Source organism: Mirounga angustirostris, unplaced genomic scaffold (genome assembly GCF_029215605.1).
Source record: "Mirounga angustirostris isolate CCGP_5_RB_7025 unplaced genomic scaffold, mMirAng1.0.hap1 SCAF_12, whole genome shotgun sequence".
In the NCBI taxonomy this organism is placed as follows: domain Eukaryota; kingdom Metazoa; phylum Chordata; class Mammalia; order Carnivora; family Phocidae; genus Mirounga; species Mirounga angustirostris.
This window is the reverse complement of record NW_026991720.1, coordinates 3,097,053-4,250,485: the sequence shown is the minus strand read 5'-3', so window position 1 is coordinate 4,250,485 and position 1,153,433 is coordinate 3,097,053. Positions and strand designations below refer to the sequence as shown.

The following is a 1,153,433-nucleotide window of genomic DNA, read 5'->3' as shown; positions in this document are numbered from 1 at the left end:
GAATAATAACCAAGTTAAATCTCAGGGTAACCCAGCTGGGGACATTCTGTGCAACTTAGGATGTTGCAAAATTTAGTAGGTACAGTTGACCCTTGAACGACATGGGTTTGAACTGCATGGGTCCACTTACCCATAGATTGTTTTGATAAATACAGGGCAATACTGTAAATAAAATTTCTCTCCTTATGATTTTCTTAATAACATTTGTTTTCCTCTAGCTTACTTTATTGTAAGAGTTCAGTATATAACGCATATAACATACAAAATATGTATCGACTGTTTACATTATCAGTAAAGTTTTGGGGGCGCCAAAACTTAGACTCAGAATTTTGACTGTGCAAGGGGTCAATGTCCCTAACTCTGTGTTATTCAAGGGTCAGTTATATATCCTGGCTGATTGGTTCCTTCTGTGTGTAGATATCTGTCTTCTCCCTGTGTCCTCACATGGTCAACTGTCTGTGTGTGTCTATGTTCTGATGTTCTCTTCTTATGGAGACCAGTCGTATTGGATTAGGACTCACCCTAATGATCTCATGTAATGTCAGTCATCTTATAAAAGGCCCTGTCTCCAAATATAGTCATGTTCTGAGGTACCGGGGGTTAAGACTTTAGCCTATGAATTTGGGGAGAACACAGTTCAACCAATAACGTAGTTAGAACTTGTTTCCCATTGGGTTTTAGGAGAAACTAGTAAAATTTGTTTGATTTCATGTTTAAGTAATTTTTAAAAAGTTTACATATATGTTATTATGTCAAGACAGAATATACTCAATATTTCACACATTGGTGCCTTGCAATTGTTTGTAATTCATTTGAGCCTAGAAAAAGATTAGAGTAGTACACTGAAGATCAGATTTTGTGGGCAGCAGAGAAAGGACTGCAGAACATGCTTGGAGTGGAGACTATTGTCCTATATCTCAAATGAAAGAGCAGCTCCCTGAGAAAAGGCCACTTACAGAGAGGGCAGATGACAGGACAGACCCCTTCCATCACATCCCCTAAAGGCGCCAGACTCCCCCTTCATACACTCTCTGTTCCTGGGCCGTAGTCTTCAATGCCATAAATGATGGACATCTTTCCTTATTCCCACCCTCGTGCCTACAAAAATGTTGAAGGTGTTAGTTGAGTTATTAAATCATAAACATAAACCAAACAATGACATGTTTTGAACAACATGAGACAATTTTTCAAGAAGGCAGGCACACATCTTAGCATCATGTCCAATTTTTTTCCTGCTCAGTGTTTGGCTAAATTCTCCGGAGATTTATTCCTCCACAGATCATATAACTAAGGTAGGGAAACCAGGCCAAAGTGTAGTCAAAGCAGACTTTCCAAGGACAGTAGGAAATTGGCTCAGGTCTCTGAGAGTATGCCAGCTACCTGCAATGGTGTGTGCAGGATCTGCTGGCCTGGGCCGTTCCTCATCACGAGGGCAGGTGATCAGGAGGGTTCCAAAGGCAAACAGGTCCTAAGTCGTTTCCAGCCTCCAATGACTACAATTAAAGCTTGAAATTGTAGCCCTTTTTTCTCAATTGCAAATCCAATTTTAAAAAACAACACTCCGGGGCTATTGTAAAGGAATTTCCACAAAATGCTTGCTCCACATGGGTTCCAATGTCATTATGTATTAGCTGAGCTCCTGACGAGGTATAAGCCCAGGGACTCTGCAAAATTCAGGTTATTCTGAGTCTGACAGAATAAACTATGTTAAAATGTTGAGCTTCCACAGATCACAAACAAATGTTATTTTGTATGTGTAAGATTAAATTCAGTATTGAGAGAATTAATTTTTTCCCATATATCTTCTAGCAATTAAGAGTGGGTTTCAGGTGTATAACATTTGCTACATATATATTTAAACTGAGAGGTCAGCATGTTTAAGGAACATCAGCTAAAGGGAGATAGATTGCCTTTGACTATCAACAGCTGTGTATTTGGACTCTGTTAGGTACTTTCCACAAAGCCACTGCAGATTCCATACACAGGTATAAATTCCTGTTGTTATGAAAATTTTAAATCTAATTCAGGAAGATACACACACAAAAACAAAGATACACACAGACACACAAATGCATCGTATTTTGTATAATAATGTTTTTCTAACACTCCAGTTAATAAATCAATATAGTAAATGCTTTAGGAGTTCCCGAGCATCTAGGCTGTAGTGAGGTGATCCTAAAAAGGAAACTGCTCTGTCTGGATGATGAGTTGAGACGCTCTGGAATGCAATTTCAGCCAGAAGGCTTTTCTGTGGGAAGGGTTTTAACGGGTGGCGTGGCATTTCCCAGTAAGGAACTGGTTCCCGGCTCTCGACTTACTGGCTGGTCTGGACTACCTCATTTTGTCATGGTCAGAAAACAGTTAACTTGACAGCCCAGAGAAGCCAGGAGAAATTAATGATGGTTTTCAGTGAGAGTCCTCTGGAAAGAAAATCAGAACCATTTTCACTAGCCCTTGGCCAAAGCCCGAATGCAGTGGTTTGGATTCTGTGGTCTAAAAAAGTTAGGGAGAAGGGGAGGAAGAAGGCAGAGGAGCAGAAAACAGAACAAAGAGGAGCCTCCTTTACTAGCTAGACCATGGTCTGTGTCTCCTAAACTGTAATGACAGCCTTGGGCGACTTCCAAAACTAGAGCCCAGTGACTGCCTGTGGTTGGATCACTTACTTTCCAGTCCGCACAGGTCACAAAGGGTCAAGAAGGTTTCCATAAATTAATGAATATCACAGAAGACCATAAAGTCAGCCCCAAGAGACCAGATCCCTGGTATTCTCTTTGATAAGAGTACAGAGAACAATAGGAAGACGGGCAATCACCTTGCTTGTGTCTAGAAACTTAGGTATTTTTAAAAAATATTTTATTTATTTACTTGAGAGAGAGAGAGCAAGCTAGGGAAAGAGCCTGAGTCGGGGGGGGGGGCGGGAAACAGAGTGAGAGGGAGAAGCGGACTCCCCTCTGAGCAGGGAGCTTGATGCTGACTCGATCCCAGGACCCCTGGGATCATGACCTGAGCCAAAGGCAGATGCTTAACTGACTGAGCCACCCAGATGCCCCATAGAAACTCAGGTATTAACTTTCTTCTCATTTATGAAGAGAACTGTTAATGACATTGGCGTTGGACTTTGGGAGATGCTCGACTTCATCGCTTTATTGCTGTGCTTCTTAGGCTCCTAGAGTTCGTGCATTCTTACTTAGATGTCCAGGAGCCTCACTATGGGATATGACCCAAATCGGTCTTCTTTTTGGCAGGACTCGGTTTCTCTTGCCCCTACTCCCCTGCCACATTAAATCTCTGAGAAGCCCTAAGAACGCCCTTGTCAAGATGCCAAATTTAAGGCATTGGACAGCAGAAAACAGAGTTACTATAGTCACCAGTCATTAACACATGAAAATACAATAGTAACTGGATTGTGATAACAGTAACTGGATTGTGATAAAGTTCTGCTCCAAGCACGCCCAGTGCTAGCCACTTTTCATACTGTCTGTTATGTAGCACTCATAAAAGCCTGTTTGATGTAGGTACCATTTTTCTCTGTTTCACACTTAGAGGTGCCTGAGACATAACTAAACATTGAAGTACATGTTCTCAATCATGCACTTCAAACATACTTCACCAGGGTAATATCTTCTCATTAGAGAAACTTGAAGTCAAGAGCTAAATGAATAAATAAATGCAACTTCCTTTGTCCCAACCAAGACTTCCCTGCTGGAAAACTGACTGTGGGTGCAATTCACACAAAGATTTAACAGTTCAAAATTCACGTGCAACTATTATCTGGGAAGAATGTATATAGAGACGACAAATGAGTAGTTCGATATTTAACTATTGGTGTGAATTCTAGACCTTGGACAGACTTTGTTTTTAATATGCTTTTGGATCCTACCCCGAACCTCTGCCCACACACAACAGCTTCGACGAGGAGAGAACTCAGCAGGAGGAAAAGGCACAATGGAGTTTTCCTGCAAAACCTGAAACACGGTCCCGCTCTGGCACTCACCCACCCACGCAGCAAACTGAAGGGAGCTTTTCCAAAATCTCTGATGGGATAATATTTCTCTCCCCTTTCATTAGAATTGAAAAATTGAAAGCCAAATTGCAAGGGGATGCCAGTTTGTCTGATGCAGGGGCATAACATAGGCTTCAGAATAACACGATGACTTTAAGAAGGTCGCAGGAGAGCCTGGTCCCGGACGCGGGTGGTCTGAGAAGTAGGAAGCTTCCATAAATAATATTAATCACATCATTTGCCTACCTTAAGTATGATTAAATTAAATGACAAAAAATTAACAAATTCAGTGGGGTTTGGCAATTGCCAGGAGAGGCATATGAGAGAATATGCAGGAATTTAATAGCTGTCTGCAAATCTATATCAGGGACAAGAAAGAACAACTTTGCTTTCCCTCCAGAGCAACAGTCTATAAACATTATTGATAGAGCAGCACCTCAGTCGGAAATGTCTGAGTCTGCTGCCCCCATTTATGTGCGTGCACTTATTGAAAGAAATAGGCCCCGTTTATGAGAGTTTCTAACATAGATTCTGGAGGAAAAATCCATGTCTGGGTTTGGGTCCCAGTTCTGCCACCTATTTGCTGTCGACCGTAGTAGTTCAATAGTCCAATTGTTGCCTACTTTGTGGCATCTATAAAATGAGAATGGCAATAATAATGGCACTAATATTTGATGTAAGAATTACATGATACATAGAAATCTCCTTGAGCAGTGCCTGGCACAAAATGAATGGCATAGAATTTTAGCAATTACTGTAACTGCATTATATAATTATATATTTATACATATATAATAATACAGGTATATTCCAGTAAAACTACAAAAACAGGTATCAAGCCAGGTTTGGCCCAAGGGCCATAGTTTTCCCCATCCTTACTTGAGAGGAAAGAATTAGGACAAATATATGAAGATCACAAGGAGTCAGGTTTCAGCTCATCATGAACAAGAATAATGCAGCAATGTCAGATCTCTTGTTAATGAACTTCCCAATACTTAAATACGATTATTTAAGTAGAAGCTGGAAGAGTATCTCCTATGGGTCATTTTGTAGGGATTCTGAGTTATATGGGTGAAGCTAGACACAGAAACTTTTACAGACCCTTCTAAACCTGAGACTAATTATTTTTATTCTAAGTAATGGTTGCCTTTTCATATATTCCAAGCATTTAGAGTCAATGATTTTTGACAAGGGCCCCATGAACACACAATGGGTAAAAAGATACTTTCTTCAATCAGTGGCACTGGGAAAACTGGATATCCACATGCAAAAGAATAAAATTGGACTCTTATCTTGCACCACACACAAAAATCAACTCAAAGATTAAAGACTTAATGTAAGACCTGAAACTGTAAGAGTCCTGGAAAAAAAAAACATAGGGCAAAAGCTTCTTGACATTGGCTGTGGCAATGATATTTTTGATAAGACACCAAAAGCTCAGGTGGCAAAAGCAGAAATAAACAAGTGGGACCACATCAAACTAAAATGCTTCTGGCACAGTAAAGGAAGTCATCAACAGTGACTCTTCAACGTGCACTCTCTTCTCTGTCTTCCTCTCTGGGTATCGGAGATGAGCAGATATGTAAATATTCTATGGCAACTTCAGATTTTTGCTTTTATTAGAAAAATAAACCACACTGCATTTCTTCAGGGCTTCAGAAGCTAGCTCTTCCTCTTTCTGTGTCCTCAGAACAGGCCTGGAGTCTCTGTCCATAATGTCAACTTTTGTTCTCTTGCTTTTACCTTGACCCTCACCATTCCACACTTGGGGCAGGGACCAGTGTTTATCTCCAAAGATGTAACTGTGGGGGTAAGACTGTGGGATTCATGCTCCATCTCCTCATGAAGAGGTCTCTCATCTCTCTGGTGGTGTAGGAGTCACCCTGGTTGGTCCAAAGACGTTTGAAGCTATCTCAATGCCCTTCGTGACAGTGTTTTCTGAACTGTAGATGCTGTGTCCCTTTCAGGCTCCATAGGTCTCCTTTACCTCAACCTCCACCTCAAATACAACTATTGAGAAATGCCGTGTTTAATTACCTCGTAGTTTCTAGATGATGCCTGGGCTATGAACATTACGTAGGTAAATGTTTCCCTTCTGATGATAAACTTATATATCATTGAGGCAAAGTAAAAAGACAACATGGATGTCCTTTGATAAATATTAACCACCAAAATTCCCTTTCGTCTCCCATGGAAAACATTATTTGCAATTGATTAATTGCCAAGTGTCTGCCAGACATTATTTTTTGTCTGCCCCATAGTATTTCAAAAATATGTGTTTCAATCCCTGATTTACTGATGAGGAAGTGAAGGTTTAGGAGATTAAGTGATTTCTCCAAGGTGACATGGCCGATAAAGGGCAGCGCTGCAATTTTTACTATTACGCCTAAAAGCTGTCTTATAAAATCTTCAATCCAGAGAGAAGGAAGAAAGATAAGGTAGGCAGGCAGAGGAAAGCCATCATTTGTGATGTAGGAGTGAAGGTGCTGGGATGTGAGAAATTCTCTTTCCTCCTTTCTTCACCTAATCTTTTATGTCAGGTGCTAAGCATTAAGGCCTCACCATGGTAAGCAAATGATGGCATATAGGATTTACTATGTGATGCAAGTCTGGGAATTACAGTCCCAATCTTACCATAAAGGAAATGGGTTTCTAAAGAGATTAGGTAATTGTTTCAAACTCACAATCCTTGTAAATTACAGAGCCAGGATTAGAAACTGCAGCTACAATCCAGACAGTGGGTTTCAACTTGTTTCATTTGTAATAATTCTTTAAAGGATTTATCTGAGTTTACAGACCCTAAACCCTAAGAAGATTATGATGTGCCCTCCTCCATCCATGTTAACTCAAATTCAAACACTGCTAAAATAGAGAGAGCCTGATAAAGTTCTGATTTGACATTCATTTTCTTGAAACATCAAATATTGAATTATTTTAAATACTTTTTTTCTCCCTTTTTCTGCCTTGCCGATTCCTTCCATTTCTGTGCAGTCAGCCTCTTCAGAAGCCCAGGTCTGCCCCAACAGCCCCCACCCTCAATTCATCGTTGCCCTGTTGGAAGATGTGCATATCCCGGGTCCAGGAGAGTGAAACCCACTGAAGGTGAACCGGAGTCATGCTGACATCTGGTGGTACCCCCACGAGTGGCTTCCTGTTCACACCTGTCAGCCAGTGCATGGTTCCACGTGAGACTTGCTGAGTATGCAGTGGCTTTGCTGACTTTTCCTTGTGGTCTCTGCTCCCCTGCCTTTGACCTTTGTCAAAGGTCTTGTTGACTTGTTTGCCCATTTCTTTTGCTATACCACTATGGGAGCATAAATTTGGGAGGCTGACTCCCCTGCACCCAATTTACTTAATTAGCATCTCACCATTTACCATCGGCATACATGGTCCTTCATTTGCCCTCCAGTCTCTTCTGTCACCTCTCCCATTTCTAGAGTGGCTTTGTTCCAACCAGGTCTGCAGTCCCAGGGCAGCCTCGTGGGGCATTCCGGGAAGTTACTGGCCTACCAGCTGTGCTCTTCCGCTCCCACAGGGCTGAGCCAAACGGGCTTCGACAACTTTTCCAACATAGGAATTCGTGATCCCAGATCAAACACATTTACATCTTGCAGGTTTATTTTGTTTCACTGTTTAGAGGTCACCCATTATTGACTATGTTTTGGTAGTGGTTGTGGTCTCTTGTGTCTACTTGCTGCCAAGGCTGTCTGGCCAGGGAAGCAAGGCAAGAACAGAGCCGATAGTTATGAATTGTCGATGCTGGGATAAAGTTTAGATGGTTTTATCACGTTCCCTGCTTTTATAGTTGAGAAAAATGGGGATGACTTGTCCAGATGGATACAACTAAATTTTAGGAAGTTTCAACACTGATCTCCTGAATTTCAGTCTAGCAGAGTTTATACTAAATAACACGGCCTATATTTCCTTCAGCAAGATGGTAACATAGGTGTTGTCTGTAGTTGGTGTCCATCCTTCTTTCTACTTTTGGAAACCCTAACATATTTTTAGTTCCCCACAGACCCCACTTCTGCCTCTGCAAACAAATATGCTGCCTTTCACATCCCTTTTCCCAACCCTCTCTCTCTGCTAAGACGGAATTAAAATATAGTAATATTGCAGCTTGGATTTGGTTTCAAGAAAAACCTTTGGCCAGCTCCTTTGTTCTCCATTCCAGGAAACAGAGTGCTTAATCCCTTCCATGGTAGAGATATCAGACAGTGTGGCCAATCTGTGAAGATGAACTCTTTGTCAGAGAAGCCTTCCAGTCACAATTTATAATTGACCACGCCATTAGCCTATCCTCATTAACATAGTTACCAACCCATGTGCGCAGAGCCCCTGTCAACATCTGGTAATAGCAAATATGCCACATGGACAGATTTAGGAGCAACCAAATGAAAACATTCCCCAAACTTCAGTTGTGCCGTATGGGCACGATCTCAGTCTAACTGGAAAAGGAAGGAAAATGCCATATCAGTGATAAAACATGTAACTCCTGTCCTCCCTGTTGCTCCCTTCACAATGACACCAACATGTGAGTAAAGCTCAGTTTATGAGTATATCTTCCAAGTGGTATCAGAGCAATTAGCAGGAAGACCTTGAGAGAAGATGAATTTACTCTTTATTCTGGACTTTTTTTTTTTTTTTAAGATTTTATTTATTTGAGAGAGAGAGAACACATGAGAGGGGATAGGGTCAGAGGACGAAGCAGACTCCCCGCCGAGCAGGGAGCCCGATGCGGGACTCGATCCTGGGACTCCAGGATCATGACCTGAGCCGAAGACAGTCGCTCAACCAACTGAGCCACCCAGGCGCCCTGGACTTTTTTTTTTTGAAAGCCCATTCTTTGAGTTGGACATGATAAAGAGATGAGGGTGGATGTGTCAAGCTCTATATTTTCTCAGGCTTTACACTAAAATAGAGGGATTTGGGGACCACTTATTAAATCAGTCTTTGGAGAAAAGACAATGAATTCTGGAAGCCTCATCTCAGTAACCAGTGTGATTTCACAAAGAAAGGGTTACGCTTCGTTAGCTTAAGAATTCTTTGAATTTCACTGTCACTTAATCAAAGCAACTGTAATGAAATTGCATACAATACAGTAGTGAGGCAATCATACTGCTTTCTAACAAGTTTCTCTGTGTCATATTAAACTTCATTCAGAGGACAGAAGCCTGCGATATTAGCCAAGTACAAGAAATTTGAATAATGCTGCAAACAGCATGGAATTACAGGACCTAGAAGCTAAACTTCCCAAATCTGGAAAAGATCTTCAAGATTGTGTCTCTGGGCTCCATAGTTTATAGTCAAAAATTCCAGAAAGTTTGGGGTGCCTCGGTGGCTTAGTCATTAAGCATCTGCCTTCAGCTCAGGTCATGATCTAAGGGTCCTGGGATTGAGCCCCGCTTCGGGCTCCCTGCTCAGCGGGAAGCCTGCTTCTCCCTCTCCCACTCCCCCTGCTTGTGTTCCCTCTCTAGCTGTCTCTCTGTGTCAAGTAAATAAATAAAATCTTAAAAAAAAAATTCCAGAAAGTTCAATTCACATCCTTAGGACACAGCCAGGACTAGAAATGAGACACTAACTTCAAGGACTTTTCCTACTGCCCACGGATGTGACTTCCTCTTTCTAAGTAAGAGCACATTTCCCCCAGGTTCTGTAGGAGTCTTGGTACAGGATGACACACTGTTGTTGTTTATATTAATGAGGTAAATAATGATACTGAAAACATTGTTTTTTAGGTTGGTCGATTATACTAAATAGTGTAACCTCAGCAAAGAATGATAACAAGAATGGAAGGAACCCCAGAAAGAGTAACTTCAGGGTAGTCGATGTGATTCAGCAAAATTATTCATGGAACTGTTTACTACTGGACAAAGAACAAAAATAAAAGGCAAAAAAAGGAAACTTAGTTGTAGCATACCCAGAAAAAATACTTGCATTGAGAGCTATCACCCACCTAATTTGTTCTTACTGCAGCATGGAGCAGTTCTGGGAATTGATAATTAATAATAAATAATGATAAAATAATAAATAAATAAATATATATATATTTCAGCAAAGCATATATATATATATATATATATATATATTTCAGCAAAGCAATGAATGTTTTCTTCACGGAGGGTTCTCTTTCTGTTAGCAACACCACCGAGAGGTCATTTCAAACCCTTTCTGCCTTGAATTTTCAATCATATTATCTTAGTAAAGACTCTGTGATCAACATCTTTATTTGATGGATGACAGCAGAGGCCTCAGCTGGTTGTGACTCATCCAAGGTCTCATGGTGTGGCTGAGCAGGTGACACATTCAGATGTGACAAAGACATGGGTAAACAGACACAGGGATAGACTTTTCTGAGAATCACCTGCTTCTCAAGGGCTGGGTTTCTACAACCAGCTGAAATAAATCCTAGGCTTGCATCTCATGGAGAATCACTGTTGTACCATCAACTGACCCTTCTGTTCAGCCTTCAATCCCCCCAACAACCGTCCCCGGATATTGAATCACCCAGTGCCAACAGTTACCATGCCAAACCAGACCCTCCAGAAGGAGGGGCAGGATGTTGTTTCTTCTGAGACCCAGCGCAGTGCCCTTCCTAGCATGACGAGCTCTCTTGTACCCAGTACCCCCAAATGTCTGCCTTAATTTCCCAGGGCTGCCACAACCAACTCCCACAGACTGGGTGGCTTAGAAAACGGGACCTCATTGCCTCACAGTTCTGGGGGCCATAAGTTAGAAATTAAGGTGCCGCCAGGCTCACGCTCCCCTGAAGCCTGGAGGGGCGGGTCCGCCCTTGCCTCTTCCCACGACCGGTGTTCGCCAGCACCCCGGCCCCTTGGTTGGCAGATGCACCTCGCTGGCCTCTGCCTCTGCCGTCTGGGCTCGCTGTCTCTCTCCCCTGCTCAACACCCTGGGCATGCTGGGTGAAGGACCCACCCTACTCCAACATGCTCCCTTAACTTCGCAGACTGTATCTGCAATGACCCTATTTCCAAAGAAGGCCACATTCTGAGGTTCCGGAGGTGAGGACTTCACCGTACCTGTTGGAGAGGGTACGGCGGGGCGGGGCTATGCTGAAAGGCTCCATCTCCACGCACCCTGTGTTCACAAGACACCCTGTGTCCTAGCCCGGCCAGCATTTCTGTCACCCTTGAGCTGCCCTTTGCCTTGAGAAAGCCCCACATTCGCAAAGTGCCGCCTCAAGAGGGCAGCGCAGAGAAGGGCCGGACGGTTTTGAAATCCAAAGGTGTGCAAATCCTCAGCTCATCTAGCGGCTGCACTTCTAAGATACGTGTTTTGGTCTGCGGCAGTCACCTGACAGAGGCCACAGGGCAGAAGTTTCTCTGGAACCGTTCTCCCTGCCCATTGGCTGTGCCTCTGAGCAGGGCGCCTGCCCCGAGGTCCTCTGCCACAGGCTGCGGGCACCACAGCTTACACTGGCTGGCCGTGTGTGCCGGGGCTGTGCGGGGTGTGAACTGAACAGTGGTCTGACCCCGCCGTTGCCCCCAGTGAGCCCTCAGTCTAGCAGAGAACTCACATAAGGATCTGGGGTGGGATACATTTACACGTGCATGCCTATAGCTTTTATAAATAAAGAACTGTGGGGCCCCCGAACACTGAAGGATTAATTCTGCATTCAGAATAAGAAAGAAAACTAGAGAAATGCATTTTATCTGGGCCTCAGAGGCAGGGGGAGGGAGCAGAGGAACATCCATTTTGGCCATGATGGGCAAGACAGTGTCTGATTGCACAAAGTAGGTAAGACAGCTCTTTCAGGATGTGGGCCATACCCAATACTGGGCACCAATCCTGGTGAGAAAGGAGGCACAGGAAGGGAGCCCCACATTCACTCCCACTTCCTGGAGGAAGAGAGCCTGGGAAGGAAACTGCAGCGTCACTGGGGTGGAGGAGAATCCGTGTCAAGGCTGCTAAGGCGGCTGGACATGCCGGCAGGGCACTGGTGAGGGAGAAGCCGAGAGGGAACGCTACATGTCTGCAGACATACCCCCAGGGTCCTTGGTGAGTCCCAAGCTAGTCACAGGTTGACAGAAAGAATAGCAAGAACAGTTGCATGGAACTTAAGTGCTGGGCAGAAATTAAAGGTCACATGAGTGAGGAGAAGTGGGAATTGGTGCCTAGCACAAAAGTAGAGAGTAGAGACTTTGGTGAGTTATCACTTGTGACCCTGAAAAAGCCACTCTCTTGTAAAAAGAGAAAAAAAATGGAATTAAACACTCCTTAACTAAGCCTAAAACCAAGGCTTAACAAGAGAAAAATGATCCACTTTTAAGGAATTTAACTGCCTGCCAACATGAAACTCAACACTCTTCAGAGGAAGATAACATCATACAGATGAGCTACAATATATAACCCACAATCTCCAGCTGACAGCAAAAAAACTCACTTGATGTTATGACACACAGGAGAAAGTGGCTTATAGTAAAGATATGAGTTACTAGAAATAGATCAGGATTTGATAGCTTGTATAGTTTTTATTGATTTGCTAATCTTTTCTTCTGCTATTAAGCCCATCCAATAAGTCTTCATTTCCAATATTTTGAAATTTGATTCTAGGTTTTTAAATGTGGTAGAGTTACCCTTTTCTTTTCTTCCTCTCTTTTTCTCCTTCCTTCTCTCCTTTCTTCCTTCTTTCCTTTTTTTTTTCTTACTGAAATGTTCCATCTTTTTTCCTAATTTGACCATTCTTCCATTAAGTTCTTCAACATATTTTAAATAGCTATTACCAGTCCTTATCTGCTAATTCCAGAATCTGGGTCATTTCTGACTCTGCTTCTATTGTCAAATTTTTCCTTTGATTATGGGTCACATTTTTCTCCTTCTTCATGTCACACAATTATTTTTTTCTCTTGCATGCTGGATATTGTGCAAAAAGAACAGTAGAAACTGAGGTAGAGAACATTCTCCCCTGGTGAAGGCTCACTGTTTGCTCTGTCAGGCAACTGGAGTATGGCTCTGCTTTCTTCAAGCCAATGAAGAGATGATCTGGGTTGGAGCTGGGCAGTCTCTGACGATTTTTGCTCATCTCCAATGTCTCGAGAGTGGGATCAGACATCACACTCTCTCCATAAGCACTTCTGTATCTCTACATCACATGGCCATGAGCTCTTTCTCTATGTTCCAATCTAGCTTCCTGCTTCCTGAATCACATTTCATTCAGTAAAAGTCCTGAGGTGCAGAATTTTCAGGTCATCATGCTTGCTCTGTGTTGTGGATCCTTCTCCTGCAGGGTCTTTAAGAATTCAGCTATTTTCTCCTGAGCCTGCAAAGTCCCACTGCCTACTTAGTGCTCCTCCTTGGCTGTGTTTCTAGACTTGGCAAAGAGCGCTCAGGGATAAAGTGACTGTTTACCTGGGAAGGTTTTGTTCCTGCCTGGAAGGTAGTTTATTGTGTCTCTTTGTATCCAATGTTCTTTTATCTGAAATTTGAAAATTTAACCTATGTTTCTTCAGTGTTACAGCAAGACCTGTGACCTTCTTTGAGTTTCTATATCCTTGCTAAATGCAGTCCTCACCTGGTAGTGTCTTAACTCAGGAATATGCAAGGTCCCCAAATTTGTCTTCAACTCTCCCCCAGTAGATTCAATGACCATATATGGAAGATGAGCTGAAATTGTATTTTCAGAAATTTTATCCCTCTGTCCTCATACATGATTAGCAGATTGGGTTGAAAACAAGACTCAAGATAATCAGATTTTCTCAGTTTCATCCATATCTGGGCCCTCTGCTGCTTGCTTTACCAGGTAACTGTGAGCGATCACTGTGTCACAGAGCATGACACGTCAAAATCCTTCACCACCTGCTCAACTTCTAGCGACTGCTCCGAGGGCAGCTTAGTGACCAGCAAGACTGCTTTCTCCCACCGCCTACGGCCAGCTCCCCATGGGCCAGGCGGTTTTGCCACATGAGGCCGGCCACACCAGGGCCCAAGATACAGAGCGTGGATATGGACTTCCTCAGTAGTGCTCAAGTGGAGAGTTATGCAACCTGGAAGTACTTCGGGTAGTGGCAAGGACCCGGCAGATACACAGCCTCTTGTTCCCTCTGATGGAGTTTTCCAAAGCATGGTTTCCTGCGAAGCCTTTGACAGACATGCTGGGTTGTGGTGTGGAGGCACCTGTGAAGTCCCCAGCAGCAACTCCGCATGGACCTGCCGGGGAGCGGTGGGGAGCGTGTCCATGCCTTTCCTGTACCTCTTCTGCCCTTCCTTCCTCACATTCCTTTTCTCTCTCTGGGATTGCTTCTCCAAAACAAAACTTTTCCAGTTAATTGTTTCCTTTAGCTCCGGTTTCTGGAGAAGCTAGGTTAAGACAACCCAAATCACGCATCTTGAAGTCATGGTGGGGAGGGAAGGAAGTAAAAACAAATCGCACTACTCCTGACGTTGCGGCAAATATCTTCTCACACAAGTGAGATACAGTTACCTGCCAAGAGCTGTTTCAATCCATTCATGTGGCAAGAGCTCCTCCTGTCTCTAGGGCAGTAAGAAAAACATTCCATTTACAGACATCTATATTTTTAAGGTTTAGAATGATAACACAAGCGAAAATCCAAACCTGGTATTCATCAGGGAATGGAATTTGTTTCTTTTACTTATTTTTTCTGATCCACTGACTTTCTGGATTTCACCTCCATTTGTTGAAAAGTTAGCAAAAAACTGAGAGGATAATATCTTAACGACTGACTCCAGAAGAAAGGCTTTCAGTCATGAAACTGCCATGGAGTGGCTGGATTACTGTGCACCATACATGAGATTTCTGAACCTTGATCTCCTCATCAGATTAAATAAGGAAGGAATGAAATGAGCATGTGAAAACACCTATCGGCACATAGTAGGTACTTAGCAACGTCAACCTAATCTGAATCCCTGTGTTTATTTCAAACAAATTGCTTTGCTTTATGTAGCTTTCAGGAGGATGTCCTATTCCACCTCTGGGTACTAATTGCCTTTTCAGATTACGTATCTCATTAAGCTTTGTATATCTTCATTTCTAGTGCCAGTAGTAATGGACTGCTCAGTCATTGTTATATTCACTATCCTGACAACATTTATTAAAATGAAGCAATTAAGTATTGTCTTAAATGGAGTTTAGAGGTAGGGCTCATTAGACTCAGGCTCATTACAATTAACTTAAATGATAAAGGCAAAATTATTTCATCCCAGCTCAACCCTGAAAATTGGTTCAACCGTATTTCTCTAGAACTGGCTTTCCTTTCTCACATAAGAGCAAAACTAGTTTGAAACATTTCAGTGAAACACAGTATTCATTAAAAGGATATTATTAAAAATGTAAAGCCCCAAATTGGGTCACAGGGGTTCCTGCACTGTTAACATCTGAACCCTGGCGTACCTTACTGTGCAGGCTGCCACATAATTGGGCTTGGGGGCTCCCTTAAGTGGAGGTAAAGAAGGAAACAGGCCCAGCTCTAAATGGCTTGAGCGTTCATTTGCATTTGGCTGCATAGGTGATGAGTCCCCTTTGCACATGGTGGTAAGAACGACAGGGCAGAAAGACGTCCCTCCTCCTATCGATCTGCGTCAGGGAAGTTGGGGCTCTCCACCTTAATCGGTCATTGTGGAGACGTCTGCCAGACTGCAGACATCGCCGAGTATTTAGATGGTTTTATTCTGTTCAGTTTATTCTGAACAGTTCTTGTGAAAGGAGATAGAAGTAGAGAGGGCTCCCATCCAAACTCTGTTCCCCGTCCCAAGTCAGCACATAGGAAACTTCTGGAAAGACGTCATTCCAGAATGACAGAGTGTGGACCTTAGGGTCAGACAGAACTGTATGATATTCCTGGAGGTGCCAGCGGTTTCCTGTGTGATCCTCTAGACATTCACAGCTTCACAAAGCCTCACTTTTGTGATCTGAAAACAGAAATAATGTGTAATCTTTCCAACTGTGGGAATAGATGAGATAATGAAGGAAAACCCTTACCACAGTTTGTAGTACATACTACATGGTGGACAAACGTTTCTTCTGCCCTTGACTTATATGGGTTTTACCAACCATTCATTATAGATTAGAAGATATAATATGAATGTTGTATGTACTGGATGCCACGTGCACTGGATGCCGTGTGCCCTGGATGCCGCGTGAACTGGATGCTGCACACACTGGATACTGTATTGTATGTACTGGATGCTGTACTGTATGTACTGGATGCCGTATGCACTGGATGCCGTATGCACTAGATGCCGTATGTACTGGATGCTGTATTGTATGTCCTGGATGCCATATGCACTGGATGCCGTATGCCCTGGATGTCGTATACACACTGGATGCTGTATGTACATACTGGATGTACTAGTGTGCCTGGCAAATGAGTCTTGCATTTAATATTTTATCTTTACCTCTCATCTGGATGACTATGTGCTTTGGTTTTTGATTCAGATGATAACCCCTCCCCCGTATGGTCCCTGAATCTCTCTAATAATCAGATGGCAAATTAAAATATTTTTGCCTCTCAGAGACCATGATTTGATTGTGACCTAAGGAAAAAAGAAAAAAACATTAAAGAAAATCTTGCTTCCCGACAACAAAGCTGAATATGAAACAGGCTGAGTGGCATTTGGGCACTGGATGAGAGGAGAATGTATCCACTAACAGAAAACCAGCTATACCGCGGCTAAAAATAATCAGGTTTAGTATTTTCTTTCACATTAAAACCATCTACTATTCAATAGTGGAGGGTTTTGAGTGAAGTGGTTCAATAATGCTATTAGGGTCCCAGGGTCTTTGTACCTTTCTTCTCTGCTGTTATTAACTGGTTGTCTTTTATCTTGATGTTTGCTGCCTCATTGTTACAATGATTGGTGGAGCCCAGGGAATAAGCCTGTGCTTTAGCTCCAAGACAGGATGGGAAGGCAAGAATAAAACATTTCTATCTTCCTAAAATAGGCAGTCTTTTTCCTCCATCAAGATTTGTGAAATGGATAATCCCTAAACATCAAAGAGGGAGTGTGATTTGGCCATACATATGAGATACATGCCCACACTGTGGGAATATTTGGATCTGGGGAGTGGTGGGCCCCCTGCAGCCATGGCAAGGACACGTGGCAGGCTGTGTTCAGTGGCTACAGCCCAGAGCCACACCAGCCATGCTCTTTACATTGTACATATGTTCTTTGCATTTTGCAACATGGAGTATCTAGCTGAGGAGATGAGATGGAGGGGACACTTGGGGTATGGCAGTGTGCAAAGCCTAGGTTAAATGTCTGTGAGCATGTTGTGATTCAGCAAAGAAACAGAGATTCAACAGCTTCTGCAAGTACCTCTGGACACTGGACCAGAATCCTTCATCAGCACCCAACTGAGGGTGCCAGGAAAGAAAGCCACTACTTTAAAGAGAAGGAACAACCTCCCCAAACTGAGGCCCTAGAAGAGGAAACACATCAGAATGCTGGAATAAGGATCTCTGAGAACCCACCATGGCCCCATAGAAGAAACAAGAACACTGGCAAAAGTCGTCAAAAAAAAACATTTTTAAAGCTCTGGACAATCCAAGGAGTGTTCATCCGAGAACAATGATGGGCTGTCGCTCAGTAAGAACAGTGAGCCTGTGGTGTTTTACTTGCACTGTCCCATCCCCCCAACCAACAGCCCAAAATAGCACTAAATGTGGAAACCAGGAACTCCACAAGAACCCCTTCTCAGAGAAGTGCTGTCACTTGACCTGACTGGCAGCACCCTGAATATGCCCCCAGGAGGACTGGTTGTATCTGGCCTGATTCAGGGCTCACTCACTGCAAACGGTGGAGACCTCTGTTGAAAACATTCCAGCAACGTTTGACATTACAGCTGCTTGAGGCAGTGATAATGGTTAGAACAAACATGCAGCTGGCTGAAAAACTAAAGGAAAAGCTGGGGAGTGGGATGGGCAGGGTTTGAAAAGGTCCAACACACCCCTGGGGATCGAGAAGGCCAAACAAATGCCCCAGAAAGGTCTGAGAGACTCTGACTTCCAGGGTCTGAGCCAGCAGGAGGTGAAGGCTAAGGCAGGGCTGTAGGTGCCTAAGAGCGGAAAGCATTGAAGGCAAAGGTGGAGAGACATGTTGGTTCAGACTGTTCAAAGACATACTGGCATCTAAGGCAATCTCTGTCCAGTCATTAGCTGACCACCAACTCAGCAGCAGAGACTTCCAAGACTGCCCATGACAAAGAATGCTGATGTCACTGAATTAGTCCAAAAAGTCCCCAATGATGACAAACCCTAGGATGAGGGACATACGATTTCCAGAGCTAGTACATTATATATTTAAATTTTTCAGCACTGAATAAGAAATTAAGAGAAAGGCAGTGGGGGGGACATGAGAAGTTATGGCGCATACACAGGACAAGAAGCAGTCGTGGACCCTGCCCTCGAGGAAGCCCGGATGTTGGGCTTCTTGGACGAAAAACTCACATCTCTTCTTTGAAATGTGTTCAAAGATCTAAAAGATGTCACTTCTAAAGAACTAAAGAAAAGTATGAGAATACCTCCCCAAGTAATTACAAACAGATATACAGAGATGTATCTCTAAGTAGGAATTCTTGAGTGATAAAGCACAATGCTTACAAAGGAGTCACTGCAGGGGATCAACAGGTTGCACTGTTGGTGGCCATGCAGCTGCTTTAGAAAACTGTCTGGCAGCTCCTCAAAACGTCAAACCCAGAGTCATTATACGACCCCCAATTCCACTACCAGAGATGCACCTGCTTTCGCTGCTGTAATGAATTGGCATGTGCTTAGTCACCTAAACCAATACAGATCTGTTATCTATCAGGACTGTAGGCTGTAAGCCCAACACAGGTCTCAGTGGGCTCCCATCAAGTTGTCCCCACACGTTCCCTGACTCTGGGTGCCTTTCCTTCACCTTCAGAGCCAGACATAGCAGGTGGTGTCTTTCTCACTTCATCTCACTCTGACTGCCTGTTCTCCCTCCCTCTTCCAGTGTTAAGGACCTTTGCACCTGCATGGATAATCCAGGGCAATTGCACCATTTTATAATCAGCTGATTGGCAACTTCCGGTCCCCATTGCCATGTAGCAAAACATAGTCATAGGTTCCAGGGATTAGCCATGCATGGTTTTAGTGGGGGGCATGGCTCTGCCTACCACAACCCCCAAGATAATTGAAAACACATATTCGTACAAAAATCTGTACAAGAATGTTCATAGCAGAATTATTCATTATGGCCAAAAAATTGGAAACAACCCAAATGCCCATCAACTAATAAATGGATAGACAAAATATGGACTTTTATTCACAGAAAGGAATGAAGTACTTGTAGGTGCTACAGTCTGGACATAACTTGAGAATATTACCTAATTAAAGGAGCCAGTCACAAAAGGCCACATACTGTATAATTTATTTATACGAATTGTTCAGAATTGACAAGTCCTCTGGAAAAGAAAGTGTAGTAGTGATTGCCAGGCTTTGGGGGAAAGGTAGCACTGGGAAGTATAGCCAATGAGAATGGGGTTTCTTTTAGGGTTGATGAAAATGTTCTGAGATTAGACAGTGGTGATGTTTGCATAACTCAGCAAATGTACTAAACGACACTGACTAGTACCCATTAAAAGAGTGAGATTTATTGTATGTTAATTTATCTCAATAAAGATGTTATGAAAATATATGAAATCTTTGTGAGGACTTGCCAACCAGATTAAATTTTGAGTCCCCCAGACAGATTCTCTCGGAATAACCGGAAATGCTCCCTAAGCATTTGCTTCGCTCACGTGCGCTGGGACTTGACAGTTGTGACTTGCTTCTCATGCTCAAGGGGAGGCCACACTGCATAGAGTTCAAGAGCATATGTTTTGTTGTTGCTGTTGCTGTTTTGTGTTTTGTTTGAAGTTGGGCAGGCTAAAGTTCAGATCCCAGCTCAGCTGTTACTAACTCAGAACTCTGGCAAATTTATTTTACTTTTCGTCTTTCCCTCATCATGAGATTTAAATCACTCTAAGATCTCCTTCACGAAGCTGCTGTGTGCATTGAGTGAAAGTTCGTATTTATATGTTCCCAAAGGAGGTGATATGGCCCCCCAGGGAGTGAAAAGTGATTCTTGGAAGGATAGAAAATCTCAGATGGTACAACGGCGTGTGTGCCTCTGAAAGTTAGCCCACCTGACGAAATCTTATTCCTTAGCGATGTCAGTAGGCTGGAAAGGGCAATCAGGGAAATAAATGTCTAAAAAAGCATCTTTGGGGGGAGAATTTATTGGCTTAGGGGAAGTCCTCAAAAATCATGCTTGTTTTCCATCCTAGTGGAGTCTCCCTCTCCATTCTTAGGCTGAAACAAACAACTGTATCCAAGTTACAGGCTGCTGGGAGAATGAAGAGGCTTCTGCCTGCAGCCCAGATCCTGTATTTCCAGGAACATGCCATTTGACTTGAAATATAGAAAAAGAAACAAAGAAAGCAAACCTGTCCAATGTGTATGGCTCTCCTTCCATTGCGTGAATGAGCCTGTGGTGTCTTCTACTAAAAGGGGGACTGTGTGTATTTATCGCCCCTAAACCATGGTGCCCTGACTTCAGCGAGATGAGACAGGTGATGGATGATGAAGTCTGCTGCACTTTTCGGCCACATAGGCTGGGCCGAGGTTGAGGCAAGCCTGTGGAGCACCCCTTACCCCAGTGTCCTCAGAGGACCCTCTGCTATGTTTAGGGTCCTTACTCCATTTAGGGTCCCCAGGGCTGTCTCTCTCTCCCCACTCCCCACTCAGCCAAGTTTTCCCCAAAAGTTGTAAACTCTAAAGATGAAACATATACATCAAACATAAAGAAAGTTAAATTTTTTATAGGAATTGGATTGCCATACCTAGTAGGTATTCCCATGTGTAAACCTAAATCTTCACAGAGTCAAAATCTTCACTATCCATTGATTAATTCATTTCTTTAACAACTTACCTCCAAGAATACTAGAGATCTGTGTAAAAAATTGAAGGCAGTGGAAGAAGATGCATCCTTTGATGATGTCATGTTTCCTTCAACAAATGTTTATTGAGTCTTCGCTGTGTGTGGGCATTGTCCTAGGTACTAGGGTTACAGAGATGAATAGGACAAATACATCCTTGACTTTATGGGACTTACATTCCTGTGTATGTGTGTGGGGTGTCACAAATGAATGAATGAATAAATATCACTAATCATGAGGTAGTGATAAATACTGTGAAGAAAACTAAAACTGGTTAAGGAGACAGAGAAAGACACTGGGCTCTATTTAAAATGTTCGTACATGGTACCTCTAAAAAGGCAACTTTGAGCGGAGATCTGATAGCACCAAGAGGAATATTTAAGGAAATGGTGCTCCTAGGAGAGGGAAGTAGGTTTAAAGCCCTGAGATGGGGATATATGGCTGGTGGGTCCAAGGGTCTCCTAGAGGACAGGGTGGGCTACAGCTCAATGAGTATACAAAAACCTACACTCCCCCCACCAACGTGCACACACACATGCCCCCCATGCACTGATATCATTTCAGCATATGTGAATTTGTAGTTGATAGTGTTTTGTTTTCATGGAATGGAGTCTATTACTTGGTTTCTTTTCAACTCTCCAATTCCTTTTTTTTTTTTTTTTAAGAGAGAGGGAGGGCGGGGGCAGAGGGAGAGGGAGAATCTTAAGCAGGATTCACACCCATCACAGAGCCTGATATGGGGCTCTATCTCATGACCCTGAGATCATGACCTGAACCGAGATCAAGAGTTGGCTGCTTAACTGACTGAGACACCCAGGCGCCTCTCTCTCCAATTCCTTTTTAATGTCCCAGAATAGGGGTTCTCCAGACCACAGTAAGAATTCTATTCACACGTTGGAGACTATGTGAAAATTCAGTGCACATGACCTTTTCAGCTACCCACTTACAACATACATACTCACCTACTTTTGAAAATCCTGAACTTGTTTTGGGAAGTCTCTTTCCCCTTGTTCAATTAGTTAGCCATACAGTTTATGATTTCTCCATTAGCCCCTACTTTCCCCATCTCATAAAAGATAATCTGATGTGTAATATGTATTCTTAGCTATGCTCTAGTGATTCTTGTCCTTTCAGTTAAAGGACAGAATGTTTTCTGGGACAATAAAAACGAAATGTGTCATTTATAGTGTATATCAGGTGCACAGCCCTCTACTAGTTGCTTTAATCTGTTATTTTAGTAATTATCCTAACCATTCAAATCCTAGGTATATTTTAAAATTATTATTTAGAGGTTACAGTTGCCAAAATGTTAACTAACTTACCAAGGTCAAGGACCAAGTGGGTGGCTGAAATGCACTGAATATTTGGGCGTCTCAGCTTGTGCACCGTCTGAACGTCGGCACGAAGCCTCTACGGGGCGGCAGGAAAGCAAATGAGTGGAGAGAAGCGTCACCACCATCGCGATGCCCGCACGCCTCCCCCAAGCCGTGGACAACCAGAGGCTTGCAGGTTTTATCCTGGGCATTTTCTCAACAGTTGGGCAGGACCTGGATATTTCCAGAGAGATGGGAGCACAGGCTGTGTGTGCTATAGCGAGAGAGCCCGGGAAGGCCAGATGGTCCTCGCTGCACACTCTTGGCTTGTGCAGCTCCACAAATAAATTTTCTTCGACTTTAATTGTACCCGACAGACAGGGACGAATACATTTGCTTTTGCTTTTAACAATACTTCAGTGGCATCTGGAGCACATTTGAACATGACAGATAAAGGATTCTCCACCCGGCTGCTAAGAGAGGGAAGTTGGCTTCCTCCCCTTCTTGGTTTCTCTGAGTCTCTGTCTCTGTCCCTCTTTCTATGTGTGTGTGTGTGTGTGTGTCCTTCATCATCTCTAAGATTAGTCATTTTTTAATCAGTTTTCTTGCAGTATAATTAAAATACAACAGGTACTAATTAAATTCAAGAGTTCCATGTGCTTTGTATCTAGCTATGTAATCTTCATCAAAACAGCACAAAAAACATTTAAAACACTTCCATCACCCCAGGGACTTTCTTCGTCACCGCTTCTGGTCAATCTCCCTCAGCTCCTAGAAACGACCACTTTCTGATTGCCCTCATCACAAATAGTTTCAGCTGGTTCTTAGGATTCACTATAAATAGAATCATGTGATTTTGTGTCTGGCTTCCTTGGCTCAGTAGAATGTGTCTGAGATTCACCCCGGTGTTGCCTATGTAAATAGACAGTTCCTTTTATTTGCCATGATATATTTTATTACATAAAGATTCAACGTTAAAAAATTTCAATTTTCCAGTTAATGGGCAATTGAATTGTTTCCTATTTGGTGCTCTTTTGACAAAAACTACTCTGGGCATTTTTATACAAGCAGTATTTGAGGACATGTTTTTAACAGCTTCACCTAGAAATAATTGGTATAAAAAATGCAGTATTTAAGGTGTGTAATTAGATTATTTTGGCAAAGAAAACCATCACCACCACAATGAAAACAATGAACACATCCATCCCCTCAAAATTCCCTGGGGTCCTTTGTCATTCCCACTCCCTGCTGCCCCTCCCCATCCACAGGCAATCACTGAATGGCTTTCTGCCATTCTAGATTAGTTTGAACTTCCCAGATTATAAAAAGGGAATCACAGATTATCATTTTATAATTTTCAATGAAGGCATTTTTGTAAACAACCTTAATAATTCCTATAAGGGTCAAGGCTTTACCTGCTTAATTCCACATCTGATCATTCTAGGGTGTTAGAATTCTAACATACCCTCAGAGAGTGGACTTCCTGCCATCACCGCATGGGCTTCGTTGCGTTTAGACACTGCGCTGTTCAATCTTCCATTACAGACTTGTCTCGTAGAGAAAACAGGAAAAGAACACAAATGTTTGCTCTTGTTTGCTTGGTACTTCCTGGCCCAAAATTAAAAATGCAAAATGAAATTGCTATCGTCACATTACCCCCTTGCACGTTGTGGGTTGTAGAAGGAGACAACATTAAGCATTTATCTCCTGGCAACTGTTTGGAAATGTGTCCTCTGTCCCCACTCCGTTCCCTTTCTATTATATGGCCTTTGTAGCTTGAAGGGCCTTTGTCTTTCCACACCACAGAGACCTGGGATCATCCCACAGATACTTCCCAGAGAACAACACAGGTCTTGGCACCGCAGATGGTGGCCAGAGCATGAAGAAGGGGACATAGTGCAGAAGGAGGCCACCTCTGAGAACCCCCAAGTCACCGCTGTGTGCTGTGAAGGGGCCCGTCTGTCCTCCTGTCCCCCTGTCAACTAGCCTGTGGACACCTACTGATTGCTCAGTTCCCACAAGTTTGTGCACATTGGAAAGACACAGCAAGAGAACTGAAACAAGACATAATAATTCTCCAGTGACTTACTGTCAGGCTTCATGAAGAGGGGCAGACACACACAGACCAGCAATGGATGGGAACAGGTCCCATGGCGGGGGTGGGGTGTAAGAGGAGTAAAGGGGACACAACGGTGAGATCATGATTCTTAGGACTTTATGACCCCACATTAAATTTGATGAAATACCAAGAGATTGTAGAATTGCAGGTGACTGACCAACATTAAATGAACTCAAAAAAGATGGATGGAGAAAAGTAAGAATAAACTTAGGAGGTTAGAGCGTGTCAAACAGATTTCCACCTGCACAAATCAAGGTTTGTGCTTGGTCAGTAAATCTCCATGCAGGACCAACAGGTACCACATTCTGGGGGAGCCAAGAGGAATGTCACTGGCTGATATCATCTCCCTGAAGGTTATAGAGGAGGATGAAGCTGCTGCTCAGCCCTCTCTGACAACCCGAGGGGCTGTCTTGGGACACGACATTTTCCGACTTGCATGAATGATTCCCACACGAATCCAGTTACTAACGTAAGAAAAATGTGTCAGTTAAAACAGTAACTGTGACAAATGAGAGACTGTATTTATCGAACATTTATCACATCAGATACTGTTCTAAGTGCTTTATATACATTAACTTGCAATTCTCCTAACAGTGTAATTCTCGAAACAACCTCATGGGGAGACTGAGGCACAGAGAAACCCAGTTCCCCCAGTCTGCACGGGAGCTGGGACTGACATCCACACGGTGCATGGCCGGAGCCCGAGCCCACGCTCACCACGTATCAAGCAGACTCCAGTTCTGATCTCAGCCTGGAAGTCTTTTAAGGTCACACTGCATTTTCATAATTGATTGTAAACTGATTTTCTAGACTAGTTCCCAGGAGTGGTTCCCAGCTGCACAGAAGGTATTTACAGTTGCCACCATATATTCCCAGACCCCGCATGCGGTTTCCATATTAAAAGGGATTAATCTTAAATTGCCTCTGATGTTATTATATAGCAGACTGTAGCTTTTGGTCCTTCCTCATTTTTCCAGTTCACTTCTGGTCTTTTTCTACTTAACAAATGAGGATTTCATCACTCCTAGATTTCCTCTGCCTGGCATGAAATCCCAGGAACGTTTTACAAAGGGTCTGAGGCATAGCTGGACTAAGAAAGCTGGCCTCCCACAGGCCCCAGGAGAGAGGGTCAAGCCCATAAGAATGCCTCGCAGAAGGATGACCAATTTTCAGGGAAATAAAAGTTTGTGCTTCTTCGAGGATGATTTTGTAAGACTCCAGACTACTGTCTTGAGAAGCTCGGGAGCTTCCCTGGTAGAGAACTGTGCAAGGGGTAATGCTTATTTTTGCAGGCTGAAAAGTAACTGGAAAAAGATCTTAGGCCTAATTTCTCTCCAGGGCAGCTCCACTATTCACACAGTAGGGTCAGTATACAATTGACAACTGGGGATAATGTCTGTACCATATAAAAGTACCACCCACATTGGTCCTGCTGCATTGTCCACAATGTTCTCATTTAGACTTGGTTTTAAGCTTTTTAGGATGAAGGATCCTCTTGGGAATCTGGTGAAAGTTATATACTGTCTCCCTCTAAAATTCTTGTGTGCATGTACCTAAACACGCGTGCACACAGGGCTCTGTATTCAAATCCAGGGGCTTCAGCCCCAAGCTGAGAACATTGTGATGGAAAGATCTCCCCTTGGATTAAAATTTTACTCTTTCTAGAAACAGGCTTTTAAAATGTAACCCCTGTGAAATGCATATCAAAACCTCACACCTGTCAGATAGCTAAAATAAAAAAAACACATACGAAATAACAGGTGTTAGTGAGGATGTGGCGAAAGGGGAACCTTCTTACGCTGTTGGTGGGAATACAAACTGGTGCAGCCACTGTGGAGAATAGTATGGAGGTTCCTCAAAAAAATTAAAACTTGAACTACCCCATGATCCAGCAGTTGCACTACTAGGTATTTACCCAAAGAATACAAGAACACTAATTCAAAGGGATATACGTACCCCTATGTTCATTGTAGCATTATTTACAATAGTCAAGATATGGAAGCAGCCCAAGTGTCCATTGGCTGATGAATGGATAAAGAAGATGTGGTATATAGATATACAATGGAGTATTACTTAGCCATCAAAAAGAATGAAATCTTGCCATTTGCAATGCCATGAATGGAGCTAGAGAGTACTATGCTAAGTGAAATAAGTCAGTCAGAGAAAGACAAATACCATATGGTTTCACTCATATGGTATTTGAGTTTAAGAAACAAAACTAATGAGCAAGGCAAAAAAAGGGGAAAACCAATAAACAGACTCTTAACTACAGAGCACACACTGATGGGTACCACAAGGGAGGTGGGTGGGGGATGGGGCAAAGAGGTGATGGGGACTGAGCACACTTACCATGATGAACACTGAGTAATGTGCAGAATTGTTGAATCACTATACTGTATACCTGAAACTAATATAACACTGTATGTTAACTACACTGGAATTAAAATAAAAAACTTAATAAAGAAACAAAACGAATAGCCAAAACCAACAAAACAATAAACAAATAAAATGTAACCCCTGCAATGAGTAATACTCCAAAGTCTTTCTATGCACAACTTCGTCAGAGCTTGGCAAACCAGGCACTGCTTGATTCTGGAGCATGGAGAGTTGCTTTGGAGGCAGGAAGATACCTTCAAGAAAGAACAGCTCATGAGAAAGGAGATGCCACCTAGAGTCGGAGCCAGGTCAGCTTTTTGTGGTGGGGTCAGAGCAGAGGGGCATCTAAGCCAGATCGCCTCGCTTCACTTCCTATTGTCTTTCTTACTAATCTTCCAGTTCACTGAGGTTGGAAGTTGTGTTTCCATAGTTCTTAAAACCAGAGCCTGATTCTATGTCCTGCGTGCCGATGGTTCTTAGAACAGTTCTGCGAGATACTGTTCTACTTTTATGTTGGTAAGATTAAGGGGCTTATCCAAGATCACCTAACTTGTAAATGAGGATGAATCCAGCCTTGGTCCTTCTGATACTCCACCTCAGGTGTGCTCTGCCGAGCTTAGAGACTCAAGAACCGGTAACAGAACAAACCCAACATCATGTAAGCAGGCGTGATATATGGATGATATAAAACACAGAGTCAGAGCAGTGATTTTCAGATTGATCTGTGGCAGCTGTCGTGGGCCTAGACATTTTTCAAAACTATGTAAGTACTATCTAGAATTATCAGTAAAACATATGCAATTCTAGACACTTTTATTTTTACATATGACTAAAAGCTTTTACACATTACCTAAAAAGTGAATTATTAAGGGTTATTAAAATTAACATTCATAAATGAAAATGAGCCCAATAGCAGAGTCCCCTGATACCCTTATTCAGTAATCTATGAAGAAGTGTGGTTGCCATGAAATGGCTGGCACTGTTTGTAAAGCTTCTAGAAAGCAGGTACACCGACGGATAGTTACGTTTCTCTACTTTCAGGAAGGATTCTATAATCATTGCAACATCAGTGTTGAGTTAATTATGATGTTCAATTGCTGTTGTTTTTGCTTTGGGGTTACAAATTCCTATTGGTTTACATTTTTATCAGTTCCATTTTTTTTTAATAGTGTTTGATTCACATAAAATGAGTAGAGATGAATATCTGCATCAGCAATATTTGTGCCTGGATTTTACAATAAATAGACCTTAAGTGCATCCCTATTGTAACTCAAATATTAATCACTATCCCCATATTGTCAACGATGAATAACCAATGGAAATATTCAGGTACGGTGGCTTATCATTATCTTTATGTTTTTATTCCCACATAAAGCTGGATCTTGACTAGCTAGTCAACTGTCCCCACCTAACTGACATTGGGCCATGGGTAAAAAATATTTGGTAACTACTGCATTAGAATATACGACAGTGCATTTACACATACTAAATGTCAGACTAAATGTACATCTGGTGTTGAGATCAATACAGATGAGATTCATCTGGGTTTCACCGAGGCAGTAAATCCTGAGTGCTCTGCATTTACAAACAGGCTGATTGGTGACTGACTGAGTGAGTGACTGGCTGGGAGGAGACCCTGCCAGAGGGTTAGATGTGGCCCGAGTCCAGAGGGGAGAGGAGACTTTCAGCCAAGGCAGTGGGTTGAGGAAAGGCTTTGGCTGGAAGGTGAGGTGTCTGCAGAGTGGTGAGAGCAGGGGCCCAGGGGAAGAGATGTGGATGAGGGAGGGCGTGGAGATAAGATCAGGTCGGGAGGGCAGGGCCGTGCAGTGGAGTTCTGAAAGCTGGAAGGAACAGTCTAGAAAAGCTGGGGTAGTAGCCAGAGCTGCTCCCTCAATCACTACTTTGTACAATTCCTGCTTCCTGCCTGGACCCATTATAGCCCTTGGCCAGGGGGACACTCAGCATCTTCATCAACAATTGGCTCATTTGGGAAGAAAGTGATTCCCGGTGAAGTGAGCAGGCACATCACAGCTCATCTCTGAACTCAGCAGAAATTCAGCAGGGCTCCTGGGGAGGGGTCTGAGCTCGGGGAGTCAGTTCCCCCTTCTGGTGCTGGACCCCATCAAAAAAGAGCTCTCTCCCGAGGAAACCACTGGCTTTTCCATTTTTCACTGGAATCATATTCTGGAGATTACTTTTCCCTGTGGACTCCAAATTCCACTGTGGATTTGGTTGCAACATGTTTAATTAATTGGAATGAACAAACTGTTAATAAGCCTTAGAGCCATATGGTTTTGAATTGAATTAGTTTTGAAAGTTTTTAAAATAAAAAGAATCTAAGATATGAAAGATAAAAAGCCCATGCATAAACCACTGAACCCAAGAAAAAGAGTTTGATTAACAAAACTCGAGTCTCTCCCCAGTTGCCTCTCTTTCGCCTTCAAAATTAGGCATTACTGTAAATTTTGTGTTTACTATTTCCTTGTTTTTCTTTGCAATTTTACTAAATATATGTGTTCCCAAAACACATCAGCTTTGTTTGTTTTGGAGCTTTTAAAATGATTTCATGTTATATGATGAAATCATATCACTTGCTTTTTAAAAATGTCTCTTATTTTTTATTTTTTTAAGTAGGCTCCATGCCCAACATGAGGCTTGAACCCTCAACCCTGAGATCAAGAGTAACATACTCTACTTACTGAGCCAGGCGGGAGCCCCACTTGTTTTTTTTTTTAATTTTTATTTAAATTCAATTTAGTTAACATATAGTGTATTCTTAGTTTCAGGGGTAGAATTGAGAGATTCATTAGTTGCATATAACACCCAATGCTCATCACATCACGTGCCCTCCTTAATGCCCATCACCCAGTTACCCCATCCCCCCACCCACCTCCCTGGATTATTCACCAAGACCAAGTGGGATTTATTCCTGAGCTGCAAGGGTGGTTCAACATCCACAAATCAATCAACATGATACACCACATTAATAAAAGAAAGGATAAGAAGCATATGATCCTCTCCATATATGCAGAAAAAGCATTTGACAAAATACAATATCCTTTCTTGATAAAAACTTTCCACCATGTAGGGATAGAGGGAATATACCTCAACATCGTAAAAGCCATATATGGAAGACCCACAGCATATCATCCTTAATGGGGGAAAAACCGAGAGCTTTTCCCCTAAGGTTCTCCCAGAACACGAGAGGGATGTCCGCTCTCACCACTGTGGTTCAACATAGTACTGGAAGTCCTCGCCTCAGCAATCAGACAACAAAAAGAAATAAAAGGCAAAGAAGAAATCAAACTGTCACTCTTTGCAGATGACATGATACTCAAAAGACTCGGCCAAAAAATTGCTAGAACTGATACAGGAATATATAAAATCAACGCACAGAAGTCAGTTGCATTTTTACACACTAATGATGAAGCAGCAGAAAGAGAAATCAAGGAATCAATCCCATTTATAATTGCACCGAGAACCATAAGATACCTGGGAATAAACCTAACCAAAGAGGTAACAGATCTGTGCTTTTTTTTTTTTTCCAAAAAAGAATTTGTATGTAAAGGAATCACTCATGTGGATACATATTGCTCAAATTTATTAATTTTCACTGTTTCATATTATCCTCCTATATGAATATTAATACACCATAGTGTATTTATTCATTTTATGATTGATGGGATTGATGGACACTTAGATTTTTCCAGTTATGGGGTTTTCCTGTTGTGCTGATTTTGCCATTATGACCTGTGTTGCTTGTCTCTCGGGCAATGGGAGAGTCTTTCTAGGGGCCATAACTAAGAACCTCACTGCTCAGGAGAGAACTAGTCGATTCTGTCCTCTCCTTCCAAGAATAGTCTCTGGGGTCTCAATATTCCTGGGGAAACTATGTGAGAAAGAACTGAAGACATCCAGCACAAATGACCGAAGACATGTCGTGAAAGGGCCTGTCCTGCAGATGACAAGCCTCTTTTCAGAGAGGCTAAAGTAGGAGACTACTGGGACAATGTCATTTGGGAGATAGTGGGCTGGGGGCATGCCCTGTCTCACTGGAATTTTACTCATAGATTTATTCCTTTGCATCAAGCAGCACCTTCTCCATTGCTTTTCCTTAAGCCCATCTGAACGGGGTGAGGGCTGCAGGAGAGATGCCAGGGCAGTGGGGAGGGCAGGGAGGAGGGAGGAAGAGAAGTACAGGGGAAACATGCTTCAGCTGGACTTCAATGAGGAGACGTTTGTCACTAAGGGATTTATCACAGACAGAACCTCACCAGCAAACATACAGACGTGAGCATATTTGAAGCCAGAGAACAAGGGGTAAGAGGTAAGGAGTAAGGAGAGACTCGGTCCTTCTGCAACCATGATGTGGATGCGTGTGGAGCACAGGATCCCCCAGGGCTAAGTGGCACAAGGTCAGGACGACGCGCGGCAGAAAGCACGGCTTTGGAAGGCTGGCAGTCAGGGACCCGGGAGGAGGGGCAAGAAAGGCTGTGGTCTGTGTCACCATTCATTCGGCATTTCTGACCCTGCAAACCGAAGCCATGCCAGATGATCGTCCATTATGTGTTAAGGCTTCCTTTTTTTCTGAGTAAGAAGCGCATACTGTAAATTTCCTGGTTGCCCCATGTTCTGAGTAACAGGTTTACATTGAGGGAATGTCACTAATCTCTTCCTCTCCAGGTCTGCATGGGTGTCTTCTTCTCAGCCTTTACGTCCAGCTTGAGTGTCGCCTCTTCCTGGGGGCGCGTCCTCTCATGGTCCTGCCACCCTGCCCCCTGCCCCCCTCACCACCCGCTCACCACCTTCACGGACTGTGTTGGGTCTGGAATCACCTTGTTCCGTCTCTCCGACTTTGCCCATTGTCTCTCTCCCCCATGCGCCTGGTCTCTCGTTGTAGGAACTCTACTAGGGTGCTGTCTGTTCTACCTTCAGCCCCTTCCACGCGTTAGGTATTCGAGAAAGACGTGTTGAATAAATAAATGTTAAAATTCTTGCTCTTGGGAGACCCACAGATAAGAGACCTCATTTTTTAGAGGATTGTTGTACTGCATCCTGGGGCAGCCGGCTGTATCTACTGAATCCAAATTGAACTGTGTGGTTTTGCATAAACGGGGAAATTGGATTGCTGAAAACTGGGAGAAAGCAGGTGGCTCCTGTTTTCTGGAAAACTGTGGATAATGATACGACATGCTACTTTTGTGCTGCAGTTTGTATTATTTTTCGCCAAACCTTTACAACATGCAGATAAAGCTGGCCTTGTATCAAAAAAAGAGAGCTCTATTCTCTTACGATTACTTGGAAAGGACTTCGATACTAATGGGGACAAAAGTTGCTAGCAGGTACGCCAAGTGTACTGCCAAGAGAAGTCCATGCCTCAGAACATTAGCAACATCATTAAGAAACCTGCTTAAGTATTTATGCAGTTTCTTATTTTTAACAGAGGCAAAAGAGTTCACAATAACCCAGACTACTCTCCTTTCTCTATGTGGATAAATCTGTGGGCTTGTATATTAGAAGAACATGAAAAAGCTTTGATATTTATTTTATTCATGCAACTCCTACGTTCATCCATACTTGTCCAGCTTCTAAAAATTATTCTGTTGTGTGTGTGCTTTGAATAGTTAGTTTGGAGAATACCATTAGCTCTGATTTGGCCCCAATTTATGTACAGGGATGGGTTTTTCCTGGGGCCAGTCTTACGAGTGCACCAATTAGGTGACTGCCTCTGTGGTCCTCAACAGTCGATGACCCCAAATACCATTGCCCCAGGAGAGCAGCCTCCTGTAGATCTTTGGGTCTCCCACCTGTGACATACGGCCGGTAACAGCATGATAAAATACTTCCATATACGTATTACAGGGAGATGAAACCAGGGAGGAGGGTTGGGGCAACATTTGATCAATTTTACAAGGTATGCTGCATTGTACAGATGTGTTTGAGCCACACTTTTATGGAAGCAGAAATGGTTCCTACACGTGAGATGAGAGCCCTAAATCTGACACATCTGTGGGCTACACCCACATTGTGCTACCACAAAAAGAATGAAAACATCACCCCTTTAAGAATGATTTCCCTTCCAAAAAGCATGGCTGGAGTTCAGAAACAGTGGACGTTTCTGAACTCTGGCTCTGAGAATAAACTTGGATAAATGATTTATCTTTGAACATCTTCCCTCTGTATTTTCCTTTGAAGAGTTCGATGTGTGGGTATGTGTTGTATTTTTGTTTTTTTAGAATGTCAAAGCAGAATAAGGTTTCTTGCATCTGATCTGCTTGTCTTTAGTGCAGAGTCAGGTTAATTCAAGGTAGAAAGAAAGAAATATTGAAACGCACAGCAATCAAGTTGTATCTAGATGCATCATTGTGTGTTACTGTTTCTTAACACTCCCCTCCCCACCCCACCCCCGGAGGGCTGTGTAAGGGAATCTGGCATCACACATCTCAAGCAACTGAAAAAGTTTCTCTTTGTAACTTTCCTCAAGTTACCCTGTTTTTCTGAGATGGTGAAGTTTTGTGGGTCAAATATGAAACAATTAGCAAATTCATTATGACAATGTCGTTTCCTAGAAATGTGAGATCAAGTAGCCACCTTGGAAGGAAGGGGCTTTATTTAAAAGTTAATGAAAGGACCTGGGGCAAAAATTCACATTGGCAGAGCATCATTTTGGGGAGGTGTGTCAGGCAGGGCCCCCTCCTGTCATGAAGAGGAGGGAGGTCACGTTGGACTTTTATCAGGCATTCTGGGAATACCATGATGTCTAAACAAACATCAGAACATTGTGTTTAATATACAGATAGATCCATCTTCAGACACGTGGCCAAATGACTACCAAATACTCTACAAGTTGTGAGCAAAAGAAAGAAGGAAGAAGAAAAAGAGAATGAAATAAAAAAAATTTGAAGTAATGCTTTTAAACTTGAGAATATATTAAAATTTCCTGGAGGGCTTGTTAAAATAAAGACTGCTGGGTCCTATCCCCAGAGTTTCCAATTCAGCCTGAAATGCCTTCAAGAATTGGGATTGACAACAAGTTTCAATGTGCTGCTAATATCGCAAGCTCACTCTGGAAACCTCTGCTGTGATGTTTATGAGAGTAAGGATCTTTTCCCACAAAAAGATAGAGATAGCATCATTCCTAATGTGAAAGACTGAATGCTTTCCAAGATTGGAAACAGACAAGATGTCCACCTTCCCCGGTGGGAGAGAGAGGAAGGGAGAGAGAAGAAGAGAGGGAGAGACACAGAGGGAGAGAGAGAGAGACAATCTGCTCAGAAAATCCCAAGGAATCCACAAATTATCAACTATTGATAATAGGTGAGTTCAACAAAACTTTAGGACACAGGGCACTTCTCTGCATTACCAACGAGCAATTGGAAACTGAAATTTAAAAATAATACTGCTCAAAAATTATTTTGATAAAATTACCAACCTATGTGCATTTCCTGTACACTAAAAATTACAAAATGTTGCTGAAATCATAGACAACCTAAATAAATTTGATTTACCACATTCATGAAATGAAAAACTCAGTATTGTTTAAGATGTTATTTCTCCCCAAGTTGATATATAAATAATCCCAATCAAAACCTCCTAGGGCTTTGTTGAAAAACAGAAATAGTCAAACTAATTACAGAGTGGAAATGAAAATACAAAGGAACCAGAATGGTCTAAACAATTCTGAAAAAGAGGAAGAGGGTCGGAGGACTTATATTTGTTGATTTTAAGACTTACTGTGTATCCACAGTAAACAAGACGAGGTGATATTTCCATAACGGCAGCCATATATGTCACGGAACAGAATAAACAGTCCAAAAATGTCTTATACCCATATAATCAAAGGATTTTTTTGGCAGAAATCCCCAGAGTAATTCAAGGGGGGAAAGGATTGTCTTTCCAATAGATTCTGCAGCAAAAGATGGATATACATATGAATGAAAATGACCCTCAATATTTACTTGACACCATGCACAAGAATTACCTTGAAATGGATCATAGATCTAAATGGAGGAACTAAAACATGAAACTTCAAAGAGAAAAGACATAAGAGATGTCTTAGTGAACTTGGATGAGGCAGCGACTTTTCAAATAGGATTGAAAAAATCATAGCCATACAACAACCAGGAAAGAGAAACTAGGTCTTACCTGAATGCAGGACGTTGGCCCGTCCGGCCGCAGAGCCTGGTGAGAGCCCAGCGCCCATCTCAGCCACAAGGGTCGGACTGCCTGAAGCCGGGGAGCCATTCTGAAGCTTCCCGAACCCTCATTTGTTGGCCTCCAGAGAAGACAAGGCAGCACGGGGAGCAGGGTAAGGGCAAAGTAGGGCCAGGCAGGCGGGTCTGTGAAGTCCCACAATTTAGTTCTCGGTGCTGGACTTCCTTGGCCCTTGAACCATTGCAAATCTTTGCTGCTGTTTAATAAGCGGGAAGACGTCTCCCAGTCCTGACACAAAGGACACCCTGTGGAATGTCCTCTTTGCATGGAGCCTTGGGGACAGGTGGTATCAAGTCCTTCCTGTGCTATCAGGTTTATGGACTTTTGTCATCGACTTCACGCTGACGATAATGGGCTTTGTCCCTCATGTGGAATATCTGGAAAACCCAGCAGTTTATAAGCCGCTGTCCCAGGAAGAACTGCAAAGCATAAAGAATAAGATAAACCAGAAACGCAATGAGAGAAAACAGAAAACACCAGAAAATTGAAACATTTGGCTAGTGTTTGTGTTATACAAGACACCCCTCCCCCCCCCGCCCCCGGTCTTTTGTAGGTCTGGCTCAGCACCTAGCAGCTTCAGAGGTTTGAAAATGACCAGAGTATTTGGGAAGTTGGGTAAAATACATGAAGATGTCATCAGTCACAGCCCCTCAGGTGCGGGTTCGCAAGGTCCAAGCTCATGAAACCCGCCGGTCAGAAGGCACTCGACCACACAGCTCGTCAACAAGGCGACGGTGGCTGGCGGGACCCCGACAGCATCTCAGGTACCAGTAAATACTGCAGTTACTCCCGAGAGAATTCGCAGCCTCCAAAGCCTGACCCCAAGTATCTACGTGAATTGGGGATGAGGAGGCCAGCTCTACAAAAGAGGAAATGCAGGTGGGTGAGCACCAAGGATATGAACAGAAGCTACTTGAAGAATTACATAAATCAAACCCCAATCATCTTCAGCGACACATGGGTTCAATGGATAAGAATAAGAACGAGTGACACCACTGCAGAGGTATGATCCCCCACCAGCGAGGCTCAGATTCTCCCAGCGTTGGGAAAGCTGGGGATTTCCAGCAGATGTCTGCAGTCATGCACATTTCCCTCCATCTGGTTTGTCCAAATCCAGTGCAGACATCCCCACTGGCTCATCCAGGGCACGGTCTCTTTCTGCAAGGGCCCTGACCGGGTCACAGTCGTCATTCTGGTGACTTCTGCTGTCCCAGCCCTTCCCAAGCAGGTTCCCTCCTATCCACAGCTCCCCACCGCCCTGGTGACCAGCCCACAGAGCAATCCCAGTGCTGTCCTCGATGCCGGCAAACAGCATGTGGCTTTGGTTCTTCTGAACAACCAACTTGGGTTTTGATCCCATTGGTGTCACTCATAGAGCCTTTGCAGACCTGGCTGATGAGGAGCTGCTGGTCCAACACCAGCCTTCCCTTTGGCCTTCACCTCTTCACACCCTGACCACCACGGTCGGGCTCTGGGTCCTGTGCCCCAATGACAAGCCCAGCTCTCAAGAGTATCCTGTCCCTCTTGCCACAGAGGTTCCCACAATGTCAGCAGCAGTGAGTTATGTCTACACCCTAAAGAGCCCCTATGGGTGTTCCTCATGCCTCCAACTAGTGTGTTAGCTCATGGTTGCTGAAGTATTTCTTCATTATGCCTGCAATGCATTGCATCAGCATAATAATTTTGGCATTGTTTCTCAGGAGTGATATTATTTTTAACTCACAAAATTAAACTTGTAGTGCTAATTAAGATCCCAGATGAGATTAGCCAGAATTGTTCTTATTTTGGCTCTCTTACTGAAAATGTGCAAAGATAATGGTAGCCCCTTGTTTTCTGATTTGTGAGGAAAAAAAAAAGGTAATATCCTAATACAGTCATGAAAAATTTGAAGATTAAGAATAAAATGTCTATTCCATTCTTTGAATACTTGAGAAGAAGGAATACATATAAAGCAAAATTGGTGGTGTCGCTATGAAGCCCAGAAGGATGTGGTCAGCAATATTTTAGTTGTATGGATTTATTTCCCATATTAGGCATCACACATTTAGAAACTGCTTTTGTTGTCTCTCATTTGAACTTTCTTTTTTTTTTTTTAATATTTTATTTATTTATTTGAGAGAGAGAGAATGAGAGAGAGCACATGAGAGGGGGGAGGGTCAGAGGGAGAAGCAGGCTCCTCGCCGAGCAGGGAGCCCGATGCGGGACTCGGTCCCGGGACTCCAGGATCATGACCTGAGCCGAAGGCAGTCGCTTAACCACTGAGCCACCCAGGCGCCCCTTGAACTTTCTTTTTGAATGGTTATTAATTATATAGAAAAGGTTCAAAGATAACTATTATCAACCAAATGCAATATCTCTTTTCTAATGTACTCCCAGTATCTTGGAAGAGGCCTTAAAAACAGAATTTCAACTTACAGTTGACTTACGAGAAAGTTGAATGTAGTGTAACATTTTTATTGAACAAATGGTTGTTCTGTGGGAGATCTGTTTGGAAACTTCATTGTTTAGTAATTGAAATGGGATAATAAAACGATATGACAGGAGGAGACTAGGGTGGAGAAGAGATTGGGGATCCTCTAAAATTAGACCACGGAAGTTGTCATAGATAATTTTAATTTAATTTATCACCGAGGAGAGTAGGGTACTTTATTAGGACATAATGTGAAGTGATGCTTTTGGATAATATGCAATTTCCTGGTCATGAAATAAACCGGAATCAATTCTGAGCAGTGGACAAAAGCTGATTCAGGACAAATGATACTGTTCTGTCTAAATTAAGCATCTGGGGAGAAAGGGGCAAGTCAGATCTCTAGAGATTTTCAAAAAACAATTGTGATGAAAGATATGCCTTTATTTGTTAAAAATATGAAAATAACTTGAATACCAAAGAAGGAAGCCCAGAGATTTAAAATAATAACAATAATTTAAAATGTCTTATTAGGAGAGGATACATAATACCGTGTTTGAGTTTTCAAGTTTCCCTCACCATCTGAAGTCTGGTGACTTCCTATTAGATATAATATACAAATTAAAAGGCTTCAACTGGCGACACAGTGCATAAACTAAAATCTGTTCTAGATATCCTTCGATTTGGTTAACTGCGGGTATAGAAAGTTACCTCGCCATTTATATTACTTTCATAAAATTCTGCAATAATGACAATCTCTAATTTCTATTTTGAAATGATTTTAGGACAGCATCACAAGAAATTTAGAAAACATTAACAAAGATGGTAGACTTAATGAAGAAGACAGATCAGATTTCCTCAGAGATTCACACTTTTGTTTTTCAAGAGACGGTATAATGAAGATGGAGGGGCAAGCCATAGACTTGGAAAATATTTGCAAAACATGTAACCGATAAAGGACTTGCATCCACAATACATATACACACACTTGCAACTCAATAACAAGAAAATAAACAATTTGATTTTTTAAATAGGCAAAATAACTTTGAATAGACACTTTATCAAAAACGATATGATTGTCAAAGACCACAAGGTGCTCAATATCTTTAGTTGTGAAGGAAATTTTTTAACTCCAATGACATACTATCATATAATTACTAGAAAGGCTAAAATTTAGAGAAATAAGTTTTGGTGAAGATGTGGAGTAATGAGAACTCTCAGGAACACAGCTGTTTCTGTTTCTGAGAAACACTGGTGGGAATATGAAATGGTACAAACCGTCTGATGGTTTCTCACAAAGTTAAACATATACTTATCCTACAATTCAGCAATTCCAATCTTAGGCACTTCCCCCAAAGAAATGAAAATATTCCCACACAAATACTCATACTCAAATGTTCTTTTTTTTTTTTTTAATATTTTTTATAATTTTCACTGAGTTTTTTTTTTTTTTAAAGATTTTTTATTTATTTATCTGAGAGAGAGAATGGGAGACAGAGAGCATGAGAGGGGGAGGATCAGAGGGAGAAGCAGACTCCCTGCTGAGCAGGGAGCCCGATGCAGGACTCGATCCCGGGACTCCAGGATCATGACCTGAGCCGAAGGCAGTTGCTCAACCAACTCAACCCAGGCGCCCCCATACTCAAATGTTCTTAACACTTTTATTCATCTTAGCCCCAGATTGAATGCAACCCCAAAGCCATTAACCAATAAGTAGATAAACTGGTATAATCCTAAGGTAGAATACTCCTTGTCGATAAAATTAAGCCAACTATTGATACATGGAACAACATGAATGAATACCTAAAGCATGATATGAAGAAGCCAGAAACATACATATATATGTACTGCATGATTCCATTTATATGAAGTAACAGAAAAGGCAAAACTCTAGTAAGATGGCTGATTACTGATTACCAAGAGTTAAGGGAAGACTTTTCCGGGGTGATGGAAATGTTCTTTATCAGGATTGTGGAGATGGCTACATGCCTCCATGCATTTATCAAAACTCATCAAACCACACCCTTAAAATTGCTGAATTGTATTTGGTATCTATTTTAACTCAGTAAGTCTGATTTTAGAAAGTAATGACACTGGCTTGGTTATGTAGTTAATAAAATAAAACGAATTGTTTATTAGTCTCAGCTCGACTTTTACAAGGCACTTCACACGTCTCTACAAGGGAGGAAAGGAGGAAATGTGTCCTTAACATGTATCACAACCCAACCCTGAGAACCTAGTCAAGCTACAAATTCTAAGCTCCCTGGTCTTTTCTGCCTTCTAGCACAGAATAGTGTGCTAGTGAGGCAGGGGGTGCACGGATCTGACCTCCTCCCAGGAGAACCTGCCTTTCAGCCCCCAGGATGTGGGCAAGGGTCCAGCAGCAGCGCCTCCCACAGCAGGTAAACTAGCAGCACACATTCCCTGGGCCGGGCAAGGGCCGCAGGGCTGGGCTGTTCCTGCCCTCTCCTTGATGCATAATCTATGCTCCAAGTCTCTCCATCTGGGTTGTCTGAGACTTTTCAGACCTTTATTGTGGTCCGAGGGCCCCATTGTCCAGTTCTGCTTCATTTTTATTTTTCACAGCATTATTCCCCAGGCACCCTCTGGTATGCCAAACCCCACCACCTGTCTGCTTCAAAGCACCTGACCTGAGGCACTTACAGAATAACACAGTTGTTTTTATTAGGAGGCATTTGGCCTCGTGTAAGCCGTGTTGGTTCAGCAGCCATCCTTGGATATCCAGTGTGCAATGCTGTGTGTGTGTGCGTGCATGTGTGAATGTATGTGCTCACACCTGTTCACAGGCAGGCACGTATGCTGGTGGCCACGTGTGCGTCTGGGTCAAAGGATCAGCCCTCCTCCCCTCATAGGTACTTACATGATACTATATGTCTGCGGTTAAAATGCATTCCTGTGAAAGGTTTATTTTGAGCTATGGCCAGGTAGACACAGAAAACACATCCAAAGAGAGCAAGAATGATTAATGGGATTTCAGGCAAAGAGAAATCAAGGATTCCGCCCAAAGTCAAGTACCTGTTCCCCACATCAGCTGCCTGAGAACCAAAAGAAAATTTCACCTCTACCATCCTGTAGCGAGGGGTACTGCCTTGTTTTCCTCCCCTCCAGCCATCATCTTTACTGGCAATTAGGTACTTACGCCGTGGGATGAACCAAGATACCCTCTCTCCATCCCAACTGCTTCCTCATCTCTATCTGGAGAGAAATGGGGATGAGAATGAATCCCCAATGGCTTACAGAGATCCAGCACCAGCTTGTGTGGGGGGGCATGTACACGTAGAAAGAGACACACACAAATGTCAAACACTTCCTCAGCACCATATTGCAAGGCTAACGGCTCTGGAGATTTGCTGAAATCCCGATTCTTCATCATGTGAGACAGAACGGGATTTCTTTGGAAGAAAATTCATGCTTGATATAAAATGTGTGCTTCTGGCAAACCTAATGATATGATCCTACCAGTTTTCTTCAAATGTGAGGATCAAGATGGAGCCCATAGCCATTCCTGGAAGAACGAATGAACCAGAAGCAGAAACCTGAAAACTGCCTTCCTTCTTGGCTTGGGAGGCCGTGGAAACCCAATGGAATGGAGGAGGAAGAATGCAGGGGTTTCCCTTGGCAACCCTGTCGTGGGAAGACCTGTCCCGCACCCCACCCTGCTCTCTACAGAACGCAGGGGGAAGCTAATGAAAGTCCAAATGCTCAGTCCTCCTCTCTGCACGGCTCTTGGGTCCGAACCAGTCATGACTGAGGAATTTCAACAGAAAGTGATATAATGCCCAACCCAAGCCACTTCCAAAAGTAAGATTTTTTTTTTCCTGGAAAACAAATGATCATGACAATTTCTGAAACCTTGAAAGCAAGTGGTATTTACCAACATTGGCAAGGGTTCCTCATTGTCATTTCAGAAAGAGGCAACTTCACCAAAGCTCATGTGTGTTCCAGCCAGAACCCAGTCCCATGATCATCCACCTCATGACTCCTTCCCCATGCTTTTTCCTCATGGGTCCAAGAATGACAAGCCCTGGTGTGTATATAAAGGGTTTTTTGTGCCCAAGATGCTTATTATAACATATAGGTCTATCGTTAATTGCAAACCTGCTAGATCTATATTTTAAATGGTTTACACTGTTTGTCATCAAATTCACGGTGCCACTGATTTTTAAGTACTATTGGAAACTCCTGGGTACTATTTTATCAGACAAAGGTTGCATGGTTGATGTTGTGACAAGAAAAACTCCTAGAATATTCCACTCTTCTTTCAATAAAAGAAGAGTGAAAACCAAGCTCAAAGTTGCTAATGTGATGGGGCGGGAAAGACAGAGGCTGGTGAGCAGGGGAGGGAGAACTAGGCTCTGCACAAGATGGGACTCAGGTGGGACAGGGCTCCAGGGGTGCGGGCGGAGGAGCTCCGAGTCAGTACTTGACTCCCCAGGTGTGGAGTCAGGCCCAGCTCTCGTCCTTTGCTGAGCAGCGATGAACGCACATTATCCCCCCCAGGGAAGAAGCTGTGGTCTATCTGGACTCCAGAGCCAACACTAACACCGATGTCGATCATGAATATTAGCTGAAAACGGGAATCACCACCTTCCCCACACACTAGACAACTTGTGGTTTCCCGATGATAAAGCTGTTAGGAATTAATTAATAAATCTCTGACTCTAGAGAACAAAAAACCAATTTCGGGGGGGGGGGGATGGTTTTCAGGACTTAGGACCTTCCTGGTGTTTCTGGTTTTCCCTGGGTGTCCGTGTGAGCATCTACCTTTCAACAGCCTTGACCTGACTCTGTCTCTCTCTCTGTTGTGTGTGCACAACATAAAGAGATCGCCTCTGACTTCTCCAGTGACTCTGCTTACCCTGCCCCCCCCCACACACACACCACTGCTGCCTTTTTGGACACAGCACCCACGGCCTGCTGTCCCCCGGGCAGTCACATGCGGCTGTGAGCCCCAGATGGGCCTGGGACCACACCTGAGAGGTTCCTCGTGGGCACCCAGCTCTCCCGAGACGTGGCCACCCCGGGTGTGGGGATTTCAGGGGTCTCTGGTCCAAGCTGTCCCCTGTTCTCCCACTGACATGGTGGCTCAGGTAAAGTGAGGCCAGCCGTCTTGGGGAAACGTCAGAAGAGAAGGCTGTCCCCCAGCAGCACCTGGCACTGTAGACAGGGCGCCAGCCTGTCCCCTGGCTCCCAGGCCACCGGGGCAAGGCCGGTGGGTCAGACTCACACCGAGGGAGGGAGAGCGCAATGGGCCAAGAGGGGCTCCTGGTTGGTTGTCTCACAGGTTTGACAGGAGCGAAAGACCCTCCCCACTGGGACCTTCATGTAAACGCACGGCGGGGAGTACTGCCCTACTGCCCAGACTGACACGAGCCACAGAGGAAGCTGTGGTGCCCAGTGGGAGAGAGCGCAGGGCGGAGGGGAAGGAAGTGAGCGGGGAGGGTCACTGACGGGACGCCTGGCCAGCAGGGGCGGGAGGCAGCTGGAGGGGATGGAGGGGACGCGGCCACAGTCTGGCTCCCGGGAAGCAGGCTGAGCCTGTGCCTGGGCCTTCACGTGGAGCCTCCTCTGCACCAGGCTGGAAGGCCCCTCTGCAAACTGCCAGGCTTTCAGAGCCCAGCTTTGAGCTGGGAACTTCCAACTTGCAAAGACGCTTCAGAAAATGGGGCTAATGAGCACATGGAAAGAGTGGGAGGACTGAGAGGTAGGGGAGCCTGGGATCCTGCAAGGAGATCACACACACTTCAGTACCTTCGGTAAGGTTTATTTTTCGTTGTAAAATCAATATATGCTCACTGTAGACAACCTAGGAAGTACAGAAAGACCGAGTGAAGAATAAAAGCAGATACTGATTCCCTCAGTGAAAGGCAATTATTATTAATAATATATTTAAAAGACGATTATGATTAATAATACATTTATTTCCTTCTGGTTCTTATCCTATGCAAAGGTGAGATCACATTACCCAAAGAAAGCAGGATATGAAAGTATACATTTAACATATTGCAAGTGTCATGATTTGTTCAGAGAAAAAGAAGGTATGTTTCCTTAGTTCTGAAGTGGGAGGCCTTTCCAGCTCAGTAACATCATGACTTCTTACATAGAAACACAGTATCAGGGGCGCCTGGGTGGCTCAGTCGGTTGGGCGACTGCCTTCGGCTCAGGTCATGATCCTGGGGTCCTGGGATTGAGTCCCGCATTGGGCTTCCCTTGCTCTGTGGGGAGCCTGCTTCTCCCTCTCCCTCTACCTGCCACTCCCCCTGCTTGTGCTCTCTCTCTCTCTCTGTCAAATAAAGAAATAAAATCTTAAAAAAAAAAAGGAAACGCAATATCAGACACTCAATGACTTTCTAGAAAAGCCTGTGCTCTCAATTTATTACTGCCTAAATAAGCAAAAATATGCACAAATGTACTAAACAGCTGCTTCTTTTTAAATATCACTTAGCCCAGGAAAATTACCAATGAAGTGATCCATTTTGAATTTGCCCAAACTGGGGACAAACGGAAAAATTAAACATGAGCTTCTACTGCACTAAGTATTTACACCATGAAGAGTTCCTGAAGAATCCCAAGAACTTACTCCTGTGGGGATTTTGGTGACAATCCTTTCAAAAATGGGAATCCCCCACCACTCTTTAATCCATGCCTTAACCATATTCCTCAAAGCACTGTTTGTCCCTTGCTTTCATAGCCCCCGATCTCCCATCATGTATTTAATTGCTTGTTCTCTGGCTCCTCCACTAGAAGGAGCGGCCAGATTCTTTGTTTGCTAATCCCCATATGTAATCCCAGCACCTGGGAAGTGTCTGGCCCACACAAAAAATCCTCAATAAATATTTCATTGAATGTTGATTTTTAAAATGATTTAACGTCCTTCAAGAATATTGCAGGTGGAACAGGGAGGAAGACACAAGATTTTAGTCTAATCTAGTACTCAGTTGGACCCATTACTTTAAGCAATTCCTCATGGAAAATACTATCTCTCTAAATGAGTCAGTCTTTGTTGAATCATAGATCTGTACCTCTGAAACAAATAATGCAATATATGTTAAGAAAAAAAAAAAGAAGATAGCAGGAGGGGAAGAATGAAGGGGGGGAATCGGAGGGGGAGACAAACCATGAGAGACGATGGAATGTGAAAAACAAACTGAGGGTTCTAGAGGGGAGGGGGGTGGGAGGTTGGGTTAGCCTGGTGATGGGTATTGAGGAGGGCACGTTCTGCATGGAGCGCTGGGTGTTATGCACAAACAATGAATCATGGAAGACTACGTCAAAAACTAATGATGTAATCTATGGTGATTAACATAACAATAAAAATTAAATAATGCAAAAATAAATAAATAAATGAGTCAGTCTTTTCGACTTCTCCCCCACCGCCCCTGCTCTTCCTTGAAATGGCATTTACATGGATGGGGGGGTGGGGGTTATTCTGTTGAGTTCCCCACCCAGATCCAGTCTCCATCCTCTCCGTCAGGTCTGTGCTCCAGGGAGGAGGACTCTTATCAACTGCAGACTTGGGCCCCCTTGCACTCTGGCTTCTGGTTGGATCTGACCAATGGAAGGAGACTTGTAGGAGATAAGAAACAGGAGGATGATGTGTCTGAATATTTTTCTCCCATGTCTTCCTTGCTTGGCCAACATGGTTCTTCTGACAGTAGTAGCCCTACCTCTTCTCTTGTTGGGCAGCCCCTCTTCCATGGCTCCAACCCCACCAGGTCCCAATAGCAGTTTCCTCCCCTCATCCCTTCCGGTCTAGGCTTGGTAACCATTTCCTGCTCTTGCTGCCCAGAGAGTGATTCAACATCTTTTGTTGGATCCCTTAAACCTGCCACATCTTTAAATTCTCTTCAAATCCCGAGCTTCCTGTAGCTTCTTTCTCCTCCTGGACTCCCTCCTGGACACACAGGGAGCCTGTCTGTCCTCATGGCACAAAGGGCAAGGTGTGTCCCCAGCCTCGTGTGGTCTCGGAGTGTAAGCACTGTCTGGGTAGCCCAGGGACAGGCTTACTGCAGTGCTGATACCTCAGTGGACGCTGGGCTTACTGTAACTCACGGTCTCTAGCTGTCTTAACGAGCCCAGCACATGGTGGTCTCTCCCACCGCTCACACAGCCTGGCCTTCCCTCTGAGCGAGACTGTTTTCCATTCAACCCCAAGTGGAGTCACAGCCATCAACGCAGCCTCTCCAGAAGGTCAACAAAATCCTCGAGGTCCCCCCACATCATGCGGAGTCACATTTTGTTTTGTTTTTTCATCTCTCTACACCCAAATCCCACAAGTCTGTCTTCTCTCAGGTTCTCAAGTGGGGCATGGAGCAAGTTGTGCTTTCAAATATTTTTTAGCCACTTGAGCCCAGCATAAACTTCCAAGTGTTTGGCCTGGCCCATGAAATCTTGCTTACTTTCAGACCTTGCCTTCCTTTTCCTCTCAGGGCTGAAGAGACAGGAATGATCCTTCCCACTCCTGTCTTGGCAGGGTGGCTCAGTTTTCTTTGCTCCATTCTTCACTCTCCCGGAGGTCCAACCAATCTCACCCTCTTTGTGTCAGGGTATTTTCTCACACAATATGGGAGTGGCACATTCCGAATCCGTGGGGCAGGCTGGAGATCCAGGCAAGAGTTGATGTTGCACTCTTGAGTCTGAATTCCCCAGGGCAGCAGGCTGGAAACTCAAGCTTCTCTGATGAAGTCCTGAAAATAATTCCTTCTGCAGGACACCTCAATCCTTGCTCTTAAAGTCATCTGATTGGATGAAGCCCACCTCCCATATGGTGGTGATTGCCTTTACTCACAGTCTGCTCATTTAAATGTTAATCTTTACTCAAAGTTTACTTATAAAATGTTAATCACATCTAAAAAATGCCTTCACAGCAACATCTAGATCCATGTTTGACCAAACAACGGGGCACCACAGTCCAGTTTTGACATACACTGTTAGCCATCACGCTGGCATATTTATTTAATCGCTTTAAAAGGAGGCTGTCACCTCCTGCATTAGTTCAAGTGAGCTGAGGAGCAGATACGAAGGTGATGTTAGACACGCAAGAGGCTTATGGGGGGAAGGGTGCAGGAGGAGGTGAGAGCAGGTCTGATACCTGGGTAAGGGGACAGGGAGAGAAGACGTTTGAGCTCTGGGTCTCTGATGCAGTGTAGCTTGGAGGAAAGTCTGGTGAGGCTGAGGAGGTCTCCTCAGGCCAAAGTCATTTAGTGGATAAATCCCATCTTTTGTCAAAATTGGCCTGTCTTTTTACCCTTTTTACCTATGTTGCCCAGTAATTGTCTGTGAGTGGCCTGTGGGAAGCGTGGCGTCAGAATTTGGGGGGCTGCTGGGAGGGGACAACACTTTGTGCCATCAGTCCACTGTGCCCCCACAGCAGGAAATGATGTATTTTCAGGACTGTCTCACCTCCCCCATTAATATAGTTAACTCCACGAGGATACAGTTATATCCACGCACCTTTTAAAAACACATACCTTCCTAATACGGGCATTTATGTATTTATTTCACAAAGGTCCCAATGCCATCCATCAGCATTGGGCTTCTTTTATTCTAAATTATTTTTTTAAGGTTTTACTTTTTATTTTTTTTTTAAGATTTATTTATTTATTTTAGAGAAGGGGTAGGGGCAGAGGGAGAGGGAGAGAGAATCTCAAACAGATTCCCAGCTGAGCACGGAGCCTGATGTGGGGCTCAATCCCATGACCCTGAGATCATGACCTGAGTTGAAACGAAGAGTCAGACACTTAACCGACTGAACCACCCAGGTGCCCCTAGATTTTACGTTTTAAAAGTAATCTCTACACCCAACGTGGGGCTTGAACTTACAACTCCAAGACCAAGAGTCACACACTCTACCAACTGAGCCAGCCAAGCACCCCCAGGATATGTGCATTTAGAGGAATTCCCTACATAGAAATAGGGAAGCTTCAGTAGGACTAGAAAAGAGTGACCATGATGGGGCTCCAGAAAGACTGTTTTAATTGGGGAGATACTTTTTTAAATGTTAAAAGAAGAAAAAATAAGTTTCAAATTGATGTTTATAGCCATATATATATATATGGCTACAAATATATATAGCTACATATATATATATATGGAATTCCTAGCTGTGAAAGGAGATCAAAGGGCAAACCAAAAAAGAGATTTTGCACTGTTGGATTTTATTCTGTGCTTTCTTGCTGGTTAGATTTACGTTCCTGAAATATGAAAAGGAGATGAACATGTTCTTATTCATGTATGGGCGTGGGTGTTGTCTAAATGTACAGATGAAATGAGATGGATCTTATTATCACGAAGGGGTGGAAGAATGTGTTTTGATATAACTCTTGGCTGTGATTTTTCCTTGTAATTATTGGATCAATATAAAGAAATTGTGCAGCTAGGGTAATGAAAAGAAATGAATTTGTCAGAAAGTATATTGCGTTTATGTAAGAAATAAGTAAATATTCACTTAGAACACAAGAGACTTCAGTTTGGTAAGCAATTATACAGTGGATTCTATGCTGCATTAATTTATTTGTTTATACTCTCTAGAACATTTATAAAGGCTGTAAAATGATCTAAAATATTATTTTGATAAGACTTCTGATGATCGTTGGAAACTAAAACATAAAACCTGGAGAAAACATTCAAATACTCAGATTCTGCCAATCCTACCAAAAGGTAAGAGCAATATGTCTTCTGGAGTCAATTCTACTTTTATCTCCTGACCATTCTGGAGAGATACTCACCCTCAGGGACTACTGAAGGCCAAACTGCCATAGGATGTTGTGTATCGATATTGTGAATGTGTGTGCGTGTGCACCTGCAGGTGTCATGGTAGGGACGAGAGACAGCTGGAGGAGGACTGTAAGGATAGACAAGGCATAGAGCTGGGCATTAGTTCCAATGTGGTCTTCATCAACACTTCCCTCATTCTTTCGGGGAGACAGTGGATATGCTCTCAATCTTAACTAAAGTCCCAGTTATATTGATACATCCCAACCTGGGACGTTCTAGAGTGACTTTGAAGCCAATTCTTTAGAAGAGATCCATCAACCAGCTAGATCTTTGAGATGTGCCCTTGAGATCATGTCACATCTGAGAGAAGTATGATTCCTGAGCTCAACTTTCCAATCTTTAGGCGCTTGAACCCAATAAAGCATCAGTGCACAAGACGTGCCAGACAATACCGATGTGAACACTTCACAACTGCATGGTCACCGCGAAGTGTGAACCACACTCAAGTTGTAAAACAACAACAGCAACAAAGGGGGGAAATGTTCTCTCTACGTTGTGCAAGAAATGAATGACCTCAAGGAGTGAATCCCACTTTTCACCTACTTAGTTTTGCTGTTTCCATTGGGAACATTTTCCAAGCAGCTAATTATGAGCCTACAGTCAAGGGAGCCTCACATCTCCTCATTATATTTAGATGCACTTCTCCCTCATCTAGGTGAAAACGTGATTTTCACATAAAATAGAAAAACAGGGAGGATATTAAATTGTATGCACTCTGTAATTATAGCCAGTATCACTGGGAAATGCTTATGATGCAGTCTATTGCAATGACAGCACAGTGTTTTATTGAATAGATGTACTATTCTCAGTTTAGTTACTGGAGAAAATCTGAACTGACTTTTAATGAGTTCAGCTGACGTTGTAAAATTCCTATATTAAATATATAGTTATATCCATTTATGCCGCATATTAAGCATGTCTGTATTTACACTGTATTTCCATACATGCACCTATAATTTTTCATTAATACCGAAGTTAGGAGCAATTTAATGCTAACAGTGAATTCTCAAAGAATTTGTTTTTCCAGTACTGTTCATGTCAACTCCTTTCCATATTTCTTCATACTTGCACAGTCATTACCACTCTGCCAAAAAAATTGAAACGAGTCACATTTGTCTTGACTTCAAAGTCCATTCTTTTTTTTTGAACCACTTAAATTCTTTTTCGTCCTCTCCAACACCCTCCTGAGGCTCCCAGCATCCATCAGCCCCATCTTTCCCCTTAATGATTAAAACTGCTAGTTAACTTATAGGCTACCTAGTAACTTATAGGCTACCTCTCCCAGTGACCACCTGCAGTCCAAAAGAATATCAATCAACAAAGACTGAGCTTATTATTGTTTTATCAGAAGACACTTATTATTGAAAGATACTAAACTCGGGGTGCCTGGGTGGCTCAGTCGTTAAGCGTCTGCCTTCGGCTCAGGTCATGATCCCAGGGTCCTGGGATCGAGCCCCTGCATCGGGCTCCCTCTCCCTCTGCCTGCCTCTCTGCCTACTTGTGTTCTCTCTCTCTGCCAAATAAATAAATAAAATCTTAAAAAAAAAGGGGGCGCCTGGGTGGCTCAGTCTTTAGGCGTCTGCCTTCGGCTTGGGTCATGATCCCAGGGTCCTGGGATCGAGCCCCGCGTCGGGCTCCCTGCTCCGCGGGAAGCCTGCTTCTCCCTCTCCCACTCCCCCTGCTTGTGTTCCCTCTCTCGCTGTGTCTCTCTCTGGCAAATAAATAAATAAATAAATAAAAATCTTAAAAAAAAAAAAAGAAAGATACTAAACTCATCTGGGAGACACTGAGTGGAAGAAATACACAGGACCTCTGCAGCATTCTCTATTTCCATTTTGGATCCAACACAGCTGCCCCCTGCAGATCTGCAGGGAAGGGAGAAGAAAGAACTCTCCAGAGGACAGAGAGAAAGCGGGACCAGCCTATCATCCAAGGAGACCCCCGCCCTCAGGATGGGGGCCCTCACCGGGCCGCCCCCAGCATTCCCACACTGCCCAGGCCAGTGGCTGCTGTGAACCCCTCCTCCACGCACGCCCACTCCAGAACCATGAAGAATGCCTGAGGAGGGCAATATTTAACTCGAAATAACGAATCAGAACATTTCAGATCCTCTGTGACCTGTGTAGAGAGCATCACGTTCTCTAATCTTATGACCAGTTAGTTCACGCGAGGCTGGTCTGCACAGCAGCCAACACTGCATGCTCGTCTCCAAAAAAGAGCAATGGATTCGGAAACCGTCCGCATCAGAGTCCCGGAAGGACACTGCCACATCAAGAACCTCGATGAGTAAAGCACGAGTTGTCTGAATAATTAAGGACAGTCGCCATAAGGGATGCCAAGCAGAAGGGTAGAAGATAAGGGATTGAGCACTGGCGTTGAACTTCCCCCCTTCTCTGGCCGTGCCCCTCCTCCCAGGAGAGGAGGCCAGGTCTCTGACCCAGCACCCTTTTCTCCTGTATGGTAGTGTATGGCTGTGTGTGTGACATTGTCCCAGGAAAATCAGGTGAGGTTTTACGTTTCTGGGTTGTATCTTTTTTTTTTTTTTTTTTTTTTTTTAAAGATTTATTTATTTATTTGAGAGAGTGAGAATGAGAGAGAGAGAGTACATGACGGGGGAGGGTTAGAGGGAGAAGCAGGCTCCTCGCTGAGCAGGGAGCCCGATGCGGGACTCGATCCAGGGACTCCAGGATCATGACCTGAGCCGAAGGCAGTCGCTTAACCAACTGAGCCACCCAGGCGCCCCTGGGTTGTATCTTTTTTTAAGATCCTTCCATAGAAGCATGAATATGCAAGGATACAAGTTAGCTCCAATCTACACCCTGAAGACGTTACTGGGTACCTGAAATGTGTTCATTAGGAATCACCTATCTGGGACTGTGTTCCTCCCAGTGGCTGAGACTGGCTTTGGTTTATAGTGACCTCAGTGGTCAGAATGTCAGGCTGAGGCCCCTTGACATGAAGACACGGAGTTTTGCGACTGTGAATTATTTTCTCTCTCCACAATATCTGGCTTTCAAAACAATTTTCTCACTCTGGACAAAACAAATCGGCTTTGAGACTCTGAAGTCCCATCCTGGATGTCAAAAGCCGAACACTATATTTTTCTTTCTCTTTGCATTTTGGCTATAACAATCCTAAATCTCCATGAGGCAAATGGGTTCCTCTGGCTCAGCAGAGGAGGTCACAAATAAGGAAACACCAAAGAGAAAGCATGTGAAATATTTCAAGAAATATTATTCCTGCCACACAGCTGGGGCATGATCCTTCCTACCATCCACAGTTGAGCTTCTTGAGTTAGTTTTTCTGATTTATTGGCACCCAGTTATATCCTCGCCATTACTCTGAAATTGCTACCGCCACATGTCACCAGCAGATTGCTTGTTGCTAAAGCCAGCGAACACTACAGGAGTTGGAATGTACCCACTTCCGTGCAGAAAACCCTCACCCTTCTGTGGCTTCGGGCAGCTGGTCTTTTTGAAGGCTCTCTTATGTCAGCCCAATGTGGGGGTCAGGCACCTTCTATCTCATGAAGCCACCAAGCTCGCCCTCCAAGGTCACTGCAGATTGGTGACACCTGGGACAATGACATGGGGTCAGGTGTCTAAGGGGAAAGCATCACCCCCACGCACAGGACATCAGCCAGATGGTCACACGGCTCCTGTCTACATGCAATGAGCTGGGATATGCAGTTTGGTGAGCCCAGGAGGAAGAACAGACGTGCATGTGTCCGTGAGCAGCCATAGTCCCAGCCGGCATCATCTCGGGTCCTCACATTCCTGGACTTCTTGGCAGTTTTCTGATTCTGTTGACCTGTTTCTCTTGAAATGCTCTCTTCTCTTCAAAGAGATTCAAAGGCTCCATCCAGTCTTGGTCTCTCTGCCTCCTCTCTGGCCACTTTCTGTGGGGGTCTTCCTCGTGGTCCAGATGTACTGCTCCTTTGCTCTCACTGTCTCCCTTGGCAACCAGACCCACTTCCACAGCAGCTGCTACGGGAAGAGTCCTGAGCGTGGCCCCGCACTTTCCATCACCGGCAGGCACTTCCCCTCGCCACACACACACTCCTTGCCTCCTTCTTGTTCAGTGACTGGCCCTCCTTTCCTTCTTCGCTTTCTGCTTCTAATCACAAAGTCCTGACAATTCTGCCATCTTAATATTTCTCTTATCAATATTTCTACATCCTGCCCTCTCAGAATCCTGCCTCAGGAACCATGGCCATTTGCTGTGTTTATTTCACCTTCCTCCTTGGGGACCCCTGGCTCGTGGTCTTCTCCCCCACACCCTCCTGTTGTTCCCCACTATGCAGACAGGTCCCATCAACCCCAGTCCTTCACCCTGAGGATAAAATCCCACCCACTGATCAGGTCTCTCTGTATGGCTCTGATTCCATCCCTCTGCAGAGGTCTTGTAATCTCCAAGTACACCTGGGCCACAGGATTCTCTTCCCTGGACAGACCTTGGCTGTTCCTGAGGCTGGTGTGCCCAGTGGCCACCTTCCTTCTGCTTTCATTTTCTGTGACTGATTCCTGTTCGTACTTGAGGAGACTGTCCCCAATCTTCCAGGGCTGGTCATGTGCCTCCTCTCCCACCCCCAGGTCCTCACAGAGCTTTCTAATCCTTATGACATCTCTAACACCACCATCCTACATGCCTACAGAGCATGGCAGGTGTCCAATAGTGCTTGATAACATTTAACTGAGTAAATGAACAAATCACAGCAAGAAAAGAACGGAGGATGGGGAGAAGGTAGGAAAGAAAAAGAAGGTATTTAATAATCTGGGGCACATACTGGTATAGTAAATCCTCATTATACTAAAAACCAACATAATACTGAACTACAAATCCCCTAGTAAGTAAACTCACAAATAAATTATGTGTAATTAGCATTAAAGAGCTTTGTAGAGTGGTCCTGGGAATGTTCTTAAAGTGTATCTAAGCTCTAAATTCATTATTTCTGGATTATCTGTAAATGAAGAGACCCTCAAAAATCCAGGAATAAAGCCCTCTAATAATAACTGCACCAAATTGGTATTTAACTCTTCCATTAAAAGCTGTTTTCCTAACACACGACTATCTATTTCATTAGTGTTTGAACAGTATCCTTTTTTTTTTAATTTTTTATTACAAGGGTGGCTACAGTAAGCAAATGTTATTCTTTTTAATCCTAAGAAATTAATGAGTAATCACATAGTTGGGAGATCTTCTAGAATAAAAACAAATTAAAAAACTCTTTTTTTTTTTTTCATCAAATGAGCTCAGTGGTGGCAATCTTTCTGTTTGGTATGCCTGCATCACTAAAGAAACACCAACAATATAGACTGCATTCTAATCACCAAATTACATCACAATGGGCAGCAAACAGCTTTGAGAATGCTACATTTTTCCTTCATGCATGGTCAATAGGCAACTAGGATTCTTTCTGGTGAGTGAAATGCACAGTATCACCATCGTGATGGTGACTGATCCTTGCCCACAGTAGGGGCGATGCTGAACCTCTCCGGAGGCGTAGCTAGTGTTCAGTGTGGAAAGAGCAGGGGTCACACAGCAAACCACCTGGGATGTGAGGGGGGCCCTAGTGGAGGCTGGGGCAAATACTTGGGATCAGGAGAGGTATACACTATGCGACAAGTTAGGGCAATATGGAGTCTGGGGTCATGGAGTCGGGTAACAGGATACAGGAGTATGTGCGTGTGTGCATGCGTGTGTGTGTGTGCATGCACACACGTGCAATGAAGAGAGAGAGAGAGGAGAGGGTCAGTTCCAGGAAGCATATGCTCCTGTCCTATAACCCACCCTGCCTGGCTCTGTGGTATTCCCTCGGAAGGCTTTCCCCCAGTGTGCATGTGTCCCATACTTCACAGGTGCAAGGCCTTGTCTCATGGAGAATTTAATTTGACACAATAGTCCTGTCAGTTAAAGACAGTACTGGTTGTCAGCTCATTTCACCGATGAAAAAATTTAGAACTAGGAAAGATAAAAGTGACTTATTTATTTGACAAAGTTCACAGTGAAGACTAGAGCCCAGAGATTTGACCATCTTGCCTGGGGCTTATTCCAATTTCCCCTACAGTACTCTCTTCCATACACATGCATGAGGCTTAAGCATAGAGAGACCCAATGGTCATGTATATGGTATAATTTGACAGAGATATAAGAAGGACTCCATCACCCACCCAGTAACACCTCCATCAATTAAGAAACATCATATCAAGTCAAGAGAAGACCACTGGGTATAGTGGTCAGGCCTATCTCCTTGTGTCTCATTAGCTGGTTGTCCCTTTCCAGATTTGAGAATGGAGAAGACAGAACCCATCAAAGGCTTTTTTTTTTTTAATCTTTATTCTTTCCCCAAACAAGTGGCATAATAACAGAGTAGCCCATGTACATAAACATACATGACAGGATGCTATTATCAGATAAATGATTAGCTAGCTAGCTAGCTAGCCAGATAGATAGATGACAGACAGATGTTGATGATGATTTAGCTGGTTCTGTGGTGGGCTGGGTCCTGGACCAGCTGCATGTGGCTAACCCAGAGGTCACAGGTAGAGGTATGGATAACTGACTAACAAGTGGTTGGGCATCTGGGAGGACAAGGGCTACATCAGCCATCAGCACCCAGGAGCAGCTAAGACAAGGTAAGTGGGTATTGATGTGATTTTATCATATTTAGATAGAGCTCCCTGCTGAGCAGGGAGCCTGATGTGGGACTCCATCCCAGGACCCTGAGATCATGACCTGAGCCAAAGGCAGATGCTTCCCCGACTGAGCCATGCAGGCGTCCCCAGGAGTCTTCATTTTAAACAAGATTTTGAGGTAGCTGGGATGTTATTGTTGTTCCACTTGTGGAGAGCTCCTGATGAGTTCATTTACATTTCCCTACCATGATATTTGGGACACTCTCTTAGGCTGCAGCTCAAAGACATTTTTTATGCTGTTTGTTCCTTCTGTTCATCTAACTGACACACTGCGTTTGTTTCGTATTGTGTTTTGGTGCTTGATGGCAAAATGTCCACATTTCTCAACCAGTTACCCCAAAGTGTTTCTTGTGAGCAAAGGCAAAGATAATGATCCTTTTTTTGAGAGGAGGAGCAGTTCTCCAAGTCTTTCCAAATCTGTGGTCATGTCAACATGCCTGGATCACTGGACAGAAGAGACCTCAAAGTTGATTGTGATGATGATCTAGAAAACTAAATAAGAAGCTTGGAGAATTGGGAACAAATCTATTCTCATGAAGTTAATAGTGGATCTTATCTGGTGAAAGTGAATAAATAGACTCTTTTCACAAAGACTGAAACACTGCATACATAACTCAGAAGGTATACTGGAGTTTAAGAAATAGCTATAGAATTAAGTTGTTTCAAAATAAATTTCAAAATTCACCTTTTTGAAATTCAGATCCTTCATCATAAAATAATTGAGTTTCCAAGCTGTTAAGAATCCAAGTGATATGCTCTAACTCATTTTGGTGTCTCATCAGTCCAACAGTGAATCAATCAATGAGCATGTTCCCCTGTGGATGCCATAGTGAAAGTATTAAAAATGAATCCTGCCCTGAAATGTGGCCCCAGGACTAAAACTTAGGAAGCCAGGAGGGAAGACACAACACAGCACGTGTACATGTTGAGGACTATGAATGGTATGTAGATTCAGTGAAGGAAGAAGCTGTTGGACCTGGAGGCTGCATAGAAGAGGTGGAATTTGACATGGGCTTTGGAAATTGCACAACATTTGGAAAGGCAGAAAGAAATTGGTGAGGATTTGAGGTGTTGGGTCCTGCCAGAATGAGTCACCAAGGTAGGAACAAGCAGAGTCAATGGCCAGGAGACATATCTGGTGGCCCCATATGGGAGGGAGCTCACTCTCCAGCCATCTGGCACATGGTCATAATAAACTTTAATCTAAATAGTCAGGTATTGGCAAGAGTATTGACTACTTTAAGATAGAATCTAAGGGAAGAAGAAAAACCCTGTATAAATAAACTACTAATGAAATATGAGGGACAACCCTGTGGCCATGAATGGCTCCCTGATTTCAAGGAGCTGCATGTGCTTGAGTTTTTTCCTGCTCTTTCCTTTTATCCTACTCTGTGTGCGCCTCCCTCACCGATTTTACTCATCCATGCCAATCTGTTGATATCTGATAACTTATTGATCTTCAACCATTCCCAGTAGCAGCTGAAATTAAAGATGGATTGGCATCCTAGAAATTCACACATGAGCACAGTGGTGCAGGTCAGGAAATAGGGAGGCAAGGAAGCTCCTTCCCCAGGGCCCACTGTGCATATGTATGTGATGACCATTCTCAGAGACGACACCCGAGGAAGACAGAATGAGGCTGCTCTTTCCACACCTCAATTTCTGCATCCTTTTCTGAATAGGAAAGAGCAGCTCTTCCCGCTTTCTTCATGGTGGCTGTCCTCTTCCCTGTGCTCCTTTCCTTGTGAAGACTTTGTATGCATTTGGTGCATGTGCATGCCTAACCTACAAGCATGGAGGCTGGCATCCTTGGTCTATCCATCACCGACTGCTAGGAGAGTTTGGTCTAATTGTGGACTGCCATCAACCTCTTGTTGTGCTGAAATTTTGTGTCTGTATATAGTTACATTTTCTGTATTTTAAAGTTATAGAATTAGGTGGATACACATTTTAAATTGCTGTATCTTCTTAGTAAAGAGGTTCATCAACATATAATTAATATCTTTACTTTTAAAAAGTCCTTTCCCTCTTAGAGTATGTATTTTTCTGATGTTAGTAGAGCTTCTCCAATTCTATATATTATTGTTGTATTAGCTTTTCCTAAATAAAAATAAATTAGTGTTTGTCTGACATCTCTCTTCCTATCCTTTGGTTTCAGGTTTTCTGAGTTCTTATGTTTTGTCTCTTTAGAGAGTTTGGGTCAATACTGTGATCACTGATATGTGTGAATTCATTTCCTCCACATTGTTTTTTCTTTTCATTTGTGCTACTTTTTCTGTATCTTTCCTTTTCTCTCCTGTTTTTCCTCCTGGGAATGATTGAGGTCTGTTTTTGTTGTTTGTATTTCTTTATTCAATTTCTTCTCTACCGGTTTGGATGTTTTTCTTTCTAGATCTTTTGGAAGCCCCAAAAATTTTAACATGCATATTTACCTTGAAAAACTTTAAAGGGCAACCAATATATTTGCAAATGAATCCAATTATAATGCCTTAACTCTGATTGTCCATTCTTGACCAAGTTTCTAACTTCAAGGATCAGTTTCAAAATCTACTTATTGCTCTTTTTAGATTTACGTATTTGCCTGCCATTTGATTTCCTCAATTAGTTTTACTTGCCAAACCTTTCCTGAAGCACATCCTTTTGAACATTGCCATTCAACGTGTAGTCTGCATGTTAGCCCTGGTCTGCAAACGGTCAGTTACTAGTCATAGCCTGAGCAGGAGCTTGATCCAGAATGCAAATCGACTGCATCATTAAGAACCCTGGTTACGGCAGCTAACACGTTTTTTTCCTGGCAAGACTCTCGATGAAAGACGCAGGCTGTTGATTGACACCCTGATGCAGGCTCCTTACCTGGTCCTGGACCCACCTGTGCTTTGGGTAGCACTGTTCAGGGAGTTCTGTCAGAAAGTGTCTGTCCTCTCTAGAGCTATTTACACTTTCAGTGTCATCCCTATTAAAATACCATTGGCATTTTTCAAAGAGCTGGAACAAAAAAATCCTAAAATTTGTATGGAACCAGAAAAGACCCTGAATTGCCAAGGGAAGGATGAAAAGGAAAAACAAAGCTGGGGGCATCACATTGCCTGACTTCAAACTATATTACAAAACTGTGATCACCAAGACAGCATGGTATTGGCACAAAAACAGACACATAGACCAATGGAACAGACCAGAGAATCCAGAAATGGACCCTCAACTCTATGGTCAACTAATCTTTGACAAATCAGGAAAAAATATCCAATGGAAAGAATATCCAATGGAAAAAAGACAGTCTCTTCAATAAGTCGTGCTGGGAAAATTAGCTACATATAGAAGAATGAAACTGGACCATTCCCTTACACCATACACAAAGATAAACTCAGAATGGACGAAAGACCTCAATCTAAGACAGGAATCCACCAAAATCCTAGAGGAGAACATAGGCAGTTACCTCTTCAACATCGGCCACAGTAATTTCTTTCAAGACACGTCTCCAAAGGCAAGTGAAACAAAAGCAAAAATGAACTATTGGGACTTCATCAGGATAAAAAGCTTCTGCACAGCAAAGGACACAGTCAACAAAACTTAGAGGCAGCCCACGGAATGGGAGAAGATATTTGCAAATGACACTACAGATAAAGGGCTGATATCCAAGATCTATAAGAACTTCTCAAACTCAACACTCAAAAAACTAATAACCCAGTCAAAAAATGGGCAGAAGACATGAACAGACACTTCTCCAGAAAAGACACACAAATGGCTAACAGACACATGAAAAAATGTTCAACATCACTAGGCATCAGGGAAATACAAATCAAAACCACAATGAGATACCACCTTACACCAGTTAGAATGGCAAAAATTAACAAAACAGGAAATAACAAATGTTGGCGAGGATGTGGAGAAAGGGGAACCCTCTTACACTGTTGGTGGGAATGCAAGTTGGTACAGCCACTTTGGAAAACAGTATGGAGGTTCCTCAAGATATTAAGAATAGAGCTACCCTACAACCCAGCAATTGCACTACTGGGTATTTACCCCAAAGATACAGATGTAGTGAAAAGAAGGGGCACATGCACCCCAATGTTCATAGCAGCAATGTCCACAATATCCAAACTGTGGAAGGAGCTGAGATGTCCATCAACAGATGAATGGATAAAGAAGATGTGGTCCATATATAAAATGGAATATTACTCAGCCATCAGAAAGGACGAATACCCACCATTTGCATCGACATGGATAGAACTGGAGGGAATCATGTTAAGTGAAGTAAGTCAAACAGAGAAAGGCAATTATCATATAGTTTCACTCATATGTGGAACATAAGCGATAGCACGGAGGACCATAGGGGGAGGGAGGGAAATCCAAAGGGGGAGATACCAGAGAGGGAGATGAACCATGAGAGACTATGGACCCTGGGGAAAAATCTGGAGGTTTCAGAGGGGAGGAGGGTGGGGGTAGGGGGTAATAGGGTGATGGGTATTGAGGAGGGTGCATGCTGTGATGAGCACTGCATGTTATACTTAACTAATGAACACTGTATCAAGGACAAATTATGTACTATATAGTGGTTAACTGAACATAATAAAAAAAAAGAAAGTGTCTGTTAAGTGTTAAATTCCTTCAGTTTTTTGTTTGTTTGTTGTCTGTTACTAAGAGTTTTTGTTTTGTCCTCATTCTGGAAAAATAGTTTTGTTGTAGAAAGAGTTGTCAACTGGGAGATTTTCTCTATTTGCTGCTTATGCTGTTGAGAGACTAGCTCTCAGCCTAGAATCATCCTCTGTGGATGATCTGCCTTTTCTCTCTGAGAGGCACACCTGCAGCCTCCCCAGCTCTGCATGTCATGCAGACGTATTCCAGCATAGATTCCTTCTTACTTGTCCTGCTCAGAGTTTATTGGGCTTCCTGCCTCTGAAGAGTGGCCTTCAACCATGATAGGGAGTTCCCTCCCATTGTCTCTTCAAATAATATGTTTTCCATATTCTTTGTTGTCTCTGATACTTTGATGGCATGGATGTTAGACTTGCTTCGCTCACCTGCACCACGTTTTGATGCAGGCTTCCGTGTAGCAACAGGGCCCTTACTGCAGATCCTGCTTCCACGTCAGTAATTCCCCATCAGCATCATTCAGCATAACGCTTGTTGTTAAGTTCGTAGATAGATGGGGGTGGGATTGATTCTGAGAGGAAATATGAGGTCTCTGGTCAGAGAAGAGAGTGTTTATCACTCACAGAGCATCTTGGCCCCAGCTCTGCAGAGCCCAGTAGGATGAGACAGGTGTTCACCAGCATATTGGTCATATTGAACTACGTGCTGTTTCTTTAATGTGCCCCACCTCACTCCCCTCACTGCTGTTTCTCAGTAGGAAACCCATCTGCCACTCCTCGTTTGGGTGGTGTCTTCTAGTTCATTTGAACGCCCGTCAGGGACCACATGCTGAGGAAGCCTGGTGCGGACTTCTTTGTGGCTTTAGCACCTGCACTTACGTCTCCCAAGGCACTCATCACACAGTTTTCCAATAAACGGACTGCTGTCTGTCTGCCACACTGCAGTGTAGACTTGCTGAGGGCTGGAGGTATCTTCTCCATCTTTGCACTCTTCCTGCCCGCCCCAGAGCCTGGCCCGTAGTGGCTCTGAGTGTCTCCACCGCCCTCTTCCAATGGTCCTTGCTCTCCCATTGTCTGTTCTTTATTATTCTTTTGTAAGACTGTGGAAGGGACATAAAGTGTTAGATGTAGAAGAATATCTATTTTGCATTGTATCAATTTGTTATGTTTAGAGTTCATTTTGTTTTGGCTTTAAGGACTCATACCAACTAGAATACTCTAGCCCCATGTCCTCATCATATCATGGAGCAGGACATGGTTAAATGCCTAAAATCTCATCTGTTGGGAGGAAGGAAAGGTAAGGTTATCTGCCAGCAAGAAAGAAAGGGGAGGGAAGCAGCAATCAGGTAAGTGAAACCCAGGTTTGTCATTCTGCTCTCCCAGAAATGGCTCAGTAAGGAGAAGGAAAACTTGACAGGCATTTCTTTCTTTCTGTGTGTTTTCCATAGCTGCCATTGTTGAGTTCCATGAGTTCTGTCTAAGCTGATAGAGAAGCAACTTTAGCTCACTTACTCAAGTGCACTGTGATTTACATAGTTTCATAACCTGTTGGGGCCTGCTCATTGATAATTCTAAGCCTGTCTGTTCCTGCTGGTTTTTACTGCAGAGGTGGAAAAGCATTAAATGGCAATTTGTTCCTTTAATTTTCCTGTGCAAACAAAGTCAGGGAACAAAGAAAGATGCACGGTGACTGCAAAATATCATTATTATTTTATCAACAATAATAATACAGTACTGCATTAGAACAACCTCTTAGTAATAAATGCACCTAAAATAAAGATAGTGAAGCAATGCAAAAGACAAATTTCCATAATGCTACATGAGTTATTTTGCATAGGGACAACTGCAGCCTCCTGCTGCCTAACAGATTCATTGCAAATTTTGCAATTCCACATCAATCTCACTGGCTTTCGGAATGTGCACTTGCTATGACCAAATTGAGTATTGCAAGCGCAGGCTAATTACAGGTATAAGTACAATTACTAGTACAACAGTACTAAGACGTCAGGGGCTATCACTGGAAATCTCTTTAAAAGGAAGAGAAGATCTCTCCTGTGATTGAGCAGTACAGTAAAGGGTGCCTCTCTCTCTTTGATAAAATGCACGGACTTAATTCCCTCTAAGGTTAAGGTGACAAAAGGTGACGTCTACTTTCAGAAAGAAGGAACAGACCGGAGGGTGGACAAGGAAATTTCATGCTTGAAATTTAAAAGGGGGGAGTCCATAAAACAATAAGGACGAAAAATTACACCTTTATTGCCTATAAGCACTAACTGAAATTTAGCTGCTCCTTCTGTTGTGGATGTAGGCAACGGGCAATGTCCCATTAGCAACATCTCTGGCTTCTTTACCCCTTGCTGATTTCTCATATCATATTGCAGTTGCAAATATCTTCAGATGTTGTTCACTCTCAGTGTGACTTTTAAATTATTACCTACAACATTTTAATAAAAAATCACATACGGTACTATGTGAAATTTATTCTCTTTAAGTTTTGGTAACAAATTTCAGTAAAATTCATTGCCTTTGTAACCCTATGGTTTTCTTTCTTATTCTTCATCTTTTTGCACTTGGAAATTTCATTCTTAGGAGGGTTGACAGACTTCACCAGATGGCCAGCAGGTCCATATCTCAAAAAACGATAAGAACCCTGCCTTTGAGGTCAAAGAAAAAGGACAAAGCAGAGACTGTTGATAAAATTTCCCAACGTCACAATTTTGCTCTTGGCAAAAAAAGCAGATGATGCTCCCTTATGAATACACTAATGCACAATTTAAAAATCAATTTCAGGGTAATGATGGTGAGCACAACTTCCACACAGAACCCCTTCTGTGTGGCCGGCCATCGCCAGCTCCCACATCCTGCAAGCAGTCCCTTTGACACCCCTGGTCTGCCAGGCAGGGATCGGCAACCACCTCCTGGGGGTGTTCGTAGCTCTCTCACCATATTACATCCCTGAGATGTTTGTGTGTAATGTACGCTGTGTTAGAATGCACTTTTTGGAGCTAGGGTAATGAATCCTTGATATATCCAGGTTCTCCAAGAGCTTTAGAAACATGGGTTGATTAAATAATGCATAGTGCACGCATGCGCGCACACACACACACAGAGAGAGGGAATAGCGTATTTAAGTCAAACCCCAAATGCACACTTCAATGCACTCAAAGAGAGGCACGGTCAGTTCTTGTCATTCTATAGAGTCTCCATAAACACTGAATTAGGGAACACTGGACCATTTTTCCAAAGGAAAATCAAGCTTAGATTCCTTGAGCCTCTGGTCACATCATTTTTCACCAATAAATCAATATATAACCTGGTGTTATGTGTGTTTCTGTTTAAAGAAACCTTAGTTAATATCTATCATGGCTTCATTAACATTGAACTCACGGCCAACAACACTGTAACTCAGCCTGAACGAAGCCCATCTAACACACGTATTTTCCCCATAAGGCACATTACAGCCTTCTCGCATTTAGGAACACAAGAAAGCACTTTAGCACAACAATTAGGGGCCATTTTAAACGACAAAAGCAGCAACAAAAAGCACAAAAAATGCAGAAAACATGTCACTAAACAGATCATGAAAAAACACTTGTTTGCAGCCTGAGAGCTGAAGTCGCCCTCAGTGGGGAATCACACCACCGGCCACTCCATGTTTGTGGCTCTGTGCATGTCTGCAAATGTCCACAAAGGTGCACACTGACTGGGGGTTACAGATCCATTTTAGCAAGTAGGTGATTTCGCAAATATGGAATCCGAAAATGACAAAGGTCAGCGCTGTATGTATCTCCTGGTTGGAGACAGCATGCGGGGGCCTGAGGGGGTTTTCCTTTTGCAATGTTTCCCTAAAAACCCATCCACACCTGTTAAAGGGAAAGGCAGGGGGCCCCGCATCATGAGGCTTCCATTCCCGCCCAAGCTCTACCAATTACAAACTGTTTACTGTGAATCTCAGTGTCTTTGCTTATGAAATACACTTGGACAGAGTGAGAACAACTTTTTTCATTTTCGTTTGTGTTAAATGAGACGCGCGCTTCTGATGAGCATTAATTTGGGCTTAAGAGAGTGTGGTTTCTCCATAAAACCAGTTTGTTGATTCATGTGATCCCTCAAATAGTGTGAATCTCCTTTCCACTTTCAAACACATTATACTCAAACGGTTGCCTATTATGTGGCCCAGAAAAAGCATCACTAATCATCTGATGTTAGTTAAGACCAGCAATGTCATAATGACGAGGAGGAAACCAGTGACTTGCTGACATTCCTTGGCCTTTCCAGTCATGATGGGAACATCACATGTGGTCAGAAAACCCAAGTACTGGGGTGTGAAAATTAAATGAGCAATGCTTTGACAAAGTTTTGTGCTGCAGAATTGGAAGGTGCTCACAGTGCTGATGAGAGCAAACAGTTGTGGGCGTTTTGTACCCTTGTAGATTCCTGACCCCTTTACAGGTAGGTGGCTTTGGTCCAGGCCATCAGGCTCTGTGTGGTCAGAAATGTGGGATTCTCGAGGTCGCTGCCAGGTGGTCCCTCCACATGTCCTTTGCTGGACTAAGGACTTCCCTCAGTCCTACCCAGTTCGTTCTGAGGTAGGTAACGAATTGGGCAAACAATTATTCGCTGAATGTGAGGGATGTGCCAGACTTTCTACCAGGTGCTCTCACTTAGGGTGTCATGTGAATACTTGATATGTGTGCTTTTCAATTTGGGGTCATCTCTCATAAAAACTGTATGATAGATGAAATCTGTAGCACTCATTTCTTTTCCTGTAAGCAACTTCATGTCTCCTTGTGAGGCCCCTTTTCTACCCACTGTCAGGAAAGTGGGTGCCACCATTTTTTCCTGTTAATTTGTTTAGATATTTTCTATTTGAGAAAAGAAATTGGTGAAGTCATAGGATGTGCACACATCATTATAATGTGATATCCTTCCTGGAAAAATGTTGCTTTAGATTTTGTCATCTTTCAGATTGCAAAGGAAAATCTCTCTAATGGGGAAATAGGCATAAAGAGAGAGGCTCACAGGCTGAGCCCCCCCACCCCCGACATCTTCCCTTCTTGGAAGTTTCCAGCACTGTCTACTCATGGTCCTGTCTTCTGCTTCATTGAGGCCATGGGGCACTTCCTTCTTCCCATTGATGCCCAATTCTGGTGCTCACTGGACCCATGACACTAAAACTCACTGCGCTGATATCTTAGGTCAGACAGGAAGCAGATTCATGCACCTGCAGTGCTCAGCACGTGTCTACATTCACCAAGACAAGTGTTGGTAGAACAGCAGGGTTGTTTTGAGGAAGAAGCTCCCATCTTTGTAGGCTAGCCCCCCTCTCAAAAAAGGGAGAAAGTAGTGGAGATTCCAGGATCACTGGGAGAAGGATAAGGAATAGGGAGGTGAGGCAGTCAGTTCTCACTCCCCTGGAGGAAAGCCAGAATGAGGACAATAAGCCAAAACTTATGGCTTTTATGTGTTAGCAATATTGACTATACACAGTCACTCACCTGAAAGGGAGAAAAGTATTCCTCTAAGTCAATGCTGATAAAAACATTCATTTGGAATGAATCTAATCCTAAATTTAATTTAACCTATATTTAGGAGAACACATATTATATTATCAATGCATTCCCTATACCTATTATTCCTTTTCATTATAAAATTTATCTGACACCAATCATGACAGATCTTTATGTTTTCTAGGTTTTTAAACATCTTAATATAGCATGTAATTTCTTATAATGTAGAGAGAATCTATAATAACCAGATTAAAAAGGGTTGACTATCGTTGTAATTCAATGAATTAGGTAAAAAGCATTTTTATTAAATTAAAAAAATTTAGTCTTATTTTTTAAATCTGATTCACTGAGAAAATTATTCCATGTCTTCATTTTCTCTTAAAATGGAAAAAAAATGCATTTTAGTTTCAAAGGCAATGTAAACTTAAGAAAAAATTAAGAAAAATAACTTCATCAAACTGTAATTTAATAAGGGAATTAGAAAAGAAGTGTCAAGGGCATTAGTGTTTATTGTGAGTAAAATAATGAGAATTGAATTTGGTGGGGGGGGTAGGGCCCATAAAAGACTACTGGACTAGAAATTAGATATTTCAATTCTTGCCCTTGATTTAACATTGACCAGATCATGGTAGCAAGTCTTACAGACCACTGCTCATTCATAAATACTACTGAGCACCTGTTCTATGTAGAGTTAGGGTACATCCATGAGAAACAGTGATGGAACCCCACAACTTGCTGTGCTTGCATTAGAGCTCCTTGTCCCAGATCCCCATCTCTCTGGTTCTAGACTATAGAGTACAGCTTACACGCACTCCCTTGGTAATGTCCAATCTCACACTTCTAAGCACTATCCACACAAACTACTTCCCATTTCTTATCTCTGGGTGCCCTCCCCTGAAATCTGGATTTATATATCCTACTGCTTGGGTGGTTGATAGGCATCTCAAACCGAACCAGACCCCTGATCTTTTATCCCTAACCTGTTCCTCCCACAAACACCTGGGAGCCTGGCTCCAGGGTTTCTGACAGAACATCCTTCAGCTCTGTGTTAAACATACTGTGCCCTTGAGGTGCCTGGGTGGCTCAGTCGGTTAAGCCTCTGACTCTTGATTTTGGCTCATGATCTCAGGGTTGTGAGATAGAGCCCTGTGTGGGGCTCTTTGCTCTGCGGGAAATCTGCTTGAGAATCTCTCTCTCTGCCCCTCACTCCACACGTGTGCGCTCTTTCTCTCTAAAATAAATAAATTTAAAAAATCAATCAATTGTAAAAAGATACTATGCCCTCAGAATCCACTGATTTCTCCCCACCTCCACCACTGTGACCCCAAGGCTTTGCCTGGATTTCTGCAACAGCCTCCTGATAGGTTATAACACAATTACTTTAAACCCCTACACCTAAATCTTAACACGGCAGCCAAAGTGACTTTTTAAAAATATCAGATCTTGTCACTCACTGCTCATTAAGTCCAATAACTTAGCATCTCACCCAAAGAAAACCCAGTAACTTTCCAGTGGCCTTAGTGGCCCTCCATACCCCAGCCCATCACCTCCCTACCTGATCACTCTTCACTCACTCCATGCCAGGTCCATGGGCCCCCCACCCCTCTTGGAGAGGCCATGTGGTGTTGCCTCAGGGCCTTTGCACCTGCTGCCACTGCCATGGGTTCACTTCCTCTCGCGTTTTGGGTCTATGCTCAACTAGCATTTTCTCAGTGGGGTGTCCTACCCAACTCCCTCCACGTCCTGTGCCCTTTCCTTGCACTGTTTGCTTCATAGCATTTACCATGATCTGACATACACAACACGGCATGTATTTTTATGCTCTGTCTCTCCCTACTAACATGTGAACCATATGAGGACAGAGATTTTGGTCTGTATTTTTTACTGCTGCATCTCCAATGCCTGGCACATCATAAATTTGTGATAATTATTTATTGAATTAGGGGATAATAAATGCACTGAAAAAACAACTGGTATAGTTGTATATTATCTTCACATGATGTGTGTGTGTGTGACAAAGAGAGACAGAAACAGAGAGAAAAAGAGAGACACAGGAAGGCTTAGATTTGCACATAATTCCAGTCACTACACAGTCAACATGAATTTTGAAAACTTGATTTGTACTAGAAAATTTTAGTTACTTTGATGATAGAAATGGTTAACAATCAAAGAGAAGAGATAATTTAACATATCTGTAGCATGGCATAATCTTGTTCCTGGGCGACTGGGATGGGTGTGGCTGAGTGCTCCTCCCATGGCTCCATGGAAGTGAGAATCTACCTTTCCCTTGAAGTAAGTATAATAATGTTCATGGGTGTGCACAAAGGCCTGTTGGGCGGGGGACCAGCAGGGGCAAAATCGCCATGTATTAACCACGTCTCACACATTGTCTGGACATTGAGTCAACCCACCTGTCCTGAAAGGAGAGTATTTGAGGCAATAGAGGAGACACCTGGTTATGTTATTTGGGCCACACTGTGGAAGGTATTTGAGAACTACTGGCCAATTTAATATCATCTTAGCTTTTTAGTCATGAAATCCTCTTGTCAAACAAGACATGTCACGAGGCCTAAATGTATAAAACAGTACAGATTGGCAGTTTGAGTACAAGTGGGAGCCCAGGGCTCTCTCCTGCAGCTTCCCCTCACCCACTGCCGGAGTTTTGAAGGGCCTCATGGAAACCAGGGGCCCTTCGGATTGCCCTTGAAAATCACTGTTATAGATAGCTGAGGTTTTCACTTCACTCCTAATTTGCATATGTCTGATGTCATCTGGAAATGGCATTACTATGACAGAGTAACATCAGACTATGCCTGTAGGACCCCCCCCTGTGCTGGGAACCAAGAGATAACCTGTCTGAATGACCTTGGGCCTGACTTGGCCATCTTAAGTGTTCATTCAGCCATTCAGTCAACAAATACGCCCAGACCTGCTGTGTGCCAGGCATTTGGGCAGGTTTTTGGGGTATAAAATACCACCCCCCATGAACGCTAATCGGGTTAACTCCTCAAGGAAACAAATGGGCTGCTACAGCAGAGCATGATGGCTGGGGATTGTCCCAGTTTATACAGCTGGTCAGAGAAGGCCTTCTTGAGGAAGCACCCTTGATTCTTGGTCTCAAGGTGAGAAAGGAGCCAGCCACGGGGAGGTTGAAGAGAGCTTTGCCTTCTAGATGGAGGGGACCTTGGACATGGAGACCTCATGGCAGGGAGTGTCTGGTGCACACAAGGAACTGAAAGACAGGCCCTGGGCTTGGAGATCACTTAGTCTTTGACTTTACACTGGGGGGGGGTGACCCTCACTATTATGTTGGCAAAGATTGCAAAACTCATCCTGGTATGTCTCAGATGTCTTTTCTTTTTGAAGATTTTTTATTTTTTTATTTGAGAGAGAGCATGAGCACATGAGCACATGAGCTGGGGGAGGGGCAGAGGAACAAGCAGACTCCCCCACCTCCCCGCCCCAAGCAGGGAGCCTGTCGCAGGGATTGATTCCAGGACTGAGCCTCCCAGGCGTCCCCAGATGTCTTTTCAGTGTGGCACATCTACATCTGCACATGCATGCAGGCACGCCCGGACTGGGTCACAGGGTACCAGGCTGGAGCCATTTTCTAAGTACAGTCGATCCCCATTATCCATGGATTCCGTATCTGCAAATTCTCCTACTTGCTAAAATCTATCTGTAACCCCCAAATCTATCTCAGGGCACTTTTGCAGTCATTCACAAACATGCTCAAAGTGGTGAAAAATTTAAGTTGCCATCGTGCGTGTTTGCAGGTGAGGTCAAGCAAGACCACGCTTTGCCTCCTCGTTTCAGCTCACACTGTATACCAGAGTCCTTTTCACACTCCATGTAGTGCCATGTGTATCAAATTTTTGTGCCTTTTGTTGGTGATTTTGCTGCTGAAAACAGACTCCAAATGTCACGCTGAGGTGCTGTCAAATGTTCTTGTGCTTAGGTGTGAGAAGGCTGTGATGTGCCTTATGGAGAAAACACGCGTCAGGTGAGCTTGGTTGAGGCTGAGTTATGGGGCTGTTGGCCGTGAACTCATAGTAGTGAATCAATAATATGCGTATTCAATATGGTGTCTTTAAACAGAAATGCACATAAAAGATGGTTCTTGATTGGTTAATGAAAATTTTGTGACCAAAAGCTCATAGGAACCTAACCCTGTAGTTGTCGCAGGAGCAGTGGTCCTGTGCTCACTTAGCTCAGGGTCTAGAGACTTTATGGACCATCCTACTGTGGGTTATAAGAATCAACTGTGGAAGACTTTGCTTCGTTGTATGTACCTGAGAAGAGGAGTATGAGTAGCAGGTAGTGAGGAAAAAAGCCAGGGAGGCAGGAAAGGGCACACAGTTAAGGGCACTGATGTTGACATTTCTGTACCATTTTCCCATATTTTCCAATCATTTGAAATAAGCCCTAGATGCGTAGATAAGGCCAAGTTAGAGTCAATGTCTTTTCAGGGAGTTGATGCACCATCCTAGTTCTCTGTACATGTGTCCTATCCTGCTGTTACATTTTAAGCTGGAATATGGTCATCTGCAGCAACTAAGCTCATTAAAGAACAGAAAGTGAAATAGGAACTGCCCCTAGACTTAGGAATGACTGACTCTCCATGGGACTGATGTGAAGGATTTGAGAAATACCACTTTGAATATGTTCCTTAAGCTTACAGTTTTCTGTGCAGTTGCTTAAAAATATAATTTCTTAGTTAGGACTAGGACCTACTATATACCTGAAGCCATATTATTACCTTGCCCATTCAACTATATTTACATAAATCAAACCTCCTAATAATGGTCTATGAGACCTGTGATTTAATCACTGCTTTACAACTCTTTAACTTAATCATAAATTATTTCAAACAAATGAAAGAGCTCAGATGATAATAGGCATCCTACCAGATATTTATCCAATGTTAATCACATTTTGTCATATTTGCTTTAGATTCTTCTCAGGAGATAATATCATACAGTTAAACCTGAGCCCATTCTCTCCACTTGCCCTGCTCCCCCTCCCCAGGTGCAGGAGCCTCATGCTGGCGTGCATTCCCCCAACCTGGTTTGATACCTGTGGTACTTCTACACGAGATCATGAAGAACTTGCAGCATGGTTCTGGCATTGAAGTCCTTACATACATGGTACCATTCTCTACATTTCTTTCTGTACATTTTTTTAAATAAACAATGTTTTTAATCCCCTCTGCTAATCTCCGCCTTTTAATTAGCATATAGAGACCATTTACATTTTAGGTAATTATTGATAAGTTGGCGATCGATTTGCCATTTTATTTGTTTCCCCTATTTCTCATTTTTCTATTTCTCTTTTCCTACCTTCCTGTGAGTTCAGTGACACTTTTTAAGATTTCATCTCGATTATTCACAGTATACTTCAGTATATTACTTCCCATAGTTTCCATGGAGGTGGTTCTGGGTATTACAACATACGCACAAAACTTGTCACAGTCAGAGTGCCCACGTCTTCCCACTGGGAGTGGAGTGTAGGGGGTCTCACTTCCTTTCAAGCTCCTCACTCTCCCCATCTTTTAAATTGACTTGTTGTAAGTATTTCCTCTATGTGCCCTGAGCTCCACATCATATGCTAACATAGTTTTTGCTTTCACCATCAAAAAGGATTTTTAAAAAACCACTGAGGAGTAAGCTGGTCCATTCCCTCCCCTTGTGTCTGCCCACACCTATGTACTTTGTTCCTTTTTTGAATTATAAGCCCATCTCCTGTTATCAATTCCTTTCTGCTTAGAAAACTTCCTCCAGCCATTATTTAAGGATGGATTTGGCTTTCCTTTGTCTGACTGTACCTTTACTCCCCCTGCTTTCTTGGAGTATGTTTTCTCTGGGCAGAGAATTTGCAGTGGGTGGTTGCCTTTCAGCGCTTGGAAATTTGCCAGTTCCTTCTGGCTTCCGTGGCTTGAGAGGAGAGATCTGCTTACATGGGAAGTGGTGTCCACCTGTGAGTAATGTGTCATTTCTCTCTGCTCACTTCCAAGGTGTTCTTTTGTCTTGGGCTCTGAGGATGTAAATTTAGCTCTTTTGTTGTTTTCCCACAGGGCCTCAGCTCTGTTCCTTTTGTTTCTATTTCTGTCTGTTGTCCAGATGGGGTAAATTCTACTGATGTTTCCTCGAGTTTTCTGATTCTAGCCTCTGTCATCTCTGCTCTATTATTGAGCCCATCCAGAGAGGGTGCTGGATTTTTTTTGGGGGGTGTTGGTAATTCTATTTTTCAGTTACATATGCTCCTTTTTTTTTTCATTCTAATGTCTGTCTCTTTGCTGAGACTTTGGATCAGCATTTTGGGTATTATATTGAGATTGAATCCTATTTCATATTTTGTGAGCAAGCAGTTCCCCTGTTGAGGTGCATGCGGCACAAAGGTCGAGTGGGTGGGTGGGTATGTTCACTTTCCCACTGGGTCCCCTGACATGAGCGGGGGGTGATGGAGGGGCACTAGGAGGGCTGACAGGGGGACACAAGCGGGAGTGATGGGGGGAAAGCAGGGTGTCGACGACCCTGCCCCCACCACTTCCTACCTCTCCCTGAAGCAGGTGCAGGTGCAGGGTTAGGCTGATATATCTGGCTGAGCCGCTCCGACAGGGTCTCAGAGTCTGATGCCCACTTTCCTGGGTGGGGCGTCGGGTGGGATAGCAGCTTCCCGCGTTGCCCTGCTGAAACCGTGGCAGGGGCTGGCTCTGTTCTTCCTTTGACTGGAACAGCACAGGCATTGCTAAACAAGCTTTATTGTTAGGACACCCTCTTCCAGTGCATTTGGCCAACTGGCCAGGCTTCCCTTGGTGCTGTATTCATCTGTGCTGTTCGGCGATTCCAGGCTGGAGGAGCCACAGTGCCCCGTGTGGGGTCTATGGGGAAGGGGAAGAAAATGCTGGGATCGCACGGCCCTGTCCTTCGTTGCTTGGCTCTGGAGGTCCCAGGACAGTCCACTTTCTTCGTCCTGCCTTTCAGTCTCCTGTGCTTCTTTGCTGTGTGTTAGCTGTAAGGGGGGAGCCTGGGAGCTATGGGGCTGCTCCATCCCGACGGAACCGGCATCGACATTTCCCGAGATTGGTGCACACGATCATATATGCACACTTAGTTCTTTCAGTTTAATAATCAGTGGCAGTCTGTTCTACGGACACAGGGTTTGTTTGTTGGTTGGTTGGTTGGTCTTTTCCCTATTCAGGGACGTTTGCTTCCCCTCCCCCCAATTATTTCCTTTCATGAACCATGATAGAACGCACATGCTAGTAATGGGTGTCCTAAATGCACGCCAAGACCTTCTTGGGAGTGACCCAGGGAGTAGAGTTACTGATCTGTAATTTCCCCTTTTTCTCTGTCCATCTCTTTACTTGGTGGTTTTGTGACTGCCTCTACTCAGTCCCTGCGGCCCCGAATCAGAGGAAGTTTTATAGCAATGCCCTAATTCCTGTTCTAGGGGGTGTCAGGGGGCTTATGTACCCAGCCACTGAGCCGGGGGAAGCTTAGCCCCGATTCTGACTTGCAGGCAATGTCAAATCTCTCCGGCTCCCTGCACACATAAGGAAGCCATGACAACTTTTTAAAGCTCACTCAGAGGGGTACCTGGGGAGCTCAGTCGTTAAGCATCTGCCTTCGGCTCGGGTCATGATCTCAGGGTTCTGGGATCGAGCCCCCGCATCGGGCTCCCTCTCCCTCTGCCTGCCTCTCTGCCTACTTGTGTTCTCTCTCTCTGCCAAATAAATAAATAAAATCTTAAAAAAAAAGGGGGGGGCGCCTGGGTGGCTCAGTCTTTAGGCGTCTGCCTTCGGCTCGGGTCATGATCCCAGAGTCCTGGGATCGAGCCCCGCATCGGGCTCTCTGCTTGGCGGGAAGCCTGCTTCTCCCTCTCCCACTCCCCCTGCTTGTGTTCCCTCTCCCACTGTGTCTCTCTCTGTCAGAAAATAAATAAAAAATCTAAAAAAAAAAAAAAAGCTCACTCAGTCACTGGAAGGGACCATTACCACCCGAGCCCTTGGTGTAAAGCTCTGAGCCTGCAAAGCCCCCACCTGTGACCACACTTTATACAAACTGAACTCCCAGCTGCCTTTGCTTAGAGACCAGCAAGATGGTACTTTTGGCCTTAATTAAAGCTTGTATCTCTCTTGTTTGCTTATTATGGTCCACAGAGATGTGTATTTTGCCTAAAACTAGCTATGTCTTTTATACTTTCTCCATTTATGTTTTATCTATTGTTGCTGTGTTAGAAGCAGAGGATGGGTTTGGGAGAGGAGACTCAAAATATGAATTACAGAGATCTCCTTCCCCCAAATCCCTTCCCTATCCCTCTTGTGCGAGATTGTCCCCTTTGCTCACGGAGTGCTTACAACTCTGCCTACTGGTCAGTTCCTGGCTGCACCAGACTTTCATACCCTGTGGTCCTCATACATACGGTTCCCTGGCCTCAACCTAAACATTAAGTCAGAGATCTTCTTTGAATACCAGTCTAAATTAAGGACCTACATGTTACATTCAATGTCAGGTCCTTGCTTCTTTCACATCCCCTGTGATGACCTGTATTATTTTATCTGTTCACTTGTTGCTGTTTAAAGGTCTCATCCACTATGATAGGAGCTTCATGGCAGGGGACGAGCCTCTCTAGAGTAATTATTTCCTTAGAGTCTCACATGGGCCTGGCACATAATATGCACTCCATATAGATTTGCTGCACAAATGCTGAGTGGTTACACTGGGCCATTACAAATCCATCACAATAATTTGTCTTTAATCATCATTACTTGTAATTTTGATTGAAGTGTGCTTCACATACAATGTTATTTTTAAATTTGTTCATGTGCAAAGTAAAGGCAGAAATGCTAAGAATTAATGCCCCAAACCTGAATACTTTAGATTGTGAAGACATGAAACTTTATATAATGTTTCTATTCCTTTCCTGTTTTATGTCTGTTTTCCAGGTTCTCGATGCCACCAATGTTCTTTCTCTCCCTTTTCCTTCTACTAAAAATAAAAAAAAAAAACCCATTCTAAAGCTCTCTCAGTTGTTTACATTTGATAGTGACAAGGACAGTAAGAGAACTTCTCCCAGGCGAGCTGGGGGGCTGGCGCTGCATCTTGGACCACGCTGGGGACAGGATGCGCAGGCGGGAATACACATGTTCCTAGAACGGATGACTCCGTTTCACGCACCTGGTGAACATGTTTGCCATATCTCGTGGCCCCCACCCCTGCCACCTCATGCAGACAGGGATAAGGGGTGGGACTAAGGGATATCGAGGTCACCAAAACGATAATTATTTTACTGTTTTTTTTAGGACTGGCCTGGCAATAAAAAAAATTGCTTGCTCTTGTAAGACTTAATGATGACATTAGGTTATTAACAATGCCACCACAGAACAGCAAAAAACATATGATGACATCATCCAACTGGTGTGCTCTCATTTAACCCCTTATAATTTCTTTTTTTAAAGATTTTTAAAAATTTATTAATTTGTCAGAGAGGGAGGGAGAGAGAGACAGAGAGTAAGCACAGAAGCGGGGGTGGCAGGCAGAGGGAGAAGCAGGCTCCCAGCGTAGCAAGGAGCCTGATGCGGGACTCGATTCCAGGACTCTGGGATCATGACCTGAGCCAGAGGCAGACGCTTAACCGACTGAGCCACTCAGGTGTCCCTAACACCTTATAATTTCTAGGAGCTTTATTTCCATCCAAAGTAAGCACGGGATAATTTAACAATGATTACTGACATCCTATTCATTTACTTGCCTTTGAAATACATGCATATTGTCCCTGAAGATGAAGTTCCCTTAAATACACTGTATTTGGTAAAGTTGCAACTTTATTTTGTATATTGTCAGGGACAGTGCTGCTGGAGACCATGGCCCACCACTTCCCCTCAAAGGCTCCGAGTCCATCATGCCACACAAAAAGAGCCCTGGTAGCTGAGAGGACAGGCACCACCAAGCCCTGTTCCATCCATTATGCTCTCTGTCCCGACCAGGGTCTGCAGCCCTGACATCACTCACAGAGACAGTCATCATGCTGCTGGCTTTCCCATGTCCTCCACGGTGAGGAGCACCATTACACAGGGAATTCACCGGGTGGTTAGTCTCAGAAAACCCAAGGAACAAATGCACAGCCAACTGTCTCCTGAGTGCTTGCTTTTGAACTTTTAGAACATGAGAAAATGGTATTGAAGCTGAATCTGCAAATACAAATGGAGAGTGAAATTGGTTCTCCAGAATCCAAATAGCACACTCTTCCTTCCTGCTAAGAACTAGTGGCTATTGAACCATTCCTGCCTATTAACCATCCCAGCTCTGTAGTCAAGCATTCAATGATCCAACCTGCCTTTTCTCCACGTAATCATTTTCCTAGAATGAGACTGACCTGCCTGGCTTACCAAGACAGGCTGAGAGATGTCTCCACCTGCCCCCCACCTTTATTTAAGTGATGCCCATGACTTGTAATAACCAGAATCACTCTCGTTACTTTCAAAATCCTCCTCAATGCTCAAGGTAAAGCCCGAGCTGCTTGCTGCTCCTCCAAGCGACCTTCCCTGACTCCCACAGCACGTGCTCATCTCCTGGTCCCTCGCCTGGACAGCTCGGCAGGTCTGCACCGCAATATGACCACAAACATACATGCTGATATGTACCAAAAAGGGGCACAATTAAGCAGGAAGATTTAAGATTCCTGTTCTAGGAGCTCTTGCTCATTATCACCAATATGTGGTTTTTTCCTTCCTGGGCACATAGAAATTACAATCCCCAACCCTCTACGATCGGTTAGAGCCACCGGATTATTTTGGGCCAGTGAACTCTGAGCGGAGATGAAAATGCCCCTCTGTGAGGAGGCAACAGCCCTCCAGCTTCCTGTCCCCCCAGCAGTGGCCACCTGGAAGCCACATGTTGAGAGGACAATGTGGCTGAGTCTCTGAGTCATCGTGTGGCCCACAGAAGACTTTGAAGGAACTAAAAACCTCTGTTAAGCTAAACTACTTTCGTAGCAATAATTCGCAGCCATGGTAATGCCTCAGGCTCTAATCCTGACTCAGCCATTAACTAGATACCTTGGAGCAGTCTGTGATGGAGAAGTCCTGTATCCCTACAGGAGGGAAGTAGCCTGTGATGGAGAAGTCCTGTATCCCAACGGGAGGGAAGCAGCCTGTGATGGAGAAGTCCCGTATCCCTACGGGAGGGAAGCAGCCTGTGATGGAGAAGTCCCGTATCCCTACGGGAGGGAAGCAGCCTGTGATGGAGAAGTCCCGTATCCCTACGGGAGGGAAGCAGCCTGTGATGGAGAAGTCCCGTATCCCTACGGGAGGGAAGCAGTCTGTGATGGAGAAGTCCCGTATCCCTACGGGAGGGAAGCAGCCTGTGATGGAGAAGTCCCGTATCCCTATGGGAAGGAAGCATCATTTCTCCCTTGCACAGCACTTCATGTGCACCCACAGATTTTCCTTCCTCCTCTCCCAGGAAAGAGCACACAGATTGCTCTCAGCTCCCCAGCATGACAAACAACGAGGTCATGAGCACCCTTGTGGGCTTGGAAATAAGGGTCTTTACGGCAAGCAGGATGGGATTTCCCACTGGTGGGATCCCTTCTGGAATGTTTCCTCCATGTCGTGAATGCACGTCATGCCACTGAATGGTACGCTTTTAGGTTTTAAAATGGTAAATTTTGTGTTGTGAGGTGATTGATACGCTAAGTTGCTCGACAATTTTTTTCTCTTAAGGAGTTCAGTTTTGTTTGTACTATTGGTTTGCTTAGTCAACTCCTTCCTTGCAAAGGACCCAAAAGTAAACCAGCCCAGATTTTGCCAAATTAGTAAGGTTCCATCTGATGAAGCTTTAGACAATAATTCGAAAGTCATCAGCCAGATTCCACCAATATCAAAAGAAAAGACATCACGGACTTTTTAAAAATGAAATAATTCATTGATTTTCCCGAAAAGTGTATGTGATGTAGAGCAGGTTTCTATGCCTCCACACTGAACTATTTCAGTTCTTCCAAGGAGTAGAGTGGCAATTACTTTAAGATAAGTAGATTCTTTAAACCTGAAGTCATATTTAACCTACATATATTGACCATCAATGTCATATTTTGACATACGTTTCTGGGGAATTAACATACTGGAGTGAAAAGAACCGTCTGTCCTGAGTATGCAGGTCGTGCTGAGGAACTGAGTATGCATCTGGGTTTTCTTTTTTTTTTTTTTAAGATTTTATTTATTTATTTGAGACAGAGAGAATGAGAGAGAGAGAGCACATGAGAGGGGGGAGGGTCAGAGGCAGAAGCAGGCTCCCCACCGAGCAGGGACCCCGATGCGGGGCTCGATCCCGGGACTCCAGGATCATGACCTGAGCCGAAGGCAGTCGCTTAACCAACTGAGCCACCCAGGCGCCCTGCATCTGGGTTTTCAAAAAGAGGGGGCAGAGGGAGGTTGCCAGAATGGATGAAGGAAGCTGTGCAAACGTGAGAAACAGCACGATGCCTGAAACACAGGGTCAGGGGAAGGGAAGGCGTGAGGGGCAGTCGGGAAGAAGATCTGAGCTGGCATACGTAAGGGGCAGAGAAAGATGGTAAGTGAAGAAAAATCAGTACAAAAACAAATCGGCACTACTCAATATCACTTTGCTGAATTCAACCAGCATGGTTTCTTTTTCTTTAAGCATTTTTTTTTAAAGATTTTATTTATTTATTTGACAGAGAGAGACACAGCGAGAGAGGGACCACAAGCAGGGGGAGTGGGAGAGGGAGAAGCAGGCTTCCCGCCGAGCAGGGATCCCGATGCGGGGCTCGATCCCAGGACCCTGGGGTCATGACCTGAGCCGAAGGCAGACGCCTAATGACTGAGCCACCCAGGCGCCCCTCAACCAGCATGGTTTCAACATCTCATTAGAATAGTAAGACCTAGAGAATGGACTTTGTCGTATGAATATTTTATAGAATTCTACAAATAATAATTTGGTACACTGAATTAACTATATGCAATCAATTAAAAAGCCACCCATATATTTTCAGAAGTGCCACATAATCAGACCAACGCAACTGACTTATGACTGGGGATTTTGTTAGTCAAGGAAAAAGGCAGTAAGGAGGTACTCACTTAATCACAGCTGCATGGTTTATTTAAGGCAGGGAAACGGAACAGAGCATCATTTTCCAAAACTTCCTATCATAGCCCCTGTGCCAATGTCAAGACAATTCACATAGCCTTACTGTAGCGTAGATGAAGTAGTTCTATCCCATTGCTGAGGCAAACACGTAACTGATTACTTTCACAGACGTTCACAGCAGCTTCTAAACATGTTCGGAACACAGCTGTGCATAGGTTCCCCACTCTTCTCCCCATGCAGACTCCAGACCCTAGCACATGCACAGTGGGGACTATACCTGCAACCCCATGTGCTTGGGATTGGCTTCTGACTTTGCCAGGATTTGTCAGTGCTAATGCAAGAAGCTGCCAATTCAAATTGGTTTCTTTTTTTGTGTGTAAATCAGTTATTTGGACTGATTTGGAATGATCCCTCTCATACACAGAGCAGCAATCTATCATACTTAAGCTACCAATAGTTATCTGAAACCATCTTCTCCTCCTGGCTGTGCATCAACTGAGAGGTGAGCTGGTTGCTCTTACTCCATGTGCAACATGAGTGCACTGGGCTGCATCCCCTTGGAGGCCTCTTCTACTTACAACTGTCATGTGACTTTATAATATGATAAAGCTAAATAAACTAAGGCTGTGGTTGTTAGGTTGTACCTCTTGATGAGTCTTGGCTTGAGGTTCCCCATAGAAAGAGACTCTAAAACCAGGCTTATTGTGTACAACTAGTCATGCTGGAAGATGATGCTGGAAACACCATGAGGACATGCCAGCCCCATTCCTCCAGAAACAGACCCCATGTTGTTGATAGACATGAGAGGAAAATACCCGCGTGAGGGAAAAATGCAGAAGATGCTCCGGAAGCTACCAGACCACAAAGCAAGTCTGATCCCGGTGAAGGAGCGAGGGAGAGAAGCTTGGGGGTCTTTGGGGTCTAAGGACATCCTTCAGGGAGTCTATGACTGAAGGCTGGCCATCAGTGAGGCCCTGAGTCTCCAAGAACAGGCCTTCATCAACATCCCCAGGGCAGTCCTTACCAGCTGGGAGGTGGGGGCATGAACCACCACCTAAGTGCCAAGTTGGATTCCAAAGCCTGGCTCAGGGGCCTGTCAGTATTGCTCCCTGTAGCTGGAGGTCAGCCAGGGCTTTCTCATGGCTATGGCATGAGACATGGAAGAGAAGGATGCACTAAGTCTAGTTGCCAGCATGGGCATGGGGAACTCTGAGACAGGGTAGAACATGCACCTCGAAGTTCTCTTATCCTAGGCTGAAGGCCAGAATATTTACCTGCAAGTCCCATTGGTCAGCTATTTAAGACTGCTAGCAAGGGCATGAATTCCAAGGCATATCCAGACTGCCACACACCCAGAATACAATCCACACAGGTGCTTGCAGGTGGATGTTAGGGCCAGAAATGGCCAACAGGATATGGGCGGGGCACCAACAGAGCCTGCCGCCCTTACTACATAGACGTGGCGATGGAGATCTGCCTGGCCTCACTCTGGATCCCTCCCTGAAGCATCGAGGCCACTTGGAAGGACCTTCTAAAGACAGAGCATAGTTGGGATTTGCCCTGTGTGGCAGTTTTAACAAAGTGAAAATACTGTGCACTTCACATATCCTTAGCTGCTGACTTTTTCAACAAGATACAGACACATTAGGATAACCCCTTCTCTTTGTAGCCCAGGAGTTGCATTTATTCCGATCAGTGCCCGCCACAAGATTTTAATAGCCCCTCTTCCCCTTTCTTTATGAAATGCATTGAGAAGACTATTTAAAAGTTAAAATAACAGGGCTATCAATTGGGAAGACCCCGTACACCTGGAGTGAGAAAACAAGGAACAGGACAGTTAAGGCTCAAACAGGAGCAGAGCCAGCATCACAGGAAGCCTAGGGAGCCCCAAGAGCCAGCGTGGGACACACTCTAGGCACAGGTCACGGATACCATGACAGGAGTCTCCCACTGAAGAATGGATTCTGGACAGCAGGGTGTTTACAACAGCTTCTAATTGGTAGGCATTATTTGCCAAAAGCAATCTTGGACTGCTTCACAGTTTGCCTAGGGTTATATAATCAACTGGTTTTTAATAAATGGCCCCAAAGCAACCAAATGACAAGTTTGGCTGGATGGACCTGCAAGGAGTACATGATGTACCTGCAAATGTATGAATATCAGACACAGTTCCTAGGAGCACTGAGCTTTCAAACTATGTGCCTCCAGTGGCTGGAAATTTTCTCATGATATTATTGAATTTAGGAGTACTCCAGAACTGTACTAGATGCCAGAGTGACAAATATGTGCTTGGTATGAGTGTTCTGTAGAAACATCAGCTCCAGGGTGCCTGGGTGGCTCAGTTGGTTAAGCGACTGCCTTCAGCTCAGGTCATGATCCCAGGGTCCTGGGATCGAGTCCCGCATCGCACTCCCTGCTCTGCGGGGAGCCTTCTTCTCCCTCTCCCATTCCCCCTGCTTGTGTTCCCTCTCTCGCTGTGTCTCTCTCTGTCAAATAAATAAATAAAATCTTTAAAAAAAAAAAAAGAAATATCAGCTCCACAGAATGCCCTCTGATAGTTCGGTAGGTGTCCAATAAATATTAATGAATGTTAAAACTAAATTAATCATGGAAACGGTGGCTGTTCACCATAGGAAAAGCTTAATTACCCTGAATGCATTTCTCTCAGTCCTGCTTCCAGACTGATGAGAAAGAATGATCTACGATAAGTTCACTTTACTCTTCCCTTAGATCCAGGGCAGAAGGTGAGAGGGTCAGCATTTTAGTCAGACGTTAAAAATGTCCCTGGCTTTTGCTCCTTCTTCCCTCTGCTGTAAAGTCTGAATCTGCATCACATGTGGTTAAACTAAAACTACCCCATTTTTCTGAAAGAGATTATTATAGATATGAATTTTAGTCAATAGAAATACAAGGCACAAAATATAAATTTTTTGTTGTTGTTCTTCTGCAGCCTTCTTAGTAGGGTGTGAAGAGAGGACAGCTGAAAGTGCGAGACCAGGAAACTTTCAATCTTACTGTCAGAAAGAGGAATCGCCATTCTCGTCTCAGGGACCAACTCACAGCATTGGCGGCCCAACAGTGACATTAACAGTTTATTCCTTGGAGCAAGTTAGCAGAAACCCGAGTTTTATTCCCAGATATCCCTTCCTCCCTTAGATATCAAGTATCAGTACTTGTGTGTTTTTACATTCGTAATTAAAGTTAGAGCAAAACATACAATTGTTAAGCAAAGAAACAGTAGCTGAATGGAGCCCATAACGTGCCTCTGAGTTTAGCTTTGCAAAACCTACATCGTATTTGACTTGCTGATTTCCTCATTCCTGGTAGGAAGGGAGTCAGGAATTATGGCCAGATTGTTCAGCTTTTACTTTTGAGAACTCCTTTATCACACTAATCTGGGTGGTCAGTTTTTGCTCTGACTTGAGGGCCATTAGAGGACGAGAAGACGCTCAGGGGACCGGGAAGGCAGCAACGACCAGTTAGAGTAGCAAGTACATAGCCTGCTGGTGTCCAGAGAGAAAAGAGGTGGGGGAAGGTGGGGGGAAGGGAAGAATCAGGAAGCTTCTGCTCGTCTCCCTCTTACTTGCTTCTTGGAGCCTGACAGAGGGGGATCTATAGCATGGTATTGCTCGTCCAGGACTGAAAGATGGAGCGCTGATAAACACTCACAAATCTGTAAGCTCCAAATTCTGGTATCAAAAAAGTATGGCATATTGGTAAAGCGTGACCACGTTGCATGACCGATCCTTGATATCAATCATTGAAAAACAGTGATGTGGGTGACAGCAGACTGCTTCTGGAATGGCTCCCAACGATCCCATTGGAAGTGTGATGTTTATGACAAAATGGCAGGATGCTCTGCGACAGAGCAGGCTGCAGTTATGCCCAAACAGAAGAGCTTTTCTAACGTTACCTAACAAGCTCGGTCATTTAGTTAATGGGATTTCTGAGCCGTGTGGAAGCTGCCACCAGGGTTTTCTTGCTACTTACAGTATAATAGGAGAGAAGAGAGATAAATTGAGGGAGTGATTATTAAACAGGAAGGAAACCAGAAAACCAAGACGAAAGAGAAACAGACTTCTGGTTTCAACCTCAATACGGAAAGAGCTTAGAAGCCATCATTCCCAGCCTCACAGCCAGAAACACTCGAACACACTGAAAATCAGTGATTCTTGGAACCAGAAGAGAGCTGAGGTCCCAGCACACAGCTCCCCGAGGAATCTGCTGAGAAGGGTGGATCTGCTTACCTGGAGCAGAAGTCCTGGAGACACAAACAGGGAGGAACACGTCAGTGGTAACTGATGAACAGCTAGAGGCTGAGAGTAGAGTAGCATGAGGACTAGAAGCTCCTTGGGCCATACTCTCAGGATGCCCACACTTGTGGATTCTACCTCCAGAAAAGATGGAGTTGACAACAGTGTCTGTGAGTTAATAATTCGTGTTCCCAATGTTCCAGGCTGTCGATGCCACCTGCCACCTGGTGAATGCCTGTTCCAGGGCTAAGCACCTTCTACACATCGGTACTTTGGGTCTCAGTGTTTTTACCTGGAATTTGGCACTATAATGCCTACCTCAGAACTTTAAAATAAATAAAGAATCATCCCAAAGACGTATGCTAGGGAGTGCAAGGCCAAGATTTAGGCAACATCTGCCTTTACCACCAGGCTCTGTTCACTGCCACACACACGGACCCCCAGAACGTGCCTTCACATTCCTAGAACAGAAATGTCCTGAATTACTCTTGAACTTCTTTGGGGGGCAAAAATCATGAAAGAGGATAACACACTTGACACAATGGGCATTATTCCTATTTGGATTTTGGGGGTGCTGAAGAAGCAGGGCACATCAGCAAACGCCCGAGAGTGAAATCTTTTTCCTTTTAAAGGGGCACCACAAGGGAGGTGCTTCTGTTAGGAACCCAACATGATGGAAGGAGTAAGGTTCTCACAGGGGCCACCAACTCCTACCGTCACTTAGTTGATGACGAAAGTGAGGTTGTGGGCCGGACAAACAAACTGAATTACGTGACTGAATATGAATTATCCCGGTCCACTATTCAGACTTGAGATTCGGGGCTTCTGCTCCAGGTAAGCAGATCCACCCTTCTCAGCAGATTCCTCGGGGAGCTGTGTGCTGGGGCCTCAGCTCTCATCCAGAATAGTCAAACTGAAACAGTTCTATCTGGATAAATCCAGAAAAACCAACCAACCAACCAAGATTTTGCTAAATAATACATCCGAGTTCTAATGTGCTCCCGGTCCACTATTCAGACTTGAGATTCTAAGACGTTGCAGTGCGGTCTTCAGGGAGCAGTTGCTCTCTCTTGATGTGTTTTTCTTAGTTCCCAAGGGTCAGTTTTCCACCTCTATCCCAACGCTGCCTAATTAGATCATGACTTCGCAGGCGCCAACGGAAAAGAGAGCAAGAGCGAGAGACAGAAGGAGACGGAGAGGGGACCAAGCAGCAGCCTCGGCGCGCTGCGACGACTTCGGGCGCAGGAAAGGCGTGCGCGCCCAGGGCCGCCCTCCGCGACCCGGCCCAGGCCCGGCGGACCCGGCGGCGCACGCAGCCCCGGCCCGGGGAGCCGCTGGAGTCGGTGCGGACCGAGCCAGGCAGCCCGCTGCCGGCCCCTCTGCTCCCGGCCTCCGCCCGAGCGGTGACGCCCGGCAGAGCCTCGCGTGCCACCTCGCGACCGTCCCGGGAGGACCCGGCGGCGGGAGCGGGCGCAGGAGCGCGGGCGGGAGCGGGCGCCGGCCCTCCGAGGTGCCGGGCGCGCTGAGGCCGGCCGCGTGCGGAGCGAGCCCGCGGGCGCGCAGACGGCGTGCGAGGGCCGCGCGGGCGCCCACCCGAGGGGCCCGCGCCGAGGCTCCGCCCGGGGGGCGTCCGGGCGCGCGGCGGCCACGCTGCCGCGGTCCCGCCCGCCGGACACGTACCTCCGCTCCGCTCCTCGCAGCGCCGGCGGGTCCGCTCGGCCTCCTGGCCCGGAGTCCGGGACTGCTGCCCGGGAAGGCCGCGCCAGGCAGAGCGCCCCGCAGCCGCTGGCGCCGGCCCCGGCCCCCTCGGGGCTCCCAGCAGCCGCTTCTCCGGCGCGGCTCGGGGCCGCGGGCGTCGGCGCCCGGCGCGCGCAGCCCCGCGGACACCTGCGCGCGCGGACTCGCGGGCGGCGCCGACGGGGCCGGAGGGCAGGACCGCCCGCCCGCGCCTCCCGGAGACGCGCTCCCTGCCGCCCTCCGCGCCAAGGAAGTTTTGAAGGTGGAGCTGCGGCCCGCAACCTCCTCCGGACATGAATCAAACGGCGGGAGCCTCCAATAACGTCAGGTGTCCCCCGGGGAGAGGCCACAAGGTAAGGCACCGCGACGGAGGCGCTGGCGCGGGACGTGGAGCGCGGGCTGAGGCCGCCGCGCGCGGGCGAGCGGACTCTCTGGTTTGCCGATTCCGAGCCTCAGTTCCCTTCGCGTCCCGGCCCCTGAGGGCTGGGGGCGGGGGAGGTGGTCCTTGAGTCAAGGCGGCCGACGGGCGCGGGGCTGTGAGAACAGGTGGTGCGTCCTAGACCGGAGCCCAAGTCCGGCGGGCCAGTGCACACGCCTGGGCTACCCGGCGCGGCGCGGCGCCGGCCCGCTGGCACATGCAGGGTTGCCCCCGGATTGCCGGGTTTTCGGGGGCAGGTGGCAGGAAAGCTCAGCGGCGGGAGGCAGGGCCGCGGGAATCAGTGTGACCCTTGGGCTAGAGGTCGCCGAAGAGCGCTTTGGGCTCCGCGCGGCGCGCGCTCTCCTAGGTGTCACGGGCACGTGCTTAATCAACTTCAATGGCCCACGCGTGCCTGGAATGATTTCCGGGAAATTGCTGCCGTTCGGAGAAAGGAGACCAGGCAGCGGTGCGGGATTGCTGCAGAACCTCCATGGTAGCCCGGAGTGTGCAGGGACAGGACGTGGGAACGTGTGTTTGCACGCGCAGAGAAACAGACGGCCCCAGAGGCCCCCTGTTCCACACGCAGTCTGTGTGCGGCACAGCGCGCTTGGCCTTGGCCGGTATGACTCTTCCTCTTCTCCCCTGAGGCTCACCTCGGGTTGCAGTTAGTTTGCAAGGAAATTCCGTAGCTGGGTTCCATAGGCAAGCCGTGCAGCAGCTTATGTATCAATGTACAATACTTACAAAATAGAGTATTTCTAATTAAAAAAAAAAAAACACGAAGGAAGTACTTTGGATCTTAGATATGATGTATAACCTGAATCTGTGCTCTGGTCTTTGGCAGACACACACACGTGTTTATCAGCACGTTAGTAGAAGATGGTTGTATTTGTTGAAAGTTGCACATATGCGGAGTTGGATTTAGGGATGATACTGGATTCATTTGGTGGACGAAGGAGCTCCTGGTTTGTTGAGTTATGTAAGATGAGGATTTAGACTGAATGCCTTTATATCAATTGAGCGATATTCAGCATTTTCCACTCCAGTCAGATCCGGGTGAAATATTTCAATCGGCAGGCCGTATCTCTGATCTCCGTGCTCATTAACTATGATTCGAGCACTTACACTTTTCACATTTACTTTATTTAATATCCATAGGAAATGTCTTTTTAATATGTAGTAGCTGATATTATAAGATTTTAAATTAAAAATAATAAAGTTTCACACATCAGTGAGTATGTGGTAGAGACATCTGTGGGGTTCGGAAGATCATTCAATAATTTCTTCTAGAAAGTGCCTTTGGTTCCAGTGTTAAAGTGGCTTCTTGGCAGAATTGGCCTGCAGGGTATTGACACCAATAAAACTTTCTGGGAGGTGTTCAACCCTGGGAAGTGGGCAACAGTTCAGAAGGTACTAGGGAACCTGTTAGTCCTGAGGATGCACCTAGAAGGTGTCCAACAAATGCTTAGTCCCTTGAATTATACCGATTCAGTGAAGTTATTCCTTTAACAAACATTATATACTCTGATTAAAAGTTCCAAGAGCTGAGAACCCAAATATAAACTTAGAGATTGCCTTCATTCTCTACAGTGAAGCTCTGGTCCTACCCACCCCTCATGCTTTAACATTTTTGATGGTCCCCGTTGCCCTACAGTGAGGTAATTATGGTCTATCTGCTGGAAGAAAAGCATTCCAAACCCCTTCCTTGAAGAAGAGTCCAGCGATGCTGTAGAATGCCTTGGGAGTTTATAGATTTGTGGTGCGTGGCGTGTCGAAGTTGGTGTGGTGATGTGGCGGTGCTGGAGAGGGAATCCCCGGGAGGGGAGTGAGCGAGCGTGGAATGAACAAGGCACGCGCACACACCAGGGAGTTGGCAGGCAACACCAGAAAGTACGACACACCACGTGAGGCTTAGGTTCGGTAGTTCTAATGGAATGTAGAACTCAATAATACCAGTTTATTTTATCAGAAGTTTGAAATAAGCCTGTTTCCATTTTACATGAGGGTTCTCTGTGGGGGACTTTCAGGGAAGAAGGGCCTCACCGTCTCAGGAGAAGGGTCACTGGACCCACCTATGTTTTGTCTCTTTCACTTACTGATCACAGGGACAGCAGTTGGTATTTGGCACATTATGGTGATTTGTTCTTGGGAAGCATTTACTGTCTTTGTGACTTAGGGTGGCTACTCGGTGGTTGGGTTTAGCCATCACTGCTGTTTCCTGCCGGGTGTTCTGTAGCTTCCATGCTCCTGAGGGTGGAGGGGGTGGGGAAGGGCCCGCTGCTCCCGGCTGCTAAGGATCACATCGGTAACCACCCCACTGTGTGCCCCAGTATGGGCAAGAGCTGGTGCTCCTGAGAAGGTAGTTCCGGGAGTTGTGGTCACATGGGGCTGGGAAATTAAAATGTCCCTGTGGGATGATGATGTCGTATCTACCATGTTGGTCTGGGGTTGGGCACAGTGACTGGTATTCACCAAGTACTTGCCAAGCACCGGTCAACAAGTCAGGCTGTTCTGTAAATACTTGAGGCCTGACTAACAGTTGGAATTCGCCCATTGACCAGTCGAGCAGCCCACGTAGGCTATTTCCACAGTGGCAGGCTCTGTGTCCAGAGGGGCTTGCTGGCTTCTGCCAGTGTACTTGGACTATGATACTTTCTAGAAATTTATACGTGTCTGCCTACCTGCCTTCCTTCCTTCCCAAGATGTATACAAACTGGTATGCATTTTATGATACTAATTATATAGAAATACATATCTGAAGAGAAAAGATAGTAAGGAATTACACCAAACTATTAAGCGTGATTAACTTGGAATTAGGAGAAAGAATGACTCTTATATTTACTATATTTTCCACTTAAGTTTTCTATGGTCATGATGTATTGTGGGCTTTTTTTTGAGTGCTTAATGGATATATTTTGTGATAATATTACTAAACAATATGAATGTTTAAAATTTTGGTTTTGAAAAGTTATGTACCATTGTACAAGGATTTATCAAAATCCAGTATAGCAGGAGGGGAAGAATGAAGGGGGGGAAATTGGAGGGGGAGACAAACCATGAGAGACGATGGAATGTGAAAAACAAACTGAGGGTTCTAGAGGGGAGGGGGGTGGGAGGTTGGGTTAGCCTGGTGATGGGTATTGAGGAGGGCACGTTCTGCATGGAGCGCTGGGTGTTATGCACAAACAATGAATCATGGAACACTACATCAAAAACCGATGTAATGTATGCTAATTAACATAACAATAAAAATAAAAAATAAATTAAATAAACGAAAAAAACCAGTATAACCTTTATAAAAAGAAGAGCTGCAGTTTTATTATTGACACAAAATGTTTGCATTTCCTTTTTCATATTCTAAAAGATACTAAAGTCTTCTATGGCAAAAGATGTTGGTTACTCAGTATTGCAGAACAGACCGTTTAAACTTCAATATGCAGTAGTTCACGTATTCCAGAATTATTCTCTAATCTGTTGTTTCTTGAAAATGTTTTCATTAAATCTCTTCCCAAGTTGTCAGCTTACTGCTTCACCAGTATGTATACTTTTCTTCATTGCTTTTTGAAATGTAAAAGTCAGTGCTACTGATACAGGGTAAATTACAGTTTCAAGGTCATGCATATTTCGAGGAAAATAAACTTCCCTATTTAAAACATTTGTTTACTGATAAACTAGACCCCGTGTTGCGTTTCAAATTCTCATTTTTATTGTTTTACGTGAGGCATGGGTATAATTGTTGCAGGAGGTCAGCGAGAGGACAGGGCCACAGGGTGACCCTGAAGCTGGCCCCCTCCTCTGTGCTTGGAATGTGCACTCTGGTTCCTAGGTCTCAGCCTCGAGAGAGGAAGGTATCCTTGAGACTCTCCGGATGCTGTAGGTGACTCTGCCTTGTTAAGTCCTCTGTAAACCTCTAGGATTCTGGCAGGAGGGTGTGATCTGTGGTCTGGCGGCCCCACGCAAGCCTGGTCTGTCAGCTCCTTGCTCACCTCCCCTGCTCACCTCAACGGCCACCACCATCTGGACTGGCCTGCTTTTCCTCCGTCTGTTGTTCCCTGCCCTCAGGTGTGGGGCTTGGGGGCGGTTTCAGATCATACCCAGGAAACTCCGAAGGTTTCCAACTAACAAAACCCAAGTATTTTAAGTTCTTTTTGATGAATTTAATTTTCTACTTCCTACTTACTTCTCCTTTCTATTTCTAGTGCTTAATTCACCACAAGGACAGGGTTAGCAAACATTTGGCCTATGGGCTCGATTTGGCTTGGGTCTCTGTCATTTTTCCTTTAGGATGTTAAAAAAAAAGACTATTAGCTGAACCACTTTAGTTCAATAGGAATGCATTTTGTGAAGTAATCCTGGCTAGACCCTCCTGCGTTTTTACTTTGCCTTCATTCTTAAAGGTATTTTTTTCTGGTTCTAGAATCCCAACTTGATAGGATTTTGGTTTCTCTCTCAGTACTTTCAGGATGGTGTCTCACTGAATTCTGGTCTTGATTTTTTTTTTTCCTCCGGAGAAGTGAACAGTCATTTGAGTCATCATTCCTTGAATGAAATGGGCCAAAAGATTTTATCTTTGGTGTTTGGTGTCTGAGGGTTAGGTGCCTTGACGTGGTGTTCTTCATATTTATCGTGTTAGGGCTTCATAGATCATCTTGAATCTTTAGATTCACTGCGTTTGGTGGAATCACATGTCACTTCTGTCCTGTTCGTAAGCTGTTGGGATGACAGTTATTCACAGTCAGACACTTCGTCTGGTCCTGCGGGTCTTGGAGATGCTTGTGCTTTCAGACTTCTTTTCCACTGTCTTCTTTACATGTGCTCATTTCCGTTGCTGTCTTCTCACATTCAGCAACCCTTCCCCTGGCTTTCTCCATCCTGCTTTTGGCACATCCAGCCATTTATTTCCAATGTTGTGTTTTTAATTCTAGAAATTTTACTTTGTCCTATCTTCATAGTTTCCGTTTCTCCTGCTTGGATTATGGTCTTTTCCTTTATTGTAAGTACCTTTTCCCTGTAAGTAACGGATCTCATGACAATAACCACTTTTTTTTTTTTTAAAGATTTTATTTATTTATTTATTTATTTATTTATTTATTTATTTATTTATTTATTTATTTATTTGAGAGAGAATGAATGCAATCACAGTGGGAGAGGGAGAAGCAGACTCCCTGCTGGGCAGGGAGCCCAACCTGGAACTCGATCCCAGGACCCTGGGATCATGACCTGAGGCAACTGAGCCACCCAAGTGCCCTGAAAACAGCCACTTTAAAATCTGTGTCTTTTCATTCTGGCATCTGGGTCATCTCGGGACTGGTCTGGGTTGATCATGCCTCTTTTTTTTTTTTTTAAAGATTTTATTTATTCATAGGAGACAGAGAGAGAGAGAGGCAGAGGGAGAAGCAGACTCCCCGCTGAGCAGGGAGCCCGATGTGGGGCTCGATCCCAGGACCCTGGGATCATAACCTGAGCCGAAGGCAGACGCTTAACCATCTGAGCCACCCAGGCGCCCGATCATGCCTCTTTCTTGAGAATGGGTCACATTTTTATATTTCTTTGTATGTCAACTGATCTTGAATTTTATTGTTGGCATTGTGCATATTGAATGGAGGGATTCTGTTACGTTTCTCTGAAGATTGTTTATTAATTTTTTGTGAGCTGGTAAGTAGAGTGGCAATTTACATGTAAGTTTTGTTCTTTCATCCTCATCTAGGCCACCTGGAATCTCCCCGGTACTTGCATGGCTCAGGGGAGGCCCAGAGATGTGGGCACCATTTGTACACAGAATTTGAGGCTCTCTTACTGATGTTCTTCATTCTTAATTCTAGAGTTCTTCTCTCACTTTCCAGCTGTGGTAGACAGTTGCCTCAAACTCTGTCCTCTCCAGAATCTGCTAATGTGGGTTGTTCACCAGTTGTCAGATTGTTTTGTATTTTGCAGAGATCTGCGTGTGATATCTGCTTTGTTGTGACTTTGACCCAGCCGTTATTGGGAGTGGGACTCCATCTTTTTCCTTAGTTCAGTGTGCAGGCTTTTGAATCAGTAGTTGGGGATTTTACTTCCTGTGGCCCTAGAACTGGTGACATCAAGTTTCTAGGATAACGCAACTGTCATTAGACTTACTCCTCACTTTATTTTCCTGAATCCTTAGTTCAAAACGTAACATCCCTCCGTGCTTTGAGACTACATCCAGGAAGGAATGGTCAGCCCAGGCGGGACCTCCCAACCTTGCTTCGACCTTCAGCCTCCTTCTCACCAGGACTTTGTTGACATCCGTGTGCTCGTCTCTTTCCCGCGATTCCCAGTCTCCTCCCTTTCTTCCCGGTGAGCTGTTCTCTCCTCCCCTGGGTGTCACATTCTCCAAACTTCACATTCTGTTAAAGCATACCCTGTGAGATGTGAAGGCTCTTTCTTCCTCTGCCTTTTGTCCTTGCTCCAAGCTCCCTCCCATGTCCTTCCCACGCCTCCCTGCCCTTCTTACTTGGACAGCAGAGCTTCTGCCTGCCGAGGCGTTCCCCCCCCTGCCCCCCACACACTTTTCCTCCATCTGCACGTCTCTGGAATTAAGCAGCCTCCTCCTCCTTTTCACGGGTTAAGGGATTTTCCCCCTGGATTTTGGGGCGCAGCTTAGTCACCACATTCCCTTCTGTGGGAAGCCATCCCTAAACGATTAGTTCAGCCACAGACCCGCAAGCTGCTGAGGACGTGAGGAGCTCATGCAAGGCGTGTCCTGCCATGTCTCTGTCCTCACCCATCAGCGCAGACCCACCAGCCCCGCACCACCAGCGAGGACATCGCAACTTGAGATTCAGCTGAGGAGGTTTCCCTCCTGACTCTTTGTTGCCCGTCTCACTCTCCAGTCTGCTTTTTTGGCTTGAACGTCAGACCTTTCCACCTGCTCTCATCCCTGTACCTAACCTGTCCCTGAGCCTCTGGCTCTGACTGGACCCCCAGCTAACCTCATCCTGACCACTGATACCTGTCCTCTCCTGTGGCGGCACCTGGGTCCTATGACACACAGTCCTCCCGTCCTCATATGTAGTATTTTAAAACAGGATCTAGCTTCAGAGGTAGTTTTGTTCTATGCTTTCATTTCATGAAAACTGAGCTCCAACAAAATACACTAGTCAATGAGACAGCCGAGACACTGACTCACTCCCTGGCTCCCCATCCTTGGTGCCTCCCGTCATACTGGGCTCTGGCATGCTCTGACTCTGTTGGAGCTCAGATTCAGGGCCACATCTGCTATATGCTTGTACATCATGCAGGTTAGTGACTCAGCCAAGAGGACACTTCACTAATATTTAATGTCAGTAAGAGCATGTCCAGGTCATGGTTTGTGTCACTCACCTTAGCTCTTCATACTAAGCAGGGGACTTAATTGTAAGGTCAGTCATTTCTGAAAGAAATAGGAAAGGGGACCCATATAAATAAAAAATGTAAATTCTTTTTACTACCCAGAGCCTAGATCATTCCAAAGAATTTGAGAATGTTTAATGTAATGCGTAAAACATAAATTGCTTTAATGACTTCCAGGATATTAGTGAAAACCTATTTATGTTATTTTGGTTTTACATTCTATTGATTTTAAAAAAATTTAATTGTCCTCGTTTTCTCGGTAAAATACATAAAACAAATATAAGCTCATGCATAAGTTAAATTTCCAGGAATAGAGGGCAGTAAATGAGTAATAATTGCCTTTCTGGTTAAACTTGCTGGATTACTTCGTTTTAAGTCAAAAGCTGTTCCTCAAATGCTGTATTTTAATTATCTCACATCTTGGGCCTTGTAAAGGAAATAGATCAATTGGAATTTGACAGACCCCCACTCTGATCTTATTTTTAAGTGCCCAGAGATCTGTGTGTAGTTAGCAGAGATGGACGAAAGCTCCCCGGCTCCTTGCTGGTCCTGTCCCTACATCCACAGGGCCTGAGAGAGTCTGCATGGGTTTCATTCCATATATAATGTGCATGTTCTTTCAGTGTCTCTGTCTGTTTTATGAACTTTTTTTTTTTAAAGATTTTATTTATTTATTTGAGAGAGAGAATGAGAGACAGAGAGCACGAGAGGGAAGAGGATCAGAGGGAAAAGCAGACCCCCCGCCGAGCAGGGAGCCTGATGTGGGACTCGATCCCGGGACTCCAGGATCATGACCTGAGCTGAAGGCAGTTGCTTAACCAACTGAGCCACCCAGGTGCCCCTTATGAACATTTCAAATGCAGTATTAAGAGATCATAACACATCTAGACGTTGCTATATAATTAAAAATTGTATCTGCCATAATGTGGACACAATGGAACAAGTTCACATTTTTCATAAAGTAAGCGAGATGAAGATGTGCTGGGCCTTTGTTAAGATAGCTTTAAATGTATGAGTTAAAATGTGGAAAAGCCCATCCAGTGGAGGATTATTTACTGAGGTAGAAGGATTCAGCAGACTGGATCTGAGAATTAGTTGAGCTGTGCCTCCTATTTGGGTTGAGTCTTAGGTAAGTGGTTACTGCTCTCTGGGCCTTCCCCCCCCAACACCCCCCATCACTCTCTGAAAACTAAGGCATCAAAGCTCCGTCAGGCTCTTCCTTGCTGATGTTCCAACCTGAGAAAAAGCCATAGGCAGAGTGATTGCCATTATGAAGGCATTCCAGGGCATAGATATCACAACCAATTCTATAATCAAGTGTGCCTAATGTAAACCCTAAGCCCGGGGGAGTCCTTCACACTTTAGTATGAAACAGACACATACTGTGCTTATCTGACATAAACTTATAGGCTGAAGGTGGAGGTACTGTATGAAATGAGATGATCAACAATTTGTATGCTGTTCTTCCCCACTTGTCGTAACTTTTTCATGAATGCTATCTTACCTCATCTCAGGACAGCTGCCAGAGTAGATGGGTATGTTTTTAGTCCTCCTCTTATTTTTTAACTGAGGAAGCTGAGCTACATGATTATATGCAAGTTACTTCCAGTCATAGGGCTAGTAAAACTAAGAAAGTGTTTTCAAACTGAAAATGTGTAAATAATGAATAATATTGAATCTTTTATTCATTAAGCTGCAACCCATGCTTCTTTCAACCTATCTATTAATTTCCTCAATGCTAAGTATTATTTATCTATTTTATAAACATTGGACTTCTTGCTTACTGTTTAAGAAAAAAAATGGAACTGCCACTTTGATAGGCAGGGTCATCACAGATGAGACAGGAAACACAGAATAAAATACCCAGGGTGTTAAAACTTGAATAAAGCCAAATTTGGGATTGTGGTCAGAGAAAACAGTGGTCAGTTCAGGTTCGTTGGGGAAGGCTTCCCATAGACTCATTGCCTCCTGTTCTCACTATGTCCCTAATGGTCTAGAAATAGCATGCAAACTAAAGGCTTCGTGCAACAAAGTTTTCCTGCTCCCCCAAATGATAACCACGATCCTTGGCAACCAGGGTGGGCCCATAGAGCTACCATGCAGCATACGCTGTATTTGCTTCCCATGATTTTTATTTGTGATACTGAGAGTAGATTCTGGTGTCTTCCAGCGTATGGCCCCTGCAGCTTAACTTCGTCTGTATAATAGAAGCCTGAGAAATCATAAAGAGGGACATGATCTGAAAACAACAAAAGTAAAGCAGTGCACATCTTCTTCCAGACCGTATTGGCTTTTGTAGTGCGCAGTGTTTCTTTCTTAATTCATTCCTCAGCTGCCAGTTGGACACCTGGTTAATGGAGATGCTATTCATCGCTTCATGGGCCATTTATCTTCTAAAAGAAAGGCCCTGCCCACGGCCTTGCCTCTCCTGCTTGAACGTGGGACTCTGCCTTCTCCTAGATCTAGCTGATCAGACCAGGGCTGAACATGTGCTCTGGGGGAAGAAATCCACAGGCTGAGCTGAGCCAATCAAACAGTGTCTTTGGAAATTTGAACCGAGAGACCCAGAGATAGTCGTCAGAGGACAGAGGGCACTATGTGGAAGATCAGGTAGACTCTGGCAGCCCGGGATGGTCATGGGAAGCTAAGGATGGCTGTTGAGAGAAAGGAAGGGTGGGGAGTGAGCCGGGGGTGGGAATGATGGGCCTTGAAGCATGCACGTTGACTCCCTTCCAGACTCTGGTTACACTTCACCCGAGGCTCATCTCTACATCTCTACTTCCTCTTACTTCCTTTCAGTTCCTTCTGTGTTTTGAGATGCACGATTATGTAAAATTGACAGAAAATAAAGAAGCCTCTTTAATGACTAACAAGATTTCCTATGTTTGCTCTCATTCCCCATTACCACCAAATAAAGCCTTTTTTTTTTTTTTGAACAAACTTTCTGGTAAGCATCTTTGCATTTGAACTTTGTATCCCAAGAGGAATATGTGAGAATAAAAAAAAAAAAAAAAAGGTCACTGAATTGCTTTCTAAGCCGGAGTGGGAGTGATGGCTCATTTCCAGGTTATTATTGGACAGAGCTCGCCGGAGCTGAATTTATCAGAAAAATAGAGGGTTTCTGTGAGGCTTTGTGGCAAGAGATAAAAGGGAATAAGACAAAAGAGATGATGTTGCTGGTGGCCAGGAGATACACTTTGGGGAACAGAATAGAAATGTTGCTGTGTTGTATCTGGCTTTTCAGAGAAGTGTCAGTAAAAACCTTTTGGGTTCACTAATGTGTTATCTAGCTAGACCTGGGGTTTTGTGGCAACTGGAATTGGGTAGCTTGATGGAACATTGACTACAGGTTCAAGAGAGGGGTGGGGCAAAAGTCACCGGCCCAAGGGGAGCTCTGAATATGTCCATTACATCCATGATGCATTTGTTTGTGGTTATTTTGTTTTGTTAGTTTGAGCTACTTTTTACGGGTTTCCACTTTTTCCCTGCAACCAAATGAGCTCTAAAAAAAATGCTGTATAATGTGTGGAGCACCTGGGGGCTTCGGTAAGCATTAGACGTGACCCCACTCCTTCCCCTGAACGAGTTTCTCCGTGTTAGACCGAACGTAATAGACTCACAGGACCGTCAGGAAACACCCTTGTTCTTGTCCTCCAGCTGTGCCTGGAAACAAATATTCAGCTGGTTCGGTTTGTACCCAGATTCTGAGGATATTATAGCCTATTCCAGTTCTTTGCATTACAAATAGTGTGATTTCAGAAGTTAAAATGCCCAGTGTGGCCTAATGTATTATCGACTCCAAAACTGACTCTAAGACAAGCTTCCCCTCTCGGCCAAGGTGAGCCTGCTTCAGGTCTGGCCCCTCCCTTGGGAGGCGGGGGTCTTCTCCTTGTCTCTTTCCTAGTGTTCTCCTCAGTCCTCCTCTGCACCCAGTTCCCCATTTCTCTCTGCTCCAAGATTGGGTTCAGGAGGAGGAGAAATGAGGGTAAAGGCAGAATATAACATGGTGGGTGCTCTAGGGATCTGGTGATAATAGGTCTCTCTGGGTGTGACACTTACACAAGGCTGACCCTTTGCTCACAAGGAGCTTTGAGGGAGTTTCTTTGGACACCAGTGCCCAGGATATTGAAGGATGACTGTGGCTTTTTCTCTAGTTGTGATACTGTCCCTTGTCCTCAGGCTTCCTGTATCACCCTCTGCTCTTACTTTGCTTTGTTGGGTGGGTTCCTTTCTAATTGGCTCTTGGCTTTTTCATTCCCGTGGTCCATTTCTGTCACGAGAAACCCGCACGTTTTCCATCACACCATCACAGACACAGGGTGCTTCTAGCACTACACAGCTCTTCACAGTTGGCCGCTCAAGAGAAGGCTCTGGTTTCAGCTTCTCCATGGAAAGCTTTTCCAGGTGGGGTCTGGGTCGATACCGCTTATGCTTCCAGGGCACCCACTTCAAGCCCCCCGAAGACTTCTGTGACCCCCTCTTACTTGGCATGTGCTGAGGGACAACCTGCATCAGCTCGCACGTTCCTTCCTCTCCCACCCAAAAGATGGAGATGCTGGAGAATCCCACCAGCTTCTCTACTGGAGGCTTCCTCTCCGGTGGGTCGTGGCCACTGAGTGTGAGTGATTTCACACCCTTCCATCACTTCCCTTACTCATAGTTTAAAGACCACTTTCAGCTGTAGGGACGCTTGGCAGCCATTTTGGCACATCTAAGTTTGGTGCCTGGGTTGGAACTGATGGAAGGAAGAGACTGTTCAACTTGGTTCTGTCTGCTTGTGGTTATCTGTATCTCTGAGAGTACTGGGCAGTTGATGAGGCATGTAAAGAGTAAGCGCTGTCTAAGGTCAGTGCATGTGCTGGAAGAATGTATTTTGGCTTATGTGATTTTTTTTTTTTTTTTTAGTTAAATTCAATTAGCCAACATACAGTACATCATTAGTTTCAGATGTAGAGGTCAGTGACTCATCAGTTGCATATAACACCCAGTGCTCATCACATCACGTGCCCTCCTTAATGCTCATCACCCCACTACCCCATCCCCTCACCCAGCTCCCCTCCAGTAACCCTCAGTTTGTTTCCTAGAGTTAGGAATCTCTCATGGTTTGTCTCCCTCTCTGATTTCTTCCCATTCAGTTTTCTCTCCCTTCTCTCTGTGCTGTCTCTTATATTCCACATATGAGTGAAACCGTATGATCATGTCTTTCTCTGATTGACTTATTTCACTCAGCATACTGCCCTCCAGTTCCATCCATGTCGACGTAAATGGTAGGTATTCATCCTTTCTGATGGCTGAGTAATCTTCCATTGGCTTATGGGATTTGAAAAGGACTCATGGAAGCGTTAGGGTTTCAGTGAGGCTGTGGGGGGCACAGCATTTTACACAAGACTGTGTTTTACCTAAAGAACACGTGCAGTCTCACCAAAGTGGAACGTTTTCATTTTCTTTACACGTTAAATGCTGCGATTGCTTTAGTGCCCATGTGCATCAAGCAAAGAGGGGACTCCTGGATGATGTGTCCCCCTCCTCACTAAGATTCCCCTGTCGGGGTGCTTCTCCAATGTTCCCAGGCACACGAGTCGCCTGGGAGTTCTGTTAACACGCAGGCTGTGATTGAGTAGTTGTGGGGTGGAGCCCGAGATTCTGCAAATCTTGAAAAACTCCCACATGCCGCTAATGTTGCTTCTCCTCAGACCACACTTCAGAGAGCAGGGCTCTGTTGCTTTGGCTGAGTAACACCTTACCACATAAGCCATGTTGTTAGTGATTGTGACAGATCACTACAAGTCTTTCATTTTGGAAAAATGGTCTTAGTTGTAGTTTGCACGTAATGGTCTCGCATGTCTTTGAATTGTAATTGGACATTTCAGTGCCATTTACTTGAGAAGGAGAATGAAATAGGAGAAAAAGGGAATGGGGCTCCCGTTGCCAGCTACACCCTCCCCTGGCTTCGGGCCATTACCAAGCAATCCACATCTCCAGAGTTAGCCATTCCTCTTCAACTTGGTTGTTAGGTGGTCTCCAAGCAAATACTATTATTATATTTCTAATCATGTTTTATGTTTTCTGCTTAGCTTATCTACTTAGCTATATTATTTAAAAACACCCTGAGATCTAAGTCTATATTTTTACATATATTTTTATTCATGGAACAGAAGACAGAACCTTGCTTCTAGCGCATGCTCAGTAATTATGAGCCATGATGGTACAGAATTCTGGCAGTGGAGATATGAGAGTAGATCCACAGAGGGAGGAACCCATGAGGTTTTTAAAAGTCTCTTTAGCAAATCTTTGATGCTGAATTGTGTTGACTTCCTAAAGTGGAAATAAGCAATTCCATGGTAGTCGTGCATATTGAGTTTCTCAACCCTGACTTCAACTAGGGCTAGTAGAAGCAACCCTTGCAAGGTCCAACGGGATCAGTAGAGTAAAAGAGTATAAAACTGTCTTGTTATAAATACAAGAAAGGTTTTTGAAGAAACGGGCAAAGAAAATCTCTGTTTCTCTGCTCATACACTTTAGTGATTGTATATCAGTAAAACCTCCTGTTCTCTTTAAGTTATAGTTCACTAAGATGGTATCCTACCACTTAATCTTTCTAAATAGGTGCTATATTCTCACTTCATGAAGTATCTATTTGGATTCTGCCCACAGCAGAATCCACTTAAAATTTGAAAAATCATTGATCAAGCTAGGAGTTCTCACATTGTAGAGCCCACTGGGTTGTGGAGCCATAGTTGAGGAGAGTCAAGAAAAAAATTGACGGAAAAGGCAAAATGACCCAGTTGTAGTTTTCAAGTGATGTGTTATTACAAACAAGGAAATGTCACTGTGACATTTACTAGCTAGAAAGAAGATAGGGTAGGGCTTGTGGGGGGAGTGCTCTAAATACTTTCTGAAGTCCAGAAATTCCTACTTGATATATTGGAGCAATGCAGTCAGCCAAGTGTTCCCATTTGTTAAGGAGGGCAGATAGATACTCATTTTCCTCTACCTGGGAAATTATAGCTCTTGTTTTAAGGGACAGATTGAGTAAATTGCTGCACTAAATGTATCTTTGCAGACAGAACTTTGAAGTATAAACCTTACATCTTACTTAACTTTGAAAACAGCGTGAAGGCTTTCCATCTATGTATTAGATATTATGGGAAACTTTGAAGGCTTATTCTGGATGAATCTATCAGCTACTACTCGACTTTGGGTTTCCATCACTCCACGCGGATGTTCCCTTTGTAGCACTGTTGGCTCGATGGCCCGACAGGCACCCATTTCTGTTGTGTTTCTTGTAAAATAGATACCTGGAACAGATGGGTCACTGAGGTTTGTGAAGGCAGCCCCTGGATGGCAGAAAACGTGGGGATGAGTCAGAATTGAGGCCAGCGTGAGCTCCTTCATCATCACCTAAACGTATTTCAGCATCCGAAGCAGAAGACTTAAAATTAGGAGACTTGGTCATGGGATTAGGGCTGCAGGAGGAAAGAAATTATGAGGGTCTGGGTGTGGTGTTATGGGGAATAAACTAGAAAGTTAATAGAGGCTCGATAAAGCAGTATCTAGACAACAGTGGCAAGGAGTTAGAAATAAATACTGCACACTCGTTGTGGAACAGGAATTCTGAACTTGACTGGGGAAAGTGCTGTGACCTGCCAAAGGAAAACGTATTCCTTCGAAGGAATTGGGGAAGAAAGTGATACAGGGAGAAGGTGTATCTGTGGATTAAGGGGTAGAGTGTTGTGTCTGCCAGGAAAGTGTTTCGCTTTCCTTAACCCTTGCTGTAGCCCTAGGAGGTGCTTTTGTAAAGAGGACCCAGAGATATTAAGTAACTTGCCTAAGGTCAAATGTCCTTTGAGAGGCAGATCTGGGCTTCAGACCTAGGAGCTCACTGCTCCATTCCAACACCATAATGGATAGTAAATGGTGGAAGAGAGGTAAATTAATCAAAATGGTCATTTAGCAATTTGGTCATTAGTTGAATTGGCCTTTGAGCAAACAAAGTTTTCTACATTACAGGAAGAGTATCTATCATGCAGTAGCAGTAACCTGCTAGAAATTGTGGCTCTGGTTTATTTGCTGAAAGATCATTTATTTTCAGAAACTGACCTTGTGTCCATTGATCTTACAACTCTCATTAGTTCTAATAATTGGTTTTGCTGATTCCGTGTATTTGATCATACCATGCATGAAGAATGACAGCTGTATCTCTTACTTTCCATATCTGATTATTCCTATTTATTTATCTACTCCCGTGTTCTTGGTCAGGTCCCCTATACTGTTAAGAGTAGGATTCCCACTGGGAACTGCTCAGTATTCCAGCATGATTGGGGGTACATAATGGTGTCACTACTAAGGTAGAGAGGCATGAGGGAGGAGCAGTTTGAGGGCACACGTCGTCATCCCTGTGACATGCCCATCCATGTAAACATCTCATGCTCTGGGAGGAGGTAATTTGGAGATTTGGATGTGGGAATTATCAGCTTATGGCTGTTAATTTGAATTGTGAGACAAGCCTCCAGTTTCTGCTCAGGAATGTTAAGGGTAGGAAAGAGTGTCATTCCAACCCTTATAAGAAAAGTCAGTCAACATGCAGGTTCATGACCTTTGCTCCATGAGAGAGATGAGGTTTCAGAACCACCAACTCAACCCAACTCTAGGGAGATATTGGGGACCGCAGGCAGGATGGAGTGTGAAAACTTGCTTGCTTGAGTCAGGCACTGTCAGACAACAGTAGGAAGAATTCAGCTGGAATAGTCCTTGAATTGGTGCAGGTCAAGTGCTGGTGGGAGGGCATGAAGCCCCTGGAGGCTGCTTATATGGGGGAGGGGAAAGGTTCACATTCTGATGAGTGAGACTAACTTGTATCATGAATAACCCAGTGCAGTATGGGATTCGAGCTTGGATCCTGAAACAGAAAGCTGGGGAAATCCAAACACATTCTTTAGTTTAGTGAAGAGTACTGGAGCAACATTAATTTCTTGACTTTGTTACTTGTACTGTCCTTGTACAAGATGTTAAAATGAGGGAAGATGCCTGAAAGGTATGCAGGAATTCTCTCCTTTGTTTGCAGCTATTTTTTAAGTCTCAAACTATTTCAAAATAAAGCCTTTTAAAAACAGGAGCTTGGAGCATATGATCCAGCAATTGCACTACTGGGTATTTACCCCAAAGATACAAAAGTAGGGATCTGAAGGGGTACGTGCACCCCGATGCTTATAGCAGCAATGTCCACAATAGCCAAACTGTGGAAAGAGCCAAGATGTCCATCGACAGATGACTGGATAAAGAAGATGTGGTATATATATATACAATGGAATATTATGCAGCCATCAAAAGGAATGAGATCTTGCCATTTGCAACGACGTGGATGGAACTGGAGGGTATTATGTTGAGTGAAATAAGTCAAACAGAGAAAGACATGTATCATATGATCTCACTGATATGAAGAATTCTTAATCGCAGGAAACAAACTGAGTGTTGTTGGAGTGGGGAGTGGGGTGGGAGGGATGGGGTGACTGGGTGATAGACACTGGGGAGAGTATGTGCTATGGTGAGCGCTGTGAATTGTGCAAGACTGTTGAATCTCAGATCTGTACCTCTGAAACAAATAATGCAATATATGTTAAGAAAAAAAAAAGAAGAAGAAGAAGGTAGCGGGAGGGGAAGAATGAAGCGGGGGAAATCAGAGGGGTAGACGAACCATGAGAGATGATGGACTCTGAAAAACAAACAGGGTTCTAGAGGGGAGGGTGGTGGGAGGATGGGTTAGCCTGGTGGTGGGTATTGAGGAGGGCACATTCTGCATGGAGCACTGGGTGTTATGCACAAACAATGAATCATGGAACACTTCATCTAAAACTAATGATATAATGTATGGGGATTAACATAAGAATAAAAAAAATAAATATAAAAACAGGAGCTTGGGCACCTGGGTGGCTCAGTCGGTTGAGCGTCTGCCTTTGGCTTAGGTCATGATCCCGGGGTCCTGGGATCGAGTCCCTCATCGGGCTCCCTGCTCAGCGGGGAGTCTGCTTCTCCCTCTGCCCCTCCCCTGCTCCTGTTCACTCTCTCATGGGAAAATAAATAAATTAAAACAAATAAAAATAAAAAAACAGGAGCTTAAGAATTACAGAGAAGAGTATACAAAGGAAAGGGTGATACTGGTTATCATTTCAAAAAAGTGCAAACAGGAAGGAACATTCATGGAAACTGGGAATGAGTGTTTAGAGAAGTAAAGCAGTGAATCCAAAGAAAATCATGTCTTGCAAACCAAAAAACCAGCATTCTGAAAATGCATTCCTCCAGAGTACTTCCATGACATAACTTTGTAAAATCAGGAGGGAGGTCTACTTGGTGCCAGTTTTACAAATTCACAGCACATAATACCATGTACTCCTAAGTCCGTATTACACACCTGTTACCCCCACATAGATCTTGGGTTCTGAGGACTACACTTGAGCAAAGCTTGAACGGACACAACAATGACAAGAGGGTAGTGACTTTGGGGCCAGTGAGAGTGAATAACCCTGAGAGTATGGGGGTAGAAAAAGGAGTAGTTCTCTCTTTAGCCTAATAGGATGGATGAAGAGAGAATCTAGATTGGGAGTGAGTCCAGAAAGATATATGGTGGTGTCCAGAATATGATTTTTTAGGTTGATTAATTCTTCATACTGGTCCTCTGGGTTTCCATTTGGATTTTGATGGAAAGACGGAGACTTTCAAAAAAGGTGTTTCCCCCACGGGATGTATCATAACCTGATGTCTCCTCATAACCTTGGATTTGGAGGAAAAGAAATAAATATACTTTCTAACTGCTACAGTAGGAATAAAAAAGAAGAAAAATGAAAAATGATTGCTGTGATAAATTTCCCTGACATATTTATTACAATTCTTTCTTGAAACATTTGTGAGGGAGACATTGATGAAGCCTGGACCATTTTATATACTTGGGCATATTCTCTGAATTGTTTTAGAAGAGAGAGTTTTTAGTGCAGATTAATGAATTATCTGTGCAAGTCAGGATAATGAAGCATTATGATTACTTCTGGGTCCATTTCTCATCCCGCCTGTGCAGATTGAAGTCTTTCAGGGGCTCTGGATTGGCCACCTGTTGCATTAGATTCCTAAAGTTTCCGTCCAAGATAAGAAATAGCCCAGTGACTTACCTGGATCCTTCATTAACCCGGGATCAAAATTCCCAGGGCCTCGGGATGTAGTTCCTGCAGTGCAGAGGCAGGTGTGGGCAGTAAGCAGTTGGCCAGGGAAAGTGTTCTTGTGAGGGCGAGACTCAACTGCTCTTTGGCTGGGCTGAATAGGTGAGCAATGACACATAGCAAACTGCCCTAGGACCGGGCATAGGTCATGGCACCCTGCTCACAAACACTCTGTGCCCTTTAATTCAGTCAGTCCATTTGAGAAAAACCAGACATCGGAGGCTTGTTCGCCTCTTTGAAGACTTTTCTGTTCTTCCCAGAGGGTCTCTTAGGGACCAGAGACAGTAGATTTCTCCCCACATTCTGTGGTCCTCATGGAAGAGTCACCCTGGGTCAGTGAGATGTGTGGAGGCGGGATGTGACTGGAGGGGACAGGAGAGGCTTATGGGAGGATCAAGTTGACGTTCCCTGTGATCTGCCTCAGGGTCACGCTGCATCATTCCTCTGCAAAGAAATGGATGATACTTGTGGAAAATACCTTAAACTTGGCCATCTTGAGGATATTTGAATTTTAGCCTGATTTATCAGGTGTTATTAATGTTCTATTTCAAATGTTGAGATACTTAATCAGGTGATAAAGCAGTAATTATTAACTATTTGAAAGTCACAAGCTCCCTATAATAATCTGAGAAAAGACATGGGCTGCCCTCTTCCCAGACAAGTATATCCATGTTACTGAATCACACACATTTTACATCGATATTGACTCTTCAATCTACAAGGAACAATCAGGATTATTGTGGACACTAGTTTTCTCCCTAAAATCTGTACCACCTTCTCTCCTTTACGGGCACTGTGATGTTTGGGAGAGTTTAGTCCCAGCCCCATTTTGGGGGTGTTCCATGATTCATCTAACCCAATTAGAATAATATTACCCCTTAATCACCCCAGAGTGACCAGTTCATGCCCAACCATTAGTCTGTGAAATGGTGGGCATGGCCCAAAGATCCTGAATGGCAGGAATCTAAGGCACAGATGCTCCCTCCTTTTGTTCACTGTGGAGGGTGGGTGGGACTTGAGAATAACCTAGAGTAAGAGGTTCACTTTGTGACCACAAGGAAGCTAGCCATGGCCCCATGATAATAACGTTGTCCACCAGAGGTAGAGAAGGGCAGAACTAAGGGCACCACAGGGAAATGAAACTACAGCCTTGAACAAAACATGAAGAAATTTCACCTGTAGGTTGGGATTTAAGCGATTCCTTATGTTTCCTCAAACTACCTTTAGCGTTGAGGTCCTGGTAAGTTGTGTTTACTCTTATTTGCAACAAAATGCGTTCCAAACGAGACCATCATCCAGGGCCGCCTCCTCATGTATAGGAGTGCCAGGGGGTAGGGTGGGCAGGGAAGGACGCCTGGCTGCAGAAACTAAAGGGCTGGTACACCTGTCGATCACACTGTCCTCCTTTCAGAGGGTGGAGCCGTCTGCAGGGGCCATTAGTGATGGGGAGGGGTCATCTCTGGCCGTTCTCATGTCTCCACCCAGTCTTGTAACGGACCTCCGTGTCTGTAGGCCCTGGTGGTCGGGTCGAGGTTCTGAGACATCAGAGAGCAAAACAACGGGACCAGAGAAGTGAGTCTGACCATAGCCTGGCTTCCTGCTCGCCACGTAGATAGCCGTATAGACAGCCCCCCCAACCCCATCGCCCTGCTCTGCGCAGCTCCCTGAAATGTGGACTGTGCCCCACACGTGACATGCTGTCAGTTTCAGGAAGCGTTTGCTTATCTTTACCTTCCTGAACTAAACGTCAGTGGAGAAGAAGCTGGGAAACCAAAAAAAACCTTTTCTGCAGGACGTGTAAAGTGCGGCATGCAGAATATTACAGACTCACGGGGCACCAGTCAAGCACATTCGGTGCTTCTGACTGATACGCTTATTTTTTTTTTTTTAAAGATTTATTTATTTATTTGAGAGAGCGAGAAAGTACATGAGAGGGGGGAGGGTTAGAGGGAGAAGCAGGCTCCTTGCCGAGCAGGGAGCCCAATGCGGGACTCGATCCCGGGACTCCAGGATCATGACCTGAGCCGAAGGCAGTCACTCAACCAACTGAGCCACCCAGGCACCGATACGCTTATTTTTTTAAACCACATCCAGTCTACATTGGATGTAAAGATATGGAATTTGACAATATATGCTTATCACCTTTAGCTCCTCAAAGCCTTTCAAAGAGTTAAACTGGTAATAGAAACTTACACACTCTGATGACAGGAGTGTAAACTAGAACAACTGTTGTGGGAAATGACGATATTTGAAAGCTGAGCATGACCATTCCCTCCCACCGCATAATTTCACACATATGCACCGAAAGACATGTACAAGAATATTCTTAACAAAGTGGTTAAAAGAGCACCACATTGGAAACAATTTTTATGCTCATCAGAATAGACTGGATAAATACATTGTGGTTTTATTTTAAAGATTTTATTTATTCATTTGAGAGAGAGAGAGAGAGAGCGAGCATGAACCAGGGACAGAGGCAGAGGGAGAAGCAGGCTCCCTGCTAAGCAGGGAGCCTGACACGGGGCTCCATCCCAGGACCCCGAGATCATGACCTGAGCCAAAGGGAGACACTTAAGCGACTGAGCCACTCAGTTGGCCCTACACTGTGGTTTTTGTCATGCAATAGAATAGTACAAAACAATGTAAAAGAATGAACCACAGCCTCATGCAGCAACATACATGCATCTCACTGATCATATGATCATATGTTTCTAAGGAAAAGAATCCATAACGAATGTGTACACAGGTAGTACAGGGCCTGGAAGACAGTAGTTATTCTATAAATGCTATTTTGTTACTTCTCTTGAAATTTAAAAGAATATGAGAAGGTGGAATTAATGCTCAGTGAGTAAATTAAACAAGTTGTCCTAGTTCTGTCTGTATATCCAGCGTGGCATATGTAATTAAAGTGCACCAACAGACTTAACATGTATAAACAGTATTTTGCAAAGAAAATTGTGCATCATGTAATCTAGCCTTTTTGCAAATCCTAATTCATCAATCTCAATCTGGAAACAAAAATATGCATTCCCTATATTTAGCATAAATTTAATTGTAGAAGTTGGGGATTCTGAATGTAAAATTACATGATAGCAAAAATGACAAAGGATATTATTTTTTAATTCCCAGGGTTGATTCTACCTTGTTCATTAATATTTAGCTAGCATTCAGCCTATAATCTTTTATATCATTGAGAAGAATCAAATTGTTTGAAAGGTAGATATTTAATAATCCTGAATGTTTTAGTTCTTGTTTTTGAACAGAATTAGTTTCGGATGATATGTTGTGATAAAAATGACTTAATTTCAGGTGAAGATATGCCTTATGACTTCCATTTTAAATCTTAAACACCGACAGAGTTAAATTGCAGTGAAGCTCATAAAAACCACTATCTATAATTGATGGGACACTGGAGTTCTAATGATATGCTTTAGGAGTCTGAAAAGTGGTCCATTATTAATAGGCCACCCAAAAAAGGTCTGTGGGTTGGTTTTGTTTTTATTTTTCTGAAATGCTGAATTTCATAAGGAACAGGCAGGTGGAGAATGGTGGGAAGTAGAAATAAATTTTATTTATATTTTCTAGATTTTAATAAAATAGTTTTATGTCAACCCTTAAAATATCAGATCAAAAAGGAAGACTGAATAAGCATCTTTAATTATTGAAAGATAAAATGTTTGGTAGCATATAACTAATTCTCAGTTATGAGGGTGCTGGGATGAAAATGAAGTTCTAGCTCCCTCTAATTCACAGGTGATCTAGAAATCCAAATAACAAATCCACAATCGTCGAAGTAGACCTTTCACCATGGTTGCTCTTGTTTTTTGCTCTTTAATCTGTGGAGAATGCACAGCTGGAAACTGGAGTGAGCTTAGATGCTCAGCAGGATAGGAGGGAAACTTGGTAAAGAGGAAAAGAGCTGGTTATCATGATCATCACAGACGCAAATCTCTCTACACATGGGTCTGTCTCTGTACCTTCTCCTCCCTCCACGAGCCCGTCCTAATGTAATTAGCACTCCTTCCATTCCTGGACTCTAAGACCCATGAGAGCGGGGCTCTTTCCTCATGGGTCCATCCTCATTGCCTAGAACAGGGTCTGGATTCAATATATATTTGTTGATTGAATTAATCATACACAGGTTTAGTACTTTTCCCATTCATTAATCTCTTTCAAACATTTAGCAGGTGTCTTCTCAGTTTTTTCATTTTTTAAAAAAAATTACTATGCTCTATATTTTTAAATCTTGGAAAAGTTAGTGTCATAATGGTAGTGCCCAGCAAACCAATCTGTAACTCTAATGCGATTCCAGTTTTGAGTTCTCTCAATGAGAAATGGGGCTGTATCTCTTCATTTTTAAGTGTTTCTTCTATCTTTAGGGGAACGTGATTGTTTTCTTCATATAGGAGTAAACAATATGTAGGATTGGTATTTAAGTCTTGTTACTATTTCCAGTACAAACTCATATCTTTGCCATATTCTAACTGAATGTATTTGCTAAGACAACATTGACTTCTGTACATTTATTTTGTAATTGACCATATACTGAACTGACTTAGACCATGACTAATCGGTTTTCAGTTGGTTCACTTTAGTGTTCTTGCTAGACATTTATCATTTTTACTTCTTTTTTGCAAAATTTATACTTCAATCTTTTTACATTAACCCTTTCTTTAGTAGTATTAATGGTATATGGCTAGAAATACTAGTTAAAATATTAATCTAAGTATATGAGCAATTACATGTCAGTATAAATATGAACAGTGAAAGGATGTAAACAGTGTGAACTAATTCACAAAATAACATTTCTGATGACAAAAACACTTTTTATAAAAATGTTCACATCACATACAGACTTTTTTATTATTTATTATTTATTATTATATTATTTATTTTAAGTACAAAATACTGCATCATTATTTTATTGCATATAATGATGCATATAACTGCATTATTATTTTATTATTATTATAATATTATGTATTATTTTAAGTACAAAATATTGCATCACCAGTGCTCTGATGGTGCAGAAGATGATACTTTGTCAAAAATCACAAGTGCTGGGGGGCGCCTGGGTGGCTCAGTTGCTTGGGCGACTGCCTTCCACTTGGGTGGTGATCCCGGAGTCCTGGAATCGAGTCCCATGTCGGGGTCCCGGCTTGGTGGGGAGCCTGCTTCTTCCTCTGACCCTCTTCCTTCTCATGCTGTTTCTCTCTCTCTCTCAAATAAATAAATAAATAAAATCTTTAAAAAAAAATCACAAGGCATTGTGTCATAGCTGAGTTGCCATGGTTTTGTGTTTAGTGTTTTTGTAAATGTCAACATAAAATGATGTTATGTCTTATAGTTAGTGCTGTCTTAGATTCAGCCCAATAAGGAACATACTTTGTACCAACCCCTTTTACTATCCTGAAATAAAATTCATAGATAATAAAGCTACCTACGTACATAATTTTAAAAAATCAATATAGGGACACCTGGTGGCTCAGTTGGTTAAGTGTCTGCTTTTGGCTGTTGATCCCAGGGTCCTGGGATCAAGCACCGTGTCGGGCTCCCTGCTTCTCCCTCTGCTCCCTGCTCATGCTTTCTCTCGCTATCTCTGTCTGTTCCTCTCAAATAAATAAATACAATCTTTAAAAAAAAAATCAGTATAATCACCTCTCTCCAGTGTGACAGACAGATAAAAGGATATTAATATGTATTCTCCATGGAAATGATTTGGCACACCCTTTCCTGAATACATAAGAAAGTAGTCAGATGTTTATTATCTACCTGTGGTGAATAACATTGGATTTAGGAGAAACGAGATAATCAGAAACTACTCTTCACAAGAAGCACGTGAAAATAAAAGGCACAGGTACAGGTGGATGCTAGAGTAAACAGTAATGCTATGATACATAATAACAAGTGGGGATTATTTGTATTGATAAGACAAAGAAGAAAATTACCTTAATTGAGGTGGAGATTGCACACTTTGGAAAATTACAAACTATTGAAGTGGAAATAATGAGGAAGTGTTTTCACAGAGGAGCTGGGACTTATGATTGTAATGTCAACATAATTGCCTTTGTTATGACATGGGGGGGCTAGTGACAATTATCATTGAAAATATATTTACTATTAGGAAATTCTAAAAGTGCAGGTGTGCATCCAGTTCTCTAGAACTTAAAAAGATCTTAGAGACAGTATACAATAGTCTTCAAAGATTAACTGGAAAAAAGTGATAATATAGGAGCCTAGAGAGAATTTGTGTGCAGAACCCTGCGGCTATTATCTGAGTGGGATGGGAAAAATAACGGCTAACCACAAAACAGATAAATAATTTCAGTAGCTAATTTTCAAAAAATAATTTCTATCAGTGTGCTATATCATTTTTAAGATGTGTAAAGTTGGCAATAATATGAAATATAAAAAACCACGTTATTCATGAAATTTAATAAGATCTTTGCCTTTCATGTGACTTCATCAACGTAATCATATTTGGTTTGAAGTCCCCCAAAGGGAGTCTCAGATCTTGATTACATCCTTGCAATTGGGTCCGTAAGCTTTTGCCCAGCATTTCCTTTTTGCACTTTCCTACTAATTAGGACACTGCAAATTTTGCAATATGCTGAGTTAGATGGAGTGAATAAAAATACCCAAGACAGTATCTTTTCTGTTTAATCACCTCTGTCCACAGTAATGTTCTCTCAAATATTTGTACGTTGATGCAACTTCTTGTAAAACATTTCCAAGATAATTGTGTAGTCATCTCAGTCTATTTGGGCTGCTGTAACAAAAAGTACCGTAGACCGAGTGACTTGTAAACAACAGAAATTTATTTCTCACAATTCTGGAAGCTGGGAAGTCAAAGGTCAAGGTACCAGTGGATTTGGTGTCTGATGAGGGACAGCGTCTTTGTTCACAGAAGGTTGTCGCTGTGTCCCATGGCAGGAAGGGAGAGGGAACCTTGTAGGGTCTCTTTTATAGTGGCACTGATCCCATTCACAGGGGCTCCACCCTCATGACCTCATCGCCTCCCAAAGCCTCCACCTCCCAACACCATCACCTTGGGGATTAGGTTTCAATATGTGAATTTGGGGAGACATGATCAGTTCAGTCCATAGCAATACTGAAGTATTGACAGTATATTATCCACAGTAGATCTTACCTACTGAGGCATTTGAAATTCACAGAGGATGTGGGACAATTTCATTTTGTAGGATTAGCCCACCAATTGTAGAATGGCTAACATAATTCTCACCAGTGTCTTGAAAGCTAATAGCATCCCTAATCAGAAGTACTCTCACAGGTTTTCAGAACACTCTGATCAGAGAGCCGCTGTGGTTACTAATCCTGGCGAGCGCAGAGTAGAAGGTGAGTAGGAAGGAGACTACCTGAGACCCCACTCCCCATCCACACAGGGCACTGGCTGGAGCAGTGTGGTTTTCCTGGTTGTGACCTCAGCGTATTTCAGTGGGTGAGGGGATTGTGACCCAGGTTGTGCCTTTCAATTAGGAAATGAAGCTTAGTAGTCTGGAAAACAAAACAAAACTTTAACCTAGGAATATCCCTCACTATAAATTAGGACCCTTAGCTTAGACAGAGACTCAAGTCAATCCAAAATGGCAAGCTGCTGTTCTTGAAAAGTCTGGGCAACAATATTAAGGGACCCATCCCACAACCTTCTCCCTATACCCTGAGGAATGTCCCTAGGGATCACCAGATGAAAGCGACATCTCATTATTCTCATTATTTTCTTTAACATTTTGATCTGACCTGGACTGCCCAGGAAAATTTTTATTATTTGTTTTGGATGGCAACACAGTCAAGTATCTGCTAATTCTAATGGAAAATCATTAGGAGAATGACCCCAGGGATAGCCAGTATCTCCTTAGATAATTTAACGGGAAAGAATTGTGGAAACACACACACACACCCCACATGGTGCCATAAGATCTGCTTTAATCTGCCCAGAAAGAATATAAATCAAATTAGAAATATGTGGTAGACAGACATGTAGGAAAAATTCTAGAAGCCTTGCTTTTAAGTCACTTTTTATTGGTCTTATCAAGTCTAACACAAAAATGATTTATTACTAAAGTCAAGCCAAAAGCACTGTGTTAAAACTCCTTTTTTTTAAAAAACAGAGATAAATTTGAAAAACTAGAATAATTAGGACAAAAAAAATGAAAAAACAATGTACACGTTTAAATGATCTACTTTAGCTTTGTTATATTTAGGAATGCTTCATTTGCTTTAAGCAGAGAAAGCAAGCATTATTCAGCAACTGAGGCTGGAACAGTTAGCTCTCTGGAAGAAAATCAATTTAAAAATTGTATAACATGTATGTACACATAATATTAAGTTCCAGATATATTAGGAAAAAAGTCATACAGAATTATAATAAAAATAGTGAATGAAAAATATATCCTAGGCTTGAAAGTAAAGAAAAATGTCTCAAAGAACACTGAGAGCTTTGAATGAATTTTTTTTTAATCCACAACAACAGAAAACAAAGCATGAAAAATATTTAGAGCAAATACAGCAGAAATTTCATCAAACTAATGACTAAAGAAATGGAAGTTTTAATTGATGCCAGTTTAACAAGAATTATTGAAATGAGAACAATCAATGCTGATGGCATTGAGTACCTGCATATATATATCTATCTATATGTATCTATAGCTATATGAGTATATATAGGCATAATATTATATTATACGGCCTTTTATATATATATATACATACATGTGGCAAAATTTACAGTTTTGTAAATGTGTATGAGGTGAACAAAAGATTGAAATAGTATTTATTGTGAGATACATATAATACACATGTACCATTTATGTATGTATGACAACAGTTGTAAATAGCTTTTTCTCCAGTGCTCTTTTCATTCTTCTTGAGGTGTCAGAGACACATAGTAACATCAGCACTCAGCCTGTGGGGGACCATGTCCTTCATAGGATGCTGGAGCAGAATTAGCAAGATACATGGAAGACCTTTTGCAGAGACATTGGGAATTGCTGCATTTCTGAGGACACTTTTCTGTGTGTGTGTGTATAGATATCTACATATAGATACAGATATAGATCGGTCTTCCTAGTGATTGGAACATAATAAAAGCTCAGAAACATTTGTCATTATTTATGTATTTCTGAACTTTATTTGATGTACTTTGCAATATTTGTGCCTAGATCTGATTTTGAGATTTTTTATTAGCTTAATGTTTTGAAGTAGCTTTTTGTGTTTTTTATCATTGTAACTCTCCTCAAAGTGAAGAGTCATGAGGACAGTCAAATTATGATGTATTCATTTATCATAACTTTTGGGAGATGACCTTCGTCATTGTGATGTTGAGAGATACTCTCTTACTTTTGGACTGTGTGGGATTCCGTCACGCTATGATAAATATAGTCTTCCAAATTTGAGGTCTGTAATCTAAATGCATAGTCTCACGGTAACAAGAAGGTGAAGGGTGAATGACGCTAGGTGGGTGTTTCTGCATAAACGCTCTTGAGAACCTCAGTAAACCTTAGGCCAACGAGGGGCACCTGGGTGGCTCAGTCGATTAAGCATCAAACTCCTGCTTTTGGCTCAGGTCATGATCTCAGGGTTGTGGGATCGAGCTCCACATTGGGCTCCCCACTCAGTGGGGAGTCCGCTTGAGATTCTCTCTCTCCTGCTCTTCCCCTCCTCCAACTCATGCGCGCACACACCGTCTCTCTCAAATACATAAATAAATCTTAAAAAAAAAAAAAAAGAACGCCTTAGGCCAACAGATGCTTAATGCCAGCTGCTTGCTGAGTCTGTGCTGATGTGTGTCAGCAGGACACGCTCCCGAAGTCTTCCCGGAGTTCTGCAGCTTGGGGAGATGGGCTGTAGGCGCAACAGCGAGGGGTTGCTCCGAAGAATGTAGACTAAGTGAATGAAAGAAGATTGAAAGTGTTACCTGTTATATAAATTTTTATAAAAGGCGGTACATTAACACAAAAGTGTGCATTGAAATCCAGAGAACTCCTGAGTCAGCTTCTGGCCTCAGGCTGCCCGTGGTTTATTGAAGGTTCTCCTGACTCCTTTTCTCCAGTACTTTTTTCTTACTTTCTGAAGCTCTCACACACCTAGCATGTCACTTTCTTTTAAAAAAAAAAAAAGTTCTATTAGGGAGGAAGGGCAGGTATTGATCTCCTCGTCTCTAAAACAGAGGGGAAATGCATGGAAACTTTAAGCCACCTGCCTGAGGTCACATAGTTCGTGGCGGCGATGCTGACAGCCTGGCTTGCATCCAGCTGGGGTTCAGAAAGCTTTGATCTGTGGCAGGCAGCTGGGTGGGGCCACCGGAGGCCAGGTTTTGGAATGGGGCACACCAAATCCAAACGCCACCTCTGCGCGCCAGGTCACCCACCAGCACCTCTCCTTCCTCGCCTGTGACGAGGGGTAGGAACCCGCACACAGAGGTCACAGTGATTGGTTAGTGAGGCAAAAAAGAACAATGGGAAGCCCTGGGGCCAAGTTCGGGGCTCCCCGGTGCCTGCTGGTGGGGAATTCTTCGTGTAATGAGTCATCTTGGGCTTTACTTAATGGGTTTCATTGTTGAAATATCAAAATGATATTGAGGCTCTGATACAGGTCATGTTTCCAAGTAAGAATTCTATCTGTATTCCAGAAATCTGACAGAAAAGAAGAAAGAAAAGACAAGCAAACAGAAACATTGGCTTCTGGCTGATCTCTGAAATCAGCTCATATCCTAGCCTAGAGCATGACATCTGATTATCCCTCTCTCAGCTCAAGTTATTACAGCCCTTCACTCAATTATTGATGCTGGAAAATGCGCTCAAATGTTCTGTGATGGTGCTGCCTACAGTTTTCCTTGCTTGTTCAGGAAACGCACGGGGAGGAAATTTTAACTCCTATTTATGAAGATGAAGCCAGGTTTTGAAGTCTAAAAATTATGCTAATCATTGAATAACAACCCCCCCCCCCTTTTATCCTAAATAATCTGGAAAGAAGTATTTCGATGCGGCAGGAAATCCCACTGGCTCTATGTTCAAGATGCGGGCAGAATCTGACCTCTCTCATCACGACAATTGCTTTTGTCCAGTTCAGAGCCACCAACACCTGTCACCCGGATTACTGTGATGGCCCCATGACAGGTCATCTTCCTCTCTCCCTTGTCCCTCAGTCATGCTCAGCATGGCAGGCAGACTGGTCGGGGCAGAACAGAGTTTGGGTCCGATCCCTTGTCTGCTCCAGATCCTGCGAGGACAGAGGACCAGGCCTCTCTCTCAGAGTAACCGAGTTCTGGCAGCAGCTCCTGAGGCCCTCCGGGCCACTTGGCTTTCACCTCTCCCCTCGCCCCACTGGCTTGTTCATTCCAGACACATAGGCTCCGTGACGTTCCCTCTACGAAGCCCGCATGCCCCAGCCGGGGATATTTGTCCACTCGTTCTCACCGGAAGCAGACTCTTGATCCAGATGTCTGTGTGCCTCACTCCCCAGCAATTTCCAATCTTTGCTCGGGTGCTGACTTCTCAGGGAGGCCTTCTCTCTCTGTCCACTTGATTGGAAACCACACTGTTCCGTGGCATTCCTGTTCCCTCTTGCCTAGCTCTGCTTGTATTATTTTTCATAATACATAATATATATTTTTTAATTCTAACGCAGAGATTCTGTTCCAGATTTAATATCTCTGAAATTGGAGTGCATCTGAATCATTTCTGCTCCCAGGGAAAGCTGGGGAAGCTGGGGATGTTGCTGTCTTCGCTTATCCATTGACAACAAAATTTACAGCAAGGCGGGGAGTGGGAGGAGGGAGCATGGGCAAAATGGGGGAGGGGAGTGGGAGGTACAGGCTTGCAGTTATGGGACGAGTGGGTCACAGGGATGGAGGGCACAGCAGAAGGAATATAGTCTGGTGTAGTATTATGATAGCGTCGTATGGTGGCAGATGGAAGTTACACGTGCGGCGAGCATTGTGCAAGGCAGAGACTTGTCCAATCACTACGTCGTATACTTGAAACTCACGTCAACATTGTGTGCCAACTATACCTCAACTAAAACTAAAACTTACAGCAAGGATGTCAGAGGCTTTTGAGAAAATTCCATGCACAATAACAAAACGTTCCTCATGGCACTGAGGGTGATAACTATGTAGGGATTAAAATGATATCAGTGTGGTCTGCATTAAAAAGCGATTTAGAAGCATCACTCTTGAATGTGAAGACGTTTCAGGAATGCCTGAACCAATTCATTTCACTGGTATTTTCCTTTTTAATGACTGGCAAGAAGGATAGATGATAATAATGTATAAATAAATCTATTATTAAAAAAAATAAAGACATAGGTGAAAATTAGTGTTTCAGATCTAACATTTCACAGTGTTGTTTTTTTCTCAGTGGCTTATAAAGTCATGGTCCACCTCAGTGATGTTTTAGACTTCATAAAATATATACTTACTTTCTTGATTATAATCTATCAACTCGATCATCATTAGTGAAGAGCCTAGCATATTAGTAAGCCTCAGGAAAGAATGACAGATGGATACTGCTGCTGTTGGAACACAGACGTACATCCACATCGGACTCCCAGAGGAAGGGGATTCCTGCATGGGGTTTTGTGAGAGTTGTAGGGTTTGTTTGGCATGTTTTTTCCCCCTTTCATCTAGCTGAGGCAAGAGCACGTGTTTGAGGTGTGGGAAGAATGAAGGGTTTGGTTCCTTGCAGACAGTTTTTATGATGGGAACAATAAAGTTCCTGTATGGGGGAGATGGTCCCTCCTGGCCTTTCCTGATTCCAGTCCCTACCACTAGATTCCTGCCCTGGCCCTGATGCCATGCCTACCTCGTTTGTCCTTTGAATGCCTGTGGATTCTGTGCCCCCCATCTCCAGTGCCGCCTTCACCATCAGACTCTCTTGGAAGTGTCCTGGTGAAACGTACCTTCCAAGCACTTTACCGCCTGTAACAAAGTGTAAATCATGCATTTACTCATTGGTGGTTTACTTCTTTGACAAGTACTTGTCGGGTGCCCTGTTTGGGTCAGGGATTGTTCCAGGCACTGGGAGGGCAGGGCGAATGAGGCAGAGTGTTTGTGTGACTCACGTTCCAGCTGGGTTCTGGGTTTCTCCAAGTTAGGGATGCAGCCTTACATATGTTTTTTAATTCCTTGCATTAATGCCTTCCATACAAGTGATGGCTTATAAAGGCTGATGGCCTGTCTTTATTCGTTACCTCTTTCATCATTTCTGCACAACTGTAGCAAACATGAAAATCAAGGTGCCTCTAAATTCTTTTTCTTTTTTTTAGGTTTTTGTTTTACTCATTATTTTTAGAATCCCTTGTACTATCACATATTTTTTATTATTGAGATATAATTGACAAATCGCATCATATTATTTTCAGGTGTACAACATATAATGATTCAATATTTATACATATTACAAAATGACTACCATAAATCTAGTTAACTCTCATAACTACACCTAGATACAAATTTTTTTTTCTTGTGATGAGGACTTTTGAGATCTACTCTCTTAGCAGCTTGCAATATGCACCACAGCATTATTCACTACAGTCCCTGTGCCTCATTTATCTTGTAACTGGGAGCCTGTTCCTTCGGACCCCCTGCACCCACTCCCTGCCCCCCACGGCCTGCCTCTGGGAACCACCAGTCTGTTCTCTGCATTTATGAGCTTTTTTCTGTTTAAATCCTCTTTTCCTCAGAAAAATCTGCTTTCTACTTCTTTTTTGAACTGCCCTGAGTTTTCTCTCATGGCCCTCTAGGAATGAAATGGACTGTTTTTCTTTATTATGGTGGTGTAGTGTGGGTGACGGGCACCCTAGATATGGGGGAAAAAGATGGATAAAAACAGAAATGGGAGCAAGTTTCCTTTGACCATGAATAAATACCACCGTGGAAATACGATTCACCCTGATGTGCTGGGAGTTAGACTTGGCCTGATTAAATGTGATTTAGCTGAGAATTCCTATGGGCTTTTTATTTCTATCTTTTTTTTTTTTTTTTTTTACCAGAAACCTTTGTCCGATTGTGGAATCCTCTTGCTCGTGTCTCATTTAGTAAGAATTGATGTCACATGTAACATTCAGGAAATTGAAAGTTCTGTTAGAAATTGGAATGTACCAATATTTCTTACCTTCACAGACAATAGAAGGACAGCTTAAAGGTCTAAACGAGTTGGCGGAATATGCACGGATGCAAGTCAATCGCATAAAAAATAAAGTGCCCAACTTAAGTCCTAACTCAGCTTGCTTTCTGGAAACTTGCCACGTTTTCCTGAAACTGTAAAGTAGGGGAAACGTTCCTTGTTTGAGGTTTTAGCTGTTTCCGGGGGCCGTCTGCGATGATTATTCCGGAAAGGCTCCGGGCTGGAGCGTGCGTTCTCATCTGGATGCGTCCAGCTGGGCAGCAGCTGCAGAGGGGAGTTCAGTCCCACTGCTGTGTGCCCGAGCTCACCACCTTCAGCCCCTGGCCGCTTTTCATTTCCGAATACCCTTCTTGATTCCTTCCCCGACTCAGATGGATCCTGTGGCTTGAAGGAAGCCTCTGCCTGGAAGCTGTGGGGGGAGGGGGAGTGCAAGGGAAACGTGTTAACCCCAGCAGCAGTGAGGTGGCCTGAAGTGGGGGGAAGACCAGCTGCCACCTTCAGAAGAGCAGACATCTTTCTAAACACCCATCCACCTTCTTCTCCCCTCTGAATATCAATTCTCTGCTCTCTAGAGGCTCAGAGTCTCCCTAGCCTACCCCACCCCCTGCCACCACATTTTGGCCTTTACGTAGCTCTCCCTGAAGTCTGGATACCCTCCAGCCTCGTGAATGCCTGGTGTGGGGCAGAGGCTCGCCAACTGATGAGGAGCGCCCGCCCTTGAGCAGTCCGTAACCTTGTGAACTCTCCATGTGCTGCTCCTTCTGCTCCGTCCACTCTCTGCTCGTCTGCTGTTGAGTCCTGCTGAGGATGTATGGATGGTGTTTAGCCTTCTCGCTCGGGGAGTCGTGGCTCCTGAAGACAGTGTGATACACCTACGTGTAATGAAGTGCTGTGAGGCAGTGATTGCCGGGGCGGCGGGGGGTGCGGGGCAGCACCACGGACCTGTGTTCCAGGCTGGGAGCCGTCTCCTCCCACAGGGAGGAGCAGGGTCACCTCTCGGAGCCACACTTTCTCATCTCCTGCAGGTGCGTGCTTGCTCCTCTCCACCTTCTTCTCGGGGCTCTTGTATGGATCACATGAGTTCAGAGATGTGAGAGCTTTCAAACAGAGCATTTCAAATACCGGCCTTCTTGCCGTGCTGGGGATTATTAGTGGGCGGGCTCTTCTCTCCCAGGGACCGTGTTTGCGTCTCAGGAGAAATCTCCGGTGCCTTAAAGGAGTGGCCTTGGAAGGCATCGCAGGCAGAGTACGAGGAGATGGGACTGGTGTCCTCCTGGGGCCCAGGGTCACCTGTTCAGCCACCTTGTGGCTGACTCGATGCACGACAGGAGCTGGGCAGGTGCGATGCTTGTCCTCTCCAGGCTGCGAGGCCCGGCGTTTTGCACGTCATTGCTGCAATTAGCCGCTCACGCCGGGTGACTCCTAGGGTTCTAGCGTTGCAAGACAACTCAGAGATGGGGGGACTGCAGCAGGTGCGATTGACCAACCCCTCCGTGAGCCACACAAGTTTTAATAAATCACATAACTAAATTCTAGCCATGGGTAAATCCGTTTTCCTACACTTACTTTTATTTCAGCCCCTAATAGTGATGCCGATACACAATAGAGCAAGAGGTGACTAGCCGGGCCAAAAGGAATGTGATACCGTTGGTGTGTGGGGTGACAGGGAGGAAAGAGTAGAAGGTATATGTAGTCACTGTGTGGGCTCTGGGGGAGGAAGACCCAGTGGACCAGCGCTTCTCGCAGAAGCAGCTGAAATGTAAGGGGAACGGTCTGACTTTTTCTCCCTCAGTAGCCTTTTCTCCCGTCTTCTCTCCAGAATAATCCCAATGTCTGGCTCTCGCTGTGAGGCAGTAGGACATGTACCCTGCGCACATTCTTGAGATCTCTGATAGGATACGGAAGTGCGACGTCCTAACCAACCCTTGTTTTTATTCTACTGAGAGTTTAAAATTTAATTTGTAATGTCATTAATGATAATAATAGAATGGTGGGAAGGTGGGCTGATGGTCTGGGAACAGATCACACGATATAAATGTGCCTATGTGGGAGGGGAAGAATGAAGCGGGGAAATCGGAGGGGTGGACGAACCAGGAGAGACGATGGACTCTGAGAAACAAACTGAGGGTTCTAGAGGGGAGGGGGTGGGAGGAAGGGTTAGCCTGGTGGTGGGTGTTGAGGAGGGCACGTTCTGCATGGAGCACTGGGTGTTGTGCACAAACAATGAATCATGGAACACTTCATCTAAAACGAATGATGTAATGTAAGGGGATTAACATAACAATAAAAAAATTTATAAAAAAAAAAATCTACAGTCCCATCATATGATCTCACTGATATGAGGAATTCTTAATCGCAGGAAACAAACTGAGGGTTGCTGGAGTGGGGGGTGGGGTGGGAGGGATGGGGTGACTGGGTGATAGACACTGGGGAGGATATGTGCTCTGGTAAGCGCTGTGAATTGTGCAAGACTGCTGTATCTCAGATCTGTACCTCTGAAACAAATAATGCAATATATGTTAAGAAAAAAAGAAGAAGAAGAAGGTAGCGGGAGGGGAAGAATGAAGCGGGGGAAATCGGAGGGGTGGACGAACCATGAGAGACGATGGACTCTGAAAAACAAACAGGGCTCTAGAGGGGAGGGGGGTGGGAGGATGGGTTAGCCTGGTGGTGGGTATTGAGGAGGGCACGTTCTGCATGGAACACTGGGTGTTGTGCACAGACAATGAATCACGGAACACTTCATCTAAAACGAATGATGTAACGTATGGGGATTAACATAAGAATAAAAAAAAAAAAGAAAAAAAAAGAAATGTGCCTATCATACCCAAGATGCTCTTCTTTGGATGACCTGCTCCGCTAGACCATGGTGGGAACAGGTCAGCCTGTGCCTTACCCAGTACATCTCCAGGTGGGAGTCTCGTTTGACTTGCTCTCAGCTGTGACTCAGGGCCACTCTCTGTCCTCTAGCAAGGGTAAGTCGCCCGAATAAAAAGGCACCCAGGGCAAATGGCTCCTCCTGGGGAGTCGGGGTGCTGGGCAGTGACTCCTCTAGAATGGTATGCAGGTACCCCAAGAAGGATACAGATTACTGGTACCTGAGCTGACCCAGTGACCACGTGCAAGGCTGACGGAGAGGAGGCTCCATGGTTTTCCCCTCAACATGTGAGATTTCCTTGTGAACCATGATGCTTGGCCCTTACAGACACCTTGATTAAAATACAAACATAGGGCGCCTGGGTGGCTCAGTTGGTTAAGCAACTGCCTTCGGCTCAGGTCATGATCCTGGAGTCTCGGGATTGAGTCCCGCATCAGGCTCCCTGCTCGGCGGGGAGTCTGCTTCTCCCTCTCACCCTCCTCCCTCTCATGCTCTCTGTCTCTCATTCTCTCTGTCTCAAAAAAATAAAATCTTTAAAAAATAATAATAAAATAAAATAAAATAAAATACAAACATAGCCATTCGAATGGATAAAGAAGATATGGTCCATATATACAATGGAATGTTACTCAGCCATCAGAAAAGATGAATACCCAACTTTTACATCAACATGGATGGGACTGGAGGAGATTATGCTAAGTGAAATAAGTCAAGCAGAGAAAGACAATTATCACATGGTTTCACTTATCTGTGGAACATAAGGAATAGCATGGAGGACATTAGGAGAAGGAAGGGAAAAATGAAGGGGGGGAAATTGGAGGGAGAGATGAACCATGAGAGACTATGGACTCGGAGAAACAAACTGAGGGTTTTTTTGGGGGGTGGGGGGATGGATTAGCCCCGTGACAGGTATTAAGGGAGGCACCTACTGCATGGAGCAGTGGGTATTATATGCAAACAATGAATCATGGATCACTACATCAAAAACTAATGATGTATTATAGGGTGACAAACAAAACAAAACAAAATATAAAATAAATAAAAAATATACAAACATAACTGCGGTAGGACACCCCGGATGGATGACTGGGGGGAGGGATTCTTCCCCACCAGAGGAAACGCAGCCCCGGGGCGGGGGGAGGCGGGGTGGAGAGGAGGCAGAGTCTCTCCAGGCCCTGGGCTGGCTGGTGGGAGGCTGGGTGTTCATCCTCCTGGGAAATGCACCACGGAAGCCTGGGGTGTTTGAAGTGAGCACAGAGACATCGAGATGATTCGTTCCGATCCCTCGTGTTCCAGACGTAGAGACTGCAAGTCCCGAACCCGTGTGCATTTCAGGCTTTCTGCTGAGATGTGCGGCGGCCACGCGGTGCTCGTGCCGCTGGCTTGTCCTCCAGCCCCTCTGGGACTCCTGCCCCGGGTCCCCAGGTCCACGCTGCCGGCCGGGCACTTGGCAGCGTCCGTGGGGCCTGCGCCCCTTGCAGCCGGTGGTCGGGGGCACGCGCTGACCGTGCACATGCCGGCAGACAGCGGGGGCGCACAGACATCCTCCCAGGCCTGGTGCGCCCGGGGGGCTGCTCCGCGGGCTCCTTCCTGCCCCAGAGGTGCAGCCCCATCCCGAGGCCGGGGCTCCGTGCCTCTCTCCTCATCTTCCCCTGGGCTCTCCGCGGACACTGTTTTCTCTTCTCTCTGCCCATCTTTTCTCAGACTCAGCGAAAGGCTCATAAAAGAGCAACCATGGTATTGATTCTATTTGTCTTCCAGAAGGGAACTGTTTGGTTTGTGCCATCTCCTCTCCTAAATCGATTTGGCTTCCCAACCAGGTCGATTCTCCCTAGGGCTGTGTTCACCTTTTAAAAATTGGGCCAAGGAGGGGAGAGGATCTTTAAAATACTCTGTTTCCATGTCTGAAGAAGTTCACAGGGGTTTTTGTAGATTTGGTTAGTCTTATTTCTGTCCCAGTGTCTGGCCCAGCCAACTCATGATAAACTGGACATTCAGCAAGGTCGTGGGTGTGTGTGGGATCGGAAGAGGATCCTAAGCTGACACTAGGTGGGGCTATGTTACTCACTGGAGAGGTCCCCACAGGAGAGTCTTCCAAGCGGGGATTTGGGAAACTAAGGTTTCTAGTGCTAAGCTCTGGAAAGAACCAGAAGAGCCCCTTGAAAATTAGTTTTTTGGAATGACTGAGTCGTGGCTCTGTTATTCTTTGCTGGATGCCAAACCCAGAAGCCTGACTCCACCGAGAGAGTGGCTGGTATGGGATTGGGGTTCTTGGCATCAGCTCCACCTCACTCAAAGAGGGGATGCAGGCTGTGTCTCCTCCTAGACCAACCATTCACCCCATATTATCAGCCTGCAGTGCCTTTCAAGGAAGCCTCACATACACGGGAATATATAGGATATTGCAAATAAAACAAAGGTTTTTTAAAAACGGGGGAAAAAATCCTCATGTGAATCACTACTGGTAATGAAGATGAATCATCGGAGGCTATAAAATGCCGGGATCCTGGACCAGAGCCTAATGAAGATCTATTTTGAATCAAAACCATCATTGCTACTGCTACCAAAGTTAGCCTTTCTGACATAAAAATCCCAAAGCACCCCAGTGACACTGCAGCAGAGCTACGTAAGAAGTGAATCCCCAGTCAGAACAAGGTAAACATGTTACTTGCAGGGCTTCTCCAAGGCAGAGCAGACCAGAGGTGGGTCATAGCTTCCGTTTCAACTTGCAGATAAATCATCTGTGTATCGCACGTGCTCTGTGGTCCCCTTGTCCTGGAGCTCATCATCACTGATGGACATTCCAAATTATTACTTGTTATTGTATGTATTTTATCAAAAAGTATTTGTGGAGGGAAATTAATATATAAAGAGAACATCACAAATTCTTGGAATAAGGAATGGCCCATTTTTTCACGGACCTACCTGATTTCTTCAACGTTACTTATTATATAAATTAATACTCATTACATATCATACCCCAAACTTAATTCTAGATAGATTTCAGTAGCTCAGTATAAAATTAGAAAATAATGTTACACCATAAAATTAAGAAAAATGGGGATGGGTAATGTCCTGTTATCTCAATAAAGAAGGACATCCTCAGAATAAAAGCAATAAAATGATCACAAGGAAAAATATTCTTAGATTTTTATCTAATAAACATACATTTAAAATACCTAGCAGAAATAAAAGGAAAACAAAAATCTGGTAAAATGCAACAAATTCTATATGCTAATATACTTAATATACAAAGAGATGGGATACATACATTAGCAAAATAGTCAAGATGTTCAAAAAATAGAAACAAGTTTGAAATCATTATTAGTTACTGTTGTGTCATTTGTAATACCGAAAAATTGGAAATAACTATTTCCCCAAGGAGTTACTATTGACAGCAGTATGGAAATTACAGTGCATTCACATAATATTTATGGTCCTGCTTCAAGATGGTGGTCAAAGCTTACATAATGATAATGATAATGATAAGATGGTGGGTAAATGTCTTCAAGGTTGTGAGGGAAGATCCGGAATTCATGAGTTCAGAGTTTAAAACCTAACCCAACTTCCCATTTGTGTGAAGCTGAAATGCACACATTTTCAGCCTTGTGACCCAGGAAGCATTGATCTCACGTGAACTAATTCAAGAAAAGATGACTAAAACAACACAGGAGCCTGAGAAGAGAGAGCAAGATATTTGGAAAGAGAGTAAACCAGGAATACAGTAAAAAAAAAAAAAAAAAAAAAAAATCGCCCAGGATGATAACCCGGAGTGACAGGTGGGCAGCCTAGAAAGTAAATCACAGCTTTTAACAAATCTTAACATTAAGAAATCACATGTATGATCTTGGGCACTGATGCAAAGACCTATTCCTTCTGTTTAAAAAGATGAGAAGATGAGTTCACTTCATCAGTTATTCAACGTTGTGCTGCATTTTACTCTTTCACGGACTCGGACACATGGTTGGTTGTAAGGCAGACCTTGCATTCTGCGTCTGCAGAAAAAAGAAGTGCTGCAAATTATGTATACATTAAATTAATTTTAATTTTATATTTATTGAATGAGCTGATTTAGAATTATTAGCATTAAAAAAATCATAGCTCAAGATGAAGAAGCGCCATTAACAAGGAGAATGAAGTGCACTGGTTAAGTATTGCAAAACCTGTCACAGGCAGGTAACTTGCCATCGTAGAGGCGTTCGTATTCATGCTTTCTGCCCATCATCCTCTGCGCTGTGAGTAGCAGAGACCACGTGGTGTTAGGGAAAGATGCTATATGACTGCCATGTTGGAGTATTTTCCAGGTTCTGTCTTTATCATCTAGAAGGTGTCTGTAGAGAAATTCCCGATAACAACAGGTAGCCTGTTCCTTCCTGAACCAGCCGTCTTATGACCTGGTTGAATTTCGGGGCACTGGGGTTGCAGGGCTGATCCCCCTACTGGTGCGGGGCGTGGCTGCTGGCCAGGCAACACCGATCCCCCCATGCTGCCTTGTATCAGGGATGTCAAAATGTTAAAAAAAAAGAAGATGCGTCTTAAAAATTGCCAAAATGAATGTACTTTGATTCCTTTTGGCTTCAGGAATATTCGTTCAGCTTTTTGGTTGCTTTTGCTTATTATTTTTGGTACTTTGGTTCTTTATATTCCTCCCCCACCCCATAGTTTATATAGAATCCATTTGATCTTAAAGCTGGGAACGTTGTTCTTCGAGTGATACAAGTTTGATGATTTAAAATTCCATCTGCTCTGTGGTTTTAATCGTACTGCTTGTTACCAGGAAGTAATTCCCATAATCCTAATATCTTCAATGTTTTTAATTGATTTCAGAAGTCCCAAGTATGCCAGGAAAGGTCTATTTGTAATTTCAGAGCAGGATGTCTTTAGTGCGAGGAGATGCCGCGCGGGGCGGCAGGTTTCACTCAGTGAAGGCAAGAGTGCTGTGCTCCTCACGTCACAGGTGGGTAGTCGAGAGATGCCGTCTACAACTGACAGGCACACAACATTGGTGCTTCCAGCTCCTATAGCAAATAAACCCTGAGATCCTGATCTTTTAACCAAGTATGGTTTCTTTTCCAGTCACTAAAAATTAAATTATTTACTTAGCACAAGGCCTTCGGGATGGCAAATCAAGGACCCAGGTCCTCCCGCCTTGTGGATTGGCCATCTCCTACTATTTTAGGATATTTTAGTCCTTACTTTAGAACGGGAAAGGACCAGAGAGTTCTGAGAGTGTGACCCAGGCTGCTCGCCTGGGCCAGGCCTGAGAGTGGCTTGCCTTTCTGCCCTATTCCAGCTCGAACAGAGCCTTGCAGAAAAGGAGACTGAGAAAGGCCATGTGGACTTGTGACGAGTGGGAAAAGGAAGATCAGTTTGGTGAATCATATGCGAGTTTCCTCCAAAATGGATAAAGAAACCATGATTCAAATTTATTATTAAAATGATAATGGTAATAAAAATAAATCAAAAAAAATAAGAAAAGTTGGTAAGAAGAGGGGAAGAGAACCACTGAGGAAAAGTAAATGGAATTCTCCACCATCTACAGCTGGTGGTTGAGCGATTCTGTATGAAGTGGATAAATCTAGAAACGGATGCACATGCTTGTCCCCCAGGCTCAGAAGGGATGCTGGGGCGCCAGCAGGCACACGCTTGTCCCTCAGCTCAGGAAGGGATGCTGGGGCACCTGCAGATACACGCTTGTCCCCCAGGCTCAGGAAAGGGATGCTGGGGCACCTGCAGACACATGCTTGTCCCCCAGGCTCAGAAGGGATGCTGGGGCACCAGCAGGCACACGCTTGTCCCCCAGGCTCAGAAGGGATGCTGGGGCACCTGCAGACACAAGCTTGTCCCCCAGGCTCAGAAAGGGATGCTGGGGCACCAGCAGGTACACGCTTGTCCCTCAGCTCAGGAAGGGATGCTGGGGCACCTGCAGACACATGCTTGTCCCCCAGGCTCAGGAAAGGGATGCTGCAGCACCTGCAGACACATGCTTGTCCCCCAGGCTCAGGAAAGGGATGCTGGGGCACCAGCAGGCACACGCTTGTCCCTCAGCTCAGGAAGGGATGCTGGGGCACCTGCAGACACGTGCTTGTCCCCCAGGCTCAGGAAAGGGATGCTGGGGCACCTGCAGACACATGCTTGTCCCCCAGGCTCAGAAGGGATGCTGGGGCACCTGCAGACACATGCTTGTTCCCCAGGCTCAGAAGGGATGCTGGGGCACCTGCAGACACATGCTTGTCCCCCAGGCTCAGGAAAGGGATGCTGAGGCACCTACAGACACATGCTTGTCCCCCAGGCTCAGGGAAGGGATGCTGAGGCACCTACAGACACATGCTTGTCCCCTAGGCTCAGGGATGGGATGCTGGGGCACCAGCAGGCACATGCTTGTCCCCAGGCTCAGGGAAGGGATGCTGGGGCACCAGCAGGCACATGCTTGTCCCCCAGGCTCAGGAAGGGATGCTGGGGCACCAGCAGGCACATGCTTGTCCCCCAGCTCAGGAAGGGATGCTGGGGTACCAGCAGGCACACTCTTGTCCCCCAGGCTCAGAAAGGGATGCTGGGGCACCAGCAGGCACATGCTTGTCCCTCAGCTCAGGAAGGGATGCTGGGGCACCTGCAGACACGTGCTTGTCCCCCAGGCTCAGGAAAGGGATGCTGGGGCACCTACAGACACATGCTTGTCCCCCAGGCTCAGAAGGGATGCTGGGGCACCTGCTGACACATACTTGTCCCCCAGGCTCAGGAAAGGGATGCTGAGGCACCTACAGACACATGCTTGTCCCCCAGGCTCAGGGAAGGGATGCTGAGGCACCTACAGACACATGCTTGTCCCCTAGGCTCAGGGAAGGGATGCTGGGGCACCAGCAGGCACATGCTTGTCCCCCAGGCTCAGGAAGGGATGCTGGGGTACCAGCAGGCACATGCTTGTCCCCCAGGCTCAGGAAGGGATGCTGGGGCACCAGCAGGCACATGCTTGTCCCCTAGGCTCAGGGAAGGGATGCTGGGGCACCAGCAGGCACATGCTTGTCCCCCAGGCTCAGGAAGGGATGCTGGGGTACCAGCAGGCACATGCTTGTCCCCCAGGCTCAGGAAGGGATGCTGGGGCACCAGCAGGCACATGCTTGTCCCCTAGGCTCAGGGAAGGGATGCTGGGGCACCAGCAGGCACACGCTTGTCCCCCAGGCTCAGAAAGGGATGCTGGGGCACCAGTAGGCACATGCTTGTCCCCCAGCTCAGGAAGGGATGCTGGGGCACCAGCAATGATGCCATCAGCAACGATTCTCTTTGAGAGCTTGGACTGAGGATGGCGTTGATACTGGTTTTAGTGGGTGATTCTGGTCATGAGAGATAACTTACCCTTTATTGTTAATTTTCAGTACTACTTTGAATTTTTATTTGCATGTACACAGATCACTTTTGTAATTATATAATTAATCATAGCAACAGTGGTAAAAATATAATCTAAAAACTTAAAGCCAAGGGCAGAGATCCACTTGAATTATAAGCAACTATAGACAAGGATTAAGAAAGAATTTTTTTCATAACTTTTATTAGTACCTAAAGAAATCTTCATCATATTAAGGTGAGGACATACAGGATACAAAATTATTGATAGATATAATCTCCTTTACATAAATCATATGCATAGGAAAAACTAGAAAGAAATGGCTGTTTACGAATTTTTATTTATGATGAATTAGAGTATTGACCTTTATCTGTATTTTGTCTGTATATCGCATATGCTTGTGTGTCTAGAAAATTAAAATTGAGTATATTTTATTCTCACAAAATAGATGAGCCTTGAAAGAAGATACACTCACTTAAAAGTGGGGCTGTCTGCAGCATGCTTGGAACTCTAGCTGGGACAGAATAATCATTAGAACGAGGAACCCCCGATGCATTGCTAACTGAGTGTGTGATCCCACGTGAGCCACTTTAACGGGACCTCAGCTCCTCATTTGGCAAATGATGTTTGTATTCGCAGTGCCCATAACCTGAGCACTTCCCTGTGACTGTGATACGGGAGCTGCTGGTTGATGTCAAGTAGCCCGAAGACCAGGAAGCCCTGGGGTGGGAAGGACGCAGGTTTTTCCATGTGCTGCGACAAGGTGCCTGCAAGAGTAGAAAGGCCTTGCTCTAACTCAGAGGCAGTGGGCTTCCTGTGACTTTGATCCCTCAGCTGCATGTCTATAGCTGGAGGGCCCTGTGAAACTCACCTCTGTAGGGGGGCACTTTGCCGTCCTTTTAGTCTCTAACTAAAGACCCCAGCTCATTGTCGGATGTCACCCACATTCTCATCACTTCCCCATCAGGTTGGTTTGTGGCCCCATGAACATAGTCTATTCCATATCATTTGTCCCCAGACCCATTTCTTCTACTCAGTGATTTGTGTAGGGAGCTGTTCGCAGGGAAAAGTGAGGGGAAAGATCATTTCTGTTGTGAAGAAATCTCAGCTATAATATAGTACCCCCTGATGGACTGAATATGTCTCCCCAGAATTCATGTGTTAAAATCCTAGCCCCCAAGGTGACGGCCTTTGGGAAGGGCTTAAGTCATGAGGCTGGAGCCCCCATGAATGGATTTTTGCCCATATAAAAGGGACCCCAGAGAGCTTGCTCAGACTTTCTCCATCATGTCAGGAAATAGTGAAAAGTCTGCATGAGAGTCCTCACTCACCGGGACCCGCCCATGCTGGGACCCTGATCTCGGACTCCCAGTCTCCAGAGCTGGGAAATAAACCTGTGTTGTTTTTTTGTTTTTGTTTTTAAAGATTTTATTTAGCTGCAGGCAGAGGGAGAAGCAGACTCCCCGCTGAGCAAGGAGCCCAATGCGGGACTCCATCCCAGGACCCAGGGATCATGAGCCAAAGGCAGATGCTTAACTGACTGAGCCACCCAGGTGTCCCTAAACCTGTGTTGTTTACAAGCCACTCTGTCTTCAGTGTTCTGTCCTCACAGCCTGAACAGACTGCCCAAAACTTTCCCCAAACTGTAGAACTACGTCTAGTTCTCTCCAGCATTGCCGAGAAGTGGGAGGCACATGACCTATACGCCGTAGAGCTGGGATGATTATTAAACAGTTAACACTTAGAACGCATTCCAGAAATAAAATCAGTATATAAATACCCACAGTGTGATGAGGGTGATTCAACCATCTACCGTGGTGGAGAGAAAGTAATATTATTTACTTGTTTGTATCTCTTTATCCAGGGTAACAAAAACAGGTTTGTAAGATCCCAGTCAGAAATATTGCCTAGTAATAAAATATAAATTATAACGTTCCTTTATGGATCACATACTTTTTTGCCCTCTTAACATTCCGAAAAAATTACCTTTTATGTGTGTCTTTAATATTAGGCTTTCTGAGGAGCTTACCACAATCTTATCAGGACTGAGTTAAAATATATGTCCAACACGGTATTTTTTCTAGTCTTTAGGAAAGCTTCATTCAAGTGCTTTTTCAAAGGCTTTTGAAAATGAAATCTTCTGAGAGGGCTTCCTGCATTGCTGTTGAATTGAATCATTCTCAGCAATAACACTGAAATCCATCCGCTCTGCCGCCAGACTCCTCTCCCGCCAGACTCCTCTCCCGCGTCTGTCCTAGAACTGCCCTCTCCCTCAAAGCCTACTTAGCGCTTTCGCAGACAAGACAACTCAGATTTCAGCAAACATGCATAGATTTAATTTGGAGACTCTGTGGTCTTTGCTTTGCTCTGTGGAATTCTTTTTTTTTTTTTTTTTTAAGATTTTATTTATTTATTTGAGAGAGAGCACATGAGAGGGGGGAGGGTCAGAGGGAGAAGCAGACTCCCTGCTGAGCAGGGAGCCCGATGCGGGACTCGATCCAGGGACTCCAGGATCATGACCTGAGCCGAAGGCAGTCGCTTAACCAACTGAGCCACCCAGGCGCCCTGCTCTGTGGAATTCTTGACGAAGGTAAGAAGCCAGAGTAGTGGCCATAAGAAGTCTTCCCCGAAGACCGATTTATTTCTCGTCCTGCAACTTTCTGAGATTCTGCGTCCCCTGATGCTCCACGGGGGGCTTTCCTGCCAGGTTCCTGGTTGAGTTCAGCCCGTGGGAGGTGGACAGAGAGGTGGGGTCGCGCAGGTAAGGAATGGGACAGGTAGGGTCCCGCAGGTAGGGAGGTAGGCAGCCCTCTGCTGCAGCTGCTGGATGATATGCATACAACAGAATTCCCCCGTCCCTGGCAACCACTGATTTACTGTTATTATAGCTTGTCTTTCCTAGAATGTCATACAAATGGGATCTTGAGAATATACTCATTGAGGGGTGGGGAAGAGGGTTGGCTGCAAAGGCGGGAAGCTTTGGGAGTGGTATCTTGACTGGGGTAGCTGTTAGATGATTCTGCACAATTGTTAACACTCCTTAAACTTTCCCTTGTAAGGGCCGATCTTACTGTACGTAAATGATACTTCAATAAAGCCAACTTTGAAAAGTGAGAAATGACTTAAATCATAATTACATGTGTTGTCACTGCAGTAAGATCCCTACTACAAATAGAATGACTTTCAGGAGATGCTTCAATATCCCTGCTCTTTTGTGCGTTGTGCAGTTTTGTGACAGTCATTAATATTTATAGGCCAAATAACTTAATCCCTCTTTGTTTTGATTATGCAAGGAGATATTGAACGGAATGTGTTCAAGGAGAAACTCACACGCCCGTGTTTTCCATGAAATTGTCCAATCTCTGCGTGGTTTTCTTCCTGAGTGTCCTCCTTGCTCACATCTATAGAAGGTGTTGGGATGTATGCCATTTGCAGAGCTCCCATGACCAAATTCTTACCCATGAAGTTTTTGTCTTAAGGCTCAACTAGCCAGAAGCTTGTGATTTCTTTGGCAGTACAATTCCTTAAAAATTTAATAGATGCCTGATGTCTTTGTTTCCCATCAATCTTGTATACTCGTCTTCATACTCAATGTTCTGTCTTTATCTTCTGCAGCCCACCTTATTTCCTTACTTTACCCTCCCCCACCACCCCCAGCTTTTCCTCAGTCTGTGGCATTTGGCTGGAGACAGTGCAGAATAGTAGGAAGCCAATATCTGGAATCAGACCTTTGGCCTAAATCATGTTATTCAACTGAAAAGCTTAATCAGGACTTTGTTGTGTGATGCCTTTTAGAACCTCATCTCTCCCCATTGGGTTCAAAACACAGGTGGCTTTTCCAAACCTCAAGGTCCCAAGTTTCCTGATACTCTTATCTTCTCTTAATTTTGTTTGCAAACTCTTTTCTGCACTCATCTACATCTTGCATTAATTTATACTATTTTGCGGTAGAAAAAAGATCCTGCTTTCTTGTATTAGAGGGACCCCTTTCAAGGGTCCTGTTCATGAGCTATGTCTGAAGGCTCTTCCCTAGATTAAATACTGCTTCCCTCTCCATTCTGACTCCTTATCCTCTGGAGTCTCCTCTGACTTCTGCAGAGATGCTCAGCAAGCGCAGCTGATGAAATAATTAGTATAGAATCTGCGTACAGATATACCACATTTGATTATAAGTATGCTTCCACGATTCTACCAGACAATGCCCTTAAGAACTCATACATTATCCTGCTCATTTTTTTTTTTATCCCTGGTGACTCATTTGCTGCCAGGACTCTAGCAGGCGCATAGTCAATGTTTGTTGAATGAAATTGTCTTCATTTTTTAAAAGAAAAACAACTTTGCCAATATTTGTAAGTTGTTAAGCATGAATGCTTGGTACTGCAAAGAAATACAAAATAGCCTTCCAGAGTATTCCCAGGAATATGTGTGCATCCAAAGGCAGCAAGCAGAAGACAGTTGTACATCAAGTACCGCGGTGGGTACATCAGACTACCCAGCTGAAAATGGTAATATTACTGGGAAATTGAATTGCAGGGGCATCTTCAATGAAGAACAAAGCCTCAGAACGTTTACAGGATTTGAGTGCATGGGGAATTGGATATAGAGCATTTCAAGCTAAAAGGGGGAAAAAAACCCAAAAAACAAAACAAAAAAAAACACAGAAAAATCAGATTTGCAAATGAGCCCAGCAGTCTGGGGGATAGTAAAGCAGACTGCCCACCCAAAGTGGACGTGCATTTGGGGCGGAATTTATCTTCCCTGAATGGCTCTACATTTTTCTAGGTATGGAACATGAGGTTGTCCTTTCTATGATTCTGCATGACCCCCTAACTCCAGTTGAAACTGTGTTGAAACATGGTCTCCCTATGACCTTGGGCTTCTTTTACTTGCTCAGTTTGGTCTCAGACTTTTAAAAAAAATTGCAATTTCTTGTTGCTTGTGTACAGATTCTGAAAAACTGCATTGCTGTTAAAGATTAGATATGAAAGCTTTCTGGAATATACTTCACCCGCTATGGAATTAATTTGTTTTTTGCATTTGCCTAGGAAGGGTCTAAGTATTATCACTTTCCTTACAAGTTCATCTAAAAGCTCCTGTGTATCTGTTCTGCATAGAAAAACAGTTTCCATATGCCACATAAAATAAGAGAGAAAAATAGATTAACAAAGTCAATATGTTAACTATAGACATATAATTTTTGGTTTCTGGTGATCTTTGTTTAAAAAGTTAGATTCAGCACATTCCTATAGTATATGTATGCATATACTAACCCAAAGTATGAATTCTGACATATATTTGTATGTTAAAGTGAGAAGGTAGCTCATCAGTTGTTCAAGTGTATAAATTAGAGGTATTTGGAAAAAAATAGAATACTAAAAAAGAGTTAAAATGAATGACTCTTATGATGTTTACTGGGCAGTTTGTACTGAAGGCCACGTGTTGAGCAGAAGCCATCAGGAGACAAATGAAAACATTGTCAGATGATACAACACCAGGGGAAGTCTCCAAGCTGAGGGACAGAATGTAAGTGAGGTGGCTTTCCCGTGTGGCAGAAAAACACACAGATGTTTAGGTCATGTAGATTTATAATCTTAACAATTCAGAAGAACCTGTAACAGTATGAAAATATCCAAAGTACCAGAAAGAAACACACACACACACACACACCCAAAAGAATCTAAAATTGCGCGTCCCCCTTTTGATTTCTGCTTCTGGAAAGGAGTGGGTGTACTTTTCTGGATTCTGCCACGAGGTACAGCTGGGAATCCTGGACATTTAGGTAAACAAACATGGAGAGACTGAAAGGAGCAGAGAAGAAGGTGACCAGCCAAGAACCTGGAGCCAAGAGGAAGGACTAGCATGAGTTCCTCGGGTGTTCACTTCGCCCACACCTCCCTGACGAGGTCATGAAGAGGCTGGTGACCTGGAAACAGGAATGGTTCTACCCAGAATGCCCCCAGCAAAGCCTGCTGTCTCTAGTGGGACCAGGAAAGGGACAGCCTAGCCGGGCCGAAGACGCTTGGTGTATAAGGACTGCTCTGCTCCAACAAACATCACGTAAACCTGCATCCCACTCCCAACTCCACGAGTGAAGGCCAGGTGGAGTGCTTGGTCAGACTTTGGTGAGGCGCCCCAAGCCCCCACTGCAGGGGTATCGGAGAAGGCCTGCCGGGGAGCTGGGACCTTCACCTCTACTGTGGGGACCACGGCCACCTCCACCTGGTGAGGCAAGGTGCCCCTCGTGCTCCCCACCGGGAGGGAGGAGGCCTCGCGGGGAATCAGGACTCTCGTCGATGCAGGGACAGGAAGACCCCACCCAAAGTGTCGGGACGACCACATGAGGAGCGGCAGAGAGGTGCCCCTGCCCCGGCGGGGTGTTTCAGTGCAGATGTGGTGGAGAGCCTGATTCCCACTTCGTCCAGCAGTGGTAACCGTGTGCCACGGAGGCCATGCACAGGACCTGCGCTCTCCCTGCAGCCACAGTGACAAGGGAGAGCCCCACATCCTCTGCCTCCTGAAGCACAACTTTAAATAAGATCCAGAGTCGTGGGGTTTGGGATGGTGGAGGAGGGGGTATGACTGTGTAGGTATAGAGAGAGATGGAGTCGTCCACATCTTGACCCCAGTGGTGGTTACAGGGATCTACAGGTTGGGATAAAGTGACACAGAGCTGTCCCCACATCTTGTACCAATGTCCAATTACTGCTTTTAATCTTGTGCTGGAGTGACCATTGCAACTTCCTGAGAATGTATAGTTATTTTAAAACAAAAGCTTTTAAAAAGTACATGCTAAATATATATAAATAGAAAATACAAAAACAGGGATGGCATGTTATTATTATTATTATTATATCGCTAAATGTGATTAGGATAAAAATTTCCAATTAGGAAAAGATATCCAATTTGATAATATATTCATGTACAAAAATGGGAGTATATATGAACATATGTGCACGCATTGGAAATTTTCAGAAGGATACACAGAAACTCTGGGTATTGGGGCTGATAATTGGAGAGAGGCTAGGAATCTGCTCTTTATTTCTGCCTTTCTGTACGATTTGCAAATTTTCCCATGTGAATTGATTACTTTCATAATTGAAATGTATTACCTAAAGGCTATAAAAGAAGAAATGATCTTAAAAATGTGTAATATTTAAAAGACCGGGTTGGAAAGAATACTAAAACTAAATTGAATTCAAACCATAGAAATCTACATTTGGGGATAATTCTAACATCAGGTGTATGGAACACTTAAATATATTTATTCCAAAATTTACAGCTCCTTGGATTTTTTTTTTTTTTTTACAAGTCATTCCCAACGTGTGGTGCACTTAAATAGCTACATTACGGTTGTGCATTTACCTTTATCTTTGTTATTTCCATGACTGAGGGATTAGTTCGACAAAAATGCGGGACTGTGAGCATTGCATTATTATAAACAATATTTTACAACTGGGAGGTAGAAGAACCTCAAGGAAAGCATTGTAAGAACCTGAGCCTTTCCCAGGGGTCTCTTCTGGTATTTTGGTCTATGCAGTTGCTTCTCCTCCTGTTTTGCGCTCTCTCCCGGATTTCCCCCTTCCTTCCTTTGATGTTTGCTATCTCCAGGTTTCTGGCCCCATTCATGCTACAACACATTCATTCTACAAAGCATTTGAGTATCTCCTGTGGGACAGCAGTGTTCTGGGCATTGAGAGCACAGCCATGGGAGAAGAAGGTCTCTGTTGGAAGGAGGCATACCTGCTAGCACATGAACTGGGCTCTGAGGGCCACCACTCCCATGTCTCCATGGCTCCTTCTCACCCACAGCAGCCCCGGGTGGAGGGGGAGCAGGAATCGGGCAGATCAGACGTGCTGACCATTCGCTTGGGACAATCCTTCCAGGCAGCCCTAAATATCTCTTGGGAACCACTTCCTACAGCTTCCAAGAGCACATGATTTGAATTCCAAGAGCATAAGCAAATGCTGCCCCATTCCCACGTGCTCTCCATCGGGCAGTCCCCAAGAAGGGAGGCAGCGGTTTCATCTAGGAGGGTAATTTCAGCACAGACTCGTATTTTGGAACTTGTGCTCCATTTCATTTTGTGTTTATGGGGAGCTGAAATAGAATAAGGGAAAGAGGTTGGGGCTCAATGATAGCGTGCTTGTCTCCTGGTTACAGCTTTAATCATCTATTAAATTGTATAAATTCATTTCAATTATATTAACTCACCATCGATGGCTGTGGATTGATGTTAGGAACTTTTTCAGTTTTAGCTGTTAGCCAAGAGCCCTCGGTGAAGTAAACAACGTAGAAAGAAATATCAAACTCTTCTCTGAGGTGGGCTTGGAAGGATTTCAAAGCTTTATCGTTGGATTTTCGTTTTTTACCACAGCAAAACCTGCTACAGGTGTATCTCATGCTGCATCATTCTTCTGTCTTAGGAAACTAATGTGTGTGTACATTTTGTTTGTAACGAAACAGTGAGTGGCATGAGCTAATCCTGGACTTTGATTAATGTTCTTGAGAATTTTACAAGTTTTCTTGAATTTCCAAGAGCAGTTTGACTCATAAAAGTCAATCTTTGGTAGACTATCTGCCCTGCAAGTCTTCCACCGAATTGAGGGAGAAGGCAGCTAAGGTGCAGAATAAGGACAGAAGTGCGGGGCAGAGGGTTGGCAGGAGCACCTGCTGTCCTCGTGTTGATTTCCAAGTTGGGCGTCATTAGGTTGTTCTTCTGGGTATGCGTGGGCACAGTGGTTTCGGAGATCGGAGATCCAGAATACATCATGTTAAACATGTCCATCATAGGTAACATTTTATCTCATTCCAAAGTTAACATTCTTTCTGCATTTTTGCAAACCACATTCGAATCGAGCAAAGGAAAATTTTTATGGAATGAATTAACTTAACCTACAAATGATCTGAACACAGAAACATTAACATGAGCGGGGGCCAGGGGTACAGAAATAAGTTGTGAATGAATCACCCAGAGTGAAGGATTAAATTTGACTAATAGGATACTACTTGTAGAAATATGGGGTATGTGGGACAGATGGAGTATCCTGTATTTAGCAATGATTGACTTTTTTTTCTAATAAGTGCATCACTGTTATTCCAAAGATAATATAGACTTACAAGCATAAATGACTTTATTCCATTCCCCAGTCTTTCTGAATAATTTTTATTCTTCTGTTTCCAGGAGACACATATATTGGGACAAAGGAGGCAGTTCACCGTAGAACTGTCATAAGCCCAAAGCCCTTCCTCTGTATGCTTTGCACAGCTCATGGCAGATATGGAATGGTATTAGAGGGATGTGTTTGCTTAATTATCAACGTGGCACAGCTAAAGAGCATTTGATTGCTCCTTGCCTTGTATCGAAAGCTTAGAACTCCTCTTCCGCACTTGGCTAGAGATTTGAGTTATATGGCTTTCCTGGTTGAGGCTTGGCATCTCTCAAGGCAATATTAAAAAATTGATTTAATGATTTCCTAAAGTATTCCTCTCTCACAAATGCTTTAGTGGAAGTGCATCCATATTGCAAAATGGGGTTCACCAGAATTCACCAGAGCTGTTGATGGAAATGATCTCACGATCGGATCCCTGTCTCCAGTCCTTCATCCCCAACCCTACGCATGTCCTACACTACTTAAAAATTAACATTCCTTTTATAGAGGCGTGAGCACAATATTTATGTGTGTCTCAGATTTAACCTGGAATATATCCAAGAGGAAGAGAGGACTCCCACTCTCCAGTCTGGCTTTGGAATCCGTGCGACACACTTGGGGTTTTGTCTGTGTTATACATCTGTCGTATAATTAAGTCTACTGTAAGACCAAAATACTCACTGAAATTCCTGCTCACCAGAGTATGCCTGCAGCATTCCGTCTCATGTCTGGACTCATGTGTCTCCCACCAGCTGGACCGCGTCCTTCAAGACCCAGTGGACCTCGTCAGACCACAGAGATTTCCAAGTCACACGTTGTCTTAAGATACCCATTGCACTTTCACTTTATAGCTTAAACTCTCAGTTTATTGGTTAATAATGTATTTCCCATCTCCTCAGAAATATGAAAAGGATATTGAAGAATGTGACGGTCGGTTGATTTCTTTCTGTGATGATGTCAACAGTGCTGCAGAAATTGAGCGACATGCTTAGCCCGCTTGACATTCACATTCCTGAGCCCACATTTCCTGAGTCACTGTCTCTTGATACGTTAACTGGCGGTGAGAACATCCGCTCTACTCGGTTATTCTAAAGATTAAATGATTAAATAAAATAAAGAGCGGGCAGCGTGTCTCTTATAAGGAATTACTGGGATTTCTCATCACCTTTTGGTTAACAACAGCGTTTCACAAATATTATCACGTGGGATTCTGAAGACAGTATTATGAAATGGCCGGAAGAGGTGTATTTTCCCTGCCTCTGTCAGTTGAGTAAACTGAAGTTCAACAATATTAAGGGCTATCTTTAGAGTGACCTGTGAGCTACTGGTGTTTCATAGAACTTCAGAATTTTAACCACACGTTGGTCCCTTAGCCTTGAATAATTGTTGAATAAATAAACAACTCAAAGCAAGAAAAAAAAGTGTGTCTTTTCATACAGAGAGACAATGTGGCAAATAAACAAATCCAGTAAATGAAGTAGCTACATTTTAGTGCTAAATTTCCGTTTTGATTACTCAGGTAGTAAAGGTGGAACATTTGTGTGTTCCGTTAGAAAGTGCTCTACAAAATTCCCTAGCAACCCAGTACAGTGCAGTGTCCCCGTTGGGTAATGACTTTGAGATCGAGAGAGCTTGGTAAGGGCGGGAACTTCCTTCCTTTGGCTAAACGAGGTGAAGGTGCCCCCCATTCTTGTTATGTCTGCAGAAAACAGACTGTAAATAGTTACGATGTTAATGAATCCAGAGGTGAACTAATGGAAGGAAACTGAATTTATTTCTAACATATTGTTCCTTGTCAATTTCTTTCCTTTGTAATATAATTTTTAACAAAATGCCTGATAAGTAATTTAGGCCGAGTGTGATTAATGCTGATGTGGCTTTTAAGGAGTGGTGGACAGTATAGGAAACATTGTTTTAAATATAACAGCTGTCTTCCTGGTGTAATGCAAATACCTGGAAAACTGAAAGACTAAGCTTGCCCTCTACTGGAATTCAGAATTACACCACTGGCAGTCTTTTGAGCATAGGGGAAAAGGATCTTTATGGTTTTGCTTCGCACATTTTAAATTCAAGCCTCCTTTTACCAACTTGGTTAATTCACTTTAATGGGTATTCTATACATAGATCCAACTATATGAGCCAAATCCTTTTAAGGTAGAATTTCAATTCCCACGGAAGCAGCTCTGGATAGCACACGATCAGGTGGCCTGCAAAGTCATCACCGCAGCAACTTCTGCTCCCGTACTCATTTTGCAAAGTAGGAGCAATCAGCAAACGCACAATTAGGAGTCCTAGTGGTTTCGGATTGGTGTGAGGTGCTTAATATAGCCCCAGGAATGCACTCATGCCAGAAAACCCAAACAGCCGCAACCAGTTGCTGGGAGGGTAGCGCTGACAGTCGAAAGGGCAAGGAGTGGTTAGGGGCCAAGATGGCGGTCACTCGCCTTTGGGAGAAGCTGCTCTCCCAGTTCATTGGCTCTGAGCATCACTGTTACAGCCATTGAGGAGGTGGTGTTACCCCGGCCCCTGTGGCTGGGCCAGGGGAGGTTGAGGTCAGAAATGCAGATGGGCTTAAAGCAAGGTGCTGACAGTTGACTTTGGGTGCAGGCAAGCATGCCTCTTATTTGTCCTCTCCTTACAGCTCAGCACCATCCTATCCTCTTTCTCCCCAGTCTCTGGCAGCCACTGGCTGACGCCTACATTCTGTTGCCCTATGAAAATTTATGTCTGTACCCTCAATAATGCACAGACATTGGAAACTGGAAAATAGAGGTTTGCCATGCTGGAGACCAATACAAGTTAACAAATCAAATATTTGCATGTATGCTCCTGGATCAAGGCTATTTCGTATTTATTGCATTTGGCCAAACTTTTAGAGAGAAGATACATGCAGGGTTATCTATCAAGGCTAGAATGAGCTTTTTTTGGAGGGGGGGGACAAGGAAGGTTGAACACATCCCAGACCTGTACATCACCCTGCTGTTTAGACTGCAGTATCTCAAATAGCAGTTTGCTCTGATGTTAAAGCAACCAGAGCAAAGTGGGTTTAGAGGTTACATGTGCCTCCATAAAGGACATTATATAACTGAACCTTTTCTGGTTTTCTTTCATAGTAGAAGCTGACTCCTATTCTTTACATCAAGGTGTTTTATTGCAAAAATAGAATAATGGCATCTTTCCCAGTTTCTAGCAAAACAGTGAATTAAATGTGATAATTTTTTTAGTTTTTCTCTTCATACTTTTCATAAAACTTCAGTGCTTACCACTACTCTGGTGTGTGCCAGGACTCATCCCTTCCAGAATGTAGCGTATCACAACTTCAGTGAGGCAGAGTGCAAGTATAGATTTAGATGTTTTAAGTTTACCAGTGTTTTTTACACAGGTCATGAATTCCAGAGCCCTGCCTGGTGAACACATCATTAGAGTCACTCTGAATTCTAGTTTCAGTTATTCTCAAGGGTCAAATAGGATGTGAAAAGAAATAGCATTTGGCTTTCCCTCTGTCTTGGTGCTGCTGGGTAGCCTCTGATCCACCTGGAGGTCCGGCACTGCCCTGCCTCAGTCATGGCCATGGACACACCAGTGCAGCCAGCCAGAGAGACAGAGTATGGCCATCATAGTTATTATTCCAGACCACCAAGAAAGAATCTGCTGATACACAGTGAGGTCAGAAGACAGGAGCGGGTAGGGTTTCTTTTTAGAGTAGAATCACTTTTTTTTTTTTCACCATGAAGGAATTTTACTTTATTTTTATTTATTTTTAAATTTTTTATTGTTACGTTAATCACCATATGTTACATCATTAGTTTTTGATGTAGTATTCCATGATTCATTGTTTGTGCCTAACACCCAGTGCTCCATGCAGAACGTGCCCTCTTTAATACCCATCACCAGGCTAACTCATCCTCCCACCCGCCTCCCCACCAGAACCCTCAGTTTGTTTTTCAGAGTTCATCATCTCTCATGCTTCGTCTCCCCCTTCAATTCCCCCCCTTCATTCTTCCCCTCCTGCTATCTTCTTCTTCTTTTTTCCCTTAACATATAATGTATTATTTGTTTAAAAGGTACAGATCTGTGATTCAACAGTCTTGCACAATTCACAGCTCTCACCATAGCACATAATCTCCCCAATGTCTATCACCCAGCCACCCCATCCCTCCCACCCACCCCCACTCCAGCAACCCTCACTTTGTTTCCTGAGATTAAGAATTGCTCAGATCAGTGAGGTCATATGATACATGTCTTTCTCTGATTGACTTATTTTGCTCAGCATAACACCCTCCAGTTCCATCCACTTCGTTGCAAATGGCAAGATCTCATTCCTTTTGATGGCTGCATAATATTCCATTGTATATATACACCACATCTTCTTTATCCATTCATCTGTCAATGGACCTCTTGGCTCTTTCCACAGTTTGGCTATTGTGGACATTATCTGTGAGCAGAATCACTTTTAAACATTGGGAGATTAAACAGGATTCTACCTCAAGGAAAATGAGAATATTTCAGGTGTTTTCTTTCCCCAAATATGGAAGCTGTCAGTTACAAATAGATGGTGCATAATTTTATATCTACAAAAAAGGTTTTTTTTCATCCAGGAATTCACAGTAACTATCAATTGTTGACTGTCAGCTATGTGCCCTGTGTGTTACAAAGATGAATTTAGTATTGCTACAAACCCGCAAAGTAGATTATTACCTCAAGGTTTATTTTTTGAGAAAGGAGGCTCAGACTACTTAAGCAGCTTGGCCACATTTACTTGGCCAAAAAAATAGAAGATGCAACATTTGGACCCAGGTTTTTCAAACACCCAAGCTCACATTTGTGCCCTGCTACCCCTCCAGGAAATTTATTAATTTAAAAGACCTTTTCTAGGGGCGCCTGGGTGGCTCAGTCATTAAGCGTCTGCCTTCGGCTCCGGTCATGATCCCAGGGTCCTGGGATTGAGCCCCACATCGGGATCCCTGCTTGGCAGGGAGCCTGCTTCTCCCTCTCCCACTCCCCCTGCTTGTGTTCCTGCTCTTACTATCTCTCTCTCTGTCAAATAAATGAATCTTTAAAAAAAATAAATAAATAAAAGACCTTTTCTACCCAGAATAAATAAATTTCAGCATCAGTACAGAACCAATTTTCTGCTGTCTTATTCAATGTATAAAAAGCCAATGATAATCTTTCCAAATAACATGCACTTTTATAGCTCTTTGTAAGTCTCATCAGATTCTACTAGCTGCACTCCAGATGGGTATTAACGCGGCTAGCTTTGGAAGGGAGCTACTTGGGAGAAGAAAGGCAAGGGTAATCCTGGAGGTTGAGATAAATAGGGCCAGTGTGTGGACCCACAAAAGACCCAGAATAGCCAAAGCAATCTTGGAAAAGAAGAACGAAACTGGAGGTATCATAATCCCAGATGAATGAGGACCAGGCATCTCACTTGGGTTCTTCCTAGCACTGCAGCCCAAGAGACAGACTGACTGCTGAGTCGAGTGTCCAAGATCAGAGCCCGAAATCACAGCAGCCAGATGCTGGAACAAGATGTTTGAGAGAACTTTTCTCCTTTGAGTCCAGCCTGTGAAACCAGAGGCAAAACGTGTGCCTGAGGGGCAGCTCACTTTGCGGTGCCCAACCGTTAGGGAAATGATGACTTGTGAAGTTAAAAACTCTTTTCCGGTAAGACAAACAGGAGAGGGCTAGAAAGTGAAGGACCCCCAACCCCAGTACCTCCTCGGTGGGCTACAGAGCCACAAAGAAGGTGGAAGACCCCTGCAGTATCATGAAGTAAAATACTAGCCACACCAATCATCAGATCACTGATAAAACCCAACTTTGTCGTAATAAATATGGCTTAGTGATGGAGATGATTGAAGCAAGGTGGGAAATATTTTGGAGAGATGATTTCCCAGTCCTGAAACACTTTCTATTATATTGCAAATACACGGAGATGCATTATTATTTTGAAAGTCAGGATATCACTTAATTTATCACTTAATTACACGAGTAACTGGAAAGTTTCACCGTGAAAGTCTCAATTCGCACGTGACAGAGGATCTGATAATTGAGGTGCTCTTCTTCCAGCTTTAAAACTCCTTGTCTTGTTGACTGCCCACTCGCTTTCTCATCCCCATTCAAATGCTAAGTTCACGCTGCTCAAACTCATTTTTCTTGTGCTGAAAGAAGCATCGAATTAAATTTTCTAAATACAAATTAAAGAGTATCTCTGTATTACCAGGAAGATTTGTGTCTTGTTAAACAATATAATGGTTTGAGTCCAATGAGTCCACAAGAGCTACTCAAACCAAATTGGTTTTGCCCGTATTTTAAAATCTTTCCACATTTTGCTTATATATTCCACACAAATGCATAAATCTTAAAGCAACTAGACTCAGCTGAAAAAAGAAATGTTCTAAGCATTTCCTGTGAATAAAAGATACTCGAGAAAGTAGGTTGAGGAAGATGGGGAAGAAACTGAAAGGAGTCGCAGTAAATGATGAGCTGATTTAACACACTTCAAGAGAGGAGTGGATTAGCAATCACTTGGCATATGTTTTTTCCTTTCTACGGAAAATACTTACCTTGCTAAAGAAACTTCCAAATACAAAGTAACTGTCACTGTATGTTTTTAACTGTATCTGCTCCTGTATGATTCACTAATTTCATATGTATCCATGTTCTTCTTGGCTTCCCATTGATGGTCCATTGGAGATGCACAGCAAAGGATGCTTGGTGGAGGGAATTAACCATGAGATGCAGACAGATGAAGACAAGAGCTTAGTGCATAAGTAGGGGGTGCCTGCAAGTGAATGTCATACACACATCTAAGTCTTTTAGTCACTACTGCAGATTTGCCCTCCAGAAATGTTAGTCCAAGAAACAGTATACAGTAATGCTACTAAACTTGACCCATACCAAAACAAGTTATTATAGCTTCAAGGAGTAATTTATTAGTGGTTTAATTTGCATTATTTTCATTGTGAGGTGTCTGGTGTGTTTCTTCTTTCTAATTTATCATTCCTATTCTTTGCCAATCATTTTGAGATATTTGATCAGTAATTAATATATCAGCTCTTTTTTTAAATTTTTATTTATTTGACAGAGAGAAACAGCGAGAGAGGGAACACAAGCAGGGGGAGTGGGAGAGGGAGAAGCAGGCTTCCCGCGGAGCAGGGAGTCCGATGAGGGGCTCGGTCCCAGGACCCTGGAATCATGACCTGAGCCGAAGGCAGACGCCCAACGACTGAGCCACCCAGGCGCCCCTATATCAGCTCTTATAATTTGATATTCTTGTGGCTAACCTTATTGTTTGCTTCTAGTTTTTTTTGTTTTAAATACAGAGGTATTTTGAAAAAAAATTGTGTTTTCCATTCAGTCTTTTCCTTTGTGGCTTATATCTGTTTATTCATGTTAAGAACTGCCTCCCTATTCTAAAATTATATAAATTTTTAATCTTAATTTTCTTGTAGTCCTTTTATGACTTCATATTTCACATTTAAATCTTTAAACCATCTGGATTTTACCTGTCGGTACAGAGTGAGGGTACCAAATGATTACCAGTTGTCACAAAAACTTTTGAAGTAATGCTTTCTTCTTTGGTTGGAAATCCATTTTAATCGTACAGTAAATTATTATTTATGTTTATAGGACTATGATTCAGAGACAAATTTTAGTTCATAAATAGAAATTTAGTTCCAGATATTGGAAGAAATTTTAGGACACAGAAGGTATTATTCTTGTCATATTCCAACCTCTCCCAAAAATTCTTTACAGATACCATTAGTTCAACTATTTCCAAGACTTTGATAGAGAGTGCCTTTTATTGAATCAAAATTGACGCCCCAACCCCCACGAATTCTTACTTCTCTAAGTCAGGGGTCAACAAGCTTCTTCTGTGAGTAGTTTAGGCTTTGTGGCCACATGGTCTCAGTGGCAAGTGCTTAGTCTGTTGCACAGTCAGCTGTGGACAGTGCCTGAATGAAGGAACACGGTTCTCTCCAGCAGCCTTTATTTAGGGACACTACAATTTGAATTGTGAATAATTTTCACAAAGAAGAACATGGTCTTCTTTTTTTTTTTCAACAATTTAAAAATGTAAAAATCATTCTTAGCTCGTGAGTCCTACAAAAACAAGTGGTGGACCAATTTGAGTCCATGGGGCCTTGTCTCCCAACCTTTGTTCTGTATGATAGTGTTTCACGTGTTTGGCAACAGTCATAATAGACTTTCTACAATTTCTAGTTGGCCATCAGTATCCTTTTTAAATATAATGATTTGAGTTGGCACGGGTATCAGTTAGTTGAGGTAACTTACTACACAGTTATATAAGCAACTGAACTATAAATAAAAATAAAAGTTCATGAGTATGGTAGAACTCAACAAAAATGTTTAAGTATTTATGTGTAACACATCATTCCATTGTGGCCTGAAGTTTTCTGCAGTCAAGGTATGAAGAGCAATAGAATGAGGTGTTTAACTCTTATTTTTTTTATTAAAGTAGGCAATTCATCAGAAGAAAGTTTAGTACCACGAAAATTTTAAGAATGTAGTTTTGACACATGGATTCTTTTGGGGGACGATGCTTATCAATGTGATAGACAGTGTATTAGGAATTTGTTTATTGTACAACTTGTTTTTTTCCTTAAAATATGCTATATTGGAGATCTTATATTAGGAGATCTTTTAGATAAGTCGTCTTTTTAGCTGAAATCCATACTTAAATAATTACAGTATTTCCTCCATTCTTCTTTTGATGAACATATTTTAAGTTATGTTATTAGGAGTGAAAGTGAATTCCTGTACCATGTGTAACCCTGTATTGTTAATAAAGCTTATTGCCTTAATACCTGTTTTCTCAGATACTACATATGGCTACAGATTTCTTTTGACCAATGTATTATATAATTTTTATTCTATACCTTTAATTTTTCCATGTGGTTATATTTTAAATATGCCTCTCCTAAACAGAATAAATCAAGATTTTAGTTTTGTGTTTACTCTAACAATCGTTCTCTTTTAATTTTGGATTCAGCCATGGCTATAATTACTAGTACATTGGAATTCTCTGTGTTTTTCTGCTTTCCATCTATTTGTCATACTTGACTAAGCTTTCCTTCTTTTGGCTTGCTTTCTTTTGAATTAGATAAACCAATTTATTTTCTTTCCTCTACTGGTTTGAAAGTAAAATACTCTTATTTCTGTTTGTTGGTGGTTATCAACATTGTAACAAGTGCATTTAACATAATAAGTCAAAATTTGATCCATTTCTTGATTCTTATTCCAGACAAGCAAGGACTTTAGATTATTTTAACTCTAACCACCACACCCTGCCTTTGCTGACTATGCTGCTGTTACTGCCCAGGGTTTATTTTATTTTATTTTATTTTATTTTATTTTATTTTATTTTATTTTATTATTTTTTAAAGATTTTATTTATTTGACAGAGAGTGAGAGAGAGAACAAGCAGGGGGAGTGGGAGAGGGAGAGGCAGACTCCTCACTGAGCAGGGAGCCCGACGCGGGGCTCGATCCCAGGACCCTGGGATCATGACCTGAGCCGAAGGCAGTCGCGTAACTAACTGAGCCACTCAGGTCCCCTATTGCCTGGGTTTTAATTATACCTTGGTCATTTTAATAATCTTTAATTGTTTTAATTCTTTAAATTATTATTATCTAATTATCTACTCTTTTCTTTCTCTTGGATAAATAAGAGTAGAATCCTTGCTCACAGGACAGATGCATGTTTAACTTTATAACATGCATTTTATAAGCTTCTACTTAAAAGCTTCCCAAATGACCTGTCCTTAGGTCTTACCCCCTCCAGCTCAGGGATGTGGAAGAGTTTCACATGCTTCACATCTTTGTCAGTGCTTGGCGTTGTCAGTTTTGACTTTTGCCATTCTGATGGGTTTTAATTTTTTTTTCCATGATAACTTTTGATGTGGGGCACCTTCTTTTTGTCCTGTGCTTGTTGGTGTCTCAAAGTAGTTCTTCTCTAAACTGTTTGTTCAAGTCCTTTTACCATTTTACTTGGGTGGTTTATTTATTTTTTTTGCTGTTGATTTATAGGGATTCTTTATATATTCTGGATACTAGTCCTTTGTCAGATATATGCAAATGTATTCTCCCAGTCTGCCTTTCATTCTTTTTATGGTATATTTTGATGAGCCAAAGTTGTTAGCATTGATGAATTTCGATGTATTCATATATTTTTGTGCTTGCTTCTTTATGTGTCTTTTCTGAGAAGTGTATTTAGATCTGTTCTTTGGTGCAGCATATATTCTGCTTCAGCAGAATTTCATGTGCCTTGGGCGCCTGGGTGGCTCAGTTGGTTAAGCGACTGCCTTCGGCTCAGGTCATGATTCTGGAGTCCCGGGATCGAGTCCCGCATCGGGCTCCCTGCTCGGCAGGGAGTCTGCTTCTCCCTCTGACCCTCCTCCCTCTCATGCTCTCTGTCTCTCATCCTCTGTCTCTCAAATAAATAAATAAAATCTTAAAAAAAAAAAAAAGAATTTCATGTGCCTCATTCTGTCTCTTCTCTCCTTCTGGAACTCCAGTTATGTATGCATTTTACCATTTGATGTTGTCCCAGAGTTCAACAAGGCTTTGGTCTCCTTTTTAAATAATTTTCTCCGTTCTTCAGATTGGAGAATTACTACTGATCTATCTTCAAATCCATAGACTATTTCTCCAGCCACCTCTGGTGTTAAGAACATCCAGCAATTTTTTAAAATTTCAGATATTTTTCAGTTTTAGAATTTCCATTTATTTTATTTTTTATACTGTATATTTCTCTCCTGAGATTACTCATCTCTTCACTCCTTAGAGCTGTTTTTCTCTTTAAGCCCTTGACCATGTTTATGACAGTTGGGTTTGATTCATTGCTAATTCTAAGATGTCACTGATTTTAACGTGTGTTTCTGTTGGCTCCTATTCTCCTGAATATGCATGATATTTTACTATTTTGTGGCATGTCTAGTAGTTCTATATTGTATACTAGACATGGGACATGATGCATTCTGATACTGTGGTTGATTCTGATGATTATTGAATTTTGGTGTAGCAGGAAGTTGCACTCAGGGCCGATTACCTTGAACTTAGAGCAGTTTGATATTGTACTTTATTAGGGCAGGCCTCTAGATGTGGACCTTTGGGGATTGCAGTAGACACCGTGAAATGTTTACCAAGCCTCTAATTGGGTAAGAGTGTAAGTCTAAATTCTGTTTTCCTTCTGGTGGCCAATAATGGAAATCTAAATTCAGATTTTTCAGCCTACCTAGTGCTGCTTTCTACAGGGCTATGTGGTGTCTTTTGTAGACGTCTGTAATTCACAATTCAGTTAGTATTTGTGGGGATTTATATGTAGACCCTGGCCCTTTCCCACTGTGGCTCTTTCATTTTCCACCTCAATTTTCAGCTACTCTGGCAACCTCAAACTCTGCACTCTGGCACCTAAAGCCAGTAAGCCTGTTTTTTTTGTCGGTTTGTCTGTCTGTTTTCCTAACTTGCTGCATCCCACATACTGGAGAGCATCAGTAGGGAAGCTGTGTGAACCTGGATCTAACTTAGTGAAGTTCTTTCCTTCAAGGCTTATCAGCTTTTCCCTACTTTTAAGAAATCTTGAGAACCATGAAATTGTGTTCCTTTTAAATTTTTCCCAGAGTTAATCAGGTTAGTCTGATATGTTACCTTACCATGATTAGAATCAGAATTACCCAATTCAGTATTTTGGTTCATGAACTCTCTCTCGAGCTGTTTCATAGTGTTGTTATATCTATCCTTTAAAATTCTCTTTCTGCTTCTTATATTTTTATTTCTATACTTTCTCTTTGGATATTTTTCTGATTTGGCTTTTCAGTTTTGACAGTCATCTTATTCTCTTGTCATGCTTTCAGTTATCTTTTAAAACACATTAAGCCTAGTCATTTCATTTGATAATTCCATTCTCTTCCGTAACTTGGGATCTGATATATGAGGGGAGGGTTGTTTCTTTTGATTTTAATTTATGGTGGCTTATTTCTTTATGTTTATTGGAGTTTTTTATTGTAAGTTTTTCCTCCCTTTTATCTATAGGACTTTTATCTATAGTAATGCTTTGAGCATGGACATTAAAGTGTATTCCTGAAGTGAAGAATTTGTTGTATTCTATCAAAATATGGGGAGTATATCCAAAATTGGATTGCCTTAAATTTATGTCTGGCTTGATGTTTATGGGACACACAGTTAATGTGAATGGAAGCTCTAAACCCAGAGATGTTTAGGAGTCATTGGTAGAGATACACTTTTTTTTTTCTTTTTTGGAATGCCATGAGAGTGAAGTTTCTTCCATAGGTCTGTTAACCAATTTTGCTGGCCGTGGAAGCCTTCCTAACTGCTTTTATTTCAGGCACTTCAGATTGTGGTTTTGGGTACGTAAAGGCTCTGAGTTCTTTTTCTGTGTGCTTGGAGAACTGTTCTCATCACCAGTGTGAAACACCCTTCCTTGTGCCTTACACTGCTGCTCACTTTGTCTCCCACTTCGTCTCATGCAACACTGCCACACTCTCTTCTCCTTGTTTGCATCTGCCGGGGTCTTCTTTACAGACCTTTATTTTCATCTCTCCTATACCTCTTAAACTGTCTATTATATTGAGTGGAAAATCAAAATTAATTTGTTTTCCATTTACAGGAACTCTGTTCCTTGATGGATAAATTTGGACCCGTTAATAATTACTGGGAGTATTAATATTTTAGATACATGCCTCCTCTATTTTTCTGAGCTTCCTCCTTTTAATACTTCCCAGTTGCTTATTTTTTCCCTTCTTGTATTATTATCTATTGCTGTATAACCATATCACCATATTTGGTGGCTTAAACAACACACATTTATTTTCCCAGTTTTCGTGGGTAAGGGGTCCACACAGCTTACTGGCTCCTGGGCTCAGGCTCTTACAAGCCTGCAATGCAGATGTCTGCTGTGGCCGTGGGTCTCATCTGAGGCTTCACAGGAGAAGGACGCACCCCAAAGCTCACGTGGTTGCTGGCAGCACTCAGTTCCTGGTGGGGTGTTGGACTGATGGGTCCTGTTTCTTGCTGGTGGTCAGCCGGAAACCACCTTCCTTGCTGTGCGGGCCTCTCCGTGTGACAGCTCACAACACGGCAGCTTGCTTCTTCAAAGCCCACAGGGAGCAGCTCTACTAGGAGGCCTAGCGGCGCAACCTCACTTAACATAGTCACAAACATGTAATCACATACATCCCATTGCTTGTGCCATATTCGGGTGTTAGAAGAAAACCCCACGTCCCCTGCACTCAAGGAGAAGGAATCACACAAGTGCGTGAATACTGGGAGCTGGCCATCATGGCGACCACCTTAACATCTGTCCACCATGTTCCCCATGCCCTTTTCTGGATTGAGATCATTTTCTTTGTCACTTTTTTTTTTTAATATTTTGGATTATTTATATTTTGCGTTCCTCCTGACACCCATACTTCCCCAACAGTGTCTAGAGTTGATCAGATTATATATTCTTTTCCCAAAGAAGTCAAGGTTATTTAATTCATAATATTATATATGAAAAAAAAATTAGTGCCGATCTGGGGTATTGGATGTGATCAAGAGACGCGCCAGCCTTAACGTAATTCTGATTGAAGAAGAATTATTCACTGTGGACTCCTATCTGATCCTACCTTGGAGTGGCACACTGTGTATTTTATCACTTCCTTCTGAATCCATACATAAATCCACCTGCTCTGTGTCCCCTTCTCCAAGGACCTCTGTTTGCTGACTACTGGAATAATTAATTTAAGTTCAAGTATTAATGAGTAAAAATGGCATTCTGTGTAATCATCTAAACCACATTTTCAAAATAACTGAGGCCTCTGTGCCTTAAGCCGAGAGAGTGAGCAACATGGGGATTATTGAGTCCTTAAGAGGATCAATCTGCCCGACACATAGGATGCATTCTAAGCAACGTAATTGGCCCCAGACAAGTCATGATATATAGAGTTGGAACTTCTTTAATTGAAAATGCCAAAACACAATTGTCTTCAAAACATCTAACCTATTTTGGACTCTTTGTATCACCTAACTCGTTGCCTCTCTCCATTTACTTTGCAAGTATAGAAAATCGCGATGAAAATTATAGTACATGCTCCAGATTAATTCCTTTTCTGTTGCAAGGAAGAATTTAAAAATGGAAATGATTTGTTTCCTTACAAGACCACATTTTTAGACTAGACTAAAGCTTTCATTAAAAATTTTAATTGTTTCTCTTTTCAAACAGGTTAAGCACAATCCTTAGTATGTAGTCTTTTGGAAAATGTACATAATTCTAATTTATGCTTATTAGTATGTGTGTTCTTAGAACTCACGAACTCCCTCTTTCTTTGCTTGTGTGTGTGTGTGTGTATAAAATCGCTAGTACCAGTTACTATAGTCAGTATTTAAAGTGCTAAGCTCAACACAAAATATAAAATTCTATCAGAAAGGAGCTGTTTCTACCACTTGAAAAATGTCCTATCTGCCCAGCCCCTCCTCACAGCTTTCTAGCTGTGACTTTGGAACAAAGCCATGATTCTCCTACCGGAAAATGTTTGGGGATAGACTTTGAATGTTAAGTCATTTGGGATGATGTTTTTTTCACTTGATGCCGGCTAGCATCCACTCTTTGTGCTGTATTAAGACATCAGTTAAACTAAAGCAAATGCAAAATAGATGTTACAGCTAGACTAAAGCCGATGCTTAGCACATAAGCCCATCTCTAGAATACTTTCTTGTAGAGATGTGGCTGTGAAGATTTTAGCAATGTTGGGTTTGCCTGGTCTATTTCTCCTCAGATCCACACGGTACTAAAACCTCACTGAGGACAATACCACGTATTTGAAATCTGTGAACATTTTAGATGTGGTCAAGGTAGAGTGTCCTTTGTATAAATGACGAACCGGTTCATGAAGTAAATTAATTGTATGAAAATACTCTAAATTGGTTTCCGGTTGACTCCAGGGCTCTCTTTAGCTCTAAAACTGTGGTGGTGTGAATTTTTTTCAAGTGCCATTTACATAGGGATGTGGGTTCCGCCTCATTCTAATTAGTCATTTACATACGTCTGCTAAGGACAGCGTGGGAGACGCCCTGCCAGCCTGGCTAGAGCTGCGGGTTTTCCCCTTTTTGGTGCTACTTCTTCCCCTCCCCCTTCCTGCTTGAAAATAACGACATCTTTTTCTATGTGATCAGTTGAGAGAGAGAGAGACTCATTGGAGTGAACTGATTAACCGTAGATGTGTGGTCAGGGCGTTTGTCCGGGGACGCCACGCCTGGGAGGTGGTCCTGCTGCAGCCAGGTGTGGGGGACAGTCTGCAGGTAGGGGAGCACAGAGGTGCAGGTTGCAGCAAGGATTTCTGCAGGGCAGGCCTAGAGGGTGGCCCAAGAGGGGTGGTCCAGTTGCGTGCTTTCAACCTCCTCCTTCCCGCCTTTCTTCTATGATCACACCTCCCACCCCTGCCTCCCTCAACTTGCACAAAAGGCTCCAAATGAGTGTGTGAGTCATGCGTGGGTCTTTCCAAGAACCGTTGGCATCCTCTGAAAGCCCTGTCCGTGAGGACACTTGCAGCTTGCTGTGTGGGGATGCCAGTCCTCTGCTCCCATTCACAATAATTCTCCACATGCTGCTTTGGAGACCTTGTTTTTTTTTCCTTCAGCTTTAAGCAGAAATGTTTAATGCAGATGAGATTTTTATTTCCCTTTCCGTAGACAGGAGTCGCTGAACTCGAGTGGGAAAGAACATGGCTTGATATGGTGGAGTTAACGGAGGCAGTATGTAATTATCATTATCTGCGACAATTAAGGCAGCACCAGGCTGTGTTGTGACAGTTTATTGTGGTGTGTGGTGATGCAGTAAAGTGATATTTATACCCCCGTGACTGCGCTGCCATTCAGAATTTCATAACTCTATAAATGCATTCTGTCGATAGAGCATATGTCTTCAGCATTTCCCTAGTAGGCTGCATCTTTAAACTGGGAACGTGGCCCACAAAATGAGAATAAATCCATAGAATAGATCAGAAGATGAAAAGCTGCACGATGATGAATGAAATCTCCCAGTGCCGTCGGGCTGTGAGAATCTGGTAGGTGTAGGACCTGAGGCCGGCGTGACTGAGGGACCAGACACAGAGGCCAAGCTGGGAGGCCAAGGGTGAGCTGGCACATTAGGGAAGGGGGCTCTGGGATGGGCTGAATGGTTGTGTCCCCTCAGAATTCCTGTGTGGAAACCCTACCCCCAAGGGTACAGCCTTTGGGAGGTGAATAGGGTCAGATGAGGTCCCCAATGTGGAGCCCGTGTGGGTACTTTGGTGCCCTTCTAATAAGAGTCCCAAGAGCTTGCTCCCTGCCGTGGGATGACACAACAAGGTGGAGAAATCCCAAGTCTGCTTCTGGGAAGCAGCCCTCCCCAGATGCTGAATCTGCTGGCTCCTATTCTTGGACTTCCAGCCTCCAGAACGATGAGAAATAAATGTCTACTCTTTCTAAGCCACCCAGCCTGTGGCATTTTGTTAGAGCAGCCCGAACAGACGAAGACTTGACCGGACTGTTCACCCAATTCAGACTCAGGAAACATATTCCAGCCTTGACTCAAAGCTGGAATGAGACAAGAAGTCAGGGCAGCTAGCATCCAAAGGAGCCCAGTGAGGCCGATGATCAGATGTCAGTGATGGGTGAAGACCCAGGGGTTCCACGAAAGATGAGCTTCTCAACCACGGCATGCAGGAGAGTGTGAGACATGAGAGCAGAAATCAGCGTTCTGCGCTGCACGGGATAGAAATCGCAGGACACGCTATTGGAGTCATGCTGTTTCTCATCCCCACCAGGGAGACACATGGACACCTGCCGATAGGCTCTTGCTAGGGTTAAGCTGGCTAGGTATGAAAGCACGTGGGGCATGTCTGTTACACAGTTACCACTACGTGGGGTTGCTATTGTTACTGTCATTTCATCATACAAATCAGTATTGTTATTCTAGGACAACTGAAGTTTGCGCCATCTATTCCAGTATATTTAGGTTTTTAGAAGTGGACCACTATCTCAGTATAAGGGAATGACTTGCAAAAAATTAAATTTCAAGTACTTTGGCATTTGGGAGAATCTCCACCACACTGGGGGAAAGAACCCTTCTCCTCCTCCTGGTGCTTCTTCGCTCTCCTCCACCCTCTCAGTGCCCCGGGAAGCTGACTTGCATGGATGGCATCCTTGCCCTGTGGCTTCTCCCAGAGTTGGGCTGAGGGGAGGCACTGGCAGGAGGGGGAGGGCAGGGGAGCAAGGTCAGGACATTTTTCCCCCATACCATTCCCGCCCCCCAAGTTCCCTGAAGACCATGGCTTCTGTTGGGCAGCCCTGGCACGCAGCCTCCCTTCCTGGGATCCGGCCTCTTCTCCCCAGTTGCGAGCCCCTGGTACTGCACTGTGCTGGGGTGGTATTCCCAATCTTGCCTACACCTTTAAAAACTCTCTTTATTAGCCTTTCCTCCATTTCCTGGTGCGAGCATGCCTTCTACTTCCTGCCGTAGGTGCTTCTGTGGTCCTTTAAACCACATCTTGTCGTTGTTTCACTGGCTTCTAAGCCATTAGGGGAATATTCTGCCTCATTCTCTTCTTTCCTCACCACCTGAGACAGCTGACAGTTTAACCTTTGGCATTTGGATACTCAGACACACCCTTAATAGACAAAGTAGGGAGAGAGAAATTAATGCTCTGTGCCTACGTACCCCTGTTTAATTATGGAGAATATGTTAATTTTTAAAAGCATAACACCAGTAGCAGGTGTTACAAAATTGCATTTTTATTATCCTTCCCCGTATCATACATGGAAATTATGGTCTCTCCCGCAATTTCACCACTTGCTAAATATTCCTCGTCGGTTATCACAGATGAATGCTTCTTTTTAAATCATATGTAGACAATTAGAAACTTTTAGGTTAAAAAAAAAAGAAACTTTTAGGTTAATTAATTTTCTTTATTAGAAAAAAAGACTTTATATAAATTAAAGGCAGTCAGATTAATGTAATGCTGTGTGGTAGTACTACATTTTTTTTTTTTTATTGAATTCTTTAATGTAGACAGATGGCATAACTGGTGGTAGCAATTCTTGTAGAGAGAAGGCCCTAAAAGGAAACAATTTTTTTTTTTCCTACACACAGAATAGTTCTAGCACCAAATGTAGGGGAGGGGGTACTTTCCACAGCAACCAATTCTTCAAATGTCTGGATACCAGCAAGGCATCCTACACCTCTATTCAGCCCTGAAACTAAGTAGCCAGAGTTAGCGCAGATCCCACAAATGAAGGGCATGGTCCCATAAGACCTTGCTCCCTCTGCAGACACCAGTTGCAAATCCCCAGGTTAGAGGTATTTCTCTCCAATTTGAGTACAAATTGAGGGTCCATGACCCCCTTCTCAGGTTCAGTGATTTAATATAATGCATCAAAGAACTCAGTGAAATACTTTACTTACATTTACTCATTCCTTATAAAGGATACAGGTGGACAGGCAGATGAAGAGGTATGTAGGGCAGGGTATGGGGAAAGGACACCCAGCTTCTCTGCCCACCCCCCCGCCCCCAGGCATGCTACTCTCCCTGGACCTCCGTGTAGTCATCAGCCTGGAGGCTCTCCAAGCCCATTTGGTTAGAGTTTTTTATGGAGTTTAATAATAATAATGATTATTATTTTTTAATTGTGATATAATTGACATAGAGCATTATGTTTCAGGTGTACAACATAATGACAAATACTTGTATATATTGCAAAATGATCACTATAGTAAATTCAGTTAACATTTGTCACCATATACAGTTACAGAATTTTTTTCTTATGTTGAGAACTTTTAAGATTTATTCTTTTAGCAACTTTCAAATATGCAATCCAGTATTATTAATTGTAGCTGCCATGCTTTACATTACATCCCCATGACTTGTTTATCTTGTACCTGGAAGTTTGTACCTTTTGACTCCCTTCACCCACTTTGCCCCTCTCTGACCCCTTGCCTTTGGCAACGCTCCAATCTGTTCTCTGTATCGTTGAGCTTTTTATTTTATTTTTTTTAAGATTCCACATATAAGATCATACAGTGTTTGTCTTTCTCTGATTTACTTCTTTTAGTATGGTCCACCTAAAATTTCATTCTTTATCCATTTATCCATCAGTGGACATTTAGGTTGTTTCTCTACCTTGGCTAATTGTGAATAATGCCTCAGTGAACATGTGGGTGCAGATATCTTTTCAAGTTAGTGTTTCTGTTTTCTTCGGGTAAGTACCCAGAAGTGGAATCGCTGGATAATATGGTAGTTCTGTCTTTAATGTTTTGAGGAACCTTCATACTATTTTCCATAGCAGCTGCACTAGTTTACATTCCCACCAACAGTGCATGAGGGTCTCCTTTCCTCCACATCCTTGCAACACTTGTTATTTCTTATCTTTTCAATAATGCCTTTGTAACAGGTGTAAGGTAATAGCTCATTGTGATTTTGATTTGCATTTCCCTGATGATTAGAGATGTTGAACATCTTTTCATGTAGCTGTGGGTCATCTATATGTCTTCTTGGGAAAAATGTTTCATTTTTTGCATGTTGCTGCCCAGTTTTCCCAGAACCATTTATTGAACAGACTATCTTTTCTCTATTGTATATTCTTGGTTCCTTGGCCATAATTAATTGACCATATAATTGTGGGTTTATTTCTTGGTTTTCTATTCTTTTCCATTGGTCTGTGTGTCTGTTTTTATGCCAGTACCAAACTGTTTTAATTACTATAGTTTTGTAGCAAAGTTTGAAATTGGAGTGTGTGGTACCTCCACCTTTGTTCTTTCTCAAGATTGTTTTGGCTAGGGGCTCCTGGTGGATCAGTGGGTTTAGCGTCTGCCTTCATCTCAGGTCATGATCCCAGGACCTTGGGATCGAGTCCCGCATTGGGCTCCCTGCTCAGTGGGGAGGCTGCTTCTCCCTCTGCCCCTCCCCCTGCTCATGCTCTCTCTCTCTCTCTCAATCTCTCATAAATACATAAAATCTTTAAAAAAAAGATTTTCTTGGCTATTTGGATCTTTTGTGGTTCCATAGAAATTTAAAAATTATTTGTTGTCATTCTGTGGAAAAATGCCATTGGGACTTTGATAGGGATTGCAGTGAATCTGCATGTTGCTTTGGGGAGTGTGGACATTTTAACAATATGAATTCTTCCAATGGGATCTTTGAGTGTGGAATATCTTTCCATTTCTTTGTGTCTTCTTCTTTTTCTTTTATCATTGTCATAGTTTTCAGTGTATAAGTTTTACCTCCTTGGTTAAATTTATTCTTATTTTATTCTTTTTGATGCAATTGTAAATGGGATTGTATTTTTTAATTTCTCTTTCTGCTAGCTCATTGGTGTATAGAAATGCAACAGATTTCTGTATATTAACTTTATATTTTGCAAATTTACTGATTTAATTTTTTAGTTCTAACAGTTTTTTGGTGGAATCTTTAGGGTTTTCTATATATAGTATGATGTCATCTGCAGATAGTGACAGTTTTACTTCTTCCTTTTCAATTTGGATGCCTTTTATTTCTTTTTCTTGCCTAATTGCTGTGGCTAGGACATCCAATACTATGTTGAGTAAAAGTGGCAAGAGTGGGCATCTTTGTCTCATTTCTGATCTTGTAGGAAAAGCTCTCCACTTTTCACCATTGAGTATGGTGTTAGCTATGGGTTGTCATATGTGGCCTTTATTATGTTGAGGTACATTATCTCCATTCCTACTTTGTTGAGAGTCTTCATTTTGGACTTGGGAAATAAAGGGAAAGAGAAAGATGAAAAGAAGAGGCAGAAAATTTATTAAAAAAATAGAGTTATAATAGATGCAGTTGGGAAAGATGAAATAAGATTTTAAATTTTAAAATACAAAACAAAGGACAGAGGGAGGGAGGAAGGAAGGAAAGATGGAAGGAAGGAGATGGAAGGAAGGAAGGGAGGGAGGGCTTATACCTTTAATAACTCTTGCCGACCTACCAAAGCTGGGAGAATACAAAAGGGCTGTGATCATTTGCCCACAGCCGTTGGTCCATCAGCATCAAAGTCAGATCTGATATAGGTTCTACTCCGACATCTCAATTCTACATTTCTGATTGTCTGTCATCTTTAACAATAGCTAATGCCATTTTAATTGTCACCTTCACTTCACTCAGAGTGGACTGACCTCACAAAATAGACATAGCTAATTCTCAAGTTAAAGTCTGGGGTTTTGTTTTTTGTTTTGTTTTTATTTATTTATATTTTATTTTATTTTATTATTTTATTTTATAATAATATAAAATATTTTTATATTATTTATATAAAATAATATTTTTATTTATTTATTTTATTTTATTATTTTAAAGATTTATTTATTTATTTATTTGACAGAGAAAGAGAGAGAGATCACAAGTAGGCAGACAGGCAGGCAGAGGGAGAGGGAGAAGCAGGCTCCCCGCCGAGCACAGAGCCCGATGTGGGGCTCGATCCCAGGACCCCGGGATCATGACCCGAGCCGAAGACAGATGCTTAACCATCTGAGCCACCCAGGCGCCCCCTGTTTTGTTTTTAGAAGTTATGCTTAAATAATGCCTAAATTGTTTTCTCCTAGACTTTTCGTTTTCCTAAGTGAAATTATAGATACAAACTCAGACTGTGTTTGCACTTGCAAAGGAAAACAAGCTAGCTTTGGTGGCCTCAATATTGTTTTTTATCTTTTAGGCTTCTTCAAATATCTTAGCAAGTCAAAAGTCAATCTTAACGCATTAAAACTATTTGAAATGTATTCATAATACTTAGACAATTAAAGAAGTTTAAAACTAATCAACAAATGAGTAACATGCTACTTAAAATACCTATGCTCGAGTCAATTTTCTTAATGCTAAAAAATACAAATTAGTATGAGAAAAAATAGACCAATGGGGGAAAAATGAGCAAATATTATGAGTAAATAATTTATAGAAAAATACATACATAAGAAGATGGGTTTATCTTACATAATGATAGTTAAGTAAGATATTTTACCTTAAATGTTTTATTTCTACTTAAAATAAGGTTTTGTGAGTCAATCTTTTGACACAATTAGCATTTCATATTTTATTATATAGTGGTTCCCATATGCAATTGCCTTTTATTTCCAATTTTAGTCTCTAAGTTAAAATTTAAAAACCTAAGAGCAAAATCCTCCTAGGCTTTTCCTTTTTTTCACTCGTAGTCTTTTTAAAAACAGTTTTAATGAGACAGTTTTTGTACAAGGAAGTCCACCCTTTTAAAATGTACAACTCAATAATTTTTAGAATGTTTACAGAATTGTGCAACCATCAGCTTAATCTTAGAGTATTTCATTACTCCAGAAAGAGTGTCTTTGTATCCATTTGCAGTCACTTCGGATCCATGATCACCACAACCCTCCCCCACCCCTTCATGTCCAGTCCAGTAACTACCTCTCTCTCTCTGTAGATTTTCCTATTCTGGACATTAATGTGAATAGAATCATACAATATGTAGTCTTTTGTGACTGGCTTCTTTCACTTAGCATAACATGTTTATAAGATTCCTCTATGCTGTAATGTGAATCAGTACTTAATTCCTTTTATGTCTGAACAATATTACACTGTATAGAGACATGCCATTTAATTTATCCATTCATTAGTTGATGGACTTTTGGGTTTCTCCCCCTTTTTGCCTATTGTAAATAATGCTGCTCTGAGCATTTGTATTTTGCTCCATACAAGTCTCCATACAAGTTTTGGTGGGCATATGTTTTCACTTCTCTTGAGTATATACCCAGGTTGGAACTGCTGGGTCAGATGGTGACTTTATGTCTGACATTTTGAGGAACTGCCAGATTGTTTTCCAAAGCAGTGGTACCATTTTACATTTCCAACAGTAACATACAAATGTTCCAATTTCTCCACATCCTTACCAACACTTATTATCTGACATTTTATTATAGCAGTTTTATTGGGTATGAGATGGCAGTTTATTGTGGCTTTGAGTTAATATTTTTGTTGAAAAGCGAAACAAACTTATTTTTAAATATATATGCCTGTGGCAGTTTTAGCAGGGAAGAAATAATGTGTGTTGTGTATATGCTTCAGCCATAGATTCTCAATGGGATTTGAAACTCCAAAACATGTAGGATTGATTTTCCTTGATTACTGAGACAGCTGTCAGTTTACTAGGTTTTCATTTCTTTTTGGGCATGTATAATCTCAGGTTCAGTGAAAAGAATCCTGGCAGAAGTCAAGAGATCTGTGTGTTTCCAGCTCTATAAATGGCTGCAAAATCTTGTAAGTAAATTAAAATCCCTCACTGCCTAAATACACTTTCTGTGTCGATTACTTTTAGTTCATAAGTGTTGGGCCATTTCTTTTCTATAAGAGATTCCACAGGAATTCTAAAATATATATTCTGCCCTACTGGTTCCATAAAATAGATGTTGTATAAGGGAATTTCACATTGCCTAAGGATAATAGGATTCTCATATATTTAACTACTTTTATTTTCCAATAATTTGCTCATCTACAAAGCTTTTTTTATACATTCTTTTTAAAAAAAAATTTTATTGTTATGTTAATCACCATACATTACATCATTAGTTTTTGGTGTAGTGTTCCATGATTCATTGTTTGTGTATAACACCCAGTGCTCCATGCAGAATGTGCCCTCTTTAATACCCATCACCAGGCTAACCCATCCTCCCACGCCCCTCCTCTCTAGAACCCTCAGTTTGTTTTTCAGAGTCCATCATCTCTCATGGTTTGTCTCCCCCTCCAATTTCCACCCCCTTCATTCTTCCCCTCCTGCTGTCTTCTATTTTTTTTTCTTAACATATATTGCATTATTTGTTTCAGAGGTACAGATCTGTGATTCAACAGTCTTGCACAATTCACAGCACTCACCATAGCACATACCCCCCCAGTGTCTATCACCCAGCCACCCCATCCCTCCCACCCCACCCCCCACTCCAGCAACCCTCAGTTTGTTTCCTGAGATTAAGAATTGCTCATATCAGTGAGGTCATATGATACATGTCTTTCTCTGATTGACTTATTTTGCTCAGCATAACACCCTCCAGTTCCATCCACTTCGTTGCAAATGGCAAGATCCCATTCCTTTTGATGGCTGCATAATATTCCATTGTATATATATACCACCTCTTCTTTATCCATTCATCTGTTGATGGACATCTTGGCTCTTTCCACAGTTTGGCTATTGTGGACATTGCTGCTATAAACATCGGGGTGCATGTACCCCTTCGGATCCCTACATTTGTATTTTTGGGGTAAATACCCAGTAGTGCAATTGCTGGATCGTATGGTAGCTCTATTTTCAACTTTTTGAGGAACCTCCATACTGTTTTCCAGAGTGGTTGCAACAGCTTGCACTCCCACCAACAGTGCAGGAGGGTTCCCCTTTCTCCGCATCCCTGCCAACATCTGTCGTTTCCTGACTTGTTAATTTTAGCCACTCTGACTGGTGTGAGGTGGTATCTCATTGAGGTTTTGATTTGGATTTCCCTGATGCCAAGCGATGTTGAGCACTTTTCATGTGTCTGTTGGCCATTTGGATGTCTTCTTTGGAAAAATGTCTGTTCATGTCTTCTACCCATTTCTTGATTGGATTCTTTGTTCTTTGGGTGTTGAGTTTGATAAGTTCTTTATACATTTTGGATACTAGCCCTTTATCGGATGTGTCATTTGCAAATATCTTCTCCCATTCTGTCGGTTGTCTTTTGGTTTTGTTGACTGTTTCCTTTGCTTTGCAAAAGCTTTTTATCTTGATGAAGTCCCAGTAGTTCATTTTTGCCCTTGCTTCCCTTGCCTTTGGCGATGTTTCTAGGAAGAAGTTGCTGCGGCTGAGGTCGAAGAGGTTGCTGCCTGTGTTCTCCTTTAGGATTTTGTTGGACTCCTGTCTCACATTGAGGTCTTTCAACCATTTGGAGTCTATTTTTGTGTGTGGTGTAAGGAAATGGTCCAGTTTCATTCTTCTGCATGTGGCTGTCCAATTTTCCCAACACCATTTGTTGAAGAGACTGTCTTTTTTCCATTGGACATTCTTTCCTGCTTTGTCGAAGATTAGTTGACCATAGAGTTGAGGGTCCATTTCTGGGCTCTCTATTCTGTTCCATTGATCTATGTGTCTGTTTTTGTGTCAGTACCATACTGTCTTGATGATGACAGCTTTGTAACAGAGCTGGAAGTCCGGAATTGTGATGCTGCCAGCTTTGCTTTTCTTTTTCAACATTCCTCTGGCTATTCGGGGTCTTTTCTGGTTCCATACAAATTTTAGGATTATTTGTTCCATTTCTTTGAAAAAAGTGGATGGTATTTTGATAGGGATTGCATTGAATGTGTAGATTGCTCTAGCTAGCATTGACATCCTCACAATATTTGTTTTTCCAGTCCATGAGCATGGAACGTTTTTCCATTTCTTTGTGTCTTCCTCAATTTCTTTCATGAGTATTTTATAGTTTTCTGAGTACAGATCCTTTGCCTCTTTGGTTAGATTTATTCCTAGGTATCTTATGGTTTTGGGTGCAATTGTAAATGGGATCGACTCCTTAATTTCTCTTTCTTCTGTCTTGTTGTTGGTGTATAGGAATGCCACTGATTTCTGTGCATTGATTTTATATCCTGCCACTTTACTGAATTCCTGTATGAGTTCTAGCAGTTTTTAGGTGGAGTCTTTTGGGTTTTCCACATAAAGTATCATATCATCTGCGAAGAGTGAGAGTTTGACTTCTTCTTTGCTGATTCGGATGCCTTTTATTTCTTTTTGTTGTCTGATTTCTGTGCCTAGGACTTCTAGTACTATGTTGAATAGCCGTGGTGATAGTGGACATCCCTGCCGCATTCCTGACCTGAGAGGGAAGGCTCTCAGTTTTTCCTCATTGAGAATGATATTCACTGTAGGTTTTTCATAGATGGCTTTTATGATATTGAGCTATGTACCCTCTATCCCTATACTCTGAAGAGTTTTGATCAAGAATGGATGCTGTACTTTGTCAAAGGGTTTTTCTGCATCTATTGAAAGGATCATATAATTCTTGTTCTTTCTTTTGTTAATGTATTGTATCACGTTGATTGATCTGCGGATGTTGAACCAACCTTGCAGCCCAGGGATAAATCCCACTTGGTCGTGGTGAATAATCCTTTTAATGTACTGTTGGATCCTATTGGCTAGTATTTTGGTGAGAATTTTTGCATCCATGTTCATCAAGGAAATTGGTCTGTAATTCTCCTTTTTGATGGGGTCTTTGTCTGGTTTTGGGATCAAGGTAATGGTGGCCTCAAAAATGAGTTTGGAAGTTTTCCTTCCATTTCTATTTTTTAGAACAGTTTCAGAAGAATAGGTATTAATTCTTCCTTAAATGATTGGTAGAATTCCGCTGGGAAGCCATCTGGCCCTGGGCTTTTATTTGTTGGGAGATTTTTGATGACTGCTTCAATTTCCTTAGTGGTTATAGGTCTGTTCAGGTTTTCTATTTCTTCCTGGCTCAGTTTTGGTAGTTGATACATCTCTAGGAATGCATCCATTTCTTCCAGATTATCTAATTTGCTGGCATAGAGTTGTTCATAATATGTTCTTATAATTGTTTGTATTTCTTTGGTGTTGGTTGTGATCTCTCCTCTTTCATTCATGATTTTGTTGATTTGGGTCATTTCTCTTTTCTTTTTGATAAGTCTGGCCAGGGGTTTATCAATCTTGTTAATTCTTTCAAAAAACCAGCTCCTAGTTCCGTTGATTTGTTCTACTGTTCTTTTGGTTTCTATTTCATTGATTTCTGCTCTGATCTTTATTATTTCTCTTCCCCTGCTGGGTTTAGGCCTTATTTGCTGTTCTTTCTCCAGCTCTTTTAGGTGTAGGGTTAGGTTGTGTATTTGAGACCTTTCTTGTTTCTTGAGAAAGGCTTGTATTGCTATATACTTTCCTCTTAGGACCGCCTTTGCTGCACCCCAAAGATTTTGAACAGTTGTGTTTTCATTTTCATTTGTTTCCATGAATTTTTTTAATTCTTCTTTAATTTCCTGGTTGACCCATTCATTCTTTAGTAGGATGCTCTTTAGCCTCCATGTATTTGAGTTCTTTCCAACTTTCCTCTTGTGATTGAGTTCTAGTTTCAAAACACTGTGGTCTGAAAATAGGCAGGGAATGATCCCAATATTTTGGTACCGGTTGAGACCTGATTTATGACCTAGGATGTGATCGATTCTGGAGAATGTTCCATGGGCACTAGAGAAGAATGTGTATTCCATTGCTTTGGGATGGAATGTTCTGAATATGTCTGTGAAGTCCATTTGGTCCAGTGTGTCATTTAAAGTCTTTATTTCCTTGTTGATCCTTTGCTCCAGTGATCTGTCCATTTCAGTGAGGGGGTTGTTAAAGTCCCCCACCATTATTGTATTGTTGTCAATGTGTTTCTTTGCTTTTGTTATTAATGGCCTTATGTAATTGGCTGCTCCCATGTTAGGGGCATAGATATTTACAATTGCTAGATCTTCTTGTTGGATAGACCCTTTAAGTAGGGGTCCTTCCTCATCTCTTATTACAGTCTTTGGTTTAAAATCTAATTTGTCTGATATAAACATTGCCACCCCAGCTTTCTTTTGGTGTCCATTAGCATGGTAAATGGTTTTCCACCCCCTCACTTTCAATCTGGGGGTGTCTTTAGGTCTAAAATGAGTCTCTTGCAGACAGCATATTGATGGGTCTTGTTTTTTAATCCAGTCTGATAGCCTGTGTCTTTTGATTGGGGCATTTAGCCCATTTACATTCAGGGTAATTATTGAAAGATAGGAATTTAGTGCCATTGTATTGTCTGTAAGGTGACTGTTACTGTATATTGTCTGTGTTCCTTTCTGGTCTATGTTGCTTTTAGGCTCTCTCTTTGCTTAGAGGATCCCTTTCAATATTTCTTGTAGGGCTGGTTTCGTGTTTGCAAATTCCTTGAGTTTTTGTTTGTCCTGGAAGCTTTTTATCTCTCGTTCTATTTTCAATGACAGCCTAGCTGGATATAGTATTCTTGGCTGCATATTTTTCTCATTTAGTGCTCTGAATATATCATGCCAGTCCTTTCTGGCCTGCCAGGTCTCTGTAGATAGGTCTGTTGCCAATCTGATGTTTCTACCATTGTAGGTTACATATCTCTTCTCCCGAGCTGCTTTCAGGATTTTCTCTTTGTCTCTGAGACTCATAAGTTTTACTATTAGATGTCAGGGTGTTGACCTATTTTTATTGATTTTGAGAGGGGTTCTGTGTGCCTCCTGGATTTTGATGCCTTTTTCCTTCCCCAAATTAGGGAAGTTCTCTGCTATAATTTGTTCCAATATACCTTCTGTCCCCCTCTCTCTTCTTCTTCTGGGATCCCAATTATTCTAATGTTGTTTCATCTAATGGTATTGCTTATCTCTCAAATTCTGCCCTCGTGATCCAGTAGTTGTTTATCTCTCTTTTTCTCTGCTTCTTTATTTTTCATCATTTGGTCTTCTATATCACTGATTTACTCTTCTGCCTCATTTATCCTAGCAGTTAGCACCCCCATTTCTGATTGCACCTCATTAATAGCCTTTTTTTATTTCGACTTGGTTAGATTTTAGTTCTTTTATTTCTCCAGAAAGCGTTTCTTTAATAACTTCCATGCTTTTTTCAAGCCCAGCTAGTATCTTTAAAGCGATGATTCTGAACTCTAGATCCAACATCATACTAATGTCCGTATTGAGTAGGTCCCTGGCAGTCGGTAGTACCTCTTGTTCTTTTTGTTGAGGTGATTTTTTCCGTCTTGTCATTTTGTCCAGAGGATAATAGGTTAATGAGAGAACAAATGCTAGCAGGATAACAACGTCCCCAGAAAATATACTCTAAACAAATCAGAAAAGACCTGAAGTCAGGGGAAAAGAAAGGGAATGAAAGAAAAAAGAAAAAGAAAAAGAAAAAGAAAAAGATAAAAACAAACACAGAACAAAACAAAAAAACCAGAATATGATCAAATATGATCAGGCTGGTGCATAGATCAGTGCCACACAGTAGATTTTGGGTGTATTTTGGTCTGTTAGAAGAAAGTGCCTCCCAAAATTTTAAAGAAAGAAAAACTTACATATGTACAAAAATAAGGGTTGATATGATGAAGGGATGGAATATGACTGTAAAGATGGAAATTATAAAAAATTTTATAAAAGGAATTGATAAGAAGTTGTTTGAAAAAAGAAAAGGATTTAAAAAAAAAGAAAAAAAAAGGGAGAGAATGTGATAAGGCAGGAGAGTAGAACAAAACCATACACTAGAGATTTAGGGTATATTTTGATCTGTTAGAAGAAACTATCTCAAAATTTTAAAGAGAGAACAACTTATATATATATGCCAAAAATAAGAGTAACTACTTTGAAGGGATAGAATATGACTAAAAATGAAAAATAAAAATGTTTTTTAAAAAAGGGATTGATAAGATGTTGGTTGAAAAAGGGAAAAAAAAGTAAAAAAAGTAATAAAAAATTAACTTTGAAAGACTAAAGAATCATGGTAAAAAAGCCATGGATTCTAAGTGCAGTATTCCCTAGCGCTGGAATTCTGCCGTTCTCATTAATCAGTAAACTTGGTCTTGGCTGGCTGTTCTTACTGATCTTCTGGGGGAGGGGCCTGTTGCCATGGTTCCCAGATGTCTTTGCTGGAGGCGGAATTGCCCCGCCCTTGCCAGTCTGGGCTAAGTAATCTGTTCGGGTTTGCTCTCGGGAGCTTTTGTTCCCTGCAAGCTTTCCGTACAGCTTTGGAGGACGAGAGTGACAATGGCGGCCTCCCAATCTCTGCCCCAAGGAGCCGAGAACTCGGGGACCCACTCCTCAGTGCGCCCCCAGAGAAAAGCAGTCAGTCACTCCTGTCTCCCTGGTCTCCGGCCGCACTCCGTGCTCACCCAGCCTGCGACCGCGCGTTTCTATCTCTGGCACCCGACCCCGTGTGGAGTCTCCAAACCCAGCAGATCCTTGCGGTGCGCTCCTGCACCTCTCCTCCCGGGGGGAAGAAGGGGAATCTCCCCGGATCTGCCACTTGTTGGGTCCCTGCTGGAGGAGCAGTGGCCCGACTGTGCCGCGGATTACGGTTTATGAGAACCCCAAGCTGAGAGCCCACGCCTGGGCTCCGCCTCTGCAGCCGGCTTCCCTGCTCCGATACCTGGGAGCTCTGCCGCACTCAGGCACCCCCGGTCTTTCTGTGACCCCGAGGGTCCTGAGACCACACTGTCCCACAAGGGTTCCACCCACCGCTTAGCCACTGGAGCAACGTCCCTCAGCGGAGCCCACTTCTAAAAGTTCCGATTTTGTGCTCCGCGGCTTTATCACTTATCAGTGGCGGCCGGCGGAGGCCCCCTCCCCTACCCTCTATCCTACCCAATATCGCCTGGGATTCACTTCTCCCCACATCCTACCTTCCAGAAAGTGATCGCTTTTCTGTTCAGAGAGTTGTTGCTATTCTTTTCTTCGATCTCCTGTTGAGTTCGTAGGTGTTCAGAATGGTTTGATCCCTATCTAGCTGAATTCCTGGGACCAGACGAAATGCAGGTCTCCTACTTCTCTGCCATCTTGCTCCGCCCCTATACAGATATTCTTAATGTACAAAAGAGCTATCAGTACTTTAAAACTTCTTACCCTTCCTCCATAAGGTATTTAATAGCAACAAAATATTGCACGGGTCAAGAGGTCTTAACTATAATTGAGTAAGGAGTCAGTATTAGGTGAGTGGTTGAAATGCAGGGTGAGGGGGTAACCTAGAATGTTGAGGAAGTGTGGCATGACCATGGATATTAAATGCAGGTTCTCCATCCTCTGTTTCTCCAGTCTTCAGTGGGGGTATGCAGTAGAACACAAGCATTATTGTTCAGAGACAAGTGTGAGGAAAAAAAAAGAGACTCTGAACTCTGTATTTTGCTCCATATAAATCTATGAATGACCTGACGTAGTGGACCACCATGGCCTATCTTATATATAAGGATTGGGTCAGAATTATTTTTTTCCTGAGAAGTTTGTGATTTCAGTGGATTTAAGCAAGGCCAGAGATAGAGATTAACTTAAATAATTTCCTTGACTTTTGGTCTATTTTGGTAAAGTGAAACATTGCCAGAGATAAAGGTCTTCTAATTAAATCTGGAGGGTTGTTTATGTATACACTTGGGATTTCTCGGTTATCTTTTCCATCAATAGAGTAATGTGACTAGGTTTAAAAAGATTTATTTAAAAATTGTGTGATGTCAGTTCTTCGTTGAGAGTGCAGTGGAAGAGACACAGTGGTACAGATGCCCCCTCATTCCTTGTTCCATTTGTTCCAGAAACATGAATTGAACACCTACTCTTTTTTTTCTTACAAGATTTATTTGTTTTAGAGAGAGAGTGCACAGATGGTGGGGAGGGGCAGAGGGAGAGGGAGAGGGGAAGCTGACTCCCCTCTGAGTGTAGAGCCTGTTGCGTGGGGCTCAATGCGGGGCTCCATCTCATGACCCTAAGATCATGACCTGAGCCAAGATCAAGAGTCAGACGCTCGGGGCGCCTGGGTGGCTCAGTTGTTAAGCGTCTGCCTTCAGCTCAGGTCATGGTCCCAGGGTCCTGGGATCGAGCCCCACATCGGGCTCCCTGCTCAGTGGGAAGCCTGCTTCTCTCTCTCCCACTCCCCCTGATTGTGTTCCCTCTCTTGCTGTGTCTCTGTCAAATAAATAAATAAAATCTTTAAAAAAAAAAAAGTCAGACGCTCAACCGACTGAGCCACCCAGGCGCCCCATGGACAACTACTCTTTATCAGTCACAGTTTGAAAGCATGACATAAGATACCCTGAATGTGGGACAGGGAGGCAGACATAGAAATGAATATGTGTGGTAAGTTGTAGGTGCTATTCTAGCTGTAAGCCAGGTAAGTGTTCAAGTGGCCAACATAGCAATTTTAACGTTACATTATCACGGAGTTGATACTAAATGTAGTTTCCATGTCTTGGTAACGCGCCAATGCGCAGTTGTGAAGGAACAGGCGGGAAATGTGTCAGGTGCGAGGTGAGGTGACTTTGGACTTGCCAGTTTTCTATGGATGATCCACACATGACACTTCTCTCATCCAAACGACTTGCCACAATGTTCACAGCCTTACTGTTCCTGCCCGAACTGTGTGCAGGAGTTCTGCATTGCCTTGCCACTTTGTAGGGCACGTTAGAGGAGGTTCATCGTGGATCTGGCAGTTATTCTCCACCTGAGTGCCTGGACCCTGGCACTGCCTCTCCCGTAAGCAGTGGTTCACATGGTTTTCACGGCTAGTCTCAGAGTGTCTTTCCACCACCACCCCCATCATGCACCCTTGCTTCCATGTGTTAGTCTTCTCAACTACTCATGCGCTTCCTTTGCCAGTTCTCCCTTCCTTGGCTCCAGGTCCGTGCTGTCTACCTTTATATGGCTCCTTTGAGATGTATTTCAGCCGTCCCCTCTGGTATTAGTTTTCTCTGGTATTTGCCGAAACATCCCGCAAGCCCTGTATGTTATATTCTTGTATCATATTTGTATTCTTACTATTGTTTTTGTCAGTATTGTTAATTTTGGTGTCTCTGGCCAGGTACTGTGAAGGTTTTGAGGACAAGGACTATTTCCTGTAATAAAATCACTATGCTTGGTATGTCATTAGTGTTGCTACATATCTTCAGTTAATTTGTTTAATTCCTAAATGCTTTCTCAAATCCACTGTTACACCTATGTATTTTGTAAAATTAATACAACTCTCATTTTTTTCCAGAATATACCTTCCTGAAAATTTAAGGGTAAATCAATTTACATAGAACGAATGATATTTTTGATGCAGTAAGAAAGCTCATATTTTTTAATTTTTAAAAAATTTTTTAAAAAGATTTTATTTATTTATTTGACAGAGAAACAGTGAGAGAGGGAACACAAGCAGGGGGAGTGGGAGAGGGAGAAGCAGGCTTCCCACGGAGCAGGGAGCCCAATGTGGGGCTCGATTCCAGGACCCTGGAATCATGACCTGAGCTGAAGGCAGACGCTTAATGACTGAGCCACCCAGGCACCCCAAGAAAGCTCAGATTTTAATGAACATCAGCAATGACTTAATCTGTGAGTAAAAGACTAGTTTGTGATTACAATAATCACTCTCTTTTCCCATGTACTGTGCTGGTTAATTTTATAAGTCAAATTGACTGGGCCACAAGGTGCCCAGTTATTCGGTCAAACATGATTCTGGGTATTTCTGGATAAGATTATCATTGGAATCAGTAGACTGGGTGAAGCAGATTGTTTTCCTTGATGTGGGTGGGCCTCGCCCAATCAGCTGAAGACCTGAATAGAACAAAAAAGCTTATTAAGTGGGCAGTCCTTTTTCCTGACTGCTTTGAGCTGGGACATCAGTTTTTTCCTGTCTTTGGACTCAAATGGAAACATCAGCTCTTCTTGAGTCTTGAGTCTGTTGACCTGTGGACTGGAACTTAAACCATTAATTCTCCTGGACCTCCAGCTTGCTGACTGCAGATCTTGGGAAGGGTCAATTCATGTGAGTCAGTTTCTTATTATAAATTTACATATATACATGTATACATCCTATTGGTTCTGTTTCTCTGGAGAGCCCCGACTAATAAAGCCAGCACTTTCAGACACTGGGGATTTCACATGTTGGGATTCCTGACGGTAGAATTCACCTGGGTAAAGTCAAACCTCTTGTAAGAAGTAACAAGAAAAGAACACTGATCAAATGACATGGCGAATCTATTCTTCTGTTGTAAATCTTACCTGATGTCAAGTGTGAAACTGAGTATTTTGCCTAAGTCTCAACTTAAAGCTATTTTAATCAAAGCAGTTGCTAATGCAAAGAATACATAGATTAAGAACGAAGCAGAAAGATGGACAAACCCAGTGGCTGCACTAAGCAAGTTTGGAGAGAGCCTGCCAGAGTTAAAGAGATATCCACGAATCAACAGTAAGCAAAGGTGAATGGGATGTGGGCACTACGAAACACGGGAGGTCTATGTACTGTAACCTAACAGAAGTGTGATGACGAAAATGGGATAAACATGCTCTTCTTGTGGACTGGAAAGGAAACAGGAAATAAACTAAAGCCACGAGCCAATGTTGGGAGAGAGGTTCTGATGGCAAGGCCATCTTCAAATATGCCTTCATCTAATTTTCTCATAAAATTATTATCTGAAACTAGTAAGACAATGGAGAATCTTCCTATTTCAAGCATTTTCCCCTGATACTCTTGCCTTCTTTCCTTCTTTGGGATCCTTCTTTATCTGTCCAGCTTTCCACAAGTCAATGGCTAAAGGCAGATGAGTTGCGAAGAGTGAATAGTCACTACTGGTTACTCAGAGTTGCTTTGCTCTTTAATTCTGAACAGCGTTCCCCCTTTATGCCTGTCATCTCTGTGGGCCTCTCTGCCGAGGCCCCACACGGATAGGACCCAGGTGCCCCACACAAGTGGTTTTGTCTGACAGTTTGGTGAGTTCAGGGAAGACGTTCAGTCTAACAGATTTATTATTGACTTAAAGTTTAATTCATGTTATTTCACTTCCCATTTCCAGAGATAATTTAAAGGAAGTTATAACAATGGCAGGTTAAAATATTTTTGTCCTATTCTCTTGATTTTCTCTCCCTTCTCCATCATGTGGTGAGGGGATAGGGAAAGGCAGGTTGCACGGGACAGTTCCAACCGGCCCGTTCTTGTTGGGAAAGAGGAAGGAAGGTTCCAAATGAATGAATGCCGCCTCGCATGAAGAGAAAGACCAACTTAATGTTGCTTCAGACCAGTTTGGGTTGGTGGTATTTTTTGTCCACAGTGGGCTGGGTTTAAAGTTCAGTAGTACAAAGAAGGTCTGCGTGGGTGTTCATTTCTGGAGAAAAGTTGTCATTAAGAATCCTAACACAGAAGGTGAGCACTTCTTAAACCTAAAGGCAGGAATGTTCTTCTGCCTTCTACTTTCCTGGCAAATACCAGTCCACAGTCTTTAAAAGCCACCTGCAAGCATTCAACTTTGGTTCACCTTTTTCTTTCACCTAATTCTTAAGCCAAATCATTAGTAACAGGTAGTTTTCACGTGTAAACCAACGCTTGTGTGTGCTTATTTATACATTATGTATGTCTAATAAGTGCATGCTTGAAGGCATTGTGGGTAATTTACATACAATTACTGTTGGAGTTGCTCAGAATTTTCTGCTTCACTGTGGGTTCAGAACTGGCATCTTACTCTTTCTTATATGCGATTTTTTTGTGAATGCAAAAAAAACAAAAAAAAAAGGAAAAGCTTCTCAGAGCCCTCCCAGCCTCTCACGGTTGCCACGGCCCCCCAGCCGAGGGCGCGCGGGCGCTCACGCGCGGACACACACACACACACGCACACACGTGAGTTCAAGCCTGAGGCTTCCATATCCCCTGAGGCAGCTCCGAATCCGGTTCCTCGTAGAGGAATGCCGAGGCATGGGGAGACATCCTGTGTCTGCTCTGGCAGCGGCCTGGCGTGGTCAGCACTTGAATTTGACCACCCTCTGCGTGCGCGCTCTGGGGAGCGCGCGTCCGTGTGTGGTCCAGGGGGCGAACCCGAGGAGGCGATTTGATTAATCCGAGAAGCGCCCAGGGGTCGGGGATCGCGCGGTCCCCGGGCAACCTGCCGCTTGGGGTGGAGGAATGGGAGCTGGGTTTGGGCCCCGGCGAACGCCCCAGTGGCTCCCGGGCCAGGCAGACCCGTTGGCGCCAGGCTGGGCTGTAGGAAGCCGATGGGCTCAGACGCCAAGACACAAAGACGGCCGAGGGGCCGCGGCTGGGCGGAGGCCCGCGGGGAAGCGGAGCTGGGAGGCCAGGTGTGCAGCCGGGGGGCTTCCGTGCCAGCCGGCGCGGGGAGCTGCCTTGGCCCAGCCAGGCGTCCGGCGCCCGGGAGCTGCCGCGGCGGCAGATTCGGGTGCAGACCCGGGGCGCAACCATGGCGACGCAACGTGTGTCCCCTGGTAACTCGCAACAACATTATTGATAAGCTGCCATCCGTGGCCTGCCCTCCGCTTCGCCCCACTGGCGGCCGACAGGCACGGCGCGCCTGGCTCTGCGCTGCCGCTGTCTCCCTCCCGCGGGCGCAGCCGGAGGTGGTCGCAACCGGTCGCCGCTCACGCCGGGCAGAAGGCGGCAGCTGTACCCGCGGAAATCACCGTAGTGCCTGTTTGTAGAACCGAGCGTGCCGGCGACGCGCGCGCACACACGGCCCCGCGGGCAGGGGGCGTCTCCCCAGGAGGGATGTTGGTGGAGCGGCTCCCGGCTCTACCCAAACAGTGTGGGTTCGCGTCACCTTGCTGCCGCCCGAGGCTTCCGGGTCCAGCCCAGTCCTGGCAGAGCACCCGGTGCGAACGCGCGCGCACGCGCGCACACACACACACACGCACACATACACACACGCTCACACGCGCCCGCCCGCCCGCCCTGGCGTCGCCGCCGCCCCGCAGGGGCCCCCGCCCTTAGGGACAAGTGCGGCCACCGGCGCGCCCCGCGCTGCCCGCGGGAGGAGCCCTGGGTCGGCCGCACCGCCGGGGTCCCCGCGTGCGCCCCTCGGGTCCGCGCCGCCGTGCCTGGCGGAGCGCTGACGGCGACCGCCGGACACGCACGCGGTCGGAGCCAACCCTCCCGCCCGCGCCCGCTCCCGCTCCGCTCGCAGCCGGCCCCCGGCCTCCGGCCCCGGGCTTTTGTTGAAAGCGCGGCAACCCCCACGCCCCCCCCTCCCGCTGCTTTTGCCTCTCGAGCGGTGGCCGAAAAGAGTTGTTCGCTATTGTGATCCGCCTGGGAGCGGCGAGCGGCGGGCGGCGGGCGGCGGGCAGGGGTGGGGACACCCAAGACCTGGAAGAATCGGGGTTCTTCCAAGCCAACTCCACCCAGCGATCGCCCGCGCAGTCTCTCCTCACCGCCGGGACAATGGATTAAGTTACTCCTCCTGGGGCCAGAAGTCGCTGCAGACTTAGGGAGAGATGAAGGAAAAGGCGATGATCAAGACCGCTAAAATGCAGGGCAACGTGATGGTGAGTCTGGGCGGCGAGGCGCGGGGTCGGGAGCGGTGCGGGGGGTCCTGCCCCGAGTCCCGAGCCGCCGGGCTGATCGCGCCCCGTGGCCGCGCGCGGCGGCGCCGCCTTCCCCACTTCCCGCCGGAGCCCACCGGCGGCCGCCAGGGTACCGAGCGAGGGGCAGGCGCCTGTTTGCGTATCGCAACTTTGCGGTGTCGCCGTCCCTCTCCTTCGGGCGTGGGGCGTGGGGCGTGGGGCCAGGGGTGGGTGTGCGAGGCGAGGAAGGGGCGGCGGCCGCGCGGCGGGCCGAGTTCCAGGCGGACCCCCGGGGGCGGTCCTGGGCGCCAGGCGGAAAGAGGAGGTCGCGGCGGCCAGGGGAGGGCCCAGGGCCCTGACGCTCGCGCGGCCTCGGGGCTGCTAGTCCCCGGAGCCCGAGACCTGTTGGGGTTGGCGAGCCTCTGGCACACTCGGGGCGGAGCCGCTCGCTCTGCTCTGGCTGCTGCCTCCGCGGCCGCCTCCCCGCGGGGCCCTGCTCCCCCCAAGGGCTGACTGCCAGCGAGCGTGATAACGGCCAGGCGTCCCCGAGAATTACCCTGCGCCCGGAAACCCCTCTGGGCGGTGGGAGGCTCAGGGATGCAGGGCCAGGGGCTGTCTTAGCATGCACAACTTTGCTAACTCAGGGACCCCGGCGTTCCGCCTCCCGGCGAGCCACCCCCTCGCCTGCGCCCTGCGACCCGCCTGCGGCGCCCCGGCCGCCCGGTCCCCCGCGCCCCGGGCGTGGGGCCGAGGGGGTCAGGGTGCTGGAACCTCCTGGCGAGGACGAGGAGGTTGCCATCTTGTTCTGTGGACATTGTGTGTGCCTGTGCGTATTTATTTGGGTGATGGTTTAACTCTTTCGGTGTTGGTGTAGGATGATTAGGAGGAGGGTCTCTATTTTTATATTACTCCCGGGTAGTTTTTTGTGAGAGAGGGACCACGAGATGGGGAATGGCATGCTACTTTTGAGGGTACAGCTGGACAAGCAGGAATTCTTTCGGGCGTGGGGTCTAGAGTTGTTTGTGAGGTGGGTTGGGTCCAGGTCATGGGAGGAGGGGTCCAGTGGCGGGAGGTGTGTTTGGGATAATCCAGTCGGTGATCCATTTTGAGGTCTTGCTTTAAACAAAAAGAGAGACAAGAAATGAAAAATTTATTCGAATTGAACAAATATCCAGCTGGCTTAACCACACCCACAGCAAGACACCTGTTGCCTGGCTGGGGAAGATCAGACTGCTCCGAACTTGAACTTGACTTCTGGCCCGAGGCGTGTACCACTCCATTCAGGATAGCTCTGGGAGCTCAGTAACTGCATCGAGGGGATTATTTTGCAGGACCCCCTCCCCCCACCCCCCAAAGATAAGCTCCTCATTCAAGGAACTTCATCTGTTTGTGGGTTCTGCGGCTGACTGACCTAATTGCTTGTTTGTGGAAATACATCTGTTTCCCTCATTTTCCCACTCTCTTTTTAGTCATTGTGCTGTTCAGCATAATTTTTTGTAAAACAGGGCAGAAACGTGTATGGAGTAATGTTTTCCAATTAAATTCCCACCTGCACCCATAATTCCCCTTTTATATTATGCCATAATGTGCTAGTAAAACCTACACATTTAGGACTGAGGCAGAAGAAAGAATTTGAAATGATTTTATTGGTAATATAATGACACATTATTGATTCATTACCTAAATCTGTTGTCAAACAGGTGTTTCTTCTCATGACTTAGCTGGTATGTTGGGACGTGGCAACATCTCTATATTACATCTAAAAAACTTGTGAAGTGCTCCCTCCCACTACGCCCTCTCTGGGTTTACTTCAGAAAATGAAGGATGGAAGGAATTTTTCACTCGTAGTCTGAATAAAGATGTTCCATGTGCTCACCCTGTAGCCTCCTCAGTGTCTACTGTTCGTAAGTAGAATTCGAACAAGTTGCACTGAGCCTAGCGAATTCTGCAGGAACCTGTCATGGTTTTAGGCTCATCATTGGCCTCAGAGAAGATGAGGTCCAGACTTCGTCAAGGTTTCGGTGTTCTTTCAATTCTTGCATTGGTCATTCTTACTCTGCGGTGGGGCTTGTTCCCTTTTTTTGAAATTTCATGCTCCGACTAAATCCACACAGCTTTAATCAAGTGCTCATTTTTCACTAATTGTTGTTTGGGGGCTTCGTGATCCTTAGTTCCTCATCAGTCATCTTTGGAAGGCTCGCTCAGCACAGCCTGTCTTGGATTGGGCGACGGGCAAACTCTTTTCCCTGGCAACTTGATTGACATTCAGGTGCTATTTTACGTCCCGGATGAGGACAGAGTGATTCATGCTCCGTGCTGGCAGCTGAGTTGCTATGCATCTGACTGTGATGGAGAGAGCGTTCTAGGGTATGCGGGGTCAGCGCCTGGACGTGCACACAGACGCCCAGACACAAGCTGCAGCTCCGTTCCCAGCTCCCCGGGTGCTCTGGATGCACACGTGAGGTTCAGGGTTTGAAAGGGAGACACTTGGTATTGCCAACACGGTCAGAGATGAGCCACATCCAGCCACAGCCCGGCAGCGGGGCACGTCAAGGGGTGTTGGCTCCAGCCTCTGGTCATTCCCATGACCGTGGTGTGGCCAGTGGCGACCTGGGACTTGTCTAAAATCTTCCTGAAGGCTTCATTCCTCGCACATTGCTTTAGAAGTTGATTCCTGCGGACAGGTGATCGAGAGAAGGCATGCTTTTTTTTTTTTTTTTTTTTTAAAGATTTTTATTTATTTATTTGACAGAGAGAGAGATAGCGAGAGCAGGAACACAAGCAGGAGGAGTGGGAGAGGGAGAAGCAGGCCTCCCGCCGAGCAGGGAGCCCGATGCGGGACTCGATCCCAGGACCCTGGGATCATGACCTGAGCCTAAGGCAGACGCTTAACGACTGAGCCACCCAGGCGCCCCAAGAGAGAAGGCATGCTTATCCTCATACTACATAATCCCATTTGGGCTTCATACATGAGTAAAAGGAGTAACAAAGGTGGAATGAGTTCATAACTTCTGTTTTGATTTTTGAGAAGAGTCTGTTTCATAAATTTTATTTCTAACATTGCAAAAAAAAAAAAAAAAAATCCCAGACTAAGCATGGCACTTTCCATCTGCAATTTAATACTCTGAGAAAGAGACCGAGATTTTCCCATTCTCCCAGAACAAAACTTAGGTTTAAAAATAACTGTATTTTCACAAAATCTACATTTGAAAATCTTCTGGGGAAGGGTGATTTGCGTGTTTTTTCAGCATTTCAGATTTTTACTTAATCACTGTTTAAATCAAACTGGTTCTTTTGGAGAAGCATATCCTCTTGCGATAGGTTCTAAGATCAATAGAAAATTTTATTATCAGAAGGATATTACTTCATGCTAAATTTCTCTACTTCATCCACATGAGCTCTCCCCAGACACTGAGTTGCTCAGCAGGGACTGAGTAAAGGTTGGTTAAAAATAAAAGCCTTGGGGACTGCCCTGTGCCCTGTGGGACAGTCTCCCCTGTCCTTGGTATGTTGGTGGCTCTTGAAGTAGATGGTGGGTTAGGCGGGTCCTTGGTGACCAGACTTGGTGTCAGAGGAGGTTCAGAAACTGGATGCAGAGGATCAGGGGTCTGCAAACCACAGGGACACTTGAGAATCTCATGGTTGGTTAGTTTTGGTTTTAAATGCAAGTTGCAGCCTAGGAATGAACTCCCTGTATAGGGAAAGTGGGTGTTTTTCCTGTGGTCACTGGAACTGAATTTAGGGCTTTGGTCACTAATTGGAGAGATCTGTGGAATTATGAGCCAAGTATCTTTTCCGATCTTGCCTTCCCCTTCCTATGTTGAATAAAACCCTGGATCAGAACCATCTAAAGTAAGAGCTTTCTTTCAGGCCATTTGAGTAGTTCACTGATTGATTAGATTAAACAGAATGACTTTCCAACATTGGTGCCCTACTTGTGATAAGCCCAGGTGAGCGGAGGAAACTCTTTGAGGTTTTTAGATAAATTGCAGGGATTTGTGTGGGACACACCCCCATTGCTGAGTGCTTGTTGGGAACAGCGATGCACGTTTGTGAGATGATTTTCCAGGGTACAGCCTTTAGTGATGCACAGGTTGCCCTCCGTCTGAGGGCGATTGGAAACACCACGCCTGCTTCCTTCTATAGATTGGCACCCTGGTGACATAAAGAATGTGGTGTTGCTTCTAATTGTGAGCATTGTAGTGTGTGTTTTGGGGGGAATTTGCCTTCCTGAAATGGGTTCTGAAAATTCCTGCCAAGGTCACAAGTTTTTGAGAATTCGCCCCTTGTATCCCAGTGTGGTGGCACGTCTGCTGACATTTCTCTACTTCCTGTTCGTTTGGCATCCCTTCATAAAATTGTCAGCCCTGTAACTGCACTCCTCTCGAAATCTTGATGAATCCCCCGTGCAGGCAGAAGGAGCAGAACAAGAGTCCATTTCAAGCGCCCCTCTTGGAGGATTTACAGGATTGGGAAGACCTCACACATGTTAACTGCCAATCAAAGATACCCAGGGTTGATGAAGTTTCTAAACCCAGAGAGGGGTGGTCAGCTCAGGGTGTCTTAGGAAATACCTTGAGTAAAACTTGGGTGCACAGGGCTGGCCTCCTCTCCCCTTGCAGGTCCTTGCCTCACGGCGCCCTGGGACTTGGTGTGGGGACGTGCAGTTATGCTAAGGAGGCCTTTCCTCTACCTCAGTAATTTCTCTTTCCTATGCCCTGTCCTCACGCTAATGACATGACTCAAAACTTGTTCATCTTTTGCACTTTGAACTCCCTGTGTTGTTATTGCCAAGAGGTAGTGCATTTCCAAGTGTTAGCATCTCTTGCTCGTCTGTGGTCACTTGCTGGGCACCGTGAGACCCGAGAGGATGCTTGTACTAAATGCACAGACAGGTGCTCATTTCTTTTTTTCTTTTTTTTTTTTTTTAAAGATTTTATTTATTTATTTGAGAGAGAATGAGATAGAGAGAGAGAGCATGAGATGGGGGAGGATCAGAGGGAGAAGCAGACTCCCTGCTGAGCAAGGAGCCCGATGCGGGACTCGATCCTGGGACTCCAGGATCATGACCTGAGCCGAAGGCAGTCGCTTAACCAACTGAGCCACCCAGGCGCCCTGACAGGTGCTCATTTCTATACCCGGCAAAGACTGCTTTTGTGAGAAAGGTCTCTGATTTTCGGCGTACCTTTTTTTTCTTTTGTTTTAAGAACTCCTGCAAGTTCTAGTGCATCAGATAACACGAGAGAGAATTCCGTGCATGCAGTATGTTCCACGTACAACTACAATAAAGTGGAAGTGTATGTTCACTTTAGGGGTTACCATATATGGTTTTTACAACACCACCAACCAATTCTCTCACACCCCCTGGATGTCCTGTCATCCAGCTCCGTTCCAAGGCTGCTAGCTGGAGGGAGCATCACCTCCCACAGGTTGAGGACTCAGTCCCAGAAGACGGCCCCCATTTCAGACACCAGTCTTAATTAGTTCAGGTACTTCAGGTACTTCTGTATTTCTGACAGATTGGGTAGAAATCAGAGGTTCCCAGGACCCTCTCCTCAGGGTCCATTAATTTGGTAGGGTGGTTCATGGAATTCAGGACACCAGCTTATTTACTAGATCACTGGTTTATTACAGAGGGTGTGAAAGGCAATGAATCAATAGCCAGGTGAAGAGATACAGAGGCTGAGGTTTGGAAGGGTCTCAAACACAGGAGCTTCTGTCCCCCCATGGGGTATGGGGTGCCACCACCTTGGCTGCATTCTGGTTCCCCATCCTGGAAGTTCTCCAAACCGGGGCCTTTGGGTTTTTAGGAAGGCCCTGTTACATAGGGATGACTCATTAAGTCTTTGGTCATTGGCAATGGATTCCATCTCTAGCTCCTCTCCCCTGCCCAGAGGTTGGGGTGGGACTGAAAGTTCCAACCCTCTTATCACAAGGTTGGCTTCCCTGGCAACCAGCCCCATCCTTATAGGACTTCCTAAAGACCAAAGCTCCTGTGTGGGACCCTGCCAGGCTTCGCCCTCTGTATCTCTTCGCCTGGCTGGACATTGGTATTCTTTAGCATCCTTTGCGGTAAACTGGGAACAGAAGCTCAATTGTAGTTGAAAGGGGATGGTTATGAATAACAAGACACCTGGTTCCCCTTGATGGCTCTAAGGAGATTTCAGGACCTAAGGACAAAAGATCAAATATTATGACAAAAGGTGCTCCCCATTGCTCTTATTACACAGGAAATTCCAAGGGTTTTGGGAACTGTGAACTCTGGATGCAGACCAACTCCAACTGACCCTTGAACAACTTGACTTTGAGCTGCACGGGTCCACTTATACATGGATTTTTTCCGATAAATAAAGCAGAATGCTGTAAATGTATTTTCTCTTCCTTATGATTTTCTTAATAACATATTCTTTAGCTTACTTCATTGTAAGCATACAGTAAATAATACATATAACATGCAAAACACGTGTTAATTAATCATGTTATCGGTGAGGCTCCTGGTCAAAAGTAGGCTCTTAGTAGTTAAGTTTTTGGGGAACCAAAGGTCATATGTAGATTGTTGACAGTGCAGGGGGCCAAAGCCCCTAAACCCTATGTTGTTCAAGGGTTAACTGCATATATTTGTTATAAATCACAACATCATAGTTAAATAACTACTCAATATCCTCCTTGCGGGGAGGGAAATAAATTTACTCCAGACCTGTTTTTTTCTTTTCCTTTCATTACTTTAAATTCAGTGATGAGGAAAATTTTGTGACATCTTTTGGTTATAGAAGCCAATTTTCTTTGATTAATAGGACTACATTTTAGAACTCAAGAGAGAGCATGTCCCAGACTTTGTAGGACACGTACATCCTGAGCTGAGAGTACAGAGGTGGACAAAACCGGTCAGAATTCCCTTTACTTTGTGGCTTCCCCTGAGGATGGGAAAGGGGGTCCATTCAAGAGGTGGAAGGTCTGAAAATCCATCTGGGTCCATAGCTCTTAGCATTGGTTGGATGCTACAATCCTTGGGGAGGTTTCGACAAATCCAAGGGCATCAGGCAGGCCCTTGGGCAGGCGGAGTTGAGGATGGTTGTTTGAAGACAGGGGTTCTCAACCTTGCTGCACATTTAAATCATCAGAGGAACTCTAGTAACTACTGAAGGGTAGCTTTGGGCTTTCCATGCCCCCATGCACACATACACACATGCTCACAGGATCGTCTGATGTGCGTTGCACCTTGAGTGTTCATACGTTTAATGGTTTGGTGTGGCCACGAGGGAGAGCCACTGGACTAGATAAGAAGTTTGAAAATAGAGAATGTCATCAACACCTAAGGAATAAATGCTACCATTTATAAGAAGCCATTTTGGTTCATGGAAAGGCACAATCAAGTCTGGTTTCTTGGGTCGTGGAGGAAGCCAAATGAATGGGAAGATAGGTGCAGACCCTAGAATGCGAAGACGGGGAGGGAGAAGAAAAGAGTAGTCAGTCACCAGGGGAAAAGCTGAGGGAACACACTTTGTTTTGCATCTCTCATCTGGGGACAGGGGGAAAGCAAGAATGCTGGAAGAAACTCCCTTTTCTTTCACATGCAGAGATAACAGTCCTTTTCACTGCGAGATACTCTATGATTTGTCTGTGATCCACTTGGGAGATGGATTTCAAACCAAATAGAGCAAGTAGAACAAGAAGAGTAAAAGAGAGAACATAGCTCCTGGACTAGCAGGTGGAATTCTAGAATTTTCCATGAGCTCTCTAAGTGGCATCTGCAGGCAGCTCCCTGGACCTCTCTGTCTTCCAGCGTAAGATCAGGGAATTTGAAGAGATGGATTATTCCTCAAGTCCCTTTCTACTCTCTCTCCCCAGCCAGGGTAGCCTTGTGTCCGCCACACTGACCTGAGGACGTGCTTGAGAACTAACCGTCCACGCCAGAACAGATACTTTGTTGGCACTGTAATCTCTTCAGCCCCGACTTTTCTGGCGTCTTCCAGCTCAGCTCACCCCGTCACTCTTGCAGGGTGTCGCTGTTTATAAACAAAGAAAATAGATGGCATAGATTTATACCGATAAGTCGCAAAACCCAGAGCAGTAATCCGCAAGCCTTGCTCACTCAGGCAGAACTGCGTGTGCGCGTGCATGCGTGTGCCCCGCACGCTTCTCCGATGTAAAGTGCTCGCAGCACCCGAAGGCAGAGCTGCGGATGGGTTGGGTGAAGTCCACCGTGGGCACAGTCACTTTGATTGCTGGACTTCCTCAGCTACTGAGAGAGCATAACCACCCCATAATAGAACAGTGGTGCCAAGAGTGTTCTGGTTTCCAGTTTGGTGTTACTCATCTGTGAAAATAGAAACAGAATTGCTGATGAGCCAGGCCGGCCACCAGACCTGGTTGGCAGGGCACCAGCGGGGGTGGGTTGGGATCGGGTCTTGCCGCGGAAGAAAAACTGATCACATTTTCTTCATGATCATGGCATTTGAGAAGTAAGATTCACAGAGAGGGAGGCAAGCCAGAATAGATTCTTAACTCTAGGGAACAAACTGAGAGTTACTGGAGGTGGGGGGTGGGGTAACTGGGGGATGGGCATTAAGGAGGGCACGTGATGTGATGAGCCCTGGGTGTTACATGCATGAATCACTAAATTCTACCCCTGAAACTAAGAATACACTATATGTTAGCTAAATTGAATTTAAATAAAAAGTTTAAAATAAAAGTAAGATTTTCCTTTCTGTCCCTTTTTGCCCAGTCTACTAGACTGATGCCTCTCATTTTATGATTTGGGTTATGTAACAACATGTAGTAAAACCTCTACTAATGGGAACCCAACTATGAACTTGGATCAATGAGACCAACAATTGCTTATGATTATAGCACTTGAAGCTAACATGGATTTTTTAGGGTCCATCCTTGACTCTGGGCACATTCAGCTCAATTTTCTGTACCTTCTTATTCAGTATTTTTGGGAAATGAGAATTAGTGAACTTCAAGCCCCAAATCTCTCATTTTTACAAAAAGGATTCAGTTATAGACTAGATTCTCCATGCTCAGGCATGCACACACACAAAGAACACATTTTATAAAAACTGTAATTATTTATAACAGAAAACCAAAGATTTTTCTGGTTAAATACTAGTTTCTCAGAAATTTCTGTTTATTAGACCAAATCACATCCTGAGCGAACTTTTTATAAAAGGATTTTTTTTTTTTGCTATTCTTCTTTCTAGGACTCTAAATTGTACATGTTTTTAAAATCCTACCCTTCGATTTCAAAACTAACTGATAACGGTTTGTAAAGCACCCTTAGAGATTATAAAGTAATTTCACGTACTCTCTTTTATTATGTTAGAACAACCCATTCTGCTAGCAGAGCAACTATTTCTGTTTTGTGGTTGAAAGACCCAAGACATGGCAAGATTACTCAGCAGGAGGGCTTAGCTGCTGACCGCTCTGGGCCAAGTTCTTCACTTCTTCAGTACATTTTCCTTCAGAAACCTTCCCCACCATAGATGGAAAGAAACACAGAGCCCGAAAGATGGAAGAGGGTCTGGAGATCATCGAGAATACCGTCTCCTCTCAATCTCTGCTTTGTAGGATTTCCAGCCCTTTCTGCAACACAGCCATGGACTGGAAACATCTTCTGCCTTTGTTGACAGGTCCTAAGTGTTTGAACAGTGTTTCTTATGGTCCCAAGAAACCTGCCTTCATGGGGCGCCTGGGTGGCTCAGTCGTTAAGCGTCTGCCTTCTGCTCAGGTCATGATCCCGGGGTCCTGGGATCGAGCCCCACATCAGGTTCCCTGCTCGGCGGGAAGCCTGCTTCTCCTTCTCCCTCTCCCACTCCCCCTGCTTGTGTTCCCTCTCTCGCTGTGTCTCTCTCTGTCAAATAAATAAAATCTTAAAAAAAAAAAAAAAAGAAACCTGCCTTCATGTGACTTCCTGTGGTCCTAGCACTAAGCCTTCGAACTACATAAAGTTAAGTCAAGCTCTGCCTCACACGACAGCCCAAGCTTTCTGAGAAGTTCACGCAGCTGTCTTGTGGTCCCTCGTGGTGTCTTTTCCAGGAAAAATATCTCTGTTTCCTTCAATTCTCTTAAAAGCTTGATCAGAGACCTTCTTTTTATCCAGCCGTTGCTGTTTTTTTCAATTTCTCAGCTTCCACACGTTTTTTCCTATTTTACTGTTATTTGTCTTCTCCTGTGTAAGTAAGGATGCCGTAAGCAGAGGTTAGAGATTAACTTGCAGAGCTATGAGTAAATCCAGGGTATATTCAACACATGCAGACTTTTCAGAGTGAAGTGTGATCTTTTATGAAAATCTCCAGAGAGGGAAGGCTGAGGCGTATTGATGGAAAGCCAGCACGCTCATGACCGGCTCAGATTTGCCGACAGAAAAGATGGGAGCATTTCTTGCAAAACTTTACAACAACAGTGAGCCTTTCGTAAAGCAAGTATTGCGTCTATCTAGCTGCTAGAAGATGTCATCTTCTACGGTCTCTCTCTTTCTGGAGTAGTTCAACCTAGAAGCAAGAAACTCCAACTACTTATAATTAACCTTCTTGATCCCTTGAGAAAAATAGGACAGCCTGACAAAAGAGTACATGTCCTAGGACCTTCTTGTGCGGGAGGGAAATGGAACCTGTCCGTTCACAGCAACATCAGGAAATGAAAGCCACCTACTCTTCTGATGGCCACCCAAGCCACAGGGCAGCCGGCCTCCAGCCACCTGCAGAAACAGCGGCTTTCCTAAGAGCTCGAGAGGAGAGGAGAGCGGCTGGGTCCTTGCTTGCAGCCTCAGCCCAGTAGGAATCTCCGCCCGTGGAGTGGCCCTTCTCCGGGCCAGGGAAATTTTATAAAAATCCACCGAGCTCCTCAGCTGTATTAGCATAACCAGGGGCAGGCAAATTAAAATCACAATAAGAAAACATTCCATGAAAAGTCTAACATTTTTTAGAGATTTGTAACACTAGATTTTGGCAAAGATGTGAAACAGTGAGAACCCTATGCACAGGTCGGGGGGTGGGGGGGCGGGTAAAAGTGTAGCTGCTAACACCGATGATGTACCTGCCCTGTGGCCCTGGGGTCGCACCACTGGGTATCTTGTAGATGTGCACCGAGAGATATGTACTAGAATGTCTAGGGCTTCTGACTGAAGGCCGGTCAAGTCCCCATCAACAGTAGGACGCATGACGACATCAGTGTGTTTATACAGTGAGGTACCAGACAGTGGCAGAGAGGAGGGACACCTCAAAATGCTCAAAAACACAGGGACTTTCTCAAACACACCGCCGAAGCGAATACGAGAAACCAGGCCTGAAGACATTCACGTTACCGTGGTTTACACCAGGTCCAGCACAGGTAAAGCTAGGACGTCATGTTGAGGGAAACCGATGTAGGGTCCCTGCTGGATGTGATGACATGTTTAGGAAAACTAAGGGAACTCTGACCATACAAATCATGGTACCGTCACTGTCGTGGTGGGGGGGTGACCCCTCTGACATACTTTCTGGAGAGTGGGTCTCAGTGTAGTGCCTGGGCCGGCGGGGTCGGCAACAGCACGTCCTGTGGGGACTGAGCACACTCCTGGGTCCACCTGCACCTACCAAACTGGGAACTTGGAGGCCGGGGCCCTGCATCCGACTGTAGCCGGGGATTCTGGCCCGTGCTTACCTTTAATTCGAAACCTGCCAGTTCTCAGGCTGTCTGGGGAAGGGACATTTGTTTTGTTTCTGTTTTTAAATTTCCACTCCATCATGGATCAGTACGTTTATAAAATGCAGGAAGAATGAAAAAAATGTAAAAAATAGGAGACAAAATACAAATCCAAATCTTGTACTACTGGATCAAAGCATGTAAAATTACTCTGTTAAAATTGCTGTAAACCTTTCTAAATGGCATCCTCTCAATTTCTGTACTTATCTCTGAGAGAACCGGTGGCCAGCCGTTTGCCCACGGGCTCTGGCCTGCAGACCGCGCTCAGAGCAGCGACGCTAAGCAGGCCCTGGAAAACCTTCCTCACTGCGAGTGCGGCCTGTTGTCTGTCAAAGCCCCTGGTGGGGAAATACGATTAAAAACAAACTCTCCTCCAGACCCAGAAAAGCGCACCACAGAGTCAGAAGAGAAAGAAATTAGTTTTATTGTTGAATAAACGTTCGACTGTACTGCAAAGACAGAAATCTCGCCTCCTCTGTCAGGTCAGGTTTGCAGCGTGGAGGCTGGGCACAAGTCAGGACCCTCTCTCCTCAGGAAACTGGGAGGTGGGGCTTCTCTTTCTCAATGATTACTTTTCGGGGATGTGGCTCCTGGGTCTTTGAGGAAGCATTTCTAAGTTGAGAGACTGGCCAGAGGCTTATTGAGCCATTAAAGAGATTTACATGCAAACAGGATTTGAAAAGGACAGAATGAAATTCTGAAGGAAAAGGAGAAGAGTGTCTCTTCCCTTGTGTCCCATGGGGAGACTTAATTTGTGTTTGTCTTCACACCACTGATCACGTCTTATCTTTTCTTCTCGGCCTCATCTATGGCTTCCTTTTTGGGAGCAAGCAGGTCTGTGAGTTATGACCACAGATAATTTTCCTTTCTAGTCTCATTCTAAATTTTGACTCATGACTGAATGCCCACATGGGAGGAATCAGGGTTTAAGAGATGGCTTTCATTTTTGACTTCTGTTATTAAAGAAAAATTGGGTATTTTCCCACTTTGTTCTAAAGTTTATTTTTAGCTATGATTACTTTAAAAGATTCATTTTTTTAGACATCTAGGAAATGTTAATTACTGCAGATAAGACTATTATAAAGCCTACTACAAAGGCTCCCCCCCCTTCTTTAGTACATATAAAGGAAATAATGCTAAAAGGCTCTTATGCAAATTTAAAAAATTTTCCTGTTACATTAACAATGCTAATGACAGTTAATGCATTCCCAAAGCTTCTGTGTGATCCAAAATATTAAAGTGCTTAGAAATGTTTCAGGACCACCCTGCAAATATATGAGATGTGGAATTTTTCATGGAGATTAGTTCCTTGACAATGGATTCAGTTTGAATATAAGGGATGAAGAAGAACTGCAGAGGCAGTGTGGTGTATTCTAGAGGTCTCTGCAGACAAAGGCTGAAAACCCTCTTTCCCCCGATCACAGTCATGGGGGAGCTACAGAATTGGAGATGAATGGTCACTGCAGTAGAGTTAGGATGGGAAATTGTCCTTCATAAAGGAAAGGCGAGGAAAGGGCTATCATGGGATGTGAGCAAAGGGCCATCATGGGATATGAGGAAAGGGCTCTCACGGGGTGTGAAGGAAGGGTTATCATGGGATATGAGGAAAGGGCTCTCACGGGGTGTGAGCAAAGGGCCATCATGGGATATGAGGAAAGGGCTCTCACGGGGTGTGAGGAAAGGGCTACCACAGGAAGGTGAGGAAGGGGCTATCTCAGGATGTGAGGAAGGGCTATCACAAGGATGGGTCAGGGCATGATAATGAAGAACCATCCTCTTGATGAGATCATGCTACACTTGTGCCTGGACCAGCTGGAATGACCCCAGGAACGGCATTGTTCAGCTAGGCTATGCTCTTAGGCCAGTCAACAGAAGACACACCCCTGTGTTTTGGTCCCGACCCAGGAATTCTCCTGCAGTGCTTTGAAGAGCAAAGATTCAGACTGTTGCAGATAGCTTTCCTGAGGTTTGTTCAGGTCGCCACAGGGTCTTGGCACACGTGCATCTTATTGTAGAAGCTTTTCTGACGACTTCAACCTCTAGGTCTTCCCTCCTTTCTGCCTTGAGTGCCTCAACAATAGACAGAAACAAGGAGAGGCGTGTGGAACTTCTACAGAGTGGTCCTAGCAAGGATGCCGTTCTGGTGACTTCTAGAAGTTCCCACGTGGGATGTGTTGGGGAAATATAATCAAAACCAGATTCTCCCAACCCACAAAAGTAGTAGAGAAAGAAACCACTTTTATTACTTGAACAAAGCATTGGACCAGAGTGTGACGCATAGCACAGGCTGTCTAAGAAATTGCAAAGGAGAAACCTCACCGCCCTCACAGCCCAGCAGAGACTCCCTGTGTCACGGTTTCCTGATAAAAGGTAACCAGTCCTCAAGTCAGAGGCCTTCACGGCACCACGTGTCACACGCGGTTCATGCTGACCTCCCCTGGTCACCGGGGTGACCATTTGTCAGCTTGCCGGCCGTATCTAGAGGAAAAGAGCCTCCTGTCTGCACAGGAGGTAGCTCTGCGCAAGGGAGGGAGCCTTCCAGCAATTAACATTAGGCGCCTGCCCTCCCGCAGGAACTGGGAGGTGGGGAGTTCTCTCCCTTGATGTTTGCATTTCAAAAGGTTGGCACCCAGGTTCTTTGGGAAGAGGGTCCTGGGTCATTAAGCAACAAAAGGCCTATCTAGTCCTCAAAAGGATACATTTCAGAGAGATGAAAAAGCGCTTTCAAGGACACATTTTCTCAGGTGAATCCTGAAAGAAAAAGGAGAGGAGGCAAGGCTTTCCCTTAGAGTTGACCCTCCAACAACGTGGGTTTGAGCTGCACGGCCCACTTACGGGCAGAGTTTTTTCTCTAAATATAGTGCAGTACTGTAGATGGATTTTCTCTCCCTTATGATTTTCTTTATAACCTTTCTCTCGCTTTCTTTATCGTAAGAATACAATATACAATACACATAACATACAAAGTACATGTTGATCTAACTGTTCCTGTTCTCAGTAAGGCTCCTGGTCAGCAGTAGGCTGTTAGGAGTTAGGTCTTCGGAGAGTCAAAACTTCTACACGGAATTTCGGCTGCACGGGGCATCAAGCCAGGGCCCCTCACCCCTGTTGTTCAAGGGTCAACTGTCCTTTCAACTGGGAGAAACAAGCCTCTTATTTTTAATTTGTATTTGTCCCTTAAAGCCAGAACCTTGAAATGAGTAACTCGAACAGCAGCCCGCAAAGCCGCAGAAACTCGCTGAGAGGGACTGGAACCTGTCCCAGGCTCACGGAGGCTGAGCGCTTGAGACGTCAACACGATTTAGGCAAAACTGAGGATCAGGAGACTGCCTAGGACACCAGTGCTTGATGGAACCATTGTTTCTTCCAAGAATTTAAGAACAAGAGGCGCACTCAGCGGAATAACCTGCCTGAGGTCTGGAGGCACTGGGGTCCCGCACTGAGTGGGAGGGAGAGAGGCACAGGCTGGCTGGGGGCTGGGGGCAAGGAAGTGATTGGGCCCAGCACCTGTCATTCCGCCAGCATTACTTCCAAGAGCTTAGCACGCGGCAAGCAATCAGGTAGGCACTCTGCATGCTGCATCTCACTGAATTCCCATCCCTTCCACTGATCAAATGAGGCTCAAAGAAGTTCAAGTGGAAGGCTGCCCGTCACCGGGGTAGGAGGGGGAAAGCCAGTTAGCATCCAGCTCAGATGTGCGCAGCTACCTCGGTCATCTGAAGAGAAAGGGTTGGGCCTCAGGCTTCCCAGGTAAAGGGGACACTTCTCAATATATATAAAAAAGGAATCATTCAATGAAATATTAATGCCGGTCTGAGGCCACATGAAAGGCATTTGGAAGCTTATCTAATAATTCAGTTCTGTTGGCTGTAATCTGACCTTTACTTTTCACTTGATTGTCTCAGCCTCTCACCACATCGTTTGGTTATTTATTCGTTCAGGTAGGCTCCATAGTTGAGGGTTTGTGTTACTGTTGTGGCGTCCAGTACTTTAAAGTCTCCCCAGCTGTGCCCCCGCGACTTCCGTGGGAGAGAACTTTGGTTAGCAGGGCTTTCTGCCCTTTTCAGAAGTTGTCCAGGGCTGTATCTGGGTTCCCTGTGTTCCGGACTGCCTGTGTGAAGAAGCAGAGGGGCAAATATTTTGCTAAGCAGAGAACCACATCGAGGTCATTCTCGGACCCTCGTTCTTCTCCAGCTTTTTTCAGTTCCTTACTCTTGGGGTAGTTTGTGTGTTCCTGGTGTCTTCCTGAGTGGAGACCTGGACCGGGGAGGGGGGATGGACCTCAACCCCAGGGGCAGTGATTTCATTACAAGGCTTGGTGGGTGTAGCAGTCAGACTGGGTGGGCAGGCGGCGGGCGGGGGGGGGGGGGCGGTGAGAGTGACGGTGAGGTTTTGACTCTCACTCACCCTCATCATTTGCTTCAATGACTGAGGGAATAAGGGGCATATGCTCACAATCCATCCAGTGTCTCCTATGCAGGCACTGTGGCCAACTGGGGGATCCCTTGGTGAACAAAATACAATCCTGCCTTTCCCTCTTAGGGTTTCCGTTCCAGTGGCAAAAAGGGTGTACAACTGATTATGTAATGAATTATTTAATTACGAGTCTGATACATTCTGCAAAAAAAAAGTAGATTGAGATTGTCAGTGTTACAGCATAGACATCCAATATTGGATGATGGCACAAATAAGAGGTTTTGAAGCTAATATCTACGATATTAGTTATGATACATGAAAAAGATGATTCTCCTAAATTGTTGATCTGAGGCAAAATGAAAATGTCACAATTAAGAATACTTCTTAAAGGGGATTAAATCACTGTGTATTGGCAATTTGCTTTGACAGGAAGGAGTTTACAGAGCGAGACATTTAAATGAGATTTAAGTGGAGCTTGGGTATGTGTTGTCTGTGAGTCTTGGGAGAGCGGTGTAAGACCCTTCCCTGGAGAGAGGCACCAGGACTCGCTGGACTCCATGTACAGATGTGCCCACGAGGGCTCAGGAATCAAGGAGAACAGGAACGGCCGAGAGGGGCAATGGGGGAGCAGGATCAGCTCTGGAAAGTAGAGACTGACTGGTGATTTGGTCCTGGGACCAGATACTGAAGAGCTTTGAAAAGCTAAGAATAGTGAAAGATTAGAAAGAAAAGCAATAGCGAAGCTTGGGTGGCAGAACTTCATTCATAAAATTGGTAACAAAGTAAGAAGATGAAAAGAAGGGTAATACATGCATTTTTGTGTATAAGTGGGATGTATTTTAGGAGCACTAAAGGGCACTCAAACCTAACCTGTATTAAGAAATCTGTATTAAGGTAGAAGAAAAATATTGTAGGCTTTTCTTTGATTAGTATCAAATCTCATTAGCTATGACAAAAGCTAATATTTAAGAACCCAGCATTCTGATGCCTTCTGTGTTGATCAGATCACAGCCAGAACTTTAGTTCTGGGTTCTCATGTAAAGAGGAACAGACAAACAGGCACACATCCAGAAGAGAGGCATCCCAATCATGAAACACAAGAAATTGTGTTGGCAAAGAAAATTTGAAAATATATGATGTTTAACCTAGGTGTGGTGGTTAATTCTGTGTGTCTGCTTGACTGGGCTACGATACCCAGATATTTGGTCAAATGTTATTCTGGTTGTTTCTGTGAGGGTTGTTTTGAATGACTAATGTCATTAAATCCAGATTTAAATTAGTGGGCTTTCAGTAAAGCAGATTACAATTTATAATGTGGCTGGGCCTTGTCTAATCAGTTGAAGACCTGGCTAGAACAGAAGACTCATCATCCTTGAGCAAGAGGAACTTTGCTGCAGATGACTTTCAGACTTGAATTGCAACATTGGCTCATTCCTGGGTTTTTATATATACATCTATATCTATAGGTATAGAGGTATATATGTAAAGATATTTATAGACACAAAGATATATATCTATATAGATGTATATCTAAAGATATATATATGTATATAGTATTTGTTCTGTTTCTCTGGGAACCCCTGACTAATGCACTAGGAAAATAGATATGGAGTGGAGGGTAAGGCAGGTGTTCATAAATATCTGGAAGGCTTTCATGGAAATAGATTTAGATTTATTTTTGTGTGATTTTTTTATTTTTATTTTTTTTAAAGATTTTACTTATTTGACAGAGACAGAGAGGGAGAGGGGGAGAGAGCACAAACGGGGAGTGTCAGGCAGGGGAGAAGCAGGCTCCCCTCTGAGCAAGGAGCCCGATGTGGGGCTCGATCCCAGGACCCTGGGATTACAGCCTGAGCCAAAGGCAGCCGCTTAACTGACTGAGCCACCCAGGCGCCCCTATTTTTGTGTGATTTTTAAGAGATTCATATCCCTAGATTGAAATTATAGGCTGGCAGCATTTAGTCTAATAGAAGACAACAAATATGGAGACGTCAATATAAAAAATTTTAAAAGCGTGAATGGACATGCAAGACAGCAAAATTTAGAACATTTTGCTGTTTATACAGTTAGTGGATGATCACTTGCACAAGCTGCTATAGGATAGACTCAGGGAGTGAGAATTATAAAGAATTTTGGGAGTTTCTCGTCTAGTAGTCTGTATTTCCTGTAGCACACATTGTGAATGGCACAGAAACATCTATTTATTTCATAGAGGATGAAACAGCAGACTTACTAAAGAGCTGAAGGTATAGTTATGGGTTTTAAATGGACAAATTCAGACCACCTATATTGTGTGAAATCATTAAGCACCGCTAGAGAAGAGCCAAACTCTGGGAATAGTGACAGATTGAGTGTCTGGTTGCCCCAATCCTACTTACTTGTGGACATGGATAGAGAAATGTAGATAGCAGAGCATCACCAAGGATCTACCTGAAGCACAAAGGGGGAGGTAACAGACACAATTTTTGTGTGACTATGGTTGCACAGTAAAGGGACAGAGCTTCTTACAGACAAATCATTTTATGCAGCTCTTTTTCTAAGAACGTTGTATTTTTTTAAATAAATTCAACATATTTCAGATGCACTCGAAACCCGCCAATCTTGAAGGATTTCAGTACAGGACTCCTTATGAATACAGTTAGGAAATGAATGGTTAAGTTGCCCATTTTGTGTGTGAATGAAAATGTGGATGGATGAATATATTTGAAAAAGATTGTGTGTGTGTTGGTAAAAAGCATGAAGAAACACATTGTATTTTGTTGTTGTTTTAATTCATTTGGGACTGGTATTTGGTATGGATAGTGCTTTATTTTTTTCCCAAATGGTCTGCCTAGAGATCTTAGATGATTGTGGGTCTCGAATGGACATGGGGAGTCCCATCTCTGGGTGAGAGGATAGGTTCTCAGTAGCCTCTCAGGGCTCCTGCATAGGGGCGCCTGGGTGGCTCAGTTGGTTAAGCATCCAACTTTGGCTCAGGTCATGATCTTAGGGTCCTGGGATCTGTCCCTGCCTCAGGCTGCCTGCTCAGCGGGGATCTGCTTCTCCCTCTCCCTCTGCTCCTCCCCCCACCCTCCTGTTCGTGCTTGTGTGCTCTCTCTCTGTCAAATAAATAAAATCTTCAAAAAACAATCAGGCCCAAGTTAGTGCTAGAAGCCCCTCCATAACCAGCAGGGGCTCAGTGCTGTCTTGGGCGGAGTGCCACTCTGCATCCCTTCGGGGCATCCATGTTCTCTCTGCTGGATTGTTCTCTCGGAGGGACAGATAGATGTGCTTGTCTATTTTTCTATCCTACAAAACCATACAAACCTAAAATCTCATAAACAACCTGATGCTATATACCCCTCCAGCCACCAGTCCTTCTCTTGTACAACTTAATAGCAAAATGTAGCTATTTCCGCTCTCATTCCCGCTTCACATCTTCTCCGGTCAGGCTGTTCTCCTGGTCCTTCCAGAGAGGTCTCACCTGTCAGTGTCACAGCCAGATCCAAAGGTCAGTTCTCACCAAACACTGGCGATGGCCTCTCCTCTTTTGGTCACTTTCTTTCCTTGGCTCCGAGCCATGGATCTCTGCATCTCAGGCTGCTCATTTTCTTATCCTGCTTGGCTTTTCCTCCTTCCTGCCCAGGGCTCAGTAACCCTGCTTCTGCCTTTTCGTAGGTGGTCTCATGCAGTCCACACGGCTTTAAGCAGAATCTGTGTGCTGAAGACTCAAGTTTCTACTCTAGCCTCTGAGCTCTAGACTCTTCTACCACACTCCCTCTTGCGTGTCTGCTGGGCTTATTAATGACGCCACAGCTGAAACAGAACTCCTCACCAACTTCAAACCTTTTTTTCCTAGGCTTCCTGATCTCAGTGGAATGATAGGGAATGATGGAACCATCATAAATCTGATATTCCTGGTTGAAAAGTTGGAGTGATCCTTGGTTCCTTACTGCCCATAACACCTCACAGCCAGACACCCCCAGCCAAGCACCCCCTCAGCCAAGCACCCCCCAGCCAGGCACTCCCCCAGCCAGGCCCCCCCTCAAGCCAGGCACCCCCCTAGCCAGACACCCCCCAGCCCGGCAGCCCAGGCTTCAGGTACATCCTGCATCTGTCCACGCCTCTCCTCCTTTGGGACTTCTGCTTCAGGCAATACCACCATCCTCTCTCACCTGGGCCAAAACCAGCCTCCACCTTGGTCTCCCTGTCTCCACTTGGGTCAGATACAGATTGCTGTCTTTATAGTCTCCAGAGTGCTCTTTTTAGACATAGGTCAGATGACTTCACTTAGGAGCCTCTCACCATATGAGGATAAAGTCTGTAGGTGCTCCACCAACTCTAGATGGGAAGAATACATTGGGCTGACGATTGTTCAGAATATGACATTTAAAAAAAGTCTTTTGGGTGTTTCTTTATTTCTCATAAGTTGCAATTCCAGGGCAAAGAAAGTAAAAATTGGCAATGGATTTGAACTTGAGGTAGGGGAGAGCATCGCAGAGGTATTATTGAAAACGTCCTGTGCTACTCATCAGGGTATAAACAGAAGTCCCCCTGTGTGGTGGCAACATTGTAACATGCAGATTCATAAGCTGAGGTCAGAGGTCGTTCTCTCTGCAGGCACAGATTTCAGAAAGAGAAATACTGTCCTGCTAGGTGACTATCACTAGTTCACTTTCAGTGGTGGTATGTTTTGATGCCTATTTTTAACTAACTTTGCTGTCATGTCTCTGTTTGGATCAGGCACCCGCAAGTGTACTGGGTGCAATCAGATCCATTAAGCACTTATTATTAAGGCGATAATGCCAAGCTTGCTGCACTGTGGTGTATCCTGGGGCAGGTCCAGAACCACTTATCTGAGAACCTTGGGTTCAATTAGGAGCTCGGAGCTTTTTGGGGTGTAAGAAGCTGACTCAGTGCTTTTGTTTTATATGAGCGAACAGCCTCGGTGGTGTCCGTGGTACCTCCCTGTGAACAGACCACTATAAAAGATCTACACTAAGTAGAATAAATACAAACATCAGTTGCTTCACACCAGTTCCCATAAGTTTTGCCCCCAAATGAGTTCAAGTCACATAACATTTTGTTCTCAAATGAGTTTCAAAGAGCTTTATGGATTTTGAAATTGTGGCCTATATATCCTGTAATCACTGCAAAGTCAAGACCCATACACACTGGACCGAAATGAATAGATCCCCACATGTGGGAAGCAGGGGGGAGGCGGCATGGCCTCAGCCAGGAGGGGGGTCTGTGGGAGCCCATGGAGCCGGCCCTTCCGGAAAGAGATGCACTTGGGGTTGCTCCTCCCTGGAGGACCCTTCTGTGAAAAGCCGAAGCCTCCCCAGCCTGGATCCCAATGCTCTTTCCCATTACATTTCGGCTGCCAAAATAGCTCTTTGAATTTGGTGCTTAGAAGGATTTAGAGATACTAAAAATTGCAGCATTTCCCACAGAGCTATTTGTAAGAGGAGAGCGGTGGGGGTAGAGAAGTGGGTTGTTGAAAATAATAGGGTGAACTTGAAAAGGGGAAAAAAAACGAGGATTAAAATCAGGGCAGTCTTACTCGTATCGAAATTCCTCAAACTCCTAATTCTCCAAGGGGTTGACTGTCATTTTTCTTAAGGGGTAGAAAACTTTACCAGTTAATGTGTGTACACGTGTGTATGCATGTGTGTATCTATGTGTACACATATAGGTGTGTCTTTTATTTTGCAGGGAGGAGTAGCTGAGCTGGGAGGGCTCTCTTCCCCACGTGCTCTCTGTGGCCTCCCCTTTGAGGCTGTTAAGCAGCCCCTTTGCTCCTATTCTAACTGAAGGAAAAATTAGCCAACCTGTGGAATAACTTGAGAACCGATGAGGGTAAACATCTGTAGTCCAGCTTTTGAGCATCGTGGGGTCAATCGAAACCGCTGTTGTCTTAGCTGGTAGCCAGAGACTGAGGCCTCTGTTCCGGCGGGTGACCGTTTACGGAGGTTTTTGTGTGTGTGTGTACAGCTGTGTGTGGGAGTCATGATCCATCTTTGTAACCTTCGGATAACAGGTTTCAGTTAAAACCCATGGTTCTCTCTGGTTCGTAACATATCAGTTCTTTGATGTGGTCCAGAGTATATCAAAATAACTTAAAACATTTTGAGATCCATTGTTTTCTCGTGTTCTTATAAGCTACGTTACAGAGCCACAGACCCTCAAAGTTGGGATGCATGCTGGTTAGAGGTTATTTGAGATTGCTTCCCCTCGATTGTAAAAATACTTTTATTGGCCTTAATTTCTATGTCCTGTATCTCTCCTCATTGGCCGTAGACCTGGGGTATGGACGAGCACAAAGCACATCTTACCTTCCATCACTGCATATCTGTTTCTGGGAAAATTCATCTCCTCCCCCTTGAGCATTCTTTCCCCAGGGAAAAGACCAGAAATCCAATCTTGGGGGCTACTCTTACGTTTTATTTTTTTAGGCCTCAGAAACATTTTGCAGCTTCTCAGGGGAGCCCTTTATTACTGCATGATTCAGAGTGCTCTGAACGGCAGAACGCAGTGAATATTCCGTGGAGGTCTCTGAGTCATGGTGGCAAAGGGCTCAGTTAGTTCCTTCTGCACATTCTTAGTTGCAGGGCACTACCCACATTTTCCCATGTGAGAGTTAGGTCCCTGGAATAGGGAGTTTCAAATGCCATGAACTAGTTGGGTCTCTTATTGTCTGAGTAGCCAGAGAGAAGGCCTGGGTTTGCTATTCACTGAACACGGACTTCCTTGGCTGAGCCCCGGGACTCCCCAGGGGTCCTCACTGGCTGGCTGCAGGTGCATTATAATGGCTCCATCAGGAAGGGGCCCTTGCAAGTGTCAGACAGGCCTTCTCCCCACCACAGGATTTTTTCTAACAGCTCTGTGTCTGAGTTACAACTTGCTGAGCGGACTTAACGCACACGGCCCCGTGAATTTAGCGTCAGTACAGAGCTATGCATCCATCAACACAGTCTCATTTAGAACATTTTCCTTACCCTGAAAGGAGGCCTCATCCCATTTCACCGGCTCCTTTTGCATGTGGATCTGGGAGAAGACATCAAGCTTCAGAGACCCCCTCTGTCCCTTCTTTTCACGGGGTCTGTGGGTGTATTGGTTGAGGAAGCTAGGGACTGTGCCTTGTGAGTTATCACCCATCCTACAAATGTTAAATCGGTCTCAGGTTTTGTCTTCTGTGCGGTGGCTCACCAACAGTTGGGTCTGGACTTGCTTTTGTTTATGAGTGAAAGGGTTCAATCGTGTTGGATATTGTCTAGCTAAAATGGCTAATGCTTCCTTTTAGTTTAGCTTTAATTAATAAATAAAATTATTTTAATTTAACCAATTCATTTATTAAATCAATTAAATTACTGAATTGGCAAAGTGATTTGGAGGAGCTGCATTGGTCCTTATAAAGCTAGCCAGTAAATGTGTCCAGAGGAAAGCACAAAAAATGAGGTTCAAAGCTCAAGTTGGGCCCCAGAATTTCAGTTCATATTGTGCAGGACCTCCCCGCCCCACCCCTGTAATAAGAACCTTCAGTGCATACTAGAAGCATGTCCAGAGTGGCTCCCTTGTAGAAGGGTTGGAGATGATCAGGTTTTGGACCCATTTTCTGGCATCCTTAGGGGGGTGTCTCACGTGCTCAGGAATGACCCCCAACCCCCATGCCTGATGCTGAATGCACCTCTCACCTGTCTACCTGTGAGAGGTCAGGGAAGCTTGCCTGTCCTGGGAGCTGTTTGATTGTGGGGGGTCCTTGTCTTTGAATGACCGATTGTTTCCGCAAGATTTCTTGTCAGAGCAGTTTACCTCTTTATAACACCCAAGTTAGACTGGTGGAAACTGAGGGAGAAGCATGGAGAGTGAAGCTTGGGATGAGGTCATGTGGAGCGCTCTGCGGAGGGTCACTCCCCGGGGATGAGACGCAGGTGTGGGGTGAGGGCAAGCAGAAGAAGGACCGGCCTTGTTCTCTCTGGCCCCGCACCTGCTGATTTCTGCTCTGCGGGGAATGCAGTGTTCTGGTGCTGTTTCATGTCTTGTTGGAAGGACACAGTAAATGGTAGTATTTCAGACTACAAGACAATGATACACTTAGGCATGTGTTTAAAGGATTAACCCTTTAAAATCTGGGAAAGCAAAATTAGTGAGCATGAATAAGTCCCTTACTTGGGGCCAGCAGCTGGAACTCTCAGATAAATGACCTCTCTACGGATGGTTCCAAAAAACATGTTCTTGGATCAAGAGGGGCCTGGATAGTCTTATAGCTCTTCTCCTGCACTTTCTGAATATCCATCAGGGTTAGGAGGCAGCCTTTGGCCCACACCGGCTCTTACTTTCAAAGCTCTAAAACGTCATGAACAAATTCACCTTTTACTTTATAAATATTATTACCGTCTGTGTTAAAGAAAAATTTCCAGTGAAATTTCTCTTCTTGAGACATCTTTTGCTGACTGCAGCGACTTATTTTGACGTGGTTCTGGTCCCTAAAGTAACCTGTGGATGGGGCATCACTCACTGCTGCTGTCCCCATGGAGCTATAGCTACGATAGCATTGCTTTTCAAACTGGAATGCACATGTGGATCATCTGGAAATCTTGTGAAAATGTAGGTTCTGTTCAGTCGGTCTGGGTGCAGCCTGGAATTCTGCAAAAACCCAGGGTGATGTGGGGAGGCTGCATCTTCGTGCCGTACTTTTGAGTAGCAAGGTCTCGTGGCACCTGGGGGAAGGTGGACGGTGTGAGACAAAGTTGAGACAGGACCGATTAATGCAGGTTTCCCCAAGACTGCTTTCCTTCCCTTCTGTTCCTGGGGATTCACGCACTTGGCCATAGAGTTGGATGGGGGGAATTATATTCTGGGAGGCAAGGCCTGGTTGGAGAAAGGATGTTGTCTTTCATGTATTTTACCAAATTTTTACATTGATTGAACATGTGATTGTACATATAGTAAGTGATCAGGACATCTTAAACCCCGGGATGTTTTACTAACAGAAGGCTAAGTCAAGCCATGTTGGTGGCCACAGAGCGCCTCCCCACTGTGTCCCGGGGCCATGGAGCGCATGGGTTCTGGCAGGTGTGGACGCCGTCTCCCTTCCGGACACGTGGCTCCCCTTCCGTTATCTAAAGGTTCCAGGAAGACAGAAATAAAGCACTTCTATTCAAAAAAAGAAAAAAAAAAAGCATATGAAGCCTAGCACAGATTGAAATTCCTTCCATGGATTATGTGGGACTGTCCTGGCCCTGAGGGCTGGGCCTCCTGCTCAAAGGCAGTACTCTTGTTTCAACCTTGAATGTTACTGTCATCTCAGATTGCACCAGGCTTCTGTCCCAGCAGAAGTCTAACTTACTTTTATCATTCCATTGATGGGAAAATACGAGAAAAATCTCAAAGATCTTTCCAAATGATTGGATCACCTCAATTCTAATACCCTTCATCACACGATTCTGAAAATTGCAGATTCTTTACGAACAGCTCATTTGATCATTTACGATGTTTTCTGTCATCCTGGAAGAGCTATTTAAGCCTGGGATGTGTATTTGACACGTCGGTTGCTAGTTTTAAACACGAGAACAAACTACATCTGGTGCACTTGGGCCTCATGACCAGAGCTGCTCCGTGCACTGTGCTTTATCCCAGAGCTTTGTGGCAGACACCGTTGTCTGGAAGTAACAGAATCCTAAACTGCTCTGCCTTATCCGTCCCTACAACATGATCCTAGGTGCTTCGATCGCTGTGGAGACTGACAGGTAAAATAGAGGGAAGTATTTCTAATTGCCTGTTTGAAGGTTTCTTCATTATTCCCTGTTATAAGCTGTGAAAATAATGTATCGGTAAAGACTGCTTTCAGCCGAATACCTTTTGCTGTCTTAAAATGATTGATCATAATCGCTTTGGCCATTTCCACCAAGGCAACAAGAAGAGGTAATTTAAGAAAAAAAACGTTAGTAAGTGATGTCTCTGTGTAGCCAGGCAGACCACTACAGATCATTGTCTTCTCCACCAGGGTCTGAGTGATTGAAATCGGAACTGGTGTGTGTCACGGGAAAGGTCTCATGCTGGTCCCCACGTGGGACAGCTGCTGAATTCGTGGGTTGAAAATTATATCTAAACCGCAGGTGGGTTTCCTCTGTCTTACCCACGGACTGTGTGGGATTGGCAAGGAAGCCAGAGGTCTGGCCGGGGAGAAGGTGCTGCTACCACAGGGTCATCCAGACGCTGGGTGGTCTGGTCTCACGGCCCTTCGCCATCAGCGGAGAGCTGGGGGATGTGTTTCTCTTGCATGCTTCTCATGCAGTCTCCTGGGGGGATCCCTGACTGTCATTTGCAGGATGCCTGGCTGGGATGAAAAGACCAAAGATCATTAGCACAGGCAGGCTCCTGTGGGAACCCCGGCCTCCTTCTTGGCCTCGTTTGCACGAGTGCTTATCCACCACTCCGTACACATTTAATTCCAGGGTGAACTCTTACCTCTGCCTGAACTGTATAGTTGTCTACTTCGATCAAAAAAATGTGTTTAATATAAGGTTTCCTGATAGCAAATGGTAAATGACCATTTTCAGAGGCTTAGAACAATGAAATGCACTTCAGTCAGAGAAATACACTCTCAGGTAATGGCTGGTAGAGGCCATCAGTCCAAACCCTTTTATTTACAAAGGGAACTTTCATTCCCGGTCTATCAGTCAGGGTTCTCCAGAGACACAGAACCAATAGGATGTATAAACAGATGTGTAACTGTGTGTGTGAATTTAGGAGCTGTTGTTTCATATATTTTATGTCAGAGAAAGCAGACGGAGCTGTTGATGTTGTAATTGCCTCTATTTGTGGGTTGCTTGTTTGCACAGGTCCTTTTAAAACTGGCCACAGGGTGGAAAGGCTTTTTAAGCCATAGATACACCTGTGCAGGAAGTAACACCTCCAGCCGACAGAGGAGACTCTCGTTAATAGTCACAGTCTCTGGAAGTAACCTGATCGGATTAATGCATGTTTACCTCCTGCCTGAGGCCGAAATTCCTGTAAAATCACCTACAGGGATAATGACTCACATGTTTCTTACAGAAGTCAAGTGGGGTCACACAAAGAGGAGGAGATGTGCACATTTTCCTGCCACTGGTGGAATCCTTCTGGCTGCCAGGCCTTCCTATTATCCCTGGTAATTAGCTTCTCTGAAAGAGGTTTAGAAGGGTGAGAAACTGTGGACATGTCAGTGGGTTCATGGTGTTTGTGTTTTTTTAAGTGTCCTTTGAAGCAGATCTCCGTCATATGTGGGGTCTTCACACGATCGGCCGAGAGAACCGGGAGGCAGCCAGCTTGCTCTTCTGAGTGCCAACGAATATTCCGACACCATTTGGGAATAACCCTGTCGTATTTCAGTTGCTGGTAGAACTGATTTAAAAGGAAGAATCAAAGAAGGAGGGAAGGAGAGAGAGAAGAAAAGAAGGGAGAGGAAGGGGAGTGAGGATCTGCGTTCCAGAATGGGCGGGACAGCACAGAGCTGGTGGTCCTTACCTTGGTTCGTATCTAGGTAGTCAGTCTTTCTGAGTCATTGTTAACATTATTACAGGTGGTATAACCGGTGTCGCTGACTAGCGGTGTGTACTGAAGGAATCCCTTCACAGATTGAAAGCCCAAGGCTTAGGAGGCTGTGGTAGTGATGTTCGCCCCCAGGGCCCTGGGGTCCTGTGGTCGGTCGTGTTTGTCTTTCACAATGACTCAGTTCCTTGCTCTGGAGGTGGTAGATTTGACCAATGTGTCTTGTACTGACCAAGGAAATGTAGGAGAAACTGATGGGCTTCCCATGCAAACGAAAGTGTTCAGAGCCCATTCGTGCTTCTCCATGTGTTTTTCTTCTGTCGGGAGCTCAGAGTAAGCTCTAGACAGAGTCCGGGCTGTCAGCCTGGGCCCCAGGGTCCCAGCCAGAGCAGCTGCTGACCCGCGGCAGACGTTCAGCACGAGCAAGACGCCGACCTTTGTTCTTGCCAGCCTCTGGGATCCTGGAGTTGATTGTTACCACAGCATAACTCAGCCGATCCTGACTGATAACAGGCACCTCAGGTACCGACATTCTGGGACCCTAGACTTATGTTTATTTAAGAATTTATATTGTCACATTGTTCCAAACAATGATTAAATGCAACTTACAAAACAGAATGCAACTCAATGGAATTAAAATGTATAAATTATAACACACACACACACACACACACTTGAGTGAAAAACGAGGGCAGAAAAATAAATCGAGGGCAAGCCCAATATCATTTCATCGAACGCATGCTGTGAGGTGTCTCCCCAAGGTGAGCAGCATGTGGGCTCGGCTTTCTGGAAGCCATTGCAAAGCGGGAACACATTGTTCAGGCTTATTAAACTAATTGTTTTCAGCTCCAGTGAGCGCCTCACACAATGAACAAAAATAGGGAGAAGTAAAGTATTCTGTATACTTTATTAGTAGCTGAGCAGGGTCACGACAGCCCCTGGAATCAAGGACTGGATTCGGGCACATCACTTAGGTCTGCAGGCTCAGGAGAGCCTCCTCCCTCCCCCTGTTGCTTCTGAGCCCCCACGTCTAAATCTTGGTTCCAGCAGGCTCCCACCTCCTTGCAAGGGGAGAAGGAGAGCCGGGTCTGAGGAGCAGGCTCTGGCCAGGCTTACACACCCAGCTGTGTCCTTGGAGAGTAAACGTGAAAAAGCAAAGTCACGATAGGACCTCGCATCCTCTCTGCCTACGTACGGCAGGAAGCAGGAAGCCCAGAAGGAGGGAGCTGCCGACAGCCTTGCCTTGCAGGTGCTGCAGCCCCATGCGCCGCTGAACCGTTAATCTGGTTCAATTAATAGCTTGGTCTCCAGTGGGAATCTAGAGCCATGGATGGTGGCGATGAGGGGGAGCACCCCCAGCCCCACACAGACTGCAGACCCACATGGCTTTCCTTTTCATTGTTGACCATAAAAGCAACACTCCCAGCCACCTGCCTCCGATTTAACACTGTATTTCTTCAGGTCTCAGATGCAGATTATTTATAGGTGTTTATATCTTTCATATCATGGTGTATCTTGTAAATAATGGCATGTCATATTTTAATTGGAAGTAATTTTTCTTTTTAACTGGCCCATGCCATAATGTTACATATTACAATCAATGATCCCTTAGATGTGATGAAATACGATAAAAGGACATTTGTCATAGCAGAAATATCACCCTGTGTTAGAGAAGAAAGGATTCTGCAGGGGTTTTGGAGGGGCTTCAGCAAGATCCCGGCATGCCCCGCTGCGCCTGGCCTCCAGCCTTTGGAGTACAGCTAGCAATGGAAAGTCCACAGCTGGTACACCGGGAGGGAGGCGAGCCAGAAATCTTCTGTCCCTGACATCAGTGATTCTAAATGGTTTGGGACTCTTTTATCATTTTGACTAAACTGGAAAGGTACTGCTGCTCAGAATGGCCCAAGCCACTTACTTATAGAAGCAGGTGCTGCAGATGGTCTTTGAATCCTCAGCAAGCCAGGACAGAGTGACCAAGCCAGATGCTACCAACCAGCCAGGGAAGTCAGGACAGCCCAAGTGGCAAAGGAACATAACAGGAATGGAAGATTCCAGGCACAGAGTACCTAGGGGGCCAGTACTTGGAATCTAGTGTCTGTGTTGAAAAACAGAGCCTTTTAGAACAGCTTCCTGAGATAAAGAGCAGGGTGAACATAACTTCCCATATGTATCTCTCCTGTATGTGTGTGTACGTGTGTGTGTGTCTCCCATACATACACACCCACACACTTTTACTCCTCCTTGGGGATCTTATTCAAATGCTCAAGTCTCTGGGCTCTTTCCAGGTTCTCTTTCCTCTTTATGGATCACTACATTGGGCGTGTGGCTCTGATTTTGAATCCGTGCTTTGAGAAGGAGGAGAATGGCGTGAGCCATGGCTGGTTTGTCTCTGACGCCCACGAATGATGGACCATCTGCCTGGGGGTTGGCTGAGTCATGGAGGGCCCCATCCAAAGAGCAGAGGGCTGCTGGGGCCAGGCGTCCCAGCTTCCTGCAGGCGCCCGCAGGCTGGTGGCACGGCCAACGCAGAGCAGCAGAAAGCGCGTGCCGTTGGCCGAGGGAACACCCAGGAGATGTGTTGGGAAGTCAGCATCCCGGCTGTCAGGGTTTGGTGGGATGGTTGCCACAAGCCTGTGCTGTGGCTGTCCAGGGAAAGTCTGGGCTGCAGGATGGTGCCATCATTCCTGCCTGCTGAGCTGCACTTGGTTGGTCACCGACAGTGTGTGTCCAGGGCTCGGATGAAACCCGCTGACTGGCCATGGCTGGCGGTGGAGCTTTTGGGGCTGTGCTGGGGGGCGGGGGGGGCACCCATTCGCTGGGATTCTGAGAGAGCCCTGGGGCCCTGGGAAGACCGGTCCGAGACCCTGCTGACAAGTCCTGGTTCTGGTTTAGGGTGGCAGTCTGGCATTCGGAAGATCTCCCCTGGCAGGTGTCTTAATGCTTCTGGGTCTCTGTCCCTAGACCCCAAAATGTGTTCTCCTCGGGGGTAACAGAATATTTACTGAATATTTACATTTGTTGCATCATGTAAGCGCCTGGTATGTGTCCACCTACATCACAGTCATTCCTCGTGTGATGTGATGGTGAGGGTGGTGGCCAGGGCGACCTTGGTCCATGTTGACCACAGCAGGTGCGGTCCCTGATTTCCCAGCGCCAAGCCCCCGAGACCCATCGGACAGCCATTCACTACCGCATCTGCCTGCTCGCAGCCTCTCCAGGGGAACTCGGGCATCGGTGCATTCAACAAAATCGTTACAAGCCCCTGTGGGGCAGTGGCCATTCTTCTGGGTTTTGATATTCACAGTATGCATTCACCGCTACTTGATCCCTGCCTAATCTGTTACCTGTCACTGATCATGTCCATGTTTCTATCTGTGAGCCTCTTGTGCTCATTTGTACGAGTAAATCACATCACAACAGAAACTGCTTAATTGATTTGTGAGATTCTATTACAAATTGCTTGAAATCACATTTGTATCCTAATAGGAGACTAAAAGAGAATAAAACCATCTGAAACCCAACTTCTGTGTAAGAAATTGGATGCACAAGAGAGGTGCCTTCAGCAGGGGGAGGGCGGTGTCAGTCCCACATCACCTAGTGGGCTGGGATTTTCTCCGCTGTGTTTGTGCTGAGTGTTTTCGGATGATGTTGTGTTTTATTTAGGTGGTTCAGATGTCTGGAGTGGGGAGTTGATGGAAGTTGATAGGTAATTGTTACTTAATCAAAGGACGAGTGAAGCGTAAAACAGTTAGCTACACATATTTCCTCCTGTATCTTATCCTTACCTTTGATGCAAAAAAACAAAAACAAAACAAAACAAAAAAACACAACCACTCTGACAATATGTCTTTATTATAGAAATTGGTTGTTATACGGACAGGGACTGGAGAAATAATTTGCTGTTTAGAATTTCTCCTTATATAGCATTTAATTCAGTCAACACATACCTGTTCCCAGGTCCACTGGAAAAATACGGATTTCAAAAAATAGTATTTGTTACAAAAATGTTTCCAAAACATTTGGAAACAAAAATGTTTTCAAAATGTATTTTTATAGGAAAAAAATCGTGTGTTTTACTTAAAGCTCTTACTGCAAAAAATGAATGCATGCACGTGCTCATTGTAAGAAATTCCAAAGTGAATGTGTGAACTTCTGTCCTGAGGATGTGTGCCACCTTCAGCATCTCAGCAGGCACCTTCTGGTTCATCTCCAGTGCAATATACTTAGATGGTATAGAATTTCGCATGTCATGAATGAGATCATAAATTCTACTTCAGTTTTATTCATTATGACATCTACCGGGAATGATGGGTGCCCCAGAGATTGGCAACTAGGTTACTGAATATGTGAGCAAGAAGTACATCATGTTAACTTAAAAATGATTATGTCCTTACACATTTGTGTTGTGGATGAAATGGAAGGTACGGAGAAATGGAGAGTGCAGAGAGAAAAAGTCACGACACTGTAATCCTACCACCCAGGGAAGACTTACATTAATACCGTATTATACTTTTTCCCGGGCTTTTTCTCTAATATAGAAAAACCCTACTTAGAAGGTCATGGTTGAGAGACAGGCCAGCCTGGTGGGTGAGTCCACACAGATGGGGCTGCAGGAAAAAACAGAGGGCCCATCAGGAGGGTCCCATTGTCTTATAAAGACTGGCTTTTCCTCAGGCGAGGTGGGTGATGGGAAGGTTTGAGCAGGGAGTGTGGTGACCTGACCTAGGTCTTACAGGATCACGCTGTCTGTTGTGTTGGGAAGAGACCATAGGTGGGCAAGGTTGGGAGCTGGGAGACCTTTCAGGAGGCTCTTTCTGTGATTTGGCCAAAACAGGATTGATGGGGGCTCAGAGCAGGGAGGTGATGCTCAGCTTTGGAAACAGGATCTCCGGTCAGCTCAGGTATGGGGCTGAGATTCGGAGAGGGCCAGGATGACATGGAGATTTGGCCTGGAGCCTGGAAAGAGTAAAGTGCATTCGATTGGGGTTGGGAGAGCAGTGGGTGATGTGAGTGTGGGGTTGTGATATCCCGTGTGGTACATGCTGAGGTGGAATGGCCACCAGCCTTCGGGAAGGAGACGTTGCAAGCAGGTGGGGGCTGGGGGGCCTCCTTTCAGAGGCCATCAGCAAGTAGAGGATTTGCACAGCCTTGCAATAAATAAGCTGGCGAAGGGGGTGGATATGGATGGAGAACATCAGGGAGAATAGGACAATAGGAAGGCTGTTATGATTTTTGCAAGGGGCTGTGGGGAAAGGAGCCATGGTGCTTTTCCATGGCAGCAAGTAGGAATGATGATGGCCACATTGCACCCTCGTCTGGTCAACGTGAATTTTTTTTTTTTTTTTTGCTGGATTACTGTTTGAACTGTAATTAACTTGATGGTCAGACAATCTGTTATTAGGATGAATTTTCATAAATGTACTAGTCATTGGCATTACTTATACTAAAGTGAACTATCTGTTCGTTTTCTGTAGTTCTATGTCTAAGAGAAGGTGTTTTATTCTAACACAGTGGAAACCACTGGAGGTTTGTAAGCACGGCATGTTGGGGGTGGCTACTTGGGAATATTGATGGAGAGTTCCCATCCTTGCATCATCTCTTTTAACTCCTCAACGAGTGATTCAGACTCCAGAGCTTCAGTTTCTGAAAAGGTTGAGGAAACTGGTGTCGATAGCTGTTAGTCAGCTGCGAGTGAGCTGAGTGTTAATGGAGGGGGCACAACACAGCTCTTGTTAGCCCCAGTGTGGAGCAACCCCTTGGGGTCATCGGCCAGCCTTGAAGTCAGGACTCTGAGGGCAGGAGACAGAGTTCCAGTTCCTTCTTGGCCTTTCCCTTAAGGCCAGCCACCATCTCCATCCCCTACCCGGCCTCTCCGTCAGTCATACAACAAAGGGAATGCATCCTTTATGTCCAGTTTGTGCAGTACATTGTGACCGTAGTCAGTTGTGGGTCATCATCTTCTGGGAGGATGATGTGCTTAGCAAGGGCCTCAGTAGGATGTGGTCCCCAAAGACTTTTTTTTTTAAGTTTTATTTATTTTTTGACAGAGACAGCGAAAGAGGGAACACAAACAGGGGAAGTGGGAGAGGGAGAGGCAGGCTTCCCGTGGAGCGGGGTGCCCAATGCGGGGCTCGATCCCAGGACCCTGGGATCATGACCTGAGCCGAAGGCAGACGCTTAACGACTGAGCCACCCAGGTGCCCCCCAAAAGACTTTTTAAAAGCATGAAACATTATGATTCACCTGCTGGCTCTCACTAAATCCTCTAACATGGTCAGCTCAAAACCCTTTCCATAGAAGGCCCAGGGAGGTACACTTCAGCTTTTTGAATTACCTTCAGAGCCTGGGCTATATTCTCGGCTTATATTCTTTCCACTGTCTTAAATCTGCAAATAAAAAAACTCTGAAAGTCATTCACTGCTAGCAATTGGGGTGAGCTTGACTTGGGGAACTATTTACTAAAGTTGGCTTTAAATAAGCCAGCGAGGGGCGCCTGGGTGGCTCAGTCATTAAGCGTCTGCCTTCAGCTCAGGTCATGATCCCAGGGTCCTGGGATCGAGCCCGGCATCGGACTCCCTGCTCCGCGGGAAGCCTGCTTCTCCCTCTCCCACTCCCCCTGCTTGTGTTCCCTCTCTTTAAAATCTTTAAAAAGGGGCGCCTGGGTGGCTCAGTCGTTAAGCGTCTGCCTTCAGCTCAGGTCATGATCCCAGGGTCCTGGGATCGAGCCTGGCATCGGACTCTCTGCTCCGCGGGAAGCCTGATTCTCCCTGTCCCACTGCCCCTGCTTGTGTTCCTGCTCTCACTGTCTCTCTCTCTCTCTCTGTCAAATAAATAAATAAAATCTTAAAAAAAAAAAAAAAAGCCAGTGAAGGCCTCCATGTTCTACACACACAGCGTGTTCTAGAACAATGCGACTGATTTTCCCATATGGTTCAGAAAGCAGTTTTCAAAACGGGATTCCAAAGCTATTTTGAACGATGGTGGCATAATGAGGACTAGCTGTGTTCCATCCCAAGGAGACTCTTACGCAAGGAAGGACACTCAGCTGGATGTGAGCCTTAAAATGCAGCAAGGCCAGAATCACAGCTGTGTACTTCGGGCTTCCCCTACTGAATTAAAAACACCGGCTACTTACCAGACACTGTTTAAAATGACCACGGCTAAGAGTCACATTGAACAACAAGATCATATTACCCGCTTTCTAAAAGAAAGTTGAATTCAGCACTTAAATCAGAACGGAGGTGCTTAAAAGATTTGTCATTTTGAGGAGGATAAAAGTCTCCCATTCTTCAAAGCAGACACCCAACGCCTCCCGGGAGCCGTGACCATCTCCACCACGGTGACCGACACAGTGTTGGGGCGTTTTGGGCTCATGGCTAGAAATGTAACTTTCCTTTCTTCAGGCCAATGTCCTGGAAGGAAAATATTGTTCTTTACAGAACAAACTAGTTAGAGTATCTCACGGGGGAAAAAAACAAACCCTGATTCAGTTCCTTGTGCCCTCAGCTGTGGCCGAGGCCCTCTGAGCCTGTCGTTTCTCCCGCACCTGAGCACACAGATTCCTTTTGCAAATGATTTTGCGCCAGACGTCAGTTGAATTTTATTAAGTGTCTCTTGAACGTGTGCTGTATTTCCACAGTAGTAGCCCATAGTGGGCGTGTGCATTGAGGGCACCACGCGTCCCGTGGGCCCTTGCTCTGTGGTGCCTGGCCGGCGTCATCGGCCACCACGTCTTTCTGGGCCACTGGCTGTGGCACCGTGGGGTGGTCGATCTCACAACGGCTCACAAGACACTCTTCCTCCTTGTGTGGCTTCTGATCAGAACTGCACAAGGAACTCTGTGGATCATTTACAGAGGAACACGAATGGGAGCTGGAGAGACCAGAGGAAATCTTCTTTTCTTTCCTTTTTTGCTGCTTGCCTTGGATTGGTCATCTCGTTTATATGAAGTATAGGCCACCAACATCCACAAAGGGGAAATGTCTCCTGATTGATGTGGTTTTCTTTTCTTTTCACGAGAACGTTGAGAGAATGGAGGTAGCTGAAGGACCACGGGCTGTTTTGTCTTCTCTCCTCTGGACTGAGAACAGCCCAGATTGAGGATCTGGTGTCCATAACGAAGCATTGTTTGTTAGACCTGCTCCAGAGCTGGGGGAGAGAGGCCTGCTTCCCTAAATATACAGCAGGCAGGAGACTGTCAGGGTTTAAGGAACATTGGACAGGATCCCAGGAGCCTGGTTTCTTTCTTTCTTTTTTTTTTTTTTTAAAGATTTTATTTATTTATTTGAGAGAGAGAATGAGAGGGGGTAGGGTCAGAGGGAGAAGCAGACTCCCTGCTGAGCAGGGAGCCCGATGCGGGACTTGATCCAGGGACTCCAGGATCATGACCTGAGCCGAAGGCAGTCGCTTAACCAACTGAGCCACCCAGGCGCCCCCAGGAGCCTGGTTTCTAATCCAAGATTTGCCATCACTGTCTTTGTCCTCAGGATGATTATCTTTATCTGTGTAAGCTCTCAGCTTCCTCAGCTGTGAATGAGATTTTTTTTTTTTTTGGACCTGGTGTTCTGCAAAATCCCATTTAGCTTTATTGTTCTCTGATTCCAAGAGAATTGCTACTGAGTTTGCTCTGTGGCGTGTTCAGTGCCTTTCTCTGTTTCTGCCTGGAACAGAGGAACACTGTGTGGGAACCTCCAAAAAGGTGAGTATGTTGACTTCTTGCCCTGGCCAATTCAAATGCACCTTTGTCCATGTTGAAAATCTAATTAAGTTTCTAATAACTGGAAGGAAAAGCAATACAAAAATATCCTCAGTGTCTTTATCCATACCGGGAACACTTCTCCCATCTTCAGTAAGTTTGTTTCTTCAGATGCTTCTGAGTATCGGGCATTGAACCAGCCTCTCTGTGGCACATTGGTCAGCAGAAGGGAAATGCGAATGTGACGCTTGCAGATAATGCTGGAAGCCTTTCTCTCCACCATCCCATGCCTACTTTTGGTTAAAATATTTTTCACGTCCCACACATTCCCATTCTCTGTCTAGAACACACACACGCATCCTTGCACACATGTACACACTCACAGTGGGGTCTTGAAGGAGAGAATTTCTGGGACCGCAGATGGGGGCACAGGCCCTACATGTTAATGAGGAAGAAGAACACATCTCAGGTGGCTTTATGGAGCCAGGGTGGGCAGGAGCCCTCCAACGGACGCTGGTCAGCGGAGCAGCCGAGCCAAACCCCGGCAGCCCTGGGGATATGCATGATGGCGGCACTGGAGTATCTGGATGAAAATGAAAGTGTGTTCATCCTGGCAGAGGTGCAGGAGGCTGAGAGGAAGCATCCTGGGCCGTCAGCGGAGCGCCAGAGATGGCGGATGGACGTCTGACCAATGGCCAAGCCTGTCCTGGTGGGAGGTATGGAAACTCCAAGGAGGGGCTGACTCTGGGGACAGCGACGGCAGAATAAACTCATCACTTGCTGGGCTCCGGGACAAGTGACAGAGCAGGTGATGGAGAGAGCTGACATTCAGGAGGGGAGAGCCAGCAGGGGACACTGGGCCAGGAATCCTCTACCTGGGAAATGGTCCCATGGGAAAGACTGGGTTTGCCTGGTAGGAGGAGGAGGAGTGAATCAGAGGTCCCAAGGGGGCAGCCCTGTTGCCAGGCCAGGCCATGAATCATAGCTGTAATCGTGTGATTCATCAGGCTGGAAGAGACCACTGCTTCTAATGTCAGGTTGAACATTCCGGCATCACCGCCCTTCCCACACCAGCCTAACCCCACCCAGCCTGCTCTCCCGACTCACAAAGACCCTGTTCGTTTCCCCAGGCACACACAGCAATGGTAAAGCATCATACGGCTTGTGGAGTCTCCATGACGACCCTGGGAAATATGCGATAGTAACCGCACTGTGCAAATGAAGAAACACCGAAGCCCACGTGGCAAGGCCCAGACCATCCCCGGCCCGCAGCCTGGCTCTGCTCTGGTCCGTGCTCCCAGCACACTCTGCTGCTGTCCGGGTCCCTGACCTCGGTTCCCTGACCTCTGGCTTCCGCTCCAAGGCTGACCCTAGAGAGCGTGTGGTGGACCCAGGCCACCAGCCCCTCCTGCGCTGTGCTCGGGCTGGCTATCCGTAGTCGGTCTGGAGAGCGGTTACACAGCAGCCTCTGCTGGAAAAGTCTGCTCGCTGCATCGCCCCATGCTGCGCCCGAGGACGTGGCGCTGAGCTATATTCATAGTCACCAACCCACACGTGACGAACGACTCATTAGTGGGCTGAAATGTTACTTTGTTTGCTTTTATTGCCAAGGACTCTGGCACCATGGGAAGCCCTCAGGAGAGGACAGGGCTCGGTACAGTTGAGGGGAAGGTAAAGCTCGTCTGTCCATACTGGCTTCCTTCCAGGTTTTCCCAGAAAATATGTAGGTATCACAACTAACTGCAGTAGGATGCAAGTTTTCTTCAGAAGCTTATAAACTATGGAGTGAGGACGGTGCCTAAATATCCAGATGAGATATTGTAAGCAGTGCAGAAGGAATCACCTAGCTATATAGGAAATACTTGGAATGGGGTCAGATGACTCGTGTTATGAATGGAGCATCAGTAAGGAGCAGGGGCAGGAGTGGCTGTTGGCAGGCTCAGGATGGAGAACTCAGACCCGACATTGTGGTGGGGACAGGCTCATCACCTGATTGTCTCTAGCTGCTCCCGGGAGCACAGCTGGATGCCCATGTCCTGCAGCCAGGTGTAGCCCTGAAATGGAGTGTCTCTGAGATGGGAGAGGAAGTGACGTGTGGCTCTTCCTGCCTCCAGAATCAGGAGAGAACACATTTCTGTCTTTCAGGCCGCCCGCCTGTGGTGCATGGCTGTGGCAGCCCGAGCAAACTAATGCACCATCCAAAAGACAGAGATTCCTCAGGAAGAGGGGGATACCCAGAAACCTGGGTTGAGACTGCGGTTGACCTGAGGCTGGCTTTCAGGCACAGTGTGGTTGGTGGTGGACCAGAAGTCACATGGGGGAGGCCCTGGGGAGGCTCGATCAGTGAAACCAGCTGCTGGGAGCTATTTTGGTGGGTGAGTAACCCACAGTGTCAAAGTATCTTGCCTTGAATTCTGGAGCTGCTGTCTTAGGATAGACACGGTGTCTGGAACGTCCCATGAGCCCCCATGCTACTGACTACCAAATAGTGAGGAGATGGGAATGTAGGGTTCTCCTAGCTGATGGATGCCTCAAAAGATGAATTTATTATATAAGAGCAGCCCGGTTCCCTCTTGAATTATCACTGCAATGAAGGAGTTGTGCTATCCAGTTCTTTTGGGATACCTCCTTTCTTCAGTTTACTCTTCCATGTTCCCCCCCCTTCACTGCTGCTCTTGATATGCATTTTAATTTGATTTGATCTGGCAGGAGAGTTCACCAGGAGATGTGCCCCTGGAGTGGCCCGAGGAGGGGTTCCTGAGCTGCCCCCCAGAGACTTTGCATCAGGTGGGGCAAGAGTGCACCCCCCCCTGGTTAGGACCCATGAAATGATACAAGCAAAGCCCAATTCAGCTAAGAGGAAGGGTGACTGTTTTCAAAAGGTTATGTGCAGGCTGTCCTGGTTCTTGTGGTGGGTGGGACGAGGAGGTGACAGGGAGGACATTTCCAACAGGCTCTCTTTCTCTCTGATCTCCCTGGCTAGAGTGGTGAGTGGACCCTGAAGATGGTGGCTTGTGCCCTGGTCCTGGTAACTGATCGACCTCCCTGTCTCCCCTTCTCTCTTACCTTCATCCTGTTCATGCATTTGGCTCAGATGAGCAGCTAAGCTTTTCAGATCTGGGGAGCAGGGACCTTCCGTTCTGTACTGAACTTTGTCACTGGGTTGGCTAACAGCATGCATAAGGAATTGTTGGATTTACCCCTGGAAGTGGAGAGCAGGCATTCAAATCCTTCAGGATAAATGAAAGTTTCCAGGGCAGAGAACCAAGCCTCAGTCTCAACAGAGCAAAAGCAAGGAAAATGACATTTGATCTCTCCGAAAACCACAGGAATCTTTGCCTGTAGGTGATGGGATGCTAGAAAAAGCCTAATAGATGAGTTGAGAAAAGGCGGCATCAATCAGAATGGGTAATAAGTTCATCACGTGCGTGCATGTGCTTTGCCTTTAAAAAAGTATCAGTGTGTGACCCCATGAGACCAACACTGTGACTTGTTAGCATGACTTCTCCCACATCCAACTCTCTTCTGCAAATTCACCTTTTAGTGTCCTGTTTTCAAGTCCTATCCCTTGAAGAAGGAAAGCACAGAATGGTGGGAAAATCCACACACACACACACACACACACACACACCCAGATGACTGTTCCCGAGGACAGGGAGCTCTGCTGGGTCATCCGAGTTGTCATGTTGCAGAGGGCACAGAATGCCTCGTTGAAACTCATCACTGTCATGGTGGTTAGACATACCCAGTTTGCCCAACCAAATCCTTTAATTAAAAATTTGCAGGCCATACACACAAAAGCACTTTTTCTGTATACATCAATGCCAACACAAAAGAAGGTTTTAATTCATTTGTGTGCTCTTGTAATTCAAAGGCTGTTCCCCACCCCCCCACTTTTCCTAAATGAAATGCATTTTTCTGGGCCATCACTATAATTCTCTACAATCAGGATAAAAATAGTAAGAGGGACCAGTGATGTCATTTTGGATAAAATGATATTTTTATTTTTCATTGCCTAGGAGAAGGTGCACTAAGATCATCATCCATTAAATTAGAAATGGTGCCATTACTCACACACTTTATATATAGTACAAACTCATTATTATCAGTTAATATTGACTCTGCTTAAAATGTCCTAGGTACTACACAGAGTCTATGAAGTACAAGTATTAAGGTTTCACTGTGTGTAATTCTCTTCTGACAGCCAAGAATTATTGTCTTATTTATTCAGCAAATATTTATTAAGTGCTGCTCTGTGCCAGAGCTGCGAACAAAACAGACATGGCCCCAGGGCTCGTAGAATACACAAGTTCACAGCCTAGCAACGAAGGCAGGCGTTCAACAGACAATCACCGAAATTAGTCTTAAATTATTGTTGTGATGGGGACTCAAAGGTGCATGTGGGGTGTTGGGAGGACGGCAACGAGGGAGGTAGCTCAGGCTGTGGTTGGGGGAAATCTCCTGAAGCACTGGGTCTCTGAGTGTCTTCATTCATTGACTTGGCATTTATTTGAAAGTACGAATCCCTGTGCTAGATTCAGGGAGATAAGGAGATGAACAAGACCATAGGCTTATTCTCAGGGAGCTCCATGCCCAGTGAGAAAGACAGCTATGAAAGCTCATATACGCATAGATGCCCAGGACATCACTTACCAGCCCGCGGTGAGAGGTCACGTGCTGGCGCTCCTTGTGAAGGACAGATGTGCTGCCGGGGTCTCCGGGCACGAGTCGATGACAGCGTGAAGGTTTCTCTTACCAAGCTAGGGAAGAAACATTACCGTGATCATCTAACAAGGAGCATCATCAATGTAGAGAACTTACTTGACTGAAAGTAGAGAAGCCTGGTTCATATTTTGACGGGCTGGTGAGGTAGCCAGGAGGAGAAATGGAATGGCTTCTTCCCAGAAATAAGGTCATGCTAACTATGAGTACTGGCCCCCTGGGTTCTTCCTACTTCCTTCGATTCTGTTTACGAGGAAAAGGCTTAGTTAGTCACTGCTGGTGGAATGCACAACACACACAGAGGAAATGGGGGAAAACCACCCAGTTGTGCCACTGAGACGCCGACCCGGACCCATCTTCCACACTGGAGGGTCAGCCTGCATATTGACAGAGGATAGGGGACATATGTGAACCCTCAGTTTTGGCTTCAGTGGGATTGATGCAAACTACATGAGCAGTACCCCCGTGTCTGGGCCAAGTAGACCCTTGCTCTGCAGTGATGTGGACTCAGCAGGAGACTAAGAATGAGTGGTGTGTGGTTGTGCCCTGAAGTAGCATGTATGGGATTGCATTCGATGACCCAAGAGACGTGAAGTGGTTTACTCCACATTTGATTACCTGTTAATCAAAAGAAGAATGGGACCATGGGCCACTCCCCACTGGCAGGGTCTGTGTATCCATTTGCTCTTACGCGCCGCAGAATGCCACTAGCGTGGAGACATGCTGTGGGTGATCCCCAGCACTTGACTGCCAGAGAAGGGAGCATGCCTGGTGGTCACCTCCCCAGCTGCCACTGGAAGCAAGCTTCACGTCCACTTTTCTGCACCCCCAACGCGTGTCAGATCTAAATAAAAGCCATGTATTTGCTGAGCGTATGCTGCTTTAAGACAAGTTACCTGGTGTCTTCTTTCAACCAGGTGGCTTCTCCTAAACCTCCCCCAGAGAGAAGTTCTAGAACTTCCACCGTCATTGTGGGTCGGGATTTCTGCATGTGGGAGGGAGATCCGGGGTGCTGAGGACAGGTATGGTTTCTCTTTCTTGAGTGGCCGCATTGCCTCAAGAACTTTCCTGTTGCAGACCAGGGAATTAGCCACGGGCGAAACAGACGTTCTACATGGATTTCATGCAGTAAGGTTTTATGCACACTTAGAAGTGTGCCCCGTGAAATGGATTTCTTAGGAGAAGGAAGGGAGCTAGTGTGTATTAGGCATGTCACACACGCTGGTGCTGAGCACAGGAACGAGTCCTTGAATGTTAGAGCGTGGTGTTCTCATTAACCAGCTGCTGTTGGTACCGGGTCTGGTCCTGTTGCTGAAATACCTGTGGCCCGCGGAGGCCAGGCAGACACACCTAGACAGAGTGGTGTTTTCTCTAAAGCAAGCACGTAAGCTCCTCAGCTCCCTGACTTTCCCTGCCAAGGGTGGTCGCAAGGGGTGGTCGGTTCTGTAACGAAGCAGGATTGGATGTTGGGTCACCCAGGCCAGAAGGAATCCCAGGCTGGACACCGCTGGGCAGAGAGAGTCCTGGGGAGCTCCATCACTTGATGGACTTTTTGCCTACAAGAAAGAGGGAAGAGGAAATAGGAACTTACCACCTTCAACTGCAGCAACCTGAGCGCATCCTCTAGACTCTGCCGCCCGTGCATACAGCTCTGGGTCTTTTCCAGAAATGTGCCTTCCAAGGATAAGGTTTGCAAACTCTGTTGACTGTACAAATGAAGACATTTTAGGCACACAGAACAAGATAAGAAGTAAAATCCTATTCAAAATAGATACATTTTTGCCACTGAAGCTTCTGAATGAATAATCAGAGGAGTTTCCAGAATATGTGAAATAAGAACCAGTCTCTTCCTCTCTGTCTGTATTGCTCTCTTTTCTATTTCTCCCTAGCCAGGCCCCGCTCACATTCTGAGGAGCGTTCAATTTCCAGAGGCCTTGACACCTAGTATCTCGTATATGGCAGTGAAAGAGGGGGCGTATGGCAAAGCCGAGAACCTGTAAAGAATATTTCCCTGGGGACTTAAAATCCTCTGGTGGGAAGACATGGATGCCGCCACGGTGCATGTTTCCGTAAAAGGAAAGGGAGGCCAGAGACCCATTCCTTCCATCTTCCAGGGCCCCTTTTTAAAATATCTTCATGCCAGGTGCTGCCCCGGGTCCTGGCCTCCCCAAACTTCCATCCTTCCCAGGTCAGCCTCTGCGTCTTCTCTCTCTCTGACTTACAAGCATCCTCCCTTAAACCGCACACCTCACCTGTTGGGCGATGCTGAAACCCTAAGAGGTCATAAGCTTCTCCTTGATGCTGTGTGATGAGACAGAAAATGCCAGCTCCCGGGGAGCCAGTGAGCGTGGCCCCTGGCCCCCAGAGGCTCGTGCCCTCACGGATTCTCTGCTGGGAGCTGCCTGTGAGGAGTGGGCAGAAGAGTGAGTGCAGGGGCGTGGCTGCCCGAGGCCCCAGGGAGGGCGAGGGCCATGGCAGGGCGCAGGGTGAGGTGCGGGATGCAAGTGCGGCCTCCGGAGTCCTGTGTGTGTCGGGAGGCATCCCTGTCCTCAGGCACACGTCCTGGTTGGTGTCCATGACCTCTCTTGGTGTCCGTGACCTCTCCAGGTATCTGCCCCCTGCCCTGCTCAGGGGTGCTGGCTCTGGTTGCCTGGGATTCTGCCTCTGCCCTCCCACCCTCACAGACCTTCTCTTTTGCCTGTCGCCCTGGCCGCTAATCACAGAGACTGTGACCGACAAGCCCTCTGCTGGCTGCCGAGCAGCCACCGGACTTCCTCAGAGCTGACCTTTATAAACTGCCGGCAGGACTTCATTCAGAGGCAGGGCTGGCCTCATGATGAATTGTGAGCTAACCCGGCGAGACCTTGGCGTGATGACGCAGCCCTTCCCCTCCTTCCTCATATTGGCCTTCTGGTTCCCTTTGAGACTCTTCTGGTTTTGCAAGAGCCTGGTTCTTCGCTCAACATCAACATCTCCCTTACAAAATTGTACTTAAAGAGGGCCAAAGGTAATTATTTTATTAGTTGTGGAACGAGATACAAAAACCTAACCCTCCCAAGAAATGAATCTCTAATGTCTAGTTTGTGGCCCTCTGTCTGGCAGCGAGGGAGATGTTTTGAGGCAAAGAGACCTTCCTTTGTCTCTCAAATTCTATAAACAGATGTCGGCGGATGTCGAAAGTACAACCTATCCAAAAGCATGACTGATCATGGAGGGCTCAGACGTTAGGTTGGTTCAGTACTGTGGACCCATGTCAGGGGGCCCTCGGGAACTGTGAGCCCGGATCACAGCACCTGACGCTGAGGCCCCGAGCGGGGAGGGCAGGGCTGCGGAGCCCCGTGGGGCTGGCCTCCTACGCCTCTGGTTTCAGATATTCATTTACTTTCCAGTGACTTGCCTCTGCTTCCATTCCTTTCTGGTGTCCATCTCAGTTGCAGACACCCCCGGGAAGCCGCACACTCGGCTCCATTCAGCTCCTGCCGTGGCGCGAATGAGCAAGGACCCCAGAGGTGTTTTTCCGCAGATCATTGCCAGGAAAATGTGTCTGCCGGCCCCAGTGTTTATAAAAAAACAATTTTGCTTCCCTCTAAGCCAGCAGTGTTTATTAAACATGTAATAGAGAGTGTGTATTTAATACCTGAACACCCCTACGCCCCCCCGTCTGAGTGATGCTGGGCTGCATTTTTTAAGAAAGAATTTAAAAGAGCGATGAGCTCCGGCACGGGGCCCGAGAAGAAGGCCGTTCCCGTTGAGACTGCAGCAGCTCGCGCCTGCCTCTCTCCTCCTCCTCTCTGTAGACGCCGGCCCGTGGGTTCCCCATTTAGGCAAATGAGCATCTGCCGTGTACACGGAACGTGGGCCAAGCGAAGTAATAGAGGACGCTGCTCCTGGCGTGTGGAATAGTCCCCCGAATTATCAGTTGAAATAAGATTGCATAATAAAGCCCTGCTATAATGAGCCTTGTTATTGCATTGATTCCAGTACACCCCAGGCTCAGATGTCTGGCCGTTCGTCTGGCAGCCGGCATGTGCCCCTGCCCACGGCTGTGTGTGCGCGCGTGTGTGTGTGTGCATGGGTCCATCGGTAGAGCAGTGAAGTCCAGGACTTGGCCTCTGCCCAGTTCATGTGATGAGGGGTCCTGAGGGACAAGCAGTTTTGTGAAAGGAGGCAGACGGGACATTCCAGGCAGAGAGAGGAGAGCACGTGGTGAGAAGGTGGGCATCTTGGAGGAGCAGACCGAAGGTTGGTCTTGTTAGGCAAGGGGGGTCAGCAGTAGACGCAGGATGGGGCAGAGGGACAGGGAGGCATCCAATGGCAGTGGTCTTGACTGCATGGGAATGACTGTCTCTTGTTTTTGAGCAATCACACACTGTGAAGCCGCAGACACAGGAACCTCCTTTGTGGCCTGGAGGAAACCAGGTGTGTGCTGCCTCAGGCCCTTTGCACTTGCTGAGACTGCTGCCTGGGCCACAGCCTGGGCCTGCTCTGCCCGTGAAGGGTTCTTTCTCACAAGGCTGGAGATTCTGCCCTGATCACAGGCTCTGAAGGAGCATCAGGACCTCACTCACACTGCTGGTCTGTCCTGCGCCAATGACCACGACGTCACCGTGGGCTCCCTTCAGAAGACCGCTCAGTTGCCATTGCCTTGTTTCTCAGCTTGTGTGTCATGGGTCCCTTTCTTTCCTTCTCTCTTTTGCAGGTTCTGTGAGAGGACAGAGCTGTCCCTCGGTTTCCCTCTCCCCCTGAAACTAGCCATGCCTCACAGACCGTGGCAGTGATAGATGCATGTGAGTGCCTGAGACGGCAGGAGCCAGCGGCGGCGTGGGCTCGGACAGGGCGGTGGGGATGGAGTGAAGAGGAGGACATGTTTGGGGGGGGATGGAGGACGCTACAGATGGAGTGTTCATGTCCCCGCCAGGTTCATGTGTTGTCCTCCCCCACCGCAGTGTGATGCTCTGGAGCCAGGCCTCTGGGAGGCGGGTAGGTCACGAGGGTAGAGCCTCAGGGGTGGGGTGGTGCCCTCCTGTGGGACACCCCAGATGGCTCCCCGGCCCTGCGCGGGTGTGGACACAGCCGGGGGACAGCGTCCGCGCCCCGGGTCTGAGCCTCTGGGGGAACCACCCTCGCCGTGACCTCGACCTTGGCCTCTAGGACCATGAGAAATAAGTGTCCGTTGTTCATAAGCCGCTGTCGGTGGCCTGCGCTAGGCAGATGGTTTGGGAAATTTGAGACTTTGAGAAGCACAGTGATAGACAGAAGGGTCTGGAAGTCCTGTGTGAGAGCAGGAGGTGCGGGCGGGGGCAGAGGCCCTCGGAGGCACGACCCGGGAGCCTTCCCGAGTTTTCCTGACTTGGGGTAACTGTGCCCTGAGGAGAGGTTTGAGGGTCTCACTGCTGCCGATCAAATTGCCAGAGCAAAGCTGGTCTCTGAGGGTGGTCTTACCAGCTGGTGAGGGTGAAGAAGGTCACAGCCCACATGTTGACGGGGCAGCTGCTGACGTGGGGGCAGGGAGTTCGAATGACTTGTGACCTTGTGTTGTCCGGTGCTCTGCCAACCTGCATGCCCCATTGACCAAGCATTGAATTTTTCTCAAATCCTTGTTTTTATCGACATGTAGAAGTGTTGATTTTCTTTCTTTCTTTTTTTTTTTTTAAGATTTTATTTATTTATTTGAGAGAGAGAGAATGAGAGAGAGCACATGAGAGGGGGGAGGGTCAGAGGGAGAAGCAGACTCCCTGCCGAGCAGGGAGCCCGATGTGGGACTCGATCCCGGGACTCCAGGATCATGACCTGAGCCGAAGGCAGTTGCTCAACCAACTGAGCCACCTAGGTGCCCAAAAGTGTTGATTTTCTATAAGTTCAGCACCTTCCTAAATGGGGTGCATTCGGATTTTGTGGTCTATCTCTTTCCCAGGGCCCGTGAGAGAGATATCAGAGTCCAAGGACAGACTTCTGCCCCCAGCAAGCCCATATCCTGCCATAAGAGGTTCCAGACAGGGGTGAAGTCGCTCAGGGCTGTTGCTAGAACATTCCCAGGCTGCAATTCAGGGTTAAGCAACCAGAAGTGTTGGCACAGGCGGGGAGCAGTCCCTAAGGCTGTGTCAGCCAGACGACTTTCTAGAAGGGGCAGGAATTCAAGGCTGGTAGGATTGGGCAATGCCAAGGAGCCGTGGAGAATTTGGGGCAGAGAAGGGGAGTATTTTGGGCAAGCTTGGAGGTCAGATGGCGGAGGAGTTGAATTTCTCCTGAGGAGAATTCTAATTCCCAGACAGATGATGAGCAGACTGCGAGGCTGGCAGATTCCAGCCCCAGTCTGGGCTCCGCCCTGTCTCTGCTGAAGGTGTGACCCTCCGTACGGGGTCTAGTCCACATGGTGTGTGGGGAATCTCTTCCACAGAAGCCGCTTCCCAGCCCAACCTCTGTTCGCTTCCTGTCAGCCAGAGGGGTCTGTCAAAAGCCATCCACATGATCCACTAGAAGTAGCCGTGGACCCTTTGGCAGGTGATGCCCTTCAGACGGAGATGGCCTACCGTGTGAGCAGGCTCCCATCTCGGCTGCTGGAGAAACTACCACCAACCAGGCGTCTTCAGTGACAGGAGCGCCATGCCTCGCAGTTTCAGAGGCAGGAAGAGGGGAGTGAAAGTGTCAGCAGGGTGCTGCTGGGCCCACAGCGAGAATCGCTGCCCAGCCACCTCCGTGGCTCGTGGACAGTGGCCGTCTCCACATTTCCACGGCGTCCTCCCTCCACGTCTGGCTGTGTCGGTTTCCCTGCTGTCTGAGGAGCCTGTCACGTTGGTAACTTAGTCAGCCCTGTGTAGACTGTCTCCACATCAGGCCACATTGTGAGGTCCCGGGAGCCAAGGCGGCAGCATGTGCATGGTTAGGGACACAATTTAACCCATAGCACTCGCCGTGGTGTTTCTCAGATAAGGCGCTCTTTACTGAAAGAACAGCCTAGTTCCAATAGTGTGGCCATACTGTCTTCTGTCACCGTAAGGTAGCACTTCTGTGGTCCAGGGATGACCAAGGAAGAGGACCGAGGGTAGCCTCATGCTTTCCTCTTGTTTTATTTGGAAACTCAAGTATCGCTATGTCGATGTGTGTACGTGTGTGCCTGTGTGTGTGTGTGTGTGACTGGGTTGATGATGCACAAAGACTGTTGCATGAATTCTGGACATCTTACAAGAAGACCAGCAAGCCTACAGCAGTGGTCCGAGGTGAGTCAGGAATCACTTTGGAGGCCGGGCTGGGCCCTATCAATAGCTAGCTTCATGACTTTGCGAAAACCACTTTGAACTATGAAGATTGATGTTGGGGTGGATAAATGTGGCCTAGAGAGATGTTCTACTCCGTCTTCCTCACTGGGCTTCTTAAGGGTAAAGTATGCACATTTACTAAAGAATGCAGAAAATGTAATTCAAGGTAAAGGAAGCCTCCCTTGGACAGTCATCAGCAATGGAGACCCGTCCCCCCTGGGGATGGGAATTGGTGTCACCTAGAGAGAGCAGGGCCTTCCTTGTACTCAAGCAGGACTCAAGATTGTCCAGTAAGACATGAATGGGGTTTAAAGAAGTAGGTGCCGTTAAAGACAACGGAAGGAGGTATTTTGATTCCTACCGAGGGCGTGTCATTCCATCAAGCAGAGTGGGGAGAGGATTCGAAAGAGAAAGCATGTGGTCTCTACTCTTAAAAAGCTCACAGCTAATTTTCTGTGTTTTTAAAGATAAACTCGTAATACGCACGCCTAAAAGAGAATAATACATGAACGAATGAATTCTAAAAGCATTAGCCAAAACTCATTTATGACCTGGTGCTGTTCTGATTGTTGGAGGCGACATGCCCTCTGATGCTCGCTCCCCAGGCCCCTGGAGTGGCCCATGCCCAGCACACTGGCACAAGGAGTGGGATATGCTCAGACTCCTCGCCTTTCTAGCACACACTGATGGATTTTTGGAAATGAAGCTGCTAAGCACAGCAACAGAGATTCAGTATAACAGCACAGAGTCCTTTACTCTGGGGGGGCGGCGATGAGGATGCCACAAGGCCTAGGCTCTGTGCTCCATTTTCCTGATGCTCCTGCTGTCTCAGACCTAGGTGGACCCAGCCCTCCATTTCTTGCTGCTCCGTCCCTTACTGTCTAGGCTCAGGGAAAGCTGTTCTTACGACGCAGGGAAGGGCTTGTACGGTCCGTGGTCTCTGCCCTGCTTTGAGAGCCTGCTTGAGAAAGATGTTTCCTAGATCCTGCGCTGGTTTTTCATGCCTCGTGTATAGACTACATCCTCATGTAGATGTCTGCAGATACGGAGCAGGGGGGAGGGTGGAATCTGTTAAGGGAAATCAGGAGATTGGCTTGGTGTTTCTTCCAAAAGGAGTAAGCTGGTTCTTCACTCAATGGAAAGTTAGAGACTCTCTTTGTTACTCTAGCTCTGGACTTTAACTCCCCAAACTATGTTCCTTATAAGCCTTACTTTCCTTTAATCACTTGGAAGAAGAATTCAATTTAATCCGGCTGACAGGGGGAGAGGGGTGCAAATAAACACCCGTGTGGAGAAGGTGGACAGTTCCTCTTGTGTTGAGCTGAGACTATCTCACGGTTGGGACAGCAGGTGAGAGGAAACTGAGCACTACTGCATGGCCTCCCCAGGCTCTGGAGGCTGCATAACCAGCTCTGATGGGGGGGAATTTGGTGCTGCTTTGATGCTAAACTGGAATCATCCAGCCGGCCATCCGGAACAGTCCTTAGCCTTCTGCTCCCTTGGGCCCATACCGAGGAACTGCTCGTTGCCGAGCACGAAAGCAGGCTATTGGTCCAGCGGGGGCACGGTTGGGGAAACAGTCATGAGTACAGAGTTTACTACGAAGAGTGGTGATTAGTCTCGGCTCGAGGTGGGAGAGGAACTGGAAAGTACACCCAAGTCTACCTGGGAGCGAGGCAGTTAAGCTTTCATGGGTGCGGGAGAATATAAGAATTCAAAAAGAAAAGCTGAGGCTTATACGTTGCCGGGAGTTTGCGGTGATCATGGGGCGGCCGGGGCTTCCGGGCAGGGGTGACAGGGGCACGGAGGCAGAAGGCCCGAGAGCCGCTGGTGGAACCGGCTGCAGGCAAATGTGTGGGCTGAGTGGCAGGTCAGAGTCGGACCAGACGCCGGAGCCTGGGTGTGCAGACCGCCCTACGTCCTGCAGAGGGATTTTGTAGGCTGTAGGGAGCCATGGAGTTCCTCTGAGTGAGGCAGTACCAGATGTCGTCTGGTTGTCAGGATGTTATTGTGGGTGCAGGACCGACACGTGGGACACAGAGCCAGCGAGGTGGGGGAGAGACGGGGGAGAGATCAAAGGTTTGGGAGCTTGTGCAGCCCTCAGGAAGGCGTGTCTGGGGGGCCGGTGGACAGGAGGGGCGGGGGCACTCTTTAGTGATAGACTGAAGACTAATTGCCTGCAGGCAGAGGAATCTTGGGTGGGTACGTTTCTTATTCCTACTTTTGACAGTTGGCTGGGTGCCGGCCTCATTCCCTGGGAAAGTGAATGGAGTCGGAGCAGGGATCGCAGGGACCGGCGCATAGGAGGCTGAGAAGGAACGCATCAGTGGTGAGACAGGAGGCAGCTGGTGGGATGGATGGGAGTGGAACCTGGAGAGAGATTACCCCGAAGACGCAGTTGGGGCCCCGGTGTGGGCACACATGTGTCTTTGTGGAGAGCAGTGGGGAGCGAGCCAGGGACCCAGGGCACAGCCAGCATCTGGCAAGTGAAGCAGCAGGGAGAGAGGGGGCAATGGGACGTGATCAACGTGAATGTGGGCAAGGGGAAAATTCAGGAGGAAGGAAAGATCCAAAATGCCCGAGGGCAAGGCAGGCTGATGAAGATGTGTGGTGAGAACGTCTGAGGACACGGCGGGGCTGAGTCGGCGGGTGTGGACACTTGGCGAGCGAGTCAGCAGGAACGCAGCTGGCCACAGAAGCACGTGAAGAACGATCGGGAAGGGTCTGTAAATACTCGTGTTCCAAGGCGAGATGCTGTTGGACAGGAAGAGCTTAGCAGGCGGTCGGGCAGGGGGAGGACATGGAGGACATGGTGGGAGGAAGTGCCCTGATCTCAGGAGAGCGGCTTTCTCCTCCATAGGATTTGCTGTCTCTTAGGTGTACCGAGACGGCCACCACTCCTAATTTGGACCGGCCCAGGCTGTAGGGGACTGCCATGCTCTGCCCGCATCCCTTCCCTTGGTGCCCATCATCCAAAGATGTGCTCTTGTTACTGAATGTGCCTGTCACCTGGCAGGTGCGTGTCACCTGGCAGCCTCGCCGTGGAGGAGTTTGCGGTCGGGCTGGTGAGAGACTGATGTTGGCTGACATCGTCCTACCTCTTCAGGCACCAAGCCTGGGAAGTGTCCACTTGTAGATTTCCCCCAGGAGCAACATAATCAAGGGAACCTTACCGAATTTATCCCGTGACCCCACTGAATGGCTCTGCACTTGAGGGATGTCTGTTTTTGGGATTGTGGTGGCATCTTTTTCTCCTAAATGCAAGACCTGTTGACTGTCATTCTTTGTATGGGGAGTAATGTTTGAACACATAGTGCTCCAGTAATGCCAAATTAAATTCAATTTTCTGCCCTTCGCGTTATTTCTATGGAGCTACCATTCACGAGTAACTGGCATTCATATTGTCAACCGGATATGATCGTCCCCGCTTTACAGAGGATGAAAGTAAGGCCCAGAAAGATTAAGCAACTGATTCAAAGTCATACGGGCAGTTGCTGTATCACTGGGTGAATCTTCCTAGGATTCAAATCCAGATTTTAATTCTCCGTAGTATATGGAAGTCAAATCGAATGTTTAATTTTTTTTTTTCCTTGAGAGGACTCCATCAAGAAGGACAATTTGTTTTTGCCAAATCCTGGCTGGGATGTGCCTGGAATTTATTATAGCTACCCACCCCTGGAAGGACTGGGATGTGGAGAACCGAGAGTCTGTGTGCCTCTCATGGGCATATTGACTCCTTCCGGTGTAGGAAGGACATCTTGAAAGGCATATTTATCCCCTACTACACTCCATACTTATTTTATTAATAGTTTATAAGTCCCAGCTAAATCTCTAGGGCATGATAAATCACATCCTTCACCATGAGAACTTGAAATGAAAATAAGCATTCGGTTATAACAATTTATGGCGAATGCTTAAAATTTGTATACCTCACAATCTTTCAAGGTCTTGTCAAACACAGAAGTCATATATAATTTTAAAAGGCTTACCGTAGAAAGCTCTAAATCTTTGCATAGTCAAGTATATCTTAATACAGGAGAAAATTATTTTTGTGAATCTTTTCCTAGAAGAATGTTCATGTTCTTTTATAATCTTATAATGAGGTGAGGTGGGGGAGAGATAAAAGCCCGTGTTTATCTGCAGCCTGCAGCCCTGAAACGTGGTCGTTCAGAAGACATTCTTTGAAAAAAAACACAACAACACTAAAAATAAATACGAATATTGCCATCATCTTTTTTTATTTGGTGGTCTCACCTACTTCTCAAAACATTTGTTCATCTTCCTTTAAATTTCCAGAGTGCCCTCAGATCTATATTTCATTTTACCCTCGAAACCACAAGAATTAAATAAGGGTTGGTATTATCGCTGCCACTTTACAGATAAGGAGACGAAGACAAGAAATTTGGGGTAATTTGTCTTAGGTCACACAGCTGCTTAGAGATAGAACCAGGGCAATGACACAGATCTCCCTGCATTTTTCCCCCCTAAATAAAAGATGTCTTCTCTTCCCTATTTATCCTCAAAATACTGTGTGTTTTCACTGAAGCTAGTTCAGGAATTGTGGTTCAGAAAATAGATAGTGTCTAGGAGATGGGTCATGAAAAGGGTCCTTGCCCTGCCTCCTCTGCTAATTTACTACACCATCTGGGCAAGTCTTGGATTTTTCAGAGTTCCAGGTACCTCCCGTATAAGACGATAGACCTGGGACCGGAGTGGTTACCTGATCACCTGGACCGAAGTCTGGGATTTGAGCTTTGTTGTTGTTTTTCTGTTACCGGTTATGGTTCTCCAGACACACAGAGCCAACAGGGTGTGTGTGTGTGTGTGCATACGCCGTGCATGCATGCATGCTTGTGTACATACATAGATTAGAAATTTAAATTGTGTTAGTTTTGCAATTTGATTTTCAAGAAAGGAAGTTCTCTTTTTAAGATTTTTTTTTTTTTTTAATTTATTTGAGACAGAGAGAATGAGAGAGAGAGAGCACATGGCGGGGTGGGGGGTCAGAGGCAGAAGCAGGCTCCCTGCCGAGCAGGGAGCCCGATGCGGGACTCGATCCAGGGACTCCAGGATCATGACCTGAGCCGAAGGCAGTCGCTTAACCAACTGAGCCACCCAGGCGCCCAAGAAAGGAAGTTCTTGAAAAGAAAGATTTCTTTTAAGGAGCTGGCTCACACAGTGGTAGGTCTGGCCAGTCTGCAGTCTACAGGGCAAGCCAGCAGGCTGGGAACTCAGCACTGACTTCTCTGTGATGGACATGAGGCAGAATTCCTTCTTTAGGAAACGTGAGGTTTTGCTGTTCAGGCCTTCAGTTTATTGGATGAGGCCCACCCACGCTGCTGAAGGTAATCTCCTTTACTTAAAAGTTAGTCACGTCTGCAGACTCCCTTCCCAGTAACATCTAGGCTAGCGTTGGAGACATCAGACTGCCGTCTACCATGGCCTGGACAGGTGGGCATATCCCATTAACCAGCATGGCTGAGATATGTGTCTGTAACATTTATCCGTCACAACTACGGTTATGTGTCTCCTTGGACAAAAGATACGTAACTTGCATAGCAAACTGTCACCCAAGGTGTTCGATCCTGAAGAATTTCCTTTCTTGACCATCAAATTGCAAAACTAACAAAATTTCCATTTCTGACAAATTTAGTGTGTGTCTTCCTGTGTCTGTCTGTTAATTCTCATGTTTTGCACTTGAGGGGGTCTAAGTCCCTGCTTATAGCACAGCTATTCCTCAGTTTTCAAGAAGGCTGAGCAGGTGGATACGTGATAGAAATGATGTCGCTCAAAGGCTGAAACTCGCTGCCTACCAGGGTCAGGCAGGTAAGAAACACAAGAACAAGGAGTGGAGAGTGACAGGCGGTAGGGGCGCAGCCTGGGGCCCTGGCAGCCTGGAGATCACCAGCCTTCAGAGAAAATTCTAACCAAATGTCACAGAGTAGGGGTGGGGGCCCCTAAGTGACCAGAGCTCCTAATATTTTAAGATAAGCTGTTACATGGATTATTGTGTGACGTTTAAAAATTGTAAGTCTTGGCAGTCGATTTTAAAAAAAATTAAGCTTTATTTGACCCACATGCCTTCTCTAGCCTGAAGGACACTAGAGGTGACATTTCTGGGGTTCAGCAGGGCATGATCACGTTGTTCCTGGTATCGTTATGGATGAAGTGGAGAACAGTGTGCTGGGAAATGAGGTAGTGGGGTGTGGATTAGCACCAGAAACCATCCCAGACTCTATTCTTCATCCTGCTCATCCTGTTCATCCTGAACAATGGTATGAATGGCTTTGGTGGGCAAATGACATCTTGCGAGAAAGTCATCGCCACCACCGTCCTCACTGATACATATGGGTGCTCACTGAAGGCCCGCTTAGCACTTTGCATGCATTATCTTATTTAATGTCGTGACAATCATTAGAGTTGGTGCCACTACTGCTGTGTTTTTAGAGCAGAGAAAATGAGGTGCAGAGGATGTCAAGTGACTTGGCAAAGGAGGGATCTGCACCCAGGAAGTGTGATTCCAGAGCCTACACCCTTAACTGGTGTTCACTCCCAGATACGCTGTTAAATCTGAGGATAACAGGGAAGGAGTGGTGATGGCATAGAATGACAGATTCAGCCCTTCATTCTGTCCTGTCGGGATCCCTTTGGATCACGATCCTACGAGGTGGCAGGTAAAGCGGTCGGTCCACAGTCCTGCCTTTGGGCCCTCCATCACAAATGCAGAAGTACTGCTTGGGGTGGACGGTGACCAAGAGTAGCTCAGGTGTGACCTGGTGTAGGAGCCGCGGTCCCGGTGGAGGCTGGGGCTGCGTCCCCGGGGAGCAGGGGTGGCCCCGGGCAGGGGTTCCCTGCTGTCCTCCGCTGCTCAGCCCCAGCTGCTTGTGCACAACCACCGTTGGGGGAGACTGGGCTGCCCGGGAGGGACGCCCGAGGAGGGGTCACGGGAGGATGGGAGGACAGACGGCAGCAACGGGGCTCTTGGAGGAAGGCCTGAACCACCCGGAGCTGCTTGTCCCGGACGAGAGAGAACAGTCCTCAGGGTCAGGTGAGCGTGGAAATGGCTGTCTCAGCTGCTGGCGCACAGACGGCCCGGGCGGTGGTCGTCGCCTTCGTCGGCTCTCCCCGGTGTGCCGGCTGGGCTCAGCCTGGCGTGTTCGTCAGCAGGACGGGCTGCCTTAGCCGCTGGGAAGATTTGTGCACTTTCAGCCTGTGGGGAGCCCATTTCTCACAAGCACCTCTGTTCCAGCCCCAGCCTCAGCATGGGAGCTTGTCGGTTCCCTTGGCTTCTAGAAGCATCTGTGTCCTGCAGCACCACGGCCGTCCGCTCTGCCCTTTACCTGCGTCAGGCCTGACCAGTGCCTTAAAGCTGCCTTCAGTGTGAGAGCTCGTTGGGTTTTCATTGTGTTAAAATATAAAATAAATGTAAAATAGATGGGATCGTAGTTCCACGTTCGAATAGAGAAGTTATGAGAGAGCAGACTTGGCATAAGTCTACACATACTGTTTGTGCTCCTAAGTGGAACAGAATAACAGAGGAGGCAATGAGCTCCCCACACTAGTGACAGTCAATCAGAGAGACAACTGAACTGAACTAGTCCAAGGGTAAGAGGAGGAAAACAGTAAATGGCCCGGCGGTCATGGTTCTGATAGATCAGAGAATGAGGATCGGATTTGAGGGCCTCGCATGCTCCTTGCACCTGTGAATCCTCCTGGATCACTGCAAAAGCAACAGACTGTCCAGTGGAGAGAGAGCCAACACCATGGTACCCTCGTGTAGGTGAGCGAGCTCGGGCCTGGGGAGGGGAGGACAGCCTTCCGCCGCCGTTCCAAGGGCCCTTCAGCACCAGTCCCTGCCCTTCTGAGCTGGTGAAGAGTTCAAGTTCGCCCAATTCCCAGTTGACCACATGGAAGTTAAAGAGGTGGGGCGTGAGACTTCCCCAACTCCACCAACAGACCCCTCAGTTTGCAGGGGAGAGAATGGGGCTGAGTAAGAGAGGAGACGTGGTTTATCACACGCAGCTCGTGCAGGGAACTACCAGCCAGCACGGATGATCCCTGGCTCTGAGCAGGGTAGGGTTATTCTTCCTACTATCTACTCTTCATGTTTGGTGTTTAGAAATAAAATATTCAAACCGCCTAATTTTATTTCACATTCCTCTTTCATCGGGAGCAATGTGTTAATTTACTTTGTCAACACATTCACATGCTCTTCGGTTAATAATTGTGGACAGGCTCTATGCCTCCCTGTAGTCAGGGCAGGGAGCTGCCATAGCATAGAGGGCCCCAAATAAATAATGGTTCGAACACAGTAAGCGTCTCCTTCATGCCCGTGTGATAGGCCAGTGGGGCGGGGGGCTGCTGTCTCTGCCTTGCCTTGCCTTGTTCATCGCGTTTCTTCTGATGTTGTCCCGAAGGGTGGGTTCATCCCAGCACCCGGAGTCCACGCGCTCAGACGACTCCACGTGGGAGGGTGTGATGATCCAGGCAGGCATGCCCTTCTGTTGGGCAGATCAGTCCCGCTGCAAGGCAGGCTGGGAACTGTTGTGGCGCGGGGAGCCGAGGAAAGACGGAGAGCTTGCCTGTGACCAGCTACACCTCAGGACCAACCACAGGCCGAGGGCTTTGCGTAGCACTGGGAACATCTTTTTTCCTTGAGTGTAATTCCTGGTTTCTTTCTAAACCCTAGGATCATTGGATGCGGCTTGGCACAATCACCTGCCTCCTTCCTATGCACACACAGCTCTTCTCTGTGCCTCCAGCCCAACCCCATCTCTGGGCTGGGGGGTGGAGGGAGGTCAGCAGGAGCGGATACAACGACCAAAGTCAGCTCCCTTGGCCCTGTCCCCAGAAAGCCAGCTCTCCCCGCACATCTGGATTCTTTCCTGGGGTGTGTCGAGAGAGGCTCTCTGCCCCTTCAGGGCCTCAGCTCAGCACCTGTGAACATGGACAAATAAAAACAAAAAACAGAAACTGCTTCCCAAGCACTTGGAACACAGTCTGCTCTGTACGCAGAGCTCCGTCTGCTTGTAATAATAATATTTACCTGCTTGGCAGAGAGCCGTGGAGGGAATCTATGTGCTCACCTGCTGCAGTGAGTTCAGAGATTCTCTAATGAAAGGCATTTGGTGGCAAAAATTAATTATGGCGTATTTCAAAGGCAAGCCAAGAACTTGGCCTCCTTTCTGTTCTGCCTGGGGGCCACTCTGATGCTGGTGGTCACTGAGGGTAAGAGAGTGACAAGAACAGTAAGTTACGGCTTTTTTTTTTTTTTTCTGTAGTATAAATAGCAGGCTCCTGACCTCAGCTCGACAGCATTTCATTGCAATGTCTTTGTTCCCCTGGCACACAGCATGCTTGTTGTTACGGGTCCTAAATGAATCCAAGTGTCCCAGTGCTCAGTGGTGGCTGGACCCGCAAACACTCAGCTACCGTGGGAGCGTCCCTGCTGGTGTCATAGTTTGGGGGGGGGGAACGGAAATTGTTGCCCTTTTTTACAGCAGTATCCCGAGGAGATAGATGAGATTTGTCGAGACAGTAAAAGAAACATATTACCTCGGACGCTTCAGGTGGAAAGCCCAATTGTTAACTTGTTCTCCTAATTAATTCCCACTATGAAAGCATTCTGTAGAGTTCATTTTCAGCTCTGCTTCCCTGTCAGGAGAGCTGATTGCAATGAGATTTATGCCAGCGTCCATGACAAATCATACTTCTGGGAATAATTACTGTGCAACTTTATTCCTTCCCTTTCTTTTTTGTTAATTTTTACAATCCCCTGTTCTACTTCTTTCTCTCTCTCTCTTTACGTGTATGTTTAAGGCCTGAAATTGTGCTCCGTAAACAACCTGGCACTGTTGGTGTTGAATGAATTACACAGGTGCTTGGCTTGTTCCACAAGTTACTCTGTGGAGGGATTAGATTGGACTGCCTTTAGGGTGACCTTCTGTCCCTAAATCCTGTGTGCTTGACTCTGTGTGTGTATGTGTGTGTGTGTGTGTGTGTTTTGAGGGGTAAATATGGACAGTGGGCAGATATAAGATATGTGGACAGATGTAAGTTCCATATACTTTAAATTGAAGATGACAAGTCATGTCCCCAAATTTAAAAATTATAATTATTCTTATATCTTTTGACTCTATTTATTCCTTGGTTTCTCTGAGTACCTTTTCCTAGGAGTAAACATTAAACGGGTGAAACAAGGCAATTATTTGTGTAATGTAATTCCAAGCTCCTTATAGGTACCTATAATTTTAGTTTAAATATATAAGAAATATACTAGTGCATTATCCTAATAATATATTAACAAATAAAACATAAGGTGTAAAGTGATTTGCATCATCCCCACAGCCTTTGTCTCAGGAATTGCTAGAAGAAATTGCAGTCACTATTTTGGTATGCAAATTTCTAACCTTTATATGTTTATGTATGTATATATATATATAGAGAGAGAGAGAATATTAATATATTTAAGTACATATTAATAAGTTAAGTGATATTAATATTTAGGTAAGTATATAATAAAAATAAAATTTATACGCATATACATATGTGCACATACACATGGACGTATACTTTTATATGCACGTTTGGATACGTAGAAGATATATAGATGTAACTTAGTATATATGTCTGATATTTTTACATAAATAGTATTATGAAGTATTTTTTTCTCAACTTAAGTATCACCCAACAATATGTTGTGGCAACATGCATTTATTGACTTAGATTTGCAGGTACTCTCTCATACACACACACACACACACACACACACCCACCCTTCCCTTATTCTCGCAAACTGCTGTGCAGAATTCTATAATGTGGGGATACAAGAGCCAATAAAACTGTCCCCTTATCGATAGGCATGCAGGTGGTTTCTGGATTTTTGCTTTGATCAACGCCACACTGATCATCTTTGTTTATTCTTCCTGTAGATATGCGTCGTGTTCCTCCCGCAGAGACACTGAGAAATGTGGCCGCTGGAAGATAAGCTACAGATACTTGACATTTAAATGGAAATTGATGTCATATTCCAAAGTGGTGGCAGCAGTTGAGAGTCCCACCAGCAGAGTTTGAGTTCAGATGCACATTTCCCCTCACCTTTCCTGTAGGATATATTTTTTGGAGTACCTGCTATGTTAAGGTAGAATCTGGGAACACAGATCAGCATTTGTGATTTTTTTCAGCATTTTTTTTTTGAACCCACGTGCACCCCTCTCTCAAGTGCACAGAAGTGGGAGGGTATTGTAATGAAGCTGACTTTCTTCCTGTCACATTTGCTGTAAATAGTGATTTCTCATGAGAGCTATCTCTTTGGCCTATGGCAGTCATTGGATGAACAATTGTGTACATCTTCTTTGGAAATCTATGACAGATTCTTCTGAATCTCTTCAGAAACTGGGAGGCAGTGGTTGATTCCTGGAAGGTAGGTGTTGGGTTTATGAAAACCTTCGAAACCATTTGGAGCCAAAATCCACCTAATGAGTTGTGTGACGACGGAAGTCTAACCACCGAGGGTCTGGTGTCCTGCAGTGATGAGGCCGGCCTCTGGGCGTGTCGGTTTTAGTTGGTCGAGTCAAGCTGGTCATATTCTTTAGAGACACACGCCGTCTGAGTCAGGCACAGTTCTGTGGGAAAAAGCTGTAGGCATTTGCTCTTCACGTCACTGTAAAAGATCAGTGATGGTTGGTGTATGAGGGAAAGCGGAAATTGGAAAGTGTGAGCCATACCGAACTTGATTTTGTCACAGGGGGAAAAAAATGCAGTATCTTCTTCACTGAGCTTAATAATGGTTTGTTGGTACTTTCGGCAGAATACCCCAGCCTGGCTCACCCCCAGGAGCCGTTTCCATCTCAGGGTACAGGGTGCATCGTCTGTCTGGGTACCTCGTTGCCAAGTAGGGGTCACTGGGTTTATGACCTACTTCCAGCGAGTCCTGGGGTGATCTGAGAGTGCATGATTGCCTGAGGACGTACGTACTTCTCCCTTTGGTGTGCCTTCAGCAGAAAGACCTGTGTTCTCCTGAATGCTTTCCGAGGGGTGATCGCTAAAGCCTCCTTGTTGGGCATGGCGGCATATTAATGAGGTAGCTGGAAAATTGTGCTGCACCTTGAATTTCCATAGATGAGATGATCCCTAACATCCCTTTTATGACAGAGTCTTTGAACATTGCTCAGAGCTCTTTTTAAAAAGTCTCAGACTAAAAAGAGATTCTTCAGGAAGGACAGGAGCAGATGCCCTCGGGCTGCCGAGAACAGTGCTATTTGGCACTTACGCAGGCCCTTTGTCCTCATGGTTCAGGTACAAACCCAGTTAGCGCGGCTGAATCTGCATCAGGAATCCCAAGGCCGAGTGGAGACCTTGTCGCAGCTGCTTATCCGCAAGACGGGCTGGAGGAGCTAGACTTTTCGCTTTTCTTTGCCGTGTTTGTCTACCGGTTGGTGCTGGTTTTGTGTGTGGGCAGAGGGGACGGCATACAGAACATTCGAGCATTACGGAGAATGCTCCCTTTTGGGGACGTCCCCTCACTATCATCTGAGTGTATCCATACCTGCCAGGGCCCGTGGACAGCCACCATGTGTCACATCCCGTGGCTGATTTGCTCTCTGTACCGGCCCAAACCGAACAGAGGAGATGCACGTGGCTGGGGAGAAAAGAAATAGGTGTTAGTACTGTATCTCTGGGGAAGGCTGTGTCCTGGCTTTCTGGGGGCAGTTTAAAGGCAGCTTAGATGGGTCTTCATAAAACTTCATTTAAAGGAGCCCGAATGGATGACTCTAGGTCTCAGAAAGGAAAGAGCCATAAGGGGCAGTGGGCGCACTGAGGATGAACATCTTCTGCATGATGAGTCTTGAAGACTAGCCCCGTGCAGTGGTTTTTTGTTTTTGGTTTTGGTTTTGTTTTTTTAATCCAAAGGTTTATTTTAAATCCTTGTTCTATTTGGTCTTTCCTGCAGGATTTTATGCTAAAGATCACTTGCTCCTCTTTGGAGTTTGGCTCTCCCTCTCCCGCTCTCTTGCCTTTTCGGCAAACTGTTTGAGTCTCTTGTGCTTCTGGGTGTTTCTCTTCCTCTGCCTGAACTTCAAATGCTAGGGTTGCTCCCTGCCTGTGCCCCATACTGTTCATTATCTAACCTCCTTTCGTCTCTGTGGTTTTGCCTACTCCGTTGGTCTCATATAACACGCCCAACATGCTGTATGTCCAGTCCAACCCCTCTGTGAGCTTGAGCTTTGTGTTGGCGCCTCCTAACGAACATTTCCAAGTGGAAGCCCCAGGCAGAGACCTCATGCCCAACCTGTTAGAAAGGAAGCCCGGCATCTGCCCCTCCAAACTTTCTCATTTTCCTATGTTTTCTGTCTTGGTTAATGGTCCTCCCATACCCCTAAAAGGAACCGTCTGGAAGGATTACTTTCTTTCACACTGAGCTGGCACTAATTTGATTTTCCGGTGATAGACACTTGGTGAGGGCTCACTTCCCCATGGAGGAAAATCATACCAGAAGGATTTATAAGTTTGCGGCTGGCCTGTTGGGGTTGGAAAGGACCTACAGTAAGGGGTAGATGTAAGAGGAGCCCCCGGATTCAGTGACAGATCAAATGTGGAAGATGCATGAGAGAGAGGAACTGAAGAAGGATCACAAAAGCATCTTCTCTGGTCGTGGCAAAAAAGCCTCTCAGCTGTTGGAGATGTGACGTGAGGTGATCAGGTTGGAAAAGTACACATACATGCAGGTTTCTGACGTAACTCTACTCAGCTGTGTCAGTGTTCGAGTCATACGTGCGTGTGTGCGTGACTGTGCCTGGGAGACAGTGGGGCTGGGGTGTGGACGCAGCACGTGTTCCTCCAGTAGTTTTTAGAGGGACCGTCCATCACCCCTGCACAGGACAGGAGAGGGGACACGGCTTGCTTGGCCTGCGTCTCCTGTTCTCTCCCGTCTCCTTCAGCCCGGCATCTCCCCACACGCCACACTGGCCCTGATGTCCCACTTCCTTCCCGTCCCAGTGCAGGAAACGGATTGAACAGAATATTCCCTCACTGACTTTTTAAGGATGTGGGACTTTTGTAAAGTGCAGCTGCTCTTTGAGGAGGCACCATACCACGTGACAAGGGTCTCCTTTGTCCCAGAGTAAGCAGTCTCTGGGTCAGAAGTAGACCCTAAGGAGAAGTAGCCCTCAAAGGTGAGCAAGAAGAGCGCGTCCTCGGGGTTCCTTCTCCCTGCACAATGCTGCTCACCCTGTGTTCACTGGGGATGCTGGTGGCTTAGGGTTTGTATGTAGCGTCCCAGACCCGAGACGCCTTTCCATCCCCGGTAAGCATGACGTGTTGTGCCACTTAGTGCTCAGTTTCCCTTAAGGAGGTGTCTGGCATTTGGAACCCCAGTGGTTGCTAGGAGCCATCGAGGACATGGGGCTAGGGCTCTGATGAGGAGCACGTGACCTCAGCTGGACAGTCCAGCCGCCCCCCGGGTATGCCCCCCGAAATCACCCAGAGCTCCTCCCAGTGATGGGGGTGAGGGATTGGTGCCCCGTCTTTCCTGTGGCAAGGCCATCAGCTGTGCCACGTAGTGATTCCCTGGCTCGCTGAGTGCGTCACTGTCCGTCAGCTACAGCCGTGCTCCAGGGCAGACCCTTGCTAGGTGCCTCAGTTTCCCGTTGCGGGCCATGAGCGCCGTGATGCGCTGTTGTCGGAGCTCTGTGGAACCGTCAGTGTGGACCGGTGAGAGAGTTGTAATTCTGTCCTTAACAAACTGTCAGTGGACACGAGTCAGGGTTGTTAAAGCTTAGGAATGGGAATCAGAGAAGGAATAATTCAGTGCCAGAAACAGAGGGTCGGGTGAGAACAGCGGAATTATGGAGTTTATGGTCGGGGCTCTCTACTGAGTGAGCACCTTGAAACCAAACCCCGAGCCTCAGGCAGCAGAACGGTGGTGTGTTTTGTTGGCATTCCTAGATTTATCAAGGATCTGCAGGAGTCTTGTAATTCCAGCAGGTGGAATGAGCCTGCAAGTGCGATCCGCCCCAGTGGTCCACAGCTCCACTCACGAACAGAACGGCCATGGCATGACTGACAGACAGACAAGCCACACAGCACAGCGCCCATCCTCAGCTCTGGACAGAGGGCAGCCGTGGACAGAGGGCAGCCGCCTTCCAGGGAGCCTCACTTGGGAGCAAGTCTTCTTTTCTGTTTGATTCTTAAACACCACATGCAGAGTTCTGACTTAACTCTGACTGATGTGGGGCAAGGCTCCCTTTGTCTCCACGTCACACGCCCCCCTCTCACCTTCCCCAAAGCGATCATTCTTATGTTTTTGATGTGTGTCCTTTTATTTTAAGTCGGTTGTTAGAAAATGTAGAACATTACAGGTGTACATTTTTTTTTACTGACATTTAATTCCCGAACCATAAATTGTTATTTTTAAAGTGTTCAATTTCACAGGTTTTTCGTATATTCAGTTAAGCAACCTGCAGTGTGATCTAAGTTTAAAATATTGTCGTCTCAGGGAAGAAACCTTGTCCCCATTAGTGGCCCTTCACCTATCCCCACACCTGGCCCCTGGCAACCGTTAGTTTTTCTTTTCATTTCTATTGATTTGCATATTCCAGACATTGCATATACATGGAATCAACAATAGGTGATCTTCTGTGACTGGTGTCTTCTTGGGTTCATCCGTGTTGTGGCAGGAGTTGGAGTGTCATTCCCTCGTATGATCGAATACGAACGTCCCAGTGTATAGAAATGCCACATTTTGTTTATTATGGTAAATTTCATCTGTCGTGGACATTGGAGTTCTTTCCACTTTGTGAGGGTTATGGAAAAGGCTTCTGTGGACATTGTGTACCAGGTTTCATGTGGACATACGCTTTCGTGGCTCTTTGATGTCCACCCCGCAGTGGGTGTGCAGGGACCTATGGTTGGCCTGCAGAACCGCCGGGGGAGGTATGATAACCGGGTGAGTTCCAGTGACCCAAAACTCTCTGTCCTTGCCAACATCCAGCATTTGTCTTGAATAAACACTGCGTGGATTGTTGCAAGCCTTTGGTTAGTTTCCAGAGTTCTGAAAGAGTAGATTTTGACAATTTCTGTTGGTGCTCTCTGGGCATCTGTGGAGTCTCCCTCCCTCCCTCCGCTGGCTCCGTTCCATCAAGATGCTTGTATATGGGGCACAATGACAGCTTCTGGGCTGTTCCTTATTTTGTGTTCATTTCTTTGCTTTTAAGCCCAATTAATGTTACTTCCAGAACTTTGCTTCTGACTGGTGCCTACTATTCCAGAGACCAGCTTGTTCAATTATATCATACTCCCCAACTTGACAGAAAGACACCCTAATTGGGGCCCTTGTCGTGATCTGAGGGAGTTTCCACTGAAATATTTTTCCTTCCCCGATAAGCTCACACTCAACTTTTCTTCATTTTCCTTTATCCATTTGTTGGGAGCTATCTTTATTAAGGTAAAATTTGCATCCATTAAAATTTCCCAATTTAAGAAGACAATTTGACGGGTTTTGAATAATGTAGAACACAGTCCTGTAAGCATCATCACAATCATAATATAAAATATTTTATCACCAAAACCAGTTTCCTCCTGCCTCTTTACAGTCAATTCCTTCCCTCACAGCCCAGCCCTGGGGAGTCACTGTTCTACTTTCTATCACAGTCATTCATTTGGTCTTAAACAGAATTTCATATAAATGGAATCATGAAGTCTGTATCCTTTTGTAGATAGCCCCTTTGTTTTAGTAAAATGCCCTTGAGTTCCATCAGTATTGTGTGTATCGGTAGTTCATTCCCTTAGATTACTCTGTGGAATTCCACTGTGGTCCATAGAATGGTCTGTTTATCCCCTCAACAGTAGAAGGGCATTTGGGTTATTTCCCATTTTTGGCTATTTGTGAATAAAGCCGTAAACATTCATGTATAGGTGATTTTGTGGACAGAACTTTCATTTCTTTTGGGAAGTAAATTAGAAGAATGGATGGTCATATGGTCGGAGCATGTTTGGCTTTATAAGAAGCCGGCGCATATTGGCTATGATGTTGCATAGATTTTTGTGAATTTATTTGCATCTGTAACTTCTCTGGCAGAGAGACCTCGCAGATCCTGCACCGCTTTATTATTAGGCTGCTTGCCTTCCTGTTATTGAATTACAAGATGTCTAAATATGTATTGTCAAATGTTTTTTGCAAATAATTTTTTTCCAGCACATGGCTGGTTTAATTTTCTTAATGGCCTTGAGAGTGTCTTTTGAAGACCAAAGTCTTTTAATTTTGATGAAGCTACTTTGTCCATTTTTGCCATTTATGATTTTGCTTTTCATGCCCTGTTGAAGACATTTTGTCTCACCCAAGGTCATCAAGTGGTTTCCCTGTGCTTGTTTCTGGAAATCTGATGGTTTTCTTGCATTTAGTTCTGTACTGCATTTCATGTTAAATTTTATATATCGTGTGACGTTCTGGAATCACTTTTTTTAATATGGTTATCCAGTTATATCTGCACAATATATTGAGATGATAATCATTTCTCCATTGAGTTGTCTTTAGTTGTCTTTGTTGAAAACCCGTTGGCTATTTATGTGTGAGTCTGTCTTGGACTCTGTTCTGCTCTGTTGATCTGTTGGTCTATTTGAGTACTTTTACACCATTATTGTGCTGTCTTTATTACTGTAGCTTTATAGAAGGTCTTGAAATCAGGTTCAGATTTTTTCTTTAAAATTGTCTTGGCTAGTTTGGGTTCTTTGCATTTCAATATAAATTTTAGAATGAGCTTGTCAAGTTGTAGAGAAAATCCATCTGGGATATTGATTGGGATTGCATTGACTCCATAGATAATTTTGGGGAAAATTGACATGTTACTAATGTCAAGTCATTAATATATTTGCACGCACAGATTTCCATTTATTTAGGTCTTTTGAAACTCTTCATATAGTGTTTTATGGCTTTCAGTTTAAAAGTGTTACACATTTTATATGCTTATTCTTTCATTCATGTTTTTAATAACATTATAAATGTTTTTTGAATTTTAAAATTCAATTCCAATTCCAGTTACTGCCTGTTAGTCTATAGGAATATGATTTATTTTTGTACATTGACTTTTTATCATACTACCTTGCTAAACTGACTCATTAATTTTAGTAGCTTTTCCCTAGATTTCTATACAGATGATCAGATCATCTACAAATAAAGCCAGGTGATCCTGAGTCTGTGATTTCAAGTAGGAAGTATGAATGAGACTGAAACTTTCAGAAATAGACTTTGTCTAAAAGAAGTAAAGGTCAGAAATGGCAAGTCAAGTGGAGAACATGAGGGCAGAGATGACTGCTTTGCTCTCCATGGTTCTCAGTAATGTATTCAACTGACTGAGGAAGGATCTGGAAAAATATGGATGGTCTGTCCCACCTCAGACAAACTAAGCCAGGATGTCTGGGCATGGGGCTCAGACATTAGTATGTCATGAAGGCGACTGCAGTGAATACCACGTACAACTCCGACGAGTGCCGCTTTGCTAGCCCTGATGATCCTGACTTCTCCCACCAGAAATAGCCCCCATGGGCAGTGTTCCTGGAGTGTGGACTACCCACATGGAAGTGTATGCAGATAGGCAGCATGACATAGGACTGTGGGATTCCTAAAACTTTCAGATTGTTGGAATTGATCTGAGGAGCTGGGGCATGGTTGGGATTGATTTCAAGCTGTAATAATTGGGAAGTGTCCGTGAATGTGTGCTGAATGTGTTTAGGACTGTGGACCGGTGCCCTGGGGTCTGACACTGGTAGATGAAGGAACGTGGTTGCTCCTTTATAAACTGGCTCGTTGTATGAATTTTATCGGGACATGTGTCATCTCTGATCAGCAGTATTGTTGTAGTAGTCCCATGTGGGAAATGATCTACTTCTGTTATCTTCCAAGGTTTAGCGAAGCTCAAATAAAATAAACCATGTAAAAGCATTTATGGACTCACGAAAAGGAGGGAAACCATAAATCTGTTGAGTATATTGTATGTTTTTAAATAAAATAATGTACAGTTGATCCCTGAACAACACAGGTTTGAACTGTGTGGGTGCACTTTGTGTGGATTTTTTCCGATAAATACATTGTGGTACTGCAAATATATTTCTTCTTCCTTAGGAGTTTCTTTCTTTCTTTCCTTTTTTTTTTTTTTTTTTTTTTTTTAAAGTAGGCTTCATGCCTAGCATGGAGCCCAACATGAGGCTTGAACTCATGACCCTGAGATCAAGACCTGAGCTGAGATCAAGAGTCAGACGCCCAACCTACTGAGCCACTCAGGCGTCCCTTCCTTAGGATTTTCTTAATATCATTTTCTTTTCTCTAGCCTGCTTTCTTGTAAGAATACAGAATATAATACATACAAAATATGTGTTAATTGGACTGTTTATGTTATTGGTATGGCATCGCAGTAGGCTATTTGCAGCTAAATTTTTGGGGAATCAAAATTATACATGTATTTTCATTGTGAGGTGGGGTCGATGCCCCACGTCAAGGGTTCAACTATAATTTATTCCCAAATTAGGATAGATATCTTCAGAAATTAGGGTGTACACCGGTTTCAGTTTTCTTAATGAAAAAACTGTAGAGAAAAAAATTGAAAGTGAAATGGATATATTTTCTCCTTTGCATTTTATTAGTGTAATCTTTCTATATGGTTGAGTCTCCTTGGCTTTCCTCCCTCACGCCAATCCATGGCAATATTAGTCACGTGCAAAATCAAGCTGTGCTGTGGGATTTTGTGGTATGGCATGAGATATTTATAGCTCATGGAGATCTTAGAAAGATTAAGCCATTGCTCTGACCTGCAATCCTTTTTAAACATTCAATAAAATTTAGCCAAGTAAGCATATCTACAGTAAACTATGTGGAAGTCCCATGGGCATGATTGGGAAGAAATCCTGTGCAGCCTTGATGCATTTTCTGCTTCTCATTCTTTTTTTTTTTTTTTTAAAGATTTTATTTATTTATTTGAGAGAGAGAGAATGAGAGATAGAGAGCACGAGAGGGAAGAGGGTCAGAGGGAGAAGCAGACTCCCTGCTGAGTAGGGAGCCCGATGTGGGACTCGATCCCGGGACTCCAGGATCATGACCTGAGCCGAAGGCAGATGCTTAACCAGCTGAGCCACCCAGACGCCCTCTGCTTCTCATTCTATTACAGAGAACTGAAGTCAACATAGAGGTTAAGCAAATCCTGTGAATCCATCCCTAGTCACGGCCTCGGCAGTAAGGATGGAGGTCTGGTGGGCCATCTGGCACTTGTCCCAATGTAATTATGGTAGCTCCAGGGTCAGGTACCAGATGGGCCTTGGCAAGTGACAGGGGTCACCTGGACGGGTCTCAGGGATGGCTGATATGCTGTGGTCCACGTGTGCCTGTGTGTTTATGTGTGCATGCATGAAGTATGTGTGTGCGTGCATGCGTATGCGCACATGGGTGTGTAGCGGTAGGGCGGTCTGGTCTCCTGTGTCGTTGGGCAGATGGAGGGGTTGTTCGTGTGCTCTGAGGATTCTTCCTGGTGGCCCATTGACCGAGTGAGGGCTGCAGAGCATTTATTGCCTCCATGTACAAGTTAGTTTAGTTTTGAGCAGTGTTCATTTTTTACTTATGAGCTTTAATGCTGGTCATGGTCTACATTTGGTTCTAGAGGACAGGACTTCGTAGGCAAAGGCTGATGTATCTTCATTTCAGGAGCTTTGAACTGTTTTGCCCGATTAGGCCTTGTCTAGCCCAGTTAGGCCTGCATGCGACCATCAAGCGAGTGTGCCACTGACCGAGAGTTGGAAAGTGGATTACCTTTGCTGGAAAGGATCTGGAAAGGATTGGCTCACTGGAGCCTGATCGGCCTGAGAAAGCTTCAGACCGCTGGGTGACAAGTCAGCTCCCCTCCAGCAGTGCCGTGGGCTTCTTCTGTCTCGGGCCAGGCAGGAGCCCTCAGTGGACCAGAGTGAAAGGCCACAGCTTGGACTTCGGACAGGAAAGCCACAGGTACCTGTCACAGGAGGCCTTGTCCTGACAGTGGGTTGATTCAAGGGTGTAGCTGATGCTGGGGGGCGGGGAGGGGTGTCTGCATACCGCACTCTGGTGCTGGCCCCTTTGTTGGCTCACATGGAAGCATGACCTTAGGGCTGAGTATTTTCAAACATTCAGTTCCTAGAGGAGGAAGTCGTTTGGTTTTCTGGCTTGTTCCTTGGTGATCCCTCCTAACCCCAAAATGAAGGAGAGGGATTGGTTGGATGCTTCTAAGATGCCCATCAGCTTTCAGACACATTTGCTGCTTCAGAATCATGAGTGTGTGGGAATGTCTGCGTGTGTAAGAGGAAGAGAGGACCAGAACACACACACACACATGCATGCCTGCACACACGTACACGGAGTATTCAAATACACCGAAGCCAGAAAATAGCCCTCCATTCCTCCTTTCTCTTAACTGTTCCGTTGGTACCCAGGGCTCCTTACTTCAGCTCTCTGCCTGAGGGTCAGTTGCGAAAAGCCCGAACATCACGTCCTTCGTCTCACATCCTGTCTCACTCCGGGAGCATTTTGTTGACCCTGAGATCCAGGACCCCGTGACCAGAGACCCTGGTCTGAAGCTGCCCCTGTTTCCTGGACACTCGCTCTGCTTGCATCCCGCAAGAGACAGGAGTGCTTAGCGCAGCAGACCAGAACAGAGCCCTCGTGGGGCTCGCTAACTTGTCACTCCGGGGGATTGTTACTGCTGGAGACGAAGCTAATCCTTCCTAATGCACTGACCCTCCGACCGTGTCCACAGGAGGGGTCACATTTGGATTAATACTTTTGAATCGTCTTTCAGGGAATTCAATTCAGTTAATCAACATTCCTCTTTATTTAGCAAATACTTAATACCTACTGTATGTCAGACAAAGAGGAGGCCCGGGGGTGACCGCAGGCCTCAAGATTCTGGTCTACAGTGAGAGGAGCAAGCTTGTGAGACTGGAACAATTCAGGTGCATATCCAAGTAAAAGAAGAAATACCAGGTATAAAAAAGCAAGGATTCTTAGCTATACAGAAGAATTATTTCACTTATGAAAGGAGTCATCTAGGAGACCACCCTTAGGGCACAGATCTAGAGAACAGATCATTGAAAATAGGACCCCAAAAAAGCCCCACAAAGTGTCTGGGAACTTCAGCCTATAGAGACTTTTCAGACTCTCTCTTAGAGAAATTTTACCAGAGGGTTATCTTTCAGGAAAGTGGGGATCGTTTTACCCAGAGGCCTTGCAAGTTTCAGAACAAAGCCTCATGGTTGTGGGTCTGCAGGGAATTCAGGCAGCTTGAATTAAAAGAGGAAATATGGTACACTTTCTAAAAAATATTGCACTGACAGTTCTATTTCTTTACTTGGCAAAGTAAGCCATACCCAATATTTTCCTGTAAGGCCTTGGTCAAAATAGGAGTTTTCTTATACCTCTGGCTCAACATCAAGATCATAAAAGCATAAATAGAAGTTAAGATAATTTTCTTTAAGTCTTCATTGAATATCCTTTAAAAACAGAGAAAAGTAATAGAGAAGTGGAGGCTTTGGAGTCAAAATACCTGAAATCAAATAATGGGTCTCCCATTCACCAGATGTGTGAGCTGGGGAAATTTACACAGCTTCCCAGGCTCAGGTCCCTCATCTGTAAAATGGGGACAATAATAGAATCTACTTCACAGAGATGTTATGAGAATTAACAAGTTAGTGCCTGGAAAGCTCTTGAACAAGGGCTCAGCATATAGAGGATTTTCAGTGAATTTCATTTACTATTCTTTTTTTTTTTGCTATGGTTATGACCTACAACGTGCAAGGTGTTGGGGGGGTGCTTGGACATGGGAGTGGGGACCCTGCAGGTAGGGTTGCCGCAAACATGCATAAGCCATGACCGGAAGTCAGTGTTTCTGGAAGAAAGACAAGTCGAGGTCCCTGTGGCAGGGAGGACAAAGTAGAATATGAAGGACCTTTGGAGCCTGCAGGGTCTCGGATCCTAACTGTGGGGACGTTTCTCTGAAAGACAACAATGAGGAAACCTGACCTGACCAACAGCGTCGAAAACCGGTGCATTCCACTTTCTCAACAGCTCACCACAGCCTCAGATGAGCTCTCCCTCCTGGGATGCAAAGGTAGTCACCCAGGTGCTTTGGTAAGAGTGCATTTAACACTAATCATAACAACCAAAGTATTTTGTGAAAAACAGCAAGAACTTCAACTTCAGTAGAAAAATACCTTAGAACTAATTTGATAGTAAAAGTGGAAGATCTGATGTTTCACCAGGCCAGGAGCAGGAGAAACCATTTTCTTGGCAAATGAGGAAGAATTGCTAGCATTTTCAAAAGCCGAGCTGTTTGGAAGTCATGATAGGGCCTTAAGGACCACCGTCTGAAAGGGAGGTGGGTTGTGGGGACCCGCGGCTGTCTGCTGGGTGTTCTGTAAGAGTCGTAAGGGGAAGGGAGGGATGTCAGGGCTGCGAGCTGGGTCTCCCCAGGCAGACCCATCACCCCTGCCTCCCAAGCCTCTTAGTCCCTGCACAGCTGTGTGGCTTCTGTTTCTTTCTCACGTCACCAATGTGCCTTAAGTAGAGAAATCTTCGAGTTTCCTCTCCTTTTCCCTCTCTGCTCCCGTTCTCCTTACTGCCCAAAGCCCAAAGCCTTGTGTGGCAGCATGGGCTCAAGCGGTGCCATCATGCTGTATCACAGAGCAGGACCATGGCCACACCTTTATGGGAGGGGCACTGGGAGACGTAGGGATGGGCTGGGAAGGCGCGAGTCATGCTAGGGAAGAGGAGGCATGCACCTGCGGGTGACAGCCAGCCGTCTGCGCCACCATCGGACTGCCCTGCTCTTAGATCACATGTATCGTACTGGCTCCCAGGAACATCCATCTCTCGTTTATCGGCTCTTTGAGATAAGAGTTGTGACTTGTTTATCTTTGCTTTCCCAAAGCCAGCATCGTTTCTTACAAGTGGCATTTTACACACACGCACACACGTACACACACGCACGCGGTTTACAGATGAGATTTTGGGCAAGGCATTAGATCTCTGAGTATTATTCACACAGCGAGTTTGTGGCTCAACCAGGATGGGAAACCGGGTCTCTTAATTCTTAGGTCAGAGCCTTTTCTCCTTATGTCTGTAGTTACAATCTCATCTGTACAGTAACTTAAGAATTCAAGAAGTCTTTATTGTAAAGTGCTAAGGAAAAACTCTCCCTAGGACCAGATATCCAGGTAACACCAGCAGAAATCAAAGCAAACATTAGGACAGGTGGGAACACAGGAAGGGGAGTTGGACCTGAGTTCTGTTGTCATTGCCCTTCACATCCCGAGATCCCAAGACGCAGTCAGAGTCCTTGAGCATAATACTGCCTCTGGGCAGGTGCAGCTCTTGGGGGATTATTCTCATGGTTCTACTGCAGCAAAATGAACATTATGGAAATAGAGACTACTGTTCCACTGATGTTCGCATGTGCATACCCGGATTAGGAAAGGGACTGATAGGCAGAATGCCACATACAGATACCATTTGCTGGATCCGTTTTGTTCTTTCTTCCATGAATTCTCCCATGAGGGCTTTATTGTTTGAAAATTCAAGCTCTCTTACTATAAACTTTTTAGATGTAGCTATGAGTTCTGATCTCATTTTTGGCTTCTGGGACACTCTACCCTTAAGAGCAAAGCTGTGATCCGTGGCAAAGAAGTTTGAGTGCTTGGCCCTCAAAGGGGTCTTGAGAGGAGTGAACACTGGCCCTGTGCACACGCAGTGTCCTCACCTCTTCTGATGGGAGTGGAAACCCACGTTCAAAGTGCACTGTGCCTTCCCTTGGCCACGCGGATCTCACGACGGGGCGGGGGGCCTTGAAAGGGAACAGAGTGACCCTGAGGAGGTGGGGGAACTGTGGAGCCAGGCCAGGTTGTCTCTCTGCTGGAGGGTGGCTTCCTTCGTGCTCTGCCTCCCTTCCCTGACTTGTGAGTCGCCTTACAGGGAACGTGGTAGCCGATGGTGTCCGCACATCGCCCTCTCCGTCTCCAGCTCTACACACAGAGGGCTGCTTCTGTCCCACGGAGACCGAAGCCACCACTCCCCGGGGAGTGACCAGTGGGGCCACTGGCCAGTGGCTGTGGGGACATCGGTGTCCTCATTCCCAGCTTCACAGCCCTCCGCCCACACTCCAGGCCAGTGGGCAGTGATCTCACCTTTTACCGACAGGAGGGGCTGTGGTTTTGTCCTATCATTTCTTTGGTTTACTTTTGCGCTCAAGGTTTTGACAGGCACTTGCCACATCCAGTGGGAAACCAAACATTCCCTCTTCTAGTAGAGGTTTGAGCGGATTAGCAGAGAAAGGAGAAAAGAGACGACATAACCTTTTGAGGAATAAACTAAATGCCTTAGACATGGCATTTGACGATTTGGGGTGGATGGAAAAATGAATTCATATCACTCTGAAGTTGGTGACATTGTGATTCTGGCACAATATCTATAACTCCAAGTACCTGAAGGAAAATCCTTTTTTTCAAGTCCATAACTGTCCTTCGAGGGAGAATCTTTGTTGGAGAAAAAAATGAAAGATGTTAATAGGCCATCTGTAGCTGTCTCTCACTTTCAGGCCTCTGAGGAATCACAGAGGTAAATACTCACTGCTCTTTCAAAGCGAAATACTCAGTACATTGTTAAGAAACTCTCCAAAGAGGGAAAGGGGAGAAGTCCCCCGGCTCCCCTGGCTGCATGGTGGTATCTGAGCCACCTCCCTTCTTTTTTATTTATTTATTTTTTATTAGGTTCATTTAGCTACTGCATAGTATACATTATTAGTTTCTGATGTAGTGTTCAACGATTCCCTAGTTGTGTGTAACACCCAGTGCTCTTCACATCACTCTGTTACCCCATGGCCCTACCCCCCTCCCCTCTGAAACCCTCAGTGTGGTTCCTGGAGTCAAGAGTCTCTCATGGTTTGTCTCCCCCTCCGATTTCGCCCCTTCATTTTTCCCTTCCTTCTCCTAATGTCCTCCATGCTATTCCTTATGTTCCACAAAGAAGTGAAGCCATATGATAACTGGCTTTCTCTGCTTGACTTAGCATAATCTCCTCCAGTCCCATCCATGTTGATGCAAAAGTTGGGTATTTATCCTTTCTGATGGCTGAGTAATATTCCGTTGTATATATGGACCACATCTTCTTTATCCATTCATCTGTTGAAGGGCATCTCAGCTCTTTCCACAGTTTGGCTATTGTGGACATTGCTGCTATGAACATTGGGGTGCATGTGCCCCTTCTTTTCACTACATCTGTGTCTTTGGGGTAAATGCCCAGTAGTGCAATTGCTGGGTCATGGGGTAGCTCTATTCTTAACATCTTGAGGAACCTCCATACTGTTTTCCAGAGTGGATGCACTAGCTTGCATTCCCACCAACAGTATAAGAGGGTTCCCCTTTCTCCACATCCTTGCCAACACTTGTTGTTTCCTGCCTTGTCAGTTTTTGCCATTCTAACTGGTGTGAGGTGGTATCTCAATGTGGTTTTGGTTTGAATTTCCCTGATAGCTAGCGATGTTAAACATTTTTTCATGTGTCTGTTAGCCATTTCTTTGTCTTTTTTGACCACTCTCCATCTCAGTCCCCAATGGAAACAGAAAATAAACCCACTTGTCATTCTTTAAGACATCTTCATGTACAAATTGCTTTTAAACTCATCCCACACAATCATGTTTTCCTCAGCAATTCTCAGTGCCTCTGGTCGGTTTGTCTAACTGGAGAGACAAGTTACAGATTTTTTTACAGCTTCCTCCAAACTCCTACCAGGATCCATTCATCTTATTTCTGCGGGTCCCAAACTGAGCATGGTCTTTTTAATTAGGATGGGATCCAGCCAGGCATTTGCTTCGATCTTGCAGATCTGAAAATGTGCTCTGAAGAAAAGATTGGGCAAATAGAGAGCTTTGACCTCCTTGTCTCAGTCCAGACTTGAAAGGAATCAGACGATCACCCAAAGCCAGGAGCAGAGAACCACAACCATCACCCCGGGATTGAGTGCCATCTTGGTCAAGGTTGATGAGATGCCGCGACATTAAATTCAGCTTTTAGCAAGAGTCATGGGTGAACTTTACTCTTTAAAATCCTGCAAGTTCTTAATTTTGCATGCATAGGTGAATTTATACTGAAACTTCCATAGAGGATTTAAATTTCAGCAAGAAATAGTTCTTATGAGGAAAACCGATCAGGCGGTTTGTAAGTTCTTGGGGTGAATGGCATTAATGCCTTGTATTTCTCTTTATCCTTGCACAGAGATGGGCTCACAGAAGTGATCACAAGCTTTGCCAAATCATTTAATTTGAATGACACTTTAGAAAAAGGAAAAAAAAGACTTACTGTAAGTAATAAGTGTGTTTCTAGTAAAGTCACCTTATCCCAGAGTAAGGTTTGTTTGGTTTGGATTGGTTGGTTTAATTTTTGGCAGGCGCAGGTCATTTAGAAAATAAACATAATAAATTTTTTATTCAGATGTCATTTATTTTTGGTAAAAGTTATAAGGCACCAAGCTGTAAGATTTCATACCTTTGAGTTTCACGGCATCTCCCCTGCTGACTTGTTCATGATTAGGAAAAAAAAAAAACAACTCTCAACAACAAGGGGTAGATTGTAATAAAAATTGTTGTTTTTAAACATCTTCCCGTTAATGCACTGCTCAACTCAAGAAGGCTCCTGGTATAGTTACTGCAGCTTAAATGCCTTTTCATTACGTTGAATTGCTAGCTATCAGTCTCCCTTTGTGGACTGAGCACGTTTAAAAAAATCATCCCTAAGCAGGTATGTTTCACATAGTCTTAGAGCACATCTGCTCCTGGAAGCTTATTCCTCTTCATCGGGGAGGAGGTGGGGAAAGACTCCCAATCCCGTCTGCAGAGAAGTGTCTTCTTGGTAATTGCCACACAGAATTAAACAGGGGAAGGGATGAAGTCAGGCCATCTTTTTTTTTTCCTGCCCTTGGGGAACTAAACCAAATATCAACTATATTCCATTTCTGTTGGGCTTCATTGCTTCATCTCCTAAGCTCAGAACCCTGACATTGGTCTGGGAGCACCAGCAGGTGGAGTGGTGGTTGGGTCTGAGCTCCGACCTTCCTTCCCAGGGTGGGTTGTCCCAGGGCCTGGCAGTGAGTCCTACCGCTCTGGGCCTCAGGAGGTTGGGCAGGGCTTTCTGCATCTGCCTCCCCTTGTACCATTTATTTGTTGTCTGATTTAAATACAGAGTTCAATATGTAGGTGTGTAAGTGCAGCATAAATAAAATGGTGTCCTCCTTCAGAGCCAGTGACCTCTGTCCAGGGAGCTGCTGTAATTTATGGGGAGGGAGGCAGCATGTGGGGTGCTTTGTCACTGGCCAGTGTGGAGCAGGTCAGAGAGATGAGCTCGGGGGCAGTGGCGGGGGGAGGGAAGACAGGAGGTGCGATGGGACCAAATTGGGGTCCGGGGATATGACCCTTGGAAGCCAATCCCAAAGCACATCAGGAGCTGCTCAGCATCCGTCCCCTAATTACCCTTTGTCCCTGGAGAATCCCAGAGAGCGAGGGTGGGATTTTTCTCAGTGAACTTCATCTTCGGTGGGTGGCTTTTCCCCGTGCGTTCTTTCCCTTGGCGGGGGAAGGGGAGGGCTCGAGAGGGCGATGCATCAAACTGAGGGTGGCCAGAAGCTGGCGGCCCGGAGGGCGGGCGACGCCGGAGCTCCCCAGCAGTCATGCTGGTGAGCTGTGCCGACGGGCATGGCCATTGTGTCCCTCCTGATTGCAGCCCATCCGAACGTGGCTACCACTCTGTCATGCAGCTTCCCCGGCCTGCCGGTAAGGGAGGGTGTGTGGCTGTGAGTGTGGGTGTGTGTGTGAAGGCGGGAGATGGACAGAATTACCTTTATTCATCTGGGACGAGGATGGAGGTTTGTCCTTCGTTTTGAGTATTCCAGGTTCTGACGTCAGCCAGACGTGAACAAACTCGACTGTCGCCATGATTGCCGGGAGAGCCAAGAGGGAGAGGGGTCAGGGAGGAGGTCTTTGCCAGTGCCTCAGGCAGGGAGGGGCCTGGGAATGCTCTCGGTGAGGAAGCCCAGGGACCTGGGAGGAGGGCGAGCTGGGACCTCTGTCCTGCTCTCTTGCTGTCCAGATGGGCAGGTGCAGAGGGGGGGACATGCTTCCTAACACGGGCGGGATATCGGGAAATGAGGCATTTTGAGGACTCCAGGAGACAGGGGAATAAATGAATCCCAGAAATGCGGTCTCCACGAACTCCGAATTACTATGGAGATGGCATTGCTTTCCCAAGCACAGAGGAGGGGTCGGCAGAAGGCGTGGCGGGTATGATGCACTGAAGCAAGTGGCCAGCCGTGGGTGGCAGGGCTGGGGGACGGACAGCTGCTCAACTCATCAGATGGGGATTTCTTTGCCCGGAAAAACTAAAGCAGCATTCTCACCTGGTGGGAGAGTTGGCGTGTGTGTTCTGAGAGGAGCCTCCCCTTCCCTTTCACAGAGGTCAGCAGCTGGAGGGAGGGAGCCCGGCGACGTGGGACTGCAAGTGGCCGAGTGTGGGGCGAGGTGCCGCCCAGCGCCGTGTGAGGGAGTGCGGGAGAGCTTGCAAGTTTGTCCGTAGGAACGCGTGGGCGCACGTGTGCAGAGCACTGGAGTGTGGGTGTAAGTGGGAGTAAGTGTGAGCAGGTAGGCAGGTGGACGCTCAGGGACAGGAGAATTCCCCTTGTCTTGAATTGTGGTAATTGTGGCGGGGGATTGGGAATGGGGCCCTCCCACCAGGGACCGTCTCCAGTGTGTTACCTATAGAATGACAGAGCCGAGAGCCTCAGAGCAAAGTAGTCAGTCTGTGTGCATTTAACACCCAATTTTATCTTCTTTATTGATTTTTGGAAGGCTGAATTTTTTTTGGCTTTTTTGAGATGTCCTTGCCATATGATACCGTGTAAATGTAAGGTATACAGCGGTGATCTGATGTCCTTGTGTGTATTGTGAGGGGATTACCACAGTGGGGGTCATCAAGCCCTCTGTCATCTCACAGAACCACCATTTGTTTCTTAACACGTGATTTTAAAACTCACTGAAGAACCCAGGAGGAAGGAATGACTTCCAAGTTTATTAAGCCTTGGAAAGAGAGTGTCGGAGTCCCATTTTAGGATGTTCCATTATTTGCCAAAAGCTGATCAAATTTTATGTCCGCTCTGGGTTATTAAACTCCTGAGGATGTTTGTGGGCACAGAATGTCAGGACACAGAGAATATGGAACAGTCCCTATAGCGGTAGGAAAAATGGTTCCCTAAACGCTGGAGAAAGAAGTCAACGTTTGCAGAGCAGAGGTGCAGAAGGAAAGCCAGCGGCTGACTTGAGGGCAGGGGACTGTGGTCAGGGTCCGCCCCTGGAACAGATCCGGGGAAGGAGGAAGCCCACGCAGTGGTTGGAAAGGCGATAGAGCTCACTGCGTTTCCAGGAGGACATTGTGATGACCCTGTATCTGCCTCTTCCATCAGGGAATCAAGGACTTAAAAATATATTTATTTTAGAGTGATCTTTTTGGTGTTGTTTTATCAAAAATAATAACGAAAAAACCCTCAAATAAACCCTGTTTACTGTTTTTCCTGAATTCAGTAGTTTACATTCTTACAAGAAAGTAAACATTCAAGCAAAGCTATAAAAATTTCCCTGGAAGTTTTTTAGTAACTATTGTAATAAAAATAATTTATTTGTAGTTAAAAAAAATGAACGCTAAACAATTTTTTTAAAAGATTTGGTTTTCTGCCATGAGGATATTTAGTCTTCTGGCCTGAGTTAAACCCAGGTGCATTTACTGGGAGCCTCTGGGCTCTGGCTGTGCTTGTCTGAGCGTATTTATTTTATCCAACTCCATAGTTGCTCATTCAGTGCCTGAGGGACCCGTTTTGAAGACATAGCCCCCATGAGTCATTCACTGCCCATCAGATAGCCGTCTGTGATGGATGCACTGACTCCAGGACCAACTCATGCCCAAAAGTTCTCTTAACTTGCCAACCCTAGAGCTGCTTCTCCAGCATCGCATCCTCGGTCCTTGTGCTGGCTTGTCCTATCCCTCTCTCTCTCTCTCTCATTTCACATATGTGTATGTATTCATATATGAATTCATTTCACATTTATGATATTCATGAATGAATGTCATGAGTGAATACATTCATTCATATATGTGTGTGTGCATATTTTCATGATACGAATGAATATATATACATGAAAATATGCACACACACGTACATACAGTACATACAGTAGGGGTTTTAAGAGTGCAGATTCAGTGAGTAGATGAGTGCGTGTCGGCTGAAACAATGGATCCGGCACCAAGATCGAACCTGCCCTCTTCCAGACACCCCTTTAGGCTGTCCTCCTGTGACTTCCTCAAGGTTGACATGGACACTTATTCCAACTTTATTTCACTTGAATAAAAAGTACTGTGTGTGGGTGATCTGCTCAGAGCCCGGCACTCCTTAGGAAAGTCCGCCTTGGAGGTTCAGGTTCTCTCCCTGACCAGTGTGTTCTTTGTGGGGCACCAGCTGGAGCAGCAAATCACAGCGACCCATAGCTGGTGACGGTAGCCTGAAGTTGTACCTCGAAGACCTGTGTGCACGCGTTCCTCTTCTTCACTACGCCCCTACCCCTGCGCACGGCTTACTTCATCCTCATGTGTGCGAAGGTAACCGGGCAACAGAGGCTAAAAAAACGTGGTGTGACTTGTTGCCAGAGTCAGACCAGCTCAGTGACCTCATCCGTTCATTCTTCCACCTTTGCTGGAGTAGGGCTCATCAGTCTTTGTCTCCCCAAGATCCCTCTGGGACTGGTTCTAAACCACACTGAAAATAGATCACAGTTAATCGCCCATCTTTCTCAGCCACCCAGCGCATCCCCTCCCTGCACTGGGGCAGCACCTCATGCCCCAATTCCAGGCGATCTCTGCTAAGGCGTTCACTGTAAATTTTCTAGGAGCCTTGGGGTAGATGCGACATCCTGTCAGTTGATCTTCCAGCAGGGGATTCTTGCGGAGCTGATGGGTCAGTGAGCTGACGTTACAGAATCATGCTATACGATGCTAGATCTGAAAGGGGCCCTGGAGACACGTATTTCAGCTCTTCCGTCTTACAGGTAGAGCTAAAGAGCTCCTTGGGTTGTGTGATGTGAATTCGAATGCCGACCCTCACTAACTGCAGCTTGCTGTGTTTCCTACAGCATGCCGCCTCTTCCCCAAAGAGACTTGAAGGAACAAAATTCTAATGAGGGCATAAAAAAGTGTGACGGATATGTTTAGGAAGGCAGTCCTTCTCTCAAATCATACCACGCAATAGCAACTTCTCTGCCTGCCCACGGAGCCCGCTCCATCCATTTTCAATAAAACTTCAGCTGTAACGTTCAAGGAATAATGGGGTGTGTGATGGGGCCCTGGATTGAAGTTCCCTAGGGGCTGATTTTTAAATCGTTTTTGTATCAGCATTAACTTTATTGTTAGCTCTTTCAGGTATGTCTGAGATAACTGTTGGGCCCTGGTTAGTGGAGTCTAGGAGAGCCGTCCGTGTGATGAAGACAGACAGTGGGTTTAGACGTTGGGGAGATGCAGGGCTGCAGCGATTTGGCTGTATCTCTAATGGTCCCAAACACCTGCTAGAAGTTGCCCATAAGTCAGTGATTTAAACTGATTTTTCTTGTGCTTGTTTATATTAAAAACTCCTTCCTAAAAATCGAATTTAATGGGAATTCTGATTCATTGTGGAGTTATTTTTATTTTTTATTTTTTCTAAATGAAATCCAGTCAAAAGTAATGTTGACTTCAGGTATGAATTAAGTTTTACTTTCGTGGTGCTTATGAAAAAATAAAATTTCCCTGCTCACGCTTCTCTTCCCTTCTACTTGCTTGTTTTTAGGAGACGCTTAGAGGCTTTGAATTTGCCCTAAGCAGTCTGTTGGCATTCCTCAGGTGAAATTCCATCCAGCATCAGAGCTGGTTACTTCGAGCCTGCCTTTCCCATCTGAGATTTCCAGAAGCTTTGAAAATGCATGGTCCTTTAAACAAGTACAGAAATAACAGTGCCATCAGCCCGAAGGGAGTCTGGGACTCAGAAGACTGCAGTCTCAGGGCCAGCACAAGGAATGCGATGTTTCATAAGTTGTTTCATAAAAGCCTCTGCTAGAGCTCTTGGCTTCCTAACAGCCAAGGCTGGGGCGGGTGTGGCAGGGGAGTCCCGGATGGGAGCAAGTCCTCTGCTCCCTAGGCATTTCCCGTTGGTGAGACCCGAGGATGATGTCTCCTCTGTGGGGCGCTTTTATGAAGGATTGAAGACAGAGGCAATGGGATACAGTGATGTCAGGGATGTTGTGCTTGATAACAGCTCCCTAACAGAAAGATTTCATGCCGCTTTGCTTACAACGTGTCTTCAGCATATCGACACAAAGCCATTGAATGTAATTCAGAAAAGCAGAAAGAGGAAATAAAAGCACCAGATGGAAGGTGTAGGTCCTTCACTCCCACCTTGGTCCCACCTCCCTTCAAGACCCAGGTGAAGTGTTACTTCCTCCAGGAAGTCTTCTTGGGGGGACTCGGGCCACAGGGATCTTTGTCCCTCAAACCTCTGTGTCACCTGTTCACTGCCTCATCAGTTCACAGCGGGATGGGTGTTGACAAAAGGTCTGTGTGCCTATGTAGCAGTCTCCTCCGGGGCTGGGGTTCTGTTGTGTGTTGTGGGGAAGTCAGGATCTAGTTCGTTTCCTGGCATGTGGTGGGCTCTGGGTTTTGTTGCTGTCAATGAGCTCCCCTGCGGCCGGGCCGAGGGTGGTGTTGGAGACCACAGCCACCAGGCTCAAGACTTACCATGTGCCTGCATCCCCCGAAGCTGCCAGAACCCCATGCCCGCTTTCATCTCATAAGGCATTGGTTTGAAGAGATGCATTACTTATGGTGAAAATAATAATGTTCAGTGTTTGGCTAATTTTTAAAAAATTTCTTAAATGTTTTCATTAGCTAACCAATTCCTCTTGTCTCAGAAATACATTAGAGGTACAGAAAGCGTGAGAATTCCTCTTCATTCTTCAAGGCCCAGTGTTTTTATCAGGAAAGCCTTCCCTGGCCATCCCAGTAGAGACAGACTGGGCCGTCTCCCTCCCCCAGACAACACTCGTGCCTCTCTTTTGGACTCAACCACCTAGGATTAATTGGAACAAGCCATTTTTTGGTGTGTACATAAATGTTTTATAGCTACCATGTGTTATAAATGGTTTGTGGGGAGAAAAAAACCAGACTAGAAACAATACAAGCCAGAATGTGTATTTTTGCCTTTACACTTGCTCCTTTGGTAGTCGTTTGGGTGATTTCCTTAAGAGCCTTTTGGATAGCATTTACATTTTCAAGTTTTCAATTACTCCCAGTGGGTAATTTTTGCAAACAATCTGGCAAATGACAAAAAGTAATTTGATGCCACAAATAATAAATAAAACATATTGAAAGTGGATGATATAACGATAGGAGGTTTGGTTTCCAAAACATAGTCGTCCTACAGGGAAGGAAGCTGGTGGTATCTGTGTGTGCTTCATAAATGCCCCATCGCTTTTGGACTTGGCTGCAACGTGAAAGTGTCCTCATCGTGGCAGGTTCACTGAAAAACGTGGCAGTGTAACTTTTGGGAAGGCAGTATTCTCTGAATTAAAGATGTATAACCCCTCTTGTGCTCATGCCTATAATCACACCAGCTCATCCACTCAGCACATTGGTGACTCCTTCAGGACGCCCAGATGTTGCACTCGTTACTATATGAGGTGGAAACCCACACAGCAGTGAAGTCTAGCGTCTCTGTCTCCATCTTCCAAGGTTGAACTGAAGCAAAATGTGGCCATGGAATGAAGCCACTGCACGGAATATTGAAACTGCCACTCCCGAGAGTCACCTTCACCTTGGGATGCTTACTGATCACCTGTCCCCACCAGCCTGGATTTGGGATCGCCATGTCCTCTCTGGCTTTCCTGCCCCAGTGGCGACTTCGGATGTGCTCACCCGAACAGAGCTGAGACCATGCTGGGACCCTCGTTATTCGGATTCATTTGTAAATATCCGTGTCCCATTATCTCTGTTTATCTGGCGAGTGAGTGGGTAATAGGCCTCGGTTTCCCAGCTTAGTCGAGGCCGTGTGAAGAGCTCAGCCTGCCCTTGCCCTCAGCCCAGGGCCCGAGCTGGGTGGTTTTGTACCTGTTCAGTGACTTTCTCAAGCAGCATCCTTGCTTTACAATCACGGGGGAGGGCATGTGGTCATGTCCCCTGGACGTCAGCTCACCGAGCGCACAACTGGGCCTCAGACATTTGCACAGCTTTGAGGTGTAGTCCCCTGAGGCCACCTGCCCCATGTGCAACAAGTGGTTGGTGCAGAAGCTGCCACACAGGACGGTGCTCACGTCCCAGGAAACTTGTTTCTGGCGTCCTCTTCGCTCACACAGCCTCTTCTCACCACAGACAGCCTTCTGGCCCCTCCGGAGAAGCTCACTGGCTTCCGGCTGCTCTAAATCCATGTTTCAACCTCTCCGTGCATTAGGTATTTCTGGGTGCCCGCCATGGTCCATGTCATGAAATAGAGTCACAGTTAGGGGCAATCAGCTCCTTACATGGGCCTTTTTTATAGTCACCCTCGATCCTACTTAATATCACTCTTCAATTTCAGCTTGGTTAGAGAAACAAGATGAAAATGCATTTTTAAAAGAAACTTGGCAAAGACTTCAAATAGTAGGGAAAATCAGTCTAAGTGATTTTGCTGTGTAATGTTTACAAATGCATTATGCATTTAGCACTTACAACTTCGGTGGATGGGGAAGTGAATAGGTTCTGAGCGTGAAGATGTTTCCTTTGAGCACAAATATAGTTTGTGATTGTCAGGACCGGTGGGGAAAATTACTGAAGAACCTAAACACTGTTTCACCAAAATACTTTGACATTTTCATTTCGAATCAAGATGTTGAAATTCGGTTCCCCCAAAGAGCTGTAAAACTGAAAGCAGACAACAGCACCTAGATGCTTCTTCAATAATTTCATGCTAATGTAAGTCACAGGCATCTAGAGAAGCTTGAGTTCCTTGTCTCCTGATTGGAAGAATCAATGACTGACCAAATCTCTTCTGTTCCTGAGACGCAGCTGCTGAGGCATGGATGTTCTGGATGGCAGCCCGTGCCCAGGCCCCGTGTGTGCTCAAGTGGGGCAGAACGCCCTTCCTGCATGCCCAGGGGCCTGGTCCTTGGCCCCTCACAGCACCAGGCAGGCTTGATACCAAGGTTCCAGTCTTGACGTCAGAGAAGCGGAGTTTCCTGACTGTGGGAAGCAGTTTTGGCTTCAGTGTCTTCTTTATTAAGAAGGGTTTGCAGTAAGAGAGGAAATATTCACAGTAGCTTCCATTTCCTTGGTATTAACAATCTACTTCAGGCACTCTTCTGCATGTTTTGACTCACCCACTGCAAACAAACAGCTCCATGACCAGGTACTATGACCTCCCCTCCCCGTAGACGGAAGCCTCAGCGACTGTCATGGTCACATGGCCCGTGGGTGGGCCAGGCTGTCGGGCCAGGAGAACCACACACCACGCTTCACTGGCACTCTCGCGAGCTCGGGCCAGACCCAGAGAGCTGACCGAGGAGAGGACGAGAAGGATGAGGGCAGGCAGATCACAGCTTTCCCGAAGGGTTCCTTTGGCGGCCACCACGGTCCTCCCAGGATGCCCGAGAGCCCTGCCCTCCACCTCTCAGCTCTGCCCTCCTTCCCCCTCCCATGTCCCCTGCAGATCAGCCAGCCGTGGAGGCAACCTACCATCAGATAACCTGCACATCAGTGTGCAGGCTCCAAAACCATGCCTTCTTTACCTTAGAGGCTCCTGTCTGTCAAGATTTGGAGTGCTCGGTGGCCCTGCTTAGAGATGTCACTCAGCATGCTGTGAGGAATGTATGGATCTCAGGTCTTCATAGGCATCAACCAATAAGCCATCACTGATGGTCAGAACAATAGCTTGCTAAATTCCTGTGGAGAGAGTAGGACACAGCGGTGCTCAACTATTACGCCGTTTCTTCAGACAAAACCATTAAGGAAGGTCCATAGATAAAACTGCTCCTGAGACTCTTCTGTGGCCCGTGGAGGTATAGACAGAGGTCTGGAGTCCCGTCCTCACTTGCCGCCTAGCCCAGGGCATCCCCGGTGCACCGAGGGCTCTGCAGAAGGCAACAGATAAGGAGTATCTGTCAGTCCTTGAGCAAGATGACCGCCGAGGCCTCTGCAACTTCTAATTGGGTGCTGCCTTTTTCTGATAATCAAGATATAGTTAGAAGTTCCTACAGAGGGGCGCCTGGGTGGCTCAGTCGTTGGGCATCTGCCTTCAGCTCAGGTCATGATCCCAGGGTCCTGGGATTGAGCTCTGCGCTGGGCTCCCTGCTCAGCAGGAAGCCTGCTTCTCCCTCTCCCAACTCCCCTTGCTTGTGTTCCTGCTTTCACTGTCTCTCTCTCTGTCAAAAAAAGTTCCTACAGATTGGCCCCCACTTGGAATACGGTTATAGAGCATTCATAGGCAAAATCCTGTATTTGAAATTTTAAGATGCAATAGAGGAAGGGAATCCATATGATTTCTTTTAACTCCCCTAGGGTAGTAAATGCCCACTCTCCATGGGGCCACCGGTGGCGGCTTGTGCCATCCCCACCCTGCGGCGTTGCCTGCAGGGCACCCAGGCGATGTGAACTGCAGGCTTTTTGGTCTGCACCACAGTCGGGCACTCACCATTTCCAGATCCGTGTTCTAGATTGTTTCCCAGGTATAGGTTTTCAAGTGGCTGTTGTACCAACTTTTAAAATATCTTTCTAAGTTGATAAAACCCTTGAAGAAAAAAATGCAGTTTAGATATTAAATGTAGGTGTCCTACAAAGTGGAGCCTGGTAGGTGGATCTCATGGAGCTTGAGTAAATTATCATGCTTGGCACACTGTAGGTGTTCAACCTTCGAATGTCATGGGCATTTATGAATTCTGGGAAGAAAAGGCCTCAGTTGTGTCTGCCTCTGACTAGCTTTGCTCCTAAGTGTAGTAAGTGGCTGCCTATGTAATAGAATTTGTGGATCCCTAAAAGCAAGACTTGCTCCCAAGTATCTCTTTATAGACCCACAGCAGTGCCAGAAAGGTCTGCATCGCTCAGCTCTATGCCTCAAAGCCAAACGTTTTCTAAAACACAAGAATTCCTGGAGGTTTTGGCTACATCTCATTCACGATTGCATGCCTATCTCTGGCACAGTGCTGGGATGTAGTGGGTATCCTGGAGCGTGGATAGCCTCGGAGAGTTTGGTGCAGTATTTTTTAGTGAGCTGAAATGGGAGGTGGGGTATGGATGGATCTCGATGAATAGAGTTGCTCATGTAATGAGAACGGTCACTTGGTGGGAGCAGTGTTGAGAAGGATGCTGAGGATGTGTCGTCTGGAGTTAGAGGAAGGAATGCTGTCCTGGGTGGATGAGGGGGGAGTGATAGCATGTGTGTGTCCAATTGCCATCTCTGCTTTACAGTTGGAAGCACCATAGGCAGAAGAAGGCAGACCTAAGCCCAGAGCAAAGAGTATAAGAGGGTGGGTTTGACTGAGAGATTTGGCCACAGACCTTCAAAGGGAGAAGTCTGGGTGACTCGAAACCTCCACGTCTGCTCCTGTCCCAGTTCTGCCGACGTCTGTCACCGTCTTTCTGTTCTGCAGAGGTCAGGATAGCTTCCCTGGTGGCATTTCAGAGCCTTGAGTTCAGATTAAAACGGGTCATTTAAAGGGAAAAAAGAATGAAATATTTTTTTTCAGACAGGTTTTCAAGAAAGGAGAAAAGGACTTTTGTTAATTTTTGAGACCTCCGAAAAGTTAGGTTGTAAGCAAAGGGAAAGGTGAGGCTGACGCTGACTTTACATGGACTGTTTTGCTCAGTTCTGCTCTGAGGGTGGACGTCTTCATGGATGTGGGTGAACCACAGAAACCCTTACTAAGCAGTCTGACATCCATGGCGTAGCATCCAGAATGCACTACTTGGATCTTCAAGGGCTTTGCTAATATGTGTGTTCCAGATAACAAGATTGAAAGAAAAAAAATTAAATCCATGTGGATCCTCTGGGGATAGAAGTTTTAAACAATGAAGAAGGTAAGAGGGAAATCAGTATTATATTAGTTTAGCCATGCTGAAAATCAATAGTCATTTTACAAAAGCTAGGCTGGTCTGACACTCTCCTGACACAAAATGCTTTCAATTTTGGGAATGCATTTACTGGGTGTATCGGTTAGATATTGCTGTTTTAAGCATCCCCCCTCCAAAATCGGCTGGCTTAACACACCAGCTATGGAGATATGAAAATCATGTGTCCAGTCTTGGCTGATCTTGGCTGTGGTTTGTCATATTTCAGCTACTTGGCTGGCTTGTTCCTGCTGATGCTGCGGCCTCTACTCTAGACCATGCCTAACAGGGGTGCCTTAGCTGAGGCAGCTCTGTGCCACGCACCTCTCCTTCTCTCCCTCCTGGGACTGGGATGCATGGTCTTTGCATGGTTGAGACAGAGATGCCGGAAAGCAAGGGGTACTTGCAAGCTCTCTTGAGTAGAGGCTCAGGACAGGCATGAGCTATTACATGGCTAAGGGATGGGGAAACGGGTTCCATCCCCTTTGCAGAAGGAAGTGCAATGTCATGGACTACAGAGAAGGGAAGCATGAAGAATTGAGATGATCAGTGCAATTTACCATACTTGGATTGGTCTTGAGGTCTCACTGATGCTATTAAAAACCTGTCCAGACCCAGAATATGCCCAGGAAGCCATTAGGATGGTGGTTGTAGTAAAGACATGGGGAGATTGTCATGACTGACTTGTATCCTCACTTTGAGTGTTGTTTTTCATAGACTTATTGAGGTTTAGATTCCTGAACTGGTATAAAAATATCGTTCTTGGAACTTTTTTTCTATTAGCTGTTAATACATCAACCAACATTTACCAGGTCGCTATTAGATGAAAAGCATCTGTTCCGTCTTAGCTCGTGGAGTAAAGCAGGAGGAAAACTAACATTGACTGTGAGACCACCTCAGGTCGGGAGCTGCGGTAGGAGCTTTGTAGTCTCCAAATTCAATGCAAGAGGCATTTTAATGGATAGATACCACTGACAGCCCCTGACTTAACAATGGTCTGATTTACAATTTTTGGACTTTACAGTGGTGCAAAAGTGATACCATTCAATAGAAACCCTATGTGGAATTTTGAATTTGGATCTCTCCCAGGCTAGTGATAGGAGACACAGACCTCCCTGTGATTCTGGGCAGTGGCCACAGCTCCCAGTAGGCACATAATCACGAGGGTCGACAGCTGATACAGCAGCAACTGTCTGTACCCACACAGCCATGCATTACAGGAGATATTCAACACTTTATTGTAAAATGAGCTTTGTGTTGGATGATTTCGCCCAACCATAGGCTATCGTGAGTGTTCTGAGCACATTCAAGGTGAGCTGGGCTATGCTGTGATGCTTGCTAGGTTAGGTGTATGAAATGCATTTTGGACTTAATGGTATTTTCAACCTTAGATGGGATTATTGGGATTTAAGTTGAGGGAGATCTGTACATGCATTCCTTTATGGTCAGTTCAGGCATATGTCCAAAGTGTGAAGATTTCTTGGGGCCATTGATGCTGAAAAAAAGAGGACTTGGTTTCTGGGGTGCAGGCTTGAATGCAGAAAATAAAAATGTGTACATGGGGGTTTCCTGTGGCATTGGTGGTGGCTACAATTTTGAGATGCAGAAAATAATGCTGAATGGTAGTCCTCTAAACTCTGAATGGATTTTTTTTTAAATTTTATTTTATTACGTTAGTCACCATACATCCTTAGTTTTGGATGTAGTGATCCATGATTCATTGTTTGTGTATAACACCCAGTGCTCCATGCAGTATGTGCCCTCCTTAATGCCCATCACCAGGCTAACCCATCCCCCGACCAAAACCCTCAGTTTGTTTCTCAGAGTTCATAGTCTCTCGTGGTTCATCTCTCCCTCCGATTTTCCCCCTTCATTTTTCCCTTCCTTCTCCTAATGTCCTCCATGCTATTCCTTATGTTCCACAAATAAGTGAAACCATATGATAATTGACTTTCTCTGCTTGACTTATTTCGCTTAGCATAATCTCCTCCAGTCCCATCCATGTTGATGTAAAAGTTGGGTATTCATCTTTTCTGATGGCTGAGTAATATTCCGTTGTATATATGGACCACATCTTCTTTGTCCATTCATCTGTTGAAGGGCATCTCAGCTCTTTCCACAGTTTGGCTATTGTGGACATTGCTGCTATGAACATTGGGGTGCATATGGCCCTTCTTTTCACTACATCTGTGTCTTTAGGGTAAATACCCAGTAGTGCAATTGCTGGGTCATAGGGTAGCTCTATTTTTAATTTTCTGAGGCACCTCCACACTGTTTTTCAAAGTGGCTGTACCAACTTGCATTCCCAATAACAGTGTTAGAGGGTTCCCCTTTCTCCACAACCTCTCCAACATTTGTTGTTTCTTGCCCTGTCCGTTTTTGCCATTCTAACTGGTATAAGGTGGTATCTCAATGTGGTTTTGATTTGAATTTCCCTGATGGCTAATGATGATGAACGTTTTTTCATGTGTCTGTTAGCCATTTGTATGTCTTCTTCAGAGAAGTGTCTGTTCATGTCTTCTGCCCATTTTTTGACTTGATTATTTGTTTTTTGGGTGTTGAGTTTGAGAAGTTCTTTATAGATCTTGGATCCCAGCCCTTTATCTGTAGTGTCATTTGCAAATATCTTCTCCCATTCTGTGGGTTGCCTCTTAGTTTTGTTGACTGTTTCCTTTGCTGTACAGAAGCTTTTTATCTGAATTGATTTTTAAAGAATGTTTGTGTGTGGAGTTTGACGCCACAAAGATTGCCTTTAGGAAGCAAGAGAAGCCATTTCCTCCTCCTGTACCTGAGATTATCTGGAATTTTCCCATCAGCTTTAGAGGGCTTAAGACTGTGTTTTATAGGGAGAATTTTCTATGACTTTATATTGGTTCAAAATGTTACAGTTCTGTTTCTTACTGGGCACCCACACTGAAGTAAAGTGTGAGTAATCTGTGTTCTCTGGAGCTATGCTCTCTGCACATTTGTCCCCTGTGATACTTGTTAATGGTTTTAAAGAGGGTCATAATGGTCTGTTGTGTCAAAAGATGTCATTTCTTCTTTTTTTTTAAAGATTAATTTATTTGACAGAGAGAGACACAGTGAGAGAAGGAACACAAGCAGGGGGAGTGGGAGAGGGAGAAGCAGGCTTCCCGCCGAGCAGGGAGCCCGATGCGGGGCTCGATCTCAGGACCCTGGGATCATGACCTGAGCCGAAGGCAGACGCTTAACGACTGAGCCACCCAGGCGCCCCAAAAGATGTCATTTCTGTCTGCCTTTTTCCTTGTGCTTGTGGTTTTCAAAACGAGGGTACAATCAGACCTAAAAAATATATATATAATTTTATTTCCTGACCTACGAAAAGCAGTGTTGGCATGATACAAATTCTACTCTCCAGTATGTATGTTGGCAAACACTTGAAGGAAGTGGAGATGATCTGAAAGGGGCCGTTTTTCATGATTCCGTCTTGGAGTCTTTTGTCATAATTCTTACCCCAAGAACATAACTAACTGGACTTGACTCTGGTGTAGCTCTACTCCAGCCTTGTGGGATAGTCTGTGATGGCCGCCTGTGCCATCTGAGAGGAGCCGGCTCTGTCCAGGGGCCTCAGCGCCCGGCGTGGGTATGCATGGGGGCCCCAGTCTAGCCAGTGTTGCTGTTCTACTGGGAGCACAGTGGATGAAGGCCAAATATTTGGTGATTAGTTCATGTGGTCAGACCCTAAGATCCGATGACTTCTTTAAAAAAAAAACAACAACTGTTTATTTGAGAGAGAGAAAGAGAGAGAGGAGAATGGAGGGGAGGGACAGAGGGAGAGAGAATCGCAAGCAGACTCTGTGCTGAGTGCGGAGCCCCACGCGGGGCTTGATCTCATGACCCTGAGATCAGGACCTGAGCTGAAACCAAGAGTTGTCCATTTAACCAACTGCACCACCCAGGCGCCCCCCTGAGATCCGACTTCTGATTCTCTTCAAATGAAAGGAAGTATGTGAAGTCGTTCACAATAGTTAATAGCTCACCGAGGATTCAGTTTGGGGCTGAGAGACCCTACAGAGAGGCAGGAAGAATGGAAGTGAGGAGAGGAAGCTCGAGGGGCCGCGGCTGGGGAGTCCAGATGGAGCCACTGACGCCCAGGGGGCCGGACCTGGTGGCTTGTTGTCCTGTCAGGCAAGGGTGGGTTCCCAGACCTGGGAAGAGAGAAGGGGACAGTGGGAGGTTTCCCTTGGGCTCCCACTGCACCTGCAGGTTGGGGGGCACCCCGCGCTCCAGAGCTGTCGTCCCTGGAACCAGGGCAGGCTCCTGCGGTTTACTGCCTGCGTTCAGCTTGTGCTCTGTAGGCACCATGCTCCCCGAAGACGGTGGCTCCTGCCCGCCTGATCTTGGTGGAGTGGGCAGGATGGGAGGCTCGGGGTCCCAGGGGTGGGACATGAGGAGCTGCGGGACTGAAGGAAGCCAGGCCTTGGGGAGAACCTGACAAAGTCCCATCTGAGGAGTTGGTACCAAGGGGCCCCGGCGGTGGGTGAGGCAGGGTGACCGGGAACGTGGCTTGCAGGAAGTGGGAGCATCTGCACTATTGATGGTCCTGACATAAATAAAGGATAAGAACAACAGGTGTTTTCCCTCGATGCTGGGGCAGACCCCAGGACGTGGGAGTTCGAGGTGTTATTACATCTAGTCAGTCAGAATCGGTCCCACCCCTGGGCCTCAGGATGGTCTTTGTTGTTTGGAAAGATGAAATTAAGTGGCTGGAGGCAGAAATAGGTTTCATTCCAGGTTCTGTTAGGTTCTGTTTTCTATGTTTCCTTCCAGGTCTTTTCTGAATGTCCACAGGTGTGCTCAAGGGCTAAATTCAGCTCCCTTTGAAATCACAGACAGGGCTCAACCAGGGCTGGTCTCTCTGACCATCAAAGCCGAGGATTACATAATTCCGTCTCAGGGGCAGGCTCTGCAGCCGCGTGGCTGGAGTTAAAATGCGGTTCCGCCACGAACAGCAGTGGGACGTTGTCCAGGTTAATTAACCTCTCTGCGCTTCGGTCCCTCACCGGGAACAGAGGCCACAGTGCACCTCGGACCTCGCCCATGACGGGGTTACTGTGAAAAGGAAACCCATGGGGTGCCTAAGAGAGCACCTGGCACCTGGGAAGTCCTCCACAGTTATTTGTTGTGCTGTGTTCAGGGTCGCCCCACACATGACCAGGGAGGTAGTCTTCGGTTGCCCTGGTTGGTTTTGCTGGATATTTGGTGCAGGGAACAGAAGTGTGGAGTGCCTTGGCTTTTCTGGACAGGTGAGGGCCCCCAAGAGAGGCCTGGGTTTTCAGTCTCCCTGCTGCTGTCCCACCTGGGAAGGCACTCGGCTCTTCCTAAAGTGCTGCAGGTTAGGGGATGACTCTGGGCAGGGTCCTGTCGTCCCGTGCGTCAGGGACTCGGGGCCACCACTGAGGAATGTGCGTGGCACCCGGGGGAGGTGAGGGGAGCTGAAGACCCCAGAGGAGTTCCACTGGACACTTGTCTGGTCACCGCCCCCGCCTTGCATGTTTTCACTCAGACTGATGGATAGTTGGTCTGCTTGCAGAATAATCCCTTACTCACATCTGAGTACAAGATATTTTGCTCCTTTGCTCCTTTCACTTTTTAGAGTGATTTCATATTTACAGTAGTGACTTTCGCCACTTGCTGTGTTTCCAAGTCACCCACAGAGCATTAAAAATGTGCATCCCGAGGTCCCAACCTTGAGAAGTGCTCTCATGCATCTTCCGAGAAAATCCAGGCCTTAGATGAACGGCCAAGGATAATAAGCTCTTTGCTCTCACAACAATCTTGTGAGAGAGAAGTGGACAATGCCGTTGTCCCCATTTTAAGGATGAGGGAACCAGCACTTAGAGGTGAAGAGCTGTCTGAGGTCACATAATTAATTAGTGAGCTGCTCAGGGCCAGTGAGGCTCCATTCTGGAGCCGACCCTTCCTTATCTCAAGGGCTTAACCCAACGGGTATTTCTGACAGCCCAGTCACCGGGACTCTCTCCCAGGAGGCTCGTAGTCTTTCCATCTTCTGTTTGTGCCCCTCTCCTCCCCTTTGTGGTTGCACATCTCCGGAGGGTCCTTCACTCCCAGGAGTGTGGACAGAAGGTAGGCAGGGTCATGCTTCCCTTGCAGCCCAGCATGACGGCCATTCTGCAGCTGCTTCCCCTGGCCCCTCGTGCAGGGGGGTTCTTCCTGTGTGTTCAGAGGGAACACCCCCGCCTGGGGACCACGGGGAGTAGTTTCTACCACTACGAATGACCTTCAGGCAATGGAATCTACGCAGTGTGAACCTTCTTTATGTGGAGGCTATGCCCTCACCAACGGTTTATTTTATCGTTGCCTAGTCCAAGCAGGCGGTCATTCATCTCTACATTTTTTAAGGGTGCAAAACTGACATTGAGAAAACTCAGGTGACTTGCAAAAGGCCAGGGCCCCAGGAAAGGAGGGAGCCGGACGCCCACACTCGCCTCCCAGCACGCCGTGCTGGCCGAGGGGGCTGGACGGCACCTGCCCTGCCGCCCGTGGAACTGGGGGTGGACAGAGCTGGGGCCGAAGCTCAGGTTGCTGGACTGCCTTTCTAGTGCATCGTACCCCACTGCCCACCCATGTGGGCAGTGGGTTTAGGATTAAGCAAGTCTTCACCGACTGGAGGGAGAAAAAGCAACTTCATGAGAATTGCCCGGAGGTTTTGCTGTTGCCAAGTACACATGCGGAATTTTTCTACGTCCTTTAAATCTGCTGGTACCTCTCCTGAGGGCCTTGTGTCTAAAAGCCTCACAGAAGATTCTGACTTTCCCGGATTAGCAGCTGCGGGGAGCGCAATAATTAGGAATATGATTTACAGTAATAAATATAAGATACACGCAAAGGACTTCTGCGTGTCAGCTCCTTTCCAGAGATAACAGCTTCCACCTTCGTTCTCTCTGCAACATGTAGCATGTGAATTTCCAAACAAGGTTTGCCCCCAGCATCCGTGAATGAGGACTTTTCTGGAAACCAAAGCCTCTCCCTGATGGCTGTGTTTGTTCAGGTCGAGTCCAGCTGAAGCTACCTCCCCCGGGAGCCCGGAGTGCCCACACACGCAGCAGCTACCACCGGCCAGGAACACATGGTCCGAGAGCGTCTCAGCTGCCCCAGCCTCACCAGCCGGTGCGGGCAGGGCTCCCAACTGTGAGCTCCTCCTCCTCGGAAGACAAGTGGGGTTTAGCCAGCACTCACCTTGGCCTGGTGACCTTCGAACCCGGAGGCTCCGGGAGAATGCCACCGGCTTCCAGGTGCCACGTGAGTCATCCCGACCCTTAGGTCTGGCTCCCCTGCCTGGCCGGCTCGTCCTGCCGCTCAGATGGAACGCGGAGACCCTGAGCACTCCAGGAGAGTCGGGTGTTCTTCCTTACTCCCGGCGCTGTTCACTTTCCGTAATGACATGCCAGCTCGTTAATTCCTTCTACCCTCTCAGATGGAAAAAGACACCGCGTCTCTCCTGCTCTGCTGGGCCCCGAGCCCTCACAGCGTGGAGCTGCTGTGCTGCCTTGCCACGGCGGGGAGGGGGGTGCCACGTTCTCACTCCGCGTGGCCTCTCAACCATGGTAAGGTCGGAGGGGGCCGGTCAGTGGTGCAATGTGAGCGTGGAAACACATCAAGTGTATGACACCGTGTTCTCAGACGCTGTGGAAAACTAGAACATCATCATCAGGCCATTTTATGCAGCTCGCCTGTCTCGCAAAAGGAAGGGGGCTTCTCCCGGGCCTGAGGTCACGTGGGGAGGTAGAGGCCGACTCACCTGAGCCTGGGCACGTCGTCTGTGCTGTCAGTGGTGGAGAAGAGTCACCTCCTTCTCCTTCTGGGTTGGTTTGCTATTTGGTTTTTCCTGCCCCGAGACTGTTTGCCTCTGAGGAGGCCAGTCCAGCTTAGCTTGAGCAACGCTGGATTTTGTTTTTTGTTTTGTTTTGCCTTTAGTCCTACGCCTCTAAATAAAGACTACAAATCAGCTTAACTTCTCCAAGGTCTGGTTTCGCTTCAGACCCCTTTCCGAAACAGAATGCAGCAGAGCTGGCCCGGCGACCAATCGCGTGCTGCGTTCATCTGAGCCACCAGGAGGGCATAGAGACACGTCCAGCTGCAGGTCCGGGGGCCCTGGCGCTTTGCAGCTTCAGGGTCCAGAAAACTCTGCCCCACACCCACTCTCCCCGGATCATGAAAGAATGGAAGTTAGAGCTGAACTCATCAATTAAACCAGCATCATTGATTTATCATAATATCTCCTGCCTGCTGCGTCCAGTGATTTCTCATGAATTAATGAGCTGATGTACCTGCATATCAATATCTCATTTTATCTTAAATAGAAGAAAAGATGCAGGATTAGGTGTTCTTCTCAACATCTGTTTTTCTGTCTTATCGATCCAGGTAGCACCTGAAGATTGCACCATGGAAGGATGCTCTCTTAAATCCTTTTTTAAAAATGGGCTTTGAATTTTATCGCTGGTGAAGGAAGGGAGCGTGGCTCGGGGAGATTTAGATTGAGGTCACTGAAGTGGCCCAGAGTTTGGAAATTTTTATAAAACCCACTGGGTGATTGGACTGAAATTGTGCCGAGAACAAGCTTCTGTGCCAGATTTGTGCCCAAGTCCATTTGGTTTTTGGCACAAGACCCTTGAAGAATGGTATTTGGTTTTGTTTACTTGGTATTTCAAATGCTGGTACATCTGGCTTCTAGCCCAGCCAGAAAGAGTCGGAACTGGAGGTAACAGGAAGAAACAGCAGAGTGGAGTCCCTGGATCTTAGTGGCACCTACACCCGGTGCCCTGTGAGCCAGCGAGCATGCGTGCAGTGCCTCTGCCTAGTCTCTCATTGCCTTCTGGTTGGGACAGTCGTCTTCCTTTGGGCCCCAGTAGCTCCTCCACCCCCCGGAGGAGGAGGGCCTGACAACCCCCTTGATCCAGCTCATTTCCCCAGGCCTTCCAGACTGCATCATAAGTTCTGCTTGGCAGGCCAGGTAATGGCAGGGCTGATGGCTGTCCTACTTCCCAGCAATGAGAAATGAATGCATGGAGCTTCCCCTCTAATGCCAAGAGAGCTCTGCTCTTGAGCTGGTGTTTTCGTCAGGAGACCCCACTGCTTGATTTGTGGTGTTTTGGACTAACACTCTGAGCGCTGTCTCTGGATCATTCCATAGCGCAGTAGGTGGTGGAACTCTAAGCTGATCTCGATAGGGAGTGATAAAATGAATCGTTTTCAAGTCAGCTGTGAGACCTAAAAAAAAAAAGAAACCTCAATTCATGAACTTTAAAACTCAGAAATGGTAAGAATTGTGTTTTTTTTTTTCACTAAGAAAATTCTGGTTGAGGTAAAAGATGATGATTTTATGTATTATTATTTCTACCCAAGGTATTCACTCTCACTTAAGGCAAATATTTGTTTGGAAGCAGTTCTGAATAGTTTGCCCAAATGCGTTCTGAGATTGTAACAGACAGCATGGCATGGTGATGTCACCGACCCCACGTGTCACGGACGAGGAAGTGGACTTTAGAGGGGCTGTCGCCCTGGAGAGCTGGAGAGCTGGTCTTCACACCCATGGGTAGTGGTTCCTGCTAGTATTCTCGGGATTGACCTGATTGAACGATGGGAGGAATTACAGTAATGGTGGAACAGACCCAGACAAGGTGGGTGGTACTGTGCCCATTTTATAGGTGGTAAAACTCGGGCTTGGAAACACTGAGTCACAGAGACATCATGGAGAAGAGAGCGTGGTTGCCAGCCGTCATACTGGGCTCGTCCTGCCGGAGACCCAGTGTCTTTGTTTACTTCCTTCCCATTATATGAGAGTCCTTTCCACTGTCTTTAAAACAACACAAAACAGAAACCTTTCTTCCACATAACCTAATGGTCAAAAACTTACATGTAAGAGCTAAAACTGTCCAACTCTTAGAAGAAAACAGGCATCTCCTGTGAAATAGAACCACATGGAAATTCTAGAGTTGAAATGTATAACACCTGAAAAGAAGAACGGATCATTAAGTGCGGCATTGGTGTAGGCAATGATCTCTTAGATGTGGCCCCTAAAACACAAATGACAAAGGGGAAAATGGATAAACAATTAAGAGCTAGTGCATCAATGAACACCAATGAACACCCATCAAGGAAAGACCTCACAGAACGGGAGAAAAATTTGGCACATTGTCTATCTGACAAGAGATTTGTATCTAGAATATATAAAGAAGACTAGAATTCAATAATAAAAGGTAAATAACCCAGTTAGAAAGGGACGTGTGTTTTGCACACCTCTTTATTTAAATCATTGAACAGTTTATAGTCACTGCTGTCAAGTTCTTGCCTTGCTCTTCCGTCCGCCACTTGACTCCCCATCCTGCCTGTTGTCTCTCCGTCTGTTTAGATGGAATCATGTTCTCCTGGTTATGGGTCTGGTTCCTGGTCCTCTGGATGTTTAATAACTTTTAAGTGAATGTAGCACATGGTAGATTTTATGAGGTTGAGAATCTGGGTTTTGAATTTTGAGTTTTGTTCTGGGCTGCTCAGTTTTGTCCTATGGAGGTTTGCTTTCTGGCTTGGTCGCGGGGGTCAAGATCAAAGGTGTGGTCACCACCCCAATGCATTCCAGCCGCTGGAGCCCACTCACCAGCTGTTCCTTCCATGGTCTCCATGTCTCTGTACTGCGGGTGGGACAGTGACCCTCTGCAGAGCCTGCGTGGTGCTGCCCCTTCCCTCAAGGGGCCCAGTCTGTAATCCAATACCCAGGAGCTTTCGTTTTATGTGTTTTGTCCAGTTTTATGATGACTTCCTCGTGGGAGACTAAGTCTGATGACTCCTTTGTGTATGATGACCAGAGCCTTTGGTCTCTCCTACCTTATTTTTAGTCATTCTATTTGAGATAAATAATATTTAAGTGCTTTGCTATGTTTGTATTCTTTTATGGGAAGAAGTTCAAGATAAATAATAAAATTAATAAAAGTTTTAGCGTAGAATGTTCTTCAGAGAAGTCTCAGGTTTATTTAAACAAATTTATGTCTTTATATTTTTTTAGAGATTTAAAATTAGGTAAAACCAAAGATAGTTAAACTAGGGATATCTGTTTGAGTTAACCTCACACCATGCTACTAGATCAGATGGTAATATTCAAGAAAACATTGTACAATTCATATTTTATAGGTGCAAAAAGTTAGAGGTCATGGGTTGCACAGGGAAATGACTTAGAGCACATGCCATTGTCTTCATTATCTCGTTTTGGGACTACTCTTCCAGATTCTCATCTCCGTTTCCTTCCTTGATGGGCATGGAATCAACCCTGCTCCATTGTGCTTCCTTTCTTTTAGAAAATTCACTCAGACTATACAAGGGGTGGATTATAAGTTCTTTCCCAAGGCCCTTTCGAATAGCTCCACTGTCTTTGGCTTTTTTTTTTTTTTTGAAGATTTATTTATTTATTTGAGAGAGAGAGAGCAGGGGGGAAGGGTAGAGGAAGAGGGAGAGAGAGAATCTCAAGTAGACTCCCTGCTAAGCGTGGAGCCCAACGCGACGCTCCATCCCAGGACCTGGAGATCATGACCTGATCTACGAGTTGGACACCCAACTGACTGAACCACCCAGGTGCCCCTGTGTTTGGTTTTAAAGAGGGAAGTCTTGAGTTTCAGTCTGGTTTGAGTCAAAAGAGTGAGGGAGGAGAGATTTAGGGCCATCCACCTGCTGCTGCTTCTGAGCCCCTTCTTCAGGATGCCCTCACCTCTCTACTTGCTCCATTATTTTTCTCGGGCTCACTCTGGTCTGTGCACCTCACCCTCAGGTTCTAGAGCTAAAGCTCATTCTGGTGAGGTGTTCATGACTGAAGGTGGTTTAGTGTGTTTTGGAAAGTATCGCTAAAGTAAGGAGAACCTAATCCACTGGGGGCCTTGGTCACTCTAGAGTCCTCAAATCCAAGAGAATTGTGGGGATTTCTGAGCTAGCACAAAAGGGCTGAGAGGGAGGAGCTCATCTTTTGCCAGTGTGTCTCCCTTGCCATTTATTATGTTTCAGTTTTGTGCTAGCTTAAGGACAGTCTTGTCTATGGCTCTCTCTGTGTGCTATTTCACTACCTCATCGTTCTGGACATAATAATACATGAACTCGCTATTCTGATTCCATTTCCCAGTTCCTCACATCCTCTTACTCTACATCCCTCCATGTCCTAAAGCTGAAGCCCCCCTTCAAATTTCTCCTGTGTCCCAAAGGATAATGAAGCAATAGTTCTGGTCTTGAAAGAACCAGGATGAAATGGTCATTAATGATCCATCAAAGGTCAAACCACCCAGTTCATAATCTTCTAACACCTGCATGCTAATGATGGATATTTGTAATACTCATTCCTTATGTGGCTCAGAATACGCTTTTGGAATGATCCAATTTTTTGTTCAGACACTTGAACTTCAATAAACAAAATTTTGGAGAAACTGTTTCTCATTGACATACTTGCCTTAGTGGAGTGAGAAAGCAAGAAATACCTGAATATTGGTTATTCTACTCAAACCCGATGCAATCCAACAGTTGTGGACATCACAATCTCCCGTGCCCTCAACATGTTTCCTGTCTTCATCTTATTTTACTTTTTGGCAGTGTTTGACATAGCTGACCTCCATCTTGAAACATTCTCTTGTGATTTTTCTTGCTGCTCTCGCACCTCCTTTTCTCTTTCCTTGATTGGGTCCATCTCCTTTGCTTGACCTCTTAGTGTTGGAATACCTTGGAGTTCAAGCTCTGCCTTCTCTTTTCTGATGTATCTCATTCCTGGATGAGCTCATCCAAGTCCATGGTCATATAGACTATCTGTGTGGTGATGATTCCTAGTCGTGCATCTCCTGCCTTGTCCTCACATTGAGCTCCAAACTCAGTTTTGAAAATGCCCATCTGACCACTCCACTTGCCATCCTCACTCGGTCAAAGTGAAACTCCTCATCCACACCGCTTACCCAAACTGTCCCTCTCCCGCAGTGTCCCACCTCAGTGACACCACCAGCCACCAGTTGCTCAAATCAAACACCTTGGAGCTGTAACTCATTCCTCTTTTCCCTCATGCTCCATCTAATCCATTGGCTAAGTCCTGTCAACCCTGTCTTCCACGTGTATCCTCAGTCACTCAGTATACCCTGCTCCCCTGCCACCAGGCTAGTCCTAGCCACCATCATCTCTCCCTTGGGTCACTGGAGTCATTCCCAAAAGGTCCCTCTGCTTCCCTTCTTCTCTCCCAGAATCCATTCTTCGTAAGGACACAGAGTGGTCCTGTTACAGTGTAAATCCAATCAGATGAGTCCCCTGCTTTATTTGGTTTCCCTCTGCACAACATAAAGTGAGGTTCCTCACCAAGATCTGGAGATGTGCCCCCCACACCCCCGTTTCTCCAGCCTCGTAAGATCCCTCTTCCTGGCACTGTCCATGCTCCAGGCATATTGGCCCACGTTCTAGTCCCCCTCAAACATCCCAAGTTCATTTCTGCATTAGACTCTTTATCTCTGCTGTTTCCTCTGCCTGGAATGCTCAGTAAAGGTCTTCACGTGGCTGCCCCCTTTCCATCATTCAGACCAACCCAGTGTCACCTCCTCAGAGGGACTCACACACCACTCTGTATAGCATCTTTCCCCACCCCCACACTGTTTCCTCATTCTGTCTTATTTCCTTTCAACACGTGTGTCACTATTAAGACATTAAACAAAGAAATAGTTATAGATTCACATTTCAGTTTCTCTGGAAGAGTAGGACAGGGCATTGTCTATTGTGTTTTTGCTCTGTCTCCAATGCGTTCAATAGATATTTTTGAAGTCAATATTATATAAGTTATAAAAATGTAAATGTTCAGTTTTAAAAGTGTGTGTGTTTGTCTCAGTGATGCCAAGAAACTGGTGTGCCTAGTAATAAAACATCTGAATTAAGAATCACAAGGCTTGAAAGCTGGCCAAAGCTTCGACGTTACCTCAGGTGACTCTGAGCTTCTGTTGGCTCCTCTGTTAGATACTCATGTTATCTTCTTTGTCTTCTTCATAGGGTTAGCGAGAAGAGCAGATGAAAGAAGGCATTGGCAAATACACAGAGAATCATAAAGCACCACCTAAATGTTAGATTTTTGTTTATTTTACATGGAAAGAGCCACTTGAAACATTTTCTTTGGCAGTGTGTGGAAAGAACAGGGTGAAGTGCATGTGAATGAGACTGTTCAGGAGACGCCGATGTCTGTGGCCATGGCATTGCCGTACACACCCACAGGGCCAGCCGGGCACCCACTGCTGCAGGCGGTGGCCGGAGCAGGGCGATTTGCAACCCCCGCGCCCATACCCATCAAGGTGCTGCTTCCACTGGCATGTTCCCTGCCCAGCTGTCCCCTCTCCCACTAGAGATAGCTTCCTTTAGGCATTGATCATGAACATCTGTGTTGTCCAGTGGTACCCACGGAGCCCAGCATGGTGCCTGGCACCTGCTAGATGCTCGGTGATTGTAGGTTCAGTAAGGGGGAGGGAGCATGGGTGTGGTGTAAGAAATGACACGCAGGCCCTGGAAGGGGTTAAGAGTGAACACCAGAGCCCCAAGTTGCCCATTGAGTGGTATGTCATCTGCTCTGCAGCGAGTCTCAGAATCCCAGGTTATTTTTTTCATGAATGAGTGGAAACCAACTCTTTGTGGACCTGGGAACAGGCACCTACCCCGGTGGCTACAAAAGAAAGCACTGTTCACGAGCGTTTTGAGCTCGCAGCCTGGCCTGTCTGGGCTTCTCCATAGAGTGGTTGCCATGACATTGCATCTCTTGTGCTGGAGGGGAACTTTCCAGGCAGTTCCCATGCTAAGGGCACAGGGTGATTGTGATATTAAAAGAAGTGTTGCTTGCTCTTTATCCTCTGAGGAAATCAAGGTGAACTTAAACTCATTAAAGCAGGCTGAGCACATTTGCATGAGGAGAATGTGGGTCCAGGTGGTTCCCTGCAGATCCGCTTCTCTCCTGCAGGAGAGCCCGCGAGCCCCTCCTGTGCCTATTTGTTCTTAATTAAGAGGGATCCTTTGGGGATAAGAAGGGGTTCATAGTGGCATCCCACCACCATCTTACCAATTCTTCCGTGCCAACTTCCCCATACCTTCAGAGTGTCACATATGGCCCTTGAAGCAAGTTTGAAGGTGGAAACCTGGCAAAATGCAAAACAAATATGATGCACAGAGAAAACAGTTTCAAAAAATTCTAACACAGATGAATAATGCAGACCTCCATCATGTTTGTTATGGAGGATACAAATGTTTAATATGAATAATTGGCAAAGAGAAGTGGCTGTCACCAGCTGTTAGCACCTCGTGTATTCTGGTTTCGAACCTTTGGCGAGCTGCCGTTCCTCACTCACCCCATTTATTAAGAGTTCATCTTTTTAAAATTTAATTTTGTGAATTGGGTAATGTTTAGAAGAGGGAAGTGAACATCCTGTGTGAAGTCGTTCTCCCCATTCTCTCCTTCTCTATCCAATATTTCCCTGCCTCCGCCATTTTGTGCTCTTTCCTCTTTCTTCCTCTTCCCCTCCTCCTCCTCCTCTTCCTCCTTCTTTTAACTTACTTTTCAACACTGAGCTTCATACGGAATACACACAGTGTTACGGGCTTCAGTAGCAAATCATTTTTCCTCCAGAGAGGTTTTATTACAAGCAAGGAGGACATATCAAGCAGTCGTATTGTTTTCCAAATCCCCTCTTCAGTGAACATCCTCATTAAAGAATTGCGTCAAGAGGAAACACTTTTTATCATGGGGTTGTCTCCAAATTCTGAGGATGGTGTTCTTATTGATTTAGTAATAGCTTACAAATAATGACTCAAAATCAGTTCTTGTGAGCTTATGGTTCTTCCCCTCTTCATAAAACCTTTACGTTGCCAATAATGCTAGATGACATTCTGGTACTTTCAGTCTTCCTAAGAATAATTGGTCTTCCTTGAGGTCACCTCCCTCAGCGAGCTTCTACAGGGTCCAGGTGGCCTTGCTTTGCTCTTGTTTCTGCAGGAGCGACTTCCACCATGGAGTCTGGAATCCCACCGCAGGTTGTTCATAGACGCATGGATTGTCCATGCAGAAGCTCTAGGAAGAATGGAAAACACCTAGACATAGAATTCAGAATGTAAACAAAACGAAGTGGGGGAGGAGACGGGAGGGAGAGAAGGGGATAGAGAGGCAGAGGGAAGAGAGAGAAGAAATAGAGAAGCAGGTCGGTGACTTTGAGCCCTTATGGGTCTCAAAATCTAAACCTCTCTGTTGCACATAGTTTTCAAGAACAACACAAGATTAACCTGGAATTGCCGAGGTAGTTAGAGAGTCCGAGTTGGAACCAGTCTTCTCCGTTCTGATCGAGAACCTTTCTTTCACCTGGCCAGTGCTTCCATGCCCTTCAATTTGCGTTTTGAGCATTTCAGTGAGTATTCATTGAGGGCTGCCTTTTCCCTGGCACGGTGCTCAAGCCTCTGCAAACTGCAAGAAGGTTTCGATCATCTCTGACGTCAGTGAGCCCAAATTCTCACTGTGGAGATAACTTTCAGCCCACAAATGGGTCAGAGAGCTGCCAGCCGGCTCATGGGGCGAGGTCTAAAAAAGAGAGAGGTGCGTGTGAGGACCCAGGGATGTCTGGGGAGAAGCAGAAGACAAGGCACTGAGACAGGGTGGGCCGAAGGGAGGAGCAAACATGGCCAGCAGGACTCCATGGCCAACTGAAGGAGCAGACACGTGGCCCACGCTCCCTGCTGTGGGCGTGCAGCCTGGAGAGCAGGAGCCCCCCCACCGAGGAGCCTGGGGGCCATCAGGGGATGATGGAGTTGAGAGGAAGAGGGGCGGCCGCTGGAGGATGGCATCCTCTCCGGAAGGGAGGAGCATGGGGATTTGGGGAAGAGCCCCCACACAGCTTGGTCCCAACAGCACAGCGGCACCCCTGCCTTGTCCCCATCAGTGATCGCACTCAGCTCCCCAGGGCCTTCTCACTCTTGGCAAGGGCTCAGCCTTCAGTGCATACTGGCTTCTACTACCATTTACTGCTCACGCAGGAGCCTCCCAGCAGCCCTGTGAGGTAGCCCAGCCTGCCACTCTTCTCTCCATTTGATGCACGGGGGCAGGGAGGCACAAAGTGGGCCTAAGATCCCAGAATTCGAGGAGTTGTGCAGCCCCAGTAAGTAATGTCCTTTGACTCGGTCCCCATGAATCTCCACAGAGGGGTGAATGCTGGTTGCCAGGAGTGGCCCCGTTTGCTGTGTGTCCTCAGAGCCCGGCGCTCCCTGGAGGGGTGACCCGGGGCAGAAGCCTGTCCACGCTGTCTGGAGCAGCATCTCTCTACTTCATTCCTGCCGAGCTGGATGCCATCAGGAGAGGCCCAGGGAGGCCTCCAGGGAGAGCACAAAGTGCTTCCAGATGCCCCTCCAACCTCCATACATCTTCACATAAGCCCTGGAGGCCATGGGGGAGAGCCAGGAGTCCTGAAAGACACAGCTGTCCGCTGTGAGCGATGGCGGGGCTGGGGACATAGGATGTCCTGGGGGGCTACTCTTCCCTTCTGATAGGCTGGAAAGAGGTGGGGGTGTGGCACCCCCATCGGCTCACTCAGTCCTTTTTATATCTAAAGTGCCGTGCACACTTAGATTCAGTTTTCCCTGCTGACCCAAGTTATGGACCCTAAACCTCTCTATTCCATTTATCTCTGGCTGCATAAAAAAACAAGCCTCATACATTAGTGATTTTATTTTATTTTTTATTATTTTTTAAAGATTTTATCTATCTATTTGACAGAGAGAGACACAGAGAGAGAGGGAACACAAGCAGAGGGAGTGGGAGAGGGAGAAGCAGGCTTCCCGCAGAGCAGGGAGCCCGATGCGGGGCTCAATCCCAGGACCCTGGGACCATGACCTGAGCCGAAGGCAGACGCTTAACGACTGAGCCACTCAGGCGCCCCACATTAGTGATTTTAAATAATTGTTTTACTTTTTTAAAAATCATCGAAGGGCTGAGTATTTCGGGCAGGGCTTCTGTGGGCAGTTCTGCTGCACGTGCTGGCGTGTAGGACCCCCTCGTGCCTTCCCTCACTCTCCAGCGCTTCCGTGGGGATGGCTGGAAGCCAGGCCCCCACGGTCCCTGCAGCGCCAGAGCCCCGAGGCCTTGTGCATGGTGGCTCAGGGCCCCCCGAAGCCATCTGCCCACGGTCTCAGGCAGGAGCTGCAAGACTTCTGGTCCAGCCTTGGAGGCCCAGAGTGGCACCAGCTGTATTCTGCTGGTCTAGCAAATAGTGGAGGCCAGCTCAGATTTCAGGGGAGGGGAAATAGACCTCACCTCTCAAGGGGAGGAATCGTGGAGCCACCGATGTTTCCCGCCCGCATTCTTACCACGTGCGTAAGATGAGAACGACCTTGGAGCATGGTCGTGAGAGGCAGGGAGATGCGGAGCCGGGGACCCCGTGATGATGATGCTTCCACTTGTATTTTTTTTGTATGGAAACAAAAATAGTAAATTATTACAACATTTGCCATCAGACCTTTTCTTAGTAATAGACGGTACTTTCTTTAGAAAATTAGTTGGAAAAGTTACTTGAACGTGGAAAGTAAGATGCTGGGGACCCAAGCAACACAGGGATGGTGACGCTACGCTGGGTGGGAGGTGGGGGGGAGCATTTATGTCACCTCTGAGAGGGAAGGAGAGAGAACTAAATGGAAGACAGAGGGGAGTGCGAGGGCAGAGCAGGGAGATGGCGAGGAACAAAATCCCAGGGGCGAGGGGGGAGGGAAGACCCTCAAGCATTGCCTAGCACGTGATAGGACCACGTGTATCATGTGTTCTGCCCCGAGCCCTCCCTCCTCAAATGTTAAGCGAAGTCTTGTAGGCGAACACTTGTTTTGTACGAGTATTGTCTGTGCGTGTGTGGGGCGCGTAAGGTTGAGGAAGAAGCTGAACGTCTCACCGGACCACGGGCCAGGAGACCGGAGTAGAAAGAGGAGCCCACCCGCAGAGGTGATGGACACACCCTCCTGGATTCAGAGACATCCCTGTGAGGGTTTTGGGCTTTCACCAGGAAAGACAGAGAGGGTGGAGCTTGTCTTCGTCAGACCTCACAGGGCTGGGAGATCCCAACCACTGTCAAGTTTGCGTGTGGTTTGTGGTGTCTGCTTCTCAGCTCCGGGCCAGGGGTCAGCCCAGCACCAGCTCCCTGACCCTCCCAGGGGGAGGAGCCCCTTAAAGCCAAGGCGCTCGATAATGGCCCTGATTAGGGCCCAGGATTCCCTTTGACTCCACCACAGGATGTGCTCATCTCTGTTTCACTTACAGCTCAGGACTCCAGGAGTGGACCTTTAGGGATTCCAGGATGTCTGGTGTGGATTTTACCGTCCTTTCTCTGGGGCAGCAAAGACACACCCTTACCCGTGGCATCTTTTGAACCTTCATTCACAGAGCTCATGTGGCGTTGTGGCCCCAGCTCTGGCACTAGCTAGTTATGTGACCCAGCACAAGGAGGAGTGATACCTCATGGAGCAGGTCTGGAGATGGCTCTGCACATACACACACACACCACACAACACACATGTATGAACATGTGCAGACACACACATACACAAATGCTCATGCACACACATGCATGTATGCACACGTGCAGACACGTGTGCACATGCACACACACGTATGCACACATGCAGACACGTGTACACAAGTGTTCATGCGCACACATGTATGCACACCTACAGACACACGTGTACACAGATGCTCATGCACACACACATGTATGCACACCCGCAGACACACATGTACACAAGTGCACATGCTTGCACACACATACATGCACTCACATGCTGCTACACGCAGATACACACTGCTCAAGTCTGCATTTCACAAATCGCAATAAAAGAGCATGTTGTCTCATAATTTGCATCACAGAAGCTTACAGGACTGCCCTGTGTGGCTTAATGGACTGGTACATTGGAAGCATTGCCTCTGTATTTTTTTTTATTTTTTATTAAGTAGTCTCCACACCCAGAGTGGAGCCCAGCGCAGGGCTTGAATTCATGACCTTGAGATCAAGAGTCGGATACTTACCTGACTGAGCCACCCAGGTACCCCGCCTTTGTATTTTTAAATAAAAAAGTTGTGATATTTCAACGACTTACACGCGTCCAACAGTATTTTATATTGTTTTTCATTACTTAAAAATGGAGAAAATGATTATAAAAGATTTATCTGTCTCTGTTAAAAATACATCCAAACAGGGGCACCTGGGTGGCTCAGTCAGTTAAGCGTCTGACTTTTGGTTTTGGCTCAGGTCATGATCTCAGGGTCATGAGATCGAGCCCCACATCAGGCTCTGCGCTCAGTGGGGAGTCTGCTCCAGATTCTCTCTCTGCCTCCCCCTCTGCCCCTCCCTCCCCCACATTCTCTCTCTCTCTCTCAAAATAATAATAATGATAATAAATCCAAACGGTTATTAGAAGTTAGGGCTGTCTGAACATTTCACCTGTACTGATTTTAAGTTGAGTTCTTTTAAATGTTTGCCTGTGACCTTTGGCATTCTGATTGTTCTGGGAGCTTCTGCTTACATTGAATCAATATGCCAAATGAGGAATTTATACCACCAGGCTGCACAGTTTTCTTCTCAGCTGTATATTAAAAAAAAAAAAAAAAGCGTGGAGGAGAAGGAATAGGGAGAAAACATGGTATTTATCATTTGAATTAAAAGACCAAACCTGGCAAAGAGTCCAGCTGTCAATCCACGAGTAAGATCTATGGTTGGGCGCCCAATTCAGAGAATTTGATGAGTTGATGTATTTATATGTGAGCATCCCAAGCACCAAAACCACTTTACTGTGCATTCTTTTCTTGTCACCCACAAATCACGTTGCAAAAAGATGGATATTAATTGAATAAATTGCCGTGCGTACTTAGAGGCTAGGCTGGTTGGAGAGGGAGCAGATTTATTAGATGATCAATTTCATTTTTTCTTTTATGCCAGTGCGCGTCGGAATACTTCTTCCCCGACATAGGAAACTAGAAGAAACAGGCTGAGGTTTCCGGGGATGACTCTGAGAGGTGATGGAGTATTAGGGAAAACACCGAACTGGAAATCAGGCTCCTGGTAGAGATTCCACGGTCAGCACATCCCTCTTGGCTCGTATATTTTATGGTTTCACAATGCAGGTCTTGTTTAGAGGTTTGGCTGACCCCTACCTATATAATTGTGCCGTCTTACACACTGAGTCCCGACAGGTGGGCTTCTGCACCCGTCTGTTTGTGATCTTCTGGATGCCCCCTTTTCACCCCCTTTTACTTGCCTGGCTGGACACTGAGGTCTGTATGAGATGCTCCACCCTGATATTTTGTAATATCAAGGTTCGGAATTTGTAGTTCTGCAGCATGAACTGGAGTCCTCCAGGCTACAGACATCCCTCAAGAGCTCTATGTAGAGTAAGCCACATGGCAGGATGTGGGGACCCTCGCCTTCCTGTATGGTTGAAAACTCCATCGCCCACAAGCTTGCCAGACTCCCAAAGTCATGATTTTGGGGAACGGGTGAACAGTAAAAGAGCATTGGTTCTAGGAAGCCTCTTTGAAAATGTGGATACCATGAACAGTGACCATGGAGTTTTCAGTGACATTTTCTGCTAACCAGGCCACCTGATTATTTTCTTCCTTTGTGGTTTCCATCTGAGAAGGGATATTAGCAAGTGAAAGTCTTGAGGTGAAGAATGAATGCAACTCAGAAGCCAAGAAACGGTCATGCTGAGTGTGTGGTCTGGTGGACTGGGGAGAGGAGCACAGAGCAGAAGACGGGGAGTTGAGGGGTAAAGGGGAGCCTCAGGAGGAGGGGTCGGGAGGGTGCTGGAGCATGTAGTCCTTCACTAAAGCTCAGCCAGTGTGACTGAGGCAGAGTCTCCTTCTATCCTGTAGTGCCATTTTGTCTATCCTTGCAACACCTCCCCCATCAACTGTCACAATTAGTGACTCAACGTCCCCCATGGTTTCCAGCGTGGCCACCCCTTGATTGACACTTGAAACTCTTCAGTTCTCGTGCACATTCACTTTTTTCATATGTACATTGTGACACATTAGAAGGCCATGAAACATAATGGGTCAAGATGAGCTCGAAACAATAAAATATATATATTTCCTGTGTTGCTATTTAAATAGATTTCTCGTAATAGATTTCACTCCCACAAGTTGGAAAACTTCTGAACCTTTTCTTGACAGTGGAATGGAAGAAGAATGCCAAACCTCAAGGCCTGAGTTGCTCAAACCCTGAAATGGACTCCCAGCCCTTGGAACATTCTGCCCCATAAGAGCGTTTCTTGGGCCAGTTTGATCAGATAGGTGATGCTCCCAGTGTGATTCATGGTGACAGCCTGAGTTTGCCCTGGGCGAGTCTTGGTGGCTGAGGTCAGTTATGCCTACATAACTAACCCCCAATAAATCCCTGGACACCAAGGCTTGGGTGAGCTTCCTTGGGTGGCAGTCTGGTTTCTGGGAGAATTCAGTGTGTCCAGGAGACTTCACTAGCAAAGCACGCCTGGAAGCTTACCCCTGGTTACTCCTGGACTCTGCCTCACGTACCTTGTATTTTTTTCTGACTTTAATCGTATCCTTTTGCTGCAGTAAGTCGTAATTGAGAGTATATGGGCTTTTTTGAGTCCTGTGAAGCCTAATGAATCACCAGGCCTTAGGGTTGTCTCAGGGACTCTCCACCTAGATGCAGAGATGGGAACGGAGACCTGGCAAAATTATGGAACTTGCTGAAACACATACACCAAGTCTGAGCCTGGAATATGACTAGACCATGGGGCTTCAGGCTGCAGGGAGGGTCCACGCCAAATGACTCCTTTTTTGGGGAGGTGTGGTGGGAAGAAATGGCCCTGAGTCCACATAAATTCAAACCAATATAAAATTTGAATCTGAAGCATAAAAAGGAAGTTTAACAGCTGCCTCCCTCCATTCTCCACGTTGTCGTGGGGCTTGCTCTTGTCTTTCCTTGTTTTGTTTGGGAAAATAATACCAAGAGATTAGTAGTAACAGCTTTGAAATATAATTACGGTGGGGGAGTTCTAAAGGAAATTAAACATGGCATGATTACTTTTAAAAAATAAGAATGTAATGCAGCATCTTCGCAAATAATCCTTCCCATCCCGCTAGCTCATTTCCCATGAGGAGGTAGGAAAGGATTTTTGAGACCGATTAGCTAATAATAGTGCCTGAATTTTTATGATGCTTCTGCTTTTTCTAAAGGTTTTCATGTATCATTAACTTCCTTGATTCTTCCAGGTTTTACGTGTCAGCACCATCAGTTTCCAGTGATACTTGGTTTGAGGATTACTGGACAACCCCCCCCCCACACACACACATGGTGCATCCTGGGAGCCTGGGGTTTTTGTGGGGCTGAGGGGAGGTGAAGGAAGAGACCCCGAATGGCCATGACCTGCTCCCTCCCCACTGCGTGGACCAGAGTAGCACAGATTTTCTGTAGGAACAATGTGGGCATCCAACTCCCTGCGATTGTTCACCTGCTCTCTTCTTTCTTGACCATAAAACTTGTCAACTCTGAGATTTCCTCTTTTAAATCTGCCACTCAATACATTTTACTTTTGAGTCTCAGTAAGCATCTCTCAGTCCTGCCTTTTTATCGACCTGAATCTGAATATTTTGTCCCACAGGTCTGTTTTTATCCATTTTAGACCTTTTATGGGTCTAAATCTCTTTCCCCGCACCACCCTTATCGGGAAGGTTCTACTTATGCATGATTTTTTGCCTTTCTCACTTTTTTCGGAGTACAAATGATTTTATCCATATAATCTGTCACCCTCCCAGCCATGTGCCTTTTGATCAGAGGACAGATAACGTCTGTTCATTTATTAAGCGCAAATCCCTCCACGTTGACAGTATTTCCCCCCCTAAGTGTCGGAATCTCCCCAACCCCCTGACCTGGACACTCAGCACGCTTCCTTTGTCCTGTCCCCCTTGCTTCTTCTTGTTTCCAGGTGGAGCTGGGTCTCTGCGTCTGCTGGACTCCACGTGCGATGCTCCTTAGCCCCTGCGTGTTGGGGGATCACCTCTGGGTCTCGGGTGGAGTTGTGCTCTCCCGTTTGCACAGCATTATCTGGTCCTTTGAGGGCTGCTGGAGAGGTTGTCTGCTGTCCTCTGTGGCTCCGCCTTCCTCTCCTGGGCTACCGGCTCCCTTCCTCCCCAGGACTCGCTCCCCTTTCCCCCTGAGCCTGGCTGCCAGTGGAGAGATCCCAGAGTCTCTGGGGTCCCTGCTCTCTCTCCGGCTCTCTCTCCCCCTGGTTCTTGCTCACCTGGGCAGATGGCTTTTCCCTTCTATGTCTCCTCCAAGTGGTAAATTCCTCTTCATTGCCTCTCCTCCCAGCCTCCTCCTCACACAAAACTCTAGTACTTGGTCGGCATCCCTCGCACTCCCACGCGGCCCCAAGGTTTCTTTCCATGGTTCATTCCCCAGACCCTAGAGATGAGGGCAGCTGTCTGCCTGCCTCACCTTTCCCTTCTCTCAGCCTTGAGTGTGTCGGATGGGACAGGGCCGTGCAGCCTGCAGAGGGGGGGCGGGTACCTGACTCTGGGGTTCTTGGGCGGGGCCCGGGGCCCAGGTGAGTCCCAGACCTGCCTCCCATGTGCACGGCTGCCCGGCTCGGCTGTGGCCCTTGTGGGGGTTTCATGTGTGGAGTGAGAACCCCGCGGTCTGTTGTTAACCAGAGTCCCCCCACACCTCTGCCGCCTCAGCAAGGTGACACCTGTCAGCCGGCTCCCTCCTGAGCAGGTGGGGCATGTCAGCTGCCGGCCTCCCCGTGGGCTCCCAGCCGGGCCCCAGCGGAGCTCCCCGCTCTCGGGCAGGAAGTGCTCCCTCTGCAGAGTAGCACCCATGTGCGCCCGTGCTCCTGCCCTGGACGAGGCACCTTACACCGTCCCGGGATGAGAGCACGTGTACGCACACACGCGTGTCCACGTGGCTTCCGTGACTGATCCTCAGGACAGACCTTCCCCTCCTCACAGAAGCCATGCTGCTTCTTTCTTCATTGTGCGTTTTGGATTCTCTCTTGAGGAAGAAGGTGATGAAGCAGATTCGGCTGCTTGTGAGGATCTCCTCCTGATGCATCCATCACTTCTGTCCCCACTGTCGCTTACTGTCTCTACCCACTCAACTCTCGTGCCACCGGCTTAACTGCCGAGGTCAGCTCACCACGGCCCACAGCCCTGGCCGTGCGCAGGGCATGTCTCCTTCTGCAGGCTCTGAGGGCGGCTCCGCCCGCACCACACTCGTGCGCACAAGCATGCATGCACACACCCCACACGCATGCACACACCCACGCATGTGCATACACACGCACGCACACACGCACCACCTCTGTTCCGAGTCCTGAGGCCCGGATCTGGGGAGAATTCATGGGGGTGCACCGTTGCATCCATACTGACCTAGGGGATTTCTCTCTGAAAAGCTTCCAAATAGCAATTTTCTAACTCAAATTTAAGTGAGAGACATGAGTGCTTTTATGCGACTCCAGGCCCATTTCTTCCTTGGGGCAGTGCAGTGGAAGATTGGAAATGGTCTACATCAAAAAGTAAGTTTTGTTCCCTGGCTGTCTCTCTGCTCCTGAGCCATGTTTTTCTGAAATGTTATTGACACCTTGCAGATGGAATCAACCCAGGCATCAGAAATCGCTTGCTTCCTTTCCTTCATCCACACAGCGCCCCCGGAGATGCGGCTCCTTGGGATGGCGGGAGCGTGTACCTGGGAGCTGGGCCCTGAGCCTGGTCCTGGCTCTGTAGGTCATGGTGCGGAAGCTGAGCCTCCCTCTCAGGGGCTGCAGGTGCTCACACCGCGGGGACACACCTGAGCAGGGCCTAGGTTGGTGCCGACAATTCGGACGATGCTTCTGCTGCTCAGCAGTTATCAGATGTGATGCTCTGAACGCACACCCAGTTGGGTCGAGGCCCCTGTGCTGTCTGGCAGACCTCAGTTCTTGCGAGGTGTTCAGGCTCTTTTCTCGGACTGCTGTCTGGGTCTGGGTCTGAGCCTGAGCCATCCCTCTCAGGACACCTCTCTGCCTGCACACCTGGGAGAGTCTCTCTCTGCCTGATTGTCAGGATCTCCCCTCCCAGCCACGGCTGCGCTCTCTGGAAACGCCCCTCTGGACGACCCTGGTGGCTGGCCACGCACAGCCTGATCTGTTAGCCCTGTTAGCCGTGGCTTTCCTTCTGGTGCGGCCCCCTTCGTTTCCACCTTGCCAGCTCTGAAATACTGCCGAGTATCTGAATGTCTCTGGGCCGTTTATACGCAAGCAGCTCGACTCAAGTCCACTCCCCAGCTCCCCAGTGGTCTGAGGCCATCTACTCGTCCCTCCCCCCCAAGCCCCCCACCACCTCAGGTGCCTAGCATGCTCCTGCTGGCTGTGACCTCCCCTTCCTGTTCTTTCCACCCCCAGAGGGAATACGACCCCCTTCCTGCTCACATCCCAGGGTGCCACCAACACAAGGACAAGGTGGGACCGGGTCTCACCAACTAAGGTGTTTCTGTAAAAATCTAGTTTTACTGAGATTTAGTTGACATATGGCACTCTGTAAGACATACACCTTAATGATTTGACTTAGAAATATTATGAAATTATTATCAGAGCTAGTTTAGTTAACATTAATCCTCACACAGATACAGTAAGGAAAAGAGAGAAGGGTTTTTTCCCTTGTGAAGAGAATTCTGAGGACCCTTCTCTTCACCCCTTGCCTATGTAGCAGACAGCAGCGTTCACTACGGTCACCACATCCCTAGTCCTCATCTATCCTGTAACTGGACATTTGTCCCTTCTGACCCCCTTTATCTGTTTCCCCCCAACTAAAGTTTTGGAGAAATACAGGAAAGCTTTTGTGTTGAGTTCTTTGTTCCTAAAGTTCCTGGGTCTTCCTCATTGCGGGGAACCCTTCTCTTAGACCTTAGACCCAGACCTCTCCTTCTCATCTCAGACCCTGTGGCAAGACTTCTTAACATGGGATTTCGGGGGATCTTGAATGAAAGAAAACGTTTTTACCGGTGTCTAACTGAACCATATCTTCCCTTCAGTATGTCTGTAGGAAAAACAGTCTAGTGCCTGTGACAAGTAGAAATCACATATATTTTCATATCACACTGACAATTTGAAGATGTCTCAAGATAGTTACTCTCACCGCTCACTCGGAACCGTGGTTGTCTTGAGCGCTGACCCTGCTGCAGAGGCCTGGCCCCGTCGCATGTGCTCAGATATGTGGCCAGAGCTGGTCAGTCCCAGGCAATCCTGGTCTTTTTTTTTTTTTTTTCCGTTCTAGCATATTCTATTTTATCATCAGGAGGATTAATCCCAATGAATAGTATTAGATCAGTGAATCACGGGCAATCCAATGCTCATTAGTCTTTCAGCCACAAGACTGCAAGTCATGTGTTCTCCATTCGAGGTTAAGTCAAAACCTTTGGAGAATCTAGTGTTTCTGGAGACCACGATGTCTTTTCCTTATGAAGTGAGTTATGAAAACGTTCATTCTGCTTATAATTATGTATCTTCTCAAAATAGGGGTTGCATTCTTCCAGTGATCAAAATGAAAAAGTGGAAATTGGGTATCCAGCTTGATGGGCATGTTTCCTTGTCAAGGACCACCCCAACATTAAATATTATTAATTTAGCTCAGCCAGAAGAAACATTACACTAATATAACTTTAAAAACAGCACTTTAACCTGTCTATGCTTTTAATGTATTCTAGTGTGGATCATTAATTCATCAGTGTAAGTTTATTTTTGGTATAGTTACAACTGTATTTTGAAATAATGGGTTTTCTTTGTAATCCAATGGATTTTGTTTTATATATTTAAATACAAGATTCTGAGAAAAGAAACACGGGCTTTACCAGATTGTTCTAGGTGTTCAGTTTTTTTTCTCATTTGTTTCTAAAGAGACCTTTATCTCCACCCTCTCCTCAACCAGCGGCTTTGTTATGCGGGACAGTTAGCTCTTTTTGCCTAATGGGCTCCGCTCCTAATCTGAGGCCATCCCAGGCAGTAATACCGCCAATCACAGCTGACCCCACAGGGAACCTGTGTAGGGAGGGACTTAACCTGCGCATCCCTAGAGTGTGAACACGTCTGCAATTAAGAAAAAAGAAAATGTGTGTTCTCTTTGTCTCTCTCTGTCGCTTTCCCTCTCTCTCTTCTTTTGTCATTCTCTCTCTTTTTGTCCCTCTGCATGGGGATTTGACTCAGCAGAGAAGCCTCTCACATTCCCAGCCTGTTCTCTTGTCTTCCCATGAACAAGGTCAGACAGAATCATCTCCAAGCCCTCTTCCAGTGTCATTGTTCCTGTTTAACTTCGACATGCGATAGGTCTCCCGCCTCACCACCTGGGTGCGGAGAGATCGTTCCTTGTATTGACCACAGCGCCGCACGTGCCCTGGAGGCTCGAAACCTTCCCCATGAAGAGGTGACCTTGTGTCTACAGTCTCTTCATCTGCATGTGTCTTCCATGCAGAGGTATTTGTCACCTTGAATGATTTTGAGTTCAACTGTGGTTGCCCATATTTCTTGGTTGATGAATTTTCTAGAAAACAAAGAGCATGTGCTGTTCATGATCAAGGCTCTCTTTGGAAACCACCAGGATCTTAACATATATCCTACATACAGGCTCCAAGTGCCTCTTTTTACTGGTTTTCATTCCTTTTCATTCCATTTTATTCAAATGTCAAAAGGCTCTAGAAACTATGTCATAGTAAAATAAACCGAAGAAGCTGTTTGTAATGCATATTGCTTGTTCTTACTTGCATCAGGAGGAGGGGTGACGGGAGGCTCACAGACGCCCAGACATGTGCGAGGACCACTTGCTTGTCCTTTCATTCCTTTGAATAAAATTGATGAAGTTGAGTTCGCTTATAGGCATCAAATAGTACATCTTTCTGGAGACACGGTGGCCTATTTCTGCTGTGATGAGGGTGGTAGAGAGCTCAGAGATGATCACTATGAATGACGTGAGCCCCCCAGTTTGAGTAGTCGCATTTACAGCTGTATCACATGACGTCTTATTAAGTGTGGGGCCAACTATCTAGGCCACATTTTTCTACATAACTGTTGTCAAGCTGAGTTTGTTCCTTCCCAGAAACTGAACACTATTTTTAGCTGGAGACAGAGCTGTACCTGCTCAGTTCCTTTCAGAGCGAGAAAGGGGTTTCCGCCGCTGCTAGTGCTTTTCATAGAGCTCACAGCAGGAAGCAACCTCGAGTGTCTCACTGTTCCAACCCTTCAGGTTTGTAGCTGAGGCAACGGACATCCAGGGAAGACGTGAGACTTGTCTAAGGTGATACGGATGAGGACGTGGGACGCGCTCCACACCCTCACTGGGCCTTTAGGACACCTCTGTCCAACATTGCTAGAGCCAAGGTCCCCTGAAGCAAACTCCGGTCAGGGGACTGCCTTCCTCCCTCCCTCCTTTCTGTGCGTGTGCGTGTGCATGTGTGTGTGTGGCTGTTGAGCTCAGCAGTTCCTCTTTAACCTGCTTTTGACTTAAGATAGAATTTGTTTTAGAGCCTGAACATGCATAACTCAGAGGTGCAACACCACACTTACCTTTTTATTAGTATGCGTTCTTACTCCATTCTTGCAACAGTCATCAATACACGAGACGCCATCTTCGAATGTCCCAGATGATGCAACAGGCGCAGGACAAGCAAGTGGTCCTCGCACATGTCTGGGCGTCTGTGAGCCTCCCGTCACCCCTCCTCCTGATGCTGGATGGTCACTTCGCTTCCCCTTTGTTTCCATTCTCCTTGCCTTTCTATCCTCCGCTTACTGGAAGGTTGCTTTTGTGTCGTAAAGACTCAACTGATAGAAGCTTGAGAAGATCATTCTCTCGGTTTGTTTGGTCAGTCCTAATCATTGAATTCAGAGTCCTATCCCCATCCAATCCAAATTGGGAGAACTGACCTTTTCTGAAGCTAAGACAGATACCAGTGGCCAATGCCCACAGTTTCAACCTGACCTGCTCCCAGATCTTGGTTTTCCACCCAATCCTGTGCCCCCTGGATGCAGCAACCCCTGTGTCTCTTAAGATTTTCAACCCTAAGAGTTTTTCCTGGGGTCTGCGTTTTGGGGGTTAAGTCTTTACCAGTTTTTGTGGAGAAATCACTCACTGGATAATCATTAGCTGGGGTGCATGATGTATTCTTCTGTGCCATCTTGGAATGAGAGAGTGAAAAGGTTTTATTAGGAAAGAATTGTGGTGTGGTAAAGTAGTGGATTTGCTCTGAGACTTGAAAATAAATACAGTGAGTAAGTTGCACTCTAGAATTCATCACCTCTCATATATAGCAATGATACAATAATTACTGCAGCTCTCCATGTAAAATTATGTGAATCACTTCATTCGTTACGGATAATGAACCAGTAACGCAAGCCTGAATGATGTCTCCCTGACACCACTCATTTACTTCTGCCCCCCCATGAGAGCAAAAAAAAATCTTTCCTTTTTCCTTGCAGGAATCACTTGTGGTGATTGTACTAAAATCAGGGACTGAGGTATCCAGCTTCTGGTGGACAAATTCTGTCTATAGGTACTGATCATCTGGCATGATGCTTTTACACAGGAAGCATTTATCAATTTAAACACACCTAGAAAGGCCATATGGAAGACATAAAAGCACGAAGAAGCTCAGAATTATAATAAAGGCACAGAATGAATGTTTTTTAATCTTGTCTGATCCATTGATACCCACAAAGATGATTTCCATTGATCATAATGGTACCACTTGCCCTTTTCACACCTTCCTTGCAATGTATTCATTATCTATACTGATACAAATAGCAGAACAACTCTCCTTGTTCGACTCCTTGGCAAACATGAAGTGTTTGAGACATGGATAGACGGTCATATACATGTGAACCCATTGGCCAAAAGGACAGTAATGGTGTGGCACCAGGGAGACTGATGAAAAGCCAACAGATCCTTGTTTGTGCGTGTGTGTGCATGTGTGTGTGTGTTAAAACAAACATCATACAAATTTTAAAAATGCTTTTAACAATCCTCTAGAGTGAGTGTTAATCGCAATCTCCAATGAGAAACTATTTGGACCTGAGCTTCAAATGTCTTGCCTACAGCCGTGTTGAGGGCCTGAGTTAGGGTTTTCGTTCTGCCATTTGTGAAGTTATCCATGAATAATGGGCGTGTGAGATGTAGGAAGAGCCCTAGCTCGGACTGCACACATGCAGACATGCTCTGGGCACCATGTATGCCCTTCTGTGGGAAGTAGGGCAAGAAATGGAGAGCAGATGGCTCATCTGTGTTGCAGATATTCTGCTCATTCAAGCAAGAGAGATTTTCCACTAGGAAATAGGATTTCCGAACAGAATTGCCACCTTCGTAGTCACTTGCTGTACTTGAGTGTCTCTGGAAGGTCTGTTGTATGTAGTGAGATGGCATGGTGACAGGAATGTGCCCACCCTGATGTCTCTCCACGTACCCGTCCTGTGTGCCCTAGTGCATCGGTGACATTCCTTGGCATCTAGAGACCCAGCAGGCACATCTTCGGTGTGTGTGCCTGGTCATCAGCCATGTCAGTACAAATTAGATCCCAAGACAAAAGGAAATCGAGACCTAACTTATTTGAGAATATTCCAAGCTGCATAATACTGTTACGTTGCACCATCTTAGCCTTTTCCAGCTCAAGGTTGAGTTAGACCCCTGAATCTCGATGGAGACATTTGGAAATCCCCAGGCTCAGTGCAAAATCATGTCAGTTATAAATGCCGGGAGTGAACTGTATAGGACCAGCTTCGAGCTCGTAAGAAGGCAGCCTTCCCAGGAACCAGAGAGGAGAGAGGTAACTGACCAGGGCCAACTTTGACCCCGGCAGGTACCTCGGAGGAAAGACTTCAGCCTGTTTACATTCCATAAATTCATTTTCCCTGTTAGCATTCTCAAGTGTTCACTGGGACGGAATCATTGTTGAAGCCAACAGTGAAAATCTCCCAGGACCACATGGCAGGCTCATCCAGAGGCTCTGGCCCGGAGCCATGTGGATTTTTCTGAGCTTCACAGGTGGCCCTTCAAGCAAATATTTACAGAGTTGTTTTTAAAGAATCACTGATGCTGTAATTAAAAACAGGGCTTCATTTTTAAAAATGGCTTACTAGGTGAATAAATGAGCAAATAGCTGGTTGAACACCACTGGTATTACTGTTTGCCTCCAGGATCCCACAAACTGGGATGGACACTTTATGAGCAGAGAGGCAGACTGTTGGAAGCAGTCCCTCCTTTCAAGGAGCCTTTGCCGTGGGGAGGACATCCAGGAAGGCATCCAGCAGTGAGCCTGTCTGGGAAGAGCCCAGTGCGCATGCAGAAGGAAAACACAGTGTGGTTGGTTTTCAAAATTTTCTCTAAAATCATATACCAGTTTCAGAAATAGCATGACCCACTGCTGGATTGTGGCCCACAGTCTCTTTAAAGCGCGGAAGAGCATCTTCATATCGCTGGTGTCCCAGTGGATCCCCCATCGGAGCTCCTCCCAGCGGATTCCTGCACCGTATCTTCCAGTCCATCACCTCTGTGAAGACTGTTGGAGATAAGCGTGGCATAAATGAACTTCCCTGTAATTTGAGCACCTACTCTGTCTGCCACGGGGTTCCTTGCCTGAACCTTAGTAAGACACAAGTCTTGTTGCTAAGGAGCTTTTAATGGGAGAGATGAGACCTGAGCCGCCGTAGTAAATGCTCAGTAAGATGTGCTGCATGAATAAATGAATGAATGGCACAAGGAGGAGGGTTGTGTGTTTTGTGAAGCAGGTACTTAGAGATGTTACGAGGATTCCACAGATTCACAGAAAATCGTGGAAGGCCTTGTGGAGGAAGTGGCTTCTGAGCGAGGCTTTGAAGTAAGGCTATGATTGTGCCATCTGGAAATTCAACTTCACAACTTCCCAGGACATGCTGGAAGTATGTGACTCATCAAATTGCCAGCAGCGAATGTACAGAGGACCAGTGTGCATGTTCTCATACAATGAAGCACTCAGCACCGGGGTGGAATCCCAGCTCTGTGATACCCACCCCACAGACCTTCTCAAATTAGAGTGAGATAATAAAGTCCCCCCCTCCCCGCCATTGAATCTGTTCTTACTCATCAACAAAACCCTTCATGGATCAAAAGTTGATTAATTAAATTCAGAGCTCACATGGGGGTGTCTAATGGACCCGTGGATGTCCTCACTTCCCAGATGCACTGCCCATTTATATAAACACGTGCATGTTTTAAAATATGACTGAAAATGTAAAGCTGCTTTTTCCAAATTAGTGAATAACTGTACACAGAACATGAAGCGCTTGCTCCCCAAGAAGGCTCATGCTGACATGACCGTCGTGAGGCTACCACCCTGTGTCCCCAGTTCATTCCATGTTTCCCCAGAAAGTGCGTCTGCTGTCATAGCCTAGCCTCTGCTCTCTGGGTTCCTTTTTATCCTGGAAGGAGGATGGGTCGAGGGAGGGGGAGAGATAGGTAGAATAAGCCAATCCAGGCCAAATAAAGCTCGCTTATACTCACGTCCCCCTCTCCCTTTCAGCGGCTCCCTTGCTGGTCCCCCTTTTCACCGAGGCCAGTTCAGTTTTCCATTCACAGGGGCGCAGTGGATAAACAAGGCTAAAGCTGATTGAGGATCCCTTCTGAGCCACAAAGTTCATGGCAAACAAAGCCGTCCATGGGATATGTCTGACCTCCATGATGAATGGACATTTGGCTCATTATTGGCCCTCCCCCGGCCCCCAGGAATATCCGACTCTTCAATAAATGAGAAGGCAGAGTTATGGTTCATTTACTGACTTGACTTTTAATATTTCTGAGAGCATTTAAAACATTTATAGAGCAGCGGTCTTCCTTTTCATAGGAAGGGCGGCTCATTTCCCATGCCATCGTTGAACGCAGAAATGGTGTGATCCAAAGGAAGGGCTGAGCAGACGTGCAGTTCGGAGTTCCCATAGCACCCTCAAGTGGCAATGTCAAGCTCTCCTTGTGCTCAAAATCAGTGCCTTCAGAAGACTCTTTGTTTTGTTTTGATTGGTCTTTTCTGTTGTTTGTTTTGCTGCTTTGATTTTTGCAGGTGGTTGCATTCATCAGAGAGTTATAAAAAAAAAAAAAAGCTGTAAGCGAATAGGATTTGCCAAGTTGTGTTGAAATGATAGGGATGCTGTCACAAGGGTGCCATGGTGTAGACGGGGCATGAGAAGCAACATGAAGAGACGAGAATTAAAGAAATCCGTGAGATTATGAGAAATATATTAGTCTATTTTCCTCATGCTGTTTCCTCCCCCTGGATCAAAGAGCAAACCACACACAGGGTCCAAATAATCAACCCAGGCTGCAAGAGACAGGGGACATATTTTATGAGCCTGTTTTTCTTGTGTTCTTTTCCCAATGCCAAGTTCTAGATAATATCATTGGAAATGTTGCTGGCCCTTGCCTTGATAAACAGGGCTGATAAACATGGAGTCGAATTCCCGTTCATCCCCGTTTTAGGGAGCACCCCCCCCACCCCATGCAGGCTGGTTAAGACTCAAAAGCATGGTCCAATAAAAACATATACATGTACCGAAAATTAGTTTCTTCCCAGGTACTCTGAGTGCAAAGTTCTATGTGTCCCTCAGAGGCGGAGTGTGTTTACCTGTTTTCCCTCCTTACTCTGACGGCTAGTGCCCTGGACACACACCTGCCTGACGCAGCCCCGCGCGCTCCTCGAGTGCCCTCGCGGTCCTCCGCCTGGCACCTCTCGGCTCACGGCAGCTCTGGGGGGATGGGGTCCAGACTCACTCCTCTGACCCCAACTCAGGGTTTCTGTATTGTTGGGCAAAAAGTAAGAAGGGACAGTGGCAGAGCTTTTGGGGGACCAAGGAGGCTCGGTCACACGGGTGGTTCTCAGCGAGTGAAGAATGCATGTAAGAATATGCTTACAGGAAAAGTCCATGTAATTCCTTCTGCAAAAGAAAAATGCTTCGGCTTTCTTCAAAGCACCAATTCAATGAATAACATCGGTCTTTCACAGCATACAATGCAGTACAAATCTGGGTTATTATTTTTTTTTTAAATTGAAGTATAGTTGACACACAATGTTACATCAGTTTTGGGTGTGCAACATAGTCACTGGGCAAGTGTATACTTTACGCTGTGCTCACCACAAGCGCGCTCCCATCCGTCGCCACACGACACTGTTACCCCACCAGTGACCAGATTCCCTCTGCTGTGCCTTTCGCCCCCGGGACTCGTTCGTCCGTAACTGGAAGCCTGTCTCTCCCACAGCCCTTCACCCACTTTGCCCATCTCCCCACCCTCCTTCCCTTGGGCAGCCATCTGTTCTCTGTATTTATGGGTCTGTTTCTGCTTTTTATTTGTTTTTGTGTTTTAGAGTCCACATATGAGTGAAATCATATGGTATTTGTCTTTCTCTGTCTGACTTATTTCACTGAGCATAATACCCTCTGGGACCTTCCATATTGTCACAGATGACAAGATCTCATTCTTTTTTATGGCTGAATAATATTCCATTATATGGATTATGGATCAAATTCCATATGATGGAATACACACACACACACACACACACCACTGAATAATATTGCACCACACACACACACACACACACTCATCACTTCTTTAACCATTCATCTACCAATGGACCCTTGTGTTGCTTCCATATCTTGGCTATTGTAAATAATGCTGTGGTAAACATGGGCGTGCACATATCTTTTCAGATTAGTGTTTTCATTTTCTCTGGGTGAATACCCAGTAGTGTGATTGCTGGATCCTAGAATAGTTCTATTTTTAACTTTCTGAGGAACCTCCATACTGTTTTCCAGAGTGGCTGCACCAGCTTGCATTCCCACCAACAGTGCATGAGCATTTCCCCTTTCTCCACATCCTCGCCAACACCCATTGTTTCTTGTGTTTTTGATTTTAGCAGTTCTCTAGGGTTATTTTTTAGGTCACTGAACAATAAGGAGATACCTTTGTAGAACTCTTTCATCATGCCTTGAGGAGTTAGATCTGACTAATAAGGCTCAGCGAAATGCCAAGAAGGTAGAAGTCACAGAAGCTGGGAATACTTAGGGCTAGTGAACATGTGAGCTTCTCCAACATCCTTCCCTAGTTAAGACTTTTGAAAAAAAAAACAAAACAAAACGGAATGCATTAATCTTAGCAATGATTCCAGGATTAGTGGTAGATGGCAGTGTCTGGGGATCACTTGCTTTGATTCTCTTCCTGCAGCTATGTCAGCTGATTTTAGGAGATTACCATCATTGCACTTTAATCAGGAATAGAAACCAAGCGCTGGGTGTGGTTTAACTCTTGAGATGCTCTGCACTTGAGAGATGCCATCATATCAAGTGGCTGTTTTTCATCCTGTGGATCAATCTCTGTGGGCTGCCTTCCTGGGGATTCAGTAGCTGTCTGTTACTTCAGGGCCTGACATTTACAGTTTTAGATGGGAAGGCTTAATAAAATGCAGATGTAATCAATGGATAAAATGCTAGACTACTACTTATTCCAAGTTTCCATTAAAGTGCCCATCATGGTACAAGTATACCACTTGAGGGTCTGTGATGTAAGTGGGTAACTTGTTTGAAGCCTTGTATTTTATCTTAGCATACTCATGAATTTTGCATTCTATCCCATATTTGGATTTAATGACTTTATATCATTTCTCTTGGAGCAAATTAAGTGCTGAAGAAAGGTATTTGGAGACTCAGAATTCATTTAGATCATAACCAGCCATTTACATCTTGTTCCGAGTTAAAACTTGACATTGTGCACGATATCAGAGCTCTGAGAGAGAGAAATAAAGGAATCCCGAAACACGGATGGAAATAGAGCCTTTATTGCTCCTGCTTTTACCATAAGATGGCTCAGAAATCCTTCAGAGTCCTTTGAAAGCATTTATTTATCCATCCTTCCTCACAAAGATTGAAAAGGGTCTGTATAAATGATGCAATTTGGGTATTGTTGGGTTATAAGGGAATGAAATGGTGGTGATTATGGGTACAGTGCAGAGGATTGAAGTAAGGGGACCCATCAGAGACTCAGTGCAATCTGAGGGACAAATGGGATCCACCTCGTGCTATTGTAGCAGAGAGTCGATTTTATTTTTGCTGTGAGTGAGGGAAAAAAAAAAACCCACCTGTTCAAATTGCAGGCTTATATGACTAATGGATTTATTTAGCCAACGGGCAATTTCTGTTTACCTGTCAAGCAAAATATAAATATAAGTAATTGTTGGGAGAATTACTTTTCTGAGTTCCAAATTACAATGATTTGAAATGCAATTAGTAGTATAGACAAACCTATTTTCCCCCTTTATGAGAAGGAAATTGTTCAGAAATGGGTAGAGTGCAGTTGATAGAGTTACAGTGCACAATGGAGTGAATTACCCACATGAAGCAAATGAGTGGCTTCATTTTCATTTTATTGCTCCTAATAGAATATGTTTTCATTAATGAGAACGCACTGCTTCTCATATCTGACGTAGCCACCTGTGCGTGGGCGAGTCAGGGTTTTGCATTGAGATCTCTTGCATTTGCTTAAGACAATGTGAAGAGACAGAGCACAGGCTTGAGGTTTACTTTCTTTTCCACGGTCAGCTGTCATACTTCATATGTAGACTCTCTGTTCATGCTGAGAGTTATCCACAAATATTAAACTTGTACATGTAGTCCAAAGAAATGTTAAAATTTAAGAGAAACCTTTGAGCCACCTGAAGTAGCATTAGCCCATTTTCAAATATAGGTCTGTGTTCATAAAAACAGGGATGATGTTCCATGGAATTCTGGAGAAAATGTGAAGTGATGGTGGAAGAAAAATGGAGTTTATCATGGACATTTTAATGTGCCTTAAAGGAGTAGATTCAGGAAAATTAAGTTCATAAAAGTCAGTTTTCAACTTAAATGTGTTTATTAACTTCATTGATTTTTAATTCGTGACAAAATTTTTTTCTTACTGCATTAAAAAAGCAATGAGTCTAAACCAGAGGCACTGAGGGATTTTAATGAAATCAATTTTTGAAAGTAATGCTTTTTTTTTCCCCCTTGCAGTCCTGCAGAGCTTGTCTGCCAAATTGCATATAGTCTGGTAAGGTGGGGGAGAGGCTTTCTCCTCATGTGCAAAATCAGTATCTCTGAGATAAGCCCCAGGAAGCGTGGTGTCTTAGCTTAGATACTGTCTTCGGTATCTGCCTCATTAATCCCCTTCTGGACGCTACCTTCTTCCTGAGATGAGCCCTCAACATCTCAATTCAGGGGAGAAACAGCATTCTGAATATAACCTGAAAAGGCCAACGGCACTCCATTCTATTTTAACTTCGAAATGCTCAGATAACCTCTGTTTAAATGAGGAAGACAGGCCTTGTGCATTCTCAAAAACTTCTTACCCTCTGGAAAATCCTTGTTAAGTATTTTGAATTGGTCAGCCATTTCCCAGGAGAGAGCAAACATTCAGGGGAATTTTTGAGACCACCTTGGTGCCATTTAGAAAGGTGTTCGAGAATATTATTCTAGTCTGGTCTTTCTCAAGCTTGAGCATGCATCAGTCAGAATGACCTGGCGGACTAATTAAAACACAGGTTGTGGGCCCTAGCCCCAGGTTTTTGATTTAGTAGATTTGGGACGGGGTCCACAATTTTCATTTTTAACAAATTCCTAGATGATCCTTACGCTGCTGGTCTAGAGATAGTTCTTTGAGCGGATTGAAGATGCCACTTAGTGCTCATACAATAAATCAGTAGGGCATTATTATGAACATGTTAGTGATCTAGTGATTTCTAAGAGTCTTTTTCTAATAAAACTAGCAGGGCTGTAAATGTACCAGAATGAGCAAGGAATTGAGAAAAACGCATTTATTCACAAAAGGAAGTCGTTCTCAATCTTGTGTAATTTATAACATTAGTCCTGATTCACCGTAAGTAGTATTGACTGTCATATGTAGGAAGGCAAAGACTGTGTTCATCGTAGTCCATCATTTCATCCCTTGAACCCAGCACGGGGACTGGCACCTACTAGGCATTCGGATATTTACTGCATAAGCAGGTGAAGTGCTTACAATAAACACTGACATTAGCTTTCCCTCTGTTCATGCGTGGATTTGGTTTTGTTTTAGTGAGTTGTTGACATAAGCATCCTATGTAACAAGTGGTTCCAGTTGGATAGCTAATTCAACAAATACTTATCCCAAGATCCACATTTCTGCTGGTCAGCTGTGATTTGGCTAATCTGCACCGGGCTCGGCGAAGTGGCTCTGCTTTGTGCTCCCTGATTACTGGATTTGACTTGATATTGTGGGCTGGGTTCAGGTCTCTCCAGGCGTGCTTGTTCTGGAGGCCAAGGCAACGTGGGAGCGGCCACCCAGGACGTGTTCTTACGTGGTGGATCACCTGAGTGCAGGAGATTGCGCAGGCTGGGCAGGTGCCTTGAAGCTTCTACCTGCGTCCTATCCATTCACATTCCAATGGCCAAAGCAAGTCACTCAGGAAGTCAGTGTGGCAGTTTAGGATACCTCATTGGAAAGGCTATGGGATGCAAAAACATTTGCTGAGCAACATTCCAATCTCACAGTTTCAAATATGGAAATAATGACTTTTTTTTAAAGATTTTTTTATTGAGAGGAAGAGCACGAGTGAGTGCGCATGTGAGTTGGGGGAGAGGCAGAGGGGGAGGGGGAGAATCTCAAGCAGATCCTGGGCTGAGAGCAGAGCCTGACACGGGGCTGGATCCCACGACCCCAAGATCATGACCTGAGCTGAGACCAAGAGTTGGATGCTGAACTGACTGAGCCACCCAGGCGCCCCTGGAAATAACGACTTCTTATCTCAGAGATGAATCATCCAGACCGAGAAACTTGTAGCTTGGAAATGTAGTCATGCTCTTGGGAGAGGCAGCTCGTACTCCGACTGCCCCATTACACGCGTGAGGGAGTGGCTGGTCTTCTTGGGGCTGGTGCTGCACCTCCCGGCCACAGCTGACCCTTGTTTTCCTTTCCAGTTAGGCCCTTGTTGTTTACCAGTGACTTTTGATTGATGCTTTTCTGGACAGTGCCTTGACTCAAAGGAATGGTCTTAATTCTGGAAATTTCTGACACGGGGTAAGATGGTGAGAGAAGTGATTCTGTGAGAGAGGTTTTCGGATTCCTGCCAGCAGGGGTCCAGGCAGTGGGAGGTACTTTTCCCGCCCTAGCCACCTCGCAGGCGCTGTTGGCCTGGACGCTCCAAGGCACGTCATTGTGGCTCCACGTCTCTCCTCTCTTCCCTCTTTGTGTCTTGCAGCCAAATGCGGCATGTGGACCTGGAGGCCCATTCAGTGGGCTGGTCTTACTTCCTTTTGCTCTTGCTGGCTGGCCAGCCCTGTCTTTCTAGGGTGGATTACATCAGCCTCACACTCAGCCTCCCTAAATTTTAGTCCTGTTGTACATTCTAGGAATACACCTTATCCCCTTCCGTTTTATAACTGGAATCGTTTTTAGTGGAGTCAGATTTTTTTATTTTCTGTAACTATTTCCATTGGCCTGCATGTGAGTATAATTTACATGGCAGGATTAAATAACTCAGCATCAGCTCTGTTTCCACTCTGCAGAGAAGACCCTGCATTTGAAAGACCCTGTTTCTTTCTGTCCTTTTCTAGTCCAATTGTTGTTTTCAAATAAAAGCCTAAAGACCTTTGTGGGTGACATCATGCAAAATAATAATAATAAAATAATAGCAATAATAAAATAAATTCAAAAGCCCCACATGAGTGTTGGAGCCCTGGACTTTCTAGCCTGTGTCATGAGTCATTCCAAGCACACCCCACCTTGGAATGTCAAATGCTTGCCATTGGTCACAAGAGAGCGCAGATAAAAGCTTTCTCTTCGAGAACACAGTCATCGCCTCTGTTGGTTAAAGCACGGAGCACTGAATTGCAGAGGCTCACTAATGTCACTTTAACATTAAAGGGAAGCAGACTTAATTCAGGAGACTGGAGTGCTGCATCGTTGGAAAGGGCGAGGAGCTCTGGGGGCATTTCAGAGCCGAAGTCACGTCCCTTTTAATCTAATATTACCTAATGTATGAATTAAGACATTTCGGATAACGACACTGTTCTGTTCAAATGATCACTAGGGACAAACAGAAAAAACAGATTCTCTTCCAAATCTCATGCTCTAAAAATTGTAAGAGCCTTGGAAAACACTGTGGAAGTTCTTGTTGTGTAATCAGGACATGTGAAAAGACAGAGGTTGGTGCCTCCTCCAGGAAGGAAAGAGATTATTTGGATAATTTCGGAGGAGATGCTGACATTAAAAGTGAGATTTTATAAGTATTCAGAGAGCAGCAAGGAATTTGTAGAGAAGAAAAAGATATACAGTCTATTGATATTGACCCAGAGCAAGGACAGGAATGAAGGACAAGGAGGAGAAGGAAAGAAAGGATGAAGACTGGGAGGAGGGGAGGTGGGCGGTGCTCAGGTGTCAGAGGCCAGAGGGAGCACCCCTACGGGAGAGGAGGGACAGCCCCCCAGCCACCGGCCTGGAACAAATATTTTCTGTAGGTTGACTCCAGCCTTTTAGTTAAATCAGTGGCTGTTGTACTGACTTGGCAATCAGCTTGGCCTCTTGTGTCGATTAACCTCGTGGGTTTTGGGGGCACAGGGTGAGGGAGGTTGGTTGTCCATAGTAGTTGTTAGTGCTGAGTACCAAACACACAGGTGCACAATGCCAAATAAAAGTGCCATTGGGGAGATTTAAAACGCAAATAAAAGTGCCATGGGGAGATTAACAGCGAACTTTATTAATTTTAGAGTAAGACTTTTTGTTGGGTTAAAATAAATGTTTCTCTTTAAAACAATTGTTAAGTACCAATTTGAAAAGCTCAAGATTAACTCAGCACCTACTTTAATTTTGTGTTTTTCTTGTGCTGGACATTTCCTATTTGTAAAGTTTGTAAAGAAGTCATGCTACCCAGACCCCCTTGTGGATAAGCATCTTGCAAGAAAAAAAAAATCTTTTTTTTAAAGATAGACATATAGAGAGAGTTTAGTTGGGAATAGGCTCTGTATTTATGTATTTAGCACTGTATTTTCTCAAACTACCCAAATATTTGTTTTATTTCTCCCCTTTGGTATGAGTACAAGGTGATCATACCTAGAGGATGCTGGTGTCCAATATCTTAGGGAAATTCTTCTGTTAGCACAGCGCACGCTACTGGTCATTTCATCCCTCATGTCTCAGCTTTTGGAAGGAATCAAAATCTCAAATAGGGCTCTGTTCTCCTCTTTTCCCTCACAGAGAAAGAGGATGTAAACTCTAGGATATAATTCTCTCCTAGAAATAAGAAAACCTCTTAGCTAATCAAAACCAGGCTTAGGCTGCTGAACTCAATATACTTTTGGTATTTTTACAATGCTTAGCTTGCATGTGGACCACAAAGTTCCCTCTATTTTCATTTAAAAAATGACTATTCACCATATTTCGCAGCATTTGCCTAATTCCAATGACTTACCATATTTGTTTTGTAAATTGGTTCCAAGGAAAATAAACACACACCCACACCTTTATTTAATAAATAGGGGAAAAATAATCATCTGCAACTTGATGGAAAAAATGGGTCAGTGGACTCAGTTTTAAGCAGTATTGAGGAATTAATATCTTGATATGAAATAATCCATGAAATATTTTCCAAAAACTAGTTTCCCATATTTACCCAATAAGCAGAAGTGGGAATCTATTTTGATAGAGCATATTCAAGATGTTTGGTGACTGGTGAGCAGAGACATGGTTCTTGACCTGTGCCCTTCTGAAATGCACCTATATTTAAATGCTCATTGGGAAGTTCTGCTACTCTTCAGAACCTCTCCCCCTATTTAAGGAATGGGGGTCTGAAAAAGCTATTGAAGGCAATAAGTGAGTTAATTACGTATCATAAACACAAAATGCCGTAGCTGCAATTTTCTGCAATTGCATTTCCTCACGCGGCTCAACGCACTAACTGGCTGACTCTGTTGCATTTGAGACTTCCGAGTCCTGACAGTATATTAAAAATAACACTGCCCTTTGTAAAGAAATACTTAAGACACACGTGAAGTGTGTGCAAATACTTGTGTGTGTATTCACACTCAGAGTCTAGAACAGTCTTGAGGATGAGTGGTGCTCTGAGTGCAAGGTGGAGGACAGTAGCAAATCTTTGGGAGGGAGGCAGTGGGCCCTCAGTCTAGAGGGCATCTGAAAAGGCACCTGAAAAGGCTTGGTGCACGCTGATCTCCCGCTGCTGTTCTTCCAGTCCTCCCACCTGCCTCGGGAGCTCCACCTGCCTCGGGGCTCTAGCTGGGCCTGAGCACCCCCCACCCCCACCCCCGTTTCTCCTGTTTAATTTTCGGATTTGTTCTCTCTCAACACAAACGTATACTCAACTCTCCCTTCAGTTGTTTATGAGTCTTATCGTTTCTTCACTTTATAAATAATTTTAAATAAAAATTGCTTATGTTGTCTGAATCATTTAGTTAGGATTTCTGACATTGACCAAATGTTATTTGAATACCCACAAGCTCCTTTGAGAATGATTTTTAAAAGTGAGGGCCACACGTGCCTTCCATAGCCCAGTTTCAACCCATTATTGTGGATATGCATACTTCTCTAAAGCATTGGGTATGATAAGTAAGCTATTTCTGTATAAATATTGTATTTTGTATAAAATGTTAGTACAAGCAATATGTAATGCTACTTCTTATGGTTTGTGTGAATATATACATGCAAATTTCATATGTGTATTACATAAGTAAGACCCTAACAGCATCTATATTTAGTGAAATGTCAGGACCTAGATGCTGCAGGGAGCAGCTTGAGCTTTCCTTTCAAGTCGGGTTGGGAAAGGCAGCTTCCTCCCATCAAAAGCACAGCTGGGGCGGGGGAAGGGGGATGACAGCAAGGTTTCCTATTTATCTAAATGTGATGACTTTTAAAGTTTCATTTTATGGCTCTTGTAATTGCTGCCTCTGTCTTCAAAGTAAAGAGGGGTTGGTGAAGCTCACTGCACCCCCAGACTTGTGGGAGGGACATCTGCCTATGCTGGAGGCCTTTTGCTGGTTCAGGGAGCCTCTTAGTTATTGGGATATTGGTTTTACTTGTTTTCACGGTTGCCTAAAGGAAACGTGTCTTTAAACTAGTTTAACAATCACACTTTTCTTCATAGTGGAAGGAAACCACAGTGGATTAAACAGAGGATGGGTGTGATAACACATTTTAATTAAAACAAGACTACCCCCTGGGTTGAGACTTGGGGAGAGTGTGAAAGGGACTGGAACGTATGTCCTCCCAGGAGGCTTATTCCAGCATCCAGTTTCTCCAAGTTAAGGACACTGGTGGGAAGAGACAATTTCAGGACCAGGTAGGACCTTTCTCGGGGCTATCCCAGCTTGGGCAGTGATGCCAGGAGATCGCCTTGGATTCAGACCACCAAAGGCTGGTGAGCCCGCAGTATGGCCTGCTGAGTGGCCATGGCCTTGCCTTTTTATTTTTTTAAACCTAAGTCAAATAGTCCTGGAAACCTAGACGGAGCAGGGAGCATCACTGTGTCCGGGAAGAATGTGAAGATGAAGATGTCCACTTTGGCCTGGTGTGGAAGGAACCGCAATGTGGGCAGATGCGAGCCCTCCACCTGTCCCCTCCCTCCGTAGTTTCAGGTCCTAGTTTCCGCTGAAGATCAAGTTGGGACAGATCTGTCCCAGCTGGAGGGTCTATAAACTAGAGGAAAGGGGATATGGGAACGGGACGAGAAGGAAGAGCCCCCAAGAGCCTCAAGAAAGTTGGAGGAGCGGATCTGAGAACGAGGGAGAGGCTCCCAGAGGCCCCGAGGGAGCAGTCCACCCCAGGAAAGGGAGGAGAGAAAGCCGCCTGCGCCTGGAGTCGGAGCCGGGCGCCCAGCCGTGTTGGTGTCTTTCCACGCAGGGGCGCTGGAGCACGTCTCACTGCAGCAAGATGCGCGAATGCGCACCGGAGCCCAGCGCCCTGTTGGTGTGGTTTCTCCCTGGCCCCTTCCTCTCAGTCGGGGGTGAGGGGGCGGAGCAAGCTTTGGAGAAGTTGCCGGCATCCCCAAAGCTTCGGCCTCCGCTTCTGTTTACTGAAAACGAACACGGAGTTCGTGATGTGCACAAACGGGTTGGGAAGTGTAGGGAGGAGCGTTCCACGAGTTGCTGGGAAGGCTTCCGCCAGGCCTTCCCTGGCTTGCCTTCCACGACCTTTGCTTTTCCCTTCGTTTTGCGCCCGGGGGAAGGACAATGAATCTGTTTTCGGAGACGAGCTTGGTTTGGGGAGCAAGGAGGGCTCCTTAGAAAGCGGTGTGTCTGAGCCATCTCCCTTTTCAGCCCTGCTGTTCGCTCTCCCTCGCCCCACCTGGCACCCCCAGGCCCGAGGGGTCTTGGCTGTTGTTGTTGCAAGTTAGGCAAGAAAAGCTGGAAGGGAACCCCGAGGGGGAGCGCTGGGAAGGAGGCGAGGCCGCCGCTGCGCGGGGTGCGAGCGTGAGGACGCAGAGCGCAGCCCCGCGCCGAGGATGGGCGCCCTCGGGGCTCTGCCAGGCCTGAGTACCCCCGAACCCTCCGCGGTTTGCGCCTTTTCCGCGCAGCGAGGGGTGTGACCTCCCCCCGGGCCCCGAGCGCCCCGAGCCCCGCGGCGCGCACGCCCCCGCCCAGCCCCCGGCCCGCCCCCGCGCCGCCAGCCCCCTGCCACCCCGGCGCCATTACCGGGGCGCGCCGAGGGGCCGCTGGGGAGGGGGAGGAGGAGCCGCGCGAGGGGCCGGGGTGGGGGGAGCGCTGAGATGCGCGCCGGCTGCTCGCCGGGCTCTAGGTGGTGCCAATTCTGGGGCCTAGGCATTTTCCCTCCCTTTATTTTTTGGGGGGGTTTCCTTTCTCCAGGGCCTTTGACTGGGCCGTCCGTGGCCGTGGCGAGGAGTTGAGAAAAGCGGAAAGAAGCGAGGCAGAGCCCACACCCCCAGACCCCCGGCCCCGCCGAGCCGCCGGGGGAGGGGGCGGAGGAGCCGAGCCAGGCAGTCGCCCGGCGGCGACTTGAGAGTGGCGCGCGGGAGGAGCGGCAGCCGCCGGCTTCCCTTTCTTCTGCTGCTGCTTCCCTGTCCCCGCGGAGGGGGTGGGGAGCGGGAGCCCGAGAGGGGCAGGCGAAGCACTGCACGCCCCCGAGGCAGCCAGCGAGGGCGCGGGCACCGATGGCTTCGCTGTACCAGAGGTTCACGGGCAAGATCAACACCTCGCGCTCCTTCCCGGCGCCCCCCGAGGCCAGCCACCTCCTGGGCGGCCAGGGGCCGGAGGAGGACGGCGCGGGGCCCAAGCCCCTCGGAGCCCCGGCGGCCGCGGCGGCGCCCCGGGAGCGCGGCGGAGGCGGCAGCGGCGCGGGCGGCCGGCCCCGGTTCCAGTACCAGGCGCGGAGCGATGGTGACGACGAGGACGTAAGAGCATCTTGGTGGGTGGGGGGAGGCGCGTCCGCTCCGCATCTCCGCATCTCCCAGGGTCGGGGTCGCCCTCCTGCCTCCCCTCCCCTCCTCTCCTGCCTCCCCGGAGCAGATTCGCTCCTCAGCGCCGATCTCGGTCACCGCCGTCCCAGAGCGGGTCTCGGTCTGCAGCGGCGGCGGCCAGGAGTTGGTGCTTGAGAGAGCAGCGTCTGTGGGGTTGTGCTGCTGGGATGTGGGATGGCTGGGGGGTGTCACTGGGTGTGTGAACGTCTGTGGTTACTGTACGTTGTTATGCTTCCTAAGGCGAGAATTCAGTCTGTGCTTACAACTTGATTTTCCTTCCTTCCTTCCTTCCTCCCTCCCTTCCTTCCCTCCTTCCTTCCTTCCTTCCTTCCTTCCTTCCTTCCTTCCTTCCTTCCTTCCTTCCTTCCTTCCTTCCTTCCCTCCCTCCCTCCCTCCCTCCCTCCCTCCCTTCCTTCATTCCTTCATCCTTTTTTTCCCCCCCTGCTTTGAGACTGGGGAAGAAAAATCCCAGGCTTCCCACCTGTCAATGGAATCTATGCATTGTGCCCTTCTCAACCTCCCCCACGCTGTCCCTTTGCTCAAATGGCCTCTACTTCTCACCTCCCCAGGACACTTTCCCCTCCAGTGCTGATAGTGTTGGTGGTGATTTCCTTTTGGGGGGGGGGGACACGAAACACTAGCATCTGAGGCCCAGCGTCCTGTCCAAGGCCCCAGCACAATTTTTGCTGATGGAAGTCAGGTTCTGCCTGTCTCCCATGCTTAGCCTTGGACTAGCAGCTCTACCTTAGACCTGCTTTAGGAGAAAACTTCTTAGGGAGCATGTTTTCTACTCTTCTTCGGGCTGGAAGCCTGGTTCAAAGGTTGGATTTGCATATCACCTTAGTAACTGATGACTCAGTCAGGACACTAGCGGGCAGCTTAGATGGATGAATCCAGCCACCTCTGTTGATCCCTTCCAGCTATTCCAAGGGCCAGGGAGGACCACAGAGAGAGGCAACTGCCTGCTGAGATGTTCTCTTCCTGGGGAAAAGAGAAAAATCCCAGACAAGCTCTTGGATTGGCAGGCAGAGCTGTCCTGGCTGCTGTAGAGCCCGTAGAGATATGCAGGGTGTGTTGGCTTGTGGAACTCCCTGCGTGTACCTTTGAGCAGTTTCCTGTCTGGGGGCACCTGGGCACAGGTCCTCATACAAGCCTCAGATAGCCCACCCTGACATACCCAGGGCAGTACATGTCCCTGCACTGAGCAGACAGTTGTGCTCATTGCCTTGGGTCACACTGCTTCACCATTTGGGTTTTCTTTAATAGTGCGAGGTTGGGGGGCGGGTGTTGAGAGCTTTCACAGGGACAATTCTGAAAAATCTGAGGTTTTGTTGTTGTTGCTGGTCGTTTTTGTTTTGTGAATGGAAGATGTGAAGACAGGGATGATGAAAGTTTGTGGGAAGTGCAGTTTGTGTGTGTACACACACACCTCACAGCTTGTATCAGATCTTGCATGACATTTTCTTATTTTCTTTTGGATCCTTTCCAGGCTCCCCTGGTTACATAGATAGCGAGCGGAGAGCTGTCCCTCACTTCAGTGGGTCAGGTCCTAAGGGAAATGGATGGATTCTTCAGACATCTGGTTCAAGGAACTAGAAGTCTTTGAGGAGGGGTTTTATTGGGGTTGGTGAAAAATTCTGGGGGATTAAACTATTGAGAATCTTGGGGAAGACAATTGAACTGCAATGCAGACAGAAATTATGCACTTTTTGCCTTAAGTCTGACTTTAAACTGGAATTGTGTTATGCTTGGAGAACAATGCAGTTTCCCTATCACAGGCTCTAGGTGTCGCTAGGAGAAAGGAAAGGCAACAGGTTCTGAATTTCATTTCAGATGATCTCCACCCATCTCTCTCCTTTTTCCCCCTTCCATCTTAGTTTGGAGCATATAGTTCCAGTTCCTTCTTTTCGGTTTGATATATGCCTAGAACTGTTTCTCAGATAAGCAAAGGGTTGAACTGAGGAACAAATTAGGGATCTGACATTTGCAAATGATTTCTGCAGATGTGGCTCTGACTTAAGTGTATCTGACTTAAATTCAGGAAGCCCTGACATCAGTGTTTTTTCCTGAAAAATACAGAAGAGTGTGTGTGTGTGTGTGTGTGTGTGTGTTATTATGTAGGTGTGGGTATAAACATAGTGTACATGCATATATTGTCCTTATGAAATACATACATATATATGTATTTAAAATGTCTGATCAAATCAATGACAGAGCTTAATGTGGCATCAACTTCTTGAAAACTTTGTGTGCTTTTCTCAGAAATGGCTTTTCAGAACTGGAAAAGTTATGTCTAAAAATTTACAAAGGGTAGATGTACATATTAAATCACTTTTCCTTCAGGAACAATAACTGCCTTTTGTTTAAGAGATACCCGTTTAAAAAGATAGTAGATGTAAAAACTGCTTTTCTTATACCAGCTCTTGTCAAGATTAGAGAATTTAGAGCCATCATTTTGCTACCCAAATGTAAACCAGAAGATGTGCAGCTAATTAGGAATGCATTGCACTTTATTCTTTGCCTGTTGGCGCGACCTTTTAAAACACTGCTATCAGCAGTTTGGGAGGGCCCCATTGCTGGGGCGGGGAACTGTCCGACGTGCTGAAGCATTCTCTGCCGCGGAGCCCCTCTGTCTTTTGGGAGCGCGGCATTGCTAGGATGAGAGCTGTCGGAGGTTCTGAAACACCCTGGGGCTGGCGGCTTCACTGCCCTTCTATGGCTTGTCAGTAAGGGAAAGCTGTTCCATGGTACAGAAACAGCTTTCACGCCTTGGTCACCGAGACAGTGATAAACAGCATGCCTTTAAAATCCAGTGGGCTTTGTGCCTCCTTCCATCCAAAAAGGGGGAAATAACTAGTATTGCATTGCCCATCTGCACAAACTACACATGTAAGGGAACTCCTGTCCCCCCTTCCCAGAGCCCCAGAAAAGCCTGCTTTGGTTGGGTCAGTTCTAAGACGTGAAGTTTAGCTCTGAAATAGAGATAAAGCTAGAATATCTTTTCTATTGGAGTTTCCTCATCAATCTTAAATTTATTTAAATATAAAGTCAATTACTTGGACAACCCCTCTGAGGAATCAATAGCTATTTTGATTAGAATTCATTTTGTAGGTTTAAAAATAAGTTGACTCTTAAAGGAAATGTTGCTAGAAGTGACTTTTAATGGAATTTAGTAATTTCCAATAGGAATTAGCTGTGACTGATTTTAAAATACTGGACTTTGTGCCTCCTCTGCTTGAGTGGTTCTGTTCTATTTTTTAAAGGACTTTAGAGGCCTTGGGCGGTAATCTTGTTGAGGTTACATTAGTATGTTCCTGTATTCCTCATTTTTGGTGACACATGATTTCCTGACAATACAAATCCGATGACAACAGGATTTTAAATCAGCAAATTGGCTGAATCAGGCCCTGAGCAACGAGCCCCTGCTTATGATGTCTGTCAGCCTGACAGGGCCAATTTCATCACCCTGCATCTTTGGCGTGATGGTTGTTCTTCAGCAACCAGACCATCTTTCCCTTCACCTTGGTTTTTCATTGGTATAATGTCAATGTCCTGAGAATTTCTTCTTGGTATTTATCAACTTTAATGTTTTAAGTAGCTTGGCTCCACAGATAGGTTTGTTTACCTTATTACTTTCTTCTCCAATTTTCATTTTTTAAATATTGAATTTCGCATTATTTCCCTAACATATGAGAAAAATGCTAAAACTTTCAACTGTCTACTTGATCCCATTATTCTCATGACTGATTTGACAATGCTTAGTGTCCTCACCTACAGATATCACAGGGTCGTTTGGAGCTTTAACTTGAGGAGACAGGTAGAATTCCCATTTCACTCCTCATGATGATAGTGCCTACAAAGTGAGTGCTATTACATGCTGAGCACTGAAATTCATTCAGTTTCAGTGAATATGTTGTTGCCAGTACTAATAATATTATCCCTTAATCTTTCTCCACCAGTTCTCCCTTCTTCTCTGCCTACAAAGGGAAACGAAGACCATCTTCACTGGTCTGTTTTGCCAACTCCGGCTACAGTCCTGTTTTTCTTTCTTCTATTACAATTCAACTTCTCAATCAAGTTGTCTAGAATGGATTCCACTAACAAGCCATCGACAGTCCTCTTTTCCTTGTCTAGCTCGGTGGCAGACTTAGGTTCTTACTGTTCTCACTGCAGAAACTGCCCACAAAATGTCATCGGCATTCTCTAAGTAACTTGATGTAATGCCCTGTGTGGTGCCTCTTTAGTCCTTGTTGTTACAGCTTCTGCTCTTGGGAACCAACCACCACCCTGCACTTCCAACATTTGCATCACATGTTTTTCACAGTGCTGCTGGAATTCATGCCCTACCTCTTTCTTTCTGAAGTTGTCTTTCATTATCTTCTACATTATAGAATCCTACATATTCTATCTCTTTCATTTTCTCATACCCTTAATGTGAGATCGTGGGAGAACCTACATTCCCATAGTTTGGTTTCCACTATTCTATTTTTTACCTTTCATACTTTCTAAAGATAAATTAGATCTCAGATAAATTAGAATGAAGGTAAAGGGAGCCAAGTATACCCTACAGTGTCTGTATTAGAAGATGACTAAGTAGCTTTCTTTTCTAATATACATTCCCTAGCATTTCTTTTGAAGATATTGTGCTTTTCTGTTTTACAGAATTGTAGAATCGAAAGGACCTTGGTGAGCACCATCTTGATCTCTCTTCCAAGCTTTTGTTCCACATGTCAAGCAACTAGACACTAGACTGTTTTTGTGATGGTGACAAGATAGATACATGGAATATACCCCTAACATTACCCCTCTATTTATGTCTGCATATTCTAGAAACCTTTCCTCCTAACCTCTTTATTTGTAGTGGTAGGATCGCCATCCTTCCATCTCCTAGCATGACATACAATGTTTGTAATTATATACAAATGACATTTGCTCAATATTTTTATTTCTTTTTTGTTACATTAAGTATTTCACTAGATAAGCTTTGAGGTCCCCTTTTGAGTTTAATGCCATATAAAACTATATCCTAGCACCCTGCTGGAGACAGTACTTATTCTCCTGAAAAGTTTAGTTTTTGCACTTCAGAGCATATTTTAAATGCATAGGAATGGTTTACCACATAAAATAGTCTCTCTGTAGGTGTTTTGGTAAAGCGAATAATCCTTGAAGTTTTGAAAATATAATTCTGTATCTATAAAGAATTTGCTGAAATTATAATACATCTATAACAAGATTATATAAGATTTTGCTTACTGTCTCAACACAGAGAATGTATTCATAAGTAGGAAATTGTCTAGATTGAAGAAGTAAAACTAGTAACATAAGCAAAGTCAGTGCTAGCTGAATGATGGGTGAAGCCGAATATAGCATCGAAAATACCTTACCTCCGCATCACAGCTTGTATTTTTTAAGGCACCACTAGATACACCTCATTCTGTCTTCAGAGTTACCTTGTCTGACAAAGAGCTAATCTGTTGGCTTGAAAAACTAATAAGGGTGAACCTAATTACTTTTCAATTGCATGAGTCAGTTGTCAACTGTGAATGAAGCAAACAAATATCAGTGTGTTAATAAGCCTTTGGTCTCTAGAGCCAGTCACAAAAGTATGTGTTTGCTTAAAGCCCAAGTTGTTTGTGGAAAGTGAGCTTTATCCCTTTACCGTGGATTTGTGTCCTGTGTAGCAGTAAGACATTTTGAGGTGGGCACGGAAGCCTACTTTATATGGCATGCTTTCTTCTTTTTTAATTTTTTTTTTTAGTGCTGCCAGCACACATTTTTATTTTATTTTATTTTTTAAAGATTTTATTTATTTATTTGACAGAGAGAGACACAGCGGGAGAGGGAACACAAGCAGGGGGAGTGGGAGAGGGAGAAGCAGGCTTCCCGCTGAGCAGGGAGCCTGATGGCGGGGCTTGATCCCAGGACCCTTAGATCATGACCTGAGCTGAAGGCAGACGCTTAACAACTGAGCCACCCAGGCACCCCAGCACACACTTTTAAATAATTTACTTGTGGGCGCCTGGGTGGCTCAGTTGGTTAAGCGACTGCCTTCAGCTCAGGTCATGATCCCAGGGTCCTGGGATCGAGTCCTGCATCGGGCTCCCTGCTCTGCGGGGAGCCTGCTTCTCCCTCTCCCACTCCCTCTGCTTGTGTTTCCTCTCTCGCTGTGTCTCTCTCTGTCAAATAAATAAATAAAATCTTAAAAAAAAAATAATTTACTTGTATAAGTTACCTGTAGATTGAAGGAAGTCTGAAGCATTAGAATAACATAATATTAATTTATATTTTTGACAATGGAATCAACTCATTTTCCTACATGAGATTAATATTCTAGTGTCACTGTGTAGACAGGAATTTCTCTAGATGTCGGCTTTGGACATTTTTTCTCCATAAAATAGAGCTTTTTAATTTTTTACCTAAAGCTTTTTCTTCTGTAGAGTCAGAATGATTAGTGAGTTTAATTTTTGCAAGCAACTGGCAGGAGTTGCTGAGTAAGATGTACATGCTGATTCTATATAACCCTGTTCCTTTTAATTACTCTGATGATAACAATGCATTTATCAACTGAATGCGGAATGCCTCTCTGCAATATACAATATTGTTCCCTTTCATAGAGCATTGCCTATAAAAATAATATGTACAGTAATCCTCTCAAAATTAAATTCTGCTTAATAAATTTAGTGTTAAGGGCACTGACTGCCCATGTGCCATGGTATGATTTGCTTTCATTTTAAGCATGTGGGTTTGATTTTATGTACAAGTCAAAAAAAAAAAAAAGTGGGGGGAGCGAAAACCACTCAGCCTTTCTGGTTAATGACTTTTGGGACATTTATCTTTAGAATGATCTAGCATTGTGAAATTATCTGAAATAGAGCATTTTAAAATTTGATAACCTCTAATTTTACAAATGAGAAGACTCAAGTAACTATGTGAATAGTATTTGGCAAATCATTTGTGTTCTCTGGACCTCAGAGAAACTCAGCCTCCCATTCTCCCCTGTGTTCTTCTCAGTATACTCTGCGGTACCATAATTGAGTGGAGGAATTAACTTAATTATATCACTGAGTTTAAAAAGTATGAACATTATGAAATCTAACAGTCTAAATTAATTTGGTTCCAAATGGATGTGCTAATTGCCACAGGGAAAAACCATTTGGCCACCGTAGTGTAACATTTTGCCCTGACTTGGTTTCCCCAATAGTTTTATTTTTTCCCTCTGTGTCTTTCTTGCTGCTTTTCCAGCAGCAACCAGATCTATTCGGAGCACTGGATATGTTCAATTTTGCCCCACGAGTGAGAAAGAAATAGATACAAAGGTAACTTTACAGGAAGCCTGGAAGCCAGTAAGGCCTGTAAGGTGCAGATGGGGTGAAAACCCTGCTTCCCGGAGTTGGAGCCTCTTGGGTGGTGGTGAAGCAAGCAGCAGGTGCTGGGGACGGATGGCGGTGATCAGAACTTGTAAGGTTGCCTGGAGGAAGGGAGGCTCCTGTAGCTACAAATGCAACATTCTCAGGGCCCAACACAGGGCTGAACTTGAAAAATGACAAACTTCCTTTCACTCACCCTGCATATGTAGATAAACGGCTTGAAGGCATTAAGATCATCCCAGCAATATGCCTCATAGTAGGGAAACACACACTCTCACACACTTTTTTTTTTTTTTTTTAAATTCGGGAGGAACTTAAGGATTTCCTGGGGCATCACAGTTGTTGTAATAATGTGTAAACTTCCTATGTGTAAACGTCCTATAGCACTCCGATTTCATTTGATATCAACTCGTACCTTGGATAATTTTGGGTCAATCTTAACGTGCTTATGTTAAAAAAAAAGTGGAATAGGGCATATAGGCATCTTCCCCAATTTGGAGCTGAGAAGACCAATTAATTTTTTCTATTTCCTGCTCTTTACTGTTTGGGAAGATTTATTTTGAAGACAGAACTGCTGGAATTCATCCAGCAGCTTTCATGGAGCAATGGGATCTTTGTGGTGTGGGCCGTGACATGTTTATATAATTGTGTGTATCCACCATACTTTATACATTGTATCCCTGATGTTATTTAAGATGGCATCAGCCAGTGGGGGAGGGGGCGAGTAAGTGAGCAGTGGGTGGGAAGAACCACAAATAAGGGGCATCCTATAAGGAGAGGAGGGGGCACAGCAGAAATTAAAGGAGGGAAAACACCAGCGTCCAGTCTCCCTAATCATTTTCCCCAGTACATTCAATTTTCTAAACTTTATTCAGACCTTTCATATGCCTCATGCAAAATCCCATTAAAAAAATAAAAACAAGAAAAATGAGAAACCTTTATAAAAGTTTTGAGAGGTGAAGTTATCTTTTTGTAAGACCTTTTAGAGTTGCAGGTTGTTCACGGCCCCACAACAGAGCCCACCCCAGGGTGAATGGCTCCAATTACTGGAAATACATTTCTTTCCAATTTTTTTATGTGAGCAATCATCTGATTTATAAAAAGATGCAACAAAATGTTACAAAATATAAATTTCAAAACAACAAAAGAGTGAGTGTATTTAGGGACGCCTGGGTGGCTCTCTCGGTTGGGCGTCTGCCTTCAGCTCAGGTCATGATCCCAGAGTCCTGGGATCGAGTTCTTCATCGGGCTCCTTGCTCAGCAGGGAGCTTGCTTCTCCCTCTGCCTGCAGCTCCCCCTGCTTGTGCCCGGCTCCCCCTATGACAAATAAATAAATAACATCTTAAAAAGAGTGAGTGAGTGTACTTAGCCATACTCGTCTCATAACAGAGCAAGTGGATGGAATAATTCATGCTGAAGCAGATGGTATATGAACTGGCAACAGAAAAAGTTGGTAAAAGCAGAGGAACTCTTAACTTTTAAGAATTAGAACCAAGGGGCCGCATAATCATCTGACATCAGCTCAATGTTGTATCTATGTTTAGAAAGGTACATGACGGGAACTCCAGGGATCTTCCAGATCTTCATTTAAGGTCCTGGTCAAGGTAACCTGACCACAAGGTAACACTTGTGCTGAGTTACTCTCTGTCCTAAGCAGTCATCTGTATGGGTTCTTTTGTGTGTGCACAGTAATTGCTCAAATCTTGGATCCTTGGCAATCCTTAGAGCCACCCAATCCATTTGCACCAGTTTCTCAATTTCAGCCATTACACCATCAGTGATACAAGGGATACAGTTGGCAGTCAGACGGTCTGTCATTGACTGTACTAAGTGAGGTTTGGCTTTAATGGAAAAGTTGATAAAGTTGGTATCAGCCAGGATATGGTGAGGTGGGCCCGGTGGTGTGTTATATTGCAAGAATAAGCAGGAAGGATGTTGAGGGATTTTTCTTTCCTTGATTGTTATCTTTCTATTTTTTTTTTATAAAGATTTTATTTATTTATTTGAGAGAGAGAATGAGAGAGAGCATGAGAGGGGGGAGGGTCAGAGGGAGAAGCAGACTCCCTGCAGAGCAGGGAGCCCGATGCGGGACTCGATCCAGGGACTCCAGGATCATGACCTGAGCTGAAGGCAGTCACTTAACCAACTGAGCCACCCAGGCGCCCTCTATTTTGGGTTTTAATCTAACCTTCTCTCTAAGCGTCTGATCTCGGAGACTAAGCATTCACTTCACAGTTGCATACTTTCTTGCTTTCCTGTGTTCCCGCCGCACTCTTGTTTCTTCTGGAGATGCATTTCCTGATCTGTGCTTACCTGGAGCTTCTGCTCACCGATCATCACCGCCATAGCTTCTGAGAGAAGATAGAGCTGCCGTCACATTTCTGCAGTTGACAGAGCCATGTGGTCCCGTCTTCCTTCTCCTTCTGTTCATGCCTCAAAGATGACTTTCCTCTCTGCCCACCTTTACAGGTCCTCTCAGGAATCTTCATGGGGGGGATTGCTGTAGTTTTCTAGGACACTTAGGCTACAGTATAGAATACCTAGCTACTTCCCCAGGTGAGCTCTTACATCCCCTTTATCATGCTCATCCTATCTTTTCCCATTTGCAAATGTTGCTCTCCGTGGCCAAGCATGAGGGAGTGTGAACTGCTGAATCCCAAGTGAGTGCCCCCGTTAGCAGCTCCACACTTGCCTTCCCTCCCACTCCAGGGCATGCCTCCAACAATGACAGCCCGTCAGGAGCAGGGGCTCACCTAAAGCTTACCTGAGGATAATGGTTTGGTGGAAGGATGGCTAGGAGACGCCACTGGGTGGGAGTGGAGGAATGGAGCAGAGAAGTCAGGTTGGGTTAGATTTCCTCAAACTGGCACTCAAGCTGGGTGTTGGAAGGGGCCTGGCCTCTCCCGTGGGTGGGCGTCGGGGTCATCGGGGCAGCTCTGCGATATTTCCGGGTCTTGTGGCCCCCCCGGGGGGATTGTGCTCCTCTGCGCCCTGAGTGCGGCGTGGCTGTGCTTTACTTGGGCTGAGGAAACGGGGGTGGCAGTGCATGCGGCACTTGCAAGTGGAACCCTTAAGAGCCAGCATTGGAGTCGCTGTGCCCTCGCCTTCTTTCTGCCATGGAAACAAGCAGTATTTCAGTAGCAGCTGTCCAGTGGGAATGATACAAACTTTGGTGTGTAAACCACAGAGATGATGTTACTATAGCATAACCTAGCTGGAGCTGACGAGTACAGCGGGACAAACGTTAACGCGGATGGCTTACCCATCATTACGTCTGGGCCTCGATTCCACCGTCAGCTCGGGCAGGTCCGACACTCGCTAAACTTGTCAGGAAGTTTCACTCTGCCTTCGCGTCTCTCACTACAATGTTTAGTCCTCAAAGACACTGAATTGGAGGACAACAGGTGTTGGAAGGCATGAGTCTTACCCGTTCTGTCACTTACTTTATTTGGGGGGCAAGTGGGACCAGTTCCCTGAAAGACAGGGGCCCATGCTGGTGGTGTGTGGGGGTCGGGGGTGGAGGGACGGGGCAGTAGGGAGGGTGCTTAGGTAGGTCTCTAGATAGCCATGGCGGAAGCCAACGTTGGCTTGCAGGATGTTGCTAAGGGTGAGCCTCCGAGTCGAGGCTCTGGGCCTTTGGTGGGAAACCCTTCAAGTCAGAGAAGTAGCTCGCACAGGGAGGCTTTGAAGGTTCCCAGTGTGGAGAGCAGTCTCAGTCCCTGAGTCTGTCCTCCGTGTATGCTGTGCTCTTCCATCTTCGTGGATTCAGGACGAGGTTATTTGCACTGAGGGAACTGAAGGGTCTCGTATCTGAATAATAGGAAATGTCAGCAAAAACATCTAGCTTTCGCCTCATACGCTTTCTCCCCAGTCAGCATCCTGCTGATGACCAGTTACTCTCCGTTTTGTGTGTGGAAACGTGTCATGGATTTCTCTTCCTTTTTTCTAGGTTTTTAGTTCTTCTCAAATTCAGCCCCCAAATGACTGGTTATCTATTAAGGGGAGAGGGGGATGCCCTGGGAGACAGGGGTGCCGTTTCTATGGAAACGGGAACTGGCGGTGAGGAGCAGGGCCGTCTGGCTTCCTTGTGCGGCTGGCCTTACTGAACACTCAGTCACCGCTGTGCTTCCTCCTTGCTGTCCTGTGGCCCCGCGGGATCATATGAATCAGCGGAGCCTTTGTTTCTGCAGGTACAAGGAGAGCACCTGAGCAGAATCCCAGTGTTCCCGCGCCTGCCTCCCCATGCTCTTTCTGGCCATGTCACCTCTGTTCCTTTATTTCACCACAGCTGAGGAGAAAGCAGTTAAAGCCTTTTACTGCACCTGGGGTTGATCGCAGTGTCTCTGAAGCAGGAGGGGACCTTGAGCCGTCATTTCTGGCCCTCCCCTCAGGGTCAACCACTTCCTCTTACAGGCCCCATTTTCCTACTTTAATGGACTCCCAGGGGAGGTTTCCCCATCATCATCCAAGATCTGCTTCCTCTTGCCCACCCAGTTCATGGTCAGCAAGCCAAGCCCGTTACATGTGCGCTGACCTCGCTAGGACGGCTGCTCTCAGCATCGCCTGCCCCATGTGACAGCCACCGGCCACTCTGTGCTGGGAAGCCTGCAAGGGCTTCTCACTTCTCTCGGGATAAAAGCCAAGGTTCCTACAATGACTGAGGGGCCCACGGCGCTGTGCCTCCCCACTCTCACCCTGCAGCCTCCACACTGGCCGCTCTGTCTGCTGGAACGTTGCTCCCAGGTGTCCTTCAAGGCTTTGCTGCGGTGTTAGTCTCAGTGACGTCTACACCGCCCACCCTATTTAAAATTGCAATCCACCCCACCCATCACTCCTGATAATCCCCCCCCTTCAAATGGAAGGTATTTATCACCTTCCAGCATATTATATAATTTTCTTTTTTATGCCTGTTGTATGTTTGCCCCACCCCCCCCACCCCCATCAGAATGTTGGCTGAACTCGTATGAGGATTTTTGGCTGATTTGTTCTCCGATGCATCTGGGCACCCAGTGCAGTGCCTACTACATCCGAGGTTCTCAGTGACTGTCGAACAATGAGTGAATGAGTGGTATCCTACCTGAAAAGTCTCTCTTTGCTTCTGTCTGAATAATCAGGTTCCTTTAATCCTGTTCTCAAAACCTCTTTTGGAATTGAGAGGTTCTAAAATTCGTGCTCTGAACCTTGTACGTGGCTGTTTACAATGGTCTGCAAATAGATTCTCTCCTTTTCAGGATTTCGTTTATTGTTTGCTTCTGAACAGCCTCTTTCTGATGGTCCAACTTAAGTCTACAGTTGAGAAGATAAAACAGTTATTAGGGAAACAGGATTTACTTTGGGAAGACCTGCTTAAAATGTCAGTATTTAGCATTGGTACTATTTTGTCTGAATTTAAAAATAAGTATGAGTTAAATATAAATTTGCTATGTATGACTGTTCTTGCTGACTTTTTTTGTGGTTATCTGCAAAAGTAATAGAAAAGAAGGTCCCATCTGGGAAAATGCGGATCTTTGAGAAGAGAGACCTCTACATATAAGAATATGGTAAGCTGTTTTTGATTAGAATTGTATTACCTAATTCTCAATTTAAGTGAAAGAGAAAGACCACAGCTCCCTTTTCCATGACACTGTGACCGTCTCTCTAATCTGGGAGCTGGAAAGTCACATGAGAGTGTTTTTGAACTGTGTGTCCTTAGAACAATACTAAAGTTCCCAGACCAAAATGCTCAGTTTTTGCCAGAAAAACGATTCCTGGATTCTGTAATCTATTGGAAACTGCCTGGGGCTCTTAGCTACCTACAGCGCCCATTTTTATGATAATACAGTCAGGACTTGTCTGGCAGTTAGGAGGTGGTGAAGACAGGAGACCGAACCCCCTGTTTGATCCTGACTTAGCTCTGCTCCACCAGGCTGAGTGGCCTGGCTGGTGGCCCTCCCCTCCAGCCCTGGCTCAAGGCTGCGCTGAGACACTTGGATTTAAGTCTCTGTAAACAAATTGTGCAAAATGAAGATTTGCGATTTTCGTTCCTGTCACCAGACGGGGTTGGCGTGTAAGTATGTGTTGTGAGTGCTCTTGAATCCACAGCAAACTGGGCTGAGCTGTTTAACAACAGCGAGGAAGGCACACCGGCCATCCCCTTGGGATATGGCCTGTGTCCCGGGCACACTTTAAAGGGGTCATCAGAGACCTGCAGGAAGGCTGCATCCTTCATCCAAAGACACGCTAATAAGCATGTGTCATTCTGGAGGTGTCAGATGGTGCCAAAGTGCATGCAGTTAGAGAAAGGTAATGCAACAGATAATAAGGAGATGCATAGCCGTGCAGGGTCAGCTCTCTGACCACTGCGTTGAAGTCATCAAAGCGCCTCCGAACACTTACGGCCAAAAGCCTCACAAAAGCCCGCTTTCTGCTGTGAGCACTTTAGGAACGTGAGTTAATGCACCAAAGTTTCAAAGTTTTCATCCAGTTCAAGTCCAGGGAGAGAGAAGGGTCTGTGCATACGCCCACCCAGCTCTCCACACCCGAGAGGACCGAGTGAGCTCCGGACGCCCGCAGAGCTGTTGGCCATTGGAGAAGCAGCCCAGGCCAGGGCTCCACCCAGCAGGTCCTCCGCCATCCCTCCCTCTGCCTCTCTGAGGAGTCTGGGTTTGTGATTTCGGGGGCACTGGGATGGTCCCGGTGCCACCACACTCAGCTTCTCACGCAGGAGCACAGTCACCCGCCTGCCGATCGTGGGAGACACACGAATGGCCCAGGATGAGGAATGAGGCCGCTGGGTCTTTGACAAGAGTCGAGAGAGGGAAACCTCTCAGATAAGACTCAGAGCTCAGCTCGGCAAACAGAAGCAGGGTACAGAGCAGTGTGGGGAGCAGACGGAGTTCAACCGGGAAGGTCAAGCGTGTCCTTTTAGTGCCAGGTCAGCCGGTGAATGCCCGCTGTGACTGGATCATAGAAGGCAGGCCCCAGGCTTTGGTTTGGAGACCTGATCTTCCAGCCGTGCCTTCCCCGAGCCCTAGGGTTCCTGATGAGAGCCACCAAGGGGAGGAGGAACGAGAGCTCGTGGACCTCGGCCCTCCCTTACAGTAACTGCACTTCTGAAATATGTACTTGTTTGTACAAGTTCACATGAAATAGTGTGTTGGTATGACATGAGCTCTTCCTGAGTAACAGCCCAATTATTCTGTTCATGCCCAGATAGCAGCAGGGCTGCACACGGAGCTGCTTTGAGTGTTTACAAAAGCGTTGCATGTAGAATTCAGTCCAGCACACACCTCACATCCCGTCACCGCCAGGGGGGCTGCGTGTCCTTGTTTGGTGGCTGGTGCGCCCGCCTCCCTGGCATCTTCCTGGCAGGCAGGGTAGCAGGGTGGGTGGGGACTCTGCCCGGGACTCAGACTGCCTGAGCCTCCGTTCTGACTTCAGCCACCATTTACCCATTGTTGAACCCCAGAAAGTTACTTCCCCGCTTTTGAACTTCTGTTTATTTATAAAATTAGGCAAAACAGTTATGGTATCTTTCTCACCAGTTTGTTGTGAAGTTTGAGTTCATATGGGAGAAACACTTGGCATACCACCTGGCATGCCACAAATAATTGCAATAGTATGGGGTCCTTATTGCAAGATGTCGTCATTCTGGAAAGGAAGGGTGATGCTGGTGTGCCTTTAGGGCAAAGCAGAGGGGAGCTGGAGGTGTGGAGAGAGAGGGAAGGCAGCAGCCCCCCATGATCACATGTGCACTGCATATTAACCGTGATCCCGTGTACTTGAAACTTAACTGTAATCCCGATAGGTGGCTTAATTGAGTGGTCTGGTTATAACAGCTGGACTGATGGGCCAGTGGGGCCAGAGTTAACCACCCTTTCCCTCAGCGTGGCTCTGTGCTCCATCAGCCCTGTGTGGCAGTTTGGAACAAGGGGTCCTAAGTCAGACTCCCCGCCCAAGAGGACAGTAGATGAGAGAGTACAGTCCAGTCCCTAGATCAGCAACGAGGGCCGTCATCTTGACAGACTCGCTCACCAGGGTCACTCACGGAGACCCTCCAGGGTCAGGCACTGCCTTAAAATTCAAGCAGGAAATGGTTTTTGAGAAACACTACTTCTCTTGGAGGCCCTGTTATGATCGAGAATCTGAAATATGCTACGTGGTAAGTGCTCAGGACAGTGGTCAGAACGGGCCCAACTAGAAGACGGGTAAGAACCGCCACCGAGGCAGCTGACAGGCAAAGCAAGAATGTTAGCGGGTGGCTCAGCCTGAGAATTTGTAGCACGAATCCCTGGCGAGCATGGCCTTGGGAACCAGAGTGGAAAACAGAGTGGAACATGATCAGATACGGATCTGACTGCAGTGATCTTAAAAACAAAGAACATTCTGTGAACAGAGGTCTTAAACCCCTTCTCATGGCGTTTCTCAAACGCTTCACCGTAATGCCTCACTTTCAAAGACCTGTCCTCTATTATCAGTTATGTCGGCAACATAAGGAAATGAATGTTTTCATTTAAAACATTCCAGAAGTCTCCTCACTCAGGTTCCCAAAACCAGGCCCTCGCCTCCCCGCCACCCCCGCCCCCACCAGGTGTAAGCTGCGTCCTCACTTGGAGTGGTTTCTGAAGCTCTCTGAGTTTGGGAAGTCTCTGCCCTCGACCGGCACACTCTTCTCTTCCCAAAATGACACAAACGGAGCCAACTTGACATTCAGGGAGTCTTTGGAGAGTTTTCTACAGACTTGGAGATCTTCAGGATCAAAGTAGCCTGGAACTGGCTCACGGGGTCAGGGAACGCCGTGGAAAGGTATATTTCTGTGAAATGCCTGATGGTGACCCTGCTGCCTGGAACAGGGAGGTGTCGGCTTGTGCGCATGAGCGTTCTGGGGAGACCCGGCAGCGTCCCTGGCACTGTCTCACTGTCTAGGTCCGTGTTGCTCAGGGCTTGTTGCCTTCCAAGCTCTGCCGTTCCGAGAAGGGCCTTCGCAAGGAGACATGCATTGCAATGCTGTAGAGAATGGAAATGCATCTAGGGAAAGACTGCAGAAAACTCTCTGGTTGACCCAGCTCACCAACAAGGCAGGGTGCAAGCTGCAGGGAAGCCAGGCCGGAATGAGAAGGAAAAGTCTGTGTCCGTCTTTGGAAAAGCTCCCAGGAGTTCTGACAGCCTTGCACTTAGGGATGAGCGTAGCCCGTATTTCCTTTTATGACACGATTCTTGCTCAACATCTGAGCACATCCGATTGTTCAGAATCATCAGCTCTTGGCATGTCTCCGAGGCTTTATGGCTCCAGGACTGGCCTCTGCTCACATTCAAACAAAAATCTGGTGACTGGTAGAATATAAAATTTCACTTAAAAATACAATTATGAAGAACCTAATTTAATCTAATTCTTTTAACATCAGTAATACGTGTATGTATTTAACTGTCAGCTTTACAGCTCCTTTGAAATAAGATTGGGTCTTTGTTAACACAGAGCTTAGGGGAAACCATGCATGAGGATTTTCCAGGCTGTTCTTTTAAAAATCTCTGCTTGTGCAGCAAAGAATTCATGGTTGAAAAAGTTTGGGAAACGCTGAATTCTTAAAGCTCACCTTATTTGCTTTAAATAAGAATGTCACACCGAATGTTAGCACCTGAACTAGCTGTGTTTATGGCAGGATTTCTCACGTGTTTGTGTCAGTCTGCGGCAGCGGCTGGGATTTTGGGGGCAGATTATGTGTCAGGAGGAGGAGATCTCCCCATCTCTGGGTCCCGCAGACCGCTCTCCCTGGTGACTTGACCTCATCCCCAGGTGAGGAAGGCAGCCTGTCTCTGACGGTATTAGTTTTCTGTGGCTGCTGACAAAATACCACACTGTTCTGGGTGTCTCAGAAAAACAGACATGCACGCCCTCACGGTTCTGGAGGTCCCAAGTCTGAAATCAAGGTGTCGCGTGCCGTGGCCTTGGCCCCGTCCCTCCAGCCTTCTCCCTCTGTCTTCACATGACGGCTCTCCCTGTGTGTCTCTTCCCTTCTCCTTGGAAGGACAGCGGGCACCCTGGATTTAGGGCCCAGCCTACCCCAGCATGACCTCACCTTACTAATTACATCTACAGTGTTTTTATTACCAAATATGGTCACATTTGAGATGCTGGAGGCTAGGACGGCATATCTTCTTTATTTTTTTTGTGGAAGGGGGATATTGCACAATTCAACTCGTAACACTGACTTACTGACATTTGTCTCAAAGCATGTAGCTTCTAGGTCCTTTAAAATTTTTGGAGGATTACTGCCCATCTTATTGGAATTTTAAGGAACAATATCTTTGTCACTAAATTTGACGACTCTGCTCTGTGCAGTGGATCAATTATGGGATCATTACTGCCGTTTTCTTGGTGCTTTCTGTTTTTTTTGTTTTATTTTGGTTTTTTTTGGTGACTTTTCCTTGGGGAAAAGCAATGGGGGGAGGAAGAGAGGGGAGTGATCTGGGTATAAATAATTAGGACAGCCACCATGTCACGTGAGATTATGACGCATGGTGCTTTGGGGGATGTGCCGCCCGGCAGGGACACATCTCACCTGGATGCAGTAAACAGGAAAGGGGTTGTCTTAGGTTAGTTAGTGCCCATCAGGCTTAGGGAACGGCAGTGAGATGTGCCAAACCCTGAGGTGTCTACATCATTCTCATTTCTCTGGACGTCTCACTTCATTCTGACAGGCCCTGTTCTAAGATGCTGTGTGCTGTGTTGGTGTGGGAACCCAGACAGGTAACTATGTGACAGTGAAACCCCGGGGCACACACGCCTGCTTCTCTCGCCCTGCCGGTCAGGACACTGGTGCTGGCTGCTGGCAGGGTCCCTGTGGCAGGAGGACGCATGGCTTCATTTATATTTCTGACTTCTTTCTTCCTATTCCAGATAGATTGCAAACATGAATAATGGGGCCATTTGAAAATAAAGTTAAGAGTAGAGAGTTTTCAGACTGCAAACAGAAAACCTGTGTGTCTTAAGTGTCCAGAATCTCATGCTTGAAGATATTGAGACAACAGCATGTCCAGGCCTAGAACCAGGGTTGGCTCTCCTAGTGTGTGAAGGTGCTGGTCTCGTTATTTCTCCCCGGCCCCTAAGGTGTGGGGCGTGTGGGAGCCAGAGGGCAGGACAGGGCGTGGACTGACCACTCGCAGGAGGGGTGGAGGTTCCTGGGAAGCCAGCCCTAACCTCCCTGTCCCAAACCTGTTCCCAGAGGTGTGGCTGGGTGATGCCAGGAACCGCCCCTCACTTGAAGTGATAGGGTGTTGAAGCCTGGGAGAACCCCTAGCAAGCACCATGGGGAGGGGGTCCTGGGGCTGCAGGGGACGTTCCATTCCCCTCCACCCGCCTAGCACCGCCCGCACCTCTGTCCGTGGGCCTGGCCATGTGTCACTTCTGTCCATGTGCTTGTGATCGCTAGTCCCTGTCGGACGCTCGCTGCACATATGTGGGTATAGGAATTTCTTCATCGGACGATGCTTTGCCTTCCCCCCCTTGCAAACTGGGCTACAGTTTATTCTCTGCTGTTCCGCTGGAAGCTTTTAGGGGAGGGAGCCTCACTTTATGTCCCCTCTTCCTGAAAGCCATCCTGGTCCCTTAATCTGGATTTAATGTCACTGCAGCAGTCTCCTAGAACACCCCGTGGGCACAGCTGTGGGACCATTTACCGCACCTCAAAGGAAATTGCCTGTTTTTTCTTTCTTTTTCTCTGGGCATGGGGCATGGGCTCTCCGGGACCAGAGGAGGGCAGGAGAACTCCTTGTCCTGACCGCTCCAGGAGCCTCCAGGGTCCAGCGCCAAGCCTCTTACGGGATCATGACTCAGAATTTGCGTTGTCTGCCTCTTCCTGCCATTCTGTTCATTCGTTATTTCCCCTAACAAACGGTCCAGGATGGAAATGAGGACGTAAATGATACATTCCCAAGGCCAAGCCTGCAGAAGGAGGAGACTCTGGAGCAGCCTCCTCAAAGGGCACCCTCAAAGTCCCTAGCATTTCTGCATTATTCATTGTCTCCTTCCCAGACACCTCATTTCATGCTGTGACCAATTTAAAAGAAATGAGGTTATTGTTAAGACGCGTCCTTTCAAAAAGCTACAGCCACATCTCCCTCGAGGTTTCCGGTTCCTTCCCAGGCAGTGGATGAAATCTGTTTTGGGGGATGAGAACTAAGAGGGAAGAGTTTATTGGGGAAAGAAAGAAATGTAAAATGTCACAAGCCATGAAAGGCAGCGTCGCCTTGCTATGCGTTTTGTCCAGTCTGTCGGACGAGTATGTGTGCACCTCGGGGGACGTTTCCTGCCACAGACTGGCTCTCCCAAGATGACCCATTTCGGCTGTCAGTTGGGACTCGAGCTCGGTTGTCATGGCCTGGCTGGCGGGGCGGCCCCTCCATCTGGAGCCTCGTTCTGTGGGTCCTGCATCTCAGCCGCCTGACCCCTGGCTTTTCCTTCAACATCCCGTGCTCGGTCTGGCCTCCACGCCTTGATGTGCACGGTTATCGGCTGTCCCCGTGTTCCTTTCCACGGCTAGACAGTGCGTACCCTTCCTTGTTGTTGGATGGGCAGTGCAGGTGCTGAGTTCCCTGTGAGGTGAGTTTTGGAGACTGGGGATAGCACAGCTCAGCGGTTCCATCCTCTTTGCTCCGGGCAGTAGGTATCGTACATGAAGTGTCCTCACCGAGATGGTGTCTCTGCACATCCGCTCTGGTCGCTAGGTCAGAGATCTTCAAATGCAAGGGCATGTCATGCTCACCTTGGAGCCCTTGTGTCTGACATAGAGCACACAGACGTGTTTGGGGTGTGGGCAGAACATCGTGACTTGCTGGAAGGCACACACTTTTCTGGATCATTTGTAAAATGCCTGCCCCTCTCTGCTTTCTGAAATAGAAAATCATCAAAACTGGTAGACGTGTAGATAAAACTGACTTCCGGATCATGGTCTGGTCCAAGGACTGGCAGACTGGTCTGGAAGAGCGGATTGTGAATGGTTCTGGCTTTGCGGGTGAGATGGTCTGTCCCGTCCACGGCGCCTAACCCTAACCCTAACCCTAAACAGGTGAACAGGTGCGGCTGCGTTCCAGCACAGCTTTCGTCACGAGGTCAGGGCTCAGGGCTAGCACGTGGGACGAAGTCTGCAGACTCCTGACTCAGAGGGGGCAGACGTGGGGAAGCAGAGCATGGGCATAGACGTGGATGTCACTTCTCTGCAGACCCGAGGTGAGCTAAACACCCATGTAGTAGGAAAAGAAACCCAAGGGCCGGGAGTGACCTTTGGATCAAAGCCGGTGACCCCGACAGTAAAGAACCTCCCAGCGGAGGTGTCGTGGCCAGAGGCTGCCCCGCCCGGGAGGCTGCTTGCCCGGGCAGCCGCGGAGAGCGCGGGTTTGGACCTCGGAGGAGGTCAGCGTGAAATGCTAACAGAGGGGACACCGCGGGCAGTCGTGTCAGGCAGTGAGAAGTGGCCAGTCCAGGGAAGACGCCAGGGTCAGGATCTAGAGCCACAGCGTCCTCGAGACAGGAGTGGAACCCGAGAGCACAGGCAAAGGGGACTTTCGGGAGGGAAGTCCACGAGCAGCTCTGGCCCAGCTACGGCAAGCGCTGGGCTGACGGGCGAGAGGGAAGGGGTGGGAGGGGCGGGCACAATCAGCCGTCCACCTGAGCTCTGTTTGGGGCAAATCCGATTTCTGTTTCATTTCTGTCGCTAACATTAGGCATCGCCTTGAAGGGATGGGGGAACGTTTGTCATTTAGGGAATATTTTTACGAGGACATATCGATACAGTGCTAGTAAGGCAACTTTTAAGCCTCTTGAATTAATGCCCCCAAAATGCCCGCATTGGGCTTCACTGAAAAGCTCCGTGAAGACAAATAATCAAGCCTCCCTGTGTGTCTCCAGCTTTGCACCAATGGCTATTCCCCTATCTTGACAGCCACATGCCTTTTCCACCCTCTCTGCTGTAAAATCCCACCAGCCTTTCAAGGAGCAGGCTGTGCCCTTCCCCCTTCCCAAAATGGCGCTGCCTTCATGTGCCCATGAGCTTCACCTGGCATTCTGTAGTGAGGGGCTTTGGCGGGGCTGACATGCGCCGGGGCCCTGGTTTCCTGTGGGTCGGCCCTACCTTCCCCCATTCTGCACATTAGCACCTGGGGCTCAAGCGCCTGTCACCTGTTGGCACCAGCCCAAGTGGGGCCCATTACCAACACCCAAGGGCACCGCCGTGGATTGGGTCACTGCAGAGCTGACGGCACGGGCTGGGGGGCTTCCGAGACTGCCACTGCCACTGTCCCAGGCAGTGTCACAGGACGGCCGCTGCGTGGTGTCTCCGCCCGGCCACCGCCCTTGCCCGCTGCCGCGGTGTGCTCGCCACACCAGCTCCCCAAGTTGGCCTCGCCCCTTAGCACGTCGGACGGCATGAGGCTCCCGGACGCGCTCATGTCTTCCTGCCTGTGGACATTCACTCCTGTTCCTCTTGTTACCGCCACTCCGGGGCTGGCCCGTTCTCTTCCCGTCATGAGTGATGGACACCCGCCCAAGTGATTTACACAGAACAGTCACAAACCAACAAGCCGCTGGCTCTGCCGTGACAAAGGCACTGTGTGTACTGAAGTCACGGCCTCTGCCGTACCTGGACTCAGGTGTTCCCAGAACGGAGACACGAACCCCTCCTCCATTGGGCCCTCGGAAGCCGGGCTGTGGGCACGAGCTAGGCGGTTACACCGTGGGACCGTCACCCTCTTGAGGCCCATAGTTGGGAGCGAGGCAGCGCTGGTGGCATGACGGGAAAGGGCAGCGAGTAGGACCAGGCGGGGACAGGGATTAGCCTGCCTGTCAGCTGGGCCCCAGATCCCCTCAGGGGCACATCAGACGGGGCGGAGCCTGCCCCCGACCCGGTTCTGCTCCACTGAGCCCAGGGGCTGGGGATTCTTCTGACCCTCCTGCCTGAGGGCTTCCGAATGGGACCGGCTTTCATCCTCCCACACAGGCCGTCCTCCTGTATCCCACCTGCCCTGGGCATCCCCAGAGTATCCACACTTTAAATGTTGGAAACCTCCATCTTCTGCTCAGGCTCTTCTTAATATGTCTGTAATCACCGGGATAAATGTCAGCCCTGACCAGGTTCCAGCTTGCTTCCCATCACGCCAGGGTGCAAGGAGCTGGACTCGTCCCTGCAGAGCAGAGCCCTCTGCTGGCCTGCTCCAAGCTGCGGCACACAGAGCACATGGAGGGAGCTGCTGGGCTCGAAGACCCGCCGGCTTTCAGATGGAAGGAGAGCTCGCGAGAGGGGGTCCTGGGAGGCTGTGGGGTTTGGCTCCGTAGAGTGGAGTAGCCTCGGAGAGAAGGAGCAGCACGTGTCCCACGGGACACAGCAGACGTTGTGCGGGAGAGATTCCTGTACTCATGTAACAGACTTTGACTGCAGGTCACCTACGGCCCAATTCAGGGCTGATGTCATGGGACACAGAAGTGCTCAAGAGTCTCGGTCTGGTGGGAGAGACAGACATGCAAATGAGCGAGTGAGTTGGGCATGTTGTCAGAAACGTCTAGAGCATCTCCATCCAGGAGAACTTTCTGTGCCGATGGAGATACCGTACATCTGCGTTGCCCCTTCCAGCAGCCAGCAGCTACGTGTGGCTGTTGAGCACTTGGAACGGGCCACTGAATTTGAAATCGTGGTTAATCTATATACATTTAAATTTAAATAGCCGCCGGTGCCTGGTGGCTACCATGTTGGGCCGCACAAGGCGACAGGATCAGGATGAGAAATTTGTATTCAAGCAAGGAATAGGAAGATGGGTCGATTACTCATTTGTTTGAAAACCCCTATGTGAGTCTCTTTATGAGGGCAGGGATTCAGCATCTGGCACTCCATGAATAAAACAGTCCTTGCCTTTGAGTTTTAACACATCACCTTATCTTCTTATTAGCTGGTGGAGTACACAGAGGGCCTTATGGGAGCAGGAAGAGAGACACTTAATTCTGTCTCGAGGGAGCGTTTCCTGGGAGATACGAGTGCCTTTGATGACTCTTGACGGATTAATAGCAGACAACGATGGGAAGAAGGAGAAGAAGGATAGTTCAGGCTGAGGTAACGGTGCCCTCGAAGGGACGGTGGTGTAAAGGAGCTCAGCGCACTCAGGTCCTTAGGTGGCCTGAGGGATGGTGTCTGTGGGGCCCAGTGGGCAGAGGGGAGTCTCAGCGATAGGCGGGCTGTCATGGCCCTGCCGTTGTATGGAGTTCTGGCCTGAGATGATCTGTCCAAGGTGCTGGCTGGTCATCGCAACTTGAAGCAGGCATGTGGGCAGGTCTTCCTCGAATCATTCCAAGTTCAGCCTGGAGGTGAGATGCACGATGTCGGTTGAGGGGGAGGAATTTGGGGGTGGGTAGGCGAAAGCTGTTGTCAAGACGGCAGCAGCTGCCTCCTAACAGGAGCACGGGCAGCGCGGCCACTGGGTGGGATCGTGCAAACCGTGCACGGCATTTCCTGTGGCAGTGACATGGCACTGTTTTCTGTTGCTCTCTCTCCTGTCCGGGACTTTGTGCTTGGTAGTGGTAGCCCTGGGAAGAAGGGGGCAAGCATGAGAGGTGTTTAAGAGGCTGAGTGGGACTGACAGAATCTGATGATAGGTTGGGTGAGAAAGGTGAGGTTGGTCAGTGTTACGGACTGAGTTGTGCTGAATTCATGCGCTGAAGTCACCCTAACCCCCAACGTGGTGGCATTTGGAGATGGGCCATTGGGAAGTCGTAGAGGTAGATGGGGCTTGGGTGTCGGGCCTTCATGATGAGATTACTGTCCTTCCAAGAAGAGACACCAGAGACCTTGCTCTGTCTCATCCTCTCTCTCTCGGCCATGTGAGGACACTTTGAGAAGGAGGTCATCTGCAAGCCAGGAAGGGTCTTCACCAGAACCCAACCATGCTGCCACCCTGATCTTGCACTGCTAGCTTCCAGATCTGTGAGAGAGTAAATCTAAGCCAACCAGTCATTGGATTTTGTTAACACAGGCTGAGTGGTCTAATGGGGTCTGGAAGAGGAGACCCCAGGGTGCCTTCAGGGGTGTGGACCTGTGTGCTGAGTGCAGTGACTGGTGGGAAGAACCAGCTGGGAGACACGAGAGAAGCCAGTTTGGACATCGAGAGCCTGAAGTGATGGATCTGGGATGGACAAGTGTAGGCTTTGGTGTCGTTAACTCTGTTGCTGATATTTGAGCTTATGGGAAGTGAGACCTCCCAGAAGAAGTGGGCCGTGCAGTGGGAGAGACCGGCAGGTGGACAGACTTGGGATGTTTGAAGGCATTTACCTGTATCTGGCAGAGCAGAAGCCCAGGGAGGAGGATGCTGCGGTCATGGACCCCAAGGGGAAAATAGCTTTTTTTTAAAGTCAAGAAGGCAGCTCTGCGTGGGGCAAGTGCCATGAAAGCAGCGATGGGCCCATGAATTTGCATTGGACAATAGTTGGAGGGCACAGACTGCGTGGTTTTATGGAGCACAGGTGTGGGCTAGGTTGCCATGACCCAAACAAGAGGGCATCACTAACTGGAAAATGCAGGGGCTTCATAAAATCCTGAGGTGGGGCTGGGGGATCAAGACTGGAAGAGAGGAGCCTGGAAAGGGGTTGCTTGCCATGACTGGAAGGGACCTCCTGGACATGTACAAGCAGCAGCTCCCAGTCAGAGCACGCAGACCCCGGGAGTGAAGAGGCCAGGAGTGGAGGCTGCCCTGACGTGGAGGAAAGAATTGACACTTGAGCCTGGGGCATGGAGGAGGGCCCGGGGGGCACGGCGAGCCTGGTCTGTTGATTATCGGATGCTGAGCAAGTTAGGCCACTAGGGACCTCATGCACATTTTTACGGCCTCTGAATGGGGAATTAACCAATGAGAATTGTCAAATTGCAAAGATTTTTGGTCTCTCCTGCACGTACACATGCCTAGGCACGGACGGGCGCACTCGGTGTGTGCGCGTACAAACACACACGCACGCACACACACACCCCTTGTGTGAGAGGGAAGAAACTATCAGCCACGACAAACATGCCAACCCTAAGATCTCAGGGCCCATCTGAGGCAAGACGCTGCGCCGTGTGGTCCTCATGTTAGAGTCAGAAATCAAACTGCAAGATCGGGAAGGGCAAGGGCTGTGTCCAAGAGATGTTTCTCTAAGATCCAATTCTAGATTATCTTTATATCCTGCACTAAAAATAGGATGGATCGTTGTTTTCTTGGATGTATCTTGAATTAGCAATGAAACTAAAAACAGAAAACTCAGCGAAGAGGACCAACTTGCTTGGGGTCTCCGGTGTTATGACACTTTGTAAGGGTTAATATCTGGACCCAAGTCTGAGAAGAAAGCACATTTTGAAAATGTGCAAATGATATTTATGAAAGCATTTGGCCCATTATTCATTCATATTTTTGATAACTTCTTTGGAATTCAAGGCTGTCACAGACCACTGGTCATTATTCTCTTTTAATAATACTGCATTTCATGATGAAGAAATGTTCCCGTGTTTGACAGGATTAGATGGAACAGTAAGTCAGTGTTTACTCTGTTCCTCCTTAAAGAGGTGTTTTCCTTTTTGTAGAAACGTAGCTTTTCAAAATGCCCAGCTATATGGAGGACTTAAAAAGAAACCTGTCTTTCTCAAATGCAGTGCATCTGTAGATTCTGATAGTACTTCAACTAAGCAGACACCAGGAATTCAGAGGAAGCAGCAAAAAAGAAGGAAAAGTCCCTCCCTCCCCCGAACCGCATGCTGGGGACAGGTGGTCGCTGTCATGGTGCGTCACACTCTGCACAGACTGACGGGGTGTGGTGAGGTGGGCAGAGCCTCCTAGGCAGCTCAGATCCCGGCTCTACCACACATTAATGACAGGGAGGGAAGTCTTGAAACCTCAGCCCACCTTTCTCCTTTATGAAATGAGGCACATGAATATATTTATCCCTCACAGGACAGTGGTGATGTGTCTATTAATTTACGAAAAGGCCCTGGAAAAATTTCAGATGTTTTATGTGATCACTTACATGACGTGCTAGTAAGTGGATGTCTTAGATCTAATGCTTTTGGGGCCCCTGGGTGGCTCAGTCGGTGAAGTGTCTGCCTTCAGCTCAGGTCATGATCTCAGGGTCCTGGGATCAAGTCCCACATCGGGCTCCCTGCTCAGCGGGGAGCCTGCTTTTCCCTCTCCCTCTGCCCCTCTCCCTCTCTCCAGCTCGTGCTCTCTCTCTCTCTCAAATAAATAAATAAAATCTTAAAAAAAGAGATCCTATGTGCTTGCTTCCAAATTTCCCTTCAACTTCTGCATTTGCTTCTCCTCAGTTTAGTTTTCCTGAATGACACATTACGGTCATGCAGAATTCTTACAGAAAATAACCAAGTCAGTTCTCTTTATTAAAATCCATTTTAAACCAGAATGGCCCTCTATTGCCAGAAAATTAAAATTAGCAACATAGAGCACTATTCAAATATTTTGGTTAATTGAGGGTGTGGGAAACCATATTTGTAGTGTTCATTCACACCGCGTCTAATTAAGTGGGTTATCCACGGATGAATCTCTTGAAAACTGGCTAATGAACTGTAGTATATAAAGATAATATCTTGGTATTAGAGGTAGATATTCTTTCTTAATGCTTTTAAACCACCCTTTGTGATAAAATACGGGTTTGAGAAAGATACATGATATGGAATAGGAATGCTTTGATACAAAAGCAGTCAAGAATAACATAGTATGAAATAGTAGCTTATTTTATATGTGCATGCATGTATATTTTGCTGATACTGACTCCGTGATCTTATGACAAATTTCAGTTTGAGAGGCTGAAACAGAGCGAACTGATTGTGTTACTTGGGGTTTACAAGGGTGATCGATCCCTAACAAGGGAGTTATTTGTACTGGTTGTATTCACTGACCATTGACATTTATCTGGGGCTTGCTGGAAAAAGGAGAAAGAAAAGATTTGCCGGGACGCCTGGGTGGCTCGGTTAAGCACCTGCCTTCGGCCCGGGTCACGATCCCAGGGAACTGGGATCGAGTCCCACATCAGGCTCCTTCCTCAGCAGGAAGCCTGCTTCTCCCTCTCTCTCCTTCTGCTTGTGCTCTCTCTGTCAAATAAATAAAATCTTTAAAAAAAAAAAAAGAAAAGAAAAGATTTGCCATTTGCCTGCTGTGTGCCAGGCATTTTAATCCAATCTGATTTTATCCCCGTAATAGCCCAGTGGGGTAGGTTTTATTATTCTCATTTTTCAGATATGGAAAATATTGAGCCTCAGAGAGATTCAGTGACCTGCCTAAGGCCTCCTGGTTGCAAGAAGCAGAAGCATGATGAGGATACAGAACCCATGCATCTTCCACTCCCCTGGCTCCCCACCTTAGAATATCACACATTTACCCTTAGCTCCATCTGCTCAGTGTTCATCAAACTAAAATGGGGCAACAAGTTTATGGAAACTTCCAAACATACATAAAAGTAGAGGGAATTATATAACGAACTCGTTATATTCATTACCCAGCTTTGTAATTATCAGCACTTGGTCAATCCTGCCTCATCCATTTTACTACCACTATTATCTTGAAGCAAAGCCCAGGTATCATACAGTTTTTTCCACAAAAAATATTATATCCCATGAATGGCCCCGGTCCCGTGTGTGTCCCCATTTTATGCCAAGCCTTCACACGAACTCTGTTCTACCATGTCTTTCAGATGAGCCTGTATCTCTCTCGTTAACGAAAAACAAGATTACTGGGGAAAGGAGAGGGCTTTCCTTCTTTCTTTAACTTCCCTAGGCATTGCAAGGAAAAATGCAGCTGGAGAAATTAGTCTAAAAGTCTCAATCTCTTGAAAACAGAATAATCAGCAGTTTGAAGCCAATGAATGTAACCCCGGTGGTAGCTGAGGTTCCCTCCACAGGCCTGATGATGCACATGCGGATTGCCTTAGGAGGGGAAGAGGGTTCTGTACTTTGTACGTGTGCACAGCAGAGGGCAGAGCGTACTGATTAGAGTCTGCTTCCAGGGTTTAGGGCCAGTGCAGTGAGGCTGGAAGAGGAAAAGCACAGCCAACGAAGGAGTATTTCTATGCCAGTAGATGGGGATTAGTACTCAGGGAGAACTGGCCAGACAGAAGGGCCTGGATCAGGCATCTCCTTGTTGCCCTTAAATTCTGTACATCATTTCAGGATTTTCTTGAGAGGGCTCATCTCATCTTGAGAGGGCTCATCTGTGAAGAAGCAGAGGCTTCTCGATGATGTTTGTCTATTTCAGGATAAACAGAACGCTGTTGGGAGGCCTGGCCCTTCAGATCATGCTGACAGCAGGCTGAGGGGCGCTCAGCAGAAACCTCCTGGGTTTGCTCACACCTAAAGGAAGAATTCTGAGTGACGGGCAGGATTTGATTCCATTAAATCCAGGAAAGCTCCCTGACTGCATTTGTAGCGCACTGGGTCTGCCCTCCTTCAGGCCCATGTTGTAGGGCCCGCCAGGTCTTTGTCTACAGGGTCACCCTTCCATCACGACAGGAAGCGTGGGAAGAGGGCGGGGAGTTGCCTGCCGTGATGGTGTTGGTTATCCACGGGCTGTTGCATGCAGGTATGGTGTTGTGGTTTTTCATCGGGTACCAAGGGCTGCTGGGCTGTCCTGAGTCTGATGTAGGTACGATGGCCTGTAAGCTGCATTTCCTTACCTGGGGGACTCGTCCCGGGGCTGCATGCAGTGCTCGGGGGTGGACTTCCTTCTTGGTGGGCCAATCAGTGCAGGTGGAGAAACGCATCTGTCAGAAGGCAGAGCACCTCTGACTCTGGTCTGCACGATGACTGAGTGCTGTTCTCATGGGAACGCAAGGCCAGGAAGAAGAGTTGGGGGATCCCCTTGAGAATGGGCCCTGCCAGCAGCAGAGAGGCCTGATGGCAGCTGAGGGAGTGTCCATTGGCCTCTGGATGATCCTCCTGCCTCCACTTGTTGCCGTTACATCTTCAGTGTAGACAACTCGGTGTGGCTGCCCTTGGCTTCACACCTGCTGCCATCCCTCGGGTCCCTCAAAGGAAGGGTTCAAATGTGGCATTTCTAAGTGTGGCGAGCACGTTCTCCCAGCCAGGGCCCTGCTCAGCTTACAGGACCACACGGCACCGCTTGTCAGCGGTCTGGCTCTCGGCCCCATTCTGATACCTTCCATGGTCTCCTGCCCCCTGCCTGTTGTTTGCCCTCTTCCCTCTGACCGGAATGGCTTTTCTTTGGTGAACCCCTACTGGCCTGCCTCCTTCTCCCGTAAAACTGGACCTGGAAGGAAGTATTTTCAGAGCTTCCACTTCCTCTAACTGTCCACGATCTCTGGTAATAACACCTTTCATTTTCTGTGATCAGTTATTTGCTTCAGGATCGGCCACGCCTACCAGCCCTTGAGAATCTCAAGGGTGAGGACTGTTTCATATTTATCTTTGCACAAAATAGGTGCTCAATGCCTATTGCCATGCATAGCTGGGTGGATTTCAGTGAAGGTTCTAATATGTGAAGACCAGTATCAGGAATAAGATCTTTAGTTTTTGGCTGCAAATTGCCCAGCATTCATTAGATCTAAGTCCCTGGCGTTAGATAAGGATCCTAAGGAGAATTGGTGTTCATGGATGGGAGACCTGCTCTTATTTAACGAACTAAAAAAATATGTTATTATTTTTAAAAGATGTCAGCTCTCTACCAATTATTTGATAAGTCGAGTTGTCTTAATAAAAATGTCTGTTGATTTTTTTAAAAGTAGGCCTCAGAAAAATGGGATTCCCTAGGGGAAGAGAGGTATGTGTGCCTATAATTGGATAAAAATGCATGGGTAGAGGATGCATATACCCAGAGCCACCAGAGGTAACCTTTGGGGAAATAGGGCAGGGAGAATGAAGATAATATTTTTTATGATCTGTACTGTGTGAATTGTGAATTTTTGCACATATTAGTTAATGAATGAAGTAAGGTGAGGACCAATACTGTGGAAGCATAAGAGTTCAAGACTAACCAAGACAATCAAGAACATTTCAGTCTACCTAGATGTCAAGACTTATTCTAAGTCCTCAGTAATTTTGATCATGGTATGCAGAGTGGTGTGGGGATAGATCCACCAGGGGACAGGACAGAAGTGGCCACAACAGCTCACGGTTCCTACTATGTGCCAGGTTCTATTTTAAACAATTTTCAAACATAAGTTGACTTAATCCTTCTAACCACCCATGAAACAGAATTTATAGCTCCCATTTAATGTTCTAGGAAAACTGGGAAAAGAGAGGTAAAAGGCCAACTGTGAATGAGTTATTGGTATAAAAGAGAAGTGTTGTCAAAAATTGATGGGAAAAATATTATTCCATAAATATAAGTTGTTAATCAATATAGAAGAAAATAAAATTAGTTTCCTTCCTCATGCTGTACTAAAAAACAATGTAGAGGGATTAAAGAATAAAATTTCTTAAACTTTAGGAGAAAATACAGAACATTTATAGGATTGGGCCATGGAAAGGCTTTTTTAAATAATACACAAAAAATACAAATCATAAAGGAAAAAAAATGAATATTTTTCCACATGATAGAAGACAAGAGAGTGAAAAAGCAAACCACAGACCAGATGAAAATATAACAGTACATAGAATTGATTTAGAATTAGTATCCAGAATATATAAAATCTCTAGAAATCAATAAATAATGAACAACCTAATAGGAAAATAGGAAAGGTTTCAGATTTGGAAACCAGAATGCCAATTAACTTAACAAAAGAGCCCCAATCTCACTGGTACTCAGAAAAATGGAAATAAAAATAACACGGCAGAGATTATATTTAAAAATTTTAAACTATCTAAAAGAAAAAGCTGGAGACATCACAATTTCAGATTTCAGATTATATTACAGAACTATAATGATCAAATAGTATGATACGGGCACAAAAACAGACACATACATCATTGGAACAGGATAGAAACACAGAAACAAACCCACAATTATATGGCCAATTACTCTTAGATGAAGGGGGCAAGAATATGCAATGGGACAAAGACAGTCTCTTCAACAGATGGTGTTGGGACAACTGGACAGCCACATGCAAAAGAATGAAACTGGACCACTTTCTTACACCACACACAAAAATAAATTCGAAACGGATGAAAGGCCTAAATGTGAGACCTGAAACCATAAAAGTCCTAGAAGAGAGCACAGGCAGTAATTTCTTGGACATTGGCCATTGAAACATTTTTCTAGATCTGTGTCTTGAGACAAGGGAAACAAAAGTAAAAATAAACTACCGGGACTACATCAAAATGAAAAGCTTCTGCACAGTGAAGGAAACATTCAACAAAAGTAAAAGACAACCTAGGGAATGGGAGAAGATATTTGCAAATGACATGTCTGATAAAGGGTGAGTATCCAAAATATATAAAGAACTTAACACACACACACACAAAATAATAATCCCATTAAAAATGGGCAGAAGAAATGAACAGACATTTCTCCAAAGAAGACATCCAGATGGGGCGCCTGGGTGGCTCAGTTGGTTAAGCGACTGCCTTCGGCTCAGGTCATGATCCTGGAGTCCCTGGATCGAGTCCCGCATCGGGCTCCCTGCTCAGCAGGGAGTCTGCTTCTCCCTCTGACCCTCCCGACCCTCCCCCCCTCTCATGCTCTCTCTCTCTGTCTCTCTCTCTCAAATAAATAAATAAAATCTTTAAAAAAAAAAAAAAGAAGACATCCAGATGGCCAACAGACACATGAGAAGATGCTCAACATCACTCCTCATCAGGGAAATGCAAATCAAAACTACAATGAGATATCACCTCACATCTGTCAGATGGCTAAAAAACACAAAAACAAGAAACAATGGGTGTTGGCAAGGATGCGGAGAAAGGGGAACCCTTGTGCACTGTTGGTGGGAATGCAAACTGGTGCAGCCACTCTGGAAAACAGTATGGAGGTTGCTTAAGAAGTTAAAAATAGAACTACCCTATGATCCAGTAATCCCACTATTGGGTATTTAGCAAAAAAAAAAAAAAAAAGAAAGAAAGAAAAGAAAACACTAATTTGAAAGGATACACCCACCCTTATGTTTATTGCAGCATTATTTACAGTAGCCAAATTATGGAAGGAGCCCAAGTGTCCATCCATAGATGAATGGATAAGGAAGATGTGGTGTGCACGCACACACACACACACAATATTCTCTCAATGGAATATTACTTGGCCATAAAAAAGAATGAAATTTTGCCATTTGCAACAACATAGATGGAGCTAGAGAATATTATTTGAAGTGAAATAAGTCAGAGAAAGATAAATATCATATGATTTCACTCATATGTGTTATTTAAGAAACAAAGCAAATGAGCAAAGGGGGAAAAAATGAGAAAGAGAGAGGCAAACCCAGAAACAGACTCTTTTTTTTAAACTCTGGAGAACACATTGGTGGTCACCAGGGGGGAGGGTGGTGGGGGATGGGGGAAACAGGTGAAGGGATGAAGAGCAGTTATCATGATGAGCACGGAGTAATATATGGAATTGCTGATTCACTATATTGTACACCTGAAACTAATATAACACTGTATGTTAGCTATACTGGAATTAAAATTAAAAAGCAAAAAAATGAAGAAGTACCATGTGCGTGCTACAGTGCGGATGGATCTTGCAGACCTTATCTTTGAAAGAAACCAGGGACAAGGGCCCACCACGTCATGTTGTCCCATTTACATGAAATATCCAGAACAGGCAAATTTAAGGAAAGAAAATAGACTAATAGTTGCCTAGAGCTGGAAGGGATGGTGGGGGGAGTCAGGTAAGGGGTGCTGTGTTTCTTTTTGGGCTGATGGAAATGTCCTAATATTGGTTGTCTGGTGGATGTGCAACTGTGAATATACTAAAAACCATTGAGCTGTACACTTTAAATGAATGAAAAAAGTTTGAAGCATCTAAAATTTTGATAACGTGGACAAAGAGGAATTCACACATACTGTTAATTGTGGGAGAAGTTTGTACAATTACTCTTGAAAGCAATTTGCAAGTAGCTAAGTCGAATTTATTTGTATACAACACCCAGCAGTTCTTCCTGTAGATCCATTCCTTAGAGAAAGCTGTCATGCCCAAGTAAGAATTAATGCATGGAAATATTATCTGTAATAATAGGAAACAAAGCAATTTAATGTTTGTAATTCGAGGAATGCTATGTCATAGTAACGAATTTACAAAATGGAAAATTGTACAGCCGTTGAATCTAGGTATTTTGGTTAATAAATCTCAAGGCATCCCTTTGCATTACCATAAACTTATGTAAATGGTATGAAACATCTAGCTCAAGTTTGAGTTGTACATTTATTGTTTATTGATGCTGATACTTGAAGGTAAAGAGTAAAAACCCGGCATAAAAAGAAGCACACAAGTCCCAGGCTGCAGGTTATTAGGAGAGGGAGGAGGGATTTGGGTCGTGGGTGGATATTTGGCTTCAATGGTTTTATAAAGTTATAAACATATATATATATATATATATATATATTATTATATATATTATTATATATTATTATATAAATATATATTATTATATATATATTATAATTATTATATATATATTATTATATAATATATATTATTATAAATATATATTATTATAATATATATATATATTATATATATTATTATAAATATATATTATTTAATATATATATTATATTATTATATATATTATTATAAATACAATTATTTATATATTGTTATATTAAATATATATTATTATAAATATATATTATTATTTATATATATATTATAAAATATATATATATATAAATATATATATTATTATAAATATATATTATTTATATATATATTTATATATATTATTATATATATTATTATATATATATATATTATTATAAATATATTATTATTATATATATATTATTATATATATATATTATATATATATATTATTATATTATATATATTATTATAAATATATATTATTATAAATATATAAAATTTATATATATATATTAATATATATATAATATTATATTATTATAAATACAACCAAGTACTAACACGTTAAACCGTATGTTTTATATGCTGCATATGAAATATAATTCTCTCTTTCATAATTTAAAAAAAGTGAAGAGGAGTTCTGAAAGAAATCTAGTAAATTTGGAAATATAGTTCACACCAAGTACTGTTGGTTCAATGGGAAGAGGGCAATGCCCAGCGTGCGGCAAGGCGCGCATGTTCGGAGGACGGGACGTGACCCGAGGGGGATGCTCTTGACCATCCCGGGGCCGTTCTAAAGCAGTGTTGGTACTTGAGATGTTGATGAGTGCCTGTCAGCTGCCACCAAGTCTCGTGCGTCCCTTCCCTTCTTCGGGTTCGTGGGTACAGACTCGCTGTATGTCGCAGGGCCTCATACAGTGGGCGTCAAGACCCAGGAACCAGGGACCTGCGACTAGGTCTAGCTCATCCTAGAATTAAGAGTGGGGCCCTGAGCAAGTCCCTCTATTGCCTCAAAAAGAAAAGCAAACCAAGAGATGTGTGCGTTGGAACAGACAACCCTCCCCGAGCCTACACTCCCCTCGCTATGACAGCTGATGTCAATGCTCCTTCCCTAACTGACGTGCATATGCCACCTTGAAAAATAATCCCGTATGTAGGTGAAATAAAATAAAATAATTTATAGCAAAGTCCCACAGGCTTCAGCCTAAGAGTGTTCAGGCCTCAAGGCCAGCTGGGCCCTGCCGTAGCGTGGTCTGCTGTGGTTAGCTGGCCAGAGTCACTCCCACATGTGAAGAGTAAGGCTGGCTGGAAAAGAAAGAAGAGCGGAGATCAAGAAATACAGGACAGGAAGAGAGCAGAACCCACAGAAGTGTTGGGATGAGTGACGACAGACTGTTTCGTTTGCATGTGAAGGGACATAGTCCGTTGAGGTCAGGGGGTAAGGGATTCGACCCGACGCGGATCATGGGTTGTCAGGGCAGGGAAAGTGGCAGGTGTGAGAATCTCAGCGGTGAGTCCGGTCTTACTCTTCCGTGTGGTGTCACACCAGGGTCTTCTGTGGTTGTGACAACATGGATGGGTGGGGAGGCAGGCCCCTGGGGTCCCTCCACCCGCCAAGGTGCCCGCTCCAGCTTCGGTACTGAGACAGCGGTGGGGACCGGGTACCTTGTTGCTCAGCAGGGAAGACACCATGGACTGGAAAAGAAACAGAGAAATTGTGTGATGAGACACAAGGGCACCCTGTCAGAGAAAGTCTAGAAAACAACAGACAACTTGCTCCCCCTGCAAGAAATAATTTTGGTATCTAATTTTTACATGGCAGATTTATCATAATTTTTAAACACGGAGGAAACACTGTAGAATCTTTCTGAACAGCCTTTTAAATGAAATTTATTGAGATCTCTGCCTTTCATGTTTTTCCATTGAAAGTAATGTTTGGTGTTAAGGATGTGAACCTGTAGCTGAGGTGATTTAAGATCCCTTTGGAGTGTCTTACTGTTGGTGGAGCAACTGGGCCCCTCTGCTGAAACCACCCAGTTTGAAGTTGGATGTGCCATGATATGCTAACTAGACAGAACGTCTAGAAAGAGGACACCAGCTCGTGTCTCCACAACTAGCTTGTTCGGTCCCCAGGCCCTTTACATATCATCTTGTGTGAACTGTCAGGGTCCTTCCTTTTTTTTTTAACATTTTTAAAAAAATGTTTTATTTATTTATTCATGAAAGTCAGAGAGAGAGAGAGAGGCAGAGGCAGAGGGAGAAGCAGGCTCCCCGCCTAGCAGGGAGCCCGATGCGGGACTCGATCCCAGGACCCTGGGATCACGACCTGAGCCGAAGGCAGTCGTTAACCAACTGAGCCACCCAGGCGCCCCTGTCAGGGTCCTTCCTTACTGGAGGGCCACCGACCTGTAATGTTGCGGGTTTAGTCCAGGGAGCCTGTTGGAAGCTGAGGGGTGCCATGCAGTCCTCTCACGGTGTAGGGAAGTCCGCATTGCGGTCCTCCACCCCGAAAGCCCATGGAGACCCCCACTCCTTGTGGCGGCCGAAAAATACTCAGCTCAAAATTGCCACTTCCTTTGTTGGGTATTTCGTTTTCCCCCAAGAGTTGTTTTTATTTGGTCAACTCTGGGAACAGAGGCCACATGATGTGTCTTTCTTAAAAGTAGCTCCTGAATGGATTTGCGTAGATGGTAGTTTGCCCACATAGACAGCCCTAAGTAGACCACAGATCTAAACCCTGTTATTCTTTTATAAAAACCCTGATGCTGACCACTTCCTCCCCTCATAACCTCACTCTCTCTGTAATTTATCCCTGAATGCATTCCCCACATTATTGCATAGCTCATCTCTAAATTGGGACTGTAGATTTTAATTTTTTTTTATTCTTATGTTAATCCCCATACATTACATCATTAGTTTTAGATGAAGTGTTCCATGATTCATTGTTTGTGCACAACACCCAGTGCTCCATGCAGAACGTGCCCTCCTCAATACCCACCACCAGGCTAACCCATCCTCCCACGCCCCTCCCCTCTAGAACCCTCAGTTTGTTTTTCAGAGTCCATCGTCTCTCATGGTTCGTCTACCCCTCCGATTTCCCCCGCTTCATTCTTCCCCTCCTGCTACCTTCTTCTTCTTCTTTTTTTTTTTTCTTAACATATATTGCATTATTTGTTTCAGAGGTACAGATCTGAGATTCAGCAGTCTTGCACAATTCACAGCGCTTACCAGAGCACATATCCTCCCCAGTGTCTATCACCCAGTCACCCCATCCCTCCCACCCCACCCCCCACTCCAGCAACCCTCAGTTTGTTTCCTGCGATTAAGAATTCCTCATATCAGTGAGATCATATGATGGGACTGTAGATTTTTTTTTTTTATAAATTTTTTTATTGTTATGTTAATCCCCTTACATTACATCATTCGTTTTAGATGAAGTGTTCCATGATTCATTGTTTGTGCACAACACCCAGTGCTCCATGCAGAATGTGCCCTCCTAAATACCCACCACCAGGCTAACCCATCCTCCCACGCCCCTCCCCTCTAGAGCCCTGTTTGTTTTTCAGAGTCCATCGTCTCTCATGGTTCGTCCACCCCTCCGATTTCCCCCGCTTCATTCTTCCCCTCCTGCTACCTTCTTCTTCTTCTTTTTTTTTTTCTTAACATATATTGCATTATTTGTTTCAGAGGTACGGATCTGTTGAATCTCAGATCTGTACCTCTGGGACTGTAGATTTTAATTTAACCTTTCCCACCAGGTATTAAGTGTGCTGAAGGTGGATGGTGTCGCTTCTCTTGAATCCTTTAGAAATTCTAGCACCACGGTGAGAATGTGATAGATGCGCTGGAAAAAAGTACGTAGGAAGAAAGATCATAGAATAAATTCATTCTTCCTTACTTTGTGTTGCAGCTCTCTCCAAGTTCAGCGTGCATGCACGTGTGAGCATGACGCACACACACCACAATTTAGGCTTCATTAAACTTACATACATCTGACACCCTCAAGAAGAGCAAGACTCGGGCGCCTGGGTGGCTCAGTTGGTTAAGCGACTGCCTTCGGCTCAGGTCATGATCCGGGAGTCCCGGGATCGAGTCCCGCATCGGGCTCCCTGCTCAGCGGGGAGTCTGCTTCTCCCTCTGCCCCTCCCCCTCTCATGCTCTCTCTCTCTCTCTCTCTCTCTCAAATAAATAAATAAAATCTTTAAAAAAAAAAAAGAAGAGCAAGACTCTACAATGTCAGAGAATTTAAAAATTCTCTTAGATGTTGGGGAATATGGGGGAAAAGTTAAGCTGATTAATTATTCCCCAAATCTATTTAGTGACAAATCTGTGGGTTGGTTGGGCTCGTTCAAGCTGCAGCATGGTGCTTAGTTAAGGGGATGTAAAAATTAGAAACCAGTGTAGGATATAAATTAAGACTATCTGGAGGCTAGAAAGATTAGGGGATTTTTGTTGTTGTTGTTGTTGTTAAAGTATCCAGCCAACTCCTGAAAAATAATGAGTGGTTGCCATAGCAACCGTGCTTCCAGAAGACACACGGAGAACATGAAAAGGATTGGAATCAAAGAAAGCCACCTGGTTTTAGACTTTAATTTTGGAGAAAGAAATTCACCCCAAATGATTTATGAAACAAACCCTATTTTATTTTCCTCCAAAATTATTATAGGAAGGAAAAAAAGGTTTTCTTTCTTTTTTTTTTTTTAATTAAGAAGACTGATGGGAATTCCAAAGGGAGCGAAAACAGGGTCTGTGCATCTGGAAGTGTTCCACCCCCTCCACACACCTGCGCGGGCCCCGGGTTGCTGGTCACAGATGCCATTTTGGGAGTGGCTGTCCTTAAATGCCGACTCACAGATTTTCATTGAGCACCTGTTTATTGTTCACGGTCCCTTTGAAAGGGTCTGCATCCCATGGCCTGGCTCTCACGCGGTTGCTGTCCAGTTGGCTAAACAAAAAGCCCACGTAGGAACCCATGGAGAAGACGTAACTCCTCAGCCAGCGAAGATGGGGGGCTGCTGAGGGGGGAAGGGAGCGTGGCTGGGGAAGGAAAGTCGGAGTGAGGGCCAGGTGGGGCCTGAAGTTTCCGCCGGAGGGATGATGGAGAGGGTGGGAGGGTGGTTCTGGGGTGGGCAAGGCACTAGCTGGCCTGGGTGAGGTGGGGTCAGGAATGTGCTGGGACAATGGGCAAGACTGGCAGGTAGGGTGTGGCTGTGGGAACGTGGTTGGTGGCCTCAGGGTCTGGGGTCGGAGACAGAGGTCAGTGACCGGAGTGGCCTGACAGCAGGGTCAGGCGTCCCCCAGCCCTCTGAACGGGCCCAGCTGCCCTGGTGGATCCTTGGGTGCTGCCACTACACCCCCACTGTCCCTTCTACTGCTCCCCGGTCTAGTCTTTGTGCTTGCACACCGCCACACGCCCATCGCTCCCTGAGGCTTTGTCCCCGGGGCTTAACAGTTGTGTTGCCGAAATAAGACTTGGAGGAGGTGCCAGGTGAGGGGAATAGTCTGTGATGCGGTTCATCAGTCGGGGTCCCCGGGAAGCAGAGGGGGCACCCAAATTAGGATGATTCCAGGAAAACAGGCACCAAATACCAGGTGGGGAGCAAGGTGCAGAGAAGTCACAAGGAAAGATGTGGGACCCTGTTGTCAGGGCAGACAGATGGGACAGGGAAGGGCCTGCCGTCGGAAGCCGGAGGAGAAAGTTGTGTGGAGAAGGGACAGGCAGTGGGGGGTGACCCCGGGACAAGGGAGCAGCTTCTCTGTGACCTCCTGCCAGCCCACTGTGTGGCTGGGGGGCAAGGTCAGCTGTGGATGCAGTGCAAACAGACCAGCCTGCCAGGCAGGGAGCGGGACGGAGCAGGGACCCACATCCAGGGAGGCCCACGTGGTGAGGACGCATGGTGCCTGGGAGCCCTTGCAAGTCCTCGTGACTTTCTCTCTTTCGCAAACTCCTGCAGCCAGTGCACGAGAGTCTGGGAAGGTGGGAGCCTTTGTAGCACCCCCAGACTGGCACCCGTGGGAAGGATCCCACCCGGCCAGGAAGACCAAGTAACTTACTGTCCTGTCGGGACACTTCTGAGGGTGGATGTGCTAGTAATCATTATGCCAGGACAGTAGGCATAAGCTCAACTGGTCCTAGCAAAATGGGGGCATATGGCCACCTTATCTCTGCTCGCCTTCCCCGCAACCACGGTGTGTCCCTGCCACATACGCTGGAAGAGGCTAGAGGATGGCGTGGTCCCTGTGGCTTGGGATGGGCTGGCCAGCGAGGTCTTCTAGAAAAGCTGAGCCTTGGGCGTGATCAGTGATGGGATTCAGTCAGGCAAGAGTGAAAATCAAATTATGTCAGGAACAAATAATCGGTTCTAACGCTCTGAAGAGAAATAAACAGATCTGCTCGATACGCTATTTAGAGACACACCAAAACCGTCAGAAAGTGCCTTTCAAAGCCAAATGCTAATTATAAGAGGGAACGTGTCTTTCTGTGGTTCCAGCTTGTTGTAGAAAGTGACAGCTCTTGATGCTCGCAAATGAGGTTGCATGTTATGTATCCTGTAGTAATTTGGTGTGTATAATGGACAATCGATGTTAACTTTTAAGGTCATTACCGAAGGCCTCCTGGGGTCACCCCTTCCCTGGACAGGTCTCCTTATTGCTCCATATTAGAAGTCAGCTTGAGGCCTGACCTTTCCCTGAAACCCACTGGAGTCTCTCCTGGATTCTACAGTCTGCTCGGGCAACCCCGGCCCTCAGAGCACCCGTCCACGGAGCACAAACTTTAACTCTGAGTAGCACAGAAAAGCACGGATTTAATTGTCCTGGGACGATGGTCCTAGTCAGAGCTGGAACCAGGTCCCCCTAAAGAGCTGTGTAGCCTTTGGGGCTCAGCTATCACTGAATGAGTGAATGCATGAATGAGAATGAATGAACAAACAAACCAACCTTATTAAGTGTACACTTAGCACCTGCTTGGATTGCGGAACATTGCGGAAAGTTCTTTATACCTCTTCTATATTCATCTTCACTGCAGTTTCCCTGCTGGGATGGTTTTGATAATCTCACTACTTCCAGATTTACAGAGGGGGAAACGGAATCTTCTCTTCTGAGACGGTTCTCATTCTGCTGCTTGGCAAACTCCATCCCTTCAGGGTTATTGGCTTAACAGGAGTGTGACGTGTGGAACCCTGCTCGCTGCCCCCTGTGGTAAGAAAGCAATGCCAGCCTAATTCAGGCAAGCCCCCCATCTGCACACTTCCTTCACCTAACCCCTGTTTGGGAGCCCCGAGGACGCTGTCTGGAGAAATCAAGTAAGAATGGGAGGGAGGTGACTTTGTTGCAGGAAATGTATACAAGTCTTCCAGGTTTTAACTGTTTTAAGCTGTTTATCCTGGAAAATCATCCCCCAACAATCCAGGGTCTGTGCTATGGGGACAGAGATCAGACTTCTCAAGAATGTCACAAGAAAGCTTAACTCGGACCAACAGGAAGAATGTGAAGAGTGGGCTTTAGCTCAATGTAAGTCTGACATTTCTGTCAGATACGTTGAAAAGTGGAACGTGGTATCTCCAGGAACTGTGATTTTTTTCATAAGAGGCTCATTATGGGAGATACTGAGAAGGGGCGCTGCCTGTGATGGAGGTGGTGAGTTGTCGTGGAAAGAACATGAATTTCAGAACCAGGTCAGTTGGGCCCAAATCCAGGCCAGTCACTTTCCAGCTATCTGTGCAACTCACTAAGCCCCTCAAGACTCTCCATGATAACCATGATTGGGTCATCACACGGTTTTGAGTACTAAAGCAGAGAACACACATAAAGTGTCCCAGAGCAGGCGCTAACAGCTGGGCCCACCGTATGGGGCGGACGCCACCACCCTCACGCGTCCCCAGGCCGTGCGCACGCACTCACGCAAATGCCACCACACGCAGGGGGTCACATTGGAAGGCAAGGCAATGAGAGCCACGCTATTGCAGGGATGACCCTTGATCCTCTCTGATTTATTTTCTAGGTAAATTATTGACAGAGTAGACTTGAGTCATGACTGGTAGCAGACGCCCTACAGGGTCCTGCACCGTCACCCAATGCCATGACCCAGAAGTGGGAGCCACCCGGCCAGGCGGGCCCCGGGTCCTGTCCAGCTCAGAGGAACCACAGTGCTTCCTTGAAGGGTCAAGGCCGTGCCTTTTAATACTGGGGACCGTAACTGAGGCCAGACTGTTTGGTTATAGATCTTACAAGAAAGGCAGCTTCCTCTGTTTCCCCCACTCTACGCCCATGCTGATGAGTCAAGAAAGCTTTTAAAGTGGTTCCTTCCTCAGATTCTTCTAGGCCTGGGGCCATGAATGTGGGGAAAAGTGGGTGCTCTGTGGGTGGTTGCCGATGGAGAAGGCCCCTGGTGGCGAACAGCCGGGTAGCCCCCACCTACCCTGGTTTTCACTGCCAGCACCCTTATTGTTGGGGGGGAGGAGGGTGTCTGCTCCAGGTTGTGCAATTCAATAGTATTTATTGGGCAGTCCCTGGAGTCCTGAGGAGCTGAGCCAGCTGGTCTGGGGTGGGGGGGGGGGGCGGGGAATAAAAGCAAAACAGAGCGAGTGATCAGTGAGAGCTCAGAGAGGGCGGGGAGCCCCTCACTGTTCTGCTGGGAAACCTCCAGAAATGCCTCATGGCCTCGTGGGTAAGCCTCAGTCCAAGCCTTACCTATTTTAACTCCAGTCTCATGTTTGCTTTGGGGCATATTCCTTGTAACTGGTGCTCCACGGTTTAGCTAAATGTACTAACTGTCACTCTGGTGGAGGAAAATTTCTGTCTGTCCTCCCTGCAGGAAGAGAGTGTTCCCCGATCTGTAGGCGGCAGAGAGCCCAGTGTGTGAATTGTCTCTCAGTAACATTCTGAAAGCCCCTCCCAGCCTCATGACTGGTGCTTTACCTAAAGGGATGGTGAAGAGTACCCCTGGGGGAGGCCCCAGCAGGAGGAGGGGGACATGCAGAGGGCGGGGGGGGCCCTGAGAGAAAGGGAGAGTGCCACCAGAGTGCACCTGCCACATCCCTCGCCACCCTTCTCCCTCATCGCCGCGTGGCCTCTGTTCCAGCCCTGCTCAAGTGCAGTCATCACAACGGGATGTCGATGGCTACCTCCCCTCTGTGCAGCTTTAGGGGTGGTCTGAAGCAGTGAGTTTACAGAAACCTCAGGTCAAGTTCCAGCTAGGAACTACATGTGTAGGCATCGTGGTGCGTGGATGGAGGGGCCACCCTTCCTGGTTCTCAGTGACTGTCAGGGCACTGGGCTGCTTTCTCCAGAACAATATAAAGGTGGGGGTTATGCTTGCGGGGAAGGGTATCCCCACAAATACAGCCACCTGACCACCCACACACCCACCTTTTTGCGGTAGCTTTTTATTTTGAGAGCATTTTAAATTTATAGAACAATTGCAAAAATAGTACAAAGAGCTTTCTTATTACATCCTTTACCTAAATTACCAATCGTTCGCGCTTGGCTCCATTGACTTTATGGTGTGTACGTGTGGCTGAAGCCTTTATACTGAATGACTTGAGGATTAGGTGTAGAAAGCACGCCCTTTTACTGTAAGTACGTCAGTGTGTATTTTCCGGGAAGAGGGCATTTTGTTAGGAAGGCACAGTCTGGTTCTCCAAGTCGGGGTATTGTCACGGGATGCAGACTCAGCATCCTGATCTCAGCTGTCGCGGTCGTGTCCTTTCACGGGCAAGTGGTGAGCCCCGTCCCGGGGTCTGGACCAGGGTTAACGCTGTGCTTGGTTCTTACATGCTCTCTGTCATCTCCTGTCACTGGAGCATCTCCTCCATCTTTCTGCGTCCTTTGTGACCTTTATAGTTTTGAGGAGTACCAAATGGTTTTTCTGTACTGTGCCCATCAGTGTGATTTGTCCGATGTCTCCTCACAGTTAGAATTTTGGCCAGAATCCGGCAGAAATGATACTGTGTCCTGTCTGCGCATTGTATCGAGAGGCACATGACGTCGGTTTGTCCTGTGCGGGGTGCTGTTCAAGGTCGCACCTGTGAGGTTTTCTGTCCTGAGGGTGCTGTTTGTTCCTTGAAATTAAGAAATTTCCATTTGTGTGGAGATTTTTGGAGACTACATTCACATCTTCTGCTTCATTACATTTTCCCCTATGGTTTTAGCATCTGTTGATGATTCTTGCCTGAGTTGAATATCGTAGTGGTTGCCGCGCAGCCATTTTCTGACTTTGTTTCCCTTTGCATCTATCAGTTGGCATTGCAGAAAATGATGGAGCACGTATGAATTTGCATGTTGTCTTGGTACAGGAGCTAATTAGCTGTGCTCATTGTCTCCATGTCTTTCCAGTTTTAGTAAATGTGCTGTTTTGGCAAGTACCACTCTTGCCTGTGGATCACACGCACCACACACACACATGCTTGGTGCACACACGCATACGTGCGCACACATACACATGCACACACGGGTACATGCATGCACACATGTGCGCACACATGCACACACAGACACATGCACACACGTGCGCACACATGCACACACAGACACACGCACACACGGACACATGCACACACGGGTACATGCATGCACACACATGCACACAGAGACACACGCACACACGTGTGCACACACAGAGAGACACATGCATGCACGCATGCACACGCGTGTGCACACACACTCACTCTCTGCTGGGACTGTGGCACATCACTGCCACCCACTATGCTTCCCTGTCCCAACTAATTCCTTCAGTCTGCACCCTGTAATGTTCTCTTCCAAAGTCAGTAAATGTACAAGTGAGACAGAGAAACTGAGGCACAGACTAAAGTTTAGTCTCCTTATTTTAGTGATGTAATCGTAGCCCGGGTCACTTTCCAGGGTTCACATGGCTGGCCAGTGCCCCTTGAGCGGTGTTCAGAGGAAAGCAGCCCTTCTGTTGGTGAAGGCCATTGCTTTTACCCCTGTTGGCAGGAAAGAGTGAGTTTTCCCTAGGCAATTTCTAAGTCTGGAAAGGGAGATCGCAGGGATGAGAATACTGAAGAAACAGAATGATTGCAAAGAATACATCTATGTGTATTTGTAATATCTTTTGTGTGTGTATGTGTGTGTGTGTGTGTTTAAAATCCCCTTTGAGGATTCCTCTTTGAGGAACAGTCCATTTGCATCATAACAGACGCAGGCTCATTCTCTGGGATGCTTTGGGATGCAAATCCATGAAGGCTGACTTGAGGGCTAGGGAAGTTCCCTGCAGGTGCAGCTAGGCTAGACTGCTCCCTGCAGCAGGGCAGGTTACACTGTGACAGAAGACATGTCAGCTCTCCTGGAGCGTCCTGCTCACGTAGGAGTCCTCCTGGTCGGTCTTAATGGACAGTCAGCGAGGCTCAGTTCAGTTCTTAGAAAAGCTGCATGTTTCTGCTCCGTTGTCTGAGAGTGAGGATTCGGGCTCAATATGTGAGTGATTTTTATAATGATCTCATGAACGTGGAGCAGGGGCGAGGCCGAGAGGAGTTGGTGGAGCTGGAGAGGGTGCAAGATTCTATCTTTCCTTCCCTGGGAAGCGGCTGTTTGAGTCTCATCTCAAGGTCTTCTTCTGGGGTGGGTAGTGTTCCCGTGCACACACCCGCCGTGCCACCGGGCCGGGAGGTGCCATGTGGGCTTTTGTGCAGGCCAGGGAGCCTGTGGCCTTCTTGTTGTGAGTACGTTGGTGGGAGGACTCCCCTCACACATGCTCAAGACGGCCCCCCCGCTTCTGTGGGGGGCCATTTCTCCCTGAAAGAGGGCTCACTTGCCCTCACCGTCCTTTTCTGCCTTCACTCTTGCCCTGTCTGCATCTTCCTGGACTTCAAGGGCAGCTTCTGTCCAAATCCGTTCTGTGGGAGGCTCAGTGATGGTGAGAGTGAGCTGGTGCACGCCCTCCACGCCGGGATTGGTCTCCCAGACAGTCTCACCCCACGTGAGCGGGAGGATTGGTGCTTCGTGTGTCAGGCGTGCTCAGTCTCTACAAGTCCACGGGTGAGGAAACCAAGGCCCAGGGGCTTAAATCACACGTCCGAGACCAGAGTTAGGAATGGTGGGGTGCTGTCCACATCCCAGGTGCACGCCTGCAAGCTTCTCAGGGGTATGGGACAGGCCTCGGATACCTGGGTACGTGGCAGGAACGTGAAGATGTATCATCCACTAAGAAGGCTTTCCAATAACAACTTTGCAGGAGGAATGGCCAAGTATAGATTGAAAGAATGGGTCCCAAGTGAGGGGACTCACCAGCCCTCTCTTTGATTTTGGATTTTCTACACTTGGAAATATCTGTGCCTGCATAGAATCAAATGAAAGTGCAACCTCTTGGTCCTTAAATAGTACTTTCCCCCCCAATTCTGAGTCAATCCTAATTAAGTAATAGAGGAGAAAAACAGCAGAAGGGGAACCCTCTGCCCTGCGTGTTCACCTGCTCTCCCAAGAAGCCCCCAACTCCATAAGAGACGCTGCTTTGAAGCGAAATAAGAGTTCTTCACAAAGATTTTCTGGTTTTCTGACTTTTCCTAGTGGGTGGCCTTCACATGTCCCCAAGACCCCTCTGGTGAGGCGTGGCTCTGGTACCGCCATTTTCCTTGGGACATGTCTGGTGCCATCTGAAGGGCCAGCTGCAGCGGCAGGCCTGTTCAGCAGAGGAGGGGGATAGATGGCTGGGAGAGGAGCTGTAGAAGCAGATCTCCAAGCGACATTAGGGCTGTCAACCCAAAAACCCAGAATTCACCCCGACCCCCCGTGAGCGCACATGGATGAGGACCCAGGGAGTCAGTGAGGAGGGAACTGACTGCGAGATTGCTTGTAGCTGTGCTCAGTGGTTGTGGCCGTGGGTGGACTGACATCAGGGGTGATGGGAAAACCTCTTGAGAGACCTTTAGTGACATATATTAATGAGACAAGAAGGCAGGGGAGGTGTGGAAAGAGCTTAGGATTTGGGTCAGCCTTCACTGTGCCATTTTATGTGCATGAAGATTTACACACCACGAAATCAATTCATTGTATGTATTTTAGTGAAAAGTTGTAGATAATTTCATATCCTCTTTTAGAGATAAAGAACATTCTTCAGAGGCATGAGTGAGTTGATAAAGTTCTCCAGTTTGCCAGCCCACTAATTTCAGTTCTAGAAAATGAGAAGAATGGAACACTAACATGGTTATATATATAAGAATAATTGTGGATCAATTAAACCAGTTGGAAAAATGAAATTATTAACGTGGGTGAGATGCTCTGTGGCAATCCTCTTTGGCTTGTTGGATTATAAAGTAAAATACTGCAGCTTGTGGCGATGGTGCTATGTCCATATAATGAAATACTATGTCATCATTCAAATCGTATTTTGGAAGAATTTTTTATTTTATAAGAAAATTTCTATATTACAACCTTGAGTAGAAATAGTGGGAAGATAAAATCTAAAACTAGATAAAAAGTCCAAATATTATAAATAATGAATAAGGAGTATTAGGAAAAATTAATACAGTGATTATACTATATCGGCGGTCCCTGAGGGTCTCTGATTACAGCATCACTTATATTTATAACACCACCACCGAAAACCCAATATGCTTTAGTTCAAGAAAACACACAGGAATTAGTCGTCGTGGTCATGTAGCAAGAGTGGCGTGGGAAAGAGTCCAGTCTGAGGGCAGAGAGCGTTGGCTGTGTTAGGTTTTTCCAGGAAGCTGCCCTCCCTAGGTTGAGGTAATGGGATGGGCCCGGAGTTTATGTCCTGTCGAGGCTCCCGGCCTGCATATCGTATGGCTCGCTGAAGGTAACGCCAGGCCTGCCCCTGCTGGCTCCTTAGGGTCTTGTCCGTTTCCCGGGTGATGTGGCCCACTCTCCTCACTTCCCCGGGTTGGCTCTAGGTCTGCTGACCCACACTTGTCCGCTTCACTTCAGTCTGGGTCCACCTGGATCCAGCCAGTCATGGCCCACCGCCACCAGCTGCTCGGTCTCCTGTCAGCCCCCTCCCTGCCCCCACCTGAGAAGGGGTGTAGCTGACAACGACAAAAGCAGCAGCAAGAGCTCCTTATTCAGAATCTCCGCGTGCAGGGCACACCTCTGCTCTCTTACTGCATTGTAAGCATGCTGAAGGCAGGGCCAGTCTAATTCAGCTTGGTAGCTCCAGGGTGCCCTGCGTGATGCTTCAGACACGGGGCATGTTCAGTGAACTTGGGTCACCATGTCAATCAGTTCCTCTGTAGCCTGGATGATTGTTAACAGAATCGTTATGCATTTAAAATGCACCATTAACCCTATTTGGGGTGTGAAACAGATGTCTGTTGCTGAGTACCAAATTACCCCAAAGCTTAGTGGTTTCAAACACCAAACATTCTTATCTCACAGGGCTGGGGAATAGGAATTTGGAGGTGGCTTAGCTTGGGGGTTCTTGTCCAGCTCTCTCAGGAGCGTAGAGCCCTGATGCTGGCTGGGCGGCATCATCCGAAGGCCCGACCGGGGCAGCAGGGTCCCCTTTCGGGCTCACCCTCGTGGCCGTTGGTGGGAGGCTGCACTTGGGGCCACTTGGGCCCTTCCTCTTGATGGGGCATCTGGCTTCTCCCAGAATAAGAGATCCCAAAGGGCGGGTGGGGGGGGCACGGAGGCCACCCAGGTCGGAAGTGTTGTGTTGTGAGGGAAATGATCTCATCTCCAAAGGTGCATTTGGTCTCTTCTCTTTGTCCATTAAAGGCAAGTCACAAAATCCAGCCCTCACACAAGGCTCCACCTCTCGAAGGAATCGCATCAGAGAATTGGCGGCCATGCTTTAAAAATCACCACAGAGTTTCCAGGGGTTCGCCTAAGTGGGCCTGAAGTTGAGGCAGGTAATGGGAGGCTCTGGCCTGTGGTGGGCACATGAGCGGCCTGGCTAATGCACTGTGTCCTGGAGACAGACTTCTTGGGCCCTCCTCCTGCCTCTTGCCAGGGCCTCAGCTCCAGAGGGGCATGGGTCAGCTTGCCACGGCGTGAGTTGTCTTCCCTCTTTGTGAAAGCTACAAGGACAGCGGCTGTCATAGCTCTGCTGTATTTCAAGGTCCAGCTCGAGAAGGAGAGGGACGCGCCTGTCGTGGGAGCCACCTTGCTGCTTCCTTCAGCTGTGATACGGAGTTCTCCCACCTCCCCTCGGAGGGACTGTAATGCCACTTGCAATTGTAAACATCCACTTCTCAACACTTGTGTAAATAAAACACACCTCCAGACCCATTCATGCCCCATCAAATACCTGTACTCCAAAAGTAAATCATGCCAGGCTGGTCGTGCAGACGGTAACTGTAAACAGCCTTTAGATTTGCTCTGCAAACAGTCCCATCAGCCCTTTTTCTAAAATGCTGATAGTGTTGAAAGATTTGTGATGTTTGGGGTAATGGCAAAACATAAGCACGTATTTTGCAGAGTACAAATGTGAATTCAATGAAATAAAATGGAAGTTTGCTTCACTTAAGGGAGGGGCTCGTTTGACTCAGAGGCGAATGAGAGATAACTTTCTTCTTTCTATAAATTACAGCAATATCAACTTATGTTGGAAATAAAACTGAAAAATTAAACTTCATAAGCCATTCATTCATCCAAATATGTGCCAGGCTTCTGACACTGTGTTCACCAATTTGGGTACGGCAGTGAACAACCAAAATCCTTGCCTTCATTGGGCTTGCATTCTAATGGGTAGAAATAAAAAAAAAATCATTAAACAGTATTTTACGTTATCTGATGGTGAATTCCAAGGGGGGGAAATATAGAGGATTCTTTTTTTTGGGGGGGAGTAGTTTAAAATTATAAAAACTGTGGTCAGTGAAGTCACACTAAGAAGTAGACATTTGCCCAAATAACTAACTGAGGCAAAGGAGTGAACCAGTGGGGTAGCTGAGAGAAGAGCTTTCTGTGAATAAAGAAGAACAAATGCAAATGTCGTGAGGCAGGTGAGGTCTGGTACGAGTGCATCAGGGAAGCCGCTGTGGTTTGAGGGAGGTCAGGGACACAAGGTGGAACCTGATCTGGTCATGCCTTTTTTGGCCATTATTTAGGGAATTTGGCTTTAACCAGAGTGAAATGGGCAGCTGCTGGTGGGTGTGAGGGAAAAGGCAGATAATCTGACAAATCTTTATACTAGGATCCTCTGGTGCTCTGTGAGAAGGGCATTTGGTTAGGAAGCTATTACAAGAATCTCGGCAAGATTTGATGGTGACTTCACCAGGGTTTTGACAGTGGACATACTGAGGAGGACGCAGGCTTGTCAAGATTTGCTGACAGAAAAGATGTGGGCTGCGAGGGAAGATAAGAGTCAGGTTTTTGGCTGAGCCCAAGGATGAATGGAATTGTCATTTTTTGAGATGGGGTGGGGTACATTGTGGGAGGACCAGGTTTGGGTTAGGTTTGGAATTGGGAAGCTTGAGATACATTGCATATTCCAGTGTGTGGGGGAGTCTAGACTTCAGGGAGTTTTAAGTTAGACGAGATTTCCGGGGGTCCCTCCTGATCGGTGGCAGAATCAGTGTCACCTTCCCTAAAGTGGTCCCAGTGTCCCCTGACAGCCTCGTCACTCCCCGCAACCAGCAGTTAACTCCAGAGTCACAAGAAGAAAAGCCAGTGTCTTTGTTTCTTTGCTGGTGATCATCCACTGCCTCTGGAATGGACCCTCCCTCCTGTCTCCGCTCACTGTTTGACCACATGCCTGCCCAGTCTTCACTGCACACCACCCATGACATGGCTCTCATGACCTGTCCGCCTTGCACCCTACCCTCCATGGACCCGTGAGGGGTCCCTCTAGTGCGTCTGTGGCCCCAGAGCCATCCCTCCCGTAGCTTGCATTGTGTTGCTGTGGCTCCCTGTGTGTTTACCTCTTCTGCCATGCTTGCTTCTACCGTAACACATGACACGGCGTCTGGCGTGTCCTTGCAGATTTCTGTGCAGCCCCGGAAGCTCCCAACGAGAATGGGCTGCTTAGGACTGTGTCAGCACCTCGCTAGCTCTCAGTGACCGTCTGTGATTTTATTCTCTCCCCTCCCCGCCTCCTTCTTTCTTTCCACACACATGTGTATAATCCCAGACAGTGCAAGGAGAAGCGTGAAGCAAAGGAGGCTTTTGGAAGGGAGGTTGTAGGAGCGGAAGGAGGAAAGTGTATCAGAGAAGAGAGTGGCCAAAAACGGTGAGGGTTGTCAATCCACAGCAAGGACGAGAAATGTGCAGTCAGAAAATCTCATTGCATTTGTAAGTAGGACTTTGCTCGGGAACTGCTTATGGAGAATTAGAACATGTGTGTTCTCACCTTTCTAGTTGCCTGCTCATTCATTTCTTCCCTCATTCACTCAGGAAACATTTGCATGAGGACCTAACTGACCCTGTGGGGGAAATGTTTTATCACGTCAGGGGTTGGAACAACCCGAGCCTCGGCTGGGTGTGTGCAGATCCTGCAGCCCGAGCCCCTCCCTCTCTGGCTTTCCTTGTGTGGACTGCCCAGCACATTGGGCCTTTGGCCCTGCGTTGGCACCTACACGTCCACATGGCTGTAGGGCCCAATGTCGCCTTGCCGTCCTGGGCCCACCACTGAGCATGGAGGAATGATGCTCACAGCTGATGGATGACTGCCAGGAAATGCACCTGGTTGGGGGGGGGTTGCTTTCTTGATATGTTTTTGGCTAAACCTTGAGAAATTTTGCTTCCTGGACAATTTAGTCATATTTTATGAAGATCATTTGTCAGTGGCTAGAAAATTGGACGCGCATGATGTATGGCTGGGGAGGGCTAATGAGCCCTTCCTTCCACACACTCTGTCAAAGTCAGGTGCGATGCCCAGAGTGGAACTTGATTCAGTAACACTGCGAATGTGTTCCGATGATTAAGAAGGCACAATATTCATATTTTAGAGCTCCCGTGGCTTCTCAGAACAGCCTGCCGCCATGAATGTATCCAGTGGCTGGACATGGGACCCTGCGGCTCTCACACACCTCTCCGGATCTGGGCTGTCCATGTGACTGCTTCTCTGTTCTTGTAGCTCTTAATCTGTGATAATTCCTTCAAAACAGAAGAGCAAGAATAGGGATAAACATTCACAGAAAGACCGAATGCTCTTCTACCCTCCTCCCTGACCCATAATCTAAGATGTCAGGAGCACGTACATGAAAGAAGGTGAGTGGGAGAGGCAGGGGCCGGTGCCGCTCATCGCCCCTCCCTTGTTGGATGGCATTGTGGATGCAGAGGGGCGGGCCACAAAATCATGAAAGGTGATCTGATCAAAGGAGCATCTAACTGGGGGGTTCCCAGTCCCGGCCAGGCCGTTCATTGCGGCAGAACGGGGGGCCGGGCCAGGAGCAGCACTCGGACCCTCTGTGCCTCCCTAGCAGACCCCTCACCCTATCCCAGTTTCGGGTCTGTTGAACCCATCCTATTCAGCAGCTAAATCTTCAGGGCGAGTCCACATTGCGAGTCACACCTCAGCAGGTCTTCAGTATCTAGCCGTGACTCCCTTTCCGGTTCTGCCCCTCACCCCTTCCCCATGTGTGTCTGAAGACCCAGCTATAACCCATCAACTTGCCCAATCCCCCCACAAACATACCCAACTCCCAGAGATTCTGGTTTCCACCACCCCATAAAGAAAAGACAAGGGGCTCTGCCTACCCATCATGGAGACCTACTCAAGATAATTTCTTTCAGAAAACATCCTGAGTTCCCCAGGCTCCATTAGGTCCTTTCTTCTTTGCTCCAGGAGGACAATTCCAGAAGGGCTGCTTCTACTGTAAAACTCATGTGTTTTGCCTGCCTGTCTTCCCTGTTAGGGGCTCAGTTCCTTCCGAATGGGAACAGAGAGGCCATGTCTGTTTTCCCTAAATCTCTGGCCATTCGTTCTGGCCCGAGAGGCATTATTTCCTTGGTGAGCATGCTGCTAGACAGTGACTTTGCAGGGCTGAGCAGAACAGGTAGGATTTATGTCCTTGGGACAGGGTCAAACAAACACAAGTAAACATATATTTAAAATTGCAGTAATGGTCACAAAAGGGCAAAACAGGAAACCCACAATCATGACTACTTCCTCTGGCCACCTCCGGGCTCAAGCCCTGAATGATGTCAGTAGCCACTGACAGAACTCTTCAAATTGTGCAGTGCACAGAGGCCGGGGAGCCCTGGGATGCAGAGGTTGGGGCACCCACTGGCGGTGCCTGAGGAAGGCGGGGTGCTGTGTCTGTGGCTTTTGGCCTGGCAGTCCTGGGCACTGGAGGGGAGCTGCTGGGATCTCCGATGCTGGCCATGGCCTGGGACCTTCGGCGGCTGCCGACATCTCGGACGCAGGCCCAGAAGACCACCGTTGGGTCCCTCACTAAAGCGGGCTGAGTATCCGAGCCCCCCGTAGTTCATGGTGGGGATTTGATTTCATTTGAACCTTAGCCGTTTTCATTGCCTTTGAAATCTCATTCAGTTGAATTTAATAACAAATAAATAATTCATGAGAGCTGGGGAAGGAAAGGAAAATGAAAATAAAGAAATGCATTCACCCCAGGGCAGACAGGGGCACCTTGATATAGCTCTCTCTCTGTGCTCAGCAGATCAGCTTGCTTCTGAGCAGATTCATGACACCAAAGAAGGAGCGTTCCCTCCTTTGGGACACTCGGGGTCTTCCTGACACCTGGCTTCTGTGGGCCAGGGATTGAGCAAGAGATGGGCATGTGCCCACCTGTAGGCGGGTCTGCCTGGTGCTCATCTGCCTCTTGGCCATCAATCCTCTCCGAACCCCTGTTCCCTTGCATGTACAGTGTGGGCGCCTTTACTAAGAGAATTGATTTAGGGAAATGTGATGAATGGACATAGAACAATTAGGTCAGGGTGACAATTAGACATGACTGTCCCGGAGAGAGCTGACCATTCCTACCTGACCCAGCCATCTGTCTCTGCACCCCCAAGGACGGGATGCACAGGCACTCTGGGGTGCTTGCTCAAGTGCCTAGCATCGCCTGTGAAGACATGCTGAAGTGTTTAATCTGAACCGAATCCAACTCTTAGGTCCAGCTTTCAGCTGATAGGAAACACGGGACAGAGGATCTAGTTCATGGGTGCCAGAAGGAGACCACCCCAAAAGTCTGGAGGTGGGACATTGCAGGAGACAGCATTCCTATTCTTTCCAACAGGCCGTGATGTGCAGTGGGACCAGGGGGCTGTTGGTGGGGGGGGGGTGCATCCTAAGTCGAAGCGCACATAACATGGGCAACACATGAGCCTGGGTACATCCTTGCGAACACAGACCAACTCCACGAGCCATTTCTGAATAATGAGGGAAGTTATCAGATAACAGTGAGGTGATATTAGGAAATTATATTCATTTTCTAAAAAGTATGAAATGTTTTTAATAAGTTATATAGGAAAATAACCAGGGCTTGAGTTCTCCATTCTTTTTTTTTTTTTTTTTTTAAGATTTATTTATTTGGGAGACAGAGCATACACATGGGGGGAGGGGCACAGAGAGAGAAAGAATCTCAAGCTCCATGCTGAGCATGGAGCCCAATGTAGGGCTCAATCCCACAACCCTGAGATCATGACCTGAGCTGAAATCAACCAACTGTTCCACCCCAGGAGCGGAACTCCACCCCGCCAAGTTCTCCATTCTTAAAAGAGTTGCCCGAGACTCAGATTTTTAAAAAAAGATGCATCCTAAAGTGTTTACAGATAAAATGTCTTAATGTTTGTATTTACTTGAAGAAATGTTTTAAAAGATCAAATTTAATGTGGAAAACAAGTAACAATTGTCAAAGTCTGGATGCTGGGTGTGTGAAAATTAATTATGATCTACCATGCTATCGACTCTTCTCAACATTTTAAAATAACATAGTTTTGGTGGTTTTTTTTTTTTTAAATTGACCACAAAGATTTTATGGGTGATATGTGCATTTTATCCCTGGTAGGACATTATTCTTTTTCAGCCGGGAGAGATGGTAAGAATTAGGGTTGGTCTGATTAACAGTCCATTGACCATCCATGGTGACCTGTCAGAGGACACTGAACCCCTGAAGGAATAAGGCCCTTGGAAAGGCATTTGACAGAGAGAGAGAGAGAGAGAGAGAGAGCAGGATCAGGGGGAGCTGCAGAGGGAGAGGGAGAAGCAAGTTCCCTACCAAGCAGGGAGCCTGACCTGGGGCTCCATCCCAGGACCCAAAGGCAGACGCTCAACCGACTGAACCACCCAGGCGCCCTGAAAGGGCATGTTTTGATGGCAGAACAAGGAGCAGAGAGAGGAGACTCTTCAGAAGTCAGCGTCTTCATGGGGGAGGGAGATCAGCGGCACATTGGCCTTGGATGCCCGGAGGACCCACACGGGGGCAGGTGACAGATGGTGAGTTTCTGGAACCCCGATGGGGAGAAAAGAGCCTGCAAAATACAGAAGTCAGTTCTTACCAGTTTTAGTACTGATTGCTGTCTTGTTATTCACTGACTGGAGGGGTTCCCATGGCTCTAGAGAGAAGTGTGGGTAATCACACGGGTCAGAGTAACCGGGGGAGCTGAGCATAACGTTTTTAGCTGGGCGCCATGGTCAGACTGCCGGGGATTCGGCGAGCAGAACAGCCTTCAGTAGCCCAGGCTTAGCCGAGGTGGCCTGAGAGTCAGCCCGTCGGCTCGGCCACTTCCCCCTGCCTGTCTCCACGTCCTCATGGTAACACAGGGGCAGTAACTGTGCGTCTCCGAAGAACGTCGGAGGCTCAAATAAGAAAACCTACCTCGAGCTCTCCTGAAAGTGCCAGGCCCACAAGGAGCACTCGGCAAACGTTAGCCGTTGTGATGATCACCGGGGTTTATAAAAGTGCTGAAGCACCTGTCAGAAGGAAGCATGGTTAACGCCACGGCCTAATGCAGAATATTTATTTCTGTTATTTTTCTAGTCTGGATAGTGCCAGAGGGGATGGCAACAATAAAAACAAGCACGTATTTTTTTTTCTTTGTTTGGAAGCATGATTTAGTTGATGAAATTAGATGTCTGTTCTGATTTGTTTTTTCTTTGTCCTCAGAGTGGGCCATAAAATCCCATCTAAATATAACCAAGGAAAATCTACTTGCAGTGTCTTGATGGGGGCATAGGAGTAACCCCCAGATTGATATTGTGTTGATGTGTAGGTGGGTTGTATAATTAAGGATAATTTCTCCACAGCCTTAAAATACTTTTAGGCATCGGGGAGGATCCTTTCCCTTGACAGAAAAATAGTGAAACAGACATTTTAGACTTTTAAAAAATGCTTTGTTTAAAATTCATTTAGCTGGGTGCCTGGGGGGCTCAGTGGGTTAAGCATCTGCCTTTGGCTCAGGTCATGATCCCGGGGTCCTGGGATTGAGCCCCGCATCGGGCTCCCTGCTCAGCAGAGAGCCTGCTTCTCCCTCTGCCTCCTGCGCTCTCTCTCTCTCTCTCTCTGACAAATAAATAAAAATCTTTAAATTTCATTTAGGCCAGCACGGGTGGGGGCTGGCTAGCAGAACCCATGTTTGCCAGTTCATCATCTTCCTCTACTCCAAAAATTCTCCTCGCGTGCTGATGGAACTGCATCATGAAGCCTGGGGAGATGGACACTGCCCATCATCTCTGAGGCAAATAACTTCAGTGGACAGTAGGTTTCATATCGAGTGTGGTGACAGAACCATCACCGTTCCTGTCCGACATCCAGGCAACTTTCTCTCAGAGAGATTAAATGCCTGGTGAATTTAAACCAAGGGTTACATCATCAGCAGGGGGTGGATGAAGAAACGTAGGACTTTTTTTTAGCAAGAAAAGGATTCACAGGAGATAAAAGGGATCTTTTAGATACTGGAAAACATTGCCGCAAATGTTATTATCTTCACGGAATACTTTGCGAGAATATTTTGCCGAGCTGAGCTCCTGAAGGAGGAGCTCAGATCATTTCTTTCTCTGGCCGGTAACAAGCCACTCTTACCCAGAGCCTCGTCGAGCACAGGCCCAGTCAGCAGCCCCCCCCCCCCCCCCAGCTCACTGGCAGGCTGACGACGTGAGGTAGGAGGTTTTGGGTCTCGTCTTTTCCCCGGGGCCTAACGGAGCACAGCGGGAAAGCAAGGCCTGGCTCCCTGGGTCGGGAGGTTCTTGGCTTGGAGGACATTTGCCATTGTCAGGTGTTACTAAAGACCCTAACGGCCGCCACACGCAGGAGGGGTCGTCCACCCCTCGGCCCTGCCAGTGTGCGGAGACAGCTTCTGCCCTTCGTGCGACACGGCCCACGAAACTCAAGGCCCCTGCCTTTCTCAGTCCTCGTTACCGGGGCCCGCGGACAGCCAGTAAAACCCCCCGGCCAGTAGGGGATGAGCTTTGACAAAGTACTCCCCTGCCTTTAGTTGAAAGGATGCATTGAATCCCAAACCATGAGGGTCTATTTGTGACCCTCACGGGTTTTAAGCACTTTATTCTAAGGTACCCCATCAGTCGGGTGGCCCAGGATGTTTGGGGCCATCACTCCGGGCAGTCACGCGGCACAGCGCACCTGCCGATGTGTCTCGCTCTCAGTGGGTGGGGCCTGGGCCCGGGAAAGTTCACGGGACTGTGCGTTCGGCCATTTGCTCCTGAAGGCACCTGCTGGAGTGTGTCAGTCCCGGTGGGAAGACCTATGGTTTTGGGTTCTTCAGGTTGGGTTGGTTGACTTTGACCAAGCCTCGGCTTTTCCCTTGTAAAACGAGGACAGTGCAAACCTATGAGAGTTATTGTGGGTACGCAGCCATTCAAACGGTTATGTCCATGTAGCTGAATGCAGTTCACTTTCCCAAGGGCAGTACGGTGAAGCTGTTGTCACCACAGATTGATCATCAGTGCACGAGGTGACGCTACCTGAGTTCAAAGTCCGAGCAGAAGAAGGGTTTCTCTCCAGTTGTGAACAGCTTAGATGTGAAATCAAATATAAAACCAAGTGTGCATTTCTGTGACAGATGGTCAAATCCTTACCTTTTCTAAAACGTTCCATGTCCTTCACGTGACTGCTCTCGTGTGGGCATGTGGTATCTAGGCTAAAAAAGACGTGTATCCTTCGGTTAGTTATGCAAACAGATCATCAACTTCTTCAGTCTGGGACTGTCTTCTGCTTCATGTACGTTTTCTCCTTCAAAGAAGACTGAATGAAAAATGGTTGGATGGATGGATGGACGGATGGACAGATGGACCTTTACTTTCTTAAAAAAAAGCCTTTATATCTGACTTTGTTTTGCAAGAGAATAAAATGCTTGATTCTGATTGGCCCTTAGAAACCAGGGCCCCCCAGTATTCCCCTTGTTGAGGAGACAGGAAGCATTTTTGCCCTGGCCTTCCCTGCTCCCCGGAGGCCTCTCAATAAGTTTGTCCTCAAGCAATTCGTTTATGGTTGGATTTGTGAATTCTTTCAGAACGTCTCCGAGCAAGTAAGCAAGCAGTTAACATGTCCTTTCCCCAGTAAAACAAAACTGAGCACTTGTTCTTTCATAGATGTCCGAGCATTAGGCTTTCAGTGTCTAAGATCCACACATTTCTTGCCCTCTGCCACTGTTCCACCTTTGTAAACCAGTAGTTTCTGCTTGGATTAGTTCTGATCTGCCTCTCTTGACTTTTCTGTAATTATTAACCCAGCCAAATTTTTGTTTAATCGGATACCACAATTATTCAAGTCCTATCTCTTTTCCTAGAAGGAAAACTTAGAGAACAATTCTAAGAAAATGAGATAATATGAATTGAAAAAACAAATTCTAAGCTCTGACTGGCTCCGGGGCAGATAACAGCGTTCATTCTTGATCCGTCTTCATCTTCAACCCAAGTTGGTGTAGTGCATCTTCAGAGTGATGACCTCAAGTAAGGCTCCCCAAGATCCTCAGGCATCAAAACGACCTCTCTTCACTGGCCTTTGCTCTCTGTGGCAGCGAGGCGAGCCCACAGGAATTAATACATGCTCACTCAAAAACATACATTGAAAGTATTGCTTGGTTAGACTAGCAGAAACTTAATCTAGGCCACTCATTTCCCAAGCATTTCACTTACTAGTTATATTAAGACATCCAGTTATTGCATAAAATGTAACAAATTGGCAAACATTACAATTCCACATAATGGTCATGAATTAGTCACTCACAAAATGATTTATTGGAGAGGTGCATATACAAGACACCCTGCTTTGATCTTTGAGGCATATGTGTTTACCTTTCAGGAAATACCTTTCTACGTCTTCTTAATCAGAGATTAATATTAAGGAGTGAGTACTACACCCCTTATCTCTGTATTCTCATATTTAATAATGATATACTCAGTACTGCAGTGTCTTTGTCTCTTCTTTGGGGTAAGGGGAATCTAGGTTTTGGACTTACCTCAATGCTAGTTTGTTTAAAGAATGGTCATTCCTGAAAACGAAGTCAAGTTTCATCACACTCTCTTCTCTAGCTTTTCTTGCAAGCCTTCCTTTTTTCACTGTCCAACATGACTTGGAACCTGCCAGCTCACTCCTCTGAAACGTAATGATTTTTGCAAAATGAACGTCCAATGCCTTGAGCTTCGGAGAGGTGTGTATCAGAGACTGCTGCTTTTAATGAACTTAGGTTAACTGACATTTGCTCCATCTGCTCTGTGCACTGGGGTGGATGGGACAAGGCTGGGTGGGATGTAGGAGTGTTGCAGTGATGTAGGAGTGGGATGCAGTGCTTCCAGGGGAGGAACGCAGCATGGCCGAGAATGCCCGGTCCTGGGTTCTGGGACCTGGCGTGTGGGAGACACCAGTGTCTCTGATAGTCTGCTTCAGGGGCTGAGCCTGCCGGGATCATGCCTGCTGAGAAGGACCGCAATCTGCATGAGATTGAGCGTGCTGCAGATAATGGGACCAGAGAGGAGATGCTTGCGTCTGAATTGCAGGGGTCTTGTCTGGAAGCGGGAGAAAGAAAAAAAACAAGGAAACCTGTGAGTGATTGTAAGGCAAAGAGCTAGTGACCGCTCTTCTTGCAGACTCGGCAAGTTTAGACTAAGTAACAAGGAGATACAAGTAGTTTTCTCGGACAAATATAAATGTCTTCTTTCTTCCCATCTGAGATGGCATATGATGTGAAATGTCTTCACCTTCCTAGCTGAGATGACAGGAAGGTGACAATGCATTGACTTCTGGCAGAGAATGGAAAGTCTCGAGATATGCTTTGAAATCTGGGTGTGGTTGTTTCCAGATGGTCACTGGCATTTTTATAAAGTATGAATACCTTCCTGAAGGTCAGCAATCTTCAGATAATAGGAAGGGGCGATAGGCCCATGGAGGTCATGAACCTTTTTGGGGGGGGCGTGTCACATGCCTTTTGGCATTTTAGTAGTCATGTGGACACACAGTGTTGCCTACAGTGAGGCAACCGTGAGTGGCTCCCCGGGTGAAGACCTGGCTCCCTCCAGCAGTGTTTATACAACCAAACCAAACATGGGTGAGTCACTGGTGGGGCGGGGGCCAACACCACTAGAGGGGCTTTCGTAGACTCGTAAAGAAGGCAAAACTCTTCCATGTCCAATACGTGCTTCTCAGAGAAATCGCACGTTAGGCTAGAAAGCTATGATGTCAGCCCTCCAAGCAGACCTGGGTCTCTGCTTCAGTCCCTCCTCCGACCTTGTAACACATCCATCAAAACATGAGCACACTGATTCTCTATTATTTCTGATTTCTCTAAAATAAAAACCGACTGTAAAAACTTATATTACTTATATTACTTTATAAACTTTTATATTATCTCAGGGGACATAGTATCATACCCTTTCAACAGAAACAGAGTAGAAATATTAGGTAATTTACCTGTGATGGATTGTCCGCACATTGACTTGTGATGTTGGAATTTTCCACAATCTTCTTCCCTTTATATATGGTTCTGAGGTAGAGTTGGCCAAAAGTAAAGCAGAGAGAGATTTAGGAGGTGAAGTGAGGCAGTGGCTGGAGGTGGTGAGAGAGAAGGGGAGCTACCAGAAGGCTCCACTTTGCCTTTGCCCTTCCCTGACCCGTGTCCAGTTCTCTTTGTGGCTTCCAGCCCCGCCGACAAACAGTGACCCCAGGGCACCAAATGCTCGGCTCTTCTTTACAGAAAGGACCTGAGGGCCACTACTAGAGGCTGCAGTTCTCTTGTACAGACCTTTATTTCCCCATCTCTCCCCACAACTGGGGCAGGTCTAATTCCTGTAACAGATTATTACTCTATAACAGTCATGCCTTTACTCTCCAACCTGAACTCTGGCTGATGCACTCCCATGGCGCTCCAGGTTTTTAAGCTACATAAATGTTTGCTTTTTACCATATATCACTGCATTTTGTTGAATTAAGATTTCTCCTTTCTTAACTATCCTTCCTATGTTTTATGTACTCATTTTTAAAGGGGTTTCCCTAAAACATAGCCTTGAACTAAAGACTGAAGAGTTGAATGTAATGGTGGAAAGTCGCCGTGAGTAGAAAGCCCTGTGCTTTATCAGAACAACAGAAATAGCTCCTTATTAGGTAACTTTCTAAGTTGATTAGAATCCGCATGTATGAGAAATACTGATTTGATGGGAACCCATCCTGGAACGAAAAACTTGCTGTGAATTATTTGCCACGATCAGTCTAGGCACAGGTGCGTCACTTTTGTTGATTTTCACAGAGCCAACCTTTGCCTTTGTTAGTTAATTTATTGGTTTTCTATTCTCTTTTTCATTTATTTCCGCTCTATTCTTTGTTTCCTTTCTTCTGCTTTGTTAGTTAATTTATTGGTTTTCTATTCTCTTTTTCATTTATTTCTGCTCTGTTCTTTGTCTCCTTTCTTCTGCTCACTTTGGGTTAAGTTTGCGGTTCTTTTGCTAGCTTCTTAAGGTGGAATGTTAGGGTATTGATTTGAGATCTTTTTTTCTTAAAATAAGTGTTTACAGCTAAGAACCACTTTTGCTGTATCACCTAAGTTTTGGTATATTGTGTTTTCATTTTCATTCAGCTCAAAGGATTTTTTTCAATTTATGTGGTTTCTTCTTTAATCCATTTGTTATTTATTAGTGTGTTGTTTAGTTTCCATATATTGGTGTAAATTTTCAGTTTTCTGTGTGCTACTGATTTTTAGATTCATTCCATTGTGATCAAAATGACTTTTGTATGATTTTAATCTTTAAAATTTATTAAGAATTGGGTGGAGGGCTCATGGAATTTTGTGATAACGCATAATAGACTTGGGTTCGCACATGGACATCCAGCCGAACATGTCAGTGGTGTGTCAGCTCAACAGCAGCACGAAAAACCAAATTCTTCTTTTTCTATCTGCAGATGTCAAATGAAATATGAACATATATTATCTGGGCTGCTTGCTATTTAAAATGACCCATCATCCCAGGGACCATTCAACTGACGGCATTTCTCACAATTCTAGTAATTACTGAAAATCACCACTTGTGATCATTCTTTTTGACTGAGATATCATTTTATCTGATTTCCCATTTAATGCACCTTGAAAATCTGCACATACAGCTAAGGAAGGACACAGCTTCAGAAACTACTGGGCTCGCTTCTCTCAGGTGTCTGTGTATGTTGGCTTGAAGTAATTACCTTCTGGGAGCCCAAAGGTATAAAATCATGATTAGAAGTGATGATTCCCATCACAGAACACTTCACCACCTCGCCCCTGAAGTGCTGAGAGTGGCTCGTACATTCTCATGTTTGCATCCTGATCACAGGTGGGGTGGCACGGAGGAGTGGGTGTGACAGGGCAGCCTAAGGTATCCCCTGTCCTTAGGATCCAGAGCCATTAAAGTGCAAATTGGAATGGAAACTCAAGGAAAGTAAGTCAAGAGGTGACCAATGCATAGACAGTGTGATCTTGAAATAATTCTCTTAACATATATGCCTTCCCATCTATTATATAAAATAAATGTAGGTTATTGGAAAGAGATGTAGATTATCTACCCCTCACTGGTGGAATGACTCTGGGCATGTTTCTAGACTCTGTGAGCCTCTGTGTCTTCAAGTGTACAACGGGAGTGATGATAAGACTTCAGCAATTTGCCGTAATCATTAGCAACAATACTTCAAAGTACAGTTAGAGTGCCTGGTATGTATAATGAGCCTTTAGTACAGAGTTATATTTTTATCACTGTTGAAAGTTTTTCTTTTAGGTTATGAGACTGACTCATGGCCTTTAGGTTCTGATCATCAGACCCTCCTCCCTCTAACCATCAGACCCTCCTCTCTCTGACCATCAGACCCTCCTCTCTCTGACCATCAGACCCTCCTCCCTCTGACCATCAGACCCTCCTCTCTCTGACCATCAGGTCCTCCTCCCTCTGACCATCAGAACTTCCTTCCTGTGACCATCAGACTCTCCTCTCTCTGACCATCAGACCCTCCTCTCTCTGACCATCAGACCCTCCTTCCTGTGACCATCAGACTCTCCTCTCTCTGACCATCAGACCCTTCCCTGACCATCAGACCCTCATCCCTCTGACCATCAGACCCTCTTCTCTCTGACCATCAGGTCCTCCTCCCTCTGACCATCAGACCCTCCTTCCTGTGACCATCAGACTCTCCTCTCTCTGACCATCAGACCCTTCCCTGACCATCAGACCCTCATCCCTCTGACCATCAGACCTTCCTCTCTCTGACCATCAGCCATTGAGTGGGTCTTAAGCAAGCAGCCAGGGGCAGTCAAGGACAGATCCTTGGGTGCTGTTTTTCTGTCCAAACCATCTGTGCCTGAAGCCTGAACCGACGACACACACCAGGGTTATTTATTACAAGGAACAAAGGTGTTTCAAGGGGAGCAAACTACAACAGAATATAAACTATAATGGAATAACAAACATATAAAGAATATGAACCCCAAGCGACTGAATTGCCTTCACTGATCCCCAAAACCTTCTGTGTTTGACTCATGTCAAGTGCTTACATTGGTGAATAACTGCCTGTCTCCTGTACTTCTGCTCTCCCTGGGCAGGAAAGACTTCTTCCTTCCAAGTGAAGTCCAGGGCTTGCCTAGAAGCAGTCCTGTGAACTTGTCATCGTCAGTCTAAATTCAGTGGGAGCTCAATCTTTTATTATTTTATTTATTTATTTGAGAGAGAGAGAGAAGAGGGAGAAAAATTAATATGGGACTCAATCCCACGACTCTGAGATCATGACCTAAGCAGAAACTAAGAGCCAGACGCTTAACCGACTGCGCCACCCAGCCGCCGCTGTGGAAGCTCAATCTTACAACTCGTCCTTAATCATTTGATCAACACTTACATGGAAGCATTTGGTCTTAAAATTGTCAGGGATATAGCGCATTTTTGTTTCCAGCAAGAATGAGTGACATTTTACAAACTAGGCAGTATGATCAGTGTCTTTATTTTCTGAGAGTTTTCTTCTCCCCCACTAACTCTGTTCTTCCTTTATGGCCCATGGCACTGGTGAGCGCTGGATGCACTGGGGCTACGTTGATGCAACATGAGGAAGTGCGCATTCCCTGAGCAAACACTGCCGAACCCATGCTGTGTGCTGATCGCTGAGCGAGCTACCAGGGACCCAGGAGGCAGACGTGGCGCCTGGCCTCATGGGGCTCACCCTCTCCCTCCTTTGCTTGCTTACTTGTTGCTTGTCTCTTTGACTCTTTTCCGGTTTTGGTATCCATATAGGACACATACACAGCGTTGCGATGGGGAGTGATGAGCTGGGAGAGGGAGTTAGGGAAGTCTCCTTGTGGGCCGATGCTTCAGTAAGGTTTAAAGGATGAGAAGGAGCTGGTCTCCTGATGAGCTGCAAACAGGAGAAGAGGAGGAGAGTGAGAATGAGGGGGATTGCATGTTGGAGAGGCATCTCCGAAGGGCCTGGGAGGGAAGGTGCGTGGCTCATTGTGGGACACGTGAGGCCGGGATGGATGCAGGAGAAGGGGTGACAGCAAACAGCGACATAGCAAAACCAGGATAAGGAGTTAGCACTTTATTCTTAATGCCGTGACAAGCCACTAAAGTATTTTATGCTGGTGGTGGCAGTGCAGATAGGAAGGAGAAATGGTTGCATAGTATTCAAAAGAAAATACATATAGAATTTGCTGAGGGATTTGATTTGCAGGCAGGGTGGGAGATTAGAGAATTCATGATGGTACCTGTGCTCTTTGCAGTCTGAGCAGTCAATTTAATATTGATACCACCATCTGTAGTTGAGAAGGCTGAGGGAAGGGCAGGTTCCCAGGGGGGGAGTGCCCTCCCTGCAGAGCTGGGGTACCCGGGAGAGGTCCAGGTAGCAACGTCCATGCTATGCATATGATAGCAGCGAGAGAAGAGGTCCAGGCTGAAGGAAGATGTGGGAGTAGTTGGCATGCAGGCAATATTTGAAGGCAAGTAATGACTGATCACACCTAGGAAGGAAAGGCTGATAAAAAGAAGGCCCTTATGGTTCCCCCATAGGAGACTTTGGAGGTGTCTCTGCTGGGGTTGGAGGACAGACAGAGGCCAAGGTGAGGACAGAAATGTGCCCATTGGTTATGGGCTTTGGAGGCCCCAAAGCATGGAGGGCTTTGGAGACATTGAGAGGAAGAGTTTCCTGCCAGTTCACTAGGAGTAGTGGGACTCAAAGCCGGATTAGCATTCACTGAAGGGTGAATGGGGGGTGAGGAAGTAGGGATAATATTGCGAAGACTCTAAGAGACAGTGTTGTGGAGAGAAGCCAGGCATGAGGCGGAGCCTTAACACGACCAGCTGGAGACACAAATCGAACTTTCTGAAGTCCTTTCAAAATTCTACTTGCTTCTTCTAGACTGCCTACTTCTGAAAATTCTACTGTGAAGCCAAAAGTATGCCTTGAGTTGTATCTCAGCTTTCCTTCTATTAAATAAGATATGGTCATGTCAGGGAAAAACCTAATTGTAAGACATAATGAGATGATGCGTTAGATGCCCAGGACAACCGTTAAAGAGTTGTGTGCCTTTGTGTAAATGTATTAAATGCTTACGCTTACAGACCATGTGAGGAGACAGTAAACACCAGCTGGACAATCAATCCATGCAGCATGACTTCTTTCAAGGAAGTTAGCATTCATGGGGCGCCCGGGTGGCGCAGTCCGTTAAGCTTCCGACTCAACTCTTGGTCATGAGATCAAGCCCCACCACGGGGTCTGCGCACAGCGGGGAGTCTGCTTGAGATTCTTTCTCCCTCCCCCTCTGCCCCTCCCCCTACTCTCTCTCTAAAAAAAGAAAAGTTATCATTCCAACCAGTTCACACATTGGTTATTTTAGCCATGGACAAAAGTGGAGCTGCGCTATTACTCACTTTCTTTGGTGGGGTTCGGTGTGATGGCTCCTTGGATTGAGGAATGGCACCCTGGCTAGAGACAAGAGTGGAGATAAGGGGTTCACATCACAGAGGTTAAAACAGAAAATATCTTCCTTTGTTGGGGAGAGCCTAGAACTAACAGGTCACAAAGAGACCATCTTCTAGACACACAGCACAGCTGTAAATGGTCTCCCTACATAGTTCATCTTCACTTTGACCTAAGTCCTCCCTGGCTTTGTGGGGCCTGGTTAGTAGAGTCCTATTATCATGTGGTTGCCCCAGGAATTCAATGTAACTTTCTGTCTGCAAGGACCAAATTGCGATTTTTATACAGCTAGAACTCAGGCTTTCCAATTTTTAATCGTTGATTAAGTGTTCCCTGTAGTACCTCCCTGGAAAACAAAACCAAGAATGTATTAGACAAAGGGTTACTTTTAATACAGATAAATCCTCGAGAGGGGTCATTGAACTTGAAGATGAGCATTAAGTCTATCAGCCAGAGATGTGCAGCTTCTTTGAAATGCATTTTGGTTCAAGGAGAGGTAGCAAAACTATCTAGAAATTGTCATAAATGTAAACAGAATTTACATTTACTTGGTTCAGTATGCCACAGGAAAATAGAGCTCAGTAGAACTGATGTAAGGGGATACTGACCTATAAGTAAGGTGACCATATAAATTATCATCCAAACAGGGTACACTGAGAAGAGAAAGGGAAGCTATTAATATTCATGTCGAGATAACAGGCAAGAACGTGGTTGCCCCGGGGGGAAGCCAGGATGTATGTCACCTTGCAGAGATTTCTCATTTGTAGGAGCATTTTGGTTGTGGTCTTCCCTGACAGGAAAGAGGAGGGACCAGGAGACTGCTCTCTTGGTAGATCAGTTAATCGTGTCCTCACAGGTTTGTTTCCAAGGTCAACAAGAGTGTAGTTTTCAGGAGCTTGCTTTGCAATCATATACACAAATTTGAGAAGTTCTGTTGTGTTTTTGCCTCTCCTGTTGCTACATGCTCCAATCTCTGCTTGAATTTACACCTGGAGATGTGGTTGAAATGTATTTGTTGCAGAACTCTTTCAAACCTGGCTACAAAATGTGAAGATACAAAGAAAGGATTTGTATGCCAGGAAGAAAGCCCCTCGCTCCTGAGGATAGCTCCAGCTTGCCTTCTGAACACCCCGACTTTGCCACCCTCGAAGACCTCATCGTTTGCATTCTTAAAAATCTCTATTTTGATTCTCTAGTCGTACTGATTTTCTTCACTTGTAACCCCCAAGCTGCCTTAAATGTTTCCTGAAGTATTCTGCTCTTCTCATCTTTTTCCACCTCCTTGGAAGATTCCAAGCCTGGAGTCGTGAAGTTAGATTTAAACTAATTACCTTTAGTCGGTTGTAGCTCCTGTTCTTATTTTCCTTTGGGATTTCACTACTATTTTTGGTAATGCTTTCTGAAAAATTGCTGAAAAATCACAGGTAATGCTTAATTTCACAATCATATCAACTATAAGTGATATGATTTGGGCATTTGATAGGTACTGAGTTACATTGTTTAAAGCAATTAAATTAATATCTCAAAGCCAAAAACAAAAATAAAACATAACCCCAATGATTGCGGGTGGACCCTTTAAGAAAACACTTGCCAAGAGTAAAGGGATATTAAATATAACACATTTTTTCCTGTGACAGAAACACATTTATTTCAGGTACAGATATAAAATAGAATTACAATCTTTGCTGAGGAAGGTGAATCATAAAAAGGGCTTTACTCACGATGGAGGAGAAGAACCAGCACGTTGCTTTTTGAGCCGCTTGCTGGGCGTGAAGAGTGGATGCAGGTGACCCATTTGCAGCCAAGCTCTGTTTTCAGGGACTGCTGTTGGCCACTACCTCCTGCCCTTCTGATTGTGCTGGGGGGTGGGGTGGGGTGAGAGAGGAGTAGGACAGGGCAGCGTCACATAGTAAAGCTCTTCCTGAGGTCGGGAAGAAATCCTTCCTTCCATGGGCATTGTCCCCTAACGTGGGCCAACTGGGGGTCTATTTCTGTCCAAGAACAAAGGTAGATACTCCCTTTCTGAAGCTGTTCTTTGTTGGACCATCACTTCGCGAGATGCTTTCCAGCTCTGACATCTGTGCTTTCTGAGCAGCGGGCTGGGCCTCACCGGTCCTAAGGAAGGCCACCAGTTCACCTCTTTGTAAGAAGAAACTGAAGTTCTCATCCTACTGACACAAAGATAAGGGGCTCAGAGCGTGCTTCAGGGAGCAGGGGCGGGTCTAGATGGCGGAGTAAGGGCACCAGAGAGTTCCTCCTCAGAGTGACACATGGTGGTACATGGACAGGGCCAGCTGTGCACTCTGGTTTCCCACTGGCTCAGCTGGTGTTGATGCCCCATGCATGATTCTTTCCATCCCTGCCGTTTCCTTAAGTACATGAACTTTTCCTCCAGGAAGAGGCTCTGGAGCCATGTCCTGAGTGATCTGTCCCCTGTGTGTCCTGTAGACTATGGCTCTTGGACTTGACAATTAAAAGTGAGTTGGCACATCTGACTGCCGCTATTTATCCCGATATTTAGCCAAAGGCAACCTTAGCAGGGACCCACATCAGATATTTCTTGCTTGGTCTCCCTGAGCCTGGGAGGTTCAATGGCAGAATCCATCATGCAGTGTTAAGCAATTTGCCAGGTGATGATTTTCCAGGCTTTACTTGAATAACCCAAGGGGCAACATATTCCTTTCTGGACAGGAAAACAGGAGTAAATAGTGGCGGTTGAGCTTTGCTTCTTCTCTACCTCATTGAGGATATCATATCTTCATCATGAATCCTTAAGATCTGTCATCCCAATCCCCTCATCCTCCAAAACACCTGGAAGCTTCTGCCTTCCAATGTGCTGTCTTTAGAATTTTTCCAACTTGGCGAGTAGTGGTCCTCTAACCCTGAACACGTCTGAGAGAGAGATCATGGAAGCAGGAAGGGTCTTAATGCACATTTTCTCCACTCCATGCATTGGAATTGAAGTAAATGGAGGGCCATTGGGGAAGGCGACCTCCTAAGAGGGCACCTCAAGCTAGCCTGAGCCATGCTGCACCTCAGCTTGAGAGCTATTTCTGCCGTACTACTGAGCTGGTCTAGATAGTGACTCCCTTAGAACCGGGGCTGGTTAGTATCAAGATTGTAGACTGGAGTTTTGGTGGGTTTTGTTTCTTTGTTTTGATACTGAAACTGGGATGTAGAGTTCTTTTTTGAAGACAGAGCTGCCAAGCCCAAAGTGACAGGTGGCTAAATGTCAAACCTCCAGCCCTCACTCCTTCTCCTTGTACTTTGACCTGAAGACAAAGGCTATTCGGAGAAGCCACCATTTAGACTTCCATCCTAAATATAATTATAAATGTAAGTGTACATATAACTTCCCAGTACAAATGAGATAAAGCAAGAATAGACTATACAAGAGGTGGCAAAGACAGCTCTGAACAAATCACCCTGGAAAATGCCTGGAACAGATGTTTTCAGGTCTTTCTGGAACACGCTGCCTGTAGAGAAATGACTCTTTTTGTCAAGTGTAGCAAGAGTCAACATGAACATAAGCAAGGCAGCATGCTTTAATAAATAAATGAGTGAGCTAGGCATCAGTAAATAGCAGATTCAGAATCAGGATCCAGAAGTCCTAACCCCCCAGGGAAAACAATTCAACTTCCTGAGTCTTTTGTTTACGATGCAGGGGTGGGGGTTGGATCAGATACTGATTTCCATCACTTCTGCAGGTTGGTCAAAGGTGTTACGTGGGGGAAAGGATGACTGAACAAGCTTGAGGATTTCTGGATTCTGTGCAATTAAATTTACTTATTTATCCTAAGACTTAGAGCCCATTTTAATCCAGTATGAAATACAAAGCTTCCAGAAGGGAATGCGACATGCCACATAGCCCAGACTTACATGGCCATAACATCTTTTTTTCAAAGAGTGTATGTTGTGACTGATGGTACCAGACCAATGTGGGGGAAATTGAATAAATGATCTCAAAGGCCTTTCCTCTTCTGACATTCCCTGGCTATGACTGCATAGAAAATTAGAGTTTCGGGTCAGAGGTCCTCACTGCTAAATCAAGTAGAAGCTCAGTATGATTAGTAAGGCCCATTTGGAAATAGGTCATCTCCTTCAGCTGCTTCCTATCTTTTGTTCTGTAATTATAATGTGCATCAGGAAAGTTATCAAAATCCTATTTGGAGAATATTGGATTAGCAGAATGTTTGATTAAATCAATAATTGGAATGGTAAGGGACTTTTCTTGTACTAATTACAACTAGGAGAACTAATGTTGTCTGTGGGGATAGAATGTGAAGCTTTGTTCATTATGTAAATGAAGATAATATAAGGAAAAAATATTTTGAAACGGTGCCTTTTGGATTCTGGCTTAGATATGTTTAATGGAGAGATACTCAAGGAGAAAAGGATAGAAAGTCTCATGAAACTTTATAGAAATTCTAATAGAAATGAGTTCAATTCATACATTGTGTACTGTTCTGAAAAAAATAAATGTTAGCCTGAAAATACAAAAATAAATTGGATCTTTCATTTTTATACAGATGTACTTCTTTTTTCCCAATAAATAAAACATAATATCCTTGAAGGAAAAATACGGCAAGTGAAGTGTTTTGCAAATTAGGGTCAGGCCTTCTTTACTTCTTCCTAAATTTAAGCTAGGTGGGAGAAATATTCTCATTTCCTATGCGTTGGATTCTAGGGCTTGACGTTCTACCTGGTCACAGTATTTACTGAGACAGAAATCACTGGACCCGAACGTCCACCAACCCGCATCATCAGGGAATCTTGGGTCAGAGAGCTGATTGATTTGCTGGTCTTACTGCTGGCTCATCATTGATCTGACTAAGTACTCCCCCTGGCTTGCTAAATATATTCTGTGTACATCAGGCAAGGTTTCTGGTGTCCTCAAGGGACACAAGACTGTAGTTACTGCCGGGGTCCAGTTCTCAGCTTGGCCTAACACCCTGGGGACTTGCAGCGGCTCTGTTAATGGTGTCAGCGTCCACTCCTCATCTCTGGGCCGCGGTCCCCAGCTTCCCACCTCTGTCGTATCTGTCCTCCTCTCACTTTCTCCTCCGTTCCCATGGCTACTCATTCCATTTCAGCAGTCTCGTAAGGGGCCATCCTACTCCTTTTTTTCTCAGTGCATTTCATACTCTGCAGCCAAAAAGGATGTTTCATGTCTCAGTGGATTTCCGTCGCCTTAACGACAAAGTCTACATTGTCAGTCAGCAGCAAAGAGCCGTCCGTCACGTGGCCCCATGGGCCCCATGGGCCCCATGGCCCCGGCCATCTGGCCTCATCCCTCGCCATGCCACCAATATACTACACACATAAGCCGTCTGACACAGCTCAGCACTCCCGGTAGAGACCGTGCATTCACAGGTATTTGCCCTGTGTTCAGTGGTATTCTCTTTTCCCAGGATGCCTTTCCCATACTTCTCTTCAAGCAGAAGCACTGCTCATCATTCAGGTCCCAGCTCATGTTAGCTGCTCTGTAACACTCTCCTACTCTGTGGGAAACTATTGCCTCCTCCTCTCTGCCCACATGTACTGTGTATGGCACTTGGCATTGGACGCATGCCTGTCTGCCTTTCCCCAGTCTATGAACCCTGCACAGAGACGCAGAGAAGCAGAGAGTGACAGAGAACATAATCATAGTCATAATTATCCTCATTATCACTGATATAAATATACCCAAAAAAAGGCAGCTCTGGGCTAGGACTATAGTAGGCCTTCAAAAGGGCATCTTGTTTCATCTTTAAAATATGCTCTTTTATCATACCTCACAGATTAAAAAAACAGGCTCAGGGAAATTAAATACAATGCCCAAGTTCACACAGCCAGTCAGTGGTAGATGTGGGATTGATCCCTTTCTACTTCTTCTGCTGTGCTACCCTGTCTAATCATGTGTGTCTTCCCAGAGACGAGTCAATGTACTTAGTGACTACAGAGATGCTTTTGAGTAGGACTGAAGGGCTTTCTGTCAGGGGCAGAGTCTTTTTGAGGTGGTGTAAGGATGGTCCAAGGAAACAGGAGATGGACTGCCCATTCTCCAGGGGGCTCACAAGCCAAAGACAGGAGGTAGGTGAGAAAGTTCTTTAAAAATGAACACCAGTCAAGCGCAAAGCCTAATACTGCTGGGAAAACAGAAACGTTATTCTCCTTCAACTCCTAACTTCATTGTTTTTATATGATTTGAAGTCAATCAAAACTTCGATAAAGCAAGAAAAATGCAGGTCTTCAACCGGAAAGATGACAGGGTGGGATGCTTCTCAATCAGAAGCGGCAGGCTCCCCACTGTATCTGGGACAGAATACCTTATTTTCAGTAGTGGCTTTGAATCTATGGGGCATACTTGATCGTTCACTTCCATGAGCTCGGTGACTCATTCTCCCAGCATAGACTTGGCATTATCCCAGGGAGGCAGAGAACCAGCTCAGTGGTACCCACAGAACCATGCAAGTCCCCCACAGGCTCCACTGACCTCCCATTGCCTCTGCTAATTAGGTCCACACCTCTGCTCAGCAGCCTGCTAATGTGATGAGACACACCTCATGCTGGAAGAGCTTCCAGACCTAGAGTTTATGGAAACTCGTGCCTGAAAGTTTGAAAAGCCTAATTCAGTTTCACACTGGGCAGCATTGCAATTCAGTAGTCTTTGTATTTAGAAATATTTCCTCCCTCAGTAGGCAGTTTAGTGGTGAATCTGTGAGATGTGTAGTTTCCAGATATCCCCCGTAGGAATGCCAAGGATGCAACAAAACAAGGCTAATTGTCCCTTTGCTGTTTGCTGGACAGTCTTCCTTTTGGGGCCGGGACTAGTCTTTCTAGCATAGAAACCCAGGGAGGGATCCAAATTTTAACACCAGAAGCCTCTGGAACTATGATCTTGTGCTCATTCCCTTGACCCCTTTACGGTATATTATTAAATTCATGCACAGAGAGGTGGAGTGGGGAGAACATCAGCATGTGGTGCAGAGTTGCTCAGGGAGAAGGAAGCAGATGCTGTGAGAAAATCTCCAGATTTGCGTGTTCCTGCTGGCTTCCTTCCTCATGGTTTGATTCCATTCAATTCCAAGTCACATCCCGGCCCCTCTGTGCTGACAAAGGCACATGGTCACATAGGCACAGAACCCCCGTGGTGGGTGAATCTGGTGCCATTCCTCTTCCTCAACTAGTCTTGGATGGTCTGGCCCCTGCTGGTATCTCCAGCCTCCACTTCCCGTGAGCGCACACCTCCTGGGTGGGCATCCATTTCCTGTGAGCGCACACTTCCTCTGTGGCCACTTCCCGTGTACATACACTTCCTGTGGATGGCTGCTATGTGCACTTCCTTTGTTCACACTTGCAGTAAACTGCACACTTGCTGTGTGTACTTTTTGTGGTGCACACTTCCTGTGTGCAGTCTGTTAACCTTAAAAAATAAAACCACCAGTTATTTTACCAGCAAAAATGGGTTCATTTGGGAATAGCAGAGAATTACAGTCTCACACAAGCAAGTTAAGGCAAAACCATAGGCAAATCAGGAGAATAAAGGACAGGAGGCTCTTTTACAGAGGAAAGAAAGGAGTTGGGAAGGCTGTTGTAGACTAAAAGTCCACTGGAGTCAACTAGAGTTCCAAGTATAGTGGCTTTTTATTGGCTGAGCTGTGACTGTCCCTCACTGGCTGGGCTGTAGTTAGTCTCTCATTGGCTGAGCTGTGACTGTCCCTCATTGGCTGGGCTGTAGTCAGTCTCTCATTGGCTGAGCTGTGACTGTCCCTCATTGGCTGGGCTGTAGTCACAGTCCCTCATTGGCTGAGCTGTGACTGTCCCTCATTGACTAGGCTATAGTTACAGTTCCTCATTGGCTGAGCTGTGACTGTCCCTCACTGGCTGGGCTGTAGTCACAGTCCCTCATTGACTGAGCTGTGACTGTCCCTCATTGGCTGGGCTGTAGTCACAGTCCCTCATTGAGCTGTGACTGTCCCTCACTGACTAGGCTGTAGTTACAGTCCCTCATTGGCTGAGCTGTGACTGTCCCTCATTGACTAGGCTGTAGTTACAGTTCCTCATTGGCTGAGCTGTGACTATCCCTCTTTGGCTGGGCTGTAGTCAGTCTCTCATTGGCGGAGCTGTGACTGTCCCTTATTGGCTGGGCTGTAGTCACAGTCCCTCATTGGCGGAGCTGTGACTGTCCCTCATTGGCTGGGCTGTAGTCACAGTCCCTCATTGGCTGAGCTGTGACTGTCCCTCATTGACTAGGCTGTAGTTACAGTTCCTCATTGACTGAGCTGTGACTGTCCCTCATTGACTAGGCTGTAGTCACAGTTCCTCATTGGCTGAGCTGTGACTGTCCCTCATTGGCTGGGCTGTAGTCACAGTCCCTCATTGGCTGAGCTGTGACTGTCCCTCACTGACTAGGCTGTAGTTACAGTTCCTCATTGGCTGAGCTGTGACTATCCCTCTTTGGCTGGGCTGTAGTCAGTCTCTCATTGGCGGAGCTGTGACTGTCCCTTATTGGCTGGGCTGTAGTCACAGTCCCTCATTGGCGGAGCTGTGACTGTCCCTCATTGGCTGGGCTGTAGTCACAGTCCCTCATTGGCTGAGCTGTGACTGTCCCTCATTGACTAGGCTGTAGTTACAGTTCCTCATTGACTGAGCTGTGACTGTCCCTCATTGACTAGGCTGTAGTCACAGTTCCTCATTGGCTGAGCTGTGACTGTCCCTCATTGGCTGGGCTGTAGTCACAGTCCCTCATTGGTTGAGCTGTGACTGTCCCTCACTGACTAGGCTGTAGTTACAGTTCCTCATTGGCTGAGCTGTGACTGTCCCTCATTGGCTGGGCTGTAGTCACAGAACCTCATTGGCTGAGCGGTGACTGTCCCTCCTTGGCTGGGCTGTAGTCACAGTCCCTCATTGGCTGAGCGGTGACTGTCCCTCCTTGGCTGGGCTATGGTCACAGAACCTCATTGGCTGGGCCAGGGGAGGAGGAACTTTCCTTCCTCTTGCTGGGATAATAAAATACTAACCCTACAAGGTGCCTGTTTTCCTGTTGGGTCAGCAGTTGACAAGGAGTGCTGGGCAGGAGAGCTCCCCTTGCGGCCTCCTGACTCCCTTCTAAAGGAGATTTTCTTTTATTAATTTTCACAACTCTTACCTGCATGCTCACTCCAGTGACACTGGTCCTTTTGTTCCTGGGACATACTGGATTCCTTACCCCTGGGAGCCTTTGACCATGCTGCTTTCTCAGACCTTTACCCATCTTATTCTCTGAATACCAATTCATCCTTCAGATCTCCTTAAATATTGTTGGTCTCCTTGTGGTGTGCTTTCATTAAGACCTGTGTGTTTTCCTTTGTGGTACTTACTGAGAAGGATCGTTAATTTATGACGGTTCCATCTCCCCCAACTAAATGACAGGTTCTAGGAGGGCAGAACCAAGTCAACATTATTCTTTGTCAACCATTCTGGTACTCATCCAATGTTTCTTAACTGAGTGGATATATTACAGCTGGGGTTTCTCTCCTTAGGAGACATCATTAAATTTAAATGTGGGCTTGGGGTATTTTTAGGATGCATTTTTTACAAGTGAAATTTGTGTAAACGTGTACAATGTATCGATTTCTCTGAAAGCTGACTTACTTCTGAGCATATTACAGAAACTTTACTCCAGCTTTTGGAGAAGAGGTTTCATTTAATTTCCTTTAGCACTGGTAGCAGTGTTTTGTATCCCTTTGTCGATACTTTTCCAGACGCACATCACTTGTAAAACTGCTAAAATCCTTTCGAAATGCTCTCACAAGCCCTTAAACACATTGCTTCTCCCTTATTACTCCGACACTTCAGACCTTGAGGACTGCTTTTGGAAATCTTGGTTCATAATTCCTCAAAAACAGTTTTCTTGAGAAAGGTAAAGATCAGTAAAATGTTACTACTAGAACCTTAGGAACTAGTGAAAGAAGATCCAAGTCAGACAGGTAATTTAGGCAGAGATCCAGAAGACATTAATCTACTACTATATGCCTAATAATAGAAGATTTACAAAAATGGTTCAAACATAATATTATTCCAACTGGTGAGTGTGGCCCCTAAAAATCCACTCCCTAAAAATTAGAGCTCAGTCCAATCGCAGAGCTGTGTGCCCAGTGAAAATGCAATTTCCCTGTGGACAGAGGTGTTAGAACTGCCCTATCTTATCACAGTGCAAACCCACTCCACACACTGAAGGAACCTGGGAGAGAACCCTTGGGGGACGTGTCTTTGAACCCCAAGTGCCTCCTTATACCTTTCTGATAGTGCCTTACAGCCCTCTAAGTTGTCCGTTAGGGTAGAGAAATGCCCAGAAAACTTGTTTCCGCTCCCTTGAGGATTGCATCTCCTGCCATCTTCGTGGTGAACCGCTGAACTCCGCTGCATCCACCTCTGGCTCGTCCAGTATGGGGGCTACCTCTTCGCATCCCCCAAATAACCCTTCCTTGAGTGAAGTCCCTGCTGGAAATCAGCCCTCTTCCCAGTCATCAGCCATCTCTTTCCACAGCCCACTCATTCCTTCCTCTTTAAAATGCATTTGGACCATTTGAGGCTCCTGATCTAGAGTTGTCACACAAAAGCAGAGTCCTAGAAGGGGATAATCTTGGAATATAGAGGGGTCTTAGTGATGCCTGACTCCAATCAGTGCCTCCTCCCCAAACCCCAACCCAGTGATAAAATACAGTATTTCCATACAGGATTGAACTCTCAGAAGGATGGAGTTACAGTGAGAAATACATACATCACAGAACAGGAGAGAGCCAGATGGCAGGTGTCAGACTCTCTGCCAAGGGTCTGTGGTGCTTATGACACAGGGAAAACAATGCTGGGGTGGGGGAGGTGAAGCAGCTGGGGGAGGTAAATGGGTGGAATGCAATTATCTGTATTGGAAAGAGCCCAAGCCCCTTGGATTAACACATACCTTCCCTGTTGAAGAAAGTGCCCTGGGAATGATCCTGCCATCGGCTGCCATGACCTCCATTTCTCCTCTCATGGGGCACTGAGCCAATACACATCACATGGAATGTCGCTAGTGATTTACATTGAAAACGACTGTGGTCTGCAGGGGTGTGATCGATGTGGCTTCTTCCTCTGAAATCAGTGGGCTGTTTTGGCTTCCTTGCCCCAGTTTAGAATGCACTGTCGTTCTGGTATTGTGCCCGAGGTCTTAGATGGTGCAGTCTCTTAGCTGATCAAGGATTAGTCTACCCAAGCCCTGGGTCTCTCACAGAGAAAAGAAATAGATCAATACTCAGAAACCATCAACCTAGCTTCTGCTCCCCTGTTTCCTTTGAATCCATACCTCTTCTTTGCAAATGAGGTTTTTTTAAGAACAGAAAATCTGTGGACTTTACTGCTTCACTTACTCTCTCAGAAGTTCATTAAAAGCTTGCATACACACCAATCAAGGCTTTTATGAGACATTGCCAAGATGTTTCATGCGTCTGGTGCCAATAAACACACTTCTCCAGAAGGAACTGATACTATTTATGTAAAGAAGACACTTAATTCAAGTGAATGGAAATAGCAAATTAGGGAATGCTTGATTATGGCACTGAAGATGCTTTTTGGAATGAAGATACTATCTGGAAAGCCTCCAGATGCTCAAAGCTTGAGGACAGTCTGGATCAGGCAGGTAACCCCTTATAATCGACTTGGATGGAGACTCTAATTCTGCGCCAGCACGTCTCACCTAGAAGGCTCAGATCCACAGGAGGGAGGCCACGCTGACTCCTTTAACTTGTCAACAGCTCGTACACGATTGTCGCTGGCGCTCGTTGTTTGTGAGGATCAGTACCGATCCTCTGTGGGCACAAGTGTATTGGATCAGCCAGGATACCAGTACATCACAGCCTAGATGCATGGCTGCACAGGTTAAAAAAAAATAAGTAACAAAGGCTGGAAAGGAAAAAATGTCACTGCGAGTTTCGGTAGGGGACAAACGGTGAGTTGGAGCAATTAGTTTTCTAAATTGCTTGTTCAACACAAAGAACATTCAGGTCCGCCCGTAAAGTGACTGAAGTGAACGGACAGCATCACTTAGCATATGCCTTATCAACCACTCAGGCCTGATGAGGAAACGTCAGTTATCTGAGAAACACCTGAGCCCGAAACCCCTCCTGTCACAGCCGTGGCAGCCTGAACGACCTTGGATTCCATTTACCTGGTGCCCTCCCTGTGTCCCAGAGAGAGCCCCTCCTCCCTGGTAAGATCAGGGGGAGTGGGCATGGCCAGACTCCGAGATTTTCAGGCAGGGGGACAAGGTGGGAGGGGACACTATCCCAGGTAGAGATTTCACGGCCCCCTCACACACTAAGGAGTTTGGTGGAATGCATCTGATCCATCAACAACCCATTGGCCTGCTCTTTCTCCACTTTATGCCCACCATTCCAAGTATTGTTTATTCTGGACCACAACCATCAAGAAGTCCTCTTTGCATCTTCTTCTTCCCTTCCACGTACATGACCTTCCATACGGCTCCCACAGCCAGTTGGCCTGAGACAAAAAGAACACTGGCATTGCCCTTGGGCAAAGGAGAGACAGATAAAGATGCTCCTTTGTCCTCATATCTGCATGAACTTTGAGCCCTTGTCTTGTCTCAGTGTGCAAACCAAATGCACACAAAATATCTACACTGGTTTCCAGGTCCTGCTTCTGGTTCCGGTTGGTCTCACCTGCAGATTCCTTGATGATGCTCCTGAGTTCTGAGATCAAGCACTGACAGAGCACCCTGCAAAGTTGCAAGTGTCAAGAAAGAGTCCAGGGCAGATATCCACCAGATTCCTGCAACCCGTGAATTAGATCTATTGGGGGCAGCCCAGGGGCTCTGTGATATCGTACGAATCGTGCATCATACCTTGCCCTCCACATGGCTTTTCTTTGATCTTAAATGTTCGCCTTAGGAGTCTGCTCAAAATTCGAAGCCCACGTTGATGCTTTATCTAACCCAATCAGAGATCTCTTCAATTACATGTATTTTTCAGAAAAGGGCCATCTCTGATTAAACAGCCATGGTTCTGTTAGCACACATCAACCCACATATAATAAGAGAGCCCAGCTATCTCAAAGTAATTAAACTTATTCACACCGTTTGCTCTGGAGGATTATATAAGATAATCACATAAACATGGGTAACCTGTCACTACGGTATAGTTCTTACCATTTGCCCTGTACAAATGCAAGGAGCTGATTTTAGGAATACTCTGAAGTATGAAGAGGATACAGCTAGTTATTATTTCTTCCAGAATGCCAGCATATACCCAATAACCTGAATTGTTTACCTAGCATAAACTAAATCCATGGAATTTTAGAAACAATGTTTTTCAAAGTCTCACTTCTAATAATAACACAGTGATTAACCACAGTGATTGGAGGATTGCCTCAAAACCTTTTTGGAAGTAGTCAGAGTATAAATAAATCAGCTGATACATAAATAAGATGCTTGAAGCTTTGCAACCTTCTGTTTCTCAGGTTTTTATATATCAAGTTAGAGATTGCCCCCACTAAGTTTTCTCTAAGGTCTCTTTGAAAGAAAATTATATGACTTCTCTGTGGACCCTGAGCTCGGTTGGAGGCCATTTGGCTGTTGACTTTGTTGATAGTCTTTGGTAAAAGTAGAGTCCACTTTCCTGCTGAGCTCACATCCGGGTACTGGAGGGATGTGGGGTCATCCGTAGACAATCGCTCACATCCGGGAGTGTGGATGTGTGGGCACTCCATCCTGAGACAGTGATATGCAATTCTAGAAAGCCATAATTCGACCTTCCAGCAAGTGACAACTCCACTAACCCATCCTGGTGAGAAAGTGCAGCTTGGTGTAAAAGCAGCAAATGTGCCCCATGACACTTCTTTCTTTTGTCCTCCAGCATGAGAGTCCCTCATTTTGCAGAGAGAGACATTGGGTGTGTGTGAGGGGGGGGGCCCATCTGCCTTGCTTACTCTGAATTTCTGGAAACATCAGACTTTTAATTCTGTCTTGTTTCATGACCTCACACCGTGCTCTGGCTGCTCCATGGATATTATTTCAACAAACGGATGAATGGATGCATGTCTGCCGTGCATGGTCCTAAGCTCCTCAGGGCCCTGTGTGTGTTTCCCAGCACTGCCATTCTTCTGCTTCTGCCAGAGGGTACCTTGGTAAACTTGCTGGCTGGGGTCACCCACACAGCCCTCGTTGTCCATGTTGCTGAGAAGTAATCATATTGGCACCAAAGCAGTGTTTCTGTCCAGACCCATTTAAAGTAGGTGGCTTATCTTCATGTCCTGAAAAGAAACTTCAATAAAATATTCTCGGGGGTCCCAGCAGGAAGACCCACATTCATGGCAATCCCAAAGGACAGTAGCTGGAGATCAGCTAGGGACCAAAGTATTAGTAACTGTTTAACTTATCAGTAGGCTTGTATTACAAAGGGATTTCACTATCATTTACTGCCCTGTGGTTAGTACCAATTGCTTGCTTGCAGCAGAGCTGAAAGAGCTAAGCCTAAAGCCAGACAGGGATGTTGAAAGGCTCTAGCTGAAGTTTATGCAATTAATTAGGCATCACCTATTCAGAGTATTCTTCTTCTTTGTGGCTTAGAATTGAAAGATACCATACTCCCAAGAAAGGTACAGAGATTACCACAAGATAAATTGATAATGACCTCATCCTTAATTCATTCCACACATGTTCAGTTAAGAGGTTTAAATAAGTGGTAGAGGTTGTTGTTTGTAAGTATATCAGTAGAAGAATATTTGAATTTAAGTGAGATTAACACAATAGGATGAATAATAGATAAGATACTGTTGTTTGATTGGCCTTCAATGATTTCCTTGGTTTGAGATTTGGGTTTCTCAACTGAATATATAAATCAGGGTGCAGATTCGCAGTGAACACAAATATATGTAAAGACAGGCCCAGGTTTATTGTTGAATACATGTTCCCCAATTATGTATTCCACTAAATGTCCCACAAAAAGTAGAATGTGAAACGTGAAAAGAATGACCAGTCACTTCCTGTGTTCTGAGATGGGGGAAGGTGGTTCTGAGACCCACGAAGTATTCAAAAATCTCTCATTACGTTTCATGTAGAAGATAAGATATTCCATCAGTATATTGGTAGCATTGACATGCCACTTAGTTTGGTGCTTTTCCTACTTGGATGGGTGCACAGCGGAGTAACTTCACTTGGGCTCACAGTGTGCTTCACCCCTTCGCCAGGGTCCCTGCACGTACCCGAGAAACTGTGGAAATTACACTTTTACAAAAAAAATTACGCAAAACATGAAAATAAAAGTCATAAATAAAAGTCATATCAACACTATGTGGGGGAAGAACCAAAGACGTTGGTAAAACTGACCCATTGTGGGGCAAAGAGCATCACAGTGCCTTCGGCAGCTGTGAATACAGCGTCGATCCAGACGCACCTGCTCAGCCTTCCCTCTGCCGGCGCAGAAGGCTGTCGATGTGGATTGTTGCAACGTCACAGGTACTCAGTCGTTAAGCGTCTGCCTTCGGCTCAGGTCACGGTCCCAGGGTCCTGGGATCGAGCCCTGCATTGGGCTCCCTGCTCAGCCAGAGAGCCTGCTTCTCCCTCTCCCACTCCCCCTGCTTGTGTTCCCTCTCTCGCTGTCTCTCACTCTGTCAAATAAATAAATAAAATCTTAAAAAAAAAAAAACCCTCAAAAGCATCCTTATGCTAAGTGGTAGTAGGATCCTGAAGGGCATGAGGAAGCTGTGGAATATTGCCTGGGACTTAGCGGTCACTGTGGGGTGAGGTCCGCAGGTCGTTAGCGATCGCAGGGTGGCCTCACGCCGGCTTCCCGGGTAGACTTCCCGGTCGTGCAGCGTGCAAGCTGCAGAAGCAAAGGCTACTGGTCCAGGAGGAAACGGGCAGTCAGTACAGATTGTGTTGTGGGGTGCCGGCTACATCTGCCTCGACTGACTGATCACAGTTCTTGGGAGTTCTAAATCGAGACTCCTTGGCGTACGTCTTTGAGCATGACAGAACACACTGATTTCATCCAAATTGTGATGCTGTCAGATTTCAAAGTCTCAGCGCCCGTGTACCTCGGGAGTGTAGGTTTAGCTCTCGGTGAGCTTCAGAACAGCTTAACGTTTTATTTTTGAGGAAGGGGTAGATGTTTAAGGAAGAAGAGAAAAGGCAGATAATCAAGGAAATTAAAAACAAGCAGGAAAAGAAATGCAGAAGTGACCCGTAATCTCATCACTCAAAGATCATCACCGTTAACAGTTTGGCAGATATCCCTCCCCTGATTTCCTAGATGTGCAGCTACTCACACTACATCTATTGTGCGTATAAATATCTTTTCTCTACAAAACGGCATCCCTCTGTTCTCTCGCCTGTCTTTTCGCATAGAAATAAATCCTGAACGTGTTTTCGTGTCACCAACCACACGTTTGTCATCATTTTTAGTGGCCGCTCGGCATCCCCTTCTCGGGCCACACCTCGATGGTATCATCAGCGGTTATAATCAGGTGCACCAGTCTTCCTGTGTGCACTTTCTGCACATTTGTTCAATGGATTTTTTTAGGATATAACTTTCAGAAATAGAATTGCTGGATCAGAGTTAGAGGTTTTTAAATCTATTTGATATGTGTTGGAAAATTCTCTTTGATAAAAGTCCTGTCAGTGATGTTCTCACCAGCAGCAGATATAAAAGGGAAAGAGGCTTATCTCACGAGACCCACCTCGGTTTAAGGTCTTGTCATCCTGCGCCATCGTTGCCAAGCCAGCAGGGGGTGAACCGTTGACTGCATTGCGTTGATTAATCAGTAAGGTTGAATTTCTTTCGTAGGTTGACCGCCCATTGTTTTCCCTTGCCTCTTCCTGTCCCTTATCCCTGCCATTTGGCATGATTTTTCCTATTGCTCTGCAAGTTATTTATTCCTCGTTTGTTTAGCTCTGTTCTCCTACATGGCGCCACCCCTTTGCCTCTTGGGGCTGCTACGGCGGCGGCGGTTGCACCAGCAGCAAGCACTTCCCACAGTTCCGGGGGCTGGCAGTTCAGGAGGCTCTGGTATGTGGTGAGGACTCTTTCTGGTATGCAGAAGGTCACCTTCTCCCTGTGCCCGCACTTCACAGAGACAGGGGCCTTGTGTCTTCCTCTGTCCTTCCTCTGTCCTTATAAGGACACTAATGCCATCTCGGGGCTCCACCTGCATGACCTCATCTACACCTGATCAGCTCCCAAAGGCCCCACCTCCAAACACTGACACTTGGCGGGGGGTAGTTAGGGCTTCAACATATGTATTTTGGGGGGACATACACATTCAGTCGTAACATCCTGCCCATCAGTCCTGTCCCATCATGGCCACCAGCAGTGACCTGGGACCAGGACTAGACCAAGAAGGCCACTTCCAGTTCACTATCCACATCTGCTGACCTGGGCTGGGGGGGAGTGAGGCGGGTGGGAAGGCAGCCGTGTCTAGCGGGGGAGCGAGAGAGGAGGGTGGAGCTTGGGATTCGGGCCAGGCTTTTCACCGGCAGGGTTCGTCCTAAGTCAGCCTTGCCTCATCTTGAAAATGGAGTAGTAATAGTACCAAACATGGATGTTAGCAGGAGAATTCAGCGAGGGAAGACGGTAGCAGCTAGAGTTTGGGGCTTCACTGTACCCATCACGGTGATGGTAAATGCTTGCTCCTTACTACAACTGCTCTAAGTTTTTGAAGCGATGATATTTATTTGGAAATTTCAAATGTCATTAAAGGAGACATGCAGTTTTTTGGGTGTGAATTGAAAATGCTGCCCAAATACCTCGCCTTCTTCCTCCTTTAGAGTGTGTGTCAGCTGTTCTCAATGGCTTTTGGAAGCCCCCCACAGCCTCCCCTGCTTCCCCGGGGCGGTGGGCTGCGGACGGGCGTGCAGCCACCAGCGGGGACAGTTGCAGGAAGTCTGTTGTGGTTGTGTCTGTGACGCCTGGGATTTGCACAGGCCTCCCAGGTTCTGCGCACGCGTCCGTGTGTATCCCCGTGCTATGAGGAAAGAGAAACCGAGCACAAGATGGGGGCTGGTATAGCTAGAAAGCAGGGGGTATTGCAACATGAGTTTGGAAAGGCAGTAACAGGAAAGTGGCGTTTTCTCTAGCAGAACCCCCAAAGGCAGGTTAATGGCGTGGTGGCCCCCCGCGGCCCCCTCTGGCCTCCAGGCCCTGCCGCTGGCCATGGCCTGTAGCCTACAGCCCCCCAGGGCAGCAGCCTCGCTATATCAGCAGAACATTTGCTGGGCCTTTGGAAATAACCCTGCTGTCTGTCCTTTCCATAAAACCCCGCACCTCCCAGCGCAGCCTGCTCGTCCCACCACGGCCCCCGGGGATACTGGAGGACCCTGGGCAGGTGCCTGCTGGCAGCTGGGCACTCCAACTGCTCTTCCAAGCCCACCCCTGCCGTCTGGCTGCTGGGTGTAGAAGTGCAGGAAGATGCCTCCCTCCGGGCTCATCTGGTGCAGCATCTGGAGCTGCTCCTCCAGCCCCCGGGGAGGGGACCATGCGTGGAGTGATTAGTGACGCCTCAGAACCGTCCTATCGGGGAGGGATGACCTGTTTACAGACACGATTGCAAATCTTAAATAGCTGCGGTGACTCCAAACTGCTCTTCTTGGAGGGCCCCCACCTACAGCGTTCAGGCCCCATGCAGAGCAGGATTATAGAAAAAGGCCTCTTTAAGTCTTGAGCGTGCTGCATGCATGTGGAAAGAAATGGGTGGATGGAGCAACAGACAAGATGGTAGAGGAATGGATAAGGATTTATTTTTGAACTGAGTGTTATGGGGAAGTGGTAGGATAAAGAGGAGAGGGCAGAGGCTACCAGTGGGCCAGGGATGTGTGGGAAGCAGCCAGGTGTAGGGGGGGAGCGGCCACCCCACCCTCACCCCCACCCCCCGCCCCTGCCATGTCAGCTCTGGCCCTGGAACTTCCAGCAGCAGACATGCAGGCTTTCCTGATGACAACAAAGAACAACACCTTTGATTTGTGTTGTAATTATTAACAAAGCAAATCAATAAACATTTGGGAAAAAAAAAAGAGTCTTTTTCTTGTATCTCCTGAGTCTAAAACAAAATCACCAGAAGGGTTTTTTGTTTTTGTTTTTGTTTTTTTTTTAAGATTTTATTTATTTATTTGAGACAGAGAGAATGAGAGAGAGCACATGAGAGTGGGGAGGGTCAGAGGGAGAAGCAGACTCCCTGCTGAGCAGGGAGCCCGATGCGGGACTCGATCCCAGGACTCCAGGATCATGACCTGAGCCGAAGGCAGTCGCTTAACCAACTGAGCCACCCAGGTGCCCCTCCCAGAAGGGTTTTGATAGAGGACTTCTGATTTGTTATTATGACCCAAAGCTCATGTTGATGTTTGCTTTCGTTTGCTGTCCTGGGAGAAAATTTGCCACCCAGACATTTGGACATACCGTCTTCAGTGTGGAACCTTTTGGAAATCCTCAGTTCCTCGACAGAGTGTCGACAGAACTTTGGACAGCTGTTGTTCTCACTTGACAAGACCCACTCGTCCTGCCCCGGGTGTGGTGGCACCACTCAGCTCAGGTGATGTGGAAACGTGGAGGTGAGGAAGGATGCGTGAAAACTGTCCTGGGGTGCAAAGGGCCTGTCTGCTGGTCGGCCAGCCTCGGGACCCGGATGCCGAGGGGTAGGTGAGATGGGGCTTTCTCGGAAAGGGCTGGGGGCGCCGGAAAAGACAGGAAATGGGCCGTGTGGGCCGTGTGGGGTGCAGTCAGTCCTGGGGGAGGAAGGCGGCGGGTGCAGAAGTTGGTAGGGTCAGTCAGAGCCTGGGGAATGGTGGTGCTCTCTGACCAGCGCATCCTGCCATCTTGGCACTGGGGACAGGACAGGGACACCCGGAGTAGTCAGAACGCCCAGCCTTCTCCGGCATTGTGAGCTTTTCCCTCTCTTCACTGTATCCACCCGCCCCAGGCTGCTCCTGGACACCACAAAGTCCGAAGTCCCTAGAAATGGAAGTTTCTCTCTGGTGTCAGGAATGACCTAAGAATTTCTTCCTTCAAGAGCCCCTACAATGCCAGGGGTCCTCCCTGTGGTCACGCCGCAGGCCTCCTCCTGGTATGCTGGCCTGGGTCAGATACCCCAAGCTGCTCACTTTAGTATCTACATACATCTGTTCATGCAAAGAACAGAATTTGAGGACACATTCAGGAACCTGGTAATTCAAACTGGGGGGATCCAGCAACAGGCTTTCCCTCTGGGTCACCTTCCTCCTCGCCCTCTCCTTGAGAGCCAAGGAAAGGAATGAGGCAAGGTGCCCCTCTTCTGCCTCTGCAGGTTCTCTCCAGGTGACTGCCCCTCTGCCGGGATCCGGCCCAGACTAACCCAAACCCGTATTCCCAAGCGCTAACTGACTGCCTCTGCCCCCGGCAGCACCTTCCCTGACTGTCTCTCCTGTACTTTCCCAGACCTGATTGCTTTCCCATGGATGCGGCATGAACTAAGAGTCCATTCTGAGCATGCATCAAAAGTGCAGAACGCGATGCAGTGGGCTGCCTAACAGTCGGCCTGGGGCTCTCGTCCCATGGGTGAAGGCACACATTTTGTGGTTCAGATCTTACTCTTCCGTCCGGGTCGGATGAAATTTTGCTCTGTGGAATCATATAGAGAAAAGTAAATGATCTCAATTCCATGTTGCATCCACAAGAGGAGAGTTATTACTTGTAGATAAAAAGCCCTTGGTCACATCAGGCATCTCACATCCATTGGTAAACACGGGTGACCTTTCAGGGTGGCCTCAGCCGGCGGCTAACGCTTCGCCAGCCCAAGGAGCTCTCCTCCCTGCAGACCCAGCAGCCCAGAGGCTGAGTCCGTTCAGCTGGGGTCCCGGCCGCAGAGATGATTCCTAGAACTCTAAGCTGTTAACCTTCCAGTATTCCATCCCATCCTGGGAGTAGGTAGCTGTGTATCCAGAGATGTAAACAGTAAGCACTCCTGGGTAGAGGATCGTTGGGAAGCTATGAAGATGATCTTACGCCCTGTGCAGACACCGGTCAGTATTTTCTTCTGAAGACATAATACTCGCTGCATGGACTGGAAGCTTCACTGTGTGTGATCAGAACCCCTACATTTCAAATTGTGTTTGATCCCATGCTGCTGCCCCAACATGGCTGGGGATGTCCAATGAACGGTGGATCGCAGGCTCGGCCCAAGGAACAGAGGCCGTGACCTTAGATGTTCACTTAAATGCTAGCAAAGTAATGTGTTCATTGAGTATTTTCAGTGTTTGTCTTAGAAAGACGGGACACTGCCAGTCACCCTTTAACCCCAAGTGGCCCCGAGCTCTGCTCTGCCTTCCTCCAAAGTTGTGCATCTCCACTGGGCTCATCCCGCAGGCCCCGCCAGCACCCGCTGCCTGTTCTCCCACGTGCGGTGCTCTCCAGCCCTCTGTGCACCTGCCCTGTGCTTGGCTCAGCCAGATGCCCCCAGAAGCTCTGGGACTTCTACCTGTGGGGTCAGCCTGAGGCCCCGTGGTCACACAGGCCCCAATTCCAAGAGGGCAGGCCGGTGAGCTTATCGTTTCTGCAGGCCGGCATGATGTTTCTTTTGCAAGATCCAAAAGATCAGGCTGCCAGAAAAACGCGGACAGGCTGAATTTTGGATGATTCAAATTGCGCTTGTAAGCATGGGCCCCACAAAAAGTACTTGGCCAGGCTCAGAGGAGCACAGGGGTGACTACAATCAGAGAAGTATTAATAAACCTTCTCCCTAAAACTTTCACTCCCTTGAGGCGGCTCTCAGCTGTCATGAGGAGTCATCTGTACAGGTGGTGCAGAGTAGGAGAGCGTGGAGCTGATGGAGTTGACCTTTGTGGGTGCAGCTGGCCATCTTTGGTGGCACATGGTAAGGGAAACAGAGGCAGCAGACTCCATAATCCTTATTGAAAGTGAAGGTCACCTTTGCAAACGCCCATACAGTTCACAGGAAACTCACATACCGTTTCTCCTTTGCTTAATAAAATCTCCTTCCTGATCAGTGCTTCTTAGGAAGCTGATAAACAGGCATGGTTTGGTTTCTTGATCAAATTTAGACCTTGAATTCAATAGGGCTTAGATATACACATGACCCATAATATCAGAGAATTCCATCTGTATCAAATTTAGCCCAAAGAGACCAGAGTGATCTAATCAATTTGTTTCTATGGAGGAAGCACTTTTTAAAGACATGTTCCGCGCGTGGGTGGCGGGGGTATATTAGTGCTGGGTTACGTGTAGCTGGGCATCATTTTGCTGGTGGCAAAGAGCAAGCTATCTCTGTCGTTTTGGAGAAGAATTTAAGAGGCATGCCCTCACTGGGTAATCGTCTTGATCTGTGTGATTCTCTGTATGTGTTGGGCAGAGCGAGAGTGACGTTAGATTCAAAGTTTGACTCTTCTGGACATTTTTACTCAGTACAACAGAGTCGCAGTACTTCAGGGCATATGTATTTTCTCGTCTGCGTGGAACATCCTCATCTGCATTTTCTGAGCCAGGAAAAGAAGAAATCAGGTAGTGCCGATTCAGTGAATTAAGTGGCCACCCACTCTGTCTGCCCAGCATGTGTGAGGAATCTGGCAAGGTCTTGAAGCTGGAGTCCTTCCTGGAACGCCAGCTCCCTACCCACTTTCTGTTTCTAGAAAGCCTGAGACCCTGAAGACAGACCAGACGAGCTGTCTGTGAACGGGGACTGAGCCTCGGATTGTTTCCTGCTTTGTGTTTGCTTTTCTTTGAACACCATCCTCTGTTTTCATCTTTTCCGTGGTAATAAACACACAATCAGTAAATTATGTGGTAGGACAAAGCTCCTATTGAACAAAGAGCAGCCCTGTGCCCCTCCACCCCCTCTCGGGTCTTGCTCTGCAGAGGCTAATATTTTTAATTCTTCCTGCTTTTTTTTTTTGGCATCTACTTTAATATTTCTCAATAATGTACTTAAATAGGTATATGCCTTTACTGAGATGTTATCTATTACTTTCCTATCATAATAGGTGGAGATGAACTCTTCTGTATTACTTTCACCCAATTTCACCTTCCACCCCGTGTAGTCATTTTATTGTTGGTTAAAGCATTATATGGTGGTCGCATTATTGCTGAACGAGAGGTGTAATATTGTGACATTCCCTTTCTGTATACTGTTTCCCCCTGGATTGGTAGTGTTCACATGGCTCCACATTCCACCTGCAGACCAGCCCCCGGGAACCTTCCATCCTCTGATTACAAATGGACAGGCGCTCTGTAAGCGGCTGCATAGCTTCCAGCTAGGGCATCATCTTCACCACCAGCCTGCGTGTCTCTTTGCCTTTCTCCTGTGTCAGAAGTAAAATCCAGAATGTTTATGTGGCCATCCTTGATCTCCCCTGCTTTTTCAGATCAAATGAATAAGATGAATTAAATCAAAAGGTAATATTTATGATACAAAGACCTCCAACAAAATAAATCTTCCTCCAACAAAAATAAAATCGCTACTCATCTTACCTAGTCTACTTGACGACCATGAACTTGGTCACAAAGAAGTCGGGAGACATTGTGCGCATGAATACAACTCCCAACAAGTCTACACGCTACAGAGAATAGGTGAAATCCTGCAAACACTGGGTACGCTGTACAGATTATGTATACCGATCGTCACAAACACGGTGTCAGTGCTCCTATCCGGTGGTAAGTCACACTTGGACAGGTTTCGCGGTACCCAGTCCGGAGCTCTCTAGCAAAAATGGGACCGGAACTCAGGACTTCTGACTCCAGGTTCGATGTCTGAGCTCCTCTGTCCTGAGTCAGTAGCCAAATGATCATCTGGAACTGAAGCCACGGTCCGCAAGGACATGTAGTAACTCCTTTTAGGCCATTATCTGTGTGTGTTTCAGTTTTACTGAATTTATTCATGACTTTCCTAGTGAACATTACAAAATACCAGCATTTCAGAGAGTAAATTATCAGTTTACTTTTATATTGGTATCAAACCCTGTTTTAAATATTTACTTTATATATATTTTTCAATTTTTTAATTTGAATATAGTTGACACATGACGTTACAGAACTGTAACAAATAATACTAATATTTCTGTGGAACAACAAAAGACCCCAGATGGCCATTATGTGTTATTTAATGTATTACCTTATTGTGCGAAAAAAGGTGACTTATTTCCAGCATGCTTCCCTAGCCCAGGCTTTCTGAACTCATAACGATGAGCCATGGGTTTTTCTCTGACAAACCATCTTTAAAGGAGCGAGGAGTGCCTCCTGGTCCAGGCCACGTGCCCTGTCATGGAAAGGCCAACATAAGGGGTGTTTGGGGCCTATTTGTCCTGTGACACTGCCTCCGTCATCTGGCGGGCAGTCACTGGTGGGTGGTGACGGAGACCGTGGGGAGATTTATAAGCTCATTTCCCAAATGCAGCGTACAGCAAACTGTGTCTACACCACGCTTTGGCTTGGATGGAGGCTTTGGCATTTCTAACACAGATGTTAGACTCGTTTCCAGAAGGCAGAGAGAGAGAGGACTTGGAGAACAGCTTACAGGCAGATAAGTAATTAATCCTAAACCTACCTCTCTCTGTCATCTTGGCAATGAAATTACTATCCTAATACCGTTCTGTAGAGAACTTGCTAACATACCGCTTGGTCCCAGGAGGAGAAATGCCAAAAACATGGAGTCCTCTGACCTCAAGAAGTTGCTCTCCTTTTGACAATGATCATACATAGTGCCTACGATTCTCAGAGTTAAAGTACTCATTGATTTAAAACTAGTGGAGGCATATCTGTTGAGAACAGTCCGGACGGAGCTGCCTAAAAACGCTGCAGCCCAGCACTGCACCTACCTTCCAGAGTCTCCCTTTTGTTTCTTCTGCTTTGCTTTTTTTGAGACCAGAGCCACCTTGATGACCCTTTGGCTCTAGTTTTCCTTTCTGTCCAGGCCTCGGTATTCTTTGATCCTCACCTAGTACATGGCCTAGGTTTTCCTAGACTCTCGAACCCATGCACCTCACCTTCCCTTTCCCAGGCTGTCCTGGATGCCTGGTAATCTGTGAGTCCTTCCTGGAGGGGGAGACCATCCTGGGATTTACCGAATCTCCACTCCCAGTTCTGTCAGTGAGGAGGCAGGGATGGGTCACAGAGGGCAAGTTCTTAGGGGATGGGGGCCTGAGAGGGGAAACTGAGGGGGCCACGCCCCCAGCACAGGGGGAGGTCCCATTACAGCAGGGCCTCTCCGGGGAGGAGTGGAGGCTCTGAGAGTGGTGCTTGCTCACGGCCAGTCTCAGGCTCAGGAAGCCTAGAATCAGCCAGCGGGCTCCACGACCCCATTTCCATGATCTCTTTAAAAACAGATAAAATGATGTAACTGCCCACAGGAGGTTTCCTATGAACACCAAAGAGCATGTTTGTATTAACCAGAGGACAGGGCACCTCTGATAAACCCTCTGGAAAGCACACTGCACAGCAAACACAGGACCGTCTTCCCTGAGCGGGAACCCGGTGTGCCGTCGAAATCCACACCAGCAGGTCTGTGATGATGGGAACATCATCTGTGATGATGGGTTTTGTGAGCCTCAGACGATGTAGGTGACACCTAGGTCTACCGCTAACTGAAATTCTCGCATTCCTTAGTTTCCCTCTGAGAGAAATGTTTTTATAATAATGGACATGTTCTAGAATTTGAGAGGAAGTAAACAAAAGCAGGAGGTAAAGCCAAACCCTTGAGTTCATTCTTTTGCTTTGGCTTTGGTTATGAATGCTTGGGGTAACGTAAGAGTACAGCGTACTTGCAGGGTGCGCGCACCTGTTGAGAGCACAGAGGCCTGGCTCTGTGAGTTTGGAAAGGGAACGTCTGTCCTCCCATGCGTGACCTTCAGGGGATGGAGGCTCAGAAGATCCAAGTCACACATTTTGCTACGGGGAGAGGGAGAGGTAGACTTCTTTGTTGTCTAAGAGAGGGACATTTTACTCAATTTTCTAGACCAAAGGTCAGAGCCCAAGTTGATATAAACCTTCCCAAAGAAGTCATGTGACAGGACAGTTTTCTGTTCCCTTGGTCACCTCTGAAAAATGAACAATAGGGTGTTAGAGAGTATTGGCTGGTCCATGAGGCGAAAGAGAGAACCCAACAGATCTGTCTACATTTCAGATGAGTTAATCTACTCAAGGGACAAAATAATCTGAAAATTTAAGGTATATAATTTTATCTCTATAAACATTTATCCTGGGTATATGCAGATATATTCTGGTTATAAATAGATTCTTCAGAAGTTTTCATTTAATTATAAATACATATTTTTTTTTTGTTCTCTGCCTTTTCTAAAAATACACAGGCGTTATTAACTCTGCTGGAAGCTCAAGGATGATGTGGTGAAGGGCAAAGGGCCTGTCTGGGAGGTAAGAGCCCTGGGTTGGGGGTAGAGTCTCGCTGGTGTGAAGTGGGGGTTTGGTTTAGATCTGAGGTTCCCCAAATATCCTCAGTCTGCTTGTGGAGAAGGAGTGTCTGTGGGTGGGCAACAAACCAATCCAAAGATGAACTTGAACTCCTTGGTTCTTTTGGGATGAATGACCTGTGATCCCATAGATACTTATTTTCATATACACTTACGGGTTGCTAAGTGAGTTATTGTAGGCGGTTGAACTCTTGGATACATAGGCTAAGATTAGCAAGCTGCTGCCGTTTACCAAGGGTCCATTATTTTTCCCTGGACCTGGCTCCTGCTGAGCACCAGGCAAAGCCGCGGATCTGAAGCAGGCAGCTGGGAATCCTGTGTCCCTGGGCTTAGAGCTGGTCGTGGTCTTCTGTTGCACTTGTTCTGTTTTTATCTTTGTTTTCTTTTCAGTTTTGAATTGCCCTTTAATTATCTTGCCATTTTCGGTTTTGTTCCCTACCTTAACCAAAGAATCCACAAAAACGTGTTGGAGGTACACATCTGTTCCAAAAATTCTTTTCACTCAGATCTTCCTAAAACTATTTTGTTGTAAGATTTGTGTGCATTGTAGTTCACGTGCCCGTCCTAATGTCCTGATTAGTAGGGCGGAGGTACGCGTGAGATCTGCAGTGTGCTAGTACAGAAAAGCTTTCTTATTTCTGTGAATTCTTCTGTTGGGATTGGGGGTAGTTGGACTGTGGTCGGAGGTGCCGTGAGGAAGGTGGGCCCTGTCCAGCCTCAGCCTGCACTTTCTCCCTCTTGGCTAGGCCTCACCTTCTTGCTCGCTGTCCTCGGAGACAGGAGGAGTCTTCTTCTCTGGGCTCCATGCCCTCCTATCTGCCAGTAGCTTTTTGTGACGTCACTGACCCTTCCACTTGGACTTCCAAGTGGGAATGGCCCCAAGGTGTCCCATCAGCTTCCCCACCCCCCGCCTGGCTTGGCTGTCTCCCCGAGGCATCACAATCCGAGTGGCCAAGCCGAGCCTCTAGCCAGCACCTGTGGGCTGGCCCCGGTCACGGTCCAGCCTGACAAGCCACCTGCCAGGGCCTGGACCATCCGTGGCGTTCCTTTCCCAGCATTGGTTGTAGGTACCTTACTTTTTGTGGCGTCTTCTAATTCGAGGCCTTTAGGCTTTGCAGAACTTCTGATTATCTTTGTCTCTATTTGCCTGTCCTGGTCATGTCACTTAAATGGAATCATATAATGCAGTGTCTTGTGTAGATGGCTTCTTTCACTGGGAATCATGTTTCCAAGGTTCGTCCATGTTGTAGCGTGGACCAGAACTTCATTTCTATTTATGGCTGAGTAATATCCTGTTGTTCATCCATTCATCATTTGATGGATATCTGATGGATGTTTTGTCGCTCTGAGAAAGGCTGCTGTGAACAGGTCTGTACAGGTCACTAGAGAACACGACCATGGAGAGTTTAAGGCGCAGTCTGGAGACCCCACGGTCAGGAAGAGGCGTGTGAGACGTGGGCACCAAGAGAAAGTCCCACAGCTTGCCGGGGGTGCACAGGAGCCTCCGTTCTAGAGAAGGGGGATTGTTCAGGCTTGTGACTGGGAAGGCTCAGCATCTACCACTTTATGCAAGCCTTGGCTTGCCTCCTACCCACAGCCGGAAGCCAAAGGTCAGGGTTACGTGAAAAGGAGATTGAATTTTGGCAGTGAGTACCTGCCCTCCCCCAGCACACAGTCTCACTGGGGAGAAGGGCACAGACCCGTTAGAGACACAGGGCTGCCCGTGGGGCACGTCAGGACAGCGTGGACATCCCATTCTTTAGGTGATTCGGGAGGGAAAGGAAGTCCGGAGACCCAGGGGTGGAGAGGTCTTGGTGTGCGAGGCAGGCTATGAGCTGGTGCTTACAGGAGTGTCCTCTCCAGTGAAGACCCCGTGAGCCACCTGTTGTGCTGTCTTCCTTCTCCACGGCCACTGCGTTAATTCGCTTACTCAGCAAGTGGACGTATTCCGAGGGGGTGCTATCGCCTGGCACCGTGTTAGGTCCTGGTGTTGCCGCAGCCTGATGGGGGCAGGCGTGCGTGCATCATCGTCTGCCTCGTGTACCTGGCTGTCCTAGGCTGTCCCGGGCGGCACCGCACAGAGCTGCGTGTGCGTGGGGGGAACGCGTCACCCACCGGCTTCCCCCAAGACGCACTCATAAACGCCAGTGGCCCAGATTTATCTTGGTGTCAGCCCCGCCTTCACGTCGGATCATGAACAACCACTCGTCAGTGTTCAGGGGGACTGGGAATGGGGGGGGCAGATAAATAAAAAGCAAATCTCATCAAAGGAACCACCCTACTCTCTCTCTCTGTCAAATAAATAAATAAATCTTAAAAAAGAAAAGGGGCGCCTGTGTGGCTCCGTCGTTAAGCGTCTGCTCTCAGCTCAGGTCGTGGTCCCAGGGTCCTGGGATCGAGCCCCGCATCAGGTTCCCTGCTCAGCGGGAAGCCTGCTTCTCCCTCTCCTGCTCCCCCTGCTTGTGCTCGCTCTCTCGCTGTGTCTCTCTGTCAAATAAATACATAGATCTTAAAAAAGAAAAGAGAAACCACCCTACATTTCAGAGCCTAGCCGCATGGGAAAACTATTGCTTAGCGAGTGGCATTTTCTGGGACGCGGCTCAAATTAGCGCCAGACTTGTGCGTGCACAGAGCCCAGGTGCCAGGTGAGTTCAGAGCAAAGCTTCGTTCAGACTGGTTTAAGCTGACGTTTCCATTTCTTAACGTGAGCTTACTTGCTGAGGTAATGCATTTTGCCCAAGATGGGTGATCCCCACTTGGAAATGAGTTCATATTTTAAACCAGATCTTGAGATCTCAGGAGCTAAACCCTGCATAAGCATTTTGCAGCTTCCAAGAGCAGCTGTTGTGCTGAGGGGTCTCGGTGGCTGCCCACAGCTGTGCGTGCAGGGCGGCTCTCCTGGTGGGGAGGGGTCCGCTAGGTCCCCAGGAAATGCAGACCCTTTCTGGGCTGTGACCCGCAGAGCACAGGGTAGCTGTTTTCACGGGGCTTTACCCGGGCCCTCCGACGTGCGCTCTGCGTTGATACAGCAGGAAAAATCCAGGTTTTTCAGGTACTGTAGTGACTGTCCTTTTGCTGAGCAGCACTCCCCGTTCATAAACTGCTCACACACACTGAGGCTCCGTTGCGATGAAATGTGGGGCTCAAAATCCGAGAGCCTGCAGCTACGAGGGCGCAGACTCTGCCCGCGTCGCCCACTTTGTCTGTGAAGCCTGCCGGCTGGTCTCCCAGGGCCGCGAGCGCCGTCCCCTCCAGCAAAGCCTGCCGTGCCTCACCAGGGACAGCTGCTGGGCTCACACCTGTCGGGCCACTCTCCTCCTGATGCTGCTGCCTGGGCTCCTGTCCAACCTCGTTTGGAGCCTTTGTCAGCAAGTCAGTCTGTTTCTTTCTGTTAGACTCAGTTGGGGCAGAGGCAGGTGCTGCAGACAGATGGGAGGCTGCAGGTTAACCCCAGGGAGAGCATCCTCCGAGGAAGGGACGGAGCCCCTGCAGTGGATGCCTTCCCGGCTCAGCGTCCTGAGACTCTGAGACCATGGCAACCCAGATAGAAGGAGAGAAGAGCAGCCCAGAAGGCCTTATTATTTCTGCTCTGGGCAGATACTCGGATCAATAAACGAAACGAGCTGTTTTATCTAGGCCAGCCATCAGACGCAGGGACACAGAGACAGACACATAAACACATTGATCACCCATACAGCCTGCTGGTCGACCCTCCACAGAAAATGGGGAAGAAGGTAAAGAAGAGGCACTGTCGGGGTGCCTGGGTGGCCCAGTCGGTTAAGCGACTGCCTTCGGCTCAGGTCATGATCCTGGAGTCCCTGGATCGAGTCCCGCGTCGGGCTCCCTGCTCGGCAGGGAGTCTGCTTCTCCCTCTGACCCTCCCCCTCTCATGTTCTCTCTCTCTCATATAAATAAATAAAATCTTTAAAAAAAAAAAAAGAAGAGGCACTGTCGTGGTTCTGGGCCGCACTTCTCCTCCTTCAGTCTGAGGAAGGGCAGTCTGCACTGTGATCCGCCCTTCAAGACCCTGGGCAGAGACAGCGATTGAAACCGAAGCTGACGTGTCACCAGCAAACAGCCCGTCTCCAGGCTAAGCGTTGAGGCTCAGCTCTTCCAACAAAGGTGTTTGATGTGGCCTTTGTGCAGGTCTTTAGAGTCAAAAGTCTCCTTAAAAAGATTTTTTTTTAGGGGCTCCTGGGTGGCTCGGTCAGTGAAGCGTTTGACTTCGGCTCAGGTCCTGATCTCAGGGTCCTGGAATCGAGCCCCGCGTCGGGCTCCCTGCTTGTCCGGAGTCGGCTTTTCTTTCTCCCTCTGCTGCTCCCACCCCACCCCCCGCCCCCCGCTCATGCACTCACTCTCTCTCTCAAATTAATAAAATGTTTAAAAAATATAAAAAAATAAGATTTTTAAAAATTTAAGCATAGTTGGCATATAGCATTATATTAGTTTCAGGTGTACACACAGTAATTTGACAATTCTATACATTACTCAGTGCTCACCACAGTAAGTGTAGTCACCGTCTGTCACTCTACAGCATTATTACAATATTATTGGCTATATTCCCTATGCTGTCCTTTTCGTTCCTGTGATTGATTTATTTTATACCCGCAAGTTTGTACCTCTTAATCCCTAGACCTAAGAGGGCCATAATGAGCCAGCAGAACAAAGCCTGTCCTTAGCTAGGAGCTCTGTGACAGTTGAGGTCCAAGTAGGGAGGGTTCTAGAACATTGCCAGCCTCACTGTCTACCTTTATAATCCCCCAAAGAGTCCAAGAGTCCTCTCCAAAACCTGTGCCATCTGAAAACCCCCGAAATTTTCTTATTATTCCCATCCTACTCCAAGGGTGTGTGTGTGTGTGTGTGTGTGTATGTGAAATTGAAACTAACTATGCGCCCTGATCCCTTAAAATGCAGAGCCTCGAGGATGAAAATTTCTGTCTTGAGCATATCTGACACTGGTGAACTATTTCCTATTTTCCTTGTTAATATCATGAGTGAAACAGGGCAAGCACCATTGTTCTCATTTTACTGATGCCCGCAGTGGGGTACAGAGAGTTATGTGACCCAAAGAGAGCCCAAGGTCCAGTCTCTTTTGGCTTCTGTTTCCCATTAAAAAGGATCTGCCTGCCTCTAACTGAGCCACATCCCAGTGTTTGTAGAAAAACACCGGCCTGTTCCTTCCTTCGTTCATTCCTTCAGGTATTTAACAAGCACTAACTGCGTGCGTGGGCTCTGGAGTATTTTGGAAAAAATGCAAGGAAAGAGTAAATAAATGAATATTTCAACAAGAAAATATCAAGGAGTGATGAGAGCCCTGATGAAATTTTGTACAGCGAGATTGGAAATGATGTCAAGAGAGAAGGACTGGGTGAGCCAGTGTCGTTTGAGCAGACTGCTCAGAGCAGACTGCTCTGAGCTGGGTCCAGAACAGTCCAGCCGGACAGCATGGCTCTGGCAGAGTCTTGGGGCGGCCATGGGCAGCACAGATCTGCACATTGGAATACTTGGCCATCCCTCCGGTGCCTGACCTCCTGGCCTTGGGGAGAGTGCATCTCTAACTCTTGGGCTGCAGCGTCGGAAGTTTTGAAGTTAGGATGGGCAGTGTGATTGGATCTCCCTCAGCCTGGAGACTCTTGTGGTTGGAGGCTTTCACGGAGGACATTATTTACAAGTGTGTCTTCATCAAGAAATCTATTTTGTTTGTTAAAAATCCATAACGGGAAAGGAACTGTAGCAAAGAGCAGGCTATTTTTGCATTGAACAACACTCACTAGGGGTAAATGGATTTCCTGGTGGATTGTGTGAGAATGAATCTCAGATCCTAACCACTTTAATTTCTTTCTAGAGGAATTTCGGCAAATGGAGTTTGTTTCTTGACCTCATTGGAGTCCTGGTTAATTTATCACAATAACAATAACATCACCAGGGTTTGTGTTTGTAGAACAAAGATTGTTTCTGACTGTGCAAGCATGAGTCAAATGAAAGTGCTCATAACTTGTTTTAAAGGAATGAAGATTCAGAAGAACAAGTCAGGCAGTTCTAAGTGAAATACAGGCACAGGATTTTTGTTTTTCCTGGGTCTCTAAGGAGCCACACGGAGGAAAGAGAGCAGTGGAAGGCAGTTCCTCCAACCGGGACATTTGGGCCACGAGGGTGACTCCAGGGATGAAGTGGATATTTGCTGCTTCATGGAAGGACCTTCCCCCAGCTCACATCCCTAGCCCCTTTCCCTCCGCTCTCCGCTTCCTGACGCCCAGCCCTTTGCTGGCCTCTCTGTGCTCACTCTCTCTTCCTCTGCCATCCTTAGCCTCTCTCACCTTCTCCTCAGTCTCCCCCCACCCCCCTTCCCACCCTTCTGTTGTTTTTGCTACTGACCAGCTATGCGACTTGGAGCTAACAGTTGGCTTCTCTAAGCTTCAGTTTGTCTGCCTGTCCCTCTGATGGGGGCAGAGACAGGATCTACATTTGAGTGAAGCCGGCTTCCCCTGGCCTTGGGGCTCACTGGGAATGGCCCGGGGTGAGCTTCGGAGCAGCAGGGCTCTGCCACCCACGGAAGCCCTAAACTCTGCGTGCCCAGTGCAGATCTAAACGCCGAAACTCCCAGAGTAAATCCTTTTATGGGATGACCTACTGCTCGATTCCCTGGAGATGTGGGCTCTTGCTTAAGATGCCCAATTTCCCACACATGCCTCTCCATCATCCTTCTGGTTGTAGATTATTTTTAAAATATATTTATTTTCTTCTTTCTAGTTCCAATTTTCCTTGGGTGAGAAAGACTCATGACCAAGGGACTTGAATCCCACTGTTTTGTTTTGAAAGCCAGCCTCACCACCCATTTGCTCCATGACCTTGGACAAATCTCTGACTTTCCCCAAGTTTTAGTCTCTCCACTGGAGAATGGAAGTTGCAAGTGTACCAACCATACATGGCTGGGGAGAGTTAGATGGGCTGACTTATCTGCAGTACGTGTCACGGTTCCTGTTGGGGTAAAAAACACACAACATAAAATCACCGTCTTTACCATTTTCAGTGCACAGTTCAATAATGTTGGGTACACTCTCAGGGCTGTGAAACATTTCTAGTGAGTAGTGCATGCTTACGGTGGAAGGACCTATGATGGAGATTAGTCTCTGGGGTTGATACGTGTTAAGAAAGAGTCTGTCATCACTAGTTAGGCAACCAAGACTAATACACGTTGGCATCTAAGAGTGAGTCTGCCCATGTTCACAGACCTGGCTGGAAATGTTTTGTTTTGTTTAGAATTTTCTTTTATCACCATTTCTTCATTACTGTAAAACTGGCTCTTTGCAGATAAATCAATATCCCCAAGGTTAAATGACATATTTTAGTATATTTCATTGGGAATTTTGGGTCCCTGTAATAAAAGCAAGTTGTTAATTTCCCACTTCTCAAGTTCTCTTGGTCCCTTCCTGTCTCATACGCTTTCCCTTCCCCTCCTCTGTCCTCCCCTCCCCTCCCTGTCTCCTCTCCTCCCCTTCCTACCATTGTTGTTAACTCATTATAACTTCTACCCAATTTCTCGTGTGTATTTTTTTCTTCTCCCTTGTCCCCTTTCCTCTCATCTCCCCTAAAGTCCCTTCTTCATCCCACTGCTTCATCTTTAATTCAGTGAAGTTGAAATTGATGGTGATTTCGCCAATTGCTTAGAGCTTGATTTTCAGATAAAACCAGTGTTGAGCCCCAGCAGAGCCAAGTGCACAGCGTGGTAGTTGAGGAGAAAAGGGAGCTGGTCTTCGTGGTTCAAGAGTGCTTTTGTCCACATAACTACATCTCTGAGCTTCCTTTTGGCAGAACCAACTATGGGAATAAATTATTCAAGAAAGTTTCAGAGGATTCTTGCTGGCTTCCAATCTCTGAAAGTATAACCAAACATTATGTTTGAGTCATTCATTTTCCTGTGGAAAGACTTCTGGATGAATTGATGTTCAATAGGGCAAAACCGCATTAATTTAATTTTTACTTATTTTTAATATCACGTAATACGGAATTATTTCCCAGTTAAAATGCCTCATGCTTGAATTATTCTTAATATTTAATACTGTCTTGTACACAGAACAGGATATTACTGACCCACCATAGCAGGCAGAATTTGGGCTCCTATGACCTCTGATCCCTCACAGATATGTTACAGTACATGGAAAGGGCATTTTGCAGATGCAGTTAAGGTTAATAACCAGTGGACCTTAAGAGAGGAAGGTTATCTTGGATTATCTCGATGGGCTCCATGTAATCGCATGAACCCTTAAAAGCAAAAGAGGATCCTGCTAACCGAATGAGTTCAGAAGCTCCAGGAAGACCCATGGTCGGCCAACACTGATTCCACCTTGTCAGACCTGAGCAGAGACTCTAGCTGCGCTGCCCCCCACTCTGACCCGTGAAACTATGTAATGATAAATGAGTATGCTTTCAGCTGCCAGGCCTGTGGCAGTCTGTTATAGCAGCCGCGGAGAACTAATACGTTCAGCATTCACTGGCAGGTTCATTTGCTTACGGTTGAGGCCATTCTCTCTCGTAGCAGGTTAGGTTTGTGCTGATCTCACCGCAGATTTTTGCCTCAGCTGCTTCCTGTCCACGGACTGGGTCCTTAGCCAAGGTAAATATATATTCTGTGCCTGTGGAGTTGGTTGAAGTTAACTGACATTTTAGAAATACGTGACATGATGTCTTCTTAGAAAAATTTCCTAACCAAGTGAATTGAGTAAAAATGCATGTTCTGATTCAGTGCTGCTCCCCAAGGCCCATCTGGAAACCAGTTGCATTCCCTGGGGAGTAAGCTAAAAGTGCAGAATTCTGTGGAGCGTTCCGCACTGAGTCCGAATCTCGGTGGACGAGGGTAGAGAATATGCAGTTTTGATGAGGGCTCAGGCAATTCTCTGCTACCAACATTTGAAAACTAATGCTGTACTCCAGTGGCTTCTGAACAGCTGGTTGAGACCCAGTGGATCGGGAAGTCAGTGTAGTGAGACCATCTTTAAAAAATACAGAAATGAATGGAAAAGAAAAGATCATGCTAGAATGCCTTGCAAAGTGGTAAGGATGAGCATGCTTGGTGAGGCTTTGTTTCTGTGTGTGTGCGCGCGCGCGCAAGCACAGAGTCACCCTGTAAAACAGCTACGTATTTGAGAAACACTGCGGTCATCTGATCCTGTGATTCCCAATCCAGTCTTGGACCCTCCAGTTACCTGGGTCCTGTCTACAAATACGTAATGTCTACTCCCCCTGCCTGCCTGCTGTTAACTAATGAGTTAACAGCAATGGTAGGAAGGGGAGGAGAGGAGACAGGGTGGGGAGGGGAAAGGAGGGAGGGGAGGGCAGGAGAGGACAGAGGAAGGGAAGGGAAAGCGTATGACACAGGAAGGGACCAAGAGAACTTGAGAAGTGGGAAATTAACAACTTGCTTTTATTACAGGGACCCAAAATTCCCAATGAAATAACCACACCTAAAGGAACGAGGCAGAAGGAAATAGCATTCCGTAACCCATGACAGATGAGGGCTGCCTTGGGAGGAGTGTTGCTGGCCGTGTGTGGGGATGGGGCTTTGACACATGCAGTAGAGGCTCTCGGGGTCCTTTCATTTGGGGACCTGCTAAACATGTCTGTGGAAAACACTTCCTGTGTTCAGTGGAGTAGAAAATTTCTTCGTGAATTTCCCAGACACACACACACACACACACACACACACTAACTACAGGGAGCTTGTTTGCTGTGGATGGAGAGAAATGGTTGTCTTCCATATGGCATTAAGCTCTCAATTAATGCAGAACAATAATGCCACCTACATAAAGAACCCCTTCCAAATTAGCTTTAATGGTGAGATATGATCAAGGAGGTGTATATGATGAAAGGTTAACGTGAGATGCTACCTTAAGTGTAGGTTTCAGCGGAAGACAGTAAATAAGCAGCAGTGTCTATGCAGGCTTACAGAAAAGGAAGTAGCAGGAAAGTGCAGTAGGAAGGATGAGATGCAGCTAAGGAAAGGTTCAGTGGATGAGAGCTGCGGACTGTGGGCAGATAGGCCCACGGACCCTTACCAAGGCACCTGCACTCAAGCAAGCACGGTTTGGATTCATTGGAACACGTTAGGCTGTGACTTTCCCCAGAAAAAGAACATTTTTGCCAGAATCATCTCTGATGCCAATACTTCTGGTTGGTTTTGAGGTGAAAAGCCCTCCCTGTACCCAACTTTGCCTGAGGTGCCGGGCAATGGTGCTAATAAACGGGGTACTTGAGTACTAGGTACAGTACACATAGTGCTTGGTGTTACTGGTAGGCGAAAAAGAAAATACCGTCTTGGCCATTTGGCCGTGAGAAGGTGAGGCTCAGAGAGCGCAGTTGACACACCTCACATTAACTGTCAGAATTGAGACAGAAGCATGGAGGCCCTGCCTCTGGGCCTGGGGCCTCTCCAGGAAACCAAGGTGCCTGTCACCCCGCAGTCCCACCTCTTCTGCAAACCACAGGCCTTCGAAGAGCCCTGAGGGGTAAACTCAATGCGGGCCCGGGGCCTGAGAGTAAATTTTAAGTCTTGACAATACTTAATCCCTGCAGAAGGTGGAATTTGCACATTTCTGTTCCATGAGCTTTGAAGAACAAAAGGTCATTGCTGATTTGAAGCTAAAACCTTTATATAGACAACATCCTGCAATTACTTAGGGAGGTTAGCATCTCCCATTTGATCAGGAAGGTGAGAAGTCTGTCGAGCAAACTCTGAAAGACCCCAGGCCTCACAGATCACCATGCCTCTTTTAAAGTGCTTTCATGCTGGCCATCACTATTATTATTATTTGCCTTTGGCTTATTATCTTCAGTCCCTGACCACAAAGCCAAAAGCCACAGGAAGGCAGAAGAGTACAATAAATGGGCTTTCTCTACCCATCGCTGGCAGACGTATCCTAGTTTTAGTAAGTCATAGACATTTGCAAAAAGGAGCACTCTGGAAAACACTTTAAGTGAAGTCTCTGCTTTCGTGCTCTGCAAGAGAGTGAGTAGTAAAAGATATTCTATTGATCACAGAGCTTCAGGTACAGATATCTGTATATTTGAAGAAGTCACCAACTACGGCTTTACCCTGAAATGCACAGTTAATATTTATCTAGAATTTTACAATTTAAAAAGATCCCTGCTCATAGATGATCCCTTTCTACTCTGTGACTGCCCCTTTCAGTTTGTCAGGGGTTCCGGATTGGGAGGAAGAGGTTGGAGAACCTTTGGAAGCAACAGAAGAAGAAATCACCCAGACCAGGAAAGGAACAGAAGTTGACATGGCCCTTGGGAGCAGGGGTCCCCGTGCTGCTTCAAAATAAAACCCGAGGCGAGAGGCAAGACCCCAAGGGGAAGGCTGGACGGCACCCTGGTGGAGGCTGTGTCCCGGTCTTCTTGACCTCCGGCCCCCCGCCCCAGCCTCACCAGATAGTTCTGTGTGTTCAGCTGGCACAGAAGCTTCTGGACTAACCACACCTAAAGGAACGAGGCAGAAGGAAATAGCATTCCGTAACCCATGACAGATGATTAGAAGGCCCCTCCCCTGGGCTTTGGCACCTCATAAACCCACAGGACCTTGGAACAGTCCTGGGGGCTCCCTAGTGGTGGCTGAGATGGAGCTGCCTGCCATCCTGTCAGACAGATCATCGGATGCAAATTCTAGGTGCTCTAGAGAAAATAAGGAAATGGGATATTTTTGCATACCTGAATTTGTAGGCTACATACAGAACAAAGAGTGGACAAAATGAGGGTGCAAGATGGTAGTGCAGTGTGCTTACGTAAACCTTGAGTGAGTGAGGAGGAGAGAGTATGTAAGTGGCCCCTGGAGTCAGACTAGGAAGTGTGAGTCTTGTGATGGTTATTTACATTGGAAGCCATCCTATGAATATTGATATTCTGGAGGTAAACTCTTGACTACCTAAATTTCAGCCCTTATACATGTAAGTGATTGTGATTCACGAATGTTGTCCCTGAAAATCAAATGATAGATTATGTATAATGTTCTATAACCCAGAGGAAACTATAAAGCTTTTGTTAATCCTGACTTCCCTACTCCCCACCACCGGGACGGCACCCTTCATGGTGCCACTTCCTTTCCCCTAAATCAAAACTTTAGTTTTGCTAACAAGGCTTATTTTAAGTTTTAGTCATGCTAGGAATCACTAACGTGCTCTGGGAAGGTGGTTTGATTTGAGATCACTTTCATCTTTTTGAAGTATAAAATCTACAAGCATAGTTGTTAATTTTCTGTGTATCCCCCGTGGTATTTTATACTACTTTGTGATCACTTTGAGTGTATTCACCTAAAACGATTTTAATAAGGCAAAAATTAAGTGAAATTAGTTTCTTTTGTTTATTTAAAAATCAGTATGTCGATATGTTATTTTTGATAAAAATTTAAGCTGAAAATGACATTCCAAGTCTTGGTTTGCCAGTAATGTCATAAAGATTTGGGATCTCACAAGAGGATTCTGATTTAAAACATTGAGAAAACCTTTTTATGTAGATACATAAGGAAGTAAAACGTATGTTTACAAATATGGCTTATTAACAAAATATTGGATTTAATGTCAGTTTTTCAAAAACTCTAACAGCTGTCCCTTTCACCCCAAATAATGAGGTCCCTGAATATCCTAATGTTTTAGAAGTAGCCTGGAAGACAAAACTACAAATGACTTGGAAGAGATATGATAAGCATGGCAGAATCTAATCTTTTAAAAAGCATTGCATAATGAAGTGTCGGAAACCTACATTTTCTTACCCATATTTTTCAGTGATTAAAAGTTTTTCTGATGCAAGGTTCTCAGGGTCTGTATCCAGGGTGACAAATTCATCATGTCCACCTTTCCAAAATTATATAAATTCAAGTCCATATTAGTTTTATCTGCCATCAATTAAATATTAATCAGGTTTTCTTGGTCCTCAGCCCACAGGTCTTACTTATAAGACTCTAAAGAGGAAACACTAGGAGCCCTGCCAGTTTGGGCCCCTTGGCTTGGAATATGTGTTCAAAATTCCAATTCCTGTGCTGTGTGTCGCCTAACTCGCAACTTCTCTTAAGTGGCAAGTTGAAGAGACATAAGAGTATCAGCTTGCTCGTCGCCATCTTGATGTGATCAATAGGCTACATAGAGATCTGATGCATTTCGAATCCCAAATACGGGAAAACCCCCCTTCAAAACTGCTTCTGAGAGACCGAATTCCAGTAAACCTTTCAGCTCATAAGATTATGACCATGTCTTTGTCTTGGCTTTCCATGCAGATAAAACAGTGTACTATCTTTCGGGTGGGAAGGGAATGCCACTGTCCAGACGGTCGGTGATGTGGCACAATGGGGGAGGCCCTCTGGTGGCTCTCTGCATGGCCTGCGCTTGTTTCAAGTGAGGCATCACCGTCTGCAGTAGGAACGGCCGAGGTAGCACCAGCCTCTCAGCGACAGCCTGAAATAAAGCCTGGGAGTCCTCTGTCCTGTCCATTTAGCAGTTGAGGAAGAGCCAGGCTCACCCAATCTAGACCTTTCCTTTACACCGATGGCAGAAAAGATAGAGTTTATTTTGTGAATATATTCAGCATATCAGGTGCGATAGTGTTGGTTTATAAACACTCATGTGGATCCCTTGCATTTCTGTATGGGCTTAAATTGTGCATTTTGCCATTCTTTTTTTTAAAGATTTTATTTATTTATTTGAGAGAGAGAGAATGAGAGAGAGCACATGAGAGGGGATAGGGTCAGAGGGCAAAGCAGACTCCCCGCTGAGCAGGGAGCCCGACGCGGGACTCGATCCCGGGACTCCAGGATCATGACCTGAGCCGAAGGCAGTCGCTTAACCGACCAAGCCACCCAGGCGCCCGCATTTTGCCATTCTAAAGACATTTATGGTGTTAGGAGTTCATGAACACGTGTCTCTTTTTATTATTTTTTTTATTATGACATGTGCACTCCTTAATCCCCATCATCTATGTCACTCATCCCCCACCCCATCTCCCCTCTGGTGACCAGCATTGTGGTTCTCTAGAGTTAAGGGTCTGTTTCTTGGTTTGTCTCTTCTGTTTGTTGGTTTGGTTTGTCTCTAAAATTCCACACACGAGTGAAAACATATGGTATTTGTCTTTCTCTGACTTATTTCACTTAGCATTATACTCTCTAGCTCCATCCATGTTGTTGCAAGTGGCAAGATTTCATTCTTTATGCCTGAGTAATAACCCATTGTATATATACCACCACTTCTTCATCCATTCATCTATTGATGGACACTTGGGCTACTTCCATAATTTGGCTATTGTCAATAATGCTACTATAAATATAGGGGTGCATGTATCCTTTTGAGTTAGTGTTTTTGTGTTTTTCTGGTAAATACCCAGTAGTGCAATTACTGGATCCTAGGGTAGTTCTATTTTTATTTTTTTCAGGAACCTTCGTACTGTCCTCCACAGGGGCTGCACCAGTTTGCATTCCCACTTGTTGTTTTGTTGTTGATTTTAGCCGTTCTGATGGGTGCGAGGTGGTATCTCATTGTAGTTTTGATTAGCATTTCCCTGATGATGAGTGATGTTGAGCACATCGTTTCATATATCTGTTGGCCCTCTGGATGTCTTCTTTGGAAAAATGTCTGTTCATGTCTTCTGCCATTTTTATTTGGATTATTTGGTTTGTGGGTGTTGAGTTGTATCAGTTCTTTGTATTTTTTGGATACTAACTCTTCATTGGATATGTCACTTGCAAATATCTTCTCCCATTCAGCAGGCAGCCTTTTTAGTTTTGTTAATTATTTCCTTCACTGTGCAGAAACTTTTTATTTGGATGTACTGAACACATGTCTCTTAAGGACCTCTGTGCTCAGCCACACAGCTGTCCATCTGGGCTGTTGAAGTGTGGTCCTGACTAGGTTCAGGAGCATGAACAAGTGGAACTTCTCACTGCAAAAATTGCAAAGTGCCATCACACATCAAAACCTTTTGAAATGCATTTTGGACTGAGTATTGATTGCTTCAGGAGAAGACAAACTAAGGAAATAAATTGACAAGTTGTAACAGCCAGGATGGCCTAGATTATACTCCAGTAACAACTCCAAGACCTCCCAGGCTCAGAGAAGAAAGGGTTATTTCTCACTAATGCCATCTGTCCATCACTGGGCTCCAGGGGGCTTTGGTCTGGACTCCCTCACCTGGTCACCATGTCAGAGGGAGAGATCTTGGAGCATTTGCAATGGTAGGTGCTGATGAGGAAGTGGAAGTTGCTTCCTTCCAGAACTCATTGACCCAGAACTGTCCTATGGCTCCTTCCAGCCACGAGGGACCAGCAATGACCCTCTAACGTGGGTCCAGAGGTAGTGAGCCAACAATATTTGGCAACCAGCACTACTTCCAAACAGTGGATAACCATATGATTTTCGTTGGAAAGACAAGTCATTAGCCGACTTGTAGAAATGAGGCATCCCTGATGTTCTGTGATTGCAGAGAGGCTCCACACCATGTCTCTCAGTGTGCTCTGAGTCAGCAGATTCCCCTGATGATCACCACAGTTGTGCTGGCCCGTGAAGAGAGGACACACAGCCAGCTGCCTAGGGACAAAGCCCAGAGTGAGGGATGTGTAGCCTCACATGCTCTCGCAGCCTGGCCCCTCAGTGACTGTCACACGCCGGCTCTCTGTGCTCCTCCCTCTCTCCCCAGGTCTCCCTTCATCACGTCTCTTCCCCATGGGCCCTAGAGTGCTTTCCTTTCGCACAAAGATACTGTCTTCCTGGTGGTGGCTCTTTGGGAGCAGGAACGTGGGGATGTCGCTGGCTAAGAGGCTGATGGGCCAGTTACTGAATTCACTTTCCAAGCACAGACCTTTAATGCTTGTGTCAGCTTTTTGCCATCTGCCCACTTGAATCCCTAACCTCGAAGCTCTCCTGGCCGTTACCGCTCTTCTCTTCCATTCCTTCTTCCTTCCTCGCCCCTTTCGGTTGAGATAAGCTGGTTTTCTCACGCTCTTTGGTTCATTCATTTTACTTCTGCCTGTAAACCACCTTTCGTTACTTTCATGATACTAAAATATTCTGACAAGAAAATCCCTAAAAGGTCAATATCCATTCACTGCTTCTGTTTGGCCGTCAGTAGATCTCCCAGTGCTAACACATTACAGGGACAAGCAGAAGGTGTGCCTGTGAGCGGAGGTAATTATTTGCATAAGGCTCATCTTGTAAATGGTGTCTGTGAATTATCTAAAAGTGCCCCATCCCCCCTGGTCCACCTCTGTCAAGGTAGAATAATCTCAGAGGAATCGCTCTTCTAGGCTAATGGTGGGAACACGGGAGTGCCGCCCATCAGCCTCCTCTGTGAGGACTCGCGGGCTCCCCACAATGAACTGGGCCCTGAGTCAAGCTCTGAGACGGTGGTGGCCCATCTCCGCCCTTCAAAAGCTCTTGGTCTCAGTGGTGAGTTGGTCTGTTCATGGGGAGAACAAGAGACAATGAAATCACTATGACCATGGGCTGTAATGTCCCAAGCAGATTGCTGCCTGTCTGGCTCTCACTTTTATACCCAGAATCTACCACAGTGCCTGGCATAGAGTTGGGGCTCAAAAAATAGGTTTACAAAGAATCGGTGAACACCAGGACTGTAACAGGAGTGAATGTGATAAACTCCAGGTCTGTCCGTCTGCGCATTACTTTTCTCTGGGAGGGCTGTTGAGATATTTCAGGAGGCAGCTGTAAAATTACTCCTCAGTATGCTGAACACTGCTTCATACTGCTCTGAAATCCCTGCCTACTCTCCTAGCATAAGATTAAGTGCATAATGGCCAAATCTCTCTTCCTCTGAGTAGATGCCACCAAACCTAGCAATCAGCATTTACCTTTGATCAGAAATCATGTATAGACTGCCCTGCCCAGCAATATTCCAGACACACACCTGCCCGTGGTCAGAACCCCAAACAAGAAGCAAGGAAGGACCAGCTCAGGTCAATGGGGACACTCCGTGTTAGGTAGGCTAATCATTTTGAGCTGAGACAAATATTAGCATCTGTCTTTCTCGGAGCAGAATATGACCTTTGATCTAGCCCACGTGAATAAGAGGCATACAGGGTTGCTTGGAAAACACCCCGTTTTTCACCAGTGAGGCTGCTTGGGAGGCATTCCCCAGTCTTCCTTCTGCCCTACGTTGGTCTGCAGGGGGGCACCCCTGCCCCCTGTGATGCTCAGAGGCTGAGGATGTCCTGTGAAGCAATTGGTTGCTTTGTGCTGAGTGGCGAACTCTGTGGTTGTTGGAAAGCAGCAGTAAGAGCTAGGGAGTGTCTCAGATTGCAAACAACCCTGGGCAGCGGCGGGCAGCTCACCGCCTCCGATCCGCCCGTGGGAGACCCACCGACGTCCTCAACACTGCCCAGGGTATCCTTCTGACTCGCCGCAGGCAGGGATGAACACTTCCAGGCTGCCTGGAGTCAACAGATTAAAACAGTTTTGGAGGGTGAGTAAAAGGACACAATCAACTTACTGGGAAAAAAAAAAAAGTTTAATTTCTTAAAAAAAACAACAAAAAACCTAACTTGCCGTGGGATGTGTGTGCCATGAGATAGTTGCATTATTTTACAAAACTCCTGGTGGGAGATTTGACTGTGCATTTTCAATGTCTTGACATAGGTTTAGAATTTCATTTTAACTGATCTGCAGGAGATGCGATGAGCAGCATTGAGTGTTGACTCAGAATACAAGTTTTATAGAAAAGGCGATTTAGCATTTGAGCCGCAGTATGATGGTTAATTATACCTACTGTCACTCAGATATCAACCAGTATCTCCTGATCATAGCCTGTGGGAACAGGGTTGAATGTGATAGCTAATAGATGGAATCCCGAAAAATCAGGCCTGTGTGTGTTTTCTTGCAGACTGTGTGATCTATCAGAAGCTCTAGGTGCCAGAAGCAGAAAAGATAGGAGAATCTCATGCTTTATGTAGTGCACGACAGCATTAGAAGGCACTGAGGCAGTTGTAATCACAACCCACTCAGACGTGTGATCCGCATTGTAGACTATTCCCATAATCCTTGGTAAGGAGAAGATCAGCCCCAAGCCAGCCTAACAGCAGGTGGCTTCTGGATTTTCAACTTTTGGCTCTCTTCACAGAATGATAAAACATCTTTGGAAATCATTGCTTGTTTCCAGTTCTCAGAGTCTGGATTCAGAGCAACAAGTAAAGAATTCTTTTCTGAAGAATTACATGGGATTCAGGGAGATGTGTGTTTATGCTGCATGTTAGTATCAGAGTCAAACCCCCGTGTGTGTTTAGGACCTAGAAAGGAACAAATGACCCAGCAACTGATTTTCAGTGACTCCCTAAAATATCATGCCGAGCTGGAATAAAACCGTGGGTAAGTTTCCATCTTATGGTAACATGATTTGATTTTTTTGTGTGTGTGTGCTAGAATTAGCACCCTGCTCATTAGAAATCGCTTCATTAGATGAATAAAGAGCAGGCACTTGAGGCATTTCTGACTCTAGGTAAACTGCTTTTCTTTCTGTATGATGCTCTGAGTAATTTAAGAAGGGCCCGGGGTTATAGATGTGCTTTGTCAGTTACTTAGTGAGTCATGAGATCTCTTTATTTGAACTTGTGATGATCAGATAATGTGAGTTTGAAAATAATGGGAGTAATTTTGAAATTACTTTGTAAGCCAAGATTTACATTCAACTGAGTAGAACCAAAACACTTTCTTCCCAAATGAAAGCATATGTGTAGTATATAAATGGGTATTTCATCTGAGTAAACAAGGGCATATTAAAGACACTGAAGTGACGAAACTCTAAGGAGCACCATATGCAGCTTGCACAGCCCTGGGCCGAAGGTCTGACAGACTAATCCCAGGTCTGTGTGGGTCCTGGGATTAGTGTCTTGATCCTGGGCAGAATTGCTTACTGCCCTTCACTTCCCATCTGTAGAGTGAATAGTTCCTCCCAGCTCCGAGATTTCATCTGAGCCCCTGGAAAACAGATCACTCTGTGCTCAAATTCACCAAATAATCTGTCTAGATTGTATCTGAAAAAGTCTGATTAAATTTGTTGACCGTCATTGTTTTTAGTTGTTGGAGGGCTCTCAGAATGGTCTTAATGAAATCATCCTCAGACCTGGCTTCCGGCCTCTGACAAGTTCTTTCTGAGTGACGTCAGATGTAATGGATCAGAGTCATGTGTAGATAGATCATGAACGGAGGATACTTTGTATTTTCTCTTTCACAGACTAAGCTTCATTTTAGCCCTTAACCTTGCCACTGATCTAAACATTTGTTACATACAACACCCCAAAGCTTCAGATGAACCCATCCATCAGTAAGCTGTGTCTGGAAGGGCATCCTCTGAGAGAGGAGGTTTGTTCGGATGTGTTGGGGTGCACAGACCCCAAAGTCACAGCACCCAAGGCCCCCGAGATTTCACTGGCCAACAGCACGGTCCAGATAAGGAAGCACATTCTAAATAATCCAAGGGACTCCTTAATTATTTAGGGGTGAGGGATTTAAATGGGTGATGTAGTTACTCTGTAGTTTCGACTTTGAATTATTCATTTGGTTTTTTTATGGTGGTTTTGTGCGAATCACTCCAGACCACTGTTAATAAAACTTTTAAAAATCAGAGACAGATGCAAAAACAGAAAGGATTTAAAAGCCTCTTAATTGAGGAGTGGCTTTGGGGCCTCTCATTAAGGTAGCCAAAGCCGACTGTGGGGTTTGCTCACCTCCGAGTCCATTCACTGTCGGGGCCCGGCTATGGTGTTCTGTAGCCAGCTTGAGATAATGGGCATAGAACTTCAAAATCTGGACTTTGGAGCCTGGTGTGAGATAAAACTTGAGCATACCACTAATTCGTGCTCATTTAAAACAATGGAGTCTTCCCATGATTTTGGCAGCTTCCATGTATTTATATTGTTTTCCTGGTAGCAAGTAGAAATAAGAGAAGTTCTTTTTTTTTTTCTTTTCTTTCTTTCTCTTTCTTTTTTTTTTTACACAAACCCAGGACTGGCCAACCTGCGGTAGTCAGCAGAGTTTTGGGATCTGTGCTTTAGATGGCTTTGCTGTTCACACTGCGTGCCTGCAGTAGCCAAATGACTGACTTCAGTCCAGCTCCTGGGTGCTGAATGATGCCGTTTGATTTGACAGATGTTTGACAACAGAAATTTATGGACTAGAAAAGCTGGTCCCAAGTTTACTGGAGGAAGCAAAATGTTTTCTTTTGTTTTTTTCCTGCCCCCTGGACTTTCTTTTGTTGATTACAGTGACTTGAAACAACCCAAACCTGATTATTTAAGAATAACCGAACTCAAGAAAGTCACTGTGATGTAATAGAGCCAGGAGCAGGATGCATGGTTTTGCCCAGAGGTCACTTTCCTTTCCTTTGTGCCAGTTTTCTCCCCTATAACACTGGGGAGACATGTGTAAGTCACATCAGCTTGATTTTCTATCTGGGTTGTATAATCTTATCTCTCAGAAAGCTTTGTTTAAATGTCAGTGTCCAGGCAAGCCCCCCCCCCCCCGACCTCTCCAGTTAAGTCAGTGTCACAGAGGGTGGGCTCACAATATCAATACATCTTTAAAAGACTCCCCAGGTTATTCTAGTGGGCTGCCAGAATCAAGAACAATTATACCATCTGAAGGTCCTTTCCGGCTCTAACATTCTATATACAAAGATTCTAATGATTACTTCTCACGGTAAAAGCACTACATAGTTTATATTGTGGTTGTGGTGGTTCTTCTTCCTATTCTGGTCATTTTAAGAGATGAGTAGTCGAAAGTGGTAGAACAAAGGATACCAAGGACTTAACCCCCCAAAGTGGCTTTTCAAGATAAAGACTTTGAATATCCTTGGTGTGGACCCAGCATCCAGTGGCCATCTGAATTTTTAATTCCCTGATGGGATATTTTTGGTCCTAAGAACAGTGAACTCTAGTTTCAAGGGTATAAACCCAGTGAAAATAGTACTTTCTCCCAAATATAAGCTCGTCCCTGTTGCTGCTGAGCTCTGAGCAGGTGTTAGGGATACAGAGATGAGTGAGACCCAATCCTTGCTTTCATTCATTTACAGTCTAGGGGAGGTGAGAGAAAAAGAGAGTGGTTGTATGGTTTGGGGCTATCTAAATCGGATGTTGCTTGGCCAGGCAATTTTCTAGTCTGAGAAACTTTGCTAATGCACACAAAACTAGAAGAAGGACTTACCCCTCCCCATTCATTTTCCCACTTAAAGGTGGTTTTTTGTGGGTGAACGTTTCATTATGCCATCCATGTTTCTTTGGGACACCAAGATGTCTGAGAAGCACATGCCCTTCCGGACCTGCGCCCACAGATGCTCTGATGGCACGAAGTGTTTATACTGGTGTTTGACATACACACATCTGTATCTAAATACACAAAGCTACATTTACACATTTCGGAAGAGAACAAAATACAGTGGGTTATTTCATAAGTAATGATGCAAGTTCAAAACCAAAATAAAACACTCACTAACCTTTGATTCTTTTTCTGAGCGTCCAAGGCAGCCTTCATTTCGTGCTACTACCTCTTTCTGTCCCAGGTTTGCCTCAAAACCTAAGCCTCAGTTGAGGTTTCTGCAGATCTCGGAGAGCAAATGGTCTGGGTGGTTGGGCTCCTGTTGCAGCTTTTCCTCTCCGGAGTTGCATGAAATAGGCAAGCCATGTCCTTTCCAGGAACCTTTGTCTCTTACCTGTTGTCTCTTACCCGTGATGCGATGAGGTTAGACTGGATTTCCGTGGGTCTCCTCTTAATGCCCTGTGATTGCTCCTGACCATCTTCTCCAGCTTGTCAGGAAGTAGGAAAGACCTTTGTAAAGCTCTTGATCCCAAGAGGCAGACAGGATAGCAATTCCTTCTCCTCACTGGAAAATCAAGGGACCAGCCTACCAGTGTAGTTTAGTAGAAAAGGCCTTGGCGTTGCAGACAAGTGGGAATTTGAATTAGGATTCTCCCACAATCTGTCTGTATCGTGTTAGGCAGATCTCATCCTATCCGGACCCAAATTTCCTCCTTGAATTTGGATTCTCCCACAACCTGTCTATATCGTGTTAGGCAGATCTCATCCTATCCGGACCCAAATTTCCAACTTGAATTTGGATTCTCCCACAACCTGTCTGTATCGTGTTAGGCAGATCTCATCCTATCCGGACCCAAATTTCCTCCTTGAATTTGGATTCTCCCACAACCTGTCTGTATCGTGTTAGGCAGATCTCATCCTATCCGGACCCAAATTTCCTCCTTGAATTTGGATTCTCCCACAACCTGTCTGTATCATGTTAGGCAGATCTCATCCTATCCGGACCCAAATTTCCTCCTCCCTGAGGTGAAGCAGGTAATATTGCCTTATGGTGGTGTTCAGGGGTGATGATTCAACTTAATAATATGCATACTACACATCTGTGCACATACGAGCACACAGTCGGATTACTGCTCACTGTTGAGGGAGGCTGAGAGCAGCTATTGGCAAGATGTTTGCTTCTCCAAGCTGGGGTCTCTGCTTAGTGGCTCTGTGATGGGAGGGGCCCCAGGGTTGCTGTGGGGCTTTCTGAGGAAGGGAAATGCTACAGATTAGCCTCCCAAGATAGTGGAGCAAATGACATCATAACATAGGTTGACATCAGCCAGCTAGCCCCCTCCCTTCCTCCTCCCAGTGAGCTGTCCTTGTATTTGAATCTCTGTCTGTGGTCTTCTTTTTATCTTAGTGTGCGTCCTTTCACACAAACCAGGTCAACTGCTTTTCAGCTCTTGGAAGGAAACAAAGGAACAAAATATAATACATTCGAACAATTGTGCATTTTCTGTGTCTCTACGGTTCAAATAACCAATGACATTTTGCAGGGAGACATTTTGATGTTAGGGAGAACCAGCCACGGCTCTTTATTTGGCCTCGAATGCTGTCCCTTTGGAGAAAGTTTTTCGTTTCTTTTTAACCAACACTCAAAAATTATTAATTTGGCTCTTTATTCATGAACATTAAAAGCTGGAATTTAATAAATATTTTATGATCCTAAAGCTCAAATGCATATCGGATTGATGTTGAGGGATGAAGAGTTGAGGGCAGGGAAAAGGCCTCCTCTTTGCAGAATTGGCAAAATCGATGTAAAGTGGGCTTTCACTCACCTATCGAGGGTGTGACTACCATTGGCTAGAGCAGGATGGTGGAGTGGAGCTTCCTGGAATGCTGGCCTTGCCCTGGGAGGTCTCCAGGTCGGCTAGAGGATCGTACCTCTCACTCCCTTCCCAGGTGAGCATGCCTGCGGGCCAGGGGAGGAAGCTGGAGTGGATGGTAGCACCATCAGTTCATCCAGGGATGCCAAGCCTTCAGAGAAACACAGCAGCTCTTCCTTCTCGGAAGGTGAGGGGTTCCTGGGCTGGAATGGGTTTTTGAAAATCCGATGTTAGGCTTGGAATAAGCAGGCGAGTCCTTCTGTCTTCTCTTCACTGCCAGCAAAGACAGGGCTTAAGTACACACTTCACACCGTGTAATTTTTTCTGCAAATATGTTCAGGAACTTAACTGCAGTGTTGGTTTTCTTTAAAGATTTTTTTTTTTCCCTACCCCTAGTGAACCAGAACAGATTATTTGGGTTTGCTATCGATTAAACAGATGGATGGACCTTTCTGTTGGGCTAAAAGAACGGAACTAGGATAAATAGGGCCGTTTTTTTCCCAAAGGTCTAAAAAGCACATGAATTCACCTTGTGTGCTGGCAAGAATTGTTACTTCTTAAAGAAAAAACACCGAGGAGATTTTTCATGGGGTGGTCTTCAAAGAACTGTTCCTCACCAACAAAATCTTTAAGAAGACTACATTTCCTTGTCCTCATGTTGGAACCAAGAAAGTTTCTATAATCAGGCACTTTAAAAGAAAATGTGCTGAATATTTTATAAGGGGAAACATTCATATATGAGCTATAAATTCTCAGATGACAACCAAAGAGCAACTGATAGGGTTGTAGAGAAGCCCAGTGAACAAACTTGCAAACTGGGGAGTCTGTTGATATTTTAACATCAGCAGAGTGATTGGAGATTCTGTGCTTTGATTGTGGATGTCATTTTCTGCAAATGTTGCCTGGACCAAGTCACTGACTGGAAAAACGAGTACGTGAAATAGAAAGATACGTGAACATTACAATTTAAACATGGTATTGACATCTTAATGAAGAAAAAGTGGATGATTATCCTTGACAGTGCGTATGTAGAGAACCTCCTTTGCAGGCAGATGGACTTTTTAGGGTAACTTGAGTGGTCAGCTGCCCTATCTGTAAAATAGTGATAAGATTACTTATCCTGTGAGATTTTGTGAGAAATAAGTGAGATCACAAATGTAATGTGCAAGCACAGGCCTTTCACTCTACTCTTTCCTTTTTCTGTGGACCCTAGCCCATAATTAATCATTAGCTACAGCATGTAGACTATGGGTGTGTGTGCTAAGTAAATAACCATTGAATGGTGGAATAGATAGATAGATAGATAGATAGATAGATAGATAGATAGATAGATAGGTGGGTGGATGGGTAGGTGGGTGGATGGGTAGGTGGGTGGATAGGTATTTGGATGAGTGAGTGAATGGATGGATAGGTGGATGAATGGGTGGGTGGATGGATGGGTGGGTGGATGGATGGGTAGATGGGTATGTGTGTGGGTGGCTGAATGGGTGGATGGATGAGTAGATGGGTGGATGGGTGGGTGGATGGGTGGTTTGGTGGATGGGCGGGTTGGTGGATGGGTGGATGGACAGGTAGATGGGTGGGTAGATGGATGAAGCTAGCTGAAATCCAGTTTATTGTATACATTAAAATTTATGATTGCATATGAATCACTTAAGAATTCATCAAGTTTATTTTTAATCAATTGCATGTACTTCAGCCTCATTGATATTAACATTACCATATTATCTAAAAATATCAGAAAAGATTTCCTTTCCTCTGTTGTTTTTGTTCTTGCCTGGCCCTCTTTAGGAATATATATATTTTTCCTCTTTAGGAATATTAACATCATTAAGTAGTTTGGCTATTAGCCATTATATGTAGACATTATATATGCAGTGTTTGTTATTCACCTTTGAATTTAAGATAGCTCTTTGATTTAGGAAGCTGAGTATGTCTGCTCTACAATTTATCAGTTAGGAAAAGAAGGCAGGAAAAAAAAAAAAGCAAGGACTTAACCTTAGCCTTTTAGGGGACAGATGCTGGTAGATTTCTGTCCCTTAATGTTTGAGTGTCTCCCTCCTGTCTTTAGCTGCAGGAATGCTGAGAGTGAGGTAAAGAGGATTTTGAGGAGCCCTGTAGATCATGATGCCTTGTCTGCAAAGATTTTAAAAACAAAGTCTCCAGCTGAGTGGGAAGTTATCATTGAATTTCTTTTTAACATTGAACTTCTGGGGGTTTTTTTGCAGTTATAGAACTTGTTGATACATCAACTATTCCTTACTAAAACTCTGATTTCCTATTTGATGAGCTCACCAATGAATAACAAGCTTCTCCCATCTCTAAAGTCCCCCAAATTTGATCCCTCAAAAGCTAGCTCATACTTTCCTACTACTTAACCGATGTTTCATTCCCCAACTGTTTCTCGGTACCAGGCATCCAGAACATTCAGACAGAGGCATGAAGAAGACCCTGGCTGGACTTGCATTTGGCACAGGAATTTAGCACAAAAAAGTGGGGTACCGTGTGTAAGGTGCCAGATAGAGAGAGGGATAAAGTGCTCTCGAAATACCCAAACAGGACAATTCATGTTGTGTGGAAGGAAGGGAGCTTGGAGGAAGATCACCAAGAGGAGATACTTCAATTAGATGCTTAAAAATAAGTCAAAAAAAAAAAAAAATCCCTGAATGGACCAAATGGAGTCCAAGTAGAGAAAACGGTGTGATTCAAGGCATCAAAACGAAATTTTATAGAGTCTTATGCAAACAAGCATATTGCACTCCAGCTAGTGAGGTAGGTGTTTAAGGTGGAGAGTTGGAGTTGGGGTTTGGGGGTGCCTGGAATGGCCTGAGGCCAGGTGGTAGGCACATCCATGTCAGTGAGCACGAGGAATTTGAGAGCTGTTGAGCGCATGAACCATTTCCAGTTGTAAACTTGGAAGTTCCTGCGTGTCCCCTTGACGGTTCAGTAAATCATAACACTTGCAGATAATTATTCCTATATATACATATACTTAGGTGAACAAACTGAAGGTTCTTAGGCATTTTTACCTTCTGTTGCCGTGGAGGAGCTAACAGAGGATGCATATGGGTTGCAGGGAGTCCTTGTGCATGGCTATTTACATGAAATTTCAATACCAGATTGAAAATGATGGAATGATTTTGCCATAAATAAAACATACATTATACTTTCAGGTTCTCTTCAGGGTCTGTTATTGAGCATTACCTGTTTGTGCAGACATGTGCGAGGAATCTTGGGGGCAATGATAGAACCAGGAAGAAACAGCATCCGTATGTGCAATAAATAGATGCCCATTTTACATACCAGTTAGTATATATTTGTTGTTCGACATTTTATACTCTTGTATACTTCCTGGAGAAGCAAGGGTTGGATATTTGTTGGAGCAAAACTGATACAGAGTGGCTAAGTTTTGATTAAAGCCTTAAATGGTGGGTAAAGTTTTGATAAACAGAAACTTGGTTGAGGGGATATGAGGAATCAGGTCAAATGGAGGGACACAGCCCAGAGAGCGTATGTCTCGAAATGGTCTGGCTGAAGCAGAGGCTGCGTGTTATGTGTCGGCAAGAACGGTGAATAAGTTTGAAGTGTGGGGTTACGACAGGAGTTTGGGAGGTCTTAAACCCTGTGTTCTCACTGCTGGTCTCACACATTTGATGTCTCCCATGGGAGACAATCCCCACAGAGGAGGAGTCCTCCAGGAACGGAGAAACCAGGATCTGCGAAGGAAGGGGAAGAGAGATGTTACCAGAGTTAATACGCTCAAGTTCAAGCAGAAATACCAAAGTCAAAGGGAAATGAATGATCCATCTCTGCCTCCTAGGCAGGGTAGGACAATTCAGGCATTCCCATGTGCCCCTGCTCAGTGTGCGGGCACCTCAGAGCTTTGGATGGGCCTCGAGAGCCAGAGAAGCTTAAAGCCTCAGTCTTCCTGCCTCTGAAGCACAATGGTGTAAATATATAAAATAACTTTTTTTTTTTTTCTGAAGGAAGACCTTGTGGCCAGTTTGAGTTAGCTCTGATGGCATCTGGGAAAAAGGATTACTCATCAGAGAAGCTGCTTAACCCCGGAGAAAAACTGTCTGTATTCCTAAGATACTGCTCACTTGGATAAGATTTTATTTTTTTTTCTTAAATGTTTGTCACTGCGGAACATAGAAATCCACCCCATTTCCAGGTGCTATGGTGCTGGTGTTTGAAAAACCAGTATGTTGTGCAGAAGCTTTTTATCTTGATGAAGTCCCAATAGTTCATTCTTGCTTTTGTTTCTCTTTCCTTTGGAAACGTGTCTAGCAAGAAGTTGCAGCAGCCAAAGTCAAAGAGGTTGCTGCCTGTGTTCTCCTCTAGGATGTTGATGGATTCCGGTCTCACATTTAGGTCCTTCATCCATTTTGAGTCTATTTTTGTGTGTGGTGTAAGGAAATGGTCCAGTTTCATCCTTCTGCATGTGGCTGTCCAATTTTCCCAAACCACTTGTTGAAGAGACTGTCTTTTTTCCATCGGATATTCTTTCCTGTTTTGTGGAAGATTATTAGTTGACCATAGAATTAAGGGTCCATTTCTGGGTTCTCTGTTCTGTTCCACTGATCTATGTGTCTGTTTTTGTGCCAGTACCAGACTGTCTTGATGATGACAGCTTTGTAATAGAGGCTGAAGTCGTAATTGTGATGCCACCAGCTTTGGTTTTCTTTTTCAACATTCCTTTAGCTATTTGGGGTCTTTTCTGGTTCCATACAAATTTTAGGATTGTTTGTTCCAGTTCTGTGAAAAATGCTGGTGTTATTTTGAGAGGGATTGGTTTGGATGTGTAGATTGTTTTGGGTATTATACACATTTTAACAATATTTGTTCTTCCAATCCATGAGCATGGAATGTTTTTCCATTTCTTTTGTCAGTTTCTTTCTTTTTTTTTCCTTTCTCAGTTACTTTCATAAGTGTTCTATTGTTTTTAGGGTACAGATCTTTTACCTCTTTGGTTAGGTTTATTCCTAGGTATCTTATGGTTTTCAGTTCAATTGTAAATGAGATCGATTCCTTGATTTCTCCCTGCTGCTTCATTATTGGTGTGTGTGTGTGTGTGCATGCACGTGCATGCATGTGTGTGTGTGTCAGATTATTACTCAGCCATCAAAAAAGAATGAGGGGCGCCTGGGTGGCTCAGTCGTTAAGCGTCTGCCTTCGACTCGGGTCATGATCTGAGGATCCTGGGATCAAGCCCCGTATAGGACTCTCCACTCAGAGACAAGTCTGCTTCTCCCTCTCCCTCTGTGATTTCTCTCGCTTTCACTCTCTCTCGAATGAATAAATAAAATCTTTTTTTAAAGAAAGAATGAAATCTTGCCATTTGCCACGATGTGGATGGAACTAGAGGGTATTATGCCAAGCAAAATAAGTCAGTCAGAGAATGACAAATACCGTATGATTTCACTTATATGCAGAATTTAAGAAACAAAACAGATGAACATAGGGGAAGGGAAGGAAAAATTTAAAAAAAGATAAAAACAGAGAGAGACAAACCATAAGAGACGGAACTCTAGAAAACAAACTGAGGGTTGCTGGAGGGGATGTGAGTGGGGGAATGGGGCAACTGGGTGATGGACATTAAGGAGGGCACTTGAAGGAATGAGCACTGAGTGGTTACATGCAACTGATGAATCACTAAACTCTACCCTTGAAACTAGTACATTATATGTTAACTAACTTGAATTTAAATAAAATTTAAAAAAAAGAAAAACCAGTATGTCATTTCCTCCTGATAAAGGCAACTTGTATATATTTGTAGGTACAAGTTAAAGACACATGGAAATCAGGGTGTCAGGACAATACAACCAGAGGGTGAAATAAAAGGGGAGATTATCAGAAAAATCAAGATTAAAAGATATGGATCATATGTATAGAATTCTAATTATCTTTTTGAACAGCTAAATGATGTCTGGGGCAGATAAATGACTTACAACAAACTACCCATATTTAAAGTATACAATTTGATAAGCTTTGGCATATGTATATATCCAGAAACCAGCCCCATGATTGAGATAATGAATGCATCATGGTCCCTAACAGTTTCCTTGTGCCCCTCACTCTGGGCCCCACCCCAGGAAGCCAGCAATTACCTCTCAGCCACCATGGGTTAGCATGCCTTTCCTAGAACTGTATACACATGGGATCAAGGAGTGTGCATTCTTTTATAATCAAGTATCTTTCCTTTGTTCTCCTAATGGAGGTGTAGAGATACTATATTATGGTTTTGTTTCCATGTCCCTAATGAGGAGTGTTGTTGAAAACCTTTTCATGGACTTACTTGTCATCTGTGTATCTGCTTTGGAGAAGTGTCTGTTCAGATCTATAGTCCATTCTATAATTGAGGTTTTGTTTTGTTTTCTTATTATTGAATTTCAAGAGTTCTTTATATATTCTGGATACAGATCCTTTGGCTGATAGGTGATTGGCACATATTTTCTCCCAAATTGTAGCTTTTCTTTTCATTCCCTTCTGATAAAAGGTTTTTATCTTGATGCCATCCAGTTTACCAGTTGGTTCTCCAAGGGATCCTGCTTTTGGGGACATATTTAAGAAGTCTTTGTCTAATATAAGGTCACAAAGATTTTCTCCTGTCTTTATTCTAGAAGTCTTATAAGTTTAGGTTTTATGTTTAGGCCTTACAGTCATTTTGAGATAGTTTTTGTATGTCATATGAAGTATGGATTAAAGTTCTTTTTTTTTTTTTTTGCATATGGATACCCAGTGTTCCAAAACCATTTCTTAAAACGACTACCTTTCTCCACAAAATATGGTAACAATAGCATATTTGGTATAAAAACTTCCAGAGTCACACTTCCCTTCCTTCCTTCCTTCCTTCCTTCCTTCCTTCCTTCCTTCCTTCCTTCCTTCCTTCCTTCCAAGAGCATGAGGGGAGGGGCAGAGAAAGGGGGGAGCGAGAATCTCTTTTTTTTTACATTTATTAAGTTATGTTAGTCACCATACAGTACATCATTAGTTCTTGATGTAGTGTCCCACGATTCATTGTTTGCGTATAACACCCAGTGCTCCATGCAGTACGTGCCCTCCTTAATACCCATCACCGGGCTAACCCATCCCCCTCCCCCCTCCCCTCTGAAACCCTCAGTTTACTTCTCTAAGTCCATAGTCTTTCATGGTTCATCTCCCCCTCCGATTTCCACCCCCTTCATTTTTCCCTTCCTTCTCCTAATGTCCTCCATGCTATTCCTTTTTTTTTTTTAATTTTATTATGTTATGTTAGTCACCATACAATAAATCATTAGTTTTGATGTGGTGATCCACGATCCATTGTTTTTTCGTATAACACCCAGTGCTCCATGCAGTATGTGCCCTCCTTAATACCCATCACTGGGCTAACCCACCCCCCATCCCCCTCCTCTCTAGAACCCTCAGTTTGTTTCTCAGAGTCCACAGTCTCTCATGGTTCATCTCCTCCTCCGATTTCCCCCCTTCATTTTTCCCTTCCTTCTCCTAATGTCCTCCATGCTATTCCTTATGTTCCACAAATAAGTGAAACCATATGATAATTGGCTTTCTCTGCTTGACTTATTTCACTTAGCATAATCTTCTCCAGTCCCATCCATGTTGATGTAAAAGTTGGGTATTCATCCTTTCTGATGGCTGAGTAATATTCCATTGTATATATGGACCACATCTTCTTTATTCATTCATCTGTTGAAGGGCATCTCAGCTCCTTCTACAGTTTGGCTATTGTGGACATTGCTGCTATGAACAATAAACAAAACAAAGAGGCAACCCCATGGAATGGGAGAAGATATTTGCAAATGATACTACAGATAAAGTGCTGGTATCCAATATCTGTGAAGAAATTCTGAAACTCAACACCCAAAAAACAATAATCAAGTCAAAAAATGGGCAGAAGACATGAACAAACACTTCTTCAAAGAAGACATACGAATGGCTAACAGACACATGAAAAAATGTTCAACATCATTAGCCATCAGGGAAAGACAAAACTACAATGAGATACCACCTTACACCCGTTAGAGTAGCAAAAATTGACAAGGCAGCAAACAATAAATGTTGGCGAGGATGTGGAGAAAGGGGAGCCCTCTTATACTGTTGGTAGGAATGCAAGTTGGTATAACCACTTTGAAAAACATTGTGGAGGTGCCTCAAAAAATTAAAAATAGAGCTACCCTACGACCCAGCAGTTGCACTACTAGGTATTTAATACAAAGGATACAAAAATAGTGATTCGAAGGGACACCTGCACCCCAGTGTTCAGAGTCACACTTCCGATGTACATGAAGAGTGTTCAGTTACAAGTTCAATAGCGCCATGAACCTAATTGGAGGAGAATGGGAACCCACCGTCCACCACCAGACTGCTGGGAACAACGTCAGAGCACAGCCAGATGCTCAGTCTCCCTGAGTTTTACTCTTCACATTGTGAGCATAATGCCCACCTGGACTGCTTTGGGAAGGCCATGAAAGCATACGAGTAAATGTAGATGAAGACAGCACTCAGAGACATGACCACACGACGTTCACCCACGTGCTGGGTACTTAGGGCTGCCGTGACCTCCCTGTCCCTAATCTCTGCAACTCATTGTCCACCTCACTGCTAGGTGGTATCTCCAAAAGATAAATCCTGTTATGTCACTTCTTTTTTATTTATTAGAAACCTCCAAGTGGCCCCAGTTCTTTGGAATCCTAGAGGCTGCCAGCACATCTCCGGGATTCACTAGGACACTGTGCCGCGACCTGGCTTCTCCTCGCTGCTTCTGAGGACCATGTTCCCTGGGTGGAATGTTCCCTTGTCTGTTGAGCAGCAGCTCCTCACATTTCAGGGCCCTTCCCAGCACTGTCTGTCCCTCCCTCCTGACCTTGTGCCACCAGCTCTGTTTCCCTGGTTGTCACACCAGACCCAGCCAGCTGGCCTTCCCTGCAGGGCTGTGACAGGGGCCTGTTCACTCTGAGATCCACCAGAGCTGGCGGACAGTCTCACTCAGAATGGGAACTCACAGACGGTCACTGACTGAAGGACTAAAGGAAGTGAGTGAATTGTTGTGTTATTCATACACATCAGAATTTCTTGGAGTGCCTTTATCTCTATGCAGAGTGTTGGTTTTTGAAGATGATTACCTTTCAACTGGGGAGAGTATCACCTTGCTTGCTTTCCAGGAGCACCTGGGCTCCATGGCCAAGAACCAAGTCCCCCCAGAGCCTTGACTTAGATTAATCTGAAAACATGGCTTTCCTCATGACCCAGCCATCAGGAAGCTTCCGGATGCCTTCACTCTTTCCTGATAAAGCCGGACTCCTCTGACAGTGGGCCCCCCAACCCCCTCCCACTTAATCTACTCTTCCTCATCGTGCACTGTTTCTCTCCATTAAATTTCAGCTCTCTCCTCAAATAGTCCTACCAGTTTCTACCTCCATGACTTTTTGCCTGGGAATTCCCTAGGATTCAAGTAAAATCTGCTTTTTCCTCTTCCATCTTGGGAGAAACAAGAAAATCCACAAGGAATAACCAGACCGTAACTCCCTTTTGGACCAGAAGCACACATGTACCTTTGTGTGCCGCCTCTCCCCACCGTAGACCCCCACCCCAGCCCCAGCTCAGTCTGGAACAGCAGAGACAGGTGCATTGAACGAAAGAAAAGGCCTCCTCCTCCTGACTGGTACTCAGGTGGAGCCCCCCTCTCAGAATTCCTCAGCAGTGGAGGACGGTCCACACTGCACTGGTGAAAGCAAGAGGTAGCCCAGCTGGGGGGAAATGAAGCATTCCCTGAAATCTGCCTCTTCCTCTCTACTTCCAGCTCTGTGATGTCATGACAAAGGACGGTTGGAGGCGGTACCTGCTGACCCCATTCAGTCAGCTTTATCTATTGACAGTGAAGCACTCTAATGAAGCCCTTTTGACATATCAATATTTCCATGCCAAGATGCCCATTTGTTCTGAATAAGAATCAGTAATGTTCAATTAATATAGATTATGCCACCAAGCAGTTAATTTAGAATGTCATTGCTTTGAGTTCATATCCTGACCTGAGCCTGGTAACATTCACCTAGGTGGCCACACCACCAGGACAGAGAAGGGAAGAGAAGCTGGTCTCTCCCCCTCTCAGACCTAGAATTTCCTTCCAACAGAAGCAGCACGTCCAACATACGGCCCCCTCCCCAGAAGCATAACAGAGATGAATCACTCTTTCGGATGACATCGTTGGCACCCTGGGCAGGAAGCAAAACCATTTTGGGTATTATAGATGGACTCAGGGCTCACTACTGAGGGCTTGGCATATGCACCAGACAGGACATCTGGAGGTGATCGAACTTTGAACCATCCGAGAGCATGGAGCCCCGATGTGATACATGTCACGCCTGTGTGTCTATAATGCAGTGATACTCTTTTGAGCTCTTTCCTTTCCTTATATACAGACATGGTTGTTTTGTGGCTTAATGTCATCTTTTGCCTGTTCTCTCTCACTTGTGAAGAGGATGGGAGAGTGGGTAAATGGGTCCTTAGTGTAATTTTCACTTCTTATATTTTAAAATTACTCCAGCAGTCTAAACATTATGCAGCGGATGGTCTGACAAAGATAAGCATCCATCCAGATCATCACAGATCTTACCTAGATCATCTGTAGGTATGCAAATGTCAGGTGCATTCATGTATTAGTCAGGAAGCTCCAGGGGAATGGCACTAATATGAGGTAGATCCATACAGAGACTTACTTACTATAAGGAATTAGATTGTCATGTCAGAGTCCCAAGATCTGATCAGCAGGTGAGTTGGAGGGCTGTGTCATTCCAGTCTGAGGCCAGAAACCTGAGAACCAGCAGCACAGTGTAAGTTCCAGTCCAAAGGTTTGCAGGCTGGAGACCCAGGAAGAGCTGATGTTTCCATTCAAGTCCAAAGGCAGGAAGAGACCAATGTCCCAGCTCAAAGCAGTCAGGCAGGGGAAGTTCCCTTGTATTTGTGGGAGGATCATCCTTTCTGTTCTATTCAGACTTTCAATTGATTGGATGAGGCCCACCCACATTAGAGCAATATGATTTACTCAGTTTATTGATTCAAATATTTATCCCATCCAAAGACACCATCCCAGAAACACCCAGAATAGTGTTTGGCCAAATACCTGGAGACTCCCTAACATAGTTAACACATATAATTGATCATCACAGTACATATGGGCAGCAGAGGAGTCCCAAGTCCGTTTTCCTTCGCTTTGTTTTGTGACTTGACCATCACCCTCCAAGCTCAGGAATGAGTCTCGGCATTAGACGAGGGCCTGATGAGCATGCAAGGAGCTGGTAAGGCCTGGAATTTATTTTATTTTCCTTGTCTTGAATCCACAGCGCCCTTCCCTGAGTTTCCCCGATAAATCCCGTGAGGAACATGGCCTCATTTTCTCTTGGTCATCATTATGATCCCTCCCCAAATCCTTGTCGTGCTCTGCTACTCACCTGCACCATTGATTTACGGATGAAATTTTTTGTGGGATTTGCCCAAATGTGAGGAGGCCTGTCTGGGAACGCCAGCTGGTGATCATCTGAAGTTTCTGGTGCTGCCAACTCCTGAGTCAGGACCTCAACTCCCCTCCCCCTTAATCCCTCCCTCCCCCACCAAATTTGGAATCTCCTGCAGGAGCATTTAGAGAGGGCTTGCTGGTTATTGTAGCCTTTTTTAGCCAAAAGACTGTACTGGGACAGGTGTAGATTTATTCTCTCGGTATCTGTGTCACTGCTGTGTTATTCTTGTCCTTTGTCAGTAGGTGCTACCAGGAAAATAGAGATGAATATTTATGTTATTTCGTTAGTTCCCCCCCTCCCAATACATTAATTTACTTGGTTCCCATTACCCTCTGTTAACTAGGTAGGACTCATTTTTTTGAACGAACAATTGATTTTAGACAAAGCTAACTGGTAGCTGAGTTAGACTTCACACATTTACTCCACTTATTTACCCATCCATTCGTTACTTATGAACAATTTGGGTGTGAATCTAGCACTGTGTTAATGATAGAAAAACTGATCTGATGGCCTCTCTGCCCTCAGTGGCTTCTTTTGAGAAACTCGTCTGAGTGCAGAGCCCCTTCTGTAATACAGGGCGCTCTGCAGGCTGGGGGGCTGGGCGCAGTCCCCTCTGACGCGACACCCGGGGCACCAGGCAGGGGCTTTTCACTTACCCTTACTGCCCACACACTAGAGAGTCTGCTGTAATCATTCCAGGGTGTGGCCTGGGCTTTGGGAGTTTTGAAAGTCCCCAGTGGTTCTGATGGGCAGCGAGAGTGAACGCGCCTGGAGAGGAGGTTGGAGGACATCTGGGTCTTCAAGAACCACTTGAGCCACAGAGAGGAATGTCTGAGCACCCTTTGCTAATACAGACGCTAAAGGTCAGTAGCCAAGACTGGTGAGGCCATTCTGGGGCGTTGTCGTCTCAGGAGATTTCAAAAACAGGTATACGGGGCGCCTGGGTGGCTCAGTCGTTAAGCGTCTGCCTTCGGCTCAGGTCATGATCACAGCGTCCTGGGATCGAGCCCTGCACTGGGCTCCCTGCTCCGCGGGAAGCCTGCTTCTCCCTCTCCCAATCCCCCTGCTTGTGTTCCCTCTCTCGCTGTGTCTCTCTCTGTCAAATAAATAAATAAAATCTTTAAAAAAAAAAAAACAAAAAAAAAACAGGTACAACCCTAGTGATTTCTGTCCAGGGAGAACTCTTAAGAGAAAGCCATTTGCTCTCATGAATTAGGTTGCAAATGGTGTATGTTTTTTTCTCCTGAGTTTTCTTTGGAGGAATGGTGAGAGATTAAAAGTCCACCAAAATGGTGCTGTTACTATTTTAGTACCTGGGAAATGCTGGGTTGCAAAGGGTTTCACATGTAGAATGTTAGTCCTGTCTTGACAGCATCTGTGAAGCTCTGCATTAAAAATACTGTCCAAGGAAGCAAACCTTCCTAATCTCCTTTAGATGGTCCTCGGTATAAAATACTTGCAGCAATCTTCTTAGAATTGGCTTCCATTTTTTAAAAAAATGTATGACTTTCCCTTCCCCCAACAAAGGGCAGCCCATTACGTTATTGAAAGAAATGCGGGGTGTGGCTCAGCAGTTCTAGCTGGATGCTCTGATATTACTGAACTTTCATAATCAACAGGAGAAAGAAAAACTTCAGTTATAGCTGCAGGTGATAGGGGAAAGGATTTTCATTTTTTAAATGGATTTTTCTAGGTACTTGGAGTTAGTCGAATTGTGGTTAGGGCCTCGTCCACAGTTAGATTCTGAAAACCCTTCAGGCTCTTTTCTGGAACGCTCATAAATAGGAAGGCGCTGGGACGGCAGATTGAAATGGGGAACGTCGTGGCTGGCTCCATGCAATGAGTATTAATCATCCCTGTCCTCTCTAGACTATGCGTAAGATAGGACTAGAGATGGATCAACAGTGGAGGATGACTTCCGAAGAGTAATTAGTAAATCCACGTGTCATGATTCTGTTGAACCAGAAAAGCATAAACTACGTAACTGGGACTGCATGCCGTTGAAAAGAGCTTTTAAAACAAGAAAAAGGGGCGCCTGGGTGGCTCAGTCGGTGAAGCGTCTGCCCTCGGCTCAGGTCATGATCTCAGGGTCCCGGGATCGAGCCCCATGTCGGGCTCCCTGCTCAGCAGAGAGTCTGCTTCTCCCTCTCCTTCTGCATCTCCCCTACCTCATGCTTTCTCATGCTCTCTCAGATAAATAAATAAAATCTTTTTAAAAAAAAAAATAAATAAAACAAGAAAAAAATCTAAATTCACTTCCCAGGGTCATCTCTTAGCTTTGAGGCTAAAACTGATGACTTAAATTTCCTGTGTCCGTTTTTGTTTCAATAGTTATCTTCGTTGTTACATCACAGAGTTGCTGTACGGATTAAAGGCAACCTGGCTCAAACACCTGCTAGATCCCCCCTTTTTTTTGACTCGGCACCTTGTCTTTCAGCGTGGTCAGTATCGCCTGAAAGGGGAGGCTAGGACTAATTCTCCTGGCGCGGGTTTGGGGGCACTGAATACGCTAAGGCTTTGATGGGCTTGGCGATTACAGAGCAGGGGTGCCAGGCCCACACACGGCGCAGACACCTGCCCGCGCGCCCGTGATCGGCTGCTGGGCGGGGGCTCCCGCTCCCGGGCGTCTGCCATCCTTGCGGGCGGCCTGATCTTGGACCCATCTGCCCGAGCGGAGAGAACCGGGGCGCGGGCACAGCTGCAGTCGTGCGCTTGCTGCCGGGAGCGGGCCGTCCGCGTTCCCGGCGCGCACGCGCAGACGAGAGCGCCCTGGCCGGGGCGCGCGTTCCGCCGCGTCTGTGCGCATCCCGCCGTCCCGCGCACACGAGGCTGACTTCGGTGTCGGTTGCGCTCAGGACGCTGGGGAAGCGCTTTAAATAAAGTAGTGCTGTGGGGACGTGGGGAAGGAAAACCGCGGCGAAGTCCTCCCGCGCGCACATTCACCGATTTCCGAGGAAACGCAAGCATTTTCACTCGTTCCGCTCAGTCTGTGCCGGCTGCCCCCTCCGGCCCCTACAAGCCCGAGCCCTGCGTCTCCCCGGAGCTGTGCTTCGGGTGGGCCACGCCCAGCACCCCTGGGGCTGACCCCTGGGGCTCGGTCCATGTCCAAAGGACCCTTGTGATGCCCCCGCGCCCACCGCTCCTCGCCCCACTGGGCTCTCCCCCCGTTAGGGACCCCTCCCGCAGAAGGGCAATTTTTTGGGTTTTTTTTTTTACATGTTTCTCGAAAGAAACAGGTAATAGGTCTAATTTTATCCCTGCGTCCCAGAGCTTAGCTCAAACCTGGACTCTATATTCACAGATACCAACTACACACACGCGCACACGCACACGGAGCGCACAGATCGGGTTTTTACTTCGGCAGTAGGCCGTGCAGACTAGGGATAAGGATCTTGAAGTCAGACAAGCCTGGGCTCGAGTTCTGATTTTACCTGTCACTAGCTGATGGCCTTGACTAAATTACTTCATTAAGATTTTGTTCTTCTTGAAAATAGCGGTAATGATATTTATAATGCTAATAACACATTCACAAGAGGGCTACTGAGAGTATTAGTTATGGAAATGACGTAAGGTTAGCTCATCTGCAGCATGTCACATTTGCAGCTAGCATTTAGGGAGTGTGATTTCGTTGCTGTCCTGATATTAAAGTGGATAGTGGAGTGTGGAGGTAATTACTGGGATAAATCAGGCCCCACATCCCGCCACTGGGCGAGCAGTTTCCGCCACAGACCGTGGGCAGGACCACCATCGGAGGCGGGCTGTGTTAAGGTGGTGTGGTGTGGCCTGGCCCTCAGAGGTCTTTCTCTGGCTTCCTGACCGCTGGTCGGAAGCGGGTCAGGACGTGTGGACCGGGCTCTGTGCGGCAGTCACAGAACTGTCCCTGTCCCCAGCACCTGCAAAGACCACAGCTAGGACGAGGCATTACAGGGGCAGACGCCGCGGGCGAGGAGCCCAGAGCTGATCGCTGCAGGTACATCTGAGCACCGTGCATGGGTGTGGGCGCGGGGGAGGAGCAGGGCCAGCAGGAAATAGCCGGCATTGAGTGCTAAGAAACCACGAGGCCGTGGACATGAGCCCCTCGGCTCTGGTCTGTGAGGCTCAGGTGCTGTGGACGCAGCGGCCGCTTCCTGGACAGGTGGACCAGCATTTGCTCGGGCCGCCGCTCCACGCCCGTGGCCCCGTGGCCCCGTTCTACATCCACTGTGCCGGGCTTCCCTGTATTTAGGGGAACCGAGGCGTGGTCGCCGCTTGGGGGAGTCTCAGGAGTGGCGTGGTGCATGGCAAGGGCCTAAGTGATAGAAGGCTCGGGAAACCGCTGATGTTATCATGAGTTAGCTGGTGTTGCCCAAGCTGTAGGTATTCAGGGGAGGTGTTCCCAGAGAATGACCTCTGAGGGCCAGGCCACACCACACCACCTTAACAGGGCCCCAGCCTCCGATGGTGGTCCTGCCCATGGTCTGTGGCGGAAACCGCTCGCCCAGTGAGCCTGCCTCCCCCAGAATGAGTCCTGAAAGGATGTTCAGTTCATTGAATGACCCTCTCTGTTCTGTAGCCGTAGAGCTGGGGTTCCCCGTGTGTGCATTTCCCTGTCTGACCAGCCCGCAGGGGTGTGTGTGGCCTCCGGGAACGGTGATGGGTCATCAGTATCACCAGGGAGAGCCTTGGGCGTCATCACCCTCCGCAGCCCAATGTGTGAATAAAAAGCCCCTGGAAAGTGAAAGGGAGATGCTTTAAATGGGCAAATCGGCATTATCCAGGAAGAAACCGCTTCCACAGTGCACATGTGTCCTCGATGGGGCTGGAGGGAGGGAGGCGTGGGGTTCTCATCCTGTTTCTCACCCGAGATCCTTGCTTATTTGCCTACCTGTGACAGAATGGGGGGCACTTCAACCTTGCCCAGAGTGACACTGAGAAGGATTGATGACTCAGTGACCTACGGGTGCTTTTAATATAAGGGGAGTTAATTATCCTCATTAGCCTCCCTTCCCTGATGTGAACATATGACAAACCCTGGTGAGTCTTATTTGAAGGGATGCTCCTCGGATGTGGGGGCACTGATTTCCGTGGACAGATGGAAACCACATGGCTATCGACACCCTTTGGCAGGTCATCGTCAAGGTTAAGTGGGGGAAAGCGCATTTCTTTTCTGTGACATGATTTATTTTGTAGGAGAGCTTTGTCTGGAAGCAGCAGTGACCTGGGATGGTACTTTTCCTTCTGCTACTAGCTGGTCCGTGACCTTGTGCCTGTGTGTACCTGTGTGTGCGTGCATGTGTGCACATGCGTGTGTATGTGTGCATGTGGTGTGTGCTTATCTGCTTATACCATTTATGTGTATGTAGTCATTCCCCGGAGTTCTTTACACACACACACACACACACACACACAGAGACTGAGTACGTCAGAGTAACTCTCTCCTGTGCTGAACCACATTCTGTCTGGCACCAGACACGTACTGGGTTACGGCTTCCATCAAGTGCCTGTTGTAATATTTACATTTAAATAAAGGTAATATTTTGCAACGCCACCTTGAGACAGCACTGGGGCCTTGAGTAATCATCACTGGTACTCTTTTCTCCAAGTGTTTATTCCCTCCTTGGTAAAGAACAAGTTCAGTGTGGTTTTGTCCTTTTTCAGGCAACGGAGCTTTGTATTTTGAGACGACTGTGGACGTGCGTGCACTTGTACAAAATAATGCGGAAAGATCTCCTGTGCTCCTCAGCCCATTTCCCCCAGTGGGACCATCCTGCAAAACCGTAGCGTGATACCACAAGCAGGACGTTGACATCCCTGCAGTCATGACACAGGACATTTCCATCCGTGAAGGGAAGGCTCCTGTCGCCCCTTTGTAGCCACGCCCACCGGCCCGCGACACTCCTGAGCCCCGCCCCCGCCAACCGGCTCTCCCCTCCTATCCGTCCTTGATTTCAAGAATGCCCTATAAAAGGAACTATACTGTATGCAACTTTTGGGGCCTTCTCCACCCAGCACCTTTCTCTGAGATTGTTTATAGATATTCACGTGGTTCCATGTTGGAAGACTCCTGAGTCTCTGAAAACTGGAGTCAGGATCCAGGGACATCAGGACCGTAAGGCCACCCCTCACTGGGTGACAGAGGCGCAGAGGTCTTTCATCGTGGGGAGATTCCTTATAGCTGAGTACCAGCCTCTTTAATTTTGCCAAAACTAGAACTATAGGAGGAGGCATCAGGATGCCCTATTAGTTGCTCCCCCTGCAGGGGACTCGGCCACTCCAACCTTCGTGGGCCCCAGAATGGCTGTGGCCTCTATGCACAGTGTGCAGGAGGCTGGGCTGACCTCACCCGCACGTCCTGGGCCTCCTGCATCGCTCCCCCCTGAGCCTCTGAAAGCCGGAAGGTCAGGCCTCCCACCATCCTGCATCTCTCCCGCGCTCTCTGGGTTACTGCCATGCTCCTTGTCACACAAACCCGCAGCCCTCATGGCGCGTCCCCCTCCCCTCCCTTGTCTGCACTCCCGGCAGTGCAAAGCTGCGTAGAGGAGGTCTGTCAGAGACTGGGGAAGGGAGGAGCCTTTCATGCCTAATGCTGAACGTATTCTTGTTCCAGATCCATCGCTCATTTGGGGTCTTAACGCTCACAAAGTGACCTCACACGTTAGAAACCGGCCCAGTATGTTTGAACTAATGTGACCAAGTTGATGAGCTCTTGGACCTTAGCTCTGCTCCTCATGTGCCCCACGGCCCCGCTGGTCCATCCAGACAGTAACAGGGAGGTTTCATAAAGTCGGCCCCGATCTCCATTCATTCTTGTTTCCAGCGTGCATCAGAAGCCTTGGAAATGCCCTGGTGTAATGTATGTGATAGGGCTTATTTTGGCGTGATGGAAAGGTTTTGGAAATCGATTGAGGTGGTGGTTGCACAACATTGTGAATATACTAAATGAGACTGAATCGTTCACATTAAAGTGGGTAATTTTGTGTTATGTGAATTTCACTTGAATAGATGATTCTTGTAAATGAATATGATGTTGCATCAGAGGTGAAGCTCCCAGTCTCCTCGCAGACGTGGGGCATGGATAGAGCATTCTTGAAGGTATCCAAGCAAAGTCTCAGAGGAACCTTAGAGTGAGGAGGGAAAGGGGCCTGGAGATGCTCTTCTCGTTGTCAGCTTCATAAAATGGCATGTAATTAGAGAGACTCAAAGAAGGGAGTTTTGTATATTCAGATGGGAGGAATTCTATGGGGGAAATATCCAGATGAAAATGTGAAGTATGTTGTTGGCAAAGCAACATTAACACACCCACATGGCGCACGTATTGGAACTTCCAGTGACTGTCTTGTGCTTTAAAATCCAGGGTGCAATCAAACAACCCTGGTTCATCATTTTAACTGTGAAAACCTAATCATACACATTTCCTGACATTTTGAATTTGCAAGTGTAATGTCATTTGTTTCTATGTAGTAAGAGTGTGCAGCATTTGGAGGATGTACATTTTACTTCTAGATTGTATATAGTATATTTATCAATTTGCATAATTTAGCAAAAAACAATATAGGACATTCACACCAAATACATACAGATGTCTTATTCAATGTCAGTACTACTCAATCAGACCAGTTTCCCTTCTTGGTTCTCTAAGGCCTTTTCGCAGTTAAATCGAGACACACCTGAGGATAAAAAGACAAGGTCTCCTAGGGCTGCATTGCTGCATTTATTCTCCAGAGAGCAGGACCCCAAAACTCTGGGTCACAGTCACTTGGAATTTGCAGCTGATCAGGTGCAAGAGGAACAAAGGTGATTTTCCCTCTAACTACAAGGTTTTTTTTAAACAGACCTAGAGGCACATACAGACTAAGACCCAGAATAGAACTTCTGGGACCGACACTCATTGTAATTGAAGAAACTGAACCCAGAGAATCTATCTTTGAACAGGAATTGTGAAGAAAATATACTTTTGTAAAATTAGCGTCTGTTTTTAAGAACATTTGTGTCCTGGTTTGAATTCTTCTAATTACAAATTATTTTTATTCTTTATTCCAGTGGCATGACACAGAAAATAAGCATTGGGTAATAGTTCCTCATTATTTAAAACAGAGAAAGATAAATCATCAGCACCCTTAAATTGTTTACTAACACATCAAAGCCAGCCACAGTGTTTGGCAGCTACTTGGAGAAAGGAGAGGCTCTCAGTACTTGTGGCCTCAGAATCTCAAAAACTTTTACCGCTGGAGTTCTTCATGGTATTTACAGGAGAAACGGGGGCAAAAAGCTTATTATTAGGTAAGAGTTGGCTAGAGAAAGTGAATCATTTTCCTGGACAAAAATAGAGCTGAGCTCTGCTCATTACAGTTGCCAACCTCAGTGTCTTTTTTTTCCCCCCTGTCCATTATTTGAAAAGCTCCAGCTAAGGAAAGATACCCAGGGCTTTGCCAGATCCAGATAGCCCTGGCTGACTCCCCCCCATCTGGAACATGTGATGTGCTGTTTATCACTACTCTACTCCTATTCTATGCTGCCCAACATAATAAATATTAAGTAAGTGCTATGTACTTACATAATTTGCAGAGTTGATCGGCTGAATTAAAAGCTTGATTCCCTAACAACAGAAAACAGAGTGCTTTGTGCAAAGGTCAAATGCACAGTTTAATTGGCAATTGTGCATGAGAAACCTGTTGTACAATGATCACAATTTGAGGGGATGCTTCAGATAGCACAGTCAGGAAATAAGTTTTGGTTTTGGCCATTAAAAAAGTCAGGTCCTAGAATTGAAGTGAAAAAAAATGGGGCAGCATCAGACTAGATGCCTCTCTCACCAGAAGGTAATGTTCTTCTTCCTACACCCCACCTCCTAACTCAGAGTTTAGAACATGTTAGCAATGCAGATGGTAAGGATTCTTGCCTTGCCTAAAAAATGTATCCAAATCTCCCAAACTGTTACACTTTAGGGAAATATACACATACACACAAACACACACACACCATCTTGGGTATGTTGGGTATTTACCACTTAAATGCAAGTAAATAGAGGGCGCCTGGGTGGCTCAGTTGGTTAAGCGACTGCCTTCGGCTCAGGTCATGATCCCAGAGTCCCTGGATCGAGTCCCACATCGGGCTCCCTGCTCGGCAGGGAGTCTGCTTCTCCCTCTGACCCTCCCCCCTCTCATGTGCTCTCTCTTATTCTCTCTCACACAAATAAATAAATAAATAAAATCTTTAAAAAAAATGCAAGTAAATAGAAATCTGGGGAAGTCTTGTGAAGTTCATCTGGACTGAGTAAGAGCATTTTACAACAGTGATTTCCCACAACTATTTAAGAGAATGCCTGGCAGAAAATTACACTGCAGGTTGTCACATCCCTTCCCTTGGAAAGTGAAGGAAGCGCCCACCTTGGGCTCAAATGAAGATTGGGATAGGGAGTTGATCATCTCGCTTCTGGCAAGGAGAAGAGGTTGTGGATAATCTCGTCCCCAAAGAGAACTGTAAGGTTTCACAGGCTTGCTCCATTTCATGCAGAAGTTGTCCCACTAGTGCACCTGTTCATCTCTCCGGGTACTGCCCACGAGAACACGTACCCTCCTCGTCTTTCCACTGAGCTGCCTACATTTACAAAAGGCTGCCCCTGGGTCCTGTCCAAGTACTTCTGATCTGCAAGCTTTAATGTTGGTTGGTATTTTTCTGTGGCTTTCCTTGGTGCCTCTGATTATCATCTGAGGGTTTATAAAATGGGTGGCGGTGTTTCTAGTGGGAAATTAAAATTCCCTAGTAACTCCAGGTATTGCAAGCAAGCCGAAGTTGAAACCAGAAAACCCTTCTTCAGATCTGGTTGAAGAGGATCGAGTGAAATAAAGTGTACTTAATTTTCCGTCCTCATAAAACAATCTCATAAGTATAGAGAAGCCCAACTGCAAGCTCTCATGAATTATGATCATCATTTCTTACTGTGAGTTCAGAAGGAGCTTTTTGCTTCTTGCCTGCTGTAAAAGCCAGCTCAGGAGGCCGCAGCGCATATCAGTCATCATTATGATGCTAATGGTTGCAGTTGGTTCTGGAATGGAAATATTAAAATTGCAGTTCTCATTTCTCTCATTTCTCTCTTGACGGAGGGAGGGACGAGACAGTCAGATGGCATTGACCTTTGGCCGTTGACGGAAATCGTTAGCAGAGGTGCACTTAGACCTCAGTGCATCGGGGCCTGAGGACGCTGTAGGAGGCCGTCCACAGCAACCTCCAGCTTCAGACTGGACTCTCTGGTTTAGTTGAGAAAACCTTGTAGAAAGAAACTTTATTCCCAATTTTGAGCCAAATGTTGGTGAACAGGAGTTGAAGAGACGGATAGCTATGTCTCAGAGACCCTCTTTCCCATAACCTTCCGTCTCCCCAGCTGGTAGAGGAAAGGTCCCAAACGGGATAGACCTCAAGAAGCAGGGACACTAAGGGATGCCCCACGGGCCCCGCCATCCAGCGCAAGTCCCGCGGGTCACTGCAGTGCTGAGCAGCTCCAGGGGTCTTCCTGGGGCAAACCTACCTTTGCCAGCAGCCTGCCATGGTGCCTAAAAGCCTCTCAGCCGTCCCTCTGCTAGGGGAGACCTTGAACCCTGGGGCCAGGGTGCACAGTTGGGGTCTGGCTTTACGTTTTAATAACTGGATGACTTAGAGCAAAAGGTAATCTGGTGACAGTGGCAGCCCCCACCTCAAAACGGCATGGGGAGGATGGTGTGAGTTAATGCTTCCAACGAACTTACAGTAGGGTCTGACGTGTTCTAAGTGTGCTGGAAGGTTAGTTATTTTTCTGTGTAATCTCTGTGTGCTGCCTGGGAGCTGGGAACAAGCAGCAGCTCGCAAGAGTTAGTTAATTCCGTTCCCTCCAGACCCCGGCCTAGCCCCGTGGCTGTGGGTGCGTCAGGGTAAGAGGCCTGAAGACGGGGGCTCCGTCCAGGGTGGCGACGGAAGGGCCGCCCCGAGTGCCTGGAAAGAGCAAGATCGTCCGCGGAGAGGATCACTAACGCACAGTGGGGGCTGCAGGCCCAGGCGCTGGGGGGCTTCCCCCAGAGCACTCTTAGGAGACACGTGTCCATATTCATAGCTCTTCTTCCAGACCAGCAGGCCTGGTATCTCCCAGCTAGTAAACTGGAGCAGGGATCTCATGCAGGTGATCGCCCAAACTCAGCCCTGCCTGCACCTGCACCTCAGCCAAGTCCTCCCAGCTGTCCCAGGGCCACCGGGAGCACCTCTTCTCAGGGGAACCCTGACTGGGGAAGCAGGGTCCCTGAGAAGCCAGTTTCTCCCTCTCGGCAGCCCCAGGCCCAGCTTCCTTCCAGGGAGGGGCTGTCACTGCCCAACCATCCCTGGGTGTGGCCCCGGGGGGCGGGGGCGGGAGGAAAGGGCCACCACAGCCAGACCCTCCTAGAGGAGAAACAGGGCCATCATACTTTCCGACTGGGGGGCCTCACGCCGCCTCTGTGATTCTTTTGGGCGCACCTGCTTGGGAAGTGAGTGGAGGGGAAGTTGCACCTGTTGCAGGAGTGCTGGGGTCAGCGTGAAAACCCTGCTCTTCAAGAACTGGTCGTTGGCTTGTGGGGCTTTTGCTGACTTCTCCAGAATCTGGGCGAAGAAGTTTATCTCTGGTTTTCTTTTAGGCTCTCAGATGGGTAGCTGTGGGGCGGGCTTTTGTCCCCGTCCCCACCCCCACAAGCCGGAGGCTTTGGTCCGCTGGTAGCCAGGGGCTCCCTCCATGACCGCGGTCACCCGGCCTTCAGTAGCTGCAGCCTCCCGTGCCCCTTGGTGTTTGAAGATGCCCAAACCCTGACACCGCCCACCCCGCCCTCCTCATGCCGAGTGCAGTGAGGCCTTTATCCTGGAGCAGCCCCCCATCTATGAACTTCTGTTGGGCTCACGGGAAGGGATAAGCTGACCCCCCACCGCCCCCCGCGCTGGCTGTTCCGCAGTGTCCAGCAGGGGCACTTGCAGACATTAAGACTTGACCGCCGCCCGCTGGGTGACGGCCACACCCTTGCCTCTGGTCTGAGTAGTCTGGTGACCCGGTGCAGCCGGCCAGCGGGGCCCTTCAGGGGCTCTGCAGGAACGGCGCAATCAGCAGCCGGTAATGCAGCATAAGGTGCACACCGGCTGGGAAAACCAAAGAGAGGCAGAGGGAGGCATCGACTGCACTTTCAGAGGGAAGCAGCCCTCCTCCTCACACACAACACCAGGATGAGCAAACTGGAAGGCGGTCTTTGAGGGATGGTGACTTCCTCCTTTTCCCCAAAACCAAATTGTGTCTCTAAGCGGCAGTTCTTAGCGCAGGCGAGGCCCCCAGGGACAGGGAGCTGGAAACGCTCGAAGCTTCGCAGGCACCACCACTAATGAGGAACAAAGTCGCTATTTATCTGAAATGGCTGACACAGCCCCAGAAGCTATCAGCACACTTAACACATTTCAAGTATGTGTTTAGGTTCTAAATGACAGGATTTCAAGACCAAAGGCCTGCTGAAAATTCCAGCAGCCCAATTTATCCACAAAAGCATGAAGCCAGCATCTATTTAACATCAGGCAGTTTGAAATGGAGATTTGAGAAATGTGCTCTTGATGTAGGGCCTCCAGAAAAAGACTTCCTGCGCTCGCGCGGGGGTTCCCGCGACCTCCGAGGACTTTTCTGCAGAGCAGTACCCAGCCCGAGCCCAGTGGCTGGCACGGCAGAGGTGCTCACCGGAGCGTTCACTGAGAGAAGCTGAATAATTGAATGGACAAATGGCCCCTTTGATTTGTAGACGGGAGTAGAGGCTTTGAGCCAGACACGCCCAGGTTCCAGTGCCACGGTCGGAATCATTAGGCCGATTACCTAAACTCTCTGAGTCTCCCTTTCCCTATCTGTGAACTGGGGATGAAATACGTATCTCAGAGTGTTGCTGTAAGACTCAGATGAACTATTTCATGGTATACAGAAGCAGCTAAATAAATGCTGGGCCCCTTAGTGGCCTTTCTGCCTGAGGGGGGCAGTATCGAGCGGACGTGGAGAAACTAGAGAAGAGTGGGAATGGGGTTAGGGGCTAGACCCAACACAGAACACTCACACAGAGTTCCCTTCTCCGAAGCCAGCTGGGGTCTGTTCTTTGTGTCAGGGTCTTGTCTGCCCGCTAGGCTGCTAACAGCAGGAGAGAAGTGGCCCTTCCTGAAGTATGTCTGCGACCAGCACCCTTGTGTCATCCGAGAGCCTCCTCCCAACACAGCATTGCAGCTCCCACCCCCGGCAGGCTGAATCAGAAGCTACATTTTAACAAGATCCCCGATGATTCATTTGCGCTTTGAAGGGAAGCGCCGGCCTGCAGCCCCCGGACCATCCCTGGTTTACTGGGTTCATTGATTGATGAAGTCCCCACAGCTGAGCCGAGCGGCGGGGGAGGCACTTGCAGAGATTTTTCCAATATTAGATTGGGTTCCTCAGCCAGTCACCAGACAACAGAGTACATCTATCTAATACTACATTCCTACTGCTTTTGGAAAGGCCAGCAGGGGAACTAGTCATGGCGCCAGTAAACAAATGCATTTCCCGGGTCCTCTTCTTTCCTCCCCACTGCCAGAAATGACAAGTGTTTTGAGGTCCTGTGAGGACCTACCCAGTTAGCAGCCAGACTATTTCTGAGTGTCTCAATGGCAGGGTTAGGGGCCCCCCAGGAGCCATCAGGACCCCATCAGGGCTAACTGCGTAGGGAGGAGAACACAAGACAAAAGCTCCCAGACATAAAGGAAAGGGTGAGTCTCTTGGAATTCATCCTCATCAACCACTAGATCCCATCTGCCAACAGATCTTGCTGTAGAGTCCCTACAAGAGCTCTTTCTGGAAGAGCCATGGACGATTACTCCTATTAAAAAATGTAGAGAGGCACAGAGACTCTTACAGATCCATATTCACCCAAAAGAGGAAGGAAGGGTCTTAAGGTGATCCTTTGTTTTCAAGTTACAGAACAGCCTGTAGCGGTTCCTCCTGGCCCCCCGCGAGCCAACGCCAGACCTCCACAAGGTGCCAGCCCCCAGGGGAAAGGTGGCGTGCCCGCGTTCTGTTCTCGCTGCTGCCACGTCCCGGGCCACGTGGACTCACGTTTAGCACAGCTCGCGGGTTTGTGTTGCTGCTGTTTCTGCCGAATTACAAACTTCACGTATGTGTTAAGGCTTCACACTTGAGCTAAATCCAATCTGACTCCGAGATTTAACCAGGGAAGTGAAAATACACCCTGAAAGAGAAAAAGGAAAAAGGTCCAAGGAAACAGTGGAACATACATGAGATCTCCACTCATTCTTACCGGATGGCCCATATTTCTGCAGTTTCTCTTCCCACAAAATGGGAACAAAAGCGCTTACCTAGTCAAAGCTCTTCTGGGATGGGGGAAGTCAGTATCAGGCTCCGTTGTTGGCCCTCATCAAGTTTTAAACACAAGCCTCCAGCTTAAGGGAATAGAATTAAAAACAACCAACAACAACAACTCTGAAATTACCATTTGGTAACTCCTCCACTTAGATACCTTTGGGCAAAGCCCAGACCAAAAAGGGAGAGGAGGGTGTGGTTGTCCACAGTACCAGCCCATGGTCTGAGGGTTGGCACCTGTTTTCCTGAGCTCCTTGACTACACTGATCTCATCCAACGAACACTTTGGGCTCTGAAGCTATGAGCAGCACGTTTGAAGTGAGACTGGTCCTTGGAACTTTCAAATGTTGGTTTACAAGGAATTGCTAATTATTTGATGATGCTCCTCACCTCCTCCCACCCCTAACACACACATACAGAAAAGATGGAATAGGATGGAACAGAAACTCAAATTTAAAGCATTAAGAGATTTTGCCAACTGAAAATCATGTACCTCTGAAATATTATTGTTTACGTGGGACAATAAGATTTAGTTCATGAGCACTAGAATTATACCCAGCTTTTTAAGGAAATTACATGTAGAAAGATACATTTTTCTTTTTTTTTAAGATTTTATTTTTAAGTAATCTCTATACCCAACATGGGGCTTGAACTCACAACCCCACAATCCAGAATCACATGTTCTACCAACTGAACCAGCCAGGTGCCCCCAAAATTACATTTTTCTAAAAGAAAATAAAAGCCTATAAGCTATAAACAGACCTTGTTCTTAGAGATGAGTTCATCTGTAGCCAGCTTTCACTCACCTAGATTTGTACAAGCAACAGGAGGTCTATTAAGGAAACATAAAGGTAATGAATGCTCGAACCTTCCAGAGGCCTGAGTTCCCCCCTTCGTCCCTTCTTTCCTGAGATAGGGGTGCCAAGGAAGACCTGATCTTTCCATTTTCATCTGCGCAACCGGGGATAGGGAAGCTAAAAAGCACTGTTGTGACCACAAAGGAAGAAGCGAGGAGAGGGGCATAGATGGTCTCCACACTGCCTGCTGGATCATCAATTTCAGAGTTTAGGGCTGATGAACAGAATTACAGGTTGGCTCAAAGGGAATCTGGAGAAGCCTGGTAGAAGGGAATGTGTTGTGATTCATTATACATTCTCACTCTGCTGTAGTTTACTGGGTAGTAAAATTTATTTCTCTGGACACTCAGGATGTAATTAATATAAAGAAAGAAGCAAAAGAAATCAAGGAATGATGAGGAACGTCATATTTCAAATCCATCCAACGTGGGTTTTTCCTGTTTTATCAACAGAAGAATGAATTACCCAAGTTGGTGTGCTGAGATTTTGCTTTTTGGGTAGAGGTTTGGTTGGGATCCGGGGGAAAACAGCCACTTGCTTATCAGAGGGAGCAGATGAGGAGCAGAAATTGCCGTTATCACAAGGTCCAGGTCCCCTCATTCACACACTCGGCCTCCTCGCCACACGCCTCACCAAGCCCAACAGCCTTACCACCATTACTGCTACCCAAAATTGCCCAGACTTGCAGATTACCTTCAAAGGGCTTGAGACAGCAACTTTATCGTCCAAGGTAACTGAATAGCGTATTGATATTAAATCAAATCATTCGGCTAATTGATCAGCTTCTTTAGAATTAAGGGCACTGCATATGTATTCACCTTTAGGTGGCCTAATGCGTGGAAATGTGAATTATTCATGGGCTTTCTTTGGGTTGCAGGAAACCCTAATATAGCCTTTGTTTCCTAATGTATTTGATAGGCTCTTTGTGTATGATCACATTATATGGGTATAGCTGGCAGTAAATTTTAAATTATATAGTCTGCAGTTTTGCACTAAGAGATGGTAGGTGATTCATCATTTTCCTTGTCTTCCTGTTTACATGCGGACATATAATTCATGCTCAGAAACCATCTTTCAACTCATCTGGAAGCACTCCACTGTACCACCACAGAATCTGTCTCTGCCAATCTGGCATTATAAATCACTTCTCTATTAAACAGCAGGGCTAAAAATGCAAACATACGTACTTTAAATATATGTAGCCATCTCTAATTCCCGGCAGATGAGCCAAAATTAAAGGATTGTCAAAAAAAAAAAAAAAAAAAAGCCAGTACTGGAATTTAATGAATGAATTTGTTGACTTTAGGGCATCAGAAATTTGCATCTCTATACTCATATGGAAGAGATGTGCATATATAGATTTCCCAGATGGGTCTATATTTGGAGAGTGTGTATTTTGCAGAAATCGTGGTACTCTAAATCTTGATTATTCTGAAATTTTACTTCCTAAGATGTTTTTCTCAGGCAGTGTTATAAGACAGTTGAATGGCAGGAGAAAAAAAAAGTGAAGCCAACTATCTGCCACCTCCTTGACCTTCATCCCCAGGCCAGGTTAACGAAGCCACCAGATCAGCATAATAGCCCCTAGGGTCGCTAACGCTCTTCATCTCCAAACAAAGAGAAAACCCGTTCACCAAACCCACTTCCGGAAGCAGGTGTGTGATTTAGACATTCCAGAAAGGTTTGCACCAGTAACTGGTTCTTGCCCAGCAAACAAACACAACCATGGGACTCTAGCCCCTGAATCTGTAGTACCATCTAATCTGAGATTGGGGGGAAACACACACACCTGCTCACATATACACACACGCACATGAACACTCCCATTTATCTGACCTCCTTGAGGAAGGAGAGCTTCCCAGGTAACAGAAGCCAACTCACTTAAGAGGTTTTTGTTTAATATCGCAACTGGTTTATTGGAAACTTCTGAAATTATATTATTTGCTTTCCTCCCTTCTCTCCTTCCTTCCTTCCTTCCTTCTTTCCTTCCTTCCTTCCTTCCTTCTCTACACACAGCATGACGCTTGAACTCATGACCCTAAGATCAAGAGTCGCATGCTTTACTGACTGAGTCAGCCAGGCACCCCTGCTTGCCTCCTTTCTTGAGCAAAGGACACGAAACACAGTTTTGTTTCAGTCTTTGATTCTGTTGGGAATTGTTAGGAGTACCTGGGTCTCAACTATAGACTGTCTGGCACCTGCCTCAGAGTTTACCCAGTCTTCTGTGTGAGCCTTCTGCTGGGCACATTCCAAGAACCAGTTTGCTAGGATTGCATTATAAATTAGGAGTTGGTAAGTCCTGAAGAAATGCCTGGGAAGAAATGCTTCCCTTCCTGCAGAGTCAAGCATGAAGGCTTTCGTGAACAAGTCCTGCCTTAACACTTTTGGAGACCCAGGGGCTTTTTGTCAGGGTGGGAGGCATCTTCTTTCTTATTTCATCATTGGTCCTGAGTTAGTGATCTGGTCAACAGGGTCTTATTATGTGTGTGGAGAGCATATGCAGGTCTCAGTTGAAACTGGACATGGAAGAGCATTGGCAGGGCGCCCAGCATGGAAACAGGGGTCCCTGCTTTTCACTCAGGCTCCCCACTTCCCCATCCAGTCACTTTCTGCCTTCATTACTTTTGTTAAACAGACTATCTGATTACCTTTTCAGTGACCCATGACCAGTGGCTTAGTTTTCTTTAACAGTAAATCACAAGGTGCCTTAACTATTGAAAATTGTATTAAAATGGTTATGATAATGACTTCATCACTCTCTGAGATTTCCAGATTTTCTCTTAATTCCAGGGAAGCTGGCCACACGGAGGCATCTGAGAATTGCTATTAACCTCCACGGAATTTAAAATAGGAGTGGAGGAACAATGTTGGAGGCAGGCCAAGCCCTTTTCAGAGATAATGGTCATCATATAATATCCCCTGTTTAAATATAACTCTTTTGCGTTATTAAAAAAAATTATTACCATAATTCATGGTAAACTGAGAATTTAATTTTCCCTAAATTAGTTAGAAAAAGATGAAGGATCTTTGCTATGCTTAATTTGGTGACCACGGGGACAGAAAATCTTTTGAGGAGAGCCTCTGGAGCATGGCATATGACCCTGTGCATTGTGCCCTAAATGCCCAGTTCCATTTTCCCACCGACCCTTCCCCATGAATCTGCCATAGCATCCACAGCACTCCATCTTTTCTCAGACCTGCATACGTTTAGACACATTTTCATCTTTAAGCTTTACTCCTGAACGGATCACCCTTGACTCTCCCCTTCCTGCCACAAATGAAGTTTTTTTACATTTGCAAAGCACAACTCAAATTCCTGTGCCTTCATGTTCTCCAGCCGGGTGTTCCCCTGTGCTTCTCCGGATCTTAACCATTGAGCTGGGGATAAAAGAACTGGGCAGTTTGAAACAAACTAAAACAATATATCATGCCATAGAGGGACATCTTCTTGAATTCCAGCAGAACAGGGAGATCCTCTTCTGTGTTTTTCATCTGCCTTATGAGCACCTGCTTCACTTACCTTCGGATCTTTGCTGATCAGTGCTTCAGGCTGAGGTTGAAGGCACCAGAGCTCAGTTGGGAATATTTTAATAGCCTGATTGGCAAGAGCTGCAACACCCTAATCTTGCAGGTCATAGGAAGGGTTTTGTTTGTTGTTGTTGTTGCTCAGCTAGGACCTTACCATTTCCTCCATAAATGCTATACTATACAATAATTTTTCAAGGGGTAATCCTTGAGAAAATTGGAAGCAACCCAGTGGGGCTGTGGAGATCATGTTTGAAACTTCAATAAGGTAGAGTGTTAATGAGAAGAGAGGCTTGGGTTTTTGCTCCTGTGGGCAAAAGACATATTTGCATAAACGAAGTCTGTCCCACATTCTATTACAAATCCCTAGCCCCCAAGAGATGCTTCCGTTGGTCAAGAACAACTGCACGTGAAGGGCAAGTGGAGGAAATGCAGAGGCACAGACTGGGCTAACAGAGGGACAGACCACGAGGGCACGACTCACTGACTGTGGATGAGCGAACGTGCTTCCTCTCCATCCATCTGCCTGTCATTCCCCCATTCATACATTTTACAGGTATTTCTTGAACATCCACTATGTGCTAAGTACCAGGGGTTCAATGGTGAGCATCAGTAGAACTAGTAATACATGGCCAGAGAGACAGATAAGGATCAAACATAACTGCACAAGCAAATGTAGAGAAGCAGCCACCCCCAGTGACCTGAAACTGAAACAGGTGTGAACACTGGTACGGGCCTGTGATGGTGAATGTAAGCCAGACTTTGCTGGGGAGCATGTAACGACAGAGATTGGGGGGGTGAGTATAGTGGAGAGAGTGGGAAGAATATTCTAGGCAGAAGGAAGTGGGGGAGGATCAGGCTGAGTGTTGCCGGGGTAGAGAGAACAAAGGAGGGGCTGCGAGGTGCCCCATGGGCCATGCTCTAGAGTTTAATGTCATCCTCGGAGTGGTGGGACCCCATGACAAGGGCTCAGAGGTTGGGTAGGGTGGGGACGCTGTCACATCTGCTCTTGAAAGCAGATGGGAGGGGAATGAGCACGGAGGTGACAGAATGGCTCAGAGGTCACAGTTGTACCAGGCCAGCCACGCAGACTGCTGGACCCTGATGGTGGTGGTTGAGATGGAGAGACACTACGATGTGACGTTCATGTGACAAGGTGGTGGGGATTTGCAGAGGGGCATCCAGGATTACTGCTAACTTCTGTGCCCAAGGGGACAAAATATAACCAAAGCTCAATGAAACTGTTTACTTTAAATGTTTCTGAATTGGTCCCCAGGCTGCTTTAATCTAAGCCGCAAAGCTTATCTTTCCTAAGACATGACATTAAATTAAGACAAAGCTTTTTACATTTGCCATGTACATTGAACAAAATAATGAATAATCTGAAAATGAACATTTCCAGATTCCTTGTTTAGCTGTGACACCTTGAATAGTTTTTATTCTCCAAGTGGAAGTCACAATAGAGTAAGATTTCCCAATTTACCAAAAGTAATCGACTACAAAAAAGATTCCTAGTAACGTCCACAGGAAATCAATATCAGCAACACGATTTGATGGCAAAAGAGGTCTTATTTTTTAGTGTTTTTGAAAAGATTTTGATTTCATAATAAGCATACCATGAACAAGAAATGACTCAAACCTATCATCCCTTTTTGATTTTTAGAAAAATGTGTTTTTATGTGCAATTTTCTGAAAGTAGTCTGCAAAAAATTGAGAAAATAAGAGTTTAATTTCAGAGAATATATGTATAATGTGTACTACACACACACAGAATAATGGTGTCATATATATGTATGGGTATTAGGTGCGTGATTTTGAGCAAATCACATTACCTCTCTTGGCCTCCCCTTCTTTCATAATGGGGCACTTGGATTGTATGTTACCTGAATGCTCTTCAAAGACATATTCGCACACCCGTGGTCATAGCAGCGATATTCAAATTAACCAAGGACTGGAGGCTGCAAGTGTCCCTCCACAGATGAATGGAGAAGGAACAATGTGGCGCGTACCTACAGCAGGATAGTACTGTTGTGTGAAAGAAGGAAAATCTGCCAGGCTAGAACAGAGGAATCTGGAAGACATTCTGCTGAGTGAAATAAGCCAGTCAGGACAAATGCTGCATGAGCCCACTGATACGAGCTATCTAAAGACGTCAAGTTCATAGAATCAGGAGATTGAAATGTGGTTGCCAGGGAGTGGGGTGGGGGAGGGAAAATGGGCAGTTGCGGTTCAGAGGGTATAAAGTCTCAACGATGCAAGATAAGTATGTTCTAGAGATCTGTACGACATGGCACCTACAGCTAACTACTGGGCTCTTCACTTAAAAATTTGTTAGGAGGGTGGATCTCGTATTATCTAAACTTACCCCCGACACGCACACACGAGTAGAAAGCGCCATTCCAGACGCACCTGGGAGGTGGTCTTCCTGGCCCACCGCCCTGCATCGCACCCCTCTCCCCTGTCCTACAGCATCCTCCCCAGCCGCACAAGGAGAGGAGAGGTGTCGGGGCAGCGGGGCTGGTGGGCTGCCCTTGGAACTGCTGAGTCCTAAGTGCCGGGTACTGTCATTGTCATCAGATGTGGGAAAACCCTGTCACTTACTTAAATGCACTAGCAAGTACTTGGACTTACTCTCCGTCTGCCTTTTATCCCATGTTTCCTGTTGGGTCTCAATCACTCTAGTTCCAATGTATTTCACCTGCTTAGAAATTTCAGAAGGAAAACAAGGGGATGAGAAATCAATAATAATGTACAATCTCCCATCCGGAAATATCATCAGGGATTATTTTTCCTTATCCCACTCGCAATGGCAAATTCAAAAGGTGATATCGTTACAAACTCACTAGCCCGAGCTCAATAGAATTCATAATCAAATGGGATCTTCTGATCAATAATTCTCAAATTGTTCTTTGTAGCCCAGTAATTCCCAGTGAATACGTCAGGCTGAATCTGACACTCTATTTTAGAGACTATTCAGAGTGACTTCTGTGCCTATAAAAGATGCCAAACTGATAGTTTAAAAAATCGACAGTTTAAATCCAACACTGAAGAGGCAGTGTATAAACAGCCAGTCTGTTCACTTTCTGCGATTCACAGGGGCTCTTAACTCTTAAAACCACCTCGCAGTGCCTATTTGTTTAATTTCCACTACAAAGTAGACATGTGAAAAGCAACTGTGTCCTTCACTTTAAGTCAGGAGTAAAATAAGTTGACAGACTTTGGTTTCAAATAAGTCATTATTTGTTTTTCATAGTTAAATAGCATAGCTGCCTTCCTGGCTTACATTGTGGCAGAAGACAGGCGGTCTGGCCAGCTGAAAAGAGGAGAGAAATGGAAACTGGAAAAGGATCTATTTCTCTCCATTTTCAGTAAGACCCTCAAGATGTCAGGTTCACTAGGGACAGAAGGAGAATTTGAATTAACTATTAAAAATGATTTTTTAAAAAACAATATATATTACCTTAAAAGAGTGCTTTATGTTTTTAAAAATAATTTTAGCATTTTAAAGAGATTAGAGAAAAGATTTTTCCGTTTGGGGAATTGAAAGTCCCTTCTTTCAAGGGAAGTCTGCCTTCTCCCTCCCCCCTCCCCTTCTCCCTCCTCCCCCTCCTTTTCCCCTCCCCTTCCTCTCCCCTCCCCCGTCCTTCTTCTTCCCCTCTCTACCTCTTCCTCTCCCCCTCCTCTCCCCTCCCCTTCCTTTCCTCCTCCCCTCCCCCTCTTCTTTCTCTTCCCTCCCCACCTCTTCCTCTCCCCCTCCTCTTCCCCTCCCCCTCCTCCTCCTGTTCGCCTCCCTTCCTCTCCAGCTCTGGACTGCACACACACACAGGAATATTAAGCTCATATCATGCACTAAGCACATGAAAAGCTCTGTGGGAAAGCAAGAGGAACAAGACATGGTCCCATCCTGAGTTACTGATGAAATTTTGCTCTACAAAGAATGCAAATCAGTCAACTACTTCTCACCACTTACAAAGATAGAACAAGTAAAATAGGGCACGATCAGATGAGGAGAACTGATGCTACAAGTGGTTTTCTCTGCCTCCCTCCTCCCCGCCCACTGTGCCTTCTTCGTGGGAAGAGATCCCTGCAGGTGGTTCTCATCTGGGTCCTGATCCTTCAGATCCTAGCTGAAAGTTCTTCCCAAGCTGTGAACTCGGGCCACTGCCTGGCAGACCTGATTTCTTCTTCTGCTCCAGCTGCCTCATTTTACCTCGGAGGGGCTGGAGACACACACTGACCACCAGCATCCCTCCCTGAGTTAGTGTAGGGACCGGGAGATGGCAGAGGCCACCTGACTCTCTGTCCTTTTGTGCCTCTTCCTGAGACAGAACCAGGGGTTGTGGTTCCCAAAGATGGGGTAAGAGGTCCTATCGATTTCCTGGTTGATTTCCTGGTTGGTATGGTTTTTGCTACTCAGTAACATCCCTGAGGCTTCAGAGTGTGTATTGTTTGTTACAGGAATCTAACCTACTGGTTGTTTTCTCATTAAGAAATGTAAATCTACTCTGCTTTAGTGGAGCTATTTTGGTAATGTATAAGCAGTTTCCTTCTGTTTAGGGAGTAAATTCAAGGTCTCCAGGACTTAAACTTTGCTTATTTCGTATCAATAACAGCTATTTGAATTTATCTAAATAAAATATTTCCTTTTTCTGCTTCCCCTGCCCACCAAAAAAAGTGCCAGTCACATTGCTCATCTATAGGATATTATAAAAAGTGCAGAATCAAAGTAAAACAAAGCAGATTATAACATAAAAATCAATCTACATCATTCTACCTGTGAGGACTTAAAATGAGAATGCGTATTTTTGCATTACCGTAAAGAAAAATACTTGATCTCACCTATTCAGAGCATGATAATTGGCAGTTGCTGATTTTTGACATTTGGAAGACATCTTGAGAGAGAATTTGAATACCACATCCAGTGATAGATTTTTCTTGCATACTGGGTCGTTTCAGAATTTTCTACTCTGCTTCAAACTTGAATATAGACCTGAACCTCTTGAGTTCTTGACAGGGTCTTCTATGCTCCGGGTCTTGAGTCGGTGGTTTCATACAGATCACCCTGAATCATATCTTGGAGACAGGTCTCTGATGTGAAGAGAGACAGCCCACATGGCCTTGTCTGCTGCCTCTGCCCACCCCCCCCTCCCCCTACCCCCGTCCTGGCGTCAGAGATTGCCGAAAAACTGGCAGCCATGAGTCGGAGTCGGGACCGTTCCAGGCTCGGACCTCGGGCCTGTCCAGCTCCATCGTTCTGAGCACTCGGTCAAGGTTGTGGCTGGAGGACAGCAGGGGCATCTTGAAGACCACAGGTCCTTACTTGGGTGCATCAAGCTGGATGATTAAAGCTGAGATGCCAAGTGTCAGGTTAAAGTCAGGCCCAGAGTCAGAGAAAGTACCCTGGCTGGGTCTGTTGGCACAAAAGAGAAGTGGTCCCGGGGAACAGGGGAACAGAAGCCCTGGGGGAAATCAACATGAAATCGTCATCCTAGCTGAAGGAAGAAGCGAACTCCCTAACCCTGGAGCTAGAAGCCAGAGCTGCTGCAAACAGGCAGCATGGGCGCCCCGGCCGCAGCCCTGGGGAGAGGGCGGCCTGGACCACTCAGAGCAGGTCCTCAGTCTCAGAAGGTTGGGTTCCAGTCGTATTATCAACACGGCTTGGTGTCTGGAGGGTGCAGATGGGAGGCAGGGCCAGTCTAGCACCCCCGCTCCTTTCTGACCACAGCAGGTAGGATGGCACCTATAGACAGGGCAGCCCTGGGAGGCCAGGGACCTGAGGGGTGGGAGAGGAGGCTGCAGAGGCTGGATACCCATGGGGCTGGACCCCAATGCTGTCACTGGTGTGTTGTGATCTTGAGACAAGAGTTTGCATGTGAAAACACTCCATAAAATTCTTCGCTGGCTTAAACTCTTGTTCGGTGACACTTTTAGTGTATTACTTTGGTGTGTCCCTGATTGGTTTGCTCCCAGCACCTGGAAGAGCATGAAAGGCAGGTTTTATTATTGAGTTTATTAGTGAGTTGCATTAAAGGGAGTAACCCTCATGCAGGGGTTTGTGTGTATATATTAGCCCGCCTGTGACAGGACCTTCGCTTCTCCCCATAGCAGGTCTGCATTGTTCATGGGACACAGAGGAGGGAGGGGGTGCTTCCACATCTATCTGGATGCTCAGATTTTCTCAGTCACTCTGGCCACCCTGGTAAGAGGCTGGCTGCCAGCAGGCTCCCAGCTGCTGCCTGCACAGTGTCCCAGCGAAGTGACACTTGTCTCTGACAAGCATTCCCTGAGCACCTTCCCCACACAGAGCACTTTCGGAGCTTTGTTCCTGTGCAGCCTTCACCATGATGCTGGGACGATACCCATTTTACAGGGGAGGAAAGTAAGGCCCCGTAAAATCACCTGAGGTCCTTGAGCCAAGACGTGAAGGTTCCAGAGCCCTCCAGGGTCGGTTTCGACTCCCTTGTCCCCTCACACTCCCTCCCTTTAGCCTCAAGCAGCACCTCCGAGCATCCTGCAGGCCCCTTCCCCAGGGGTGCCCCTGCCGTCTGGGCCATTTCCCAACCCCTGACGTGAGATAATGTGTCAGTGACCCATCACAGCCTGGAAGGTACGAGGAATTCACCTTCACTGAGGGCTGCCCATGTGTCTACTCCCGAGAGGTGGTCAATAGCTTATTTATGAGTTCCAGACCTTTGAGCATATACTTGGACTCTGAGGCCATCTTCCTAATCCACCCACCAGGGGGGAACGTGGCACATCTTTTCGTACAGAGATTGATGAAGCTACGGGTTTCTTGTGTAATCAGAATCACCTAGGCTTACACAGTGTGGGCTTTCAGGCAGGGGCCTGGCGGCAGACTCTGAGGGAGGGCACGCGCAGAAGTCCAGACGGTAGTCTGACGTGGAATGATTATCCACGGAGGGCAAACCCCAGTCACCGAGCAGGGGCTTGGGGTCAGGGCCTCAATCCCAGGAATGAAGATAAGCACCCTCAGAACTAGAGCATTGTGCCCACACTGGACCAGTATTTAGGGTGATGTGATAACCACTATGGTTGCTTTTGTTCTCTTCTCAGTCGTAAATCCTTCTGTGCGTCACCCAGCCGTCTCCCCACAGCGCCCCTGCGCAGCCCGGCTCGGGGCTCCGTGTGTTTCTTGGGCCCTGTCTGTATCTGTACCTTAGTGCTGCCAAGTGGGAGGAAGGCACTGGAAGCCAGAGTCAGCAGAAACTGGCCGAGACAAACCACCTCTCCCACGGAGGGCCTGCAGATGGAAACGGATGGCAGGAGAGCTTGAGGAAGCAAGGCCCCACGGAGCGCTGGGCGCAGTGAGGAGGCGCTCGGGCTCGTCCCACTGTTTATATTACAGATTACCGAGCTTCCTGCTGGCGTCAAAAACAAGTAATTGCCAGTGTCTGTGCTCCGAACACAGAAACATGCTTAAAATCATGTCACTTAGGAACTCAAGGATAAAACTGTTGAGTACGGGGAGGGATCTGTGCAGAGAGGAGGTCCTACCAGTTGTGAACTAGGGTAAGAGTCTGGGAGAATCGAAGTCAGAAGAAATGTTTTGAGCAGAGCAGAGCACTTAACGGCCAGCAAATGCAGCAGTAGGATGCGATTGCAAATTCTGTGGAGTCATGGGAGGAGACTTCGGCAAGCGTTTATTTGTTTGTTGATTCAATAATAATCTATTCATCACTGCAGGGATACAAAATATTTAGATAACTTTGCACCTGTGACTAAGGAACGTCTACTCTAATGAAGACTTACGCATGCTTGTTATCGGTTGAATTGTATCCACCGAAACCGTGTATGTTGAGGTCCTAACCCCCAGAACCTCAGGAGGTGGCCTCGCTTGGAAACAGGGGCATTGCAGCCACAATTAGTTAAATGAGGTTGCCCTGGAGTGGAGTGGGCCCTAGTCCAATATGACTGATGTCCTCGTACGAAGAGGAAATTTGGACAAAGACACACGGAGGGAGAAGATGATGGCAGCGATGGGATGATGGGTCTGGACCAAGGGACCCCAAAGATGGCCGGCAACCACCGGACACTGGCGGAAAGGCCTGGGACAGATTCTCCCTCACAGCCTCAGAGGGAGCCCACCTTGTCCATGCCTCGTTTCAGACTTCCAGGCTCCGGAACTAAGAAGACAGCTTTCTGTTGTGCAAGGCATCCCTGGGTGGCACTTCGTTAGAGCAGATCTAGCAAACTCCTATGATACTTGAGAAAAACTCAGAAGCAACGCAAAGCAGAACCTGGGGAGAGAACAACTGTTAGGATCATCCGAAATAGAGAGAGCAGCAAGATTGTGGGTTGGGTTTACTGTGGAAGAGCCCGAGGGAAATATTGAGCTGCACTGTGAAGGGACAGTGGGGTTGGCCTGGGAAGAGAACGGGAAAGAAAGGGAATGGATTTTTTAGTATTTACCGTGTCAGAGCCTGTTGCGGTGGCTGGGGCGCCATGGGGGAGTGATGAGCTACGGTTGGACAACGCAGGGATATGGCCTTTCAGCAGGGAGGAGCTTTAGGACAGGAAGCAGCAGAAACGAGGGTGAGGATTTAGAAAGGAGCCCTCTGAAGCCTGCTTGGGGAAGGGGTTACGTTGGTGCTTCCAACACTGGTCAGCTGGGGCCCTCGGGCAGTGTTGGCGGCCTCCGGTGCGGGGGTAATCAGGTTTCAGTAACGGCCAACTCTGCTGTCATGTAAACCAATAAACCCAGCTCTGAGCTGGGCACTTCATGGAAACCCGCGGAAAACTGGCCACCTGCAATAATATCTTTGTCTGTTTCTAACTTGCTCAGCACTTACCCCAGGACAGCCGGGACGACGTTCCTTCAAGACCCCAGCAGCCAGATCTTTCCTCAGGATATTTCACTCCAAGCCTCCATTTCTGGGTCCCGTTCCCCGTGTCTGGGCTTGCCCTTGAGTGGCTCCAGTATTATTACTTGAATGGACAAACCATCCAGTTCGTCTCCCTTCCTCACGCACAAACACACACACACACACACACACACACGTACACGAAAGCCTGTTCTCTGAGAATTCTCCTTCCCATTGGGGCAGTTAGAAAAGTATCACTTTCATTTCCTTATTTCCTAGATGATGGAATTATAAACAATTTATTGAAATTCAGGATTGGGCGCCTGGGTGGCTCAGTCGGTTAAGCGTCTGCCTTCGGCTCAGGTCATGATCCCAGGGTCCTGGGATCCAGTCCCATATTGGGCTCTCTGCTCAGTGGGTGGTCTGCTTCTTCCTCTCCCTCTGCCCCTTCCCCCACTCATGTTCTCTCTCTCCCTAGCAAAAATAAATACATAAAAATCTTAAAAAAAAAAAAAAAAGAAATTCAGGATCATTTCAGAAGCAGATAGAATCGAATAAAATGACACATAAAAAGCCCAAAGGAACCAGTAATTTGGAACCATAGAGCATTTTGGAGAATATCTAGTCCATCCCTTTGTTTTATAGCTGAGTAGTCTGAGGTCCCCACCAGCCAGCTTGGGGACCGGGGGGGGGCCCATGGGACAGCTGACCTGCTCTGGGTCAGGAGGGGTCCTTCTGGACAGCTGACCTGCCCTGGGTAAGGGAGGGATGTGGAGAGGCCATAGAGCAAAGTGGACAAATCATAACTTTATAAATTCAGAAAAGCCTGGGTTGGAATTCTGTTTCCCAAACTCAGTGATGAACTTAAATACGTCATCTAACGTTTCTAAACCTCGGTTTCCTGATTTATGAAATGAGCCTTGTAGAGCTGCTTTGAGGTTCAGCTGAGACAGTACATTGAGGAGCCAGCCCGGCATCTGCACCCCCACCTGGAATTACTTTCTTCACCGTGTCTGATTCCTCACCAGTAGGACGGACATGATCCTAACACCCAGTTCATGGGTGCTTTTGAGGATGAAGTGAGTTTGTCCGTGGAAACTAGTTAGAGTATTTGCAAAGATAAGCGTTAGCCGTCGTGCCTGTCAAGGTCTGCGCTGTAAGTGAGAGAAGACTCTGGCTAAGGAATTTTCTGAATAGGTTCTCGTGGACTCACAAACACGCATCCGTGACATGCGCAGTTGAGTGTTGTTCGGTGCGTTCAGAGTCGTGTGGCCAGCACCCTGATAGTGCGAGAGCATTTCCTCACCACCGCCCCCCATCAAGGCCGTCCTGTCCTGGTCGCTGGCCCTCTCCCTCCCCCGGCCCCCAGCAGCCACGCCTCTGCTTTCTGTTCCTATGGATTTGCCTGTTCTGGACGCTTCCATGAGGGGAATCGTGCAGTCTGTGGCCTTTTGTGTGTGGCCTCTTTCACGTGACACAGTGCTTTCAGGGTCCGTCCACGTGGGGTTCTGTGCCAGGACGCCATCCCGTTTTATGGCCAAATAACCCCATTTTAAATGTCTTAAAAATCCCCTGACTCCGTGGGTCCATTCCACCAGCCTGCTTGCCCCCATCCGCTGTGCCAAAAGCCAGAGAGTTCTTTCCCTGCTTTCTCTTTTCTTCCTGTAGTGACCGAGACGAAGTGTGGGCCTGGTCCGAACTGCCCCATGACGTCAGAAAGGTGTGACTCAGGCTCTTCTGCTCCGTGTTCTTAGCTTGAAGACAGGTGTAGTAGAAATCCCAGATTCACAGGGGTGTTGTTAAATGGAGTGATTTAGCAAATCATTAAATCCCATGAGATGGTGTTGGGTACGTTATAAACACCCTTCAAGTTAAATGTTATATATCATATTCTGTTTTTTAATATAAATATATTGCATTACACATTATATCAGCATGCAGATATGGGCACTTCATCCTTAACATTATTTAATACTTCAATTTGTTATGAATCCAAGTGGCCAGATGGCTGAAGTCAACAGTTTTCCTTATAATTTCATTCAGCACAAATTTATATTTGTGCCAAGGATCTTAAAGGAGTTTAAATTCCTAGAGTCATGTCTTAGTCCCTAATGAAAGATTGACTTTCTTCTTTGAGACAGTCAGCAGAATTTTGGGGGAGATACAGCCTTTCTCTTTCTCATTAAGCCAATACCAAGGTGGTAAACAAGTGGCAAAGAGTTAGCCTCGTGTTCGGCTGGTGCATCCTTTATATAGATTCACGGGCGGCCTCAGCGTTGCCCAGAGAGAGAGAAACAGGTGGCTGTATGTGTCCCTGACATCTACATGGGTGGACGGCACTGATGCCTTGCTTTCTGTTCTGGTGGCATTTTCTTGCGCTTCCACAGAGGCCCAGTGGCAGAGAAGAAGAGACCTCAGGCCAGTAAGAAAGGACGGAGACAGGGAACCCCCTTCCCCGGAGAATCCCTGGTGCTCTTCACCCACTGTGGGTTCCCCAGGCTCATCTCTCAGTGCTCCCGACACCTGCCTGGTCCCACCCACTTTCCTCTCCTTCCAACCTGTGTCTGTAAATCCTCCGATTCATTGTCATTCCCCCTCAAATGCTCGGTCATGACTTAAAATATTACCGGTGGGAAGGAAGGGGGGGGGCGACAGGGTTGTGAACCCTGACACAAAGCTACGTCTGAAGCTGGTTGGCAGAATTTCAGAGGGCAGCCAGGAGCTGGGAGGACAGCCCTTTAAACCTGCCCTGTACATGGCTGGCTCCCCGAGTCCACATCTGAGAGATTTCTAGAATATCTCGAATGCTTCCTTAGTATCTTAGTTTCCAGGTCTGACTGGAACAAGCGCGTCAGAAAGTATGAATAAAGGGGGAAATTAAGCACACCATGGTAAGGTGGGCACTGTTAACTGTTCCTAGCACTCAGTTCAGCTCTTGATAGACAAAGTCCTAAAAATCACATTCCAAATGTGGGACCTGCATTGTCACCGTGCGTGGTCTGTCTCACTCACGTGGGATTTACATTATGCTGTGGGCAGTTCCTCGGCTTGGAAAAGGGCCATGTGAGGGACGGGCAGATCTGCAGCCATGAACCTGTCCCGTGGACCCAATTTACCACCCTGTCTGGGCTCAGCATCTGCTCAGTCATTACCAAGGAGTCAGGTCATTTGTATGTTGAAACCCCCCTCTTTGTTCTTTTTTTCTCTGCTCTCTCTTCTTGCAGCTTCGTGCCTGTGGACCAATCTCTCGCCATAAAACGGGGGTCAGTGTATTCCTGGCCAGAAGCTGTCACAGGGCTCTGTGCTCCTGCCCCCGAATGCTCAGGGACTCATGTTCCCATTAAAGGAACCGGAAGAGAAATAAAAGCATTGGGTGCACAGTAGAAGATCCCTCACTCTGAGCTGAAATAATACTTTGTACAAGAGAAATGTCATATCCAAGTTTAGGATGGCCCTGGGAGCCCAGAGTTTCAGCAAGGGCAGCGAGGCTGACCGGACGTGGAGCCACACAGCAGAATGTGGTGGTCAGGGGACAGAATGAGGGCTTGCTGAGAGGTCTTGCCAGGGGGTAGGTGGTCGTAATAAGCAGCCACCACCCTTTGGAAGCTCATGTCTGAGAAAATCCCAGGGACATTCCCAGTGGCCTTTCTCTTCCGAGTGGGAGGTAGAAATTCGTGGGGACATTGCAGATGTCTGAAGGATCCTTTTCCTCACCAAAAAATGTGTTATTTGGTATTTTTAATAGCACCATCTGTCAGTGAGGGAAAAGCTGAGTTGCAATATTGATCTTGTCACTTTGGGGAACAGTTTGATATTTAGGATTATAAATAACATTTTCATTTGCCCTGTGATCGTGTTCAGGCTGTACTTGACATCTGAGCCCAAGAATATCATTTCTTATCAAATATGAAGATGTGTACTTTTCCTGAGGTTTGAATCCGGAATGTGAAATAATATTGACACGTATGATTTACTCGGAAACCTTAACGATTCAAAGGAGGTGTAAAATTTTTCTCTGTTTTAATTAAATAGAGGACAGTGTGAGTTGACAATAGCAATAACTGGCTAACGGTTATTAAGCCCTGACTTTGAGTCAGGTTAGAGTATCTGATTTAAGCTTTGCCACAGCCTAATAAAGAAAAGCCCCCATTATTACCATGACCCAGGTCAGCAAACCAAAGCGGAGGAGGGTGTTCACTGCCCCTTGGCTACTGAGAGGCAGAGCTGGGATTTGAACCCAGGAAACCATACTATGAGCCACACTGATCGATTTATAGCTACACCTTTATGTGTATAGACTCTGTTTTTATTATGCTTTCAATATCTTCAATATTTTATTTCACATGCTGATTTTTTTTCTTCTCTTGATCTTTACAAAAATCCTTTAAAGTACATGGGACAAAGATTATTATCCACACCTTGCAAGTTAAAAACCTGAGGCCCAGAGATACTAAAGGATTTCCCCAACACCATATTTAATTAACAGCAGACTCAGACTCGAATATAGATCGTCTCACTCAAATTCACTTATCTCTTTGATTTGAGTGACACAAAATTATTACCATTATTGTCATTATTGAAAGCTACTGTGGTTACATTTAAAAGGTAAGATAAGCTGTCTGTTTCACTTGATAGTTGGGCTGATGAAGAGAGTATGTGCAGAAGTTTTAGCCAGGTCTTTGCTAACAAGCTCTGGAAGAATGTTTTCAATGACTGATTTTCTTCCCCCCTTCCTTCCTTCCTTCCTTCCTTCCTTCCTTCCTTCCTTCCTTCCTTCCTTCCTTCCTTCCTTTCCTTCTTTCTTTCCTTTCTTTCTTTCTTTTCTTTTCTTTCTTTTCTTTTTCTTTCTTTCTCTCTCTCTTTCCTTTCTTTTTTTTTTTTTTTTTTTTTTTAGATTTTATTTATTCATTTGAGACACAGAGATACAGAGATAGAGCATGAGCAGTGAGAGAGGCAGAGGGAGAGGGAGAAGCAGACTCCCGGCTGAGCCAGGAGCCCGATGTGGGGCTCGATCCCAGGACCCCGGGATCATGACCTGAGCTGAAGGCAGACGCTTAACAATCTGAGCCACCCAGGCGCCCCTCTCTCTTTCCTTTCTTTCCTTCCTTCCTCCCTCCCTACCTCCCTCCCACCCTCCCTTCTTCCTTTCCTTTCCTTTTCTTTCTTTCTTTCTACTTTTTTTTTTAATCCTTGGATTTTTTTTAATTTAAATTAAATTAGCCAACGTATAGTACATCATTAGTTTCAGATGTAGGGTGCAGTACTTCATCAGTTGTGTATAACACTAGGTGCTCATCACACAGACTTTGTGAAGCTCCAGATACATCCATAGTGGTCCACCACTAACAGAGAGAAGCAGAGACCAAATTGACTACTGACTTTGTAGTTTTTAATCTCTGATAACACTAGCTTTAAGAGGCAAGTGTGTGTGTGTGCGTGTGTGTGTGTGTGTGTGTGTGTGTATCCATCCATCCATCCACCTGGGCCATTGCATAAAAGCAGCCAGTGAACTTTTCTTCTAGCCATGATAGAGTAACTAGCACAAATTTTCCCTCCTGGCATAAACAGCTCTAAGACTGGTCAAAAGTGAGGCAGCTGTTAAAAGGTATGGAACAACAGGCCTCACAAAGGCATAATCCTTGAGGGAAAGGAAGCATAGGGGGTGTGGCTCATGACCACCCGGCTGTCTGCCTATAGCACTTTCCAGAGGGACAGGAAGGTAGATCTCCTCCCAGCTGTGGCCTCAGTGACCTGAGATGGAGGAAGAAGAGATCTGAATTCTTGCCTAAGAAGCCAAAAATGTGTAGACCACTAGAATGAGGACTTGCCATGGACTAAGTTCATGTCTGACAAAGGAAATACAAACCTGATACGATCAAAAAGATACATTGGTAATTTTCTTGCTGCCAGAACAAAACTCACTTATAAGATAAGAACACCCTATCCACAGCATCCAGCATAAAAATTTGAAAACAATTTCTAGAGTTGAAAAAAAAATAGAAATATGTGACCCATGATCAAGGAAAATAGCAGTTAATAGAAACAAGCCTTGAGATGACTTTGATGTTGGAATTTTCAGACAAGGACTTTAAAGAAGTTATTATGAATAGATTCAAGGTGGGGTGCCTCTCTGGCTCAGTCAGTAGAGCATGTGAATTAAGGGAAAACATGGTGTTTTCCCATAATGAGTGAACAAAGCAACAATTGAACAGAGAAATTAAAAGCATAAAAAATTTAGAATTGAAAATATAATATGTAAAATAAAAATTCAGTGGGTGGACTTAAAATAGATCAAGAATGATAGAAGAAAAGCAAGTTGATTTAAAGACAGTTCAATAGTATTATTCAACCTGAGGAACAGATATAAAGAGGGGAAAAATATAATAAACTGTGTCGTCATGACCAGCAGGACAGTTTTCAAGCAGTCAAAAATACATGTAATTTGAGCCTCAAAAGGACGTAAGAGAGAAAAAACAATTTTTAAAATGACTTGAAATTTCAATATTTGGTGCAAAAAAATTAAAATAATGATTTAAGAAGTTTAAGAAATCCCAAATGGGATAAAAACAAAGAGAGCCATTCCTATACTCCTGATAATCAAATTACTGAACATCTAAGATAGAGAAATCTTCAAAGCAATTTGAGGGAAAGACACATTCTATACAGGGAAACAGTGATTCAAGTAATGGTTGATTTCTTTCCAGAAGATGATAGAATAATATCTTAGAGTGTTGAAAGAAAAAGAATCCTTAACTTTGAATTCTGTATCAAGCAAAAATATCCTTCTACAATGAGGGTAAGACAGAGACATTGTCAGATAAGTGAAAACAGAGAGACTTACAAGACAACAGGTCTACACTACAGGATATAGCTCAGGAACTTTTCAGGTTCGAGGAAAACGAGACCAGAAAATTATACTTGAAGGATGAAATGAGGAACACCAGAAATAATAAATATGTGAGTAAATATAAAGTACTGTATGTGCTTTGTCTATTGATTTCTTTGAAAGATAACTGATTGCCAAATGTATGGAAATAATAGCATAAAGGATATGGAGTTAAATGGAGTGAAATTGTTACAAATTTCTTAATTTCTTATGTGAATTCGTACAATATTGACTTTATATACATGATGGTGAGGTAAGGATGCATACATGATCCCTAAAGGAACAACAAAAAATAAAGAGGTATGCCAAAAAGCCAATAAAGACATTAAAAATGGAATACTAAAAATATTTGATCACCTCTAAAGAAAGTAGAAAGACACTGGGGAGGGTATGTGCTCTGGTAAGCGCTGTGAATTGTGCAAGACTGTTGAATCTCAGATCTGTACCTCTGAAACAAATAATGCAATATATGTTAAGAAAAAAAAAAAAGAAGAAGAAGAAGAAGGTAGCAGGAGGGGAAGAATGAAGGGGAAATCGGAGGGGTAGAGGAAACATGAGAGACGATGGGCTCTGAAAAACAAACTGAGGGTTCTAGAGGGGAGGGGGGTCGGAGGATGGGTTAGCCTGGTAATGGGTATTGAGGAGGGCACGTTCTGCATGGAGCACTGGGTGTTATGCACAAACAATGAATCATGGAACACTACATCTAAAACTAATGATGTAATGTATGGGGATTAACATAAGAATAAAAAAATTAAAAAAAAAAAGAAAGTAGAAAAGAAGAAATAGAGAAGCAGAGAGTAAACAGGACACATGGAAATACCAGTAAGGTAAACACCAATAATTGCATTAAATACCAATTAAAAGATAGATATTATCATATTGGATTTTAAAGCATCAAGACCTAAATATCTACAAGGGATTCACTTTAAATACAGAGACACAAATACTTGAACATGAGAGAATGGTAAAAAAATACAGCATGAAAACAGTAAACATAAAATGTGGCTCTGTCTATACCGCTATCAGACAAGGTAGACTTCAAGACAAGGACTTCTGTTGAAGACAAAGACAGATATTTGATAGTAACAAAATTGGTAACTTGTCAGAAAGGCATAAACATAATAAATAGGTATGTATCTAGCAGCAAAGCTTTGAAATGCATGAAGCAAAAAACTGACAGAACCAGGACCAGTGGATAAGCCCACAAATTGTTGGAGATACATCATCCCCTTTCAATAATCAATAAAAAAAGTAAGCATAATTTCAGTAAATATGTAGGTCATCTTAATCTAATTGACATTTATAGACTATAGCCCAACAACCACATATACAGTCTTTTAAAGTGTAAGTAGAACTCACATTGTATGGAGCCATTATATGCCTAAAATGAAAATCAAAAGATTGAATCTTACAGAGTATATTCTTTGTCCACAAGACAATTAAGTTAGAAGTCAAAAACAATAAGATATTTGGAAAAAGTACAAAATGTTTAAAAAATAAATAATACTCTCTGAACCCATGGGCCAAAGAAAGTACAGAGATAAGCTAATAAATATTTTAACAATAAAAACACATATCAAAGCTTTTGGTACTTAGCTAACGTAGTGCTTGGTGAGAAATTTATACCTTTAAAGGTTTGTATTAGGAAAAAGGAAGATAAAGTCAATGATCTAAATCTCCTTCAAGAAATCAGAAAAAGAAATGCAAAATGAACCCTAAGTAGAAAGAGGGAAATATACAGAAAAAAATATAAAATGTAAAATGGGCAAATAATAGAGACAACATATAAATGAGGAAAATTGATAATGCCAAAATGTCAGTTCTCTCCAGATTGATTTATGGGTTTAATACAAGCTCAGTGAAAGTTCCAACAAGGAAGTAGAAATTGACAAGCTGATTCTAAAACTTCCATAGGAATAGCAGGGACCTGGCATAACTAAAACAAACTTGAAGAGGAAGTATATATTTTAAGGACTTCCACCACCTGTTTTTAACATTTACTATAAAATGCAGAAATTGAGTGTGGTGTTAGCATAAGTGAAGACAAATGATCAGTGGAACCTATTTGTCCGGAACTAGACACACACACTTAACAACAAGTTGATTTTGGGTAAGGTGGGAAGGCCTGAATAAAATCACTGGGAAACTTGAACTTTAACCCCACCCTTTTACCTAAACAATAATGCATTTTAGATAGATGATATTCTTAACCATAAAAGCTGAAATGATGAAACATTCAGAAGAGAACAATGGGAAATACCATAGCTTTGTTTTTGATAAAGACTTCATAGGCAGGAATCAAAACACACTTACCATAAAAATTGATCAGTTGGACTTCATCAAAATAAAAATTGCTACTCATCAAAAGACATTGTTTGAAAATGAATAGTTCAGTAACAGATTGAAAAACTTATACTCAGTTCCATGTATCTGACATGGGATTTGTACCCATTATTTAAAAATGCCTACAAATCAATCATCTAAAAATGGGTAAGAGATTTGAATAGGCCCTTTCCAAAAGGAGATATGTAAATGGCTGATACACACATGAAATGATGCTCAACATCATTAGTCATTAGGAAATGCCAGTTAAAATCATGTTGAGATACCATCTCATAACTTGCTAGAATGGCTATAATTAAAAAGATTGATAATACCATGCGGGTGGGGGTGGGGGAAATAGGTGAAGGGGATTAAGAGTACACTTATCATGATGAGTGCTGAGTAATGCATAGAATTATTGAATCATTATGTTGGTACACCTGAAACTAATATAACACTGGTATGGTTAGTTATACTTCAATTAAAAGAGTAAAATAGGGAGATGCTTTTTTTCTGTGTCCTCTGAATCTAAGATGGAACCTGAAGTTCGTATTCCTTGTGTATATATATTGTTTTCTTTAGAGGTCTAGTTTTTCTGTGGGTAATTTATAAAATACCTTTTCAGTGTTAACAACTAATAAAACTATTCTATATATCTTAACATAGATCACTATCTATAGTTTTTACTAGTTCTTGCAATTATAGATGATTAATGCCTTCATTTGTTTATAAAAGTTTACTTCTGTAATCTCCTTGAATGCAAAACAAAATTTTAAAGATTGTGGAAGGACGCAGACTCTCATACAGTATGTCGGTGGGAGTGTGCAGTGGGTACAACTACTTTGGATAACTGCTTGAAAGTTTCTTACAAAGCTAAGTCTGTAGTTCCCAACAGCAATTGATTGTACTCTTAGGTTCTTACCCAAGAGCAGTGAAAACATAAATCCACAAAAAGACTTGTACAGGAATGTTTATGGCAGTCCAATCCATAATACCCCCAAACTGGAAAGAAACCAAATAACTTTCAACAGAATAATGGAAAAATAAATTGTGGTACATTCATACAGGGAACTCGTGAGAAGTAAAGAAGATTGCACTTTAATGCACATCACATGCAGTGAGAGTGAATCTCAAACATGAATCTCACATCTAGATGGATAAAGCCAGACAAAAAAATCCATTATCATAATTCAGTGTATAAGAAGCTCAAGTCCAGTGAAAGAGATCAGAATGGTGGCTGCCAGGGTTGAGCGGGGATGCAGTTGACTTGGAAGGGGAACCCCATGAAATTCCGGGGATGATGAAAATGTCCTGTATCTTAATTGGATTATAGGTATTGGATTATACGCATACACCCAAATAAGTGTATACATTTGTCAAAACTCAATTATATACTTAAGATCTGTGCATCTACTATATCTAAATTTCACCTCCACGGGGGAAAGAGTGGGCATGTGTCAATCTGTGCCTCCATTCTTCAGGTGTACCAGTGGTAAAGCGGCCTACTCCAATCCCAGAGCATAGCTAGGAACAGGGTCGCCGTATGATTCACACATAAGAATCTGGAGTCCTCAGGGGGCTGTAGATTCATGGTGAGGCTGACAATGATTATTATCTGTTTTTGTTACTCTCTCGGATTCTGACATACATGCAGTGTTGGTGTTCGTCCAGGAAAGCATTCGAGTAAAGGGTGGGTAGCTAGATGAGAAATGAAACTTTCTCTCTTGGAACATGTTAGCAAGAGACCATTTTCTGGTTTTGTGTGTCAAAGACAAGCATACCATTCTTTTCTGGAAACTAAATCAACTTCCTTTAGGGAAGCAGTTTTAGTTTGATAGAGAATGAAAAATATCAATTAGCCTATTAATTAACCCAGAGAAACTATTAGCCGGGGAGATCATCAAATTGCTGTCTGAAAGATTACCTGACAACAGAGAATCCACACAAGTAATTGCCCCTGCAAGTATCCTGTGTTCTTCCTCTCTCTCTCAGATACTGGAAAACATTTAAATATCAAAGATTCTTGATTCTTTCTTGAATATTTTCTTCAGCTTTTATTAAGAGTTATTTGACTGTGTTTTAAGGATTTTGTTTTGTGGTGTCTTCGCAGCAGGGAGGAGGGGGCTTCTCCATGATTCCAGGCATTGGTCTCCTGCTTTAGAGCCTTTCGGGGGTCACGGCATGAGGCCGTCCACAGGTGCGTCCACGTATGACCCTACGTGTACACGTGGAATTTTATGTACGGTTTCAGAAGGTTTGTGGACCCCTGGAATTTTGTCTCGTATCCTCTAGGGGGGTCCCTGTCATCTAGACTGAGAACTGGTTCTCATTTCTCACGCAGTGTCCTCTGGAGAAACCCAGCGGCCTACCCGTGTGGATGTGTGCAGGGCGGGGCTGCTGGGCGAGGGTGTGCGGGGTGCCAGGCAGCCTCATCTCACGAGTCTTTGAAAAAGGCATTGTTGGCTTCATTCTCAGCCTGTGAATTCAAGTAGGAGACAAACGGATTTCTTCCCCCTTTCTGATCCTGTGTGGGAACTGCAGAGAAACGGGTGTTTCTCCTGAGTTAGAAAGAAATGCCTTTCCCAAAGATGAATTCAGTCAGCTTTATTGAATGGAAAACAGGTGTTGTCTGTCTCTAAATGCCTCTTACCTGGTGGCTCCTACCTGGCAGAAAGAAAAATTGGTCTCTTGGCTGAAAGAAGGGTGTGTGCAGATGAAGGGAGGGAGATGAGTGAACAGAGGTGAAGACAGGAAGACGCAGGATGGCGGGGGCAGGGCGGGCACTGCGGGCAGGCACCAGGCAGCATCTCAGTTGTAAGGGTCAAACTGGGGTGTTTACAGCACCAGGCCTGGGGGCGCAGAGGGGCAGCGTGGTACATGCCAGGATCCAGAAAGACAAGGCTCACGAACTGGGAAGACCCGTGGACACCACGTGACCAGCCTGAGCCTCAGTTTCTCCACAGCAGTCAAGCTGTGGAAAGCAGAAAGCATTCCCTGGCAAAGCAGCCAAGAGAGGAGGACCCCGAGAGAGGTGGAAGGCACGTGCCCCAACTGTTTACTTCATAGGGAAAGCTCCGGGTGCTTTGGGGCAGAAGGTGCTCTGGAAATGGTGGGAGAGAGGGTACTCAGGGAAGGAGCAGAGGCGTGAGGCCATGACAGAGCTGACCAGCTTCCAGGATGAGGAGATGAGAAGCTTCTGCGGGTTTCACAGGGGTGGGACACAAGGCGGCGGTGTCGGGGTTGGAATAAGAATGAGAATGCTGGTGGAGTAAAATTCACAGAAGTCGACGCGGGCAGTGCACTGTCTCTGGTAAAAGTGGGGATGCTCAGTTCGTGGGTTTATTGGCTATGGGCCATTGCAGGGCAAGCACATTTATCTACTTCAGCTAAATGGAAAATCAAGACCTTTGTGGTTCATGGTCACATGTGCTTGGGTGTGTGTGAGTGTGGTGGAAATGGAGGAAGAATGTTTGAGGTAAAGCTAATCCTTGGTAAAAATCTCTTCCCTTCAGTGGCCGAGTGGGGCTGGGGATGGATGTCCACCCAGGAAGGGAGGGGCACCAGTCCCCCACCTTGCTGAGGACTGCGGATGTGTGTTCCATACAAAGCCTGCCTGCTGACCCTTAGACGGATCTGTCCTGCTTTAAATTCTCCATATGCAGTGTACCTTCTTATTTCGCACACCTGGACGGACTTCTCCCCTGTGAACCCCATCTGCCTTCCCACCCAGCACACAGGCCGCTGTTCCTATCAATGGCATATGAACAAATTTCATGGAAATCACCCCTGATCAATCATTGCTATCTCCTCAAAGCAGGAGAATTCTTAGTGTTGAAGGGTTATGCCAGATCAAAAAAACAAAAATCACGTGAAAGAAAGACTTACTAGCTTTATGCCCAAGAACGTCCAGTAGGGTAGGTGGTAAGACAAACCATCCAAAGCCAGGGGGAGTGGTGTGGCCCATTTCACCGTCTCTCATGCAGACTCAGTGGGAACTACCATCTCAAGTGTCCCGGATCCCCACCTGCCCCCAGACATAATTATAAAAACCTTAATTCCTGGCAAAAGGCTGCCTGGTAGCTCACTTAGAAGCACCCCCTTTTGTTTAAGAGGATTTTAGTCTGCCCGATTCAAAATAAAATGGAAATAAAATAAAAATTTGGAATGTCTCTGGTAAGAAGCCAGGTTGAAAGGTGATGGAGGAGTAACTGGGGGGAGCACAGGGTGAAGGGGCTGTTTGGGGTAATTAGTAAAATAATCTCCAACACCCTGTGCAAATAAACCCGTGCGTGCCAAGTAAATATATATATACATATATATGAGTGGAATTACATGCCATAAGCCATTAATAAAGATGAAGATCATGACGGTGAAGATGATGATGGCGATGATGACTTGCTGTTTCTAAAGAACAGTGTTCCAGCTCGATGAATAGATTATCTAATTTATTCAGTACGACAGTCATTCCCAGCAGCTGTCCCCTGTCACCTTGCTGTAGTCAAAGAATCAGGTGCTTGGAGAGGTTGACCAGATGGCCCGGGATGATGGTGTTTGCCTTCACCTGTGCCTGGTCTAACCATGGTGCCCGTCGAGCTGTATCTGTGCCCCGACCACTCTGGATGTGCAAGACTCCTTTTAAATGGTTGTTTGCTTTGTGCTGTCACAAAGCTGCCACAGCTGAAGAATCTCATTTCAACTCTGGGTATTGTGGGTGTAATTGAGGTAGGTTTATTAATCTACTGGCTGAGTTTATAATTTAAAATCTGGGATGTGATGGCAGATGTCATTGCCCATCATGAATTTTGGTGGCTTGTGCTGAGCTTCTAAGAAAAATCTAAGCAGGAAGTCCGAGGTCCAAGGATGTGACCGCACAGTCTTAATTACCCAAGATGCTTCCCTTGGTAATTTTGGGGGGAGTGGGTTCCAAGGATGGACGCCGTGCTTGTCTTGGTGTGTGTTGGCAGAAGGGCACAATTAGAGGACCCAGGAGCACAGAGAATAGGGGAAACAGTGATCATATCTTTACTGGGTTAGGAATTAAACAAAAATAAGAGCTGCAGTGAGGGAAAGAACATAAATCACATTTTATTGAGTGCAAGGGTTCGAGTGTGTCTGAGGCAAGGTTCTACAGGAAGATTCAGGATGGAAACAGGAGGGTGTTGCAAGCTAATGAGAGAGGAAGAGAGGAGTAAGTGTAGGAGGAATTCATTATTAAGGAAAAGGAAATAGGTTATTGCCAATCTAAAGAAAAGGAGAGTGACTAAGAGAACCATATGGGCCAAAAAATGCAAGGTGTATGAAAATTCCTGATGCTACCAACACGTGAGTAAATTCTGTGCTCGAAGTTTGCTGAAGGCAGCTGGTCTGTTGAGGTGGGAGGGAGGCTTGTCAGGGTACGGGACGGCGGGGAAGACCAGAGGAAGACAGATGAGGGGATGCAGCTGAAACCCAAGTGAGCTCCTTCCCCACCCCCCACATTAGAAAAAAGAGCTGATGGCTGTATTCTGGAAATTGAAATCCATTTTCTTAGGGGCAGTGTGAAACACTAAAGGGTTTTATGGTTATGCCAGAGTCCAGAGTAGATAGTTCGACAATTAGAACTATTTGGAGGTTGACAAGGCAGTAGGCTTAGATGAATTCTATCCCAAAAGTGGGGAGAGAAAGAGCCAATGAAATGTGAGATTTGGAAAGGTGGAGACACCCCCCCAGGACTGGGGGGGGGGCAGAGGAGGAACAGTCCTGAGCGCAGAGGTGCAGGCTGAGCAGGGGAGCCTCACCTCACTGCCTCTGGCCCCGGGGAAGTGTCCCGCTCACCCTTTCCCCTTTTTGTCTTCAGCTTCCCTCCCTACTCGTGCATGGCTGTCCTGTCCCTTCAAAGAACAGAAACTAGGTGTTTCCAGAATTTTTATGTCCCAGTACTTGAAAATTCTTTGGTTTCATGATGCCTTTACACTTAAGATACAACATGATAACAGTCGACGCTTACAATAATAGGAAAAAATGACTTTCAGGTAAATTACAATCCTTGGTTTCTACACCCCATGAAAGCTTTGCCATCCTCACTCCGCCATGTTTGTTTCACCACCTGTAAAATCGGAACAGTATTACCCGATCTCTTTACCAGTCTTCCCAAGGACCACCTGAGATAAATATATGAAAACATGCTGAGAGAAACACACAATGCTTTATAACCTCCGGTGTTATTTTGGTAAGGATCAAGAAAAACCATAATTGTGTCTGGAATGTTAAGAGTTGATAAAGGAAAGATATATTCTGCTGTAGACTCTGACATAATATAATTAAAGTCTGACTAAAAGGAGAGAAATCACTTCCTGATGAATTATGAGGCCCAATTTATGGAATAAATTATTGGACTAGTTTTTTAAAAGTCCAATAGTGGTTATAATTTATCTTGATTAGTAGAAAGGTTTCATAAAATGGAGCACGCAGCTCATTGATCCGCTCAGTGAACGAGCTGTGTGGGGCACTCTGCACAAGCCAGATATCCCTTGCTCTGCGGAGGGCAGCTCGGCAGCTCGGCAGCTCAGCGTGTTCCATCACAGTCGTGGGACAGAACGAGAGCTGAATGTTATAATGGAAAATGATCAGTCTGCATGACTGGTGCAGAGAAATGAAGCATGACATTTGAAAACACATTTCCTCCGAAGATCTTGAAAGATCTCCGAACCAGAGCTCACCCACACATCTCTATTCCCCAAATTATAAAGCAAATCATCACTGATTTGGGGTTTGGCCCCCAGTGGCTTTGCCTTCCCACGCTCCTGTATTCAGTTTTCCTTTCTGCTCAGGCTGTAAGCAAATAAGCAGCGTGACACCGTGAGACTGTCATATCGTGGTAACCCCCTGTTAGAGGCATCTCTGCGGAAAGAAGAGAAAATTAGAATCTGGATTCTCAGTGGGTCGCTCTTGATTAACACCCACCAACCTCCGATCAGTCACTGGGTGCAGTCACTCAGCTGTCAGCCTCAGGTTAGGGGGCAGGTGTTCGGAAAAGTTCCATCTGGAGCTGCCACTATATCCCTTCTCAGCTCATGTCAGGGAGGCCAAGTGTATTTAGCCAATGCTGAGCTTCAGACTGAGGGAATGGAATATCCCTCTGCTCTTGAACAGAATAGACCTGAAGACATTCTTGCCCCTCTTTTTTTGGCTGGGGGTATTTAATTGTGACTTTATTTTGTATTTTCTTTACTGCAAGGGCGAATAAGCACCCTCGGCACATATTTTTTGGACATTTGAGGGGAGGGTATTTTTTTTCCAGTTTTATTGAGAAATAATTGACACATATCACTGTGTGTGTTTAAGGCATAGAGCATGATGGTTTGATTTACTATATTGTGAAGTGGCTATCACCTTGGGCTCAGCCAACATCCATCATCTTACACAGATACAATATACAGAAAAGAAAGAAGAAAACAAAATTCTCCCGTGAAGAGAACACTTAGAATCTACTCTCTTAACCACTGTCCCGTATGCCATGCAGGAGTGTTAGCTGCAGTCATCATGTACTCATCCCTAGTACTCATGTGTCTTCTACATGGAAACGGTCACCTCTGCCCACCTTCCCGCACGTGTCAGTAGGGTGGTGGTTATGGCCCTTTCTGATGACCTTGCCCTTTCGGATGACCCCTCTGTATTGGCACCTGGCCAGCCCCCTCCCAGCCACCGCTGTCCCAACAGCACTGTCACCTGCCCTCGGGCTTACGTGACTACTGTGACGTGGGTTCTGTCTGTCCTCTGAAGGCACATCTCCCATTTAGAATACTCAAATCCAACACCCTGTGCAGATGGAGAAGTCAAATAAGGGACAGGTGGTAATTTCAGGCATCTAGGTAAGAAAGTCACACATGGAGGAGTAGCTTGTATGTGTGAGTAGAGTAATGGCAAAGCGGTAATGATCTCCCGTGGCTGCCACTGGTTAGAAGAGGTCCTTGATGTCCACCCAGTTCATTTGTTTTCATGAATTTTAGCTTTTCCTCTCCTTCGTTCCCAAGAACAAATATGAAAGGGCAAATCCCTTGACATATTTTCTAGGTGTCATTTCCTAGTGTGGTGGTCTTAAAGGCTGAGGAGCCAAAGGTATTATTGACAATTGGATGTATTATTGGGCAGAAAGGGCACTAAGACCAAGAATGGGTTGGAAAGGTGGTGACAGGTGGGATGATTTGCAGGAAAGAGGTGCCCCACTTTGGGCCCTTGTCTGGATGGCTCCTCCAGCTTCTACAGAAAGGCAGCTCGTGTTTTAGGGAAATACAGTGAAACAGCAAATTCAATGTGCAGTGGCTTTAACACAGATCTTGTCTTATTCTCATAAGAGTGCAGTTTCTGTCTTTATCTGCCTGTTTGAGAGATGGGAAAATGGAGGCTCAGCAAGATTGATGCCACCCACCCCAAATTGCAGAGCTAATTCATCACAGAACTGGACTCGTGCTTGAGATCCAGTAGAAAGAGAACATGTTAGGGAAGTGGACTTCATTATAGGATTGTGTGCGCTTTACCTCTTATTTTAAATTTTTTTTATCATGCTTTACAAGAAAGAGCGAAGGCTACAAATATGTTGTATAAGGACAATGCAAAATGAATAGACTCATAGTTTTGTGCATTTTGAACCTCACTTAGTAAATACTCAAAAAAAGTGTTTGATGATGCCCATTCCCTCAAAGTACATAAAATGGGGCCCATAGTTCAGAAGTGTACAGATATTCTGCTATAGCAAAACATGTATATTCCTTAAAAAATCACCACATAATGCAGAATCACACTATAAAACTGCAGGGTTTATGGGGAAAATGGGGCTATGGACAAAACACATAAAGAAAAGTCAGGTGCCTCGTGGAGATGTTAGCACAGTTTTATTTGTGTTCAGGGGTTAAGAACCACATACGAACTACGATACGTATGGCACTTTGCCTTGAACTAGACCTGGAGTTTGGATGGCGGTAACTGCTGCGTGTGAGGATGAGTGTGTGCATGCGTGTTCCTAAAGCTCAACTCAGCTGCACACATTCACCTAGGGTCCCTAGCAAACCAAGGCACGCATAAGCAAACACAGAATTAGTGGTATGCTTATATTGTTCCTTAATATATCAACGGCGTTCAAACAAAGTCACGTTTTCAAAACAAGCATTTTAACAGAACTGATGGCACCTAGGTCCTCCCTCTGAGGAGTTTACGATCCTGTTCAGAATAAAATGTGGATAAATAAGAAATTACTAAATGCCAAACTGAATGCATGTGTGTCTTGGAAAGGGAGGGGGGCGCCTGGGTGGCTCAGTCGGTTAAGTGTCCGACTTCAGCTCGGGTCACGATCTCAGGGTCCTGAGGTCCAGGCTCTGTGCTCACTGGGACATCTGCTTCTCCCTGCCCCGCCCCCCCCCCAGCTCATGCTGGCTCTCTCTCTCTGTCTCTCTCTCTCAAATAAATTTAAAAAAATCTTTTAAATAAAAGGAAAGGGAGGGGTTAGTGAGGCAGTCAGGGAAGTGTTCTTGTAGGAGGTGTTGAAGAAACGCTGTAAGCAGAGTCACAGGAGTAGAGGGAAACACGTGGGAGGGACAGGGGGAGATGGGCTCAGGACCGAATGGGAAATAAGGTCAAGTAAGTGGTTTTGTGCAGAAGCCAGAGTGGCCACGGGGAACAGTGATGGGCATCTCAATAAGAGAGGTTTTTGGAAGTTTGGGTAGACCAGGAGTCTGCGACACAGACTGGGAATGAATGTTTACAGACCTTAGGCCACCGTTCTGTCCCTTCCAGTCCCCTGTCTTCTTTCTCACTCAGCAGCGTTCCCTGAGTTCCCGTAAGGGCCACTGTCAGCAGCTGAGGTTGCACCTGTGAACACAGGAGGCAAAATATCTGCCCTAAGGAGTGTGTGTCCTAGTAGAGGAAGCAGCAGCGGAGTAAGGAAATGACAGGGGTCCAAGTAGTAATAGGGCTTGGAGTCAACGAAGTGGATACAGGGATAGGGAACGATGGGTTTGTGTGGGAAGGTGGCTCTTCCCGTGAGGGTGGCCAGAGATCTCCTCTGTAGGGAATCAGCACGCGAATACCAATGTGGCCTGTGTAGGGTGGGGAGCAGGTCTGGAAAAGTTGGTCCAGGCAGAGGAGATGGCAAGCATAGAGATGCTGAGCCTTGGGGAGGCCACCTAGCAGGCTGGGCTAGCAGGCTGGAGTGGAGGAGCAGGGCAGGGGGGGCAGCAGGGGGAGAGGATGTGGGACTATAGCAGCGACCCTATAGGGGCCTTAGTCCATGCTTAGGAGTTCTGGTTGTGCTCTAATTTTGAGCAGAGTGTGTCATGATCTGATTCACCTTTTTTTAAAAGTTCATTTTGTTTGTGTGTGGAGCGTAGTCTTTCATGGATAAAAGTGGAATCACAAAGACCAGGTAGGGGCGAGGGGATGGTAGGTTGGGCCAGGGTAGTAGATACAAGCATGGTCAAAAAACGGGGGGCAGGAGGGAGGGCGAGAGGAAGGCAGGCAGGAAGGATGGAAGGAAGGAAAAGAGACAGTTGGATCCCAGATATGTTTGACACTAGAATCTTCAGACCAAAGCCCAAGATTGGGTGTGAACTATGGAAATATAAAGTGAGGATAACTGAAGCCCCCTCCCTGCGCAGCCCCCGGGGTAGATGGAGGTGCAGAGTCCTGCGATGGGGACTGCCGTGAGAAGGGGAGTGTTAGGGGCTCGGTCGTCCCCTCAGAATTGAAGCCCTAGCCCCAGGACTTCAGGAAGTGACTGGATTTGGGGATGGAGACTTTCAAGAGATGATGTAGTTAGGCAAGACCATTAAGGGGCCCTGACCTGATCAGAATGGTGTGCTTATGAGGAGAAATTTGGACATACAATGAGCCAACATGTCTGCACTCCAACAGAGGCAAGACCCTGAGGACACAGTCTGGTCTGAGAATCCGTTCACCACTGAGGACACATAGCCAGGCCCTACAGCATTGTTGACTGCACAGTACTTCAGTTCTATAAGGCCCTGTTCCCATTTGGGAAGGAGTTGAGCAAACACAGAGACTTACTTAAGGAAAATAATCACCATGTCAATAACCAACACGACAGCAAGTCTAGAATAAGAAACCTATCCCTCTGCCTTTCTAGCAGTTCTTGTCTGTTATGGGGGAAGGTCACCTGGAAGAATGAAAATGGAAGAACAAAAGGGAAAAGAAGTCACAGAAACTTCAGTGTGACACACGCTGGGTCTAGTCGAGGGAGGGGAGATCAGCTCATGAGCAGATCAGTATACGTTTCTCTTACCAGGATAAAGTCATCACCTTCAAGGTCAAGATTAGGAAGCTGGTCAGAACAGTTCCATTCTTTTTATATATGAGCAATTTTTAATCCCACAGCTGTTTGGGGAAAAAAATATGAGTAATCATCACCTCAATGATGGAAGCTAGATCAACCTCCCACAAGTTTGCACCTTGAGAAGATTGGATGGAAGGAAATACACAGCGATGTGAGCTCGCATGACATTTTGATCAATGGTCTTCCACTTGAACTGGATGCTTCATTAATTCCTGTCTACACATCTGTTTCTGCACTTCTTCCTACAGCACTTTCCCCATGCTAGCCTCAGACCCAGTACTTACAGCTTTCCAAACATCCCCCCATTATATTCTTTTTTTGAAGGTCTGTGGGGATTGGTATGAAGGGGAATGCTATAAATAGAAAGAAAATAACTCACATGGCCAGGTAGAGCTCCCAAGAGGCCCTGCTCTTTGACACAATTAAGCCTCATTAAGGTTATGTTGTGCTGAAAAGTGGCCTTCTCAAGGAGTGTGAGATGTGCATTTTATTTAACTATATTTACACTGAGTTCAACTATTCCGCAGTCTCATTATGTATAATGCATTTACTAATGAAGAAATCAAAACATGACATGCATAAAATTCGTAGCACAGTTTTCAAACTCTGGTGGTACAGAGACGCGCCCTTTAGGTCAGAATGCAGAGTTCATGCGTGTCACATGGTCGTTAAGAACATTGGCTTCAAAGTCACAAAGATCTGGGCTTAATCCTTGTTCGACCTCTAACTAGCTGTTACTTGGGACAAGTTATCTCTCTTCCTAAGCCTGTTTCCATTCGAAAAATGGGAAATAACAAAATCTCTCTAGTAGGGTTTTAATGAAGATGAAAATTGTATTACCCAAAGCTTAGCATGCTGCCTGGCATAGAATGAGGAGGGCCCAGAGTGGTTGCTGTGATGGGGGTGCTGCTGATGGTGAACAGGATGAAGAAATGATGGTGATGGTGATGATCATGGTGCTGGTGGTGCTGCTGCTGATGATTGTCATAATGACAATGATGATGATGGTGATCATGATGATGGTGTTGATGATGATGATCATGATATTTAACTGAACACATTTTCTCTGAAATGAAATACGGTGTTGCCTTTTCAGATCATCAGGCAAAGAAGGCCCCTTAGGACATGTCCCAGCTTTGGCTTGTGCCACTCAAGTCCTTGGTATGCTTCCTAATAAGAAAGGGAACTTACATGAATTGGTTTTTTTTTTTTAAGATTTTATTTATTTATTCATGACAGACAGAGAGAGAGAGAGAGGCAGAGGGAGAAGCAGGCTCCCAAGGAGCAGGGAGCCCGATGTGGGACTCGATCCCAGGACCCTGGGATCATGACCTGAGCCGAAGGCAGAAGCCTAACCATCTGAGCCACCCAGGCGCCCCATGAATTGGTTTTACTGAAATGCACCATTTAATATTCCCTCACATATTCTAAGCTCAAAAAATACAGATGTAGACAATTGTATTATAACTTTTAGTAAATTTGTTCAATCATAATATTCAATATTACTATATCATAGATTGTATTAGCAAGTATTAAAAACACTGTAAATGAGAGACACCTGGGTGGCTCAGCTGGTTGAGCATCTGACTCTTGGTTCCAGCTCAGGTCATGATCTCAGGGTCCTGGGATCAAGCCCCGTGTCAGGCTGGAGCCAGCTTAAGATTCTCTCTCTCCCTCTCCCACTGTCCCTTCCCCCACTTGTGCACGCTCTCTCTCTCCCTCTCTCAAAAAACAAAAACAAAGCAAAACAAATAAACCTGTAAATGAGAATGTAACCAACTTATAAACAATAAGCTTAACATTATTGTTGTGGCCAGGGAACTTTCTTGGACCAGAAAAGGGAGATAAGGAAAACAAAAATATTTCATTCTCTTACAGTATATTTCTTAGGCTTTATTGTATTTTATTTTGGTCTTATGCTTAACAAGAGATAAGACAAGATAATGGGGAAAAACAGAGTTCTCTAAAAGTGCAACATTATCTGATGGCATGGTCGAGAGGTTAGTATCTGTAACTGCCAAACCATGAAGAGAAGTTACAGACTTGTGCTCTGTACCCCATGCCATGCGTGTGGGTAGCTGGCTAGGATGAGGTCTCAGGAGAGAGGACACTCTCGTTCCTCCCTGAGATTCTGGGCTGATTCACTAAACAGGCCCTGACTTGGATCCCCTCAACAGTGCTTGTGGGTTTTGTGAATGAATGTGTAAAAAAGGAAAACAAATGAAGCAATCTTAGGAATGCCCTCAATACAGGGAAGTCCTTGAAATCAATCCATCCTTTTGAGGATCTTGGAAGAATCAAGGTCTTATTCACCAGGGCTCAGGTTCTGGAAGAAGAAACAAGGAAGGTTATCTGTCCCCTCTGAACAAACCTGGTCACAGATGTGTTTGCCTGTGAGACCATTAGTTAACCAACCGCACTTGCTAGGTTTTCTACTCAGGACCATTCACACTGGGAGGCTGGGCAAATCATTCAGCAGAGTGGAGCCTGATTTCAGTCACAAGTTCTCAAAGTTCTCTGGGGCTACCTGTGACGTTTTAAGGAGGTCTGGAAAGTGAAAACTGTCATCATAATAAATCTAATATTTTCTCTGCCTTCTTCACTTCTATTCTTTCATGAATATGAAAAAGTCATTAATTTTAGAGCCTGCATTGCAACTAACCTTGTTAAGTTTCGATGCAGTTTCAAAGAAGAGTGTCTGCAATTATCTAAAAAGGCAATTAAAATATCCCCCTTTTCCAACTACATGTGTGTGAGGTCTTATTTCCTTCATATACTTAAACTGAAGGAACATGTTGTAAAGAATTGAAGGCAGAGGTCAGGATCCAGTGTTCTTTTATAAAGGCACATATTATTGAGGTTTGCAAAAATTTAAAACAATGCCAGTCTAATAACTTATTCTTTTGGAAGATATAGTTATTTTTCATATGTTAATTATATTAACACATAATGGGTTCTTTTAAATAAACTAATGTTATAGGTGTACTTAAAATGTCTTATTTAATGTTTTATTTTTATATATTACATTATAATATTATATATATATATACACACACACACACATATATATCCCACATAAACAAAAGCTCTTTGAAGTTCTCAGTAACTTCTAAAAGTGTGGAGGTACTGAGCAGAAAATATTTGAAAGTCACTGGATTAGATTATCCAGTCAAAAATCCTCTTCAGGCCCGAAACTTTTGGTTCTAAAACATGCCCAGGGGCGCCTAGGTGGCTCAGTCGTTAAGCGTCTCCTTTCGGCTCAGGTCATGATCCCAGGGTCCTGGGATCGAGCCCCACATCGGGCTCCCCGCTCAGCGGAGAGCCTGCTTCTCCCTCTGCCACTCCCCCTGCTTATGTTCCGTCTCTTGCTGTGACTCTCTCTGTCAAATAAATAAATAAAATCTTTAAAAAAAAAAACAAAAAAAACCCCCAAATATGCCCAGCCCTCGCTATGTTCTGTGAGGACCAGCAGTGAGTGTCCTTGCCCTCAGCGTCGCCTGGACCTTGTGGAGAGACAGCTATCTCCATGAAGGGGTCAATTAGACAGCCCAGCACCAAGGACTCAGCTGTGGGGCTCAGACGAGGGGACTGTGGGAAGTAGGGTTTGGAGAAGGCGGCTTCTCCTTTGACCTTGGTTACTTTCTCTGTGATGACACACTGTGCTCTCAGTAGGGCATGTTCCACAGAATGCTTCTGGGCTTTATTAAGAAACTTTTTATTGAAACCAAGTATTATCTCAATAACCAAATTTTAAACTCACAACGCTGGACCTAGTGATGCGAATGAGCTACGTGAGAGCTTTTAAAATTGCCCTGTTTGTTGATTGTTTTGACACAAGATTGGTTGTGTGGCTAGACAAGGCCAACTGGAAGATGAAAAGGCCTCGGGAGGGCGCCTGGGTGGCTCAGTTGGTTAAACGACTGCCTTCGGCTCAGGTCATGATCCTGGAGTCCTGGGATCGAGTCCCGCATCGGGCTCCCTGCTCGGCGGGGAGTCTGCTTCTCCCTCTGACCTCCCCACTCTCATGTGCTCTCTCTCTCTCATTCTCTCTCTCAAATAAAAAAAAAAAAAAAAAAAAAAAAAGAGACGGCCTCGGGACCCTGAGCAAACCCCCTATTATGTAACTCTTTAAAAAAAAATCTGTAATATTGAAATGTTACCTGTCACTTTTAAATCCCCTATCATGGGCCTTGTGCTCTATAAGACACTTTGTGTAGGTTATCGATTTAGTCCTCAAAGATGCTCCCTAAGATGACAATTGTGATCCTTGTGCTATAAATGGGGGACTAAGGGTTAGTGGACCAGGCGGTGGCCAAACCACGCAGCTGCTAAGTGGGGAGCCTGGTGCTTCCTCCGGCTGTCTGATTCTAAGCTCATGACTTTTCCCTACACTAAATTTTCAGTGGTCAGCTCGTGGAGTTTCTGGGATGACTGAAGAAGCAGATTGCAATGTGCACATAGTAGGTGCTGGGCACATAGTAGGTGCTCAGTTGGTCTTAGTTCGCCTGCTCTGCCCAGCTCCTGGGTCACGTACTTTGTAGAATCAGTGTGTGGTCAGAGCAGGGTTAGCCACATAGGACCCAGGAGAATAAGTCTGTCCTCTGAAGGTTCCTGCTCTCGGCTGTGCTCAGTGGGCGTTTGCTGATTAGTCTGCTGGTATGGCGTTGCAGTTAACCATCCCTGTGTTCATGGACAAATCCCTCAATTTTTCTGGGCTTTGACTTTCTTTTCTCTAAAAGAAGGAATTTGGACAAAGGTACCTTAAGACCTGTATAGTCTATTCAAATCTACATTGTACTGTTGCTCATTTTTTTTTAAACAAACTTAGTAGTTCCAAGAAATAATGGAGTTTTAGGATTTGAATGTTTATCCCAAATCCTAGAAGTACCAATTGGAAATCTGCATCACAATTAAGGAAATGTGATGTTTAAGAAAAACAGCAAAATATATCTGTTCTTCATCACAATTCCTCGGCATCTGGTATAAAATTGATGCTATAAAAAGGACTTTCTTCTTCCAGTGTTAAACCCTAAATAATGAGAAATAATACAAAGGAAATTTCTGTCCTCCAGTAAGTAGAGAGAAGGACTGTCCTGACTGCCATTGTTTGAAACTGTGGGCTGACCACAAAGACTTGCATTTTGTGCTGCTTTTCACGATGAAGTAATTCTCATCTTCCCTGCAGACTAAATTCGGCGTGTTGAAAGAGGGACGTGGTTCTGTCCTCACGTTGTTAGTTTCCCTCATCAGCCATGTTATGTAACCCTATTAAGTGCGTTTAGTCCCGCTGCGAGCGCATTGAAGGCTGTGGCTCATCACCCAGTTCTGCAGCCTGAGCTGCTTTTGTCCCTCTGACGGTGCCCGGGTGCTATGCTGGAATCCTGTCTTACGTCAACATAGAAAATCTGATCATTGCTGTTTACGAACCGATAATATAGGAAAAACCAATCTGAATAGAGAGAAGGAAACAAGTCACTTCCCTTAAGGAAAGCAAAGCACAGTCTATGTAGGCTATGGAGTAACAGCTCAGAACCACAGCATCTAGAAGCTGGTGGGGGCCAGAACGCCATGCACGGCTGTCCTTCCAAGTACCTGCAGGGGAATGGCTTGTCCACCGGCCCAGTCCCCCAGAGGCTGTGCAGGTTTTCGTCTGAAAAGTCTAGTACGTTCAGGGCCCGAGGCACATGAGGTTTTTTCCTGAAAGAGGAGGGAGCTAAGACCCGGTTCCATTGGTGAAGTCTGTACTAACCAAAAGGGGGAGTCAGATGAAGGTGTGCCCATGCGGGAGAGGAGGTGGTTTTCCCTCTGGAAACAAGGGTACAAGTGTCCCCATTCTAGGCGAGCCTGATGAGGAATCCCACCCTGGCTCCAGAGCTCAGCCCCACCCTGAGGTACACAACCTGGGGCCTTTCGGTCCTTCAGCCCATGTGTGTCCTTCTGCCCACAAGACCCCTGGCCCATGCGGATCAACTCTCCTTTTATTGAAAACCTCCCTTTCCAAAGGAAAGGGCACTGAGGAAATCAGGTGGAAAAGATCTACTGCAATCCTAATGAGTTCTGATTAAGGACTGGGTTCGTGTTCAACACCGTAAGCTCTTTCATGGGAAGATTCCAGGGTCCCAAGGATATCTGCTTCTGTCATTCCAGCTCAGCAGACTTTGTGTCTTCACCAATCAGAGGGAAGACATTCAGAAGCTGAAGTTCCAGAAATAGGCCATGTAAATCGCCTATGTATTTTGTTTCTATCAAGTTTAAGTATTCAACAGCACTCTACTTACTTGTCAATCCGGACAGGTGCTAGGGCCGCCTCCTTCTGGGGTAGCAGTCTGGGAGGGGGCGAGGAGGTGGTTGTCCCACTGGGTAGGGGGGGCAAGCAGAAAAAAATGTGTTGAAATTAGAACAGGTAGGTGTAGAATTCTAGCGTGATCCCGTATTACTCAGCATACAGAACACGAGAGGAGAGCAAGAAGGGGGATGCAAGGGCCAGCAGTGATCAGGAAGGCTCCAGAGAAGGCCCCAGAGTGGCTAGACCTTAGGATTTCAACAGCACACTCTGAGGTGCTGGAGGTAAGTCAGACAGGCTTTCCAATTTACAAGGAGTGCACCTGCTCAGTGGGGCCAGCAAGCGCCATGGCCCATCACTCAGAGAATGTACCTTCCTTGGCAATAATAAGAGGGTCACAGAGAAAGTCAGAGTCAGGGCTAGGCAAAAGACATCAGGCTGCCTCTCCCATAAAACGACACAAAATGTCTCAGACATTGGATCTGGAAGCCAAGTCACCATACCTTGAGGGAGAAAAAGTCCAGTGAAGTTGGACAATATGATTTAACAAGACCTGGAGGTATTTCTGTCTCCAGGATTCCCTGCCATATATTTGCTCTTGAGATTAACCTATTAATGAGATGCTTTGGACAAAGTCTGTACCGAAGCCCTCAGGTTATATCAAAGGACTGCCAGAGTGGGTTTCCTGGTTGGAAGTTAAAAGTTCTCAAAATTCCTTCTACCTCCAGTATCTTGATATAATCTACATCTCCCAGGATAGATGATTAGCTTCTTGAGAGTAGGTACCCAGATTTATTCACCCACGAATCCCCGGCTGCTTCGCACAGTGTTTGAACAGAAGGGAATATCTCCATAAGTGTCCCCTGTCTTCTGCTAAGATAGGCCTGTGTGCTCCATCCGTCTTTGACAGGCCTTTCTCCTGATACTTACTTTTAATTAAATGAAATGTTCATCAGAGTAAAAAAACATGCTTTGCTTAGTACATTACCTCAGACTACAGAGAATGCACCTCTGCTACTTCTTATGGCCCTTTGGGGACAGCTGTGAATTTAGTTTCTTATACTTTATTAGTGTAATTGAAAAGGACATTAATCTAAAGGGAGGCATTTTGTACACTGCCTGGCTAAAAATTATACAAATGTGGTTTTCTCAGTAGTACGCCGGCTACTTAAATTTCACCTAAAGATTCACTGCTAAGCTCACAGCCCGCTTTTTCTTTTCTTCCTTGGAATTTGATTTTAGAGGTTCTGGGATCCCCAGAATTTCATTGACGTTCATTTTCAGAATCTCATTGTGGGTAAGCAGTGCAGGGGAGCTGGTCAGGAGTGTTATTGAGGAGAAATACACACAGGTGCTTAAAGTCCTTTGAAAGGGGCTTAGAGAAAGAACCCCAGAGAGATGGGAGATGGTCGTCGTGGTGACCCCCCCGCCACTGGCGGTAAGGGACTGAGGAGCCCATAGGTGTTCCTCTGGTGTCCCCATTGTCCCCATACTGCATGCATTCAGCCCCGAAACCCACCCGTCTGCAGGCCTTCCGGGGTTTCAGGTGCATGGAGCTCCCAGAAATCCTGCTTTGCAGGACAACTCTCTCCAAACCAGGAGTGCAGTGAGATTCACATGCTTTTAAGCAAATGCACCGATTTGTTTTGTGCCCAGCAGAGGCTCTTCTACCATTTTCCTCAAGACTTTAGATATGTTTAACCTAACTTATGGAGAACATAGAAGAGCTTCATTGATCTGTGGACACAATAAGTCTTAGATGCTGCTCATCTCACGCTCTCTTTGTCCCCGGGATCTTTGATCTGTATTGATTTGAGTCTGACCAATTGGAGATTCTCAATACTGGAGGGTCCGGCCTCTTTGCTCGGCCCTGCTCCCTGCCACTCCTGTGCGACGTCCAGCAACAGAGTGGTGGAAGCAGAGCAGAGCAAGGGGAGCTCCAGATGTGCGGGACAGAGCTTCCAATGGAGGATCAGGGCCCTCGGAGCCGTCCCCCCAAAGACAGTAGAGGTCAATGATGGATGCCAGCAAGCTGTCCATTCAGAGGCATTTCTCTCCTCATTATGATGACCATGTGCTTTAAAATTGTCAAGTGGCAATTACCCATATTTTGAGACAGTGCTTTTATAACAAACAAAATACAGTCTTATCCGTGGATAATTATCTCTGTAACAATACACCTTGTTATGTAAGATCACAAGACGAAAAGAGAACAGTTGTCTTGACATTCTGTGGCTTATTTGATTATGTCCACTTTTATGAATAAGCAGCATATTTCAAACTCCAATTCCAAAGTAAAATAGACACTTCAGTGTTTGGGGTCTTTGTTTTTGCTTTTAATGAATGAGAGCTTGAGGGGGAAATGGTTTGGTCCTTGGAATGATTTTTCTTGAAACGTAGCCAGGACATCAGCCTGGCACAAGTAGAAAGACCTAGTTCTAGCAGCACTAACACTGAGGAGAAAAACTGCACCCCATGTGAAATTGTTCTCGGGGTCTGCTGTTTGTCCCTGCCGTTCCTGCTCCTCTCCAGAGAGCCAGGAAGCCAGACAGCAAGAGTGTCTGGTTAAGAGTTTGCTGTGCCACGTGGTCATGGAAAGCATGACCTCAGGAGGTGGGGTGGTCTCTGCACTTGCTCTCTCCCTGGTTTAAAGAGGTCCTAGGTACTCAGGGTCCTCAACAGAAAACAGCCCAGCTTGGTATTGACTCATCTCTAGGGATCTTTTCAACTGTAGAATTCTACAGTCCTTTCCTCTGGCCAAAACTTGTCAGTGTAAATTGGAAGCATTATTCCAAGTTTGTAAGTTCCAGTGAGCATTTTGATGGGATTCCATGGTTCCTGTCACAACACTGTTCTCGGGGCGCCTGGGTGGCTCAGTCAGTTAAGCATCTGACTCTTGGTTTTAGCTCAGGTCATGATCTCAGGGTGGTGAGATCGAGCCTCATGTCGGGCTCCATGCTCAGTGCAGAGTCTTCTTGTCCCCTCTCCCTCTGCTCGTCCCCCCCCCATAAATAAAATCTTAAAGAAAATAATGACACTGTTCTCAAGTCATAGCATACCACGCTCTTTACACCTGTAAATATGGCAGCCAGTTTCCCCGCAATGGTGTAGGAGCCATTTCTTATACTGGTCTTGAGTATAAGTCAGATGCTTCTAAGGGTTTAGGCCCATCCACTCACCCCCTAACCCTCTGCATGGCCACTGACAACTCTGACCTCCAGACAGGGTAGCGTCCTTGGACTCCTGGCACCCAGAAGTGTTACACCCTAAATTTTAGCACTTAACTAAATTAGGGTTCTTTCATACACATAAGAAAAAGATTTAATTCTTTTTCAAGCATGCAAACTAAGATTTTTTTTCATGTCCTAAGGAACTAGTTATCAAAATCTGCAAATCTGTCTTGATTTTTACCTTACCTTCTCTTATAAGCATTTTAGTGCCTACATGTACATTAGGCACCAAATGTGGCTCTGGGAAGTCATGGGGATAATTTTAAATATGAGTTCTGAAGTCACTGCTTTTCTTGTATTTCATTACAAAATTCAGGAATATTTTCTTTTTAATTAAAACTGAACCTTTTTAAAAAATCCACAACTCTTCACCTCCATCAGTCCTGCTGTGTTCTAGCACAATCACAGATCCTTGAACTGCATTCATAGCAAACACGATCATCCTAGAGCCAGGGTCAGAGACAGCTGCAGATGCCCATATGCCTCAGGATCACTTGACTGCCCCCATGCACCTGCCCCTGGCACACTTTCTGCACAAGGCCAGCAGCTGTGTCTCCAGAAATGGAGATCTTAGAGGACAGACTCTACTGTGGTCCTCACACAAATAAGTTTCCTGCTTTTTTTCTAGAAGGCATTTGATTTGGATCATTCTGCCCTGAGCCATCTGTTTTGGAAATTGTTACAACTATAACTAAATTAATTGCTCATTCATACTAAGTGTCAAAATTTCTAAAAATGATCAAGCTGGTAAGGCATCTCCCATGTTCCTTGCACATGATTTGGTCTGTGATCATGGCCATCCTTTCTCCCCCATCTCCCTGACCTAGTCCAGCTTCTCCACATTTAACAGATTAGAATTCAGAATGCAGTTTAGAAACTCAGGAATCCAGGCTCTTGTCCTGTGGCTCTTGTGTTTGAGATTCATAAAACCTTGCTAGTGCCTAGGAGGTATCTGTTTATCCTAGAATGGGGTCAGGATGGAAGTATGTGATGAGCACATCCAGACTAACCTGGGAGTGATGATGTTTGTGGTGGTGGTGATCTTGCTAAAACAGTAAACCACTTTTATTGGTGGTATACCTATTTTGTTTCAAACTTATGAGTGTTACCTTAGAAATACATACTAACATCTCATCAGTAGTTATTATTCCCATTTTAGAAATAAGGCACTTTGACTCAGTTGCTAACTGATTTTTCTCAGGATCACGCAGATAAACATGGCAAATCCCGAATCCAAATTTGGGTCTACCCACTGCTAATGGCCCTTCTGCCTCTCCATAACCAGTGTCATCTAGAGTCCCAGTGGGGATGGAGTAGGTAAGGTTGAAGAAAGAAGGAAATTTCCCTTTTAATGGTTAGCATAGTATCAGTGAGGAAATCATATTGATGAGGTCAAGAATTAAACTGGACATGAGAGTATTATTCTGACCTCAGGGATAAAGGAAGGTGGGAGCAGCGCAGCCTATACACAGCTTCAGGTGAGGAGGGACACAGAACAGGGCAGAGCCCTAGAGATATAGTCATTTTCACTACTTATGGTACATTTTTTCTATAAAGAATTAGTAAATAATGACCATTGTTCCCAGCAGAAATGTAGGGATAGGTGCCTACCAGCCTCTGGTCACAACACTTCCATCAGCTGATGGATACATAGCCTTCTTTTGTGTTTCTGTTTACAGACGCGTTATTGAATATCTGTTGTTCATTCATTCACGTTGACCTCACTTGAGGTCAACGGCACTATAACTCAACGTGAACAAAGCTTTTCTCGCACACGTATTTTCTCCTGAGGGTGCATCACTGCCTTCTTGTGCTGAGGAACACCGGACAGCACTCTGCACTATGTTTTGGGGCCATTTGAAACAGTGAAATCATCACCAAAAAAGAAAAAAAGAAAAAGAAAAATGTGGCACTAAATGTGTCCATCCTGCAAATTCTCAGAATTCATCTGAACTGTTAAAAAAAACCAGACTATACGTAATAACCATTCACAGACAGATACATGGAGCACTTACCTTGTAAGAGCCATTGTTCCTTTCGTTGAATGAGTGAAATAAAAAAGGTGGAAAAGGGGAAAGGAGTCCTCTCTGTCCCTGTGCAGCAGTTCCAAACGTCCCAGTGTAGTCTGTACCTCTGTTTGCTTTTCCCGTGCAAATATGAAGCAGCCTGGCTGCCATGTGATGTGCTAGCAGACGCAAGCTGCTGTTTTAATGAGCAAGAATTTCCTGCAGCTTTGCGGAATAACCGGTGAGGAAGGTCAGGTGACTGTCCCTGTTGTGCAGGTGACGGGTGTGCTTCAGCTGACTCTCCGTGTGACTGAAGGAGTGACCACTTGGCTTCATTAAATGGGAGATCCATAGACAATCAGTTCTCTAGACAGTGTTGTGTGGGGCGGAACTGTGAGCAGTTTTGACCCTCAGCAAAAATTGCAAGATTAGGAGGGCGTCCAGGACGCCATGGATGTAAAGCTCAAGCACTGAAACATCATGGCTGCTTACCAACTTGCTGACTAAAAGAAAAAAATGGGCTCAGAACACGTTGAGAAACAGTTTTCACACTCCAGAAAACTCTAAATGACTTTCATGTGTGGATCAGATGCCCTCTTTGAAGAATTTGCTTACTGCCTTGTTTTCATAAGCAGCTTGAAGAAAACTCAGACAGGAACAATGGTCTCCATCTGCTCTTATAATGCTGCATCCTACTGATACAAAAGTATAGTCATATCCAGTCCTATTTGTCATGAATATAGCACTTGGATCTGTTTCCTCACATGACAAATAGGGACAAGCACAAACACTGGGCTCTAAGGTGATGTGACTTTTTAGCAGTTATTATAGAGATTATTCATCCAAATATGTGTTTTCACCTTCAAAGGAGTTGCCTATGAAGTAATATACTTATTCTATTAAGGGTACTGTTGTTCCAAACATATTTGGAAATATTTGAACATCTTCACATTTTTTGAAAATGTTTAATGACATTAAATGATAGTCCCTTAAGAAAAACATGTGTGTGCCTCTGTGTGTGTATGAGTATGTGTGTTTGTATGAGTGTGTGTGTGTATGAGTGTGTCTTTGTGTGTGTGTGTATGTGGTATATATATCATGTGTATGTTTTGTTTCTGATTTGTGTGTACGCATGTGTGATGTGTGATGCATGTGTGCATGTGTGAAGATCTAATCATTTAGAGGCGTGTATGGAGAATACCGTTGTTGATCAAATCTATTGTTTTGTGTAGGGTCAAAAAAAATGACATATGTGATGATAAAATTTTGCCATTGATTTTCATTTGTGCTCCCCAAACCGTCGGGATGTTCTTGAGTTGCTTCAGGGGCACTGCTGTGGAGATAAGAATCTGTTCTGAAGTGATGGTTGTGAAGGGCATCACTTAATGGGTCAGATGTATATGAATATAGCAGTATTTAGAGTAGTGTGCCATGTGTGTAGATGAAAAAAAAGTGTCATGTTAGCATGAGCCTTTCTTACCAGTGACAATTGTGTTTAGACTGCAGAGTCTCATTAGTTTGATTTTTGAAATCCAAGATAAACTTTTAGAAAAGGATATTGGTATATCCACTGAGCTTTGAGAATGTAATGAGTGGACACGTAACTTTTAATTTCACTGGGAGTGGAACTCCTTGCCTATTTAAAGGATTGCTTGTTGGCTAACTTGCTGATAGTTCCTGCAACTTGGTCTAACACTTAGATCATTTGTCCTCAAGTGGATTTAGCTTTAAATAAAGAACTCCACATGCATAGGGGGTGATCTGTGAATCAACTGTGAAAAAACAGTTTTAAGAACCTCTGGAGTAGATCATGTTTTTTCCTATTGAGATAATAATCGTATTAGGCCATTGTTTTGAATAATAATGCTTGTATTCTGTTCAAAGCTTAGAACATTTTACAATTCTAAATAAATGTTAAGAATAGTCAGTACGATATTTTGAAGGAAGAGTTACATTTAGCACAGATAAAAGTAAAATAATTGTTCATCCCCTGTAACTGCATTTGAATGGGCCAGAGCAAGAGAATCGCTCAGAAACCCAGGAAAGTAGAGCAGGCCTGCCATTATCCTTCTTCCTGTTATTTTAGCATTTGTGGGTTTTTTTAAACTTCTTATCACAAAGCTCTTGAGCATTAGACTAAATGCAAATGTAAATTGTAAACCTATTCCTTTGGGCTTCACAAAGACTTAAGCTAAGGACTCAAGAAGTGTATCTTTCTGGAGAAGCTTTTCCTAAAAACCCAGCCTACCTCCTAGGCTGAAATAGAGGCCTGAGGGGAGCGTGAGTGCAGGCAGCCCATGGTTTGGCAGACGGTGCCTGGGCTGGTGCTCTTCTCTCCACTTACTCTATGGCCTTGGAGAGGTCATGTCCCTGCTGAGTCTGAGCTCCCTTCTTCCGGGAACAGTGACTCTGGGGACTGGGCATGATGTGGTCAGTGCAGAGCATGGGCTCAGGTAGTTGCTCCATAAATGGTGGCCACAATTATGCCTATTAATTAGTTACTAACTCAATTTACATTTGGATTTAATTAATACCGGTAATGAGTGGGTTCATTACTCTATTAGCAACATATTTGCCAGCTGAAAATCATTTCTAGGAAAATCCCAGTACTGGCCTTTTTCTATTTCCTTATACCTCCTGGTCCTAATAATGCAGTGTGAGGGTCAACGTGAACTGATGATCACTCTGTGTCAAGCCTGTCCTGAGCCACTTACGTATGAACACATGTGATTCTCCCAGCCACCCATGAAGTAAGCACAATTACTGTCCCGTTTTTACAGATGAAGAAACTGAGACAGGTCGGGACACTTGACTGAAGGCACGTGGCTGGGAAGTGATAGACATGTGATCGTTAAGTGACAAGAATGTAGTCTTAAATGCCAGGATTTATACTTGTAAATAGGCCCGGCACATGGTGGGCTTTCTCTCTTTTGGGGCTGCTTCCCCACAGTGAAATGTGTTCAGAACCATTCAGGAGTCACTCTTGGGTCTCTTATTTTCATTGTCACAACTGGTTGATGGACACAACCATTGTTCATTGTAAATGTACATGACTTGTGACTACTTTGTTAAAAACCAAAAGGGCCACAAAATCCGAAGAGTTATCCCCATTGACTATCTACGAGAATGTGCTAGAAGGTCTTAGGAGATCATGCTAAGTGGAAATGCATTTTGCATCTCAGCATAAGATCTATGGAATAAGTATGCATTTTGGCGAGGATCTGCCTTACATTGGGCCAGACAGATGGCTTTTAGCCCCAGAACTGATCTGGGTCAGTGACCCCTTTTTTATAGTCATACCGCATACTTAGGAGTTTGAAGTTCTCTGGTGCATGAGACTGCATCCTGCTACCCGAGAAAGATGCAAACCACCTTCCTTGCCTGAAAAGAGCTTCTCCCAGTTCTTCAGCAAAAAAAAGTATGGTCTGGGGTTTGGAGTCCCTTGTGGGTCTCTGTGACTGTATCCTTCTACACTTCTGTTTCCCCCCTGTCAGATGAAGAGTCACCTCGCCTAAGAGAGTTCTCATGAGGGATCTATGTAAGTGTCGCTGGGGAAGCCTGGTACAGGGCCTGGCACATTCTAAACATGCATGATGCTCCTTCATTCCCTCTGCGTTCAGTGTGCCTGTGGGTCCATCATGTAGGCATGGAGCTGTGGTTTGCATTTGATGGTGGTACCCTTGCCAGCTGATCTTCAGTCCGTTGTCCAGCCCAGCAACTGGGCGGTCGTTGGAGTTGTTCTCAGGGTTGGCCCCCCAGCACGTGTACCATATACCCCAGCCATCCATGTAAGAGGTTTTCCTAAACTGCATGTGGCTGACAAAGTAGCTGCCCCTCAGGGGTGGGTTTCCATCTCTTGTGTGCAATTTTTTATGACTCTTACTTCCTCCTTCTGGGCCTTTCCTTCCCTCTGTGCTCCACATCCCGCAGGAGAGAGGCTGTGGAATCAGAAGAGTATGCACCTCACCCTGGGCTCAGCTCTCCCTTTAGACTCAAAACTGGGAGTGGGATGTGCAGCCCGGGGGCCTTGGTGAGGAAGGCTCTTGCCCGTGGTGCCTTCTCAGGTGCTTTCCTTGGAGTTGCTATCAAGTCGTGTGCTTATTTGAAAGAATTCATGCATAAATGGCTCATTTATGGTAGTTAGGCATTGAAATGAAGGCCATTCTCCTTTCACAATAAAACAAAATAAATGGCTCTAATGTAAGTACAGGGTGACTTTTAAGGGGTTAGAAGCAATATTAAGTGGTCAGCTTATACCAGGAGGTTAAATGAGAGATACTGACTCTCTGGAGCCACATCCTGCTCAGGCCAGCATCAGAACACACCTGACGTCTCACTCCGGCCCAGGGGCAACACCTGGACATATCTGTAGGGTCAGGATACCTACATCCTGTCTTCAGTTCCCACCCTATGACAAAGCACACAGTGATATTCAGAGTAGGCTTCTGAATTGGGACCAGGCTCATTCCCAGTGCCCTGTTGGTCCTACTAATGTAACGTGCTCACCTTCTGAATGCTAGAACCTGGCTCACATTGCCCTAGATCACTCATTTGAGAGGCAGACTGGAGTGGACATTCCAAGCATGAACTGTGCGACCACATGCCACTTTAAATCCTGAACTTGACACAGTTGTGTAATCTTGGGCAAGTGAATTCAGCAATTGCTGCGGTGGTTCACTCATTTGTAAAACGAGGATGATAATCTACTTTGTAGGTTTACTTTAGGAATAATTGAGTTAATACATAGGAACTGTAAGAATGCCTGGTACTTGGTATTTGTTAATAAGAGCTAGCCATCATCATCATCATCATCATCATCATCATCCTCATCCTCATCACATCACCAGCAGGAACTTAATGAGTACCTATAAGGGAAAAGCAATACACGCAGCTCCTTGGGATTCACAATGATAAGCAAGGCATGGCTCCTTTCCTCAGGGAACTCACTCTCCAGTCAAGGCAAACAATAATATTAATAGAAGCATAAATAGCCATTATTATAGAGCTCATCTAGCACAGGATACCATAGAAATTCCTGGGAAGCAATCCTGTTGAGACAGAACTTGAGCATCCTCTGTGATCCTGGTATCTTGACAGATAGAAGTTCAAATAAGACTTAAACTGAGCTCCCTGCAACCCCAAGTATATGAGAGCATGATGAGCAGACATCTGCCCGCCATCTACATGCAGGGAACTGAATATTGCGCTGTCCAGGCGACGTGTGTTGCTCGCTAATTATTCTGACACCATGAGGACAAGGGAACCGCTGCCTCTGGACCCAAATTATTGCAGTCCTCTTGCAGATGCATGACACGAAAACAGCTATTTTAGGATTCAAAATTAACAGATTATGCTATGTAGAGCTTTTTTTTTTTGTTTCGAAGTGTTTTCCAAACATTGCATCATTTAACCCTCATGACATTGATGTTAGATAAGCAAGCAAAAATTCTTTCTGTGCTTGACAATTGGGGAAGCTGAGTCAGTCTCAAGAAGATGTATGATCATGGTCATTGGAGAAGGGCCTTCTGCCTTTTGGGCCAACTCGCACTCCATGGGACCGTGAGGTACCTGTTATAGGTGGATCTTTGCTGATCTGTAGACCAATGGAGGAGTTGTCACTCAATTCTACCAGGACATTGAGACTATTTGCAAAACACAAATTAATAGTCATGCAAATTTCAGCCAATTAATTATATTTCTGAAATTAAAAAAGCTAAACTACTCAAAAGAATTGAAAACAGGGACTCAGATACTTACGGCTAGTGTTTGTTGTCGCACTATTCACAGTAGCCAAAAGGTGGAAACAACCCAACTGTCTATCAGTGGATGAATGGATAAATAAAACGTGCTACCTACTTACAATGGAATATTACTGAGCCATAAAAAGGGATGAAGTTCTGATACATTCTACAACATGGATAAATCTTGAAAAAATTGTACCAAGTGAAATAAGCCAGACAGAAAGGACAAATACTGCATGATTCCACTCATACGAGACATCTAGGAGGGGCAGATTCGGAGAGAGAGAAAGTTGGGAGGGGTCACCAGGGCTGGGGGAGGGGAAGTGGGACTTACCACTTGATGGTTACGGGGTTTCTGTCTGGGGGCGACAACATGGCGGGCACAGACCGTGGTGATGGCGGCACGCCGTGAATGTGCTCACTGCTACTCAACTGTGTACCCAACACTGACTAAACTGGCCGATTTTATGATATATGAAACTTACAAAACCACAATTGAAAAACACAGCTCTAATAACTCTCAGTGAGAAAATGCTTTCAAAAAAGTGGGAAGATGGCAACATAAGAATATTATAAATTATGAGAAGGATGATAAGATCTTATATTTTTCATGAGAAGTATGGATATCACAATGCAGAGGTGATCTTAGTTTAATTTTAAGACTATTTGTTCCCGCTGTCCTGTTAGGATATATATGTGGACTACTGGCATGCTTAGAATACAGAAAAGACTGAGTCTGTGGAGTGATAACGTTTTAACTTTTTGCAAGAAAACTCTGGTATGTTTTTCATTCTGACAAATTTGGGGATCAGAAAGATGAGGAGCTCCTTCAACTCATTCATCCTTACGTCCTCAAGGACCATGTATCATCTCTTTACCTCATCCTACTGAAATCTACCTCTAAGAAAACATAGCTAATTACTCAATATTGTCTTTAAAATACATATGCTCTTGATCAGTGCGCTAAATATATTTATAGTTTCTATGCTGTACCTTGGAAAAGAACAGATTCAGTTTTCCAAAACTGTGGACCCAAGAAGAGCATTTATGTTCTGCATAATGGGCAGGAAATGGGGAGAAGGCAGACGGCTGTGTCTAGTGATGAGGAAGAGGAAGTGAGCTGGAGCTCCTGGTCCCAGGTCAGCCTCCGGCTTCGTCAGCTTCCGGCTTTGTCAGCCTCCAGCTTTGTCAGCCTCCAACTTCGTCAGCAGCCTCGGGCAACGTCTCCATCTTTGTGCACCTTGACGCAGTCATGAGTAAAATGGTTTGTGATATTGAATCCCCAGGCTGCATGTTCAGGACAGACACTGAGCCTTGGGGTGCTCGGAGCTGGGCAGGTCACAGATGCCTCGGGCCATCATGGAACATTCAGACCAGACGGTACAACAGAATGCTCACTTAGCCAAGGCAGCAGCATCATTTATCCATGTGATGGCCCTGCATGGAGGTGGCCTTTGTCTGCTGAGTGACTTTTTGGAAGCTCATTCCCCACCAGGCAAGGGGGTTACTGAGAAGACCTTAGAAGACTGAGAAGACAAGGCTCCCCAGTGGCTGAGGGTTAGTGGTAAGTTGGCTTTGAAACCCAGACTTTGCTGTGGCCTTGGGAACTGTCCAGCCAGTGTCCAGGAAGCAGCTCTTCTCTCCTGCCCTCCGTGGTCTTGTCCAAGGCCAGTATCCCACTGGCCACACTCCTGCCAGCATCACTCCTGGGGTTTCTGGGTTTGGAGAAGTAAAACACATTGGGTGTTTGTCTTCTGAAAAAGCTCGTGATTGCCAACAGCAAGACAGATCTTGCAAATGCAGGCGGCCCTAAGTCCTACGTAGGAGAGATGTGTATTTGGTGAGTGCTGGGTCTCCCCAGTGGGTCAGTTTGCGAAAATGTTTAAAATGGCCACAGAGGGAGGAGAACAAACCATCAAACTTTGCTGACATCAGGTGTGTGAAGTTTCAGAGTGGATGATCTTGTGTTTGTAAGTGCAGAGGGAAGTTCGTTCCTCACGGCTGGGTAGATTGTCTTAGACTCGCACAGATTCTACTCGGTGCAAAAAGTCTCTCCAGTTAATGGCTGGTGTCATCTGCTGTAGGCAAATGCCATGTGGTTAGGCAGCTGGACGAGTCTCACGTGGGCATGTCCTCCGCAACTGTCATCTGTTTTCCAAGAATTCTGTCCCAAGGCGAAGACAGAAGAGGGAAGCCGGGAGCTGAGGAGTCACAGGGAGCTGGGAGCAGGGCACGCCGCTTCCCACAGGGCCCATCTGCTTGGCAGGCTGAGACTGGCAGCTCGGCCACACTTGTGAGAACCAGACTCCCCGATGTGCCCGCAGAAGGGGCTCTTGTCATCTCCCACCTTCCCTCATGAAACAGCGTGTCTGACAGAGTCGGAAAAGAGAATCAACTGTGACGTGGGGAGGAGGGTCGAGCGCGGCCTTCTGTAGGCCAGGTTGTCCAGAGATGTTCCTGCTATTTGTGTCCTCAAATGACTGAGAATATTAAAGATGACCAGGCAGGGTCCATCTTGAAGGTGTCTGAATATTTTAGAGGATTTGGCCACCACCAAGGGGGATTTTCTTCTACAGAAAGTAAGCCTGATAAAAATGGCGTGAAGACACTCCTCCCAGAGGGACGTTACGGGGCGTCACCGATGCACCTGCTGAGTGGTGCCACAGCCACCGTGCTGATCCAGGAAGATCGGGCCCTCCTCTGGGCCACGCGGCTCCCTGCACCCGGGACCTGGGGAGCCATGAGAACATTCCTCTGACTTGGAGAGTTTGCTTGCTTAGACTTAGCAAGGGAGGGCGTGGTGTGGTGGTGGTGAGGGGTCATGCCGTGTTTTTCCCTCAGTGCAATCTAGCAGCTGAGCCCCATGAGTTCTGTGTGAACCTTCTGCCTGGAGACGAGGAAGGGGCAAGGAGAGCTGGTGGGCAAGCAAAGACCTTGGAAGTCAATGCAGGGCAAGGCGAAGGACTTGGAGCTGGATGTGAGATCCAGGGATGCCGCCGGCCCACCTGGCAGAGGAAGCCACTAGTGAGGAAGATGTGTGGGAACTGCACAGTGCCCATCAGAGCCCCAGCCACCGCCTTCTCACGGTGGGGAGGACAGCAGGGTCCAGAGGACTCAGTGGGAGAATTGGGGTCTGCCCATGCTCTGCTGCTGGCTCGCCGAGTACGCTCAGACCAGGAATGCAGCCTCCCTGGGCACCTGCCGTCTTCAGGTATTCCTCACGGTAGGGGAGATGATCGGCGCCTCGCCCACCGCTCAGGTCGGAGTAACAGTGACATCGCATGTAAGGGCGTGGTGTAGCTGTGTTCTCTGAGGAAGTCATGATTCAGAGAAGCGGTTTCATCCCTAGGATGAAGCCCTCCACGTTTCACTCCCTGCAGGTGGCAGAAAGGAGAGTCTCTGTAACAACTACGTTTCAGCAGATATTTACTGGGCACCTACTAGGTCAGGCACTGTTTGAACATGCCGTTGGCATTTTCATGGACACTTGAGGAAATCGAGTCCCACACAGATGGGGTGAAGTGACTGGGCAAGGAAAACCATGAGCAACAGAGACGTCTACAAATGCAAGCGTAGGAAAGGATGATTCTACAGGTTGCTTTGGTGTCTCTGGGCTCCCCGCCTCCGAGGCTGACAAGGATTGTTGGCTGCTCTTCGCTGTTCTTAAGTTCAATGAATAAAATGTATCAGGAGTGCCGACCTGTTTGAGAAGGGATTGCAGTCACAGAAAAAGGCATTTAGGTAAGAAGATGATGCTGACCAGAAGCAGGGGAGGGGCGCCTGGGTAGCGCAGTCCGTTGAGCGTCCGACTCGTGACTTTGGCTCAGGTCGTGATCTCAGGCTCGAGAGGTTGAGCCCTGCATCGGGCTCCGTGCTGGGTGTGGAGCCTGCTTGGGATTCTCTCTCTCTCTCCCTCTACCCCACCCCCCCGCTAAATAAATAAATAAATAAATAAAATCTTAAAAAAAAAAAACAACCAGAAGCAGATGAAAGAGAGGACGTGAGCCCCGGTGAAAGAAGCTTACTGCAGAGAGGGCTCGCAGCCAGGATGGGTGATGGATAAGCTGCCGCAGTCAGTAAGGCAGGAAAACATCCCGGGGGCTCAAGAGACCCCCGCACTCTGGCTCCCAGCACCTGGCCATGGCGTGAAGAGGCTCGGTGTGGGGCGCACTGCAAACGAAGGTGACCAAGCCAGTCACAGAGTCCTTCCCATCTGAGTGACGCCTCCAGCCCTGGGGCTTGCAGTCACCAACCGAATTCAGGGTGACAGCCAGAAGCATTGAGGTAGTTCAGTCCTCTCGTTTCTTCACTGGCCACAGACATTTAGGGATTGCCTGCTGTACGCCGAGCACTAGGTAAGGGGGCACAAGTGTGGCGGTGAACAGGGGGTAACAATCTAGAGCCCGCGAGGTGGAGCTGACTTGCTCCAGCTCACATACCCTGTGCAGATCCGCACCACCTTCTCTGTTCAACTCCAGCGAGCACAACTGCCATTGAAGTTTTAGGTACTTATGTTTGCCCCACAACAGCCCTGTTCCAGGGTCCCTAGAATACACTGTGCATCAGGACCCGGGAGTTGTGCGGTGCACAGAGTACTTGGTCCTTTGGAGCTGCTATAACAAAATACCACAGATACGGTGGCTTGGAAACAGCTGGAATTTCTCTCTCTCAGTTCCGAAGGCTGGAAGTCCAAGATCAAGGCAGCAGCATGTTCAGTGTCTGGCTCACAGACGGCGCTCTTCCTGCTGTGTCCTCACGTGGCAGGAGGGGAGAGGGAGCACTCACACTCACGGTCTCTCTTGTAAGGACACCGATCCCAGCCATGGGGGCTCCATCCGCGTGCCCTCATCACCTCCCAAAGGCTCTACCTCCTAACACCGTCACGTTGGAGTTAGAGTTTAACATAGGAGTTGGCGGGGGGAGCACGACATTCAGTCTGCAGTGGGTACAGAATCTCGATGTCCTGAACCCTGATCTAGTCTTACCCCATGAGCCACACTGACGAGGTTCATCCAAACAAGGAATCAAGGAGAGCCCTCAGGTTGAAAGATAATAGTTGGAGAAAATATCACGCTCGGCAGAATGACCAGATGGAGGAGGGGATGTTGAAAATAAATGAGGTGTGATCATTGCAATTTATCCCCATCGTTACAGAGCTGCTCGTTAGGAAGTTCCACATGGGCACGGTGCAGTGCCAGGGAAAAGTACAAGGGCAAGGGGAAGCTGAGTGACAAATGCGTGCAGTGTGGACAGTACCTTGTTCCAGGCTGTCCAGAGAGTTCTCTGGTGTTGCTGTCCCCAAATTTAGTCAGGGAAAATGGATCACATCTTACTTGGTCAACGTGTTCTTTCAAGTCTACCCTGAGAAGCTGTTTTAATTTTTTTTTCTTTTTTATTCTTCCCTATCATTTTACTTCAGGCACTTGGTATTTTTTGCTTGACTACTCCAAAAACTTCCTAACCTGGCATCTCTATCCTCCTTCAGGTCCCGCACTCTGAAAAGAAACCTTTCTAACTGCAAATGTGCTCATGACAGCTTACTGCCAGATTTAGTTCCGGCTGTCGGCAGGACAGTTTGCACCCTTATGAAAAGAGTCTTCCCTCCCCATGCCGCTCACACACGCTCCTCACCAGCACGCTCAACTCCTTATGCCCATCTGGAGGCGCTCCTGTGTGTTACTACCCTCCCTTTGTGCGTGACGTCCCACTTGCCAGGGCTCTGTCACTGGTCCCCCTGAGCCACTGTCCCAGTGGGAATTCTTACAAAATCCTTTCTAGACCACAGATCCCCTGCTCCCACTGAACACCCTTGCCTCCACGTCCATCTGGATATTGTTTCTCTGTCTACTTTCCATGAGCCTCAGGGCCCTTCAAACATGGGTTGTGATTTTTGTTCCCCTAGTGTCTAAACCATATATCTGTAGTAGATGCTCAATAAATGCCTGGGAATTAAATGAGAGGAAAAAAAAAAAAAAAGTCACCAACCAGGGATCTAGTCATAATCTCCTGCTTTTAAGAGGAGTCAGAACTCCGCAACTGGAAAACAGTGCTGTGCTTGAGAACCTGAGCCAATTGCAGTCATCTCCCCAAAAGCCTCCTGTATGAATTCCACCATACCCCCAGAACGACAGGGTCACTGAGGTGGAGACTGACCTTGGGGCCCTCAGGCCTTCGTCTGAATTGAGACCTCTGACCTGCCCCTCACTGCCACCAAGCACTGGGTTGCAGAGCAGCTAATTTACATAAATCCCAAAATACAGGCCAGAGCTGCTTTGATTTGGTCCTTCTGCCTGCAAAAAATTCATCTCTGGATGAAATTCATTACTCTAAGGATACACCCCCTTCAGAGCCAGAAATGGGGCTGGGAAGTCGCCATGAACCAAGCCCCCCGGGTCCTGCTGCTCTCAGCAGTGGGCCAGCTTCCTTCCTTCCTGCTCCGAGCCGTGCTCTGCACCCATTCGCTCCCCATGCTCTCTGCAGGAGCCAGCCGTCCTAGCTGCTTCGCTGCATCTGCCTTGTTACGGCTGGACTGCACCCCCACCCCTGTCCTCCAGCTTCCTTCGCTTCCATCTGACCTCTCCCACTCTTGATTCTTCTGAGTTCAGGTTGCTGAAAGGGGAATCAGATTGGCCAGGCTCCCCTGTTCCTGTGGAATTGATGGCCAGAGATTGGCTGCCTGTTGATGAGGCTGCAGACCCTGGCCCAATCAGCCATGACATGGCACTCCTGCCTGACCCCAAGAGGGACACCCAAACGGGGCCTCCCATGCAGAATAAACCTAGTGATGGACACTTAGGTGTTCTCCACTAGAACAAACTCTCCAAGAAAGGAGACCTATTCCATCCTTACTCCTCCAGTACTGGTGAGTGTGTTGACCCCATTCTTCTCTGGAATGGGGTCAGTAAAATTCCATACACGTCGGAAGACCATATTCCATCTGAAGGGTGAGGAGGGTAAAGGAAGAAGGTAGCCCTGAATCTAAAAGTTATGGTCCTGAATTTCTTCAAGTGAGTCCTTCTGGTAGGGTAGGTTTGTTAATGCGATCCACTGACCGATTATCTGTACGAAGTTAATGTAGAGACTGGGGTTGTCTTACGTGAACTGCACCTGTTCTAGTTTTATGAATGATACCAACCACAAAGGATAAAAACATAATTGTGATTTTGAAGCCTTGATGAAGAAAATGTATCAAAATTAGATCCTTGGTGGCTCCCCCCGTCCAGATGTCACTGTATCAATTGTGTTCTTTTCTGCCTGTCATCCTACTCAGGATGGGCTTTGAGAAATCGCGGGTCGTGTTGTCGGGTCAGTCTTGCATCCTCCTGAGATGTGGCCCAAACCACGGACTCACGTCCTGGTGGACTGTGTTCCGTCCGAGGACAGTCCTTCTTTCCCATATTCCTCCAAGCATCTTTGTAAGACACCTAGTTAATCATGAAAGCCAGTTCATTCCGGGGGTGGTTTGTTTGTTGTTGTTGTTTTCTATCACGTGAGGTCCATTTGGTTAATTTGGCGTCGTGGCATATTTTGTAAATGGACATGTTGCAAACGGGAAGTTACTGAGTGTTGCATCCCGAGGCTGCTAGGGCCTGCTTTGGCGTCGGCCTGCAGAGGCTTTCTGGAGACGTGAGGGTGCGGAGCGTCCTCGGGGAGGAGAGAAGCACGACGGAATGGAAGGGAACCATCGTGCATACAGGCACTGTTTCTGTTCTGACTTTTCATAGGACTTAGGGCAGCAGTTTTCTTATATTTCACAGCTGACGCCACTTTGCCAAAGTCTCCTTAAGTCATAATACCCTCACTAAGAGTGCTAGCTACTTGGGTTTTTCTTTTTTTTTAAATTTTATTCTACTCTCTTAATGCTGATGGACACAATAGGCGATAGATTAATTGCATGATTAACTTATGGGGGGGCTGCAGCAGCTGCACAGTTACTCTCCGCGAAGTCCAGACCTTAGTCCACAGGTTTGACTGAGCGAGGGGACCTGCAGAAGGGCACTGTCGTGAGATCACCTGACTGACACCACCTGTGCGTCAGGAAGGAGGGAAAGACCACATTATCTCTGACAGATTGCGGGGGCGGGGGGAAGGGAGCTCAAACCAGCCTCCCCCATCCCGGCCCCGGCGGGCATCTTTAAGGTGCGTGCGCTCCCCTCCGAAGGGCCAGAACATGTGGCCCCAGGAGAAGTCGCCTAGTGGTCGTGAACGAGATGGAGGCGGGGATGGAGGCGGGGATGGCGTCGTCCTGCCACCACTCCGTCACATAGGCTGGGCCCTAATTCTTAAGGCCTTTCATTTATCTCTAAATTTTAGCAAAAGAGGCTCTTCCAACAGACACAGTACGGCACATGGAGCCTTCGGTGCCCGCTGATGAACTGATGGAATCCCTCTCCCTCGCGTGTCTCTGCTTTACTTTCTGAAACATCGGGGTTTTCCTCTCTGGTGGTCACCGCTCCCCCTTCCGTCCTTCCTCCTTGAAAGGTGGTCATGCGCAGGGTGGGACGCCGTGGGCCCCGTGTGTGAAGCTGCACAGCCCTCCCTCCAAGCAACGCCACTCTCACCCGGGAGACGCAGCTGGTGGCGCCCCGGCCTGATGCTAGAATGTGGGTGGGCATGGAGCCCTGAGTTCTAGGAGGCTCTGCAGCTTGGACATCTCAGCGCACGCAGGCGGATCCCTCCGACCCGGCCTGCACTGTCCTCGGACGGAACACAGTCCACCAGGACGTGAGTCCTGTCTCCTGTCACGTGTGTCTGTGTCTCAGTTGTCCCCGCCGCGGCCACAGTGCCCTGAGGGCTCACTTCCGTCTGCGTGTCTTTGTCGATAATGAGCGACTGACAGGAATGACCTGGTTCTGACTCTCTCGGTGCATCGCGGGGAGGGAGACTCTTGTCCTCCTGGTTTCAGTCAAGGCGACTGAAAGGTGTCCAGGGCACACCGTTACTCTGTGGCTCCCTGTAGGCTGGCGACAAGGCCGACAGGAGCGGGCTTGCCCTCAAGGCGCTCTCAGTCTGCCGAGGAGGGGAGCCACTTCTGAGGCCGCGCTCTGTGTCCACGGGCCTCAGACTTGATCTGATTTCATTCTGACAGCATTCTCCCAGCCATCGACTGTTGTGTCCTTTCAATGGCTGGGACCCGGAATCTTGCACAAAGCCAGCAAATGAACAGACCTGGGGTTTGCAAACACCCGATGCTGCCCCCTTCCTTTAGCTGACAGCAGCACTTCCTCTGGGCCCTGCCCCTGGAGAAACCCGTGGTGGGGCCAGGGCTGCTGGGGAAGCGGGCATGGTGTGAGGACAAGGACTCCTCACAAACCTGGGACGTAGAGCGGGTGTGATGGGAGGGCAGCGGGGCGGGGGCGGGGTCCACGGGGAGGTGGGAGGCAGCATTCGAGCCTGGCGTGTAAGGATGGGGGGGGTGAGGGGTGAAGCTGCTGCCACCACTTGGGTGGAGGACGTGGTTTCTCTGACTCTCTTTTGTTAACGCCCTTGCTGTGAGGATGCCTTCCCAGAGAAGCTACCAGGTATCTTAGCTTGTCATTGTTTACACGTATCCAGTTATACGTGGCCATTTGAATGTCATTGACACATATCCCCAAAGTCGGATGTGTTTCTGCAGAGTTGGACCATAGGGATTTCATTGACTGATCCTTCTCTGGAAATCTTCTGCATGGATCTGGTTATTTACTTATTTGGAGTTGAAAATGAAGCATGATGGGGCCCCTGGGTGGCACAGTCGGTTGGGTGACCGACTCTTGGTTTTGGCCCTGGTCGTGATGTCAGGGTTATGATATCGAGCCTCGAATCAGGCTCTGCACTCAGCGCCGAGTCTGCTTGCAATTCGCTCTCTCCCTCTCCCTCTGCCTCTACCCCTGCTCACACACTCTCTCTCTCAAATAAATAAATAAATAAATCTTAAAAAAGAAAAAAAGAAAGAAAATGAAACATGAGAATTAAAAGATCTGATGGGGGCGGGGGACATTTTACATCAGACATGTTCTCCTATTCCTCCCGATCCCAAACGGCCAGGCCCAGGCCAGAAGGCAGGGAGGTGAGCAGAGGTCTGGGGAACACAGAGAGGATATGAAACCCACACCAGGATTATCCAGGGGCCTTGTCTGGGTGTCTGTCCTGAAACACCACTGAGGACAATGTGGTAGTGCAAACAGCTGAGCTGCCGTATGTTACCCAAACACTGAGAGCTTGTTCCGTGGCTGGCTCCACACTAGGGCTGCATTTCAACAGGAGTCACTAGAAACCATAAACAAGGCACCTGTCAAGCCTCGGTTGACAAGGTCTTCCTGGTGCATGAGGTGCCCGAGGAGGGGCAGGCAGGCAGTGCCGAACTGTGACCCGCCAGCGCACGGGGCCGGCCTGTGGGGTGTCAGAGGCCCTTGTTCTGGGGCCGTGTCCAAAGGTGTGAGATGGTCCAGGGGGAGACAGGACAGGCAAGGCAACTTGAATTAAACTAAGCTAATCTGGGATGAAACGTGAAAAGTTTAAAGCAAAGTTTCCAAAATGTCACACCATGGGTTCATCGTTGAACTGGGGCTGCCACCTAAAAGCCAGGGTGAGAAAAGAAAAAAGAAACTTGCCATATTGGAGAAAAACAGAGCCTACATGTTGAAAAGATTTAGAGAACAACATGATGCATAATAAATAAATTACATGCATTTAGATATAAAAAAGTAAATAAACAAAAGCTGGGATGTGGATATAAATGGGAGTTGGTTTAAAAGCCCCTTTGTGTTATAGCAGTTTTCAGAAATTTGATTACCAGCCTGGGAACATCTACCTGGACCCATAGCGTGGAACCTTCCAGCTGGCAGTACCTAGTTTAGAGAGCGTGGTGCCCCTGCCCAGAGCGGAGTGTTGACTTCAGGGTGGGTTCACTCTGGGCGCATTCATCAGACCACAGTCCGCGAGACCTTGGACAAACGGTCTTTCTCTCAAAGCCAGTTTCCTTCTCTGCCAATAAAGAATTAAGACAGTGGTTCTCCAACATCGTTGTGAGGGTTCCAGAGGATGGTACAAGTCATAATGCCCTCCGATGCACATTGTTTGGGCCTTCTCCATCTGACCCACAAGTGATGGAACTGAGGGGGACAGAGGTGGAGCTCACAGCACAGTTTCATCCACGGGTCAAGCAAAACCCATCCTCTTTCTTCCTTCTTCCTTTTCCTTTTCCCTGTGCTTCCTCCCCGCCTTTCTCCCTCCCTTCTTCCCTTCCTTTTTCCTAACTGGACTTGTCATCTACTCTCTATTCCTTCCCTGCCATCAGCAAGCATTATATTTTGTTTGATGGGTAGCTTTTAGTTTGTATGTATTTTTGCAAAACACATATTTTGTAGGAATGCATTTTTCACTTGGTAAAGGGTTTTAGTTTTTTTATATATGCATATATCTGTTTTGTAACATATTTTTGTAAATATATTCGTACATATATATGTATACATGGATAAATATGGATATTTCTTATTTTTTTGCCTTAAGCACTGTATCTACCATTCACCCATGCTACTCTGTGTGCACATCATCTTGCTTCTAATCACTGCTTAGCATTGCCTGGCATGCACCCAGTGTGTTCTGCTCAGCCTTGCACAAAGATGAACACCTCCACTCCCCCCCTACACCTGTCTCCTTGTACTTCCTAAGGCAGGACCTAAGGCATTTATCTGTTATAAGTTTCCCCCTCCTGTGTGACCATGAGGCCGTGAGAGCAGATTTCCTGACTTTACGTACAAAGCACCTAGCACACAGTAATTTCTCAGTAAACACAGCGCTGTTGACTTCCCCGGCGGTGGGAGAAGTGGCTCAGGCCAAGGCTCTTGTGGCCTCAGTCCCCAGGAAGCGTGACTAGCATTACCTTATCTCATAAAGGTTTGTGATCAGCAAGGGAAGCATCTTTTAGAGAAAAAAATAAGTTGAAAATCACTCAAATATGATGTATATTTGAATTCCTTTGAATATATCACATTATTAATTTATTCAAACATATTTTTGAGCACTTACTCTAAGTGATGGAGGTATGGACTTGGCAGACCATTTCAATGCTTTCAGTATCCCCCAAATCCACAGAAGATTCCTGCTTCCAGGACACTGAGCCCCGTCCCGTGGAACTGTTGTGGATTTGGAGAGGACGCCGTAGGATGTGCACGTGGGTGTGGGGGCGTAGTGTGCTCCGCAGGATGGGAGAGGGACTCTGACTGGAGGTGACCTGTAGGCCGACAGGGAAACAGGATAGGTTTCTCCATTGTCTTTCCTTTTCGGGGATTGGGGAGGCGGTCTACTTTGATGCTGGAAGGTTTTTTTTTTCCTATTGAATTTGGGATTCCGAATGAATACCTTCAGTTGGCACGTAACAGACTCAGTCCAGGCCAGGCATCAACAAACTGTTTCTGCAGAGAACCAGATAATGAATATTATACCTACAGGCCACACAGCCACTGTCACGCAGAAGCAGCTGTTAGATGGTATGTAAGCAAGTGGGCACCGCCGCATTCCAATAAAACTTTATTTAAAATCTAAGAAGTGGATTGGGTTTGGCCCATGAGCCACAGTTTGTGGGCCCTGATTTAGACGCTCACCCATTTACTACATCTAGAGATCAACATAAATCTAGCAGGTGTAATGACATGGATCAGCGACTGTTCCTTCGTCCTTTAATCCACTGTAACTGTGGGGGGACACTCTTAGCGGAACTGTTAGGAGTAATACAAAGAGAAGACAGAAGAGGTTCTTGTACTGTGTTAATTTGAGTTCAGAACACCTAAAATCACAGTGACTTATAGAAGAGAGATGTTTATTTTTCTTTCCCGTATATAAATTTTGGAGGCAAGTAGTCAGGGATGCTATGGCAAACTCCTTCTCACAAGGTTCTCAGGTCTATAGGTGCCTTCCCAAGGATTTGTCCCACGAATGGTCTTGGTCTCGTGGCTCAAGACTGTGGCCAGCATTCCAGGTAGAAAGATGGGAAAGGGAAGGAGGTGAAGGAGAGGAAATTAAGAACATTAAGATACTGCTAACAGTCACTTCTACTTATAGCCTGTCATAGTTAATTTTATATGCCAACTTGGCTGGGCCATGGGACCCAGTTTTTGGTCAAACTAGATAGTGCTGTGGAGATTTTTTTTTTTTTTATTGTTGTTGTTTTGTTTTCCTGAATGTGATTAACATTTAAAGCAGTAGATTTTGAGTAAAACAGGTTACCCTTCTTGATGTGGGTGGGCCTCTTCCAATCAGTTGAAGTCATTAACAAAAAGATCTTCCCCGAGAAAGACGGAATTCTACCTCCAGATGGCCTTTGACTCAAGCTCAGCCTCAGCTCGTCCCTGGGTTTCCAGCCTCCGGCCTGCCCTGCAAACTAGATTTGCAAGCCCCTACAACTGAGTGGGCCAAATCATTAATATATAAATAATATAGAATAGTATATATTATCCTATTGGTCTGTTTCTCTAGAGAAACCCAGTCTTCAGGAAACTTATCCACATTCTCCTCCCCCTTGGTGATGCTCAGTGTTTACTTTTTATTTATCTTTAAATTGCTTCTTTGGATCTCTGCTTGGCTTTCCAGGGAATCATACCTTTCTGCCCACATTTCTTATTTTCAGGGGATGGTTGATGCTGAGAAATTCAAACTCGTCACAGATTCTACCATAAAGACATTCTGACCTCGACCTTGCCGCACCTTGTCGGCCCGTGTGCCTGTTTCTGAGGGTGGTTTTGCTGTCTGCACATGGTAGGGACTTGGTGAAGCCTTGCAGATCGAGCAGCTCTTGATGCAAAGCTGTTTTGGCTGATGGGCTTCTGGGGCAAGGCGAGCCGACGTCGGAGGGGGGATGGCGTCAGGCTACAGAGGATCCAGGCCTGCGTGTCTGCAAACAAGCCTGATTAGCTGCACCTGCGCCAGCGCCCTCGTCGGACACACCTGGGGCGGGGGGGTGAGGAGCGAGGCTCAGTCAGCATGCCTGCACGCAGAAGCCTCTCTCCAGATGCACCTGCAAAGGCCTGGTCTGCCTCAGGTCCGTTCAGTGGGGCTGGTTGAGGACCTGAGAGATTTCTAAGAGCACCAGGCCACAGTGCGGGTGGGAATGGGGGGGAGTAACATGGCAGGACAAGCAGCTGGTGGAGTCCCCACTGGCAGGCAGACCTGCCTTGTGCTCTGCTAGGCTCCAGCTGCCCATGTCCTAGCATGCCAGTGAAGAGCTGGCTTCGCCGAGAATCAGGCCCCAGCCTAGCCCTTGCTCAGAGCATTTCAGCTCTCCGAAAGTACTCAGCTGCAGAATGAAGGTGCGTCAGCTTCTTCTCTTCCTGCCCCCTTGGCCCATGAGCACTCACCTCCGAAAAGCTGAGATGCTCATACGCACTTGTGCTCCATCAAGTGGGATCCTCCCTAGATATAAAAGGGAGGAAATCACCCATAGTAAAGACCTTAGCAAGGGCCTCTTAGCTTAGCAAGGGCTGGGTTCTGCTGAGGTCCTCAGAAGTCCTACTCTCCTTTGGACAGTTTAGGGAATATGCTCCTGCCCAGGCCCTCGGCAGGTGTTTGAAGAGGTGCAGGGAGAGAGTGTGTGTGTGTGTGTGTGCGTGCATGCGCTCACAGCAGGGTTTTGATCACACCACTGGATCTAAATGCCCACTCTGCCACTTACTACTGACTCTATGATTTTGGAAGAACTTATTAATCCTTTTAAGCCTGTTTTCCTCGTAAGTAAAAGGGGGCTAAATAGTACATGTTATAACCGTGCTCCCCGCATCCGTCTGTTGAACCCTACCTAATACGCAGGACCTCAGAACGTGACTATATTTGGAGATGGGGTCTTTAAAGAGGTTAAGGTAAACTGGGGGCACTGGTGTGGGCCTTAAGCCAGTCTGACTGGTGTCCTCATAAGAAGAGGAGATTTGGACACAGACACCCACAGAGGGATGACCAGTGCAGACACAGGCCGAAGGGCTGTCCACAAGCCGAGGAGAGAGGCCTCAGGAGGAACCCTTGGACTTCTGGCTTCCAGAGCTGCAAGAGAATAAATCTCGGCTGTGGAGGCCCTCCATCTTTGGAACCTCCTGCAGCCCGAGCCAACGAATGCCACATGCATCAAAGAGATTTTCAGAAGATAATATGTATAGAATTCTCAGTGTCGTTCCTGGCACGTGGACTGTGTATTTTCAGTATTCTACTCTCCAGGCTTTCAAGGTCGGGCAGTACGGTGGACCCGGGCCCGAACTGCCCAGGTTTACATGCTGGTTTGGCTACCTAGTCTCTGGGTAACCATGGGGTTCAGATTTCAACTCTCCAAATATCAATTTCCTTTTGTCATAGGGGGGAATAGCGGTGCGTGCCTCACAGAGTCGCTGGGGGTTGGGGGTACAGCACTTAGCACAGTATCAGGGAGCTGCTCTTATTGTCATTGTTATCGGGGGCAGTAAGCATGTCCCTTTGCTAATAAGTATGTATAACATCGGGAAGAAATGCAGGGGATGTGCCTTTGGGGGCACTCCTGTTCCTGCTGAAGTCACCCTTGACTCTTTTGGGTTGTATTTCCCACAGTCTCTAGAATTTGGAAACCATAGTATTTATAGATGATGCTTTCCAGAAATTTATCTATAAATTCCTTTTCTTCTTTTTTGGGGGGGGGTCTGCACTGCCGTGGGTGGGAGGGGGTCTACACCCTGTACTGGCCGGTTGTTAGCCTTTCCTCTGACCGAGGAGTTCGAGATGAGAGTGCTGATGATGCACAGGAGAACCGATTCCCCCTCTCCCTGGAGATGAGTCTCTGGATTTGGACTGATACTCACCCGTTTCCAGCCGAAGGATTACCGTCAGCACAGTGTTTGTCCTCTGGAGGGATGATGATTAATTTTTAAATATTGATAAAATGCAGCCCTTTTTCTTTGTGTTTTTAAATTTTTCCTTGTGGTCAAAACATTTAACATGAGATCGACTCCCTTAACAGACAGAGTGAGCGGTCCGGTGTTATTCTCTAGAAGCACAGTGTAGAGAACTCTCCAGAACTTAGTCACCTTCCGTAACAGACATTTTATATGCAGCAATCCCCTGTTTCCACCTCCCCGCAGGGCTAGCAACCACCATCCTGTTCTCTGCTCCCAGCAGTTGGGACTGTCTTAGGTTCCTCGTCTGAGCGGAACCATGTGGTATTTCTCCTGCCCTCCGGGTTCATCTGTGTTGTTGCATTTGGCAGGAGAGCCTGCCCTTTCTCTTTAAAAAGCAGTAAAGTCAAGTATGCAGAAAAGTCAGCCGCCCAGGGACATGGTGCCGGAAAATCCCACCGAAAGGTTCTGAGTGGCACAGTCTGGCCTGTCCCCGGACCAGTGAGTCTCAGACATTTCCACCCAGGAGCTCCCGAAAACAGAGGCAATGAATGGGGGCGTGGGGCTGGGAGGGGGCTGGTCAGGCAAGGACTCAGGTGATCTCATGATCTGATGCCAGCAGGAGCCTCCTTTGAAGTATCAGGTATAATCTTGTAGATGTGGGTGAACTTTACTTATACCCATATTCATTGTAGATGTGAAACAATACGTAAGGTCTTTACTGAGAAGTAAAAAAACAGAGGCACCAGAGCGGGGGGGTTCATGTCCTTCTCCACCACACACCCGAGCATCCCCAGGCTATGACCCACTCTCACTTGGTTAGACCCAGGGCCCCAGAGACAGAGAGGAGGAGGCAGGGCCTAGCTCCCTTCACTTCTCCTCCTGCTGTGGCCCCTGTCCTTGGATGTCCACACTGGGTGGCGGTCCTGGCCTCCCTGGGTTAGCAGTGGATCCTTTCAGAGATGTTAACAGATGGTTAAGATCTCCGAGTCCAGAGCTGTGACCAAGTGGGGCAGGAACCCTCCACTTAGGAGCCTGTAGCTCTATGAAGACTCCCCTGAGAGTCTGCTTGGCTTGGCACACTCCCTGCAGCCAAAAGATAGTAATCCGTGTGCAGACACGAGGTAGTGGGGCCACAAAGAGGAGTTAGACAAGGATCCACACGATTGCTGCTGTCACCCTGGAAACACCCTGTCCTGTAGGGACAACAAAACACCAACCAAACCCTTACTGTGTGACAGGGGTTTACATGGGGTTTGCACTCTTTGCTTGTTTGTTTGGATTCTTAGGCAAACCACGCAAACTCCCAACTCCCAGCTGCCTATCCTGGTGTCTTAGAATCTGTGCCAAGTAAGTCCTTAGCCCAGAATTGAGTTCAGGCTGTGGCAGAGGTGATCAGGCAACTCTACCATGATCTGGATCCATCTGTCCACTCCGAAGAAGGATACAGTACAGTGGATTTTGCAAGTGTGTTTGTTTCTGTAAAATGACTATGGGGCAGGGATGTTGGGAAGGAGTTGAACAAGAAGTCTACTATCAAACAGCTTTACGTGGAAAAGGATCTGCTTTGTCTTATCTCTGATGCTGGACTTTATAGAGGTGCAGGCCGGACTTTGTTACTGAGAGTATTTATTAGTGCTGAGTGCAGGGGTGGCCCTGCTCCCCCCAGGCCGGTGAATGCCCGTGGCCTGAAACCCTCTGGGTGGAGGTCGAAGATCTAGACTAGGAGGAGTTAGGGAAATATGCGCAGCGGGCACTGTTCACACACACAGGGGCAGCAGAAGGCCTCTGGGCGCTGGGTTGGTCTGCGTTTCTGGGAGGCCGTGAGACATGCCCACCTGTAATCTCGTAGCTGCTCAAGCTTTATCCAGAGCGAATCAGCTCTGCCTACATTGCATTTCTCCTCTAACAGCCAGCTTGTGTCCCCCCAGGGGTAGGAGGGGTCAGGGGAGGTGCCACAGGGCCCACAGACAGTGCAAGGTGGCCAGGAGACCAGGCAGGGACAGCAGGACTGCCCTGTCTGTCCTGCTGTCTCCTTGAGATCAGGACTCAGCAGGGAGCCCTGCTCCTCTAAGGTCACCCCAGATGCTGTTTCCCTCTTGTTTTTTTGTTTTTTTTCCTTTTAACCGACAGACACCCTTGAGGTTCTGGTTGATTTTTCAAAGAGAAACAGGAGATTCTTGGAGTAAAAAGAGGAAACATAGTAAGTTTTCGGAATTTTAAGGAAAATAAAGGCCAAGATTTCCACATCTAGCATTCCTGCAAAACCCACCCGGCAAACAGAAAGGATGCCAGTCCTTGGTGCCCACTGACCATCTGCCTTCTCATACGCACGGGGCACTCACTTGGCAGAAGGGAAAAACAAAGACCAGCTCCCGCGCGTCCCCTATGCCCCCCTCCCGCGTCCGGGTGTGACCAGCGGGCGAGCGCTGCTCCGGGGGCGCCGGCTCGGCCACCCAGGCCGGGCAGCGAGGGCAGCGGCCCCGCCTGGGTCCCCGGCAGGTCCCCTCCGCCGTCCCCTTGCCCAGCCCCCCCCGCCCGCCCACCCCCGGCGCCACCTCTCCAGTCTCCCCCCTCCTCCCTCGGTGCCCCCTCCCCAGTCCCTCCTCTCCCCAGAGTTTCCTCCCCCCCCCCGCGCTGGGTCCCCACCCACCTTCCCCCCCCCGGCGCCCCCTCCTCAGCCGAGCCGAGGCCGAGCATGCGCCGTGCGCCGCGGGAGGCGGGAAGCGGGCGGGAGCCGCGCGCATCACTCGGGTCCCCTTCCTGCACCGCGCCGCCACTTGCAGGTTGCTAAGCAGTTACCACTGTTTCTGTGGCGATTGCGGGGGCTGTTGCTAATTGGAGAAGCCCCGCTAAGGCGCAGCAGCTCCCCTGCTCGGATCCGCTCTCTGCTCCGTGCATGTAAAGAGAAAACTAGGCTGGTCTACCCACTCTCCCTCCCCCACCCTCCCCAAAATAGCCGTGTGATTTCGGAAGTATGGACTAAATCACACCCCTCCCCGCCGCCTATTGGACTCTGGTGGCTCGGAACTCACCGTCAGACCGCACCTGCCCCGGTGCCGTGCGCCCTGGGCGGGGGATCATGACTACAGCCAAGGAGCCAAATGCTTCAGGGAAATCCGTGCAGCAGCAGGAACAGGTAATGCTGCTTTCGTGCGTGTGCCCGTGCGTGTGCCTGTGCGGGGGGGGGGGATGTGTGTCTCTGGAATGATTTTATATTTGCAGTGACTGCCTTCACCTGGGCCACAAAGCTGGAGGTGAACACAGGCACTGAGCCAGTGCCGCTGGGGTCTGCCTTCCCCTCTCCTGACTTCTGTTTCTGAAAGATCCCCTGGTCTATGGATAATGCACGGCGCGGGGAGCACGCATCTGGCGAGGTAAACTTGGTGTGAGCGGACCTTTCCACAAAGGCCTCTCTCCTCCGCACAGCTGCTGATTATGCATTTGTCAGTTGTGAAGGTTTCCAACTACTTTGTAATTTGGGGGCTGGCGGGGGGAGGGATGAAAGAGGTGGGGAGCCCTGCCTCAAATTTCTCTGTATTCTGACCCTCCAACAGGACTTTGATCTGGTTCTAACACAAGTCAAAAGAGGACACTGGAGCTATGTTTAAAGGACTTTTCTTTTGATACCTGTGTCCCTTTTCTTCCTCTTCTCAAGTATGTCTGCAGGAGTGGACAGATTGCTGCTTGTCCTGGGCATTTAGAGAGGGCAGACTCTCCCTGCTAGGAAAACTGCACAGCTAGGACCCAGTGGGACCCTCCCCTTGCCCCCAGTTGAGAAGTAGCAGGCCTTGCAGGGCTGGCCAAGGATGGCCAGGTCGGCTCGGGTATCCCCATATGGCAGAGGATGTCCGCTCACCCTGCCGCTCAGGCCTGCCATCTGCAGAGGCTCCGAGCCTGAGTCTCAGGAGTGAAGGGGAACCAGCAAGCTGTGTTTTACCGCTCCTGTAGGTATTGTAATTCCCTTCTCGAAGATCGTGAGGGTTCTTATCTTTTAATCACTGCTTGGTTCTCCTCAGGCAGATCATTAAAATAGATCCTGGGAGACACCAGTAGATTCCCAGAGCAGTTTGCTCAAGCCTGGTAAATCAACAGCAGAAGCTGATTTCCCCGATTTATTTTAGGGGTGCTGTTAGCTCCCACTTGCTAGGATTGGGGCCAAGAAAGGAGAGCCCACTCGAGTTCAGGAAAGCAAAGAGCCTCTTTGGGGAGAGTGTGTTAGAGGCTCATCGCCAACTATTCAGAGACAGTATGAAGACAACTTTGGATCTGTATTTAATGGGAGATGCATTTTTTGGGTCATTTCCTCAAAGCCCATTTTTTGATTAAAAAAAGAGAGACCACCTTAGTAGTAGTATCATCATTATTACCGTCATCTAAGGAACTTAAATATAATTTTAATTTCTTATGGGAAGAAGATTTTATAAACACAAGTCTAAGAATCCTACACTCGGTGGGAGAGCTCATGTGAAGGTCAAGACTCACTGTAGCGTGAACACTGGGAGGTTCACAACAGGCCAAACAACCCCTCCTCCATTTAAAAAAAATCTACAGATTATTTGTTCAAGAAAGAACATGTCCACCCTAAATTAGCATCCTGTGACTAACTGGCCTTCCTTTTATTACAGTTCTCCTCCTCACTAGTTATAAAGCAAATGTGCCCTGGGCCTGCAGGCTCCAGCAGGCCTCGGGGAGCATTTCTGACCGTGGGACAGTGGCCATAATTATGGAGAAAGACACTGCTCTTCAGAGGTCTGAGCCCAAAGGTGGGCACTCAGAAGCCCAATCTATATTATGTGGAAGAAGGCCCATGGCTCCTATATACAGCTTCACTCTCGTTTCCCTCTACACGTCAGGAGCATGGAAATAATTTGGGTGTGGGTTTCGGAGGATGTGTAGGGTCTTGTTTGATTTTGTACCTTCTGATCATTGGAAACCCCCCATCCTTGCCCCTGGGGCCATTGTGGCAGACGTGAATGGGCAGAGCGCTGAGGACAGGGGCAGCTGTGGCCACAGGGAGCAGTCAGGAGGCCCTCTTCCCATTCTCAGGCATCGTCTTGACCCTGAGAAGGACATGGTGCCCACCCTGTGAAGCAGAACAAAGTGAGGGTCAACAGCAGGACCAGGGCAGGAGATGCAAAATGGGATGGAGCTCAGAGATCTCACGTCTAAAATTAATGTACCTTTAGGGGACGTTGGCTTAAATCTTGACAAATTGCTCAAAACACGAAGAGGTAAAGAAAATACTTAGTCATGAAGACTATTCCCTCTTCCTCCACTATTTATCAGTTTTTAAAGACATTTAAACTCCGTTCTGTGGGCTTCGACTGCAGAGCTCTGAATGAGTTCTCCCATTCTTGATTGCATTTCATCCTTGTTGCTAGCGGAGCTTGGACGTAGTCCCATCCCCAGCTGGGTGGGGGTTTATAGGGAGGCCAGGACAGAGGGATATGCTCCAACATTTTTTTAAGAAAGAAATAGATGCTGGTTTGTGGTTTGGTTTGGTTTTTAGGTTAGGGATCATTTAATTGTACTGACGAAGTTTGTGACAGTGGCACCTTACATCTTATATTGGGAGGCATTAATCTGAGGATTTGATCTTCTGTAACTTGAATTTATGTCCAACGCTCTTTAAAATTTATTCGGTTATTGCAATAGACTAACAGTTCTTAGCAAATTAACACGGTGTAGTTTCTTACCTACCTCGGGAGCTGGAAGCTGGGCAGCCGCTGGAAATAACTTTTGTATGCTGAGGATTACTGTAAATTAATGAAAAACAAATCTAGGAAAAGTTATAAAACCAAATGATTTTACCTATTAATTAGGGATTGTTGATTTTCCCTGTTTTTTGTTTTGTTTTGTTTTTTGCTAAAATATGTATTAAAAATAGAGAAATATGTGGAGGTTTTTTCTTTTGTTTTTTAAGATGTTGTGTAAATACATTGGGATAAAATGGAGAATGGACTTCTAGAAGACCATTTCCCTTTCTCTTTAGATATGCCAAAATTTATTTTTAAACGAAGTACTAGCAGTCCAGAGATGTTTAGAAACAAAATATCATTTAAGCTGAATGAACTGAACTCATCCTTTGGCTCTGAAGCTAATCAGATGGTAGAGGGTCCTCAGTAAAAACCAGATCCACACTGGCCAGCCCTCCGCCACACCAACGTGTCCAGAGTGAAGCTTAGCAGGTGAAGTAGAAAAAGCTGAGGCTGCTTTGGTTAAAATTTATTGTATTCTCTCAAATGAACTAAATCCTTCCTTAGAGAACCAAATTAAGGATTTTTTTCCCTTAAGTAAAAGCATAAATTTATTTTAAAATCTACTGTCCTATTTCAAATGACTTAAAATTGAAAAGCAGTGATCGGTAATACTGTTAAGAGTAAGAAGAGACAGAAAGATTAATTCTCCATGCTTCCAGTGAGCCAGGATATATTTTTGCTCAAATATTGAGCAGGCGTAAGTTTTTAGTGGCAGATTCTGGATTTGTAATGTGTGTGGATGTGTGTGCATGTGCATGCGCACACACAAACAGGCCTCTTGCGTCACAAACTCCGAGTTGGAAAAGACATCACAAGTTCGCCCCGTGATCAGGTCCACCTGTTGGGCTCAGGAATCTCACAAATAATTGAGAATCGGGCGCCTGGGTGGCTCAGTTGGTTAAGCGACTGCCTTCGGCTCAGGTCATGATCCTGGAGTCCCTGGATCGAGTCCCGCATCGGGCTCCCTGCTCGGCGGGGAGTCTGCTTCTCCCTCTGACCCTCCCCCCTCTCATGTGCTCTCTCTCTCTCATTCTCTCTGTCTCAAATAAATAAAGTCTTTAAAAAAAAAAAGTTAAAAAAATAATTGAGAATCTGCTTTTCCTTCAAAGATCTCCAGAATACCTCCTTTTGTATGGTGATATTCTGTGTTCTCTTGGGGAACGCGATCTTTTGCTCTGTGTTCAGGTCCAGCACCTCTAGCTTCTAGAGCCCTCCCTGGAAGCTGGCTGTCTGATAGCGCTTCGTGTGTGAGAGCTACTTTTTTTGCTTTTCGCTCTTCCCTGAGCTGCACAAGCCCAAATATATATAGCGCTGATGTGTCTATTCTCTTATTAAATTAGGAGCACCAGGATCTAGTGTTGATTGAGAGGTTAAATTATTTAGCCGGATCTTTGTGATTATAATGCCATTGCAAAGAATTTTCTGAAGTGAATGAAAATTTTTATAAACAGCATATTCTGTAAAGCGGACGTGAAAAAGCACAGAGCTTGGGATTCTGGGAGAGGACAGACCTTGCCAGGAGCACACAGGTGATGATGACCCAGGAGATGTCTGAAGTTCAAACATCTTCTGCCCAGTGCTCTTTGTGTTAGATCTTGTTGCTTCTCCCGTAGTAAAATTAGATACTGAAACAGAGGATCTGGCTTTGACCATCAAGAGAGTTAAATTTTTTATGAAACTACGTTACAGGGAAAGTCAACGTGAAACATCTGTGGTGAAGGTAAATGTGGTATTAAACAAAAAAAAGAAGTAGTAAAAGGAAACCCAGTAAAACAAGATTCAGTATTAGGAAGTGCAAACATGACTTATTTCTGAGGTGGTCCTTCCACAACTCAAAGAGTGGCAGTGGATGCAGTGATCATACTAGTGTATGTTAAATTCTATTATGCTCATGGTCGAAGTTACTAAGACTCTCTGGATAAAAACAAGACTTGAAGGAACCGGACAAGAGTCAGAACAATAGGTTCTTAAGATTGTGTAGAAATACATCTAGGACTCTGAAGAAAGAGAAACATTCTGGCTGCCAGATGGGTCGATGTGTGAAAGGGAGAACTCAGAAGTTGGGCATCCTAGAGAGAACATGAGCAGAACAAGATGTGCATGCCTAGGATCTCCAGATGGGTCCTGGCAAGGAGGGGAGTGGCCAGGGGGAGGATGGGGGTACAGGAGTGGGGAGCAGCAGAGTCTTTGTGCAGAGGAAAGACGGTGGCTGGTGGGGTGCTCTTCTTAGAGGAGGGACACTTAGTCTCATCACCAGAGAGAATAACATGCAATGAAGCGAGCAACTAGCTTGGAGCCATAATCTACCAAGCTCTGGTGTCGACAAGCAGTTCCCATCTTCTGGGATGCATGTGATAGACTAAAAGAAGTCAGTAAACAAGTGTCACTCAAGAGGCTAAGTGAAAACCCAAACAATCCCAGATTGGCTGTATGCAATGCCCAAATTCAAAACAAATGGAGAACAACTGACTTTTCTTTCTGAAAAATGCTTTCACTGGCGTTAAACACATTTTATTGTGTTCTACTGACATTACATCGAACGTAACCTTGCCCCTCACTTTCAGTACCAGAGCTACCACGGAAAGCTTGCTCAAGACCTTCAAACGCTCCACAGGGAAAACCTGGGGGACTTTGAGGGTTGGAGGATGCTTCCCATTAACTTTCACCAAAACATCGTCAGCTCCAGCATGCCTGTGGACAATGCAAAGATGCTCATCACGTACAGTAACGAACAGTCACCATGTTTCTGCCTCATTGGGAATTGCAGCGTTATTATCCTTTGTGGAAATGAGCCATGTCTGTGTTTGGCATTAATTGATTTAGGTTTGTAGTGGACATATTTCACCTACTCTCATGAGAAAGGGCAGAATGAGTCTGCTCATCTAGAGTTCTGAAAGTTGAGGAAAAGATTCTAATTTGGGGAGGAAGCAGGTCTCTAAGGGTACAGAGATTAATGGTTGTTTGAAGACCTTGCTTTAAAAAGATGTGGCACGGAGATTGTGTATTCTTGTTTCAGTTATGGTTTGGAAAGCCAAAATGAGCTAAAATGTTTTTATTTCAGGTTCCAGGTTTGGTTACCTGGTGGCCTCAAAGCGTAGGAGTGGGAACCACATCACCTGGGTGGAGTGATGTTTGTTGTAATTCTGCAGGAGGCTGACATTCTCACATCCTTCCTGCCTTGGGTAGTGTGTGTCCTTTGAAGTGGGGACATAAAGGAAAGGGCAGATGGGGACAGTTCAGGAAAAGTAGCCCAGGCAATGTGATCTGATCTAGAAAGTTTGTTCTGCGTCCTCCTTTTCCCTCCATCTGCTGTTCACTATTTATGACTCCTTCACGCCTTGGCCCCGGGTGCACCTCTGATCGCCAGTAGTCTCTGCAGTGGTCCATTATTTGCTCAGAGTTGACTCTGTCAAAACCTTCATCTGTGCTGTTCTACCTGGACCCTTGCTAAATGCCGGAGACCAGCCAATCCCTACAAAACGTTTAAGGTCATCGGTGTAATGCGCTACTCACCTTGAAAGCATCCGTAACCTAATCAACAGATGTTGGTGATGAAGCCCAGCAGAGTTGTTCATGGCGGGAATTTCAGGTTCAAAGTTATAGCACAGCCAATGGAAGAAAAAAGAATAGAGTGTTTACTCACAATCATTAATGACAAATTAAGTAGAGGTCATGGTGAGGACAATCTCTGCACCCCCAGAAGCACTGATAGTTTATGCCCGTCCTGTGAATACCTCTTATTTCTGCATTTATGTTAGATCTGGCCTTGTAGCAGGCAAGTCCTGAATAACAGATACTGTTGCTGCTTTTCGATTCCAGTTCCTGGAGGATTTTGTGGTAATGGAGTAGAAATTTGCAGCAATCCCTTCTTAGGAAAATTTGTCATGAGCACAGACATTAAGTCAGTGCTGTGGGCCAACTTTGATAGGGGTGTCCATCTATTTTTAACAGTGGTGGCTTGGATGCCATAGGGTCTAGGATGCAGTCCCCCCCCCCGACCAGTGGTGTTACAAAACCCATTAGTGATATACTCAAGTCTTGATAATAGAATTTTTCATGACAATTTATATATTACCCCCTTACTAGTATCTGATCAGTGTTTTAGGAGATTTAACTTCCTCTGCCAGAACTCAAAGAAAACTGCTTTCCCCCATCTGACAGTGCATGAGACTCTGAGCATCACTGCAAGCTGCTAAGTTGTTAATTTGGAACACAGGCTTCTAAAAAATGTCCGTAGGCGCACCTGTGAGTGTGGAGGGGGAGAAGGACCAATAGGCACCAGCATAATCTGCAGAATAAAATGGGGAAACTGGTGGTGAGGAGGAGGGGGCTCTTTCAAAACATTTTAAAAGGTCAAAAACTGTGTTCTGACTTGCTCATAGGATTCCTCTTGAGTATCATGGGAATTCATGCTCTGGGAAAGATAGATCCAACCCTTTAAATAGGTTACCCACAGCAAGATGGACATCACAACCAAGAATTTGAAACCTATCCTCTTGATTTTCTCTTTAGAATTAATATGCAGCAGAGCTTCTCTTGAATGGTGGGGACGTATGTTTTAAAATTAATGAAAGAATTTACTTCTCTATTTTGAAGAGGCGAGTTTTAGCCTCCATGTTAGAATATTTGAAGTTGTCACAGAGTTTACTCAGGGAATTCTAAAATTATGACACTCACTACCTATCTTAAATCGGGTCTCGAAATGGGAGAGGGAAGGAAACATATTTTTAAATGTTAACAGCCCGCCTGATACCCCATCCATTTATTAGACAGACGTTGGATCAGAGGAAGATTTTAATTTTGATGAATAGGAGACACAGGAGAGGAGAGAGGCCAAGTTGGGAGAAAAGGAAGCTGGCTGGGGCAGCTCAAGGTTGGGAGAGCAGAGGGATTTCCAGCTGTGCCATTGCAACCCATGGGCTGGCTGAGCAGTCTGCTTCGGGAGGTAGAGGACCGCTGGGGACATGGAGATGATTCTGGAGAGCTGGAAATGCTTACTTGTGAGGGTTTCAGAGCATGGTAGCCTGGAAAGTCCCACAGTGGAAAGCTGCAGAGGGTTAGTGGGATTCTGGAAGAAAGAAAAGAAATCTGAACTTAAGACAGATTTCTGCTTAAAAGAACAGGATTTGGAGGAATATAAGAAAAATGGCTCGGACATAAAAATGACACTTTATGAGGGTGATTACTTAATCTTGGCATGTCCCGATGGACTAAAAAGGGTACTGGAAGCTTCTGGTTTTCAAAGAGCTTAAAAGGGTTTGTGATGCCCCAGATAAAATTCAGGTTTACTTAGAAGCAACAGGTACTTTATGGCATTAAGGTAAATACACACATATACCTGTTAACGTATGTATGCAGTATTCCTCGAAGTAGTCCGAGAAATTTTTAAGAAGACTTGAGACAATTAGAACATCTAGTGCTGATTTTTGGAAAGCAAAATAAACACTCCATCACCCCAATTCCACATCATGGGGTACACAGGGAAAGAAGGAGATTAATAAGAGAATTTTGGTAGGCAAAAACTGATCTGTCGTTAAAAATCATAAAGCCTTAACGTCTCAAACTCTCTTATGCATTTTATGGACTTTATCTGCTCCTTACAAGGATGGCGTGGGCACTTTCCCTTCTTCCTGCCAAAATCCCTCTTTTCTGGAAGATGGGAGAACACCAGCTCTGATCCCAACTCTTCCCCCTGCTAGCTGACGGACCGGGGCAGATCTAGGCTGAGGCCCCATCTGGGAATAATGCCCATCACACTAGTGCTTGGAAGAAACCCTTCAGCACAGAGCACTCCTCTTAGCGTGGAGATTTCAAGCCACTATTTAGTAAGTACTTAACTACATGTGTTGACATAACAATGATATTTGAATGGGCCTATTTTCAGCATTTGGTAAGGGCCTGTGTGTCCATTCTAAGAGAGGTTAGTCTATAAGATCAAAGAACGTTCGACTTTTCAGGCATTTTGCAGACCATCTTGCCCAGTGATTTTTGGACTTTTGTTTTGGTAACAGAAACCTTTTCTCTAAAGGAAATAAGCCAAGTTCAGCAAGGTGAAAGCACTTCTCTAATGGCCCCCCATACAAGTCAGCAGAGCACCCTCCCAGTTAGTGGCCCCCAGACAGGTCAGCTGAGCACCCCCCCCAGTTAGTGGCCCCCAGACAGGTCAGCTGAGCACACCCTCCAATTAGAGGCCCCCAGACAGGTCAGCTGAGCACCCCCCACTTAGTGGCCCCCAGACAGATCAGCTGAGCACACCCTCCAATTAGAGGCCCCCAGACAGGTCAGCAGAGCACCCCCCGTCCAGCAGAGTACAGCTTATGAACCAGATATCTAATTCAGCAGTCTGATTTTACATAGGAGGAAATAAGGCTCAGAGAGGTTGAGTAAATTAACCAGAATCACACAGCTGACAAGTTGCAGAAGCAGAACACAACCGCTGCCCTCCCCCTTTTTTTTTGCTCCAAATCAAGGAACCCCAGGTGAGTCATGGTAAAAATGATATACTAAGAAGGTTAACACAAAAACCGATACAGAAAACTGCAAAGGTAATAAAGTGAGCAAATTAAATGCAAATGAAGAAATCCTTGTCTGGAGATCAGTTGAGAAAAGGTGTATACGTAAGGCCATTGTCTCTCTGCATGTCTTATGGACAGATGTAGCTATTTCTTCTTTTTATTGCACTGTCCCTGGAGGCATTATGGCTTTTGTAGCAATTTTTCGTGTTTAATCAGTTATTTAATGAGTTGCTTTGGAAACAAGGAAAAAAATGAGGATATAACAAATGTTTTTCTCCTGATTTTTAAAAGTAAGCAGCAATTAATAAGTTCTGTGTGCTTTGGAAGTATGCAGTAGGTAATTTTCAATCTCCTCTTAACACTTGAATAACTTCAAAGGTAGCAGTTATACAACAGGTGTGGAAAGACAGCATGAAAGAGAGAGGAGACCCAGCATATCACCTGTGTAGACTGAGGATTCAGCCCCGCAGGAGTTCAGATGTTGAAACATCTGGAAATCGTATGAGCTCATAAGCTCAAACTGAACCAAAAGTACATTGATCATTACCCATAGATTACAGATCCCTTTGGAGGATCTGATGAAAGCCAAGGACCTGCTCGCTGAAGTCCCATACCCTCTTGATTACGTAAAGCTCACAGACACGGTCCTACATCCATAAATCCCTCAGTGCCGCCTTCCGGCAAGCTAGCATGGTCTGAAGACACATCGGTAGAAACGTGCTCACCGCTCAAACCTTATAAAGATATGAACTAAGTAGCTATCACCTCTGGGTGTTGGACTAGGTGCCGTGGAGGAACTGTACCCAGGGAAGAGTGGGGATGGGGTTGGGGGCGAGTGGTCGGGGAGAAAGGTATGATGTCCCAACAGTGGTGGAGGAGGGGGCTGTGAACCATGTTGGCGGGTGAAAGTTTAAAGAATGCAGATATATGTCTGGAGAAATAAAGCGTGTCTTTAAAGTTTAAGGAACTGTTAAATATTATTAGAAGAAATGAAGGGATTTTGATTTTTTTATTTCCTGGATTATTCTAAAAGGCAAAAGACTAGGGATGTGTGGCTTTCAGTCCCTAGAGAGCAGCTTTAGCTGATGCCACCCCACGTTCTTCAAGCCAGCATCGGGGACCATCAGCCTGGGCTCTGCCCCTGAAAGGGCAGGTTTGACTCAGGGCCCTTCTACCGGAAGGTGTCAAGGCTTGAATACCTTCCCTGTCACACAGCGCTGAGCCTCTGACAGACACAACACACGTCCTGCTGCCTAGGTAGCTCCAAAGCCAAGTGCAATGCCGGCCCCATCAATCTGTTTGCACGATGAATCCGTGAATGCGTGAATCGCGTCCGCTCCTGTCAGCCTCCTCCAGTGAATGACCCACAGAGTTAAAGGGTCTGTGGTTTCATTCATTTGGCAAATGAACCAGGTTTTTGGAGTCCTAGAGGAAAATAGGATCCAACTCCTTGAGTGACCCACTCACCTTGTCTTCCCTGAGACCTGGGACATCATTGCCCATTTCCTTTCCCCAAATCCCAGCCACACCTGTTTTACCTGAAGCCGTCTCTCTACCACAGAAGCATCAGCCACGTGCCACAGTCCCATGTGTCAGCATTCAGTCCTGCGGGGACTGAATAAAGTCAGCAAATATCCTCTCGTTCACCAAGCGGGTGGGTAAACGAGAAAGCCCATTGATAAGAAAAGGAGACCTGTCAGAAAACCAGGCATTCTGCATCCCCAACGCCCTCTCCCTTTTGCTGAAGCAGAAGCACCACGTCCTCTTCCTTCATGGAAGCGATTTGCTGAAATGAAAAGACAGTCCCTTGCACCACCCTCTCCCAGATGCGGAGAAAGTCGGGGCGGACCCTCTCAAACTCAGGGGAGACATACTTTGAGAGAAGAAGAAACAAAGTGGATCAAGATGAACAGAATGGAAAGGTCTGGAACGTTGACTGTGTTTGCCCTCTTCTGAGCCTGGATTGGCCAAGTTTGTTGAGAGGCAGGATAGGTTCAAGGGTGACTTCTGGGGTGACAGGATGAAGTGCTTTCCTAAGGAGAAAGCAACTGTGAAATGGTGGCTTAGAGCCCAGGCCCCGGGGGCTGTGGTGTGGGAGGAGGAGACTAGCTCTGGGTTTAGGTGATCTGAATTTAAATCCCAGCTCGGGCACTGACTGGTTAGGCAGCATCGGGCTTTCGGGTAAGCTCAGTTCCATATTGTGCAAGAGTGGACTGGTAGCCCCGAATGTCATCCATGGATGATTTCTGGTTTCATCCCGGGGCAGAGGAGGAGGTGTGAGGATGCGCTCTGAGCCGGGTCAGCGTCTTCACCGACTCTGGCCCCCACAGTCTGGCTGCAGGAGGGACGTTGCCAAAGGCATGGCAAGGTTTACTTCATGGGAAGCGTGCTTGCTGCATTGACTGAAGAGGTTTACTTTTCCTTAACTGCTGCGGCACTTGAAATTGCATAGATAATAAGGCACACTTGAAACAGTGAGTCTGCAGCTTTTGACTCTATTAAATTCACTTAGGCGTGTGGCTGACAAGTTACACTAAGGTACTTGAGACTCGGTTGTGGTTGACGAGTTGTCAGAAGTTCCGTATTTGCGACCTAGATGGTTATCTAACTTAGTTCGGTGGTGACACTGACATGAACCCAGAGTCGTCGAGCGCCTAATGCATGTGACTTTTCACGGGAAACAGACTCCGTGTTTTAAGTTTGTTAAAATCTTAACAGCAGGGCCAACTTTTAAGATTACCGAGTTTGGTTTCTGAAGGATTTGATCCTTGTAATGAATGGCTATATTAATAGAATTTTTATTAGTTTATTTCCGTGTTGTACTATGTCTTTTGAAAATTTCGTGTTTGTGTAATTGTGTTTTCATTGCTCGAATGAGGAAATGATACTTAAAGTAACCGACACTAATGGAATCCACGAAAAACGCTGAAGAAAAAAATCTGTGCCCTGGAGAGGGTGGCTTGTGCCTTTTGTGACGCTCATGGTGGCTTACAGAAAATGCCCCCGTGGCATGAGTACCAAGGAAAAGAAGTACCAAGCCCATGTGTGGTTTTTACTCAGATCTCAATTCCATGAAAGAAACTCAAAGTATCTTTTAATTCTGTAGTAGCACCTGAGCTGATTCAATGTCTTGGATTTTAGGAATGTGCAGAGAATTTAGAAAAACATCAGATTTTAAATTTTCAAACGGTAAAATTTTATGACCTTTCCCTGTGGGAGAATCCTCATGTCTAGACTCGAATCACCTATCTGTTGGCATTGAAATTACTCACCAAGATTGTGTATTACACAGTTTTGTTTAGAGATGTGTGAGAGTTTTTACTGCTGTAGGATTCATTATCTGTCCCTCTTGTGCTCACTCTTCCCATGCTTAGGAATGTCAATTATTTTTATTTTATTTTTTTTTACATTACCTGGCAAAGAGCTGTAATGCTCGCAATGAGAGCAATCTTGCAGGAAATACTCACAATCAAGCCACAGGTAGGCACACCCATGTCAACCACACTCTCTCCTGTACTCTCCACATCTCTACCGACCCCCCAACTACCAGACCAAAAAGCTAGACAGAGTTCTTTAAAAATGATTTGTACACTCATAGAACTTGGTGGGAAGATAAACCCCTTGACTGTGTTTTGTTGAGCAGCCTGAAGATTCCCTACTGCGGCAGATCTGGAAATCACTGACAGACACAAGTTACGCCAGCAAGGTGGGGATGGAGAGATGTATTTCTGCTCCTTTGTTCATCAGGATGTATTATTTCCTTTCTTCCTTGGCTCAGTGGGTGGAGTGCAGTAACGATCCAATATTATTTGTCCCCAGCTGTATGCATGAGCATATATATTTGAGGAAAAAGAAATAGTTTGAGTGTAATTGACCATTTCAGAGATCTGTCATCTCTTAGCTTCTGTGTTGGCCATTGAGTCAATGATGCGGAAGATGTGTGCATACACGTGCCCACATCTACCCTTCCCACCGCCCTGTCCTTCCCACCCCTCTGATTCAGATGGACATCACTTTGGTGCTGCATGCTGCTCTTCATTTGGGTCCCCAGGCTAGCCCCTAGGGAAGGAGGCGGTTGTGTTAGAGGAAAGGAATAAAGCGTAAACACCCAAGGATTGCCTAAATGCAGTCTCTCTAGAGCACTTGTCATCATGAAGTTCTTCAACAGTCTTACTGATGTTTTTGAAAGCAAAAATTACACCTGATGATTATCTATTTCATGTAAAAATACAAAGAGTGTTTTGATGTAAGGATGGAAATAAAACAACCGTGTTTTGTTTTGTTTTATCCTCAAATCAATTTTGCTCTAATGCAGGTGAAATTTTTGCTTCCAAAGACAAGGCTAAAACTCCTAATATTTCTCTGTATAATTTTAGTATCTAGAAAAGGGTAATAATACTATTTTATATTTGTGTAACACCAACACCACTGCTAATAAAAATGTAACATAATCTCCATATTTTAATTTTTTTCAGTAGCCACATTAAAATGGAAAACAAATATATGGAATTAACTTGATAATATATTTTATTTAACCCAGTATATTCAAAATCTTATCATTCCAACATGAAACCAACATAAAAAAGTATTAATGGGATCTTGTGCATTCTTCTTGTCCATGCCACGTCTTTGCAATTGGATGTGTATCTTACTTACCCCACAGCACATCTCACTTCAGACTCACTCTCTTTTAAGAGCTGGATCTCTATGGGTGCCTCATGTCCAGCATTTTGGGTAGCAGCTCTGTGCTGCACTTGGTTTTCACGCAAATTGCCTTATGTCCTCTAATATCTTCAGTTCTTTTTTTTTTTTTTTTAATCAGTTCTACAGTGAAAGGAAGGACTCATCTCCTGGTGAGAGAGGACTTGTGTCTGAGTCCATGTTATGACGAGAAATACTACTCTTGCCTCTATTTGAACTTACATTGGCAAATGCAGTAATTTCCTAAAGTTTCAGAAAAGGTGGTCTTCTTTCATATAAATACTGAGAACTAACTGAGAAAAAGGTGGTATTCATTCAATATAAATATTTATTGAGCACTTACTGGATGTTAAGCACACTTCTGAGTGCAAGGATCCAGAGGAAATATAAAAATATTTAGCAAGTTTTGATTATGTGCTGGGCATTGTTTTCTGCGTTGATAGAATTTACACTGGCAGCCTGGATTAGCTTTTACCAAAGGAAATATGTGGTGATTTTGCAAAACCTATTTTCCTTGTGTCTCTTTCTACTCTCCTTGAGCTGCATACTAGCTCTTGAATAGGTAGCAGCCTCAATAATTGTTCTTCCTTTCCCTGCAGACACTGGCCTGTGGATTTTTGTTTGCAAGATCCTGGGGTGGGTGGTATGGAATTGCAGAGGGCTGAGAGATGCAGCCTTGGGGAGAGTGGCAGCCTTCTTCCATAGACCCTCTTTTCCTTCCTATGGAGAATCCAGTTGTCAGCACCTTCCACATCCACACCCCCTAGCTCAGTCCCCACCATCTGTAGCCAGGAAAAGCCCACAGAGGGACTCTGCCTGGCCTGCCCGAGTCTCAAGTCCATCTGTAGACCAGTCACCTGATTTGGGGACAGCGGTACTATGAGCCCACATTCTGAATTATAAGCCTAACCAGTAGGGCTTCAGATGCTTATCCTGTGTTGTGATGATACGCACATTTGTGTTTCTAGAAGGAAAAGCATTTGAATGAGGAGAAGCAGAACAGCTTGGTTTCCTGTGAGTTCTTTGGGCACCATAAGCACAATCTGACTAAATCTTCATTTCCAAACTGCACGCTCATCATGCTTTGACATTTTAGCAGGCAAATTAGATAAGCAGAAGGGTCAACAACAGAAGCAAGACAGTTTTCATTTGATCCGAAACTTTGTTCCTGGTGCTATTCCGTGCCATGAAGAGAACCATGCTTAATAATTCATTTTTCAGCTATGTTAAGCAACATGAAGATTCCAAGCAGCATGCAGCCTTCTGCCTTCAGGGCTTAAGTAGGGGAATCAGAGCAGATTCATGAAGCTGGAACAGTCCAGAACAGATCAGAAAATTTTCTAGACTCCAACAAATTTCTTAATTCCAGGCACACTTGGGAAGATAGTGGCATTTATTGGATTTCATCATGAAGAGAAAAGCATCAACTCCTGAGAGGGGTTTTTTAGGCAGTAAGCATTATAGCTCTAGTCTTTAAGATGTTTGAGACATAAAACACGTTTGCATTAGCTAGCGGTGCCTACTTCAAATGCCTCTACTTGTGACACATGACTGTGAAGTTATCCACCTGGTTTCAAAAGCCATGCCCAAAAATCAAAACCGATGATGTGTGTGAAAGTTCATTATAAACTGCAGTATGGTAGCAACTGAGATGGTGGTACTGTGATCCCTCCTGGTTTAATTGTGGAAGCTGACCTACTTGCAGAGAAGAATGGGCCCATTAGCCCTGTTTGGGAAAAATAAATGGAAAAATGAAGAAATTCAAAACCAAATAAAATGCCATTCTGTACACATCTTGAAAAAGTTTATAGAGTCGTTGAAGTATAAAGGACCATTATAAGTATGACAATCAACTGTAAGAGTATTGTTTCCTTTCCAACATTGTTTTCCAAGATGGCCCTAATGAGAAAGTCTCTTTTAGAGTTTAGGTGTAGTTCTTTAAAGGGTACTGTTGGCCTAAAGTGAACACTCTAGTTTGTATTAAAAAGGAGAGAAAAGAAGGAAGCTATTTTGCACAAAAGGCTGTAGGAAATGGAGGCTGTGCAGAAAGAGCGTTTGCTTGGTTGATTGCACGTGTACGGCATCCAGCTGCCATTTGGCATTTGGCCGGTGTTCGGGGCAAGCTCTGATCTTGGTGACGGATTATTTTGTCAAGCTCTACACAGAAGGTAAATGTCTATTTTCATCATGAACTAACTTCTATCAGGCACTTGCTGCTTTTGGTCCCCCAACCGTGAAGTTTTATTGACCCATTTGCCATCTCTCGTATAAGTGGATGGAATCATCTTTCTTGACAGGAGAACTCCACGAATATTACACTTGTCTCTGAACAGCTTAAGCTTACCATGTTTATAGATTGTAGTGCTAGCTCTGTTCTTTTTCTCTGAGTGGTAGGCCATTGGGAGGAGGGTTGGTTGGGCATGTTGACTTTAATTCCGGTAGAATTTCCATAATCGTTGTAAGTCTCCTTTTCAGGTGACACCCATGGGTTTGTAATAGTTTGATCGGAGCTGGTTAAAGTATTTAATAGATGAAGCAAATTTGATTTAATTATACCGAAGAGCTAAAGGGTGGGGTCTGAGTGACAGTTGAGGGGTACAAATGAGATCATTATAGGTGAAAACTTGACAAAAACTCTAGTATAACAAGTACACACACACACACGTATATACATACATGCTCGTATGTTCCATTTACTTAGGAGGACTGAAGACATGAGCTGAGTACAATGTGCCATTTCTGCAACTGGGACATAGCCTTGAAGGAGGTTCAAGTGGGTAGAGTTCCATGGAAGAAATGGAATATACTCTTTTCTATTTGGAGGTATCCTACAGATTGATTAAATTCTGCTTACTATAATAATTCTTGCTTAATATTTCATGTTCATAATTACCTTCTACTTGTATAGTGAGTTTCTTGGGAATATATCTATTCCTAGCCTTAATGTTCCAAACCCTCATTGCTTAGTTTAACTATGTTTCAAATAACTTCTAGAAGTTGTGTTTGCTAATGAATTTTTTTTTTCTTCTTTGCCCCTTCAGTATAAGCACAGCTTAATACTGTCTGTATTTCTGTTTGCTTTTTTGCTTTACTTCTCATTGGCCTGTATCAGAACTAAGCTTCGGATAGCCCAGTGTATGATCTTCCCTTGTGGGTCCTACCAAACATAACCCCTTTGTCTCCCTTCTATGCGGCTCAGTCATACCCACATCTTAGTACCCCAGGCCGCCATACTCTGTATCAGTTTTTTGAGTATTTTCTGGCCCAATGGGTACTTTTTTCATGCAGGCAGGAGGTTGTGTCTTTTATGAATATTCTGAATTTTAACAGGATGTAGAGACATCATGCTAACTAACATTGCATGAAACTTTACAGGTTGTTGAGTTCTCATAGGCAGGCATTTATCTTTTCCTCCAAACTCTGGGGGTGGGATTTCCCATCTCCATTTTCTAATAAGGAAATGGAAGCTCAGTGACGGAATGTGCTAGGACCACGAAGCTGGTAATCAGCAGGGTCGGGGCTCAGACGGGTCTCCTCGCCCCCTGCTCATGTCTCACCAGCCGTTTTGCTTAAGGAGGGACTTAGAGGTTATATAGCACATAATGTTTTTCAGTAAACCTCTTTGCAACAAAAAAATATTTTTCTTTCCAGAACATTCATGCTTGGCCTTGATAGTCTTGAGCCCCCACTGCCCAACATTGCCTCTAGGACTTGCTTCATAGCTTTATTTCAGATACAAACATGGTTCTCATTATTCATCGTTACAGCTGATCTTTTTATACACTGTCCTAGGAATCACTTTCAAAATCGACAAGAGTGTAGCTGAAATCTCTCTTCTGTGATGGAAACTTCATTTCCAAAGAGAGAGAGCAATATTCTTAATTAGGTATTTACTCTAATGATCCAGACAGAGAGTCAGTTGGTCCTGTTTGCTTTATTTTCATTATAAACTAAAGATTTGGATGATGTTTTCATGAGTCATTGAAAACTGCACCAAGACTGTCGTTACTCAACAAATATTATTAATAATCAGAAGAATGACACTTATATTTTCTGTCATACACCAGTCCCTAAATGTTTGGGCCAAGGGCACACTTTTAATGGATTGAAATAACAAATATAAATTGTCTCTCTCTGTTACCTAAATATCCCACCTGTGTGGAGCTTTTATTGTCAGGAACTGCCAAATAACCAGCATGCATCATTTTAATTGAACCTTAAGCCTGACACTTTTATTGAAAAAAAATGGGTTTCAAGTTATTTTTCATACATAAAGGCTGCTAAGCCTGTGCTTCATTGGTGAAGGCTATCTCAGATATGGATGACCTTAGCTCCATGCTTCAAGGAAAAAATAAAACCTCATTATCTCATATCCTTGAGATTTGGCAAAAATTGATCAATTAACTCTCCAAAGACGTATAATGAGTGACTGCGGGGAATAAAACAAACTGAACTGGTGCCCCGTTCAGCTCATTGAAAAGTCTATGACCCCATGCTAGAGATGTCTGGGTATTCGAGTCTTGGGCTCTGATCTTAATGATGCCGCCTTTGTGTGGCATTAGTCCCTATCCAGAAACATAATGTGGTCACATCTTTGGTGGCTCCTAATTCATGTGAGACAGTCTTTCACGTTCTTAAATCATCCCTGGAGGATAAAAGTCACAGCTCAAAATCTATATTTTGACGAAGCAAGGATGGAGATATAATTATGATGAACTTGAACCTATGATGCCAAAAACACGATTTAAAAGATTTGAGAATTCTACCTAACACCAGTGGGTTAATTGGTATCTCTTATCATCGTAAGAGACTTCATCCAGATCCAGAAAGGCTCACGTTTGCCCCATATTACATGTTTATAAAGAATGTATAATCTGACATTATATTTTATTGTTGACTTTGACCTGTAAATGTAGAAACACTTTACAGCATCTGCGGGCTACTGTAATCATCGTCGTATGATGTGTGCAGTTGTTGCATGGAAATAATACCACTTTGTTTTCCCATCACGATTTTCTTCAGACTTAGCTGTTCAGCACTGATTCATATATTTTTCCCCAAGTTATATGGCCAAAAAAACACTCCCTTGATTTCCATAAGGAAGGCATGAAGAAAGAGAGGCATTTGGCTCTTTGGTCTGCACACAGTATCCAATGAGTCCCAGGAGGGTAGGCATAGCTTAAGGATGCAGAAAAACACCTGTGTCAGAGGTCCTGCTCCCAAGATGTTCATGGTACTTTTAGAGAAGAAATAAAGGGATCTAGGTTTCTTTGGTTCAGTCTTAATGTGTTGCGTGGGGTCTGTTTACTGCAGGCCATTGTTCGGGTCTGTGTGATGATAGATGCTTCTGGGGAAGAAAGTTTCAGGCATCCAGGCAGCATAGAGAACTAAGAGCAGAAAGTTGGGATGAGTATCAGGAGAAAATAGAAAAATCAATTAGTATTAGAATTATGAGGGTAAAAGGCAATTTCTAGGTTTTTTTAAAAAGTGCTTTCTAGGTAGGACGTCTGTATATCCCAATTTGCTCAGGATGGACTGTTCTGCTTCCTGCTGATTGTCCTGCTTTCAGCTTGAATAGCATTTCTTTTTACTCTCACCAGTGTCCCGGTTTGGGCACTAAGCTCTATGGTCAACACATGTATTGATGATGAATTAGCCTCTTAAACTAGCAAGAGACTATGAATGAAGATTTTGGTGAAATTCATCTCAAGATTCCCTTTTCCTAAAAACCACAATCTGATACCTATGTCGATTTCTAGTTTTATTGGAGGACTGGTGTTTGACCTTATTTCTTAGAGGAAAAATAACAAAACCTGGCTCGAGTGCTGTGAAGTTTTATTTGCAAGGCAGATCTAGAATTCAGAACTCAAACACATCATTGCCTGTGCTAACACCCAGCCTGTATGGTGGGGGACAGAAAAAGGCAAAGAAATAATAGGGCGTGAACTGTAGGCATCTCTTTCTCTCTGACGAGCGTGTCCCTTAACGATGGCCATTTACATTGGATACGTGATTTGGTTTGCCAGGACAGCAAAGAAGGAACGCAAATATTATAAGCCTAGTGGTGATTTGCAAAAGAAATCTCATTTGCCCAGACTATTCCATTTCTGTCCTGCCTTCAGTGGAAATACGCATTACTGTGGGTGATGCCCGACACTCTGATGCTTTGAAAACAGGAGTGCTGTTTGGGTTGGTTTCCTGGGATCCCTCTGATGGAGGCGGTTATTATTCATGTTTTCTGGAACTGTCTTCGTGAGGCCCATGAGTTCAGGGAGGTCACCGTCTCAGAACCAGAGAGCGCCAGTTGTCAGAGATTAAAAGGAAGGGGGGAAATTGTTTCCTCAGATGTCCACGCCCCTCTGCTCTCCCTCGGAGTGTGATGTGCTGTCGGGGTTGGAGGGTGGTCCGCGGCTGTGAGATAGTCCCTGAGGGCCACCGAGTCCAAATGAAGGCCTGAGAGGCAGGAACAGCACAATAAGAGGCTCATAAAGAACGGGGGCTTGGCATCATCCTCATGTTATATCCCAAAGCAGGAGAAGTAAACTTTCATGGCAGTGGCGGCCACAGGAGAGAGTTCTGCTCGATCAGTGGAGCATTTTCTGCAGGGGGTTTTGAAGATGAATCTAACTGATGATGTGCGTGTCAAGTGAAGTGGAATGAGAGGAGAAACAGGGATAGGGAAACAACAAATTTGGCGTGGGTATGGCCTTGAAGGTGCTCTTTGTGGGTCAGGGGAAGCCTTGGGTATCCTATTGATTTCCAGTTAGTACCAAGCATTAAGTCAAAGGAAGCCTTAGTAACCATTAAGTTCATGTGAAATGGGAAAAAGTCAAGCCCATAGACATAAAAGGTTTACTTGACTCACAAGTATATATGCTCATTAGTGGCAGAAACTGGGTTTCTCACACACCCACCGTCTCCCTGACACCAGCGCCGTTTCCTAAAGGGCCGGAGAGGACCCTGTGGTCATAGTGTGACAGAGACCCAGTGTGGACCAGGCCACATCCAAAAACTTGGGAAGGAGACTGTCACTTCAAGGACATTGATAAGGCCTAGAATCATCCATTAGGATTATTTCTTCCTAATTCTAATCAAGAAGTGTATCTAATCTAACCTTCTGTGGTAGCACGGCCAGCATTGTTTAGAAACACTGAACATAAATATTTTTCTGTGGGGACAGTCCTGCTCATAAGCTCTTGCTTCTTTCTGACACGTACGACAACTTTTTTCCTATAATAATTTTGAATGAGAGGTCTAAACCACTGGTTTTAATTTTAGGTATGTCTTAGGGAAGTGTAGATGGTAGGACACTGATGCTTTGTTTCTGGGTTTACGTCAGTGGTCCCCATGAAGGCCTTGCGTACACATTTGTTTTATTCCTGATTTCAGCACATCTGTACTGTGCATCAGATACAATATTTTCTGGATCCACATGGTCCAGTGGAACTCAACGTGATGGTAGAATTCTTCTGTGCCTGCAGTGCTCAGTATGGTAGACACAGGTGCATGTTGCTCTTGGGTTCTTCAGTGTCGCTAATGTGACTTCATAATTTTAGAATTAATAGAATTTGTAATTTTATTTAGTTCGCATTAATTGAAAGAGTCATATATGGCTCATGGCTATGGTATCATATGGTACGGTTCTAGACAGTGATATAGTGTGGGGGAAAGAAAAGATGAATTACGACCCCTGGCTATCCAGACACTTGCAGCCTAGGGTGGTAGGGAAGGGCAGGAGATGGGTAAACACATCAGGACATTGGAGAGGGATTCGTGTTACACGTCAGAACAAGGGCCTATGGGATCACAGAAAAGAGAGCATGACTTTCCCTTGGGGTGGGTGGGGACCATCAGGGAAATTTTGACAAAGAACTGATATTTGAATCTTGATGAATGAGCTGAGTCTATTCCACACATCAGAAATAAACAAAAATAGGGGCACCTGGGTGGCTCAGTCAGTTAAGCGTCTGCCTTCAGCTCAGGTCATGATTCCGGAGTCGTGGAGTCCCGGGATCGAGCCCTGAGTCTGGCTTCCTGCTTGGTGGAGACCTGCTTCTTCCTCTGCCTCTCACCCTGTTTGTTGCTCTCTCTTTGAAATAAATGAATAAAATCTTTACGAAAAAGAAAAAAATGAACAGAAATAGGAAGGAATTTTCAGCAATGGTGGAATGTGTACAAATTCATAGTGCTGTGAGAAAGTGGAAGGCTCTGGATTCTCTGCAATTCTGGGAGATATATAGATATATATATCTCATGGCACATATATATGGAGATATCTATCTATCTATCTATCTATATATGGAAATATCAATATAAATGTAGATACACACTCACACATATGTGTATATGTTTTTCGCTCACGGGGAGGTGAGCTAACAGATGGCTCAGGTAAAAAACTACCCTGCACTATTCACCTGTTATCTGTTGTTCTGCCTTAATGTGCTGTGTGACCTTGGACAAATCAATCTACCATTTAGGCCGTCAGTCTCCTCCCTGGAAATGAGAATTATGACTTGAAGTGTGAGGCAGGGATGGGACAGCTTCATGAGCACCCCCGCCCCAATCTTGTAGCCTTTTAGTTATTATTAGCTTCAGTCCAATTGGCAGTTTCTGCATTCACTGTGATGGCCTTCCTTCAAGACCATGGAAACATTCTTGGTGATGTCTTTGGCACTGGGTAGTTTTAACTAAGGATTCTTAGAGATCCCCAAGAAGTTGAACAGATTGCCTTAATTCTGATGGTGGCTGATCTCCTCCAGCTCATGTAACAATTTTATGCTCAAGTGCCTGCATTATTCCCTTCCCTTTCAGGGATCTTAGGCCCCAAAGATAAATGGCTTTCTGTGGAGCCTGTGTAAAGACTGAATGGTATTAGGAACTGGCAGGCAGAGGTATGATTTTGGAGATTCATTCATCTATCATTACCTCAACTGGCAGCACTCGGCACACAGGGGCTGTGTGGATTTTTGTGAGAAGAATACAAGATTTATTTTTTTCTAGGACCTACCTGCTGGTAAGCTACAAAAGGTCTCTGCCAAGCCCTGAGGGATCCCACTTGAGCTCTACTAATAGGCAGATGGATAACTGGTAGAACAGAAGAAGAAGGGTATGCACACACGTGTGTGTGTGTGTGTGGAAAGAGAGAAAGAACTCACTTTTGTAAATGAGCCTCTCAGGCTTTGATTTTGTGGGACTTCAATTCTCTGTTCATCCAGGATGGTCACACTAATCTGTAGGGAAGCTAATTTTACAAGAAATGAAACAGGAGGGAGTTGCTGTTGGATGAGAAGGATCCAGCTTTGGAAGATATCTCCAGGGGGAGAATGGTCATCAATCTGCCATTCTTGTGGGCTCCACCAATCACAGCACATTCAGAGTGCTTTGTACCTCTCATCTCTCAAGGTGGACAGAGTATCACACACGATGTGATCATTAACTCAGCAGGTGTGGTTAAATCTAGAGATCGACGGTGAAATTAATAGCCTACTGAAGAACAGAGCCACTTTCTGAGGGTCCATAAAAACATACTCTTTGAGTTTTCCAAAATAGGATTATTGGGCATGTGTCTAGCAATATCCAGGATTTTTTTTATTATGGTGCATATATCTAAATACGCATGCTTGCATATATGTTTATTTGGGAATAGGCTAAACACATTCCACCTTTCATAGTTCCCCATTTATATGATGGGGTCTGTTTTCAAGGATCATGGAAAGTAACTGATGAAGGGATCAAAAATGTGTTCTTTAAAGGGTGATGCTTATTAAGGAGGGCACATGTTGTGATGAGCACTGGGTGTTATTATGTAAGTGATGAATCACTAGATTCTACTCCTAAAACTAATAGTACACTACATGTTAACTAATTTGAATTTAAATAAAATCTTAGAGAAAAAATAATAATAATAAAATAAAATAAATGTGTTCTTTGTTATGTCTTAACTTAGGGCTTCCCACTTTTAAAGTGCCTACAAATCACCTGGCGGTTTTTGTCAGAATGCAGAGTCTGATTTGGTGGGCCCTGAGAATCTGCATTGCTAACACAATCCGTACCCGGTGCTGGCCCAGCGATGAGGCCTTGTGTGTGTGCGCACACATTGTGTGCATTGTGAGTAAGTTGTCCACATGCACAGAGGAGCCTCTGAGAGGCTGTAGGACCAGCAAAATCTGAAACATCAAGAGGTACCGGTGTCTTATGGGTGCGGGCTTAGAGAGCATGCAGACATTTTAGGATTCTGGTTTTTCCAGAGAGAAGCAAAATGAAGTCTTCCACTGTCAAGTCCTCTGAATAATTTGTTTCTCTCCAGCACGTTTTTGGGAAGGTGCGTTTGGCCCTTTCCCACTCACGTTGCCTTCCCAGTGTCTGGGGCAGCACGTTGGCAGCGCCAGTTATTGGGAAGAGTAGACGCCCTGGCCTTGGCAGCAAGAATCTTCTCTGGTCCGGGGCGCTGGGCAGCTGCAGCAGGAGGCTGGCGGCCCGTCCCAGGAACAGCTGGTCGACCCCTGCAGGAGGAGATGGCTGACTTCAGAAGGTTGATGATGGATGCAGCTGCAGCCAAGCCCCGTCTCGTTAGAGGGGAGCGCGCCGCACCTTCGTGTAATGATTGTACATGTTCCCCTTTGGCCATTCTAATAGTTCTGCTTTAAGCATATTTGTTTTTCCTTATTTTCTAGTGTCTTTGAGGGAAATCTCTCTTCTGTGTAATCCAGTTTGGAGAGAGATGACATGTCTGACTCTGGGAAGAAATATATGTATTTCTCGGTTGTTGGTTTGTTTGTTTTTTTCCTCAGTTGAGTGTTGTTAGACTTTGATGTTTGATTTCTAGTCAGTCTTTAATGTGAGAGACAAACACATTTATTATCTATCAATTCCTGGAAAATGCTCTCGACTTTAAAGACCTCTAGACTGGTCTTGTCAGTACAGCAACGTAGTGACAGTTTTCCTTCTAAAATTCGAGTGCTTAAATCATGAGCATCTGGTAGTATAGATTAATGCTTTATATAGTTTGAAAGCTGAAGTCCCATGCTGCATTTAGATGGTTTAGATTGATTTTTCTCTCCCTGACGACTCTTAAGATACTGGCTGCCCCCAAATGGGAGAAAGTCGGTTCATCTCTACAGCATGTTGCTTGCTATAGAGAATATTGGTGAAATGGATAGTTTTTCTTCATTATAAGATGCACCATGGATATGAGGAGTGTTTTAAATCATTGTGAAAATTGGAATCAGTGAGACAAAACATCCTCATTAAACTCAAGAATTTGGGATCCGAAACAACACTCAGTTTGATATTTGGCCATTTATCTAACGTCTGACTCCATGTCATTGTAACTGCTAAGGTCTGTCACGGGAACTACATCATATTTTGTAATGATTTCTATGAAGCCTTTTTTACATGCTCACTCTTGTGGACAAACTCTTGCAAAATAGAAGAGGAAGGAATGAAATTCTTGAGTATCATCTGTTGTAGTTAGAAATCCCATTTCTGTAAACTGTTTCCATAATATATTCCCAAATTGTTTTTGTAATGTAACAGGACAAATACAAAGCAATTTTAGCAAGGAGGAGCAATTTCAGCTTTGTCATTCTGTTACATGCTGCGTTGGCTTAAAATATTCTGGTCACAGGAATATTATCAACACCTCATCATGAGAGAGAATCTTAAATATGGACCAACTGAGTTTGCAGAGTTTGTGTTTTGTCACTTATTAAAAAAGGGAGGGGAGGGATGGAAAGAGAGGAAACCCTTATCAAAGATTCTCTATTGGGGTGCCTGGGGGGCTCAGTCGTTAAGTGTCTGCCTTCGGCTCAGGTCATGATCCCAGGGTCCTGGGATCGAGCCCTGCATCGGGCTCCCTGCTCCACGGGAAGCCTGCTTCTCCTTCTCCCACTCCCCCTGCTTGTGTTCCCTCTCTCACTGTGTCTCTCTCTGTCAAATAAATAAATAAAATCTTAAAAAAAAAAAAAAAAGATTCTCTATTGAGCACTCACTTTTCCTGAACCCTAGATACTCTCCTGTGTCTTCCAGGGATGTTTCCCCCGTGCCATACTCTCTAGGACAGGATGTTCCAAGAGGGGGGGGAATGGGAGGCAGAGGTAAAAGGATAGGTGATGTCAGTGCGCATGTTAGTAGCTGTCACCTCTTCCTATCGTGTGACGCTGGACAGATACACCTGACTCCAGACAGCAGCATCACGTGAGGAAAATGAGACCTACGGAGTTTAAGTGGATGTGGGATTTAAGCGAGGCACTGAGAAGCAGGTCTGGGTTAAGGTGACTGGAAAATGGAGAAAGACCTATTAAAATCATTTACAGATAATTCAGAGTACGGTCAAAATAAGCCCAGATGTAAATCCAGATACTGTGTTATTTCACAGCAACAAAGATCTTGTCCATGCTATTTCACTTTGTCTTTTTGCCTATAACGTGGAAGCCACAGAAGTGTTGAATGATTGTCTTTGGTCTCTTGTCCTGAGCTTTATTTTCAGGGCCTCTGTCATTTCATTTCTCCAGTTGCTAATAAACTAACAAATGACTTACACCTCACTCCTTAGAGCCTGGAGTAAAATATTCCCAACCTGAGACGTATCCTTCGAATCTCTGTCACAGCACATTCTCTGTAACATTAACAGTGAGCTTTGTGGAGGGGGACTTGGTATCTTCAAAAGAAGTCCAATAACATTGATCGGAAGCTAGCTATGCACAAATAGACTTCTTATTGACCAGGTGACCACTGAGATGCCATTGACCAGAATTCCATTTCTAGTTACTTAAACTTAAGAAATAGTCACACATGTGCCAGAAGTTTTACCACAGCCTCATTTCTCTGCGTGAAGAATGTAGGGAAAGGGGCAGCACCGAGCCGTACGTTTGAGTGCGGCAGACACATGGGGTGGGAGGGATCCGGGGGACACGGGGAACTCAGCCAGAAGTGACTGTGACAAACTGGAAATAGTAGGGGGCGTATCCGGCCGCCCGCAGGTGTTGGGCAGCTTCATTTTATATTTTCTTAGGGTCACTTTATTTTTTTAATTATATTCAGTTAGCCACTGTATAGTACATCATTAGTTTTTGATACAGTGTTCAATGATTCATTAGTTGTGTATAACACCCAGTGCTCCATGCAGTACATACCCTCCCTAATACCCATCACTGGGCTAACCCATCCCCCTACCCCCTTCCCCTCTGAAACCCTCAGTTAGTTTCCCGTAGTCGAGTCTCTCATGGTTTGTCTCCCCCTCCGATTTCGCCCCTTCATTTTTCCCTTCCTTCCCCTAATGTCCTCCATGCCAATCCTTATGTTCCGCCGATGAGTGAAACCATATAATTGTCTTTCTCTGCTTGACTTATTTCACTTAGCATAATCTCCTCTAGTTCCATCCATGTTGATGCAAATGGTGGGTATTCATCCTTTCTGATGGCTGAGTAATATTCTGTTGTATATATGGACCACATCTTCTTTATCCATTCGTCCGTCGATGGACATCTCGGCTCCTTCCACAGTTTGGCTATTGTGGACATTGCCGCTATGAACATTGGGGTGAATGTAGCCCTTCTTTTCACTCCATCTGTATCTTTGGGGTAAATACTACCTAGTAGTACAATTGCTGGGTGGTAGGGTAGCTCTATTTTTAACATCTTGAGGAACCTCCATACTGTTTTCTAGAGTGGCTGCACCAGCTTGCATTCCCACCAACAGTGTAAGAGGGTTCCCCTTTCTCCACAACCTCTCCAACATCTGTTGTTTCCTGACTTGTTAATTTTAGCCATTCTGACTGGTGTGAGGTGGTATCTCATTGTGGTTTTGATTTGTATTTCCCTGATGCTGAGTGATGTTGAGCATTTTTTCATGTGTCTGTTAGCCATTTGTATGTCTTCTTTGGAGAAGTGTCTGTTCATATCTTCTGGGCAGCTTCATTTTAAATCTTAGATGGGAAGGTGGCCTCATCAATGTTTAGGTAACTGAAATCACATGACACACAGCACCTAGAAAAAAGGCTGGAGAGATATGACCGTGTTTACTAGTCTTTGTCTCTAAGTGTTAATATAAACGGTATTCAGTTTCTTCCACTGTGCTTTTCACACCTTTGCAAGTGCTTTATGGTCTCTTATTATTTTTGAAATGGGGGACGGGGCAGTTATGCACAAAATTATTTCACACAGTTGCAGGGACCTTTTACTAGATGCTTCGCTTTTTCCCAAAGATTACTACTGTTTCTGGGTTTATAAACTTGCATCGAGCATTTGCAGATAGGATTTTACAAATTTACAAAGCCTCCATTTATACTTGCCAGCATACACTCTGTCCCACGTCATGCTCAGACCAAGACTGGTCTTCTGTCACGATTCTGTGGGAATCGTGGAGCCGTGGAAAACAGAAAAAGGTGGGGGTTGTTTCACACGCTCCTCAGATGCTCTTCCTGGGTTCTCACTGGAGCCTGAGATCAGGGATGCATGCTACAGTATTTTATAACTGCTATCATGTGAAGATAGAATTGCTTGTTGCAATTTAGAGGCGAATAGAATAACCCCAAGGCCACTTTGCAAACTCCAGACCAGAGCAGATATTTTCCTCATTTTACAGACCGAAATCTAAGAAAGTTGACATCTTGAAGAAAAAAAAAAAAAAAAAAAAAAAGAATTTGCTACTCGTCCAGGTATGTAGGTGGAGGGCACGGTCCATCAGAATCCATCTCTAGTACTGTGCAAGCTGTGTCTGAACTCGATGCCTGTGATCCATCCCCAGGGGCTGATTCTGGAGCCGCCCCTGTGGACCCAGCCCCGCACCCTCCCGTCGGCAGCTGGCTCACAGGCTGACTGCCCTGCCGGCCCCTGAGTGCGGTGAGGGGAGGACCCTGCCATCTCGCCCAGTAGCACTGGGAGCCATTCAGAAGAAAGCCAGTCAGGGCATGTAGGAGGAAGAATGAATGAATGAAGTTGCATAAGTTAAACTATTAGGTAAAACCTGGGAGAACATGTGTGCATTATGGGGAGAGGGAGGGAGGAGGAGCCTCACAGAGATGGAGGCATGGGTCATTCTCTGCCTCTTCACCAGAAAATGCTGGGGCGGTGAGATTTAGGGGCTCATGTGAAGGTCTGGAGGACTTTGGGGGCACCTCTTTTGCAGCTTTTTGGAAGGGACGTGTTTTAGTCACCATTGGTAATTTGGGCCCCTGAGTCCCACACGGAAATCTTGTGTCTGCTGTCTGAGGTATGGATCTCTCATCCAAGCATGCAATGGAAAGATTATGGGCTTCGGGTTCTGACCACACCTGGAGGCCCAGCTCAGATGTCAGCTGGGCGGTGGGTACATAGGAAGTGCCTGCAGCGACAGCCCCCACGGCCAGCCACGTCTGTGGAACCACGGACATCATAATCCGGAGCCCTTCCCCTCGCTCCAAGCTTATTTCTGCCTCAAAGTGTTTCTTTAAACTTGTATTTGTTACTTCAGGTTTCACACGCCAGCACATCTTTTTCTTGAGATGGAAATGATTATTTCATTGTTTTTAATACTTCATCGTAGAAAGTATGCAAGAACCCATGATGCGTAAAGGAAGGCAGAGAACCCCAGGAAGGAGAAGCTGGTGGAGATAAGCTGATGCTTTCATGCACTGGTTGTTTAAAATCGCCGTGTTAATTGCACCAGGAAGAAGCAATGAGTATTCATTATAATGCCTGTGTTACGGCTTTTCCCAGTCAATGCAGGATACAAGGCGCATGCTTTCCGGCTACCCTGCTGATTCAGCAAGACAAGTGAAAGTATTTCTTTAAAAAAAAAAAAAATCCCAATGCCCCACACCTGAATTGTGAGTACTTATCATTTTACCAAACAAATATCAATACTTTGCCACTTATGGGTTGTATAAGTGACCATGAAGATGATTTGTTGGATACACCTACATTATTAACCTATAAACAATGTGCAAATACAGGCCGTAAACTGTGACACTCACAGTCCAAGCAGCGCCCGTGGTGGGAAACTGTTCCATGACTTAATAAACAGTTACTGCACTGGACCAAGAATACAGAATCAATCCAGGAGGCTAATAAAATGGAATTAGAGACCATAATCCGCGTGCAGCATACTAACATTGCAACAAGGAGAGTGCTGCTTGCCGCGTGGCATTCCAGAGACTGCAGGCTGTCCCCCCGGAATGCAGGCTTCCCCAAAACCCTTCGTGTTTTGTGTTCTGAGTTGGAATTCTGCAGGTATTTGTGGGAAAATACCAATCATTATGTTAATAACGTGTATATAGTTTTCAGTGTTGACGGCTTTCAGTGAGGTACTCTGTGGGATATAAGAAAACGTAACATGGTTTTGGGTTTTTTTTGGTCCAGACCGGTGTAGTTGGACAACAGAGAGCCAGCATTATAAACCTTTCCAGCAATACAGGCTTACGGATCTGAAGGAATTCAAAATGCTGTGCTTGATGCAAGTTGGAATTGCATCGGGCGATGGGAAGTGCCTTGTCTAAGATTACAAAATGGCAGCGCTGGGGCTGGACGCCTTTCCAGTTCTGCCTGGGGGGCTCTGAGCCACACGTGTTGCTTCAGTGACAAGTGTGACGTGAGTGGGAAAACAGCAGGTGTCGCAGCCATGCTGAGGCAGGAGGGAGCGGCTCTAACATGGGCTGGGGGTGACCAGGGTCTCTGAGAGCTGTTGACCATCATGCCCCCCTCTACACTTGGGAATATGATTCTAGGTGGAGTGTAGAGTTAACTCCAGAGTGTATGCGATTCAAACCAAATGCCAGGATCCCCCAGAGTTGTAGGGGAAACAGCACCCTGTGGGCCTGATGAGTCCGGGAGGTGTGGAGGATGGCATAGATGGAAGGGGTGGGGACCGTGAGTAGAGACGCGGAAGGCAGCGGGCGGGGAGGGCAGGTGCAGGACCACCCTGCAGAGGGCCCACACTCTGCCCACTCGAACCAATGGGCGCTAAGAAGGTGGTTCTGTGGCTCCCTCCACCAGGGAAGTCACCGGCCACAAGTGGCATCAGAAGACGGGGAGGACAGTCATTTGGCCCCAGGGGGTGTCCAGCTGTTAAGTGCAGAGTGGGGGCCAGGGGGCTCAGCTAGAAAAGCAGCGTTCAAATGTCAGAGCGCCTCAGATCTCCTTCCAGAATATCCCAGGCATAGAAAGGTGAATCACTCCTACTATTTGATTCGTCAGTTCCCCTCATTTCAAAGGTGAACCTGAACTTAATTCCTGCAAGGGGCAGAGGAGGGAATATTGGCTGTGAGCGGTGTCAAACCCTGCACCTGAGTCCCTGGTTCCTCTGTCTCCTGGAAATCGGACCCTGGTTTGCACAGCTGACCCAAGCCAGGAGCCCGCATTCACACGCATCTGCACAGCACCTCCTTGGTCCTCTCCCGAGCTAGTCCTATTCTTTTTGCAAACATAAAGGTAAAATAAACCTGGTGGAAGTTTGAATTGTAAGCCACCAAGTAGTTTTCAGTATTGTAACAAAAAAAAGAAAGAAAGGAAGAGAGAGAGAGAGAGAGAGAGAAAGAGAAAGAAAGAAAGAAAGAAAGAAAGAAAGAAAGAAAGAAAGAAAGAAAGAAAGAGAAAGAAAGAAAGAAAGAAAGAAAGAAAGAAAGAAAGAAAGAAAGAAAGAAAGAAAGAAAGAAAGAAAAGAAAGAAAGGAAAGAAAGAAAGAAAAAAGAAAAGGAAAGTAGGAAGGAAGGAGGGAGGAAGGAAGGAAGGAGGAAGAAGGAAGGAGGAAGGAAGGAAGAAAGAAAGAAAGCCAGTTCTTTCTTTCAGATGCCCAGGATCTGAGCTTTTAGAAAACATCTCCTAAAAGCCGGCCGTGTGGGCATGGCGCTGTGCGTGAGGCAGACGTATGCCGCCAGGCTCCGTGGCTAGTCCTGAAGTAGGTCCAGTAGGCCCAGCAACGGCCCATCATTTCTGAATCCCGAGAGCTCTCAGGGGCACAGTCCAGGCACCTCCTCACCCAGGCAGGTCTCACCAAGCCTGGTGCTCAGGGAAGGATCCCGTGAAACCTCCCCTCGGAGCTTAAAGGATGGGGAAGTCCCCCGCTTCGGCAGCATTTGCATTTCAGCGGGGACGAAGGCTGATGCCCAGTGAGGAAGCAGATAGGGTAGAATTTTAAGCACCAGCTGTCTCGTGGGTGTTTTTGTTGCCCTGAAGGATTTGTTGTTTGGGGACCGTTGCTCGGTGCCCCTGCAGTGATGCTGTCCTGACTGTCCACCTGTCCTGCACTCAACTGTCAGCGTCAGCCTGGCCGGGGCAGGTGCATCCGACGGCTCCTCCATGGTCTCTGTCTTACTAAGCGCATATTCGTCTTGCCTTCTGGCAGATATTTTCCATATGGCCTTGTGCTTATTTTTATCCTGGTTGTAAGTTGTTGCCTTCAGAAGATGACATTCCTCGCCAAGGTGCTACAGACAAAAGTGGATGACAAATTCAAAGTTGCTTACGTTTTTTGAAGGGCTGTAGAAGCACAGCTTTATTTTGACAGTCACTCCAAATCTGACTCTCCACCCGGCCTGACAAGCCTCCCTCTGGGCATCTCACTGTCCCTCAGCCCCTCTGACATACGATCTGAAGGGACGCCTCTCCAACAGCTGAGGAGTGCTTTCGTCTGAGGGGCTTCTCCCTATCGTGAAGGCAGATATCTGTAGGATAATGAAACTTCGCAAAACATCTGGAAGAAAGAAATGATCTCAGGACTTAGAAGTCACCCACGATTCGAAGAAATTTAAAATCCATGCATACACAAGGAAGTGAAAGTGGCAGATGCAGGATCCGAATGATTCAAGCCCAGAGAAGAAATGAAAAGGGGCAAGAAGCAGCCGTGAACTTGTCTGAGTCTGGAGATTTCACGCAGGGCCAGCGAGAATGTCCATGCCTGTCTTCATAGATAGCCTTTTGGGTGAAGGTGCTCGGACCCATCCTGTTATTTCTTCCTTTACCACCAGAGAGTTGGGACCGTGGTATTCCTGCGCCATCAACCTCCTTGCAAATGTCTAGGGCCTTTGAGGAACAGACCACCCATTGAACCTAGCGGGACAGCCACGCCGCACGTACAATATCCCCTTTTACACTCCCTCGGCCACGGTGCCTCTCCCCCTCTCACACTAGCCTGTTTTTCCTCCTGAACGTGACCTGAAAGCAAACACTGGGGGACTCTTACCACAGCAGCACTGCCCAGCTTCCTCCATCCCAGCATTCATCCGTCCCTCTTTCTTCCCGAGCCCTGGCCTCACTGTTCGAGAAGGGGACCAGTGCCAACCTGTCTCCCCGGGGTGATTAAGCATCAGAAGTTGCTATTTAAATTCCAGCTTTCTAAACTTGCACCAGACTGGATGTGAACCGGCCAGATTATTTGTTTCCTTTTGAATAAAGCGCTTGATGCTTGGGCCGTGCGGGGTCGGTCCTGGGTGGTCAGTGCCAATGTAATAAACATGGATAGACTGTACAAAAATGTGATTTAATAAAATATTCTGCTGCTTTTCCTCCTTTGAGATGTTGTTCAGTGGCATGTGTTATGCATTGAAAATGCTGCTAATTCAGAATCCCCGGGGAAGGGAAGGAGGGCGTGGGGACAGACGGTGTGGGCGGGACAGCAGAGCGGGGGCGCAGCCTGCTTTATTTTTAATACCGTAGTTGGGCTGGTGGGGGTGCGGAGTGGGGAAGAGGGCATGGCTGGCAGCCTGTCCCAGTTGGGAGGGGACTTTGCAGCCCTCTCAGCAAAACTGGTGGGTACCAAGTGACCGTTCATAAAGAGCCCACAGAACAGAAAAACCTCACTTCCCCTGAGTTCCCATTGTCAGCAGACATGTTCTGCATAACAGTCCATTGGAATTCAGCAATCATTTGCCGAACAAGTGATAGGAATAGACCATCTCAACTCTGGTCCTCATCCAGTGTGTGGTTGCTTTGACCCAAGAGCTCCTATTTGTTTTCATCACAGTAGATTAGGAACATTACGTTTGGTAAGAGGTATGTTTTAACCTCCTTGGGATGCACCTGTTAGGATCGTCCTACTGCGATGTGGTCAGCAGTTCAACTCGGTTGACCGTTCTGAGCACAACATCAAATTCTCTTTGGAGCAAGCTTAGTTGATCAAGATTGATATGCAGAGATCACATGCTGGATTTGGCGGTTATAAAAGGACATGGTGTAGATTTTAATTTATTTTAGATAGAGAGCTGCAACAAAGTCCTAATGCCTTTAATGGGACGGAAATTAACAGTCTGTAATCGCTCTGATGTATCTTCTGTGAACTCTAGCGATGTGTGAACCACTTAGCAATGAAATGAATCAGAAATCCCCAAACCCTTGTCAGTCAGCTCAGCCCCCAAAGGCCCATCTGGGTCTGTTCAGTCCTGTCCCTTTTCCAGCTTTCAATGTGCCGTCATCAGCCATCTTGTGGAGTGTCCTTAATTCCCTTGACCTTCCTTCAGGTTGCCTGTTCACCAGCGATGGTGAATAATTTATCCCTCTGGTTTTAATGTGGTATATTTTCTTGTCTTTTTAATAACTAGAGACCCAAACTGCTGTCATGCGGTCCCTTGGGTTAAAACCATCTTTTGAAAAAAACTTCAAAAAAAATTAAATAAAAAATTTAAAAAACCTTCTTTTAAATAATATTTCCCTTTATTTCCTAGGTATTGAATGTAGAGGTAGGGGTGACATTGCTGACGTGCATTTATCACGTAGGAGGCGCCAGTTAATTCACAAAGCATTTTACGTGCAGTATCTAAATTAATGCAGCTGTCATCTCTGTTACGGTTATTATACCCACCTTGCCACTGAGGGAGGTGAAGCTCGGGCAGTCAGCTGTCTTGCTTGTGGTCTCATAGGTAGGAAGTGGCAGACGTGGGCCTGAAATCTGGCGTTCAGCCCACATCCGCTGCAGAAAGGGGACTTCTGCTCCCGGTGCCTGAGGGTACATGCTTACAGTTTTTCAAATAGCACTTTCCTTACAATATTTGGACTTCTTTCCATTTCTTGTAATGGAAGCATATAGATTGCATTCTCTAATGAATGAATTCATGGCTGTGAGCATAGACACTATTATTTAAGCTCTTTTATTACTAGTAATAAATCACACTTAAATATTATTCCATTTAAATGCTGATAAATGCCTCTATCTTCCTTTTGTATTTAGAAAACACCAAAAAAGCGTTAAGTAGCATTTTGAAATAAGGGGGTTGGACAGTGGGAAGGTGTTACAAGGTCAACATGAGTCTTTACACGTGTTTCGCTTTGTGTCAGGATGCCCACATCCGCTCAGGGGGAGGTTCTCTGGCTCTGTCCTCTCGGTGTTTGGGGACTGGGCCAGATGGAGGAGGTGGTGACAGAGGAGACTCAGGGAAATGAATCACTGTGAGTACTCCATTCATTCAGGTTTTAGAAATGAAACCCACAATCGGAGATGCCTTTCTAAAACTCTCTCTTAGAGATCTGATGAAAAAAGCCGGGGGAAAGTAGTATGGGCAGACACCATTGACCCCAGATCATGGTAGACGTCTTGTCTTCTCACCTCCTACCAAAAAAAGTGCAGATGTGATGCCTTTCTTTTTTCCTGGAAGCAACTGCATCACAGTGAAGCAGCAGAACGCCCTGTTTCTTACTCAGTTTCTCGTTCCTTATGTTTCGTCTTGAGAGGCATGTGTTTAATTTTTTTCTCCTTAATGACATTTAGTTGCGTTCATTTTCATATTCCAGGCATTGTAGATCTTGCCAAAGTGACTGGCTCTTCCTGGTGCCTTCTGTAGCATAAATTCACAAGAACAGTTGCTGAGTTAGAGAGGAAGTCATTTCAGCAGTTAAGGGGAACATTTCAGTGCATGGTGTGGCGCTCATGCCGCGTTCTAGGGGGAGGAAGGGGGCTCCGACCCCCAGTGATGGCCCTCAGAGGAGGGTCTTTGGAAGCAGTGGACAGATTCATTACTTTATTTTTTTTTTCTGTATTTTTTTTTTTAAGATTTTTATTTATTTGCGAGAGAGAGAATGAGAGACAGAGAGCATGAGAGGGAGGAGGGTCAGAGGGAGAAGCAGACTCCCCGCCGAGCAGGGAGCCCGATGCGGGACTCGATCCCGGGACTCCAGGATCATGACCTGAGCCGAAGGCAGTCGCTTAACCAACTGAGCCACCCAGGCGCCCAAGATTCATTACTTTAGGGACCCACTTCCTGAAGGCAAACCAGTAGAGATCTGGGAGTTGGCAGGACAGTCGATGTTTCTTCTCCAGAAATTGATGTGAACACTCAACAGCTTCTGTACCTTTCAATCTTCAAGAACCGTGCAGTGAATATTTTGATTTAAGGAACCGTAAATGAATTGGACCATGTTTTCCTTCCCAGTGTGAAGGGCCAGATGACAGCATAATTACCGTAATTATTACCATAATTCTCCTAACTTGAGGGCAGCACCGCGGCTGGGACGATGCTGGTGCCCAGATGGCAGACAGCTCACCGTCGGGTCTGAGGGTAAGCCAGACATTGGAGTGAGCACTGTGCTTATCGTAGGATAGCTGGTAATTCACCTCGTAAAGAAACTAACGTGGCACAAAGGGCATCAGGTGACCAGCACCGATGAGTTTCAAAACTCACCTCGCCATTAACGGAGACGTGACCGGAGTGTTCAGCTTTGCTGAGAACGACTACGGTCTGTCTGCATCGGAGCCGAGGGAGCGTAAATGGCTCACATGAAACAGGTTTGAATGGCCACGGCCAGTGGAAGGACATGACAGCTTCTGACTGCCTGAGGGTGAGATGTCGGGCGTCACCTGGTGCGATCATTATGGCGCTATGAGCTGCTCAGTCCTTGGTCCCGTGTCCCCGAACCCCGGGCATTTGCATTAAGGTGACTCCCCGCAGCCCTGACTGCCAGTTCTCCCGCACGCCGGCCGTCCTCGCTCCGCCTCCCTCCTGTGCGCTACCTTCTCTCCATAACCCATGGAGTCTGTGAATGCCCTAGTTAACTTCCTGTGAGTGGAAGGTTTTAAAATGAGAACTGCACCCAGCTGGGCGTGGCTGCCTGTGCAGACCCCACAGTATGCACCCACAGGAGCCGCTGCCCGGCCAGGAGCCCTTCCCAGGGGGTCCTAAGTCTGGGGCTCCGAGTGTCCTGCCCAGGCTTTTCCTGCATTTCCAACTGCTGTGGGAGGAGAGACGTTCTGATTGCTAGCCCAAGTCCAACTGTCCACTGTCTCTATTCATCATTTCTTTTCGTGCAGAATACCTTCTCAGTGTCATAGGAAATTCCCATGCGTTAAAAGAGACATACTCTTTTTTTTTTTTTTTAAGATTTTTAAAAATTTATTTGAGACAGAGAGAGAGAGAGCACATGAGCAGGGGGAAGAGGCAGAGGGAGAGGGTGAAGCAGGCTTCCCGCTGAGCAGGGAGCCCCCCCAGGACCCCGGGATCATGACCTGAGCCGAAGTCAGACGCTTAACAGACTGAGCCACCCAGGCGCCCCAAAGAGACATACTTTTTAATTGAAACAAATACTTTGATCTGGGAGTGGGGAGGGCTGCTTCTCTCCCTTACACCTGTCCCCAGGTTATTTTCTCGGAGAGGTCAAAAACCTTCCTCCCCACTTCCTGACACACTGGTCAATTCACCACAGATGAGAATCAGAATTCCACATACATTTCCTATTTACCAACCCCTCTGCACTTCCTAATGATGAAATTAGTTGCAAATAAAGTATGTCTCATGCTCCCTCCGCAAGGCTCAGAGTCCCAGGATAAAGGAAAGACCCCGTGGGTCTTCACACACTGAATGGAGACAGAACAGAGGACTTCCCAGCATTTCATACCTACGTGTAGGTGTTCCCTCACTCACGCCTCTAAGTGGAAACGTCCTGTGTCCTGAGGGTGCCCGAGAGGTATTACAGCCGAGCTGCCGTATCATCGGTCCTATCGCTCAGAGCACCGAGTTCAGGCCCAGCTCTGCTGGAAAGTCACTATGGAGGCTCTAAATGCACCACCGTGCCTCGTGGGTCATTTATTTTAATGCAAAACAACACACGTCTCTTGGGGATACACCGAAGCAATCCACCTTAAATGTTGACTCTGGGATTTCAAGTAACTGAAAACCTGCTGATCTCAGGACTGTCATGGTATCATTTATCCCCACCACACAAACTATCCTGGGAATGTTACTCGAGTCAGATTGTTGCCTTTGACCAAACCCAGTGAACTTAAATCATTCCTCCTGTTGAAGCCTGAGTACAGAGGACAGGCTCTGAGGCTGGTATTGTCCTTCCAGGCTTGGCTGGGGTCAAGTACGCATTCGCAGGCTATAAACTTTGGATCAGGGGTTTTAAAAATCTGAATGATTGTGTTTTAAATGAAAAGGATCTGACAGATTATCCCTAGCCTTGGATAAAACTGCTTGTTTAAAGAGCGATGTTTTAGGCAGAAATTAGTTTTCAGAACATTAAAAGATTTCAGCGCTCGTATTTACAAATCCTTTCATATGCATGAAAAATTAGCAACTAAATCTGGCCATTAAAGCATAATCTTTATTTGACCAAAGCATGATATAAAAATGGAATAAACTGTAATTTATCTTAGCTGACAGCTAATTACCTGCAAGTGTGATTAAAAGGAAAACTAAGTTTACTTAATTAGTGTTTTGGTGTTTACTCTGTATACACATAAATATGCCCATCTCTTCCTCATGAGCATTGCTAGAAATAAATTACCATTTTTATTTTGTCCCATTCAAATGTTGCCAAACTGAGAGCAACATTCTAAGAATGGGTATTTTACAAACAATGGTAACAGGTGTTCGCAGACTATGAGCCCGAGAGAGGGGAGAGACTGATAACACAAGGATGGGGTTTTCATGACTAAGTAGATTTCTTTTCCCCGCGGGGGTGGGGGGGCTGGGCATAGTTCACTCATCAGCAAGATGAGCCAACTCGCAGAGTGAACCCCCTCCCCCCCAATAATCCCGGCGCCGTCATGGAAATTCACGCGTATCACTGAGCCGCCAGAGGGGAGGCAGATGGGCTGGAGTGGACTCTGAGGCTCTTTTGAAAGCTTCGTTAGCTGTTGGTGAGGCCTGGATTCGGGGGCCGTTCCAGGGTTTGGAGAACTGGCAGTAAGCACAGTAGAAGGCACATGCCGTCCCTCCTTCCTCACCCACGTGTTCTGATGCCTCTGCCTTCTGGCAGATGCCGTTTGAACAGGAGGCGCAGGTGACACTCTTCAAGTGTTGTAACGATGTCGTCTTCCTTCGCGGGATGCCAAAAGGAAAAGACGCCTTATGGTAAGTGATCTGAATGGCAGAGGATGCTATTCTTGAAAAAGAGAGGTTTTCCTTCCCTAAAACGGCAGACCCACCAGTAGCTCAGTAATATGGGTATACAAAACTGGATTAAAATATTGTTTTTAAAAAGCATTGCAGGTTTTCATCAAAATCCGTAACGACATGAAAGTCTTAATTAAATCTGAAACTCTACTCCCTAGGCCTGAGGTTTCAGTATTATTTTTCATTCTCACTGAACATCCCGTGTGATGAAAGTAGAACATACGCCATGAAATAGCCAATTATTTAAAGGAGAGTATCACTGAAACAAACCCAAAGCAAATAAAAGATCATCTCAGACTCACGGGATGCGACAGATGAAAGAGACACACGGGGCACGTTCATCTCCCGAAGACTTGCATACCAGATCGCCACGCTTCGTGATCCTCACTCTTTTCCTTTGCAGAATTGTCTGGCGTAATTGGAAGTTCTCCAAAATAACTACTTCTGACAATATGTCTAAAAATTGCAGAGCGGAGATATTAAGGGACAATGTTCTTAATGATGAGTTCAAGCTTCTGGAACATTCCTTTTCCCACTGCCTACTCACCTGCCGTTCCTCTGTTCCAGCAGTCGGGGTGCTCCTGGCCTGCATTCTACTTCTTGGTTTATCCCCCACCTTGACCGACTGGCGCTAAGGTCCCGCAAGTAACGGGATTCTAATGAGTTAACTTATGCGATCCATTCTTTTTTTTGAGATCTTTTTTTAAAAAATTTTTTTATTGTTATGTTAATCCCCATAATTACATCATTAGTTTTAGATATAGTGTTCCATGATTCATTGTTTGTGCATAACACCCAGTGCTCCATGCAGAATGTGCCCTCCTCAATACCCATCACCAGGCTAACCCATCCTCCCACCCCCCTCCCCTCTTATGCGATCCATTCTTAAGACACCATTGATGATACAGGCCACCTGCTCTCTGCCGTATTTTCCTAGCGTTGTAGACAAACGCCATTGTCTAGTAAGTGATAGTTAGGTTATGGTGTGCAGAGTGTTCTTTGTGTCAAGAACTCGGCCCGGTACAGAGAACACACCCCATTAATACCGTCTTCTAAGCGGGCAGAGGATGGGAACACGCAGTGTCCGAGCCCTCAGTGAAGACATCTTGGGAAACGTGTCCTGAGACCACGGCCAGCCAGGAGGAGGACGACGCGGGGTTTGTACGTTGGCTCCTTCTCTGATGTCAAGTAGAGAGATGTTGAAGTTTCCAGTTCAGCCCCCAAACACTTGATTCGCAGACACAATTGCCCTAATATGGGCTTGAAATGGGGCGCCTGGGTGGCTCAGTTGGTTAAGCGACTGCCTTCGGCTCAGGTCATGATCCTGGAGTCCCGGGATCGAGTTCCGCATCGGGTTCCCTGCTCAGCAGGGAGTCTGCTTCTCCCTCTGACCCTCCCCCCTCTCATGCTCTCTTTATCTCATTCTCTCTCTCAAATAAATAAATAAAATCTTTTAAAAAAAAAATATGGGCTTGGAATGCTAAGCTGTGAGTTGTCATAGTAAAAGTGGGATTGTATTTACGGGCTGTCTCCAGAAGATGGATGTGAAAAATACGGTTTTTAGGAAATAATAAACTTCTCATAATATGTTCAGCATGTGTGACTTACAGCCGTATCCCTGAGTCCGCGTGCTCCTCTGGATGATACCTTATATGGTGTTGACACTTCAAAAGCCCTCTGCAAAGCTTCCTCCCTCTCATAACACAAGAGCTGAAAACATGTATTGGTAAAGGTCAGAATTAGAGTTCTGGCCATTTATTCTGTGCATAGAGTAAAAAAAAAAATAAGTTTTAAGGCTTCTTTATGGACCTCTTACATGGACGGCCCTTTGAGCCGGGAAACTGGCGAGAGCTGCGTGCAGGTGCACTTAGCAAGCGGGTGTGGAACACTGAGCTCTAAGTACGGTGTGGTTCCGAGGCTGCCGGGGTGCCCTCGGGGAGGACAGGCACACGAGGCAGGGGAGGAGTCGGGTGGATGAACCTGGCCAGCAACAGCCACGGGCCCAGGGTGCAGACCACGCCGGTGACTTCCCCTAGAGCATATGAGTGGGCTTCCCCAGGTGATCAGAGGGGGCTGGGGTCACTGCTCTGCCGTTCAGGGGTCCAGGCCTGAGCAGGTGCACTCTGGTAACCCTTTGGAGCTGAGGCCTGGCAGGAGGCCAGATCTCACACTCCCTAGCCACACCTCCTTTCCCTCTCCAACCTGCTCCCCAACCCCCTTCCCTCACCCATTCCCTCACCTCCTTCCCTCACCTCCCTTCCCCCACCCCTTCTCTCACCCCTTCCCTCACCTCCCTACCCACCCCCATCCCTCACCTCCTTCCCCACACCCCCTCACCTCCCTTCTCCCCCACACCCCTTCCCTCACCTCCCTTCTCCCACTCTCTTCCCTCACCCCTTCCCTCACCTCCCTTCCTTCACCTCCTTTCCCCCACCCCTTCTCTCACCCCTTCCCTCACCTCCCTACCCTCACCCCCTTCCCTCACCTCCTTCCCCACACCCCTTCCCTCACCTCCCTTCTCCCACTCTCTTTCCTCACCCCCTTTCCTCACTTCCTTTCCTCACCTCCTTCCCTCACCTCCCTTCCTTCAATTCCTCTCCTCCTCTCCTTCCTTCACTTCCCTTCCCTCCCCTCCTTATCATCACCCCTCTTTTCTACCCCTTCCCTCATGCCCTCCCCTTACCCCTTCCTTCACTCCTTTCCTCACCCCCTTTCCTCACCTCCTTCCCTCACCTCCCTTCCTTCAATTCCTCCCCTACCCTCCTTCCCTCACTTCCCTTCCCTCCCCTCCTTATCATCACCCCCCTTTTCTACCCCCTTCCCTCATGCCCTTCCCTCACTCTTTTCCTCAGCCCCTTTCCTCAACCCTTCCCTCACCTCCCTTCCCATCCCTCCCTTCCCTCACCTCCTTCCCTCACCTCCTTCCCTCACCACTTCCCTCACCTCCCTACCCTCACCTCCCTTCCCCCACCCCTCTTCCTCCACCTCCCCTTTCTCACCTCTACCACCATCTGGCTCTTACTCCCAGGACTAGGGATGTCTGCTCCAGGCTCTGCCCCTGCATTTTAGGATGGAGAATTAAAGGTATTAGCAAGCCTTTTCATGGAGAAATGGGGCTCATTGGAGCCCCTTCTCTCAGAGGGCCTGGCCCTCTGAGCCCTGTTTATTAGCACCCGGGTGTGAATTTTCCTTAACAGATCCCTGCTAATGGCAGGATTGAAATAAGAAGGGGTGCCTGTCCACATAGATCTTAAGTGGTAGTCTAGGGATCTGAACCCAGGTGTGACTACAGTATCTGTGTTTGCTCAACCACCAGGGCCACAGTAGCTGAGCCCCATTTGCTGTAGCCGAGCCCCATTTTCCTCAAGAACAAGGGTGGCGTCTCGCCAGGGCTCCAGCAAGGTGGCCTGGGGTGGGGCGCTCCAGGCTGTGCCTGCTGGACGTGGGGTGGGGAGTGACGGCACCACGCAGCCCGCCTACCCCACCTGCTCTCTGGGCACCCTTGTCCACAGCCCTGGCCTGCGGTCCTACAGAGCCGCCTCCCCAGTCTGACCCTCCCAGAACTAAGTGGGGGAAATCGAACAGAGAGGAAGGCTACCATCTGCCTCCGTGTATCCTTAAAAATTTGGACATCTGTGGGCTGATTTAGGGGGTTAATAGTAAGAGGTGCTTTTGTTTATTTGTTTTTGTTTCAAGAACCAGAGGGCTGGACAGCCTCCTTCTTGCCTCCACTAATTTCTTCCTTAGAAGTACAATCTCTGAACAATCCTCAGCAACATGAGTCCCCAAGAAGGTAGAGGAATAGTGTTAAAGGAAACAGGCTGGGATCTGTCTCATAGAACACTAAGCGAACGTTTTAGGATAGTTTCTTTTTTCCTCCCGGTGAAAGGGCATTCATTTCCTTGTAACACGAGTTGGGCTAGACGTATGCTGAATTTTTTGAGTGAGATAGGAGGAGAGCTACACCTGCATTCCAGTGGATGTGCCCACTATATCAAGAGTTGGAATACTGACCCTGTGGAAAGCGGAAGGGCATGGGAGAGGATGAGACCGGCGTCAAGGAGCCAGCCCGGTATTCTAATCTGAGCAGGGACTTCTCCGTGACAACTGAGTGATGGGAGGGGGAGTTTTACATTTTTTCCTGTGTGTTTCTTCTGGCAAATGGGCAGAACTTTTGATCAACCCCAGGTCTGATTACAGGGTCTTTTTTTTTTTTTTTAAAGATTTTATTTATTTATTTGTGAGAGAGAGAATGAGAGAGAGAGAGCACATGAGAGGGGGGAGGGTCAGAGGGAGAAGCAGACTCCCCGCTGAGCAGGGAGCCCGATGCGGGACTCGATCCCGGGACTTCAGGATCATGACCTGAGCCGAAGGCAGTCGCTTAACCAACTGAGCCACCCAGGCGCCCCTGATTACAGGTCTTTAATGTAAAAGGCAAAACGCATGAGACATCTAACCTGCTCAAGTTGAACTCCAGCCAAATGAAAGATGCCTCTTGCCACACATCAACAACAGGCCTCCTGCACGCGGCAGACAGCTCGGACGCTTAATACTGATGTAGGGGCAGGAAGCCTGCAGTTAGAATTAAGCTGGAGGACCGCACGCTTTATATGAAAATGACAGGCAAATCTCTGGTTCCCAGAACAAATGTCATACGCTATTGTTGCAAGGCCTTTGCAAAGAAAATAGCTTGTTTAGAAAAGAAGTTTCCTTGTTAAGTTTCCTTGCCCATTCTGTTCTGCCCTTCGGTGTCCAAGGGGGATTTCCGGTGAAGTCCGTGGGGGAGAGGAGGATTATTCCACTTACCGTATATTTATGGAGCCCAGCCATGTGTGGAGCACTGTGCGAAGCACGGGGAATTCGAGGCAATAAGTAAGCTACAGTCTGTGTGTCTGGACACCGGTCCCGGCTCCGTGCAATCAGCGGAGCAGGACCGAAATAAACCGCACCGCGTCCATTCACACCCGTGGAAAGAGCATCCCCCCAGCAACTGTGGCTGGCAGCTGCCTGAACCCTGCTCCTGCGCCATCTCCCATGCCCGGGCACTGAGAACGCTGGCGCGTCCAACAAAACGTCTACCCGCTTCCCTTCCTTGTCGTTTGCACAGTTCCCAGTCCAGTAGTCGTAATGGCCAGCGTTTCTTGAATGTGCCACGTGACAGGGCCTGCTAGGCGGTTTCTGTGCATTTTGCCATTGACTGCAGAGCCCTGTGTGCGGAGCGCGGTCCTCACCCCCGGAAGCCCTGTCCAGGGGCTCATCGTCTGACCCCGCCCACTGCAGCAGCACTAGAGCTTTCCTGCCTGCTCTCCTTACCCCTCCCAGGACAGCCCAGCTGGGCCAGCTGGGCCTTCACTAGATGTCCCTTCTCCCAAAAGCAGTCACCATTCTGACATCTCTCACCGTGTATTTGCTTTTGCTTGCTTTTGAACTTTACAGAAATGACATTGTGAAATACATATTCTTTGTGTCAAATTGAATTTGCTCAAAATCAGGTCGGAGAGCGTCTTTCCCAGGTACTAGGAGTCCACTCATGCATTTCCGCGGAGCATCTCATTGTGTGAACACAGCATTGTTTAGTCCTTCTTCTGTTGACGGACATCCCGTTGGCAGACCTTCCTGTTGTTTGCAGACTTGGTTCTTCTGCACCGTGCTGTCAACGTCCTTGTACAGTATGTCTGTGCACAAACACATGCATTTATGTTGAGGTTCGAAAGTTCTGGGTTTGAAGTTGCCAGGGATTTCTAAAGTCCTCGTGCCAGTTTTCACTCCCAACGGCAGGAACACTTTTCCTCACATCCTCTCCTCTCCAGTGCTTGCAGTGGTTCAGGCCCTGTTGTGGTTGTGTTTGTCTTTGACATTCTGGTAGGTGCCTAATGGGGCGTTATTGTCATTTTAATTTCCGTTTCTCTCATGGCTAAGATGCACCAGCACCTTTTCATGCACTTGTAGTCTGCTTTCAAGACCATCCTTCCTCAAGTACCGGTGCCCATTTTTGCCCATTTTTGTTGCATCGGGTTGTCTGACTCTCCCTCCCACTAACTGATTTGTAAAAGCCATTTGTACATTCTCCTCATTAATCGTGTGATTGCAGATATACTCTTCGTCTTCATAGCCTGCCTTCCCACACAGTGTTTTTCACAAGTGTCTTTTGAAGAACAGAATCTTAAAATTTTGATGAAGTCTGATTTCTTAAGCTTTGCTTTTTGTTGAGTGTTTTCTATTGTTGTTTAGTGAAATATTTGCCTTATTCAAGGTCATGAAAATGCTTCCCTTGGTTATTGCCTAGGATCTTTATTATAGTATGTTCGACACTGAGGTCTGTGAGGGATCCAGGATGTACTTTTGAGTGTGATGTGAGGTAGGGGTCATGGTTCCTGTTATTTCCATATGGGTGCTGAGTTACTCCAGCACCATGACGTGAGATCACCATTACTTCACGCCCACAGCAGCACTGTGATGCCTTTCTTAAAGTTAGGAGACACGAGGCTCTGTTTCTGAGATTTCTGTTCCACTGGTTCGTATTGATCCTCAGGCTGAAGTTACAGTTTAAATTCCTACACCTTTAACATAAATCTTATTAACTAATAGTTTAAGTGCTTCAGAAATCTTCTTCAAGATTGTATTTACTATTCTTTACCCTTTATATTTTCATAAAAATTTTAGAATCAAAGTGTCAAATTACACACAATGTGCATGTGTGCGCATACCCATGCCGTGATTGGGACTTTGGGTTGAGATTGCATTCTATCTATATGAGATGAAACTGATGAGAATTTACATATTTACAATATAAAATTTTCCAATCCATGAATGTGATGTACTTCTCCATTTATTTATATCTGTAATTACTTCGAATAACATTTTAAAGTTCTCTGTGTAGAGAATTTGCACATTTTTATGAGGTTGATTTCTAAGCACTTAGGGGTTGTGATGCTAATATACAAGCTTTTATTCTTTTCTTTTGGTTTTCTATTTTTTTCCATTTCATTTCCCTTCTGTTCACTTTCTATTTGTTTATGTTAGTGAAATGGAAATACAATTGAGACTAATTTTGTATTGACTTTGCATTTTCTTGGGTCTGAATTTAGAACTTAATGTTTTATATGGTTTTGTGATTTTATTTTTCCTTATGGTAAGAGAATATTTTGGACTTGTTTCCTTATCTCTATAGTACTTAGCCATATAGTGACAAACTAAATGCTTAACTAGTTGATTTGTTGATTGATGGTTTTTGTAAGGAACTTCAGTCTGTTCTGGTTACTTTAAAAATGAGAACTTATTAGGCCACCTCTCTCCATGGTCAGGTCATTCCAGCTAAATCTAAGACATTAAATGTAACTAAATCCCAGGGACTTCTCAATCATTTTGTAAATTATAACTTTTAAAACAAAAAAATAGCCTTCTCTTGATAAGATATGTGCATATTCCTGCAGGTGTTTTTGCACCACATCACATCTTACTGAGGGTCATTTTGGTTGAATTAATGTAAAATTCAGTGTGCATAAAATAAAGAAAAAATAATTAAAAACCAGAAAGAATAAAAATAGTGGAAGTTGCTTAGCACATTTTGTTGAAATGTGATGCTACACATTAGCACCTTGTATTTTGAGAGTTAAAAAAATAAATAAAACTTTATTGAGCAAAAGTTTCACTCAAACCTATTATTTAGTGCAAAACTCATTGTTAAAATGAAAGCATCCTAATGCTGAGTTTTGTCATCCTCGCATATATTTTAAATGAACAATGAACAGTGAATGTCGGACCTTAACATGTAAAGCAGGAGGTTAAAGTAAAAGAAAAAGAATTCATCTAGAATTAAAATTTGAGGGTGCCTGGGTGGCTCAGTTGGTTAAGCGACTGCCTTCAGCTCAGGTCATGATCCTGGAGTCCCGGGATCGAGTCCCACATCGGGCTCCCTGCTCGGCGGGGAGCCTGCTTCTCCCTCTGACCCTCCTCCCTCTCATGCTCTCTGTCTCTCATTCTCTCTCTCTCAAATAAATAAAATCTTAAAAAAAAAAAAAATTTAGAATTAAAATTTGAAAGCCACATTAGCTTTCCTTGATCTTATACCAAACAGCGCCCCTTTCATTAATGCGTTATCTTTAGAAAGTAGCCGGGTTTGTCGGAATTGAAGTAAGATTCATTTAATCAGCTATCATAGTTCATCTGTTAAATTACAGTACTTTGTTCTCCATTTGTAAAATAATTTTCAAACTAATGAAGTAAGGTCAATTGCATGCAGTTTTATTCCAGCCAAATTGCTGTTAATTGCATCAAAGGCTTTGGTAAGGTCAATAAATGTTGCCTTTTTATATCCTCTCTTGAAAATGGCAGAAAATAAACTTCTTTTCTCTGTAATGCATTCAGGCTGGGGGCAACTCATAGCAGGTGGACTATTCAATTTTCATTACCTGATTTGAAAGTGTTCCATTTCTGAGGAATGGTAGGAGGGATTGGAGTCACCAAAGCAGCTTTTGAAAAGATACGTTTATCACAAGTTCTCTTTGTTACTCTTTAGTAATGGTGGTGCTGTTTCTCAGAGACAGGCTTCTACTCAATGACGCAATAATGGTTGTGGGCTTTGACTTCTTTGAAGTTAATGGTAATCACTCCGGACCACCACAGCCCTTGCCCCTTCACTTTCTTTGCTACGAACAGTAAACATTTGCAGGTCAGCTCAACTCTATTGATAGTGTGAGGTGTGCAGTCTGGCTAACTCGGTGGGTCCAGCGTCCTGGGCCAGGGTAATGAAGAGCAAGGTACCCCATGGGCGATCAGGATCTTGCAGTGACCTCATGAATTCAGCAGACCTGGCACAGTTCTTAGGACTTAATCAAATTTTCAGTAACTTTCATCCCATAATGTGCCCATTTTTCTACCCATCTCAGTTTGTAAGCTGTTAACGCCATGTGTGTGCACGTGTGCGTATGCCCTTGCATATTGCTTCTCTAGGAGCCCTGCCTGACCCAGGATCAGTACGTGCCCTCCTCCTCCTCCCCCAACTCTAGGAGCCTCTATCCTGCCTCATTCTCCAGAGCACTCATTGGCTGCAGCTGCCAATGGGGTCTGTTGTCCACTGTCTCCCCTCACTAGCCCCCCAGCTCCTAGAGGACTGGTTTTGTCTTTCTCTGTTCCTTTGTTCGATTGAGGCATTCCCAGCCCCTGGAGCAACACCTGGCATAGGGAACTTTCCAGACCATTTGTTGAGGGAATGAATGAATTCATGAATAAATAAATTTGTGCACTATTAATATATGGGTACGAAAAGAACTGTGGAATCGTCTGAGAGGCACTTCCCAAACACAGGGGTTGTTAGATGTAGGCTGGATAAATTCAAAGAAAGTTCACTAGGAATGGTGGTGCCAGATAATTGTTATGTACTCGGAATCATAAACACAGTATGAATTATACCTTTTCTTGCATGGAATTAATTACCAAGGACATTAATTACCTGCATATTTACATCCCACATTCTTACCACCCTGGAATAGGTCTTGAGATCAGCAAACATTTTTTTTTTTCACATATAGACTCTACTACTTGGGTTATTGATCATAATAATGGCAGGTAACATTTACTGAGCACCTGTTTTTAGAAACTTTTACAAAAGGGTGAACCCAGAGACATTAACCAGTAACTAGTAAGCTGGTAGAGCCTGGGTCTGACCCAAGGAAATCCAACTCCGGAGCCTGCGTTCCCAACCCTGACAAGTGAATACGCCCAGTGAAGCTCAGATAAATAGACAGTGTGGCAGCTAAATATGTTGACTAATCAAGGAAGCCTTCCTGGAGAACGTAAATGCTGGCCTTAAACCTAGAACGTCCCAAAGCTGCAGGAAGGTGCGGAAGGTAGGAATGTCTTCCTTGGGCAGATGGAGGTGATGTTAGAGCTGGCTCCAGAAGGGCTGTGTGCAGGGGAAACTATTTTCTGAATGTGGCTTGGCTTCAAGATGTAAGAATTAGACCTCGGACTCCTCCTGGTTCATTGTCCTGTGCCAGCAATGATGCTCTCTTTCCTATTTCTTTGAGAACTGAAGCTGTCGTGCATCTGTTGCAAGCTGCCATTTAGTGGTTGGAACAGTGTAGTATGTTCACTTGACTCGTTACTGAAATACGATCTGGGTGCCCCAGATGATACTCTGCACAGGGCGCTTCCCGGGGCTCTCATCCACGGGATTCGTGGGGAAGCGGGGCCATCTCCAGACCCCCAGTTCCAAGCCCCCTTCATCTCTCACATCTCTACACTTTGATCCCAAATCGTAAATGACTTCCCTTAGTTTCTTCGTTTTACAGCACCAAATTCGGGCCCAGGTATAGTTCTGTTGCTGAGTCCAACTTGCTCCAAACCAGGACAAGATGATCTTTTAGAAACAGATTCGTAAGAACTGAGAACCAACCTAGGATGGCCCTGAATAGAATAGGTCACATGCTGTGCTGACACGTCCGGAAACACCTCGGCTTGCTGTTTTCCAGCTGGTCTTGACCTGCCGGGCCTGTTGGTGCAGTTCTATGTTCAGAAGCTGAGAGCCCCGTGGACAATTCCTGCCCTGTTTAAAATGAGCGAGACATAACAGGGAATCGTTTTCTAAGTGACCAGCATGTGTGATTTATGACTGTATTCCAGAAAAATTATATGACATAAACAAGTAGAGTTAGTATGAGGCTTGAAACTCACAGTAAGGAAGTAAGGAAGCAGTATAATCATCGTCTTCCCCCGCCGGGAGTTCATCACTGATGGCCTGGGCTGGATCTGCCTTCTGCTGTTCATGGAGATTTTCCTGTGCGTGATAGGAGACTCCACCTGTATGAGATGCTGGACGCCGCGGGCCAGTGGGGTATTGAGAACCTTTGGTTGGGCCTCTTGTACAAAGATATCTGATGGGATGGCCGGGTGCCATTGCAGGATCTAATATTTATGATCATAATAACCAGCCAAGTAACAGGGCGCTGCCATGCTGTATGCTTTAAGATGTCAAATAAAGTGTATTTGTTCCTCGTTTCTGGAATGGAATGTACGCAAGTGCTATCCAGGTTTCTTCCCGCCTGTCTTTGTGAGGACATCGTGAAGCCTATAAAGTCCTGTTGCTTTGTTTGCATTATAACATGTATGTGGGATAGATACCAAAATCAACAAGGTAAAAACTCACCAAGGATAAATTAATCTTTCATGTAGATTTAAAAAGAAAACAGTTCGAAAAACATCCGAGCAGAGAGACCTTGAGCGTCCTTGCTCACAAAACAGACGGGAAGACCCGGGGTCGTAGCTGACCTCGTGCTTGAAATGCGCCAGTCCTGAGACACAGTTGCAGAAACTGCAATAAATAGGTGCTTTTGCTTAATTACCTCAAATTAATTAATATTAGGTAATATTTGCACAATTCACTATTATTGAATCTCTGCTGATTTATTGACCATTATGTGGCAGGTCCTTGGATGTACACTCACCCGCATTAACTCATTTAATCCACTCACAGGTCTACAAAGTAGGTGCTATCATTAACCTGATTAATAGGTGAGGGAACTGAGTAAAAGGGGTGTCTCGGGTAGCCTGCCCCATCACAGAGGCTGCTGGTCATGGTGTCGGGTTCTGAACCCACTCAGTTCTTCTCTAGGGCTCCGAACTTCTACTCCATGGTTTCCCGCCTTGCTGCACTCTGCAGTGACTGTCCCGCATTTGGAATGCTGTGTTTGGTGAGGACCACTGGCAGTCTCGAAGCCCTTGGTCCATGGGAGAGGAGCGTTAGGTCTGTGATGGGTGAGGAGCAGCTGAAGGGTAAAGAGAAGGGTCACAAGATGTGGTGTGATGGTTTTCCAGAAGCATGCGAACTAACTCAGTGTCATCCTTGCTTGGTCCTTTGGGAGGAACTGACATCAATAGTCAGTTCCAGCCAGGTGAGCATCAATCTGAGAGCCATGGGCTGCACAGACCTCAGGGCAGTGTCTGAGGCTTGGTTCAGGAAGAAGCCAGACAGCATCTCTCAGGAACCCTGAAGATGGGCTTCCTGGGCTAGGGCACATGCCAGGTGACTGCGGGAGTGATTTCCAAATAATTTGGTGTTATTTGGTATTTGATGCAAAGAAGATACCACTGCCTCCCTACTGGTCGAAGGGGAGGACAGGTATGCCCTGAGCCAGCTTCACTCTCCCTTGCACCAGGGGCTATCCTGGTGAGACAGCTGGTCAGAGACGCCACGGTTGGATACTCATAGGGCAACCTCCTGACCAGCAGCACCAGCGTCTGTTGGAACTGGTTCGAAGTGCAGATCAGAGCCCAGACCCCCAGCCCTGACCACCAGGGCCACTCGCTGGGTCTGCCTGTGCGAGCCCCACCCAAGGACAGAAACAGGAGTGTCTGTCAGCGAATTACGCTGGCTTTGCCCAACCAAATAACTGGTTGAACTGGACTAAACGCGTGGCCTGTCATTTGGCCTGGTGTCAGGCTGAGAGAAAGCACCTTGACTTACTGTTGTTTCAGGAAACAGATTAATTCGGGGGTTAGTTACACCACAGATTCCTGTCCAACCACATGGAATTAAAGGGCATGGCCAGGACACTAGAGCATTCCAGCCAAGCCACACAGCCAGGTTCCCCCCAAAAGGAAAATAGGAACAGAACAAAAATCAACTCTAGCCCCTGCACCGAGGTAGGAGAACAGAGCCATGGCACACAGATCTAGCAGAGCCTATAGAATTAGCAGGGCAAACAGTGATCGACGCATACCTTTGGTTGCAGCTGAGAAACAAAGAACCCCGGAGAGACCACTCCATTGTGTCGTACTTTCTGGGGAGAGATAAATCATTTTTCATGTGCAACGAGATCTAATAAAATGAGAACACGTTACTATGGGGTTCAAATCAAATCGGAACAGAGCGTGGCCCAGTTATGGTTGGAGCTCCCTGACTGCCCAGAATGCATAGCTCACCTTCCCTAATTGCCACGCCAGCCTCACTGTTCACATTCACGGCCCCTCTTGGAAGTGCGGAGGGCCAGCGTTCCTCTGTCTCCTGGGGGAAATGTGCATGCTGCTGTGTTCCTGACGGGATTCAGAGACTCTCGTTCAGTACCCGGGGCTGCTGTCTTGTCCCGGCTCCCAAGCTGCCCCGGAGCCTGGCTCTGAGCCAAATGGTCAGGCAGCTCAGGTTGTGAGGGTGTCCTCGCTGAGGGAAATGCAGACCCTGTTTGCCTGGCCAGGAATTAGGAAGAGGACAAAAGGCATGGAAATAGGAGCTGGAGCAAACGTTCCAGGATGGGGGGATGCTGGGAGAGATTCCCCACTGTTATCACCTTGTGCCTGTCCTGTGGCTTCCCTCGTGGGAGGAGTCCTTCCCCAGCTCCACGTTGATTCTGTGCCTTAGCTTTGTTCGGGAATGTATTACATCCAGTGGCAGGTTGCATCATGGACAGGGCAGTGGTTCTCAACTTCGGATGCACAGTAAAATTATGGAAAGAGCTTTTGAAAACACAGGTGCGGGTTCCCACCCAGATTCCTATTTAATTGGTCTGGGGCAGGATTCATGCACTGGTCATTTAAAAGCCCGCCCCCTCGGGGACTCTGATGTGCAGCCTACGTGGAGACCATGCCTCAGGATGAATGACCTCATCAGGACTTTTTAGATCAGTAGGTTTCTTGAATGGGAGGTTGAAGAATTGGGTGGGGTAGAACCTACTAAAATAGTTACAGGGTGGGGAAACGTCAGAAAGTTGGGATAACTAAAGGCAGATGTGACTTCCCAATCATCAAGATAACTGTTTTGCCTAAGTCTTAATATAATTCACTCCCCGCGAAGCCTTAAAAATGTCTCCGAATTGTCTTTAGGAACAGTTTGTGTGATGAGATTGTCAGATTAATTTACAGGGAGTTTGAATGTGCATGGAAATCTTTCTGATTTTGTTTTTTTGCCCGAGCCCCTCTTCTGTGTCGTGTTCACCAGAGGATTCTTCTTTTCTCCATGAGTACATGGCACCTCAAAGGATGAGGTTTCCCCGAGGTCCATGGAAGGAATTGAGAGCCAAGAATTGACATAATCAAGAACTGTCTCACACAGTGGAGCCCATCAGTGGTTGCCCAGGGTTACTGCCAAGGTGACAGGTGGTGACAGATGTGGACGGGGGCCTGGAGGCTCCTCCCTGAAAGGGGCACCAGCATCAGCCATGGACCCCCCTGGTGTTCAGTCTTTATTGACACTGAGCCACATCACAATAAAAAGAAAAATGTGTTATATCCATAGGATGTGTAATTTTGGACAGCATCATTTATGAGGTTGGAGAAATCCTTTTTAGTTTAAGTCTACTAGTTAGCCTCTCTCAAATGACTCTGACAAATTCTTTCTGCATTCACATTTCTGGCATTTCTAATTTGATTGCCTCTAACCATTTGAAAAGCATGAATTTGTAAAAATATCAACAGTCATTGCATGCTTTTTAAATATTAATTTCCTTTTGAATCTAAAAGCCACAAGTCTGGTTTGTTTGTTTTTTTATAATATCATTTTATTTTCTTGACTTTCCCCCAAAATTACTGCTAGAATTCCATCTGGGGTCTTGGGATCGAGTCCCACGTCAGGCTCCCTGCTCAGCAGGAGGCCTTCTTCTCCCTCTCCCACTCCCCCTGCTTGTGTTCCCTCTCTCTCTGTGTCCCTCTCTGTCATATAAATAAAATCGTTTTTTTTTTTTAAAGGAAGTCAAAGAGGAGTAAAATTGAGCAGAAGAGGGAAAAAATTGAAAATATCAGTACGTAGCAGGAGTACAAGTAGATACTGTATTCTGAAACCCTGATTCTAATTGTGCAGGTAGGTAATTAGGTTGTCATGGGAAGTTTATATTGTAGAACATGAACAGAAATTTGAAAGCTATTGCGTGGTGTTAGTTAACATAATCTCACTGCCAGACCTTAAGCATCAAGTCAGTACGCGCCCTCCTGTTCTCTGATAAATACAGGAATCGGGAGGAATGAAGAGCCACCTAACTCATTCGTCTCACTCAGTGCTGAGCAGCTAAGCAGTGGTTCTCAAAGTGTGGTCTACGACCAGCAGCAGCACCGCTTAGGAACCTGTTGGAAAAGCAGATTCGCAGGGGTCCTATCCCAAGTCCACCGGATTAGAAACTCTAGGTGTGAGGCTCAGCAAACTGTTGTAACAAGTTGTCCATGTGGTTCTTTCCTGATACATGGCTGCAGTGGGGACATCTGGCCAGCCAGGCGTGCAGAGGGTCCTTAACCCCGTACAGAAGACCTGTATCTACACGATGTCCGTAAGCATCACGGTGATTTAAGCCTACAGATTAATGTGTTGGTGGAGTGTTTGGGGTTTTCCTTCTTTTCACTTCTGTAGCTAAAACTCGTCACGGGTGTTGTGTCAACTGAATCAGCCCTTGACAATGTTTGGAGGTTATGAGCTACTGCAGCAGTCCTATCCTCCCATGTCCAAGGCAGCCTCGCTGCCCTCAGCCCAGCTCTAGGCCCCGAGTCCTGCCTTTCGGAGACACTCGGCCTGACTTTTGTGGCCTGATTTCACAGTCCATCCTTCCTAGCTTCCCTCACCGCTCTGGGAAATGTCCAGCATGTGTTCTTTCCAGGGCCTGACTGTTCTAATGCAGTGCATACACCACTGGTCAGATCCTAAGGGTGTAGCAGATGCATGCCGTCCAAGAATCTTGAAGGGACAGGCCTCTAGGAGGGAATTTTTTTTTTTTTTTTGGATGGGGAGCTGATAGGAGTGCAGAACGGTCTCATGCTTGTCACACCAACCCAGGGAGATAATTGCTTTCTCTGGCACGTCTCAGGCTGGGTCAGATTTTGTGACAAGGTAGAGCCTGCAGTCGACTCTTGAGTCGACATATGACATTCTGGTTCTTTGCTGAATTCAAACTCTTTGTCCATCTAAATGTGTCCTCTGTCTTGTTCCCATATCCCTCAACTCTTTTGAAAAATGTTAATTCAGCAACTTTAGCTGATTAATCAAAATTGGGTGATGGCCCACAAAAAAGCGTTGGGCCTTTTTAATGTGACTCACTTGGAGCTCGTCTGTTTCTCTCTGGAAGTTTTAGATAGAAATTCTTCCGAATCCTCTTACTTTGGAACCACCTAAAATACTTGCTAAATTTTCCTGCCAGTGTTTCATCTATGCGTAATGTCAGTAAACACACTCCACTAGGAGTTGTTCTTTAAGAAATTGAGTGCAGAAATCTGGGGCGCCTGGGTGGCTCAGACGGTTAAGCGTCTGCCTTCGGCTCAGGTCACGACCCCAGGGTCCTGGGATCGAGTCCCACATCGGGCTCCCTGCTCCTTGGGAGCCTGCTTCTCCCTCTGCCTCTCTCTCTGACTTTCATGAATAAATAAATAAAACATTAAAAAAAAAGAGCAAGAAATTGAGTGCAGAAATCTGATTACTTCAGCACAACTAATTTCTCATCCCACCAGTGCTGAGACATCTTCCAAACCTGAATAACGAAGCAGCTTGCATGCGTTCACCTGAGCACGCCAACACGCTCCTCAAGCCCTTCTAGAATTCTCTGCTTGTGTGAGTCCAAGTGCTCCTCCTGGTTCAGGAGAGGTTTCAACTGTTTGCCAAAAGAAATCCTCTTTCAACTTCGCATGAAATGCTGAAAGGAAAAATGGTCCCCTCGTACCAGCGTCAGAAGAGTATTCCGGTGCATTCTGAAGAGGCTCAGCTTCTGAAGAGTGGGATCGTGGAAACAGGTGCACGTTTTCTGGGGCTCACCTGTGCTGGGCGAGGCAGCTGTTGGCTTTTCTGTTGCCGGGTCATCCTCACCAGGCTGAAATCATTTCAGGTGTCCCGGGCTTTGAAGGCCTGCACTCTCCAGTCGTGGCCGAGCGCGAAAGCATTGTGCAGAGCAATCAATGTGAGATGTCTTCCTCTGATGGCCTCAGAGGAACTCGGGCTGCCATATTGTCAGCGAAAGGATGGGAGAGCAGGGACTCTCTGAAAGGAAAGGCAAGCACGTGGTCCCTTGGTGAGCACTCTCGGCTCCCAGCAGCGGCCACTCTTTAGCCGTGCTCACCGAGTGGCACAGAAGCTACTGGGCTCACCGAATGTATGGTGGTGGTTATCCGTCATTTCTCCTTGCCCTGCCTGGGGGCAGAGATGCTATTGACCCTGTGGATTTACCCCATGGGACATTGAACCAAGATGCCGCAGCTGTCCAAAGGTGCTTTTTAATGAACTACTTCCCGAGGAAGGAAAAGGAGAGCCATTAATGCAGTAGAGGAGGTGATCAAACTTTAATTTACAAAGAAAAGCCGAAGGAAGTGGCTAAATCTAGAAAGGGAGCGGGTAGGATGGGAGCAGAGAGGCTCTCAATGGGAGATGGTTTGCCAACCGCGTCTGTTCACTTGGAAGTGTCACTATTACCATGTGACGGTGGAAGTCAGGCACAAGTGAGGCCAGGCCACCACCAGGGGACGTGCCGTTGAGAGCTGTTTCCTGCACGGTGACGGCCACCCTGCCCGCAGAGGTCAGGTTTGGCGGGACTCCACGTGGGGCACCCTTCCCGCCTCCACGCTGCTCACCCCCAGGACAGCCTCCTGGCTGCCAGGCACTGTCTCCTTTCCCTGTCCCTGCATTCTGTCACCTCTACACACTCCCAGGATGGCCAGAGTGACTTCCGTGTGACTGATGAAGTTAAGGACAGTATTGGCCACATGCTTACAGGCAGAGGACTTAGGAAACCAGGACCCAGAACCGAAAGTGCTCCTCCCCGTGACCATTCTCTTCAAGGGCCAGCCTTGGAGGTAACTTACAAATAACTCTTTATTTTGACTTTATTGTGTTTATTTTATCAATAATTGCTAGCGTAGATCCCCATTTCTTCATATAAAGAGGCCATCACGGCGACTCCGTGAGGCCATTTTGAGGACCCAGCATGCGATGTGCACCCCATGCACCCCGTCAACGGCTCCTCATCATAAATGGAGACAGTTTGTGCTACATTTGGAGCTCTACGTAATTTGCAAGTAGATCATAAATTTTCCAACAATGTTTTGGTATGTGCTGATTTTTTTAAATTATTGTACTAAAACATAGATAATATAAAGTTTACCATTTGACCATATTTAAGTGCACAGTTCAGTGGCATTAAGAACACCCTCCTTGTGCAACTCACCATGATCCGTCTCCAGATCGTTTCCATCTTCCCGAACTGAAACTCTGCCCCTGTGAAACACGCATCCCCATTCCTTCCCCTTCTAATCTCTGTGTCTCTGGGTGCCTCACGTGAGTGGAATCATGCAGTCAACTGGCTTATCTCAGTGTAAAGTCTGCCAGGTTCATCCATGTAACATGCATCAGAATTTCTTTCCTTTTTAAGGCTGCGTGTGATTTTTAACTGAATGACTTATAAACAAAATTCCTGGAAACTAGCCTCCTCTCATGCTGGACATTCTCTATGCTTCTAGAAGTATGACTTGGTCTGTCATGGTCCTAATGGGGGCACGTGAAGAGACCACAGGTTTTGGAGTCAGATGGAAGGAAGTGGCTAGTTGGCATCCCGGCCCCACAACCACCAGCTACGTGACCTTGAAGAAGTTGTTTTATGCCTTTAGTCTCATGTTGATAAATTAGGGTAATCCAAACACCTGGTCTTGTTGCCAAGTGGACCACGTGCGCTAAGGTTTGCAGAGCGCTGAGTGGGCAGGCGACGGACATTGGCTTACTGAGGACTGGCTCTCCTTGTGGGGTGCTGCTGCCTTTGCCAGAGTTGGTCCTGGGTCACTTTGAGAAAGAGGTGTGTCTTCTGTCTGATGTTTCCGACGGCAGTCGCCGTATGAATGTGTTACCATACACCGACCCCACTGGAGCTTCCTATCCCCTGCTCTCACTCGGCTTAGCTAGCCCTATGTCTTCTCCCGCACATTTTGAGAGAAGGGGCCACATTATAATTTTCATTAATTCTTTCAACAAAGTACTTAATTACACGTCACAGACTTTGAAGGTCCCGTGAGCACAGCAGTGAGCAATAGGGACCTGGCGCTAAGTGAAGGTAGGAGGCAGATAGGCTCGCACAGAATAAACCCATCCTCTGGGAGGAGCAACAGGGTGCTCTGAAGAAAACTAAAGCGGACAAACAGGATTGGGAAGAAGGGAGGGAGTGATTGCATGGGCGTGCAGCCTTCTCTGCTGCCCGGACGTGACATCTGAGGCCAGATTAGCATGAAATGGGGGAGCAAGTCATGAAGAGTGCAAGGAAGCACTCTGAGCAGAGGTCAGAGCAACTCCAGAAGCCCAGCCAGCGAGCTGAGTGCCGCCCGAGGGCAGGAAATGGACCACAGGGCAGGCGATAAATCTCTGTGTAGAGTGTAGAGAGTAAAGTGTCAGGCAGGATGCAGGGAGGCTGTAGGGGCTGCTGGTCTCTATCAGTGGCCTTTATTCACTGCATTTATAGTACCAACCTTGTTGTGGACTGAATGTTTGTGTCCCGCCAAAATTCATGTTGAAGCTCTAAACCCCTGTGTGACAGCACTGGGACACGGACACTTTGGGAGGTGATTCGTGTTAGAGGAGGTCTTGAAGATGGGGCCCCATGATGGGATTCGTGTCCTCACAAGGAGGGGAAGAGAGACCAGAGTTGTCTCTCTCTAGGAGGCATCTGCAAGCCAAGAGGAACCAAATCTGCCCTGGCCTTGACCTTGGACTCCCACCCTCCCAGACTGGGAGAAATAATTGTCTATTGACTGAAACAAGTCTTTTGTCTCCGGGTGATGCGGATCCCTTCCCAAGGCATGCATCTTTTCCTGTGACTCCCACCAACTTCGTCAACAAATACCTGCCTTTCGATAAACAAACACTGCACTGGAGTGAGCGGGTCAGAGGCCCTCCCGCCCATGGACAGGTGCATTCACCTGCCTGCTCACCTTGAGCAGTCCAGCCAGGTCAGCCCAGCTGTGTGTGGCCCATTCCCTTGCCCTGACCAGAGCTGCATCAGCCCCACCAACTTTCTCAGAAGCCATGTGCATTTACACTCAACCATAGAGTACATGTTGGACAGTCCTTTCGTTCATATGGGGTTTTGGGGAATCTGCCAGCATCAGGCTACTTGCTGGACATGTGGAGATTGTGATATGCGGTGAAGGGCTGGCAGGCCACGGACTTGAGCAGGTGGTGGTCATGACTGGTGCCAACATGTGACCAGCTCTAGCCATGCTGGAAGGCTGAGGCTGTTGATGGTGGTTCTGTACTTTAGCCCTACTTATAAAATTCTTTTAATGGGAAATAAATGTATGAGGCGACACTAGAATATAAAATATCAGACTGTCAGTAAACACTGTTTCACCACCCTCGGGTTTTAACAAGTATTTTTAATATTTAGAAATACATAATCTCTTATGAATCATCATATGGTTAAAAGTGAGATGAGTTCTTTTTCTTGATGCATCAACACCAAACTTATGGAACTTAAAATTTTGCAGCTCTGCTAAAATTGCAGGTAGTAATGCCCATGAACACATGAAGCATGTAGGAAATACGTTTCTGGCCTATAGAGGAAACTTCGATTCAGCTCTCTGTGCATACAATGACCTCTTGTGGTTAATTGACTTGGAATTGGTGGTTTCAGATACCCACTCAGTAGCCCTGCACTGGAGCTGGTCTGCCTGCCCACCGGCCCATAATGCTAATCTCTCTGGTTAATAACTTGCGGCATGGGCCTCATTAATTCTAAGAACTTATCCCATACAGTAAGCTCTAATCCTCTGTATTAGTATGTTGCAATTTGGCTCCTAACTGGGGGATTTTCTCCTCTTATTGTGTGGTCCATTTGGAATAGGGTTGTTTTCCAGCATTTTGCTTTTTGAGAAAGTCAGTAATTCTGTATTCCTCACCCTGGGATGGACTCCTCAATGTTATGGGAGTCTTACTTTATCTTATATTGAACACTTTTGGGGATAGAAGAGTCAGATTAATAATAATAGTCGTAATCATCATGAAAACAAAACAAGTAATAGTTACCAAATATGTATTGTGTACTAAGAAGAACTATAGGCCGTTTTATTATATTAACTGACAATTCTCATAACAATCCTGTGACGTAGGTATTCTTATCTACATTTTGCATATGAAGAACTGAGTCCCAAAGTGGTTAAGTTTCATTCGGTTAGTGACTGAGCCGGGACCAAAATCCATCCGGTTGATTTAGAGTCCAGCCTCTAAATCTGGACTATTCCATACAACTTCTAGAACATACATTTGAATGAACTCACTTGTAGACCAGAACACTTGAACCACCTGGGCACCTGCATTGCATTTCCAGGTGAGTCGGAGCAGCTTTGCTCCCATATCCACCTCATTGTTGGTTGTTGTAGAAAGGAGAACTTCATCGTAATTCTAGAATGGAAAATTAGGGACAGTATCTTCTGGACACAATAGAAGTGTCTTTTAATTTTAAATAACTTCTTCGTATATAGCAATAGGGAATGGCAAGGTCTTTTTGAGGGTTGAAGCTATGTCTTCCCAGGAGCCAGCAAAAGGACGAAGCCACTCAAATATTTTTGAATGAATGCTAGCCATTTTTTCAAAGCAGCAAATTTTTATACATCATTTTCTACCTATTGCCAGACATTTTCTCTCTATAGATTTTATTCAGCATGTGAAAGCAGCCAAGTGGAATAAACTGTTGTATCACTTTAGAAGGAGAGGTAAAGAAATTGGAGGTGGTTTTGTAAAAATAGATAATCAAACTGCCAGCAAAAAGTAATAGATGGATTTAGGGCCCTCTTGAAAACTGTGTTGATGCAACACCCCGGCTGCAAGAAGTGCCCCATCAAAAGCCATGGAGACCCCAGAACAAAGAGCTGCCTGGGTTGCAGCAGTGGGATTTTTAGATCCTAAATTTTGCTTTAAGAATTTACCTAAAAAATATGTGAAGTGCAAAGAGAATGGGAAGTTCTCTTTTTCAGAATAATGTTTCCTAAAAAATATAGAAAGCTTTATGGATGTAGAAAATTATGGTTTTTTGTTTCCCAGTATCATATTTGACCCTGGCAGAATGTCACCAATGAATGCTAAAATCACTGGGACACGTTAGTGGGGAGTAAGATATTCACAAAATCTTGAAGTATCATCCCACAGGTTCTTATTAATTAAAAACAAAAGAAATAAAAATAAAATTACCTTTCTAATGGAGAGATCTAATGAACACTGCCTAACCAAGTGGCCAAACTCAGTACTGACAATGTTGGAACAAATTATGTGTTCCTTCATGGGATGTAATAAGCAACACTCAGCATTCTTTATGTAGTATTATTGCCAAAAATGTTAAAGTGAATCTAACCATGAGAAAATAATCAGATGAGTCCAGATTATGGGGTTTCCTAGAAGACTACTGGCCTAGTTTATAGAAATAAAAGAAAACAAAAAGCAATGTCAGCATGAAAAATGAAACAATCAGAAAGGCGGAAAGGTAGAGGGGGAGGATATATTAAATTAAAAGAGATAAAATAGAAGTAACAGCAAATACAAAACACTAACTTTGATTGGTTCCTTGCTAAAAAGAAATAGATATAAAAGGCATTTGGGGAAAATTAGAGAATTTCATCGGGGCTCTCTTATTAATGTTAAATACTGTAGGTGTTGTAATATAGGGAAGACGGTACGGGTTGCAGCAGTTTAGGAGAATGTCCTTACTAGGAAATGTGTGCTGAGGTATTTGGAGTATTGTTTGCAAGTGATTGTCAAAGGGTTTAACAAAAACAAGTGTGTGTGCATGTATGTACGTACACATATGTACAAATATATGTACATATCTAGAGAGAGGAAACGAGGGCATAAATGCAGTGAAATTGTCAGCAGTTGATGTCGACATGAAGCATATGCAGGTGTTCGGTGTTATCTGCTGTTGTCTATTCTGCTTTTCCTGAGCTTTGTAATTCTTCAAAAGAAGAAGTGTTGGAGCAGGTGGGTGGAGACCCTATCTGTGCACACCAGGTGAAGCCAATGGTGGGAAATGTCAGGCTGGGTCCTGGTAATATCACCTGTCTCCTCTAAAACATACATCTCCTCCTGGTGATGTATGTATTTCATTGCTTTTGGGGAGTGCAGAGGGAACACGCATTCATGATTTTTCCTTCCTCTGTGCTGTAAATCCCCAGTTGTGAGAGGAGGGTGTTGGTGGGGAATGGTGGGCTCTCTGTGTAGCTCCTTCGTGAGCCTTGTCTGGTACTGGATGCATTCCCCGTGGCCATTCCCTGGGTTGGTCCCTGCCTCGTGCCAACATCTCCAACTTCGGGGCACATGTGGCCCTGGGTTTTCTAGGAAAGTGTGTTTTAGCTTAGCTTCCTCTCTGGTCTGGGTGGGCATTGCAGCCATCACCTTTGAGAGGTGGAAGTGGGCAGAGCATAAAGACCCCCGGAAATCACACCTCCATCCAGGGTCTATGGCAGGGTCCTCTGCACCCACTCACCTCAGTGTCCATGCATCAGGGAATACCCAGATGGGGATCGTGGAGCTTCTGTGCCCGTGAGGGGCAATGGGAGGGGGGATCTGGTCCTGGAGGTATGTCACTGATGATGTGTCCAAGGTAGCCTCACAGTACCAAATCCCAAATATTAATGGTTCTGGTGGGATGGCCTCTTCCATTCACACTCAGTGCTTCCAGACTCTTGATCTTTAGCGCCACCGAGCAAACCTGAGAACCTGAATGAGGCCTTGCAGTGTCCCGTCCCTTCAGAATCCTCCTACCTGTGTCTTTCATGCCTTTGAGTCACATAAACATTCTGAAGGGAGGGAAGGACCTGGCAGTGTTTTAGGGTCTCAGAATTTTGACAGTGACCCTCAGTGACAAATGTGTTTGTACAACAGTTAGTATACACATGCGCAGATATGGGTCTGTATGTGTGTAGGCCCGGCAAAAACTGTGGATGAAGCTTGTCATTGGTGCCTTAGCTTCCGCTTTCTTTCTCTAGACAGGGTAGCTCTATGATGAGCCAGGAAGGGAATCTGGAGGAAATTACAAGCAAGCCAGATTTTATGTCAGTGTGAGGGGCTTTTTTCTTTGGGAAGCCATTTTTTCATGCACTGATCTTTGCTGAAAACAGCAGTGGAATGTACACATTTAATGTGTGCCAAGACTATAGCCTAGCTCGTAGGTGACTCCCTCTGCCTGAAGCTGTTTACAGAGGCAGTGTGTGGGGCCGTCTGCGTGCAGCCAGAGCGCAGGTGTCAGGAGGTGCCCTCTGGACCAGGGCACGATGCTGACCAGCATCCAGGGCCAAATGATGGCTTCCCTGTGTTTCAAGTTTCTCACTTTTTTTTTTTTAATTTTATTATGTTATGTTAGTCACCATACAGTACATCATTGGTTTTTGATGTGGTGATTCATGATCCATTGTTTTCGTATAACACCCAGTGCTCCATGCAGTATGTGCCCTCCTTATTACCCATCACTGGGCTAACCAATCCCCCCTCCCCCCTCCCCTCTAAAACCCTGTTTGTTTCTCAGAGTCCATAGTCTCTCATGGTTCATCTCTCCCTCCAATTCCCCCCCCCATTTTTCCCTTCCCTCTCCTAATGTCCTCCGTGTTATTCCTTATGTTCCACAAATAAGTGAAACCATATGATAATTGACTTTCTCTGCTTGACTTATTTCGCTTAGCATAATCTCCTCTAGTCCCATCCATGTTGATGTAAAAGTTGGGTATTCATCTTTTCTGATGGCTGAGTAATATTCCATTGTATATATGGACCACATCTTCTTTATCCATTCATCTGTTGAAGGGCCTCTCAGCTCTTTCCACAGTTTGGCTATTGTGGACATTGCTGCTATGAACATTGGGGTGCATATGGCCCTTCTTTTCACTACATCTGTGTCTTTGGGGTAAATACCCAGTAGTGCAATTGCTGGGTCATAGGGTAGCTCTATTTTTAATTTTTTGAGGCACCTCCACCCTGTTTTCCAAAGTGGCTGTACCAACTTGCATTCCCACCAACAGTGTAAGAGGGTTCCCCTTTCTCCACAACGTCTCCAACATTTTTTGTTTCCTGCCTTGTCAGTTTTTTCCATCCCAACTGGTGTAAGGTGGTATCTCAGTGTGGTTTTGATTTGGATTTCCCTGATGGCTAATAAGGATGAACATTTTTTCATGCGTCTGTTAGCCATTTGTATGTCTTCTTCAGAGAAGTGTCTGTTCATCTCTTCTGCCCACTTTTTGACTTGATTATTTGTTTTTTGGGTGTTGAGTTTGAGAAGTTCTTTATAGATCTTGGATACCAGCCCTTTATCTGTAGTGTCATTTGCAAATATCTTCTCCCATTCTGTGGGTTGCCTCTTTGTTTTGTTGACTGTTTCCTTTGCTGTGCAGAAGCTTTTTATCTTGATGAAGTCCCAAAAGCTCATTCTTGCTTTTGTTTCACTAGCTTTTGGAGATGTATCTTGAAAGAAGTTGCTGTGGGCGATGTCAAAGAGGTTACTGCCTATGTTCTCTTCTAGGATTTTGATGGATTCCTGTCTCACATTGAGGTCTTTCATCCACTTTGAGTTTATCTTTGTGAATGGTGTTAGAGAATGGTCGAGTTTCTCACTTTTGAAATGAGGGGTCACTGACTGATGGTGGGCTGAGTTCAGTCTGTCATTATCAAACCAGCAACCTAGTTTGGACTTAACTAGCTGTTGAGGCTGCCCAGTGGATATGCCTATTTTGTGGGGATTTTCATTCTCTAGGTTCAAAGATGCATCCTGTATCTCCTTCCAGTCAAAAGGATGGCAGTGGTAATTATGGTCCTGATGATGCTGATGCTGAGGACAGCGAGCACGCCTGCACTGGGAGCCGACTCGGTGCTCGGTGCAGGTTTTCCCTTTATTCATGAGTAGGGAGCAGAGCCAGTACGTACCTGCTTTCCTCACATTCTCCCTTGCTTTCCACTTGTGGTTGGTGGCATCTATTTCTGTATTCCTCTTGAAAATCTCAAACCTGCCAAACCATAAGGAGGGAGAATTATTAGCTCATCAGGTTCAGTGTATCCAAATGAACTTGGTGACAAAGTGGAACATAATTCATAGACTGCAACTGTTAGTTGTAACATGTGACTATTTCTGGCAAGGCCCAGAGTGAACAATCAGAAAACTATTAATCCATTCTCGGGCTGAAGTTAAAAGGTAAATGAGCAAATACTTGGAATTCTTATGTTATTGCCTTGAACTCTTGCCTTGCCTTTCTGAACTGAATACTTAGAGTCATAAAATACCCTAATCTCCTTCCCTCACTATGCTTCCTTTGGATTCTCCAATTAATGGAATCTCTCACATTGTAGTTTGTGTCTATTTTTAAAACATCATTTGGTACTAAAGTGTTTCCCGTGGATTGCCTTATAGAGCATGCCGATCATTCTTATGTGTCAGATAAAATGACTTCTAGTCAGTTTTAATATATAAAACTCATGTGCACTACCAATAATTATATGAGAAGGTACAATGACACTTTCTTGTCTCCAAATGATTTATGACTCGGCAGTTTAAAAAATGTTAATGGATTATTTAAAATAGTACCCATTTCTTACATCCATGAAAGGATTCTTCACGCTCCCTGGTGAGAGTCTGGACATTCCCCCCGACCCCCATCACTGGGTGAGGGGTCTCCAGTCATAATCCATCAACGAGCATTAAGCAGCCAGACACTCAGCTCAGGACTTTATCCATGTATCTCATTTAATCTTCATGTGTATTGTGTAATTGTCTTCATGTACATTTGAGACCACAGAGCTGAATTAGAGCATTGCTATGTGATGCTGGGACTCAAAGTCAGATCTTTGTAAGGGCAAAGACTGTGCCCTCCAATGACGGAGATTGTGGCATCCCCTGTCCTTCGGGAAGAACAGACTTTATGTCGGGAGACACGGCATAGAGACCTGAACAGTTGGGGACAATTTAAAGCCTTATAACATCAAATGGCACACATGGCAGATTTGTGTCTCTTGGAGGAGGAGGCCACTGGGATCTGGAAGCATTCAGAGAATACCTGTTGGAGGAGACTGGCCTTGGGCAGACACCTGGGTGCTGGAAGGGATCTGGAAGAGTGGGCAGGAACCAGCTTCGGAGGTATGGAGAAAGGAAGGACAGTGTCTGGAGGAGGCAGTAAGACCAGCCCACAGGGCCGATGAGAACAAGATGAGAAGTCTGTTCAGACCATATCACAGCAGCTCGCTCTCCTACTCTAATGTATCATCCACTTCTAGGGAAAACCAGTGAGAATCAGATGAGCATGTGAATTGAATTTTATTTCTGAGCATTGGAAAACTGTGGTGACGTTCTGAGGTATCATAATGGCTCATGCCCAAGTTGTTACTTTTTTAAGTAGGTACTGTCCATCCCACACTTCACTCCACGCCTTCTACTTCGAAGCCCGCCCTCCCTTCACAGGAGATGCATGCTCTGGAGTCACTCTCCATGCTCATTAGGGTTCGTCAGGTCCTAGGAATGGTCGAGTTTCTCACTTTTGAAATGAGGGGTCACTGACAGGTGTGGACCCAAGTCCCAGGTCGGATTGTGCCACCAGTTGCTGTGGATTTGAGAACGTTGGTCAGTCTCTGGGACACAAGCTCTCATCTCCATGTGTGAAGTTTAGATGAGATCCCGGCTGGCACAGGCCACGACACACCCAACATTATCACCTGCCTGGCCGGGATTCATCGGTAGAGTTTAGCTCCCCCTTGATGGCACCTGTATACAGATGACCTTGCTGGAACAGTAACAGAATTTGCATATAAACTTCTATCGGTGAGCATTTTTAGAGAAAGCAAAAAGAAGTGGAGTTTGATTACCCAGTAACCAGGGTCCTGAGGGGTAGGCAGGCAGGCAGAAGCCTGGTCTCTTCAGCCTCTGAACACCAGCAGCTTGGATGAGAAGGATGGATGCTTTCAAGGGGAAAGCAGGAGGCACCACAGAATCACATTTTTTATTATTTCCCCCGATCATGGGCTGGTCTTCATGGTATGATTCTTCCAGAAAGGTAATCCTTTATTGCAGTGTAACACAGTATATTCATGAAAACTATTGCTGTTCAGTTTCTGTGGCCCTCCGAGGTATTTTTAAAGTAATGGGCTGGGCTGGCTCACAGAGTCTTGGATATTCTATTGACATCTCTGCTCTGTCCTCCCGGATGTGACAACCAGGATCACATTACTTAACTCTAAAATGGGTATTCTGGGGGCTTATCTGTATATATGTAGCTTTTCCTTCATTGCAGTAATTTACGATCCCCTGGTGTTTCCAGTGCCCCGTATTGACCAGGAATATCATCACACAATAAGTTCATGTTCTACTGTGCTTCCCCATCACACCTGTCTCTGCCTGTCTTCTCCGTGGAAACACTTGCCTCTTGGCCCCAGCAGATCTTGATCTCATTGGACATTATGGCAATGGTGACATTACTTCAGCCTTCATCGATGAATGTAGAAGTTACATAAACTTCCATACAAACAGGCAACTTTTCTAAAATTCCAGATTTTCACCAGATATCACTCTGTTGCATGCACAAGGTAGGTTAAGTCAGGATAAAAGATGTAAAAATGTCACCAAATTAGAGAAAGCATTGGAGAATCCATGCAGCACTGGCTGAAAATATGTGCCATTTGTTGGAGCATCCGTGGAGCTCCTGTAGGACCTATCAAAGCCACCCCTTCTGGAAGAGCAGCAGCTCCTCTCTGTGAGTGAGCCCTGGATGTGAGCAGGTGACCAAATACAGGAAGACTTCAGGATGGGCATTTGGGCAAGGTGGGCAAGCATGCAGGATGGAGAAACCATCATGGGGAGGAGTAGCCTTGTTAGGTGAGGGGCAGAAAGAGCAAGCAAGACAGAGGGTGGGATGTGGACCTGGAAGAGAACACAGTCAGGAGGATGAAAGAATGGGGGAGAAAAGAGAAAATGAACCTACGAGACTTGGGAGTCCAGTGTCATAGCTCTAGACCTAGGTCATTATTGGTCTTTGAAGCCCAGAAAAATTCTGAAAGTGACCTGCCTCTTTCAGGAAGAGCAGAGGAAGGCTGAGAATGTGCCGGGTCTCCTGCCAACCCCAGGAACACACACTCCTGGTCCTGAAGATGCTGAGAAAACAAAAGGAAGGGACATTTTAACATACCACAAGATTGTTGCTACAAGATGAGGGTGGGATACTTCTAGAGGAGGCTTTCAAACCCAATCTTGAGAGAGCTAGAGAACAAACATTCCGTAGAAGTGTAAACATCTAAGCCAAAGTTTAGAAGAGGACTAGCGAGTCAAGTGGGTGGGTCGAGGCCCAAGGCGACTCTCTTTGGCTGGCCCCAAGAGCCCATGGAAGCAGCATCTTGGGAGGCTAGGCGGCCAACGCAATGTACAGTTCTTAATAGCTTCCTTTAGCATATAGGGTTCTATCACTTATTTTGTCCTTTGAGTGAGGACAGTTCCCTTGTCAGCCCCCACATTATCATGGCAGAAGGGAGGAGTGTGTTCCTTCTAGTCTTTTCCCTTCGTCCCCAGCCCAGCATTTACAGAACCCACTGCTCATGGTACTGCCTTTGGTATTGGCACATTTAGGACCACATCAGTGGCCACAAGGAGCATGTGAATAAGCACATAGAGCAATTTTATGCATTGTACATTTCCTGTCTTTCTCTGATCATTTTTTTCCATCACCCTTATTGCCACGTGAAGCTGGTAGGTAAGCTCTGTGTGGGCAGGAGTTGCCTACTTTTCCCCCCAACTCTTACATGCTCAGCACCTGGAAGAGTGAATGACTTGTAGCAGGCACACAAAAAATATCTGTGGCATGATTGAATGGTAATGCTAAATTATTTCCTAAACCCTGTCCTGCCATGCGTACATTCTCAGAACAGTTCTTTTGAGACGCTGAAGACAACAGTAATCTTCACATCTGGTAGTTCCCAAATCAGATGATCATCAGAATTACTTGGGACATTTAAAAGTGTCTGGGTTCCCCCCAAGATGCTTGGAATCGTTGCTTCTAGAAGTGGGACCCAGGGGTTTTATTTTTGACTCGGATGATCATCCAGACTTGGGAACCACAGATTAGTCTTGTCTTCCCCATTTTGCAAAGGAGAGAGTAGCCCCAGAGACAGAAAACATGTCTTGTTATCCCTGCAGGTACTGTCTGGGAAGACCTTCCCTCACAATGGAGACCGTGAACTCTTCTTCCTCGCCTGTGTTTAACAGGAGCCTGGAGCAAGTGGTCCCCTCAATGGGTGACTTGGGGTGGAGTTTTCAATAAGCTCTTAAGGCAAATGTAGGCTTATGACTGGGAATGGTAATGGGAAGTTGATTCCAGGTGAAGAAAACATATTATCTGTTGCCATGTAAGTAAAGTTAAGATCATAGGACCCAGATAATTTAACATAGTTTTCCATTTGTCAGAGGCTTACGTTCTATTTTTTGGTGATTTCTTTCCCCCTCAAACATATTCTCCACTACAAGTGACATTCCAAGAGCCCATTTCAGTTCCCGGAGTGCTTGGATTCTTTCCGGACAGGAAGCCCACAGTGTCGTTTAAGCTGGTTTGGAAAACTATCATTCACCCTGATGGATGGTCGTCCCCATAGTGAGCACTCAGCCTCCACAAGGTTCACAGTACCCTCACCTTAAGGATCTAATTTATGTAGAGATGTCAATAGATTATTTAGAAGGGCATTCTTGCTGATTTCAGCAGTTCTAGAGCAACGACAGGAAACGGGTAGGAGTGTGAAAGTCACGGGCAATGTTGGCTGCTCTGTGTCGTTACCCAGAGACCCCACCCAACCATGAGGCAGGGAAGTTAGGTGGGTGGTGTTACCTTCTTGCAGGTGATGATCATGCCTTGAAATCTTCTCATTTCAGGGTGAAAACAGTAAGTTAGAAATCAATAAAATTGGGGCGCCTGGGTGGCTCAGTCAGTTAAGTGGAGGACTCTTGGTTTCGGCTCAGGTCATGATCTCAGGGTAGTGGGATCAAGCCCCTCATTGGGCTCCACGCTCATCAGGGAGTCTGCTTGACGTTCTTTCTCTCTCTCTCTCTCCCTCTCCCTCTGCCCCTCCCCGCCCTGCACTCGCTTGTGTTCTCTCTCTCTAAAATAAATAAATAAATCTTAAAAAAAGAGATTAATAAAATTCTTGTTCACTGCAGAGATCAGGGTTCTAGCAATTTTATGAAGTAGGCTTTGGTTATTTAATTCTCTTTGCATGTGAAAATTAACCCTTTGTATCTTCTGTCAAACAATAATATATTTTACAGTATTTGTATGATGATTTATTTCAGTGTCTAAACATTTAGGAAACTAAGAGAATGAGGGGTTTTCTTGTTTTCAAATTTATGAGCTAGGTAATACCTTGACCATGTATGACATAGTACATTGATTTTCCTTGCATTCTGGCATTCCCCAAAATATAATTGACAAGTTTATTCTTAGACAAATCCATTTTATCAAAATTCTCACGGTAACTTTCACATGTAGCAATTGAATGTTTCCTGAAAGGATTAAATATCTAAGCTTTGAAGTGGATGGGTAATTATTACAAAAGACAGATTAATAGAAGTTGACTGAATTTCTAAACACTGACATTATAAGAACCCTGTAAGAATAGCTATTATTGCAAATATATATGTTGACAATGCATGATTCTAAGGTAGTCTTTTTTTTTTTTTTACTACATACCAGAGGGTATACATTCAATTGCATGTCCCTCATGAGACCTTTTTTTTTTTTAAAAAAAAAAGATTTATTTATTTGACAGACAGGGATTGGAGGGGGAAGGGGCAGAGGGAGAGGGAGAGAATCTCAAGCAGACTCCCTGCTGAGCATGGAGCCCAAAACGGGCATGACCCTGAGATCATGACCTGAGCTGAAACCAAGAGTCAGACGCTCAACCGACTGAGCCACCCAGGTGCCCCTTTATGAGAGCTTTTCTTGGTAGTCACATGATGTGATTATGGCAAGAAACTAGACTCTTTTGTTCATTTATTCATCTGTTTATTAGTTCAGCAGATAATTTATTGAGCATCTACCCATGCCAGTTACCCTAGAGGTACTTAGGTCCAAATGGGAAGATGATAATAGACAAGGGAATATATAATATATCAGGTAGGACTCTGAAGAAAATAGGGTGGGAGGTCAAAGCACGACATGGTGCAGTGTCCACAAGGTGGTCAGGGAAGAAGGCCTCTCACCTGCATGAGGGGCGGCTGGCCATGTGGTCACCTCAGGGAGCACCCGAGGCCAAAGCAGAGGTGAGGGCTTCTTTTGAGGGTAGCTGGAAGGCAGTGGAGAGTTTCAAGCAGAGGCAACAAGATCTGCCTATACTTTAAGTACCTGTCTCGATAAATTGTAAAGCTCTAGACGATGCAAGAGGGAATCATGTCCAGCGCAGGGCCAGGCCTAGGAAGTCATATAAGTAAACCAGGTGAGTATGGAACTTTGGAGAAGTGCTAACCAGGGACCCCTCCTCTCTGGAAACACCCACCGTCTCAGTGGTTTTCCTTTTTGGGAGAAACCTTCCCCCCCACGCACACACACCTCCAAGTTTTACCATGTGTGTTCATTACCCCCATAGTAAACCTGGCCCCCTGACTCCTCCTGCGCCACTTGCCCTGCCTTGCACCTCATCCCCCACAGGACCCAGAGTCTGAAACACACCATCTGTCCCCGAATTACATGTGGTCCCGACACTTCCTTATGATGTGACCTTTAGCACGTGAACGTACCCTCTTATCCTTGCCTGTAAAGTAGGGGAGATGGGCTCCCTCATCACCACCACCTCATCAGCTTAAATGAGAAGATGCTTTATGGCTTTACAGACCACAGTTAGCAGGTGCCAGCCATGAATGGAAGAGTGCTGTGTGAGCGGTGGCTGCTTCTACTACTCTCCTGTTTTGGATCCTACTTCATGGGTGTGCTTTTGTTTCGTACACAATATCACGTTTGTTGGTTCTACTCCATCATAGAATCCTCAGAAGAAGGAACCATGTCTTAGAATTCCCTGTGTTGGGCGTTGCGGGCCTTCAGTTTCCCACTGGCTGGTCCACTGATTGTGTACTGGTCATCTCCACCGTGGCCCCTCCAGTCAGCATGGCTTTGGGCATCACCTCAGGCTCATGCGTGCCAAATGTATGCCCCGGTTCCAGACTCTTCTAAGCCCACACTGGGCATTTCTCACTATCTGTAGGCACTTCTCTGGGTGTGTGTCCTCCTAGACTCATCCTCTTAATGCTGATTTTTCCTGAAATTCATAATTCAGGGAACACAACCCCCATGGATCTGTCGGTCAGGCAAGAAATGTCTGTAATTCCACCCTGGCCCTCAGACTTTCAGTATGTTCTGCCCAGATTCGCCAGCCCCCTGACCAAGCTCTTGCCTCTAGGCACTCACCAGCCCAGCTCACACTTCTAAGCCAGAGCATATTTATAAGCAAAAATGTTTGTTCTTAAAAACAGTGGGGATAAGTGTGGGGGGTGCTGAAGACAGGGTGGTGACCAGAAGCACAAGATTTAACCTTGGCGCCCTCCCCCCCGCCCCCGACAGAGGCCTCCCTGTGTGCCGAGGTCTCAGTGACCAGGCTTCCAGAAGGGCCATCACTGTCCCCTCCTGATAACAACCCTACTGCTGCTATTGTACTAACAGAAGAGATCAGACTGTCTGTTGGCAAAAGCGCTTGAGATTCCATCTCAGAAAGTAGACTTTTTCATAGGTATTCCACTAAGGGGTGGACGCGTGTGAGTAACTTAACCAGGACCCAGCTGAGCAAAAACCTCCATCGATCAACCTTTTCCTTCTTTGATTAACCACACTTCTGAAGGAAGCGAGTGACAATAAAGCAGCCCCTGTGAGCGACTTCACGTGATGGGGGTCTCGACCTTTCTCATGTGCTCTGCAGCTGGCCTCGCGTTCAGTGGGCGGCAGGCTTGGGCCTCAAGGTGGCGAGATCTTCGGTCGTCTGGATGGGTCTTGTTTTATTGACTTTACTCTCAGGTAAAGGTTGGACCCGTGCACTGTAAGAAGATTTTCAATGGAGGGTTGAAACTAAACAGTGCTTCTTGTTAGTCCTCAGTTAATTAGAAAATTAAATTAACCACAACCCTCGTTCCCAGAGCTTTCTGGGTAATTGCTGTTCTACTGTATTTGGATTAAAGACCCAGGAGGCACAGGTCATCATTGTGCAGAATTGGAGAATCAAAGGAAGGAGGCACAAAGCCACTGCTGGGCAGGAGCGCGGTGGGGCTCAGGAGACCCCGGCTGTGGGTCAGGAGCATGTGCGACAATTCGGGAGATGAAAATATCCTCTCCCACTCTTCCTCCGAAGAAGGTAAATCTAAAGGTTAAACCCTACAATCCGAGTCGTTTTAATACTTTTAATTCATATCTAAAACTGAAACATTTTTCTTCCCTCATTTTCTGTGGTCTCACGGTATGTGGACTGGATGCGATTACATTTTACATTGATTGCTTTTTAAAAGGTTCTTATAACTTTGGGGTGAGAATATACTTTGCTGAACTGATTTTTTTGAGTTGACCTGATTTGACTCCCTAATCAAATAAGAGTATAGATAAACTAATAATGGTTCTGATGGTGCGTGCTTCCTATACACATGGCATTCTGCTAAACGATTCACCCGCATTGTATGCATTGTATTCTTTTTTTTAAAAGATTTTATTTATTCATTAGAGACACAGAGATATATATATAGAGAGAGCATGAGCAGTGGGAGAGGCAGAGGGAGAGGGAGAAGCAGACCCCCCGCTGAGCCAGGAGCCCGATGTGGGACTTGATCCCAGGACCCTGGGATCATGACCCGAGCCGAAGGCAGATGCTTAACCATCTGAGCCACACAGGCGCCCCTGTATGCATCGTATTCTTAATCCTCAGAACACCTCCCGGGCAGGGGCTGTGAGTACCTCCCCCATCTGCAGAAGGGGAGTGAGTCTCCCAGAGCTTTAGTGACACGCTCACAGCAGCGAGCCAGCAAGCAGCAGAGCTGGGATTCAGGTTCTATTGGTCCAACTCCAAGCCTGCAGTTGTGACCATAGCATCTCAGTGTGGAAAACACCCTTATTCCAGACCATCCAGGGCATTTCTGCTTCTGTGGGAAGGAGGGAGGGAGGGAAGGAAAGAGAACGTTCCCCTTTCCCTGTGACTTCAGGGAGAAAACTTGACTAGCCAGCACCTTGCTGTGCACAGACAAACGCTGTCTGATGCTCATACTCGAACAGGGATAAAAATGCAGCCCGTTATGACTTGTGGTGGCAGCTAAAGGACGTAGTGTATACCAAAGAACCTGAGCATAATCTTGCTGTCCTGGATGTTCCGTGACCCACTGTTTCCATTTGCTGGTAGAGCACATACAAAAAAATATTCATTTGTGCAGAGGCAGGACATGATAATAAACCAGTAAATGTGCGGGAAGCAAGAATGAAAGAGGACCCCCTTTTAGAATCATCTATTTATTTTAGAACAAAATTAAGCCACTTCATGGTTTTTCCCCCAAGTCTCTAGCCGCGAATGTTGACTGAACGGTAGCAATAGAGGGGTCCACCAGAATGATGGGAAATTTGCATGATATTAAATTTTAGCCTGCATCTTATGAAAATGGAGGGGACAATCTGCTGAGAAAGGAATAAAAGAATCACATTTCAGTTTTAATTCCTCATTCATAAGTGTCATTAGAAAAGGAGAGAGAATTCTAGAATCACACATTGATGGAAAATGGTGTTTCCCCCCCAAAAAGGTAATGTCTTTGTTATGAAGTACCACCTGCATTTTTGAATAAAATATTACCCCTGTTGTGTGCAATGTGATTTCAGTAGAAGAAATTATAAGTGAATGACCCATAATAAATCATATGCTGCCACCACCACATGCTGCTAATACCAAGATTAATTCTCTTCTGATGGGGAAGCTGCTCAAACTCTGATAGAAATGTTGGTGTTCCCAGGTTTTGAATGAATTCTAATATATTTGTTTATTTTTAAGCACTCCTGAGATGCAGATGAAAAATCTGGCCAGCAGGTGCCCAACACATTTATCTGCTTTGTGCTGTCTGTGGAGGAGGAGAAGGGCAGAGGCATCTTCTCCAGGAAACAGCCCTCTTTCTTCTCCTGCCCAGTCTCAAATATTTCTGGGTCTTGATGCATTTGGGCATTGTAGCCAGTCTTTGAGCTAGAACAGTTTCAGGGGGACCATTTATTTCAACGTAGTCTTTCCCTGAATGTACATTTCTAGGTTTATATCCGACAATTGTGATGCAATAAAACACATGATAACTCTGGGCAAAAATGTTAGTAAAAATCAGTGCACTCACCCTGGATTCACGTGGTGTGTCGGGTGTGACCCTGAGGGTGGTAACGACAGTGTATTGAGACCGTGTGTTGAACACCAAGCACTTTGTCTGTGCGAGTTGTCAATCTTCCCAGCACTGCCATGACAGAGTCATTATTACCCTCATCCTTATTTTAAGTTTTTTATTTTAATTCCAGTGTAGTTCACATACAGTGTTATATTAGTTTCAAGTGCACAATATAATGATTCAACACTTCCATACATTACTCAGTGCTTATCACAAAAAGTGTACTCTTCATCCCCATCACCTGTTTCCCCCCCCCACCTCCCCTCTGGTCACCACCAGTGTGTTCTCTAGAGTTAAGAGCCTGTTCTTGGTTTGTCTTTCTCTCTCTTTTGTCCTTTGTTCCTTTGTTTTGTTTCTTAAATTCCACATAGGAGTGAAATCATATGGTATTTGTCTTTTTCTGACCGACTTATTTCACTCAGCATCACACTCTATAGTTCCATCCGTGTTGTTGTAAATGGTAAAATTTCATTCTTTTTTGTGGTGGAGTACTATTCCATTGTATATACATACCACATCTTTCTCCATTCATCAGTCGGTGGATGCCTGGGCTGCTTCCATATCTTGGCTATTGTTGATAACACTGCTATAAACATAGAGGTGCAAGTATCCCTTTGAATTTGTGTTTTTTCATAATTAACCTCATCTTAAAAGGAGAGGAACCGGAGGTGCGGATCATTTAAAAAGCTTGCCTAAGATCTTTCAACTTGTTAGTAACATAGTCTAGATTCAGTCCCAGGCGAAGCTAACTCCCGAACGGACACGCTGCCCCCTCCCACACGGAGTTGATCTCGTGGGTGCACTCCTAAGTTGATGCAATGATATGATCCCCTTTTTTCATTTGCACTTCAAAGACTTCATGACCCATCTAAACACCCTCGTATTCCGGCATCAAAGTGATCACAAGAAGAAAACTATTATCTGTCATCATTGTATTTCTTTTTCCTTTCTATTTTATGATTATAATTCTCTCTCCATTTCAAGTGAACGGGCAGCCTTCATTTCTTTCATTGTCTCCCTATTCTGGTTATGCTGTTTTCATTTTGCAACGAAATACCCAAAACAAGCAGAAAAATTAGGTGCCTCAGTGCCTCCACATGTCACTCACCCCCTGGGGTATCAAATCCTGATGTCACAGAGGCATAACTCCCTTGGGGAGAAAATTGTGTTTTGCAGACCCTGTTCATTTATCTCTTCTGTCTTGTAAGTTCCCTTCTTAAACCAGCAAGACTCAGGTACACGGCAGGTCATTTTTATATGGCACACTTGACTGCTTAGGAAAACAAATTTTAAAAGCACTTTCTTTAGAAGGAAGGATGCTGTTACTCCAGGGTGAAATATTTCAACCAAATCCTTGAGAGTTCTTGTCTCTGAACCATCCGCCTTGGTAGGAGCTGCTCTAACTGGGTTTTGTTAATTGAATAGTATCTGCTTTAATATTTAACAGGGAAGGAATATTTAAAACTTCAACCCACTGTAGGCCCTTTGAGAAATCTTTTAGGTGAGAACAAAGCAACAATCAGAACAAATCTTTGGATTCTGGAAATTCAAGAGAAACTACACTATTCATTATTTATCTACTTAGAGAGTCATTAACCTTTCTTTTTTTGGAAGAAGAGGAGGAGGAATCCCAAGGAAAGTTTACTTCCCAGGAAGCCATGCTCATTGTAGCTTTACTGGTTTCACCGATTTAGTTGAAATGCAGCCGCCACATGCAGGAGCAACTGTGTGACAAAGTGTTCTAGAATCCGGACATTTGGATTATTTCTCTAATACGTTCCTTAATTTTTTTCTAGTTATACTGAATAAGTCATGTAATTTTGCAAGGACTCCCGTTATCATTTCTGTGAAGTGGAGATAATCCTATCTTCTCTATTAACTTCACAGAATTGTCAGAAAGATTAAAAGAAGCAGTGTGCATATTAGAACTTGGAGAGACCCAAACTCAAGTGCCAGGTGTTAACTTTGTTTATATTTTTGCTGCAGTCAACAAATACAGATTGATTGTCTGAGCATTTCTCTTCAGGGCTTACTCTGGGCAAAGAGATGTGTTTGTCTTGTCATAGAATTGTTTACAAGCAAGCCACCCGCTAGGATGTTGGGTGCTGCAGGGGGCGTGACACTCTAGGAGGCCCCGGGGACCACAGGAAGGAAGCCCTCGGGGGCCGACTGCCTTCTGTTCTGCCAGGCTTTGGGGTGTGTGCTTTAAATGGCTGAAGGAGTGATACCTCTTCTCTCCACGTGGAAGATTGGGGTGCTTCATGGAGAAGATTGAATTTTAACTTAGCCTTGAATGAGAGATATAATTTAATAAGTTATATAAGATATATATTATGTATAATGATATCTATCTTTTTTTTTAAGATTTTATTTATTTATTTGAGAGAGAGAATGAGAGACAGAGAGCACGAGAGGGGAGAGGGTCAGAGGGAGAAGCAGACCCCCTGCTGAGCAGGGAGCCCGATATGGGACTCGATCCCGGGACTCCAGGATCATGACCTGAGCCGAAGGCAGTCGCTTAACCAACTGAGCCACCCAGGTGCCCTAATGATATCTATCTTGAAAAAGCCCTTCAGGGAAGAGAGAAGGCCAAGGGCAATCATGCAGGGAAGTGTGGGCGTATTTGGAGGGGGCTGAGTGGTTCAGCCTGGAGGGCGTGCAGGGCATGGATGTGGGTGCAGCGTCAGGTCTTGCTAGAAAATCGTACCAGGAGGGGCTAGCAGAGGGCTGAGAATGTTGTTGAAACTTAAAGGAGGCCAGGGAGTTGTTCAGGGAGCAGTCTAGGGCGTTCGGTATTGCCCTGGGAAAATCAAACCAAGCACCCTCACTGGGGTAAATAACACCAGTCTCCCTGGCCCAGGCAGAGAGAGGTCAGTTTGAGGAAGAGAAGTATCAGACTCACAGCTCTGATTGCTCGGAGTCTCCCTGGAGGTAAAGTGGAGACCCTTTGAAGGAGGGCATGACTCCAGGGTTTCAAGCAAAGACAGGGCAGCCACATAGACAGGCGCTGGAGAGTAAATTCAAGCTTCTAGAAATGTGCTTGGAATGAATGTGGAGTGTATCTGAACCAAAGATTTTTGTTATGTAATCCCTGAAATTATGAGCCCAAATGAGATCATATCGGAAAAGAATTTTGGTCAGTGCCAGCAAAGGGGAAGGAGAAGGGAAAGCCAGCTCGTTCCCGGGGTAGGTGACCCTGTCAACCGTGAGAGGCGGTCACGGGAGAGTATGAAGTGAAAAGCCTCCTTGCATTTCACAGGGAGGAGTTTTGGGCTTCTGTTTCACTGAGATGCATTCTCAATGAGATGTGAGGCTCCAGATTTTAGGGGCAATTTTGATTCCTTCATTTCCTCGAGTTTGATTCATATCCTTCTCTACACTCCTGAACATTTCTTCCTTGCAAAGAGCTCCCTGAACTCACTGCTTCTCCATATTGATAGAGCTCTGCAGGAAATAGATGCTCTCCAGAGTGGATGAGCCCCAGGGCCTCCTGCTTGAGAATGGGGGGAGGGGACGAGGACTGGGGTCAGGGTGTCCCAGCTGAGGCTGCAGCATCTCTGTGCTGCAAGGCAAGGAGCAGGTGCTCCCAGGGGGCCCCAGCAGGCGTGGTGCAAGGGAAGCAAGTCCAGCAAGTCCAGAGCTGGGTAAGTGGTAGAAGAAATGGGGTTTTATACTTTGTGTTTATTGATTTATCTGAGTGGCTAAATGAATATTCATTTTGCTTCCTGTTGACTCTGTTTTACAAAAATCAAAAGTAGAAAAGAGAAGCTTTTCTAAAGAATTCACTTGGTGCTGACTTGTCTGTGAGTCGTCAAAGAGCACATCACTAAGAGGATTTCTTCCCATAGCCAAACTTCAGGGAAGGATGGGAATACCTTAACTACGAGTATCTGCAGAAAGCAGGTTTCATCAACTCATAGGCTATGGGAGCTAGAAGGGCTTTTAGAAATCGTCTGGTGTGCTTGTCCAATTTTAAGATCAGGAAGCAAAGCTCAGAGAGGGGAATTGACTGTCAGCCCTGCATTTACCATCCACTCAAGACAAATATGCTCAAGTGAGGGCAAAATGCCCCCCAGGTAAAGGAAGGTGGTGAAGGACGGAGCTCTCTCACCTGCCTGAGCCTTACAGCTCCTAGCACAGTTGGAATTTTAATTTATGTTTGATAATATTTACCTGCCAACACCCCAAGGATTCTAAACAAGTAGCCTGGTAATCACTACTCCAGGTGAGTATGCACTGAAAGGATGCAGATTAAACTGGAACACTGAAGTAATGCATAACTCATTCCCAATATCAACCACTTATAAGAAAGAAAGAAAGAAAAAAAAAGAAAGAGGGAAGGAGGGAGGAGAGAGAGAGAAAGAGAGAGAAAGAAAGAAAGAGATAATTGGGATAATTGCAGATTTTGAGAAAAGTTGCAGAGAATCCTGTGTACCCTGTTCCCAATCCTCCCACTGTTAACAGCTTACTTTTTGATGGCGCATTAGCCAAAACTAAGACCCTGAGATTAGTAAATTACTATTGACTAAACTCCAGACTTTACTTGGGCTTCACCAGCTTGCCCAATGATGAGTACTTTCTGCTCCAGGTTCCAGTCCTGAAGACCCCATTGCATTTGGTTGTCATGCCTCCCCAGTGTCTTGTTTCTCAATCTTTCCTTGTTTTTCCTGACCTGGAGTCATTCGTTTATATCAGTACTGTTATAGGCTAACTCATTCCCCCCTCCCAATTTGGAGGAATTTGTTGGAGTCCTAACCCCTGTACCTCAGAATGTGACTGTATTTGGAGATAGGGCCTGTAAAGAAGTAGTTAAATTAAAATGAGGTCATATGGAGGGAGGCCTTTGTCCAATATGACTGGTGTCTTTAGAAGAAGAGATCGGGACACAGACACCCACAGAGGGATGACCCCGTGAACACAGAGAGAAGGATGGCATCTACATGCCGAGGAGAGGCTTCAGAAGGAACGAGCCCTGCCCATATCCTGATCTCAAATTTCTAGTCTCTGGAACTTGGAGGAAATACATTTCTGTTCTTCAAGCTGCTCGACCCCGTGATATTGGTTATGGCAGCCCTAGCAAACTAATACAAGTATGAATTCCTATATGTTGATTTTATACTTTTTGTTAAAATCCAATTCTATGTTGTTCATATTTTTGCTCAGATTGTCCCAACTTGCTCAGCTCTGGTCACCGGGAGCGCTTTCATGAAGCTCCTGTGCTCCTTTGGCAAGTCCCCATGCCTTTGATATTTGAGCACTTTTTTTCTGGGACTACAAGCTGTTCTGGGCTCATTATGCATTTTCCTTACCCTGGCCCTAGAATCAGGCACTTCTCCAAAGAGCGCAGGTTCCTTTTATTTGAAAATGGCATTTAGAAACAAAGATCTGGAGGCACTAGCATCCACTTACTGTGGTTCTGTAACAATACCAGCCAGGAGGCTCTGCCCACGCCGGATACACCAGGTTCTCCGTGTCGGAACCATGGTTGCTCTCCAAGGTCCTAATCATGAAAGGCTTTCTTGTGCTAGGGAAGAGAGAGGAAAAAACTGTTAAGACTATCACATTTCAGCACAGTTGCAGTCATTCCCTGTTCACATTCTTGATGCTAATAAAGGAAGAAAGAGCACTTGGGTGAATAAATTCAGAAATCTTAGAATTTAATGACTAGTACCTGTCTCTTTGCAAATCCATCCCTTGAAGAGGACAACAGAGCCTCTTTAAAGAGAAAATATGATAAGGCACTGTCCAAAATGTTACGTGTGAACAAAGATCACAGGATTTCAGATTTGCCTAACACCATGTCTTAGTGATGGCGGTTCAAGAGGAAATTGTTAAAGCTGTGCCTTGAGGGCGCCTGGGTGGCTCAGTCGGTTAAGCGTCTGCCTTCGGCTCAGGTCATGATCCTGGAGTCCCTGGATGGAGTCCCGCATCGGGCTCCCTCCTCGGCAGGGAGTCTGCTTCGTCCTCTGACCCTATCCCCTCTCATGTGTTCTCTCTCTCTCAAATAAATAAATAAAATCTTAAAAAAAAAAAAAAAAAAGCTGTGCCTTGAAGGGTTTAGTTTAGATATGCGCATTTCGTGACAGGTAAGATTAGAGGAGGCTATGGAAGCCAGTAATGAGGTTTACAGGACTTCCTTCTAACTCTGCTAATAAACAAGTACAAGCTGGCTTAAATGTCTGCTTGGGTTAAAATAATTCAGATTCAGTATTTCATTGGCTATAAATGCTTTTTCATTGACACAGACAAAATATCAAGATTCTTCTGATTCTGTGCACACATGCTTGATGGGACATATCTTTGGGTAAACACTATTATGATACACTATATTTTTTTCCTGTATCTTCCTACTGTTTTGATCTCTGATGATGGGGTAGGAGGCAGTGCTGGTTATAGTGAAATAACCAAACATTATCTTTCACTTAAGGACCTTTAATCAACAGATGTTAAGGGCAAAATGGATTCTGGGGCACCTGGGTGGCTCAGTCATTAGGCGTCTGCCTTCGGCTCAGGTCGTGATCCCAGGGGTTCAGGGACCAAGCCCTACATCGGGCTCCCTGCTCTGCGGGAAGCCTGCTTCTTCTCTCCCACTCCCCCTGCTTGTGTTCCCTCTTTGGCTGTGTCTCTCTCTGTCAAATAAATAAATAAAATCTTAAAAAAAAAAAAAAGCAAAATGAATTCTGCATTTTTATTGCAGTGGATTTTTTTTTATTATTTTATTATTTTTATTTATTTATTTATTTGAGAGAGTGAGAGAGAGAGAGAGAGCACAAGAGGGGGGAGCGGGAGAGGGAGAAGCAGACTCCCCGCCGAGCAGGGAGCCCGATGCGGGACTCGATCCCGGGACTCCAGGATCATGACCTGAGCCGAAGGCAGTCGCTTAACCAACTGAGCCACCCAGGCGCCCCTGCAGTGGATTTTTAATTTTGTGGCCGATAAGCATCCCAGTCCCATAGCACAATATATTTTGTTTTTTTTCCTTTTAAAAAATTAAGTTTCGTGTTTTCCCTTAGAGCTTGATTCATTTGCTAGATTAAAAAGCATTTAAAATCATCGTTTAACACATGGAAAAACATGCCGATTATTGTAATTCTTTCTTTTTATAAAGAAATAAGTGCACATTTGGTTTCTTGAGAAAGTATGAACTTTTATAGTTGACTCTTAGGAATTAAGACATTCGTGTCTGTGAGACTTGCCTGGAGTGGTTTTGAGCTGAGGATGTCTTTTGACCCAACCCTGTGAAAAATTCCCATAAAATCAAGTACCTCTAGGACTGGATATTATTCCTGAGTGGTCACAGAGGACATTCCTCTCTACCTTCAGTTAAAGCCACTCCTGTATGACCTTTATAAAGAAAACACTCATTGAAGTATAGCAGAAATGTCCCAGAGATGAACATGTAACATCCTTCAATGCATTGTCCAATTTTTAACAATTTTCATTGCATCTGTCCTTCTCTTCAGTTTAAAAACTGTAGTGGTTTTTTTCATGTCTCTAGGAAATCTATGATGATTCATCCTGTTATCAGTTGCTAACCTGGACCTGTATGATAACTAGTCCTTCAGAAATTCAGTCACACAAGCCAAAGTCAGCTCTGCATATGGGGGCATTTATGAACTCTGTTTTCCTCCAGGCTGAATAAAACTTATTATTTATGTTTGTTTTATAGGCCATCCTTAACTTTGAAGCACCCGGTTCTCTTGCTTGTGTAGAAAAAAGATAGTATAAATCATCTGCATTTGAGTAATTGTAACTCTACAGTTCTGGGGTTAGTAATCCCATTAGCTAGACTCTGGGAGCAAGAGCATCCTTGGGTACTCATCTGGTTCGTCCTTTTCACATTCGGGAAGCAGGTGTATTCATCACTCAAGCTGCCATTACAGAATGCTACAGACGGGGTGGCTTAAACCAGAGACTCTATTTCCCAGAGTTGTGGAGTCTGGAACTCCAAGATCCAAGTGCGGGGGGCGTGGGGGGTACTGGTGTGTCCTCCCTCCCTGGCTTGCTGATGGTGCCTTCATGCCGTGTCCACACGTGGCCTTCTCTTTGTGCACCTGCTCTCCTGATGCCTCTCCTCTTCTTGTGAGGACAGCAGTCAGACTGGATCAGGGTCCCACCCTCATGACCTCATCTAACCTGCATCACCTCCTACATGTAGACCTCCCTGTCTCTGAATACAGGCACACTGGGGATTAGGGCTTCAACACAGGAATGGGGGGGGGGACCAAGTCAGTCCACAGCAAGGGGTGTTCAGTCATCTCAGTAAAAGCTTCATCTCTCAATTTCCCACAGCTTCAGAGAAAGAGAATGACACCTTTTTTTTTTTTTTTTACATAAGAAATCTTTGAAAGTTTTGCATTTCTGTACTCAGCGGATGCAGTGCAGCCCAGCGTGCCTTCATTTCCCCACTTGACAGCTTGACCTGATTCTGTCCTGGCTCCTGACCGCAAGGGGGTTTCTCTGAGCAGGTGAGTGCATCACCTGTGCTCACAAGTAGCCTGCCTGGTGCTCCTGCTGTGCTTTCTGCCCCCAAATCTTACATAACTCGGTTCAGCGTCTCACGCATCCTCCAAATTATAAACGCCTCCTCATCTGAATTCTGCAGGTTGCCATTTTAGAATATTCAAAGTAAAGTCGGAGAAGCATCGCCTGGGAGTTTATTAGAAGTGCAGACTCTCAGGCCCCATCCTGGGCTTCCTGAAAAAGAACCATGTTTTCACAAGATGCTCAGCTATGAGATGTGAATATGGAAGTTTGAAACACTGCTCTAGATCCATCCTTGATATAAATTAAAAAGTGTCAGCCAGTCACTTGTGGTGTCGTGAAATTTCCTCTCAGTCTCTGCTGATTATTTTAAATAAACCGAGTCACACTGGCTTTTCCTCAAGAGACTCATTTCCCTGAACAGCGTATCTGATATTTCTGTGTCTACTAGGGTTTTATGCAGTTATTCGGAGATCACAGGTCTGTTTCTATGGAGCCTAGTGCATATTACAGAAATCTTTATGATAGTAGGTCACCTGTGGTGAATGGTAAGATGGAAATACATAGAGTAAGGTTGCTTATAGCCCATGGTTTGTGGTCATTTTCAGTGACCCCACCTTTTATTTATATGCTATTCTGATTTTCTAGGGGAAAAAATAGGGGGTATTATTTGCATCCAGTTACCTGAAGTCACATTTTAAGTATCTTTAGTGTTGGACATTTATCTTGTATTCAGTACACACAGGGTTTTATAAATAAAGGCTTCAAGTAGAAATCCCTTTTCTGTTTAATTTTTTTTCATTGTTCGTCGTTAGACTTTTAGTATGAATAAGGTTATGTGAGGCAAATGCTTTCTTTGCAGTTGCTTAAAAAAATTCAGTAACCAGTAATTTAAAATAATTGAAAACTAACTGAAAATCAAAAAGCATGTAAGGCAAATTTTCTCTTTTTTTTCCTAACAATAAGGCACGCTGGTGAGCCAAACACAAATAACCTGCTTTCTCATGAAAATCAATGCAAGGTTTTCCTCGCACCTACAGATGCTCTCAGTACACACTCTCTCAGCATGACTTTAGTACAGAACTTTAAAAAAGAGATCAGTGAGAAATGAAGCTTTCAGTTTGTAAATCGCTTCATTTTTTTAAGCCGTTGTGTCCCTCATTGGTATTGAGAGGGAAGTGTTCTGCTCTTTCTACCTGACGTTGCTAGACTGCATGCGCCGTAGCATCCCTTGGCTGACCAAAGAACCATTTTAAAACTTTGCTCCATGACTTGCCGTCGCTGAGTCTTGGCTTCCAGTTTTTTAAGTGGGCAAATGCAGCTCAGAAATGCTACAACTCAGACTAACAGAAATCAGAGGTGCCTGACAAAGTAGAAGGAAGGGCTTTCCTCTCAGAAACACAATTTTCAACTCTTGGGTTTCCTCTCCCATATCAGTTATGTGGTATAATTTAATTAAAATTAAAAATCGGGTGCCTGGGTGGCACAGTTGATGAGGTGTCGGACTCTTGATTTCAGCTCAGGTCATGATCTCAGGGTTGTGAGATGGGGGAGTCTGCTTGGGATTCTCTTTCTCCCTTTGCCTCCCCCACCCCCTGTTGTTCACAGGCTCTCTCTGCCCCTCCCCCCTCCCTCCCTCTCAAAAAAAAAAAAAAGGAAACTCTTACTTTCAAGATATGTATCAATCTTCCCAAAGTCTGTCTTTATTTAAGTTAATCACCTTTATAAACCCTTGAGTGGTTCTCGGTTTCCTTTAAGATAAAATCAAAATTCCTTGTCTTGATGTTATAGCACTTTAAGCTGAACCCCACTCCCTAGCGCTGCCTCCCCTCTCTGTCTCTCTCTATGCCCTTTACAAAGGCGTTCTTCCAAGTACCCTGCATGGTATTTACTAAGTCTTAGTCCTTCCTCAGAGCCTGGGTTAGTTCTCTATTGCTGCAAACAATCACTTCTAAACTTGATGGCTCACAATGACATTAGCCCTTCATTATCTCTCCGTTTCTGTGGGTCAGGAACTTGGGAGTAGCTTGGCTCCTTGGCTCTAATTTGACCTTGATCTTGGCTGGGGCTGCAGTCTCCCCCAAGGGCTGCCGGACTTGGTGGGTGGGTTGGTGCCAGCTCTTGGCTGGAGGCCTCTGTTCCAGAGTTCTTCCATAGGGAATGATTCCAGTGGCCACAGCACAAGCTACCATGGCCTTTATAATCAGCCTCAGGAGTCACAGTCTGTCATTTCCACTGTGTTCTGCAGGCCACACATAGTGCTGACTTAAGAATGGGATTTGGAAGGAGACCACGTGAAGGAGGGAATAACAAGAGGTGTGGGTCACGAGGGCCATCTTGGATGCTGGCCGCCACTGAGCCTTTCTCACTCCAGCCATGTTCACCCCGTGCCACCTCTCCACTCTTTCTCTGCAGACCTTCCTGACCTGCCCTGGATCAAATGAAACCCCCTAGCACCTGCTATCCATACCAACCAGGCAGGGTGTGCTGTCTTTGTATGTAGATTTGTCTCTCTAGATGAGTTACACTCTAAGTAAATCACTCAAGGGCAAGGTTCTAGCTCTTAGAATACCCTTCACGTGGTAGGTTTTAATAAAGATTTCTTAATCTTCATTACCCAGAATTAAGAAGGTGAATCTCCTATGTACAATACATTCAAAACCTTCAGTACTGTTTATCTTTGGCTAAAGTTAATTTGCATTCCTCATGCATCCTTAAATTTGGTGTTAGTAGTAACTGTATTGCAATTGGGCCAAGTTTTCAGGGGATCTAGTCTGAAATTGTCTAGGTGGTGAGACCTCAGGCACACATGTCCTTGGGAAGCTGATGTCCCATCAAGGTCCTGCTCATGAGGTGTAGTGCGTCCCTGAGCAATCTCTGTTCCCTTCTGAATCAGTAAAAGATTAAACTCAGTATGATCTTACTGTTAGTTTTCAGTCTAGTAGTTGAACTCTTTTAGAATTATGAGTCCATTAACGGTGGTACTAGGCAGCCCTCTGTCATCTAGAACATTCTCTTCACTGGTGAGGCCGCGGAGACGCATGTTTTCAGTATTGGAGATGCCAAGCCATTTTGCCCATTAGAGACTTTATCTTTTGGATTGAGTTTGACATCTCTTCTACAGCATCCAAAAACCACAGTGATTTTGGATTAAGCGAGGCCAAGAATGTATTGATGGCCTGGGAACACATCAATCTCTCCTGCCCTCCCCACCTCCATTTGGGAGTTTTGTAACTCTTTTGAGAGAAACATCCCCATGGTTATTTTGCAGCTAAATTCTAGCCTGTCAACATAGTTAGCCTGTTTATAGTTACTAATTTGAGGAAAGAACAGTCATACTGGATGATAGAATTGCAGTTTTCCTGCTTTCAAGTGCAGACAGGGACTTGAATGGACCCCAGGAAACGTTTCCAGATGGAGCTTCTGGGAAGTGTGGTTCTCCTGTGTCTTTCTGTGTTCTACCAGTTCATATGCAGAATGTCTTGAGCAACTCATTTCTCACATGGGTTAAACAGGCTCCTTAAAATCGTGCGTATGGTGTCAGCTCGCTTACCAGTGCCTTTCTGGTTATAGAGTAAGTCATTTATGACCCAGGTCATGTTCTGCTGCAGTCCACATCACTGGAGGCTGAACCAAACGATCATTTTCTATATATGTCTTCAGAATGCACGGACTCTTGGAAGGATGCGAATGGGACAAGGCCAAGCTGCCCAAGCTATCAGATTTCAGGATAATCTCCCACCAATTATTTTCCAGACTGGCTCAGAAGTCCTTAATTAAAAATTTCTTCTGTCTTTGTGGTTATAATCCCTTTCCAACTTCTGTCTACATATAACTCACCTGAGGATGTTATTAAAGCACAGATTCTGTTTCAGTCAATCTGGTCTGAAGGCCCCGTATGCTGGTGGTCCACGCACCATCCAGGGAGGAACTAGAATGCATCAACTCCTACAAAAACAAGTTCTGAACGTCTGCTGGTTGAAAATCATGTCTGCAGCACAGACCACTCCCCCAGGCTCCAAGCATGAACGACCCCCGAGCACCTGAGGTGTAAGGCGCTCCAACCTGAATCCTGGCTTCTCCCTTTGGTTCGTGCCTCCCCACCTCCAACCCCACTCCCAGAAACAAAGACGGGGAAAGCAGATTTCACCTTCTTTATTCCTTGTTTGGGGCAGTGGCCCCAGCACCTTTAGACCCCCCAATCAGACATAGTGTTCATTTTAGCCCCTCTCCAGCCCACCCTCCCCAGCACGTGGACTCTGTCCTGGGGATAATGCTGGTCAGTGGTTTCCATCTGCATGCTCTCCTCCCCACTGTCATGTCTGCACAAGGCCAACCTCAGCCCCTCTTGCCTAAGCTCTTCCAACCAGGGCAGAAGACAGCTCCTTTGCTTCTCTCACGCACTCTTCACCCTCCACCTAAGAGCTCTTGCTAATACCCTGATGGATTAGGATCCTTCTCCCCCTGACACTCTCCCAGAGGTTCCCATCCAAAACCTTTGCTCACGAGGGCAGTTGGATTCCCCATTACCATCCTCACCACAGTCTGTGATCCAAGGACGCTGGGACATGTGCTCTTCAGTGAACTCCGCATTGTTTTGAGCCCCTAGTGCCCCCGCCCCTGGTGCGCAGGCCAGAGTTTGGCTCCCTTCCCAGGCTCTGCCTAAACTTCCCTTGGCTGTGGGAAGGTCTCCCCGACTCCACTCCCAGAGTGGACACAGGTCGGGATAGCCTGCCCCCCTTGCCTGCCATAAGCTCTAGCTTCTGTAGCATCCTCTTATCCTGTGAGCATTTTCATTTAGTCCTTCTTCCTGGATTGTAAATTTTGGGTGACAAAGACTATGTTTTATTCTCTGTGTCTCCTCTAAGTCAGCCAGCATAGGACCTTGTTTACAATAGGCACTTAATACGTGTTCAACACTTGCCAGTCGAATGAGTGGGTTTCTTGGATTCTTTGCTCAAGAGTAGAGTTTGTGAAAGAAGAGGGTGAAAGGTGGAAGGCTGGGATCGTGAGATTGTCATCAGATGGCTGTGGGGGGAGGGGGCAGGAGGGCCGGCGTCAGGTGTTCCCGAGCCACGGCTCTATCCCTAGTACTCCAGGTTCCAGAGGGCGCCCGAGGGGTAACCGTGACTTCATAAGAAGCCATACCCCTCCACGCTCCTTACTTCTCCTTTGCCACCTGGTTATATCTCTTCTACCCTTCTACCTCCTTGGGAAAATTTTACGTTAAATGTTATTTTTCTGTAATTTTTAATTACCTTTATACCTGAGCCGCAACTCCCCTCGGAACATGAGATTGAGAATCGATAAGACAGGCAGCTCTAATTAACAAGCAAGCACCTCAGGCCCTCCTAGAAAAGCGGGGGTCTGTCGTTGGAGGCCAGGTTCAAACACCTCCAAGCGCGAAGGACAGCCGGGCAGAACCTGTGACCTTAGCCGCACGAGGCCTCCCGAGTCAGAACGTCCGCCGTGGCTCAGGCCCGTGGCTGTTGATCTTGGATGTGACAGCAGCAAAGGCAGCCACCAGCAGCAGCGAGACTTAGGGTAGCCCCGGTAGTGATGGTCGGATGCAATGTGAGCGTTAACGTTCACGGGCTTCCTGAGAATCTTCACACACGCTTTCAGCTACCTGCACAGCCTTTTGCCGGGATATTAGCTAAGGGAAAACAGTGGAGATGAGGTGCCTTGTCGCCGTCGCCTTGAGGGGATGTTGGGCTTGCACACAGCAGTCCCCCGGAAGGTTAACATTTGTAAAATCCCCGCTCGTGATTTGTGGGAGAACGACCCCGCATTGGTCTGGGATGAAGAGCCTGTCTTTTAGACACGGTCATGCACTTTATTTACAGGGACGGTATTTTTCCAGGAGCTACTTTCTCACCTGATTCACCGTTTTATTTTGTTTTGTTCTTTTGTGTTTTTTTTTTTAGTGAGAGCTCAGAGCTTGCTTCTGGACGTGTGTGCATTTCTCACACCACTCTTGGCTGCTTGGTGGTGGGTTGGTCTTGGGTAAGAACAGGTGCTGGCCAAGAATGTCTCATCATGTTCACATTTGCACTTAGGGCCTCAGCTGGGGGTAGCGGGGAGCTGTTGGGGGGGCCCCATGACCTCTCACTCCTCCAGTTCTGCTCTTTCCTTCCTTCTCTTGAAGTGGTGAGCGTCTGAAAGGAGGCTCCTGGGCAGATGCTGTCTTGTGTCGAGGGAAGAGCCCTGGAATGTTCTGGGGCATGGTGCGTGTAAACATTTGTGGGTCCAGAGCTGTGCACACCCAGGTTTGACGTCTGGCTCTACGAGTCCGTGGGGTGTGACGTCAGGTGCTCCCTCCGCAGTCCGCACCCTCTGTTCCCACGTCTGTGAACGCGGTGCTGGTTAACCATCAGCAGAGCTTTGGGAAGGGCAGACCCCCGTGGGTCTGGCGCCAGCAGAACTCAGAACCTCGTCCCCACTGTCACATGTCTGCTCTTCTCACGCTGGCCCCCACATGGGCTCTGCATGGCTTTCCATAAGTCCCTTCACATCCTCAAGTGGCGGTTTCTAGACCTATGAAAAGAGCGATTTGGACTAACTCATCTCTTCATTGGGGGTCTGAGGCCCTTGTTCTGTACAGGTTGTACACGAATACATGAAATTCAAAGGATGCCCCAAGGTTTTGGCCCATCTAGCCAGTTCCTCCAAACAGATCATCAGAAGGGACATGAATCCAGCTCTGCATTTACAGGACTGTGCATCGCGTTGACGATAGGGACCCCATGCCCAGCACGGCGCAGGCACTCAGGAAATATTAGTTTAATGTTTGAAGTAACTTGCTGCTTCAGCCACAGCCCCAGGAAATAGAAGGCACGTTCTAAATGGGTGTTTGGAGAGATGTGATGGAGGGACAGTTTAGGAGCAGGCAGGGCTAGGAGAAAGCCCTCATAGTAAATGGCGAAGCATCCTGGGGCTGGACTGGGGGGAGGGAGCTAGAACCACACGGCCGGGGAGTACCCGCCCTGACCTCTCTGCCTGACTTCTGGTCTCCTGCTGGAGCCTCCCACTGGCCGAACCCAACTAAAACCCAGAGCACAAGCAAATGAGGTTGAGGCCGGCCACTGAGGTCAGCCTTCTGGGGCAAACGGGAAGGCAGAGGAAGGTACCGGGGATCCTATGTGTTAAAGGGAGAATGTGTGGCAGGTCAAGAAGCAGCTGCACATGTCGATATGGGCGGCGGGGGGGCGGGGGGGGCGGATACTAGAATATTTCGTTTGCTTTGGGACACTTCTTTACAGGCATAAGAAATAAGTGCCCATTTTGACCCAAGAGGTTTATCTATTCCACCAATGAACTTAATGGGGTTAGGTAATAAAGGTAATGATGATCTTCAAAACACAAATTTTCACTTGTCAGTGACAGGTCTGATCATGATCAGCACATTTTGGATAGATGGATGGGTAAATTGGATAATGGAATGATGCCCCAGATGGAGGGGTTGAGGGAGGTGGCAGGGGAATGGCTCGGGGGTGGGCTTGGGCTGAGTTAGGGTTGCTAGATTCCAGGACACAGCAAGACTAGAGTGTTATCAAGGCGGTAACACTCAGCCAAAGAGGACGACGGGTCCAGAGCAGAGTTCCCCCCGATGGGCTTGCAGGGAGAAACGAGCTTCTTCACAGTTTGGTCCAAGACGTTCAGTGTGCTTTGGTTTCAATGTCGAGGAGACGTTTAGCTTCTCTAAGCCCAGCGTCTCAAGGTGAGGCCCAATCTGCTGCTGGTGGTCAGCCTGTTGAGAGATCAGCCCCAGAGATTGTGTAGTTGTCATCAGTATGGCTATAGACAATGTGCACCCTCCTTGTTAACCCATGTTGAAGATACACGAAGCCAGACCCTAGTTAAAGTGGTAAGGGCAGACTTAACCAGTCATAACTACTGAGATAGGGGAGCGAGGCCAGTGTGACCTGCACTCAGCTTGGATCTGTGCGGAGGTGACTGGGCACTTTAACGGGAGAAGGAGAAAGTGAGGCAGGAGGTGAGCTGGGCATTAGTAGAGACAGGGAAGTGAGAAAAATCGCAAAAGTCTGGTCAGTGCAAATGTCGTTAGGCCAGCTGTGTCTGCTAGCTGGAAGCTATCCAAGTCAGGGTCCTGCCCTCCCACAGACCCTGGGGGACAGAGGCTCTACCCACAGGTGTTGGGAAGCATGGTAGCGTTTGTTTGAGTCTTCATAGACCAAGGTTGACACCTAGCAGAGAAGAGGCTCAGGGGAGCCTGGCTGGAGTCTGGTCAAGAAGAGGTCTTTGTCACCTGTTATTCTTTATTAGGAAAGCACTGAGTACTTGAATACCTAAATAAAGAATATAGAAAAAAATAAATACAACAAAACTGTTGTCAAAGAACAATGTTACTGGTAAAGTACATCTCAGTAGTGGTTAATGAAATGGGAAACTGAGATGCCTCCCTTAATCACTTTTACAAATTAGTTGCATTTTGCAGCATGGCGGAGGCTTTTGACTATGTTGTTTAAAGCCAAGTATGAAAAGAACTATTGAATGTGAGTTTATTTCCTGTTCAAAAACCCAGGAAGCAAATAGGTTATTGGAAGGTGCTGATGACATTTCCAAACTTCACACAAATACGTGCAATGGTAGGAAAAATAAGACTTATATCCAGTCGATAACAGGGTCGAAGAAATGCAGAGAATTCTCTTGTCTCTTATTGCCGTGGACACACTGTAGGGTTTACTGTATGGTCTTTTGTTTTTAGTGGGTTTTTTTATATGGAAATAAAATAATCACCATGTTTCCCACCAATGTGGACACATATATAGAAATTTTAGACTTCTTCCAACCAAACTGTAAAAATAACGATACTGTCTCCTATGATCTCCCGAAAGATGCAGCACACATGTGCCGTCAGCCTAGAAACCTCTCTGCATTAAAGATACAATGTTCGTCTCAACTCACACAGATCTGTTTTCCAGGTTAGGGTTGTGGGTGATGAAAAGAGGAAAGTTGTCCCAAGACGATCCAGTAGGTGATTCTTATTGTTAGTGTAACAAACTAGTGGCTCAAAATCGTACACATTTAGTATCTTACATTCTGGAGCTCAGAAGTCTGTGTCTCACTTGGCTCAAAATCATGAGTGCCTGCAGGGCTGTGCTCCTTCTGGAGGCTCCAGGGGAAAATCTGTTTTCTTGCCTTTTCTGGCTTCTGGAGGCATCCCCCTTCCTTGGCTAGTGGCCCTTCCATTTTCAAAGCCAGCAACGGCCACTCAGCCTGTCTAACGCCACATCGCTGACGCCAGGTCTCCACCTCCCCTCCCACATTTAAGAACCCTAGGATTACATTGGGCCCCCTGGGATAGCATAGTCCTATTGTATCCTGGGATACTCTGTCTATACTATGCTATCTCCTGGAGTAGGTCATATGATTAGGAACATGAATTCCACCTGCTGCCCCACTTCCCCTTTGCCAGGCATATTCACAAGTTCTGGGAATTAGGTTGCAGACATCTTTGGGGGACCAGTAGTCTGCCTCCCACCAGAGAAAACATTTGTTACAATGAAGCAATTTTCACCCAGGGCAGTTCTGTGATGGCCTCTTTAAGGACCCATCTCACCCTGAGTTCTGCTCTGTAATCATAATATATGATGGTAAAATGCTTATCAGCGCACAGAGGACTAGATTAGGAATTAGGATAGATTCTTGGTCTATCTTGTTCAGCAAATCTACTGACCTCTAAAAGAATTTTTTTTTTTTTACTATCAGTCTTCTCATTTGTAAAATGAAGGTGAGGTCCTCTCCATCATTCCTTTGAGAATCCTCCAAGTTCAGGAACTCCCTTTGGGTGATGTCAAGGTCACGAGGATAATTTACTCTGTCGTGGTTGTTGTGTTCTTGTTGATTTATTATGATCTCAGATGCCCATAAAGTTTTATGCACATTTAAAGTTAATTATTTCTGTATTGTGTAATTAAATGTAGATGAATCCCAACTTAAATTATCAGATAGTTAACTTCTTTCCTTAAGCAGATGAACAGACTGACTCAGTAGCCACTTCCTGCTTCCTTCCTGCTCCCTCCCTCAAACTAGTCATTGTGTTGTCTTAGGGTGGGCTCGTGGTCTTACCAAAGGATCCAGTACGGAGTTTAACAGATTACAGTAATGCATTGTGGGTACCTTCCAGAAATGGATTAAAAAGTGTTCCTATTTTTCACATTAAACCCCTTGGGGACAACAGCAAACAGAACTTAGAAACTCCTACAGTGGATGTGAACTGGTAAAAAGAGATGTAAGTACTGGGGCATAACAAGTTTAGGGTTAGTATCTTCCGGACGTAGGTACTTGGTGCAGCCCTGAGCACAGTTCCCTTCAGGGGCTCAGCCACTAGGTGAGTTTGGGCTCCGTGACCCATCTGTCATAAGTTGGGGTGACATTATGTGGTTTCGCTAGCAGTGGATGCATCTGGGGGTGCAGTGACCTCAGGTGACTGGGACCTCTTCCTCCTTTTCATTTATAGGCTTGTTTGAAAACAATTGTGCATATTTTTAAGCACCAATTGACGATAAGTTTGAGTGTTATAGAGCTAAAACAGAGGATGAGGTTTTACTACAAAAACTTAGATGCTAGCTACTTGAGGATTGCGCTGAGCCTCCTTGCTACTACAGGGATTGCGCTGAGCCTCCTTGCTACTACAGAGACAGGAAGATGCTGAGTGTGTTGGGCTAGAGTTCATGTCATCTTTCCAAGACAGTTGCTGGGGTTACCCTATTACTTTAGCTCCTCATCCAGCATAAAGCCGACCAGCAGGAGAATATCCAAGCCAGAAGCTTAACATTTTGTATTTTTTATCATAGTATGGAGTAGAGGATAGAAGATCAACCAGTTGTAGGACTCCTGGGGTCTACATTCAAAAAGGAACTTTTACAATAAAAACTTTGTTATTTATTTGGTTGAGAGCCTACTAAATACAATTTTGTGGGAATTTGGTGAGTTATGGTGATGACATGACATGATGTCAGAGGAGTTCACAGTTCTGTGGTAGAGACAGATAAATGTGGAAAATCCTGTATTAGTCTTCCCTCAGGCTGGCCATGGCGCTTTCGATGGGGGCACGTCTCAGCCTTTGGCAAGGTTACGGTCAGGACATAGAGTTGGCAGGCTTCTGCGACCTGTGGTCCCTGCACAGCCTTCACTCACTGTCTTGGTCCAGAGGCACAGAAAGGAAGAGTGTCATAGGGTCAAGGTCATATTGCCCTGGCTCCTCAGTCATGAGAAGAAGGGTTGGAGTGACATATGAAGCCACTGAGAGACAACTTTGGGAAAACATCAGCCACGTGGGTTATTTGAAAAATGGAGCCATAAATACTCAAAAAACAAACAAACAAACAAACCCAGTTGTTTGAATAGATCATTGAACATAAAATTCCAAGAGAATCATTTCCTACACTAGGAGGTGATTTTGTTACGAGAGTAATATGTGAGATTGACCAAAAAATTCCCACTTCCTCTAGTAATGCTCTTAATTTGTGGTTCAACACAAGATTTATTTTCATCTGAAATTATTTTGGTAAAGGCCTCTATGCACATAAAAATTGCAACCAAGATCATTACTAATAATTATAAACAATTTTATTTTATAATCTTATTTTCACTTTGTTTTTTCTTTTTCCCTCTGCCTCCCTTCCTTAAATGGATAGTTGTTGAGATGCACATGTGCATTATTGTCTTTAACATTCATGTTCTCAAGTGAGGGATAGGTATATTCTGTATTTTTTTTAATCTTTTTTTTTATTCTTATGTTAATCCCCATACATTACATCATTAGTTCTAGATGAAGTGTTCCATGATTCATTGTTTGTGCATAACACCCAGTGCTCCATGCAGAATGTGCCCTCCTCAATACCCACCACCAGGCTAACCCATCCTCCCACCCCCCTCCCCTCTAGAACCCTCAGTTTGTTTTTCAGAGTCCATCGTCTCTCATGGTTCGTCCACCCCTCCGATTTCCCCCGCTTCATTCTTCCCCTCCCACTACCTTCTTCTTCTTCTTTTTTTTTTCTTAACATATATTGCATTATTTGTTTCAGAGGTACAGATCTGTGATTCAACAGTCTTGCACAATTCACAGCGCTTACCAGAGCACATACCCTCCCCAGTGTCTATCACCCAGTCACCCCATCCCTCCCACCCCACCCCCCACTCCAACAACACTCGGTTTGTTTCCTGCGATTAAGAATTCCTCATATCAGTGAGATCATATGATACATGTCTTTCTCTGTTTGACTTATTTCACTCAACATAATACCCTCCAGTTCCATCCACGTCGTTGCAAATGGCAAGATCTCATTCCTTTTGATGGCTGCATAATATTCCATTGTATATATATACCACCTCTTCTTTATCCATTCATCTGTCGATGGACATCTTGGCTCTTTCCACAGTTTGGCTATTGTGGACATTGCTGCTATAAACATCGGGGTGCACGTACCCCTTCAGATCCCTACTTTTGTATCTTTGGGTAAATACCCAGTAGTGCAATTGCTGGATCATATGGTAGCTCTATTTTCAACTTTTTGAGGAACCTCCATACAGTTTTCCAGAGTGGCTGCACCAGCTTGCATTCCCACCAACAGTGTAGGAGGGTTCCCCTTTCTCCGCATCCCCGCCAACATCTGTCATTTCCTGACCTGTTAATTTTAGCCATTCTGACAGGTGTGAGGTGGTATCTCATTGAGGTTTTGATTTGGATTTCCCTGATGCCGAGCGATATTGAGCACTTTTTCATGTGTCTGTTGGCCATTTGGATGTCTTCTTTGGAAAAATGTCTGTTCATGTCTTCTGCCCATTTCTTGATTGGATTCTTTGTTCTTTGGGTGTTGAGTTTGATGAGTTCTTTATAGATTTTGGATACTAGCCCTTTATCTGATATGTCATTTGCAAATATCTTCTCCCATTCTGTCGGTTGTCTTTTGGTTTTGTTGACTGTTTCCTTTGCTTTGCAAAAGCTTTTTATCTTGATGAAGTTCCAATAGTTCATTTTTGCCCTTGCTTCCCTTGCCTTTGGCGATGTTTCTAGGAAGAAGTTGCTTCGGCTGAGGTCAAAGAGGTTGCTGCCTGTGTTCTCCTTCAGGATTTTGATGGACTCCTGTCTCACATTGAGGTCTTTCAACCACTTGGAGTCTATTTTTGTGTGTGGTGTAAGGAAATGGTCCAGTTTCATTCTTCTGCATGTGGCTATCCAATTTTCCCAACACCATTTGTTGAAGAGACTGTCTTTGTTCCATTGGACATTCTTTCCTGCTTTGTCGAAGATTAGTTGACCATAGAGTTGAGGGTCCATTTCTGGGCTCTCTATTCTGTTCCATTGATCTATGTGTCTGTTTTTGTGCCAGTACCATGCTGTCTTGATGATGACAGCTTTGTAATAGAGCTTGAAGTCCAGAATTGTGATGCCGCCGGCTTTGCTTTTCTTTTTCAATATTCCTCTGGCTATTTGGGGTCTTTTCTGGTTCCATACAAATTTTAGGATGATTTGTTCCATTTCTTTGAAAAAAGTGGATGGTATTTTGATGGGGATTGCATTGAATGTGTAGATTGCTTTAGGTAGCATTGACATCTTCACAATATTTGTTCTTCCAATCCATGAGCATGGAACGTTTTTCCATTTCTTTGTGTCTTCCTCAATTTCTTTCATGAGTATTTTATAGTTTTCTGAGTACAGATCCTTTGTCTCTTTGGTTAGATTTATTCCTAGGTATCTTATGGTTTTGGGTGCAATTGTAAATGGGATCGACTCCTTAATTTCTCTTTCTTCTGTCTTGTTGTTGGTGTATAGGAATGCCACTGACTTCCGTGCATTGATTTTATATCCTGCCACTTTACTGAATTCCTGTATGAGTTCTAACAGTTTTGGGGTGGAGTCTTTTGGGTTTTCCACATAAAGTATCATATCATCTGCAAACAGTGAGAGTTTGACTTCTTCTTGGCCGATTTGGATGCCTTTGATTTCTTTTTGCTGTCTGATTGCTGTCGCTAGGACTTCCAATACTATGTTGAATAGCAGTGGTGATAGTGGACATCCCTGCCGCGTTCCTGACCTTAGGGGGAAAGCTCTCAGTTTTTCCACATTGAGAATGATATTTGCTGTAGGTTTTTCATAGATGGCTTTTATGATATTGAGGTATGTACCCTCTATCCCTATACTCTGAAGAGTTTTGATCAAGAAAGGATGCTATAGGGGCACCTGGGTGGCTCAGTTGGTTAAGCGACTGCCTTCGGCTCAGGTCATGATCCTGGAGTCCCGGGATCGAGTCCCGCATCGGGCTCCCTGCTCGGCAGGGAGTCTGCTTCTCCCTCTGACCCTCCCCCCCTCTCATGTGCTCTCTGTCTCTTTCATTCTCTCTGTCTCAAATAAATAAATAAAATCTTTAAAAAAAAAAAAAAAGAAAGGATGCTATACTTTGTCAAAAGCTTTTTCTGCATCTATTGAGAGGATCATATGATTCTTGTTCTTTCTTTTGTTAATGTATTGTATCACATTGATTGATTTGTGGATGTTGAACCAACCTTGCAGCCCAGGGATAAATCCCACTTGGTCATGGTGAATAATCCTTTTAATGTACTGTTGGATCCTATTGGCTAGTATTTTGGTGAGAATTTTTGCATCCATGTTCATCAGGGATATTGGTCTGTAATTCTCCTTTTTGATGGGGTCTTTGTCTGGTTTGGGGATCAAGGTAATGCTGGCCTCATAAAATGAGTTTGGAAGCTTTCCTTCCGTTTCTATTTTTTGGAACAGTTTCAGAAGAATAGGTATTAATTCTTCTTGAAATGTTTGGTAGAATTCCCCTGGGAAGCCATCTGGCCCTGGGCTCTTGTTTGTTGGGAGATTTTTGATGACTGCTTCAATTTCCTTAGTGGTTATAGGTCTGTTCAGGTTTTCTATTTCATCCTGGTTCAGTTTTGGTAGTTGATACATCTCTAGGAATGCATCCATCTCTTCCAGGTTATCTAATTTGCTGGCATAGAGTTGCTCATAATATGTTCTCATAATTGTTTGTATTTCTTTGGTGTTGGTTGTGATCTCTCCTCTTTCATTCATGATTTTGTTGATTTGGGTCATTTCTCTTCTCTTTTTGATAAGTCTGGCCAGGGGTTTATCAATCTTGTTAATTCTTTCAAAGAACCAGCTCCTAGTTTTGTTGATCTGTTCTATTGTTCTTTTAGTTTCTATTTCATTGATTTCTGCTCTGATCTTTATGATTTCTCTTCTCCTGCTGGGTTTAGGCTTTATTTGCTGTTCTTTCTCCAGCTCCTTTAGGTGTAGGGTTAGGTTGTGTATTTGAGACCTTTCTTGTTTCTTGAGAAAGGCTTGTATTGCTATATACTTTCCTCTTAGGACTGCCTTTGCTGCATCCATGGTTTCCATATATTTTTTTAGTTCTTCTTTAATTTCCTGGTTGACGCATTCATTCTTCAGTAGGATGCTCTTTAGCCTCCATGTATTTGAGTTCTTTCCGACTTTCCTCTTGTGATTGAGTTCTAGTTTCAAAGCATTGTGGTCTGAAAATAGGCAGGGAATGATCCCAATCTTTTGGTACCGGTTGAGACCTGATTTATGACCTAGGATGTAATCTATTCTGGAGAATGTTCCATGCGCACTAGAGAAGAACGTGTATTCTGTTGCTTTGGGGTGGAATGTTCTGAATATGTCTGTGAAGTCCATTTGGTCTAGTGTGTCATTAAAGTCTTTATTTCCTTGTTGATCTTTTGCTTAGACGATGTGTCCATTTCAGTGAGGGGCATGTTAAAGTCCCCCACTATTATTGTATTGTTGTCGATGTGTTTCTTTGCTTTTGTTATTAATTGCCTTATATAATTGGCTGCTCCCATGTTAGGGGCATAGATATTTACAATTGTTAGATCTTCTTGTTGGATAGATCCTTTAAGTATGATATAGTGTCCTTCCTCATCTCTTATTACAGTCTTTGGTTTAAAATCTAATTTGTCTGATATAAGGATTGCCACCCCAGCTTTCTTTTGGTGTCCATTAGCATGGTAAATGGTTTTCTACCCCCTCACTTTCAATCTGGGGGTGTCTTTGGTTCTAAAATGAGTCTCTTGCAGACAGCATATTGATGGGTCTTGTTTTTTAATCCAGTCTGTTAGCCTGTGTCTTTTGATTGGGGCATTTAGCCCACTTACATTCAGGGTAACTATTGAAAGATAGGAATTTAGTGCCATTGTATTGCCTGTAAGGTGACTGTTACCGTATATTGTCTGTGTTCCTTTTTGGTCTATGTTGCTTTTAGGCTCTCTGTTTGCTTAGAGGACCCCTTTCAAGATTTCCTGTAGGGCTGGTTTTGTGTTTGCACAATAGAGTATTCTTGGCTGCATATTTTTCTCATTTAGTGCTCTGAATATATCCTGCCAGTCCTTTCTGGCCTGCCAGGTCTCTGTGGATAGGTCTGTTGCCAATCTAATGTTTCTACCCTTGTAGGTTACATATCTCTTCTCCCGAGCTGCTTTCAGGATTTTCTCTTTGTCTATGAGACTCGTAAGTTTTACTATTAGATGTCGGGGAGTTGACCTATTTTTATTGATTTTGAGAGGGGTTCTCTGTGCTTCCTGGATTTTCATGCCTGTTTCTTTCCCCAAATTAGGGAAGTTCTCTGCTATAATTTCCTCCATTATACCTTCTGCCCCTCTCTCTCTTTCTTCTTCTTCTGGGATCCCAATTATTCTAATGTTGTTTTGTCTTATGGTATCACTTATCTCTCGAATTCTGCCCTCGTGATCCAGTAGTTGTTTATCTCTCTTTTTCTCAGCTTCTTTATTTTCCATCATTTCATCTTCTATATCTCTGATTCTCTCTTCTGCCTCATTTATTCTAGCACTTAGCGCCCCCATTTTTGATTGCACCTCATTAATAGCCTTTTTGATTTCTACTTGGTTGGATTTTAGCTCTTTTACTTCTCCAGAAAGGGTTTCTCTAATAACTTCCATATTTTTTTCAAGCCCAGCTAGTATCTTTAAAGTGATGATTCTGAACTCTAGATCTGACATCGTACTAATGTCCGTATTGAGTAGGTCCGTGGCATTTGGTACTACCTCTTGTTCTTTTTGTTGAGGTGATTTTTTCTGTCTTGTCATTTTGTGCAGAGGAGAATAGATTAATGAGAGAACAAAATGCTAGCAGAGTAACCACGTCCCCAGAAAATATACTCTAAACAAATCAGAAAAGACCTGAAGCAGTGGGATAAGAAAGGGAAAGAGAGAAAAAAGAAAAAGAAAAAGATAAAGATAAAAACAAAAAGAAACAAAACAAAACAACAACAACAACAACAACAAAACCAGAATGTGATCAAATATGATCTATATGGTATATAGATCAGTGCCACACACTAGATTTGGGGTGTATTTTGGTCTTTTAGAAGAAAGTGCCTCCCAAAATTTTAAAGAAAGAAAAACTTATATATGTACAAAAATAAGGATTGATATGATGAAGGGATGGAAAATGACTGTAAAAATGGAAATTATAAAAAATTTTATAAAAGGAATTGATAAGTTGTTTGAAAAAAGAAAGAAGAGGATTTAAAAAAAGAAAAAAGAAAAAGAAAAAAAAGGGAGAGGATGTGATCAGGCAGGGGAATAGAAAACACCATATACTAGAGATTTAGGGTATATTTTAATCTGTTAGAAGAAACTATCTCAAAATTTTAAAGAGAGAACAACTTATATATATAAGCCAAAAATATGGGTAACTACTATGAAGGGATAGAATATGACTCTAAAAATGAAAAATAAAAAAAAATTTTTTAAAAAAAGGGATTGATAAGATGTTGGTTGAAAAAGGGAAAAAGAAAAATTCAAAAAGAAATAAAAAGACAAAAGACAGTTAAAAAAAAACTTAACTTTGAAAGACTAAAGAATCATGGTAAAAAAGCCATGAATTCTATGTGCAGTATTCCCCTAGCGCTGGAGTTCTTCCGTTCTCATTGATCGGTAAACTTGGTCTTGGCCGGCTGTTCTCGCTGATCTTCTGGGGGAGGGGTCTGTTGCCGTGGTTTCCAAATGTCTCTGCCGGAGGCGGAAGTGCCCCGCCCTCGCCCCCTCCCGGCTAAGTCATCTGCTCGCGTTTGCTCTCCGGGGCTTTTGTTCCCTGCGAGCTTTCCGTCCAGCTTTGGAGGCGGAGAGTGAAAATGGCGGCCTCCCCATCTCCGCCCCGGAGGAGCCGAGAACTCGGGGCCCGCTCCTCAGTGAGCCCCCAAAGAAAAGCCGTCAGTCACTCCCATCTCCCCGTCTCCGGCCGCCCTCCGTGCTCACCCGGCCTGTGACCGCGCGCCTCTGTCTCCGGCACCCGACCCCGGGTGGAGTCTCCAAACCCAGCAGATCCCTGCGGTGCCCTCCCGCGCGGCCCCTCCCGTGGGAGGAAGGTGAGTCTCCCCGGATCTGCCGCTTGTTGGGTCCCTGCTGGAGGAGCAGGGACCCGACTGGGCCGCGGATCACGGTTTATGGCGCCTGGGCTCCGCCTCTGCAGCCGGCTTCCCGGCTCCGTCACCTGGGAGCCCTGCCGCACTCAGGCACCCCCGGTCTTTCTGTGACCCCGAGGGTCCTGAGACCACACTGTCCCCGGGGGTTCCACCCCCAGCTTAGCCACCAGAGTGACGTCCCTCAGCGGAGCAGACTTTTAAAAGTTCCGATTTTGTGCTCCGTGGCTCTGTCACTTGCCAGAAGCGCCGACGGAGGCCCCTCCCCCGCCGTCTATCCCCCGAATATCGCCTCGGATTCACTTCTCCGCACGTCCTACCTTCCAGAAAGTGGTCGTTTTTCTAATGAGAGAGTTGTTGCTATTCCTTTCTTCGATCTCCTGTTGGGTTTGTAGGTGTTCAGAATGGTTTGATCCCTATCCAGCTGAATTCCTGAGAGGAGACGAAATCCAGGTCTCCTACTCCCCCGCCATCTTGCCTACATTCTGTATTTTAAACAATTTTGAAAAGGCTTGAGACTAAGTGAAATTCACATGCTTTTGACAATAGTTTTTGGGTAATAAATTGAAGCTTTATGTCTTAGGTTTCGTGTATAGTTGAGATATTGATGAATGTGCATCCTCTTTATTTGGTGGAGTTCTTTCTTTCTTCCTCCCTCCCCTTCTCCCTCCCTTCCTTCCCTTCTTAGAAATAAATTTCCTTTTAGGAGTTCAATGAGATTGTTCTCAAAGGTCCGGTGATTTGAAGGCAACCTCAGCCTTCAGAAAGGGCTAACCTTGGTGGAAGCATGTTTAACATGCTAACCTGATGTTGCACATTAGTCTTGGCAAAAGTATTTAGAAGCATCTAATATAAAGCAGACCTTAGCTGTGAGTGGTATGGAAGCTCTAAATCAGTTACTGTATCTTTTAATCTAAACTATGAGCATTTTGTACTTCATGTTAATACTACAGCCAAGTAAATTCACTTAAAAGAAACCTAGATAAATGTATAGCTCTGTGTTGCAAAGTTTGAAGAGTGCCTTGGCAAATGAAAGAGGCAGTTGAGAATTTGGTGTAACTTCTGTTGAGAGATTTTTGTTGAAAATTGGAAAGTATGAGTTCTTCATAGAATTTCACAAAATACTTGCAATATTATTGCAGAGACACTTTGAAGTCTGAAATCAGCTGCGACCATTGGCCTCTAGAGATAGAAAAATCAGTCTACATTTGTATTTATTCTGAAGTCCCGTTTTTAGCCTGGCGCTCCTCAAACAAATCAGACATTTTGCTAATACAGAGCGAGTGATTGAGTATTCAGGGAAGCACTGCATTCCAAAGCTAGAAATAACTCTCAAGAATATCCATCCCCAGATGACGTAGTCAAAAACCATCTGATTTAGAGCTCAAAGACGGCCTCAGTTCCCATTGTGCCGCCTTTCATCTGTGTGACCTTGGGCAAGTCACTTAACCTCTCTGAGCTTCAGGTTCCCAATCCGTAAGACAAGGATAATTTGTCTTATCCTTGTTTCCATCAAATGAAGCGAATTCTGTGAAATCCATTTGAGCTTGTCAGTGGAATCCAAGGATGAGCAGATTAAAGCCTTTTCTCAAAATTTAGCTGAACAACTATAGGGCTGCCACCTGGCTCTCCAAGGCCCAGGTACTCACCACACCGCACGTCCTGAGAAAGCACAGGGACTCTGCGGCTCAGAAGTTGGCGGGTTCCCGCGGTCCACGGTTCTGCTCTGCAGCAGGCTTCCTAAGGGACAGCCTTGTAATGACTCCCTTCTGTGACCGTGCAGACTTCATTCCATGAAGCAGTGATGCGCACACGGCAGGTTCGCGACTATGTTGTAACACGGGGACTGTTTATTTGCATATGATCGGGAAGCCGTGGGATTGTGCTAGTCAGATGTGTAGAAGCAAGTCCCATATCTTGAGGCTGCGCTCAAGTCGAAGACGAGGTGGTGTGGACGCTGCGTGCTTGGAACCCCTCGTGGAAACGCAACGGGCACCGACGTGGGGGCAGTAACTCCTGCTCTCTGCGGAGCCTCTAGATTCCTCTCAGGCGAGGAAGAACGGCCCCACCGTCTTAGGCAGTTCCTATCCGCCTTCCTCGCGGTGCGGGTGCTGGAAGTTTCTTCTCCTGGGGCTGCTGTCAGATGTCAGGGCTCTGAGCCGCTCCGCTCACCTCCAGGCCCCGGGTTTGTGGGGTGGCTGTGTCGCTCCCTTGAAGGCCCGCGACAGGGGTGCCCTGCGGTATTATTTCACACGGTGACATCTACAGACGCAGCACTCGTGACGACCGACGCCGCGCCAGGCAGTCCAGACACTGTCTCCACGTGGCCTTCCATGTGGCAAGGAGACTTATCCCCACGCAGCCCCCAGAAAGCTGGGCCCCCGAGGGCAATGCACAATCACTGTTAGGGACTGAATGTTTGAGGGAGTTCAGATCTGTGATGGCATTTAGATGTGGCCCCTTTGTGGGTAATTCATGCCCTTATAAGAAGAGGCCGGAGGGCTAGCTTGCTCTGGTCCTGCCCTGTGCGGACACGGCAAGAAGACAGCTGTGTGTGAGCCCGGAAGCAGGCTTGAACCTGGACCCCAGCCATGCTGGCGCTCTGATCCCAGGCTGGAAGATCCATGAGAAGCAGAGTCCTGGTGTGTAAGTCCCGGATCCATAATACTTTATTATAGTATTATATAATACTGGAGCAGACAAAAGTAGTCACTTTTGTGTAGCAAAAGGTAGAGTTGAATCTTTTCCACTCAGGAAATAAGCATTGAGTGTCGAACATGTGAAAACACTAGGGGCTCTGGTCCTAAAATGATGGGTCATAATGAGGTCCTGTCTCCAAAGTGCGAGCTCTCAGTAGCACTCAGGAGGAGATAAGCCACCACATTTCGAGGTGAGGAGACGCATCTCAAGAGGGAAGTGCTGGTAAGTTCCTATGACAAATAACAGGGAAGAAAGAGTGTGTCAGTCCAGGGATGAAGATGGATGGGGTGTGGAGGGGCAGGACGTTTGCACCAGGCTGTGAAGGGTAGGTGGGTTTGACCATGTGGGGATGAGAGACAAAGTTGGCCAAGGTTTGTAGGAGGGCAGGAGCAGAGACCTGTTCCCAGGGAAGGATGGTGCTGAGAACAGCACCCAAGGATGCTTGCTGGGAGCCATGGGACATCAGTGGGAAATGCCCAGACGTGCCCTACAGATGCAGGGCTACAGACAGCACGTGGGAGAGGGAAGTAGCCTGTGTTCCACTCGGGGCTGTCGCAACAAGCCTGGGCCCCCCAGCTCCCCTCTTGCCCTCTTCTGGGGCCTGCTGGAGACAGCCCTGCCCTGCAGAGATAATTCCAGAAACTCTTCAAGGCCTCTAGCTCCAGGGTTCTTGATGGTTCCTGTAGTCAACACATAACATCAGCCTGTTTTTCTAACTTTTTTTTAAAGATTTATTTATTTATTTTAGAGAGAGAGAAACCATGAGAGGGAGGGGCAGGGGGAGAAGGATAAACTCAAGCCGACTCCACACTGAGCGCAGAGCCTGACGTGGGGCTCGATCCCATGACCCTGAGATCACGAGCTGAGCCAAAACCAAGAGTCAGATGCTTAACCGACTGCGCCACCCAGGCGCACCTAACTTTTCAAATTCGGTTCCTTTCAGTTATTTAGGACCTTCCGTCTCTCCCAGAGTCTGCCCCATGATCCAGGACAGGCTCGAGTTCCCCTTAGCTCTGTGTCCTGACTTCAGTCCCGGGCTAGCAACCAGATCTCGTCCGGTACAGACACTTGGCCTCTCCCCCCCTCCACTTCCCTGGGAAGGGAAAATGGGGTAACAATAGGCAAGTGTCTACATAAAGTGGTTTCTGCTGGCAAAGTAATTCAAAGAATGAATCACTGAAATAATAGTCAAAGTAGTTTATCTTCTCGGGTTAATGTGCAACGATATTTGACAAGGCTGCTTTTAAGTAGTTGGGTTCCGGTGACTTCCATGTTCCGAGCTGGCTGGTTTTCTGTAGCGGGGGTCATTGGATGATTCCTTTGAAAGCTGCTTTCACGATGCTGCTCTCGTGCAAGAATGCAACATGTTCACGAACGCTCATGCCTTCACTAAACCACGTCCACTGCTCATCGGTGCGGAGATCACGGCTCTGAGCCACTAGCTTGACGTGTCCCCAACATTCTGAGGGGAAAAGGGACTCATGTGGGGCGGTGAGGTCCTCCTTCGTAAGGATACTCTCCTTTCTTAACATCGACCTAGGGGCTCTGAGAAGGAAATATTTATGCTCTTTTCAGTTGGGAAAGAAAGGGCTCTTACTAATGTGCTTCATCCTGTTTGGATGAACAACCTTTTAGCTGCTGCAATGGGTTTTATAATCCATTTGAGTTTTGTTTTATGCATTCATTCATTCATCCATTCATTCATTCACCAATAGGTGCTAGACTATTTAACTCTTATGCATGCTGAGCTTGGTTTTAAACTTTGGTTTGCTAAAGCATGCAAGACGCAAACTGTAGTGAGTTCTCTGGTAATGATGTTACTGGTCATACACGGTATTTCTGATGAGGGGGGACAGAAGCTGTGCGTGGTGGGACCTGCTTCTTATGAAATGTGCACTGGTACTGTGGATAAATGGAGCCCATCAAGGGGCAGGGTTTTGGCATTGGTGCGATTAAGAGTGCAAGCCAGAATTTTGTGCGGGCATGTCTCCAAACCATCCTATAATATGCCAACCAGTAGAATTTTGCTTTTGAAAACCTGCCATCACAAACCCTTATTAAGAGTCTCATGCTCTACCGACTGAGCTAGCCGGGCGCTGGTACACAAACCCTTATTTTCATGCAATTGTTAAGTGTTGTGGAGAATGTAGATTTGGAGTTTGGATATCAGTCATCCGTGGACAATCCCACTGATAATTTTAATAGGTAGAAACCATTTGTACCTTTTAACATTCTAATCTTCTGAGCAGGAAGATCAGCTTTCCTTGGGACCTCTTCAATTAACAGTAACCATCCAAAAAACAATTAAGCTTTGCTACCTGCCAGAGGGGAAAAAACCAGGCAGGAAAATAGAGTCTCTTAGGAGTTTCAAGGAAGTCACCGAGCACTTGCAACAATGAACACATTGAGCCTTCGGCTCAGGTCATGATCCCAGGGTCCTGGAATCGAGCCCCGCATCAGGCTCCCTGCTCGGCGGGAAGCCTGCTTCTCCCTCTTCCTCTGCCTCTCCCCCTGCTCATGCTGTCTCTCCCTCTCTCTCTCTCTCGTGGTCTCTGTCAAATAAATACAATCTTAAAATAAATAAATAAATAAATAGATCTTGGATTCCAAGGCTATTAAGGGCTTGTGAGGAAGTGTGGTAGGGGGCATTGAGAGAGAGACCCCACTGATCTCTGTAGTGGGGCCTGGCCTTGTGGGGGGCTCCTCCCCACCCACATGAGGCAGGGACCACAGGGAGTGGAACTTTCTGCTTGGGTCTACTCTTAGATTCCTCCAGCCAATTACCATCTTTGTTGTGCGTTTAGCACCTTTATGAAAAAATAAGAGCCACCAATAAGGAAGATTAAGTAAATGAGCCAGTAAAACAGAAATAGGGACATGCGTCCAACGGGCTGACGTGATGAATATCGATGGCCATGTGTCAGTTGCTAAATGTTATTTAAAACTTGTTCTTGCCATCTTAAAGTCCTGTGTTGTCCTCCTGAATATGGAAATACAATGATTAGAAAGCTGTTTTACCACCCTGAGATATATGCACCATTGATTTTGTAATTTGTTGCTACCTTCTACTTATAGTAAATGGTCCATGATACATAAAAGAAATTTATGTCAGAGCTTTTCACGGTGAATAAATATTAGAAAGAAAATACATTTAGACAATAGACTGGAGCAGTGGAATGGGAGATCCTGTGCTCGGGTTTGTGTAGTTCATTTTCTCCCGATAATTTTAATAGTTGCCATGTGAATATTTTACTTTTTAGGGTATTTGATTCCACCTTGTTCTGATAATTGATACATTTTAAGGTACAGCGGGCCAAGGAACTGATCCTGGTCTTTCTCAGTGCACTATCCCCGATGTCAATAAACAGATGAAAACATTAATGCTTGCCTCCTTCTAGAGGTTATTCGAGGTGTCTTACGGCATCCTTCAGTGGCGTCCCATTGCATCGTGGACTAAGCACGAAAGATATGGCACTGTCCATAAAGGCAGGTTTCGGGGGTGCCTCCCCTCCAACCGCATCATTGCACCGCAGCCGGTCTCACGCAGCCTCCCTGTGCGCCCCCTACATGCCATGCCCCCCACCCCAGCTATTCACCTGGCTAGCCCCTGCACAGCCTCCGACTCTCAAAGTAAATCCCACTTCCTCTGAGAGCCCTGGCGCCCCTCCCATCGCGATACCTCCTGGCGCACCCTGACTTGTGTCCACAGCGCTCACCTCGTGGTGGCATTTCAGTGGCCTGCCATCTCTCTCTCTCCGACTGGAGTGTCCCTCTCCTTCGCTGCTCCTGGCCAGCACGTATGCTGCATGGTTGCTGTTCACGGCCATGGTCAACTTTTGCCACTGCGACAGTACAGGACAAAAACTGAATGACGTGTAAACCTAGAACCTGAAACAGCCCCGCAAGCTCTCTCGGCGTGGAGAAAGAGCGTATCACCAGACCTCCAAAGCTCCTGCACATTTCCCCTCCTTTCCCGTCGCCACTCCCCCTCCTCTGAGCTCTGCAGCACCCTGGATTTTCTGGAAATTCCTTTCTTGCTTGTCTTCTTAGGTCTTCTTAGACTTAAGCGTGGACCCCGTCCTTAGAGTGTCGTCTTGCCCATTGTTCGGTTTTATATAAATGAAATCATTGATCATATATTCTTTATGTCTGACCCATGTCACTTAAAATTATATCTGGGACATTCATTCGTGCTGTGCATGTGTGAGATTGATATTTTTATTGATGTGTAACATTCTGCTATGTGGCATATAACACCGAGGTAGGCAAAATAATGACCTCCCCAAAAAGGTCTGCATCCCGATCTCCAGAACCTGTGAATATGTTAGGTCACATGTCAAAGGGGGATTCAAGTTGCAGATGGAATTAAGATTGCTAATCAGTTGTATTTCTGTGGCTAATAATTTCCCTGATGCTATATATCCTTCCATTAGACTGAACTGTATGGAAATGAGTGTTAGTATTAGGCCATTTTTTGATTCTAAAAATAGCTGTCATATACGGATCTACTGAATAAATCCCATTCTAGACCGTCTGTAGTTTAAAAATATGAGCTCTTTCTTTCTGAGTGATTTGATACCTAAAATAGTAAATACCTCAAGAAGACCCCATCCTCTTCAAGACTCTCATAAATGTTACGTTGTACCAGCTGTCTGGTTGGCATTTGCTTTAGCTTGAATTAGCCCCCTCCTGTTACAGAGGGGCTACCCCCCAACGCTGATATAATGGCAGGTATAGACTCTTCAGGGTCTCCTAAGGTAACTACTGTAATTCACTCAGAGTTTTGGAAAGAGAGCTATACATACTGGTGGAAAAACGGATCTTTTCAAATAAAATGACAGGTCAAATTAGCAAATTCATTATTGTGAAATCATAAGCCAAATGAGTAGTTACAGTCTTCATCTGGGATTTGAGTGTAGGTTTGGCCAGAATATGCCACAAAAACTGGGGCGTGTGACTTCATTGGTGAGCACCCAGTGCCTCCTTCGAGATGGAACGCTGGTGGGGGTCTGGGCTCCTGGGCTGGGTGTCTTCACGGCTGTGCGCTCAGCTGCTTTGTTCTGAAGTTTCAGAGATGCACTCAAACTAACTTAAGTAAAACGGGAGATTAAAATATCTCATAAAGAAACAGGAATGTCTTATTAAATCTAAGGGAAAATTTCCCTCAGGCCTTGGGAGGAAAATTAAATCAAGAAATGGAAAACCAGGAGGAAGCCTTCTTTCTTTGCCTCTTGTCTCTGCATCTCTGTCTCTCCAGTTCCTTCTCCTCGTTCTGTAAAGCTGCTCTATTTCCTCCTGAACCCACACACCACACGGAAATAGCCCCTGCCTCTCCATTCTCCTATTTCATGGCCGTCAGCTCCAGGAAACCGCAGACTCTGATCCCACACCGGGAAGCCTGGAGCGGGCTTCTGACCCAGGCGGGGCTGTCCCTGGGGCTGCGGAGGGGAAGGCAGGGCTCTGGAACCCGTGGGTGGGGGAGGATGGTGGTGGAGACCCCTTCCACTCTGGCGTTTTCAAAGGGCTCCTGTGCCGAGCTGGAGGATGGTACCAGGGTGGCAAGAAGCCCTTTTGAAAAGCTGAGCTCAAATCGTTTTTGTTGCAGCCATGAAATTGCTGGCAGTTCTTGCCTTTGAGGCATGTTTGTTAGTTACTTAATATTTATTGGGTGCCTGCAGGGATTTTTGACATGGGGAAGCTGAGCTTGCCAAAACGCTGCCCAGTATAGAAAAATGGGTCTCAAAATTGTCTGTGGGGTTCAGCGAGTATCTGCAAAGACAGCTGTTACTGGAAGAAGATTGTAAGACCTTTTTCTCACTCGCAGCAACGTGGAAGATGCAAATGCTCGATTTTAAATTCCGCGACTCAGTTCCGTAGCCATATTCTCACTGAAAGGGATTTCTCTTGAGCCTGATGTGTTGTGAAACTTCTTCTATGATCAAGTGACAGCACTGTTGCTTTTGGTGAGTTACGCAACATGATGCCTTTAAAACATTCTATCAAAATAGATGCAGGAGAGACTGAGGTCTGAAGGTAAGAATCACTTACATTTTGAATTGATTTCATAAAGAATCTATTAGACACAGTCAATTAAACTCAAGAGCCTACAATAATTTGAGCTCTGGTGTTGAGTTTGAAGTAAAAAATAATGAAGATATTTTAGAAGACATATAATTACCGTCAGTAATTTGCCTGTTGTGTTTTGTTTTGATTTCCCGGAAGGGCTGATAGCGTGGGAGCTCGCTCTGCACGCACGGTCCTGCTGATCTGCAGGTCCGGGGCTGAGAGCTGCTTTCGTCAAGGCGGTGCATGGGTTTCAAAGTGCTGTGCCCTCAGGCAGTCACCTAAAGTCGTGTTATGTAAAATAGTCAACTTCAGAAGTTTCCAAATTCATGGGAGAAAAGGAGAGTCGATCCCAGATCAGTCTGTAAGGCAAATAGAGAATGGTCAGCGGAGAGCCTGAGTCATGGGACAGGGAGGAGCATGGTGTGAGGAGCAGGTGTGTCAAGGGAGAGGCGCATCTGAGGGTGGGTCTGACTGTCCTGGGGACTCCTTTCCACGAAGATAATGATGACTCTTCATTAACCGCCAGTCCTCAGCAGTAGGGCCTGTCGACCAAATTTAATTTCTAATTATGAAATCAGTACAAGCCTTTGAAGGGTGAGACTCTTGTCTGTCACCACCAGCGCCACCCCCCAACTCACACCACACTGGTTGGTGGTTGGTCTCTCCAAAATGGCTGCTCAGCCAATCACAGAGTCATTGACAGGGAGTCGGCATCAATTAGTATCTTGTGACCACAGGCCCCATCCATTTCTTACAGTCACAACTAGCGAAAGCATCACAAGTATTTAGGATACACACAGTTAGCGAAAGCATCACAAGTACTTAGGATACACACAATTAGCGAAAGCATCACAAGTATTTAGGATACACACAATTAGCGAAAGCATCACAAGTATTTAGGATACACACAATTAGTGAAAGCATCACAAGTATTTAGGATACACACAATTAGCAAAAGCATCACGAGTATTTAGCAGTCTCAGGGGAGAGGAGGATCTCAGGGAGCAGAAGACTCTCCCTGCTCAGAATATACAGCGCTTCACAGGACGGTGGGCTCCGTCCCGCCCCCTGGCACACTGGCTTGTGTCTTCAATTCCAGCTGGAATTGTGAGGCCATATTAGCTGCTGCTTCGTGTGTATCCTCTGGAAAATTTTTACACTATCAATGACCTAAATTTGGATCTGGTGATAGTCTAGAGAAGGACTCTTTCAGTTTTGGGAGCTGCAAAGAGTCTTCTTGTCTTAGTGTACTTCTGAAAGCTGCCTGGGTGAAGAAGAGATTGATTGGCTCAAAGATGGACCATTGTGAAGAAAATAATTGAATTCACTTCCTTCCTCCCTGGTGAGTGGGCCATCTGGTTGACCCTTCCGCCTTTAGCAAAGGGAAATAAAGTGCACAGTTACCAGCTGTCCCCACCAAGGCTGGCAGGGCTGGACCTTCGCCGTCCCTGCAGTCCCTGCTCTCCCGCTGCCACCCGATTGCTCCTGCATCTGCAGCTTCCCATGCTGATCGTCCATAGTAGGGGGCTCCTTTAGGAAGAGCCCTTAGTGAGGCCTCTTCTCCTCTCACTTCTTCTGGAAGTGAGACCACTTCCGTCTTCGTTAGCTGTTCATGGCTATACGTACATTTGCAGAAAACAAACACACCATGAGGTGTACCCGAAACACTCAAGGTGGGTATTTGCTGCGTGGGGAATGTGTGCTTCACTGTGGAATGACATGGCGGTGGCCTGGATCACCCTACTGTGGGGACCCAACAGAGGTGAAGATGCCCGTTTCCCCTCCTGAGAGCTCGGAAGTGGGATTCTCTGTATTTACATTCTTTATAACGTATCAGAAATTTGATGTGCTTTTGAGTTCTTCGATAGTGTCTATCAAATGGTACTGAAGCATTGTTTGGTAGCAATAGCAATCAATCGTAAAGCAGTATCTTACATTTCTATAGATGTTATAAATTATAGTGTACTTCCAAACACACTTGCATTTGGTCCTAACACCCAAGCACTGGATTCCTTTTGTCTTCCACCCCTTCTTTGCTTTTTTGTCCCATCCCTGAAGCCTTCAGGTTCTCTAATTTCTAAATAATCACCTCAGACTTTTCTTGAGAATCTCGACTCCTTATCATAAGGCACAAGGTGTGATAAAGTCAGCAAGGGATATCTCATGGGAGAGAGGAAGCTCAGGCCAAGATAAGGCATGTCGGGTTTGAGCACAGACGGGGAGGGCCTGGTGGACATGCACAGTGACCCCCCGTTAATCCATTCACAGAACACTGTGGGTCTTCAATGATTATTTCAATCTGCATCTCTTCCATTTCAGTTGTACAATTGGCACGTAAAATATCAAGCTCTCATTACAGATTCCTAAGATAACATTCTGAAAACATGAATTTTATATTTAAAACAACCAAACAACCTAGGAAAAGGTTGAGTTTGTTTCTCATTCATTTGTTGTCTTTTTGCCTGAGTTGAGAATAAGTGTGAGCCACAATTGCACGAGGACAAGGCAGTTGCCAACTATAGATGTCACTTTGCATGACATCTGTTAGGACCGACTGCTGTTTCTGGCATCATCAGTGGAGTTGGGCTGGTATTAATGCTTTGCTTTCCTCATCAATCCACAATGGCTTTTCTGCCAGAGGTGCCAGCAAATAACAGAGTTACTTCTTATAAAGGCATTCATATGTCCATTCTTCCGTTCTGGAGGATTGGACCACAGTCCCGGAGCGCTGTGGTGTCCCTTGTTCTATACAAGACATCAGGAACACCAGCACATCAAGTCGCTTGCAGACAGATGATGACACAGACATTAAATACATAATTTAATAGTGCAATAATGTTACAGAAAAGCATTTACAAAGTGTTACGGTTGTGTCCAGATGGGAAAATAATGAACTCTGCCTGTGAATCCAGGCACGGCTTTCCAGAACGTGGGAGATGTGCCTCTGAGCCACGAGCTTTGTTTCTCACAGTCCTGGAGACTGGAAGCCCACAGCCAAGATGCAGGCTGCAGTGTCCCGTGGGCCCTTCCTCCTTAGGTTGCCGACGGCGCCTTCTTGCTGTGTCTTCTCACTGGTGTTCCCCCGATGCATGTGTGTAGACAGGAGGCAAGCTCTCTGTTGTCTCTTCTTGTGAAGACACTGATCCTGTCCTGAGGGCCCCACCCTCATGACCTCATGTAACCCTCATTACCTCCCAGAGGCCCTCTGTCCACACTGTGGGTTCGAGCTTCCACATGTGAGTTTGGGAGGGACACAGTTCAGGCCATAGCGGCCTGACGTCCTTCCTCTCAGCTACACTTCTTGTAGTTTCTGTTCAAATGTCACTTTATTAGAAAATCTCTCTGACCTCCTTATATACAAACAGGATGCAACTCCCACCCTTGACTCCCTTGTCCTGCTTTTTTCTTCTCTTAGTGGGTTTATCTGTTTATTGTTTATGCCCCATCCCTGCACTAGAATACAAGAAAGGAAATATGGAAAAACGAAAGCCATTCAGCTTGCTGGGCTGATAGAAGTGCAGTCTGTTTTGTTCACTGCTCTACCCAAGGTTCTCAGGGTAGGGTTGGCAGGGAAGGTGCTGGATAGACATGTGTTGGATGGATGGATGGGTGCATAGGTGGATGGATAGATAGATGGACAGATGGGTGGATAGATGAATAGATGGATGGATGGATGGATGGATGGATGGATGGATGGATGGATGGAATGATGGATGGATGGATGGATGGATGGATGAAAGTTTGATCACCTCGTTACACCAAATTGTTCATTGTAGACACGCTCTTCCATTTTACTGGATCTCCGAGGTATGCTTGTGGTACTGAACAGAACAGGGAATGTCTTATAGTCTCACTTTCACTATTCTAGGCAAAAATATATAATTCTGCCAAGAAATGCACTACTGAAGCTTAGCGTTTCAGGGCATAATTTATTAACTTGTCTTGTCCTTCATGGGAAGCAGCGTCAGCTCTCCTCAAATTTTCAATAATTCAGCTCCTGCAAGTTAAGATGAGGAAGTCATTTGAATCTGGGAGCCAAATGAGATGTTCAGAGAAGCACATATTTATCTGCATTCTAACTCAAAGAAAGTCTCTATGCTCTGGTTACACCCATGTAGAAATTGAATGTGTATATAGACCATGACTAGAAAGGAAAATGGGGAAAATGAAAAGTTTTATTTTCTTGGATTAGCAAGATTACTCATGATTTGTTTCCTCCCTAACTTGTTTCCTGTTAGTATTGTTAACAATAGTATTTGTGTCAGTTAAAAAAGAAATTACCTGTACTGTGAAATGTGAAATTTAGCAAATGAAAATGGAGTTTAGTAAAGAATGTCTGCTTTCATGTGGGCAAAATTGCCCTTTTTAAATGTGTAAGAATGCTGCCTGGAAGGCAATATGGTGCATCTGTCTTTAAGAAATGATGTTGGGGCACCTGGGTGGCTCAGTCAGTTAAGCATCTGACTCTTGGTTTCGGCTCAGGTCCTGAGATTGAGCCCTTCGTTTGGGCTCCCTGCTGAGCATGGAGTCTGCTTAAGATTCTCTCTATCCCTCTCCCTCTCTTCCTCCCCTTTCCCCTTCCCTCTCTCTCTCTCTCTAAAAAAGAAAGAAAGCAAGCAATGGTGTCATTGACCCAGGATCACTTCCCTTGAGTACACTATGCTGTCAATGCCTGTTTGGTTATTTAGAGTACATTCTCCCATTCAATAATACATACCAAACTGGTTTTCTGTGCAAAGTATTTTCTTAGTCCAGTGAACAGGAGGAAGGCAGAGTCTTTGTCCCCTTTCCAGAAGTCCTTGCCTCCCATTTGTTTTCCACCCCTGCATAGCAACTTCACAGCTTTGTATCTCTCTCTTCCGTCCTATATGTGTTCATAGAACTTTTACTCTATTGGACATTTTTAAGATCATTTATTTCCACCTTCCTTTCTGGATGATTGGACCTCCAGGACCCCTGTTAGGTGTTCACCATCCTGCACACTTCCTGGTGAAGCATCTCATTCTACTGTGAGGTGATACTCATGGCTGGGAATTTTGAAGTTGTACTGAAACACAGTTCTACCTTCTGGAGCTGTACAGAATAAGTCTCCTCTTCCATGTGATAGTTCAAGTGGATGAAGACTCTTAAGTATTTGGCTTTTGAGGCTGAACTCTTCCTTCAACGTGACATGTTTTGCAAACATCTCCATCTTCTGGTCATCTTGGTAGACACTCTGACACCATCCAGCCTAGACCTGGACATCCCACTGTGGATGTGTTGGGGCTGGTAAGAGGCTCACTGAGTCTCAGAAGGACCTCTGTCACTGCAACATGGGTTCAAGTACACTTCTACAAGTAAATCAGCTACACTACTAGCTCGTCAAGAAATTGACACAAAGAAAAAGTCTTAGGCTTCTTCATGCATATAAACTTTGACCAGTGTATTTAATAGATATGTTTAGTACAGATTTTAGAATTCTAAATTATTATTAACAAAAAGATTCAAAAGATACCAATTGTATGAAGCTGATGAAGACAATAACATTAATTTTATTATTCTGTATCTTGAATAAGATTTGGTCTTAAAGATTAAAATATTCTGGCTTGATTGTTACCCTGGGATTTAATATGAACAGTGTTTGTGAAATGTCCGCTAGGGGGCTGCCTGGGTCCTCAGTCAGTTAAGCCTCTAACTCTTGATTTCAGCTTAGATCATGATCTCAGAGTTGTGAGATCGAGCCCCGTGTCACATAGGGCTCCATACTGGGTGTGGAGCTACTTAAGATTCTCTCTCTCCCTCTCCCTTTGCCCCTCCCCTCCCTCACGCACTCACACTCTCTCTCTCTCTCAAAGAAAGAAAGAAAGAAAGAAAGAAAGAAAGAAAGAAAGAAAGAAAGAAAGAAAGATCGATCCACTAGGGTCTGCGAGACATTATGTGTACTACCTTGTTCATATGAATAATACTGCTTCAAGATATATGCTATTCACAAATTTGGTGAATTTTCAAATTTTCTTCATAAACTTGGGCAAAGTGAAAAGCTGCTGAATCAGCAAAATCTGATTACTTCTTCTTGTTATTGGCCTGTGATTTTCTTGCATAGGAAAATCTATCCATTCAGAAATGAGATCAACTCAGTATAACTTTTTGTCATTTTTAAGTGCTAAAAAGCCACTTCTTAATAGATAAATTCTGGATAGCAAATAAGATTGGTAGAAATTTTTAAACAACAATAAAATCCTTTCTTGCTAAGAGCATAGTGGCCCTCAGAATTTCTCTTAATTTGATAATCTAGATAGCCAATATTGAATATTTGCATGTCAGTTATTAACCATTTGCCATCCTCTATTTAATGTCACCTTTATTTCGATTTGCAGAAATTTGCTACATTCTAACGAACTTTGAGTTTGGGATGAAGCTGCATTTGGGTATTGCATTATCTACTTTTTGAGGCCCCCTCTATTCTACTTCATCTTGAGTTGGAGTTAATATGAGTTGTAATTATGGGCACTATAAGAGAGAATGTTTTGTGTTCTGTTTATGGGCAGAAGGAGCAGTAGACCGTTTGCAGTGTGACCATATGTCTTTATTTGCTTTGGGGAGTGCCAGTTGCTCTTGTATTACTGATGATAATTTTTATCAATATAAACTATTATGTTTATTAATTGTTAATTATAAATATTAACCAGTTTGTCTCTCTAAGGATCCCAGCTTGGAATGTAAATTATATGAGCACCCTGATTTGAAAGGAATTGAAAGTTGGTTTCAGCAGCCAATATGCCTGATTAATTTCCTAGATTTATCCAACCTTTAGCACACTTTAGCAATGTCTCCAGATTCTTCCTCCCATCCCTAACCCCTGCGACCGTGCAAACACAGCTCCCGGGAGGGACGAAAATCTAGAATAGGTTTCTAGAAATATTCTAGAATATTTCTATTTCTATTCTAAAGTGAATCACCCAATGAAGAGACCTGGGCAATCTTGAAGTCTTGTATGAAGTTCTGCAGAAGGGAGAAAGGGCTCAAGATCATGAGCAGTGGGTCCAGGTTAATTATACTCGGCATGCAGGATGTGCTAAATAAATGTTTGAATCTGGTACCCTGAAATAGAAGTTAATGGTGTGGATGTGAATGAGAAGGAAGATGAGAGAGGACTGGGAGCCGGCAATATTAATCATACTTGGGTTTGACTCAGTGGGGTTAGGAGGTTGGCTGTCACGAAGGGAAACGCCACAGTTGCCCTGTGCTGTGGAACCCAGTGTCCCGAGTGAAGAGACAATCAGTTCTCAGCAAAGCTGTAAACATAATATACTATCACATTTGTTCTTGAGATCAGGTTTTGCAGGGACAAGAGCAGGAGGCCGAAGGGCGGAAAAAAGAGCTACTCGTAGTTCAAGGATGAGAATATGCCTCATTCACTCTTCCGTGTCTTGGTTTTTGATTCAAATGGAATGTATTTATTTGGTTTTTATTTTATTTCCTTACTTCACTCACTGGGTTTCTCTTTCCTGTTGTTGTTTTTAGGAGCTGGTGGGGAGCAACCCTCCCCAAAGAAACTGGAAGGGAATAGCGATTGCACTCCTTGTGATCCTGGTCATCTGCTCCTTGATTGTCACCTCGGTCATACTGCTGACTCCAGGTACTTACATTTATTCTTGGAAAAGCAAGTCACTGTGTGGGAGAAAGTGTCTAGCTGTGCTTTGCAGTTTTTTTCTAAGTAACTACCTGTTACATAATTTATTTTTCCCAGGTTCTAATTCTCATTGTGCCATATTGTTAAATGATTAATGTTTCAATGAAAAAAAATCCATTTTGTATGCTTTGAATTCATTTATATTATTGTTGACTAGAAACACTTGGCATATATTAAAATTCATAATTACTTCTTCATGCTTGATGAGCTTTAAGACAGTGGCGTTATAAATATGACACGTCTATGGATCTCATGGAATCTGTAGCTACTGTATCAAAGAAGCATTTTAAAAATTAGTTCACACTCAATGTATGTTGTTTTAATAAGAACAGAGGTACTTGATGAAATAAAAGTATAAGAAAGAGTCAGAAATCTCACAGGGAAGAAAAAACACACAAAATCTTTAGCAAAATCCTACAGCAAAAATGTGTATACACCTGCACCTTGAATGTTTCAAAAATAAGTGCTATGGGAGCTTGGAGGAGAGAGAGGTCCTTCGTGAGGAAGTTCAGGAAGAAGGTGAGATGTGAGGCAGGTTGTGGTGGAGTATGAGCTTAAGGAGAGAAGGAAGACTTTTCCTGGAAGACAACCACATGGCAGTTATAGGAGACCACTGTGGCCACATTCTCATTGTCATGTTTGTCTCCTAATTGTTTGGAAAAAAAAAAAACCACAGTTCTAACCCTCAGTAAATAGACTGCACAGGTATTAGACCTTAAGATGGCAAAAGAAGTAGATACATTGAAATGTATTAATTAATTAATTAATTAATTTTACATTTTTACAAAAAGTGCCAGTAAATGATGATGTACTTTTAAATGATTCCAAAACTTCAGTGACAAAAAGAGTAATCTGTACCCTTAAACCAAAACTAGATAAAGGTATCACAAGAAATGAAAACTATAATCAGTATCCCTTATGGGGGCGCCTGGGTGGCTCAGTCGTTAAGCGTCTGCCTTCGGCTCAGGTCATGATCCCAGGGTCCTGGGATCGAGCCCCACATCGGGCTCCCTGCTCAGCGGGGAGTCTGCTTTTCCCTCTCTCACTCCCCCTGCTTGTGTTCCCTCTCTCGCTGTGTCTCTCTCTGTCAAATAAATAAATAAAATCTTTATTTAAAAAAATCCCTTATGAATATAGATGTAAAAATCTCAACAAAATGCAAGCAAACTGAATCCAGCAACGTATAAAAAGGCTTATACACCTTAACCAAATGTGATTTATCCCAGGAAAATAAATTTGATTTAATGTATGAAAATCAATGTAATACATACATATTAATAGAATAAAGGGAGGGAAGGAACCCACAGAGCTGACATTTGTAAAGTCCAAAATCTTTTCATAACAAAATATTCAACAAGCTAGTAGAAATTTCCTCAACCTGATAAAGAGCATGTATGAAAAACCCACAACTAATATCGTACTTAATGGTGAAAGGTTGAAAGCATTTCCCTAAGATCAGGAACAGACAAGGATGCTCAGTCTCCCCATATCTATTTAACATTCTATTAGAGATTCTAGCCAAGGATATGCAAGGGAAAAAAATACAGATAGGAAAAAAGTAAATGATTTCTATTCTCAGATGACATGAACTTGTATATAGAAAATCTTAAGGAATACACACACACAACACGCAAATGCAGCAAGGCTGGATAATACAAGATCAATATACAGAAATCATTTGTATTCCCATACATTAGCAATGAACAATCTAAAAATTAAATTAAGGAAGTGATTCTTGGGGCACCTGGGTGGCTCAGTTGGTTAAGCGACTGCCTTCGGCTCAGGTCATGATCCTGGAGTCCCTGGATCGAGTCCCGCATCGGGCTCCCTGCTCGGCAGGGAGTCTGCTTCTCCCTCTGACCCTCCCCCCTCTCATGTGCTTGCTCTCTCTCATTCTCTCTCTCTCAAATAAATAAATAAAATCTTAAAAAAAAAAAAAAGAAAGTGATTCTACCTGCAATAGTTTTGAAAATAATAAAGTACTTAGGAATAATTTAACAGAAGATATACAAACTTGTGCACTGAAAAATCATAAAACATAATTGAAAGAAATTAAAGAAGACCTAAGTAAATGAAAAGATACTCTGTGTTTATGGATTGGAAGATCTAATATTGGTAATATAGCAATACTTCCCAAATACATTTATAGACTCAATCCAATCTTTATAAAAATCCCAATTTCCTTTATTGGAGAAATAGGCAAGCTGATTCTAAAATTCATATGAAAATACAAGGGACTCAGAACAACCAAAACGACCTTGAGAAAGAATGGTTAAAGTGCTTATACTTCCTGATTTTAAAACTTACTCTAAAGCTACAGTAATGATGGTATTAGCATAAGTATAGACCTATAGATTAACGGAATAGAACTGAGGGTTCAGAAATAAACCCATACATCTATGGCCAATTGATTTTTGACAAAGGTGCCATGATCTTTCGATGGGGAAAGCATAGTCTTTTCAACAAATAGCACTTGCCCAACTGAATATCCACATGCAAAAGAGCAAAGTTGGAGCTCTACCTCACACTGTATACAAAAATCACCTCAGTGTTGATCAACAACCTAATAAAAGAGCTAAAACTACAAAATTCTTGAAGAAAACTTAGGAGCATATATTTATGACCTTGAATTAGGCAACAGTTTCTTAGATATGACACCAGAAGCATAAGCAACCAAAGAAAAAATAGATAAATTGGACTTCATCGAACTTAAAAATGTTTGTGCATCAGTGGACACTATCAAGAAAGTGAAAAGACAACCCATAGAATGTGAGAAAATATTTGCAAGACATATGTTCTGTAGAGGTCAAGTGTCCAGATTGTATAAAGAATTATTATAACTCAAAACAGAGAAATAATGTAATTAAAAACAACCAAAGGATTTAAAAAACACTTATCCAAAGAAATATAAATGGCCAATAAGCATTAAAAAAAGATGTTCAACATCATTAGTCATTAAGGAAATGCCAATCATACTCACAGTATACCACTTCATACCCACTAGGATGGCTATGAAAAGGAAAATAATAGGTATTGGTAAGGATGTGGAAAAATGGGGAACTTCAAACATTACTAGTAGGAATGTAAAATTGTGTAGACTCTGTGGAAAACTGTTCAGTAGTTCCTCAAAAAGTAAACATAGAGTTAGCATATGACCGAGTCATTCCACTCCCAGGTATTTACCCCCCCAAAATTGAAAACATGTTCATACAGAAGCTTCCATATGGATGTCCATAGGATCATTATTGATAAGAGCCAAAAAGATAGAAGACATTATGCTAAGTGAAGGAAGTTAGACCCAAAAGGCCACATAGTGTATTATCCCAGAATGGGCAAATCCACACAGATAGTGGTTGCTCGGGGCTAGATGTGGGGACAGTGAGAAGTGACTGCTAATAGGTATGAGATTTATTTCCTTTTTTAAAAAATGATGTATTTTTAGAGAAGCTTTAGATTCACAGAAAAATTGAGAGGAAGTCACAGAGATTTCCCATATACCGTCTGTCCCCACACAACGTATAACCTCCCTGGTTATCAACATCCCCACTGAGTGGTATGTTTGATACAACTGATAAGCCTACATGGATGCATCAAAATAAGATTTCTTTTGGGAGTGATGAAGATATTTGGAATTTGATAGTGGTGATGGATTCACAACTCTGTTAATACATCAAGAACTACTGAATTGTACATATTAAAAAGTGAAACTTCATAGTAAATCAATTTCATCTCACTTGAACTGTTAGTTTACATGATAGTGGAAACATTATAAAAAAACATGGGGTAATCTGGCCATACTTACATACTAAAGTACCATAAAAACTTGCCTAATGTTGAAGAGGTTTCAGTAGCAATTATGAAAAAGAGAATGTTGCTCTCTCTCCCTGAGTATGCTTTATGAGCATACCTGAGTTGCCTGGGGCACCTGGACTCAGGATTCAGTACGGTGCATCTGACTGATCATGGAAAAAATGGATTCAGCCATTGAAATCTGAGTAGGGGGAGGGTTAGTAAAGACAAATACTTGTTCTATTTTGTGATTGGCTGACGATGATTCACCTTAGCTGGCGATGTCAGCAACCATGTACTTTTAATTAACATGGAGGAAATCAGGTCTTCCTCAGGATTCACGGAGTACGTGTCCCTACCATTGCTTTTCTTTGAACAGAACTCTGCTTTATACGAGAAAGTGATTATTGAACAGTTGATTCTGTGGTTGTCCAGCACTGGAGAGGGGGCTTAGAAAGAACAGTGTTTTAAGTACTTTGCAGTTGCTGCTGCCCCCCCAAGGCACACATGAGTGTCCATGTCACCCCAAGTCCTAGGGTGCCTGCATTCATCACTTCAGTGTGAAATAAAAGGGCACCGCACCCCCCCCCCCCCCCGGCAGCTCCTTTCTCCCCAGTGGTCCAGTAGCAAGGCTGGGTGGTAAATGTTCTTGCGGAATAAATTTTGAACCAGTCCGGAAGCCTTCCCTCCTTGTGCCCATGCAACACCCACAGAGAGCTGTCCCTCGGTCTTCTCCACTGTGTAGGGAAGCGTGTCCCACTCTCTCAAATGCAGCCGCTAACCCTGCGAGTCATTTACATTCAGCTCTCATGCGCAGTGTGCCTCCTGCAATAGAGAATATCGTCATTGTAACCATTACCTCTTCGAATGCTGGCGGCCAGTTGTCAGGGGCAACAACAATGGGCAGGAGGCATCTGCTGGTGGTGGGGCTGGGGTGCCTCCCTGAATTCCAGGAGAGGCTTTGAAGAGCAGAATTTCTTTTATTCTTCTGTCAAAATAAAAATGTGGCTGAGCCTTGCCTAACCCTTGGGCTCCGTTGGGCTTCCGTGGCTAGTATTTTGTTTTGCAAGTTGTGCCACTCAGGGAGTCTGTGTCCTAGGTTAGGACGCTCAGCCATGCCTGTTCAGTAGCAAAGGGACTGCCGTCCCTCCCACTGCGGGCTTTCTGCATCCGCCATCCTGGGGTGCAGCACTGGCTTTTGTTTGGCAATCAAAATTCGGTCAGGCAGAAGAGAATGTCCAATCGCTCAACCTGCCCCTGGCTTCAGAGCTTTCTCAAATTTACGAACCTATAGAGCATCCTCACCTCAACCAATAGGACGTACTCATTGGTCAAACATAAATGCTCCCCTCTTGGGGGCTGAGAGCATTGAGCTCGTGTTGGGTGCAATGTGAGAAAAGGAGACACAAATGCTCTTCCTGAGAGCTTAGTGTTGGTTGAAAAAGACGGAAGGAACAAGCATGAGGAGAATTTCGCAGACGTGTGATCAGGAAGCAAAAACAGAAGAGGAGTCTTAGGCAGGGCTTGGGTAAGCCCTGTTGAGTGCTGCCTGTCACTGAGTCACTGACCTAAAGACTGTGAGCACCACTAAGGGCCACAGTGGCTTCCACTGGGTGAGAGACAAAGAGCAGCCTTAAGGAGAGGAGAATCCTAGTGACGACAACACCCTGCAAGTTTCTGTGCTGGCCTGCATGCCTTTGCACCCAGTCTTGCCTCCATTTTGATAGACTTACTTAGAAATTGTAGTAAGTATTTTTCTTAAAATCTAAATTCAGTTAATTAACATATAATGTATTATTGGTTTCAGAGGTAGAGTTCAGTGATTCTTCAGTCTTATATAACACCCAGTGCTCATTCCATCATGTGCCCTCCTTAATGCCCATCACCCAGTTACCCCATCCCCTGTCCCCCTCCCTCCAGCAACCCTTAGTTTGTTTCTGTGATTAGAGTCTCTTAGGGTTTGTCTCCCTCTCTGGTTTTGTCTTGTTTTATTTTTTTCTCTCTTCCCCTATGATCCTCTGTTTTGTTTCTTAAATTCCACATATGAGTGAGATCATGTGGTATTTGTCTTTCTCTGACTGACATATTTCACTTAGCATAATACCCTCTAATTCCATCCACATCATTCACATGAGTCCCCTTTCCAGCTTGGTAGGAAGAATCACATGGAGACCCTGTTGGTACCCAAGATCTTTAAGGGGCTCATGGTAATCATTCTGAATGACAAGTACCTTGTTCTGTAGTGCCGTCTAATTACCCCCAGTTGTGCACAATTTATGTTTTAAAGATCAAATTAAAAGTGTTTAAGGCAATCTTATTGCCAAAGGGACTAGCCAAATGAGAATGTGTCCTTTTCAATTTTGTCATTCATTTCCCCCTTGTTAGTCTATGCTCTTTTCTAAATTTCTCTTTGGTGTAATAGACTCAAAGTTACCTTTTTTATTTTCAGATATTAAATATGTGCTTATGCCAGGTCAGACACAGCCTATGCCCTTTTGGGCAGCTACAGTTCTTGCATTCTGATGGAAAGGACTCTGACATTCTCCAGTGCCACCATTAATGTCGTAGGAGCTGAAAAATCCAGCAGAATCCCATTTGCATTAAAACAGCCCTGACAGTTGACCTTATGGATTTTCACATTAGGGAAGATGGACAACAATTTCTGATGGAAAACACTAGAACACTTAGAGGTGGTGTGTAACCAAAAAGCCTTGGACATTTGAAAATCACAGTGATAGTAGACTTTGGGCTAAGGCCACACAGAGGTTATCAGAACATAAGACTCGTGAGTCTTTTGGGTGGGAACAGAGCATAGAGATTATTTTTATGGAGTTGAAATTTCATCACTGGTTTAGGTCCAATGTCTGTAACTGCTTTGCTAACTCTCAGCTTACCTTTTTTTAATTTTCAATTGAACCCGATAGGCTTTACTGAGAGGGAGTGAAATCTAGCAAATTGGCCATCACGGCTCATAAATTGGATTCTCCTATAGGAGAGAGTAAGTACGAGCAAGTCAGATACTTAATCAAGTGTTCTGAATAGACACCAGAGTCAAAATAAGATGAAATGGGTTTGTGTGGAAAAAAGCTATATTAAAATTACATTTGAGAGAATCCCTCCACTTCAGAGGTGTGACTGCTAGTTAACAAAGGAAGTTCTGTAATAAAATTTCCATCGATTTTTTTTTTAAGTAGACTGTTTTTTTTTAGGGCAGTTTTGGATTCACAGCAAAACTGAGAGGCAGGCACAGAGTTTTCCCAGACACCCCCTGCCCCCAGGCACGCACAGCCTCCCCCGTTATCAATCCCCACCAGAGTGGCACATTTTTTACCATGGATGAACCTTCACTGACCCATCATTATCACTCAAAATTCATAGTTTACATTAAGGTGCACTCTTGGTGGGATGCTTGGATGTCGCTGTCAGTTAAGAGTCTGAGTCTTGGTTTTGGTTCAAGTCTTGATTTCACGGTCATGGAATTAATCCCCATGTCAGGCTCCATGCTCAGTGTGGAGTCTGCTTAAGTTTCTCTCTCCCTCTCCCTTGGCCCCTCCCACCCCGCACTCTCACTCTCTCTAGAATAAACAAATCTTTTTTTAAAAAAGGTGCACTCTTGGTGTTGTGCATGCCATGGGCCTGGACAAATATGTGATGGCACCATCCGCCATTACAGTATCCTCCAGAAGAGCTTCACTGCCCTAAGAACCCTCTGTGGTTTGTCTGTTCATCCCTCCCTCCCCCATAACCCCTGGCAGAGAAGTTTTTACTGTCTCTGCAGTCGTGCCTTTTCCAGAATGTCATACAGTTGGAACCATACAGTATGGAGCCTTCTTTCACTTATAGGCTTTTAAGGTTCTGCCTTTTCATGGCTTGACAGCTCATTTCTTTTTAGTGCTGAATGGTATTCCATTGTCTGGATGGACCACACTTTGTTTATCCATTCACCCACTGAAGGACATTTTGCTTGCTTCCAAGAATTGGCAATTATGAACAAAGCTGCTGTAAACATTCACGTGCAGGTTTCTATGTAGTCATAATTTTCAACTTCTTTGGGTAAATACTAAAGAGTGTGATTACTGAAATACATGCTACAAGTGTATTTTGTTTTGTAAGAGACTGCCCAGCTGTCTTCCAATCTGGTTGCCCCATTCTGCATCCCCACCAGGAATGAACGAGAGTTCCAGTGGCTCCACAACCTTGCCAGCATTCTGTGTCGGCAGTATTCTGGGTTTTGGCCATTCTCATAGGTGTGGAGTGATATCTCATTGTTTGAAGCTCATCTTTTAAAAATTCTGGAACAACTGATTTTTAAACATTTATTTAAAATACACATACAATGTTATATTGCTTAATGAATTTTTAAACTGAACAGGTTCCTATAACCAGTACCCAGATCAAAACATGAAATTCAACCAGCATCCCAGAATACCCCTCCCATGCTTTCTCATCACTAATCCCCCCAAAGGTCCCCTAATTTCTAACATCATAGATAGTTTTGCATGCTTTTATACTTCTTGCATTTATAGTATTACTATAATCATGTAGTATGTATTCTTTTACAACTGCTTCTTTTGTTCAATATAATGTTTGTGAGATTTATTATAGTATTTTAAGTTGTTTTGAGGCCCCATTTTTAATCTCTGTATAGTCTATGCATAATCTCTCTGACCGTTGGAAAGTAGCTTAACAGTAATTTAAAAACTCATGTGTATATCATAACAAGTAACATAACCTTACTGCTTATTATGGTTTCTTGTAGAAATAGGTGATTTGGCCATGTCTTCCAGGCATTTTCTCTGTTCTCCTTCCTATATTAAACTCATCTCGATCTCATCAGAGCTCATCCGCTGTATATGACTATGACCAAGTGTCCTATCACAGGACACGTAAGTTACTTGATCGGTCTCTGGTATTGTTCACTTGCACTTGGGCATCTCTAGTTGTGTTTCTAGATTCCTTTGTTCCCAGCTGGCCAATTGGGTGAATAGTGTCTACTCCAGTCATGAAGTAGATACTTGGTTTTGCTGCCGTTGCTGGTACTCTTGTCATTATTGTTTCTGATTAAGTTAATTTGTTAATGCCAAGTGAAACTAAGTGCTTTATGTAAAGGGATAGTGCAGATAATATTTATGATGACAGTCCAGAATATGGGCGAGACTGGGGAGGACAGGAAGCATCGGTGGAAGGTTTTATGGAAGATGAGGAATTTGAAAGACAGATGCAGGACAGATGAAGGCAGTCCAAGAGGGAAGGTCCCCCACAAGCCACCATAAGCCTGAAGCACTGGCTGGATGGAAGGTGCCTGGCCAGGAAGCCATGGAGGGACGTAATGAGTGTCAGGAGTTAAGGATGGAGGGATGGGGTGGTGACAGACTGGGAGAGTATGGAATGCCGGGCGCTGGGTTTGAGATGGTCCTCTAAGGGTTCCTGTCATTTGTAACAGTTTATAAGTTGTAACCATTTTTAGAATCTGATAAAACTGTAAGTCATCCTATCATTGGAGAAGGGCACACATGTCCTTGTAAACATTTGGATTTACTTCAGGACGCTCACGTACCTGGTCAGCCTGTCCATCGGCCATGTTCGGGATCAGCTTGAGCATTTATCCAAAGCCCAGATGTTACAATATCAGAGTACCTTTGTCCCGAACAGAACACCTCACTACAATAATTCAAACCACAAGTGTTACATTGTTTCACAAAATGAGAAGTCCAGGGGCACCAGGGTGGCTCAACTGGTTAAGTGGCCCACTCTTGATTTTGGCTCAGGTCATGATCTCAGGGTTGTGAGAGCCCTTGTCGGGCTTCATGCTCAGTGGGGAGTCTGCTTGAGGAGTCTCTCTCTCCCTTTGCCCCTTCCCCCACTCTTTCTCTCTCTCAAATAAATAAAAAAATCTTAAAAAAAAAAAAAAAAGGTTCTCTCTTTCCTTCTCCCTCTGCCCCTCCCTAAACTTTAAAAAAAAAAGAGAGAGAGAAAGAAAGAAAAGAAGTCCGGACCTGGTCAGGCCCAGGATGGTTCAGGGGCTCCGAGATCTGCCCAGTTCCCGTGGGCGTGCGGGGGCCCCGAGATCTGCGCCACTCCCGTCGGCATGCTGGCAAAGTGGTTGCACTGGCTCCACACGTCCCATCTCCCACCCTCCCAGGAAAGACGGGAAAACCATAGAACTTGCCTCCTGTAGTTCTGTCGTTTCCTGTAGCCAGCCGGGAGACAGCTTACTTACCACAACTATATTGTATGGCCTCCCTTAGCTGGAAGGGGGGTTGAGAAAGTCAGTATTTCTAAGGATCATCCTCTGCGGACATGGAAGGGTACAGTGGCTCTCAGGGAGGCAGCTTCCTATCTGCCACAACAAGACTCCTTGACTTATGAAATATTTTATGAATGCAGTCTTCATCCCTTGAACTTGAACAGTGAGTTTGCACCATTCCTTAAATTGAAGCATATCTGAAAAGAGGGAGTTCTGACAGATTCTCATAAAAGAAAGAATTTACACTGCTGCTAACCTTATAGTTAGTTGCAAACTTCTGAAGTCCTAAGAAGTGGGTCCCTAGGAGAATCTTAACAATCTCTATTTTGACTTTTCATCATTAGTTCTAGGGTTGTGAGGTGCATCTTGCTTATTTATTGAATTCTTACACTGAAGAGCCATTTATTTGAAGGACGGCAGTGGATTATTATTCATGCTTGCATTAAGAATCTAAGCTAAGGGAAACGTGCCTACATACTTATCCATAAAGGGGCACTTTTCAAAGCATTGCTACATTTTGCATCCTATTTTAAAGGCATAGTTGTATATAAACCATGAAAAGGATAAATCTTATCCTGGCACTCTTGCTTTCTTTAGTCTGTTGCCTGGTTTGGATGAAAGCCTCTTGGTAAAGTTCAAGGGAATTTGGGGAGCCTTGAGGACCATCTGTTACAAGGAGCAGCCAGTCTAGTAGTTGCTATTTTAGGGAAGACTCTAGCCAGTCAGGAACCAAAGGCAGCAATTGAGGAGTTTTAAGGCGAGTTACCAGGTCTGGGTCAGGAACACAGAAACAGATGATACAGTAAGATCAGAGAAGTGGAGAGAAGTCGCCCACAATGAACTAGGCAGGTCAAAGCACCAAGGAGGATTCAGTTGCAGGCTGCAACGGTCCACCTTCCCTATGAGGCAGAAGTCTTACCTTGAACCCTGCGGGAACAACCAGTTATTCCTTCAGCAAAAACAGCACATATATGCACTTCCTCAGATGGCTGTTGACTATTCCTCAAATTCCAGATTATTTCTAAATTAACTCTGTGCTTTTATGTGAGGTCTGAACATGAGCAGAACTGGGTTAAGAGATAATTTACAGAACCTCGGATTTATCAGTCTTTTCTCCCTTGCTTTATCCTTATCCAGGTTCTTTTTTGTCTTTTTTTTTTTAAATTCAGTAAATGTATGATTATTGTGTTTTCAGAGGATGCCTTCTAAAGTAGTGGGTTAGGGGCGCCTGGGTGGCTCAGTCGTTAAGCATCTGCCTTCGGCTCAGGTCATGATCCCAGGGTCCTGGGATCGAGTCCCACATCAGGCTCCCTGCTCAGCGGGAAGCCTGTTCTTCCTCTCCCACTCCCCCTGCTTGTGTTCCCTCTCTTGCTGTCTCTCTCTCAAAAAAAAAAAATAAAATCTTTAAAAATAAATAAATAAAGTAGTGGGTTAGTGGGAAATGGAGAAAAGGTCTTGAGGGATCTGCTGGGTGAGAGGATGACTCCCCAAAGGTTCCATGTTCTAATCCCTGGAACCTGGGAATGTCACTTTATATGGCAAAAAGGGGTTGTTGCAGAGGTGGTTACATTAAGCACCTGACATGGGGGGTTTTCCTGCTTTATCCATGGATCCTAAATGCAACCACGTGTATCTTTATAAGAAGGAGGCAGAGAGAGATCTGACAGAGACAAAGGGGAGAAGGCAACGTGGCCAGGGAGACAGAGGTCGTAGTGATGCAGCCATGAGGCAGGGTGCACCCACAGCCACAGCAGGGACGAAGAAGAGAGGCTCCCCTACAGCTCTTATAGGCGCTGTGGAGGGTAAGGGCTAGAAAGGGGTGCGCTGGACACGCCGCCCTCCCCCCACCCACCTGCTCACAGGAGAGGCCATGCCGGCCTCCCCACCTCTCTGGAGGACTCCTCTCGGCTTCAGAATTTGGTTCTTTATCATCTCTGCTGCCAGAGAAGGAACTGCAATGTATTCACATCCAGATATCTATTGGTGTTTTTAAAATGTTGAGAGGATGGGACTGGAGGAGATTATGCTAAGTGAAATAAGTCAAGCGAGAAAGTCAATTATCATATGGTTTCACTTATATGTGGAACATAAGGAATAGCATGGAGGACATTAGGAGAAGGAAGGGAAAACTGAAGGGGGAAAATCGGAGGGAGAGATGAACCATGAGAGACTATGGACTCTGAGAAACAAACTGAGGGTTCTAGAGGGGAGGGGGTGGGGGGATTGGTTAGCCCGGTGATGGGTATTAAGGAGGGCACGTACTGCATGGAGCACTGGGTGTTATATGAAAACAATGGATCGTGGATCACTACATCAAAAACTAATGATGAACTGTATGGTGACTAACATAACATAATAAAATTAAATTTTAAAAAATAAATAAAATGTTGAGAGGAAAGGACAAGACCCATCCCCTGCCTTGACTTAATTTATTTTTATGATTTTACTTACACGCGTGAAACAGAAGTAAGTTCCATTTACAATTCATATGAAATTAACAGAAATAACCAAATTAAATACAGATCAATCAACAAGGCGAATAAAATTCAGGTAAAAAAAATGTACATTTTGTGGGGCAAATGATGACAATTCCTGAAACTAAATCTCCCTTAAAATGTGTGTATGGTATTTGCCACTGGGAGGTGGGCACTTGGGGATCAATGAGGCACCCCTGGCAGCCACGATTTTTCTGTGGGGAGCACCACACACCTTTGTCCACATAACAACTGTGCCATCAGCTGGGAGGATTAAATTAGCTAGCTGACCGTGGTGTTGGTGCATCCTGAAGACACATTCCAGCTCAGATACTAGATTCAGGTGTGAGTATGTGCTAGGATCAGAATATGACTTTATTAATGATGGAGTATGTATAAACAAAAAAAAAATAGTGAAAAAGCTATTAAATGAACAACCAAAATCAAAATAATAGTACTTTTTTTTTTTAATACTATCAATTCTACAGCCAGTCTCTAGAAATCATTCATTACATTTCACCAATTCTGATGTTAGTTTTTCTGGTGTTTCTTTCTGAGATTCTTAGTATTATGCTTATCTACCAATATTCACAGACGACTCCTATCAAAGTGAAGAATGCTGCTCACTTATAATTCCTCCCACTTCCTTTCTTCACTCTGTTATGAAACCTTTGAAGTTATTTTTAAGTCCTTTATAGATTTCTTTCATAACTTTAAATGCAAATGTCTTTATGTATACATTTCTTGGTCCTCCAACCTTAAGTGGTATGTATTGACCCCTCCCTGGCTAATCTGGGGAACCTCCTCCCCAGCTGGCCCAGCACCTTCCGTTCTTCCTTGCAGCTTTGGTAATATTTGCAGCCTCTTTTCTCACTTTAATAAAATCTCCCACCAAATAATAAGTTGATTTAAAAAAAAAAAGTTGAGGCATTCAGGCCAAGTGGACTCTCATTTCTTCAAATCCATTAGTAGCTATGACTTAACCTTATTGCTACTTGGACCTTGACTTTCTTAAACAAACCAGTTTTCTTAGCAATTCTAATGGATTATTTCTACTTGAAATGAACAAGTAAAACCATCCTTATTGAGGACAAAATGAATGCCTATGTAGAATGTGCTAATCAAACATAGGGGTACATTTAGAAAGGTTGCAGAATACAAGATCTATATGCAAATGCTGTGTTTTATGGGCTAGCAACAGAAAGTTGGAAATTGAAATTTTAAAAATACCAGTTGTATTAGTGGGCTCAGGCTGGCATGATAAAATACCCACACTGAGTGGCTTACACAACAGAAATTTATTTTCTCATAGTTCTCGAGGCTTTAAGCCCAAGATCAAACACCAGCAGGATTGGTTTCTAGTGAGACCTCTCTCTCTGGCTTGCAAACAGCCCCTTCTTGCTGTATCTCACATTGCTTTTTGTCTCCGTGCTTAGAGAGAGAGTGTCTCTTCCTCTTTCCCTACAAGGACACCGGTTCTGTTGGAATAGAACCCCACCTTTATGGTCCCATCTAACTTTAATTACCTCCTTTAGGGCTGTATCTCCAAATACAGTCACACTGGGGGTTAGGGCTTCAGCATATGAATGGGAGAGGGGTGCAACTCAATCCCAAACACCTGTCCTCATGGACACCTTTGGGGGGCATTATTTTACCCACAGTCTGACCCCCAGCCCTTAAAGATTCACATGCATCCCACATACAGAGTACATTCTCTCCATCCTAAGGTCCCCAGAAGTCCCAAGCTATTGCAGCATCAACTCAGAGTCCAAAATTTCATCAGCTCAAAAGTCCTAAGTATCATCATCTAAGTCACCAGAACGAGTTATGGTAAGACTCTGGGTATGCTCTACTTCACGACCTGTAGGCATGTTACCCAGTTTAAAGTTCATTGTTCCTAAGTTGTTGATAGTGAAGCATGACTAAATTTATTCTTTCATTATGATAAGAATCTACCAAGGAAATATGAGTATCATTTACAATAAATAGCACTGATTGTACTTCTTAAAAAAAAAAGTTCTAACTGGAAGTATTGATTCCAGCGTCTACATAGAGCACTCACTCCATTAACATGCTGGCAGAGTGAAGGGAATTGCTTCCTGTGTTTTCATAGTTTTTTCCTTGGACTAAATGGCTGTCCATGTTAGGTTCATCACTAATGGTACAAACAGCAGTGAGCTGATGTTCAGCAAATCTGTATCATTGGAACTCATGAATTAACAGTTCAGACTTGGAAAAATGGACAGTTTCTGTGCTCCTGGGTGGCACAGTCGGTTGAGTGTCCAGCTCTTGATTTTAGCTCAGGTCATGATCTCAGGATTGTGAGATCCAGCCCCACGTCAGGCTCTGTGCGCAGCAGAGAGTCTGCTTGAGATTCTCTCTCCCTCTTCCTCTATCTCTCCTGCTCGTGCTCTCTCTCTCTCTCTCTCTCCAATCAATCAATCAATCAATCAGTCAATCTTTTAAAAAAAAGTTTGATTTCCGTATGTTCCTCTGAGTGTTTGTATGGAAGCAAACAAATATTACGAGCTTCTATAGAAAGAGCATACAAATATGTTCCCTGTGACTTATTCTAAATATCAGAGTACTTTTACTCTGAGCCTGCAGTTGGGATCTGCCTCCGCTGTGAAGCTGTGTCCCACCCGCCCACCACAGTCTTTGTCTTCTTGGTTTGAAAACCCTTATACTTGACACCTGCCACATCACACACAGCGGGGTGAACACTTGCTGAGTGCCACTGTTGTGTGTGTTCCTTGTTGATCTGATTCAGAGGCTAAATTTTTCTCATCACAGAAATGTGTCAATAAAAATGGTTTTTAAACCTTTTTCTTTATTTACAGAATTTTTTTTAACCTGGAGAACATAGTGTTTTATCAGGCTCCTCATAAGCATTACCTGCCTGATATTTTCTCTGTTCTGGAATTTAATTAGCGTCCCACTTTTGGAATAGGTTGCACACAAGCCAGATTCTGTGAACGATTTCCCTGTGAGTGTGGCTCATCTAGCCTGACTCACTTTCCACACATCTTCAGAGAAGCCTTGCAACCTCTCAGTAGCTCAGGTTTGCCTTCCATAAAATGGCTTTGCTTCCTCCTGTTTCTTATAGGATCAAGAGTTAAAATTGTCAGTGTCCTACCAAGACAGCAGAGCATTTTTGGAGTTGTCACTTATTCCAGTTTCTAACACAAGCAGAACTAACAAGAGACCTCTCACTAATCTGGTAGATTTTCTTTGTTACTAAATTGGGTTTGTCAGTAGCTAACCTCCACTTGCAGTGATTGAAAACCTCAAGAGGTTATGCTTCACATTAATCCATTTTAGGGTGGTGGAATTTATTTCTAATTTTAAAAATCTCTAGAGAACATTCCAAAATGTTCCCCAGTAATTGTGCTACTTAACAACATAACTGTTTAACAAGCATCCGGAGAGGATCATGAGCAATTTGGATTGTATTCTGACCTACATAAAGATAGCTGTCTCGCTAGGGATTGGGAGGTGCCTCTGAATGCCAGTGAGCTGACCAGGATGCCACGGTAACTACAATTGCCATGTGGTTATCCAGCCATCGGGCTGAAGATAACTTTACTTTTCAGTCATCCCCTGATTACCTTCAGGATGAAATCCAAACTATAAAAGCCACTGGGCACTTCTTGTATCTCCACCGGTATGTTGACTTCCACTTTAAGTCGACTTCCGGTTCAAGGTGACTTCCGGTTTAAGATGGCTGACTGGGCACAGAAATCTTTCCCTTCTGTTTTCAAGCAGGTAGAAATGAGAGAAAATAAATAGTCAAAGCATAGCTGCACTCAAAAACAAGAAAGAGTTGTTCATATACCTAGAACAGAATGGTATCCTTGAAAGAAGGACCACCAGGTGAAAACTTACAGCAGCAAGTAAGACCAAACTCCTGCCACCCTCAAGCAGCAGAGACGAGTCAGACCCAACAGGAGGGGCTAGGATATTGGTGTCCATGAGGGGGCTAGGGACTGGACAGGTGCCCCCTGCCTTAAAACTGGGCTCATGGTTAGAAGGTCTTGAATCACATCACCCATAACTGGCAAAGGGCGCCAGCCCAAATGGCAGCATGAGACCCAGATAGCCTCCAAGTGCCCAGGACATTGCTGGTGACCACACCACCAGGAGTCTCTCATGACACAGGACACTTGCAGGGAAGAAGCTTACAACTGAGTTACAAGGACCTGCAGGAACTATCCACTAAAAATCAGAACACCAGCTTAGGAGGAGCAAGATGGCAGAGGAGTAGGAGACCTAAATTTCATCTGGTCCCAGGAAGTCAGCTAAATAGGGATCAAACCATTCTGAACACCTATGAACTCAACAGGAGATTGAAGAAAAGAATAGCAGCAACTCTCTGAAGAGAAAAGTGACCACTTTCTGGAAGGTAGGACATGTGAAGAAGTGAATCCAAGGTGATATTCGGGAGGATAGATGGCGGGGGAAGGGGCCTCCGTAAGCCGCAACCAGCAAGTGATAGAGCAGCGGAGCACAAAATTGGAACTTTCAGAAGTCTGCTCAGCTGAGGGACGTCGCTCCAGTGGCTAAGCGGGAGATGGAACCCTTGCTGGGACAGTGTGGTCTCAGGACTCTCGGGGTCACAGGAAGACCGGGGGTGCCTGAGTGTGGCAGAGTGCTCAGGTATCGGAGCGGGGAAGCCGGCTGCAGAGACGGAGCTGAGGAGCGGGTTTTAGCTCGGGGTTGTGATAAACCGTGATCCGCGGCATAGTCGGGCCCCTGCTCCTCCAGCAGGGACCCAACAAGTGGCAGATCCAGGGAGACTCCCCTTCCTCCCCCAGGAGGAGCGGCGCGGGAGTGCACCACAGGGATCTGCTGGGTTTGGAGACTCCACACGGGGTCGTAGGCCAGAGATAGAAACGCTCGGTCACAGGCTAGGTGAGCATGGAGTGTGGCCGGATCCCGAGGAGATGGGAGTGACTGACTGCTTTTCTCTGGGGGCTCACTGAGGAGTGGGGCCCTGAGTTCTCAGCTCCCCTGGGGTGGAGATTGGGAGGCCACCATTTTCACTCTCATCTTCTCAAGCTGCATGGAAAGCTTGCAAGGAACAAAAGCTCCTGAGAGCAAACCCAAGCAGATTACTTAGCCCGGACCAGGTAAGGGCGGGGCAATTCTGCCTCCAGCAAAAACATTTGGGAACCATGGCAACAGGCCCATCCCCCAGAAGATCAGCAAGAACAGCCAGCGAAGACCAAGTTTACTGATCAATGAGAATGGCAGAACTCCAGAGCTAGGGGAATGCTGCACATAGAATTCAAGGCTTTTTTCTCATGATTCTTTAGTCTTTCAAAGTTAATTTTTTTTAACGTTCTTTTCTTTTCTTTTTTTTTTTTGAATTTTTCTTTTTCCCTTTTTCAACCAACATCTTATTAATCCCTTTTTAAAAATATTTTTTATTTTTCATTTTTAGAGTCATATTCTATCCCTTCATAGTAGTTAACCTTCTTTTTAGTATATATATATAAGTTGTTCTCTCTTTAAAATTTTGGGATACAGTTTCTTCTAACAGAACAAAATATACCCTACATCTCTAGTGTATGGCTTTGTTCTAGTCTCCTGCCTGATCACATTCTCTCCCTTTTTTTTTTTTTATCCTCTTCTTTCTTTTTTCAACCAACTTCTTATCAATTCCTTTTATAAAATCTTTTATAATTTTCATCTTTACAGTTATATTCCATCCCTTCATTGTATTTACCATTATTTTTGTACATATATAAGTTTTTCTTTCTTTAAAATTTTGGGAGGCACATTCTTATAACAGACCAAAATATGCCCAAAATCTAGTGTGTGGCACTGATCTGTTTATCAGCCTGATCATATTTGATCATATTCTGTTTTTGTTTGTTTGTTTTTATCTTTTTCTTTTTCTTATCTTTTTTCTTTCTTTCCATTTCTTTTCCCCCGGTTTCAGGTCTGATTTGTTTAGTGTATATTTTTCTGGGGTCGTTGTTACCCTGTTAGCATTTTGTTCTCTCAATCATCTGTTCTCCTCTGGAAAAATGACAAGATGGAAAAAAATCACCTCAAAAAAAAAAGAACAAGAGGCAGTACCGACTGCCAGGGACCTAATCAATATGGACAATAGTAAGATGTTGGAACTAGAGTTCAGAATAACGATTTTAAAGATACTAGCTGGGCTTGAAAAAAGCATGGAAGATATTAGAGAAACCCTTTCTGGAGAAATAAAAGAACTAAAATCTAACCAAGTCGAAATCAGAAAGGCTATTAATGAAGTGCAATAAAAAATGGAGGCTCTAACTGCTAGGATAAATGAGGCAGAAGAGAGAATTAGTGATACAGAAGACCAAATGATGGAGAATAAAGAAGCTGAGAAAAAGTGATAAACAACTACTGGATCAAAAGGGCAGCATTCGAGAGATAAGTAATACCATAAGATGAAACAGTATTAGAATAATTGGGATTCCAGAAGAAGAAAAAGAGAGAGGGGCAGAAGGTATATTGGAGCAAATTATAGGAGAGAACTTCCCTAATTTGGGGAAAGAAACAGGCATCAAAATCCAGGAGGCACAGAGAACCCCCCTCAAAATCAATAAAAATAGGTCAACACCCCGACATCTAATAGTAAAACTTACAAGTCTCAGAGACAAAGAAAAAAATCCTGAAAGCAGCTCGGGACAAGAGATCTGTAACCTACAATGGCAGAAACATTAGATTGGCAACAGACCTATCCACAGAGACCTGGCAGGCCAGAAAGGACTGGCAGAATATATTCAGAGCACTAAATGAGAAAAATATGCAGCCAAGAATACTCTATCCAGCTAGGCTGTCATTGAAAATAGAAGGAGAGATAAAAAGCTTCCAGGACAAACAAAAACTCAAGGAATTTGCAAACACAAAGCCAGTCCTACAAGAAATATTGACAGGGGTCCTCTAAGCAAAGAGAGACCCTAAAAGTAACATAGACCAGAAAGGAACAGAGACAATATACAGTAACAGTCACCTTACAGGCAATACAATGGCACTAAATTATTATCTTTTCATAGTTACCCTGAATGTAAATGGGCTAAATGCCCCAATCAAAAGACACAGGCTATCAGAGTGGATAAAAAAAACAAGACCCATCGATATGCTATCTGCAAGAGACTCATTTTAGACGCAGAGACACCTCCAGATTGAAAGTGAGGGGATGGAAAAGCATTTACCATGCTAATGGACACCAAAAGAAAGCTGGGGTGGCAATCCTTATATCAGACAAATTAGATTTTAAACCAAAGACTGTAATAAGAGATAAGGAAGGACACTGTACCATAATTAAAGGGTCTATCCAACAAGAAGATCTAACAATTTGTAAATATCTATGCCCCTAATATGGGAGCAGCCAAATAAATAAGCCAATTAATAACAAAAGCAAAGAAACACATTGACAACAATACAATAATAGTGGGGGACTTTAACACCTCCTCACTAAATTGAACAGATCATCTAAGGAAAAGATCAACAAGGAAATAAAGGCTTTAAATGACACACTGGACCAAATGGACTTCACAGATATATTCAGAACATTCCATCCCAAAGCAACAGAATACACATTCTTCTCCAGTGCCCATGGGACATTCTCCAGAATAGATCACATCCTAGGTCACAAATCAGGTCTCAACTGGTACCAAAAGATTGGGATCATTCCCTGCCTATTTTCAGACCACAATGCTTTGAAACTAGAACTCAATCACAAGAGGAAAGTTGGAAAGAACTCAAATACATGGAGGCTAAAGAGCATCCTACTAAAGAATGAATGGGTCAACCAGGAAATTAAAGAAGAATTTTAAAAATTCATGGAAACAAATGAAAATGAAAACACAACTGTTCAAAATCTTTGGGATGCAGCAAAGACAGACCTAAGAGGAGGGTATATAGCAATACAAGCGTTTCTCAAGAAACAAGAAAGGTCCCAAATACACAACCTAACCCGACACCTAAAGGAGCTGGAGAAAGAACAGCAAATAAAGCCTAAACCCAGCAAGAGAAGAGAAATAATGAAGATCAGAGCAGAAATCAATGAACTAGACACCAAAAGAACAGTAGAACAGATCAATGAAACTAGGAGCTGGTTCTTTGAAAGAATTAACAAGATTGATAAACCCCTGGCCAGACTTATCAAAAAAAAAAAAGAGAAATGACCCAAATCAACAAAATCATGAATGAAAGAGGAGAGATCACAACCAACACCAAAGAAATACAAACAATTATAAGAACATATTATGAACAACTCTATGCCAGCAAATTAGATAACCTGGAAGACATAGATGCATTCCTAGAGATGTATCAACTACCAAAACTGAACCAGGAAGAAATAGAAAACCTGAACAGACCTATAACCACTAAGGAAATTGAAGCAGTCATCAAAAATCTCCCAACAAACAAGAGCCCAGGGCCAGATGGCTTCCCAGGGGAATTTTACCAAATATTTCAAGAAGAATTAATACCTATTCTTCTGAAACTGTTCCAAAGAACAGAAATGGAAGGAAAAATTCCAAACTCGTTTTATGAGGCCACCATTACCTTGTTCCCCAAACCAGACAAGACCCCATCAAAAAGAAGAATTACAGAACAATATCCTTGATGAACATGGATGCAAAAATTCTCACCAAAATACTAGCCAATAGGATCCAACAGTACATTAAAAGGATTATTCACCACGACCAAGTGGGATTTATCCCTGGGCCGCAAGGTTGGTTCAACATCCGCAAAGCAATCATTGTGATACAATACATTAATAAAAGAAAGAACAAGAACCATATGATCCTCTCAATAGATGCAGAAAAAGCATTTGACAAAGTACAGCAACCTTTCTTGATTAAAACTCTTCAGAGTATAGGGATAGAGGGTACACACCTCAATATTATAAAAGCCATCTATGAAACACCCAAAGCGAATATCATTCTCAATGGGGAAAAACTGAGAGCTTTCCCCCTAAGGTCAGGAACATGGCAGGGATGTCCATTATCACCACTGCTATTCAACATAGTACTAGAAGTCCTAGCCACAGCAATCAGACAACAAAAAGAAATAAAAGGCATCTAAATTGGCAAAGAAGAAGTCAAACTCTCACTCTTTGCAGATGATACGATACTTTATGTGGAAAACCCAAAAGACTCCACCCTAAAACTGCTAGAACTCATACAGGAATTCAGTAAAGTGGCAGGTTATAAAATCAATGCACAGGGCGCCTGGGTGGCTCAGTTGGTTAAGCGACTGCCTTCAGCTCAGGTCATGATCCCGGAGTCCTGGGATCGAGTCCCGCATCAGGCTCCCGGCTCGGCAGGGAGCCTGCTTCTCCCTCTGACCCTCTCCACTTTCATGCTGTTTCTCTCTCTCTCTCTCTCTCTCTCTCAAGTAAATAAATAAATAAAATCTTTTAAAAAAAAAATCAATGCACAGAAATCAGTGACATTCCTATACACCAAAAACAAGACAGAAGAAAGAGAAATTAAGGAGTCAATCCCATTTACAATTGCACCCAAAACCATAAGATACCTAGGAATCAAAAAAAAAAAATTTAAAAAAAATTAAAAAAAAAAACAAAAAAAGAAGATACCTAGGAATCAATCTAACCAAAGAGGCAAAGGATCTGTACTCAGAAAACTATAAAATACTCATGAAAGAAATTGAGGAAGACACAAAGAAATGGAAAAACGTCCCATGCTCATGGATTGGAAGAACAAATACTGTGAAGATGTCAATGCTACCTAGAGCAATCTACACATTCAATGCAATTCCTATCAAAATACCATCTACTTTTTTCAAAGAAATGGAACAAATCATCCTAAAATTTGTATGGAACCAGAAAAGACCCCAAATAGCCAGAGGAGTGTTGAAAAAGAAAAGCAAAGCTGGTGGCATCACAATTCCGGACTTCAAGCTCTATTATAAAGCTTTAATCATCAAGACAGTATGGTACTGACACAAAAACAGACACATAGATCAATGGAACAGAATAGAGAGCCCAGAAATGGACCCTCAACTCTATGGTCAACTAATCTTTGACAAAGCAGGAAAGAATGTCCAATGGAACAAAGACAGTCTCTTCAACAAATGGTGTTGGGAAAATTGGACAGCCACATGCAGAATGTGTCTGGACCATTTCTTTACACCACACACAAAAATAGACTCAAAATGGTTCAAAGACCTAAATGTGAGACAGGAATCCATCAAAATCCTGAAGGAGAACACAGGCAGCAACCTCTTCGACCTTAGCCGCAGCAACTTCTTCCTAGAAACATCCCCAAAGGCAAGGGAAGCAAGGGCAAAAATGAACTATTGAGACTTCATCAAGATAAAAAGCTTTTGCACTGCAAAGGAAACAGTCAACAAAACCAAAAGACAACCAACAGAATGGGAGAAGATATTTGCAAATGACATATCAGATAAAGGGCTGATATCCAAAATCTGTAAAGAATTTATCAAACTCAACACCCAAAGAACAAAGAATCCAATCAAGAAATGGGCAGAAGACATGAACAGACATTTTTCCAAAGAAGACGTCCAAGTGGCCAACAGATACATGAGAAAGTGCTCAACATCACTCGGCATCAGGGAAATCCAAATCAAAACCTCAATGAGATACCACCTCACATCAGTCAGAATGGCTAAAATTAACAAGTCAGGAAATGACATGTTGGCAAGGATGCGGAGAAAGGGGAACCCTCCTACACTGCTGGTGGGAATGCAAGCTGGTACAGCCACTCTGGAAAACTGTATGGAGGTTCCTCAAAAAGTTGAAAATAGAGCTACCATATGACAGAGTAATTGCACTACTGGGTATTTACCACAAAGATACAAATGTAATGATCAGAAGGGGTACGTGCACCCCGATGTTTATAGCAGCAATGTCCACATGGCCAAACTATGGAAAGAGCCAAGATGTTCATCAACAGATGAATGGATAAGGAGGATGTGGTATATATGTACAATGGAATATTATGCAGCCATCAAAAAAAAAAAAAAACCACGAAATCTTGGCATTTGCAACAACATGGATGGAACTAGAGGGTATTATGCTAAGCGAAATAAGTCAATCAGAGAAAGACAAATATCATATGATTTCACTGATATGAGGAATTCTTAATCTCAGGAAACAAACTGAGGGTTGCTGGAGTGGTGGGGGGTGGGAAGGATGGGGTAGCTGGGTGATGGACATTGGGGAGGGTATGTGCTATGGTGAGCGCTGTGAATTGTGTAAGACTGATGAATCACAGACCTGTACCTCTGAAACAAATAATACATTATATGTTAAAAAAAAAAGAAGAAGATAGTGGGAAGGGAAAAATGAAGGGGGGGAAATTGGAGGGGGATATGAACCATTAGAGACTATGGACTCTGAGAAACAAACTGAGGGTTCTAGAGGGGAGGAGGGTGGGGGGATGGGTTAGCCTGGTGATGGGTATTAAAGAGGGCACATATTGAATGGAGCACTGGGTGTTATGCACAAACAATGAATCATGGAACACTACATCAAAAACTAATGATGTAATGTAATGTAATTTTATAACAAAATTAAATTAAAAATAAAATATCTTTAAGAATAATAGTTTAAAAAAACAAAAGACATTTTTACAGTAATAGAACAGTTGTTTGTAAAAAGAGATTTTCAGAAAGTGAATAAATTACCTTTTTCATCTTTTACCTGAAGTTTGTTTAAATGGTAGGCTTACATTCTTTTCTCATTATATGCATGGATACCTCAAGAAGTGAGCTAGAATCTTCCTTGAATAGTGAAGTTTACTCAGATAAAATTTATGTTTTAATAGAACTTTTTATTTTCTGACCATATGCTTAAGAGTGTCTCAGATTTTTCTTTTTTTTTTTTACACTCCTGCTTTGGGCCATTGTACAACCGTCTGTCATCGCAGAAACTTTTATACTTTGTTCTTGTTTTATTTATTTTATTTTTTATTGAAATATACTCGACACATGATATTGTGTAAGTTTAAAGTGTGCAACATGCTGATTTAATACATTTATATATTTCAATATGATTGCCTTTGGGGGGTTAGCTAATGCCTTTATCAGGTCACATAATTATCATTTCTTTTTTTAGTGGGAATAAGTAAGATCTAATCTCATAGCAAATTTGTTATTTATAATACAGCATTGTTGTCTGTAATCACTATACTGTGCATTCGATCTCTAGGACTGATTTTTCAACTAGTTGCAAATATATTTCTTAATTAGTAGATCACAGTATTACTTCACTACATTGATGTCTAGTTATCTTTAAAATATTCATTTAGTGTTTGTTTTTCACACTGACATGCATCGTGTCTAAAGCTGTGTGTACCTTTTTCTGGGGCTGCTTCGGTTGCAGACGGAAAGGTCCTACAGGGAAGAATTAGATTTGGTTTAACAGGTTTTGTTTAGCACCTAGGAGAGCTCCCCATGTAATCAGGTCTAACGAAGGTCACTTTGAAAGGTAGTATTCTGTAATTTTCAAAAGACTTTTACACACATTAGTCCTTTTTGATATTCAAGAAGTTAATCAATGCACACAGTAACACGTGACTCTTCTGACAACTTCAGTAATCGATAACATCCAGAGAGGCCAAAAGAAAGAAGCCATATAGGAGATGTAATAAAAATCTATGCATTAGAATCCTACAAGGAGCTTTCGGGGGTTCATTCAGAGAGTATTTATTTATGTTATCGTGCTATCTAGCAAAAGTGCTCATTGTTTTCCCCACCTGCCACAGATTTTGAAGCAGAAAATTTAAAAAGGCAAAGGGTCCTGTTGAGGGCAAGCTCTAAGACAGCCCAAGAACAAGAAGCTGGCTCCACAGGCAGAAACTGAAAAGAGAAACAGGCATAACAACCCAAACACCAAAATGTAAAAACAACATGGATCTGAAACCCCCTCACATAAGCTGCACACAGACTTACACACCTTGATTGGCACTGAGGAGAGCTCCACACAGCAGCCCAGCACAGAACTGATTAAATGAGGACCCCGAGTCTTCAAGAGAAGTGCCCTGACAGCTGCCATCTTCTGTTCTAGAAGGATGATGTGCATCAGGAATGGTTAATACTGTTGTTGGTATAGCAGAAGTGAGAGTGGTCTAACGTACTACCCTTGTGTGTTCACTCTGTTAGCTACAACCCCAGAAGCTTCCATCTTGGGAAAGAGGATGAACGGTGCCAGGTTTCTATAGGCTCACCCTCCGGTGCCATTAACTAAACATCTCCTGTTGGGATGGATATGAGATTGGTACCTTCAAGGCTCACCCCAGGTGCTTACTCCCAAGTGGAGTGATGGAGAAGGAAGCAAGGTGAAATCTGGTAGTCTGCACACAGACATTTGGGGTGTGATTCTATCTGAACAAGAACTGATTCCCAACCCAGAGACAGCCAGGGACAAGTGAGGCATATGGAGAATCAATACTTACAGGATATGTCACTCACCTTTCCATCCCCAGCACCCAACATGCTGCCAAGTGTTGGCATTGAATAAATGCATCATGAGTGATTGATTACATCACACCCCTGAGATCCATTCTGGACATCTGTTGCTTCCTCTCCTGATATTCCCACCTTGTTGTTCATAAATCAGTCTTGAAACGTTTACCTCTGTTCCTAAGAAATACGATCATTTGTGTGTTCGAGTGGAGGGGGAGAAATGATACCATTTTACTGCACCATGATCCCCTTACCATAGTTTTTGATATTTTAATTAAAACCAAAAAGCATGACTAGCTTTTGTTCAGCCCTTATGTTATGTAGAGAAAGTATATGTTTTACCATACCTACTATTTCTGAATGGCAACCCCAATGTTTTATGGTCCTCTCTTTTTTTACCCCAAAATAAAAGGTTTAACTATTTGCCATGTTCTTTTCTAGCGGAAGATAATAGTCTGTCTCAAAAGAAGAAGGTCACAGTAGAAGATCTCTTCAGTGATGATTTCAAAATTCATGACCCTGAGGCTAAGTGGATAAGTGGTAAGTCCTGAGTCCTGCGTGCTCACAGGAAGCTACTTTTCCACAGTTTGGGTTTGGTCTGTTAGACCGTGTTCTCTCTTTGGCTGTAGAAGTGGATGCCCAGAGCTCTTGCTGTGATAATCATCTTATTATCATTCTAAAAAATGTGCATCTGGTAAAATGGGGCTGTTTCTTCGTGAGAAGTGGGTTCTCTGTGTCACCTCCCCGAATCATTCTTTCTCAGATGGAGATGTGAGCTGTTGCTAAGCAACAGGACCAGGCAGAGATACAGGCGAGCTCCCTCGCTCTCCGTGTTCTTTCTTCCCTTTTATACGGCCCTGCTTTCACTCCCCGCTAGATAGAGGGGTCGAAAGGAACTCAAAGGCTTCTTCTCGAATGCCAGTAAATGAATGAGAGTATGGAGCCTGGTACACATTTGAGAATAAATTTATTTTCCTCTTGCTCTTTAGTCTGGATGTAATCTACTTTTCTTGTTTTATGGGGGGGAATTAAACAACAAAACACAATTGGAGGCAAAAGGCAATATGTATGTTCATAATGCATTTTTTGGTCCAGGACATAATCCATTTCATCCACTTGTGGCTGAACTAATTTCCGAGTGTAGTCATGGGAGAGAAGGTGTGAATGACCATGCACCATCCTGTGCACGCTTTGCTGCCTCCCCCTTAAGTAGTCCAGCCAGCATACCTCTCCTGCTGTCTCCATGAATGTGGATTTCATTGAGGGATCTTCAGTGGGATGCACTTGAAACTTAATCCTCAGGTCAGAGAACCTTTATGGTGGAATGCTGGCAGTCTAGTTCAAATCCTGGCTTTTATAATAAATGAGGCCCAGAGAGGTTAAATGATTTTTTTTGAGGTCACACAGCTTGCCAGTGGCGCAGATATAGTTGGAAACCTGTCTCTTGACTTCCCATTTAGTGCTCTTCCCACTACTGTCTTGTTGAGTGACACAGTGTTATTGTGTTTTCTTGCTGTCAGGCTGCTTCTGAAACACTGCTCATGCTTCACAAACTCCCAGAAATCAACTAGCAATGGCTCTTCGCCATTTGTCTCCAGCTAGGGCAGTAGCTTCTCTTTTATCCTCAACTGTGGCCTCAGTATTCATTTCTGATCCTTAGATTAGCTTATTTAAAAAGGAGAGAAGTAGATGGAGCTCAGAGGGAATATATTTTATACAAAGGAATTAGGGAGAAATAGGAGCAGTGTGCTGGGAATAGCGGTTGGGGGGGACCCACAGAAATCCAGAATGCAGAGAGAGCCAAGGTCTTTTTGTTTGATGGAGGAAGTAATTTTACCTTTTGTGTTGAGGGAGACTTAGCACTTGCTCTCAGTTTGTGTTGACCCTTTGCATAGGCAGGAGGAAAGTACCAATAGCATACTCTGGGTTCAATCTTGGAAATGAAAGGTGGTTACCCACTTCTTAAAGATTGTGAAGTCATATTCTAGAAACAGAGCTAGCAATGAGTGACCAGGCATTTCAGTCTTAAAGGATGGCTAGGGGTTTACTAATTAGAGAAAGCAGAGAATAGACCCCTGGGGAATGTAAGGCTAGAATGTTAGTCTGTGCTAAACCTTAGTGAAGAAAAGAAAGTAGAGAGAGAAAAAGGCGAGAAGGGAGGGGGAGGAGAGAAAAACTGGTAGAGAGGCAAAATCTAGGGATAAAACAAATTGGAGACGAGGAACACTGAACCATAGCTGTGGGGTTCAGAGCAAGTCAGAAGAAGCCCTGCAAAGACTCCATGAAGTGCTAAAATAATATTCCTATGTCTGTTTATTGGGGTGCCCATAGTTGCAGACTGGTTCTAAATCAGCATTCTATAAGCAAAAAACAAAATTTTTAAAAAAGCCTAGATCTGGAGTCACAAGTGCTGGTAAGTTTCTGCTGAAACTATGTTGGTTATAAGGAGTTTGTATCTCATGGGCTAATTCACACTGCAGAGGAGTGGAGCTGGGCCAGAGGTGTGCTGGCTCTCTGGCCAGAGGAAACAAGCCAAAATTTCTTTATTGGCAAAGTTGGGAGTTGATACAAGCAATTGAGAAATGGCCTCGTGTCCAGCAGAAAGTGTCCAGCCTACCTGTTCGGCAGGTTAATTCTATTCATGAAGACCACCTGCAATTCTAAATGAAGTGCCTTTGGTGTCCAGGAGCTTTCTTAGAAGTACTCTCCCTTTGTAAATGTACACATCCAGTGTAACATTTTGCTACAAAGTAACCAGTAGTCAGGTTTCTCCAAAGACTAGGCACCAACCAGAGGGTAAGCGAACATGACTGTTTTCCTCCCTACACTCCTCTCAGCTGTCCTCCCGCTGTTCTTTCATGTGTTCCTCTTCCTGATCATTCCCTTTCTCCCTGATCCCTAAAATGTAATAGCTTAAATGGATGAAGTAGCTTTACAGTGGTTAACGGAGACTTTATAATTGATTCTTCACAAATACCATAAAGAACTTATCCATTTCTTTAATATCACAAGTCTAAATGTGAAGATCCAGGGAAGGATTACCACAGTCATAAGATTATCAAATGATGTGAAGCTGTGTGTGCTTTAGAAATTATCAGAACATTGCTTCATTCAGTTAGTATTTACTGAGTGCCCACAGTGCAGCAGGCAAGGGAAACAGTGTTGGGCCCAGGGAGCTGTTTCTTACTGGTAGCCTTGAGAGTCACCTCCGTCATCTACCATACCTTCTACCACCACCATCACCATGACAGCCTCCTTTCTCTCCTCTTTTCCTTTCTCCTCTGTCTGTTCCTCCTCTCTTCTTCTTCATCATTATCACCACCACACCATCATCACCATCACCACCACCATCACCATCACCACCATCATCATCATCACCACCATCATCACCATCACCACCATCATCATCACCATCATCACCATCACCATCATCATCACCATCATCACCACCATCATCATCACCATCATCACCATCATCATCACCACCATCATCACCATCACCACCATCATCACCATCACCACCATCATCATCACCATCATCACCATCACCATCATCATCACCATCACCACCACCATCACCATCACCACCATCATCATCATCACCACCATCATCACCATCACCACCATCATCATCACCATCATCACCATCACCATCATCACCACCATTATCATCACCATCATCACCATCACCATCATCATCACCACCATCATCACCATCATCACCACCATCATCATCACCATCATCATCACCACCATCATCACCATCACCACCATCATCATCACCATCACCATCATCACCATCATCATCATTACCATCATCGTCACCATTATCATCACATAACATCATCACATCATATGACATCAATACCACCATCATCCTTACCACCACCATCATCATCACATCACATCACATCATCATCATCCCCATCATCATAACCTACTGGGGGTTTCCTATATCTTATGCTCTAGGCTAAGTGCTTTGTACCTATTAAATCATTCAATTCTTGCAACCATTATTCCCATTTTACAGATGAGGAAACTGAGGCTTATGGTGTTCAAATAACTTGATCAATATCACAGTTAGTAAGTAGCAAAATTTGGACTTGAACCTGGGTCTCTCTGGTCTTTATAAATTGTGCTACATTGGATCGAACCCAGGTTTCTGGTGTCCAGCCATTTTCTTTCACAACCTCACTAGCAACATAGTGCATTTTATCCAAAACTATAAGTTGCGAATATTTCAAAATTATTGTCTTCCCTTAAATTCTCTATTCTAGCTCTCCTTATTCCCATGATGTCAAGCTAACAGAATACCTAAGTGATAAAGAAAGTGGAGTAATTCCCCATAGAGAAAGTAACTTGATTGTTGTATTTTTATTATTATTTTTTAGTGCACATCAACCACTAAAGATAACAAGTGTAGCTTAGGTTTAGTATTGGAGTTAATAGTCTAGAACCTCATACACTTTATCAAGAGGAAATTTATCAGGTTAGGGTTAAACTTCTCCTCACCCAGTTTTATACTAGAGACTTGCTCTAATCTACCTTTTCTGAGAATGATTGGTATAATAGTCTTCATACTCTCTGCCCTCACATATTGGTTGCAACCAGATGAGGTCTGTGGATCAGCAGAATGGATACATTGAGCACCCCCTACAGAGAAGGAGGTCCACACGTCCTCAAACTGGCCACAGTGCAGTCTGTCCACACACTCGCTTGGTGGAGGGAATTCTCCCTTCTTTTGTAGTAACCACATTGTACTGCTCAGCCTCCTGGATTCCTTGACGTGCTGTGCTGGGATTCCGTGATGTGAGGGGGTCAGGCTTTCACCCCAGCACCCACCAAAACTCCTCCATGCAGTCCCCACTAACCTCCAGGTAGCTGCCTCCCATGGTCACTTCTCAGACCTCATCTTACTTTACCTGTCAACTGATTACTCCCTCCACCTGGGTGGACTTACCCCTGACCTGTAGGTCATCATATTCCCTTGGCTTTATTTCGACGGTAGGGATGACTCCTTCTCAGGCTCCTGTGCTGCTTCTTGCTCTTCTCCCTGACCTTTCATGGTGGTGGGTCCCAGGGCTCAGCCTCTGGTCCTCCCCACTGAATATCTGCACTTCCTTCCTCAGGGTTTTCATCGAGTTTCATGACGTTAAGTATCCTCCATCTACTGATGTCTCCTGAATGTGTGTCTCCACACTGCATCTCTCCCGAAGTTCTCAGCTATCATCACAACCTTCAGCTTCAAACTCCAAATCTGAGTTCTTGATCAATCCCCCCCCCGCCGATACACACACAAAACAAAAACCAAAAAATAACCCCTGCCCTATCCACTGCTTCTCCCAAGTCAGTTCATGGGAAGTCCATCCTTTCAGCAGAACAGGCTAGAAAGCTCAGAGTCATCCTTTGCTCTGCTCTGTCTCTTGTACCTCATATCGATCCATCAGGAACTGTGCCAGCCCCACCCAACATACTCAGCACCCATCCAGACTCAGCCAGATATCTGGGTTCATGATGCCATGCCACAGGCAGATTTGGCAGTGGTCCCCCCGGAAGGACCCCGACCAGAGACAGGCGTGCTGCAAGCAAGACCAGGAGCAGGGCCCTCCAGCTGCTCCTCGGATAAAGGCTCTTTCTGGTGCCAGGAAAAGGGGTCACCTAAGGGACTGGGGTGGAGTTTTTATGTTTCCAACTTCTAGATATCTGGATTCCTCACACCTCTCATTTCTTCTCACTGTGTGCACCCTTAGGGGAAATCATTCATGCCCAGGACTGTGGTTACTATTCGTGTCAGTGAGTTTCAATTCTGTAGCAGCTCACACGCTCTTGTGAGCTACCAGTGTGTGCCATGTGTGATAGTGTGTGTATGTGTCCCCCTGACTGATTTACACGTCCGCTGGGGTGTCTGATGGATGCCTCACGGGCGCGCGGCCAGCCTCCCCCAGTCTCCCGTCACAGGGCTCACAATGGCTCCTCACCGTTTAGGGTGAGGCACGCAGAGAGGAGGGGGCGTGCTAGGCATTAGGAGAATACTATGCATGAACCACCCTATGGGAGAAAGAACATGGACTCTTGAATCCATCAAAAGAAGCTCAAGTCAGCTCAGAGTAAGGGGAAGCTGGAGAGACACAAAGGCTGAAGAAAAGCAGAAGTGTGTAAGTGGAAAGTAAGCAGAAGGCTGATCACAGAGAGTCCAAGAAATGGAGGGTCCCGGGGGCCAGGACTGCGTGCCTCACCCTAAGAACGGTGGGGAGCCAGTGTGAGTGCCTCTCTTTTATACTTATCTTTTCAGGTAATGTAATATGTGGGATAATAGTAAGTGCATTTGGGGGGAAGTTTATAACATAGATCATAAACATATTTCCATGTAATAAATATGTATTTCCATTATCATCTTAATGTCTGAATAGGATCTCATTACATAAATGTGCCTTAATTTGGCCCATCTTCAGAAGCTGAAATGTTAGTGTGTGAGTGGAAGTGAAGTGGCTGATATAAAAAGCCATCATGAATGACAGATGATAGGATGTGCAGCTGAGTAGAAATGGAGGGATGGGAGGAAGGACAGCCAGGTATGACTCGGAGATTTGAAGCCTGGTTAACTGGAATGGCCATTGCACTGATGGGGAGTTGGTTTCTATGGTTAGATGATGAGTTCAGAGTAGAAGTTGACAGAAGATAACTAAGTAGAAATGCTCTTTACATATTGAGGACCAGGCATGAAGCTAGGAGAACAGTCAGAGCCGCTTGGAGAAACGTGGGAAGTAGGCATCACTGAGGGGCTGCTAAAGTCTCCTGGTGGGTGGGGAGGGGGGCCAAAGGCCAGAGAAGGCAGGAGGAGAGCCCTGAGGTGCAACATCAGGGAAGGCACAGAGAAAGTGAGTTAGGAGAGCCAGCCTACCCGTTGTGTGGTGGCAGGTGGAGAATGCATCAGTGGGAAATTGCCCACGGTGGCCACATACTGCCTCTACCAGGAGATACCCTCTTACTCTTACTAACGCCAGAAAGAGGGTGTAATATTTGGCTATAAACAGCTTTTGCTCTCCCCTCCCTGCACGTGTAAACAACAGCATCAGTCTTCTCTGGATCCATGGAGTCTAGTCGCTCTGCACAAATTGTCCGAGGCCAGATGTACTCTCAATAAGCATGTTTGCTTTTGCAGGTTTGCCTCTTAGGAAGGACTGAAGCTTGCAGATGCTCTGGTGAGCTCATGCCCTGTGCAGTGAGCAAGCCAGGGCCATCTGCACCCTTCAGGGAACCCGCTGTTCCCGGCCGGTGTCTTCAGGACACAGGCATGCCCAGGGCTGACGGGCAGGAGCTGCTCGCAGGGCCCGGCTCATGTGTCTGCAGCTCCAAGGGGGAGCTTCTCAGACGCTCTGTCCTCCTCGCTGTAGCCGTTCAGCTTCAGTTGGACTGTGGCAGAAGACCACTGTGGCTGGCTCCGGAATCTGTGTTTGTTTTTATGCTCATTTCCATTAATCCAGCCCCTTGTGAGCAGAGAGCCCTCTGTGTCTCTCGGATGGAATACTAGAGAGACCATAGAATTGGAGAAAATTGCTTCCTTTGAATGTAGGAAAATATCAGCTGGCTGGTGATACCAGAAAAGTATATGTTTTAGAAGGTAAAATTGGAGATAGAGCCAGGGCTCAAAGCAACTTGATTTCCATATTTGCTTTTTCCTCTTCTCTTTTGTTATTCGGAAAACACAGATGGATTTTTTATATATATATATAAAGCTCGTGGAGTTGGGTAGAGGGGGAATTCAAGTATAAAATGGTTTGGGTATTTCTGCTGCTTTGTGAAAGCCACATTTTTTCAATCAAAACCATAAAGTCATAGAGTTGTGGAAAGTGAGGAAGGCCCTAAGAGGCCATCTGCGCAGCATATACTAATTGGCCAGAAGTAACATCAGGGAAATGCCCAGAAAGGACAAGTTCCAGAGACCAAAGGTGTTCTTCAACGTCTTGGTGAGGAGGTAAAAATAGTGGCATCATTTGAAGTCATTGCATAAAATACATACCGAAGAACATCATTACACCGTATTTAAGTCTGTAAGAAATAGATGAGATGAAATTCTAGGACACAATTGTGTAAACCACCAGTTTCCTCTCTCTCTTTTGTAGTGGTTTTCAAGATTCCACTTTTCCTCAGGAGAAGAGAACCCCAGTTGTCTGGTATTAGGAGGCCAGTTATGTCTCAGACTATTTTAAGGCAATAAAGTGCACCCACACCGTTGCTATCCTAGGCTCTGACTGAGGCTCTTTGGGCAGCCCCCTGTCTGCATTGTTCTGTCCCGTGCTTAATGCATCTTCCACATTCCTAGCATCTGAGCTGAAACTATTATCTGCTTAAGGTCCTTCGAACATTTCCTGTTGGAGTTATCTGTGGAAGGACGGTAGCATTTATTTATTGATATTTCTTTTTATATGGCCATTTCTCCTTTCAGGGTTTTTTAAAATTTTATTTCATTATGTTATGTTAATCACCATACATTACATCATTAGTTTTAGATGAAGTGTTCCATGATTCATTGTTTGCGTGTAACACCCAGTGCTCCATGCAGTACGTGCCCTTGTTAATACCCATCACCAGGCTAACCCATCCCCACACCCTCCTCCCCTCTAAAACCGTCAGTTTGTTTCTCGGAGTCCATAGTCTCTCGTGGTTTTTCTCCCCCTCCGATTCTTCCCCTTTATTTTTCCCTTCCTACTATCTTCTTTTTTTTCTTTTAACATGTAATGTATTATTTGTTTCAGAGGTACAGGTCTGTGATTCATCAGTCTTGCACAATTCACAGTGCTCACCATAGCACATACCCTCCCCAATGTCCATCACCCAGCCACCCCATCCTTCCTACGCCTCACCACTCCAACAAATCTCAGTTTGTTTCCTGAGATTAAGAATTCCTTATATCAATTCCTCATGGGGCGCCTGGGTGGCTCAGTTGGTTAAGCGAATGCCTTCGGCTCAGGTCATGATCCTGGAGTCCTGAGATCGAGTCCTGCATCGGGCTCCCTGCTCAGCAGGAAGTCTGCTTCTCCCTATAACCCTCCCCCTTCTCATGCTCTCTCTATCTCATTCTCTGTCTCAAATAAATAAATAAAATTTTTAAAAAAAAGAATTCCTTATATCAATTCCTCATATCAGTGAGATCATATGATACTTGTCTTTCTCTGATTGACTTATTTCGCTTAGCATAATACCCTCTAGTTTCATCCACGTCATTATAAATGGCAAGATTTGGGGTTTTTTGATGGCTGCATAATATTTCATTGTGTGTGTGTGTGTGTGTGTGTGTATATATACATATATATATATATATATATATATATATACACCACATCTTCTTTATCCATTCATCTGTTGATGAACATCTTGGCTCTTTCCATAGTTTGGCTATTGTGGACATTGCTGCTATAAACATTAGGGTGCACGTACCCCTTTGGATCACTACATTTGTATCTTTGGGGTAAATACCCAGTAGTGCAATTGCTGGGTCATACAGTAGCTCTATTTTCAACTTTTTGAGAAACCTCCATACTGTTTTCCAGAGTGGCTGAACCAGCTTGCATTCCCACCAACAGTCTAGGAGGGTTCCCCTTTCTCCGCATCCTTGCCAACATCTGTCTTTTCCTGACTTGTTAATTTTAGCCATTCTGACTGGTGTGAGGTGGCATCTCATTGAGGTTTTGATTTGGATTTCCCTGATGCCGAGGGATGTTGAGCACTTTCTCATGTGTCTGTTGGCCATTTGGACGTCTTCTTTGGAAAAATGTCTGTTCATGTCTTCTGCCCATTTCTTGATTGGATTATTTGTTCTTTAGGTGTAGAGTTTGATAAGTTCTTTATAGATTTTGGATACTAACCCTTTATCTGATATGTCATTTGCAAATATCTTCTCCCATTCTGTTGGTTGTCTTTGGTTTTGTTGACTGTTTCCTTTGCTGTGCAAAAGCTTTTTATCTTGATGAAGTTCCAGTAGTTTTTTGCCCTTGCTTTCCGTGCCTTTGGCAATGTTTCTAGGAAGACGTTGCTGCGGCTGAGGTCGAAGAGGTTGCTGCCTGTGTTCTCCTCTAGGATTTTGACGGACTCCTGTCTAACATTTAGGTCTTTCATCCATTTTGAGTCTCTTTTTGTGTGTGGTGTAAAGAAATGGTCATTTCATTCTTCTGCATGTAGCTGTCCAATTTTCCCAACACCATTTGTTGAAGAGACTGTCTTTTTTCCATTGGACATTCTTTCCTGCTTTATCGAAGATTAGTTGACCATAGAGTTGAGGGTCCATTTCTGGGCTCTCTATTCTGTTCCATTGATCTATGTGTCTGTTTTTGTGTCAGTACCATGCTGTCTTGATGATGACAGCTTTGTAATAGAGCTTGAAGTCCGGAATTGTGATGCCACCAGCTTTGCTTTTCTTTTTCAATATTCCTCTGACTATGTGGGGTCTTTTCTGGTTCCATACAAATTTTAGAATTGTTTGTTCCATTTCTTTGAAAAAAGTGGATGGTATTTTGATGGGGATTGCACTGAATGTGTAGATTGCTCTAGGTAGCATTGACATCTTCACAGTATTTGTTCTTCCAATCCATGAGCATGGGATGTTTTTCCATTTCTTTGTGTCTTCCTCAATTTCTTTCATGAGTATTTTATAGTTTTCTGAGTACAGATCCTTTGCCTCTTTGGTTAGATTGATTCCTAGGTATCGTACGGTTTTGGGTGCAATTGTAAATGGGATCGACTCCTTAATTTCTCTTTCTTCTGTCTTGTTGTTGGTGTATAGAAATGCAATCGATTTCTGTGCATTGATTTTATAACCTGCCACTTTACTGAATTCCTGTATGAGTTCTAGCAGTTTTGGGGTGGAGTCTTTTGGGTTTTCCACATAAAGTATCATATCATCTGCAAACAGAGTTTGACTTCTTCTTTACCTATTTGGTTCCCTTTATTTCTTTTTGTTGTCTGATTGCTGTGGCTAGGACTTCTAGTACTATGTTGAATAGCAGTGGTGATAGTGGACATCCTTGCCATGTTCCTGACCTTAGAGGAAAAGCTCTGAGTTTTTCCCCATTGAGAATGATATTCGCTTTGGGTTTTTCATAGATGGCTTTTATGATATTGAGGTATGTACCCTCTATCTCTACACTCTGAAGAGCTTTAATCAACAAAGAATGCTATACTTTGTCAAATGCTTTTTCTGCATCTATTGAGAGGATCATATGGTTCTTGTTCTTTCTTTTATTAATGTATTGTATCACAATGATTGCTTTGCGGATGTTGAACCAACCTTGCAGCCCAGGGATAAATCCCACTTGGTCATGGTGAATAATCCTTTTAATGTACTGTTGGATCCTATTGGCTAGTATTTTGGTGAGAATTTTTGCATCCATGTTCCTCAAGGATATTGGTCTGTAATTCTCCTTTTTGATGGGGTCTTTGTCTGGTTTGGGGATCAAGGTAATGCTGGCCTCATAAAATGAGTTTGGAAGTTTTCCTTCCATTTCTATTTTTTGGAACAGTTTCAGAAAGATAGGTATTAATTCTTCTTAAAATGTTTGGTAGAATTGCCCTGGGAAGCCATCTGGCCCTGGGCTCTTGTTTGTTGGGAGATTTTTGATGACTGCTTCAATTTCCTTAGTGGTTATAGGTCTGTTCAGGTTTTCTATTTCTTCCTGGTTCAGTTTTGGTAGTTGATACATCTCTAGGAATGCATCCATTTCTTCCAGATTATCTAATTTGCTGGCATATAGTTGCTCATAATATGTTCTCATAATTGTTTGTATTTCTTTGGTGATGGTTGTGATCTCTCCTCTTTCATTCATGATTTTATTTATTTGGGTTGTTTCTCCTTTCTTTTTGATAAATCTGGCCAGGGGTTTATTAATATTATTAATTCTTTCAAAGAACCAGCTCCTAGTTTCATTGATCTGTTCTACTGTTCTTTTGGTTTCTATTTCATTGATTTCTGCTCTGATCTTTATTATTTCTCTTCTCCTGCTGGGTTTAGGCTTTATTTGCTGTTCTTTCTCCAGCTCCTTTAGGTTGTGTATTTGAGACCTTTCTTGTTTCTTGAGAAAGTCTTGTTTTGCTATATACTTTCCTCTTAGGACCACCTTTGCTGCATCCCAAAGATTTTGAACAGTTGTGTTTTCATTTTCATTTGTTTCCATGAATTTTTAAAATTCTTCTTTAATTTCCTGGTTGACCCATTCATTCTTCAGTAGGATGCTCTTTAGCCTCTATGTATTCAAGTTCTTTCCAATTTTCCTCTTGTGATTGAGTTCTAGTTTCAAAGCATTGTGGTCCAAAATATGCAGGGAATGATCCCAGTCTTTTGGTACTGGCTGAGACCTGATTTGTGACCTAGGATGTGATCTATTCTGGAGAATGTTCCATGGGCACTAGAGAAGAATGTGTAATCTGTTGCTTTGGGATGGAATGTTCTGAATATATCTGTGAAGTCCATTTGGTCCAGTGTGTCATTTAAAGCCTTTATTTCCTTGTTGATCTTTTCCTTAGATGATCTGTCCATTTCAGTGAGGCGGGTGTTAAAGTCCCCTACTATTATTGTATTGTTGTCAATGTGTTTCTTTGCTTTTGTTATTAATTGGCTTATATATTTGGCTGCTCCCATATTAGGGGCATAGATATTTACAAATTGTTAGATCTTCTTGTTGCATAGACCCTTTAAGTAGGATATAGTGTCCTTCCTCATCTCTTATTATCGTCTTTGGTTTAAAATCTAATTTGTCTGATATAAGGATTGCCACCCCAGCTTTCTTTTGGTGTCCATTAGCATGGTAAATGGTTTTCCACCCCCTCATGTTCAATCTGGGGGTGTCTCTGCGTCTAAAATGAGTCTCTTGCAGATAGCATATTGATGGGTCTTGTTTTTTTATCCACTCTGATAGCCTGTGTCTTTTGATTGGGGCATTTAGCCCATTTACATTCAGGGTAACTATGAAAAGATAATAATTTAGTGCCATTGTATTGCCTGTAAGGTGACTGTTACTGTATATTGTCTCTGTTCCTTTCTGGTCTATGTTACTTTTAGGTTCTCTCTTTGCTTAGAGGACCCTTGTCAGTATTTCTTGTAGGGCTGGCTTTGTGTTTGCAAATTCCTTGAGTTTTTGTTTGTCCTGGAAGCTTTTTATCTCTCCTTCTATTTTCAATGACAGCCTAGCTGGATATAGTATTCTTGGCTGCCTATTTTTCTCATTTAGTGCTCTGAATATATCATGCCAGTCCTTTCTGGCCTGCCAGGTCTCTGTGGATAGGTCTGTTGCCAATCTAATGTTTCTGCCATTGTAGGTTACAGATCTCTTGTCCCGAGCTGCTCTCAGGATTTTCTCTTTGTCTCTGAGACTTGTAAGTTTTACTATTAGATGTCGGGGTGTTGACCTATTTTTATTGATTTTGAGGGGGGTTCTCTGTGCCTCCTGGATTTTGATGCCTGTTTCCTTCCCCAAATTAGGGAAGTTCTCTCCTATAATTTGCTCCAATATACCTTCTGCCCCTCTCTCTCTTTCTTCTTCCTTTGGGATCCCAGTTATTCTAATACTGTTTCATCTTATGGTATCACTTATCTCTTGAATTCCCCCCTCGTGATCCAGTAGTTGTTTTTCTGTTTTTCTCAGCTTCTTTATTTTCCACCATTTCGTCTTCTATATCACTAATTCTCTCTTCTGCCTCATTTATCCTAGCAGTTAGAGCCTCCATTTTTTATTGCATCTCATTAATAGCCTTTTTTATTTCGACTTGGTTAGATTTTAGTTCATTTCTCCCGAAAGGGATTCTCTAGTATCTTCCATGCCTTTTTCAAGCCCAGGTAGTAACTTTATAATCGTCATTCTGAACTCTAGTTCCGACATCTTATTAATGTCCGTATTGATTAGGTCCCTGGCAGTTGGTACTGCCTGTTGTTCTTTTTTTTGAGGTTAGTTTTTCCATCTTGTCATTTTTCCAGAGGAGAATAGATGAATGAGAGAATAAAATGCTAACAGGATAAGAACAACCCCAGAAAAATATACACTAAACAAATCAGAAGAGACCTTCCAGAAAGTGGTCACTTTTCTGTTCAGAGAGTTGCTGCTATTCTTTTCTTCGCTCTCCTGTTGAGTGTATAGGTGTTCAGAATGGTTTGACACTTATCTAGCTGAATTCCTGGGACCAGATGAAATCCAGGTCTCCTCCTCCTCCTCCTCCATCTTGCTTCTCCTGCCAGTGGCAGAAGAAGCAAAGATCGCAACAGGCTCTTCAGGCCCCTAAGTGTTGCAGGGCTCCGCAGCCTCCTGCACTCGGTTCATGGCTGGGAGTCACATCCCTGCAGGCTTGGCTGGGCCACCACTGCTCCAGCAGAGAGAGGGGCCCTCTGAATCTTGTAAGCCTCCCAGCTCAGGCAAGTGCACGCCACCTCCCTGGGAAATTTAAGTACACCCTCACCTTTGTGGAATGCAATGCCGACCCTTGCCAGGAGTGAAATCTATCTCAACTTTATATGTTTGCATTACAAGAGGACAGGCTTTTTTTTTTTCCCTTTCGGATCTAGGAAATAAATATGTGTGTATACACACATAGGCATATATTTTGTTTTCCTGAGAAAGGGATCTCAAGTGATATTTACATGTTATTTTTCCTCCGCAGTGAGGTTCACAGACATTTTCCAGTATATGATATGGTTGTTTCAGGGCTCCTAGGCTTTTAAGGACTTACCCTGAGAATACCCACAGCACTCTGTCCCTACACGGTGGTGCAGATGAGCAGGATACGACTTGAGGCACCGGCGATGCTGGAGCAAGTGTTCTTGCAAGGTCAGATCAAAGTGCGTGGTGACAGCACTGTCCAGGCGCAGCAGCCCACAGACCAGGACCCATGAGTCTTGTTTCCTTTTACTCGTGTTCAAATTAAGAGAGCCTGTAAAGCTGCCTCAGTCTCAACTACTGCCTCTGTTGAGCCCAAGGGTTCGAGTCCTCTGCCCACTCTTTCTGGAATGGTCTTTTTAAAGCAAATCCAGAAGTCCCATTAATTAGAGACTCTGCATCCTTGAAAGCACTGACATTATCATTTACCGTTTCAATTAAATTACCCCACGAAGTCCTTAACCACATCAGCCTACTGGAGGCTAATTAATTATCATTGACATCTTTTCAAACATTGATCACTTTCTTAATTAATAAAAAATGAATCACTTGCTCTCTTGCATAATTGAGTCCAATCCCCTATGACCCATCCATCCTGCACTCAATAGCATACCTAACTGTGTGTTCAGGTGTTTGTTTTCTTCTCTTGTCTTGCCCTTGATGGGAGCTTCTTAGGGCCATCAGTGCATTGTAGTCACTGTGCCATTTCTCTCATGGACCAGAGTGTCTGGCTTGTGATAAAGTCTCCAGAAATATTAATCAAGCAAACAAATGACTTGGTGATTGAGCAAACTGATTTGGGGAAAAGCTCTTAGAGTAGCTGGCTTTCTGGTTGATTGAAGACTAACCAGGTTTATTTTTCATAACTCCTGGCATTTTAAGGAATTATACATACATTTTTACTGATAAATACATATCTGATTCTATTTTCCTGCTTTAGCTGGGGGGATCTATTAGATGGCTGGCGATAGCTCCCGATACTAGACTTGTTTGCCCATAGTTTCTATACTTGCTGTTTACTGATTATATGCAAAATGTACCCAACACTGTCCCAAGTTCTTTACATGTACCACTTCAGCCGATCACTCAGAGCCACCCGAGGAGGGACATGGATGTCATCGTGTCCACATGGCCCAGCAACCTGCAAATCTTCAGCACATGGGGTCAACAGAAGCATAAGCATGAATCCATGCTATGGAAAGCCCAGTGGCCCTTTCTATGTTTTGTGTTGGGTTTCCTGATCTCTTCCCAGGCTAACCCCCCATTCCTCTCAGGGTGACCCATCATGACCCCAGGTCATGGTTGTCCCTTCCTTGTGTGGACACGGCTACTGCTCTGTTCTCCCAGATGCACAAACACAAAGCTGCTTGATTACAGGCTTTTATGAAGGATGAGGAGGGTGAGGGAGAAGAGCCATGGCACACCCCAGAAGAAGAAGGACCTAGAAATGAGCAGCACACCAACCTCTTCTGAAGGCATAAGAGTAAGGCAAGAGCCTCTGAGAATTTTTGATCAGTTTCCCTTTGTTTCTCGCTGAGGAGGGCTTCCCAAGCCCACATGGCCTCGCTTTGCTGCTCTTATTTCGGTCACGGGACCTTTAAGTTCATGTTGCCAACTGGCATGGAGTTGGGGCAGAGGTATTGGAAACAAATCAGCATTGCCTTCAAACTTCACAGGCATCTCATGCTCAAGTTTGAAATGTTTTGGGCCTGAGCACGCCGAATAACCAGAGTCCTGTGCTCTCTTTGCAAGCTGAGTATCTTCCGGAAGGAAGCTGTTCTGGGTACTGGGGGAGATCTTTCTTTCTTTCTTCCTTTCTTTTTTTTTAAGATTTTATTTATTTCGACAGAGAGAGACAGCAAGAGAGGGAACACAAGCAGGGGGAGTGGGAGAGGAAGAAGCAGGCTTCCTGCAGAGCAGGGAGCCTGATGCGGGGCTCGATCCCAGGACCCTGGGATCATGACCTGAGCCGAAGGCAGACGCTTAACGACTAGCCACCCAGGTGCCCCAGGGTAGACCTTTCTAATGTCTGATGGTTTACAAATAGTTGATATGGAGTTCATCTTTGTTTGAATCTCATCTCATGTCTTGGGGAGTGAACCAGGGGAAGTTTGTGGAAAAAGTTATGTTGGCATCTGGGTTTTTTTGACACCAAGCAGGTTCTGGGCTTTCAGATCCAAGTCCCTGATGTACAAGCCAAGCTCACCTCTACTGCTTGTCGCCTGGCACAGGCTGTCTCTCTGCTACGAAGACCCCTACTCAACCCCTCTTCTCTGAGTACTTTGGGCTCCCATACAGTCTCCCTCTAGAGAAGACAGGTGAGGACTGTGCATGCAGCTTTGTTCAGCAGAGTGGTCTCCCTGTGCCCGGCAGTCCTCACTTCTATGCTCCCGCTTTGGGGGCTATTTAGACTTTCACAACAACAACAAAAAGGCCAAATTAAAAACTGTTTCCAAAGCAAAGACACATCTTTGGGACCTCTACCCTTTGCCAAGCAAGGAACCAACAAGTGAGTTAATTTTTTAACCTCTCCGAGGCCAAGTGCTTAGACAGGACTTCCATCCCCACCAAAAGGAAGGGGAAATAGAACAAACCTCAGAAATTTTAAAATAGCTGAATGCTTCCTATGAATACCAGTTTTACAGAGAAGGGTAGGATCAGAGAGGTTAAATTATTTGTCCTGGGCCACACAGCTAACAAGTGGCAGAACTAGTTTCTTTAAGAGTTCTGTCTGCCTTTCTTCAAAATTACCTTCTAGGGATTTCGAGAACTTGCCCATAGTTCAGTGGAAGGTTTACATTTACTAAAGGTGAGGGCCTTAATGCAGTCACTGTGAGGTTGAATCCTTACGGGCCCTGGGAGTCTGGAAGTGTCAATGAAGGACAAGGCCATGTCCCCTGGGCAGTCTCATGTCCTCACACGCGCTCTCAGGACCAGCCTGGCTCTGTGGCGGGTCCCCAGCTCCATGTGGTACACGCCGTCCCTGCCCCTTGCTGTTTGTGTCCTGTGGGCCTGCCCACCCTCGGGGTCACGGCAGGAATGCCAAGGCCCCATGGACGGGTCTGTCAGCAGACCCACAGGGCAGCCATGGGAGTGTGAGGTCTGCTGCTTCCCTTACGTGTTTCTGCTGTTGGCTTCTCAGCCCCATCTCTGACACCCCTGGGCACCAAATACCGTCCTTAACACAGTTGTGAGGTGCAGAAGACAAATGCCTAAGAAATAAGCAGGTAAGCCGGAAAAGAATAATACTGTTGGATACCTTTTTAAGAAGGACTTAAGTTTTGGGTTTTGTGTCCAATCTAACACTTTGCTGGTAGATTTGCACTAAACCCACACTAGCTACTTGGGGTCAGTAAGCTCTAGGTCAGGAGTTTTAATGGGCAAATTCATGCAGATCCTGCCTGTTTGCCGTCCGGTTCTCATGCCTCGAGACACAGTGGGTAGTGGTAGCCAGAGGTCAGGAATGCTTCTCAGGAGTCATTTTATCTATCTGCTCTCATTAAATTGCCTCAGATGTGAAACCCACTTCTGTCTACAACCCCCAGGCCATCTGCGAGTGACTATGCACATGGTACGCGGAGGACAGACGGGGTGTCTGTGGTCGGGGCTGAGAGGGCACTTTTCTGGCTGAAATCCGAGGGGTAAAAGCAACACCACCACCAGTCTCTCCTGGCATGTTTTCTGTGCCGGCTCCCTTCCCAGTGACTCCTCACATTTAAATAGGTTTAAAAATGTTGATTGTTCATCCTTAAGTTAAATTGTTGGGTTTTCAAAACTTAATTTTGGGTTACAACCTCCAAATAAGTAACGTTAAATGGATCACAAATAAAATTAGTGTGCTCATTTACCAGCTGATGGGCATTAGAAAGAATGGCCACGTTAGCACTTCCCTGTAATTCTGCTTGAAGGTGTCGAAAGCCTTTCTCCTCTGGGGCCCAGATCCCGCCCGCAGCCCCTGAAGAAGTCACTCTGTGCTCAGGAAAAGACGTGGCATAGCGACAGCTAGAAAGAGGTCTCCACTCCGCCAGGCGGCCGCGTCTTCTTTACCCTTTACCATCCCCCGCCCATGGCCTTCGTTTGCCTTAGAGCCTCACACTGGTCCAGAATCTCCGCCTCCTCCCTTTTTTGAACCAGCAGTGGACAGAGTTTAAAAGCACAAGAACCCCTATGCCTTCCCTCCTTCCCATCCACCTGCATGAGTGCGTGAGAAACAGGAGAAAATGAGTTGTACCTAGAAGGGAGCTCATTCTCTAGTTTTCCTTGGGAGCTCAGGTGCAAAACTACCACCACCAACTGTGACTGCTCCACGTTTCTGGAGAGTTCCATGGGAAGGCCCTGGACAGAAGCAGGGGGTTGTAACCGGCTTCTCCAGAGCAGAATGTGGCAAGCTCCCTTTCCCTGCTTACTCATGACCTTAGCATATCTTCTGCTAATGTGTCTTTCTAGGACTTTCCTTCCAGGATAGGAACTTATCTCTTGAAGCTATTTCTTTCCAACCTCAGTAGCTCAAGGATTCTGTCACAGCACGAAACAAGGTTAGTTCTGCATGGACCACACTGCATAAAACAATGTAAAGGTAAAGCAGGATCCTTAGAGCATCTTTCATTTACTTCATAAATATTGTTAAACATGCGCCTGGACTCTGGTTGGTTGGATAATGATGTGGGGTCATAAAGACATACAAGACATGGTTTGTACCTTCTGTCTAGAACATAAAGCATATTGTAAAGGTTAACTTACACAGCATCAGCGTATTTTATTTGCTTGATTATGTTGAGGGCTGTTTCCTACACCTAGCACAGTGCCAGGAAGTGTTCGCTAAATGAGTGCACAGAACAAAATATGTGAATTCACACCATTTTGTTCCAGAAAAGGATTTGGTGCAAGTCAATGCAGACATCAGGTAACAATAGAAGATGCCAATGACAACAAAGAAAAGACAAGTGCCCACAGTGCGTGTTGGTTTCATGGGCATTTTAAGGGCATGAAAATCTTCTGTGGACTGGGACGTCCAAAGGAGGCCCCTCCTTCTTGCCTCCACCTGCTCTCTGCCTGCCCTCAGCCTGCTCGTCACCCTCCCCTCCCACCTGTTTCCTCTTATGGCTAGACACCAGACCAGGTGTTATTTGTACATTAGCAGTCACGGAAATGCCTTGTGGCCGGTGGTGTTTCCATTTTACATGTGAGGAAACAGTCATAAGGCTTCATACCGTTAGTATCACAGCAGAGAAGTGGCTGCAGGTCTGTCTCTCTCCAAAACTTATGATGTGAACTCTTCTCTGTGGGTGGTCCATTAAGCAGGATGAAGATCTGGTTCTCATTTTCCCTTGCCCTTCTGCATCTGAGGCTTTGTTCTGAAGATAAGCCGTAAAATCTCACTTAGGGATTGAGACTCATTCAAGAGTCGCCCAGCAATGGCCTTGCACCAGTCAGTTAAAAATCCATGAAGCTTCCATGTCAGTCTTCTTCATCAAGGCCCGGCGTCCGTGGTCTGCTGGTTAACCTGAGATTCCTTTAGGAGATGGTGAGTTTTATGTCACCACGGTTAGTGGAAGCAGCCTGGAAGTCAGCATAGAGTTCCATATGGGACCTTTCGGAGAAGTCCCCAGATGGCGGACAGTGACCCCAGGGATGTTGCCGGAGCCAGACCCAAGAGAGATCCTGATGTTCTCAAGGCTCAGCTTCAGTGATGTTTCCAAGACCCCAGGGTGCTTTTGGGTCAAGTGTGACTTTAGTGAATGAATTGTAGGTTGAGCGAGTGTCATTTTACAAGAGGACAGAATGTTGACATGAATTCTCAGTCCATACTTGTGGTGTCATGTGTAAGCATAGACCTGGAACTTTCCATGGTTTTGTGAGCAGGGTACCCATTGAAGACCTCTGGGGAAGTTGTATTTAACTTGATACAAAACGTTTGCGGTTTAATGGCCCATAGTTTTAAGATGTAGAAGAAAGAACTAAAATATTCAGATTTCTTTTGTTCTAAAATGGATGCCCTTTATCTTCTGAATGCCTAGAGAGATTAAAATAGAGAGTTACGATGACAGCTATCTTACGTAATTAAAACACAATTCGGTGATTTGTAATCTTACTAGTTTTAAGAAATAAAAATGTCCGGAGTAGTCCATTTATACTAACTTCCCTTGTTAGGTTTTCTTGAACTATGTCATGATTTTTAATTTTTAAAAGAATTCAGGATAAGAAGTCCCATTTCTGGAGCTGCACATGGGCCATATGTGATTGATAAGCCTCCGCATATAGACACAAGCAAAGGGCTGTTTCATGTATGAGCAAGATATGTTCATGGGTTAGTAAAACCCACCCAGTTTTGTAGGTCCTTTCCACTGTGGAGCTGCTAGACTTCTCCAAGGAATTGTAGAATGAGAGAAACCAAGAACCGTGAGCACCATCTGATAGAGTTCCTATGTTACTTATGTGGAAGGAGTGCAGCCCATGGAGGCTGGCTGATTTATCCAAATTTGTACATCAAGCCTCAGGATTCCCAATTCAGTGTTTTTTCCTACCATTCTGCCTCCTCTAAAACAGTTGATTTCATTCATTCATTCATTTACTCATTCATTTGGTCAGTAATTTAAAAAGTGATGTAAAGAAAAATAAGACCAGGTCCTTTCCCTCATGCGCTTGCCAACTAGTGGGACATTGGGAGAACGTAAATGGCATGAGCAATCAGGGCACTTTGCCAAGACACAGAGCTGTGTGAGCGTGCCTGGAACCCGCAGCTTCCTGCCTTGGGAGCTCAGGGAGAGTCCATGCGGGTATCCTTTGAACAAAAGGGACACTTGACCGTAACGAGGACTTTGTCAAGCACAAGTGTAGGGTGTGTAAGGCGGGAGTAGGGAATTCTGTTCACACTGCAGGAAAAAAAAAAGAGCATAAAGAGGGAGTTGTGGCACCTCCAGAAGAGGATCCCAAAGTTGGTTCCCTGAAGCCAGGAACATTCAGACACTGGTAGGAAATGAGGCTGTGGTGTGGATGGGGTCAGACCAGGAGCCTCTCTGCAGGCTACTCCTCGAAGCAGAGAGACCTGTGCTTTCCCAGTGGTGAGACCTGCCCTGTTCTGTTTCTTGGGTGATGAGAGCCAAGTGTCAGAATAAGCTGCAAGGGGATGTGTATATATGTTTTTATGAATCACTGTCTTCATACACAGTCCTTTGCAGGGCAGAGAGGGACAGAAGGAAGGCTCAAGCAAGGCTGCTCTCTCTAACAAGCTCAGAATCTAGCCGGGATGGTGAGTCCTATGCACAGACAGCTCTACAAGTACCCAGAGAAGAGGAGAAAGGAGAAGAGGAGAAAAAATCACTGAGCCCGCCCTGCGTTGAGCAGGGCATCAGTGGAGCTGCGTTCTGCAGGACCCCGTTAATGAACATTGAATAAATACCTGCTGGACAAAGTGTATCTCCTTTACAGTGATTCAGCAATAGGGAGTACCCAATCCAGCGCACATATTTGTAGCGGACAATTTACTGGACAGAGTCTTAAATTTTCATAAGGAAGAATCTCTTAAGATTTGGAGATTTCACAGATAATATATATATCTTAATTTTTAATGATATACCCATGATGTGTTTTAAGAATTTCTTCTCTCTGGACCAAACACTGGCAAACTTAATTTATTTCAGGAAAAATACAAATGTAAGTGGACCTCTCAAATGCACTGAATATAATCCCTTTTCTTAGAATCTGAGCCTGCAAATCTCCTGTCCAGAAGGAATGAATTAATTTTTAAAAAGTAGAATGAAGATGTTATGAACACTAACACTATGAGAAGTCACTTAATACAATTAACTTGACCCAAAAGGGGGATATGGGAGCCCGGAGATTTAAGGTTTTTACTCTATGAGAAGATCCCATTACCAGGTATCAGATATTTATCCCCTGATTTTCAGCATTTTTACCAGAGGGCGATTCTCAGCAGTCAGTGTCCCCTGAACACTGAGAATGATATGCACACATGGAGCGACCCGGCAGGAGAGCCAAGCTCACTTACACCCATGGCGGTAATGGCCTTTGACTCTTACAAGTCTGTCAGGGAGGATCTTTGACAAAAGGGTCGCATCCGTCCTTATCATCCAGTAGCGCTATTGAACAAACAGGGGGCCCGCCCTCTGTTCTATGGTAACTCAGAAGTGTGTACCGGGGAACACGCCAGAAGTCTTCCTCAGTGTCACCTCAAAATTCAGAAACGTACACCTGACACCCAGTCTTCTTCAAATGCCCAATGTAAGTCAACCCTCCATGGTTATCACCGAAGAGCTTTGGCCATGTTTCTACTGTTCAGCCTGTATTACGTCTAAAGAATATAAAAGGAAATGTATGTCTTCAAGGAAGTAGTGTTCTAGTGCACTCACTCATTCACTCCTCCTTCACTCATTCAGGATTATGTGGAGGGCGACTGTGCCGGGCCCTGTTCTGGGCACTGGAGATGAAGAGGTGAAGACAAACTTGCTCCCTCGAGAAGCTTACACTGTAGTTCGGGTGATGGTGTTCTTCAGAGCACAAAGCCTGGGAGGGTGAGGGCCTCTGCAGGCTTGGAGTACAGCCTCTCCTGTTATGGATATAAAAACTAAAAACGCAAGGATAGCCTGTCTAGTGGGAGTGCCTTCTAAACTGAACTGTATCTGAGAGGCTTTTTTAAAAGATTTTATTTATTTCAGAGAGAGAGAGAGAGCGTGAGTGGGGGACAGAGGCAGAGGGAGAAGCAGACTCTTCGCTAAGCAGGGAGCCCAACATGAGGCTCCATCCCAGGACCCTGGGATCATGTCCTGAGCCGAAGGCAGACGCTTCACCGACTGAGCCCCCCAGTGCCCCTGAGAGACTTTTTAAGCCTGGAGTTGAGACAGAGAAAGGGGAAGAATGGAAATAGACTGCCTAAATGAGATCATCGCCCACAGAAAGATGTTCCCACTGTGGTGTTCAATGAAAAATTTTGAACATAATACGCCCATTTTTCTTTTTTTAAAGATTTTATTTATTTATTTATTTATTTATTTATTTATTTGAGAGAGAACGAGCATGAGTGGGGGGAGGAGCAGAGGGGAAGGGGCAGAGAGAGAGAGAGACAAACTCAAGCAGACTCCCCACTGAGCATGAAGCCCAACTCGGAGCTCAATCCCATGACCCTGAGATCAAGACCTGAGCCAAAACCAAGTCAGATGCTCAACCGACTGAGCCACTGAGGCGCCCCAGTATGCCCATTTTTCTTGGAAACAATCTCATTTCCTACACATACATAGGGAGGAAAATCTGGAAGAGAATAAAATAAAGTGATAGCAGTGTTAAAGATTAGGATTATGCATGCTTGTTTTCTCCTTCTGTTATCCCTGACCCCTGGACTTGCCCGGTCTTATTTATGGTGGAAATCAGCAGCCTTCTCTACAAGGTCAGAAGAGGTCTTCCTGCTCAGCAGGGTGATGGAGAGCACATACTATGTCCTCTCACGGTAATAAGAAAAGGGATAAGATACGTTCGGAGGGAGCTATGTTCAGGGACAGGTGTAAGACAGAGGCAAATGCCTGCTCTGAGCATGTCCAGAAAATGTCCGAATCACGTGCCACCTCACGGAGATTGTCCTGCTTGGTACAGACCAAACAGAGCCCTCTGAAACTCTAAGGTTGGAAGGAGTTGGAACCAAAAAAGAATGAAAACAGGGTGAATCACTTGGATGGATTTCAGCTGAAGGTAACAGAAACCCAAATGAGTGGCTTAACCAACAAAGAAGTTAATTTTCCACACACAGGAAACCAGAGACTAACGATTCGGGGCTAGTGTTACTGCCCAAAAACTAATCAAGAATCCAGGCTGCTTCTAGACCTGACGACTCTGTGTGGTGGGGCCGCCCCATGACTGTAGGATCTCGAGCAGCATCCCCGCCTTCCACCCACCAGATGCCGGCAGCTCCCCTACCCGCATTGTGAACACCAGAACCACATACTGTCCCCTGGGGCGCAGTCACCCCCAGTTGAGAAGTACTGTTCTGGCTCCCTGCTCTGCCATCTGTAACATGTGCCTTTTATCTTCAGCTGCTTTAGAAAAGAAAAACAGGTGGTTCTGTTTGTTACAAAGTAACTGCTTTACCGAGGCTCTGAGGCTCCGTGGCCGTCCTCCCTGGAGGTGGCCGTGGGACTGCCTTGTTGTCTTGCATGGAGGAAAGCGAGGCAGGGTGAGGAAGGGAAGGATTTGTACCTGGATGTGGAGACGACATGGGGGTTCTGAGAGTAAAGAGGAGGCAGAATGGACCCTGGGCCGGCATCTGGCGGTGCCCTCCCCGGGCAGCTAGAGGAGGGGGGCAAACGATGCGCCTCAGTGGTCTCCCCTCCTGAAGACAGAGCGGCCCCTCGCGGTGTTATACACACTTGCTGGAACACCCCCTCCCTGCCTTGCAGCCAGAACACGCGAGGAGTGCGGAGGGTGCGCCGTGTCCGGGCGCTCGTCACCAGCTACACCCTGGCTGGAGTCCACAGTGTGGTGGAGCAGCAGGATCTGCCATCGCTCAAGACCCTCTCCATTCACTTCTCATCTTACTAGGTTACCATTTATTTTTAAAACGTCCCATCAGTCCTTTAGAACACCTCAACCTTCCGTTTATTTTTGCTCTTTTAATAAAACTTCAGTCCTGTATAAGATTGGAGAACAGTACAATGAATCCCCATGTCCCCTCAGCTTCAACAGTTCACGAGCCTCGGACAGGCCTTGTTTCAGATGTAGCCTACCCCCACCCCAGCTACTGTGAAAGAAACCCACACACCATTATCATTTCAGCTGCAAATGTTTTGGTATGTGTGCCTGGGGACCCCAAGACTCCCGGGGCCTCAGCACAGAGTTGAAAGAGCTGTGACTTTTCCAGCCAAAGGATGCAAAGCAAGACCATCCCAAGGGAAAGCCCACAGGGTGAGATTCAGAGAACAGCGGGCGCCAGCCTCCGGAGCCCTCTCCCAGCGGGGTCACACGCCTGATTCCGCGCGACAGGCTGTCACAGCCCGGCTGGACCACTGTCCACCGGGAACCTCACGAGAGACCCAGAGCCCCTGCCTTCCCGGGGCTTGTCCCACGATGCAGGCAGGCATGTGCCCTGCATGGACCAAAATTCTGGGCTACCCAGAAAGCAGGTGTTCAGCAGGACCCGCATGCCTCCCCGAAGCTGAGGCACAGAGAGCCTCCCTTGCACTTAGGATGAGCCCCGGACACAGGTAGTGATGATGTTTACAGATTTGTGAGTACACCCCACAACAACACTGAATTGTATTCTCTAAAATGGTAACAGCGGTGACTTGTATGTGATACGAATTTTGTCTCAAAAAAAAAAAAAAAAAGACAACAAAAAACCCAGCTAGTTCTACTTCTGTAAAAGGAGTAGTGGGAGATAACATGTATGGCTTGATTTGGGGGCCAGATGACGGCACATCGCACGTCAGGGGAGGCTGACTTAGGCTGGTGGTTCTCACAGGAAGACCCTCTGAAAAAGATTCTGTTGAAGGGAAGCTGCACTAAGTGATGAGTGCGCTGAAACGGGGTGTTAGCAGTGGGAGAAGCCGGGGGCAGAGACACCAGTCAGGGGCTTTTAGAACAGCACTGCTAGCTGTGAGAGCCTCGCTGGGCTTACACCCATTGTGTAAGTGATGCCCGCTTCCATCTCCCAGTATCCCAGACGAGGGCAGCCGAGCCTCCTCTGCCTTTCCAGTATTTTCCTGAGATGCTGACAAGCCCCCTGGGAACGCTCGCTCTACGCCCCCCACGCCGTGCTGTGAAATTAGGCTTAGGAAAAGGGACAAAGTCGTGTGCCCTCTCCTCCCCTGGTTTGCATGCTCAGAGGAAGGAAGCCGGACGGGGGTCAGAGATGCTGCCATTACCCCATCCCCCCCATCCCGGCCTGTGCTCTTTGGGGATTTTTCTTCCAGTGATGAAAACAACACACTTATAGCATCCTGCGACTTTTGACTCTCTCAGCTTGAAATGCATGGAATCTTAAAAACAATTTTTTTAAAAAAGCAAGCAAACTGTAATGCCAAGGCCAGTCTGCCCGCATGACATCGCTGCAGGTCTGTTCTCTGGGAACATTCCACAGAACTTTAATCACATTCCCCCAGTGATAACTGTTAAATTCATTCTGAAAGTCATATTTTTAGTTTTCAGAAAACTAAAAATAAACTCAAATGTATTTAAATGAGCCAGGCTACCTTGTAAAAAGCCATCTTCCTGACAGGTAACACAGACTCATCGAGGACCTTTTCTGTGGCGCGTGTGCTTGGCTCCGTGGGCTGAAAGAGCCTCCAGGCCCCCAATGCGGGGACAGCGAGAGGTGATGAGGGGCAGGGGGGAAGGTTCTCTGGAGCATGGGGGACATCAGGCTAAGGGAGATGGAGGGACATTTTCACACTGGGGGCTGGAGCTTACGTGACGGATGAGAGAACGTTCCAGACCGCAAGAAGAGCTGGAGTGGGGGAAGAAAGCTCTGTACCCATGGCCCCCGTATTTGTTCTGTCCCCTGTGACTCCGTGTGGCACCATGTGGAGAAAGGGCAGGTGGTGCAGGCTTTACCCAGCAGAACAGGTTGTGCCCTGACTGAGGAAGCCTTGAGTGGTACGCTCAGAAGTTTGAATTTTATTCTGTGAGCATTTGGGGGCGTTCAGGATATCTGAGCATGGGAGCCAAGTGATCAAAACTGGGTTTGAGGACTACAGCTCTGCAGCGGGGGAGAAGAAACTACAGCGTGCAAAACTAAAGCCCAGACTTGTGCGACATTTTCTTTAGAGTCTCTTAAAGTTTGGGAGTTCTTCAGGCTTTAATGCTCGTAATAAAAACAAAACAAAACACCATGAACTCGTCTTTCAAGGTTTCTGTCTGGTCAGCAGCAGAACTGCTGTTGCCGTGGATTATTCTGCTCATGTTCAATTCTGGATCCTCGGAGAATTCTGTTTATTCTTGCTTCCTCTGTTTCTTCTCTAACAGGCGGGAGAAGGAGAATCGGTGGCGGAAGGTTCATTTCTCTGTGGCACAGTCTTTAATGGTAGCATTGGCATCCCTTGACCAAGTAGACAGTTGCAAGCTCATCCTCTTGGGTTTGTCCTTGTATTTGTTTATTTATTCGACACGTAGTCACTGAGCATCTTCTGCAGTTGAGGACAAGGGATGAAAGAGGAAGCAGCACCAGAGTGATCTAGAACAAGCGCACACATTGACGTCAGCAGATGGGGTTCTGGTCCTGAGCCTTCCAGGCATCAGTCTCTTTATTTCTAAAATGTATCTACAATCCTGCTTTTCTCAGCTAATTGTCTGAGGCAGCAGGAGACCCCTGGCCTGAAGACACACAACCTTGGCCATTATAAACATGATTAGGGAATACAACTCTTGCTCTGGGATCTGACTGGACTGCTAGATCCCAGCTGAAAGTATTTGGTCAAACCCAGAATCGATGACTTCCCAATAAAGGAGCGTTTTGAGCAAACTGAGACCAATAGCCACAACACTGAAGATCAGAATCATATAGTTTGTGAAAATATTCCAAAGACGTTATAAAGAGGTTCCACAAATGTCTAATTTGTTGGTTAAGGAGACCGGCTTGCAGATGTTCTGAGACTTGCTGAGTTGGTACATCAGTCCCCGAGGACTGAAATTAAAACCCATCGCTCCTGATTTATGGATTAATAATATGAAGAAGAAAACATTCATTTTTCTGAATTACCCGTGCTTACCAACACTGATGGGTTCAGAGAAACGTTTTCCATCAGCCCATACAGTACTATTATTTTTAGTTTTAAAAGCTCCGTAGTGCTTAGAGCATTTTATGAAACAGTGCCCTCCAGTGGTTCCAGGGATGGGTGACAGGCTGTTTTTAGTCTGTTAACTTGGTTTTAAGGCCAGAATTCAAAGAAACTGATGATCCTGCTGCAGATGTGTATGTTGCATACGTGTAGCAAATAGGCTTGAAGACAGATCCGGTCTGGCGTGCTGAGCGGGACTATGATTTCTTGATCACTGAACTACTCGTTCTGTTAATGTGGCACGTGACCTTGAGTGTACATTTAGCTGCCTGTTGTAACATTAACAATTTGACATAGGACCACTTGAGCAGAAGCACTGCTGTCTGCCAAAGCCAGGAACCTCAATAATTATTTTTTTAAATGGAGTTAGGTGCCATTTGGAAGAGAGACGAGTACAGGAGTAGATGAGTCAGAAGATCCACGTACGAGACCTAATTTGTGGGAGATATTATTCTTGTCTCATCCTTCTTCTTTTGTCCAGCAGATCAATACAACCCCAAACTCAATACCATATTTCCGAAAATGAAAATTAAATACTACCTCAAGAATATTCTTTTTTAATTGAAAATATCCAAGTTTATCTTTTAAAAATGGATGCAGATTGTGGCTAAAAAGATAAAATAGTAAATGGAAAATAGACACTATCAAAAAAAAATTTTTTTTTTTTTTTTTGCTGTGGAACTCTATTAAAATTAGATGAGTGTTTGAAACTTGTGGTTCATGGTCTTACCTCCTCAGCCACGCGTTACCTGGGACATGAGACGTGCATATCTGGGGCCACGCAGAGTTATCGAACTGAAAGAGAATTTGTAGTTTGGGAAACCAGTGGCTATAAGTACTTGGTGAATTGAATGGAGACAAACTATTCCATTCTGTCGTTGCAGAATTAGAACCAGAGCAGGGCTCCTGGGTGACGTGGTCAGTTAAGCATCTTGACTCTTGGTTTCAGCTCAGGTCATGATCTCAGGGTGGTAAGATAGAGCCCTGCTTAGGGCTCTGCGCTAAATGCAGAGTCTGCTTAACTTTCTCCTTCTTCCTCGGTCCTTCTCTCCGCGCCCCCCAGATAAATAAATAAATCTTTAAAAAGAAGAAGAAGAATTAGAACCAGAGGGCTGTTTCTTGCCTATCAGGAACATATTCTTTTCACTCCGTTCTGGATCCAAGCATCTGAAAAGTCTAAACATTGACGTGTCATGTGAGACTTCTAACTCAGATCTACCCTGTTATCATCTTCCAAGGATGGTACATTTGTCACAATTAATCAACTCATACCAATACATCATTATTAACTACAGTCCATACTTAATTCAGGTGCCCTTAGTGGTTACCTGATGGTCCTTGCCTGCTTCTGAATCCCATCAGGTTACACATGACTTTCAGGCCTTCTTTCTCCTTCCGCTCCTCTGGCCATGATCATTTCTCAGACATTTCTTGTTTTGATGACCATGACAGGGGTCAGAGGCAGGGATTTTGAAGAATGTGGTCATGTCTCTGGTAGACTGTTCTTAAATTGCAATCTTGCTCATGTTTTTCATCATGAGCTTGGGGTCATAGGGTTTGGGGAGGAAGTGGAGTGACCTTCTCATCACATCATGTCAAGGGCACATGCTCTCAAGGTGCCTTATCACTGTTGATGGCACCCTGGACCACCTGGCTGATGCGGTGTTTTCCGGCTTGCTCTGTGGAGTCCCTCTTTTCCCCCGTCTTTCCATACTATACTTTCGGCAGGAAGTTACTATGCACAGTCCACCGTTAAGGAGTGGGAGACTATATTCCACCTCTTGAGAACAAAAAAATCTGTATAAATTATTCAGAATTCTCTGCATGGGAGATTTGTCTATTCTCCACCATTTATTTCTTTACTGAATCACATATTGACATTAATATCAACTCATAGATATTTATTTTATACTTTGTATTACAATCCAATACTGCCTTTTTTTTTTTTTTTTTCTCAAATGCTTCCAGCTTCGTCAATTGAGTGCTCCTGCAGCTGACTTCTGTACTGTTTGATGCGCCCTCATCATTGTGGGTTTTTCCTGGGGTTTTTTCCTTTTCTCTCGCCTTCCCTTCCCTCTCCTTCCTTCCTCCCTCTATCCCTCTTTTTTCAGCACTGTTTTACTTTCTGATACTACAAGATGCTACAGGCTTATCTTATATTTTCCCCTCCCCAGCCCTAGAATTAGCCATTTCTCCAAGGAGCCCTGGTTCCTTCTATTAGATAATAGTATTAGAAACCAGATCTCATTAGCATTAGGATATCATGGCTTCTAAGCCTTCACAGCTGACCAAGCAAGGAAATATGTGTGTGTAACAACCTGTGTGCATACACATATCTCTGTGTCTACCACATATCTGTCTGCCTATCTCTCTACCTACCTACCTACCTACCTACCTACTTATCTATCACTTAGCTCCATCTATATCTTCATAAAGCTAAACATGAGTTCCTATTGATGTCTCTACCTGGGACACTCTAGCTGTTGCTTGTTGCTTCTCTGAAATCCCCTTATTAACAGTGAGAAACCTGACTCCCACCATGTGCCACCCGTTACCTTCCTTGCTCCGCTCAAGCATGGGCGTGCGGGGCTGCTAGCCTGCACCCTCTGAGCGGCAGATTTATCGATCATGTGTTTGGTACCACTTCTTTTTTTCATTAGCCTGCCCTCTAACTTTCATTTTTTATTTTTAAAAACTCATATTTTTTTAAATTTGTCCTCAATATTTTTGCACTTTTAGAAGTTTTTTTTTCCCCCTACAAGATATTTTCTTATTTTGGTGAGATAGGCGTAACAGAAAATTTACCATTTTAGCCTTTTTTAATAAACAGTGTTGTAGCATTAAGTATATTCAAAATGTTGTGCAGCCATCACCACCATCCACGATGAAAACTTGTTTTTACCATTTCAAACAGAAACTCCGTGACTCACTGTTTTCCTCCCCCAGCCTCTGTTAATCCCTTTTCTAGTTTCTGCTCTGTGGCTTTGAATATCAGGGTGCCTCATGTAAATAGAATGAAACAATATTTGTCCTTTTGTGTCTGGCTTATTTCACTTAGCAAAACATCTTCAGGGGCGCCTGGGTGGCTCAGTTGGTTGGGCAGCTGCCTTCGGCTAGGGTCGTGATCCCAGGGTCCTGGGATCGAGTTCCGCGTCAGGCTCCCAGCTCAGCGGGGAGCCTGCTTCTCCCTCTGACCCTCTCCGCTCTCATGTTGTTTCTCTCTCTCTCACTCTCTAATAAATAAATGAATAAAATCTTTTTTAAAAAATCTAAAAAATTCATGAAAGATTACATTAATAAATCTTTTAAAAAAATCTTCAGGATGCATCCACATTGTAGTATGCATCAGAACTCCATTCCTTCTTAAGAGCTGAATAATATTCCATTGTGAGTATAAACCACATTTTGTGTATCCATTTCCTATTGATGGACATTTGGGTTGTTTCTACCTTTGACTGTCGTGAATAATACTGATAGGAGCACTGGGTGTACAAATATGTTTGACTTATTAGTTTTTCAAATAGATAAATCAATGATTTTTAGTGTATTCATATCTTCTACAACTAGAAATTCCTTTCCCATCTGGCTGCTTTTTATTTTTCTTAGCTAATTGCCCTGACTTGTACCTCCAGGATAATGCTGAATAGCAGTAGCGAGAGTGGGCCTCTCTGGCTGTTCCTTATCTCATGGAGAAAGTGACCAATTATTCACCATTACTTATGATGTTAACTGTGGGTTTTTCATAGAGCCCCTCTATGAAGTTGAGGAAGTTCCCTTTTGTTCCTAGTATGTTCAGTGTTTTTATCATGCAAAGATGAAGGATTTTGTCAAATGCTACTTCCGCACCAATTGAAATGGTCATGCACTTTTGTCTTTTGTTCTATTAATATGGTGTATTGCATTGGTTAATTTTCTTTGTTGAACCAACCGTGTATTTTGGGGATAAATTCCACTTTGGTTTGATGTTTAATTCTCTTTATATTGCTGGATTTGGTTTGCTGATGTTTTGTTGAGGATTTTTGCCTCTACATTCATAAGAGGTGTTAGTCTGTAGTTTTCTTGTGATATCTTTGCTTTTAGGATCAAGGTAATACAGGCCTCATAGAATGAGCTGAAGAATTCCCTTATCTTCTATTTTTTGCCGTTATCACTTCAAATATGATTTCTGCCTTTTCTCTTTCGCCTCTCCTTTTAGACTCCCATTAGGCATATGTTGATACACTTGATGATGTCCCACAGGCCTCCGAAACTGTTCATTTTTCTTCATTCCTTTCTCTTTCTGTTCCTACTACTGGATACTCTCAATTATCCTCATGCTCACTGCTTCTCACTTCTGCCAAATCTAATAATTATTTTTCATCTCTTCAGTGAATTTTTCATTTCAGTTATTGTACTTTTCAACTCCAGAATTTCTATTGGGTTCATTTAAAATAATTTCTCTTTAATGATGTTTTCTATTTGGTGAGACATAGTGCTCATTCTTTGTAGATCTTTAGACATCGTTTCCTTTTGTTCTTTGAAGAGATCTATAATAGCTAACTTAAAGGGTTTTCCCCCTAATGTGTCCAATGGCTTAGGAATAGTTATTGACTGTTCTTTCCTGTGTATAGAACATACTGTCCTGTTTCTTTGTATGTCTCAAGATTTTTGTTAAATACTGGGTATTTTAAATAATAAAATGTGGCAGCTCGAAACCAAATTGCCCTTCTCCCCAGGTCTTGCTACTGTTTCTTTTTATTTCTGTTTATATTTTTAACGGCTTTCCTGAACTAATTCAATAAAGTCTGTATTTTTTTCGGCATGGCCACTGACGTCTGTGCTAGGTAAGCTTAGTGGTCAGATGATTGGACAGAGATTTCCTTAAATACATTGAACCAGTAAATCTCCCAGCTTTTCCCAACAAGCTCTGGGTGCATATGTAAGGGCACAACTTCGATACTCAGCCAAGCAGTTTACAACCCTGCCATAGTCTTCATTTCCTCCTTGTTCAGAGTCCCAAGGTCAGCCAGAGTTGAAAGATTAAGGCATTCTCACGTATTTCCTAAGCATGCATCCAGCCCCACACATGAAAATTGCCTTCTAGGGACGCCTGGGTAGCTCAGTTGGTTGAGCGTCTGCCTTCAGCTCAGGTCATGATCCCAGGGTCCTGGGATCGAGTCCCGCATCGGGCTCCCTGCTCCGCGGGGAGCCTGCTTCTCTCTCTGCCTCTGTCTCTCTCTCTCTGTCTCTCATGAATAAGTAAATAAATAAATCTTTAAGGAAAAAAAAAAAAAGAAAAAAGAAAATTGCCTTCTAGATTCCCAGGAGTATGTTCAGGTTTTTCAAAGTCTTCATGGAGATCTCATTCCATAGCTTTTCCTTTTAAGTTTTTTAGTCAACTTCTCATTTTCCCCAACTGTTGTCATCACCTCAGGCAGCTGCTATTTTAAACAATTGTCACTGATTGTTTTTGACAAGTGCCCCAGGGAAAAGGCTTTTGCAGTGAGCAAGCTCTGAATCAGAACAAATAAAGACAAACTCTGTGAGTGCAGGTTTTCAGTAAACTGCCAGACAGGTGAAATAATGGCAGCCCTCTAGAAATGGGGCTTTTGGAGAGCCATGAGGAGGTTCCTCCTCCAGTATCTTCTAAGCTGATCATTTTAATGGCTGTTGTGATTGTGAGGTTGTTGGTTTTCAAGACTACCAGGGAACTGGGGAGAGGAAGATGAGAATAAAGCGAGTTAAAAAGGCCACAGTTCTGACCAAGATTGATGCGTTTTTCTTGAGTAAATGCACTTCAAATTGTTGGGAGCCATTGGTTAATTGCGAAAGTTTCCACAATTTTTGCAATCTCATTGCATTTATGAAGGAGCAGATTTTCAGAGGGCTTTTCTCTGCCATTCTGGAAGTGGCTTTTTTTTCCATAGGATTTTACATGTAGTTCTTTTCTCTTTTGTGTTCACAATGACCTTTTTTTCAACTCTGACACATGTGATATTGGATGATACTCAAAAGGATACTTGTTCCACATTAATGCTTTCAGGAATTTTCAGGGAAGACTTTAAAATGTTCACAATTTTCTGTTCTCCTAGGAGAGTGTTTCTGTGGGGGTGAGGGTTGAGAAGGTTAAAACCCATATTTCTGACATTTTTAGTGCTTAGCAATAAAATTACCTGAAAAAGAACCACATTAACACAATTACTCTGCAGTGCTGAAGTGGCTAATATTTTGAGAGGGAATATCCTTTGAATAATAAAATGCATGCTGTCTTGTTTTCTTATTTAATATATTGGAGTAACATGATAATCAGTATTTAGCTAAATTCCTCCAAATAACCTATTTGGAAACAATTTCTCTTTCATTATTTTCAGTATAGAATGCTAAAAGCATATAGCAGATGATGACCCATAGTACCTGAAAGAGAGAAATATTTCTTGGAATTAAGATCTGTATTTAGGATAGAAGTAAGGTGCTGCCCCGACTCCCTTCCTAGAAGCTTCTTGTTGTGGTCATAGGATGACCATGGAGAAGCATTATTAAACATTTCTTTCCAAATTTTCAATTAGGATAATTAACATGTACTCATATGTTTTCCCTTTCTAATAGTAATTGATACAGAGATGGGGAGGATTTCTCTAGAAAGTTCCTCTGACAGCCTGGAAATTTTATAGCATATTTTTCTAGGTCTGGGCATTTTGGATTTGCCAAAGTCTCCAGCAGATACAGAAATTGGCTTTCAAGTGAACAAAATATATTATCTAATCTCCTAAGGCACTTTTTCTCTTTGATGACCATTCAGTATATTAAGTACCAAGTGTACGCCCTTCATAATAAAAAACACTTTAGGTTGAGTGATTGAAAAGGCCCTTGGTACTTATGAAATGATGGGGAAGTTTTTAAAAAGTGATACATGATGCAACTGGAGAATATTTAGAAATTATAATCAAATTAAGAGTTTCGGAAAAAAATAATATATTTAAACTCAAAGTGAAGATGTCACATACAGAGAAGTATTAGTCTTTAAAGACTTTGTACAGGAGGCACTTAAATCAGATCTTAAAGGAAGTTATGAGCATATATTAGCAGGGGCTTTTGGGCATTCTGAACCAAGACATTAGTGAACTGTGTGTGGGGACAGCAAGAAGAAGCAGGACCGGGAGGGGGTTTGATGTCATGTCATCAACAACCCATCCAATAAAGTAATCTCTCAGCAACCCCTGGTCGATATGCTCAACAAATCTGTGTCGGAACATATTTACTCAGTATAGCTCAGTACTCTCACTGAAGAAGCTAGCAGTGGTTGCTAGGTAGTTCTTTGTAATATTAATCTATAATTTATCCCTAGAATTTTCTATCCTTGGGTCTAATTATTTCTTTTGAAGCAGCCTAGAATCAATCTAATTCTTTTCTTCTTTTGACAATTCTTAAAATCTTAGAGAATGTAGCAGTTATCTCCCTTCTCTATTCAGTTTAACTGAAAGAGCCTCCAGTTACAAATCGGAGAAAAGAGTTTCTAGCCACTATTCTGATATTTATTACCTTTGTAAGCGAAGGACAGCCAACCTGTCTGAGCTGCTGCTCATGTAGAGTAAGTGCTCATTTGTCTCTGCCCAGGGCTGCCAGGGACTCAGATCTATGAAAACCATCTCAAACTCATGCTTTCCAGTTTGGGACATTTCTCCACAATCACCGCCTTTGTGAATTTCCTGGCTCTTATCTCAGGAACCCAGCCACAACAGTTATACCCCAATTCTCAGAGATCTGTGCCCAGGCACTTCGACAGTTTGGATAGTCTTATTTCTTCCTCACATCACAGTTAATGTGGATGGGGCTGACCATAAGGGTTGCTCCATGTGGTACTCCAGGAATTGAGATTCTGTTCTCTACTGGGTGTGGCATCTGTAAGAACTCAGGTTCCTCTGCGATATGCTGTATCTTACTTATAACAGAGTCAGAAAAAGAATGGAGAGTTTTTCACAGGAGGTTTTAGAGCTGGCCCTAAAAGAGGCGTGCATCTCTTCTACTTGCATTTGCCGTTGGTTTGGAGTCAGTCACATGACCCCATCTAACTGCCAAAGAGGCGGAGAAATTTAGTTGTGTGGCTAGGAGGAAAAGGGCCAAACCTGACAATAGTGTATATCGCTTCTGCCCCAATTTGTGCTCGAGTTCAGGCACACAGCCTCCGCGGACTCTGAGGAATGGAGCCAGGTTGAAGGCTTGAAGGAAAAGTCAGTAATTATACTTTTCAAGCCTGTCTACCTTAGAGATATGTGATATTGTCATTTGTCTATGTTACAGCGTAAAATTGTACAAGTAAAATAGCTTAAAATATGGTAAAGCAGCATAAAAATGAGTGTTAATGTCTTTTTAACAAATGATTCTGGGCAACTAGACAGTCATGTGCTAAAGAATGAAGTTGGACACTTACCTCCCACTATATACAAAAATTATCTCAAAATGGATCAAAGACCTAAATGTGAGCTAAAGCCATTCAACTCAGAAGAAAACAGTGGGGTAGATTTTCATGGTACTGGATTTGGCCAAGGACTCTTAAATATTCATGAGCAACAAAAAAAATAGACAAATTGGATTTCATCAAACTTAAAAGCTTTTGCGCTTCAAAGGATGCCACCGAGAAAGTGAAAAGGCACCCCATGGAATGGGAGAAAGTAGTCTCAAATCATGTATCTGATAAGGAACCTGTTTCCAGAATATGTAAGAATTCTTACAACTCGATACCAAAAAGACAATTAGCCCAGTTTAAAAATGGGCAAAGGATATCAACAGACATTTCTCGGAGGAAGATACACAGGTGGCTAGTGAACACATAACAAGATGCACATCAGAAGCATAGTGAGACACCAGAGCACACCCACCAGGTGGGCTGGAATCAGGAAGTCAGATAATAGCGAGTGTGGGTGAGAATGGAGAGAAGTCAGAGCCCTCATCCGTGGCTGGTTGGAATGTAAAATGGTGCAGCCACTGTGGAAACCAGTTTGGTAGTTCCTCAGACAAGTAAACATAGAGATACCGTTTGCCCAGCAATTCCTTTCCTAAGTGGAAACTGAAGAGAGGAATGAACGGTGGGAGAAGGCTAAGGAAAGAATGGAAGAGCGCCTAGCTTCTCAGGTGGGTTTCCTTAGCTCAGTCTAAAGTAAACTTATGCTAGGAAACTAAAAATGATCATGTTTAAGGCACTTGCACCAAATACTTAGCATGTGTTATCTCTTTAAATTGTGATAGCCTAGTGAAGAAGGCAATATTATTGTCACTGATCTAGTAACTTACTCAAAATCACACATTTAGTCAGGCCCCAAACCAGTTTGAACACGTGTCTTTCTGCCTCTGGCGGTGGAACAAAAAGGCCATGCTCTGTTTTTGAGACCTCAGAGCAGGTGAAGGAGCCCCAGGTCTGCATCAGGGCTATTTTGTGCAGGAGTCAAGTATGCCCTTCCTAACCCACATCAACCGATTTGTCAAGGAAATCACAGAATCATTGCACATGGCCCTATAAGGACGTGTGGGCGAATGAGGGAAGAGCTAAGAGAATGGGCAAAAGGGAAATCACCATATTGATGGTCAGACAGGGTCAGATTTGAGAGAATTTTTAACTTTAATTTTAGCTTTTATATTTTCAAATGAAATTGATTTACTCAAACATTAGTTGGTAATGTAATTTTCCTCATGCTATAGATAATCCTAATAGAATTTGTCAAAACATTTAAATTTTTGATACAACATGATCCTCTAGATGTGTGCTAGACAAACATTTGCCAGGAACTGTCACACAATCATTTCCATGACTCCTCAGGAAACTGGTATCTGCTTACCCCATTGGTCCAGTGACTGATGAGAAAAGTTAAAAGTCATTGAGATAGTGACAGACAGCTGGGTTTTCTTCTAAAATCATCACACCCAATTCCTAAACATTATACGTTTTTCTTCTAAACTGTGTATACTTTTAAACATAATTGTGTTTTAACTTTGATTGCCCAGTTAATGGGAGAAGCTTTAAGTCTGTAAGACAGATTCTTTATAATAGCACTGTGAAATCTGTGTTGGCTGTCAGCTAATCCTATCACAGGAATGACTGTTTTTTCTCCCTTCCTGGTGAACCAGAATGTCTCCATGTACTTCTGCATATAATGTTATGTAAAGTACTTTAAAGGATGTTATTTTTCATGATAGAATCACTGTTATTTCTAATAGTAATTTTTCCTTCACACTTGGTAGCTTTCAGGCAGACTGCCACATTACCAAAGCTTTGAACGTAAAGTTCCTCGCTCACGGGTGAAGAAAAGACAATGATAAGCTAAGAATATCAGCTTAGTCCTCGTTACATTGCAATGAGTTATTCCCATTTGCGAAAGAGGAACACGTTTGTGAAGACAGCGTGTAGTTCTTTGTACAGATAGGACACTATCGGACCTTCAAAGCCCAGTCACTGCCCTACAAATAAAACCTCACATTATATCTTACCAAACAGAAAGTGCATGAGCTGGGAAGAGAGTGAGATCATCTTTTACAGTGACATGTTCTTCTTGAGAAGGAATGACTTCGTACTGAACACCATGGTTGCAGACTGTGGGCTGAACAGTCTCGTCTGTTGATTGATGCGTTTTGTGAGGACACAAACAGCCACAGACTTCGAGATGTCAGCCCTTAGATTCCACACAAGGAGACAGACTTCACTAACAGTTGTGTGAGACCAGAGACTACAGGATGAATTCATTACCTGTAGGAACAGGAATAAGCACCGTATGTTTTGCAGTTTGGGGGTGACTGTATGCAAACAGTGAACACAGAAATGCAATGTGTTTTCTTAAAAATATTTTTGAGCATCCTTCCAGCACTATACCGGTATTGACTCCCAACTAGTTCATTCACCACTTTCTTCTTCCTTTTCCTCAGCCTGAAGACCCTAATCCATTCCATTCTAGAAGCTCTTTGTTTCCTCTCAAGCCATTTGTGCTGTAAATAGGATGATTTTCTGTCTTCTATTCATGCTGTTGAACTTTTTTTTTAAAAGATTTTTTATTTATTTATTCATGAGAGACAGAGAGAGAGAGAGGCAGAGGGAGACGCAGGCTCCCAAGGAGCAGAGAGCCCGATGCGGGGCTCGATCCCAGGACCCTGGGATCACGACCTGAGCGGAAGGCAGACGCTCAACCGTCTGAGCCACCCAGGCGCCCCATGCTGTTGAACTTTTGTTTATTTCACACTCCTGCTCTTTGTTAATGATTCATTATTCACACCAGAACCCCAGCCATGAGAGTCCACACTGCCCTATCTAGCCAGTCCAGTGGGGCAGGAGGGGGCTCCACCAGAACACTATCAAAATAGGTTAATTGCTCTAAACTTCCCTCTTGGAAGTAAAGAGTTGAGCTTTGGGGTTTTTCCTGGTTTTGCTTTTATTTTTTAGTGAGCTCAATTAATGTTTTATTGGTGTGATGTGGGACAAATGTTGAAACAGAAAAAGATTTCAGGTGAATGGATTTCCTGCCCTGTTTCCCTTCATGGGGAGCGTAAGTACTAGCTGGCGTGGGCCAGAAGTTCTAGGAGTGAACAAAGACTTGAGGGTGCCTTCCCACCAGCTCTGGTCACCCACCGACCATGGGGATCCAGAACACATGGGGAGGATTTCCTACTACACAAAGCCCTGCCCTAATTCCAGCACCAACTCCATGGTACCTGGGCCTAGCTTAGCAGCACACCCACATAGCTCTGTGTAGGGACGGTTTCCTTCTGATCCATACCTTACGGTCATCCAGGAGCAAGTGACTGGTCAGGGCACATGACTCCCAGCGGTGATTCAGAATAGCGTGCTGGAGAGACGTGGTGTATAAATGAAATGGTTACCTGAACCCACAGATCTTTCTTAAACAAGCGTAATTTCTTTCACGCTGAGGTTTTTTTTGTTTTTTGCATGATCCCCAAAGTCATGAGCTTGGGTCCAAACAAAGTTAAGAAGAGGTTAATTATATAGTTGCACGCTTTTTCAGACCCTCTCTCTTTTTCCCCATGCTCTACATTAAACCTATGTTTCTGTTCCAGGAATTCTTTTTGCAGTTGTTGTAAAATATGTATAATACGAAATTTACCCTTTTCACCATTTTTCAGTGTAAACACATTCACACTGCTGTGCGACCATCACCACCATCCGCCCCAGCACTTTGGCATCTTGCAAAACTAAAATTCTGTCCCCGCGAAACCCCAAACCCCGTCCCCCTCCCCCAGCCCCTGGCGCTCATGCTTCTACTCTCTCTCTCTGTGAGTTTGACCACTATTTGACTAGTAATCAGAACTGTGTGATATTTTTCCTTTACCTCTGGTTTATTTCACTTACATAATGTCCTCAAAGTTCATCCAGGTTGTAGCAGGTGTCAGGATTCCCTGCCTTTTAGTAGCTGACTAATATTTCAGTGTATGTGTGCGTGCGTGTGACATTTTGCAAATATGTTTGAGTCCCTGTTCTCACTTCTTCTGGGAACCCAAGGTCATGGGTGATCCAGTGTTTCGTATTTTGAGGAATCATCATACGTGTCTCAGGAATTCTTAATACTTCCAGAAATCACTCCAAATAATGGATGACCCAAAGAGACAATGTTGTTTCCATGCCATGTGACACCCCCCCACGAAATTAACCCTAAAGAAAAAACTGCTTCGTGTCCTAAAGAACATAGATCTCTCTCCAATTCAAGTACAGTTGCTTCTGTGTGTTAGTCTTTTCCTGCGTTGTGCCGGAGTGGCTGCAGAAATGATCTAGCTTCAGGCCTCTTTAGAAGGGTCCAACATAAGGTTTACGGCTGGAGACTCTGGGTGGCACCTTGTAAAGGCTGGCCGCCACCGCCTGGAATGCTGGGCGACCAGAAGGTCTGTTCTGCTTCCTCACCGAGCAGCCCCGCCTTGTCCTCATTTCTCTGTCCTGCTGTCACAGTCCACCAGGAAGCGAAGGGCCATGAGGTGTGGCAGCCGGAGGGTCAGGTTTTCTTCCTTTGCCATGAATAGGCAGTTACTCTTTCTGTGTTTGAGTTTCTTTATTGGAAAAATAAAGAAGCTGAGCATGTGAAGCCAGCAAGCACCCGCTTCTTTGGGCTCCGCGGTCCCCAGAGCCCATCTCCCCGCGACCTCCCGGTGCCGTGGCCAGAGCCCAGCCAGGTTACGGGCTGTGGTCCCTGCCGTCCGCAGGCCTTCTAGCTCTTCCGTTTTCTTTCCTCTCTTGATTCAGCCTGGTGAGATTCCAGCGAACTTGGGACAGAGTCTGGGGTTTTTTTTGTTTGTTTCCTGATCTCTGTGGTGGCCCCAGTTTTGTTTAATTTGACTCCATTAGACTAGTCTATCATGTGATTTCTTAAAAAGGGGTTTTCCTGCTTTCCCCCACAGTCAAACCTACTTCTTCAACACCCACACGGAGTTCTGGCTGGTCCTCATGTCAGACAGAAACATGCACACATTCCAGGATGCATGGAAGTGGGAGAGCTGAGATGAGACGGTGCTCCTCAGCCTGGGAAGGCACTCAGGGAATTGCATGCTGCTAAAAGGAGAAAAACAAGTTAGGGCTGTGAGTCAGAGAGACGTTAATGGTCTCCTAGGAGAATAGGAGAAGTGTGCCACAGAAACGGGGTCAGGAAAACGTGACTTCCGGGCACTACCACCTGAGTTGTGAACGCTGGGGCTGAGTCCCAGCAGGAGAGACAACCTGGCATGTCTCCCTAGGGAGGAACAGTCATTTATCCAGTTGTGAAGATCCTGCGCTTTGATTTAGCACATGGAGCAATGAATAAGACCGGGAACATTATGAGAAATGGAAGATGCATGAAATGCAAAAATAAAAATAAAACTGAAACATTGGTTTGCTCATGGTTTAAGAGGACAACAGAATAGAATAGAAACATAAGCAGAAATCACATTGTCAGACCTGCAAAATTTGCTCTTCTCTCTGGACAGTCACGGGTGACATTGCTGAGAGGACACAGGGCTCTGATGTCCCTTTGGAGTCGATTATTTTAGCACTTTGGCATTTTGGGTGTGGCAGTCTGTCTTTGGCTGTTCCACGGCACCAAAATGTCATGCCTGATTTTCCAGTTTCACTCACACACCCCGGCCTTTTCTCTATCACAATTTTATTTTTTTTTCTTTTGAAATATTTATGGTGTGTTGGCTGAATGAAAACAGATCAAAACGTGAAATAACATGGTCTTTCCCCTCAAGGGATGATGACACAGGAGGCAGGCATCATGGAAAGAAAACCGTGAGCCAAGGGCTAGTGGAACAAAGGTTGCGCGTGGACCCAGGCGATCGCCTGTTTGCCTCAGTTCCTCGAGCAGTGCTGAGCCTGTGGGAGGAACACCCCCAGCCAAGAGCTGTTTGCCGATCTCAGTTAGAATCACAGTGGGCTTCCATTAAAGCCAGAGGGCACTAAGTCGTGTCCCACCCTGACAGGCCCAGGAGAGGGTTTCCTTGAGGCAGGAGGGAGGCGTAACCAGCCCGATCACTGGGGCCAGGGTGAGCACACGCTAAGGGGTCCGCAGCCCCTGCGGCATCTGGCCCAGAGCGTGCCTGGAAAGCAGCTTGCTAGTGGACTGAATTGGATAAGCAAAGCCAGGGCAGGTTTTTTCATAAAATCAGATACTTTGCACCAGTTAGGGAGTCGTGTGCACATGTGTATGTGTCCATGCTCACGTGAGAGTTGCTGATGTTGATCTAGTTGACGTGATTCTATTCTATAGAATAAATGAGGTGTAACGATATTGTTTGGGGAGGAAATATTCCTTTGTAGTTCCACGGTGTTGCAAGGAGGTAAGAGCCTGCTTGGGCGAACCCAGCTGATCGTTGTACCATTCCTGTTCAATATACAGCAGAGTACACATGTGAATCACAGCCACCGAATGGACTGAAAGCAAATGCAAACAAACAAGACCAGGGGAAAAGGAAAGCGATAGAACTTGGGCACTTAAAAAAAAAATCCATTCCCTAATAGAGTAAACACATATTCCACTGCCAGTTACAATTTTCAACATCATTTACCCTGTACCTCCACTATTCAGAAAGGCAGCTCTAATAAACGAGATGCAGTGATGACCTTTATCAGCTCTTGCAATAGCTATAAACTGAGCTGAACATCCCCATCAGCTAACAGGACAGAACTCATTACTGGCCAAAGATCGCAACGCTGCCTTTGACAGAGATGTGTACCATTAAAATGAACGCTACTTCACTCATAAAGATAATAGCTCACCATGGGAGACCTGAAACACCATTCATCGATTTTGTGGATAACTACAATAACATCACCTAAAGATGAGCTGAGCCTTATTGTGTATGTTTGTAAAATTACAGTGCAGATCAATTTGTCATTTTTTGAAAGAGTTGATTTGTTGCTTTCTTAAATTACAATCTTTATCAGTGGCATGCACGGAATAAAATTGTCAGATTTACGGAACTGACAATTCAAGTTTAGTTATCCTCTTGTCTCAAAGACTTTAGAAAGAAACTTACATCCATGAGATTAAGTCAAGATTTTTAACTTTAAAAACTTTGGGTAAATACGGAAATTTGTTTCTGCCAATGCTAGCCTTTTTTTTTTTTTTTTTTTTTTTTTAGCAGTAACACCTGGAGTGTGCTGAATTTGGGAATAAACCAGGGTTCATATATTCAGGTTATGTCATTTGCACTGGGGTGATTATTAAAGCAGTTATAAGTGTTTTAGTTAGATGATAAATTACACAGCTATATTAGGAATATATGAAATAGAAGGACTATAGCAATCCTTGATCTGCAGGTTAGTTTTGTCAGGTTCCATGTGTAAAGCATTCCTTCAAACTCCTGTGACTTTTCATAGGAAGACACCCATTACCCAGATGCTGGATGTTTTCTTCAAATAGTGTCGGTAGTGCTTGATACTTAGTATTACTTAAAACTGAACCGGACATGGTTCTAATGTCCTATAAGCGAGGTATCGTTCACATCCCCATTGTTGTCAGATGGGAATATTGAGAGAAAAGTCGAGTAGCCTGAGTTCACACAGTAGGAAAGGTGGGGATTTTTTAGTACACTTCAGGTTAACGATCTACCGTGAGAGATGGGTCCTCACTTCACGGTGAAACCAGAGCGGGACTGCAGTGCCTATCACCGCGAGATGCATATGACTGGCGTGTGGCCGGCGCTCCACCCCTGCGGGCACAGTCACCACCCAGCTGTCCCCCGGCTTGCAGATCGATCAGTTCTGGCCGTCTGATTGACTAGACCTTCTCTGCCAATCCCCGCAGAGCATCGGGGGTCAGGGCCAGGGTCAGAAGACGGAGGCGGATTTATAACCATGATGCCATCTGGTAACCTTCTGAGGCCCCTCACCTGGTGGAGCAGCCTGGCCAGCGGGCACGGGATGCTGAGCTGTTCTCCTTGGCAGGGCCAGCCGCCCGCACCATCACCTCAGACTTCCCGTCCTGCCCAAGCAGACGGACCCAGGCAGCCTCGCTCCACGAGGAGGGATCCACTTTTGACGTCTCACAGTTGTCACTCACACCGGATCTTCTCTGAAAGTGATGGCCCACCAGTGTCCATGGTATGATCAGGTGCTTGGAGGCCTGACAGATGTGAATGAGCCCGTCTGAAGGAGTGAAGGATTCCTTCCCAGTGCTGCCTACTTTTCCTGGGAGAGAGGAGGGTGCTTCTGATCATTTGCTTCTCTGTTCTACCACCCCACCGAACAGACAGAATTGTTTCCTGTCGTGATTTTCTCCATTCCGTATAATATCAGCCTGCATGCTGTTTGCATTTGGGTTTTTTTTCTTTGCTGTTAAGTCAGAGAGGTGAGAGCTGTGTGGAGTTGAGCTTTTCACAGACCGCACTCAAAATTCTAGAATACAGTTCATAACATTTCTTTCCTTCACAAATAAAACAATAGGCGCCTGATTGGTAGAAAGCCACACTCACTCTCCTCGGCAGAGACCTGAGTGCTGCTGGCCGAAGCCCTGTTCTTCTCTTTCCCCATTTGTGGCTGGTCTCAACTGACCAGCATGGTTACCCTTCTAGGCAAATGAGGTGGTTTATTATGGAAAATGAACAACTGAGAGATAAAGTAACGTGACTCAGCAGAGCACTGCCACAGGATTAAACCTGATTCTCCTGACTCCAAATCCAGAGTCAGAGTGTGACTGTTACCTCTTTATTCAGATTAGATTCATCTCTGAGCAAGAGGAAAATGAAGCTAATATTGGCTTAAACAAGATAGAAATTTACTTGTCAAATTTATTTCTCTTTCACATGTGAGTCAGAAGGTAGGACCTCTGCTCTAACTTGCTTTTATATTTCATCTGCAGGCTTACCCAAGGGTCTAAGATGGCTGCTGTAGCTCCAGCCATCATAAAGCATCCCTGCTAGCAGGTGTGAAAAAGGAGAGGAGGACAGCATGCTCTGGTCCTGTAAGAACAGGGCTTCACAAATTTCACTGCCCACTTCCAGCATATCCACTCCATGGCAGAGCCTGAAAGAGAAGCCAGGTTCCCAGACTCCCAGACTCCCAGACCGTGCTTTTCCCCAACGGTCTATAGACCACCATGGGCACTTTTCATCTGAGTTTTTCTTGAAAGGAACGTTCCTGTCAAGTTTCTATCTCTCTGCCCACTCACGAGTCTTTGTCAGCAGAAGGTGATTTTTCTCACGGAAGCATAGATAAAGTAAGGTGGTCATTTCAGCTAGACCTCTAGGTATTTTATTTGCTAATTTGTCCCATCATAATCATTAGAGGGAATAATATTGATATGAAACCTGAGTTTACTTTCCCCAGTACTCTGCTGCCCTCGCAATAATGCCTGCTGACAATCAGGTTATTCAAAAAAGTCTGTCTTCTGTTTGTACTGGAAAACAGCGAAGTCGTAGACCCCCTGCTGATGAAGTGTGTCCATAGTTCAGCACTGACTCAGCTCTTAGCATTTCCATTAAAATCATAGCCCACAGACCATGTGATACGGCTTTTTTGAGAGTTACTGATTTACTAAAAGCTCTGGTATTGGAATGACATAAGTAACATCTGTCACTGACCACTGAATTTCAGAATCTCCTAATGGTTCAGGAATTTTGAAGAATAACTGATTTTGATAAAATTTGGTGGCCTAAAAAACAGCATGTTTAACCTCATGTTGCTTCATTTCTAGACAAACTGGTAGCCAACATCACTTTTTACACAGTTTAGTCATTTTTTTCATAGCCCATCTGTGGACTTTTGTCCACACTATCTTGCACATACTGATCTTTAATTGAAGAAGAATTTTTTAAAGGTAGAAATCAAGAGGCTCATGATTTTAAGTTAATGTAAAGTAGACATGTGTCAAAGATTTCATTTTTTCAGGAATTAAGGAAAGAAGTAGGAAGATATAAAGAGGAAAATTAAAGACAGACACACATGTAGGCAGTCAGAAATGCTGGGGTGAATTTGGTGCAAAATTGGCTTTTTCTGTGGAGGTGGGGTGGGGCAGGGGGACCCAACTGCATCTCCAACAGGCAGGAATGATTTGCACCTGTCTGGCAAGAATCCTTTGCATGGCTATCACTTCTCCCCAACTTACAGTCCTAAAATAGCTCAAAAACAGTGATAGGAGTGGACATCTAAAGAGGCAAACAGCCCAGGGGGTGCACCACACAGTGCATTAATATTCTACCAAAGGAAACTCAGGAGTCTTTTTGCCCATTTCGGAGTCTTAAGATTTTTTTTTTTTTTTTGGACACTTTTCATAATACTTGTGATTGATTCGCTCTAAGAGAAGTTTACTAAATTAAAAAAACCATTAGACTGTAATCGCTTTAAAGCCCTTCAAGGAGTCTTGTATTTTTATAAAACCAATCAAAAATATCCTTAAAAACGTGTCATTAACACAGGACTTCCTAGCTGATCTTTCCTTGTTCTATACCCACCTAAACCTTTTCCTTATAAAGCCTCCTTACCTGTATATTTTCTTTTATGATAGATTCAGGTGAAAGAAAATTCCAAAAAAAAAAAAAGGTTAATTTTACAAATAAATTGTTTCTCTCCTTAGCCACATAAGCATATGGTTGTCAATGTTAAATATGGAACGAAGTGCTTTGTTTTTGAGTGGGGTTTCAGTATAATAAGCTGTTTAAAAGTCTAAATATGACTCCGTTGAGGCACATAAAAATTGTTCCCCATAAGAAGAATGGAAATTTAAAAGATTTTAAAAGCTTTCTGGGCAGTCCATTAATCAAAGACAAAATTGGGCAATCTCAGATCTTATGATGAAAACTAGTGAAATTTAAATCCCCTAAACATCATCTTTGAATTATAGCTACTTTTTCAAGTCATGTCCAGGCTGGGCTCAGTATATGTTGGAAGGTACTTGTCTGTGTGATTACCCAAGTTGTAAAAGTGGATACTGTGGTGTCATCTGTGGTCAGGATTTGAAGTCCACAAAATTTATAACCCGCCTTCTTCCATCTATCCACCCATTTCAGCCCCAGACAACCCAGCTCACAATCTTTGTGATATAAGCCAGAAAAATAAATAGTATAGAACATTAAATTTTTTTTAAAGATTTTATTTATTTATTTGACAGAGAGAGAGACAGCGAGAGAGGGAACACAAGCAGGGGGAGTGGCAGAGGGAGAAGCAGGCCTCCGGCTGAGCAGGGAACCCGATGCGGGACTCGATCCCAGGACCCTGGGACCATGACCTGAGTCGAAGGCAGACGCTTAACGACTGAGCCACCCAGGTGCCCTAGAACATTAAATTTTTAATTGTTTGGAATGCTTTGGCTCCTTTGGCTTGAAACCCACGTATTAACTTCAGCAGTGCTGCAAAGCCCGCGAGCATCTGCCCAGGAAACCACCAAAGCCTCCGCATCTCGACACGCGAGTTGTGAGGGGCTGTGCATGGGGCCTTCTGTGTTGGAGTCCACCCCACTTTATTGTAGGCTCCTCAGAATTAGGGGCTATGTCGTTTTGTTTTCTGCTTCCTTTTTTATGAAAAATCTTAAACTAACAAAAAAGTAGAAAGGACAGTTTGGTGAATACCCAAATAAGCACTAATTCATCTTAACACTTTTGCCATTTTGGTGCCTTCTATCAGTTTTTTAGCTGAAAGTATTTACACATAAATTGTATCATTTTCTTTCCTCCCTGAATACCACACATGCATCTCCAAAATATGCCCTTCTTATATCCACAACAATTTATTCTCTCCAACAAACATGGCTGTAATTTTCTAATAGCATTGAATTCCCAAGCCATATTCAGATTTCCTCCTTCCTTCTCGAAATATCTTCTATGACTTTTTTTTTTCTCCCTCCTCGGATCAAATTAAGGATCATAATTATACTTGATTATGTCTCTTGAGTTTCTGCTAATGTAGAACAGCTCCGAGTTATTTCTCTATATTAGGCCAGTTGTGGTATGGACTCCTCCACACCCTGAACTTAGACTGTTTCCTCATGGAATGATATAACACATTTGTCTACAGCATCTGGTTGACCCACTGGTGAAACAGGACTCTAAGGTGGATTTGTGGGTGAAACTGTGGCCCCCAAATTCCTCCACTGTAAACATGTGCTTTCCCATCAAGACTTGGTGTGTTTTCTCTGAAGTAATATTTTGGCATCAGGAAAATATCCCATCAACGTTCTTGGAATGGGTTTAGCATCCATTGAGGATCCTTACCTAATAGGTGTTTCAGTGGGGGCTGCGAATGGTGAGTTCATAGATTCATCATGCCTTCCACATTTATGAGCTGGCAGTCTTCTGAAAGGAGGACCTCCCCCTCCTAAATGGGCTATGTGTCATCCCCCTTGCATTACTGAAACAGCAGGATGATGCTTGATTATTCATTTTTGTTTTTTTTTCTCCAAATTTTTATTTAAATTCCAGCTAGGTAACATACAGCGATATTAGTTTCAGGTGTAGAATTTAGTGATTCATCACTTCCATACTTCACCCCGTGCTCACTACAGCAGGTGAACTCCTTAATCCTCATCCCCTATCTCACCCATCCCCCACCCACTCCTCTCTGGTGACCATCAGTTTGTTCTCTGTAGTTAAGAGTCTGTTTCTTGGTTTATCTCTCTTCCCCCCCCCCTCCCATGTTCATTTGTTTTGTTTCTTAAATTCCACCTATTTAGCGAGATCATATGGTATTTATCTCTCTGACTGACTTATTTCACTTAGCATAATACTCTCTAGCTCCATCCATGCCATTGCAAATGGCAAGATTTCATTCTTTTTATGGCTGAGTAATATTCCATTGTATATATATATACCACGTCCTCTTTATCCATTCATCAGTTGATGGACACTTGGGCTCTTTCCATAATTTGGCTATTGTTCATAATGCTGCTATAAACATTGGGTGCATTGTCCCTTCAAATCAGTATTTTTGTATGCTTTGGGTAAATACCTAGTAGTGCAATTGCTGGATCATAGGATGGTTCTATTTTTAACGTTTTGAGGAACCTCCACACTATTTTCCAGAGTAGCTGCATCGGTTTCCATTCTCGCCAACAGTGCACATCTTTGCCAACACCTGTGGTTTCCTGTCTTGTTGATCTTGGCCATCCTGACAGGTGTGAATTGACATCTCATTGTAGTTTTGATTTGTATTTCCCTGATGATGAGTGATATTGAACATCTTTTCATGTTTCTGTTAGCCATCTGGATGTCTTCTTTGGAAAAAATGTCTATTCACATCATTTGCCCATTTTTTAACTGGATTATTTGGTTTTGGGGAGTTGAGTTTTATAAGTTCTTCATATATTTTGGATACTAGCCCTTTATCAGCTATGTCATTTGTGAATATCTTCTCCCATTCCATAGGCTGCCTTTTAGTTTTGTTGTTTCCTTTGCTTTGCAGAAGCTTTTTGTTTTGATGTAGTCCCAATAGTTTATTTTTGCTTTTGTTTCCCTTGCCTGTGGAGACATGTCTAGTAAGAAGTTGATACGGCTGATGTCAAAGAAGTTACTGCCTGTGTTCTCTAGGAATTTGATGGTTTCCTGTCTCACATTTAGGTCTTTCATCCATTTTGAGTTTATCTTTGTGAATGGTGTTAGAGAATGGTCGAGTTTCATTCTTCTGCATGTGGCTGTCCAGTTTTCCCTGCACCATTTGTTGAAGAGACTGTCTTTTTTTCCATTGCATATTCTTTCCTGCTTTGTCGAAGATTAGTTGTCCATAGAGTTGAGGGTCCACTTCTGGGCTCTTTATTCGGTTCCATTGATCTATGTGCCTGTTTTTGTGCCAGTACGATGCTCTCTTGATCACTACAGCTCTGTAATATAACTTAAAGTCCGGAGTTACGATGCTTCCAGCTTTGCTTTTCTTTTTCAAGGTTGCTTTGGGCTATTCAGGGTCTTTTGTGGTTCCAGACAAATTTTAGGATTGTTTGTTCTAGCTCTGTGGAAAATGCTGTTGGTATTTTGATAGAGATTGCCTTGGATGTGTAGATTGCTTTGGGTAATACAGACATTTTTAATTACATTTCGGAGTAAGGGCTCACTATCATAGTTACCTCCAACTGAGTTGCTTTTTTTCATTTTTTTTTTAACTTTTGGGAGTTCCATTCTGGATTCCTGAACTTCTTTACAGATTCAGTGTGTTTTAATGAACTATGGTATTCTTTTTCTGATGTTCAAATTTTACCATCTTGGACCTGAGAGCCCTTCCACTGGTTCTGTCTTGTCTGTAGGGCCACCAGAGTGTTGTATAACAAACTGCATACCCTCAGTGAGACACAGAATAAACATTTATCTTCCACACAGTGGGTGTCAGCCAGTGGTTGGTTAGGCGACTCTGCTGATCTGCTGGCTGATTTGCTTCCGGGGCTGGATGACCAGCTGGCCCCTGGCTGATCTGGAATGGCCTCTTCGCAGTGACTGGGTAACTCAGCTGTGCTCCACATCTGTTTCTCTTCCTGGGGCCCAAAGACTGGGCCAGACATGTTGGTCTCACAGCCGTGGCAGACAAGTCAGACTGTGCAAGTGCTCCTCAGGTGTCTGCTGGTTCCTATTGCAGTGACCCATTCAAGGCATGCATCTGAGCCCACAGTCAAGAGAAGGAGCCTGGCAAAGCTGGACACAAAGGCTGTGGGCAGGATGGGCTGAAGAATTAGGGCCATTTCCGCAGCCTACTCTGTCTTATGGTCTGTGTCCCCATCGGTCCCTGAACACTTCCTTGCTTCCTGGCCAATGAGCTCTTCTAGGTTCATATTGTACTTTGTGTGCCTCGGATCTAGAAATGCCCATTTCTTTAGTGTTCCTGCTCTTTTTCCTAAGAATGGTGCTTAGAAACCCAAATCTGAGTATCTGAGATAATCACACATTTAGACACCTTCTGTGGACAAACCTAGCAAACAAATACTCTAAAAAAATAAGCAAATGTGTGTCTGTATTGATATTTCTGACACAGATTTAACTGTACAGTGTTTTAGCTTTTAACCAAACGTAATGACTTTAAATGTGGATCTGTTTTATATATGAAAATCTCACTTTCTCGTAACATTAATAGAATTACTTATGTGCTTGGGATCATGTCTTATAGCACAATGTTGTGGTTAATGTGGAACTTGACTGTAGCCAGCATACACTAATTACCATCTGATTGGCAATTGTAATTGTACACATCCTTAAGTCGGGGAACATGGCCAATTCGTGGTGCATACTGATTTTGTTTAGTGGGAAATGGTATTTCTGGACAACAGTGTGGGTGTAGGGATTACAGATCAGGTTTTATATTTTATGACCATCATATGGATGGTGACTTTCTTAGGAAACATGTTGTATGCTATGTGTTATCAGAATACATGAATACAAGTGATTTCTATCTGAGAAGAAAATAAAATAAGCAATAAATAGAACAGTGTTTCTATTAGCAGTTATTTAAAATTAAAAGAAGATAAAGAAAAGTCAGATTTACTCCGGTTATTATGTGCACTATGTTTCTGAGATTAAAGTTTATTCCTCTGAAGCAATTCTTTGTGATACTTATAGAATTGAGGATACTCTTCAAGACCAACTAGCATGTACAAGTCCTACTTGGCAATGAGGACTACATATCTTGATTGCTAAGGAATCTATAGTACCATAAAGCCATGCATTTTAAATTTTTTTCATCATGGGAAAGACCTTTGAAAGGTTTCTAAAAAATACATTAATATCAGGCAAAAATAAGCATCAAATGAAGTCAGCTGATATATGATACTCCGAGGAAATGACTGGAATTTCATCTTATTTTTGGAAGAGCAAGAAAAATCATGTGTGACATTGCTACGTATTTTTCTACCACGATTTGGGGAAAAAAGAAAATGAAAAGCAATCATCTTCCTTGTGCTAGCTACCAAGGCCATTTCTTTCCTTCTTTAATTATTTAGCTTTGAAAAATGAAGTACACAGAACAATTAAATTCATGATATATTTTAAATGCAGCCTGCTGAATACTCGACGTATGAAAAATAAGTAGCAACGGGTGATGCGACACAAGACTTTCTTTGGGAGATCTTTTCCTAAGGACCTCACTGTGTTTGTTAGAATCCCCATCGAGCCTGGCTTTTTGGTTTCGCTTGCCTGTCCTCAGAGCATCCAGAAGCACTTTGCGCTCCCCCTGGGGACCTCACTGCACCGCAGTGAGGGGATAAAATAACTATACCAGGATCTCAGGAGGCACAAAAGGTATCATTTTTGAATCCACCATCCCCATGCCTCCCTCCTTTGACCTCGTCTGCCCAGAGCAGTCTCTCTCACACAGCGGGTCCGCCGACCGCGTCACATGCAGGTTGCATATTTGGTGAATCAGACACATGATGGTGTTAATTTGGTGACTGCATCATGCATTTTGAGCACCTGGTTTCCTGTCAGTAATTATACTAGGTTTTAGGGGTAGAAAATCAGAAAGGTGTGGCCTCTTCCCTTGCATCAGGCTCTCTCGTGGAGGAGACAGAGTTCTAACAGCCAACAAAGAACAGCAAGTCTGCATGAACATAAAGTAGGAGGAATGGGGAGCGGAGTGGAGCAGAGAGGGACTCATCCTGCCTGGCAGAGGCATGAAAATCTTCGCAAAGGAGATGCCTTTGTGCTAAGCCCAGACAGATCTTCCCTGGCAGGAGTGGGAGAAGGGCATCGTGGGCTGGGAGGAGGCATGGAAGGTGGGACACAGTTTAAGATGCTTAATGGGGGGTGGCGGCAAATTAAAATGGGAAGAGAAACCCAGGCCAGAATGTGAAGGACCTTGAACGTCAGGCTAAGGACTTTGGCCAAAGCAGTCTCTACCAAAGGACTCAGGAGGAAAAAAAAATTAAAAGGAGGCGTGTCCTCGTGTGCTGGGAGCAAGGAGCCAAGGGAGCGGGTCCCATGGGGAGGCCACTGGAGGCATCCACGGTGAAGGTGGTGGCGGTCAGACCCAGGGCAGGAACACTGCAAGCCAAGAGGACGTGGTGATTTGAGAAGCCTTCAAAGGGGGTATGTGCAGGCGAGGGATGGAGTATTGAAGACAAGAGACGAGAAGGAGGCAGAGATGACTCCAACTCTTCTGCAGAGACCAGAGTAGCAGCTGATACCTACTGAGAGCCTGTCCTGGGTCAGGCACTGTGTCGAGCTCATCTCAGGTATTATGTACATTATGGCACTGAATGTTCACACGTGCAATTTAAGGCATATACCATTATATTTTTGTCTATTCTTCAAAAGAGAAATGATTTTTAAAAGCATTATTAGGGATAGAAAATGCAGTTAAAAATAAACCTTGCAAATCACCAAGAAGATAAGAAAACTCTAAACTTGCACTCATCTAGTAAGTTACAAAATGTACAAAACAAAACGTGGACGATTAGCAAGAGAGAATTAATAGATCCATCATCATACTAGAAAATTTCAGTATAGTGTTTTTTTTCTTAAGAAAAGGTGAAGCACACAAAAAATAGGCTAGGAATGAGGCAATTTAATGATACAACCAGATAGTTAATTTAAAGACCGCATATAGCACCCTGTATCTTAAAATTAGAGAATATCCATTCTCTCAAGAAATCTTTTACAAAAATGAATTATGCATCAGGCTATAAACCAAACTCAACAAATTTCAAAGAATTAGTAATACAAGTTTTTCTAACAAATGTAGCAAACTACAAATCAAAACAAAAAGAATGTTTTGCATACATTTGCAAATTAGAAATTCTAAATAAGTCCTAGGTTGAAGAAGAAACTGCGACAGAAACTAAAAATGTGTAGAACAAAGCAGTAATGAGAATACTGCCCATTGAAACGTGTGGACTCAAAGACATAATTAAGGAAATGTATAGCACCAGTTGTGATTATATTAGAAAAATAGAAATGCTGAAATTAAGAAGCCAAGTGTCAAACTTAAAAGTTAAGAAGAGAGGATAATGAGACAGGGTAGAACAGAGATTAATAAGATAGAAACAAAGGCGCACTGGTGTCTCTGACCCGTGAGCCACAGATGCAGGGAAGAGAATCAAAGCAGTTCAGCTGCAGGTAAAATACCTGAATCGAGAGTAAAGCTGCTGCCCAAAGTTGGCGGCTCACACCTAGCAAAGAAGATTACCTGGTGTAGCACAGGAAACCACACTCATTAGAGAATATTAACAAAACCCAGAGTGTCCAGAAATTGATATCCATAATGTCTAGGATATAGTGCAAAATCACCCTACTTACAAAGACCCCAAAAAGGAACACACTTTCAGCATAAAAGAAAATTAATTGAGTCTGACCCCAAAAGGAAACAGATTTTGGAACTGATAGACAAAGATCTTAAAATATATATTATAATTATGCTTAATGAATTAACATGAGCATGTTTTCAATGAATGAAAATCTCAGCAGGGAAATGAGAAATCTCCACAGAAAAACAGAAGCAGTAAAAAGAACAAAATGGAAAATCCTAAACATAAGAACATAGATGCTGAAATGTAAAAATGCACTGGTTGGCGTTGATAGTCAAATATCATGACAAAGGAAAGACAAAGCGGCTTTCGTGACAGATCATTAGAAATTATTCAAAGTGAACAGAGGAAAAAGTTTTTAATGAACAGAGCATCAGAGACTCTTAGATAATATCAAGATTCCCAATATATGTGCAATTGGAGTTACTGGGAGAGGAGATGGATAAATAGAAAAAATATTTGGCAAATTAACAGCTAAAGATTTGATGAAGACATAGATTTGCAGATACAAGATGCTCATCACACACAGTAAACACATAGAAGCCCAATCAAAAGTGCATTGTAGGACGCCTGGGTCGCTCAGTCAGTTAAGTGTCCGCCTTCAGCTCAGGTCATGATGCCAGGGTCCTGTGATTGAGCCCCGCATCGGGCTCCCTGCTCGGCAGGGAGTCTGCTTCTCCCTCTGCCCCTCCCCCAACTCATTCTCCCTCCCTCTCTCTCTCTCTCTAATAAATAAATAAAAATATTTTTTAAAAAAAGTAGTTTGTACTTGGGCTGTTGGAAACCGAAGGCCACAAATCAATCTCGAAAACAGCAAAAGAAAAAATGCATAGGAATAGCATGCAGGGAAATAACAATTCAATTAATACCTGACTTCTCATTAGAAACCATGGTGACCAGAAGAAATTTTAAGAGAAAAAAATAAAAACTATCAACCTAGAAATCTATATTAAGAGAAAATATCCTTTGGGGCCCCCTGGGTGGCTCAGTCAATTAAGCGACTGACTCTTAATCTCAGCTCAGGTTTTGATCTCAGGGTCATGAGTTCAAGCCCCGTGTTGGGCTCCACGCTGGGTGTGGAGCCTGCTTAAATGGCTAACTGAACATAATAAAATAATAATAATAATAATAATAGTAATAATAATAATATATTTTTAATAATTTAAAATTTTTTTTAAAAATTAAATTTAAAAGGAGAGAAAATATCCTTCAAAAATGAAGGTTAACCGAAGATATTTTCAGATAAAACCAAGTTCAAGGACTTGATTGCCAGCAGATCCATACAACCAAACACCTAAAGCAAGTTCTCAAGAGGATAGGAAAATGATAATACCTGGTATAAACTCAGATCCTAATGAAGTATAAAACGCATCAGAAATGTCAAATAATGGGCAAATGCAAAACACATTTTTTCCTTTTTGACTTTTTCTTCTTAATCTCTTCATCAACGATATACTGTTACAAACAGTAATTGTGACACCTTGTGGAAGATGTAAAGTATCTAGATGTAATCCACATGACAATGATAACAGCATGGGACTGGATGTGCACTGAAAACGTGCCAGATTTCTGGATTTCTTGAGAAGTGGTACATTATTAACTCATTGCAGACTGAAAAGTGGAGTATAGATTCTAATCCCTAGTACAAGCCCTAGAAGAAATGCAAAGAAATACAGCTAAAATAGGGAAAATAAAATTCTGAGGAGTATCTGACAATAAAGTGGAAGGCAGAAATAAGAAAGAGGGAAATAAGAAGTGGAGACAAGCCACACACACACAGGAACACAGCCGTATCAATAATTTCATTAAATGTGCCTCCGGGACATTTATGAGGATAGACCATATATGGACCACAAAAATGTCTTAATGAGTTTCAAAAGACTGAAATCATGTACAGAGTATTCTTTGATCCCGTGAATTTAAATTAAAAATCTATAAAATAAGAGGGCCCGAATAGCTTTATATACTTGCAAATTAAACACCATGTTTCTAAATAATCACTGGGCCGAGCAGACATTGCGGGGCGGGGGAGGGGGGGAGGGGAGGGACTAGAAATAATTTGAACTGAATAATAATGTAGCTCAGTGTATCAAAATTCGTGAGATGTAGCTAACACCATCCATAGAGGGAAATTTTTAGCTTTGATAGTTTTATTAGAAAGGATGGAAAATCAAACCAAAGATCTATGCTTCCTCCTTAACCTGGAGAAAGAAGAGAGAATTAAAACCAAAGCAAGTGGCAGCACAGGATAAAAAAAGAATGTAATTCTATGAAATAAAGAGTAGAAATGGTAATGTCATTTGAATTAATGCAGTCTGCATGGTGTTGTTCATTCAGCAACTAATGATTGTGTGAGATGCCCAGACCATTACACTGGCTCCCTATTACCACCTTCACTCAGAAAGACAGTATTTCTTCTCCCCATTGTGTGCCCGCCTCCCCACCAGCAATCCTGTCCTTCAGAAAATGTACTCTTCCATTCACAGTAGGTACACACACGCCTCAATGTCTGCACATGTACCCCAACAACCATACTGATCAGCGTAGGTGTTTTACTGACTTCCTAAGGGGCTATTTGAAATCTCGGTTGGTCATACCAAGGACCACTGTCACCATCGCTGAGGGTGGGATGTACAGTTACAAGGATGCGCATGACCAAGACATGGTCAGCTCCTCCAGGGGCTGCAGGGAAGGTTATGGACTAAGTGGAGGCAGTCTTGCAGGATACGGATGTAGGTGTGAGCAGATGTGTGTATGCATGTACAGATTTTACCCAAGCTCTAGATACAGGAGATCAGTCCCCTTTGTGCCAAGTATTGCCTCTGCTTTCTGGTAGCGAGTTTCTTAATTAATCTGCTCTGCGTGTCCACTCTGTGTGTTCTACTCAAGAAAGTTCGAGATTGTCCTAGAGACGTTATGGGCGTGTGCCGTAGTGCTTTATGCCTCAGTGTGTAGAGTAGGAGAAAAGATTCAGAGAGAAGCTTCACGTGAGGTTGTATGGAGAGCAGCTGAATATACTTGTCCAGATTAAAAGGACCCTTTGATGAAACACAGGATCTATTTTTGTCAGAACTAGTTGATTCCTTTGGTGAAAGTGTCCATCAGAAGCCTACTGAGTTCCTTAATGTCTCGTGTTTCCTTTTTATTTCCTCTCTTGTAGATAAAGAATTCATCTACAGAGAACAGAAAGGAAGTGTGATCCTGCGGAATGTTGAAACAAATGTTTCTACAGTGTTAATAGAAGGCAAAAAAATTGTAAGTACTCTCTCTAATGACCAGGGTAATTTCAGTTTTCCCTCCTGCAAGTCAATAAAGCAGAAAATGACTTTGGGTTTCAACTTTTAGTAGGAGCTGAGCAGAAGCAATAGACTTGCAATACTACAGCCTGAGCTACTAAAGATAATGTGAAATTGAAGCCTTGCTAATTTAATAAGATGAAAGCAGTTTCTTCCAGCATGTGGGACATTTCTCTGCAGGTGTTGGAAACAAGTGTTGCATTCCATATATAATTGGAAGATAACGTCCTAAGGCTTTAGACATTTACAGAACAATTGCAATAATGCACAGAGAATACTTCAGGAGGCCTTGCTCAATCTCGTTTTTGTTTTTTTTTTTTAACTCCACACGCAAAGGGAATATTAATTTAGGCACTGACTGCGCCCGCTCTGATGACATTAAGGGATGTTTATTCTTTAAAACGAGTACTGAGTCGATGTGAATGCCACCGCTTTGGAATCTGGAAAAACCTGATTTCCCAAAGATTTAAGTAACATTAAGATTCGGAGTTCATGTACAGCTGAAGATATTTATTAAAAACCTTCACTGAAGTTCTGCACCAAAAATCAATTTGAAGAGAATTCACTTTTTTCTTTTACAGTATGTTTATGCTCATCATTATAAAGCGTAAACTTCCAGCTTTAGGGAGTGCATTGCTTTCTTGTCCAATACACAAGGATTCGGAATCAGAACGATCATTACATACCTCTGATGTGAATCAGGAGACAGGTGCCCTGAAATCCAAGAATCCAGGCATTAGACGAAAACCACAGGAAAGATTAGTCAGCTCCCTGGTTTTACAGATAAGGATCCAGAGCCCAGAGCTGGGGAGTGAGCTTTTCAGGGTCCCACAGCCAGTTAGTGACCCCATACCCCAGCCCATGGAAATGCTACTCTACCCCCTCCCCCTCTTCAAGAACATTCAACTCCCTAAATGTTTTTATTTCATTTATTTTTGGTGTAAACATACTTTTTTCTTTTTTTTTTTTTAAGATTTTATTTTATTTATTTGGGAGAGAGAGAGAGAGCACAAGAGGGGGTAGGGTCAGAGGGAGAAGCAGCCTCCCCGCTGAGCAGGGAACCCGATGCGGGACTCAATCCTGAGACCCCGGGATTATGACTTGAGCCAAAGGCAGATGCTTAACCAGCCGAGACACCCAGGTGCCCAACATACTTTTTTCTTTTTATTATTATTTATTTATTTATTTATTTTTATTATGTTATTTTAGTTACCATACAATACATCATTAGTTTTTGATGTGGTGATCCACGATCCATTGTTTTTGTATAACACCCAGTGCTCCATGCAGTACGTGCCCTCCTTCATACCCGTCACTGGGCTAGCCCATCCCCCCACCCCCCTCCCCTCTAGAACCCTGTTTGTTTCTCAGAGTCCATAGTCTCTCATGGTTCATCTCTCCCTCCAATTCCCCCCTTCATTATACTTTTTCTTTTTCTTTTTTTTTTAAAGATTTTATTTATTTATTTGACAGAGAGAGAGATAGCGAGAGAGGGAACACAAGCAGGGGGAGTGGAAGAGGGAGAAGCAGGCCTCCCACGGAGCAGGGAGCCCGATGGGGGGCTCGATCCCAGGACCCTGGGATCATGACCTGAGCCAAAGGCAGACGCTTAATGACTGAGCCACCCAGGCGCCCCCATTATACTTTTTTCTTAAAAAAAATACTTCTTGGGGTTTAGTATTAAATGGACCCTCCCTTTACCTGGACTGTTTGCTGGTATGAGGGAGGCCTAGCAAGGTTACATCATGGCGTCATTCCCAAAATGATAGCTTTATCAAATTAAATCATATTCTGCAAAGTGAGACCCAAAAAGAAGGAATGTGAATGCATTTTTGCATTAAAAAAATCACCTTTGGTAGAATTACTCCCCTAAGAAAATCTCAGTCAACCCACTTAAAAATACTAAAATTGCAGAAATGGTTTTGTAATATTAACTGAGTGGAGAAAATGACCAGATGGTTGCTGAGGGCAAGTGCACTTTAATGTCAGCGTGTTACCCCTACCTCTGTGAGGACGCCAGGTTGGTACAAGCCAGGCACCCTGCACGCAGCTGCACTTAGTAACAAAATACAAGAGCAGGAGCTGTCTTCTCTCAGATCAATAGCTTGTGACAGGACCATGTATTTTAACTGAGGTTATTTTAGCCAAATAATAAGCCGACTTCAGAAATCACTTTAGGTAAGAAAAAGAGAAGAGCTCCTCTGAGAATTGGTGGGCTTATTCCATACAGTGCAATCTTTTTCTCTTTAAGATGTCATTATTCACTCAAATCGCAAACATTGAAGGAGCACCAAACGTGCAGAGCCCGACTGATATTATTCAGGATCATGCCTAGTTTATTCTTGTCTCAAAGGCTCCATTTAAGTGCTTCTGTAAGCAAATCTCAAAAGAATGAGAAAGAGGGAAGTCAGTTTGGGGCCGCATCATCATCATCCAGGATGCAGAAGTCCCGTGTTTAGATTCTGCTGAGCCAGTCATTAAAATTCTCATGCCTCAGTTGCGCGGCCTAGAACACGGGTCTTCCGTGAGAGGCACCATGGACCGTCTTTCTCCTCTGTGTTTTCTTGAGCAGGTATTGAGAAAGTGAAGCATGATTTGTGAGGGGCGAGTTTGCGGGATCGTCTGCACCCGGAGGAACGGAGTGGGTGGCTTTGAGTGGGGACATGGAGCCGAGGCTCTTGGGTGTTCTGTCCTCTTGCCTTTCTGACGACTAACCAGGGGGCCTCTTCTTATTTGAAACCCAGAAGCATTGAGATTGTTTACATGATAAAACCGACTGGTTTTTAAGGTTGGTCTGTAAAAGGTCTGAAACTGGTGGGAGAAACTGACACGGAGTTGTGCAGTTGTGCGTGCAGTGGTCAGCAGGATTTTGAACTATTCCCTGCAACCTTGACCTCTAACCTCACTCTCTCAGACCCTCACACACAGGGTGACGTTAGGGTGTCCACACCCCGTTTGCCTGCCTCTTCCTCCTGGTCCTTGGCTTCCCGTGACTGGCTCTTTCCCGGGATGGATCAGTGGAAGGGGACGCAAAGGAAGGCAACCACTATGTGCATCTAGCAGAAAAACTTTTAAGAGAATTGGTGATTATGGACTTGTGTTCAGCACTCGGCTGTAACCACGGGACCTACCCCCCGTCCCCCCTATTGGGACTGCACTTTGTTCAGTAGCAACAGGACCTCAGGCCAGTTGTATAAGCTCCGTGTGCCTCCATGGGGTGTTGTAAGGACTGAGTGACAGGTTACATGTCACATGCCAGAATGTGGGCATGAGAGCGTTAGGCTGGAGCAGAGAGCCCAGGCGGCTCAGGGCTCAGGCAGGTGAGTGCATGACTGAGTCAGCGGTAGCAGGGGTGGAATCTGCACCCCCTGATTTTTTTAACTCCTTCTCTGCAGGCATTCAGGCTAGGCTGCTTCCCAGGCAGGGTCCTCGAACCTACCCACTGGTAGTAGGAATTATAGCAAGGGCACTCTCTCAGATTGTCCAAAACAAGAAATCAAACCTAAACTAACTTTCACTTGAATTACATATTTGATATCCCAGGAATTCCATGACATTACATTTTATTTACTCTTATTTTATTTTATGCTCCTAGAAGATACTTTTGTCAACAAATCAACAAATTATAAAAAGGTCTTTGTTACGTTATATATTCCATTTTTTCCCTGAGAAATGAAACACTATAAGTATGTCTTTGGGCCCAAACTGGGTCTTTGGATATTTGGACAATGGCTGCCTGGTTCCTGAGAAATCTTATGAATCTTTTCTCTACTGAGGAGAACACTGACTTTTTTTTTCCTTCCTTCTTTTCCTTTGCTATCCATCTGTCTACACATCCTATCATCTATCTATCTATCCATCCACCCATCTATCCATCTGTCCAACCGTCTATCTGTCCATCTGTCTATCGGTCTGTCCACCCATCCATCTTCTATCCATCTGTCCATCCATTCATTGTGTTTGGAAAGCACCTTGGCAATACATTCAAGATTAGTAAAAATATTTATACATTTCTGCTCATTCCAGGGAATTTTTTATAAGAATCTAAAAATTGAAAATATCTGAAGCTAGGGAAGTAATTAAATACAAATAGATGACATATGTAGCCATGAACAGCTATGAAGACAATAGTAATATGGAGATATGTATGATGTTGCCTTAAACAAACACAGAAGAATACAATATTACACTTCAATTAGCAACTGTCAGCATCATCTCTGTGTATTGAGAAGGCCAGGAAGTGCTCACTGCACTTTGCAAATAGCTCATCTGGTTGGGTGGGGAAAACTTTGTATATTATTTTTCATGGTAATGATTTCCATAATTGCTGTTTCTAGGCCCCTTATTCATTAATTTTAATCAGATTTTTAAGAATTCAGCACTACGTTCCAAAGAGATTAGACTTCCTCCAGCAGTGAATATGGAGGAGCCACGGACAGGTCTGCAAGTGCTTGGAAGGGCAAACACGCGCACACAGAAAGCATCCTGTTGCTCTGCTTGTGTCAGGTTTTCTTACTTTTTATGTCTTTATTAGTTTAATTACTAATCTACTTGTTTTAATTACTTATTTAAATTGCTAAATTAACATTTAAATAAAAAGTCTTCTTGTTTCTCTAATTTATGCTCCCCTTTGATTTTATATAATCACTAGACTGTAGAATTTGAATTTTTATCTGTCTCTAAAAATTAATGAATTCTGACTCCTCACAGAGAGGGACATAATTACAAGTATTATTAGACCCATTCCAGAATCAAGAGGAATAATGGATTCCTGGTGCTGTGGAGGAACTCCAGAATTTGTTGGAGATCAGAACTGGAGACCACTTTTTTTTTTCCTTTTTTCCTTCGTTTGCTAGGCTTGACTTTCACAATTATTAGTTTTCACTTCATTCTGTTTCATTTAATTTCCATCAAGGGCTTCATGTGCCTGTGGTCTCATGTTTGGAGAAGGAGGAAGCCCACCTGCCTGAGCTGTTCCTGTCTGTCCTCCGTAGAGCCCTGGGTGCGGGCTCAGGATGCAGGGCTCCCGCAGGTGGGCTCCCGCAGGTGGGAGGGAGCCCCAGCCCCTGGCTGGTGGACCCACCCCCCACTTCACCTGCTCTTATCCTCCTGCTCTGGGGGACACATGCCCCCAGCAGACCAGCGGCTGGACCGGAGCAGGCTCTCATGGCCAGCAGGTATTGCCAACCCGAGGCTGGCTGCACTGAGCACCTAAGTACAAACCAGGAAGGGGAAATGGCCTTGTTTTTGTGTATAGTTGAGAAAGCAAAAACTGATGCCCCGAAAGCCCACTGAACTGTTTTGTTTGACCCACAGAGTGGTTTCTACAAACTGGAAATCCAGGTCTCTGGCTTCTCTTGAAAAAATAGGAGTATCTGGCCGCAGCGGGCTTCATGTTCTCGCAGACAGCAGATGTTGGCTGGTGATGGGGTAGCAGCTGCCCATCCCCCACAGAGGCTACACTTACTGACTTCTAGCCAGACTGGCCTCTGAGTTGCAAACCCCCTGAGTCCAGGAACAAAGGGATGGCCTCCAAAGTCACTGTCTTTTGCAAGAACATTGCCAAAAGCTGGGGTTCACACTCTGCCTATTCTGTATTTTTTCTGTGTCTGCAGGGTTCTGTCCATCTTTTCTTTTTACCCCTTGTGTCTCAGATGCTTTCTTTTTGTTCCTCTTTTCTTTCTTTTCGCTCTTCCTTTTGTTTCTATTTCTCTTATTAAAAGAACAGAAAACAAAAACATTTTCCACTTATTCTTATTGTAATATTTATTTCATAGGCTACTCTGTTCTTAATTTTTAAAGTACGTGAGGAAAATATTTTATACCTATGTCTTTAAAAGACTTGAAAAGAAAGTAGCAGCTTCATTTTCCTGGCCCCCCACCTGCTGTCCTATGCAGATTAAGGGTGGCCTGATGCAGCGCTTCCATCACATCTGTGCTCTGTCATTAGACATTAAACAAGTGTGTCCTCTGAGCAAGGCCCTGGGCTAGACCAGGTGGGTGGGTGGGTGTGTGGAGGCAAGGATTAAGAAACAGGTTGACTCTTGGGGACCTTTCCACCCAGATCTAAAGAAGCACGCATTCGCATGACATCTGTTCAGTGGAGGCTCCTTGGGCAGGGAGCCCCAGGTGGGAAGGAGGGAAAAGCAGGGATGTCAGCAGCAGATAGGGCTCAGAGAGGGATGTCCAGCAGCCCCTGAAAGGCGAACACGATTGGAAGACACGTGGGAAGTAGGTCCTTGCTCAGTAGTAAACAGGCTGAGCAGTGAAAATCCGGTGGGCAACCGGGGCAAGTCAGCCACCCCGGCGCAGGTGGTCTGGGAGCAGTTGGAAGGCCAGGTGGTGGTGTAGGGACCCAGGAGAAAGATAGGAGCAGGCCATCCAGCCCTTGACTCAATGCTCCAGTCTTTGCTGGAAACGGAAAGCGATGGGAGTTTTGAGGACAGGCTTGTGTGCTATAGGAAAATAAAGCTGGACCGACGTGAGGGAGGTTGGGAGGAGGGAAAGATTGCAGGCAAGGAGCACCTGGGACTGCTACTGGCCCTGGTGAAGCAGAAGGAGGTCCTGGTGAAGGCAGTGACTAGGGAAACCAGGAGGGATGACTCTAAGTCCCAAGACAGAAGCAAAACTGAGTCTGGGCTGCATTTCGTGTGCGGGCAGATGAGGTTGCAGCAACAGGCTGTGCTGTGTGGGGCGCAGGCGCAGCTCTCACTTGCCCCCAGTCCGGAGGCGTAAGGGGCCGTGGAGTGGAAAACCAGGGCTCCCTCGAGGAAGAGGGCGCTGCAAGGTGCTGTAGGGTGAATGAAATAAGAAGGGATATTTGAGTGCTTACAATGCAAACACTACGCACATCTTCTTTATTTAACTGAAATCCTGTGAGCGGCAGTTACTTTATAGTCTTCTTACTTTACAAATGATAAAACAGGTTTATAGAGGCTAAAATATCTTTTTCTGAGTCACGTAGCTGGTAGCTGAGAGTCTCTAGGGCTGAACTTGGCTTTGTTGAATTCCGCCAAGCTACCTCATTTCTAGGTCGCATCCGGGGTGGCTGCAGCCAGCGGCCCAGGACCCAGGAGGGTGCCTCAGCCTTGGGCATATGGTCCCCCCCCAGGTCCGTGAGCCCACTTCTGCAGGTCCTGGTGGCCACTGCACATTGCCCTGAAATAAAGCTTACGCATGCAAAATACTGAGTCAGGCGAGCCTAACGCAAGACCTCCTGGTGTTTGCAGGTGGAATCACCTGTTTTCAAGGTGAGAGACTTTGCTCGGTGGCAGGTCCCCTCTTCTCTGTAGTAGCTGCATTTTCACGCTTCTTCTGGCTTTTAGAACTGGTGCGGGACTGCTACCTGCTTCTGTCCAACTCCAAATGCAATGCTTTTTAGGTGCATCGGGCCTGGATGCAGAGGGTGGCTGCCATCCCCTCGAGGACTGCCAGGCCCACACGGGCCCTCCTTCCTTGTGGGCTGGGAAGGGCAGCTTCCGACCCCCATCTCTCCGAGCCCCCCGGGGGTTGCATACAGTGTCCTCCTAACTCGTTTAATCTTTTCAATGTCTGGCTTTGGTTTTATCATAACTAATCTTGTTTATTTCGTTCTCATTTTCCTTTATGAGGAGATTTGCACAAGACAGCCCATGGATATATTTATGCTTCCTGCTCTTCATTTCCTTCCCATTACGTGATAATTTGGGGCATTCTATCATTCTATATCTCTTTCTTTCACTAATGGCCACCTTTCCTTCCCTGCATTTCTAATCACATATATATTTATCTATTACATGGAAACAATGTACACCAGCCCTTTAGGTAAGTGTCTCACCAGAAACACGCCTACAGTTTTATACGTGTGGGGTTGTCATATATGTAGACTGATATTTTTAAAAGTCAGGATAATGTTATTAAAAATTGTGTTAGTGATTATGATTAAATAGCCCCAAATAATGCAAAATGTAGACTGCACACCAACCTCACCAGCGAGTTAGGTGCAAACATTATAGATGGAATACTGGCGAGTCGAGCTCACTCATGTGTCAGAATCATAATGTGCTCTGAATCAGGTACTCGTGGCAACAGCATTTAAATATCAAGAAATCAACCAACAAAACCCGTTACAACTACAAAATAACAGAAAATCCTTATGATTACATCACAAGACCCAGAAAACGTACCTGGTAAAGCTTATCAGCAACTTCTAATAAAATTTCTGGGTAAGATGAGAGCGAAAACCTGCTTAAATATGATAAAAATCATTTACCAGAAGCCATCTAGAAGTGAAACCCATTCTCAATGGCGAACAGTGAAACCATTTCAATTATAGTCAGGCCAGAGTCCTCAGCATCACTATTCATATTTAATGTGTTCTTGGAGATAGCAGGAAATGCAATACACAAGCAAACTAAGAGATGGGGAGAGGAGCTAGAAAAATGGAAGAAAAAGGTCTCTCTTTTCCTGGTAACATGATTCTATCCCTAGAAAATCTAAAAGATGTTAGTTTAAACAAGCTGCAATTAATAAGAAAAAAATTTCCATATGGCTGAATACAAGAAATACATAAATAAATCAATAGCTCTCTCTTCATGAACATAAGTACCTAGAAGTGTGAAAAGTCCATTCACTGTATGAACAAAAACTATAGAGTCCTATATTAAATCTAAGAACAGTGTAAGATTTAAAGCAAACTATAAGATCTTTTTGAATATTTGAACAAATCTAAGGGTATAATATAATCTTAGATAAGAAGATAAAATTAAATATGCTAAATCTCTTAAAATTGATATCAGACTTTAATACAATCCTAATTAGAACTATGGAAGAAATTTAATGTTAAACATTTGATAAAATATCTTAATTGCCATACACAAGAGTAAACACCTGAATGAAGCCATAAAAACTTTTAAACGTATGGTAACGTGTACTCATTTGCCTGATTCAAAACACACAAGAAAGAATTGCACTCAGCTCAGGAACAGTAACAGCTAACACTTTTGAGTATTTGTGATGCACCAGGCATTGGAATGACTTCATTGAATTTTCACATCCACCATGAGGCACAGATATTATCTCCATTTTACAGAGGCACAGAGAGGGTAAGAAATTTTCTGAATTTCACATAGTAAGTGGTATAAGCAGCATACACATCACAGACGTTTTGAATCCATGCTATAAGCTCAAAACCCTCCACGTTCGTAGGGGAATAGCGCGGAGAGGGGTGCAAGACTACAGAATTCAGATGGACGTTCCAGTGTCAGGGAGTATTTGATACATCGGGGGAATCAATGGCATAATTAGAAAACAGCACCAGGGGCGCCTGGGTGGCTCAATCGTTTAAGCGTCCATCTTTGGCTCAGGTCATGATCCCAGGGTCCTGGGATCGAGTACCGCATCAGGCTCCCCACTCAGCGGGAAGCCTGCTTCTCCTTTTCCCACTCCCCCCTCTCATGCTCTGTCTCTTTCACTCGCTCTCAAATAAATAAATAAAATCTAAAAAAAAAGAAAAGAAAAACTACGCTATCTACAAGGAGATAATGTTGGATTTCACAAATATACGAAATTAAGTTCCACTTGGAGTAAAGGTTTAATGTTAGAAAGAAAACTCATTGCTTGGTTTAGCACAAAAGAGAGAAAATTTCCAAAATACGAATTCCAGAAGCTGTAAAAAAAAGAGCCTTATTTAACTTCCATAGAAATGTCTTAAATTTTAAAAGTTAAAAGACAAAATCAATAGACAAATAGCAGACAATATTTGCAGTCCAGGGAACAAATGAAAGGCTAGTATCTACAGACTACAAAGACTTCTTCCAAACTGATCAGGAAAGGACAAAGAATCTGGTCGAAAATGGGCAGAAATATTTCAAGAATTGACCTCAGGCAAACCTGAAACCACAGCTCGCTTTGCTTGGGAGATTTATCCTGATTCAAATAGTCTTGGAGCAGATGTTCAGGAATGTGCTAGCATTGGATGTGGTTTTGCATCCATTATTTGCACCTGGTGAAAGGGTGGACCTATGCCTACAATTTACAGTCATCGGTGGCTTCGGGGCTACGATGGTCAGAAGTGCATGAAACCATTCCTAAGAATGACAATGATGGGCTTCTTAAAAGAGCATAACAAAATCCTCACTGTCTCAGCTTATCACTAGCAGCTGACCCTTTGTCAAGGAATGTGACCCATACTGATTTCTAATGGTAGAAAGTCACATTCTTTGCTGGCTTCTGTTGGTCTTATCTTTATACCAGTAACATCATGGCCGCTATTATAACAACTAGGATTATATGTGGGTATAGCCATTCATTTATTCAGCAAACATTTACGGAGCATCTCTTATGTGCCAGTCCCTGTTAGGCACTGGGAATACAGGTATAACAAAACAGACTACACTTCTCTTCTTGACGTTTGGTCCTGGCCATGGGAATATAAGATGATCAGAATTATCCTCCTAAAATAAACAACCTTAAAGCAGGACAACATAGGAGGGAAACAACAATTTTCATACTTTGGACAATAGGCAGTTCACAGCTGTGATCCCTGAGAGAAGGAAAACAAATTAAATGAGCTCAGCCATCACCTGAGCATTCTGCATAAAGGTTATTGCTGGACTTCACCAAGAGGAAAAACTCAAGGCTTCCATCTTTTTTTTTTTTTTTAAGATTTTATTCATTTATTTGACACAGAGAGAGAGAGAACAAGTAGGCAGAGAGGCAGGCAGAGGGAGAGGGAGAAGCCGGCTTCCCGCTGAGCGGGGAGCCCAATGTAGGGCTCAATCCCAGGATCCCGGGATCATGACCTGAGCTGAAGGCAGCGGCTTAACCGACTGAGCCACCCAGGTGCTCCTCAAGGCTTCCATCTTGCTGAGTCAAGAAGACAGACCAGAGTTTGGGGCGGCGGGGGGGAGAAAATGGCTACAGTTTATATGACAGAGCCCAAGAAGGGGAAGCTACCCAGAGAATGTTCAAAAAATCTGCATAGTGTTCCTTTTGAGACTTGGGTTGATTATTGATCCTTATACATAAGGAGTGAAACACTACAAGTCAGGATAAAATAAAGTTTCAAGTGAAGAACGATCATCAGACCTATAAGGTGAAAAATTCCCAGAGTTCATGCACTGCCAACAATCATTTCAGTTTCTCCAAGCAACAAGACATTAACACTCTGGAAGAGCAACCCCTTAGGGGCAAAGGACAGTTAGCCCTAAAATGATGGCTATTATAGAACAACCTTTAAAACATCTTAAAGACACACTTTGAAAGAATGGAGTTAATCCCCACATAATTAACTGCCTGTCATAAAAAGTCCAGCATTCTTTGGAGAAACATGAAAAATCCAAGAGAAAATTAAAAATATCTCATGTTCATTTTTTAAAATATTACTGTATAAACAAAGAAGCAGGAAATGTGACCTATAATAAGGAGAAAAATTAGTCAATAGAAACAGACCCACAAATAAAGAGATAATAGAGTTAGTAGAAAAGCATATTAAAACTGCCATGACAAATGTGTTCCAGATGCTCAAAGATATAAAGAAAATCATGAGCATTATGATAATAAAAATTAAAGATTATAAAATACCCTAATAAAATTTCTAGAGATTAAAAATGAAATATAAAAATTTTTAAAAATCTCTAGATTAACAACAGACTGGACACTACAGGGAAGCCAAGGGAGAAACCCTGAACTTTAACTGAAAGCAATAGACAGTTTCCAAAAAGGGTACCTGGGTGGCTCAGTTGATTAAGCGTCTGCCTTTGGCTCAGGTCATGATCCCAGGGTCCTGGGATCGAGTTCTGCACCGGGCTCCCTACTCAGTGCAGAGCCTGCTTCTCCCTCTTCCCTCACCTTGCTTGTGCTCTCTCTCTCTCTCAAATAAATAAATAAAATCTTTTTTTAAAAAGTCTCCAAAATGAGGAACTGATAGGCGAAAAAGTATTTAAACAAAATTTGTACTGCGCCTCAGTGACTTGTTAGACAACACAAAATGGGCAAATACAGCTGTTACCAAAGCCGTAGAAAGAGAAGACAAGAGAAACTTTTGAAGAATAATGACTGAACTTTTTAAATTTGATACCAGAACTCAATAAATCTCAAGCATAATAGATATAAATAAAACCACACCAAAGCATAGGATAATCAGGTTACTGAACACTAGTGAAAAGGAGAACATTTTCATGGCAGCTAAGAAAAGAGACATATTATGTACAGAAAAACAAAGAACAGTGACAGCACACTCCTTACCAGACATTTTGCAAGTCAGAGGACAGTGGAATGGCACCTTTAAAGCCTTGGGAAAAAAATAAAAGTGTCAATGTAGAATTCTACGTGCAACAAAAATATCTTTCAACACTAAAGATAAAATAAAGAAACTGGAAACAAAATCTGAGCATGTTCATTGGCCACACACTAGCACTATGAGAAATTGAAAGGAAGTTCTTTGAAGTAAGAAAGATTATACCAGCTGAAAATTTGGATCTACATAATGGAAGGAGGAATGCCAGGAATGGTACATATGGTCAACATGTAGCTAAGCTTTTGGTGGAAACTTAAAGAAAATGAATTAACTAGTCCTGAAAAAACACATCTGTCTTTTTATAAAAGGGTCCATTAAATAATGTGGTGAAACTAGCCAGCTCCTTTTAATGTAAACTTATATAAGACTTCTAATTCTTTTTTCCAATGCTACATGTTGACTAAGACACAAACATACACACATAAAATCTTTGGAATGTGTTAGGATTCTCTTGAGCAGGACACACAGGAGGAGCAATCTGATACAATATGGGGTGGGAGGTAACTACAATATAAAGAAAAGGTTTTCTATATCATTATGTCCGTAAGTTCCCCCTATTACTCCTAGAGGATTCAAAGGTTAGTTTTAAAAAGGAAGACCCAATTATAAGCCTTCTATGATATGTACTTTCAATATAAAGACATAGATTAAAATTAAATGGATATAAAAAGATACTCTCTCCAAACACTACCTAAAGGAAAGCTGGAATGGTTATATTAATATCAAAGTAGACTACAGAAGAGCCCTTATTACCAGAAATAAAAATAAATATTTCATAATGAGAAAGGAGTCAGTTCTTCAAGAAGGCATAAGAATCCTGAAGGCGGGGCACGTGATGTGATGAGCACCGGGTGTTATGCGCAACTGATGAATTACTGAACTCCACATCTGAAACTCATGATGTATGATACGTTAGCTAATTGAACTTAAATAAAAAATTTCTTTAAAAATTAAAAAAAAATTCTGAAGGTCTATGTCACCAGCAATAGAGCTATAAGATTTAAAGCGATAACTGGTTGAACCCAAACCAAAAATGGACAAATCTACAATTAAAGTTGGAGATTCCAACAGTCCTCTCTGAATACTTGATAGAACATGTAGGAAAAAAGACCAGTGCAGACAGCAAAGTGTTGAAAACACTGTTAGCCAACGACCTGCCTGACATCTGTAGATCATACCACTCACTAATAGCAAGGAGCACATGCATTATGCGTGCACATGGAATATTCACCAAAACTGATAAAGTCTGGGCCACTAAACAAGTCTCAACATATCTCAAATGCTGAAAATTATACAAAAGATAGGCTCTAACAAATACATAATTAAACTAGAAATGAACAACAGAAAAATATCTGGAATGTAGACTGATGATTAAAGATTAAACAACCTGCTTTTAAGGGACAAATCAGCCAAAGAAGAAATCAGATGGAAATTAGGTAATATTGTGAAATGAAGGAAAATTAGGATTGTATAATATCAAAATTTATGGTGTGCAGGTAGGCAGCACTTACAGGGAAATGTATAGCTTTAAGTGCTCATATTATTAGATTTAAGCTTTCACCTTAAGAAACTAGAAGAAAAAAGAGAAATTAAACATAATTACACAGAAGAAAGGCAATAAAGAGAAGAAATCAGTTGTATGGGAAAGAAAAAATAGTGGAAAAAACAAAAAAAGGACAACACCAAAGCTGGTTTTTGGAAAAGAGCAATAAAATTGATCAAGAACAAAGATAAAGGACAAAAAATCAATAATAGGAACAGAGGAAGGTCCATCAGTACAGGTTTGGAAAAAATAATGGAAAATAGGGGCGCCTGGGCGGCTCAGTCTGTTAAGCGACTGCCTTCGGCTCAGGTCATGATCCTGGAGTCCCGGGATAGAGTCCTGCATCGGGCTCCCTGCTCGGCGGGGAGTCTGCTTCTCCCTCTGACCCTCCCCCCTCTCATGAGCTCGCTCTCTCTCTCATTCTGTCTCAAATAAATAAATAAAATCTTTAAAAAAAAATAAAAATAATGGAAAATATTAGTAATAGCCTTATATCAATAAATTTGACAATGAAATGAAAATAAATGGAACGAAATGAAAAAGTCCTTGAAAGATAACAAATTATCACAGTTCACGGAAAATGAAATAGGTAGCCTCAATAGTCCTACATCAATATAAAAAATTGAATTAATAGGCAAAAAGCTCCACATCTGGAAAACTCGAGGTGCAAATGACTTCACGGGTGAATTCAGTGTTTAAGAAAAACATTACATCAGTTCTGTGCAAACTTACAAAACAAACACTTCCCAAGTCATTTATTAGGTTAGCACTGCCCCCAAATAACCAGACGAGGTTATTAGCAGAAAAGAAAACCACAGACTAATTTCCCGCATGAACACAGGTACAAAAAACATTCACAAAATAGCAAATCCAGTCCAGCAATATATAAAAGGCTAATACATCATGGCCAAATAGTTTATCCAAGGAATGCAAGTTTGCTTCAACATTTGAACATCAAACAATGTAATTTACCATTTCGACAGACTAAAAAGAGCAAACAACATAATCATCTCAGTAAATACAGAAAAAGCATTTGAGATTATTCAACACTCATTATAAAACTCAACATCCATTATAAAAATTCTGAGCAAACTGGAAATAGACAGGAACGTCTTCACTTGATAACAGACATCTGCAAAAGCACCTTCCACCGAACAGTGAGGAGTGAACGCCTTCTCCCTCAGATCGGGGGAAAGGTGAGGTGCCCACCCTCGTGACTTCTGCTGCGCATCGTCCTGGCGGTTCTCTAGAGTGTAATTAGGCCATAAAAAGAAGCAATAACGCATCCAGTTAGGAAAGGAAGAAAAAGAACTCTTTAGTCAGAGAAAATATGATTACATAGAAAATTCTAAAGAATCTACCAAAAAAAAAAATTGCTAGAACAATTAATGAAATTTAGCAGGGTTGCAGAGCATAAGGTTCGGGGTACCAAGATTAATTCTATTTCTGTCTGTTAGCAATAAACAATTGAATATTGAGACATGTATATTTTATATATACAAAACATCAGTAATACCAAATACTTTGGGATACATTTAACAAAATATGGGCAAGAGCTATACCCTGGAAACTACAAAGCATCACTGAGAGAAATTAAAGATTTCTTTTAAAATCTCTCCTATCAAGGAGCTTACATTCTAGTGAAGGGGACGAGCACTAGATAAATAAGTTAAATGTATGTTATTGTAATATGATTAAGCCTAGGAAAATAAGGGAAGAGGGTAAGGAAACGTCAGAGGCAGACTACTGAAATTTCTAGATGTCATGGCCACTGAAGAGAGGCAAGGCCTCACTTAGGAGGCTTTTGAGAAGAAAGCTGACAGGTGACCACCTAGAGCATTTCAGGCAGGAGCAAGACCATCACAAGGACCACGAGGCCAGCATGTACCCGGCTTGCTCTGGGAAGATGTGGACAGCAGTGTGGCTGGGGTGAGGGGGCCAAAGGGCCATACTTGGAGATGGGGACTGAGAGTTGATGGGGACTAGGCAGCAGGCCCACTGCTCAGTGGGAACTTTGACATTCAGTCCACGTGTGATGGAAGCTGAGGGGGTGTGAGTGGGGGGGCGGGGTGATGATTCCTGTACAGAGAGGGCTCTGACCCAAGGGGCTAGAATAGACTGCAGGGGGCAAAGTCAGAGCCTGGGAGACAGCTGGAAGCTCACTGCAATGGCCCAAGAAGAAGGACCCATGCTTAGACCAGGAAGAGCGGGGGGGTGGGGACTGTTCTGAATAGACTTTGATGGAAGACCCCCAGCAGTTTCTACTTGGCTAGATGTCAGGTGTGTGAGACAGAAGAGAAAGGAGAACCAGGAGCTTGACCAGAGCAGCTGAGTGGGTGGGGTTGCCATGTTGGAGATGAGGAGGACTGTCCCTGGGGCTGGAAGGAGAGGGGATAGGATGTGAGAGGCTCTGTTTTATCCCTGTTACAGTGAGACACCCACCTGACATTCAGGTGGAGATGCCAGGGAGGCAGTGGAGCCTAAGCTCAGGGTCAGGTCCAGCCGGATTCGGGGGGGTGGGGGGTGAGGTCTGGGACATGTGGCAGTTGAAATCCTCAGCAGGTACCTGGTTTTCACAGCCACGAGGCTGGATGGTATCACCTACGATGTGATTTCTGATTGAAAAGCAAAGAAGCCCAATTATTAATGTTGGTTAGTCCAGCATTCAGAGGTCAGGGAAAAGAAGGGAGCCAGCAGAGGTGCAGGAAGAGAAACCTCAGGGAAGAGTGAGGAGAAAACCAGGTGTGCATCCTGGAAGCCAAGTGGACACAGGGTTTTGAGGAAGAGAAGGTGATCGGTGTGCCGAGAGGAGAGCTGAGAAATCATCACGGCATGAAGCACGTTAGGGTCTGGTAACGTTGAGAAGAGGAGTTTGGGTTGAGTGGGGATGAAAACATGGTAGGAGTGAACTTCAGAAAAACATAGGAGAAAACTCAGAGCATAGCAAGTACCTTCAAGGAGATTTGGATGCAGTTTTCTGAAGATAAAATCCACATTGCCCAAAACATACCCAGTGAGGATCGAATGTGCCCATCACGGGGAAGTATTAACTGAGCTCTCAGTGAGGCACCAGCGTCCATGCATCAGAAGGTCAAAGCCCAGAATACAGATCAGTGCTTCCTGCTGCCCGAGAAGGGAGAAAGTATGCATTCATTCATCAGTAGTGAGAGTGTTAATTCCAAAAACATTTTTTAACTTTTTTTTAAAGATTTTATTTATTTATTTGACAGAGAGAGACACAGCGAGAGAGAGAGCACAAGCAGGGGGAGTGGGAGAGGGAGAATCAGGTTTCCCCCTGAGCAGGGAGCCCGATGCGGGGCTCGATCCCAGGACCCCGGGGTCATGACCTGAGCCAAAGGCAGATGCTTAACTAGTGAGCCACCCAGGCGCCCATCCAAAAACATTTTTGAAAAGCAATTTGACAATATCTATTTGCATTTTTTAAAAAACTTGAAAATCACCAATCCTACCCTTAGATATCTGTCCCATAAAAAATTGTTAAAAGCTCACACCCACCAGTAAAGAAACATGGAGGAGGATTTTATTACAACGTTGCGTATCATGACCACCCTGGACACACAGGACAGCCCATCCTCATCACTCAACAGCTTCTGTGTTTGCGGGCTTGCCAGTGTGCTAAAATGTGTTTGTGGCATCCAGACGAACGTTCCCAGGGCTTTTGCAGTCATTCCCAGGTGTGTGTATAGTGGCAAAAACATTGGAGTTCGCGAGCTCACACTGAACAAGTGTTTTTTAGTGGGTGTGGCCTAGGGAGTGCCATGTTTTCCACGTTTTTGTGGTTTTTTCTTGGAGATCATGTTGTTTGGAATGGTCCCCGAGGATAGTGCCGAAGTGCCCGGTAATGATCCGAAATGCAAGAAGGCTGTGACGTGTCTTACGGAGGAAACCCGTGTTAGGTGAGCTGCGTCCAGGCACGAGTTACACTGCCGTCCCTTTGAGTTCCGTGTGAATGCATCGGCAGCACGTGTTCAATAAGATGCCTTTAAACAGAAGCACGCGTAGGACAGGGTTATGTGTTGACTGGTTGACAAGAGGATTGTGACCAGAGCCTCGCTGAAACCTAGCCCTGCATTTCCCCTAGGAAATGCTTCAGTATTCTCTAACTCGGGGTTTGTGGACACTTCCCAGAACGTAACTCCTATGAATAGCAAGAGTCTTCTGGAACTACCCTTTAGTAAGGACTGAGTGTGTAAATCAAGGTATATCCACACCACAGAATACTATGCAAGCTCTAAAGATCAGCAATCCAGGCTAAACCGATTGTTGCAGGGAAAACCCAAGTGAGAGATGGGTGAGCTGCAATGTCACTTTTCGCTATGGTTACACATCCGTATGTTTGCACGTGGCCATAGGATTGTCAGTAGGGTGGCCCGCACCAGGCTGATGGAGAGGGCTCTTCCAAGTGGGTGTTGGGGGTCTGCCCATCAGGGTGAGCGCAGCCAAGGAGGTGGGGGAAATTAAAGGGAGACAGGATTTTTGATGATGTCGTTTATGTAAAAATGCCTGTGTCCCATGAAGACATTTGAAGGAAGACGCACGGTTAGTTGTCTGCACACTGACCAAATTGTGGGTCGGTGTCTATGATGGCTTAAAAGCGAGGTAGAAGATAACGTGTAGAATGTGATTCTCTTTTAGGAACCAGTCTGCTTAATGTAAGCTTTTAAGCGTACGAATAAGCAAGTGAACCGTGTTTAAAGATACAGAGAGGGGGCGCCTGGGTGGCTCAGTCGTTAAGCGTCTGCCTTCGGCTCAGGTCGTGATCCCAGGGTCCTGGGATCGAGCCCCACATCAGGCTCCCTGCTCAGAGGGGAGTCTGCTTCTCCCTCTCCCACTCCCCCTGCTTGTGTTCCCTCTCTCTGTGTGTCTCTCTCTGTCAAATAAATAAATAAAATCTTTAAAAATAAAATAAAAAATAAAGATACAGAGAGGATGGGAGTCTTGTGGGGAAGGGATTACTGGTTTTCATCTTTACTTCCATTGATTTGTTTCCATAGATACCATAAGTATTGCTTTGCTGCAACTTGAAAAAAAAAAAAAAAACGAATAAAACGTGAAAAAGTATCAACTACCTGAATATTATTCGCAAAGAAAGGATATTGCCATCTTTAATACAGTTTAGCGAGTTCACTGCATACAAATTTTATTAGCAGGTTTTGAAAACGGCACCAGTAAGCACAGATTCCCTACAAGATTCTGAGCTGTGTTATTTAACGCTGTAAAATCCTTTGTTTTGTTTTTTTTCTTTTAGGAATCATTAAGAGCCATCCGATATGAAATATCTCCAGATAAGGAGTACGCTCTGTTTTCATACAATGTGGAGCCAGTGAGTACCGCTCTTTTCTATTTTAAAAAAAAAGTTTCTCTCTTTTGAGACCTTATTGAGTATTTTCCCTTGATCCTTCATTCTTAGTGATCTTGGAATCCTGAAAACAGTGGGTGAGTCCTGAATTAGTCTCTTTTTATGCCACACTGCCACCTAGGAGAGAAGACAGGTATAAAAATCCCTTTGGCAGGGGGAAAAAAAAAATCAGTCCTTTTAGGGGTAAATTCATAGGATTTTCCTGAGGGAGAGGGCGAGAAGTTGTCTTTTTATAAAGATTTATCTTACCCTTTTGTGCCGTCATTTTTCTTCCCATTTTCTCAGTCATACCATAAATTTTATCCTGAGAACAAAAAGCAACGGCCAGGTTCTCCCTAAACTAGAATAAAATGTTAATTATCTCCTAGCCATTGTAGTATTCTAGAGAAGACTTGAAATATCATTTTCATTATATAAATCCCTGTTTTTAGCACTTCATCTGAGTCTCCCATAAAACTGCACCAGGATTTTCCATAAAATCTCACCCTGGGCTTTAGCAGCAGCCTAAAACTAGCTCTTTTTTTTTTCTTTTTGTCTCTTAACAGCCTCATATTTTAAAATTCATCTCGGCTCTTTAATTTTAAATGAGCTAGAAGGTGAAATTTATTTGTGTAAGTGTAGCAGATGTTCAGCTTAAAGAGATTAGCAACTTTAGAAATGTGCATTTGTGGAACTTTATTCTCCGGCAAGTAAAAGATAGAATTCCTCTGCCTTTCCAGTTCTTCTGAGACCATTTTGTCCAGAGTTTTGCGACGCTTCTGTGAGCTCTAAGGGTACCTGCATTGTCATTCCAGCCTGGATGGCTTCCTGGTGGGTTGAGAGGCTCTTGCCCCGGCAAGGGGAGGACAGGCTTGTGGCGTTCATCCCACGGGAGTAGCTGAAAGATTGGTGTACATGGAGATCCAAGTCCAATCCTAGGATTTTTAGCATTTCTTGTAAGAGTTATTTGATGACTGGATTATTTATTGGAGATTTCCATTTTTTTCCCTCAAAATGTAGACCTTTTAAAAAAAAGCACCCTATCTTCACTTTTCCATTTTTTGATTTTTTTAATGTCCATTACATAAAAGTTTTCATTTTTCCCACCCACATTCTGTGGAACAGCTGGTCATCTTTATCTACTGGATTGAGGATGGCTAGTGGAGTGGGCATGGTAAAAGGCAACTTTTAGCCTTGGGATGCTGCTACATGTCCTACGCCCACCCCTGCACTCACCTCTTTAAGCTTCAAGCGCATGGATATATGATATACATGGATCACAGAGTACTTCGGTCCTTTCATGGAAACTACCAAAAATGTAATCTCTACACTTGAATAAGAGAAAAAAACTCAGTAGATACTTGAAGGACTTTCATAGGGATGGGGTAATGGCTTTGTCCTGGGTTTCTCCGGGAAACACAGCCAACACCCAAGTGAGAAAAGCATAGAAAGACAGATTTCAGGTCATCTTGCTCTAGAGCATCTTTTAACAATAGGAGCATCCCTACAATGGGAGATTCCTGCTTCTGGAAGCCTTCAGAACAAAGTCTTATATTTGTTCTCCCAAATCTTGCAGAAGAGATTCTCCCATCTGTTCAATGGGAGCATGTGGGCTCATCAATGATTCAGTGGTTCTGTGCGTGGTAGACTTCCCCACCACTTTTCCTTGGTCTTTCCCAATGCTCCTTCTGCAAGAGTGCCTTGGGCCCCCATTCCAAGGGATGGCTGTTTTGCTAAATGTGAGTCTTGGCCATGTAGAACACGGGTGATAAACAGGCACCTTGAAAGAACCCTTTCTCACCACGCAGCATCCGTTTGCCTTTGGAGTAGGATTGTGTTGTTTCCTCAACTGAGGAAAAATGTAAGACATTTAGAGTGGATTTAGTGAACAACAAAAATAATTCGAGTGTTGAAAATGTGTGTGCTACATTAAAAAACTCTGTGGAAATGGATACTTTAAACTTGACTCAGGGGAGCAACCCTCCCTGGTTTCAAGTAGTGAGCAGTCCCCACTGTAGGACTACGCAAGGGTTCTGCTCTGCGGGAAACGTTAGTCCTCTAATGGGGTCTCCACCAACGACACTTGGAGTTAGGAGGTATTAGGAATAACTGCCTGGGGCGCCTGGGTGGCTCAGTTGGTTAAGCGACTGCCTTCGGCTCAGGTCATGATCCTGAAGTCCCGGGATCGAGTCCCGCATCGGGCTCCCTGCTCGGCGGGGAGTCTGCTTCTCCCTCTGACGCTCCTCCCTCTCATGCTCTCTCTATCTCATTCTCTCTCAAATAAATAAATAAAATCTTTAAAAAAAAAAAAGGAATAACTGCCTAACTGGATAAACTGAGTTGCAGATACTTTCAGAAAAGTGGGTGGGTTGCAAGGGAAGGGTCTAGGTCTCTAATACTGGAGAAAGTGCAACGAACTGAGACTCCCTACTTTGTTTTTAGTGTCAATATAATTATCCCTGGATATTCTAAAAAAAAAAAAAAGTTTCCATATTCAAATACATGTAAGAACTTTAAATAAAATTAAATAAGTTTCTTTAGAGCAGGATGTTTTGAAACTTTTTTATATTCTCGTGAGGGTTATATAGTATTTCCCAAATGGGTACTACAGTATGCAGTTCCTAGCTAATGTTAAGGAAGCTAGACTTCTGTCTTTGGATCCATGTTTATCACATTCCTATTTCTGTGCTTCAGAGGCAGCTCCTTTCTAGGAACTAACTCAACTTTTCACTGAAAAGGCGATCATAAAAAAGTACTTTTGTATGAACCAACTGTCCAATTACAAGGCATCTCTCATGAAATAGAATAAATATTTCATTTGCAATAAAATGTCAGTATATTGGGTTACAGCTTCACCCCAAAAATCCAAATATTCACATTCCCTTCCAACCACCACTTTTCCCTGCTGCCTGCCCACAGTGGACTGCAAGTCAGATGGCCCCAGGCTCAAGTTCAGTCCGCTGCCTCTTTTGAGCCCAGCCTCTCACCTTAAAAAGGGGTCAGGGACGCCTGGGCGGCTGAGTCAGTTAAGCGTCTGCCTTCAGCTCAGGTCATGATCCCAAGGCCCTGGGATGGAGTCCTGCATCGGGCTCCCTGCTCGGCAGGGAGTCTGCTTCTCCCTCTGCCTGCCGCTCCCCCTGCTTGTGTGCTCTCTCTTGCTCTCTCTCTCTGACAAACAAACAAACAAGAACAAAGGGTCAGTGGGTATTCAGCTGTGCTGCCTGGGGGACCGACTGTGACAGCACGTGGGAAGCACTTACCTGGCAAACTACAGGTGCCCCGACAACAGTGTCCCTCTCCGGGGCTTGGACACAGGGCTCTTTCCTCAGGAAGATTCGAGCTTCTTCCATGGTGATGTCTCCAGTTACTCTTTTATTTAAAAAACAAAACAAAACTGGGCAGTAATGTGGGCAAAAGAGATATGCTACTTACATCACGGACCCTGCACCATAGTTGTGGAAGCATGCAAACCAGGCCACATGGCACTGCCAAGAGGAGTTTCATGAGCATCAAACAAAAGGACTTGGCCCATTTAGGTGGACCCGGAAAGGCTTCCAGGAGGCATCGAAACTTCAGCTGAACTCTGATGGAGTCCTTGTGGCCTGAGGATGTGTGGTGAATAAGAGGAACAGAGAAACCCAGTGGGGCTAGAGAGAAGACAGGGTTTACCCATCAGGTTTCGGGCTACAAGGAAGGTGGCAGAATCTTGAGCTGTTCACAGATTTGCTTTTGCAATTGAGTTTCAAGTGACTCTGGGACATTTAATAAGAGTACAATTTACAAGTCAATAACTGGAAAGATGCCTGTGAATCTCCTAAGCAGTGTCTGGAATGGAGAAAATCTGCAAAGTAATTAACTTAAAGGAGGAAAATACAACCATGGGTGTGAATGACATGACCCACAGGGACAATTACAGGAAACACATGGAAGTGAAGAAAGCATGAGACTGGGGCTTGCAGAAATTCGATACACTGTAAAGCTTATAAAGGGTAAATCTTAAAAGGAGTAAGAAGAGAGGTTGAACAATAGGAGAAAAGGCAACAAAGCATCTTATTATGTATGTAACAGAAAGGAAATGCTCTGTGGCCTCTGAAGGTTTTACCAGAGCCTGGGCTCAGCCCCCAGGCAGGTCTTCCTTCTCTCAAGGTGATCTCCCTCCTCCTTGTGGCGAGAGGTGCCATCCACAAGATGCTGAAGTCCTAGCTCATGTTTCTGTCCTGCACCTTCCTCTCAGCCCCAGGATTGGTCACCACTGTGACCAACTGGCTCTGGATGCCTTTGGACCTTCTGTGGAGCCTTGTGCGCTTTGGAAGTCTGCCTGCGGGGCTGAAAGAGGGAGCATTATCCCCCAGCCTCTGTCCTCCATCCCTGAAGGGTAACCCAAGCCAATGAGTGCCAGCAAGCGCACTTCCAGCTTGCATACTTTTGAGCACAGAGAGGCTCCGTGGCTGTGTCCAGGGCCAGGGGTGAGGCCCTCTCCAGCTGCACCCACCTGAGGTTGGGTGAAGCCTGCATGTAATCACCCACCTTGGCGGTGGCTCAAGTAGAAGCGCTGGGGAAGGTGGTCCACGCGGAGAGGCCGGGAGAGAATGAGAAGAACAGGTGGTCCAGGAGTTTGGATACAGATAGTAAGGCAGTGTCTTGAGGACAATAAGAGTTGAAGGAGGGATATTTTAAGTTTATAATAGCAATTGTGTGTGTGTTCCTCTCATGTCTTCAGACTAATTGCAATGTGACGTCATTTCCCAGTTGTTTGACATAAACATTTGACATCTATTTATTTGTCAGCTACTCAGAGAAAGAAGGTTTTTTTTAACCTCCTGTCTACCCCCACCCCTCGCACGAGACCATCCTCATCTGTTTGGTGCACCGGTCGACGACACACGTGGTTTGGGGGCGTTCTGACCCATCAGAGCAGCAAGCAGGCAGAGCCAGCAAGACAGCATTCCCAGCACTTATGACCTCACGGCAGCCAGGCCTTCCCAGTTGAGTTCTGATGGCGAGAAACACGTCACTGGGCTCAGCCCACCCGTGAGGCGAGGGGACTCCACAAGGAGTGCATGTGGGGAGTGGGGGGTCGTCGGGAGCCCTTCAGACGCTGCCTGGCATACCGTGAGATACCTCACATCTATAGGGCACTTGAAGATCCTGCAGTCTGCTAAAGAACACAGTACACCTGCCCGGAGAGTATAATAACTTGCTTTCTTCCCCTGCCCTGAGTGTTGAGAAGTTGGAGAAGGCTGGGGAGGTCTGGGCTGGGGGCAGGAACACCGGGCGGGTCATCACTCCTCTGCAAGCCACTTGCTGATGACCGAGGGGGGGCCAAACCACTTTAATCTTCATCAGAGAAGTGGGGATACTGTGTTGTTCATTAGTGACCCAGGGATATAATGGATACCAATGATGGAAACCACTGTGAATAATAACCCACCTGTCTGGGTCATGCTGCAATTAAATGAGTCATGTCAGAAGACACCTAGTCCAGATCCTGATATAGAGTGGATTCTCTCCCTATGTAATCCCTTTTACTGTTTTATTTTTATTGTATTTTCAAGCTCGGTGGCATAAAGATGCTACATAAATCCAGGGAAGCACAGTATTACGGTGATCCTCTTAGGAACCCGAGTGAAAACTTACTCTTTTTTTTTATATATACTACCTCCAGAATCTCAAATTTAGCAATAAAATTAGAATGCAGGGAAAAATCATTAGGTCATTAAATGTGGACATATTTCTTGTGGTTTCCTGGTACATATCTTAAAGGGCTTTTAAAGTTTTGTGCTGGAAAAGGAAAGCATACAAAGAAATACTATGTTCTTTTGTTCTTCTACGGATTATATATTAGTAGTTAATGATGACACCACTTACTAGTTGGGGAAGTTAATCAAGTAATTTGCTGTTCTAAATGCAGATGGTGGTTCGTAGAGCCTGGTTTTCTGAATCTGGCCATCTCCAGAGCCCCCGCCCGCATCCACGGCAGAGAAGTTTGGGGATAGATCTGTGAGGGGTGAACAGCCTGGGGCATTTCCCATCACACAGAGGCAGAAAGTGGGGTTTTCCCCGAGTCTCTAGCACTGAATACTTCTAGACCTTCTGCCATTTCTGTTTTTCCTCAAGGTGGATGGTAAAAGCTGGTATCCCAGCAGGAAGCCCCAGGTCCCTGAGCTTCCCAGACCCTGATCCTTGGTGGAGAGAGGCGTCATATCCAGCTTCTAGAACCTGCTTCCATGAACCCAAGTTTATCTTGCTCAAACCTGAGAAAGGGGGATGTGATACTGGGCTTTTCACTGCAGAAATCTGAAGCACTTTAACATTTGATCAATTCCTGTGCTTCTCCTGCCCTTGGAGTGAGGTCCTGTAGCCCATTCATGCCACCTAAGGGATGATGAACTTCTAATTCAGGTAGAGCTTGGAAAGCACTCAAACACGGACAGTCCCGATCAAGCACGTTTGGTGGGGTGACCCTGCCCTGAATTGGCAGTTCACCTGTCAGGTGGAGTTACCCATCACCCACATCTAGGAGACTTTATAAACATAAGGGATTAGCGAGAAATTATCGGCCCCATATTCATGGGCTAACTCTGTTGGAAATGAATTTACATAATTCTGGAGATGTGACTTCCTGCAGCTGATACAGCTGTGGTTGTAGTGTGGTCCCGTGGTTCTTAGTACATCCGTACATCCCTTCTTGCCGGGAAGTACCGATGAAATCTCCGCCCAGGGGTATCTAAGGGAGACGTGTTTCTTAATTCTCGGGCTGTTGAACTAGATCTTTCCGCTTTATCTGAGAGCCTTTTCTGGACCCGCCTCTGGGAGCCTGCGGATGCCAATGGTTCTTGCTGGACCAGTCTCTTGCGCGTTTCCAGGCGTAGGGACTGATGTCAGCATTGAAGGGAGCCCTCTGTCTCCATCCGCAGCCACCAGCAGCACACGGAAGAGTGAGGCTTGGTCAGGCTCCTTCCCACAGCCGCTCCGATGGCAGGAGGCGAGGCTGGCCTTCAGAGAATTCTCCCGCCTCCTCTCCAGGGCCCAAAGCCGCCCTGGACCCCCGGAAGTATGCCCAGACCTTTCCCCCTTCATTCTGTGATCAGATCTGCTGTTGCCATTCCAACTGTCTTTCCTGTAGCCAAATTTGTGCAAGAAATTGCCCACACTCCTGTGTTAGCACCCTGACAGTGGGCTGCTAACCGTCCAAGGCCTGGTTATCTGCCCACTGCTTACTCTGTTTGACTGCTGGACATTGTCATTCTGTTTCCGAACCTGGACTGGATTGCCCGACGGAAGAACCAGGTGGCACTCAGAGATCTTGGAGGATAGGAGGTTTATTTAACGCCAGCGGGCTCAGAGGAGAGTGATCTCCAAAGGTCTGAGCCCCGACCACAAAGGGGGTAATTTATACACTTCTACTTCCGCATACTGGGCACTTCTGGCGCGTGCATGAAGGGGGGGCAGGGAGAGGAACCCGGAAGAGCCCTGGGACAGGGGCTGGGACTCCCTTGCTGGCTCGGTGGGCCATCTTAGGACACAGATTTCCCTTATCAATTCGGGTTCTGAAACACCTGTTTTCACAGAGCACATCTCGGAGCACTAAGCACGTGGTTCCAGAAGCTTGTGAAAGTCCAACAAAGCAAAGTTCCTGCAAAACTACGTAAGGGCCACGCCACCGTAAGGCAGAGGGCGTGGATTTCCGCCCCCCCCCCCCCCCAAGAACAGTGTCACCGACTGGGCATAAATTCTTCCTTGTCTGGTAGTTTGCAATGATAGGTTCTTAGCGTCTTTTGGTGTATTGTTTTTTTGTAGTTGTATTGTTTTAACACAAAACTGGTTCAAAACATATACACACACAGAATTTTGGTGTTTTGTTTATGTGCCTTTCTATTCGGGTTTTGGAGCTAAATTTAAAAGCACAAAACTCAGCATAGGAAATATGTGGCTGAAACAGTGGTGGTTTTCTCAACCAAATGCAAACATTGTTAAGGTAATTCGCACGTGCGTGTAGCTCTGGCAGGAGGGAAGAAATAGGGGATCTAACTTACCTGAAATAGTCCACGGATCAGAAAGTCCGAAGATGAATACTTCTGAGTACAGTTTCCATAGGGTGCTTGACATACTAGTTTGTATCGTGGAGTGCTGCCAAAGGAGGCTGCTTCTGCGTCCCCACGGGTGGAAGGACCGCCAGGAGCCCTGCAAGCAGGGCGGGGCCTGCAGCGCGAGTGGCTGTAGCCAGCCGTGGCCGGTGGCCTGTGTGCCGTGGTTGTGAGTCCAGGAAGCCTCTCCGCTCTCAGCACGGCAAGCTGACTGCTGCCAGAGTAGCCTCCTCACTGGTCTCTCTGCTTCTCCTCTAGCTCCCTGTCCAGGCTGGTCTCCACAGGTGGCAGATGCTCTTTCAGACTGAAATAAGGTCAGGTCAGTTTTCTCCTGGGCCCGTGGCTTTCAGCACAGGCCGGCGGGATGCTGTGTCTGCAGGGGCCTGGGGCCTGCGCGTCCTTCTCCACCTGCTCTGTCTGGCGTAGCGGCCTTCCCTCTGCGGCTCTAACATGCCACACCCCTGCCGACCCCAGGGCCTTTGAACTCACTGTGCCCTCTCCAGAATGTCCGGCTTCTGGGAAAGGGCCCCCCCGGCGAGGTGGAGGAAGGAAGGAGGAGGTGACTGGAGACACCTTCAGCAGAGTGGTGAGAGGATCACTGAGTTTCTTTGGAGGCATTCTCTTAGTTTTCCCAGGAACTTGCAAGACAGGGTCACTTGCTGACGATGATGGCAGAGGCGTGGGGGGTCTGAGGGAGTGTGGTTTGAAGGGAGCTGGTAGTTTCAGGCGGCAGGAAAGCCAGCCAGCTGCCCACCCGGCCGCTGGTGGATCAGCAGGCTCGTTGGGGTCTGGCGTATGGTACCAGCTGAGGCTGGAAGTCTGGCAGGTGAGTGAAACTGGGAGTTCAACAGTGTTTTGGAAGGCGTGATTTTCTGGAGGAGCCGTGGAGACTCACAGGGTGGTGGAGGGAAGTGAGGTCGGGCAGGGCCTGTAGGAGGAAGGGGGTCAGAAATCTGCGGTGGTCACGGGATGTGAGCACAGGTGGTAGAAGGGCAGGGGCAGCTGTGGGAAAACGGGACAGTGCTCCCAGCAGAGACGGAGGACACACGTGCCACGAACCGCAGGGCAGGCGTTTCAGGGGACGCCGCGGCGTGGAAGGTCGGAGAAGCGAGGGAGAAGCTCAGACGGCCGACGGTGAGCAGCTTCGAGGAGACGGGTGGTGGCCTCAGCTTCCCCAGGTGAGCGGCGGTAACAGAACCACGGTCATTCCTGGAGGCCACCGGCCCGTGCAGGGTCTCTGAGTAATCCAGATGTATGAGGGAAGTTTGTGTCATTGGTAAAAAAAAAAAAAAAAGAGGAAATGTACATGGAAATGAGGTTTGCTGAGTGACACGGTGAAGTATTAGAGAATACTTAATTGCTTCGATTATGAACAGCCATCATTGTAATGTAGTGAGGGGAAAAATGACTCAAATTCTTCCTGAAAGATTCGGTCCTCGGTTCCAATTTAGCAGTCCATTATTGTGGGTGAGCTCGTTAGCAGCAATTATATGCAGAGACACAAAGCTGATTAATAGGAGGACGGAGCTACGAGGGCCTTCTGAACAACAATTAGGGCTCAGAGACTTTCACCAAAGATCATTATCTCTACTTGGTGGTTGGAGCATTTTTTTCTCTTACTACAAACTGGAAGGAATTCATCGTTGTGAGTTAGGACCAGTTCCATTTGTGATCTTGGGTTCCAACTGCCGTCAAGGAAAATGGTTTAACAGAATATTCTGTGAAGATGCCATCCAGAGTATTTCCAACAATATCCACACATATGGCCGCGTTAGTTCAGTGGTAAAATTAGGCAACCTGCTTCTGGAAACAGGTCAGGACGTGCTTCTGCTTTTCTCAAAGGCAACTGAAGTTATATGTTTATGGTAACAGATAGACTTTTCAGAATGTAGCTTTTAGGAGTTTATTATGTTCCCAGTTTTTTCCTAGTATTTCCACAATAAGGGAGCCATATAATTTGAAAAACCCGATGATACACTCTGTGCGTGATACAGCAAGTGCCTTGTAATTTTGTATTCTGTTAATAATAGGTTTTAATTTTCTAGTAGTCTTTTTATGTCTTACTGGGTGGTTTTGCTCCTGAGTGCTACTGTAGGAAAAAGCCTGAAAATGGGAGAAGAAGTGTTCAGGGTTGCTCGGTCATGTGATAACAACACACATGAACATCAAGGCTTGGCAGGTTTTATTGATGCATCTGCTACGGTGGGACTTCCAGCCAAGTCAATAACCACAATTTTTGAATCTGTAGAAATTAATGAGCAGAAGTGATCAGTTGCTTGAATGAGCCTTAAATTGGGTGCTGCCCTGGGCCTTTCAGTGTCTCCCCTCTACTGGACGGTGGCACCAACGTAAAAGACATCAGAGGGCTTGTTTCTGCAGGATTTTCCCGTGTGTGTGTGTGTGCTTTGTGCATGTGAAAGGATAGTCGAGGTCTCCACCACAGGCAGGGGGAACAGAGAGGATTGTGCAGTGTTATTTCTCCAGCAGCTCTGCAATCTGTTATATAATTAAGAAATTATAAACTGGAAAGATAGTCATCCTTTGAAGTGGACGGAGCCCAGGCAGGCATCATTCCATAATCGAGCATTCCACCTCACCTACTCATTCGGGGCTTTGAGAATTTTGAATTTTTTTTGGCTGCCACAACAGCTACCAGAGATAATTATCAAAAGAAAGAAAAGGAAAGGACAGAAATTCATGAAGAGGTTGGGTGGACACTTTCCTTTGATTACATGATTTCTTGGATGAGGAAATAAGAAAGAGTTCGTGAAATCATCCCTTAGTTTAATCTACAAATGTCACAATAATCAATTCTAGTTGATTGCCCTGCCCCGAATGAACCAAGAGCTTTGACACCGTCTGAGGCCACAGGGTGTTCTTAAAAGCCAGGTAAAGGGATGCTATTGGCAAACTGCCCTTTGAGTTGTCCTGACTTAAGTATCAGTCACACCCTCTGCTGGTGGTCACCAGGGAGCCCAACATGCGTGAGGTGGTGGGGCCAGTGCGCCATGAGCAGCAAAGGGGCAGATGGGAAAGGAGGAGACAGGTGCCTGGTGCCGGTCCATTCCCGCGTATGTCAGCGTGCATGCTCTCCGAACCCCTGAAGAAAGAGGGTCATGGAGTGAAAATCCAGGAAGGGTTAGGAGCGCGAGAGCAGGGGAGCTGCTTCTAAACCTTGAGTATGCACAACGGAGGGAGAGGGTGGGGCGAGCCACCAACATGACCCTGGGGGTACAACCACCACGACAAGGAACAGCAACCAGACCTGCATCCGCTGACATCACGGAGTCAAGGGCAAGGTGTCCTCCAGAATAAAGCCCGAGGATACAGTCAGGGAGAGGAGCTGGAGAAGGCGGGGGCTAGTGCAGCGCCTGCCGTGGCATTTGGGGGAAGGTGGCGGAGGAGCGGGGCAGGGAGCAGATCAGACGAAGAGAGGGTTCGTGCGGGGGAGCTGGGAGGGGTCGGACAAGCCCAGGGAGAGGAACACCGGTGGAGAGGTTGCGCACCACTGCCAGCCCTGCCTGCCTCCACCCTCCCCCTGCGTGCTCGGCGTGCTCGGCGTGCTCAGCAACCGCAGGAACACGTGGAGGGAAAGTCAGGCTCCAGTGGATGAGAGGCAAGCGAGGACAGGGCTGCCGAAGGGCTTCCAGCAGGGTGAGTGCCGCCCGACGGTGTGGTTGGGCTTGTTTGGTGTCCTGGCCATACATGTCACCTCGTTTAACAATCACCTATCTCCCCAGAATGTCCCAAGGTGACTTAGGAAGCCATCACTGCGCTCCTCCTGCCTGCCTTTTCGTGCTCTGTCCAGCACTTCTGGTCTTGCCTGGGTGTTCGGTGCATTTCTGCCAACAGGCAGGATCGGGCCTCCTGCCCCTGGGCTGCCCCCTGGGATAACAGGACCACCTGGCCCTCCTCAAGGACAGCTGCCAGCTCTGTGTCTTCTTGCTGTGAACAAATGCAGATTTGCAAATGTGTTCTGCCACCTCCCAAAAGTGCTGTCACCCCTGCTCATGTCCCCGGTTGCAACAGTCCCATCAAGTACTTGCTTCGAGAAGCAGAGGTGTTGAGTGGGTGCAGGTGTAGAGTGCCTGGCAAAGGGCACTTGTGGAGAACCTGGTTAGCAGTCCACAGCTGGACACGCATTTCTGTGGGGGAAGGGAGGACCAACGGGAACAGAGACAGGTGTACAAGATTCTCGTGGAGGCTCCGTTCACCTGATCCACTGGGTTTCTAGAAGGGGAGAGAATGTTCCACTGTGGTTCTCCCCACCGCGGTGGGTGGAGGAAGAGGGGCATCCCCACCTCTGCCTCTCCAGCCCAGCCCCCCCCCCCCAGTGCTTTCCTCCACCCCCTCTGCTGTGTTTCCGACCTCCGGGTTTCCTGGCCCCTGTATCTTTGCCATCCCCATCTCCACAGCCCCCACGCATTAGGTGTTTGTGTTTACTCAGATCTTCCCCATCTCAAAACAGGACGAAGCTAGAATTCTCTCTCTCCATCTACATCAGTAGTCGCAAGACTAAGATAGAAGCTCCCAGGTCACCCTCTCTGCTTCGTCCCTCTGCACACACCCCTCCTGTGTGCCTTGCACGGTGCTGACTGCTCAGTCATCCCCCACCTTGGGAGCAGGTCCCACTGTTCTCCCATTCTACGGATTGGGAGACCAGGGCTGGAGAAGGCTGCCCACTGAGTCCGGGGCTATGGCTGCCTCAGGGTCCTCCTCTCTGGGAGCACCTGCTCTTAACCCTGCCCTTCTGCCCCCACCCCGTGGTGAAGCCCTCCCTGATGGCCTTGAATGTAACCTGGCACCCTGGCCACCCCCTCACGGGTCCTGTGCGTGGGTTCGGTTCATAGCCGGGAGAGCAGTGCATCCACCTGCACGAGGCTCTCCTGACCCCTTGAGCCTTGTCCGGGCCATGAGCATCTTGCGGGTGGAACATTTGCCTGCCTTGTCTGCAAAGCCTGGCATGGCAGCCAACGATTTCAGCTTCCATGAGTTAAGTCTCCTAAATGCACTTTTGTTCAGCCGAGCACATAAGCCCTGTGTTCTGTGAAGTATCTTTTAAAGCCCTTCATCCTGAGGAGACTGGTAATGTCTTGAGTATTTAAGAATGCTTTGCAGCTGATCTTTATAATGATTCAGCCCAGAATACACGCAGAAATGCTGCCTTTGGTGACTTATAGGTATGATAGTCCTCAGCCCATCTTAGATGTCTTCTCTGATTTTAGTGTAGAAGTATATATAACATGATGAAAAAATGGATTTTTCTTTCTCTTTTTTAAATGTTTACAGGGCTCTTTTTGTTTGGCTTTGTTTTTGTTTTTGGTGTACAGTTCTCTGCGTTTTAGGCCTGTGTAGGCTTGTGTAACTCTCAGCACCCATCAGGATGCTGAACCGTTTGTCACCCCAGAAAATCCCCTCCTGCTGCCTCTTTGAGGTCAGGTCCTCCTCCACCCCCAGCCCCTGGGCAGCCACTGATCTGTTTTCTGTCCCTGCAGGTTGGCCTTTTCTAGAATGTCAAATAAATGGCAACAAACAGCATGTGACCTTTGGAAAGTAGCTTTAAAGAGGAGAGTATTTTTATGACCTGATAATGGAGAAAATCTTAGGCTTCTTTGGAATATTATTGCCTTCACCGTGTGGGCACTTAGAGCATTTTGCTGCAAGAACTTACTTGTTGCTTCGTGGAAATGCAGAGCTCCAGGTTAGGCTGTGGAAGATGGGGCTGAGTTCGTAACGGTGATGCTGGAACGCCAACAGGCCTTTGCGGACCGTGCCCCTCTGTCTCCAGAAACCCTGATGACATTGAGACAGTGACCCACAAAGAACCGAACAGCCAGGCTGGGTGGAGCAGGCCTCCTGGCCAGACCTGTGAGCCGGGAGCCCAAAGGAGGGGTGTTTGGGGTGGGGCTCTGCTTCTGCGGGAGGCCGGAGGTTTCGGCCGTGGGCAGGAGGAGAGAGCAGACAGAGGAAGAGGCACTCCAGACGGGAGAACGCTCCTGAGCAAAGGCTGGGAGCGGGGAAAAGTCCAGGGACTGGGCAGAGGAAGAACCTTTGCCATGTGTCACCGGGAGCAGCCAGGGCCAGGGAGAAACATGGAGGTGAGGTTTGCACGAAGCAGGGGAAGGCAGGCTGATTCTTTGTGCTGTAACTCAGGGGGCTGGGGAGTGACCGAGGCGAGGACAGCGCGGAGTCACATGAAGTGTGGTTGAACCCACCTCTGGGGTGCAGGCCTTTTCTCAGAAAGGCTGCGGTTCCTTTCCCTGCTGGCTGGCATCCACTTTCACCATGTCTCTAGAAGACACTCACCTCCCTGGCTCACACGGTGGTGGGACGCCATGTCACGGGGCTGGAGACACAGTGGGACGCCTGAGAAAGCTTAGCTGTCTCGAGAGAGAGCCAGAGTGGCCCTCCCTCCCCCACAGCCCTGCCTGCAGTGAAGCCGTGGCACCAGGCCTGTGGGACAAGCGTGGACCAGACCCGTGGCAGGGCAAGAGGCAGCCCAGGCCCCAGACGGCACCATCAAGCTGACGCTGCCGGCCACGTCCTCTGGGCTCGGTGTGCTGGAAAACTCAGCCCTGTTGAAGCCACTGGCCCAGGGTTTTCTGTTACTCTTGGTTAAATGAATCCCGAGCCACCGTGCATGCTTTTCTCTCCATCTGGATCTCCTCGACCTTGTGCAGCTGGTGTCTCTTCCGTTGAGAAATGTAACTTCTTTACAGAGGCTTCCCCGGATGCCCTGGGCATCACATGGGACTCAGTAAACCGCTTAATGTGCCGGTCTTCCCGTCCCTGAGCTACCAGCTCCCCATGGGCAGGAACGGCCCACCCTGCTTCTCTCCACACCTGGCAGATCAGCAAATACTGATTGAATAAATGAAAGAACCAGTGAACGCCATAGGATCAAGAAAGGGGAAAATGGAGAAGAGTTCTCTAAGTTTCTGCTATATCCTGGCCTTATTCTGCCACGGAAGGCAGTGCAGGGGGGTGAGGATTGGCGGGTTCTTGTCCTCGTTGTGTCCAGCCTTGGGCTGACAACCAGAGGGCCCAAGGGTGACCATGGGTGGGAATGGTGGGGTGCAGAGGAGGAAGACAGGACCAAGAGGGTCATGTTTTCTTCAGCTGCCCCTCTTGTTACCCCCCACCAGTGATTGGGAAAAACAGCCTTTTTAGCTTTGAGGGATCATTGACTTATAAAACTAAGACATGCAAAGCAGAGCAGGTTGTCCTGCAATGAAGGCTGGGATGGTCACTTGTTTGGCAGACCAGTCACCGTGGTCCAGTGGAGTGGCCCCAACCATTCCTCACACAAGAAAGTGGAGACGTAGCAAAGCCAGCTTGAAGCAAAACCGTCCTGCGGTGAACAGAGTCCAAAGACCAGGGGTCTGGGAATTCTAGGTTCAGTTCTGTTTCTATGGATCAAAAATGACATCCTCATCACTTTCCAGAGCTTCCTTTTTCTGCGCTTTTGCATCTTATGCCAGCTTGAACATCATTTCTGGTGTCTTTTTAGAACCTATCGGTATCATGGCATTCAAATTTATCGTAAATTTGTATACCCCATGGTGTGTTTTCACTTGAAATGGAAGAGCCAAGGTTGGCAAATAGACCTTCATTTACTAAGGAGGCCAACTCTATTTTTTTACTCAAACCAAAACATCCATTCTGCTAATAAGTGTTTATTGACTACCTGCTCTGTCCCGGGCCATAATGATGGCCTCCACATGGAGGAAGATAGCTAGGATCAGTGTTGCCCATTAGGCCACAACCGTGGGACTGATGACCCAGGAAATGTGCACATGGAGTGTGCTGGGCGCTAGGGGGCAGCAGTGAAAGAGACAGGCTGAGACTCAGAAGCAAGATTAATGTGTGGTTGGTTGAACTTTGCATGAGGCATCTCGGCACTTGCTGGCGTTGAGCTTATGGTCCAGAGGTGCAAAGACCACAGGAGTGGAGCCAGGCCATGGCAGGCACAGTCTCCCCTCTGATGCTGATTCACAGTCACAAATGCCCGGGGGAGTTTTCAAACTGCAGGAAGGTGTTTGGATTAGGGAAGGAGCTGCTGCTTGAGATCAGGATTAAGACCAAGAGTTGAATCTCGGGTATAGCTGTAGTGACAGCAACCATGCTGGTCATGACAATGATGGTGGTGGTCGTGGTGGTGGTGGTGGTGGCGGTGATGGTGGTGAGGATCGATGGTGGTGATGGCGGTTATGATGATGATGGTGGTGGCGGTGGCGGTGATGGTGGTGAGGATGGTGGCGGTGATGACGGTGATGATGATGGTGGTGGTGAGGATGGTTGATGGTGGTGAGGATGGTGGTGGTGATGGCGGTGATGATGATGGTGGTGGTGGCGGTGGTGATGATTGTGTGGTGGTGGTGGTGGTGAAGAAAGCAGTAACAAGGACGATGGCGGGCAACGACTGCTAATTGTGTTGATGCCGGCAGCCAAGATCATGGCGGTGGCAATGAGGATCACATCAGAGGACTCCCATCACTGTTTCTTGGTGGCCACTCTTTGGGAAGAGAGTCAGAAACAAGGGACCCTCTTGTTTCTGAGGGAAGGGGACAGACAAAGGACGGGCCATGGAGGGTGTGTGCTGGTCACCTTGCCTGCCCTGCTACCTGCTGGGAGCCGTGCTGTGAAGTCAGGCTGGGGGCCACACTGTTTCAGCAGCGTTTCCACTGCCAGCAGAGGAGGCCCTAGCTGCCCAGGTCCATCGCCAGCTGCAGGCCCAGGCTGGGCTTCTTTAGGGGAAGAGGCAGGGTGCTGCAATGAACGGATTCCAAAAGGTGGGAGCCTGGGGGTTCAATTCTGGTTTGAGGAGGGCTCGCCAGCCTTCGGTGTCCTGAGCCACAGAGTGGGTCTGCAGCGAGTTGGATGAGTACGTGGGCGCTCTTTGCTGGCACTGGACAGACTGGTTAAGGTCACAAAGGGTGGTGACTTTATGCAAAGAAAGACTGACGTTCTGGCAGGGAGGGACAGATGTCAGCTCTCGTTCTGGAGGTACCAGGCTCTGGGGCTCCTGAGTACCCCCTGCAGACAGACTCACTGGCCTGAGAACAGGATCTGCTCTTTACTTCACCTTCTGGATCTGAGGGGCCCCGTCAGCGGTCCCACCGGAGGATGGCCACAGTCAGGGGTGCCCCCCAAACAGCAATGGTAGCGTGATGCCCCAAGAACCTCCAGCGTGTCTGTTCCGTTTAAAACCATGGCTTGTTATGGCTTGGAGCAGGAGGAGAGTGGAAGGAGAAAGAGAAAAAAGATTGGTTTAACACATGTTGCCAAAAATAGCACAGTGAAAAAATAGCCCCTTTGATCCACTTGGGATCCTTATCAGTACCCATTTGTTTACTGAATGAGTCTTCATTAAGCCTGGAGTACATATCAGGCACTCAGAATACAACACTGAACAAAACAGACCAAGTCGCTGCTCCGTGGGTCTCACATTCTACTGGGAAGAGACCACGAATAAGTGGGTATATTTATAACACGCCAGGTTGGGGATAAGAGCTGGAGAAGAACATGCAGTGTGCAGGTCAGGGCACCAAGGTAGGCTCCCCAAGGGAGGAGGACACGGTGGGCCCTTGAGGAAACCACGCAGAGGCAGAGAGCAGAGGACGTGGCAGTGGGGGTCTGGGGAGGGGCGTTCAGGACAGCTGTGGCCAGTGCGCAGCCCTGGGAGGGACTGGGAGGTGGGTGGCTGCAGGGCACACTTTCCAGATGGCGCGTCCTGGGTGACGCTTGAGCACTTCCCCTTTAAACAGACACATGCTGAGGCACACGCCTGCCTCCCCCAGCTGATCTCTATGCCCCCAAACCACCCTGATCGGGGACGGCTTCACGAAGTGGGCAAATAGGAGGGGAGTCACTCACACTGGGGGCTGGGGGGTTCCTAGTTTCCTGGTCAGTGTCCCTTTCGGCAGGCTGACCAGAGGGCACCGAGGTAGGGGAAGAAACACACGTCTCTCATCGCATAGATGTTCCTCGGGCTCCAGCGTACAGCTGCCCTGGGAGAAGCCCACCAAGTGCGGACTGAGCCCGACTGGGAGGGGACAGCTAATGCGATGAGCTGCTCTAGTCCCCTTGGTCCCCGGCGTGTGACGTGCCGTCGGCGGGGTGTGATGCAGGGTGGGGCGCCTGACAGGGTAGTCATTCCCGTGGCAGCGGCTGCACTCATGTCAGGCACACGCCTAGTTTACCGCACTCCGGGAGGATCAGATATTAACAGCTCCGGTCCAGCTACATTCTGATTTAATTGGCAGGAAGAAAGCAGAACTGCACAAATCCTGACTGAATAATGATGCCTTTTGCTTTGTGAATAATTCTTGGTGCGTGAATGCTACCTTCCTATGATCACAGGGCATAATTTCTTTTCTATGAATCTTTGAAAAGCCAAATATGTGGGATCTTGCTATTAAATTCGATTGTGCTCATTGGCAGTGCTGTTCAGATTGTGAATTGATCTCACTTAGATGTTGGGCCAGTGATTGTCCGCTCTAGCACGCTGTTTGTTCAGAATCAGGGGGCATGTACTTTAAAGAAAATTATGCATCCTCTCTGGGACCCTGAGTGCCACTGATGTGTAAATAGACAACAAAACACGGACCCTGTGTCCAGGAGAGCAGGCTTTTGCCTCTAGGCCCCAGTCTTTATGCCAACTGTGGAGCCAAGGGGTGCTCCTGGCTGCACCCAAGGACTTGGCCAACCGGAACCTGAGCACCCTCAGTGTGTGTCACCCCGTTCCAGGCACTGGGGCAGGCGTGGGGAGCTCAAACAGAGGAAAAGCAAGCCCTCCTGCTGTTTAATCATGGACCTGAGTCCTACACACAAATGACTCAGCTAGTGAGTTAGGCAGGATTGTTCACAACTATACCCTGTGCTGGAATTGTACTAAGAACAATTTAGTAGTTAATAACATCCTAATTATACAACATGGATGATCTGCAGTCTGAAAGCAGCTTCCCTGTGGGCAGAAGCACCAGGAGGAAGTCTCGATGAGAAAAAGTGCCATTTATTCAGGTGCCTGGGGGGAGAATGCAGAAATGGTGCCCTACCCCCCCCCAACCTTCCAAGGCAGTGGGTTCTGATGGGTTCTGATTCTCTGTTTGACCAAAGGCTTACTCCAGGAGGTGCACAATTGTTATGGGTTTCCTAGTCTAGGTGATGCTTATGGATGGGGAGACTCACGCATCAGAAGGGACACCTGAGTGTATTATGCATGTGAAAGCATTCCACCCAAGCTCAGCCATTCTGTAATATGCACAGCTGTTAATACTGTTTCCAGAACCACATGGCAGATCTGTGTGTGTGTGTGTCCCTCCCTATATCCCTTGCTAGATTCAGGCTTCTTGAAGGTAGGCATACATCTTCCGTGTTGTTCCTTGGTGTCTTGCCCCACTGTGTAGGCTAAGTAAAGAATGAATGAGTGAAGAATGAATGAATGAGGAAAAGTCAGTCAGTTTCCCCTTAGGTAGCAATAATTGTCCTTCTCACCCTGGGCCATTTATGGCCTGTGGCGAAAAGCTGTTTGTGACATTGAATTCCTATCGTGTTTGCTGCCTCTGATTTCTTTGGCATGTACTCATAGCCACTCTTGTATTTTTAGTTAACTGTCTTGATGGACATATCCGATTCCCCATTTCAAGTATCCTAGAGAAATAGAATTTCTCGTCTTGGCTATCTCCTCCTCCCTGCCTGGAGCACCTCCCACAGTACTGAGCATAGAGGAAACGCTCCACGGCAAGCTTCAGACCACTGAAATTGGATGAAATGGCTCTGTGGATTCCAGGTGGGTTTCGACAGCTGACCTAGACCAGGTCAAGACTCTGTGTGGACAACAGTCTCTCCCCAGTCTCTGGCTAGGCAGCATGAATAGAGACTCAGACCCCCATCAATGACTGAGACTGGGCTCCCAGACCCAGGTGGAGGGCAGGGCATGCTTGGAATGGCATTGTATTCATAGTCTGATGGACTTTGTGGTTTCTCGTCCCCCAATTGTAGAATTGATTTCTTGTGGTATTGAGGTCAAGTCTTTATCTGATGTTAATGAATTTAAAAATAGCCATGTAATTTGGAACGTTACCAAAACAGAAACAAAGGAAGCGTTCCCTTCCGCCTCCCTTGCTTTCCCCTCTCCTGGATACGCCCACCCGCCTCATCTTGGCTCTCTCTGTGCTTCCTTCCCCTGGACGCCACCCTGTCACCTCTTGTCCTATCGCTTCCTTCATGGCATCCCCAGACCCAACTGTGCTATATAGGGAAACGGTTCCAGACCAAACCCAGGTGTCCCCCTGCGCTGCCATTGCTGTAACTCTCCCGGAAAGGGAGCAAATTCGATCATTTCTTAAAGAACCCCCCCCCCATAATAGCTGTGGCGCTAGTTAAAGATATTCTTTTCCACTATTATAGTGAGCTTAAAAAAAAATCTCTACCAGGTGGCACTTTCCATAACATTGCCGAGGAGCCAGAGAACAGCACTAGTCATTAGAAGCATAGAACGCTGTGTTGTCCCCAGCCGCTCGAGGAGGGGGAGCAAGGTGGCGGAGGCAAGGAGGGCCCGCGGGGTTCTCTTCCATATGATGCCTAGTAGGTTCTGACATCCGAGTGGAGTTTGCACTTTGGAACATCTTTCTTTGTATATAAAAACCATTATCTCACATTTGGAATGATACGGACTTACTTTTCTCAAGATCAGGTATTCATTTTAGTCACGAAAAGGAAAAGGGTGTTTGACCCAAATTACAAAAACCGCTGAAGTGAAACTGGTCCATTTTTTCTCCGTGCTCTCTGTGAAAACTGCCTTGAGTATCTCGGACATGCCGAGTGCTGCACCCGGCGCTCCCCGGAGTGGAGAAGGAGCGGTGCTAAGTCCCGCGTGCGGGAGCCCGCATCTGGCTGGTGGGTGGACATCGTCCGCAGGGCTGCCACCACTTTGACGGCAAAGCACAGCTTTGAGAAAACCCTGAAGCGTGTCCACGGTGTCTCTGTTATCTGCTGTGTACGAGGGCATTAGGGAAACGGAAAGCAAGGCCTGGCATGATGTGGGTTCATATGGGAGAAAGTCCTGGAAGGAAAGTAGATATTGAGCAGGGCTTGAAGGGAGAGCGGAGGAGACAGACCAGCCGTGCCTCGTGGAGAATGTTGCAGAAACAGCATCGGCCCTGAGATCTGACCGCTTTGTAAAGACAGCGCAAGAGGGCCAACCAGTGAGTCCACACAAACACGCGAGGCTCATCTGAACCACTTCAGGAAAATAACCGCATCCAGCTTGATTTAAGATGAAGTTTATTTCTTCAGATTTTGGAAACACAGATTCTTGGTATTGGTGCACTTGTTTTATTTTAGGATAATTTAGAACATGAAGAAGAAAACAAGGCTAAGGATAAAGTATCTGTGAAGTTTTTAGCTACTCACTGGCTGATGGCACCACAAGCTGGTTATCGAGAGAACTGGTCACTATCATTAAATTCTATAAGTAGCGAAGAGGCAGCCTGCACCCCTCGGGACCTCGAGGCAGAGGGAAGAGTCTGCGGAAGGGCTGTGGGGCAGGAACGTGGCCCGTGGATGGCGTGGAGCTGTGCAGTCGCTGTGGGACACAGCGGAAGCAGGCTGCCCGGCCTCACGGCTCCCACCCTGTGACTTAGGCCCGCACAGTGCACATGTGTGCCAGGACCGCTCCCGAGGCCCCACGGGCTGGGTGTTGTCTCCCAGCTCAGGAGGCTGGTGGGCCAAGGTCGAGGGGTCAGCAGGGCTGGTTCCCTGTGCGGCTGCGAGGAAGGATCTTTCCGGGCCTCTTCCTGGCTTCTGAGTTTTGCTGGCACTCTGGTATTTTTTGGCTTCTAGAAACATCACCCTGATCTGTGCCTTCATCTACACATGGAGACCTCTCTGCATCCCACATTTCTGTGTCCGAATTTCTCCCTTTTATAAGGACACCAGTCACATCATGGTATTAGGGCCACCCTAATGACCTCAACTTGATTACTTCTGTAAGGTCCTTGTCTCCAAATAAAGTCACACTGTGAAGCACTGGGGGTTAGGTTAGGCCTCCGGCCTACCTTTATTTGGAGGGGCGGTGGGGGACACAATTTAATTCATAACCCATAGTTAAGAAAAAACAGGACATTTGGTGATTATCTTTCATTTAGGCTTCTATTAAAACAGTGAGATGTTTATTTACCAAAATCAGGACCAAATGACAGGCTGATGTTGTCTATAAATATGTGAGACTGTGCCTGCATTTCCTGAATACACTGAAGTTTCAAGTCCTGAATTTTACACCAAGAGACCTAACTCAGTCAATGTTCCATAGAGCAAAAACCTTCTTATAAGGTAAAAAATAAATGTCCTGGTTGAAACACTCTGACATGGAACTTCTGGATGTGAACCATGCAGAGCAGATGTTTTTTCAGTGGGTGTTGCGAGTTCACACCTCCTTTAGCCATGGTGCAGATCCTGCACATGGCAGCGTGGGCACCCACATCCTCACCTGGTCTCCGCTGGGCCCCCAGTCAGACTGTCACATCAGTGTCCCTGATAGCACGGACATCCGTCACAGCCCTAGTGCACGAAATTAGCGGCATTGTGAATAGACTGTGGAGACTCTGAAGACAGAGACCCTGATGCAATTGAACACAGTTCCAGTGAAGTCTTGCCAAGTCCCTGTTTGGAACTCAGGGAAGGACCCTGTTGGCAGGTCAGATGCGCTGCTGGCTTTCTTACGTTCTGGTGTCCAACATTGCCGCACTGTATCTGAGAACACACGCAGCACAGTCTGCAGACATCTTTAAGTGAGCAAGGATGCCCCGAGAACTCCGTGGGGCCTTTACTGTTTCTAGTGCATCATGTCGTTGTTGATCTTAATTGTATAAAGCACTGCTTGGCCTATCAACCTTTAGGAGCCTCCGCATGAAACCACCACCTTGGTGCTAATGATTAGCCTTACCATGGACCCTGGAATAAAGGAGCCCGGGGGTGTAGATGCTGTGGGAACAGTTCACCGCTGACCTCTGGAGGGGCGCTGCGGCAGTAGGTTTGGGCCTCTGCAGCGGGAGGTGATGGCAAGCACCGTGGGTGTGCAGTGTTGGTGTTGCTGACGGTGTCTTTATAGGGCAGTGTGTCCTTGCAAACATGAGGGACTGAAGTCAAGCAAAGCGCATAGCGGTGCCCTGATAGGGAACTCTGCTCTCTGTAGTGTGACATCCGGGCAAGGGAAGGCCCCATGATGCATACGCGTGGCAGTCCCACGGGCCTAAGAACGCCGTTCTGTCTGAAGTTACAAAGTGCTCTCATATTGTTAACCTCTTTTATTTCACAAAATACCCATGAAGTTGACAAGGGTGAAGATATTATTCTCATTTTATATGGGAAGAAAGTGTGAATTCGTCTAGATAATGGAATATTATTGAGCCCTAAAAAGACATGAGCTTTCAAGCCATGAAGAGACATGGAGGAGGCTTAGATGTGTAGCTCTCAGACAAAGGACCCCGTGTGAAAAGACTACAGTCTATGTGATCCCAGCTCTATGACATTCTGGAAAGGGCAGTAACTGTGGGGACAGTGAAAGGATCAGTGGTTGTCAGAGGTTGGGGGGAGAGGGGTGAATGGGGTGAGGCACAGAGGGTTTTAGGGCAGTGAAATCACCCCATATGATCCATAGTGATAGATCCATGACACCATACATTTATCCAAGCCCACAGAATGTACACCACCAAGAGTGACCCTAAGGCAGCTGAGGACTCTGGATAATGATGCACATCAGTGTTGGCTTATCGATTGCACAAATGCACCATGCTGGTGGGGGCTGCTAAGCATGTGTCAGGGCAGGCGGTACCCGGGAACGCTCCGTCCCTCACACTCAGTTCTGCTATGAATCTTAAAATGCTTGAGAAAATAGAGTAAGGCTATTTAAAAAAAGAGAGATAAACTGTGGCTCAGGTGGTTAAGTGAACATCTCTCCAGCCAGCTCCTCCTCAGCTGGGACCTTCTGCATCAGGGTGCACGTGCACAAGCATGCACACACACACGCACACGTGCGCACACACATACACACACGCACGCAAGCAGGATGGTGCTCCCCTCAGTCCCTCCCGCTCAGCCAGAGCTGCCCTCCTCTGCAGCCGCTCCAGCCCTGCTCCTCTCTGCGGGTCAGCCGTTTTCTTTCCAAACAGTCTCAGGGCCGCTTGCTTTTGATCAGTATTTGTGTCCTTTCATGTCTAATCTCTCCATACCTTTATATGTAAAGTGTATTTTTTATAGATAACATATAGTTAAGTCTTACCTTTTTGCTTTCTTTTGTTTCTTTGCTTGCAATTTGACAATCTCTGCCTTTTAAACAGAATGTTTAGACAAAGGATCACTGCCTGTTGTAAATAAAGCTTCATTGGAAAACAGGCGTGGACGTTTGTTTATGTATCCTCGAAGGCCTTTTTGCATGACAGGAAGTAGTTTCGACAGAGACTGCATGGCCTACAAAGCCTAAAGCATTTGTTACTTGTCCCTTTAGAGAAAATATGTGTGGACCCCTCACGTGGACCATTTAGTGTGATGTAATTATCCACATGACTTGGTTGAAATCTACCATCTTACTATTTGGTTTTTTGGTTTCATGGTGTGTTTTTATTTGTTTCACATCTTGTCTGATTTTTGGCTCAATTTTTCCTGTCCGCTTTGGGTTACTTATTTTCCCATTTTTCCCCTCCATTATTGGGTTTTTAGCTAAAACGCTTTGTCCCACTTTTTCATGGTTGCTCTAAGGTTTGCCACGAACATCTCCCCCTTATCAGGCTTATCTCCAGTTGACATGACATCACTTTACCTGAAGTGTTTCTGCTTTACAACAGTGTCCTTTCGTTTCTGTTACACCAACCTTTCCAGTATTTTGCCATACATTTTATTTGTACTTGTTATAAACTCTACAATGCATTAGTATTTTCAGCTTAAAGATCAAGTATTTTCCAAAATGATCAAGAAAAAATTGCTTTAGGTTTACCCACTGCTTTTATTAATTCTTAATCTTTTTTATAGATAGAAGTTTCCTTTGGCATCATTTTTTTTCTGCCCAAATAAACTTCTTTTAACATTGTAATACTGTGAATTCCCTCAGCTTTAGTTTATTTGAAAAAGTCTTTATATTGCTTTCATTTTCTTAAAAAAATTTTTTTTTTTGCTGAATAAAGAATTCCGGGTTGATAGATTCCTTTTTTCTTTTGGGACTTCTAGCACTTCACAGTTTTCTGGATTGCTCAGTTTCTGAGAACTCTCTTGCCATTCCTATCTTGTTCCTCTGTGTGCATGTTTCTTTTTGCTTTGGCCACATTCAAGACTGTATCACTATCTTTGGTTTTCAGCAGCTTGCACATGAAGGGCATACAGGGAATTATCTTCATATTTAGCCTGCTTGGGGTTCTGTGGGCTTTATGGATCGATGCCAGTTACGTTTCATTCACCTTCCCCTCTTCTCATATTTCTCCCATCCCATTCTTCCTGTCTTTCTGGGACGACACTTATATGTATGTTAGATCATATGTATTCTAATGGAGCTCTGGATGCTCTGGTCTGCTTTTAACTTTTTCATCTTTCCTCATAAAAATAATGTTAAAGAAGAGAAGTCAGACACAAAAGAATACTGTAATGATTTCATTTCTGCAAAGTTAAACAAAAAACGCACAAACTGATCTGTGGGGATAAAAGTCAGGAGAGGAATGGTCATCTTGGGGTTGGATTGGAATGGGTGAAAGGTGCACCAGGGTTTCATCATGTCTAGGTAAAGGTCTATTTCTCAATTTTCATGCTCATTACACTGAGTGGGTTCACTGCAAACATTCATTGAACTGTATACATGATTTGTGCACTTTTTCTGGAGGTGTTATTCTTCAATTTAAAAATTTATTTTAAAATTAAGCATCCCAGGTATCCTCCTCCTAAAAGGTAAAATTTTGTTTATGTGTGCAATCTTCTACAAATGTGTCTTGTTTATATTGTGAAGAAAGGCTCTAACTTTATGTTTCTCCTACATGAAGAGTCCATTTTTTATCATGATTCATTAAATTGCTCCATCATTTCCTGGTAGTTTTTACTGCAGTAATGGTCACTGACCAATGCTGTGTATGATGGCTTGTGTTCGTCTTCACTTCTCTTTATCATATCAAGAATCAGCTTTCAAATTCCATTAAAATCCCTATTGGTATGTTTATTAAAATCATATCAAATTATTTATAGAGAATTGATAACTTAGAAAATTGAATTACCCTGTCCTGCAGTAGCATATAAAACATAAGTAGGTAGGTCTTAGGTCTTCTAATACAATTCTATAATATTCACCATAAATGTCTTAAATATTTTAGAATAATTATTTGTATATGATTTTTAAAGAGTGTAGCTTCTTTCTTTTTTTTTTTAATTTTTTATTCTTATGTTAATCCCCATACATTACATCATTAGTTTTAGATGAAGTGTTCCATGATTCATTGTTTGTGCATAACACCCAGTGCTCCATGCAGAATGTGCCCTCCTCAATACCCACTACCAGGCTAACCCATCCTCCCACCCCCCTCCCCTCTAGAACCCTCAGTTTGTTTTTCAGAGTCCATCGTCTCTCATGGTTCGTCTACCCCTCCGATTTCCCCCGCTTCATTCTTCCCCTCCCGCTACCTTCTTCTTCTTCTTTTTTTTTTCTTAACATATATTGCATTATTTGTTTCAGAGGTACAGATCTGAGATTCAACAGTCTTGCACAATTCACAGCACTATAGCTTCTTTCTTTTTACTCACACTTTACAAAGACTGTTATCAGTGAATAGAAATGCTAATAACTCTTTAATGTGAATCTTGTAATTAGGAATGTTACCAATGTCATTTTTAAGTTCAATTTGATGGATTATCTTGGATATCTTATATACACATCTGCAAACAATGACAACTTTGTTTCTTCTTTGACTTACCCATTTTCTTTGTTGTTCCTTTGCTTTTTGCCTTCCTGCACCAACTAGTATTTCCAGCCCAGTGGTAGTCTAGAAACTGTGAGAGTATGATCTCTAGTCCTCTTCCTTACATAAGGGGAATATTTCTGTTTTCTTCATCAGTGTGATTTTCTGTGTGCTTTGGTAGCTGCTGTCTAGAAGATTAAGAAAGACCACTTCTAGTCCTAGTCTTAATTTCTTTATTTTTGAATTATAAATCAGTGTTGGATTTTCAAAGGATTTATGATTCTATACATATAAAGGTTGTATTTTTTCTTTTTGTTTAATCTGTTACTAAATAAAATTCCCAACGTTAAATGAACCGTCATTGCATTCCCAAGATACCTTATTTAGATATGAAGTATTTTTTAAATACTCTTTGCTGGTTATGTTTTGAGAGGCTTTCTTTTTCTTTTTCATTAGTTATATAAGCAAGAGGGTATTTATTCCATCAGGGCTTGATTCCTTCGGGTCTTGATACTGTTGTGGTTCATTAATTCCTTTTAACCTATTGGCTTCAGTTCCTTTGATGGCTACAGTTCTATTTAAGAATTTTCCTTAGTCAAGTCCAGTATTTGTTTAGAAAATCATCAATTACATCTGAATTTTCAAAATCATTATGAAGTTATTCATCTCTTTTCATCTGATATTTTTCTAAAGTAGTTATGTCTCGTATTTCATTCCTAATATTGTTTGTCTCTTTTCTGTTTTGATTTTGATATAACTTTTCATGTTTGCATTGTGTTTAAAGACCTATACTTGGTTTTTATTTTTTCTTTCATCTTTGGTTTCTCGCTCCTTAATTTCTACTCTTTTGTATTGCTTCCTTTCCACTATCTTTGCATCTACTCTATTTTTAAATCTTTGAGATTCAGTCTTAGAACTAATTTTAGTCTTTTCTGAGGGAATGGGTATGAATCTCCCTTGGTTATTTTAGCTGCATCCACAAATCTTGAGATGGAGTGTTGGATTGTCATTCAATTCTAAATATTTCATTTTGGGGGGCATCTGGGTGGCTCATTTGATTAGGCGACTGCCTTCTGCTCAGCTCGTGATCCCAGGGTCTAGGATTGAGCCCCATGTTGGGCTCCCTGCTCAGCGGGGAGTCTGCTTGTCCCTCTCCCTCTGCCACACCCCCACCTGTGCTCTCCTCTCTCTGTCAAATAAATAAAATCTTTAAAAAATAAATCAATATTTCATATTTTACATTATAATTTGTTACTCATGTATTATTTCATTTCCAAATTCGGGCTTGCTTTTACCCGTGGCTTTTTGTCATCAGTTCCTAATTCATCACCATGCAGGGAAGGGACTCTGAGATACAACATCACGCACTGGAGACTCCGTAGGCCCACTGCTTGGTCAAGTTTCATAACAATGATGAGTTTCTAAGCATTGAAGTAGAGTTCTGTTCACTAGCTTGATTTTTACGATTCCTAGTAAGTGTTGACTGTTCTAAAATAATATTTTGTTTTTCCTGCATACCATGCTTTTTGCTTTTCTTGTTCCCTTTATTACATTTTTTAGGATTAATCCAGTGTGCTCTATGGCTGTTCTCTCTCTCTCTGATCATCCTGCACTCATTTCCTGTGTTAATTTCTGGTATTTCCATTCCATCTTCTTTAACCCCCTCCAGTTAGGCCTAATAATCATTATCGCTTTACACCACCTGCAATCAGCCCTGTCTCTGCTCACCGTGGGCAGCTGCCTCTCACTCTTTCCTGGGTTCCAGCCCCTCTGGCCGACATCTCCGAGAACGTCTGTGATGGATTTACTGGGTCAGTTTTTTGCTCGGCTATCATATAGATAAGTCTTTAGCTAGAATTCTAGGTTGTTTTTCCTTCCCTTTTTGCACATGATAATCCCTTTCCTTCTAGCCTCATTGCTGAGTATATAATCCTGCATACAATCTAACTTTTGTTCTTCTGTAGAAAATCCTTTTTTTTCCCCCAATCGCTTTTATTTAGGTCTTGAATTTTCACTGTGATTTATATGTGTAGGAATTCATTTTTATTTATACTGCCCCTGACTGGTTGCACTACTTTATGTTCTAAATCTAAACAAATCCGTACCAGATTCTCTTCATTCAAAGAAAATACCTTCTTGTGTTCTTTCCTTCTAGAATGGCTTCTGTGTGTATTGGACTTTCTTATTTTATCTTATGTAACCTTTAATGTTTATTTCTATCTAATTATCTTTCAGAGCTATATTGTGCATGCTCTGCTCTAATCTACATTCCAGTTCATTAATTTCCTTTCAGTTATGTTTAATCTGTTGCATAATGGTCCCATTAAGTTTTTATTTCCATGGATATATGTTTTGTAAAATCTAGAAATACTGTTTGGTTCTTTAAAACTTTTTGAGCAGAGAGTGCAGATTCTTTCATTTCCTCTGCTCACCTTCAGGGTGGTTTTTTTTTTTTTTTATGGTTGATTATTTTGTATCACAAGCTCTTCTTAAGTGAGCGTAGTTTGACTGCATGGTCTTCCTCACCAAGGTGACCCTGTGAAGTGGTTTGCATGTGACTTCGCTGGTGCTGCAGGATTTTAACTTGACTGTGTTTATGTTAATTTCTCCCTGGAAGTTCCCTGACAACCAGATGGTGCAAATATAGACTCTATATATGCAAAGGGCAATGGCTTTTGGTTCCAAAATCTCCTAGGAAAATCCTCAATTCCATGCACCCCACCCAGAACCCTGGCTTGACAGAAAACTGTATTGCCTGTTTTCAATGGTGGGAGAATTTTCTAGTCCCATTTTATCTTCTTTGCTGTGCTTTGCTTTTCTCTGCGGGGGGGCGGGGGCATGGAGAGTGGGAAGAGGCAGAGGGAGAGAGAGAGAATCTCAAGCAGGCTCCATACCCAGCACAGAGCCCAACACAGGGCTCAATCCCACAACCCCGAGATCACGACCTGAGCTGAAATCAAGAGTCGGACATTGACTGAGCCACCCATGTGCCCCTAGTTCCATTTTAAAGGAAGGTTAATTCATATGTGGGTACTGGCTTTTTTTTTTTTAAGACTTACTTATTTGAGAGAGAGAGAGATCAGGGAGGGGGAGAGGCAGAGGGAAAACCTTAAGCCAACGCCATGCTGAGCATGGAGCCCGACATGCGGCTCGATCCCGTGACCATGAGATCATGATCTGAGCCAAAACCGAGAGTCAGACACTTCACCGACTGCACCACCCAGGCGCCCCTGTGGGTACTGGATTTTTTAAGGGGTCTGCGGTTTCAATCCATGGCCCCATTGAGGCCCAAAGTACCTGCCCTGCCCCCTTGAGGGCATTAAAGCCTCACACCCCAACTGTAAGCCTGTATTCAAGCCTCACACCCCCATTAGCTGCCCAGGGTTAAGCTGGAACTTGATATTCTCACGATGAATTTTATCTTCATTTCTGGCATCTAGAGATTTCCCTTATTTCAAACTATGTATTTTCAAAAAGTTCCATGATGTTGTATCTATATGTATTCACTACAAGGGTGTTCTCCGTCCACTTGATATATCCTTTTGGGAAAATCCAGTGGCATTTTTATTCTCTGCACTGTCCCTATAACTGAGCCCCCATATGTGATTCCCTGACCCCTGGTGTGGGCTTACACATTTTGCAGAGCTTTCCTCAAGAAAGGCGTTGCATCCAGGATTCAAGTTTACAAGTCTCTTCACTGAGGGAATTACTTTGTAGCCATGTTTGTTTTGATCTGAATTCGGTGTTCTTGTTTGTTTATACAGCGTCTTTGCTTTCTCTCCTGTACTTGTCCTGCAATATACTCTACGTTCCCAAGTGCCTCTGGTCCACCTTCTGGTGTTCCTGGATCATGCAGCATGCACATGTATACGCATGCATGTCAGCACATGGGCGCACACGCACACACACACAGGTCCGCACGTGGCACGGCAGGCTGTTTTCAGTCAGCACACACCAGACGCCCTTGTCTTACTGACCTGTGCCCACAGCCTCTCCACTGGTCTTACTTCCCTGCGCTTGTCTCCCCAGGTCCCTCCTGTGTTACCTGTGGGGTCCATGTTAGATGATCTCCAAGCAACATATTGTAACTCACATACTCCTTTTCCAGACTCAGCCTTTACTCTCAGTAGATCCATCCGTTCCTATTCACCATGGCATTATTTTCAGAAAGTACTATTCCTCTTTACGTTCTCTTTGGAGCATAGAAGTGTCTGTCTTGACCTTCGTCTTCTACATCATAGATCGCCATACAAAACTCAAGTCAACCTGTATGTTCATTTATTCCTTTGCTTAGGAGTAGATATTCACTGAACAACTGTCAGGTTGCCGGCGATGTGTTAGATGCTGGATGTACATTGGTGAACATTGTCATCTCGGTCCCCTGGAAAAGAAAGAAAGAAGGTCCTGTCCCTGCTCTCGCTGCCACGTGTACCCGCTGAAGAGATGAGATTTCCTTTCACTCGCAGCTGTGAGAGGAGAGATGCCAGTAGGGACAACAGAAGATGGTCCCCGTAATCCCACGGGGCTTTCCCGAACAGACGGACTTGAAATTAGGTCTTGACAAAAAGGGATGTATCCAGTCCAAAACTATAGATGGGAAGGCACTTCGGGTGAGGAGAAGGAAATGAGGTGATCGTCTACCTAGCGTTCCGTGGGGGTACAAAGAAAGAACAGCTTGCAGGGAGAAGGGAGTGCAGAAGTTGGGCCGAAAACCGAATCCCCTATAACTTGGAGGTACCGGCTTTGGACAATGAATTTGTCATTTCTTGCAGCGGACGTTTCCTATTTAACTGAAAACCTCTTCTTTGAGTCCTGCAGTGCATATTGCTTCTCTGGCCCACATTTGATCTTTGATATCGAGATCTTGCATCAGTGTTATATCAAGTTTTATGTTGAAGCCCGTGGAAAATCTATTCCAATTTATGTTGTTATATTACCTGCATCTGTGGTGTGCGTGCGTGTGCAGGTACACACAGCTCCCTTCACATCTCTCCGGGATTTCTGCTAGGCCCTCTTGTCCCCGGAGTGCACACTCATTTATCACTCTTACCCACCATCTGAATGTCCTTTTACACCCCAGCAGCGTGGGTGGTGTCGGGCCCTTCTCACTGGATTGTAATTTCCAACTTCCAACCTCTCACCTCTGTAAGAAATCAATGCTGAATCATCTTCTCTTCAGTTCTTTCAAACTTGGAATCTAAATGGTCTTTTAAACCCACGCTGGCTGCCAATTAAATTCATTTACTGCATGAGAGCCTGTCTGGTCACTTGCCTGAGATGAATTTGTATCCATTATTACACATTATAGATGGTTTCATGCGGCTAACTATGCAGAGGGACTAATGATACTGTGGTGGCCAAAACTATTTGTTACCTAATGACTTCTGACTCACATGTGTCTTGTAAATGGTGTTACAATTAATAGTTCTTCCTCCACCGTTGCTAGATAGGTAGGATCTTTTTGATGAAAGACATGGGTTAGCCCAGATAAATGATGTTGCTTTTTACACACACACACACACACACACACACACACACACACACACACACCCCTCTTTCCCTCCTTCCTTGGGAGCTAGATAAAGACAGAGTCTTATTTCCATTGTTGAGAGGAGCACTTTACACAAAATAGAGGCTCCATAAATCTTTGTAATTGCCTTCCCCCCAGAATTACCTCCTGGACTTCTCTGGGTATCCATGAATGATGCTCTGTCTCTGGGTTCTAGAAATTCTTTCTTGCCTCCTTATCTCACGTAAATGTCCCAAAGAAGTTATTTTTCTTTACTACCACTCAACCAGCCATTCCTCATGAATACAAGGCGCCCTTGTTTCTAACAGTGCAGCATCTGCTGAGACCACGAACACTTGATCTTGCATGTGCTTTTAATTTTTTAAAATCAAACTTTTTCGTATAATACCCAGTGCTCCATGCAATACGTGCCCTCCTTAATACCTATCACTGGGCTAGCTGGGTGGTATACGAAAACATGGAACACTACAACAAAAACTAATGATGTGCTGTATGGTGACTAACATAACATAATAAAGTTAAATTTAAAAATAAATAAAATAAAATAAAACTTTTTGAGATAACTGTAGATTAACATGCAGTTGTAAGAAATAAGACAGAGAAATCCCTTACACGTTTTACCCAGTTTGCCCGAATGGTGACATCTTGCAAAAGTGCAGTACAATATTATAGCCAAGACACTGACATTCAGATAATCCACAGATCTCATGCAGATTTTCCGTGTGTGGTTCTGTGCAGTCTTACCATACATGTAGATTTGTCTGATGTCGCCACCGTTAAGATACAAAACACTTCCTCCACAAGGACCCACCTCCCTTCCTCTAGCCTTCCCTGTCCTCCATCAGTTGTCTCTTGTCCATCTCTATAATTCTGTCATTTCAAGAATGTTCTATAAACAGAATCACAAAGTATATGATCTTTTAAGACTGGTGTTTTCCACTTAGCTTAATTTCCTAGAAATCCATCCCCGTTATCAGTACTTTGTATACTGAGATAATATCAGTGGTTTGTCCCTTCTGCTGCTGAGTAGCTGTCCATGGTATGGGTCTAACAGTTTAATCATTTATCCATTGATGGATACCTGGCTTTCCAGTTTTGAGCTATTACAAATGAAACTGCTCTAAACATGCATGTACAGGTTTCTCTGTGAACTAAGTTGTCATTTCTCTAGCACAGATATCCAAGAATTCAGTGGGTGGATCATATAGTGATTGCATGTTTCACTTTTAAAGAAACTGCCACCATTTTCCGGTGAGGCTGTACCATTTTAAATTCCCACCAGCAGTTTAAGAGTGATTCAGTTTCTCCACATCCTTACCAGCATTTGGTGTTATCATTATTTTGTATTTTAGCCATTCTGCTAGGTGTGTAGTGATACTTTTTAAATTGTACCTGAAGGTTTTGTTTTGCACTGCCTGTAAGCCAGGGAGCTAAGGATTGCAGGTGTGGTAAACCTCGTTTGATAGAGGAAGTGAGGGGCTCAAATGAGCAGAGGCATATATAAGGTCACAAGGCTAACCAGAGGTCTGTCAAGAACCCTGTGTTCCCGACTCATTGTTTTATGTGCTTCCTATTAACTAAGCTTCTAATGGATAGCAAACTCTTATTCCTAAAATTGTAAAGACTGGGCAGCCCTGACCCACACCTTCTACCTTGATGGCTAGAACATCACACACACTCAGAGGCTGCACTGAGGCACGTCCATCAGCAGAGGGAGAGGGCAGGCGCCAGGCACCTGCATCCCGGCTCTGCGTGCAGTGCACTTGGGGGGAAACCGCTTCTGTTCTTTTCATGTCCTTTCCATTAACTGGGCTCTTCAGAGCCGCTCTCCAGCTGCGGACATCCTCTCGGCCTCCCTCTTCCTCCCACCTGGCTGTACCCCCCCCCCAACCTCTCCCTCCTCTGGGCTCCACTTCCTTTCTCATTGGCCTCTCCTTTCAGCTGCTCCCATCCCAATCCCCATGTGTACTTTACTCCCTTCAAGCCCCCCCCCCACCTTCCCTCTTGAAAGATGTAGGACTGACAGGGCGCCTTGGTGGCTCGGTTGGTGAAGCGTCTGCCCTTAGCTCAGGTCATGATCCCAGGGTCCTGGGATCGAGCCCCGCATTGGGCTCCTTGCTCAGGGGGGAGTCTGCTTCTCCCTCTCCCTCTGCTGCTCCCCCTGCTCGTGCTATCTCTCTGTCAAATAAATAAATAAAATCTTAAAAAAAAAGAGGTAGCGCTGACACAGGGTTAGCTTGGGTCACTTAGCTTCTTTAACTGATTTTGTTCTCTTTGTTTATAATTTTCCTTTTTTCAAGTCGGTTTAGTTATGGGAAGAGTTGGAGTCTGTCTGAACTAGATGGTGATGGCGTGGGCCTGGTACATGGGGAGGGAGAGAGGGAGGAAGGTGGTGTCCATTCTGTGTGGGTTGTTTCTTCTCCAGCAAACATTGCTGTAGCTTTTTTCCAAGCCAAACTCACATGTGAGGGAAACACATTTACACTCGGTACAGATTACTATGCCTTGTTTTAAATGTTTTATCGGGTTTTATGGCTGTTCTCTTCTCTCTGACAAAAATGTCCTACCTTTCCAGGAAAAACATGTTATTCTGGACTATTTGGGGGTTCCTTTATTGCATGTACTTAAAACGAAGTCAGGAGTGAAGCAGTCCATAGAAACTTCAAGTGACATTCCCCTGGGAGTGAATGTAAACTGTTAATGTTTCCTTTAATTGAAGCATTCTGAGATGTTAGCATTAATCATCTAGGCCACTTTTATTAGCTAACAAAGCAGAGAGGAGATGAGGGAAGACCTTAACAATTCTAAGTCATTTCTGTTAGACGTTCATTGAGGACTTGCCTTTGACCAAAAATTGCAAAATGCGTGAAGCATGTCCAGTATTGTCTCCCAGTCCCCATAGCCACATGCCAACTTTGCACAAGTCAAACTCCTGAAGACCCAGTTTCCTCATCCATGCCGTGAAGATGAGAATTCACTGCCCTTGTGATTCTACCTGAGCAGATACAGGTAGAGGCTACAAATAGAGGGTTTCACGCAGCAGGTAGCTGGAGGTCCCACGTGGACGGGAGATCACTGGTCAGCAGGTAGAGTGCATTTCCATGGGACATTTCGACTTTTCCGTACAAGAGAATTTGCAGCGAGGCGTATGGGACTGGACATCTGGAAGACTAGGTTCTTGCCCATCTTTATCATTAATAGATTTCTGGGACCAGAGGCCAAAACCAAATAGCTTCCTCATTTATAAAATGAGAACAATGGACAGGCGACCCTCTTAGCTCTACAATTTTAGCAATTATACATACTCTGTGAATGACAATAAATGTGCCATCACTAAGACTAAAAAAAAAAAAAACAAAAAAACAAAAACACTCTAGAGCCCACCAAAACATAGCTCATATACCTACTCCTACAAATAATAAAAACCTTTTTTCCTTAGACTTATTATTCATCCTGGATTGCGTTCAAATTTCTTTCTAAATGATGATTATTGATTACATAATGAATTTTAAAACATTAAAATCCATTCTCTCCTCCCAGTTTTTCTTATTGGAGTAAATATATGTATTTATCATTTTAACCCATTGTGTCAATTTAGTGGCATTAAGGGCATTCACAGTGCTGTCTACCCATCACTACGATCTGTCCCCAAAACTGTTTCAGTGTCCCCCACAGAAACTCTGCGCCCACTAAACAAAACCACCTGTCCCCCTCCCCAGTCCCTGGTAACCTCTTCTCCTTTCAGCCTCTGTGATTCTGCCTCTTCTAGCTGCTTCATAGAGACACGGTCATCAACTCTTTGTCCTTCTGCACCTGGCTGATTTCACTTAACACGATGTTTTCCCCTCCAGATTTAGGAGAATCTTCTTCCCAAGGAGGTCGTTAAAAAGAGAAGTAGGCCGCCCAGTTCCTGGGATGCTTTAGGTTCAGCCCCACATGGCAGCCCTCGATCTGGCTTTCTCGGTGCCAGTCATCCCGTTGGAAAGGCCGCCTGTCCCTGTGCCTTGAGGAGCCTCCTGTTCCATGGGACACTAGCTGTTTCCATCACCAGAGGTAGCTCTGTCTGGAGCCCTCAGGATTTGACCAAATGTCTCTCAACAACCCCCGCCAGATACTCAGTCTGGCCTGGTATCCTTTCAACCAGGGCTTTAAATATTTGTGAGCATGAACTACTCCCTGGGTGGTTGGCGAAGAAGCCAGTTCTCAGTCCCACCCTTTAGAGACTGATTCAGCAGGTCTGGGGTAAGACTTAGGAATCTGCATTTCTAATAACTGAATCAAAGGCTCCCGTGTCTTTACAAAATTAAATGCTGTCTGGTGCAAGCAGCTCACGGTTGTCCATGAAATTGTGAACTTAAGAAAGTTCCAGGGCGCCTGGGTGGCTCAGATGGTTAAGCGTCTGCCTTCAGCTCAGGTCATGATCTCAGGGTCCTGGGATCGAGCCCCGCATCGGGCTCCCTGCTCCTTGAGAGCCTGCTTATCCCTCTGCCTCTCTCTCTGTCTCTAATGAATAAATAAATAAAATCTTTAAAAAAAAAAAAAAAAAGAAAGTTCCAAAACCCCTTTATTTTTTTAAATTTTTAAATGTTTAAAATTTATTTTATTTATTATTTATTTTTATTATTGGCGTGTAGTTGACATATAATGTTAGATTAGTTCATGTGCAGGACATACTGATTTGACAATTCTGTAGATCACTTGGTGCTCCCCATGGTAAGTGTGGTCCCCATCTGGCACCTCACCACGTTACTGCAGGATTATTGACTGTGTTCCTTCTGCTGCACTTTTCATCTCTGTGACTTAATTATTTTATCACTGGAAGTCTGTACCTCTTAATCCTCTTTCTCTGTTTTGCTCATCCCCCACCCACCTTCCTGCTGACAACCACCAGTTTGCTCTCTGTGCTTAAGAGTCTGTTTTTTGTTTGTTTGTTCATTTGTTTTTTAGATTCCACATATAAGTGAGATCATATGATATTTGTCTTTCTCTGTCTGACTTATTTCAGAAATCTTAGCATAAGCACTCTCTAGTTCCATCCATGTTGTTGCAAATGGCAAGATACCTTTTTTGTGGCTAATATTCCACTGTGCACTCACACACACATACACACACACACACATACCCCTTCTTTACCCATTCATCTATCGATGGACACTAGGACTGCTTCCATATCTCGGCTATTGTCAATAATGCTACAATAAACATAGGGGTGCATATATCTTTTTAAATTAGGGGTTTTGCTTTCTTTAGATAAATACCCAAGAGTGGAATTACTGGGTCATATGGTATTTCTATTTTTAATTTTTTGAGGAACCTCCATACTGTTTTCTACAGTGCCTGCACCAGTTTGCATCCCCACCAACAGTGCATGAGGGTTCCTTTTTCTCCACATCCTTGCCAACCCTTGTCATTTCTTGTCTTTTTGATATTAGCCATTCTGACAGGTGTGAAGTGATATTTCATTGTGGCTTTGATTTACATTTCCCTGATGATGAGTGATGCTGAGCATCTTTGTCTGTTGGCCATCTGGATATTGTCTTTGGAAAAATGTTCAGGTCCTCTACCCATTTTTTAGATTTTTTTTTTTTTTTTTTTTTTGGTGTTGAGTTGTATCAGTTCTTTATATATTTTGGAGCTTAAGTCTGGTATCCTTTCAACCAGTCCTTTCTAACCCTTTATAAGGTATGTCATTTGCAAATATCTTCTCCCATTCCATAGATTGCCTTTTTGTTTTTGCTGATTGTTTCCTTTGCTGTGTAGAAGCTTTTTATTTTGATGTAGTCCCAGTAGTTTATTTTGCTTTTGTTTCTCTTGCCTCAGGAGACATACCCATAAATATGTTGCTAAGGCTGATGTCCAAGAAATGATGGCCTATGTTTTCTTTTAGGAGTTTTATGGCTTCAGGTCTCATATTTAGGTCTTTAATCCATTTTGAGTTTATTTTTGTGTATGGTGTAAGAAAGTGGTCCAGTTTCATTCTTCTGCATTTGGCTGTCCAGTTTTCTCAACACCATTTGTTGAAGAGACTTTTTCTCATTGCATATTCTTGCGTCCTTTGTCATAGATTAATTGACCATAAACACACAAGTTTATTTCTGGACTCTCTGTTCTGTTTCATTGATCTATGTGTCTCTTTTTCTGCCAGTACCATACTGTTTTGATTGCTACAACTTTGTAGTATATCTTGAAATCTGGGATTATGATACCTCCAGCTTTGTTCTTCTTTTTCAAGATTGCCTTGGCTCTTTGGAGTCTTTTGTGGTTCCATATACATTTGAGGATTGTTTGTTCTAGTTCTGTGGTAAATGCTGTTGGCATTTGATAGGGATTGCATTATGTTTGTAAATTGCTTTGGGTAGTGTAGACATTTTAACAGTATTTGTTTTTCCAATCCACGAGCATGGATTATCTTTCCATTTGTTTGTGTCATCTTCAGTTTCTTTCCTCAGTGGTTTATAGTTTTCCGAGCACAGGCCTTTCACCTCCTTGGTTAAATTTATTCCTAGGTATTGTCCATGAAACTGAGTTTAAGGAAGTTCCAAACTCCCCTTTATTTTTGAGTTGAAAGAAGCAGGGGGCAAAACAGCCTTAGAGTCTGAAAATGCCAACACACTGGGGTGAGGGTTTGGGAGGGAAGGAGATGGGGTGGAGAGAATCTGCTTGTCTGTGATTCTTACACAAGAGTAAATCCCCCAGGGGACACCGAGAATCACTTCCTCCAATCCTAAGTTGGTTCTTTTATCTAGAACTAGGTCTAAGTAAACCTAGTAAATACAAACAGGAAGAAAATAGGCTTAAACAGAAGAAACTCAGTCTCTACCTACCTGAGGAGCAGCAGTGTTCCCCTTGAGATAACCATGAAGCAGAGAACATCCTGGAATGGGCTCTAGATTAAAGATTCCATCCCATTCAAAAGAAGCAGACACATAAATTTCCTAATTTTGTATTCCTAGAAATAGTATTTCAAGGTAAAAATTCTTAACTTTGAGCAAAGAGAAAACACAGCTGCAAGTTGGAGACCTTGGGACTGTCTTTGAAAAGTGTCTCCATGTGGCTGCTGAGGTCACACCCCGGTTCCCAACACCAGTTACTTGTCGGCTGCATGTTGATGTCTCTCTGATAGCATGTGTTCGGTTTGGTTTTAAGAAGGCACGAAGCACACACTTCCCTAGCCTGGGGATTTGTACAGAGGACCCAGCTCTGTGGTTTTGGAGAGAACAACCCAGCTGTGAGGACAGAAGGGGCAGGAGGCAGGCTCTTCATTATGTCTATGTGGATCTCACTCCACCCCGTGGTCCACACTGGAAGCAGAGGTGTTTTCTTTAGGAATACAAAATGCATTGTTGGGAATTGTTGTCTTGTGTGGTCAGGGACCCTGGAATTGTGGTGTCCAGTTTTCTAATCATAGTACCATCTCCAACTTATGAATGGCAATGAAACTTTAGGGTCGTGGAGTATGATTGTGGAAATAACGTTGTATCAGATGGTCAAGAATGTCAGGCCCTCTGAGGGAAGAATTGCTGACAAGCACTGAAATCAGTCCTTAGGCTCTGTTTTATCTGATAGTCTCAGACAGGTGCCAATGGGCTCCACCACCCATCACAACACTTGCCTGCTGGGGACATTTGTTGGATGGATGGGCAGATATATGTGTCAGTGATAAATAAGTGAGTCAATATGGCAGGTATTGGTTACTTGAGTATCATTAGTATGTAAAGTAATGAAGACCTGTAGAAATCGTGAAGCATTCTGGTTAGGAGACTAAAGAACACTCCAGGGTCCGCGCTAATGGAGGAGAGTTTGGGGAAGGAGAAGAAGGTTAGGAGTGCTTGAAAATGAGGAAGACAGAGGCTCGTCAGGTGACTGACACATGCCTTGCTTTCTTATCCATGGGAGGGAAAACTTGGCCCCCAGGGGCTTACATAAGGAGGGGAGGATCAGCGTGAGTGAGCAGAGCTGCAGGCCCAGGACTCAGTTTCTCTCTCCCTTTTCTGGGGCTTGGAGTTGCCTGCATTCTTGGGCTCTTTTCCTTGCACAGCTATAGGATGGCTGCTGGAAGCCTCCAGAGCTGAGTCATTCTAGAACTGTATCCCATGGGAAGGGGGCACATTCACTTTCCTCACAAGCAAAAAAGCCCCCAGTGGGCTTGCAGGGCCTTGTGCCCTTTGCCCTGAGGACATGTGACAGGATTCTTTGGGATGAGAAAAGGCTTCGCTGAGGCTGAATGGAGATCTTCAGACCCAGGTCTCAGGGAGCCCAGCCTCCTTGCAGGGAGTGATCTGTGACTTTGGTGTACTCTGTCCTTCTCATCTTCCCCTTTTCTTGGCTGTTCCACTGATTCTCCTAGAATTTCAAAATCATAGTATGGAGAGGAGCCTTGGATACCATCTAGTTTCGCTCTTGGAATATTCTCGTATGACCCCCTACACTTTGCTGATGTGGAAACTGAACCCCAAAGAGTTTATGACGTCCTCAGAGCAACCATGCTGTCGGTCAGGGCAGGGCCTCCAGACCCCCTGACGGGGGTTTCCACAGCTGCTCTTCGGGGCCTGAGGACTCAGCACATGCCTGCTCCCTAGTGAATGCTTTGTACACATGATCGCATTCTAACTGCACTTCAGTCCCATCAGCTGAGTTCTCTTATCCTCCCCATTTCACAGATGAGGAAACTGAGGCCCAGAGCATGTTTGCACTCTGCCCCAGGTTGCTGCACCAAGATTGACACAGCTGGTGTCTAACCCCTGTCAGTGGCGTTCATCCTGACCCCAGTATTCCTCCCACCCGGGGCTGGTGCCCTCCAGGCTCATGTCCCCAAAGTCTGTCACGCACCACCTCATACTCACCTGCTGTATCTTCAAGTCGGCCTGAGCCTACCTCTGTCCCTTATCACTGCTTTGTCCCAGGCAGTGATGTCAGTGAAATCCAGGTTTGAGGTGCTACTTCTGTCCTTTGATTATACATGAAAACAGAGCGTTCTGCTAATGAGAAGGATATGTGCGCAGTAGCTGCCTGGCCACAGAAGATGGGGATGTGTGGTTGATGAGGGACCAACCGAGAAGCCTAGCGCTATGGGTAAAATCTCTTGACCGGTCCTGACAGCCTTCCGTGATGAACTTGACAGCAGAGAGCCAACAGTGAGCAAGATTCAGCCCTTTGTTGTGTGTGTGTGTGTGTGTGTGTGTGTGTGTAGACGTGTGGATATGCAGCAGCATCGAACGTCATACTCAGAATGGGTTGCATGTCCCCACTGCACATTAGAATCACTCGGCAGCAATCTAATAAATTAGATTCTCTGATGGTGGGGCCTGAGCATCCGTAGTTATTAAAAGGTCCCACATAATTCTAAGTGGAGCCAGGTTTGCAAAACAGGTACCTTGGACAGAGGTCCTCAGCCGGTGTGCCCCCCGGGGGATGCTGGTTAATGTATCTGTACAGCTTTGTCAAAATGAGGATTCAAAGCCCCAAGGATTCTGATGCAGTAAATCTGGAGAGGACCCAGGAATCTGCATTTTTAACAAGCACACTGGATGATTCCAAGGCAAGTGAGTGGTCTAATGACCACACCTTGGAAAGCTCTGTTACAGAACTCGGCTCTCTAAAAGCCTTGAGTAGCCATCTGGCGAGTCCTGAAGAGTTGTTCTAGCTAATCAGCTTCAGTATTTTTAGCTCAGGAAAGAGCTGTACAGAATGCAGCAACACAGTCCAAATAGGGAAGGATTCTTCCTTAAATGCTCATTAGAGGACCTGAAGCATATGGCAAATGCATAGTAGTGGTGACTGATCACTTTTCGATGTCAGCCACATCATAATCACCCAGCATCCGAGCGCCATGCATCAAAATGCCACCTCCCCCTTCTCTAACCCTGGTTTAAAATGTGTATCAAAGGCAAAACATACTGTGATTCCCCCAGTGTTTTTAGGAATTGTCAAAACCAGAAGATATATTTAGAGCCCTTTTGTGTAGAACACAAAATTTCAGGACACACAGAATTGCCAGTTAGGATGGGAGGTGCAGCCACAGACTTAATGACGCAAGTAGGCTGCACTTTTCCCCTCTGTGTTATAAGAATAATCTCAAGGATGCCTTCGCTCTGAATGAGTGTTTTCTTCTTTTGACACTGCATGTAGAATCTTCTCTGCAGTGCTAAAAGCAGTAACTATGGTCTATCAGCAATTAGAGAGCACACTCCTGTCCACTTGTTCATACTTAACTCACACCTATATTTGCAACAATCCCATGCTGACGTAGAACCTACAGGTAAACAGGGGCAATCAGGGACAACCAGGGGACTCCCTACACTTCTAGAATGACTAAATCTGGCATTCATGATTATCATCATAATCAGTCTTTGTAACGTCTTCTTGATCTGGAATTACCAAATATAATGCCATTCTTACTATATAATTTACCACCCAAGCAGGCACAGAGAAGGTGCAGTGATCAATAATTATACTGGGAAAACAGGCATTAACTGTCTTCCCACACAGGATTGAGCCACACACCAGACAGTAATGTCCCAGATCATTTTGGTGAATTCCTCCCGATCCATAATAACAAATAACTTTTTTTTTTTAATTTAAATTTTAGTTAGTGAACATCCAGTGCAGTATTGGTTTCAGGAGTAGAATTCAGTGATTCATCACTGACATACAACACCCAATGCTCATCACAACAAGTGCCCTCCTTAATACCCATCCCCCTTCTGGCCCATCCCCCACCCACCTCTCTCCAGCAACCCTCAGTGTGTTCTCTATCATTAAGATGACTCTTATTAAATCAAATAAATACCTTTTAAGATCACCTATACTTTCCCTTAGAATGTCCTAAACTTTGAAATCTTCTAAGACTGAGAAATATCAGACACTCATAGATGAAAATAAAATCTATTTTTAGAACTGACCAGTGAATGAAACCCCACCTCATCTATAACCCCTGTGTTTTCAAGAGGTTTTGAGGTTTTTTTGTTTGTTTTTCCAAGGATAGTCAATCCTGGACCTAAACTGGAAAAAATAAAATAGGTTTCCCTCTGCTTTCCTCCCATGTCAGGGAAGTTGAATGTTTGATCTTTTTAGCTTCTCCCAGCAACTATGGCATGACATGGGAGATTGCTGAGCATGTGTCTGTAACATGTGTATAGTATGTATTAAAATATTAAAAGCCTCTTAGGCTGTTACGTCATCACCCATAACCAGTTGATCATCACCCATGACCAGTTGATCACAGTGTTGTTTCAGTATGTGCTTTCTAGACCCTGATTTACTTCTTCTGACTTGATGAAAAATGGTGTCTCCAGCCCCTGATGCTCGTATTTCCTCTTCCTGCCCATGCTCACTGTTCCCTCTCAGCTCCGGACCCCTCTGCACTCACCTCGAGCAGACACGTAGCACCTGCCAACAAGCTCTGGCGTGTGGTGTCCACCTGGAGGCTTGGGAAGGAGGTGTGGGCTGTGTGCAGACAAGGTGTGTGTCCTCACCAATTCCAGGCGCTTTGACTCCTCAGAGATGTGCTCAACACGTTGATTGTTTTGTCTGGTCTTAGACTCATTTATCAGTTTCTTGTTGAATTTCTTCTTCAATAAGGGCCTTCCCCTAGTTAGACTGAGAAAATAATTTATTATTCTGCCAGCCAGGGGGATCACCCACAAAGCATGAGAACAGGGGAGACTCTAGATCCTGGTGTATCTGGAACACATTGTTCCAGACAAAGCTTATGCCTGTTTTCCCAATTATTGATCACTCCACTTTCTCTGGCATTATATTTGCTAATTCCAGATCAAGAAGACATTACAGAGACTGCTTATTATGGTAATCACATATGCCAGATTTAATCATTCTGGGAATGTAGGGAGGCCCTTGGTTGTCCCTGATTGCCCCCATTTACCTGTAGGTTCTATGTCAGCATGGGATTGTTATAGAACATTCCAGACCTCCGGGTGTGTATGGTGTCTAGTTGAACAAGACACATTGAATTCCCTGGCATCAGTCCCAGTGCTGATGATACAAGTCCAAGCCTGTTGCTCGCACGGCTTGATTCTTCCAGATGGAGGTAGCTGAGGGATTGGAAAACAAAGCTGGAATCGGAGCAGAAAGACTCTCCCAGACACACCCTTCTCTTCCCATCATGAATGCCCGGGCCACTGGTCCAGAGGCTTGGAGGGCTGGTTTTGCTACTGCAATATTCAAGGCCTCTGACATACAAGCAAAGGGGAAAGACCGGGAAGGGGGGTTCTCGAGAAACAGCATCCCTGAAGAGACACGAGCCATCCTCCAGGTGGACAATAGGGAGAAAGCACAAATGTGACCTCGTAAGGAGTGTGTGGGAAACAGCAACATAAACGAGAACGCGAGCTGGAGAGAGTAATGGTGCAGGATTAAGAAGCACAATCAGAATGTGGTACATGCCGAGGGCGGTTTCCACTAGGGCAGCACCCCTGAGAGGTCACGCGCAGCTGGTGTTCGCTCATTGAATTCCAGAGTCTTCTCAGGTCACTTTTACCCCTTCTAATTAATTGTCTGTCTTATTCACAAAGGGATTTGCTGCAAGGGACTCTGTGGATTAAGAACCATAAATGTTTAGCTAAAATAACTTTGGGTCCAGAATCCTGGATTTCCGATGTAGAGGGCCAGATTTCAGCTGCTGTGGAGAAGCCTCGGTCAGGTGGGATGGAGACAACACACTCTTGTGGACCAGTCAGGTCGGTCCCCGAATGCTCTGCTGTGGGGGCCCGAGGCTGCTTCTGAGTGGGCCACTCTGCTCTCGTGCCTTCTTCGCTGAGATGGGGCTTCCACGTTCGGGAGCCTTGTAATAACCATTTGCAGAAAATCTCTAGCCCCTGCCTGTTTGTTTGGCACAAATTGACTGCTACCAACACCCAAGGGAGAGTGGCCTGGTCAGTGCACTGCACACAAAGGTCTGTTGCTGAAGTGCCCCAAGGGGGGATTTCTCTCTACATTGTGCAGCCCTGCAACTTTCTGGTGGGACCTGCTGTCCCTGGGCGGTCCTGGGTCTACACGGTGGCAGCCGGAAGGACTGCAGCCCACGCTGTGGCAGCCACTTCCTGACTCCATCAGGGTAATCTGAAAGACCTGTAATGGGACGCTTTCTTTCATTTTTTTAGGGTTCCCCCCCCCCGCTTTATTGAACGGTAATTGACATATAACATTGTGTAACTTCCAGGTGTGCAGTGTGTTGATTTGATACATTTACGTTTTACAAAATGATGCCTCTGCAGCTTTGGCTCACACCTTCATCCTGTCATATAATTACCATTTCTTTTTTGTGGTGAGAACATTTAAGATCTACTCTTTCGGCAGCTTTTAAGTATATAATACAGTATTAACTGTAATCACTATTCTGCACATTAGACCCCCAGAGTTTATTCATCTTATAACTGGAGGTTTATACTCTTTGACCTTAATGTGATATTTTAAATAATAAAAATGTTTTTGTCACCTCGGACTGTCCAGAAGATAAAGGGGGGTGTATTTTGTGCGTGCGCACACACACACACACACACACACATCATTCAGGAAAAACAACAACATAAAGGAATTTGGGAAATATTTTGAGCCCTGATTATATAAATAGCAAATTCTGCCCACCAATTTAAGTTAAAACTATGTGTAGCACTTTATTGAGGTAAATATACAAACCATAAAACGTACCCATGGCAATTACATTTTTTAAACTTCATTTAGAAATAACCCTCTGCTCCCAAAAAAAGGTTTACTTCAAAAAGACAGACAGAATGTGCTCATAACTTGGAGAGAAGAGGTGTCAGAACTGGGCACCTGCTCCCAGGTGTACCCAGGGTGGCAGGGTCACCCCGGACACTGCTCAGACGTGTTTTGTTACCCAGCTGCTCTGCACGTGGGTGGGAAGAATGACTGGAGCCCTCGATAGGAACCCAGATTCCGTGGCCCCAGCCCTGACATCATACATCAGGGTACCCCCAAGAAGAAACCCCAAGCACCCTCTGGGACTCTCCTCATCAATGATGTGTGGGGGACACTGGAGAATCTGACAAAAGCAGGCACACATGGCCAGGGCTGAATGTATCACCAATATTTGACATTTTAGAGACAGGGTCCTCCTCAATGAATGTAAAAATGTGGACACCACAGTAAACTGTGAAATCACCATCCACAGATACCAGGGGGACTTGTGTGGACTAATGGCCAGTGGAGAAATATATACCAGGACCAAGGGGCAGGTCAGTAGCTTAAAGGTGAAGAGAAAATGGTAGGTCAGAAACTGAGCAAGCCATCTTCAGATTAGCTGTGAATAGTCATGATCAGGGCAAGAGAAGCAACAAGAAGGCAGGTGTCCATGCAGCAGAAACCATAATGAACATTCTGTTCTGGAAATGGGCAGGTGTGTCGGCCAGTGGACCATAGAGAAAGGCAAGATGGATGGTTGAACCATGAGATGAGTAGTGGTGAACAAGGAGGTCATCCAGAATCACAGGCACAGAGAGAAAAGGGCCACAACGATGCGTAGGTACTGAGGACCTCTGAACATTCCCTCCCATCCTGGAGCACTCTTCCTTGGTCCTGGAAAATCTTCAGGCAGCAGAGGGGAGGAAAAGGGGTTAAGGGGAATTGACATCAGGCAGATAATTAGAAAACAACAGGAAATGTGTATCATGAGGCTGACCTAGAGGGAATCAGGTTTAATTTCCATAGTTTTTAGGAAGTTGGATGCTTGGCTTCATATTCTTACCAGTGATTTTCAGAAGGAAAGTGATCACCTAGGTCTGGATTTATTGCCATTAGAATGGATGTCAGTGGTTCCCCCTCTGGAGAGTTTTGGTTATTGACAGACCCTCTGACCTAAATGAGGAAGCAGGAGGGGAGATTACATTGCAAGTCTCTGTTAGGGGTTGATGAGATCCCTGGATAAGGTTGTAATACCCACCCCTCATTACACCTCCTCCATCCACAAGCTTGTTCTTCCAGAGAGAACTGAGAACATGGAGCACACCTACTCCGCTTTGTATTTACTTCATCAAGTACAAACAAAAATGAATTTTTTAATGAAAGGCCAATGACAGTGAAAATGTAGGTTTATCACATTTAGGACATGATGATCTGAGTGCATTGATTATGTAGCACTTGTGGGTGAGTGGTGTTAGCATGACCTCCTTGTATTTAATGATGTAGCTAGACACTGTTATTTTTCATTAGTTGAGTTCTGACCACTATTCACAACATTTCCGATGGTCCTCACTGTGTTTTCATGCATCAAAGGAACCATATTCTAGGAGTGACAAACTCCATTATAAACTCTTGGGCTTGTAAGAGAGGTTCTCCAGCGTTAGATGCAGCAGAATCGCCAGGAGGACTTGTGGAAACATATAGATTGTGGGGTCTGCTCCAGGTTCTGCTGTACAGTAGGATGACCTGTATTTCTAACAAGGTCCAAGGTGCTACTGATATGGACAGGGGTCATATTTGTTGGAGCAGGTTCCTAGGACTGCTGCAACAAAGTGTAAAAAAACTGGATGTCTTTGAACCACAGAGATTTCTCACAGCTCTGGCAGCCAGGAGTCTGAAATCAGGGTGTGTGCAGGGCCATGACTCTGACATCTGGCGAGAGGAATCATTCCTCACCTCTTCCAGATGCTGGTGGTGGCCAGCAATCCTCAGCATCCCTTGGCTTACAGACCCATCACCCAATCCTCCGATCACAAGAAGCTCTCCCTTTGTCTTTTCAGTCTGCCTTCTGTATGTGTCTGTCTCTTGGTCCAAATTTCCTCTTTTGATACTATTCATATTGGAGGAGCTCTCCACTCCTGATGACCTTATTTTAACTAGATTACTTATGTTAAGACCCAGTTTCCATGTAACGTAAAAATCTAAGGTTAGGACTTCAACATTGAATTGGCGGGGGGGACATCATTCAACCCATAACACTTGGAGGACCCCTACCAAAGAGGTGTTCAACGTTTTTTGATCATGGCATATAGTAAGACAGTAGGATGTACATTTTGCATCTTGAACTAGTGTTCAAATACACATAGAGAACTATAAACATCACAAAATAATATTCTTACTGTGTGTTATATACTTTAAGACGATGTGTTTTTTTTATCCTGTTCTATTTCCTTTTTTTAAAATGACCCATTGCATTGACTCTATGACCCAAAGATTGACAAACATTTTTCATCAATGTCGTATAGAGTAGATCCCTACTGAATATTTATCAAAAGTATAAGTTAATATTATGGACTAGCCCATATTACCAAGGGATGTTATAAATACAGACTTAATAATTTTAGGGGAAAATCAGTGTTGCTGAGTATTTCAACAAGAACATCTTTGCAAAACCAGTGCCATCCATCCGTTTATAAAACCAGCACTGTCCTGCCCTGGAGCCCGAGAGCAACTACTCCAAGAGTGCCCTGCCTCCTGGCCGTTTGGAGGCTCTCCCAAAGCTGCGTGATGTGGTTCCACCACCCGCTGCAGACCCTGCCACTGTGGTTAGTGCCCCAGGGCAACGTCTGAGCCACTCTCAGCACAAAGCAGCCTCCATGGTGCCCACACGTGGTGGCCCTTGGGCCCCAGCTCACAGCTCTGCCACCATAGGAGCCCACAGGACTGAGCTCTTCACTGCCTCCCTGCAGGCTGGAGAGTCCTGGTGAGGACCTTGTCTGAACACCAAAAGCTTATCCTGACAGTGGACTCTGTTGATCTTCTCTTGCCATGTACTTCTTGAGAAACGAGCATTGTCCCCCTCTGCCTGACATCTTACCAGCCAGGAATGCGGGGCGTGAGTCGGGGCCAGTGGGGCAGAGACCCAGACAAGGGGCTGAGCTGGGCAGGTTATAAATAGCCATTGACTCTCAGTCCACTAATTCCTGCCTGATACATGGTGGTAAGACTTGTGCATACATAATTGTAGTAACAAATGTGATAAGGAGATGAGAACACTACAGAACATGGCTAAGAGAAGCAAGAGAAGAAAAGGAATTTGCAATAATAAACACTTCTCGTTTCCGTTGTTGGAAGGAGTCACTGTAATTGACCTTCAACGTCGTGAGAGGCCAGGGGTCAGGGTCATGAAATAGGCTAGAAGGGGCTCCGAAGAAGCCCACGAGCTGCTGTGGGCAGAAGCCTACCCAGCACATAGTAGGGACAGCTCAGCCCAGGTTCACTGGATGCAAGCTTACTTGGCTTCCCCCTCGGTCACCTCTTTTGGTTCTCCTTTCTTCCCATTTTCTCCCCATCCCCAGGACCTACTTAGGATTCTTTGCTGTTCTCTGAGGCCTTGACTTTGATTGGCTGACCACTGGTCCCTCTCAGCAGGTTGGTGAAGTATGGCTCTGGGGTTAATCTTCTTGGTTCTTCCTGTCTCGATACTGTTCTCTTGAGGATCCATCCCTCAGGAGAGCCCTTCTGGCTGGTAAAGACACAGGGCTGTGGGGTGAGAGAAGCTTTCTGACCAGCATGTTATAGTGGAAACAATTTTAAGCTAAATGTGAAAAGACACTAGCTTCCCAGTTCTCTTCCTTTGACAGCATGTGACCTGGGACCAATCAGTTTGTATCTTGGAGCCTCTGGTTCTTCATTTAAAAGGTGAAGAGAAGCCGCTTCAGCCACAGGAGCAGATTTTGGGAGGGTCAAGTTAAAGGATCTAGAAAAACTTTTTGTAAATTTCTAAAGGCTTACACAATGTAAATAGGATTTCTTTATTTTTATCTTGGAGAGCCACAAGACTGGTCTTGCAGGTAATGTATCCAGTGAGAAAGAGGAGGTAGTACATAAAGCAAGAATAAAAGGAAATGTTGTGTTTTCAAGCAAAATCAGGAGTGAGTCAGCAGAAAGTCCTGGCAGAATGACCAAACAGAAAAGGCGGTGAAGGAGGACGCAGGCTACCAGGACCGGGATGGAGACCAAGCACCTGTTTCTTGGTGAGCAGCCACAGAGAAGATGCGGGTGTGACAGAGGTGGGGAGGAACCCATGTACACCGTGTGTGCCCTTGAAAACTAATTTGGAAGGAAGTTCTCATGCATTGCTTCTTCTGAATCTCTCCCTGGCGGCGCTGGGATGGGTTTCATTGGTTTCCAGAATACAAGCCTCAGACGCATGGACACACTACTTGAATTGAAATGTCCCAAGTGGAGACAGAAGGAAATGATAAAAAAAAATAAAATAAAATAAAAATTGCACAGCTATTTCTGGATGTCAGAGTTGCTCTCAAGATGGATCTTTGGAAACATAATTAGAATCACAACTGAGATTTTTACTATTTGTCTCTGAAGTAGGAGATTTGTGTGTAAATGTATCCTCATTTTAAATCGGATTGTCTTACACTGAACGTTCTCACGGTAACTCTCCGCTGAAAAGCATCGTATGTGAAGGACACAGGGTGATAGAAACATCGTCCCTTAATAAGTTAGATGATGGGGACCGGTCACAAAAGAATGAGTTAAAGTGAACCAGGGGTGGGTGTGTGTGAAGAGCAGAAGGAAACACTTGAGAAGACAACGGGTTCAAAAGGACAGCATCATCTCTTCTCAAATTTAAAAAGTTTTGTGTAGGGCCAGTTATTCCAGGAGGAAAGAAGCAGAGATATAAGTACTGAATCCTAAGGCTTTTTCATTAATTTTATACTTTGAAACTGACAACTATGTCTCCTACATTTTATGTCTTGCCTAGATTATTACACTAAATTGTTAGGAAGGAAAGGCATCCAGCCAGGGGAAAAACAAGGAACATGTAGTTCATATTTCCTACTATTTGTCTTATATTGTAGAAGCTAGATATCTTTACTTTTTACTAAATATTTCAGTTCTAGCTAGTTATCTGTAGTCTTCTAGAAAACATTTAAAAAAATCGTAACAAGAGGTTTAACTTCATGGAAATGGTATAAGTTGGTATGGAAATATGTGCCCCGTGTTGTCATTAGAACATGGGGTGAATGTGACCTTCTGCTTAAGTCAAGAAGAAGCCTCTCTGGGAAAGACTGTTTCATTCAGGAAATTTTCTATCATCACTCACTCCAACGTCAAGGCTTGTAATTCACTAAACCATTAGCCATAAGAGCAGGAGCAGAGACCAGGAAGAAGAGAGATTTTGACAAGACGTTGGGTCTCTGGGGCAGTGCCCGATAAAATACACAACAGAAACAGGAGATGGGAAGTCAAGCAGAGGCTTATGGGGGCGGGAGGATGGAGGGATGGGTGAAAAAGGTGAAGGGGATGAAGAGCCCACTTATCACGATGAGCACTGAGTAATGTATGAAACTGCTGAGTCACTGTTTTGTACACCTGAAGCTAACGTAACACTGAATATTAACTATACTGGAATTAAAAAAAGAGATCAATAAAAAAAAGCAAAAGAAAAATCAAGCAGAGGCTGACTCTGGCAGGAGACAAGATGTCTACTGCATCTTGGGAAAGAAGGAGTGTAGATTCTGTGTGTGGGAGGGACATGAATAACTCCCACCACAGTGAGGAACTTGTCAGGCGGACGTGCTAAGGCTTGAACTCACTGATTCAGGCTTAGGCTGCTGTGACCCACACCAGGGTGCAGCGGAATTTAGTCCCCAGCCAGAGCAGAGAGAGGTGAGGGCAGAGGGACAGCAGAGCTGGCTGGGTGCTTGAATTCAGTGATTGGGAGGGAATCTGACTGGCCACCCAGACCAGTCTCACCACACCCCACATTCTCCCTGATGTTCCAGCAAACTTGACTTTCATACCTGTGCTAACACAGGCTGGTAAGCCTTTTCAGTATTGGATACCTTTAATTACCAAAAGTTAGCATTGTTGGTCCTTACAATGTGTACTTGTCAATGTTATTTTTCCCCTTGGAGCAAATGAGAACAGACCTGCTCACACTTAAACATGAAGCTCTTTAAAACCTTTAAGATAGTCTTCCATCTCCCCTTCCATCTCCCCTGAGTCTCTCCTCCAGGCAGACCACCTGCCTTTGCTCCAGATGACTCACACCGAGTAACTTTGTTTTCTTTTTTTAATTTAATTTTATTAAATTAAATGTTAGTCACCATACAGTACATTATTAGTTTTTGATGTAGTGATCCACGATCCATTGTTTTCATATAACACCCAGCGCTCCATGCAGTATGTGCCCTCCTTAATACCCATCACCAGGCTAACCCATCCCCCCACGCCCCTCCCCTCTGGAACCCTCAGTTTGTTTCTCAGAGTCCATAGTCTCTCATTGTTCGTCTCCCCCTCCGATGCCCCCCTTTCATTTTTCCCTTCCTTCTCCTAATGTCCTCCATGCTATTCCTTATATTCCACAAATAAGTGAAACCATATGATAATTGACTTTCTCTGCTTGACTTATTTCACTTAGCGTAGTCTCCTCCAGTCCCATCCATGTTGATGTAAAAGTTGGGTATTCATCCTTTCTGATGGCTGAGTAATATTCCATTGTATATATGGACCACATCTTCTTTATCCATTCATCTGTTGAAGGGCATCTCGGCTCTTTCCACAGTTTGGCTATTGTGGACATTGCTGCTATGAACATTGGGATGCATATGGCCCTTCTTTCACTACATCTGTGTCTTTGGGGTAAATACCCAGCAGTGCAATTGCTGGGTCACAGGGTAGCTCTATTTTTAATTTTTTGAGGAACCTCCACACTGTTTTCCAAAGTGGCTGTACCAACTTGCATTCCCACCAACAGTGTAAGAGGGTTCCCCTTTCTCCACAACCTCTCCGACATTTGTTGTTTCTTGCCTTGTCAATTTTTGCCATTCTAACTGGTGTAAGGTGGTATCTCAATGTGGTTTTGATTTGAATTTCCCTGATGGCTAATGATGATGAACATTTTTTCATGTGTCTCTTAGCCATTTGCATATTTTCTTTTGAAAAGTGTCTGTTCATGTCTTCTGCCCATTTTTTAAATTTTATTATGTTATGTTAATCACCATATATTATATCATTAGTTTTTGATGTAGTGTTCCATGATTCATTGTTTGCATATAACACCCTCTGCTCCATTCAATATGTGCCCTCTTTAATACCCATCACCACGCTAACCCATTCCCCACCCCCCTGCCCCCTAGAACCCTCAGTTTGTTTCTGAGTCCATAGTCTCTCACAGTTCATCTCCCCATTCGATTCCCCCCCTTCATTTTTCCCTTCCTACTATCTTCTTCTTCTTCTTCTTTTTTTTTTAACATATAATGTATTATTTGTTTCAGAGGTACAGGTCTGTGATTCATCAGTCTTACACAATTCACAGTACTCACCATAGCACATACCCTCCCCAATGTCTATCACTCAGCCACCCCATCCCTCCCACCCCTCACCACTCCAGCAACCCTCAGTTTGTTTCCTGAGATTAAGAATTCCTCATATCAGTGAGGTCATATGATACATGTCTTTTCTCTGATTGACTTATTTTGCTCAGCATAATACCCTCTAGTTCCATCCACGTCATTGCAAATGGCAAGATTTCATGGGGTTTTTTTTGATGGCTGCATAATATTCCATTGTATGTATATACCACATCTTCTTTATCCATTCTTCTGTTGATGGACATCTTGGCTCTTTCCATAGTTTGGCTATTGTGGACATTGCTGCTATAAACATTGTGGTACACGTACATTTGTATCTTTGGGGTAAATACCCAGTAGTGCAATTGCTGGGTCGTACAGTAGCTCTATTTTCAACTTTTTGAGGAACCTCCATACTGTTTTCCAGAGAGCTTCTGCCCATTTTTTAACTTGATTATTTGTTTTTTGGGTGTTAAGTTTGAGAAGTTCTTTATAGATCTTTGATATCAGCACTTTGTAGTGTCATTTGCAAATATCCTCTCCCATTCTGTGGGTTGCCTCTTTGTTTTGTTGACTGTTTCCTTTGCTGTGCAGAAGTTTTTTATCCTGATGAAGTCCCAAAAGTTCATTTTCCCTTTTGTTTCACTTGCCTTTGGAGATGTATCTTGAAAGAAGTTGCTGTGGCTAATGTCGAAGAGGTTACTGCCTATGTTCTCCTCTAGGATTTTGATGGATTCCTGTCTCACATTGAGGTATTTCATACATTTTGAGTTTATCTTTGTGTATGGTATTAGAGAATGGTCGAGTTTCCTTCTTCTGTATATAGCTCCCCAATTTTCCCAGCACCATTTATTGAAGAGACTGTCTTTTTTTCCATTGCATATTTTTTCCTGCTTTGTCGAAGATTATTTGACCATAGAGTTGAGGGTCCATATCTGGGCTCTCTATTCTGTTCCATTGGTCTATATGTCTGTTTTTGTGCCAGTACCATGCTGTCTTGGTGATCACAGCTTTGTAATATAGCTTGAAATTGGGCAACGTGATGCCCCCAGCTTTGTTTTTCTTTTTCAACATTTCCTTGGCAACTCAGGGTCTTTTCTGATTCCATACAAATTTTAGGATTGTTTGTTCCAGCACTTTGAAAAATGTCATTGGAATTTTGATCAGGATAGCACTGAAGGTATAGATTGCTCTGGGTAGCATAGATATTTTAACAATATTTATTCTTCCAATCCATGAGCATGGAATCTTTTTCCATCTTTTTGTGTCTTCTTCAATTTCTTTCATGAGTGTTCTGCAGTTCCTAGAGTATAGATCCTTTACCTCTTTGGTTAGGTTTGTTCCGAGGTATCTTATGGTTTTTAGTGCTATTGTAAATGGAATCGATTCTCTAATTTCTCTTTCTACAGTTGCATTGTTAGTGTATAAGAAAGCAACTGATTTCTGTGCATTGATTTTGTATCCTGCCACATTACTGAATTGCTGTATGAGTTCTAGTAATTTGGGGGTGGAGTCTTTTGGATTTTCCACATAAAGTATCATGTCATCTGTGAAGAGAGAGAGTTTGACTTCTTCTTTGCCAGTTTGAATACATTTTCCTTCTTTTTGTTGTCTGATTGCTGTTGCTAGAACTTCTAGTACTATGTTGAACAATAGTGGTGAGAGTGGGCACCCTTGACATGTTCCTGATCTTAAGCGAAAGGCTCTCATCTTTTCCCCATTGAGGATGACATTCACTGTGGGTTTTTCATAGGTGGATTTTATGAACTTGAGGAATGTTCCCTTTATCCCTATGCTCTGAAGACTTTTAATCAGGAAAGGAAGCTGTATTTTGTCAAATGCTTTTCTGCATCAATTGAGAGGACCATACGGTTCTTCTCTCTCCTCTTATTAATGTGTTCTATCACACTGATTGATTTGCGAATGTTGAACCACCCTTGCATCCTGGGAATAAATCCCACTTGGTCGTGGTGGATGATCCTTTTAATGTACTGTTGGATCCTATTAGCTAGGATTTTGTTGAGGATTTTGGAATCCATACTCATCAGGGATATCAGTCTGAAATTCTCCTTTTTGATGGGGTCTTTGCCTAGTTTGGGGATCAAGGTAATGCTGGCCTCATAGAATGAGTCTGGAAGCTTCCCTTCTGTTCTATTTTTTGAAACAGCTTCAGTAGAATAGGTATTGTTTCTTCTTTGAATGCTTGGTAGAATTCCCCAAGGAATCCATCAGGCCCTGGACTCTTGTTTTTTGGGAGGTTTTTGATCACTGCTTCAATCTCGTTACTGGTTATTGGCCTATTCAGGTTGTCAGTTTCTTCCTTTGTCAGTCTTGGGAGTTTATAAGTTTCCTGGAAGGCATCCATTTCTTCCAGGTTGCTTAATTTATTGGCATATAGTTGATAATAATTTCTAATAAGTGTTTCTATTTCCTTGGTGTTAGTCGTGATCTCTCCCCTTTCATTCATAATTTTATTAATTTGGATCCTTTCTCTTATCGATCTTATTAATTCTTTCAAAGAACCAGCTTCTAGTTTCATTGATCTGATCTACTGTGTTTCTGGTTTCTAATTCATTGATCTCTGCTCTAATCTTAATTATTTCTCTTCTAATGCATGGCTTAGGCTTCATTTGTTGCTTTTTCTCCAGTTCTTTAAGGTATAAAGTTAGTTGGTGAATTTGGAATTTTTCTATTTTTTTGAGTGATTCTCAGATGGCTATGTATTTTCCCCTTAGGGACCACCTTTGCAGTATACCATAGGTTTTGGAAAGATGTCTTTTCATTCTCATTGGTTTCCATGAATTGTTTACATTCTTTGATTTCCTGGTTGACCCACACATTCTTGAGCAGAGTGGTCTTTAGCTTCCAGGTGTTTGAATTTCTTCCAAATTTTTTCTTATGATTGAGTTCCAGTTTTAAAGCATTATGGTCTGAGAATATGCAGGGAATAATCTCAATCTTTTGGTATTGGTTGAGACCTGATTTGGACCCAGTATGTGGTCTATTCTGGAGAAAGTTCCATGTGCACTTGAGAAGAATGAGTATTCTGTTGTTTTACTGTGGAATGTTCTGTATATATCTATGAGGTCCATCTGGTCCAGTGTGTCATTCAAAGCTCTTGTTTCTTTGTTGATTTTCTGCTTAGATGATCTATTTATTGCTGAGAGTGGAGTATTGAGGTTTCCTACAATTAACATATTATTATCAATATGACTCTTTATTTTGGTTAACAGTTGGCTTATGTAGTTGGCTGCTCCCATGTTGGGGGCATAGATATTTACAATTGTTAGATCTTCTTCTTGGATAGACCTTTTAAGAATGATACACTGTCCTTCTGTGTCTCTAACGATAGTCTTTAGCTTAAAATCTAATTTGTTGGGGCGCCTGGGTGGCTCAGTCGTTAAGCGTCTGCCTTCGGCTCAGGTCATGATCTCAGGGTCCTGGGATCGAGCCCCGCGTCAGGCTCCCTGCTCCATGGGAAGCCTGCTTCTCCCTCTCCCACTCCCCCTGCTTGTGTTCCCTCTCTCGCTGTGTCTCTCTCTGTCAAATAAATAAATAAAATCTTTTAAAAAAAATCTAATTTGTTTGATATAAGAATTGCTACCCCCGCTTTCTTTTGAGGTCCGTTGGCATGGAAGATGGATCTACACCCCTTCACTTTCAGTCTGGATGTATCTTTAGGTTAAAAATGAGTCTCTTGTAGACAGCATATGGATGGGTCCTGTCTTTTTATCTAATCTGCAACCCTCTGCCATTTTATGGGAGCCTTTAGGCTGTTCATGTTGAGAGTGATTATTGAAAAAATATGAATTTATCGTTATGTTGCCTGTGAAGTCCTTGTTTCTATAGATTGTCTCTGTAAATTTCTGTCCTATATCACTCTTGAGGTCTTCCTCCTTTTATAGAACCCCCCTTAATATTTCTTGCAGGGCTGGCTTAGTGGTCACATATTCTTTCAGTTTCTGCCAGTCTTGGAAGCTCTTTATCTCTCCATCCTTTCTAAATGACAGCCTTGCTAGATAAAATATTCTTGGCTTCATGTTCTTCTCATTTAGTACCCTGAATATGTCTTGCCAGCCCTTTCTGGCTTGCCAGGTCTTGCAATAGGTCTGACATTATTCTGATGTTCCTCCCTCTGTATGTAAGGAATCTCTTCCCCCTAACTGCCCTTAAGATGGTTTCTTTGGTTCTAAGATTTGTGAGTTTTACTATTACATGCTGGGGCGTTTGTCTGTTCTCCTTGATCTTGGGAGGGGTCCTCTCTGCCTCTAGGACATGAATGTTTGTGTCATTCCCCAGATTAGGGAAGTTCTCAGCTACGATTTGCTCAAATATATCTTCTAGGCCTCTCTCTGTCTCCACCCCCTCAGGGATAATTCTGACATTGGAACGTTTCATGGCGTCACTTATTTCTCTAATTCTGTTTTCGTGGATTTTAAGCTGTTTCTCCCAGACCTCCTCTTTTTCCTTCTTTTCTATCAGTTTTTCTTCAAGATACTAATTCATTCTTCTACCTCGCTTACCCTAGCTGTTAGATTATCTAGATTAGATTGGATCTCACTGATAGCTTTTTAAAATTCTGCCAGATCAGTTCTCATTTCTGCCCTTAGAGACTCTATGTTGTCATTAATTGATTTCTCCATTCTAGCAATCATCTTCATAACTGTTACCCTGAAGTCTATTTCCGACATCTTGCTTATATCTGTATCCATTTGTAAATCTGTGGCAGAAGTCAGTCTCTGAGTCTTTCCTATTTTGGGGGTTCCTCCTCTTAGTCATTCTGTTGAAGGGTGGTTGAGGGAATGTACAGAGTCCGAATTATTGACCACAACCCAAGCAAGATGCACCTATTTTTTAGGGACCTTAGAATTGTCGGCCTCTTGTTCTCCCAGCCTGTCTTCTCGGGGAAGGGCCTGCTGCGCTGTTACTCAGGCAACCCTCTTTAGACAGAGTTGTCCTGCCCCCTGGGGGTTGGGATGGGCTCAGTGAAAACCGGTTTTTTGGGGCTTTTGTTCTCTGGCAGCTTTCCCTGGTGGCTTTCTGCATTTCTTCTGAGTCAAAGCAGAAGAGATGGTTTCCAACCCTCTGCCTCAGAACAGATATATCACAGTCTGTTCTTCAGTGAGCTCTCCAGGCCACACTCTCTGTTTCTGTCTGTGCTGCTATAAACTGCAATGTCCTCAGTTGTGCACCCCTTAGCTGCACTCCCAGCCCTCGCTTCCAGGTCCAGACATGTCTCTGCCCTTTGTGCTTCTAAAACCACCAACCGCCCCCAGTTCACACGTGTGTCCCCGCACCTCCAGGTTTCAGTCCGGTGGGCTGCCCTAAAGTCCGTTCCCTGCCACTACCGGTCTGCGAGTCTGTGCCCGGTCCCCAGCGCAGGAGACTTTTGTGCTCCAGTGGTGCAGGATCCCAAAGTCTCCCTCCCAAAATCACAGCTCCCTGCTTCATACCTCGAAACCAACCACCATAGAGATCCAGATATATCTTCTTACAACTCAGGCTGATTTCTTGGGTGTTCAGAGTGGTCTGGTAGATATCCAGCTCAGTTCAAGGGACTGGTTGGAATAGGGTCCCCTACTTCTCCACCATCCTTTAGGGGAGATTTGAGTTCTATTTTACAAATTTGGGAGAGGTAGTTAGGGACAGGGAGTGGGGAAATATGTAAGGCAGGGTCTTTTACAAAACCTATAAGGCCAGAGTCATGAGGTTCACCAGGGAGCAGAATGGAGTGGCGTGGAGACCTCAGGGGTTGATCTTGGAAAGGGATCTGGTAGCTTCTTTCTGCAGGAGAGAAAAGTTGGAGGGGAGATCTGCAGTGAGGCCATAGAGGTGAAGACTGGGTGGTGGATTAGAGGAGGACTAAAGAAGTTAATTCAGTGCCATTGGAGGATGGATTGACCTGGGGCAGGAAGTCAAGGGAGGCAAAGAATGGAGTCAAGGAGAACTTTGATTTTAGCTCAGTATACTGAGTGATGAAACCACCAACTCAGATAGGAAATATCAAAGGAGAACTGGGTTTTTAGGATTGTTGAAGAGTTTATTTTGGAGACTATTGAGTTTTTGGTGCTTATGAGGCATGAGGTAGGGATGTCTAGGTGGAAATCTGGTTTAAAACTACAGGAGTGGATGATTTCATCGAAGAAGAAGAAGAAGATACAAAATGAGTCTGCATGAGTGTGCAGAGCGGGGCATGAGTGTGCATGGTGGGGCATGAGTGTGTATGATGAGGCTGAGGTAGTGAAGACCACAGACAAATAAAAAGTATGGCTCTGTGGGAGCAGAGGAGGAGAGAAGATAAGAAGTGTGGGCAGATGTTTCAGAAATAGAAGAAGCAAACCAAATGTGAACTCACCCCATGACAGACTTCTGAGTGGTTATTTTTATTCCAATTATTGAATGCCAATAGCAACTATTTTTCATGATATATTAGAAAGAAAATTTGCTGAAATTGCTTTCCCATCTTGTGAATGGTGTTTTGGGTAACAAGTCTTTATATATTAATTTTCCAAGAGAAATTTGATAGTGAAGAAGAAACCAAAGTAACTCAAATCTGTGAACTTCTAAAAGTGCACTCTTAGAAAAATAACTGAATGCAGTCTTACTAACTTCCAACTCTGTACTTTTTTCCCCATGATCAGAAGTATTCAGCGGCATCTGGGTGGCTCAGATGGTTGGCTCAGGTCATGATCGCAGGGTCCTGGGATTGAGTCCCATGTCGGGCTCCCTGCTCATTGGGGAGCCTGCTTCTTCTTCTCCCTCTACTGCCCGCCCCCCGCCTGTGCTCTCTCACTTTCTCTGTCAAATAAATAAATAAAATCTTTTAAAAAAAAGTATTTAGAGACTATTTTAAAGAAAGAAACAAATACAACAGATGGAGACGGGGGGTGGGGGGGAGGCTTTATCTTTCTAAGGAACAAATTCTTTCAAGGAGATGTAGCTTTTTTTTTTTTAATTCCTTTCAAGATAAGGCATTTGCTCTTTAAAGAGTAGTCTCTTTTATGCCTGTGGTTCTTTTGGCTCTGGGTTGAGAGGATATTTTGTGGAAGAGAATGCTGTTTGATAGTTCCATCTTGGAGCAAAGAGAAGACTGTTACATCACCTTCTCCCTTTGCTAATTTTTAGAGAGTAACACATAAATCCTAAGTGCACTTTCATTTCTAAGGGTCCCATTTGCATCAACTGTTCACTCCGGAAGGCTTCTTTCATATACATCCTTGGCAGATCCAGCATCTCAGGTCTCCCTGTCTCTTTTTGACTCCGTCCCATTTTTGTTGGAATCTTTCTAATTAGTGATTCAGTTTTCCAGATATTTCACAACATTTTCCATCCATATTTTTTTTTCCTTTTTGCCCCATATTACACACATAGAATGGAGAATGGGTAGTTCTCCCATCTTCTTACCCTTGCCCATATAAGATTATTTTAATTCGGTCTTCTTCTTCTCATTGGCTGCAGTCAGAAGATATTCCCAGGGCTGAATTTCAGAGTTATTTAGTGGTATGTTTAAAGAGGAATGCTAAGATCAACTTCTACGTGTCTGTTGGGAATGGCATAACCAGACGATGAATTGAAATCACTGCTTCCAGAGGGATTAAAGAAATATTCTTTCAACTGCAAAATTTTGCATAATTGTTTTATCTGTTGGTATCCTGGATTTTTCGGTTGACAGCAATCAACTTGGACTTGTAACTTGAGTTAAGAGATATGCCCTTTGTTCAGGCAATTTCCAGTGTAGTGATTGGAGAGAGAGAGACTTCAGATCAAATCTTGCTTGAACTTAATTTGAATTCCTTAGGATTCAATTTTCCTATTTTCAGAATACGATGCTAATACCTGCATTGAGTGAGTTCCTGGATGCTGAGGAGCTGGCACCCCTCACCTCCATGAAAGCTCGCCGCTTACACCCTCAGCTTCATTGGCATCACCATGACTGTTCTCTACAGCCATTTCAAAGACTTCCCTCAGGGTTTTTGGTCTATGAGTGGCCTTCCCAGCACCTCACTTCTGTACTGAAACTGTTTTGATATAAGGAATTTGTTTATCTGTTTGTTTTAGAAGTGGCTGGAGGTTTATAGGGAGGGAGTCCAGTAACTTAAGAGTCTGTCCGCATTTGATATAATAGGTACCTTTTTTCCTCTGGATTTAGACTAGATATACCATTTACCTATTGCTGTTTAAGAAACTACCCCAAACTTAACAGCTTAAGACAACCAACACTTCTTATCTTAAAATTACTGTGGGTCAGGGATTCAAGACCATCTTATCTGAGTGTCTCTGGCTCGTGGTCTGTCAGTGTCAGCCGGGGCTACATCATCAGAAGGTTCAACTAGGGATGAAGACTCTGTGCATCCAAGCTCCCTCATGTGGTTGTGGGCAAGACACCTCAGCTCCTTGTGGGCTGTTGGCGATCTGCTGGGGAGGAACCTTGGTGGCTCACCACATGGACCTCTCCTTAGGGCTGCTTAGGTGTCCTCACAGCATGGCGGCTGTCTTTCCCCAGAGCAGTGATCCAAAGGAAAGCCAGCAAGAAGCCACAACACCTTTTACAACCCGATCTCAGAAGTCTCACACCATGATTTCTGCCACATTCTATTCGATCAAGTCCCTTGGAATTAGGCACCACCCCTTCTTCCCCTCCCCCTCCTCCTTTTTGCCTCCATTCCTCCGCTCTCCTTCCTTTTCCTCTCTCCTCTGCCCTTGCTGTACCTCACTTTCCTATTTTAGCAAACAGAGGTCACCTTTTGCCTGCTTGGGTTATCATGAAACTAGAGTGAGATGAACAGGATGAACAGGTGGCTTTGGAGGAGAGTTTAAGCATACCGTGTAACAGCACCATGTGCCCTGACCTCGGACAAAGGTGGTGTGTCTGTTGAGTTTCTGTTCTTGCATCTGAGGGAGCTGGTCCATCCCAGAGGCAGTTTAGTCAAAGCACAGGGTCCTCAGGTGGGTGCTCTCTGACCAGGAATCTACTCAGGATCGGCCCTCCCTTCTCCTGGGGAAGCATTACCAGGCATCACGTCAGAAACAGCAGAGTGGGTTTGTGTGCTCCTTCTCAGATTGCAGGGGCAGGTCCGGAAGTTCTCCTTCAGATCCTTTGGTTTACTGGCTATTTACTCGTAAGGAAAGCAGTATTTGGACAAATTTCCTCATTAGATGCCTACCCACCTCCCTCCCGCAGGCCCCCCCAGGCCCCATATTTCTGGTGCAGAAGTCTCAGGATCTTCGGAAGCAAAAGAACTTTGGGACTTGAGGGCTGCTGTTTACTTTTATATCTGGATTCTTTTTCTCCAGTAACTGTGATTCACTATGATTATCTCTAAGTTAATCCAGGGGCCCCAATGAAGCAGGGAGTCAGTGAGCTTAGCAGGGTCCTGCCTGTTCTCTTTCTCAGGCTCACTCCATCATCCACACCCCAGTGCATTCCTCTATCCCACGTGCTTCACACTGGACCTATCTCCCTTGGCCTGACCCATTACCTTTAGGAAGGTGGTTTTAAATGCTGGTCACTGAACATGTCCCCACACAGGTTTTTGACTCTCAGAAGTTACATGCGTGGAAGAAAGAGAAGTGCGGTATGTTCTTGCTTCAACCCTGCAGATAATCCATCACATTCCAGCTCTGGGGAGGGTCTCTATCCAGAAAGCTGGAGGTGAAGGATACCAAGAATTCTTGAACTGCATGTTCTCCCCATTTGTGGTCATCCCTTGCATTCTAGTCATTGCATTTATGGGTTAGAGAATCATCTCCTAGCTCAAGATTTTAAGAGAAGCTTCAGGTTGGGGGTATAGGAGTTTGGAAACACTGTTTTTTGTTACCTTAGTTTTAAAAGCCACACTCCCTCTTGTAATGAGTTCTTAGTTTATTGACCACTCTCTGAAGCTAAAAGATGCACATCACTTTGTACAGAAGGACAGGAGTTTGCCCAGTTAAGCCTATCTTGGTTTCAGTATTCACTGAGGATGCACAATGGAATTTGCCATAATTTACAGGGAACTCCCACAGTACATGGGTCTTCTGGTGTGCTGGGTCTAGCTGACTGACAGCCTCTGGTGACCTCTTCATTCGTCCTGTGCTACATGTCCTTGAGCTGGAAATCTGTGCCCCCGATTTAATCACAAATCAGCCAGCTATGGGGTCGATATCAAGCCTCTGCCCAGTAAACAATGTGCAAATGAAGAAAGTAAAATAAACGATATGCAAATTAACTTTCTAAGTAAGTGAAAGACTTTGCCTCCAGGTCTCCTGATTAACTACTTTTCCTCCACTGATGTTTTTTAGGATGCACAGTGATTTGAAAAATATCATGGTCACAGCCCTTGTCTCAATGCTTGCTTTTTTCTTTCTTTCTTTCTTTTTTTGTCTTGTCTGTTTCAGATATACCAACACTCCTACACTGGATATTATGTCCTGAGCAAAATTCCTCATGGGTAAGATTATTCTTTCATTTTCTTTTAATGAGAAATACTCAGAACAAAGAAAGGGTAGAACCCTGAGTGGTTGCTTAATTCATAGAATTAAGGGCAGGAAATGGGGCAGCTTGATTCTGACCGTGAAGTCCCCTGTTGTTGTAGGGCCTCCCTGGCTCCCCCCTGGCTAACTGTATCCAGCTTCTAGGGGGTCCCATGAATCTGGTTACTTGCCCATTTGTGAAGCCCCCCATCCTAGAACAAAGCCACTTATCTCCTGTTCCGGTTGCCAAGGTTTCCCCTTGAGGTCCTGCAGGGCAGGACTATCTCCCCACCCCCCTGCCCTGTAATCAGCTGTGGCCCTCCCGGGTACAGGGGTGGGGAGTGGGGGGGGTAGCCCCAGGACTCCCACAGTGTTCTGGTTATCTCCATAATAGAGTGGCACCGCTAAGCTCATCCGGTCTCTCAAAAATGCATGATTTGGGGCCCAAACCTGTGTGGGGGAAGGACAGACATGAGAGCATGCATGATTCTATAAGGCTTTCGGTGTTGGGTAGCTATACTCACACACAGCACAGGGGTGCGTTATCAGGAGCTCAACTCTGGAGTCCAGAGGCAGCAAAAGACTGGTTAAAGTTTGCTGAAGCCATTTGTTGAGTCAGACACATGGAGAAGGGCTGCTGAACGAGGAATGAGAGGCAGGGATGGCTTTCTGTTTCTCTCCCATCCTCCCCCGTCCCCTCCGCCTCTCCCCTCCCCCACCCCCCTGGGGCTTCTTCCACAATCCTTTGGAAAGGGCAGGGGCTCTGGAAATGCTATGGCTGGTGTTGTATGGATTGTCTATGAATAGTTGAGGGAGGCATCCTCATTTTCCTGAATTTAAACAAGCAGCAGGAATTGCTGAAAAGTATTGTTTAATAGGAGAGCATGAACCAGCAACATGGATGTTTACAACTGTGTCCATCTGCTTTCTACTAAGTTTAAGTAGAACATGGGCATCTCTTTGGAAAACAAACGTGGAGAAAATAATTTCATTTGGCCTTCAGACAAAGGAGAGATGTATGTAGATATGCAGCAACATGAGATTAACAGTTTCTGTGAGATGAGTAGACAAATCAAGGTCAAAGAAACTTAAGATGAGCCGCTGTGGTAAAAACGAAGTATCCATAGGAATTTTTCATTTAAAGCATATTTTAAATATAAACTCAGATGTTTTCCACTAAGGAGGAATTATTCTCTTATTTTTTCAAGCAGATCTGCATCTTCAAAGCTCACGGCAGGCAGGAGTATGATTAAGCCTTGAGATTTATGTGCCCATTGTAGGACAATGGAATGTATTATAGGTGACAGATATTTTTGTTCCATCTTCTATATATTTGTAAAACTCAGAGCTGTAAAAGCATCTGATGCTCAATACATTGTGTTAATACTTGACTGCATCAGTCAGAGTTTAGAAAAAGTAGATTTGGACAACCTGACCTAAGCCAGCTGCAAACCAGAGGACAAGATGGTCTGTGTTCACGACTTGTTCTCAGTGTTGATGATGATGATGATGATCCCCCCATAGAGAATGTCAACATATAACGGGCTGCCTTCGGTTTTTTTTAAATCATCACAGTAATAATAATTGCCATCATTTATAAATTGACTTTCATGCACCTACACCCCAGCAGAGTAGCCTGCAAGAAAAGCATCCCTACCCGCATTTACAGTGAGAGCTGTAAGGCATAGCTGCCCTGCATCTCCTAGCTCACGTACAGCCTGGCTGACTCCGAACCCCGTGCTCTCAAGACAACCCCTTGAGTTACGTTAGAGCTGTAAAGATCAGACTTAGTGGTGCTAAAATATTTCTTTTCTGAGGACTATTATACGACTGAAAGATGTAGCAGATGACTCGTTACGTTTACTGGTAAAGAACCCTGGGTGGACGAGAAGGTCTGTGGCCGTCCCAACACCCTGTGCACCGACGTAGCATCTCCAAAGCTGGCAGTGCTTGACCAACCACCTCTCCCTCTTTGTTACGATCGTTTATGGAAAATGAATCAGTTCATTTCATGTATTGTCAACATCTAATCTGTATTAATGAGACCATGGTTGAGGCTTCAGGCCTCAGGTTTCTGCAGCTTCAGTGACAACTCCAGCAGTCACCTGAGCAGGCGCTCCACCGGATGACAGGAGAAGGACGCAGCCCACATTCTAAGGCTTGTGTCCACGTAGATTTGGGGTAGAGAGGAAAGCGCAACTGTGTTTTTAAAACAAAAATAAGTCTGTGTTAAGTTATCGGGATTTACATTACCTATCATACCAAAAACGAAGAGCTTTCCTTGGTGCTTCTGAAGACACACATCTGTACATTTCTCCCAATTTCTCACTTCTCTTTCCTCACTTGTCCCCTAAAGACTTCACTGTAAGCCCGAGGCTGTTCGAGCTACAGGATGGGATTAGTTGTCATTTATAACTTGAATGTTGTGTTGGCTTCAGGCTTTCCAACCCATCACGGAGAAGGGTTGAATTAATTTTTCAGTGCCGTCTGAATCTGGTTTCCTTCCTTTTTGCCAGTGGCAGAAGAATTCAAGGAAGGGTATACCCTTTCTACGGTGTGGTTCACGAGCCAGGAGAGGCCCTCCCTGTCCCGTGCTCTCACTTCCTCCTTCAGAGTTTGGACCTCTGTCTGAGGTGGGAGCCAAGCCCCGTCCTTCTGCACACACTGGCTAGGGTTGTAATGAGAATCCCAAGGTAGCAGGGTTTTCATCTATGCAAAGATCTAAAACCGAAGGGAAAATTTGTTTGACTTCCACATACTAAATGTTCAAAAAGTGTATTCTTAAAAGACATGTATCTTTTACACAAATCTGTTTGCTAAGGCAGATTTAAAGCTAGTCATTCTTAACATAAAATGTTTCACTAAGTTTTTATATCAGAAAATCAGCAAAATAAAACCATCTTCTTTAATAGAGATTATAGCCAGTTAAACATTTTCTATTAAGGACGCATCATATGAGTGTTTTCATGAAGTATTTTTGTAGACTTAGCTGCTTCTTGACATTTTCCTGACATAACTTTTTTCTGGAATGAATTTTTTCTTTGGCTTGAGTGCTTTTTTAAAAATATATATATTTCTGTATGATTATAATTTCTCATATTTATTAGGATCGTCCTGAAGATCATATGGACTGGTGAAAATGATTCCTCTTATAACATAAATCTATTTTAAGGAAAATCTGGCATATCTCTTAATTGGGAGGCATTGGCAATGTGGGGTTTAGCAAACAAAGTAATAACAAATTAAATATTATTAGACTTTACTTCCTAGCCAGCTGAAATCCTTTCTGTTACAGGGAGGGGAATGATACAACCCCTATAACAATAAAATTCTCAAAGCTAAGGCTTGTTCCATGACACTTGGGTAATTATAATGCCCATGTGATGGATGTTTTAATGTCTGTCTTAAAAGAAATGTCTGTAGCCTCAACTATCTATAATTCTCAGTGCTCAGTGCATTCTTTTTTATATCATCTCAATTAGACCTACCACAATTAATATTTAAGACATTCTTGTTTTGCCTCCAGTGGAAGCAAACAAGACAATATAAGTCAATGAGTATTTATTGAAATGCTCCATTGAGTAACAAAAGCATGGTTGCCATCCTTAAGAAGTTCAAAATCCTGTTGAAAAGAAAAGACACAGACTCTGTAACATCATAAAATCAAGTGGCCCAAGTGACTATTTTATTTTATTTATTTTATTTTTATTTTTATTTTTTAAAGATTTTATTTATTTATTTGACAGAGACAGCGAGAGCAGGAACTCAAGCAGGGGGAGTGGGAGAGGGAGAAGTAGGCTTCCCGCTGAGCAGGGAGCCCGATGTGGGACTCGATCCCAGGACTCTGGGATCATGACCTGAGCCGAAGGCAGACGCTTAACGACTGAGCCACCCAGGCGCCCCCAAGTGACTATTTTAAACACTGAACTCAGAAGAGAAAGCTGTGGGCATCAGGTCTCATAAAGGAAGTCTGGCTGCAGCTGAGTCTCAAGAGTTGAACAAGTTATTTTTAATAGATGGAGACATAGAGCAGATATTCCAGATCGGGAAGGTCATTAAACAGACTTGACCTTTGCAATGAGCCAGCATCTTCTGGAATTAGTAGAGTTCTAGGCCAGGCCACAGCAGGGGTGCTCCCATGGGGCTCTGCGTGGGTAGAGATGGGGTTGGGTGGGTTTTAGGATAGGCCTGCAGTGCAGGGAACCTAAACACTGCCTCGTGTGGTGAGTCTTTACAGTAAGAACACAGGGATCCTTTAGAGCAGTTGTGTTGAAAATGGCAGGCCTGAGTGAGTTTTCACACATATATAGGAGGGAAGGGAGGTTTGGAGCATGGATTCAATTAGGAGGCCTGGTGGAGAGTAATGAAGGCTTGGAATGTGGCAGAGCCCAGTCTGTGTAGAAACCACACTCAGACTGATGACAGGTAGCTGGTGTTCTCCTGGAAAATGAAGACAGATTTTCAGTGTTAATTCCATGTCCCTCTAATTAAATCTTTGGGGCAGCCTGTGGTCCTGTTGTGAGCTGAGCCTGGTGCATGAGAAGATTCAAAATAGTGAGTTCACGAGGGCAGCAGTGAGAATTCTCAGCACGCCTCAGTGCCTCTGTGGCTCACATTTCCTCCCTGGCCTTTTTCTCATGGATCTCTGGGGGGCCCTGCCGCTGGCCCTTCCAGGCAGACACACGCTGGCTCTCTCGAGCCAGCTACCTTCACAGCTGCCAGAATATGCATGAATAGGATTGTTAGTATAATGTTCTAATGTGAAGAAATGTAAAATGTAGAAGAAAGTGATGTCCTTAAAATATCGCTTTGCATGTCTCTACCACGGCATCGAGAGGGGAGAATCCCAGTGTTGCTGACTTTCACACATTTTCAGAACCGTGGACAGCTTAGAGGTCTACACTGGACTCACTCTAGCTGCTTCTCTCTGTCCTTCCTTCTCCCTTATCCTCCAATCCTCCTTCCCTTTCTCCCTTCCTCCCTCCAGAATACAAACCTTAGCAAGCATTTTCAAGAGAACATGACTTTAAAGTCAAATAGATCTGGAAATAAATTCCCAGGGAGCCCCTTTGCCCGTGTAATCATGGAAGAGTTACTTTGCTTCTCCAGGCCCAATTGCTCCATATATATAATGGAAATAAAATGCCTGACTCATAGGGTTCATGAAAAGGTTATAGGAAATACTGTAGAATAATGAGGTGGTACATTTAAGTGCCTGCTTCAGTGTGTGGAAAGCACTACAGGCCCTATTCATGGAGGAACCGAGATCTTCCATAATATGGCCAAGTCTCTTTAACCCCCCTTCCCTGCATTTGGACACAATAAATTTCACCCTCAATGTCAACTCTGATCAAGTGTAATGGCTTCCTGGAGCTGAGTGTAAAAGTAGTCTAGAGCTCTGTCCGGGCTCTGTGGGAAAGAATGTGGAGATCCGTGCAGCAGCAGGGGGAGGGCGGGGAGATGTGTGCGATGCCCCTGCGTGCCAGCCCCACTCCTGTGCGTGGTCACGTCAGTGGTGTGAGCAAGCGCGGCCCCCAGACAGGGCGTGCTCCTGGGCGCCCACACCCCCACATGTGTGCCAGAGCCTGGCTGCTCTCTGGGTGCCTGGCATCCCCATCCTCTGACCCTTCGCGACCAGCGTCCACAGCCCCTTCTCAAAGAGTCCTCCTCCAATGACCCGACCTCCTGGGTGAGCATCTTCCCATTTCTCACGGCAAATGGCTAGTCCCCTTGTTGAAGTGATGTATATTTTTCTGAATGGGAGTTTAGAAATGTGTTCAGTATGTACTCGTTGCCTGACACATTCCTCTCCCTCATCCCGGGGCCTCAGAGAGATGGGTTTCTCTGGCAGGAGCTTGACCGTGTCTGCACCCCGGGGGACTGGTGTCCAGGGACAGCGTGACCTTGAAGAAGGGGTGCCCACAGACCTTGCTCTCTCCCCCATGGGGAAGTCTCCTGTGCCAGGGCTGGGTCAGCTGGCAGAAAAGCCATCAGCTACATGCAAAAGGAACTGGTTTCAACTGTACTTTCCCACCAAATCATGCTGCCCACAAACCCATTTGAAAAAGAGGTGACAATATGCATGTGCGGCTTGTTAAACTTCACGTGCCTGTCCCTTGAATCGGTCCCATTCTAGGAGGCATTCCTTGGATGTTGGCTGACAGTTGGAGGAAACTAATTTAGCAGTGTTGACTAGGAAGAAGGTGCATGCCAGGACCATACCCCAAATCAAGGAAATGAGAGTCTCTGAAGGTATGATTTCAGCTGGGACCTGGGGTCCGCTCGGCCTGCCCCTCCTTCACTTGCTGTCGTCACCAAGTGTCCTGGAAACTGAACCCTTCTCTCTCTGGAAACAAGTGACTAAAGCTTCCCCTGAAACATTAATTTCCTTGTCCTCTTGACAGACTCAGAGAGGGAGTGGCCAGTCTCAGATGAACGGTGGTGGCGGCCTTTTATTTAGTGACATTCAGCAAAGGCTCCGCTGCGTGGAAACGGGACAGAGCCTGCTGTTTGTCGCCTGGCTCCCTCCCCAGCCTGGGGCTGGGGGATGCTGCTCCCTGCTAGGTGTCCAGGCCTGCCCGCGGGAGCTTGCTGTGGGCTCCACCTAGTGGGATCAGCGGGGAAGCTGCCGGTTCGGATCCCTGCATTTTGCCAGGTCTGAGTCACACAGAGTCAGAGGCATGTCTGTGGACCCCTTTCGGTTGGGCGTGAGAGTCCGTCCCCTGAGGAGCTGGCCACACGCCTGAGGTCAGCCCTCCTCCTGCTCACAGACCTTTCCCTGAAGAGAAGCGCTCTAGTGCACAGGGCAGGTGGCCCTGGATGGCTGAGTCTGCCGGACGTGTGTAGCGCAAGCTGGGCATCCCTCCTTGCTGCAGGAGAGTTGCGCGCCCAGCATGTGCCCAAACTGCGCCAGTCACAGGCCAGATGATGAAAAGGCCACGTGTATCCCTTGCTGTCTCCTTTATCTGATACTGTTCCTGTGTCCCCTCCCTCTCTTGTCTGTGCTCCATCAGTCCCTACAGAGGGTTGGACACGGAGCCCCCATGCACCAGTGGCTTAAGTTGAACTTCACGGCATCCTGGAGCAGGAAGGAGCAGGAAGGAGGACAGCAAGAGGGGCACGGGGTGGACGGCGGGGTGGACAGGCTCCTGGGCGGACGGGCGGACGGCAGTCCCATGTACATGATCACCGGCTTGTTGCAGCCTAACTTGCCTGTAATAACTCAGGGCTTTACAGTCCAGGTTTCCAGTAAGTTTTGACTAATGGTATCACAGGAGCAAGTCCACCCCAAGACAGAAAACAATCCGTCACGCCCTCCTCCGCCCCCCGCTGTTGTCCCTGGCGACCAGTGATGGGTCGCCATCCCTGTGGTCTCGCCTGTCCTAGAATGTCTTCTCGATGGAGTCATACTCATGTGGTCCGCGTTAGCATAATCGCTTTCCACGGTGCCCCACGTTGTCACCTGTCTGTGCGCCATAAGTTCTGTCGCCAAGAACCGATCTGCTGCGTGGATACATGGTGATTTGTTTACGTGTTCGCTGTTTGACACGTGAGTTGTTTCCAGCTTGGGGCTTTTTTTGATGAAACTGCTGTGAATGTTTGCATACAGAATAACATATGGAGCTGTGTTTTCATTTCTCATGAGTAAACACCTACAAGGAGAATTGCTGGTTCGCACAGTAAATGTATGTTTAACTCGATAAAAAATTGCCGAATTGTTATCCAAAGTGGCTGTACTGTTTACCCCCTCCCCCTTTTAAATTCATTGCCTGTCCTCACCCCATCCCTGCATGTGACTGGCCAGATTTGCCTGCCCCGTTTCCCGTCCCATGTACAGGCACCGAGGGTTAGCCGTGCAGCCTGCTGTGTGTTTCTCGTCCCCACATTTGCTGTCCTCGGAGCATTCTGTGAACGACGGGTCCATCGGGATGTATGTGGTGGGTGCGGTAGGGAATCAGAGAGGGGAGGCAGAGCACAACCCCCTGAAGGGGCTGCTCGTGTGCATAGCCTTCTGGACATACACCTCACAAGCCATTAGGACAGCTTCAGCCCCTTGAGATCCGTCCCTTCTTGGGCAGATTTCTGGGAAGGGATTGTCTTCTGAGCACTGCCTCTCTTAGAGGAGGGACGATGGAAGGCTGAGATCCAAAATTATCCCGGTGACTTGGTCCCATGCTGGGTGTACCTGTTGCCTCCCAGCTTAAAGGCAGGGTGCAGGGCCCTCCACGCCTGGAGAGCCTGGTGTCTGGTCTGCAACCGGGGCTCCCATCCAGCGCTAGCAAAGGCCATAGAGTAACTTCTGTTGGGAGGGCACTGTAGGCTTTTTCAGACTCTCCTATCCATTCTTTTCCTACATCTTGACTGCAACACTGTGAAGAAGACAGGCGGGCAGCACTGGTCCTCCCTGGGAGTGACTGGTGAGCAGTACCACCAACCCAGAGCGTATACATGACTCCTAAGTGTTTCTGGAGCCACTAAGAACACACGGTACAGAGGACCGTGTGCTGGGGTTCTTCCTCACCGGGCAGGCCTGATTCCAGGGCACGGGCCAGAGCCTGATGGCACAACTATCCAGTCCGTTGAGGCTTTCCAGCTCCCCAGGACTCGGCTCAGCCAGCAGACACTCAGGAGCAAGGTCGACGTACTGCCCTGGGCCAAGTGCCCAGACTGAGAAGAAGCCTTGCAAAGCAAATGCTTCTGCCTGTCTGGATGCAAATTCAATTTAACCCTAGCCAGTAGCTCTCTGTTTTCTACATCCAGCAAGACGGATGAAGATGCCCAAACCACAGGGGGAGGGTGGGAGTGCTGGAACCTTTAGAGCGTTCACCTTTTTCATAAACACAGAAGTTGCCACAGCCGGGTCCCAGTTACTAACGTGAAGGGCAAGTTTTCTACATCTCTGAGCCTCTTGACTTGGATTCATCACGTCGTGGCCCTAATGTAAGTCTCCACTGACTCTGTGAGATGCCTGGAGTGGTTTCAGGGCACTGCTCACAAACACGCCCCCCAGGTCCCTGACAGAAACAGCCGACATGGACCGTAAGGTAACATTTCTTAAAAGAGAGAAAAAAATCCAAATCCAGGGCTGATGCGAGCCCTGCATTTAACGATCAGTGATGTCAGAACTAGAGTTTCTCAGCTAGGATGGAGCTGCCTGTGAACGTCCGTCTGGGAGGCCCATGGGCTCGGCAACCCCCCCCCCAAGGGCGTGTGTGGCATCACCCCCAGCCCCCGCCCGCCTCCTTCCCACGCAGCCGACCCACGAGGCAGCCCTCAGTGCTCATTCTTCATGCCTCTTCCTGTCCCAGAGCCATAGTAAGTCCCCACTGTTGACCACATGACATCCAGACACCAGCAGCTTCCTGGGCTCCATCCACTTGCCCCTGGCCTGTTTCTTCCAGAATGTTCTTCCCAGGACACGCCCTTGGCTCCAGGGAGGAGCCATGTCCTTCATCACACTTCCTGAGTTCTTGTCATCTGCCTGCTTCTTTCTTTATTCCTCTCTGCGGGTCTTTACAAAGCCCGTCACTTACAGTCCAGCATAGGCCCAAATTTCTTTCTGCTCCCTTATCCTTTCACACTCGAATGAGGGAGCAAGTGAATGAATGTGCATACAAATGCATCGACACACATCAGCGAGCCCTTATCACATGTGGTACTGAGACCTACGGTATCATTACGTATTTTGTACTCACAACGACGATGGGGCAGAGGTCATGTCCCCACTCTAGAGATGAGAAGACTGAGACCCACAGTTGAAGCTCAAGGGCTCACCGCTAGTGGTCGGCCGTGGTCGGCCATGGTTTCAACTCGGTTCTCCCGCTCCAAGCGTAGCGCTGTCTTTGTGACCTCACCTGTGCATTTCAGCCTAAGGGGATTCCAGCCAGGTTGTGGACAGAGTGCCACGTCATTCGTTTCATTTGGGTTCTTTCCTCCTCCTCATGATGAGTGTGATGTAAAGCTCGTAGCGAGGACTGCATTGAGGAGCTGTAAGATTGGGGATGACCCAGCGACCAGCACTATTTGATAAAGCCAAGGTGGTGACTTTGCCCAGTGCCACTGCCCAGAGGTGTGTCTGCGCGTCCTGTCTGTGAACAGTGATATGATGAAACACTGCTGCAGTTTATGTTCTGTGTACATCAGTCACAGAATCATAGTTAACATTGGTGCTGTTTTCCTGCTTGGTAGGACAAATGGAAGATATCTGAAGCAAATAAGTGACCCTTATCAAAATAAAATTATGCATCATTACATACTGCATACAAGCCTTCTAAGAGGCCAGACGGGAAAATAGGTAAGGGACCCTGGTGTCACTGTGGTCTCAGCCCACAGCTCCAGGCTAGCCCTGCTCCAGTCCTCGTGTGCGGCCCCAGCTTGTCAAACCAAAAAGCCTGTCAACTGTAAGATAGCTGGGGCCAGCCTGGCGGGGGGGCTCTTGGTGGTTTGGAAGAAGTGAAGTGCCATTTCTTGGTAGAAAGTTGCCCCTGAGGGTCTCTGTCCCGTGAGAAAGTGCAGAGCTGTTCACCTTGGTGGAGGTGATCTTGCTGAACCTTGGCTGAAGGTCGCGGAGCTGGGTTCCCCTGCTGACCTGCCTCCTGTGTAACTGACCTCCTTCTCCTTGTTCCTAAAATACGGCTAGGGGCAACTGCTCAAGAGGGTTGTCAGAACCATCCTAGGACTGCAGAAAGAGAGGTTACACAAATACATTTGCATTAAAATTTATTTACATGTGTTGAACAAACATGAGGTTAAAAGTAACCGTCTTCCATTGCCCCCCAAGAACCCCAGGGAAAAGGTAGAAAGGTTGTCCTTACTGAAATCCAGTGGCCCTGACTGCCATTGTCCCTGTGGGCGTGGGTCAGGTTTTCATCTGCCATCCCGTGGCCAGAGACCCTGACCGTGCCCACGACTCGTCATGATGATTTTGCAGGAAATAGGAATCTGGCGAGTTGTACTGAGCCCTTCTGAAGACAGTCGGGTGAATAGAAGGGTCAGTACACAGACAGAGAAGCCAGAGAGGCAAAAAGACAGACAATGTCCACCACGCTTGCCAGAGGAAAAAGCTGTCCTCACCATATGGGGCCACTTCACACTGTCTGCCTGTTCTGTCCAGCTCAGCAAGTACTTTCTGATTACAATGTCACCCAACCGATTCATTAACATGAGCGCTGAGGCCAACTGGCCTGTTTTATTTCTCATAAAAAATTAATGAATTAGGGGCGCCTGGGTGGCTCAGTCGTTAAGCGTCTGCCTTCGGCTCAGGTCATGATCCCAGGGTCCTGGGATCGAGCCCCACGTCGGGCTCCCTGCTCAGCGGGAAGCCTGCTTCTCCCTCTCCCTCTGCCCCTGTTTGTGTTCCTTTTCTCACTGTCTCTTTCTCTGTCAAATAAATAAATAAAATCTTTTAAAAAATTAACAAATTAGGGGCGCCTGGGTGGTGCAGTCAGTTGAGCATCTGGCCCTTGATTTCGGCTCAGGTCGTGATCTCAGGGTCATGGGATCGAGCCCTGCATTGGGCTCCGTGCTCAGCGTGGAGTCTGCTTGAGTTTCTCTCTCCCTCTTCCTCCGCCCCTACCCCCTGTGTGCCTTCTCTCTGAAATAGATAAATCAATCTTTTTAAAAAATTAACAAATTACCTCTCTCAGTTACATCGATGGTTATGAATTTGGATAAGGTGCAGCTCGTTCTAAGAGATCGATAGGAATCCCCACGCCAAACACATCAGGCGTCTAAGGGTGCAGGCTGATGGCTGGGCCTCACTCATAGCAGCTTCTTCAAGAAGAGAGAAGGCAGCCAGCCTCCCTGGAGGATATTACAACACCACCTTTGCCATGTCTGATTCCCTTCACCGGTTGGCTTAGCTCGGTTTATCTCAGCCGTCTTCATAAAACACATGGAGCGGTTTGGGTGCAGAGATGCGAAAGGGTGTTACATCCTATTATTTCCTTATTAATCCAGTAATATGGGTGCATTACAGAAAGGCCATAAAAATGTATGTAACCAGGGGCGCCTGGGTGGCTCAGTTGTTAAGCGTCTGCCTTCGGCTCAGGTCAGGATCCCAGGGTCCTGGGATCGAGCCCTACATCGGGCTCCCTGCTCAGCGGGAAGCCTGCTTCTCCCTCTCCCACTCCCCCTGCTTGTGTTCCCTCTCCCCCTGCTTGTGTTCCCTCTCTCACTGTGTCTCTCTCTGTCAAATAAATAAATAAAATCTTTAAAAAAAAATTTTAAAAAATGTATGTAACCAAAGTCAACTAAAAAGTATAAAAGCCAGATGTCCTTAAAAGGGAACCACTGGTTCTCAGCCCCAGTGATAAGCAGTGCATGCAGGGTGATGATGATGGTGTTGGTGCTATGGGTATGTATGATGCCCAGCTTCTACCTCCTCATCCTCAGCGGTCCATGGATGCCAGACAGTGTGGCTTTTAGTCACAGGAAATGTTTATTTCCAGAGTTTAGGTGCCTTCTGCCATCGCCAGCTCCTTGTTTACAACAAGATGCCCATTTCATCAACAACACAGCGCTAATCCAGGTCACGTGGCTCTTGGGCACCCACTGCTATCTTTGGCATGATTTTGGACCCAGAGAGAGAAAGGTCTTCTGTGAAAGCAATCTCATTATTATTTTGAGTTCCCGGATGCACTTATCATCTTCATGTGGACAAAACAATAATTGACTGTGGTTACATCAAATTGTCTCTTACTGATTTTCTACCAACATAATCCTGGCCACTAAATAGCATTAGGATGGAAGAGATACTGTTTGCCACAGAGCAGAACACTCACTCTTAGGTAAAAAATGGTTTTCCCGTCGGTCCACGGAGTAGAGTGATGAGTGTGTGTATGTGTGCATGCGTGTGTGTTTATGTGGGGGGAGGAGGAAAATCCTTCTAAAAGGAAAAATTCCTAATTTAAATCTAGCACTTTCAACCCCACCCCTGTCCCCAGTTAAAGCCAACCTGAACTAATTTCAAATCATACATTTGTCATGAGAAGCGAGAGCTGTGGAAAGGCCATTGCTGCTCATACAGTAGGCTCTAAGAGTGAAATGATACATAAAATATTTTCATAAAGAAAAAAAGTGGCAAAAAATGTTCTTTTCCAGGGGCACCTAGGTGGCTTAGTTGGTGAAGCATCCGACTCGTGGTTTCAGCTCAGGTCATGATCTCAGGTGCCGGGGGATCGAGGCCCGAATCGGGCTCCGCACTCAGCGTGAAATCTACTTGGGATTCTCCCTCTCCCGCTACCCCTCGCCCTGCTCACACGTGCTCTTCCCCTCTAAAATAAATAAATCTTTTTAAAAGATGTTCTTTTCCATCCAGTGTAAGGGATTCCTCACTAAATGAAATCAGATAGAGATGCTGGGACAGATGCTCCAGGGGGCCTTGTCAACAGGATCTGCTCAGGAAGTTTGTAGGCTCTAACCGATTCCTGCAGGTCTATGACAATGACCTGAAATTAAAGACAGGGATTTTAGATTAGGGAAATCCTGAGGATTCTTTTTTTTTTTTCTTTTTTTTTTTAAGATTTTACTTATTTATTTGAGAGAATGAATGAGAGAGAGAGAGCATGAGGTGGGGAGGGTCAGAGGGAGAAGCAGGTTTCCTGCTGAGCAGGGAGCCTGATGCGGGACTTGGTCTCGGGACTCCAGGATCATGACCTGAGTCGAAGGCAGATGCTTTACCAACTGAGCCCCCCAGACGCCCAATGCTGAGGATTCTTGATGTGAAGATTTGTCCAGATTTTCAAGGTGTTTTTCTTTTTGTCTACCAACAGGTTGAATTATGTTTTCAAAAAGTCATTTCTGGACCTCAGAAATTTTATTCAGTCATAACCAAAAAATTCCTATCACCTTATATAGAGATTTCTATGTCAGACACTGTTGTGAGCGCTTGCATATATCCCTTCTGGACAGCTGACAATATGCCTATGACGTAAAGACTGTCCTAGCCCCCTTTACATGTGAAAAACCCAGGTGTGGGGAAGGAAGGGTGTCCAGCTGGTCATCAGAGCTTAGCAGTGTGGTCATGGGGTTGACACGCTGCTGCCGTCTGCAGGTGAGTGGCCGCCATCCCCAGCACTCCCGGGACGACGTGGCCTTCAAGATCACCAAGGGAAAGATTTCCATACTAAAGAAGTAAGCTGAGAGTTACAAGAAGAGTGTTAGAGTTGCAAGAAGAGAAAGCAAGTGTCTCAAAGGATCTGGAGTAATAGGACTGAAGTCCAAAGGAATAAAAACAGTGTTCCAGGAGATGGACTGACAAAAGTAACGAGATTTGTAGTGTTGGTAGACTCGGATGCATTGTAATTAACGGGTATCAATATTAATTACAGGAAATGATCAGTAGCTGAGCACAGGTGAGCCATGTTTCTCTCTGTCCTTGTGAGGCTGCGGGCACTTCACTCCCATGTGGTCTTTGTGGAAGAAATATTTCCCATACGAGGCCCACAGATAAATGATAAACAGCTTTGTTGGCAGAGATGTGACTCTGTTGTCATTTTAAATTCCTGCCAGTTTCCAACAGCACTCTGTAATCACTCTTCAGGCTTTTTTTGTGGATTCAAAGGAGGTTTTGCACAATGTAGCAAAGGAAGCAGCAAATCTCTTAGTCTCTGGGAGTCTGATGATCTTGTGTGCACATGGAGACGAACATGCAGAACTCATACCTCCTACTTCCCAAGGGAGGGGGTTAGGAGATTAACAGTGACGAGTTAATTATTTGTCCTTAATCAGGCAATGCACGTGGACTCACAGCATCCCTGGCGCTATGTATGGATTACAGAAAGAAGCGAGATCTCTCCAATTCTCACGTTTCCTATGCGGTTGGAGAGACCACACATGTGGGCAGACCAGTTTTATCATAGGAGAAGCTTTATGAATTCTGTGAATAAAGATGTGTTCTATTTAAAGTAAGAGTAATAGCAAAGAGCCCAGTCAACACAGGTACAGCCCTGTAGTCTGGACTGTTCAGACTTTAAGAAGCAGTGCTTTTGGCCACCCAGTGCTGAAGGTCTCCGAGGCAGAGGTTCCTGTCGCCTACAGCATCGGACATGAGGATAGGAGGCTCTGGTGCACCCTGGGGAGCAGGTGGGAAGATTGAAGGGACAGGAAGCCACCTCATGCACTCTGCACCCTGTGGTTCCGGAAGCACAGCTGGCTGAGGGGCGACCATCAGGTGCCCTTGTCCACATCACCATATATGAAAAGTGAGAAGCAATCTTAGTCTGAGGCATGGTCCCCTCTGTCCCCTTCCTTCTCTATCCCAGCAGCACTGCTTCGAAGACTCCCCTCCCCGGCCCCCCTCCTCCACCCACACTCACCTCCAGGAATCACAGTTTTGATGATTATTACTCAGCATTCATATCTCCCCTAGATAGTTGCTTCCCCCAGGAAGCCTTCCCTGACCTTCCCAGATGGGTCAGCTCCCCTCCCCCACTCCAGCCCTCCCTGGGCCGACAGCGCGCTGCTGCGTTGTACCTGAGCATCACTGGTGATTTCCCTGGGTCGCTGCACACCTTTGAGCCTGTCACAGGCTTGATACTTAGTACGACTCAACAAGAGATTTTTGGAATAAGGGGTGAGGAGCTCCCAGCAAGGACAACAGAGCTACTTCTACTACTTTCGGGTGCCCCCAGACCTCCACCGATACAAGAGAAAGTGAAAAAAAAGTTAAGGCATAAACTCCTGAGGAGCAGAGGAGAGGAGAAGGCAACCCAACTTTGAGTTGCAACACCGAGGAAGGGGGACCGTGCTAACCAAATATAAGGCAGCCGATTCCCAGGCCAAGCCCACCCTGGCTTCTCCTGAGGACCCCAGCGGCTCTCAGCACCCACGGTGGAGGCAGTGCTCGGCTCAGACCACCCAGTGGCGTTTGTCCTGGTTGGCTGTGGGTTCCATGTGGTTTCCATTCTGATACATCAAATCTTTAGAATATCACCTCTGACGAGAGGTGGGCCCCTCTGGGTGCTTTGGGAGGCTGAGGAAGGGTGTGGAAGAGAAACAAGGACTCTTTGAAAATTATGAAGCCATCAGAACCCCAAGTTCTCTCTGATGAGTCCTCAGGAAACAGGAGGTTTATTTCCTGGAGAGGGCAGAACACAGGGGGCAGTGTAAGGTCCGAGTTGGGAATGGAGGGTCGTGTACAGCGGGCAGCAAGACCCCACTGCCCCTTTCCTCCTCTGAGACGTGTGGCAGCCCTGCCTCGCCCACCAGGGTCCTCACCCTAGGGATCGTCCCCCAGAAGATCCCAACATCAAGGACAGAATGGGCCAGGAAGTGCATCTCACGCTCTTCAGACCAGTCCTCCACTCCTCAGTCCCAAATCCCTAACTTCAGATGCCAGTGAGGAATCACCATTCGTCTGAAATTCTTCGTGCAAGGAGAAGAAAATGTGGGGACAAAGCCTCTTACCAACATGTTCACAGAGATGGTCTTTTACTCTCACGAGACAACCCAGAAGAGTGTTCTTTGTGTTTCAGGACAAAAAGCTCCTAGAAATTAAAAAATATGACAGAAATGAAAACTCAGCAGCAAGGCTTAAAAACAAAGGTGAGGCCATTCTCCAGAAAACGCAACAGAAAGAAGAGAAAGGCTGAGAGAGAGACAAGGTAGGGAAGATTTAGAGGAGCAGCCCAGACATGTAGACACGCAGTTGGGTGTGTCTACTGCATCACCGATGGGGCTCACCCGCGCACGACGGGCCGGTCACGGGGCAGGACGGATCAGGGTCGAGCAGCACGGTCCCAACGGGGAGGGTGTCACCGCATCAGGGAGGCTGTGGACAGGCTGCTGGGCTCCTCTCAGTGAGCACTGAGTCTTCCCTCCAAATTGCTGGGCACAGTACTCGGGCTCAGCCTTCACGACTCACAGATGGGCAGCCGTGGGGAGAAGGCTGGAGTGAGTGCGTGGGAGGCGGCAGACGGCCTCTCCGACTAGGATTAGCCCAGAAGCCTTCCTCCTGCTTCATTCTGCGCCCGCCCGCACAGCCCCAGCTGGCCTGACGGAACCCTCGGGAACACGACTTTGAATAAGAAGACTGTTCCAGGCCTGATTCTGAAAATAAAGTTCCAGATGGGATAAAATCAATATGGAAGTTCTAAGTTGTGCCTTCCGAGTGGAAAGGGATGACAGAGGGGGTCGAGGGGCAGAGCAGCAGAAGGGGAGACAGAACGACTCGGGGGCGGCCCCCAGAATTGGGAATGGGGTCCCACGGGGACAAGGACTTTCTCTGCAGGCTTCGAGCACATGAGCTGGTCATGTTCTCTAGCACTGAGATGCTGGGGAGGGAGTGGGGACAGGCAGAGGGGCTGGAGATCAGTGCCCTCACTCACTCTCGCCCTGCTTTGCCCCTTGGCTGTAGAATCTAAATCGGTTTCGCTCCAAAGATACTTTACCTCTATACCATTCGGTACTCTTGCACTTTCCACTCCCTCCCGGAGCTGTTAGAGATGTAATGCTGTCTGGCTTCTCCAGGTTGTTCTTTGGTCAGATTTATCCTTGGGAAGTTTGTGCGCTTTTTTGTTTTGTTTTTATTTTTTTTTTACTATCAATATATACAGTTAAATTGGTTTAAAATAATTCCTCAAGGGGCCTCATTTGTGTCTTCAGATAACAAGCCCAGCTCTTGGTCAGAAGGAGCATGGATCAGGGACCGCAGTGCACAGCCTGGGAGCCCTACCCCCACCCGCGTGTGGAACGCCCACATGGCCAGGCCCTCCGGCTGCATGGGGGGGGGGGGCATGGTTACCCAGCATTCCCTGTGCTCATCCAGAGACCCGCAGGCAGCCCACACCATCAGAGTGCACTTCCCTGAGATGCAGACGCTGGGCAGTTAGCTGGGCCAATTCTCCATCTTTGGTTTATTTTTAAAACACCTGGAGAGCTTCTAAAAATGTGTATTTCTAGGATCCACCCAGAACTAGGTATATTAAGTATGACTTGGTGAGATTTGGGGGGGGGTTACAGAAAACACAAAATAACAAGGGCTTTTATAAGTAGAACTTGCTCTCTGACTCACATCCAGAGGACCCAGGCTGGAGCCCGGAGAGTTAGGGACCCGGGCCGGCCGCCTTGCTTTCCAGCCTGGTAGCCTCCACTTTGTGCTCCTTGGTGATTGCTCCAGGTCTAGCCATCACACCGAATTTTCAGCTAGCTGGAAAGAAAAAAAGGAAGAAGAGTATGCCCCCCTTCTTTCTAGGATGCTTCCTAGAAGCTGCACTTACCATTTGCACACAACCAAATTTAGTGCGAGGCCTCCCTCAGCTGCAGGGAGGCTGTGACATGCTGGCTGGGCTAGGACCAGCTCTTGGGTACGCAGGAGAGATGTTGTTGAGGACAAAAGAGGGGACAGGGCAGCAAGAAGTCCCTCTCTGTGCACTGTGCACCAGGGGCTGAGACCAGGAATCTGCCTTCTTTTTTTTTTTTTTTTTTTAATTTTTTTTATTCTTATGTTAATCCCCATACATTACATCATTAGTTTTAGATGAAGTGTTCCATGATTCATTGTTTGTGCACAACACCCAGTGCTCCATGCAGAATGTGCCCTCCTCAATACCCACCACCAGGCTAACCCATCCTCCCACCCCCCTCCCCTCTAGAACCCTGTTTGTTTTTCAGAGTCCATCGTCTCTCATGGTTCGTCTACCCCTCCGATTTCCCCCGCTTCATTCTTCCCCTCCCGCTACCTTCTTCTTCTTCTTCTTTTTTTTTTTTCTTAACATATATTGCATTATTTGTTTCAGAGGTACAGATCTGAGATTCAACAGTCTTGCACAATTCACAGCGCTTACCAGAGCACATACCCTCCCCAGTGTCTATCACCCAGTCACCCCATCCCTCCCACCCCACCCCCCACTCCAGCAACCCTCAGTTTGATTCCTGAGATTAAGAATTCCTCATATCAGTGAGATCATGTGATACATGTCTTTCTCTTTTTGACTTATTTCACTCAACATAATACTCTCCAGTTCCATCCACGTCGTTGCAAATGGCAAGATCTCATTCCTTTTGATGGCTGCATAATAAGGAATCTGCCTTCTTAAGTGACGCTCTGAGCAGTCTGTGGACTGGCTAGAGGTGCTGACCAGTCCCTCGGCGCACGCATGGTGCATTCCCGCACCCCAGGCTTGTAGCCTGCCGAGCAAAGTGCTCCTAGCACCTTACATAAATCATCTCATTTGTCCCCAGAACAACCCAAGAGGTAGGGCTTACCGTCCCCACTACAAATGAATCCAATGACTTCTCCCAGATCCTGGACCACTCAGATAGCAATAACTAAAGGGCAGATAGAAAAGGTAAGAACCAGTAACAAGAAGTGTTTAGGGAGAGTGGGACAGAGATAAGAACAAAGGATAGTAAGAGGTATCCACTGGGAGGGGTTGGCTGGCTGGTGGGAACTTGCTGGGGACACAGGGAGGGTGGCTTTGCTCTTTATATAAAGTGAAATGTCTGCACCTTTCAGATGACACCACGAAGATCCCTTTGTCTCCACTGTCTTAAACCACACTCCACACTATACTTTCTTCTTATTTTCTATGTACAGTACTCATGCTGGATGTTGCAGGTACTGTGACGGAATACCACATTACCCCCAAACTGAGTGGTTTAACACTGACAATATTTATTCTGCTCGTGAATTGGCCATTTGCTTGGGGCTCACCAGGAACAGCCCATCCTGGCTTCACTGGGTGTCCGCCAGGTGAATTGCAGAGTAGAGGCTCAGGGCAAGAATCATCAGGAGGCTGGCAGGTGATGGTGGCTGTCAGCTGAGACCCCCGCTGGGTCTGCTGGCTGAAAGCCCTCTGTGTGGTCCCTCCATGTGGCCTGGGCTACCTTGCAGTATGGTGATACAGGTGCATTTCCCAAAGAAGGGAAACAGGGAGTGCATTATTGCCTGTGTGACTCATCCCCAGGGGTCTTGCAAAGGAATTGGGCTGCCTTCTACTCATAGGTGCAGTCAGATGGCCACGGTCCGTTTGGAGAAAATAAACTCCCTCTTTGGGTGGGGAGCACCAAAGTTCTGAAAAAGCATTTGGGACCAGGAATATTGCTATGGCCGTGTTTGGAAAACCCCATTTGCACCACAGGCCAAAAGATTTTGCTCAGTTTTCTCTCCGCAGTTTATACTTTGAATCTAATAGGTATATTAAATATGCATCTTTTAACTACGCCATACACACTTGGTCCTGAAATTCAGATGTGGACCTTCTTAAAGATCGTATACACTGAGGATTGTCTGAGTTCTCACTGTGCAAAAGGCAATCTTCCTCATCTCAGCTGTCTGCAACCTTAAATTTAAGGAATATTCTGAGTTCCTTCTTAATACGTGAGACCCACAGATCACCCTGTACACCCTCTGTGTAAGTGGTGCAGCTTTTACTGCCTAAACCTTTAATGGCAAACCTCCGAACTATCCACTGTTCTAGTAAATATCCCAGCTGGGCTCTTCCCCCTCCTCTTGAAAGAGATAATTGAATAGAAAAATATATATTGTCTATGAATATCTTTAAGGAACAGTAGAAACAAATGTTTTAAGTATAGGAAGAGGAGGGCGCCTGGGTGGCTCAGTCGGTTAAGCGACTGCCTTCGGCTCAGGTCATGATCCTGGAGTCCCGGGATCGAGTCCCGCATCGGGCTCCCTGCTCGGCAGGGAGTCTGCTTCTCCCTCTGACCCTCCCCCTCTCATGCTCTCTCTCTCTCTCTCTCATTCTCTCTCTCAAATAAATAAATAAAATCTTAAAAAAAAAAGTATAGGAAGAGGAAACCAAATATGGGGCTTTTCCCCGTGTCGCCCTTGATGACTGTTAGTGGCAGCCAGAGTTTGGGGACCTGCAGAGTCACGGGTCTATAATGAAACATTCTAATCTTCTCGTTCCCATTTTTTTATGCTACAGAAATTTGGCAGTCTGTCAGTCCCCCTATTGCCTGATTAATTGCTAAATGTCAGAGACTCGAAGAAATATCGTTCATATTGTCTATGAATGCCGTCTAGGGCAGCATGGGGGCCCCTCCCTAGCCCTGCTCAGGCTTGCCCCCTGCTACTGTCTCCTGTGGGATCATTCGCCCTTGTGCAGGTAGGCAGGGCAGGAACTCCACGTCAGGGAGCACATCCTGAGGAAGCATCAAGCGCATGAAGGCTTGGCACTAAATCACTAGGAGGTGATGTGGCAGAACAAAAATAACCTTGAATCTGGAGTCTACAGATGAGGCTTAATGCCTGGAAGGCAGCCTGCAGCTGCAGCCAGCGGTCCCCCTCCCACCTCCTTCTCTTTCCCCGTTTTCCCCTTCTTCCTTCTCCTCTTCTTCCCCTCCTTCTTTCCCCTTCCCTGGCTTTATGGAGATGTAATTCACAAACCATGCAGTTCATCCATTTAAACTGTATAGGTCCGTGGTTTTCAGTGTATTCCCAGAATGGTGCAACCATCACCTAGTTCAATTTTCCAACATTCCATCACCCCCCAAATAGGCTTTGTCATTCAGCTAATGCTGCCCACTCCTCTCTCATTTCCTTTGTTAACAGAGGTTACTGAGCACCTGTCTAGACACTGAGTATACAGTAACAGATAAGTGAGAAGCCCCCCTCTTACCTAAAAATACTTTTCATGTGACTTTGTTTAGTACTCGTACTTGTGATCGTAGGGGTTAAAGTGTCCCCGTGAATTGGATGGGGGTGACATCACAAGCATTTCAGACTGAGCCGCCCCATCATCTGTCAGTGACTGGAGCAGCTCTGCAGGAAACCTTCTATATCAGCTCTCTCCTGAGGAAGGAACTTCTGATACACCATAGACACTTAAAATTAATGGTAGGATGTGTCCTCGAATGTTGGCCACTCCAGAAGGACTAATGCCTGTGAGGATCCCTGCCCTCAAGAATTTAACCGTGTAATTTAAGATATGTGTAGAAACTGATATCGTGAATCTTTAAATTCTGCATGAGTTTAGAGGTATCACTGACCCTAACCAATCATCAGTAGGTGATTAAACAAGGTCCCATTTATGTATCCATTTATCCATCCATTTATTCATTATTCAATAATATTTAAGAGCATCTAATATTAAGATACACTGGGACTCTATCTTATATTTTTACATGACCCACCATGCCAAGCACATAGGAAGAGTCACAAAACACATATTATTTGATAATGAAATGTTGGTTTTAGGTGTCTTTAGCCACAAAAGGTTAGGATCCAGAAAAGCAATTTTTAGCTTTACTATTCCAAGTGCCGTTTTTATTGGGGAGTTTTTCAGTCCCTATAACTAGCTTAGAAAGATAAATGAATAAACTTTGCTGTGCTAATTTACTCTTCATAATTCAACATGATTGATGCCCTGTTTTTTTATTGCTCAAATAAGCAAAATCAAAATGGATTGCATGATTATTTTGAGATATGGTAAGTCCAGATGATTTTATTCTTCCTTAATCATTTTTTCTACCAATCCATCTCCTGGAGATGATTTATCACAGAGCCTGCCATGGGTTCTTTAAAATAAATGAATAAAGTTTTAAAAAGACAGAAGAATTGGGGGGGGAGGGCACTAACCACAAAATAAATGAAAACATGACTTTATGCATTCCCACACATGCATGCATGCACGCACACACGCACACGCATGCACACATACACACACCCCTCGGTGGTCCTCGGTGCGGGAAGGAGGAATCCGGGACTCCTTTGATGGGAGCACGGGCTCCACAAGGAAGCACCATCATGTGGGCACAACGAGCATTTTGCAGATAAAACCTCATCCGAGGCTACTTTTGCTTTGCCCTCGGAGGGTCTTTCTACTTTGTTCCTTAAGTCAGTTGGGGATTTTCTTTCTCCTTTGACCAAAGCAGGAGATTCATCTTTAGACAAGAACTGATCAGCTCTGTGTCCTTGAACAAATCACTTACCCACTTTGGGCCTCAGTTTATCTAAGAAATGAAGAGTGTGTTGATTTCCTGGGACTGCAGTAACCAATTCTCACAAGCCAAGTGACTTAACAAAATAGAAGTTCATTCCCTCACACTTCTGGAGCCAGAAATCCAAATTAAAGTGTCGACAGGGCCACGCTCCCTCAAAACCTGTAGAGAGGGATTCTTCCGCTCTTCCTCTGGCTTCTAGTGGATGTGGTCACTCCAGACTCTGCCTCTGTTGTGGCCTGGGCTTCTCCCAGTCTGTCTGTTCTGTGTTTTCTCTCCTTCTTATAAGGGGTTAGGACGGGGTTGGGGCCCACGCAAATTGAGAATGGCCTTATTTTAACTCGGTTACATCTGCAAAGAGCCTATTTGCAAATAAAGTCCTATTCCCAGGTACTGGAGTTAGGAAAGCAGGACCGAATGGAATCATGGTTGAGAAGAAGGTGACTGAGCAGTAATGATGGGAAGGGTTAGTACCCCCACTGGCTCGCACTACACTTGGCTCCGTGCTTTCTCTGCTAGTTCCCAGGGGCCTAGGTGTTTATATGAGGGGGTGGGTTGAGCATAAACCCAAGCTGGCCATTTGCTAGGCTGGGACAGAGAAAGAATTGTGCAAGGCAAGCCATTCAGTGGGAGGTTCAAGCAGAGCCTCGATGAGCATCAAGTGAGTCACTGCAGAAGGGATCCCCACGTGGCAGGGGAAGTTGAAGAGACCACCCTGAAATCCGCATTAACTTGAAAGCAGATGAATCTTATACCGTCATATTCCAATGCAAAATATAGACTTATTTCATAGAAACAAGTGAGAACAGGGTTGAGGGTTGAAGTCCCTAAACCCACGCCCGCATAATACAGGAATCAAGGTGTTTTATTGCTGAGTTGTATAGTAAATTTGTCCTCAGATCTGATACATTGTTGGGCCTTTTGTTAAAGTTACATATATATAGTGGTTTGCACAATCAACTGAATTATTTACCAGTTTACCAATGAATAAACTGGTGTTTATTGAATATTTACTTGGTAAGCTCTGTACTGCCTCTTTTCATGTACAGTGGATCATTAAGTCCAACCCTGTAAAATGGGCATTTTTATTCTCATTTTATACACGAGAAAACCAACTTAGATTAAGTTTCTCTATTACCCCACACCCCCCTGCCAATTAGTGGCAGAATTCAGAATTACTTTTATAGCCTCTTAGAGCTCTTTCCACCACATCCAAGCTCCCTGCCCTGTGTGAGGTGCGTGCACTATGGTGTTTTCCTAAACACAGACCGAGGCAACTCAGCAACTCACTCTGGTCGTCATGGAGGTGTTGAACTTTCAGAGACTCACTAGCTAGGAAAATAAAAAACAATTCCTTCTTTAGAGCATGTTAGAGTTTATAAAGTAACATTCATTGTTTCTCTTGATTTTCACGACCATCCTGTGGAGGAGAGGGTAACTATTACCCCCTTCCTCGTTGAGGCTAGTCAGAGAATTGCACCCAGCACCCGATCTGTGTGACATGGGGCTGGAGCGCAGGCTTTTCCCGTTAACGGTTGCTGTCTTCTCGATGTAGAAACGTGTCTCATGTGCTGGCAATGAGAAAAAGGGAGTGTATGTGAGTCCTCCAGAAGGGGTGAAGATGACAAAGGCCGGATGCATGTGTGGTCATGGTATTGTTAGCAGGTGCTCATGAAATCTTCTGGGGCACTTTGTCTACTTGGAGATACCATCTCCAGTTAGCATTTATGAGGATTTACACTTGTTAGATTAGAGAGAGACTAATCTCCTGCTGTTCCCCATTATCCAAGACTCCTCCTAGAAATCATTACCTAACAAAGTGAATTTCAATATTCAGTAAGACTATGGGATTTGAAAATTTTCTTATTCTGTGCTCCGTGCTTGGAAAATTCTAGATAAACCCAGACCTAATGAATTCATTAGGTTTGCCTTTAAATTTGCAAAAGGTCTTTTACTTAGAGCCACCCCCATAACCCATCCATCCTTACTCATCTGTTTATTCAGATGCGTGTATGAGCACCCATGCCGTGCTAAATATCAAAGACTTTTTTCCAATTCAGTATCAAGATTACAGTATGTTTGGAGGGAAATTCTCTCACTTTCATTTCTTCCTATAATATTTTTTATAACCAATGAGATATAAGCTATTCAATTTTTTGGAGATTTTTTTCTTAGCTTTCTATTTTAAAGTAATTTTAGACAAAGAAAGATGGCAAAAACAGTACAAATGATTCTCTTCTACCCCTATCCCTACTTCTCCTATACTCCTGAAATATTGTTAGTGTGTTTTATAACCACAGTGTCATTATCAGGAACAGGAAATTAACATCAGCACCTTGCTATTAATTCAACTTATTTGAATTTTACCTATTTTTCTACCAATGTCTCCTTCCTTTCTTTGGGATCCCACATTCCTTTAGACATTAGTTCTCCTTAAAGCCCTCCAGTCTGCAACATTTCGTCAGTCATTCCTTGTTGATCATGACCTTGACACTTTCAAAGATTATTGGTCAGCTGTTCTGTAAAGTGTGCCTCAGTTTGGGTTTGTCTGGTGTTTTCTCTCTCTCTCTTTTTTTTTTTTTTAAAGATTTTATTTATTTATTTGACAGAAAGAGAGACAGCGAGAGAGGGAACACAAGCAAGGGGGGTGGGAGAGGGAGAAGCAGGCTTCCCACCGAGCAGGGAGCCTGATGCGGGGCTCGATCCCAGGACCCTGGGACCATGACTCGAGCTGAAGGCAGACGCTTAACCGACGGAGCCACCCAGGCGCCCCTGTCTGGTGTTTTCTCATGATTGAAGTGAGGTTGTGCATTTTGAGTGAAAAATACCACATATATAATGCTTTTTTCTTCCTTCATTCTAACTTATTAATTGGGATTCTCTCATGAGGAAGAGCTGCTTTATGTATTTGATTACTTACATATATTAGCATGGACTTATGAATATTGATTTTATTCTATGGGTTAATCTAATACTCTTATTGATTATTTTGTTGCTCAGATTTATCTAGCTTTGGCCATGAGAAACTCCTTCAGGTTGGCTTCTGCATTCTTTGAGCCAGCCTCTGTCCTTTTTGAGTATTTCCTCACTTTCTGGACCCATAAGATGTTCCAGACTCATCCTGTATTTTCTCTGTTCCAGTCCAGATACGATTACATCCCCTAGGAGCCCTATTTACTTTCCTTGGATGATGGTCAGAGACACCAAGATATGGGCAGTGGGTGTGCTCATTGTTACTGGGGGTCATTGGTTCTAGGCCTCTCTGTGAATAGAGCAAGAACATCTATGTATGCACACCAACACCTGGATACACATATATCTACATTTTGGGTGTATGTGTGTATATATTCGAAATCATGAGTTTGTACTGATACCTCTGATTCCAGGCCAACTTCACACAGTTCATTTTAGCCTTCCCCTTTTCCTTATAATTTGTTTTTCCAGCAGTAAGAAAACTGGCTATCTTTATCTCCACTATATTTATATATTTGCAGAATAGTTTAATTCTAGCACACACATAAAGTCGTTTCAGAATTACTAACCCATTGTCCTCTGATCTTTTTGACTTTATGGTATCCAGTCACGATACTGTTAACCAAAGTTGTTTATGTTGGTTCTTTCCTTCCCCACCCCTTCTGTGTAGTTTTGTGCTTCATTTCCAATAGGGTTTTGCTCTGTTGTGGTGTTGCTCTTCCTTTTGGGGTTCCCCTACATCCTGATTGTTTTTAATTCTTAGTTTTATTTGTAGAGTATGCAAAAAGTATGTGAAACCCTACTGTGGTCTAAGACTGGGCATTATACCAATAAATTTACCCAGAGAAGTGCTTCTCCTTTCTTATCCAGCCTCCTCATGACCAATCCCTGCTTCTTCCCACCCACCCCCTACACATAACTAACCTCTGGTTTCTGGTTTATGTTTCTTGTATTTCTTTTTTTCACAAATGAGGATACATGTATATTTTCTTTTATCCCTTATATGATGGGTCACATACTCTAGATGGTCTGTTGAGTTTTCCATACTCCATCATGAAAAGCACCCCATATCAGTCTGTGGAGGTCTTCATTCTTTCTGACATCTGTACCATATTCCATTTGTATGGATGTACCATGGTTTCCTCAAACACATATTGTTTCCAGTGTTTTGTCATTACAAAGCTGCAATGAATGTAACCTTCTGCCTATGTATTTTTGTATTGTGGGAGGTATATCTTCCCAGAAGTGTTCTAGTTCAAGAGTTAAGTGTGTATTTTATTAGGTATGACCAAGTTTCCCTCTGAAAGGTTTGCACTAGTTTTCACGCCCACCAGCAAAATATGAGGATGGCTTTTTCCTCACAGCCTCACCAATACAGTGCACCATACTTTTCTTTCTTTTGGGGAGGGGAGCAATTTCATAGGTGAAAAATGATAACTCAATGTAGTTTCAGTTTCGATTTCTATAATTTTGCATTGTTTGGTCCTTTTTAATACATCTGAGGACCTTTTATATCTTTTTGTGAATTGTCTGTTCGTGTCTTTTTCTCATGTTTCTAATTTTTTTTTTCGGTTTTTTGTAACCTCAATATTTTAGGGTATTTTTTATATATTATGGATATTAGCTATTTTTCCATGGTGTGTGTTACAAATATTTTCTCCCAGCTTGTCAGTTGTCTTTTGTTTGTGATGTGTTTGTTATGCAAAAAGTTTAAAAATTTTTACGTAGTCAAATGTGTCACTCTTTAATCACTTCTGGATTTTGAGTCCTTAGAAAGCCTTTCCCTACCCACAGTTAAAGAGGAAATGGCCCATGTTATGAAAATACTTTGAAACATTGAAAACATACAAATGGTAGGGTTTGTTAAAATTCTTTCAAAACCGGGAATGTTAAGACCCCTCCCTTACTCTTCTAACTGCCCGGTCATCAACCTTCCCAGCTGAATCCTATTATCATTGCCATCCCTTACTTAACACCTAATCACCCCATCTTCAGGCTTCCCTGATCTCTTTACACCCAGGGACCCCATGTAAAACTACTCTGGGGTATCGCAGACTATCTCGCCTTCCCCAACACTTTGTACGCCTAAGTGTATTCTGTTTTGTTCTGGTAGTATTAGTAAGCAACTGCTTTAGAATTTTCTGCTGATTCAAGCCCAGAATCAGTACCTACACTTTACCTCCCTCCCTTCTTGCCTCGTCTCTTTTGTTGAAGCAACTCCTAAAATTCAGCATCTTCCTTTTCCAAAGACCATTCAGCCACAGCCTCTCAGTAGATGAATGAGTGCATTCGTAGGTATGCCTTCTGCATATCAGAGCCAAGTGATAGGGTATGCACCTGACGGAGTCTGCCTGTCCAGCAGAACACAGGTAATACGTCCTCTGAAAGAAATATGAAAATGAATCTTTTCCACATGCTGTAGAAAACAGTGTTAGCCACAAAATACACTGAAATATTTTATACTTATAAAAGTGTTAGGTTTTTTCATTCTTTCATTATGACGTTTATTTAAGTATATAAGTAGGATTTTGTTAGCATAGTATTTTGCATATCAATAAGTTAAGAATGAAAATCTAAGTGATGTTTGAAAGGAAAAAAAATCTTTCTCTCAATCTTCCCCTCCCTCCCTCCTCCTTCCCTCCTTCCCAACACAAACCAAAGTGTGGAATTTGTCCTCAGGCTGCTGGTTTGGGAAGGTCAGAATGACCTGGCATTATGCTTAGAAAAAAAGTGATCCACCAGGAAAGCCCAAGATGGAAACAGAAATCATGGGAACTTGTTACTGCGTAGCCATGCATTTCCATTTTTAATGTTGACGGGTGTGGATATTTTAATAATTGATCTACAGACCTCTCTGCATGTTGTCTCTTGATAAGTATTTACTATTTGGGTTAAGCAGTGATGGGACTGGTTCAGCTTCATGTAAATTATGTACATCTGAAGAAATCTAACAGAGGCTGAGACATTCTTTAATAACAGGAGCTCTTGAAAGTCATACAACGGAAGAAGGGAAAAAGTTAGAGCTGGAGGATAAACATACAGCATTCTTGTTTCCCACCATGTTGATTGATTGATTGATTGATTATTTGTTTATCTATTTACTTATTTTCTTTCAGGGATCCTCAAAGTCTGGACCCACCGGAAGTGAGCAATGCAAAACTTCAGTACGCAGGCTGGGGTCCTAAAGGCCAGCAGCTGGTAAGCCAATCAAGCTCAGTGACCAGGTTTGAATTTGATGAAGTTTACACATTAGAGGCTGAATCTGTCTCACGACACTCGATGTCTGGGTTTGTGTGAGATACATTTTGGAAAAGGACACCAGAATATTTGCATGTGTAAAATGGCCGTTTCTTTTTTGTTAGAGAATTATCTTGAAATTGGAACAGGCTGTACTGTGGTTCCCAGATCCAATACCCTGATATCCTGATATCCCCAACTGTAGCTGTGTGTAGATCACAGGCTTACTATGAGGTCAAGGGGATAAGCCTTGTCAAAAGGACCGTCAGTAGGAATTAGCAGAATCGTGTAGTCATTGAAAGTTTCTTTTGCTTTGCTTTTGGAATCTGGCCCTGTTCTTCCGAGGGTTTTATGAGAGGTGGATTTGCTGGCCTTTGTGGGCCGGGCTCCCTGCGTGTGAGGTCAGCATATAGCCAGAGCAGCCTCACGGCTCCACATCAGACACCTACATGGACTCCCACTCGGGTTGGCAGACCGACATGTTTCCAGAAACTGAATGGCCAGGCCGGTCCAGCGCGAAGGGCTCTGAGCCAACAGCAGTTAGGAGGCGAGGGTTCTAGTCCTGCGTGTTATCGGAACCCTCAGCTGTCAGGCTGCAGTCAGCCTGCCCCATGTTGAGTGAAAGCGGGGTAAGATGATCTCTCAGATGTGTTCCGGCTCCAGCATTACCCAAATCTTCTTCCCCGAGGTTGCATCGCCCCCTGCAGGAAGCCCCTGCAGTACGAGGTCAGGTGACATGGCCCGGGTCCAGCTCACCATGTCCTCCTGCGTCTTGCTGATTACGTAAAGCTGCATTTCGTAAATCCTGCTGATTACGTAAAGCTGCATTTCAAAAACTTTTCCTAAAATAACACAGAAAATGATTATTTTCAAAAGCTTGGGGTGAGATAATATTGGACAGTCTGTCTTCTGTCTTAGGAATTAAAATAGTCTCATTTTTCCCAGTGGTGCAATTATATTCCCTTGGTTGCATGTTGGTTCCATTGCCTTGAAATGGTTTAAAGAAACAGGAGGATGGGGCGCCTGGGTGGCTCAGTCGGTTAAGTGACTGCCTTCGGCTCAGGTCATGATCCTGGAGTCCCGGGATCGAGTCCCGCATCGGGCTCCCTGCTCAGCAGGGGGTCTGCTTCTCCCTCTGACCCTCTCCCGCCTCGTGCTCTCTGTCTCTCATTCTCTCTCTCAAATAAATAAATAAAATCTTAAAAAAGAAAGAAAGAAAGAAAGAAACAGGAGGATGTGGGCCACAGCGCTGTCCTGGCTATTACCACGGGACCCGGCGCCAGGCACACAGTCATCAGGATCCGGAAAGCACGTCTAGCCAATGGGGGTCAGCAAGTGAGGGGAGGCCAGAGGCCATGGCGGGGGGACACCGACCCACCAGTCAGTGCAAGGAGACGAGGCTCGCCTTTCCTCGTAGGCGCTAACCCTCCCACAACGAGGACCTGCAGCTCCCAGGAGGGAGCCCAGTGTTCAAGACCAAGTCTCCAACAGCCGACTTTAAATCCCTCTGAAATCCTGACTGAAGGTGTTTCTGGGAAGCAGATCATACCCCTATCCATCCTGTCCTTCTGTACAAGTGATCTGTCACCTCCATAGTCTCTCCCTGTTCTCCATGATCTTTGGGCGGCCTGCTGCCCACAGCCTCGCCCACCGACCTCACCCCCGACTCGCAGAAGAGCTCGGGCTGGGCAGCCTCCTCACAGACATCAGGAAAAGGACATCGTGACTCACATGCCAGCCAACGCCTCTTTCCGCAGACCTGCCGCCTCTCTCCTTGTCACCCAGTGATTATCACAAAGCTTATGGACCCCTGCCTCACCCTCGGCACGCAGGAGAGGCCAGACCCTGGAACAGAGGCCGTTCAACCTGATCCTGCAGTTTGCAGAAAACCTAACCCACGGTTTACTAAAGGAGGAAGCGTGTGTGTGTGTGCATGCATGACGTTAGAATTACATCCAGAATTTGGAGGCAGACGGGGCTCCACACTGCTCCCTCTCCAGACCCCTTACTTGCTAGGCCAGCCCGTTCCCCACCAGAAGCCACCGCTGCCTCTGGGACAATTGACTTTATACTCAGGTCATGCTTTCTAGGGGCGAGGGTGGGCCTGAGTGATTACAGAGTCCTCACACTTAACGTCTTAAAGAGGAACTGGCAGCAAAGCTAAATACGCATCACCTTCTCTGAGAAAGCTTCCCTGACCCGTCCCCGCGCCGCTGGGCTCCACCTCCAGCCTCCTACGTCCCCACGCGAGCTTCTGGTCACGACGATGTGTTGCTGCCGCCGATGCGTCTGACCCCCGTTCGGCCACCGTCATCTGGGCATCCAGCACTGTCATCTCGTATGCTGGGTGCCTAGCACAACACCTGGCGCTCAGTAAATACTTGTTGAGGTCAAAAATGAATGCACGAACGGATTGATTAATCACTTAATACGTTCTTGTGATCCTCAGTCACCTAAACACAAAGCCAGTGTGTGGAGGCAAGTAGCCAGGACCTGTGTAGGTGTTCAGGATATTACTTCCAGGGAGGGAAGTTCGACTTCCTTTCTGCTCCAAGGAGATGAATGTTCAGTGAAGTAGTAATTGCTGATATTTGGCCATAGTACCAAAAGGACTAATGGGCTCGTGGAAGTTTTGAGCTCTGAAGCTTTTTTGAACCTTGGAGTTCTTATGATACAGTTCTTGCACTGAGTACAGGAGGCTCCGTAGCCTCGAGAGCGTCCCACCCACGGGAGCAGGGCTCAGCACACTTCTCACTCTTGGAATCTGGCCCTGGTCTGGGGCCCGTAGCAGATGTTTGAGGCTCTGCAAGCCCATAGGATCTTGGTCTCAACTACTCCACTTTGCTATTGTAGAGAGAAAGCATTTGTAGGCAATATAGAAAGAGATGGACATTGTTTCGTTCTGATAAAACTTCGGGAAAACAGGCATTTTGGCCCGATGGCAGTGGTTGCTGACCCGTGGTTCAGGGGCTCATGTGCGTTCTCGGCTGCCCTCCCCTGAGGGAAGCCTGAGCCCAGGACTAGCACCCTGGTGACAGTTACTCTGGATGCTCACTCCCTCGGCAAAGGAAATCTGCAACCCGTGAGCAGGCCTTGCAAACACTAACAAATCCCTCATTGCCATTTTATTTTAAAAAGTAAATATTGCTCCCCAAAGGAAATCTACTCTAATTATAATGAGTCAGACTGAAATGAGTAATCCTCCTTTGGGTACGGAGAGCACAGCTGCAGTTCAAGTTCACCAGCGAGCTTTCCGAGCATCATCCCCTCCTAGTGGGGAGGGGTTTCAGCAACACCCTTGGCTCGGGGACCGCATCAGCCCCAGGGAGGCAGCACCCAGCACCAGGAGTGGGCTGACGGCATTTTCCCCCGTGCCTCCCCATGGCCTCCAATTACTGGCTGTTGGCTTTTAGGGTGACTTTTGTTGGACCTTCGATGACATCATAGGTAATAAATCCCGCCTGGCTGGCCCCTTGTTAGAGGAAAGGAGTAGGCGGACATGGGGAGGCCTCCATTCTGCCAGAATTGTGTCTGGGATGGCGTTGGTCTGTGAGCTCAGTTTTTCATGACAGATAACCGTGTTGCTTCCAGAATTTGATCTGAAAACAGGAAAAACAGATTTGGCTAGGTTAAACGGGATTAAATGAGAAAACATATGTAAAGTGTTGAGGAGGTGTCTTCCCCTCGATTCCCCCGCCCATCTTTATGTTGTCAGTGTCCGTGGCCATTTGCATTGAAAACACAAGTGATTTCAAAATTTTTCCCCAGACGGTGTCTCTCTTCATCTGTCCTCTGCAGAGGAATCTCTGCCTGCATTGAGAGCACCTCTGAGTTCCCTTTTTGGATCTTCCGTGAAGCCCCGCCCCACGAGTGTTTGTCTATTTATGGGAAGTCTTATCCCTGCTAACCTCGAATACGATTGAGTTGTCTGTCTGGAGATACCCTTCCTTGTCTTATACGTCATCCCTGCAAGGACATCTAATAACCACGGACGCCGAGGGCAGCGGGGGCCTCCTGTGCATCTCTGGCGCACCCCGGAGGTCAGGCCGGCGCAGCGTGTCTCAGCACACGAGCGTGCAAGCCAAGGGAGCTTAGCAGCACCGTGGCCTGACACCGTTCTCCTCTGGAGACTTCTGCAAATATGACTGCACGGCATTAGCCGACTTGAAGGATTCGAGGCAGGCATCTTTGCCTGCGTACTCAGATGATCGGAAACGGGGAAAATGGGTTTCTCTTTGGCTGGCCTGCTACCACAATGGTGATAAATGAACAGCTTTGAAAGGGATATTTAATAAGCCTACTGGGAGTTCTTCAGGGTAGGGATGGCTTCAGCATGTGACAAATGAAGAGCAGGTAGCGTCGTCGGCTGGGGACCCTGCCAGAACGGGGACTGGAGCCGTCCTTGATGCACAGGGGCAGGGTGGGGATGACAATCCAGCCGAAGAAAACCGAGGAATGCTCACAGGTTCTGCTCTCCTGCGCAGGAGAGGAAGCTGACTTTCTCACGGTCTCTGGGGGCACCCGAGGCGGTGGTGTGGACGACCGTGAGAGACTGCTCTGTGTCTCCCTGGAGACAAGAGAATAAAATTGACTATGTTTACCCAAATGGGGAGATTTCAGCTGCACGCTATGAAAAATTGCCTTGCTTACATGGCTTGTTAGACCCTTGGATACTTCTCCAGGGAGAGTCATGAACAGAATAACTTACCAAGGAGAGTCGAGGAATTCACTTAAGTGGCTTCTTCATAAGTGGTTCAGATAGCAGCTCTCCTGATGAGGTCTCAGGGCTGGGCAGCCTGGACCCTCGAACATTCGCCTGGCCCCAGGCGTTCTTGGGGTGACAGATGTGACCAACGGTTGCTGTGGCCGGTCAGCCAGCTACCTGCGAAGGACCTGAAAGGCCAGTCCTTTGTGTATGCACAATTTCTATAGTCATTATTCTCTCATTTGTTTACTGTTTCAGTAATTGCCTGCCGAACCCTTCCCGTGCTCTAGACCCACCACTAGATCCTGGAGATGCAGAAGAAAGGTGTGGTTCTTTCCACCTGGGGGACAAGCTGTCCGTCCCCATGTTTACTAGCTGTCAGCACCTACAACTGCTTCCTCCCACCCCGCCCTCCCCACTGGGTCTCCGTCCCCTCTGCGCACGCTCCGGGTCCTGCCCACAGTAGGGCTGCAGGAGATGGGTCACTGCCCTGTGTGGGAGCTGGGCTTGTTTCAGCCAAGACTAGTGGGCCCTCCAGTCTGGAGGCAGTGATGCCCCCTACGGCAAGGCCCAAGGAGACTTCATCCCTGCCTCACTCATTCCCCTCTCACTTGATGTCCTTCCCATCTGAGCTGTTCAGCTCCTGCAAAAGTCTCAGCCAAGGCCTCCTTGAGGGGACTAACAGGGTCCCCGTTTTCATGTGGATGCTCTCCAGCCCCACCCGCCATCGGGCTTTCCCCCCACAGTCCCAGCAGCCCTCCCACACTCAGACCCATCTTCTCTGAGCTACATGCCCTGGGCACCTTTAAGGAGCCCTGCGCCATCCTCTACTGCATGGTTGGGCACGCGTTCTCCAGTGTGCCATGTCACAGCTGTGGTTCTCAAACGACTGAGTCTGTTCTAAGGACACCAAGCTCTAAAAATCAACTCCTCGTGAGTGCTTGGGCCTCAGTGTTGTGTTCTGCCTACTTAGCACCATTTTACTGAAGGTTCTTTCTAACATATCGACAGCAAAAGAACCTGAGGATCTCACTTCCCCAGTGCACTAGCTTGTGACTCCTAGCAAATGAGTTATTCCTCTAGGAGTCAGTGCAGGATCCAGAAGAATTCGAGCTGAAGGTTTTCATGCTCACATTGGGTCACTTCATAGCATTCAGGTTTCTGCTGTAAAGAAAAAGAATTTATTTATTTATTTATTTATTTATTTATTTATTTATTTGAGAGAGAGAGAGATCATGAGCAGGGGGAGGGGCAGAGGCAGAGGGAGAAGCAGGCTCCCTGACGACACAGGACCCAATCCCGAGACAGCTTTTTTTTTTTAAGATTTTTATTTATTTATTTGAGAAAGAGAGAATGAAGAGAAAGAGAGCATGAGAGGGGGGAGGGCCAGAGGGAGAAGCAGACTCCCCACCGGGTAGGGAGCCCAATGTGGGACTCAATCCCAGGACCCCAGGATCATGACCCAAGCCAAAGGCAGATGCTTAACTGACTGAGCCACCCAGGCGCCCAAGATAAAGAATCTTCAAAGAGAGCCCATTAGCATTGTAAAAATTCATGCTACCCAAGTGTCAGTAATTCAACATAAGATACCAGATGAAGAGATTGTTCTTGAAACACCAAAATGTTCTGTTAAATGGAATAAAGAGCAGAAAGGTAATAGGCATGAGGATTTGCTTCGGGCACCTCTCAGGAGTGGGCATCAGCAGAAACACTGGCAGCCACAGGGAGGACCACCTGCTCTCGGGGGGGATAGCAAAGTGCAGAAGGGATGAGTGGAGGGCACTCACCCCGCAGCCCCGACCTGCCCCCAGGGACGGGCAGGTGCAATCATGCTGGGAGTGAGACAGCAGGAACCCAGGAACAACCCAGCTTTGAACCCACGAGCCCTTATCTGAAAACCCCACTGTAGCATTTCAACTGCCTGTTCCATCTCAGAATCTGAAGGTCCTGATCTGGAGCCTTAGAAGGAAAGGAAAGTTTATTTAGTTTGTTCTATTTTTTAAGGGCCATTAAAAACAAAAGCTTTAGCGTCAGAAGGGTCACATTCAGATCTTGGTTCTGGCACTTACCAAAGGTGTGGTCTTAACACACTTAATCTCTCCAAGCCTTCGTTTCCTCGTCTGTAAAATGGGGATAATCATGTGTATCCTCTAGGGGTCACTGTATGGATGAAGTTAATTTATTTAAAGTACATGGTGTAGAAACTAGGATGAAGAAAACACTCAGTAAACGATGGCTGTGTTGTTGCTACTAGAATTATTACTTGGCTTAACCAAAATATAGAGAGTGAGAAAAAAATAAGGATTTCATCCAATGGATGTTTGGTGTGTGTCTGACAGTGAGTTAGGCTACTCGTGGTAAAGCAGGGAGATGCAGCCCATGAGGGTTGGGCGTCCGGAGGGCTCAGTCTCTTCTTCGTCTGTTCTCCAGCTCCTAGGATGCTGTTCAGAAAACCTACCACCCATCCCTGTTCCTCTAAGCCTGTAGCTCCTAGCGGGTCTGCACCTGTCTGTTTCCTTAGAAAAGGCCATTCCACAGGAAGTGAGATCATACAGGATTTGTCTTTCTCTTTCTGACTTACAAAATGATAATTATGTGACAGGAGGGAGGGGGTAATATTTCAAGAGAGTATCAAATCACCTTAAACTTACACAGTGTTATGTGCCAATTATTTCTCAGTGATGCTGGGGGAGAGCCTGCGGTCCTCTTGCTTCCCTGTCCCAGCCCCTCTGTGCACCAGCTGGCTCATCCTGGGACCTCGAGCTAGACAGGGGTTCTCCCACCTTATCAGGCAGCCACCAGGCACCTGAGCAGAATCGGATGAGCTGCCTCCCCAGGGCATTATTGCTCACCCGGTTCTAAGTCACTTAGGGGGCAAGCAACGTTTTATTGACGTTGACAACTCCAACGAGGGGAGAAAGATTGATCTTTCCAGCAAGAGAAAATTATTTAATGAAATGTCATAGACATGGGGAGGACCAGACTGAAGTGACATCCCATTAATAACTTATAAAAGCCTCTAATCAGTTTGGGTTAATTTGGTATTCATTGTAAAAACATTCATCATGGGCACTGAAGTCCATGACAGTAGCCAAGAAATTAATATCACCAGGATGGAAATTGCCTTATGTATCCTCAAATAATGGATGGAGCAGTTTAGTGAGTGATTTACTAGCTCACCGAGGGTACCCTTCAAGTTTAACACAATATGTTATCTCCTCATGTCCCTGTGGGACTCAGCCACTTAATGTGCACTCAAGTAAATATGCTGAGTTTTTGTCACTTAGCCTGAGTGGATGGGGCAACAGAGCAGAGCTGCCTGACAGTCATAGTTGAAGAACGAGGGAATTAGGAGGCGGCAGGTGGGACTTTTTCCTTCCACCAACAGGCTCTCTGAGGACACGGGCATTTCCAAACACATAAGCAACTCATAACTGTGGGATTCTAGAGGAAGTGAGGGAAACAATGTAAATAGCAACCTGTGGAGTTTTAAAAAAATTTTTGTCCTGCTGTGTGAATACAGGGTGGGGTGGGGTGTAAGAGAAAATTCATTCTTAAAACAATACAGAACTATGTAGTAAGAGTCACAAAGACATGCCCACAGGTTAGCACACGAGTCCCATCTCAAGAGAAGCCAAGGGGCACCTGGGTGGCTCAGTCAGTTAAGGGTCTGCCTTCTGCTCAGGTCGTGATCCCAGGGTCCTGGGATCAAGCGCCGCATCGGGCTCCCTGCTCAGCGAGAACCTGCTTCTCCCTCTCCCTCTGCCAGCCACTCTGCCTACTTGTGCTCTCTCTCTGTCTCTCTGTCAAATAAATAAATAAAATCTTTTGAAAAAAAAAAAAGAGAGAAGCCAAAAACGGTATACACAACACATTCATAACAATGTTTTCTATAAATAATAATTTTTAAAGGCTGTAACTATCCTAAGTGTTTGTAAGAGAGTGATTTGCCAAAGCATGGCCATTGACAGAAGATGAACTGTCATTAAAAAATGGTAGGTAGACTGTATGTGACCCTGGGAAATATATCGTCTATTAATTAGTATTAGGACTAAAAATAAGGTGTTTGGTGTGTGTTTTGCATATGGGGAAAGATAATTACTTTGGCCTTGCCAAACTATGCACGTGTTACCCACTTCTCTAAGTTTCCTGGATACAACAACGTTATATATATTCATTAAAAATGGGGGGGAAAAAGAAAATTCATTGTCAAATCTGAGCTGTAGGAATCCACTCGGTTGGCGTGTGCACCAACCTTGTGCAGGGTGGAGCGCAGCGCGTTCTGGGGGATACAGTCATGAATAAGCCAGTCCTCGGGGACGACAGTGCCTGTAATTCCATTGGTTTCAAAGCATTATGCAAATGTGTCCTTTCTCCTGGCTCTGCAGCAAACCTTTAAGACAGTATTTTCCAGAACTCACTTATAAGCCAAGGCAGTTAAGAAAAGGGTGGATTTAGGGCTGAAAACCAGGCCTGGCCTCGTCGTGCATGTTGGTCTGGAGCACAAACTATGTTTCCTTCCTTGTCAGAGCTTCCCTAATGTAATTGTGCTGGAAGCGGCGTATTATTCTTATGAAGGATCTAACTTAGAAGGGTGCCCACATCAACCGTGGGAATATGAGGTCAGAGAATTTCAGGATAATCTACCAAAGAGAATCTAAAAGTAGGACGAGAACGCTACATGAAGAAAGAGTGCATTTACCGAAAGCTTCCTTAGATCATGTAACCAGGCAGTTACAAATTAAAATAACCTTTTTTGAGCCATGACGGGGACACCGGGGCGGGGGGGGAGGCCACAGTTCTATCTGCAGCCCCAGGCAGACACGCCCCATTACATGGAGAGCGGCTTCTGGCCATTTGGGGATTTTTCCAGTAGCCTAAGAGGTGCTCTGAACCATTTATGCTGCTAAGTGTTCTTCGAGCCCGTAATGGCCTTTTTAGACCAACTTTCGGACTGCTCCCATTTGAGTGGAGGGAACACCTCTTTATCATGATTCCTAAGATGTATCACAAGCGGAAAATGTCAAAGGAATGGTTCCACATCCTTATCTTCATAGAATAACCATGACTTCTTCTTCCTCTAAACTGCTATAACTTCGTCTCTGCCACAGATCCTAGCAGATCAACACGGGCCTCTGTTTTCTTATTCGACTATTTTGGTTTTGAAGAACTATCTCCCAGATCAAATGTAAGCTGCTCAAGGACAAAGGATGTTTTCATTGCATTTTTTTATTCTTTTTTTTTATTGTTAATCACCATACATTACATCATTAGTTTTTGATGTAGTGTTCCATGATTCATTGTTTGTGCATAACACCCAGTGCTCCATGCAGAACGTGCCCTCTTTAATACCCATCACCAGGCTAACCCATCCCCCCACCCCCCTCCCCTCTAGAACCCTCAGTCTGTTTGTCAGAGTCCATCGTCTCTCATGGTTCGTCTCCCCCTCTGATTCCCACCCCCTTCATTCTTTCCCTCCTGCTATCTTCTTCTTCTTCTTCTTCTTCTTCTTCTTCTTTTTTTTTTAACATATAATGTGTTATTTGTTTCAGAGGTACAGGTCTGTGATTCAACAGTCTTGCGCAATTCACAGCGCTCACCATAGCACATACCCTCCCCAATGTTTTCATCGCCCACAGCCCATTGCTCCGTATCTAGCAGAGTATAGGTTTTCAACAAATACTTGTTAAATGAATGCTATCCAGAAGGGAAAGTAAAATTAAATGTCAGGTTTACGGGCATAAGATCCCAAATTCATGGAAATTGGAAAAAGCTGGTGTCATAACCTAAAACTTTTAATATTTAACAATTTGATGTTTAATCAGCTCAACAGATTATGAGCAACACTAAGGAAGGACTTTGGGATTTTTTAGTCAGACTTTTTTTTTTCCGCTTAAACTGTTTGTTTTGCTATGGATAATCTCAAAACAAAGATGTGAGTCTTCACTATTAACACTTGTCAAGAACAGGCTGAACTGAACTTTCTGACCAAAGAGTTGGAACCCTTGGCTTCCCACAGGAATTTCAGGGGCTAAAACCACCTCTGTACTTACCCCACCAGACACCTAAGGTAATTTCTTCCTGTTTGACATCAGAGGGAAGTGTCAGACTTACTGACGTGCATGCCCCACTCACCCTCCAGTGATCCTGTCTGGACTGGGAAACAATACCAGATACTTCGGGCCCAGCGCAGGCAATGTTTAGCTCACTTGAAACAAGGTGCTTCCAAGAGCTTTGGTGAGATTTTAGCAACATCTAAGTCAATTACTTGCAAATGATTCCTTCTGCCTTCTCTTCAAAACAGACTTCTGGGGACTCCTTCTTTAGAGCATTTTTTTTAGCCTTTATTGATTATTACAAATCAATTACAAATACTGGAAAGTTGTAATACTTCATTTGTTTAAGGAACCTTTCCTGACACGAATGTCTTTCCATTCTTACCTAGTTGTGTTCATAGCCCATGAAGTTTTATGTTACCTGTCTGACTCCTGGGGAGCATGGGTCTACTCATGATAGTTCGACTTTAAATTTGCCTTAAAAAAAAAACCCTATAATTTCAGTGTAATTTTAAATTGCATTCTAAAAAGAACAATACTACAAGGGAGCATAGATAATCAATGAGTCAGTTAGTTAAAAACAAAACAAAACAAAACAAAAACAACAGATCCCAGGCACCCTGGTGGCTCAGTCAGTTAAGCATCTGACTCTTGATTTCAGCTCAGGTCATGATCTCAGGGTGGTGAGATGGAGCCCCACATCAGGCTCCGCGCTGGGCGTGGAGCCTGCTTAAGATTCTCTCTCTCCTTTTGCCCCTCCCCCCCCCAAAAACCAGATCCCGTTTTATGTATTTTGGACTGTTTTTATTTTTATATACAGCAAGGCTAAAACCTAGCTAGTTCAGCTATTTCCACTCAAAAAGAACACGTAGCAAATTAGCAAATTGATTTTTCTGTTTGTTCTTCAGTTTGGAAACCTAATCATTTATCTGAATGGCTTTAGTTTTTACTACGCCGGCTTCGATGGCCATTAGCAGTGAAATTCTGTTTTCATTTCCTCAGTGGGGCCTGATTTAATGAGTGGAGATTGTGCAGGGGGCTGAGCCAGGCCCAGGTCAGCACTTGTACACGACCTTGCTGCTGAGGCTTCGCGCTGCAGGGCAGGGCCCGCCTGGGTCTGCTCCCTCGTGCGCCAGACCTGCGGTGCGTCCCGCCCCGCTCTGCGCTCTGCCGCCTGGCCTCGCCGACATTCTGCCAGACCTTCCGTGCATCCCGTGACATCACCACCACAGAGCCAGAGGCACCCCCGTCTTTTCTGTTGCCCAAATCCGAGCCGCACACTCGACTGCCCCGCCTTCCCCTTCCCCGTCTTGACCCAGCAACAGTCCTGTGAGTTCTGCGGTCGCGGCTGAAAGCCATCCTTGCCTCTCCACTCCCACCGTCACCTCACACCTGGGTTCCTGTAACAGCTCTGCCTGCCTGTCTCCTCCCCGAATCCACTCCTGCTTCAGAATGTTCTCCATTCTGCACCTGAGTGACCATGTCAGCTTTCCCGTGCAAAACCTTTCCACTGTTGCGTGGCCTTTAGGGAGACAGCCCAAACCCCTGAGCCCTTCCTGGGTGTGCTCCCTGCTGTCACCCCCACCGGCCCCCATGTCCGCAGGCTGAGAACGGCCGCAGAGAACTACATCCAGTTCCTGGAACCTGACCTGCTGTCCTGTCAGCCAGAGCACGCTCCTAATCCAGTGCTCAGCCAGCCTGCCTTGCCTGGCTAAAGCCACATTGCCTTTTAGACCACAGCTCACTCCTGCGTTTTCCCACGTCCTCCCCCTGCAGCCAAGACTGGGCTAGAGACCCGTCTGCTTCATCTCCTACCCGCGCCGTCCTCACTGTTATCAAGTATCCCCCCCACCCCGCCATGCAGTTACGTCCTGTTGCCTTGTTTTCTTCCCCAGCAGGCTACAGGCTCCTTCAGAACCTCCTCCTCGTCCCTAGTATACAGGCTTGACTAATGGTAAGCACTGGGTAATTAGTCAGAGGCTGAATGAGGAACTCAGTTCAGGCATATTATTTACCAAGGAGCAAGTCAATTACCTTTCCCAGCAGAAACATAAACCCCAGTCTCATTCATCATATTTTGTCTGCTTTCACCCTCTGGTAGAAGTTAGCTGACCTGCCATCTTGGGCCATAATCTGTGGCATACCTCCCTTCACTCTGGTCCTTTTCGGCCGCCGTAATTACCCATGACATCACCTTCAAGCTCAGGCTCAGCCAAATTCCAGTAAACTTCCAGATTTTCAAAGAAATTAGTTGCATATACATGTATTTATGTAATTAAGCTTATTTTCTCCGTAGCCCTACGAGCTCATATATTTTAAAGATTAACTGAGAAATGTGGATATTTAATGGAATTTGGATGACTGAAATGTCCCTCAAGTCACTACTTGCTATTTCCTGTAAATCTAATCACCCCAGGACAAGGTTCATGGTCGCTTAAGTTAATTCTGTCTTTTAAATTTTCTGTTCTGCTTTATAAGATTAGCTGACTCCAAAATCTTCCTCCCAAAAAGTACAGATTAATAAAAGAATAAATTAAGGAGTCCATGGAGAAGTGAACTATCGATTCCAGACTGAGGACACATACTGGAGCCTCGCTGTAGCTCATCTCATTAGGTCCTATGCAGCGCCGGTCATCCCTGTATCCCTGTTGAATCGGATCTGGGCTGGAAATCAGTGTCAGAACAGAGCCAGCCTGTCGAACAGCTGGGGCGGCCTTTCTCCGCCTGTGTCAAAAAGACGTGCACCAGCCTAATTGTGGTTTCCCAATGAAGTGGCATTCTATAAAACTTTCTTCCAATAACTCTGAAATTGTACTGGCCAGAGGTTCAACAGCCTGATAGACATTTAGTGAAATGAAAGGGTTACAGTGTTGGTGGTGGTTAAGACGAACCCTTCTCCACTCCGCTGCACTAACTCTCTGAGGACCAATGTGGGCTCCACTCCCAGAGGTTCTGGTGTGTAGAGACCCAGGTGGGGCTCGGGCATCAGGCTGTGTGAAAGCTCCCAGGTGCTTGTCATGTGCAGCCAGATGTGAGCACCAGGGGCTCAGATGCAGGCAGGAAGGGACTGGGTGGACTCTTACATAAACTGTGAAGCCTCACGGCCACATTCCAACTTCATGACAAAACCAAGAATCGGTGAGGTTACTGAGGTTATGTTTTTAACCACCAGGCTTGTAACAAAGGAGTGTGTTACATGGGAATTGCCAGCCATTAGAACATTTCCAGTGACACTGTCCCTTCGAAAAGGCAGCTGGACCCCATCAGACTGACAGCATTTACTTCCAGGAGGTGGCTAACTGCCTTGCGGTTTGCTCCTGGCCCCTCAGTGCAAAGTTAACATCAAGACATCTCAAAACTGGTTTGTTTTCTTTTCCTTCTAACTGTGGGTGAGGAGTCATTGCCCACACGGATATAGATGTTTTACACATTAACTATTTTTTGTGTGATGTTCTCCAATCAAACCTATAAGCAATAAAGTATACTGAAACGACAGCCTGAAGGAACAGACACACGGGGCTTCAGAGGGCAGGTTGTCCCCGCAGGGCAGCATCAGTTGGGATGTAGGACCAAAGGATACAGCAACCCTTTCCTTAGGGCTTCCAACGCGCCAGTCGCCAGGCGAGACGTTTTGCATATATGACCTTTTTCATTCACCATATCTCCATTCAGCAGTGAGAAAAGAGAAGTTCAGAAAATGTGTATTAATTTGTGCCCAAGATCATGGGTCACCATAGGTTATCAGAACTGAAACCCGAGTCTTGGTGCCCCTGCTCTGTTTTGTGCTGAACTGTCTGGGCTCAGTGTTCTCAGCTGAAAAGCCAGAATGACTTATCTCAAGACCAGAGGAGTTCATGTCTATGAAAAGTCTTTGCAAATCTTTTAAGTGCCCTGCAAATACAAAGTGTTATTATTACTGTGAATGATGAGATTCGTATTCCAGGCACCCAGAAGAACATTTTTTGCAATATCTAGAAACCGACGGTCTCCTGACACAGTCTCTGGATAATTAATCTAACGCCCTTATCTTTGTCCCTACGAGCATCCTGAAAGGAAATGAAAAATTGACCCACCTGTGATATTTCCATCCGAAATCTCTGCAGGCTCCATAAATGAGCTGTCAGAACCCCAGAGCAGACACCAAACCCCAACTGGAATGAAATATTCCTCCCGTGAGAGAGCAGATCCTTAGTCCAGTAGGACATAACTCACACTGGAGTGGTGCATGGAGCTCTTTTAGAAGGGGACCACAAAGGAAACTGGGTGTGTCCCCTTCCCCAGGGAGTGACGACATTTGATTTTAGCTTTGTCCATGTACATTTTTGCTTCAGATGCATTTTTATAGGTTAATGAAATACTTTATTGAGAATACACATGAAGTACAGGGGCACCTGGGTGGCTCAGTCCGCCTTCGGCTCAGGTCATGATCCCAGGGTCCTGGGATCAAGCCCCGCATTGGGCTCCATGCTCAGCGGAGAGCCTGCTTCTCCCTCTGCCTCTTCCACCACCCCTGCTTGTGCTCTGTGCTCGCTCTCTCTGTCAAATAAAACCTTTAAACACACACACACACACGAAGTACAAAGAAGAGTAAAATGAACACTCATACCTTCCACTCAACATGACGCATGGCACGTGAGCGGGGCTGCATGGCACTGGGGCCCCCCTTTGTGTCCCCCTCCCCCACCAGATGAACCAGGACTGAATTTTCTCTATGCTTCCCTGCTGCTTTATTTGTGAATCTCTAAATAGCATATCACTTACGTTGTAACTCCATGCAACTGTTGCCATATGTTGTTTATCCTCCTGTTGCTTGAGTTTTGCACCCAACATTGTTTGCGTGAGGTGTAGATATTGATACATGGGCTCTAACTGAGTCTCTCTCACTGTACAAGTATATCCCAACGTCTTTATCCAGTCTCCTGCCTGTGGATGTGCAGCTTACTTCTAGTTGGTTTTTAAATTTATTGGCAGTGTGGTTGTGTGAATTTCTGTGCCTTCTGTGTGCATTTGCCAAGTTTCTGTGGGCTTTTACCTGCACATGTTTGATTCCTCACGAGGTTAATGTCTTTCATAAGTATGTTTACCACTCATGTTACCTCTTCGGTAAGACGCCTGTCCGTGTCTTTCACCTGTTTTTCTTTGCGGTTGTTTGTCCCTTTCTTATCGATGTGTACAATTTCTTTACATATTTTGAATTCTAATTATTTGTCCATTTTACTATTGCCAGTATTTCCCCTCATTTTATAACTTGTCTTTCGCCCTCGCTTTGACATGCTATGGCAGGAAAAGATGGCAATTTCAGTGAAAGCAAATTCATTCATTTATGGCTTGCATTTCTTACGTCTTTTTAAAGAAGTCCTTTCCCACCTTGAGGACACAAAGATATTCTCCTACCTTATCTTCTAACCTTTTTATAATTTCGTCTTCACAATTACATCTTTAATCCACTTGAAACTGATTTGGGGATACGTTAGGAGACACTTACAATTATTTTTCCAAAGGAAGAACCAACTGTCCCAGAACCACTTACTGAAAAACATCTTCCCTTCCTTACTGATCTTTCAGGATGCCTCTGCCATTCATGAACTTTTTGTGTACGTGTGGGTTTGCTCTCAGGCCGTCTATGTGCTCCAGCGGGACTCACACCTGTCAGTGTGGCTGAAGCCCAGCCTCCCCATTATGACAGCTTCACGACAGGTACCACGTTGAGTCTGCCACACAATAAGTCTCCATATGTCTACTCTACTACATGGCACTGGTGCGGCCAGTCCCCCGACCACGTTCCCGGGAAATGTCTTGGCTATCTTTGGCACTTTGTGTGCAAGGGTGTGTGTGCATACATGTGCACAATCCACACACACAGAATTTAAAATAATAATTCAGTTCTTTTAAAGACGCTTTTGGAGAGGGGCGCCTGGGTGGCTCTGACGGTGGAGCATCCGACTCTTGATTTCAGCTCAGGTCATGATCTCAGGGTCTTGAGATCGATCCCCGCATCGGGCTCTGTGTTCAGCAGGGAGTCTGCTTGAGATTCTCTCTCTCCCTCTCCCTCTGGCCCTCCTCTGCTTGAGCACACGCTCTCTCTCAAAATAAAAATAAAGAAATCTTTAAAAAAAACACTTTTGGAAGATTAGTTGGAATTACATTAAGTTTATACTGAGGGAGAATTTATAAACTCCAGCTACTGAATTTTCCAAACATGGTATGGTAGCCAATTTTTTTTACTTTTTCAAAAAAATGTCTCTCGCTAAAATTTTATAATTTTCTCCATAAATTGTTTCCAGATGTCTCGCTTAAATGTATTCCTAGGTATTGGATATTTTTGGAACTGTTTTATGTTTTGTTTTTTCAGATGTAAATTTTCTAATTTATATTTGCTTTTTATATTGATTTTTGTATCCAACAGCTTTGCTAAACTCCTTTAATTCCAATAATTTATCTATGGTTTCTTTTGGATTATGGATTTAGACAGTCATATCCCCTCCAAATGACCACCGATTCCAGTGTTCCTCTTTCGTCCCGTCTTGGGCTCCCGTTTTCCGTCGTACGTCCTGTGCTCTCTGGGATAGCCAGTGCTCAGTGGGATAGGAGGTAATCATGAGGACCCAATCCGCATCTTGTGTCTATTCATACACAAAACACTTTCAAGATTCCCTCTTTAGTGTGAAGTGGCTGTAGGCTATTTGGTGAACACGCTCTGTCGGCTTAAGTAAGGTCACTTCTATTTCTGGACTGCTCTGAGGTTTTGTTTGCTTCTTTGTTTTGTGTTTGCTCTTGTTCTTGCAGTTTGTGTTGTTTTTCTTGACTGGAAAGGATTTTGAACTCAGTGTGTTTTCTGCTTCGATGGAGATGATCATGTGGTTTTGTCCTTTAGTCTGTCAACGGGAATATTGTACTGATCAGCAGGAAACCAGCCTTAGGTTACCAGGATTAGTTCAACCGGTGATGATGTATTTTCTTGTCTATATATATATATATATTGCTGCACTTTTAAAACTAGTGTTTTTTAGGAGTTTTTCACCTGTGTTCATGAATAAAATTGATCTACTAATATGATAAATCACATTGTTGAATTTAACTTATATTACTTGATTAAAGTGGTACTTACCTAAGGGCAAACACAAAACTAGGTATGAACGTCTATAACTTAAAGGCCAAATATAATTTATCATGAACACCAACAAACCTACACAACCAACCAACCACATGCAATAACGTTGGTTTTGGGGGCTGGTGTGTATGGCGGTTGAAACTGGGCTATAGCATGAACTCTTCCCGAGAAAGGCCTTTTATTTTTCATGCCTGTGTTGCCATCTTATGACTCAATTTCCCATGATTTTTCTTTATTTGACCTACTGAGAAACCATCTTTGGAACAATACAGCCTGATACTGTTGTCATGTTCCTTGGCAGGAATGTCTTATTTATTTACATTATCAAATTCACTTGTATTCTTTCCTCACTGGCCCACAACAGTCGAAGTGGTACCGCTTGGCAGCAATGTGCTCGTGAACCTAAACCCAGGGACTAAATTCGATGACAGGACTTGCTTATTAGACAGGCATCCAGGTGGTCTAGAACATTTCATATTAATCAAGATTTGCATCAAAATGAACACATGAAACTTAAAAGTCCTTTAAAAGAGCATATGTCCTCAGACTCCTTGCTTATTGCCACTCAGCTGGAGAAACAGCCATCTAGAGTTTTCTTCCTTCTTCCGAGAAGGAACCCTCTGTGAGATTTGTCGAGCTTCCTTTTAACAAACGTTAGCCTTCCATTAGGAACAGCTAATTATCATTACAGATGACAAGTCCATAAATAGAAGCATAGTGAACACTAAGAAGCGTTCTGGAAAAGTCGCTTCTGCCCCGGGGGGTTCGTCCAGGACTCAGCTTGTAGACGTCACACTCCTCCCATGGACTCATGGTGACTGTTTTCATTATGACCTGAAGGTTACATGAACCATGTCCGCGGCACCACAGTGACCTCAGGACACCATCTCGAGCTCCGGGTGCCCGTGTGGAGCCATCTCAGCCTGTGGGAAGTGGGGAAGCGGCCCTACCAGCTGGGCCTGGTCCTCCCCACCGCGGCCCTCCCCCACCACGGGTGGACGGGAGCAGGACCAACCCCTGCACCGCCACCCTCTGCGCACACCCTACAGAAAGTCCTGTGCGCACTGTCCCCCCACCTTACGGCTGACTGCATGCTCATTTTAATCTCATGCACGAAAATCGAAAGAGTCCAGGATGGAAAACCCCTGGTTTCATTAGCTCTGATCTCTTCCCCCCTCCTGGTGATGGTCATGAGCCAGACTCTGCCAGCAGGATTTGAGCACCTTCTGTCTGCCCAACAGCCCACTGCCCGGGGCCCGCCTGCCCCCAGAAGTGTTTCCAGTGGCTCCACCATCCTGCGTTGTTGACACTGAATGGATTAGCAAGGCCACGAAAACCCAGCATTTTTCAGGTCTTTGTTTCAAAATGTAATAAATGTGAGGCAGAAATGATGGCTTTCAGGGCACCTGGGTGGCTCAGTCAGTTAAGCATCTGCCTTCGGCTCAGGTCATGATCCCAGGGTCCTGGGATGGAGCCCCGCATCGGGCTCCCTGCTCAGCAGGTGGGGAGTCTGCTTCTCCCTCTCTTCCCTGTTTGTGCTCTCTCACTCTCTTGCTCTCTCAAATAAATAAAATCTTAAAAAAAAAAAAAAAAGAAAAGAAAAAAGAAATGCTGGCTTTCTTAGGGTCCCGCGTGACAAGTGTCTTGGAGGAGGTTGGTGCGAGCCTGACACTTTCCTGAGACCGTGTCTCTCCACGCTACCCTGGCAGAACCCCTTCGGTGGCAGCTCAAGGCAACGCGTGTTCGGCGGACGGTCTGGGACGTGGTTTTCGGGGCTACTGAGCACATTAAGGAAGGTGGAGGTAGCTAGTAAGGAGAGCCTTCTGTGTTCAGTTCTCCTCAAGCTCTGCCCTCCAGATGAGGGCCCATCTTCAACGGCTCCTAGCTCCTGCTAATCTCCCTTCCTAACAGAGAGTGCAGGCCTCGGGTCCGGGGCTTTCAGTCGTCCTGGATGGAATTAGCAATCATGCTGGCTTTTTTGGTGTTTATTTTATGTTCACCTCATCTTCACTGCTAAGAACACAGGTGTTCTGTGTACACTAGTGATACAGAATTTCCTTTATAATTGCAACTTGTTTACGTAAAGAGGAAATTGATTGGAAAAAATAAATTAGAACACCAGCGATACCCCCGAATGATCCAAACTCGTCAAGGTGCTTGGTGGTTGGCCAGCCTCGGGGAAGCATTCCCACGGTGTAAAGAACCAGGGTGACCAGCCCGAGCTTCTCACAGGGTCCTATGATGCCTGTGACCCCCCTGAGCCTCAGTTTCCACATTTGTAAACAGGGTAGAAAGACCCCAAAAGGGTGCTGTAAGGTCAGGAAAACAACTCGTGGGCAACCTCACTAGATGCAGTAAATGTTCATTCCCTTCCTTGGCCACTGATATGGAAGGAGAAATCGAATAGTGCCCTGAATTTGGGCCAAAGATGGAATAAATTTTTGCTCAAATGGTGAGAAAATTACAAGATGAAAAAAATGTAGACTTTGGAGCCAGATGACCCTATTAGCTTTTCTTGACCTTGAACCTTCTGAGTCAATTTCCTCACCCACAAAATGAGAGCAATGAAGATACCTATTTTGCATAATTACTGGGAGAATCTGAGGAACCACGTGTAGTTCAATCACATAGCAGTGATCCCATCAAGTACACAGTCATCAAATGACGGCCATCTGTTGGGGTCCGTGTTTGGGATCCCTGTGGCATCCCTTCCCCATGTGATACCCACCCCGTCCTCCCAGGTCCCTTCCTCGGGTGCATAAAACTCTGTTGTTTGGGAAGAAATCATCTGATGAGTGTGGGGGGTCAGGAGTCACCACAATGTGTAGGGTCATTCTCCAGGGCTTTGCAAACTTGGGTTTTCCAATCATAATTTGTGATTCTGGAGTGGCAGCCGAGTCGCACCTCATTAATTAATTACAGGTTCGGGGGGTGAAAGCACAGCTACTCACCATCCTTTTCTCCTTGCGATACTTTGATTTGAGAATTGTTGTATCCACTCTTTATTTTTCTCCTGAGTTACGTTCTACCTTTCAGGGGTCTTTAAGGATTGAAGGGGGGTCGGGACGCCTGGTGGCTCAGTCAGTTAAGCGTCTGCTTTCAGCTCAGGTCATGATCCCAGGGTCCTGGGATCGAGTCCCGCATCGGGCTCCCTGCTCCGCGGGGAGACTGCTTCTCCCTCTGCCTCTGCCTCTCTCTCTCTCTCTCTCTATCTCTCATGAATAAATAAATAAAATCTTAAAAAAAAAAAAGGATTGAAGGGGGGTCACTGGGCTCCCCTAAAAGGGTGTTTTAGAAGCAACAGCCTCCAGATTTAATGCGCATCGTGGTAACGCTGGTCCCTCCCAACTGCCACAGCGCGCTGGCTCCCAGGAAGGCAGCGGGGACCCCCCTCTGATGTGGTCCCATTAAAACTCCCCCAAGTTCCGTCTGCAGAACAGCAAGTCATATCGTGCAGCCGGAACGACTCCTGATATTATAAGGAGTTTGAAATTTTGCTTTCTTAATTAACATTTTCATTTTGCTAAAATTTTGGAGTGCACTGATTCTTCAGAAGTGCTAATTACTGAGCTCACAGCCGAAGGTCGGCTGCGTATTAAAATATTTCATCACACGCTCCCTGCTGAGCTCAAAGATGTCCTCATTCAGCCGAGCCAGGCTCCCAGACGGCGGGAGGCCCCCTGGCTGGTGCAGCTCACAGAGTTGGGGGTCTCTTCTGAACCAGGCCCAGCGCTGGGGTCCGGTAGACCCTGTTCCCCGAGAGGTTCCCACCACATCTGTCCTTAAGAGCAGTCTGTCCATACGTGCACAAACCGACGTGTGACATCGGGTAACTAGAGCCTCTCCCAGCCACCCCTCCTCCCAGTGCAGGTGCAGAGCCCCCTGTCGTATGACCCATCGCAGTCGTGTGGCTAAACCTGAGCAAAAAATCCTCTCCCGAAACACCCTCCCCAGCGTCACTGGAACAGTTACACCTGAACCTGTGTGAAGGCTTGTGTACAGATGTGTGCATCTGTATGAGAAGACGGAAATTTGGGGTTTATATGCATTTTCAACCTGTCCCAGGAGTTTTCAATCCATGACATAAATATTATGATCAGCTTCTGGTCCCTCAAGGCCCCTTGCACCCTCCCCACTCCTGAGGAGTCTCCTAAAACCTGGGTGACCAGCTGTCCCAGTTTTTATGGGACTGGGGTGGTTCCCAGGACATTCAGATGCTCGGTACTAACACTGGGGGTGTCCGAGGCAAACAGGACGGTCGCTCACCCACAGACAAGTCTCCAGGGCAGGGAGCCCGGCCCCAGGCCCCACCCAGGGCCTCAGGTGAGCCCACAGCCCCTCCGCCCCTTCCCCCAAACACATGCACCCACACCTGGTCCCTGGACAGCCGCCCAACCTCACGTTCGGCTCTTCCCCACCTGCTGCCAAGGTGCCTAAAATAAGATTTGTTTGATCACCGAAAGAGGCTCTGGGTCTGTCTGCTCTGAAAGGCTGCATGGGGAGCTGCCGTGGGCTCGCTGCGTGGGAACGCCATCGTGAGGTGCTGGTGTCTGGCTGCAGGACGAGGGGAGGGCTGCGTGAGACCCCGGGCGGACGTGCAGCGGGAGGGCCGGTGCGGCACCAGGTCAGGAAGGAAGAGCTCAGACAAGTCTACCTAACAGCATAGCCCCGTGTTCGCCCAGGACGGGGCCGGTGCTGGCACGAGATAAAGAACAGTAAGAACATCACCACAGCCTGAAGATTCCTGTTTGGACAGGACACGTATCCATGCCATAGTCTAAGAAAGTTATTACACAGCTTTAGAAACGGGTCTTACCTCCTCGTTTTTAAGACAAGGGAATGTGCTAAGTGATGGCTACAGGGCAGAGAGATGACAGAGTGCACTCGGCCACATGGGAGTGATCTGGTGTCCCACGTATTTGGAGAAGGTGGGGTGAAGGTCGTTGAGGAGGCTTCCTGCACCAGACGGGCCCAGCCTGGGCTCTGCAGAGCAGGACAGGGACACATCGCTGTGGACTGAGTCTAGGCTCCCCGGCCCCAGAGCTGCCTCCCCTCAGGAGATGTAAATACCCTGAGACGCGTGACCCAAAATGCCCAGTCGTGCCCTCACACTGCTTCCCTCAGCCTGGGGCTTCCAGGTATACGGCCTGTGACTAGTGGTGCCGCTCCTCCGTCCCTCCAGCCTCGCTCAGCCCTGGGCGTTGGAGGCCGGCACCCCGCGGTCCCTGGGAGTTCCTCCTGCAAGCTGAGGTCCGCCTGGCAGCAGAAACAGAGGCAGCCAGTTAGGTCGGTTCATCCCCGTGGAGCAACACGTCCTGAGAGCCTGAGGGTTCTTGTCTTCTCTCTCTGCCTCCAGAATGTTACTTAGTGCTTTTAATATGAATTTTTGGTTGATACAGGGACTCATTTCCAAACAGAGGCAATAATGGAAGAAAATGAGGTCAAGGTGGAACGAGGGTAGCCTTGAGGGTAAAAGACGCCACCTCTCCCGCGAAGGCCTCGGTGACTCGCAGTCTCCCCTTGGCTCTGCTGCACCCACCTTGTGTGGTGAATACTCGTTTCCAGACCCTTTCCCGTAACACACGACATCCCATGGGCATTAGGATGGTGACCCGTTTGTCCTCTTATCCCCAATTCTCAATCCTGGGGCCAGGCTCATTGTAGCTAGTTAGTTAATTGTTAATATTTATTGATTTTCCCATTGTAAAAATAACACAGAACGTAGCAAAAATTTCACAAAAAAGAGAGAAAAACTTTGTGTGTGGAGTCAGCTCCCCTGGTAAGCTCAGGTGTGCCAACCAGCGAGCACGAGCTCGGAAGAAGGTTCGTGGGGAGCAGCTCCAGAGGTCACGTGCTGGTGGCCAGAAGTCATTCGTGTTTGGACTGCGTGCAAAAAGGCCCAGAAACTTGGAGGGAAGAAAGGTGAATTTTTCCATCCCCTTAGGAAGATACTGGGACATTCACTTCTTTGGAGGAGAAGGGTACTGTTGGCAACCAAGGCGGCTTCCCGTGAAGTGCAGTATAAAAAGGTTGATGAGGGGAGAGAGGGCCAAGACACTATGTGCTACCAGTCAGTGAGCTCAGTGCTTGTAGAGAGTTTTCAGCTCACAACATTTTGTGTTTTCCTTCAGACCCCCTTCTGTAAAGACCCAGTGGTCCAGTCATTCTTACCGGGAAGGTTGCTCCGAATTGTTGATCGTGTTGGTCTGGGAGAGGCAGCGAGGCCTAATGCAGGGGTTTCCACATTTCTGTGTGCATCGCTTTCACTGGAGGGCCTGCTAAGACCACCAGGTCTGGGGCAGGGCCTGAGAGTTAGCATTTCAAATGTGTTCTCAGGCATTGTGGATGCCGCTGGCCCTGGGCCATCCTCGGGGAATCACGGGCGTAATGGATCAAAAAATAAGGTTTTCTAATTCTGCCATTTACCAGCAGTGCGACCTTGGCCAAAGCTTAAATTTCTGGGCCTTTCCAAGGTGTCTGGATAAGGAGAGGCCACAGATCATGGACTGGAAGAGTCCTGGCTCTTCAACCCACATGGTGCACCATCTTGAGCAGGTGTGATCTTTCTGAGTCCTACTTTCCCTCTCCCTAAAAAAAAGGGAAAAATAATCCATAATCATACCTGTCTCAGAGGATTAAGAAAATTAATGTTTGAAAGTGCAGTACAATGTCTGGCTAACAGTAAGTACTATATGCGTAAGAAATAAAAATAAATATATACAAAGCATCTGTCAATGCTTGGCACCACAGTGAGCCCTCAACAAATAGTAGTTACTACTTTTGGAATCATTGGCATGATTCCACTAATCAACAAATATTTAGCACCAAACTGTCTGCAGGGTTCTGACGTGGGCATGAAAAGAAACACAGGTTTCTTTTCTCCACGTTCTTGGAGATTACGTTTTGTGGGGATTCGGCATGGAAGGAGAGTTTAGTACAGGGGAAGAAGGGGTGGGCACTGCATGCACGCTTCAGAGAGCAGTGGGACAGCTGTCGGCTCTCTGCCCCAGACACACCATGCCGTGGAAGGAGGGGAAGGAGACTGTTTCAGGGCATTTGGACTCAAGCTAAGCCAAGATTTCTGGAGGCTGAAAGAAGCAAGAGAAGGATACTCAAGGAGTCCATTGTGGCGGCATACAAGTTGCTTGGGCTGCTTCTGGCTTCTTCAGAAGTGGTCTTTGATGGCCACATCAGTGCTTTACCCACCAGATCATGCACTGTCTTATCATTGCTTCTGCTGATTTACCCTCATCTCTACAATGGTGAGCCTCTGAGGTTTATAAATCTCTGCATTGCATCAGACGACGCCTTCAGTGAGTCAGAAAAAATCAAACCCTCAAACCTATTCTTTGGGAAATGTAGGGATGAGATGTCTTCCCAAATCCAGAATGCTGATGGTTGCATGTAGCAATGAGCTGGTGTTCATTGTCTGCCATAATTTTGTGTATATAAAATGCTTTCTAAGCATGGATGAGAATGTGCTCGGACCAGACGAGGAGCTCCTGGAGGACAAAGACTTGTTATTATCCACAGTACCTACACAAGGAAGAGCTTTGCAGAGGAGGGAGAGGGGCAGACCATGGAAAAAAGAGTATCTGTAGCAAAAGAAGTGTATATGTTCCCAGGATTTTTCAGTTATAAAGGACAGCATTCCATAAACAAAAAAGAAAGTCTATTATGTACCAGGGATGGGCATCAGGCATAGCTGTATCCAGGTGCTGGAGCAAATCCTCAGGTGTGCACCTGTCTCTCCCTCAACCTATCTTGCTTTCTTGCTTTCCCTTTTTCTCCTGCATCTCTCCTCAGGTCTACTTCTCTTGGGGGCTTATTTTACTCTCTCCCACTGAAAACAGACCTGACACTGTCTGTGGGGTCAGGAATACAAATAACCCCCTGGGCCCTCTGGGTCTGTACCCTTATACCCCAGGACCCAGAGGTAAGAAGCCATCAGCCTTACAACTCCCATCAGGAAAGTGCTGAGTGAGAGCTTTGGCTGGTCAGTGTGTGCCACGCGCCTACCATGAGGATCGCGTGGCTGGGGGTGGGTCCTTGGAGTGCCCCGGCCTGGGCCACATGCCCGTGGTGGCAGCAGGGCAGAAAGTGGCCCTCACAGACAGCTCCAGGGCCACTGGAATAGGACGGGGTAGCTTCAGACGAGGCCGAGGGAAAGTGGAGATCGCCGGCAAGTGCTTAGCCAAAACATCCAGCCGTGAAACAGGAGCAGAGACTCCCCAAGTGTGGTGCAGTAAATACAGTTGTCTTCCTGTCGGTAGATAAGCATCTGCCGCCGGGCAGGTGGGGCCATGCTAGAGATTACAGCCCATCGATGATGGTCACGGTCATCTGGAACAAAGGAAGCAGTCTCCCTCGGAGAAGGGTCGGAGGCCCTCTCTCCAGCAGTTTGCCACGTGGCCTGAAAGCCTGTTAGAGGTCCTTTGTGCAGCTTTTAAGTGTCCCTCCCACGCTGAATCCTTTAAGGAAAGACACCTTGCTCAGCAGTTAGCGCTGACACCCATGATGAACTCATCATGGTCGTGATGGTTCCCGGAGCCAGTGGGTTGAGGGGCTAAGGGAACACCAACCCCCTGGAGCAGAGACCTGGAGCGCCTGGGCCCGCATGGCCCAGTCCAGGGGCTGCCGTGGCCCACACGGGGTTCACTGCCGTGGGCTGTGGTGCCCCTAAAGATGGAAGAGGAAGGAGGGAGCAGATCCCAAGGTCGTTCAGGGCCGACAAGCTGTTTCGCAGTAAGGATAAGTGCTACTCGTCTCACCCGCAGCCTGAGACATGAACCGCTCTAGACCAAGGGCGAGTGGTCACGTCCGCCTGGACTGTCTGCACCCCGCACCTCAGGTGGGATCATGGTTTCCTACCTGACCCGCTCCAGGGATCCCCAGTGGGCACCAGCGTCCATCCCTTGCATGTGCAGAGACCCTCCCCCTGCCTCTCCCCTAACAGGTGTCAGGAAGCATCACACCTGGGGATTTGCCCGCATGGCAGTGTCCCCATGGCCAGCACCCGGCCCACGCCACCATCGTCCCTCGGCGGGACGGCCCCACCGGGGTCTCTTGTCCACTCCTTGCCCCCTGCTCCCACATGGCGGCGGGGTGGTCACGGAGCGCGCAGGGCGCACACGCCCTCACTTGGGGCAGCTGACAACCACAGTGACCACCAGAGCCCTCCAGGTCCCCGTCCTTAGAAGAAAGCACAAGCGTTATCGTGGACGGCAGGAGCTGCCTCAGCTCTCCCTGCCTCTTCTCCCCACGTCCTCCACACTCGCTGCCTTGATCGGCCCCCTGCGGCGTCCTGCATTCGGCACCGGGTGCCTCCACGTGCCTCTGCCTCCTCCACGGCTGTCCCGTCTCCACCTGGCCGTCCTCCGCTCACCCTCCCCGTCCCCACTCCCACGCCATCCTCAGAGGACCCCACCGCCCGGGCCGCATTGGGCACTGTGCCCCCTCCCACCAGCCCTTCCCAGTGGGGGCAACTTCAGGAACCCAACCAGGCCGTCCTGGGCGACCCTGGAGCCTCAGAGACCCACGGCCATGAGGTGGGTGTACCCGGCGCTCGCATGCCTATTCCTGCAGGCACAGTGCTGGTTGCTGCCCCCGAACCAGCCGCCGCTCTGCCTTCCCGGATCTGTAAGGAGCATCGCATGCACTTAGTGGGCTGCGAAACTCTTTAGCTCTGGTGTGGAGGTCAGTAGCGTCACGGTGGACGCTGAACCTCAGGGGTCAAATTAATGCACAGGAACATAATTTTATTTTGAGACCTCTTCCCCAGCTTCGAAAAAATAACACATCTGAACTCTCCAGGTTAAAAACGTTTGTCCAGTGGGTGAGAGGATGCGGAGAGATTTTTCAGGGTGGGTGACTTTGAAAAGGAAGCTTTTCCTTGAGTTTGAAGGCTGTTTGCTGGGCGGGTCATTAGTGCAGAGTTCCTGGTGTTTCCTCTTGGTTTGGGTTGGCATTTTGAAAGGATGAAAAAGTGCAAGTCCTTTCTGGTAAGAAAGGTAGTTTTAGGTTATCTATAAGACTCTTCCTTTCCTGGCACTGAGCTCTACCCTGTGGAATTAAAGCCTGTATTAATTTGCTGAAGTGCACATGCACTATGATGGGGGACCCTGAGTTTTGCAGGACAGTGTGTGAGCGGCTGCAGGAACCCTGTTAGTGGGGTGGTGTCGTCTGTAGTGAGAATCAGGTGGGCTGATGACGTGTGTTCGCCTAATCGTGCATTACCTTTAAATGTGCTTTAGGACCTTCAAGGTTTCCTCCTGCAGATTATCTCCTACTGGTGTGGCTGGTGTGGTTCTCTGTATTTTGAGCCAGTTAAGCGATTTTTGTCACGCCCTATAGCTGTCTGGACAAGAACCAGTGTAAGAACCAAGTGCTCTGAATTTCAGGCTGATGGAGGTACTGGGAAATATCAAATGTTCGCCCGGGTAAACAGAGTTGTAGTCACTGCCCAGATCCGATGGGGTCCCGCACAGCACGTGCCTGGTGAATCGGAGCAACTCGATGGGTGTTTGTCAGCTGGATGAGGGCATCCCAAACTGGATAAGCATTATCAAGAATCTTAAAGCCTCTCGTTGATCAACAGCCTTGGCATCCCCTCCACCCGTCCGTTCTCCAGATGGGGTTCTAAACTAGGATAATAGAGGGTCACTTCCTTGCCCAACTGAGCAGAGGAAAGGCCAAATACAAGTCATAGGAGAGCAAAACAGAGCAAGTAAAGAATTTATTTAATCTACAGATCAGTCTACAGGTCAGTTCCTGACCTTGAGCTCTGAGTGGTGGGAGAACAGCTCTCCCGGCTTGGGTGGAGACACAGGGACCGCACATGAGCATGTGCGTGCACCTGTGTGCACGTGTGTGTTATTACCCTTTAGTTCAGAGGTCGCGGCTTCCCACAATCTTTGCACACGTGGTCTTGAAGGGCCAATTGCACCTTGTCTCCAGCAGCCTTCGTCACATAATCTACACACAAAAAAGTCTCTTTTGATGAGCTTTGCTGGCTGCTTTTCGTAAATGTTCTATCATATCAGTCTCTGCTCCCATCAGAAGAGCACACTGCATTCTTAGCAATGTTGGGTATCATTTTTGTTTGGTCTTTGATAATTTGATAAACAAACTAGGCCCTGTGTAATAAGATTCCCTTTTGTCATTCGTGAATACAAACGCTTCTATATCTTCTAGGACTTTGTGTGGGTCTTTGATGTACTTGCTCATGTCCTTTACCCATTCTTTTAATTGCATAGTGAATGTGGTTCATGCTTTCCACTTGTAGGAACTTATTCTAGGGCAATATTGGAGACACAGGCAAAGACTTTTGTACAAAGATGCAGCAATAGCATTTTTATTATAATAAAAACAGAATTGTGTCAAAAATAGGAACGTAATTGGGGCGCCTGGGTGGCTCAGACGGTTAAGCGTCTGCCTTGGCTCAGGTCATGGTCCCAGGGTCCTGGGATCGAGCCCCGCATCAGCCTCCCTGCTCAGTGGGAAGCCTGCTTCTCCCTCTCCCACTCCCCCTGCTTGTGTTCCCTCTCTCGCTGTGTCTCTCTCTCTCTGTCAAATAAATAAATAAAATCTTAAAAAAAAAAAAATAGGATCGTAATTAACGTCTCCTAAAAGGCATGTCTCAGAGATGCTTCATGACGTGGAAAAGCGTCTTTGATATAAATCTTAAATTTGTATGCAGAATCATATATGTTGTAAGTCCTTAGTTTTATTAAAAACTAGATTTTATACCCACCCACCAACACACACACACACACATCTGGGAGGGAATAAAATACAAGAAAGTCTCTTTTAATAGTTATATATGTGTATACTCGTGGTCTGTAGGATTATGACATCTCTCCTTTTTTCTACATATGCTGTAATAATGGTGAATTCACGTGGCCCGAGGTTGGTGGGTTTTGCTGCCCTCATAGACAAGCTGATTGCGTGATCTCAGCCAGCCAGTTTGCTTTCCAAGGAAACCCAGCACTATTTCACCGCGTCCTCCTTTGGTGTTGGTGAATGTCTCTTGTAATCACTCCCCAGTCATTTCACTCCGGGGAAGACTCGGAGTTCCCGCTGTCATCGGTTTCTCCCGACGGGAACCCGGGGAGGATGGGACGCCCTGGGAGCCCAAGGACTGCTCCAAGCCCCCCGTGGCGGTCTTGTATTGATCAAGCAAGCGCTCTGACCTGAAAGTCCACGAAAGGCATGCTTGCCATCAGCTTGGCTGGCAAGACTGTAGGCAGGAACCGTTGGCCTGGAGGGTGGCAGGTGTGTCTCTCCTGCAGGATCACACGAAGCAGGGCCCCCACAGCCATGAAGTGGCCACCAGCTCCCCCAGTAGACAGGAGCCCCTAGGCAGGTGTGGGATCTGCCCAGCCCTGTGGCCCTCTGGAGCTGTGGGCATAGCTTCCAGACCCCACAGGGACGTGCCTGGTGATGGAAGCCACGCACCTGGAGAAGTCACAGCTCCGGCTTCCACCCAGGATATACAGCTCCCCTCGTCCAGATGCAGGGATCAAAAATAGTGTCACCTGCCTGTGGAGACCCTATCTTCCCATGTCAGGTGTCCAAGACAACAGAAACGAAGTTAGCCCCAAGTCAACGTCCATGCCGAAGAGACCAACCATCAAGTTCCAAATGGCCCCCACAACAGGATTTTTCAATCCATTAGCCACAGTTGGTCATTTCAACTTGCTGTTATGGGACCTGTTGAGGAGGCCATTCGAGGAACCACAGGGGGCATTTATTGTACATCTAGAAATTAAAGCCATCTTGGAACATGAACCTGACCAGAGCCAGCCTCCCAGGGCCATACTGGCCGCTGCCGTCCACATTTTGCTTCTTCACCAGAGTCTCCTAAAAGATACGCTGACCAGGCTTCAAGACTTAGAGACACAATTTCCATGTTCTGGTGACATGTTTTATTTGTATGTAGTTCCAGTGATGTGGGTTAAGCATGTGTAGTGTGTCCCGTGGGATTAGGATGGCCTGCGGCAGAGATGATGGGTTTGCTTTAGGAATGCATAACTTCCTTATGATTACTGCCGAGTCCGTGGTAAGTGCTGGTCACTCCCGTGTCCCATTAGCAAAATTGCACTTGCTCAGGACATGGGATAACTCAAGATAAGAAGTGAAAGCAAGGGGAAAATCAACTAGTACATAATCACTGCTCTCAGGATGGCTTCTCACGATTAGGAAAGTCAGTCTAGGGGGACAATGAAAGGGACCTGGGATAATATGACCATTGAGGTTTTTCAGCTGCCGTATGGAGAATCCCTGTTCCCCTTCAATGCTAACACACTGGGTTCACTATGAATGCTGAAATACCTTTTCCTGATCTGAATATTCATGAGACTTTGGGGTTGAACGATGTAGAAGCTAGAGGAAATCCTAGAGATCCAGTACGACCTCACATTTTATAGTGAAGGAGGTGAGGTTCAGCGAGCGACCCACGTGAAGCTGGCCAGCTAGTGGTCTCAACTAGAATTGAGGTTTCTACTTGGAGTCCTGTGTTCCTTCCACCTCATCATTCCACCCTGACCCATGTTGCTATCTTTTTGACAAGCACTGAGCTGTTCAATATGCTTCCCTGTTGGCCTGGATTTTCCAGAATGAAAAGCTAAGTTGCACCTGATTATAGTAATTATCCCATCCTTGGTTCCTGAGATAATTAGCTCCCTCTTTAGCTGTGTATGTCACTGTGAGCTTTGTTGTAACCATCCTGTGCACGTGCAGATACGCATTTTATTGTCACCTCCTCTGAATCCGTTTTAGAAATACTGAGGCTATCAATTAGCACTTAATACCCACCTTCACACGGACAAATGTTGATTTCTACCGAGTTAGCTGAAGTTTCATTAGTTTTTCAGATTCCAAAAGAAGTCAAAGCCTCAGTTAGTCAAAACCCAGCTAATTCATATACTAAATATTGGGGTATACTACTTACATGGAAGAGAGATCTACCAACACACACAGCATCAAGAAAAACGACTCTGAGGATGGAGAGAGATTCAACCCAGTCCGCTCATCTACAACAACACCAACAGTTCTAGGCAATGAAAAATACATACTTATGTAGATGATCTTAGGCAACACAAGGTTCTTACTCAGTAATAATTCCATGCCGTATACCTCATTCTATTTAGTAGATCAGGAAAGCAGAAAAACATGGAAATATTTCCCTAATAAAGACTGAAACTGAAAAGATCTTTTTTTTAATTCAAGAATTCATCCGGAAAATCTGTTGAACTGAAAGTTCACGTTCCTCCAGAGAATTCCAATTAATTGAACTTTCACAGAATTTACTGTAACCATGAGTGTCTGAACCATATTTAGTCAAAAGTGCTTATTAAAAGATCACACTAATAAAAATGTCAAGTGTTTTGTAAGAAATAGGGAAATATGTATTTCCAGTCCCATTTGGTTTGTACTTCCTGACATCTCTATTTAAAACCAGGGGGCGGATCAGGGTGAGGGTTGTGCTGAAATTGCTGTAAGTATGTGTGGCTCCCACCTTCTACTCCAAGGATAGCAGAAAGAACTAAAATGCCCCAGAAATGAGGGAAGGGATTGGACTCGGTGAGTCAAGGTACAGTGAAAGCAAATTTGTCTGAGACCGTCTGCCAACTAGTTGTTTGAAAACTCACACATGTCCTTACAGAGCACCACCATCCACACATAGTCCTGTTAAGGATGGGGAGAGGGGAACAAGGAGCCGGAGACGCAACCCCACCTGGCTGGAATCTGCAGGGACTGTGGAGAAGGACGTGCAGGTGCTGATGGGGAGGGAGCTCTGGGAGGCAGCAAAGGCGAAATGGATCAGACCATCAGAAGATGCCGGCGAAGTCCCGAGCAGTGCACGCCGGATCCACACGTCAGGCCCTCAGAAAGTAGAGGAGAAGTTCCCACTTCTAAACTCCCTCGTCTTCTCTGCCTGGATCTTCGTGCTCCCTCTTTCTCCACATGCAGCCACGTGCGTGTCAGTGAGGAGGGGCAGGCACAGGGAGGGTGGCGGACGCGAGGCCTCCCAGGAGGACTGGGACTCAGGCAGGCAGCAGGGGAAACAGTCTCAGATGAGGAGGAGAGAGAAGGTATGGAGGAGGGAACACCTGGAAGCCCCCCGGGCAAAGCTTCCGGAAGGGGCATCAGGATCGCGGGGGTGCAGGGCGTGGGGACTGTCTTCTGTCCCCAGCGGGTACTTGTGCTCGGAGACCGCACGGGAGGAGCTCAGAACAATCTGATTACTTTGGGGGAACCTGAGTGTATATTTTTTAAAGCTTTCTGGAAGAAAGAATCAAGGGCCGAGCTCTGTGCCTGGGATCGCAGGGCCGTAGTGGTGATGGCGGGTTTTGTTGGTTCAGCAGCCTTTCCACTGAATACCCTCGAGTGGCCTCGGGCCCCGGGACAACTGTCAGGTGCAGAAGCTGCAGAGATGCAGCCATCCTGAGATAGAGGTGGGCAGCCCCCTGACCGGAACGGATTCTAGAACCTCGGCTGGTAGGATCTGGGACCTAGCAGGGGCTCGGGCCCAGCGTAGTCCAGCGGTCATACAGCACCAGACCCAGGCTCACCTGAATAAAACCAGGTACGGGGGCAGCAGGTGATGGCTGCCGTGTCCGCTGGGAAGCTCCTGATGACAGTGGCACTGTGACATCTGCCCCGGGCGTTCGTGCTCTTCTGCATGAGAAAGAAGCGGCCAGAGGGAAGGTGAGGCGTCAGTGTGGCTCAGACAGGTGTCCACAGTCTCTGGTTCATTGCTGGTTAGAAATCACACCGTCTGAACCATGAGAGGCGATGGACTCTGAGAAACAAACTGAGGGTTCTAGAGGGGAGGGTGGGAGGATGGGTTAGCCTGGTGATGGGTATTAAAGAGGGCACATACTGCATGGAGCACTGGGTGTCATATGCAAACAATGAATCATGGGACACTACATCTAAAACTAATGATGTAATGTATGGGGATTAACATAAGAATTAAAAAAAAATAAGATTAAAGAAAAAAGAAATCACACCGTCTGTTTATTTAACACATCGCTCTAGGGGGGCGGCATGCCGTGGCACAGAGCCGCCCGAGTTCCCGAGTTCCTGCCTCCCCGGCGACCTCAGGCACGGCGTCTTGTGTCCTCAGGCCACCTGGTTTGAACCCTGCCGCAGCACTGACCAACGAGCTGTTGGTCAAGTTGCTTAGCCTCCCTATGCTCGTGTCTTCATCCTCCAAGCAAGGCTAGTCCCTAACCAAAGCATTATCATAAAAACTGAACGAATGTTTATAAAGTATTTGAAGAAAGCCTGGCCAACATATGCAAAAAAATAACCCAAGATGGATCAAAGGCGCAAATGTAAGAGCTAAAACTATACAAATCTTAGGAGAAATCATGGGGGTAAGTGTTCATGACCTTGGACTTGGCCATTCTTAGATGTGACACGAAAAGCACAAGAGAAAAAAAAAATCGGTGAATTGGACTTGATCAAAATTAGAAGCCGGTCTAGCTCAGATGTCACCTCCCCCATGAAGCCTCTCCTGATCCCTCCCGACGGAGTGGGTTTTTATAGTGATGACCGTGACAGTGAAAGCAGACACTCTGTCGAGCCCCTGCTCTGTGCTGGGGGCCGCTCTAAGTGCTTCCGATTTGTCAGCTTGCTCGTCACATCCGCCCAGGGTCAGCTTCTGCTGCAATCTCTACGACAGGTGAAGAATCTGAGCCCAGGTCACGTAGCGCACCCCCTGTGCTCCCACGGCCTGTGGCGTGGACCCTCTCGTGTGGCCTGGAACACACTGAGCTGGTACAGTCTGGACCCCCGTTGGCCAGTGTGAGCCTCTGAGGACTGCCTCTCCCCCTCGTGTCCCCGTGTGTCGTCGGACCGGCCGCCATAACTCCTGCAGGGCTGGGGAGCGAGGGAGACAGGCAGGCCTGGGGCCTGGAGTCCCGGAGGACCTTGAACCCCGGACCAGATGTTCAGACTCGGTCCCACAGTTACCAGGAAGAAGCCACTTCAGATTTCAAGGAACAGAATGACATGATAAAGATGGTGCTTTAGGAAAGAGGATCAGGACTTTGGTGTGTGAGATGAATCAGGGGAGGGAATGACGGGAAGCAGGGACACCTGCTCCCTGTGGGTGGCACCGGGGGCATCAGCCCCAGCAGGCGAAGGGAGAAGCCCCCTGCAGGAGGGGAGCTAATGTCTCTGCACCTGGGGGGAGGGGGCACGAGGACTGGGGTGCTGCACATGGGGAAGGCATGGAGACATTCCCAGGGCGCCAGGAACCGCAGCGATGAGCTGCGCGCTGAGCAGGGTTGGAGAGTGGAGGACTCCGCCACTCGCCCGCCCCACTGCCTGCCCTGCCCCTGCCTGCGCCAGTCTTCAGGCACAGAGCCGTGTGGCCCTGGTCTCCGACCCCGGGAGCTCCACCTGCACATCTGGAGGAAAACGGAAAACGTCTCCCAAGCAACACGCACTCTTCCCTACAACGTGTTTCTTTTCATTTTCCTTCCATTAAAAATAAAACCAAGGTGATAAAAGATTTAATATCTATCACAGCACACTTTACTCACTCAAAATATTAATTGGCTGCAGTTCGACTTGATTCAAAAATTTATTATAGGCTTAGAACACATAAAAGAAGTTAAAATTTAGTGATACATCTTTCCCTTAGGCAAACTCACGAGAACAGCTACTGAAGTTAAATTAGGATGTATACTTGTGTCTGGAAGTTTCCAGCTCCCTCCTGGTTGAAGGGAATCCCTGAAGCACCAGGCGCCCTGAGCAGAAAACTGGCACTTGGTACTTTCAGATATGCCGTCGGTGAGAGCCATCCGGGGAAACCGCCTTTTGTGCGTTTTCAGTAAAAAAAAAAAAGTTAGTATTTCCACCCCTTCCTGTGCTGTGCAAAATACCCTCTCTTTGTGGTCTCCTAAATGACACTGACAGTATGTTTTTTAGTCTCTTTAAAAGAAGAACACCTGGTTTGAGTCCTGTGCCTGGCCCACGCGGCTCAGTTTCCGTGGACATGGCCCCGTGGGCACGGAAGGCCATGTGCAGGTGCAGAAACTCCGGGCACAACAGATCAGTACCTCAGAGAGCACGGGCATTCTGTCGGCTCGTTTTTACTTGCAGAGCTTCAGGAGACATTAGGTTTCTCCTGGGCCACGGGTTTATAAATTTGGCTGCACGTTGGAATCACGTGGGATCTTTCTTTAACATTCTGATTCCTGGCTCTCACCCCTCGATACTGATCATTGGGCTGAGCTGATGGACCGGACAGTGGGATTTTTAAGAGCTCCCCGGATCATTCTAGTGGGCACCAGAATTCTAGAGCCACTGACCGAGACCGTCCTCTTCCTCCACGAATGGGTCACCACCACCCAGCGGCTCAGGAACGGCTGTGCCTCGCGTCAGCCCTTCACCCAGACCTGGGTTCACTGAGCGTGGTCAGCAGACCCTCACAGCTGTCCCCTGGCTGGTGTCCCCACCACCCCCTCGTGAGCACCCTCAGATGACGGGGCTAGGCACACGGTGCCCCCCCCCAAGGCCCTGCTGCCTTCTCATCACCAGGAGACTCACATCTAACTGTATTGCTCCCTGCTGCTGGTGGGGTTCCACAAAAGGAGCCAGTCCTGCCGGCCCCTGGCTCCCCCTGCCACCTTGCCCCTGACAGGACAGCCCACGCGGAGCCCCTGTCCACCTCTGCCGACACCCCGTGCCCACCTCGGCTCAGCTCTCCTCCCATCGTGTTTCTTCTGTGCAGCGAGGTTCTCAGCCCATCTCCATCCTACTCTTCACTGAGCCACAGCGTGAAGAGCACTTTCTCGAAACCCCGTCACTTGGCGCGGCATGGGTGACCCTCGAGGACTTTGTGCTGAGTGAAATAAAGTCGCAGGAGGACAGACACCGTGTGATTCCATTTACCCGAGATGCTCCGAGTCACCAGATTCGTGGAGACTGATGGCAGACGCGGGGGGCTCCAGGGGCTGGGGAGGGGTGAGCGTCAGTGTTTCGTGGGGACAGAGGCTCAGCTGGGGACGACAGGAAGGTTCTGGAGACGGTGACAGCGATGGCAGCATCATAGTGTGAATGTGCTCAATGCCACCAGATTATACACTTAACCATGGTTATGGTGGCAAATTTTGCGTCGTGTATATTTTCCCACAATAAAAAAATTTTCCGTCATGTTCTCAGGGAGTCCTTTGACCTAAATTGGGGAATCCTGTTACGTCTTCCTGGAGCTCCCCCTGCCCCCATCCGAACATTTTCCTGGTAAAGTTTGTCTTCTTTCCCGGACTGTAAGGAGAACGAAAGCACATTATATGTCCCACCCCATTAATCATGGCACCTTAGAGGAGGTGCCACTAAGTAATCGTAATGACTGTTGAATGAATAAATGCCAGGTTCCCGGTGTTTCCTCCCCCCTCCCTCCAACGGAATTGCTAGGAACAGTGCAATAATGGAAAACAGTCATTGCGGTTTGAGTGGAAGTGCCTAAAGTATGAGACCGCACATTGTCCCGCCCTGGGGCAAACTGTGTGAAGTAGGGATGGGGGAGATGTAGGGGTACGTGGGTGAGCCCCAGGTGATCCCGACACTGGCTTTGTTCTATCAGAGAAATGCAGCAGGCCAAAGCAAACCACACCACCGACTTCAGATTTCTTAAGAGCACCGTATTTAGAACCATGTCCCGGGTTAACACGGTGTTTTCTCTCCTCCCAATTAGATATTTATCTTCGAAAACAATATCTACTACTGCGCGCACGTCGGGAAGCAGGCCATCCGCGTGGTCTCGACTGGGAAGGAGGGCGTGATCTACAACGGCCTCAGCGACTGGCTGTATGAAGGTGAGCCGCACGGTGGGCTGGACAGCTCTGTGGGCCCTGCAGCCGCAAGACCGGCGGTGATGGTGGCTGTCGCCTTTGACCTCCGCTGTAAGTTTACCTCCCATTTCTTGAGGTTCCGCCAGGCTGCAAAGACGCTGTTGGGGCGTCAGGGAGCATCAGGCCGTCAGTGGGAGCCCTCACCTGGAGGCCAGGTGCGCAGAGCTTTCCAGAACCCAAACTCCTGGCGGAAGGGGCAGGAGGCACTGTTCTGGGAGGTCCGCGAATACCGAGGTTTCCCGAGCCCCTCCCCAAGAGGTAGGGTGTCTTGTTTTGCCTGGGGGTGGAGGGAGAGCTGGAGAAGAAATAACGGGCAGAGCTTTCCGAAGAAGCTGGTCCGGGTGATTTGCTGTTTCGAGGACATGCGCCCGGGTGCACGTTTTCTCCTGCTGGCTTTCCTCTGTGCCAGAGTTCTCCGCTGGAATGCATTATTAAATAACTAAAAATGTGAGCGGGAGGCTCTCTTCTTGAACATTTATAATCTGTCTCCACACAGATGAGACTTCTGTCTTAACAGCAACGATCATGTATTGATCGCTATCGCGTTCTGGTCACTGTTCTGAGCACTTTCTTATCTGTAGCCTCATCTAACTGTCCGTCCGAGGCAGCTCTAAAGGGCACTGTAGACCGGGGGCTTAAACAACAAGCATTTACTCCTCACAGTTCTGGGGGCTGCAAGTCCAAGATCAGGGCGCCGGCTGATCCGGTGTCTGTCTAGGACCCACCTCATAGACAGTGTCTTCACTGCACCCGCACACGGCAGAGAGGGGGAGAGAGAGAGCTGGTCTCCTCATCCCCTTATCAGGGCACTGATCCCACCATGGGGGCTCCCCCCTCATGATCTCATCCCCTCCCAAAGACCCCACCTCCTAACACCATCCTACTGGGGACTCAGGCTTCAACGTGAATTCTCGGGGACGCATTCAGCCCATAGTCCCCTCACAACAACATGATGACAGGAGTATCATTGACATTTCCCACATGAGGCAAGAGAAGCTTAAGTGATCTGCCAAAGTTCACACAAAGCTAAGGAACATGTCTTGGGGAGTATCATTGTTCAAGTCCAGGAAAATTCCTTTCTACAAATCCAGGTGTGGATCAGGATGCTTCTGCATCAGCATTGGGCCAATAAACAGATGATGTCTTCTGCACCTACCTGCCTGAGACCATGTGGGGACAGTTCACCATGCTAGGCCAAGGGGAGGTCAAGGAATTATCAAGCCCAGAAAACACCGCTTTTCCTCAGTGCTGTGCATTCCTCAAGCCAGGACTCTGCACTGTGGGGCTTTATGCACCAACGGGCCTACAGCAGAGAGATCCATAAGCTTATTATCAGTTACCATCATCATTTCACTGAGGTCTCCAAAGCATAAAAATCTATGACTTGATTTCTTTATAAGTTGTATACAACGAAATGCACAATCATCAGGACACAGTTTGGTATGAGTTTGACAGATGTCTGTACCGTGCACCCCAATCAAGACATCGAGTATCCCATCATCCCAGAAAGTTGTCCTGAGCCCCTTCCTGTTCCATCCCCGCCCCCGAGTCTCCCTTCCTGATACCACGGCCAACCTGATTTCTGTAGGGCCTGTTTTCCAGCAGACATGCCAGAATGGGGGTGCCCATCAGGGCTGTCCTCTCCAGGGAGGTCACCCCTCCAAGGGGTTTATTCTAACGTGGGACTGGCAAGGCTCAGAGCACTTAGGATTCCAGATTTTGAGTTGCTTTCTGGGCCCCAGGAGAATCAACCTGAAGATTTTTTTGCTATATTGTCCTTGGCCCCACCTGAGGGTGTCACTGGAATGCAAAGGAAACTGGCCAGTGTCCACTCTGGTCATGTGCACAGCCAGGCCCATGAGCGGCTGGCCCCAAGTCCCAGAGAGGTCAGTGCAGTAGCAACCCGAAGGCCCCCCCAAAAAAGGAAAGATCCTGGGGTCCTGGCAGTTAAAGCCTAGACAGCTCTAGGATTAATCTCCTTAAAAAAAATAAATCCATAACCAGAAGATTTAAAATATCTTTTTTAATATCTTCCTAATAAAATAAAAAACTCATCGCTTGGCAATTCAAGTTAAGCTTTTGCTTTAGCAAATCCATTGAAAGGAAATTTTTCTTCAAGGCATTTACACGAAATTGTGTTGGTGTGATAACAGAGCCCCAAATATTTTAAATCAATCACAGCTGATGCGGCAGCTTCATCCACTTAGTGGTGTTTCCTGGAAGGTTATAGACGCTGATGCTTAGATTTCTCAAGTTGGGGGACTGCGAGCCCCAGGAATCTTGGTTCCTGTGTGAATAATGGGTGAACTTTGAAGATTGTCTTTTTCTAATCTGTGACTTAACTGTTTCACTTCCAGACACCACTTCTAAAAAAAAAAAAATTGAAAAAATATCGGGGTGGGGAACACCCTAGAAGTGTTTGCAGAGGGCCTGACATGCTTGGAATTGTGAGCTCCAAGAAGATACGAGACTGGGTCAGCGGGGAGAGACTCTGCCGTTCGTGGACTCAGAATATCGAATGCAATATCGATTTGCTTTGTTTCCCGAAAGGGGTCTTAACGCATTGGACCTTTCAGAATGCTGACATCAGGCTGAGGGCGAGACGAGGTGGGAAACATGGGGGCTGCTGGGAGCCTGAGCTCCTTGAGCAGAGGTGTGCACCCACCCTGTGGGAAAATCTGTCCAGTTAACCGAAGTGACCCACCCGTTGGCTGGAAACAGCTCTGCGTACCTCTCCGATTTGCTGAGTCCTCAGCTCATGGTGGCCACCGACTGATTTTGATAAGCAAAATGCAATCTTTGTTTTATTATTCTGGGCGAATGTCATGCAGTGACACAGAATTTTGACCTTAGTATAAGATTTAAAACTCCTTCATACTGGCTATGTGAAGTGAAAATGAAGATATTCCTGGGGTTTTTTGAGAACTCCAATCCTGGGCCCTGTTAAGAATTCACACTCTGATGCAGGTTTATATTACTGTTTGTAGTGTTTCCATCTCCCGCATCACCAGCATGCACACGGGGAACGTTGGTACAGCACAGGATTGGTGGCGTGTGGTTTTCTAACGAGACTTGAAGTCGTCCAGTGCGTCAGCCCAGCTGTGAGACATCCACACTTCTGCTATCTCAGCAGTCATCTGCATGCTCCAAGATAAATACCATTATTCACGGACGTGCCCTTGTCATGAAATGGCTTGTACCCCAGGGAAAGTGGGAGGTGTCGGGGTCACTTGAGAACCAGGTCTTCCCCCACATAGAGAAGCCCTTATTCCCTCAACTCCTCTGAGACGCTGACGGGTGCGAGAGGGCGGTGAACTTGGGGCACAGCCTGGGATCATCGGGCTGGGATGATGGACAGAGCTGAGAAAGTGGCCTGAAGGGTATTTATTTAATTTGTGGTTTGGTGTGGATGTAATCCCAGGGTTGAATTTTAACCTGAACTAGTCCAGAGCTTAAAGGTACTTGGAAGATGTGGCCAGATCCGAGGACCCTGCGTGGCCAGGCAGCCTTGCCCCGTGGAAGTCAGCAGGAATAATGCTTAGTAGGGCCCTCAGCTAGCTTCCCTTGTGTGCATTGCTCTAGCTTGGTTTCAGGATCCATCCAGTCAGGCGATGCCTGAGCTACAGTGCCCAGATTTCGAGAAAAGTCCATGAAAGTCCATGCAGACCACGACGCCTTCTGCTGTGCCCATGCCTGGTGCCCACTTCCGTTTCCTGTAGCCCCGGTGCTCCCACCTGCTCCCCAGGGTCACGGCCCTCATGGCACTCGGCCCTCTGTCCACGTACCCAGGACCCCCAGATCCCTGTCTGCCATGCCCTGGGCTGACTGTGCCCAGCCGAGGGCTGGTGTGGAGCAGGTGCGGAAGTGGCCAGGCTGGCCAGCGAGGCCCCTTTCCCACAGCTGCCGTGGACAGAGGTATGTTAGCACGTCCCGAGTTGGAGCCCAGAATGCTCTAGAAACACCGTTCTCACTGTGGTCAGGCCTGCTGTGAAATCAGGTAGGGTTTTGCTAGGCTGGCTCGTTCTGTGCTGCCCACTTACGTTGAAGCCTGGTCATGCGGTCCTTACGTGCCCGGTTCAGCCTTGCGTCCAGAGGCTGCAAGACCAGGCAAGTCTCAGGCCTGTTTTGCAGTTCTTGACGCTGTTTCCTAGAACATCTTGTCCGGGGTCAGCACTGATGACCTGGCAGCTTTTTATCCCAGTGAGGTGCTCTGAGCAACATCAACAAAGGGTCCGGCGGGGCCCCAGGTGGATAAATCAGTTACCTCATGATTCGTGGTTTTGCTGTGATTCCATGCCTTACAGTTCTGATTATTCAAAGGACGTTGATGGGGAAAGGCTTCCGTGGGAAGAGATGTCATCATGGGCGAAGGCATTTGTGGAGATCTGTGGGATGGCTTAGTGTGCACTTTCCACAGGGAGGGCTCTTTCCTGTTCATCCCCATCACACCAGACTTTCTCCGTTGCATGAGATCGAAACAAAGCTCTCAAGTCATATTTACCGTGGAACACGCATATTGACGTCAGTTTAAAATCATGGTTTATTAAGTACTTGGATGCTGTGTCTGCTTTACTGCACGTTGATGTTCGGTGTGTCCGGCGCCCACTCGGCACAGGTCGCAAGCAGACCAAGCCACCTGGGACCTTGGTTTTAGGATCATGGTGACAGTCTGTCTTGTGGGGCACAGCCCCAGCCTTGGACTGTGTGAGGGAGCTGGGGGATATATCGTACATCATTGTACCGGTGAGAAGGTGCTTCCAGCACTTCTGAAGCTATTTTTTAAACTTCCTGACATACATTTAGATAATGATATTTTGCACATCGTATGGAGACACTGTGGCGTGTAGACTCTTGATGGGCTTCTTTCATATTAACCATCTCTGAAGTACCTGGTTAGGGCATTTCAGTTGCTCGAAAACTGCCCTGGTGGTGGGTTGAAGTGAATTTATGTACCCATCGTACATCATTCCGACCGGACTGATGGTTTTAAAATAAGTTATGTGGCCAGTGGTTCGATGGACTTGGAATTGTGTGCAAGTCTTATATGTTATTATTCAAACCACGGATTCCTAGTTCGTTGGACTTAGTGTTGGTTACTTCTCTGATTGACAGGATGGGAAATCTTCGGCCAGTCCAAGAAGTCTTCACCCGTGCGTGGCCAGAAGCTTGTGACTGGCTTGACAGAGCTGTCCCATGAGGGTGGCGTAGCTGTGGTTGAACACGAGCTTCACCACTTAGAAGCGCCGTGAACTTGGATGAGTGTTTCACTCTTTGTGTCTCTGTTTACTTGTCTGCAAAGCAAGGGTAACAGCAGTCCGCGCTCCCTAAGGCCATAAAGGAAATTAAATAAGCTAATGCAGGTCTTAGCATAGCTCCTGGCATGGGGGAGCACCGCTCTTAAACCTACTGTCACTTTACCTTGTAATTTCCCCAGCCTGGAAACCTAGCAGACGTCAACTCCACTTTCTCATCTAGCATTGTCAGGAGTCAGGAGCATGGATGTGTAGTTAATTCTTCCCTGGCATCAGTTTGGAAAACTATTAAACTCTATCCACTCATAAATTATTGTTTGTGATATCTTTATGGAGGAAGTGCTTTGAGTTCCAGATCAACCTGGAAGGGATACGTGTGCAGATACGAACATCTCTTCGGCAACCTTCCCTCTGCTTTGAGGTTCCGAGGACCCTGCATGGCCAGGCAGCCTTGCCCCGTGGATTGCCATCCCTCACTCCGTACTGACACCTGCCACAAAGATAGCTGTTTTCTTTATGAGCACCAAAGTCTTGTGACTCGGTTAAAAAAAAAAAATCACGTTTCATGAGTGCTTGTAGAAATTAAATACTTCAAAAAATTATATTCCACTTCATCTGTGACTTCTGAGGGAGGATATGACATGGAAATTATGATGAAAATACCTAAAATGTAATCAGCATCTGGAAAAGCCACAGACCTATGAGGCACCATGGGGCAGAGCATTGGCTAAACCCAACGGCAGTCATTCTGAGCCATAAGCCAAATGCTCTCAGTATTTAATGTATAAAATGAGCATTTTTCCTGCCCAGCTCCATAAAGTATTAATGATTCTGACTTGGATAGCATCTAGATGTTACCTGTAGAGAGACACAGAGAAAAGCTACAACTGCTCCCCACTCATTCAGCCCAGACATCGATACGATGAGGTTCGTCCCGTCTATGCCATCCTCATCCACGGAGGGATGCCTTCAGGTTTCCAGACTCTGGACAGTGGTCCATGGCAAGGGATGAAGGTGTCAGGCATCCGGGCAGACTAAAATGGCCAGTCTAGATGTGACTGGCTGTCAAGGGCCTGTGGGCCCACTGGGCTGGTCCAAGTGCATCTGAGCCCACCGTGGCCTCCTGTGCCCCTCAGATCCCGTTGGACCATCCTGCCAGCTTGTCTCCCACACATGCCATTCTTATCTGTCCTTGTGGTGCTGCCTCAGCTCCAAACTTAGACCCAGGCATTCTAGAAACTGCCCTGAGGATGTCAACATCCCACAGAAGTCAGCTGGTCTCCCTCCTTTCACTGTCAGGATTTCCACGCCCACGAATGTCCCTCAGCAACAACCTGGTTGTTGAAAAGCAACAGTAACTGCGAACCTCATTTCAGTTACGTTTCACCGTTTATCCCCGAAGATGAAGGAGGTGGGCATGCCACCGGGGATGCTGGCGACCCTCTGACCAGGAGCGGAAGGCTGTGGGATTACAGCCACCCAGGCCCAGACCACCCCTTCGTTAATGCAAGTCGGGGTTACCCGCCGAAGGGGTAGGACCAGGAACGTCTGCCTGTCACTCAGTCATTCTTGCATGCCTTGCTGCACGAGGAAACGCATCGAATCCTCTATACGGAGCCCTAGGAAGAAAGCACTACCCTAGCCTGTATCACAGCCATGGAAACTTCGCCATCCTCACGTTCAGTGACTCCTCCGTGGCCACGCTGCCAGTAAGGGGTTCCAAACCCAGACCCCTGGCCCCCTGCCTCTCGTGGCACTTTCTACACTTCGTGTTTTGCACATGCACATCGGCTGGAATGGCTGCTCGGGTTCTGAGCAGACCGTCACCTTGGTGTAGCTGCTCTCGGCAGCAGCCCCTAATGCAGTTGGCTCCCTGCAAGGCGTTTCTCGAGCACAGACTTCCAGCCCCAGAGGCCTGAGTTTGAGTCCCCGCTCTGCCCCTCAGCCACTGGACGCCTTGAGTAAGACATGGATCTTTGTCCCTCATCTGAACACTAAGAGCTCAGATACCTTCCCGTGAATGCCTGTTGAAGGAGCATATGCATGAAAGCACGGGCTTGTGTGGTCGCACCTCGTGTTATCGCACACGAGCGCACGCGAAGGGAAACGTCCCATGAAGCTAAACCCCCTGCCGCCTGCCTGCCTATTGCCCGTGGCTGTTGATGTCCCAGACGCCCGTGCGCCCAGATTAGACGGTGTCTGCCACGGAAAGAGCAGAAGGTCGGACAAGCACACCTCAAAGCACGGCGTCTCCAGAGCCCACAGCAGAGCCCAGGATTCGCATTCGGGATTTCTCCCGAGAGACGAGGACTTCCTCACCCATAACCTCCCTCTTCTGGTCCCTTGTTCCCTGTACAGAGGTTTGCTACCCTCCTCATCACCATGGTGACCAGCTGTCCAACACAGGGTCCTACATCTGTACCCCAGAGCACACAAGCCAGGAGTTGCAATCTGAACTACACAGTGGACAGTTCGGTGCTGGGGCTGGGGAGTTATCCGAGTCGATCTTGGGGTATTCTGATTTTCTGGCCGGAGTCAAGGTGAGGCAGCAGTATGTGCTGAAGAAGAACCAGTACTCTGCTTCTGTTATCTCTGGATGGAGGCCTGTGGCATCTGGGATAGCAGCCAGGGACCCCGCAAGGTGAACACAGCTTCAGTGTGAGGAAACAAGAAAAATCTGATCCAGAGTCTGCCCTGCAGTCAGTGCTGAGGCAGAGCTCACGACTTATGCTTGGCAGCCCAGCATTCCCCCCCACAAACTCAAGTCCCACCAGATGAGGCAGGAAGGAGCCAGGATAGGCTAGGTCTCTGTGAATAACAGAACACAAAAACAAAGCAAACCAAACACCACCTCCGTAACTCCAAACCAATACAGAGACTCTCTCACCATGATCACACATGCCCCCTAGATCAGGGTGTAAGTGGGGTGGGGGCCCTGCTCCCCATGGTCACCACAGTCCCATGCTGCTGGGGCTGCCCTCCTCCCAGGCCTAGAAATGACACCCTGGGCACTTCTGTTCACAATTTATTGTCCATAACTTGCCAGCAGGGCCCAGGAAGTACCATGCCAGCCACTGTGCAGAGTGGGGAGAACCAGACAAGATGAAGAAACAGCATTAAAGATTCCACGTCTGGGCTGCGCTCTTGCAAACAGCAGACCTCAAATCTGGAGACCAGAGCAGAAGAGGAATTAACTGCAGGGATGTTGAGATCTCTTAGAATCAATGAGAAGGTTAGAGGATCAGATTCAAAAAACAGCCGAAGAACAACAGTAGCCAAGGGGATCCTACAGGGCCAGTCTAGTTAGAATGGATGCTGGGAGGTGGGGGACGTGGAAGGAGGACAAGACAGGACATGGTGTCAGTGAATTACTAAAAAACAGAAGAGCCATGTTCCTCACATTGGACCACCCATATACCACTAAAGCAGAATATTCCAAGAAATAACTAGGGTCTGTAACTTGTTATCATTGTAAACTCACCATATTGCATACTGAATGGCTAATAGCTGAGGGAAATGGTCAGAATCACCATCTTGTGTGATCGCTTCCATGGGAAGGTTGATGAATGTCACATGCCACCTTGCAGTCAGCTCTGTTCCTGCTGGTGTCTCAGTGGAGTCCGTGAATTAGTGCTCACGCTTCCCAATGAGCAGCTCTTGACAGCAGACCTCAGGTTCTCAGAGTCAGAAGCTAAGTCTTTGTTTGAAAAGCCAGCAAAGCCTTTGTTAGTATCTTAGAAAGATGACTGGAGATTTTAATTCAACATGAAGAAATGATCTGCTTGGATTTGTGAAATCAGAAATAAGAGAAATCTAAGGGGAAAACGTTCTCTCAAAATACGGGAAGAATTCCCACTGGTCTTGAGAAGTTTTGCTGACAATTAATTACCTAATCCTGAGAGATTTTGATAAATAATATATGATGTCCAGTGGTTATATTTTTAAAGCTTTTTAATTATGCATCAATTGTGAGATTAAGACAAACCCATCTCCATCTTTTTGTTACAGAGGCTTAATGAAATTTGAGTGTTTGTGGCTAAAATCCTTGATGCCCTCGGGAGCTTCCATTCCTTTTAGTCTTTCTGTGTTCTTATATTACTGGGACATTAGACCATTTACCCTAATATTGAGAGTTTTGTTAACACAGTTCTATGAAAACTCAAGTTGCCAGTGCTTGAAGGAAGACCAGTCTCCATGCCATGTGTACCTGAAACAGTTTCATTTGAGACTCAGACACCCTATCCAAGCCTTTGCATTTAGTCATCAAATCTGTTTCCTAACCTATTTGGGCCTTAGTTTCTTTTCCCTGTTCTGAAAACACTGCTGGAATGAACTAGATAACTCCAAACTTCCTCCCATCACTAACGTTTCCATATTTAAATATCAACGCTTTAAACACATAAGATGACATGAACCCTGTATTCAAGCCAGATGACTTCACAATGAAATATTTACCTGCCCTCACATGTACTTAGTGGATGTGCTGGAGCAAAGGTCCCCAGTCATAAGCAGTGGGGACAGAGCCCAGGGGGTGTCTCCATCTCCTTCTCTCTCCCCCTCTCCCACACACAGGGCACTTGTGCATTAGGAAGAACTTTTCAGATGATTCTGATACCCCTTCTCTTTACCCTCTGGTGAAACTATCTGCTCTAAAGGAATGAGCCTGATTTTCTTTCTTTTACCCCTGTTTTCCTTTCTTTATATAAAATTTGCATTATTAGTATAACGTTTCTCTTTGCTAAGAGCTGCCCTTGGGAAGGTGCAGGTGGGTGAAATGTCCGCTCAGATTCTCCACGTCGGAGCAAACTGAACTTGGATGCATAGAGAAGACTCAGTTTTGTCACTGATCCTATGACCAGTGAACAGAAGCAGCAGACTGGAGGAGTCAGGTTTCAGGTCAATTCACATTCTTGCTTAGCTCCCCAACCCTGGAAGAGGCTGTCCTGGAAAGGTCAAGCAGAGGGAGGTCTCTGCCATTGTGTTGCGTTGTCCTAAAGTGCTTCTTGCATTGGGCAGAGGTCAGACATGCAGGCCTGGTCGTCTCTAAGGGCACAAGCTTGTGCCTCTGAGCCCCAAGCACACCCAGAGCCCGGAGACCCAGAAGTCTTCAGGGAGGCAGAGCGTCTGCTCCCTCTCTGCTCAAGCTAATGAACCAGAGTACCTTCCATGCAGGGCCAAGAATTGTCCACTCAATGGAGGATGGACACCTGAGCCCGGCAACTACTGGGTGCTAGCTCTACCCAGAGAAGATGTGACCTTTCAGCTCCTGATGAAAAGAATCCATCCAGCATGTTGTTCTTTTTATAGGAATAAGGGCATCTGGCACTTACTTTATCAAAAGAAAACCCAAGCTCTGTGTGGACACTAAGCGTGTGAAGTGTTGGGACTTTAAATAGATGTTCCTGGGAGGGCGCCCAGCCAGGAGGCTGCCGCGTCACTTCTTGGAGGAAGCAGGCTCTGCCTGGCCCCCAGGACAAGACTGCCAGACTACTGAAGGTTCGGGATCAACTCTTTCTCTGCTCCATGCCATCATTTTTTGAATTCTTTTATGTGTTCAGCTCAGACTGTCTCAATGACACTCTGGTCTCCCTTTCTCCCCATCACAGGGTTTCCGTTAAAGGTCAGCTCTCCCCCAGCTCCAGGTGGTTGCCACTCTGATCCTGTGTCTCCAGACAGGTGGGAGGACTGTGAGGATTTTGCATGTAACAAAGTCCATTCCCTAAGGAAGATATTCCAAGACTCAGTAACGGCCCACGTGTCTCTCATTTACTCAGGAGTTGCATGCCAAGCCTCGACTCCGGGCCTGGCATGGGTTAGTCACTAGGAGAACACAGTGCCCAGCATAGCGTGGGCCTTTATAGAGTGGAAGGAAAGGAGGAGATGAGGGAGGTACGCGATTCAGACCTCCCCTCACGGGATGGACATACGGCGGCTGCCTGGGAAGTTCAGACTCTCCTGTGAAACAGCGCTTCCTCACATCACCAGGGGCGCGTTCATGCATTGATCCTGCACCAAATCCCCCAGGGTCCTCAAGGCAAACAAGGATGCTCAATGATCTGGACCTGCCTGCAAGAAGTTTATATAATGCAAATGGTATTTAATCAAGTTCTGATTACGCGGTCAAGTCTTCAACACAATTTAGACACTTTGGGCAGAATGATATATTCTGATTTAAGACTACAAAACATGAAAATCAGAAACCCAAGCAGCTATTGAATGTATTAATTCAAGAGTGCTTTAAACTTTTTCCCAAATGTCCTTCCATCAAGATGTTACTAGTACATGGTCTCCAGTCTCTTTTTTGGTTCCTTTCTTTCACTAGATCCTGCAAGATGTGATCCAGCGTAAGCTTGTCCTGCTGGGGAGACTTACAAAGTCGCTAGGGGAGAAGCTGATGATTAGAATGTTTGTGCCCATCTCCCTACATGGTCACCTCCCTGAGGAGGACACACAGAAGACAGGCAGGGGGTGTCCCGGGCTTCCCCATCCAGCTCTGATGGACAAAGCCTTCCCTCTCATGTGCCAGGGCATGGAGGGTGGGCACCAGCTGAGCAGGACCCTCCAGTCTGGCTCTGTGGCTCCTTCCAGGGGTCATCCATTCTGCACTCCTGGCCTGTGGCTTCTCCACCTGCCTTGGCATCTAGGAGGCCCTGGCCAGGGTGTCAGGGATCCCAAGGACTCTGGAACTTAAGGATAGAGAGACAGACCTCAGTGCTTGGCATCTCCTCCCCAAAATACTCAACATGCCAGAAATTCTCCTTTATCCCGAAGACAAATTCAGGTGTCCATGGACCCTTCAGGGAATGTAATGTACCACACTTTGAAGACCATGTGCATTAAAACAAAGTGAAGCCAGACGTGAGAGAGAAAGCATCACGGGTGGTTATGGCTGAGGTCTGCGGAGGCGGAGGCGGTGGTTTTCCTGACGGCCGCACTCAGGCCAGCGGCTTTCCTAGCTCGGCTCTGCGTGTCATCTCCAGCACATGCCAGTGCAGGCTCTCTCTGTGGGCCAGCGTTTTACAGAATTATTTTCATTTCATTATAGCATTTAACTGAGTCTGGTAAAATCATCATTAAGGGAAAGTAAAGCTGAAAGGGGAATTGAAAACCACATACAAGAAAGGAAATAACCTTTGCAGTGTAATGGGCCTTCCTTGACTCTGGCTCACACCGTGCAGGAACGGAAAAGGGACGGATGCTTTCCGCCCTGAGATCTCCCAAAGCAGCCTGGCGCCCACACAGAGGACATGAGCCACAGAGGAGGTGGGAGTGTGCGTACGTGTGTGAGAGACAGAAAGGTGGATTCCAAGTAAGCTGCTTAATTAAATACCTACTTTAACAAAAGTGTGAGGACCTTGAGCGTACTTGCACCGAATGTCACTGTGTCCTTCTGGTGTTGCTGGGTCCTTAAGGCCCTGCCCTTCCTGTACAGAATAAGGGAGCCCTCCCCATCAGAATGCGGCGTGACCCACGCTTGCAGCAGCTCATCTGGCTCATCCACACGTGTGGGGCTGAGGGCACCATCCAAGGCCGTGGGCGGCCCACCCACAAAATTTCTTGGAAGTTTCCTACTTAGAAGACTCCAGCTGCAGAGAGAAGCATTTGTGTCTTTCCTCCACTCCAGTATGAACAAAAAGAGAACGGGAGAAGCCACAGATGAGCAGCCAGTGATGTTGTAATGAAAATCTGTTCGACCCATCCCGCCACGGAACGAACAGAACACCAAACCCGGACTTCACGCCTTCCTCACTGGAGACGTGGGAGGGACGCTGCCCTCTGGTGGCGGGCTGGGCATACCGGGCGCAGGGTCCAGGTGCAGGTGCTCTGGGTGGGGATGTGCCGGGCTTAGCAGATCTCTCCGATGATAATGAGATGCTCACACTGTGTAATATGCAAATCACACGGCGCTGATGAGCCAGGGAGGCTGTGAGCCTTGCAAGGTAAAAGCTCCGTTTGCCTCCTGGCTCGACGTTCACCGATTTCTTTTTTAACCCCCCATTTAATTCTGCTCCCGGCACCTTGGATAAAATATTTAGTGGCAGAAAAAAGGCAGCAGATGCAAGCAGGAATAAATAAGATTTTCTGTATTTAGAATGAGGCCATTTATTTCTGAATACAGATCTATCAGGCGTGTTATTTATGTCTTTTGCAATTTTCCAGGACCCAGATTCCTCGGGGCACTTTGGATTTCTCCAATATACATAGAAGTGGGGGTGTAGGGAGCAGGCCCTTATTAACAGTCAGAACCCTTGAGCCACTTTGTTTAGGAAGGACCAGAGCCCCATCTCACTGCATTGCATTTTCGTCTGCATCTTGCCTCATTCAACGATGACAGCTGGCAATACTGATGTTCCTCAGGCAGGTGGATTCTCCGGATGCTGACGCCTAAGCTCCCAGCCTGTGAGCAGCCTGGCAGAGGAAACCGGCTGTAGCCTCGCTCTCTGCTGGCCAGCCCAGCAGTGTGGTGGAGAGAGCAGTGGGCCCAGAAGAAGGACTAAGCCGGGCTCTGCCCCTGTCCTGGGATTCTGGGTCGGTGACCCAGTTTCCACTCTGCCAGCCCTCAAAGCTAGCTCTCAGCAGGCTGTCAACATCCTCGGGCCTCAACCTCCTCCTCTGTGAAATGGGGTGACAGACGCAGTGGTCCCAGTGGACGGATCCTAGCCTCTGGTGCGCTGTGAGGGTCCAGTCAAGAGTAGGACAGACTTTGTACCCGGCTGAGGGCCCCTGCTCTGCCCATCCCGCTGGATCCTGGGGAAGCTCAGAGGACACAGGGCACCTCAGCACCAACTTGGGGTGTCAGCTGGCTGTGGTTATTGTTATCCTCAAGGAGAGAAGAAGAAACCAAGTGGGAGGAGGTTGAGCTCAGGGCACAGGGGAGTGAGGGACTATGAGAGAAACCAGAGAACGTTCTACACATCAGCGTCGTGGGAACATCCAGGAGGACGTGGCTCAGCTGGTCTCTTCAGAGGAAGGCACCTCCCCCCGAGCTCCAACTTAGAAAACTCACCAGGAGGCATCCTGCTTTATCAGACCAGAATCCTGCCGGAAGCCCAAGGCCCCCAGTCCTTCGACTGGGACGATAACACCCGCCCTCCCCACGAAAGGGACAAAGTGGAGCTCCTGTGTTAGAAGTGAGGACGGGGCCCGTGTGACCAGCCTGATCCTGTTGGGGGCTTGTTAACGAAGCCCCTCCTTGTAAGATCCCCCAAGCTTGTGCTCTTTTGCTGGGAGAACCCCACCACAAGTACTAGTAAATGTTTCCCAGGCATCTGGAAATTTCTTCCTGCAATTATTTTATTCACACAGTGATTTTAACAGCCAGGATGGTTCCTGCGTCTTGGCTTTGGACCACAGTCAGCCACAAAGCACGAGGAGAAAACAGAGCATAGCGACCGTTTGCTAGATTGTAGGCTTCTGTAAGCTGGTTAGATTTTGGCAAAGGGACAATTCACTGGGACCGCTGCTCTTCATTATAAAAAGAAGAGAAAATTTTCTGCCGACCACTGCACAAAATCGAACAGAAGATTCATACAGCTGATCCATAAAACAAAACTAAAATGTACTCTTTATCTTGGAAACAAACTCCCTAAGAGGACGAGAAACAAATCATCAGAGCCCTTCTCTGACTCCGGTGTGAGCTCCCGGTGGCCGGAATGACGTGCCCTGCCCGCTTATCCCGGGGGCTGCGGGAGGACAGCAGGAAGGGGACAGGGAGTCCTGGCTGTGCCAACCTAACACGGAGACACTGCGAGCTCCCTCAGAGGCCTTGCCCCTCGGCACCGTCTCCTGGGCCTGCGCTGTGCTGGGGGCAGAAGCCTGTCCCACCGTACTCTGCGCCGTCCCACTCCGTCTGCATTAGCCTCCCAGCGCCGTCTGCCTGGCGGTGTAGATGTCTTGTTCCACGAATTGGACCAGAAGGCACAGGCTCTTAGAATGTGGCAAAGCCCCAACTGCACAGAAGTGGAGGCTGAGCGTCCCGTGAAGTTGGTGTCCTGGTCAGAGCAAGGGCTTTGGGGTCTGGCAGCCTCGACTGCGTGTCCCACCACGGAGACGTGTGAGCCGTGTGAGCCCCAGCACGTCGGTCCCCGTGCCCAGCTGCGGCGTCCCCATCGGCGCCATGGGTGATGATCGTGGTAACAGCGGCATCGATCCTGCCCTCGGCACTCGGCAGACTGCAGGTGTGAGTGCACCGTCGTTGCTGTGTGTTAGTAAAACCTGGAACGATGTCTCTTCTCCGACACCGAGTGAGTGGCCACGGTCCTCGTAGGAGCCAGCCTCCATCTCTGCTTTTAGTCCCAGCCTGCAGAACGGGGATTTGGGGACAGGGCGTCATGATCGGTCGACACCCCGGTCATGTCTGTGTAACGTACGGGAGGACGTATCATGGAAAGCAAAGCACCGCACGCACACAGGTACCATCGAGGCTGAAGTACAGATGCTGCCTTACCAAGTGTCGTGGCACCAACGTGGGTCTGTCCGTCGTCTTTCTAGGTTATTGATTTATTACAGTAACGAGAATGGATGGAGGGAGGGTAGGGGCCCTAAGCGGACAGTGGTGTCTCTCTGGTTTGCTTGGGTACTGGGTCTGGTATGAAGAGGAAGAGCGGGAGCTTTCTCAAGGAAGGAGCAGCCCACCCGCTGCTGGGTGGGGGGGAGCCACAGAAAGGGGCAGTGGGGGATCCGGGTCGGCCCGGCGTGGGGAGGCAGGTTAAACAGAACCTGCTCTTCCCGTCTTGACAGTGTTCCCGCCTGTCCCTGCCCACACCGTGCTCCTCGAGATCAAGAGGACCCCGGAGCTCACGTCCCCAACATTCTCAACTCTGCAGCGTCACGGGAATGTCTTCATAAAAGCTCTCACTGGAGCCATGACCCCGTGGCACATCGTGCAGTGGGCCGTGCATGAGGGGGAAAGGGGCAGCACTACGACCTTGAGGATTTGCAAGGACCTTTCTGCACTTGGTCTCCCTCCAGCTTCTCACAACTTTGCTCTTTCCATTTCGTGGGTGAGGGATGTGAGGGCTTGAAGGCCTTGTTTAGGGCCGTGGGTCGGTGCCTGGTGGGAATGTCCCGGTTCTGTGACTTGCTGCAGCCGCTCCTGGTTGGGGGGGGGGTGTTAATAAGAGCAGGTTTGCAGTGCGTTCATTAATTCCGGATGGCCCATAGTTTTCAAACTACAGGCCTTGCCCCAGTCATGCAGCTCAGTGAGGTAGGATGGTGTTGAAGAGGACAGATGCTTTAATGAAAAGGGGTGATAGGGTATAGGATAGAAAGTAGGAGAGAAATGGTAAGAATGGGAATATTTCTGGGCTGGGTGTGTGTGTGCGTAATGGTGGGTGATGGTCCAACAGAATGGTGGCTGTCGTCATGGACCATACAGAGGATGACACCACCCACGTGTAGGGTGGCAAAGGGAAGCCCGTCGGTAGGGGAACAGCCTTTGGGGAGGGGCTCCGCGGGGTTCCGTGTTCCCGCCACAGGGTGTTTCTCCAAGGATAGGTGGTGGAGCCACAGCCCCAGAGGCGTGGACACAGGGTCAGGTTTCTTTCAGCCGGGAGCCCCTCTCGGGCCCAGTCGGCTCCCCGAGCCGCCTGCTCCTGAGCCCCTCGCTTCTCTGTGACAGCCAGACCCAACAGCGCTGTGGTTCTGATGAGCAGGACATGCAGAAGGCAGGTGAGGGCGGGAAGGCGAATGCGCCGCTCTCGGGGTGATGCTGGCTGTGGGGGGCAGGACCATACAGAGAGCAGGGCTGCCGAGGGGCAGGGGTGTGTTTCTGGCACCTTCTAATCCTTCCCCGCGCTCTGAAACGTACTAGTACACACCGGCATGCAAAGCTGTGCCCAGGTGGGGGCCCCGCTGCATCAGCGACTTCCGGGAAGCCAGCAGGTGTTTTTGACTTGGCGGGTACCTCGCCGGGGTCGAATTGATGGAGTTATGCCCCGCAGGCATTCGGCAGCCAGCACCGCAGCGGCTTTAAAGGAAGGGGTGGGATGGACTGTCACCGAGCATGGTCCCTGCCTCTCGTTCGTTCTGTCCCCCTGGAAAGGGCTGTCCGGCTGAGGCCCGTGGTCAGCTGCCCATCTGGACCGGGTGACCTCACGTCCTTGGCCGACTGCACAGCGCAGAGCTGCTTAGGTAGAGCTGCGGTGACCATCTGGCCAATTCAGGGACACAGGTGGGCTGTGAGGACAGCTCGGCCCCGGGCTCCGGGGTGTGCCTGGTACTCCACCCTCCACCTCTCCTCCTCCATCTGCACCCTAGAAACAGCACGGCAGCGCCCCTTCTCTGTCAGATTCCTCCTGAGCTCTTTCCCCGGGGTCAGTGTGTGTCTGCCTAAGTCAGAAGGCAGACTCTTGTTCTTTGAACAATAGAACCGAGAGTAATTAATAACGTGATGTTGTCGGGTATGGAAACTGTTCTGAGTGCTGTTTATAATTTACAGTTAATTAACCTTCCTCTTTTAGAAAAGCAGAAGCTTGAGACCTACTTCCCTGTCTCATACACGTTGTTTTTGATATCCATTATTTTTAAAATATGTTTTCACTGATATTAAGAAATAATTATGCAGAATACCTGAAACTGATTAAGGGGACTATGCTCCGTTAGGATTTTCTTTGAAAATATGTTTAATAATGAGCTTTTCTGCAGTGTATTGAGAGAGGAAATATTATTCTCATGATACAACTTTAAAGCAAAAGCCAATGTATAATAGGAACGTTACATATCATTTTAAGGCTGTAATTTTGCTTTGTGGTGAAAAATTCTAACTTTCAGAAGAGGACAAAATAAAGTCAGTACTTTGAAAAAAAAAAACCTTTATAAATACAAACTGTGGTAAATCTCGGTTGGTGACTAAGTCGCTATCCAATTAAAATTCCAATTTCAGAATCTCAGTCATTTTTAACTTTCTTGTAAATATTAACAGGATGATGATCTTTGGCAAAACACCAGGAAGAAAGCTATAACTGTCCAAGGAAATTAAAAATCATTACAGGGTTGGTAATATATTTTACCTGAGACACTAAACCAATCACTGTATAGATTATTAAATTAATAGCAAAGTCAGTTAGCATATTATGGCAGAACACTCTCTTTTTTTAAAATTGAACGGATTTCAGGAGCTGAATTTAAAACAGTGTTTGGCCAGTGCCAGGGAGCAAGCGGCAGGCTGTCTCAGCGCTATTCTGTAAGAGCATCGGATCGGTGATGGGAGACCGGCTGGACACGCCCCTGGCCATGCTGGTCTTCAGGTCATTTTCGGTGGATGCACGGGGTCTAGGACCCCAGGGGCCCGGGGGCGCGACGGCCGGAGGTAAGATAGTGCGGCGGGGGTGGACAGACGTGGCGCCTTCAGCATTCTCCACGGATCCACTCTCTCACCTACTAACTCTGTGTTTGGAGCAAATAATTTAAACTTTTCCCCTTGAATGTCCTCAAGGGAGAAAGCCAGGCTAGTAATGGTATGAACCCGAGGTGTCTGCCTCGAGGATTAGGGGAGCACCTGCTGAAACAGGCGCGTGTGCATTTGCCTGTGCGGTTTGGCAGGAAGGAGAGAACCGTTGTGGCCCAGACCTGCAGTCTGGGATCACGGCCACATGTTTTCTGCGCCAGGGACGGCCGGTCGCGGCAGCCTTCATCGGCTTGCCTTCTGTCTTGAATCAGCCCTGCCTTCCCAAAGTTGATCCTCACCACCTTGTTTTTATTATAACAGTTGGGAGGACTGGGGGGAGAGGAGTGTGTTGGGATCGTTTTGTTACAGAAGAAACTTCGTTTGTGCAGATGCTTTACAAAGTGTGCACTGAAAATCCCGACGACCTTCTTGGCCCTGATTTTCCAGCGTGTCCCCCGCAGTTTGTCCCAGCGAGGCTGGGACCCTGTAGCGAGATGTGGCCATTTGCTCTTTGGCCCTTGAATCACCAAGACCCACGAGGGTGACCCGTAATGAGTTCCCCCGACCTCGAGGCTGTTCCGTGACCAGGTGCCCGGGCTCTCCAGGCACCAGGCCAGATAGCTGGGCAGTGTCTCCCGCTTGATCACTTGGTCGGTCTGGTTCTAGGCCCACCTCCTGCTCGCATTTCTTCTGCTCCCTCGGTGAGCCCTGCTATCTGTCCCATGATGATAGACGTAGCGGGCATGGACGCCAGGTATTTACGTATAGTAACTACTGTAACTCTTACAACAACAGCCCGATGAGGTAGATACTGTTACCATCCCCATTTACAGACAAACTGAGGTCACACAGCTGGCGAGTGGCGGGCCCAGAATTTGGATCTCCCGAGCCCAGCTCCAGAGTTCATCCTCCTGAGCACTGCGCACCCAGCCTCTCTAGGGCGGGGTGCTGTTCCCCAAAGCCCTGTCTCCTCCTCAGTCCCTCTCCAGGAAGCCTTCGAGGATGGTCCTTGTCCACCGTCTCCGTCCACTTTGTGACACGTGGATTTGGCACAGGTGCTACTCACAAACCATCAGGGAGAAGGAAAGAGGATGAAGTTTGCCCCGGTCAGCGTCGTCCTTCCCTATTGACCTCTCTTCCCTCCGGGGGACAGAGGCAGCTTCTCTCCAGCGCACTGGGTGTGCGGGGATTGGCAGAGTATCTGCAAGAGCCCCTGCCTACCGCCCCTGCTCCAAACCTGCAAGCTCCCCCTTCTCTCTGCAACACCTCCCTTTGCTTCTTAGGGTCTTGAATGATTGTTAAATGTATACGGTCATTTTGGAATAAGAGCACCTTCTTACAGTGGCCGCCACCACAGAGGATGTGGGAGGGCATATTGTTCAAGTCCTGTTCTTCCAGATCCTCCATAAAATTCTTGCCTCTTCCGTTGGTCAGATCCTTCTGGCAGAAGCCAGTTGTCTTTCTGTCCTCCAGAGCATGCACAGAGTCGCTGGGATGGGAAATCCTGGACACACAAAATAGGAATGTTGACACCAAACAAGGGCTCATGATTCCACTCATTAACACCAGGATGTTTAGGGCTGTAGAGTTCGCCGGAGGCCACACGTCATGTGAAGTTAGCCCCCACTCTGCTGGGAGGATGGTGTGCAGATCGGGAGCGGCCGAGCAAGAGGCGGCTGAGTGGCGCCTGAGTGTGCGTCCTGAGCACGCACCATGCTCCTCTCTGACCCCCAGTCCTGCAGGCAGTGCCCCTGTGGCCAGGCTCACTTTCGGGCTGTTCTAAACTCACACGGTTTTCTAGTAAATACAGCCTTGGCAAAGCCCTGCTTATAGTTAGTGGTTACTTTTTCAAGACTCGGGAGACAGCATGGCATTCAGTCTGGTGACCTGCCTCCTAGAATCTGCTCAAAGGAAGCTTAGTGAACATCCAAGTCAGGGCCCCAAGCAGTTAGGGTGGGGAAACGGGCCGTGGCACCATGTCAGCAAGTCCATGAATCCGTGGTCACACTTGGTTATACGTGGAACCAAATACATTGTACGTCACGGGACATTTAAATATTTGTCCAGTATGTCAGATGCTCTGGTGTTGAATGGGATACAATTTATTTTTTAAAATATATCGAGCATTTCAAATTGAATTAAAATGTGATATCTGCCTTCTATTTCTGTAAGAAGGGACACTCACATTCAGAAAGGGGAGCTGATCCTCTCGCTTTACAGTCGAGGCAAAGGGGCCTGGAGGGCAGGTCAGAGGCAGAGTCCAGCTCCCCACTGGTAGCGTGGGGCCCCTAGAAGTAGCAGGTGGAAACCAGGCCTTCTCCTGGGCGACACTATTTTTCTGTGGATTTTTCTCCCAAAGCCCCTTTTTTCTCGACTGGGACAGTGCCGATTTTGTGGGGCCTGAGCCGTGAGCTCCTGCAACCCCGGGTAAGCCACGCTGGCCTCAGCCAGGTCTCCCAGGCTCAGCGCTCTCCTCTGCAGAAAGCACACACTGCAGCTCAGTGCTTACCTAACTTTGCATATGTTTGATTATCACTTGATTATCTCCCTGATGAGGACCCTCTTGTATTTTAAATGCCTCCTTCACATCAGCACGGTAATGTGGTGTAAGGGAGGGGGTGAGGAGACAGATTTGGTGAGGCTCTCTCTGCTGACGAAATGAGGCACGCAGCTCAAGAGCATGGAGCCTTCTTTCCAGGAGCAGCCTGTCCCTCTGGAACCAGCACGAGGCGCCCACCCCAGGGCCAGGCCGCAGGACCCGCCGTACAGAGACCAGAGACTCAAGTCTCTGCTGCCTTCCCCCACCCTGAGCCCTATGAAACCCAGCTCCTAGCGGGGGTCTGCAGTCTTCCTTCCACTTGTCTGGGGCCCACTCGAGGACCCCTTCCCTCAGAAATAAACTAGAATTCAGACGGACAGCATCGTCTGGCTCGGGGAGTGTTGAATGAGTGGCAGTCCCAGTGGGGCCGGCGACTGGGGCTGAGTGCCTGTCCTGGCTGAGCTCGTGCAGGGAGAGCATGGTGGCAAACACACCGTGTCCAGAGAGGGGACCAGACTGGCACTTTGTACTGCAGGTGACTAAGTCGAAAAACGATTTACCTAAACATGAAGCTGTGGGCGGATTGAGTTGTGTGTGAAGTACTTGCAGCAAGCGTCTGGCACACAATCTTCCCTCTGTGGGTAGTGTCAGACCTGTGCACACGTGTGCACGCGGGAAAGCAGGGGCAGGGGAGCCCCACCTGCTGTTCGGGCCGGGTGAGTGGTACAGCTCCCCTGCTGGGCGGGTCTGACTCGGAACTGCCGCCCACTGAGTTTCAGGGAGGAATTTGGCTGCCTCGCAGCCCCTAACTCAGGAGTGCACATCCTCCCGACGTGGGGCTGGCCGTCCGGCGAGGCGTAGACCGAGCCAGTCACAACCTTCCTGCAGCCGCCGAAACAAAATGCCACATCCTGGGTGGCTTTAAACCACAGAAACCTATTATTCCGGTTCCATAGGCTGGAAGTCTGAAATCAAGGGGTCACGGGGCTGTTCTCCCTCCGAGACTGTGTAGAATCCTGCCTGTCTCTCCCAGGTCCTGCTGGCTGGCAGCCCTTGGCAGCCCTTGGCTTGTAGACACACCCCTCAGCCTCTGCCTTTGCCTTCCCCCGACATCGTCCCCATCTGTCTCTGTGGCTCTTTTCCTCTCCTTATAAGGACACCAGTCAGATGGGATTGGGGCCCACCCTCCTCCAGGATGACCTCATCTAACTGACATCCGCAATGACCTTGTTTCCAAATAAGGTCACATTCCCAGGTACCAGGGATTAGGACGCAGCACATCCCTTTGTATCGTATGTGAGGGGCCCACAGTTCAACCCACCACACACCTTTAAGGGGAACCTGTGATTCTCCTGTTCGATAAGGTATACCCCTACAAATAATTTGGAAGCATATATCATGTATACTGATAAAGCCAATACCTACAGTTCCAAAATACAATGCTTATTTGATCAGATACAGTGTATTTGTCAAATTGGTCATTCATTTTTTTAAAAGATTTATTTATTTGAGAGAGAGAGAAGGAGCAGGGGGGAGGGCAGAGGGAGAGGAAGAGAGAGTCTTTAAGCAGACTCCCTGCTGAGGACAGAGCCCAACGGTGGGGGGTGAGGGGGGATGGGGGCACTCTATCCCAGGACCCTGAGATCATGACCTGAGCTGAAGCCAAGAGTCGGACACTTAACTGACTGCACCACCCAGGCGCCTAAAATTGGTCATTCTTAACCAAAATGTACACCAAAGCCACTCCTGGAGCTTTTGCAGAAAAGACACCTGTGCCCTCCCCACCCCCAACCCCGACCCCAGCAAATACAGATTGTTCTGCCTGGAGTGGAGCCCAGCATCTGCACTGAAAAGTGTGCACCACTCCCAGGTGCTTTCCTGAGAACAGCCTAGTGACACCAGGCTCCCACCATGGAACCATGTGGGGTCCCCTCTCATGCTGCACCTGCCAAACACTCGGGAATACGTGAGAATTCCTCTTCTTTGCCCGATTGGCCTTTATCACCTTGAGCCCAAAGAGATTGTGTCCTTCCGGATAAGCCCTCAACATTGTTTGTCATAAGTAAATAACATTCACTGAGTGGAGTTGGCTTCTTTAAGATTCGGTGGCAAGAAGTGAGGAAGGCTGGCCCAGATCCTACTATGAGCTTCAGTGCATGGATAGAGACTTCCACCCCTTGACAGGAGGGCGGTCATGACTAGTTAATAGCTCCAAATGTATTTTTCTTGTTTGATTCTAAAATGGTCCCTGGATGGGACAGGCAAGGTGAAAGCAAGGTCCAGCGTCCAGTTTTGCAAGTTATTCGTCCTCGCTCAGAAGGGCAAGCTTCTTGTCCTGTTGCAAGCAAGGGCTCATGCAGTTAATTTAGCTGGTGAGATCGTTTTTTTCCCTCTGCAGAACTCTGTCCCGAAGATGCATTTGGTTCATGGCATTTAAGCCAACTGCCTCACTAAGCTGGATATCCTGAAGAAAACGTTTGCAGAATAGGGATGTTCGTGATTAACATAAAAATGCCAACATTTCATCTGCCTGGTCCTTCTCCCCTCAGTTCCTTATACTTCATTATCTCTTTATTGAGCAACTAACACACAGAAAAATAAAAATGCCAAGGAGCAGTGTGTTAAAGGGCATTTGGGGAAAGTAGGCTGCAACCCCCTGCCCCCAGTCGTGTGTGGCCCGGCCCGGCGTTGTCCATCGTCCCGCCATCAGCTGGAATCGAAGGGAAATAACATTTGCCAACACACACGCCAGATACTTGTCATCCCTGTACTATGTGGTCTCTGAGTTCCCTTCTGCCCAGCACATGCTATAGTCTGAAGTGACCCTTTTTTGCATCCAAAGTCTCTGCACGGCGCATTGAGCTTAGTGAAAGGCACTGGCATTTGCTGATGGAATGGACAGAAACAGATGACTCTCTGCCCAGAGTCAGCCCAGGCCTTCACCGCATATTCATTCTCTTCCTGAAAGTGAGTCTGGAAGTGGGATGCACAGAAGGGGGTGGGCGGTGAGATGCTGGTTCCCGCCCCCCGCCCCGGACACCGAGCACTGGGGGCCTGACGTAGGCATGGTGCCATCCCTCCCGTTTTAGGGGATTGCTCTGGGCCCAAAGAGAAGAACAGAAGAAGCGTCTCTGCAGGGGTCGTGCTGGTGTTTGTTTTTGTCAAAACCTTCATTTATGAAGCCTTTGTGCAGCCAGCCATTTCCCTACGGGGAGAATCCAGAGCTGGCTGTGAGTTCATGTGCTGTGAAAACCGCTGATTTCGGGCAGACTCTGCCTCCTTCCCTGAGCCCCTTCAATCCCGCTCCCTCTCTGTGATTCCACTTGCCTTGATTGGCTCCCTCCCCCGGCCGTGCAGCGTGGAAGTGATTGAGCAGAATCACCCACAAATTGCATTGCAAATGGTGCCTATTTTTTTCCAGCAGACCATCTGCTGGAGTCTATTACTCACCATTCCGCGGCGCCAAGCAGAGGAGTCAGGTGGCTCTGCAGTCACTTCTGAATCACCTCACTGCAAACTCACACCTGAAAGTCACTTTGCCGGCTGCCTGCCGGAGACGCTGGAAACTTACAGGCTCTGGAGAGGCGGCCTTCTTCCTTTTCTTTTGTTTTTAACCTCAGGAGACCTTTGGGCTTCTGTGGGCTCTGGAAAAGCTTCTTCTTTTTTTTTTTTTTTTAATTTTATTATGTTATGTTAGTCACCATACAATACATCATTAGTTTTTGATGTAGTGATCCACGATCCATTGTTTTCATATAACACCCAGTGCTCCATGCAGTACGTGCCCTCTTTAATACCCATCACCGGGCTAACCCATCGCCCCTCCCCCCTCCCCTCCAGAACCCTCAGTTTGTTTCTCAGAGTCCATAGTCTCTCATGGTTCGTCTCTCCCTCCGATTTCCCCCCCTTCATTTTTCCCTTCCTTCTCCTAATGTCCTCCATGCTCTTCCTTATGTTCCACGCATAAGTGAAACCATATGACAATTGACTTTCTCTGCTTGACTTAATTCTCTTAGCATAATCTCCTCCAGTCCCATCCATGTTGATGTAAAAGTTGGGTATTCATCCTTTCTGATGGCTGAGTAATATTCCATTGTATATTTGACCCATATCTTCTTTATCCATTCATCTGTTGAAGGGCATCTCGGCTCTTTCCAGTTTGGCTATTGCGGGGCTGCTCTGGAAAAGCTTCTGAGCCCTTTCGCGGGCTGCCCCGAGATGGCAGGACACGGGAGGTGGGGCTGGTCGGGGCGGCGGCCATGCCCTCCGTGGAAAGAGGCTAAACCCCAGGACTCTGGGGCCCTTCACCTATTGTGCACTAAGCCTTGCCTTCAGACCAGGGGTGCATTCGAGGGACAGGAGTGCTGGGTGTTGGGTAAGACTCAGCCATCTGGTGAGCAGCCGAGTAGCAAGCCTGCGTTGCCTTGAGTGGGGGTCTCCGCCAGGGGGGCTGGCGGCCTGGAGGAGCACCTGCAAGGCAGGGAGGCTGTTTTCAGGGAGAATGGCGCAGGCATGGGGCCTCCTCCACCCGAGGGACCAGGCCAGTGAGCCCAGGGGAGGAACATCTGCGCCTTCAGGCAGCCCCCACACCCAGGCCCAAGGGTTTGCAGCCTGCCCCACTCGCAGGCCTGGACTTGGCAGTGAGCGTCTCCACAGCTGGTGGCAGCAGGGTCCCCAGGACAGGCCCATGAGCCCCGGTGTCCACCCTGTGGCCCTCTGACCCCCGCCCTTGTCCTCCCCCCGTGATCCTCTTCCTCTGCGGCCAGCTGTCCTTGCCTTGTCGCCACGTACAGTGTCGTCCCTTGCGTCACGTGTGCTCAGTTCACTTTCTCGGCATGATTTCGGGGCCCTCCACTGCCTCTCTGTCACCACGGAGCCGGGGTATGGCACATACCTGATGTCAACCAGTTCAGTGTGACTCATATTACGTGATCCTATAATTATATTGGCCATTACTTTAAAAACAAGTCTGGAGGGAAATGGTTGACAATGCATATAGATGATGTAAAGACAATCCCTAGACCTAAGAGCTGGGGTCTCTGGTCCCCAGCACCCTGACTTGGTACACTTGGGGAGTGTGAAAGCGGACTAGAACTGTTCTTTCTGGAGTAGATAGCAGATCCCACAAAACTCATCCAAAGTTAAGACTCTCCTTAGCCAAGACACTGCGATAACACAAAATAGTGGGGGGAACCTGTGAGAATAGTCGTTTGCACTTCAGCCCCGTTGAAGATGGGGCCACTTTGCTTTCCTGCCACAGCCGGGGAAATTCATCGTTCCTTTAAGGCTGAGGAGTGTGCTGACTGTTGGACACGTTCCCCTCCCGCACAGCTGTTCCTGAGGGAGCGTGTGTGCATGTGTAGGCGTGAGTCCCCAGGCGTCTCCTGCAAGCCGACCTGGGATTTTCTGGAGACAGCTTCCGATACAGTGTCCTTTCTCACTTGGTGCTACCTGGATGTGCCCTGCTACTGTGGGGATTGACTTCCTGTTGTTCTGCTTTTTTAAAGCATCTTAAAATAATAACCTGCAGTGGTGCAATAATAATTCGATTCAAAAAGCATGTGTTGGGCTCAGAGTGTTCAGATGTGTGCAGAATAAAAAGAAAGTTTTCCAGACCATGAGCTTCTGTTCAGGTGGACCTTGAATTATTGGGTTTCACTGGGGCTCGGTGGTCAGCACCCGGCATCTCTTGAGCCCCCAGGGAATGAAGGCATATCCAGGCACAGTGAAGACCACTCAAAAGTGGCAGAAGATCCGTGTCCCCGAGGGGATGCCCGATGTGCTGGCCGCTCCCAGACGTGCCCACACAGCCCTGGTTCACACCCCTATGTGTCGTCTGTCTACATTTCTCCACTCTGTTTTCCCGTAGAGGAGATTTTGAAGACTCACATCGCCCACTGGTGGTCTCCGGATGGCACGAGGCTCGCCTACGCCACCATCAACGACTCCCGCGTGCCCATCATGGAGCTCCCAACCTACACTGGCTCCATCTACCCCACGGTGAAGCCCTACCACTACCCCAAGGTAGGGGGGAGGAAACGGTAGAGCGAATGCTTTGCCTTGTCCCTCCGCAGCCCCGCCCCGGGCGGCTCCAGACATGGGGCTGTCCAGTCAGACATGTTCTGAGCAATGCAGTCAACAGTAGCAAGAGTCAGTATTTCCCACTACGTTGCATTAAATGCCCATCTTTGTGGAACTGAATTTGTTGGCAGGTTTATTCTGTTTTAAATAACTGAACGACCGTGAATCACTTGAGCTTCATTGGAACCCAAATAAATACATTACCTCCACTTATGATTCCATGGAAACAACAATCCACCCTGCCTGCTCCTGGGGCACCCTGTCCTCAGATCCGCAGTTTAGAATTTGGCTCTGGGATGTCAGAGGGATCTCTGTCTGCCCCTGGTCCCCTGGGTCCGGGCTGGGCTGTTTTGTGCTTGGCCCTATTCTGACCCGGAGTCTCTGACTGCTTCCCAGGCCAAGTTGTTGGCCCAGAGAGCCCACAGAACAGCAAGGGTGCAGTGGAGTGTGGAGGGGGTACAAACATCTAAACCTTGCTTTGTTAGCGAATTGCAGCATCCTGGCACGAAGGGAGGACCTGATGCCAAATTCTCTGCAGCCCACTCAACTGGAGAGACGCTGATGTCTGACAGAGTGGATCCAGCTGCCCCACTGCCCCTTGGCTTCACTAGACCATGCCAGGGCCCGGGGGCTGGATGGAGGCGAGCCATTCTCTGCCTGCACCAGCCTGGTGCCAGGCGCTCGCTTCCCGCCTTGGGCCGCCTCGGAAGGATCCCTCAAGCCTCTGCCAGCGAGCACTGAGCCCTGGCTCCCGAGCCATCGGAGGGCTCTGAGAGCTGATGCCAGGTGCCTTGTGCGCCAGGGCAGACAAGACACACCAGCCTGCAGTCTGCATCAGGAGGGGTGGTGGGGGACCAGGGAGGCCAGTGAGTGCATGAGCCCCGGGCCAGAGAAGGAAACACCGGATGTACGGTCGCCTCGGGCTCCATAACAGCAGACATTTACTTCTCACGGTCCTGGAGGCTCAGAGTCTGAGATCAGGGTGCCAGGAAGGTGGGGTTCTGGGGAGGACCGTGTTTCTGGCTTGCAGACCCTGCCTTCCCTCTGTGTCCTCACACAGCCGAGAGCGAGTGAGCTCTGGTGTTTCTGTCTCTCCATATGAGGGCGCGAATCCATCATGGGGCCCCAGCCTCATGAGCTCACCAACCCTGATCACCTCCCCAAGGCCTCACCTCCAGATACCCTCACATTGGGGCTTAGGGCTTCGACACAGGAATTTTGGATTTGGGAGGTGGGGGACACAGGCATTCAGTCCACAGCTCTTTGATTGATGTGGCCAGTATCCAGGGAGGTCCCGTGTGGAGGAACAGGCCTCCTCTGGGGACATGGCCATTGTCGGCCATTCTCCCGTTCTGGGAGCGTCTGAGATGTCAACACACCACACAGGTTTGCCTGTGGACAGAATTCTCTCACTCCTTTTTCAGCTGGTCTTGACTGGACTTAACTCTACCTCACGTGGAAGATCCAGAATTTTAGTTGGAAACCATTAAATAATGCCGAATCTTTGGACCCCTCTACTCCCCACCCCACACACACAGTGTGGCAATGGCCGCCCGGCCCCTCTAACCACCCGGGGATGTAGTGGTTTCCCTGGTGAACCCTTTTACGGGAGGTTCCCCAATTTAGGAGTGATGGCCCAAAAGCCATCTTGATTTTCCAGTGGTTTCCAAGTGAAGTCTGGGATGGGTGAATTGGAATTAAGAGACCCCAGGTGGTTCATATTTTAATGGAAAAGCATCCTATGCTAGCCAAGAGAATGCCCAGAATTGAGGTGCCCCTTGCCCCATGGTACCCTCTCCCAAATCAGAGGCATGAGTTGGTGACCCCGCCGGACCCCTGTCCTGTCATGGCGAACCTGCCATGTCTGCGTGCAGGGTGCAGAGGAAGCGAGGGTGTCCGGGAGACCCAGCAGTCCCACTAACAAAGAATGCCCCCCGCTTCTCCTTCCCCTTCCTGGCGGTGCTCTTCCCCTAGAAGAGGGAGCACAGTGGGGGGAGCAGTGACGCAGAGCAGAACCCACCCAGCTCCTTTTCCAGGGACTTCCCTCCCCCCCAACCCCTGCTGGGCCACAGCCAGCATTCATCAGCCTTCTCCACTGTGTGCCTTGCTGTCAGCACGCCACCTCTTGGTATCGCCTCCAGGAATTCCTCTCCTGCTCCTCGTCCAGCTCCTTTTCCACCTCCCATATTGATAGTCAGGAGGCACTAGGAGGAATGAGGAGGGGGTAGGCTTCCTGGGGAAGGAAGGGCACTGGTCCAGTTATCTCTTGCCCTTTGTAAGGTTCTGTGCATGAGTGACCTGCTCTCAGTCCCAGGGTTGCTCAGGAGTCCTGAGCCCCAGAGTCCTGCCTGTGCATCTCCTGGGGAGGAATTCGCAGCAAGAAGACACTGCCCCACAGGAGAGCTTACTCACGTCTCCTCCCCTTTACTTCCCAGGCTGGATGTGAAAACCCCAGCATTTCCCTGCACGTCATTGGCTTAAATGGACCCACCCACGATCTAGAGATGATGCCACCCGATGATCCACGGATGAGGTCTGCTTCCTTTTCTCTGTTATGTTAAAAAAAAAAAAATGAGATGAATGTTCATTTACATGGTCTTTCCAGATTTATTTTACTGCTAATTTAAACATCCAAGAAAAAGGTAACACTTTCTAAAGCTTTCGTGACTGCTTCATGGTTCGGTTTTCTGCGAAGGAACATCATTCAAACCAGCCCTGCTATCGCTCGCCTTAATCGGGAGCAGGCTGCGCTCCCCGGGAGGCCAGACTCCTTGGGAAGGGGCATGTCTGGCCAGCCGCAGGGCTCCAGCCAGGCACACTGTCTCACGCAGGCCGGTCTGCAGAACGTCCGCTGCATGAACACATGCAGTCTTCACCCAGAAAGTCCACGTCATCCGATGCTCCGCAAATGGCGCCCCCTTTAAGAGCATTACTTTAGAACATTTCTACACTTTGCCGGCTCCAGGAACCGGTGGTGAATGCTCTTCCCAATAAGCCACATCTCCTGGTTGGTAAGCTAACCCGTGGAGGTGGTGGAACAGTTTGACAAAGATAACTGTCCTGTCATCATTAACGTCTGGTTTGGGTAGTTTGTTTGTTTAATCAAAACAATGGAGTAGGATCTATCTAAGTGAAGTGGTCTCTGATACCCGTTTCATCCTGTCCCAAAGTTCGAACAGCCTGGGGACCGAGGATACTTCCAGAGCCCACTTACGTCATCACTCAAGCTCTCTGTGGGGTGGGTATTGATGGGAGCCTGAAAAAAGAGGAACCCGGTGTGCGGGCACCAGGACCCTCTCATTGACAGATCGTAAGTCTAGAAAAGGGCCCAGTGAAGCCGACAACGATGCATTCCGAGACTCTGCAGACACCCACCCAAGATTTTGCCATAATTCTAGCCCAGGCCTTTACTGTGAGTTTCAGAACTCCATCTTATTAGTGGCTTCCAGCAGCTTCTGGAAGGGCAGGAGCCATGGCCCCATCCACTCCAGCGTCTCCACAGGCCCCCCCGCCGGGGCCAGGTGCTCTGGCACTTGGCCCTTCTGGTCTTCTGTGAATGATGTGGTCTTCTTCTGCAGTGACTTCCTTAGTAAGACCCATCTGCCCACACCTCACAAGCCTGAGCCTATGCAGACTCCCACGGAGGTTCTTCCAACTTCCCGCTCAGGGGAAAGTAAAATGCGGAGGTCCTCGGGCAGACAGACCAAGCAGAGAATTCTGTGCTCTATAAATATAAATAGCTCCTCGCTGCCTGTCTCCTGCCCGGGATGGGTCTCCTCTGTGTCAGAGGGTCGCAGTGTCCCCAGAGGGTAATGAATCTGGCCCCCGAGAGCCAGTCCCGGGGTTCCCAGGGCCCTCCATGTGTGTTGGCCGGCGGGGAAGGGGGAGGCGTTGAATCAATTTGGCTGATAATGCTTTTGCGGGGGTAGAAGAAAAGTTCAGGTTATTGCTTTGTCTTCTCTCCTAAAGATCCAGTATTTCATTGTTTTCCTCTCAGCCCCCATCCCTACCAGGCCTCCCGGGGCCTGGTCCAGCAAACTCACTGAATTAATATGGAAAGTCACCTGGAAAATTTAAGCCATCTGTTTGAGTTAATTGAAAATCTCATTTAGTCAATTTGGGATGCTGTTTCCGCAGGCTTGATTAGCTTCAAGGACAATGAAAAATTAGCCTCAGTCAGGGCTGGAAGTTCAGATGCTGGTTTCGGGTTTTCTGCTCTGATTTCGTAGGCGAAATGCAATAATGCTCCTCGTGTGCAATGTAAATCTGTCATGCGTGGAAGTCACGCTTTCTCGTACTTTCTCCGTCACACGGCCTTGAGGTTGTTTCCGAAGTGAGCCCAGGTAGATCAGACACCAGAGAATAAATGGAAGCGGACATTTATTAAGCAGTGACGTTACCAGCTGTGCATAGTGGGGAACAAAGCACGGAGTATCCGATGTGGGGACGGGGTCAGACCGAACACATCGTTATGGGCAGCTGAATAACCGCAGGCCTGAGTAGGGCCACCAAGAAGCGTGCGGTGTGGGGGACGCCGAGCTCGTGGGTGGGTGACAGCCCTCTCTTGAGCTGGGCACTATGACGTTTGGGGCCTGGTGACTCTTTGCTGCGGGGCGGGGGGCACTGCAGGGTGCTCACAGCAGCCCCGGCCCCACCCATCGGATGCCAGGAGCACCCCCCCACCGAGTTGTGACTGTCCCCGTCTTGGCCACATGTCCCCACCTGCAGAACCACTGGTTCAGAGTGAAGGTTCTGCATTCAGATCCCAGTCCTGGGGCCTTGGGGGAGTGATTGCACCAGCCCTGCTTCGGGTCCCTCATCTGTAGGATGGAGCTGAACATTACTAAGAGGACCGGTTGTAAAGATCAGATGACATGGCGCAGTCACCCCGTCTCGTGGCTGTCGGTACTCCCTATAGGCTGGCTGGTGGCCCTTGGCTTCAGAACTGAGCCTCACCTGTCCTCGCAGCGGCTCACGTGTCCAGCCACACCCTCAGCATCTCCAGGTCGTGATGCTCTAGGCGAAGTAAGTGAACATGTGTCGAGGATTTGATGGAACTCATTAGCTCCTTAGGAGAGCGGGGAGGTGTTGGAACCAGAGCAGAGGCATTTGCAAAGCTGGCTGTGTGTGAGCAACTTAGCAGAGAAGAGTCAGGGTTGGTCTGCGGGGTGATAGATCCAGCAGGGCCCTCGACTGTGACCTCTGGGGTAGCTGATCCACCTGCATACACCCGCGGGACAGGTCCCCAGTGAATCAAACACAGAGCCCAGGGTTGCGCTGGAGGAAGAATGCCCAGTGAGCTGGTTGCCTCTTCACAGGTCTCAGACAAATCTGATAATCTCTAAATGGCCTCGCAAATTGGACACGGTCAAAACAGACTTCCCGATCTCCTTCCATAATCCTGCTGCCTCGGGTCAGAGCACCTCCATCCTCTGGTGCTCGGGCCTCTGACTTTCCTGTCTGCCCCGTGCAGGATCTTCCCCGACAGTGCCCCCTTCCTCCCATCTCCTAGTGACCCCTGCTCGGGCCCTCCTAGGCCACTGGCTTAGGACTCTCCCCATCCCCTCCTGCCACCCCCAGAAAGCTGTTCCCTCTCCTGACCTGCTAGTGGATGTCTGTCCCTACATTCTTTCGTTCCCTTAAAATCATGAGCTGCTGAGGTCTGTTTTTCCGGGATTTAACATATCACAGGCAGTTCCGCTAGAAATGTGCTCTGGCAAGTAGCGCCGGGCAGGCTGGCGGCCAAAAATGACCCCTCTCATGTTGAGAAAGCCATGTCTCATCTTTCTTTCCTTTTCCGGGGACCCCACCCTATCTGCCCACACCAGCGCCACCCCACACCCTTATCCCACCTCTCCGTAGCCCTCCTCAGGGATGCTGGACTCGCTCTTAGGGGGCTTGCACCTGCGCTCCATCTGCATGGAAACCCCTCCCCTGTGGCTGAAGGGCAGCGCCCATGCCCTGTGGGTCCTGATCAAACATGCTGCTTCCTGAGCACGCCCCGATGACCTTGCTCAAGTCACAGCCCACTCCCTCCTTTCCCAGCCTCAGTTTCCTTCCGAGCACTCATCCCAGCAGGATATTCTGTATACTTTGCTCACCGCGTCCTTTCCCTGCCTGCCAGCTAGAAGGAAAGTCCGGGAGCAGGGACTTGGGTCTGGAGCTGGGCCTGGAATGCCGGACAAGCTCAAGAAACCTTTGTCTATGGGCCAATGAACTGAACACGTAGCCAATAAAATCTCACTCCAGTAGGATTCTCGAAGATTGAGATTTCTTTGGTTGTTTGGTACCTTTCTAAGAACCAAGCGTTTAGCAATGTTTAGCCGTTGACGGCTCCTGCCATCTTGAACATAGGATGCTGTAGGGGAGGCAGAACTTTATCTCTGCCCATCTTGGGTTTTCAGTTGGGACTCTTTAGCAAAAGGGTAGATTAACAAAAGAAAATCAAATAGTTAAGTAATGCATATGGAGAACATCCCATGGTGAAAATCTGAAAAGTAACTCAAAGAAGCAGTTCAGAACTCCCACTATATAGCATCTTCCAGCAGGAACAATGAATTTGCAGAGAATTAAGCTGACAAAGGAGAGCAGTTTTAGGTTCCCAAGGACAGCAGACCTGGGAGGGAACTCACAGAGGAAGGCTTGTTTGCAGATTCCCCTGGTGTGTCTCTGGGCTAAGAGTCTGTCTCCAGTAAACGGAGAATTTATTTCCTGCCTTTAGACAGAAATGGGGGTAGCTTTTTTCTGGGTTTGCTCCTGCTTAATTGCCTTCAGCTCAAAATAATTTTTATGTCAAAAAGGCCTATCTTGGGGCAACATATCCTGGTTTCTTTCAACTAATCCAGGAAAAGTAAAGCTAAGACACCGTGTAGAGGGTTATAGAGAGGAAGATCTGCATCATGCCCCCAACGATCTAGGCAGAGAGAGACAACAAAGAAATATATATTTAAAAAATTAAGTGCCACAAAGTAGGGATCTGTTCTTTGAAGAGTTTTGCCCCCTGCCTGGAGCAGTGCCTTCCAGGGAGGAGGGTCGGCAGGGGTGGGGTTTGGAGACACAGTCCAGATTTGGGATATTCTAGGATCCAGTCTTAAAGAGGAGTGGGGGAGCACAGGGGTGGGGCCCCCGCACAGGGCGCGGGTTGATTTGTAAAACTGTGGCCCCAGGGCCATTTCCGTTCTTCCCTCCTTCCAAACTGGGCTTCTAGATTCGCTGGCGGGTTTTCACTCTTGGTGTCCCTCTGCTTGTCTTCCCGGGCACAAGGACAAGGGCTTACAGGCTTGCAGGACGGTAGCCGTGTGGGGTGGCCCCTAAGGGATATCCCCCAGCTCTGTCGTCGTTTCTACTACCTGCCTCCCCCAGGTGCAGACACAGGAATACAGAGGCTAAGGAAGGTGTCTGAATCCACGCCGGGTGTGAAAGGGGGTGCTGGGCCTCACACCAGGCTGGCTGGACAGCCTCGCCTCCCTGACAGCCTCCAGAGAGCTGCAGAGAATTCTGGAAGGCCACTGGTCACTTTCAGCAGGCTGGTCAGGAGCTGTCGGGAGGAAGAAATCAAACCCCTCATCTGTCAGCCATCTAATGTGTTGGCTTGCTAACCAGCCTGACCTCCCCTCCGAGGGTTCTCAGGCACGGGGAGGATTGAGTCTGGGCTTCCAGATCTTTCTACATGGCGAGCACTCACTGGCCATGGCTTTGTGCCACGCACTGTGTAGGCCCCCGATGGCCTCTTCCAGACAGCTCGTGGTCCGTGGCCGAAGTGAAGTGTGGTGGGGACCACAGCGGCCAGTGCTGGGGCGCTGGACTCATGGAGCCGCCCTCGGGCGCAGGATTTCCTGAGCCAAATTTGAGGCTTATACGAACGGTAACTGGGAACGGTGACCCCTCGGAGATGGGGCGAGGGGAAGGGGCGAGCTGAGGGGAGATCCTGAGCCTCTCCAGGAATGTGAATGCAGCGTGCCCTGGGGGTGGGAAGCCCTCAGTGGGATCATGATGCACAGCCTATCCTGCGGGTTGTACAATTTCCCCCAGAAACCCAGTTGTGCTGATAAAACCAGCGCACTTGTGTTCTGCTGGTTTTCTAGGGCCTCTGCAGAGCCGGTGAGCTGGGTGTTGAATTAAGATATAGCAAATACCGGGCAGGGTCATTTTGAAGATGTGCAGTACTGGGCCGATATGTGTTTTTATTCTCCAAATATCCCATCTTCGCGCAGGATAGCCACCGGCCAGTGCCGTGCCTGATGGCCGGCCTGGGCAGGAGCCGGAGTCTGGGTCCCTGATCCCCACTCCGCCCCTTCCCTGGCCTGGAAAAGGGCCCCAGGCATCTTGCTCTCACTGTATTTTCGTCTATTTCAGCTCATTCATTTGCATCTCCAGGAGCAAGGATTTCGATCTGCTTAATTCACCAATGGCCACTACTGGTCACTGCAAGGCCGTGCTCTTTTTATTTATTTGTTCTTTTCAGCCGTAGTCCCTACTCCCATGCTCCCCAACCACAAGGGCACCTATTTATTACTTTTTTGTCAGCTTTTGGTTTTTTATTTACTAAAATCAGCCACTTTGTTCAAATGCATTTTTTCTTTAAATTGTTTTTCTTCTTTATGGTTTTAAATTTAATTCCAGCGTAGTTGACATACAGTGCTGGTTTCAGGTCACAATACAGTGATTCAGCAGTTCTCTGCAGTACTCAGTGCCAGTCATCATAAGGGTGCTCTTCATCCCCATCCCGTTTCCTCCATCCCCACCACCTGCCCTCCGGTGACCATCAGTGTGTTCTCTAGAGTGAAGAGTCTTTTTTTTGTTTGTTTGTCTCCTCTTTTCTTTGTTCATTTGTTTTTTTCTTAAATTCCACACCTGAGTGAGATCATATGGTATTTGTCTTTCTCTGACTTATTTTGCTTAGCATTATACCCTGTAGCTCCAGCCGTGTTGTTGTAAATGGCAAGATTTTGTTCCTTTTTTGGTTGAGTAATATTCCATTGTATATGTACCACATCTTCTTTATCCATTCATCAGTCCACGGACACATGGGCTGCTTCCATATCTTGGCTATGCTATAAACACAGGGGTGCATGCATCCCTTTGAATTAGTGTTTTTGTATTTTCTGGGTAAATACCCAGTAGTGCAATTACTGCATCGTAAGGTAGTTCTATTTTTAATCTTTCAAGGACCCTCCACACTGTTTTCCACAGTGGCTGCACCAGTTTGCTTTCCCATCAACAGTGCACGAGGGTTGCCTTTTCTCTGCATCCTCACCAATAATTTTTTCCCGGGTTGTTGACTTTAGCCATTCTGACAGGTGAGGTGATATCTCACTGAGGTGTTGATTTGCATTTCCCTGATGATGAGTGATGTTGAGCATCCTTTCATGTGTCTGTTGGCCATCTGGATGTCTTCTTTGGAAAAATGTCTATTCATGTCTTCTGCCCATTTTTAAATTGGATTATTTGGTTTTTTTGCATGATGAGTTGTATCAGTTCTTTATATATTTTGGATACTCATCCTTTATCGGATACATCATTTGCAAATATCTTCTCCCATTCCCTAGGTCGTTTTTTAGTTTTGTTGCTTATTTCCTTTGCCGTGCAGAAGCTTTTTATTTTGATGTATTTCCAATAGTTTGTTTTTTCTTTTGTTTCCCTTGCTTCAGGGGCATATCTAGAAAGATGTTGCTGTGTCCAATGTCAGAGAAGTTACTCCACAGGCACCTATTTAAATCTATTTGAGTCCCCTCTCTCCCTGTTAATGTTGGTAAAGTCTGTATTGCTGTTTGTATGTGTGCACACTCATTTTGCATAAGTGCCATTGTGATGTACGTAAATACAGATGTATAAATTTATGTGTGTGTGTAGACCTGTTTCCTGTCTTTTTCACTCAGCAGTATGTAAAGACCTAGCATATCGCTCTGTATACACACAGCTCTGTGCTTCTAACTGTGCACATGGTCTAGACTTCTGCAGTTCCTAGGGGCTTACATTCTCATGGCCTTCTCTGCCACCAGCTGCCTCTTCCTTATCCACCACCCATGATAAGGAAATGTAGCCTTCTTCCTGCTCCATCCATACCAAATAGGGACTCTCTGGGGATTGGTACAGTGAATCCAGTACGAGTCTTCACTAAGAAATAGGGGGAGGACAGAGGTCATCAGAGCAATGGAAGCATCACACAAAAACAGGGTCCTCGTTACTAGTGACCTCAGCCCCAGCACCATCAGTAACTATACTGCAAACACCTATCTAAACCACCGTCATCATAACTACCACCGCTGCCATCACCACCACCATCATCGCCATCACCACCATCACCACCACCACCATCACCACCATCACCACCGCCATCACCACCATCACCACCACCACCACCACCATCACCGCCATCACCACCACCACCACCATCACCAACCACCACCACCACCACCACCGCCATCACCACCACCACCATCACCACCACCATCATCGCCATCACCACCATCACTGCCACCATCACCATCACCACCATCACCACCACCATAACCAACCATCACCTCCACCACCACCATCACAACCACTATCACCACCACCATAACCAACCATTACCTCTACCACCATCACCACCACTACCACCATCACTATAACCTTCACCCCCTATCACCTCCATCACTTGCCTCTATGTCTCCTCTTCAATGAATCCCTTCATGTTCAAAGCATATAAACTGTTGAATAAGGACTCCACAATCCCTAAGATAGCACCTCTCTCCCTTCCTTCTCCCTCATCCTGACAGTTGGACCAGCGATATAGCCAGCCCCTATGATTGAAGGGAAAGATAACATGGTCTGTTACTCTGTCGAAAATGAAATGATGGAAATACACATCAGAGAGTAATTTGTCTTACAGTCACATCACTTTTATATTCGGCAAAATGCAATCAACCTGCAGATATTTTTATATAATTACGTGACGGCTCTGAGGACATGCTCAGATCTGGGGCATAGGCAGTACTTGGTATTCGGTATTGTTTCAGTTTGCTCAACAATGCCTATTAAAGAACATTATTTTTTTAAAATTGCTCTCCCAAAGTATTTTTTTGCTCTGGCTTTATTCATGGAATGAAGATTGCTGAGAAAATGCCAGAGTTAATTGCAGGCTCTTTATTTCAGATAAACAGACCTTTTCTTCCTTTGCCCTTTATTGCCACACAACTGCCAGAACCTTTGCCAGAATTTGGAATACCAAGAAGTGACACGGCACATTAATCCCTGTGAGGGAGACAGTGCCTTATTAATATTTTATGGCAAACAAATGGACTAATAAAAAATTCATATACTGCTTACCAGGAAGAGTCTCTTTATTTTGATTTGAAGGCACCTTTGGCTGGAGATTTGTGGGAACGTTGTAATGTTTTCTCAGCCAACTTGTGCTTTTCAACACTCACTCCATGCACATCCTCCTCACCATAGGGCAGTCCTTACCCTGCCCTGAAATGAGGGGTTTTCTGTCTCCCCACACACTGGGAGCTCCCCTACGACAAGGGTTTGGCTCTCCGTGTCGCCAGCATCTGGAACCATGTCTGCACAGTGCTCAACCCTCCCTAAATGCTCTTTGGATGAACATGTGTTATTCATTGACAGACAAAGTACTTTAGAATAAAGAGGAAATCAGTAGGATTTCTTCCAGGAATCTTTTGTTTCCTATTAATATTTTGGTATTGTGTTCTTTTTAAAATGCAATTTCTAAGGTTCTCAAAATATGATCGTCTATTTTCTGTGATTATCAGAATATCGTAGCATCTCTCTTCATCTCAACATTGGATCAATCCTTGTGTCTTCCAAAGCCCTGCTCCATCTCACCTTCATAAATCATTCTGCTTTAAATCCTGTTTTCTCCCCTCCTTTTACTGCAACCAACTTCTGTTTATTCCAGAGCACCTTATCTGCCCACCATTACATTTATTCCTCCAGAGAACACTTAGTAAGGGCAGAGACGGACGTGGAGCTCCGTCACTAAATGGCCCTCGGAGCTGTTCTCACCAGCGTGTCACCTGGCTCACTGAGATTGTGGTCCTCAAAGTGGAACACCACTGGAATCACCTGGGGCCTCGTCCAACCATACCTTGCGGCCCCACCCACAGAGTTTTGGATTCAGTGGGTCTGGGGTGGGCCTGTGAATGTGTATTTCCAACCTTCCCAGGTGCTGCTGGTTGGGGACCACACTTGGAGGACTGCTGACTTTGATAATCAGTCATGGGTACAGAGACAGTCTCTGCCACGGCCTCTGTCCCCTGTGGCAGAGACTTGGGCTGATCCTGCCATCATTACTGTCTGCTTCTGTCCCTGGGGGAGGGGGCAACCTCCCCGAGTGCGGTGGCCACAGGGGGTGTGTTCTGCAACCCCGAGTCAGTGTGCACAGGACCGTGGACACAGGCTCCCCCGTCTCTGTCCACACTTCCTTCCCAGCGGCAATGGGATGAGTACAGCAATCACAGCGAGGTCGATGTACGACCACGGATGCATCATCTGCACCCACACAGACAGGCCCCATGGAGAGGCCATGGTCGAGGGGACTCAGGGCTCTCTGTAGCCACATCTGTCCCATCATACACTGGTCACATCATTCCTCTACTTGCCTTCACTGCTGGGGGCATCGGCAGCTCCCAGGGGCGTGGCCGACTCTAACTACTGTTCGCTTCATTGACACTGAGGTCCTTCCCACTCTCAAGTCCCTCTAGGTTCTCCTCAGGCACTTCCCCCCACTCTCCCCTCGAGAGACAGTGTGACTCAAGCTGTAAGAATTATATGGGTTTCCTCTGTAGGTACCCAAGCCTGGGTCCTGGATCATGACTTTGCTCATTGCTTCAAGGAGCTCCCAGCCCGGCTAATGGGTCAAGAAGAATTGGTACTGCATGATGATCTGAGACAAGATGGCACAAATTACAGGTGCCGGGAAAGGTTCAAGGAAGGAGGGGTGGATGTGGCCTGGTGGAGGATGCTGGGTCCGGGGACTCTCTTCCCGCCTGTGTTTTCAGCATCTGTAGTAGGGCCAGAGATGCCCGCAGACTCCAAGAGCAAAAGCAGGCTGTCTGGGACTTCCAGTCTGGGGAACGTGGGCCCGGGGGTCCCTGGTGCTGCATGGCCTGGGAGCTACACGTTCCCGGTGTGGAAGTCCCTGCCTGGGGAGGGGGAGGGGGGTAAACGGTGCCCATCTGAGCGCCCACAGCACCTCCACTGAGGGAGCACAGCGAAAACACACTGGGAGCAAAAGAGGTCCCTCTCAAGGCACCTCTCCCTAAGTCCCCGCATGTGGTAGCCCACAGTCTCAGCCTTGTCCAGGTCACTAACGTGTTTCTCGACAGCTCCATGCTTTTTTTCTTAACTTTTATTTAGTTGTAACTTTGTGTTTCCTTTTAATCAAAGTGTTGCATATTAATGCTTCAAAGTAAAACCATGCAGAAGGGGTTATGGAAGAACAAACAACAGTCCCTCCCCACTTACCCATCCCACCCCCAGATGGAGATGATTTTTTTTTTATAAATTTTTTTTTTTAATTCATGAAAGTCAGAGAGAGAGAGAGAGGCAGAGGCAGAGGGAGAGAAGCAGGCTCCCCGCCTAGCAGGGAGCCCAATGCGGGACTCGATCCCAGGACCCTGGGATCATGACCTGAGCCGAAGGCAGACGCTTAACCATCTGAGCCACCCAGGCGCCCCGGAGATGATTTTTAACTCCTTGTATGTTTTTTTCCGATAGTAACCCTCCTATTGCTAAATAATATGTTTATATATTTTATTTTTAATTTGTTATCTTATTAATTTATATTAATTTTATTATTTGTTTTTACTAATTTGTGCATTATTAATTTGTTTCTTTCTTATGATAGATAAGAAATGGGCACACTCACCCTATGCCCTTCCACCTTCTCCATATATGTGCATTTTAATTTCCTCTGTTACTTACCTTTATAAACTTAAGAATTCATAACTCCCCAGTTTGAAAGATGAAGATATCGGTCCTGTCCTTTCCTCCAGGTCCCTCTCCTGTCCCTGTCTGTCCCCTAGAAACTCTGTCATCTTTTTTTTTACATTTATATCATTGAGATTGATGGCATTTGCTTTCTGTCCTGTAACCATATCTAAATCTCCTTACTTATCTTTAAGTTGATTCTAAGAAGTTAAAACCAATAAATAGCATTGACTTCATCGTAGGTAATTGTCTTTCATGCTAGAGCTGTGACTGCATCTCGTTTTTGTCCAGTGTTTTGTTTTTCCTGGAGTTTTAAGTTGTTTTATTTTTGACTTGGAATATTCCATTTTATCTTACTCTCATTATTTGCCCCCCAAACTCTATTAGGTATTCTGTTACATTGCTCATTACCCCACACCTATCTTCCCAGGTACCCTCCACTGCACACCCCAGCGTGGAGTGATTATTCTCTACCACGTCTGCGACAAGACCGTCCTGGGACACCCCCCCACTGTTTCCTGGATCGTATGTCACCTTCTTTTCTGATGACATTCTCATTAGCTATTAAATTATTATATAAACTATTCCGGTCTTGAGTAAAACATTGTGATTTAAGACAGTTCCATCAGTAAATGACATATAGCGTGGTCTCTCATGGCAACTCTTGGTATAAATCCCTCTTGCGAGTCTTCCTTTTCAAAACCTGTTATCTTGGCTGTTTTTATCCATTTCTTCTTATATGTGAACTTTAGAATTATTTTTTATTATGTTCAGTTAGCCAACATATAATACATCATTAGTTTTTTACGTATTTTATTAGATGATCTCCTCTCAGCAAAGAAATCCATTGGTCTTTCTGTTAGAATTAAATTTATTCCTTTAAAAAACATTCAGTATTCACCATGGGTGCAGCACCTTGCGGGGGCTGAAGATGCAGAAATGAATAAGGTAATGTGGTCTCTGCCCTGGGGAAGCTTCAGTAGAATCATTTCAGGCCTTCCCGGACAGATCGTCATTTTGAAAAGTACTTGACCACATTTAGCTTCCCATTCCAGGAATGTGGTATGTTTTTCTTCCTTTCTCTTAAATGTCCTTTCTGTTTCATCATTGTGCTGTATGCTACCTTTTTATTGTTATGTTAATCACCGTACATAACATCATTAGTTTTTGATGTAGTGTTCCACGATCCATTGTTTTCGTATAACACCCAGTGCTCCACGCAGAACGTGCCCTCTTTAATACCCATCACCAGGCTAACCCATCCCCCCACCCCCTCCCCTCTAGAACCCTCAGTTTGTTTCTCAGAGTCCATCATCTCTCATGGTTCGTCTCCCCCTCCAATTTCCCCCCTTCATTCTTCCCCTCCTGCTATCTTCTTCTTCTTTTTTTTTTTAAACATATATTGTATTATTTGTTTCAGAGGTACAGATCTGTGATTCAACGGTCTTGCACAATTCACAGCACTCACCATAGCACATACCCTCCCCAGTGTCTATCACCCAGCCACCCCATCCCTCCCACCCCCCACCACTCCAGCAACCCTCAGTTTGTTTCCTGAGATTAAGAATTCCTCATATCAGTGAGGTCATATGATACATGTCTTTCTCTGATTGACTTATTTCGCTCAGCATAACACCCTCCAGTTCCATCCACGTCGTTGCAAATGGCAAGATCTCATTCCTTTTGATGGCTGCATAATATTCCATTGTATAAAGTGCTCAACATTGCTCGGCATCAGGGAAATCCGAATCAAAACCTCAATGAGATATCACCTCACACCAGTCAGAATGGCTAAAATTAACAAGTCAAGAAATGACAGATGTTGGTGGAGATGCAGAGAAAGGGAAACCCTCCTACATTGTTGGTGGGAATGCAAGCTGGTGCAGCCACTCTGGAAAACAGTATGGAGGTTCCTCAAAAAGTTGAAAATAGAGCTACCATACGACCCAGCAATTGCACTACTGGGTATTTACCCCAAAAATAAAAATGTAGGAATCCAAAGGGGCACCAGCACCCCGATGTTTATAGCAGCAATGTCCACAATAGCCAAACTGTGGAAAAAGCCAAGATGTCCATCGACAGATGAATGGATAAAGAAGATGTGGTATATATATACAATGGAATATTATGCTACCTTTTGTTTTTAATGTGCTTTGAAAACTTGCTAAATATTTATAATTCTATGAGATAATCACCCAATATTTCTTTTATTTCACAATGTTTTTGTCACTTAATAATCACTTCTGATATTTACTTCAAATTTGTAATCAAATTAATAGTGGTTTTGGACTATCTATGGATGATTTATTTTAGGGATTATCTTCTTACATGCCTAGCTTTTAATTTTGAGCCTTTTGAGTTTTTTTCAGTATAGGGTATATTCAAGTAGAAGATACTGCTTATTAAAAACACCGAAATGTTAAATACCCCCTCAACCTAGAACAGTAGAGAAATTTGATATCCGCCTAAATTTTGATCATTTGTTAAAACATATTTCCTTATTACTAGGTTATAGTGAGATTTCTCTTCCCTTAGAACTCAAATATTCTATCAGAACATATTTAGGCATTTTATTAACCTCCCTGGAATATGGAAAACCCTTCTCACCTGCACGTTCAGATCCTGTTGTGCGCACGTTGCCATCTCGTCTCTGAGTTTGGGAGATGGTTCCTCTCCCCATCACTGTGGTTTCTCTGCAGGAAGCTCTGACGGCCTCGGACAGGAGGACAGTCCCTGTTCCTTCCTTTCGCCTTCCTCTGCCTTCTGGGAGAGCTTCCCAAATTTTCCTCAGTTTCTCTGAGTCCAATTTCTCTCACCTTTGGATTTGGTTTCCCTAGAGTCTTTCATCTCCCCTCTTCATCTCACCTTATATTCTTTTTTTTTTAAAGATTTTATTAATTTATTTGAGAGAGAGAATGAGAGAGAGCACATGAGAGGGGGGAGGGTCAGAGGGAGAAGCAGACTCCCCGCCCAGCAGGGAGCCCGATGTGGGACTCGATCCTGGGACTCCAGGATCATGACCTGAGCCGAAGGCAGTCGCTTAACCAACTGAGCCACCCAGGCGCCCTCATCTTATATTCTTAGGGTTATGTTCTGCTTTTTTTTTTCTTCAACGATTTTATTTATTTATTTATTTGACAGACAGAGAGATAGCAAGAGCAGGAACACAAGCAGGGGGAGTGGGAGAGGGAGAAGCAGGCTTCCCGCCGAGCAGAGAGCCCAATGTGGGGCTTGATCCCAGGACCCTGGGATCATGACCTGAGCCGAAGGCAGACGCTTAACGACTGAGCCACCCAGGCGCCCCAATATGTTCTGCTTTTATGTTGTCAGCGTAATTCCCCCTTCCCTCCATCTGTGTTGTATGACGACCTTTGCCGTTCTCCACACCAGGAAGGAGACATCCACGCATGCCTGACACCTGGTAGCAGACGCCACGGGAGGGTTATTTTTGACTCTGAAATTTGGGGGCTGCTTGAACCTCTCAGATGGAATCGGAAGACAGAGTCTAACCTCTCCATCTGGTGTGCTCCCTGGGCAGACTTGAGCGTCTTCTTCCACCTTCTTTAGAATTTTTTTATTTTTGACATTCTAAGTCATTATGCATCTATGAAAAATCATGATCCTCTGTAACAGTGAGGTAGCAAAGGTTTGACTTCCCAAATTTCTGGGTGGTGCAAGGTCAGGGTTTCTGAGGAAGGATGAGTTCCCGGGGAGGAGAATCATATTCTCCTGCCTGGCTGCTGCTCGCCTCATAGAGTGAAGCATGGGCTGGGCCGCCCGTTTTATGGTTTCATGCTTCTCCAGCTGTGTCATGGTTGCTGGAGATTTTCAACACTCACTTTTGGGGGTATTGTGATTTTGTGTCTTTTTTTGTGGTTTAGAGGCAAATTGACACAAAGTTGGTAAAGGCTACCTCAGATTTGCCAACCAGATATTACTGTGTGCTGGAAATCCCCATGTGTCCGTGCAGTCAACATCGAAACAGAACAATCAATCAGTCCTTCCCCCTAAACCACCAGGAGTAGCCTGACAGACTTGGCCTCGGTCCTTGCCCGCAGCCCCGTAGCCCGCATATAACCAACAGCTTTGTAATTAGAGAAAATGGAAAGTGTGTAAGGAACCAAGAGAACTTTCTTATCTACTCCTGGATTCTTCTTAAGGAAAATTTCAGAAATGGGTAAAGTTTGTATTTTCCTTTCCACGAACATATGGAATCTTACGTAGTGGAAGAGTGTCCTTCTTTCCAGAGTGTCACTTCTCTGTGAGGCTCTGGAGATCATCGCTCCTTTTAAATCGCCCATCCCTGATCGTGCTTTATCTTTGCAATTTGACTTGATTTTTTAAATCGCCAGAACTTACTTGGCATGAAGCCCAGTCATTGATGCAGTTCATGGGATGAGGAAATGTTGGTTCGAGATGAGATGTTGCCGTACGAGTAATGAGATCGGTGTGAGGTCCTGAAAGAGACCAGTGTTTTGACCATCGGCAGCACGGCTGGAGGCCCAGTAACCGCCCAGCAGTGAAGCAGTGCCACCTACTGATACAGAGATATATTATGTCATCTTTATGGAGTCCTTAATAATTTTTATTGTTTCAAGAGTTCATTAGATTTCATCACCATAAAATCTCTAAGGGTGCCATCAGTTTGTTTGAAATTCATATTACGCAGATGAGGAACTGAGGATTCAAGTTGCACGTGAAGTAAGGTATAGAAGCAAAGCCCGCGGGCACCCACCCCTGGTGGGCGCTGCACCTGTCCTTCATCGGGGGCCCCGCCAAGGTCCACACAACTAAACAAAGTGGGTCCAGGTTTAACTGTCCTGATCTGTCGTGCAATTATTTCTTCTTTTCTACAGCATGCCTCAGATCACAAATTAGGAAAGTAAAAGAAAGACTTCTATTTGGTCGATATGAAGATTGTGCAAAACAACACCATAAAACCTAGAAAGACACATAGGACTCGTGAATGTTTCCAAGAAAGGGGTCCTCCCTAACCAGTGTGAAGGCCGTGGGGAAAAAAAAAAAAAACAACTAGTCCTTCCACGAGATCTGACTTTTTCCTCCTTGGTTTTATCCAGATGAAATATGTTTGCTCATCACTGTGAATTCCCACACCACACCCTCAATATGGATGTCTGCATCCGACAGGCCCCACGGTCAAGGAAGACAGGAGTTTGCTCGCATCCGTCCCCGTGGCCCCTCCAGCTAGCAGTCTCTAGCATCTACCGAGCAGGGACCCAAGGATCGTTTATGTTGCAATTTAAAAATAAGAAGTATTATACATGAAGCAAGGGCTGGGCCCAGACCCTGAGTTATTCTGAAGGGCCAAGCTAAATATTTTTGTGCCTATAAATATTCAGGGAGCCGATCAAAGAAATGGGCTCTGAGCCCTCGGGCAGGGCAGCATCCTCAGAGGACTTGCTGAGAGGCCACGCTCCTTTTCAGAGCAGGAGCCTGACGGTGTTGTGTGAGAAAGCAGATCCTGTACACACACGGACCCAGGTCCCCGAGGCCTGGGGGCTTGCTGAGCAGATGGTATGAGCAGATCCAGCCCTATTTCAAAAATCACAGCAATTGAGAAGGTTGAAAATCATAAAAGTTGGATCATGCCTGAATGACATCCTCACCAGCCACGTCCCGAGTAGGTGGGCCAAGACTTGGATGGGCAGCCAGGGCCTCCCCCACCCCCCGCGCGGGAGGTGACAGCCTGAGTCAGCTCTTGACTTAGGTTGTTTAAAGTTTTGATTAACAGGTGGATTCGAGAAATAGAGGACACAGCAATTTAATCTCCTCTCCTACTTAACCCAAGCTTAGTTGAAAGCACCTGGTGATTTAGGCCTTTCTGTTGAAAAGTAATCATTGGGCGAACCCACGTGCCTTTCCAGCTTGCTAGTCATTGTCTAGAGAATGTGCTGCTATCTTTAGTGATAAAGGATCTTGTAAGACCACAAAGTAATCCTTCTGAACAATAGATCTCATTATAGATATAGATGGGGTAGGTGACGGAACAGGGTTAGCTGGCCTCTAGAACATTCTTGGAATTCACCCAGGGATAGCCTTTCTGTACCGTTGTATTTTTGGTATTTTCTTCTTCCTCTTAAAGGTGTGTATATATATATATATATATATATTTTTTTTTTTTTTTTTTTTTTTTCCCTAGAAATCCCGTGCTGGAAGGGCTCTGGGTGGTTGACTCACTTAGCGGAAGCCCCAGTGCCCCCCATGCTAAGTACAGGGTAGCCTAGAACACTGCGGCATTCGCAGGTTTGGGTGAAAGCAGGTGTGTGACATCTGGAGTATCAGACGGAATCTGCCTGATGCCCGGAGCCATGAACCAGTCTCCCTAATTAGCTGGCGAATGTCCCTGGGTGTTCTGCCTTCGCAGCAGGGGGAAAGGGACACAGCCTTCCTCGGCGTGCGCGCGCGTTTTTCCGGCATCGCACCCTCGGCGGGGGCCTCTCCCCCCAAGGCCCTCCCGGTTCTCGCCCCGCCGGCCCCTCTGGGACCCCTTGCTGCCTCCAGGGAGCTGGACGTGTGCGTTGGCCCCGGGCTGTGGCAAGGTCAAGCCAGTAGATCAGCCTGGGCTGCAGGCTGAGTCACAAACCCCGGGGCGGCACCGAGGCGGGCCGCCCTCTGGCAGACAGACGGCAGCGGTGGTTCGGGGAGCAGCCCAGACAGAACCGCACTTCCGCGCCTCGGGGCTTAGTTTCCCCGCAGCGCTCGGCATCAACGCCCACGGCCGGGAAGGCCCGCTCCAGAGCCTCGCGGTCGGTCCATGCCCGGCGCGCCCCCACCTCCGGCCCCAGCGTCCAGGGCTGGCCTGTGCCCGGCTGCTGGCGTGCGCGGGCGAGAGCAGTAATTCGCGTGTTTGCGTGTTTCCAGGGAGTACTACATCACCATGGTGAAGTGGGCCACCAGCACCAAGGTGGCCGTCAACTGGCTGAGCCGGGCGCAGAACGTGTCCATCCTCACCCTCTGCGACGCCACCACTGGGGTCTGCACAAAGGTACGGGCGGGGTCAAGGACCGACGGCCCGAGCAGCGGAGGCGCGGGGCGGAGGGGCGGGTTGGGCGGGGGCACCGCTCAGGGCGCGCCCCCTGCGCGGGAGCCTGCCCGCGGGGCTCCGCTTTGCTGCCACCTTGTGCATGAATTGTGCCCTGCTGCAAAACTCGCGGCGGAGCGCTCGGCGCCCCAGGAGTCCCGTCCTGGGACCTGTGCGCCCGCGGCAGCCTATGGATGCGTTACTCCCCTTTACCTGTGCCCGCTGCGGTCTCACGACGAGCATTCCCCTCGTTTTCCAGGGGACATCAGGGAGGGGAAGGGGTGGCCTGAGGCCCTGGGACCCAGGGGGGGCCAGCACTCTGCCCGGCCTCCCCCTTTGGTTGGCTCTGTCCTCCCGCCCACCCGAGCCGGAGCGCGCCTGGGTGGGTCAGCGCCTGGGTGGGCCGGCATCTGCTGAGGCCAGCAGTGTTTCTAGGGCTCTCAGGCTGACTCAGTGTGAAGTGAGAGAAGGCAGATGAACGTGCGGAAGACAAAATGGAAAATACGCACAGGAAGCGAGAAAGAATGGAAATCCAAACAAGGCCTGGCCACTGGGCAGAGCAAGGGAACGGCCCCGCCGTTGCCCCCCAGCCTGCAGCAAGCACACCCTCCTCCCTGGGGGCTCAGGATCTCCGCACTCCAGGTCGAGCCCTAAGAGGCCGACCTCCTAGTGCTAGGTTAAAAAAAAAAATCAATTAAACTCCATTAACCAATCCAGGCAGGTGTTTCAGGAACTCCTTTTAGGACCACACGTTTTTATTCCCCAAGTCTGCAGAGCAGCCTTGCTGCGGCTTGGGGGGCCTTGAAGGCACTCTGGCCACACCAAGCACGGCATCGAGGTGAGCTCAGGGATCTGCTGTCTTCCCGTGGGTCGGGGATGTGCCTCCTTCTCAATGTGATCAAGAGCAGATTCTGGGTTATGCTGATGGGCTTACGGAAGGGAAGAAGGGAAGGAGTAGACACGCAGCCAGGAAGCTGGGAATTGCTGGTTATCCACACCTTGTCTCTTCTGTGCCCCGACCTGTGCATGTCAGCAAAGTAGCCCCTTCCTGCCGCTGGTCCACGGACAGAAGAACCCCCACCCCCCCACCCCCAGCAGCTGGAGGCCAGACCAGCACCGGGAGCAGGGCCCCCCTCTTGCATAGCCGTCATGCTGGTGGTTCCTGTTTCGTTTTGTCTTCCATTGTGCATCTTTCCACACGGTCCTGGGAGATTGACTTTTCATATACATTTTCAGTCCTTTTAATGTTTTGGGCTACCAGGCTTGTTCTTCAGAGCTGCGAACTGGACATGTGAGAAATGTCCACACGCGTGCACACACGCACACACGCAAATCCCTGCAACAGTGTGGCACCTGAGGTTTGCCTTTAAGTGGGCGCCTACGTGGACAGGGAGGGCCCCAGGGGTAGGCGTGCACCGTCTTCCAAGGGACTCCTGCCCGCCCTGGATACGTCCCCGTTGCTGGGGCGAGTGGCGTTTGCCTGGTTCGGGGACACGTGTGCGGGGCTGCGAGTCGCAGCGGGGACACGGTGGAGAGCCGGGACGCCGCCTGCCCGGGCCACAGCCCCGTCTGCTTGCGCGGCCACCGTGGAGGGGCTTTAAGCACTGCTGCTCACAGACACGAAACATGCAAACGCAATCCTTTTCTCTAATGCTTGTATCTCATTCCAGAAACACGAGGATGAAAGCGAAGCCTGGCTCCACAGACAGGTAACTCCCCCACGCCTGAGTCCCCACGCTCTCCGCCCGCGCCAGCCACCAGCGCGCTGGCTTCCCGGGTTTTCACAGCCCCACGGAGCCGCACAGCTTCCTGCGCCGGGGGGGCGGCGGGCGGCTCAGCCCATCTTGCCCTTGCTCCCCGTGGCCTCGAGCACCACCGGCGAAGCACAGAGCCACGGGAGATAGTCGTGACATCTTCCGTGGGGAGATCTCAGGGCTCAGTTAGAGGGCTGGCCTTTTGGAGAATTGTGACGAGTCCAGAGAAGTTGCCCAGTCTGCTCTACCGTGGCCAGAGGGAAGGAGACTGCTTGTAGTCCGTTTCTCTCCACGTGCTCTCGGGGTGTCCTGTGTGAGGCCGGCCCCACTGCCGTGTGGCCTGAGCCTTCCTGGGGAGCTGGCCTCAGAGCCACCCCTGGGTGTCCCGTCCCGACGCGGGTCAGAAATGCGCGTTAGCCAGGCTCTGGGGGCTTGAGATTCGAGGAGGTCGGGCGAGGCTGACGGAGACGCCCTCTGCCCCAACAAAACAGGTCAAACTGCCCCAATACAGCAAAGCTCTCAGCACTGCTGTTTTCTGTCCTCATCGCTCTGCACATCCCAGCAAAGAACAGGGGAGAACGTTTGAGAAGTTTCCTTCCTTGCTGTCCAGCCTCCTGGGATGAAAACTGCCTGAGGATTGGTGGGGAGGGTCAGGAATCATGGTGGAGCGGGCACAGGCGTCCATCTTTACTGACGTGATCGACCGGGGTCAGGGACTGCTGGTGACACTTCCTCCATGTGGAATGGCGGTTGGTCCCCACCTCCCTTCACTAAATCTGGGGGGCAGCCTTGTAAGTGGGCACGGCTGCTTTCCAGACTCCTCCTCGCCAGTCTTACCTGAAAGAGGACTAGCCCAAGTGCCCACTTCTGTTCCCTGCGTGTAAGTCTGGGTGCCAAGTCCAAGCCGAGAAGATACCAAGAACAGGCAAGGGCTTGAGAACCCTGCGGCGGGAGCTGGGAAGTTCCCAAAGGCCCCCTGGACTCGTGACACAAGCACAGATATCAAATATACATGCATCAGACAGAACATCAGGGAGGTTGACGTGAAAGAATCAGAAGAGAATGCATTATCTATCTGGTCGTCTGATCAACCAGTGCTTACGGATCATACCAGGCACCGCACTAGCATCAGGCTCTTCTCCTGAGCCCCTGGCTAGCAAGTTCGAGAACACCCTTCCTTTTCTCGGCTCAATGACGCTCCGTTGTACGGATAGACCACAGTTGGTTTATCTGTTGATGGGCACTTGGGTTGTCTCTGCTGTTTGGCCATCGTGAGCAGTGCAGCTAAGAATATTCATGGAGGGACAGGAGCTGGACAAAAGGGCCACCTTCGTGTGATCCCGTGAACATGAAATGTCAGGAATAGATGAGTTCACAGACAGAGCTGCTGCTGGCTGCCAGGGCTGGGGAGGGGCACAGGGATGAACAGTTTCAAGGGCCTGGGGTTCTATCCCAGGGGATGGAAATGTGCTGGAACCAGAGAGGTGCTGGTTGCACGACCTCGTGAATGTACTAGGTGCCACTAAATTACTCACTTTTATTAAAATGTTTTGTTTTATGTGAATTTCACCCCAATACCTTTTTTAAAAAATGAATCCACTAGGGCAGTTCTCAAAGAGTCACAGGGTAGAAAGGGAGATGAGAGGCGCACATGAGTCCAACGTGTGGCGAACGGAAGTAATCCTAAGATACGTAGGAAATGTGTTCAAGTGTTAGCGGTCAGCGGGGCTGGAGCAGGGAAACAGAGTGCGACCTGGGGGGCAGCGCCGGGACCCCCTGGAGTCGGGGGCAGCTTCTGTATCTGAGTAGGAGGGGGCGAGCGAGGGGCTCCTCACTGCAGCCCAGCGGTGTGTTATTCTCCGGGAGTGGGGGCGCTGCTCGGTGCACGGCAGCTTCCCTGTCCTCCCGCCATCCTGGCTGGTCCTCGTGGTCCTGAGGCTGCAGGGCTGGGCCGCTTTGCTGTCCTCTTCATCAGCGCTGCAGGGACACCGTCGGCACTGGGATGTTTCTGTATTTATCAACATGGTCTTGTGGCCACCTGGGAACACCATCCACGCTCCAGACAGACAGCCCGGATGTGACTTAGGAAACCAGATCTTCCCAAGCAAAATCAAGTCAGCACTTAAAAAGTAGCATGAAGAATTGCACTTCTAAAATGTAGACTTTAAAGCACTTACTGAGCAAACAGCTAACGTTTTTAAAACAGCCATTGGAAACCACGTCATGCCGTTTTGAGTGGAAGATGGCACATCCCATAAAGGAATTGCTTCCTCCAAGCTGGTGCATCCCCGGGTCTGGTCTGGCGAGCATGGGGAGGCCCTGATTTCTGTGGGTACCACGCCTCAGGCATCACTAACACACAACTCTGGGGGCAGTAGGAAAATCCAGTTTCAACAGTTTCTCATGACATTCCTTTCAAAGAGATGTTTCCTAAAGGAATTGATGGACCCTGGCTTTCAATCTGTAGCCTTTCTGAATCCCTCAAGATACCGTGAGGTTCTGGAGGGTGAGTTAGGAATGTGTTCAAGGCTGACAGCTGTCTGCTCACCGAGCAGGGCACTGTATCCTGGAGAGAACAGTGTGGGACGTCCCATCGACCTCGGGAGACCCAGTCTGCTTGGATCAACAGTCTTCTGATCCCTGGCTGCCAGGCAAACAGGGGTGGGCTGGAGCAGACCTGAGCCTCCATCCCCTCTCTTTTCCTCCCCTGTCCTTCCTGAGGCTGCTGCATGAACCCCACGGGGATCTCCATGAGCCAACAAAAGGAGACGAGTGTGTGTGTGTCCCACAGGTGGAGGTCTACCCAGTTCTCTCTCTTCTAGGAATATTCCAGAAGAATAGGCAGCCCCCCCGCCCCCCCTACACACACATATTCCATCACCACCAACCATGACCTTGCAGTGTCATCCTGATGCAGATCCATGGGGATTTAGTGTAGAGTCCCAGAACCCATCCTCTGGTTGAAGGGTTGGCCTATGGGCCAACATCTGACAGTCTTTCTTCTTTTACCAGAATTTTGGTTTTGTGATTTCAGAATCCAGGCTGGGAGATTGGGCAAGGTGAGTGTATCTGAACCACTCTCTGGAAGGAATTGGCAAACACGATACAGATAACTCACGACGAATCTCTTTCTTCACTGATCTGCTGCGAGTGGCGTGGACAGACTTAGGCCTGGTGCACAAGAGACTCCCTGTTAACGCAGAGAGACTAAAACGCTTCCCCCAAAACCCAGGAGAGTCAGAAGCAGGATTAACATCTGGATCCCCTCCTCAAAAACCATTGCGCTTTCTCACTGAGAATACATTTACTGCCCAAGAAACCAGGTCTCCAAGAGGCTCGGGGCTGGTGCAGAGCCCTCCCTCATCAGTGTAAAGATGACATCAAAATGATGAGGGCCTTTTCAGTGTAACAGCAAAGCATCTGGCCAAAATTAATTATTTATTACCTTCATTCAGAGTATTTTTCTCTGCCAAAAGTGCAAACATTTCCCCCAGAAAACCGAGGCAATATTGCAGTATCCGTCCCGCGGTTGGCAAATAGAAGGACATTTAAAAAGCCAAAGTCACCTCTCGCTTTCCCATTCCCTCTGCTTTTAAATACCACGCTGCCAGCTCTAAATAGAAAAATAAATATTTGCAGATTAAAGGTTTCATTTTATTGCAAATATTCATGAAGATTAAATGTCATTTTAATCACATGTTAGTTTATTTCTCTGGGCGCATCGCATTTGCGGGTACGCATTCACTCATTGCAGGGAAATGTGTGCTCCTGGCACCAACTGGGGCTTATTTACCATTTGTTCTCAGCCCGCATTAGCGTGGAGCTCCTTGAATCAGAAAATATGTATCGTAGCCAACTAATTGGCGTTCACGGATGGAAACTTCCAGGCTGGAGCTCCAGAGATGCCGAGGTGCCGCCGTAACAAATGCCTTTTCCCCATCGAGGGTTAGCTGGGCCCTGGGGCCGGCGGGGCTGAGCCGTGACTGCTCGGCGTTGGGGGGCCACGCAGAGACGAGGGCAACGCGCTGCAGGTCTCGGCTTTGAATCCAGCCTGGACTTCCTTCCTCTGGGGAGAGCTGGGAATGCTGATTTCTTTCCAGGGAAAAGTGGTGGCGGATCCCAGCACACGCCTGTGTGTGTTAGAGGTCCCTGAAAGGACTGTTCCCTGCACCTGCATCTTAGAATGTGCGAAATTTGTCCTTCTCTTTTTACTTGTCACCCTGGTGGGCTATTTGGTGTGAGATAGGTTTTATGAAATAAAAGAACAAAAGACAGGACCGAACGTGTAGAATTCATGTTTAGGCAAAATCAGATTTGTGAGTGTTCAGAACCACGTTCTTCACGATGGATGATAAATCCCCTCCCCTCCCTGAGAAGTCCTGCCCTGCCCTGCGCTGGGCTTTCACTGAGCTTCCCGCACCCACAGCCGACTCTGTCCCGTCAGCCTATGCGCACACAAGTCCGCTCTATGGATGCTTCTCTAACAAAGGATGTTTTTCTCTGTCTCTGCTTAATTCTTCAATCTTCCTCTTCTCCTAGAAGATAGGCTTGACTCGTGAGTCCCAAGGAGAGGAAAGGCCCCACCCACCGTTCATTCTTCCCACCGGATCTCTCCTTAGAAATTACATAGAAAATGGATCTCAAAATGTATTTTGTCATGGTCAACCTCTTCAAAATGAAGCCTTTTTATAGACTACATCCTTTGCTTTCATCCACAGAATGAAGAACCGGTGTTCTCCAAGGATGGCCGAAAGTTCTTCTTTGTCCGAGCCATCCCACAGGGGGGACAAGGAAAATTCTATCACATCACCGTGTCATCATCCCAGGTAATCTTGACCGTTTCTAAAACTCTTTGCTGTGCTGGTGACAGCCCCTCGTGGTGACCGCTCTGTGCACTCTTGTCATCTGCAAGGGCCCCGGAGCGAGCCCCAGGTTCGGGCGCTGGAAGGTAGGTTCCTGAAGGTGGGGCAGAATGGGGCTCACAGGGGCGCCTGGGTGGCTCAGTTGGTTAAGCGACTGCCTTCAGCTCATGTCATGATCCCAGGGTCCTGGGATCGAGTCCCACATCAGGCTCCCCCTGCTCTGCGGGGAGCCTGCTTCTCCCTCTGCCTCTGCCTGCCACTCCCCTGCTTGTGCTCTCTCTCTCTGTCAAATAAATAAATAAAATCTTTAAAAAAAAAAAAAAAGAATGGGGCTCACAAAGTCCGGGGGTCCTGCTCAGAGCAGTGGGTCGCATTGGCCCTTCCTATTATGGCTCAAAGATCGCTCAACAATGGCACTTCTGACAGTGTGACAGGAGACTGTGGGACCCGAGGACTCAGGTCTACGGCTTTGATTGACGATTCTGTGCCCTCCACCCTTCCTCCCCACCCGCTGGGCTGTCCCCTTACCCTCTGTCCCAGGGCCCCCACTGCCATCCAGACTCCCCTGCTCCCTGCAGGCTCTCCCTGCTCCCAAGACCCCCACGGGCCCCACCTGACTTACTCAGCATCCGATTCCCACCTGCCCCCCCAGCACCTGCCGTCCAGCACGGAGGGCCTGTGCCTCACACCAGCCCCTCCACGCCCATTCCAGATCACACCGTTCCTGCCGGGAGGGTCATGCATCCCTCCCTTCCAGTTTATTGTCATAATTATTCTACTCTGTGAGGCACTCAGGGCGAGAGAGTGCAACACTCCGTAAAACGGTTTCGAGCCATCCTTGTACATGATGGCAGAGAATGGCAGACACGTCTCCTCCCTCCCTCCCTCCCTCCCTCCCTCCCTCCCCACTTCCTTTCTCCTCCGTCTCCTTGCCCCGTTTCATTCCCTTCCCCACATTTCTCTCTTTCCTCCCTCCCAGTCTCCCTATGGCAGAGACTCCAATAGCGGGATCACACATTGTAAAGAACGGCATCGGCCGCCTACGCAGCATTCGTGTCTCAGGAGACACATGTGCTGCAGCTGGAGGCACTGGCCGTCGGGGGAGTGGGTGGCGGGTTCCACGGACGCGGACTCTGCCAGTCCCTGTGTTGCTGACGTTCAGAGAAGGGGAGAGGGCTGGGGCCCGGGGTGGTGGTGAGCGGAGGCTCGGTGGAGGGGCTGGCCCCAGGCGGGGGGCAGACGGCACCCCCACGGCACCCCCCGTGGTGCGGGGCTCCTGGGTTAGGAACGAGGCGCGGGTGGGGCTCGCCAGCTCCCCCATGTACCGTCTGGTGCTCCAGCCTAACAGCAGTAATGACAACATACAATCCATCACCTCCGGGGACTGGGACGTGACCAAGATCCTGGCCTACGACGAGCAGCGGAATAAGATGTGAGTAGGGCCGGCCGCGGCAGTGGGCAGGCCTCCAGCCCCAGGGCTCGGGCCAGTGCTGCAAGACGGGCCCTTCCTTTCAGTCACACGGGACTCCCTAGGTCCAGTGTCTCGAGGGCCCCACTTCCAAAGTTGCAAGACACTGAGCAGGGGGAGCTGAGCGGCCAGACCTGCAGGGAGAAATGGGTGGCGGTCGCAGCAGGCCTGCCGTGTGCCGTTTGCGAGTTGCAGGCGGTGCGCAAAGTGCCCCGGGAGCATCCTCTGGTTCCGCACAGCGGTCCCATGGGCTCCGTTACAGGCTCCCCTGTCCAAAAACAAGCAAGCAGAAACAATGAGAAGTCAAGTCACTGACCCCAGGTGATTCCGATTATTCAGACGGTAACGGGGGAGCTAGGGTGCAGCTCAGATGGCAGAGGCCAGGCCGGGATGCCGCTCCTCCTCCCTGATCCTGTGACCAGAGTCCAGGTCCCGCCCGTGCTCCGCGTGGCAGGTGAACACCACTCCTCCGGTGTCGTTGCCTCAGGCTTTGAGATTACCTGGCTGGGTCCTGCCCCTCCAGGAGGCTAACAATCTTGTAGAGAAATTCCTGCATCTGAGTCCAGGGACACGCGTCACCATCCTCACCCCCGGCACAGCCCGCACCCCTGCCCCCGCTCCCAGGTGTGTGGCTTGTGGCTTTCCCCGCCTGCACACGCGGGGCTGGGCCTGAGCAGGAGAGTCGGGCCTGTCCCCATGCACCTTCAGAAGTCCCCAGGAAGTGCAGGCAGAGCCTGGCGGTGGAAAGCAAGCCTGCCCTGGAGCCCACTGATCCCTGTGCACCTGCTGGTCTTTGCAGCTACTTCCTGAGCACAGAAGACCTGCCAAGGAGGAGACAGCTCTACAGGTGCGTGGGCACCGACCCAGGAGGTCCTCGGCTTGGCCGCAGGGCACCAGGGGAGGCGCCGGGCAAACCCCCCACAGGGCAACCCTGTAACGTCCAGAGACTGTGAGCAAGAATTGCAGAGACCACCGCATGTGAAGCTTTTCTTTTTCTGCTTCTGTCAAACGAGCTCCCCCGACTCACTTTCTCGTGTTGATAACTGACGGTCTTTCCTTCTCACTGTTGTTCAAGAATGACTTGGGGCGCTCGTTCTCAGTGGGTTTGGTCGGAGGCAGGTCTGGTAGGGCGTTTGCCGGAGGCCAGCTCTACCGACCCCACATCGTGGCCGACCCGCTGTGACCCGGTCAGTTCCGTAACCTCAGAGAAGGCAGAGGGGGTGACATCCGAATCCTGGAAAGGAGACTTCTCCCAGGGTCGGTCCCTCTTCAGTGTTGCCCCAGTGACTGTTCTCCCCAGAGCAGGTGTCGGGCTCTGCGACGGGGTCACCAGAGGTGGAAATAGGGCAACTTTTACTTGCTCGATGTTTTCCAGACTAGAAGGAGGTAGCAGCGGGTGGGTGGTGGCCTACGTGCACACCAGCCGCCCCTTGTGTACCCGAGGGCCAGAGAGGGTGACTCACGGTCTGGATGGAGCCCAAGTCTGGCTTCCCTCCTCATGGCGGGGACACTGGAGAAGCCCATCAGGTGGACCAGCAGCCCCTCCCACCCGCCGGTGCATATGCTGAGAGTGTAAAAGCCGGGCTCAGGGGAATCCTTTTGGAGGGAGGAAAACTGGCAAACCCATGGGTCACAGGCAGGCTTCTCCGTGTAGCCCTGCGTGTCTGCCAGGATAACTTAGATCAGTCCTGTCCCCCACAGGGTGGAAGGCGATCAAGGCAGACCGCCTACCTTCTCCTCTACCTTATACATAGGCTAGAAGGCCCTCTTCTGTCTGGCACGAAGGATCAACCCCTGTAGACAGGTTTCCGGTGGGGCCTGGGGTCAGAGTTGACCCTTCCCCTGCAAGATGCTCAGGCAGGAACTCCCTCCAGGTGTGTGGAGTGACTCCTCAGTATCTTCATTTTTGGAAACACATTTCAGGCCCTCTTGATGTGAAATTGTGCTTGCTGAGCGTGGTCCCGGGGTTCCTGCTCCCCCGGCCCCACCGAGTGGGGAGCACCAGCTCTCGGTGCGACTCTGCGGGAGATCCCGCTCCCAACGGCCAGAGTTCAATTCAGCCCGTGTCTCTGGGGTTCCCGGGGGTTCCCGGCGCTCGGCCCTCGGAGACAATCCAGAGATCCGGAAAGCCATCTCCTCCTCTCCAAAGGGCCTGGGGCCGAGCACTGTGCCCCCCCCCAGTGGGGGCGCACGGGCCTGATGAACGCGCGGGTGACCCAGTGCGCACCGGAGAGCGCGCCCCTGGAGAGCAGACATGCTGAGAGCCGAGCTCTTCGGAGTTGGGGCGCCCGCGGGGCAGGAAGCTGGACGCAGAGCGGAGTGTTCTGGAGTGTTCCGGAGTGTTCCGGGGAGACGATGCAGAGGCCCAGCGCGCAGGCGCAGGCACAGCGTCGGGGACCCCGGGGCGCGTGGGGAGCGCTGCAGCCAGGCTGGGGGTCTGTACCTTGTCCGCGGCGCCTGGTTCCCGCCGCCCGGGTTCACGGCCCGCTGTCTGTGCTCCTCCAGCGCCAGCACGGTGGGCACCTTCAACAGGCAGTGCCTGTCCTGTGACCTGCTGGAGAACTGCACGTACTTCAGCGCGTCCTTCAGCCACAGCGCCGACTTCTTCCTGCTCAAGTGTGAAGGTAAGCCGGGGCGTGGCAGGCCAGCACGCCGATGGTGGGCAGGGGAGGCGGCGGCGGTGGGAGCGGGTCCCAGAACGGGGGGAGGGAGTCCTGCCCGGTCGCTGGTATGCGGGGCCGCCAGCAGGTGCAGTGTTGGCCAGCGGTGGAAGCGTGTCCCAGAACAGGGGGTTCTGCCCGGACGCCTGTCCGGGCTCCCACCAGCAGGTCTCGGCACCAGCCCTCGGTGGGTCTTACACCTGCCCTCATGGTTTACAGCCCATCCCCGTGTTTGCACGCTGTTAATCCCAAAGTTCATCAGCATTTTCCACAAACAGTCCTGGGAAGTGGGTGCGTGAGTATCTCACACCTTGATGAACGCAGGCCATGTAGAAAGGTAATAAAGGAATTTCAAAGATCAACTTCTCAAGCATATTTAAGGATGGAGGTGATAGAAAACAGTCTCAGACAGGAAAGAAATTATTCTCCTGTGACCTAATTCACGGATGATTTATCCCAGAAAGTTCCTAATCACACCGGTCAGCAGACACAGAACGGTAGCCATGTCCCACAGTGGACAAACCAGTATCTTTGCATCTTGTTCTCCTATGCTAGAAAGATAAGGTATGAACCCATGAAAAGGTAAGTGCTAATCAACATGGTTGTTACAAAGTATATGTCAAAGAAGAGCCACTGAGATCGCCTCAGAGGATGAGACCGTGCCGCAGATGGGACTGACCAGGCCGGGAGCAATTCAGTCCTGCGAGTTGTGGGTGGAGAATGGAGAATTTTTGCTGGAGCGCGGTCTCGTTAGCCTCTGCCAGGTGCTCACCAGGGCACGACCTCACCCTCTTTTTATGAGTGTCTTCCAAAGTCTTGAGAAGCCATACAACAGGACGACTCAGCCCCCTGGCCACCACAGGCTCAGCCCCAGACATTCTCCCAAGGTAATGGGGAGACAAACGGTGTGGGGGGGGCCTCTGAAATACAACTTTAGCCCCGCCTTGGCCCCTCGAAGGTTATTACCAAACTCCACGGGAAGTCAGGTGTATCAAGGTCTCCTGGTTGCCAGGCCAGCGACTCCTGCCACCCCATGGCAGGATCTTTAGGAGCTTACAACTTGGGGAAATGTGGAGGTTTATGTGGCAGAGATGGGAAAATGGCAAGCCGGCCCGCCAGGACCTGAGACAGCAGCTTGACTGGAGCCACGAAATCAGACATCCGTAGTCTTGTCTCCAGGAGGAGAAGCGTCCTAACAAAATGCAGAAGGGAGAGATCGAAGTGAACTTAAAAAAGAACGTCCCAGACAAGGATCCGTCATTTAAAATCCATTTAAATATTTAGTGTGTTGCCTTATGTTAACATCAGCATAAACTAGCTCCTTGTCTACAAAATTTCTCTGTAAATATTTTTTTTATATTAACCTATTTTCTGGCTAAAGTAACTCAAATTCCCAAATTAACCTTGCCCCCAAAACCTCATTTTGAAAAACGGATTTTCTAAAAAGGCTTAAGTGTACAAAGCCTACAGCAGCGAACCCTCGGGCCCCGGGCGGGGTTAGGGGGACTTAGCGGCCGTGAGAGCTAATCCGGGTCCTGCCTCCGGTGTCCTCCACCAGCATTGCTGGTAATTGCCACGGGGTGAAGCTCCCAAAGAGAGTGATTACACTGTCCAAGAGTCTGATTGCTTGGGGGTTGTGTTGGAGATGAAGAAGCAAGGGTAGGCTCACGGATGAGGTGGCACCTCAAATGAAGGCGAGGGTGGGATTCAGAGCATGAAGTGCAGTGTAGTGGGGAGGGTGCAGCATGAGAGGGGCATGGGGGTGCCTTGAGATCGCGTGGATGGTCCCCTCACAGCCTGGGAGCCCCCATCTGTCCAGCTGAGCACTGAGATCGCATGGAGGGTGCCCACCCCACCCCCAGCCTGTGAGCCTAGATCCAACCATAAGGGCTTAGAGATCATGTGGAGGGTCCCCACTAGGCCTGGGGGCCCCCATCCGTCCAGAAGTGCTAAGACCACACGGCAGGTCCCCCACAGCCTGGGAGCCCCCATCCGTCCAGCGGAGTGCTGACTTGTATGGAGGATCCCCCCACTCAGCCTGGGAGCCCCCACCTGTCCAGCAGAGGCTTGCATTTAAGAAGTCCCATTTAACAACCAAAATTAAGTCTCAATAATTCTATTTACCCCCATGTTTCTCAGCAGAGATTAAAGTAGGCCCATATGTGTAGCCCACAGTAGCGTTCATTAAACTTCATCCCCTGTGTATTTCTTTCACACCCCAAAGCTACTCTGGAGACTCCTATAAGCCTCTGACCAAAATAATGTCCCCACCCCCGGCTCGAGAGGCTTTCCTTCTCTGCTCCTGCAGCACTGGGTAGATTAACGTGGCCTCTGAGACGCAGCCAGAACAGCACCACCAACAAAGAATCCTCCCCATTTGGGCTGAAGAAAAACATGATGACATTAGTGGATTCTCTGTGAATTAGGGGAGGGGAGATCGGGGAATGCTTCACGTTCACAGCTGCTCGGCCCGTCCACAGGGAGCTGTGAACGGTTCAGTATGGACAGCGGAGGAGGTGGTAGCCCAAGGATTTAGAACCAGGACAGGGTGGACAGCAACCAGCCAAGACAGATGCCCACTCAGCGCAGCCTCGGGCCGTCACGCGGCGGGGTCGGCGGGGTTGGGGATCATGCAAGCGCCTGCAAGGTCGCAAAATTGCAACACCCCCATATAAACGCCTCTGCCTGTCTATGCACCTTCCATTATGAGAGGTTTTGGTGAGTTCATCTGCTGTGGCCCTGTCCCCTTAACTTACAGGACGGTGCTTGGAGTGGTAACTGGATCCCAGCTGACTAGCACTGTCAGTTGTCTGCAGGGAGTGCGGCTGTGTAACTCGCCCTTTGGCGTGTGGTCCTTCCCCTGGCATGCGGTGATCTCCTCCCTCATCATCACACTAACTTAGTCTCATCATCCTGTGCTGTCTTCTCCAACACTTCTTAACCTTTATAGTCTGTGCTTTCTCGAGGCTTGTCATTTCTGTATTTCCGTATAATTTTTTAAGATTTTATTTATTAGAGAGCACGCATGCACACAAGTGGAGGGGGTGGAGGGAGAAGCAGGCTCCCCGCTGAGCAGGAACCCCCCCCCCGAACTCTGGCTCCATCCCAGGACCCCGAGATCATGACCTGAGCCAAAGGCAGATGCTTAACCAACCGAGCCACCCAGGCACCCCTGTAATTCTTAAATTCTTAATTTTTATGATGTAAAAATTTTAAAAGGCATACATTATTTTTATACTTTTGCACACGATAGATTAAAATAGCGTAGGTGAGGAAAGACTCACGTTTGCAATGCTTACGTCCACTCCTTACCTAGCGAGGCCCTCTTACGTGTGCCAGTATTTCTGTCTATAAGACATGGGTTTCAGATGGTCACTGAATGCTTGCGTGAGGAACACCTGTAAACCAGATGCTGTAGAACCTTGTGGAAATTCACCCATATATTTAATGTACAGATGTTTAGATTTCTTTCCAGATCTCTAGGGTCTGGCATTGAAGCTAGATGCATCCAAAATACTGTGTTATGATGTAACACTTTATAATGATTTTCCAGGAAATACCAATAAGCTTTTGATTTGCACACTTACTTGTCTTCTCACTAACCCACTAAGAAGGGTGATGATGGAAATACCTAATATTTGCTCAGCTCTTCACAATTTGAAAAGCACATTCCTTATATTTGGTGTTTCTATTCCCATTTCTGATTCCTTGCAATTTCTACTCTTAACACAAAGAGATCTTAGCGTTCCCTGCACTGAACATACTGTCTCACACTTCCGTGCTTTGTCTTTGATGGCTCAGCGAATGCCTATCCCTTCCCCAGAGCTTTCTCTGGGTAAGGGTTGGTTTTTATCAGCCCTTTGGATGAGCTAACCCAGGCAGCGTGGGCATAGCTGTGGATTCATGCTCAGACCAGTATGTGTGACGGGAACTATCGCTGATTCCTCATCTGTCCTGGGCCACCAGCTCAGAAGCCTGGCTGCGTCCCCCGCAGAGCTGGGACATGACCTTCCCATCTTAGATGACCCCAGTGTTACGTTTGAGGGAAAAAGTACTCACTTTCTGTTTTCGTTTCCTGGAGCTGCCGTAGCATTACTACCAGCTGGGTGGGCTTAGAGCAACAGAAATGTACGCTCTCACAGGCCTGGGGACCAGAAGTCTGAAAGCAAGTTGTCTGCATGGTTAACCCTGCTGGAGACTCCAAGAAGGGACCTGTTCTGTGCCTCTCCCTAGCTTCTCGTGCTGCCAGAAATCCTTGGTGATCCTGGCTTGTAGATGCACCACCCGCATCTCTGCCTCCAGAGGCATGTGGTCTTCTTCCTGTGTCCCTGGACCCCAATTTCCCTCTCCTTGTAAGGACACCAACCATAGGTAAGGACCCACCCCACTCCAGTCAACTTCATCTTAATCTGATTACATTTACAAAGGCCCTATTTCCAGATAAGGTCACATTCACAGGTACTGGGGTTAGGACTGCAACATCTCTTTTAGGGGGACACAGTTAACCCACGACACCTCCCTTGTGTGACTCAAATCACCTTCTTGTATAAGAGAGGAAAGAAACCCTGTTGCTGTTTTTCTCGGGGACACGCATTTAAGGGCAGCCACATTAGACTTGGTGATAGAGACTGTTCCTAATGGCTGTGCCACTTTCTAGAATGAATGAGAGGAGCCGCTGAGGAAAGCAGTGGGATCTAACCCATGTTAGAAGATTCAGAAGATAATGCTGGCATGTTAGCAGAAGCGTACATTTTTTCCAGAAATTCTTCTTCCATGTCAGAAAGCAAAATGAATGCTCACGTCACATGGTGCTTTGAAAAGTAGTTAGGGTTTTCTCCTCCCCAGCTGAAGTCAACCATGAGCCACTGAATCAGAGTACCCCGTTTACATAATTTGAGTTTTGCAATCATAGCTCTTTTTAGAGAATTGGATTTTTCTCTTCAAACTGAATCCCAAGAGCATGATTCATTTCCCTTCAAGTTTGTCGGAAGGACTCAGTCAGTCCTATTTCTAAGAAACGACTGAATTCCACCAGGAAAATGGGACCTGTGCATTAAACAGTGTTTGCTATTTCATACCAAAACAGTTTCATGTTTTTAAAAATTAATAAATTTCTTTTTCATGGAACCCAAGATGGAACTCTAGCTTTTCTTCCTGTTGCGAGTTGAGAACAGAACAACCTGTGTTGTGAATCCTGCTGCGGTCCTGGCCTTCACCTCTCTTCCGTGTCAAGTTGTGATTTAGGAGCCACTTGCCAGTGGTTGAGATGTTTGGTCATAGATTCAGCAACTCAATTTATCAAGACAAACTTCTCCATCTTGAAGTCAAATTGAAACAAAATACAATGACATAAGCTTAAAATAAAGCGAGTGACTCTATCCAGATGACTGTTCTTACTATTAAATGCTCGGGGCTCTATCATCTCTGTCGCTGCCATAGAGAGAGAGAAATCGCAGAAATGGAGAGCAATGAAGGATGGAATCGGAGAGAGTTGGCTAGAAGTTGGGCTCCTCCACTCACTAGCTTTGTGACTTGGGCACGTTGGCTAGCCTTGCTAGACCCTCCATTTACTCGTCCTGAAAACTGGGGCAACAACAGTACCCACAAGGTTGTTGTCAGGGTTGATGGAGATAGCAACGCACATGGAGGACTTAGCATGGTGTCTAATACACAGTAAATGTGTAGTAAATGACAGTTAATACTGTTGTGATCACGGTCACCATCATCATCATCATCATCATCACCTTAGTAATCAATGAAGAGTGTCTTAGATGTCCGCCAGTTCCTGACTCAGCATCTGGAAGGTGGGGCTGACGCTACAGATGGTTAACTTCTGTGAAATTAACAAAACAAGTCCCTTACTCAGTGTTTCCAAATGTGAGTGGCCATCTGATACCTCATCAGGTGGTGCTGGAAGCCCTGGTTCTGCCCTTACACTCACAGGGTAGAAGCTTCCAAAAGTGACTGTGGTTGCCAGAGCCACAGAACCTTAAGTTACCCCTCTGTAAGCATGGAGTTGAAGAATCTGGTGGCTTCCAGAGTACATATGCCAAAGGGGCCCCAGAAATTTTCCTGAGGGAATATTGTTGCCCAAGGTTTCTGACTGAAGGACAGCTGTTAGTCATACATCTTTTGGAATGAGGAGACGATAGCTCCAGACCCCTCCAAAGTGGCCCAGAGCTAATGCTGGTTCACACCCAGTCCTCCAGTGCATATCTAAGCAGGTGCGCCCTCTTACAGCCTGGCCCACTGTAAGCATTAAATATTGTCTTCCACTGAAATTATTTCAAATAATTATATATAATGGGGCCAGAGCTAGAAAAATAATAATCTGCATCCTCATTGACAAAACTATATTATTAGTTCAAACATATAGGGTGATATCAGTCCCCTACAACAAGATTTTGAAAGGGAAAAGCACATGGTTTGCTTCTACAAGCTACCTAATCCTCTAGACATCTCTTAGACCAAGTTTCCAAGGCATTAACCTGGGCTGCCCTTTTTAATTTTGAGTTTGTCCAAGTGAATGTTTGGAACCAAGTTTCAGACTCCTTGGAGCATTGCTAGTGTGTTTGTGAGGAAGAACATCCGTTTAATCTCTCAAACATTTGGAGCTACTCCCTTTGAGGCTGTGGTACCAAGAACAAGGGAAGAGATTTTCAGGGCCGGTTATATCATTAGTATAATATACATGAATACTTTGGAAGATGTTAAACTCATTAGTAAATGCTGCCAGACAAGCAAATCACTCAGTTGGAGCCCTGTTGCTCCTCAGTAATAGCCAAACAAGTATCTCCCTTGGGAAAGAAACTTCTCACTTTCCCAGCTGACCCCTTCTGCATCACCAGGCAAGTGTCTGACCCGTGCGAGGACCAGGTGACAGGGTACTTTCTGCAAAATGGAAAGTCTTTCCTGAAAATGCGCTCTTTGAAATGTCGATTGACAATAAACAATACCATTCAGTGCAATTATAACAGCTCTATGATCCACATACTGCTTTCATGCCCACTGCCCCAACTCCAGTGAGTTAAGAGCCTGTACTCATCAGATTTCCTTCAGGCTCTCCCTCCAACCAGCCACTTTGCTTGGGACCACCACATCACATTCCCTAAAGTGTATTTTTCTTCAGAATGGCTTCCCGACCACATACGTTTCTCTCTTTTCTACACTAAATGGTAAAAGAAACACAAAATTAAAAAATAAATGGCACCACTGGGTCACCAAGAAGGGGGCCACCAGCAGACAGAACAATGAAGAATTTTTAGAAAGTAAATAGAAATAGATCACATTGAGAGTGAAAGCCAAAGCCTGGGATATGTAGTGTGATTGATGAAGAATGTGACTACAAAAAAAAAAAAAAAAAAAGTAAAAACAATCAACAAAACTAAAAGACAACCTGCGGGAATGGAAGATGTTTGCAAATGACCTATCCAATAAAGGGCTAGTATCCAAAATATGTAAAGAACTGATACAACTAAACATCCAAAAAACAACCCAGTTAAAAAATGGGCAGAAGACATGAGCAGACATTTCTCCAAAGAAGACATCCAGATGGCCAACAGACACATGGAAAGATGCTCAACATCACTCTTCATCAGGGAAATGCAAATCAAAATTACGATGAGGCATCACCTCACACCTGTCAGAATGGCTAAAATCAAAAACATAAGAAACAACAAGTGTTGGCAAGGATGAGGAGAAAAAGGAACGCTCATGCACTCTTGGTGGGAATGCAAAGTGATGCAGCCACTGTGGAAAACAGTATGGAGGTTCCTCCAAAAATTAAAAATAGAATTACCATATGATCCAGTAATTCCACTTCTTGGTATTTACCCAAAGAATATGAAAACACTAAATTGAAAGGATACATGCACTGCTATGTTTATTGCAGCATTACTTACAATCACCGAATTATAGAAGCAGTCCGAGTGTCCAAGGACAGATGAATGGATAAAGAAGATGTGGTGGATATACAGTGGAATATTAAAGAATGAAAAAGAATGAAATCTTGCCATTTGCCACAACATGGATGGATCTAGAGAGTACTATGCTAAGTGAAATAAGTCAGTCAAAGAAAGACAAATATCATATGATTTCACTCATATGTGGAATATAAGAAACAAGACAAATGAAAGAGACAAAATGAAACTAAGAGACAAACCAAGAAACAAACTCTTAGCTACAGACAACACACTGAGGGTCACCAGAGAGGAGGTGGTGGGGGGATGGGGGAAATAGGTGAAGGGAATTAAGAGTGCATTTCTCTCTCTCTCTCTTTTTTTAAGATTTTATTTATTTATTTGACAGAGACACAGCGAGAGAGGGAACACAAGCAGGGGGAATGGGAGAGGGAGAAGCAGGCAGGGAGCCGGATGCGGGGCTCCGATCCCAGGATGCTGGGATCATGACCTGAGCTGAAGGCAGATGCTTAACGACTGAGCCACCCAGGTGCCCCAAGAGTGCACTTCTCTTGATGAGCACTGAATCATGTAGAGAATTGCTGAATCACCATGTTGTACACCTGAAGCTAATATAACACTGCATGTTAACTCTACTAGAATTAAAATTAAAAGCTTAATTGAAAAGAAAAAAAGAGTAAACTCACTCAACAAAATATATGCCCTCCCCTAAATTTTTTTTAGTTCAAAAGAAAAACTGAAGAGAGGGGTCATTGCACACCCTGGTTTTCCAAGAAAGCCAGATAATGCCTGACAAAGATCATTGGAGGCCTCATAATTATTTTTGCTGTCCTTCTCTTCATTCTCAAAAGTGTCCTTGTTTGGGCAACATTATGAACAGAACCCCACCAAATCGTAATCTGGAAGATCCAGCAGGGTTGCCCAGAAGACCACTATTGGATGGAGATGAAAACTCAAAGAAATCTTGAGAGATATGAATAATAGATCCAAGAAATGCATTCTGCCATGTGGAGGTTCTAGGGGAGACTGGGAAGAATAAAGGGGGGAAAATAAACCAAGATATACTAGAAGAAAATCCCACTGAGCATTCAATTATTAGAGAGGAAAGAAGTATGGAATGTCTTACAAGAATTTGGGGAAAGAGCTGAATTTAATTCCCCCAAATGAAACTTGGCAATTCAGAGTTTAGAAATTACATAAGGTTACAGGGAGGGGCACTATGGAGGGTTTTTTCTTTTCATTTTTCTTTCCTTTTCTTTTTTTATTGTAAATACTCAGAGTAGTATCAGACTTCTCACCTTCAAAACAACAGTTCAGGAAATAGTGGAACATGATTTATAAGATACTGCTGATAGAAAACAGTATTTTGTCCTGTCCCCACTAAGCTCTTGTTCATAAAATGCGCAGGAAAAGGAACTTGGGGATGTTCAAATATGTAAAATTTACCATTCATGCATCTGCCCCGGAAAAAAAACTATACACAGATGCACTTAAACAAAAGAAGGGGGCTGCTCAAAGAGAAATAAGAGGCAAATGATGAGCAAAGAAACTAATAAACTTTAACAAAATTATAAATCATTATTGGATAAAATTTTATGCAGTTGTTAGTAAAGATTCCTAAAACAAAAGTGCTTAAAAAACTAGAAGAAACTTCTGGATGATTCCATCCAGCTCTGAAAAGACAGCTGTGCTGGAGGAGTTGCAGTGGGAGGGGCAGGAGGGAAAGTGAGCCCCCCACACTGGAGAAGAGTGAGGTGCATGCAGGTTCGTTGTGGGTGGGGAGGGGGCCAGGAGAACCAGGTGCCTGCGTACTGAAGAATTAACTGGACCCTTATCTTACATCACACACACGCACAACTCAAAATGGATTAAAGACTTAAGCATAAGACCTGACCCTGTAAAACCCCTAGAACACACGGGGGAAATTCTCGTGACATGGGTCTTGGTGGTGATTTCATGGACATGACACCAAAAGCTCAGGAAACAAAACCAAAAAGAAACGAGTGAGACTGCATGACACACAAAGGCTGGTGCACAGCCAAGGACACCATCCACAGAGAGACGAGGCAGCACACACGGGGGGAGAAAATACTTGCAGACCACACATCTGACCAGGCGTTCATGTCCAAAATGAGTGTGGGCTGTGAGCCACGCGCCCACCCCTTGCACGGCCACTGGAGAGTTCCAAGGGAGGCGGATGACCCCCATGGGTAGGTTCTCCAGAGCACACACTGGACATTGTATCCTGTTTCCTGGATTTCTCTCTTTGTTTGGTAATCCTTATTTTTACATTGTTCTGCTTTTCCCACCTATCCATTTTAAGCCAGTTTTATTTTATCTCTGCATTTGTATCTTTCTTATCTGCCTTAAATCCTGTTTGCCACAGACCCAGGGCAGGCAAACGTGATCTATGAGGGGGGGGACGGCTGGCCAACTGGCCGGCGGAAACTTCACACTGCTCCACCAGCTCTGGGGTGGCCGGTGGTCAGGCCAGAGCACCTCGGACCCAGGTAGCAGCCCCGCCTGCCCGTTGTCAAGGGCAATGTTAAAGGGACTTCGATATACAAAACAGATCAAAATGATGTCTCATTGGCATTATAATATTTTATTAGCTCAGAAGTATAGCATGGGCTTTCCAGATCAATCAGGGAAGACACAGACTGTTTTTGGTGAATTAGTAAATTTGGAAATGATAAATTCGAGAATGCAGGTCAAAGTCATAGACTTGTACCCACGGGCGTCCGAGTCCTGAAATTCCAGTCACACCCTCACAGAGCCACCGCGGCCCTTCTGTTTTCAAGCCCCTGCTGGAATAAATGGCTGAGATGTTCCTAGTGTTCGTTCAAAACCTATCAAACTATTTACCCACCCCTTCTCAGATTTCCAACCTCCGGTGTCCAAGCCCGTGAACTTTCTCTGATCCACCCTCTCTTTCTGCTTCCTCTGAGAGTATTCTTTGCCTCTTTTATGCTCTTGTGTCTTGTACCTCTCCCTCCTGGGCACAAAGCTCCCCAAAAGCAGGACCTGTTTCGTTGGTGTCTACACAGCAACTCTATCATAGACTGGATATTTGTGGGTTGATACAGGTGCGCTCGTGAGCCCAGCAGTGCTTCAGGGTAGTGATGGGTGCCGTGTGTATGGGAGTCTTGGAGATGGGTGCAAACCATCAGGGGGCGGAGCCCATAGACGCGCCCCTCCTCCCCTCCCTCCTTCCCTCCCAACACATCTCTGCCATGTCTCCTTCCTCTGTACCAACCCCCTAGGCGCTCTCTGTCCCCGCACCCTGCCTCGGTTTCCCCTTAGCACATCTCACGGCTGCCACGGATATTTTTGTGTATGTGTTCCAAGCCCGTCTTGCCTGCAGAATGTCAGCTCAGTGAGTGCAGGAGGTTTGTGTCACCCCTACTTGGAGCCCAGCACCTAGAACAATGCATGGTGCACGGCGGGTTCTCAGTAAAGAAATACGTTTTTGAGGGAATGAATAAAAGCTCCACCAAAATGCTACACTTGGAGGCCGACATAGACCGAGTTCAAAGTCATATCATTAACATGCAGTAGATGGGCCTGAATGAATTTTCCAAGTGAACATAGACCTTTTGGGCAGACTTGACATGTTTCTTCAGAGAGAAGCCCTGGGGCCTGTGGATGAAGTTTCAGGGAGTTTTGTCTGCACATAACACAGGAAAAGCCGTGAAGTGTTGTAAGCGTCGTTCTAAGGTTCTAGCTGGATGTGCCCTGTAGGTCCGCACCGTGATGGTGGAAGCTCCTACCCGGAGTTCTCCAGGCGGAAACTAGGTGGCCAGTGACGGAGAGGTCTTAGGAAGATCCCTTTGGGCTCTTGGGGACTCTATGACCTCATATTCTCGCCAGAATAGGAGTCCGGGGTTGTTCTTTTCCATTACTGATGCAGTAGATCACCTGTAGGGAACAGGCCAGCATCCAGGCACGTTAGGCACCTTCTCCAAACATTGGGTATCTCTGGCCACACACAGTGGCGCTTAACACTAAAAAACTGCACACTTGAGCGATCTGAAGTACATTCTAATCCCATCACCAAAACCCATTGTATCTGTGAAGTCAAAGTTTAGTATTAGGCCAATTTTATTGAGTTGTCTTTTGAAAACGTGATGATTGTCCACTCATGGGGTATGGCATCACCAAGGCTCACCAGTTGCCAGAGAATCTCAGGAGGTTGTGCCTTAGCTGTCCAAGCTGTATTTTGCTGTCTCTGCCTCACCTCACCTGCCTTGGACAGGACGTGACTTCAGCTCTCTGATCATGTCAGAGCCTCACTTCATAATCTGGATTTTTTTTTTTTTAAAGAAGATGCTCAGAGAAAGTCAATTTTATTTTTCCACTTAGTGGTTATTTGTGAAAAGTTTGTTTTATAGATGGAGATAAGGAGGTATTGGCACTGGACGAAAAGAATCCTCACCTTAAACCACACTGCTGGCATATTTTGACCACCAGCAAAATATCCATCCATCTCTCCCACCCGAGTTCCTATAGTAGGTGATGTTTTTGTTTTAAACCAGGGAACATTAATTGCCTAGCAGAGATGAATTAGAAGTATTCGATTGGAAACGTATAGCTGGCCCTCAACAAAAGTTTCCATTTTAGATAAGACATAAAGGAGCACCTGGGTGGCTCAGTCGGTTAAGCGTCTGCCTTCGGCTCGGGTCATGATCCTGGGGTCCTGGGATGGAGCCCCGCATCGGGCTCCCTGCTCGGCGGGAAGCCTGCTTCTCCCTCTCCCACTCCCCCTGCTTGTGTTCCCTCTCTCGCTGTGTCTCTCTCTGTCAAATAAATAAAATATTTTAGATAAGACATAAAAAGAATCGATCACAAACTTAATTATTGATGCTAATGGAAAGGAAAAGGAATAATGGAGAACAGATGTTTGTCTAGCCATGAGTTTCTGCTCCTCCCCTTTCTCACTGTCGAAGAGAACACTTGCATATGTAGATGCTTGGTGGCGCAGGGAGGGAAAGTCCGTGAGTGAACCCCACTTGGCAGATTAAATGGGGTGTGCTGATTTCTGGCTCTTACATTATTCCTACAGAGCTTCAAAACCCATATTTTTATATAAAAATCGAATTTCTAAGTGTTGGAAACCAACTACAATTTGAAACATGTTCCTTTTGGCTAAGCAGAGCATTAGCAGGCTACATCTGAACCACAGGTGACCAGTCTGTGACGTCTGCTCGAAGCAACACAATGGATTGCCAGGGGGAGTTCCTTACTGGTTTTTGGTCCCAATTATGAGCTTCCCTCTTGGTTATCACTGAGTAACCAAAGCTTAAATAGCCAAAAGGAGCCATAAGAGAAGTAGATATGTTTTAAGTCTCAAGGATCCAATGCTGGACACTCATGAATCCATGATACCTTTTAAAACTGGTCTGTAGGAATCTTTCGAAGGTGTTTGTACTTAATCCATACTGTCCAGCATGGTTGAATAAGGCAGTTTTCATATTAATAAATTCTTCCCATTGTACCATACATAAATTGTCTTCAAAGACGTAAGGCTGCTTATCACTTGTCCTGCTAGCTGTAAATCGATCTTTCTTTGCTGCTCGGGGAGCTCTTGGGCACCGTCGGTGTCTGCCATCATTGACTTGAACCCCTGGTCCATGTGAGGAAGAAAGTTCTCACAAAATAAACTGGGGTGATTGTTAACTCCGCTTTCCTTGCTTCGTTGTTGAGGAAACCGAGGCACAGAGCTGTTAATGACTTAGGCAAACCACGCAGCCAGTCAGTAGCAGCACCAGACCCCACGCCCTCCGGCCACCGTGCTGGTGTTTCTGTGACCACTGTTCTTCTCACGTGCGTCCTGCTTAACATCATGGCTGGCCATCAAAAGTTTTGTGTGCTTGGCACATTGTACCCAGAGAAAGAATCTGGGTGAACCTGGAAGATTTACTAAGGAAAAAGGCGAAAAATAAAGCTCAGAAGTCACGTTTTCTCGTAAGTTCTGTCTGTGTCATGCACATCAGTTACGCAGCTTCAAAAACGGAATGGCTCACGTTTGAGTGAGAATACAGAAGATGTGGTGTGAGCCCCTTGTCCTACTACCACGAGGAGAATTGCATGCTAATAACGAATCGCTGTTAAGGAAAAGAGTCAACAAGAGACCTACAGTTAGGAGTTTAGCCCATATCCAACATGTAAATGCACACTCATTATAAGAATGGGAGCTACAAATAATCGTGTAAATTGTGGGTGATCCCAATCCTGTACATTCTCAGCACCGTGGAGAGCTTAATACACCAAACATGAAACAACGGTTGTCTTCTTCAGTGTTGTCCAACAACAAAAAAGCCAAAATGGCAACCGAAGGTGCGGCAGGGGCAGAGAGGATTGAAAAAGGAGCAAACCTTCTTACAAAGCGCTTTCTTCAGGAAATGTGGTGCCACATAAGTCGGCAAATTTTTTCTCTCCAAGGAGATAAAGTAGGGTCATCCATGATCTTAAAATAGTCACATTCAAAGAAAAATGAGCAGAGACATCTGGCTAAATGTTACATCTGTTTTCACTTCCATTAATTTTTTTCCCAGAAGAAGGTATTAGATCATGTTAGACAGCTATTGGATGATAATACAGCACTCTAAACACATTTTTAAAAGCCACCTGTTTTATGCTTTGTGGCTGTCAGTCCATACATGGACATGAATATAGGGAATCCCTAAACACAGTAACGTCCCTCCTGCCTGGTTTCTATCTCAGCAGAATCATTACAATGTCAGGGAGAAACCCCTTCGCCCCCTGCCTCATTTCCTTAAGACAGGTTCTGACTTTCACCTCACTCTTTCATCCAGTTAAATTATTGAGCAGCTGCCGTATGCCTCTAGATGCTAAGGAGTCAAAGAATTAGAGGTCCTGCCTTGAGGGATTCGTGTTGAGGGGGGAGCACCCTTACCAGAAATGTCATCTCATGTGATCGGTGCTGTTACTGAGATGTGTGCAGGGGGGTGGGAGAACCGAGGAATCCCTCTGTGCTAGCAACTTTGCTGGAGCCGACTGTATGCATTTGAATAAGGCATCGTCCTTGACCTTAGGGAAGTCACAGATGCGTGGTAAGACTCTACCTAACAGAAGTCCATAGATTTAGGCCTTAGAGGCTACTCTGAAAGTCCAGTAGTTCACTGTTTCCTTTCCCACTAGCCAAGCCACAGAGCCACCACCCATTCTACAGATGAGAATGTTAAGACACTTTAAACATCTTGCCCAAAGCACACAGTTAATCAGGGGCACGGGCGGGGCTAGAATCAGTATTATTTTTTCCACACCTGAATTCTCCAGGTGCCCATGAACACCACTCTCACTATCTCCTGTGCACAGGGACAAACTGCCATTTTTGCTGATGGTTTTCCTCCAGTGCTGCTTCCACAGACATGTATGCTGAGCCCTAGTGAAGTTCCGGACACAAGAGGGCACTGCAGCCCTGCATGTTAGTACCTGCCTTCCCAGGCCTGTATGGGGTCGGTGCAATACGGGGCATTTGCCAGTGTCTGCTGCCTGCTCCAGTGTGTAAATCACACCACCTGCACTGACTCTGTCCACCACCCAGTGGGGCCACAGAGACAGAGCCGTCCAAACCGAGAAGTCTCTCTCTGATGCTCACTATCTGCCAGATATTGACTGCAGGCTAGGCATGCAAGGATGAGCAAGACAGAGAGGCCCTGCCCTCAAGTAGCCCAGAGTCTAGGGACCTTAAACATGTTGTGAAATCCATCAAGGGGACTAGCATGGGAAGGGAGCTGGCAAGAGCTTCAGCTGGGATGGGCTACCTCACCCACGTCATGGGTGTGAACTGTTCCCTGTGCTCCAGGAGCTTACTGTCGAGGAGACAGACACCACCCACTGGAGAACAATAAAGGGCAGAATATAGCAAATTCTTTGGGAAAAACTATAAAAGCCATAGGTAGCCAGGAAAGAAAGCATTTGGTAACTGGTAAAAATGGGGAGGAAAAATGGCAAATGGTCCTTACCAAGGGGGAAGAAACGTAAGTGACTTCCTTGTGTCTTGGCTGCCTTGTCTGTAAAATTGAGATAATTATAGTACCTGCCTGGTAGGGTTGTCATAAGCTTTAAATTATTATTATTCATAAAGCACTCATAGCAGAACCAGTAGCGGTGGTGGTGATGATGTTGCTGTTCTTCATCATTGATGATGTTATTGTTGATGATGATGACAACAGTGTTATTGATGACTTTGATGATGGCAATGGTGGTGATGTGATTATGATGATGACATTGTTGTTGATGATGGTGCTATTGATGAGAATGGTTCTGTTATTCATTGCTAATGATGTTATTGTTGATGATCATGATGACCATGTTATTGCTGTTGTCCATCATTGATGATGTTATTGTTGATAATGATGACAGTGTTATTGATGATTATGATGACATCAATGATGCTGATGTGATTATGATGGGTTGATGACAATGGTTCTATTATTCATTGTTGATGTTATTGTTGATGTGACAATGTTATTGATGATTGTGATGATGATGATGATGGTGTTGATGATTGTGTTGATGATGATGATGGTGTTGATGGTGATGATGATGGTGTTGATGATGATTATAATGATGATGATGGTGTTGATGGTGATGTTGATGGTGATGATGGTGACGATGATGACGTTACTGTTGTTGCTGTTGTTGCCCTAGCTCTGACTCATACCTGAGAGCTGGGGCCTTCAACTATTGTCACCTTTTCCCTGTAGTGGGAAGTAGTTTCACCTCTTGCTTTGATGATGTGAATTTACATAGAGGTCAGTTATTAATAGCTGTTATGTTTCTATTTTGTGCAAAAATTAGGCCAAAATGACCAAACTATGATGGAATGTATCTGTAGACAAAGGATTTTTATTTACTTTCTGAGTATAAGAAATAGTTGGTGTGGCCTTCATGGTTAGCTGAAGTGGATATTGAAGATCTAGGCCAGGATCTGGACCTTTCTAGATAGTGTGGAAGGTGTGCACATCTTTATGCAGAGGGCAAGAGAGAGTCTGTCCCCAGAGCACTCAGCCTAGATAGATCACCTCAACTATTTCCAAATCGAAACAAAAATGAAGAAACACACAGATGATGAATTTTACTTTGCCTGGGCAGGCAGACCCCCACATCCTCCAGATCTTAAGCATAGCATCAAACTTCCATCTCCTTTGAATTCCCAGCTGCTACTAAGGGGTGTTTATATTATTAATAATTATTAATAACAGCTTCCATCTATCTCACTCTTGCAATGCCAAGAAGTGCAAAGAACGTCGACTTCATTTAGTCCTTACAAACAGCATAGCTGTCCACATTTTACACGTGAGGAGACCACGGCTCAGAAAGCAGGGTCACGTGGATTTACGTGGGCGAGCTCAGACAAGATGAACGTTATGCTCTTACCTGAGAAGTAAAGTTTAATTTGTTTATTGTCAGAATGATCATCATTTGTAGGCCTGGGCATAAAAGAGCCCCTTTTTTCTGTCTGCAGTCACCGCAAGATTCTAATGGGTGCATGCTCAGGATAATTGCCAAGGGCACAAGTGCCCAGGGGGACTTGGCTCTGATGGTGACCTGCGTCTGTGCTGTATGTCATTGGCCTAGGGCGGTCACACAGTTTAGCTGAGTACCATGTATATGGAAAGTTTCTCTGGGGGTAGGGAAGGAGGGAGTGTCTTGCAGACAGGGTCGGTGGGTACCATATGTGGCTTTTCTGACCACAAAGTAAGACCTGCCTCTAGGTCCCTTTGTGGGTTGAATTGCGTCCCCCCCACCCCTCCCCTCCAAATAATATATTGAAGTCCTAACCCCAGTACTTCGGAATGTGACTTTATTTGGAAATAGGATTGCTGCATACGTAATTAGTGGAGAAGAAATCATTTTGGAAGAAGGTGGGACCTTAATCCAATGACTGGTGTCTTATAAGAAGAGGGAAAGAGACAGACACACAGGACAGAAAGCCGCGTGACAACAGAGGCAGGTAGACCAAGGAGCACCAGGGACTGCTGGCCACCACCGGAAGTGGAAGGACCCTCCCAGGCAGGTTTCAGAGGGGGCCCCTGGCCATGCTGACACCTGTGTGTCTCAGACTCCCAGCCTCCACACCGTGAGGCAGTAAATTCTGTTGTCCTAAGCCCGCCAGATGTTGGAACTTCATTATGGCAGCCCTGGGAAACTGATACAGTCCCCAAGTAGGGGCTCCTCCAGACCCTTCCTCAACCACCAAAAATCCCACTCTGACTTACTACCTTAGAGCAGTGCTTCTCAAAGAGTAGCACATAGGCTCGGCTGGATGTGCAAATTCACAGGCTCCATCACAAACTGTGGAATTGGAGACTGGAGTGGCCCCCTCCAGCCTCCACCTTTCTAAAGGCCCTCCCGGTGATCTTGGTACAGCTGGAGTTGGATAGAGGGTGTGCGAGACACCGTCTCCTTGCTTCTGAGATAGACTTCTCACATTCTTAGTTTTTCTGAAATCAACATGCATCTTGCCATCTCTGTAAAATCTTATTTATTTTTTTAAAGATTTTATTTATTTATTTGACAGAAACACAGCGAGAGAGGGAACACAAGCGGGGGAGTGGGAGAGGCAGAAGCAGGCTTCCCACCGAGCAGGGAACCCAGTGCGGGACTGGATCTCAGGATCCTGGGGTCATGACCTGAGCTGAAGGCAGACGCTTAATGACTGAGCCACCCAGGCACCCCAGTAAAATCTTATTTAAACCAGTGGTTCATCTCGCAGTCACTGGCGTCTCAGAATCCACGAAAAATAGTAAACAAAACATCCATCCACTGTGCCTATTAGTGCTGTCTTGTTTAAGAAGTGACAGTTGAGGTAGAAGTGATTCCTGGGCAGGATTTTAAAGAAGTCTGTGTCCTGGGCAGCGGGGGTGGGTAATGAGCACCTTGAGACACATCGTGACCTTCAGAAATGCTTCCCAGGAAGGGTTTAAAGCCCCCCCGTTCATCTCTGATGCGCCAAAGTCAGCCTGAGGCCCACCCTCTGGGTCCCGCTCCTATTTAATTACTGTGAGCTTCATTTCTGCCACTTCTGCTGGCCTTTTGGGAGCTCTTGAGGCTTTGCTTCTAAGATGCACCCCTTGCTTAGAGGCGGGCCCCCCGACCGAGGGAAGGACTGCATTTGGTTGATGTTTTCTTCTCTCTCTTCTGGAAGTATTTTCCTATGAAGCATGCCCACTCCATCGCCCCCAGTCCCAGCCCACTCGGGAAACTGAGACTTCAGATAAAAACAGTGTGCAGTTAGGGGGCTGGTATTTAAGGGAGAACATCTGTTCTGTCACACTTTAAAAACACGGCTACTAAAGCAGGAGAAAATTAATTAAAAGTGTCACTCATGTGGCTGTTCAAATTACATTTCTACTTCTCCACAGAGCATTCACTTATGTGTTATAAGGTATTTTGCTGTGGTGTTCTACATCATTAATTCTGTTTAAATTACTCTAAATTGCCCACTGACATAACAAAAATGAGGAAATTGGGGGGAAGAGATTTTATTTTCATAGAGTTTTTAAAGCATGAGTTTTAGTAACACGCTGTTGGTGTGGACAACACACTCATACACACGTAAGAACATGCACGCACACACATGCACAGATACATGTGCATACACGCATGTGTGCATACATGCACGCGCACACGCTCACACTCACAGATACATGTGCATACACGCAGGTGTGCATACATGCACGCGCACACGCTCACACTCACAGATACATGTGCATACACGCAGGTGTGCATACATGCACGTGCACACGCTCACACTCACAGATACATGTGCATACATGCATGCGCACATGCTCACACTCACAGATACATGTGCATACACGCAGGTGTGCATACATGCACATGCACACGCTCACACTCACAGATACATGTGCATACATGCAGGTGCACACAGGCACACACATGCTAACACACATGTGCAGACATGTACACACACGCTCACACACAGAGATACATGTGCATACATGCAGGTACACAATGCTCACACGCACATATGTGCATACACGCAGGTGCACACACACATGCTCACATGCCCCATGCACAAAATTTACTCTCTTTCTGTAAAAGTATCACTGCCTTTTTCCTTCTCCCCAGTGTTGGTGATGTTTTGTAGAACAATGATTACCCAAGTTTCAACATCTGTGTTGGTTTATTTTTCTCACTTCTTTTCCCACCTTTCCATCCCAAAGCAAAGGAAGACTTTTATATCCACATTCCCACAAGATCCCCCAAGAGATCTTACACTTTTTATAAATTTGTTCATTTATTTTGAAAAATGTTTAGTTAGGGTGCTCCGTTTGCTGGGAGCCCAATGTGCCGAGCTCCTGCAGTCGCTGCTCTCCAGGGCTGGGGCTTTAGTTTGCCGAGATGGTACATGTTCATGAAGACAGTAATTCAGGGAGAAAGCAGTAAACACGAGCAGTAAAACAATTATTAAATAATTCAGAGAACTAAGGACTTCTAGCTGGAGGGTGTCGGGAATATTTTTAGATGCATAGAATGGCAGGGCAGAAGGAAGCTTAAAGAGCCTCTAATCCCAGCATTTTATAATGTGTTTTAAGCCACAGGGCCCTTTCTTCAAAAGGAAACTCACTGGGATGCTCAGCATTGTAATAGCAGGCCCTCACAAGGCTCCCAAGTGCTTCCCTTGAAAACCTCTGATCTAGTTCTGTTGCATCATTTTGCAGATTAAATAAATGTGGGGGCAAAAAGGTTAAGTCCTAAGAAGAGTCCGCTTGACGGAAATGAAGATCAGCTGTAGGGAGAGCCCGTGTGTAACAGCGTGGGAAGTGTGTTTGGCTTACTTAAGTGGATATTTTGGAGGTATTTCTATGCAAGACGCTTGCAACGCTGGCCTGCCTCAGATACTGAATAATCGTAAACTTATTCTGATGAGAGGACAGTGCTGGGAAGACTCTCAAATGCCCCTTAGAATACAGTCTTTCTGTAGCAGACGCCTAAGAAAGCTACAACCCTTTAACCCTTTCCTTGCTAGGAGGCGTGGCTGTCGACCGTTGATGCAGTCAACAAACTCGCAATACCTTCATGACAGAAGTTAGCTCTAGATTATCTTTTGCCCAGAGCTGGTCTTTAAAACAGGTAACTGACAACTGTGAGGTTATTCAGAAGAACGTGCCACAGCCTCTGAACTGACTCCACTCAACCTCGCAGGTTCCCAAGGGGTGCATCCCATCAATAAATTCTGTATCCATCATTTAATCAGCAAATACCAACTGGTCACTGACTTTGAGTAAGACACTGTACATGTCCCTGTGTGGGATACAAAGTTGTAAGAGTTTCCTAAATGCCAGGTATAGAAGAAGAGATTAGACGTAAGGATACCATTGGCGCTCAGATTAGAACGTAATCTGAGGGCACCTGGGTGGCTCAGTCGGTTAAGCGTCTGCCTTTGGCTGAGATCATGATCCCAGTGTCCTGGGATCGAGTCCTGCGTCAGGTTCCCTGCTCAGCAGGGAGCCTGCTTCTCCCTCTCCCTCTGCCCCTCCTCCCCGCTCATGCACACACGCACTCTCTTGCTCAAATAAATAAATAAAAATCTTAAAAAAAAAAAAAACATAATCTGAACTTTAGCTGAAATTCATCAGAGGGCTTCTGGAATCACAGATAATGAGTATTGTCATCAGTCTGAGGGACATGGCGGCACCCGAGCCACGGTGGGGATCCAGGCTCAGCCCTGCTCAGCACAAATGCGACAACCACTGTGCATTGCATCATTTTTCCTGTAGTTTGCCTAATCTGGCAAAACGGGCAAAGCTGAGCTCCATCTTTCATACGTTGGACTCTGAATTATGCCAAACCTCCACCCAGGTTGATGCCCAAAGGGCATAAAAATAATGCTATGTCTTCAGCGCAGATAATTCATGAAACCTAAGGCTTTATGAATCAACAGCCCCAAGACACTAGCTGAATTTCAAGCCCTTGTCACCAGCCCTAAGCGTCACTCAGTTTCTAGAGCAAGAGCTTACACGTGACCGTACCAAGTTACCATGACATTTCTCACCATCCTTGGTGAGTGTGTAAAACAGCCCACTGATTTCTATGCACCACACTTAGGCTGCCACATGGAAGTGTGTCCTCATCCAAGGTCCCCAGACACACGGAATTCGGCTGAAGCAAAACCCAGTGCTGTGGGGCATGGCAGGCAGACCCTCACGTGCCAGGTTCCCTGGGAGCGATCACAAGGTTTCAAAATCAAACAGCAACGAAATCCATTGGCAGCGTGGACTAGGAAATACTTCTTTAGGACAGATACCTTTATCCTCTGTGAAAGCGCCAGGAGTTGGGCTGGCTCGCTGTTTGTTGGTACGATCCTATCACCTTGGTGCATAAACTTCGTGTATGGGGATGCATACTGCATGAGCTGGCAGATAGAGAGATCTGGATTCCGGGCAGAGGAGCCCATCTCTAGCTCACCCCGCCAGCAGAGGCCCTTGCTCAGTGCTCATGAGAGGTGCGGGGAGGTGGCGCCCTTGCTTGCATGCTGTGGGCTTAGCCTTGCTTGCAAATTGTCTGTCACATAAACATTCCCCGAGGAGGAGGAGGAGAGGGATGAAGGTGAGCACGGTCGCTGTGAATTTTATTTTTTAATTTATTCTGATGACTTTTTTCTTTTCCAGTTTTGTGTCTTTCTGCATTACTTCATTTCCATCTGTAAGTGTCCTTTTTCCCCATCCGGTCAAGCAGGTGTAAATCAGTGTTCTGACATGAAGGGCATCAAAAACCAGAAATGCAAAAATGAAGGTTTTCTGTTTTGTGAATCTGTTGTGGAATTCAGATCCTTTCCTTTTGTGGTTTGAATGCTCCGCCCCTGACTGCAGGGATTATATGGATCAAGACTGCCATACGTGCTGGTTGTGAATTCCTTGCTTCGATTTATTTGAAGCAATTTATTTATTCCACAATATACACGTGGAAGTCAGATATCTAACTTGAGTCAAAATGGTCTCTGTCACTAATGAAAGTTTTTAAGAAGCCAAATGTTGATTTTGCTGCAGTTATGTCTTCGGAAGCAAAGGTTGAGCAGATAGAACTAGTTTTCTCTGTCCGTGAGCGCATGGTTCTGCACCTGGCTTTGAACATTCATGCTCTCAGTGCGTCTTCCAAGGGTCCACCAGCTATGAGACAGGCTTACCTACCAGGGACTTCAGACACATCAGGACAGGACTAAGAGAATCCTATTAAGTGTTTTTATGCCTACACACACGTGTTCACACACGTGCATGCACTACGTGAATGCAGGAGTGCGTGCGTAAGGATAGGGCAACAGACACGCACGCACAGAATTAATTGGATATTTACTATGGCACCTCGATGCAGAGAGGAGCTTATGGTGAAATATAACAGTATCGTTTCAAAAGCATGTCCTGTGTCCTAAGACAAGACCAGATACCGGAAGGGCGGAAAACAGACTCTCCTTCTCGGTACAGGTCTCGCTGCCCCCCACTACTTGTCCACATCTGCATTTTAGAGGGAGGCTCCAGTGGTGTGTGCCAGTCTCACAGCAGGCTGGGAAGCTGAGGCAGGGTCTCTCCAACACCCAGCACGGTGCCGGGCGTACGGGAGGAACCCCAAAGTGCAGGCAGCCGCCTCTGTGACTCTTGCTAAGGGCAGACCTTGACAACCCCATGTTCTGCACGGGAGACCCAGAGAGGGAAAGTTGCAGAGCTGGGACCAGAAAGTAACTGGGGGCAGAGCTGCAACCAGAGCAAACCTCCCTACCGTGTCCCTGCTTGTGGGAGTCAACTTGCCGACCTCTCCGCCGCGCACCTTCTGGTGATCGTGCTCACTGTGTGGCAACAAAGCCTAGTTTGTGCCTGTCTGTCTTCCCTACCAGACTCTGAGTCGCTGACAGCAAATACTTTATCTGTTTCTGGCGGTTTCCCTGGACTTGGCAGTATGCCTTGCACATGGGGGAATCTTTATATATGCGTGTTGAATTGAGCTGTAGGCAAAGGAAAAAGAAACCATGAGCAGGAGTTGTCAGAAGAATAGCAGATGAGCAGAGTCCTATGAGGCTCTGGCTGCCTATAAAGCAAAAAGCCAGATTTCCCAGATTTCCATCACAATAATCTGTGCACAGATAACAGAGAGGCAGTGCCTTGCAGACAGCAGGGACAAAATAGCAAGAGCTTCATACTGTACAAAGCAACTCATTTAACCTGTGAGTTGTTGGCTGGGTGTGCATTAGATTTTTCGGAAGAAGAGGAAAGAAGACCAGTTTAAAATTTCAGTGAAACCCCTCCTAAGGCTCATTAGTAAAAGCATTCTTGTTTAAAATGGGCTTAGGGATCTTCCTTTTACTTACAGGCTCTCCCAAAAGCCTGTGCATACTGTTCGTGTGTTTGGCATGTCCCTTCTCTTCTTTTCTTAAAGAACTCTTAGATGAACACTAACCCAGGCCTGATCAAAGTATCATGAAGTCTAAATATCTATTGCAAATTGAGACTCTCCTACTTTTTCTTTATTTTTTATGAGAAAATGTTTTGTAATTTAGGTGCTTTCCTAAGTCATCTGCCAATTTTCAGGAGCCTGGCCATCATAGAAAACTGAAAACTATTTGGGTAATCTTAAAACCCACACAGAGCAGTGTTTCTAGACCACCAGGCCCAGGGAGCCAGCAGGCAGGCAGTTGGAGGAAGAGAACCCGGTTCCTGGGTCACAGATGGCCGCCAGCCCAGGGGCACCCACTCCCAGAGGAGGGGCTGACCTTCGGACGGGATCTGGAAGGTTGGATGGGATTAGGTTAGAATCAATAGGTTTAAATTATACATAAGGGCTGCTTTTTAACTTTTGTGTCCTCTTTAAATGTAATTTTTGTCTGTTTTATGTCTGTTTGGCTATTCTAAAGAATATTCTATGTTAAATAGTGGGAATATGGCATGGTTGTGATGAGGCTCTCAAGGAAAAGAACACAATTCAGACCCAGTATGGAGACAGCTACTGTTGGCACTTAGAGAAAAGGTGGGGTGGGCGATGGCTAAGTATCCACAGAGGGACAAGAACCTGAATTATAAGACACAGGGACACAGGATGGTCTTACAAGATCCTTCCTTAGCCTGGTTCAAATTTGCTGCCTTGATATGTCACAGCCAAGTATGTGCTTAAAAGGTCTTTGTTCATTAGCCATTAATCCATTCAGCAAACATTTTGTATGCAGCGCTGGCTCCCAGATTTTGAATAGGCACTGGGGGGACACAGATTGCCAGCCCAAGGATTTCAGAGAGAGTATATGTGTGTCTGTCTGTCCATCTGCTGTTCGCCGGGGGTGTGGTGGGAACCTGGTAGGAGCAGTTGCATTTTAATTTTATTTTACTTATTTATTTGAGAAAGAGAGTGAGAAGGAGCAGGGGGAGCAGCAGAGGGAGAAGCAGACTCCCCACTAAGCAGGGAGCCCGATGCGGGGCTCGATCCCAGGACCCTGGGACCATGACCTGAGCCGAAGGCAGACGCTTAACGACTGAGCCACCTAGGTGCCCCAGAGCAGTTGCATTTTTTTAAAATTGCAATTCAGTGTGACAATTGCTACCATTGGTGCTAAGGGCACTTTTTTGAGTGATAATTAGAAAGAACAAAGGGGAAGCATCTGCGGCCACGGTAAAGAGCTAAATTCTTAAATAGCGTGGGGACAAGCAAGTGTAATTGCGGCAGATGAAGGGTGGTTCTCAGTACACACAGTCACATCCACACCTACACAATCACACATGCACACACACACATGCACACAGTCACACCCACACAATCACACCCACATGCACACAATACAAATGTCAAATAAGCATGAAAAGATATCCCACGTCACTCAAAATTTGAAAAATTTAATTGGAGAAATACCAAGATACATTATCTTCCCATCAGAGTGGAAAAAACAAACATTGTTTAAAGTTATAATGTAGACCCCCCCCCATACACTGTAAGTTAGAAAGCACTGAGACAGAATCTGTGTTGCCTCTGCCGGGGATGGTAGACCACTGTCCCCAGTGTCTCACAGAGACCCCCATCCCCGGAGACCCTCCCCACCACCACGTGACCCCCAGCTCCCCCGCAGGAGAGCTCTCTCCCACCCCTTGGCCAAAGGCATGAGAGCCAGTGTGAATGACGGTTGGGTCCAGACATATTAGGAGCCCCTGGGTGTCTCCCCGGCTCACTTATGGGGTAAGCCAGCGTGTTCCAGACGAGGGCTGGAGCTCCATCCCAGGCCCCAGAATGAAGACGCCGCCCAGCAGAGAACCCAGCGGGACTTAGCTGACGTGTCTACCAGGATGTAACGTTAGCAAGAAATAAACTTCCATTGTTTGTAAGCACTGAATGTAGGGGATTGTGTTTGAAACCTCAAGCTCATCTAGCGAAAGCTGACCATAAAACCTTCTAACCCGGTAGTTGCCTTGCTGGTAACTCACTTAACTGGCAGACAGTCTTACCTGTGTGCGAAGATATGAGCACGAGGGTTTTCTGCAACACCATTTATGGTAACAAGAAACAGAAGGAACCAGCCTAAACTTCCATCAGTAGGGAAGGCACCGAATAAACGATCATTTGGCCATATAATGGAATATTGTACATCTGTTAAAAGAGCTTCGCAGCCTTTACAAATATTTGTATAATTGTGTATTACAGCATTTACCGTTCTGCAAGTTTTTTTCATGCAGCAGTATATTCTCCATCTTGTCCATGTCCTTGGATGTGCAGTTGCTCACTCGTGCGCCTGCTCATCTTCTCTGTGTGAATGCACCGCATCTCGGCTGCCCCTCTGCTCACGGCCAGCCGGGCCACTGTTGCTGAGGCATAGTTGCCGCCCAGAACGGTCTACCGCGAGCCTCCTCGTGGGCGTGGGTGTGGGCGTGCGCGTGTGCAGGGTGCCTGCAGGACGTTCCAGCCCTGGAGCGGCCCAGCCGTGCCCCACCAGCGCCGTCAGACCCCAGGCCCATGCTGACTTGCGCTGCACGCACGAGCTTCCTCGAATGCCGCTTGTGTGGCCTCGCCCCCCGGCCGCTCTATTAGCTGGCGTGGGCCCTAGCCAGGATTGTGGGTACATACCATGTGGCAGAGAGACTTTCTAAGTGTGCAGGGAGGTACCAAGGAGCAATTGCCTCTGGGAAGGGAGCAGGCGGAGATCAGGAAAGGGTGGACAAGTGCCCTCAAGTCTGTGTTCTATGTTTTATTAAAAAAAAAAAAAAAAAAACAAGAACTAAGGCAATAGGGTGCAACCTTAAGATTTGATAAAGCTGCCAACTTACATGCAAGTGTTTTTATGTTATTTGTATCTGTTTGTTTAAAATATCTGCTTATGTGTAAATATGACCACAGAGAAGCATCTTAGGACTTTTCAGAAGCGCTTAGGTCCCTTCTGGGAAGCGGGGGTCAGAAGCGTATTGTACTTGTCACTCTACTCCTTTCTTTAGTGTTTGCATTTTTTTTAGAAACATATTATCAAGTTCATGAATTAAAAATTGAGGAGGGATGAGTTTCTGATTGTATGGATGAGATGAAAGACTTCAAACTCTCAGAACCTGTGTTTTCTCATCTGTAAAATATGGGTTAGAAGCATCTACTTCATAGGGCTGCTGTGAGGATTATGAATTATTCATATTATAGATCTTGCAGAGCACCTTTACGTAGTAGGCACTAAATAAATAATAATTGTTTACATTATTAATAAAAATGTAGGATACGCTCTGTTTGCAAATTTACTCACCCTGAAATGTGCAAAGAAAATAGATGTAGTTTCTTTATTTCTCAATAAGTGATCTGTTCTTCCACATGAGCTCCCCACGGGGGAAAATGGATCTTGGAGCCAGGAAACTTAGTTTGATTCAATAATTTAAACCCACAGCCAATGTTTAAATCCCTCTCAGTAAGTGCTGTCTCTTTAGATTTAAACACCCAGACTCTCAGATCACTGCTGCCCGCCCCCCCCGGGGAGATGGTGTCAGATTTATCAAATAAAAATGCAGGACAGGGGCGCCTGGGTGGCTCAGTCGTTAAGCGTCTGCCTTTGGCTCAGGTCGTGATCCCAGGGTCCTGGGATCGAGCCCCATATCGGGCTCCCCACTCCGCAGGGGGCCTGCTTCTCCCTCTCCCACTCCCCCTGCTTGTGTTCCCTCTCTCGCTGTGTCTCTCTCTGTCAAATAAATAAATAAAAATCTTTTAAAAAAAATAAAATAAAAATGCAGGACACCCAATTATATTTAATTCCAGGTAAACAACAATTTTTTTAGTGGTAAGTCCCAAATACTGCATGGGACATATTTATACTAAACCAAACCAAAACAAAACACTGTATTGTTTATCTGAAATTAAAATGTAACCAGATATCCTGCATTCTTTTTGGGCAATCCTATCTAATGGGTGAATGGTGGAGGAGGGAAGGGGTAGGGGGAATAAGACCCCTGGGCCTCCCGGACTTTGGATGTGCCCTGGGCAGTGTCTGGGTCCAGTCCCTGGGCCATGGACAGGCTCTGAGGGCCATGGCTGGTGCAACCCACAGTCTGTCTCTCAGCTTAGCCGGGGCCTGGCTGAACCAGTCCCATCTTGCTCCTCAGTGGCACATCCTCTTTGGGCCTGGACTAGGACCTCCACTCGATAGCCACCGCAGTGGGGTCTCTAAGTCCTCAGAATAGCGGGATCTATGGCAGGTTTCCAGGCTCTCAGTGGAGCCGCTTATCATGTGGTCCCAGAGAAACATGCAAGAAGTTATGATGATCCCAGGGAAGCTCAACACCAGCCATCCCTCTCCCCAAACAGTACCTGTCCTCTGGCTCAAATGTGGCCACCCCTGAGTTCAGAGCGTCCCCGCATCCCCAGCCTGAAGCAGAGAGCAGGCGGCACCCTGGCCACGGTGTCCCCGCCATGGCCCTCTCTCCCTCTGCCCCCCTGCCTTCCTCCTGCCTCCCACCTCCTCTCTCTGCCTTCGTTGTGCCCAGTCCCCCAAGCCAAGGGGCAGCCCTCCCCTGCTCCTTCTTGGATGCTCTGTGACCCCCACTTAGCATTCACTCCATGAATATGAAATCAAGCACCAACTATATTCCGAACACCATCTAGATGCTAGAAATAATGGCAGTGAGTAAGACAGCTCTTCTAGAGCTTACACTCTTGTGCAGTTGAAGACAAACCCAGTGAGCAAATACTGAAAATCCCCGTCCTAAGGTCCCAACTTCACAGAACGTAGCAGGGAAGCTCTCTAAACGGGGAGGGAGTACGGACGGGTAGGGGCTGATGGCATAGTCAAGGAGGCTCCCGCTGGGTGGGTGGAGAAGGCATTTCAGCAGAGACTGGAATGAGGAAAACTAGCAAGCATGCCAGTGTCTGGGGCAGAGGGAACAGTGGGCGCCCTTCCAGCCTGCAGAAGTCCAGCTGGCTGGAACAGAGTGAATTCACAAAGGGGGCAGAGCAGAGGCCAGAACGATCGCCTGCCACATAGTATACTTTCAAAATGATACAAAAAATAATTTGGAAAGCCCCTTTTGCTTTCTGGACTCTCTTCTCCCTCAAGAGAACAAGGACATTGACCAAGACGGAAGCCAAGGAGGGCCCCTCTGCCCGGAGCCGGACCTTCCCTCACACCTCTGGGCTCTGGGCTTCCTGACGGCCTCGGAGCTGGAAAGCTGCAAGCTGACGTCACGCAGGGGGAAACAGACACACAGGCCAACATCCGCACAATAGCCCTGCTAGGTTAGTAAGTGTTTGCGAAGAGTCACAAGAGGCCAGCAGAGGCGACGACGTCTCCGGGACGAACCCGTCCAGGACCGCCGCTGGAATCATTCACCGGAACTTGATGCCCTGTGTGTGATCTGCGTCAGCACAGGGACCGTGGAGCGAGGAGGGAGTGCACCAAGGGCGGCTCCGTGGAAGGCTGTTTGTGGTTTTCCGCAACGTGCATATTGGGAGTTTGAGCCGGGTTCCTTGTGATTACCAAGGGCACGAAGTCAGGCAGGTAGCCTGCGACAGCCCGCTGTGTGCGAGCTGTAAGGAAGGCTAGATTCGCTTGTGTGTCAGATAAACTAAACAGCCTTCTCTCTGTTTCTTCTCTGGCTTCTCCTCTCTCCCCACTCAGGTCCTGGAGTCCCCACGGTGACAGTGCACAACACAACAGATAAGAAAAGTAAGTGCCTCTTGCTCTTTTCTGGAATCTTCCCGTGCCGTGGGAGAAAGGAAGCCGAAGTTCTGTGAGAGAATCCAGCCCACGTGTTCTGATTTGGAGACACAGAGATGGTGCTGTCCTAGCAGTTCAGAGTGACCCCCACAATGGCCAGCATTGAGCAATGTGGTGGACGCGCAGGGCCACGCAGCCGGAAGAGGAGCTGAGGCCCGGAGACCACTGCAGCCATTGCAGGGCCCGTCCGCGGCCCTGAACGGAGCCCAAGGCCCAGAGCTCTGCAGCCTGGCCCTCCACTGGGGGCTCCACGGGCACTTTGAGGCTCACCTGCCCTTGTGGGTAGGGGACGCCTTCATGGCATGAGGGGCTTTCACTTGAGGCCCTCCCAGCACATTTTTTCTTGGAGGGACCCCATGCAAGTCGAATGCATACTCGTGTATTTATGCAGAGGATCGGAAATGATGCTTCCCGTCCCAGGCAGACCCTCGGTAAAGCTGAGAATGAAGAGAACGTGCCCTTAGCCCCTCCCTTCCTTGGCCTTCCTCTGCCCTGTCCCCGAGGAACCCCACTGCTTCCCTCCTCCCGACCCCCCACTCTTTCCCACTGTGGTACCACCTGCCCTGGCAGGACCCCGCTCTGTGTCTTGCCTTCTAAAGGAAGGTCAGACCTCAGGCCCCGATGGCAGGCGTCTCTCTGCATTTCCCTTGAATATCAAGGCATCCCGGTGTCGGTGACTCGATTCCTGGCCTGGTGGTCGGACTTGGAGCCCAGCTGGCACGGGGGGGGCGTGGAGTGTGGAAGAGGGGGTCTCCAGTGTTCTATTTAGACACTGGTTAGAAAGTGGCCAGAGCGTTCAAAGGTAGATAAAATAGACTGATTTTAAGAAACGTCATTTAGGGAGTAATCCCCAATGATGACGGTATTTCACAAAACTTATCCAATAATTACTAGAGATTCCAAAGTAAAAGATAACATCAGGAATAGATTTTTAAAATCACTTAAAATGCAAAGGAAGTCCAAAAAAGGGCTGTCAGACGGATACGAAACCCACTCAAAACACTTGTGTGGCCATCAGTGGGGGGAGAATACGGGGAGAGGGCTACGTTGACCTTCCTGTTGTCCCCCTGGGGGGTGACAGTGTTCTGGGCACAGGGGTGCCCGACCCCAGGCCTCATCTCCAACACAACTGGGGAGCCTTCTAGGAGCCTGTGAGGTTTGGGGGTCTGGCCACGTGTCCAGTAGGGACGGGGTGTGATGTGCGATGGTCTGGGCTGCACCCCACCCAGCCACAGGCTGCCCACTCTTGTGGGTAGAAGGGCTTGGAGGGTCCAGGGGAGGCTGCCTGAGGGGTCCGGCCAACGCTCACCCCAAGGCAGGCATCTGTGGGGTTGACAGACACAGCCTGGCATGACAGCCCTCTTTTAAAAGTGTTCATGCTAGAATCTCTTTCAGTGATTCTCACTTTGAAGCATGGAAATATTTCAGAAAGCCTCAACTGGACTATCTTTTTTTCTGAAGAAAACTTGTACTATTCACTTAGAGGACTTGTTTAAATGTAAGAGTACATAGACAGTGGTGTGTGTCTGATAGAATATTAGCCATCAGAAAGAATGAAATCTTGCCATTTGCAACAACATGGATGAAGCCAGAGGGTACTATGCTAAACAAAATAACTCTGTCAGAGAAAGACAATTATCATATGATTTCAGTTATATGTGGAATTTAAGAAACGAAACAGAGGATCATAGGGGAAAGGGAGGGAAAAATACAATAAGATGAAATCAGAGAGGGAGACAAACCATAAGAGACTCTCAACTCTAGGGAACAAACTGAGGGTTGCTGGAGGGGAGGTGGGGGGATGGGGTAACTGGGGGATGGACATTAAGGAGGGCATGTGATGTGATGAGCACTGGGTGTTACATGCAACTGATGAATCACTGAATTCTACCCCTGAAACTAAAAAAAAAAGTACAGAGATAATTTCCTGACATTTTATGAAGTTTTTCCCTTCTTTAAAATCTGTGGAATGATGCACACTGAACAGGGTGTGTGGTCAGTGTCCTCGCTGGATGCTGCACCATGTCGCAGAGGGTGTCACTCTGGGGGGAAGCTGGGTGTGGGGTGTATGGGACACTAGGCCCTATTTTTGAAACTTCTTGTGAATTTATTTCAAAATAAAAAGGGTGTTTGTTGTTTTTTTTTTTTAAGATTTTATTTATTTGACAGAGAGAGAGACAGCGAGAGAGGGAACACAAGCAGGGGGAGTGGGAGAGGGAGAAGCAGGCTTCCCATGGAGCAGGGAGCCCGATGCGGGACTTGATCCAGGACCCTGAGATCATGACCTGAGCTGAAGGCAGACGCTTAACGACTGAGCCACCCAGGCGCCTCCCCCCTTTTTTTTAATTTATAGTCTAGTAAAAACACAAAACTATTTCTAGGTGCTTTTTTTCCACCTTTTTAAAGAAAACTAGGTGTGGGGGCGCCTGGGTGTCTCAGTCGTTAAGCGTCTGCCTTCGGCTCAGGTCATGATCCCAGAGTTCTGGGATTGAGCCCCGCACCGGGCTCCCTGCTCCACGGGAAGCCTGCTTTTCCCTCTCCCACTCCCCCTGCTTGTGTTCCCTCTCTCGCTGTCTCTCTCTCTGTCAAATAAATAAATAAAATCTTTAAAAAAAAAAAAAAAAAAGAAAGAAAGCTAGGTGTGGCTCTTCTTAAGAAAGCCATTCACTTCCACACTCTGACTTGCTTCCCTGGAGGACGCTGTTGGGAATCTGTCCTGGTCAGGGGTGATGCGGCGCCTGCGTCTGAGGAGGCCTTGTGCCCGGTAGCCGCACTCAGGCTTGGCCGTGACCACAGCTCCAGGGCTGTGGGGGCCGGGAGTGTGAGCCCATGTGCCGAGTGCCAGTCCCCACTTTTCCCCGTCGGGCTTATGTGGGGATGAAGCCGGCCTACATCCTACATGCTTCACAACAGTAATGGGACAGGTTGCCTATTCTGTTTATAAAATGGGGCCACGTATGTGCGGCACACGGCACTCAGCGAGCGTCCGGGTAGGAATTCGCCATGTGCCCTCCAGCATGGGCAGCGGGGGAAAGCTCTCGGTCTGGGACGGCTCCCTAATTCTGCTGGGAAACCAGACGAGCCCCTTCTTGTCGCCCGGTTGGTTGGTTGGCTGCATGAACCGCTCTGCCCAATCGGCCCCAGGCTCTGGAGGTTGCAGTCGTCCATGTTCTGTTGGGGACCCCCTAGAAAGAGGTGTTTAGAGAAGCTTTCACTGTTTGGGGCTCAGGGGCCACGGTCGCAGCTCTTTCCCAAAGGAAAGAGCGTGGCCCACGGACGGGAAATGGAAGCATCTGTCCGCCGCCTGCCGTCAGCTCTGCGTGGGGGCGCTCGGTCTTCTCCCTGTGAAGGTGACACTGCTGTGCTCTCTCTCAGCAAAGCGCTGATTAACGGGGACCCGGACAGCATCTGTGCCACGCGGTGATGTGGGGCGTCCATTACGAGCCCGGGTACCGTGTCGGACCCCGGTTTTCCCGCAGCCAGATTCACACTCTGGGGAGCTTTCCTCCCGACCTGGCCCGTTGCTGCGTCACTAGCTGTCACTGCAGCTCCGCGGTTTCCGGAATATGGACGCCAGCCGCCAGGCTGATACAGAACGATCCCGTGGTTGAGCTGCTGGGGGGGTCCCCCAGCCCAGAGCAGAAGAGGCGTGGGTCAGGGTCTGATTTACACTCAGGCATGGCGGTCGGAGGCGAGGCGGAGAGGCTCCCGGCCGCCCACTGCCCCGACACGGTGCCTGGGGTGGTGGAATCCCTGTGGGTCAGGGCGTCGGGCCTGCACCACGGCTCTTCACGTAGGAGAGCCTCGTGTGTCGCTAGGACCCGGCTGTGTCACGGAAGGGCCCAAGAGTGTGGTGGCCCTCGCGGCTCTCGGCGTGCGTCCCCACCTGCTGCAGCACGCCCTCCCGCCGGCCCGCACGCATGTCCTCACTTCCAGCCTCCGGCCACTCCGGGCCCGGAAGGCAGGGCTCGGGTGAAGTACGAGGGGGTCCCGGTGACCGGCTTCCTGTGAGCACCTGCGACGCATCCTCCGACTCCCCGCGTTCCTCTTGCTGGTCCCGGCTTCTCGCCGCGTCCCACTGGCTGCACAGAATGCCAGGAAGCAGCTTTCATCCTGGCTCCGTGCCCCTCGGGTAGAATCAGGGGTCCATTGACGAGTGGGGACAGCCGCTGGGGACGCCACCACCAGGATCTGAGTGCATGTCCCCCAGAACAGCGCTCCCCAGAAATGCATTCCATTGCAGCTCCGGAGGCTGCAAGCTCAGGATCGGGGTGTCGGCAGGGTGACTGTTCGGAGGCTGTGACGGGGAGGCTGTCCCCCAGCTTCTGGTGGCTACTGGCCACTTCTAGCGTTCCTTGGCTGGTACGAGCATCACCGTTCCTCTTCACACGGCCTCCCCGTGTGCATCCCTGTATCCAAATCTCCCCTTCTTATAAGGACACCGGTCATATTGGATTAGGGCCCCTCATGGCCTCAACCCAACTTGTTTCTTCTGCAAAGACCCTAATTCCAAATACGGTCACCTTCATAGGCACTGGGGTGAGGACATCAGCATCTTTGGGGGACATAGTTCAACACACAACACAGCAAAACAAGGGTTTGTAATTCATTCCCACGAAATCCAGGTCGTGTGATCCTTGTTGCTCTCCTAGGAGGAAACTGGGGTTGCAAGTTCCTTCTAGACTGTGGCCCATCACCATCACCCCGCTTCTGGCCATGCGGGCGGGAAGAAAGAAACAATTTTGTGGGATTTGTTGGAGTCTAGCAGTGGTAGGCGTCATTTCCACCAGCCAGAATTCCCTCACGGGGACCCCCCTAGATGCAAGAGAGGCCCCGGAAGGAGGGAGACAGGCCGACGGGTGCTAGCAGTCAGTGTCACAGGAGGAAGGACTGTGGGTCTAGGACGCACTGGCTAGCTTTGCCAGTCCCTGAGAGAGGTGACCGAGTACATAATCATCGGCCGTTTCTGTACAGATCACTCGGCCTGAGCGCACTCGTCAGATACTTCCCTGTTCTGGCCCGTGGAGGTGCTCTCCAGAGGCCCCAGCCTGCAGAAAGATGTGCTCAGCACCAGAGGGGTCCCTACGAGGGGGTGGACCCCACCGCACCGGGGAGGGTTCTCTGACTGTGGTAGGGAGCACCAGCCCCCAGCCTAGGGGTGCAGGAGTGTAGGAGGAAAGATGTCACAGTGTGGACCCAGCAGAGGGGAGCAAGGGGAGAGATGGGTGGTTGTGGGGGCAAAGGGCTGGGGACCCATCCCTACCTACACTCGCGAGCCCAGAATCTGCAGAGTCTGCAGAGGGCACAGAAGCCAGAAAGGTCCTAACAGACTTAAACATACAGGAGAAGCCATGGAGGCCCGTATTTAGTGCCCGGTGGGAACAGTGATGGGAGTTCTAGGTGTTTATCAGACCCAGAGTCAAGGCCTGCAAGACCTGAAGGGAGTCATGAGCCTTCATCTAAGACTCCCGAGAAAATTGGTTGCCGTCTTTCAAATTTGGTAGGGATTTGAGATTTGGGTTATTTTTGTCAATTTTTTAGGGGGGAATTGTCCTCATTTTCCCAACTCTGCTGTAGGAATTCCCAGATAACAAGCGACCTCGGGTTAGAGGGTTGAGAAGGACGAGGGCCGAGTGGTGGTTTATGTAACTCACTGGGTGTCAGGTTGCTGTGCATACGGGGCTCATCACAGAAAAGAAAGGAAACCCGTTTCGTTCTGGGAATCCGCGATTTAGGAATGAAAAAGGATATTAGACAACAACGGATGGAACGTCTTCATTTTCAAGGCTGGAAGGTGCGGGTCTCGGTCCAAGCACTGTGCTCGCTGGAGGAGTCTTCCTCACGCCCGGGGTACAGTGGTCTGTAGAGATGGTGCATGGTGCCTGCCGTCCCTCGGGGCCTCTATCTCGGATGGCTGCGGTCATCTCCATCCCCCGTGTCCTCAGCAGACGCCAGACCCTCACCTCAGTGGTCTGATGTGACACATCACTCCCAAGGGCTGTGGCAGTCGTGGGTACGGCCGAACAGCGCACGATGAAGCTCCTCGCTCCTCGCCAATGACCCGTGAGCAGGGCGGCCTGGCCGTACTGCACAGAAGACAGCACTGAGATCGGGCTGCGGAAATACCGACGGCTAACACGTTGTTTCTTCTGGAATTCTGACACTTCAAGAGCAAATCATCTGAATTCTCTCAAAAGAGAGAAAAGACGGAAGAAAGGAAGGCAGAGAAACTGCGAATCCTCTAGTGAGCTCAGATTTTTTAAAGATTGGGTAAAATGTCTGGGTTTTTCAGGTCACGCAGCCAGTCAGTGAACATGGATGGAAGCCGGTGGTGCGGGGCCCAAGCAGATGATGGACTTGCAAATGAATCCAGAGCAGGAGACCCAAACCCTGGCAGCCCCCAGCTGCTGCTCCATCCCGGAGGGGGACAGCGTGGACAGCGTGGGTCCTCCTGGAAAGTGAGAACTGGAAGCTGCAGGTCGGGGCGCACGGCAGACCCCGCGCCTAGAGTCCCAGCCTCTGGTTCTGTTGGCGGGAGGCGTGTGGGAGCTCTTTTCTGCGTATTTAATTTTGACATGATGTCTGACCGAGCTTCGTACCCCATCTCGTCCCCAGCTGCTTCGTCGGCACAGAACAGCGTGCCCTCAGCTTTTTGTCTGTCTGTCACACGGGGTGGGTCCCTCTCCGCTGAGGAGTCCGTGCAGGGGGACCGGAGTGGCGGTTATCAAAGTGGCAGGCCCACGCGTGCGAGGCAGCAAAGCGCCTTGCAGACCACCTTCCTGCTCGGTGCGTTCCAGCTGAGCTGTGCTCTTTCTTTCCAGGAGCAGCACAAAGGCGAAGGGGAGCGGGCCCCTCTCATCTGCCGGTGCAGCCCCTGCCCGCGGTCCTGCCCCCGTGACGCTGCCAAGCCCCGCACCGTGCGTGCTCATCCTGCTGGATGCTGCACCTGATTCTCTTTGGGAAATTTGAACTGGCCAGGGGCCCAGAGAGTAACCGTGACATCCACAGTGACCAGGCCAGCATTTACGAATCGCTTGCTGTGGGCCCACTTCAGTGCCCCCTGACACGGTCCGCTATCACCCCCATTTTCCAGTTAAGAAAACTGAGGCCACACACACACAGCTAGAGAGCAGTGGGACCTGTTTCCAGCCTGGCCTTTGTCTCTGGCCACCATCCATTGGCCTTGCTGTCAGCACGGCCCGAGGGGCTTCTGCAGATCCAGGGTTCCCCATCGTGTGCCTGCCCTGAGACAGCCGGGAGGCGGACGGCCGTGCCCCCACCGCTTGCCCCCGACGCCCTCTCACCCCGCACACCCGGCCACCCAAAACAGCGCGGGGCGAATGCCATGCCCCTTCCCCACTCAGAGGAAGAGAAGATGCTTCAGTCTGGAAGGATCGAGCCCTGCCATTTCACCTGCTGGTGACGTCACAGCTGGGCCTCCATCACTTTGGACATGAGGGAGCAGCCACTTAATAGTGCGGCCAGCCTGCCCTGCGGCTTCACATCCAGAATCTGGCTTGTGTCTCATTACGGCAGCGTCTCAGATGGCATTGCCTCGTGCAGGACCAGAGCCCTGGCTCACTGGCCCCAGGTACATAGTCCTGACCAGGGGGCCTCTCTCCCAGACCCCGGCATGCAGGAGCTGGAGACCGCTGTAATGTCACCATCGTCTAAGGAACGTGCTGACAACGACAGATTCTCTGGTCACAGCTCCCAAAATCAACCCCAGTTTAGTCTGACTCAGCACCGAGTCCCTAGCGGTGTTTGAACCTCGTGCTGGTTTGCACAGGGCGAGCAGAGCTACCTCGTGCGTCAGGATGGCCGTGCTGACTGGCCGTGTGGACAGAGACGGGACGTGCGGGCCACTTGCGTGTGGTGGGGACGGAGGGCCCACCGGCTCTCGGGAAGGAGGCTTTTGGGCAAGCTGTGGGAAGCCTGGACTGCCAGCTGGTGTGCGGCCTGTGCCCTTGGCAGCTCCCAGCCCAGGGGACAGAAGCTGTGGGAACACTGGAGAGAGGCCCCTGCAGGGTCAGGGCTGGTCGTCACAGCCACCCCAGCCCTGCTCTGAAATGTGAAATTACTGTTTCAGAATCCTTTGTCCTTTCTCCTCCGCCCCCCTGACCCCAGAGCCACCCTGGGGATATTTGACTTCTTTCCCTTTGGAAAAGCTTATCTATAAGCAGAGCCCGCGGGGTGTTCACAGATGTGACTCTGAATTATTTAAAAACTCTTTCCTTAAGAACGTAATTATGGCTGGGACCAAAGTATACTCATTTATTTGGTGCCTGGGTATTCAAACAACTTAGGTGCTGGGATAGAAAAACCAACAAAACCACGGTTAATACGTGGCTGGTGTTAACGTAAGGAAGAGAGGAAGTACAGCTCAGCTCTGCGGACGCACCATCAGGGGCCACGGCGCCCTGACCATCAGCTCCACGGCCGGCGGGAGGATGCGCGTGGGCTGGTGGAGGCAGGCAGCCCCCCACAGCATAATCCTGACTGTGTACTCGGGAACCCCAAGCTCCCGGGCTGCCCGGGCCACTCTCTTACCAACACTCGAGGACGGGATTCCGTTGTCCTCACATGGGCTTTTATAAAGATGCAAAACCAACTCACGGCAGTTGACATCAAGGCAATCCTTTCTTGAGACGTGAGCTGCTTGGCGCCCGGGCCTTTGCTCACAGGGTCCTGCTGCCTGGAGCCGCCCCCGCCCATGGACCCCCGCCTCTTCCATCGGCCGTGCATGCGGGTCAGAGGGGAGACGGTAGTCAGAGAGTCCAGGAGACGTCCCCAAGCATGGAGTGACCTGTTCCATCAAACCCTCAGTTGTTTGTGTATCTGGAAAGTCTTCTGGATCCCCAGGGCTCCACACACAGGCGGCCTCTGTGGAGGGATGGAGTGATCCGGTCTGCAGATCCTGGTAGACCGTGCGCATGCATGTGGTTCCCAGAGAGAGCAAAGCGCCGTGCACCTTCCAGCTGGCAGGGTACCTGCCTTGGCATCCCGCCTCTCTCACTCGAAGCTCGCTGCCACCCCGCCACCACGCAGCCCAGACTAATGACAGTGTAGTTAGTTGTGGGGAGAGGGCCACATCAGCCCAGTCGACACACGGCCCCTCCTGATCAGACCCCTTCATCTGCCTGGCAAGAAGCCAGTGGCTGTGAGGGGCCAAAGGGCCATTTACTTAGAGGGACTCTGCCTTCAAGTTTCTTAAAATCCTGCTGAAGACAAAAGTAGATCTAGCAACAAGGACAATGACTGCCCAACTATGTGACACTGATTCTAACAACCAGACGTTCGGTGTTCAGAGGAAGGAGCTCTGCAGGTGCAACGGGGCATCCCACGTCCGCGCCGGCATCGGCCTGCACTGGCCGGGGCCACACAGCCCTGGGGCGGCGGGTGGGGGTCCCACACCTCGGGGACAGGTGCATAGGAGGAAGCAATGGGCAGCGTGCCGGGAGGGGCCTGGACCACGAGAGGCGCGGACGTGCAGGCGGGGCGAGGAGACCACACAACAGGACGTGATCTCTGTTCACATGCACTCCTGCACTCTGCTTCCCGCGGAAAAACCTAAGAAGGGCGTCCGGCGGCTCTTGTCCTCTTTAGGTCAGTGGCCCGTCGGCTTCTGTTAGATTCCGGTCGCATTTCCCCGAGTGCAGCCAAGTGGGGCTTCCAGCAATGCCGTGACCCAGGAGGGCGCGTTGGCCCGCTGGGGCACAGCCAGGGAGGCAGCTCCCCGAGCAAATGCTTCCTGCAGTCTCACTGTGTCCAGATCTGATAACAGCTAATTCCACCAAACATTAGAGCGGGCTCACATTTAATTAAGGAGTGGCCATTTGTATGCTCCAGACTGGAGGTCCCCGTGGCCATGAAGTCAAAAGAAGAGTCCTTCGGGAACGTGCCAATCTTCTCTTATTTCCTCTGCTGAGCTCCTGCCTCCTTTGAATGCAATTATGGGAACAAATAAAATGGCTTAACTCAACTCCCCTGTGGGCCAGCCAGCTCTCTGCTGATAAAACCAGTTGTGTGGGCAATCATTAAACGGGAAATCTAATATTTAACTAAATTTAATAGTCTGTTGCTTTGGTGCCTCTGTGAAGGGTGGGATTTCGGTACAGAGGCGAGCTATTCAAACGCGGTCTGTAGGGTCTGTTAGGATATTGTGTGCTCCCTCTCGAAGCCGGAGCTCCGGGGTCCGGGAGTGGGAGGGCTGTTCCAGGGGGGCGAGCGTGTGTGCTCAGTGACTCCAGGCAGGCTGAACTCGGTGGGCAGCAAAGCAACGCTGCAACCTACGTGGGAAATTTCTCCTTCAGGATCAGCGTTAGAGATTGCTGAGTGATGTCAGAAGTACCGGATCCAAACGCATACACACGGAGAGAGGAGCGTAGGGTGATAACCTGTGAGAGGCTCTGTTGGCTCTCTTTCATTTTGAAAGCTGGTGGTCCAGGCTGGCCTTGCCACCAGCAGACTTCCCCAGGGTAGACTGTCGCCTGCACCCCAGGAGCGTGGTGCTGCGTTTTGGTAGCAATGGGAGACCTTTGTTCCCCTTAGTGCCTGCTAATTCCCCTCATCCAGCATGACCCACATGTGCACACTGCCTGGTCCCTTACCGGTCTCCACCTGGGCTCACTGCGTGGGCACACAGGGAGGGGAGGATGGCGGGCTCCCTGATGACCCCAGAAGAACTGAGCACTGGGTCCCACAGTGAGCACACGTCTGGGCAGAGACCATGAATTGCATCCTGATCTGGGCATTAACTCAGTATTAACTTGCATTTGTCACGAGTCCTTCAAGTACTGTAAGCTTTCCCATCAGTGTAATGGAAGTGTGCTTTGGTCCCGTTGTGTATGGTTTTATGTGGGGAGCAGTGGTTGGGAGGCTTGGATTGCATCAACTCTTACTACTCAAGAGGCCTGAAACACTGGGAACCCCTGAGAGCCCCCAGGCTTCTGAAGCACCCGGGAGGACCCCCAGTCCCTCCCAGCTTCCTGTCCAGTGGGAACTGGGAGAAAGACTGGGGTGGAAACCCAGGCTCAGCTCCAGTGTAGATGCGTCATTTCTGGAGTATGAATTGGATTTCCACATGTACTCAGGTGACTGGAAACTCATACGGTTTGTCTCTGGGATGGGACCGAGTGCTGATGCCTTGGGAGCTGGAGGGCAGGGAAAGGCAGTCAGGCAAATGACCACAGCTCTTACAGTTGGTGTTAAGAGGGGTATCCCAGATGGGCTTCTACTTGCAGATGTGATGTTTGACCTGTTGGAGAAGGCGCCAGCAAAGAAAGTTCCCGTCATGGGGAACAGTGAGTGTCAAGGTCCTGTGGCAGTAAAGAATTAGAAAAATGCTATTTTCCTCCTTATTCTGCAGAGCTGCCTTCTAGACTTCCTGCCATACCATTGTGACAAGAACACAAATAAGAAATAATTTCTATCTCACAAATCAACTCCTGACCGTGCATGCCCACGACACTGTTCAAGGGCTGAGTACACTTTTTTTTTTTTTTAAGATTTATTTATTATTTTAGAGAGAGAGCAGGGTGGGAGGCTCAGGGAGAGGGAGAGAGAGAATCTTAAGCAGACTCCACACCTAGCACAGAGCTGGATGTGGGGATCGATCTCATGACCTTGAGATCATGACCTGAGCCAAAGTCAAGAGTTGGATGCTCAACCGACAGCCACCTGGGCAGCCTGGGATGAGGATATTTAGACTCAGCAAAAATGAGTGCTGTGTGGGCTCTCTGAGGAGTCCGGGTGGGGGTGTGGGGCAGGCCGTGGGGCACACCCGCCACCCTGCCCCAACTTGTGTGCGTGACCACGAGGTAGAGTGTGCCATCTCTCGGCCACATCTCCGGGTCTCAGAGTTGAGGTCATCTACCTGGACCTCTGTGTGCATCCCTTGCAGATGCAGTGTCCTGTCCCACTGTCTACAAAGGACACCATTTCTTGCCTGCCACGTGGTGGTCAGAATCTTCGGTGGTGTTGGTCCAGCTTAAGGTTTTTTTGTTTTTAACTCTCCCTATTGAAAATGAGCGTTACCATGCCCCCATCCCGACCTTTTCATCAAAGCTCAATTTTCAAATGTGTCCAGCAACTTGTAAAACATTTTTGGTTTTGTCTGTTTGCTCATCACAGTTCTGGAACTGTCCCTGTCCATGGGCGGCCGTGGGAGTTTGCCGGCCCTGCTCGTGGAGAGTCCCTCGGATCCCTGAGCACCACTGGTGGCCGCGTGCCCTTCACAGATAAAACCACTCAGTGCCAGAGCCTCCTGGTTCTGGGCCATATTTGGCCTCCAGGTGCCGTTGTGGAGTCATTCGGGGTCTGTTTTTCTTAAAAGGAGTTGTTATGGGGATGGTTCCCCGTTCCTTGTAGCTCTGCTTGCGTTGTGAGTTTATTCGGTGAAATATTCATGAATGTTTCAAAGCTATTTGAGGAGCGAAAAGTGGAGCTCCTTGAAGACAAAATTTCCTTTCGTAATGGGCCACAAGGTGTCCCCACGTGTGGGCTCAAAGTGAGAAAGGAAGAAGGAAGTCGGGTGGTTTTTATTATAGAGCAGATGGTGAAGGCGGAGGAACGGCCTTTGCCGCAGGAAATCAGTGAAGTGGGCTGATGAGGGGCATCCGTGCACCTGGGGAAACACCCACTGGGCACATGTGCAAGTGAGGGGCCAGTGCAAGATTGACCCGCCTCTCTAATTTGGAGGGAAAAGGGCCGGTCCCACTGCGCTGTATCCTGTGGCCACGTGGCTTTAGGGCCAGCTAATATGATCATCCTAATTAAGGTGTCCTAAGCCAGATCACATTATGAGTAGGGTAAAAGATCCGAATCCATTTTTCCTGTAAAATTTTAGTAAAGAGCACACTCCAGGCTCTACTCTCCTTTTTTTCTTTGGTTATTGTGGCCACTATATTTGGAAAATCATCTGTCCTAACAGATAGGTGATGTTGGTTTTCTGAAACCAGCAGTTTGTGGATAAAACAAACCTGGACCGGGACATCTGGGTGGCTCAGTCAGTTAACTGTCTGCCTTCAGCTCAGGTCATGATCCTGGGTTCCTAGGATCAAGCACCATGTCAGGCTCCATTCTCAGCGGGGAGCCTGCTTTTCCTTCTCCTTCCCCCCTGCCCCTCCCCCTGCTTGTGCGCGCTCTCTCTCTCTCAAATAAGTAAATAAAATCTTTAAAAAAAAAAAAATACCCAGGCCTATACGTGTGGGTGAGAAATGCCATGGGGAAGGACAACCTATGGGTAGAGGAGTTACCTAATACGATGGAAAGAACCCTCCATTGCCCAAGCTCCTGACCTGAGACGGGGCGTTCCACCTTGTCTCAGTTTCCTGGTCTGTGCACAAGAAATAACAATCATCACCTCTGGGCCTGACGTAGGAATTAGCAGTCTGACCCACATGAAAGCCAGCGGCTTCAGTAAGTGATCGCTGAGGCTGAATGTGTCATTTTTCTTTCTCTCTCTTAGAAATGTTTGATCTAGAAACAAACGAGCATGTACAGAAGGCCGTACATGACCGACAGATGCCTAAAGTAGAATACAGGAAGATCGAAGTTGACGATTACAGTAAGTGCTGCATTGTCCCCCTGGAACAGACAGCCCGGCCGCCAGCAGGGATTGCTGTGCCCTGAGGCTCCCCACCAGCACCCCACTCCCCAGCCTCATGGCTGGAAATGCATCCAACCTGCAAGGGGGAGATTCGGGCGGAGCTCATGGGGGAAAGCATCCTGCATTGAGCCTGTTGTGCTCAGAACCAAGATACTCCTCTGGCAATAGACCAAAAAAAGGTGGAGCATGGATTTCTCTCCTCAAGAGGCTGACAGTTAAATAAGGTCCCAGACCAAAATTCTCTCCTTTGGGGGGAACATGTCATGACACCATCCAGAGGAAACATCCCCCCTCTGGAAATTTCTGTTCTGTTCCATCTGATATTTTCCTCCTTCATCGTCTAAGCTCTCGGTGCTGATTATGGGCTGAGGAGGCGTCCTTGAAACTAGAGAGATAATACAGTGAAGGATTGCGTGCTGACATGACCTGAGACGCACCCAGCACTCTGCCTGTCCTTGTGCCCCTCTTTGTCTCGAGCTGTCCATTCTCTCGTCCAGTGAGCTTTTATGAGCGCTGATGCTGTGCTGGATCCCAGAGCACTGGCTACAAGTGGACTCCCATCTCCAGGAGGGAAACAGAGTCCTCCTAGCCTCAATCCCCCCTCTGCAGATAGCTCCCCAGTCAACCCAGCCCACCTGGTGTGTCCTCACGGCCCGCCAGATGTTTACCCTTGGAAACTCCATGTGCAAAAGCCCCAAATACGTCTCACTGTCTTTCCCCCAGAGCTCTGTACCCGTCCAGACTTCTGTACTTTGGGGGATGGCACCCTTCTCTTAAAGAATGCAGGCTCCAACCTTCAGGTCCTTCCCCCCGTCACCTCTGAGGTTGTCAAATAGGTTTCCCCTCTTGAGCTAACTCTTACTGGGGGGTGACGGCAGCTCCTGATGGATTCACCCGAGTCACCGCTTGTTTGTCTTAAATCCCACCCCCATCCCTGTTGCTCCATGAAGAGAGCCACGCTGGGCAGTTCGGGGTACCCCCATATAGAGAGCAGGTCAGAGAACTAGGTCAGAGGAAAATCTGGCCGGCCCACACAGATAGCCTGCTGGACTAGGTACAGTCCTCCACACAGACCCTGGCGTCCAGTTACTCAGAACAGACTCAAATGCATGAGAACCCTTAAAGGAACTGCATATTTGTGCCATTTTCTTCTTTAAGGAAGAACCAAAAGGCAAGAAAGCAAGACGATTTTAAATTGATAGTGGACGGATGATGGATGGAAGGAGGGAAGGATAGAAGGATGGTAGGACGGCTGAATAAACAAGCAAGCAGTTTCCACACATTTTCCCGACCCCCTCTACCTTCCAGCTCTAGCTACAGACCTCAAGACAGGTTCCGAAATTTGCAGGGCCCAGTGCAACGTGAACACTTGGGGCTCTTCGTTCATGGCTCGTTACGACCGCCCAGCATAGGGCCCTTGCACAGGTCACAGGTGTGCGTCAGGCTGGTGCCCCTGTGTGGTCAGACTTCAACTTCCTGCCCCACCCCCATTCCTGGCAGCATGTTTTCCGGGAAGCTCCCTCACATTTTCCCACGTCCGTTGCTTCCCACCACAGCCGGTGAGGCCAGATCGTATTCTTTACAAGATTCTTTCTCATCTCCTGGGCCCAGTGCCCTCCTCCTTCAAGCCAGTCCACACTCTGTCGCAATAGTTTCCCAAATCCTAACACCATCCCCTCCTCCAAAAGTGCAAAGACCTTTAGAAACAATCAACTCTCCCACCCTTGCCGCATGAGGTTTCCTTCCCGTGTGAGGTTTCCTTGGTAGGTGGGTGGGAATGCAGGTGCTAGGAAAGCAGGTGTGTGCGAGGACTAGCAGCCGAACGTCACCCCTTTGGGGCCACAAAAAATCTGCAAGATGTGTTCCTCCCCACCTGTCTTGTTGCGTTTTGCTTTTTTCATTTAATGTCCCCAGAGGCTCAGGCTTTCCTTCGGGAAGCAGTCCGTCTTCAGGAAGGGCTCCCGGCCCTGGATGCAGCCAGTCGTGGCCGAGATCTGCCAATGGGCTTCTCAGCAGCACAGAGCAGCCCACACCATGTTTTATGGATATTGCAATGATAAAGTCCGACGCCTTCCTTTCTGCCAGTCCCTGGGCCATTGATCCAATTTGCAAGCCGTTAACATTCAACCAGAATCAGTAATGAGAGCCTGGTCAGAGCCGGCTGCTGAGCCAACCACCCTAGCCTGGGATGTATCTGTAGTAATTGTACTGAAAAAGCTGCTAATTCCAATTTAATTGCTAATCTGGGTTGTAGTTACCGTCAACAAACAATTTCTAACTTGGGCAGGAAGGTTTGTTTGCGGGGGGGGGGGGGGGGACAGAAGAAGCTGGTGTGGGAGCCCCCTGCCTCCCACACCGGGTCCCTGCTGCCCAGGACAAGACCAGAGGGAGCTGGTGCCTCAGCCCCCTCCCCTCCGCTGTCCCATTGGCCGGCACCCGCCCGCACACCGCGAGGCCGGCAGAGCCCCTGGCTGTGCCCAGAGGCTCCCGGCTCTCAGCCTCTCCCTCTGGGCTGCCGCCCGCGCCCCGGCCTCATCCCATCCCCGCGGCTCCCCGCGGCTCCCCGAGGTCTGTCCCCACCTGTGGGTTGTGGCAACGCTGTTGGCAGGGACACATGCCACCCTTGGGGTCTCATTTCTCCCAGCCTGGAATTCGGCTGTTAACAAGTGTTTATGGCCTTCCAGGCTTTTCTGGTTTTCCGCACACTGTTTGCAAGATTGAATTTAAGCTTCAGATGGAGAAACTCAGCCTTGAGATGGTTGGGTGATTTCCCTAAGGTCACTCAGCTGGCCAGAGTCACTAAGACAAAAATCCCGGCCAGCCCCGGGGCTGTGGGGGGGGCCCACGGAGCCCCCTCCAGAGTGTCCTCCTCCCATGCCTCCAGGAGCGCTCCGGACCGCTGGGACTCCATGGCCTTCCTTCCTGCTCCAGGTTGCCCCCTAACGTGCTGCCCTGTGTCTGTTTCTGCCTAGACTTGCCCGTTCAGATCCTCAAGCCAGCAACCTTCACCGACACGGCCCACTACCCCTTGCTCCTGGTGGTGTGAGTATTGTCGCCTCTTTCTTTCTCGGGGTGCTTGCCTGGGGACTCGGTGACACCATGGAAAGCACTGAACTCAAGAAAAAGACAAGCGTGAGAAAGGAGGTTGCAAACTAGAACCGAAGACAGGTTAGGCTGCCAGCAGGTGGCAGGCTCTGCTCGGAACAGTCGGTGAGGCCGCCGGGCAAGGAAGTGGGCCGTACCCGCCCCGGTCTGCTTGCGCCCCCAGACCTGAGGCAGGTCCTGCTGGGTGGGTGGCGCTGCCGTGGCTGGTGAACAGGCTCGGCAACGGACAGGAAAGCTGATCTGGGGAGGCAGGCGGCCCACCCAGAGCACAGGTCCCTCGAGAGGCGGAGGCCGGCGTGGAGGCTTAACGCGGGCACACCGGGCACACGGAAGTGTTTTTAAAGGCAGACACCACCCAGAGATTTAACACGTACTCTCTTCACCTCCACGTGTGTTCGTTCAAGGCCGTGGAACATGAGGAAAATTCTGAGCTCTCTCATTGCCTCTCAGGGAGCCACCCCTCCTGTTTACTTGAAAGAGGTCCGGGTAGAGCAGCGGCCTGTGCTTGAGTTGTTTTAGGAACGCCATGAAACCACCCGCCTGAGTCACTATCAAATGACCTGATTAGCCCTGCCCCTGTCGCCCGGCTCCCGTCCTGGGCACTTAGTCCCCAGCAATGGAAGGGCTTCGTTACAGAGCTGCCCCTGGCTTAGGTCCCAACAGCAGATTCCGTTTGGCAATTAACCCACTTTCCTCGCTATCCTTGCCAACAACCATACATGTGCCTCACACACTCACACACACACCCCCACACACGCACCCCTTGCACACATACCTCACATACCCCTCACACCCCTCACATATACATCCCTCACCCACACCTCACACACACACTGCTTACACATACACACACCCCTGCATACACACTTCTCACACACTTCTCTTACACACGCATGCCTCACATGCCTCACACACACACACCCCTGCATACACACTCCTCACACACCCACCTCACACACCTCTCACGTACACACACACTCCTTGCCCTCATGCCCTCGGTCCCTGGCAGAAAGCCAGGATGGCGGTGGCAGTGGTAACTGTCACCTCCTTGGAGGAAGGACCCGTGCCTCTTCAGTTGGCTGGCTCTCGGAATGGGGCCTGGCCGTCTGTTGCTGCTGCTGGAGAGGCGCTGGCCTCCCCTGCTCCTCCTGGCCCCGCCAGAGGGAGAGAGGCTTCGGGAGCCTCACCCACGCCCGTCTCCGTCTCGGACGGCCGGTCTGCAGCGCTGGCCCGGCCCCACGGCCTAAGTGCTGCGCCCGGGGCGAGGCTCGGCCGGCAGCCTGGGCGTCGTCGGGACCCGGCGTCGGTCAGGCCGGCCGCACGCAGCGCGCAGAGTGCCGAGGCCAGGGGCTCTTTTGCAGGGACGGCACCCCAGGGAGCCAGAGCGTGGCCGAGAAGTTCGAGGTGACCTGGGAGACGGTGCTGGTGAGCAGCCACGGAGCCGTGGTGGTGAAGTGCGACGGCCGCGGCAGTGGCTTCCAAGGCACCAAGCTCCTGCACGAAGTGGGGCGGAGGCTGGGCTCCCTGGAGGAGAAGGACCAGATGGAGGCTGTGCGGTGAGGACCCCGCCCCGGGGCAGCGGCGGGAGCGGCGGGGAGGTGACCCGCCGGGCGGGTTTCCTGTCGGTGCGCGCGCTTCACGTGCGGTCTGCTCACGCTGACAAAAGTCCGTGGCCAGTTCCGACGCGGGCTTCGAGGGAAGCTTCTGGTAACATTCTCCCGAAGACTCTTACGCTAGTTTTCGCAGAGCCAGGTAACTTGTCTGTTTAGTTGATAAAAACAAGGCGCCAACTCATGGGCTGCTTGGCTCCCCAGTGCTGTGGTCACAGACCTGGGCCAGCGTCCACACACACACACACACACACGTCTTCCCCATCGTCACAAGGGAGAGAGCAGGGAGGGAGGGAAGACAGGACATGGGGCGGGGGGACAATACGAGTGGGACAGAGCCATGTGATGGGACACCACGTTTCTGAGGAAAGGATCCCTGACATCCAGGGGGTCGGTCAGAAAACCCTGCTCTGCCCCAAAGAGTGGCCCGTTTTTGTCTCAGCATTGTTTCACATATTCGTCGCGGAGTCAGAGACCCACGGAGAACAGAAAGAGGCTGCGCACCAAGGGACAGATGCTCAAAATTGTGGGAGTTTTATTGTCGCCCTGGAAAAAAAGACATCAAGAGCCCGTTCCAGGCTGAGCTGGCCTTCGCGCTCAGCGGGCAGGGAGAGTTTTCACGGTCCGCCGGCGCGGTGGACTGCAGCGCAAACATGCCTTAGCCGCTCAAGCTGCTGCGGAACAGCTCAACCAAAGCAGCAGACTCGTGTCCAGGGAATGACAGGAAAGGCTGGGGAAACACGCAGAATGGGGACTCTGGTAACGACAGTTATCTTCACTGGGAAGAGGGGTGCGGGACGCTGGCCCCTGGGCAGGTCGAGAAGGTGGAACACAGTGTGCGGATGATAAATACCTACCTGTTGCCTGAAGGGCTGCGAGGAAGCGTGGTGTCCCGTCCCTCCTCTTACCATGGCTCGGTGCTTTGCAGGTTTGAAACGTTTCCCTTTCCTGACTTGGGACGTTTCTCCCTTGTTTTTGAAAAGATTGGTGGCACCTATATGTGCTTAGTTAATAATTTGAAGTGGATGAAATGGTGAGTGAGTGAAGGAATGGCCCCCTCTGCTCAAGGGCATTGTGAGCTAGTTGAGGAGAGACAAGGCGATGTGCCCAGGGCCCTGTAAGCGTTACAGACAGAAAATGCAGAGGAGGGGAAGCTTCTGAGGACTGATGGTCTGAGAAGCTGTATCTGCTAGGATGCTTTTGCCTGGAAGGTAACACATAGACAAAGTCAAACATGTTTCAAAATAAGGAACCATATTGGCTCTGGAAGTCCAGGGCGATGGGAGGCCTCAGGGTTCATTGATCCAGAGACCCAGCAGTGCCACCCAAAAGCCAGGCTCTCTCCACCGCTCTGCTCAGCCAGCCTTAATGGACTCATCCAGAGCTGATTCTCCTCCTGCTCACAGGATGGCTGCCAGGAGCACCTCAGTCCATGCTTCTTCATTCACCTCCGGCAGGTTGAGGACGGAGCCACTTCCAGAAACTTCCAGAAAGGAAGGGAGGAGCCTCCCCACAAGCACCCACCAACCCTCGCCTTACATACCCCTGACCAGTCCAAAACCCAGAACCCATGACTGGCCAGAGAGGTGTGGGCTGTCACCTGAGATCCAGGAGGTCCCCCCTGTACCAGGGAACAGGGGAGCAAAGGTGGGGTTCTGTGGGGAAGGGGGAGGACCAGGTGGGGGCCAGGTCAGCAGCCAGCAGTGCTCGCTAAAGAAGGGTCCCGCCTGTACTTGGACATGGGGGTGGGACTTGCCCTGCGAGATGGCAGCAAAGCCTTCCTCCCTCGGTGCCCTTCCTCGCCCATCCCGGTCTGACTGTGCCTGTGGAGCATGGGGCACAGAGCGTCTCGCTGGGTGGAAGGACACAGTGTCCTTCAGGCACACCTGCAGCCCGCACCCCTGCAGGCGCTTGGCTGCGTCTAGCCGCTCCCCTGCGAGCATGGGAACAAGAGAGCAAAAGGCTTTTCCACACTCATGGTGTTTTCTAAAAATAAGGAATTGATCCGGCCATCTGTTCAAAAAACAAGGCAGAACCTGTTCCGGAAAGACAGTAAATAATGTCAACTGTTAGGCCACTGAGGCTTATAAACACAAGAATACATAAACCCTCGACAACCTTACAGCCATTTTAAGACACGCAGGAAGCTGAGGCCCAAATGTTTCAAGCCACAGAGAACTCTACAAAGCTTTATTTAGGGTCTGGGTCTGTATTTTCATTTCAGAAAGAAATAGCCCTGTTTTATCAGAAGTTTAAGAAACCATGAGGCTGGCCCACCCTGCTAATGCCCCAAAACTCCCCAGCACCTTTTGTGATTCTCCTGTCTTCTTCCACTTCGTGCCTTTGTCCTGGAGCCCACTGGGTCAGCAGCTGATGGGAGCAAATCCCCTCCCAGGCCCAGCGACCGTGTAAGGGAAGAGGACAGCCATGTGAACCGATGGTTTGGGCGGAGGGTGGAGCCACACTCACCTGGAGCATAAGCTGCAGAAGCAAACAGCCCTGCCTGAAGTGCTTCTGGGAGGAGGTGGCTTTTGGGCAAGACCTCAGAGGATAAATAGGGATCTGTCAGGCAGAAAACAGGAGATACACATTCCAAGCAGAGAAAATACCGTGAGCAAAGGCTCGAGGTCATGCAAAGTCACCACTGTTCAGGGCACACTGAGCACCAGAGGACCACAGTGTGAGTGGCCCATGGAGAGGGCAGCTGCATGGGGAGGTAGGGTGAGCAGTGGAGGGGCAGGTGCATGGGGAGGTGGGGTGGGCAGTGGAGGGGCAGGTGCATGGGGACAAGTGGGGTGGGCAGTGGAGGGACAGGTGCATGGGGAGGTAGGGTGAGCAGTGGAGGGGCAGGTGCATGGGGAGGTGGGGTGGGCAGTGGAGGGACAGGTGCATGGGGAGGTGGGGTGGGCAGTGGAGGGGACAGGATGCATGGGGAGGTAGGACAGGGCTAGATTGTGAGACACCGCCCACAGCATGCTAAGGAGTTGCTACGTGCCCTGTAAGCAGCAGAGTTCTGCAGGAGGTTTTTAAGCAAGGAGGTGGCAAGGTGAACTTTCTTTTTCAGAACTGTAATTCTGGTAGCGATGTAGCAAAATCTGTGGGTCAGCGTCCTGGCCCTCAAACTGAGTAGTTTGAGGTGAGATGAATAAAAGTGCATGTTTGCAGAGGCATGGGCAGGGTAAGGGAGACCAGGGAATGGTGCAGTGCCCTAGGGCTAGCCACACAAAAGCAGGAGCCACCACGGACCCAGGAGAGGACCTGGGCCAGGGAGAGGGAGCACCTGACAGGGGCTGTGCAGGGAGGGAGCCAGGACCAGTGCCCCGACAGCTCCTCCCTCCCGCCGGGACTCCCCACTGGCCGAACCCACCAGAAGCCGAGGACATGGGAGCCACTGTCACTGTTCATACTGCTCATCCTCGGAGCCACTGAGCACAGGGGAGCCCCGTGGACAGTGAGTGGAGGGGAAGCAGGAGGAGGCAGCCCACATGAGGACCAAGAAGGAAGAGGGTGGGACATGGAGGAAAATGGTCCTGGCCCCGGGGGCTACGGGGCTGTGGCCTCATGACTACCAGAAACCGTCCAGCAGGTGGGACGACTGCCTCAGGCCATAGGTGGGGAAGCTGCAGTCCAGAGAGGGTCCAGGCTGGACCTGCCAGAAGAGGGGCACAGTCCCGACCAACTGGGCAGGAGCACGGCCTCCAGGAGTGGGAGCATGCGGGGAGGTGGAGGGCGCCTGGGAGGTATTTTGGGGGCAGAGTCCCCCAGACTGGGTAAGTGGATGAACGTGGAGCCGGAGCTGGCCGAGGGGCAAGCTGGGCAAAGCTCAGCCCCTCACGGCGGTGTGTAGCCCCATGGCACAGAGTGGGACAAAGGCACTGGCCGTATTTCTTCCCCCACCCTCGTTGGCTCCTCTTCCTTGCCAAATCAAGCCTCTGGCTGTGGGCTCTCTCCGTTCGGAGGGTGCTGTGGCACCTCTGGAAGCTAGGGTCCCCGAGAAAGGTGCCTGGGTGGACTTAGCGGGAGATTTCGGAAGGGGCTGTCTGTGAAGGGTGCCAGGGCAAGGGTGCCACCAGGCTACAGTGGAGTCTGACACCAGGGCAGGAATGGAGGACCAGGTGGGAAGGGGGTCTCCTGACGGGGAGCCCATTGCTGAGAGAGCCACTGGAGGACCCCCTGCCAGGCAGCCGAGGCCTAGCTGTAGGGCCCTGCTATGCTCAGTGGCTGGGAGCACCACTTGGATGGCATGGACACTGTGGAGGGTCAGAGGATGTGCCCACTGGGGGTCATCAGCCCCCTCAGGGCAGGTTGTCTGAAGGGAGACGGGAGGGCACACAGTGTGCAAACTCGCACCCTGTCCCCCCGCCTGAAGTTCCACGCAGCCCCACAAACAGCCCTGCTCGCCCAGGACCCTGTGCGGCCACCTGTGAGGTGTTCTCTTGACCTCCTGTCTCACCCACTCTGACCAGCTCCCGGCTTCTCCAAGGCTGCCTCAACAGGGACCGCACCAGTCAGCAGGCACGCATCCCATCATGCCACATCATCAATGCTGCCACCATGTCACCGTGTCAGCCCGCCTCCCTCAGTAGACCGCGCTTCTAGAGGCCTGGAGCCCTGTCCCGCCGGGGCCTCTGCAGACCAGCGTGGAAACGAACTCAGGACATGCTCCGTAAAGAAAGACACCTGATGGATTCTGCTTCTGCTCTTGCGAGGCCTCAGACCACCCCAGTAATAAAAAGTGCTCCCTGCATATGAAATTGGGCTCTCCTTGATCTTGGGATTCCACTGTTCACCAGAAGAAAAATCATCACATGGGAATTGCTGGGTTCGTTGGTGAAAATACAGGTACAAGATAACAAAAATATTTGATGTTAGAAAAAACAACCACCCTTGGAAGATTCCAGAGTACTTTATAAATGAGGGTCATTATCAAGATTTCTGGCATTTAGATAAGGAAGTAAGTCACTAGGTAATTAGATGAAGGGGTTGCCAAAGACCCAAGGCTGCCTGCGGACTTGGAAGGAGGGCTGAGAATGGAAATTCAAGGTATTTTACAGGTTGGAATGGAGCCCTTAATGCTGCACATAGCTCACTCCACGCTCCGTGGTCCCCACAGACTGCTACATGGATCCCAGCAAATGTAATCCAGATGTCTGGCCCCGGGGCAGAATCCTCACAGGACCAGGTGGACCAGTTGTGAAAATAGCTGGCTGAGCCGGACCATTTCAACAGATGTTCCCAAAAGTGCTTCTGCGTTATCAGGGATTTGGGTCACGAGGAGAAAATGGAGGAACTTGGAGAAAGGTCTGCACTCCTTCCAGATATGTGGACATGCCCACGAAGCTCTGTACGTAGCCCAGGACAGGGTGTGTGTGTACATGTGAGTACCCCTCCATATCCCAAGCCTGGCAGATGTGATTCAAAGCCAGCCAGGTTATCCTGTAACATCTGCACAACGTTTTTAAAAAGCAAATGTATGAAAGTGCTCCGTGAGTTTCCTAGAGCTAGCATGGCAAAGTCGAGGCGCAGGCAGGGCCTCGCTCCCTCCGAAATCTGTCGGGGATGTACCTTCCCCGCCTCTTCTAGCTACTGGTGGTGCCAACGACCCTTGTGTCCCTTGGCTTTGCAGACACGGGACTGTGATCTTCCTTCTTAACATGGTGCTCCTCCTGGGTCTCTGGGTCTCTCCTCTTCTAAGGACACCAGTCATACGGGATTAACAGCATTAAGTCTAACCTCGTCTTAACTACCTACATCTGATGACCTTATTTCCAAATACGGTCACACTCTGAGGTTTTAGGGGTTAGGATCTGACCGTAATTTTCGGAGGCTAACCCATAACCACTGTCTAAATCAACAACAGATTCCCTTGCCCTACCTGCCCCCTCCCCCAGGCCTGTTTGGCAGAGGCAAGCACTCCCAACCATCCGTGTTCCTGAACACAGTTCTCATTACTGCATGAGCTCCCATCTCGTGTTGTGGTGGCAGGTGAGGATTTAGCAATTCTGCAGCCCCCCATCATGTCTCGTTAGATCAGTATTTGGGGGTGCAGGACCACGATAGACACTGCTCACTACGGAGCACGTCGCCCACTCCGTGCCCCACCTTCGTCTGCATCTTTTAGTTCTGGAAGTGTTGCTTTGTCTTTCACTTGAGAATCTTTCTCTGGACCTATTCATAGTATCTCCCACTTGTTCCCGAATCCTCCTCACACTCCTATTAGTAGTCCTGTTCAAATGCTAAAACATTCTCGTAATCTGTCGATTCCAACCTTCTCTTTCCTGCTTCTGTGGGGCTGGTGGTCTCTAGGCCCAACTTCAGATGTTCCTTCATGACTTTCCTCCATTAGGAGAGTTGGGGACGGTGTTGCTCCAGGCTGGGGAGGAGGGCTGGTCCTCAAAGAGCTGGCTCTGAGGGCTCGGTACCCAGAGTGTTACGCTCTGTTCCGGCTGAGAAGGGCAGTTATCAGTGATGGGGTGGCTCCAGCCAGCGAGCACAACCCAGAAAACAGAAGCAAGGGAATAATCACCAAGAAGTAGACAGAAACAGGAGGAACAGGGCTGTGCAGGGAGGGGCTCTGGTGGGGGCGCCGGGGGGCGTGTATGTACATGTGGAAGGAAGCAACTCACTGAGACTCAGGAAGCAGCCGGTCATCTGGCAGCAGGTGGCAGGACTCCCACTGCTGAATTAGGGTCCAGAAACCAGAAAGATGCCTGTCATGTTGTGGGTAAACGGGATGCTAGGGGAAAGTGGTAAGAGGTTGGCAAGGGCAAGGCGGGACCCGGGCAGCACCAGCAGGGGCATCAAGCTGCTCGCGTCCAAGGCAGGAAGCACAAGGCAGGGGCCCCCAGCCAGGAGCTGGGGACAAAGGACACTTGCAGGTGTGGTGAGTGCCCAGCGCCGGACTCCAAGCCCCTTAGCACAGAGCCAGGGTCTGTTCTCCAGGCTGATCCCGGAGGACACTCCCAGAGTCTGCGGTGGTTGGGGGTCACACGGTCCAAGTGAGGGGCAGATTGTAGCAGAGGACAGGGACCCCGCGGTGCCTGGTCTCCAGAACGGCCTCGGCTACTTTGCATTCCTGGCTTTCGGTCGGCAAGTTTGACAGACCGGGCACTTTGAGGCTTTCAACATGGACGTACTGCCCATGCACTAAATAAAGAAAAGCAATAAACAATGACATTCGAATTCCAGCATTTCCTTCAAGTGGAGGTTTTCGTGCTTGGAATGGCCAGAAGCTCGGCTCTGGGCCACAGTGCAACCACGGTGTTCACTCACTCGCCCCTCTCTTCTTTGGCCTTGCAGGATGATGCTGAAGGAGCAATACATTGACCAGGCACGTGTGGCCGTGTTTGGGAAGGTGAGCCTGCGCCGAGCTTTGTCGGAGCACCCCGTGCCTACCCGGCCCATCACCCAGCCCCGATAGGATTTGTTCAGAATGTCTCTGGTCTGACACTGTGAGAGCAATGACTTGGTTAAAAACGAGAGGGTGGACGCCGAGTGATTCCAGCGAGGGGGGCCTTCATTTGACCAGCTCATGTATCAAAGTTTCTTCCTACATTATGTGGAAGGAAAGAGAGAGAAGCCAGATCCTGTGAGAACACTTTATTAGGTTCCTAATTCCTTTTCTTACGGAAGCCATAGTGCCTGGTGTGGTACCCCAGGAAACAAGGGTAGGCAGGGTCTTGATTCCTGTCTATCTCCACGTGCAGTGGCCATGTTAATTTACCAGGTTTGCCGACATGGAAGGAGGGGAGGAGGCTGTTCCCTCTCCAAAGGCGTCCCCATGTCCATGGGCTGTAGCTCATGTGGTGGAGGCCCAGGGCTGTGGGTCAGGTCCGTGGGGCCACCTACCCCCCCACCCCCATTCTTAGACAGCCTGGATCCATGGCCTCTTGATCTCAAGGGAGTGAGGCACAGATGGATGGACACAGATCCGTCTCCCTCCCGAGAGAACGATCAGAGCACAGGCCGTCCAGAGGCACCTCGCAGGGACCTCACGGCAGGTGGAGGCTTGTACAGGTAATCTTAAGACTATCTCTTATGTCATCGCCTCTGGAACCTCCACGTGCAGCGTTCTCGGAGGGCAGTGTACATTTGAGACGTAGTGATCCCAGAAAGCCTCCTGGAGCCCTCCCACAGTCCCCTTGGCACCTCCCGAGTTGAGGCGGTGGAGGGGAGGGCTTCTTTCCGAGGCTGAGGGACAGACCAGAGAGTGGGCGCAGAATCCTAGAGGCTCCAGTCCATGGTGGTAGAAACCCACTCGCTGCCCGTGAGGGGCTCAGAGCCAATGTGATCATTCGTAAGTGTAACTTTGGGTGTCAGTGTTTATCACCCATCTGTACCCACATGGGAAGGGTGGACTGCCGGGCCAAGGCAGGGACCCTTGGCCTGGGCCCGTCTCTGGTCAGGGCTCACTCCCCCTCAAACACACACGTAGCCTTTTCAGACCGGCTGCTTTCACCAAGTAATATGCATTCAGGGTTCTTTTCATGGCTCGAGAGCTCATTACTGCTCAGCACTGAATAATATGCCAAGGACACCGCTTACATGTACACTCACCTGCTTCCAAGTTTGGACATTTACAAATACAGCTCATATGATCCTCCATGTACAGGTTTTTGTGTGCATATAAGTTTTCAACTCCTTTGAGTAAATACCCAGGAGGGTGATTGCTGGATCATATGGTAAAGAGTATGTTTCATTTTGTAGGAGATCGCCACACCGTCTTCTAAAGTGGCTGCCCCATTTGGCATCCCCACCAGCAGTGAGTGATGGGTCCTGTTGCTCCCCATCCTCACCGCCGTTTGGTGTTGTCAGTCCACGTTTTTTTGGAAACAGGTGGCGGATGACGTGTGAGGACTTACCGATTCCATTGACAATGACAGTTATCAACTAGAAACCAAAATGACGCCTTTATTGTCATTAAGACAAGCTATCCATGTTCTATGGAAGGAACGGTATTAAATGATCATGTAACTAACATGTAGGTCCTAAACGGTTCATTCCACAGTGAGGTTGGCATGGCCTGGGCTGCACACACAGTCTCCGTCAGGTGTTTGGCTTTCCACACTCGACCCTCCCACCCCAGCACACACACAACATCTTTAACAGCCCCCAAGCCCCCAGGAGAACATACCTGGTTCCCTTGAGGCTTCGCTCCTGCCCCTTCCCACGTTTGCTCATCGCAGTTTCCCATCTGTGTCCTGTCCCCTTCGGTGCTTTCGGGAGACCGAGCACATCGGAGCCAAGCAGCTTCGAAGGTGCCCGTGGTAGGTAATGCGTCACGTGTACTCTCTCTGGAAGGCCCTGGTTGAAGTAGGGGTCTTGCGTGTCAGCCCCAAGGTAAGGGCACTATAGGACTTGAAGGAACTGCCCATGTCCAGCGCCCACATGGACGCCTGTCTCCGCAGGCCCTGAGCCAGGCTTCCTGGCTGACCGGTACCTGAGCCCTCTGATACAGGTTCCTTGGTGGCCCTCCCTCGAGACCACCTTGAGCGGCTTGGCTTGGCTGGAGACGGGAAGGCAGCAAACGCGCTGCAGGGAAAGGCTGACTTGGAAGGGGCTTGATGACACCCCGACATGCACCCAGCACATCCTAGCCCACGGCCACGGCTGCCCTCACGCATCCTCTGCACATCGCCCGACACTAGGCCCCAAGAGAGGAGGCGTGCGTCCCATGTAGCTAGTTGGGACGGTGATTTGCCTTTCATCTTGTTTACTTTTTAACAGAAACTTTGTGAAGATGGTTGCGGAGTCACTGATCTTACCCCTGAGGCTGTTTTCCTGAGGGCATCACTGACACTCCGCCTACTCACCCCCTTTCTCTCTCTCCCAGGATTATGGCGGGTACCTGAGCACTTACATCCTCCCGGCAAAGGGGGAAAATCAGGCTCAGGTCTTCACCTGTGGCTCTGCTCTCTCTCCAATCACGGACTTCAAGCTCTACGGTAACGGTCTTGACGCCGCAGACCCGGCCCCGTGCCTCCCTTCTCACCACGCTCCCGCCTGCCACCCCCGCTCCGCACACCCCCCGTGGAGGGGAAGCCACAGGGGCCGTGCAGCTAACGAGGAACCTGGAGAGAAGCCTCGGGGCCCCCTGCCGTAGCGGCCACGGAGGAGCCTCGCGTGCATGCGGACAGGAAGGGGCCGGCTGCGGTCCCGCTGGGGCCGCGTTCCCCCTGCCCCCAGAATCTGGGCAGGGGCGCTGCCCGGGCTCTGGATCCGGGGCCTGGGGGTGTTCGGGCAGGGATTCCGTGATGAGGGCTTAGGGGCTGAAGGGGCTGCTGCTTGGTGGCGTTCAGGTGCAGACCTGGCAGCTGAGCTCTGCTCTGCCTCCACCCGCCCTCCTCCTGGTGGGGCAGGGAGCACCTGGCCAGCACCTTGCCCGTCTAACAGGCAGGACTCGGGCCTGGGACGGGGCATCAGGATGGCTGGCCGTGGGGACCAGTCGGGGGGCAGGCCTCCCAGGTGTGGGAACCGGACCTTTGTCAGGCACCGCCCTGGCTCTTTGGTCACAGTTTTGGGATTCCGAGCTCCCTACATTGTCCCGGTCAGCTGGCCCCTTTTCTCTCAGTGTGAATGGTTTTGTGACATTCATGCTTTTTTTTTTTAAATGTGTGGCGAGGTATTCCTTGTGGACTTTGAGAACTCGCTTTTGGGCCGAGGCTGGGAGGCCCTGGGAGGCCAGGCTATTAACCCCAGCTATGCTGCACAAAGCAGCACTGCCTAATGGGATCAGAAATGGAGAGGGCTTCTTGTCCATGGTCGGCCAAGCCTACGAGTACCCGGCCGCACCCGCCCCGCTGCCCCAGCTCAGCAGCCCGGGCCTCACAGGGTCCAGCAGCCCTCAGCCCCTGGCTCCTGCAGCCAGAGCGCTCACAAAAGATGCACTGAGGCTTCCGAAGTGCTCTAATGCAAACTTCACCTCACAGTCCTATAAGAACGCTCCTCATTCAACATTTTAATGACTTAAGATTAATTTTCCTATGGGAAGACATGTAGCATATTTCATCTTTTTTAAATTCAGTGAGACTCCTTTAATTTTTTTAATCATGCTATTTCAAATTTGCCTGATTTGAATGCACGTAAATGTACCATCCTACACCTTGGCTGGTCACAGTGCCCCAGACAGGAAAATCCTCCACTGTCTCTTCCCCTTAATTAAGGAAGGCCCTGCAACTTGCAGAAGCCTTTGGAGCTCCTCCCATCCTGACTTTCCTGACAGGGTAGACACCAGCTCCTCACCCAGAACCTGGACCCGGAGCCAGGGTTTTGGCTGGAACGGGACATGCCTAGCCTTTAAAAAAGAAAAAAAAAAAAAAAAAAAGCCTGATGAAAATCTGCTCTTTGGAATTTGTTGCCCTTCCTATATGTTGGAACGAAGTTGGGGGTGGGGGCTGTCATCCTGTTTACTGAGGATTCAGATGCACTGTTTCACTTGATTAAGGTTCGCTATATTGCTTAAAACCCAGCCACCTGCTCTAGCATATTTGAATGTCACTACGGTGCTGATTACCTGGGCAAAGACCTGCAGGTTGAGGGGTGTTTTAGAAACAAACGTTTGCCCTGCAGATGAGTGCACAGCCCCACCCCCAGCCCCATACCAAGGGCGCCCCCCACGTCTGGGGGCTCTGCACCCACTCGCCTCAGGTAACCCTGCCTTCCTCTGCTTGTGTCCAGCGTCTGCGTTTTCCGAGAGGTACTTGGGCCTCCACGGACTTGACAACAGAGCATATGAGGTAGGTGTGGGCACCCCCGCCTCCTGGCGGAATGGGGAATTGGGTGAGATGGGTCCCGCCCCTCTGGCCTTGGCCCAACTCTGGGACCCACACTCCCTCCCTGGGCCCACTGTGCTCTCCGCCTCCCCCACCAAACTCACTCTGAGAAGACCCTCCTCCAGGCTGTGAACCGAGGGGACCAGGGCCTCTCCCGGGCCCGTCCGGTTTCCCTCTCTGGCACCCGAGGGGCGTGGAGGGGAGTTAGGGAAGTCCTTGGATGGATGGAGGGTCTGTCCCAGAATCCACAGTCGTTGGGCACTGATGACTGCCGGTCCCCTTCCCCAAGGCTGGTTCCACTTTGGGAAAATAAGCCATTGATTGGGTGACAGAAAGTCCTCTGATGTCACCTGCTCCGTCATAGCCACTGAACTGACTTGGTGTGGGTGTCACATGGGGTGTTTCTTGGCCGGCCACAGAACGAGGCCACACTTCTGCTGCGGGGGGCGGGGGGCTGGCTTCGGAGCCGGAATCCATGCTCGGACCGCGGGACCGTGGGGCCAGGTGTCCTCTCCCAGTGGCACCGGCTGGAATGAGAGCCCCCTAAGGCCACCGGCCGCGGGTGAAAGAGCTCCTGTGCTCCCTTCTCTTCCACCCCTTCCTCCTCCTCGGGGGCACCCCGGCAGGGCAGCTGAGATCTTCCTCCTCCTCGGGGGCACCCCTGCAGGGCAGCAGAGATGCACTGTGTGTTTCCCTCACACGGAAAGCCCACCACCACCCCATCCTCCCGAGACTGGCCCCAGGACCCCCACTACCTTCTCAGTCAGGGGTCCAGTACGAACCCCTCGCTAGCGGCTAGAGGCCCACCAACTCTGTCCCCTTGCCCCCGCATGTGCAGATGACCAAGGTGGCACACCGCGTGTCGGCGCTGGAAGAACAGCAGTTTCTGATCATTCACGCAACCGCGGACGGTAAGGACCAAGGATGTCACTTCGCAGCATTGCCCTGATGGTGTTAGGGGTTTAACCGGTCCTTTCCTCTTTTTTTTTTTAACAGAAAAAATCCATTTCCAGCACACGGCAGAACTCATTACACAACTAATTAAGGGGAAGGCTAATTACAGTTTACAGGTACAGTATTTGCACGTCTCTGCTCCACACTTGGAGAGAGACATCCTTTCCGTGGAAAAAGAACTGATTGGTATTCAGTTCATCCCATTTCTGCAGACGCACCTGTGTTACGGTTGTCAGAGACGGGCAGGGGCGCATCGGGCCAGACGAATTGGCACATGCTTATTTTCTCTAGTAATTGATGATGATCGCACGGTTCTGCACTCGAGCTGTGCGCAAACCCCTTCAGGTCTCCACCGCCCCCCGCCTCCGGGCGGTGAGCAAGGCCAAGACAGGCACCGCTTCTCCGCAGTGAGGCTGGTGGCGTCCCTGCGGGTGAGGATGGGGCTGTTGTCCCAGTGTTGATGAGAGCAGCATTCTGGGGGCTTTGGGGGGCTTTACATGTGCAGGTCCTGAGCCTTCTCCACTAGCCTCCCTCTGGACAGCACCCCACATTCACTAAATTCTGGCAGAATGTTCCAGAATCATCTGTGGCTGAGCATCAGTTAGAGGACTACCCTTCCCACGAAACAAACTCACAGCCTTGTTTTCACTGGCATCAAGTACTAAGCCAGCAGCTCAAGTCTGGGCTCCTTCCAGCAATGCACAGTTTTGCTTCTAGAAACATCTTCCGTTTCCTTCCTGACCATGGGTTCCTTTGGCAAAACACGCATGACCCCGGTGGTTTTTCAGGTCTAGACATAAATGGGAGATTTCCTCCACTAGGAACCTGTCCCTCAGCGCTAGCCCTGGCACGGACTGCTGCCTGCCTTCTGTCCTGAGCTCCTGGCCTTGCCGCGTCGCCATCTTGGAGGGTCACACGTGGGCTGGGCCAGTCGGGGGGAGCTTCCTGCAGGGAGGGGATTTGGCCTGAGTGTTGATGAATGGGGAAGGAAGAACTTGGTTAATGTTACCTTCGAGCTTGCTTCTGAAAGTTCAGATCGTAGTAAAGCTGATAGCTGCCGTGGTTAAATACATTCTAGACACATAATGCAGCCGTGGCAGGTTAAAAGGTAAATCTCCACGTGCTAATGTGGATCACTCCCCCAGGTGTAGACCAAGCTAAACCAGCAAGATTTTGAGCAAGATGCACTGTAGACCACACTCGAGACAGTAAAGGGACCGCAGCCCAGTGCCATGCCTCCAGGCACAGCAAATGTCTGCACAGATACTCAGTGAATTTGTGACAGTGATCAACTCCAGGGAAGGGCATAGGGACTGGGGACCTAGAGAGGGAGAGGCGTGCATCCTACCTCGTGTCCTTTCGGACTATAGACATTTTAATGTCTATATAACAGCTCCATTCCATCATTAATAAATACTCTAAAGGTGAACACCATCCTCCAAAGACAGAGAGGAAGACAGGATTCCAGATGCTGGGGGCAGCCTGGCATCATGGAAACAACGTGGGCTTCCAGGTCCTTTAGACTTGGCTTTGAGTGCCTGCCCAAACAGGTACTGTTGTGTGAAAATGGTGCAGCACGCCTAGGGGACGGGGGCCGTCACTACACTCAGTCCCTGTGTCGTGGTCTGACTCTAACCACTTCGCAGGGAGTCTATCACTGAATCCTCACAGAGCTTTATGAGCTGGGTTCTATCAGGATGCTCGTGTCCGCTAGGCACAACTGGAAACTGAGGCTCGGTGAAGTTACCTGCCCGCGGTCCCGGGGTGAGGCAAACGCCGGCCAGGGTTGTGGGGACAGCGCAGAATTCTTCCCATGTCTTTGGGTCCTGGTCCTGGGAGACCTGGGCCGGAGCCTCTGTACAGAGTCTGTTGAACAGAACGTGATCTCGTCTAGCCAGCCGACGCCCCGCGAGCCCACCGTGCCCGGCAGAGCCTCCCAGCAAAGGCGGGGCTGGCGCCTGCCCTGGAGCGGCTTAGGAAATCCGTTTGCAGGCTGAAATGGAGCCGTGGGTGCGTGGTGTCCCGGCTGTGCCGGGTTCGAGTCCCACGAGGGTCCCCAGGCCCCCGGGGCCGCTGCTGGCAGTAACGTCTCCCTGCCCTCCCTGCAGATCTACCCGGACGAAGGCCATTACTTTCACAGCGCCTCCCTCCACCAGCACCTGTTCCGATCCATCATCAGCTTCTTCGTGGAATGCTTCCGCACTCAGGACAGGCTGCCCACGGCCACAGCGAGAGAGGAGGAGGAGGAGGACTGAGCCCGAGGCAGCCCCAGCGCCCCGGCGGGGCGGGGGGCGGGGGGGCCCTCCTGGAACTGCGAGCAGCCGGGACCCTCCTCCCTCCCCCGCGGGGGCGGGGCCGGGGGCGAGAAGCGTGACTCCCCACAGCATGTGTGTCTTGCGTCGCGAAGGCGGGGTCGCTCCGGGAGCCGGCTCCTTCCCAGGCCGAGGCGCGCCCTCGCTCACCCGGGCTCCCGGGCACCTGGAGCCGCCCGGCCTCGCCTCCCCCCGGCCCCTCCGCGAGGAACGGAGCAGAGGCTGCGGTGAGGAGCCCGGCCCCGCGCCCCCGCCACGCGCGGCAGCGCTCAGGCGCCCTCGCCAGTCCGTCCGTCCGTCCGTCCGTCCGCCCGCCCGCCCGCCGTGACCGCGCCGTGGAGACCACTAGAGCACAATTGTTTTAACAGGGCTCGTCCGTAGATTGGCTTGCTCCTCTCCGTAACTAGGAGATTCGGCATTTTAGGGCTGTACAGAGTATCACTGTAGCCGACGCTAATGGTTAACCTTATGGAATTAATTCGTATTTTTCTATGGTTTTTACCTGACACTGTCTCCGGTCATGGGGTGGTTTTGCTGTGCTTGCTTGCTTTCTTGCTTTCTCTCTTTCTTTCTTTCTTTCTTTTTTTTTTTTTTTTTTGGCTTTGTTTCGCTTTGTGTTCGGTCAATGTGTAGGCTTTGCACTCGTTTGATAAAGAAACAGATCAGAAGTAACTAACTGCTCTCCCCTCAAGACTGTCGTGAGACTTCGTGGAGAAATTTCAAAAAAACTGGGGGGGAGAAGACATCCAACACCATTCACTAAAAAAAAAGTCATCAGTAAAACTTCTTTCCCCCAAAGCTGCATTAGGATTTGGCTTAGATTCACACGATCTCCGTATGTCTTGAAGCGCATCCTTTTCCCCCTTGATAAGTTGTTGAGGCTTCTCAGATGGCATTTGGTTAAAAAAAAAACAAGAGAAGACAAAGGGTTGACTCCGCCCCCGAGTCTGTCCGTGTGCAGGGGACAGGCGTCCTGCGGGGACGCGTGGGTGTGTGCGGCCGCCTCCCGCCCTGGGGACGGCTCAGTGCCCTCAGCACCGCGTGCAGGCAGCCTGTCAACGTGAAGGAGGTCCCCTGACCGGATGTACAGCCGGCGCCCCAGTGTATATTCCGTTTTGTTGTGCATAGGGACCGGATCGGCGCTGCCCCCCATCGGCTCTCACCGTGTCGCCTGCATGCCGACACTCGACACTCGGTGGCTGACCTGCACTCCCCACAGGTGCGAGGTAGAAACCCATCCGTCACTACTGTTTCCTTTGGAGCTTGTCGACAACCTGAATGTCAGGACTGACGTCTCCAGCTTCCGGTCCTGCCGGGGGGTCCTCGACGTCCCGTCAGCAGAGAAGATTCGTCCATGTAGCTTTTTGGCATTTGGGGGTTTGGGATGCATCCACGTGAGTTCTGGATGTCAGTTGCGCTTGGCGCAGTTGGAAGGTCTCCATCACGGATTTGTTCAGGCGAGACGTCACTGCGTGTGAAAAGGACCAGCACGTGAGCGGCAGGACCCACTCTGAATGCCACGTGACCGTGTTTTCGCTTTGTCCGTGGGCTTGACCCACTGCAAAGCCAGCGAGGCCTGACAGGGGAAGCCAGCTTTGGCCGCGAGATCTGGCAGGGGGAACGTGAGAATGTGGCATGGTAGCGTTTGTTCATCCATGGAATAAAACATTATTTTACCACTCGGATAGCTCTTTTCTTGCTTATCCTCCACCACCCCTCCTTAGAAAGTGTGCAAAGCCTGACGTCTTTTAAAGTGCTTCCTGAGCCCTACCCAAGACAGACGCACATCCCCAAGAGCCTCCTGGTGTGTAGCAAGTAAGAACCAGATCCGCGGCGGCAGGGTATTGATAGCAAGAAGGATAGGACCGATCAAAGAGATCCAAGTCCCAAGTCAACCAGAGAAAATGAATTTGAGTTGTGTCTTTCGGGTTTTAGGCTGAAGACAGAGATATTCCCTAACACCAAGAACAAAATTGGCTCTCAGTTGAGACTGTAACATGGCCCGCTAGAAAACTCTAGAAAAACCTCCATGTGTTGGGGATTCCTCTTTGGCATCTCCTAGGACATGGGCTCCCACATTCTCAGAGGTGTGCATGTGGGGGGCTCTCTCCCCACTGGCCTGAAAACACACCCCTCCCTCTCCTGCCTGACCTAGCAGTCCCAGAATGATTTTGTGATGGGCTGATTGCCTTCTGGAAGCCCCTGTTGAAACCCCAGTGTCAGAGAGAGACTAGAGAGGCATTTCAGAGACTCCCTTGGCCCCCCCTCCATTAGCACACTGTGTGAGCTCTTAAGATAATCACAGGAGAGCCCGGGAAGCCTGGTGAGAGACTGGATATGCAGACAGCAATGTCGAGATCATATATAAACGCAGAATTCCGACCCACAACACGCAGCCATCAGCCCCAAACGGCCAGATTTGATCGATAGGGGCCAGGTGCGCCCGCCTCCAGCTGAGAGCCAACGGGAAAGCCAGATCCACTCCCCCAGCCAGTCCTGTAGGATCCTGCTTCCAGTTAGCCGTCCCGGCATCCCCGTGCCCACGGCCCCCGGCGGGGCGCCCCGACCCCCTTTTTCCACTGTGAGGCTGTCCCACCCCATGCGTGCCTCTGCGTCCCCACCGAGCACGCACGACGGCCGCAGAGCCTGCGCTCCAGCCGGCTCTGAGCCAGCAGCCTCTGCTTCTCTCCCTTGGGTGGTGTCTGCTCAGGCTTCCAGAACAATATACAACAGGCTGGCGGCTTAACCAACGGGAATGTATTTCTCCCAGTTCTGGAGGCTGGGAGTCCAAGATGGAGGTGCTGGCCGATCGGTTCCTGGTGAGAGCTCTCCTCCTGGTTCCTAGACCTCATGGGCAGAGAGAGAAGGGGACGGGGCGGGGAGGGCACTCTCTCTTCTTCTAAGGGCACTAACTGCTTCATGGGGGTCCCACCTTCATGACCTCATCTAAACCTAATTACCTCCCCACCGCCCCACCTCCTAACACCACCACACCGGGGGTAAGATTTCAACATACGAATTTGGGGAGGACGTGGTCAGTTCCTGGCAGGGGGTCTGTGTTTATTTTCCTCCAGCCAGAGAGTAGGTGTTGGAGAGGAGTTGTCCAGGGGCGGGTGGGGGCCCTGGGGTCAGGAGGGGAGAGGGACGGGGAAGAGGGAGGAGAGAGGGAGGAGGTGGGAGGATTGAGGCAGGGGTCCCCACCCCAGGGGGACTGCCTCCAAGTAGGGCTTCCCAGAGGGTCTGGATGGGCTCTTCTGCAAACCACAAGCTGCAAAACTGCCATTCACCATCAGCCTCTCATCAGATAGGGGATCTAAAGCCCGGGGGGTCATGGGTGCTGCCCCCAAACCCAGGGGAAGTCAGCAGCAGCGCCCTGGGCCTCTTGCCCTCGCTGGGTTTTCTCAGGGTATCAGCCCCGTAGGCCAGGCCTCCAGGCCTCGCAGGTGCCTCTGGGGCTCTCTGCCTCCCAGCTTAGGGGTCCCAAGCCTCTGGCCAACACAGAGCCAGACTTGGTGGAAGTGGGTGTCGATGTCCAGGTTCTGGGCCAACAACGAATCCAGAGATGGGTCCAACTCCTGCTCAGTTCTGCCAGGCAGGGGGCCTGAGTCCCGCACGCTCTCTAGCACTGAGGATGATTGAAGGCACCTGCTTGCAAATCTGTCACCTGGTACAAATCCCTTTTTTTGGCACTTTCCTTCCCTAAAGCAAAAACCAAAACCGGACAAACTCCAACAGCCGTCACCACTGTCTCCAAGCACCGAGCTGGGGACGGAGCGCTCTGCAAGTTTGGGGTGAGTCAGGAAGCACCGTTCATCTCTCTGGCCGCTTCCTTCCTGGCCCGCAGGTCACCCCCTCCGTGCTTAACGCCAGCAAGGTCGGTCTTCCGAGGGCTCAGCAGTGTGGCATGGGGCGGGCGGGAGGCGGGGAAGCTGAGCCTTCTGCACCACTGCCCCATCCAACCCCGTCCTTGCGCCCCTGCCAAGCCTCTCGACGTCTCTGGGTCCCATTTTTCACAGTAAAATAGAATAACAGCAACGGTCTTTGTGGCTGCACCAGGCAGCAGTGAAAATTCAGCAAAATGTACATGACGCACAAGGGGCCATGGAAAAGCGCAGGGAGCAGGAGAAATTCCAGAGATGCTGCCTTGAATCAGGAAAGGCCAAGGCTCTGGGCCGCACCTGCTGCCTGTCCTCCCCACCCGAGCCCTCCAAGGGTCCCGGGGATTCCCACGTGCAGACACAGGACACACAGGGGGACACACAGGAGCCTGAGCCCCGAGGTCTCACCGGTCCCACTCCCCTCCAGCTCTCTGGGCTGGGCCGACGCCCCTGCAGGGCTCCCGTTCCTGGCTTCCAGACAGGACAGGATGTTTGTAGGCATCTGGACCCAGGGCCCAGGTCCCCCCGGATTCCAGGTCAGGTGGGGCAGGGCCGGCTCATGGGGAATTCTGGAAGGCCATACTCTGGCTGACCAGGCCAGAGCCTTCACGTAGCACTTTAGCCCCATGACAAAGCAGCTGTTTCTAAAAGACCTGCGTCCATGGCCTGTCTTGTAGCCAATAATGAAAAACGTTTCTAACACTCAGGATGGCCTGCATGACCTCGGGTCCTCACTCCAGTCACCTGAGGCCAAGGTGATGCTGGAGCAGCCAGATGGTCTCCTGACCCAGGACGTGCCTGTAACGTGACTTCTGTCATTGGTGGTGCAGATCCCCTCTGTTGAACTTGTTTCTTTCGGTGATCTGATTCTTCCCCCACAAAGCACGGGGCTGCTTTATTTGGGGGAGAGTAGATGGAGGAAGACAGCATCCGTCCTCTGCGCTGGTGGGTTCAGATCTCTGTAAGTGAAGTCCCACGTGGACAGCTGGAGCCAGCAGGGGCTGGAGGCCAGCACGAGGCCCGGCCAAGGGCCAGTGGGAATTGGGGTGCCTCTCCAGGGGCCCTCCATCTGGCTAGCTCAGGGCCTGGATGCCGGAGACACACATGAGGGGTGAGTCACTGCTGGTGATGTGGGAACATAGGGTTAAATCAACCTGCACTCACTTGATTTACTCCTCCCCAACCTCCCCAGACACCCTCCTGCCCCCAGCACAGCCACCTCCCAAATCTCCCAAAGATGGGCCAGTTTCGGTGACACAGCCAGGGCTCTGCCCAGAGGCTCAGAGGGTGAGCTTCTGGTGGTGAGGAGGCCGGTCAGCGCCCACCCCAGGGTCTTCACAGTATTTCGGGGAGGACAGCGTGCTGGCCATAGTGAAGGGGTATTTCTCACGGGGTTCCCTGAAAGAACACACAGTAAATGTCTCCTAACGGGCTTTTCCATCTGTGAAGTCACTTTCTTCATCAACACCTGAAGAAGTCCTGGTTTGTCACAAGAAAGCCATCTTTAACCCCAACAACGGGGTTTAACAAGATATCCTGCCGCTCATGGGAAGTAAAATCCCCAGTAGGATTCTCGGAGGGCGGCAGGCTCCTGGCGGCACACCATCACGGGCCACCATCACGGGCCCATGCGCCCCAGGAGGTCGTGGCCACACTCACCCGCAGGCCCTCTGCCACCTCCCAGGACCGCTGGACAGGCGCAGTTCTGACGTCAGCGAGGGATTGCTGCTTGGGCCGGGCGCGCTGGGCGCGGCTTCACGCGGGCGCTGGGACGGCCGCTGGGCCTGGACCCGAGGGCCCGGCACCCGCTTCCCAGAAAGGACAGCTCCAATGAGGAGAGGACCGGGAGGTGGGGCCGGTGGGCAGAACGCAAGCGGGGAGTCCCATGAGCCGTCTACTCTCCAGGTCTCTGCTGCCCTCCATCCCGGGGCAAGTGTCCTAACCTCCCAGAGCCTAACGCCTCTCCTTGGTGGAACATAGTCACTCAGAGGGACAACGATGTGAGCAACGGGCGGAAATTCCTCAAGTCATGCTTAGCCCGCAGTAACCAGTCCATAAAGTGGAACTAATGTTGTTCAGAACGTCTAGGATTTGTTTTTTTAAATCTTTAACCAAAAGAGCTGAAAAAGGCCTGACAATTTGCATTTCAACAGTTTCTTAAACTACATCCTGAAAAGTCTTTGGGAAACAGGTGTCCAGGCGCTGGAAGTGGGGCCTCTCTTCCCAGTCAGAAGTTCCGGAAACAGCTCGGTGGCCCTGGACAGGCCACGTGAACTCTGGGGCTCCAGTCAATGGGCCATGTGCTGGCCGACCGAGGGTCCCTAAGCGGCTCCGATCACGTGAAACGCGCCCTCCGTCAACGTGTGCAAGCCCCTCATCGCGCTAGTCCTGCTTCCCGCCAGGCGGGCAGGCGCTGGGCCCGTCCGGCCCACACGCCTGAGAAGGCCCTGGGAAGCCTGACCCCCGGCAGGTGCCCCCAGGGGCAGGACCAGGGCCTCCCTCCCCGCCGCGGAGGACAGAGCTCTCCCGCCAGCCCCGCCCCCAGCCAGCCCCGCCCCCACCTCGTGCACCCACATTGAGCCCCCGCCCCGCCCCGCAGCCCAGCCCTCCCGCCCCCACCCCCAGGAGCCCGGCAAGGCCCCGCCCCGCAGCCCAGCCCTCCCGCCCCCACCCCCAGGAGCCCGGCAAGGCCCCGCCCCGCAGCCCAGCCCTCCCGCCCCCACCCCCAGGTGCCCGGCAGGGCCCCGCCCCGCAGCCCAGCCCTCCCGCCCCCACCCCCAGGTGCCCGGCAAGGCCCCGCCCCGCAGCCCAGCCCTCCCGCCCCCACCCCCAGGTGCCCGGCAAGGCCCCGCCCCGCAGCCCAGCCCTCCCGCCCCCACCCCCAGGTGCCCGGCAGGGCCCCGCCCCGCAGCCCAGCCCTCCCGCCCCCACCCCCAGGAGCCCGGCAGGGCCCCGCCCCGCAGCCCAGCCCTCCCGCCCCCACCCCCAGGAGCCCGGCAAGGCCCCGCCCCGCAGCCCAGCCCTCCCGCCCCCACCCCCAGGAGCCCGGCAAGGCCCCGCCCCGCAGCCCAGCCCTCCCGCCCCCACCCCCAGGAGCCCGGCAAGGCCCCGCCCCGCAGCCCAGCCCTCCCGCCCCCACCCCCAGGTGCCCGGCAAGGCCCCGCCCCGCAGCCCAGCCCTCCCGCCCCCACCCCCAGGTGCCCGGCAGGGCCCCGCCCCGCAGCCCAGCCCTCCCGCCCCCACCCCCAGGAGCCCGGCAAGGCCCCGCCCCGCAGCCCAGCCCTCCCGCCCCCACCCCCAGGAGCCCGGCAAGGCCCCGCCCCGCAGCCCAGCCCTCCCGCCCCCACCCCCAGGTGCCCGGCAAGGCCCCTCCGCGCCTCCGGGGCCGCGCGGGGACGCCGCCCGCCCGCCGGCGGCGCTTCGGTGAGGGGCAGGCGGGTGCCGGGGCCTGGCAGGCGGCGGGGAGGCCGCGGTGGCGGCGTGGGAGCCCGGGGAGGGGAGGGGAGGTGCCCGGCCCGCGCCCGGCTCCGCTCCGGCGCGGGCGGCACAGGCAGGGCGCGGAAGGGCGGGCTCTCGCGAGCAGGGGCGGCCGCAGCGCGGAGGAGGGAGCCAAGGCCGGACACCCAGGAGCCGCGCGCAGGGCTGCGGGCCGGGGAGCGCAGGGGCGCGAGGGCCTGAAGGCCGCGCCGGGCGCTCCCGCCCGCAGCCTCCTCGCGCGTCGGGGGCCGAAGCCGCGGCGAGCCGCGGCCGGAGACGGGGCGGGGGGCCCTCGGGGCGGGGGCCCGGCGCGGCCTGGGAAGCACGGTGGCGGGCAGGTGCCAGGCCGGGCGGGGAGACGCCTCGCTGAGGACTTGCTCGGGGACGGTGGGCGGAGACCCTGCGGCCGCGGCGGACAGCGGTGACCACGGACGCGTCCTCGCCGTGGGCCTGCGTGGGGTACGGAAACTGCTGTGAAGCGTTAAAGAAAATGCTCAAGATCGCGGACGGGCACATGCACTCTTCTAACCCAGGCCTGTGTGTCCTTTGCTTTCAGAGCGGCCTTGATTCACTCCTAGACCCAGCTGGTGAACTGGCGAACGTCCAGGTCCCAGAGAGCCCTCGGGGGTTCCGGAGGCAGAGCCCAGCCTTGCGCGGAGGGCATGCCCGGGACACCTGACCACCGCACAGCCTCCACCAGTCAGCGATTTGGGAAACACCAGGTAATGTGGCCTCCAGGCAGCCTTGCCTCCTTTGCAGCGGCTTCTCTGGGTACAAACCATGCCCTGCTTGAACATTCAGAAGGGACCCCGACAGCCTTCACCGTGGCTGCGCCCTCACGCCAGGCCTCCGGTTCCAGACCAGCCCTGATAGTTTGAGTCTATCATTCCATGCATTGGGTGCTGCATTCCAGAACCGTGTTCTTACAGGTGCTTCTCTTCGGGCTAATTGAGCATTTAACTAGCATCTGTAAATTCGTCCATCTGTGCTGAAACTCTGTGATGTAATTATCTTTGGGATTAGCAGGTGTGCCGTCCTCCATCTCTTCCGTGCATCCTGTTAAGGTACTATTTCAAAGAGGCTGTTTTTGTTTCCTGGGCTTCACTGAACACAAAAGCAAGTGTTGCTCGTTTTCAGGAGCTGTTAAAATGAGTAGTTTTGCATCTGCAGGAGGTATTTGCAGTTTAGTTATGAATTGCGGGATTTGTAACCAGTTCTTAAGTTCTGATACCGTTATATCCAAACCTAGAAAGTAACTTTGCTTCTTATTAATATAGGCAGAGACTTTCAAAAGTTCAAATGTTTTTCTGGGGAAAATAGATTGTGTGCCTGTGGGGGGGGGGGTGTGTGATAACTTTCCATACAAAAAGGCATCATTCTAAGGAAGAGAAGTTATCAATGCAAAATGAACAAACCTTTTTTAAAATTTTTAAAGAGAAAGGAAGACTCTTACTGGAACCCAAGTTAAGACCACTACCCCAGGACACACAGTCTTCACAAAGAAGAGAGGGCTCTGGGGAAGGACCATGTGGTGCAGGATTATATATGCTTATGGGTTTTTAAATTTTTTTTTATTTTGTATTTCTTCTTTTATTATTATGGTGATGTTAGTTTTTGATGTAGTGTTCCGTGATTCATTGTTTGCGTATAACACCCAGTGCTCCATCCAATACGTGCCCTCTTTAATACTCATCACCAGGCTAACCCATCCCCACACCCCCCTCCCCTCTAGAACCCTCAGTTTGTTTCTCAGAGTCCATCGTCTCTCATGGTTCGTCTCCCCCTCCGATTTCACCCCCTTCATTCTTCCCCTCCTGCTATCTTTTTTTTTTTTTTTAACATATAATGTATTATTCGTTTCAGAGGTACAGGTCTGTGATTCAACAGTCTTACACAATTCACAGCCCTCACCATAGCACATACCCTCCCCAATGTCTGTCACCCAACCACCCCATCCCTCCCACCCCCCACCACTCCAGCAACCCTCAGTTTATTTCCTAAGATTAAGAATTCCTCATATCAGTGAGGTCATGTGATACATTATCTTTCTCTGAATGACTTATTTTGCTCAGCATAATACCTTCCAGTTCCATCCACATCATTGCAAATGGCAAGATTTCACGTTTTTTGATGGCTGCATAATATTCCATCGTATATATGGACCACATCTTCTTTATCCATTCATCTGTCAGTGGAGATCTTGGCTCTTTCCATAGTTTGGCCATGTGGACATTGCTGCTATAAACATCGGGGTGCACGTACCCCTTCGGATCCCTACATTTGTATCTTTGGAGTAAATACCCAGTAGTGCAATTGCTGGATCATATGGCAGCTCTATTTTCAACTTTTTGAGGAACCTCCATACTGTTTTTCCAGAGTGGCTGCACCAGCTTGCATTCCCACCAACAGTGTAGGAGGGTTCCCCTTTCTCCACATCCCCGCCAACATCTGTCATTTCCTGACTTGTTAATTTTAGCCATTCTGACTGGTGTGAGGTGGTATCTCATTGAGGTTTTGATTTGGATTTCCCTGATGCCAAGCGATGTTGAGCACTTTTTCATGTGTCTGTTGGCCATTTGGATGTCTTCTGTGGAAAAATGTCTCTTCATGTCTTCTGCCCATTTCTTGATTGGACCATTTGTTCTTTGGGTGTAGAGTTTGATAAATTCTTTATAGATTTTGGATACTAGCCCTTTATCTGATATGTCATTTGCAAATATCTTCTCCCATTCTGTCAGTTGTCTTTTGGTTTTGTTGACTGTTTCCTTTGCTGTGCAAAAGCTTTTTATCTTGATGAAGTCCCAATAGTTCATTTTTGCCCTTGCTTCCCTTGCCTTTGGCGATGTTTCTAGGAAGAAGTTGCTGCAGCTAAGGTCGAAGAGGTTGCTGCCTGTGTTCTCCTTTAGGATTTTGATGGACTCCTGTCTCACATTGAGGTCTTTCAACCATTTGGAGTCTATTTTTGTGTGTGGTGTAAGGAAATGGTCCAGTTTCATTCTTCTGCATGTGGCTGTCCAATTTTCCCAACACCATTTGTTGAAGAGACTGTCTTTGTTCCATTGGACATTCTTTCCTGCTTTGTCGAAGATTAGTTGACCATAGAGTTGAGGGTCCATTTCTGGGCTCTCTATTCTGTTCCACTGATCTATGTGTCTGTTTTTGTGCCAGTACCATACTGCCTTGATGATGACAGCTTTGTAATAGAGCCTGAAGTCCAGAATTGTGATGCCGCCAGCTTTGCTTTTCTTTTTCAACCTTCCTCTGGCTATGCGGGGTCTTTTCTGGTTCCATACAAATTTTAGGATTATTTGTTCCATTTCTTTGAAAAAAGTGGATGGTATTTTGATGGGGATTGCATTGAATGTGTAGATTGCTCTAGCTAGCATTGACATCTTCACAATATTTGTTTTTCCAGTCCATGAGCATGGAACGTTTTTCCATTTTTTTCTGTCTTCCTCAATTTCTTTCATGAATGTTTTATAGTTTTCTGAGTACAGATTCTTTGTCTCTTTGGGTAGATTGATTCCTAGGTATCTCATGGTTTTGGGTGCAATTGTAAATGGGATTGACTCCTTAATTTCTCTTTCTTTTGTCTTGTTGTTGGTGTATAGGAATGCCACTGATTTCTGTGCATTGATTTTATATCCTTTTTTTTTTAAAGATTTTATTTATTTATTTGAGAGAGAGAGAATGAGAGAGAGCACATGAGAGGGGGGAGGGTCAGAGGGAGAAGCAGACTCCCTGCAGAGCAGGGAGCCCAATGCGGGACTCGATCCAGGGACTCCAGGATCATGACCTGAGCCGAAGGCAGTCGCTTAACCAACTGAGCCATCCAGGCGCCCTTGATTTTATATCCTGCCACTTTACTGAATTCCTGTATGAGTTCTAGCAGTTTTGGGGTGGAGTCTTTGGGGTTTTCCACATAAAGTATCATATCATCTGCAAAGAGTGAGAGTTTGACTTCTTTGCCAATTTGGATGCCTTTTATTTCTTTTTATTGTCTGATTGCTGTGGCTAGGACTTCTAATACTATGTTGAATAGCCGTGGTGATGGTGGACATCCCTGCCACGTTCCTGACCTTAGGGGGAAAGCTCTCAGTTTTTCCCCATTGAGAATGATATTCGCTGTGGGGTTTTCATAGATGGCTTTTATGATATTGAGGTTTGTACCCTCTATCCCTATACTCCAAAGAGTTTTGATCAAGAAAGGATGCTGTGCTTTGTCAAATGCTTTTTCTGCATCTATTGAGAGGATCATATGGTTCTTGTTCTTTCTTTTATCAATGTATTGTATCACATTGATTTACAGATGTTGAACCAACCTTGCAGCCCAGGGATAAATCCCACTTGGTCGTGGTGAATAATCCTTTTAATGTACTGTTGGATCCTATTGCTTAGTATTTTGGTGAGAATTTTTGCATCCATGGTCATCAAGGATATTGGTCTGTAATTCTCCTTTTTGATGGGGTCTTTGTCTGGTTTGGGGATCAAGGTAATGGTGGCCTCATAAAACAAGTTTGGAAGTTTTCCTTCCATCTTTTTTTTTTTTTTTTTTTTGGAACAGTTTCAGAAGACTAGGTATTCTTCTTTACATGTTTGGTAGAATTCCCCTGGGAAGCCATCTGGCCCTGGGCTCTTGTTTGTTGGGAGATTTTTGATGACTGCTTCAATTTCCTTAGTGGTTATAGGTCTGTTCAGGTTTTCTGTTTCTTCCTGGTTCAGTTTTGGTAGTTGATACATCTCTAGGAATGCATCCATTTCTTCCAGGTTATCTAATTTGCTGGCATAGAGTTGCTCATAATATGTTCTTATAATTGTTTGTATTTCTTTGGTATTGGTTGTGATCTCTCCTCTTTCATTCATGAGTTTGTTGATTTGGGTCATTTCTCTTTTCTTTTTGAAGAAAATACTATGTTGAATAGCCGTGGTGATGGTGGACATCCCTGCCACGTTCCTGACCTTAGGAGGAAAGCTCTCAGTTTTTCCCCATTGAGAATGATATTCGCTGTGGGGTTTTCATAGATGGGGTTTATCAATCTTGTTAATTCTTTCAAAGAACCAGCTCCTAGTTTCGTTGATCTGTTCTATTGTTCTTTTGGTTTCTATTTCATTGATTTCTGCTCTGATCTTTATTATTTCTCTTCTCTTGCTGGGTTTAGGCTTTATTTGCTGTTCTTTCTCCAGCTCCTTTAGGTGTAGGTTTAGGTTGTGTATTTGATACCTTTCTTATTTCTTGAGAAAAGCTTGTATTGCTATATACTTTCCTCTTAGGACTGCCTTTGCTTCATCCCAAAGATTTTGAACAGTTATGTTTTCATTTTCATTGGTTTCCATGAATTTTTTAAATTCTTCTTTAATTTCCTGGTTGACCCATTCATTCTTTAGTAGGATGCTCTTTAGCCTCCATGTATTTGAGTTCTTTCCGACTTTCCTCTTGTGATTGAGTTCTAGTTTCAAAACATTGTGGTCTGAAAATACTCAGGGAATGATCCCAATCTTTTGGTACCGGTTGAGACCTGATTTGTGACCTAGGATGTGATCTATCCTGGAGAATGTTCCATGGGCACTAGAGAAGAATGTGCATTCCGTTGCTTTGGGATGCAATATTCTGAATATATCTGTGAAGTCCATTTGGTCCAGTGTGTCATTCAAAGTCTTTATTCCTTGTTGATCTTTTGCTTAGATGATCTGTCCATTTCAGTGAGGGGGGTGTTAAAGTCACCCATTATTATTGTATTGCTGTCGATGTGTTTCTTTGCTTTTGTTATTAATTGGCTTATATAATTGGCTGCTCCCATGTTAGGGACATAGATATTTACAATTGTTAGATCTTCTTGTTGGATAGACCCTTTCAGTAGGATATAGTGTCTTTCCTCATCTCTTATTACAGTCTTTGGTTTAAAATCTGATTTGTCTGATATAAGGATTGCCACCCCAGCTTTCTTTTGGTGTCCATTAGCATGGTAAATGGTTTTCCACCCCCTCACTTTCAATCTGGGGGTGTCTTTGGGTCTAAAATGAGTCTCCTGCAGACAGCATATCGATGGGTCTTGTTTTTTTATCCAATCTGATAGCCTGTGTTTGTGGTTTTCTTCATAAAGAGTTACAAATCATTGTGACAAAGGACTTCCCAGAAAGTTACAGACTTTATTTTTTTCTCCTTATTTTATGTTTTAGTATGTGCAAAGCTAAATGACTTTAATCTTATGGGACCCAGAGAGATTTTTTTTTTTTATGTTTGGAATGCTCCTTTGGGTCAGTTTTTTTTTAAAACAAAGCAGATGTACAGTTTGTGCCCAGGACAGAAATAGAGCCCATGCTCTGAGGTTTTGCTGAGTCATTTTGACCCTGGTAAACGTTAAAGTATAGCTTCCCTGGGAGCCCAGGAGCAGGGCCCACAAATGTTAAAAGTTAAATTGTCCTTTATCACTTCCTCCGTTTGATCAATAATCTTTCCTCAGAAAGCGTGGACCGTCAATCTGGTCACGGACAATCAATCTTAAGTTTTCATGTCCCTTGGTGCCAGCATGCCTGGCTTATCTGCCCTGGTGCTAGGAATGAACATACATATTTTTTCATCCAGAGTTCCTTGGTGGGGTAAACTCATTGTAATGTAAATGGTGGGAAGCTAAGGAGTGATACATGTTCTATATGAAGTCCGACTGACGAGCAATCAGTACATATTCTTGGCTTAGATTGTCTGGTTTTGCATTTGGTAAAGCATTTGCTTCAACGATGCATGGAGAGTAAAAGAATTCTAATAAGTACAAGTTGAAGGAAGCAATGTGATGTTGCGATAGACATAAGCAGGAGAAAAATCCAGATCCTTTACATGCATTTTGATAGAAGGTGGGGAATGTACGATTACTCCTGAGAGAAGATGGAGCATGTGCACGGAGTAGACGGACTCCTAACGTACATTCCATGGTTACTCTGGGCAGAGACATAACATCAGGAGGAGACCAAGTTCAGGCCCTGGTGTCAGGAGGGTATCTCAGGACAGGAAGAAGCGGCTGTAGGTGCGCTCTGAGAGCTGGTATGACCTGGACAGGGTCTTGGGCTTGTTGTCTCTGGTAAGGAATGCAGGGCGAAGCTGTTCCAGGCAGGAACCGTATCAGTTGACCCTGAGCCCAGGCTGCTGCAGAGACAGCTAGTGGATTTGTTAGCGGGGACTGAAAGACACAACAGCTGACTAAAACGGGCTTTAAATCTTCTGCTAGTTTCAACCTCATTAACCCTGTGGGGCATGGTTTCAGTTCCTCCCTGAGTTATAACTATTCCTCAATTGAAGAATTGGGATGATGACCACTCGGGCTACTTTTCTTATCTCCTTGGATGAGATGGGTTTTGGGTAAAGAGCAGGTTTTGTAAACCTTAGCTGTAACATACGTACGTGCAGGGCTAAGCAGAAGTTTCTAACCTTCAGGTCACGGCAGCAAGGGAAATAGAAGCAACATGGAGTCAGACGTGCTGAGATTTTTCCTGTTATAAATTCCCATTGTCAATCCTTCATTCCTTTCTACGGAGCATGGACAGAGGTCTTTCTTCTGTAACTACTTCAACTGACTTAGGGTGCAGTCAGGACCTTGGAAGGGAAGGATTTGACATTGCAGGATGTAACTTTTGGCCCCTTGTGTTAATTGAGGGCGTGTCAGAGGTAGTTCCCTATTTGAGAACTTAGACATTTTCCCACATAGTTTGGCACTACATGATGTCGTTAATTTCATCCCCGAGTGTATTCCAAGGAGTAGTAACAGTGTAGATAGCCTCTAAAGTTGATCTGATCCCAGTGAGTATCCAAGAGAATAGATCAGTAAACCAGTCCTATCCACCTTAAAAAAGGTGTGTGTGTGGTGGTCAGGGGCCTCTTGTGCCTGTGAGACTTAATTCCTGATTTTATTTAGAGGAGTTTTTACTTCCCAGGAGGAGTTAATGGTGCAGCAAGTGGTGTTAGCCATGGTATAGACTCTGCCTTGTTCAGCAAGCAGTCAGGTAATTAAGGAGATGCATTTCTATGGAAACAAAAGAAAAACACAGTTTGGTGGTTGGAGCAAATTATAAACCCAGTGTCTGAGTCCTGAGTGCTGCCAGTGGGGAGATTTCTACATGTCAGACTCGAAGTATCCTCAGATGGAGTAGGGCAGGGAGCAGCAATCGATGGATTTTTCTGGTTTATATAGTTCAAACGCCTCTGGTGATCCTTTTGAGTGGCCCATAAAGCAATAGGCACTGACTGTCTGTACATGAGCTGTTGTGGCCCTGAGGTTCCCACACCTGCCAATCCATGAGCATGGGATATCTTTCCATTTGTTTGGGTCATTTTCAATTTCTTTCATCAGTGTTTTATAGTATTCAGAGTATAGGTTTTTCATCTCCTTGGTTAAGTTTATTCCTAGGTATTTAATTCTTTTTGGTGCAATTGTAAATGGGACTGTTTTCCTTAATTCCCTTTCTGTTACTTCATTATTAGTGCATAGAAATGCAAGATTCCTGTGTATTGATTTTGTGTCTGTGACCTTACTGAATTCATTTATCAGTTCTGGTAGTTTTTTGGTGGAGTCTTTAGGGTTTTCTATATATATAGTATCATGTCATCTGCAAATAGTGGAAGTTTTACTTCTTCCTCACCAATTTGGATGCCTTCTCTTTCTTTTGTTTGTCTGATTGCTGTAGCGAGTACTTCTAGTACTAATGTTGAATAAAAGTGGTGAGAGTGGACATCCTTGTCTTGTTCCTGACCTTAGGAGAAAGGCTCTCAGTTTTTCCCATTGAGGATGATGTTGGCTGTGGGTTTTTCATTTAAGGCCTTTATTATGTTGAGGTATGGTCCCTCTATAGACCTACTTTATTGAGGGTTTCCATCATGAATGGATATTGTACTTTGTCAAATGGTTTTTCTGGATCTATTTAAATTATCATATGGTTTTTATCCTTTCTCTTATTGATGTGATGTATCACGTTGATTGAACCCCTTGCATCCTAGGACTAAATCCCACTTGTTTGTGGTGAATGATTTTTTTTAAATGTATTGTTGGATTTGTTTTGCTAGTATTTTGTTGATGATTTTTGTGTCTATGTTCATCAGAGATATTGGCCTGTAGTTCTCTTTATTTATTTATTGTTTTTGTGGTGTCTTTATCTGGTTTTGGTATCAGGGTAATGCTGGCCTCATAGAATGAATTTGGAAGCTTTCCTTCCTCTTCTATCTTTTGGAATAATTTGAGAGGAGTAGATATTAACTCTTCTTTAAATGTTTGGTAGAATTCACCTGTGAAGCCATCTGGTCCTGGACTTTCATTTGTTGGGAGTTTTTTGATGTATTTATTTCTGTGGTGTTGGTTGTACTGCTCTTTCATTTCTGATTTTGTTTGAGTTCTCTTTCTCTCTCTCTCGATGAGTCTGGCTGAAAATTTATCAAATTTGTATCTTTTCAAAGTAACAGCTCCTGGTTTCATTGATCTGTTGTTTTTTTAGGTTCTATTACATTTATTTCTGCTCTAATCTTTATTATTTCCTTCCTTCTACTGGTTTAGGATTTTGGTGGTTCTTTTTTCTTCTGGCTTCTTCAGGCATATGCTTAGGTTGTTTATTTGAGATTTTTCTTGCTTTCTGGGGTAGGCCCGTATTGCTATAAACTTCCCTCTTAGAACAGCTTTTGCTGGGTCCCAAAGATTTTGGACCATTGTGTTTTCATTTGTCTCCATAGATTTTTTTATTTCCTCTTTGATTTCTTGGTTGACCCATTCATTGATTACTAAAAAGTTATTTAACCTCCATTTATTTGTGGTTTTTCCAGATTTTTTTTTCTTGTGGTTGATTTCTGTTTTCATAGTGTTGTGATCAGAAAAGATGCATGGTATGACTTTGATCTTTTGAATTTGTCGAGACTTGTTTTGCAGCCTAATTTGTAAATCATTCTGGAGAATGTTCCATGTGCTGTTGTTGTTGTCATTGTTTTTCTCTTGCTGCTTTTAAAAGTCTCTTTATCACTACTTTTTTTGCCATTTTAATTACTATGTGTCTTGGTGTGGACCTCCTTGGATTGATTTTTTTCTGTGGGCTCTCTGTGCCTCCTGGATCTATATTTCTGTTTCCTTCCCCAGATTTGGGGAGTTTTCAGCTATTGTTTCTTCAAATAAATTTTCTGCCTCCTTTTCTATCTTCTCCTTCTTGGACCCCTATAATGCAAATGTTATTATGCTTGATGGTGTCTGTATTCCTTTAGTCTATTTTCATTTTTTGTTGTTATTTTTTCTCTCTCCTGTTCAACTTGATTGCTTTCCATTGCTCTGTCCTCCAGGTCACTGATGTATTCTTGTACTTCTTCTAGTCCACTATTTATTCCATCTGGTGTATTTTAAATTTCAGTTATTGAGTTCTTCATCTCTGATTGTTTCTTTATGTTTTCTCTTTGTTGATGGTATCGCTGAGGTCCTCCATTCTTTTCTCAAGTCCAGTGAGTATCTTTATAACCATTACTTTAAATTCTCTGCCAGGCATATTATTTTTCTCTGTTTTGCTTAGATCTCTTGCTGTGATTTTTGTCTCGTTCTTTCATTTCGGACAAACTCCTCTGTCTCCTCATTTTATCTAACTCCCTGTGTCTGTTTCTGTGTGTTAGGAAAGTCAGCAACGTCTCTTGCTTTGGAAAATAGTGGCCTTTGGAAGAATCCCATGGTACCCTACAGTGCTGTGTCCCCTGATCAACAGAACCCTTCAGGGGTGTCTCCTGTGTATGTTGCATGTGCCCTGCTGTTGTGGCTTTGCTGCTTTTTCCCTTAGTCTCTTTGTCTGTAGTGGCTCTCTTTGCCTGTTGTGGGCAGATTTGGTCCCTGGGTTGTGAGGTGGCCAGTCTGGGGCCACCTTAGGCTTCAGTGGAGTCAGACCAAGCGTTTGTGAGATGCAGTAGCACCAGACTGCAGGGCACTTTCCCTGTGTTGTCCCCTGAGAAGCTTTTCTTGGTGAGCAGGGCCTGTAGTCAGACCATCTCTCTGCCCCCAGCAGTGGAACTGGGGTGTATGGTTCTCTTTCCCATTCTCTGGAATGGGAGTCACTTTGGAGTAGTGCTGGCCCCTGTTGGAGGTCCTTGCACACTGCCAGGCTTGTGGTCCTGGCTTTGGATGGGTTCTGGCCAAAGGGGTAGTGGAGGGGGCAGGTCCACAGGAGAACGTGATGATGGGGTACTGGTGGTCCCAGCAGAGTTGCTGGTCCTTAGGAGTAGACCTGCATCAGCCCAGGAAAACTCACGGAGGCGGGGATGGAGGGGCAGCTCCACGGAAGTGCGTGGTGACAGGGCACACTGTTAGCCAGCTAGGTGGAGAGTGTTTGTGCTGTGCTGGTTCCCGCGGTGTCTGTGTATCTAGGCTGGGGCAGGGGAGGGAGGTGGCACCCACCAGTTCTTTTGTTCTTAGAGAATTCTCCCAAAGATCCCTGCTGCCCCTCCAGCACATGCTCTGAGATTAGTAAATAAATCTCCTCGTATACACCAGGTGTTTTTCAAACTGCTACTTGTATGCTCTATCTCAGTAGGGCTGTTTGTTGTGCTGTCTCTTTAAGGGCAAGAACTCAGTTTCCTCATAACCCTCCTCGCTCTCCCAGGGCCCCATCCACTGATTTTTAAAGTCACAGGTGTTAAGCCCATTGATTAAGAACTCCTGAAGTTAGGCCCCTCTGGTTTTCAAAGCCAAATGTTACGGGGATATGGGTTCCTGGTGCCTGGGGGGGGTCTGCTCTTCTCCCTTCCATGCCTGCAGCATCCCTCCCTCCTATGGGCTCCCCTTCCTACTCTCTTCCACGTGATCTCTTCTCTACATTTAGCCATAGAGAGTCTGTTCTGCCAGTCTTCGGGTCATATTCTGGGTTGTGTACACAACCAGGTGATGTGGGTGTTTCTAGTTGTATCCATGGGACAAAGTGAGCCTAGGATCACCTACTCTGCCATCTTCCCCCTCATATCCTATACAAGTGTATTTTTAAAATTCATTTATTCCAATCTTAGTCATCCTGACCACATATAAAATTCTTTTCCAAAGAGTCCCCTTCACAAACCAACAACTTCCTTTTGCATTTAGACTTCGTCATAAGTTTTTTCTCTCAAATAACCAGTCTTGTGTTAGGACAAAATTACTTTCTTTGCTCTCAACAAAAATTTATTCTCATTCTTTGTACTTTCCTTACATATCTTCTACTTTCGCTACATACAGAGTTGGTTTCCTTATTTCCGGCAGTCTCAGTTACATTTAGAATTTTCACTCTTGGAAACCATAGTCTCCTGTGAAAATGTAGTAACCAATTATGAACTACTACACCAGAAATCTTTAGATTGGGAAGTTTATGAATATATTTAATGTGTTCTAGAAACATATTTTTTCATAGTACAACTTCCAGTAAAGCATAAAACATGTTTATCAGGAGACCCAAGTATCTTTAGATTCTCTGTAATAAGCCAAAAGCAGAAAAACCCATGTTTAGTAATTGATATTTCAGTATTTTATCTTTTTTGGGAAAAAACTTAGATATTCAATGAATTCAACCCAATTTGTTATTTAACCTAACAAAATTTCAAAGTTTTAGGTTACCAAAGATTTTGGAAGCTATTTAAAAGTTTCTGAACCTTTTCCTTAAAATTTAATTTACTTGCTCTTAACAATTACCCATGAAAACTTGATGAAACGAAATCCACCACCGTTTTAAGTCATTTTTTGCTGACAGATTGCAACAGTGACAAGATGAATTTAATAAACTCAGGTAGGATAAAAGCTGATTACCTGTATTATATTTGATGTTGATAGAGCCAAAACCATGTCTCTTTTAATTAAACCAACAACCTTGAATTAGTTTTAATACCGAATATGCTGCGCCTGTGTCCATTGAAACATCATTCAATTTGTGTCCCCGCCCCGCCCCGCCCCACCCGTCAGTTTTACCTGGGGCCTCTGTGGGGAAATCTTCAGTGGGTGGTTTGAGTCCAGGCGAGTCCTCGGGCCCCTTCAGGCTGATCTGGGAGGTGCTCCAGTTTGAACCTCATAAGGAGGTGGCCTGCCTGGCAACTCTGGGTCCTTTTTGCTCCTAGGCAGTGAGGGTAGAAGAGCAGAAGCAGATGGTGCTGGAGGCACTGAGGATGGTATGGGGCCAGCTGTGTGAGCAGCCCTGGTGGTGACTGTGCAGGAACTGGAGGAAGGGGAGGCTGAGGCAGATTCAAGCGGGGACTAACATCTCTCCGTTTCCGTGTCCCGTGTCCCCCTCCTGCAAAACAGGCCTTCTCTCTGGGTGCTTTTCACCCCTCTGGAGGAGGAGGCAGAGGGGCAGACAGATTGGCTGTCAATTCTAGTGCTTGTGCTTGGGGAGGTGGATTTAGGATTTCCAGTGTCTGCCTGTTTTCCTCATTTTTTCTGACTACTGAGAAGGGGGTTGGGTGTCTTAGATTTTTGCCCATCTCTATCTCTCTGGACCATCGTTGGGTTCTTTCACATGAGGCATCTTTATTACGGAGTAACATAAAAGCCTGAATGTAGGGAATTTCATCCCAGATCATAAAAACTTGAAAAACATTTGAGTTAATCTTTCTGAGTCTTAGAGAGTTTTTACGAGTGCTCGCCTTTAAACCAATTAAATAGAGCTCCTTTACAAATTAATTTGAGCAATGTCATCCCAAGGTGGAGAAAATATCTCAGTCACTACACATGGACACATACAAGACGCAAACAAAATTTAGCCATTGTTTCACTAATATTTGTGGAGAGGACATTAAAGACCCAATTTGCAAATATTTCCCTTTTATTAAAGCAAATCCAGTCACAGGATAGCATTATAATTTATGGATCCATTAATTATTTTCCATTTTCCGGTCAGAACACAGCTGGTTTTGTCCAAAGAGACCAAAAGCTGCAGCAACAAACCAAATGAAGCCCAGGGTGCCTCTTTGAATGCTGCTCGTTCCTTCCCAAAAGCTGGGGGCTTCATTGGACCAAGATGGCTTTGTAGTTTCTGGTTACGTGGCCTTACAGCTGGCTTTCTAATTGTGTATACCAGAAAAATAACTCCGACGTGTTGAAAGAACCCCATTCGGGCCGTCTGAGACTCAGGTTATCCATCCTTAGGCAGGTTCTCCCATTTCGGTAAGCGCTTGCAAGCAGAGACTCCGTAGGGGCTGTGCACGGAGCCTGCCGGAATTCCTGTAGGTGGTGGTTGGTTTTCTGGGAGCTCTGCAGCTTGGGAAGCGTGGTTCCCCATTCCTTCTAGTTTCAGCCTTATCTTGAATAAGATCTAAGGATGTTAAGTGTGGTGGATCCAGAGGGTGCCGCTTGTGTCGCTTCCAAAGGGCTGTGATGCACTCTCTTACGTGTCTCGGTTTCTCCCCGCGAGGTCTAAGACCACCGAGGGGGCTGGGAGCACTGGATGATCGATCCGTACTTGTGCACCCGGGGACGAACCAATCGCTAATTACCTTCGGAGATGGGAAATTCCTATGGGACCACTACACATCCTGAGGAGTATCATCAGACACTTGCTTTAGGCTTTCGGTCACCTGAAAGCACCATTTGGCTGGAAGGAGCAAGTGTTCCTTCTCTTTGAAGCTGAATGGTTCAGGCTCTCATATTTTTAGGTAGAAAATTTACTCCAGCCTTATATTATAACATCAGTTATAATTATCAATTTAATTATAATTAAAAGAACTAAATCCTATTGGTGATTCTCACCTAGAGAACATTATTGGTAACCCTCAACAGCTTGACTAAAAGGACTGTTGATTCAAAGTGAGGAGGTTGGGTATCAGGAGACTTCACCAACACACCTGCGAGAAGTCGGAGGGGCACCAAGGGCCCGTGCTGGTACCGAGCTGAGTTCCAGACGGCCCCCAGGCATTGTCAGGTGAGTTGCTCAGGTATCCTGCCGACTGCACTAAGAAATGTTGAGGCAGAGAGGACAACCCTTTTTTAAATTTTTAAAGAGGAAGGAAGAGTCTTATTCGAGTCCAAGTTAGGACAACTGCCGGGGACACACACACAGTCTTCACAAAGAAGGGTGCCCTGGGGAAGGAACATGGTGCAGGGTTATATGTTGTTGTTGTTTTTAAACCTAGAGTTACAAATCATCCTGAGGAGGGACATTCCAGAAAGTCAGACTTATGTTTCTATATGTGTAAGGCTGTATGAATGACCTGAATCTTATGGGAACCAGGGAGGGTTTTTTTCTTTATGTTTGGAATGCTCTTTATTTATTGTGTTTTTAACAAAGCAGATGTACAGTGTGCACCCAGGACAGAAATAGAACCCATGCTCTGAGGTTTTGCCAAGTCATTTTGATCCCGGTAAATGTTAAAGTATATCTTCCGGGAGCAGGAGTCCAGGAGCAGGGCCCACAAACGTTAAAAGTTGAAAATTTACTTTATTTTATCAAAGTATCACACACAATCCAAAACTGGGATCATCATCTTTCTGTTGCCTAACGATGCCGGATGACAGTGATGATGAGCAACCATCGTACGTAATTTCTATATTAGAGCGAATCTGAAAATAGGAATCGGTAGAAATACAAACCGAGTATTGTACGTGCACTTGCAAAACAAAGTTTCCAAGTGATAAATCCTGACTGCAGAAGAATCAGGACGACTGGGATTGTTAGAAGGACCGGCTCTGGGCAGGTACCACATGCTCCGTTCGATAGCCTTGGCTCTCTCGTGTCAGGTGCTGCAGTGGACTCCCATCTGAAAAAATAAAAACTATTCCTTGGGCCAGTGTGCGGAAGGAAGGGTACAGACAGTTCTAGAGTAAGATGTTAACAGCTGTTAGTCCGTATCAACCTAAACCGCACCCCTCAGTATCTCCAGCACCCCGGTATCCTGGCACACCTGGCGGGAAGCTGCCATGCTGCCCCTCCGGGGACCCAGGCCGGGCAGCGCGCCGCGTCTCGGGGCAGGGGGCCGCCTTCAGCTTGAGTTGCGGTGAGGTGCAGCTGGTGACTGCAGTTTAGGTCCCAAATCAGGGAGGTCACGCTCAAGATGTCGCGCAGTGGTGCACCTGCAGGCTCCTGAGGGCACCGTGTCTAGCCAAAGCCAGGGCGCCCCTGTTGGTCGTTCCCAAGGCGGATCGGTGAGTCTTCGTTGGAGAGGCTTTGCAACGTCCGAGGGAGCGTCCATGCCGGGCCTCCGGGCCCCTCCCGCGGCGGGGCGGCGCCTCGCGTCTCCGCGGACTTGCGCCTCGGCCTCGGCGGCGCTGGCCCCGCCCCTCCGCTCCGCCTGCGTCGGCCCGCCCGGGGCGGGCCGGGGCGCGGGCCCATCGGGCTGGCGCTCAGGGCAGCAGCCCGGCGCGCGCAGCAGCCAGCGGGGCCCCAGAGGAGGAGCGGGCCGCGAGGGGGTGCCTGTCTCTGCCTCCCCTCCGCGAAGGGAGCGGCGCGCGCCGCAGCCCGGCCCGAGAGGCCTCACCGCCCGCAGTGTTGCGCGCAGCCGGGACCTAGCGGCAGCCTGTGGTCCTAAAAGGCCCCACCCGAGCCGCGGGGCGCGGGGGTGCGGCTCGCGCTGCCCGCGGCTCCCGCCCCGGGTGGGGGGCGCTGCTGACCTGGCAGGGGCCGCGCTCCGGCTGCGCGGCCCCTTGCGCTCCCCTCCCACGGAGGCTGCAGCCTCGGGCGGCTTGCTTCCAGGGGACCCTCCCACAGGGGAGCATTTCTTGTGCTGCTCACTCAGCGGGGAAGATACCGTCACCATGGTGGACTTCAGAACCCGTTTCCTCCCTTCCTGGAGCGGGGGTGCGGGGGGCCGGTGCGGGCGCAGCTGCAGACCACCGCCACTCCCTCGGAAGCTCGGAGAACAAAACCCGCGACAGTGACTGCGCCAACAGACTACCAACCCCCCGGGGGCTTGGCAGTCCACATGCCACACTCCTACATGCCCGTACTTAGGTGACAGCTTTTCCAGTCTTGGGCATCCTGACCTTCTTCCCTCCCGGGCCCCTGCGCCTGTTCCATTCCAGGTGGGGCTTCCTTTCATCGTCTGGCAACTGGGAGGAGGAACAGGAGGCCCCTCCTCCGGCCTGCCCGGCAGTGAAGACCTCGGAGGTCATCCTGGCCCAAGCGGTAGGGACGGCCTAACTCAGAAGCCCTGGCGCTCTGAACCTCACACCAAAACCCACCATGGCTCAGGGGGCAGAAGGGTCCAGCCTTCCGTGGTCTGGGCCATTTACGTCTGTCCTCATTGCTCTTCTGGGGAGGCAGCTCTGCACAGACCCTGATCCTGTGATTCTGGAAGTGCTTCGCCATCCACTGGTTTTTGGTTTGTCTTATTTTTAACGCAGTAGATCTTTCATCTTTCCTGAGCCAGTCTTTTTCAGATGTGATGGGAGCCACAGAAAGCTCCGCAGACACACGTCCACGCATGTCCACACACACTGATCCGTTCGCCTGGGATTAACTCTCCGCGTGGGTCAGGGGTTCTGACCACTCGCTCTAAGTGTTCAGTGAAAGCCTGAGGAAGACCAGAGGGTGAGCCCACGAGAGGGCCTTCTGCCTTCACTCCCCACTAGCGCTCTTCATTTCCGCCTTCATTTTCTAAAATTGTGGTAAAACCCGTAGAATTTGCCATGTTAGGTATTTTGCAGTGTACTACTGAGCACATGTGCAGTGTTGCGGGACCACCACCAGAACTTTTCGTCGCCCAACTGAGACTGTCCCCATTACACACTCACTCCCACTCCCCTTCTCCTGTCCCCCATGCCCACCACCTCACACAAGTGGAATCAGACAGTATTGAGTCCCTTTTTGACTGTCTTCTCTCACTCAGCACGATGTCCCCGGGATCCTCTGTGATAGTGGGCGTCAGGATTTTGAATAGTATTTTGCGTGCATATGCTACATTTTGCTCATCTATTCATCAGTCAATGGACACTTGGGTTGCCTCCAACTTTTGGTTACTATGAATAATACTGCCTGTGAACGTGGGTGTATAAATGTCTCACGAAAACCCTGCTTTTGATTCTTTTGGGGATATACCTAGAAGTGGAATTGTTGGATCATAAGTAGTTCTGTTTTAAACTTTGAGGAACCTCCGGACTGTTTTCCAGAATGGCTGCACCAGGTGGCATTCCCACCAACAGTGCACGAGGGTTCCAATTTCTTCACATCTTTGTGTTTTTCTTTTGTTGGATAGTAGCCATCCGGATGGGTGTGAGGTGGTAGCTCATTGTGGTTTTGATTTGCATTTCCCTGATGATGAGTGATGTGGAGCATCTTTTCACATGCTTACTGGCCATTCATGTATCTTCTTTGGAGAAATATCTATTCAAGTCCTTTGCTCATTTTAAAATCAGGTGGTTTTGGGGCGCCTGGGTGGCTCAGTTGGTTAAGCGACTGCCTTCGGCTCAGGTCATGATCCTGGAGTCCCGGGATCGAGCCCCGCATCGGGCTCCCTGCTCAGCGGGGAGTCTGCTTCTCCCTCTGACCCTCCTCCCTCTCATGCTCTCTGTCTCTCATTCTCTCTGTCTCAAATAAATAAATAAAAATCTTTAAAAAAAAAAAAATCAGGTGGTTTGTTGTGAAGAGTTGTAGGAGTTCTTTATCTGGATATTAGCTCCTTATCAGGTATAGGATTTACAAATAATTTTTCTTATTCAGTGGGCTGCCTTTTCACCGTTGGTGATACACAAACGGTTTTTAATTTTGGTGTGATCCAACTTACCTGTTTTTCTCTTTGTTGCTTGTGTAGACTGGATCAGAGGCTAAGGCAACGGAAAAACCTGCAAGAACCAGGAAAGGCTTTACAGGTCTGAGTGAGTGGGGAAGGTTGCCGGACAGGAGTGGGAGGATAGTCTGACATGAGGAACGGGAAGCCCTTCTGTGTGCCTGCTGGGAATGAGGAGCTGGGTGGGCATGTGACACGGCTTTAGGGAAGACTTCAAACATGACAACTCGGGGACTTTCTTCTCTTAGCAGGAATGCGACAGCATGTACAGAGGGCAGCGGGGAGGGGAAGAGACTGGAGGCAAGGAGGCGTCTTGGAGACCTCGCGGAGATTTGCGAGGGAAGGAGATGAGCCCGATGGTAACGGGGATGCACAGACGTGACCACTTGTGCAGCTGAGTCGCCGGAGCGAGGTGAGCTGCAGACGGGCAGTGAGGCAGAGGGGCACCTTGGGGGGGCAGCCCTTTGCTGTGGGGCGCGTCGAGAACCGGGATGGGGGCCTGCAGGATGCGCGGCGGCCGACGGGACAGACGTGTGTGCGGGATGCTGACGGTCACTGTGGGTATGTGGAGGCACCCAGCTTCCCACGAATGCAGACCTTAATTTCACGTTTACTTTTTGATTCAGCAAACATCAGGGATGTGGGAGGGCTTCCTGGGAGTGCGAGCCCTTGGGCTAGAGGGGCTTTGGCCTCCTGCGGGCAGGACGTCTCCAGCAGCCTTGTTTGCTCGCAGGCCAGTGGTGTGCGGCCAGTCCGCGCAGCTGTTCTGTCTTCAGTCACCAGATGCTGGCAGGATTAAAAGAGCAAGGACACGCAGTATTTCTTCCACTTTCCTCTCGACACCTTGCACCTACCCAGATGGAAGCAGACCTTCTGCGACCTGTGGCAGGGAGTGGAATTCTGGTGACTCTGCCCAGAGCAGTGATCTTGGAGCTACTTGGACGGCCTGTGTACCTCCTCACTGGCACTCGCGTTTCCAGCGAGCCCATGCGGATGGCCACTGACGTGACGGCCACAGCTGGTCACCAAGCACAGAGATGCACCTCGTGCAGGTGAGCTGGGTTTTTAATCCTATTTAACATGAAGTTTAACTGACACTAATTTTGTTCCTAGAACACACTCATGCTTTGAATAACCTGGGCATAGAAATCTTTTTAAATTGTAAGTGGTATAAAATCTAAATACAGATAAAATACTCCTAATGAAAATTCAGTGTCAGAATTGAGATGTGTGCTAAGTGTAAATAAAATACAGTAAAGACCGCACTAAAGAAACAAAAAAACAAAAAAACCCACTATCACAGTAATTTTGTAAAATACTGATGACCTGTAGCTGGAACAGTATTTTAGATACATGGTGTTACACTATAAAAATTAAAAAAATTTAAAATTTTTACTGTGGCTATTAGGAATTTTTACATTGCATATGTAGGTCATATTTCCATTAAACAACCTTGAGCCAGACAAAACAACAGGATTAAGTGAAAGACTTCCTTTTCTTAGGAAGAAAATAACTTCCTTTTCTTAGGAGAAAATAACTTCTTAAATCAACTTCTTTAAGAAGCATTTACTTGAAATCTCTATTCTTCTACGTTCATATGAAACTCCCGAGCCACCAAATCCGTGCTCAGCAGCTGGGCAAGCCAGTTGGCTGCAGACAGCTCCTGGAGTGTTTAAGAATTATTTCTTGGCAGCTTTTGAAAAAAAACAAAAACAAAACAAACACTAATTGAAAGGTTAAATCAGTCATACTTGCATGTTGGTTAAACAAACACCCTGTCTCCACTGAAGACTGAACAGATGCATGAGACTCTGCACAGAAGGCCCGTTTTCTCCATCCGCGCCTTCACTTTCCTTCAAGGGTGTGAGCCGTAGGGCAGCATCCTGAATACTTTGCAATCAAAACTGTGTTCTCAGATATGAAACTCTTCTTCCCTTCCAGGATTTTGCAGAACCTAAGATATTTCATATCAACACTAATTCCATCTGTTGTGCGTGACAGGAAATGGTCAGTTCTACAGGTTAGTACTTCTAAGTTTGCTTAGGTACAAAACAATTAGCTTCAAAGCAGACACATCTTGAGGTACAATTTGTTAAAAATACAAGTAAATGCCAGAATATAGTACACCTAAGAACAACTGCTCTTAAGGCATACTTTACAGAGCTCAAGATAAATACTTCCGGCAGCCAATAGAAGGTCAGTCACTTCAGGCTCAGCGAATGTGCTGTAATGGGGCGGGCTCCCCGGGAAATCCCACAGAAGGTCAAGGGTTAGGGCAGAAGCGCTTGAAGACACTGGCCCTTACCTAAAACTGTGAAGTGTGTGGTGATTTCCTTTCCACTTGGAGAAAGAGCTGTACGCCAGCGGAGCTGGGAGGAACACCTGAGGAAGGGTTGTCCTGAGTGTGGGACCGTCCTCAAAGCCCCATAGGGACACTGAGAGCTCTCCCGACACGGAATTCAGTTTATTCCGTGTTCATGTCTTCAATGCCTGTGCACTACCTACGCTGTATTCCGGATCTAAACTGAACGTGCAGTTAGGGAATTGTCAAGCGGGTCCCAACTGTTCCTAGGGAAGACATTTCAGAAATTGTTACGGAAGCAAATTCAGTGTTTCAGGAACACACCCGATGGGCGCAGTGAGAGCAACTCTGAACGTCTGGGACGGTGGCCTCTGATGCGCTCCCACAGGAAGTGTTGAAGGACTGGACGTGGAACGGAGCAGGATGTGACTGGATGTGACTGGTGGGTGCAGGGCCGCGGCTGTCCCTCTGCTTGAGAGTTTATGATACTATTTTGCCTTGAAATTACTTAAAATGTGATCCAGTTTACTGTAAGTCGTATAAATTATGCAAAAAACAAAGGATCACTCAATTCTAAGTTCAAAAGTACATTTATTTAAAATGTGGGCAAGATATCAATATAAAAGAAAAGAGTATAAGAAATAAAAATAAAGTACAAAACATTTCAAATCTTTAACATCCATAATTTAGAGATAGCAAGGTCTTTATTTACACCATTTTATTTGTAGCCGAAGTTAACAGTGTTGTGAAAACATTTAAAAACCTGGCAAATGAATCATAAAACCTAATGTGGGCTCGTAAATTCATATAATACAAAACATAATTTATGTTTCCTCAGAATAAAATTACACATCTTAATAAGATGCAGTATATTTATTATCTGTGTTCTCCTGCTTTAAAATGCCTGCCTGCTGGAGCAGCTGGAAAACACGGGCACCTGAAGGGGAGCGGCCTGCTCCGCCCGGCAGCGGGCACGGCCGGACGGCGTCCCAGGGCTCCAGTCGCAGTGTCGACGCCATCAGTTAAATTTATATGTAGGCTTGTTGAGGAAAAACCATTTCAAGCACACACTGCACACAGGGTCCCAAATCTAGTTACGTTAGTACCCTGCCGGCATAAAGCCGTCAGTCCATTTCAATCCCAGGGAGCCTTACAAACGCCCATGCACACACAACTCACGCAGCCCGAGGGCACCAGGCCCCCTGCACTGGCAGGACCTGGCGAGCGTGCCCTGCGGTCAGAGCCACGGTCGTGGCTGACGGTCTGGGAGCCCATCCCGACCCCACAGCCAGGTAAGTCCTCCTTCCCTGAACCTGCCAAGCCCTGCAGCTCCGACCCATCCTCCCCGGGCAAAAATCAATCCAAATCAATCCGTCTCCCTTCTGTCTCTAGATGGAAAAAAGGCCCCTGAGAGGACGCCCACGTAACTTTTAACCTTCTGAAAGTAAAAGGAGTACAGAACAGGCGTAACTCTGGAAAAGAAAATGCTACAGCACGGTGTCCACAACTACCCACTAACTCGGGCACACCTGCAGAACACATACAGTCCTGACACCCGTGGGAGCTGCCTCCAAAGGATATGAGTCATAGTCCAGTGTTTGTGTGAGCACTCCAGTTAGAACAAACTCCGCGTTGTGCACGTCTGAAAGGGACAAAACGAGCTCAAGGGGTGCTGTGTCTACACGCGCTTCGATCAAGGGCAAGAGCAGTGGGACTTGACTTACCTATTCCTCTGGCAAAATATTCTCGACATAAGTGCAGGTCATTTTCACAGGATATTAAAATTATTTCTGACAAACTCTAAGGAAAAGAAAATGAGTTCATCGGTTACTGAACAAGGAATCTCATCGGGCACAGTGATGAATCAGCAGCCTGTTTTCCTTCTATCCACCTTATTTTGCTTGTGCTCCACGAGCTTCCGGAAAGACGGCTGTTTAGACAACACTCGTCCTCCTGCACACTCCACAATCGCCTTCATGGTTGAGAGACTTGGGCAGATTCCAGGTGTGATGTAAAAATATTTTGCCTAAAAATAAAAATATGTGCACGTTTTTAACTGAATTTTTAGGGTAATTTTTCATGAATTCTACCATGATTTTTGACCAAATGTATAATTCTGTGAAATTACAGAAGTCCCAGCCCTTGCAGGTCCCCAACCTGAAGTGGGCCTGGAGGAAGCCAGGATGCCGATCTGAGCTAACTGAAGCATTTTCCCAAGTCAGGTAAGACCCGGGATGAGTCAAAGTAACTGGAACTCCTGTCCCTAAGAGACATGAAGGATTCTGTGGGGTCAGTGAGAACACTACTCCATCCGCCTCGCTGTGTCAAGCAAGAGACCCCTCTCTTTCAGATCTGTGTGTTCCCTGGGCTCTGACCAGGAGATGATCCTGATGGCTAAGATGTAACTTTCTAACGCCTGTTCTCTGAAGTGCACAAGATACTATTTTTTTTTAAACCACTCACAGAAAAAGAACATTTAGAAAATTCAGACTATTTTAGGTAAGATACATCTTAACATTCCCATTCTCATTCCTAAGCTGGTTCCCTGACAAGGGTAAAAAACAGACCAATACAAAAAAAGTTGTTCTAAGTATCTTATCAAACAAATATTTAAAAATCCTGTCTTAAATTATTTAGGCACACATTCAATTAATATTTTCCCAAGAATCTTCATCCTCCAGCTGAGTATGCATTTAATGAGAAGAACACGAAGTAGCAAAGATTTGTGAGAAGCAGAAAAATCAACCTAAATGTCTCTTGCCAATTGGATTATTCATAAATACACTCTAAACACCCAGGTGCTTTGTCGAGCGTCTCCCTAGCAGACTCGTGAAGAGCAGGGCTCCGGAGGCCCACTGGGCCTCCCCAGCACAGCAGCCTCCAGAGGCCAGGAGTGTGCGCCACCCACTCAGTCCCTTCGACTGTGCCATGTGGGGCACCTGCGGGGACACTGCTGACTACCCTTTACCTTGAAGAGTGGGGAGGCGTGCGCCCTTTTCAGGGACTCTTCCAGACTGAAAGAGAACAGCACCTCGGCCTCAGCGTCTCGAAGGAGGTAGTTCTGCTCATCTGGAAAACAGAGTCGCCCTCTCAGAAAAGTGCAGACTTGCAGAGTACCGGGCACGGGATCCACCCCGGAGGTCTCCCCGCCGCAGGTCAGGGGCACGTCACTCGCGGCTCACACTTCCCTGGGAAACCACTGAATGTGAAATCTCAGCTATTCTCCCCTGAAAACAGCCAGACAAGATGAAAGACTCCCTTCTGCACAGCGTAGTTTAAACTTCTGAGGTCATATGCTCTTGAAAACAAATGGACTGAGAGCTGGGGACCCTCTTCTGCCGCACCTCCCCTCTGCACCCCCGCCACCATTCCACACGGTTTCAGGGAGTTCACAGATCCTGCGTGGAGAACCCCAGTCCCAGAGCGACCAGCTGAGAACCAGCATCACATCCAACGTATATGTGATGACCACAAGTCTCATTAGACTCAAGGAACTGATAATCCATTGTATAGCTCTAACAGATGCCTTTTAAATATAGGAAAGTGGGTGGCAACTTATGAAGAATAGTTTCACCAAATCTTGAGGACACAGGAGAATTTTAAGAAACGTCCAATTTACCAAAAGTCAAAGATCACAAAATGTTTTAAGCTTCTTATAAACGTCTCACGCTCAGAAAAGCATTTCTTCCTCATTTCATAATAATAACCAGGTAACCTGATGACACGGTCCCCAAAAGTGCGGCACAGGGAAGTGTGAAGTGGGGGCTGGCCAGGTGGGCGGCCAAGATCACACACGTTAGGACTTGCAGGCCAGGCCACACACAGTTTCTGCCAAATTATCCTTTTCATGAAGCAATGAGGCTTTAAATATGTAAAACACCATTCTTAGCTCATGAGCCAGTTTGCTGACTCTGGGCAAGAGCAATCCAATCAGTGAAGAGACACTGAAATTATGAACAAGTGCTAGAAATACAAGATCAGTTAGCCAATCAATCAGATAAAGCTGCTATCCTGTTTTAGGTGGAAAAAGATAATGTCCGAAAATTGGAGAAGTAAAAAATGAACAGGAAGTACAGTCACACATGAAATATCTGAAATGGCAGCTTCCGGGGCAACCGCGGAGGCAGACGCGCCTTTTCAGGACCCAGAGGGTCACCGAGCAGCGGCCAGTGCTGCTGACGGAGAAGCGACTCGGGACAGCCACAGCTGACACCCCCCTGCACAGGAGATACCACACTAGGCTCTGCGCTCTCACGCTCAATCTCAAAACAAAACACAGGGCAGAAGAGCGTAACATGAGCCTAGAACTTTCTTGTGCCAAAAGCCAGGAAGTGCTCGAAGACCAAGGGGACAGACTGCGGGACCCTGAAGCCAGCCTGAGTGGCTCTCTCTCACTGGACATCAAGGGCAGCACAATAACCCATGGAATAAAACTCAAAAAGGAGTCCATACAAGGAAATAATAAAGGAACAGATACTGGCACAGTTTCAACTCCTTCCCCATAAATGACATATTGCACAGAGAAGGCCAGCAGACGTCACCTGCTCCCAGGGACCCATGAGCCGCACAACAGAACAGCACAAGCCCTGGCAGGAGTGCGGCGAGGACCCGGCACCGAGCGGGGCGGTCCTGCACTCAATCGGGGGGAAGCAGCAGGTACACCCAGACAGAGGGACGTTCTAGCAAATAATCAACCGAAGCAACAAGGGAACACTGAGGAGACGTGGCGACCCCGTGCATGGTTCTGACCCGGACCCTCTGGCTTTGAGGGACATCCCTGGGACACAGAGCCATCTGAGGACGAGGCTGTGGCCGTGGACCGGACTCTGAGGGCTGTCCTGTGGCCATGGGGCAGAATGGCCTTTTCTGTAGGTAACACACATCAAGGTGTTCGAGGATGATGGCACGTAACTTTAGCAACGTACCTTTTATGGTTCAGGAGAAAACAGCAATTTGTACTATACTTGCAACTGCTTGGTAACTTGGTGATTGTTTCAAATAAAGTGAGAATTTTAAAATTCAAAAGCCAAATATGTTTAAAAATCACTAAAATGTTAAAGATGGGTAAAAGAAAGAAATGACTGTGAAAGCAAAAATTCAGACATTACTACAAATCACCCAAATAAGGTCAATATTTTTGAAAAATTTAGAAAATAATCCAAAAGTGTCAACTTTTGGCAAAAACAAAAATTTTTTTTTTTAAAGATTTTATTTATTTGACAGAGAGACAGCAAGAGAGGGAACACAAGCAGGGGGAATGGGAGAGGGAGAAGCAGGCTTCCCGCTGAGCAGGGAGCCTGATGCGGGGCCCGATCCCAGGACCCTAGGATCGTGACCCGAGCTGAAGGCAGACGCTTAACCGACTGAGCCACCCAGGTGCCCCAAATCATTTATTTTTAATACATATATAAAGATACTTTGTTTTGGGGGCACCTGGGTGGCTCAGTCGGTTAAGCGTCTGCCTTCAGCTCGGGTCACGATCTCAGGGTCCTGGGATCAAGCCATGCATCATCCATCATCAGGCTCTCTGCTCAGCGGGGAGTCTGCTCCTCCCTCTGCCTCTGCCCCTCCCCCTGCTTATGCGTGCGCGCTCACGTGCGCTCTTTCTCTCACATGCACGCACTCTCTCTCAAAATGTTAAAAAAAAATCAAAAAAAAAAAAAAAAAAGATTTACATATACCAAGAAGCTGATCCTAAAGTTGATATGGAGGGCAAAAGACCCAGAGCAGCCGACTCAACACTGAAGTTGGACAAGAACAAAGCTGGAAGACTGCCCCTGCCCGACTTCCAAGCCCACCTCGACGCTTGAGGAATCAAGACCGCGTGGCACCCGCAAAAGAACTGATTGGTGGAGAGCCCAGAAACAGACCCACATAAACAACATAAACTGGCCTTTAACAAAGGAACAAAGGCAACACGACTGAGCAAAGATCGTATTTTCAACCACTGGATGTCCACATGCAAGAAAAGGAACCTAGACAGACTCTACATCCTTCACAAAAATTAAAATGGATCACAGACCTAAGTATAAAACTATGAAACTCCTAGAACACAGGAGAAAATCTAGATGACCCTGAGTATGGCAATGACTTCAGATACAACACCTAAGGCACGACCTATGGAAGAAATCATTGATAAGCTGGACTTCATTAAAATTAAAAATTTGTGTTCCAGGAGAACAATGTCAACAGAATGAGAAGACAAGCCATAGATTGGGAGAAAATAGTTGGAAAAGACACAACTGATTAAGGACTGCTGTCCAAAATACACAAAGAACTCGTAACATTCAACATAAGAAAACCACCCAATTTAAAAAATGGGCAAAAAGTCTGGACATGTCACCAGAGAAGATGCAGTGTACGTGCTGCCGAAGCGAGCACGTCACCAGAGAAGACACAGAGATGGCAAATATGCACCTGAGAAGATGTTCCATGATCTAGGTCATCATCGAACTGCAAATTAAAACAAAAATGAGATGACCACTACACAACCATTAAAATGGCAGAAACTCAAAACACTGATAACATCAAATGCAAAGCAAGGATGTGGAGCAATGGGAACTCTCCTTCACTGCTGGCAGGAATGCAAAATGGTGCAGTGAACTTGGAAGAATGGTGGTTTCTTACCAAACTAAACACATACTTTTACCACATGATCCAGCAATCACACCTCTTGGTACAGACTCAAAGGAGTTGAAAACTTACATCCACACAAAAGCTATACAAGAACGATGACGGCGGCTGTATTCATAACTGTCAAAACTTAGAAGCAGCCAAGATGCCCTTCAGTCAGTGAACAGATAAACTGTGGTCCAGGCAGACAATGGAGTATCGCTCAGCGCCACAAAGAAACGAGCTACGAAGCCATGAAAAGACAGGGAGGAAACAGAGATGCGTCTAAGTGAAAGAAGCCACTCTGAAAAGGGTATGTACTGTTACGATTCTAACTACATGACACTTAGAAAAGGCAATTCCTGTAACCTGGAAAAATTCTCTTAAATCCTGATATTTGGGGGATCAAATATGAAATGTTTGAATATTTACTATTAAACACGAAATGTTTACAGTGTGACTAAACCACCCACTAACCCTCAGAGATCAACAGTTATGCCATACAAATGAAAGTCAGTCAACCAAAACTTCGTGAAATAAGAATTGCTGTAAACTTCACAAACAGATAAAAGAATCACGTTTCACAAACTGATAAAGTTGATAAATTAAAAGCAACTCAAATTTCAATGAAGGAACAGACCGTCATATTCTAAATTTTATAGCTCGTCTACAAAATTGGGAGCTAATACATAAATTTATGGGAGTTGTTTCTACAACTTTTTTCTTTTGCCTACACTGTTAGGTTTTGTATTTCATTAATATCTTTTAAGAACAAAAAATTAATTTCAATTGAAAAATTTTCTAAGTATTAACACAGTTATCCTATTTGTGGATTTTGTATTTGTGAATTGGCCTACTTGGTACAATGTATTTGTAACCACAGATCAATACTGGTGGCATTTTTTGCAGAGACGCTCGTAATGGGGCCAAACCTGAGCTGCCAGATGCACCTGTTCCCAGAAGGCAAAGCTGTATACCATAAAGTTTTCCTTTTTGTGGTCTACTTAGTGTTAATTTGTTCGCATTTTCATGCTTTTTGTTGGTGACTCTGTAGTTTCAAATGCCCCCAGCATGGAGCGTGGTGCCGCGGTGCCCCCCAGGGAAGAGGCTGTGCTGTGCCGTGGGGACAAAGCACGAGTTACGACGGCTCCACTCAGGCTCAGCTATGCCGGCTACAGCCAGCCAGGTCGTCAGTGGGAAGGAGCAAGGAGAGGTATTAATAGTGTCTTTAAACAGAGGCACATAGCCAACAGGGTTTTCCAGAGCCTACGAGGGTAGGTATCGATTAGCTGATGAAAATGTGACCAGGGCTTGGGGAACCCAGCCCAGAGTTTCCTCTGGGAGCAGTGGCTCAGTGTTCACGAATTTGGGGTCTGTGGCTACTCTGTAGAACATGTAATTACCATGAATAACAAGAATTGGCTATATTATTGTAATTGAGAATTTATTATTGATTTTCATATAAAGGATTCTTTCCTATGATTGACGTGGATATACAATCATGGAATTTTAAGTTTGGTTCTAGCTTTGCTATAAGTAAGAAGATAACTTATTTTTCTGGATCGTAATTTCTCATCTGTATATTAGACTACATGAACTTTAAAATATATATGCTTTTTATTAATTGTTTTACATTAAAGACCGAATTAGGTTTAAACACCAGTGTCCAAGAAAATAACATGGATCTGAAATGCTTCAATTTAACATTAACAACCACTTGCCCCTGTTAGGGACAAATATGGTTAGCTTCATGGGTCAGAACAGTGCGAGGCCAGTGGGGACCAGGAGGGTCTCTGGGGGTCTGGTGGACCCATATCATCCTACAGCTCCAGGGGCGGGGATGGGGGGGGGGGGGCAGCATCCAGGGCAGAGAAACACGAGTGTGTGCGCACGCCCTAACCAGAGGTTGGTAACTGCTGTCACTGCCACATGAGGGTGGGTAGGGGGGGACACAAGGGAGGGAGTTAAGTCTTAGCACCACTGCGGTTGGGGCTTAAAAACCTAAAACAAGAAACCAAACAGATTGCGGTGACGCTCGTCACGGGGCCGAGCTCCTTTCTCCCGCTCCACCCAGACCAGTGGCCAGGTGAGGGCTGAGGATGCACGTGCAGGGGTCACGATGGGCTGGGAAGGCCCACACAGGGAAGACAACACCACTAGCCTTACGCTAACAAAGGCTCAAATCAATTTTGGCCATTCAGCTTCGTGGAGAAACTGTTTGGAATTTATATTCACTCTATGTGTAGCAGGGTGCACTGACTAAGAGAAAGCCTCTCCCCACTGCCCAGCAGGAATCCACTCCTGGGGCTCTGAACAACGGGAGGCGGGCAAGGGGAGGCAGACACCCCTCCCTCCGACAGCACCTGCCATCAAACCCGGGCCGGGACCGTCACGGACACCACAGCACGGGAGAATCGCCTTTCGAATGGAAACAGCCAACGTCCTAACAAAATATCAGCAAACAAAGCAGTGGCAGAGAGCTTGTTTCCCCCTAACATTGCCCAAATGACCGAAACCTTTCTCTTTCATAGTACAATGCGAAACTATCCACTGACTCGCTGGGACATGGAAGAAATTTATAAATTTAATGGTGAGTTGTCAGGAGTGAAATAGCAAACTAGATGTTTGCTGGGATGAAAACGGACAAGCTCAAGGGAAAAAAAGGTGTGTTTTCAGCACGAAAACCCTAAGGCAGTGACGCCAGCACGTACCAATGAACTTCTGACACTTGAAACACTCCTCCAGCCACTCCGGGGTCACGATGTGCCTCACCACAGAGATGGCCGTCAGGAACTTCACCGTGCGCGTCACTTTGCTGGCGATGAGGTGTGTGCATTTCTGCGCAGACTCGGCGACCTCACCGCCAAGGATGTAGAGCTTCTGGAGGGAGGAGCACAGAGCAGAGATGAGCGCGGCACTGACGGTGGCCCGGTGCGCACGGCTGCCGTCACGTCCACAGACGCCACAGCCCTCCACATCAAGTCCCTGAGAACCAGGCGGCGCATCTCAGACCTGCAGCTGAAACGGGGGTTAGTGAAGCACAGCAACCTAGTCCCCAGCAAGGAATCCCAGTGACTGAGAAGACGCAAACACGTGGAAAGACCTCAGTGACTACACTCAATTGTAAACGTAAAGAAATTAAATTGTACTAATCTTAGAATAGCATTTGTTACGACTTCTCTTCCTTAAGAACAGTGAAAAGCACAATGTAGGAATCCAACACGACACAGGTGAACTTTTCAGCCCACCCACCCCCGCCGCCCAACAGCAGGAAGCTGTTACTCCAGAACGTGGATCTGAGGTCGTGTCCCACTTCCTGTCCAAGTACACACATGCCCAACTCCCCCTGTGCCCCCCCAGGTGGCCTGCGGCTTCACTGGGGGATGCAGAGTAGCCGGCGCACTCCCTAAGCTGGGGCTTTCTAGGACGATGGCCTTCGAGCAGGCTTGCTCATGTTCACGTGGCTATAAGAATGGGTCGTGGTCTAACTGCCAGAGTCCTACTAAGAAAGCAGGTGTCTAAGTATAAAACTAAATATAAAAAGCGCAGAACAAGGTGAAAAATCATTAACAATTTAATGACTACTTATTGCCATAAAAACTACTACAACTACTACAACTCCTTTGTAAGTATATTCTGTTAAGATTCTTAGGATATTCCTGATTAAATGTTATTTTAATTAACTGCTACCCAAAGCAAATATATACAGAAAGGCAGTGCTAAATATCCCTATACAAAGTAGAATATAATTTTACCTTAATATACTGTTGAACTTGAACAGGCTCAAACCCAGTGAAAAGCACAAAAGGGGTCAATTCTGGTGTTAACTTTTTAGTGGGAGGTGGTATATCTTCAATTCTATAAAATACACAAAACACAAAGGTGACTTTGTTTACTTAAAATATAAATTTTTTTTTAACGATTTTATTTATTTATTTGAGAGAAAGAGAGAGAAACAGCATGAGAGGGGAGAGGGTCAGAGGGAGAAGCAGGCTCCCCGCTGAGCCGGGAGCTCGATGTGGGACTCGATCCCAGGACTCCGGATCATGACCTGAGCCAAAGGCAGACGCCCAACCGAGCCACCCAGGCGCCCTGTTTACTTAAAATAAAAATGTTCTTTAGCAAACAAAAGATTGTTTTAACAACTGTTCGGGAGCTTTAAGTGTGTGGGGATTTTTCCATCAAGGAGAATGCGAGGTACCTGTCCTTTCTTTCCTACCTCTTACACGGTCTCCCCCAAAAGACTATGCATGGCACCTCCAAGGAAAGTAACCCATTGATCCCCTCCCCCTCCCAATTACAAATGTTTTCAACGGCTTTAAAAAGGCGGCAAAAGAATGAAATCTTGCCATTTGCAACGACGTGGATGGAACTGGAGGGTATTATGCTGAGCAAAGTCAGTCAATCAGAGAAAGACATGTATCATATGACCTCACTGATACGAGGAATTCTTAATCTCAGGAAACAAACTGAGGGTTGCTGGAGTGGTGGGGGGTGGGAGGGATGGGGTGGCTGGGTGACAGACATTCGGGAGGGTATGTGCTATGGTGAGCGCTGTGAATTGTGTAAGACTGTTCAATCACAGATCTGTACCTCTGAAACAAATAATACATTATATGTTAAAAAAGAAGAAGATAGCAGGAGGAGAAGAATCAAGGGGGGTAAAATCGGAGGGGGAGACAAACCATGAGAGGCTATGGACTCCGGGAAACTAGAGGGGAGGGGGGTGGGGAGATGGGTTAGCCCGGTGATGGGTATTAAGGAGGGCACGTTCTGCATGGAGCACTGGGTGTTATATGCAAACAATGAATCATGGAACACTACATCAAAAACTAATGATGTAATGTATGGTGACTAACATAATAAAAATAAGTAAATAAATAAAAATGGAAGCTTAAAAAAAAAAAAGGTGGCACCCTTTGGGTGGACTCCCCGTCTCGCTGGTTCTGCCAGGATAACCGTTCCTAACAGGCCTGTTCTGGGTCCACGTCAGTCACTGAGGGGGTGTCCCGGCAGCTGCAGCCTCTCACAGGCCCTCTGCCCCCTGAGCCCTTTCTTACACAAGAGGCTCAAAACAAGCTATCGGACTTAATAACCTTTTAAATTAAATCAGTATTTTACATATCCTTAGAATTTTCAAATTCCATTTTCAGCTTACATTTGAGACCATCTAAATAAAGTAATTTTTTAAGGTTTATTTGTGGATTTTGATGACCATCTTAAAACTATGTAATCACAGGAGCACCTACCTGAGTGCCCCAGTCGGTTAAGCATCCAATTCTTGATTTCAGCTCAGGTCTGATCTCAGGGCCGTGAGACCAAGCCCTGCGTCAAGCTCTGCACCGGGCACGGAGTCTGCTTGGGATTCTCTCTCTCCCTCTGCCCCCCACCCCCACTGCTCATGCTCTCGCCATACTGAAAATTTTATATATATATAATCACATAATTAAGATGTTAGTGAATACTTCCATAACTCAGACTGTGATGTGGGGGTGGAATGCGTAGGATGCAGAGCAGGGGAGAGACGAGGGGAAACTGGTGGCTGACTGCAGAGAGCAGCCCAAGCAAATCAACTGTGGTTCACCACAGGCAGCTTGGAAATAATGGCTTTTCAAGAAAGCTCCCTAGTTCATCCTGTATCTGGGGTACCTTACTAATCAAACGACAGCCAGAACTTCATTACTGACCCACACTGGCCAGCCAGGTCTTCAGCAGGTGAGACCAGCGCCACCCCACACGTCCTTCCAAAGGGCTCTCGGCCCCTGCCCACCTGGGCCGTGGGGCGCAGCCAGAGGGCACAGTCCTGTGCATGCTGGTGCGCTGCGGCCAGCCCTGCCAGGCCTCCCACCTGGTCCGCCACAGCAGCTGTGCTTTACTGAGGTTCTGATGAGGTTTTGCTTAAAAAAACAAAAAACAAAACAAAAAACCCAAAAACAAAAAAAAGATTCAACTTTTTTTAAATAAAAAAAAATACTTGTCTATCCACCTTTATGTCCAGTAATGAGACAGATCACAACAAAGTTGTGAAGTAATAAGCAAATCCTATTTACTATGAAAATGTTCAGAAGTTTCCCCACTTGTGACCAGTAAGCGGTAACGGACCTGTAAGCGATAACCAACCACAGCAGATGTAGGGGATCCTTCATACCTGGCTCTTTTGGAAGAAGGCTGGATGTTGGTCACTTCATTCTGTTTCAGTTTGGGAGGTAGTCTCACACCCTGTAATTAAAATATCACTCACTTTCAACAATCTCACAAGTAACACAGGAGCTTCTAAGAGATTTATGTGTCAAGTAACCAAACCCTCTCCTACAACATTCGTGCTCTCCACCGCATCGAAACTAGCATTTGCCCAGGACAGTGACAAGGAGGTCACCACCAGGAGCGGGAAGGCTTTCCAGAGAACCTGTGTGTGACTCTCGGCCTGCCTTCCAGGTTCCCCAAACCCTCCCGGTCCTCAGGGCGTCTCCGTCCCCCCGCCGTACGTGCAGTCCTCCACCCTCAACACCGCACGGCAGGATTCACTTCCAGTGTGTTGTCCTGTGTCCCAATTTGGAATTTGGAAAACGTCCTCAGTGCAGTTACATCCCCTAAAAACGGACACTTCCTCAAGTAGGAATTCTGGCTAGGACGGTTCACAGATGAGCAGCTCTGCCGGGAGTGGGGCAGCTTTTCCAGAGCTGCTTCCAAAGACACACTGTCTCACTGTCCGAAGCCTCCGCTTTCCATCTCCTAAATACTGCCGCCGTATGCAGACAAGCCCCAGAAGTCCGCGTGTGCGCGGCAAACGCCTGAGACCCGCTCGCCCCGCCAGACCCGGGGCCAGCCCCCTCCTCTCAGTGCACCCGGACGAGGACACGGCCTCGGCCCTCGCAGCCGCGGGCACTTCAAGCGTCCCCAGCACCACACACGGCAGCAGCAGGAAACACGCAGCGGGACGCGAATGAGGGTGACGGGGCTGCTGTGGCTCTGACACGGAGCCGTCTGGGCCCCGGGGACCTGGGAGGGCTCCTTCTTGAGGACCACGTCCCCAGCTTCATCCCGAAGGCCCCCGTAACGCTGCTTTCATCCACATGAATTAGAAGCATATCTGCTTTTGCTGATGTGTCAAGAGCGGCTCGTGTTTTCTTAAAATCATCACTACTAGTTTAAGGGGAAAAGACCCCATGTGACCATGTTATCATCAGCATGAAGGGAACAGACTCTGGACGATCATCCTCGGCTTCCAGGTTAAATCTGGAAACAGCACGGCGGATCCTCACGAATCAGAACACAGGCTGAGCTGTTCCTTGTAACCCTGACAAGAGCACGCTCCTTGGTTAGCTGTTTAGGGGACACAGAGCCTCCCTCACCTCCGCAGCTCCCAGGGACGTGCTGAGCGTCCGTGCACGTGAAGTCCAGCAGTGAAAACCCCCAGGAGAGTATATATGGTAACACGCACGTCACCCCCAACCTTGAACTGCCACCACCACGGAAACCGCGGCTGTCCTCACAGCGGCGGGCACGTCAGCGGAGACAGTGACCAGGGGGCGAGTTCTACAGTGTGATGTCACTGAGATGTGTCCTGGAAACACAGCCCGAGACGCCATTCGTGTCCTACCATCGCACCTGACCGATGGCCCCACCCAGAGGGCAGCCCAGCCTTGTTTCCTAACCGACCGTCACTGGCATTCCAACCTGCCCCCCTCCCCGTGTCCCCTGCAGCTCAGGGCGAGTCGGAGCTGCTGGGGCCGCTCTCAGGGCTCCCGCCCCGCGCACAGGCGCACATCCTACTCCCTTCCCCACCCCACCTAGCAGCCACACAGCTCTCGGAAGCCAATGGGGCTCCTCTACGTAGAAGCACCCACGAGTGACGATACCGCCAATTAAGGGGGGAAAGGACCCAGGGCATGCTGAACATGTGTGACAGGTGAGAAGATCCAACCTTCATTTGCTGTGTGGACAAATTACTTGAAGAGTTTGTAACTGACAGATACAGATCTATGCCTACGGCGATATTACAGGACAGTGACAGCCTAGGCGACTAGGCCATGGACGTACCATCAGCAGCTCCGCCGACACTTTCAGCGGGACTCTCCAAGCATCTAGAGAGAGAAAGAAGTTATTTTTACAACAATACACTGCGTTAAGTGGAAAAGCCTGCTTGGGAAACCCTTTTCTGGGGCTGGTAACCTTAGACACGCAGGTGGCTTTGTGGACATTTATCAAGGATACATCAAAGAACCACGCTTGTGCTAAAAAACCCTTCCAGGACAAGGGCAGGGGAGAGCAGCGAGCAGCTGCCGGGCCTGTGCTCGAGCCTCCTCTAGGTGAGGAGCTCTAGGACAAACAGCAGTGCAGCCCACTGTGGCCGCCGGCAGCCACGTCTGGGAACCACCACCACCCGTGGCGACGGGAGGCCAGCGTGAAGGACCGCACACATCCCCCACATGCTGGCCGGGCTGAACGCTTCAGGGAAGGACGAGGAGTCGTTACAACCCTTTCATTTCAGAATGGAAGGCAGACGGGCACATCTGTTCCCGGGACGGAGACTATGGCTTAAACTGAAGAGCTTTCCCGTGATTAAAACCGTCTGGAAATCAAACTGAATGAGCCTTCTGAAAAGCGAGCACACTAAAGCAGAGTCTGAACGACTGTTTTCCTGAGCGGACGTCCTTGAGCACACACAGCACAGCTGAGTATTGTAACGGACCCCGGGGCAGGGGTCTGTGCAGCGGGGCAGCCGGGCCCGACAAGGGCAAAGGCAGGAGACGGGGAGCTCGCCTACAGCTGAAGCAGAGAAAGCCGGGCACGGGGCACGGGGGGGGGGGGGGGCGTTTTAGAGAAGCAGTCATCGGCTGGAGAGACAAGGCGCCAACGCTTGGAGTGCTCCTTCCATCTGTGAGCGTCTGTTAAGACGGCGACCAAGACCATGGAACCAACAGACCTCCTGCGTGGGGTGGGCAGAAGGGAGGGAGTGTGGGAAGGGGACAGGGAACGACAGGAATTAAAAACGACGGGACAGCTAATGCCACGGCTGTGCCTCGGGGAAATAAAGGTGGCAGGAGCACGTGGAAGCCTCACACCGATAAATCGGGCAGCACGTGAAACTCCACTCACCCAGAAGACTGAAAACCAAGTGCTGAGTCGGGGCAAATGGCTCCTGCAGATTGAACGCCGTGTAGCGACCATAGTGGACCTGCCTCAGCGCCTCGAAGTTCCCCAGGAGAATGTCGCCAAGCCACTGCGCGTTCACACAGGGGATCCTCCACTCCTTGGCTTTTTCATACTTTAAACCAGTTGGTCTTTTTGGGGGGGAACAAACACATTTTACAAAATGTTAGGCTTGTCGACGCTGTTGAACATAACATTTCTTTTCAGTATGGTACCGCAGAACTAGCAGGGACAGCTCGGCAGAGCTGACACGCCCCCCTCATGCTGGGTCGGCAGGTCGTCCACTAGTTCAGTAAGTTTATCTTATTCCCAGCACCTCACTTAATTCTGATCTCATTAACGCATCCAATTTCGTCCCCGTGTTTTACAGGTACTTCTGCTCGTTTCAAACCCAGCACTGCCATTCTTCTAACAGACCCAGGTTCCCACACTCCCAAGAACGAGGCAGCCTGCGGAGCCAGCCCCCGTGGTGCGCGGTGTGGCCCGGAGGCCACCCGGGGCCACAGCCGGGCCACGGAGCCACGCTTACTCTTTGCAGACGAGCACCGTGTTGCTGCGGCAAAGGTAGCCCGTGTACTTGGCGCCCGCCAGGTAAGCCATTAGCTTCAGGTCGTCTCTGTCACTGTCGACAAATCCAGTCACAGAAATAATCTAAGCACAAAGAGAGCAAATAAGGCCCAGACGCAGCAGCATTTAACCCGTGAACGCTTGCTTCTCTGTGCCTTGCTGTCTTACACACGCATTTTCACTCTTTACCTGCGTTCTGCACAGAGGCGGTAACGCCCCTCCTACGAAAGTCAAAACCAGCCTCCTGTTCATGGTCGACAGGTTACATGTGTCGCCATCAGACGGGGAGCAACGACCATGACGCCAAATATGGGAAAACCTTTCTTGTGTTAACAGGACACTGTTCAGATCATTTTAACAAAGCTCTTTTATTAAGCATGTAAAAATTAATCGGCCAGCTCATCATTCTCCTCACTGATCCCAATTTGGAGGTTATCGGAGCGAGAGAACCTACAACTACGGACACAGTCCCACCAGCAGGGGCCACTCCCAGTGCAAGATGCCTGGTTTACTTTAGGATTTTAAGTAGTGTCAGAGATTTGAGAGCCTCGGTTAAGTTCTGCTCCACGCAGGGAACCGTGACGGTTTTAAGGGACCCAGGAAATGAAGGAAATGAGGGACTGGCACCACCAGGCCCTGTCGAGCTAGGCCGGAGGGAGCATGCGGGGACAGGGACTCAGAGGCCCACGCAGGAGAGGAAGCCGCTGCAGGATCGCGAAGCAAAGGGATGTCCCTTACGTGCTGAGAGCAGGGCTTTCCTCCTGGGGGGAACGCCACCGGGAAGTGGAGGGCACGGTGAGGCGGCACTAGTTTCTTCTTCTTCAGGACCATGTTCAGCCAGTGCGCGGTGACACACCTCTTCCTTTCCCTGATCGCCTGCCAAACATAAGATGACAGGTTTGCTGGGCTGGGGTGCGTGTAGCTGCAGGATTAAATACCAAACGGTCAGGTCATGTAACTACAGTGACACCGTCGTCAGAAGCCCCGTAGGGACTGCATGACACCGAGCACTCCATTTACCCAAGTGACAAATGACAACAGAAGCAGGCTGATTTTCACACAACTAAGAATGGGACTACCTACACACCAACAGCATGCAACAGGGGACGAAAGCAACAAATTTTATAACAACCTTAAAAGTAACTTTGATCATGGATTGATTAAAGTTTATGATCAAAATAAAATTTCCCTTAAGAACACAGAGGGCCCCAAAGAGAACAAGTTCGAAAAAGAATAATTGCCCACCTAAAATTAACCACAGAGGAGAAAAAAAAACCTTCACAAGCATTTCTATGTTTTCAGTTGGAAAGTGGATCCAGTGCATGGTTCCAGTGTTTAAGAGGAGTTTCTGGGAGGCCATTCATCACATAGCTATCGACAGCGGCCTGTCTCCCAATAACATCATCGTTAGGAGAGAAGGGACTGCAGGGGACGGATGAGGTGACGCCCCGAGAGTGCCAGTGCCCTGCAGGGCGTTAGAGCCTCTCCATCCAGCCCTGCATACACAGCCCCACAGCAGCAGGAAATCCTGCTTCCGCCCCCACTCCGTCGTGCTGCTCTGAATCGAGTAACAGGACTGTGTCCTTTCCTTAACACTACCTGGGATCGCCTTCACTTCCTCCGTGCTCAAAGACAGGCCAGGATTCCACCGCCTTACCTATCCCACCGAAGATCGATGACAATTACTAAGAAGGTACGTCCCTACTTTCAGAGGCACAAGGAGTCCTTTCCAAACACACTAGTCTCTAGAAGCCTCGGACGGTCCATGAAAAGGGACAGACCTGTTGCGGTCACAGCTGAGGCGACCCCACTCACCTGTGCGTACATACTGCTGACCTGACTCTCACACAGGAGATGTGTGCACCGGCTGGAGAACGTAGGGTCCACGGCACCGCCGTGCGTCTGGATTATCTAGACACACACAAGACCCCAAGTCGTAACCAGCTTCAAGTACTCAGGAAAACAGAGTAGAATTATAATTTCAAACTAGACTGCTATAAAAAAAATCCATCATTATTTCACCAAACGATGTACGATGTGTATTGGCTGTATTTACGGGATTTCCCACCCAGCCCCATAAAACGGAAATGAGCTCCAGCGCTCACTGAATCTGAATTTCCAGAAGGAAAGACAGAGAAATGGAACGTCCTCTTTCTGAAACAGGGTTTTCCCCACCTGGCGCAGCGGCTGTTTTAGGTCAGCTCATGCCGCACCGTGGAGAGCAGCCCCGCGCTTGGTGGGACGCGGGTCACACCCGGACCTGCAGCCTCGGAAGCCAACAGTACCCCCCAGGTGTGACAACAACAACGGTCTTCAGACAAGGCCAGATTCTTAGCCCCTGGGGGGCAGAGCCACCCTGGTTAAAAACCATTTCTCTAAAGGCAAAAAAGAAAAAGAAGGCTGACGTTAGTGAATACCAAAAACTGTTAACAGGAGACTCCGAGTTGGGGGTGAGCAGCTGCTCTGTCGGACTGCGGGGTTCAACGCGGCGGGCCAGCGAGCGTCACAGTCCGAACAACTGTGCACCAGACAGACTTCCACTGGCTGTTAAAAGAGAGGTGCCCCGCCAAACAATTCTGCTTCGTCTACTTTTTAAATGTCGTTATCCCAGCAGCTCGCGCACATAGTTCAGTAAGGCATGATGAAAACGGCATTTCCCACGCCACTGGTTCTCAGTCCCCTGAAGCAGCCAAACTCCGCGCTCTTGCCGTGTCTTCCGGTGATGACTAACGTACCCACCTGGCCCGCATCTACACCCCTGCCCCCAGCCTTCCTCAGGTGGCCACATCACCATTCGCGTGTCATTTAATCCACCGAGCTCGGCCTCCGAGGCTGCGGCCGGGGCTCCCACCGCATCTACCACCGCAGGCTGGTCCAGAGCCGGACTCCCGCCCTCCCGCCTTTCTCTTTCTTTTCTCCGTACCTTTCCCTAGGTCACTCCCAAACCCTTCAGAGAACACCACGGTGGTTAAAACTGCCCGCACATCCCCGGATGTGCCTCCCTTTGGATGTGAGCCTGATCCCCTCGCTTGGGTACGGGCTGGCCCCACGGGATCCGGAGCGACCGCGTATGGCTTCTAAGACACACTCGGGAGACACGCGGAGGCTTCCCCCCTGCTCTGCCTCAGCTCACACGCCCCGGGGGGAGCCAGGGCCACGCCAGCCCTATGGAGGGGCCCGTGCGGCCAGGCCCGGAGGCCTCCTGCCGACAGCCACGCAGCGCGCCAGCGGCCCCCGTCATCCCGCCGACCGCACCGCGACAGAGAGCCCGAGCCCCACGACCCCGCGGCCGGCTGTCCCACCCATGAGGAGACGCCAGGGTGCCAGGCGTCGCTGCTGCGAGTCACTACGCTGTGGGGGCACCTGTCCCCCCGCAGCAGATGGCACAGCGTGTCCCTCACCGATAAAGCCCGTCGAGCGGCCCCCACCCCCACCCCTCGGGGACCGCTCTTCCTGCCCCAGCGGAGGCCGGCTCCCCGCTCCGCTCACCGTCCCATCTGTGCGGCACATCCCTCCGCCCTCAGCCCGACAAGCCCTCTCCCATCTCTGCGTCAGCGCCGCTCTGGGGACCGCAGGAGGGACAGCTGACCATGGAGGTGTGAGGAGGCCGTCCTCCCCGGGGCACGGGACGGACGGACCGCACACGCCGTCCTAGGCCGCAGTCACTTTCCCTCAGAACTGCCTCCGGCCGCCCGAGCTGCACCTGACGCGGGGCGCCCCGGGCCCTGGTCGTGAGGCCGCTGACCCGCTGACCGCGGCGCCCTCCTCACCCCTGCTCTCCCGCTCCTGTTACTTAACGCCGGCCCTCCCGGACTAATGCTTTAACCTAACAAAACGAAAGCAAACTTTTCTCTACCTTTTCTATCTTCGAGTTATTCTACTGCTTTTTAGGACAGTTTCTACGCAGGACCTCCTAACACCTCCGTGATTTTTGAATAATTTTCTGCAGCTGTAATTCTCAAACAGGCCTCTCCCCCTCCTCCCTCTGACCACTGCCCCAGTTCAGGTTACTGGCATCGCTTCCCTCTTCTCCCTTAATTCAACATTTCATGATTTACACGTGCATCTCTCCTCTCCCTGTGTGCTTTAATAGCTACAGGGAGAAAACGCCAGTGTCCACAAGGGATGGCCCAGACCGGAATATGTGACTTCCCGTGGCCCCACCCCCAAATGCACCACCTGTCTACCTGGCCGCTCTAGCTGGGACACCCTCCAACACCCACTCCTCCTTGTCCTTTAAGGCCGAGTTCAGGAACCACCTGTTCCCACAGACCATTTTCCAGGGCACAGACCTCCCACCCAAAGGGGGACGTTGTGTGTCATGGCTCGCCCTGCACCTGCCGTCCTGCCTCCTCATCCCCTGCACAGACAGCTATTTCTCCAAGCGAGACCGTTTTCTCCACCTTGTACGCTCACCAATATTCCCTACAGCTTACAGCCTGCTCGGCACAGAACAGGGCTTACGCAACAGGAACGCCCAGAGGGAAGCCCATCCAAGGTGTACTGGAAGCGCACTTACTAGACTTGGTTTTTTTCTTTTAAATTTCAATCGCTTTGGATTTGGGGCACTGAAGGGAAAAGCATTTACTTCCCCTTTTCTTTAAAGGCCACCGTACAGAATAATGAACACGGGGACCACAGCCCCACCAGCAGACTAGCGACTGTGAGGTCCCTTCGCGGCTGGAGAGGCCACAATTCCCCAGCACTTGCCTCTGGAGACAGAAACGACTAAGGAACCGAAGTGGATGGTCCCTGGTCCAGGGCACCAAAACCCTCATGTTACTCTCACAGCCCCAGATACATACAATTAATTTGTGCCCCGCAGAATTTAAGAGCTGAAAGAAACTGAAAAATGACACAGTCCAACATTTTCCCCTTACAGCTAAACACCAAAGCCCAGCCCAGAAAAGTGGTTTGCCCAAGGTCACAGAGAACGTGAATAAAAATGCCCGTAATATACATTCACAACATAAATATGCGTATGTCAGGGAGGGCAGCCAGATGAATCAAGTCCAGTCCACATTTGGAGGAGCATTCAGGACAAAGTTTTTCTTCCTCAAGCCAAACTTACCCTTTTCCAGGTGGCTAGCAGCTGCTTATCAGATATCTGCTCCGGATAATCGGCAATTGCAAACACACAGCCCAGTAAGAAGCTTTCTTCCGGAACTGGCAGAGATTTATACAAGAAAAGTAAAACCCCGTGAATATGAGCATGTGTGCACAAAAACTAATAAAGCGTTCATTTTGCTGAGCTCAATCTGAATTTACGAATTGAACCACTCCCGACCAGGACACGTCCAGCCAGAGCGGGAGTACCACACTGGAAATGCTGCGAGGAATACACTAGCCAGATGCCTGTATTCATGATTAGAAAACAGAACGAACGAGTCTAGGGCGCCTGGGTGGCTCAGTCATTAAGCATCTGCCTTTGGCTCAGGTCATGATCCCAGGGTCCTGGGATCGAGCCCCGCATCGGGACAGGGAGTCAGGAAGCCTGCTTCTCCCTCTCCCACTCCCCCTGCTTGTGTTCCCTCTCTCACTGTGTCTGTCAAATAAATAAATACAATCTTAAAAAAAAAACAAAACAAAACAGAACCGACGAGTCAAGGCCTGGTGCGGACTACTCTGCGTCCACTTCGAGGGGGACGCCGTCCCCAGTGGCAGACCGTACACCTGCTCTATTGTTAGAACCTGGTCCTTCGCTGGGTGCAAGGCTCTGAGATGAATCCTCAGCCTGCCCTCAGCCCCCCTCTCTCAGCATTTGGGGGAAAGACAGACAAACCCCACAGGACTCACTTTCCACTGCTGGGTCGTGTCCAAAGAGCTGGTGCTGGGGCTGCTGGTGCGGGGGCTGCTGGTGCGGCTGCGGGGGCTGGTGCGGGGGGTGCGGGGGCTGCGCCTGGGGCTGCGGGGCCTGCGGCGTCTGGCTCTGCACGTGCTGCTGCTGGTGCAGGCGCTGGAGCTGCTGCTGCTGGAGCTGGGCCAGCTGGTGCTGCTGGAGCTGCTGCTGCTGGAGCTGGTGCAGCTGCTGCAGGGCATGCTGCTGCTGCAGGGGCTGCAGGGGCTGCAGGGGCTGCTGGGGCCGGTGCAGCGGCTGCTGGGGGAAGGGCAGCGGCTGTGGGGGGAAGGCGTGCGGCGGCGGCTGGGGATAAGGCTGCTGGGAGATCTGTGGCTGCGGCTGGAGCTGCAGGAGCTGCTGGGCGGGAAGGTGCAGCACCGGGGGCGGCGGCGGGGGCGGCGGCGGGGGCTGTGGCGGCTGCTGCGGCACATGTGGCTCGGGAGCCACCTTCACCTGGCCGAACAGCACTGCGTTGGCATTTGCGTGGCCCTGCTGGCTGTGATTCACCTGCTGCTCTAAGTTTTTTGTAGGCGCGGAAAGGGACTGTAAGATCTAGAAAACAAAAATTAGGCAAAGTCATTAGCAATCGTTACTGAAATGTACTCCTATTCCCTTCATGGAGAGAATACGAGCATCTCCTCCATTTCCTTAATGTTGAACGAAACAGAAGGCACCAAACAACTTCAAAAATAATAGGGCGTTTTTCTTTTATATTTATGAAAGCATCACCAACTTCAATAAGGTAAGTGAATTCCTATTCTGAGACCACCAAAACTTGAAAATAAGTAAAATGGAATAAGCTAATGACTTAGAGCTGACAAACATACCAACTCACAAGGCTGATGTGTTCTATAGACCAGAGTGACAGGGCTGCAAAAAAAAAAAAAGGAAAATAAAACAAAGGTGTCCTACTTACTCCCGGGGGCCTGAGCGTGAGTCTCGGTGCCACCATGCAATGTGCCGCGGTGCACAGCGCCCCACCTGGATCCCTCCTCCCTCCACAACGCTCCACAGACTTCTCCTAACCCAGGGATGCTCCAGGGAACGTCAGCGGACCCAGCAGCCCTCAGCCTGACCCGAGCGCCTTTCCAACAACAAAAGCGGCCCAGTGAGAGGCAACATAAAGACCACCCCCAAGTGAAAGCACCCGACATGGACAGCAGATAACCCCACCAACGCCACCGGCACCTCCTCATCTGTGGTTACCCTGCCCTGTGCACTGGCACGCTCTGTCAACAACAGGGGAGAGAAAAAACACCAACAGCAGGTTTGTTTAAATGGTAAACGTTCCCCCAATTGAGAAATCATCAGTACAGCTGGTAAATTAGCCTTCCTCAAAAAGGACTTGGGGCTCTTTAGATGGAGCAAAAGTGTTCTGAGCTAGAGAAAAACCCAACTAGCCAGACTGTTTCTGTTCTACTTCATTCTGCTTCACAATGACAGGAGTAAGCGGAGAGCTCTGTCCAAGCTGAGGGGTGGGAGTGGGCAGGACAGGGAGTCAGGAGATGCCGGAGTACCAGATGGCGGGTTACTTTATTATCCTGGACAGTGCTGAATAAAACCAAAGAAATGTTCTACAATGAATTTTTTACTCCAGTATGCTCAAATAGCAAAAATTGGAAACCATCTTCTGATGGTCAAGAGAACTGTAACAAGGGCGCCTGGGTGGCTCAGTCGTTAAGCATCTGCCTCCAGCTCAGGTCATGATTCCAGGGTCCTGGGATCAAGCCCCGCGTCGGGCTCCCTGCTCAGCGGGAAGCCTGCTTCTCCCCCTCCCACTCCCCCTGCTTGTGGTTCCTGCTCTCGCTATCTCTGTCAAATAAATATTAAAAAAAAAGAGAACTATAACAATCAAATAGATTTTTCTGAAACTCAAGAAATACAACTTAACCCCACTAAAAGCACACTTGCCATTTAAATAAAACTCTAGAAATTTAATCTTAACGTAAGCCACAGCTATAAGGAAATCTCAAATAGGATCTTAAAATATTACCTTCCACTTAAATAGACTCCAAAACATAAAGGTCATATAATTTGCAAAGTTAACAGACTCCGGATTTAGTGATGAAACATCGGAGCTTAAAACTGAAGCAGGTCAAATACGAGCACTTGGTACAGCTGTCCGTGCAACCACCTCACGGGTAAGACCTCTAGCTCTGTAAGGAGTTCTCCGCGTACTTTAAAAACTCCTCAGTGGAGCTCGAAACAGAACAAATTCTTTAACAAATTCAAAATAACAGGGTAACAATTTCTTCCTATGCTTTAAAGTATTAAAAAATACCCTGTGAAGTGGAGGGAAATCGACCTCAGCATGCACAACACCCAGACGGCAGAACAGCAACTGCGAGGCTCACACCTCCAGAGAAAACCACGTGGGGCAGGATGGCAAACACCTGCTTGTATTTACGTGACTCAACCACGAGTCTGTAAGCACAGAGCAGAGTCAGGAACAGTGGCTGCTTCTGGAGGGGAAACAGGAGTAAGGGGTGGGAGGGAGTTTTTCACTTTATAGCCTTGGATGCCATTTGAATTTTTAAAATTTTGTACATGTATTTTTTTTTTTTACTCTCAGAAGTAACAACCCATGTAAATTTGATTGGTAGTAAGGAATAAAGACCTGTCTGCCACAATGAGCAGGGTCGAGCCGGTCGTTTGCCTCGTGCTGCCTGCCCCTGTGCCCCCACCCCCAGATGAAAGGGGAGCTCTGGAGGGTCCAAAGATCCTTCATGTACTCTCCACAGCCAGGAGCCCGAGGCTGCCCCTCTCAGCTCTCACGTTTCAGAGCAGCCAGGAGGACTCTGCAGGAGGCCAGGAGGGCCGGGACACCTTCTGTGTGGTGACCATGAGCTGAGAAGCTGGGGGAAGCCAGGCTGTGAGCACAGGGCAGCTGGGAGCAGATGGAGGTCAGGACAAGAGCACCGGCCAGTGAGACGGACACTGGCCTGGAAAGCCGGGCACCCGGCAGGCCAGCCAGTGAGAGACTCTCAGGACACCTCCTGTCCTCATCAGATGGCATCTCAACCCTCTGATCTGCCTCTGGCTGAACACGTATGTTAGTCCCGAGGAATCAAAGAAAGAAGATTCTTAGCTGCGTGATCACATAATTTGCCATACCGCGAACAGTTTTTAATGAATGTCAAGTCTGAATTTTTCCTTCATAGTCTTTAAATTACTTACTTATTGAGTGCCCCAATACATAAAAAATTACAATACAAACAACTTGGCTCCTAACCACTAAAAATCTGCAATTTAAACACATTTTGATGGTTAGCTATATCCTTCCAAGCCCCGATCTAATTTTAAGCTAAATCTGTCTTCCATTTGTAACATTTGAAAAATTCATTTTCTTCACATCTGGTGGCAGCAAAATGTCCTAGGTTCTTACACAGCTGAAAACTCAGAAAACCTCTTCACAGCTGCTCTCCCTGCAGCTGGGCCGGGCCCCCCCTGCTTCCCGCCTCACAGCACATGGCGAGCGCCAAGCCGGCTTCTGACACCTCTCCTGCAGGGTGCGCCCCAACTCCCTGGTGTGGTCACTTATCTCCACCTCACATGAGATTATTCCATATCCAAATACTAATTTAGGGAACGAGGGACTCAAGGCGACACTACAAAATACAGTAGCAAAGGCCAGCAGCGATCCCCAGCACTCTCTGCAGAGCCAGCAAATGAAGAGCAGGGAGCACGTCTGTCCTGTCTGAATGGCTGACCCCGTTCCTGATCCCTCAACTCCAGGAGGTTACGGTAAGCGAGCACTCCCCGGGCTGGCTGCGGCCTGCAGACTGAGACAGCTGAGCATGCCGGCCCACCGAATCCTCACGTCTCTTTTCATCTGCACAGGACAGGTCTGCCTGCACGCCCCAGCCTCTCCCACCTCAGGGACACCATCATTCCCTGGTTTCGGACTGCCTCCAGGCTGTCTCCCTGCTGCCTTCTCCCACCCGCCCCAAGCTCCTGGCCTTCCAGAGCTTTCTGACCACCACCTCTGCTCCCCCGACAGCCCCCTGGTGCTGGGACCACACCTCATGGCTTTGCCACCCACTCCTCAGCAGGGGTGCCGCTGCCCACAGACCCCCCAACCGCGCTCTGCGTTCCGTCTTCTCCCCTCCCCTCTGGGGGCCCCATGGGAGCATGGGCAGCACCTGGACAACCCTGGTCGTGCCGTGCTCTGACCACCTCACCTCAGGGACCTTCTCCTCAGCCCTCACTCCCAGTCACCCTCCAGACTGTCCTCTATGCAAACTCAGTCACCTCCTGGGCCCCAGGAAGTCAGAGAAAGTGCGATGGGACAGGGGTAGTAAGTACGGGCGTGGAGAGTGAGCCCACCAAAGGCGCCTCACTGCAAAAGGGGAAAATGCGGTTCAGCCACCAAGCACTGTCACCATTCAGACTGCAAAATACGGGCTCATCCACTTCTTGAGAAATGCCAAAAATCCCACTTTTATGAAGAATCTCATGATTTTGGCAAAAAAATTCAAAAAATTATTTGGACCAAACCAAAGGTGTCAGGCAAAAGGTGACTTCTGTCGGTTACTGGCGTGCAACCCTGCTCTCCCTCTGCCTTTCATCTGCAAAGCCAGCAGACATCCAAAATCGCTAATTCAACTACACCAGGCTCTGACCGCCTCTGCTCTTCCTCTTCCTTCGTCATCGTCCCTGCCCCTCCACCCCCTCCTGACTTGGTTACCATCTTACTCACTCTTCCTAATGTCCCAAGCTAGGTCGCCAACCTGAACTGGGTCCTAACCAGGTCCAACAATATTGTTTTCCCAGGATCTCTGTATCAACTATTCCAGAATTTTCCATTCTCCTCAAGCCCGATTACCCCTCTTCCCCTACACACGTTGCTTCATGCCATCTTAATTTTCTTCCTTCTGATATCTCAAGAACGTGTTTTCTTTTCTTCGACCTTATTCTGGATGACACCACCTTCCAGAGTCTCAAGAACCACATACTATCAGTTCCTCACTGCCAAGTCAAGGGAGGGAGGACAGGAAGAAAAGAGTATTTTTAACATGCCATCTCCAATAAAAGACTTTTTAAAACCACCCCACCACCATCATACTCAACAGTGACACTGTCCTCTACGGTAAGAAATACATGTTTGGTCACCCTTCCTAGAGCCCCAACAACTTGTTCAGAAGGTGGCCTCGCCCCTTCGGGAGAACGGTTACAGGTGCTGGGGGCACAGACCCCTGCAAGCGCTCCAGCTCTCCCCATTACATCAAGTCTCACTTTTCTTTCTTCCCTTACAACACAGCAAATTCACGCCTGCTTCTGGGTCTTCACAGTTGCTGTTCCTTTCGCCTGGAACTCTCTGCCCCCAGCTCTTCCCATGGCCCCTTTGTCATTCACACCCCCTCCATCATAAAGCCCTCCCGGACCACCTCGTCTAAATAGCCTCCTTCCCCCAACGGCTATTATACGACCCCTTACTACAGTCTTCAAAACACCCAGACCTACAGAAGCCCTTTTGTTCATATTTGTCTGTCTTCTCCACCTGAAACTTGTCTTTCCTATTTGCCACCTTGTCTCCTTGACCTATAGAAATGTACACAGTGGCCGATATACCACCTCAACTACTTTCTTTTAGTTTTAAATTGAAAGACATTATCTACTAAAACTTTTAAAATCCATTCCGTATCAACAAGCTCCAATCATAAAACTACCAACTAAGATGAAGGCTTCCGTAATGAACGAGTAATCCATGTTATGTCATTTCCCTACCCGGAAGTTCGTCGTAAGCAAATAAGGCGCACCTGGTCAACATCATGCCTCTCTCTGCTGCCACTGCTAACTTTAAGTTAAGGAAGAGTGGTAACCCTTCTTCAGGGACAAGCACTCTAGTCACCGGCATCCTGCTGGAATTTGAGAGACACTGAACTATGCACACACACAAATGTAAAGCAAGCTCTCACACAAATACTGCTTGTAAGTGAGGTGTTCTGAAGAAGCAGAAAATACTCAACTATACTGAAACAGACTATAAAACCCAACTCTAAAATCCGTTCTTTAAGCTTCCGTTCTTTAAAGAGTGACTTACGTGTGCTACATTTGACGGTCGGCTAATCTGCTGAATATCAGCATTATTAGTAATGTTCCTCAGTGTCCGCACAGCTGGACTCCAAGTAGCGATCAGTTCTGATCTGTCAGAACTTTGGAGATTCTGTCCCGAAGCCATGAGGTTGCCCCGGGCCTCAGGGGGTAAGATGTTGCCGGGGACGGGCGGCACGTTGGCACACAAGTTAATTAGGCCAGGCTCCTTTCCCGCGGGCAGTCTGCGTTTCGCCGAAGCTAACTGTGGGACTTCAGCGGGGGTCCAGTTTAAATTTCTCTCTTGTTTTTCGGGTGATGAATCCGAAGAGTCGTCAAACATCAACTCCCCTTTGGATTTCTCAGTGTTGGATTTGGGTGAGAACTGCTGGTCCCCTGAAGGAGATCCTTCTTGAGAACTGGCAGGGCTTGATTTTCCATCTGAACTACCCTCATTTGGGGACTCCTGTTCCTCATTTTCTACCTCCTCCTCCTCCTCTTCTTCCTCCTCCTCTTCCTCTTCATAAACAATAAGTCGAGGATGATAAAATGCTTCATCCTTTTTGGTTTTTTCAGATACACAATCCAGGATCCAGTCAGGGGTCACGATTTTAATGCTTGCTCTCTTTAACGCACATTCATATTTCTCCTACAAGCAAAGCACAAACACATACAAACAAAGCTGTAAGTTTTATCAAATTCCCCAGAAGTGTGAATTTAAAAACAGAACTTTAGGACAGGCACATGGCTGAAATGTTCAGCACCTGTAACTGTCATTTCATTCACAGAAAAGCTTAAACTCCTTTCAGACGCAGGACTAGAGCCAAAATGAACCACAGATCTACGATCTCAGGCCGGCCTCATCCCTGCAATAGTAGTTGTAGAAGATTTTGTTTAAAATGAACTTTTATAAAATATGGTATTTTAGGAAAAAGTAGAGCTAGCAATCCCATGGAAAATTCTCTTACAATGAAAATAGTTGCCACCTCGTCTAGTTTTTATTTGACAACTTTACAAAGCTGTACCTGCAGGGCAGAGCTCCTTCAGGACATCAGACACAGTCACGGGAGGGTGGACGACTTTTCATGGGGAGGCTTTCCTACTGAGGCATCTAGAGTTTATTGAGCTCACTCCACACGGACACAAGGGACACAACACATCTCTGACCTAATGAGATTTACACTTAGCTTTGGAGAGAAAGCAAAGGCCAGCGAGAATATGATGTGAAGCCACGGCTGAGTGATGTGGGAATAAGACTAGAGAAGGGCTCCACCGGGTGAGCCGCGTGGCTCAGGGAAAGCCGCACTGCACAGTGAGGCCTGGTGGGGGTGTTACTGAGCAAAGCGTCCAGTCCCGGGAAAAGTGGGTCACAGGCAGGGGCTCTCTCTCCTGCAGGTAAAGGTGTAGAACAGAACAAATCCCAAAGGAAGAAAGAAAGAAACGGGAAATAGGAAGCAAGGGGGGGCGCCTGGGTGGCTCAGTCGTTAAGCGTCTGCCTTCGGCTAAGGTCATGGTCCCAGGGTCCTGAGATCGAGCCCCACATCGGGCTCCCTGCCCGGCGGGAAGCCTGCTTCTCCCTCTGCCTGCTGCTCCCCCTGCTTGTACTCACCCTCTCTCCCTCTCTCTACAAATAAATAAAATCTTAAAAAAAAAAAAGTACAGGTGCCTGGGTGGCTCAGTTAAGCGTCTGCCTTCAGCTCAGGTCATGATCTCAGGGTCCTGGGATCAAGCCCCACACCAGGCTCCCTGCTCTGCAGGAAGCCTGCTTCTCCCTCTCCCACTCCCCCTGCTTGTGTTCCCTCTCTTGCTGTGTCTCTCTCTGTCAAATAAATATAATCTTTAAAAAAAAAAAAAAAAAGGAAGCAAGGGTAATAGGATGCAGGGGCTCTAAAATCCATGAGCTGGTAACCGTGGCTCGCTTTACTAACAGAATCTCACGGCCCTGCTCCCACAGCCCAGGATAACAGCAGTTCTCCGGCAAACACGTCATTAGGGCCCTACACTAAAATCCGTTTCCTGTCGAGGGGACCGAAGGTGGCACTTGCTGCTTACAGTCGGGGCAAGGGTGACAGTCACAGGGCTGCCCCGAGGTGCAGGTGCCGGACAGACGACGCTCTCAGTGTGGCGAGGCCGACAGCAGCACCGCACGGCTGGGATCTGCCTCCCAGGAAGGAAGGAGACCACCCACATCTACGGGATTTCACTTTGTTACTGCTGAGGATATTCTACTTTAAACCTTTTTAAAACACAAAGAACACCTGGTCATGGGAGAGCACACAAATAACAAGTGAAGCAAAAAGAAAACGTATAATCACGACCCCACGATAAGCGATCACCACTGTGATTATTTTTGTTATGAACATATACGTATATACATACACACTGAGAGAGGCACCCTTCTGTCGCAGCGTACAGATACTTTATGATGTGTTTTCACTGAATGTCTTACGAACAACCTCCCACGTCCATATGTGCACTTCCACATTGGCACTTGGCTTTTAACTTCTTAATGTACGTTTTCAAACAAAGCTGAGAGTGGAGACAGCCATGATAAATCCCTGCACCCGTCACTCAGCTCCAGTGACCTTCGGAACTCCTGCTTGGCCTGGCTCCTCCATGACACTGTTCACACACCTCTAACTGATAAACCTCCACCCTCAGGGCCTCCACGCTCGCTATCAGGCCATCTCACACCACGGCTTGTACGTGTCACCCCAAGCCCGCCGCTGTGCTGCCCAGCTGTACGCTCAGGCAGCCGCCAGTGTCGCGGGCTACTGCTCAGTCACCTCCAGCGCCACTTAGTTACTCCAGTTGTTTCTACTCTTTACAGTGTTTTGCTGCTATGAAAAACTGCAGTTAAATCTCAACACACATATCCTAAATTGTTTGTGTAAGCTGAATTCCCAGGTTCTCGAATGAAAAGATGCAAAGTACTTTAAGGCTTCATTATCTGTAACTACATCCCCCTCCAAAAGGGCCAGGCCACCAACTCCATAGGACTGTGTCGATTCACCCTCACCCCCCACCCCGCACGTTTAACTCCTTGAAACTACACTGTGTTTACACCATGACTGAAGTGACAGGTTTTCGTATTAAGATACAAGTGTATCTTGGGACACCTGGGTGGCTCAGTCGGTGAAGCATCTGCCTTCAGCTCAGGTCATGATCCCAGAGTCCTGGGATCGAGTCCCACATCGGGCTCCTTGCTCAGTGGGGAGCCTGCTTCTCCCTCTGCCTGCCGCTCCCCCTGCTTGTGCTTGCTCTTTGTCTCTCTCTCTCTCTCTGACAAATAAAATCTTTTTTAAAAGAAAGATACAAGTGTATCTTAAACTTACCTTAAACATATGTGTTGAAGCATGTGGGGACAGCTAAATGCTTAACTCAATAAAACTACGGCATGTATCAACCGTAACATCTTTCATTAAGATAGAAGCGTTTGTACACTCGTGTGCAGATGCCCATGAAGACGGCCACGTGCTCACCTGCGCCGGGCAACGTGGGCAAGTGATCACGGTACCGTGCACCTGGAACTAACACAGCACCGTGTGCCAATGGGAATTAACATAAACATTAACAAAGATTAAAAAACTTGGTATTCTTTATTCTAAAAATCATTCTGAAATATTTAAGTATGAAATGTTAAATCAATCCTCCCACAGTAAATAGAGATGACTAAGTCTTTATAGCAGACTAGAGACTTAATTTCTTGACTACCTGTCCCAAAAGAACATCAAGTCCGGATATATACCAAAGCATTTATAAACTACATAAGTAATACAAATATACAAGATGACCTAATAACAGTTTATATATTCCATTTTCCAAGGTAGAAAGATGTTTGTTGAAGTAATAGGAAATAAATTTTTTATATTCTGTTAACAAGTAGCAAAAATAAAACCACTGCCATGAAGTGCAGTTGCTGAGCATATTGGACATCAGAGAGAAACATCTGGCTTAGCGCTGGGATCCACGTCGGTAGCCCTGGGTTCTTCGTCTGCACAGAGTGTGGGCCCTGAGCACATCGGGAATGACCTGCCTGCTTCCTATACAAACCCACGCACAACACTCAAGTCAGACACGGTATATTTCACTTGGGTTTTTCTCTCCCTTCTCACCAATGAGTAGTTTTTGTCAGCGAAGGACAGTTACTGCTTAAACCAAGGCGACCCAAGAGTAAAGCACTGTCGAATGCCTTTGCCAGGGCTAATTTACCAGCTCCGTCATTCTAATTCTTGAATCCTCAAGGTTACAAGTTATTCAATGTCGCGGACCCAGGCGCCAGCAGTGAGGCTGCTGGGGTCGGTGGGGGCGGGGGCCGGCGCGGTGCCACCCCGGCGGGTGCGCTTACACGCAGAAGCCTGCAGCGGCCAGGATCGAATGAGCATACTTTGTCCTGTGGATTTTACTAAATCCCTCCGTTCTTCTCCACTTAACTGAGCATTTTTAAAAATCCAAGAGTACGAAAGGTAGTTTCACTATGACATTTAAACATTTCTTTGTTCATTAAAAAAAAAAAGATTTAAAGAGATGCCATTGATTTTTGTGTGCAATCAGCTGGTCTGTTTGATAAACCCACCCCACTCATATCCTGCCTCTTAAGTTATCATCTGGCTCTTCAGAAGTATTGCTCATCCCTACAAAAGCTATAAAGACTTTGTTTCCTTTCAAACTACCACCTAAAATCAAATGATTTACTTTTAGCCATAAATTATAAAATTTAATATAAAACAGTATAACCAAAGCATACTATATTTCTTAAACTGTTATGCAAAATCTAATTTTTTACTCAAATAGATTTTAAGATTCAAATCTTAAATTTTCACAGAAGACGAGTCTTCTTGGTTTGTGTGGCTTACTACGTTAACCACCACACCCACTGGCTCAAAATTTGCTGTCAGGCAACCAGGGTGGTGCATGGCACACGCCTGTGGATCGGCCCCGCTCAGTCTCAAAGTCCCTGTGAAAGGGGTCTGCCCGGCAGGGCAGGAGTGTATCAGCCCCGAGCCGTGCACCGGGTGGCGGCGCCCTGGCCTCGTACTGCACACACCTCGCTCCTCCCACGGCAGCTCACCCGCGTGGAAAACAGGAGGACAGCGCTGATTGAGACTGAAGTAAGGAAAAATGGAGGGGATACCAATATGTGGAAGGTTGACTCGGCATGAATACACTGGTCTTGCCTCTCAAAGTTATAAGTAACTGTTCACGGGAGGACCAGAGTTTGGCTTCCAGAGAGCGGTGGTTCTCAAACTCTCGTGTGCATCAGAATCACTGGGAGAGCCTGAGACAGGTGACTGGGCTCCCCACGCGCCCTCGGGCAGGCGTACAGTCTGCATTTCTAACAATCCACAGGACAGGCTGATGCTGCTGACCCGGGGCCCCACTTGGAGAACCAAAAGTCTGTGACCTCACCAGGGGTGAGACACAGGAACCCTGTACTATCAAGATAAATGTTTTTATATATTCTAGATTATTAAAAAGGAAACAGACTTGAAAACGTCACCAAATACAGGTTTACAAAGTTATCCTCAGTACGAGGCCTTTTTAAACACTGTGAAGCACAAAGACTAAAATTACATATTTTCACAAATAAAAATGAACTGAAGGTTGACTGGATTTGAAAGGAAACTCAAGGGATTCGAAAAATTTTCCCATTTTCTCCATGAAATAAACCCACGTTTCTCTGTATTTAGAGGTGACATCTGGCTCAGCATTGGACTGATAACCCTCGCACATCCTCTGTGGGACGAAGCCGGGTCTAAAGAATACAAACTGAGAGAACCAGCTTTTGTACATGGAATCTAATCACTAATTTAAGAGAAACGCAACAACATGTGACTGCTGGAAATACGGACAAGGAAGACGAATGTGAAGCACTTACCCCCTTCGGTTCTGGAACGACCAGATGCGTGCATTTCCTGTCCAGCTGTAGCTGACACGCTCCCCCGTAGAAGGTGAGCAGAGCCCACAGGGTACTCCTGTCATCAGACGACACCTGACAGAGGGGTACACACACATTTCAATCCACGTAGGGCTATCATTAAAATACACTCTAACATCGTAACAATTCTGCTCGATCTACTTAAATGAAATAAACTTAAGGGTATTAGTGGGGAAAATAGATAAGCTTTTCGCTATTTGCTTAGCATAACAAAAACTTTCATTCCTATCATGATAGTTTTATAGACATCTTTTTTTTTTTTGCCTCATCACCAAATGAATAAAAAAACTTACATCCACACTCCAAAAAAATGGAGGATTATTTCAACAAAAGTGATAGGGAAAAAAAGAAGTAGTACATCATCCCATCTTACAACTGTCATGTTTTAAAATGTTTAAATAGCAGAATCAAAATCATTAAGGAACTCCTTAGTCATTAATAGATAAATACTAATTATGAAATGAATAAAATAAAAAGATAAAAATAGTTCTTTGTAAGCTCAGGGAAAAACGTAATTACTTAACACAAAAGGAAATAAGGCAAACATAAAAGGAAATAAGGCAAGCATAAAAGGAATAATTCTTATGCTTGCATAAGTAATGAAGTCGACTCCAGATCAAATGGCTCATGTTGGAAAAGAGGCTTCCACTGGAACAAAAACAGCTACCATTTATTGCCTGCCTACTATGTGCCAGGAACTTTGCTAAGCGCTTTGTAAACATTCCTAATCTTGATGACCACCATGTGAAGTCGGAATCATTAGACCCATTGTATAGATCAGGAAACAAACTTACAAAAATTACAGCTAATCATCAGAAAAGCTGGCTTTTAAAACCCAGATCTGTCTAAACCCAGGCCTATCTGCATTTTCCCACTGTTCTATCCTTCTCTAAGGGCAGTTACTACCAAAAATAATTTCTAAAAAATAAAGTTTTAGATCTAAAAGACAAAAGAAACAAGAAAGGTAAAGGTGTGTTAATTAATTCTAAGGTAATCATTTAACGAAGTAAATTTTTTTCCTGGACAATTTATTATAAATTGAGGGTTATGGTTGTTAAGAATTCTGAACACTGTCTCATGTTAATTCTGTAAAATATTATAAACAGCATGTTTTTAAAACCTGCCATTATTCAGCTCACCAGAACTCTAACGTTTTACATCCACTTTCATCCAGTTTACAAATGTTTCTAGAAATTATTCTGCATTCCACACTACTGTGACTACTAGTAAGAACACATTAATTTTATAAAATGACCTTCAAAAATCACTATTTTATATCTCTTTTAGTCAGTCACTGTCACATTTCAGAGACTGGATCAGAAAATTGTTATTTTTACTAGAGGCTTTCGCGAAAACATTTAGCTCCTGCGGCGTTTGGAGAGGTGAGATTTAATTACATGCTAAGACAGACTACTCCAGTGAATCATTCTATCATCTTTATTAAAAACGAAATTAAAGAAACATAACCTCGATGTGCCTTCTCTGGAGCGCCGGGGCTACTCGTCAGTCACGTGCAGCCCCGGGCGAACTGGCCGCAGCGAGCCTAGTCCGCGGCCCTCCCAGCCTGCGTCACAGGCCTGGGTCTCAACAGGGAGAGGTGTATTGCTGCGGAAGGAACATCGGCTGGGAGAGAGGGAGACCCAGGACGGATGCACGGTCTCCAAAAGTAGCTCCTGGCAACTCAGAGAGCTTCCGTGAACCAGATTCTTCCTCGATGCGCGTCTGGGTTAAATGGCTTTAAACATCCACACCAGCTCAGTTAATGAATCTGTGTCCGCATAATTAATAACTAAGAATGCTCTTTCCACACCAAAATGTTAATAGTTACGGAGTGGTGATGGAATTATGGGGACATTCTGTTTTCATTTTTATACTTTTCTGTATTTTCCAAATTTTCAAGAGCGTTAATTTTATAACTGGGGAAAAGGGTCTTCCTTTTGTTTTTTTTCTTTTAAAGAAAGCCATCTTCGTAAACTGCCCATCTCGTCATCTTGGCTAACAGAGCCTGGATGTGACCTCGAGACCTGAAGACCAAACCCAACTGCTTCAGTGGCGGGTCAGACCATCCTGACCGTGTGGCTGCCGACCCCCCGGTGCCGCGCCCACATCTGTGTCTCAACCACACCACGTCTGCGGGGCGCTCTGGCTCCACGCCTTACCCACCCTCGACTCCCGCTCCCCTACCATTGCCCCTGGACTCCCACAGCAAGCTACACAGGCATCTACGGGCCGGTCACGCTCCAGTGAACTGCAGGCTGACTGTCCCCACTCCGCTCTCCTCGAAGAACATGGAGCAGAGGACGGTCATCTCAGCCACGGCCCGCACTGAGTAAGAGCTTCCTTCACAGTGATCAGGAACAGCCGCCCTTCTCGGGAGGTCTCACACAAGTAGGACGCTCCTTGGTTCTAGCCCCCACCCCGAGTATGTCCTTGTCCCACCCTGATTAGAAACTACAGCCGTCCTGATTAAAGATGGGGGTCTCGCTCACAGTACCTAGCACAGTGCAAGGCACATGGGTAGGCAGTCAAGAAATACTTGTCGATTGAGATACGGAATGGAAAGGGCTTTTCCTTTTATTCTTCAAGATTTAAATTACAACCTGGCCAGGCTCTCCATCAGACTCTTGACCTATCCCCGGAAACCTACCCAGCGTGTTACAACGAGGCCCCCGCCTGCATCAATACCGGGTCAGGAGAAGGCAGATGGTGTCTGTGCTGCTCAGCTCCCCCTGGCACAAGCTCCCTTCCCTACCTCTCCCTGGGAGAGCTCTGGAAGACTCCAACAGAGCTCCAGCTTGCATCAACACCCTGACGGGGAAAAGACAGAAGGCCGCTGAGAGCCACCAAGCAGCAGTCCTCTCGTCAGGGCGGGGTCCTGCCTGGCGTGCGCATGTGTGCACATGCAAGTGCTCCGGTGTTCAGGAAAAGGTACAGACACCCAAAGAGCCGCCACCTGGTGCAGATCAACCATCCGATGGCTCCCTCCTCACACCCTCCTTCACCTCTGTGTGCACTACAACGTGCACTTTATTCATGGGTCTGTCTCCCCTTCCAGAATGTACGTTTACTGAGGGGAAGACAGCCTATCTAAATTGATTTGTACCCCTGGGCATTGCTCCTGTCACGAAAGAAGTGCTCATTAGGTATCTGTCACACCGAAGTCCCTTCGCTGCACGCACACTGTGCATGTTGTCTGTTAACACATCTTAAAACTGACATTAATACTTTTTAGCAACCACAAAATATTAGTGTCCCCAGTGCACTTTTCCTAACCAGGGTTTGGGCACATGAAAAACTATCAAGTAAAATCTTGTCCATCCTTATCTGATCAATCTTCATGAACTCAAAAGCACAGCTTTTTATTATGTGATCCCATGACACATTCAGGATTCCAGTTCATCATCCTCAGTGATGAACGGTGTACTAAGTGATCCATAAAGACCATTCTGATTCTGGATTCCAGTTTTTATTACCTAATGAATTTGCTAAAAGGATATAAAGACACTGTCAAAGGTCCTTGTAAATTAATTTTTCTGTCCACCATGGACCCAGCCATCGCCCACAGTGAGTTTCGCACCTACATAAAACTACAGGCTGGGCCACTTCCCAGACCACACGACCAAGGGACGCCTGCTCACCTCTGCCTGTGCTCTCTACCACCTAGTTGGTACCTTTTCCACGGGCTCTCCATTCTCCCCCTCCCCACCCCTCTGCTGACTACACTTGCGTCTGCTCAGCCCAGAACCTGAGATCCACATGGACCCCTAAGGCGGCATGATGGCCCCCAGGCCAATCGGCAGTCCTGTGTCCCTGTCCAGCACCCTTGCCCTCCTCCTCTCCCAGGTCACAGGCAGGACTGAGGGGACACACGAAGCTATGCACAACTACCTGCCACAAAGTAGTGCTCCAGACCTTTACCTGGGGTGCTGCTCCTTTCCAGCAATAAAAACTAGTTGCATCTGATTTCATCCTTGATTTCGAAAAACAATACCCTACTCCTCCAGCACCACCTCTATTTATGCTCAAGTCTCTCTTCTTCCCAAATCTTCACTGCACGCAACCCAAGACTCTCTTCCTGGTTATGTGCCTTTCTACCCTCTTCTACAAGAAGCTAATTCTCTGCCCTTCGTGCCGCATCTCCACGGCCCCCCATCTGGGTAGCTGATCAACACCCCAAACTCAACGTGTTTCAAACTGACTTCACCATCTTTCCTGAGAAGCCAGGCTCCCGTTTCCCATCTCCAGGAGTGATGCTAGCTAGCATTTCCCCCAGGCTCCTGCTCTGATGGAGGACATCGCCCAGGACTCGTGATTCACTACCGTGGAGGCAGCTTCTGCAGGACTTGGTGCAGAGCAGCACTGTGGGCGCTGCCTTCTCCTCCTTCGTCCCGAGTGTGCCCAAGTCACCAAGTCCGGCTGCTTCCTGTCTGGGCCTTGTGTGCACAGCGCCATCCCAAATCCAAACCTCTGCCTCGAGTCCAAGACCACGCCCCTCCCTACGGCCCTAACTCCCGTCCCCGCCCCGCCCCCGTCCTGCTACTGCTCCCAGGCGGGTTGCACCTAAGGGACTGCAAGGATTTTAAATGTTTGCTTTCCTGTGTTTTCTAATGTCCTAATGTAAATTGTGAGAAAAAAGGAAAGCAGCACCCTACCAGCTACTTCAGGGAGCTCAAACTCCAACACCTGGTTTCAGTTCCTGTGCTCCCCACCATCCACCCCCCTGCATCTCGAGAGCATGTTTTGTTCCCCGGCGCCCTCCTCCTCTCCTTCCACGTGGCTCTACCACAAACACACCCCGCCTTCCCCATTTTTGCTCTAATTCTGCCCACTCTTTCAGGCCCCGCAGGTCTGACCTCTCCCCTCCCCACAGGCTTCCCTGCCTCTGCCGTCCACACTCGGGCCTGTTCTTGTGAACTCACACACTGACGTCGGGACCACGGGATTTAGCCCAGCAGGTGGTGTGTGTACCATAAGCCTGACATAGTAATAATGATGGCAGAGACTCGAGCATTTACAAATAATAATCTGGTACATTTATTACAACCTTTGTCAAATTATTGGCTTTTTCTAAGACTAAAAGTGTTCTCTAATGCTAAATTCAGTTAATATTTAAGGATGTCTGATTACCAAATTTAGAACCCTGAAATCATCTTACACGCACATATTTCTGATTTTCTTATTTCCCCAAGTCAGGTCTCCAAACACCGTGTCACTGTCACCTCAGTTCCTGAAAATACCTCGGGACTCCCTACCCCAGCTTCTTCCTCTTTCTCTCATTCAACCTGAACCCTCTGGATAGTGGGCTCCATATCTCTGAACCCACAAATCCAATAAATGAAAATATAATTAAATGCAAAACTCACATTTTAGCCAAAATAGATGTGTTTATACATTAAGGAATAATAATAATGTCTTCATTTTTAAAACTTTTCTGATATTTATTGTACGTTCGGAACATACAGAGAAGTATAAGGGAATAAAAGTCATACAGAGCCACAGAACCCATCATTAAAAGGTTTCCATTTTGGCCCACTTCAAAGATCATTATCATTATATACATTTATAGCACAGATGTGAAAAACAGTGAAAAATACAAGTATCAACAGAATTCCTGTTCTTAAAAGACAAAAAAAAAGCTAAGATTTCAAGGGTCCCTATTAAATGAATGAAACAAAAACAAAAAGAATTTTATAACTTTAAAGAAGTTCAGGAATCCACAAGAGATACAAAGTAGCCCTCTCTGAGCCTGCCTGCTGTGTAGTCAGGGAAGGGAGGAGGGGTGGAGGGGAGACGAGGCGGCCACTGGGAGAGCGCGTCACCTGGCTCCATGACTCCCCGTCACAGGGACAGGACTCCCAGCTCACCCAACGCCCCCCACACACCCTTTCCTCAAGGCTGCCACAGGGACGGGGCCACGCTGCTCCTCGCCAGGGTCACCGTGGGAGCGGGTCCGCAAGGCAGCACTGTCAACGCACCTTTTCCCGTCCTCATGCTCAACACACTGCCCTGTGCAATTTCCAACTGAGTTCAAACAACACCCGCGGGATCTGTTATAATGGTCTTTTATAGTTTGAGGGTTTACTAGCTGGCGGTGCAGGAGACAAATACAACTTAAAAATACTGACTATTCACTTTCCCACTACTTAGAATCCCCACTGCTGACATTTTGGTCCCCCCTTTCGGCTATTTCTCCTCTATTTTACTTGGTTACTCTTAACACTGCACACGCTGTTAATGACCTGCCTCTTTCCCCACTGAAAGCCTTTCCCATCTCTTTCCATATTTTCAAAGAGCAGAATTCAAACCTGGCTCCATAGTTAGGCTATCATGTAAGTGCACAGAAGAGGTTTCTGAATCATTTCCAAACACAGGAGGATCTGATTTGTTTTTTTCCAATTTTACCCTAGTCTACATAATGCTCTGCTAAACACCTTTATCCATCAATCTACCCTTATTTCTACCAGTTCGGGATAACTTTCTAAACATAAGAGAACTGCAGGGGAAAAGAAAAGGAGTATCTTAGGGCCCTTGATTCAGCAACTTTTGTAGACAACAGCCGCACGGACCTGCGCTCGCGCCGGCAGGGAGGGGAGCATGTCTGCGGGGGCCGTCAGCGCCGGACGCTCGGTCACAAGCTCGAGTGGAAAGGCTCGTCTCAGCGCTGTGAAAATGTTCACATCTTGGATAATAAAGTGTGTCCAATGTTCTGTCACACTTGTTTTGTAATTCCTCTTTATAGAAAGTTGTGAGTTCATTTCTCTGCCTTATCTACTGCGTTTTATTTTTCTTATTGATCTAAATGAGCCCTTTATTAAAATAATTCTTTGCCTTTATGACTGAATTTTTCTTGTCATCTTAATTTCATTTTTACTAGTTTTTCATATTCAAATTCTGTATCTTTGTACCCCTTTAGATTAGAAAGACCATTTTCACCCGTTAAAACTTTGTATCTTAAGACTAAACATGAATATTTAAATAATCATAAATGTGTCATAAGGTCACACCAAATATGCAGTTTAGTAAAGAGCTTCTTTAAAACTGGTTTACCAACAGGCCATAAACCCAATGTTCTAAAAGCGCAGAACTGTTACGTGTGAGCACCACCAGACAGCTTATAACCATGCTTACCTGGGAGAGGCAGGCAGTGATTCCAAAAAAAATCTGACATGACTCTGGAGAAAAACCATTTACTCTGTTTGAAAGTTATTAAGATTCCAATCAAATGAGATTAGTGCAACCTGCATTTCACTAAGACATCCTCTTTGCCCATGTGGACGTGACCCACCCTCTCCCTCCCACTGGAACCACGCGGGAAAGAGGCAGGCTGACCAGAGGGAGACGGGGCAGACTGGAGGAGGAAGGGGCAGCGGACAGCACAGAAAGAACGGGGAGGGGTGTGAAGCACACTTTCTGATCCAGCATCTCCAAGGACGTCGTTTCAATAACCTGGGCACAGCACACTCACGGGGAAAACCTCTGACCTCTGAGAGCTAGCTCCCTACACACACACACACACACACACACAAACGCACATGGACACCTATTTATACACACATACGGCACAGCCATTATTTTAAATGCAGATGAAAAGTCTCGGGTTTATTTTAGAAGGAAACATTAATGGAACTTCTGTGGTTTGGCAGAGAATCTTTCATAAAAGAACCTGCGTTCCAGTCTTATTACCACTAACTTCATGAATGTAGGCAAGACCAACTCTGAGCTTCAGTTTTCTGATTTTTAAAATTCATTCAGGATAAAATTCACTTGAGAGAGCTTACTGTGTGCCAGACACCGGGCATATGTGTCTACACAAGCAGAAATGACCTCTAGGTGCCTGCACTCTACTCAAACACAATGACTTTTTGAAGAATTTGGAGTGTCTACAATTCAAAATGGGTTAAAGTATGACTTTGTTCTCCCTACAGGAGAAAAGTATACCCACTGAGATAAGTGAATTAAGAAAAACAGATCAGACTGAAAATTCCACTGCCATCTGGGAATCTCTTACACAGCCCTGCTGAGAAACCTCAGAAAGGCGGGAGCCTGTCTGACTGCAATACGCTCTGCAGACCCATCATCATGCCCTCAGGCCCGCTATCCCTGATCAGTTTCCATCCTCCTACCTTTACCTCAAGGACTTTCTACTTCCAAAGACCTGGGGAAACATGAACAAAGGCAAATCTAGTGTTGTCCAACAGTCTGCAGGCTTCCCTTTATGTCCCTTCAAGCTGCTCTGGAACAGGCGAATATGAACGCCAGGGGAGTGACAGCTTCTTAAGGCATCTTGTACGGAGAATAAATGATCCAGAGCAGGAAGAACTAACCTCTCATCTTCAAAATTACCCCTCTCTCTCCCAGGCTTTTTCCACCCTGGGCTTATAAAGACTACAACTCCCAAGAAACCAAAAGAACGAAAACTAAAACAAAACAGGGACGGATTTCCTTTAACTCTTCAAATTATGAGGCATCTTAGAACTTTTGAGTTGGAGATGCTGAGTTCTGCACGTCCTCCAAGAACTGCTTACAAAGGGATGTTTTCTGTTTGTTTGAGCCCACCTATAAATACTTAATATAAAAAGATTCCCTCCATCTCCATCAGTCCAGTAAGTAAAAATGCCTTCACAGGAACTGCCTGGCACAGGGGCAAAACAAAACAGAGGAAGGACATCATCTCTGCCGGAGGCTGCAATTTTAACACCACGGTGTGGCACCAGGTCCCCTCACGAGAAGTGACTTCCACAAGCAGGTTATGCGTGGAGGACTCTCCAGCGCAGCCTGACGCTGGCAGAGGGAGAGGGAAGCCGGGAGGCTCCGGGCACTAACCGCAGCCTGACAGCTCACACAAGGCGGGGAGCACTGTGCACCGAGCCACACTCAAGAAGTGAGGCGAGGGACCCGGGCATGGGGGGAGCAAGGGCGCTCCTTGAGGGCAGCAAAGAAATCTCTGTGACCCCTCTGGTTTGGGTACCCAGCCCACAGCAGGTGTCAACATCTGTTAAACAAACCTTTAATCCAAGGTAGTCGTAAGTAACAATACATGAAACTAAAAATGTTCTGCTGTTCTCTTCCCCTATCTATTCTTCAAGTAACTCATGATTTGGTTCAGGTAGACTTACAATTTTAGAAATATTCCACCTAACTGGGACATCAAAAAAATGGGTCTATTCCAGAGACAAGAAAACTGAGGTCCAGAGAAGCGAACTGCCTGAGATCATAAAGCCCAGTCCCAGAACTAGGGCTCGTGCCCCCAAGTTCCAGCCCAGAGATGCTCCCCCACAGCTGGTGCCCCTCCCCCCAGGGGTGATGACAAGGATCAAGTACATCAAATCTGATACAAAATGGAAAACAGGAGGGACAGAGAATGCACACACACAAACTGTCCTAACTAATGAATCCACTTGGTTACCGTGTCAGTCTTAAACCCAGATTCCCTCCTCCCTTCCCCAAAAAGGATACGGCAGAAGAGCTCCACACTGTACGGACAAAATCACCCAAGATGGCTGAAAAAGAAAATATGAACTCAAATGAAAAAATATTTTCAATTTATAATCAAAATGACATTTTTTTATCAGCATTGCTCGTAGAAATTAAAAGCTCTGTTATAATAGATTACAAAGCACCCAGATCATGAGTATTCAAGTAGTAAAAAATATCAAAGATTAGTTATTAATGCCCAAGGTGAAAAGCTCAATTATAGAATGAAGCACCATCAGATATTTTAAAAATTATTACCTATAAAAATTTAAATTCTAGGTGTACACACTTACTACAGCGTGAGCGTCTAGGCCAGCTGGAAACACTGTCCTCACAACTGTAAGGACAGGGACCCGACAGTCATCCCCACCCCCTCCCCATCCCAGGAACATCCTGTCTTCAATCCTGAATCCAACCAAGTGTAAATTCATGAGTGTTTTCAGTAAACCCCAATAGACAAAACATTTGCAAACCATGAAAAGTACCTCAAATTCCAAAATTCAGATTAATTATAAAACCTTAGCTTAATTACCACCTTTTGAGGTAATTTATATTTTTTAAAAATTATCTTACATTTCTACATTTAATTTTTAAAGTTACATTCAACTACATAATATCCCATTTAGCCAGCTGAAAAGTCCAGAAACTTCAACCCACTGAAATGTACATACGTGCTTACTGTTTATGCATCAATTTATTCATCAAGTATTTATCAAGAATTTATTTTGTACCAGAGACGGTGCCAGGCACTGCAAACGGAACCACCAAAGAGGGAAATGCACTCTCTGCTCTCCTGCACCTCGTAGTCCAGGCCCCTGATCTTCACTGACCTTCCAGTCTAGTCATGCAGACCTTAAAAGGACTTTAGAAAACCAAATCCCCTCGTTTTTCAGGTGACATCAACAATGTTTCAGCCTCAGTTTATAACAGAGTGTCTTCTGTGAAGAGGGTGTAGAATACTGGATATATAAAAAAATTAAATAAAGACTGGTCGTACTTGGGATCATTATTTCACGATGATTTGGTGATCTTGCCAAGCACACTAACTTAACTGGATTAAGTGCACCACAATGAAAGACAGCACTTCATGTTTCTATTCATGCATTCCAGCAATGTGTCTTCACATTTTTTGATAATCCTGGGCAAACCTCAGTTAATCCAAGGGGGCTGGCCAGCGTGAGGAACCGTTACTGGCTCTGACTCGTCTACAGTCAACATCATCCCGTGGGCGAGCTTTATTCTCCACAGGAACACCCAGAGCCCCATGGAGATCCTTGGCTGCATGGCTTAGCACCAGGCTGCTTTACTAATCCCTTCGTCTAGAGTGCAGGAGGATTTTCAAAGCCTAGGGGTGATGCACTGTGATAGGATTTGGGCAGGTGAAGGTGCAACTTTTCTTGAGGGCACTGGGAGAGGTGCCTTTGAGCAGAGGAGTGTGACCACGGAAGCAGACACTCTGGAAAGGTACCCCTTCCAACTCTCATGCAGCACACACCCTGGGGAGTGTCCCTTTGAGAACTTGGGGGAGGAGGCAAGTATAGGTATCTTCATTTAAGGATTTAGGGCTAGTCATAATGTCCATGCAGAGCAGACCCATCCTCAGACCCTCACTTACAGGAGTCTAGATAAAACAATGCCAAGTCAGTAAGACACACCAATAATAATAAAGCAGAAATGGAGAACTAGAAAAGCATAGTAACAAGGAGTTATTTATCCCAAAGGCCAATGACAATATATAAAAATAAGCCTACTCTAAGTCAGCATAATTAGCATTTCCAATGATGCCCTAAGGCCACTGAGAAAGATTTCCATTAAAACAATTATTCTGTAAGTTTTGTGCCTAAAGATGCAAGTTTTAAACATGTATACAATTCAAATATGAAAATGATAAACTGTCTCTGTGCATTAGGATGCCTTATTTTTTTATTCTTATGTTAATCCCCATACATTACATCATTAGTTTTAGATGAAGTGTTCCATGATTCATTGTTTGTGCATAACACCCAGTGCTCCATGCAGAATGTGCCCTCCTCAATACCCATTACCAGGCTAACCCATCCTCCCACCCCCCTCCCCTCTAGAACCCTGTTTGTTTTTCAGAGTCCATCGTCTCTCATGGTTTGTCTACCCCTCCGATTTCCCCCACTTCATTCTTCCCCTCCTGCTACCTTCTTCTTCTTTTTTTTCCCTTAACATATATTGCATTAGTTTCAGAGGTACAGATCTGAGATTTAACAGTCTTGCACAATTCACAGCGCTTACCAGAGTACATACCCTCCCCAGTGTCTATCACCCAGTCACCCCATCCCTCCCACCCCACTCCAGCAACCCTGTTTGTTTCCTGCGATTAAGAATTCCTCATATCAGTGAGGTCATATGATACATGTCTTTCTCTGTTTGACTTATTTCGCTCAACATAATACTCTCCAGTTCCATCCACGTCGTTGCAAATGGCAAGATCTCATTCCTTTTGATGGCTGCATAATATTCCATTGTATATATATACCACATCTTTATAGAATGCCTTATTTTTATTTATTTTTATTTTTTATTTTATTTTTTTTAAAGATTTTATTTATTTGACAGAGAGAGACACAGCGAGAGAGGAAACACAAGGAGGGGGAGTGGGAGAGGGAGAAGCAGTAGGATGCCTTATTTTTAAAATGCACTTGTCGGGGCACCTGGGTGGCTCAGTCGCTGGGCGTCTGCCTTTGGCTAAGGTCGTGGTCCCAGGCTCCTGGGATCAAGCCCCGCCCCAGGTCCCTGCTCGGCGGGAAGCCTGCTTCTCCCTCTCCCACTCCCCCTGCTTATGGTCCCCCTCTCGCTATGTCTCTCTCTGTCAAATAAATAAATAAAATCTTTTAAAAAAATTAAGAAATAGTAATAATAAAATCCACTTGACAAATTTAGTAAGTCAAAGGCCAAGGATCTGTGCTTATGGAACTGGGTCTCTGCCTCCACCAGCTGAACTCAGACTAAGAACTTGAGGGTCTGACAGCATCATCGTGGGGTGCACACCAACTGCTGGGTCAGCTCTGACAGGTTCCATCATCCTGTCCTGGGGCACTGCAGTCCCTGGACAGAACGAGCGCTGCCACAAACCACAAGCAGCCTGGAGCTGCGGAGCGGACGAAAGATGAGGGTGCCTGGGGCCTCCTTCGATGCTACCACAGCCAAAGGGGAAGAGCAGGATGGGGGTCTATCCAGCTAGCCTGGCGAAATGGTGGTCATTATAGAAGCTGGGTAATAGGTATTTTACACAGCCTTACTACAGCCTGACTTTTCCAGAAATACAACACGTAAAATGAAGAAGACTGCTTTTTGAGCTTGGCCTTCTAGCAAGGACAGATCACCATTCTGAAATGTTACCTCCCAGCTGGTTCCCTCACCCTCGAGCTCGGGCGATCAGCCCACATCTGTGGCAGTCCCTTCACATCGGACCAGTCCCAGCAGCTCACCTCCTTACCCCATCCTCCATGGACTTGGGCCCAAGGATTTATACACTGAAATACACATTTATTTTCCTTTTTTTCTCCTTTACATTTCAGGGCATGTTGGGCAATTTATACATAATGTGTACACATAGGTTTTAAATTACGTAATATCCTCCTACATATAAACAAAGGGATAGTAGAGGGGGTATTACAAAGCGCTTGCTGCGAAAAGGGACTGGAGCGTCACGAGATCTAAGCACCACTGCTCTAAATGGTCTGGCAACAATGACCTTAGTCCCCAACACTGGTTACTAAGGCTGCCCTTTTCAGGTTCACGCAGCAACCCGCACAATCTAGGGGAAGTCACCGTCCTGAGACAAGGGGCTCCAGGCTGCTGAGGGAGCGGAGATACCGTCCTCACAGCTAAGGAAGAATGGAAGCAAACCAGAGACAAAAGCAGGGTCCCAGGGAGGCAAGCGCGCCGGTCACAAGCCTGTCTCTCTCACCAAGTGGGGTCAGGTTAATCGAGCAGGAAACCTGCCGATGTTCCGGCTTCACGAGGGAGCCGGCCATGCCGAAACAAGGAGTCCAGGGCAGGATCGTGACCACCGCGTGTCACTGCTGTAAATTAATAGTCACTCTGACTGACATGCCATCTCTGGAGAGTCTGGTTTCTGAGAACCTTCTCATGAGACAGATCTGCTTTCAGGTTTATTTTCAAAAATCAGGTTCCTAAGCCTGCAAGGCAGCTTCAGACCTGGGTACTGATGAGGTGCAGACTTCCCAGCAGCCAGCCAGCTTCTCGGCACCCCAGTCTAACTACTGGCAATCTTTCCTAACTGCTAGCCTCTCTTGTTATTAAACCATAATAATTTTCATACTGATTTTTAGGCAAAGTATTTGATAGCATAAAGAAAAGAGTGGTGGTGGAACTGAACTATTTTAAAACAAACATATAACAGCTACGATTAAAAAAAAAAACTGAAGGACCAAAACTACAAAATTACATTTCAAAACATGCATTTAACATCAGTCAACTCAACTACAAGCAGCAAGAGAACAGCACAGTGTGTAGATCAACAAACTGAACAAGTCACCCATGAGGTGAGGCCCCCCACTTTCTAGAACCAACCACCCCGAGTCAGCTAGACAGTACCAATAATGGCCACCGGGTGGACAGTGGGAGAAACAGTCACGGTGACCACTGTTGGAGAGCAGTTAAACAGCACAGCAAATGGCAGGCAGGACTCCCTCCAATGTGTCTAGCTGGAAATTAAGACCACTTGCCACAGTGGGGATGGAAAGTGGTCCCTCCAGGGGCCATATCCTGACAGGACTCTGCCTGCCTGGGAGAGAGCACACTTGCTCATGAATCCCCGCTGCCCATCGCTGTAGGCTGACACACCCATTTCCAGGACACGTCCCTGGCGTAGAGAGCTCTGGGCAGAGAGGAACCCGGGCCACACCACCGCAGGTGCATGAGCGGACCCATCAAGAGTTACCTGTAATGTACAGAAACCTGGCCACAGCATGATTTAACACAACGGGCTTCACGCTGCTTCCCATACAAAGCAGTATTTCGGCAAACACTCTGAGTTACAGTAAGACTTTGTATTGATCTCAAGACACATGATGAAGTGTATAAAATTAATGAGACTTACTACTAACCTTAACTACAGGTAAATCAAAGACTTCCCGAGCTTCTCCAACCTCAGGATTGTCCCCGTCTTCCGAAATTATGTGTGAGGCTAGTGCGTTGTAGGACACTTCCTTAGCTTTCCCAGCTTTGAGAAGCTGGATAACCTTCAAAAAACCACACAAATTAAAATGAAAAACACCGCATTTCATTCTTGTTTTACACAAATTGTTGTGACCAATGGAAATTCTAATAAAAACACACCATGTTCACCACACAGAATTAATAACCTTTTACTCCGAGTCATATGCCATCAAACATTTGAGGACAGTAGAAAGCAGCAGATCCTGATCCAATGACCAAGGAAGCATGGAGGCTGTGAGCCAGGTACTAGGTAGTGTCTCTGTCTTGAAAACAGAAGGTCTGACAGACAACGTTTCAGGGCTGAGACTGGGTGCCCAGGCTCAAACTTCAAGGCTTAGGGCCAGGTAGTTTCACCACAAATGGTAAAGTTTCTAGAAGAGGAGCTACATGAGCAGAATCTTGATGAACTTAAGGAGTTAGCGAGACAAAAATACATACAGCGGGGAGACAGCAGCATTCACACACTGGACAGGTGACAGGGTCAGACTGTCACGTGCTATGCAAAACTGTTTGCAATTTATTCTCATACAGAAGTGTCTTCTGGAACGACGCAAGTGTTTTAAGCAGGGAAATGGCATGACCAGATTTTATCGAAAGATTACGGTCCGTGCAAAAAGAATGGACTGAGTTTGAGACAACGGCAGTAGTCCAGGGGAAAGCAGCAGGTAACTGAACCAAGGACTGTCACTAGGGAAAGGAGGAAGAAAGAAGTGAGAATGCACAAGGCTCGGTGCCTGGAAAGGGTAGGAGTGCAAGAGACAAAGTGCTGGGGACACAGCAGTAGCATTCACGGAGAAACAGGTTATGAGTGCAGCGGTGGGGAGGCAAGAAAAGTACTTCAGTTTAGGGCACATCCTTCTGATGCCATGTGGAAAGTCTAGCAAAAGACTTCACTGGTACCTGGAAGACGTGGGCCCCCACCAGATGGGGAGTCAATGGTGGCCAAAGTTCTGAGAGTGGGGTCCCCAGGTGCAGAGGTGAGTGAACCGGAGGCTACTCACCTGCCAGAGACTTCAGAGACAGGTGGAGGTGAGGGTAGAGCCTGAAGAGCCCAGGTGTGCACCACATATGAAGGTGACCTGATGCCTACATAGCTCAATTTTCCCACAAGTTGGGTAAATTTTTTCAGAATATTTTACTGACCACCCAGAGATGGCAACTGGAGCCAATGCTAAGTATTTGTTCTAAATGAAAAGAAACAGTGGTTTGTAGCCACAGGTCACCTCCACTTTCCTCCCGTCACCTCCAAGCATCTTTAGTTTCCACATTCACTCAACTTGACCCACAGAATATGGCACCCTCCTTTTATCTATCCTCCAGTCTGCATTTCCAACCATATTGCCTTTTTTAGGAGTCTTGAGATTTCAATCTCTCCCCTTCCACCCACGAAGAATGAAGTTCTCACTGGTCCTCACACGCGCTCACACACATCCAGGCCCCTACTCGGCTTCCTCTTGCTGACAAATCGCTTGGAACAACAGACCAACCTGTCTTCACTTCCTCACTTCCTGCTCACTCTTCACCCACTGTCGCCTGCCTTTTCTACAACTCTACTGAAATACTGATTTCTCATGGACTGAAAGATCCCCAAACCACAGGCATCTTTCCAGTCTCCACACTACTGAATCTGACCAGATTTAACTCACGTCACTCTGCACCAGGTGTACTGGTCGTCCCGGTGTATCCCAAATAGATCAACGCCTCCGTTCCTCAGCACATACATTCCACAAAAAGGACATCACCTCACCCTCTTCTTAACTTCTGTGTATAGCTCAACACCCCACTGAGAAGACACCTACCTTCAAAAAGTTCAGTGGTGCCTCTTCCTAGGCACCCCAGCAGAAAAATCTGTCCTTGCCGCACCACCCTATACCATAATGTCTTCAGGTGTGCTCCCCGCCCCTCAGCAGTGAGGGAACCTCAAGGAGAGGCATCAGGTTCCATTTATCTTCAGATTACATCCGCCATCTAGGCCAACATCTTAACAGGTACAAGGTGTTCAATATACGTGAACTTTCTGAATCCATTTTTACAAGATTCAGGGAATCAATTTTCTGGCGCTAAATCGTTTAGAAAATATACTGTTTCACATCAAAGTGGTTTGCCAAGGACATTTTTAAGCACTTAAATTTGACTCATAGTTGAGCAAATATGGTTTCAATTCAACTTGTTCCAGGTTTTAAGTAACATTTGGTTCAAGTCCCTCATAAGAGCCAAAGTCCTAAAACGAAATAAAGAGTGTAGGAAGGAGGTGGGGGAGAAGGATGGATAGTGAAAGACAGGAAAATTATCAATACTGGAAAAAGCTGCCACTGTTACAGGCAGTCATCGTGATCACTCTGGGTTCAACACCTGTGTATCTTTAGATTCAAGGCTCAATCTCTTCACCCTATAGTTACAGTAGAAAAAGGATCCACCTTGGGAGTCATGCAAGGGAGTTAGTTTAGCTTACTAAGATACTAACAGACCAGCCTCTAGAAGGCCAAGACCAATCAGCCTTCCATAATTCCTTCCAGGGCAACCAAGATTATTGGTTAAACACCTGTCTCCACTCTTGAGGACTAAAGTCTGATCACCTGGCTTTGCTTTCCCTCGCCTCCACGCTTAGCGCTCGAAGCAAAGGAGACACCCCAGGTAACTTTAACTGCACAAACTTTAATAAAGGGAATACTGTGAGGATTGACCTGAAAAAGATACTCAACTAAGATTTGCTTCCACGGCGGAAGAGTAACACTCTGATGTTTAAACAGAAGTATTATTTAAACTTACCAAAAAACACAATATCCTTTGGCGTGAGCCTGTTAAATGTTTACAGTGATGGTGCTACCTGGGTATTTTCCACATTTACTGTTTAATCCCCCCAATTAGGAAAATCAAAGAATGGGAATTCGCGGGTGGCAAACTGACCGCTTTGCACACGACTGAGGCTGCACAGCCCAGCCGTGGGAGCCCCGGTGGCTGGCCACACCAGGGGCGGTTCACTTAAGCCCCAGCAGCCTGGACCTGGGGTTCCTAGTTGAGCTCCATCCGCTTCACCCTGTCTGCTCTCGGAACCCAGGCACACGGGGTGGGCAGCAAGAAGGATGCTCCCAGTCCGAATCTGCCCCAGAAAGAGGCAAAGTAGCAGTTGGCTGAGGTGGCAGGCTTGGGGGACTTAGCACATGCGACAGGACGCCGGTCCCCCACCAGGCGGAGGCCGGTGACAATCCGTGCTAGGCCCGAAGTATGCCCCCCCCATGCCCTCCCCTCCTCTCTGGTCAGAAAGTAGCCTCCTCTGCACGTCATCCCCTCCCTGAGCTCACCTTCCAGGTGCCCTGCCCGCTGATGGTCCCAGCAGAGCACGACCCAGATCTCCGTCCCTCCCCTCATGCTCCCCCTAATCGTGGTTCCCGAAGACCCCCTGCCCTCCAGCCTCCGGGCCGCGGGTCCCAAAGACCACCCCCATGTCCCCTCCCTCTCCTCTGCTTCCCGCCGGCCGCAGATCCCGCAGAACCCCCACCCCCAGGCCCCCTGCCTCTCCCTCCAGAAGGTCCCGCAGACCACCCGCCAGGTCCCCGCTCCAGGTCCCCTCTCCCTGGTACCACGGGTCCCGCAGCCCCCGCCCCCCGTCCCCAGGCCTGCTCGGCGCCGGGTGGCCCAGCCTCCGCACAGGCAGGCCGGCGGGGCCGGCGGGGCCCGGGCGGCGGGGTCCCTGCGTTTTGCGCCCAGGCGCGCGCCCGCGGCGGGAGCGGGGACGGGCCGGGAACGCGGAGGGCGGAGGGCGGCGGGCGGCGGGCGGGGGCGGCGCGGTACCTGCGGGTCGATGTCGCCCACCGCGTAGTACTTGACCTCTCGGAACATCTCCTCGGGAACTTTGAGCGCCGGGTCCGACATGGCCGCGGCGGCCAGAGCTCCGCGGCGGCTCCCGCCCCGCCCCGCGGGGCCCGCTCCCCAACGGCGCGGCCGGGGCCCGGTCCTGCGAGTCGGGCCCGCTCCCCCTCCCTCTGCGCCCCCGCCCGCGCCGGGTGGCCCGAGCGCGGGAGCCGCGCGCGCCCTGCGGGACGCACCATCCCGCCGCCAGCGAGGGGGAGCGCCGAGGAGCTGGCTGCCAGCCGGCGCCGCCCCGCGCCTCCGCCGCGGCCCGCGGCCCCGGGGGCAAGGGCGCCGCGCAGCCCGCCCCGCAGACCCGGAGCCCGTGGCCGCCGCTCCCTCGCGAGGGGGGCCCCAGGGACGCGGAGAAACGCGCCCCCCCCCCGGCGCGGCCCGAGTGGGCCGGTCCCGGGAAAGAAGGGAACGCGGAGGCCCCGCCCACCAGCACGCGCGGCCGCCCGAGCGGCGCAGGCGCGCGGCGGAGGGGCGGGGCCTGCGGCCGGCCGGCCGAGGCGGGGGCGCGAGCTGGCCTCGGGCTCCGGCGGAGCTCCCGTCGCCGGTGGCTGCCCGACGGGACCTGAGGTAGCGCCTCAGCGCCCGCGGCCGATAGAGGCCGGGTGCCACTGGGGGGCGGGCGCTGGACAGCGTCCCAGACCGAGAGCGCCACGGGCTGGCCGAGGGCCGCAGGCCTCGCCGCTGGGCTTCTCCCCGTCGCACCCGCACCGCCCTCCTGCTGAGGGAGGCCTTGCTCCCCTCCCCCAGAGTCCCAGGCGGCGGCCCGCCGGGACGGGCGCTCTCTGACGTCACCTTGGCGGCGCCGCCCTAACGTAGCCTCGCCCTGACGTCACCTGGCGGCGCCGCGGATCCCCGGGCAGTGCGGCGGGGGACCGGGGGCGGAGGACGCCGACGCCGAGGTGGCCGCCCGCCGCTGCTGTCAGCTGCTGAGTGATAAGCGTTCCCAGTTCAGTGCTAGTGCAGTTGGTCCTTTAAAGACCCGGGAACCTCCGGAGCCCCCTTCGGAGGCCTGCCTGAGCTGGCCTCTGTCCGCAGGTGCCGTCTGCGGTGACAGGCGCTCGGGCCGGGGGGGACGGGACGGTGGGACCGAGTGGCCGGGGAGGAGGGGGCGGGAGGGGGCACGGAGGGCGACGAGGCGGGGAAGACGGGCAGGACCGGGCGGGAGGCGGCGGCCGGCTCGCGGGCGTCGTGTGCGTGCGGGCTCGCCGCTTCCCTGGGTGCTTGGCAGCCCCCGCGTTCCTGAGACGAAAAATAAAGCCACGAGTGCTTGTTGGCGTAGGGGTCGCGCTCCTTCCTCGGAACCCCGGCCCGTGTATCTGATGTTGATCACTACAGCATTTTATGCTCGGGGTTAAGAAAATGTCGGTGTAATAGATCCCTCGTAAGACCGAACCCAAATTAGCTCGCCCTGTCATTCGTGACAGAACGTGTTTAGCTCATTTCTTCCCTGATGAAACGCAAACTGAGCACGTAGCTTTAAAAGACGAGAAGCGTACCGCATGGGTATTGTGTTTTAGGTTGGAAAAGAACTCGGAGCGTTGAGCAGGACAAACTTACCTGCCGGGACTTAGAGGACTCAGTTAGGCGGACGAGGGGACTGAGGGGTGTGCTTTAACTCGCGCTCCGTGAAGTACCAGCCTGTCGTGCCCGGGGAGCGGCGCCGGCCCGCGATGGCGCCCGCGATGGCGCCCCGTGCGCAGGAAGGCGGGCGTCGGCACGCGAGGAAGCGGGGGAGTGCACCGAACCCGGCTGCTCTGCCAGGGACGAAGAATAAAAACCCTTAGACGGGATCTGATCTCACGTGGGTGGTGGATGCTCTGAGGAAGTCACAAGCTGACATCCTGGAGTCATGAAGAATACCCATCTGCCAAAGACTTGAGTTGGCAGTTCCATTTTTTAAACTAGCACTAAGACTCATAAAAATGATTTTCAGGGAAGGTTCATTTCTGTAAGATGTCCATATGCAAAGTTAATGGAAGAAAAATACCACGCTGAGACCGCTGTATTTTTTGACAAATAGGTATTTCTCATTAATTTTTGTAGCACTGAGGCGATGTCCCAGTTTAGGGGTAGTAACAGCGTCTGTTCATTAAACAGAAGCTTTGTATTGAACTTTGATGCACGTACTACCCTCAGGACACTGAGCATTAACATTTTTCGCTTCTCCCAACTAAGCTCAAAGCATGGTCATTTTGTTGATAACTTTCAGAGAATAAACAGACTGCTTGATGCTAATTTGGTAAATAAGGTCATACATTTCACATTTTCTGTTTTGCAAGTTAGATAACCTGGGGCTTAAAAAAAGTGAAGTGTGAGATTGAAAAAGCAAAAGTAGAGTTGGGAATACTTAAATTGTACCTACTGGTGGGAACTTGAGGCATTATTTAGAAAAGTATTTACAAGTGTCTTTTTAAAATACATCTCTGTATATTGAATACAACACTCTCAGTCTTTTTTTTTTAAAGATTTTTATTTATTTATTTGAGAGAGAGAATGAGAGAGCACATGAGAGGGGGGAGGGTCAGAGGGAGAAGCAGGCTCCCCGCCGAGCAGGGAGCCCGAGGCAGGACTCGATCCCGGGACTCCAGGATCATGACCTGAGCCGAAGGCAGTCGCTTAACCAACTGAGCCACCCAGGCGCCCCAACACTCTCAGTCTTGTTCTCATATTTTGTTCTGTTCAGCTAGTCACACACCCCTTAAAGTTAGGTATTAGAAATGTTTAGTAAACCTTTCATTCAGGTTTGTAGACATTTAACCTTTCTCATGAAAGGGGATACTTGAGTTAGACGCAACAAACAAGCCAGAGTTTTATCGCAGGAGAACCTGGGAACCCAAAGGATGTTTATGGGAAAGGTTCATTCAACTGACAGCACAGTTGCCGCCAATAATCACCTAGCTATTCAATGTATAAAAACTAGAAAACGGGTGCCTGGGTGGCTCAGTCGGGTAAGCATCTGCCTTCGGCTCAGGTCATGATCGTGGAGTTCCAGGATGGTGTTCCACTTTGGGCTCTCTGCTCAGCGGGGAGTCTGCTTCTCCCTCTGACCCTCCCTCCTCTCGTGCTCTCTCTTTCTCTCAAATAAATAAATAAAATCTTAAGAAAAAAACTAGAAAACGCAAGAAAAAGAGTAAATTACCCCAAATCCCATCCCCAGAAGCAACACTTGAACTCCTAGATGTCCCATATAGTTTCTCCTTAAAAAAATTATACCACACACACTCTTCTGTTGCCACTTAAAGAATTGTCCTTCCGGGGCGCCTGGGTGGCTCAGTCGTTAAACGTCTGCCTTCGGCTCAGGTCATGATCCCAGGGTCCTGGGATCGAGTCCCACATCGGGCTCCCTCCTTGGCGGGAAGCCTGCTCTCCCTCTCCCACTCCCGCTGCTTGTGTTCCTGCTCTCTCTATCTGTCTCTGTCAAATAAATAAATAAAATCTTTAAAAAAAAAAAAAAAAAAGAATTGTCCTTCCTTGTCGGTAGATAGATGTGCATTATTTAATGCATGTACCATAGTTTTTTAATGTACCTGAATTTAATCTTGCACATTTGTTTGCAATGTAACAATTACAATGCAGCAATGAAGCAGTCATCATAAAATTCACAGTGGTTCTGTTCTCTGTCACACTGACCAAGATTTTAATACCCCGACTCTAACTTCCTGAGCCCTTCCCTTCCCTTCTCTTTAGGTCTATTTCCATCTCCAAGATACTGTGAATCAATCTCACTTCTTTAATAGGACACTCTGAGGATGAGAAACCTGAGGCCCAGAGATGTTAAGCAACTTATCACAGTCACTAGGAGAAGTTGGTCCATCTTTTTGGACTCACTCCATTTCAGTCTTCAGAAGAATTAAAAGGAACAAGTTTAATATCACATAAATAGAAAAAAGGTAATCTCTAAAAATAATATTTATGGTATGGAAAATTTAGCTTTGTATCAGTTAAAAATAGTCCACTGATAAATATTTTTGCAGCTAATGTCTCTTCCTCCTTTGGAATTGGCTGAAGACGGAAGAGATGATCGTTACATCTAAGTTCAAAACTTGCCGATTTTAATGTCTTGTGTCAGTTTTAATTTTCTGATTTAATTAGTTTCCTAATTAGAAGGGGTTAAATTAATTAACCTCATTATTTACTATATATTTAATGATTTCTCCTCTATTGGGAGTTACTTAATTTTCAATAATTGGAAAGCTTATGACAAGAGGGAATATTGCCAAGTTTTACACTTACTGCTTGATGATCAGCAGCAGGAACAGGACAAGCTGAAGGGGAATTTTGGTGAGATATCAGGTACATGCAAAGGCCCTTTCCCCCTTTTTTTGAAACATGATACATGTAAAAACAGGTTGGGATGCCATAATTTCTATCAAATTAGAACTCAGTGGATACATCCTTTAAGGGGTTAAAAGATATCTTAGGACATAGGATTTTATAAGAAATAACCCTACCACATGATCTTAGTTAAAGACAATACAATAATCATGAAGCTTGAATAATGCTAGATAATTATAATGGAAAGACTGAAATTATCACCCGTATAAATGACATACTAAAATATTCAGATTTTCCTCAGATTTGTTAATGGACTACACCAATGGCAGTTGGGACGACACAGTAAAACCATGGCCTAATATCCATATAGCTTGTGGAAACCAAATAGGCCCGTTCTTTTGTGTTTATGTGTGTATAGATTCAAGCAATTTGTGGATAACTATGTTTTAAAGAAGTGATATACAAAGAAGATTTCAATAGTTACTTCTTAAAGAGCAAAAATGAGGCTGTATGTTTCTTTTCCCCACTTTCCAATACATTCTAATGTAGATTGGGGTGATCAGTCCTCTGCTGTGCAGAGACTAACAGAGACCGCACACAGCTGCTCACTTACCCAGGCCTCTTCATCGCCACCTGTCCATGACACCACGCTACCTGGCAGAAGCCCAGGTCCGCCACAGGTTACGTAAGGGAAGCTTGGGTGGTGGTACAATTTTAAACGCAAATCTATTTAGTAAAATGAAGTGTCTGATTATAGGAAATGCACTTCCATTAAACAAGCATTTGTTGAGCATGCAGGAGCACAGCAAATAGGCCTTGCTTAGCCGTCAAGACGCACCCTCAGAATGATTGAGAGCCGTTTTTTTTTTCCTAAGATTTTATTTATTTGAAAGGAGGGCGGGAACAGAGGGAGAGGGACAAGCAGACTGCTGAGTGCAGAGCCCGACGCAGGCTCAATCTCATGACCCTGAGATCATGACCTGAGCTGAAATCAAGAGTTGGATGCCCAACCAACTGAGCCACCCAGGTGCCCCTGACTGAACTGTTCTCTAAGCAGCATGTTAAATGCCAACATGAGTAGCATAGGGTCCTGGGATTCAAAGTTGGGAGATGCCATGGGGACTGGGATGATTAGGGACTCTGGAGGGTAATAGGAAGAAGAGGAAGACACCCATTCCTGTTGGGAGCAGCAGGCTCTGCAGAGGCCCGGCCAAGAACCAACATTGCAAGCCAGCAACTCCTGACCTGGGGAGGAGGCTGTGGGCAGCGCTCTGGAAGACCCGTACCGAGAAGTGGATCAAAGACCTTCAGGGAAGAGCTGTGTGGGAAGTAACAAGGATAGCCCACCGTTCTCATAGATCAGAATCTGTCATAGATCAGGGCTAAAATTGAGACAGTAGAAGCTGGTCTTTCATTGGATCCCATCTGGAAAATATCTGTCCTGTTCAGTGTAGAGCAGGCATGGTACTACCAGGAGTTCCACAGTACTCAAGAGGTGCTAGGTGCACAGTGCTCCCTGCTCTGGCCCCACACTTCCCGGAGCTTCTCACTGCCTGTGGAGCAAAGTTCAATCCCATTAGCCTGCCGTCAGTGAGCTCCATGACCTCCTGTTACTCTGACACACACCCCGTCCTTCTTCTCCAGAACTGAGCACCCCAGGCTTGTCTCTGCCCCTCCCCTTCATCCATGCTCTCTTCCCACCAAACTCGACTATTTGACTTTCCTGAAGCACAGCCAGAACTCCATGGCTTTCTACAAACTGTCGATCTCGCCATCTGGAATGACCGTCTCCACTGAACACACCTATGCAGATCTGACCTCTTCTTCCTATGGCCAAGATCAAACGCCCATTTCTCAAAACATCTCTCATGCCTGGAGATAGGATTTTTCTGGTGCCTTCTATTTATGATTACAAATAAATTATGTAAGCGGAGGCTCTTTGGCACGGATCAAGGATGGCTGAGCCAATCAAATATGAGAGAGTTTATTTCAACCCAACATAATGGCTGGTGTGATGCGTTTGTGAACCATTTTCAAGGCAAGTGATAGAATAAGGTAGGAAACCTAAAATGTGAGCGCTTGCCTTCATCCCAATACTTAATATTTAAAATACCAAAAAGACTTTATCTCTAAATGCTTCTTCATCTCAACCCCATCCCCACCCACCCCTACATAATCCCTCCACTACTAACTAAAACAAGTCTTACTTGCCTTAACATGTGTTTCACCCCCATTTAAAGTGGTGCCTGATGTCAAGTGGACAGTGGACACATATTTAAAGAGTAGATGGATGCATTTTGAATGAATTAATATCATTGCTAAGGATTCTTCACCCTGGTTTTGAGGCACCATGAAAGACAGTCATCATTGTGCAAATTTAAAAACTTAACTCCTCACGAAGTTGCTACGCTATTGGCTATTGGGTTTTATTTTACAGATAGGGAAACGTTCAGAGAGGTTAGGTCTCGGGTCAGCAGAGTTTTTGTGTGAAAGGCCAGGTAGAAAAGATTTCAGGCCTTATGGTCCATAGACTGTTTTGATTTCTTACCTCAGCTGTTGCAGTGAAAGAAGCCCTAGGCAATGTGCTTACCCATGAGCAAGGCTATGTTGCAACAGAACTTTATTTGCAAAAACAGGCTGTGGACCAGATTTAGCCTTTGGGCCTAGATTTGCCGACTTGGGGTGGGGGGTAGGGGAGTCCAGGGTTACAAGACTTGAAAGTGGAAGAAACAAAGACGGACACCCAACAGGTAGGAACTAAGCCACCGGCCTCATGGCCCCAGTTGGCATGCTTTCTGCTTCACTCTGATAACTCTGCCTCTCGGGAGGTCTGTCTGAATGCTTGACCATTAGGAAAACAGGGGGATTAGGGCTAATTAATTAGTCCAGACTTTGAAATCCAGAGAGAAAAGGGCCTCATATGAAGTGCAAATCATCATCCTAAGTAATATATTTGTGGCACTTTCATTAAATTTTCTCTCAAATCTTGAAAAATATGTATCTCCTGGCTGCCAACATTTTCATCTTAGCGTAATTATGAAGCCTCCCCAAATAATCGTTTTTCAGTTTGTGATACTCAGTGGGTCACAATGCCTGCTACTGAGACCTGACCGAGCTGTTTGAAACTTATTAGCACGGCACAGGTGAAAATGAGTAGTCTTTGTGAAATTTGCTCATAGTACATTGAATATAAATGTCTATTGTGTAGTGATGCTCATGGAAAAGAAGAAAAGCACTAAAATCTAAAAGAAGTTAAAATAATTCAGGGTCTATCAAGATAAACAAAGGGATTTTAGGGACCCTTTCACAAGATAATAATAAAAACCATTTTTATTACCAGAAAAAAGCCAGACCATTTCAACATGTGATAATTATTTTTACGAATAACATGTTCACAAAGAGAAAATGGTGGCAAAATTAGGTATGTGGCTCTTTAAATGAGTTAAAGTACCTTTTTTTTTTTTTTTCATTTCCTACATGAACAAGTATTTTGGACCTTAGGCTTAGAGCCAATCTAGGGACTGTGAATCTAAAAAAGTATCACTCTTTGTTTATGGACATTCTATTCCTAGTCAATTCTAAAGACACATTTTCTAAGAAATTAAAAACCCAATTACATCAAAGTTCTATTGTTCTATTACTGTCCTCTGTTTCCTGAGTAGGATTTACAAGTAACCCCCCTTTTTTTTTAAAGATTTTATTTATTTGACAGAGAGAGACATAGCGAGAGAGGGAACACAAGCAGGGGGAGTGGGAGAGGGAGAAGCAGGCTTCCCAGCAGAGCAGGGAGCCCGATGCGGGGCTCGATCCCAGGACCCTGGGATCATGACCTGAGCCGAAGGCAGACGCTTAACGACTGAGCCACCCAGGCACCCCTACAAGTAACTCTTAACTCAGTGTAAACCAGTTCATCTTCTGAGGCTCCTGGGTGGCTCAGTTGGTTAAGTGTCCAACTCTTGATTTCAGCTCAGGTCATGATCTCAGTGTTGTGAGATCGAGCCCCGCATTGGGCTCCGCACTCAGCGGGGAGTCTGCTTCTCTCTCTCCCTCTGCCCCACCCCACTCATTCTCTCTCTCTCTCCCTCTCTCTCTGTGTCTCTATCTAAAATAAATAACTCTAAAAAAAAAAATCAGTTCATCTCCTTCCCTTAAGCACACGCTACTCCTTCAAAGGCAGAGACCGCAGGAAATATCTTACCAGCTGGGAGTATGGAGGCTATAGGACGAATCAGAAGGAAAGTCACAGGAAAGAAACAGCTGGCGTGCTTTGATTGGGTGGCACTGACTTTCTGCTATTTCCTCTGCAACATAAGAAAACTCACTGGGGTCAGTGCTGAGGGTGTCGGTATTCAGCTTGTTCCTGTGTTGCTCACATACTCAGAAGTCTGCTCCATACCCATAGAGAGAAAAGAAAGCCCATGACAAGCAGAGAGCAACCTTGATGAATGCTTTGCCCAGGCAACCAGCTCACTGATTGATTGATTTAACAGAGTTCTGGATAATTTAACAGAGTTCTGGATAATTCTAAGTGGGAGAATTTATTTAATCTATTTGCCTCTGTGTGGGAGCTCTGAGAACGTTCACAGAAGTATAAAAAATGAGTTCCACGTTCCATTGATATAGAGAATTTTCAGTGTATTGGAGGATAGGCATCATAACATCATAAACACTGAATTTTTATATTTTAAGCTTTGTGATTTATGTTTCTCATTCCATTTATCTACATGCTCATTAGAATCAGAGAAAGAACCTTCATTTATACCTTCGTTAGCAGTGGTATTTACAGAAAGATTCATCAGAGATTAGCACACTTGAAACTCAATCCACTGATGTTTACCACAGGGCATTCTTCCTGGCGGTCCCTTCTTGGAACTCATCCTAGGAATGGTTGCTTATACCGTGAATCAGATATTTTCAGATATAAAAGTATTAATTCCAGTCTTCTTGATGCTGAATGAAGATAAAAAACGCAAATAAAAATGAGAGGCTCTGCCGGGACTTGAGAGGGGCCACGTCAAGGTCTCCCTTTCCTTCCTCCTCTGTACTCTCTTCTCGGTTTTCTCCCCTGGTGCTCGCTGATCCTCTCTTCTGTCTTGCTTGACTCAGTGTCATGCCTCCTCTGCATTTCTTTAGTGCTCAGATGGGAGGCTTGGAAAAGTTGGGGTTGGTAAGATAAAACATGCCAGAGGAAGGTTCAAATCAGGAGAAACAGGACTGCTTTCACCTTGTATCTTGCAATAATAATTTTGTTCATAGTAATTAAATATTTGTTCAGATGTTCATTCTTATCGGCAAAAAAGAAAAAAGAAAAAGCTTGCTTATTCATACTGCCTCTTCATGTCCTTGATGGGCTTCTGGTACCTTGCATCAAGTTCCTAGACCTGTTTTCCTCTTATTCCATCCCGTAATAATTTAGGGCCACCTACTGCTGCCTTCCAGCTGACTTGTCTATCCCTATTCTTACACCTTATGACTCCACATCTACCTGGAGTGCAGGGGACTCTTAGTTCTCCTGTGCCCTGTGATTAGAGCCAGTGGGGAGCTGTGAGAAGCCAAAACTAGCCCAGGTGCTTGTGAAGGACAAAGGAATCACAGAATGGATAGCGGGAGAAGGTAGCAATAAATTCCAGCTGTGGCCATATGACCCAGGTGCAAAACACCAGCCTCACCCAGGCTGTTCGATCAGCTCCACCACTGTGTAAGGTCCAGTCACTATAATAAATTCCTTGTATATCTCGTGGTTGCTTCGCTTCTCTGAGTAAGCCTAGATTCAGGGTATGTGATATAGAAATTCATGTGCATAGACAACTTCCTGCCCTCTTCTGGGGTTCGAACAGAGAAACTGCCCTTCTGACTCTAAAGCTTTAGATCTTACCCCACCTGTTTACATCCTGAGTCGTCTAACAATTATTCTTTCTCTCCCTCTCAACCTCTCTTTATTGAGTCTTCCAAAAGGCTTTTATTTTTTTTAAAAAGATTTATTTATTTGAGAGAGAGAGAGTGGAAAAGTCAGGGGAAGGGCAGAGGGAGAGGGAGATACTCTTCAAGCAGACTCCATGCTGAGCTCAGAGCCCAATGCGGGGCTTGATCCCATGACCCTGAGATCATGACCTGAGCTGAAATCAAGAGTCAGCCGCTTAACCAACTGAGCCACCCAGGTGCCCCCAAAAAGCTTTTAAATAAGCTCGTGCTGGGGCACCTGGGTGACTCAGTCAGTTAAGCATCTGCCTTCGGTTCAGGTCATGATCCCAGGGTCGTGGGATCGAGCCCCACATCAGGTTCCCTGCTCAGCTTTTCTCTCTTCCTCTGCCTGCCACTCCCCTTGCTTGTGCTCTTTCTCTCTGTGTCAAATAAATAAATAAAATCTAAAAAATAAAAAATAAAAAAATAATCTTGTGCTTTTAAATATTACCGCTTTATAAAATCCAACCTCTCTCTTACCCCAGGTCCCTGAGTAACCTCAGGAGCAGCTCATAGTGGAATTGGCATGTGAGTTAGAAAATGTTGTAGGCCATGGAGATTTCAAATGCTGCTGCAGGAGAATCTAGCCATAAAATGCAAGACCAGAGGTACAAGCATGAAAATGGACAGGCATGAAGTCGGCTCTTAGTAGGTGAGGGAAAGTAGTGGGACAGGTCCTGCTAGCATACAAGCAGTCCCCAAGCACCGGGATAAATAAAAGACAACCATTTCTTCCATTCTTGTACCCTTCTCTCAAGATTCAAAGTCAAAGGAGGGAGCAACGCATCTGTCAAACCTGCGTTGATGCCTCTCCTCTCTTTACACCCTGGCGGCAACAGAGGTTTGGAGTCTCTCAGTACCTCTAATATAGGCAGGTGTCTCAACCTCCTGTTTGTCTAACAATTGTCTACGGTGGTGGATGGCAATTACCCTCTGTAACTGAGGTTTTGTCTTAGGAAAAGGAAAACGGTCTGTGGAAGCAATAACAGCAAACAGATTAGTGTATCTTTTCTACTTTCTCTACTTATACAGATAAGCAAAACATATTTGTGAATCTTTCTGTCCCCTTTTATTTAAAAAATATAATTTTACAACTAGTTTCCACTTAATATGTCATGGCATGCCTCCAAGTTAATATGCATGCTTCTAACTTAAAAAGAGTTATATAGTTCATATCATGGTTCTACCGTAATTAACTGAACCATAACGTGAATGCCCACTTAAAGAGATATCTCTACTTTTTTGCCATCACAAAGAACACAGCCATAAATAGCTTCGGACTACAATTAAGAACTGGTGCTTTCATTTCCGTAAAATTGACTTTCGGATTCTTCAAGGAGCATTGCTGGATCACAGAATATACACGTTGTTAATTTTAATAGATCCTCCTTTTCTATTGGGGATTATTTCCTCCCAAAATGTATTTCCACCAGCAATTTTCATTACTATCAGCAATGTGTAGGATAGCTCATTTCCCTACACTCTCACCAACTTTGGATGTTATGCTATTTTTCTCCCATCAAATTAGAAAAATGAAAAAGGTTTTTAAAAGTAAACTACAGCATTTCCCTCTCTGCAAGTAAGACTGAGCACATTTTCATGTCTTCATTTGCTTTTGGCACAGCAGTTATGCTCATTTTTAATTCATGTTCTATATCAGGAACGCTTTGCAAATTCAACCCTCATAAGATGTCGTTGGTGGCAAGCGTGTGTTTGTGTGTATAAGAGGATGAAATATATATACATATACAGATTCATACAAATACAGACATATACACACATATATGTGTATGGAAGACATGTAGCAAGATGTTTACATTGGTGAGCCTAAGTTACGATATATGCATTCTCATTTTATTCTTTCAACTTTTCTGGAAGCTTGAACATTTTTCAAAATCAACTGTGGGAGAAAGGCGGCCTCTCCAGTTGTGAGTGTGGTATACCTTGTGTCTCTGGGTTTTCCAAGACTCAGATACTATCGGCCTCAAAAAATGCTGCTTACAGAAAGATCTGCTTTTCTTTTACCTCAGAAAGGCTCCGTAGCTATTCTTTGGAAGCTGTCCTTGTAGCGGCTACCTGGAGATGAACACTGGCTGGGGTAGATTTAAAGTCCGACAAACAGCTGTGGGTAGCAGGAATGAATGCCGGGAACCACAGCGGGCTCTGGTCTAATTTATTGATTGGCTCAAAAACTCCTGCACCACATAAAGCTTAATCAGCACAGAGAGCCCAGGGGCCCCAAGACGATGATGACACTGAGCAACTGCACTACTCAGAGTTCCAACACGACAGGGGTCCTTGGTTCTTAAACACGACACCCTAATTATCAGCTGAGCACAGACGGCGGTGAGAAGCACCTTCTGCCTTCAGCTCCTGGGGAAGGCACCATTTGGCTGATCTGCAGGATGGATGCCGTGCCCCTGAACACCAAACGGTAATGCTCCCTGCGAAGTGAGGTTGCGCTACCAACCCCCGAAATGCAGACCCCGTTCTGCCAGCACCACTTTGTGGACCTTAGGGGTCAAGATTCTGAGAGTTCTAGAACTGAGGAGGGCTATAGAGTAAAAGAGCAAGATTTGTGATAACAGCGTTAAATTATTTAATAGCAGGGGAAATCACGTGACAGAGCTGCAATCGTTATAAGTTTCCCAACTTAAGTGTCATTCCCCAACCTACTTTGTCCTCTGCTTTCTCTGCTATACAGACCAGAAGGCTAAATATGAAATTTCCTAGCTTCTTTTGTAGCAAGCATTGGCCGTGTAATACAATGCTTGTCAACCCAATATGAATAGAAGGCTCCTGTGGAGGTGTTCTGGGGAAAATCTACATTCCTGGCTCAACGTTCAGGTGCAGAGGGCGCCGGCAGAGCTGAGCAGAACATTGCACTCCTTCGCTAACCTTCTCTTTCTTCTGGGAAAAGGACGAGGTGCTTGGATGTGTAGCAGGCAATGTGAAAGCAGGAGGTGGTAAGCCAGCCTGCAGGGGACAGTGGGGTGCAAAGACAGAGCTTGGTCCTCGGTGATATTGCTGTCACTGCTCTAACCCTAGGCTGCCATGTGGTCATCCCAGTTGGAACCACCGCTCATGAGGCATTCAGTTACCTGTAGCTAACCACATTCTTGGTTCCCTACAATCATTTTAAAACGACTACAAAATAAAACCTAGAGCAGCAGATGTTTGACATCGGCATACGGCATTATGATTTTAAAATTTTATTATGATCTACCAAAGTAGGGCAAAATTTAATATTGTGAAGAGTGAAATCTGTGACATTCTCAATATTTTTAAATGAATGGTTTCATAATAATCATGAGTTCTCCGTTCTGCTTAAGGTAGTTGTTGTGGAGGAGGTAATTAATCTGCAAGAGACCGTTTTAAACTGGAGGGTACTGAGCTGCTCTTACTGTTGAATTTTTTATTAAAGCATAATGCCTATACGAAGCATAATGTACAGTAACACCCACAAGTCCTACATGTACAGCTGGAAGAATGTCACAAGGTGGGTGCATCGTGTAACCAACAAGAACCGGAACACGACCCCCTTCTCGTCACTGCCCCCCCAACCATAGCTAACTATCCTGACTTCTGATGCCATGGAGTCATTTTCCTGTGGGTGGAATTGTATAAATGGAATTCCATAGTAAGCAGAATTCTGCATCTGTCATCCTTTGCTCAAAATTCTGAGAGATCCATCCTAGTTGTGGTATGTGTGATGCAGTCGGCTCGTCTTTGGTGTTATGTAGTATTCCATGGTGAAGGGGCCAGTTTACTCATGGAACTATCCACAGATAAGGTGATAAAGTGGGGACATTGGTTCAATAGGATGTTATGAGGGACTCTGTACCAGAGCCTCAAAACTCACGTGAGTCCTCAGAGAGTAGTGCTGGCTGAGACCCTGCGGGCAGGAAGGACACATCCACATACGTGGAGGCGCAACAGCTGCCCTCCCCAGGTGGCCAGTTCCAATGTGGGTCGGTTTGGGACACTATGCCAGTGACTGGTTGATCCCCTCAAGGGATGGTACCGATGTGGGGGCTCCGCATTGGTCTCTGCTATTGGCAGGTTGGATACTAGGCAGTGACAGTAACTGAATGAGGCTTGATGGGAGGGAGTCTGTATTGTTCTATCATGGCTTCTCCACGCAGCTGTTGGCCTGCACAAGGTTGGCTGGTGACAGGCTGACTGTCCCCAGCTGGCTGGGCCATTCTGCCATCAGGATTTCATCCTGTGTGGTTACCCTCTGAAAGGAACTGAAAAAGGGAGAGAGATGTTCCAATTTTGCGTGTATTCCCTTTGGTTCCTCCACATGCTGCTTTCACAGACAACCTTCTTCCCAATCTTCCACCTTCTAGGTCTTTAGACCCTGCTCTCGAGTCTTCATATATTCTTACTTCAGACCATTTCTCTTTCCACACAAAATGGATGTCGGGTGCACCACCCAGAGCTCTGTCTAGTGGGAGGTACTGTCTTTCAAGGCCACCCCAGAGTGAGGCCATGAGCAGCAGTGGTCTTTCCTCAGGTGTGGGCCAACACCAAGCTGACCCATCGGTGTGACCCGCTCTCAGCCTTTCTCACAGCCCATCAGCTAGTCATGCAGCCACAGCTTTGAACTGAGGGGCAGGTGCTCACAGAGCAATAACAGAGGACAGGGTGGTCTAGGGTACCTGCTTGTGGAGCTTACTTGTGTCTCTAGCTCTGCTCCGGAGCATTTCCATTTTATGCTGTTTTACTGCTGGGCCCACCCAATCTTGCGGGTGGGTCTGCAAGAATCAGGTCATGGTGGTTCTATCTTGTTCTATTGCCACTTAATGTCTCATGCTCAGATGCTCTGTATCCGCTGAAGCCCTGGTGCACCACGAAGCTGCTTTTCCAATGGTGTAAGGCTTTGTGCAGATGGCCTGACTTCGTATCAGGACCCTAGGAGTTTATACTGTGACTCTTTTATTGGTGCTCACTACAGAGTCTACATGGAGTCTTTTCCCATCCCAGGTCCATCTAGAACCATAAAGTTTGCCAAGTCTCAAGACCCAAGCAGGAGGGCGACTTTCTCTGCTCCCAGGACCTCTGGTAGATCCCTCTCCTGCCCTTAGCCCCAACCAGAACTGGCAGCCTTTCATGCCACCGGGTATATGAATCAGAGCCGTGTTCTCAAGTGTGGACATGCTGCCTATGGCATCCAAAACGCCTACCACACATTATGCTTCCCTTTTAGTGGTGGCCAGTCCCAGATGCAGTACTTTTTCTTTTACTTTGGAAGGAATGTCCTGCCATGTCCCAGACAACTGGACCCCTAACATCTTAATAGCATTTTTAGATAATTATGGGTATTTTTCTGTGATGGTATATCAAAACTCAATATGTGGTAGTTTCTTAAACTTAGTTTCTTAGTTTCTTGTTGTGATGTGGAATCTGAAATCTTAAACTTAGTTTCTTAGTTTCTTGTAGTGATGTGGAATCTGAAAGCTTATCATGTACTTTTTGTACTCTGATAGATTAAAGTCCATTGGCCCATTTTGCCTTTTGAAATGGATCTTTCATCCCTTTGTGATTTTTGTAAGTTCTGGAGACTCCCTATTGGCCTTCCCTATTAGAACAGCTTTTACCTCACTGGTCACTGGCTCACTGAACTATGCAGATCTTCCAGGGGTTGACACATTTCATTATGTAACGTCAAAAACTCACATTTGTCAATATCACCACCAGTCTCATCAGAAAGGTCTTTAAATATTGGGAAGCTGTCAAGTTCACAGTGATGTATATGAGTTTTCCAAAATTCTAATTTTCACTGAAAGTTCACCTTTTATTATGGGTAACAAACACTATCAGCTGTTTTGCCTGAAGTGAAGGCTCTCTTCATTCATTTTGAGAAAATACCTGCCAAATACCCAAGACTCCATAATGATAGTTTATTATCTGTCAATAGTTCTTTCAAGTAAAAATGGTGTTTCATTAAAAAAAAAAAAGCTATTCGTTCAACTCAATCACATGCATGCTTTTCCTTAAGACAACCATCTTCTTTCAGTGCATATGGGAAATGCTGTACGCGTACCTTCGATTTGTTACACTGACTTTTAAAAAGATATGTATTCAAAGGTCAAGATTTAATATAATTTAATTTAATATATTGATATAATAGAGTTATATTACTATAATTAATGTAATTTAATATAATTAATGCTTCCTCAGGACATTCTTAAGTGAAACTGGTCATTTTTTCTTTTGTTTTCTTCCTACGAGTGTACAGACTGAGGAATCCCATCGATGACGCTACAATCTCACTCCATTGTTCTGATCTGTGCTCAGCTGCCCACAGGTTAACTCACCATCACTTTCCCACCCTCAGTGAAAATGTCAACCCAGTGAAAAAAAGCAAACAGTATCTTAATGTTATTGTGAAAATAGTTTTGACCTTGAAGACCTGCTGAAAGGGGCTGAGGGGCTCCCAGGGGTTTACGGACCACGCTTTAGAAAACCACTAATCTAGATGATCTAGGGTCCTTCAGACTGTGTTATGCCAGGGGCGGGGGGTAGTTAAGATAGTCTCAGAGCAAGAACGTCAATGTCGGCCATTGGCTGTTTCAAGTGAGTTCCAACTGCTTTGATTCTCCGGTCTCATGGGAACGGAAAATAGCGCAGTGGCCAGATCAGCGTCTGCATACCAGTCCTGGAAGCCGTGTTAATCCACTCCAGCAGATATGCTGGTTTAGCTGGATCTGCACAGGCTGTGTAACTGTGCTAATAATACTTGATTAAGTTTGGTAGATCACTGTCATCGGCCAGGATCCAACTGATGTTGTAGGGATTAAGTAGTGAATTGCATATGGATAAGACAGGGATGTGATCATCTCTGCCATTTCCCTTCAGCTGTGTTGTTGTTATTTGCTATCTTGGCTGCGGGTTGGGGGAGGAGTTCTGGAGACTCCCTATTGGCCTTCCCTATTAGAACAGCTTTTACCTCACAGGTCAACCAAACAATGCGGCGTTCAACTACCATAAATACATTCTAATCCTATATTTGGGAACTGGAGAAATAACCACTGGGGAAGGTTCCACTGACCCAGGGCATCCACTCTGATCTGGACCTTGACCAGGCCTCCATTTATTGGCTGGCCTCCAATCGCTCCTGCTCTGACAAGACCATAGTAGCACTTCAGATTCCTAAATATCAGTGTCAATTCAGACTGTGTCCAACAGTCCTCAAAAGGTCTGGTTATTTCCTATCCTCCATGAAAAAGTTACCTGTGAATATAGCTGCCAGTTCTTTGGGGGAAGGACTGAGGCTATTTCTCCTGAATACACCTAGTTCTGTGTTGTAGGGTCATTTCATCATGGGCACCTATCTTCTCCTTCAGCCCATGGGTTCTGGGCCTGAGAAGTGGTTCAGGTGTGATCACTGGGCAGGATATTGTGGCTCTTGTCTTAGCTCTATCTACCATCAGCCTCCTCATCATCCATGCTTGGTTTGTTTTCAGTGCATACCTTAACCAGTAGTCTTGACAACTAGTCCTCTATCTAGGCTCGATGGTCACTGTGTTGTGTTCACAATCTCCATTGCTCACTGTGAATGGACCCCTCCTGTCAGCCACTCTGAACTTGTCATTTGTTGCAGTAATTATGGGAGGAGCACAATGTTATCTGAGAGGTGCAACTTCCATAACCATGTCCATCTTATTTTATAAGATTTCAATAATAATTTAGCATCTATTTATTCCTGACTTCACCTTCTTTGGAATAATTATGCTTTTTAAAAAAGTTATCTTAATTTTTATGTTATGGTGTTTCCACTCCGAGAGCCTTAATTGTGCCTGCATTAAACACAAAAAACAGTAGTTTACTTGGGAGATCATTTTTTTTCTGATTTTGTTCTTTCAGCAAATATTTATGGAGCCTAATACATTCTAGGCTCTGTTGGGTGTGATAGGAAAACAACAATAAAGAACCGTTGTCTGACTCGAGGAATTAATTATTCAGCCTAATGAATTGCCTATGACTGGAATGGTCAACCAGTTAATGTAGTTCATTCAGGAAGACATGGAATTAGGGGCCAGTAGTTTGTGCTCAAGTTGAAAGGGTGTAGCAGGTGGTTTATTACCCTGGGACTGCTCTGAATGATGACCTGTCACCCTTGCTACACATTCTCCCTGACCAAGTCTATGTGTGTTGTCCTATGCTGATGGACCCAGAAAATGACCCAGAGTTAGTGGTCTCCAAATGAGGTACATGCAGACAGGGGTGTGTAAGGCAGTCAATGGGGGCTTAGGCTAAAAATAACTTCTACCTCTTTATCCTTTCAAAAAGGAAAAAAACACACTCTATCATATATAATCTAGATTATGACTAGCACATCTCTTCTTCTGGTCATAGGATATGTATGGACCTTGAGACATCCTGAATGAAACATAGGATCTCCACCCCACCTCATTCTTCAGCCGTCAGTATATTGTGACTTGTGGTTGTTTTCCACTCTTAAGGAGATTAGATAAAGAAAAAAATAGACTTTTTATGTATAAACAAGGGTAAGCAATTGTGTTAAAAGTGTGGGGACCACTGTCTCTTAAGCTCCAGCCTAGATGCATGCTAGTCATTCCATCCATGATCCATTTCCATTTTCTTCTTGATAAAACAGCAAGCCTGGATCTTTGTGGCCATTATTAAGCATGTGGATAAGGTAAGCCTTTAGGCCATGCAGAATGGCTCCTCTGGTTATTTTTATCCTCTATCACCTTTGGAACAATTGGTTGGGAATAACACTGAGTTCTAGAAATTGTTTTGGTCTTTAAGTGGTCTCTTAGGGCTGCTATGGACTGAATTGTACCCCCCCACACTCATGTTGAAACCCTAATTCCCAATGTGAAGGTTAGATCAGGTCATGAGGGTAGGGCCCTTATCCAACAGGACTGTGGCCTTAGAAGAGAAAGATCTCTCCCTCTCTCTCTCTCTTTAACTGTCTGCAAGCCAGGAAGAGAGTCTTCACCAGAACCTGTCCATGCCAACACTCTGACTTCAGACTTCCAGACTCTAGAACTGTGAGCAAGTCAATTTCTGTTGTGTAAGCCACAATCTGTGGTATTTTGTTACATCTGCCCAAGCTAATTAAGACAAAGGCTTATCCTTTGTAGTTAACTGTTGTGAAATCCTGATTATTAGTGCAGTAAAACAGAATGATCAAGAGCACAGACTGGGCTACACTCAGGTTCAAATCTCATGTGATTTGGGGCAAGTTCCTTCATCTCCAGGACTCAATTTCCTCAATTACAAAGTAGGGATAATAGGGGCACCTGGGTGGCTCAGTCAGTTAGGCGTCTGACTCTTGATTTCCATTCAGGTCAAGATCTCAGGGTCAAGGGATCAAGCCCCACGTCAGGCTCCATGCTGGGTGTGGAACCTGCCCAAGATTCTCTCTCTCCTTCTGTCCCTCCTCCCCTTCCCATGCTCTTTTTCTCTCTCAAAACATAAAATAAAAATAAAAATAAAATAGGGATAACAATTCCTTAAAATTTGTTTGAGGTATGATCATACAGGGATACTTATTTGGTACCTGGCTTATAATACAGACCTTATATAATAACAATGATGCTTTAATGATTTATTGATCTCATAAAATTGTGATGGTTTAGGTAGGTAGGAAAAATCTTTTCCCTCCGATCTTTGCAAGTGGGGCAGAATAAGGTTATATTCAGCATTTCCCCATTTTTTCTTGCTTTTAAACTTGTAATTAAGAATCTTCATTTGTAGTTAAGCTCCTACTTGAATCAAATAAATTCACATCTTCCCATTATAAAAAAATGTATAATCAGCATTTTTCTATATGCCAATCATATGGCTTAATAACAAGTTGTAGGTAACTTCAAAAGACAACAGAACTTGCATCTAGTATTGCTAAATAGGCACAAACTACATTTTATAAAGATGTGTTTCAGTAGATGTCCTGTAATTTGTCATCACGTCTATAAAACCCCTACATAGTATATCATCTTGGTTGCATTTGTACATATCTTTTGTTGGATGGTGTATTTATTTGTGGGAGCTACCATAACAAAATACCACCCACTGAGTGGTGTAAGCAACAGCAATTTCCTTTCCTTTTTTTTTTTTCACAGTTCTGAAGGCCAGAAGTCCAAGATCAAGGTGTCATCAAGTTTGGCTTCTCCTGAGGCTTCTCTCTTTGATTCACAGATGGCCACCTTTTTGCTGTGTTCCCACATGTTTTCCTTCTGTGTGCACACATTTCTGGTGTCCCTTTGTGGGTCCAAATTCCCTTTTGCTATGAGGACACCAGTCTGACTAACCCTAAGAACTTCAGTTTAAGTTCATCTTTTTAAAGATCCTATTTCCAAACACAGTCACATTTGAGGTAGTGGGGGTTAACACTTCAACACAAGAATTTTGAGGGAGAAGGGGACACAATTCAGCCTGCATGTGGTAAACCAGGAAATTCTACTCCTCAAAACTGGGATTTCGGAGGTGCTTTATGGCAGGTGGGAGTTCCATACCTGTTTACATTTTTTTCAAGCTAAGATTATGGCCATGCTCTAAGACAAAGAAACTGAAATGTTCTGATTCCTCTTTGTGTTTCTGTAAGAGATAAACCAGAATTTCTCAAAAACTTTGGTTCTCCTGGAAATACTCCTTTGGATTTCTTGTTTGTGAGAGCATTTGACTGCATTCTTACCTATATGACACTCTAATTTTTACAAAATGTCCTCAGTTATCCCTGGCTTGGCCCCTTATTTGACAGCTTCTCACCTAACTCTCAATGCAGACTGCTAGCTGTAGCACACCAGCGGGGCATATACTTGCAACCCATGATGCCTTTTAAGATCTGTATCAGGAGAGCCCATCACCAAGGCCTGCTGCCTCCTGGATATGCAGCTCATCCATTATTCCAGGTCGTGGGCCCCTGAAACTGAATGCAGAATTGTTCAGAACATTTGCTTCAAAGACAAAGATCCATAGTTTACATCTCATGCCATTTGGGTCTATGGCTTCAAGAAGGTAATGTGCTCTGAATGAGCTCAAGTTCTCCCCTTGACTACAGCTGCACATGGTAGCGCCACGCACAGGCAGCAACCTTCAGCTGTGTTTAAGGGATGTTTGGTGAAGTGGCTCTGTGAATAAGCTTGTATTTAATGAAGAATATTCTCATCAATATTTCCTAACAGCATTCTCTCCTCTGGGTCCCATTGGAGGAGTTTCTCTCTTTCCAGGGCATTCTCCTGATGCTTATTGTACTCTGTTAGAAACTGAATCTTGTAAAAAAAAAAAAAAAAAATATATATATATATATATATATATATATATATATATATATATATATATATATATTTCTTATCTTCAAATAGCTGAAAAGCTTTTGACCAGACTTGTGGTGAACCACTCGTGTATGTAAAGGACTTCATAATACCAATTGTATGCACTTTAAAAATGCTTAATGCCATCTTATACTCCTTTCTGTCATATCGTTTTTCTTATTTTAGTTTATTTTATCTTGCTATATCATGTCTCCCTTTGCAAAGTGCTTTTCATCATAACTTCTGGGTAGGAATTTTGATCTTTTCCCAATTACGATGGATGTGTATATGGTCATGTGTGTATGTGCAGGGAAAGAGTTAAATGCTCCCTCTTTTTTTCTAGTGAGATGGAGTTTTTATAACAATTTATATCCAGTATTGCCCTTCAAAGGAAGCAAATCCAATGGGGACCACTGAAAAGACTGCAGCCTCTCTGTGATTCTGAGGACATAGTTGAAACGTGGTGCTTCCAATGCCTCAGCCATTTCTAGGAACAGCAGTAAATGCTCTCTTGCCTTTTCTCCTTAAAGGACAACTACCCCTTAGGGGAAGCACCAGGTGTTGTGTAGGAAGGACGCAATCATGTACTGACATCTTCAGGAGAAGAAAAGCCAGCGATACCATCTTAGACACTTAACTCGGAACACGCGTGCTAAACTAAGCCCCTGCGGAAAGCTGAGAACCCACTCAAGGTATCCAGACCACCCCCTGGAAGGACGTGGGTAGGGGGTGGCTCGAGGAATGTTTCCAGGAGAGTTCATTGGTAAACTTGATCCACTCGAGAAGCGCATTTCAGGAAGCAGGGCCAGTACCAGGGACAGCACCAAGACCCGCGCCCCCGTGGGGAGAGGCAGCAGCACCATGGACAGCACCAACGCGAGCGCCCGGGGCGGAGAGGCGGGGAGAGGCGACCTCATCAGCTGATGCCTTACGTAGGCTGGATCCCCACTTTGAGAAGGCAGGTCTGGATGGGCGCGCTGGCGTTTGCGCTCCAAAGCCGTGGCCCCAGACGGGGTGGGGCGGGGCCTGGGGGGATAGCAGAAGGCAGATCCCAGAAAACAGGTCCCCGCTGGGCTTCCCTGGCACGGAGTTAAGGCTGCAGCCTGCTGCTTGGAGAGAAGGGCGGGTAGCGAGGCGACGCGCGCAGCGAGAGTACTGCTCTGACGCACCAGCACCCCCTCCCGCACCCACACGCTCCAGGGTCGCCCAGCTGCCCCCCGACTTGGGAGATGCTCAGCTCTGGGCGACCAGACAGCTGTCTCTGCCGAGGTGAAAAGCCTGGGCATGTGACAGCTTAGGAGGGCCCTGGCTGCGAGACGCAGCCCAGCACCCTCCTCTCTGCCACACCATCTCCCACGTATGCTCACTGGCAGGAGGTTGGGGCCAGTTTCATAGACAATCCCCAGAAACCCCGCCGCCAGCCAGAGGTTGCAAACATCCAGAGTGGCTCTGCGCGCAGTGGCCACCGTCCATCTTCCTGAACGCCCCTTCTGCACTCACTCTGGGCCGGTCTCCTGACCCAACGATGGATTCGCCACTGAACCTAACCTACTTTTCCCTCTCCACCCCCGCCCCTTTGGAGACCAACCGCAGCAGCCTTGACGCCGACGACCCGCGCCCCAGCCCGCCCCTCCTCTCTGTCTTCGGTGTGCTTGTTCTGACCTTGCTGGGCTTTCTGGTGGCTGCGACGTTCTCCTGGAACCTCCTGGTGCTGGCGACCATTCTCCGCGTGCGCACCTTCCACCGAGTTCCGCACAACTTAGTGGCGTCCATGGCCATCTCGGATGTGCTCGTGGCCGCTCTGGTCATGCCACTGAGCCTGGTTCATGAGCTGTCCGGCCGCCGTTGGCAGCTGGGCCGACGGCTCTGCCAGCTGTGGATCGCGTGCGACGTGCTCTGCTGCACAGCCAGCATCTGGAATGTGACGGCCATCGCGCTGGACCGCTACTGGTCCATCACCCGCCACCTGGAATACACGCTCCGCGCCCGCAAGCGCGTCTCCAATGTTATGATAGTGCTCACCTGGGCGCTCTCCGCGGTGATCTCCCTGGCACCGCTGCTCTTCGGCTGGGGGGAGACGTACTCTGAGGGCAGCGAGGAGTGCCAGGTGAGCCGCGAGCCCTCCTACACCGTGTTCTCCACAGTGGGCGCCTTCTACCTGCCGCTCTGCGTGGTGCTCTTCGTGTACTGGAAGATCTACAAGGCCGCCAAGTTCCGTGTGGGCTCCAGGAAGACCAACAGCGTCTCACCCTTATCGGAGGCCGTGGAGGTGGGTGTTCTAGAGATCCTTGTAAATACTTCACTTGCATTCGTTCAGGCTTTATCTCCCGCACACTGACTCCAAAGTTTGTAGAAAGTGAATTTCGTTTTCTTTTGGGGGGAGGGGAGGGGACAAAGGGGAAGGGATAGGCTGGGGGAAAGCATAAGAGACTGACTTTGTGTCAACACGCTCAGCTTCACAGAGCTAATAATGGCCTTTACCATCTCTGATGGATTATTTCCATATATAAAATGAGGGGTTTGGACTACATACTTCCACAGGGTCCCCATTTGGCTCTAAAATTCTGTGACTCTATAACACCCTTTAGAAGGTCTGAAGGAGTCAGTGTCTGGGGCTACTGGATAAACTTGCTGCTTGCTGCACCTAGAGTGGGGTGATCAAGGAGGAGGGAAGGGACAGATGGTAACGTGACTTGGCAGAAAGATTGCTCAACATCAGGCAAAGCAGATTAATGTTTTAGCCCAGTCTATTTTTTTCTTTGCAAATTAAAGCAACTAATTTTGCAAAAACATAGTATCTCCTGGATTACTGCCTGCTGTTCTGCAGCATCCTCCTCCCCTGATGCAAGATTATCAAGATGTTTACCTATTTCAGAGCCTGCTTTTGTTATCTACTTCCACGGCCTGTGGTGCTGCTCTCTGGGTCTATCCCCAGCCCCATCAGGCCTTTTGTATGCAGGAGAGGATCATTTGTTTGCCTTCCCAAACAAGCTACGGGAGGAAATTAAAAATCTAAGGCAGACAATTCCCCAGCTCTTTACAAGTGGCATTTTCTGTAGGGCTCTTTTCTTGCCCTCTCTTCACCACGCTTTCCTGTCTTGGTAACTCTTAATAATCCAACCCTATGACTGCAGATTCAGGAAATATATGACAACTGAATCCAATGGATATGGAGATTGCTCCCCCCCCCCAACAACTCTCATTGCCAAGGTGATCCCTTGAGCCTAATTCATACATTTAAGTTAGGTCAGAAATCTATGCAGCCCCATTTTCTGTTATTGGCTCTGGGACAACATAAATTCCATTAAGCATATTAAACACACACTATGTATGGGCTTGGTGCAAGGAGTAAAGAACGATAAAGACATCATCTTTCCCATGAAGAGCTCCCTCTAGTGAGGGAGATAGACACCTACTGTGAGTGCTGTAATATGGTTGTGTTTTCCAGATCAATAGCTAACTCCAACAATAACCAGTCAATCAAGCTCAGAGGGACCAGAGGTGTAGGTAAGGGAGGAGAGAGTGCATCATTCTAGAAGAAGGAAAAGGGGGTCAGAGGCTACCTGTCCTTTTATCTAGAACAGTGGCCTCAACCAGGGGTGATTTGTCCCCTCCAGGGACCATTTGGAATGTCTGGGGACATTATTAGTAAAATTTGGGGGAGAGTACTAATGACATCTAGCATGTAGAGGCCAGGGACGCTGCTAAACATTGTAGAGTGCACTGGACAGCCCCCACAACAAAAAAAATATTCAGAACAAAATGACAGAAGTGCCAGATTTGGGAAAACCTGATCTATTAGGTTTCTGAACTGAACAAGGAGTGCTGACGGCTAAGAGCACTCGCAGCACCAAACTGCCTGGAACTTGCACATGTGTGAGAATCCACCCCAACTCTGGGCCAGGAACAAGAGCACCCGCCGCCTTCAATGGCCCTCCTTATGTGGACCCTCTTCTGCCAGGATGCTTATCCAGTTAAATGGTTTACAATCAATACCAGATACAGCTTGAAAAAGAAAAGCAGTCACAGTTTTGTCTTGTGGAACTTACCGCAAAGTGATGCAGCCTTTCACTGCTCTGCTCTGGAGACAGCACTAGCAAGCATTTTGACATTGTTCTGCTTTTATACATTTTTTTTGCACTGTTTAATTTTCTCTTTCTCTCTCTCTCTCTCTGCCACATAACTTAAGAAAATGGGTCCCTTGGCTTTGCAAGATGTCCAAATGATCCAGGGTTCCACTGTTACTGTGAAGGGTGAATTACAAACCAGGTCTCCTGATTTTTCCCTGGTAGCAGGTGCCGAAGTTTCTAAATACAGTTCTCCCACCACCTAGCTGTGTTACCTAGGGAAACACAACACTTCTTCCTTACTTCTTTGTCTGCTGCGTTTTCTTCAAATACATACTGAGAGCTTAACCTCTGTCAGACACTGAGATGGGAGCTGGCAACACAAGAGATGGGCCTTGCCCTTGGCAAAGGATGATGAAACCACTACTAAAGATCTGGCATAAAAAGATAATGCTGAATTTATTGCTTACTAGTCTGCAGCAGAGCTGTGCTGGCCAGGCACAATCGCTCTGAGCAGAGAACAATGCTAATCTTAAATGGCATTTTTGGGAAGCATGGAGATCAGACACTGGGGACTTTGAGAGGGGGAGGTGGGTTGACATATGTATGAGTCTTTTTACGTCTTTATTTTTTATTTTATTTAAATTCAATTAATTAACATACACTGTATTATTAGTTTCAGAGATAGAATTTAGTGATTCATCAGTTACATATATCACCCAGTGCTCATCATATCACGCGACCTCCTTAATGTCCATCCCCCAGTTACCCCATCCTGCCCCACCCACCTCCCCTCCAACAACCCTCAGTTTGTTCCCTAGAGTTAAGAGTCTCTTATGGTTTGTCTCCCTCTCTGATTTCATCTTATTTTATCTTTCCCTCCCTTCCCCTATGATCCTCTGTTTTATTTCTTAAATTCCACATATGAGTGAAATCATATGATAATTGTCTTTCTCTGATTGACTTATTTTGCTTAGCATAATACCCTCTAGTTCCATCCACGTCATTGCAAATGTTAAAACTTCATTTTTTGATGGCTGAGTAATATTGCTTTGTTTATATATACCATTCTTCTTTATCCATTCATCTGTTAATGGACATCTGGGCTCTTTCCATAGTTCGACTACTATGGACATTGCTGCTATAAACATCAGAGTGCAGGTGCCCCTTTGAATTACTACGTTTGTATCCTTTGCATAAATACCTAATAGTGCAATTGCTGCATTGTAGGGTAGCTCTATTTTTAACTTTTTGAAGAACCTCTATGCTGTTTTCCAGAGTGGCTGCACCAGTTTGCATTTCCACCAATAATGTTAAGAGGGTTCCCCTTTCTCCGCATCCCACCAACATCTGTCATTTCCTGACTTGTTAATTTTAGCCATTCTGACTGGTATAAGGTGGTATCTCATGGTAGTTTTGATTTGTATTTCCCTGATGCTGAGTGATGTTGAGCATTTTCTCATGTGTCTGTTGGTCATTTGTATGTCTTCTTCAGAGAGATGTCTATTCATGTCTTCTGCCCATTTCTCAGCTGGATTTTTTGTTTTTGGGGTGTTGAGTTCTTTATAGATTTTGGATACTAGCCTTTTATCTGATAAGACATTTGCAAATATTTTCTCCCATTCTATAGGTTGTCTTTTAGTTTTGTCAACTTGTTTCCTTTGTTGTGCAAAGCTTTTTATCTTGATGAAGTCCCAGTAGTTCATTTTTGCTTCTGTTTCTCTTGCCTTTGGAGATGTGTCTAGCAAGACGTTGCTGTGGCTGAGGTCGAAGAGGTTGCTGCCTCTCTTCTTCTCTAGGATTTTGATGGATTCCTGTCTCACATTTGGGTCTTTCATCCATTTTGAGTTCATTTCCATGTATGGTGTAAGAAAATGGTCCAGTTTTCATCCTTCTGTATGTGTCCATCCAAAATTCCTAACATCATTTGTCGAAGAGACTGTCTTTTTTCCATTGGATATTCTTTCCTGCTTTGTTGAAGATTTGTTGAACATAGAGCTGAGGATCCATTTCAGGGTTCTCTATTCTGTTCCACTGATCTATGTGTCTGTTTTTGTGCCAATACCATACTGTCTTGATGATGACAGCTTTGTAATAGAGCTTGAAGTCCAGAATTGTGATGCCTCCAGTTTTGGTTTTCTTTTACAACATTCCTTTTTCTATTCAGGGTCTCTGGTTCCATACAAATTTTAGGATTATTTGTTCCAGCTTTGTGAATTTCGATAGGGATTGCAATGAATGTATAGATTGCTCTGGGTAGCATAGACATTTTAACAATATTTGTTTTTTTAATCCATGAGCATGGAATGTTTTTCCATTTCTTCATGTCATCTTTGATTTCTTTCATCAGTGTTTTCTAGTTTTCAGAGTACAGATCCTTTGCCTCTTTGGTTAGGTTTATTCCTAGGTATCTTATGGTTTTTGGTGCAATTGTAAATGGGATCAATTCCTTAATTTCTCTTTCTTCTATTTCAGTGTATAGAAATGCAACTGGTTTCTGTGCATTGATTTTATATCCTGCCACTTTGCTGAATTCCTGTATGAGTTCTAGCAATTTTGGGGTGGAGTCTTTTGGGTTTTCCACATGGAGTATTATGTCATCTGTGAAGAGTGAAAGTTTGAGTTCTTCTTTGCTGATTTGGATGCCTTTTATTTCTTCTTGTTGTCTGAGGCTAGGACTTCCAATACTGTGTTGAACAGCAGTGGTGAGAGTGGACATCCCTTCGTGTTCCTGACCTCAGGGGAAAAGCTCTCAGTTTTTCCCCATTGAGAATGATATTCTCTGTGGGTTTTTTGTATATGGCTTTTATGATATTGAGGTATGTTCCCTCTATCCCTACACTGCAGAGAGTTTTAATCAAGAAAGGATGCTGTATTTTGTCAAATGCTTTTTCTGCATCTATTGAGAGGATCATATGGTTCTTATCCTTTCTTTTATTAATGTGGTGTATCACGTTTATTGATTTGCAGATGTTGAACCACCCCTGCATTCCAGGAATAAATCCCACTTGGTCATGGTGAATAATACTTTTAATGTACTGTTTGATCTTATTAGCTAGTATCTTGGTGAGAATTTTTGCATCTATGTTCATGAGGGATATTGGTCTTTAATTCTCCTTTTTGGTGGGGTCTTTGGTTTGGGGATCAAGGTAATGCTGGCCTCACAGAATAAGTTTGGATGTTTTCGTTCCACTTCTATTTTTTGGAACAGTTTCAGAAGAATAGGTATTAATTCTTCTTTAAATGTCTAGTAGAATTGCCCCTGGGAAGCCATCTAGCCCTGGACTCTTGTTTGTTGGGAGATTTTTTATTACTAATTCAATTTCTTTGCTGGTTATGGGTCTGTTCAGGTTTCCTATTTCTTCCTGTTTCAGTTTTGGTAGATATGTTTCTGGGAATTTATCCATTTCTTCCAGCTTGCCTAATTTGTTGGCATATAATTGCTCATAATATTCTCTTATAATTGTTTGCATTCCTTCAATGTTGGTTGTGACTTCTCCTCTTTAATTCATGATTTTACTTATTTGGGTCCTTTCTCTTTTCTTTTTACATAAGTCTGGCTAGGGGTTAAAAAAGGGCTTCTGAGGGGGGCTGGGTGTCTCAGTCGGTTAAGCATCAGGCTCTTCAGTTTGGCTCAGGTCATGATCTCCTGGTTGTGGGATTGAGCCCCACGTTGTGTTCTGCGCTCGTGCAGAGTCTGCTTCAGATTCTTTCTCCCTCCCTTTCTGCCCCTCCGTGCTCATGCTCTCTCTCAGATAAATAAATAAAATTTAAAAGAATAAGGGCTTCTGAAATTGCTTTATATAATGTATTTTATATTTTTATATTTTAAATTTTCATAGCTGGATTATATAGCTCCTCTCTTTTCTATCCTTCTACTTTATCCCCATCTGAGAGGATGTCAATTAACTTCACTCACTAGTACAGATTTGTAGCCCAGGACAATAAAAATTTTTTCAATACTCTCATGAAGTTTTAAATTCTATAACAATTTTTATTATTACTTTCTCTATGAAGTTTAGGAAAGTTCTAAATTATCACTGTTAACTCTAGGCCAGAGTTTTAATTGAAAATATATAGGTTTGTCTTCTTATCTGGCAATCTTACTGTGTGACTTTGGTTTTTCTAAGAAAACCCTAAAGTAAGGACAGTGCATTTAGGAGGTTGGGTGAAGCTGAACAGAAATACGCAAGACCTAGTTATGCAAGGCAGGTGGGTTTGGGAGTGTTACAAAATCTCTGAGACTATTTTAGAGTTAGAATTTTGTTTAAGACCTTAACATACCAATTAGAGAAGCTGTTAACTGTTTGGTATTTTTCTCCTAATTTTTCTACTGCTCTTAAACGGCTTAATTTATTGATTTTTGACTTGGTCAGAAATTCCTTATTAAGATTAATAAAAAGGCTTATCGATCTAATTAATCCTTTCAAAGAACCAGCTTCTAGTTTCATTGATCTCATCTACTGTGTTTCTGGTTTCTAATTCATTGATCTCTGCTCTAATCTTAATTATTTCTCTTCTAATGTGTGGCTTAGTGAGGCTTGGGTGGCTATGTATTTCCCCCTTAGGACCACCTTTGCAGTATCCTATAGGTTTTGGACCGATACGTTTTCATTCTCATTGGTTTCCATGAATTGTTGATAAATCACTGGCCAGACTTATCCAAAAGAAAAGAGAAAGGACCCAAATTAATAAAATTATGAATGAAAGGGAGAGATCATGACAATTGATGAGTTTTAATCAGGAAAGGAAATAGAAGCAATTATTAGAAATTATTATCAACAACTATATGCCAATAAATTGAGCAACCTGGATGAAATGGATGCCTTCCTGGAAACCTATAAACTCCCAAGACTGAAACAGGAAGAAATTGACAACCTGAATAGGCCAACAACCAATAGGATATCGAAGCAGTGATCAAAAACCTCCCAAAAAACAGGAGTCCAGGGCCTGTTGGATTCCTTGGGGAATTTTACCAAACATTCAAAGAAGAAATAATACCTATTCTCCTGAAGCTGTTTCAAAAAATAGAAACAGAAGGAAAGCTTCCAGACTCATTCTATGAGGCCAGCATTACTTTAATCCCCAAACCAGGCAAAGACCCCATCAAAAAGGAGAATTTGAGACTGATATCCCTGATAAATATGGATTCCAAAATACTCAACAAAATCCTAGCTAATAGGATCCAACAATACATTAAAAGGATCATCCCACGACCAAGTGGGATTTATCCCCGGGATGCAAGGGTGGTTCAACATTCGCAAATCAATCGATGTGATAGAACACATTAATAAGAGGAGAGAGAAGAACCATATGGCCCTCTCAATTGATGCAGAAAAAGCATTTGACAAAATACAGCATCCTTTCCTGATTAAAACTCTTCAGAGTACAGGGATAGAGGGAACATTCCTCAAGTTCATAAAATCCATCTATGAAAAACCCACAGCCAATATCATCCTCAATGGGGAAAAGTTGAGAGCCTTTCCCTTAAGATCAGGAACACGACAAGGATGCCCACTCTGGCCACTATTGTTCAACATAGTACTAGAAGCCCTAGTACAGCAATCAGACAACAACAACAAAAAAATAAAAGGTATTCAGATTGGCAAAGAAGAAGTCAAACTCTCTTCACAGATGACATGATACTTTATGTGGAAAATCCAAAAGACTCCACCTCCAAATTACTAGAACTCATACAGCAATTCAGTAATGTGGCAGGTTACAAAATCAATGCACAGAAATCAGTTGCTTTCTTATACACTAACAATGCAACTGTAGAAAGAAATTAGAGAAATGATTCCATTTACAATAGCACCAAAAACCATAAGATACCTTGGAATAAACCTAACCAAAGAGGTAAAAGATCTATACTCTAGGAACTACAGAACACTCATGAAAGAAATTGAAGAAGACACAAAAAGATGGAAAAACATTCCGTGCTCATGGATTGGAAGAATAAACATTGTTAAAATGTCTATGCTACCCAGAGCAATCTATACCTTCAATGCCATCCCGATCAAAATTCCAATGACATTTTTCAAAGTGCTGGAACAAACAATCCTAAAATTTGTATGGAATCAGAAAACACCCCAAATTGCCAAGGAAATGTTGAAAAAGAAAAACAAAGCTGGGGGCATCACGTTGCCCGATTTCAAGCTATATTACAAAGCAGTGATCACTAAGACAGCATGGCACTGGCACAAAAACAAACATATAGACCAATGGAAAAGAATAGAGAACCCAGATATGGACCCTCAACTCTATGGCCAAATAATCTTCGACAAAGCAGGAAAAAATATGCAATGGAAAAAAGACAGTCTCTTCAATAAATGGTGCTGGGAAAATTGGACAGCTATATACAGAAGAATAAAACTCGACCATTCTCTAATACCATACACAAGGATAAACTCAAAATGGATGAAAGACCTCAATGTGAGACAGGAATCCATCAAAATCCTAGAGGAGAACATAAGCAGTAACCTCTCTGACATTGGTTCAGCAACTTCTTTCAAGATTCATCTCTAAAGGCTAGTGAAATTAAGCAAAAATGAACTTTTGGGACTTCATCAAGATAAAAAGCTTCTGCACAGCAAAGGAAACAGTCAACAAAACAAAGAGGCAACCCACGAAATGGGAGAAGATATTTGCAAATGACACTACAGATAAAGGGCTGGTATCCAAGATCTATAAAGAACTTCTCATACTCAACACCCAAAAAACAAATAAGTCAAAAAATGGGCAAAAGACATGAACAGACACTTCTCCAAAGAAGACATACAAATGGCTAACAGACACATGAAAAAATGTTCATCATCATTAGCCATCAGGGAAATTCAAATCAAAACCACATTGAGATACCACCTTATACCAGTTAGAATGGCAAAAATTAACAAGGCAAGAAACAACAAATGTTGGAGAGGTTGTGGAGAAATGGGAATCCTCTTACACTGTTGGTGGGAATGCAAGTTGGTACAGCCACTTTGGAAAACAGGGTGGAGGTGCCTCAGAAAATTAAAAATAGAGCTACCCTATGACACTACTGGGTATTTACCCCAAAGACACAGTTGTAGTGAAAAGAAGGGCCATATGCACCCCAATGTTCAGAGCAGCAGTGTCCACAATAGCCAAACTGTGGAAAGAGCTGAGAGGCCCTTCAACAGATGAATGGATAAAGAAGATGTGGTCCATATATACAATGGAATATTACTCAGCCATCAGAAAGGATGAATAACCAACTTTTACATCAACATGGATGGGACTGGAGGAGATTATGCTAAGTGAAATAAGTCAAGCAGAGAAAGTCAATTATCATATGGTTTCACTTATTTGTGGAACATAAGAAATAGCATGGAGGATATTAGGAGAAGGAAGGGAAAAATGAAGGGGGGATATTGGAGGGAGAGATGAACCATGAGAGACTATGGACTCCGAGAAACAAACTGAGGGTGTTAGAGGAGAGGGGCATGGGGGGATGGGTTAGCCCGGTGATGGGTATTAAGGAGGGCATGTACTGCATGGAGCACTGGGTGTTATATGAAAACAATGAAGCGTGGATCACTACATCAAAAACTCATGATGTATTGTATGGTGACATAACAAAATAAAATTTAAAAAAAGATTAATAAAAAGGCATTTGTCAAGAGTTAGGATTATACGGCAATTTAAAATAGAAAGTCAAAGTCCCTAAAGGAGAAGTTCAAGATCTTGGCTTAGACAAACCATGATACACAGAAAGAGCCTTCATGTTTGGCCAACAGTCTGTGCCAATGAATAGTGTCTCAGGATCCCTAACCAGAGGCTAGCAAGGGGCCATACAATCACCAACCCAACACTCACTGAACTAGAATACCAGCTAAACAAAGTGACATTCTTTCACAAATTAAGAAGACAGGGAGTGCCCTCAAATTTTATAAAGGACCCAAAGCAAAGTTTGATTAATTGTTTTTCCACAGACATCAACTACATAATGAAAGATGCTTGAGATGCTTTTGTTATTTCAGGCAAATCAAATTAAATCAAACTATCAAACTACAAGAGAATCTTAGTCCTTTTTGTTTTTGTCTAAACATGTTAGCTCAGTGATGTCTTGGTGAACTGTGAGTGAACTGTATTGATTTTTCTAATAAATCCTTAGAAACCTTCACACAGCATGAGGGCTGTTGGCATTTTGAAAAAGGTTAACAGGTAGAAGCATACATGTTTTACTTTTGTTTTTCAAACTTGTTTGTAAACATAAATATGCCCTTTTATTAAATAAATACACAGCAATGTTTTGTTTTGTTTTTTTTTAATTGCTTTTCCACAAATTGGTCTTAGGTCTAACAGTCCTCAAAACATTAGCCCTTGGGTCTGGCTTGGAATGGATTAGTAGCTTATCAAGCCAATGCCTTACAGAACAATCCTTTTTACATTCAACTGAAAGAAAGTCTCTCCAGGAAAAAAAATTTTTTTAAATTACCCAATGAAACCAAGACTTTGCACATATAGACAAATAACAGCAAAAGCAAAGCAAGTAGCAGTAAATTAAGTACATTAAGGGCATAAAAAAATATTTGCTAAATGGTACACCTCCAGGACAAGAGATCTAATGGGCTTACCCAAAGATCTAAGTCAATTACCAAATGGTATATATCTCAATCAAAGATCTAGGTAATTGATACAAAGACCTAAGCCTAAAGACCTTAAATGAAGACACTTTTTGTTACAAGTCCTAGGATAACAAAATGCACAGAGCAAGAAGAGCCCAGTGGGGCTGGTTGGAGCTGCTGAGACTGGCACCCCTGGGGGCAGATCCTGATGCAACTGGACCTTGGGGCCCAGTGAATATACTGTGGTCCAAGCATCCTGTAGAGGGTCTTCAAAATGATCTCAGTGGACGCTCTAGAACTGTCGAAGGATGATACAAGCACCACATAGTATCTGAAATAGAAATACAAGCCAAACCTACTGCTTACTACAATAAGAAAAAGTTATATTTGTCAGGTACTGTCTCTAGAGCAAAGCAGAATGCCAACAATCTCTGGGGACTGGGACAGCATGGAGTTCAGGAATTGGAGGGCAGTGAATGGATATCACCTTAAAGTGGGGTTACTCAGTGAGACTGCTGTCGATTGATTGGCACTCAGAGGAACGTTTATTGGGGTGAGTCCTACCCTAATTGGCTGACTTTCAGAAGTGAGGGCAGCCAAGGATTGGTTGGTTTGCAAATGTGTATTTACAAAACTGTATTGTCCCTGATCAACTGAAGGTATTTAAACAAGTAGCAAGTTTCCTTCTTACCATAGCTATAGAACAATCAGTCTTTTCCTAAGTTAGTTGGGAAGTTTGAGGAATGTTTTCACTCTTCCCCCTTGTGGAACCATCCCTTAACGTGTAAGACCATTTCTAGCTTGAGCATTCTGGTTCATCTGTACATCTTCTGTTCTGACAGTGGTGTGGTCTAACCTGCAAATCACCCAAAATCACACTTCTGAGGTAAGGGTCTTCATCCCTAAGCTTCAGTACTCACTATTGATGGTAATCTATCGATTATCTGTGATATTAATAGGAAAGCGAAGTCAAATTAAAGGAAATTAAAGCAATATATTAGTACATGTCCCCCAAAGAATGCATTTATTTGGAGAGATGAGGCTAATTGTTCACTTAGAAAAATTTTATATGTGAAGTGATGGGCATTGAGGAGGGACATGTGCTGTGATGAACACTGAGTGCTATATGCAACTGATGAATTGTTGAGCACTAAAAAAAAATAAATTAAAAAATAAATGATACAGTGTTATGAAGATAATTACAAAAAGTCTAATTTGGCGTGAAAGCTCACTTTCTTTTACCCTACTACTTCTTTTTCTATAAATCTAATGAGCATGTTGAGTAATTGATAGAGTAATTAATAGATTTCAATTCTCCAGACTCAGGTGCTTTATTGCAATCATTGATTAGCAGAGAGCAAAGATCTAAGGAGTCCCTGAGTCAGAAAGTCACAGGGTGAGCAACCAAAAGACATTAGACAACCAGAAACCTAAAACCTCCCAAACAACAAAGATCCTCCTCCCAGAGGAGCCTCTGCTGTTCCAAAAGAACCATTTTAAATCGGTGACCCTCTTTCTTCTGTCAAGTGAGTTGGTGTTGAATGCTGCACCAAGAGAAACGTCAATGCTGAGCAACATTTCGCACTGAGGTCCTAGAAAATGTGCTTTTCTGAGACATACGGAGTTCTAGGACTCACCTACAAACAATTCCTAACTCCAAGCAAACCATACAAAGAAAGTATTTAGAAAAAATATTTAACTTGAATTTAAAGTAGAACCCTAAGGGTTCTCATGGAACATGACAAGAATTGTTAAAACATGACACTTGAATCTTTGTTGGAAGGGCCTGTGGATGGGGGCTCCCACCCTGCTGTAGTAACAACTCAGTGAGAAAGGAGCATGAATCTAACACCTGTGAGGAAACATTTAGCTGAAACACCCTACGGACATGAGAGAAATCATCCTGAATACAAACTTAGAAATAAAATACCTGGAACATCTTTAAGAACACACTTCACTCAACATTAGAACCATGACGCCAGGGCAAATCCTTGCAAATCCAATGAGTGTAAGTTTTATTTGGGAATAGCTCATCCTCTGTAAGAACCTAGGTAAACTGTACTGGAAGAACACAAGGTTTTAGAGTGCACTGCCAAATACCCATACAAGCAGGCCTGCACGTAGGGCACTTTACGTTCAATTACAGGGACCATGACTGAAGTGATGGGCTTCCATGAAGCTGTCTTATCATACTTACACCCCCCCGTTTCCTAAGACTAATTTTTATAGAAATATTCAAATCCTACACTTGCGTGTAGGTCATACACCTGGATAAACAACCACTGTGGTCTCATCTCTCAGATGAATGATGAGCTACATCCTGATATGGCAGCCCCTTCGGATATAGGACTGGATCTGAGTGTACGGAAGGGCGAAATCTCAAGAGAGGGAGATAACCTGAATGCCAATCATTAGGAAAGAAGATGGCTCCCCAGAATGGAAACCTTGCAACTTTTTCCATTATGCAACAGAAAACTCCTACAAATAGAATGTGCAACTTTGGGGGGTATATCTCAGCCTTAAAGAAGGTTGGCTTTACATTGATAGTTTCATTGTGAGGCTCATTGTGTCTTGCAACTGAAAGTTGAGTATATAAAGGACTAAACATGGGCTTCTGGAGTCAGTCTGCAAAGGCTAATGACCACAGGGAAGGCAGACATGCAGTCAGGATGGGAGGGGCTGGCTGGTTCCCAAGAGTGTGCCGTATCTCAAAAGCCAGAATATCTGGTTGTGTGTTGCTGTATTTATTTCTACTTCGACAAAAGTCTAGTTTAAGAGTTCCACCTTTATATCAGCTGTGCTATAGAGAATTAAGGGGTGGGCACAAGGGAGTCACAACCCTGAGTGGCCAGTGTTACCACCAAAAAAGTGCTGAGAGGGAGGAGAATTTCGGGGGGGGGGGGTTGGGGGATGGTTTAACAGTCAGGACCAGAATTCTCCTTCAATTGCCATCTTTGGAAAATGGGGGGAAATGACTTCTCTGATGCCATTTTAGGATTGAGTTTTATTAAGAAATTGGTGGGTTTCCCTGTTTTATGCTGAAAAATGAAACTAAATATTGTGTTTGTATTTCTGTAAATGAATTCCCTGCAAAGTACTACCAGATATGCACTAATTATATAAGAAAGTTTACTATTGTTCCATCTCGGGGTGAGATTGGGGTGTAGAAAGGGAGATTTTCACTCCTCATTTTATGTATGTTTTTAAGGGTTGCAGTATTGTGGACTATTTGTTCCAATATTGATGATCTTCTTTTTGATTGTACAATACTTGGTGTTTCATTGTTCTTCAAGTAAATGACAGGAAGGCTATCATACAAATTTAATAATTCATATATCAACTAATATTATTTTAACCATAGTGTTCCTATTTACACTTCATTATTCTATATGACAGATAGGTCGATGTCTTTTGACTCCAATTTATAGATGTAGCCATGAACCGGTTAAGTGGTTTAGGGTAAAGAGAATGATCTTCTGATTTGGTCCTTTGTCTGAAAGCTGCCTGAGAGAGAGCTGTGTAATTCTCCTTTTCAAATGTACTGGGGTTACAGAATGCTGGGGTTTGGAAGAATGATATCTAATGTCCATGTAGTCTCACCTACCAGTGAATGATTGATCAGCCCAGAAATTGTCCCAAATTCTAACTGAACCAGTTAACTTGCTAGTTTAGTAAACCTAACCATTGTAATTTCTCCATATTTAGGCTGTCTTTTCGTCAGATAGTCCTTATTTCAATTCCCCAAAGATGGAAGTAAAAGGACTGGAATGGAAAGAAGAGCCCCTTTCCCAGAAATCCCACTTCTCTGGAGAAGGGACTATGTCGAGGGCCTGATTCTGTGGAAACCTGCCCAGAGGAGACCTGGGAGCACCCAACTGGGGAGAATCTAAGTGTTTGGAGTCTGTTTTCCATGAAAGTTGGGGGAGGGGAAGGACACAGAATAGGCTCCAGAGGAGATAAGTGTCCTGGTGAGTGAACTGTCCCAAACAGTCATAGGAAACTGACACCAGAAGAAATTCTAGAAAATTCCTTTAGGGAGGATTCACACAAACACAGAAAGTTATTAAAATTTCGGAAAATCAGGCTTTAGTTGTCCAAGGGTTTGGTAAGGATTTATAGCACCCTTTCGATTACTCATGTACCTTTGTCAGTAAATGATTTGTACTGCATGACCAGGTTATTTCTGTTTTCCTTGTTGAATAGGCAGCAACAGGGAATTCATCTTCATCACATTTATTATGCATGCTCCGTTCCTTCCATTTCTAAGATGTAAGCAAGCCCCCCAGCTCTGTCACCATGTTTTCACAGCTGAGGGTGGGCTCCACAGGCTGCCAGTTTCCCACACCCGACAATCGAGGACTTTCTCTTCCAGTGGGTGTGCAGGAGCCAGGCATCCGTGTCCGGATTCACCTTACCCTTGCCTGACAGGCATGAGAAGCTGGCTCTTCATGAAGCTTCTGCTGATCTTTTCCAGGCGAAGACCTCTGCTCAGCAGCCCCAGATGGTGTTCACTGTCCGCCACACCACTGTCACCTTCCAGACAGAAGGGGACACGTGGAGGGAACAGAAAGAGCAGAAAGCTGCCCTGATGGTGGGCATCCTCATCGGGGTGTTTGCACTCTGCTGGATCCCCTTCTTCACCACAGAGCTCATCAGCCCCCTCTGCTCCTGCGACATCCCCGCCATCTGGAAGAGCATCTTCCTTTGGCTGGGCTACTCCAACTCCTTCTTTAACCCCCTCATCTACACAGCCTTCAACAAGAACTACAATAGCGCCTTCAAGAATTTCTTTTCTAGGCAACACTGAGCATGAGGCCTGGGAATAAGAAGGAGCTATCCCGTAACTCAGTGAAATTTCCAACGCCATCTACTTCCCCATCCCTACCCAGCACCACATTGAAGACACAAGCCCTCGAGGCTCTCCAGGGTTGTCTTCAGAACTAGCCCTCACTTCCGAACTCCTAGGTAGGAATGTGGGTCTTCACAGGCAGTTTGGGTGACCTTCTTGATCTAACTTACCTGTTATTGCTCACTCTGCACCTAACAGCCACAGAGTTTGCCCACAAAGTGCCCTTCCCCCCCCAAATCCACTCCAGTGTGGTCATCGTCCTTGCCCCAGAGAGGTCAAACAAGGCAGACGAGAGGGAGGGAATCAAGCAACATGGACAGGTTGGGAATGAATAGAAAATGATGAAGAAGTCGGAATGGGGACATCCGAGGGGTAGGAAATCATAATTCCCAGTTTTCTGGAATAGTGCCTAGTTTGAAATTCCATTCTGTAGTCCTGGTAAGTATACCCTAGTACTTGTTGTGTATGTCCCAGTGTTTGGCTACAAAATATTGTCTCTAAACCTATTAAAGTACATAGCCACAGCTGCAAGACCAGTGAATATTGGCTTTAAGGCTTTGTTTGTGGCAACCATGCACGTGTGCTCTGAGCACGTGCATGAGCACGCACACACACACACACACACAACTGTGGAGGAGGTGAAGGTTCCACTTGGCTAGTTTATTCTAAAATTCAACCCATCAACTTGGAAAAGAACTAAAAATCAAATACCTCCATCCATTCTGAAGCAACTGTGCACAAAAAAATGTTACAATCCACTGGTTTTGTAGAATCTCTCAAACTTGCTTATTTTCTATGGGTTTTATTTGTATGGAATTTATTCAGATGTTGCAGGAGTAAGACCTCTAACCTTGGATCATAGGATTCAAGGAAAACAGTTGTCATGATGGGTGGCTTATCTCAGTATAGTTTCACAACCAAGGACTGTGAAGGCGCACTCCCCAAACACGTACACTTTAAAGGGACCGTTGGTTAATTTGCTGTCTTCTTATTGGTGTGTGAATCCCTGCTAGGAGGCCAACCGTAGCAACTAGTGAGAAAGGCAGAAATACGGTAAAATGTGGCCTCAGTCCCTCACAAAGTGACATCTTTATATAAATGAGTCAAGGCAATTAGGTGGTGGTACAGCATTTATATGATCATAGAAAACCCAGGCCATTAGACAAAACTTTAAAAAGGTCTCAGACAATAAAACTGGCTGTGGTCCGCTACGTCCCTGATTCTTTGAATGCATGAATTTTAAAATTATGTATTATAACAGTCTTTGAATTATTATAATAAATATATATATTTCTTTGTTTATAATAAATTATATCAATTAAGATTTAAAAAATAGGAAATTTATGTTAATTTGTTGTCTTGGTTGGAAGCTTAGTCTCGCATTTACTGCGAAGAATCTTTACTCCAAGAATGTGAGTGAATGAGAAAATGTTGCACAACTTCTGTGAGGTCATGACTGATAACGCTAAATGCAGACCTCATGTCTATGCACTGAAGCAAATTCATGGAAGAATTTACTTGGAAACATTCTTAGATTTTTTCTTCCTTCTGCATATATCACTTGAGGTGCCAAACCCACAGATATTTTAAAATACAGATTGTTCACTTGCTTGAGTTACCTTTCCCGCAATTGCTTGGAACCAGAGAGGCAACCAAATCTTATTAGATTCTAGTGTTATAATAAAGGAAGTGTTTCCAAAATTTCCTTAGTATCCCATAGTGGAGGAAGCTATACTCAGACACGGAGAACCTGGAGATGGGCCATCAGAACCAAGGGTAAAATTGTTCAAGTCTATTCTCTCTGAAAATCCACGTGGAATTCTTTATTATACTCCATAATTTCAATGTTTGTCTTCCTGTTTTTTAAAAAAAGGTTTCTTTCCTTCAAACTTTTCAGTACAGTGAGGCTTTAGGAAGACGCGCCACATTTGTCTGATGGCTTCGATAACTCCTGGACTCCCCCAGGATTCTATACTCCTTGTCGGAGAAAGATGTTGTTATATTCATTTCAATCTCCTACTGAGGTTATTAATATTTTTGTGAGATGCACAAGTCCCGTTACTATTTTTTTTAAGATTTTTTATTTATTTGAGAGAAAGAGAATGAGAGACAGCACGAGAGGGAAGAGGGTCAGAGGGAGAAGCAGACCCCCCGCCAAGCAGGGAGCCTGATGCGGGACTCGATCCAGGGACTCCAGGATCATGACCTGAGCCGAAGGCAGTCGCTTAACCAACTGAGCCACCCAGGCGCCCCACAAGTCCCGTTACTATTAGTATTCAATACGTATTTAACACCTCCCAGACGTCACTTAAACTATTCATGGTATGAAACACTCTACATATACCACCCAGAGCAAGAAACACTGTCCACAAGGAGGACGAAGTGGCAACAAATGCATCATTTTGCTTCCATTTCAATACTAAAAGTTGTCTATGACTAGGTAGGAAATATTACAAAATGCAAATGGTGGTCAAGCTAGGGTGTCTAGGGTGCATTTCGTCACCTGCGACTCTGCCCCGGCCCCCAGTCAGCCGTCCAGTGCCGACCAGCAGTCCGCATGCTCAGTTCTGTCTGTTCGCCAGGCTGGGGTGCTCGTCTTCCCGAGCAGCCCCTGAGTGATGGGGGCCAGGTCAGCTCTCTGCTGAGGGTGCCACAGCCCCGGAGGACCACGTCCTTCATGGGTCACCCAGCCACACCCCAGCGCTCTGTTCTGCCCCCGCCCTTTGCACGCACAGCTGCACACCCTTCCTGACTCAGACCATCTCTGGCCACCCCTGTGTCTCTGTTAACAGGAATGAAGAGGGTCCAGTCCCCCCACCCAGACAGGCACACTCCGCAGGTGGTGGCATTCCACACGACAGTCTCTCCAGGCTCCGCTGTCCAACTTCTCCGGGGGTGTCACGGGCTGAGTCGTGTCCCCCCAGGATTCGTATGTGAAGTCCTAACCCCCTGCCCACAGGGTGTGACTGGACATGGAGGCGATTAAGGTAAAGCGAGGTCGGGAGGGTGGGGCCCGATCCAGTGTGACGGGTGTCCCTATAAGAAGAGGAGGTGAGGACACAGGCACATGGAGGGACAGCCACGTGAGGACATGGGGGGAGGATGGCCTTCCACACGCCGGGGAGCGGCCTCAGGAGGGACCAACCTGCCGGCACCACGATCCTGGACGCCCAGCCTCTAAAACGGAGAAAATGAATTTCGTTTGTTTAAACTGCCCGGTCTGTGGTGCTTTGTTAAGGCAGCCCAGACACACTGACACAGGATAGGGTCAGGGTCAGGGTTATCCTGATGGGCCGGGATTTCAGGCAGAGCCTTACAAGTGACCTTCCCAGCCTGCAACAGGTCAGGGTTTCCACGTCAGCTGAAGGAGAAGGTTCACAAAGGCAGATGACCCAGAGCCTCCTGTTTGGCATCAGACAGGCTACCCATCCCCACTACCCTGACCAGGCACCCTAAGGGGGACAGAGCCCCGGCCTGGACTGGAAAAGGTGGGCTGGAGAGTGTGGGTCCAGAGGGGGCAGGAGGGCCGCCTCTCATTGGCCTTCCGCATCTTCCTGCCCCTCGAGGTGCTTGGGGTCCCCACGGGCACCGAGCTGCATGTGCAGCGGGGTTCCGGGGAAGGCAGGATGCCGACAGTCAGATCGCTGACCCCAGCTGCTCTAGCATCAGCAGGAACCCACGCCACTAGTCAGTACGTTCTTCATTATTTCACCACAGAGGGGCTGCCTTTCCAGGTCACCCGACAGTGTTTTAGAATCTTTCTGACCATGTACGGTTCGTCTGATGAGCTTAATTTTTTTCTGCACTTTAGAACACATCTAATGTTCAAATGAGGTCGAAGAGGGGAAGGATCTAGGGTCCTGACTCTCGCGGTGCCGGGTGCTGTTTTGCATGTGCAGCCACGGAGAGCGGGCTGACGGGAGCTCAGAGCCGCCTCGAGAACAGAACCGGCTGCCCGGCTCTTCTGTCCGTTCAGTTGGGGTTTTAAGGGAGGCCGACAGGTGAATACGAGACACAAGTGGGACAATGGTTCTTGGCGTCACCAAAAACACAGTAGAAAACAAGAGTTTGGGGGTGCCTCTGTGCGCATGTGTGCGTGTGTGTGCATGCTCGCACGCGCGTGTGATTCACAAGGAATGCACAAGGCTACAAAATTAACAGCCAGCTATGGGGCTGTAGGCTCCACAGCTTCAACCAGCCCGCGGTGGCTCGCCCAGTAGCCCGATGTCCAGCAGGGGAGCCTTGGCCCTGCAGCCCAGGGCGCTGACTCTGGCCAGTAATACACAGCCCTCTCTCTCTGTCTGGTGGTTTGGATTCTCCCACGAGGCACCAGCACCACACTCTACCCACCGAGACCTGGAGTTCGTTGAGCTATCTGGTAGGTAGGTAGGTTCCCCATCTTGCTCTTGCTGACCTTCACGGTCACGGTTTTCCCAATTTTGTTAAATACTATTTTCCAGCTGAAGCCCTACTATTCACATGTCGAGCTCCCGATCAAACGTAGCTGGTATTTTTTATTAACGGTGCATGAAGTAAATGCCTCTGTGCCTAAACTGACTTACGGAAGACTGTCATCTTTCTGATGCTGAGTCATCCTGTCCGAGAGCAAGGGACGTCCTCATTCGATGTTCACACATTCACTCCTTCCCACTCCTTCACCAGCCTGCCTTGTCTTACACTCTGCAGAGTCGGGGCCCTCACACCATCCGTGAGGGGGCTGTTTCCCCCTGGAAGCACCTGCTTTCCTGGGCTTGTCGCCTCTCCTTCGGCTGCAAAGCCAGCAACGTTCATCCCTCTGACCTTCTTCCATTGCCCACATGTCCCTCTGACTCACTTCTGCCTCCCTACTCCACTGTTAAGGATCCCTTGATTACATTGGGCCCAAACAGATAATCCAGGAGGATCTTCCTCTCTGCTGTTAAGCAACCTCTTAGCAAAGCAGCCGAGGGGTTCAGACGTCCACAGGGAGGCTGCGGGTGCATATGTGGCTTATGCACTGTAGCTCGAGGGGGCTCAGGTCAGTGGGGCCGTGGACGAGACACAAGCCCCCTCAAATTCCAGACCTTTGACCATGCTCAGATTTTGGACACATTTACCAAGGGTGGTTCTGCCTCGGGTCCAGCAAACCTGCCCAGGATGGGTGGTTGACTCCCGGAGCCACTTCCAAGAAACACTTTAAAGTTCCAAAGCCATCACAGTCAATTGTCCAAGCAGTTGGAAAGTGGGATCTAACACGGGGCTTCATGTGGAGATGGGCCGGCCTGAACTCACTGAGAAGTTAACAGGGTGCTTCCTGATGAGAAGATGCTGGCTGCCCATCTCCCAGCCTGGAAGGGCTCAGTGCCCAAATCACGCCAAATGGGCCATTGTGTCAACGGCTGCGCAAATCAGCCTTCCCCTGGGTCATGACCTCTCTGCCTCAATGGGGCCCGGGATGCTGGGCCCGCGGTTTCCCATCAGGGAGCACAGAGCCAAGGAATGTAGGGACTTCACTCTTTGGGGCTGGTCAGGAGAATCTTGACTCTGGCCTCTCGAGGAAGATGAAAGAAGCCTCGGTGCTCAGGGACAACTTCCAGAGAGGTTGGACTGGGAACGGAAGCCAGGGCTTGACTTGTTTATACAAACAGAAAGACGGAGGTCATGCCGTGTCACCTCGAAGTCAACGGTCCGTCCTTTGAGGGGAGCTGAAGAGAAGAATATATTTAAGTGAAAGTTGTACCTGACCCACGGTCTGCAGCCAGCTTTCTCTCGACGTCCAGGCAGGCGCACCGTGGAGGATGCTCAAGCAAGTGCCCTCCCCTCTGGGCAGCGCTTACCCCCGGGATGGGCTTGGTGTGGCCCTTCTGCACAGAAGACCGACAGCCCAGGCACGCAGCTTGCCGACTGAGCAACAGGACCCTTGCATCAAGCACGCACACTCCTCAGAGGACTCTTCCTGGAAGAAACTGGAGACCGCTGGGGGCAGGTGGCCCTCCTCCTCCTCCCCTTCCCAGAGAGCACGACACTGGGAAGCCTGCTGGTTTAGTTATCGCCTCGCAGACACCGATTTGTTCTCAGCTCCCTGCGGCAAAAATCCCCATGGGGACTTGTCTTGTTGCGTGTCTCCTCTCTCCACATCCAAAATGAAGTCGCTTTCCGACATAAATGCTTTGGAAGGGAACAGCTAGCCTGAACTGGTATTTCTCCCTGGTGTGAACCGACTACTTCAGGAAATAATGAACGGATTTCATTCACCACCTCCCACCTCGCAATGCCTCTGCACTTTCACTGCAGTGTTAAACTTGCAATGAAATCATTATTTCCTTCCTTGGTCCTCAGAAGACTCTGAGGCAGCTTATAATAAGACCAGACAACAACGTCATCGTAATAAAAGTTGTAGGCGCTTGGGAAGCCTTGTCAGAACATCTGGGAGGAATGATCGCTTTTCTACAAGTGTAAACGGTGCTTACCATCACAGCGCCTTTCCTTTACAAATTCTGGGGAGCATGGTAACTGAGCCCCGTGCCGCAAAGTACGGAGGGGATCAAGCTGGAGGCATGGCAGTGGACCCCGTGAGCAGCCCCGGTCTGTCGGACCGCACAGCCGTGGAGAGCACGGCTTTGCCATTGTTGATACACAGAGGCGCTGGCTCTCAGACCGTGCCCGCACCTCTGTGAAGGGCTCCAAGGGACTCACCGGCTGCAAGGGACGAGCCCTGTGACATATTCCCCGGGCTCCCCAGTCGGCAGGAATGAGCTCATCCTCTGCTCCTTGGGTGCTGTTGGAGCCAAGCTTCTCTGTTTCTCTCCAGCCCTCTTGCAGATCCTAGGGCAACAATCAGTATGATGACAAGTCACGTTTATCCCCAGAGCACTGGACCTTAGATCATTTTCTCCAAAAACGGAAGGCATCCTTGCTGGCTGAGGTCCCAGTGAGAGATTACGACATGGTTTACAGATCTGTTGTGTGAACCAGTGGTCCTATGCCGAGGTTGCAGAACTAATGGGATCTAAACCATGGAATCTTTGTTTTAACAATCATGGGTTCATTCTTTTTGAACTAGTCACACCTGTACATGGACTTTTTAAAACAAGATAAACTGACTTACAAAAAAAGTAACAAAACAAAACAAAACAAAACACTTAATCTCCGATATTTCAACAACAAATTGAAAGCTCCTTTCTGTGGTGATCATTGGAGCTGATTTCAAGGAAGGACAAACTCCAATTTCACCCAAGTGCGCCCCTTTGTCCATCCTATCTGTATCCATATCCTCTAGTCGATGTGAATTTTGTGTCCCACCCACCCACCACCCAAATTCATATGTTGAAGCTCTGCCCCCCATGGGAAGCATTTGGAGACAGGGCCTCTGGGAGGTGATTAGGATTAGGTGAGATGATGAGGGTGGGGCCCCCATAGTGCAGCTAATGTTCCCCTGAGAAGAGACACCCAAGGACTTGTTCGCTCTCTCTCCATGCACACACTGGGAGGCCATATGAGCACTCCGTGGGAGGGCCACCATCTACACCCACAGCCGAAGCAGCTAGAACCTTGATCTTGGACTTGCAGGCTCCAGAACGGTGAGAAAAGTAGTATCTGTTGTATAAGCTCCAAGTCTGTGCTATTTGTTATTGCAGCCCGAGCCCACTCATACACCCCGTGTTACTTACTCAAAATTAAAATTCTGGTGTAATTGATACACTTTTTTGAAGAATATGCTCATGTGCCTTATTCTCATGCATTTCCAGGCAAACAGACTGCTCCCTAGTCATCAAAGGTATCCAGATTGGAGGTTAAGACTGTCAGGGGAAGGGATGGATTGATCCACTCAGCTTTGAAAAGACAATGAGAAGGAAGGATTTTCTACATTCCTCTAACTCCCCTTTTTGAGTATTAGAATTAGAAACAGAACCGATAGGGAGGGTGTGTGTGTGTGTGTGTGTGTGTGTGTGTGTGTGCGTGCGCATGCGCATATGGAAGAAGAGAGAGATTTGAAGGAATTGGTTCATGTGATGATGGAGGCTGACAAATTCAAAGTCTGTAGAGCAGGCCTGCCGGCTGGAAATCCAGGGAAGAGTGGATGTTGCAGCTGGAGCTCAAGGACATCTGCTGGTGGGAGTCCTGGTTCCTTGGGGGATGTCAGTCTTTTATGAAGGCCATCCACTGATTGGATGAGGCCTACCTGCATCATGGAGGTTGGTCTGCTTTGCTCAAAGTCTGCTAATACACATATCAACCGCATTTTTAAAATACCTTCACATCTACAGTAATATTTGACTCAGTATCTAGGTATCATGGCCCAATTGACACATAAAATTCCCTACTATGGAGGTGAACTCTCCTGCCTTGGCAGCTAAGCTAGGACACTTGGCGGCCCCCAGCAGAGAAGGTGTATATTCCTGATTTCTTTTCCACAAGGGCCTCCGTGCTGCAGGCAGTGCCTGGAACACAGTAAGTGCTCACATATTTTCTGAATGAAAATAGGAAGGCTAAGCCCTGCTTTCCTCCTGGGGAATTGAGAGAATGGACCCAGGGGTGGACCGATGAGGTCAGGCACCGTGGTCCCTGTCTTCCAGCCCCGTGGGGTGCTCTAGAAGTATTTGGCTAATGTGGGGGAGACTGAGCAGTGGTGGTGTGGTGTCTTCGCTCTGCAGCCTTACAGACTGGCTCAGAGTGACAGAGCACGACCTGGGTGGGCGCCCAGGGGACCTCCTGCTGTGCTATTTCGAGGGGACACACGGGTAATGGAAAGGGCCACAGCTAGGGACCAGAAACTGAGACATAAATGACTCAGGGGCAGGCCCCAGTACACGGTCTGGAGAGGAAAGAGGGGCCAGTCCCAACTCAGAGTCAGGGGTTTAGGAAGAAAGCCAGACTGGTCATTCCACGGCACACAGATGTGGTGGACCCAGGGGACACCTCCTGGGTCAGGAGCCTGGCATCCCCTGGGAATGCCTTCTCCAGGAGGAAAAGGGGGAGACATGGGCACTCACCTAAGGAGCCCTCATCATCGGAAAGACGACTGAATGTAGCCGGGGTAGAGACAGACTTTAGGGGACCAAGTGCTAGAAAAGATGCTGGAGGACTTGTCACCTTCCTCCAAGGCTTGCCACACCTCATTCCTCCCGGGTTCGCTTTCTAAACAAGTGTTCCAAATAATGGGATTAGCCCAGGACCCTGGGCTTGCTGCCAGCAAACCTCCATTTCCCCGGACCTCTTGAGTGAATGGCCTCAGAACAAAATTGAGTCTTGACTGATCTGTCTCAACAACAATCACGTGTTTGCAAATTTCTTCAGTAAAAAGTCAGATAGTAAGTATTTTATTTAGGCTCTGCGGATCATACAGTTGCTGTCACAACTATTAACTCGGCCACGGTGACATGGGAGCTGCCACAGACCAAAAATCAGCCTATGCGGCTGTGTTCGGATAAAGCTTTATTTAGTGACACTGAGGTTTGGATTTCACACCATTTACACATGGAGCATGAAAGTATTGTATTGTGAAGTATTATTCTTTTGATTTTTTCCCTCATTCTCTAAAAAATGTAAAAACCACCCTTTACTAGTGTGTCACACAAAAATAAGTGGCAGATTGGGCACAGAGACAGATTATCTGAGCCCTGATCTAATTTTTAAAATCTTTAAACTGCTTGCTTCCAGAAGAACAGTCATCTTGAACTGTTCTTTGTGGCAAACTTTTAATCAAGGCTTGCATTCCTCCTTTAACTTTCTTGAAATGTTACTCAATTATTCCTTCCTATGTGCATCGCTGTTGAAGTCTGATGCAAACCTCATATCCTTCACTCTGTGAGTGACCCGACCTTCCCACCAGGAGAACGGTGGGGTTTACTGGCTTCCATCTCCGGGTGGACACACCCCTTTTTCCCAGGTACAGAGTGGGACCTTTCAATGTGTGGATTCGGTCCGTCTTTTCTTTCAGGAAGATGTCCCTGAATTAAATTCTAAATAGTTTGTTCCATTGTTTTATTTTTCTACTGGCTCCATTTGTTTGCATGTTGAACCTTCTTTGTTAGTTTCACAAATCTCTCTGATCGTTTTTCTCTTTCCCCTTGGCACTTCTTGCCTCCTTTATGTTCTTCCTTGTGCTTCTGGTTATACCTCTTGTCCACTGTTCATGTTCATGATCTACTTGTCATTTCTGAGCTGACTTTGTCTTTTTCTTCTGGTTCTTTCCTGAGTTTGAGGAGTCCCCACTGCATGCCCTTCATAGTTCTCTGATTCTCTTCTGAATTTCAGTTTTGATTCATGGTAATCTTCTTTTCTTGTTTAATTATATATAATTTACATTAGATGGTCATAGTTTTCATCTGCCTTTGTTAAACGTCTTACACGAGAGAAATATCTGAATAGAAAACTGAAATCTGAATGCAAGTAGGCAGCTCAAAAAAAGTTACATATCACTAATAATTATAATAAATATATTATTAAAACAACAGTCAATCTTTTAATTAAGAAAAGAATCAGCAAGTGTAAGAAATTATAACACAATGGCCAAAATTGTGTATAACACAATGGCCAAAATGGCCAGTGCTGGAATGATGATGAGCACCCTCATTCCCAGCTGGTGGGAGTGAAAATTGCCCAATATTTTTGAAGTTCATTTTTCTCTATTTAACAGAAACTCTGACTATGTGCATAACAGAAAAGCTTCACTTGCTCTTCCTGCCGCACATTAGGGATGGGTCCCCAGGAGCTCAGAAAAGAAGCTTTCCATTCAGAAAATCATTTTTGAGAAGGTGACAGTTGTGTTATGTGATGTGGAGAACAAAGGCAAAAGAAAAAATGGTATCTCCTTACAACTTGCAGCCCACTGACGAGTACTTGGGACATACAGAGTGACTGTCCTCCAGGAACTCATCAGCCTCAAAGTTGATACTTTGCTAGAGGCAAAAGACAACCTTAGCTTGACATTAGCCCAACCTCCAGGATCCTGTAAAAATCCTCTTGGAAACCTCCTTTATCTCTGCCCCCCTCCAAGATACATGTTAGCAATCATCCTCTAAGCATATGATCCACCCATACACATCTGAAGGGTCTCATGACTACAGTTTTACTAGACAGTAGTAAATGACTTTTCTTAACAGCAGCTAGCCCCTCGAGGTCCTTGAAACCTTGCTTCCAAATTCCATAGACTTACGCTGTCCCTAACTCGCTCCTGACTTGAAAGTATATAATGGGCCACTCTTCACAACCCCAGGGCAGGTCTTTCTGCCCATGGGTCCTGTCCCCCTGCTTTAATAAAACCACCTTTTCTGCACTGAAGATGGTTCAAGAATTCTTTCTTGGCTGTTCGTTCCTGAACCCCAACATTTTCACATCATTACATACTTTGATCTTAGCTGGCCTGGAATTATTGAAGTTACTTTTGGGGATCCTTGTTTGTTTGTTTTTAATATTGCTGTGGGTGGAGAATGGATTTCACTCGGTGGGGAAGGGGATCTTTTCTTTGGAAAGAGTCTTTGGCTGTGCAATGAAAATCCTGTCCTCAAGTGAGGGTAATGCCTAGGAGTGTAAACTACTCCACAACATAATGAGGATCGTTTCGAAGATGCAGAGATTAAGACTCTCACTGTGCTACGTTAGCTTCTCGGGTTGAGGGCTGGGGAGAGGGAGGAAGGGGGTGGAGGAGACGCACTGTGGGCAGCTCTGGTGTTATGAAGATCAGATCAAACTCCTGAAATACTAAAACAAGCCAGGATTTGCCAGATTTGTCTCTATCTGGAGTCCTGAGTCTGAAGGTCAAGGCCAGCAGACTATGAAGCAGTGATATGATCTAGTTTTTAAGCGAATTACTTTAGAGGAAAGTGAACCTTCACAAAAACACTGGTGAGCTCAGCCTAGAGTTGGTGTGGCTAGAGGAGTCACAGGCCGCCTGCGGATGGACAGACAAGTCGCCAGCCAATGGACAGACAGGCCGCCTGTGGATGGAGAGGCTGCCTGCGGATGGACAGACAGGCTGCCTGCAGATGGACAGACAGGCTGCCCACGGATGGACAGACAGGCCGCCAGCCGATAGGCAGGCTGCCCGTGGATGGACAGACAGGCCGCCAGCCGATGGACAGACAGGCCGCCCGCGGATGGACAGACAAGTCGCCAGCCGATGGACAGACAGGCCGCCCGCGGATGGACAGACAGGCCACCAGCTGATGGACAGACAGGCCGCCCGTGGATGGACAGACAGGCCACCAGCCGATGGACAGACAGGCCGCGGATGGACAGACAGGCCACCTACGGATGGACAGACAGGCCGCCTGCAGGGAGAAGGGGAGCAGGTTGGCGGGGGGGCGGCCAGCACTGCTTGTGTTCTCAGGCTTCGCTTGGGCGTGGGCGACCCTCTTGCTGGATGCTCTGACTCTCCTAATTAAGTCCTCAAGAGAGCAATCTGGAGGTCCATCAACTTGAGCAAGGGCCCGTGCTTGTTCTATCAGAACATCAAAACCCAGAGTTCATGGGCTAGGCTCCAAAGCTCTCAGCTCGTCACTAAAGAAATGTCATCACAGAGGCTCCGCGTTCCCTGCCAGGCAATCCTGGGGCTGATCCCCTTGTTCCCTGGAGCAGGGGAGCTGCGGGGGCTGCTCTGGGCATGGTCATCCTGTGGTCCACTGGCACTGCCTCTGCCCTGTACCCTAACAGTGGAGAAGAGCCATAAACTTTAGGTCGGTGATCACAGACCTCGTCACCTGGGACACACACTCCTCCCAGGGTGGACAGAGGGAGGGAGGAAAGTCAGTCTCGGGATGCGGCAATGCAAGGGCGCTCCTCACGGCATTATTGTAATAACAGAAGAGAGTAGGAGCAACGTTAATATTAATCAGGGAATTCGATAAAACGTCACAGAATAATCCATACTAATAAAGGCCGTGAAGCCTTTATATTGCGCGCGCGTGTGTGTAAATTATAGGAAATGAGGAAGACAGTACCTTTCTATGGAATGACATTTATAAGAACTTACCGCACGATATTATTTTTAAGCACATACTTATTTATATAGGTTTGTATACCTTAGAAGATTACAAAGCAAGACATAAATAGTGCCTATCTCCATGTGTTGGGATTACAGGTGACTTTCCTTTTAACTTTTGAAATACTTTCCGACACTCTTGCAATGAATATAATTTATAACCAGAAACAAAAGCGTTTGTAATTTTGATGGCATTGAGCTGGAGACAGCTAGCTTGCCCGGGGCAGAAAGCTTCCCTGTGTATTTAGAATAGACCAACTTAGCAGCCATATTTGGTCCCATAATGACAAAAGAAGCCAAACTTTCCTCTTAGAAGTTTGTTTGGAAAAGCAGTGCTCTTTTTTCCTGATGATTTCCCCCCATGATTTATCACAGTAATAAAGGCTTGCTGTAGAAACTTCCAACAAAGTGTGTCTTATTATCTTTCACGGGGGGTGATCTGAACAAAGCATGTGGCTCCCCATCTGTCTGCTTCGGGTTCAGGAACTTCCAGGGTTGGTGGGAGGAGGAGGGTTTTCCGCTGCATCTCCTCCCTGCGTAGCCCTTTTGATGTGTAGAGGATGAATTATTAATGGAAGAAGCTGCAAGACCATAAATATTCAAGGGGACACACCTGGTTTCCCTGATACTTTATGTAGGGCAGGAAAAGTACGTTTTTACTGAGTAGAACACCTTGTCAACCCCAAATCTCTTCTTGCCCGGGCCCAGGCTCTACAAGGGGAAAAAAGCATCTTCTGACACTTCACACACAGTCCAGCTGAGACACGTGGGTGAGTACCTGTGCACGGTTTTGCGTGGATAAGCCCAGGTTAGTGAACAGTTCCCACCAGGCTCCCTTAGTTGATCAGAGGCTGTTTGCAGGTTGGGGTGGGGAGGGAATCTCCCCAAGACACTTCTATTCAGCCGGAAAGTGGCCTTTAAGTCACCAGTTGAAGCCTCTGAAGAGGAGAGAGGGAAGGAAGGGGGAGCCGTTAGGGAACGTCTGGGCGCGGGTGTTGGGGGAGGCTCGGGGGTCCCACTCTGGCTTCGACAAGGTACTTCTTCCCCGCTTTCTGCCCCAGAAAGATAATGGGCATGTGTCTGCTTGAAGGTGCACCTGCAGAAGCAGGGTGGTCGGAAGGAACAGTAGCGCAGGGGAGCAGATGTGCTCCTGGTGACCTTCACGTCAGCCGAGTCCTCTCCCTGGTACGCTGGGCAGCACCAGTCGTCAGCGTCTGACCCCCCACCAGGACCCTTACGCATGCAGTATTTCTTGATCCAGACTTTTTTAGGGTGTGTTTCATAAAACCTCAATCCCAAGGAACGTTAATAGATATTACATGAACATAAGCGTTCTTCTGCGTCCAAATCAGTTTAGGAGACAGAGTAAAACGGCCTTTCAAGGTCTCTGAGGAGAAGTATGGAAACCTATGCGCTTACAGAGAATCTCTAGGAGTCCCTAGGGGAACGCCCCCAGAGGACAGCCGAATGTCTGGAGACCATTCCTGTAAAGATCGCTGGTGAGGGTCCAGGACGCTGCCAACATCCCATGTGTGCAGAGGACCAACCCGGAAACAAGGCGTTATCAAGCCCAACAGGTCAGCAGTGCCGGTCTAGACGCATGACGTCCCCTCCCCGGCCCTGCTCTCCGTGCAGCAGCCAGCTGGCTGGACGCACTCGCAAGAGAGGGGTGCAGGCACGCCTACCCTAAAGTGACAGGAGCGCGCTAGGCTGCGTGTCAGACCCCGAAAATGGTCCGTGTCCCCGCAGACCACCTGGGGCATGGCACCCCCCTCCCTGGATCTGCCTCCACGCTTCCACAGGTGGGCAAGCCTCTGTCGGGACACCGATCGCCCGGGGCAAGAGCTTTCTAAAGAGGCGGACTCAGCGCCCGGCATCTCACATCCAGTCATAGCTCATCTCCAAATATTTGAATGAGGACAGGTCTTGAAGGGTTTAGAAAAGGCCTAGCACCGAATTCCTCTTTACCCTAATAAACGTTTAAGCAGTTTTATTGCTTGTGGAACACAGAGCTTCTAAATCAGTGCCCCACACCCTCAGAAAAGCCCCAAACCCACCCTGGAGGTGAGTGACAGCAATCAAGGAGGGACGGATTTCTGTCTCCTAAGACGCTAGAGAGGATGAAGTGGGATTGACGCCAGGTCCCCAGAGCGAGGACGGGGAGGGACACTCGGGGTGAAGCTGGAGGCGGACGCCCACGAGCCAGCCCCTGGGTGGGAATGGTGCACTTTCTGGAAGAGGCTTAGGGGGTAAACCAGGGGAAAGGACATCGGATAACAATTATTTAGCTTCAGTTGGTTACAAATTATGTTTGGTGAAGACTTGTTTAAACACTGCAATATCCATGACAGCTGCTAGCCTGGGGGAGGCCCGCCCTGAGACTCATCTGCTGCCTCCAGGTAGAAACTGAGGCAGAAGCTGGGTCATGACCAAGCGGGAGCAGCTGGGAAAGAGGAAGCAAGGCCTGGCGGGGCTGGGCCATGGACTGTACCTGCTATGAACTAAGCTACTTTATTCCTCAGGTGACTCGAATGGTCACTGAACAGGGCGAAAAGGCTCTGGGAGACAGGACAGAAGCTGAGGGTCACAGTGGCTGTCCCTTTGGCAATAAGAATTTTTATTTTATTTTTTATTTTTTAAAAGATTTTATTTATTTGTTTGTCAGAGAGAGAGAGAGAGAGCACAAGCAGGGGGTGCAGAGGCAGAGGGAGAAGCAGGCTCCCCGCTGAGCAGGGAGCCTGATGTGGGACTCGATCCCAGGACCCTGGGATCATGACCTGAGCTGAAGGCAGACGCTTCACCAACTAAGCCACCCAGGTGCCCCAAGAACTAATTTTTAAAACCTCTTTTGTATGGAATTGTTACAATTTGGCCCCATATTGTGTTCAGAATAATGGTTGAGATTAGGAAAGATTGCCTCGTATACTGAAGAGAAGCTTCTCGCAGATGCTAATTGGTACGATTTCATAGTTTAAGGTGACCAGACTATAAAAGCACAATCCTTAAATGTTGCAATAAATAACACATTAAATAAGCACCTGTTAAATTTTTATTTGACTCTTCATTGAGTGGACCCGCAGAGAGCCAAGGAAGCTGGTCGGAAAGGGTTTGAGGAAGTGGGATTGCACGTGACAACAGGAATGCAAACACGGGACCCCTAAAAACCAGCTCCCGGCCTCTGGAGCAAAGAGGACATAAGGTTCAGGTGGTCTCATCTGCCCGAGCAACCATCTACCAAAGACAGTAACAGGGGTTCCTTACACTACACACAGATGCTGGGGTCACCTGGGCTGGGGGCTCTCAGGACAAAGGCTAGAGCAGTGTTCCCCCCGCAGTGTGAACAAGGCTAAGCCTGCTGGTTCACTGCGGTAACTCCAGTGCTTGGAACAGTGCCAGGCACCTGGTAGAGACTCAGTCAATATTTGTTGAATGAATAAACGGGAGCCAGACTCCTATTCCACTCTGCAGCACCCTGCAGGAATTTTATGGTATGACCCAGCATGTGGAGAATTAAAATGTATGAGAACACATAGCCTTTAGGCTCCAGTCATAAACTCAGATGTACTCAAATATCACTTTAATTGCATTTCAAATCTTCTTTCAACTGCCCCGCTACATCCGTGATTCTAGAATCTCACCCAGCGCCACAGGCGGGGGATGAGCCTGCCCAGCTCAACCTGTGATTCTAGAATCTCATTTAAAAAAAAAAAAAATACTGATTCCTGGCCTTTCCTCTGTCTGAGTTCAACTGCTCTTGGGTGTGATTTCCTTTTATCAAGGTAAAATTCACGATACGTAAAATAACCATTGACAGTGAACAACCAGCAACACCTACTGCAAGCATCGCCCTCATCTGGCTCCCAAACATCTTATGTCCCCTGAACAAAACTCTGTTCCCATTAAGTGGTTAATCCCATTTCCCCTCCCCCCACCCCTGGCCGTCATTCTACTTTCTGCTTGTACGGATTTGCCTATTCTGCACATCTCATATAAATGGGCTTATGCAATGTGGGAGCTTTGTGCCTAGCTTTTCTCACTTAGCATAGTGTTTTCCAGGCTTACCCATGTGGTAGCATGTCCCTACTTCATTCCTTTTTAGGGTTGAATACTACAATGTACGGGTCCACCATTGGTTGTTCATCCATTTGTCTGTTGATGGGCGTCTGGGTTGTCTCCCTCTTTGGGCCACTATGAAGAGTGTTGCTGTGGACAGTCGGTTACAAGTATTTGTGTGAGTTTCAAAGCTTGAAGGCATATTCCCAGGAGTGGAATTGCTGGGTCAGACTGTAATCTTATGTTTAACTTTCTGAGGAGCTGCCACACTGTTTCCACAAGGATGAACCATTTTACCTGCCCTCCAGTACTGCACAGAGGTTCCTATTTCTCCACATTTTGCCAATATTTATTTTCTGTTTTGCCTTTTTTTTAATTATTATTATTCCAGCCCTCCTATAGACCCGAGTGGGTGACGGGCGGCATCTTGCAGTTTGATTTGCATTTCCCCACTGACTCAGGATGTGCAGCATCCTTTTGTGTGCATATTGGCCATCTCTACATCCTCTCGTATGTCCTTTGCCTGTTTTTGAATTGGGTTGTTTGTCTTTTTTGTTGTTGAGTTGTAGGAGTCCGTTATATGTTCTGCATATTTGCAAATAGCTTCTCCCATTCTGCAAGTTCTTTTTACTTTCTTGATAACGTCCTTTGATACACAAAAGTTTTCAGTTTTGATGAAATTTGATCTATTTTTCTTTCATTGTTCGCGCTTTTGGTATCACATCTAAGAATCCATCACCACACCCAAGGTAATGAAGAGTCACCCTGTGTTTCCTTCTGAGGGTTCCACAGTTTTAGGTCTTACATTTAGGTTACTGACCCACATCTAGTTAATTCACATGATGTGAGGTAGGGGTCCAGCTTATTTTTGCACATGGACGTCACGTTGCCCCAGCAGCTCGGATGTTGGTTTTTATATAGCTCCTCCCGGATGGTCCTACAACGCAGTCAGATGAAAGCATCATGGGCCCGCCGAACCACAAGCCAAGTCCATGCCCGGCCCGCTCCAGGGGTGTGACAGGTGCACTCCACCCATGCCGAGCCCACTTCTTACAGTCTCTCCCCGCCATCGTGGAAGACTTTCTCTAGTCTGCAGGTGGGAAAGTTCTGGGCTCAACTTCTGTCCAAGACCACTTGTTCAAACTCAATTTCTCTGGAATGTAGGCTTTTGGAAACTCACTAGGAAGACTTAGGGGCTCTCTCCACTTCCAGCCTAAACACATTTTCCCCTTGAAGCAATAAGCATGGGTTTGGCTCAAGATCCTGCTGACTATGAGGCTATTATTTGCTGGACACCTTCTTTGCTGGACCCGAGGTCATGGCTCCTTACCTGGGCCACCTTGTGGCATCAGTTGCTATGTTCTCCGGGCACAGCATGTGGGCTTGACCATCCAGATGGGCTCCCTCCGATCACCTACAAATGAGTTCCCCTTGGGGTCCATGCTCCAATCAGCAAAGAACTGTTCTATAAGGAGATTTTTGGTGTTCTGGATCAGCAAGGAATTGATCTGTGAGAACATTTTTGGTGCTAACATGGTGTTTATAGTTCTTTTCCATGCTCTCATTTCAGCAGAACTTGTGAGGTAGGTACAACAGGTGTTGGATCTGTTTTGCCGAAAAGAAGTGGGATTCTGACAGCTAGTTAGATCTGGGCTCCAGCCTTGCGCTCCTCCCGCCTGCTGATGGAAGTACACTGAGGAGGCTTTGCATCCTGCAAAAGCAGCCCTGGGTATCTCTGGTTACCTCTGTATACGGAGCAGTGACTTTACTCCCACGTGCAGATAGACACTCCAGTCTGAAAAGCTCCACCTGTTTAGCAGCTATGAGGTTCCATCACTGGCCACCTTGTTCTCTAATGACACATCACCTGCTGCTCAGACAACTGAACCTGAGCAGTGCCCAGGCCAGTCTGCCCCAGCATTGTGCTTGCGCAGTAACTAGAGAGTTCTACGCTCATGTCCTGAATTCTTAACCCAGTGCCATGTTTAGGGAGGGGCTGTGTTTATAATGATCCCATCATCTGTCTGCCTTCTCTTTGGGGTCACTTACCCTAGGAAGCCAGTCTATTTTTGCGAAAGAATAAAGGGCTTCTCTCACTGCTGGAAGGTAAATATACAGTATCAGTTACCCCGTTGGCCGCTCAGGACTCAGTGACATTTCTGGGAGCTGCTGCTCAATCCTGAGGGACAATTAAAATTCTGGAGCAGCATCTACCTGGTGCCAGAAAACTAAAACAGACTGGCCCCCATTCTCTTAGAAGGCGCAGCCCTCCATCAGGGAGAGGGTGAGGGGGGAACATGAGCCCGGGATCCCACCCAGAGGCCCAGCACAGGCTCAGTGCAGTAGCCTCTTTCGAAAACTCTCTACCCGGGAAGTGTGGTTCCTTTGTAAAGACGCTAGCAGCTGTGGGGCTTGGCCACTTCAGCCGAACTTTTGTGCACATTGCCTTGCAGTCCCCTGTCCCCCGGTCCAGCCCTGCTTCCCTCGCTCCCCTACAAGGTGTGATTCGGAGGGAAACCCCAGCGACACCCCGCGCCCGCATCCCCATCCCAGAGTCTCCTTCCAGAGAGCGCCACAGGGCACCTGTCGCATGCCTTTGTGGAGAAAGTCCTCCCCTTGTGTGTGAGAAACCAGACAAGACTCTTCCTTGCCCACAAGAATGACACTTCACTCGGTAGCAGTGAAAAACTCGAAAAATCTGTCGGTAGCGGAATGGGTAAATAACTTGCGGGACGTCCAGGCATAACGAGAACCCTTCCTAGTAATTAGACGCGTGAGCTCATTCTGTTTGGGTGATGAGTAAACCTGACACGTACTGTTGAGAGGGAGGCAGAAAGTCATTGCACGATTTATATGAGTCATTAAAGCACAAACCCAGACCCTATGTTAGCAGAACATACATATTGATTAAACATATCTGAAGCGCAGATGATATAATACTAACATTTATTATATGTGGGTGGCTAAGACCCCCGCATGAAAACAAGGATGCTCATGTTCCTATTATTCTTACTAAGTGTTTGTTAGTCCCGGCTTCTTACATGGTTCCAAAGCTGCAGGGAGGCCGCTCTGCCATCGGTCCGTACGTCTGCCCGCGAAGAGTCTCCCGTCCCCGGACTGGCTCCCTCTGCTTCTGCATGTCTCTGGGCTGTGGGCTTCTTCGGTGAGCCCTCTGCCCAGGGCCCAGCCCCCCGCGCACCCCCCAGACCACCCCTGGGAGCTGTCCTGGGGCCCGAGGCCTCCCTGCCTCCAGTCTGGTCTGAGCTGTCTCGCAGAAGGCCACCTGCCAGAGTGCGGGTGGGGAACAGGCAGCAGGGACTGAGGTGCGGGTGTGCAGGGAGGCGGGGAGCATGCGGGGGCTCTGCGTCCGTGGGGAGAGGGCCGCAGGAAGGGTCTCAGTCACCAGGCTGAGGCTGCCAGACGGCAGAACTATGGTCAAGGCCACAGCAGGGGTGACTCCCTGGAGGTGCTCACACCTATTACGCCGCCCCCCACCATGCCAGGAACACCCCAGAGCTGCTTCCGCACACAATGTGCCTCCAGCACCTTCTACTGAGAGAGACTACATCGTGCTCGCTTTAAGAGGGAACTGCTCAGAGGCCCCCACCTTCTACCGTGGGGCTCGTACCGAAGGATGCAGGCCCGGCTGAGAGGCAGGCAGCAGGCTCCGGGCACAACCTGAAGACAGGTATCAGTATCAGGCCTGTTTTTATTTGCTTGTCTTGGGTTTTTCTTGTCCTTCGCCCATTTTCTAAGGAGTCACGGGTCTAGGTGCAGACTTGTGCCCCAGCACAGCGCACAAGGAAGGAAAGCGCGTCCCCACGCCAGCCTCTCGGATGGCAGCCAACACCGCACTCGGACCGCAGACCCCAGGAAGACGTGCCCGTTGCCGTCCTGAATGAGGGTTCAGAACTTGAGCCCATATTCGCGGGGCTCAGCGGGCAGCCGTCTCATCGGGGTCCAGTGACAGTGTGAGGCTGAGCGTCAGCAGGCCCAGAAATGTGGCTCCCGCCCCCAAAGCCCGTCTGTACGCTGTGCCCACATCTGCCGGGGACCCGTGAGCCCAGGCCTCGGCAGCCAGCATGCTTGCTCGGGGGGAGGTTTGCAACCTCCCCAAGCACAATTCAGGAGCCACCTGCTTCTCTGGGTCGTGGTTCCTTCCTTTTCTGCCCTTGCCCTTCCTGCCTGCACACAAACATGATCTAACTGGTTCCTGCTGCGCCCACAACGTTTGACATGGCAGCAACGTCTGAACACCAGGGATGCAGATCTAAACACGTTCCTTAACCAACCCTTCCTTCTGGAGTGAGATGCGTGGCCTCAGGCAGAGGATGGAATGCCTCGTAAAGAGAAATAGTTTTTTTTTGTTTTTTTTTTTTTATTCATGAGAGACAGAGACAGAGAGAGAGGCAGAGGGAGAAGCAGGCTCCCAAGGAGCAGAGAGCCCGATGCGGGACTCGATCCCAGGACCCTGGGATCATGACCTGAGCTGAAGGCAGATGCTTAACCATCTGAGCCACCCAGGCGCCCGAGAAATAGTTTTTATCACAATCTACTTGTCTAGAAATAAAAGGGACATAGAACATGAGTGCTCTTTTGTAGACATTGAAGTGGACAGGGACCCTTCTCATTCTTAATAAAATCAGGCTGATTTTGAAAATGAGCTCCCACCGGAGGGTCACACTCACACATCTGTCACAGCCAGCTATATCCCTTACCTACCTCCCGCAAAAAACGGTCAGTTTATACTGATGCACACCTTAACTTTTTTCTCTCTTAACAAACTGTGGTGCCCTCTCCCCACGAGCATATGAAGAATTCCACCTGCGTGTGCGTGTGTAGTGCATGGTATTCTAGACTAGACTATTTATTCTATTGGTGGATATTTGTATTACAATAAATAATCTGCATTCTTAGGCTAAAGCGTATGTTTAGAATTTCAGTGAGTATCACTAGCTTGAGCTCTACAAGTCGCACCACCGTACCGTTCTGCAGAGCACAGCGGGTGGGAGCCTCTTTCCCTGCTTTCACCAATGGGGCCAATTTGGAAGGTAAAAGAATGGTCATCTCCAAATACTTCTATTTGCACTTCTTGTTGTAAGTTAAGTGCCCTTTTTATTTCCTTTGCTGTGAATTTTCCTTATGCTTTACTCCTTCTCCTGTGAGTCACAGGTCTTTACTTGTATCCACCTATAGACATTCTACCTATTAGGAAAATTAACCCTTTGTCCGGGATGTTACCAGAAAGCATTCCCCCCCCCCATTTTATGTCTCTCTGGAACAAATAGAAAGAAAGAAATTTCTGCATGGCAAAAGCACCATAAGCAGTCAGATTTATTAATCTTTGATTTTATGGTTTCTGGGCTTTGTGCATTTTGGCCTTTTCGGCTCCAGGCTGGAAGACATCTGCCGCCGATTTCCCTTGTACTTGCAGGTTTTATTCCTGCATTTAAGTTTTTCATCCCTCTGGAATTTATCCCAGAGTCAGGTGTGAGATGCAAACCCAACTTCACTGTTATACGGATGTCTGCCCACTTTTCCACTGTGGTTGCTTTAAAATATCTCCATATTTTGAAATGACACTCCTCCCTTGAAAGGGGCAGCTAGATCCTCTCCCTGTGACTATGGGCCAGACTCTCCTCTAACAGAGAGGTACAGAAGTGATGGTCACAGGAGACTGCAGCATCTGCCCAGCCGCCCCGTGCGGGTAGGTGCCCCAGCGGGGGCCAGTGCCATGCTGCGAGGACACGGTGTCCCCAGTGGGGAACGGAGGCTTCTGCCCACTCTGCCCACTGGGGCACCGCACCAGCAGGACCTCAGCCCCATCCCCAGAGCTGGATGGACCCCCCCACAGGAGGCCCCAGAACCACTCAGCACAGTCACTGCTGAATTCCTGACCCACAGAAACCGTGAGACCATACATGTTTGTGGTGGTTTTAAGACACTAACTTCTGGGGTGAGTTCTCACGCGGCAAGTAGTAACTCCCACATGAAACATCGTGAACAAACCATGCACTGAAGAATCAGATCTGTGGAACGCAGCGAGACCAGCAGAGGGGCGAGTGAGCTGCAGAGATGTCCACCAGCCGCTCGGGAGATCGGTGTCGGGGAGATCCGGGCAGGTGTGACCCCCCTGCTGTCTTCCCAACCAAGAACACAGGATGGCTTTTTATTTGTCAAAGTGTCTTCTGTATCCCTGCGAAGTATTTGAAAGCATCCCTTGTACAGATATCATAAATGTCTTGTTAAGTTTATTTCTGATTATTTTTAGTTTCGTGTTGGCAATGGATTTCTTCCAACTAGTTATTTTTTGTGTTTGGTACGTGAAAGCTATTGATTGCTGCATGATAATTTTGTACCTGACACCTTGCTGAATTCTTTTTATTGCTTGGTCGTGGATTTGGGTTTTGTCTTGGATTATCTAGTTATACAATCATATAACCTACAAACAATAATAAATTACGTATTCCTAATTTTCTTTCATGGTTCTGTCAACGAATACCACCAGCACAATAGTATTCAATAGCAGCCACAGTGGGTTTCTTTCTCTTGTGCCTCCTTAATGAGAATCCTTGGGGCATTTTACCATTAAGCATGGTGCTGGTTTGGGGGTTTAGACACATTCTGTCACATTAAAGAAATGTCCCTGATGGCTTAAAAAAAAGGAATCCAGACCTCCGCTTTGTTGCTTTCCCAGCTTTACCCTAAACCTTCTCCAAGATGCCCATGAAAGATTTTAAAAGCATGACATTCAGGGGCAATTCTGGTTCCCTGCACCAGGGACTGTCCTCGAACAACACAACACAGGAGCTGCAGGGAGTCTGAAGAGGAGGTTCCCGTCCCGGCCCCACCACCAACAGGCCAACGTTGGCCGGTCACGTATTCCGCGTGAAGCGAAACGGAAGATGTGGAGGGTGGCAGGTGATGCCTGGTAAGAACGCAAGAGCCCCCAGCTGCGGGGAAAGGGTGCAGAGGCCGGGGAACCAAGCATGGGGAATGTCCTCTAACACAGGGAATCATCGTGTATCCATTCCTTGTCCCGAGTGAGAAGGACCAGCTTGGACTCTCCGGGTCCGAAGCGCCGCCAACAGGAAGCCAAGCTCGGCGGTCATCCTTCGGCAGCCCCAGGCTTGAGGCCACGAAGGCCCCCCGCCCCGCTCCTGCAGGGGTGCGGGGCCACGCCGCCAGAGGGTGGCATGTGCAGGCCACCCTGCAGCCGGAGCACCCTGCTAGAGACCCTGTCCCCCGCGCCCAGCGCAGCGCCACGCCCAAGGGCAAGGTGTTCATTGATCACCTACTGTTTCGCCAGCTGCTCCCCGAGGAGCACTGCTATTTGCCCCAGCGCCATTAGGGGATTCAAACAACAGTCAACAGGGTCTAGTCCACCGCCCGGCTCTGGCTCCTGGAAGGAAGTGGGAATCAAAGACTGGGCACACCAGAGACACTTCTGTTCCCATCCAATGACTGTCCGGTAAGGAGTCTCCCATTGTTTTCCTAGAAGCCTCATCAATCTCCTAAATGTGCTCCCCGCTCCTTCCTGCCTCCTTCCACAGACTATAGTTTATTTATTTTTATTTTTTTAGTGGGGGTAGGGACAGAGGAAATCTTAAGCAGGCTCCAGGCTCAGCTGCACTGAGCCCATCGTGGGGCTCGATCTCACCACCCTGAGATCATGACCTGAGCCGAAACCAGGAGTCGGATGCTTAACCAGCTGTGCCACCCAGGCACCCCATCCTTCCGTGGACTTCAGAACACCCTCATCAGATACACTTCTGCGATTTTTCCTAGGATGTTACAACCTCAAACAACTTTCATAACCTAACCCTCTAGATTAGTAATTATTAAGACAATTGAATGCATTTTGAGTTGATTTTTGTGTATGGTATAATGATCCAGTTTTCCCAGCACCACTCATTGAAGAGAATGTTCCTTTCCCGTTGCGTATTCTTGCATGTTCATAAATTAATGGGCCATATATGCATGAGTTTATTTCTGGGCTTCCTATTCTGTTCCATTGATCTCTGTGTCTGTTTTTCTGTCAATACCATACTATTTTGGTTACTAAAGCTTTGTACTATAGCTTGAAATCAGGAAGCGTGATGCCTCCAGCCTTGTTCTTTTTCAAGATTGTTTTGGCTCTTTGGGGTCGTTTGTGGTTTCATACACATTTTCAGATTGTTTTTCTATTTGTGTGAAAAATGCCATTGGAATTTTGATAGGGATTGCTTTGAATTAGATTTCTTGGGGTAGTGTGGACACAGATACTGCATGGTCTCATTTATATTTGGATCTAAAAAAGTCAAACTCATAGAAAGAGAGAGTAGAGTGGTGGAGGCCAGGGGCCGGGGATAGGGAATGTGAAGAGAGGTTGGTAAAAGGTACAAACTTTCAGTTATCAGATGAATAAGGTCTGAGGACCTAATGTATAACACAGAGACTATAGTTGATAACATTGTATTGTACGATTAAAATTTGCCAAGAGAGTACAACTTAAGTGTTAATGCCAAAAAAGAGGAAGGTAAATGTGTGACGTGATGGGTGTGTAAATTAACTTGATTGTGAACATCTCTGCATACTGCATATGCATATCAAATCATCATGTTATACATGTTGGGTATATTATAATTCCATTTGTCAATTATACCTCAATAAAGCTGAATAAAAGAAAATATGATAGCATGAGCAGCTGGCTAGAAACAAGTTTCCACCGCAAGAATGAATGGCTAATGCAGCAATCCATACACTCCTGAGACCCAGCTCTGGGACACAGTGACCTGGTCGGGGCCCCTCGGGCTGATTTGTGCATGCTGGCACCATTGATCTAGAGTTCTGAGAAAACCTCTTTTTCATGGGGGAAAAAGTTTCTATCCTATAAGGTGCTGAAACAGACACCCACGTTTCTAGAAAACAACACAAGATGGAGGATTCTGTGGGACGTCACGGCTCTACAGACCAGTGCTGAATGAGGTGAGCACATACGGGCTCTCTCGCCATGATCAGAATGCATCCCCGGTGTCCAGACAGTGCCAGGAATGTAGGGGAAGCGGACCTGGGCAGGACAGCTCCCACAGGCTGCAGATTTTCCACACGCCCTGCAGGACTCACCGCTTGTCTCATGTTTCTGGCCGCTGAGAACAGCTGTCCGGGAATCCTGCGCTGAAGACACCCCTCGCACAAACAGGGTGAGACCTGCTCTCGAGCACACGACGAGAAAGGAGTTGTATTGCGGAGCCAAGAAGGAAGACATCTCGGTGGAGGCTTGCACCTTGTCTCAAGCAGAGGAGTATCCTGCATGTAAGGTGTCTTGATCGGCACAGGGTCTTGTAATGTCTTTGAATACCTAAAAGGCACCTGTTCCATGGAGATGCTTCTAGCTTCAGAGCAGAGGATCAGAAAGAATTCCAGAGATTTTCCGTGAGAAAAGCACTCAGTCTCTTTACCTATATTGACTTCTTAGGACTTTTCGCACACACACCCTTTTGCTCAGGAAGTCAGACTTGAGAGAGTTGAGGTTTCTCTACTTTGCTCATGGTACTAATGACTAAGTCGAAGGACTCAGAAATAGGCAGAGAACCCGTGAGGACAAGCTCTGGGGTAGCTGAAGGTAGCAGCCTCAGATGTAAATGAGATCTACAGTCTACCTATTCGGGTCCTCTCTGCCGGCTGGACACTAAACACTCAGCTAAAGGCATTCCCATCTGACCCTCTTCTTCCTGATTATGCAAATAACTTTGGCTTTCAGACTTTGAGGACTGGAGGAAGTACCAGCTTGCCTGAGGCTGAGATGATGAGTTTGCAAAGGTAGCGATCCCCTCCAGCCTCACGAGTTTAAGGGAGAAGTAATGGAAGGAAGGAGCTCATTACAGCTGACACAGCTTACAGTGGTGTTTACCACAGATCTGAACACCCAGATAGGATTTCCTTTGCGGAACAGACTGCATAAATTGATTGCACATCTCCGGAGGGAGGACCTAGCATTCCATACCAGTTTCCCTTCTACTATTTCTTCTGCAGGAGACCGCAGACACTGGCCGAATTCCTGCCCATATCCTGCGGATAGTATGACCTCCGGGCCCATCTGCGGACGCCTCCCCTGCCCCCGACCCAGGGTTTGCACTGTGCGGTCAGACGGGCCTACCTTCCAGCCCTTCTCACAGAGAACCACTAGCCTGCTGGTCCTTCTCATTGAAATAGTACAGTCCCCTGTTTATTGTATATTTTATAAAAACCCCATAAAGTTCCTTCAGCTCTAAAATTCTAGGATACTATCACGCAAATGTGTTTTCCTCCTTTGGAGGACAGACAGACTTCCAGGGATCAGCCTCCCCACGTGTGGAGCGGGTCGGCCCAGGAGCCAGGAGAACACGCAGAGGGACCAGGACCAGGACGTGACAAGTGCCCGCGATGTCTCGTGGGCATGCTCGGCTCTACTCCCTGGTCCGCCGTGTCCAAGGTGAGGTGACTCCCGGCAGCCCCCCCGGGGGCTGACCAGTGGCGGCCCCCAACATCCAGGCCTCAGGCCCCCCGGGTCTGGCCGCCCTGTCCAGGCTCGCAGCCCTCCCGGGCCTCACCCTCCGCTGGGATTTCTCTTCCGGGCCGCAGACGCTTCTGCTGCCTTCCTGGGGCCAAGCTTCTGTGGCCCCTGCCCTCTTGGAGTATTTATTCCGGTGAGGAAAATCGACACGGAGCGATCAACATCTCGTTCCGAAAGTACAAAGGGGCCCAACAGCGCTCTTTGTCCTTAGGTGGCCCCGCTGGGGTTGGCACGTGTTCCCACAAGAAGAACGTCACCCAGGATGTCAAGCAGCTCCTGGGTCTTGGGGGCTGTCTTGTCTCTCCCTGCCTCACACTGATCCGGACTGACCTGGACACGTCTGCCCTTGCCTCGCCTTCCCCAAATCAAAAGTGACGGCCCGGCGGCTGTGGCTCCCATTGTCCTGGGCAGTGACAGATGATGCTGCAGTTTCTGAGAAAATTAAGTCATCAGCTCCTGGGCACCCCTGACATCATCAAAAATGTCCTGGCTGGAGAGCCACAGGCCCACAATTTATTGTTGGAAATAATGGGCAAAAGGCAGACAATTATGTGCTGACACTGGGCTGTGCCACTGTGATGGAGAGAGGACTTGTAATTCCTGCCCGTGGGTCATATCAACATTTGGAACCAGAGCCCAATTTGAAATAACACACTAAAAGAATTGATTAGACCAGGTGTCATTCGGAGTGCATCTCTCTGAACTGCCCACACATCCCTGCAGGTTATAATCTAATGCACAGTAATTGCACCGACTTCCAGGGGGCCGTGAAGAGTGAATGAGGAACAGGTGACGGATGCTTCCAGCCCTGTCTGGACCAGCCCTCCCGCCTGTAAAGCCTATTCTTTGCCGTCCTTTCAACGCTGTACGTGATGCAAGCCACAGCCACTGGCTTGGGGAGAGGCCCTCGGTAATTAAGGCAGATGATCATAAACCGAGGTGCCCGCTGAACCCCCAGAGGCATGTCACGGAGGAGACAGCAGAGGTCTGGTTCCTAGGCGCCAACCCCAAAGTTCCGGGCAGGGCCTGGCGTAACAGCACGGAGGGAGGACAGTGGCGTGCAGAGGCCCTGGGGATCTATCGGGGCTTGGGCCACTCCCACCCAAAAGCAGTGAGGGCAAGGGTCAGGAAAGAGCCAGACTGGCTTCCTAGAGCTGCTACATACCTTAACCTGCATGCCCTTGGAGGTGGTGGTGTGGGGAGTGACCCCATGCATATTTCCTGGATTCTCAGGCCCGGAGAATTTCCACAAGGGCAGGGCAGCCACTGCCCTGTCCTGAAGCTAAATCCCCCCAGCATTTGCCTTCCCTGGTCCCGCCTACCCTCCCTATGCGGCCCCACTTGCTCTGTGTTTGGGGTCTAGCCTGGGCAAGAGCCTCCCTGAGGTCCCAAGGCACACAGGCCCCCAAGCTGAGCAGGCAACAGGAGCCCCCCATGTGGACCCATGCCCCCTGGCCTCCCACATTCACCCCCCTGCACCCCTACGTCATTGCCCACCCCTACCCACAAGCACGCTAGAACATCTAGACTCCTCCGTGTCCTGACTCAGACTTTCCTTTTCATGTACTTGTTTAAGAAATACTTGCCAAACCCAATATTATGCCAGTCACCTTTTCTGGCCCTCTGGCTACACTCACGGGGCTGCATCTGGTCCAGGGCAAAGAGACAATAAATAAGACAACAAACAAATAGAAACGTCAGTTACTCGCAGGGACTCAAAGACGCACCACACCTCAAAGTGGCGCCCAGTGAGGGGACCGGGCACTGCTCTGCACTGCGTGTGAGAAGCCTGTATTGGTCTTCATGAGCAGAGCATGTTTATGGATGTGAGTGCTTTGCTTCTTCTAGGACACATCAGCTTACAGTGCACAGATATCTATTTGTCTCCATCTGGCGAAGCAACACTAAACACGGGAAACTGTGAGTCACTCCCGGAAAAGGTAAACACTACAAGTCGGGAGAGAGAAACAGATCAGCACTGGGGGCCACATAAAGGAACCGGGTAAGAGAAGCTTCCATCAGTGGCTCCACATGTCAGTTAGCCAAAGAGCAGGATAAATAAGTTTTTCTCTAGATGCTAATATAGTAGAACACAGGTCAATGGTCAAGTAACCCCAACCACCACAGAAGAAAGAAAGAGAAAAAAGAAAGGAAAAAAATTTTAAAAATCCTTGAGAAAAACACCAAGTCTCAAAAAATAAATAAAACAAATATGAAAGAAAGAGACTTTAAAAGATCAATGCAATTAGTATAGTCAAGAAGTCAGCCAGCAGGCTGGTGGCTCAGGTCGGTGTTCCAGGGATGCCAGGACAAGTGTGAAGAAGTCGCCTGAGTTCCAATAAAACTTTATTAACAAAAACCAGAGGACGAGCCCCCACCAGGGAGAGTGGAGAGGAAATCCCACCTAGGAAAATAAGTCAATCAGAGTGACTCCTATGTTCAGGTACATTTTTAGCTGCAAAACTGTGGGAAATGTGTGGATATTTTAAGAAAGAAAAGTAACAAAGTACTATTAATGACTCTCAAGATGTTCTCTTCACAAAACATAATGAGTAGTTGATGAGCAACGAAAGCCTGATATTTAAAACGGAGCGGCCTCTTTCACGGCCACGCGGCGTGTGTGTATACATCTTTTCAAACTAACTCGGTTACTATTGAATAAACATCACATTTATGCTCATAGCATAGCAAACACGATACTTTAGATTATAAAAAGGTAGAATGAGGTCCAGATCCATTATTCTATAAAGTAGATTAAAAATTAAAAAACCAAGTTTTGAGAGAAGCAGCAGCTGTCTGCCAAGAGGCCGAGCGGAGCAGAGCGGAGTCACGGCGAGGACTCCTGGTGGCAGCAGTGAGGGCCCGCGGGGGCCGACCCCCAGCATTCCGCAACTCCGGGGGCGAGGAAGGGACAGCAGGTCTGGGAAACTACGCTTGGGAATGGACGCCTTCCTGTCCTCTGTCGCCCCACCTCCCTGAAGTCCAGCCCCCAGCTTCCCGGCTCTGACCACTGCCCACACCTGCCTTCCTGCCCACCTGCCTGAGCACCCACCCAGCGGGCCTTCAGTTCCAGCGGGAACACCTCTCCCCCCGCTGCCTGGCCGCCCACTTTCTGCCTACCATCTCCGGTCTCACAGCCATCCTAACTGCCCGCAATGCCCTTCTTATTCATTTCAACCAAATGCAATTTCTGACATTCAACCATTTGACCCGCAAAGTGGCGATTTCATAAGCTTCACAAAAAGAATACAAACACGGCAATTTTCCAGGTCAGTACATCCCAGACCGTTGGATTCCCAGCTTGGGAGTCCTGGAAGACAGATTTTAAAGGCATGACTTGTGCGCGCGGGATGATCCATCAGCCCCTGGTGGCGGCCAGTGCTGAGCAGCTAGAAGGATCCCCCGATAGCTTTCCTTATGGAGAGTGTTACTGGGGGGCCGGTGGGCGGTGCTGCTTCCTTTGCAGGCCAGGCCAAGCTCTTTCTAGACTGGCATTTGGGATTCTCTGTGTCTGGGTGTCCGTGAGTGCTGCAAAGAGCCCCAGGCTAAAGATTCGTGAGCGGGGGTCTCCACCCTAACACTGTCACAACCCTACTCAACCACATGGTCCTAGAAGTCTCCGAGCCAACAGGGACGACACTCCCCTCTCAGTAGCACACCATGTATCTTTAGAGCGGCCCCGCATGCCATTGCCCAGAGCTTCTGTGCCCCAGCCCCCATTGCCCCAGGGGTCCCCCTCTCCTTTGCCTCCGTGATTTGCACCAACCGGCATATCGGCACCCCTTCCTGAGAAGAAAATGAACCTGCACGGGAGTTGACGTCACCATATGGCCAAAGCTGCTGGAGCCAACAGATGGAAAAATGAAAAATAGAACAAGACTCCAGGGACTCCAGGGATGGCGTGACCCTCCTGGGGCCTGGGGCCTTCAAACTGTTCACCGGCGGGTCAGAGACAGCCTGGTCCCAACCCTGGACTTCCCCTCACTCTCTGGGTGACTTTGAGCATGTTATTTATCCCCTCTGAGACCCGGGTCTTCATGTGTAAAATATCAGCCACAGCAGTTCTTCCTCCAGAAGGTGGTGGAGAGGGTACGTGAGCAAGTATACAGTAAGCACAGTGGTCCCTGTGGGTGTGCAGCCCGGGGGATCCTACCCTTGGAGTGGACTCCACTTGTAACAAGAGGCTGTCACACGGCGACAGGCCACGGAGACGGTTCTGCTTCAGGCCTCTGTGTCCCGGCTTCTGACAGCACCCGATTCCCCCCACACGAGAGTAGAGCGGCCAGGTGCCTTAGGGCGGGGCCCAAACTGGCATGGCCACGCCCCACCATCCTCCACTGCTGAGATGGGTCAGGAGGCCTGCTCGGACTGGCGGAGGGACTGCGAGCTACCCCCCACCCTCCCGATGGGTGGAGGATAGTGACATGCGGGGTGACCATCTTGGAAGACCACCTGCCACCAACACACACACGGTCACCTGTCTGTTGCAAAGGTGACACCACGGCAAAGAAAGGACAGTCTTCAGTAAATGCTGCTGGGTCAAATAGGCACCAAATGAAACACCGAGATGAATCTCCGTGCCTACTTCCTGTATTACCCACTCAGAAAGGCAATTCTAGGAGGATCGTAGATCTAAAAATGAAAGGTAAGATAATGGGTTTTGGGAAGAAGACCTAGGAGAACAGCTTCATGTTGCTGGAATAGGCAAATGTTTCTTAAACGGGATGCACAAAGGCCTAACCTTAAAGAAAAAAGACAGTAAAGTGAACTATATTGAAATTAGTTAGCTATGTCTAGTCATAAAGAGATACCTTTAAGAAAAAAAAAAAAAGCCACAGACTGAAGGGACATATTTGCAATACATAAAGGAGTGATATTGAATATATATATACATACACACACAATCTGACCAAAGTCAATAAGAAAATGATAGACTAACCAATAAAACTGGAAAAACAGGAACTTCAAAATAAAGTTTATCCAAAAGGCCAAAAACAGATGAAAAAGTGCTCAACTTCATTAGTCATTGGAGAAATGCAAGTCCAGCACAATGAGATCCCCGGCGGAGTGACAAACTGAAGAGATACAAGAAACGTGTGCAAAGATGTGGAGAATTCAGTGCACATGCTGCTGGTGGGGTGAATGGTGTGTTCACGCAGGAGATCTGGCTGGCTGACGTGCACGCACCCTCTTCCAGCAACTTCTCTGCTGCCCAAGCCCAGCAGAGAACGCCCATGTGTTCCCCAAACACACAGACGACAACTTCACAGCGGCCCCGAGCCCGATTGCCCCAAACAGGAAACAAACCCACACTGGTAACGAGGGAACAGGTGATAAGCCGCGGTACGCCCACGCGAAGGACTGCCACCCAGCCATGCAGACGGACCACAGCACGATGCAGGTGAGTCCCACAAACGTATGAAGCACGTACACATTCCGTGACTCTTCTGAGAAAAAGTTCAAGAACCCAGGCAACACTAATCTTTGCTGCCAACAGGAAGGACAGCGCTCCCCTTGGGCAGGGGTAACTCTTGGAAGGGGCTGGACAGCTTCTGAGATGTCAGGGGCATCTTTTTCTTGACCTGGGAGCTGGTTATATGATCCATTGACTTTGTGAAATTCACTGAGCTGTACACTCATGGTTTGCGTATTTTTCTGTCTGCATGTCATACTTTAATTAAATGCAGTAAAATAAAAGGGAAAAGTCGACTTAGATATTCGCTTACTCAAATTTCTCCATTTTTCATAATTAACTACAAATTTGGAGACAGAAAAGCAGGGAGGTTAGTGTGTGAGTCCAACAGAAAAAAAAAAAGAGAGAAAGAGAAAAAAATAGAAATCAGTGTTTTTACTGAGCATGGTAAAGCGACCGAAGACACACAAAGAAGGCGATTCAACATCCCCAATTGTTACGGTGATAAAATTAAGTTCTTGCCCTTAAGAGTTGGGGATGTCTCGTTCTCATTATGTTTTATGTATAGGACATGGAACCTCCCCTCCAGGACATCAGAGAGGAAGTAAATTGGAATTATTTCTAGTTCTTGTAGAGGCTCTAACTTCAAACGGCACAAAATGTCAAGTTTAATGATTCCTCCCACCACTAAGCTGGAAATCCATTTCTTACCTAATTTATCGTGCCACCGCTCGGTCACCAATAGACACCGTATTTTCACAAGAAATTGCAGCTACCAGAGCTGAGAGCTCGGTTTCCTGTACAAATAGTACCAGTCTTCTTCCAGAGAAAAACGACTGCATCATTAGAAGGAAAAAAATCCGTCCCTAGGAATAAATTGAGAAATTAAGGTGTGAGTCGCATTATGGATTAAAATGGACTCTCCCAGGGAGACACTGAAACTGGGTCCCTGCCTACCCCAGGTGCGCAGGTGTCCCTCGGCCAACAGACAATGGGGCTGTAAAGTTCCCGGTCTATAGAGAACTCAGGAGAACATCCCTGTGACCTCAAACGTGGGGAAGGATTTCTTAATCAAAACGTCTGAATCAAAAACCACGGGGGGTGCCTGGGTGGCTCAGTCGGTTGGGCGACTGCCTTCGGCTCAGGTCATGATCCTGGAGTCCCGGGATCGAGTCCCGCACCGGGCTCCCTGCTCAGCAGGGAGTCTGCTTCTCCCTCTGACCCTCCTCCCTCTCATTCTCTCTGTCTCAAATAAATAAATAAAATCTTAAAAAAAAAAACAACAACCACGGGGCACACTCACACAGTGTGTGCGCTTGATGACCTGGAGGATACAGGTTTCTCTTCACCGGGCCCCATGGACACCAGCCCAGGGGAGACCGAGGAAGGTGTCGCACGTCCAGGGCTTGCAATTCAGGAGAATTTTTGCGCCACAAGAAGGTGACACCACAACAGGGGACCAGGCGGAACGGCAGTTTACAGAAAACAGATCCAAAGAGGCATCAAGCAAAAAAAGCAACGTTCAAGCCACAGGCATCCCGGGAACCCTGTGATTTCCCTTGACACTCGTTGGATCTGCAGGCGCTGGTGGGCCAGGGGCAGGGTAGCTGGGGCGGGGGGCGGGGGGCGGTGGAGGGCACCCCTGAGCCGGGCAGGGTCTGCAGGGACCCCGCGGCCTGGCTGTGGCACTCAGGAGCGTCCCAGTGTACCCCCCGCTAACCCGGACTCGCACGCCCACACCTGCTGCTCCGCCCCCGTGGGCGGGGCGGGGCGCACCTCCCCATCCAGGGGGGCTCACCTCCCCATCCAGGGGGGCTCCTCCGGGACTCGCCCCGCCTGTGCGGCGTGAAGGACGCAAGAAAAGCAGACGCCGCAACCGTGCTCATTGGTTTTGTCCCTTCCTCTTGTGCGCCAGCCGTCAGCCAGAAGAACATGCCCCGGGTGGACGTGGGTCCGAGGGGCAGGAGGGGTGGTGTGGAGCCGCGCGGAGCCCTGCCCGCAGCCCGCAGCCCGCAGCCCGCAGCCCGCACCCCGGGGCAGCCGCACCTGCAGTCTGCGCACGGGCTCGGGGTGCCGGCCTCACCTCCTGCAGGGCGGACCAGCGTCCGCGGGAGGCCGGCTCACCCCTGCTTTAATTACGGGGCTCTGTACGCGCTGGGTCAGGGAAGGGGCCGTGTCTTTCGCAGCCCGCCATCCTGGGCCCGCAGCAGGGAACGGGGCTGGGGACACGCCCGCGGTTGTGAAGGTTCACGGAAGGGCGGGGGCGGCGTGGACGCCCCGACAGCTGAGCGCGGGCGCGAGACCGGGCGGAGGGGGCGTGTGGCAGCTGCACCGGGGGGCGTTTGCCATCCACACGTGCAGCCCCATTTGTCTTTGAGTCCAGGCCTCTCCTTTGGGAAAATCACCTTAGTGGGCTTTTTTTTTTTTCCTCCAGAAACAAAGATCTATGGAGGAATTGGCAAATAGCTGTGCATAGTTAGTCAAGTTTATGCTGTGGGCTAGTCTCATGTTTGCGAGACTGTTTCCTTTAGGAAAGATGCTCATTTCCTGCAGAAGAATGTTCAGTTAAAAAAATATATATTTAGAGTGCATTGTCCCTGAAACTTGCTAGTACTTGGGAGGTGTGTGTTCATTCAATCCACGACTCCCTAGGAGCCTAGAGGAGGGGGCGCCTGGCGGGAAGCTGTAGTACTAAAAAAAAAAAAAAAAGATCAGTGTGGAGCCGGGGTGCAGAAGTGGATTGGGGATCACAGATGCTGGGCCCTAAGGCAAGACTAACCTCCCCGGCGAAGGCAGGGCCTGACCGCCAAACATCTGGCAAAGGGGCCCCTCTGAAGATGGGATGAGTCGGTACCTGAGCCCAGGGAGGGAAGGCCTGCTCCAAGCAACCATCTGTCACGTAGATCAACCCCCGCCCCCCACAACATGGCGAAGGGCCTGAGCTGAGGGCGCCTGGGATCCAGGAGGGCTCCTTGGAGGAGGTGAGCTCACAGCCATGCTCTCTTCTGGTCCCAGGTCTCCATCCCGTGATACCCACAGACGACCCCTCACTCGAAGCGCATCAGTGAGGGGTGGGTGTCCCGGGGCTCTGGGGAGCGTCCCAGCAGTCGCGTCGGGACCCCGGGCAAGGCCACCTGAGGCGGGAAGCGGGTGGTCTACGGCCACATCTTGTCAGGTGATCTGGAACCGAAACACCCTGCATGGTTTTCTGAAGCAGCAGAGAGCTCCACACTGACACCGAGGCTGACTCATCCTGCCTTTGTCCCACATGCGGAAGGTCTTGTCACTATTTTAGGACTTCCTCAACCCTGGAGGCTGATGATCACCAAGCCAGCCAGAAATAACACAGCCAGCCATTCATGTCGTGGTCCTACATTTAACACATACGAATTAAAAGTTGCTATTAATTCAAAAATCTCAAATACGCTTGACAGCGTGGGTCAAAGAAAAGTTTAACTCTGGGGCGCCTGGGTGGCTCAGTTGGTTAAGCGACTGCCTTCGGCTCAGGTCATGATCCTGGAGTCCCGGGATCGAGTCCCGCTTCGGGCTCCCTGCTCGGCAGGGAGTCTGCTTCTCCCTCTGACCCTCCTCCCTCTCATGCTCTCTGTCTCTCATTCTCTCTGTCTCAAATAAATAAATAAAATCTTTAAAAAAAAAAAAAAAAGAAAAGTTTAACTCTGTGAAGAGAGGACTCGCCGGAAGATTTAAAAAGAGAAAGGCAAGCGGTATTTAAGGCCTAGAGATTCACCAGCTCGGGCGTCCCGCGGAGCCTGGGCGGTGGGATGCGAAGGGCAAAGCCCCTCCTCGTCTGAGGCCTTCTCTACGGGGCTGCCCAGCTCTCCCAGCTAACCGGCCTTGGGGGGCTGTCAGCTCCGGGCACTGCTGTGGGTGTATACCTTAACACTGCAGTCACAGAGTTACGCTCTCCAGGGCTGTGGGATGAGCACCCACTGAGGAGCAGCAAGGTCCTGGGTTTATTCACCCAGGTGATGGGAATGAAACAAGGAAACAATTAAGCAGGGCGCCTGGGTGGCTCAGTTGGTTAAGCGACTGCCTTCGGCTCAGGTCATGATCCTGGAGTCCCGGGATCGAGTCCCGCATCGGGCTCCCTGCTCGGCAGGGAGTCTGCTTCTCCCTCCGACCCTCCCCCCTCTCATGTGCTTGCTCTCTCTCATTCTCTCTCTCTCAAATAAATAAATAAAATCTTAAAAAAAAAAATTAAGCAATTAATTTCCCCGGAGTCTGGGATGACTTTTCCCTCCTCCCTCCGTGGCACTGGGCCCCGTGGTAGGGCGTGGGCTGTACCAGGGTGCGGAAGGGCCCCCCTGCTTTCGGGGAGCTCTGGGGAGAGACGTGGGAACAAGAGCTGCCACCCCAGCAGCAGTTTCTATGGTGACCTGGGGTGGGGGGGGGCTCGGAGGCGGGAAAGAGTCACCAGGGGGCGGACCTGAGCTCTCCAGGTCATCAGGACAGGGAAGCGGACTTGCAAAAACACACAGGGAGCAAAATGAAAACACATTTTAACAATGTGTATTCTTCCGACCCATGAGCATGGGATGTTTTTCCATCTTTTTGTGTCTTCTTGAATTTCTTTCGTAAGTGTTCTGTAGTTTCTAGAGTATAGATCCTTGACCTCTTTGGTTAGGTTTATTCCTAGGTATCTTATGGTTTTGGAATGGAATGGAATCAATTCCCTAATTTCTCTTTCTACAGTTACATTGTTAGTGTATAAGAAGGCAACTGATTTCTGTGCATTGATTTTGTATCCTGTCACATTACTGAATTGCTGTATGAGTTCTAGTAATTTGGGGGTAGAGTATTTTGGGTTTTCCACAAAGTATCATGTCATCTGCAAAGACAGAGAGTTTGACTTCTTCTTTGCCAATTTGAATACATTTTATTTCTTTTTGTTGTCTGATAGCTATTGCTAGGACTTCTAATACTATGTTGAACAATAGTGGAAGAGTGGGCATCCTTGATGTATTCCTGATCTTAAGGGAAATGCTCTGAGCTTTTCCCCATTGAGAATGATATTCGCTGTGGGCTTTTCATAGATGGTGGAACAAACAATCCTAAAATTTGTATGGAATCAGCAAAGACCACGAATAGCCAGAGGAATGTTGAAAAAGAAAACCAAAGCTGGCGGCATCACAATTCTGGACTTCCAGCTACATTACAAAGCTGTCATCATCAAGACAGTATGGTACTGGCACAAAAACAGACACATAGATCAATGGACCAGAATAGAGAGCCCAGAAATGGACCCTCAACTCTATGGTCAACTAATCTTCGACAAAGCAGGAAAAAATATCCAGTGGAAAAAAGACAGTCTCTTCAATAAATGGTGCTGGGAAAATTGGACAGCCGCATGCAGAAGAATGAAACTCGACCATTCTCTTACACCATACACAAAGATAAACTCAAAGTGGATGAAAGACCTCAATGTGAGACAGGAATCCATCAAAATCCTAGAGGAGAACATAGGCAGTAACCTCTTTGACATCGGCCACAGCAACTCTTTCAAGACACGTCTACAAA

At 46.5% G+C, this 1,153,433-nt stretch overlaps 3 protein-coding genes, 2 long non-coding RNA genes and 2 pseudogenes across 23 annotated transcripts; 4 read left to right on the top strand and 3 right to left on the bottom strand.

Annotated features, from left to right (window-relative positions):
* Window positions 1-35,259: 35,259 nt before the first annotated feature.
* On the top strand, window positions 35,260-36,142 carry LOC123836063 (CCR4-NOT transcription complex subunit 4-like; annotated as a pseudogene).
* A 177,922-nt stretch (window positions 36,143-214,064) lies between these two features.
* Window positions 214,065-217,392, bottom strand: LOC123835146 (uncharacterized). The gene is made up of 3 exons (XR_006788667.2): window positions 216,850-217,392; window positions 216,189-216,303; window positions 214,065-215,441 (listed from the first exon to the last, which is right to left on the bottom strand). It is a non-coding gene; the product is annotated as an uncharacterized LOC123835146 (long non-coding RNA).
* Window positions 217,393-307,259: 89,867 nt separating this feature from the next.
* On the top strand, window positions 307,260-996,556 carry DPP6 (dipeptidyl peptidase like 6). Its single transcript, XM_064575688.1, has 26 exons — window positions 307,260-307,499; window positions 637,671-637,785; window positions 664,231-664,329; window positions 722,009-722,103; window positions 741,234-741,308; window positions 805,501-805,553; window positions 834,567-834,648; window positions 872,274-872,394; window positions 899,478-899,632; window positions 902,125-902,222; window positions 920,504-920,627; window positions 922,334-922,372; window positions 927,136-927,243; window positions 928,620-928,711; window positions 929,547-929,594; window positions 931,253-931,371; window positions 961,423-961,470; window positions 974,990-975,088; window positions 978,103-978,172; window positions 979,597-979,791; window positions 987,145-987,199; window positions 989,678-989,789; window positions 991,522-991,580; window positions 992,455-992,527; window positions 992,613-992,686; window positions 994,679-996,556. Exons 1-26 carry the CDS (start codon window positions 307,260-307,262, stop codon window positions 994,823-994,825), a joined length of 2,595 nt encoding a protein of 864 aa, XP_064431758.1. The 3' UTR covers window positions 994,826-996,556.
* On the bottom strand, window positions 316,418-317,278 carry LOC123835868 (rRNA-processing protein FCF1 homolog; annotated as a pseudogene).
* Window positions 996,557-1,002,093: 5,537 nt separating the features above from the next.
* Window positions 1,002,094-1,039,509, top strand: LOC123835145 (uncharacterized). 12 transcript variants are annotated; one of them, XR_010406683.1, is made up of 11 exons: window positions 1,002,345-1,002,696; window positions 1,002,794-1,002,959; window positions 1,020,932-1,020,989; window positions 1,021,159-1,021,319; window positions 1,021,641-1,021,959; window positions 1,022,849-1,022,927; window positions 1,023,518-1,023,651; window positions 1,024,602-1,025,213; window positions 1,025,340-1,025,708; window positions 1,030,876-1,031,034; window positions 1,032,110-1,032,533. It is a non-coding gene; the product is annotated as an uncharacterized LOC123835145 (long non-coding RNA). The 12 variants fall into 12 exon arrangements; XR_010406682.1 differs by lacking the exon at window positions 1,032,110-1,032,533 and having other exon boundaries at window positions 1,002,348-1,002,696; window positions 1,025,340-1,025,431; window positions 1,025,560-1,025,708; window positions 1,030,876-1,031,652; XR_010406681.1 differs by lacking the exons at window positions 1,002,345-1,002,696; window positions 1,032,110-1,032,533 and adding an exon at window positions 1,002,094-1,002,183 and having other exon boundaries at window positions 1,030,876-1,031,652.
* PAXIP1 (PAX interacting protein 1) lies at window positions 1,023,787-1,076,172 on the bottom strand. 8 transcript variants are annotated; one of them, XM_054505140.2, is made up of 21 exons: window positions 1,075,832-1,076,143; window positions 1,071,928-1,072,062; window positions 1,066,808-1,066,851; window positions 1,064,480-1,064,543; window positions 1,057,292-1,057,405; window positions 1,051,424-1,052,062; window positions 1,045,338-1,045,932; window positions 1,044,613-1,044,707; window positions 1,041,357-1,041,452; window positions 1,040,280-1,040,417; window positions 1,039,504-1,039,625; window positions 1,038,921-1,039,105; window positions 1,037,862-1,037,905; window positions 1,035,970-1,036,040; window positions 1,033,577-1,033,679; window positions 1,032,533-1,032,701; window positions 1,026,178-1,026,278; window positions 1,025,101-1,025,235; window positions 1,024,934-1,025,009; window positions 1,024,792-1,024,851; window positions 1,023,787-1,024,244 (listed from the first exon to the last, which is right to left on the bottom strand). In XM_054505140.2, exons 1-21 carry the CDS (start codon window positions 1,075,910-1,075,912, stop codon window positions 1,024,228-1,024,230), a joined length of 3,084 nt encoding a protein of 1,027 aa, XP_054361115.1. In that variant the 5' UTR covers window positions 1,075,913-1,076,143; the 3' UTR covers window positions 1,023,787-1,024,227. The 8 variants fall into 8 exon arrangements, with proteins under 8 accessions (XP_054361115.1, XP_045719948.1, XP_064431753.1 ...); XM_045863992.3 differs by lacking the exon at window positions 1,023,787-1,024,244 and having other exon boundaries at window positions 1,024,717-1,024,851; window positions 1,075,832-1,076,147; XM_064575683.1 differs by lacking the exons at window positions 1,023,787-1,024,244; window positions 1,064,480-1,064,543; window positions 1,066,808-1,066,851 and having other exon boundaries at window positions 1,024,717-1,024,851; window positions 1,075,832-1,076,156.
* Window positions 1,076,173-1,098,955: 22,783 nt separating this feature from the next.
* Window positions 1,098,956-1,114,892, top strand: HTR5A (5-hydroxytryptamine receptor 5A). Its single transcript, XM_045865067.2, has 2 exons — window positions 1,098,956-1,099,699; window positions 1,114,560-1,114,892. Exons 1-2 carry the CDS (start codon window positions 1,098,956-1,098,958, stop codon window positions 1,114,890-1,114,892), a joined length of 1,077 nt encoding a protein of 358 aa, XP_045721023.1.
* Window positions 1,114,893-1,153,433: the final 38,541 nt, after the last annotated feature.

What these genes read in the sequence shown, in the direction of transcription:
- HTR5A (XM_045865067.2), top strand. Translation starts at nt 1,098,956, where the DNA reads ATGGATTCGCCACTGAACCTAACCTACTTTTCCCTCTCCACCCCCGCC. An exon ending in CCTTATCGGAGGCCGTGGAG is followed by an intron (nt 1,099,700 to 1,114,559) that starts GTGGGTGTTCTA and finishes GATCTTTTCCAG; the next exon opens with GCGAAGACCTCTGCTCAGCA.
- DPP6 (XM_064575688.1), top strand. Translation starts at nt 307,260, where the DNA reads ATGGCTTCGCTGTACCAGAGGTTCACGGGCAAGATCAACACCTCGCGC. An exon ending in TGAGGCTAAGTGGATAAGTG is followed by an intron (nt 664,330 to 722,008) that starts GTAAGTCCTGAG and finishes CCTCTCTTGTAG; the next exon opens with ATAAAGAATTCATCTACAGA. An exon ending in GTCCTAAAGGCCAGCAGCTG is followed by an intron (nt 834,649 to 872,273) that starts GTAAGCCAATCA and finishes CCTCCCAATTAG; the next exon opens with ATATTTATCTTCGAAAACAA.
- PAXIP1 (XM_045863992.3), bottom strand. Translation starts at nt 1,075,912, where the DNA reads ATGTCGGACCCGGCGCTCAAAGTTCCCGAGGAGATGTTCCGAGAGGTC. An exon ending in GAAAGCCCTGCTCTCAGCAC is followed by an intron (nt 1,039,626 to 1,040,279) that starts GTAAGGGACATC and finishes CTTTGTGCTTAG; the next exon opens with ATTATTTCTGTGACTGGATT. An exon ending in TGGAGCACAAGCAAAATAAG is followed by an intron (nt 1,025,010 to 1,025,100) that starts GTGGATAGAAGG and finishes TCTTTTCCTTAG; the next exon opens with AGTTTGTCAGAAATAATTTT.